The 1153433-nt window shown below is 35.7% G+C and overlaps 66 protein-coding genes, 1 long non-coding RNA gene and 4 other non-coding genes across 127 annotated transcripts in view; 30 read left to right on the forward strand and 41 right to left on the reverse strand.

The window, feature by feature from the left end:
• Nucleotides 1-47048: 47048 nt before the first annotated feature.
• On the reverse strand, nt 47049-89843 carry LOC118272809 (allatotropin-like). 8 transcript variants are annotated; one of them, XM_050707989.1, is made up of 8 exons: nt 89714-89843; nt 63757-63945; nt 62355-62474; nt 61562-61672; nt 61242-61343; nt 60273-60357; nt 50547-50634; nt 47049-48069 (listed from the first exon to the last, which is right to left on the reverse strand). In XM_050707989.1, exons 2-8 carry the CDS (start codon nt 63941-63943, stop codon nt 48025-48027), a joined length of 738 nt encoding a protein of 245 aa, XP_050563946.1. In that variant the 5' UTR covers nt 63944-63945; nt 89714-89843; the 3' UTR covers nt 47049-48024. The 8 variants fall into 8 exon arrangements, 7 of the variants coding, with proteins under 7 accessions (XP_050563946.1, XP_035445382.1, XP_035445385.1 ...); XM_035589489.2 differs by having other exon boundaries at nt 60273-60360; XM_035589492.2 differs by lacking the exon at nt 62355-62474 and having other exon boundaries at nt 60273-60360.
• Nucleotides 89844-107828: 17985 nt separating this feature from the next.
• LOC118272930 (ubiquitin carboxyl-terminal hydrolase 10) lies at nt 107829-121592 on the forward strand. 7 transcript variants are annotated; one of them, XM_035589666.2, is made up of 11 exons: nt 107829-107995; nt 108107-108126; nt 108286-108385; nt 111923-112052; nt 112140-114208; nt 114482-114677; nt 114765-114999; nt 115105-115368; nt 115573-115780; nt 115972-116110; nt 116309-121592. In XM_035589666.2, the coding sequence occupies exons 5-11, from the start codon at nt 112147-112149 to the stop codon at nt 116445-116447; spliced, it is 3243 nt and encodes a 1080-aa protein (XP_035445559.1). In that variant the 5' UTR covers nt 107829-107995; nt 108107-108126; nt 108286-108385; nt 111923-112052; nt 112140-112146; the 3' UTR covers nt 116448-121592. The 7 variants fall into 7 exon arrangements, with proteins under 7 accessions (XP_035445559.1, XP_050549429.1, XP_050549431.1 ...); XM_050693472.1 differs by having other exon boundaries at nt 112154-114208; XM_050693474.1 differs by having other exon boundaries at nt 112157-114208.
• Nucleotides 118843-127330, reverse strand: LOC118272932 (sodium-dependent neutral amino acid transporter B(0)AT3-like). 2 transcript variants are annotated; one of them, XM_035589671.2, is made up of 12 exons: nt 127204-127330; nt 126871-126930; nt 126245-126488; nt 125647-125851; nt 125093-125231; nt 124656-124784; nt 124114-124339; nt 123609-123721; nt 123091-123216; nt 122312-122509; nt 121830-121961; nt 118843-121679 (listed from the first exon to the last, which is right to left on the reverse strand). In XM_035589671.2, exons 1-12 carry the CDS (start codon nt 127216-127218, stop codon nt 121656-121658), a joined length of 1611 nt encoding a protein of 536 aa, XP_035445564.1. In that variant the 5' UTR covers nt 127219-127330; the 3' UTR covers nt 118843-121655. The 2 variants fall into 2 exon arrangements, with proteins under 2 accessions (XP_035445564.1, XP_035445562.1); XM_035589669.2 differs by having other exon boundaries at nt 124656-124796.
• Nucleotides 127331-127623: 293 nt separating this feature from the next.
• Nucleotides 127624-136667, reverse strand: LOC118272590 (regulation of nuclear pre-mRNA domain-containing protein 1B). Its single transcript, XM_035589189.2, has 6 exons — nt 136433-136667; nt 135001-135237; nt 134150-134370; nt 133693-133801; nt 132257-132432; nt 127624-131870 (listed from the first exon to the last, which is right to left on the reverse strand). Exons 1-6 carry the CDS (start codon nt 136581-136583, stop codon nt 131724-131726), a joined length of 1041 nt encoding a protein of 346 aa, XP_035445082.1. The 5' UTR covers nt 136584-136667; the 3' UTR covers nt 127624-131723.
• A 1331-nt stretch (nt 136668-137998) lies between these two features.
• LOC118272509 (low affinity immunoglobulin epsilon Fc receptor) lies at nt 137999-233892 on the forward strand. 2 transcript variants are annotated; one of them, XM_035589068.2, is made up of 6 exons: nt 137999-138326; nt 189907-190209; nt 202956-203018; nt 218465-218565; nt 232387-232495; nt 232885-233892. In XM_035589068.2, the coding sequence occupies exons 1-6, from the start codon at nt 138242-138244 to the stop codon at nt 233133-233135; spliced, it is 912 nt and encodes a 303-aa protein (XP_035444961.1). In that variant the 5' UTR covers nt 137999-138241; the 3' UTR covers nt 233136-233892. The 2 variants fall into 2 exon arrangements, with proteins under 2 accessions (XP_035444961.1, XP_035444962.1); XM_035589069.2 differs by lacking the exon at nt 202956-203018 and having other exon boundaries at nt 138001-138326.
• LOC118272508 (DNA ligase 1-like) lies at nt 174214-175781 on the reverse strand. Its single transcript, XM_035589067.2, has one exon. It carries the CDS (start codon nt 175753-175755, stop codon nt 174310-174312), a length of 1446 nt encoding a protein of 481 aa, XP_035444960.1. The 5' UTR covers nt 175756-175781; the 3' UTR covers nt 174214-174309.
• Nucleotides 233893-247797: 13905 nt separating the features above from the next.
• LOC118272620 (protein FAM135B) lies at nt 247798-278097 on the forward strand. Of its 3 annotated transcripts, XM_035589235.2 has the most exons (17): nt 247798-248248; nt 264871-265088; nt 265625-265871; nt 266090-266119; nt 266253-266393; nt 266820-266991; nt 267416-267585; nt 268018-268224; nt 268312-268382; nt 268462-271412; nt 271487-271619; nt 271693-271812; nt 272191-272379; nt 272768-272933; nt 273277-273485; nt 273744-273991; nt 274833-278097. In XM_035589235.2, the coding sequence occupies exons 1-17, from the start codon at nt 248172-248174 to the stop codon at nt 275028-275030; spliced, it is 5547 nt and encodes a 1848-aa protein (XP_035445128.1). In that variant the 5' UTR covers nt 247798-248171; the 3' UTR covers nt 275031-278097. The 3 variants fall into 3 exon arrangements, with proteins under 3 accessions (XP_035445128.1, XP_035445130.1, XP_035445129.1); XM_035589237.2 differs by lacking the exon at nt 271693-271812 and having other exon boundaries at nt 247801-248248; XM_035589236.2 differs by lacking the exon at nt 266090-266119 and having other exon boundaries at nt 247801-248248.
• Nucleotides 278098-279813: 1716 nt separating this feature from the next.
• Nucleotides 279814-282535, reverse strand: LOC118272621 (three-prime repair exonuclease 1-like). Its single transcript, XM_035589239.2, has one exon. The coding sequence runs from the start codon at nt 282162-282164 to the stop codon at nt 281421-281423; it is 744 nt and encodes a 247-aa protein (XP_035445132.1). The 5' UTR covers nt 282165-282535; the 3' UTR covers nt 279814-281420.
• A 1225-nt stretch (nt 282536-283760) lies between these two features.
• Nucleotides 283761-285517, forward strand: LOC118272622 (three prime repair exonuclease 2-like). Its single transcript, XM_035589240.2, has one exon. It carries the CDS (start codon nt 284379-284381, stop codon nt 285153-285155), a length of 777 nt encoding a protein of 258 aa, XP_035445133.1. The 5' UTR covers nt 283761-284378; the 3' UTR covers nt 285156-285517.
• A 1372-nt stretch (nt 285518-286889) lies between these two features.
• Nucleotides 286890-312287, forward strand: LOC118272623 (CYFIP-related Rac1 interactor A). Its single transcript, XM_035589241.2, has 4 exons — nt 286890-287475; nt 298344-298475; nt 303964-304241; nt 309002-312287. The coding sequence occupies exons 1-4, from the start codon at nt 287038-287040 to the stop codon at nt 309264-309266; spliced, it is 1113 nt and encodes a 370-aa protein (XP_035445134.1). The 5' UTR covers nt 286890-287037; the 3' UTR covers nt 309267-312287.
• A 31-nt stretch (nt 312288-312318) lies between these two features.
• LOC118272624 (nuclear envelope phosphatase-regulatory subunit 1) lies at nt 312319-314552 on the reverse strand. The gene is made up of 4 exons (XM_035589242.2): nt 314344-314552; nt 314081-314152; nt 313163-313297; nt 312319-312513 (listed from the first exon to the last, which is right to left on the reverse strand). Exons 1-4 carry the CDS (start codon nt 314399-314401, stop codon nt 312368-312370), a joined length of 411 nt encoding a protein of 136 aa, XP_035445135.1. The 5' UTR covers nt 314402-314552; the 3' UTR covers nt 312319-312367.
• Nucleotides 314553-321438: 6886 nt separating this feature from the next.
• LOC118272625 (enoyl-CoA delta isomerase 1, mitochondrial) lies at nt 321439-324512 on the forward strand. Of its 2 annotated transcripts, none has more exons than XM_035589243.2 (5): nt 321439-321654; nt 321797-322031; nt 322183-322329; nt 323412-323624; nt 324068-324512. In XM_035589243.2, exons 2-5 carry the CDS (start codon nt 321798-321800, stop codon nt 324323-324325), a joined length of 852 nt encoding a protein of 283 aa, XP_035445136.1. In that variant the 5' UTR covers nt 321439-321654; nt 321797; the 3' UTR covers nt 324326-324512. The 2 variants fall into 2 exon arrangements, with proteins under 2 accessions (XP_035445136.1, XP_035445137.1); XM_035589244.2 differs by having other exon boundaries at nt 321520-321666.
• Nucleotides 324513-325293: 781 nt separating this feature from the next.
• Nucleotides 325294-337200, forward strand: LOC118272867 (enoyl-CoA delta isomerase 1, mitochondrial-like). The gene is made up of 4 exons (XM_050693306.1): nt 325294-325712; nt 326053-326199; nt 336131-336343; nt 336700-337200. The coding sequence occupies exons 1-4, from the start codon at nt 325488-325490 to the stop codon at nt 336973-336975; spliced, it is 861 nt and encodes a 286-aa protein (XP_050549263.1). The 5' UTR covers nt 325294-325487; the 3' UTR covers nt 336976-337200.
• Nucleotides 337201-337383: 183 nt separating this feature from the next.
• On the reverse strand, nt 337384-341013 carry LOC118272776 (dynein regulatory complex subunit 3). The gene is made up of 9 exons (XM_035589453.2): nt 340776-341013; nt 340296-340663; nt 339770-339942; nt 339467-339676; nt 339186-339326; nt 338874-339075; nt 338463-338648; nt 338014-338153; nt 337384-337560 (listed from the first exon to the last, which is right to left on the reverse strand). The coding sequence occupies exons 1-9, from the start codon at nt 340897-340899 to the stop codon at nt 337416-337418; spliced, it is 1689 nt and encodes a 562-aa protein (XP_035445346.1). The 5' UTR covers nt 340900-341013; the 3' UTR covers nt 337384-337415.
• Nucleotides 341014-341362: 349 nt separating this feature from the next.
• Nucleotides 341363-360322, forward strand: LOC118272648 (target of Myb protein 1). 3 transcript variants are annotated; one of them, XM_050693284.1, is made up of 13 exons: nt 341363-341526; nt 341792-342039; nt 345281-345388; nt 347835-347930; nt 348624-348725; nt 350911-351195; nt 355197-355348; nt 355605-355687; nt 355864-355929; nt 356261-356363; nt 356772-356862; nt 357255-357314; nt 357842-360322. In XM_050693284.1, exons 1-13 carry the CDS (start codon nt 341472-341474, stop codon nt 358061-358063), a joined length of 1671 nt encoding a protein of 556 aa, XP_050549241.1. In that variant the 5' UTR covers nt 341363-341471; the 3' UTR covers nt 358064-360322. The 3 variants fall into 3 exon arrangements, with proteins under 3 accessions (XP_050549241.1, XP_050549242.1, XP_050549243.1); XM_050693286.1 differs by having other exon boundaries at nt 341364-341526; nt 350911-351057; XM_050693285.1 differs by lacking the exon at nt 357255-357314.
• An 876-nt stretch (nt 360323-361198) lies between these two features.
• LOC118272650 (protein disulfide-isomerase) lies at nt 361199-372637 on the reverse strand. Its single transcript, XM_035589275.2, has 10 exons — nt 372355-372637; nt 371984-372181; nt 371493-371764; nt 370227-370394; nt 369022-369131; nt 367977-368097; nt 365742-365908; nt 364079-364244; nt 362584-362673; nt 361199-362016 (listed from the first exon to the last, which is right to left on the reverse strand). The coding sequence occupies exons 1-10, from the start codon at nt 372497-372499 to the stop codon at nt 361969-361971; spliced, it is 1485 nt and encodes a 494-aa protein (XP_035445168.1). The 5' UTR covers nt 372500-372637; the 3' UTR covers nt 361199-361968.
• A 385-nt stretch (nt 372638-373022) lies between these two features.
• LOC118272654 (methyltransferase-like protein 22) lies at nt 373023-377087 on the forward strand. 4 transcript variants are annotated; one of them, XM_035589281.2, is made up of 6 exons: nt 373023-373205; nt 374649-374727; nt 375079-375189; nt 375443-375634; nt 376020-376187; nt 376745-377087. In XM_035589281.2, exons 2-6 carry the CDS (start codon nt 374649-374651, stop codon nt 377041-377043), a joined length of 849 nt encoding a protein of 282 aa, XP_035445174.2. In that variant the 5' UTR covers nt 373023-373205; the 3' UTR covers nt 377044-377087. The 4 variants fall into 4 exon arrangements, with proteins under 4 accessions (XP_035445174.2, XP_035445173.2, XP_035445176.2 ...); XM_035589280.2 differs by lacking the exon at nt 373023-373205 and adding an exon at nt 373633-373791; XM_035589283.2 differs by lacking the exon at nt 373023-373205 and adding an exon at nt 373739-373762.
• Nucleotides 377088-377110: 23 nt separating this feature from the next.
• On the reverse strand, nt 377111-379669 carry LOC118272651 (uncharacterized). Of its 2 annotated transcripts, none has more exons than XM_035589277.2 (5): nt 379424-379669; nt 379308-379352; nt 378396-378871; nt 378036-378207; nt 377111-377623 (listed from the first exon to the last, which is right to left on the reverse strand). In XM_035589277.2, the coding sequence occupies exons 1-5, from the start codon at nt 379503-379505 to the stop codon at nt 377388-377390; spliced, it is 1011 nt and encodes a 336-aa protein (XP_035445170.1). In that variant the 5' UTR covers nt 379506-379669; the 3' UTR covers nt 377111-377387. The 2 variants fall into 2 exon arrangements, with proteins under 2 accessions (XP_035445170.1, XP_035445169.2); XM_035589276.2 differs by having other exon boundaries at nt 378003-378207.
• Nucleotides 379670-379704: 35 nt separating this feature from the next.
• Nucleotides 379705-386058, reverse strand: LOC118272649 (polycomb protein suz12-B). 3 transcript variants are annotated; one of them, XM_035589274.2, is made up of 9 exons: nt 385860-386058; nt 385729-385775; nt 385368-385655; nt 384127-384343; nt 383337-383569; nt 382834-383008; nt 382212-382417; nt 381753-382048; nt 379705-381663 (listed from the first exon to the last, which is right to left on the reverse strand). In XM_035589274.2, the coding sequence occupies exons 1-9, from the start codon at nt 385957-385959 to the stop codon at nt 380985-380987; spliced, it is 2241 nt and encodes a 746-aa protein (XP_035445167.2). In that variant the 5' UTR covers nt 385960-386058; the 3' UTR covers nt 379705-380984. The 3 variants fall into 3 exon arrangements, with proteins under 3 accessions (XP_035445167.2, XP_035445166.2, XP_035445165.2); XM_035589273.2 differs by having other exon boundaries at nt 382819-383008; nt 385860-386057; XM_035589272.2 differs by having other exon boundaries at nt 382798-383008; nt 385860-386057.
• Nucleotides 386059-386630: 572 nt separating this feature from the next.
• Nucleotides 386631-388862, forward strand: LOC118272653 (uncharacterized). Its single transcript, XM_035589279.2, has 5 exons — nt 386631-387172; nt 387253-387503; nt 387839-387971; nt 388169-388298; nt 388530-388862. Exons 1-5 carry the CDS (start codon nt 386816-386818, stop codon nt 388613-388615), a joined length of 957 nt encoding a protein of 318 aa, XP_035445172.2. The 5' UTR covers nt 386631-386815; the 3' UTR covers nt 388616-388862.
• An 848-nt stretch (nt 388863-389710) lies between these two features.
• Nucleotides 389711-392811, reverse strand: LOC118272706 (ubiquitin domain-containing protein UBFD1). The gene is made up of 6 exons (XM_035589350.2): nt 392644-392811; nt 392080-392516; nt 391707-391832; nt 390906-391047; nt 390468-390514; nt 389711-390381 (listed from the first exon to the last, which is right to left on the reverse strand). Exons 1-6 carry the CDS (start codon nt 392654-392656, stop codon nt 390271-390273), a joined length of 876 nt encoding a protein of 291 aa, XP_035445243.1. The 5' UTR covers nt 392657-392811; the 3' UTR covers nt 389711-390270.
• A 292-nt stretch (nt 392812-393103) lies between these two features.
• LOC118272333 (myosin-11) lies at nt 393104-398603 on the forward strand. The gene is made up of 11 exons (XM_035588724.2): nt 393104-394271; nt 394510-394661; nt 394984-395165; nt 395489-395749; nt 396087-396280; nt 396498-396604; nt 396695-396820; nt 396905-397042; nt 397147-397256; nt 397502-398036; nt 398426-398603. Exons 1-11 carry the CDS (start codon nt 393200-393202, stop codon nt 398546-398548), a joined length of 3000 nt encoding a protein of 999 aa, XP_035444617.2. The 5' UTR covers nt 393104-393199; the 3' UTR covers nt 398549-398603.
• LOC118272334 (rab11 family-interacting protein 4A) lies at nt 398598-486007 on the reverse strand. 4 transcript variants are annotated; one of them, XM_035588727.2, is made up of 14 exons: nt 485676-486007; nt 456797-456842; nt 449394-449491; nt 448233-448354; nt 444309-444392; nt 443695-443739; nt 428842-428880; nt 428369-428486; nt 404721-404855; nt 404018-404170; nt 402658-402940; nt 401109-401254; nt 400254-400301; nt 398598-399996 (listed from the first exon to the last, which is right to left on the reverse strand). In XM_035588727.2, the coding sequence occupies exons 3-14, from the start codon at nt 449466-449468 to the stop codon at nt 399853-399855; spliced, it is 1392 nt and encodes a 463-aa protein (XP_035444620.1). In that variant the 5' UTR covers nt 449469-449491; nt 456797-456842; nt 485676-486007; the 3' UTR covers nt 398598-399852. The 4 variants fall into 4 exon arrangements, with proteins under 4 accessions (XP_035444620.1, XP_035444622.1, XP_035444618.1 ...); XM_035588729.2 differs by lacking the exons at nt 456797-456842; nt 485676-486007 and adding an exon at nt 450457-450674; XM_035588725.2 differs by lacking the exons at nt 443695-443739; nt 456797-456842; nt 485676-486007 and adding an exon at nt 450457-450675.
• A 4172-nt stretch (nt 486008-490179) lies between these two features.
• LOC118272336 (mpv17-like protein) lies at nt 490180-499885 on the forward strand. Of its 2 annotated transcripts, none has more exons than XM_035588733.2 (5): nt 490180-490802; nt 492565-492726; nt 493788-493873; nt 494491-494603; nt 495147-499885. In XM_035588733.2, the coding sequence occupies exons 2-5, from the start codon at nt 492595-492597 to the stop codon at nt 495383-495385; spliced, it is 570 nt and encodes a 189-aa protein (XP_035444626.2). In that variant the 5' UTR covers nt 490180-490802; nt 492565-492594; the 3' UTR covers nt 495386-499885. The 2 variants fall into 2 exon arrangements, with proteins under 2 accessions (XP_035444626.2, XP_035444625.2); XM_035588732.2 differs by having other exon boundaries at nt 490182-490646.
• Trnal-aag (transfer RNA leucine (anticodon AAG)) lies at nt 492930-493011 on the reverse strand. The gene has a single exon. It is a non-coding gene; the product is annotated as a tRNA-Leu (tRNA).
• Nucleotides 496105-502602, reverse strand: LOC118272335 (uncharacterized). Of its 2 annotated transcripts, none has more exons than XM_035588731.2 (6): nt 502433-502602; nt 502012-502216; nt 501674-501758; nt 501158-501359; nt 500551-500703; nt 496105-500040 (listed from the first exon to the last, which is right to left on the reverse strand). In XM_035588731.2, the coding sequence occupies exons 1-6, from the start codon at nt 502505-502507 to the stop codon at nt 499948-499950; spliced, it is 813 nt and encodes a 270-aa protein (XP_035444624.1). In that variant the 5' UTR covers nt 502508-502602; the 3' UTR covers nt 496105-499947. The 2 variants fall into 2 exon arrangements, with proteins under 2 accessions (XP_035444624.1, XP_035444623.1); XM_035588730.2 differs by having other exon boundaries at nt 500536-500703.
• Nucleotides 502603-502777: 175 nt separating this feature from the next.
• LOC118272645 (MAPK regulated corepressor interacting protein 2) lies at nt 502778-507788 on the reverse strand. The gene is made up of 5 exons (XM_035589265.2): nt 507624-507788; nt 507439-507523; nt 507119-507228; nt 506655-506711; nt 502778-505346 (listed from the first exon to the last, which is right to left on the reverse strand). The coding sequence occupies exons 1-5, from the start codon at nt 507673-507675 to the stop codon at nt 505201-505203; spliced, it is 450 nt and encodes a 149-aa protein (XP_035445158.1). The 5' UTR covers nt 507676-507788; the 3' UTR covers nt 502778-505200.
• Nucleotides 507789-515735: 7947 nt separating this feature from the next.
• On the forward strand, nt 515736-542750 carry LOC118272518 (chitooligosaccharidolytic beta-N-acetylglucosaminidase). Of its 2 annotated transcripts, none has more exons than XM_035589083.2 (10): nt 515736-516321; nt 522331-522446; nt 523216-523434; nt 535476-535690; nt 536051-536384; nt 536675-536816; nt 537139-537324; nt 537856-538088; nt 538467-538702; nt 540119-542750. In XM_035589083.2, the coding sequence occupies exons 2-10, from the start codon at nt 522337-522339 to the stop codon at nt 540298-540300; spliced, it is 1857 nt and encodes a 618-aa protein (XP_035444976.2). In that variant the 5' UTR covers nt 515736-516321; nt 522331-522336; the 3' UTR covers nt 540301-542750. The 2 variants fall into 2 exon arrangements, with proteins under 2 accessions (XP_035444976.2, XP_035444977.2); XM_035589084.2 differs by lacking the exon at nt 515736-516321 and adding an exon at nt 519171-519194.
• Nucleotides 542751-542955: 205 nt separating this feature from the next.
• LOC118272657 (retinal homeobox protein Rx-A) lies at nt 542956-548470 on the reverse strand. The gene is made up of 3 exons (XM_035589287.2): nt 547885-548470; nt 544652-544766; nt 542956-544315 (listed from the first exon to the last, which is right to left on the reverse strand). Exons 1-3 carry the CDS (start codon nt 548089-548091, stop codon nt 543741-543743), a joined length of 897 nt encoding a protein of 298 aa, XP_035445180.2. The 5' UTR covers nt 548092-548470; the 3' UTR covers nt 542956-543740.
• A 20440-nt stretch (nt 548471-568910) lies between these two features.
• On the reverse strand, nt 568911-569880 carry LOC118272922 (uncharacterized). Its single transcript, XM_035589650.2, has 2 exons — nt 569714-569880; nt 568911-569637 (listed from the first exon to the last, which is right to left on the reverse strand). The coding sequence occupies exons 1-2, from the start codon at nt 569739-569741 to the stop codon at nt 568985-568987; spliced, it is 681 nt and encodes a 226-aa protein (XP_035445543.2). The 5' UTR covers nt 569742-569880; the 3' UTR covers nt 568911-568984.
• Nucleotides 569881-572272: 2392 nt separating this feature from the next.
• Nucleotides 572273-573176, reverse strand: LOC118272924 (uncharacterized). The gene is made up of 2 exons (XM_035589652.2): nt 573018-573176; nt 572273-572949 (listed from the first exon to the last, which is right to left on the reverse strand). Exons 1-2 carry the CDS (start codon nt 573052-573054, stop codon nt 572366-572368), a joined length of 621 nt encoding a protein of 206 aa, XP_035445545.1. The 5' UTR covers nt 573055-573176; the 3' UTR covers nt 572273-572365.
• A 367-nt stretch (nt 573177-573543) lies between these two features.
• LOC118272923 (uncharacterized) lies at nt 573544-576968 on the forward strand. The gene is made up of 6 exons (XM_035589651.2): nt 573544-573750; nt 574019-574184; nt 574619-574731; nt 574863-574955; nt 575362-575492; nt 576729-576968. Exons 1-6 carry the CDS (start codon nt 573619-573621, stop codon nt 576931-576933), a joined length of 840 nt encoding a protein of 279 aa, XP_035445544.2. The 5' UTR covers nt 573544-573618; the 3' UTR covers nt 576934-576968.
• Nucleotides 576969-577452: 484 nt separating this feature from the next.
• Nucleotides 577453-584152, reverse strand: LOC118272674 (palmitoyl-protein thioesterase 1). Its single transcript, XM_035589303.2, has 5 exons — nt 583928-584152; nt 582762-582999; nt 581975-582139; nt 579112-579388; nt 577453-578645 (listed from the first exon to the last, which is right to left on the reverse strand). The coding sequence occupies exons 1-5, from the start codon at nt 584007-584009 to the stop codon at nt 578517-578519; spliced, it is 891 nt and encodes a 296-aa protein (XP_035445196.2). The 5' UTR covers nt 584010-584152; the 3' UTR covers nt 577453-578516.
• A 1504-nt stretch (nt 584153-585656) lies between these two features.
• Nucleotides 585657-607667, reverse strand: LOC118272478 (uncharacterized). Its single transcript, XM_035589016.2, has 2 exons — nt 607177-607667; nt 585657-587368 (listed from the first exon to the last, which is right to left on the reverse strand). Exons 1-2 carry the CDS (start codon nt 607341-607343, stop codon nt 587056-587058), a joined length of 480 nt encoding a protein of 159 aa, XP_035444909.1. The 5' UTR covers nt 607344-607667; the 3' UTR covers nt 585657-587055.
• Nucleotides 607668-643038: 35371 nt separating this feature from the next.
• LOC118272698 (peptide methionine sulfoxide reductase) lies at nt 643039-655400 on the reverse strand. The gene is made up of 5 exons (XM_035589341.2): nt 655153-655400; nt 653287-653447; nt 647626-647746; nt 646382-646518; nt 643039-644179 (listed from the first exon to the last, which is right to left on the reverse strand). The coding sequence occupies exons 1-5, from the start codon at nt 655198-655200 to the stop codon at nt 643945-643947; spliced, it is 702 nt and encodes a 233-aa protein (XP_035445234.2). The 5' UTR covers nt 655201-655400; the 3' UTR covers nt 643039-643944.
• An 803-nt stretch (nt 655401-656203) lies between these two features.
• Nucleotides 656204-684655, reverse strand: LOC118272404 (protein phosphatase 1 regulatory subunit 16A). Of its 5 annotated transcripts, none has more exons than XM_035588902.2 (10): nt 684397-684655; nt 683298-683389; nt 678316-678467; nt 675664-676112; nt 674782-674907; nt 673304-673379; nt 672767-672899; nt 671739-671862; nt 662224-662716; nt 656204-661530 (listed from the first exon to the last, which is right to left on the reverse strand). In XM_035588902.2, the coding sequence occupies exons 2-10, from the start codon at nt 683375-683377 to the stop codon at nt 661283-661285; spliced, it is 1881 nt and encodes a 626-aa protein (XP_035444795.2). In that variant the 5' UTR covers nt 683378-683389; nt 684397-684655; the 3' UTR covers nt 656204-661282. The 5 variants fall into 5 exon arrangements, with proteins under 5 accessions (XP_035444795.2, XP_035444794.2, XP_035444792.2 ...); XM_035588901.2 differs by having other exon boundaries at nt 662185-662716; nt 671739-671859; nt 684397-684654; XM_035588899.2 differs by having other exon boundaries at nt 662185-662716; nt 684397-684654.
• Nucleotides 684656-685648: 993 nt separating this feature from the next.
• Nucleotides 685649-735195, reverse strand: LOC118272422 (sodium/hydrogen exchanger 3). 8 transcript variants are annotated; one of them, XM_050707922.1, is made up of 20 exons: nt 735031-735195; nt 710202-710399; nt 702053-702326; nt 697698-697961; nt 697386-697611; nt 697074-697301; nt 696782-696999; nt 696358-696441; nt 695573-695781; nt 695335-695460; nt 695060-695217; nt 694838-694976; nt 694036-694176; nt 693693-693783; nt 693136-693237; nt 691711-691911; nt 690706-690759; nt 690419-690604; nt 689141-689441; nt 685649-688946 (listed from the first exon to the last, which is right to left on the reverse strand). In XM_050707922.1, exons 2-20 carry the CDS (start codon nt 710313-710315, stop codon nt 688754-688756), a joined length of 3309 nt encoding a protein of 1102 aa, XP_050563879.1. In that variant the 5' UTR covers nt 710316-710399; nt 735031-735195; the 3' UTR covers nt 685649-688753. The 8 variants fall into 8 exon arrangements, with proteins under 8 accessions (XP_050563879.1, XP_050563876.1, XP_035444824.2 ...); XM_050707919.1 differs by having other exon boundaries at nt 689141-689480; XM_035588931.2 differs by having other exon boundaries at nt 689141-689480; nt 693717-693783; nt 735031-735194.
• Nucleotides 698256-700916, forward strand: LOC118272423 (uncharacterized). The gene has a single exon (XM_035588932.2). The coding sequence runs from the start codon at nt 698435-698437 to the stop codon at nt 700826-700828; it is 2394 nt and encodes a 797-aa protein (XP_035444825.2). The 5' UTR covers nt 698256-698434; the 3' UTR covers nt 700829-700916.
• On the reverse strand, nt 706988-707060 carry Trnak-uuu (transfer RNA lysine (anticodon UUU)). The gene has a single exon. It is a non-coding gene; the product is annotated as a tRNA-Lys (tRNA).
• Nucleotides 708262-708334, reverse strand: Trnak-uuu (transfer RNA lysine (anticodon UUU)). The gene has a single exon. It is a non-coding gene; the product is annotated as a tRNA-Lys (tRNA).
• Nucleotides 708603-708675, forward strand: Trnak-uuu (transfer RNA lysine (anticodon UUU)). Its single transcript has one exon. It is a non-coding gene; the product is annotated as a tRNA-Lys (tRNA).
• Nucleotides 735196-735759: 564 nt separating the features above from the next.
• Nucleotides 735760-758700, forward strand: LOC118272494 (uncharacterized). Its single transcript, XM_035589038.2, has 10 exons — nt 735760-736316; nt 742555-742632; nt 744369-744547; nt 746626-746833; nt 747167-747357; nt 749392-749536; nt 755415-755579; nt 756678-756787; nt 757372-757530; nt 758322-758700. The coding sequence occupies exons 1-10, from the start codon at nt 735882-735884 to the stop codon at nt 758581-758583; spliced, it is 1932 nt and encodes a 643-aa protein (XP_035444931.2). The 5' UTR covers nt 735760-735881; the 3' UTR covers nt 758584-758700.
• A 648-nt stretch (nt 758701-759348) lies between these two features.
• Nucleotides 759349-768855, forward strand: LOC118272825 (uncharacterized). Its single transcript, XM_035589520.2, has 10 exons — nt 759349-759639; nt 760384-760556; nt 762576-762641; nt 763093-763233; nt 763630-763893; nt 765875-766019; nt 766279-766420; nt 766758-766956; nt 767815-767953; nt 768406-768855. Exons 1-10 carry the CDS (start codon nt 759388-759390, stop codon nt 768778-768780), a joined length of 1896 nt encoding a protein of 631 aa, XP_035445413.2. The 5' UTR covers nt 759349-759387; the 3' UTR covers nt 768781-768855.
• On the reverse strand, nt 765033-765412 carry LOC118272826 (uncharacterized). The gene is made up of 2 exons (XR_004783389.2): nt 765373-765412; nt 765033-765302 (listed from the first exon to the last, which is right to left on the reverse strand). It is a non-coding gene; the product is annotated as an uncharacterized LOC118272826 (long non-coding RNA).
• Nucleotides 768856-769060: 205 nt separating the features above from the next.
• On the reverse strand, nt 769061-772065 carry LOC118272756 (mpv17-like protein 2). Of its 4 annotated transcripts, none has more exons than XM_050693336.1 (3): nt 771853-772065; nt 770959-771194; nt 769061-769998 (listed from the first exon to the last, which is right to left on the reverse strand). In XM_050693336.1, exon 3 carries the CDS (start codon nt 769993-769995, stop codon nt 769354-769356), a length of 642 nt encoding a protein of 213 aa, XP_050549293.1. In that variant the 5' UTR covers nt 769996-769998; nt 770959-771194; nt 771853-772065; the 3' UTR covers nt 769061-769353. The 4 variants fall into 4 exon arrangements, with proteins under 4 accessions (XP_050549293.1, XP_050549295.1, XP_050549294.1 ...); XM_050693338.1 differs by lacking the exon at nt 771853-772065 and adding an exon at nt 771608-771760; XM_050693337.1 differs by lacking the exon at nt 771853-772065 and adding an exon at nt 771588-771605.
• Nucleotides 772066-772359: 294 nt separating this feature from the next.
• Nucleotides 772360-777455, forward strand: LOC118272425 (nuclear receptor coactivator 5). Its single transcript, XM_050693339.1, is given in 8 exon segments — nt 772360-772516; nt 772722-773007; nt 773386-773512; nt 774353-774554; nt 775460-775580; nt 775988-776187; nt 776479-776651; nt 776731-777455. Coding segments are annotated over 8 exon segments (1368 nt in total). The 5' UTR covers nt 772360-772509; the 3' UTR covers nt 776983-777455.
• On the reverse strand, nt 777449-780967 carry LOC118272424 (cell division cycle protein 27 homolog). Its single transcript, XM_035588933.2, has 4 exons — nt 780790-780967; nt 780630-780705; nt 780318-780465; nt 777449-780205 (listed from the first exon to the last, which is right to left on the reverse strand). Exons 1-4 carry the CDS (start codon nt 780811-780813, stop codon nt 778327-778329), a joined length of 2127 nt encoding a protein of 708 aa, XP_035444826.1. The 5' UTR covers nt 780814-780967; the 3' UTR covers nt 777449-778326.
• A 415-nt stretch (nt 780968-781382) lies between these two features.
• On the forward strand, nt 781383-814676 carry LOC118272311 (transmembrane protein 184B). Of its 2 annotated transcripts, none has more exons than XM_035588696.2 (8): nt 781383-781666; nt 787088-787244; nt 797024-797189; nt 801736-801962; nt 806750-806951; nt 807297-807532; nt 807882-807966; nt 811377-814676. In XM_035588696.2, the coding sequence occupies exons 2-8, from the start codon at nt 787089-787091 to the stop codon at nt 811523-811525; spliced, it is 1221 nt and encodes a 406-aa protein (XP_035444589.1). In that variant the 5' UTR covers nt 781383-781666; nt 787088; the 3' UTR covers nt 811526-814676. The 2 variants fall into 2 exon arrangements, with proteins under 2 accessions (XP_035444589.1, XP_035444590.1); XM_035588697.2 differs by lacking the exon at nt 811377-814676 and adding an exon at nt 808771-810328 and having other exon boundaries at nt 781384-781666.
• Nucleotides 814677-816798: 2122 nt separating this feature from the next.
• LOC118272639 (dual specificity protein phosphatase 22) lies at nt 816799-879860 on the reverse strand. Of its 2 annotated transcripts, XR_004783380.2 has the most exons (9): nt 879411-879860; nt 860959-861075; nt 836251-836375; nt 829896-830067; nt 827068-827221; nt 825562-825735; nt 825126-825315; nt 823932-824046; nt 816799-819974 (listed from the first exon to the last, which is right to left on the reverse strand). XR_004783380.2 is itself a non-coding variant. In XM_035589258.2 (8 exons), the coding sequence occupies exons 1-8, from the start codon at nt 879429-879431 to the stop codon at nt 819947-819949; spliced, it is 981 nt and encodes a 326-aa protein (XP_035445151.1). In that variant the 5' UTR covers nt 879432-879860; the 3' UTR covers nt 816799-819946. The 2 variants fall into 2 exon arrangements, 1 of the variants encoding a protein (XP_035445151.1); XM_035589258.2 differs by lacking the exon at nt 823932-824046.
• Nucleotides 879861-880756: 896 nt separating this feature from the next.
• Nucleotides 880757-886446, reverse strand: LOC118272687 (uncharacterized). Its single transcript, XM_035589327.2, has 3 exons — nt 886278-886446; nt 883267-883416; nt 880757-882507 (listed from the first exon to the last, which is right to left on the reverse strand). The coding sequence occupies exons 1-3, from the start codon at nt 886359-886361 to the stop codon at nt 882385-882387; spliced, it is 357 nt and encodes a 118-aa protein (XP_035445220.1). The 5' UTR covers nt 886362-886446; the 3' UTR covers nt 880757-882384.
• LOC126910606 (ADP-ribosylation factor-like protein 5A) lies at nt 884750-886254 on the reverse strand. Its single transcript, XM_035589326.2, has 2 exons — nt 886135-886254; nt 884750-885785 (listed from the first exon to the last, which is right to left on the reverse strand). The coding sequence occupies exon 2, from the start codon at nt 885758-885760 to the stop codon at nt 885221-885223; it is 540 nt and encodes a 179-aa protein (XP_035445219.1). The 5' UTR covers nt 885761-885785; nt 886135-886254; the 3' UTR covers nt 884750-885220.
• A 248-nt stretch (nt 886447-886694) lies between the features above and the next one.
• Nucleotides 886695-892297, forward strand: LOC118272782 (anamorsin homolog). Its single transcript, XM_035589459.2, has 5 exons — nt 886695-887133; nt 887429-887658; nt 888036-888201; nt 889328-889434; nt 892100-892297. The coding sequence occupies exons 1-5, from the start codon at nt 886989-886991 to the stop codon at nt 892202-892204; spliced, it is 753 nt and encodes a 250-aa protein (XP_035445352.2). The 5' UTR covers nt 886695-886988; the 3' UTR covers nt 892205-892297.
• A 1376-nt stretch (nt 892298-893673) lies between these two features.
• LOC118272342 (ataxin-1) lies at nt 893674-923874 on the reverse strand. 2 transcript variants are annotated; one of them, XM_035588743.2, is made up of 4 exons: nt 923285-923874; nt 898177-898583; nt 897744-897977; nt 893674-897579 (listed from the first exon to the last, which is right to left on the reverse strand). In XM_035588743.2, exons 2-4 carry the CDS (start codon nt 898573-898575, stop codon nt 897220-897222), a joined length of 993 nt encoding a protein of 330 aa, XP_035444636.1. In that variant the 5' UTR covers nt 898576-898583; nt 923285-923874; the 3' UTR covers nt 893674-897219. The 2 variants fall into 2 exon arrangements, with proteins under 2 accessions (XP_035444636.1, XP_035444635.1); XM_035588742.2 differs by having other exon boundaries at nt 897735-897977; nt 923285-923793.
• Nucleotides 923875-958224: 34350 nt separating this feature from the next.
• LOC118272640 (uncharacterized) lies at nt 958225-958937 on the forward strand. The gene has a single exon (XM_035589259.2). The coding sequence runs from the start codon at nt 958345-958347 to the stop codon at nt 958792-958794; it is 450 nt and encodes a 149-aa protein (XP_035445152.1). The 5' UTR covers nt 958225-958344; the 3' UTR covers nt 958795-958937.
• Nucleotides 958938-960436: 1499 nt separating this feature from the next.
• On the reverse strand, nt 960437-989324 carry LOC118272517 (BTB/POZ domain-containing protein 6-B). The gene is made up of 2 exons (XM_035589081.2): nt 988793-989324; nt 960437-963206 (listed from the first exon to the last, which is right to left on the reverse strand). The coding sequence occupies exon 2, from the start codon at nt 963179-963181 to the stop codon at nt 961988-961990; it is 1194 nt and encodes a 397-aa protein (XP_035444974.1). The 5' UTR covers nt 963182-963206; nt 988793-989324; the 3' UTR covers nt 960437-961987.
• A 6001-nt stretch (nt 989325-995325) lies between these two features.
• Nucleotides 995326-996307, forward strand: LOC118272522 (uncharacterized). Of its 2 annotated transcripts, none has more exons than XM_050693356.1 (2): nt 995326-995380; nt 995563-996307. In XM_050693356.1, the coding sequence occupies exons 1-2, from the start codon at nt 995355-995357 to the stop codon at nt 996218-996220; spliced, it is 684 nt and encodes a 227-aa protein (XP_050549313.1). In that variant the 5' UTR covers nt 995326-995354; the 3' UTR covers nt 996221-996307. The 2 variants fall into 2 exon arrangements, with proteins under 2 accessions (XP_050549313.1, XP_035444981.2); XM_035589088.2 differs by having other exon boundaries at nt 995327-995452.
• A 494-nt stretch (nt 996308-996801) lies between these two features.
• Nucleotides 996802-999571, reverse strand: LOC118272523 (N-alpha-acetyltransferase 10). Of its 4 annotated transcripts, none has more exons than XM_035589092.2 (5): nt 999452-999571; nt 997903-998046; nt 997593-997760; nt 997207-997355; nt 996802-997074 (listed from the first exon to the last, which is right to left on the reverse strand). In XM_035589092.2, exons 3-5 carry the CDS (start codon nt 997750-997752, stop codon nt 996841-996843), a joined length of 543 nt encoding a protein of 180 aa, XP_035444985.1. In that variant the 5' UTR covers nt 997753-997760; nt 997903-998046; nt 999452-999571; the 3' UTR covers nt 996802-996840. The 4 variants fall into 4 exon arrangements, with proteins under 4 accessions (XP_035444985.1, XP_035444987.1, XP_035444984.1 ...); XM_035589094.2 differs by lacking the exon at nt 999452-999571 and adding an exon at nt 998520-998645; XM_035589091.2 differs by lacking the exon at nt 999452-999571 and adding an exon at nt 998296-998457.
• On the forward strand, nt 998724-1002053 carry LOC118272521 (uncharacterized). Its single transcript, XM_035589087.2, has 9 exons — nt 998724-998902; nt 998990-999360; nt 999610-999693; nt 999989-1000004; nt 1000271-1000409; nt 1000708-1000866; nt 1001074-1001242; nt 1001493-1001572; nt 1001649-1002053. Exons 1-9 carry the CDS (start codon nt 998859-998861, stop codon nt 1001853-1001855), a joined length of 1269 nt encoding a protein of 422 aa, XP_035444980.2. The 5' UTR covers nt 998724-998858; the 3' UTR covers nt 1001856-1002053.
• Nucleotides 1002054-1002386: 333 nt separating this feature from the next.
• LOC118272347 (breast cancer anti-estrogen resistance protein 1) lies at nt 1002387-1054466 on the reverse strand. The gene is given in 10 exon segments (XM_035588755.2): nt 1002387-1003899; nt 1003902-1004136; nt 1004250-1004473; nt 1004667-1004841; nt 1004977-1005217; nt 1005342-1005528; nt 1005676-1005978; nt 1006096-1006236; nt 1007367-1007507; nt 1053910-1054466. Coding segments are annotated over 10 exon segments (1785 nt in total). The 5' UTR covers nt 1053952-1054466; the 3' UTR covers nt 1002387-1003803.
• A 3525-nt stretch (nt 1054467-1057991) lies between these two features.
• Nucleotides 1057992-1063374, reverse strand: LOC118272471 (craniofacial development protein 1). Of its 2 annotated transcripts, XM_035589004.2 has the most exons (5): nt 1063189-1063374; nt 1060255-1060291; nt 1059652-1060165; nt 1058686-1058869; nt 1057992-1058160 (listed from the first exon to the last, which is right to left on the reverse strand). In XM_035589004.2, the coding sequence occupies exons 3-5, from the start codon at nt 1060163-1060165 to the stop codon at nt 1058067-1058069; spliced, it is 792 nt and encodes a 263-aa protein (XP_035444897.2). In that variant the 5' UTR covers nt 1060255-1060291; nt 1063189-1063374; the 3' UTR covers nt 1057992-1058066. The 2 variants fall into 2 exon arrangements, with proteins under 2 accessions (XP_035444897.2, XP_035444899.2); XM_035589006.2 differs by lacking the exon at nt 1060255-1060291.
• LOC118272470 (uncharacterized) lies at nt 1060908-1063134 on the reverse strand. Its single transcript, XM_035589003.2, has one exon. It carries the CDS (start codon nt 1063003-1063005, stop codon nt 1060933-1060935), a length of 2073 nt encoding a protein of 690 aa, XP_035444896.2. The 5' UTR covers nt 1063006-1063134; the 3' UTR covers nt 1060908-1060932.
• A 297-nt stretch (nt 1063375-1063671) lies between the features above and the next one.
• On the forward strand, nt 1063672-1065951 carry LOC118272688 (transmembrane protein 170A). The gene has a single exon (XM_035589328.2). It carries the CDS (start codon nt 1063955-1063957, stop codon nt 1064351-1064353), a length of 399 nt encoding a protein of 132 aa, XP_035445221.1. The 5' UTR covers nt 1063672-1063954; the 3' UTR covers nt 1064354-1065951.
• Nucleotides 1065952-1066099: 148 nt separating this feature from the next.
• Nucleotides 1066100-1070304, reverse strand: LOC118272677 (centrosomal protein of 135 kDa). Its single transcript, XM_035589310.2, has 2 exons — nt 1066964-1070304; nt 1066100-1066518 (listed from the first exon to the last, which is right to left on the reverse strand). Exons 1-2 carry the CDS (start codon nt 1070096-1070098, stop codon nt 1066369-1066371), a joined length of 3285 nt encoding a protein of 1094 aa, XP_035445203.2. The 5' UTR covers nt 1070099-1070304; the 3' UTR covers nt 1066100-1066368.
• Nucleotides 1070305-1070779: 475 nt separating this feature from the next.
• LOC118272689 (RAB11-binding protein RELCH homolog) lies at nt 1070780-1083158 on the forward strand. Its single transcript, XM_050693543.1, has 16 exons — nt 1070780-1071008; nt 1071374-1071445; nt 1071729-1071889; nt 1073471-1073695; nt 1073962-1074281; nt 1075679-1075876; nt 1076262-1076424; nt 1076902-1077067; nt 1077578-1077949; nt 1078313-1078661; nt 1079145-1079429; nt 1079745-1079863; nt 1080258-1080414; nt 1080857-1081068; nt 1081472-1081598; nt 1081928-1083158. Exons 1-16 carry the CDS (start codon nt 1070780-1070782, stop codon nt 1082160-1082162), a joined length of 3390 nt encoding a protein of 1129 aa, XP_050549500.1. The 3' UTR covers nt 1082163-1083158.
• A 4637-nt stretch (nt 1083159-1087795) lies between these two features.
• LOC118272762 (pyrimidodiazepine synthase) lies at nt 1087796-1090547 on the reverse strand. Of its 2 annotated transcripts, XM_035589426.2 has the most exons (6): nt 1090437-1090547; nt 1090283-1090327; nt 1090030-1090197; nt 1088886-1089043; nt 1088360-1088605; nt 1087796-1088082 (listed from the first exon to the last, which is right to left on the reverse strand). In XM_035589426.2, the coding sequence occupies exons 2-6, from the start codon at nt 1090305-1090307 to the stop codon at nt 1087915-1087917; spliced, it is 765 nt and encodes a 254-aa protein (XP_035445319.1). In that variant the 5' UTR covers nt 1090308-1090327; nt 1090437-1090547; the 3' UTR covers nt 1087796-1087914. The 2 variants fall into 2 exon arrangements, with proteins under 2 accessions (XP_035445319.1, XP_035445318.1); XM_035589425.2 differs by having other exon boundaries at nt 1090283-1090464.
• A 1487-nt stretch (nt 1090548-1092034) lies between these two features.
• On the forward strand, nt 1092035-1098833 carry LOC118272758 (pyrimidodiazepine synthase). Its single transcript, XM_035589421.2, has 5 exons — nt 1092035-1092475; nt 1094241-1094408; nt 1094905-1095062; nt 1096271-1096507; nt 1098556-1098833. Exons 1-5 carry the CDS (start codon nt 1092325-1092327, stop codon nt 1098688-1098690), a joined length of 849 nt encoding a protein of 282 aa, XP_035445314.2. The 5' UTR covers nt 1092035-1092324; the 3' UTR covers nt 1098691-1098833.
• A 2271-nt stretch (nt 1098834-1101104) lies between these two features.
• Nucleotides 1101105-1115853, reverse strand: LOC118272618 (ATP-binding cassette subfamily C member 4). Its single transcript, XM_050693340.1, has 24 exons — nt 1115696-1115853; nt 1113256-1113501; nt 1112881-1113088; nt 1112321-1112546; nt 1111702-1111858; nt 1111331-1111580; nt 1110985-1111239; nt 1110259-1110426; nt 1109412-1109549; nt 1107671-1107838; nt 1106775-1106906; nt 1106503-1106593; nt 1105825-1105957; nt 1105137-1105448; nt 1104740-1104929; nt 1104347-1104483; nt 1104023-1104163; nt 1103699-1103802; nt 1103232-1103521; nt 1102858-1102980; nt 1102624-1102746; nt 1102221-1102381; nt 1101884-1101989; nt 1101105-1101482 (listed from the first exon to the last, which is right to left on the reverse strand). Exons 1-24 carry the CDS (start codon nt 1115767-1115769, stop codon nt 1101306-1101308), a joined length of 4110 nt encoding a protein of 1369 aa, XP_050549297.1. The 5' UTR covers nt 1115770-1115853; the 3' UTR covers nt 1101105-1101305.
• Nucleotides 1115854-1126582: 10729 nt separating this feature from the next.
• On the reverse strand, nt 1126583-1129659 carry LOC118272642 (DNA replication factor Cdt1). Its single transcript, XM_035589262.2, has 3 exons — nt 1128997-1129659; nt 1128575-1128710; nt 1126583-1128251 (listed from the first exon to the last, which is right to left on the reverse strand). The coding sequence occupies exons 1-3, from the start codon at nt 1129512-1129514 to the stop codon at nt 1127064-1127066; spliced, it is 1842 nt and encodes a 613-aa protein (XP_035445155.2). The 5' UTR covers nt 1129515-1129659; the 3' UTR covers nt 1126583-1127063.
• Nucleotides 1129660-1130257: 598 nt separating this feature from the next.
• Nucleotides 1130258-1133198, forward strand: LOC118272643 (monocarboxylate transporter 10-like). The gene has a single exon (XM_035589263.2). It carries the CDS (start codon nt 1130442-1130444, stop codon nt 1132551-1132553), a length of 2112 nt encoding a protein of 703 aa, XP_035445156.2. The 5' UTR covers nt 1130258-1130441; the 3' UTR covers nt 1132554-1133198.
• Nucleotides 1133199-1133868: 670 nt separating this feature from the next.
• LOC118272441 (SRSF protein kinase 3) lies at nt 1133869-1136663 on the forward strand. Its single transcript, XM_035588961.2, has one exon. The coding sequence runs from the start codon at nt 1134008-1134010 to the stop codon at nt 1135820-1135822; it is 1815 nt and encodes a 604-aa protein (XP_035444854.1). The 5' UTR covers nt 1133869-1134007; the 3' UTR covers nt 1135823-1136663.
• A 4104-nt stretch (nt 1136664-1140767) lies between these two features.
• The window catches only part of LOC118272928 (glycogen-binding subunit 76A), a 51264-nt gene continuing 38598 nt past the window's right edge, over nt 1140768-1153433 (forward strand). The window contains exon 1 of one of the 2 annotated variants that reach the window (XM_035589659.2): nt 1140768-1140976. The gene's annotated coding sequence lies outside the window, so the exon portion shown is untranslated. Of the gene's footprint in view, nt 1140977-1153386 lie in introns of those variants that run through there. The other variant, XM_035589656.2, reaches the window with a different exon arrangement.

A 1153433-nucleotide genomic window follows, 5' to 3' on the forward strand; every position in this document is an offset into this window, starting at 1 on the left:
TCAAACGTTAGACAATAGTAACTCTTGGCATGAATTACTGCGTAGTTACCCTAACATAACTAAACCTGTATGCTATAATGAACCGCCTAAACATAATGTGTTACACTACATAGAGACCACGGGTGCCCCAGTATACGCTAAGGCGAGACCGTTGCCACCCGATAGATACGCGAGAGTAAAAGAAGAGTTTAAGGTTATGATTGAACTTGGTATTTGTAGGCCATCGAAGAGTGCGTGGGCTAGCCCCTTACACGTAGTACCGAAAAAAAATGGCGATATTCGGCCTTGCGGGGACTACCGGCGCCTTAACGCAATTACCAAGCCCGATCGTTACCCCATACCACCCTTGAAAGATTTTACATATTTAATAGCAGGTAAGAAAGTATTCGCCAGGTTAGATCTTAATAGAGCATTTCATTTTATACCTGTGGCACCCGAGGATATTGAGAAAACAGCCATCATAACACCTTTTGGACTGTTTGAGTTTCCGCGTATGACCTTCGGGTTGAGAAACGCAGCTCAAACATTCCAAAGATTTATGGATTCGGTAGTGCTTAATGGTCTCGACTTTGTATATTGTTTTGTAGATGATTTAATTGTAATGGCAAATGACGCAGAATCCTTAAAAGAACACTTGAAGGTTATTTTCTCTAGATTTAATGATTACGGTATAACGATTAATGTTAGTAAATGTGTATTCGGCGTAGATAAATTAGATTTCCTAGGGTATGAAGTGTCGGAACAAGGAATTCGACCTCTCGGTGAGAAAGTCCAGGCAATACAAGATTTCCCGAAACCGGAGAATGTGGAACAGCTGCGACGATTCCTAGGTATGTTGAAATATTTGTAACTAGGTTAAAAAAATAACTGTATGGTGACTAAACATTTTTAATTATACGCAACGTAGCCTTAAGTTTATTTAAATTGATGTTTAATTTACCGTTGTGGCGAAAATAATTTCTTTTTATCATTCATCACCATCGTGAATATACGTATAATATATACCAATATTTATCCTTCAGTTGAGCAAAATGGGCAGTACCCAAAGTAATATTAAAGAAAGTCAACATGTTAGTAACGAAACAGTGATTAACAATGTGTTAAACGATAAGATCCATACCTTCACATGGATAATGTTGGCGTTCGTAATTTTATCAGCGACCCTCTGTCTATACGTGATATGGAAACGTTGTTCGAAAGGTGCAAGGAAATGGGTCCAGAAAGAAATTGTTACTGTAGCTGGAGTTGTACCAACGGTTAAAGTGCATGCGATGCCTCAACAGCAGCAAGCACCTAATACCGTGGGGTACGCCTAAATGTAAAGGTATTCTATTCAAGAATGATGTTATCATAAAATAAACAAATAACTTTCTTTCATTATTGTTTTTAAAAATTTATTGTAATAATGTATGTAGTTATAATTAATAGTAAGTACATTTTATTTTGCTAACAGTGTTGTTATTGTAACGTGACGTCCACGGCGACCGGCGAGACTGCTGACTGGCAAATTGTATCACTTACACTCGATAACAGTACTCTTTGTAGATTGCTTTAGTTTCCAAGGTTATAACTTTAATAAATGCAATAATTTCAAATAGTATTTGGAGGTTCTTGTTAAAATTTTTTTTTGGCAGGGGAGTACTGTAGGGACACAAATGCTGACTTTACTAATTGCGTTGAGTACGCTAAGTTATAGAGCCAGTCAGACAGTCGCTTGTAACGCCGAACCGTAGGCGCACGTAGGAAATATATCTACTGTGTTCCACGTGTTACCATCTTATTTATTTAATCCCAAATTACTGACCCTGAACTTAATATATAGCAGTGATAAGTGGTGTAGTGTATAGGTACACAAAGACATAATATACAGACCACCTACAAACTGATTTTATTGATGGTTTTAAAACTCGCATGTCACATAGTAGTCATATCACTATTTATTCCGTCATGAAAGGTAATGAAAAAATATTAGACACGTATTTTTTTTTATTTTCGAAAGCTTTTGTTTCCGTAACTAAAATAAAATACGTATAGTGTCTGCGATCGAACCTGATACTCCTGCCGAAACCTCCGGATTAGAAGTTGGGGGTATCTAATATTTTCAAATAATCTACAAGACATGTAATTAAATATATCATTCATTATCTTTACAAATTAAAGACTCCATAATAGAACTGCAACTTTCAAAAACCACAACAAAATCTTACCTATCTACTTCAAGCATCAGAAACCAACTCGATATACTTCAAGAAGTGCACAGTCTCAATACACCACCCACTCTACTGTCCCCGTCACAAACAGAGCGTGAAGATACCTCTCGTATTTGAAACACCCTCTATCATTGAGTCCGAACACAATGTAGTTCCGTTGCTATCCATTGTTAAACGATTCTTATGTTATCTGTGGTGTTTATAAGAAAATATTATGATGGTTATTCTTTAAGTTACGTTAGTATAAAGTCACGTTTGTTAGTAATCGAAGTACCTATATTACATGCATAGATTTTTTGTGGCGAGAAAATCATTCAATGACTTCTCCCGCCTTGAGCGAGTCATTCGTTTTAACCACCAAAGTCAAAGTCAAATCATTAATTCCAATTAAACCATATACGTACTTTTGAAATTTCAACAAAGAAAGAAATAAACAATAGTCTGTCAGTCTGTTCGTCTGTGGAGCTAGATGCTCGTTCCAAAGTGTAGCTTCGAATGGAGAAGAACGAGCAAGAAACTCCATTCTTACTCCTGCTTTTTAAGCCGGTACATTATTATGTTTAGATCTTTGACACTTTAAACGCCACGGGGGTCACCGGTGATCGACGTTAGCGGAGGATTTGCCTTCAACAGTTTTCTATTGGTAGTCAAAGCCTTAAAATTGTGCAATGCATTTTGATGCGGTTTTTTAATAGAAAGGTAATTCAAGAAGAAGATTTTACGTAACGCGTTTGAAGCTACGGACGAAAAGCTAGTAAGTTATAGACACCTACCTACAGCAGAGTTCCTACTATGAGGTACTACAGCATACTCTAAAACTTTGGTGAAACCAATCCATTAGCGAAGCGTGGGGATTATGACAATCCCCTCTCTTAACACGGGCACTTTAGACCAACAGTATTCGTAATGTGACAGATGATATAAAACTAGCAAACAGTTGGAATACTTTAATACTGGACTTTTGGTTCAAAAGATTTTAAAGCACGAAGTAAATTAAGGTAATTCTTTAATTCAGCTTATTACATGTTACTCTTTAATTATTTAAATGGGAAGTCGTTATTGGCATTTACAGTAATGTAGCATTTAAATATACAATTTGTTGTCGTTTGGCCTCAGAGTCGACAATTTGCATGTTTTTTTGCGAACCTACCAATAAAAAGTTAGTAAAAATGTATCTTAATTGTATATCATGAATACCTATTTGTTATTTAGGTATTGAGAACTAATGTGGTGTTATTTATGTTGATTTCAAGTATTTGTACCGCAGGTTTAAGTGGCCCGCTTCTCACGTATGTGAGTGCGGATTCGAAATGTACCTACGGCAAGTACCAAACAAGTTAACCCAGTCCTTAGCATTTGTTTTCGGAAGAAAATCGTAACTAAGGAACAGTTTAAGTAATCATTAAATATCTCTGAATATGGCAGTAAGTATATTAGTTAAAAAGTAGTTACCTAGTATACCTACTAGGTACTTAACATTGTGACTGGCATATACCTTGTAGGGGCATTTAGTCCCTAATTAAAATAAAGAGAATAAAAATACTTCAATGTATCCGCCCACTACTGGGATTCAAGTCTAAATGAGTGGGCCGCTTTACGTACGCTTTTTGATTCTACACGTCATTCTGTAAATGTTTTTTTTTTTTCTTTCACTTGTGGCCACTATTACTATCAACAAAATAATTGTTTTTTTTTCTTTAAGCCTACTTATATTAGATAATGTGCCAGGACTCCTAAATGTTTAATTTTAATTTTGTCAAACGGAGTAGGTGTGCTCATTAATTCATATACATTTGAGTTTCGAATATTAAAATGAGTGTTTCTGATTAATTAGATTACAGATGTCGTTGACAGTTTTATATGAGTACTTATAAATTATAGGGATGATTCAAATGAACATGACTAACACCACGCATTTTTGCCCTAGGGATTGGGTCATAGTGGCCAAATTAAACCTACTTAGACAATAGTGCCAAAAAATCAATCGATTATATAACTATTCGAGTCGAGTCGTGACAATATCAACGTCAAAGAACATCTGGCAGTTGTTTTTACAAATTTTACATTCTCTGCTATTATTACGAGTATATGCTATGCTAATACATGGGACTTATAACACAAATGGTGAAAAGGGGGTGTACATTGTATAGCGGCTTTACGTGCTGTAATATGCACATTTACTTACCTCTTCGGGGATAAAAGGTGTGACATTTTTCTGTTATTATCTACTAAAAAATTGTCGGAAATAAAAATACTACAAAATCATCTTGATTGGAATTCGAATTTAGTATCCCTGTCAGATTCGAAATCCAGTCAAATGTACCTTTACCAATGGTAAGCACCACTTACTTAGTGACTCGACGGCGACAGACGAGTCAGTCAAACTTAACGTTAAGTCGATTCTAAAACTCTGTATCAAACCGACCCAGTTACAAACGCCTCGAGAAATAAACATGTTGTTTACTCGGTCAAAACATAATGTGTTCATTTTATGTCGTCTTTTAAAAAGTAACTTTTCGAACAATTTGCATTGAAATCGCCCAAGTATCTTTGGGGTACAAACAACAATTTTAAACTTAATTCTGTGTCATCTCGTGGCCTCAAGTAATTTTGTAAACCTTTGTTGATGACGTCTCGTTGAATAAATGATTACATATTTTTTACTTTAAGTACCTATTTGTGTTATAATGCATTCATTAGTTTAAAAATGTTGGTTAATTTGCTTCTATTCAATTTTGTGTGCGTCACAGGAAGACTACTTATAAAAAAGTTTATGAAAAAAAATACAGTCTGTATTGATGTTTACTATTATTTAAGGAAAAATATCAAAATACATATTATGATAATACAATTGTAAGATATCACGTAGTGTTTCACAAACTAGATTATGCAACGGACAATTATTAAACACATAGATCATATCATCATATGACACACACAATACATACCTTTTTAATACGGTAAATTAATTCACCGATCTGATAAATGTATTAGAGTCAAGGAAGAATATAATTATTAAATAGGAAAAAATATTTTGCGTTTAATTTCTTAATTTTTCCCCTCCATTCCGCAAACTTTTTGACCCACTTACGTATAGCACGCCATTGAACTCTATCTTCGGCTTTTCGCATCCAGACATTTTGGGAAAACCGTCGCGCAATCTAACTCTCTAATCTAAGTGTTCACATAATCGTAGCGTCGTCTCCATTCCAGAACATGTCATGTTTAAAATATTCACAAAAATCATTTCATATTGAGTCTAAAAGATCAAGTCTATTTATTATACACTTCAAAATCTCTACTGACTATCCCGTGAAATGTAAAATAGTATTAATGAAATAATGTTTTGCCAGTAACTCTGGTTTCCATTCCCACATCGGGGGTATTGTCAAACCTTTTAGTTGGACACGAATTCCCTATTTAGTAAACTCGACGTTAATAATTTAATTTGCAAACGTTACTTTTGTTTCGGTGCAGTTTTTTGCACCAAATGCATTTAAAGTTTTGCTTTTAATTTAATTTTAAACTTTGGTGTGAGTATTTTGTTAACACGTGAGACATAATTGAATATCAATTTTAGCTGCTTATATCTATAATAGCCGTACTCACTACTCAGGGACATTTAATTTTAATAAATACTTAAACTATTCCTTAGTAGGTAAAGATTTTATTCCGAAAACAATTGCTAGGGACTGGGTTAAATAAACATTACATGGCTCTGAGTTTCCGCTCTCAGAGGACGATTAAACCAGTCAGTAAACCATTCTAAGCACGGGGTTAGACTGGTAAAAAGAGTCCCTCTGTGATTCGAAACCGGGACTCCAGCTCGAAGGGCAGAAGAAGGAATGGGGTAGTTTTTAATCAGTAACAATCTGACACTGCTTCTCGCCTCACCTAATGCGGGAGAAGTCATTGAGTCATTGAATGATTTTCCACCGTTAAAATAAAAACACGGAGAAGATTCGGAAGATATCATACTCCTACTCTGTTGTCTGAAAGTCCAAAATCAGTTGACTATTCTGAAACTCATCCGCTATCTATCCGCTCCACCAAAAATATGCATAGAGTTGCATTGTACCGAAAGTTTGTGGACGAAGACTTTCTTCAAGTTGAATATACAAGGTGTAACAAAAAGGGGTATACATATCAAGTGCACGGTTTCTAGACAACATAACAAACGATACGGGAAGGGTTTTTTAAACTCATGTTTCCATGGAACGAACTTATGAATTTTTCCAATACATAAAATTCCAGAAACCGAACATCAAAATTAGGTAGATACAGGTACCTAGGCGATCAGATTTACAGAAGAAATGTTTCGTAATTAGCGAGTGACCCCTGTAGTGTTGTGACACGTTTGTATTATTTATAAAATCAAGAACCATGCGACACCAAGTATTTGGTATCAATTTTTTTTAGACGTATTTTGAGCTGAATCTTCGTGAAGAGATTCTATTCAACATGTATTCTTCAGTGCTTCTGGATTTATATGGTTATTTTGTTACACGCTGTATATAAGAAGCTAAAAGTATTCTATTGAGCCTTCTTAAAACTAGACTATAGTTAGAAATAGCCTAATAAGAATGACTTCAATTTGTTATCACTAACAACATTAATTTGTCTTCATTAGTTTAACAAGTTGTATTGGCCTGAAGTAAGTGCTGCCTTCTCAAGCATAAAGGTGTGAGCTCCATGTCTGGCAAGTACCAATGTGAGGTTTTCCAAGTTATATGTACTTTCTAAGATTATTTAGGCATTACGGACAAAAGAAAATATTATTATTATCATATATTACTGACGAATGAAAACATTATTATTATCATATATTATTCAGGCAGGCAGTTAATACAACTGATATGTCACTGTATCGATTTGTCTATTACTATTTACTTCGATTTTATATGTCTGTCAAGTTTGTTTTTGAACTGGTTAACATTCTATGCTGTGATTATATCTTCTGATAGTTTGTTCGACGTCCTCACCACAAGATTGCTTAGGAACAATCATGACAAATATTGTAAGGAAACCTGTAAAATTACCAATCGTAAAGAAACAATATATCAATTGAAAAAAAAAATTGTGTACAGCTTCAGTTAAGTTAAATACCGCACTCAATAATGTTTCAAACTTTGTCTTTCATTTCTTTGCTCATTCTCCTGTTTTTTTCTTATTCCCGTTTTAGACTTGTATTGGAAATAAGCACAAGTAAACCTCATGAACACATTCCAAAGGATTCCTTGTGTTGCAACTTTACCTCCAACTTCCCCGAGCAATATTTGAAATGAAACATCAGATGAATGTGAATCCTAAATAGAACGGACTCTTGTTTTATTTAAATGAAATATTTCATTTCGAATTTTGCTTCATTTATTTATTTGGTAGCGTTGTTGTGTTGTATGAAGAATTTCCTTGTTTGTTTGTAAATGTAATATCAACGAGCATCTGTATATGAAAATTATTTTGTTCGTGAAAAGTCGAGGCAATACTTTTCTTGCGCAAATCTTTTATTTCATTTAGGTAATAAGTTATTGTATCAATTAACACGTTAACCGGTACACACGTAACACGTAAATCGGTTACTGCTGTCCGACACTTAGCGGAGGATTTGCTTTTTCTTTTGACCGTTAATACTTTAATAGATAGAGTATTTATTTGTAATTTCTCTGCTATTGGCGATGTCAAAATACGGTACTGATTGAGTCAGTTTTCGGTCATTTATCCAAAATAACTTTACACATCACCGAATCACTGTATCATCCTTTTTCCTATCACCGAAGAAAACCCATACAAACTTGACCTAGATAGCACAAAATCATTCACATAACACATCACCTATTTAATTTCTCAACGCACCATGCATCGTAGCTTCGAGAATAGCGCAGCTAGGAAAACGTAGTAAATGCATGAAGGTACAGTCAGGGAACAAAGAACGAGACTTATTGTCTTTTGAACAATAGCACAAGTCCATTACCTGACTATTTGTGTCGTATTTGTCGCGAATCAGTGTAGGCGACATACTCGTGCGACTTTTGTCGTGAGTAGGCGACACACTCATGACAAAAGTCGGACGGTTTTGTCGTACGTTTGTTGGTTCTGCAGTCTGCGATCCAAGTCGAGTGGACTGTTTAGTTGACTCGTGGTTTGTAGATTGTGTTCCTATTAGAGATTTGTTCTACAATTTTGTTTGATTTGCAGCTTTAGGTAACTTTTTATTTGTCTTTATCCGATTGTTTGATTTTATAGTTTAAGAGATGTTTATGTACGTTTCATTGAACGCCGTGGTGGTCACCGGTGACCGACGTTAGCGGAGGATTTGCCTTCAACAGTTTTCTATTGCTAGTCAAAGACTTAAAATATTCGTCACATTTTGTGTTTCGTTTTAGGAAAAAATCGTGAGAGTGGACAAGCGAAGAAAATTATTGATAGATTTTGACAAAGTTTTACTTTACGAGAAAATAGTGTCATAGTCTTATTCAATTCTATGTGCGGTGCGCGTTTCTAAAACTATTTGTTTTTTATATTGTCCTTTTTTTATTCAATGAAAAATGGTAATGAGTTGGTGACCTTACACGTATGATAGTGCATGACTCACATAAATACGATAAGGGATACCATCCATAAGCGAAAATAGAATATTTTGCATTTCTATTACACCTACAAACATGGGAAGAATCAATAAACGAAAAAGGTTGCAATAAATACTGGGAGGATTCCATTTTTTTCTTAAAAAGGTAAAACAAACGTCAGAGGGGAAGAAGATTTGTGTATTTTGGATTTAGAAGAAGTTAAAAGGTTTGGAGATTAGTGTTTTTAATGCTCTCTTTAGCTGGAGGTAAATATTACGTTTCTTTTTACAATTACTTCAGACTTAAGGCCTGGTTTGCAATCTTTAGCGTTTTTGTTAGCGTTATATTTCGTATGGAAATTAGGTTTAATAGCGGTATATTGCCTGTCAGTTGATTGACAACTTTTTTCTTTGCTTTATTTTTATTAGGGACTTTTATATGATTAACAACTTAAAATAAATCAGATAGGCGGAACAGGCTTTAAATGTTTTGAAAATATACATGATAATGTTTGGTATTCAAATACTTCTTAATGACATTTTTAACACACCGCTTCAGCCATTTAAATTTGAACCTTAAATCGTATATGGTATGATATATGTATTTCATAACGTCAATACAAAAAGGCAGTCAGCGCGCTGCCAGCACGCTTGCACCTTTTTGTTTGATTTTGTGTTGTTTCCACGAAACGCGGTGCCGAAGCCGAGCTGGAGTCGAGTCGGAATCGCGCTTGTTAAGTGTGTTATGTCACTTAAGTCAGTTTATTTTCGTTGACAGATTTTAATTATTAGCAGTAGAGAGTAAAAACGATGAGTAGGTAGGTATTAATAGGTAACATTCTGAGTATTCTAATTATATCAAAATTAATTTTAGCCAGATAGGTAATACATACTTTGAACTAGTTTTAGCCAGATTGTTTCGTGTTCAGTTTCGTCCTGTCATTTTGGAATGCTTTTCAGTATCCGTAATGGTCATTCCGGGAATTGGTATTTCAATATCGTACATGTAGTTCTTATTGTTAGGTACTAGTTGTTGACATCCACTCCCAGGTTATGGAGAATTTTAATAAACTTCTCGGCTATTTTTGTCGCCTTCTATTCATATAAAAGGCAATTGCTGTTCGTTAGTCTAACTGCTAACTTGAGAACGGCTGGACTGACTTGGCAAATTTTGGTCTTGAATTATTTGTAAGCCGGACTTACGAAGAAAGGTTTAAAAGGTGAGAAAATAATGTTTGTGGCGATACTACTACTCTGTTCTGCACATAGCTACACCACTCGCAACTATCTATGGCACACATTCATAGCACGCATCTCTCCATATAAATATAAATAATATATATTATCTTAAAAACCGTTTCTACCTACTAGTGCTAAGCTATAGCTACACCATTACAATGGTGAAGCTGTGTTTGTGTTATAATGGCCAATCCTGTTCATTGATATGTACCAATGAATAGGATTTGTGGATACCAAACGCATCTACAGCAACTTAGCATATGACATCTGTGGTGAAAAAGCACCCTTACACAAGACTCAAAACTTGAAACAATGTATTGTTATCTATATTTAACATAAAAGAAAAACTTAACTTGTGGAACTGTAGAAGTGAAAGGGTGTCATGACCCATATATGTGGTTACTGGTTAGGTATCCTGCCCGTTGACCCGCTCCTAGGACAATACAGGCTTTGTAGACGTTACCTACTAATATTAAATATGTGGTGTATGTTTGTGCGTCCATTCTAATATGATGAATATGGTGGTTCGTCCTTATAACTGGAATATAGAAATGGTTTTTTTTAAACAATGATGCTTGTTTTTTGCTTTATAATTAAGTAGGTATAGTCGATACTCGTTAATTGGAAATTCATGGGACTCAGCAAATATTTCGAAATATCGAATGTTCAGTATATCAAATGTTACAATTTTTTTACATCTGCAAATTTGTTTTTCTCTATACAACTTCGATAAATTCGAATTAACGAGTCTTTAACGTAAGTAGCAATAAATTTTCCGTTTGAATTACCAAGTACACAAAAATGAATTGATTTAGTTCGCGATATAGAGAGATTTTGATTAATTCGAATTATCGAGAAATTTGAATTAACGAGAGTCCAAAAAATTCGAATTATCGCAGATTTTAATTAAAATATGATTGAGAGTATTTAATTTTCAAAAACGTTGAAAATTCACACGCTATTGTTTTCTGATTTATTTAGGTTTAAAAATGCCTTCAGCCATTTCTAACAACTTTCGCCATCATTTTGTGGACACACGGCTTAAATAAGCCAAACCGAGTCTAACAACTAGTGAGTTAATATATGAAATCCTTTGAAACACTAAAATAGATACCTCGCTACATTGTCTGGTCATTAATTTAATCCAATGACTTTTCCCTATCTAGGATGCCTATATTTAAACTGCGTGGGCTAAGCTCTCTATTTGTATGGGGTGAAATAAAAGTGTTAAGTTGTTCAATAATGGGTTTATAATGTCAGATTTTTATAGAAATTCTATAGCGTTTTGTTTCCACAGTTTTATTTTTAGTATTTCTTTTTTGTCCGAATAGTTGCTTTGTTGCAAACAAGACTTGAGTTTGGAATTGTTATTGCCACGTATTTCGGAATATTACCTACATATATAGTATAAAATTACTACTATTTTTTATGGTAGAAGCTGATGTTAAGCAATCGTCGTCACCCATAGGTACCTGAAAGATTAGGAAAGAGATAATAGGGCATTTTCCTCGTAGATATGACGTATTTGCTCCTACTCCTAAACTTTAATTCGTTTTATTCAAGTATTGTGATCTTACAAAATAATATGTGTCTAATATTTTCTCATTACCTAACTAACGGACTGAATAGATTTTAAACTTTCATACCCCGTTATAATCCCTATTGTATAAATTACTTAGTTTCTCTTAAATATTAACCTTACTAGGTACCTACACCAGTACATAATATCATCTTTATATACCGTATAAATAAGTTTATACATGATCAAATATATATTATCCAGCACTAGTAACTATCACATACGTATATCAGTATCAGTATTACATAAAACGTACCTAACACTCAAAGCATTATAACAACTAGAAACAACCAAAAATCTACATACCGTTAACAGTACAAATCACTTTAGAATTCGATGTTCCAACAAAAGTCGCGTTCTCTGCGGTTACTTATAGGCTATAAAACATAAACAACGTTAACAGTCACATGGCAACCCTTTCTGGTCGGGAAACACATAAAACCAATGTTGCCAGCCTTTTCCTTGTTCAGCGACTATCAAGGCGAAGGCCATGCTATCAATTTGCTGTCAATTTCCCCCGATACTGGCCGATCTCTCGATAAACCAATCAAATAATTGATAAACGCATCATCTGTGACGTAATCGGTTTCGTCAATCTCGAAAAATTGACGCTAAATTGTGTAATCTGTTGTTGAAACTAGCTCGTATCGTTGATTTTAGTAGTTTATAAATAGTATGGTATCGTAAAGGTAGTTTAGTTCTCGTAGATTTTTTAGAGTTGCATTATGCTTTCATTTCACAAAGATCAGATTTTCGAAAATTACACCTAAAATTAACACGGGGTCTGAAATTGTGCCCAGTATATGGACACAAATTGTAAAAACTGGGTTTACATTACATAGCCTGAGAATTATGTGCCCCAATGTGCACCTCTGCCTACACCTTCGGAGAAAAAAAGCGTGCCATTGCGTTTCACACATTTTAATTGGTTGAGCAGTTTAATTGAAATGTGCTTATAAAAGCTAGCTGCATGATACCTGCGGCTTCGTTTGCAAGAGATATAAGAATGTTACCATAAAATCAACCTGTTGCATAGACAATGAATGCATTTTTTATCTATAAGAATCAGGTCAGATACATAAATAATAATAAATAATTTATTACCAGCTCAATGTATACATTTTCCACTTTACACAATGTCAACAGCACTAGGCTCAGCCTGTATCGCAGCTATCAAACATGAACCATGGCTCGGCTAATGAACACAAGACCTTTTCAAGCTAAACCAATAATTTATGAAACAAACCCTTTATTATATTACTACAGATTTACAACTGCGTAATTTAAATCAAGTTTTCCCCCATTAAAACCATAACTTGTTTTGTTGAAATGTAAATTCATTTAATAATGAATGTTTCTAAGCACGAGGTACGAAGTTTACGTAAAAGCTAGAACATGCCTGTACAAAGTTACTTAAGTAAGTTACTTAATTCAAAATGTTCTTACTTCCTGCTTAAACTCAAAGTTAAGGAAACAACTAATAGAAAAATATCTACCTACCGAGACTTACTTCATAAAAATAACGCCAGTATACAGTACACTCACGTGATTTTAATTTTAATTAGTAAGCGTGCATGAAAAATTAGCACTAAAAAGGATTAAAACTCTAGTCGTTTCTGAGTTTTGCACTTGTAACACATTTTAACATGATAGGTAAACAAAATAAATTAGGAATGAGAGGATTCTGAGATTTTCTTCCCACTTTTATTTAATTAATTAAATTTTCAATTTTTTGTTTAAAAAAAATTTGCCCCACGAACATACAAGTTCACATTACACCCAGACCCAAAACAACAAGTTGTCACACAATGAGTTGCTCCGTGCAGTTGCCTAGCCACCGCGCCAATCGTGCAGTCAACGCGGTATCAATGGTCGGTGACGATTGCTTACCATCAAGTGATCTGTCAGCTCGTTTACCTTCTCCCATAAAAATAATCCTCCCTATATCAACATAACACCACAGTTCAAGCCCTAGTACTTCGGTATTGGTTGATTTGACAGGAAACACGCTTGTGTAACCTGAATTAACGCTCCATCAATTAGGATATCTACAGATAGATCTGATCTGGAACCTAGGATTTAGGACATAGGACACAAATTAGTACAGCTAGCCACCAGATAGATCTAATCTAGAAGCTAGAATATAGGACACATAACAGATGGCACATATGTGAAGAGCTAAGAAGCTTATGTTGCATCCGATTTGGAAACCGAACGTGAAATAGTAACCTTTGTCTCTTGTGCAGCTTGGTTTGATGAGTGATCACTTGAATCGCAATCCTCGTGTAATGCAAACGTAAAGCAACAGTTTTTAATAAGGTGACCCTTAAACTGTTGGTCGCTTTAGTTGTACGAAAAAACCTTGTCCAACCAAATTAATGATAGGTTATAAACGCGCCAATCATTTGTAAAAAATCAACTACAGTACCTCCAGGATATTTTTCTCGTTATTTTCCATAAGAATCCAAACTTATTTCTGTCGTGTATCGGAAAATAAATAATACGGGAATTAGGTTTTCACAATACGCCATCAGAAGAAGACAAAAAAATAACCCAAATAGTAGTAGTAGGCTTGCAGGGGTTAGGAATTTAAGGCTTGTTAGGGAATCGAGGATTGGGAAGATTGGGAAGGAGCTCCGGTAACCTCACTCACACAACTAAACACAACGCAAGTGATGTTTCACGTCAGTTTTCTGTGAGGCTGTGGTATCACTCCGGTCGAGCCAACTCATTCGTGCCGAAGCATGGCTCGCCCACACTTACTCGTAAAATTCATTTTGTGAAATGCATCGAAGCTACAAATTAGGAATACCTTTGTTACGGAGCGTGTTACTAAATTGAACGTGTACAAAGGATTCCCGTTTCACTAATAGAAGGAAAAGCGACACAACCAAGCAACGGTATGGGGAACGAAAAACGTACAAAACTCCTTCTTTGTAAAATTGTTCGTGAATCTGTTTTATTATACACGTAGTTTTATTTTTAACTGTCTGCCTGCTTTAAGTGATTGCCTCGTGCGTCGAGTGGTCGCAAGTGTGACAAGGGGGTCTTGGGTTCGATACCCGGGTCGGGCAAAGTATTACTGGACTTTTTTCGGTTTTTCGATGATTTCTAAGCAGTAGCACGGAGTCTGAAATTGTGTCCAGTATATGGCAATAGGCTTACTTGGGACTTATAACACAAATGGTGAAATGTGGGTGTACATTGCATAGCGGCATTACGTCGTAAGTCGTTATGAGCACCTCTGTCTATCCCTTCGGAGATAAAAGGCGTGACGTTGCTTGTATTGTTAATTTAATTTTAATTGAAAAAAAATACGAATGTGTTATCTTTTTAAATTATTTTTACATTGCTTCCAGTTTGTGCTTACAAACTGAAAGTATAGTTTTGTTAATATTGCTTCTAGAGTTTGGAATTACAGTTTATTAAACCAATAAATTACGGAATATTACAAACTGATAAGGAGAAATAACATGTATATATGAACCATGTGCAATATTCCGAAGAAGCTAGTACTAATAAATTCCAAGAAAATATATAAGGCTCGTTGAAATACGAACATCAATATGCGTGATGAATGTTTTTTAATATACGGATATTATTCACGTACACTTGATACTTTATTTCTCTTAGATAGGATTGAAACTCGGAGACTGATTGTCTTGCATATTGTAGCAGGTTATGGCGTCGTTTTTGGCATGCTCTCAAATAATGTTGAGACATGTGGTAGGATTGTGGTAGAAATAGATGGTGGTGTAAAAAAAATATTAGCGGCCCTAGCAGGCTTTTGTTTCATTATTGGATGAATTATCTCATGTATTACATCTAATAATTTTATTATAAGTTTCGTGAGACGTACTAAATTAGGAGTAGCAGCACAAAAATCGCCGCGTCGTGTGTCGCGGACTGTTGCTCATGAATATAAACCTCTAGCATAGCTTGAAACTAGTCGAGTTCCTCGTCAAACAGTTACGTGAGTAAGCCGATCGATAACATAATAATCAATGTATTTCATCTACTCATATATTTAATTATCTCATAAAAATACACATCTTAATAATATTAAGTAGTTTAGCACTTTATTAAATGAGATATCATACGAAAAAGCTAAAATCTCTATACACAACAAAATGATTAAGACCAAGGAACCAAGGAATGTTTGAAATTTACACTCGAGAGCGATTACTCTTACGAACAATTTTCCGGGCGAAGTGTAACAAATAAATCCGTATTACAGAACACCGTGTACACACGAAAATTATATTCGCACCTTAACGTAATCCCGCCGAGAGGAGCTGTAAAATTAAAATGTACTTAAGATTTTGTGTGATAAAATCCAAAATTCAATGGCAAGTTTTTATACTAGCCACTCATCACTGGTTTTGCGTTAATATCCAGGATACTTGGAAAGGTGAAGCCTTTACGTACCACTCCAGTACGTGATCTATTTCTGAACAAAATGTCGTCAATATCTGTGCATCCGTATTTGCGTAATGCATTTACAAACATACAGACAGATAGTGTATTATTATTGAAATTTGTTAACATATTAATAATATTAACAAAAAATCTAGTATGGAAACTAGTAGAGCTTTTCTCCATTAATGTACGTGAGTAAACCGTGATTTTTAGTTAATTTAGTGCATACGATAATTATTGAGACATACTAAATTAACTGTTGTAATAATTGTTATATTAATTAATATTTTTTCGCTAATAACTGTAGATAATGTATACCAGTATGTCTATTATATTTTATTACGTGTATACAATAGATAGACGGCGGGACGGTAGAGGTGACGTGAAAAGTTTTTGTATTATGATCCCGGAGTTATGTCACTTTGTAAACCGATACCTCTGTTCTGGCTTTATTAAAGTTTTCAACATTAACCCTGCGGTCCTCAGTGTCACCCAGTCTCTTGTTACTCGCAAATAAATATAGAACGTTGTAGGTTAGATTTTTTCGAGATAAATCGCTCTTAAGTAGTCTGCTAGATTAGGCCGCGTCAAAACGGCCTCTCGGGTCCCATTTATACAATTATTTATGACTTAGCTTAGTAAGGGAGTTTGTTATCTATTAGTTACTGTTCCTGTGCGTATTATGAACATTCTCGATGTATCTCCCATCTCTCCTATGCTGTCTAGTTTGTAGGATACTATTCCAGCAAAAACATTAGTTTTATTTAGTGCTTAAGACTTAGCGACCTTTTAGGTTGAAGACAATATGTATAACTGGCGTTAAGTAAATATTCTTTAAAAATACTTATGAATGATGAGTGATGATTCCGTCTAAAGTATAGTATTACAAAATAGATTTATACAGTTGTAATCAGATTAAAATCAAAACAAATAAACGTAAAACGACGCGTCATCGCCATCGCAATTACCAAACACTATAGAAAGCAATTTGGGGCCACTAGATCCGCGATACGGCGCAAAACAAACTACGAGGGATTAAAGCTAAATAGTCCCGTATATCGTCCGGCTCGGTCCGGTTCGGTCCGGCCTACACTTGTTACAACCGATACCGGTTTATTGCTTCTGTTGTCCGGTCAACTGTAACAACTAAAATCACGATTCCCGTTACGTGTACCGTGTGATAACATATGCGCATAAAATGAAAAATAGCGATTCATTGTACAACAATATTGGTGCGCAAAAAATGTATGGAACTTTTTTTGTTAGGTTTTATTGTAGGAAAGCTATGAAAAACAGTTTTTGGCTAAAATAAGGCTACGGCATTTATTTTGATAGCCATTCATGCTTACAGAAAAATAGAACTAACAATAAGAAGCCGTTATTTTTATAACAACTATTGTAAGACATACTATATTAACTAAAAATCACTTTTTACTTACGTATATTGATGGGGAAATGGCGGCAGTAGACTGTGCGACGTCGCCGCGTCTGCGCACGCTGCTCATGATGAAGAGTCCCTCTGTGACTCGAAACTAGTAGAGTATTTCTCGATCAATGTACGTGAGTAAACCGTGATTTTTAGTTAATAAGAAGGTTTTCTCAGCTGAACCACAAATTCACCCAAAAATATGTCATACATAGAGTCGTCATAATAACATTTAACTTTTACTCATGTAGCTAGGTACAAATATAGGCTGGTAAACCCTTACCTTGTTGTGTGTGATTTTCAACTTTACCGTTCTGTAATAAAGTTCAAAATCTATTACAGATTAGAGTAACGTCTGTAGATACATAGTCTACAAAGTAATATTAATTAAGTAAAGCTTGAGTCAATTAAATCAATCCTAGTTGATTCTCATTTCCATGCAAATTCTACGGGGAACTCACTACTTCCTTCCTCGTTCATATTAGTTGTGAGTTTGTATATAAGTATACTTACCATTTATAGAGAACTTGCTGAAGTTCTGTTTGAAGGAGAGAATTATTCATAATCTGCATTATCTATAGACTGCTTCGTTGGTAGTTCAATTCCCGGTAAAGCATAACTAGGCTAAAATTTCTTAATAGTAGCACGGAGTATCGAATTGTGCCCAGTATATGGCAATAGGCTCACCCCATATTATACGAGACTTATACCACAAATGGTAAAAAGTGGGTCTATATTGTGCAGTGGCTTTGCGTATCGTAATACGCAGCTCTGCCTATCTGTACTTTTCCCTCTGCGGAGATAAAAAGGCGTGACGATACAATTATTTATAGAGTTTTTAGCATTTATCAAATTATAAAGTTACATTAATTTTGTGCTGTGTACTTACCTAATAAGAAGACAGGTCCCTACTCAAATTCTATAAATACATATAAATATCTTTGAAATAGGTATACTCATTCTTAATAATATGTAGGAATTAATATTGGTACTATTTTTAAACACATTTTCGTTCTTAGAAAGGGTAGGTTATATTTAGGTTTTAGTTATAATGAAATTACTAATATAAACTGTAGTTGTTAAAATTAAATAATAAGTTGGAAAGCACATAGTACCTAATTAATGTTTAATTTTGTTCTGTATACGAGAAGAGACACATACAATTTTTTTTATGGAACACGTCGGTAAACGATCGTACGTATTACCTGATGATAAGCAATCGAGGCGTTACAAGTGCGTTGCTGGTCTTTTGGGGGTTAGGAATTTAAGGGTTTGAAATTGACGATTGGAAAAATTGGATACGGGAGGGAGGAGTAATTGGGCCTTGAATCTCACACAACGCAAGCGTTGTTCCACGTCGGTTTTAGGTGAGACCGTTGTATCACTCCGGTCGAGTCAGCTCATTCGTGCCGAAGCATGACTCTCCCACACTTAAAATAGGTAGATCGTCAATCGTAACAAAATATTTAGATTTGTTCATCTTTTTCGGGAAATAAAGGTGAAATTATGTAAATCATGCCCAAAATGAAATTAATTAGTATATATGTACAAGTCCACATAATTATTATTGTAAATATTGAATGAGTTTTGTAAACAAGTAAACAATTTATAAACAGTTGTTTGTTTCGTGTCAGCCCTAATTATGAGGGCCAAAGAATCATAATTAAAGAGTTGATTTAGGCAAAATTTTTAATAGACTAAATAATGCAATGTTGATGGTATATAATTATAAATTAATATTTTTGATTATTAAGATATATTTTTTATACGAGGCAGTTCGTTAGTCAAGTGGTCGCAAGAGCGACTGTCGGACAAGAGGTCTCGGGTTCGCGTCTCGGGCCGGGCAAAGTATTACTGGGTAAAACCGAAAATATTCGGATTTTCGATAATTTCTCAGTAATAGCACGGAGTCTGGAATTGTGCCCAGTATATGGCAATAGGCTCACCCCATATTATATGAACTTAATAACTTATAACACAAATGGTGAAAAGTGGGTGTACAATGTATAGTGGCATTAGGTACCGCAATGTGCATCTCTGCCTACCCCTTCGGGGATAAAAGGCGTGACTTTGCAGCCAACGTTGTATTTTTTTATACTGATAGCATTGTAAACGTAAATGATAATGATAAATGATAAATGATATTTATTTTGCAAATAGGTTATAAAATAACACTTTTACACGTCAATCTCTTAAATTACTAGATGAGGCCGGCATTTCCTATCCGACTACTCTGAGAAGAAATGCCGAAACAAACTCAGAGGTCATAGTCTCTTTTAAAGTCCAGACAAAATCAATTAAAGATGTCGGAGAACCGTGCAAGTTGATTCTGTAGTGGTCTTTTGAGGAAAGAACCACAGCAGTTTGAGCGGACCTGTTCAGATGGCAGCACGCATGTGTCAGTTTACAATCAGCTCAGCTGACGGCTGTTGCTGAATGATCCGACGAACAACACCAACCAAAAGAACATTTGGGTAGGCCACACAAATGCTCAAACTGTCAGAATATAATTTACTAAAAATAAAATGACTAGCAAAAGTCTCACACGGTCCTCAAACTAACAATTTTAAAAGGAAATATAAAAATATAAAAGGAAAAAAAAATATAAAACAATGTCAAATTAAGTTAATGTCAAATTGTATAAAAAATGTAACTATATGTTACAAACATGTCAGCAAGACCTGTGTGGACATTATAGCAGTTCATTCCCAAGCCTGACTATCATCCAAGTAGTCTTTTATTTTATAAAAAGCTTTACTACAAAGTTTTTCTTTAATAACATTTTTAAATTTACCTAGGTTTAAACTTTGAATATGGCTGGGAACTTTATTGTAAAAGCGTATACATTGACATCTAAACGAACCGCTTATTTTCTTAAGTCTAGTAGTAGGAACAACATATTTATTTTTATTTCTAGTGTTGATATTGTGTATATCACTGTACTTTTTAAATAACTTTATGTTTTTATGAGCATACACTATATTTTCATAGATATATTGAGAGGCAACAGTCATTATATTAATTTCTTTAAATAGTTCCCTGAGAGAATGCCTCGGACTAAGATTATAAATTGATCGAATGGCTCGCTTCTGCAGCACAAAGACAGACTGAATGTCAGCAGCATTCCCCCACAGGAGAATACCATATGACATGATACTATGGAAATAACTAAAGTATACTAGACGCGCTGTATTTACATCAGTTAAATTTCTAATTTTTTTAACGGCATATGCTGCTGAGCTGAGCCTTTTCGACAACTTATCTATATGTGGGGCCCACTGTAGCTTAGCGTCTAGGGTTATACCTAAAAAGATAGCTGAATCTACAGGGTCCAACTCCCCGCCCTTGATTAGCACGCTGGTTTTGACATGCCTAACATTTGGTGTTGTGAATTTAATGCATTTAGTTTTTGTTTCATTAAGTAGCAAGTTATTGGCACTAAACCAGCGTACTATTTTTGAGAGAGCACTATTTACATGATCACTGACTAATTGTCCACGTTTGAGTTTAAATAATAAAGAGGTATCATCAGCAAACAGTACTATCCCATGGTTATCCTTTACAAGGTAAGGTAAGTCATTAATATAAATAAGAAATAAAAACGGACCGAGAATTGACCCCTGCGGAACACCCATCCTAACAACAGACCCGGCAGAAATTTTCCCGTTAATCTCAACTCTCTGAATTCTATTACTCAAGTAAGAGATAAGTAGGTCCAGAGAGCTGCCCCGCACTCCATAATGGGATAGCTTCCTGATCAGTGTTTCATGAAGGACACAATCGAACGCCTTGGATAAGTCACAAAAAACACCCAATGCGTCCCCTGAGTCCTCCCACGCGTCATATACTTGATTAAGAAGTTCAACACCGGCATCAGTTGTTGAACGACCCCTTGTAAATCCAAACTGGTTACCATGCAATAATTTATTTCTATTAAAAAATCTTTGCATCTGATTTAGAATAATTTTTTCAAAAATTTTACTGAATGTAGGTAGTACTGAAATAGGTCTAAAGTTAGTGGGGTCAGAAGTACTACCCGATTTAAATAACGGAGTTATTTTACTATTCTTCATGAGATCAGGAAACACACCACGATCAATACAGTTATTAAAAATTAAAGCTAATACAGGTGCCACAATAGTTATTACAGAGCTGGTAATGTACACAGAATTACCCCACAGGTCAGCAGTCTTTTTCTTATTCAAAGTATGGAACGTTTTAATTATATCTGTATAATCTATGTGTTCAAAATTGAAACTTGAATGGCAAGCTACAACATTTTCTTTTAGTAAAGATTCTGCGACAGTGGGTGATGAATTCAAGGACCTGGTAGTGGAAACAGGAATGTCCGAAAAGAAGTTTTCAAATGCGGCTGCAACTTCAGCATCTGATTTAATTACATTATTATCAATTACCAGATTATATTCACTACTTCTCCTTTTGGATCTTCCTGCTTCACCATTAATAATACTCCAGGTCGCTTTAATTACATTGGAACTGTTTTTTATTTTAGAGCTCAAATATAGTGATTTAGCAATAGAGCAAACTTTTTTAAACAATTTAGAATACTTCTTTACATATTCATTAAATTCAATTGTGTTTATAAATATCCTCTCGTTATAAAGCTCATATAGGCGTTTCCTACTTTTATAGATGCCAGTGGTTGCCCATTGATTGAAAGGCGCATTGCCATGAGCTGGTATGGTTTTAGGTGTGAAGGTAGATTTAAACTCGGTATGGTAAATATTTAAAAAATCATTACACAAGTTATTCGTATTTATATTCCTTAATAATAAAGGTAATTTGTCAGAGAGTTTAGATTTGAACGTTTCAATGCGTCTTTCAGTCTTTGGGTTAACAATAATATGTGGTTTCGACACTTTATTTACTTTATTTTCTATTGAAATTAATTGTCCACAATGATCTGAATCAAGCAATGATATAATTTGTTTATTAGTTGGTACAATATCAGTATAAATATTATCTAGACAAGTAGCACTAGTAGGAGTTATCCTAGTGGGCTCCAGAAACAGGTTCGTTAGGTTAAACGAAGCAAATAAACTTACAATTCTAGTACTTAAGCTAGAATTTTCCAACAAATTTATATTAAAATCGCCACAAGTAATGATGAATTTATTTGAACTACTGAGTTTATTTAATACTTCATCTAATACTGTTTCAAAACAGTCATACAAACCAGAAGGTGGTCTATACACACTCAAAACAATAAACCGCTCTAATTCCACACAGGCTATTTCAACAGTACGTTCAACAGAGTAACCAACTATATCCTTGCGTTCTTTGAATTTAAGATTGTTATTTATTAAAATTAGTGAACCACCATGTATAGCGTTTTCTCTGCTGAACGAGCTACCAATCTGATGATTACCAAAGTTGAACATTAGCTGATGGGATTTCAGCCAATGCTCAGTAATGCACAAAATGTCAACATTATTACAGTTTAAAAATAATTCTATTTCTAATTCTTTACTCATGAAACCTTGGATGTTTTGGTGCACCAGATTGATAATATTACTGTTAAGTATGCAAGAGGATGACTCTATTGTCTTGCTCTTTAATTTAAATTATTAGTAATATCAACATTCAATGTTACATTACTAATATTAAAGTCAATATTAGAAGGTTGCTCAATAGGAGTAACCTGTTTAGCCAAGTTCTTGGCTGTTATTCTAATAAAATATGATAGCGACACTGCTATTCGTCTTAAATAATAACGAGAAAGATAGTACCTATCTTTCGTCATATATACATTTTTACCAACGTAATTGTTGGTATCAATAATATTAATATTTGATTTATTGCATAACTGATACATTGCAATATTTAGTTTATATCTAAGGTTGTTTTCTTCCTGTGGCAACCTATTACTGTAAGGCAATGTAAACAAAATGATCTGCTTTAATTTTAGTTCTGTAATAGAACTATGAAATTTAGATAAACTATTTTTATTTAAACTACCTCTATTACCACAAATAATAATGAGGGTAGAATCTTTGTTAAAATTGTAATTAATAATTTTCTCAAAAATTTTAGTAAAAGTACAGCCGGGCATACAGTGATTTATTATTGTTTGTCCTGGGTAAACAGCTGGGTAGCAGCTGGACCCTGTAGAGGATCAAAAAAAATCCATGAAATCGGTCATTGGATGTTTTTTATTTTATTTATTTGAACTTTATGCATGACATTTTCTCTAGTTGACCTTTATAGTGATACAACAGGCAATGAAAATGTGCTGCCTACTGAACCACGTGTTGCATGTTTGATTCTGTCCGTATGCCAACCTAATAGTATTTTCAGAAGACTGATACATGACATATAACATAATATAATGTTTATAACAATTTAAAATTTTGGTGTAACATTATTTCTGAAGGTGCGGACAACGTAATAGGTTACCGAGGCTCCGGCTCTAAAAGCAAGAGTAGGAACGGGGTGGATTTTAGTCAGTTAGAGTTTGACACTCCCTCCTACCTCACCCAAGGCGGGAGAAGAAATTAAATGATTTTCCCCCCTCAAAAAAAAAAAGGTATAATATTATTTATTTTAATTTAAAATCTCTGTTTGATTGTTTTAACAAAATGTAAAATACCTAGATTATAATGGAAAATAGCAAACAGATACAACAAAGAAACGTTAATTACAAATACATTTTTCGGACAGGTTTTGTATTATTCGCAGATAAATATTTAGTTTGCTAGTGACTATGTTTTGTAGGTGGACAAAAGCCAAAGTGTAAGCCAAGGTGCATTGGTGCATAATATTAAATGAAACATTCACTGTTTACCAATTATTTTATCTTAATGTAATATGTGTCTTAATGTCGATATCTTAATAATCAAATATATTATGTATCTTAATCCAATAATTTACTCGACCTGGAAACCGAACTCCTCGCTAGGCAAAACTTACCCAGCATTTGAGATCACGCCATTAATGAAGTAGTTAGAATTTTAGGATGTTATTATATTCGATTACCTATACACCCATGCAATATAATAGTAAAATGGAATCTAGAACACTGCCATACATATTACTGGAAGCAAATAATAGCTCACACATAGAATCCATTTACTTTTAAATCAAATTTCCGTGGTGTTTAACGACTGGACTTCGCCGAGTTGTGCAATTTCTCTTTGTGCCTTTAGGCTTCAGTCAATCTGTCTCCATCGTTAAATTTCAACGAGGAAAGTGGAAACTATCGTTTTATTGTCTTCTCTTCTAATTATTATTTTTTCTCATTTATTTCGTTGCCGGATTCAAAGCAATTATTCATATCCTTGTGACGCACTGATCTTTAGTGTTGGCTGTATTGGTAAGGGAGAATGGGGTGCGTTTGTCACAAAAAAAATATACACCCATGCAAAAATACGTGTAACTAATTCACCCCTTATTTTATGGGACTCATATAAAACTGGATAAAACTCAAACAAAACAAGAATTAAACAGTGTGACGTGACCTATTCACTACAAAATCACAACAATCCCGACACTCCTCAATTGACAATTTGTGTGTCCATCCTTTCCCATAACCTCGTGGACACCAATTTATAACAATGGACGGGACACGGAACGGCACTCTTGTCTCAAACAGTCCCGATGTGACGGTCACCCTACACGACTTGTCTTTTGTCCGGACAACTGACTAAATTGATGTTTATTTGTTTCACTTATTCCATGTTACAGGAGAAGTTATGTCGTGGTGACTGCCTCGTTGGTCGAGTGCCAGACATGGGGTCTCGGGTTCGATTCCCGGGTCGGCCAAAGTATTGCTGAGCTTTTTTCAGTTTTTCGAAAAATTCTTCAACTGAAGCTCGGAGTCTGGAATTGTGCCCAGTTTATGGCAATAGGCTCACCCCCTATAACATGGGACTTATAACACAAATGGTGAATAGTGTGTGTACATTGTTTAGCGGCATTACATGTCGTAATGTGCCTCTCTGTCTACCCCTTCGGGGTTAAAAGGCGTAACGTTGCGTTACGTTTAAGACACTCGCGTCTCATGCATAAGAATGCGACTTCGAAACCTACCAACAGCAAGTAACAATGTGCCTTTTTCCAAGTTATATGTACTTTCTAAGCTTATTTAGACACCACTGACAAACAATGAAGAAAAACATTGTGAAGGAACCTAAGATTATAATTTTTAAATATAAGTTTGAAATCGCCAACCTGCATTGAACAAGAGTGGTGATTAATGCTCAAACCGTCTCCGTGCGCGAATAGGCTTTTGGTCAGCAAGGGCCCATTTATAGGCTGTCGTTGAAGATTTTGTTAGGAGCGGTTTTTAAACCGTTTTGAAGTCAGAAAGAAGATTTCATCTCAAGTTCTTAGTCATAATTATGTAGTTCTTTATGTGTTAATTTACGTCTGCTGAAATAAAAAAGGTTGAGCTAAAGTCTGCTTATTGTTAGCAGGACAAACAATAGTACAGAGTCTGTTCCCAGTCGGCCATGATTGTAAGCGGGATTCTCTACGTGGGTGTTTAGAGTGCGTGAAAATGAAAATATTTTTTTTTAAACAAATGTTACATTTCTTGGTATATCTGTTTCACGATGTATATACCCATATATGTTCGCAGCGAGATGGAAGGATGTAGGTATGTCGTGAATGTTTAAGATTTTGTGAGAAGATAGATGGCTGATATTTTAACTAATTTTTTTATTAATCAAAAATTATTACACTTTCATATCACTTTAACTGTTTAATTTATTGGCTTAAGCTGTAAAATTATGCACGTTTTTTGTAATAAATAGATAAAAATTACGTACAAATTTAGTTGGAATTTGAGAGTTTACATAACCAGTAACGTCAGTGAAACTCAATAGTTTACTCTAGACATGATATGGTCGCTCTATACGTTTTCTCCTTGAACTTCCCTCTTGAAAGTTTACAATTCCTTAAGAATCGTAAATGAAGGAAAACGGAAAGATAAGGAGAATTCAATTAATTAATTAAATCTGTTATCTTTGATATAAGAACTTTGTTATTCTACTTTTATATTTAGTTTTTTTTATTCTTTGTCCGTGAAAAAATTTAAGGTTTATCACGTTTTCCTTGTGCCTGACGTTCCTCTTTAATTTTAAGATAAGTAGGTGCTGCTAAATCATATTTTATGTGATAAAAATAACCCTTATTTCAGGGTTAGTATTTTAACATTCTCTCCCTGTTGAGACTAAATAAATTATTTCCAAATGGCCATTTGGTACCTACAAAACAACAATTGACAAAAGAAAATTCTCGAAATCTTGAATCTTGTAATGTAGGAAAAGGGGCAATATTTTAGAGAAGCCTTCATCACCGAAAGCTATAGGACAATCAAAATATAAGTTAAGCATTCGGAACTCTGACTTACCAGACGAAACAAAGCTAAATTACTTTCTCAAAGGTTAGGCTCAAAGGCGTAGGTTCAGAAAGGCTAGTACTTTCCCAGTTGAGTTAGCATATCTAAATTGCATATAACAACTAAATTGTAACTCATATACCTACTAACACTACTAACATATATTTAGAAATAAAATTTGTAATACCCAGATATGTTTACATAACTCAAATTATTATTACGATACGTTTTTTTTATGGCACAAACCCGCCACAACCTCCCTTACCGCTGCAACTCCTGTAAGCCAGGATCTTTAGTAGATACAAGCATAAAAACACCGGAATACTGAAGTCCGGCGCGTGAATGACTGTCTTGGAACCCGTAACGAAATAAATCAGACGATACTATTAAAAGAGAAGAAAAATAAATTTAAAGGAGGAATTATTAGAGGAGAAGAACGCTTCTATAGGGGTGGTGATCAGTGGAAACAATTATAACTCAGGTTTTTGGTATCGAACAAAGAAGAAAAAATATGATACGATGCATGTAAATATATCTAATACTAGCTACTTCCGCGCGGTTTCACCCGCTCTGCTTAGCTTCTATCGGTTACAGCGTGATGTTTTATAGCCTATAGCTTTCCTCGATAAATGCACTACTCAACACAAAAAGAATTATTCAAATCGGACCACTAGTTCCGGAGATTAGCGCGTATAATATTAGTATAGATGTATGTATGTATAATGAGACCGTTTACAATGTCCCGACTAATCCCGGGGGTCATTATCCGGGAGTTAATTAACGTTTTCCATTTTGTTCGGTAATTATTTCGAGAATATCAACTAAGATCTTTTACATATACATATCAAGTCTTAGTACTAATATATAAAATGTTAAATTAATTTAAATATTACTTTATCCTTTTTATAATAAAGTCTAGATTACAATAGGGCTGGGTTGGTCACTGATACGTCTGATTGGATTAGGAGACAAGCTGATTACAGACTCCTACGCCTTCTTGAAAAGCCGGCAACGCATTTGTGACTTGAATGGAGTTGTGGGTGTCAATGGATGGGATTGATTGCGTACCATCAGCTGCCTTCTGCTCGCTTGCCTCCATTTTTAAATTAACACCAAACAAGAAGTTGAAATGACCAATAACGTCTATTGTCCTGGTCAGGAATAAGTAATAATATAACTGCGCGATTGGTGTGATTGCTGTGCAACTGGCTGCCGTGCAACGTGTTGCGGGTTCGATTCTCGCACAAAGCAATATTTTACGTGATCATCAAATTGTTGTTTCAGGTTTAGGTGTCATGTGCATGTAAAATTGCATGTTTGTAAACGCACCCACGACACAAGAGAAAATCCTAGTGCGGGGCAATTTAAAAAATATATATGTAACACTTTTTTTTTCTTCTTTAGAAACTTATTATTGATTATTCGATTATTATTATTCATCTTACTAATATTATAAATGCAAATATTTGTGAGTTTTTGTGTCTGTGTGTATGTTTTTTACTCAATCACAAAATCAAAATGGCTGAAGGAATCGGGATGAAATTTGAAACAGGGGTAGATTCTGAAATAACACATAGGCTTTTTATCTCACTAGAACGTGGGCGAAGCTGTTGGCAGTACCTATTCTAACACACTGTACAAAGGAAATTGGTTGGGCACCAATTCATAATATTAAGTTTTTTGAAATCATTCATCGTTGAACGTAAAGCCACAGATTTGGGTTCGACGTATGACGTCAGGAGGTCCCATTAAACGAGCATTATTCTTGAATCGAGTAAATCTTTTACCTTTATATAAAGTACTTCGATAAATCGGAAATTGAATAAAGGTTTAGGGATGGGTGGGATATTGAAATAATGTATTATTATCTGATAATTTTGTATTTTATGAATTAAGTAGCTGATAATCTATATCAAGGGTCTATATTTACATAATAAAACAACCTTAGTCTATTAGTAGACGGAAAATTGAAACACCAGAGGCGTTACTTGAGTAGTGCATTGCCGGCATTTTGGGGGTTAGATTTAAGGGTTGTTGGGGAATCGGCATTGGGAATATTGGGAAGGGGGGAATCGGGCCTCCGGTAACCTCATTCACACAACGCAAACGTTGTTTCACTTCGGTCGTCATCATGTTGGTATCATTATTATTTTTAGGTTAGTGTTTTAATTTTATTCTACTAGCAACTTCCCCGCGGTTTCATCTGCTCTGCTCAGCTACAATTGATCGTGATGTTTGACTTGACTTTGACTTTGACTTGACTTTGAATTAAAACATTGAACGCCGTGGTGATCACCGGTGATCGACGTTAGCGGAGGATTTGCCTTCAACAGTTTTCTATTGGCAGTCAAAGACTTAAAAATGTTATACATAAATATACTGGAGCTTACCCACTATTACATGGGACTTATAACACAGATAGTGGAAAGTAGGAAGTGGGTGTACATTGTACAGTGTACATTTTATAAATATACAGTTGCTCTATTTCAGGAACTCTGAGCACCCTCAATAGCACTTAAGTATAGAGTGTCATAACATATTCACTGTTCAACTTTTGGAGTATTGGACCCAAAAATAGCAACAACTATTGTCCTGTTCTGATTTAACACACCTTAGGAATTTCTCATTCTCTCATAACGAGTGGGTTTTTTTACCTACAAAATTCAGATACATGACGTTTTTAGTATCTGAAATTAATATATTTTCTTTTGTTCTTTCTTTCAGAAGGATCAGCTCGGTACGAAACATTCTTTGTTGCAGAAAATCATAGAAGTGGAGCAACGTGTACACAAAGGATTTTTTTAGAAAACTTCAATATGTACTTGAAAGAAAGTAACGCAGTTTAGTTGCAACGTTCTATAATATTGCAGGCAAAACAAGAAAATAATTTAAAAAGTAAATTAATAAATCAACACGGCGTAAAAAGGCCAGTGCTCAGCTAAAATGCCGTAGCCCGAGTACGACGGCTCAAGTCACAACTGATTTTCGGCACAAGCAATCACTTATGGAAATAGTGTTACAAATTAAAACGTTTCATATTTCATAATATACATTTTAAAATCTACATTACTGTTAATATACTAAGGTTTATTTTATTAAAAACGAACATTAAAATGACGTTAACTGTTCCATAAATTACATGTAGTATAAATTAATTTTTAATCTATTTTGTACTTTGTATGCATAGAAAACAAAGTAAAAAAATAAACTTAAGTACGTACAACATTGGTTTGAAAATCGAAGCTAACATAAGATCAATGTAAGACATCAATGTCGCGACATTCTAAGTACTCAATTGCCTCAAAGAGCCATCAGATCAGCACAGATGGGGCACAGTAGGGCTGATGTCTGATCCGGAGCTACGGATTACCCTCCCGGGTTTACAGGGGCTTCGGCACGAAAAGCAGGAGTAGGAACGGGGTGGTTTTTAATCAGTAAGAGTCTGACACTCCCTCTTGCCGTCGCCCAAGGAATGAGAAGTCATTGGATAATTTTCCTAACTTATAAAAAATCTACTCAATAGCCCTAATTTGACAGGTGGTCAAAAATGTTCGTACCCACATTGTAAGTTAACTGTCTACTTATAAGGGTAAATTATCTTTTAACACCTGAGTCTAAACTCTTTGGGTAACACCCAAATAGTTTTACCCAGTAGATAATTTTTGTTACCCTAATGAGTAACTAAGGGTATTGCTTTGCTTACCCTATTTTTAAACACCTACGTAGGGATTAATGTTGTACCTTCGTGTGTCCGAAACCTTTTCTGATCTTTTTAGGGTTTGGGATAAGAGCGGGTATTGCTATGTAAAATATTTAGCTAAATGCTCTCGTGGTTTCAAATTCAACAGTTTAATATGATGCTTTGAGTTTCCGTGTCAGTTGAAGGACTTTAGAGGTTTGTTGCTCACTGTGTTGAGACACGTGTTCTGTCCCGTTAAAGTAAGTTCTATAGCGTAATTGTCAATAGTCAATGAAATTTTCATAACATGTATATTATGTTAACGGAGAATTTATATTATGATTGTGTGCCTAATTTTTCCAATCTCCGATTCCCCAACATCCTTTAAATTCCTAACGCCCAAAAGGCTGGCAACGTACTTGTAACCTCTCTGGTGTTTTGGCTGTCCATCGGCGGCAGCGATTGCTTACCATCAGGTGATCCGTCTGCTCGTTTACTGGCTTATACCTAAAAAAAACGATTGGGATGGTAGGGAAAAGTTTGTGTTATAGTGGTATATCAAAATATATTCAAACACAGCAAAGAAGACTTTCCTTAAGTTAGTTATTAACTACTCGTAACAGAGGCTGCGCAGTGTCGACAGAGACGACATATCAAGACATGAATTTAATAGGTCACTGTAAGTTCCAAACAGCAAAATAAGTTACACCTCAACAGTATAACTTGACCCCTCATTACCCAACAGCTTGTACAACACCCGATCATTTTATATTGGACGAGTGTATCATAATGTGCTGCCTGTTTATTTATAACATATGTAAATGAACAATCTGTTTGTCAAGGCGTATGTATGTCTGATCATACAATGAAGCGATTATTGTCCTTATAAGCATTATGTAATATTGACTTTGAGGGGATTATAGCAGCAACTGTCAAGTGTAAGCTACTGTAAATGGAGGAAATGTTTAAAATGTTGACTGGTATTGTAATAATGTTTTTTTTTTTATATTATGTCGTGAGTATAAGTGTGAGTTTGGGGGTTTAATTACGGATTTTGAATTCGTAAGTATGGCAAATTAATTCTTAGGTCAGTGTTCAACTTGATTTTCAGGCGTTAAAAAACTATTACGATTGAATAGCTACCTTATATCTAAATATGATTTTTTTTGAGGGGAGAAAATCTTCAAATTACTTCTCGCACCTTGGGCGAGGCGAGAGAGAGTGATAGGCTCTTCCTGCCTAAAACACCCCGTTCCTACTCCTACTTTTCGAACCGGAGCCCCGGTAAACCCGCTTGTTAGTTCGCAGCTCCGGATCAGGTGTCAGTTCTACTGGGCCCCATCTGTGGTGGTTTAATGGCTCTTTGAGGCGCGCGGAACACGTGTCGTACGTGGGTCTAATTCTGGTTAGGTAGTGGACCCGCAAATTGTAATAATGCTATTATTACAGTATTAACTGAACTTTATAGTAAATTACTACGCGTATAGAACCTGCCACATTGCTTACGAGTGTTATGATTTTAATTGTGAGCAAATTGAAAAATACGCATTCAGTTTAGAAAATATAAGATTTAGGAAACCCTAAAAAATATAGTTTTTTACCCATAATAACATACACACAACGTCACGCCTTTTATCCCCGAAGGGTTAAGCAAAGGTATACATTAGAACACGTAATACTACTATACAATGTATACCCACTTTTCACCATTTCTGAAATTTTCGAAAACCAAAAAAAGTTCAGTAATACTTTTCCTGACGCGGGAATCGAACCCGGGACCCCTTGTCCGGAAATCGCACTTGCAACCACTAGATAAACGAAGCAGTTATTTACCCATAATAATATCATCTTTATAAGAAAATCTCTGAACCCACTAATTGACAATCAAAACCCACGTTCAGGAGACCAATCGTAATATAAAATGCAACATAACATTCTTATTATCGTCGTTCCCCCTATATAAATAGAGTCGTAATCATCAGCAGCATAAAAACAATATTTTCCCATCAAATAGCTGAAGTAAGGGTCGTCATAATTCTCATAATGAGATCATAAAGGTAACATTCATTAAGGGATGCTATAAGCTTTTGTTTATTTCTTATTAAACTATCTACTTGTGTGAAAGTGACCTTTATGTACATTAAGTTAATAAGTTATCTTAACATTTCCTCGCCTTTCAAGAATTTTTATATGTGATAGATGAAAGGTGCTTCCAAGAAATGATTTTTTGAACACACGTACATATACACATTTGTACAAACATAATATGGAGGTGAGAGAAACTATTGATGGGACCGTCGGTAGAGGGCGCCCTAAACAGACATAATATATCAACCAGAATGACGATATATTAAAGCAGGGCCAATTATTATTTGAAGTAATACTAATTAGCGTTGACCATGGACACCCACAACAACAGAGTAGTCACAGTCACAGTTGGAGTGTATAACATAAAATCTATTTATTATAACAAATCTTAAGTTTTTCTTTGACCTGATAATTTGATACAAAACGTCTTCATGTTCACCAGTACAATGAAAAGTAATTCTAATTCGTCGTGCCGATCGTTAATAAACAAGACTTTTCAATTATAATAATATTCTTATTTTAATAAATCACAACCGAAAGTACCTAGAGCCATGTTTTAATTTTAATACTACGCGCAAAGTTTTTGTCTTTAAGAACAATAAAACAGTTTTATTATTAACTATACTATACCCAAGATACTACTTGTATGGATTTATGAAAGTCCCTTAAACGTAGGTTCATAAAACAACTATAAAATTAAAGTAAACAAAACGTAAATCTCACTAAATGCCCTGCAATTTCACATATTCACCATGGGATTTTGACACATAATACATTAAGTATGTTTTCCTGTAACTGTTTTCCTGTCCCGTTGTTTTTTTACTACTACCTCATTCCAGGAATTCTTTGTTACTGATACACACTTAACTTCTGTGCCCCAATCACTTAACTTAGGTATTACGTTTCAAATACATTTTAGCCTTATATAGTAATATAGGTACATTCGTTAAAAAAGGTTAATAATGTTTGTCGATAATCTATGTTTGGAAGATGATAGAAAACTTAAATCATACAAAAAACATTTTCGAATACTAGTAATTAGTTCTTAAACACAACATTACCTCCCATTAAAGCTGTGGCAGATAATTTTAGAAAACCCTATTTTCCCACAGTACCTATATTTTAACACAAAATCCTTTAACATATTGTACGTACCTAGAGCAAAAGACAATTACCCTAAAACCATTTCAACCCCTACCATTACAGAAACAACGTCACCATCTCACATGAAACCAAATTGCACACGAAAGCGATTCCAATCTGCACACATAGAGGGCCAATTGCACTCCAGTGCAATTTACAAGTCGTGCAACTAGAAACTAACAACAGACTTGGCAATACTAACGTTGGTCAGGAAACTAGCCACATCAAAGTCGGTTCTGACTGTCACAGGACACGATGAACGCGATGATTATGCGGTTTCTGACTCTGACTCAAATCAGAGGGCTTCAAGCTGACCAATGGAGCTCTAATCAGCGTTCCCAATCGCAAGTTAATAATACAGTGCAATCCAACTCTCGTTAATTGATCGTCTGCTTTAGATTCCATGTGGAAAATCTGGGTAAAAGCCTTTATGCTTAACTAAAATCACGACTTAATCACGTAAATTAATGGCCTACTGACTGCGCGACGTCACCGCGTCTGCTCATGATGAAGAGTCCCTCTGTGATTCGAAACTAGTAGAGCTTTTCTCCATTAAATTATGTGAGTAAACCGTGATTTTTAGTTAATTTTGTATGTCTCACAATGGAAAAATATATAGCTTTTCGCCCTAAAACTGAATCTACTTATACTTGTATTACTGTATGTTGGTTGAACGAGATGATCCCTGAAACTTCACTTTCGAATTAAAAAAATCTTGCTGTGTTGTAAAGTCCATTTTTATCGACGATGGTTATAAGCTTATTGTGTTTATAACTATCGTGAGATATGCTGTGTAAGTCATACCTATGTCTTAATCAATAACCTCCATACATATATAAAAATCAAGCAGGTATAAAAGGTTAGTTTTTTTTTTTTTGGGCGGTACGCATTTTGCTTTGTCAGCTAAAAATACTATAAAAATCACGTTACGTTCAATACTCTAGCAGTGGGTGAAACCGCCCAAGAGTAGCTCTACATAATTGTTAATATTATTTTATAACTGTTACCAAAATTAATTTATTACAAAACATTTTACTACAGTTAGTAACTACACGATCAAAACGAGATCAGATAGGTATTAAATAGGTCAAAGTTATAGCCTGAAGCAATACCTGCCTAAAATATCAAATTTCCCACTATAATAATATATACGATTAGGTATTTGTAATAATGTACAAAGGTTTTAGATGGTATTATTACTATTTACTTACGATATTATAATAAAAAATATTATACACCTTTATATTTCTGTTATAAATTATGTTAATGTTGGTCATTTATATAAACACGGCTGAATTTTTCTTTAAGAATATTTTCTGAAAGGTTATTTATATAGCTGGTGGCAACACTTGGGTTTAGTATTAAAATAAAGAGCAACTATTAAGTACAAGTATCTGTATGAATTAAGTTACGTACTTACCAATCCGCATTGAGCAAATGTGGTCTTTGGTCAGCAGTGGCCACTTATAGACTGTTGATGTTGATGATGAATACATTATCCAGAATTATTTTTTAAGTCTGACTGGTGCTGTGTCTGGGCCACTGGCTACCGTGCAACGTGTCGCGGGTTTAACTCTTGCACGGTAGAACTTTTTGTCTGTTCCACAATTGTTCCGAGGCTGGGTGTCATGTACATGTGAACTTGTATGTTTCTAAACGCACCCACGATACAGGAGAAAATTCTTGTAAGCAGCAATGCCTAAATAAAAAAAAACGTCGCCTAGAGATTTTTTATTTAATTTATTTAATAGGATAACGTTTAGCTACCATTACGCCTGGTGGTAAGGTTGCGCGATGATGTGGCCGAGGATAGAGCACGCCTACGCGTTAAGAGACAGCAAAGTGTCATATAGGCTACTTCTATTATTCTACTGCGTGGGCGAAACTGCTGCGAAAAGCTAGTTCAAAATAAATTGAAATACCTAAGTAAGTCCTAAGTATTCCCGAAGGGGTGGTCAGAGGTGCACATTACGGCACGTAATTCCACTATACAATGTACACTTTTTACCATTTGTTATAAGTCCCACGTAATATGGGGCGAGCCTATTGCCAAATACTGATCACAATCCAATCTCCATGCTACTACTGAGAACTTTACGGAAAACCGAAAAATGCCCAGCTTTACTTTGCTCGACTCGAGTTACGAGTATCGAACCCGAGACACTTTGCCTGGCAGTCACACTTGCAATCACTCGACCAAAGAGGCAGTCAAACTTCTAACACTTCAAGTAGAACTTAAAACAAGTTTGTTTCTAAGACAAAAACTAATAGCCACAAGTTTCGATCCCTTCAATATGAGCGTCACAAGATCACCACAAATCGTACCGATACGATCGAATTGATCCTAAGAATTGCCACTTTGACAGCTCACTGTGTCACGGTATTAAGAACTTTGCGGCTTAGTGTTTAGTACGAGATTTGAGGATCATGATTCCGATTTTGTGTTATATGAGATGAACATAGTTGCTTAAATGGTGTAAGGGAGCTTTTCTACCAGAGATGTGCTATGTAGCTCTGCGAGAAAGATGCGCAGCTGGATCTATGCTATGTATCGATAGTAGGGAATCAAATAAAATTTTTATTTCTCTGCTGTCTCTCTCAGAGAGAAAGTTATGATTTTTTTGTACATTTTTTTTTTTTTTGTAAAAAGCTTTTTACAGTGTTACCTTATTTGATTTGGATTTTGAGATACGTGGGTATTTCACTCAGTCTTACTGATTTTATTTGAACCAAAACGTTAGATATAATATAGAGGCATTTTTAGGGTTCCGTAGCCCAATGGCAAAAAACGGAACCCTTATAGATTCGTCATGTCTGTCTGTCCGTCCGTCCGTCCGTCCGTCCGTCCGTATGTCACAGCCATTTATTTCCGAAACTGTTGGGCCTACATAGTTGAAACTCTGTAAGTTGATGTATTTCAATAACCGCTATTCGAATTTTGAATAAAAATTATTAAATTTAAAAATTAAAGGGGGGCACTCCATGCATGGAACTGATTCAAAAAAACTTTTTTTTCAGCTAACATATCCGTGATGGGTATCTATGGATAGGTCTTTAAAAAATACATTAAGGTTCAGAAAACCATTTTTCGTCAAAATCAACCGTTTGAAAGTTAGACGCTTCCAAAGAGGAAAAATGAGTGTCCCCCCCCCCCTCTAACTTTTAAAATAAGAGAGTGAGAAAACTAAAAAAAATATATGTTGTAGATTTCAATAGAAACTAACAAAGAAAATTGGTTTGAACGAGATGTCATTATTAGTTTTTAAGAAATAAAACATTTTCAAAAACCGCAAATATAACTTTGTTGTTCATACAAACACTATGTAAAACCAAGTTATTTTGTAACTTTTATAATATGTCATCTACTTGCTGTTACGGAACCCTTCATGGGCGAGTCCGACTCGCACTTGGCCGGTTTTTTCTTATTTCATAATGAAAGTTACAGTAGGTACTATCTCCAACTTACGCACGCAGAATTTAACAAAGGATTTAAAAATAACTGAACCGCCTTTACAATGCTACATTAAGCTCATTTCCTGAAAAAGTATCATTTTAATTTTAAACCGTATTTAAGGAAAAGTCAATAGATAGATAATGAAAAGACGTTTTTACCAAGAAAATTAGATCAGAATTAATGGTTTAACCAAAATGGTTGAGTTAATTCGTTTCGTTCGTGTTTAAATAGGTGCCGGAAATTAATAGTGACATAGTAGGATCTATTTTTACTTCATTACGTACTATAGGCCTATTGTATAACCTCCAAGGCTAAGACTGTATGTCTGTTGTGTTCATAGTAAGGCTGCTAGGTCTTAAGCACTATAATAATTCTGTGACCATCATCTGTACACTTGGTTGCAATAAATGCTTTGACTTTGGCTAGGACAGTTAAGAATAGATTTAGAAAATGATTAGGCTATGGTGTTTTACTTACTAGAATGTAGTCTAAGATGCCTGTTTATAGGAAAATATTTCTTTGTTGAACTGAGATTATTTTGAATGGGTTCAGAGTTTGATATAAGTTATATATCACTTATATAACTTATATCAACAACTGAACCGCGCCTTAGGAAGCGAACAGAGGTGAGGTTTACCTTCTACTTGCAACGGATACGAGATTAGACAATGATGGTTGATGACCAATCTGAGGATATCGTCAATAACAATTGTTCAATTAAATTGAAAAAAAAAACAAAATTGTAATGCGCGCATCCAATAATGACGCGCGGCCAATAATGGCCGTTCCACGCACACTATAATGAAATGATATTTATAAAAAACGCTAATTTCATATCATGTTAACTCAATTACTGAGATTTAATAAACAATTACAGCGAATTAACATAATTTGAATCACTGTTCTCAATTTCAAACGGGAAATATTCATTATAACCACTCGTTCCAAATAATAATAGTTCAGTACTGATAAAGCCGATTCACAAATACCAATCAAATTATTAATATCCCAAGCTTCATTTTAAAATATACTTTACAAATCCTACACAGAGTTGCTAAACTTTCAGCGAACGCCTGAAGCTACTGAAACTGTATCAAAAATGTTAATAAATGCTAATAGACAGTAACTCTAGGTCCTGAAACTGTAAAGCAAAGATTGACTAATAATTCAATTAAAGATTTTACAGTATATTTCAGTTCTGCCAACTTGGAGCAAACCAATAAATTCGTTACGTGTTACACCGCTGAATTTCACTTGTTAACTTTTATTTATTTGAACGTTGATTTTCTTAAGAAACTTGTGTGCAAAATTAAATAGGTTTTATAAAGGAATTGGGAAAAGCAAGGGTTAATAATTATATCGCCAGACATCGATACTTTATAGTGCAATAAATATTTGGTAATTTAGATACTATTGTATACTAGCTCTCGACTGCCTCGTTGGAAGAGTGTAGTAAGTACTGCTTGGTTTCTCTATTTTGAAAATTTCTCAGTAGTCACACGGAGTTTAGAATTACTCCCAGTAAATGGCAATACGCTCACCTCACTCACTATTACATACACACTTACACACATAGAACTTATTTAACGCAAATGTATAATTGGGTGTACATTGTACAGTAGCAGTACGTGTCGTAATGTGCACCTCTACTTACCCCTTCGGGGATAAAAAGGCGTCACAATACGATGTATACTAGTTCTTTAGTTTAAAATTTACAGAAAAGCTGACCATAAATAAAATTAAAAATGTGTAAGTTGACCTTAACTTTCCATACATCTTCATTAGGACAAAGACGGGACAACGGAAACGGCAACTGTGTGGTCACTGTTTACGCATCTATGCGTCACTGGGGGCCTTATTATAATAACATTATCATACATAGTATGTTCATGATCCCAGCTAAAACAATGAAAAAAAAATCCAAATGATATTACAAAACATTTAAAGTTTTTGTATAGTCCTAAAATCTTTTTAGAACATCAAAATTTATCGACCTCGCTTTCGTAGGAATGTGTGCTACGCCGTAGCAGTCGTAGCACGAACCATAGTGAATCAGACGCTGTTCTTAAATAGTTTATTGTCAACTTTACTATAGATCAACTTAGAGTTTATTTCTCACCCACTCTACTCTTCCTCAGGGTATCCTAAAAGCCGATTGAAGGACTTCAGATACCACCGATACAGGACAGCAGTTGTGAAACTTACCAAGCGTGAAAATATTAGCCTTTTTTTAGCAGAGTAAGCCCATAGTCCAGTCATTACCTGCCACGATCTGTTCTTTAATGCCATATGGTGATAGCCTGATAATAAATATGTCTCATCGACATTCGAATAAACAGAAAGTCACTGAGACTTTAAAAACGCAAACCGGTCTTCGTAAAAATGGAGTGACCGTGTTTTTATTAAGACGTAAACCCGGGAACATTAATTCGTGGCCATGTGCTCCTTGATGGCCACTTCAGCGTAAAATGTTTTGTCATAATCAAGACCCTTGCTGATGGAAATCACCGCAAACTCGTTATTACAGAGAAACGAATGCCTTTTTGGCTTTTTTGCTACTATCATTGAGATTTGAACCTTAGTTTCTTTTTAATACGGTTGGTATTCCCTTATTCTAAGGCGATGTTATGATATTGCGTTCTTTTTGACATCAGCTGAGGTGCTAAGTCAATATGTATAAGGATGAATCTAATGCTAATAATGATAGAGATAAACGGAACGTTTCCAATCAACCTTGAGGTGAATAAATACATGACAATATGAATTCCCAGACTAACTATGTTTTGGTTAAGCGACCGGAAAAATTGCTGCAGATTTGTTTCTAAGACATTTTAGAAACAAGTAATATTTTGCTTAGCACATTGAACGCCGTGGTGGTCACCGGTGACCGACGTTAGCGGAGGATTTGCCTTCAATAGTTTTCTATTGGCTGTCAAAAACTTAAAATAGATATCATAAGATACCTAGATATCTTTTGGTTAAGAAAGATATCTTATTTTCCAATCCTCCTCTGATTGATTTTCCATCATACAAAATAATTTATGAACTAGCTGACAAAAAGTACGCCCACGAATCATAACGTAACTGATGAAAAATAGATTCAGTACTACATGAAAAAAATAGACCTCTGCTTACCCCTCGAATGTATAAATGTCACTATCACCACATCGAAGCAGTCATGATTACGTCACCAAATATCGACACTAAATCAATGGCAAGGTCTATACCTATCTTTCACCTAAAGGGGAATGTGTTTCTGAAACAATAGCGAGACATGAAGTGTCACTGATAGCTATATATAGTAAACTATATAGATATACACCTACTTTGACTTGCTTTGTTGGTCGAATCGGCGCAAGAGCTACTGTGAAGCAAGTATTATTGATGTTTTACGTATATAGCATGTATGACAATAAACTCACCCACTATGACATGTGGCTCGAAAACAAAAAGTGAAAGGTTTTCAGTTTTTCAGAAAGTCATCTTTGCGATCAAATCAAGCAATCGCAAGTAAAGTACGACGTTACGTTATATTTATTTTATTTAATGTATTCGTATACGGCACAAACTTATTGGTATGTTTCGATATGTGAAATATATGATAGCAATAATAAATATACAGTATGGAGATCACTCGTATGACTTAAATGAAACTACCGGTAGTACTCGACCACGATGCATAAATATTTAGTAATATTTCAACTGAAACAGAAAGTTTAAAATATAAAATTTTCAAACAAAATAAATAATGAAATTAATCAAGTATTCAATTCTGTGGGCTCTGCTTCATGTTTCTTGACCACAGAACAGCTGTAATGTTATAGTCGGAGCCGGAGCCACGGTGAACCCGCTAGGTAGTCCGCAACTCTTTAAAGTTACCATAAAAATGTTACCCGTGCAAAGTTAGATTCCTGCAATTTACCTGTACAGTGGTTTTTATGTTAATGTACATACTATAATGTTTTACGTAGTCGTCTCGCCACCTCAGTTTTAATGATTTACGAGATAATGATGACACGACACTAATGCATGCTGTACAAGTCTACAATGTACACATGCATGTCTCTCGTCTGTCATGTAGAATGATACACATGCCTACTTTGTAGTGTTAAGTTGTTTTATTGTATTGTGAAATGAAGAAGACATTTACTACATCATACATGGCTTTGGATAATATATAAGTAATGTATGAGATTTCTGTAATATATAATCTTTTTACTTTTTGAAGGCTAAATTTCAATTTCACCTTTTTTTTTCAATCGCTTTGGCGTGGGTATTTGTAACCACACTTGTTTGTATGATATGTTAAATGTAAGCTAGATCAGCAGATAATAACTTATAATATAAAAGGAATAGAATACAAAGTTGTGATAATCCGCGAGCCTCAAAGAGCCATCAGAGTAGTGGTGTTGATGGCGACCCCGAGCTGCGAACTACCTAGCGGGTTTCCAGGAGTAGGAAATGGGTAGCTTTTTGTCAGTAATAGTATGACACTCCCTCTCACGTCACTCTAGGCGAGAAAAGTCATTAAATGATTATTCCCTCTAAAAAAAAATTACAATCGAGAAGGTCGAATGACATTATTACAAAACTTCTCATTAAGATAATCACTTTAACACCCACACTACATTTCGAATCAACATAGAGACTGACTGACTACAGAAATAGAAAAATCCGAATTTCCTATACCTAGACGTTCCCGTTTATTTATATTTATTTTATAAGCTGTGACGCTTGCAATCCTAGCAACTTGATCTATCCGTACAGCGCTTGTCGCTCAGTCGGTAACGATGTTACATCGGTAGGTTCCATAAAATTGGCGAAACTTCTTTCTATTTCTTTCTATTTTGTTTCTTGCATAAAATATATTTACTTTTCTTTTATGTTGTTGGGTAATCTAAAACCATATATGTTTTTCTACTCGATCAAAGAGGGACTTGTTTCAAATTATTGAAAAAACGATGTATAATACGTATAATAATATGAAGGAAGTATAAAATCAAATTCTAAATATAATATATACACATAACACGTATAACATACAACTAAATGTATAAGTAATTAAACTTCCCTAATAACTCCTTCTCAGATTTCACATGAATAGTGCCAATGATTGACAATGTATATAGTAATATTTAATCATTAAAGTTGTGAGAGTATCGGACGCCATCGCGTCTGTAATATAATCTACATACAACACAATATATTCAATACAATACATATTCATACGTGGAAATATTCCTCTTGTATTGGGAATCCAATTAACAATGGCTACAGGTAGAATATACGGTGTTATAAATTAAAAGGCGAAGCTTTTTTTTAATAAAAATGTTTTCGATACAAGGTTTTTTTGATTGGCTTGTTTGTTGAGTGAATGCAAGCGTTCGTAATTGTTTGACGAGGTACTCTACTAGTTTCAAGCCATGCTAGAGGCTCATATTTATGAGCGCCATTCCGCGACACGTGATGGTCGCGCTGCTACTGAGTAAGCCAATAACATAGTAATTAATAAAGTATGTCTCACGATAGTATATTAAAATTAAAGCGTTGGTTTTTTTATTATTCTCAGTAATAGCATAGAGTTTAGAATTACACCCCAATTAGGTACTCGGTACTTCTAAAATATTTTACTCTCATCTCTGTCTATCCCTTTACAAGGAATAAATAACATGATTATATACAGAACATAGGTAGATAGACCGATCTATTAAATTTCCAAACTATACCTATAAGTTACAAACAATAACCAATCATATTACTATCCTAATTACGTCTCAAATTTACTTAAAGTTCCACACGTAACCTGATCAGCAAACAAATTCATTTACTTGCCCAAACTAGTCCAGGAGTCCGGAACTTAAATTAGACTGTTATGTGTGTTGCAAGAGAAACTAATTTCAATTAATAATGTGACTTGGTTTCATAATATCTAATAGTTTTGTATTTCATGATCATCGTCAGCAATAACCCGTAAGATGGCTTTACTGGATCATGGACTTCCTCTATCAGTGAGTCACTCACACTTTATCGGTTTGCCAATCTCCATGCTTGGCAAGCGGTTTGGAGATGTCTATAAGAAGAAAGTTTATTGTGGGAGAGCCATACTACGGCACAAATGGGCCGACTCAGCCGGAGTAATACTACGGCCTCACAGAAAACAGACGTGAAATAACGTTTGTGTTTCGTTGTGTGAGTGAAGTTACCGTAGACCCAATTACAATTAATATCGGGGATTGGAAAGATTGGGAATCCCGATTCGCCAACAACTCGTAAATTCTTAACCTTCAAAAGGCCGGCAACGCACTTGTAATGCCTCTGGGCGTCCATATGTCTGGGTATCCATATGGGCGACGGCGGTTGCTTACCGTCAGGTGATCGGTTTGCTTGTTTACCGGCTTTTACCATAAAAAATTTGAGAACGCTGCTGCTCAGCATCAGCGGAACCTGCGGTAAGAAAGAGATGGCAATAAAAAACAGAACACATAGCGTTGTGTTTGTACAGAAATTATTACATTTTATATTCTCTTGTCTCATCTCGACAAAGGAAAATTGTAGACTCCTCTCTTCCTATATTGAGGATCGTTGCAATAACTGTGACGTCAGAACTCATACGTCATCAAGTCAGAGCAGTTATTAAGGTAGACATGTTCATGTTCAATTTTTCCGTTCTTTTTCTCATTATTTATTATACTGTCTTGCTGTGTGAGTGATTGCAAGTGTAAGTGTCGAGTATATTATTATTTTGAGGTTCTTATACATAATATTCCGGTTGTTGTATTCCTTAGGGTATGGTTTTTTGAGGGGCGAAATTTATATTCATCCAATGTCTTCTCCCGCTTTAGACGAGCTGAGGGGGAGTGTTAGACTCTTTCTGACTAAAAAACCACCCCGTTCCTGCTCCTGCTTTTCGAGCCGATGCCACGATAATGCGTAGGTAATCTGCAGCTACCTTAGGGTATGATAGGCATATAAATATAAAACATTCGAACCTTCTCTTGTCTGTTATATGTTATTTAATGAGTAACTACCTAACAGGTGACAAATTTATTGCCACACTCCAGATGCATAATTTAAGAAAATAATAAAACTTTCTTGATTTATTTCCCAGTTATTTTTTTATGGGGGCAAAGTCATCCAATGACTTCTCCCTCTTAGGACGAGGTGAAAGGGAGTGTCAGACTCTTACTGTCTAAAAAACACCCCGTTCCTGCTCCTGCTTTTCGAGCCGATGTCACGATAACGCGTAGGTAGTCCGCAGCTACCTTAGGGTATGGTAGGCAGGTGAATATTAAACATTCAAACCCACTTTTGTTTGGTATATGTTATTTAATGAGTCCTACCTAAAAGACGACAAATTTATTGCCACATTAATATGATTTAAAAAGGTAATTAAACTTTCTTGTTTTTACCCCAGTTAAGATAATCTTGAATATTGTATATTATATAGATAGAAAACGAAAACAATGAGAAAAAATCTACATATAACTTAGTTAAATCCCTACTAATATTACAAATTCGAAAATTTTGTTGTTTATTTGTGTTGCTTTCAAGTTTTATTTTTTGCTTTTCCTCAAAGTCAAATAATTCTATACTTACGAGAACAAAATCATCTCCGAAAATCTTGAGACAGATTTGCAGAGGTCCAAAGGTATTTTATTATTAATAATAATTACATACCCTAGTCTGAAAAAAGCATTACGTGTAACTTGGAACTATTTTTTCCTTTATTTAATAGAGATTCCATTTGTTGAGTGTTTTTCTGTACTTTATTGTAAGTGTCTAATGTTTATGTTGTATATTAAATTGTCGTGTACAATCCTACACTGGCTCTTGGACTAGGAGCGTGTCTAAGTAGCCATTTAGAGAATAATAGGCGAAATATTTTAAGGTTCTTTATTACGTATTATTATTATTAATTCCTCCCTTTATTATCACTCCTACTCCTCTCGAGGGTATCGTAAGACCCTATTACTAAGTGACTTTACTTTTGACAAAGACCGGCAGCACGTGCCTTCTGATACCCGACTGCAAGCAACACTTCATGTGATCATAAATTGTTTCGACTCTGACTAGGTGTCATGTTTATGTGAAATTCTATGTAAACGCACACGTCATGTGTGCGTATATGTGTGTATGTGTGCGTCTGTGAATGTACACATACATACATGTATGTATGTGTTTCGCAGAGAAAATCTGAGGCAATGTTTAATACGATTGATAATTATTATTAAACTCTTCCAGTTCTATGTTATTATGTTCCATTTTATGACGTAAACTATTAGTACTATTGTAAGAGACCTTTACGAGTGCTCCAGCTAAATACATATTGCTCATATTGTTTCTTACGTTTTCTAAAACTCAATAATAGCCTCGTTACTAAATAGTATTTTTATTCACATTATTTCATGACGAATTTGTATAATTGCATAAGGTTACATACTTTTTTGTAACCCAACACGAATTAGATTTTTATATTCCATGAAAATGGGAACACAAAATTGTCACGTTCTCGTATGTAAAAATATTAATAAATAAAAATTATCTCACGTCGAAATGTTCGTCAAACCGTGAGTAAAATTGTATTTGAAAACCCACTACCTACATTAACCTACATATATAATAAAAATTGTAATATCCACGAATCCACTAACAAAAGGCTTTGCTTGTGTAGTGTACTTTGTTAATAATGTAATCCGTGAAATAAAACATATGTAATAAGTAAATTGTACAAACAGTTAGTGTATCTATACATAGTATAAAACAAAGTCGCCCATTTTGTCTGTAGTCCCTTCGTATGCATAAAACTTTAAAACTACGCAACGGATTTTGATGCGGTTTTCACTAATAGAAAGAGTATTTTCTCCGACAGGTTTTTATATATAATTGAAATACATTGAAACTATATTAGCTGAGTTATAGCGATTTATGTCCAAGAAGTCAGAAAAAAAATCTAATTGAAGATTGCATTTGTGCGTGCGCCGCTTATACCGTTGGATACAAGTAAGAACAATGTATAGCAAAAACATTGGTCTTTATTAGTTCTACAAAAAAGTCCGCGATGACATATATCCAGCTTTTTTATTTAAGTCACAAAAACTACTTTTCTGTATTAAAAAAACATTTAATTCGTTGGGTGATGTTTAACTGGTGATATAACCAATAATACATATATCCTTATCATAATAAGTAAGTTCATCATCACGAGCATTTAATTTAGATTATTTTTGCAGTTTACAGTGTGTTATTTAGACATATAGTTTAGGAGATATCACGATATTAGTATTGCGGCACGGTACGGGCCGGCCGCGGCGGCGGGGGCAGCGTCCCTATAAATAATATTAAAAAGTAGGTACTACGACTTTGATCTATACATATAAGACAAAATCTGTACATTACTTAAATATTTTTTCCAAAAACTGATAGGGGGGGCGATCAAAGAAGAGTCACAGAAACCAAAAAACATTTTAATATTTTAAACGCGGTTAAGGGAAAGAGAAGTTATTGTGAATTGAAAATTAGTATCCAATATGTGTTGGTGCGTTCACTGTATTTGTCGAAGTAGCGGGATACACGCAAACGAAGTTGCGCGGGTCAGCTAGTATACATATATATGTATGTATAACTTGCCCTTAACCTTTTGCAGCACCGGCCACATACACTTCTACACTACCTAAAGCTATACAATTGCATCAAGTTCCTCTTAATGCAATATAATATTTAGGCACAGAAAGTTCTAGGACCTACACCATGGCTAGAGGATTGGGTATACTATAGATATACGTAACAAATAACTATTGTATTTAATAAGAAATACTTAGGAGTGAAGATTTTGACAAGAAGTATTTTTTTTTTATTAATTGGGAAATGCGAAATAAAAGCCACAAGATCGATACCCGATATATTTATTTATCCATAACGTCGACAGTGGTAGTTAACAACGAACTAATTAAATAATGGGTATCCAAACATCCATTTTTCGAATATTTTACCGCCTAAAAATATCTTTTATTATATCCATTACAGTATAAATTACATGTATGTATGTAGAGTGAGTGTTAGACGACAGAATTCACTAACTCTTATAATTTCAACTATGAAATTGACATGAATAGGATACTGTATGACCCAGCCTAGATATAATCGTAGAACATACAATAGATCGTTATATTTGCCTTTCCCCTTACATCAATTGAAAATCACATTAAAACGAGACGATATTGAAACATGTTTACTGAAACTTTAAATAATGTCTAACATTAAAATACATTTTAGTCTTGTACCTCTTAATTTACTTTGATCTTAGAACATTGCTGTTAAAATTGCGACTGACTGCAAACTTCCAAATCTCACTTAGTGCAGGAGGTAATTCGTCGATTGTACCTGACACCGGCGAGTGAGGGCGATTGTACTAAATGGAAATTTGGAAGTGAGCTTGCAAGTACCTAAGCAAATAAGTATGGCGTTATTAATTTTGAAAGTGGCACACATAGAAAGGAAAATATATCAGTTACAACAACGAATATTAATCTACATTTTTAGATATAAAGAGTATCGCTATGGACAGATAATTCTTATGCCATCGACATTATACTTTAAAATTATTTACAACAATCGTAAATTCCGAACAACAATTACCGTTCTTAAAATTATCTTTTAAAAGAACTGAGGTTGATTTTTTTATAATTTTTCAGATGCGAAGATAATAATTTGATATCACAGTAACGTTACAAGTCCTGTAAACTGAACGATAAATAGACTATACAAGTATTTTTAATGATATATATTCATATATTTACTTTGCATGCAGTTACAGATCAAATGATAGGGCTCTCAAGTTATAGGTAATTAACTAAATATGTATTTAAACGACGTTCCTTAATAGCTCCTCCGATGATAGCATGCCGTCCTGTGAACAAAGATTATAATTAATTACAATTTAAATAGCATGCAATACTTACTAAGACGTGATAAAAAAATAATCTTGACCTAAAACCCGAGTACAGAAAACTCTATTCTATCTCGTACTTGCGTACGTCCGTACCTATGCTGTAGACTACTTAGCGGGTTACCGGGGCTCCGGCTCGAAAAGCAGGAGAAGGACCGGGTCGGTTTTAGTCAGTAAGACTCTGGCAAGAAGTTGCCTCACCCAAGGAGAAACAAGAAATTGGAATCCCAAATCTTTGTACTAAAATCATAACATCATTGTATCATTCTAAATAATTGCAGAAATCAATTTATTATAATAATAATAACTGTCACCTACTTACTTTAATCATTATTTTTCATTAGTTTGATAAAATAATTAGGCTAAAATTTTGCGCAAGTACGAATAAGTTACACCCTAAGTAAAACTCTAAAACTTGTGTCGAAATCGACAGATTTCTTAACGAAATTTGTTCGCAAAGGTTTCTAATCAAAATAATTAAAACATTTCATAAGAGTGCCTACATAAAATTCAATATGGCGAATCGAAAAGTTTGTAGTACCTGCTCTTTTATTGTTTGCGAGACCCGATAACTTTTATATTAACTTAATTACACAGTAAAATGTAATCATTAAATTCCGGAAACTGATCCCTAACTCCACGTACTACGAACCTTTAATCAAAAGTCGAAATTAATTAGAATTATGAGCTAGATCGAGGCAAACTTTACTTTAAAAATAACAGGTACTTAATCATAAAAAGGTAATTTCATCATATCAGCCACAAGACGTCCACTGCTGAACATAGGCTTCTCCCAATGACTTCCAAATACCGGTTGGTCAAAGTCAAAGTCAAAAAAATATTTATTTCAAATAGACCAGGAAGGCACTATTGAACGCTAGAAGCGGGTAATTTAATTTCTTGTATATCATTAAAAGGCACCCATCAACAAGATACCCAGATACCAAGCTACTCAGTTCCCCAGTAACTTCTAAACTTCATTTCACACCTATACGCCATTTCACGAACAAACTAATAGAGGTAGGTACCAGCACAGTTCTCAGTTCAATATCGGAGTTCGAGCGTAAAGTTCGAGCACAATCACCCAATGTGCTCGAACCACTAACTAGGTTCCACACATTTACATAGTCCTGTCGCCTGTCCTAGGAATTTAGGCGGATAGGGGAGCACTAAATACACAGGTTACTTGAAACAAGCCGGTAAGCCTCTTTGCACAGGCTTATATACTAGGTATTTACTTTATGAACATTGCTGTGCATAATAATTTCACCTTACCGACTAAGTTCTGTTTAATAACTTGTATTACTTAAGTTTTGTTGGTAGTTAATGTGATGTTACTTCGAGGATTAAAATAATTAGAAAAAGTTTTGTTATTTAACTTAAAAACTGGGTTAGAAAAATTAAAAAAGGATCAACCTATAGTATTGTATGTAAATGGTCATATCCTGCTTCTTTATATAAATTATGAAGATGATCAACTAACAAAAGCATATATAATTGACCACTGATGACTACTGGCATACTAAGTCAATTAAACAAAGCCATCAAATAATTTTATATCTACTTGTACAGAACAGACTTCATGAAAGAACACAAAATCATGAACCGTTTTCTCCTTTCGACCATTTTAACTTAACAGAACCTAAAGTACATTATATAAAGTACATTATGTGGCGATCCAAAGGTAGCTTCATAAAAAATAGGCCCAGAAATACCGCAGCCAACCCTTTTCCTTTTTAATTAGATCCAAAGCTCACACATAATAGAGATTCCCATTCAAATATTAACTTAATTCATATCTAAAATGGAGGCAATTTATTACATAATACAATGCTCACATCATGATATATTCTTCTTCATAAACGTAATTTCCTCGAGTATTTTATATGTGTTACACTTCCTACCAAAACCCACAGAATTATAAGTCTTGTGTGTACAAAAATAGATTTTGAAATAATAATGTTAAGTCTCAATTTTGTCTGTTCCAAGTTCATTGGTAACCTGAGCCTATAGCCAACCTATTTAGTATGCACGTAAGGAAATAAAAACTGATTCGGTACAAAAGACTGTAGCTATTTTTATACGAAATTGTATGCTTTTTTTTAACGAAGCTCAATCGTTAATTTAATAAAGGTTGGCTTAGAAATCAAGCAATGTTTGTGTATTGAATCAATTTTTATTTTCTTACATGCAAACAGAACAATTTTGGTGATTATACATTCGAGTATGATTTGGTATTTCTATCTTGCATCTTACCAATCAATTGAGACTCAAGTATCATATTGATTCCAAAGTTTCCACTGATGGTAATACCACAAAACGTTCCCAAGTTATAAATAAGTCTCTTATGATAAAGAGATGGAAATAGTTTAAATACCAACTCGGAACTATGTATTGTAAGTGGTGTTTGAATATTCCATAAGTATTTAACAAGTTACCTGATTGAGGTCAATGAACTTGCGGACCACAGATCGCGCGAAATCTGGATTGTTCAGCATCTCGTTCACGAACCAGTCCAAAGGAATGCTGTAGGAAGAGAAAACTATGTTTAATTAATTTTATAAGTGTTATTAGCTTTGTAATAGTGAGAAATGTTCGTACATTTCTGAAGATGTCCTCAACTAAGGTTAAAATAGAGAGAGGAGTTAAAATAGAACAATTTAGAGTCATATACGCCCGTTGTCTATCAAGTTTCGTAAGTAAATACACAATTTATACAAATACATTTTATACATACGCTTTAAAAATCAATCCCTAAAATGGAAATGCCAAACAAAAACATTGTTTTTGATATTAAGCTTGATGGTAGTTTCGTAGGAATTGATTCAGTTAAAATGCGTGTTTGCTTTAGGAGTTTTTATTTACGACAAACGGGTGACAACTAGTGACAAATACATTTTGTTTATTTATTCTTTTTTTACCATAAACAATATAGATATAACATGCCGCCCACCAAAAGGACATAGTTCTTTTCTAAACATAACAATAGGAAATCTTAAAATGGATATTTACTATTACTATACTTATTAAACTAATCATAATAGTCTTAAGAGTATTTTATGTGAAATTTAGCATAAACTTCATTCATTTTCAATTGGCAATGCGCACAACTTGGAACAGCATCTCTTCACTACGCTGTTGCCACTTTTGATACTATAGACTCTAGTAATGCCGTCTTTTCCGGGATGCTTATCTACCACACGACCCAGTGAAAACTTTCCTGGCGGTAATCCGTCGGTCTTTATCAAGACAACATCACCGATTTTGAACTCTTCTGATTTCTTTAACCAAATGGGACGTTGTTGTAATCTTGTCAAGTATTCTTGTTGCCAACGTCGCCAGAAATCGCCAAGCAACTTTTGAGTATACTGCCACCGCGATAGGCAATGCATATTTATGTTTTTGAAGTTAGGTGACGGTACCACGATAGGAGCTTCACCAATAAGGAAGTGTCCAGGTGTAAGGACTTCTATGCAGTCTGGATCTTTATCATCGATAGGACACAACGGCCTAGAATTGAGACAAGCCTCAATTTGGCACAACACCGTAGTCATTTCTTCATAGGTTAGATTGGTGGTCAGAATACGTTTCAAATGGTGTTTTACTGATTTTACGCCGGCCTCAGAGGTTAAATCGCTTACCAACTCAAGGTGCATTGCCTTGGTTGACATACATATGAATACGCAGATGTATGCCTTCTGAGTTCTGATGCCTCTTCCTTTAGACATGCTTATATTAAATGGGCCTGCAAAATCAACTCCGGTGTGTAGGAAAGCTCGAGCAGGAGTGACTCGCACTTTAGGTAGGTCACCCATTAATTGTGTTCTTGATTTCGCTTTTAGTCTAGCACATATAAGACACTTGTGTATGCAGGATTTTATAAGTGCCTTGGCTCGTACAATCCAATACCTTGAGCTTATGTAACTTAACATAAGTTGAACACCACCGTGCAGTGTGCGAGCATGTGCGTCGGCGATAACCAAAGGCACCAAAGTGTTCTTGTTTCCTAATATAACAGGATGTTTAACCTGCTCATCCAAATTCGCTTTACGAAGTCGACCGCCCACCCTGAGGATACCATCTTCGTCAAGGTAAGGATTTAATGTTTTAATTTTACTTTCTCCTTTTAATGCTTTATTTGATTTTATCCTTTCTATATCATCTTTAAATTCTTGTTGTTGTACTAATTCTATGCATTTCATAAGTGATTTTTCTAATTCCTTTGTAGTAAAGTTCTTCTCCAAGTTTTCTAAGCTTCTCTTAAAATTTAAAAATCTTCGACAATATGTTATTACTTGTATCAGTTCTTGTAAATTAGTAAACTCATTAAACTGTGACGTTAGGCCTTCTTCAATATTTACTTTTAAATTTGCTTGTATTGTATCCCTTTTTCTTTCTAAATCAGTAGATTCATATTCTTGTTTTAATGTTATTTCTGTTTCAGAGAGCCAAGCTGGACCCTTCCACCACAAATTGGACTTTTTTAGATCAACTATTAACATACCCCGTGACCCAATGTCTGCAGGATTGTCTTCAGATGAGACATGAAACCACCGGTTGTTATTTACATTTTCAGCTATCTCTACAACCCGGTTTGCTATAAATGTCTTCCATTTGTGGGGATCGCCTGATAACCACGCAAGGACGATGGTTGAATCTGTCCATGCATAGATGTTTACGGTAGGTATTCGCATGGCTTGTTGTATTTGCTTAAGCAATCTCGACAGTAACAGCGCTCCACATAACTCCAACCGTGGTAGTGACACAGTTCGTAGCGGTGCCACTCTAGTCTTAGCTGCTTGCAGTTTTGTTGACACTGAGCCATCCCGCATCTTTATTCGGACGTAAGCTACTGCTGCGTATGCTCGCGTGGAAGCGTCGCTGAAGCCATGAATTTCTATTTTGTCTACCTCAGTCGTTAATGTGCCAAGCCATCGATCAATATGTACTTCTTTTACTCCTTCAAAGTCCTTACGGATAGTCAACCACTCGTCAATCAGGTTTTGACTTATTTTGTCGTCCCAGCCAGTCTTTTCCAACCATAATTTTTGTATTAACATTTTAGCCAAGATCAAACTCGGAGCGATCCATCCCAGAGGATCGAACAATTTCTGCATGTCAGATAAGATTGTTCTTTTTGTAATTTTATCTGACACTGGAAGTAAGTTTATTTTATATTGAAATTGATCTGTTCCTAGATTCCCGATCAAACCTAGAGCTTGCACAGTTCCATCTAATTTTAAATCTAAGTGTACTCGTGTTGTTCTCTTATTGGCTTCTATAGATTGCATAAACTCCATAGAATTCGAAGACCATTTTGATAATATGAAGCCACCTTTTTGCAGTATAGATGACACTTCTTGAGCTGTCTGTATAGCTTTCTCTGCCGTATCCTCGCCTGAGATCAGATCATCCATATAAAAATCTGATTTGATAACTCGTACGGCTTCTGGATGGTTTTCACCTTCATCGTCAGCCACTTGATGAAGAGTTCTGACTGTTAGATAGGGTGCTGAAGCTGTACCAAAAGTAACACGAAGCATACGGTATTCTTTGATTGGATCTGATTCTTCTTCTCGCCACAGAAGGCGATGATATGTATCGGCGTCTTGTTTGTGTAGTAAAACCTGAAGATACATCTTCTGGATGTCACTGGCATAGCAGACACGATATACTCTCGATCGCATAACAATATCTCTAAGGTCGTCTTGCAGTTGAGGACCTACAAGTAGCTCATCATTGAGAGAAACGTTATTCGACCCTTTAGCCGAAGCATCAAATACGACGCGTGTCTTTGAAGTTTCTCTGTCAGCGCGGACAACTGCGTGATGAGGTAAGTACACAGATTTGTTTTTATTAATTTCATTTTCAGGTATTTCTTCCATGTAGTTTGATTTTATATATTCTTGCATGGCCTTTTGATAGTTTTCTTTTAGTGTAGGCTCTTTTCTGAATCTTCTTTCAAGCTGTAGTAGTCTCTTTCTTGCTATTTCTTTAGTGTTTCCATTGGGAGATAAGGGATTTTCAGTTTTAAATGGTAAGCTTACTACATATCTTCCTTCTTTTGTTCTTGTCTGATTTTTTTCATATATAGCTTCACATAGCTTTTCTTCTCTTGTTAATTTTCTTTTCTTGTCTGTGTCAATTTCCCAAAGGGATTTTAACATGTTTTCTACTTCTATTTGTTGATGAAGGACCAGAAAACTTTCTTCTCTTACACTGGTATTGATTTCTCCAAACAGAATCCATCCCAGGTTTGTTTCTTGTGCACATGGAGAACCCGGAGGACCTTTGATTAATTGTTGCTGCACGATTTGTGCATACTCTTTAACACCAAGGAGCAAGTCTATTGGACCCGGTTTGTGATACTCCGGATCAGCCAGGTTGAGTCCCTCTAGGTGTGGCCAATGTGTGACAGTAACAGCTTTGGAAGGGATTTTCGTGGTTAACTGTTTACTCATGACGTATGCTTCAATGTTGATCTCGAAGCTTGAATGCAATCGAGAACCAATCCTTAGTTGTACCACGTGATTGACGTTAGTTTTTGTAGATCCCACTCCAATGATACTTCCTCTTGCTGTACGCCTGGTTAATTTAAGTAGTTGTGTCGCCTTCTCGCTAATGAATGATGCCTGCGAACCTTGGTCTACCAGTGCACGTAGAACAACAGTGTGATTATGTTCGTTCCTTGCTAAAACTGTTGCCGTGGCCAGTAGTGCTAGACTTGTGCTTAGTTTGGTACTGTGATGCGACGCGATTGTAGTGTTGACTAGTTCCTCCTTCTCTTCTACGCCGTGTTGTACTACTTTCGGTTGTTCAGTGTCCTCAGATTGTACCGAAGAAGTAGCGTCCTTAGATCGGTGTAGCAGAGTGTGATGACGTCGACTGCATATACGACATGAGACTCGCAATTTACATAGGTATGCGGAATGTCCTGGTACCAAACAATTAAAGCAAAGTTTGTTTGACTTAACATATTCAGCTCTCTCAGCAGGTTGCAGTTTGCAGAACTCCTTACAGTGGCATAAGGTATGGCTTTCTTTACATAGCACGCATTTTCTATCTCCCGACGATGGTGAAGTTGAGGCTGTAGCAGTAACAAAGTGTGAACGCTCTTTGATAGACTTCTCACGGAGGCCCGATGTTGACATTACAAGTTCTAAGGTACGGTATTTTGATTGCATGAACTGTCTTAAGTCATCCCAGGTAGGTAATTTATCGTCTTCATTTGTACAAACGGTTTGTTCCCATTCTTTGTGAGTCTCTGTGTCCATTTTCTGAATCACTATAAAAATGATTATAGGATCCCAAGAGCTCGTAATTATATTTAAGTTTTGTAAGTTGTTTAAGCAATCCGTTGTAACGTCCAATAAACTCTTTATTTGATTTGCAGATTGAGTATTTATTTTTCTTTGCGAAAATAATTTCTTTAAAACTGAATTGATAATCAATCTTTTATTACCGTATCTGGTTTTGAGAACACTCCATGCTTGTTCATAATTACTTTGAGTTATTTGAATAGGTTTCAATAACACCTCGGCCTCTCCAGTGACACTACTCTTCAAATAGTGTAACTTTTGAACATCACTAATCGCCGTGTTTTCATGAACTAATGAAATAAATAAGTCTTGAAAGGTAGGCCAATCTTCATAATTCCCACTAAATCTTGGTAGTTGTATCCTCGGCAGCCTAACGAGTTGATCATTAGTCGTATTTGTAAATGAATTATTTTTCGATGATGTGGGTAGGGACGATGCGTTTATCGTCGACAAAAGGTCTTGCAAGTCGGCTAATAACACAAGATATAAATCTTCATAAGTATAGAAATCCTCGTTAACGAAGTAATTTAACGTTTGTTTTTGTTCTTTCGTTGTTATCTTGACTAATTGTTGATGAGATTCTCTGAATGTTGTCCAATATTCGTCTATACATTTTATTCTTGCTTCGACGTAACCTTTTGTCAGCCTGGTTTTAGGACATTTCTTAATGTTTACTTGCGTTTTTTGTAATAAAGCAGCTGTGTCTTCTAAAACGTTTATTAGCTCCTTAGTAGTCATTGCACCTTTTTTTGCTTCTATTCATTCATTAATGACGGACCTTCGGAATGCGATGTCGCTATTGTTCTCGTTGGCCGGCCGATATCTTCGATAACTTGTTTTTTGCAATTAGCTCGGTTCGTAAATCCGGCTCGAAGGACCACTATGTTTTTGATATTAAGCTTGATGGTAGTTTCGTAGGAATTGATTCAGTTAAAATGCGTGTTTGCTTTAGGAGTTTTTATTTACGACAAACGGGTGACAACTAGTGACAAATACATTTTGTTTATTTATTCTTTTTTTACCATAAACAATATAGATATAACAAACATTTAATAAAAAATATCAGAATTTTAGTGATTTCAATAAATATCATAAAAATGTTTATCGTAGATCACTTTCTCAAACCATATTTTATCACTAAAGTAAGTAAAAGTAAATAGTTTTCTATATTTATCCACACTATTGTCCCATGCAATAAAAATAAGTATATCCTAACATACAACAATAACACCAGTATTCAATCACATTTACTTTCCGAAAAAACATATTTTTTCATCAAAGAAATGACATAGCTCCCTCCACTTGAAGTAATTACTTGTAGCATTTAAAAAGGTTATAATAATATTCCATAATACACGAATAAAAAATACGCTTTTTTATCTGTGCAAGCGGAAAATGACTTGGCTATGTCGAGATAGCTTTTTTGATCATAACTTAGTAATGTACGAACACAATTTATAATCATTGAGGCGTATTTTAACTTAATATTCTTGTATGAAGATTTTAGGCATATTATGTTAGCATGAAATATGTGAGGATTAGAATAAATGGAACTAGTAACATAGGTTAGGTTGTTTGAATAAAAATCAGATGTTTATGGTGAAAAATATATAGGCAAGAGATTGTGTAGACTCCCAAGCAGCCTAGGCTAAGGGCAGACCTATTATTTTTTACCTATCGATCTGCCTAGCGTGTTTACTGGGTCTCGGGCTTGAAAAGCAGGAGCAAGAACGGGGTGGTTTTTAGTCAGTAAGAGTCTGACACTCCCTCTAGTCTCGTCCAACTCGGGAGAACCAATAGGATGATTTTCCCCCCTTGAAAATATTTTTACCTCGATAGTCGTTTTTGTAATTACATAGCATAAAAAGATACTATTACAAGTAAGATGAGTCTCATACTCTAAAAGCCCATAACGATTCCATTACTACGCTTTGTGTAGTCGCCTACGAAGCGTAGCACGTAGCTACTACGGCGTAGCGTTCGAGCACAGTCTTTTGATCGTGTAATTACAGCAAATACCTACTTATTTAGTTTAATACAAATTAAATATTAAACTGGTTTAATTATTTAATGTTCATAGTATATCATTAATATAATATAGTATATCAATACGTAAAAGGTACTAATTGAATTAGCCAGAAAAAGCACTTTATGAAAATTGTTTTCTTTACGCACTATTAAAATAGTGATATCACTCCATCTATCATGACCATATAATGTCATCATTATAATGTAATTGAATATTTTTGTGTTATTTCAATAATAACTAACAAAATCGTGAAGGATAACACATTAGTGTAATATTTTTCGTAATGTACTTTATTCCGATAGCAAATTGGTCGATGTTTATATTACGGTACAACTTTCGTGAAACATACTAAATTAATTATGGTTGCAGCTCAAAAACATGAGGCTCTACCATGCAAGGTAAAATGGCTTGAAACTAGACGAAATCCTGGTCGAATAGTTTGTCGATGTTCACTATTCTCGTAGGCTGTAGTTATAAAAACAAATAGAACCTTTGGCTGTCGAATCGGATTTGCTAAATGCCAAGCCTTATCTATGGGACGAAATTTGAAAGGAGAGGTAGTGGGTGGTATCTCCTCTGTAGTATTTACAAAGATACAAAGTTCACTGTTTAACAGTTATAGAAAAATAATTTTCAACTTTGACGTGGCCTAGCTACGCCATTATTTCTTTTTAAGAGTCATGTTGTAGTAATATAGAATAATGTATAATAGTGTCGGCACTGTACACGTGCACCTGGACACAGTATCACCCACTCTGCTCGGCTCCTTTTTGACCGTAGTGTGATGTTTTATAGCACATAGCCCTCCTTGATAAATGCACTATCCAACACAAAAATAATTATTCAAATTTCACCACTGGTAGTTTTAACATGTTCAAACAAACAAATAAACAAAGTCTTCAGCTATATATTAGTATAGATACAGATTCTATTTTGAAAGTTACTTTAATTTCTAACTTCATCTCATCGACCGTGTATATAATCACTAGACCTGAGCAGCCAACATCTGAGTTGATCCTACCTACCTATACGAAAATCCTAATTCCCAATCATGAATGAAAATGCCACAAATTAATTACCTTTAGTGAAACAAAGCAATTCATATCGATAGAAATTAATTTCGATACACTAATGCCAATTTCGTAGTTTCATAATTGGTTATCGATATAAATTAATCGGTATTGCAATCGGTAATAAATTCCGGACCGATATGGTTTCATTATATGTAAATTACGTGTTAGTGCCATATGAAATTAGACTTTCAAATGTTGTGTTAGGGTATAGATTTAGATGGGAATAAATGTTTAAATGAATGTTTAATTTAGATCTGTTGTTTTGGTATTGTCACGTGACTCTATTTCTGTTATTTACTTGTTAACGTGTTATTTAGTTATTATATTTATTTTATGTAATTAAATTAAATAAATAATTATTATTTAACATTTTGTTTTTCTTTAAACATTTTAAATATTTAATTAGAAAAGAAAACATTTAAAAAAATATAGGCAGTAGCCCACCAGTAATGGGAGAAATCCAAGCTACAGGCGGTCAGGGCTCAAGAGAGAGGAATTTCCGGACAATACGCACCGTATTCAGAACTGTAATTATTAATTGCAGATTAACCAGACAAGGAATTTACATTAATAATCTTTTTCACGTTTTTAGACCACATTTAAACTCTAGTAATATCCCATTTGATATATTTATTATAACAATAAATTCTATGTGTCGTATGTAACTATCCTACTGCTGAGTCAAGCACAGAGCTAAGCAATGAGCATAGCTCACCACGCTCAAGGCGAAAAGGCGACAGAAACATATTTTATTACACATCTAGACTTTGCTCTTCAATTCCTTTTCAAGATAAACAGAGAATTGAAAAAATCACATTACTACTTTCTAGGATTATTCGGTTTTTAGTAAAAAACCTTTTAGATATTCTCTTACAGGCGTGGATACCTAGTAGTCTAGTGGTGCTTGTACCCACCTGAGTCGATAGCAAAATCGTAATAGCAACTCGATCCTAGATTCCAATTTCTACCTCTTCACATATTGCCTACATATTTTCTCACACACGACACGGTGTTAATACGAAACCACTTTTGTTTTAATATAAATAGAACCCAATATTCTTCGTATTCTATTTTCATTCGTACGTTTTTCTTCTTTTTTTTTTTGCTGCTTTCCATTCGGTCTTTATTTGAATTTCGAGTGAGTGAATGAGTTTTTTTTTGTAGATGTAATGTGGTTAATTTTGTCTTTTTGTTAATTAATAATTCTAGCTTGATGCGTGTCATTCTAATCTAAATCTAATGTAAATATATTTAAGTAGTATTATTACTAATCATCATCCAAAAAAGAAAAAGGTTTGTTTTAATACACATTTACATTATTTTTTACCAGGCGTTGTCAGCACGTATCTATTACTGTTATCAAATATTTCATACAATTTAGTTCGGTATGTAATGAGCTCTTGTTAGTGTTACCAATCTGTTCGTTTACGTGGCAAAATAAATATTCTCCTAATAGACCCCCAGCAACCAATCTATTTGAGAAATAAAACGTTCAATTTAGGAGTAGAAAATTACATTGATAATATTGTTTCTTTAACCTGATACAAATAATTTGTATAGGCGGACTTAATGCCTTGAGCATTAAGTAGTTCGGTATATGACATGTTTAAATAATTTCTCAAACTATACCAAGATCTTATAATAACTTGAAAAAAAATGTGTGGGAATGACCTCTATCTTTTTGCGACACTACTTCTAACAACGCCTTATTAAAAATTCTGCTATTAATCATTAAAAGTTTACCTTTCCAAAGTCTTCTCATCATTCTCCTGTCCTTCCCTCTCAGGTGTAGCCTCCAGCATCTCCCAGAAGTTGTCCAAACCGTAAACTGCTGCAAACAATTACAATATTAACATTGCGAACTTAATATTCCGGTCACAATACTCAACACCCACACTTACAAGCAAAACAATCGAGTTTAGTAATCATTTCGTTCGATTGCCGATACATCAGCTTACTCCATTCACTCGCAATAACATAATATCTCTTATAAACGATAATTCAGCACAAAAGTCTCATTAACAATAGTATCATGTAATTATCTCACGTATTAGGTAGAGACCTGTTGCTCTCCACACACGCGACACAATAACACATTCACACGACGTAATAAGCCACATTAATACCCTCAGTTCCAGTACAATAAAAGCTGACAAATATTAAGCCGAGAGAGCAAATCTCCTCAAATGAGATCTCTCCAGAATACGGCAGGAGTCAAAAGCCCACTCGTGTCCCTATCAGCACTACACACGCACATAAATACAGCATTGGCAGACATCATGAATAAAGAGCACATCCCATCCCTCCACAAATTTATCCACGGGTGACATACGAAAAAAATAGAATAAAAAATCTGAACTTGTTATCCGTAACAATGCCGTATTTTTGCGCTCACAAAGTCACAAGGTACAGCGGAACCTAAACGATCCAAGTAAAGCGAACAGAAGCCTCCATGTATCGTATGTTGTTGGTATTGATAAATGTTATCACGTGTCAAAGTTTGCATGTTTTAATAAGCGAGTATGGCGTGTTTATGTTGGCCCAGTACGCCGTCTGGCCCGTCCCCTGAGGCTTTAATCCGGTCGATACGAATATTTGTCGTATAAATAACATTTTCGCGGCTTATAGCCGGTTTTCGATGGACGACACCCAAAAGTCACCAGTAGTGTGTGATTTCTTTAATATTGGATCAGAGATTATCTGAACTAATACCTCGATCGTTCTTTGGCAAAGGGGCCCTTTTCCCGTAACCCCTGGCGATAAGTACGTTTGAGTTGGGTCTAAAAGTTCCCCTGGTCACTCTAATTTCTTCCTCTGTTGAAATGCCAAGTCATGGCGGTAAATTATTTCAGATCACCGTTAAAAAGCGATATATTATGAAGCGTTATCTTTTAATATACTGCAAGCGTCTTATTTTGTTTAAAATGTCATATTTTTTGTGTATTAAATGTAATTTTTATATCCTTTTTTTAAGTTGAAAGCTCGTGAAGCTCTTGTAGCGTTGCAATGTGATAGTTTCGTCATGTTTTTACCTTCATCAGTAACGTCATCATTACCACTCCTTTTGCCAAAGTCGTAGGCGACCATGAGGTTGCTCTTGGGGTTAAACTTCCTGCGAGCGTGGGAGTCATAGCTGTCCTGGTCTGTAGACGTATTATTTGAAGTGAGACAATGTTCGAAATGTTAAAGTAGAGAGAGTATTTGTATGAACAGTTGAACAGTTTAAAGCAAATAAAACACAAGTGTCTAACACCAGTCGACGTGGCGCAGAACGAGTATTCCCTTTGTTCGGACGATACAAGCTCAACAGACAACATCCTCCGTCACAGAGAACCATTGAAAGTGTTCAACTTTGATGCTTTAACACGAATTTAAATTCTTTCAGTTAGAACATTCATCCAAAGTTGAAAACTTTTACCCATTTATCCAGAGAGATTGCGAAAAATTCGTTATTATGTGCAGATCGCACTTTGTTTTCATTGAAAATGCACTTTATTTGAGTGCGAATCCCACGCAAAACACTATTCGTGACTTCTCTCTGGAGAAAGGGGTTATGAAATCTTCACAAGAACCTATAGTACGTACACAGTATCGAGCGGTAAGTAACGAGGTTTCTATCCTCTCACAAACACCTGCAAAGCGTCAGCTTCGAAAGGGCCAGTCCAGAGGCTGCGCGGACCATTAACAAATGGATTTCAGCTTTTATTTCCTAACACGTTTGGACTGTGCTTAAGTCAGTTACACGGTCCGAGAGTTTATTGGCTTCGTAATTTTTGCCATTCACAGTGATACGAGGCCGGAAATTCAATCAGGCTTCTTTGGTACCTTCTGTGTCCAATTCCGGAGCTCTTTTACCGAAATCTCTTGCGATCCCAACTGTGGGACTCTTAAAGGTGGGTGTGCCGCGGTGCGAGCGGGTCGTCGGCGCTTGGTGCTCTACGTCCCCTTCAGACACAATGGTACTATTCTTAGCTTCATTACGGTTACTGTTACATCCTGAAAAAGGTCTACCGGCGCGAGTCCCGGTGCCCCAGCGCGCCCGCATCTACCTTCGATGTAAACTTTAGCCCTCCAACAACAAATTATAACAACGTGTATTGTGAATTTGAATGGCACATTTAGTGTCAAAAGATTATGGTAAACATAAACATTTCGATAGAATATTGACAGTGGAACTTTACATTGAACAAAAAAAGGTAAAAAGTTGTAAAAACTTGTATGATTGTTCGGTTATTTGAGGTTCAATGGGGGCTAATATGAAGGCGTGTGTCCCTAATTTGTTATTCCGTAAGAATCATGCGCTCCATTAGCGGCCAGCGGGAGCAAGTTATAGTTGGAAGGCTAGGAAGATGGATGTACTATTGTGCACAACTCACACACGTGAGTGATGTATGATACTTGTACAAATGTTCGTAATTACTTCCTAATATTCAACGTGATCTCATTAGTATACAGCATGTTCTGATGAATATGTTGTCCTAGTAAAAGTTTGAAAATGTCCAGAGTTATTTCTACCCACTAAAGTGTTCGTAGAAAATTACTCTGTGGACTATGTTAGAGCTAGTTTAGTGTATCATAAAGTTATCACAGTTGTTCTCCAAAAATAGCCCACAATAAGTTGGTAAGTTAGAATTAGGTGAACACGACATTAATGTCAATTGCTTTCTCGTTCAATAGCACTTATTGTAATAGAAAATAAATGATATCACGGCTTAGGAATCGTAAATAGGTATTTTAGTGTACCTATTCATTTTATTAGTAACGTGGCTTTGAATTAATTGTGTTCGTCGTTTTATGTACGTAACTTATGTATGAAAATCTGTAATTCAAATTGATTTACAATATTTACACACATTTTAAAGATATAAAAACAATGCAAAACTTAAAGAAGGTAATTTTAGAGTATAGAAAAGAGAGAAAGAAAAGAAATAAAAGAAGTAAAATTAAACACATTAATGAAAGAGCTCAAAGATTTTAGAATGCACAAGTTATACTGATTAATTAATAACAATTACATGTACCTTGTCTATATAAATTAATCTTTACTTGACTTGCAAGGTTTGTCGTATCGCATACAGTCACACTATATTTCTTGTGACCACAACAACTATCTTCAGTTTAACACATTTCAAACATTTCCTAAGTGTATGGGATATATTACAGGGAGACTTTAAGAAAAAAAGTAATGAATAATTATATGGAATGGTCAAAAAGCTAAATGACTCACGCTCAGCCCGAGTGTGTGGCCTGTCCCGCTTGCCGAAGCCCCTGGCGGTCATCATCTCGACGTTCTTGAAGCCGCGGGTGGGGCGCTGTTGTTTGGTGCGCGCGAGTCGATTCTCGGGCGCCGCTGCGCACACGCACAGACAAGCCGCCGCCGCCACTGCTACCGCCAAATGCATTGAAATGTTCATTGCTGAGGACAAATGAGAAGGTTGTTAATGTTATGGTATTCGGATGATAGGGAGAATGGTAATAATGTTATATTGTGCCAACCCCAAGTAGGTACAGTAACCCACCAGGAGCTACGGATTACCCACGCAGTTGCGGACTACCTAGCGGGTTACCACAGCTCCGGCTCGAAAAACAGGATTACTCCTGTGTGAGGTTAGAGGGTGAGAGGAGTGTCAAGGTGGGAAAAGTCATTGTACATTTTACCCAAGAGACTAGACGAGGTCTCCCAAATCAAAATTATAATATAAAAAAAAACTGATAGTAACAGTACCTACATTTGCTTTAAAATAAACGGAAATAATGTGAGTATATAGTCAGTAGAAGAGGCTCTTCATCCGTAACGTGACATTCACCCATCAAAGCCTTCACGGCGGCGCTGAACAACCGTAAAACATGAATGATGCTAATGGACGCCTCTAGTACATAGTATAAGCACTAGGTACTTACTATCTACGACTTTATATTACTTTACATTCAGATAGCATCACGGCTTTTATTTCGCCAAAAGGATAAGCAGTAAAATGTCGAGTAACTATGTTAAACGTGAATACTAACTTTTCCAACCGAGAAATTTTCCGAATCGAACCCGAGACCCCTTGTTCGGCATTTGCACTTGAGACCACTCGACGAACGAGGCAGTCAGATATATCTTCATATAGAATGTAGAGAAAACCCATGGTGGATATATTTAAACAATGTATCTCTCTCTTAATATACCAAACTTTATCGAAAGTAAAGTAAAATGAAACAAGGCGACGATTCCTAAAAGTTATTTAGTATCCTTTTCCACGAACATTAATGGCGACACAAAGACTACTTGTTTTCACACTTTGACAGCCACAAAGTGTAAAATAAACTGGAAAAGTACCTAAAATAACAATTGGAGATACATTTAGAACATAAAGATGTAAAAAAAACGTTGGACTTTAACGAGAAATCTCAATTCAAGAGAAAGGCTAAACCAAAATTACTACGTGTCTAATTATAGAGTATCTATGAAACTGTCAAAAGTCGGATAGGCATTTTAAGGGTACTTTTCTATCAGAGATATGCTATTTATCCATGCTACGAAGATGGAATAACTAAGCTGTGAAACTATGAGACCGTTTCCACTGATACTAAGCTATGTAGCTGTGCGAGTAAGATGTGCTATGAAGATGCGTCGCCGCAAAACTTTTAATCTCCGAAGATGTACATTTACAAATTAACCAATCGTGTTTCGAGTTCCATGAAGTATACCACATACCAGGCACAATTCCAAATTCTATGATATTATGAAGATTCTATTAAATACCTAACCGAAAAGTTTCTTCAATACTTTGCCTAGTGAAGAAATCAAAGCTCAAACCTCTTACTTAGCGCTTACCAGTCGGTAATTAAAGCAATTCTAAGACTTATCGTTAAAACATTAATGTTATGTATACGGCAAGCAAAAACTGTACGTAATATCTTCGATCCTAATTAATTGTTGTCCAAACAGTACACGACTAAAAATACAACAATCCTTCGTTAAAAATCGGATTCAAAATTGGAATTAAAATCCCAAAAGTCCAAACTGTCAATTAGGCAAATAGCTGAATGCAATGTGCTGACAATAGCTAACTAGCGTTTTGCAGCAAAATTCTAATCCTACTGTCCAAGCCCACCAGACGAAAATAATCGCTAATGAGTTGACTATACAACTCAAATTAGATTTTTACATAGAGTGAAGCGGATTGTGCATAAAAATCAAATTGAAATCGGACTTTCAGGAGTAATTTTGAGGTTAGATTAAAACTACAGTAGAAAACTGTGCACATCTTCAATGCAAACTATGATTACCTATTGATATTCTTAAAGAGTTTTGCTTAATGTTAAATCCTCCACTAGTGTCGTTAGAGTTGATTAAGGGCGACTAATGCGACCTTAAATCCAATGGAGATTGCGACATCGACCCATAGACTAGCAACATACCGTCACGGGCTGTTAATGGCAATAAAACTAAATTAGTGTGACGGAAAATGTGTATCTAGTCATATATATATATACAATGTGATAGGCGTGGGACTTCTAACCCGCTAAGGCTGAGTACTACATCTAATTTTATCGACAAAAAAAATAATATGGGGGGTTGAACCCCTGATTGAAAATATTGGAAAATAGTGATTTTTTCGGTAAAAATAATTCACAAATGATTTTTTTTCTCACCAAAACATTATCAAACATATGAAAAAAGTAATGAATTAGTTAGCCAAGGTTATTAGCTACCGTTTGTCTTTTTTTTTTGTTTCTACGACGCATACAACCTTTGATATCAAAAAAAGTTAAAAAAATATTAAAATAGCCATAATTTTTAGGGGGAGGGGATTCGACCCCTTCGACCCCCGACTTTTGTCTTTATAATTAGATGTAGTACTCAGCCTTAACGGGTTAGAAGTCTCACCCCTATCACATTGTATATATATATATCCAGAGCTGCGGACTGCCTAGCCGGTTGCGGGGGCTCCGACTTGAAAAGCAGGAATTTCCAACTCCTGCTTTTCGATGTGGTTTTGAGTTAGTAAGAGTCTGACACTCCCTCTCGCCTCGCCAAAATCGGAAGAAATCATTCGAAAAATTCCTCAAAAAGTCATGTAGATATATTTAGCTATCCAATCATAATAGTTTTTAAACGCCTGACATTTATTTATCAACTGGAACACGGACGTAGGTAAGAACCAATTTGGAACACGTACGAATTCAAAATCCGTAATTAAATTCTCAATCTCACACTAGAATCCGATCTGATTGCGACTTGTGTACCTAAGCTACAATATGTAATTGTGCCAAACAATACCTGTGTCACCTGTACGGGCGCCGGACCGACTCGGAGCCGGCGAGAAGCCCTAATCCGGAGCTAATCTAACTGTATATCCGGTAGCAAATAGCATTATGCGCCGGACCGTTTAACCTGTTGTGTGTTTTTGTATTTATAGTTCACCCTGAGTGAGGACAGGGTTGAAGTTCTTTTGTAAAACGGTGATTACTATGTGAATAAATGATATATCAAAGGTTCTAATTTAACATAACTTCATGTTAGTATTTTCTGGACAAGTGGTTATATTTTTCCTCAATTATTTTATTTTTCGCTCTCAACTGAATTTGGAAGTCATTGTGCGAAGACTATGTGCAGCTATGGACGTCTTGAGGCTATATGATGATAATGATTACAAAGAGAAATCTGGACTCCGTGCATAAACATTTAAACCTTTTAATTGGTTACAACTAAAAACTGCTTTTATCCAAAATGTAATTGTATACAAAACTAAATGATAAATGATATTTATTTCTGTAAATAGGTTATAAAATAACACTTTTACACGTCAATATTTCAAATAGCTAGATGAGGCCGGCATTTCCTATCCGACTACTCTGAGAAGAAATGCCTACTACTATGCTACTTTCTACTACCACGATCTCTTATCCTCATCCTCATCATCTTTAAACGTCAAATATTCTAGTATACACGTAATAAATAATTCTGGATTAAACTAAGAAAGATGTACGTTCTATGAGCTTATCTTTAGCACTCGTCAAGTGTAGAACAAAAGCGCGAGATAACAGGTGTTGCATTGTTATTGTGTTGCACTGCATCCCAATGGGAGTCAGACAATACTGCATTGTAAGGGTTTTCACCTCAGAGGAAAAAGAGGACAGTAGAGGGAAGTCCGGCTCATAGTGTCAAATGTGATCTTATAAATATTGATATCTTAACACACAATAGACATGCATTTATACATAAATATTCATTCTAAAACCCTATAAAACCCAACTTCGTACGCGAATTAATCGCGTACAATATGTAAAACACGTGTTAAAGTACGAATCTCTATTTTTCATGTCGGGTCTGAAAACATTATGCTGAAAACTACATTAAAATCGGTTCAGTCAAATGCGAGATAATCGCGCAAAAACATACATACGAGTATTTCATATACAGGTTCAACTGAAAACCTATTTTTTTTTAAGTCGGATAAAGAGTTGTTTCAGCTGCCATATTTAATTCTAGACTAGCTGATCTTTTTATTTGAGAGATTCGACTCGAGTCGATGATTTTTAATATTAAGGAAAAACTTTTTTTGAACAAACTTTTTTTTAAAGATTTTTCCGATCTACTGACAACTTTACATCACTGAAAGTTGAAATAAAACATTAAAAGAAAAAGGTTGGGGAAAAAAATAAGTAAAAAGAAAATATTGTAATGTTTATTTGTCTTTCTTTTAAAAAATTTACCTAGAAAAGGTATGAAAGTTGTAAACGAAATTTAAATTCCAGGAAACTTGTTGTGAACTTATTTTTAGGTTATTGCTAAAATCGTGGCGAGATAGTTTACATTCTTGGTATCTTCAGAGAGTGCTGTTTTTAATAATAATGATAATTTATGAAACAAATTTTCATATTTTTGTAGTTTGAGTCTCCTATTATAATAAATATCAATGACTAGCTGACCCGGCAAACTTCGTACCGCCTCAAACATTACTTTCTCACCTTTTAAACCTTCCCTGGAATCCAACAAATAATTCATGACCAAAATTAGCTAAATCGGACCAGTCGTTTTCGAGTTTTAGCAAGACTAACGAACAGCAATTGATTTTTATATATAAAGATTACAATAAGCCTTCTAAAAACTAACCTAGTTCAGTCAAAAATCTGTTGTAGATACTTCTACCAACGAGAACCGAACTCCATCAGACGAGACACACTAATCTTTTTAATCCAACTTAATAATGGATTCAGCTATTATTACCATTAAAGTCAAGTTAAGTCGTTACGTCTTACACGCAGCATGAATATTGATCATCTCAACTAGCCGGACCAATCAGCATCCAGACTTCAAAGAAAGAGAATATTCTGTAATTTCCTCCAGTACTTTGGAAACAAAATCTTTGTTTAACTAGTTTCGTGTCTTCCTTCCAACTATTTTAAGTCATTACCTTTGTTTTAAGTTAAGTTTAGTTACATTAGATAACTTAAATTCTCTAAGGTAAATTAAAAGGTAGTTTTGTAAAGAGGTTCTATATAAAAACACTGGCAGTTTTGTCTCATGGTTTATGTAAGATCAACGACCTGTTTGAGTATACACAGTAAAAGGGCTTTTACACCAGAGATGTGCTATGTAGCTATGCTACGAAGATGTACTGTGAAACTATGTGATCGTTTCCATTGCACAGCTTGAGTATGCGATGTATCGATAGTATCCGAAGCCATCCATAGCATAGCACAAATCATGCATTTTTACATACAAAGAAAATCATAGCTTATCTCAGTCCATTTCCACCACTACGAAGTTATATATACCAGTGAATATGATTGGTGGAAGTCAATCGCATCCACAGCAACGTAGCATAGCACATTTTTGGTGGAAAACCACCCTTACAGTAGCTGTATGAAATGAAAACTGTATGCATGATAAGAAACTTGATTGTAAAAGTAAAATAAAAGCGTTTATTCCCCTTTTTATTCCCCTTTTACTGTAACTCTCGCTTCCTTAGTTATGTTATACCAACATAATATTCCAGACTTTAAACAATCTTTTAACATACACTCCTATAATATTATAATAGAGATGATGACGGTATAAAATCAAAGTTCAGGAGTGGGAGCAAACAGGTCTTCGCGTCTTTTCTAGGTATAAAACGTACCTAGAAGTGACATCAACATACAATGTTCAAAAGTATTAGTATCCTTAAGAAAATAAAAAATATGTGTTTAATGTTTTAAAATAATCTACAAGACGGACATTGGAATTATGGAAAAATTTGTCATCTATCCTATTAGTAGGCAGTTTGATAATTAGAAGTAATTGTTACGTCTGATTTTTTAAATAGCATTTCAGTGAAACTGTTCAATATTAATAAATACTAAGTTAACAATGAGTAGCAAGTTAACAATTAACTTCGAATCTTACTACCTAGTAAAACGATCGATATTCCCACAATTCCTTTAATGTGCTGTCAGCTTTCAGATTCCAACGACAAATTAGTAAATTCCCAATAGATTCGCTACGTAATGGATAAACTTATCAGGGATATTGCATAGCTCATGACTTAATACTCAGAACTATGTAGGTATTGTGTATTACCTACTAAAATACCTATATTTGCAATATGTCTCTGTTCTAATTTCAATGAAATAGGTGTGAGAGAGCCATGCTTCGACACGAATGGGCCGGCTTGACCGGAGTAATACCACGGTCTCACAGAAAACCGACGTGAAACAACGCTTGCGTTGTGTGAGTGAGGTTACCGGAGTATATAGGTATTTATATATAATTCTTAATCTTCCCAATCCCCGATTTCCCAACAACCTTTAAATTCTTAACCCCCAAAAGGCCGGCAACGCACTTGTAACGCCTCTGGTGTTTCGGTTGTCCATAGGCGGCGGCGATTATTTACCATCAGGTGATCCGTCTGCTCGTTTACCGGCTTATACGAATACCATAAAAAGGAATATCTACATTATTTAAAACCATTCTTTAAATACCTTCCTTCAACCAAACCAAAATGTCTTAAGCATTACTTTTGCATTTATAAACGTCGTAATAAGGCAAAACATTAAGAAATATACATTTTAACATTTCAAATGACCAAACTTTACACTTTTCTTTAACCGACAAACTTTCTAGGAATGAGTTCTCAAACACAGTGAAGTCACACAAAGAATAGGGATGATGACTGGGTCAAAAATAAATTATTACAACTTTTCAATACAATAAAATATTCAAAAATAATCACACTCTCATTCATAAATTTGACGAACTACTTAATTTTCGATTTTTTCTAGCTACATTTCTAGAAATAAGTCTGCTATTTGAAGTATTTCATACAAAGTTCATAGAAAATATCGTTTTTGACATTTCGAAAAAAGTATTGAATTTGACTAGTAGGAAACGTGCCTATTCCCTGTTTAAAACACATAATATAACCCCAATTACATGGTTAATGAACATCATAGACTTTAGAACAAATAAAGGGAATTTCCGGTAGCAAATTGTTTCCCTCAGCTCATTGGGGAATTGACGGGATTTTATTTATTTTGCGTCGCAAATTACAAGGATCTAGTGAACGGATGAACGCTACAATTTGTTGGACGGCAAGGGACTGATTAGGTACAGGCTCTTTTTTTTTCAAGTCTTCGTAAATCTATTTGTTGTGTATGTTAATACTGTATTAATTTCTGATTGTAGTAAAAAAACAGGTTTAACTTGGTAAAAACAAAACATATTTTTTAGAGAGGGAAAATAAATGTGACTTATGTCATACAGGTTTTATTTACGGATTAAATGGTTGATTACAATATCAAGTAAACCGTAAAGAAAATATATTACAAATGTTTATTTTTAAATAAAAAAATGCTCCCCAATGAAATGAACACATCTCATCTCATCCAAGATTAAGATCCTTAACAAAAGGCATTGTGACAACCGAACGAATAATCTGCTCGCAAACAAGAATGATAGATTCCAAAAATAGATGCCTCCAACGCATCAGCGTGACTTAAGTCAATTTAAGCTACATTGGTCAACTTAGTACCACGTCTGTCTACAAATAGGACTATTGGCTCAAATCGCCAGTGGCCAAATCATGGTTAAATAAAAAGTTAAGAAACCTCTATGGTACGTATTAATTAAAGCGCGCAAAACATTTAAAAAAATGGAACATTCACTTTTTTAATTGTTTGTTGTCCTCATTATCTGTTGTTACTTTTTCGAATTTCGAATAAATGGAATAGTTAAAAATAAATAATACGATATTAAACTTGAATGATGAAGTGGTGTTACCTCACAAATCCCGAATACTGAATTTCTACGCTACTCAATTTAAAATTGTACTTAAATATCGTGCTATCTCTTTCATTTAATAAAGAATTTGTAGTGACTGGACTATTTCTGAGAGAGCATCTTACAATTTAGTGATGTTTGAGTATTTGCCAAACGTGATCATATTATAGAGCTAAAAAGATTCAAGCTTAACGGAGATCGCAACTGCCTTAAAATCTACAATCATTTTAGATATTACGGCACCCACATGAAGAAGTGGTGACTTAAAATTAAATGTCCCACACAACTATTAGGTACTACCACAGAATACTACAACATTTCTACAGTACATTTTAAATGTCATGAACACAACTTTTTCTGTTATATAATTTAGTTTCAAAAGAGTAGCCTGTAGAAGTATTTTGTTTCAAACATTTTATTGAGTCAATGTGAAATCAATGAAGTGCAAAGCTTTACAAGCCTACGAAGCTTTTGAAATTAAGTACAGCTATTAAAAGGTAAAAGATTGTAAAAAATATTTCTTTACTTTCCTTATCTTTTTTTTTAGTCTGGTCCTATATTAATAGGAAATTATTTCATGATTTGATTGCTTCAATTGATCATTGATACAAGTCTTAATAAAAGGTATTAAATTCTTAAAATTCATAATTTTTGAGTTTCTGATTCCTGCAAAACCTTAGGAAGTTTTCGCGGATTCCTATCAGTGAGTTATTGATTAAATTTTCATACGTATACACTACCGTACACTTATACATATTTGATTGATAATGTCCCAATAACTTAGAATCTTCCTCAACTACTTTATTCCTATGGAAAAAAGTTCTGCAACTGATATTTAAACTTACAGTTCGAATTAAGGTCCAAAATCTGTTGAAGAATTTTGATAACTAGGGATAGGTTAACGTGCTGTTAGTGACACTATTGCTCATGCGTTTAAGTCAAGAACTCAGTTTAATTTTCATCATCATCATATCAACCATAAGACGTCCACAGCTGAACATAAGCCTCCCCCAATTACTTCCAGATAGACCGGTTGGAAGCGACCTGCATCCAGCGGACTTCTTGCAACCTTAATCAGATCGTTCGGACGTCTAACGCTTCGTTTGCCAATACGCGATCTCCACTTTAAAACCTTTCTGCCACTTGAAAACATTCCTGAGTTTAATTTTAAAGCATCTAAATTGAATACCAAAGAAAAATTAAACGTTGACTTAATGGATTACTTTGTTTTATATAGGAAGAAGCCTTATAGTGTGCATGACGTAGCCCTGATGTTATGCAGTCGGGTGTTACGACATCAGATGTTAGTGTCTTCCGTGTTGTGACATTCACACCAGACTAAGATGGTTTAAGATTATACATAGTAACTAATAGGTATGTACGTTATGAATATAAACTTGAGCTTGTCGACCCGGAGCGCAGGTAAATCTATTAGGTAGTTCGCAGCTCCATGGAAAATGGAGAAGAAACATGGGCCTTTTAGATAAATGGTTTACAAAAACCATAATAAGTCACCTAACTAGATAAACTGTCTTTCACCAACCCAACCCCTATTATTGATGAGGCGAAACTTTTTAATTAAATAACAACTGGCCCTATGAAACATTGCCAATTACTCTAAAACCATCTAACCGAAATATTTTGCCAGCAAACGATAATTGATTACGTAAAATATACTTATAATTACCGTATCTGGGCCACATGGGACATTCCGTACTGTTTTTGACAAGTGTGAGCATGCCATGTCCCTAATATTGACAACTAACAGCCAACTACGATGTACATAACGTGTGAAGTATAACGATGTAAACTAGTCACTAATTAGAAAAGTTTTGCGGCAAAATTATTTTAGTTGGTATGTTTCTTTTTATATTAATTTTGTTTCAGAAAATTCATAAGCCCACCTATGGGTGGAGGTAGAAACTACTTATTTAGCTTTCATCGCGTTTACACATATCTGATGATACAATCACGCTGGTAAAAAAATACTCCTCACCTTACCTGTTTCGAGAATATCAACAATACGACGAATAGATCCCAATTCAACCCAAACAATTGGGTTTGCCACCATTGGGTAAACATTGGGTTACAATGGGATCTATGAATTATCATAGATTCCATTGAATGTTGTAATAATTCGAAATAAAGCAACGATAGAATCAATTTGAATGCTCTAATTCTTTGGACCATGGACGAAAACACAAAACCTTTTTAATAAAATTATCCAAAAAGTAATAGTACCTAAATTAATCAGCCATTTCTATTCTGATTCCATTTTTAAATACGATTAAAGATTTTTTTATTTTAGTATCGCCTTTAAGTTATTTTATTGTTCCCTAAAGGAGGTACCTATTGTCTGCAAAGGCAATGAATCCTGTCCCGTTGAAACTTTAGACATTTATCTCATTTTAAACAAGGTACTACTCACGAAACCTATTTTTGAAAAGTAACCATTAATCTTACACAAGTTCGGTTGAAAATTCATTAATTCTTCGGTCATTGTGTTTTTTTAAGGGGGGAAATCATCCAATGATTTCTCCCGCCTTGGGCGAGGCGAGAGGGGGTGTCAGACTCTTACTGACTAAAAACCACCCTGTTCCTACTTCTACGCTTCAAGCCGGAGCCCCGGTAAACCTGCTAGGTAGTCCGCAACTCCGGATCAGTCATTGTGTTATCTTTTGAATAGCATAATGTTTCTTAAAATTTCGTCTGAATAGTTTGTTTAACACATTGATTAGGTTACTATTTGTAGGTAGTGGTCACCAGCTACCGAGCTTGCAATAAAGGTAGGATCAGGGTGGTGTTTAGGCAGTGAGAGACTGATACGGTGTCAGTCTCAAAGAGAACTCATTGAATGATTTTCCTCCGTTAAAAATTCTATTTTACTTATTGCCACACTCAGAGACATGCTTAAACTATTCCTTAATAAAGATTTTGTTCCGAAAATAATAGCTCTAAGTATTGCGTTAAGTGAGTAGGGCAGTTAGTATTCTACTATTAAACACCATTATACACGCTTACATCTCTACAGCTCTTACTAGAGCAAATATCATTGCAATATCAATAATTCAACGCCCACATCTGTGTTAAAACCGCGGCAATCGGCTTAAATGAAACGGTCAGCGGTGATAAAAGTGTGAGGGTCACATTCAAATCTTATTGGATCGTCTGTCGTGTGCAAAATTTAAAACGATATTACGATCATATAACATTGAATTCAATCACAGAACGGATGATGGGGTATTTCGTCCCCTGATTATTGCGAGGGGATAAAGTGAGTCATAATTTCTTTATATTGGTTTTTTGACCTTATATAAGTACATAAAGGTATAAATTGAGAGAGAGGCAATTAAATTGGTGTTTTTTTAATATTTTTATGATATAGAGTAAGTGGGAAACGAGCTGATAAATCGATGTATTGTAGATAATTAACGCCGCCCATGGAAACTTAAGGAGTTACGAGTGCATCCAGGCGTTTGAGTGGGGAGCGGAGAATCTTATAACTATTAAAAATTTCCATCATTAGTCAAACAACGCTTTCGTTGTGTTTCGTTGTGTGATTGACGTCCTATTACCCCCCTTGCTAATCTTCCCAATCCCCGATTCCCCAAAAACCCAAATACCTAAACCCCAAAAAGCCGACAACGTATTTGTAACGCCTCTAGTGTTTCGGATGTCCATGGACGGCCGCGATTGCTTAGCATCAGGTGATCCGTCTACTCGTATGTCGGATATACCATATACCGGATTTTCCCCAAAAAAAAACAAAAAGAACAGAAAAAACAAACAGAAGTTAAATGCAAATACGATAACAGAGTATTTAATTTGCAACACAAACAATGGAAGTTTGATGTTATCATAACAATCATCTCCTAAAATATCTGTAATAATAATGAACAAAACTTTAACTAAAGTATAATGTACCGTGGGCAGTCTTGTTTTCACATTAACCAACTTTCAAAATAAAAGGTTATTCAGACCTTAACCTTTTCGGATTTACGTGTTTATTGAATTTTGTATTATTTCTGGCGGATTTATTAGATTCGGATGTCATAGAGGAGTTTCGGCAGCTGATCCCGAAATATTATTACACATAGCCTTCGATATATTTTAATAAAACATTTTCTTATTGTACAAAACACACGAAGATTTGAACGGTGGACTTTTAGCAAATAAAGTAAATAAATTAAAATAGACATGAAATGTTTTATTTCATATATCTCATACACTTATGGACTGACAATAGATGCTACCCAAATGTGATTTATATCAGTAACATTTTTTCTACCCTTACAATGTGAGGGGATAGAAAAAAATCACGATCAAATATCATACAAATTAAACGATACACTTAGCAAAATGACGATATTTTCTCTACTTTATGACATACTTTTTGACGATTTATCTCTATAATGGAATGAAGTAGGACTGTAACACCGATTTAACTATATTTCGATATCTTTTTGGACAAATGTATTATGTCTCTTTATGTACTTTTACCATCACCCCTACTATGCCTGTGGGTTGTCGTAAGAAATGACCGAGGAGCTACGACAGACCGGGCTGCTATCTACTAAACCTGAACGTTTTAAACTGCTATCTCCAACACGCTTGCTAAGCGTGGAGACCATGGCAGACCCTGTTATGTCTCAGATGAAGCCGATACGAGTACACGGTTAGGTGCTGCTATACTACATGTCGCAAGTGTGATAAGCGATAAGTGATAATGGCATTTTCTGAGCAAATTGACAATAAGAATGTTAGCCGGTAAACGGCGAAGTTCGGCAGTGTTTCACTCCCGTGCCACAGAAAGTACGTAAAGCTGTTGGTTCTGTGCCTGACCTCTCTCCGGTCATGTCGTCCCAACGGGTTATGAGTGAGGGACAGAGAGTGCACCTGTGTTTAGGCATACACTTATGCACTATATTATATCCTGCGTAGTGGGCTAGTCTAGTTAGACCACCTGGCCACCGTGATCGAAATCGAACGGGAGATATACATTTATAATAAGACTAGGAGATACAATTCTGGAGTATCAGGATTTTCCATTGTTATTACACAAAACAGTTACTAAGCAGTTGTAGATTCGCAGTAATACAATTAAGGTTATGAAAAGACGATTCATTTAAGTGATGTGTTGATAGTACGTAGATTAATCATGATTAGGAAAGTATTTAAGTCCGAAACTATACATATGCAGAGGCTAAATTATTTCATTTATGAATGACTAGATAATAGGTGAAACATTTTACCGTAACATTGAATAATGATTCGATGAGTGAGTTTTGTTTTCTCTACAAAATATTTATTTTACATTTTTTATTTGTAGCAACCCTAAAGAATCGACCACAGATAAATAACCAGTAATCATATGAAGTGGTTAGCAAATTTTCGCGCCATTACCCATCGTAAGGCTCGCGGTGTCCCCCGGGGATATATCTACAAAGTAATTAATTAATATAATTAGAGCAAAACGTTAATTTATGGGTACGCCTACAAAAATAGAGGGCGCGGTTACTATTGCCCCAAGGAATTGATTCTGTACAGTATATTTGAAATTATTTACCTACGTAATATTATAATGAAATATTATTCATTTGAAAATTGAAAAGTATTAAAGGAGTGGATAATGGATGTGCTTAAATATTTTCTTTCAATTCGTACCTAATTCTATTTTTAAAATTAAAACATAGTCTCACATTTGTCTTTTTCATTCTACAAGTAAAACTATTATTCAAACGTACGTGTGTACAAATCTAATCTCTTATATGAAACTGTATATAGTAATTAAGATATAGTTTAACGTTCAAACAGGTCTAACATTAGGTACTAACAATAAAATATTTCAAGTCCAAGTTTTCCTACCGATAAACTTTACAAGCATTACGCCTTAAACTAAGTTACAGCACACACATTGCATTATCATACACAAAATGTCCTTCCTATCTCTGAAACTTTCAGCCGAAATAGAACAAAATATTCCGACGAGGCCCCAGACACTAGTGAGATACAGATCTTTAGTGAACTCACACATTTATTACCACTTATTCGATAAGATAGTGTTTTTCGAAAACTTATGTATAACTTCTTAAAGTAATAAGGAATAGAGATCAGTGTGACTTTTTAAACTAGGGGCTTAGTACGATCTTGCTTTTCGTTTAACGAGAGCAAGTAAGCGGCACTCTCATTAGCTGACGCGAATGAACCAACCAATCAGAGTGCCGAATGCGCTCGCTTTTCATTTTCGTTCAACGTAACGCAAATTCGTACTAAGGGTACAGGAATATTAGCAAACGTAATACATTGCAATATAGGTACAGTATATCTATGTATTCAGACTATAACAATAATAATTCATTTTCTTAGTTTGACAGAATCTTAGACTATGTAGATACAGACGTATGAGTACCTCGTCTCACTATTGTTCATTATCTAGAAAGTCGATGCAACTTCTATTTGGGTAGTCAAATAGGTAATGCATTGTAAGAGCCGCGTCATTACTATAATTAAGAATTTAAATATGTATCTAGACAACGGTGAATTCTTCTCAATTTCTCGCTCACATTTTACAAGTATTTTTAAGTAAGAATTATTAAGTGGCTTTACGAATTTGACTTGACCTATTGATCACATTCCGGTGCCGAGTAAATTGAGTTACTTGATTTGAAGCTCATCGGTCACAATGCCAAGCTCACGACGGCATTGGAGTTTCATATTGTGACAATTCTGGGAATAATTTAAACGTAGCCCTACATAATGGACCATTTTCCTAGACTCGGTATTCCAAAAATGTTCTATTTGTCATCCCGAAACGATATTTAGTATCTTTGCAACTAACCACTAATATGTATCAAATGTCTGTTATACTGGGTAATATTTCCAGTAATCTGCCATTGGTGTCAACTAATAAGCCAGCTTTGTGTCGATTCGATCAGGAAATCAACTCTATTAGAAATTAACGAAGTAAGCTCTCGTATCAATAACATCTGCTTTTATGAAAACATTATTTTTAGTCTTAAGTTTTAGTAAGTTAACACAAGCGTCCTTTTACAATGTTATAAAAAACCTTAACTGGTTTAAGAGGTTATTTTTTTCCAAAAATACAAATATTTATAAACGTTCAAGTAAACAAATATTACTTTGAGACTGCTTCTGATACAGTTTTACATAAATACCGTCACAAAGTCACTATCTCTATTTCGTAGTGAAACTAAGCAACACTGAAGTTTACTTTTTGATTTAAACGCGGCGACGTTTATCTCGACACCGATTGAGTTGGTCGCGAAACTTCAAGCGAGTTTGTTTGCAAGATAAGTGAGTAGGCTTGCACCCATCGGCGGTAAGCAATAAACGGAGAATTATAACCAACTACATTCCTTTGATCAAACTTCTACAATCCACGGTCTCCCTTTGACTAATTAAGCCGTTCAATTAAACCATTGCGGCTCAGAATCTCTAAGTAATTCAATCATAAATTGTTTGAACAAATATTTTCCTGACCAATATTAACTTACCCCCCAGTACAACAGTTGACCGAAGATATTTGCCAAACTTTATATAAAGTGCAAACAGTTATCATGTAAATTCACGTGTAAATACGAGAAAATAAAAATGTTTAACCCTTTTCGCACCCTGCGGGTCGAATTATCCTTTTCTATGGTGAGGAAAATATGGCGCCCGTCGCTTTGGTACAAATATTGTAATAGATATCGGGGACCCAAACGGGAATATTTATGTTTTTCAATAGACATGACATGTGTGGGGGAGTTTTAAACTAATCGTAGGAGCAAACGACAAGGGATGCTAATAAATTATGATTAACACTTTAACTGACAAGACTTAAGTCTGGTGTCATCCTGAACAAGTTAATAGATTACACGCGATATTATGCTGCCCACAAATGAGGACCCAAGGGTGGGGATTATTTACATAGGAGCGTTGAGATTAGGGCCCACAGTAACACTAAATGGGACTTAGGTCGCATTTAAAAGGATTAAGCACGATATTTCAGTTTTCCGAGATCGTTATTTATGATTTAAACTTTAGTGAGCATCGTTATCACGCGTCCATGTGTTCAAGGGTAGACTAATTCTAACGTCTAACCATAAAACGTCGACCGTTTACTACGTAGAAATGTCTGATAAAGACATAAAATATACAAATGCGTTTAAGATAATACTCCATGTTCAATAGTTTCCTATTAATCCTAATAATAATTAATATTAAGGAGAATCACCAACAATCCGCTTATTTAGCATAATTAATACTAAACAGTATTAACCAATGATTATTCCATGATCAATCTTGACGACGAAGCACTAATGACGTCGATACAACCGCGGCTCGACCTTAAAGGTGTCAAATGTACAACAGTCTGTTCATTATGAAATAATGAGCGAAGATGCTTGCCATTAATTACTTGTGCACAGACGCCATGTCATTCTACAGTTAATTGAAATCTCTCGCCTCAAACAATATATTCAATCTGCTGAGCCCACCATTTTTGACGTACCTAAGCAGTTATTTGATTCATGTTCCAAATTCAAAATGTTTATTTGGCATTTATTTTACAAATTATTTTTCGTGGAACGCAGAAATAAATGCTGTCATAATAAATATTAAAAAATAATTTTTGTTTATGATTTTCACTTTTTTTATTTTCATCACATTTTACCTTTTTTTTTTGGTGAAGGTTTTACATAAACTATGCTAAATAATAATTCTTACGTTAAGCACGAGGTACAAGAGAAAGGCCTTAAAGTTCTAAAGATCGTCATGCGCTACCACTCCTACCACAATCGAAAATTATACCAAAAGCTCTTCAGACCTCTCACTTCGGGGTCCATTAAAAGTACAGTTACCTTTGAAAAGGGTTCTAAATCAATCATTATACCTCCTAATCACTATACTAAATATGTTTGAACCCGGAACTATTAATGACTACTAAAAATAAAGATACAACCCAAAAATTACAAAAGAAATCAGTCTGAAACATCGCAATGAAATTAATGAAATCACGCATATAAAAGTTAACGGATCCTCATTCACGTTTTTTATTCAAAAATTTTAATAACACATTGCGTACCGGCCAGTGAAGCAAAACAATTCTCGTTTGTTTTTTATTTCGGCCAGTAACAAGCAACAAGGTATACTTGACCACAAATTCTGTTCGTGGAAAGCAGGAAAATGAATAATATTTTTTACGTAATGTGTTCCTTTTATGAAATTAATCATAAACAATCTGTATTATTATTTTTAGATTATGTCACATACATGAAGAAGCCTGTCTACTTATTCAATCTACTTATTGAGAACTGTATCAACTACAACAAAATTCACAAGGCAAGGAGTGGGCCGAAATCAATCGAATAAAATGTAAGTCATCTCTGTTATTTCTTTTCATTGTATCTATTTCTATTTTCGATTCCAAGAAAAAAAAATAGGTACATATTCTTATTTTTCCTTTCTAAGCTGTTCAATGATTATTACAACAAAACCAATTACCAATATCTATTTTACATAATAACCTTTCTATCTCACATTTTATCGATAGAAGTTACAGTTTACATGAAAAATAACCTTTTATTTTTCCTCTAAACCGAACTCCAAAATTTATGTTAATTAAAACTTTAAAACTTGTAGGTAGTGTACTTTTGTATTATTGGACTCGCTTGCTTGCCCTAAGGCCATAGGAAAAGTCTTCAGAGTTCGTCCATTGCTAACGGTTAACGCGAGATCACTTTTGTTTGAAAAAATTTAAAAAAATAAAGATCACAAAATAAATTATCTCTGCTCACATTTTTCTCCAAAAAGTTTTTAATTCCTCGTGTATTTTTGTCTATGGTCATAGATATACTCTTCCATATTTGAAATCAAATCAAATTACAACCGTTCAATTCAACATGGCTGATTTAAATCCAATCTAAACAAGTAATAAGTTAATTCTGTTGCTAATTCGAGTAGGTTTGTTTATGATACACCGCAAGCCTATGACATCAGGATGCAAATGACATTTTGTGCTCGGAAATAGTTTATTTTGTATCCAAATGCGTATTTTACACGAGTCTAAATGAAAAGACATTTTATTATTTACGTATTGTTAATGTATTGAATATTCTGTCTATTTTAAAGAGTTCGCTGTGTGAGTGAGGTTACCGTTGGCCCAATTACCTCCCTTCTCAAATCTTCCCAATCCCCGATTCCCCTTTAAATTCCTAACCCCCAAAAGGCCGGCAACGCACTTGTAATGTCTCTGGTGTTTCAAGTGTCCATGGGCGGCGGCGATTGCTTACCATCATGGTGATCCGTCTGCTCGTTTACCGGCTTATTGCATAAAAATGAAAAGGATATCACCACGGAATAGAAAAAATTTTTTTTCTATATTTCGTGGATATCACATATATAATAATTTGGTTTTTTGACCCAAATTGCCTGAACAATACAAAATATGTGGGCACCAAAAAAGTAAGTGAGTATTCGCGGCCTACGTGCTCATTTGAACACGAAAAACGATAGAAAAGAAACTAAACAAATATGTTATTAGGTATGTGTACACAACTTTTTTCAGAATTACCGAGAATTGTGGCAAAGGTTATCTATTTAATATAGAACGTAACTAGGTTTCCTCTCGTGGTTTTACCCTTAGTAGGAGTTTACGCTTTATGTTGAACGAAAACGAAACGAGAGCGCTTCAGCACTCTGTTTGGCCAGCACGAATGAACCAACCAATCAGAGCCCTGAACGCACTCTCATTTCGATTACTTTGAAGCAAACTCAAACTAAGGGTACTATGTTTGTGGTCTAACGAAAAACGTAACCTAACTATAATAATACATATCACTAAGCTTTCTTACATAAAAAGGTAAAAAAAAAAAACAAACTAAAACAAATTGTATGTAAGGATTGAAATAATTGTATCACAGTTTTCCTTTTTCCTACACATGGAAACCTAATTTAGCGTTTTCTTGTTTTTATTTTTAATAAACACAACTTACACATTATTATGGCCGAGATTGCTCGGTAGTCGCATCTGCGACCATTCGACCAATGAGGTAATTCTGTACATAGGTACCTAACTATTTATAAGGGATAAGCTAATGAGCATATTATCATCTGCAAAAACGATAGTCCATGAAAGTCCACTGCTGACTTGGACATCCTCTACAAAAGAGAGGTTTAATATGTATTATATGTATTATATATGTATATGTATTGTATGTATTGTATATTGTATTCTTATATAATTCTTTTGTGTGTTTTGGCTTCGCATCAATCCGCTTCATTTCTCTGCACTACCCTATGGTTGACTGTTAGAGAATGCCTTAAGGCATTAAGTTCGCTATTCACTATTTTTTTTTTGTGATGAAGACTAAATAAATAAATAAAACATTTATCTCAATTAATTATTATGTTATCGGCTTACTCACGTCCGTCCGGAACTCCTCGAAGTCCTGGAAGGAGTTCCTCGTCAAAACAGTACGTGAGTAAGCCGATAACATAATAATTAATTTAGTATGTCTCACGAAAGTTACAATAAAATAACATTTATCTCATTGGTTTAAAAGATCAAATTTCATTAGAATCTATCAGAGAACGCTACTTTCCGGAATTCTGCTCTTAGTTAAGTACCCCTTAATCGTTTAACCCTTATGGAATACCTAGGTAGCAAATATTTGTGTTTTATTTTATAGTCACCATACGGGTCATCAGAGACATAGTTTAAAAAAAAAACGCGTGTTAAACGAAGCCTGTGTTCGTAGGTAGTGTAAACGAGAGGTTTTATTTAAACCCACACTGATATTCATTAATATTTATTCATGACTAACGAGTAACGAGGGAATATCGGGGAATATCGTCTCTGTTCACACCAATGGCGATTGAGGATGTACCTTTTTTACAAATTATGTTCAAAAATTTTTTGATTATGGCTATTGACCAATTTCATATAATTTGCTGACTATGAAAAAATATTTTGTCTGTGTCAGTCAACTATTCACATAGAGAAAATGGTGAGAAATCATTAGGTTTCATAATAATAAAATACTATAACTAAAAATCACGGTTTACTCGCGTAAATTAATGGAGAAAAGCTCTACTAGTTTCGAGTCACAGAGGGACTCTTTATCATGAGCAGCGTGCGCAGACGCGGCGACGTCACGCAGGCTACTCATTGCTAATTTACGTAAGCAAACCGTGATTTTTTAGTTATTTTAGTATGTCTCATGATAGTTATTATAAAAAATAAGTAAATAATACTATAAGTATTATTCTTTATAAATTAATATAATCCCAATATATTTATTGTGACAACGTGAGTTCAGGATAATTAAGAAAAAACAAATGCGTACGTTTATATTTACTATAAACCACACGTGGGATAACAAGAGCAACGTTTTATTTCTGCTCTCAAATGAAATATTCATAGACTTTACGTTTAAAAACACGGACTACAGCGTAACTTTCCAACTTTGTTTTTTTTTTATATCATACATATTTTATACACTTTGATGAAATATGTAACAATATCCCGATAGAGGATACTAAGAATAACATAATAAATGAATGTCATCCTCATTATAATTCATACTTTATTTTGCTTACAAACTTCCTTAGTGTCAATTATGTTCTGAAACATTGCTAAAGATGGGGTTGAGTAACCATTAAATGACTCTGATTACGACGGTAAGAGAACTATCAGTCCAGATGTAAAGACTTCTAAATACACCATAATTTATTATTGTGTGCACCTAAAAGGTAGATAGGAAGCACTTATGGGCCATGCCTTCGAGTTTCAGGAACCTTTCGGTAACATTTTATTGCGAATGACAGGCAAGGTACGCGACTATTTCGGGAACACGTCAGTCGTACGGAATGAGATTATACAGTTATTTAAAGAACAGTGAACACATAATGTTATGGTTTTTGCAGTCGCTTAATTTGAAACAAACAAGCTTTTAACAGCGAAAGGATTATTCCACGAATGGAAATATTTATATCTTTTAACCCGCCATTTTGATTTGAATGTTTTTTTGGGACCAGGTATACATATTCAGCCTATATAAATGTAATGTAAACAATTAACAATATACGGTGTAATTTTGAGTTATAAAGTAAAATACTAAATAAATCTCAACATTTTGGTCAAATTAATATTACATTTATTAAATTAAATTAGAAATATAATTTCGACTCTGCAGATATACTGGCCACAAAATTAGAAAAAATAATCCAATGCCATAAAAAATAATGAAGAATAAAAAAAGTATTGATTCTTTATTATAATCTGTGGGCAGAGTGACACATTTTCATTTCAATAAATTACCAGTATGAATTTACAAAATGTAAAATAAAAATACTTTATTAGATTTAATTTCTGTTACGATAATAAGAGGTGTATTTAACAATGTTTAAAATTGAGATAGTGGTAAAAATATGGCTATTGTAATAAAAACCACTGACGGGGTTATATAATGCATAGGAACCAAACAATAACATTCTTGAAAGCTTCTTAGCCATTCTATCAGGATATACCTGTATGAAATTAGATCAGGCACTCAGCGGTATCGGTAAGACACATACGATATAGCCTTCTAATATTAGACTACAGATTCAATGTAGGCATAGAAAGAAAGAAATCTCTGTTTGAAAGGTATCTAGGCACTAAAAATAAATATCTCTGGACTCTAGACAATCAATGTAGAAAAATTTCAATCATTTTCAAATGCAAATTAAGATTAGCCTTGATCCGTTAATTCTATTGAGATGATACTCTACCATGCATAGAATTAATATTGTTCATTATTAGGTTTGGCTTATGAAAAGGTTGACTCTATTCAAAAGGTTAAACTCTATTGAAAAGGTTAAAGTTCCAAAATCTTTTTATTTCAATTATATAAAACCTCATACTTTAACTTTATTAAAGTGCTGGTCATTTTCGTTGAAAAAAATACAGTACAGCCATTAAGTGAACAAAAAAAAAACAATTATAATTATTTCATTTTCCATAAATGGCTATCTTAATTTTTCAGCATAACGTGGCCATTACGCGCTTTATTCCGTAGAGGCCGTCACCAAAAAGTTTATGTTTTATATAAAAATCGTCGAAAATAACCCTAAAATTAATTTACTAATCATTTAAAAATAAAGCCGTCTCGGAGACAAAGCATTATTGTCTTTTTTTAAACTAAAGTTGGACTTTTGAATCGAGATTTAGATCCGGCAATATGGCCATCTCTATCTTGAAAGAGAAATTAATGATAAATAAATAAATTAAATAAAAAAAAACTATGTAAATAGACCGCATAACACTTTTTGCATCAATAAACCAATAACATGCTTTCTTGAATGCAAGATATTGAATAGCTACTCTTGTGCGGATACGCGGCAAAGTGGCATCTTGACATTGACACTTCGTTGTTCATTGACATTTAAAACAATATGGCGTACTTCTTTTTTTTAATAAGAGCCTAAGCAGTAAGTACGACATTCAAATTAACGGTCACACAAATAAATATCCATTCATAAAAAGAATACTGATTCGATTTATTAAAAATATTCATAAATTTTAGGTAAAAGACTAAATAAAAATGTCCGGTAAATTAAAATAAATTGTTTCATTGAAATTTTCGTTCGTATTTATTTAGTTCATTAGTCCTTTCAACGAGTATCGTCACAAAATTGCTCGCGATTTACGTAGAAAGACGGAATTAATATCTTCTGCTTCTTTCTTGTTGATACTAGCCCATTACAAAAAGACCTGACTACCGTACTCAGAGTCGTTTAATGGTTACTTATCCCATTTGTTACTAAGGAATAGTATGTACGTAATCATTAAATGTCTCCGAGTGCGGCAATAAGATTCCAATCTTTAATTCTTGCATGTAACTAGAAATATTGGAATCTTCTCGCACCAATACTCTGTTCCTGCTAAAGTTCCTAATTTGTTTGTCTTTAAAACTTACTCTTTTCTTCTTATGCAGTTCTTGTTCAGTTCACAAACTAAAACGAGAACATTGTGATACCTAATTTTATAGTTGAAACAAAAAAGGTTAAATCTAGAATTTCGAATTATATGCAACCTCATCATGTCAACGTTATTGAAGTGCTGGCCATTTTAGTACCAAAAATATAATAATATAGCCATTAGGTCAACAAAAAAAATATAATTTATTTTTTCTTTTTATGTAAATAAATGGCTGTGTTACATTTTTTGGAGAATGTATGGCCATTACGTGCGCGATTATTCCTTGGAGGCTGTGCCAAAAAGTTAATGTTTTAAATAATATAATATTACGAATCCCACCGAATATAATGGCACTAAAATTAATTTCCTAATCTTTTAGGCTTTTGTAACGAAAAAAAAAACTCATCTATTTAAAAACCTTGTTAGGCTAAGTTGTTTCTGCGTTATTTAACTAACTTTCCGTATATAAAGAGGAAGAGCTCAAATAAGTAGTTTTTTAAATAAAAAAATGTCTACAAAACGAAGCGGGATAAATCGAAAAGCGAAATCTTCGGATTATCCTGAAATGTTTACCTCGTTTCAGGCTTATTCTATTATGGTACAGTTGTCCCGTGTTTTTTTCCGTGAATTCTTTATGACAGAGGTGACCGACGCAGCGCCCGGGATTTTCGTCACTTATAATAATACTTTTTTTAATTGCTTGCATTAATTTTTAACATTAAGCTCGTGTTGGGTGACTATATACATTTTTGCGTGATTTTCTTTAGGTAAAAATGTTTTATTCCAGTCCATCGTTTGAAAATATAATGTGCTCAAAATGTTCATACAACTTAATGATGGTTAAGAAACAAATTTCAATAATTTTGTCGTCGAAAACATTAATCATCTCTCATAATTCCGAAAATCCGTTTCGAATCAAAGTTTTATCTAAAACATTTTAATATAATGTCCTACAACATATTTTAACAAGCGTAATATAAAATACCTCGGTAAACCGTAGGGACGAAATATCTTACACGTTAAAAATACTTGAACCTTTCCTAAAATTAAAAATACACAATCGCCGATCATGGCGCGTTCGTGGGCTGGGTTTTAATAAAAAAGACAGTTAATTAGCAACTCAAAGTGAATTTCAATTTAAAAAAATACACTGTTTTAACACTTTCTGTTAACACATGACGGTTAAATGAGCTAGCCTTTGATGTGTAGAGAATCCTGTAGGCTTTGGTCTAGGAACGGATGCCTTTGACTATGGAACGTGTTGAATAGACAAGTGCATATTAAATGCGAACATTGAAGTAACAATAGTGTTCGAGTTGGGGAGAAGTTGGTCTAGGGTTGTTGCGAAATGGTATCTGTGTACCATTTATGTCAATATCTTACTTCTTTTTCATAATTATATTAAAACATAAGTAAAAATAAGAGAAAAATACTCTTAAACATTATTGAAATGGTTTATACATTATTATTGTTATGTTTCTTAAATGGTTAAAGTTGAATTGATTAAAATGTGACCCTCATTTTGCTAGACATTACTCTGATTTTACTAATTCATTTGATCCACCTTATAAAATATTTGAGATCAATCAATGAAGACTAAGAGATGGAATTATTATAAAATTGTAGTGGTCCTGTAATTTCTTCAAATGAAACAATATAATATATTTTGTTCTGATGTCTGACTATCCAATCAGCACATCACTGTACTGAGCCACTGATTTTAAACTTCAGCTTTTCGGAGACGAGATTATCATTAGATACTATTACTAGAAATTGTTTTAAGTATTTAAGTATCCACATTATTTTTCGTTATCTTTCATTTTTAAATCATAAAACGTATTTATACAACCTTAGATAAAGAAATACCTAATAAATTTTATTTCTACATATAAAACTAGAAACAAATGATATCAGTTTAAAAATAGAAATATCTTCCAAGCAATATAGAGCTGTAAGTTTAATTTCAGTATGCAATTTTGTTTTAAATTAATTATAGTTTTATATTATTTTTTATAAATTAAAATAAATACCGGCAACGTGTAAAAAAAAGATTACTGTACGGATTATTTACCTCCTTCCAATAAACTATTATTATAGAATTTTAATAAAAACTCTCAATATAAAATTTTTCTATCATGCTATGCGAGTTAAACTAGATTTTTTTAATTTCCGGAGTTCTATAGAGTTGTTTTGTTAAACGTAAATTGATATTGTGAATCGTTTTAATTTTATTATCGCAAGAAGCGTTGTGAATAATCATTTCTATGCTGATCACATTTATAAAATATATTTTTTATTATAATCCTAACGGATATTCACGCGTAACATTTTTTTATACATTATTGATTAGACTTCAATAAATTAATCATTAGCAATTTTCAACATAATGTTGTATTTTTTATTTAAATATCATCACGCTATTTCCTAGAGAGGTTAGTAGACGTGCGAATTACTTGTTAACACCCACTTTTCAAAACACCCATTTAAATAGAAGTTATATTTTTTACATCGTTTTTATTTTATCCTGTATCTGCAATTAATCGTCGTATTTTTTTATTTTAACCAAATAGTTTCAATTGCATTTCTCTCGTGTGAGGTATCCAGCTATGTAGATCGCATCACATAGGTCAGTGAGCATCCGTGCACACATTATCCATAGACAATTACTTATAAATAACTGGCCACTTGATCGTCATCATTAATGTTGAAGCTATTTATTAACTTTATTCGTTCTAAAGTCGAATTTTTTATATAATTATAAAAAAAAACTTTATTTATATTACTATCATTAAATTCACACGAGAATTCAACATTTATAATGAAATTACTTTAACAAAAAAAACCCATACGAAATATTTTATAGCAATAAATTAAAAATATACCGAAAAACTTGACTTTGAACGAAATAAACTACTAATATCGAACTTGAAACTGTCGTAACGAACTTATGAGAGCCGCTAACGAACTTACCTGCGAGTTGAATTAGTCCGAAAGAGTTCGATTAGTGCACTGTAACACTGGTGCGAGAGGAGCGCGTGTTGCGCGCTGAGACGGCTGTACACAAGTGGCATAGAACCTCGCACTCCCCAGTTATATACCCCGACGCAACCAGGAGCAAAGACGAAAGCGTAGCGGTTGGTGCTACGCTGCTACGCCGCGCCCAGCGTAGGCGTGCGTAGGCATCGGCCTACGGCACACTACCATACCAATAATTAGCTAACATATTATAACATATCCAAAATATACGTAAATGCATTGTTTTCATTAAATTATCCCTTATTCATAGACTAATAAGGTCTTAAATTCCACTTCAAATCTTGTTTATTTTAACTGTCAGCTGAAGTTTCGTCATCAAAATGAATCCGATTAATTATCGTCGTGATTTTAAACTTTGTTAAAGAAACTTTATATTTATTTAATCAGCGACAAAAATAATACTGTTTACCTTATTTCGCGACGACGTTACTTGTTTTGCGTTAACGTAATTAAGTTTATATAAAATGTAAATGATATTTTTAAGGTATCTGTCTATGAAATTTTGTAGTATAAAGGATGATAGGAACAGGCCCGTGGTAAACTGAAACCATAGCTTTAACACGTGTAAATAAAATACATACATCAATAACCAATTAGTGAGCACTGATGACCAAAACCTCTTCTCACTTGGAGAAGGTTTTTAGCATTAATCATCTCTGCTCAATACGGGTTGGTGATTACAAACTTATAATTAGATATTGAAAGCCCAGGTTTCCTCACGATGTTTTCCTTCACCGTTAGTCAGTGGTGTCTAAATAAACTTAGAAAGTAGATATAGCTTGGAAAAAGTCATCTTGGTACATGCCGTTGGTAGGTTTCGAAACCGCACCTCATGCTTGAGAAGCGGGAGTTTAACACCTCCGGGCTACCAATAAACCCCGGGACACCACGACACACGTGTATTTTTTTTTTTATTTATTTAACACAATTTTCAATACAGTTTTCATATTACAGTTTAGCTCGCCAAACATTTCAGTTTGTTAGCGATAAATAGACTTTAAATTATAGAAAGAAATATTTTCCAAGAATTAATAGTGATAAAATATCAAATAAACTACAATATTACATTTTTTTAAATAGAATTGTACTCATAACTTCGTATAATTTAAGTTTCATTTAATGAATATTTTTTTAGTTCCAGGAAAACAATTTTAAATTTTATGTATTCATCAGGCATCATCATTTATTAAAAATATTTTATTTTACTCAAGTATATAATATCTACTAAAATATTTGACTGTCTCGTTAAACACTTGGTAACAAGTGCGATATGTTAAGCATGGGGTCACACGTTCCATTACGGGGTCCAACTAATATACTATTTATCCTACTCAATCGATAGAAAGAACTCACTCGATTGATAGAATCGATTATTTATACCGGCTTTAAAACCAGGCGAACGAAAGTTACATATTTGTCTTCTATTTTGAAACTACATTCACAAAAATTGCACTGTTTCAAGGAGTAACATCGAGTACCGAATTCTAATCACCAGCAACAAAAAAATAAAAGATATCATTTGGAATGAGGTAACCTCTCATTGGTGTTGGCAGGAGTTGGCAAAAGTGCATTTGTGTGAAACACAAGTGCAGTCCCTGTTTCCTCTCACTCTAAACCCAATGGAAGGGCAAACCAACAGGACCGGAGAGTGGTCAGGCGCAAAAGGCTTTACGTACTTTCCGAAGCACGGGAGTGAAACACCACCGAACTTCCTGACTCCGAGCTAATTACTCAAAAGATACATTATGACCGCCACGTTGCATAGCAGCCGATCACCCAACCTATGCGCCAACCGTGCAGTTAATTGTGCCTCTACTTACCAATTCACTGATTAACGTGGCGTTATGTAGTATATTATCTTGTCTTATATGCCTATTTCAATTCTGCCAATGACGTAAAACTGCACACACTAATAAAAGGGGCTGTTTTTTTATCATAGATATTTATTCTAAATCACTTTGTTATTTTAAACACCTACTATATACCTTTGTTCTAAAATAAATGAACTTCCCTTACGTGGGAGGTATAAAGAAATATACGTCAAGAGAGGCGGTGGCGTCAGGAAACTAACCACCAGAATATACATAGATACTGATGCAATTATGCAATGTAATTAATTATTAACTAATAATTCTTGTTATATTCATTAACCTTCCGTTCCTTTTAAAGGACACATTGTTTGGTTAAAAAACACTAGAATCGGTTCTATTTCAGGCCGTGTGTAGTATGCTATTTTTTACTGTTTATAGTCATTTTTTATGTACAAATGTGTACATATTGCATTTTTTATTAATTAAAGGGCATTGTCTATTAGAGACGACATCGCCCAAAGATAAAAAACAATGCATATCCTCTTAAGTTGTGAATATAATGTAGAATAGATAAACAACGTATGCGTGGTATATTTTTTTAAGGATAACTGTAAATCTTTTTATTATTAGAAAACTTTACATTATGCTTAATTAAAAATATTATGTATTCGCATTTGATTGTTGATCTAGAACTTTCTTTCCTACCTTTGATATTCAATTTACGTTAAACATTATATTATCCTGATGCACTTCATCATCTTAAAATTATAGTAACGAGATCCTATGAGGAATGACGCAGTTCTACACCAGTTTTACACCTGACTACGCCATTAAAGTTCTAAGTAGAGGTGTCATAAGTCACACTGAAGAACAAACAATAAGAAAATCCTTTAAAAAATATAAATACAAAACAATCTTTTGTTTTACGAGTCACTGGTTCATTGTTTCGTTCGCTTTGTCACTCACTTATAAAACTAAACTGATTATTTTTTGGTGTTCTCGAAAGATACTTTTATTTTTTTGTCGATTTCAAGTTGTATTTATTTTTAGGTAGGCCTTATTTTAGCTGAATAGTGAAATATCATTAATGTTTTGGTTCTTAGAAAAAATGTTCAGTGGTATAGCAATAAAAATGTAAATCATAACTTATGAAAACTTTGTTGTACACCTCTGTTTACTTCTCTGGAAATAAGAAGGCGTGAATTTATACGTTAATTTTGTCTTAAAGAACTATTAATATTAAAATTCTATAGAAAAACGTCCCGCGTTCATAATACCTTCGGTTCTTTTTCTTCTCCTCTAATAATATCTTCTGATTTATGTCGCGGGATCCAAGACAGTCATTCATGTAATTGGGACGCTAGACTTTAATGTTCTGGATGTACATCCTGGCTTACAGGAGTTGCAGCGGTTTCGGGAGGTTAAGGCGGGCTTGTTCCATTAAAAAAAAACCTTCACTTACCATGGTTACCTGTATCTGAATAAGTAAATGCTTTCAGTACCCACTTACTTAGAAGAAAATAAAAATACATAAAAAAAGTTCACTACACGGATTTAATTATATTTGCAGTCACTTTAAACTAATAGTGTCTAGACCTTTAAAAGCAATGAAATAAAAATAGAAAAATATCACAGATATATAAGTTTTTAAGAAGATGAAAGTTTGTGTGTTTATGAGCAAACAGTTAGAGAGATTGATTTGTAATTTATTTTGATACATTCAAATTATATTTCGAAGTCCCGATAATCTACAATTATAGGCAGCATTATCTTTGTTTCTGTTTCTTTAGTTTTTTATGGTATAAGCCGGTAAACGAGCAGACGGATCACCTGATAGTAAGTAATTGCTGCCGCTCATGGACACCCTAAACACCAAAGGTATTACTAGTGCGTTATCAGCCTTTTGATATTTAAAGGTTTTAGGGGAATCGGGCATTGGGAAGATTGGGATGGGGGGTAATTGGGCCTCCGGTAATCTCACACAACGCAAACGAACCGGCCTATTCGTGCCAAAGCATGGCTCTCCCACACTTGAACGTTGTACATGTTTTATACATTAAACAAGCTTCTACTTGTAACTTTACCAAAAGTACTAATTATAATTAACATTTAAATTCTAAGAATAAAAGCCCCTAAAATAAAAGTTTAAAAGATCATTTAAATTTCTTATTTTAGTCGTCACAACTAACAAAATTTTCTAGTCTCCGTACTCCGTGTCATTTAATGGTTATTTAAGGTAAGCGTCCACATGCCCGCATCGTACGCATCGCACACATCGTACGTCATCGCATGAAGGCATTGCGAATGATGCGGATCAGTGGATGCAGTTGTATAAGGGTCTATACAAGACAAACTAAAATCAGTTGCGTGCGGTACGTTTGATGCGTACGATGCGGGCCTGTGGAAGCGTACCTTTTAAACAACTCCTTAGCAATTGTTTTCGTAACAAAATCCTTACTAAGCAACAGTATTTATTAAATGACAGTACGTCGAATACAACTGCGGCGTAGTAGCATTTACTTGAGCTACGGATTTATGCACAGCGATATCACGATAACTCAAAACATTCACTTTTAAAAACAAGTATTTACACATTATTCAATCTGTTTTAAAAATCTTAAGGCTTAACTATTGTGACTTACAAAAACTTGCTTATACATATTTGAATTAGATCAAGGACCACCAAGGGGTTATGCGATTGGTTATGGAATAATACATAAGTCTTCAGTAACGACCGTAGAGTCAACATGACCAGGAACACAGGAACACAGGTGTCACAGGTGTCGCTCGTTCCACAATCCTACTAACCACCTTACTGCTAACTGTCAGGTTTAGTGTTAGGCCTTCTATACACTTACGACACAATAATAACTATGTATTTAGATTTTCATTTTTTTTAATGATGTTAGTCCTACTAATGTTATAAAGTTTGTGAGCATGTGGGTGTTAGTCGTTAGTGTTAAACGTGAATGGTAGAAAATGTTGTATTTACATATCTATTTAATTCAATAAATTTTTGAATGTCATATGTTCGCACACAAATCAAGCATCTGAAACAACCACTCGATGAAAAATTGTGGCTGATACCTAACCCGCGATACGTCACTTAGCAGCCAGTTACCCTGCCAATGCGCCAATAGTGTAGTTGTCATATTCTCTCAAGTTACGAAACAATATTTCGAAGTCAAACAACTACGCCGTAGTAACTACGGATGCTACGGCGTAGCAAACAGCTACGCCGGATCCGTAGCAGTCATTGATTCACGTCCAAACTTTGTCTGATTCCATAGAAGTGAATTATGCAATGACTAATGTAGTCCTATGGTTTTGTCCGTGTGCTTCTCCTATTTATTTATCAATAGAGTTTAGATGTTTGGTTTAACAAGATAATCTCCCGAATTACTGGTATGAATTGAGAAAAACATACCTTTGTGTTGGATAGTTTATTTTTTTAAAGAAAGATAGAGGCTAAGACATCTTATTTTTTTACTTATTTATTAATCTAACTTACTTGGTAACTACTAACTTAACCTATCTACTTCAGCAAACCTGTTTTAGTAAAAAGTAGGTTATTTTTGTATGGCGATGATACTCATAGCACTTTAATGAAAGCTACGACTAGTTGAAGTGTTTCTTAACGAGGCAGGTTCATTACATAAGTGGGATAAGTAATCAGTGATGCATAGTAACTGTCTACATTAACCACGGAATAGTGAATAAATGGAGTACTAGAATTTGACGATACTTATATAATAATTTTATGAATGTACCAAACATACTATATTACATAATATGTCATACCTCACCCTGTAGGCTACATACACGGTGTAGTAGAATATGATACGTCGATATAATAGTATATCGTGGATACGATAACGTATCGGTATTCCTAAGAGCGGAACGTCTCTTTTGGCTCTCGGAGGGCCCATATTGAAATACATTTACTTATATTTACTTTCACATATTTCTAGAGGAAGTTTTGCCATTCACTCCCTTAACTGTTCACATTTGCTTGTTTTAAGCATACTTGTATTCCAAAATAGTCATCCTCATAGCCATACGTACGGACAGACGTGCTACTTGGCTACACTTCCGAGAGCTTTTAAAAGCATTTGCCTTGACATACTTCTATATCGTATTCTTTGCACCATTCATAACATTAACGGCTACATTTTTTCACACGCCAAATTGAATCAGCGCAAGCCTTTTTAAAGCATATGAACATTCCATTTTCGCTTTACATCACACATTTGCAGGTAAGTAGGAGTACCTACACATTAGTACAGATGTGTATTCAAATATGTATTCAAGAAAAAAAAGGATGAAGATTATGGCTAAGTCGTCTTTAGTAGAGGAGTCCCATAGTCCAGCATTGGACTCTCACGGGCTGTTGATATGAGCACTCCATTAAGTCAATACTTCATGGTTTGCCTCATACATAAGATGGGACTCTTTATGGCTATTGCAATGTGCCTATTACATACGTATACTAAACAGGCATGACCTAATCGCAACCCAGTCTAGTACTAAGTGGTCAAATAAAATCTAGACTTAGACTTCAATAAAATTTACATACTAAAGTATCTATTAGCACTTTTGTTGTCCTAGATCTTCTTTGGGTCCACGTGTAATGGTTTTGTTGGTTGAAACTTTTAATTAGCTTTATGGTTATTTGTTTATTTTTGTGTGACATAGGTACTGACTGTTTTTGATTAATTTAATGTTAACGTCATGAGAAATATTATGTATTTGTACCATTTTATTTTAGGTCTAAAATAAGACATGAGTAACATTGGAATGAAAGACTTGAATTTTGATATTTAATCAGTAGGTAGGTTTTGTTTTTTAAGCGGGAAAATCATCCAATGACTTCGCCCGCCTTGGGCGAGGTGAGAGGGAGTGTCAGACTCTTACTGACTAAAAACCACATCGTTCCTACTCCTGTTTTTTGAGCCGGAACCTCGATAATCCACTATTAAGTCCGCAGCTCCGAGAGGTATAATTAGGCTGCACCTATGGGTAGCAAATCCTCAATGTAATAGAGTATGTGATAGCTTAAATTGAATAAAAAAACGTGATGTAAAAAATATATACCCGTAAATTACATAAGGTCAAAATATATTCACAAATACACAAAAAACTGCGTCCACACTGAAAATAAATGAATTCATAACATATTTATCTTCTAGGAAAGAATCGTGACGAAAATCGTTAATGTGTATACAGCCTAAAATATTCTACCCTACATTTCAATATAGGTACGGGTTATCTTTGATTTCTCCAGCGGTCTGGGGTCTTGTCCACATGGTGACACGTGAAGCTGTGCAGAACCAGTATAAACTGACCGTCAAATGTGCATAAAGGCTATACAAAGCGAGACCATGATAATCTGGTTCTGTATATCTCGACTTGTAGCCGTGTATACGTCACATCACTATATACCATTATCTCCAATCCCCAAAGGAATTCTCACATTGCTTACAAAGCAACTTCAATACTTAATTCGCTTTCAGGAAATATGAATGTCAAGAGAGTTAATTTGTTACTGTTTTTATTAAGTTTTCTCTTAATAAAAGTGTTTTAATAATCTCATTTTTTCTGCTAATAAATGTCAGTATGAATAAAGGAAATGGAATGCTGCGGTTAAGTCTTTGTTCCCTTGTATTGCAAATATGGCGTCCAATAGCAATATGGCACCCGATTGCAATAACGTATTAAATAAATCGAATATATTTCACATTCACGTTCATTAGTTTTAATGAGTGTTTACGAGATATCCCATGAAATAATTATTACAATTAATATTTATTTGATCATAAGGCGTTCATTTGTTTTACCTCGTGCATTTTCTCATTCTGATATAAACTCACTAATTAATTGTATTTGCAAAGTGTAATTAATTTTGCAGTTATGAATTTTAATAAGATACTTAGGTGCTATAGTTTTGATATTTAGTCTCTAGACGATTTTGAATAGTGACTTTTATTATCATTTTAATAATGTATTAGTTTAATGACCTGTAGCGTCATGGAGTTTTCCATTAAAGCTGTTAATACGAAATTAATATTAATTTACTACTTCTGCAACAAATGCCGAAATGATACCGCCTTCAAACGTTGAAAAAGAGCGTATTATTCTTCAAAGTACGGCAGCGCAGGTCCAGCTGCTCTGGTGACGCTCGTGCCTACCTGCTCATTTGGGCCTATGAATCATGGTTTACTCACGCAAATTAATGGAGAAAAGGCTGCTCATGATGAAGAGTCACTCTATGACTCGAAACTAGTAGAGCTTTTCTCCATTAATTTACTTGAGTGTGCCGTGAATTTTAGGTAATTTAGTATGTTTCACGATAGTTATTACAAACATTTTTACATTGTCCATCTCAATGACAGTTATTTTTTTACAGTATAATTTACTGTAATAATCAGCTTATCATAACATATTAATAGTATTTGAAGCCTCCTTTTAGGAAAATAATGCCTGTGTTAGGAGGCTCCGAATTAGTTACTAATGTTGCTAACATTTACATTTTTAAGACCGTGACAATCAATAGTAAGAATAATCCTAACTACAAACTAATCACGTGGCAAAAACAAAACCACATGTTCATTTATTTCATAACACGGTTTAGTTTTTCAAGGATTAAGGAAACCTTTTGTGGGGAATTAGAGGTTGCAACAGAGCCCGCGCGATTGGCAAATCACAAGTCACGAAGGGTGAAACGTTACGTAAGGAAAGCCTATGAAAAATGTGTACGAAAACTTTTTTAATCACATAATCGGCGTAATCAAGTTTTTGGTTGGAAAACGTGCAAAAATTGACAATTTGAATACATTTTCTTTTATCTCAATAATATATGTAGGTCGTTATGTAATTATGTTATTGTTACGGTTTGGTTATTGTGTTTCAAAATGGAAAACTTAAAATAACTCATAATAATATAATTGGTTGTCTTAATGTTGTTAGGAAACAATATTACATATAATTTTAATTCATTTCTAAATTGTACTAACACTAACTTTTGAACTTTTCCACACCCACCAAAAAACTTATACATGGAAAAGGTTTCCACTACAAATAATTAACTGTGGTTACACCATTTTCTTGATGTTTATCCCGGACTTCCAAAAATGTCTTAATACTAAAGTTAACCTAGAGCTTAAAACCATGAAACAGAATACAAAGTGTGCTACATCCCTAACAAAGTGATCATCCCGTCACCCAGTTGTTTCCAGTTGACATAAGATCTCGTATCTCCCAGTGATTGGTATGTGTCGGTTAATTGATTACTGCTCCACTCACACTCCGGCTCTAATTGTCCCGTGTTGCCCCATTGATAGATAACACGTTGCCACAACTGATTGCTTTGCCAAAATCTTTGCAACGAACATTTTCGTCTAATTACACAAGTGAACATACTTACGTATGAAATGAAACAATTACATTTGTTTATGTCTTTCTAATTACTTTGTTAATTTGTAAAGAGTTGTTTGAGCTTTGATATTGTTCTTCATACAGACACGTTTGATTAGAAACGTGTGTGTTCCGGTTTTGTGTAAATGTTAAGGGCATAATATGTGTTACACGAGTACTGATTGTGTCTGTGACATAATGTATTTTCTATAAAATATATATCATTTAAGGCAATAGTGACCATTTGAGATAATTTGTAACAGACCCTTTATTAGAAAATATTTGTTTTATGTATCTAGATTTCATTTTGAGGTTTCTAAAACCAATAATTTTGGTCGAGTGGTGGTGATCCGGAGGATCTCGTGCATGAATGGGTTTGAAACCTACCGAAGGCAAGTACCAATGTAAGTTTTTTTAACAATGTGGTCTATATTACTTTCTCAGATTATTTAGACACCATTGACAAACAAAGTGAAGGATAAAAACATCGTGAGGAAACCTGAACTTATAATTTCCAATAAAATTATCCGTTTGAAATTGCCAAATCGCATTGAGCAAGCGCGGTGATTAATGCTCAAACCGCAAACTTTCTCCGTGCGCGAAGAGACCTTTAGTCCGCACTGGCCACTTATAGGCTGTTGATGTGATGTGATCGCAAACCGATAATATATATTACAAATTACAAGGCACAAACCGAAAACAATACAACCTACTAGTAAAAAACAAACGTTTCATTTGTTTTTTACTCAATAATTGTTCAGTCTGGTGTATAAAAAGTCACTTGTATAACAGATGACATTAAGGTGTTTTATTTTAACAGATGAATTGTTAACTTTTACAATTCTAACATAAGCTATTGTGTAGGTCTGTATACTGTTATTATTCTATTGCACGTTTGCCGTCTTAAATGGTGACCTATACGAGTGTAAAGGAGTTATATACCATTGTGGAAGATTTTCCTCAAAATACACCCACTTCTCCATTGTACGACTTACAGACTCACATTGTGCTAAAGTTGAGCACAATATCATTATTTCGTTTACCATTTAAAGTATTGTAAATTTTCCACGTGACAGACAATTTATTGTTTTTTTTTTTGGTAGGTATACTCTGGCTGTCTAGTTGATAAATCATAATCTGAGCGACTGGCTGACTGTCAAGTCGAGAACAGTTTATTGTTTGTTGTATTTCGATAATGATAAGAATAGCGGTGAACCTGTAACTATACACAATGCATGGAAATAGGCTAACTTCAGTCATCACATAGGTACATAAGACGGTACATAACTGGATAATGTACGTGTAATAAATATAAGTATAATTTACTTGACTCCAGTATAGTTTGTGTGTTCAATAAAAGTCCGAAAATAATAGTAAAACTTTATTTTATTATAACTTTTGTGAGACATAATAAACTTATTATAATTATTATGTTATCGGCTTACTCACGTAACTGTTTGACAAGGAACTCAACTAGTAGGAGTAGCAGCGCGACAATCGCTGCGTCGTGGGTTGCGGTGTGCTGCGAGTCTCAGCCTATAGCATGGCTTAAAACTAGTCGAGTTCCTCGTAAAACTTTGTGTTTATAACGTCTTAGAAAATATACAATACACAACTATTTATAATATTAAAAATACTACTGGCTAACACCAAAACTGGCAGACGATATACCGCACTTTAAAGTGTGGGAGAGCCATGCTTCGGCACGAATAGGCCGGCTCGACCGGAGTGATACCACGGCCTCACAAAAAACCGACGTGGAACAACGCTTGCGTTGTGTTTCATTGTGTGATTAAGGTTACCAGAGGCCCAATTACCCCCCTTCGCAATCTCGGGGATTTAGAAATCCCCGATTCCCCAACAACTCTTAAATTGCCAACCCCCCAACCCCAAAAGGCCGACAACGCGCTTGTAACGCCTCTGGTATTTCGGGTGACCATGGGCGGCGGCGATTGCTTACCATCAGACGATCCGTCTACTCGTTTACCAGATTATCCCTTAAAAAAAGTATTTATTATTTTATTCATTCATAAAGGAAACCGCCCAACTAGCAAAATCAGTACTTAAAACGATCTCAAGACTACTTTTATTTTCACTTATAAGAAACTTGTAGCATTCTACAAAGCTGGATTTGGGCGCAGTTATAAGATCAGTTATTTCTATATCTATCTTATAATCAACTTATAAAATGTTACTAAGCCCTGTAATATACTTGACTAAGCGCAATAGCTTCTATAATGTTATGAGACTACACAATTACAAGTACAAACGCTCTTGTTAGTATCTGACATAAGTATCTTACTAAAGCAATCTTGTTTATAAGGCACTAGTAATGTACTTAGTTATTAGTTATAAGTATATTTTAAGAGGTTATTTTTGTTGTTGCTTCGGGTCGTGGTGCCGGTTGTTCTGTAGTCATTTATTTTTAATAAAAACGTAACTATTATTTTGTGTTATTGTAAAATATAACTAATAATACATTTAAAATATAGGGTGTGAACCCGTGGGAAAGTCATATTTACTGTAAATGTGTACCAAAATTTAGTTAATTTCACAATGCCCTCCGAAAAATAGCACATTAGTATATTATTGTAAATTAATTATTTCAACAATGTCATGAATATCCGCCATGTTTTAAAATTGCTCTTCGTTAAGTACTTTATAGAATCATTATAGGTAAATTAGTATTTGTAACAGTTTCTGTCCAGATAACTCTCCTCCATTTTAAAACAAATTAGGGTTCCCTTGAAGTCTGCCTGTTAATGATCGATTTTCCTTTTTTTAGGATTTAATTAACATGATGGTGATGTCGACTGTTTTTTGACAAAATCTTCTTTGATTTTACTTGCAAATATAAGATGGCCTTGGACAAATACACATTTTGTGTTATCCGAAAGCTGCAATGGGTGTGGATTTCCAGTTTATATAAACAATATGTATAGACCTACTCATTTCGTTTGTAGTCAAGAAAACATAATAGTTTTATTGCATCAAATCTTTTTTTGGTTCCCGATTTGCTCCCAGTACAGTATATATGACCATTACATCGAGGATGAATGCACAATTTGTTACTGATTTTGTATCCACATATTTTTTAAACACACCCATAAGTACTTAATTTTTTAATGTTAAAATAATTTTATCGGATAATATTTTTTTTGACATTTGTTATTTTTTTATAGTCAGTGGTCTCTGCGTTATTTAAATCGTATTCTTCTTCCCAATTTTCAACTTCTTTACTTTCTGAGTAGTGGGAAAAGGGTGAAAAAATATTATTGATCGCGGAACCCTCAATTACTTCACCTGTGTTTGCACTTGACGCGCTTGACTTATATCCCGATCCTGTTGTTTACTAGTAAAGTGATTGATCTACTATCTTATAAACCTTTTTGATCTTATAGCTCTCTTTTTAAGTACTATTAGATTTAAAAGAGTCTCGAGCAAGACTATGATGGCACAAACTTGTAATCGTTTCAGCTAAGTATGTTATAATATCATTTTCTCTCACAAAATGCTACTATAGGATCAAAATATTATTCAGGATTATTTAGTCTTACTTCAAACAATTATAGGAGACTTATTCCTTAAAGTGTCCTAAAAGATAATCTTATAGTTAACTAAAAGACTGAGTTATAAAGGCTATTACTCTTGAGTATATGTATGCTTGTGAAATGCTATTACTAGTAAAAATGTCCTATAAATGTTTTAGAGATCAGTCTTGTAGCGAACTACAAGACCGAGATATAAAAACAAATGCACTTGAGTATGATAAGGCTTGGCAAATGCTATTATAAGTTAAAAAGTCTATCGCAATGCCTTTACAAGAGCGTTATTAGTAGTGACAGACTTATAATATTTCCTTATAGGATTACTTTGCTTGTTGGGCGGCGGATCTTGTTTATTAAAAAATGTATCGACATGCAGTTTTCTACTAAACAAACAATAATCGAATATTATGAACATCGGAAAGCCATCCACGATACAGCTAGCATTAACCAGATGTGTTATTGAAATCCTAAAGCTTTACTAGTGATGGACAAAAATATACTTTTGTATTGTGGATTTTTCCTGTAATAGGGATGATGACGTGCTATAATAATTAAAAATCTATTTATTCCGTCAGTTAGGTAATGAAAAAATATTAGACACGTATTTTTTATTTTGTCATATAAGATAACAACACAAATAAAACGAATCGAAGTTTCGAAGTGGGAGCAAATGCGTAATTTCTACGTATAAAATGTACCTAGAAGTGACGCCATACGATATTTCAAATCTATCGATCTTCGAAAGTATATGTTTCCGTAAGAAAATAAAAAAATACGTGTCTAATATTTTGAAATAATCTACAAGACAGACAATTTTTTTACGCATCTAATTTTCTGATTGAAACAGTAAATAGAAATACACAATTTGGACAAAGATGACCTACAAACCGTCACTTATTACATTACCCTAATAACATACCATTATTTAAAGATATTCATTTAAAAGTTAAAAATTCACCGAAACCTAATATGACAAAACTATTCCAACAAAAAATACACAAGTCTTAATAAATCGATGGAACGGTGCAAAGTTAACAGACCAACTGACGTGTATTTGAAATACACGGTAGAAACAAATGAAAATCGAGTCCATTCGATATGCAAGCTTCCTTTGTGCAGGTACCTACTCGGTTACAGGCGCTCCCATACAATTTGATTAAAACTACAAAGGAATAGTAACAAAAGTTATACCTATATCTACATTTTATGAGACATAGAGCCAATTCGTACGCACCTTTTGTACCTCCAAAAGTTAATATTTTGTTATTAAATATTACCGCTCGATTAGCTTTAGTCCCCTTTGCAGTGTTTTCTTAAATGTTCAATATTTATTATCATTGAAATTGTCGAGACAAATTAATCAAATAAAACCTATAAACGAATATAAAAAAGCAAACAATTATTTTATCTGGTTTCAAAATTGACAATAATAAAACAGTTTTAAATATTATAATTACGTAAAAGTCAATGATTAATAGCGGCTGACAAATAATAATTATTACGATCTGCGAAACATTGAATTTAAAAAAAGAACTTTTGTCACAACACTAGACTCGAAAACATTTAAAAGTAAAAAGGTACAAGTCAAACATTGCATGCATTCCAATTACAATCTTAACGTTATGTCATAAGGTGTATTCTATCTTGTTTCTTGTTATGAAAACTAAATTACATGCACTTTTCCATTGAAACTTTGTTATGAATATATCGAGAATGTGAGTTTGCATTGTGAAGTAAACAAAAATTGTCTATGCGTTCGACTCAATATGGGAAACTGAAACAGTGAATGCCGGGGGCTAAGGGCTGTAACATACAGCCTACCTATTTTCTAGTTGAATCAACTTTTACATACTTAAAAGTAAAATTTACAGTTGAATGCAACATAAGTGATTTTTTGTTATACCTAATTTCACTTCAAAACTACTGGGGCGAAATTCAAAGAGTTTTAATACAAAGATCTTTACATTATGTACCTAAATGTATCTTTTTTTTAGAAAACTTTGAACCTACACAATACTTATCTTTTATAATCGGATCAGACTATACACAGATGACTGCACGGTTGGTGCCGTGACTGGGTAACCGGCTGCCGCGCATCTTGTAGCGAGTTCTATTCCAAACAACTCTTAGTGTAATCCACAAAATATGGTGGTTTCGGGTTTGTTTGGGTATTGACAAACCCGAAACTTGTTGACAAACCCGACAATTGTTTTATCTAAGTATTGTTATTTTATAGGTACAACAAATAAAAAAATAAATGTCTAATATTTTTGAATACCTAACTGACGAAGTAAATAGATTTTTTTTTAATTTCATACCCCTTCATTATCCCTATTGGATGCGTGCCGTGAAAATAATTATTATAATGAACCAGACTTAAGAACAGAACCCGATACCTCTTACTGGACAGTCGCGCTCTCACTTAATCAAGAAGGTAGTTGTAGTAACTATATACACAATATAGGCACTTACATTTACATTTTATAGGTATGTAGGAAGGATACTATTCTTCAAAGAGAATTTAATATTAGCCATCCAACCAACTAGAGGTCATTGAACCAGACAATAAGTCAACAATTTTATTAAAAAGAAGTTTATATCTTAGCAATTAAGTTTCCGACCAAAGAGTTTATTAAACTGACAGTTTCTTAATAAGGATACGTAAAGAGCTCTAGGCTACTCCTCCTGGCTATATACTTCTTAAAATGAAAAAGTCTTGGATTTAATTAAAAATTAAAGGAATACTGTTTCAATAACGTACAGATTAATACGACTAGGATGTTTAAAAAAAAAGTAATTAAACTTTCTCTAATTCGTTAAATACCCTGAGGTTAGGCTAGGATAGAAAGAATTAACCTTTAACTTCAGGTTGTCAACAGGTAAAGACATTTAAGTCATTTTTAGATTAGGAAGAACAGTGGTCACGTGCCGCCGTGCACAGCGGGACTCACGGGTCAAGAGAGACATAAGTCGCCCTTTTATTTATTACGTATATTGAGAGGGGAAAATCATCCAAAGACTGAGGAGGGAGTCCTTGGGTGAGGCGAGAGGGATTGTCAGACTTTTACTGACTAAAAATCACCCCGTTCGCTCTCCTGCTTTAAGCCGGAGCCCCGATAACCTGTTACACACGTCGCCCTAAGACTGTGCCATAGGCGTTGCTCCGTGGGGGTTTCGGGGTACAGTTTAGTGAAGGATTTGGCTTCAACAGTTTTCTGATGGCAGTTAAAGGCTTAAGAGAACCCGCTGCCCCTTACAGCTACTGATGGTGGCCACCGGGATGGTTTTAGTAAGGCAAAAATGCCACACTTCCTAGTCTTTCTCCCCAAAAAGCTAGGCGCCATATGAAGGCTTCCCACCATCATAAAAAAAATCTGTTTAGATTAGGAATCTAAGTAGGTAGGTCTACAAATAGTGATTCAGTATCTTCCCAATTTCTGGCCAAACCGATGACGTCATCGTTCCATAAAATTACGTTCCTACACAGTAACTAGAGGAAAATAATATGAGTAATGTGTCACGTAGCATTTGAATTAGCCAAGCCAAAGCAAATAGTACAATATTTGGAGAGATAAGTGTCGATAATCGAGACATTTTATTTCGTCGCAGTCAGGTGACTGGCTCGCCCGAATCACGTACTATAATTTTATCAACGAATTCGCCGTAAATTGTCTAGTGGTGAGCTGTGAGTCAAGTGTTAATATTTATCGGTAAAGTGTAAGAAAATAATGTCTTAAAATAGAAAATTCAAGTCTAATTAAAGAGCCTCCACCCACTTTATACCTAGATACAAGAACAATGTCTAAGAAGCCTGTAAATATTTTGATTAGAAAATTTTACGTTCCAGTTCAACTACCTACCTTACCTACTTCAAAGCAAGCGTCTCTGCCTACACCTTCGAGGAAATATTGTATTTACTCGAGTAACTAGATGTTTTCATTATAAACGTCATTTTTCCAATAATCACGAACCTAAGCACGTAATTCAATGAAGACGACGATGAAATATAAATATAGTGTATGAGAGCCTTGCTTTGGCAAGAATAGACCGGCTCAACCGAAGTGGTACCACAACTTCACAGAAAACTGACGTGAAACAACGCTTGCGTTGTGTTTCGTTGTGTAAGTGAGGCTACCGGAGACCCAATTACCCTCCTTCCCAATCTTCCAAATCCCCGATTCCCCAACAACCCTTAAATTCCTAACCCCAAAAGGCCGGCAACGCACTTGTAACACCTCAGGTATTTCGAGTGTCCATGAACACGACGCTTGCTTACCATCAGGATCAGGTGACCCTTCTGCTCGTATACCGGCTTATACCATAATAAAATATAAATAGGAAAATGCGTAGGTAATATATCGAGAAAACAAATCACTACTAAAGGAAATCCCTAGTATTATAAAAATGGTCACGACTCAACTAATAAAACATATGGATAAATAGATACTACCTGACCTTACCTACATTATTTTTATTTATATTTTATTACATTTTTCCTCGAATGTACTGAACAAATCTTAACTATTACCTAAGTATGTTTTACCTGATTATGGCTGCATGAGCCACCGGTTCTCGACCTAAGAGAGATGCATGGAGCCTTCGCGGCTAGAAAAGACGATGAAAAGACTAAAAATCACCTTGGTGTTGAGCCTCGCCCGTGAGTACAAAAATGCGAGAAACACGGAAATAGAAATTATAAACCCAGATTTCTTCATGATGTTTTCCTTCACCTTTTGTTAATAGTGTCTAAATGGTCTTAGAAAGTGCCTATATAATAAGTCGGAAAAAGTCAGATTAGTGTGTCCTCTTTTATTTAAGTGTTCATTACATTTAAGTGTTCCTCTTGTATTAAGCCTCTGGGCTACCACGACAAACCCTTCCATCGTACGTGAATTAATGTTTTCTACTGTCATTTACAATAAATGCATTTAAAGATTCATTTCAATGCAATGCCCTTTGAAAATATATTATTGTTTATTAAGATTATCCTACTTATTTTATTAGCACTTATAAGTAATCAGAACTTTTTTTAACACCATAAGCGCTGATAAACGTAAGTAAATCATTAGTTGAAATGGATTTTTAGTTTTAGACCTCAATAGGCTAAAATTCAAAGTTAAGCTAAAAACTTTATAATATTGTCGATGATTTTCGATGTCGCACATCCGAACAAGTGTAACAACTCTACGCAAAAATATTTTTTGTTTATGGTACAAATTTCAGATTCTCATTGGATGCACAGCGGCTAGTTAAAAATGGCGCGCTTCGTGTATAGTCTATGGTGAGCGTTTTGTCACATCCTGTTATGTGTAGGGAGAGTGCATGGCCTCGACGTTGATCCCGTTCTAAGATATTTTTTCCGTCGTTGCTGCTGTTTAGAAAATATAGACGGTGTTAAATTTCGTGATGGTGTTCTTTAAAAGGCCATGGATTTGATGAAAACGGTAAGCGAACTTTATTTGCAGTACATTTACATAAACATTTGTTTGGCTTTTGTTTCTTGTTTTGGTGATATTGAAACTGGCCATTACATTAGAAAAAATATCTCTTTACAGAAATTGTATGCACGTGGGAGGTAAGTGCCAATAGTTTTTGATCAATAAATAGTGCCCAGTTTCGGATTTACGCATTAAGAATCACCAATATGTTGATTTGTCAATACTCGGATGGCACCCGGCAACTGAGCGTTGTTACGCCATTTTATAGTCCTCCAAATGTTCCGCATATTTTGCAGCTTTGCGTTAGTACATGAGAAAATTAAACGCTGAAAATCATGCTTTATTCGAAACGAATTACAAAGGAAGTCTATGCGACATTTATTGGTTCCGTAATAGGTATGTCATTTTCACTTTTGCATTTCATTTCATGACTTTAAAACCACATGTGCTATGGATTTGTTATTGTTTAGTCGGTGCGGAAGCTATTGCATATTATATTCTTTGCATGGTAGACAAACTGTTTAGTGTTCACATAATATACTTGTAATTTGACGTGATGAGCTTCTGTACATTGAATGATCGTAAGTCCCAATCGTAATATTATAACCTATAAATTTGACAAGCTGCAGTGAAGTCCAACGTTCAAACGGGTTGTCATTTCTGTACACTTCGCGACGAAACTCAAGGTTACTTTTCCGTGTAAAATATCTGCTAGTAAATCACGATGATGAAATGAGTTTCTTCAGAATGCAATTGTTGACTTCGTTCTGTAATCCAGGTAAAAATAAATTGTCTAATGCTTTACTTGTTGTGAACTACCAGTGACAGTTGGGGCTACTTCTACTAATTATCCAAGTAAAACCAATTAGTCTCAGGAACCTGTAATTGCCTATGCAGTCATATAAGACTGTTTTGTGTTAAAATCACTACTAGACTATGTATTATTACAGACTTGTTGTTATATAACCTCTGAAGGACCAATCACATACTTTTTCATGCACTTATAAACTAATGAAGTTATACTTTCAGGCTGTTTGATTGTTAGTTGGTTATCACTGCCTAGATGTGTTTCGAAATAACAGTCTGTAGATTTCTACAATGAAATTAGTTGATTAAATTTCTATTTCATACTGAAATGAATGTTTTCACATTATTTGTTGCACTTCATTACTCAACTATAAATCTATTATGACATTTTTATGATGAAATGCCATTCTCTCATAATTAGATTATGGAACATATTATTTTCTTGTTTTGCATGTGAATTGCTATTTTATTTTTATTTTGTAATGCATAAAAAATCTTCATAGGGTGATTTCTCATTTTCAATCTAATATTTATGACAATGTTTGCATTTTGTTAGTATAACTACAAAAATGTATTCTAATTTAACCCATTCTTGGTCGCTGTGCCAATTTGGGAACACCTAATAATTTTGGGTAGAAACGTTGATTTCTATAGTATAATCAATATACAAATAAACACAATTAAAGTATTTTTTTCCATGTGACCATTACATTTCAACTGTTACAATGATATAAATTGTGTTCAATTGTTTAATTCTATTGTTACATGGTTCCTCATATCAAGATAAAGCCATATAGGTACTTAGAATTGCCGAGTCATATTCAAAAGATAGTGTGATATTTTGTCTTATTTCTTCTGTAAAATAATTAGAAGTTGTCATTACTTCACACAGGCAAATTATTATTTGTCATTAAGCATTAGGTATCTTGATAACATCTATGGTTAAGATGATATTTACATTTTATAGAAATGAATTAGTCCTAAACTAAATATATGCATGTAAGTGAAGCTAGAAGTACATATTTGAGTTTTAGAGTGGATTGTTTAGTGATATTATATGATGTTAATATTGAGCTAAATACTGAAAGGACACTAAATACAGTACACATGTTTTATAGCCAGTAAACTGGTAAAGTACCTTATTGGTTTAATAGGAATAAATAATATGACTTTGAAAGCCCAAAAGGAAAGCTAAGAAAAGAAATGCTACTTTAATTTTTTGCTACGTCATGCTGTTTGATGCAACTCGGAATGATAGATGTTAGAATATACAAAGATATTGTGCAATAAGTGACACCATTAGATATAATTTCTAAATTAATTAGTATTGCATGTTTTCTTGGGAGTAATTAATTTAATGAATTTGTGACTGGATTGTTAATTAGAGATAATTAATTATGATTTAGGTAATGGTAGTTGAAGCATGAAGATTGTTTCTGTAGTAGGTACAGCTATGCACTCTCCACATTCATTATTCATGCACATATTGGTATATTATTAAAATATTATGCAATTGCCTCCAAGGACTTATAATATCTTATGAAATCTTTATGGTGGTTAATAGTTAGGTAAACAGAACCATATAAGTGACAAGAACTTCTTATTTTGTGGTGACGGGACCAATACTATCTAGGTACTTACTTTTTTCAGGTATATCTTCAAGTAATCTTTCTGCTTGCCTATAGTTTCATCTTGTAATAATGAAAACTTTCTCACATTGTAATAAGTTACAATATTAAGACATCATTTCTTCACAGTATTGTTATGTAATTAAAAGGATTAATATAATCTAGTTATTACTTCTTTCTTCAATGAGTACATTGACCTTACTGGATTTATCATTAGCATGTTTATGTATTTGAAGTAGGAGAAATCTTTATAGAGGAAGCTTAATAAATTTTCAACTTGTTTTATGAATATTTTAATCAAATTGGGAAGTTAGGAAGTGCAATGCAATCACACATGTATTTAACAAAAATATATATAACTTTTCTGACTAAACTGTGATTTTAGTTGGTAATTTCCACTTTTCGTTCTCCTAATATACTACAGTAGTCTCTTGTTGGGGTTTATAAACCCAAATATTATGCAATTATTTTCAATTCTTGATCCTGGGTTTCATCCTTACAACAATAATTGATTAAACTGTATTTTTAGGACTAATATAATGTGTAATGTGTAAACATGTCATTAAACAATATTTCATTGGTTACTTTTTATTAGGTTTAATAATAAAAAAAGCTGAATGTATTGTATGGGCAATGGTTGTGAAGACAAGTGTAACTAACATATGTTAAAAGTCAATTGTATTTTATGAGTACAGCAAGCAAAAACTACAGTTTTCTCATAGGTTTATTAAACCAACATTTTACACAGAAACTGTTGATCAGATTAGTGCAATTGCTGAAATATTGCATTATTATCTTGGTTGGGCATTACTGGCCCGAGAGTCACCATTGTTGTTTAAGTGGATAATGGACACAGCTCAGATGTAATATCAAATTGAGCTGAACCAATCTGTATCATTTAAAGTGAACATTGTAACCATTATTGAAGATGGAATAAGTTAATGTCATAATGTAAATAAATATGGAATATAGAAACAATTATAAAAAATTAAAGACATTAGGAAAAAAGTGCTTGTCTGTTTTGGTAAATCAAATTTGTATATCAGACACAAACTAAAATGCTTCTTTTCAAGGCCATCAAAGTCACTTGTATTCTTTTTATAATACAATAAAATACAACATTGTTGTTTGGTGTCACATAACAAATAACATCATCAACATAAAACACATTGTATTAGGTTATCTTTCAAGTTCATCCTATTTAAGGCACTAATGAATAAAACAGTAATTTCAGACTTCTTGGGATCTGGAAAACAATTTGTTCATAGTCTGCAAGTAACAGTCATATATTGTTTATAAAAAATGGTGACATGGCGACAACATACCAAGTTCTTCAACAAGGTCTATTGTTTAACATGGAAAGTGAACTGTCTTTTAATTTGTAGTTTTTAGTTTTGTATCTAAATCTGTATGTGAAAAGTTTATGCCCATGAAATTGGACAAACTGTCACAAGAATGATACTTTAAGTTCTGTATTAAAATCTATGGCGTGTTTCAGGACTATGAGTTCCTAGACTTATCTGATGTGAAGGACGCGGATTTAAACACCCTGCAGTGCGCCCTGTACGACCGCATACCCGACATCTCGGCCACTGCTCTCGCCGGTGGTTGGAACGAATCTACTATAGGTAAGTGTCACACGAAAGTGTCATCATCACCAATCATCCGTCGCTAAGACCGGTCTACGCGGTTTATTTAGTTAGTAAAATAAAAAGGATTTTGATGGCAGCAGATCCGTCTTCCTGTTCGTCGAGCACGGCGGGCGCCCCGACCGTGTCGAGCAGCGTGGACAGTCTGTCGGGCGGCGAGTGCGACATGGCGCCCCACTCGCCGGCGCGCGCCCCGCCGCAGCACGCGCCGCCGCCGTACGCGCAGCCGCCGCCCGCCTACCCGCCGCCGCACCACCACCAGTGGCCCGTGGCGCCGCCCAACGTCTACGTCAGCCAGGTCACGGCCAACGTCAACGTGCACGGCTACATGGGCCAGTATTACCAGCCGCAGCCGCAGTACCCGCCGGCGCCCGAGCGCGCGGCCCGCGCCCCGCGCCGCGACCGCCGCGGCAAGCGCCCGCCGTCCCCGCCGCCGCAGCCGCCGCCTTACTACCTCCAGTACCCGCAGTACTACCCCGCCGCGCAGGCGCAGGGCGCGCCGCTCTACCACCTGCCCGTGTACCAGCCCCTCGTCTACGGACCCTATGCGTACCCGCCCTATTACCCTGAGTACCCCATGCCCGTCGAAGGTGAAGCCGACAAGGGTCCCGAGGAATACCCTCAAGAGGTTGTTATGGAGCAAGAGGCCGTAGACGCTTACTACGCGAGTGCCCACTACGCTGCACCGCCGTACGGTCCGCCCGTAGAGGGTGGCGTGGAGTATATGCCACCGATGTACCTTCCTCCTCCGCCCCACCCGCCGCCAGTACCCATGCAGCAGCAGCAACAACCACCTCCACAGACCACGCCCCATCAGTTTAACGTGCACGCTAAAAATTTCGTGCAGGGTCAAAATCAAAACAAAAATTATACACAACAAGATAAGAGTCAGGAACAGAAGCCCATGCCTGCACCACCTACAGCATCAGCCACGGCTGCATCAGTAGAATCCTTACCTCTAAAAGACCTTAAAATCGGCAAAGGTCCCGGCAGTCCTAAACAATCGGATCGTGTCAACGATTCGGGTCAAGCCAAGCTGTCACCAGTCGAAAAAGTTACAACAGCGCCAAAGACTGAAACCACGAAGTCATGGAATGCTGCGGAATCTAAATCTGAACAGCCGATTGCAGCCCAATCACCAGCAAACAAATCTTTCCCTCCATCAGCACCACCCACTAATCAAATGCCTACAAATAAGATTCCACCCGCAGTACCGAAGCCCAGCAAGGGGCCCGCTGCTCCGTTTTCGGGTGGCAAGCAGCCTGCTAAACCTGTGGTGCCGCAGACAGTGGTACCGGTGCAACAAGCCGCTTCCACTCCGAAAGCACCTTTCGGTAGCCGACAGAAGCGTGATGGACCTGCTAATCGCTCTCCGTCTAACGACAACAATGAAAGTTCTGATCGGAACGCGCCCACTAACGATCACGCCAAACGTGAACCTCCATTGCCTCCCAGTAAGGCACCGATGCCGATCTCTATCACGTTGCATTCTGCCGGGCCACCGCTCATCGTCAGCAACAAGGCTCCGTTCGGTCACTCGCGCAAAGGTGGCGCCGCACCTGACCCCCCTCCGGCCCCCGCGCCCCCGCCGCCCGCGCCCACCGCGTCCGACTTCCCACCGCCCCCCACCCCGCGCAACCAGCCCGCGCCGCCGCCCGCGCTGCCGCCGGCGCCGCAGCCCGCGCCCGGCAAGTCGTGGGCGAGCTTGTTCTCCAACAAGTCCAGCGGCGCTCCAGCCCCCGCGCCCGCCGCTCTGCCAGCGCCCGAGGACCCGCCCAGCCCTACGACGGCAACGCCTCCCATCGCTACGAATGTTCAAAAGCCGGTAGCGAAGGTGCCACCCTTCGACGCATCACCATTGCAGGCGACAGCTACTGACAAGAGCTCCCCGACCCCTCGTCCTGCCGGGCCGCCCGCAGTGTCGTACTCGGAGAAGACGTCGGTGAACGCCACGGCAGGCGCGGCGCGTGCGGCCGCGGCCCCGGAGCCCCGCGAGCAGCGCGAGCCCCGGGAGCCCCGTGACTCTCGTGAGCTACGGGAACCCCGCGAGGCCCCCGCGGCTAAGGAGCCGAGCCCCACTCAACCACAACAGCCATCGCCCTTCAGTGATGACCCTAACTCTTACAGGATGGGAGGTAAGTTGATTACACTGCTTTCTATGTTACATCAACATTTTATGACTGTCCACAGCTGGGCTATTGTGAGCTTCTCTTCTACCAGCACTTTACCTTAAAATAATCTTATCATGTAGTTTTGGATTTAGGCGAGGATTGTACAGACTTCGATTTTTACGAATTAACAGAAAAGTACCAAAAAGAACTTTGAAAGTAAAGTAATTTTCTGTCGGTTTTACTTAACCTTACCTAAAATAAAATAATAATCTCAACAAAATTTTGTTTTTTTTTTAGAATTCCTGTCTAAATACCAGCTAGACAACCGGCCAGTATCCCTGTTGCCCCGAGGTCTCACCAACCGTTCCAACTACTGCTACGTAAATGCGATCCTGCAAGCACTGATTGCCTGTCCGCCGTTCTACAATATGCTGAAGGCGCTGCCCTACCAGACTCGCCGCGGAAAGTCCAGCACACCTGTCATCGACTCCTTGTGAGTATCATCATTTTATTATTCCCGTTATCTGGTGAGCAATTTATTTTCATCTGAAAGTAAACCTCAATCTGTTTTTTGTTGTAGAGTGGAGTTGTGCTATGAGTTCAGTCCGCTGGCGCCGGGTAGTACGCGCGGCGGTCGGGGCGCAGGTTCGGGCTCCGCCCCTGCCGTGCCGGCCGGGCCCCCGCTGGAGGGCGGCGCCGGACAGCGGGTGCTGCGGGCGCTGCGCCCCTTCCCCGGCTCACAGGAGGGCAGGCAAGAAGATGCCGAAGAGTTCCTAGGTTGCTTGCTAAATTCACTCAATGATGAAATGCTTGAGGTATGTAACACTTAAGAAATACTATACTGGGACAATTGCTGCCTCATTGTTTTTTATCTTAACATTTCTGGGAAAAAAGACTTATTAAATTGTATGCACTTGCAGCTGATAAAGCTCGTAGAGCCAGAAGAGCCGCGGGCCGCCGGCGCCGGGCCCCCGGGCCCCGCGGCGGGCGGCGAGGCGGACGACGACGAGTGGAAGGTGATGGGCCCACGCAACCGTGGCGCCGTGGAGCGGCGCTGGGCGGCGCGCCGCACGCCCGTGGCCGACATCTTCCGCGGCCGGACCCGGCTCCGTCTGCACCGCGCCGCGCACCATGACGTCACCGACGCCGTGCAGCCTTTCTTCACCCTCCAACTCGACATCGAGGTCTGCCACTACCCCATTTCTTTGCTTTACATGAGAGAGCCCTTATTCGCTCTCTAACTATGATGGAATCTTATTTTTCGTCTCCGAGTATGATCAAAATTATATTTCTATGTGGACAACAAAGACTGAGTAAAAATAGAATATAATCAAAAATATAATATCCTCATTTGCTTCTACTATCTAATATTTTTTTGTTGTGTTTAGCGTGCAAACAGCGTGAAAGATGCCTTGGAACTATTAGCTGGCAAGGACACGCTGGAAGGTGTGAGTGATGCCTGGCAACAATTGTCTCTGGAACAACTCCCTGTGGTCCTTCTCCTGCACCTCAAGTGTTTCCAACTGGATGCAGATGGCCACACAGCCAAGATTGTCAAGAACATTGACTTCCCTATTGATTTGAAAATTGATCCAAGTATGTATAGTTCTGTATTACCTGCCATTTATTTAGTTAGTTTGTTATAATGATGTACTTATTTTTCGTCTCTGAATATGACATAAGTGTCATAGATATGTGGTAAGAATTAACTGAATATCCTGAAAGAATTCATTATGTGCAATATCTATTTTACTTACATGTAACTAATACCATTGTTATTGTTACAGAAATAATGTCTTCTAAGTTAAAGTATACATCGAAGCAACGAATCTACAAGTTGTTTGCTGTCGTGTACCACGAGGGCGTGGAGGCGGTGAAAGGACATTACCTCACCGACACATTCCACGGACAAGTGGGATGGATCAGGTAACTGTATATTTTATTTGAGCATAGCAATTATGTAATATAATTACTGCCATTTGAAATGTGCTATGATGTCATTATTTTTCGTCTCCAATCGTAACGAGATTACGGCAAGTGTGGATATTTAATACTGAGCATTCCGTAAGTACCCGCGACGCGGGTCGCGAGCGTGCCCGTGCAGTGACGAGTGTGTATGTGCAGGTACGACGACTCCACGGTGACGCAGGTGAGCGACGCGGCCGTGCTGAAGCCCAAGCCGCCGCGCATGCCCTACCTGCTCATGTACCGGCGCCACGACACGCTGCCCGCGCGGCCCGCCGCCGCCGCGCCCGCGCAGTGAGAGCGGGGCGCGCCCCGCCGCGCGCTCAGCCTGCACTTCCTGGTCAGCGCCGTGCCCTGCGCGCGCGCCGCGGCCGCCGGGGGCGCCTGCGTGGCCGCCGCGCCCCCGCTGCGCCGCGTACTAGTGCGGCGCGCGGGGGCGCGCCATCTGCAGGCGCTGATCGGCCTGCTGCCGGCGCCCGCGGGGGGCGCGTGGCCCGGCCTCGGGGGCGCCGGGGGCGCGGCGCTGCACGTGTACCTGTGTCCCGTGCACTTCTCCCGGTGGATGCTGGCCGCCTGCCGCGTTCCCGGCGTTTGACTAGATCTGACTAATCATTTTTGTCGTTAAAAGTACAAAATCGTGGTTTCGTCGACGACTCTGGCCCGGTAGCGGCGTCGTAATATTAGTCGAGCCTCCGAACCTGCAATTGAACGATTGTATAATAATTTAAAATAGATTATGAGCATGATTCGTGTAAATAGTATTTCGTGCGTCCGGTGAGAGGAGGCCGGTGACCCGGTGCCGGCACGTCTGCAGAAGTATTTCTGGATTCCGACCGACACTATTTGTGCGATACGAGAACGCCTCCTCTTTTCGTAGTGTCTATGTATTTGTAATTTTTCTCTTCGACAATATGGAATTGTGGTGTTTACAAATTATAAAAAATGTAAAAAAACATTGTAGGATAACTAAAATTCATGATACATATTATTTCTATTGAATATGGGGATAATAGATACTAAATTGATATAATCAGCTGTTAGATAGTACAAAGCCATTTATAGATGTGATATTAGTCACAAGTATATCAGTATGCCTAATATAAATATGTCGATATTTCTGTTGGTATACAGTGGTATATTGCGACTGGCGAAATGTACACGTAGAAACAATATGTACCGTGGATTGTGTAAGTTAGTGTAGCAGTAAGCAATAAAGTAAGGGTCGTGGAGTATTAACGCTGGCAATGTTAATGGTATCGGTGCTTTGACGGACTGACTACGGCAGTGAGTGATATGTGCCCTATGATTCTTGTGATAATGGAGTGCTTGAGGACGATTACAGCAGATTGTTAGTTGTAACTATTGTATAGATATTGTTATAACAATATAAGTGTTAATTATAAATAGAATATATTATTATCTCGCCGTTGGTATGTTGTGGGGAATGTCTGTTTTTAATATTATTCAATTTCATTGAGGTCTATGTTTAATCTTGAAATTTTTGAAATAAAATATGTTTGGTGGTCACTGCACACGCGTGGCTAATAGTATTACCCCCTGCGTCGACAGTGCCACACTAGTTTTGCCATCAAACTAGCTGATTATTGTATTATTATTTAATCAACACAAACATAGAGTGTGAGCAGACAGTGTGTGAGGTAGCACAAGTGCTACGATTACGTTTGTGTCCACTAGTGTTAAATATCTGAATTGATTATTGTATATGAATGGAACTGCTTAGAGTTGACTAGCTAGTTTGATATTACAATTTTATAAATAGCTATGCTATCCGTTTATTATTGTAAATTAATAATGAACCATTTTGATCTCACTCATATTGTTGTTGTTTGGGAATTATTACGAGTTGGAATGTAAATTTCCTTAAAGTGATGGAGGCAATACATCATGCCTTATTAGGTATTTGAAAGCTAATATTACGAAATTGACCAAAAAGTATGGATATTATTTGAAATTGCTGCTATTCTAGCTTTTCTACTTTAGTGTTATGAGAATCATAATAAAGAAGCCAACACTATTTAGGCGTTAAAACGATATCTTATAATGCACTTCTGTTTTGTCCAAATTATAATGAAGGAGTATTTAATCTTATAATTAGTCAATTTAACTATTACTATGAATAGAACGAAATAGGTTTAGTTTTGTATGATAGTTTCTAAAACAGAGTTATATACTAACTTGCTAAGCTTTTTATATGTATAACTTGGTTGTTGTTAATTCGTTTATTTTGGATTGTGGGTAGGTATTAGTGTAGTTAGCGGTTACTGAGAAGGATAATAATAGCTCACGTGATAGCGAGCGTCGGTGTATCGTCGCACAGACAGCATTGTGTGCGGGCCGGTCGTGGGAACCAAGCAACTCACTGAACAACTGCTATTATTTTAACAACTGCCACAAGTTTAATAAATACATTAGTTCCTATAAATTTATCCAAAACATAGGAACTTTGACTGACATTATAACAATTAATAAATTGAATTCAAATTACCCAGTAACAATTGAACATTACAAGTGGTACAAGTAATAATAAATTTGACATTATATAATTTTATGTAACAGAAATAACTAGAAGTAAACAATCACTTCTTTAAAAAATGTGTGACAAATTATTTTTGTTCCAATACAGTATCTGTAATAGATATCGAAGTTTGGCAGTTAACAGTGAACATTTATTAACATGTTCATTGAGCTGTTTGCACGACCGACCTCAGTCATTACTTATTAGAAAAACGTCACGAATTTTAAAATGATATTGATGCAGCTGCTTGCAATTGTACATAAACTATAACATGAAATGTTCCATAAGAATAATACGAATTTATTCATCTATTTTCTAATATAATTATGAAATGGCCACCTAGACGAGCCGCGTTAGGCCGCTGGCCTACGAACCCACAGCATTTTTTTACTTGCACAATTTAATTTACTGACTATTAGTTTTTATAAATCTGTTCCTCTCGTTTTAGCGATATTTATTTATCAAGTGTGAAGTATTGCTGATTTTACTGCTTGTTATTGTGTTTGTATGCTTCAGTTCCGTAGGTTTTGTTCAGTGAGGTGCGCAAACAATGTTGACACAGAACATGAACACTGGAAAGTTTACGTTGATCGCGTCTTTGTAAAGAGTTCCTTTATTGCATTAGTTAAGCTCCTAGCGGGTTGATACTTGTAACATACTGAGTGGTTTATCAAGTGATTAATGTAGACATATGATAGATAGGCCTTAACGTAAAACGGTACGTACTAGCGATGTCCTGTGGAGTATGTGGTGGAATCTTTATGCGTAAGACTGAGCGCAGGGTCCCCGAATGTCTGTTATTTATGTTTTTTTATTTTATTTTGATGTGAACACAAGCACACATAGCTAGTAAGATTTTATAGTAACAAAACGCTGCCTTTTTAGTTAAGTGTCTGTGTTGCGTATTTATTGAAATATATAACTAACTTAAATCTAAATGGAGTAAAAACTCATATGGTCGCATCTTGATTGAGCACATAACCTATCCAGGTTAATTGCATAAACAATGAACATGTTAGTACACTAAGAATAGCGAGGCACGATCATGACGTACGTAGTGTATGCGTAGCTAGCGGCGAGTCTAGTTACCGTTGTCTAGTTACTGGAGCACGTAGTTGGCTGTGACTAGTTGTTGGGTAGTGTGCCAAACACCAGTAGCCGACATGTTTGACTTGTTTATGTGAAACTTTATATCAGTCACCCAAATCGCAAACTATGTACATCATTACTACGGTATACTAATCAGTATAGATGATAGATGTAAAATTATTGCATTGTGTATATTAGTTCCAAGTTTAATCAATTTGTAGATGTTCCTGATAATAATACATAGTTCATAAATATCAGATCAAAATAGTTGTGAGGGATATCGAATTACTTTATGACTAGTTTAATTTAACAGCAGAGAGCAGCTTATGTAATATATTTTCGTTTTAAAACGAAAATAGAAAAAAATATAATAAAAAATTAAATAGCAACTATGAATATTAGTGAACTGGATTGATATGTACGATAAATGACGATTACTAGATTATTTCATCTAGATATTTGTGGTAATATAAAATTTAATATTTTCTTATAAATTGTAAGAATCTGTGTACAGTTTCCTCAGTAATAAATTGCTTCAATAAAAATAATTACAGAGCTTATTCTCGATGTGGAATAGTTTAGCGTCTTATTACACATGTTACAGTATGAATGTTATGTATAATGATCCGCTTGCTCTCTGTTCCTATAGCACAAATATTTGGGAATTGTCACCTTATTGTATCGATAGTATTTCGCGTTCTCATCCATATGTATGACCGTGCTATTGTACAGAACAAACTAATATAATTACGAATTATTTTTCAAGCAAAACCAAGTGATAATTGAATAAATGTCTATTGTAATCACAAAACTGTTTCATTGAGAGCGCGAATACTTTCCTATTTGCAAATAACAAGGCCTAGAATTTACTAAGATTATATCCTGTCACATGTATGCCGTCGTGAATCCACTTAATATCAAATTATTGTAAAATAGATTAGGGTTATAATAGATAGCATTGGTGTAACAAGACTGGCAGGCCGGTTCATAATATTTGCTTAGAATAAAGAGTATACTTCCATGCATGCATTTGACGTCACACACACCAGTTGTTCCTGTTTTCCAAACTTTAATTATCTCATAAATAAGCTTAGGTGTTCTGTTTGTGCTAGTTCGGCCTGCCTCGCATTAAAAAAAAGTGATGGTAATATCGAGTATTTGATGTCCATGTCTCTTGTGATTCTAAATTGTATGAAAGCCAAATATTACGCCATCGTATATATTGTGAACAAGTGTTATTTTGTTTCCAATCTAGTCCCCATCAGATGTATCTTTTGGTGCAATTCATATATTTATCGAATATTAATAACCTCGTTACCGATGCTGTAAATAATATATCTTTGAACACAAGGCAATAGTCTAATTAAACGAATATACTTTACAATGAACACTTTGGCGGTCTATCTACTTAGATGTAAACTTTAAAAAAAGATGTATGTAGTGATGCTTATCATTATTATTTTTATATGAGAAGTTCATTATTTAAGTTACGTTTAATTTTAGAAGTAAGATCCAAGGCTGTATTAATTAGAAGGAGTGTTTTTCCCAATCAAGCGAAGCTGATTTAACATTTCATTATCAAACTGAATTAATTATTGTGTAAAAATACTCCTGCTGGTCATAATAGATACTGTTCACTTTAAAAAAGACAAAAAAATGCCAACATTTAAACATCGTACAATATTTATTATGATCAGCTTTCTAAGTTGTTATGTGGATATGTGTGTATGACTAATTATAAAATAATCCTTTATTTTGGTAACAAATTGGTGTTATGAAAAATTTTGTGAATAAAATAAGATGTCATTCTGATCAAAATCTTTCATTTTATCATTCAAGCAATAACTGTTAAATACAAACGATGCACTTTATTTTAAACGATTACTTTTCGTCTCGAACGATATTCTGGAAGCAGAATAAAAAGTTATTTAAATTCCATGAAATTTTAACTAGCTTACCACTAGGTATTATTTTATTTTGTAACGTCTACTATTGTAGTTACCGCACTGTAACTACGAGTTCAACTTGTCTTATGGGGGCAAAAGCTGTACTCACTCTAACTCTGCACTGGAACATTGCGTATAAAAGCATGACGAGGACGATAGGTATCATGGCCACGCCCAGCAGTAGCCAGCCGGCCATCGCCTCGCTCGTCTCCCACGTGGCCACGCCGCCAGCAAAAACGCACTGGAAACAATTAGCGCAAATACATTCCACAACTTTTTATAAGCAATAGACCTTAGAAAACCAACGGGTCCACTGGACTCCTATAGCATAGTAAAGAAAACAAAACCGAATGAAAATGTTAAATTTTCTCGATATTCAAGCACTTATTAGAATCTTAGGTAGGTACTATAAAGTTAAATAAAAAGAAATGAGCTGCGATAAAAGCTTTTCATTTTATTTATATAAGCTTATATACCTTTACAAAGTCAATAATAAAACATGTAAAAAAATAAACAGTTACAAATAAAAGTCATACAAAACATGTTCTTTACTTATTAATTTGAATAAAATTATCGAGGAAACATGTTTACCATCATTAGGGCTGGGGAGAGTGCCCAACAGATCCTCATGAACACGCTGGGGTATTCTCCGACGGACAAGTAGACGTCTTCACAGAAAGTGGTCTGTCCATACACGTAGGTGACTACCGTAGCGATCAATGCCGCGATAGGCACACGAGGTTTTGATGCGGGCCAGTTTATTAAGAAGTTTACTACGTATAAACCACCCTGAAATGTGGAAAAATGAAAAATATCATTACTTATCCGTTCTTTACCCCCACGAAATCTTATAAATGTATATATTCTTATTAAAAGCTGAAGAGTTCGTTTAACGCGCTAATCTCCGAAACTACTGGTCCGAATTGAATAACTATTTTTGTTGGATAGTAAAATTATCGAGGAAAATTATAATATAATCTATATATAGCATATTACGCTATAATAAAAATAAGTCAGGTTTTCCTTCCTGACGCTATAACTCCAGAACGCATTAACCGATTTCCACGGTTTCGCATTCGTTGGAAAGGTCTCGGGCTCCGTGAGGTTTAAGTATAGCAAAGAAAATTATTGGTGGCGAAACAGAGTTCGCCGAGTTTGCTAGTATGCTAAAAAACAGCACGCTAAGATCTATAGGACCGGACAGAGCAGGTGAAACCACGCGGAAGTAGCTAGGTAAAGATGTTCATGTAACAGACATTTTGCCAGTTAGTACTTAGTTATGTAGGTATGTACCTACGTTACATTGTCACGCGTGCTACCTACATTATTGTTCTAGTCTCATGTAATATTGGAAACTATTCTACAGTTACCTGTGTACACAAAGTTATGGTTCCGATCAAGCAAAAGAGCACACAGATCACTATGAGGAAAGCCCACGTGATCTTCCTGATGGAGTGTCCCGTGAACGCTGACATTATCGTTTGTACCGACAGCGCCTGCATCAACACAATGTTAAAATCAACATTTTTGTACCTACTTAGTATAAGTTTAGTAGCAATTGTTCAAAGACAACTCACATATCGTAATAATAAGAAACATGATTGTGGCCATAAGATTCCATAAAACATATTCAATGGCCCTTGTCGTGACTTGAAACTAATCGAGCAGCTTCGAACGCTAAGTAAATCGATCAAAGTAGACAACCTGATAACACCTAAGGCACTTTGCCCAACCCAGGAATAGACCAACAACGAGGCTGTTAACACATTGAACGCCGTGGTGGTCATCGGTGACCGACGTTAGCGGAGGATTTGCCTTTAACAGTTTTCTATTGGCAGTTAAAAACTTAATGATATATTTTTTAATTTTATATTATATTACAACTTACCGTTGTGGTAAGTGCTAAGACGAACATCGTAAAGAATATGAGAGCGGACCAGAACTGGCTGCCGGGGATACGCGCTACGAAGTCCGACCACAGGATCATTGACGAGGACGCACCTGCGTGCAATAGGATGTAAACCTTAAAGCCGGATTCAGAACCTCCTTTTTGAAGTCTGTTATAGGTTTTATACAATCGTGCTATAGAATAGAATATTTTAAGTTAAAAAGTTAACTAGTAAGTAGGTACTTAAGTACCTAGCTAAGTAGAGGACTCAGTGCCCCTTTTCTGTGGCCACCGGGTGGTTTTAATGAAGTAAAAAATGCCACACTCCCTAGTCTTTCTCTCCAAAAAGCCTTTTGAAGGTTTCCCCCATCAAAAAAGGAGCTATGTTAGTCCCTCTTCCATTACCATCCGAACAGAAATGCAATTCACTTACAAAGGCAATTCTGAGTTTATTACACGATATCCAGATACACACCTACCCAAGGCCAAAAAATGAATGTCTTACCCGGCCAAATATTAGTGGAATTCTCGTAATCTTTATACAAAGCTCCGTGCGTGGCTCCCAGTACAAGCGCGGCCGTCATACAACTGGACTTGGACACGGCAAACGCAAGCATCGCCGTGGTACCAAGCTTGTGCTGCACCTTGGGGCAGTACGAGCCCAGCATTATCAGGGACCCTTGGCACACTGTCATCTCTATCAGCGAGTATTCCATTGCTTCGCGCCATATCTAAAATGTTTAAAGTAAAATGTATTACGTACCTACCCTATGTAAGAAAAAGTCCTACCACCTATATGTATGGTGTAGATATGGTGCTTCTCTCTTGGATATGATTCATTGGGTTGATTAAAGTAGTATTACGTTTTTCATTAGTTCTACTTTTGGTTTTTCGAAAATTGCTTCCGAGCATGAGCATGGGGACTAACTTTTAGAAGGTATGGTAAAAGGCAATAGGCTCACCACCTGTTACGTACACGAGTTGATACATGGGCACTAGTGAAAATTCTGCCTCATTAAGACTTGACCTGTATGTATATTTCCTTACCTGTAAGTTCTCAAACAGCACGCTCCAGTCGCAGTCGCTGAACATGCGGGTGGCCCCCTTGAGCTGCACCGCGCCCACACCCACGCACACCAACACGAAGTACGTCAACACGTCTTTGAACATCACCAGCTGCGAGACAAACTCGAAAAGAACACTTTATTTAAACCTACGCGAATTAAGGTACAATATGTTGTGATTTCGGTTGGAGTGTAGCCTTAGGGCACTATTGCGCAAGGATTTAGAAATATTAATAAAATTTTCAGAAAATCTATTTTTATAGGGGGTGTCATCCAGTGTCTTCTTCGCCTGGGGCGAGGCGATAGAGTGTGTCAGATTCTTACTGACTCAAAACCACCCCGTTCCGAGCCGGAGCCCTGTTAAACCCGCTAGGTAGTCCGTACCGACCGTGATTTCTTTTAATATTTACACTTAAGTACCTTTGAGAAGCTGTACATCCGTTTAAAGACTATGAAGTAGATGAGTATCCAGCATATCACGTAGTAGATCAGCAGCTCCCACACCACGTTGCCCAGACCTCCCACCAGACCATCGCGCTTCAGGTCCAACACGAAGTTACTATAATGACGTCATAGTGTCACTTGTTTGGTAAGTTATATTTTACTAGTTTCTACATAATGCAACACCAGTATCACTGATTTAAAACAACTATTGACTAGTCTATCGCTAGCAATGATTTCCAGCCTGGATGCTGGCTGAGATTTAGACAAACGATGTCCAATCCGGATGGTGTCGAGTCAGTAACAGTCAGGCAGTGTGATTTTATGAGTTCACACAGATTTATGAACAATCCACGTTCAAAGTGCATTTTGACTATGATAGTTTGAGTACTTATAATGTTAATTAGGTAGATAAGACTTATAAGAAGTTTTTTGAAAGGCGTTAAGTATTTTGTGGTTTTGGTTAAAACAAACAATTACAATGTTAATTGTGATAATCATCAACAAAACTACTCATCAAAGTCAAGACTAACTAAAAGAAGGACTGCGGGGGTGTTTCGCTCCCCGCTGGCAGCGGCCGGTGTCGCGCCGCGCAGGGCGGCTGGGCGTCTGCCGCGCAGTGCAGCCACGGCAGGAAGGTGTGGACCGAGTGCACCGTCAGCGCCAGGCACCACGCGCCCACCCCGCCCGTCGCCAGCGCGCTGAACACGCACGTCGATAGCATCGCGAAACCTATACCTAGGGAATTGTCAAATAAGAATTTGTTTAGTAATTAGATTTTTTTATTAAAGATGTCTTTAAGTATTGAAGGTTTGGAGGATCAACCAAAAATACTGTAATTCTGTATGATTTATTTATTGATTTCGGTAGTAGCAACCCCCTTTAATATTACGAGTACAACGCAGTCAAATATTTGCACTCCGTATGTTGATTTGGATTTCAGCCATGATCCTCTCACTGCAGGGCAAAGGCCTCCTTACCACTTACCACTCCTGTATGTGTAAAGCTTTTTGCGGCCAATCCTTGCTTGTTCATCCCTTTAGTGGGCACCGCATGTTACGATTAAAAACATCAATGAATGAATGCAAGCTTCTCTTAAATAACACCTATTTAAAATAGTCTTCCGCCTACCTCGTGACATCGGCGCTATATCCCAGCAGTTGAGCACGCTCTTCTTGGTGGCCACTCCCAGCGCGAGTTCCAGGTAGAACAGAGGATACCCGATGAAGACGCTGAATATATTGTAGAGGAAGATGAAGGGCAGCAACCTTCGGAAGTCGTGCAGGTAGGGGTGCCACCACACTTGGAAGATGCCGATACAGGCCGACACCACCAGCTGGCGGTAGCTGATGTTGTTCGTCCAGCGGTCGTATACCTGTGAGGAGTGTCGCGTGGTGATTTGGATGAGTGATTCGAAGGATTTTTAGAATCGGAGCTGCGGACTGCCTAGCGGGTTTACCAGGGTTCCGGCTAGAAGTGCAGGAGTAGGAACGGGGTGGTTTTTAGTCAGTAAGAGTCCTCGCCCAAGGCGAGAGACGTCATTGGACGATGGTCCATCCTTAAAAAAAGACCCTATAGCCAATAACTGGCGACATACTTATAAGTAATTTCTTAAGTTTTAGTGTTGGTGTTGTGAGTGTCCATAGGCGGCGCTGATTGCTTAGGTACCATCGGGAGATGCTTCTGCCCATTACTTCTTGATGGCCATTTTCCTATGGTAACAAAATAGGTAGTACTATTTTAAATGCATACGTTACCAGTGAACTTTCTGTGGACTCAGAATCAATAGACTCCGTCATAGTTTTGGAACGAGTGCTCTGTAATTTAAGAAACCATATTATTCAAACCGTGAATATGAATTTTTTTTTTATTACAACTTTCGTGAGACACGCTACATTAATTATTATGCTATCGGTTTACGTAACTGTTTGACGAGGAACTTTACTACTTTCAAGCCATGCTAGAAGAATAGCAGTGCGACAATCGCCGCGTTGTGGATCGCGGAATGCTGCTCATGAACATGAGCCTCTAGCATGGCTTGAAACTAGTGGATATTTTTTTATCAAATATTTAATTCAAGCAACACTCACCGCGGTTTCACTCATTTTGAAATGGAATTATATCTAAATAAATAAATTAATAATTGTAGAAAATAATATCTTATGTCTGGGTTATAAACATTTGTCAAAATATACTGGCCTTGACAGCAGACAGAAGTAGTTATCAAAACTTTTTTTGAGATTTTTCTTGCCCAACACCAAAAAGTATCAATTCAACATTAATTTCATTTTGTGAACAAGTTGTGAATTGACTTTTTTTCTTTTTTCCTGTGGCGTAAACGTAGCATGTTCAACGTCCTTTGGGGCGACACGCTTGCACATAAAAATGGGTTAAAATTAGTAATTTTTTTTGAACAGATTCTTTTCTTCAAGTAAAATTGTGCTTGTAGTGTACTTAATATGCGGGTATGTATGTATGTATGTATGGGGTAATAAAACAAAAGACCATAATTGTTAATATAACAAATTCTATAATTCATTTAAGTCTATAATGTCTAACTATACATAGTGGATTCGTGGAGCTAAATAAATTAACTAATCACACCAAATTACGCTATTATTTGGTTTACAAACGTGATCAAACCTAGGATACAAAGTAATCACATTCTTCAATGAATTTTATTAACCGAAGTCAATTAAAATGATGTCCGAAATACTATTGGGACGCAACACGAACTAACTAAACGTAACGTACGCTGATTTGTTACTTTATAAGCTGCCGTAATGTGATTGGCCCATTTTGTTTTACGCGTTAGGTCGCGACACGTTCCAGTTTGAAAATGAATTTCAAATAACGATTAATTTTCAATAACTAGTCAAAAGAATTTAAGTTACAATACTACAACGCAATAACATCTTTCTTTTAAGAACAACAATTTGTCAATGCTAAAACAAACTTTACTGCTAACAATATAAGGATCATAATCAATATTAGACTAATGTGCTGCTGAATATAATTTTATTAAATATAAAAAATGTATTTAGCCATTTCTAGACAATACAAGTACCATTTCTAGAAGTGAAAAATACATAGGTAAGTTATTAAATTCTATTATAGTGTATACAAAAATATCTTTACATTAGTTACTAATTATGTTCTTTTAGTTAATATACGGTAGTTAAATGTACGCATCCACAGGCCCGCATCGTACGCATCACACGCACTCATAGAAACTCATACAACTGCGTCCACTGATCCGCATCATCAGCAATGCTTACATGCGATGCGTACTGATGACGTCATACGGATGCGTACGATGCGGGCTTGTGGACGCTTACCATAAAACAGTAGTTTTTACACCATTTTACCTTTAAAACAATTTAAATAAAATATTGGTATATTCATTTCGTCAAAAATAGTGTAGAAAGACGGCTGAAACAATTTCTTAATCATATTTATAATAATGTCCCACTCATTATAGTATTTTTATATCATTTGACTAGTCATTGAACTTATAACAAAGCATGTTATTCCAGCTTACAATTTTCAACACGCATCGTGTCTCTGAGCAAGATAATTATTGCTATAAGTTTATTATCAATTTAATGATAACTATATAACTCGTACGAATCAACTGTGCACTCTGCAAACGCTCAATAGTCTAACCACAGCATCCCAATGATCCCGTGCGCGCGCCTCAAAGAGCCATCAGACCACCACAGATGGGGCCTAGTAGGGCAGATGCCTGATCCGGAGCTGCGGACTAGCTTTTACCGGGATTCCGGCTCGAAAAGCAGGAGTAGAAACGGGGTGGTTTTTAATTAGTAAGAGTCTGACACTCCCTCTCGCCTCGCCCAAGGCGGGAGAAGTCATTGGATGATTTCCCCCCTCAAAAAAAAAAAGCATCCCAATGAAGTCACAGCGCGAGTTACACAGTTATTTCGTACGGGTTGCAATCGTGTACATAGTTGTATGATTACATTAAAATAATAGTCAATCATTACTACTATTATTAACAGCCCGGAGACGGGTGGCATATTACAGTAAAATGGGATGAATAGGGACAGAAGAGGGGTGAATATATACTATGAAGAATTTCCCTATACCTATTCATCTCTCGATCCCTATTCACCCCGTTTTACGGTACATAAACTTTTCGCCTTTTACGTTGTCAGTCCTATAATAGGGGGTGAGCCTATTACCTTACTTCGGGAATTTTACACTTGATTACTATCTAAAAAGGATCATATTGCGATCCAGCGCTGGATACAAGAGTTATAAAGAAGATGGCAGAAGGTAATTAGCTATAAATACATAAAATTGGGATAAAATATATTTGTGATTATACAAAGGCTTGCTGTAGTAAGCAAAGTACTGCTTTGCAGTTTTCTCGCAAAGTCAAGGGCGTAAAACGTATTTATATAATGCGTTTTATGCCTTAATTTGTCGCTAGGGGGCGCTAATGTAGAGTAAGATATAAGTCACCAATAGTTTAAGTTACTTTTGAGAGCTATTATTGGACTTACAGGATCATACTCGACAGTGGCGCCACTTTGTAGGAAACTTGGCTGCAAAATTATATTATTTTGAACCAAGGTCATCTAAAAACGCGTTAGGTCAACGATAACATCAAAAAACAGATGGATGAGGGATGCAAAAAGCCAAGAAGTATGACAGAAATAGGGGGAGGCCTCTACCCAGTAATGGGTAAACCCGAACCGATATTATTAATAATATCGATTACAGCAATATTAGAGCTAAATCGATTTATCATCATATTTATAATAAATGTCGTAAGACATACTGAATTTACTACAAAATCACGGTTTTCTCACGTTAATTAAGAAAGGGGAGGAAAGCTCTACTCGTTTCGAGTCACAGAGGGACTCTTCATTATGAGCAGCGTGCGCAGTTGTAGACGCTAGGAACTAGTAGAGCTTTTCTCCATTTATTTACATGAGTAAACCGTGATTTTTGTTATTTTCGCTTTATTACCTTGCTGCAAAATTAGCCCAATGGACGCCTATATTTTAATACAAGTACCTACTTAATTTTAAACCAATATTCAACAGCATCATGAATAACAATAAAACATTCCCATCTATAGTCTTATGTCGTAGCAATAAGGTTGGTTTTCGTTCAGACATAGAAAACCATGTGCATATTCCACACAAAAGAATTACGCGTGCATTGTGACTCCAAATACATTTTGCGTGCAATTCAATTATTTCTGTAATAATACTTGGAATTATGTTTAACATATTAATGGACAAGCATGATAATGAAGAATCGATATTTAATTTTGCCTTTAAACAAATATTTTTTTAAATAGCAGCACGGATATAATATTAAGAATTTTATACAGCAAGTTACATGCATGTGTTGGTCAAAAGAAAAATGCGTTTGGTTTCAACAAATAGAATAATATTTCGCGCTACTGTTTATTTAATTATTTTATCTACCTGTACAGTTATTTGTTGACCACAAACACATTATTGTTGACCAACATTATTACCTCTTCAGAATCAATAATATCGACAAAATTTGTCACTTGAAAACGCTGTTAATAGATTTTCAACCTTATTTACAAGGGTATAAGATTGAAAATATATTAATAAAGAACTTGAAGAATTCTGTCGTAATGATTTTAGCGACCAACCCAGTAACAAATTTTCACACAACACACAGTTCACTTACAAAATTAGCATTTTCAAAAAAAAAAAAAACAATTAACTCGGTAGCCTTAGTACGAGTTTGCTTTACTGATTGGCTGGTTCAAATAAACCAACCAATCAGAGTGCCGAATGCGCTCTCATTTCGTTTACTTTAAACGTAAAGTAAACTCGTACTAAGGGTACAGGAGAAAGAAGTCGTTTATACTATTGTATAAGTAAAGACGGTGACAGATATTTTGGTAACTTGACAGAATGAAAATGAAATAACTTTCCAGGAACAAAATAACGTATACCTAGCCGCCGTACTCAGAGACATCTAATGAATACTTAACCCAGTCCTTAGCAATTGTTTTCCGAACAAAATCGTTACTAAGGAATCGGTTAGGTTATCTTTTAATGACTCTGAGTGCGACTGACAGACAAAAATGAAACTAATTTACCGACTATTTGTGTGCATTTTTAACCGCATTTTAAAGGAGCAATGTATATTACACAAGACTACACATCAAACTAAGCAAAACCATTATAAACTGACCATTAAATGTGCGGAAAGATCATACAAAGCGAGACCATGATAAATTGGTTTTATAGATCGATATGTGGTCATCTGTACATGATATTTTTAATTACATTACCGATGACGAAGCACGAAAGCTTAACTGTAAATAAATTCCATTTTTGTGAGAATGGCGACAATGTTTGACAATATTAGAATCAATTAAGTAAGTCAGATTGACATTTATTTGATGTTCAATAGCGAATTTTCAGCATACCTGATACACTGACCCTATAAAATACAGCCTCTACACAAGGTAAATGTAAAAGGCACTTTAGTTGGCTACTAAACAGAATTAAATTAATGTTAAAATTAATTAATTAATGGGGCAGATTGAGTGTAGTTTACGTCGTCTGTGTCGTGTGGTGGGGAGTAGTCCTCAGAGACTGAACAGGTCCCCGGCCGAGGGTAGCGGGGCCAGCCCGCCCGTCACATCGGGCAGGCGGGACACGTCCGGCAGGTTCTCTATGTGAGACTTTACTTCAGCTTTTACTGCGTATATCTTTTGTAGTTTGATGTTGTATTCCTGGAATGGGAATAAAGTTAGATTAATTAAAGATAACTGTGATTTTAATTAAACAAAAGTAAGGAGATGTTCTCATATTAACGGTAATAGTTTATTTTTGGAAAAAAAGAAAGATATCAACAGATCTAGAAGATCTCAACTAAAAGGATTTGTACTCTCAGAAATTAGTTTTACATAATAACAATACCACATTTATCTCATGGAGGTAAATGGAAAGCACAGAGCGCTACGTACTGCGATCTGGGCATATTGCTTTAGCTTTCATCAGTACCCTTAGTAAGATTACTTTAAATGTAAACTCATACTAAGAGTACAGATACACGCTTGTAGTCACTAGTCATACAATTATAAAGTAAAATTAATAAACAAAAATGCCATAACAATACCTCTAATCTAGCCTCAGCCTGCTTGGCGAGGTCCCGCTGTGCCTGCGCGAAGTCCCGCAGCATGGCGGCCATTTTGCGTCGCTTCTCCATCTCCTCGCTGAGCCTCAGGTTGTACTCTGCCAACAACTCCGCGGCTGAGTTCACCACGGCACTTAGGCTTTGAGCAGACTCCTTATCTATAAGAATACGGATCGTATTAGCTATTTTACATGTTATAATTAACATAGAAGGGTCGTTTAATGGAGCGCTGAAGCAGTAAACTCTCACAAAATAAACAATAAATATCAATAAACAATATAAATATTAACTGTTGTTTGAATCACTCATATTTTTTAAGTATCTCTGGAAATTCATTGCTCCTCAGAGCACAAATCTTACAATTGCCACCTCTATTTCGCTCATCTTAGCAGTTACTGTAAAATAACTGGCAAAATATACAATACATTATATTGTGTGATTCTGTCTTCAGATGCGAGTACACTTTTCTATAAGTGACAAACAAAAAATATTGACTATACCTCACTACATTTACAGTTTAACTACTGTCCATTTTTAGATTTGTTCACTAGAGATAGACCTTGCTTTGAGCTCCAAACAATATTCAATCTCTAGTACACAAACCTAAAGATAGACAGGCTTCTCAAACCGGCTACTATGTTACTACATGTTTTCATACATTGATTGTTTATCGAAAAACAAACAATTTTCATAATTATTTGATATTTAGTTGAACTACCTGCATTGACTGTGTAGTCTACTGTGCACACTAAATATCACTGACATAAAGCACAATTTCGCTTGGAGGAGATATCAGTACATTCTCCGCACATTACATAATAAAATATCAAAAGGGAGGTTATTGACATTGTGTTTACTTGTATATTATGATGTTACCAATTTGGGCATTTTAATAAATAAGTGAAATACACAGGGTATATCATCAGTCTCTTTATTCACATAAAATAATGTAATAATTCGTTACAATCACATTAGTTACACATAATCACAATGTTAGACCACTTATTTCAAAATAGAGTCAATTATAATACATAAATTAAACATAATATATTTTGCACTAAATAAATTCTTTTAAACTTGTGATCACAGTCAATGCTTACAATTAGATCAGTCTTAAAGAACAATTCTGGCGAAAATATTTATTTATATTTACAGAATAATATCTAATGTATCTGAAAAAGTATTGCAAACATAATGTTTATGTCTTCTGTGTCAACTAATGAAAAGAAAAAGGCGAAAACACTGTCATTTATGTTTGCAATCACATTGTTTCATATCATGTTGTTTGAAATCATATTGTTTCAAAATCTTTAGGAGTTCCTCATTTCTTTTGTATGTTTTCAACCATCTTTGCAGAATAATAAGGCGGTTTACAAGTGTAATTACAAAGTTGATGCGATGGTATGGAGTCATTTTACCTTCTAACTTAGACAATAATTGCACTTCCGACACTTCTGGGGGAAGTGACGCGATCCTCTCCCTGACTGCTTCGTCGCTAGACGCACTGGCCTCCAACTCCAACAGCGCCTGGAATATTTATAGTTTCATTTAGAAATATTGTTCAAAACTAGTATCCAGATAGTACATTTAACTCATAGTGTGCCAGAACATAGATACAAGGGAGACAATGTATGATTGTGTTTCATAAATGGCCTGTCAACTAGCTAAGTCAAGTTTCACCAGCTTTGGTTAAATTTCAATTAATCAAAGTAATGGATTCATAAGATGAGATTTTTTACATATTTTGAAACATGTATCAGATACGCTAATAGAAATTTGGCAATACTTTTAAATATAAATGCAAGAAATTAAAATACTGTTTGATGTGATTTGGTTATGACCACAAATTGTGTGTTAAATAATAAGTATGTTTACCTTGATGAGTTCCTCTGGCTCTGGAGGGTCTCCAGGTGGGGTCTTGGGGCTGAGAGTGGTGTGTGTCTCTAGATGTCCGTCCACCTCCTTGGTCTCACTGCGACGACGCTCATGCTTCGAGCGTCCCTCTATTTTCGCCTTCTTCTCCGGTGTCTTGACAGCCTCTACATCCACTGACTTGCGTTTGCTTACTTTCTTAGGTAATGCATCATTAGGATCAACTGAAATGTTTAAGGGATTATAAAATATACATTTTTAAAAGTAAAGTCTATGTTTGAATGGTTTTAAATTTCCCTACCATTCTGCAAATATTGAAAAGTGCAAATTGCCCATATAGAAAGGAAAATCTAATAAAGTGCAATTTGCTACACTGATACAACATAACCAATTGAATTTCTATTATGTTTTATAATTGGTAGTGTGAAATACAAAGCTACTATATATTGCAAAAAATTTTGTGTTATTGCAGGGGTGATATGAAATATGGTTCTTATTCATACACATTCAATAAAAGTAAGATTTTTAAGAATTAGAATGGAATTTCAAATAGATCTTAACAATCTACAATTTCAATTTATAAAAACTACATCACTTTGAAATAACAGCAGTTTAGAATTATCTCATAACTGAAGGAGAGTATCATACAAGCTAAGGAGGATTGAACCTAGAGATCATCCGAGGCTAACACCTTATAAGCAACTCTATTTTTTTTCGTAACATCATTGTGAGTTAGACCCGCATGTCTCACGGCGCCCTAGGTACGAGCTTAGTTTGCTTTAGGGACAAAACGGCTCTGCATATGCCTATATGCAAAAAAGAGTGTTAAATAAAAGACATGTAAACTAACTCACCAGCCTCTTTGAACTCTTGTATCTTCTGCGAGTCATAAACTCCTCTCTCCTCCCAAATGCTGAGTATTCTGTGCAATGAGTGTTTAGTCTTTGTGTTTATACCAGTCTTAGCCATGTGTTTGAAAGATTCCACCAGCACTTCCCCAAACTCCTTGCCATATTCCGGACCTTTCTTTTTGCTATTTTGAATCACATCATTAGCAAGATACATAAATGTAAGTTGCTTGCTGTCTTTAGCTGTAAAGAAAAAACTCTATGGTGAAGAATTTATGATTTTATTGACATGTTTTTTAAATTTTTTGTTAAATAAGCTTTAATGAACAGTATTGTTGTTTTAATGTTCACTAACAGGGTTCATAGATAAATATCTAGAAAATTAGAATAAAATGTAGTTATCAACAGTTAAATCGCTGGGCAGTAGTTTTTAGATTCTGATTACATTGTTGGGCAAGGTATAAATGGGATTTTCCCTCATTCTCAGTAATAATCTAGAATTGTGATTGGTATGTGCAAAGGGGCCCAATGTCTATTTTTTGGGACTTGGCTAATTGATCATAACTGGCTAGTTAGCTAGCCAGTTATGATCAATTAGCCAAGTCCAAGATGTAATGTTATACAACATAACACCCACTTAGCTAGTTAGCTAAGTAACATAACACCCACATAGCTAGTTAGCTAAGTGGGTGTTATGTTGTATAGTATTGCATCCATGGGGATAGAAACGGGTTATGTATTGTTTTTAAGATAACATTTTAATCTCATTTAGACAATAGTTAATAGATAACAAAATAAATGTATGTGGGTGGTCAGTTTAACATCTATCCTCATCTAAAACAACCCACTGACCTATTCATGAGTTTCAAAATCAAAATACAGAATTATCCTTCTGACAAATTGTCTGACTGATGGATTTCTATTGGTAGCAGGTTGCATGCTACAGGTGGTTTTTTCTTATGTTCCTACAATTATGTTCTACACAAAGTGTATAATGCAATTTCATGGTGTTTTTTTATTCTAAAATGTTTCGAGGCAGCGAGTAAACGTATTTAAAAGTAAATATGCAGTGGAAATAATGTCTTATCACAAGAATCCGCCATTAGCATCATTATTTACCAATAAAAATAGAATGAGAAATGCAAAGCATGCATTTATATTTAATGTGTCTACAAAAATGTATTGTTTCTCGATACGTGGCTAAAGTGAGAAAGCTAATACATTTTTCAGCTGTTATAACTTCCGATCAAACTACTAGATTATTCAATGGTCGTAAAATATTAAAACAAATAAATGCGAGACGATTGCCCCGGATAGGAGGCACGGAATTCAATGTAATTTCGTAATATAAATCTTTTATAAGCGAAAAATAATGCATCTAAGTTATTTGATCGTAAAAATCTCAAATGACTACTGAAAAATAAAAATTCTAGGTTACCTTTTAATATTTCTTTGAACCAGGTTTTCACAATAACAGCATGGTGTTTTCTGTGATGGATCAACCACAGGGACAGTGTTTGAATACTTTGCTGGCTAGAATTCAGTTCTTGGAGTTTCCGAATTAACGCGTTTTCCGTAAAACCAGACATAGTTCTGGAAAATTTATTTAAAAACGCCACTAACTATAACACCGCACTCGTCACTTGACGTTGACTGACGCCATATTGATTTCGTGAGAAGGTGCTTGTTTATTTCTTCGCTTATCTGTGGATACGTTTTGTTTCACCACCAGCATAGGGCCATTAGTAATCTGGTTCTTCTTATTAATTTATTATTTTTACTCTTAAAATTGTATCTTACTATCTTACATATATTAGTGTACCCGTCAGAATTATGATTATGAATCAATGAATAAATAAGTGTATTTTTTTAGGACTATTACAAAAGCGGTTATTGTGTCTTTTATTCCTTTGATTCTATACTGTTCATTAGATTTTTTAATTATAGATAACTCAACAAGATCTTAATGCTCGGTCTGGGAATAATAAAAGTACTATCAAACTAAATAGTTAGATAAACGAAGAACTGAAAGATACTACCTAAATAAATACCTAATGAGATCAAACTTAATAGGACAGAAGGAAAACGAACTTCAACGCACCATTAACGGATTAAAAAAATAGATATCTTCAGATTTGTAACTCTTTATTAATAAATAAATAAATAATTATTAAAAGTGATTTACGAGCTGCAAATATCATACGTATAGATATCTGATCCTTCAGATCCACGGTACCACTTCCTGGGTAAGACCATAGTTAGATTTTTACTACCACCTACCGTTACCCACCTCCCGTTTTCGTTTACCAACTTAAAACAATAACACCGGGTTTTTAAAGGGGTGAAAATTAATTATCCAATGACTTCTCCCGCCTTAACGAGGCGAGAGTGCAATGTCAGACTCTTACTGACTGAAAACCACCCCGTTCCTACGCCTGCTTTTCGAGCTGCAGCCCCGGTAACCCGCTAGGCAGTTCGCAGCTTCGGGTAAAAATAACAACGGGACGGCTTTGCGTTGCGTTGTCTCCAAAGCTAAAGCTGTAAAAAAATCTTAGAACGCGTAATTAAAAAAAATAATAATAATTAAAATCTTAATATATTGTACCCGCCCTAGGAATCGACACTGAAACGGTGAAACCTATTCGTTCTCGCTTACGACCAACGTTTAAGGTAAGGTCAAGGATCAACGGTAGGTAGGTACCTGTCACTAGGTAAATTAAAACTCCAATGTAATTTATGTTTTACATTTACCTACCTCATACCTGCCTATGTACATTACAGGACAGAGAGACTATACACATCCAAATATTTCTTTAATAATTAGCATAAAATTTCTATAAGCTCATTACATAACGCTTTCAATCTATCTAACACTATCTATAGTACCTACAACAAATACCTAGACGTCTGTAATCACTTGTTTTGCCAATGATAGCGGGCGGTCCCGGCGGTCCGTGCCATCGACCGGTCGGGCGGCGATGAGCATGCGTTCTTCTTTCTCTGTACTTACACCTGCGCCGGCCCAGCCTCCACTCAGTTTAGCTTCCAAAGGCTGAGCCGCACGCGCTTCCACCGCCGCGGCCGACGCAACACGAAATCGCGCGAAATAAATATCGATCTTAACCTATAATATTCAATAACGAATTATTTAATCTAAGTATTTATATAGTATTTATTCATTTCCAGTAGTGTTGTTATATTTTTTTGTATTGTTTATTTATTTGATATCTTTTATAAAAAAATAAAAATGAATTTCTTTTTTGGTAAAAACATTCCCAGTGTTCTATTGATGTCTCTGGTTATTTTGGCGAATGCACAAAGAAGAGATGTTGGTGAGTATTTGTTTATCTCTTAAAAATAGATTTAGATAAATACCAAAATTAGTTAATAATTTAAAAAATATTATAACTCAATTCGGAAGTTGTTAAAACATTTTTAGGTTATTTTAAACTTATTAATGCATTTTGTATGCAAGATTCTCAATAAAATACTGAATAAATTCGCATACTTTATAGACGTGTTCGTTTCAACGTTATGCTTATGTAATTTGATAAAAAAAAAAACTCCTGCGATGATATTTCCTTGGTCGTTCAAGAACGAGCGATGACCGCCAACCGTTTAGTCAAATGATCAATGATCATATATTAATTCTAATGTTATGTTGTTATTTCCTTCGAATTAGCACAAATATTATATCACGCGTAATAAAATGTGGATTAATTATTTCTTTTTATAATTAAATGGAGTTCTAAATTGATGTTTTCCTGCCACTATTATGGTAAGGATTGAGTACTTTACCAGCCTATATATCAATGTTATTTTTGGCATAGATATCCTTGTTCTGCCAAAATTGGCTGAAGTCTCCTTAAGTTCTAGATAATTTTATATTATATGCTAATATTATTCGCCGAAGATTTCACATGCATAATGCATGTTATGTATACTTAAACATTTATATAATAATAAAGATAGCGTGTAGGTAGGCCTAAAGGAGAGTCTACAAAAACTATGAATAATTTTTGCATATTTATTTTATTGAGTAGTAAAAATACAGATCAAGATTTTTCTTTAATAAATATGTATAAAATTATGTTCACTGTGTTAAATAATTCTAATAATATTATTATTTTTGTCTATCTTTGAGTTGTACAAAAATAAATAGGTGTAGATACCTATTCAAAAGGAATGTTACATATCTGTGACCATTTCATAAAGTGAATTGAAGCACCAACGAAAACCTTTACCTTCATTCATTTTCATGAAATCAATAAAATGTGATAACAACGACAATTTAATTAACATGCATTACGTTAAACGACCATAAATACATATTTTAAGTAAGAAAACGACCTTCAGATGTTCGTTTAAAAGATCAAAAATACGCGACAATGTGGCCTACTTAATCGGACAGCGAGTAAGATTAAATTTTATGTAAAAAGCCTAAAATAATTTGGCATAAACCTTGATAAAATACTAGTTCAGTTATTGTAACCAGTTATCCGTAGTGGTTATGTAAGGAACCATGATTATACATAAGAATGTATAAATAAAGCATTTCGGTTTGACAGTGGCCGGCATCGGCATGTCGGCACCACTTTTACTTTTCATGACACAACTTGGGTGTGATTTCTCTTTCGGAAGCAAGCTATTCAATGTTTGATCATCAGATATAAAGTAATAATACTATTAGTAGTATTACGAAGGAGTTTCAATATTTGCATTTTATATTGGCGTGACGTCTATGTTATGCCTAGATGCTGACGACGCGATGCACATGCATAGAAAATTATTAAAATGACGTCATCATTTTAACATTTCTTCGGTTGTTTTCCTTAAAACCGATTTATAGGTATTTTGTCATGAGTAAAACTTTATATTATCTAAATTCTTTATACTGGCTACTTAGAGATAATTGTGGCATTTTACTTTTTTAATTTTAAACGTGTCGTGTCGTGTGTCTGTCGGATCTCCTATGTCGTGGATACAAACATACAAGTTCATATACATATGACACCCATACCCGAAACAACAATTTGTGGATCACACAAAGAGTTCTGTTGTTCTATGCGGGAATTGAACACGCTACACGTTGTGCGGCAGCCGTAGCCGGTCACCCACATTTCGATAGAAATTAAAAAAGAGAAATAATGAAACCTATGTACCTACCGGCTTGCAGTAAGAAGACGACACAATATGATTGCACAATAATAATAATAACGTAACAACACAATATTTGGAAAAGAGAGAGTGTAATGTGTATAATTTTGACAATCTTTTTCGAACTACGCATACTGATAATGTTTTTATGGAAAAATAAGATTTTACATTTTAATATGGTATGAAATAACTCTATAACTTTGGACATAGGTAATCTCCACGCTTGGCTTGGCTGTAGTTGACACACTTGTTGGGGATAAGAGATTTTTTATCCAATGTGAAATTAGTAACCTCTATAACTAAACATAGGTAATCTAAACGCTTGGCTAGGCCGTCGTTGACGGGCTTATTGGAGATCCGTGATTGCTATCCAATTTGAAATTAGTATAAGTATTTTGCTAATAATACTTAAAATATTTTATATAAAAATTAATGGCTTTTTAGTAATAACAATAATATTTTAAATGGAGAGGAATTATGAATATGTATTTTTACTTATATATTGCGTCTGCGGTCTTGTGTAGGTACCTAACTTATTAAGTTAGGTATCTAATTTCACAATAGGTAAGTTAGATAGTAATTTAAATACGTGTTTTATATAATAATATTTTATGGGCGCAATATCTGGATTCCTATCTATTGAATTAATTAATACAACTTTTATATTATTTTACATAGATGGATTTTTTTTATTTAGGTATCATCTTATCTAAATCAAAAACATAAAAAAAATATATAAAGCACAGTAGGTAGATATTTCTTAAATTAAAATTATTACCTACAAAGACTAATGACCTTTTTTTTTTTTTTTTTTTTTTTTGAGGGGGGAAAATCATCCAATGACTTCTCCCGCCTTGGGTGAGGCGGGAGGGAGTGTCAGACTCTTACTGACTAAAAACCACCCCGTTCCTTCTCCTGCTTTGAGCCGGAGCCCCGGTAACCTTTTACGTTGTCCGCAGCTCCGGATCAGGCATCAGCCCAACTGGGCCCCATCTGTGGTGGTCTGGCTCTTTGAGGCGCGCGCGGAACGCGACGCGCCGTACGCACGGGTCTGGTTGTGGTCGGGCGGCGAGCTACCCTTACTCGCCGTCCGCAGACCCGCACTTACGGTGGCCGGAGATCGTCACGCGATCCCCGACGCCCGGAGTGTCTTCTGCGGCGGCTGGGGCGTGAGGAGGATCGTTCCCTCACGCGCTCCGCCTCCTCCTTAGCTAGCATGACTGCTTCGCAGAAGGAGGAGACGGCGTCCCATTCCCCCTCGCTCCGCACCATGGCCTGAACCAAAGCCGGACGCGAGAGGTCACCGTCGCTGATCACATCCCTGAGGACACGGCGGTGCTCAGCCCATGCAGGGCACACCGCTACTGTATGCTCCACCGTGTCCTCCGGGTGATCCACGCAATGCCGACACCCGGGCGTTTCCTCCCGCCGAATCCGAAACAGGTACCTACCGAAACTTCCGTGTCCGGTAAGCACCTGCGTCAGGCGGTAGGTGAGGACGCCGTGAAAAAGACTAATGACCTAGGTTTAGATTATTGGGGAGAAAACAATATTGATGTCAAAAATCAAAGCATTTAGGTATTTCAATTATTCCTAAACTAGGCACTTTTGAAACGCAATTTAAATTGTCCGTCAGTCCGTCTGTCAGTGAAGTTTGGTGCTCGTTCCAATGCTTGTGGGTAAATGTAATCTACTTATTTCGAAATTACTCAGTAGATACGTAGTGTAATCAATCAAGGAAAGAATGTCACGTAGTAGGAAACACATAAGAAAAGAGGTTTTAATAAAGGTCTATTTAAAAAAAAAAGAACTATGAATGTCAGTGAAATGTCAAACGAAACGATGCAAGTTATACCACACCTCTTTAATTCTTTAAAGGTAAGCGTCCACGCATCGCACGCAACGGATTTTAGTTTGTCTTGTATAGAAACTCATACAACTGCGTCCACTGATCCGCATCGTACGGACCGCATCATCGGCAATGCCTACATGCGATGCGTACTGATGTCATCATACGGAATGCGTACGATGCGGGTCTGTGGACGCTTACCCTTATGTTTACTTTATTTATGCCAATTTTTTCTTTCGAGTATTGCACCTGTATTTTTCTGTTAATTGGAATGCAATATTTACAATACACTCGCATAAATAACTATTACGAAAACTTTTAACCGCAGTATTTAATTAGATGCGTCGAAATATTATTTTTTTACTAATGCCGAACAAATATTGCTGGCTATTTAATTTATTTTATTATTTATTTTGGTAATTCTGTGTGTTAAATGACTGAACCAATAATTATTAAGGCGAATGTTTAATGTATGTCGTGTTTGTTAATCATCAATGCCGAAACGGTTGAATCAATTTTGATGAAATCAGGCAAAGATATCTATATGTTATATGTATACTAGCGGACCCGACAGACGTTGTCCTGTCTACACGTTAATTTGAAAATTTTATTCTTTTTTTAATAAGCTAAAACATTCTGGACCTTTTTGATGAAAATTATTATTCAAATGTTATGACAATATCTAACGTCATTAATATTTGACACTGCGATGGTAGCGCCGTCCGTCGGATCCGATGTAAAACATTCCAAAATCAACAACTACTAATAAATTAAAAATTAATTAAAAAAACATTGTCCAGCGGACAAAATTGTGAATCTAAACCATTCTCAGATCCTCTTGAACACACACAAAAAGTTTCATCAAAATCCGTCTAGTCGTTTAAGAGGAGTTCAGTGACATACACACGTACAGAAGAATTATATATATAAAGAAGATTTAATTGACGTGATAGTGTTTACTGTTTAAGACGGTAACTAGACTATTCATTCTATCACCTACTACCTACTTATAGTCTTGTTTATTAATAAGCGACCAAAGTCACGGGAAAATGATACTTATAGTTATACGTAAATACCATGTAGTATTATATTATGTATATACACAATACACATGTATTATACACATTTGCGTATATCATATCAAAATACAAACTAGTTTGACACTTGGGTAATAAAGTGTAAGTAATTATTATTACGCACTAATTTATGTTAATCTGCACGTGAGCGGGCCTCCAGTCATCCATTGCATTTTGCAGTCTTTGATTCATTTTATTTGAATTTGGAAGGAATTTTAACGGCCAGTTACAACTTTATGTTTTGAATATCGATTTAAACTTTTAAGTCATAACGTTTTGCATCATGGATTTAAAAAATAATTAATTATACTTAGGGCCTGTTTTACAAAGTCTGGATAGCCGCTATGTTCCAGATAAATTTGAATTAAGAACATAATTTGTATGAAATATCTGTCACGTAAGTTTAATGGGCTCTTATATGAAAGTGGTGAAACAGGCGCTTAATTTTCATATTTTTTTTATTACTCGTATTTTTATAATATTCTGATATTGCTTAGGTACTCATGCATATAAGTCCTAGTTAAAAAAAAATATTGGTCTGCAACTTTTCATTTTGACCTTCTCAATAATCAAATAGGTACTCAATAATATGTATTAAATATAAGATATTGATATTGTAACAGTACAACAAGCGAAGTATCCTCAATCGTAGACACTATAGGCCTAATTCTGCTTAACCCTTAGGGAAATACACAATGATGTAACCTCTAAAATACATTAGTAATCATCGCGGAGTTACCTAAGCAAACACTCCAAGAAACAAACTACATCATAATTATGTACACAGTACCTACTTAGGGATAAAAGACACTTAAACATATAAAAAATATTTCCAATAAATAGGACCTTACCTATGTATATTATGTATGCGGATGTGGTCACTAAGTAGTATACAGTAAGTTCAAATTACAAGAGTCATCTTCATAGTGCAAAAAACCCGTTTATTTTAATCACGTGAGATATATAACTTGTCAGTATGTATATAAATACATATATGTGAGTCTTTATATGAATTCGTCTCAATAATTATCATAGCAAAATACCAAACCGACATAAAGACTTCAACAACACAAAAAATAAACAAAATTAATAATAAGTTCATAACCTTAAATGACTTTGAGGTTATATTTTTTTATATTTTTTTAAAGTTCATCCAGTTTGCGTCATTTTATTGTATTTCTTCCATCAACTATCAATAAAAACGTTTAATTTGAATGTTTATAGAGATATTGAAATATAGAGACTTTTAAAAATACAATGTAGAACAAACAAAAATATAAAGTAGGTATCTACTTATTGCTATCCGGAGCTGCGGATTACCTAGCGGGTTTACCGAGGCTCCGGTTCGAAAAGCAAAAGTAGGAACGGGGTGGTTTTTAGTCACTAAGAATCTGACACTCTCTCTCGCCTCGCCCAAGGCGGGAGAAGTCATGGGATGATTTTCCTCGCTCAAATAAAAAAAAGTATCAATTGCTTTTTTTCGAAAATGAGGACAGAGAAGTCACGTAGCTACAGCTATTTACTTTCATACATGTAGTTTTTCTTGGTGAATGCTACCAAAGGATAGTTAGGTATATTATTTTGTTTTATTTAGTTTCAGGAAACATCTTATGACATTACAATAATTTATTGCATACGGATGGATACGCATAACCAAATTATACTTGAATAGACGTAATAATATCAGCGCATGATTATCACAGTATTAAACAGTGATAATACACATTAATTTCCTTATTTTAACATTAAATATTAATTATAATCGTCCATAATTGATTTTTATTTATAAGCAGGTCACGAATTTAATGCTCACATACTATAACGTATTATTTTGTATTCTAAATTCGATTTGTTGAAAGCCAATGGGAACGCGGCAAAATTAATTCAGAGCACATCATTTGATGGCGTTCGTTACACGCCTTAAATTCTTAAAACACCACAAAATTACATTAGAAAACGTTTGTCGTTTTAGAGGTACAATTCCGAATACTTATGACCATGGCTATTAGATGTTTTTAAAACTAGCCTAAAATAGTGTAACGTATTTATAGGATGTGTATCTTCTTTCATATATCTATGATGTGTACATACTTAGTAGTTTTAGATACTCTACAACCTAAAAATATAGAAGATTAAGTACTAGATTCTTATCACCCAAGTCAGCTCATACCCTATTTGTATACCAAATTTCATCAAAATCCGTTCCTACTGAACGGATTTTTAGCGTGATTGACAGACCAACATCCAAACAAACAAAATTTCATATTTAGTATATTAGTGTGATCCTTTGTAACGTTTTTATTTGAAATATCTTCTAATGTATCAATTAATATAATTAATTAAAAATTACTCTTTGTTAATTATTGGAGGAATGCTCTACTAATACCGAGTCACAAAGGAAAGAGTTCCTTTGTGACTCGGTATCATATCATGCTGGTGCGAATTAGTCATTATAATTAATTAAGTATGTCTCAAGAGAGTTGTAATAAAAATTAATATGGTTCAAATCATTAGTACCTACTTATGAATGCATAACCCATTAAAACAAAATTGCACAAACAAATCCTTAATCTAATTTAATCCTTTCATTAGTCAACTACAATGGTAGTAATAAATAAAATGGCTAATGATACCGGCGCCCGCGCAGCTAAGACCGTGAATGATTGATGCATGGCATCCTTATTACAAATTATGTTAACTACATTGTTATTCATGTGTTTATGATTGATAGTTAAATATCTGTGAATATGTTTGTTTGTGAGTCTGTTTGTCTGTCTGTCTGTGTTCTTAGTTAGTAGTTTGGTAATATTGTAAAGTACTTACAAATTTATTATCAATCAATCGACTGCCTCATTTGTCGGAGTGGTCGCAAGGTCGACTGCCGGACAAAGGGTCTCGGGTTCGATTGCCGGGTCGGGCAAAGAATTACTTAGCGTTTTTCGGATAACTACCGAAAGAAAACTGTTGAAGGCAAATTCTCAGCTAAGCGTCAGTCACCATTGGCCGACATGGTGGTATATTAAAATAAAATTATTTTTATCAGAATACTCATATACCTATAAAATTTTCTCTACTACCAGTTTCACTACTTTTTTTCTGACATAACTTTATACTTAGGTATCCGTATAAACACACATGACGACATAATTAATTAGGTATCTAAAGCAATAATTTTATTCAAATTAAATTCGTATCATCATCGTTACGAAAGCTGGAAATTCTATTCTATTTTTGTTTTGTTTCTTGAGTCAATGATCAAAATAAGGAACGAGTATTCCGCCATTTTTTTTATTTAGGCAGGCGTTAATAGCATGATGCCTGTGGCTTCTTTAAAAATACTTAGTAAGTAATAAATTTATCTATAAATACATAGTTGTTTCTATAACCGGTTTTCATCTTCACATATTCGCGTTGGGTTCGTTTTTAATAATAGCTGCAGTTGTAAAAATAGCTGTACAAGGTAGACTGCAGGCTACAGGGGTGGCTGACCAGGCGAATCGCCACAAAGTGGTCAAGATGCGCTGTGAAATTGGTTCAATGTCAAAATTCCTGGACAACCAGACGTAAACATGTTTATAAAAGAGTGAAGGAAACCAATGTGTGGTAGCAGTAAGATTGTTATAGTAAAATGAGTAGTACGTTAGCTAATAAAATAGTTACATTTTGGAACGAGCCCCTAGCTTCATAAATGGTCAGACTGACGACTATTATTTATTTCTTTTTTTGTTGACGTTTCAAAAGTACCTAAGTATATATGGTTTAACTGGAATAAATGAAATTACTTTGACTTTGATAACAATAAGTTCCATATTTATATGAAACACGGCTGATGAAAATTGAAACCGTATTCATATATTTTGCTACCATAATAAGTTAACAATACAAGTACAATAATTGAAGGCGATTTCTCATGGGATTCTCTGCTTAACCTTTGATCACGGTATTTGATATTACACATAGGAGATAGAGTATGTGATTAAGTTTATCTTTTCCGTTAAATACTGTACAGACAAACATGTACGTACCTAGATTACTTAATTGTAAAGAAGAGAAGAATGAGAAGCAAGAAGATTATCTTAAAAGTTGTAGCACTCATGCATGGCGTAGTAGCTTGTAGCATTTCGTAGTGCTGCGTAGTATATCGTAGCGCAGCGTAGTAGGTCTCAGCGTTTCGTAGGGCAGCGTGTAACAGCTCGGAACGTTTCATAGGGCAGCGTAGTAGGTCGTAGCGTTTCATAGGGCAGCGTAGTAGGGCGTAGTATTTCGAAGTGCAGCGTAGTATATCGTAGCGTTTCATAGCGCAGCGTGATAAGTCGTAGCGTTTCGTATAGCAGCTCGCGGCGTTTTGTAGCGTATCCTAGTAACTCGTAGCGTATCATAGTAACTGGTGGAGTTTCGTATTCATAGCGATACTTTCCGGCCAAAAGGGGGTAAGAAACATTTATTTTGCGGTTTAATTTTTCTCCTTCGAATGATGTTTATAACTCAATATCGCATCGATAGCATTTCCTAATGATACTTTTGCAGCATATTCGTAGTTTACTGTCGCATATAATAATCAACGGCGTAATTCAATAAAATATTTTGGTTTTGGCTGTCCCCATAACTTGTTGATACTTTACACAACCAATAAAATAAAACAATGTACCTTTAACATTTACAACTGTGACTAAGATATAGACTATTATTAAAAATAGTTCGTAGAAACATAATAAAATTTTGACAGGTAATAAGCAAGTTGTAATGAGGTAGATTGTCCAGTTCTGATGAGATGAGCCGATGTCCTTCGCTGCAAGCTGCAACTGACCTACCACATTCTTTTCCCGATGCATTATTCATTAGTTATCTGCATAATACAATTATTTATAAGATATTCGTATTCATGTGACTGCAGTTTTGTGGATACGTCTTAAAAACGCATATGAGAACAGCTAAGCAAATTTTTATGGTGTTAAACAAAAAAGCTGGGGATATTTTTATGGTGTTATATTTTGTTTTGGTACGGTATATGAATTGATGAAATATAAAGGTAAACGATGCGGGCCTGTTGACGTGTACCTTAACACGGAATCATCAATTTCATGGCATGTAGGTACCTCTTTGGAGAATAACTAACAGGATATTTATATATAGAGTAAAATAATCTATTACGCATAGATATTTTTTTATAACGAACAAAACCGAAATAGGCAATACTTAATTTGATAATCATGCTAATGTATCAGATGCCTCTAAAACATAACACCAAACGTCCGCAATACCTGTTCTAATCACAAAATGACAGTTGTGATAAAATAAGATGTGACCATTTGACATTTGACCCCTAAAAACTCGAAAAGCTATAATAATCTAGGCAGTAAATCAGTATCAAAATTCAGGGGTCTCGTTTAGGTAAAAATAATAATTAGCATTTTTGATGTCATTATTCATTATGTATGTGACGTTATTATTAAACCACGATATGAATATATTTCTAGTAATATAGGTAGTAGATGTTATCATTTTAGTTTAAGATTGAGGTCAATGGCAAGAGTCTATTGGAAAGGCCTATGTTCAGCATTGAATGAAAACATACTCATGACGACGGTGAGAGTGATTTCTCACCAGAGCTGAGATATTCTATGCTATAGTTGTGTTTGGCTTCCACCAATCATATTCATTGATTAACACTGGTGGAAACAAACTTAGCTAAGCTATGTTTTTGGATGGATGCGTCGCATATTCTAGCTGCACATCTTACTCGCACAGCTACATAACTTAGTATCAGTGGATACGGTCAAATAGTTTCACAACTTTAGCTATTGCATCTTCGTCATCTCTGGTGGCAAAGCACCCCAAACTAACATTGTGTTCGATATTACACCCCCCACACACACACACACATTGACATACATACATACATAAAAATATAATTGTAATACCAACACAAACGCTACAAACCAACCATGAAGTATTTAACAAAAAGTCGGATTTGTCACGTCATATCAACTATTCACACGTATCGTAATGTCGTACATTTCTCATGGACTATTACATGAGACGTACAAACATAATTGATGACCAACATGCTATGGAATATGATGCAATGTATTGTCATGGGGTTTGAGGTCGTGACCGATGGTGTAAACATCCATAAAATGATACTGATGGGAAATACTATAAAAGAAAAATCGTCAAAAAATTTGTAATATAAGTAGTAATTTATTTCGACTGATGATTGTTGACGAAGCGAAAGAGAATGAATGAAGATTGGCGTTCCATTGTCTCTTTATTAGACATTGTTTATGTATAAGGTAGTTTATTAATAGTATTAAAGTAAGAAGTATTAAATTTGGTTTTTAGGTATTAAGTTATATATCTCTCTAGCAGCTAGCTGTTCCTTGCGACTTTGTCCCCGTACAAAAATGACGTCTGGCAGAATTTCGGTTTTTAAAGTATTTTCCAAGGTATATTCTAAGGCTGTGTAACAAATCTTACCAGAATCGATTCAGTACCTAAGTTTTATTTATTGTTAAAGGAATTTATTTTCGTGATTTTAAAATATATTTAATTTTCCTCGATTCCTATTGATCGTAGTGTGATGTAGTATGAAAGCATATAACCTTCTTCAATAAATGGACTAACCAACACAAAAAATAAATTCAAATCGGCCCAATAGTTCTGGAGATTAGCGCATTCAAACAAACTAATCAAACGGTTAAAAAGTATAAGATAAATGTCTTGTAAGTACAATACATCGTATGTTAACAGTAGCACGCCCCCCCCAGCTATCGGCTGGTGTACAATGTATCACGTATTCGATTAAGAAAAAAACATTTTGAATCTGGTTCCGCGTGAGGAAATTATGTTCGTAAACATGATAACAGATCTGATCCGACTGATATAGCCTTTGCGAAATGAGTGCAATGTTCTTTAAATAACCAGAGCAGATTAAAGCCTTTGATATAATACTGTAAATAAAGATTACTACAACTTTTTACAACTAAGTGTGGGAGAGCCATGTTTCGGCACGAATTGGCCGGTTCGACCGGTGTGATACCACGGCCTCACAGAAAACCGACGTGAAACAACGCTTGCGTTGTGTTTCGTTGTTTGAGTCAGGTTATTGGAGGCCCAATTATCCCCCTTCCCAATCCCGGTTTCTCCAACAACCTTTAAATTCCTAACTCCCAAAAGGCCGGCAAGGCCCTTGTAACGGTTCTGGTGTTTCAAGTGTCCATGGGCGGTGGCGATTGCTCTGATCGTTTACCGGCTTATTCCATAAAAAAAACTTAACTAAAATCAGGGTTTTATATCGTAACTGTGTCTTGTCAACAACCTACAGCATTGAGACTTTTTTAATTTCATTGAGTAGTGCTATAATGTTTCAGAAAATACGCAAAACGATCACAAATCACGGATTATATTGTAATAAATCGGTAAGAATTATGTGTCGTATACATTTATTTATATACGAAGTTATTCAAGCTTTGGTCCAAGAGTTGAAGACAGATAATACCGATATATGTTTGCGATATTATAATAACTTTGATAAAAATCAACCCTAGTAAAAAAACTACGGAACTTCTCATTCATTTTATTACATGTAAGATTTAATTAAACCACAATATTTTTGGGACAAGCCTGCCACAACCCCCTGTAACTCACTACTCATGTCAGCCAGGATCAACAGTAGATATAACCATGAAACTGGTGAGTCCCAGGGAAAACCCACTAAATGACCTATATTTTTGTAAAAGTCGTATCAAAATCCGTTTAGTAGTTTCCGCGTTTATCACATTACTAACACACCTAGCTAGTTCCGATAGTTTGATCGTTTATGTTTTGATTTCTCCACTAACAAACCTTATTCGTAGTTTATCAACGAGGAAAGCTCGTGTTATCTCACATCGCCGTGGGGTTAACAGGGGATCCGCAATAAAGGTGTTCCTCTTTTTTCACCGTCCTGACCGAAGCCGTGTGAACAAAGGATAATAGAGAAATAAAATTTTCGAAGCGCGTTATAAAAATGTGCAGCCCCAATTTTCGTGGATAACTTTTTGTTGGAACTTTTTTTTTTACAAACATGTCATTTCGTTGATGATGTTGTAGGTAGAAATGGGTTTATTTTGTACAATTTTTTGTTAAAAAATGTTGGCCGAGTTGCAAGTGCGACTGCTAGGCAAGGGTAAGGATTGCTGGGCATTTTTCGATTCTTTGAAAAAAAATTCAGTAGTAGCACGTAGTGTGGAAATGTGCCCGGTATATGGCTATAGTATCACCACCTATTACATAGGACTTACAACATAAAGTGTAAAAAGTGGGAGTACATTGTAAAGTGGCATTACGTGTCATAATGCGCACCTCTGCCTACCCCTTCGGGGATAAAAGGCGTGACGATATATATTTTTTTGTTAAATTATCATTCAAAATGCAAAGATTTTAAGTGTAATGATAGAGAAATGTTAATTACGAAGTTGTTTACTTAATTATATCTACATTTAATAGTTAGAAAATAAAAAAGAGATTACGTCAACTGTAATTAAAGCATGCAAGTTTAGTAATTAATTACAATATAACTGAAATATTTTGTTACAGTATGCATGCATAATTATTTCGTTTTAAAGATTCCGATCTTATAAAATTGCAAAGAAATATTTGAATATAAAAAAACTATGTATATGTACTACATATCTCGTATTCAGAGCATATAAACGTAAAGGTGTTGATTACATTAGATTGTTTTTACTTGTGAAAGTTATTTAAATCGGTTTAAAGACAAAAGGAGGGCAGTAGAGTTCCGTTCGACACCAGCACGTTACTTTTAAATCGACTCATGATACTTTGCTTTTGAGGGGACTGTTAAGGTAAGCGTTCATATGTCCGCATCGTACGCATCGCACGCATCGTACGCATTCCGTATGACGTCATAAGCAATACCTACATGCTATGCGTACTGATGAAGCCATACAGAATGCGTGCGATGCGTACGATGCGGGCCTGTGGACGCGTACCTTTATAAAAAAATAGAATAGATATCAATGCACAATTTTAAGTATACAGAGGTCACAATAATACTTTATCATGATCATTATCATCATCTAAGCCAATTTGATGTAAGGCTCCTATTTTGGGCTGTTAATATCCACCCAAGTAGCACAGAAGCGCTGAATAGTAGCTGAATTACTGTTCACAATGAAATCTTCAGCTGAATAAACCTACTGAATAAGAGCGTTAGAGGCGCCTACTCAGCTGATATAACTCTGATTTGGGCACAAATTAATCAGCTGTTAGCTGAATAAAGTAGCTGGTTGCACTATATCAGCGTTATTTGGGCATTATTGAAGGTAACAGTCGCCCCAAGAGCTGAATAATGACCGATTATCAGGGTATGTGTTACTTTTTATACACCACAAGGGCTGAATAATAGACTACTTGTTCCTTGTTTATCACCACAAAATACACTCCAGGATATTAGCAACTCTTATATGGAGCTGACAATTCACAAGTGGCAATATTGTGAATAATTTTTACCCTACTTCTTATTATTTTGATATGTTTTGTATGAACCATTTTGTAAAGTGTTTATGGGGAACAGGCAAATATTTATCGGCAAATGTTTTTCCTCATGTGCATGAAATTCGAATGGGAAAGAAAGTTTATTGTCAAATACTATATAATTATAGACGAATATTTTAACGCGCTCTCAAAATATCACTGCTTTCCTGAAAATTATAGTATTAAAAACGTTGATGATATTATTATAAAAAATTAAGTCTTTTTGTTTTTCCTTTGTAATTTGACAATAAGCTGTAAAATGAAATCATTACACTTTCTATTCAAATTCTTTTGAAATTTTCGTTAACTAAACAAAAACCAATTGTTATTTATTATTTATACATAGGTTAGAATCTAAAAAATGGCAGACAAGCAATGTGTACCGTATTAATTAAACTTAAACAGTATGAGCTGTTGAAGTGTTCACTCGTGGTACATGAATCAGTGACGAGCTGTTACGAGTGGTTCTTGTGTTCCACAAGTCAGCTACAGATTCATGTAAAGCTTGATAGTGGGTAACCCATAGTGATCATGTAGGCTTTATAATAGCTATTATACGATGGCGTGTAACAAGCTGATTAACATTACACAAGTTCCACTGTGTGCAGCAAAAGGCATTATATCCTTGTTATTTGAAGACACAGAATAACTGATTACATCATAATAGCTCACGTGATCTTTCTTAAAATGCAAGTCGTCTAAGAGTTCAGTTGTGGTCTTCAATTCAGAATGTAGCTTAGTTAAAAACCACAAAAGTACTTCAAATTGCTTAAAGCTGTATAATACAGAACTTGTTACCTATATTAACACTGCAAGCGTTGCAGCGTGGTCTCCGTGACGCGTAATAACGTTCTTATTCAGATGGAAGCTCACTTTTCACCTATTGCAGGTCGAGTGTACTGTAATAACTCTTTATAAGTGCTAAAGTAACCGAAGTTACCTCGTGTGACATCTTATAATGCAGTTTTGTGCTACTTGGGCAAGTTTGAATACCTATAGCTCATAGTTATTGTAACTTAAATGGAATGATAACGATTCGTTTCCATTTCTCTTGAAAACTCTTCTTTAAGGAACAAATTAAAGATGTTTGAAGCATTGAAGTATAATGTACTCTTCCTACAGTTGGGATGGATGACGCTCCTGACAAACTAGCCCATAGTAAAACTTGTTAAACTTCTTTAATAACGTAGTTTTTTTTACTTAAAACCATAGATAACAAAAAAAATGGAGACAGTTTTCTAGCAACACTATCACAGACGTACATAAAAAGCTAAAGTGCCCGCGGGAAATTAGAATTCCAGCCAGTACCGCTGTAGGCTAGTTATTAATATTTATTTTGACATTTTCATAAAAGCAACTGCACTGGAGTTTTACCATTTTCCGTCCTCAAAAACGGGTTGCATTCTGTTTTATTTGTGTTTGTTGTGTTAACATCGTAAATAACTAAATGCGTTTTATGCAAACATAGAAGTTTTAGTTAGATGGATGTATTTACTTCATGAATATATTTTTAGTTGCTATTTTTGCGATAATTGTTGGTGCCTAGTGTGATCTATCGTCTATTGTATAGGCCATAGATTACACCATAGAGTAGGTATCGAGACTCTATACTATGGTCCAATCAAATTCATAAAATATAACCATAATTTACAAAAATTAGATTTAACAAAAACATAATGAATTATAATTTAAGTTAAACTCTGTACCTTTTCACGTTGTCTTAGATGACGTTGATGAAGACATAAAATGTTTCTAAAAATTATTGACTTGTAGTAAAAAACCATGGTTATTTTTATTCTGTATACTCAGTTTGACAGTAATGTATTGTGTATGCAGTATCAGTGGATACTACAACTAACTTGACAACCTACATAAAACTCTCGCTTTTTCTATCGCCCTGCCACAACACTAGCGAGCCGTGAGTTGCACTAGTTGCAGTGAGTTGCACTAGTTGCAGTGAGGTAGAAATCATGATTATTCCCAACGCGTTCCGTTGTTCTTTTCTGATTAATTCCTGTACATTGTTCTGCCACAGTTGAATTATCCTGGGACTCTGGACTTGCATAGTCTCGCTGCATTTCTGGTGCTTCGCCAATGAAGTTTTACTAAGATTCCTTGTACAACTACTCCCTTTGGACCTTTACAGTATAGTTTGTATTGTCCACTCTATTGTAGAAAAAAGTTGGTTAGACATTATTTAAGTTTTCGTTATAACTAATAACAGTATAGTGAAGTTAATTTTCAATAACGAACTGTTTGTTTATACTCCTCGACTAGTTGAACCCATCGTGTGCCGAAACATGGATCCACGCGAGACATACAAAATGTATTTTCTATTGTGTTTTATATATCGCGATACCTACAAGAGGTTAAATGTTATGATGTACTTGATGTTGTTGTAGTGTACGAAAGGTTCTAAAAGATATTTCGTTAAAGACCAAGATAATTTATTTACAAGGAGATGTGAGTTATTGACCATTGTTCATGTGGATAAACTTAACAATTACTTTAACTACTTATAATTTGTGGGAGTTCCAATCATGCAATTTCTGAAATAGCCGTAGGTAGACACTTAAGAGTAAATAAATGTTTATTATTATTTGTCATTAGGCTTCTACTGGGAGATTGCCCAATCTGTGACATTTCGACACTAGTGTCACCAGTGTCAGACACTGCAATTTGTATCTATCGTAATTTAAACGTAGTTTTGCGTGTGACTGGTAGCATTAGCTATTTTTATGAAGTTATGAAGCTAATTGATGAAATTGTATACCTAGGTCCTAGTGTCACCCCGGAGCTGCGTACAACGTAAAAGGTTACCGGGGCTCCGGCTCAAAGCAGGAGAAGGAACGGGGTGGAGTCAGTAAAAGTCTGACACTCCCTCTCGCCTCACCTAGGGCGGGAGAAGTCATTGGATGATTTTCCCCCCTCAAAAAAAAAGGTCCTAGTGTCACCGCGTCGTTGGTCCCGGAATAATGTTTTTGAATATGAGCCTCTAGCATGAATTGAAAGTAGTTGAGATTTTCGTCAAATAGTTACGTTAGTAAGCTGAAAAACAATAATTACACAATTAATTATTGTTTTACTTAGTATTTCAGAATGAGAGACATTTTTATATCATTGTAATTTTCCTTCGTAATGTCTAAATATAATATTGGATAATATAGAAAGACACACATAGACATAGTACGTACCTATGATTAAATAATTTTATATCGATAATCCTAATGAGAAATCATTCTTTTTGGTATAATTGTACTAATGGTAATCGGAGGTTTTATAAAATAGATACTTAATCCCTTTCTTTTACCTTGGACCATCTTAGAACTCAACTATAATATTTATTAATATAATAGTTTTATGTGCGTGATACATTTTGTAATATCCGCATGTCCGCCATTTGCAATTGCAGCCGTATTCATAATAACGGTCTTTGCAAAACGTGGGTAGTTGTAAAAACTGTCATTAAATCTGTCACAGATATGATATTTGTGTTAATTAGAGAAACAAATTATATTATTTCTGAGTGTCGACATTTTGTTGACAGCTTTAACACATTTTATGAGTCATACAATGAAATAAAGTGAAATTCGTATATGTCATGTAGGTACATAGGTATATATTAATAGTAAATAACTTTCACCTAGGTTTATTCACTAGATATCTAATACCTATCAATGATTTATTGTTTTTTTAAGAAATAGTTGTACTGATCTGCGTATGTGTGAATTTTTTTTTTTTTTTTTTTTTTTTTAAACGTTGCCCCACATTAGGATTTTCTCCTGTGTCGTGGGTGCGTTTAGAAACATACAAGTTCACATACACATGACACCCAGACCCGAAACAACAATTTGTGGATCACACAAAGAGTTGCTCCGTGCGGGAATCGAACCCGCTACCCGTTGCGCAGCAGCCAGTTGCCCAGCCACTGCGCCAACCGTGCAGTCAAATTGTGAAGCAATGTGTGAATGTGTACATTATGTATAATATTTATGCGAATGTATAGTTATATAAGTAAATAAATAGTCGTAAAGTCGTATATCTATAATGAAAATAAATATCACAAACGTATGTCAAAATAAATTGGGTGGTTCCCTCGGTCAAAAATAAATTATTATTTCGACTTTTCTATACCATAAAATATTCACAAATAGTCACAGTTTCGATTGATGATTATTATTATTCATAGTTTTGATGATTTACTTTGAATCTTTAAGTTTTTTTCTTTTGAAATAACAATATAAATAAGTCTTACTATTTAACGTAAAAATCTGATAACATCTTGTGGCACTATTTCATACAAAATTAATAGAAAATCTTGTATTTAAAATAGAATGGAATTTTACAAATAGGAATCTAGCCTATTGTGCTATTTTGTACTATACTAATGCATTGATTTATTCTGCTGGTAGCCTTGTTATTTTTAAGAGAAATGCAATGTTCAAAGTATATGCTTTAAAATGTAACTTAAAGAGCATATAAAAAGCACTTGCATTAGTAGTGAACGCAAACTTCTTAATATAATTGGACACTTATGTCTGCAATTACTACAACATTATAGATTAGTAAATATACACTAATTTCTAGACTACAAAAAGCAATTTCTAGACGTTACTATGTGGTTATTCTCAATAATAAAATTACGCAAAATAAAAGGAAATATTTCTGTGTGAGTTGCGTGTAAATACTTCATAAAAATGTTAGTGGAACACCTGTACCTTTCTAACGATGTATTAATTAACTAAACCACAAGACATCTTCGAGCTATTGTCCATGCTTCGAGTCAGTCGAGCACCACCACCGACCTTCAGACATCGTCCATTTATCACCAACCGCAGCTGTAATAATAACCTCCATAATGTAATATTGTAACATCTATACCTAGATTATCTTGAATGCTAAGGACGGGTTATTAATCAATTTAATTTGACTTTTCACGCAACTTTTATAGGTTAATCGTGGTGATAAACGTTTTGTTTTACTGTACCACGGCATCGCCTGTTTTGTGTTCAGGTATTTATTGTGTAGATAGGCTATCTATTTTGTATTGTGAAATTTATATCTAGTATACAACTTGGACTTGTATATTCTTTGGTATACTTGTATACTCGTAACGTTAACGTTAAACTATCGAAAAGAGGGGGCACTTTTCCACCAGATATGTGGTATGCTACGTTCCATGCACATCCATAGCCCACATCTTTCTATATAAAAACATAGCTAAGTCCGTTTCCACCAGTGCTAAACCATGTGTACCAATGAATATGATTTGGATACCAAACCCATCCACAGCAATCCCTGGTAAAAAAGCAGCTTCCAGGAGCTTATTTCAGATGAGCTGTATATACCTCTGCTAAATAAAAAGGGAACATACAGAAAATTTTCGAGATCAAAACCAGATGTTTTAAACTTTATAATAACGCCTTTCTAGTCTCCATTAAAACATACAGAGCAAACTCGCGGGTAAAACACTAGCTCCACATAAAAATTACTCTATACATTTTTAAATATCAGAAAGAAGGAAAAAAAGTACGCCATCATGACTCGTGTATTATGACCATTGTAAACGGTTTATATCGAAGGGGAAAATAAAACATTCAAACAATGTTTTCAATTGTTCTCCTCAATGGCGTTTCGCGAATGAATAGGGATGTGTACTTATACTTGCCTACAGGTATAAATATACAGGTATATAGGTAGGTACAAACAGTGAAGGTCCTTCGGTAAGGTTAAACATTGAACGTATGAAAATTAGGTTATTGTTTTACTGATAAATGGTAACAGGTTCCATTGCATGATTCTGCATCCTTATAGGTGCTGTTGGTGACCGCCAGGGTGCCCAGTTTCCTAGTTTAGATTTTGATTTAGATTTCAGCCATGATTGTCCAACTGCAAGGCAATAGCCTAATACTAATCTTCTCTTTAGTCTCATTAATCCTAGTTTGTCTCCACAAAATCCGACTGTCTTTTAAAGTCGACTCCCTGTCCTCATAAAAGTTCATGCTTTGTTTTATTTAATCATCGAATTATTGAGATGTAATATTAAATTATAAGTACTGTATGGTTATTTGTTTCTAACGACTAACTTCGTACCGCGTCAAACATTTTGTTCTCACCTTTGAAACCTTCCCTAGACAAATCTTCCTTCCACAAATAATTCAAGACCAAAATTAACCAAATCGGACCAGCCCTTTTCGAGTTTTAGCGGGACTAACGAACATTGTTAAGAGATATGATGATATTGTCAAAAATTCTAATAAGTTTTTGATTGCTCCATTCAAATAGGTACCTAGCAGTTATACTTACCGCAACCAGATCAACAAGACAGTCAAATAAATGATTAAATTACGTATTCGTGGAAATCGCACTTACACTACTATGTTATAGCTAACAAACTCATCGTTTGCTATCAAATCAAACTGTCCGAATGTTACACATCGCTATTTATTTTGACACCCACACAGTTTGCCTAAATATCAGCGTTAATCAATTAATCTTGACATATATTTGGAAAAATTAAATAATATTTCATAATAATTGGGACCGAAGATGCGTGTGCCTTGTGGAACGCATATCAAATTGCTTTATGCAACATTTATTTACTAAGCATTCGTTAAATAAACGAAAGGGCGGCAATTATTGTGATTATAAGCGTTTTGTACCTACTTTTATACTCACATTCATTTACCTCGATAATAGGTTTTGTAATTCTTTACACAATATGTATATTTGACCAATTAATTTGACATGTTACGGACATGTGGTATGTGACTCATTATTTTAGGCCATTTTAAAGTAATGATGTGGTTGTGTAATTAATAAATATTGCACAGAAAAATGCTTTGCTTGCTGGGTACTTACAATTTGGACGATCCATAAGTACTTATATTGATTAAGGTCATATGTGGTCCTACGCACTTACTGTGTGTATGTCTATCTATCACCATACTCCTCTAAAAAGACTGAACCAAAAAGGATAAAACTTTTTGTGCGTGTTAAAGTGTGTGATTCGTAATTGAACACGGTACGATAATTGGACACCGTATATACAGACCAATCTTATTTGATAAAAATTTTAGGACAAGGCAATGTGTGTCTTAGGTCCTTTATAGTAGGTATAGCTTTAAAAGCTATATCACTTTGACAGGTTTTTAATGTTATAAATCGATAAAAGAGCGGATCACCTGATGGTAAGCAATCGCCGCCGCCCATGGACACCCGGAACATCAGAGCCGTTACAATTGCGATGCTGCCTTTTGGGGGTTAGGAATTTAAGGGTTGTTGGGGAATCAGGGATTGGGAAGATTGGGTAGGTTCTTAACTCTTTACTAACCTTTTTAAACTCACATCGTTTCTAACACTAACATTAGAACTTAAGACGAGATATTTCCTATGTTTCTTTATATTTATGAGTTTTCGATATTTCGGCACTGTTCCAAACGCCATGATCACGGATGAACTGAAATAGCGGAAACCGATAGACATAAATGAACATGGTAAATATCCCGTCTTAAGTTCTGTTAGTCTTTACTAACCAGTCAAAATGAAAAAAAAATCTGTAGTTAGCATTACATATCAGTTTCTAAACAAAAGAAGCTATTACATCCATATAATTATCTATTACACCTTACTTTAGTAATAATAAAGTTAAGTCACAATCGCACGCGCTCATAACGCGTAAACAAAACAAAACAACAATGAAAAAAAAAAGAAAACTATTTATTAACAAACAAAGTCATATTTAAAAAGAAACAACACAATTTTTATTTTTATTCTTTATGTTATGAATCTATTAAGTAACATGCTTTGAAAATAATCTCGGAAACAGTGCGTTACGATTTAAAGATTGCGTAAAGCGTTTTACTTTTTTTTTTTAATGCCGGCTAGCGTGGACTAGATGTTCGGATAGCTGGAGATTGCGACAGCGCTCGCTTTACTTGAAACGTACTTTATAAACGCATTAATTTATTTTATAAGGGTGTAAAGGTGTGTCCATGCTGTGTTAGCTATGGTTTGAAATTGGAATTAAAGTGTGACTGTCGATGGAAAGTGATGTTGTAGGAAGTATGTTGATCTGTGATGTTTAGGTTGATTAACGGTGCGATGATTTTATTTAGAAGTAGATACTTAAAAATAAAATATGTATATGTCAACTGTAATCAAGTATTTATTGCATCCCTAATGTGCACAGGTGGTGTATATTAAGTCACAATTACGGACCCTGTCGAGCACAGTGAATTATAAAATTAGTAGGAGAGAGGAAGGGCTGCTAGAAATTATTTAAATAATTTGTAGAATTGGTTCAGTGTCTAGGCGTATGGGTTAGTACGTAAGTACCTCGTTATTACTTAATTATTGTAATTAATATACCAATTAATGCATCTATACATGTCTGTCGACTGACATTATCCAATGCATTCAGTAATGCTGAATGAATACCGCGCGATGTTATGGCATCACCATAAATATATTTTTTGCAATAAATAACATTTGACGATCTACTTATAAGGCAAGAATACCTAGTTTGTTGGTTTAAATTAAGATTCTGTCCCGCCATGATGAAAACATGACATGCAGTTATTAGTACATACATACACAGATACATATTTATATGTACAGATAGATATTAATTAAAACATTAAATAAAAATTACGAGTGTTTGACCAATTGGTCGTACAAGCAATTACCTAATGATTGGTATTGAAATAGTAGCGTTTATTTCTGTTAAATGAAGACATGTAGAAAGAAATTGATAAAAAATTAAAAACAGTAGATTTTTGGCATTAGTATGATAGTTTAACATTGTCGAATGGAGAGATCTAATAGGAAACCATTATTAGTTAAGGATACCTATACATGCAATAAAATAAGAATTACCACTTATTTATGAGCTATGATACTTATTGAGGATGATGATAATCAATTGATAGTTTAGGAAGAGGTACAGATCAGAGATAAACCTTTTACTCTACAACGTTTTTAACCGACTTATCGAAAAGGAGGAGGTTCTCAAATCGGCCGGTATGTTTATTTTTATTAAATTCAGAGAAACTTAATGATCACATTTCTATCTCCCACTATAAGTGCTTCGATTTGAAGCATACATATCATTCATACATTACGCAGACCAATTACAGTAGCAACGCGTTTAAAAAGGTGTGCCTACATGTCTACATAATATTAATATCTACGTAATCAAACATATGAGTTATCACCCATTTTGGGCTGGGCACAGCTCCAAATGTACCTATATTCTACATAGCCAGTCATATATCAACCGCATTCGATCCTACTAATCAAGTTTCTACAAATGTAATCAGAAGGAAAATATCGATTCAACAAAACGAGTTACATATTCATCGATAATCGATTTTCGGATGAGCATAATTATTTATTTGTTTAAAGGTTATTCAATGCTGATTGTTGAAGAAGAATTTTATAATTTAAAATGCACTGATAATTAAAATCATTTTTGCTATAAGTACTCTTGTTAATTACAGAATGAAACGTTGCAAAATAATGCAATTTGCATATCAGAAATGCGATTGTGATTACCCATAAGTAGTGATTTAAAAAAATATTAAAATCAATCGATAAATCGATATTTTAAAATGATTTTTGATGAGATCGGATTAATCGGATATGAAACCCATTATGTTTTAAAGTTCAATAGCATTGTAACATTTTATTGGCTCGTTAGATCAGAATATCGACATAAATCTAAGTACCGCACTATTGAAGATGCGCATGCGACTGTGATTTCGCAATGTGAAGGTTTTTTTAATGTTGCTATGATATTTTGTTTATGGTGTGGTTAGTAATATGCAGTTTTTATTACAATAGGTATGTAATAAAATTATAAAATAATAAATTAAGCAATCTAGCGATTTTGTATCGTCTTAAAATTTGTCGATTGATGTTTGGTGTATGACAATATACGGAAATTAAATTTCCTTCTCATAGCTATGACGTTATTTTTGACGACGACAATACATGTATTTATCAAATAGTGGTTAATTTAAATTTGTTCTATTTTTTGAAATAAATACGTAGATACCTATAGTAAACAAAAAAAAACTGTTTTTTTTTTTACTTTGTGATGGCATTGGCAACCGAGTCTCCAAAGTAAAGTTGTCGACTATTCTGCCAAAAAAAAAAATACAATTATAATTTTTATTTACACGAACGATCAATATATTAATTTGTTTTTTTTTTATTTCAGGTAAGTTCCAGATTTAAAATTTACCTTTCATTATACAGTCGTAGGTAAGTGTTTGAACACATACTTGAGTAAGGTAAGTGTACTTCAAAGACTAAAATTAAGTTGCAATTGAAGAAGTATATAAAGAGCGTAGGTAGACACTTCTTCACGTCTACTTGATACCTACTCATGTGTAAAGTGTATAGTGATAGACTTCTATGTCAAGGTCAAAGTTAGTGTGTCCGTCAGAGAAGTTACGCGCTATATTTTTTAAACTGACATGGTTACTAACACTAGTATTAGAACTCGAAACGGGATATTTACCAGAAAAAACATGGTAAAGATCCCGTTTCGAGTTCTAATAATAAAGTTACGTGCTGATTCCAATATGTAGATTTGTATCGAGAAAATCTATTAAGGAATTAACATTAATTTAATAAGCATCTACTTAATACAAAGTACAGATATTATATCTCACTTAAAACGCATTGATTTTTTTTTTCTTTAATTAAAGCAGCATTTTTGAAAAGTATTAAGGCATCGGTAATACTCGTAAAAACAGAGGATTTATCGAAAATCGTTTAATTTTATTTATCACTTGACATTAGAAGAGCTGAATATAAGTGGCCCTTGATACCGGGTCGAGATCAGTTCAAAATGTACGGGGTTTGATACCTATCGAGATAAATATACGAATGAAAAATAATAGCTTCGGGAATATCATATTTTATACATGCAATAACTATTTAATGAATGAAATCCGTAGCATTCTAGAACAGTATGTTGGTAGTTAATTATATATTTGTCTAGGTGTCCAGGTATTCTTAGAACAAATGTTCGTTAGAAATAGCAAAAAAACATGGATTTTTTTTTCTTTTTTGTTAGGGGAGAAATCATCCAATGTCTTCTCCCGTCTTGTGCGAGGCGAGAGGGAGTGTCAGACTTTTATTGACTAAAAACCACCCTGTTCCTACTCCTGCTTTTCGAGCCGGAGCCCCGGTAAACCCGCTAGTCCGTAGCTATGGAATCATTATTTTCTACGTAAACATGGAATAATGTGAGCTTTTATAAATATTAGGAAAACACAAGAGCACTCGATACAACAAAACGAATAGAATATAATCGTTGCGAAAAAATGGATAGAAATCAACTAAACACGAATTCGTATTTAAACACAATTTCTATGTGTAAATAAACCATTTATACTAATTGTCTTAATAGCATACCCATAGTACTACCATACCTCAATAATACCTAGACAAACCTAATGCATTATTCAATACCACGGTAAAGTGAAGCTAGCGCATGTAGATCGGATCTCAATAGTCTACTACTGCTAGTTGCCTAAAGATTAATTAGAGCCGTTTCCAATCGAAACCAGATGTGAAAGTAGTCTAAGTGCAATACAAGATAGGCGTAAATTGTTGTATATTTAATTGCTTGGTTTATTAATTATGTATTCGGAAGTAAGGGTAAAATTTATATGTAATTAATTAATAAGTCTATCTTTACCGAGCTTTGCTTTTATGTTCATTAGATGCCGAGTTACATTTTTGATCCAATGATAGTGTGTGTCACCACACAAACAGTGTAAATTAGGCAATAAGTTCACCCTTTATTGGCTACATGGGGAGTATTTTTTTATGTAATAAGTCGGAAAACGAGCAGGCGTATCACCTGATGGTAAGCAATCGCCGCCGCCCATTGACACCCGAAATACCAGAGGCGTTACAAGTGCGTTATCAGCCTTTTGGGGGTTAGAAAATAAAGGATTGTTGGGGCCTCCGGTGACCGGTGGCCCTCACATAACGAAACACAACGCAAACTTTGTTTTACATTGTTTTTCTGTGAGGCCATGATATCACTCCAGTCGAGCCGTCCGGCTTAAGTTATATTTTTCACTTAAAACCTTACATATAAACCTCAATTTATGAACATAGGAAGTATAGATTACATGTTAAACGAATCAAGAAATACAAATGTGCAACACTTTAGTACATAAGTTACTAAACATTCATATTTTCTTATTTCCTCTGGAAACAGGTTAGTAAATACAGTTAGGTTTATTTAATAACCTTAATCCCTAACGGAAGATTGCTATAACATTTATTAGGTTTATTTCGTAAGATATTAATTTTCGTAAGGCCTTAGATTGTAACGAGACTCGGTTTTCAACACGAAACCAGACTACAAGCGTTTTTTATAAGACTAAAAAATAAAAAAATAAAGAATCAGGGTTTACTCACGTGCATTATTTGAGAAAAGCTCTACTAGTTTCGAGTCACAGAGGGATTCTTCACCATGAGTAGGCTGGTCTCCATTAATGTACGTGAGTAAATCGTGATTTTTTAGTTAATTTAGTATGTCTCAAGATAGTTATTATAAAAAAAGACATACTTATCACATATTCGAATGTGGATTATCGATGTACTAAGAGGACACTGAAATAATAAAGTATAATAAGTTATTAGAATATGAACAAGTTTTTTGGATCTCTTAATAGTACAGAGAATTTTCTATTAAACCCATTTGAATAAAAAATCTCTTGTTCAATAATAATGCTTGTAGCCAACCAACCGCTAAGGCAGTCTTAGCCTTTGAACAATTTATAGTTTACCAGTAGTTACAGAGTATGAATGTATAGCAGCACATCATACTGCCGCAAATAGATATTCCATTATATACTTTATACCTTTGTAATAAAGTCGAATATCCAATGAAAAAAGGGGTAGGTTGACGTGCTGCCGTCTGCACGATACCACAGATAACAGTTGGTTACCTGTTCACGATGACCGAACTGTGACGTGGACTCTGCAAAATGGTTCCACCAAACATTCTACAGCCACACAGATAAATTGAAACCCTATAGTTTATAACACAAGGCTCAGTTTCGCTTTTCAAGATGAAAGTGTCGATAAAATTATTATGCAGTTGCGTGGAAACTGCGGCTAAACGGTTTACGTTACAATTTCGTGCATCAATTCCAATTTTGAAATTCGAATTTTGTTTTTTTTAATCGCGGGTTTTGAGCGGTGTTGCCTGTCGTCTGCACCTGGGTGTAATAGAATATAACGGTATTTTTTGAATAATGAATTTATAATTATATTTTTTTCAAGTTATAAAACTGGGCTCTGTGATACAACCACAAAATCCTTCTAGTATTGAAATTTTAGAAGTCTATAGATATGGTAAAATAGACTTTTGTGGTTCTACTAATCAGAGAATCAAATTATCGGAACTAGGAATCATTATGTTAAATCCAATTGAATGCCTAATATAATTGAAATCTATACCAATAGCTTCCTATTCACCAACGTGCGAAAAACATTTCAATAAAAGGATGGTTTTTATAACCGTAATCAATTTTCAATACATAACCTCCAAATAACAACATAAAAAAAATCATTTCCTAAAATTCCTGAGTAATTTCTGACATTTATGTATTGTGACGTAATTGTATAATGACAGTAATATATAATTAATGTCAAGTCACCCGTCAAATCATCGGTAGCGATCAATCGTCGTGTCTAATTCTATTTTGAGGCTGATCTAATGATTTCCTCGCATCATTAAAATTTGTTCAACAATTGATTTTAATTATATTGTGGGAAGATGAAGAATTGATTTATTATTTGTTGAATTATTGCATTAGAATGCGGTTTTGTTACATAAGTGTGTAATATATGTTTCTGTAACATATGTAGATGTCGAAAAGAGGGTGTCTTGTAATGTTGCCTCTATTTTTGTAATGAATGTAAATGCATTTATTGAGCAGGATTAATGTAAACTTTTGAAATCAAAGTTATACCTAGGTGGATACTGTTTCCGCAGCTGCAGACCGCCTCGCGGGTTACCGGGGCTCCGGCTCGAAAAGCAGGAGAAGGAACGGGGTGGTATTTAGTCAGTAAGAGTCTGACACTCCCTCTCGTTTCGCCCAAAGCGGAAGAAGTCATTGGATGATTTTCCCCTATCAAAAAAAAAAACAATAGTAGGTACTGTTTAAAAATCTCGAACACTCTTGATTCATTTGAGTTCCTTTAGGTTAGGGGTTCTAAAACAGTGCAATATTTATAAATTGTGAAAACTTAGTCCGTGTAACTTAACTGTCTTTCACAGTACATATAAACGAGTTGCATTTATTTTAAAGAACCATATTATATATTTTGTAGTAATAACCCTCGTTAATCAATTACAGACATTAACGTATAAGTAATAAGGTTTCGATTACCAAAAGACATGAGCCATACATTGCAAGTGTAGGCACATCGATAGTAATCAGAGTCGTTTCCTTTAATATACATAAAGTTAACAAAATTAAAAGGCCATCGTCAATCCCACAGTAAACCGATCCAATCATCACGAATGGTAAATAAACCAAATTAAATTACGATCTAAGATTGTATTCAATATTTGTTAGTATCTACTACTTAATGAGTACAAATAAATTACAGTTCTTAGCTATTTAGATAAAGAGATGTATGTAGAATTATAGTTATTGAAGTATGTTATTATAACAGAGCTAGTATTATGACGTGCAACTCTTTATTTTAAAATAATTTATTCCAATTAAACCATATACCTACTTAGGTACTTTTGAATCGTCAACAAAGAAAGAATTAAACAATAGTCTGTCCGACAGTGAAGCTAGTTGCTCGTTCTAAAGTGTAGCTTCGAATGGATAAAAACGAGCAAGAAACTCCGTAGAGCATATGTAGAAGTTAAAATCCCGAAACAATCACAGTATTAGTATCAAAACATCTCTGTTCTCCATTTATGGGAATAAATTGTAAAGGTAATTACAAGTACCAAATAGCTTCGAATGGAAAGGATATCGTAAGGGAATGTAAAGTAAGCCGCGTTCAATTTATTAGTAGGAAGAGGTACAACCGCGTTGTGTAAGACTAACTGGAGCAAACATTTTGGAGACCACAATCTTGACCATAAACTTGTAGGCATTCTCTAAATTGTTATTGTGCTATTTTGTAATGTGCTATGTTCTCACGAATCGTGCTGAACGCTCTAGACTGTACACTCGACAGCGACGTGACGAATAATGATAGCATAACGAATATTTCAATTATGATATTGGACGATTGACGTGTCAAGTTGGCTATAAATAAGTAAGTAGGTACAGATTTAGGTTTAGATTTTTTTTTACGAAACGTCACCTTTTTTATCGTCTAAGGGTTAGACAGAGGTGTATATTACGGCACGTAATGCCGCTATACAATGTATATCCACTTTTCACCATTTGTGTTTAAAGTCCCATGTGATAGGAAGTGAGAATTTACAAATAGATTTTTTTGTTATCCATATTATCCCTTCGCATTAATAACAGACAAAAAGATACTAATCCCGCCGATTCGATACGGACTAAAAATACCTACTTTAATGACACGATGCAGCAAAATTTTTTAGGAAATATAATTCTCAAATACAAAGTAGGTAATACTTCTGGAAGCATTTAAACATCTCACACGTTATATTGAACATCAATTTGTTTCGGTAATAAAGTATAATTAAGAAATATTCAATTTAATGGATTAATTTATTTTATGATCACTTAAAAATTTAAAATCTTTTGAATGGCAATCTTTGATCTTTGTTTCACTTAAATAGGGATGATGACGGGGTATGAAAATTAATAAATCTATTTAGTCCATCAGTTTGATAATAAAAAAATATTAGACACGTATTTTGTTATAAAACTTAGATAAAACGAATTAAAAGAGTGGTCCCACTCTTTTTATTTGCTCCCGAGCAAATACATAATTTCTACGTATAAAACGTACTAAGAAGTGACGTCTCGCGATATTTCAAATCAAAATATCTTCGAAAGTATTTTGTTTCCGTTAAAAAACAAAAAAATACTTGTCTAATGTCTAATGTTTATGTCTTATTTTAATGTCCACATTATATAACACTATAAAACATTATAAAAATTAGTCATCCACCCTAATAAATACAAGGATTACCTGCGGAAGATTGAATATACAAAATGTTCTCAAACCGCAACATGTACAGACTAGTTAAAATGTTCTATTTCCTAGATAGCATTGCACGTAATGCCGGTTAAGTGCTGTGTAATCTGTGGTAACTGCCGCTGCGTGCAATGTAAAGCGGTGTTACGTGAAAACATGAAGTTAGAAACACGGTCAAGTGCAGGTACATGTTATAATTTTATTATTTAGTAGCTTGTTTAAAAATTAAACCATCTGGTATTGATTATATTTCATATTTTTTTTTTTATATGGAGTCTCTATTATAGTAGCTAAATGTGGCAGTAGATGTGTAAATGAGATTGGTTGTTAACAATAGCTCATCTGTAAATGCTAATCTGTAAACTTGCTCTCATTAAGTGCTAGGTAATCTGTAAAATATCCTGATCAAATTACATTTTATATATGAATAAAATTGTAGAGAGTTTCTTGAAACGATATGATATTACATAATTAATTGAATATTTTATCTAAATACACGGCACACGAAATTGCCATACACACATTCTTTAAAAAATAAATTACTTAAGCACAAGTTTTTTCCCCCTTATATCTCTCTATTTATCGAGTTGTCACTGTATATACATAAACTATTTCTACAGGGAATTTAATTTGTTTCGCAAATCCAACTTTCTAGCGTCTAAACAAATTTGATCTAGTTAAGTCTAGGTAGGAAGATAGATAGGTATAGTTACTAGTTACTACGTAGGTACTATCGATCGTCGAAACCCCAAGCACAGACGTCCGTAATACCTTTTCCAGTGAATCGGAACATTTAGTGATTTGGTTCAGTCAAATTGGACTGCATTTTAACGAGAATAGATTACGAAGGCTTCGGTAGAGTGCCTTGCGTGTCCTATACCTGATGGTACCGAAATCACGGAGACGATTGTGACACTAACGATAGCTTTTCTACGAAGTTGACATTTCGAATCGATATTTTTAACGATCATAAACTTCAGTTCGTAGTTTATAGACTGGATTCAAGTTGATATTGTTTGTAATCGATTAAATGGTATTGATATAGGTATTTAGAATTATTCTTCTCATTAATTTACGTGTGTTGAATAAAATAATAATTAAAATTCTATGTAAAACGAATGGATTTAATGTTTTGTATAAAAAAATATATATATAAAAACATAATTGCGTATTTCTTGAAATTTTTATACGTTTTAAAATATTATTACAAAGAGATGTAAGGTACAGGTGCTCTTGTCTACCAAAATCTACGATTTAATGTAGATATTTCGTTGTATAAATTAAATAAAAATAAAATATTTTGTATTTTAATTAACTTGAGTTCAACGACCTTTACAGGTAATTTGAAATGCCACACAATTGTGTGACACGCGTATCTTTGCCATTGGCATTTATAAGAATGTTATCATTATTATTTTTAAATACTGGAAACACCTGAAATTGGAATCGGTTGTATCTAGAATTTTAGGCATTTGGGAGGTATTAAATTATTCATTAATATTGTGCTATTTTACCTACTTACATGTAGGTAATTATAATTCTTAGCGTTATTATTACTTGATATTGTTATTAAATAGCTTTTATATAACGTATAAAAATGTATATAAAATAGAGTTTCCTTATTAATATAATTTGAATTCAAAATTCGTACTGTGACACTTACTGCTCTGTTACTTAAATCATCATTGAGACAAATCAAAATTCTAAGTGAATTTCAAAAATATTATCAAAAAATTCCATTGAAACTGTAGGGCTAGTTAGCAGTTGTTTGTCAACAAATATTACACACCGAAATAATTTAATCAATGCACATTGCTCATGTAAGTAGGTACAGTCAGCCAACTTATTTGGTATGCAGGTAAGAAAATAAAGATTTGTTTAGTACAAAGCCAGTATATATTGTTGAAGTTAATTATACAATTTAGCCCTGTCTTTTGTAACAATTTTTTAGTTACTAGTTACCTACAAGTGGTAACATTTTTTTTAAACATTGCCCCAAACTAGGATATTCGACTTAGGTGACGTGAGTGCGTTTACAAACATACAAGTGCACACACACATCACATCCAGACCCGAAACAACAATTTGTGAATCCGTGCGGGAATCGAACCGCACTACATGTTGTGCGGCCGCCAGTTGTACAGCCACGGGGCCAACCATACTGCCTTTATAATTTGAATCAATCTGTCTTTAAAACCTGTACACCAAATAACGTCGCTGACTGTACATAGATAGTTTTAATTTATTTATCCAATGACACAACTGTGATTACGTACGATGTCATACTAACGCAATGTTATCGCAATTAGACTTAGGAGCAGGTTAACGCAAACCGCGAGTAATTACAGATCACATGTACTTGCTGCTATGAACTAAATCGATCTATTTCCCGCCTTGCACCAGTCTCGCCTCAATTTCCGCGGGAAACCTAGACAGATATATCTAGGACTAGGTATCAAAATCTAGTATGTTTACTTTAGTATAGAATCTAGACGTTTGGATTTCTAGCTGAACTCTGTCCGATCTTCGTTGTTTATCTTTACTGTTTTAACGTCTTCATTTTTATTTACTTTCTTTACAAGTGTTTTGTATTCAAACACTTATCAGTAAGTGAATAAAATGTCGCTGTTTTCTCTCGTCTATCACTGGACTAGAACTCATCAAAATCGATTTAGCGGTTTAGGTGTTTGAAGCAGAGTTACACTTTCACAATCACCCTTAATCTTAATTAATTTGTCATAAAAATTAAAATTTTCATCTAAGTAACATATAAAATAGAAATATTTGGTTTGTATATAAAATTAGGCAGCATAAATAACGGCTCGTATGTGGATAATTAAAAACTAAGCATTATGACGACGTTTGCATAACGTGATGGCCATTATTTACATTAAACCATTAATATATGAAGCATTAGCATAATTTCCCATTATTTACATGCTCCACTTTCCCTGTACAATGGAGAATCCAAAAACCGTAAACCGTATCGACAGAGCAGCTCGTTGCATAAGGGTTGTTACACACATCCGCGCCCAAACTGTCTGACCATGGTACACACGAAGACACTGTCATCTGATACGGAATTCATGTTCATTGTTTCTGTACTTTATACTCTGTTAACTGATATTTCGTAACATGTCCATATTGTGTGCATACAGCCTAAGTAGCGCGTGTTTCGTGATTCAAACTGCACAAACTATTTAACAGATTCATTTAGACGCTGTTGTGACTCAGTATAATTAATGCTGCAAATATTAATTGCTGCAATCGTAATAATCGTAAAATTTCAAGATAAACATTGAACGGTTAATGCAGTGATAATGACCTAGAACGGGTTTGTTCATATGTGTTGGATAATTGGGTTAATTTTAACCGATCTGAAATGTATCAAAGAGTCCCAAGGACGGTAAAAGTTGCCTGCGACTAGTGGATTTTGACCCAGATATTGGGAGTTTAATCTGAGGGTTGTAAAAGGATTGCAGAACGAATCGCTTTAAGTAATGCCAGTGATTGTGTCCGAGCTGGTGTCGGTGCAAGGTAAGCTCTACCGTTAATGGGATTTCTTTGGTTTTTAATCAAGATTATGGTTCTGTATTGTCGCTGAATGAATCGAATGAAATGTTGATATATTTTCCGCTTGTATATTTTTCTTTATAGAAATACTAAAGCTTTATTTACTTAGTCGATGTATATGATAACAGTTATTACATAAAACAATGCTCATTGCTAGTAGATGCCTATAGGCCAGTGGGTCTAGTGTTAATATTGTTACCTACATGTGACAATTTAGTAACGCGACTCTAATTAGCACATTTACGCTTACTTCCAATTTTACGTGTTAACAAGCCTATACAAAATATTATTTCAACAACTTACTTACTCAAGAATCTTACGATATTGAGTAGGCGCTTGCAACCTACACGTAAATGCATTCGTACGCAAAATCACGTTTACATTAATGTAGAAATATAAAGTACAATACGTCTCCAAATACGATCCTTCCACATGCACACTTCTTTAGCTTCCATCACATTCATACACATCATTAGGTGTTGTACACACAGGTATTGACACATAACAAAACAATACATCACACTGTTTTGTTATGGGCAGAAGTATACAAACACTATGTAACAGCCACTTTTCACTCACTTCTTTTCATTACGTTTTAATTCCAATTTACTAGGAGGTGAACCTTTTGTCATAAACCGACTGTACAACTACATTTCTACTGAGAATTTCCTTTGCTGGGCACTCGGACTTCAAAATGACTTGACTAACAAGAAGAAAGTACTTAAAAAAAATAACAAAAGAGTTGTATAACACACGTGGTACCACAATTTAAGTAATAAGAAGCCGACGCGGTTGTTTTGAGCCCCCTAAAGTGCGCAAGCGACTTTCTCTGCCAACTCTAACAAACCGGAATTTATTCACGCATCATTTAGAAGCGATGGTTCATATTTTCGCGTCCGGTATCTCAATTATGATATAATTTGTAATTAAAGCTTTAGATGGGACATTCATAGCTGAGTTATAGGTTTTTTTTTTTTTTGAGGGGGGAAAATCATCCAATGACTAAATCCGCTAGGTAGTCCGCAGCTCCGGAGCTGAGTTATAGGTAGACTCGAATGAATGGTCTAACATAATGTGCTACGATGGTCATTAACGAACGTTTCTTATTTATATTGATACTTGAAATTTTGAAGCTAAAATGATAGCAATTATCTTCACGGAATTCTAAACTATAGCAATATATCAAGGTTAGTTACAAAATTTACAAACCTAATTTTTTAAGGAATGCAATATTACATCTAGTAATTAGCACCAAATCAACGTCTAATAAACAACTAGATGCAATTTGTACATCAATTACGTACAGCAAATATAAACAAAATCTTGAGCAAGTGTATTTTTATTGATAATATTTGGTGAGATAACGCAGTACCTGTCTCGAGCTTGTCTGCTTGCTTTCTCTTGTCTCACGTCATTCAAGCCGTCAATCTCGCAAACATGATCTAATCTCAGTTCCAAAATGTGTGAACATGTCTATTCTGTGCGGCAATTAGTAAAAACACCTGACTTTATTTTGTGTCAGGAATTTGTTAAGTGAAATACTTGAACTACCTGTTGTTTATATTGAATCTGTCTACTCTTTAGTCGCTGTACATTACTGAATAATGCACGACTTGTATTTTGACCTGACCTCGTATTTTTTTTACTAAGTAGTATGAAAAGGATTGGCTACAGAAAGCTCTACAAAGAAATAAGTGGAAGGAGGGTTAGCCTTTACCCTGCAGTGGGCCGATCATGGCTGAAAATAATAAGTGGTATGGTAATATAAATACACAAAAGAGTGAAATACATAACATGGTTATAGAATTTAAAGTTCAAAGAATATCGTACAGTGAAACCAAATAATTGAATGCTAAAATTTATTTAAAATTGACATGTAACAATACTCCAGTTAAACATGAAATTGAAAAGAGAAGCTGTTTCCATAACATTTAAAGGACATTAAACTTCATTATTTTCCATGAAGGCTTTCACTTGTTCTTGGTACATTCTATGCTTTTCCTCCAGAGACTTCAAAGCGTTTGACTGACGAACACCTCCCACGTTGACCATGAAACTTATTTGTACCGGCGCAACCTCCGCCGTCTCAGTATTGATGCCCATGTTCCTGGAGCTAGATTTTGTCGTTTGTTTACCTTTACCCTCTTTACCCTCATTCTGCGGCTTTTTATCTGGTTTGGTTTCTACCTTTTGTTTAGCTTCAGGTTTCTGATTCACTACCTCTTTCTTTTTCACAGTTAGTTGCTTCTGCTCCTTCTCCTTTTCTTTCTCTTTCTCTTTCTCTTTCTCTTTCTCCTTCTCTTTCTCCTTCTCCTTTTCGGCATTCTTCTCTCTGATTCTCTGGACATCAGCTGATTTGGATTTAAAATACGGATTCTTGCTTAGTTTGTTACTTTTTTCGTTTACAGTTTTGTTAACCAAATAAGTGGGGGCAGCCTCATCCTGTTCTTTCTTAGGTTGTTCCTTCCGTGACTCCCTGTGTTTGGCAGATGTTTCTCTTTCAACTTTCTTCTCGGGTTGGGCTTGGTACGTCTTTTTATAAATCTTCAATCTATTTTCCATTCTTACTTTCTCTGAATATCTTTGTAAACTCCTTGCTCTTTCAAGCCTTGGCTTAATTTGTTCTAAATCAGGCCCCAAACCTCCCAGCTTTACATTAGGCATGGGATCTATTGTTGCTCTTCTAACATTACGACGTGGATTTGTGACCTCCGAAACACTCTTTAGATTATCAGGGCTTTGATCACGTATGTCATCTGGTTTGTTCGCCATATCTTCAGTAAAACGCAGTTCTTCCTCTTGTTCTTCAAAAGAATTATCTATGTAGTTCTGTAAATCACGACACAAAAGTTTTTCGTAATACATTTCGTTATAAGACTCCGTGTTGTAGAACTCTGGTATGGGATTATTAGCGTCTTCGCCAATGCTTTCCCTCTCCGTATCACCAAATTCTGGTGATAACGAACGTATTTCATTCTTATCTTTCTTTTTGTCAACATGATTGGGTGTGAATTGCTTACGGAACATTTCTAGGTAGGTGGGTCGCTTGAGCCTCGCTTCTCTTTCTTTATTTACCAAATAGCTTGTTTGCGTCAATTCTTTCTTTAATTTCTCATTCGCTCTGAGATACTTATTACTTGAATTATTTTGTTTTCTTTTTTGATCCTTTGGTACCTTTATGAGTACGTCTTTTTCGTAAAATGGCACGAGTATTGTATCAACATTTTCATCGGTCTTCGTACCTTTTAAGAAATTTTTAAGTTTGAATTGAGCTTCCAAGCTATCCACGGATATGTTGCTATCAGTACTTGAGTTTTTATCCATTGCTCTGAATGAAAATTTTAGCTTTTTTCTTTTACTCATAAATAGATACGACGACTTGTCCATAACGTCAAAATGGCAATGACTTAGATTTGTTTTTTTTATATTATTCAGCCAGGAAAATGTATTACAACCTTATTAAGATGCAAATACTGGACTGGACAAAATTAAGAAAACATTGCATTCACGGGAGTCGTGTTTGCGTTATCCGCAAAGCTGAGCTGGAAGAGAATGTTAGCAATAAATAGTAGGATAGTCAAAAGTTGGGACACGTAGTGGTGCTGGCAGCGGGCCAGATTGGAGTAATGCGCAAATTGCTTTACGCCCTCGTCGGCAAGTTGGGGGGCGGCGTGCCGTGTACGTTCACGCGCCCCGCTTGTCCGCCTAATCGTTCAACCTGTCAACACTATCTACTACACAGATTTACCTACTTTATGTTAGATCATCACAACCTATAGATCCTAAAATCAAATACTCGTATATAAACTAAAAATACTATGAACGTGAATTTAATTCGGTACACCACCGAAGTTGAAATTATAGACAAACATGACAGACATACTCTAGATGAAATATATCTAGGTACCAATGCTATATCTAGTATTACTGAAAGTCCTTTTGAAATTTTGCCAAAGATTCGCAGACGTAGAGATAGGATGTCGTGTTGTTACAATTTATTTATTGGTGTCTCGGGGACCTATTGATTAAAATATTCCTTGGTCTATTTAGTGATCTTTGTTTTCACTGTTTTTGTTCAATGTTTTACGTAGTTCAGTGGTGTAACGTATAATAATTACTGTGTACACAATGGCAGCAGATTCCTGGCTGGCTCGGTGCCAATGTCCGACTGAGATAACGGATTGGGGGCAAGCTACCCGCGACCCGCCCGGATTTCCTCTCTTATTACCCACATAATACCTAGTTTATGCATTTACGTCCTTTTACACTTGCATTTTGGGTGGATAGCTATTCAAATTTTCTATGGGGGACTTAACATTTATCATTGCTCTGTTTCAGAGCTTTTTAGGAATTCGGATGTGCCTGTTTTTCATCTTTACAATAGAACTAATGTCATAATAAATAACGAAATATGAGAGTGGACACTGCAGTACTATTTTTGTAGGCTCTTTTGTTAAAGTTAGTCGTGTAATCGTGTTGTGATTTTCACATTATATTATAGTTAGGTGCATTTAAATCTATATTTTACATAACCATCAACTTAAATATCATGTAGGTAGATAACACAATTAATTGGGATCTCCCTGCGGTAATCGTAACATCATAAGCGGATTAAGTTCATAAATTTCGATCGGTGCATAATTTTAGCTCAATATTGGACGTGCGCAGTTGCATTTACATAAACATAACATAACATCACGTCACACCTTATTCAGGAACCTATTTATATTATGGAGTGTTGCTTATGAAAAAAGAATTCCTAGATAATCAGATTGAAATAGATACCGTACCTAATTTAAATTGTGTACAATACCGAATTCCACAATAATTTATGCTATGCTTTGTCATTTTGTACACACAATTTGTTTCAACCCAAAAAATACTTACTTAATACTTTAAATGACCTATGAACGGTTTACCTATCATCAAAAATACTTCTTCAAATTGGACTTCCCATAATTTAGTCGGTCAAACAAAAAGATACAAAAGAGCCAAATTGGATCATTTTATACGTAGGTAGGTAAGTTAGACATGGTTCTAATTTCAAAAGCAAAAACCTCAATAAGTAGGTCTATAACATTTTCCTTACCTATAAGCATACAGGAATGTGTATTAACAGTTACTAGATTAACACTAGGGTCAGACCACATTCGATTATGATGACGACAATATCGATTTGTTATTGCATTAACATTTAAATCGATTTCGGATGAGATGTATTAATTATCTGTGATGTTCATGATATCCATGGTCATTGTACTTAATCATAGACCGTCGATTCGATGATTGGCATAGGGAAGTGTGAGTCAGGGTCATTTATAATACACTGACAAATTTTTAATGAAAATGACAGGAAGAAAAGTGGTTTAAATTAATTTGGATCTTTTAGCCCGTCGCGTCGTGTATCGGAACGCAGATCCACGGAACACATAATGTATTTTCTACTGTTGCCTTATAATATACTAAATAGTTATTTAAGTATTTCTGCATATTTAAGTATAGAAAAATAATACGTGATTTTTTTAAGTACTTAGTAGTAGACTATAAAAACTAAGGTCTTAACGAAGTGCGACAAATTCTCTTATACAATAGTTAGTTTCATAGTTAGTAGTAGCTGACTATACCTAAATACTAAAGGTTTAACGTAGTGAAACAAATTCTCTCATAGTTAGGCTCTTCATTATCGTTCTTAAAGATATAAGATACATTAACTTTCTTTATTAAGTTTGTAGGACACACAGCAATTAAGTATAGAAAAGAAATCCACTTGTATCCATTTGTCAGATAATGTCAAAACAAAACAAAAGGTTTGATGTTATCTAATAGTAAAAGAATAATAGATGCATAGGAACATATGATATGTGGTTATGACAATGTTAACTACTTCGTGCATTCAACCGATCAGGTGTTAAGGTCACCAGTAGCATATCACTGTCATTCTGACTATTCTGACTCACACCTTAATATTTCACTAAAATAACTTACACAATTTGAACCATATTCACTTGTAATAAGGCTTTAAAAACACGCTCGTTTGTCAAATTAGTAGTGACAGCATATACCTAACACTATGATAGAATCAAAAGCATTTCAAATTAGAACTGAAAAGCTAATTTTAGATACTCCACCAATAGATGGCGTAATTCTAAAGGTGAACGAGTATTTACGTTTAGTTTATTATTTCAAAAAAGGAACTAAGAAGAATCTCCATGTGTCACACAGTTTTATACAAAAATAAAACTCGATGACATTTTAAAGTTTTTCTTATTATAGATCATGTTTTAATGTCGTTTATTTATATTTTCATTAGAACATTAATAAATAATTAAATATTTTGAGTTCATTATATGATTAAGGGGGCCGTACATTCATTTATATACTAATAGCTAAGGGAAAAATTATCATGGAATTACTATTAACCATTTCATAAGCAGAAATATTAATTAATATCCGACTAGATGTCCTTGAATTAAAAGAACAACGTTGTTCGGAGTCTCCATATCTTTTTCGTAAATAGGTTTAATCTTGGTTTGGTTTTATTAACCTACTTACCGTACGAAACTGTAACGAAGGAAACAGTAGGCTTTACTGGTTTGTTTTACATTCAACGATATCGAAACAAGAGGGCGTTCGGCGTTCTTATTGGTTGGTTCATTCGTGCCGCCCAATCAGAGCGCCAAATGCGTTTCGTTTTCGTTCGATGTAAAGCTAACTCGTACTAAGGGTACAGATTAAGTTTCTGTACACGGAACCCTGAAAAATATCTAGTGTTTTGTCCACAACAAAGAAAAACACTTATCTATTTTATACCATAAAATATAATATATGTAGGTACTTTAAATTAATTGAGAAAATATTATAATTTAAGTAGTTAACCTTCAATATTTTCGGCAATTTAGTTTTGCTGTGATGCCTAAATTGTGAATTCCAATCGTACTAATGTCGAATGTTCTAGAAAACGTGGTCCTTGACATTTATGTGATGTTGCTGATGATATTATATGTGGCGATTGATGTAAAAAATGCGTTGAAATACCAAACTGATTCATCGAATCAACACTATACAAACAGCAATGATACCATTGTGATCTTTATATTAAATTAAATTAAATATTAAATTATAGTTGCACCAATCTAAACACATCACTTTTTTAATCAAATTTGAAATTAATTGACAACATTAATTTGCTGTTGATTGAACTATAAAATAAAACATAAATCATAATCAAGATCATATATTTGACAAGCGTACATTTTTAAATAGAGTTACTTTAACACTAATATAAACAAAATAGACAATAAATCAATTTTTAAAAATAAAACAAATTATTATTTTATTCATGGTAATAAAGTTACAATTATTCAACAATTGTTCAATTGCAATTCATTTAATAATATTCGGTAGGTAACGTTATTATGTGTTGCATAAGCACAAAAAATTAAATTTTTATCGAGTTAGGCTCTATTGCTAATATTCTCTAGGTCGATTATGATTAATAGCCAATATAACTATGTCCTTGTATTAATAAAATGCTTGTGAGCCAAATGTCAGATTCTTAGACGAGTATGGCATAGCCCATAAATGATATAATTAGTTCTATAGTCTATTTGATAGCTAAAGTTCATAGGTTTCAGATAGTTCAATTGTTCATTCATTCAGTTCGGATTAAACTACATACCTATTTAAGACTGAATTCATTTTATAAATTATGTACCTACTTACCTAATAAAACTAAACACAATTTAGTAAAGTACCTATAATTTATTAAAAAGGATAATAGGTAAGCACTTTACAGGACAGGCCACTAATATAAAAAAAAAATTAGATCCGAAAAAAACCGTGTCTAAAAAAAATATTACTTGACATTGACAGTTCGATAAATTCCCGCGCTTTTTCGTCACCGTCCGTTCGCGCACGTAGGCAGATGATTGCAAATTTACAACGAGTTTAAAGATTGATATTAAGATGTACTACGTTACTAAACGAGCTAAGTACTTAATTTAATTACTGATATCTAGAAAATAATGCCACGACCATTTAACAGAAGGCAACATGAGACGAGGCAACAACATTGAGTTTAGTAAGATAATCTGGCGTTAAGCTCCTTTTGCACAATCGTAAATCTGTTCAGCTATTATACTTGGCCTTGGCTGGTGTTAAAAGCAAACGTTTTGTATTGCATAGATACGTACTACGTAATCCTTTGCAAAACTGTTAGGCCCGTTAATTCAATTGATAATCTCTAACTGGCTTATCAACATTACTACATAAGGTACCAATAAATATGTGAAAAAGTATGTATTTTTGTAAAATGAAATTTGCAAGGTGACATAAATTAGGATGGGTGTACATTTTACACCTTTTACAATTTTATTTGGGCCAAGGTGCAATGAAATTGATGTCAATTTAGACGACAATGGCGACGCGTTCTCAGATGATGTTGTGTGCCTACGCGCATTTAAGTCTTTATATAATTTCAACAACAACAATGGTGTTTCGTGGCTGTAAGTGTTGCATTGTAGAAAATTCTGAATTATTTTTTTTTTTGTCACTGCATCGGTGATTGAATGCAATAGGTGACCACGGGTCTTATGCTAATATGCTAAACCCTCAGCTATTCAAGAATTGATAACAATTTGTTAATTTCAGGCTAAAGCGGTTTAGTAAAAAAACATTATTTTAAATTACTGACTAAAAATACCATTTCTAAAATTCCTAAATAGGACTGTCTGTGTTAAAAACAAACATGTATCCAATAGTGAAAATGGGACGATAGCCCAAACATCTTGAAATAGATCGCACAGAATAACAAAGTATTGTTTCAGCACGAAAGAATAGAGCGATGGAAATAAATTAAAAAAACAATTCGGTTAGTTACCTTAATTTGGCGCGCCCCGTTTTGTGTCACTGACCGTCCGAAAGTGATTAATTTGAAATATAATTCGCTATCACATAGAACAGGGTACGAAAATAAATTTCCACGAACTACCTTAGGTATGTTTGGACGATCATACCACGCCTTTTGCCCAAAAATAGATGTCTGACCTACGTGTATTGTACACGAAGTTTTCATCAGTTATGTTATATTGGTCCCATGAGACAAGAGATAGGTAAATGTAACAAATGATCTTTTATAACAACTATCGTGAGACATACTAAATTAACTAAAGGATCACGGTTTACTCACGTACATTAATGAAGAAAAGCTGCTCATGATGAAGAGTCTCTCTGTGACTCGAAACTAGTAGAGCTTTTCTCCTTTAATGTACGTGAGTAAACCGTGATTTTTTAGTTAAATGATCTTTTTAATTAGGTTCCATAGAAAACGTAACCTAAAGAACTAAAAAAGGTGACAAATAATTAGAAAACGAAAGGTTTTCTTCCAAACTAGAAGTTACTATGTAAATTGAACGCAAAAAAAATACAAACAATAAAAACACAAAAAATCGCGCAGTCAGCCAGTCACGTTTCCTTTATTTTACTTTAGTAAAAGTTTGCTTTGAAGCGTGCCAAGCGTTACGTAATAATTGATTGATTAGATATTTATTCACGCAAAATCATGTTTGACGATAAGTTCCGGCAATTGAATCCGATAAGAATTTAGTTCCGAGACAATAAACCGATTAGTTAGGCTGACTGCACTTGACCTACATCCGGTTGAGATCGGTACTATTGTTAAATATGGCAACACCAGCCGTAACTCAGTTGCACAGATAAAAAAGCGCGCGACAATAGTTTAAATTAGATTGTTCGATTGTCCGTTGTCGATTAGGCGATGGACTTTAAAAGGCGTTAGGTTTTAAATTGCTTTTTTTTCATTAGGCTGTAAAGTCAGGGTCATGTGCCTGACATTGGTATTTGCTAATCTAATCTACATTAACTGGAATGATTTCAAAATCCAAAATCAAATTAAAATGTTAATATTTCGTGGTTTATTTTTCTTCCTCTATGTTTCAGAGAGAAAAAACCCCATATATTTTTATTAATTCTACGTAATATATTATTGCAATAATATCTACTAATTTATACAACCATGTTTTCTTCCAAAATCAAGTTTTAAAAAGATCATAAATTAGCCATTTCTCTCCTAATACTACGGGTGTCAATGCCCGGATCACTGACCGTAGTTAGGTCACCAAACTTAGGTTATGTCAATAGCCTATTTATCACGAAACGGTATTCCCAATCTAGTTAAGAAATCCAGAACTATTATACAATATGTGGTCCAATTTATTATACGTGGTTTTGTTAAAAAAAGTTAATATAGTAATAGGTAGTGTTAGATGTCATTGCACGATTTATTAAAAAAAAGTCGTAAGTAAGGTTGACAACCCGTTTATTTGGAGTCAAAGAACTGATTAATAGTCCCATGGCTTCGTCTCATATTGATTTTTATTTTGTAGACCATAACGTTCATTTACATAATATTCGTTTATGATAAACTTTTTTGTCTTTTACTAATTGGGTTTTTTGTTTGCCATAGGTTTATTGAACCATGACCAAGTGTGAAAATACCTATGGATTTTTATTTTTGTTTAGTCATGTATTTATTTTGCCTTATTCTTTTTCTTTTAACCGTTACCTATTGTTTATTTTTGATACAACATGTGTTTTTCTGATTAGTAGGTCTTTGGTAGGTTATGTTATGTCATATTTCGATATAATGCAGTTATTTTACAGTTATTATTTTTATTTTACTTTAGTTTAACTTTGAGTTTGACGTTGTTACTTTTGGTAGTACTATATTCTTGTTTCCATTACACAGAAGGATAATTCAAAACTAATCATCTTGAAGTATGTAAAGCAGTCCACAGATATGAAATTACTAAGGAGTCTTGACAAGTACAAATTCTCATCTATGGTTGAGGCTGAAGATATCCTAGACTTACTGTCCATAGTAGAAAATACCTAGTCAAAAACATTATCACAATATGAAATCGATGATGTATTTGGTACTTAATAATTTTTATGGCGCGACCACTCACCACACTCCAGGTTAATTGTCTCTCTACAATAGACAATTAATAATGATTATTCCTATTTATAGAACAGCGACCTTCGCTATCAAAAACATTCGTCATAAATATGACATCAAACCTGCGTAACCCCACAACATTTTGTCACTTTCTTGTTTAAACGCAAGGAAAAAAGACCATTATAACAAAGTGATACGGTGTGTTATCCTGTGTTGATATTCTGTGTTACGTGCAACCTGTTCAATAGGTTGTATAACGTTAATAAATGGCTGCCAAGTGAAAAACGACCTTAATTACTAGGTAAGAGTGTCGATGAGTAGTAAGGTATTATGTGGGTGCGACTACAATTGTTTACGATCGGTTGACACGCACACTACGAACGACGAACAGACCGTCAGCTGGACTTTTATGCTTTATCTAAGAGATAATAATGATAAACACGTAAATAACAAAAGGTTTCGCGCATAAAAAGCATATTTCATTCATATTGGTCTCTATTTTTGTTTATATCTCTCCTATTTTTATTGGGTGACGTAGAGAAGTTCGCTCAGAGTCTTCACTGGAAGCTGCGAGCTTTATCTTCTCTGTCGATCCGCTTTTGGCAGATAGGCCGTGGTTCAACGTGACCGCGGTCGATATAGGGCAAGTGACCCGGTTGTGGCCATCGACCCCTTTGTGGCCACTTGGGCCTTCAAATATTTATAACTAAGGCATGGACAAATAAATTACTCTGTTATGTAGAGTATTTAAAATATTGAATATTGGAGACACTGATACCGTTGGCAGCTTTGATGTGTCAAACTTCACTTCGATGCAACAAGTCATTCTTTTTAGTTGAGGGTGAAATTGTTAAGATCTTAACAAAAAGGCTAAGGCGAGCGGGTGAGGATTTGGTTTTTATTTTTTTAATCTTTGCTTATTGTTTGGATGTTTATGTTAATACTACATGAAGAATATATTGTCTAAGTGGAACTAAAGTTATTTTGTCGCCATATGTTTCTGAAGTGGGATTATTAGAAGGTGGCCACTAATGGAGACAAAATTATGAATTTCTCCATCTTTGGCCACACGGCTGGCCAAAACTTTTGTACATAAACGCCCCTCTTCTAGTCATTTATCGTAATTTATTTATTATTTTTCCTTGGCTTTACATATCAACAAACACATATTTTTCATTTTCAGAGATGCAATAAATTGTCTTCACACAAAGGGAGGTCAGTTTTCTTTGCAGCTTTTACCAACGTCATATAAATGTTGATCTCATTATTTGTAAGTTAAATTCAAGTGAAGTAATAATATTTCATATTTTCCAGACTAAATGCGAAGTGATCGAGTGATTAATAAATTTTGATTACTTTTATATTGTATTTTTTGATGGAGAACTGGCACACGACCGTGGCCAGAAATGGCACGAATCTGGCCAAAAATGGCACAAACTACCTTTTTTTTTTCTTTTTTATAAAGTTATTTTTCTATTGGACGTTCTTTTAAAAAAGGGGTTTCTTAGGCAAGATTAATACATGTTAAATGACTTTTTACAAGAAATATGTTCGTGATAACAATAACTATAAGTTAAGAAAGCCTCAAAGTCGACAAAATTCTTAAAGTGGCCACAACCGGGTCACTCACGATATATTATATTTGCATTAAAGGTGGATACTGCTTTCTTCACTATCTCCCGCCATCCCTCCCTGTTTGTGAAGTCTCTGGCGCAGTTTGACACAGAGTTTCCTCCTCCTGAACCTCTACCTCTTATCTGGTTCCCTCTACTTTCCCCTGCATCTGCTCGTCAAAAAGCTCCTCCAGCTTAAAAAAACTAGGGCTGATGCCTGATCCGGAGCTGCGGACTACCTAGCGGGTTTACCGGGGCTTCGGGTCGAAAAGCAGGAGAAGGAACGGGGTGGTTTTTAGTCAGTAAGAGTCTGACACTCCCTTTCGCCTTGCCCAAGGCGGGAGAAGTCATTGGATGATTTTCCCCCCTCAAAAAAAAAAAAAAAAAAAGCTTAAAAAAACTATGTATAATCAAAATCGTATTTCAATTTGATCATAAAAACACATTATAATAAACTGCATGTTCATTTAATTTTGTAGACACAAACAATTAAAACTCAAGTCATTGACTTTGACTTTTTAAGTCTCCCAAAGAATTTAACATCTATACATCAAAAGATTGCGATTGTCATAAACCATGGAGTGTCTGACCTCCATATTTGATTATAATTTAAAAGATAATAGGGAACCTATTTACGTTGCACAAATCAATCAATAATAAAAAATAAAATAAATAACAATCATCAATCTCTGATATTTAAAAACTCATTTCCTTGATTGACGGTATTGACATTAAAAATTATTACAAAACATCAATTTTCCGCAGTTCAATAAAATTTTTAATAATTGTCTCTATGAATCGATAAAACTTATTTGGAATCGAATAATCTAAATGACTCAATTCTGCATCGACATTGACAGATGTCGTTTTTTTTAAAACTTAAACTTATTCGAATCGTATAATATAAAGTGGCCCAATTCTGTATCGATATTAATGGCGTTTTTGTTAATAAAAACATAATTTACTATACTGAAAACATCTGTAATATTTTGCAGTGAGGTCGTTAAGCCCGATTGGTCGATCGTCGCCTCATGAATAAAATTATCATTGCATCTCTTGTACGTACTTTTTCGACACCTTGTTGTCAGAATTCCATGTATAATTTACCATAGCCAAGGCACATACACATTCAGCCAATTATGTCACCTTCGTACATATTCAACGCAACAGGACTCTATACTCTATGGTTTTATTTTTATGACTGCTACTATCTGTAGCTTAATAAAATTATGTAAAATCATTTTGGATGTTTTAACATAATTTTGTTTTTTATAGCTAGAAAATCTCTAAACCTATTTGTTAGTTATGTAAATCAATTATAATTAAAATATTTAATGTCGTCGTTTGTAATCTGGATAAAGAAACGTGTTATGAGATTATATTTAATTATGGAATGCTTGAATTATATTTTTAAACTATAAAAATAGAGAACGTAACATAAGGATATCATAATATTTCTCTTGACTTTTTCTTATAAGAAAAAAATACTTCTTTACTAACAATTTTCATTATTAAATTCAGTTAATTGGCAACAAAAGGATAATTAGATAATTTGCAACAGAACAAGACAGTTGTTGTCTGAATGTGAAGGATTATCGAAATAATTGACATTGAACAGATCTGCTCATGCCACTGGGGGCTGGCGGGAAGGTACAACATCTCGATCGAGCAGTTAGACGGGTCCCCTGAGACAAGCTGGGATGATGAATCATGCCTCTCACTTGATTAGCCAACAGGAGTTACGTAATTGGTCCGAAGTTGGTAGCTGTATACTTATTAGGATACTTAGGGCTACAGATACAGTAAGAAAATATCTTACTTCGAAGGATTATAATAGTTGTATATTAAATTATTACTTTATACTACTGTAGAAGTTTTATAAAGGACATTACCTCCTGGAGTACAGTAATGTATTATGTAGTATGCAACGCGTTCCACACTCACCTCTAATAGCCATCAGACCACCAAAAATGGTACTCAGTACAGCTGATGCCCGATCCGGATCCGCGGAAGACTCAGCGGGTAGCCGGAGTTCCAACTCAAAAAGCAAGAGTAGGAACCAGCTGGGTTTTACTCAATAATAGTCTGACTCTCGCCTCACGGAGAGAAGTCATTGTATGATTTTCTCCTCTTAAAAAATGTACCTTTGGGGAAAAATTGGCGAGTAGGTATTAATGATTGTGGAATAATCACTTCTTATTTAATAATCTGTCGAACCTCATTAATTCTATTAAGATTTATATAAAAAAAAAACTTTTACTAGTCAGTTTACTTTTTTTACAAAAAAACCACTTAGTACCCTTAGTATAATTAATTTGAAAGAAACTAGTTTTTTTTTTTAGAAAAAACATAGTACCTCATTCCACTATATAAATTTTACCAACACCCGCCGTGTGGCTAATTTATTATGAGCCACCTTGATAATCTTACCAATTAATTTACTTTTTATACCCAAAAATCTATAAAATTGATGTGTTTTACTCAGTTATTAATTTAAAAATTCTTAGTTAATGGAATATTAGCTACCTTGGGATTAAAACATCAGTTAAATTGATTTCATATCGATTAATATTAATTGGAGGAAATATTTTTTTAATGGAACTTCGTTTTATGTGTTGCCATTTTTTAAATGTGATATTTTACTTGTCTAACCTTTGACATGGATGTTATTAATGAATGCAGTCACTTTATGGCAGTAATTCGTCATCATAAATTGCATCTGCTGAAAATGTTAAGCCGATTTATGAAGATGTGATATATTAATGTGACATTATCATAAATTTGATTGGTTGCATACTTAGTATGAGATGTCGGGTCTGATCTCCGATTGAACAAAGTATGATTGAATGTTCGATTTATTAAAAAAAATCTAATCGATTTATTCACTATTTGGAATTTGAAATAATCGATTTTTGGGTCGATTAATACAGAGCATCTAGGTTTCTTTTTGATTCAATTTATATTAGTTCTGCACGAACTCTCGGTCCGTGCCCTTGTCATACATTTTTTGAGAACAATTTAATTTAAAATCTATTTAGTAAGTACTAACTTTTTAGAAAATATGACGGACACGATAAACACATTTGTTTATAGTCAGTAGGTACTAATAAAACCATAAAATTTTATCAAAAACACTTTCGTTAAGCATTTTGATATTTAGCATACCTAACACCAATCTGCTAAAATGTTTATTTTCGTTTCCACAATCAAAAATGAAAGCGAAAGCCAAACCTAGGTATCAATTTAAGCACTAATTATATTGTCGTTTTGGAACGTCAATAAATTCTTTATTTTTTATTAATTTACAACTTTTTATGGCTAAGGTCAAAAGTGCATTGGTTGGCTATTAATAAATTGTGTGTTTTATGTCAATCAACTTCGAAAAGACTTAGAATGAACAACTTATTTAAATTATAAGGAAAAACACTACATAACTAGAATTTTACAGCAAAATTGGAAAATTTTGGAATTTACTTCTGTTAATATCTACAAAAATTATAAGCCGTACCCTTAGATACTTAGGTATCAGTACTTTACGGAACTTATAGTCATAAATCAATATAAAGTAATTTAACCATGACATAAAAATGTGTAGCAATCCATAGCATAGTTAAACGAGTTTTTAGTTACATTTTTACGATGTTGTACCTACAAGACAAGGAAGTTAATGTTTAGAGTCTTCTATGTGAAGATGTTGTTCCGACTCCGGATACGACTATTAAAAGTCCGATGTTGAATCATGAGCCAAGGACACTGTGGACCTTGGTTCAACACCGAAAGTATTTAGTCTATAAGACCACAATGGAGATTAATATTTCATCTCTTTGTTTACTTCCAAATTAAAACAGGTAATTAATAAGCAAAGATACCATACTCTACAAACTTCTTCCGGGAAACGAGATGTTACATTATCACATAAAACATCACAAATACGTACATACATAAAACAATTACACATATAGAACTTAAACTAGAACAATTGACAATCAATCCTTTCCACCTTGAACCTATAAAAAAACAATTGAAGGTGGTAACATCATTAATTCCTAAGGTTATTAATCAACATGTATTTTACTTCCCTACCCTATAATTCTTTAGATGACGTCCTTTGATACTGAATAGACAATCGCACATCAACCTACCCTATTACAGCAAGAATCGTTAAGGGATTTTTGACTGTATTACAAAGTGATAAAGTTACAAATGTATTGGTAGTGTAGAGTAGCTTGTCCTGCAGGTATCGGCACCTATTGTCTCAAAAGTTGATCCAACAATAAGAGGTAGCTAAAGTAGCTACTTCGATTTGTTCTTATTGTACCTGATACAGCATTGTCCGATGATATCAGATCCAATGCAATGTACAGAGAAAGTAAGAAATCACTTTAATGGTAATAAAGATTGGTATCGACAGAACAATGCGTTTTTATAAACATTGATTTAGTTGATATCTGTGTTAATTATTTGTTTCATTTCTATTAGAAAGGTGGAGTGGGTCGTTTTGGGTATTTCTTGTTTATTTAGCAATGGTTTGAGTATGAACTTTTTAGGATACATTTCATTCACCAGACCTGCTAGTTTACACCCAACCTACCTACCTAAGTTGTATTCTGTACTACTTATGAAGTTTTTTTAAGAAATATTTAACTCTATTTACACAATATTTTAACGTTCTAAATGGCATATCCATCTCAATAATTTGTAAAATCATTAAACCCCAATAAATAATGATATCTTACTATTAAGCTTTATACATTTAAGTATACAATTTGTAGCATGTATTGTTAGTCCATTTGTCGGTCCCCGAGACGGGAGAACCAGATAAAAATGACCTCGTTTTCTAAAATCCTGATCCCCAACCAATCCTGTTATCAGTCAAATAAGTTGACTTGAAGAGAAAAAGAGAGAAACTTTCGCGCAGTCATTTTTATCTGTCTTCTCCTTTCTCCGCAGACATGAATGAACTGGAGAGACAGAACAAGATCACCCAGCAGATACTGGAAGCGTTCATTCAGAAGAAGTTGGGGCTCCGGAGTACCGTGCCGAAGGCGCCGTCGATCCTCGACATACTGCCCGTGAAGATGCCCACACTGCCGGTGACGCAACAAACAGACACGGAGACGGAGAACATAGAAGAAGATAACAACGACCCCATTGACAATCAGGAGCTCACAGAAGACCAGAACATAAGAGAAGACGACAGCCTACAGAGTGTGGAGAGCGAACAAATCGATTCCATATACAACACGATTACAGGTATAACGATTCTCGATTAATGTTTGTTTTTTTACGAATGAATTGCATTCGCATTAAACGAGTTGCATAAACTTTGTTTAAGATATTACTGTATTTTAGCACCAGCGCGTTACTATTGTATTTACTAAACGATGATAGTATCAGCTTTCTACGAGTCATTGTAGCCTTGCGCTTGACTTGATTGAAAATAATCAATTAAGTAGATATTATAAGTCAAACCAACATGAATGGACTTATCTAGATCAATCAACGGCGTATCAAATCAATTGAAATAAGAATTGGATAACAAATTAAATTAAATTGTATGACTAGGCATTAAGATTAACATTTAGTCTAGCAATATAGATAGAAGTGTCACCTAGATACTTTCAATGCCATTGAAATCATTTGATAATAAATACAAGCCTAACCAACATACGCACTTCAGTGAGATTGGCCAAACATTGGTCAATACAGCAAATAATGCGCAAGCACACAAATATGTCAAAGACACCGCGACCCGATTTTCGGTACACGTGTACGCTAGGACTATGTCAAAAGTTTGATCAAATATTTGTTGAGATGCGAACGTGACAGTATTGCAAGCGAAACAAGTCAATATTAGACAATTACCCAGTTCGTTTCATAAGACAGATACAGTTTCCTTTATTTCATACAATTTTACTATTTGAATAGACGAATTTCTAGAATTGGTGTCATCGCAAAAGTTATGTTTTTGTATACTTGGCTACAAAACATATCACTACGAGCTTCTACAAATGTAATGAAGACCAATCGGCCAATATTCGCCCATGATTGCAAATAATCATTATAAGTGCTACCCAAAATCCAACTTAATTATAACTAACTACAGTCCAGAGTGTCTTTGAAGTTATATTTAAGTTATTTTTGTATCGTCGGTTCAAGGTGTAATCAATTTAATAAGCGGTGGCGTGTCGTGATCCGGTGCAGACGACCTCTGAACTAAATTCACTAAAACATCACGAGCCGATTTTGCAGTTCATTCAATTTACAGGTCTTTAAAAGTTCTCAGTTTCTGTGTAGATACACCGAAGGCCGAAATAAATAGCCTATAGATATAAGACCTAAAATTTTAAATAACAATCCATTTTTGACATCAATTGTATTCAAATTCTGTCAAAAACCTAAATCAATTCACAGGTTTTAGATAAAAATCCGTTTTTTATTTGGTAAAAAACGTGAGATTTTGATATATTCAAGATCAGGGTTCAAGACAAGCATAATGTACTTGTTTTGCCTTGAGAGAAGTTGACAGAAATGCTCATTATGTCATCAGTGATGCAATGAGCAGGGGGCGAGCCTTATGCCATAAGTTGGACCATACGAGTTCCATATTGTTTAAACTACGTCAGAGAACTTGGAAATTCCAATTATCTTATAAGGAAAAGACACATATTTTTGGACATTTGACTATTTATCTTACGAGTAAAAATGTTAAGTACCTAATAGATTAATCTGGATGTTTAGTTAGCAACTTTTTGGAGGGGGGGGGGAATCCTCCAATGACTTCTCCCGGCTTGGGCGAGGCGAGAGGAAGTGTCAGACTCTTACTGACTAAAAGTTCACCACCCCGTTCCTGCTTTTCGAGCCGGAGCCCCGGTAAACCCGCTCCGGTAGTAAGCAACTTATGTTCCTAAATATAATATGTTTATAGTACCGACCAAAACAAGGACTTGTTTAGTCAAAATAAAAAGTATTGACCTTACTTCGACCGTCTACAATTACCTACTACTAATATTAATATTATAATCAAAACTTTCAATTATAATAGAAAGACATCCGCGTTATATTTTCTAAAAATGATTCTCATATAAATTTTGCTATTTATGTCCAAAAACGTACAAAATGAAATACATACGTTTTTCCAATTGATTTAATTAGTTATGGAGTATTTTGAAAAAATAAAAGTTCATGGTCGTAGGTCGTGAACTGACTTTTAAAGCAGAAATATGTAGAAAAAAATCTCGCATTTGCATATATCTTGTACCTAAGTGTTATTTGTCATCATTTATTTTATTTTACTTGACTGATCTATTAAAACCTGTTAACGATCTTAATGTATGTTTCATATCCTTGTTGAACTTAATAAAAACAAATTAACTAAGCAAATATTTTTAGTAATCTATTATTAGGTGGGTTATTTATTAAATAAAGTTATGTACCTTCTATAAACAAATGGCAACAGAAACGAGATTAGAAATATATGGTAGTTAAATTGTACCTTTGTACATTTTGCAGTATCTTTAAACGACTTGAAAAAAAGGACGAAGTTCACAATTTAGCCGGTATGCTTTTGTCCAGCCAGAAATTTCAAGTAACTTCCCATCAGTTTTAAAGTTGGTAATAAGACAGTGGTTAACGCCAGTAAAAATTCTTCAATCAAAAAGTAGTTTTAGGATGTTTAAAGTAAAATCGTTCAGTCTTCAGAATGCCATAACCCTTGCTCAAATTAACCGTGAATCAAATCTTCCCTGCAGTAAATAAGTTCAAGATCAGTCCTGGTCATGTTATTTACCCCAGCAGTTCTCCTTGGAGAGTTCAAAACCAGAGTAAATGGACCGGTTCAGCACCCTACGATGTGATCACAAAACGAACATGCAAAACCATATAAATCGATAATTCGAAGCCATAAAACGAAAATAGCAGGAATCAGGAATACTCCTTTTTTATGTCTAGCCGTAAAAGAAAATATGATACTTAATAATTAGGTGATTACTATGAAAATGAGAGTGGCATTACATTCGATTATTTAGCCAATCACCTTGAGAGGTCGTTGATACTAGGATAATGACTATTTGACATATTAAATTAAATTATGCGAACCAAAAAAATGAGGATGATACATGAGAACATTAAAATATTTAACGAACAAAATAGTAATGAATTATTCTCGTCTCTTGATAAAAAACAAAACAATACTTTTGACATTTGATTAGTGAACAGTTGATATTTAATCGATTTTATCTAATGTCATATTTTCCAAAAAACGTGTGAGAGATTTAGAACAATATTTTTATTAATATACCTATCAAGGAGAAGTCGTAATTTATTTTTTAGTTAGCTGAGTAATTTTTATTTAATAATTTTTGGATATTCGATTTTTTCATAGAATACGATAATACTTTATTCGATGAACAAGTAACATCACCATTATTGAACAATACCTTACCCTATCATTTTTAATGAACGCCTCCCCATAAACACGTTGCTCCATTTAAATAATTCGATTGCATCGGTAAATAAATTGCAAAAAATGTTAATTTCCATCTCTCCTGGTTGAAACTTTATTTTCATCATGACTGCGCGGCGTCCGCAGAAAACGCAATCACGCGATAATCTCAACTCAATTTGCAGGCAGCTAACGGCTGTGCACTGATGGGCCACTTGATAAATACTCACTTTTAAATACAATGTATTTAAAATATGTCATATTTTAACATCATACATTTTCACGGTAGTTTTTTTGAGCTGTAGTTTAAAGGGACGATTAAAGATGGTTTGAAGACTACGCTAGTTAGAACAATGTTATGAAAGAGAAATGAGTTTGTGATAATTAAAAATATTCTGCTAATACTATGTAGCTTAGGAAAAGGGCAGAAATAAAAAGATGAGTTTGAGGTAGATGTCGTTAATATTTTGCTAGTTAGACTACAAGAAGAAAGTTAGGAGACTATTATCGAAATCTCAACATCGACTCCTATTTAAAGTTCTGTAATCGCACATTCATACAACTATGCACATCACTTCAACAGCCTATAAGTGGCCACTGCTGACCAAAGACCTCTTCTCACACGGAGAAGATTTGAACATCAACCACAACGCTTGCTCAATGCGGGTTGGATTGGACACCAAGCAATCGATGAGAATCCTAAATCAAAAACCAAAAAACTACTGCAATGCACAAAAATACTAACAAAATAAATAGGTAACCACTATTAAACCACTTTGTAATCTGAACAACATTTAACCTTATTTCGATAATGTTAAAACTGATATTTAGTTTGCATAAGTGATGAGGATGCTTTGTGGTTTCTTTTGCCGTGGCCCACCATAGCACCTTTCGCCAACGCATACAATGACCATTGCACAATGGAGTCATGCTCGGTATAAGGAAAAATCATAATTTTTTGCAACGATTTGAATGATGCGTTGCAAAATTTTAAAACCACAGCCTACTGTTTAATAGGATCTGAAATTTCGCCTGCATTACCTAAGATGTTCGGTATTATTATTAAAGTTACGTGTAATGATATATTATCTATATCTTCTTCTATACTTATAATAAATCTGTAGAGAGGTCAATTCTGTACATGAAATATATTTCCAAAATAACTATCAGCGGGTGATTAGTGATCGATACTGACGCCAAAAATGCAATCAGAAAAATTTTTGTCTGTCTGTCTGTCTGTCTGTCTGTCTGTATGTTCTTAATAGAAAAAAAAAACTACTCGACAGATTTTAACGAAACTTGGTACAATTGTTCTTTATACTCCTGGGCAGGTTATAGTATACTTTTCCTCACGCTACGATCAATAGGAGCAGAGCAGTGAAAGGAAATGTTGGGAAAATAGGAGAACTTACTCCATTTTTTAAGCTTCCGTCGCGTGTGCAGCCTTAATGGTTAAAGCTACACAGAAATAATGTATCACGGAAATGTTCTCCTTAAAATTGTTTAAAAAATATTCCACGACAGCAAATGTCTATCTTCTATGGTTGACTCACAATAACACGTATAACTCCCGATAGCTTAGCAGTTCGGAGCTTTCTGATTATATTTGTCTACTCTTACGTTTATAACACTCTCATTCATTCATTCATTTATCTATACTTATAATATTATAATAAATCTGTAGAAGCGACAATTCAAATTGAAAAAATAATATAATAGTAACACCCAGGGGGTGTGGATCGATACCAAACCCATATATGTAATAAATATTTTTTAGCCTGTCTGTCTGTCTGTATGTATGTTCAGGCATCACGTGAAAACTAACGGTTCGATTTCGATGAAACTTGGTATAATTATACCTTATTATCCTGGGCATAAAATAGGATACATTTTATTCTGAAAAAATACGTAAAAAAACAGTTTTATTCTACAGAACGCGAGCTCAACAGCAGTAGCTCAATAGAGGGATCTCCTTAATTATTATAGGCCTCAGCGTATTGGGGTCCAATAGATATTTATAAGATGTCATTGTCAGAGTTACTCAAAATGGAAAAATAAAACTTCCACGCGATGACCGACATCCGCGCGGACGGAGTCGCGGGCGGAAGCTAGTGTATAAATAAATTTACAAGACTGACACGCGATTGTTATTTAGAATTTGTCTCTGATTTTCCTTGTATAGAGTGTTACTGGAGTTTTTCATTATTTTATAAATATCTAGCTATTACAACGCAATTTACCCGAACAACTAAACTTTAATTTTTTATAGCAGAGACAATACAGACAACTTTTTATAGATAACAGGTGGTGACAGTATTCTCGTACAAATATAATTTTGTTACTAAATAAACTATCAATAACACTACCATACATTGCATTAATTGTCATATTATTCAGTTTTTATTACGCTTTTGCATTTGTGTATTGCTCATTACAATCGAATTTCTATCATAGTTATAATAATTTTGTAATTTGAGGAAATAACATGTCGATTGTGTTCAATATTCAGTAAATAAATGTCTTATTTTTTATGAAAATCTTTGAGTCCTATGGGTTATTTCAAAATCGTAAAACCTAATATAATTAGGTGAATCTATCAAAAAGACGGCAAACTTCGTAGCGTCTCAAACATGTTTTTTCTCACCTTTTAAACCTACCCTGGACTTAGTATATACCCTGGAATAATTCAAGACCAAAATTTGCCAAATCGGTCCAGGCGTTCTCGAGTTTTAGCGAGACCCACAAACAATAATTGATTTTTATATTATACAGAAGATTCACGAATATGTTCTGTAACACGACAAAGATTAGTTTCCTAATTTATGTATGACATTTCTGTAGGCTTATCGTCCTTGTGTGCGTATTAATTTTGTAATTGAATTATTTCGAAATCACTTGACACTGTGACCAATAATCAAATCCCCGTTAATTCGTATTTATTGCAGATTACACCTACTGATGGTATTTTCATTTATTTCCTTAAATAAATGTATGTATACTTAACCTTCACATTAAAATCTAACCGCTATGTGAAGTCTGTCTGTCAAATACTAATTTATTTTATGGCTTAAACACTTGATATTTGTTTGACAAATTCTTTTTTAATTTATGCAGATAACCTTAGTATAACCTTATGAACTATGAAATGTAAAACGACAATATTTCGTGAAAATATTTCAATGCATTTTAACGTTTTATTGCAGCTAGCACCATAAATGAATATGATGTAAAGCAATAATGGATCTAAAAGACAAGGTTTTGATGTCTAGGATTTAGCTAATTTAGTTTAATCTAATAAAAATGCCAGTTTTTTTATGATATAACCCGGGAAACGAGCATACGGAATACCTGATGGTAAGCAATCGCCGCCGCCCATGGATACACGAAACTCCAAAAGCTTTCCAAGTGCGGTGCCGGCCTTTTGGGGTTAGGCATTTAAGGGTTGTTGGGGAAACGGGGCTTGAGAAAATTGGGAATGGGGGTAATTGGGCCTCTGGTATTCTCACTTACACAACACAACGCAAGCGTTGCTTCACGTCGATTTTTTGTAAGGCCGTGGTATCACTCCGATCGAGCCGGCCCATTCATGCCGAAGCATGGTTCTCCCACAGTAAAAATATATAGCACAATGACTTGTTTATTTAGTCAGTGAGACAAGTATCAGACAAAATTTTCGTGCGGATAATTTATGGGTACAAAAATATGGTGAACGATTTTCATAATAACTCTTTCAACAAAAGTGCCATAAAATACAAGAAAACAATTCGGTGAAAAATCAATTATAATGTGTACTGAATAGTTTATTATGCTACGATCAAATCACGCTATATTTCGTGTTGGTAAACTTATGGAATTTAACGTATAAATGCTGTAATAGTAAAAATATATTTAGTTAATTGTTTATTAAATATTTAATCAAGTATTTCTCAATGGTCTGAGTACAACTTACCATAGAAAAATCTCTCAGTCAAGTTGTGAAAATCAATATCGTGGTTCCTTTAATATTTCTAGCTTTAAGTTGCTTTATGTAAGCAATAGTTCCTGATACAGCGTCAGCGACAACAAATAATAAGATGGAAACAATATTCTTTGTTGAATGAAACTTAGTTATTGTTTACTTATTCGATTGCAAACTATGAATATAAGGGTGCTTTTCAACCAGAGTTGTGGTATGTAGTTATGCTACGAAGATGTAATAGTAAAGCTGTGAAATTATGTGACCGTTTCCACTGATACTAAGCTAAGTATATAGCTGTGCGAGAAAGATGCGCAGCTCGAGTAACTGGTATATCGATAGCCATCCACAGCGCGCATCTTTCCATATACAAAAACATATCTTAGTTAAACCCGTTTCCACCAATGATAAGCTATGTGGATTGGTGAAAGCCAAACGCTTCCACAGCAAGGTAGCAAAGCACATATCTGGAAAAGCACCCTTAATCGGCAACATCATAACATAACGCAGAACATAACTTTTGTCAAAGTATATTTATTCACTGTCGATAAAAACAAAACTAGATGGTATATCATGTCCTAATATTCCTCAGAAGCCTATAAAGGGTATAAGTATCAGCTAGATATGCCTACAAGCTAGACATTTTGGCAATGAGTCCGTGGGATTTGGAGCGATATGACGCAGCGAGCTCTATCAGTCACGAATCGACCATCGTTCGCCGTACATGGAGCAAAGTATAACGTTTTTTTTTTTATTTTGTATATCGAATCGTGAACGCATCAATCACATTTTTTTTTCTGACGTAAATGGCTGGCGACGCGTTTTTTTCTTTTTTGTTTTAGTTTCTCGTCTGTTTAATTTAACTTACTGATTTGAGTGGTTCGTTTCTTAGATGGTAGCTATGTGAGCTTGGTTTATGGTACAATAGTTATAGGATCAACTTAGTGTGTCCTGTGCCAAAAGTGGTAAACCTATTTTGTATCGTAACTTATTATAGCATGAGATGAGACCGTAAAAGAAAAGGTCTGTTTACAGTGAATTTGCACCTCAACCGTGTGTATAATTAATTGTCAGTAAAAATACCAACATGAGAATGAGAATATCTAAAAATCACGGTCTAGGGACTCTTCATCATAAACAGCGTTCGCAGACGCGGTAACTGACTAGTCAATAGGCTGCGCGACGTTCCCCTGTGACTCGAAACTAATAGAGCTTTTCTCCATTAATTCCATTAGTATGTATCACGATAGTTATTATAAAAAAAATTAGAATACAACTGTACGCTACTCAAAACATCCAGTGAATGCTCTTGAATGCCCTAAACTTTTAACGTCATTTATCTCACAGAATATCATTGAAAAATTTCGAATAAGACTGTTCTATAATCTTTGGACAACTCAATCAATCAATCAACTGTTTGGACAGATGATAAGATCAAATGTATATGTAATCTAACTACAATTTAACTCAATGATACAAATTACCATGTGTAATTTAACATAGTACGTCAAATGGTTATATACCGCAACGACGCAGCAGTTATCTCAAATGCCCAGTAACCACAGATAAACTTGAACTAAAGACATTGACTTTTAATGCCCTTGCCACGCTTTTAATTGATGACTGGCCTTCAGGTGCATCTTCAAATAATTATAAAATTAGCTAATTGTTGTTATATTATTGAAGACACTGTATTTAAACATAAATAAACCTAAATGTAAGGTAAAACAGAACGCTAAAACGACAACTGTAAACCAATAATATCTGTTTAAAAAAAAAAAGGTAAACCTTATTCTTCTATCTTCACTTATTTTCACAACCCAATCGACTATACATCAATTTAAACATTGAACCACGAGCCAACCAAACACTTAACTTAACAAATCCGTCTTATAGAAAAAGAACCATACACAGAAGAATCTCAAAACTACCACAACCTACTTGAAGTCGGAACTACTAGGTAATTACCGTCCATCCATTTCGAATAGTCCTCGTATCCTACATTCCTAGTCTGTCTAGATACCGTATCTACGTGCCAAGTTTTCTCTACTCTGCAACATCGAAAGACGGTTGCAAAAAAGTGCAAAAAGGAGCGTTGGCGTCGTCGGAATTCACTGACCCATTTCTCTAGTGTCCCACAGTTCTTCGTGGCCTGTTTACTGAGCGGAGCGGTGCGAGAAATGACTGCTCATTTACCCGCTCAGCTAACGAAGTTATCGTCTGTTTAAAGGATTCCTTTAGTTTTAGGGATCCCGGTAGTGAGGAAGAAAGTTAAATTTGGAAGTGTAGGAAATAAAAATAGATAAAAAGAGAACGCGTTGTTGTGTTGATGTTAGATGTATTGGTGTGTGCATTTATGTTATGATGTTCACATTAAGCTCAAGAGATTTCTGGTCACTGCTGCTTATAGCAGAGAGTTTATGAGGCAAAACTATGAAGAAATATACCAAAAGAATACCAAAGGAAGTACAGGTCCAGGTACCTCGATCTGAAGTGTAACTTAAAATATTTTTTGCTCGATAGGTACGAATTTTTACTGATGTGTAGTAAAAAATCATGGTTTTTCAAGGAAAATCCCTTGTACGAGTATAAACAAATAAGCAAATAACCACCTTTTTACTGCGGAACCACAATGTCCGGCTCTCAGCCGCATGTTTTTTTCAAAAGGTGAAGTCAAAGGTTATGGTTTGCGGTTTTCAAAATTTTGCAGTAATGAGGCTGTACAGAGATTTACCAACTATTATTTTGGTAATATCTTACACCTGGTTACCATTGATGGAATTTCGTAACTAATTACATAGTGGCTTCTTGTCATAATATTTTATTTTTGCAATGTCATAGGCATAATTCCAGACTGAGAATTTTTTTGAGACGAAGTACCGTAAGAACTCCAGTTATACTTTGCCCTACTTGGGAATCGAACCCGAGACCCCTTGTACGGTAGTCGCACTAGCGACCACTCGACCGACGTGGCAGTCATAATATTTAATTGCGAAACTAATCATTGTAATAAATGTCATTTTTGAAGATGGCTTTATTAACCACATTTAGTGCATTGATAGACTTAACACCGTGTCTAATAAAATAATAAACTTGTACCTATGTAACTAGCATTTAGCTGATCATCGATCGTCCTCGATATTTTTTACACGTGGCCGTTGTTTTAATTACGTAAGTTCTTTAATCGAAGGATCATATCGTCGATTAATCAGTTGAAATGTCTGACCTAGACTGAGCTAGACTTAGTTCGAGGCGTAAAACACGATTAAAGTGCACGATACCCATATTACCTAGATGATATTATAGTTCGCAGAACTTAATATACTTAAATTCTTTGCCGTCCTGGCAGTATGCTGTTTGGTGGCAAAACGCAGACTTATCAACGTTAAAAAGATTATTTATAGATTAGAGATTTTTTAAACATGGAATATCTCTGTCCCTTGGTATTTTGTTACTAGTGGTATTATGGAACATAGGTACTACCGATTTCAATAACCGATATCAATCCAAAATCTTTAGATTTAGATCGATTTTTGACATTAGATAGAGTCTCTGTCAAAAATGAAAATCGATCCAAAGTTTCTGGATTAAGAAATTAGCAGATAGGTATGGATTGAAAGAAGCAACATATTGTCGAATTGAAAGTCTTGATAGGCTTAGGCGAATAGCCACAAGACACGTCAAGGGAATGTATTGTCTAGAAATAGGTGACTATCTAGTGATAGTCATTATAACCGGATTGAACTAGAGCAGTTATATCTGAACATTACGAACCTACACTTAGAAAGCCAGCGGCTAGGAACCTAGGAAAAGGAACTAGGCATTGTTACGTAAAAGGAACACTATTTTGTCCTAAGTTTCGCTTTCTCGAAACTAAATTAATGTTTCGGCTTTGTGATTTGTGTTTCATGAACTAGATCAGATTTTGTAATTTTGTAATTTTGCAATCAGAATACATTTTGTATGGATCAAATTAAAGATTAAAGAGAAGATTTTCCTTACGTCAGTTTGTGTATGTAAAATCAGGACTAAAGACAAATGTAAAAAAACTACCTGCTTAACCCATCGTGTGCCGGAACGTAGATCTACACGAGACAGAGTGGTTTTTCTATTGTTGTCTTATATATGAAAGGTTAAACCATGAACATCACGTTTTACCTATACATATGTACATACATTAAAAAGATATCTTACCTACATTAGCATGTAAGTAGTAGGTAGTCTAGCGTAGTCTAGGTAGTCTAGACCTACAAAAACAGGAACCCACACTTAACTATTTTTAAGAGCAAGATACTTAATTAAATTAACTTGTACCTAGTAATAAAACTTGTAGTCTTTATAATAAAATAGAGCACTAAGTGTGAAGGTCGGCATCAAACGTGAGACTCCCATTTTGAGAACAATCAGATTGAACCATCTGACCATGTGAAGTTCAAAGTTCAAGCCAAATGAAGAAGTGTTTTATTCTCTGTTTTAGTTTTCGCAACAATAACGATTATGGGTTTGATAAACACGATAATATAAGTAATAAGCCTTATTACTTTTGTAGTAGTTCAAGTTGCTTTTTAAGTGTGGGAGAGACATGCTTCGGCACTAATGGGTCGGCCCGACTGGAATGATACCATGGCCTTAGAGAAAACCGACGTGAAACAAAGCTTGTATTGCGTTTTGTTGTGTGAGTGAGGTTACCGGATACCCAATTACCCCTCTCCCCAATTTTCACAATCCCCGATTCACCAACAACCCTTAAATTCTTAACCCCCAAAAGACCGGCAACGCACTTGTAACGCGTCTGGTATTTCAAGTGTCCATAGGCGGCGGCGATTGCTTACTATCAGGTGATCCACCTGTAAGTTTAACGGCTTATACCATAAAAAAATAATTCGTATATTTGGTACCACTACACATTGCAAAATACTCACATTAAACATAATTCAATATGGCAGGTTGGGTCATAGTTGATTGTGTTTCGAAAAAGATTCTCCAAATTGGGTTTTGAAAATGGTAGTACGGCTTTGTGTTGTTTTGATTGTCTGCAAATAGGAATTTAATAGTAAAATGAGTCTATAATTATGTTAAGGTAGTAGTGTACCTTACTTGCAACAACTTGTATTTATAATACTATGTAACGACAACCTGTAACAAAAAAAGCAAAAGAGGCATGCGAAATTCGTAGCAACTAGCATGCCATAAGGCTCTGCTTAACCCCATGGGAGACAGGCGTGAGATTATGTATGTATGTTCTGAAACCAATCTAAGTCCATTTCATTTACACTTAAATTTCTGAATCTATACTGTACTAATACTATACTATACTTAATATTATAAAGCTGAAGAGTTTGTTTGTTTGTTTGAACGCGTTAATCTCCGGAACTACTGATCCGATTTGAATAATTATTATTATTATTATAATTTGTGTTGGATAGTTAATTGATCGAGGAAGGCTATAGGCTATAAAACATCACGCTATGACCAATAGGAGCCGAGCAGAGCGGGTGAAACCGCGCGGAAGCAGCTAGTTTACTAATTAGTACTATATCTATGTAGGTTCACTTGTACCTACTTTCAATACTAATTTCTATTTATTTTCTGTTGTTTCAGGTAGGAGCAAAAAGTACTCGCCACCACCTTTCGAGGCGGACTTGGAACCGAGTGGTTACAATCGTAAGCTATACAATTACTTTACATCATTCCCATTGGCTGTATTTCTATCTAAATTCATTAAGAAATGTGCTTGTATGGCTTCTGTGGTCCACTCGATGTTTAATAATAAGAGTTCATCATTATCTTACTTGTTGTTATCAAAAGCATTAACATTTTGTTTTAACTCTTTAGCTACATTGATAGCATTTTTACTTTTTTGGTAACCACTGATTAAACAGATATCCATCACCACATAGTATCATCATTAACACCATTGTCATAGTAAATCTTTCAAACTTAGAAAGAATTTTGACGTATGTGTACTTTTATAATTTTCTCCACAAAACTTCTAAAGTCTACTGCTAAACATAGGCCTTCGACAATGTCTTCCAAATCAGATTCCTATTAATACTTTACAAGACAAACATACTTAGCAATCATCTTCCAAGATGTTTCTACAAGCCAATGTACATTATAAACAATAGCAATACACAAACAAGACCTTTCCTTGAGTGACAGGAACCAAAACAGAACGCAGTAGGTTACATTTTGACAGTAATACAATAGGACAATCGCACCTTCTCTCCGTACCATTCACTACATCGCCTTTCGCCATACAATGCTAACTTTCGCATATTAAAAATTCATTTTCGATTTCGTTTATTGAATTGTATTTATAAATATAACATAATGATCACACCTTTTGATCTCCAAAGATGTCGATTAGGTGCATCTCATTATAGATACCATATTTTTTAACATAAACGACAATCAAAGCTTGAATGAATAGGTTGCTTATAGGCAGATGTACTCCTTCGTAGGCTTCTTCTTCTCAATCGTACACTCTTGGCAGAGTGGTCGTGGTTGCATTGATGATATTAGGAGGTTACGTCGTCGGTCTTCTCAGCATCAATTGCCTTCCTGGCAATGGTTTTCGTAGGCTGCATCATCGCTTACCACCAGGCGAGTTAGCGGGCAAACGCCGATCCATCAAATATAAAAAAAAATCATCGGGGCCCAAATCTAGTCTCAACATGCCTATCTGTAAGAAAAAGCCTAAAATATTTTATTTAGGAATCAGACCGGTAAACTTACGTACGCGTCTCTTGTAAAATGCAAGCACTTGTGAACAAGAAAAAAAAACGAAAATGAACGTTATTGATTCTGGTGCAACTCCACCTAATAGTTCGCGTTCTGCGCGCGCTTCAAAGAGCCATCAGATCACCACAGATGGGGCCCAGTAGGGCTAATATAATGCATGATCAGGAGCTGCGGACTACCTAGCAGGTTAACCGGGGCTCCGCCTCGAAAAGCAGAAGTAGGAACAGGGTGGTTTTTAGTCAGTAAGAGTCTGACACTCCCTGTCGTCTCGCTCAAGGCGGGAGAAGTCATTAGGTCGTTTTCACCCCTTAAAAAAAAAACCTATTTTTTCGATCACAGTGGCCAGTCACCAAACGTGCGCCAAACGTGCAGTTTCCACACACATAGGTACTGGCATGTATGTCTACTCGTATCTGCATATTACTGGCTGCCGATGCCGCTCTGTATCTTTTATTGTAATATCCATGTTTATTTATGGTAACACATGCAAAAGCTTTGTTCCCTTTCATGTTGCAAGGACAGTTACATAAAGAATGGCCTGAAGTTTTATTTCGTTTGTTTTAATCGGTAACAGCGGCTTAAGATCCGAATATAAATAAGAATGAAGATAATATTTTGCAATATTATTTATTTCCCACGGTTAAAGGCGTATAGGTGTGTTGTAGGGACGAATACGTGTGGCATTATAACAGTATAATTAATTAAATATTAATGTACGATAGTGAACTACTGTCGTACTCAGAGACATTTAACCGTTCAACCGCCCAGTTAAATATCAATTACCGTGTCACTAGCGCAGAGCTACAAATCGAAATTAATCTACACAAACTAAGGAGGAGCAATCGTGTGAATAGAACGAAAAAGTCAAAGTCATGCAAGTTCTCTGTCGCAGGAATACGACACTAAAATATGTGTCGTATATGTGACACAGGCGATTGAAGGGCTAATGATTACTTAAACTCTTCCTTAGTAACGATTTTGTGCCGAGAATAATTGCTAATCACTGAGTTAAGAATCATTAAATGATTATTACTTGTCATTATTAGATTCACTTCAGAAAAAGCTAACAGCAAAAGAGTAATGGCTTCACAACGAATAACATAAATAACTATGACACGATTCTAATCTAGTTTTACAACATAAGTATGACATGATCAATGTGGTAGGTTGTAGACTATCAAAGCTAACAAATGTATCGACTAAACATTCAGTTCGACCGTCCTGCATATTTTAAACAGCAATTTGTCAATGATGACTAACTCGTATCCAATGAATAGAAACTGCAAATGTTCTAGTCAATATGAAATGAAAATTATATGTATTTCATTACCCACGATATATGTTTACTGTAATTTATATCTAAACGTACGTAAAAAATATAAACTACAGAAATTGTATCTTTAAAATAAATTAATATCATGATATATGAGAGGATCGGTTAAAGTATATCTACATAAATATACATATCTACATTTGCTGTCCTAAAAGACTTGGCAGAAGTTTGTTACTATAAAGTACTATAAACTCACTCCTACTTCTCTCGAGTTGTGCTATAGAAGAACTCTACAGTATTGTCAAGCGTTCCTACTTTTTCGCACTCTCTAAGCGAAACCTAAAACTTCTTCCTCCAATCAAGAAAATGTCCTTCATTAGTCTTAGTCATTTGCCTTAAACCGTTGCAAAATAGTGTGTTAACTCGGCTACGTGTATAAATGCATAATTGCATATACAAATGAAGCATCCGGCCCGGCTAGTCTGCATAGTGACATTTGAACTAGACGGTATCCACCGAAGGCCGAGCCCAGCTTCATGCACACTGCACACAATATCAGGTAACCTGCTCAACTGTTCAACAACCTGCCACCAAATGCCAATACCTTTTCTGCTACGTATGACGCATGAAAAATTAAAGAGCCCGCTAAACCACCAGCATCTTTTCAAAAATTATTAATAATGAATATAAAACCTTCTGGCATTCTCCCAAATATCCTTAGCTAGCTTACGGGTTTATTAGAGACGTCTGCTTTTAGCTAAGTTAACGTTCCTTGTATCCAACTACTATTACTTACTAAAAATATCGATGTACAAACTACACATTTCTTAACTTAACAACAAACTTTCATGTACAAAAACTTACACAATAACAAAACAGCCTACCAAATTACAATTAAGATTCCGAAGAGGTCCAAATTTTCGTACGATACTTACACAACAGCAGATGCAGGGTAATTATTATCTGTGGAGGTTTGTAAAAGTCAAGGACGAGATGATCGCAGGCAGTTGAACATTGCCACTCGATCGCAACACACATACGTAGCAAACTGGCAGACAATCGACCGCTCACTACGTCACGATATTTCCTTTTGTTCTCATTTCCATGCAGGCTAAAAGTTTCATACGAATTCATGCGATGTTAGGGATTCATGTGTGGGAAGCGCCAGGTGGCATGCACCCCGTGAAACCATAGCAACGCCCTTGTCCGACATATTTGTTTTACATGATTAGCAGCTGTTTCATATCGACACCAGCAATTTATACTACGCTAACTCAAAAAGCGTACTTTACAGTAGAGGCGTTTAAAGGGAAAAACGTGATAACTTTTACATTAATTAAGATACTTTTTTGAAATTTGGTATGCTTAATATTTAATTTATTCATTGTAATATCTCATATTTATATTTCCTTAATTATTTCTATTTTTTGATTTAGCGCAAGTTAGCCGTATATAAACGTAATTCATCAAAAAAATGTTCCATCTTATACACGTCTAACTTATGTTAGCGTAGTGTAGTACGGGAGGTCGTAGTGCATGATCAATCATCTGATGCTTATTTCAATATTTTTATAAAGAACATGTACTTACTTACAAAAAGAATAGTCAACGTACCATTAATAAACTAATTAATACGTTAACACATAAGTATTTACTATGTAAGAGTCGCTAAGTCGTTCATTTTACAAACGAACAAGTATACACACGAACGCACTAAACTACGCTAACTATGAGTTAGTGCAGTGTTGCACGGACTTTGACCAAAGTGATCCCCGCGCACACTCCGCTAATAATAGTTGGCGTAATATAAATCGAGTGATTTCAAAAAGTACCTTTACTTAGCGTTTTATAAGATTTGTAACTTTCTTATTTTTGCATATTTCTTCTCAATTTTTTTATGACGTATGTAAACACACATTTTAAGCAACTTGGCATAAAAAAAGTTTTTTCCAAATTTCGAGTTAGCGTAGTATAAATTGGTGGTGTCGATATGATGTACCGGTACGTTAGCAATATGTTTGTAAAGTGCTACTGTTCTTGCTAGCAAGCTTTATGCTTTATACTCAAGCTTATACATGTAGACATATGGATGTATAAGTGGGTAAAAACCTTTACCAAACTTGCAGGTATCGTAAGGTTTTTCAGGTTAACTTTCGCGTTTTGTTATAAAGTATTGTGATTCATACTGCGGCGAATAAATTAATGAAAGGGAACAAGCGTATTAAAGAAATAAAAGTAAGCTGTAATAAGTGAAAAAATACATGTTTACTTAAAGACCAAAAACTAGAGATTTCTTTTGGAAAATATACTGTAAGATGGTATAAAGTACCCTGAATCGTTTCCTTTATAAGCTCAACACTAAATCTACGCCTACACTAACCTCAAAATCTTCGTAATAGCTCTTTTAAAACCAAAATCCTTTTGCAACATACATTTTCAACCCTCATCCTGCTTTAATTTTCTTAATATGCTTTAGTGATGGTTCACACGCGGCACGCTTGTCAGTAAAGGTGTCTAGTATGATTAGAATTTGTAATGCGTGGCGTGACGAAGCACGGCGAGGCGATACTTAGCGTGACACTGAAGCCGTGACGCCGACGACATCTCCACACACACACACACACACATACACACACACATACCTAAACATAGGTATACTTTTTTTTTGAGGGTGGAATATCATCCATTGACTTTTCCCACCTTGGGTGAGGCGGGAGGGAGTATCAGACTCTTACTGACTAAAAACCACCTCGTTCCTTCTCCTGCTTTGAGCCGGAGCCCCGGTAACCTTTAACGTTGTCCGCGGCAAACATAGGTATACTATGTCGTGATTTTTCATATTTTGTTTTAACTTTTCATATTCTTCTTTTCATTCACCGTCTAATTATATTTTCATAGATTGGTTTAAATCAGCCTCGCACGTCACATGTGAACATTACAAAACTGTAGCCCGAGAATCTAAGGAATTCCATATTTTGCAACGTGAATATTTTTTCTGAGACCAATCCAATCTAGTTTCATTGAAATGTTTTATAATTTTAAATCAGTTTTAGATCACTATTTAAAACCGTGGCTTAATTCAGATATTTGATCTAGTAGAAAATTAAGAATTTATTTAGTTCCTTAGATTAATATAGTAGACTGGAGCAAGTCTTTGTGCGATCCAAACATTGTTGTTACGGGTCTGGGTGTCATGTGTATGTGAACTTGTATGTTTGTAAACGCACCCACGACACAGGAGAAAATCCTAATGTGGGGATTGCCACACATAGACTTTTTTTTAATAAACCAATGTTTATTTCATCAATAACTTTATCTGTAGACTTCATCAATTACCATAGCTTGGCTAATATTTTTATTTACTAAAATATAAGTTACTCTGCGTCTATAGTGCTTTAAAAATTATATTAACTTACTTCCAAGCAGACAATATTCCATTTTACAAAAGACCATCAGTTCATTCAACCCATAGGTATTCGATTCGCCTCGAACAATGAGTAATTGGCTCCATACATTATACTTATTCTTAATGAAAGTAACAAAAATTCTTTTAGTACAAAGCTCGCAGGTAGACGCACTAAGACTAGGTCTTCGGTCTAGACCTTGTCCTTTGTCGGTTAATGATCTCAGTACTCAGTATAATGCAGGTTTCCTTGGCTGTCTTTTTAACGACGGCGACGTCCCGGAATTTTTAACCTTTTTTTGTAATCGTTGATGGAAGTTGCGCCAATTTTTATTCCTTTGTGAGTTGTGCGACTTCAATTCTTACTGGTGGGATACGGATTTATATTATATGGACAGTACGCTACACTAACCTATTTTTTAAATTAATGACAGGGTTCTTTAACACGTTAACCGCCACGCTAGACACTGGCGACCGACGCTTAAGTCTTTGACTGCCAAAAGAAAACTGTTGAAGACAAATCCTCCGCTCTTAACGTCGGTCACTGGTGACCCCCGTGACGTTTAAAATTTTTAACGGAGGATTTACCTTCAATAGTTTTGTTTTGGCAGTTAATGCTTTAAATGACTTTAATCTGAAATATTCTGAAAATACCAAGCAATCTATGATAAATAATGAATACCTGTAAATATAGTAAGTAAGACATGTAATGTTAGGTTATCTAGACTAGAGAAACCTCTGTTACCCTGATAGAAAATATATTATAAACTAAAAACTTTAAACTTGAGTCTGTCAATTATGTAGCTTTATTGACAGAGCGTATTGTATCAGAAAACAAATGTGAATAATTAAATCAAACGTTTTTATTGTACTTATTCTTATCTAAAGCCATAAACATACGTGCCATTTTGTATCTGCGAAATAAAAAATTGTTGTCATTTCGGTACTCGACGCTGCGATAGACACAACGTCACTAATTTGCGCGAAAATAAAAACTCGACGATTCAGTCACAAAGTCTGTTCGTCAATTCAATCAAGTATCGTGTCTGGTGTAGCACTAATTTCTGTCTATAATAGATCTAGACCAAAGAAGTGAGGAAGTGATAGTCACGACTCACGACACTAAAAATAAACGCTACCAGTCTGCCATTGTGAAAATAATATCATTCAATTCATCATAAATACTCCAAAAGATTCAATTACAACACAATCTCATGTTTCAGAAGCCTTTTCATTTATACGTGTATATGATTATATTTTTAGATTATTGTATGTAATGTAGGTAGGTATTAGGTTGTTCTTTGTCTTATACCTAATTCCTAAAATAGAGAATGGAATTTGAATGTGACAATTTCGGCCTGCCTACATCTAATTAGCATAAACAAATAGAAACTATGGTCTAACAAGCCTCACATACTTCTAAATGAATCCAACCTTAACCGCTCCACTACAGGCTTACATAAGCAATCAAAAACATAGTCAAACCTTCTAAAGGTCATTTGGAACGTAGCTTCACTTCACGGGTCGATCGTTTGCGCCATCTTCGTTAGATCGCGCTTGACCACAAAAATGTGGCTTTCAATCCGAAGGTTGCATAAAGGCTTTACGTTTATCATTGTCGACTGCCTTAGTAGAACCGGCACGACCGCGCAGAGCGCATGCGTCGAGTCGCACGCGCAACTTCGAACTCGGATCGTTTAGCTTTCGTACGTAACTTTAGTCTCCGCTTGCCAATGAGGTGTCTGTGTGTGCGAAACGTGATTATTATCTCAGTGTAAGCATTTGATAAAGTCTATGGGACATAAATACGTTTGCATGTTTTTATTTTTTTATTTTCTCTTAATGTATTTATTGGCTTCACAAAAAGTTGATTATCGAGTATTTGGCGTTAATTATTATATAGTTCAACCTTGACATTAACTTGTGACATATGTTTATGGTTTTTTATTGATTTTACAAGCAAATAATCCTAATCGGCGTAATAAACATGGGCATGCCAATTTAGAGAGTTGTAAATAAATGCTTATTGAAAAATGAATTTTGTTGCGCTATAAATAAGGTGTAATACATGAGTGTCCGTGTAGTTTCTCTTCGTCTGCGGACGAGCTCGAGGGAAATGTTGATATCCTATGAAACGTAGCCGGACATCGACGGCCCTCGCGTGATGAATTACCGATACATTTCGCAACCACTCCAAACACCTTGGAACGGAAATTTAATCAGTACTGCACCGGTATCGATGAGCATTTAATTGAACGAGCATTAATGAGACCTGAGGTTGTCTGGTACAGGAACCAGATGCCGCAAAGCTTTCGTTTTTAGAGGTCCTAGAATTAGTTAGCGATCTTGTTTGAACAAAACATTTTCAATGCAACGTACTGAATATTTCAATGTCAGTGAAACGGATACATTCATTAGCCGAATAGCTGAACAGGTTGCTTATTAAAGCGAGTGTATGTATGTACATCATCATATTTTCATACATATTTCTTCACGTTATGTATTTAGTAATGTCCAAGTACTAGCAGAATTCATACTCATACCTCGATCGTTTGGCATTTACGCGAAAATCCATTAAAATAAAACGTTTCGTAGGCCGAAACATCGGTGTTAATAAATTCACGTATCTTTACAACACTTTCGGTTTCAATAATTCGGTTTTATAACCGGTTTATAAACGTACTAATAATTATAATTCTTGTCTTTAAATACATGTATGCAGTATGACATATGATATTGTAATTTAATTCTATTAATACCAAAGACTTGACATAATGAGCTAACCAAGGAGAGGACACGGCATAAAATGGACAACTTTTTTTTTCTTAATTCCAAATTTAAAATGTCGGATTTAAATAAAAAATCGAATATCAAAAAAAAGAAGACCCAATGCGTCATAGACAAGGAACTCGGTCGTTTATAGTTCAATCAACCTTTTTGAAAATGTGACATTTCTGCATTTCGTGTTCTTTTTTTTGCAATTGCTTGTGCAAGTGATATTGTTATTCCAATGCACTTTTGGTTGGTTAAGGTCATACCTTTTACATTCTATAGGGTGATTGTACCACGTGCGTACTGTCACCGGTCGTTAGGTATTATGTACAGGAAATATACTTTGTTCCTACTTTAATGAATAGCAATTATTAAATTAATTAATACGTATTAAGTTTAATACAGTCTTAATGTGAGTCTTATGTGCTACTTTATCCTACAAAGTCAGCATCCGAAGAGCCTCATCTACATAGCAACACTAGTTATGTAAATATAAATAGATAAATTGACTTACACAATAAATGGCGAATGACATTTAAAACGAACGAACATGGGTAGATGTTTTAAATAAAATTAATATTAAGGATTAAAATTCAATAACCAAAATTCGCATAGAATAAAATACATCATAATTATAAATGAAGGAAAAGTCAGTAGTTTTTTTTTTAAGAAACTTGATATAGGTATAATTAACTGACAAGAAAAACAGAAATTGCAATTTCAAAAACATAATACCAACATGTACCTAATTGTTTATTACATCACAAAAAATCTTGCAGACGCAATGTTTTTGTCTTGCACAATGCAATGGAAATATCGTGAAGTAGCACACGCGCGAATGTGTTAGATTACCCTGATTTAATGTTGCATCCAACATCCAGCGGATTCTAGTCATTTATCATCCGCAGTCAGCCATCTTGGACGTTGGAATGTTGCACACAATTTACCAAAATAAATTAGGGCCTAAAATTAATTTTCCTTCGTGTGGAAACATTTGAACAGGTGCCTAGATTGCCTGGTGGCTATATGCTATCTTCTTATCTTGGCTTAATTTGTGTTTCAGTATCGTAACGTAATTAATTACTAGAGACGTAACAGTTAAGAAACGTCGAGGATCTTTTGCATACTTATTTCAATAAAGAAATCGCCGCCGCACATGGACACCCGAAACACCAGAGGCGTTACAAGTGCGTTGCCGGCCTCTTGTCGGTTAGGAATTTAAGTTATGTTGTGGAATCGGGGATTGGGAGGTTGGAAAAGGGAGTAATTGTGCTTCGGGTAACTTCAGCCTCACAACGAAACACAACGCAAGCGTTGTTTCAAGTCGGTTTTCTGTGAGTATCACTTCGATCGAGCCGACCCATTCGTGCCGAAGCATAGCATAATACCATAATATTTTCGGACACAATGGAAAATACTATGTTCGTCATTATCATACCAAGCAGAAGATATCCACTACTAAATATAGGCCACCACCAGTGACTTCTAGATTAACTGGTTGCAAGCGACTGTCTAATTTCCATGTTCGCTTTTTAAGTATTCAGTCTTACATTCGAATGCAATATACATACTTAATGGCGATACATTAACACATTAAACATGATACATTATGTATCTCTACCAAAATAAATCACATTAGTAGGAGCAAGTGTCATCGTAATAAAAATACACCCCACTCCATTAATATGGATCATCTTGGAATGGAAAAATACGAATATGGTAATGACGTTCCGCGTCGGAAATGATCTAATCTAATGCAGCATCATGCGTGTATCCTTCAAACTGTATAAAATAATATATATATTATGCCATCCGCGAAGTATGAAGGAAGAAAATCCAAATACCATCCACGATCCACGGCCTACCGGAAACTGTTTCGTACATACATAATTAATACTCGATCATTAGTTAGATAGCGGAATTACCGACAAAATTCCAAGATCATACTATAATGTTTACAGTAACTTAGGAATTTTAACCGCTGACCGAGTTACGGACGGAAATCCTTCTAGTATTGTTAATGTTTTATTTGATGGTTGTTAGGGGAACCTTACCGGTATCACCTCATTAGGGCAAGCGAGACTGACGAACGTAGTCTGTTTATACAGATATAGGTGTGTAATTTTGTGAGTAAGTAAATCTTTAAAGAAACAGTGCCAAAGTGACCCACAATGATGTGCAAAAAGCAGTTCTTCAGCGGCCTCGTCCTGGTGTTGGCCCTGATAGAGAACACCGCCACCGTCAGCTACCAAAGCCCTATTGGCAACAGCTTGAATGGCTTGAACAAAGCAGGTACTGTGTTTACAGTTTACAGGAACTAATCATACTTGTAATCATCAACAGTCGACTATTGGATTATGTGCCTCCTTTACATAAGAAAGGTTTGCATTAAGTGAATAAATAAAAAAAAGATATACTAATATTATATATAGAGCCGAGTAAAACCACGCGGAAGTAACTAGTAAATAAATAATTCTCAGCCAGTTTAAAGGGTGCAGCTCTAAAATGATAAATCGTTGTATATATTTGTAATCTTCTATTTGTATCTTCCTTTCCAAATGAAGAATCTTGTTATATCTTACTGCCTATTCAAATAGCAACACTAAATGTTGCTTTTTTCAAGACAGAAGAATTAACACATATTGCGTGAAACTGCGACAAGGACATACCAATTTAGTGTCCTAGTCTGACAACAAAATCAAGTAAAATATAATAAAATTAAGAGCCCACAACATAGACATCCTTGTTTCTTAGACCACAAGGTCATTGTAAGACCTTGATCATAATGATTGGCTCAAGAGAAAGAGGGTCGTGAGTTCATGACTAAGAATTTCAAAGAAGAGACGAATCATTTTCAGTAAACGTCATCTTAGGTAATGCAAAAATTCCCAATAACTTTCGAGAACCGTCTGGCGGGTTATTATTCCTTTTTGGTAACTGAAATGCCATCACGTCCGCATGAGAACAATATAAAATCTTTATCTCTGAATACAATGCATTGGACATTTTATTTTCGAATCAATAAAGAATTTAAGGTGTGGTCCATACGACCCATCAATCAATCATCAATAAAAAATGCACTTTGTTGACACGAAAAATGAAATAAAAGAATTTAAAGGTGTGTGCAATGTGGAGGGTGATTTAAAGACTTTTAATGAGGACCTATTATAAAGAAAAAGGAAAGCCTGACCACATAAAAGTAATTACAAACTCAATTCAATCTCTCTTTAATATAAAATTATTGGCACGTCAATTAAAAACGACAAACATGTGCTAATAATTAACCGCAATTGAATGGCAGGTTGCATCAAAATGAAGTGAGAAAACGCACTATTTCTAACTTTAACTTAAACACTTAACGCACACGAATAGATGACCTCTAACTTCATGTTATATACTAATACAACTTAATGATCCTTATGTTTGTTTATCTACAACATTTTGAAACAAGAATAGACGTATTAGTTGACCTTTGTGCATAGTTTCTTCACATGAAATATGTACTAAATGTCAAGAAGACATGATTTTAAGCAGGTGCGATGGGTAACACACATTAGCCAATGTACTGGTCACAAAAGAAATTTGAAGAACCCAAGAGATATTCATAAATATGCAAGAATTTAATTAGAGTTTCATTTTAATCGATGTATGTGGGCACTCAAATATTTGATCTCGCCCCAGGGCTACTGTTTGATTGAAATTAAAAAGTTATTAATATCTTTGAATACGTAACAGCTATTATGTCTAACTACTGTCTGTATAACTAATACATGATATGTATCTTTTGCTATGTACTAAAATTGTGGACACAATAGGGATGATGACGGGGTGAGAAAATTAAAAATCTAAATTAGTCCGTCAGTAAGGTAATAAAAAAGTATTAGACACGTATTTTAAAGATAACAATACTTTTTGTAAATAAAACTAATCAAACTTTAGGAGTGGGAGCAAATACGTCATTTCATCGTATAAAATGTACCTAGAAGCCACGCAATATTTCAAATCGATATATCTGCGAAAGTATTTGTTTCCGTAGGAAAATAAAAAATACGTGTCTGAAATTTTAAAATAATCTACAAGATGGACATTAAAATAAAAATTAGTCACATACCCTATTTATCTATTTGCTGTTCAGTTTCGTGCAAAATACCTGGATTGTATTGAATACTTAAGTCAATAATAGAAATGACTTTCAGTACAACTGACTTCATCTTCTTTTGACTTCATTTCGTAGGTCATGCCTACTTTTAATTTGAACGAAAATCTTACATATTAAAGCACATTGTAGAGCTAAAATTATAAAAACTAGTTTGAAAAGGTTACTTGCGAAGAGTAACGCATGTTAGGCCGCATTCCTACAGATAGAGGTACAAAGATTTTGTTAATTTTGTCGATGACTAAGCATCCATTTTTATTTATTTTATAATGACATGAAACTACGCAATACGCATGTTGGTATTAAAATGTTAAGAGGTTAACTATATTTATTATATTTCCTTTGTTTAATATCTAATTTATTAAGTAATCACAAGTAATAAATAAATATGTACAACTTACTATAACTATAAACCAATAAAAAAATCTCTGTCACTCAGAAACATTCCCAGAAGACTGGCCGCATTACCACGTTGAATGGCAACGCTTATCTTCTGACCGAAGAAATAGCCAGCCTAATGGTCGTGGAGTTTTCAAATTAGTTTTAATGTAGATACATCAATATAATAATTAAAATGTATTTCTCAATCTTCCAAATTGAATCATGGTCATTTCAATGTTGTTTCGTTTAATTAATTCATGATACAAAAGCAAAATATTAAAATAGTCTTGATATTAATAGTTGCATTGATAATTATGTATATTTTATACCTATTGCATGTATTTTTAACTTGATGCGATTTTTTGTTAGTTGAAACTGGTTTAATCTGGTTCAACTAAGTATGTGGTGTCGTTTTTTCAAAGTTATTTTGAATACCTAATAGACTAGATTTTACCGATTAAAAATGCAATTTTATATAGTGAGGTAATTCCGTCATATTATACAGAAAGTGACATCAAAATAAACGATATTTTTCTTGTCTCCTGCAAAGACTTTAAACAACTTGTTTAAGTGTATTTTTACAATGATTAGCATCACTTTTTTCTCAGTACTAAAGACCAGATGACCCACTTAAATGCAAAAAACAAAACACCCATAATGTTGCATAACTCATCCTATTAACGTTACAGTGAACTAGGTCTGATAACAGTTTTTGCTGAAGTTTCACTAAATCTTCGAGTTTTTCAGTGAAAAAGTTAGCTAAAGTGCTAACACAGCAACTGAAAAAACGTTGCAAAAAAAACGATCATAGCGAGTTTTTCGTTCATCATCGTGTGGATCAATTTACTACAAGTTTATTGGCACAATCCAGTGAAAATAGATGGTGAAAATACTTCACTAGCGAAACATAGACTTAAAAATGTATGACAGCCTCAAAAATTCAAATATTTCGTCATTTTCCGTAGTAGCACAGAATTTTGACGTAAGTAGATACATCCGGGGTAGAACAATAAGCTTGTTGACCTTTATAACATATCTTTGACACTTCGCGACGTTGTATATGTTATATGTTGCCCCATAGAAGGGTAAGACAGGAGTGTTAATATTATGTTAAATAAGTAGTACCTAAATGCATCTCACTATTGTCCAAATACTCAAACGCTACTCAATTTTAAGACGCATTCAAGACTAGTTCTGTCGCTAGCAATTCTTTATAAAATGTCAGAGATAGCACGATATTTAAGTACAACTTAAAATTGAGTAGTATTTCTATATTCGGGCGTAACTGCATCACTCATATCTTACTTGAACAATAAAATATTTCATGAATATATCTGTGTACGAGTACCTATAGCATAGAATTATGCTCTATAACGCTTCACGAAGTAATCCCTGCGATTCAAAGCATGTGGTTGCGTGTTACACATCACCTAACTACGTGATTACATACATCGTAACCGTACTTCCATAGAAACTCAATCACTGTTACACAACACACGAAACAGAGCCAACAACAAACAAAACCATAACATGATAATAACACAAATAATTCTCTTACATACAAACTTTCTACGTTATTAGCCGTATGTATCATGTACTCAAGTACTCATGTAACAGAAACACTTGACGGCACTTTGTCATTATAACAGGTTTCCATAAACGTCCCATTTATGCCCCATTACGGGACTCACGCAATCTCGAGCGACCTAACACAACACTTTATTACACACCGATTCAAGAAGGTCGAGTTACGAAATCGATAACGCATCGTTTTGCCAAATCGATTCTTCGATCCTTTAATATCGAATCATTAGTCAAATAAATGTCTGATCTCCTTAGTCATTAAAGTTAATTGGCAAGCTGTTACATGAGATTTATTAGGGAAACGAGAGGAAACGATCACCAGAAAATATTTAAACTTGACCTTTTTATTTTTCATATTTTCGAACTAAATCAATCAATCAATCAAAATGCTAAAAATATGTTCCTTTATGAGTCCCATTATGAGTTATAATTAATACATTTTTGACATTTTTAATCCAAAATTAGATTACCTATTAATGGAGCTTTGACCTCATAAAATCAAATTACCTATTTTCGGAAACATTCAGATTCTTGTGTATCAATTTGTATCGGTATAATTGCCTGCATTGATAAAACATCTGTCGCATTGGAGATTAAATTGATTAGATTTCCAAAATAAATCTTTTAATCCATTTATTTGATTGGTTTTGGATCGTTTTGGCACACAAGGATGCGACTCGCATTTTTTCAACGTTATTAATTAAGCTGTCCTTTTCAATCGATTGATTTGTCATTTGGTAATTTGCATATTATGTCATCTTTGACCCACTAATTGAATGATGTCTTCTTGTTCGCAGAATGTTCAAGCTGTAACGATGACGACCTCGGCGTGACGCGGTGGACAATGCCTCTACTCAAATCTGGAGAGAAGAAATATTACCTCGGTATCTTCTTTAAGGTAAGAACCCTAATTGTATAATAGAGTCGAAGATTTTCCTAGAAACTTTCAAATACATAATGGACACCCTTTTATATCAAGCTGTAACTTTGTTAAATATTCAGTACCTTTAGTATGAGTTTGCTTTACGTTTAAAGTAATCGAGAGCGCTCTGATCGGCCGGGTCGAATAAACCAACCAATCAGAAAGCTGAATGCTCTCTTATTTAGATTAGTTTCAAAGCAAACTCGTACTAAGGGTACATGACTTCTTGCAAACAATGCACCAAGAAACAAGAGTACAATCAACACCTGCGGAGCTGTGCAATAAATAACAACACACCTACATAGTACTACGCAGTCCACGCACTCATTAATTACAATCTAACAATATCTTGGCCATTGTTGGTTGTAGCTTAACCCGTAGTATGCTGGAGTGCAAATCTACGTAAGACACAATGAGTTTTCTATTTCTCATGTACCAACAAAACATAGATTATTATATCCTTTACCTTACCGTGATTGCACCTTTATTTGTACCTAGATGCCTTCCTATTCTTCCACTTTAATATGTTACTAAAAAAAATCCAAATTAGTACTTGAAGCTAACTCTTCATGTTAACTAGTTATTAGCAAATAATGTAAGTAAAGTATGGCCTTAGCACAAAGCCTTCAAGCTCGGTATCAAGTATGCATTATCAGTATTCAAGCCGACATAACCGCATTGTTTAGATAATATCGTTGTACAATAATATTAGGTACCTGCATATTGCATTCCTACTAACAGCAGTCATGTAGTTGGTGAAAAACTTCTTCTAATGTCCACGTAGCGACATTAAACCTGCCTATTGTTTTTGACGAATGCATGTTATCGTCAAATGACGCAACGTGAACAGTTAGGTTAGGTTTCTCTTCTATACATCTACTCGTAAAAGAATTAGGTTCAGAGTAGACAGTTATATTAAAATATTAAAAGCCCTTTTACATGGTAATTACTACTTACAACATAAAGTATTCGTGATAGTTGAAATTACTTGTCCATTTAAAAAAGCATTCTTTAAAATGGCATCTTCAGAGAATACGATTACATTAACACAAAAAAATTAAATTAGAATAGAGAAGGAAATACAAATCATAAATCTTGAAGTCCAACCTGCATCGTATTGACTGCAAAATCAACTTTTAAATTTCGCAATCGTTCATTAATTAGTAAGACTTGAGAATCTGCCCAGGCGTTTCACAAGCCGCGGAAGTTTTACGATTAGATGAGATTCGAACATTGCGTTAGTTATATCACCAAATTTGTTTAAGGAAAAAGGAAGCCGGATATTAAAAACATATCTAGACGATGGTACATGTATAATTTTGTTGCTGGTATACTATAATCTTGTGTTGTCCTACTTAATACTTTATACTCGTACATTTGTAGAAACTTTATGCAATAGATGTGTTTATGATGAATGAATTGTAACCGTAAATAATATGAATCGGGAAAACATCAAACTGTATGAAGGCTTTAGATTAACAAAGATTCAATCAAGTTCCAGTACAATACTTTACAAAACAAAACCAAAAAGGTTGCATTCTATTATACTTGATCCATTAACTTTCAACATTTAACAACCCACTTCACGTAAAATCTTGAAGCATAATTACCTAGATTCCCCAGAATATAATTAGTCATACATTCAAAAGCAAATTAACGGAATCGATTTGTCATTTGGTGCGGACGCCCGAAGGCTGCGCGTACGCATCTGTGCGATGACGACGGTGACGTAACACCGCGTGGAGTGTTGATAGATCGCAGCTTTCTCTTTCGCTAAATAATATACTCGTACGTTGTATGGGTGTTACATGTAAGTGAAAATATGTTTTAAAATTGGTTCAATTAACTGTTAATTTCTTTTTGATTAGGGCCGGTAATTGGCGTATTGGTCGAAGACGTATCTAGTTGCCGACCACAAAGTTCTGGGTGTTTAAAGATATTCAATTTGTTTGCGTGATAAGAAACTTTAAAGCAGGATGTTACAAGTAATTAGTAATTACATCTTAGCTCTATCTACGCTTAAAAGGCGTAGTATTATATTTCGTTTTTGCAACGATCTCACAAGACCTTTAGATTTTCCGATTGAGCAATGGGTAGGCACGTAACAGGGAAATTCTTAGCACAAATAACTAAGCCCAAGCCCTCAGATTTATACATACAACTTGTATTACAATAGGTTCAAGACAAAATTTTGAATGGACAAAAATGACCCACTCATTACATGGGACATATAACACAAATGGTGAAAAGTGGATGCACAATGTATAGCGGCATTTCGTTTCGTGACGTAACGTGTGGGGATAAAAAGCGTGACGTTGCAAAAATTACGTTCACTATACTATAACCCCGAATGCATAATTTTATAGTTCTCGTTGATCTACGACCTCCGAGGAGAAAACTTGGCCAATGAATACAAATACAATACTATGCAAACGTGGAAATTTCTAGTTTTGTGTGTTAGTAGAAAATGAGATGTACAATGTACATAACTGCCAGTGGGTCAGGCAATCTGTGTGACATAACTGACCGGTTCTATCTGAATAACTCGTTAAACATCGCGTCACTTCTGCACAACTGTGTTGCACAAATATCTTAAAGTATTTATTGAATAGATTTTTATGACAGCAAAAAATTCACCCTGTTTCTTGAAAGACCAGAAAAAACTAGACTAAAACTAAAGAATTCGAGACTATAGAGGAAGGCGTCTTGTCAGACTTACTGAATTAACTTTACTAGTGGTCGCCTAGTGGTCGAAATTCAACCATATACGATTTAATTTACAATACCACTTAACATACGTTCAAGGATAATTTTTATTTAACTCAAACTCAAACAAAACTCTTTTATAAAACTCTTTTCATATAAGACGTGAGAATATCATCGCAATGTCTATCGATTTTGACGTTTTGTCAAATACGATCAGATACTTTGCATGTGTGTGTAATGTTTTATTTATTGATTTAATGTACTTTATAAGCATTATTTTTGAAAAATATTAGCGTTCCGCACTTCTCCTGCACATAAACTATAAGTGTACCAAATTTTATGCTCCTACGTCCGCGCAATTTTCGTAAAAAGTGGTCCAAAGTTTTTGCATCACGTATTAATATATAGATATGAAATCATTATAATAAAAGCTGAATTAACTTTACACTTGAAACCTATTGACACTGTGTATATTAATTTTATATTAAAAATATTGTGGTTTCTTAAAGCGTCGTCACGCCTTTAATTTATCCCGAAGGCGTAGGCAGAGGTGCACATTATGGCACGTGGTACCACTGTACATACAACGTACACCTATTGTTCACAATTGATGTTGTAAGTCCCATGTAATAAGTGGTGGGCATATTGCCATATACCGTCTCATTCATTTATTTCCATTTCTTAAAGCATATTCAGAAATTCACTGTTTCTCCTGAGGAACCATTCTGATAGCTGTGCTTAAATCCCAACAGAAGTATCAAGCATAACAATATTAGTTACAATGTCATATACAACTATTAACAGCATAAACATAGGAATAGAACGGAACAGATGCTAATTTCTAGGCATTTCTAAGTAGCACCAAGTCTCTGGGGAAAGTTACGTGAAGTCTTGTCACTACTTAGAACATTTAACATGCAATAGTTTGTAGAATGTGACATAAACTTTGTTTAATACCTGAGGTAACTGACTTTGAAGCTACTCATACAAACAGCCCGAAAAGTGAAACCAATATTTACATGATTCTAATAGGTTAGTAGGCTTCTCGATTGCACTTTTGGCGCAGTGGCTGAACAATTGGCTACTGTGCAACGTGTCGTGGGTTCGATTCCTGGACGGAACAACTCTTTGTGTGATCCATAGATTGTTGTCTGGATGTGATGTGTATGTGAAATTGTATAAACATACAGTTAAACGCATCCACGACACAGAAAATCCTAGTGTTGTACAAAGGTTAAAAAAGAAGCACCTACCAATTTTAACTAACTTTTCATTGAAAATCTAAACAATCTAACGAATATACTTATATAAAAAAAATCAATCATCCAAACATAAAACCTTACCTTACCTACCAAAGACGGTAATAAACATAAAGTCCCGACATTTTTCTGAAATACGGCGTAAGAAATCTTGAATTCAACAATCACGCTTGCTGCAACCAACGAAACAGCCTTGCACATGACCTTTTCATGCAAATATACATAAAAGATGATGAATCGATAGACCGTTGTCATTGATTGACATATTTGACATGACTTACAAGAGGGCTAGGCCGTATTTACAGACATGCTAAAACCGCAACACAACAAACAAAACACGAGTCTATGTAAATGCTAATCATTCAGCCAATGAGAGCCTTTAAATAGACGAAGAATATTAAAAGAACCGTTCCATATTAAAAATTTAAAATACAAATGGCAACAGAAAATCATGACGTCCAATACCTCTTGTTTCCCTCTTTCTACTTGCACATAATAGGAAATACCTGACACAGTTTTTTTTTCTACATCTCTCGATCAATACTGGTAGGAATAAAAATAGGGTCCCAACAGAATACTGGCAGCGTTTCATTCTCGAGAACTTTTTCAAAAGTGGAAAATAAATGTTGAAGATGCTGTTGTTATCGGAAAGAGACTGTATATAATAATGGACTGCTTAGTGTGTTTTTTTTATGGTAAGCCGGTAAACGAGCAGACGTATCACCTAATGGTAGGCAATCGCCACCGCCCATGGACACCCGAAACACTAAGGGCGTTACAAGTGCGTTGCCGAACTTTTGGGGGTTAGGAATTTGGGGGTTGTTGGGGAATCTGGGATTGGGTAATTGGGCCTCCGGTTACCGCACTAAAACAACGCAAGCATTATTTCACGTCGGTTTTCTGTGAGGCCGTGGTATCACTCCGGTCGAGCCGGCCCATTCGTGCTGAAACATGACTCTCCTAAACTTATATTTAATGTACATTGTTATTAGTGTTTGTTTAATTTTTGATTGAGTTTAATTTTGCTACAAGCCTCAACTGACAAGGATACGCCTTTACTTATATTTTCTAAACACATTAAAATTATTATGTCATTTAGCTTCCTATATAGGAATAGGAAATATCCAAACATACAAACAAAAGCTTATCAAACCTCAATGGGCCTACAAATACACCGCTACCCATCCGATATATCGTGGCACATAGACAAACAGACACGATGACGTTCAAGGGCCATTAACTCTACACCAGTCGTAAACAGACTGCCCGGCCCTAGTAGTTACATTCATGTTTTGTTGTGCCGTAAATAGCCAGCTTTTATTGTTACGAACTTTTACTTTATCTATATAGTTCATACATAAACTCTGTATAAATGCAAGACGCAAAGATAAACTGGTTTATGTAGAACTGTGACATGATTGGTTATAAGAAAGTATGTTAATCTATGATTACTTTTTCTTTAATCAATTCATTTCCGAAACATGTCTTTATGAAGTAATTCGACTGCACAGTTGACACGGTGTTTGGACCACTGGCTACCGTGCAACGATTCTATTTCGATTCGATTCTCGCACGGAGCAACTATTTGTGTGTTCCACAATTTGTTGCTTCTGGTCTGGATGTCATGTGTATGGGAAATTGTAGGTTTGTAAACGCACCCACGATACAGGACCAAATCTTAGTGTAATAAAATTACTGTATAGTTAAATCAAATGGGTTAGTATTTCTGATGACAGCAATATTAGTAATATTACAGAACCGAACTAGCTTAATGTTATAATCAAGTAGCCTGCTATCCATAACTCACACCACAAATGAGTTGGAAAATATCCACACAAAAAATAGACAGTGATAAACCAAAAAGCGTCGAGCACTCATGAATTTTAAGGCAACTAGTCAGTTTCTAGGGTATTAGCCGAGCTCCATTGGAGCGCAAGTAACGCGGGCTACTGCAAAATGTAGTGGAAACGCTGACTGACCACAGCCCTGCACTTTAAGCCACAGATTACAAGAGATTTAGTAACGTTGAGCCACACTAGGCTGAACTAGCGTGTTACGTTTGCTTTACTTTACACTTTTTAATCGAAACGTAAAGAGGATTACCTTTGGCTGAATGTAGCGCTGTCATTGCGTGTTCTATTTTTAAACAATAAATCTTGTGACACTTTGATTCAAACTAGTATCTGTGGTATATTGATTTGTTTATTAAGAACTGTAAAGAGTATGTATATTATTCACGTATACACTATGTAGGACCTACTCGTGTGTCAGAGGTCTTAGAAAGCTGAGTAAGCTAGTATGGGAAATGGCTTTTCTTACAAGTGCTTGATTTATTATAGATGCCCATAATTATTAGTCATTGATAATCTCATTAAATGTATCGGCCAAGGTTGATCTAAAATGTTAACAATGTCACCGTATGGTAGGTATTTCGTCTATCGACAACCTATGACCAAGCCTATGACGTGTAAATAATAGAACAGCTGAGAATTTCTTCAAACGGAAATTACAAGCATTACGACAAAATGCAAACATTCTTCTCTTATGAAACAAAGACTATTATGTTTCATTGCATCAGTACAACCACAAAGTAAATTGGAATCAATTTGGCAAACCTAACCTCTTCACTTTTCTTGACTACGACAAAAAATTACGCACTCACTATTTCAAAATTGTTAGTCACACCTCGAAATTCTTTATGATGTGAATAAATGAATAAAATTAAGTAGGCGCCGACGTAATAATAATGCATTAAACACTTTATGCAACGACAATTAGTTATGAGGTACGAACGAAGTAATTACAAAGATTGCGATATTCCAAAATTGAACTGAACTTTTTTAGGCTGTGACATGCTTACTTTTTTGGCGCGGTAAATTCAAATATCGAATGGGGGAAAATATGGCCGCCGCAACGACTGTTTTTTAATGAAATGTGATTGCAAAACGTATCTATATTGGGAAAAGTAAAGAATTTGACGTCGCGACGTTATATTACTTCACATCTCACGTCACACCACATTTCTTATTAGCCGGTTGCAGACGTCGCCGACGCCCATTACCTCCAGTGTAATTTGCACCGAGATTTGCAGGGCTGGCGGCTTCGATCAACAATACCAACTAGATATCGGGTCGGCGCAAAAAATACGTCTCGATAAATAACAGCTCACTTGAGACGTGAGCTCTTATTTTGTTTAGTTCACTTGTAACACGGCCAATGTAAACACATTTCACAATGCCGCAATGTGTATTCAAGAGTTGCAAAAATAATGCCCGAAAAAGCAATTGATCGGCCGGAGTGTCTTACTTTCGGTTAATACATATAAATTAAGTTATATTATAATTTTTAAACTAACAAATAATATTAATTTTTGAACAAAATTACCGATTTTAAATCACCGCTACAAACGTTTGGCCAAGATCGGCCAATACGTAGCCAAACTTTTGTGTAACAGAATAGTAGACGCATGGAGTAGATTTATGTTGTAGGTAATAATTTAAAATAATTTGTTACTAGAACTTTTATATAGGTTAATGCTACTTTTATGTCTTTTTTTTTGAACTCTCATTAGATAGTTACTTATTTCTTTTTTTTTAGTTTTCCTAGCAATCCGTTTACGTGTGCAGACTGGGTCTCGATTGTCGCCAGAGAAAGAGAAGATAACTTTTATATATATATATATAAGCCAGCTCAGAATTCGGTCATATGTTCAGATCACTTTGATAAATCGGATATATCCGGAAATACTAACCGACGTCGATTGGTTAAAACAGCAGTGCCTAACATAACAACATACATAATTTTAACTAAACTTTTACGTTCATATTATAAATTATTTTAGTGTTGAACGCGACTCCATACCTCCTGTAGTAATATTCGACAAAGCAAACTGACACGAAACAAAACGCTGTAGTTCACAAGGCCGTGACAGGAAATAGTACTTTATTTATTGCTATTTAAAGTTGATTTTACACTTAATGTTATTTGACTTATGTATTTTCATTTCTAAGTGACAGAATAGGTTTATTGCTTTTGTTACGAAAGATAGTAAGTGTAAGATAATATTTTGAAGTTTTGTGACTTTATTACTAGGTGCGATGGTTGAAATTAGATTAAACTTAAAACTGTTTTATAACTTTTCTCTTAGTACGTTAAAAACAAATGCAGCTATGTAGGTATAAATTCACGCGGACAGCATTTGGCTTTGATTTTGTACGTAACCCGTTATCTAGTTGGTATTGTTGATCGAAGGCTGGCGGAGATTTTCCGATCATTGACTACACGTGACAATTTATTAAACTCTTTTTAAATCTTCCTTGTTTCTGATGATTCCAAAAACCTTCAAATAAGTGTTCTAAATAAATGTTACATTTAAAGTAGTTTGGTGTATAAATATTTAACAATGTCTTCTTGATAGGTAAAAAAAAATCCAAATAACAAATAGTAAGATGAACAAAAATTAAATTTCGTAAACGAACGTCGTTACAAAAATAGCTACCAACTGATTTTTAATATTACCTTGACGCATTTGTAACGACTAGATAACAATGTATATAAATATCTATTCGCTAAAAAAAAAATATTGAGCAACGAAGCAACCAAATTCAACAATGTAAACAAAAATCCGTTTCGAATTACAAAAGAATTTTCTCTCATGCTCATCATGTCAAAATAATCGAACAAAATCGTTCGTTTAAAGAGTTTATAGGTTACCTACGGGTTATAAAATTCCTCTGCGGATTATAAACAATTGAATGCAGTCAGGTTGGAAAACAAAAGCCATAAAACTGACCGATGGGTTGAACATGTCATTAAATTCTTCAAAACCTGTAAAAACCCGCGATACATGTTACATGACAGACGAAATCTTTACTGATTTAAATAAATTATTGCGAGTTACTGACCTTTTGTTTTGCACGTGCATGCCTCGAATGGTGAATTATAAACAGATTTATGAAACAAGTTATTGGTAAAACAGAGATTTTGGTCGGATTATTGAGAACTAGTTGATGGAAGACATACTAAATTAATTATTATGCTTAATTAAATGCTTATTCACGTAACTGTTTGACGAGGAACTCGACTAGTTTCAAGCCATTCTAGAGGCTCATATTCATGAGCAGCATTCCGCGACACTCGACGCGGGGATTGATTAACAATATGTTTCAAATTTAGCTTGAAGAAATAATTAACAATAACAATTCAGTTTCAGTAATTAATATCAATGTCAAGTTAGTATCAACTCATGGTACCAACACAGAACTGAAGGTTAACACATGGAAACGCTCTTTAATATTTCAAATTGACCTTTATTTAAGGGACTTAACATGACACTAGATAAAACATGTTGTCTACTTTCATTATTCCTTAAATATTTTATGATTAACATGACTACCATTAACGTAACGTACTATTTATTATTAACGAAACTATCAATCAGCTTAGGAATCATATAAAATTGAACGAACGTCGCCATGTACTCTTTCTTCTGCTCATTACATTATTATTCTCAAATAAATATCAAACTAATAGTTAATAATCTTACTATAAATATTTAGATATAAATGGAAAAGTTTGTTGCGAGAGTTTGTGTTGTTGTGTGTACCTATGTTTGTTACTCAATCACGTCAATACGACTGAAGGGATCTGGATTAAAATAGGGACAGGGGTAGATTATGGTCTGAAATAAAACGTAGAATACAAAAGTATCCTACAAACGCGACAAAACTGTCGCACGTGAACGCAGATGAAGCCGCGTCACTGTAATCATAGTGAAAATAACATAACTATAACAAAACTTCAACTGTGGTATACAAATAGGAAACCTACGTGCCTGTGCCCGCAGCTCAACAATTTCCACTTCATGGCTTGGTGGATCCACAACCTAATTACGTGAGGATGTCGATGTACGGAGTACAGCCACGCTACAAACTAACCAGATGACTGTCCACTCTACTAGCATTGTAATTGGTCTCATATTTGTATCATGATGTAAGTAAAATGGAATTGAACTGGATAAAGAAGTGACAGAGACAGGAGTTACTTTTGTATTTATAAACCACTGATGGCGTGATGTTTAGTCTAGCTCTTCGATAAATGCACTATCAAATACAAAAAGAATTATTCATATCGGACCAGTATTTTCGGAGAGTAGCGCGTTCAAACAAATCAACTCTTCAACTTTATATATTAGTATACATAATAATATAGATAATATCAAAACTAACAAAGTGGTTGTATCTATTACAATAGGAGATGAAATGTTACGATATTGTAGATAGCATCTGTGATATAAGACAACATCATTTTGTTAACACTATCTTTCTACTTAAAACTCTTTCAATCTCACGAACAAGAAATTTTTCTTTAATAATTGTACGAGTATTACAATTATTAAGTTAATTTTGGAAATTCTCACGTTTTGTCAAACGCCCAGCGAGCACCCAGATTATGTATCCAAATGTAGGTTAATTCCGGTTTCCTAACAATCGGCTGTTAACATTATCTTCCGTCATTATTACATTTTTTTTCTCATCACCACTGCAGCCCAATTATGATAATTGTTATGATAATAATGAAGTAACGATTACTGATTTACATTGCAACATGTTATAAAAATTATGTTCGTAAACCGAAGAGGTTTGTCTGTGACATTGTTCATCAAGTCAAGCCGCCATTCATCATTAAAATTAGGACCAGTATCCTTAGTACAAGTTTTTATTTACGTGTATAGTAATCGAAACGAGAGCGCATTCGGTGCTCTGATTGGCCGGCTCGAATAAACCAACCAATCAGAGCACCGAATGTTGTCTCGTTTCGATTGCTTTAAACATAATGCAAACTCGTACTAATGTTACTGGCATCTCAGGTATACCACCACAATTCATCAAAACTGATTCAACAGTTTAAGATGAAACATTAACAAACAAAAACACTAACATCTATAATACGCACCTATGGATAAAATTACATCAAAAGCTCTTGAAAATTGCTCATATTCTACGTGTTAGATTATCCATTGCAAAAACCTTCTAGTAAGGTATTCATTCATAAAACCACTTGATGCTGAACAATGCTACATGAGTACAAATGATGTTAAGAGCACCACCAACACTTCATCTCTCAACAGTTGATCCCCAATATCAGAGAAAGTGGGTCTCGTTTCATAAGATCAGTGTATACAAACACACGCACATACTGTTTATTAGTAGAAGCTACATATGTATATGTATATCTACACACTTACACGACCGTACGCATTGTTCTAACGTTTAATTAATCTTGCTTATGTATGCATTTCGGTTGTGTAGTTCGCGTCATTCATCTGGTTACAGTCTTAGATGAATGGTAGATACAACACTATTACTGTGCTATTAAGAGCGTGGACCAATATACAAGTGATATATACGTTCACCGCGTCATGTGTCGCTGAATGCTGCTCTTGAACATGAGCCCCCGTTTTTTAAGGGGGGAAATAATCCAATGACTTCTCTCACAAGGGCGAGGCGAGAGGGAATGTCAGACCCTTATTGACTAAAAACCACTCTGTTCCTTCTCCTTTTTGTCGAGACGGAACCCCGGTAAACCCGCTAGGTAGTCCGCAGCTCCGGATGAATATTAGCCTCTAGTGTGGCTTGAAACTAGTCGAGTTCCTCCTCAAACTATTACATGACGAAGGAAGAGATAACATTTTAGTGATATACAACTTGATACAAGAGAAAGATCCTACCTCCGTTTTAACCATTTAACACATCCATAAAACATGTAAGATAATTTGTTGTAAATTGCCGGTAGTAAAATGAGATGTTAATCAACGTAATAATTGTTGACACCCTATCCGGGTGGGGCATAATTGCAATCGTCAATACGAATGTACTGGTACAATAATTACAGCAAAAATGATGCATAGCACACCAAACTACTTTTGCTTTCATCTGCAACTTTCGCCAATCACATTTTTTTTCTGAACATAAATTATCGAGACGACCAAACCATATGAGTAATGCCTCATAACTTGTAGCTACGTAATATGAATGATTGTAAAAACCTCCGCCCTAGGCTACATGCTACTTTTTCCTTTTTGCAACGATAATTAAAATAAATATTCTATTTCTATGGCGCCAAATAAACGTGCGAGGATCTAAGCTACATTTAGAATACAAAATAAAGCACCGAAGAGTCAGCAATGCAAGTAAATGGCACCTGTCCGGTCCAAAACGTGGTTCCTATTTCTATACGTGACTCCGAGTACAGGCAATTTATATCTCCACTGCGAAACAGGTTGAAAACGTCAAGTCAATAAAAGCAAAAAGCATTGGGTTCGTTCTCAGTTTAACGAAGTTTTTTGTAAATAGTTTCTATTCTGCACAGAATTTAGCGGCGAACACAACCGTGTTTTACTTATTTATACAATCACCTAGATCGTCCGTTACTCAATGTTTATTTACGTAATTTTTAATCCTTGGCTTGTTGAATTTTGTTATTGAATAATTATTAAATCTATCACACGTTCATTGTATAATTTACCGCTTACAACATATGACTCCACCTTTTTTAAATGGGAATCCCGAGAAATCTGCCCAGATCGTTAAATAAGGCGAGCGTGAAATACGAGCAGACTTGGGAGCGAACTTAACATGGTAATCTCCTTTGTAAGTACGTACTTTATGTCGTTTTGTCTGAAACAAATTGAGATATATGTTTAGACTTCAACGTGTTGTCCTAAACCGCACAAAACCTGCGTGTCTCCAGTCGGTTAACCGCGGTTTTACCTTTTGTGCTGCTAACCTAGTTAGTATGCGGCTTCCGTACTGCGCATGCGATTACTTTCAATGATTTCAGTCTAACATTGGCTTGAATCACACAAGTTCAACGTTTTCATTAAAATTCTTGAATAAATAGTTTTTATAAGGTTATAGTACTTTTGTTAGGAACCTAAGTTGGATTAAGGATACAACAATAAAACGCCCAAGCTACGGGTATTTTTCACGAATACTAATTTTTATACGCGAATAAAAAGTAAGTTTTTTGTTATAAAAGTTTTACGACACAAATAACTTGAATGACAATGACTCGTCGATAAATATATTTTTAACAATGCGCTTTTTCTCCGATTCTGACACGGCTGGCACGTAACAACTAAAGAAATAACGTGTCAACATTGACGACACTGAGTCACAACTTCACAAGAATAATACCATCATACCAGTTTTCTCCAAATGTGTTGGCAAACGAACACCTACTTCCAAAACCCACCCACCTTCCACACTTGATATTTTCATTACCAAGAAAAGAGCCATCTGACCACCACAGATGGGGCCGAGTAGGACTAATGCCCACCCGGATCTGCGATCTGCCTAACGGGTTACCGGAGCTCCAGCACGAAAAGCAGGAGTAGAAACGGGGTGGTTTATAGTCAGTATGAGACTGACACTCTCTCTCGCCTCGCCCAATTAACATATAAACACTTATGTATTGAGATTGTAATGATTACGTTTACATTTCGCGACTTCTGTGACCTCTGACCGCGTTTCACAAAGTAGACAGACAGGAACTATCGAGCTCATCTAGTTATTAAACTGTTGACGTGTAAAAAAAGATAATTTATAGACAACTTATTAAATAAAACATTATACTTTATTATCTTTAGTCCGGACTCACCCTTTCTTCTATACTTATTTATACTTACTAACCGTTTTTAACCCGCATTGACCAAGCGTGGTGATTACTGCTCAAACCTTCGCCGTGTGAGAAGAAGCCTTTGGTCAACAGTGGCCACTTATAGGTTGTTGATGATGTATGGTTTTTAAAGATGATCTTCTGATTGTTACAGGCAAACTGGTTCAAAGCCCAGCAGTACTGCAGGTTCCACGGCATGCACCTGGCGTCCATATCTTCGCAGCAGGAGAATGACAAACTGGAACAATACGTTAAGGACTCAGGTAAATAAATTTTATTACAATGGTGTAATGGAAGGCTTAGGACTTTCGGAGACCAGACTTAGCTGGAGTAGTGAACAAAGTCAAAGTCATAGCCCTGGGTGATGATGGCTTAATCTTTATTTGGAGTCTAGGTCGCATGACAATGTTATACTCCTAATACGGGTTTTATCCTCTGTCGTAAATGTGAGTTTTTAATAGTGTGTGTTTGTTATGTAGCAATAACCTTTTGTAATAAAAGTATATTTATTTCAAGTAACAAGGTGGATATAACAAAATAAAGGAAATACCAATGCTTTAATTACAGTTCCAACTTAAATACCAAGCCATAAATTACTTGTACGTGTGTAATTTCGCGGTCCATACTTATGTTCCGATGTATATCGTTGCAGGTTTTGGCCGTGAACACTTCTGGACTTCAGGCACTGACTTGGCTGAAGAAGGCAGCTTCTTCTGGATGGCCAACGGCAGACCGCTGACCTTCGTCAACTGGAACGCCGGAGAACCCAACAACTTCCGCTACGAGAATGGAGAAGAAGAGAACTGCTTGGAGCTGTGGAACAGAGACGACAAGGGTCTCAAGTGGAACGACTCCCCTTGCTCCTTCGAAACTTTCTTCATCTGCGAAGTGAGGTCTGATTGATGCCCCCCTCCGCTAGATGTCATTAGTTGTTGTGTGATTGTACAGTAGTGTGCTAGATGTCGCCATTTGTTACATTACTACCTGCAGCTGTGCCTGCGAAGACACTTTTCGAAACTATTGCGATAGTTTCTTGAAAACTGCACCCCGACCAAGTATATACTGCGGGAATTAATACTTATCCCATTTTAATGAGAATCAACTGATCTCTTCTTTATATTGTAATTTACATTTTCATAATGCAGAAGGAAAAAATAATACATACCCAAAATGTTGTTTGTAAACCAAATGTAACGTAATGTATGTTCGTATGTTGAATGAAATAACTAATCAACTTGTTAATTTTCTATTTTTCTTAAACTTACATTGTGTTCAAGACGATTTATTTGGTAACATTACGAAAGAAAATTATCTTAAAATAAAATTCGAATAAAGCGAAAGCCGTTCGGTCAGTATATATGTATAGGTAACGTAAGAATATTTAAATATTTCATTATTTATTTGTTTTTTATTCTCGACTTCGATTGGGTCGTATTCGGTAAGGGTTTTAAAGAATTGCAATAGATCTGGATATTATGTAACTTTTTCTTATAAGCGATGTGAACGATCACTGCCTAATGATCTTTAATGAACCTCCGAGCATGTGCTCAACGGGACACTTGTGTCCATAGTCAAACATAGTGGGTAAATAAAATATAGTTACCGTAGGTGTAAATGTATAAAATAGTCTTAAGTACAGACAATAAAAATTTTAAGTGTATTTGTTTTGTTTTATTCAAAACCCTTATTCATACTCAGAGCTTAAATGCTGGTATTTTATAGAGGTTGATTCTAAAAGTGTTTTCAATGTTAGATACTATTGGTAAGTAGACAGTAAAAATATTGGTACGTATGACCTAATAGAACTACCTACTCCCATTTGAGAGAAGTGAAGTGAAGTCGGAAGTAAGTAGTGCCACTAAAATATCACTACTTCATTCCTCATCTGAAGTACCTGCGTCTAGTAGTAGTAAACGCAGTCCTTACTTTTTCGATCCATGTATGTACTTTAGGTGAGGTGAGTTATATAAGGGCACAATTCCAGAAAAAATCTAAATCTATATAAAATATTGCTTTACACTTACAATACAAGCCACAGCTGTCGCATACATTTGAAATACAGCTAGACTTTACAAGACTTCTTTTAAAATTAAATAAGTACATTGATAAACTTCACTAATACAATAAATAGAAATGAAACAATACCATACCTATACCAAAACTTCAACGAAAATAAACCACGAAACGATTCTTACGACCATTTTTTTAATTTTCCACTCGATTGCAAAATTCAGCGAGAAACTTACGTCCTACGGCCTACCATCGGTTATTTCCTGAAAATTTCATGCGTCCGCCGCCTATCGGGTGGCGTATGTAAATGAAAGGAGGCAGTAGGGGGGTGTAACAGCTGAGGGGTGGGGGGTGAAGCACGTGCTACCGAACTTATTAATAACAAAGTCACGTGTTTACTGAAGCCTTCACGTCTTCTACCTTTCAGTACTGTTCAGTGCTGTTTCAGAAATCAAAGGCTTTTTGTTGTTAGGGTTTTATTTGGTGTGGTTGAGAGAGATGCAGTTCTACGTTTATTCTTTCTTTATTTAAAAAAACTTACTAGGATTTTCTCCTGTATCGTGGGTGTATTTACAAACATACAAGTTCACATACACATGACAACCAGACCCAAAATAACAATTTGTAGATCACAAAAAGAGTTGCTCGCTAGCTCTAATAGCACGGAGCTTAGAATTGCAGCTGATGGTATGGTGATAAGCTAACCTCCATGAAGTTCATAACTCATAATGTAAGTGGCAATAAACAATGAGGGTGCTTTTCCACCAGAGACGTGCTGCTACGAAAATGTCATAGGTAAGCTGTGAAACTATGTGACCGTTTCCACTGATACTAAGATATGTAGCTGTGCGAGTAAGTAGTGCTATGAGGAAGATGCGCAGTCCTAGTATACGACGTATCGATAACAGGGAAGCCATCCATAGTACGCATTTTTCCTAATAAAAAACATAGTTTTGCTGAGTCGGTTTCCACTAGTGCTCAGGTATACTAATGAATATGATTGGTGGAAGCCAAATACATCCACAGCAACGTAGCATAGCACATCTCTGGTGGAAAAGCGCCCTAATGGATCAGTTAAATTACATTTAGCATACAACCTTGACCTCCCTTCGGGGAATGAAAACAATGTTGGCTGCGATTAGAAACATAGTACTGAAAAATGACTAACAAATCAATACAATGCACATTAATATTCGAGCTCTATTAACCGACTCCAAAAAAAGGAGGATATCAGTTTGACCTGTGTGTAAGTATGTTTGTGCACGATTATCTCGCATTTGGCTGAATCGATTTTGGTGCGGTTTTCAGCATAGTATTTTTCGAACTTAGGAGAAGGTTTTAGGTATATTACCTGACTTAAATATATGGAGGTTAGCAATTTAACATTGTAAAGCAGTTAACCCTTCGTGTGCCGGAACGCGAATCCACACGTGACATAATGTGTTTTCTATTGTTGCCTACGAGAGGTTGAAAAAATTGATAAAAAGTTCCTTAATTTTAAATCACAATTACAGTTAAACTCACTCCAAAATACAGTTATTTATAAGATAAGTGAGTGTTTAGTTGAATACAACCTCCGTGGGTCGTCGGTACGGAAGCACCCCCTCACCCCCTTGCACCCCGCACCCCGCACCCCGCCCGCCCGACACCCGCCCAGCCAACACTTGCAGTGGCCGGCTAAACAACGATGTTATGCAATCAGCCTCGTTAAATAGTTAGGGACTTACTTTATTAATAGAACTTTAGAATTTTAGTTAGTTAATGTTATTATTTTGAAATAGAAAACTAGATAACGATATGGTTTTGTGTTTGTTAGACGAATTCTGTGGCTATGCACGTGTTTCAATTAAAAACAGTTTTACAAGAGGAACAGATTCTACTTCTTTCAACACTTTTAAGATCATTCTATTTAAGACAATTCTTGCTTGATGATTCCAAGTATAAAAACATTTTTATAAAAGAGAACTGCCCCTTCTACTTTCTTTACTGACTTATTTTTGTAAGTCGGGATCAATTAGACATAGGTATTACCTCACTTAAACCTTCCCCTAAATCTGACAAATACTATGCTGAAAACCGCATCAAAATCGTTTCAGCGAAACACGAGATAATCGCGCACAAACATACATAAATACAGATCAAACTGAGAACAGAACCTCCTTTTTTGAAGTCAGTCAAAAATTGGTTCTTGTTATGTGTTTATCGTGCGTCTTATGAAGGTTTTCACCAGTGCATCGCATTCATCAGAACATAAATACAGTAATCATTATTTCCCGTAAGTAAATACAGTTTATCTAAACATAAGATCAACACAAGTACAAGTAGTATCATCCTGTTAGTCCTACAAAAATGTCTTATTCCTTTATCTTGACACCATAAAGGCATTTTACACATAACGACAAACAGAATCCAGAATCCAGAATCCAGACAGGGTGTAATCCTCTAAATTCCCGTCACCTTCCCTGGACTATCATTGCAACCGATCGAGGCTCCTACTCATTTCCGCACCCCGCCGGCAATCGGGCCCTAAACCCAGAACAATAGAACACACAAATTCAAACCCTCACACATTGACCTAAAGTATATTTTCCCACTACAGCAGCAGACTCTCAAGTTCCTTTACCATCCAACAACGGAATTGAAACCTTAAATGTAGATGCAAAGGGTGTTTTTTCCTAATGTAAATGGGAGTTGATTGCAACACGATGGTATACCTTCAGGGTATATAGTTAGATGCGAGATATTAGTGTGTTTAGCCATTTGTTATCATTCAAATATCCTTTTGTATGTTTTTCGATTTATTCTTAGTTAGGGGGCTCAAGTATTGCGTAGTGAAGTGCCTATGCAGCAAAAAATTGAATAAAAACTCCTTGGCTGTATGTATGAGTGCCTGCGTCACGTCTCCCTCTGAATAAATAATAATATGTCATACTCATCATGCCTTTTTTCCTTTTTCTTTTGAACCCTGCGTTACTCTTGTAAACTTTAATATTGCGAAAGAGAGTGAATATTAAAGTGAATCTTAAGGGAACCCTTTTCAATTGATGAATGTAGATGGCATGAATTCTCTTGTTTTTAAAATGTGTGCTAGTAATTGATTAAACTCTTACTTAAACCATGGCATGGCTTATCACTTAATACTTTTACTGTCTCGTTGGTCGAGTGGTTGCAAGTGTGACTGCCTGGGTTCGATTCCCGGGTCGGGCAAAAGGAATACTTAGCTTTTTTCAGTTTTTCTAAATTTCGCAATAGTAGTACGGAGTCTGGAATTGTGCCCAGTATATAGTAATAGGCTCACCTCCTATCACATGGGAATGGGACTTATGACACAAATGGTAAAAAGTGGGTATACAGTGTGCAATACGTGCCATAATGTGCACCTATGCCTACCCCTTCCGCGACATAAGGCGTCACGATACGATACGATTAATACTTTATATACTTATTCTTCTTTATTTGATTTTCGTCCCGAAGTAAAATTACGTTTCTCTATCCACAAATTGTATTATTAATATAACTTCGTTATTTTCTATGCAAACATAATTATCTCCCATTATCAACTCCAAATCTAAACCAACCCCCATAACTTATAAGGACAGGTGAACCTTCAATGCACACAATCCAATGTAATGTACCGTTCACATGGGAAATCAGAAAAACCACGGAGTGATTGGCATGTTTATGTGGGCCCTTGTACATAACATGGAACTTTGGACCCCATAACGGTAGCATACGAAATTAGGAGGTTGAAGCCCTCTTTGTAGCGTTTTTTTTTATGACGGGTAAGTTAAAGTTAAAGGCAGTATGGTACAATTGAGACCTAGATACTGACTACTTACTAAATTTTCCTTAGATAAATGACCGTCCACAAATTTTTTGATCCCCATATTTTTTTTCAGTACAAAAAATATGCTCCGGTGTATATAATATGAAAAATATGCTTTATCGGTCACAAAAAGGACGCATAGGGCTACAATTTTTTTTTTCATTTATGTTGGTCAGTAATCTAAAAAAAAAAATTGAAAATCGTTTGTGAAAACGTTTTTCCCAAAGACTTTATAAGCAAGAGGAGCAAAAGGCAAGAAGTTTATATAAAACGAGTAAAAGGTTTAAGAACTGGAATGTTAAAAACATAAATCTATGGTTTGAGTCACTACTTGTGAGCTACAGCTAAGTAAGTAAATACTATGTGTTACCCATAGAAAAAAGTATTAAACTAATACTAAGTAGATTAACAAATACAAATTACGCTTAAAGAAAAACACGCAATAGGATCATTAAGAAATTGTATTACTAACCGCCTCATCAAGCTATGCCTTTCTGATTTATTTCTATATGCGATTTTCAACCTTATCCTTCTGACAATAAAATTGACAATCTATTAAATCATTTTAAAAGTTTCGGATACTTTAATGTGCTGTCTATAAATACGTCTATACTAATGTTACTGAAATAAAAGTTTTGATTGTTTGTTTGTCCGCATAAAGTCATCACCAAAATAACTAATTTTCTTTCTAACTAAAAATTCACGGTTTACTCACGTACAAGTAAAGGAGAAAAGGACTACTAGTTTCGAGTCACTGAGGGACTCTTCTTCATGAGCAGCGTGCGCAGACGCGGTGACGTCGCACAGCCTACTCTACTATGTAAAAGTAATGGCTTAATCTTCTAGAAGTAACATAGACTACTATTTATTTCGTTATCCTTTAAAAATGTGTTTTATTCAACAAAAATGTCTATGGGCGGCGGCGACTGCTTTCCATCCGGTGATACGTCAGCTCGTTAACCCGCGTTTCCATAAAAAAAATCCCAAAAAGCTCCATACGAGTAAAACCGCTGACAAAGAGCTAGTTTCATTATAATAATAAGGGTTAATAACCAACTACAAACTGGCAATTAATCTGTCATCAAACACAGGATTGATGACAGTGATTCTGTATTGTGCATCATGTCACGTCAGCCACGTCATATGTCACACGTCAATGTTACTGATGTCATTGTTGAGATAAATAATAATGTTACTGGTTACATCTTAGATAATGTAACACGCATATTATGAAGCTATACAAAACCAGTTTATCGTGGTCTCGCTTTCAATGACCTTTCCGTAGTATCAAAGGTCAGCTTATACTGGTTCTGTGTAGTTTCATGTGTAGCCGTGTGTACAACGTGGTGGAAAACGATGACGTCATAGTTTGAGGGGTGAACGTACTGCGGCAATGTGTACGTAACGTACTTAGTTATGTACGAAATAAATTTTGTCATGGTAAAGAAAATTCGGTAGCTTCGGGAGATCAAGTTTTCAATTTTATAGTTTTAGATGTGTTATAATTAATATGAGAGTTGGTCACACGACTCCTTATCTAAAATTAAATCTAAATACTGTTACTCGCCTGATATGTGAAGGCTATCAGTCACTCTGGGACTAAACACACTAACACTAAGTAACATTTGAATACTAGATAGGCAACTTTAGCTTTTGTCGTTCAACTCTCAATGGCCAAAGCCTAACATAAGGTTGTGTCCTGTCAAAAGGCTTCTGTGAATATAAATCCCAGCTAGCTTTCAAACAATACAGCTATCACCCATATGTGCTATGTCTATGGTAATTCGTTTACTATTCCAAATCTGTGCCCTTACTACGAGTTTGTTTTACGTTTAAACTAATGGAAACCAGACCGCGTTTGGCGCTCTGATAGGTTCGTTTAATCGTTCTGACCAATCGAAACGCCGAACGCGCATTCGTTTCGATAACTTTCAATCTTGTACTAAGGGTAGGTACTGGCACGATGATAGACACAGGAATTACTTCAGCCTGTCCACGGAATACATCAAAGGATGTACAACTTTGTTTTATCTCGATACTAAATATAAATAAACTTAATTGTGGGAGAGCTATACTTCGGCACAACCGGAGTGATACCATGGCCTCACACAAAATCCACATGAAACAACGCTTGCGTTGTGTTTCGTAGTATAAGTGAGGTTACCGGAGGCACAAATACTCCCATTCCAAATCCCCGATTCCTCAATAACCCCTAAATTCCTAACCCCCAAAAGGCCGGCAACACACTTTGAAAGCTTCTGGTGTGTCGAATGTTCATAGGCGATGGCGATTGCTTACTATCAGGTGATCCGTCAGCTCGTCTACCAGCTTATACCATATAAAAAGAAACTTATTAACCTAACTAGGGGAACAAAAAGCTTGTAAAAATAATCTCATTAGTTTTCACATAATTTTAATCAATAAAATGAAATCCTTCTTATTAATCAACAAGTCTTACCCTGTTTCATTATCATTACATGCGTAATCATCATCATCACTACAAACATATTTACCGAAACCATCCCCTATCCACGTAGTTAAAAAACGTTAACAAACACCCAAACACAATTACGGCTGTAGGAAACAGAAAATAAAATTGGCAATATAAATAGATGTTACAAATTAATTGGACGTTTTCCGCCAGTGTGGCCGTTCGCCGCTCGTTAAAAATCTCATCAGCCACGAAACGAGTCATTTCACTCTCACACCGATTGCTCGGCCCCTATAATCCCAACATAAACACTCGTTCCGCCAAAACCAAATATCAACGTACATGTCACATTTGAAAATCGAATAGTTTTGATTTCTTTTTTTTTTGTTAATAATTTACAGAAATTAAAAAATAAAGAATTATTTTTAAACTAGGAATTCATGTAAATTGCAGTATTGATATTTAAAAGTTCATTTATATATATTTTTAATAATTATTTTAGATTATTTGGTACTAATGTTAAGGAAGCTTTTCAGTTTTCTGAGTCCGCGGTCGCAGATAAATTGTATTAGTACTCAGTTTAATTAAAGTTTGAATAGTTATTTTGCGTAATTTCCTTCATTAACAACCAAGATGAATGGAATAATTACGATCTTCATTCAAAGATCCCGGTGTTCAGAGCTCGTGAATTAACCCGCGCGTTCCACGTATGAAATCATTTATAATCTATGCATTCACAAAAGAGCCACCGTCAAGTACAAAAGTGGCTAACGAGGGAGAAATGAGTCTGCTTTTTGAAAGGCTATAATTAGGAACTCCGCATTTACCGCCATTTTTTTCGATTTTCTTCTTTTCTATCTGAAATATGAACAATGTCTGGTGGGTGCAATTTACCAGAGCTGCAAACTTCAAAAGAAAGAGAACAACTTTGACATTTTACAGTCTATTATAAAACCATGATTCAGCAAGGATTTATTAAATCTCCTCGACCGAAAACCGACCTCAGAATTAAGAAATGCCGTTACTTTGACGGGAACTTTTTTATTATTTACACTGTGCAATTTACTTCAGGGTACGAGCATTAAATTCTCTTTTGAATGCACGCCGTTTTAAAAATGCTGGCCATTTCTTATCTGTGTAAAAGTAATTGGATTTTTAAAAGTAAATTGGATTCAATATTTAATTCATTTGTTTGGAAACACTAAAAATTAAGTAAGAATATCATTAATAGGAACACTACAGGAAAAATATACTTACTTTCCGCACAAAAATTGCTGTTTATAGTGAGTAGGTAAGTAATTTTGATGTTGAAAAATGCATGCTTATTTTCGTTTCACTTTGCAACATCATAATTTTATTTAACCTTTGAAATCGACCTCTAGGTAGGTATATCTAGGTAGGAAAAAATAAGATACATCCTGGAAAATTTCCTTCTAAGTGCTGCTATAAATAGCTTTAAAAGAAAAATGCATTTATAGTGATGTCGGTAAATTCATGAAACCTTTCGCCCATAAACCTTTTTCGTTTGGCAGGGAACTAAAGGGAGAGTGGTTGCTAGGTATCGTTTGGCGCAACACAAAACGATACCTGTGTCCCTATTCTGAAACTAGACTATTTCAGTCTCTGGGATATTTTTAGAATACAACACGTGTCCCTTTTAGTGTTTACGTGTTTTTAGTCTGATTTTGTAAGGCTTTCGTAGTTTACATTGTTTGTTAGTGTCGTAATTGTTCCTGCATGTGTAGATTAAGTAATAGCTCCTTTTTCCTATCATTGTATTAGCTTCCCTATAGCTTGAGTAGCTAGCTATACTATGATTTGTGGTTCGATATATTATAGCTAGGTTTGTGGCGGCCTTGATCCCGATCATAACTTCGGTAAATCATAAATTCGGTTTTCATTTTTATGAAACACGTAAACGAGTATACATATCTCCTGATGGTTAGCAATCGCCGCCGCCCATGGACATTTGAAACACCAAAGGCGTTACAAAAGCTTTGCCGGCTTTTTGGGGGTTAGGAATTTAAGGTTTGTTGTTCGTGAATCGGGGATTGGGAAGGGGGAATTGAGCCTTTACTTAAGTATCGATGTCTATAAGAATAATCTATTAGATATATTGGACACGTATAACCAATCATATTATTATAAGTATGTATAAAAACGTTCTGCAACGAACACCTTATCAAGGTACCAAATAATTACGAAATACGGCAGCCATTGCTCCCGTTCCATTTGTGAGGTGTGTGCTACATTTGCACTCCCATGCTTTCTGCCCCTCCAGGCGTTGGCTGCGGAGCCGATGGACGAGCCGAGTGACGAAGTGATGAGAGACGTGAAACACTTGGGCGTAAAGTGCAACGGTATGTAGGTAAGTAATACTACGTTGAAACTGTTGATAGATAAATTGGTTTCGTCGTCAGTAGCTGGTGATCTTTATTATTACGACATTATAATTTTATTTTTAATGGTATACTTTGTATGTTGTATGGGGGTTAATTAGCTTGTTTAGAATGATGACAGTGAGAAATGACAATGACAAGTTAGAGGGCGTTAGCAGTGTGTGGTCGTAGTTGTATAGTGGGTATAGTTGCCATTCATTGCATTGCAACATTGCATGGTGGTTCCCGCATTGATTAAGTTTATGGTTATTGTAAATTGATTTAAAAACAGTTACCCAGCTAACTATTTTTAATTCATGTGTGATCGATTGTCAAAAATTATCACTTAACTGCTATAATTATCACACCTATCTTTCCTAAACAAAATGACCCTGAAAATGCTCTTAGCAAATCCGAACTGCCATAAAACAAACCAACTTCCCTAATGCAGGTTTAATAACCGGAAAAAGTAACAAAAAAATCCTCGATTACAACAATTTATCTTGCAATTCATTTCTTTCCTTCACACATTTTTGATTTATTGCCTTCAGAAGGGATGCTGTGAGAGATGTCACGCCCATTCCTTGGAGCGCCCTCTATAGGGCTCGGGAGGCTGGAAATAAATGTGGTTCTTTCACAGACACAAGTATCTTCTCAAATATTTAAGTGTTCATTTCGTACTATGTACTAGGTATATAGTATAACTGGTATTCTCGTAAGTAGTACTCTTGTAGATTGCTTGCAGTGGCTCGAGATATTCGGAGTATCAGAGCATGTCTTGAAGGTCTTTGCAATTTGTTGTTGTGGTGAGACGCGTTTACATCGTGTGTAATATTTTGTTTGTTAAACAAAATTATTTCTGTATTAAATGTTAGAGCTCGACAACAACAGTCGACTCTTGCAGCTGTAGCGTCGTTGCAGTTGAAATGTCGACGACTGCAGTTACCCCTGCCGTTGGCATGCCACTCGTGTGTACAACCTCTTAAGTATATATTTTATTCCACAATCTAATTTATTTATTTAATCTTTCATGTACACAATACAATAAAAACTTAACTTAATGCCATATGGCATTCATTATCTACCATCTACAAAATCTAATCTTTAGTTTTTCTCGGACAGGGGATTAAGATGTAAATACATTTATGATTTAGAACAGTTAGAACATTCAATAACACTTCGCAGGAGTTTGATCAAAGCAATATTAACTAGGTAGTAGTAGAACTCAATTCTACACTACACACCAAAATTCAATCTCTGTACTGAATTTAGCCGTTAACCCTCAAAATGGCAACTACTGCATTCGACAATATTCTCGGAACTTGCAATCTAAATGCAAATTACGTGGTAAGCGAACGACTTAGCTTTCACTAAACTTAACGATACGTTTTACGATAGTTCTTCCGAGTTTTCCTACTATTTCCGTACTGCAGTCCAATCGAGAACGGTCGGCCTTAATTCTGGGCCCTTAGTTATTTATTTATGTTCACTACACCACCGCCAGTATTTTTGCGGTTTTATTATTTACATAAACATCATAGTTTGAATTCTCTGAAGGGTTAAGCAGTGGTATGTTTATAGTTAACCTATTTTCCACTATTTATGTTATTAGACCCATGTGACTTGCGTGAGTGTTGATCCTATTCGTTCGTTAGTTAGTTATTTAATACACTCAAACCCTAAATTAAAATAACTTTTCTACATTTTCCAAACGTAGGTAAAATTAAATAAATATCCATTTCAGTCAATGATTTCAGAATTTTCTATAACTAGACTTCGTCTACCTTCATAGGTGTCAGTACGATACCCAAAATACAACGCTTAACTTAATTTTGGACTTCCAAAAGAGGAATATTATTCAATGAAGAAAGTAAATCTCCCATTTTGGAAGCATTGCGTGAGGTGCTCAAGTATCTGGGACACGGATTTACCGGAGTCCCATTGTAACACGACACTCATTGACGAAATCCCTTTATAATCGTATTTTGATAATCCACAGGATCCGGCCCTGGTTTTGTCTTCACGTTTTATTATAAAAACATTAATTGATGCAGACAAAATCGTTTATTTTTATAAGAGAAATGAGCCAGAGTGCCTTTAAAAATACTCTCGTTTTAAGTATGCTATTAGATGCAAAGGGTAACTTCGTTTCGCCTCAATATTATTATTATTATATCGTATGATGAAAAGTACAGTTGATAGAATATAAGTAAATGCACTCACGACATAGAAGAAAAATTTAAATGAAAAAAGATATTGAAATAGATAACAATTTAAGTGAATTTTCCGAAGGCTTCTTATATTTTCTGCTCTCCATCTACGAGTCATGAAAATGTGTAATTCATTCAGCTATATTCAGCAGCTTACTTTATTTTACTAAGCTTTTTAGTACAGACCAAATTACAAAACCTTACCTTTACAAAAACAGAAACATTGATATGAATGAAAATAAAACATTAAACAGTCAGATCGGTCGATAGCCTAGCACCAAGCGTCTAGCTTTTTGCTTTTTCACGTTCATAAATATTCATAGTACAGAAAGAGTAAAGAGTAAAGAGGGTTTGTGGTGGGAATGTATGTTTGTTCTTTTGCGAGAGAGCGCAATATGCTGAGTGGTACAGTCATACAGTACGGGGTATTGTACGGCGGGCGTCGGGGCGGCATTGTCACCGGCTCGCGTTCCCACTTTGTTCCCCGACAGTACCAACGATATTAGGTCACAATGTGAACCTACTTGATACTGCCATGCTGGGCTTTATTACGATTGTGAATTATTCCTTAAGTTTTGGTGGAGTTTGATTCTTTAGGATTCGTCGAAATTGTTGGTTTGTAACAAAGTATCTCCCTCGCTTATGTAATAACACTTTTGAGTTGCATCTGCACGTTTCGTTGCTTCTAATTCTAATATACTTGCGGGTTTAAAATTGATAAGTAACATCCTCTATTTTAAATAAACGAACTTTTTTACTATATAGAATAATAATGCGATAGACTACAATAAAAAAGGATAATCGCCGTGAAAAACTAAACTAAAACTATTTAGAAAATCGCCCAAAACAAAAGAAAATCGTTCGATATAAATACAGTCAAAGATTTAAAATCCTCTCCTCTTTAATATTGAATTTAAAGTACCTCAGTGTAGCTACGTGTCTCTAAGGTATTCCCTAATTTAGAAGGGTTTCAATCAAAAATGGAAATAGCTACAAAATTGTGTTAAACAGACGTTAGCAGTAGTTTTCTTGGAATTCGTAGATGCCACCACCCACCACTTCAGGTAATTAAAGAAGAGAGTTAGAAAGATTTTATTTTAGGACCTAAGCAGGTACTGGGTAACTGAGGTAGATATTTCCTAAAAGCGTCCCAATGTTCTTAATACAAGTAAAATCCCACATTGTTTCATCAACAAGAAACATTTATAGATTCCTATAATCTTATTGACATTCAAACATGGCCGGGCATCGTATGTCATTGACATTTAATACCTGATGGACACCTGGTGGACGGTTCAGATATCCAACTGATATAAATACGTAGCTTACATATAAGCAACATACAAGAACATGTACCAGAGGTACGCACAATAATAAAGTAAGCAATTCCTCAATTCAATATCACTTCACGGGAATCCTGAAAAAGGTCCCGCTTTCCCGAATAAAGATACGCAATCAAAGTTATTGAAAGAACCCTCGCCAGCCTGATCCGGCTGGAGGCGGCACTATTCTGCAATCCTTTCGCGAATCCCGCCAACCAATCATTATCGACCTACCCAAACTTGAACTGTGACCTTTTGCAACAAACCTCCAATTAAATTTCCATTTCTTCGCCCAATGTTACTTACTGCTGCTTTGGTATTTCAAACACCCTGGAAACTCATGTTCGCACTCATTGATCTGTCGCACAATTATTTTTAGACATTTGTTTACGCTAATTATTGTACTGGACGTCTGGGTAATATTTATGTACGCAGCACGCAACGAATGTCAACGTGACTCATATCAAGATCAATAGTCTAGGAGTGTTAAATAAAATACGTTTCATTTTAAAATCATTTTTTTATTTTCCTGTAAGTTACCCAACACTTTCTAAATAAGAGTTGGGTTAATAATAAACTTGTCCAATGTTCGACAAAAATACAACGACACGTGGAGCAAAGCTTAAAATAATTGCGACCCGTCGCCGGCGGAGACTCGCAGCGATACCCCGCTATCACAACTGTCTATAACATAGACTTAGCCGGGATCGTAAAATTCCAAATCTCACTCAAATAAAGGTCGCCCCAAATCGCACCCCTGCAGGTATTATAAAATGGCGTCATCGGTATAGAATTATAGTCTTGTGATCGGCAGGTACAAGAAAGGTTAGGTCGGCGACGGCGCGGGGGTCGGTATACGGCCTCCCCCTGACCTTTAAAGAGTCGCCTTGTCCCGCGGGAGCATGCTCGCGCCGCATTACCACGCGGCGACACATCTGAAGCAGCTCATGGCATGGACGGGCCGGGAGTGCGGCGGAGCCGGGCGCACCTGTGTAGGTGGGCGCCGGCCGCGGCCGCCACTGCAGGCCGGGAGCCGACGCGGCGCGGCGCGACGGCGCGTCTCGCGCTCAACATGGCAGACACGCACCGCTAGGCATGTGCCCGCCACATCTCTCTAAATATCCCAACTGAATCACTACACACTCGGAATATCTCATTCAGTTTAAGATTCTCATCTCTCCCCAACTTCTGCTAAAATATATGAAATCATGTAATTTTATACTATTAATTACAATTATTACCTAAATGATAAGGAATTTAAATAATCGACCTCTGAAACTATAGAAATTAGGTTTAAAATCAATTCTTGTTTCCTAAAAAACAAAATGTTAGAAATATCAGCATACAGTATTTTTCCCAGCATGATAAAAGAAAGCTCGACTGCAGATAAATATCCCAACGTTGGCTCGTAACCGCAGCGGCGCCATCGTCCCGGCCCTAGTCGTTACGTTCGGAGCGGGCGCCGCGCATGCGCGCTGGCCGCTATTAAAAAATGAATTCCTGGTTCCCGCACTGTGAGCCGTACGTCGGTGGCAGCGGCTGCGTTGGTGGCGCGCGCCAGACGGACCCGCCCGACAGAGCGCCAGCGCCAGCCGCAGCGCAGTGCCGGGGCCGGGCCGGAGCCGGGTGTGGTCGTGCAGTGCAGTGCAGTGCGTGCAGTGAGCTGCTGATGCGGTGAGCCGCCATGCGTCGCGCGGGCTGGTAGCGGCCGCGGCATGGCGCGCCGCGCCACTCGCGCCCGCGCCAGCTCCTCACACACACCATGAGCGACCTGCAGGCCACCTTCGAGTTCTCTGTCGAACTCTACAAGTTCTACAATGTCGACCTCTTTCAGAGAGGGTGAGTCCACTCGATATTTATTGCCTGGCCGTAAGTACTAGAACCTTCACGATAACATTGATAACAACTGATAACATGTGAATACTCCGTAAAATGAAAACGGAAAAGGATCACAGAATTAATAACAGTACCTAGAAACAGCCTGGAATTAATACGAGGGCTCAACGCTCAATGATAACGTCATTGGTGAAATTCATGATGTTTCATACATTCGCGGCTTGATCAATCATCGTGCTCAGCAGACATTCGCCTCGGAACATCAATCCGATGAGCGATCACTTTCTCCTTGACATTCGTAAGGGAGAGATGCCCTCTGATTGAGACGTACGCAGACAGAGATTATTGGTACATTTTCTTTCACCGCATTACCCCAACTTTAGAGCGGGATAGTGCTATAAAGATATATCGACGAAGCTCTGAGTTATGAAAACCTTCTACGGCGTAGAGCCTTCTAATCTGGGTGTTTCGATAGTTGTACTATTTATTTAAGAAACCTATAAATTAGATGAAACATTAATTCAAAAGCTTCTTATCTGTATAATCCTTATACTACGTCCTACTTGAAACTAATGAAAAGCAAGGAACTATATTGAAATGACGATACAAACGTATGCGAATTGCGAACTCCGTTCTCTCGTAAGCAGAAATGCTATTAACAAGTAACAATAGAAGTGCTCTCTGGTGTCAGATCTCGTTATGTTCCGACACGTTACGTTATTATAACATCAAACTGTCACAACTTGTTACTGAAACCTACGAACCATATGGGAATGTAACGAAACTATATGATCGTGGTCCCGTTTACAACTATTCTAGGCGTAAGTAACAAGACTCTGCTAAAAACTTACTAATGAACTAATTTTAATATGAAAACCTACATTTACATCTGAACGATTTAAAAATAGGATTCATTCAGTCATCACTAAGCACCTAATTCATGAAATTTTAATCTTCTCCGCCGAAATGAAATGTCAATGATTTTCATTTACATTTTTCAACTACACATCATAAAAAAATGTATGGAATGTAATGTTATTTATCTTTTATTAGATTCTAATCGATTATTCTAGCAATTACAATAAGTGTACCGATTATTGTCAATTAAACAAATCATAAGAACATTTACATTGACCGCCGATGAAATATGAAGTAGATTTATCATGGAGGCATTACATTAAAGTTAAACGTACGCCATAAAGTCTGAATATTAATCTTACTTTTATTAAAACCATTGTCGGTCGCGATCAATCTGAAATATTAAAGGGGGTTTTAAAAAATACGTCCCCATCGTGAGTCAGGGTTGTCGCGTATAATTATTATGATTGAATGCAAAATGCACGGCCGTCGCTGAAACCCCTTCAATTAATTCCACCAGATTGAAGGGGGAACAAACCAGTCTGCTAATTGGTAATCACTGCTTTTAGTGTACTTTGTTTAATTAATAGATTTGTGTAGTTGACATCGTGGTATACTTAAACACAGATGATTTCGGATCATGTTTTGTTAAGAGACAAAACAGCAAGAGCTGTATGAGCTGAGATGTGGGATTGTAGTGATGTCTACATAAGGTACTCATAGGTACATTTTGACGATTTTTACATGGGTCTTATAACACAACTAGTGAAAGGTGCCCTTTGCCATTATTGCCTAAGCAATAGTCCCTTCAAGGAATAAAAGTGTGGGAGACCCATGCTCCGGCACAATTGGGCCGGCTCGACCGGAGAGATACCACGTCCTCACAGAAAACCGACGTGAAACTTACGTTGTGTTTCGTCGTGTAAGTGAGGATCAATTACCCGTCTCTCCAATCTCCTCAATCCTCGAATCCCCAACCATCCTCAAATTTCTAACCCCCAAAAGGCTAGTAACGCCTCTGGTGTTTAGGGTGTCTGGGCTTACCAGGTATACTTATAGTTACCCAATATATATAATACCATAAAAGAAGGTATTATACTTCTACGTAATCTGAACACTTGCATATCCTTGGTAGGTAAATAAAGAGTTTAACTTTTGTCTGTTATATTTTAAGTGAACAATTTTTTCCACGACCTTAGCTTTTAAAATGCGATATCGCTGCACGAAGCTCGCGTGTTTGCAAGCGCAGTTTGAAAATTGTATCGTTGCGTGTCCATGTTGCAATGTTCGGAATACTTTTAAACTTTTTCATCGTTATGGACAATGTATCTATTTGGTTATTCATTTTTATTGGTTACTTTTTCATTCAAGGCTCTTGAAACATCATTTTGTCATAGAAATTAATATACTAACATCATCAGCCTATAAGTGGCCACTGCTGACCAAAACCTGCTTCTCACACGGAGAAGGTTTGAGCATTTGAGTTTAATCACCATGCTTGCTCAATGCGGGTTGGCGATTTCAAACTTGTAATTAGAAAATAATATAAGCTTAGTTTTCCTCACGATGTTTTTCTTCAACGTTTATCAGTGGTGTCTTAATATAATGGTACTTTTAATTTACTAACATAAGAGTTAAATAAGGTTGATTATATCAGACCGATATTTAATTTTCTCAAAATCGAAGGCGATTAGAATCTTTATAACGTTTCAAATACATTGTGGAAAACCCAGGAAATATTCAGTGAGGTATTGAGTTTGTTAAACCCAGGTCAACTAGAATACTTTTGGCAACGAATATGGACTGAAAATGTTATTTACAACCTAAATAAATTTCAAAGCAAAACAAACGTTACAAAAATCAACGCCTCTAACTATAAAAAGAGAATGCATTTTATTGAATCGAGCGATTCATAGTTGATTGAAACTGGGGATTTTATTTCACTATAAAACGATCGGCAGTTACATAAACGGATTAGAGAGACAACGTAGCAATGGACAGGTTACTGCATAACCTGTGAGCGTATATAAACATAGCTCATATTGTAAAAACTTTGAACAGGATTATCAAAATGTATTCTATGTAACTCTAATAGTAATTTGGACAAGATTTTTAGGGTTTCTTGACGTTATTTTAAGACAATCCTTTGGTCGAGTAAAGCCTCGTTTCCCTGGAACATTTGTCGAGCGACATGTGTCCCCAGAGACGTCGGGCAATGTCGGACGATGTCGGGCGACGTTGGACAACATCGCCGCGACATTGTTGACTGTGCGACAAGGAACAGTTTCAGGCTTATATAAAAGTACGTTAAACTATATTAAAAGCTATAAAAACTGACTAAAAGAAAAACAATGATGATTCTTACAAGATATTTAAACTCATGCGTCACTAGTAGTCGGCAAGGTCATTGGCTAAAATTAAATGTTTTTAACCAGCTTTTATCGTGCCATGTTTACTCACGATCGAATGTTTTGCTGTACAACACGTTGCACACAAAGTACATAAACAGTTGTAAAACAAAGTCCGATAAACTTTGGAAATAAATGTTGAAAATAAACCCGAAACACTCGCAACCATGAGAAGGCTACGTCTCTATAATCCGATTAGGGAATGTTGAACCAATCAGCTGTTTTAAATCGATAATCATTTCTGTCTGGTAGATATTTGAATGAAATGTTAACTATGGTGGCCATAGATTTAAAAAGATAATGTTCGAAATTCTTAAAGCATTTTAATTGTAACAAAACATCAAATCTTTCATTAATTCTTTGATGTTCTGCTCTGATGAATTTGTCATCGGTCATTGCCGACATATTTCAAATACCAAATATTTGTCCCTTGTAAATTAAAATGTATGATAGATCGATTAACCTTATTAGCTCTTTTCATTCAAAAGATAGAAGATGTGGGATAATCATGGCTACACGAAAATAAACACATTCCCTTAATTGAGAAATATGAACTCGCAACGGAAACAAGGTGCAAAACAACTGCATTAAAGTAATAACAATGAATTATTTAGGTATTTAATAACACGCAAAACATTTTACGATGAACACATAAAACAACACTATTTTATCTTTTAAATTGCAAATGACAAGACTCCTACGCATCGCGAGCAGTTTGTGACCCAGTTCTATATTTGTGGCGCGTGTCATTCCAAGTATGTCTGCCACAGAATAAATAATATTATTCCGCCTATTAACAGGTTCACACATTTCTTAAGAATTTTGTTAATAACTCGGATCAAATTTTATTATTTTTATCTTAAACATATGCGCGGATTTTTTTCTCGTAGTACGGAGGCCATTCTGTTTGCTAGCTATCAATTTTCCGCGTAGCATTGGTTTTCCATACAAAGTTGCATAATAAGATCAATATTTTTATCAGGTAACAATAGTTACTCACAAGCAACTATGTATATTCATTTGCTAAAAAGATAAATAAATATCACCATCACGGCACACAAATACGTCAGATTTTCCCGTATTCAACCTAGAGTGTTTTTCCACCAGCGATGTGCTATTTAGCTATGCTACGAAAATATATTAGCTAAGCTACGAAACTATGTGACCATTTCCATCAATATTAAGCTACATATGTAGCTGTGCGAGTAAGATGTGCTGTGAAGATGCGCCGCTGCAAAGTAGCCGTGCGAGAAAGATGCGCAGCTCGAGCATACGATGTATAGGGGAAGCCATCCATAGCACGCATCTTTCTATGTAAAAAACATAGCTTAGTTGAAGCCGTTTCCACTAATTCTAAGCTATGTGTACCAATGAACGCTTCCGCAGCAACGTAGCATAGCACATCTCTGGTGAAAATCACCCTCATCATTCGTCTATCCAACTTTTAAAAACAAGCATCCAAAATTCCCACTCCAACTCCAAGTGCTCATAAAACTTCGGCGCCTCCAACTACGTTTATTAAAGAGCCAAAAGCCACTTTTCTGAATACTCATACAACTTGCATTAATCAAATTAAGGCTGACTCACTCTCGCTTTACCTTTAACTAGAAACGAGCGAGGAAATAGTTCCACACAAACTAGTTAAACTTTTGAATCGCAAAATTAGATTTTAAATGCTTTATGCCTACATTTTGCAATGAGAGAGATGTCTGCACTAGTAATAACTGTCAGAACTGGCCGTCCGAAGCACGCCCCTCTCATATTTTATGCTACAAGTGCATAAGCTAATAAACTCAGTTTTCTCCTCTCCGTTGAGTGCTCTATTTAAATTATCTTTTCTATTTTCATTTATAGCACGTACGGTACAACATTATACTGATAATTTTAACGTCAAATGCTTTTGCATTTTTAAAGCGAGTGGCTATTGATGAGCCTCTATGAAAGATATATACCTAGTTATGTCTGCCTCTTTGGTCGATTGGTCGCGAGTACGACTGGCGGACAAGGGGTCTCAGGATCAATTCGCGGGTCGAGCAAAGTATTGCTGGGCTTTTATCAGTTTTTCGAAAATTTCTCAGTATTAGTACGGAGTCTGGAATTGTGCCCTGTATATGGCAATAGGCTCACTCCCTATTACACGGGACTTATAACACAAATGGTGAAAAGTGGGTGTACATAGTACAGCGGCATTACGTGCCGTAATGAGCACCTCTACCTACCGTTTCGGGGATAAAAGGCGTAACGTTGCGTGTCTATTGATCAATATCATTGGAGGTTTCCATATCGAACGACCCGGACCCGGGTACGTCCTAAAACTGCGACCAGCCACCGAGGAATGGGCAGCAGCATTCTCAAAATTTATCGGTGACCTAACTGCGATCCCCAAGCCGCCTGCCAAGCGTGGGGATTATGGCAACCCCCCCCCATCCTTTTCACTATGAGCGACAACATAATTATACGGCCCCCAGTCCCCGGCAGCTCCGCTATTCCTGATCTAGGTAGCGGATCAGGTAACGGCGGAGCAGGGGGTGCTAAGAATCCCCGGCAGAGAAAGCGCTACCACCCCCGACGAACTTTGGCCCTGGCAACGCACAACATCCGCACACTGCGGACTGATGAGAAGATTGTCGAGCTGGAGGAAGAATTGAGCAAAATGCGGTGGGACATCTTGGGACTATCTGAAATCCGAAGAGAGGGTCAGGATACGATAATCCTAGATTCCGGCAACTTGCTCTTCTTCCGGGAAGGAGACCGTAAATCCCAGGGTGGTGTCGGATTTCTCGTCCGCAAGTCTCTCGTCAACAACGTGTGTGAGGTCGACAGTGTGTCGAACAGGGTAGCGTACCTTATACTCAGAATATCTAACCGGTATTCGCTGAAGGTCATACAGGTATATGCGCCGACCTCGACACATTGTGACGACGAAGTAGAGGCTCTGTATGAGGAAATTTCAAAAGCCATACACTCCTCCGAAACACACTTCACCGTTGTGATGGGGGATTTCAATGCAAAGGTGGGCACACGGAATAGCGATGAGTTGAGAATAGGGCCATTTGGATATGGGCAGCGAAACCATCGGGGCCAGCGGCTGGTCGACTTTATGGAGAGGGAGAGACTCTATTTGATGAACTCCTTCTTCCAGAAGCGACCGGCCAAGAAGTGGACATGGATAAGCCCTGATGGTTCTACCAAAAATGAGATCGACTTCATCATGGCGACCGAAAGACGTATATTCAGTGATGTCTCTGTGATAGCGAAGGTGAAAACCGGTAGCGATCACCGTATTGTCAGGGGCACACTGAACATCAATGTAAAACTAGAGCGGTCACGCCTGGTGAAGTCCACGCTCCGCCCTGGACGTGCCCAGATCCAAAACCCCGAGCAGTTCCAACTCCAACTGCAAAATCGCTTCCAGTGTCTAGCTGATTGTGGAAACGTGGACGAGATAAATAATGGGTTGGTGGAAACTGTCCGAGCAGTGGGGTCAGACTTCTTCAAGACCCCCGCCGAAACAGGCCCCAAAAGCTCTCCGACGGAACCTTAAAACTTCTTAAGGATCGTAGCGAGATGAGGCTGCAGTCTTCAGACGATATGTCTGAATACGGCAAGCTCAATAGACGAATCTCGAAATACATGCGACGTGACCTGCGGGCCTATAACGCCGCAAGAGTCAGAGACTTAATTGAGCGAAACAAGGGCTCAAAAGTCTTCGCAAAGAATTCGTCTGTTGGGCAAAGCCAAATGACGAGGCTGAAGACCGAGGATGGCAGCGTCATCTCGTCGAAGTCCGAGATCCTCGGAGAGCTCGAGAGGTTTTACGGACAGTTATACACCTCAACACGGCAACCCATCGTCGGTACAGCTCGGGACCCAAGAGCTAAACTGACGCGGCACTACACTGAGGATATCCCAGACATCAGCCTGTACGAGATTAGGATGGCTCTCAAACAGCTTAAAAACAACAAGGCGCCGGGCGATGACGGAATCACGTCGGAACTTCTGCGAGCGGGTGGAAAACCGATACTTTTAGTCCTCCAGAAGCTATTCAATTCCGTCATACTCGAGGGAACCACGCCGGCAGCATGGCAACGGAGTGTGGTGGTTCTGTTCTTTAAAAAAGGCGACAACTGTCTGCTAAAGAACTACAGACCTATCTCACTTCTGAGCCATGTGTATAAGCTGTTTTCGAGGGTCATCACGAACCGTCTCGAACGCAGGCTTGATGACTTCCAGCCTCCCGAACAAGCCGGATTCCGAAAAGGTTTCAGTACCATAGACCACATTCATACGCTGCGGCAGGTTATACAGAAGACCGAGGAGTATAACTTGCCACTATGCTTGGCGTTTGTGGACTATGAGAAAGCCTTCGATTCAATCGAAACCTGGGCGGTGCTGCAGTCTCTCCAGCGGTGCCACATCGACTATAGATACATCGAGGTTTTGAAGTGTTTGTATAACAACGCCACCATGCGCATCCGACTCCAGGAAGAGACTACGAGGCCAATCCAGTTGCGGAAGGGCGTGAGACAGGGAGACGTTATATCTCCGAAACTATTCACGAACGCACTGGAGGACGTTTTTAAGCTCTTGGACTGGAGCGGACGCGGCATCAACATTAATGGCGAATACATCACTCATCTCCGTTTCGCCGATGACATAGTCGTAATGGCAGAGTCGCTGGAAGAGCTGAACACCATGCTCAGCGACCTCAATACCGTTTCCCAACAGGTGGGCCTTAAAATGAACATGGACAAGACGAAAATCATGTCAAATGTCCATGTTGCACCTATACCGGTTGTCGTTGGGAACGATATACTCGAAGTTGTAGACCACTACACATACCTGGGTCAGATCATCCAGCTAGGTAGGTCCAACTTCGAGAAAGAGGTCGCCCGAAGAATCCAACTCGGATGGGCAGCATTTGGGAAGTTGCATGAAGTCTTCTCGTCAAAAATCCCGCAGTGTCTGAAGACCAGGATGTACAACCAGTGTGTGTTGCCAGTGATGACGTACGGTACCGAGACATGGTCCCTAACTGCTGGCCTTTTAGAAAGGCTCAGAGTCGCCCAGCGCGCGATGGAGAGAGCTATGCTCGGAGTATCTTTGCGCGACAAAATCCGAAATATGGAAATTCGCCAAAGAACAAGAGTTACAGACATAGCTCTCAAAATATGCAGGCTGAAGTGGCAATGGGCAGGCCACGTCGCTCGGAGGACTGATGGCCGCTGGGCCAGGAAGGTGACTGAGTGGCGACCGCGGACCGGAAGACGCAGCGTGGGCAGACCTCCCACTAGGTGGACCGACGACATCGTCAGAGTGGCGGGGAGCCAGTGGATGCAGGTGGCGGCTTGTCGTTCTACGTGGAGGACCAAGGGGGAGGCCTTTGTTCAGCAGTGGACGTCTCTCGGCTGATGATGATGATATCGAACGACAGAAACATTAGTCTTCCTGAAAATCGGACGAACATGTGTTTAGTAAATCTTCTCTCTTACTCATCCTTTTCTTCAGAGTCTGTATAAGATCTAACGATAGACATATTTTTTCATAGTCTTATTTAACGTTAACGTACAAACATTGAATTATGATTTAGCTGAAATAAGTTATTTAGGTATGAATTACACATACACACTACTTACTTGTCTGTTGTACTATGTAACTTCAATCTTCACCTGATATTATATTATTAGCAAATATAATTACTTTACTGTAAAAATTTAAGACTGCCTCGTTGGCCGAGGTTGCAAGTGCGACTGCCGGACAAGGGGTCTCGGATTCGATTGCCGGGCCGGGCTTATTTCGGTTTTTCGAAAATTTCTCAATAGTAGCAAGGTGTCTGGAAATGTGCCCGGTATATGACAATAGGCTCACCACTTATTACATGGGACTCACAACATAAATTCAGAAAAGTCGGTGAAAATTGTGCAGTGGCATTACGTGCCATAATATGCACCTCTGCGTACCCCTTAGGAAACAAAACACCGTAAATAAACCGTAAATAATTATAATTCCGTAAATAGAATATACAAACATATTGTCAATACCTTATAATTTAACGCTAAATTACTGGTCGATTTGGGGTAATAACCGCTATTTAGTACTTAAAATAAACCTAGGTACTCTAGCAACTGTCTAAGCCTTGTTAATAGACAATAAAACGATTTGAAATGTCCTTGACAGCGGTCAAGTTCAGGCTTTAGTTCTTAGTAACCAGTTACCAGTTACCTAGGCATTAGGCATCAATCATTCATACAGTACCGAGCCTTAATAGCCCGCAGTTCAATGAATTTTCATTCGATTTCTTTAGACAAACCTATTATATGATTTACAAGTGATTTACAAGTAGTTTGTTTTTTTATCTAGGTACATTTTCCTTAGATATCGGAAGGAGTAGACAGAGGTCCACCTACTTTTAATCATAATTAAGTGATATAAGTGTCATACATAACTACAATAAGGGAAAAAGCCCTACTTGACAAACACTGGGCACTGTAACTTTTTTTTTACTGGGGGAAACCTTTAAATGGCGTCTAGCTTCGGTTTCCAGTAGTTGGACCACTAGATACTATTACTGGAAACTGAAAAACATACCAATATTTTAATAATACTTTGCTCGTCCCGGGAATCAAAATAAAGTTTACGATGATTACCGTACTCAATCGACCGCGTAGTTAGATGGTAAAGGAACATTACAAACGGCACCTAAATCATCAGGGTTTATGGTGATTAATATTTGTCGATTAATTATTATGGAATGAGTTCGTTGCCCTCCAATGGGACGTTTACCAACTGTAATAATCTTTTAATGGGTTGTTAATACATTTTAATATTTCAAATTATGTTTTGTCGTCGCCTTTCCATATTTACCAGCATAATTGACTGCCATATTGTTTTGCTGGTCGAAAAAGGTCTTATTATCGTATATTTTTAAGGTGGGAATGGGGAAAGTCATCCAGTGCATTCTCCCGCCTAGGGTGAGGTGAGAGGGAGTGTCAGACCCTTACTGGCTAAAACCACCCTGTTCCTACTTCTGCTTTTCAGGTGTTAACCCCGGTAACCCGTTAGGTGACTACCTAGTGGGTTAGCACAACACCGGGTCATAACCGGGTCTTTTAGTCTTTCTGTAATGTATGTCTCGATTCAAAAAGTCTCACTAAATCAGAAATCAAACTTCATATATCGAACTCCCTAACAAACGTGACTCATTGCACAACTGGCGAAACGTGAGTGTGACATCACACGTGCACCCTGCCTGCTTACCCTTGTAGTAATAGAAGCCATGTTTTACGTGTGGCAATAAACGCTACTCATATTTACTAACAATTCTAACTGTCGAAAGAATAAACAACTTTGTCATTAGTCCAAAATTATTAATATATTTATTAGCTTCCTGCCTTGAATTAGCTGATACGAAATATGTATTAACCAAATGCGTTGTAAGCACAAATCTCGAGACGAACTGAACCGATTTCGCTTATTTTTTTGTTATTGTGTTTATTTCAGTGTTAGGTTTTTCTCCTTTTATGTAAGAAAGAATTAACAAAGATGTGCAGAAATAAATCCAAACGAAACAAAATTCGCGGGGTCCGCTAGTAAATAATAGACTTCATTAGCCATTTTATGTACACCAGATACTATACTAAACTTTACAATGTAGACACATTTATATCACGTTAAAAAGAACGGCAGGGGAGGCTCTACCTCTATCTATATAGCAATATATATAGCTATATAGCAACTAGAGGCCAAATTGATTCGGGTCGAGACCAACGCGACAGGTGTAAATGAATTGGGGTGTAAAAAGTATCTGACTTCGAAACACAGCGTGTTGGAAAAAGTCGGTATCAACTAGACGAATTGCCCTGCCAGTGTTGGACAGTCCAACTGAAACAATACAGGATAAAGTTCTGATTAAACTGTTGCTCGGAACGGTGCCCTGTATTTCACGAGTTTCAATTATGAAGTTTTGGTATAGATTTCTATTACGAGTTTAACACCAACCGTTTTACTGGAAAATCGATAATTCATTGTTTTTTCTTTTGAATTCTATTACTAACGCTTAGTTTTAGAATGAAATAGATGACTTACTCTCAATTATATAATTGTGACCAAAACCACATTTATATAATTGTTTTTAATATTTCTGTGCACTCATATAACACTTGTGTGGGAATCATATAAGAACGCAGCATATACGCATATCTTTATATATATAATTCTTCTGTACGTGTGTATGTCACTGAACTTCTCTTAAACGACTGGATCGATTTTGATGATTTTTTTGTGTGTGTTCAAGGGGATCTGAGAATGGTTTACATTCACAATTTTGTCCGCTTGACAATGTTTTTTTAATTAAATTTTAATTTATTTGTAGTTGTTGATTTTGGAATGTTTTACATTGGATCCGACAGACGGCGCTACCATCGCAGTGTCAAATATTAATGACGTTAGATATTGTCATAACATTTGAATAACAATTTTCATCAAAAAGGTCCAGAATGTTTTAGCTTATTAAAAAAAGTTTAAAATTTTCAAATTAAAGACGTGTAGACAGGACAACGTCTGTCGGGTCCGCTAGTAATTTTATAATTTGCTGTGCCCGTCAGGGTCCATAATTGTGACTTAAAATTTTATTTCCACCTGTGTGTGTGGATTCCCACCATTATGGATGCGATAAATACTTGAATAAGCTGGAGAAAAGTGTATGCCACATTAAAAAAATGTTAACTTCTACATTCTTCTTCAGGGAAATAAGACGTGACGTGATTGACTTCAAAAATAGAGAGTAAAAAGCAAGTTTACACAATAAATTACCAACATCCCAACTAACGGGAGACTTTTAATGGCATTTTACGTAAATCACTGCTAGACAATAAGATTTTACTACGCCTTGCTACACATACAAGTGAGTGACGTGTACGCTTTGAAGTAACTTTTACGTGTAGGTAGAATAGTTAGTACGGCGTAACTACAGAAGTTTACTATGTAGTCAGAAGTACTTAGGCAGATTGCAAGCCTCGGGAAGCTACTAGCTAGTAACCACTCTTCGCTTTTGTCTTCCTATTCACATTTCCTGACATGATACCCATTGTGTATGGGCAAAATTCTGCGCTCTACTCTGCAATGAATGATGTGTCCTGCAGATTTTATTATAGCAATATTTGTTTATGTGTTAACTTGGGATGATGTTATTCTATCTTATGCGATTTGGACGTTTGGGACCGACGATGTTTTTGGTTTTTAGATAGTTTTATTTAACTTGATCTGTTTGTTTGTTTGGTTCAAATTCAGTTGGAATTTCTCCTCCTTTCTGAAGATATATCAATCTGATTCTTGGTACACTCTCTTATTGTTAATGACCATACGCATTAGAACTGTTTAACATAAAATATATTTGTATGTATTACCTACTTATTAATAATTGTTCTAAATTAAGTTTATGGATAAAATGACTGAAGCAAGTTAGAATTTCTGACTCAGAATTGGGATTCTATTCTTACTACCTACATGAGCCAGCTATGCGTACCTATTAAACCTATCTAATAAAGAAAACAATTTCATGTTAAATAAATACTTACTCTATTTAATAAACTTCTAAGCAAAAAGTCCACTTCAAAATGAGGTTAACCTCATACATATTAAAGGTTAAGGCATAAGTCAAGCTATTAAAAACCGCCGTAAAGGTAACTGCTACCTTTTTGTGAAATTACCGTAATGAAGCGTGCTAACCTCACTGAACTTTACATAATATTCTCGTCTACGTCTAATAATATCTACCTGAAAAGCCTCACAGTGGAAAAATTAACGAATAAAATACGTTTTATGAATACTGATGCACTCCACTTGATGAAAAGTGGTCTAGTACGAGTAGGTGGTAGCTACCGTTATATTAGGGAGATCGTAGTAAATATATACATTTCATAATTTGGAGGTTATTTTTCTAACATATAATATGGTTAAAAAAGATATGGTGAGATAAGTCCTTATGTCCGTTACTATACTCATTTCTAGACATAAAGTCTATGTTTTAGACTTATAGCAATAGATAGGTTACCTGCTTAAAACTATAGGTGATGAATATAATATATAGTGTGGGAGAGCCCGCTCCCGTACGAACGGTCTGGATCGACGGCCTGATAGAAAACCGACGTGAAACAACGCTTGCATCATCGTTTCATTGTGTGAGTGAGGTTACTGGAGGCACAATTACCCTAATTTTCCCAATCCCCAATCACCCAACAACCCTCAAATTCTTAACCCCCAAAGCGCCGGAAATGTACTTGTAACGCCTCTGAAGTTTCGGGTGACTATGAGCGGCGACGATTGCGTACCATCAGGTGACCCGTCTGCTCATTTACCGGCTGAAAAAAGCATAATTGAAGATAGCATGACCAATTAAAGAGTTGCTTAACCTTAACTACTAAGAACTATTAAGGCGATAGACTTCATAATTAAATGGAGCAGTTCTGTCGCTCGTTCAGTATATACTATACATATTTTCATTTGAGCACGATGGGAAATTGAAGGTCTCATTAATACAAAGAGGTTGATCAATGCTTCATGTCAATTGTATTGTGATTGCTTTTTTTTAATTGTATTTGTAATGGGATTGGTATCGTTTATATACAGGGTGACTTTGAATTCGACGTATTCCTCTCGGGAGGTGATAGTACAACTAATTTCCTACAAAAATAGCCCTGAGGTCCTTGGGCGGAAAGTGGCTAGTTTCTGAGATATTCAACATTTTTGGTTTTGGTAAAAATATCCCGAATGGATTACAAAAACATCAATAAATAAAAAAATACTGGTTGGATTTTAGTTATTTTAGTTTTAATCAGTTGCCAATACATCAGTTATCATTTATAAATACTAATAATGGCAGAAATATCATTCGTTTTAAAATAGCAAGTAATTTCCTATGAATTTTTGTTTTGTTTCACTAATTTGGTCAATAGATAACTGGATTTATTTCGAAAAAAATATATGACACTAAGCGTACAAACTATTAGAAAAACTTCCTTGGTTTATTAGCTACCCAGAAACGTAAAATTATTTACAATATTCCCAAAAACAAATGAATTAATTGATGATAAGTAGAGCGTAAAGAGAAAAGCGCAATATCAAAAACATCTTAATTTGCAAAATTTTGTTCAAAATCATCTTCCCTACGACGAATACATGCCCGAACACACTTTCTTATCCCTATGACGTTCACTCTTGGGCTGAATATCTGTTTATTTCGTCACTATGTTTTGGAGAAGAATTTCGATGCTCGGCCAATTCCCTCTGCATAAACAAGGGACTTCATGTAAAAATCAACCAGCGTTAGATTTTGGACACCGCGCTTGCCATGTAGTTGGACCCCCATGCCAATATAACGCCTGGGAACCAAGGTATCCAACCATTGCCCCACAGTAGTTCGATAGTGCGCTGGATAAACTATCACAATATCCATTATTAGCCACAAAAAAGTCAACCATTGTTAGCGCATCGCGGTTTTAATTCAAATGTTTGCTGGGGTATCATAAATAATTATTTGATTGGACCCTACTTTTCATCCAACAATTAAAATGGTGAGAATTATGAAAAAAATTAAGAAATGTGCTAGGGTCATTGTTTTAAATTTGAATTTAGAAACAAGATGAATGAACTTATTCTACTTATTGAATTAATTTATTAATTTGATTGACGAATTTATTGTGCATTATCGAACTACTGTGCGGCAATGGTCGAAAACATTGATTCTCAGGCATTGGATTAGTAGAGTGGTCCAACTAAATGGCATGCACAATGACCAGAACCTAACGCCGGTTGATTTTTACATGAAATCTCTTGTTTATACAGAAGGAATTGGCCGTGTATCGTAATTCTTCTCCGAAACATATTTGAAGATAATTACGAAATAAAACGCATATTCAGCCCAAGAGTGAACGTCATAGGGATAAGAAAGTGTGTTCGGGCATGTATTCGTCGTAGGGAAGATGATTTTGAACAAAATTTTGCAAATTAAGATGTTTTTGATATTGCGCTTTTCTCTTTACGCTCTACTTATCATCAATTAATTCATTTGTTTTTGGGAATATTGTAAATAATTTTACGTTTCTGGGTAGCTAATAAACCAAGGAAGTTTTTCTAATAGTTTGTACGCTTAGTGTCATATATTTTTTTCGAAATAAATCCAGTTATCTATTGACCAAATTAGTGAAACAAAACAAAAATTCATAGGAAATTACTTGCTATTTTAAAACGAATGATATTTCTGCCATTATTAGTATTTATAAATGATAACTGATGTATTGGCAACTGATTAAAACTAAAATAACTAAAATCCAACCAGTATTTTTTTATTTATTGATGTTTTTGTACTCCATTCGGGATATTTTTACCAAAACCAAAAATGTTGAATATCTCAGAAACTAGCCACTTTCCGCCCAAGGACCTCAGGGCTATTTTTGTAGGAAATTAGTTGTACTATCACCTCCCGAGAGAAATACGTCGAATTCAAAGTCACCCTGTATAGGCAAATCGTTTATATTTTATGAAACAGTCTTAGTTAGTTTACTCACTGCCTATATAACTATAAGAATAAGGCTTTTACTTTTTTAAGGGGGAAAAATCATCCAATTTGTTCTCCCAAGTTGAGCAAGGCGAAAGCTAGTGTCAAACTCTTACTGACTAAAAACCACCCTGTTCCTATTCCTGCTTTTCGAGCCGGAGCTCCGGTAACCCGCTAGGTAGTTCGCACCTCCGGATGAATAATGCCTAGGTACCAACTACTTACTTATTACAGGCAGGATTTTTGATGGTATTTCCATTGCCACGTTACTTCAGCACAAACATCGAGTACAAAAGGTTTAATTTGTTAGTGAAAGGGCCGCATTTTTCATCATTACAACTTGATTGATTACACCTTACACTAATGCAGACTTCGTGCTTTCACCGGGAAAATAGTATTGTTACATAAGTAATATTTTGAGTTTTTGAAATTCTTAGTAGAAGAGTTTCATTATTGATAGATGCTCTTCCTCATAGAAGAAATAGCTTCTGCCAGCAGTTTCGCTCACATTCCCGTGGGATAAAAAGTGGTGTTCATATTATTCCAGACCACAATCTTACCCCTGTTTCAAATTTCATCTCGATCCCTTCAGCCGTTTTGACGTGAAGGAGTAACAAATAAACATACAAACTTTCTCATTAATAATATTAGTAGAATTAGTTGGATAGTAGAGTGATGTTATGTCATCTAAATAACCAATTATTATCTTAACGCCTTTATTTTAGTTTTAAGTTAGTTTTTATTTGGTTGATTTTTAAGTTGTAAATAATGTGTAAGTAATCATAATTATTATCTTATATTTGCAGACTTTATCAAGTGCGCGTGGGGCTCCGTGTATCGCCGAAGGTACCGGTGCACATCGAGGCATCAGTGTCGAGTGGCAATGGGGCCGCGCGCACCGGCCGCCCGGCCGCCAACGCGTCCCTGGTCGGAGGGCTGGCTGCCTCCCGGGCCTTCCAGATCATGTACCGCAACGAGGAGGTCACGCTGCGAGACATCGTGCATTTTAGAGCTCATCTTTTAGGTACGTTTCTTTATGAAATACTAGCTGACCCAGCAAACTTCGTACCGCCTCAAACATTTTTTTTTCTCACCTTGTAGACTTGCCCTGGACTTGCACAAATAATTCAAGACCAAAATTAGCCAAATCGGTCCACCCGTTCTCGAGTTTTAGTGAGACTAACGAACAGCAATTGATTTTTATACATAGAAGAAGAAGATATGCTTTTTATTGTGATTGAAAGAGATCTAGGATGATTGTAAAAAATATAGTTACATAGAAGGTAGACCAATAACAGTTTTAATATACATAAATACTTTAGTTTCATTGTTATCTATACACTTATCCATAACTGTGACTGTTATAAAACCTAGAAATAACCGAAACAAATTAAATTTAACATCAAAGTTCTTCCTACAAAACAAAACAGTTACCGTACTACATTACACAATGACAAGCATTTGGAACTCGTTGCTTTTGTTCTTATAATAGAAGGTCGCTTCTACTCTCCATCGATTGTTTGCCAAGAAGTGCAAAGAACAGTTTTGTTGTTTGTTCAGTGGACAGTAGGAATCTGAAGGAGTCTCTGGAGAGGGCGGAGTGGAGTCTTGGGGTGGAGTTGTGGTGCAGCGAGGGTGCGCAGTCCAGTACCCTGGCGCCCATGTCCTGTCGGGTGCTGAAGCTGCACTTCCAACCCTCCCAAGGCCTCCACTACCACCTGCCAGTGCTATTCGACTACTTCCACCTGTCCTCCGTCTCCATCACCATCCATGCGAGCCTAGTTGCTTTACATCAGCCTTATATCAAGTAAGTATGCCTCAGAGTTTAAACTGTTATTTAATTGATGTTACATACACCAATTTGTTGGTTAAAAGGAAAAATTAATCTAATGATACATAGTTAAAAATAAAATGTTTTCACCCAAATTACCTACTGTAGGGATTGAATTAATAGAACAAATTAATTCGGAACCAAATAATACTAACTCTCAATTATTATTATTTCATGTCTGTCCGTCAATCAAGGAAAAGTATAATGCATTATGTGCAAAGCTGGTAAGTAATATAATGAATGAAGTTCAATAAGGTCTATTTGTAGAGGTTTAGACATTTTTGCCACAGAACCTCGCACTCAACAAAGACTATTCTTGCAATTAGATCATTTTAAGTGACATTTCCACTGTTTCAGCACACCACGCTCAAGTAAACAATGGGGTAAATTGATGAAGAGCGCTGGATCATTCAATACCTCAGGCAGCTTCGAGAATGTTCTATTCGGATCCACCGGCAAATGCGCCGGAGGGAACTCTAGCAAGATTGCGCATGCAAGGTTGGTATCTAAATGATCAGAAATTGTTGAAAGAAAATAATCAAGCTCCGATTTCCTAAGTAAATATATGATTTTTCGAGGTTTTCTTATCACTAGAATACATTATAAGATATATCAATGAGCCCTTGATCAATCGACTTTTGTACTAGTTAAACCTAGTATAAAGAAATATTTAATAGAAATAATCAATATACGATGGAGAAGAAGACCAGTACCTCTACCATGAGTTTTAGTTCCACAAGTGACCGGTAAAGGTGTTGTAAAATTAGCCATACAAATAATTTACGTTTTCGCTAGCGACTATTGACAAATACTATTGCTTCAAACTCATGGTAGTAATACTGATCGACTAAAGAAAATAGTAAAGAACTAAATAATATACTCGCTTTTAGTACCTAGTCAAAATCTTTCTTTTCCGTTTTCCAGGCAAGTCCACGCCGAAGTATGCGGAATCCTGCTAGGGTCACTGGAGGGCCTGCAGAGTGCACTGGCTATGTGTGGCTCCCCTGGTATCCTGCTTACTCCTGAGGAGTCCTCCTCCAATTCCGTCGTCGGAGAAGTCGCGCAGAGACTAAAGGATCTTAGTGACTTCGGCAAGGTATGGTATTATTTTAGAAAAATGATCAAGGAATATAAATAAACCTTGTAACTCCCGCCTTGCGACTTTGTACGAAAAAGGTGATTCCCGCACTTACCGTTCTTGCAGAAATTTGGGGAAACTCTCTAATGATGAGGACCACACTAATGGAATATGCCATGGATTTTGAAAACAAATGAACGATTATGAACTTTAAATGTTCGTACAAACATTAATTATCGCCATAATCAAATGACATATTCCATTAGTGTGGCCCCAGCATAAGGGGTTCCCTACGCTAGCTAGCTTTCTCGATCTAGTAGTTTTGACTATGCGTTATCCGTTAATCATGCAATCAATCCATTATTTGTAACTTGGTCAGAAGGCACTCTCTCTTTATTTAATAGACAGTACTCTTAGTACAGAGTAGTAATTACGTTCTCAGAAGTTGGAGAAGTCAGAATGCGGCGAGGAGGAGGAGTGGGCGATGAGCGCGGCGCACGACATCGCGCGGCTGTGCGCGGAGGTGACGCTGCGCTGGCGCGCCTTCCTGCACCACGCCTCCGACCGCCCGCACGTGCACCACGCGCTCGCTGCCAGGCATCATGCGCTGCGGTACGCCACTGCTTCAATATTTCTTACTTCTCTTTTGTTAATTTCAATAAACAGTGGTAACTGCGGTAGACATCATTTGGTCTTTTTTGGGGGATACGGCGGCAAACGAGTAAACGGATCACCTGATGGTACGTGGTGAGCAATCCTTACAGTTCAACACCAGAAGAGTTTTATCGAATAGAAGTCCAATTTTTACATCGCCGGCGTTTCAAGAACAGAGGATGGGAAAGTATTGAGTCTTCAAAATCAATATTTCTATCTTCATTATAATTATTTCATAACTTATGTTCTTGAAAATCAGGGGCCTTAGTCTGCTATTACAATTGTGTCAGAATGGTCGATCACTGAGCAGTGCAAGAGGGATGGAGCTATACAACCTACATAGCTCCGTCCCTCAGGTATCTCGAGTTTTAACTAATGTATGATTTACAGTATAAAGCGGTTCTCGGAGTGCTTCTTCGTGCTGGACAACCCTCGGCACTCGCTGGCGGGATGCTACGACAGCAACTACCAGTCGTACCAGAGTGTGGGCGAGGCGGCGCGCCGCTCGCGGTACCTGGCGCTGCTGCCGCCGCTGCCCGTGCACTGCATCGCGCTCGACGGGGACCCACACATCATGCCCATCATATTCGAGGACAGGTCTCTATCTTTCTCCACAACCACGACTAATTCAAATTATCTAATAAAAGGCCCCTTGAAACTTACACGTTCTTTAAAATATTTCAGATATCAAGACACAGCAGAATTCGCGCGACGTCGTTCATTTCTGAATTCAAGTGCAAGCAAATCCGGAAGCGGTAAGTTACATAATATTTCCTCACACCTAATTACATCTTGCACTAAAATATATTCTAATCTCAATGTGTCTTGATGCAGATCCCTTCCTATGTTCGGAGCCCCTTGGAGATGACTGTGCATGTAGTGTCAGTTCACTCATGGACTCCAGAAGACCATCTTCCGAAGCCTCCAGAGTCACCCTCACATTGCCTAAAACAGTCATGAAGCTTTGTGAACCAAAGTTTAACACACCCAAGTCCGGTTCTGGTGTCGTTTCAGCATCTTTAACATTAGCTCCCCAAAAATCAGCTCACGGATCCCCCAAACGAGCCTTAGTCAAACAAAATATTGTCGAACTACCCAAGGCACATAATAAACAACTTGAGCTCACCGGACGAAATAGATACATTGTGCAAAACAACCTCATCAGCGAGATCCAACTGCCACCAAACAACGCGTTCGCTTCTTGCACGATACAACAAGGACAGACGATGTCGCGATATTCTGCATCTACCTTGCTTGACATTAATACTAAAAGTGCTTCTAACGTGTCGCACCTAGGCAAGGAGCAATCTGAACCAGGACTTGAAGTATTTCGGCAAAAACACGAAATCACTAGCGGGGTGAGCACTCTACCAGCTAGACACAGCAAGTCACTGGATCAACTGCGAGTGTCTCAACTAGCACCGCTTAATACTACGCAAACTTTGACTAAGAATGTGAGAAACGGTTCTAATTCGTCCGTTAACTATCCAAAACCGTACCTACCACCGCAACAAGTAAAGCCTACCACATTGCCAAGGAGTGTTACAACTAGTGCTTACCCAACAAGTACAACGACTAGATGCAGTTCCAAAGGAGATGACTATAGAAGAAATATAAGTGAATTTAGAGAAAAATACAAAAATCCTTGTATCAAGAAAGTTGGACATGGAATGAACAATGAAGTGTTTCATAATGTAGGCTATAAGTACGACGGAGTGATGAAACAGAATCCTAACCAAGTGTACGGCTATACTTTCGGAAATCAGGGTAATCTGCAAGTAAACAATGTTATTCGTAATCCGTTAGAGTTTCAAAGAGGCTACAGTGTAAATTTACCCCGTCCTATGTTGCCTCCACGTAATTCTTACCCACCGGTTAGTGGTAAAAATCAAGTGACTGATCAAAATAACTTAGTTTCTAATAAACACGTACATAGATCAAATTCTACGCATGTGTTTCATCAAAAAGCGGAAAATCAACAAATTGACATTGAAGCTGCTCGTAATCAACTTCGGCATGAGCTCAACTACTACTTACAGAAAGGTGATTGGAGTTATGATTTCAATACAGGAAGTTTAATTCAAAATTACCAAAAGAAATCTAGTAAAAGTAGTGATGACAGTGGATTTGTGATGACTTTAGATAGAAGCAGCGATGGAACATCTAAATCAACATATTCAAAAACTCCGCCGTCTACTCCACACTCAACGATGCCATCAGTAAGGCATAAAAAGAGCCGATCGAAAGAGTCAAAACTAAATAATAGTGGAAAAGAAAATACTAAAATCAACTCAAGCAGAGATTCACTGAGCAGTCACCATTCAATAAAATCTCGAGATAGTAAATCCGATCGTCACACATCAAAATCTGAACGAAGCACTCCAAAATCTGATCGTGCTACACCACGGTCTGGCAAGTCTACGCCCAAATCCGGTGGGTATACCCCAAAGTCAGGTTTAGCGACACCTAAATCTGGTAGAGCTACTCCAAAATCTGGTGCTACGACACCAAAAAGTGGTAGGTCGAGTGGAAAACCAGAAAAACGTACGAAACACAAACCCTCAGAAAAGATGACACAGTTGATGTCGGAAGCTGCATCGTCGTCCAGTAACGAAAGTATACCCTTCGAGTTGAGAAGATTAGAATCTTCTACCAGTGTCCCTTATAGCCTCGATCACGGGCCCGAATTATTACGACATTGTAGAAGTGCGGCATCTGTTTTAGATGAACCAAACTTAAATAATACATTCGGATCCGAATCTTTACCTAATTTAGCCCCACCACCAGCATTCGAATCACCTCCACTTGATATAGCCGATAAAGATTTTAAAATATTACCTCCCAAAAACTTCCTGAATAATGAAGAAAAACGTCGGAGAAGCACATCCACTTCAAGTTTAAGTGAACAAAGTGGCTGGGTCTCTAGTGGCCGCAGTTCAGGTCCTTCGTCTCCAGATAATGCAAGTTGTCAATTAAATCAGAATTTCGTAGCTACGAAACCAACATCATCAAAATCATCTAGTAAAAACTATGAAGAAACTGGTGAAATTGGAAAGCACGATGGTGAAACTATCAGTGATTTCAAACGAACAGTCCTTAACGGAGATCAGCTTCGAGAACGACTTTTAAAGTTAGCCGTGAAAGTGGCTCAAAACACTTCGAACGAGAAAATAGAATGCTGTGATAAGGAAGTGTGTGAAGAATGCACTATCTGTAGCGACTCTATATGCACAGATAGCCAGTGCGAATATAATAAATTGGTACACAGTAATGGCATCGACGCGGGTTGCAACTCAGACACTTGTACTGCAAGTTGTTTTCAGCAAATAGCAGAAGCTAACGCAATCAAAGGAAATCAAAGACATAATTCATTTAGTGCTGTGCAAGGGAAGACCTACAGCTCCTCCTCTAAAAGTCTAAATGAAGGAACGGTGAAAAAATCGCAAACAATGAGTGATAATTTACATCCTTACATTAGGAAAGAAATTCCACAGAAAGCACCGCCGGCACCGGCGAAATCTCAGTCGCTGGATAAAACTAAATTAAAAGACAGAATACAGTATACGGAGAAATTAATAGCGGCTGAGATACGAAGCTTGACGGTAGACCGGTCTTGCGTCAAAACCGGGAGCCATAAGAAAGGCAGTTCTAGTTCAGGGCAGAAATACTCGAATAAAGCTAAATCTGAGATTGACTTAGCCCACTTCATGGGCGACAATGATTACGAACATTTACCTCCCCCACAACAGTTCAGAGATGCTCCGCCTCCTCCAGATGAATTTAAGGTATGTTATATACTTATAACTTGTAACAAAAAAGATTTACTTATGAAATTATTTAAATATAACTTGTATTTTAGGATCCACCATCAAAATCTCCGAAGCTGAGCAGACAAAGCAGCAAGTCGTCGACTCCTTCGAAGACGCCCAGGAAGCAACAAGCACAGGCTTCCTCGCTTCAGTTGGACAATCCTTTATATCACGTATGTGAGGGTGAGTACAGCTGAGAGTGTCTGAACCATTTAATGATGCTTCTGCCATTAACACCATCGCTTGGCCATAACAGGTATAATGGAGAGGCGGAAGCTTAGGCCCCATCAGTCCGTAAACTCCGGCAGCGCGCCCTCTGCCGGCACGCTTAATAAAAGTCAGAGCACTGGGGAGTTGGCGAGCAGAAACGATACCGGTAAGGATGTTGTTATTACTAACCACTATTAACCAACTTATACATAATATTAACCACTATTTCTATATATACTTTAAAGATATAGTGTATATATTTCTATATATACACTATATCTTTAAAAAAATCGTTGCCCCACATTAAGATTTTCTCCTGTGTCGTGGGTGCGATTACAAACATAGGTACAATTTCATATGCACATGACACCCAGACCCAAAACAACAATTTGTGGATCACACAAAGAGTTGCTCCGTGCGGGAATCGAACCCGCTACACGTTGCACGGCAGTCAATTAATAAACTGAATTGAAGTAGTCAGTCAGTCTATAGTTGTTTTTCTTATTCATTTTATTTGGCTACAAGAGTGTGTTTATATTTACAGAGCAAAGAGAAAGTAACCTCGTCAGTATATTCGGTCTGGCCGAATCTGAGAGGTTATTCGTGAAATGCAGAGAGGAGTTCAGGCAAAGCGTGAAGTACCCGGGAGCTATCTACTCGGACTTCCCTCCGGTCGAGAACTCTCTACCTTACTTCCATATTAGCGACGAGTATAGAATGTTTAACCCTGAGGGTAAGAATCCACAAAGCCTAACAATTTAAGACATTTTATAATTTTATTATCAACCCACTTCAAGCTTGCAGTTATGTCTTTGATCGACAACTACGTTCTTACAATTGATCATTTTCACTAGCTTTTTGCGAATAAAGCACAAAAAATGTGTCCTCGTGGTTGAAAAAGATTTTTTCTTAGTGCTACCTATCAATTTAAGGCATTTTATAATTTTATTATCAACCCACTTTATTTTTGTCTTTGATCGACAACTACGTTCTTACAATTGGTCATTCTCATTTGCTTTTTGCAAATAAAGCACAAAAAATGTTTCCTCGTGGTTGAAAAATACATTTTCTTAGTGCAACTGTAAGTATAGTAACTAAAAAGTATTTTCAAACAATTCCAGGGTTGCACCTAATAATCTGCGTTCACGGCTTAGACGGCAACGCGGCGGATCTCCGCCTCGTGAAGACTTACCTGGAACTAGGTCTGCCTGGGGCAAGACTAGACTTCCTCATGTCGGAGAGAAACCAAGGCGACACTTTCTCCGACTTTGACACGATGACAGATAGGTGAGCGGTAAAATATTATTCCTTAATTATGATCGATTGTAAATACTCGATTGATTGATATTTTTCTACCATATTTATAGTATCGATCAAAGTGTAAAACCAGTTTGTATCGAAAATTAAATTACACACAAATTAAATTCACTTCTATAACGACTTTGTTAATTAAATGAATATTATTAAATGTCAAATAAATCATTAAAGCGATATTTGTTTTAATAAAATCCACCTCTCAATCACTCAGACGACGAGAGAAGTCAACATTGAAACACGTTACAAAAATTAATGTCATCCACAATATTAAATTGTTAGTTTTAGATCTAAATATTCCTTATTCTATTTACAGATTAGTGCAAGAGATTTTGACTCACATCCAAAATTCGAGTGACCCAGCTCGAATAAGTTTCGTGGGTCACTCTCTGGGCACGATCATCATTCGCTCGGCATTGGCCAGGCCGCAGATGAAGCCGTATCTCTCCAAACTGCACACCTTCCTGTCACTCAGTGGACCTCATCTAGGGACTCTGTATAACTCTAGTGGACTGGTCAACGCTGGTAAGTAGCAAACAAGGGAAATTCATATGCATTTAAAAAGCTCAAAACAAGTAAGGATGGAGTTTCTTGCTCGTTCTTCTCCATAAGAATCTACACTTTGGAACGAGCAAATAGCTTCACTAGAGGACTGACCGACAGACTGACGTTATTAATATTATTATATTTGCTTTGACGTTCAAAAGTGCCTTCCTGGTCAAATTGAAATAAATAATTTTGACTTTGACTTTAAGAATCTCAAACATACACCAATTCTTCCAGGCATGTGGTTCATGCAGAAGTGGAAGAAGTCGGGCTCTCTGCTACAGCTGTCCCTCCGCGACGCGTCCGACCCTCGGAGGTCGTTCCTGTACCGGCTGAGTGAGAGGAGTCAGCTGCACCAGTTCAAACATATCCTGCTGTGTGGCTCCGGACAAGACCGATACGTTCCACTGCACTCCGCAAGATTGGAGCTCTGCAAGGCCGCGGCTAAAGACACGTCGCTACTGGGACAAGCCTACAGGGAGATGGTTTGTATCTTATATCTTCTTTATTTTGCTAATTTTTAGTATTCTTAGGCCAACGAACATATGGATCAGGGGTGATGGTAAGCAATTAGAACCGTTCATAAACATCCGCAGCACCAGAGGAATGCCGACTTTTTGACTTTTAAGTAAGGGTTATTTTTTCTGTCTCTCAGTTTTACTTGTTTAATTAATTTTACTTTAACAATAGATAGGCTCTATTTTAGTTTTTTTCTGCCCACACACGATGTTATCCCAAAATGTAGGTAACACAATAGTAATAATAAATACGATTCAATTACATCTAATTCTCGGTATTCTAAATTTTCTTATCACAAAAACTTTATCGTCGAGGCCAATGTCATTGAACTTGGTTCACGAATTGCCACGGTTCTTTGTATAGACTTTGTCTAGCTATTTCAATAATAATGCATTAGATATTTTAACATATAATTCATTCCCCGACACCCGCAGATTTAATAATTTATTATTTCTATGTGGATCAATAAAAGAAAGATACACCACTATTCTGCGATATGGTTAAGGGGCTTTAGTTTAGGATACAAGTAGAGGTCACAATTTAACTTCGAAACACATAATAATGATAGTCGATTAATAGAACTAATCTTTTGTCGCGAAACACAAAAGTTATTACTCATTAGCCGACGCTGTTACGTTGTTTAATACAAGCAGAAACAGATGACAGTCAAAAGAAGTAGGCACGGTTGGTAGTGCTCTATAGTTTCTATTCCCTTGTGTTTTATGTATGTAGATAATTATGTTTAGTGTAAGTTAAGGGTAGTTTTAGTTCTCTATGTACTGTTAGTAAGTGTAGCGCTGTGTGTAGGTGCACAACATGGTGTCCCCGCTGGCGCGCGCGGCGGGCGCGGGCGGCGGCGCGGCGGTGGTGCGGTACGAGGTGCAGCACGCGCTGCCGCACACGGCCAGCGCGCTCGTCGGCCGCGCCGCGCACATCGCCGCGCTCGACTCCGACCTCTTCATCGAGAAGTTCCTGCTCGTCTCCGCGCTCAAATACTTCCGATAATCCAACTAATCTAACTACCGTCTCTACTACCCCCAGCCCACACCCCTAATTGGTACCTTACGTTTAACGAGATCGAGACGTTATCGCGTTTAGCCCTCTGATTGGTTACTTCATTGAAGCAGGCCAATCACAGCGCCGAACGCATTAACGTTTCAGTCTCGTTAAACGTAAAACAAACAAAACAAGTACCTATGACATCGATACTTCCGATAGTACTATTTCTGCTGCTACCACATTACTCAGCTCTCTATAAACGTTTCTTCCATATTCAATTTGCCCCAATTTAATACCAACTGCTGCTTAACACAATTTGCATAAATTGATGTTTTTTATGAAATTAGTTACTTAACCAGATTATTAAATATATTTTCAGGTAACTTAGAATTCAGTATAAAATCTAATTCTAGTAAAAACTAACACAATCAGTTAAATGTCGTACCTATCGTTCCCCTGGTGAGTTATTCATAATAGTTAAAACAGACGTCAATAAAATATCAGTAAATTCCGTCGATCGAGACTCCGTCATGCATGTGGCAAATGTAGTACAACTAGCCATGAGCCATAAGGCAACCACATGTGGTAAATAGCTGAAGGAGTGTCATATGAATACCTACTAAAGACAAGCATTTAAGCTACCTAAATTACAATTCTGTGAAGCTACTGACACTTAGCCACACATAGGTAGGTACCTAATAAATGATATATAGAGGTACGTTTTGAAATACTTGTACCCATATCATTAGAACTTGAAATGGGATATTTACCATGTTTATTAATTTCTATGAGTTTCGGATATTTCGGCACTATTGCAAGCGCCATGATACTGATCGAAACTCATAGAAATTAATTAACATAGTAAATAATATACCGTTTCAAGTTTTAATGATATTATGAGTGACGTGTCAGTCAGTCAAATGTGCTATATAATCAGAGAAACCTTTACAATACTTAAACTTGTTTTATATAATTTATGTTGTTTTTTAACTGTAAGTACCAACTTCCATTATCAGATCTTTGTTTCATTCGACAAGTAATATGCATTTCAATGAAATTCGCATTTGGTTGGCATTTAAATTTTCTGGACTTTGAACATTATTAATCAATGATTTCGGATTTGGCTGCCTTTTTTATCTACCTTAGAAAGGGAATGAAATGTTTTTGATAATAACATGTGTAATCTATAATTACAAATACCTAGGTCAAAGAAATAACACCGATATGGCGACTTAAAAGTCTCACTTACAAAAATATATTTCAATCCAAAAATGCTATAGTAAACTATTTCATTTCAGTTCGGTATGGTGTTATAAAAATGGGTATTTTGGGTTTGTATTACCTAGAGCTTGAATTTCTTCCAGGCATTATGTCTGTATCTAGTCTCCTTCTATGCTGATCACCTTGAAACGACGCCCTTATACCACGGACTTCTCCCGAGACCTACAGGATTTTCGAAACTATAAATAGACTTGGTGACGGCGTGATAATTCGTAGTATCTGAAACGTAGTGATTTTATGAACTATGTTGAGGGTTAACTTACTTAATCAAAAATTTTAAATATTTAAGTAGGTTTTAAGATGGATCTTTACACCAATTAATTAAGACTAAGTATAATTTTAGCGAATGTAGATACTATAGGTAGATGTTTTTTGTGTTACGGTTCGACATTATTATGAACGGTACCTACCACTTTATTAAATCTGATTGTTTGCTATGGATGTACCTGATACTATTCAAATTACCATCTAATTGTATCCGACACGTTAAAAAGATATAAATAATGTATTTGTGAAGTTGAACACACCTAATGTTATTTTACATCCATAGTAAACAAATGATGATCTCTCTATCCTTGTTTCTCCTCCACTTCTTAGGCCCATTATAAAAAATCTAAGCACTTTGTAATATTAATTATTTTCTACTTTACTTCAATTGTAAATATGGGTCTGATTGTGTGTATGACTATGTAAACCCTGTCTACCTACCTAATGAAATCAATTATCTAATGTTGCACAAAGGGTTTTAAGAATAATTATTAATAAGATATCTAATTCCAGAGTTTTATTGGTCACCACAATTATTTTTACTATTGTCGAGCAGGAGAACGAATCAACAAGCCCGTAGCCTTAACGTAAACAAAAAAATATATAAACTACTTAACGTTAGATGAAAGTTGTAAATCTTTAACGAATGTTAGACTGATATTTAAAAATATACTGACACAGACATTTATATTATATATGTATAATAAGTTTCATAGACTATCTTTTCTTATAAATTGGTACTTACTAGTGAATATTTTTGTTAAGAAAAGTTAATAATCTTGCTCTGTCCACTTATGTTATTCTGTAGATAAAATACTTTATACAGGGCTTGGATTATTGATTTATTATAATTATTCGACGCATTAGTGTACCACTGAGATAGTAACTGTAGGTAGGTGATACCTCTTTATTGCTCACAGGCATGCTTGGAGGAAAGGACAACGTTTCAGTTTCTTTGGAACTGTCAATCTTTAAAAGGTTAATTAAAATTATATAATTACAAAGCACTGTTGAGACATGTTATCAAATTTCTATAAACGTTATTGAAAATACAGAAATAAGCAGGTGAGAAGTACAGATGCTCCCACAAACCGGTTTAAAAATATTTACAAACATAAAGACATATTTTCATAAAACATTAAATCACAATAATACAATTGATTCACATGTTTAATAATGTTTGTAAATTTTCTGAGCAGTAGTATGGGAGCCCTCTGAACGATCAATAACTCTCAAGTATTCGTCTCTCGACGTTTGTATAGCCCTCCCTACCACAAATGTAAAGCTTCGTATGTATAGTTATAATACCTACTTATGTATACTTCATTTAAAGTTCTATTGAAACTGGCGCCTTTGTCGTAACCCTTTATTTAATGCAGATTATTAAATACTTATCTAGGTGTGTATCAAAAACATCTCGAATGAATTTTGTAAATATTATAAAAAAAAATATTTGTAAATCGTATGTTTAATGGCAATGTGTCGATGTTATACACTTATGATAATAAATAAATAACGCCTGAAATGTTGTTTGTATTTACTAGCAATTACAAGTACAATTACAAAATTCCCCATTTCTCACCCAAACACAAGAAATATTTTCATGTAAAATGTTGCCGAAACAATCTTAGTGAAAAACGGTCAAAAAGTAATCAAATCCTTGGCTCGGCCATAAATAGAGCCAAATTTGTAACCCTACTTGTTAGTCCGAAACCCTACAACCATAGCTCGTGGCGCGTAACACGTAGCTCATGAATCGTAACGCGAAGTACGTAGCTCGTAGCTCATGAATCATGACGCGTCAGTTCGTAGCACGTAGCTCGTAATTTGTAAAGCGTAACGCGTAGCTTGTAGCGCCTAGATCGTAGTGTGTAGTTCGTAACGCGTAGCTTGTAGCGCCTAGATCGTAGTGTGTAGTTCGTAACGCGTAGCTTGTAGCGCCTAGATCGTAGTGTGTAGTTCGTAACGCGTAGCTTGTAGCGCCTAGATCGTAGTGTGTAGTTCGTAACTCGTAGCTTGTAGCGCCTAGATCGTAGTGTGTAGTTCGTAACTCGTAGCTTGTAGCGCCTAGATCGTAGTGTGTAGTTCGTAACTCGTAGCTTGTAGCGCCTAGATCGTAGTGTGTAGTTCGTAACGCGTAGCTTGTAGCGCCTAGATCGTAGTGTGTAGTTCGTAACGCGTAGCTTGTAGCGCCTAGATCGTAGTGTGTAGTTCGTAACTCGTAGCTTGTAGCGCCTAGATCGTAGTGTGTAGTTCGTAACGCGTAGCTTGTAGCGCCTAGATCGTAGTGTGAAGTTCGTAACGCGTAGCTTGTAGCGCCTAGATCGTAGTGTGAAGTTCGTAACGCGTAGCTTGTAGCGCCTAGATCGTAGCGCGTAGTTCGTAACGCGTAGCTTGTAGCGCCTAGATCGTAGTGTGTAGTTCGTAACGCGTAGCTTGTAGCGCCTAGATCGTAGCGCGTAGTTCGTAAGCGTATTTACAGTAACGCAAATAACTTTTGACAAGAAATTTATTAGCCGTCTATTTGTTTTTTGTGTAAATCAATCCTTCAGAAACTAGCTGTTAATGTAAGGTTTGAAGTCAAAGATAATGGCAGTTGGGTTTTGAAAAATTAAATAAAAAGTATGTCTGCATTATTTTCAAATTCTGTTTAAATTAAACGATAATGTAGCAGATTGGGAGGACTAACTACTATAATTTAGTTGTGAGAAAAAAACAATATTAATAAATCAAAATTGTTTAATGATATAAAAATCAACACAACTGATATAAGGTACATTGATTTTATATATCTTTGTTAAGCTAATAATAACAATAGCAAAACAAAACTATTCTTTAACAATAAACTAACAATTTTATAAATCAGATGATTGATTACCTTACGCTATGCATTAGGTATAAAAATATGAAAATACAACAAGTACCTACATACCTAGGTACAATTAGAAAAAGTAATTAGGCACTATCATAATAGTATACTTACAATAAACAGTATCAAAAACAACAACACACCTTGTGTTTAACAAAAGGTATCGGCAGAGATACACATTATTAAATATTGAGACTCGCTTTTTCACTGAGGAAATTCTCAATTTGTCTGTTTTTTTGCTACAAACATTATAGTCCAGTCAAATTAGACATTCGGTGCTACATAAATTCGCAACAAGCTGAATTTTGGTACAATTGTTCAAAACACGATTATAAACAATAGCTGAAAGTTCCCCATCATTCCCGTGTGTGGAAAAAAAGTTATTCAAGTTTAAATGTCAAAAAAATGAGTTTTTCGCGATTTTCAGCAAAACGGTAAGTTTTATCAGAAAAATACCCGAGGCTAAATTGTAGATCATTAAATTATCTATAAAAAAATATCAATACTTTTTTTCACACGAGATACCGTTTCGGAGATATCGCGGTGTAACAAGTTGTAACAGTTGCAATTGTCATAAAATGCACACGTTTCCACGCCACCTATGAGGTAGTGTACTTAGCGCGTTTTTTAGGGTTCCGTAGCCAAATGGCAAAAAACGGAACCCTTATGATTCATCATGTCTGTCTGTCTGTCCGTCCGTATGTCACAGCCATTTATTTTCGAAACTATTGGGTCTACATAGTTGAAACTCTATAGGTTGATGTATTTCGATAACCGCTATTCGAATTTTGAATAAAAATTCATAAATTAAAAAATTAAAGGGGGCACTCCATACATGGAAATGATTCAAAAAAAAATTTTTTTCAGCTAACATATCCGTTATGGGTGTCTATGGATAGGTCTGTAAAAAAGACATCAAGGTTCCTAAAACTATTTTTCGTCGAAATCAACCGTTTGAAAGTTAGACGCTTCCAAAGTGGAAAAATGAGTGTCGGAGGGATACTCATTTTTCCACTTTGGAACAATGAAGAAAAAAGTATTAATATATTTTTTATAGATAATTTAATGTTCTACAATTTTAGCCTGAGGTATTTTTCTGATAAAACTTACCGTTTTGCTGAAAATCGCGAATAACTCATTTTTTTGACATTTAAACTTGAATAACTTTTTTTCCACACACGGGAATGATGGGGAACTTTCAGCTATTGTTTATAATCGTGTTTTGAACAATTGTACCAAAATTCAGCTTGTTGCGAATTTATGTAATTTCACCCTAATTTTTTGGTCTAATTTGACCGGACTATTAATGGAAATTCGACTTTAAAAATTATTTTCACCTAATTTGGCAGTCAGTATTAGTCACACAAGTCTTATATAGTATATCAATGTGAATTAAGTACATGACTAGCTGAATATGGCTATATGTATAAACAATTATTTCACATTACAATAGTAATATAACAAGGTATTTAAATTAGGTGGGTAAATATAATAAACATTTCTGTTTATGAAAATAAACTGGCTATGCCTATAATTGGTTGTTTTGATAACTAGGTATAAATATTTTTTAATGTTTATATTTAATTTTCACAAATACCAGTAACTACAGGGAAAACACTTTTAAATGGTGTGACCATTATGTTCAAGGTAGATTATATATAGAAAAGATACATAGGTAATATTATATCTTAATTAAGTAAACTCAACTCCATTCTTAAACTGGATTATAATACAAAGCAATCACATTGACTACATTATAATCACAAAACAGCAATGTATTGCTAGATAACAAAACAAAAATACTTATTGCTTATAGCTTCAAAAATCAGATAATTAAATAACAATCAAGCTTTTTGGAATGCTCCTTAGGTACTACAGAGGTAGTCATCTTAAACCTAACTTAATAACAACAAAATCAATAATAAAATCTAACTAACAACTTATAGTTCACTAAATAGTTTAATATATATTGCTATTAACTAATACATTATCATAAGGCTCACATCGGAGAATACGCAATGATTATTGGCAATCCATTTTTCAAACTCCTTTTTCATAGTTAATGCAATACTCATAATCTTGATGCAGTTATTCTCAGCCCAATTCCATTCAAGGAAAGGCTCACCCACAATCTCATCATAAAGGGCACCCAATTGGTATGATCGTTTCATTCCAATTGCTCTATAAAATCGTTCCCGGTACAGTTTATAGAATGACATTGGTTTGGTCAAAGGTTTTTTTAAATGATCCTTTGTGTATGCTCGTATGTCGTCAGCTTGCAATATATCAAAAAATGCATAAATGCTATCAGAGCATAGGATCTCATCTTCACCAGTTAATTTAAAGTTTAATTCGTCAAGATGGTACTTAAGCAACTGTAAATGAAACTTTAAAGCATTATGTCCGATTAAGCACACAGGCTTCTCCAAACAATTTATGAAAGTGTTGATGAGTTCACATGCTTGCTTATTAAATACAGGTTCGTCTTCCAGAAGATTAGGCTTTAACCCGGTTAATGAAATACTTTTCTTATCCATGTCCCCATCAGTAGAGAAGCACTTGTGTAGTTTATACTGAACTCGCGGTACTTCATCTGGGTTTGTGTTCAGAAAATGTACCCGTTTTATAGCGACCATGGCGATTTCCGTAATTTCTACGATTCTCTTGCCTGGCAGGCCGTTAGATTGTAAATCTATAAACACATACGTTGCTATAGGCTGCATTTTAGCAAGAGGAAATAATGAGCTTGATAAAATGTAGGTAACAATAGCTTCAAACTTAGGTATATAGCTTTTCTATCAAGACTGATCACTTTAACAAACAGTCACATTTGTTAACACCAGGTTTAGTGAGTAGATTAATTCTTAATTCATATTTTGGTATTATTTATACCATAAGTAAACTTAGATAACATTCAGTTCAAACTTGGTTACTTGGTTCAAAACAAACACAAACCACCGGTTCACAACCATAACACACGCGTATTTTGCGAAAATTGCGAACAGTATTTTAATATGCAGATTCGCCGTTTTGCGTTTAGTTTTGTTTTAAATTTTCTGTGGTTATAATTACAACTTATTACAGTTTTCGGTATCCCAAACGGCGCCTCTCCAGAGACAGAGTAGGTATTTACATGTTGTTGTTGCCGCCTTGACAGTTTAATAAGCTTAACAGTGGGTTATTAATCGAGTTTCGTGGACATAAGAATTATTGACGGCGCATTCCAATAAACTTTAAACTTCTTTAAACTGCCTCGTTGTTCGAGTGGTCGCAAGTGCGACTGCCAATAAGGGGTCTCGAGTTCGATTCCCGGGTCGGGCAAAGTATTACTGGGCATTTTACGAATTTTCGAAAATTTCTCGATAGTAGCACGGAGTCTGGAATTGTGTCCAGGATATGGCAATAGGCTCACCCCCTATTACATGGGACTTATAACTTAAATTATGAAAAGTGGGTGACCATTGTATAGCGGCATTACGTGCCGTAATGTGCATGTGCACATCTGCCTACCCCTTCGGGGATAAAAGGCGTGACGTTGTGTTCTTTAAACTGTTGCTCTTGAAATTAAATCAATTTCTAGATTATAAAATCTCAATAAAATATAAATATTACTTAAGTACCTATTTTATCTTCTTTATCCATACCATGCTGACTAAAAATATATAATAAAAGTAAACTTTTCCTAAGAAAAGCTAAAGTCCATTTAGGAAAATACCTTATCCGCTTATATGCGAATTTACTATGCTACGTGCAGTAACACAGGTTTACTGCTAAGTGCTAACTACTAGGAATTTTGTAAATAAATAGGAAGTCGCAATCACTTTAGGCTCTTCCTGCCCTTATTCAAAGTTTCTTGGTATTAGTGCAACGGGCGCAATGTTATATTTTTCATTAGTTTATAATTTTAATTCGCTTTAAAAGGCTTTTCATCCAACATAAATCATCCATCCGTTTTTTCTTAAGTCGCTCGTTTCTTATTTGTTTAATTATAATTAAATTCGACGCTCTCTTTACCTTTCAATATCTCTGTAACCAGGGCCACCCATTTCGTATGTAGGTACCTTATATGACCATTCTATAATTTAACTTTCAGCGGTTTCATCTCTGCTTTAATTTGCATTTTTCTTTGATACATTTTTAACAGCTTCGGTTTCAAACCTTTCCCGCCAACCAAATTAGACATATAGGTATTTTAAACTGGTTTATAATAGGGAAATAACAAAATCAATTATTATTAATATTGGCGAAGAACTCAATGTTTACATAAAGTTATAGCTCTTTATAAACAACAACGTAACTATTTTTTCCAGGCAAAGTCAATTTCAGCACACTGTGAGGGCGGAGCTAAAGCGCCTGGTGACGTCAAATCCGTCAAATAGTAATTTATTGTTTTACTTTTATCCGTTAATTTACTAAATTAAAACTTTCAGGTGGTCAATAATTAAACTACTGGAACTATAATAAGATTTGTCTATTTATAGTTTGTAACAAAACAACAATGGTATTATAGGTAATAAAAACAAAGAAACTAGTGGCGAATTCGGTAACATATTTGAATAGCGGCCTACCGGTGCCACTTGGGCGGAATTTTGGCTCCAAGGTCAACATTGAGTCGAGTACATCTTTATTATCAAATATCAACTCCGGCAAAAACGCTAGCGCGGCAGGCAATCGGTCATTGCTATTCACTAAGTTAAGAGCCAGAATAATAGTTGCCTTCTCATAACTTTATATGTTACCTAAGTACTAAATAAATTGGACGAAGAAAAACCAACATTTTCTAACTCTTTATCATAATAAAGACAAAAGAAGAATAATTGGAAGATTAAAGTGCTACTTCATTAATTCAGGAAAACTTTGTTGTGATTTTATTTTCCTCATAAGAAACAATAAGATTATTTGGTAAAGGTTCTCATCAAGACTTCTGTTTGAATAACATGGCGATAGCAACTTATGTATTCCTTGATTTACAATCAAACTGTGTTCCACAATCAAACAGAAAAGTTGAAATCACAGAATTGTGTATGTTAGCTATAAAACATTCACACATAGCGAAAAAGAAAAAAGACCAAGAAGATCCCCGTATCCAACATAAGCTACAGATGTGCTTCAATCCCAAATCTTCATTGAATCAAAATGCACCAGAGACAGGATTGACAGGAGATCTACTAAAGAATGAAGCAACATTCAATTTGGAAGTGTGCCAACTTATCAAAGCATTTATAGATGGTCTGGAAGCCCCTGTGTGTCTCATAGCACATGATGGCTTTAAGTTCCACTACCCGCTACTTGTGCAGCATCTAAATGAATTTGGTGTACAGCTATGTAAAGACATAGTGTGCACAGACAGCCTGTACGCTTTTCTTGAAATACTGGAATCAGAAAAAAGTGGCAGCACAAAGTATGTGAAAGTGAAAGTTGGTAAAAAACCTAAGAAAAACACCATTTCAAAAGCTAAACAACAGTATATTCATATTATGAAAGGAAGTGATTCTGACCTGGTGGGTATGAGAGCGCACATAAATGATTATAAAAACATAAGTGATGTTGGTAATAAGGTTTTAAAGGAATCAGATCGGGAGGAATTGGAGTCTAACACGGCTGAGAACCATTGCATCATGCTAATGAGAATGGTGCTTTCAAAAAAGGAGCAATTTTTGTCATGGCTTGAAAACAACCAAAGCCTTTTTTCTGCAATGCCTAATAAATTGTAATATCAAACACAATGTCTATAAAATATTTAGACAGAATTAAAATTTTTTGTTCACTTAAAGCTCTCATATTTTGTATGTAAAACTTGATGTTTCCAAATTGTGTTACTTAGTTGAGTAAGTACAACAAATTTCTTGTTTAGATTTTATGTAATTGTTAATTAGTTATATCAATAATTATAAGAATGTAACTTTAAGTATATTAATGATGATTGCATTAAATGCCAGTTGCCTTAGCACTTGCTTGGCTGAATTTACCTGTTTTGTACCACCTACAATGATTGTTTATATTTAGTAAGTACTAAGTACATAGTGCCTGAAATTTAATTTCTAATGTGATGATTATAAATCTAATGTGATTATTATCTGAATGTTTCATTTACCTCTCAGTTTAACTAACTAGATACATTGCACTCTTGTTAAACACTACAAAGTAAATAGCAAACGCTGAAGTAAAGACTACCTAAAGGAAATATACAGTATAGATTCTATAATACTAGAACTCTATGGCCCAACTAAATACAGAAAATAAAACTTAGGTCTCAAAATGGTCAGATCAGAAGACCTACCCAGATTTATGGAATTTTGTCAAGTTTTCTTAATATTTAAAGAAATTCAATGTGTTTTGAAATGTAACCAGTTATGAAGATTGTCCATCCCACAAAGATTGCAAGATCTCAAGATTTGTTTATCATCATATCACATTGAATTTATAAAGAAAGACAACTTGTTACAGTGGCGCCATCTAAAATAATTACATTGCAACTTGTTTTGTAGAGATTAGAATTTGTGTACTCAGTATTCTAGACTGTAAATATTACTAAAAAATAAAAAAAAAACAGGTATTCTACTTTACTCAACCCAGGATTGAATCAGAGAAAAGCAAGCAAAAATGATGGCACCACTGATTATCATGTGGACACCCTATATACTACGAGTTGACAATTTTGATACATACATACATACATACATACATAACCTCACGCTTGTCTCCCATGGGGGTAGGCAGAGACAATGGAACGCCAAAACTTATCACAAAAAATAGCATTTTAAGAAAAGCATTTATTTGCATTAAGTTTATTTATTACAATGCCAGAATGTAGACTGTTAATTTGAGTATCGTCCTCCGATGGTAACTGGTTAGAGTCTTACAACTTGAAATTCATCTTTTGCTATTCTGGTGATTCATAATAACTTTTTACACTCTATTTATATTTACTATCTCTGACTATTCGATTGATACATTATTAAATAAAATTATTGTAATAAAATGTAATGAACGACAGACGAATGAATAACCTGAGAATTTACTAATAAAATTTTAGTGAAATCAAGGTAAAAATTATTTGTTTTTTTTTTCAATAAAAGACAGAATTATTTGTATCAAATTCATAAATAAAAATTTTCCGCTTTAAACTATGTAGTTTAATTTTAAACCAAGTATCAATCTCAATCGCAGACTACAATAAATAAGTCGATGGAAACGAGCGTCAATTGACATTTATAGTAGTGTTGCCACAAACCAAAGTATTTGCTCATAGTTAGGCTGATAAGACTCACTCGTTTTTTGCTAGGATATGTCATTTCTTATCTTTTCTAAAAATAGTGCAGTCCAAAAATCTGCCATTTAAAACTTGCTGTTTCAAATACTGATATCATCAGTGGCACTAAAAAGTTATGAACTAGCATGGCACTCTGTGATTTTACTAAGTCATAATTCACTTGGTAACACTCAGTTCGCCAATGACAGATTGATAGTCCGCCTGCTGTCTGCCGCAGTGGTGGGTTGTGTTATCGTGCGAGGCGATTATTTCACACAATTTATTATAATTTGGGCGTATTGTATTAACTGTTAAGTGAATATAACAACAATAAAAAGTATTTTATGACTACAAAGTCTGTGACTGAAAAACGAAGTGACATATTCATAACTGTTGATGAAAATAGGCAATGCAGTGTTTGCTATCGAGTAGATTTTTTTAAAAAGTTGTCATTTATTTACTCTGCAATGGGGAAATTATTGAGTCTTTTGTCTCGGGATGACTCGAATTGTTGTTCATCGCCGCGGTACGATATATTTTTGGATTTTGAGAACGCCGCGCCCACGGACACTGAGCGCGATGTTTATGAGGAGGTGCAAAGGGTGCTGCTTGACTCAGAGAAAATACTGGAGGAGATACAGTGTTACAAGGGAGCGGGGAAAGAGATACGAGAAGCTATAGCGGACCCGTCGAGGATATCACAGGAGCGAGCCTGGCGCGCCGTGCGTCCACTCGTTGACAAACTCCTGCGCTGTTACAATCACTCTCTGCAACTGCAGCGGGTAAGTTTCTGAATCATCTCCTCGTACCGCGACTGTTACTAACTCGCCAACTTGTTAGTAACTCATTTGTAACTTGTAAACAAGGTTTCTTATTGGAAAGTTATACAGTAAATTAATATTTTTGAGGGTACAACAAAATATTTTTGCTTGATACTTATAGAATTTTAAATTAAATGACATCTAAATAATGAAAAGTTTCAGGTACTTTTCAAACAAACATACTTAATTTGCAAGATAAAATTATATACCTATTTATTTCTATATTTTTTCATATTATCACCATCCACATCAGTTAAACTCAACTTATTTCTGACCCAATATTTAGGTATTATCTAGTTATGCATTTGTTTTTTGTTTCGCTTAAATCTGAGCCACCATTCTAGGCCTCCATTTTTGTTATTATTTGACCTCTTATGATCGATTAATAAACACATAATCGAGAATTAAAATTAGGAATAAAGAGATCAGAAAAGTATAAATAAACTTAACATAGTTTATTAGCTTAAAGAATATTGTTGTAGATTTAACCCATCAAGTTTCTTATGTACAGCAAAATATGTGCATAGTTAGCAGAAGCATATCTACAATCACTCAACAAGTTAATTATACAAATAGCAAAACTATATTCAATACTCGAAAAAACCAACAAAAATATTAAGAAACCGATTTCTTTTATACATAAAATGATAATGATAGTCTTTACGCAAACATTGCTTTAGTGTTTTACACTGTCCAATCAAGTAATTTCTCATTATCTATATTATTAAGTAAACATTAAATATTTTAACATAAAACCCTAGGTACATTTTCATTTTGCATCCTGTATGCCACTCAGATAAGTGTGATAAGATTATGTGATGTCACATTGATAAGTTCTCACACTGATAACTCTACAAGCAAATACAACAGTGTTTATCAAGTGTTTATTATGGAAATATTCAATGTATTTTCTTTTATATCTTTTGTAATACATAATAGTTGGCTCATGTCTGTTTTCTATGGTCATTGGTGTATTATGGTAGATGAAATGGAGTAGTTTTATCTCAGGCTCCTTTGGTAATTTCCTAATGTATACCTAAATGAGAAATTGAACAATTGCTTAAATTATAAATACCTATTTTGGTATTTTGTCAATTATTTTTTTACCTGCAAACTTATATCAATAGGTAAATTTTGAAATTGTCATTAAAACCCCATTTTTCGATCGAATATCCATTGTATTTTTGCAATTTTTTCTTTGTAACGAAATCAAAATCTTTATTCTGATATGTTGATTTGAAATATAACGTAACGTAGCAAAAATCCACTTGAATTCGTGTTATTAAAGCAAAAGAATACCTACATAAGCAGTAATAGGTATTCATCTAATTTTTTTTTATCCAACTGACGAAGTAAATACGAATACAAAAAAAGAATAGGTCCATTAAGTATCCCTATTCGAAAAAAACCTCGTTAATGTTTCAAACTCATGCTAGACACAAACACTCTGTTAATGAATTAAAATGTCTCCCTGATGAGTTTCTACTGTTTCTAGCGAGCGACACATGATATTTATGAAAATATAAATGGCTATAAATAATAAGACTAGGGTGTCCATTCCGCCGTAAACGTTTCACGCTGAACACGCGTGCTGAAAGGTTACGGCCTAACGACTCGTTTGCATACATTGTGCATTAATTAAATGTGGCTTGTGGCTAAATTAAAACTGTGCACTCCCGCTCTTTCTGCAACTGGCTAACTATTCTTAATTTTCTCGAAAGCAGAAACTATTAATCTTGATTGTCTTAAGATTTATTTCCAAAGTTCAGCACCACGAAAGTGTAAAAAACCGATTATTGTAAGGTCTAACACAACATCCGCTGTTTGGGATAGCGATCAGTAGGTATAAATGACAAGATAGATGCCCCCGTCTCCATGTCACACCGTCTAAATGATGAAGAATGAAGAAATGAAGTGATTAAAAAAGCGTTCACAACTTCAATTAGTAAAAAATCTGCTCGTCTTGTATCCATTATTTCCCAAACACTACCGAAGATAAAGAGCTTGCGATCTTGATGAACAGTAATAAAAAAAAATTGCGAGGAAATATTCCGATGGTTATATTGCCTGCCGGAAACACATAAAACGTCCGTTTAGTTGGGAGTATACAATCGGTGGCGTACGGCCATACGGCTCCCAGCAGGCCCAATCAACTGGTTAGTATCTTTTCGGCTGCGACTGTACGTGTTTCCTGTACGTACTGAGTAGTAGCGAAACGTAACTACCATAACATTTCCATATTTGGTATCTTATTCATACATACGCAGAGCAGAAAACCAGCCAATGACGTATCTTGACGACAAACACGCTAACTGCCCGCTTATGGCATCGGATGGTCGTTATTTCCTTGTTTCCCAGACGATTTTTACATAAATAACCTTTTTTATAAGAGAGAACAAACATAATTAACGAAATCGGTCCAGCCAATCCAACGCGTAATGTAGTGATCAAGAGAAATTAGAATTTGGGCCTGTAGTCTGTACCCGACATATTTTAAGGATGGCAAACCTTATATTATTTGCATTTTCAATCTAACTTTGTCAAGACGAGACCTAAGCTGAAGTAACATGGAAATAATTTAAATTTAGGTAACTAGTTATATTATACTTTATATAATATCACCGAATAACTGAAATTTCCTTTACCCACTAAATAAAATTAGTTGTAGCCTTGTAGGTATAACTAATACTCATATAAATAAAACTAAGTATTGCGGTTTTAGACTGGTAGAAACTGAAATATCGTCACAATGTTGCAGCATCATAACATCGGTGTTATTATTAGAGACAACGTAAACAAACGTATGCAATAGTATCAAAGAAGTACAAGCATAACAAGTTGCAATTAAAAGTTCGTTTAATCAAACACTCTTTGAAACAAGTACCTAAAGAGTGACCTCCTCTTACATTAATTAGCATTACACGGTCTACATAGTATTCAAACCTAATTACTTTTATATTGTGCAATAAGACTAAGATCCAGGTCAAGTTTAAAAATATTACGATATTTTTTGATCACAGATAATGAATACTCGTATTTCTTAGCTTCCCGTGTTATTTTAATTGGAACAAGTGCTGTTCATTATCCAATTTACGTAATGACTGTAGCTGATTCACTAAACTTTCTAGTGCAGTCTTTGTCTAGAATCTAGATGCAGCTGAAATGCGCTGTTTTAGTGCATTCCTTGAATCTTGCCATCCATTACTCATGTTTTTTTAACGTAGTCTGTACAAGAGACGTAAAGTTTTCCTATTGAAGAAAGAAAAGCGAGACAATATTAAAACAACTGCCATTAACATCCATAGAATAAAAAAGTAACTAAATAAATTAAAAAATATGAATCCCAAGTTACCTCTCACGCACCCTACCACGTCCATTACGTGTGTCAATCATCCAATCAGAACAGTCACAACTCACACGAGCTGTGTGAGAATGCGTAGCATATGATAACGCATGCTGCATCCTCTGAGGGCAATGTAACCATCAATTTATTCGCCTTATTAGATCTCCTGATTTATAATACATAAATTAATATGAACATTGTCATGCTTGAACTTTGAGAAAATGCCTTACGCCTATTCGTTTTATGTCCTTTTGTGAGTAGAGGAAATCAGTTACTTACGAGATTGTTATGGGTCTTATATGTTTTGAGTTTTCAAATTCATTAACGTTGATTGTTGAGCTAGTACCTAATCCCTATTTGGTCAACCCATCTTCTAATCTAAAGGATCTTCAAAAAGGATCATATATTGTCTGTGGCCTGTGGGGACCTCATATTGTCAAATTGTACCCTAATCTTACAGTTTAAAAAGCATTATGTTAACCTCCAACTATTCTTTATAGTTAGTTACTATAAAATGGACTAACTAATGGTCTATTAGCCTTCTTTTTATGCTAGAAAATAGTGCTGGTAGGTCATGATTTTTTATTGCCAAGGAAAAGCTATTTATTATCTTTAGCACGATTAATATATTTATAAAATAATGTTCTGTATAACACAAACATGCGGTTAAAATGTAGTGTAACATAATTTATTTATAAACATTGTTTTCCTTCCTCATGACAAAAGTTTCATATTGTGCTAACATACGTTCATTGGATTGAATCAGTCTACCTAGCTAGTTAGTTTGTAAATTAATTAACTGAAGTCAACTGAAGATAACCTGACCTCTTTTAGAGATTGATATGAATGTAACTCAATTCATAATTATTGCTATTATCGTTTTAAAGCAAAGTTGATAACTTATTCAGTCTTATTGCCAGTAACACAACCGCGGTATTATGCAGCGCTCCTCCAAGGAAAGCGGATAAAGTAAGATTACTTGGTTCAACGTCTAGAACATACAAAGCAACTGAACTCTCCTCCCAGTAGTCGGTCTTTGCACAAAGCTTATTCTAATACGAACGTACAATACTAATAGTTCTTGCAAAATGTAATTCTCCAGATTGCCATTTTAAACCGCAATGCACGGTCCATTTTAGTCGGAACAATGACAAGAAACGTCAAGGGTATATGAGTAATAAGAGGTACCACGTTTTGGATGCTCAGCCATACTCTGTCTCCCCGATCATCGTACTGTTGGAAGGAGACAAAACAACGTTTGTACCTTACATGACGTGGTATATTGTTGAATAGGGATCCTTATTAGGCGCTGTGTGGCAACGAATGCGCTGCCGCATTTCGCAACGTGATCTTTCGAAGGGAACGCAAAACGTTCTGCATTTCATTTAGGTACATGATATAAAACGGGCCTAATTTATAGAAGCAAACAGTTCCATAATAGCATTGTCTTTGGGAAAGAGTTATTTAATGATAATACAAACAAGTCCCAAATAGTCCCAATTTTCTTGTAGGTCCTTAAAAGAAAAAACTGTTGTGAATAATGTACTAGTCTTCAGAAAGGACTATACATAAAAAACGTATGTTTTACTACCCAGGTTAAATTGACCGATCTTAATCCATGGCTCATGTTGGAGGTATCTCCGATTATGGACGTTAGATCTTTTAGGAGTATTTTTAGTCGTCGGGACCTTTTAGAACCTGCGTAGTACTTTTGAACTTTCCTTTAAACACCCTTCGTTCCCAAGGCCATGACATGAACTATTAATAGCTAAGGTAAGGTCACGAGCCGAAAAGATGACGGTTATTAATTATTTTCGTTTCATTAATTAACCAAGTGTCCCCTTTTGATGGAATAGCCCAGTCTGAGTATGACGTAGGTTCGTAATTACTTAGTAAGTGCAATTGACATAAAAATACGCTCGTTATCCTTAAGTCAAGTTCAAGTAAGTGAGCGAAGTAATAGGTCCAACTAAAGCCATCTTCCTAAGTAGCATACGTTTAAGTTTGTTAAGTAAGGAGTTTTGACGAACTTCGTCGGGTATCCACCGTACAATGACACTTTGATGTCACTTCGCAGAAATTGTTCAAAATAATACCACAACACGATCATTATACAAGTTACTCGGGCTGTAAGTGAGTACATTTTTTGTAAATAATGACCGGTGCGTTTTCTTTAAAAATACCTATTTAACTCGTACATGTTTCGTCGATTGCCAGCTGCTCTCAACCCTGTATACTTCATATGTTTACTTACGTATAAAATCGGCAGGTGCGCCGCATCTACTAATAGTTAAGTGTATTTAATTGTACATTCTGCAGCTACTAACCTTTATAAAGTCATATGTAAAAAGTTTCTGTACCATCTGACATTTTTGCAGTTGTTGCAATTATCCTTAGTCATCCGTAAGTGAATAAGACGGGTGGCATGCGATTGAAGTCTACAATACCTGTTGCAGAGAGCACCTGCGCTCTGTCAAACCCTTTCAGAAATGTATTTATTAAAATAACATCCGTTTTATATATCTTTTACTTATAGTTACTTAGAGAGGCGTCTGTTCGGGACAGCATAATATTTTTAGACGCCAAAATACTTTAAAAGAGCCTTTATATTCTTTTGAACTTGTCTTGTCTTAATGTTAAGCTACCACAATGGAATGCCAACAAGATTTTATAGAGATAAACTTTTTTGAAAAGCCCAAGTACGCGAGCCATTCCGCAGCAGCGACAGAACAAACAAGGGGTGGTCATGATAGCGCATAAATTACGATACGTGAGGTTTTAAAGACGATGAACCAACTCTGAACTTTATTCCATATAAAAATTGTTCACATTTCAGCGCTGTGTTATGAAAACAACTTCAGTCTTAGTTTCAGCCATAATTTATGCAGCGCCCTGAAAGCACGTCCAAGTTTGCGCACAACTAGTGTTTCGCACGCAAAGCAGTTCACTGAATAAAGTTGGAACAAGTATTGGCACGTAAGTGTACCCATGTCGTTAATGTCGTATTGTTTGAGCATAACGCCGGCTGGTGGGTGCAATGCCTTTATTTATCGCTACATATGTGGGTGTTACAGAATGGTATTTCATTAATTTCACACTGTTATGTATTTAATATACTGTGGGTGGTTACTCACCTTAATAACTATTACGAAAATACTTAATATGGATTTTGTAATTGTACTTACGCATACACGACTCAATTAAAAAGTGGCAAAAAAGGAAATGGCGGACTTGGAAGAACGGTTGCCGTGTTGCATCGAGTAGCATTATGAATTCTATCAGAGGAAAAACTTGCTGGTGTGTTTTATGAATACCAAGGTGTCCTAATAAACGTTATAAATGCTAATTGGCCAGTAGCATGACGCAGTAGGCATACATTCATCAGGTCTAACAGGAGCTGTCTACGACCACGAGACAGATGATCGTGATGTGGAACCAAAGTTAATGGTGCATGGAGTACGTTGCACTCGGATATAAGAATGCATGCTTTCTGTTCGCTAGGTGTAATATAACTTAGTATTTATTAACTAATAAACACTTGAAAAAACTGAGAAAATTGCATTGATATGCAGAAAGCATGAAATAGAGAAATGTTAGCACCTTAGCATCATCGGCAACTGCTACATTAATTTGAACAGAAGTAATCATAAAAATAAACCACGATTGAATTATTGGCGTTTCCTATTTGATTAATTAAGAGGAGGGACAGAAATAGACTCAAAGGTCTCTTTTGAATTGCAGATATTCCATGATAGTATGTGAATACCATGGAAGTTCATATGAACAAGCTTAAGACCTTATTGACCTCTTCTCAACTTAGTATCAAATGCATGACGAACAATAAAGGCAATGAAATTGAACGTGCTCATAAGACATAAGACACAACATCAACCATTTTGAAATAAAGAAACTTTCCTATCGAAATAGTAAAACAAGCATACACTCGTACAGCGTACACCCATAAATAGGTGAAATGACACCCGCACTCGTCGCTCTCGCTTCAATTCGAACCATCTGGCAGAATTTATTGCTCAAATCTCGCAATTGGTCGGTAAATGGTGTTAATTTAATTACTACCGTACTGATCTCGCGTGAGCACTTAATTGTACCTACATGGTGCGTTTGCGCTGTACTGTGAACAGTTAATGTAATCATTGGACGATCTTATTTAACACTGTTACCGCTTACGACGTAGGCGCTGCATTTTAAACGTCACTTTAACTGTGATCTGGTCATTTGTTATTCTATTTCCAGTATTTCTTAGCCTAGCTGCTGGTCTAGAAATTCTTTATTGCGTGCTTTAATTGCCGTATAACGTTATAAGAATGCAAAAATCATGCAGATACGATCTGTGTATACAGTTGAAGGAAACCAATAAAGTTTTAAACAGTGAAATTATTAGAAAAGAGACCGTATTTGTTCCTATATTAATACTATACTACTTTCTTCTTAAAGTATGCGGTAAAGTAATTGAAAATTGGAGCTTAGGTACGTTGTTAATTGCTTTCCTAAATTGGAATCAACTCCCAAGTCTAAACGGAATTTAGATGAATTCATGAATGCCAAAATTTTGTTATAGGCGACGCAATTATGCATATTACCGGCCTGAATTTAGGTAAAACTGTTTATTAAGAAAATAAACTTTGAAAACAAATGTTAAAATATTGCAAGTTCGTCCGATCAATATATAAAATCACTCATTTTAGAAAGAGATAGATAATCCCTACTAAATTGTGTTAAGTCAGGTTCTAGATGACATTCGTTATGTCCTAGATATATGTCCTATACAACATCAAAGTAATCTTATCTTGTATTATTTGCCACCGTATCTATGCCAATGACCAATTTTCTTGTCAGTTACAATAATTTCGCAGCGGTTCTAACCTTGACGGATATAAAGGATCATTTGTACTTCCCGTGACCGTTTCGATCTCCTTACGACGCGTGCGCGCAGCCTTAAAATATCCATTTACAGCATTACATCATCTTCGACGAATCCCAGAATTATCCCGTCTGGTGGGATAATAAAAAAAAACTTACCATCCTCTCCACACGTGATTCACCACGTTTTAATTTGTATGAATCACCAATTAATATATGCGTATGCGCACCTACTTGTGAACTTGGTTCGGAAGTCATTTTTTTATTTACTCGTTATTTTCGTGGCGACGACACGCCCTTTTGCGATAACATGTTTTTAACTGAACGTAGTATTTAAACAGAATTGCAGTATATGCGTCATTGTCAGATCAACAGAATTGAATTTTATACGTCAGACCATTTAACGTCACATCCTAGGTCGACTGTGTTAACTATTACAATTCTAAATCAAATTGTATTGTGTTTTAAACATGACTAATATCATGACGAGTATAATAATCCATTTTACTATAGCCCCTTTAGCCTTTATGTATCTTTACTATTAGGCCTAAGCTTTTATTGATCTTTTTTACTATCCCTGTCTTGAGTCACTTATCGTCGGCACATGTGTCATCTTTTTTACTCCATGGTTTATCCAATCAAGAACTCCTTTTCCTTTCATAATATTCTTTATTTGTATATTTATTATTGGAAATTCAACAGCTTATTATTAATGTGACATTTTAGTGATTTTTTACCCCACTATCAATAACCATCGCAATGCAGTTGCAACAAAGTAACTGTTCTAAAATCTTACGTTTACACTGAACATTGAAAGCGAGATGATGACAATAATCTCTTAAGATAATAACAGAGTTACACGGTATTTATAAAGCTGTCATACTGTCTATTCATTTTTGTTCTGTTTTGTACTCTACAAACAAACATATTTAAATGTTTAGTGACTAGTGACTCAATGTAGAAATAAATAAATACCTTTTATTTATTTCAATGTAGAATGTAAGCACTATATAAAAAGGTTGAGGTCACTACTTTCAAGTTTAACTGAAAACATACGACTTTATCTCTGAAATAAATCCTCGAGTTATGTTTTATTCGCGTGACAGAAATCTAATGGTGAACTTCGCGGTCCTACCTTTTATACTGATTTTCATAATACACGTTTTCTCTACTTTATTAACAACAGTGATTTATATATAATATGTATTAGGCGTCATACAACTGGGTAGGACACTGGCCTTCTAATTAATCAAATGCTCTTTACTCATTCATAGCGTGATGTCCAAGAATAAACTTTAATTACACTTCAAAGTAACTATCAGCCGATGTGTTGATTATGACACATTGTCCACGGGGCATTACTTATTTAATTAGATACAGACAGGAAGGAATAAATTGCTACTCTTCATATTTTTAGGTACATATTTATTTAACTTTTTCTTGATTTAATTATCTGCAATGATTCGAAATACTTAATAGTAATAGATGGTGTGGAGACATGGTGCTAAGTGAAGCGTGTATTATGTTCAATACGTAGTACACTATCTAACTAAAAGTTATCTCGAAATTGTGAGATGCTGATAATTTGGCTGATAATGTGGCTTAAACAACAGGAACAGGGCAAATGATAACACAATGAGATGCAATGGTTCCCGTACCAATAAACGACGACGCACTCTAATCGACTGAATTACGATCGCTTCCTGACATTGTTTAAAAACGAATGACAATGGCTCCGGTTTCGCTTACCATGTCACTCGAGGCCAAATGTCTTGTTCAAATTAATACAAATATTTTGATAGGACTTAACGGTCTGTTATTGAATGGAACGAACTGCAATTCTAAGCACCAGCTCGTCAAGTGAGGTGGTTATGATGCAATTACAAATTAAACAAATGTAGTGACTTAACTGTCCAAACAATGTGCTTTATGAACTAGCTGCTAATGTTTAGTAGGTAGATACAATGTTAGAATTTTGAAACCGATTCCTCACTTAGTACAAACGTAAGTTGAACTAAAGATTCCTCTGAATATTACATCAATCTTAAGAAGTTACAGGAGGATGTTTAGTTGCTTGCAAGAATAAAGAAACAGTTGAGGTCCCGGGAGACACATCTTGGCAAAATGATCGTGTAGCTGAATATAACATGTACTTCCAGACCTGACCTTTCGTGTTTACACTATGTAGTACATGTAGCAGGAACATTTTCCTTGCTCTGCTTATTTTTCAGTGAGTATCTCAACAATAGCGCCGCCAATAGAAACTGCCTCAGCGAAGTGAGCGTTGTTCACTTTTCTGCCATTCTTATTTTCAAGTGAAAAGTAAGCTGGCGCACATCCCCCGCCTGCGGACTGTGTTTATGGAAATATGAAAACTACATATTTTCTTTTGATTGAGAGTGGTAGACCACTGAAATTGGTATCAAAGGGCAATATTTCTAAATGTTGACTAACTTATAAGTTTATCAAACTAATAAATCGAAGTTGATATTCAAGTTAACTTCAGTTTAGGGTATTCTGAGTGATTTCTTCTAAACTTCCTCCCTTGCTTGTGTGATGAATGTTATAAGCAAAATAATGAGTTTTTTTTTAATTTTGTCTACAGGTAGTCCCACGGTTGCTGGGCTCGCTAGTGGGCGGGGCGATGAGTCCCACGCAACACCTTGAACAACAGCAAGCTCTCGTCAAACAGTTCGCAGAAATTTTAGAATTTGTGCTCAAATTCGATGAATATAAAGTAAGTACACAGAACTCCGAACAAGCCCCTCTTGTATCCCCGTTCATTTGAACAATGAACGACCTCATGAGAGTTTATAACAATTAGGTACATTTCGTGGGCTAGCCTGATGATCTCAGCACAATATTATCAGCAATCTCGACGTATGATGAAGTGGGTGGCGGCAACTTATCGTTAATACACTCTATCGTTATCATTATATATTGCCTTAAATAACACCCACGTCGAGACGCGTCGCCTATTCTTTGTATCAAACCACAGAGCTTATCTTCGCAAGAACCTTCAGTGTGTCGCATCAATTATGCATGTTAGCGGTTACCCACGCGTCCCGCTGCTATAACTATTATATTATGACAAACCCTACTTTCTGGGTTAAGTCATAATTTTGTATGTTAATCTCTTACATGAACACTACGTAATATATTTAGCTGTTGCTTTGTGCCAGTTGTTAGGCAACATGTTCCGCGCGTAGCCCGTTAGGCTGGATGGTAAATGCATTACTGAATTATCTAATGCAAAGTGGTTCATAAATACACGAGATAGTCCATGCACGAATGGTTGGCTAATGTTATGCACAACTGAGAATTAGGTCGATATTCTTGAACGTAAGACTAGTGAAAGGATGAAACTGGCTTGACATCCATGAACTTAGTTCCAACTTGTTGAAATCATTTAGGTTTGAATTGCGTCCATTTGTTGCTTCTCTTGTTTATTTGGTATCATGTGTAAAACTTTACGAATCTAAAGCATTGGTTTAGGGTACAAACGAACTTTTTGTTAAAGTGTTGTATAATGTTTTATACATCACCTTTAGGAACTTAAAAGTGCAACATTATGTACAAAGAAGTGTTTATTATGTAGATATCAAGTGACTTATTGTTACACTGTATTATGTTTCCAAACAGGAAGGTACCAACAATAATATAATTAATGAATTCTTTCATTATGTCGACGATTAGGTATTATTGTTTTGGGTTTTGTTGTTGCGGTCTACGTAGGTATCAAATGGTGGTGTTCAATTGCGAATGTTAATCAGTAATAATAATTAAATGGTAAATATTATTTTATATTGCATTGGTGTGTCATTACAATGATTTGCTCAAATAGTCCATATGCCTAAATTCACGGGTTGAATAATGAATAATGATATCCACACATCACATGACATCATCAGCCTATAAGTGCCAATTGATGAGCACAGGCCTCTACTAGCGCGGAGAAAGCTTGAGCTTTAATCAGCACGGTTGCTCATTGGATCGGATAGAGTATGATATACAGAAGACTACAAAAAAATTAATTTAATTACGATCTTAGTAAAAAAATACTTCAAAGCCTGTAGTCGACGAGCATATAATCACGTAAATGTCATTAATCATCACACATGAGAAAAAGTTGCGTTTAATCGGACAATCACAATCACAAGTGAGGTAATGTTTGCTCTTTATATTGTGACCAATAACAAACAATAAGTCACAATCATACGAGCAATCGTTCCCAGTGTTACTGATGCAGCAAGTAATTCAATTGCTGGGCCCTTTTGAACCCAACCTTGCTGTGTCGTTGCTCCTAGTTCACTGACTCCTAGCAACTTGCGAAACCATTGGCCGGTTAAACAATCAGAACTCGTATTAGTTTAGCTAATCAGGATAGTGAGGTGTGTATATGGAATTAATTACCGTTTTCAATTAACGAGGTAAAATTATTTGTTATTGTTAATTTTGTTATTTGAATGCTTTTATTAGACCTGATGACCTATATTTTATACTATTGAATTTTTTAGTCCTTATTTTGCAATGAGGAGATTTTGCGGAACCGATCGATCGATGCACCTATAATTGTAGTAAATCTTTGATAACAACTTACATATCGGATGATATCTACATGATACATTATCATGGAGAAACACGAAATCTGAACTAAGATTATCGATTACCACTATAAAGTTGGCCCCAGACATTGTAGAAAAATTATAAGCGACACGGGACTTACCTGCGCCGTCCTTGGCCCAATTTACTAAAACGTTTATTAAGGCTCTGCCGAGCTTTTTGCAGAAGTATTAATATCTGGTGGTAAAAGCATCCGCTACTAAACTGCCAACGAACATCCGCGAGGAATTATTTATTATTTTTTATTATGCCATCACGACGACGTTAAGCAAATCCATTAGTGAATGCGTCCCCACGTTATGTTGTCACAAAATTGGCTGCTATTGTTCATTCTTCTGAAGCCCCTAACGCACAGAATGTATAATTATGAAATTCGCATAACCGTCAATTAAAATATATTTCTATGTTTATTATGATTAGGAACAAAATCTCTAATGATGGTTCAAAGTATTTTTTGCAAATCCCAATTCTCATAAAATGTGCACAATATGTACAAACGCACATACACTAGTATCCAGATAAACGATGGCAATCTGCATTTTCCTCTTTCGACAGAACATTTCAGTGCGCATAAATTTACGGAGCGGGCTACAAAAATATCCTTGTATGGCCATGGTATGTTTTAGTTAATAATAACTAGTATTGGCCGTAATGGTTGTCTGCTATCGACATGATTAATCTAGAACGAAGCTATCTAAATGTTAGTCATCAAGTGTATAAGGGAACATTTTGCGAAGGCATTGTATAGAAAGCGAGGTGAGGCTTGGCAAGCCGCGACCTCGCCGGTGACTCACGAGCCTGCATCCGATTTATTTGCGTGTATTTCTTTGTCATTCCAAACAAGACCAGAATTTGGTAATAACGTTTCGAGAAACTCTAAATGGTGCCTAAATTTATGTTGGTTTAGGCCTCGTTTTCGCTTCGAGAATTCGTTTAATGGAAAAGAAGACCTCCCAAAGTACAAATTTTGTATTTACGGTGTCGTTTGAGTTAGGTATTTCAATGTTTGTTAAAATTATCATATTTATTTTTAACGTCTTTACTTAAAATTGTCGTCAACAAAGCTCTGTCTGGGTTGGGCTAAATCATTAATATTGATTAATACAAATCTGAATCATAACATTCCAACGTCGAGCCTTCGAAACCTTCGAGCGTTATTTTTACAACATTTTACTCTTGACTTAAGTAATCAAAGTATGGCAAATAAAGTAATAATTGTTGTATTATATGATAATGTAGTTATAACCTTTTATCTTTCCAAAAACATTGAAAGGCCTTGTCTACTAACAGATAAGGGTTAAGGTGTTTAGGCCCTCATTAAAAAATCAGCCATCAACTTTCAAATAATATTTCTATTTTACGAACAAATACGTTTTGTGATAAATCGGTGTCTTCTAGTAATCGGATCTCGGCTAAGAAATTCGATTAGTAAAATCGTTTCGATCTTAAGATTAATCGTTCAATCTATTTTACGAAATTCTATTTGGTTTAAATTTATTACATTGTGGAGTAGAAGGTTTAATTTGAATTGTTTATAGGTAGGAATAATAGTGTCTCGTGTTACTCACAATCAAAGTGTTTGAACCCTTTCTGAGGGCATTGGCCGTAGGCCTTTACGTAAGACCTGTGCATAATTTAACGTCTTTGGGTAAACCTATCGCTTGGAACATTGATCGATGACTAGCACTACATCCAATATGGCCATACCACTCGTAACAAGTCTTCGTTGTTTAACTACGTAATTAGAAATCGATAATAACAATTGGAATCCGAATGTAAAAACATGGTCATTGAATAGTATTAACGTTAGGATATGTTATCAAAACACTGTCCTTTTGACTTCTATTGTTTCTTCCCGGAAAGTTTAAAAATCATCGCTGTTTATTCAAATCAAATTCTTTATCCCATCCGATTACTAATACTAATCGATTTATCGGGTAAAGGTACGATTTGTGGTGTAATTCGTATCTGCTCTTCTCTATTAAATCTAAGCTTCTTAACTCTTAGGCTCTGTTTCCAGACTTCTAGTTAAACTTTAATAATTGGTGGATAATTTGACGTAAGAAATGTGTCAGTTAAGCTAAAGCAAAATTTATTCGGCAGTGGAGAGACATAATTTATCGGTAACTTAGAACTTCTGTGGAAATCTAGGCTTTCTAGTTAACGGGTTTAAATATGTTCTTTGTTAATTTAGCTTGATTTAGTTTTTTAATGAGATAAAGTTAATAAGTGGGCTGGGTTGGTCGGTTTATTAAGCTACCAGTTATTACCAGGCTGATAGGATTACAACACGGCCTTATGTAAACGAAATTAAGAACACTGATTAGCCATGCTTGATTAGAACTGTATTTATTTACATGGAATTTACGATATGTTATAACTAAGAATTAAAATATTTAGAAGACTAGTACTTATACAATTGTATGTATGATAAGATTAAAGTTTAAATCTCCTGATTATTCATTCAAAGTTGATATTGTGTTTATTAAGTAGTTGTATTTTGAGCACATATAGGCTGCATCGGCCTACACTCAGATGCTACATGTGTCTTGTATCAGCCAGGCTGTAGTGTTTTACATGCTGTTAATAATTAACCTGTTAATTGACATATCATCTTTAGAAGGAAACTAAAAAGAAAAACTACCATTTAAACACTCGCAGATTGCCGTATCCTTACCATTTAAGGTTTGCCTTGCATTGCATTTAAGGTTTCTATAATGCAATTTGCATAGGTACTACAACACGAACACACAATGTATCGTTAAAACATTATCTCGCTACGAATTAATCGCAAGCGCACGCGTTCGTCTTTGCGTGTGGTCTACTAAGAATAAAAATAATCCACAATATGTACGCGTAAAATTACTAGCTTGTAGCTTGGAATTGTGGCTGATTGAGTGCCGCGATGCTGAATGGGCGGCATCCTAATTCATCTTCGCATTGTCCGCCCTTCATATCTAGAAAGTATAATCTTGCGTGCCCATTGTATTTACCTACCCAGTCTACCCACCCCTCTCATTGTATACCGCAAAAAGTACCTTTTATTGCCCACATGTCGAGTTTAATCATCATTATGTCAGCACTTTGACATTTTTATTGTTCAAAATGGGTCCCAAAAAGGTTAAAACATAAAATTCTGTATAAAATGGCGAAGCTTTTGGATGTCACATCAATTTATGAGAGAGTGATATAACGATCGGAGTGGATCGTCTCATTATGAATAAGGGTTCCGTTCCGTTCCCAATCATGACAAGACCCTTACTAAAGTACGTGGTACCGGTTGAAATAAATTAGTAAAATGAATTTTTATACCTGATATGAACATACGAGTATTTTGGGACATAATATGTTTTAATCCCAAAAACGACCTAAAAGGGTAGACAGAGAGTTAATTTATATCACCAATTTTTCACCAGTAATATGAGTCTCATGAGATTCTTATATGCATGTGGATAAACGGCACGGGGCTAAATTGCCGTACATCGAGTGCAATTCTAGAAGTCGTGCAATTGCTGTGAATGCGAACATCGCGTCCAATAATTCTTTACTCGAGTTAAAAAGGAATAATTACAATGAATAAATGTATTATCCTCTCACCACAGATGAAGACACCAGCGATACAAAACGACTTTAGTTACTACAGACGAAGCGTGTCGAGAGGCGGGCTGATCAACGCGGAGCTACCTCCTGGAGAAGAGCCTCACATAACGGCAGAGGTTGCCAACAGAATGTCCCTCTTCTACGCACAAGCCACGCCGATGCTGAAGGTGCTATCAGAAGCCACCAGCCAGTTCGTGAATGATAACCAGCAAGACTTGGAGAATACGACGGAAACACTCAGCACGATGGCTAAAGTCTGCCTCAGGATGTTGGAGAACCCGTAAGTATATTTTTGTTTATTTAAAACATTGAACGCCGTGGTGGTCACCGATGACCGACGTTAGCGGAGGATTTGCCAACAGTTTTCTATTGGCAGTCAAAGACTTAATAGCTGTCATAACAACGACTTGTGTCAAGCCACTGCTAAATTAAGGGACTCCTCTATAAAGGAGAGATTGCCATAACTTATACGCTTGGCAGGTGGATTGCGGTTTAAAAGTTTATTAGAGAATGCTGCTACCCGGTCTGTGTCTCTTTCGATATCCGCGAGGAAGAATAAAGGTGGTGACAATATTATATTCTCCTCTCCCGTCACTACACGACTGATACCACGTAACTATTAACCCTCCATTAAGTAGACAGCTATTCTTATCACAGTACGATACCCCGCGTACTTACAATCGAATTCCAATAGACCCCGGTCCGTTTTCTTTTTATCTATTCAACGTGAACGTGATCTTTCCCAATTTCCCATGAGGAACTATTCCGTACGTTTTCAAATTTATAATGAACATTGGTCTTGTCCAGTAGTTGTATGAGTACTTACCCGTAGTACTTACTAGCCTAGATTTTTTAAACATAACTTCGTGTTTACGCTATATTCGCCGAATTTCAAAGTAATGAAACAAAAAATGGTGTCAACAAGGCATGGCAATGTTTACACTGTACCAGTATCCAGAAAAATGCTCGCAATGAGGATCAAAAGAGTCCGTAATATTCTCATTCCAGCCGTTTCCGAACTAGACCGACACCATAAACCTACCTATGAGAAACTACTCTCATGTTACACCAACCTGATTTACGAACTTAACTCTTATACCAACGCAATACAGTACACCTGTAATAGCTTTCAGCTTCGAAAATCTATTTGTGTGAAACTGCGATAGGTTCAGACTTTATCGAAGTTAGTTCAGTAGATCAATGTTGAACAAAACATTTGTTGAACTTATTTTCTGACATCTGTCTCCGAGTTCCTTTGGCTGGGGCAACAGCTGTATAGAACGATTAATGGACTTTGAGAACTTGTACTGCAGTTATTTTGAACGCTTTATTTGGTGTTTTGGATAGAAGACGTTAGTTAGTTTAGATTCTAAAATACATATTATCGCGATTGTTCAATAACCCTATTATTTCCTAATAGAATTCCTTATGCGTGAACAGTAGCTATTTACAGGTGGTAAAGTAAACACTAGAACGGTAGTGCGTAATAGCGTCACCGCAGCGTGTGTCCGAGTTATCCTTGCAACAATAGGGGCGTATTCATTACACGAGATCGTGTGTCGCGGCACGACATCGATACGCTCGACCCACCGCCGGAGCACAACAGCGTCGGAACATATAAATAAAAGATAAATCAGCTGTCACTTGTACCAACACGTGCCTACAGTCATGTTTGGAGTGCGCACCACTCTCGTTAGCTATCACGACCACTCTAATCACCCATCCTCCGAGTACTCAACACCACTCCATTTTGACATTATCATGTTACTAATTAACGCAAACTTGCTTGTCCTCACCCTGACCAATTTGTGAGGCTGCGGACGTCCAAATGTTAAAAGTTTCAGTTATAATTACGGCACAGTTTGAAACAAGTTACTCTTCTGTTTAGCTTTTGACGAAATTAGTTTCGTTCAGATTACTGAAGTTAGAGAACTTGATAAGTAGATGTATTGTTTATATTAAATGGCTATCAAATATCGTATCTCCCCCGAGAATTGACGATTGGACATATACTATTCAGAAACTAATTTACCACCCTTCCCCTCGTCTATTCAGGGGTGGTAATCGGAAATACTCTTGTAAGTTCCGAGTAAGAAGCAATTCCTTAGATTGCTTTTGACTCCGACTATTTTCGTGCTATCGGCGAAGTTTTCCAAAATTAGCCGGGACAATAAATCAATTGCGGAGGTCGACGCTCAGACCCACGCCACATGTTACTTGATAACTAAAACATGTGTCTTGTTTATCACATATCGTATCAGGATTAATTGCACATGCCACAGCCATAATAATGTTGTTACATCAGCATCACCGTAACCGTACAGGCGCCATTGAATGTCAAGTTTTATTTCCCAATTACTTAGAGACTTTCTCGAGGCCTCAGTCGAGTGCCTTTCGTGTAAAGTGACCTCCTACGCTTTTTGTTCTCCTTTATTGGTGTTTCCTGGCTGTACACCAAGTTTTTGTCTGTTTAGGTTACGGATTGACTTGTTTACATAGTTCCAACACTTCAGACTAAACATTCGTACAGGTTACTCGGGTCTGTTGTATTTTACGTTCGGTTTGTTATGAACTGTTCGCTTTCTACTTTCGACGCAGTTCGACGGGAATATGTACGTTTTTAATTAAGCCATAGATAACAGTTTCCTCTGTTGCACTTCCTTATCAATACCATACGCGTTCCTCCGGTTGTACGCGTAATTTCGTCCACTACCTCGCATCGATTGGCCCCAAGTGACCGCTTCCGCGATGTAGCATGTAGTCGTGATGTAGCTTCGATATTATGTACTACATAATTGATACCTATTTATTCGTTCTGCCTTTCATTTTCTGACGTAATCGCACCCCTTTGCTTAACGTTATTAATGAACAAATCCGGATGTTTTTGAACTTGTATATCCTTCACATTAATCAGTTCAGCGATAAAATTCATTGACTGTGTTGTAATTGTAACCAGGATTATGTCCCCTATCTAAAATACTTAAGTAAGTACGTAAACTGTACAATGACAACGTTACTGAATCATCAGACGAAATGTGCTAAAACATGTCTTATTTATTTCAGAATAAAGTCGATATCTTTGTAAACGGACTGGATGATATCCTATGACACACTGTAATGTAACATGATTCTCGTTGAATTTTCTTTGAATTAGTAGAAATACGTTGGCTGATATAAAGGTTAATGTATGAAATATAAGTACGTTAGACGTACTCGAATGATTCGCCATCGCCATAAATACAAAATTAGCAGTTCCTTCATTGAAAGTGACAATACAGACGTGATGAGAATTCATTATTATTGTCGCCATTTTTTGTCCACCGATTTGTCAGCCAATCACTTTGTACTGGACCGAAGCTTGTAATAGTCAACTGTTAAAATTGAGTCTCCAATTAAAACTTGTCGTGCTCATGTTGTCTTGGCATCTAATTACCTATTTCCGCAATTTATTTCCTCAAAAATAATGTAGCTTTACGTCACTACTTTCCCCATTTTGAATTCAGCGGAATATTACGATATTTTATCAAATAAAACAATGTTCTTCCAAGATATTTTCCTTTGCTATATTCAAATGATAATGTATGTGCATATTTGATGAGTGTTCTAAGGTATACATTTTGAAAGACAGTGGTATCAGTGTCGCTCGATGCCTAGATAGTTGACTACAAGACGATAAAACCATCATAGTTGTGTACTCAGCCAGTAGGTACATAAGGCTACGTAACTTTAAACTAACCGTCAAAACATTTTCTCCCGGCAACTGAATATTCAGCAAGATAAAGGACATCGGGCGTTTTTTACCCGATTTTTTAAAAGTCGCGAACATAAACCAAAATATTTTTAAATGATAGTGTTTGCAATCATATTTAATATTGTGTAGTTATTTTGATTCACAATAATGGGAAAATGGAAATAATTAGTAAAATGAAAATGATATTTTAAGTTGACTATTTTTCCTAATTACTAAACGACCGCTCAGTAAGTTAAAATATCACTCCGTGGTATTTTTATAAACCCAATCAGACTAAATCCGTCAAGTTGATGTGTATATTTCGTTCTCACTCTCGCCCATAGTCTTAAAACTGGTATTATGTTGCGCTCGCGCAGGTAGCTAGCTTATCTTACTACATCGCAGTCCTTCGTCATCATCATCGCAGTCCTTCGCCAAAAGTTAAGAGAAAAATATGTTGTTTTAATTATTTTTGATTCCCTTTTTCCTCTTCAATTATTGCCCAAAAACATTTATAAATATTTTTTAAATGTCCAATTTCTCCTTATTGCCACGACCCACAGATATGGGAACTATACCATTGTGAACTAGATTTAATTGCCTATCCACCGTACCTAATTTTATTTTTGTTCGCCGTAGGTAAGTGTCCCATACAAAAGTGCCCGATGTTCTTTAGTTGATTTATATGATGTGATAATATTACACTTTAGTAGTAGGTACTGCTTGAATCGCGCCCGAGTTAAATTCCAGCACAGGAACTAGATACAAAATTATAGATATAAATTGTTCCTGTTGGCTAAAATGTAGAACATTAGATTATGTACTCATTAACAAAACCTCCGAAATGAATCGCTGTTATTCAGATTAGCAGACGTGGCTTCCGTCGTGCACAAACAAAGATACAACGTACTGGTACAAGTAACATTCAGCATTGTACAGTTTAGTGGACGTACCTGTCGGTGCGGTGCATACGGGATCCGACGGGCCGTGGGCGGCGACCCAAATCCATAGCACGTTAGCACGCCAGTCGTATGTAGCTTTATTGTGTCGTAAATTCAGTTTCTTTACGTAAACATAACGCGAGGCCCAAAACAAACAAGAACGGAACTTATTTATTTACTTGTAGCCATATCAAAGCGCATGTACCGTATTTAAACCAAAAATTAGGACATCCGACAGTAACACAAATCTGTGTTTCTAGTTTAAAGCCATTCGCTCGAGACCGGGTCTCGGAATTTAATTACACTTATTTCCCTAAATAAATTAACATAAATAGATTGAAGCTGACACATATTTTATTAATGTTTCAGGAAATTAGTCGCTCAGTTTAGTCGCGAAGAGACGTCGCTGCTAGTGCTGCGCGTGATGGTGGGGCTCATCATCCTGTACGACTGGGTCCACCCGTCCGGTGCCTTCTGCCGCTCCTCGTCCGTGGACGTGAAGGGCTGCGTCAAGTTCCTGCAGCAGCAGCCGCCCACGAAGGCGGAGCCCCTGCTGAACGCGCTGAGGTATACGACGAAACACTTGAACCACCAGTCGACGCCGAAGAACATCAGGACGCTGCTGGCTGCGTGAGGACAGCACTCGAGCCTTGCATGTTGCTGTGGGGAATGATGCGACAATAATTACCTGTGGGGATACCTCGTTGGCACGCCTTTATTTTGCTCCTTAGCGATACATACCTAGTATACGTCTAACACCATCTCTCATCGCTACACTTCGAACGTCGAATGACGAAGGACCACGACATAGCAACGTTTCATGTACCTATACGTAAGACTTCCATTGTAACGTAGATAGAGGTAACTGTATCTATATCTGACGAGGCAGTCGCTAATAATTCCTGAGAAATAAGAAAATCATATCATTGTGGGATATGGCATACACTGTGGCACTTGGATGAGAGAATGTTACGTGTCGTCTAATATTGTTCAATCTTATAATTCCTACAGGTGAACAATACATTTAAGACCTGTATTTTATTATTATCTACTGATTCAATTAACTCTTACTAAATTCGGAAAAATAATAGATATTATTAAAATTAAATATATCTATCTAAATTATATATTTTGTTTACGTTGTGTAGTTAGCTTGCTTTAAAAGCAAAAATGTGTAATGTAATAATATTGAGAAGCTATCCCTACACTCCCACGTTCGTGCAAGGTTTCATTGGACCCTCTTCGTCTCTGCAGAAGTCTAGCTGTCAGTCGCAACTCGTAAGTTAGCTTGTAAACTATCATAGGAAGGCTTAGACACCTCTAACGTATATTGTAATGAAAATGAGTATTATTTACATTTATTCTACGATATAAAACTGCCTTGGATCATATTGATTGGTTACCACACAATTTATTAGTGCAATTCATTCGAGAATTTATTGTTATTGTTTAAATGAGTACCTTGGCGTATCCTTTCTAATAATGCACCTAAGTATCGCAGAATGCTAACATTTGATTTATATTATGAAGTTGATATAACGTTATTAGGTAGGTAATTAGTCATTATTGTGTATTTTCCTTGATACTTAGGTGGGAGGATATGATTGCTAGATGTACTCAACAAACTTTGGTCCCAGTGTTGGGTGGTATTAATAGATATTGTAAATTTTATATACTTAGCACAAATTTTATTGTGACGCACGTCTCCGTACCGGGAGCGCAACATGCGTGTGTATTCGGTTCCAAAGATTTATTCAGAACATTCATTACTACTTATTTAGTTCACTACATAATTCGTACGATGTATTATTTTTTAAAAGACTGAGATAGACACTCGCGAATATTTGATTGCATTTGTCGTCAATACAGTTCCATTTCTTTTGATTAAGAAACCAGAAATGTATGATTCATGATATGCCTTAATGAATGAAAGAAATAGGCGTACCTTATGACAGATATGAGTAACTTCAATGCCTTCTCTAAAATTATTATAAAATGTTAAGTATGTCGTGTTAACAATGTTGAATTTATGCATGTACCACTGCCTTGATGTTAACTAACATAATAATTTAAAATTGAAATTTATAGGAATAATGTACCTAATATGATTCACTATTTGATGTATAAACTCATATGTAAGTGTAACAATTAAGCGTGTATTGTTTATTTACAAGTTTATAAGTATTTACATCATTATCCCAGTTTAGTTTGACTGGCTAGGCAGAGTGCTGGAACGAGATATACTATATTTTTTAATTATATTTAAAGCCGCTGATTACGCTCAAAAATATTTTGCATGTTGAATTAATTCTACGTAAATAAGATCTCGATCTATTGATCAGATTGAAATTTTTGTTTCAATCAACTCCGAGAATTACGTACCCGAATAAATTATTATACGAACGATTTGACGAAGCTTGAAACAGTTTGACTTATGTTACGTCATTTCTGGTTTTACTGCCACTCACCTGAAAATCGTTTATAAGATTGAAGATCGCTAATGACTGGTGTGAATATACATTGAGCCAAAATTTTTGACTGTTCTTTAGCTTACCATTGCGCATATTCGCTTTAATTTATAACGGTCATGTCTTCAGGGGGTTTAGTACAAGTTTGTTTTACGTTTAACGGGATCGAAATGAAAGCGCGTTCGGCCCTGTGATTGGTTGGTTCATTCGTTATCGTTCAAAGTAAAGCAAACTACAACAAAGCAGAAAATTTGGCACGTCGTATAGGCCCTAATGTTTAGTTTACAAATGATCAAACCCTAATTTGTTAACCCATTCAATTCATGTTTATTGGTACCTAACATAGCCGTCGGTATATCACTAAGCACAAACACTTGTCTTACGTGTATAGTATGTTAGATTAAGTAAAGTTATTAACTTAGGACAGTTAGTTATATCATGCACAGTCAGCACAATACTTTATTATAGTTATTATTATATTTAATATAGTACCCTTGTTGAATATTATCTTGTAATTGCGACTGTTGCTTGCAATGAATAGGTACGACGTACGACTCATGTGTGCACTCCGAATTGCATTTGCTGTGAGGAATTGAAGGTTTGAATAATAATATCGTTCCCTAAATTAACACTGCCCAAATAAGTAAATTTTATACAATATTTTTTTAATAATACATAAGTTTTCTAAAATTATTCCAAGATGTATTAATTCCAATCACTCCATGTTGAGTCTAAGCATACTTTGAGCAAAGTTAGTAGTGTCTAGATGGGCGGAACTAAAAGTATTGAATGCTTATGATTGTAGAACATTAAATTATAGAAGGGACTCTCTAAGGTCGCCATGAATGTTTGTGAGTAGAACGAAGCCGTTATAGGACTATTTACGTTAAAACTAAAAACATTTACTTGCATTATTTACTCAGAATTTATTATAGCACAGGCATTTGTTAACAGTTTAGGAAAATCTTTAGTAAATTCTTCTAGAAAGTTGATAAAATGCAAAACATAATATTTACTATGTAGTTATGAGAAATTGTTGTATGTATTATTTGAACTGCAACATTTTGTTATTGTTTAAGGTGGTTTTGTATGATAGACCTATTTTTCTTAGTTATCATTTATTTATTGTATATAATAAACACACCAAAGTTATAAGTAATAAATAAACTTGGATAGATTCTTGTAAACTGTTGTTTTATTTGAAGTAAAAGTCGTATAAACAATGAAACAATTTATTCTTAGCTTAAAAAATATGTACATTGATGTGCTAGGTGTTGGCGGGGCGTGGCTTGAGGATGAGCTTGCCCGTGTCGTCGCAGGACATGTTGAAGTCGTTGAGCACGGACCGCGTGCGAGCCGTGATGATGCTCGGAGCCACCACCTTTCTGTGCACTCCCATCATGAATAGCAGCACTGGAAAACATAAATAACTCCTTAACAATACTTTATACTTTTTTTTTTTAAAAAAACGTTGCCCCACATTAGGATTTTCTCCTGTGTCGTGGGTGCGTTTACAAACATACAAGTTCACATACACATGACACCCAGACCCGAAACAACAATTTGTGGATCACACAAAGAATTGCTCCGTGCGGGAATCGAACCCGCTACCCGTTGCGCGGCAGCCAGTTGCCCAGCCACCGCACCAACCGTGCAGTCAGCAAATACTGGTTTGTTTCTACTGAGGGATTTTAGTTAACAAGTCACAATTCTTATTAACAATTTTCGAGGGGAAAAATAACTGTATGTTTGAAATGGGAGATGTTGCAATAATTACTTGCAACACAAGAGAAAATTCTAAAGTGGGGTCACATTTTATCAAAATAAGTTAGTACTAACTTAAACTTAACTGAAATGTTAGACACAATTTCAGGACCAAGTATTGCATTTTTTGAGGCAATTGTATTTGAGAGAATTTGTTTTCATGAGAATTCAGATTGGCCATGGGGACACCCCCCCCCCCCACAAACTTGAAGTTAAAATTATATTAACACAATACATGTTAAAAAAATGTATCCTTTAAGAAATGTTACTAATTATAACAAAGATATTAGCCACTTACCTAGAAAAGTGGAGGTAAAGGCGAAAAACGGGTGATTCCAGAGAGACTGTGTGAGGGAGACTACAGGTGTGAGGGGGTCCATCAACCAATGATAAGCCGCTATTGCTGTGCAGACTGACACCACTGTCAGTAAAACTGAAACCAAAAGAAAATTCCATAAATACAAAAGTTTTAGTGATATTTTCTCTAGCTAAATTTAATTTAACCATTTGTGTGCAGGAATGCAGATCCACACAAGTCACAATGTGTATTTAATTGCTCTTAAATATGGCATATGAGAAGTTAATTGCTTGCATATTTCAATACATACATACATTTACATAACCTTCCACCTGTCTCCTGTGGGAGTAGGCAGAGACTATAGAACACCATACAATTAATTTAATTACATGGCTTATTCACATGAAGTAACTATTCCAAAAAATCTAAATCAACTTCATTAATACATGTGATATGGTATTATACAAAAACTAATTACTCTTGTGCATTTTTGGTTTTATATTATATAAATTCCTATAAACATTGTTTATTTATATTTTAGGTGGACTCCTATTCTTCTAAAATTAAGAAGAATTGCTGAGTAATCTAACAGGAATCTAAATATATTACTCCAAGTCTAATAAACAACAACAGCTAAGCTAAAAGCAAAACAATATTCAGCATGATATGCATAAATATTTATACTAATTAATATAATTGTGCATTCAAAGTTAGATGTTAGATACCATTGTCTATTTTGTTAAAGATTTCTGATAATATGAACAATATTCTTTAGAATATAGGTACTTAGGAAATACACAAACATGAAATAACTTAGTTATGATTATTAACAACTCAACTTTAGTCATTATTGTTTATGTATTTGAGCATAAGGACCAAATATATATAGTTAGATTTAGGTAGATATTCAAAACATACTTCTCCATCTCATAGTAGCTGGTTGCAGACATCCTATAACTTCAGTCAGGCGTCGCTCGAAAGCCTTTAGATCTGAAATCACCCAAAAAATTCGGATAGCTAAAATAACTTGCAAGTTGAAGGTTACTTTATAAATCTTATGACAATAATATATTACTGTAAGGTTATACTTACACAATTACCTATACTATTGATTAAATTACTTAATAATATCAATTCCGGCGTTAATAAAAGTAAATCGAGTGCAACAACCGAACACTTACCATCGCAAGCTGTTTGTTCCAACGACATTTTGTTTTTCTTCGTACAAACAATTAACATCAATCTTAACTATACTATCCTACATATTGAGCAATTATCTATCGATTATTTAAATATTTTTAGTATAAATCTAATCTAAAACCTAGAAGTCACTTTAATCAGTAATTTACCCTTATTTTGACAGAATAAATGACAGCTGAAGCCGACTGACTAGTGACAGAAAAATGCTATGTTGACACTGTCAGATCTACAAAACTGTCAATGCCACATTTTTATCCAAAAAATCGCGTTCATTGGCGTATAAAATTAATATTATCTTTCCTTTATATATTCGCAGAATTTGCACATGCATCAAAACTTTTTTTATATATTTGATGGTTCTAAAAGAATAAAATACTTTTCATCGGGTTGGTCTTCCTCTCCTCACCACACCCTCTATTTATCCACTTCAAAAAAATTAAAGTCAAAACATTACGCCTGCTTGCCCCGAAAAAGTAAGTAGAGGTGTACATTTTAATGTTTTTTACCAATCATCAGAATACGAAAAAATATTAATAATAAATGCATAAAAGCACTAACGTTAATAAATACATACTTTTACATAAAAGTGCGTATTACCATTATTCTGTAGTATTACTAGATAAGTAAAGTAAAAAAACTTTCCCTATACTCAATTTCTTTTTATCTCTTTATTGAGTTTACTCTTAAAGCATCTTATTTCAGTATTGGCAATGATAATAAATAGAAAAAGTTATATATTATGCTAATAAATCTGATATTATCAAATTTTGCCGCTCTTTTTTATTCACAAATGTCAAAATGACACACATACGCAATACAAACCATAGACTATACAATATATACTGAGATAGATGCGCATCTCTGCTCGCAGTATAATTTACGACTAAAACGTCCTGAAGATGGCGCTGTTCACAAATGTTTAGTACCCCCTGTATGCACTAGATGGCGTACCCTGTAGTACCGTTTTCATACTTAATTATTAATCATTTTCATTAAAAACAAAACAAATTGACCTTGCTCAAAATTTGTTTGCATTAGGAGCACAGTTAGATCAATTTGTTTTGTTTACTATTGTTATAGGGTTACTACTTCAAAATAAAACAACTTATATTAAATATCATTTTTTATTCTTTTTATGTTTTTCAAAATAATTGAAAGCTTTTAATTTTATATGGTCATCTTTATCAAAATTTGTAATTTTACCATTTAAAATTCTATTTACATTAGTGCACCAACTATGGATAATTAATTTAATCGAAAGATCATTAATGAACTCAATCAACTGCGATTTGTGTAAATCACAAGTAATCATATTATAGTCACATGCACAATTTAACAAGAATTTCATTTTGTCTTTTAAACGAAGTGATTCGGGTGATATACGTAAGCATGCAACGATCAAATAATATATTTCATTCATTAGTTCATTGAATTTTTTATTCGGATAAAATAAAGATTTCTTTGTATAATCAATTTCATAATTAAATGATTGTTTATTAATCGTAGAGCTACAAAAATCACGCATGCATATTTCACAATTTCTAAAAACTTTGATTTTACATTTTTTTATGATATATCCAGTTACATATTTTTTTGATTCATCATGCACTACATTGTTAACATTACTTTTTATGTTACCCATCACCGTTATCAAAGAGTCAACTTCACATGCAAAATCATCATTCGAAGAAGTACATGCAGGTGTATTTATTAAACGATTTAGTGATTGAAATAAATAATTATTATCTTTTTCACAATTAGCATTAAGAGAATGTGGTGAATTAAAATTGTTAATAATCAACGTCTTATAGGCATTTATGAATTGATTACATGATGGATTGGTATTTCTAATTCCATTACTTCTAATACTACTGAAAAAATTTTCTAATGGATCCTGATTAAAATTTCTTGTTAATAAACTATTTACATTGTGATTAGTATTCAAATCAACCCACATTTCTTTAAAAGTTTTAATATTATTAATCCAATTCTTGATTGAGGGAATCGATTCAAATTTAACTACATTACCTTGATTATTATGAGTAATTGATTGAAATTTGATTGATTCTAATACAGGCAGTAAATTATTCCATAGTTGGATGTGCGGTGAATTAGTTTTAAAACACGATTTATATTTTTTTGTCGAAATTTGATAAGAATGACCATTAAATGAATCAAATAATTGATCAAAAATCAATAAAAAATCAGCTGTTTGTTGGCATTCCGAAGGAAGTATCTCATGTTCTGAAACAAAAGAATTTACAATGAATAAATTGCACAATTTGCAATCCAGCAACAGCTGAATTAATTGTTATAATTGAGGAACTAGTTGATGTGTACTTACTAGCTAAAAATCGGAGTGCTGCAGACACTCTCTGGCTAAAAACTTGTGCAGCATGTTTTACTTTCATCTTCGGAATTTTACTTTCAATTACATGGCTTTCTGTAATTTTGTTTACCAATCGTATCTCATCATCCCCTGTATCTACATTTAAAAGCATACGCAAATGTTCCCATTTTGCCCACTTGACCTCACCATTTTGAAAGAATTTGGCATCTTTTTTTAATAAATTATTCCTTATGCCTTTTAATAGGTGAGGCGTGTCAAATAAAGGATAAACCTTTATGTTCTCTACTTCAAAAGCGCCAGAATTGTACTCCTCCCCGGCTCTTAAATATTTTTCGCGGGTCTCTGCTTGCAGCATCTTTATTACTCTTGTGTTGGTAGTAGCTTGGTCACATATTGTTGCTACTACCGTTAAGCCAATTTCTGTGAGCTGCAATATACATTGTTTTATTAATTTTTTTAAGTCTGGCGCTTTTGTTGAGCCTGTACAAAATGTGTAGCAAATGGGTTGTTTGTATTTGCTTTTTATGCTTTTAATCATGAGTACAAGGGCATGGTCAGCCAGAGATTGCCTGCATGTGGGCCCCAGGTCTTCGAAACCAATAATTTTACCTAATTTAATGTTGTATTCCAGACCTGGAGCCAAAGAAACCTCATCAAAGAGCAAATTAACTAATTTGCTCTCATTATTTAAATTTTTGACAGCATTTTTTAAATTAGAAATTATAATATTATTTATGCCTGGCACAATTGTCACTGCACTAAGCATTTTTTGTATTGCTCTTTTTGAGGGCAAAACAAACATGTTTTGTAAAAGCCTATAAGCTTTTGGGCTTTGCTTGTATATAGTTAAGCCCATTATTTTTTCTTTTTCAGAGAATCTTCTGCCTTTTGGTTTTTTTAAACCTTTTATTTGCAGCAATGTAAATAAACGCGAGGTTTCAGGCAACTTTTCAGCAAATTTCAAAAACGACTCCTTCATTGCGATTTGTTTTGCACATTGCATAAGTGTTTTTTGTTGTTTATATTTTTTTCTCAGTTTTTCTATACTATTTTTAAGTCGTATTATTGTCCTTTTTGTTGTTATGTCCATTATTTTATTTTTGGTATCTGAAAATAAAAAATATGTATAATAAATAACAGTAATAAAAAAAACACAAACATAATTGTTAGTAAGGATTGGGGAGCTATAAATTGTAAGTATCCGACAAAATCTCCAAAAAGACATAACACAGACATAAAAGTTAAGTTAATAAGAATAAATAACTACCTAATATATATGTGTAATTTAAACTTATTTATACATTTATAGGAAGGATTTGTGGTTTATATAAATTACAAGTTTTGTAGTTAAACTGGATGAAAATGAGTAACTTAAAAATATAATTAAGGTAATTTAGTATAAAAAGAACTTAGAGTTTGTTTATACATAGACTGCCTCGTTGGTCGAGTGGTCGAAAGTGGGACTGCCGGACAAAGGGTCTCGGGTATGAATCTGGGGTCGGACAAAGTATTACTGGGTTTTAGTCGGTTTTTCGAAAATTTCTTAGTAATAGCACGATGTCTGGAATTGTGCCTAGTATATAGCAATAGGTTCACCCCCTATTACTTATAACAAAAATGGTGAAAAGTGGGTGAACAATGGCATTACATGCCATAATGTGCACTTCTGCCTAACCCTTCGAGGATAAAAGGCGTGACGTTATAAAAAAAGATTATTTATCATATCTTAATGCTTATGATGCATGTAACTCTACGATTTTCTCGCACTACACTTGAATTTATGTGTATTTATTTACAAATACAAGTATTAAGGAGGATGCCAGAGCTTCTTTGATATCTGGTCCCACTTCCAATAGCTATGTGTGTTATATCATTGGATAGGTAATTTTGAGCTGAATAAAAGTTCAGAGTTATTCTTTATTAAACATTGTAATTTTATCAGTAGCCAAGTAATGCTATTTTTGCGTCATAATTGCATTTGTTATTTATACTATTTATACACGTAGTGTCTCTGAAAAGACTAAGATTTGGAACTTGGTGCCATAGTAACTTTTATTCAGCTTAAAATTACCTATCCAATGATGTAACACACATTAGAAGGTGGGACTAGGATTTGCATCTTCCTTTACAACATACAAACTCAGGTACACACCATCACAGAGATCAAGAACAATAATTTTGGGATCACACAAAGAGTTGTTCAGAGCGGGAATTGAACCCACGAAACAATACTCAGCAATCGGTTGTTCAACAACTGCGTCAACTGTTAAGTCAATTTTAACGAACTCATAACTAAAAAAGCTTTAGTACTTACTCATATATGACATTGATCTCCTTTTTTCTGGTGTACAGTAGATTGGTGCTGGTTCTGCAATGAATAAAACAAAATATTAATAAACAAAATATTAAATCAACGTAAAAAATATACAAAGGACTACCACACACTCAGCTATCTTTTGTTAATTTAATGACACACTATACAATGTGAATAGTAGTTTTGTCGCATTTTGATTTTGAGAGACAGTGTCACAAATGCTGTAATCTATTTTACGCTTATTTTTTTTTTCAAGAAAATATAAATTTAATTTCTCGTAATGTAAAAAAAATATAAAGAATATTTCAATTAAAATTTCAAAATATAAGTTCGCGCTACATTTTACCGTACAAAGAACTATCATTAAAATTGTAAAATATTGACAGAGGTTGATGCATAATTTGGAGTTGAACCTTGATTAGAGGCTGACATAAAAAAATCATAAAAATGGGTTTATAATTGACGACATATTTTCAATCAGTCGCAAAATTCTAGATATATTAAACTACGACTTTATAGGTAAATATATTAGACATTCATTGTTAAAAAAAAATAAATAAATAAAGCAATTATGTTTAAACATGTTTTATTTTATTTTAATTATAATGTATATAATAGAATATCAATGTATGTATATAATAGAATATCTATACTAATTTACTTCTTGTATGTAGATTTTATCGGTTACATAATTCAAACGATATTTTTGCACGATTGAAATCATCACTATATCTCTAGTGAAACTACAATTCAAACGCCAGACGTCTTCACGACGCACCGAAACGACTATAGTAATAAAACAAATATAATAAACACTAATTTAATAATACTTACCAACATAATCAGATACAACATCTGTCAAATTCGATGGGCCAGGTGTGGGGTCCGAATATATGTCAACTTCTGCGTTCATGGAATGGCCTGAAATTAGAAAAAAAATATCCTGAAATCTTATGACTATTATTGACATATGAGAATGACTGATGCGACATGAGCTCAAGTATCAAAACGAGCAATGTATAATTAGGTATTTTGATTTTTTAAATTCTCAATAGTAGCATGGGATCTGCTGACGAGATGAAAGTCACAGCAAAGTAGGCGAAAGCTGCTTGTTCAAAGATAGGTTATGTGTGCATCACAGTATGACGAATAGAAACTTAAAAAGCGAGAAGCAGAGTTTTAAATGTTTAGAAATTAAAACGTTTTACCATTACCTAAAAATAATGTTGGCACTGCATTTTGAGTCAAATAATGAGAAGGCAATCGGTAGCTTTTGTTAAAATGTCTACCACAAATTCTGATTTTTTTACAAATGTAATCATCCCCTTTTTCTTGATCAGCTGGTTTAAGCACCGATTTCCATTGTTTGAATCGATCAATCTGTTCCAATTTCAATGAATTTGGATTTGGGAATTTGTGTAAAGGATCTGAAATATAATAACATTAAAAATTATCAAATGTGGTTATCACTCAAAAAAAGTGTAAATTTTCCTTAATTTTACATTGCATATCAATAGGTACATTGCAAAAGAGTTTCGTAAGGTATTAATAATATTATAATAAAATTAAATAATCATAACTGTATATATGTGTATTTTAGTATCATTGTAAATTAGTTTTTAAATGTGTAGATATAATAAATAATATAGCTTTCATATCGAGACCAATCAAAACTTTCATATCAAATTATTAAGGAAATACAAGTATAGCCTACATAGTCTGAGTCCTACAATCTACAGATATATACTCATGTTAACAAAATGAAATAAAGTTATGTAAACAAATATAAAATTTGGAATCGGAAAACATGTCTTACCGTTATCATTACAGGAACAACCAAAATAGCACTTGTTAAAAGTTTTTTGCGACATTTTGTTTTGAAACCCAAATCGAGAAAGAAAAATCAGAAGTCCGTTGTCGTAGCCAGGTCAAACGTAAATGCAGCAAACAAAGTCCAAATACACAGAATCAAGTCACAAAATTATTACGGATCTCAGAAAGTCCAGATTTACAAAGCCAAGTCGTAGAAAATTAATACGGGAACACGGTAGTAACAGGAACTCAAACAGCGCAAAACAATAATGGCGGCAGAAACTCAGAAAAGTTTCAAAAGGTAATTCCTAGTATTGCCATGTAAATCGAGTAAGGTTTTTATATTTCAAGTTTATAAATATGATTATTTACATTTACATAAAATACTTATATTTTTTGTTTCTATTAAATATTTTAAAACCCGTAAAAAAATAATATTTTTCTGATTTAATACATAGACATAAATTTACACTGCCATCTTGTGACATCTTAACATAACTTGCCTAAAAGTTTTTCATTGCCGTCCAGAAGATGGCGCAGCTTTCTTCGTAATTTTTTGAAATGATTTTTGTAGGGGAGATGCATGGCCCTGATACAAACACACACACAACTTCCGCTTATCGCCCAGAAGAACTGATAATTTATTATACAAAAATAAATTATTTATATTGTTTTGGCTAGACTAGAACAGATGCCGGTTGCGTACGTATCATTTACATAGAGAAGAGAGGACAAAGTCCAATAGTTTGACACTTGATAAACCACTATTCTGGACTTTGGAACACAAACATAAAGTTACATAGTCAACTATTCGAGGTTCGTAAACAGGTTAAACCTATTATCTTTTTGTTTTCGCAATTATTGTCTACGAGCGTATAAATAAACTTAACACAGATTTTTTCGGCATTTTATTAAACTTCAGTTCTAAAGTTTTATCGTACCTAGTTTTTTTTTTCAGAATGTTTCCGTTAAGGCACTTAGTTAGCAATGCCACCAGGAGGGTTGTGCCTAGTTTTAGAGCTATGTCTAGCTCAGGTCCCCTGGTGGACACAGCTGTTGACAATGAAGGAATAGCAACTGTGACGATGCAGAGGCTGCCAGTAAACAGCTTGAACCTAGACCTTCTACAAGCCATGGACAAGGCACTTGACGAAGTTACCAAAAATAAATGCAAAGGAATGATCTTGACATCTGTAAGTTTACTTTTTTTATGTTCTATTTTCAAATTATCACTAAAGTGTCTATGAAAGTTAACTTGTTATTAAACTTTGAGAAAGTGCCAATTTAGTTCTGATTGGAATTAAGAAAGTACATACTAAACACATAATGTAAATTAATTTCTAGGCATCACCTACCGTGTTCTCCGCTGGGCTAGATATTATGGAGATGTACAAACCGGACATGAAGAGAGTTGAAACTTTCTGGAATACATTACAAGAAGTATGGATCAAACTGTTCGGATCCAGCTTTATCACAGCTGCAGCCATCAATGTAAGGATTTTTAAAAAAAAATATCATTCACTATTTTTTTTTTCATAGTATAGGACTAATGATTAGATGGATAACCTGATCACTTCTAATTTTACATTAAATTTTTCTCTCGAAGATAGATAATATTTAGAATAATTACAAAGTATTACATATTTTTAATCTAATTCAAAAACAACTGCTTTTATAAACATTTTGAGAAAAATAAACAACTACTAAAAATCTTGTAAGAATTAACAATACATAAACTTAAAAAAGATACAAACAATGTAGCAGTAACAAAGAATTTTCCCACATAATCAAAAAAAGTCTTAGTACTTTTATGTAAATAGAAAATAAAAGTCTTAGTTAAATTAAAAAAAAACAGAACATAAAATACCTACTGTCGTAGCATAGAATTTGGACTTGAGCTCAATATTTAACGAGAATTTAGGTAAAGCACATCCTTAAAAAATAAACTTGCAACTGTTTTGACAACCCTACCACAGGCATTGCAATAATGATAACAGTGCAATTTAAAACATGTATAACAAGGTGCAATATAAATAAAGAAGTAATTAACTGATCTAATCATGTGAACATTCTATTTTATTGTTTACATGCTGATATGGGATCCGATTGTGAAAAGTAAGTTTTAAGGATAATTGCTTATAGTCAGATTATTTTAAGGAAGAATTTAGTTCATCATGGCTATTTAGTACTTAGTATTATGTTTACCTAACTGAATATATTATCATTAATGTAGTAAATCTATATTACAAACATACTAATATTAAAACTATACTACCATAGTGATCAGTTATTTTAACCCATTTTTAAAGATGTTGAAACACAGTTGTTTATTTTAATTTTTATGTTTGTCATAAATATATTCATTCATTATTTTATGCATTAGACAAATACGTTAATTATATGCATTAGCTCTTAAGCTATGAATTTTTAATAGAGAGAGTAACATTGAATAATATAGGTGCATATTGTTTGATAATATAATTATGTAAATCTTATTATTTATTTACATTTCTACATACAGTATACACATTTGGTTTTAAAAACTTTAATACATCAATTCCCTAAATCTCCAGGGTCACGCACCAGCAGGCGGCTGTCTCCTGGCAATGTCCTGTGAATACCGCGTGATGATGAGTGGGAAATACAGCATTGGTCTGAACGAGACGGCGCTTGGCATCGTGGCTCCAAACTGGTTCATGCATACCATGGTCAATACCATACCCCAGAGGCAGGCTGAGCTGGCTCTCACTACTGCTAGGATGTTCTCCGTTGATGAGGCTTTGAAGGTGATCTGAATATTATTTGTTTTTTACACATATTTTAAGTTCAATTTTGTCATTTTCTTCCTAGATATTGTATGGCCGTAGTAATCCTTAGGGTCTTCACAGTATTGGTTCGTAAGTCGACAGTGTTACGGGTTCGATTCTCGAACTTTTCACAGTACAGTCAAAAGTTCAAAAACAAATTGCTTTTCCAAAGTCAAAAAGTCGAGTTTGTTTTCCGAAAGATTTTTTTTACTATTTGTGTTTTCGTATATTGTGTAGATGTCACAAAGATAATAATGGCACAATTGTTACTTTTTTAAAATACAAATATTTTCCATTTTGGTGCCTCTACTATACTTAACAAACATAGTTCAAACAAATAAACTCTTCAGCTTTATTTATCTATATCTAATTTGAATTCCCTTCATAATAGGTAACTCAATAACAATATTAATAAATTCCAGGTTGGCCTAATCGATGAAACCGCAACAGACAAGGCAGATGCAGTAGCCAAATGCAAGCAATTTATTAAGAAGTTTGACAAGATCCCACCTTTAGCCCGTTTCCTAACCAAGCAAAAGATTAGGGAAGCTCCTTTAAAATGGATGATGGACAATCGTACCCAAGACACGCAAGAGTTCCTAATGTTTGTAGGACACCCTAAAGTACAGAAATCATTAGAAATGTACATACAGGCTTTGAAACAGAAGGGTGGCAAGTGAATATAGTATTAAAATATTATGTTTTTTAATAAGTCATGTTTTTTTTTCTTATTCTTATACATATACTCATACAGTATGTTCTATATTGTAAGAATGATTGACTATACAGTCTAAGCTATAGTTTGTTATACTCGTTTATTTTTTATTGTTGTAATCAAGTTGAGAATAGAATAAATGAATTTATTTATTTAACGTGTTTTTTCTAGTATTCTCAGAAAACAATGGATATTTTTATTGCTTTTTTATTGAGATGCGCAATGTCATGTATGCTATCGTATACTTATACAAAGAGGGCGTTTAAGAGTCAAGTGAAACATAAAAAATGACCTGAAGAAATATTCATCTGGCTACCTCATTGGCCGAGTAGTCAGAAGTGCGACTGCCGGGCAAGTGGTATATCGCAAAGTATTACAGGGCTTGTTTCGGTTTTTCGAACTCAGTTCTAGCACGGAATCTGTAATGTGCCTGGTATATGGCAATCGGCTCACACCTTAATACATGGCACTTATGACATAAATTGTGAAAAGTGGGTGTGCATTGTACAGTGGCTTCATGTGCCATAATGTGCACCCCTACCTAAAAAAACTGAAATGATTAACAAACCTACCTACTACCTACTCGATATTCACATATATGATATACATACAGGATACAGAGTTTAAAAGGAATGCTCCCGAACGCCGCAAACAAGCGATGATAAAAAACGAGTCTTATTTTCAAAAAATTAAGGAATTCAATGTTTACATAACATTTTATGTAGGTACCTTATAGTTGTATCTACTGCTTAAGGTTAATTTTGCATGAATTACTCGAAAAAATTATAAAAACAAAATATTTTTGTAGTGTTTTTCGGAAGCGTTCCATTTACACCCTATACAGTACCTACATATGTAGATAACGGTCGACGCTATGTAAATAATGTTTAACACACATTTTCGTAACTTTATTAATTCAAGGTGAACACGTACCACTGACAGCAGTAAAAAAAACGCCAAATACCGTAGTACCTATCTGATATAATGTGTTATCTCGAGTTCAGACCATAATGAAAATACGTAATACTTAATTCTTATCAAAAAATAAAAAAACTAAACGTATATATTTTGTTGTAATAATTTGGAAGTAGCATATAAACAAGTGAGTTTGTAGTGTTCAATACAAAATGTTTCATTTACGGCGTATACCGAGGAGTATAGTGGCATGTACACGATGGAATTCGTCGCAAGTGAATCCCTTAGTATCGACAGATGTGGATAATGAAGGAATAGCAACTCTGCAGATGCAGCGACTACCAGTGAACAGTTTGAATCTGGAACTATTTCAGGCTATAAAAGATTCAGTAATTGAAGTGGAGAAAAATAAATGTAAAGGCTTGGTTTTCACATCGGTAAGTACTTGAATAAAATCTTTTTTTATTTGTAGGTACAGAATTTGAAAAATTCTTGAATGGGAAGAAGAACCTAATGCCTAACCATGCATGAGTAGGTAACGAACGATAGTCAAGTTGATAAACAATGGGTAATGACCTCTATGTCTATGAACTCTAACATTACGATTACGACATAAATAGGTATTCTCTGTGCTGAACTGCCGAACATTGTGAGAAAAACACCTTGTACCTAATAAATTAGATGCGATATCGTGATCTATTATATATTAATAACTCAACCGCTGTAATTGAGTTAACTACTAACTTATTAACTTAATGTTATAATTTCCAATTTCAGGCAAGTCCAACGATATTTTCGGCGGGAATAGACTTAAATGAATTGCACAAACCAGATGTAAAACGTTTGACTAAGATGAAGGAAACTCTTTTTGATTCGTTCCTAAAGATGTTTGGGTCAGACATTATCACTACAGTAGCGATCAATGTGAGTATTTTTACCGACTTCACAAAAAGGAGGAGGTACTATGTTCGGCTGTTTGTATGTTTTTTTTTTTTTTGTATGTTTGTTCATCGAATACTCCGTCAATTGTCGACGGATTTTCAAAATTCTTTTTTTGTTCGATAGTAGATAGTTCTGAGGTGGTCCCATTGCCACCAAGTTAGGATCTGATGATGGAATCTTAGAGAAATCGAGGGAACTCCTCAAATATTATAGGGAACTACATAGTGATTTTGGTATATTCATCTAGAATTGAAGCATTTACGGTCAAAAAGTAACCTTTGAAGAGGTGGAACTGATGAAGAAGACCAGAAATGGCCAATGGAACTTCATACTCACATAGAAATCACAATAAAGTTAATTAATACTCCGTCAATTGTCGACGGATTTTCAAAATTCTTTTTTTGTTCGAAAGTAGATAGTTCTGAGGTGGTCCCATTGTCACCAAGTTAGGATCTGATGATGGGATCTTAAAGAAATCGAGGGAACTCTTCAAATATTATAGGGAACTACATAGTGATTTTGGTATATTCATCTAGAATTGAAGCATTTATAGTCAAAAAGTAACCTTTGAAGAGGTGGAACTGATGAAGAAGACCAGAAATGGCCAATGGAACTTCATACTCACATAGAAATCACAATAAAGTTAAAGTAACAAAGGCTGCCGGTAGTGGCTGGATGAGAGAAGCGGGGCAAAACTTGGGGAGGTATACGTCCAGCACTGAACTGCAATAGGCTGATGACGATTTATAGAAGCCTCAATCGTTGCATTTCACGCAATGCTTTTTCATCATGTGGTCTATTTAGCAATTTGGTAGGTTCCAAGTCGCATAATACAATGCCGTCCAGCGTTTTTACACGACTAAGCGCAACATAAACTTGGCCCTTAGCAAAATTTTTTTTGCCTAAATCTATTACGGCTTTGTTTAAGGTGGTGCCCTGAAGTTTATGCACCGTTACAGCCCAACTAAGTATAAGTGGCAGCATTCGTCTTTCCACATCCCCATAGCCTTTAGTTGCCTGATAAGTTGCTGACACAGGCGCTATGGCGACTAACCCCTCACTGTCTTTTACATTTGTGCCGATAGTTGTGTCGTCAAATTTTATGAAAACGGAATCTGGTAACTCGCCAAATTCAATTTGATCGCGGCGAAGGGCAGGCCACTTAAATTTCGATACGATCCCCATTGCCCCATTCACCAGACCCTCAGCCACAGAAATGTTGCGTCTTAACATAACTCTAGAACCTATTCCAAGTTTTAATTCGTGCATCAGTCCGCCACAGTTGTTAACGTCAGTTGGAATTGCATTTGATGGTGGTCGTTTGCCGTAGGTTGCTACCTCTCGTGACTCATCGATAGCTCGTAAGGTGTAAATGCGACTTGACTGATGCAGTTGGTCCGTCATTTTAGAGTTATAGCTTTCTACCAATTTGAGAGTTGGAAATATCCTCACTGCTGCACCATCCGCAAATTCACCACTCTGTTCGACTTGCCGTCTTTCACACAAAAGTTGTAATTGTGAGAGTGTGAGCTCACCAAACCGTAAATTATTCAGCAAATCAACAAACTCCACATCAGTACTTTGACGCATATTGATGGTGAGTTCGCAAAAGGAGAACTGTTGCCACAAATGTATTTCTGCATTTGACCACGGGGGTTGTTCGAAACACCAATGCCCTTTAACTGGTGGTAATTGCATAATATCGCCAAATAACAATATATTTATACCACCAAATAGCGAATTATTATTTTTGAATTCCTGTAGACGTAAGTGAATTATACGTAAGTTTTCGTAGGAAACCATAGATATTTCATCCACTACTAGCCATTTGATATAACGCCACTTACGCCTTTCGCGTTCTAGTGGCTGCCCACTCATTTTACGATAGGTCATTGTGGAACCTTTCTCTATAGGAAGGGAAAAAACTGAATGAAGGGTCCTACCAGAAATTTGCCGTGCCGCTACACCCGTCAAAGAAGCCACTTCCACAAAAGTTGGTTTTAACAAAATATCTACCGTTGGAGCGTAGCAACGCCTGATATGCTCTACAATTAGTTTTAATAAGAAGGATTTTCCGCTGCCAGCTCCACCCGTAATAAATAATAACAAAGGCTGTAGATCATCATTGTACCTGATGTCGCGCTCAATGGCATCCGAAACTTGTTTCATCAAATCCTTTTGTTGAACATTTAGGCTTCTGATTCCGCTTACGAAAACTTCATCAGGCATAGCTGTAGGGTCATTATTTTCATCAATGAAATCATCATGATTGTACACATTGATTTGGTCTTCGGCGTAGATGTTTACATTATGTTCTGTAGGATTATCATTCTGGTTCACTATGTCGAGTGCTACCGCCTGAACCAAAGCTTGCTGAATGACTTGTTCAGCGTGGGCAAATTGTTCTACAGATAGATCAGGTAGAAGAGGCCTTAATTCTGACTGTCGCCGTAGGAAACAAGCTTCAGCTGTTTCGTCTTCTAGAATAAGCTCACTTTCACAGCGAAAAGGAATGTGACATACAATTAAACTATAGTAAAATCCTTCTCGGTCACTATTTAAAGTGTAGTACCGAGTACGTAAAACTGCAGCCTGATTTCTGATTCGCATTCTTGAATTATCACGTAATCGGATGTATCTAGTGCTCTCACTTTCGTGGTCTCTTAGCTCAATGTCACCGTCATCGTCATTCCAAAACGCACTTGAAACGGTTTCGTACCGAACTGCGAATTCGGCCAGACTTATGCCTTCTAAATCATCTGGTCTTAATTGGTAACGATCTAATATATTGTTGAAAACTGATGTTTCGTCTTCAGTAAACCGCAAAAGTCTGTATCGTTGCTCCGGACGACAACTATTTACAAAAACAGTTTTTCTAGAACACATCTTTAAAGGTAAATGACAGAGACGGTACGCCGCTTCTGGGGCACTAACTAATCGTTGACTGAGTATCGCCATGGAAACAGCAAACAACTGCTTCCACACATCATTACTATGGCGTTTTGCTTTTCGGACCGCTTCCCTAACAACTTCTCCACAATCATTAGGCTCACATTTGCTGGCATACTTGGCAATATAATACGCTACAGCTGTGACAGTCCCACAAGGCTGTACGTCCATATTTGCTTCCCAAATTTTTAGAAGAGTGGCATTGTAGTTGTTAATCATAACTTCTTCTGCATTTCTTTGTATTTCACAAAATCGTCCATTATTACGGAGAGCGTCATCTGGTTCTAAACATTTTGTCGTCGCACTTATAGCCCTTGGAAATCCAAAACGACAGCAACCAGCGTTTCGGTCTTTGTAGCATGTTGTAGTGTGTTTGTGGGTTTGTAACCTTTTAACCTGCTCCGAATTATTGCCTCCGAGTGAGCATGACACGACCTGATCGATTATTCTAAGTCCTTCAGTAGTCTGAAAATCGGGCATCGAGTTGCACCACAAAAGCATATGTAAATGTGGGCTACCTCGGTTCTGGAACTCTATTCTGTACCAATAGTCATTAATTGCTCCTCCTAAACAGTCAGGATTCAATTTTAAAAATCTCATTAGTGCATTCACCCTAACTGTGAACTGCCTAGCCACAATCACAGGATATTTTTGTACTAGCTCAAGTCTTTCATCGAATGGTAGGTCTTCAACAACATCCGGCATTGCATCAGGACGTCCGTCTGCAATCAGTAACGCCTTAATCATATCTGGCCAATTGAGGTCATTGCAAGAAAATGTTAAGAACCAAGTTGGAGGGCCAAGACTCCGTACCATGGCAATTAGCTCAGCACAACATCTTTTCCAATATGCAGCGGATCCTCTGATGTTTCTCATCGTCAAGTGCATATTGTCGACAAGACCTTGAGGAGTATGTTCACCTTGCTTCATTCGGCACGAGACGGAAACACTTGCTTTAGCTTTAAAATACTCTACAACCGATAATGCAAAAAATAAATAATCATTTCTTTTAAATCGGTTATCTTTGCCCATGATTCGAGCCTGGAAATAATCAAGAGCAGTTATAGCAATATCTCTAATTTCTCCAAATCCGTTTTTCCCATCAGGGAAAAGAAAATACCAGCATAGCTCTTCCATTCTTCTTTCCCTCTCTATGTTAATTGGTGGTGCAGTCTTTCTTTGGATATCGACAACTCTGACATGATCGTCGAATTGATTTTCGTTATTCGTATTGACAATATTTTCTAAATTTGGTACATCTTCATCAATAGAATACAGTAAACTTGTTGATAAAATAACTCTTCTTTCTAAATTATTTGTACCTTGTATGAAATTTACTGGTGTTGTGGAATCATGCGGCATACTGGAATTAAAATTGGGTGGTGACCTAGGGAGAGAGGTGTCTGTATGACAATTCGATGACGATGATGATACTATACTCGCATCAGCTTTACCTTTATAGGAACAAGTATAAACAAGTGACTCCTGAGTGACTACCCTTTCTACGTTGAGATTTCCAGTATTCAGTAATTCAGGGTTCGCTGTTTGAGAATCAACATGTTGTAAATGGTTTGCTTCTTCGATCGTAATAGAAACGGGTGTAATGGAATATGTGTTCAAAAAGTTTTCATTACCTGTATTTACCCTTAAATTACGCCGTAGAATTGAGAATAATTCACGGGTATTTACAAAGTGCATGCAACATGCTTTACCTCTAGTCGACGCCTTGTTACCCTTTGGCCCCCTGGCATGGGAATCAAATAACCAATAATGTATATTACCAGATATTTGATGAGATGCTATTGCGATGGAAACTGAATTGCTTGTAAGGATTCCAAAACGATGATTTCTAAAAAACCTAATTAAGCCATTTTCTAAATTCGGGAATCCTTCTTCACTCTGATCTCTGTCGATATGGCCGTCTATTGAACTATTGTTTTGGACGTCTAAATTTATCCATTGCCCATTATATTGTAGACGTGGCAGGATTTCTCTTGCTGCTAAATATTCAAGATTTAGTTCTCCAGCGTCAGGATTTTCTCTTGCTTCAATGCATTGGCGGTAAAAAGAATCTCCAATAATTACGATATAATCAATATCACTCACTGTCCATCTATTTGCATCTGTTATAGCAAACGCAGTACACGCAACTGCTGCGACAGCTGTACATTGTTTTCCGCGGGAATCTACGTCAAATCGGTCATTTCCTTGATGAAAGGTGCCATGCAAAATTGCTACATCACTATTTAAATCTCTAAAGGTACTGGATTGATTAACTCGTTGTTCGAGTATTTGTTCAGAATTATCAACCTGCGCTTGGTTAGTGGCACATTCTTGAATGTCAGCAACATGAATTATTTGTGAGATGTCGTATTCCAAGACATTTTCAAAATTTGGTATGACGTCGTGATACAATCTGTTGTGTCTTAATAGCCATTCTAGAGCAGTTTTTATTCTTTCAGTATTAACATTGAACTGTCTTTGCTGTTCTAAGTTCTCTCTAGATTCTACTACAATAACCAACCCAGCACTAGAAATAGGAAGTGGTAATTGTTCAGCAACTTCAACTACGTCTTGTGCGAATAAAACCACTTGACCTTTGCACCAGCTTTGACTGAACCTATTTTGCACTTTGATAATTTTTAAAAAAGGAATCATTCGACTTAGAAGTCGTTGCTCTACCTCTGACAAACTAGCTAACTCTGGTGGTACCGGTGCTACATCCATTTTGTTCCAGTATGCCTGGGCAGGAACTTTACGTTTTCTCAGATGGGTTAAGCATCTGGAACATGTAATAATTGTATGTATTTCTATTAATTCATTAGGTAGTAAATCTTGACTACAAGCAGTTTGTAGATTGCACCTTTGCATAGGGTACAATAATTTTTTACAGACGCTACATGCCACATCTGCAAATACATTGATGGCCGATTGAAATGAATCCTCTCCAATTAAACGATTTCTACGACATACATCCCTCTGTCTCTCCAAGCGATTACGTCTGTGTTCCTCATCTTCAATTCGCATTGATTCACAGTTACGCTCTCTCATTGCCGTCAGTCTTCGGATTCGTTGATCGGCAGGTTCATTTGTTCGTCTTTGATGGATAACGTCGAATCGATGCTCACGTTGTCCGGGAGTCTCATTACTCAAACGATCTCGTATAACACCGAGTCGGTGATCACGATGATCGGGAGTCTCATTGCTCAACCGATTTCGTATAACACCGAGTCGATGTTCACGTTGATCGGGAGTCTCATTGCTCAACCGATCTCGTATAACACCGAGTCGATGTTCACGTTGATCGGGAGATTCATTGCTCAACCGATCTCGTATAACACCGAGTCGATGTTTACGCTGTTCAGACGACTCGTCACTTAATCGTTCTTGAATACGATTGAGTCGACAGATCCTATCATTTGGCGACTCTTGCGATAGTTGAGAACGCCTGTAATTTCTCATCTGAGATAACCTAGCGTGATGAGCTAACTCAGATTCTTGGGAACGGGACATCGCGCTCCGTTTGCGACACTTAGTCAAGCGTTCCTTATTTGCAGTATTAGATTCTTTAATTCTGTTTGCCTTCATTCGGGCGGCCCCTTTAGATGGTCTGCCCATAATGATTATTAATAAAAGCTAATTACACTAAAAATCGAAAAATAAAAAAAACTTTTTAAGAAAAAAATTAACCGACTTCAAAAAAAAACAGAGTACTACTGTACTAAAAACCAAACCAAAAAGCACTTCTGCAATAAAAATTCTAATTAAACAAAAAACCGAAAAATAATAAAAACTTTTTAAGAAAAAAAATTAACCGACTTTAAAAAAAACAGAGTACTAAAAACCAAACCAAAAAGCACTTCTGCAATAAGAAGTAAAAATTCAAAAGTAAAAATAATGCACTAAAAAGCAAAAAATAAACTTAACTAGATATTTAATCCAAAAGAATGCTCAGAAAACTATTAATAATGGATGTTTAATTTTTTACACTATATTCGATTTTCAAATCAATGCTAGCTATCAAATCTATACATATAATAAAATCGTAGAAAAGTGCTGTCTGTACATTGAAAATAAAAATAAAAAAATAGCAGGGGTTATTGTTATGTCGATGTCGAACCCAAAAATGTAATTAACTTTTTTTTGTCTGTTTGTCTGTTTGTCTGTTTGTCTGTTTGTCTGTTTGTCTGTTTGTCTGTTCGTCTGTGCGCGCTAATCTCAGAAACGGCTGATCCGAGTTGGATGCGATTTTCACGAATATATTGTGGGATGCTTAAATTTACATTTAGTGTTTGTTTCATGTCAATCGGTTCATAAATAAAAAAGTTATGTCAAATTAAAGAATCACGTCGAACATTCTATGCTTATACCATTAATCTCCGCAACTATTTGACGGATTTGGTTGAAATTTGGTACAGATATAGTTTAGAACCTTAGAAAGGACATAGATATATGAATATTTCAAAAATCAAAAAATAAAAATAAGAAATAAATTATTTATAAATAATTCTATGTCGATCGTGTAACGATCGACATAGAATCGACTTCGGTTCATGTTATTGTTTTAATTCATCGAAAAAAAGTAAATAAATAGTAAAAAGGTATGAAAAAAATAATATCAATATAATAAAACATTTAGTACAAAGAAAATGCTCTAACGGAATATTGTATAGATAATTCTATGTCGATCGTTACACGACTTCGGTTCATGTTATTGTTTTAATTCATCGAAAAAAAGTAAATAAATAGTAAAAAGGTATGAAAAAAATAATATCAATATAATTAAACTTTTAGTACAAAGAAAATGCCCGAACGGAGTATAAATAAATAATCCAAGTTGTCTTTATCCTCGATAGATCGAAATAGATCGCGCTATGGTTTCGTTACATTCATTTGGTTGGGTATCGGCCGAGCGCTTTGGTACTATCGTAGAAAAAGTGTATTATCAGTCGTATGATTATTTGTCTGTAGTGGTCCTGCTGTTTCGTATATTCTAAATTGGTTTCGTTGTATTTGTCAATTAATAAGTTTATTTGTTGGGTTTTCCTGGTTTTTTGGTTAAACTATTTAACGTAGGTTTAGTTTGATATCGATTATTAGTAGTTACTGTAGTTAGTTTTTTTAATAAAATTGTAAGTCTAATTTATAAATTAATTAGATTAGATTTAAGTCGTTTCTTTTAAATTATTTAGTTTAAGCTTGGTTATTATAGCATAGAGGATAGGTTGTAATATAGTTTCTTTTTTAATTGTTATAAATTCGTAATTCGTAGCTTTCTTTAGTTTTAAGTTAGTTTAAGTCCGTTTTTAAACTATTTTTTCAATGCCCTAAGTGAGTATACATCTATTAAATTCAAACGCAGAGCTCATTATGTTGATTTTTGAAGAGTTCCCTGGAATATCTTCCACATCTCATTTTTGAAGAGATCCCGCGAGATCGGGAACTATGTGGTTAAAACCAAAAATTTGCCGGAAGTCACTATTCCACGCGAACGAAGTCGCGGGCAAAAGCTAGTTAAATAAATAAAATACTATTATAATTATGGGCTAAGTACCTGCTCATCTGTTTGAAGTCTTGAATTTGCAATATAAACACTACAGCTAAGTAACTATTTAATTAATAGCAGTCTATTATTTTATGTCCTACCTATCGCTAAATTTGAAGTCGGTGCCAAGCCCTAAACAAAAAAATAAAACTGCTTAAACTAGAAAACTAAAAATAAAATGGAAACCAAATGATGAAATGAAAAATAAATAGAAATGAAATTTCTAACAGAACTAACCTAACTACTCTAATTTAAGATAACCAAATGCAATTAATAGTGGCCCTGTAAACGACTTTTGAAATTATAGAATGTAGTAAATATGCACGCAACGTGTTATCGCATACTCACAAATACAACGAAAAAAAAACATAAAATTGAAGTTGATCTCATTAAGTCACGGAGAGTCTTAACACCGCGATTCAGAAATATGACGTCACGCTACAACGACATCTTGTGGTGAACAGCATAACCCTTGGTACTTCATTGAAATAATAGATGGCGCTGCCTATTTTTTTACACTCTAACGAAAGATTTACTGTTTATATTTTTGTTAGGGCTTGGCACCGACTTCAAATTTAGCGATAGGTAGGACATAAAATAATAGACTGCTATTAATTAAATAGTTACTTAGCTGTAGTGTTTATATTGCAAATTCAAGACTTCAAACAGATGAGCAGGTACTTAGCCCATAATTATAATAGTATTTTATTTATTTAATTTGATAGCTAGCATTGATTTGAAAATCGAATATAGTGTAAAAAATTAAACATCCATTATTAATAGTTTTCTGAGCATTCTTTTGGATTAAATATCTAGTTAAGTTTATTTTTTGCTTTTTAGTGCATTATTTTTACTTTTGAATTTTTACTTCTTATTGCAGAAGTGCTTTTTGGTTTGGTTTTTAGTACTCTGTTTTTTTTAAAGTCGGTTAATTTTTTTTCTTAAAAAGTTTTTATTATTTTTCGGTTTTTTTGTCGATACATAATACATATTACATAGTAGGTAGGTATTTAACCTACACTAGTGTGAAAATTTTTGTAAGTATGTGTAAAGTGTATGTATCTATGTAAAGGTTAAAATAGGTTGAAAAATTATGCTTTATAGCGATAAAGCATAATTTTTACTTTACTGAAGTGTAATCTTGCTTTTAGTGAATAGATAGAGCACTGCCTCTATCTATTCACTAAAAGTAAGATTACACTTACCTACATAAAAAATATGCCAACTGATAAGGAGGCATCATTATCAGTAAAAAATGTTTTTTTACGCGCATCATATACTTTCTATGATTCTTCTATCTATAGCCAGGTCTTTCCGCTGGGTGGACCGATGGCCAAAACATTTTCTGAGTTGAGAGATGTTGGGCAACCGTTGCAAAGCAAACATCCAGCAGTAACCATCTTCGACCTCTATTTCTAGGGTTACACAGCAGCCGGGGCTTTTATTCTGGCGTTGGCATTTGAATACCGCGTGATGACGACTGGTAAGGCTGTGATGGGGTTGAACGACACAGCTGTTGGTATCCCACCAGGTCCATGGCTGGGTGAGCTCTTGACCAGAATTGTGGGACCTAGACACGCGGAGTTTGCACTCACCAGCTCCTATATGTACTCCGCTGAGAAAGCTTTGCAGGTATGGTATAACTTGTTATGTTTAGAAATGTTTGGTAATATATATTGTTAGATTTAATAGTCAGTAGATATTCTCAGAATTGTGTACAAAGAAGTGAAGTGAATACTTGTTTCTTTCAAATGTAATTATTTTCTTTTTTTAAGTTACTTCAAAAGGAATTCAATTTTCATCTAAACTTCTTTGACTCCTTTATACATATATTACATAAAAACTGGTAAAGTAACGAAGGTCTAACTACCCACTGGGTAGTTAGGCTTTTAAGTACCTTTGGTTCATCGTTATTTTGACTTTATGCTTAACTTATTGCTTGTTGTTTTACGTAGATATCTAAAATACGATTTCAATTTTCATTCCAGGTGGGTCTGGTTGATGAAGTAGCAGCAGATAAAGCAGATGCCATAGAGAAATGCAAGGCTTACATACGATTGTACGATCAGATACCTGTGGCGGCCCGAGTTAACACCAAACGCAACTTCAGACAAGACTATGTAACCGAATTAGAGCAAAATAAAAAACAATACACAACTAATTTCGTAAATACTATATCAAGTGCTGAAGTCCAAAAAGTAATGGATATATATATGGACAATCTAAAAAAGAAAAAGTTGGCTAAAGCTAATAAGGCTGCTTAAGTTAAGCTGGGGTTTATTAAAGCATACAAGCAAGTCAGTTTTACTTAATGGGGGCGCTGAAGTCGCAAAAAGACGCGGGGCCAAGGAATACAGGCATCTCGGTGCTCACTACGCGGGACTTAACGACGAAGAAAGACAAACTTTAAGAGGATTGGGCGACAAACGTGGGTGTCTATTATAATGATTTTTATTTTTTGTTGATTAATAAAAAATGCAATAAGAAAACAGGACTTTTTATTGTAATTAGTATTGTAAGTAAAATAGTGTATTGGAAAATACTGAAATTCAACATTGGGAAAAGGACATAAAATCAATATGTGTTACTAGTACAAAATTTTGGACTTTAGAATGTGGTGAATCTATGATATCTAGGTACCTACAGCTACCTACTTAACTAAAACCGGGACGTATGACAAATACTTTTTATTATAATAACAATATTAAAAATCATCTCCCAGCAAGGCCACAGCATCAGGATCCACGGTATCAGTGAGTGCCATGTGCATGTCTGCCCACTCCTCGCGCTGGTTGTCTATGAAGTAATTGATCTCCAGGATTCTATCCCTGTTGCGTTTTATTTCATTGCTGTAGAGAAAAATTAAATAGCATATTGTTAAAGGCTCTCCCAATCACTTACAAATTAGTCGGTTGGATTTTGAAAGCTACCTGCATCTAACTGCTCCTTGATACCTTTATCAACTTGCTTGTCTAGTCGTCTTCTTATGGTTCTATAATTGGAACTCACCACTACACAACACCTACCACGATCCTTACTCACTACTTTAGCTTCTATGATTTCATCACAATCATCATCATCAGCCGAGAGACGTCCGCTGCTAAACAAAGGCCTCCCCCTTAAGCCTCCATGTAGAACGACAATTCATAGTTCATACATTCAGATAATCAAGCACGCTGGTTAAAAATATCAATTTTCCCTATCTGGCCCTTTTCTAGAGTCTACACAAATCACGGTTGTAATAAGCTAACCCTTACCAACGTTACCACTATGCAATAAAGAAATGAACACTTTAAACTTACTCATTAGTTCCCTGGACGAGTTCTTCGCGCCAGGCATTAGCGCGGGACGTGAGTAGATCTTCCCTTCCGTCTATGAAGCGCATGTGATTGTCTGATGATGCAGCCACGAGGTTCATCAAGAGATCGCGATCCATCATTACCTAGTGAACAAAATGTATGATTTGTTACTTTTTTGCATTATCTTAACCGACTTCAGCACTCATGGTGAAGTATCGTCACGAAACGATGGTCATTGGATGAAGTACGTGATACGTCAATTTACAATTTACAGTGTGAAAGACACTGAAGATTTTTTTGTGTAGTTGAGTCCACTTCATCAAAGTACTTAATACCCATTTAAAAATGGGAAAATGGCCTCAACACTAAGAAAGCCAAGGCCCATTTAAAATAGAATACTTAGAACAATATTTACTGTCATAAAAACCTTCAAATACTAAAGAGCCACTCACATCGAAGAGTTCAGGCGACGTGTCTCCGAGCATGATCTTGTTCCCGAGGTACTTGGAGAGCACCTCAAATTGCCGAGTGGACCAAACACCTTCGTGCTCACGCCACGATCCAAACGCATTGCGAGACACCTCCAGCAACTTTGTCACCATTTCTGTCATGTTCACTGAGAATTGGACGCGTGCATCCTGGGCATCGAAGACAAAACTGTTAGATTCGGTTCAAAATATTATTCTTAAGTTCTTTTGATAAGAAAAATATACTTTTGAAGGCTCATTTAGCGCCGGTAGTCCACCTTGTCTTAACTCGTAAAATGGCAATTTTAGTAATTTTTCACCAGGCGCCTATCGTGTGGTCACTGGAAAATACATAGACAATTACTTAAATTAGATTCCAATTATTCGGTCCCTTACCTCGCATTGTTCAAACAGCTGCATTTCAGTAGTCATAAGGCTCTTCCACAGCTCATACAGTATGTCATGGTACGTCTCTCCGAGCTCCAACAGCATCGGTTCCATCTGCTCCAAGCTGATCTGTTTCGACGTGAACTTGGCGCTTATTTCTGCGACTTGGTCCATTACCGGCTTCTTCTTAGTTTGGAATTCTTCTAGCACTCTGATAAAATTGGTGTGTTTTAGTGAATTTTGGAGATGTCCCGGTTTAATTTATGTGATGGAAACCAATCGGTTTTCTAATTATGATGATTGATATAGGTATCTACTTACTTTTTACTTTTCTCGACACTTTCTGCGAGAGCATTGTCGACGAGGTCCTTGAACAGTTTGATTTCGTTCTGTCTGTCGTTGTAAGCTTCTTGGGCAAATTCTACCAGGTTAGCCATCGTTTCTACGTAGTTCTCTTTGTACCTGCAAATGATTAAGTAAGAGAGCTGAGGGATTAGCTAAATATCTTGTGAAATAACGAGATCTAAAATCACCAATCCGACAAAAGCTAGTGAAATTCATAAGTTGTGACTAAATACTTTTTTATTTAGGGTAAATCTTACTGATCATGATACGCTGTAAGTTCTCCACCGAAGCTGAGTAGTAGCTGTCCGTCAGGGTCCTTTTCAAACATGGTTTCCAAGAGCTCAGGTCCACTGAGGTACTCAACGAAGGACATGGCGTAGAACGCGACCTTTGCATCATACTCCTCTTTAGCTATCCTCTCCTGTTCCGTCTTTTCATCCGCTTCATCCATTTTCCGTAAAAGACCTCTGCAATTAAGTATCGACAAGTGTGACGTGTAGGTGAATCACCACCAGAGACATATTTGGTGGACCTACACCAAATAAATTACAACGACATACCTAAACATAGCTCTCCCGCTCTCCCTCTCTTCTTCAGTAACGATCTTATAGTCCAGGTAGGTAACTCTAGAGAGAGCTGATTTCAGGAATTGGTAGGACATGGGATCATCGCAGCACGGGTTGCCTTTGAAACTTACTGATCGTAATTTACGAAACCTACGTAGGTACGACATCTGGAAAAGAAAAAAAATTGTTAAGCAACGGATTTTGTTGAATAGAAATATGTATTATTTTCAAACTAAACTATAGGTACTTGGGTTCAATGCCTGAGTCGAATAAAATATCGGAAACTCATCAAAATGAAGAAACATGGTAACTATCCCGTAATAAGATCCTAATAATAGAGTAAAATATTATCTAAAAGATTCGATTTTTTAAATTCTGAAGTTGTAAAACAGAGTTCGGAATTACCCGGTGCCTCTTCACTCGTCATTAACATGGGTCACGGGACTATATTTCCTACTATCTTGCGATAAACTGAATGTTTCGTAGATGTCCACTCATCCTAGACCAAAACCCAACCAACCTCCTTATAATCTTCTATCTTATTATCGCCAATGCTGAATACCAGGAGATTCTCTAGGGCGTCCAAGTTCTCCAGTTTCCGTATTTTATTATGGAACAACGTCAACACCTCCAAATTGACTAACGCGTCCAAATTCTCGATTTTTTCAATCTTATTAAAGGACAGGTCTAGCTCATTGAGTCCTACTAGTAAGTCCAAATGTTCAATTTTCTCAATTAAATTATGAGCTAAAGTGAGCTTTCTTAAAGATGTTAACATCCAAAGATGATCGATTCGTAGAATTCTTTGGAATTCCAATCTCACTTCTTGTGCTTCATCGAGATGAACACCTTCTTCAGCAAAAAGTCTACCAGCCTCTTCGGTTGGGCCTAATTAAAAATAGGTAGGGGTTTTTATTGTCCAATAAGATATGAAATTAATTAATTTTATATCTGCATGGTTCCAATAAAGGCAAAACAGAAAATAATATGACTCCCTTACCATTCTCTAAGATACATCGAATGAGCATAGCATTGTCGATTACACCCGGTTCTACATCCGGGTGGATAATAAGACTGTTCAGCGCTCGCTTCTGTGGCATCGAATCTTGATCCAACGTGTTCATTTTTTATTATAATACTTCTATAAATAAAGCGTAAATTAAAGATTGCGTGCTTATTGATGTAAATAATATAGTTTTGTTTATTTGGTTGCTATAGTAACTGACAATTTGATCCACAAACGTTTTCTAAATATAAGGTACTTGTTTGTCAATAAACCAAAACATTTTAATTACGCTTTTTGTAATAATTAAAGTTAAGGCAGCAAGAGAAGTTTTATACAATTTAAAATTTTGCCGCTCTTTTTCACACAATTCTTTCGTCTTAAAATAAGTTGGCTAATGTATTTTTCTGCATACCGATTGGATACTTCAAATAGAAATAAAAGAGAATTCTGGGATACTTGTATATGAGACCGTTTTTAATTTATTCAAATAAATGTTGGTTTCGTTTGTGTAATTTTATTTGTATTTTCCTTTAATTATAGATTATTTGTAATTTATAAGTGATAGTATTTCTAAACGAAATTTTATTAACTTGACAGATACTGCGCGTATATTTTATCTGTGTATTGCGTTTTTGGTGACAAGTGAAATCGGTGAAATCATTTTGATAAATACGTGATTAATTTCCAAAGATGTCTTTCTTTGGTGTAGGAAATCCCTTTTCTACGCCGGTGGGGCAAAAAATAGGTAAGGATTAATTTTATATAAACTCCATTTATCATCACTTTCTAAAATATCAAAATACCGTACCCTATGTTCCATTTCTTTTTGTTGCGCACTAGAAGATTTCAATTTCTCTTTGTTGTGGTGTCACGGTAACTAAATGTTAGGCAATTTTATTGAAAGTACTTTATGAACACAGTTGTTGTTATTTTCTTTTGTACGCCGTAGCTTATGAAGTGAGTGTTAATTGCTTTGACCCCTCGTATTACGGTTTGAAATGTTGTTTCAGAACAAGCTACAGATGGATCCTTACCGTCAGAGAATTGGGCCCTTAATATGGAAATATGTGATATCGTGAACAGTAGCGCGGATGGGCCTAAGGATGCCATAAAGGCTATAAGAAAGAGGTTGACACAGAGTGCTGGAAAGAATTACACAATAGTGATGCACACTCTGACTGTGCTGGAGACCTGTGTAAAGAACTGTGGCAAGTCTTTTCATGTGCAGGCTTGCAACAAGGAGTTCATATCTGAATTGGTAAGTGTTGCATATTAGTAATCAAATACCATCTCTTTATCATCTGGTAGAGGCTGTCAAAACAAGACAAATACACAGTGATTACACATTATCATAAAATCTGTTTATGCCTCTGTTTGCGTCTGATAAGTGCTTGGTATATAGAAATCTATAGAACAATAACAATACTCACACAAACTGATTCATCCTCACTGAAGACATAAAATAAATGTAAGGACAGGAAAACTCTTATAAAATATTAGCAAATACCCTCTTCTATTAGTCAACTAAAGAATTGGTGTTTTGTTTTATTTCTTCTAAACAATTTTACTATTCAGATAAACATATTTAATTCTAAATACTACCATATTAATGGCATCAAAATATTAATTAATAAATAAACAATATAACATTACCTATGTGTGATTAACATTTCTTATTAGAATGTCCTAGAAATTAATCCAACCTTCTTATATATAAAAATGACTTGCTCATTAGTCATGCTACAATTTGTAAATGGCTTGTCCAATATGCCTAAAATTGGTCTTGAATTATTTGTGGAAGTCCAGAGAAAGTTTAAAAGGAAAGAAAAAAAATATTGAGGCAGCACAACGCTTGCTGAGCCAGCTATTTTTATATAAAATACAACCTATTTTTAATCTATACCAATATTATAAAGCTGAAGAGTTTGTTTGTTTGTTTCTTGAACGCGCTAATCTCCAGAACTACTGGTCCGATTTGAATAATTCTTTTTGTGTTGAATAGAGTATTTATCGAGGAAGGCTATAGGCTATAAACCATCACGCTATGACCTATAGGAGCTAAGCAGAGCGGGTGAAACCGTGCGGAAGTAGCTAGTACTTAAATAAAGCAACTCCAATGTCATGTAGATAGGTAGGTAACAACATATAAGCAGGTATGTAAATACCTTAGATTAGCAGGTGAACACTGATAACTCACAAACTAACGACATGACTCATTACACATAAATATTTCAACTTTATAGTTCAACTGATAGCAATGTTTATCTTGAAGGTTAATCTTAAATGATGCTGCCTTTGGCATTTGAGACAAGATAGTAATGAGATGAATGAACTATCTGTACTCTTACTAATATATAAAGTTGTAGAGTTTGTTTGACTACTGGTCCAATTTGAATAATCCTTTCTGTGTTAGATAGTAAATTTAATTAGAAAGTTTATTATAGGCTATAAAACATCACAATATGACCGTTAGAAGCCAAGCAGCAGATGAAAAATTTTATAAATCACATATCTGTCTCTTTTTATGCCTAAACCATTGTACAGATTTGAATAGTTATTTTTGTGTTGGATAGTCCAATAATCGAGGAAGGTAATAGGCTATAAAACATCATGCTATGATCAATGAGAGCCGAGCAGAGCAGGTGAAACGGCGCGGAAGTAACTTGTTTATAATAAAAAAAAGTTAAAATTAATGAGTGATTCAAGATGGAATTCAGAAAATTTGTGAAAAGAAAGTAAATTTCAAATACATATTGTGATAGTAATTAATGTAGTTTTTTACTGTACAACACTCATTAGTATTATTTAGACATTCAGTTCACTAGTCATAAAATCAATAAAATCTATAAAATATTCAGTCGCCACAACCTTCATTAGCAGATGTGTAAACAGTAAATACATGCAAATCATACTTTATGCATTCTGTGATAACTACAAAGTAATGCAATTGTCTTAACTTTGTAAGTAAATAACTAAATAAAAGAAACAAAATCAGTTTAAGCTTTAGATATTGCTAGCCTTCCATAGGCCATTGATGCTACCTTTTTTTCTTCTTCTTTATACGATAAATAAATACAAATCTTCTGAAATAGTTATTCAGATTTCACTAGTGAAAGCTTCGCAATTTGTTGAGAGGCTTTAGTACGAGTCGAGACGAGAGCGCGTCGCACTGTAGATTGGTTGGTTCTTTCCCGTCGGCCAATCACGGCGCCGAACGACTGTCATTTCGTTTTCGTTTAACGTACAACGTACTTTTTGTGTTAAAAGCCTTCTTTTAGAATATATATGTTTTGTTTTACACGAAAACGAATGAACATAGCTGCATGAAATTTGGCACAGAGAAAGATTATAGTCTGCAATAGCGCATATGCTCTTATTATCTCGGAAATGCATAGAAACCTACTGACAGAAATTAGTTTATCCATTAAATGTATCAGTTGACATGATGCCAATTGCTATGACACTACTGTATTATATTCCTCTCAGTTTCCTGTGCACATAGGTTCCTATGAGTCAATTGCTAATTATGATTCATAACCTAACCATATACATGTATGTGTATGTGTTGTGACTGCAATTTTATGCACTATGAAACTGCATTTATTATTAGTTCGTTAGTTTACATACAAGGGCATATGTTATGTAATCTGTGTGTCTTTATTAGATGACTAGTTACTTCCGAAGGTTTCCCCCGCTTTGCTCGGCTCCTTTTAATCGTAGCGTGATATTTTATGAGTTATGTGATTCAAAACAGTTAATCTCTTTTGACATAAAGTTACTAACAACATTTCCTACTTAGATTTATTTACATAAGTTAAAGCTGAATGCTAACAAATAAAATACTGCAGCAATTCAATATTTATTGGTGCTCTACACCTGTTCAAGTGGCTATATATACACCATATTTTTTTGTTATATTGTATGACTATATCAGTAAGATATCTCACAAAAAATAACTTGCTATTGGCCTCCAAACTAAACATATCACATTATCAATGTGCATATATTATCAAAACTAGTTTAATTCATGTTTAACGGTTTATCTATCTCCTTAATGTATTAGAATGGAAAATACAATATTGAAAAATAAACTAAAATATAATTTTAGTTTATTTTTCAATATTGTATAATCATTAGAACTTAAAACGGGATATTTACCATGTTTAATATTATAGTATATTTGTGCTACAGTGCCATACACTGTATAGTAACAGTGTTCAACAACAAATATTGGAAATTCGCAAAAACATATATACATGGTATATACATGGTAAATATCCCCTTTTATGTTCTGATGATAGTACTAGTGACCATGTCAGTTTAAAAACTAAAATAGAATGTAATAAGGATAATATTTTATTAATTATAAAAGGTTTATTTTTAAATCTGCATTTGTAAAAACATATATCCTTCTATTTAACATCAGTGTATAACTTAATAGCTATGTTTTAGAGTCTATTTTTGCTAAGCAAGATATTTATTTTACTTTTTTTTCCTAGGTGAAACTCATTGGTCCCAAGAATGATCCTCCGACAGTGGTGCAAGAGAAGGTGCTCAGTCTTATCCAATGTTGGGCAGATGCCTTCCAGAATCAGCCAGATTTACAGGTAAATTATTATCTTTCTCTATAACCATAACTTAATTGTGTAGTAAGATTACTTTTTGGAGGAAAGGGAACACTGATAGGTCATTTTAAGTTGTTGAAATAACGCAGCCTGGTAGAAATGCGAAATGCAATCTTTTGCTTTGTTTCCATTCGTAAATATTTAAATGCAGTCTTCGATTGTCGGTATTGTTGTTTCAGCTGCTATTTATGGTAATCGGTTCATTGATCGAGCTTCGAAGTATCGCAGAGCTACCACCTTTCTTTCAGACCTGATTCTTTGACTCCCATCAATGTTTGTTAAAATTGTCTACTATATAAGTTTATTAGGACCTATAAAACAACCAATCCATGAGACAGCCAACCCTGGTCTCCCCAAAATCTCTTACTAGCTTTTCAATAATTTACGAAATGTAACTTTATCACATCCCCTATTACATGGAACTTATAAAACAAATGGTGAAAAGTGGGTGTACATTGTACAATGGCATTATGTGCCGTAATGTGCATCTCTGACTACCCCTTCGAGAATGAAAGACGTGACGTTGCAATTGCAACTTTATACAGGTCATATTTTGAGTTCATATTCCTTTATGCTACAAAAAAGTCGCAAATATTTTACACGTGCCTGTCCTAATCAAGAGTATTCCCAATACGCGTGTGTACTGAGAGAAGGTCAAAACTTTCAATTGCGACCGACTCAAAGCGGTTTCAATTGTATAGGTCATCACATGGCTAGACATCAGTCATCAGTTGTGTATGAATGAATATTACAATCTAATTGAGCCAAATAGCAAATTCATGTGACTATGTTATTATTAGATGTTAGCTACGCGATTTCTGAAATTTGTGGATCACACAAAGAGTATTCTCAATTTTAGTTCTCAAGTTATTACTCAATATTGGTTGTATAATTATTTTGCTTCTCTTTTACTTTAGATTCTATGTGTTATTGTTCGTGTTTAAGAACATTGTTATTCAGAAGATTATGATTTATCTACATTCGGACGACTTTGCTTTCGAATGAATTAATTATGATTATCATGAATTAACGATCGATAAACGAATGATGAAGAGTCCCTCTGTGACTCGAAACTAGTAGAGCTTTTTTTCTCCATCAATTCACGCCAGTAAACTGTGACTGAGGAGTAAATTGTGTAATTTAGTATACTTCACGATTTGTTATTATAAAAATAGAATAAATTATGGTATAAAAAAGAGTTTATCATTCTAGAAAGAGACTTTAACTCTTAAATTGTTTAGTTAACAGCAGTACAGTACTTTAAATATTAACACCCAATAATATTGTACACGAAAAGGTCCGAACTATGAAACAGGACCATACACTCAATGTTTTCTTGGTTCAATGCACCACCAACAAACAATCTCATTATATCCATCTACTAAAACAGCTTAGGACTTAATCCAATTAAGGGGAAATACTCGGTTCACGCCTGGCGTGTTTGTAATAGTAACATACTAGGTTTATTCGTGGTTTCTCCCACTTTAATTCTTACTTAAACCTAAGATTGTCAGTCAATTTTTTATTCCTTATTGAAAATACTCTTTGAAGTTTGAGAAAATTGTTTCTGGAAGAAGAATTCTTTATGATAAAATGTATCTTCTATACGTATCCCGGATGAAACTTTCATTAATTTATTCATCAAAAACAGTTCAGCAATTTTGGTAAAAGTGAATCAAATATAGACTAACATAGGCACTTACAAACACATTTTCAACGTGTGTTTAAAACACTGGTTTTAACTAACTAGGTAGAATTAGTAAGCGAAACAAAATTTTAGTTTAAATACGAGATAGTCATCATATCGCGTGCTCAGTAACTCAGTTAATAGCTATTATTATTTACAAATAACGGCATGAAACAGCAATGTTATAATTTGCAGTGTCATATAGATACTAATTTATGACTAAGCTTATTGAAGGCATTTGGCCCTCCGAAAAGGGCACTTTGGACGATTATCGATGCATAGATATAGCCTTGGATACGTAGTCTGTCACAATTATGTTCCGTTGATTGTCTATAGGTTTATAGACAGGTAATTATGTAAGTTAAAGTAAGGTTTTAGCTAGCAAAATGACAGTCGTTAACTGTCGTCAGAGTCGAGAGCTTTGTCCACTTAACATTTGATAGCTGATACAGAATTTGTCAGTAATTTGGTCGAAACTAAAATGATCTGTTCCTGGGATTATCCCATTCTGGTGCTCTAGTAGACCAGGTGAATATCGTATACCTAATATCTACTAACTTATTCAGATATGTGGTAGCGAATTCGTACCAATTTTGAAGTGGTCGATACATACATAATACATTGATTATACTTGCAATGCACCTACACAGAACTAGTTGGAAATCAATAAACCGCAGTACGTTTTATTACTGCGATGAATTCAAGTTCTACGTCATTTTATAGTTATAATAAATGTTTCAGGGCGTCGTGCAAGTTTACACTGAATTGAGGACTAAAGGCGTCGAGTTTCCAATGACAGACTTAGACGCAATGGCTCCTATTTTCACACCGCAACGGGTATGTATATTACACTAGAAAATTCTCTAATATATTGCCATCAAAAGTGTAATATTATCTAACAATTGTCCCTTATCGGTTCACACACGCACTATCATGATCTATACGATAAATTATAACAATATGAGTCATGATTTGAAATATATTACGTAAAACTTTTAGTGTTAGTCCTACTATGTAGATTTTAGGATTATTTTCGACGATTATACATATGTCAACAGATAAACGCTTAATGTAATTGTGAGCATAGGTTGTTGATTCTATTTAAGGTCATCAACCCCAAAATGTGATAATGTTTTTTTTTTAACTTTAATGGTTATTAGGAATATACATTAACTTCAATTTAGCACTAGCCAAAGGTATTTTAGAGTGAAAAATTAATAGCATAATGTAATAACCACGAAATCTTGATAGTGTTAGTTGACTATCAACATCGTCTGCCATCGATATTATCGCTCGCTAAAATCAAGCTGCATTCTACGAAACGTAACAATAATAAAATAAATAATTGATAACGATCTATATTCGTTGCTAACAAGCAACCAGTTCGCGATATACTCCCGTTCGTTATGAATGTATAATTGGACAAACTAGCTTTCAAATATTGTAAAAACTCGGAGAAAGTGCTGTTTTGAGCTCTATTTTTATAATAATAAAGTTATTATTTGTTAAGTGACAATGAGTTCTATACAGAGTGTCCCGGACAGTGGTGAGCCTATGATCGGTTCGCCCCAACGCTCAGCTATGCCGCAAACCTCGCCCAGCCGACCCACTCAGGAACAAATATTGGGGACCGTAAGTTATTTACATTTTCATAAAGCTATTATCATAATCTTTAGCAGATAATTAGATAATTTATCAAAACTTAGGTATACAATGTCGTTGTTTTGGTAAAAACAATGAAAATTGCCTTTTTAATTTATAATTTTGATGAGTCATACAAGTCGTCATTAGGATTTTCATAATTTTATATATGGCAGGGGTTTGTAGATCATTGTTTAAAAGGTTTCCAAACTCCCAAATGCGTAGCAGTAGTACTAAGGATTGGTATTCCTTGCCAGAGTCTGCGTTTCCAGAAGGGTAGAATCTGGGTGTCATCAAGTCTCGAGTGAATAGGTGGCTTTATAGGTAGGAGTGCTACGTTGTTGGCTATGGTCGCTTACCACTAGGCGAACTAGTGGCCAAACGCTGACCTGTAAAGTATACAAAAAAGTCCCTCAATCGGCTCTTACGACACTCGCGCGGAGAGAAGGGATGGTAACAAACGTAGAGTATATTAATTTATATATTCCAATAGTTTTAATAATTTCTGCTGTATCTATACGGGCTACCAAGCACTTCATTTCAAAAGAGTAATTCAGTTTCAAGTGCATAAACAATACTAATTAATGATGGCTATCAGCTAAACAGACCGAGATATCTTTGTTTAACAAAATAATTATCATCATAATGATATCTGTGTTTTAAAGTAGCTGATTACAAACCCTTTAATACAAAGTGTAGGCTGTTGACATTGCCTTCTATTAAATTGGTGTAGAATTGAATCTTCAATGTTAGCCCAATTGTATTTAATGTATCGTCTTGACAGTTACTTGTATGATCGTATATAATAATATAATAATTATTCATGTTATGTAATCTTTTTCGATAGAAACTTTCTCTATTTATATTTCTGTCATTGCTATGGTACATTTCTTTGTCTATATAATATAATATATCTGTAATTTTTGTAGTGTATAATAAAAAACACACAAAAAGTCTTCAGAAATAAAAGTATGCACTAAACTGCCTATCTGAGATCTCTTACAATTCTTAGAAATGTGGAGGTATTTGACCGCTACAGGAAACCAAAGCGACACAAGACAGGCGACAGCTTTACATCCGTTTTGTATGGAAAAATATTAATAAGAATGTGCCATGTTTTTCATACTAATGAGGTCTGTCTTCTGTATCATGATGAAATTGTATCTCTAAAGCTTTTAGCATTGACGTTAATAGCACTAGGTCCTTCTCTAACGAATTTAAATAATAAAATATTGTAATGGAATATTAAGAAGACATTCGTATCATATAGGAATTCCAAATTATTACTTTTATGACTAACGTCTAAAGAATGTAGTGGTATAAAAATACTGCAACTGATTTGTAAAAAAATATTATTCTTATTTAGCTTATTCTCTCTGAGTTTTAGTTAAATGTATAATTTTAGTGTTTTTGTATTATGATAGCAGTGGACGTCTCTCGGCTGATGATGATGATATTATGATACCTCATTACTCTCTGACTTACGGTTATTAAACAGAGGAGAATGTCATTTTCGGTTTAGAGAATTCACAGAAAATTGTGCATTTATTCTTTTTTTTTTTTGGTTAACGCCGCATTTCTGATGGATTTAATGACCGCTTACCATCATCATCATCAGCCGAGAGACGTCCACTGCTGAACAAAGGCCTCCCCCTTAGTGCTTCCACGTAGAACGATTTATATCATCATACGGTCTGCAAACTTTGCAGCAACCGATATTAGTAAAAAAGAAACAGTGCCGGCGTAAGGGCCACTGATACCCTGGGCGAAAATATTGTGGCGCCCACTTAAGGGAAGCAATATCCAGTGTTAATTTTTTGCTGAAAATATATGCATATACACAGAGCGTAGAGCACAGTTCTGAGGGTTTGCACCAGGAGAGGCAAGAGACTCCAACTTCAGACCTTGGCGCCCCCCAGAATTTGTCGCCCTGGGCCATCGCCCCATCACGCCCGCCCTCTAACGCCGGCACTGAAGAAACAAACTTATTGTTATAATTACTATTGTATGCATTGAAATTAATAGCGTAGATACTAGCGCCACTCAGTATTTCCTTGTACTACATGTAATATGTGGAGATGAATAAAGTTAGTCTGTGTCAAGCACTTCCCGCGTATATTATTAGGTTATGGGCCCAGACATTTGTTTTCATGTATTTATCTCGTCTTTATTAAAGGTGACCCTATCAGAGAGTCAGACGAACAAGCTGCGCGCCGACCTGGCGGTGGTGGAGGGCAACATGAACGTGATGAACGACATGCTCAACGAGCTCACCACGCAGCCACACGCCGCGCACCACGACTCCGACATCGAACTGCTCAATGTAAGGATTGTTACTGCTTATATTCAGTCTAGTACAATATATTATGTTATGTTAATGAACGTGATGAACGACATGCTCAACGAGCTCACCACGCAGCCACACGCCGCGCACCACGACTCCGACATCGAACTGCTCAATGTAAGGATTGTTACTGCTTATATTCAGTCTAGCACAATATATTATGTTATGTTAATGAACGTGATGAACGACATGCTCAACGAGCTCACCACGCAGCCACACGCCGCGCACCACGACTCCGACATCGAACTGCTCAATGTAAGGATTGTTACTGCTTATATTCAGTCTAGTACAATATATTATGTTATGTTAATGAACGTGATGAACGACATGCTCAACGAGCTCACCACGCAGCCACACGCCGCGCACCACGACTCCGACATCGAACTGCTCAATGTAAGGATTGTTACTGCTTATATTTCAGTCTAGCACAATATATTATGTTATGTTAATGAACGTGATGAACGACATGCTCAACGAGCTCACCACGCAGCCACACGCCGCGCACCACGACTCCGACATCGAACTGCTCAATGTAAGGATTGTTACTGCTTATATTCAGTCTAGCACAATATATTATGTTATGTTAATGAACGTGATGAACGACATGCTCAACGAGCTCACCACGCAGCCACACGCCGCGCACCACGACTCCGACATCGAACTGCTCAATGTAAGGATTGTTACTGCTTATATTCAGTCTAGTACAATATATTATGTTATGTTAATGAACGTGATGAACGACATGCTCAACGAGCTCACCACGCAGCCACACGCCGCGCACCACGACTCCGACATCGAACTGCTCAATGTAAGGATTGTTACTGCTTATATTCAGTCTAGTACAATATATTATGTTATGTTAATGAACGTGATGAACGACATGCTCAACGAGCTCACCACGCAGCCACACGCCGCGCACCACGACTCCGACATCGAACTGCTCAATGTAAGGATTGTTACTGCTTATATTCAGTCTAGTACAATATATTATGTTATGTTAATGAACGTGATGAACGACATGCTCAACGAGCTCACCACGCAGCCACACGCCGCGCACCACGACTCCGACATCGAACTGCTCAATGTAAGGATTGTTACTGCTTATATTCAGTCTAGTACAATATATTATGTTATGTTAATGAACGTGATGAACGACATGCTCAACGAGCTCACCACGCAGCCACACGCCGCGCACCACGACTCCGACATCGAACTGCTCAATGTAAGGATTGTTACTGCTTATATTCAGTCTAGTACAATATATTATGTTATGTTAATGAACGTGATGAACGACATGCTCAACGAGCTCACCACGCAGCCACACGCCGCGCACCACGACTCCGACATCGAACTGCTCAATGTAAGGATTGTTACTGCTTATATTCAGTCTAGTACAATATATTATGTTATGTTAATGAACGTGATGAACGACATGCTCAACGAGCTCACCACGCAGCCACACGCCGCGCACCACGACTCCGACATCGAACTGCTCAATGTAAGGATTGTTACTGCTTATATTCAGTCTAGTACAATATATTATGTTATGTTAATGAACGTGATGAACGACATGCTCAACGAGCTCACCACGCAGCCACACGCCGCGCACCACGACTCCGACATCGAACTGCTCAATGTAAGGATTGTTACTGCTTATATTCAGTCTAGTACAATATATTATGTTATGTTAATGAACGTGATGAACGACATGCTCAACGAGCTCACCACGCAGCCACACGCCGCGCACCACGACTCCGACATCGAACTGCTCAATGTAAGGATTGTTACTGCTTATATTCAGTCTAGTACAATATATTATGTTATGTTAATGAACGTGATGAACGACATGCTCAACGAGCTCACCACGCAGCCACACGCCGCGCACCACGACTCCGACATCGAACTGCTCAATGTAAGGATTGTTACTGCTTATATTCAGTCTAGTACAATATATTATGTTATGTTAATGAACGTGATGAACGACATGCTCAACGAGCTCACCACGCAGCCACACGCCGCGCACCACGACTCCGACATCGAACTGCTCAATGTAAGGATTGTTACTGCTTATATTCAGTCTAGTACAATATATTATGTTATGTTAATGAACGTGATGAACGACATGCTCAACGAGCTCACCACGCAGCCACACGCCGCGCACCACGACTCCGACATCGAACTGCTCAATGTAAGGATTGTTACTGCTTATATTCAGTCTAGTACAATATATTATGTTATGTTAATGAACGTGATGAACGACATGCTCAACGAGCTCACCACGCAGCCACACGCCGCGCACCACGACTCCGACATCGAACTGCTCAATGTAAGGATTGTTACTGCTTATATTCAGTCTAGTACAATATATTATGTTATGTTAATGAACGTGATGAACGACATGCTCAACGAGCTCACCACGCAGCCACACGCCGCGCACCACGACTCCGACATCGAACTGCTCAATGTAAGGATTGTTACTGCTTATATTCAGTCTAGTACAATATATTATGTTATGTTAATGAACGTGATGAACGACATGCTCAACGAGCTCACCACGCAGCCACACGCCGCGCACCACGACTCCGACATCGAACTGCTTAATGTAAGGATTGTTACTGCTTATATTTCAGTCTAGTACAATATATTATGTTACTACTGAATCGTAAACTAGACAGGTGACGCAAAAGTAAACCAAAACATGACAATCAAAACTAAAAGAGACTATGACCTCTGAGTTTGTTTCAGGGTATTGGAATAGGAAATGCCGGCCTCATGTAGCTATTTGAAATATTGACGTGTAAAAGTGTTATTTTATAACCTATTTACAGAAATAAATATCATTTCATTAATGATGCCAGCTCCACACTTTGGCTCGAATGTTGGCACCAACACCACTCGTGTGTACCTTGAGAATGATCTAAGTCACTCCATATAGTGTCAGATGTTAGTCAAGTAGCGTTGGTGCTACAATTATCATAGGACAAGCTTAATACAGCAAAATATAAAAATATATATTTTAACGCATGCTGCATAAAAACATAATGTAGCAAAATTTAAAAAAATATATCTTAACGCATTTTGCATATTTCTTGTGTCTTAATCTTAATTTTCGCTCAAATAAACTTCTTATCATAGTAATCACTTCAGTAATAAAATACAATGCGCTTCTTACACCGGTACCAAGTTGATTACTCGTGGAGGTTTTTGCATGAAATAAAATGCACAATAAGGAAACCTTTGTTGTCTCCTCCGCGCATAAACACCGCGCCAATGACAGATAAAACTTATCATCCATGAACGATGTCAAGGTTTCACGAATTACCGTAAATTGTACGTGTAACACTGAGTTCAAAGACTCCTTTAATTGATTTCACTTTTAATGAAGACTTGCAATACAAGGACACCGTTTTATTATGTTAGTTTTTATAAAGGAAATAGTTACGGAAATGTTTACCTTGTTCTTTCGGTTACAAGTACGATTGTTGAGTAATACGCTTGCTGGTTCTATTTCATAATTCAGAACTAAGCTGTAATATGAATGATCTTAGACTACTTAGGCTGCACATTTGGCGCGGTGGCTGGGCAACTGGCTGTCGTCCAACGTGTCGCGGGTTCGATTTTCGCACGGAACAACTCTTTGTGTAATCCATAGATCGTTGTTACGGGTCTAGGTGTCATGTGTTTGTTAACACCTACAGAAAGAAATCCTAATGTGGGGCAACGTAATTTTTTTAAATAAGAGAATCTTATAAACATAACTGAAAGTCTACATAATTATAATTAACCAATACCAAACACTAAAAATGAAGCTAGGTACAAACAAATAACCTGATCAGAAGATTTCCCCCTTTCCTGTAGGTAATGTTGTCTAATATTTAAAGTACTTTTTCCTCCAATTACATATTTACGCATTTTTTTTTTTTTGAGGGGAGAAAATCATCCAATGACTTCTCCCGCCTTGGGCGAGGCGAGAGGGAGTGTCAGACTCTTACTGACTAAAAACCACCCCGTTCCTTCTCCTGCTTTTCGAGCCGGAGCCCCGGTAAACCTGCTAGGTAATCCGCAGCTCCGGATATATTTACGCTTAAGTTTTAAATCCCGTTTCATTACATTTGCAGGAGTTGACGGACACGCTGCGCGCGATGCAGACCCGCGTGGCCGAGCTGATCGGTCGCCTGGCGGGCGAGTCCCCGCTCACCGGGGAACTGCTGCACGCCAACGACAGGCTCAACAACCTACTGCTCAGGCACGGACGGTTCATCAACAACAGGTCAGTTACAGTACAAAGTGATATACACCTTATCCTCAGCCGTTATAGGTTTAGCCTTGATTACATTTGCCCTACTCCCTGGTCTGGGTATCTAACGACCATTTTCAAAAACCCATGTCTGTCGACAGTTTTGGCTAGCACAGATAGAATTCTGTAATAAACTCTAGATTTCTGTATCAGAAATAGAGAAAAAACCTTCCCAAATGCTTTTTACAGTGTGCAACATGTTCAATTATCCGATAATTTATTTTTCCAGGAATGCCGCTACCGGCGGTGCTACGCCATCTGCCATTCTAGGCGCTGCCATGGGAGTACCTGGGTCGAATGCCCCTACATCACGTGAGTATTTCATACAAATTATTTAATTAATAAGCAGTCAGTCAATATAAACTATTTTACAAATTTGCGCAAACTGTACTACAAACTGGCGCAAATCTTGTAGTAAATTTTCAGATCAAACTAGATGCAATATGAAGTGTTATACAAATTAATGATAAATAATATGTTTATTTCAGCAAAGAAACCTGATGACGACGCTCTAATTGATCTCAGCGATGATGTACCTGATATTGCCAAATTGAGTAAGTAATCGCCCACCGAGACTCTTAATCATCAAATATTCTAGCCTTTTTTTATTAAAGTTAGCGCAAATGCGCAAACAGTACCCTTATTCGAGCCGGCTCGAATGAACCAACCAATCAGACCGGCGAACGCTCTCGTTTCGATTACTTTAAACGTAAAGCAAGCTCATACTAAGGGTACTGATAACAACAAATTTAAAACCAAACCTCTATTTAAACATGCATATAATCTTCATTATAATAACTAATAACCAAAGTTCTAATTACCATTCAAATGAATTTTATGCTAAGTTGTATTAATAGTTTATACTAATAGTATGTGTATCCGCAGGTGTCCGTGACTCTCAGCCAGACAAGTCCCCGGGCAGCTCGAAGGACGAGTTCGATATGTTCGCGCAGTCACGGAACCTTACGTACGAGAACTCCAAGACTGGGTATGTTCTTTCTTAAGTAATAAAGCCTCAACCGGAGCTGCGGACTACCTAGCAGGTTTACCGGGGCTCTGGCTCGACAAGCAGGAGTAGGAACGGGTGGTTTTTAGTCAGTAAGAGTCTGACACTCCCTCTTGCCTCGCCCAAGACGGGAGAAGTCATAGGATGATTTTCCACCATTAAAAAAAAAAAAAACCACGATTTATTAATAGTCACTGCGGAGGTAGAAGAAGGAAGGTAGAAGATGGTTTGACTAACTAGAAATTTGGCAAGAATATTAACACATTGGGAGCTTAACAAAACAATGCATTTATAAAATTAGAGTCAAATTTTAAAGATGATGAAATACAGAAAATGTGTCAAGTAATAACGCCGTATATAAATAACTGACTAATTGTATACTGTCCACAGAGGCAGTAGTTACGCAGACAACTTGGAGGAGCAGTCCTCTGTTGGCTTGGCCTCCATAGCCAGCCAGCGAGCCACGCAGGGACAACCACTTGTATGTACTACTTTCATTCATTACACTCACTAAATAACCCTATCTATAATGAGTTTAGTTGTCCTATCCTATTTGAATCTGTCGTCCATGTAATAATAATATAGTTGTTTTGTTTTTGAATAAAAATCCTTTTTGTACATTTAATTTTGAGCCAACTGGTGACTAAAAAAACGATAACCCCCGTTTTAGTTTAGTCTGTTTTGTCCCACCAGCGTTTTAAATAGAAAGTTGCAGGATAAAAACGCAGATTTTTTTTATGTTTATTTAAATTTGTTTTTAATACAAACAGTATTTTTATCTAGAATTTTTGGTTCTTTTATGTTTTGTTTTGTTTTTTTTTTTTTGTATATAACAATTATTTTATGTTAACCTCTTTCTGGATCATTCGACAGCCGTCGGGCATGGACGAAAGGGAGATCGATGAAATAGCCGCTTGGTTAGCTCAAGAGAAGGTGTGTTTTATGGTTTATTTTATTTTTTCATTTATTTTTGGTTTATTCTCCTCATTAGTTCTCATACAGATGTATATATTTACTAAATGCACTAATACACAATGATTATCATCATTTTATTCTTACCAGGAAGGAATGTTTTATTTGTAGGTAAAAGGCTGTATTTTTAACGCTTATTAAAGCTTTGATTAAATACATAATTTCGACAATAGAATAAAATTACTAACATTAACGCTGCCTGTGCTATTTAACACGGCGAGAACACGCTATATTTTAGCACACGACACAAACATTTGTATAAATATGCCTAACGTGGGAATAAACGCTCGGCACATCAAGCTACTTCAATCAATTATCAGGCTATTTTGACCCAGGGGTTTGATTTGGACGTTCAAGTTACAACTATCTGAGTGTCAAAATAACCCAAACTTTTGTTACTCCAATGGATTTTCTATTTTTATTGCTACTTTAGAAAATCTACCGCCAATATAAGTCATAAAAATTCTAAAACCCATTCAAAACTCCAGGCCGCATCAGAAGCAGCGGGTGGACAAGAAAGTGTGACGAGCAGTGACTTCGACAAGTTCCTGGCGGAGCGCGCCGCGGCGGCCGACAGCCTGCCGGCCGCCAGCGCGGCGCCCGCGGGCGGGCCGCCCGCCGCCAACCCGCCGCCCGCCATGCCGGCCGCGCTCACCCCCCGCCACCGCCAGATCAACAAGGACGACCACGACTCCATGTTCGCGCTCTGATCCACTCCCAACGACACAGGTTTATCGTCATGTCTACAACCCTAGCTTACTTATACTTCTAAACCTGATCTATTTGATCTCGTATCGTATTATTATTATTCCTTCATTTTCTGACTGCCGATCTTGATGATGAAGCATGATTGGTTAGTTGGTTAGTCGAAAAAGTTATAACCAATCGCATAATTCATTTGGATCCACCTTATAACGTTGCGTGCGCTTTGCCGTATTCAATATGTATTTGATTCTATTTTTCTCTTGTTGTTTTTATCTCAATCTCTTTCTTTGCCTATTGTCTTAGTTCGTTATGAATTGTATTCATTTTATTTTCGTTTTCTCGCTCAGCTTTATATTTTAAAAAGAGCTCGCAACGTCGTAATATCTTGGTTCTGCTCTGTAACCAAACGCGATACATAAAACAAAAATGTAATAACGTATTATTTGAAGAGTGCAATAAATTATAGACTTTTATTAAAAATAAAAACGGTATTACATTTTACTAAACTGGAAAACGACTAGTATTCATGATTACATGCGTTCAACTAAATTGTACGCTTTGCACACGAATGCATTTAATGTAATGCAAATAAACGGTCATACGACTTCTATATAGCCCAATATTCTAAATTGTATTGTACACTCAATATATTTATAGTATTTTGTAAGCGATTAATATATTCTCGACGCATCACTAGTTTGAAGTATTGAACACTAGTAGTGCGCGATAGGTATTCACGTTACTATTGTATTTGTGGCGATAAATCTGTATACTTAGGTATTGGTATCTCTCGCTCGCCTGTCGACATCCGTTGACGTTTAAAGTTGTTATTTTTGCATCGAAACGTATTTATACACCGCAATAATTTCTCGTAATATTGTCAATAAGTCACGTGTATTCGATATGCCGTTTGGTGCCTGGCTTTTATAGTTATAATTGAAATATTTTAAGCTGACTAATCGACCTCATTCACTTACTAATGTTTAAAAAAAAATCTTAATATATTTGTTATTGTTCGGAGTTTTACTAACTTGTAGAGTATTGTAGGATCATCTTTTTCAACTTAAAATACTTCAATGCAAATGGTTTTGTAACAGCGTGGTATTAAAAAGTATATAAAACTATTAAGTACATAACTGCGGCCGCGTCATTGACTATGTATTACACTAGAGTAAGGTAACATTAGGTAGATTTCTTTAATATATAAACGTATGTAGACTTCACTAGACCACGGGAGCATTTAATACAAGACCACTGGCGTTCGACATTTTTGATGAATTTCTATTATGTAATTATTTATTACGATTTCAAAGTATCGGAGTGATCGTCGAAGGGTCGAGATTGTGATATATAATATTGTTTGATATAATACTATATCGTGGTACTTTTATTTACTAGAGTTAGAGATTACTAAGAGTAAATCAAGAGGATGTATTTGTATATTTAATTTAGTACCTGTCGTACAGCATTTTGATTTGTTTTTGTTGTTTAATGAAATTGTAAGGAGTAGAATATGGATGGATATACAGAAACCGAGTATTTATTGTTTTACTTTTTTATATTATTAAATTACTGAAATGAATTTCGCACATGTAAACTAAAAGTGTGTTTTATTATTTTCTACTATATTATTATAATAATGCGCCTGTTAACTTCAATTCTTGGTCCTATTGTCATGAGCAACTACAATATCATGTCTTCACATATATACTATACATATATACCTATGGCGAAATATTGGATAAACAATTTTGATGCCTAAAAGATGATTGAAACGTTGTTGGCCTAATGAATCGCAAGCGCGATTTGGAATAATGAGGACACGTATGAGCGCCAAGATTACTTTCTGCCAGGTGCATCTATTGTGCTAGTATCTTATGGAAAAAATGGTTGTATTATACACCTGTTATGTAACAATTGCATAACTATTCACGTTGACACTAGTCTCGAGATCATATTATATTCATATAAAACCATATTATTGTTTCTTTTACTATCTATATCTTTTTAAAACCATAGAATATTGTACTGAATGAACAAAAGTTACCCCAAAAATTAACTTTGTTATGTACCAAAGTGCTACCCGTTCACTAATGATTTAATACATATTTTAATACAATGCCATTCCACATTTGTCTCAATTAAATGTTCTTTTGGTGTTAATGTGATAATTTAAAAGAACAAGCTTAATGTTAATTATTTAAAAAGAGTTATTTTATGTTGTAATCGTTGTATTTAAGATAATAAAAATAATTACCATATGATGTATGTGTTTTATTTTGACTTATTTTTATTACTTACCTTGTTTACGAAAGCTAAACAGAGGTAGGTGTGAGGAGTGAAAGGATGGTAGGGAGGCCTTTGCCCTGCAGTGAGACGATCATGGCTCAATCTACGAATTAGTGGGTGACAACAAAATTAGTTTTACACAGAAATGGTTCTTATCGAACTTTTAAATAGTTTGTGATAGACTGAAAATGAGCTGCTATACCCCTTAGTTATAAGATCAAAATGTCAGATGTACTGCTTTGTCGGTAAACCTGAATCTACCGATTTGTTTATTATAAACAAAGTATCATCAAATCTTTCAGTTCAAAAATAAGAAAGGGCACAGGTACCGCCAAAATACTTTCAAAGAGGAGCATATTTATAATATACGTACTTAATCCCTCCAGGTTAGGTCTTGGAGGATTATTCTCAGATTATATTGAAGGTAGGTCTTACGTCTACCAAAGTTATCCCTCAAATAGCACAAGAAGTCTTTAGATAGTAAAGAAAAATAATTTCTTTCGTTATTTAAACGGGCCCACATTGCAGCCCAAGGTCATTCACATCCTATCCTACAAGGTGTGTATAGGGGGATTGCAGAAATTTCGTTATTTTTTGGCTAGGAGTAGTACCTCTGGTTTTCGAGATATTGCAAGATTTTTAAACGGAGTAGGACAAGAGATGAGATGTGATTTTCCACTGAGATGTGATATACTATGCTGCTGTGGATGCGTTTGGCTTCCACCATTCATATTCATTGGTACACATAGCTTAGCATTGGTAGAAACGGACTCAGCTAAGTTATGTTTTTTATATGGATAGATACGTGCTATGGATGTGTGCTAGAGACAGTTTAAATAAAAATCGCAAAGTAGTTTTAATTTTGTTTATTTATCAATTTCTGTATCCACAATAGATACACAATTGCAGATTTGGCAAATACATTTATGAATATTTACATGTATAGACAGAATTACCAAATATCCGTAGAAAATTACATTTTCAAGATCTTCAATAACAATTATAATTATGAAAATAGCACTAAATACATTTGACAATGCAAGTACTTATGATTGAACTATTCAACATAACAATTTTAATAAAAAACGCTACAAAAATACAACTTAACGGCTTAAGATCCTGCTTAAGTAATTATACTTGTTGTGATGAATTATTGTACAAGTAAAATATAAAAATATCGCCAATGCTTCTTCAACAAAACACTTGTTCGATGTAACTAAACTTGTACTAAGGAATGTGAAACATTATACCATTATGATACAGAAATTATAAATACGGTAATATTTATTTATCATACATAAACTATCGTTATGCTGCTGTTTATGCAAAATAAATTATGCTTTTAGAAAATAAATTAATTTCACTGGGCACTTGCACGAGATCCGGCCGCTCTGACGATACGCGTGTACAAATAGACAGAGTATTAGGTAATAAAATATCAAACAATACGTACTATTAACTTACTTCGTTCAAGTACAACCCTTAAAACAATTTAGAGAACAAGTCAACAGTCTAGCAAGTGAAATGCAAACATGTTAGTTTCAGTATAAAAGTAAATAATTATAATCTATACAGTACTATGCTATGGAAGTCTCATGAGAGTGTACGGGCCCCCAAGCGCTTATAACTCGTCTCTGGATGGCTGTTCGTCTTCTTCATCCTCCTCGCTCTGCAAAGATAGGAAATAAAACAATTACGTATTTTCTATATTTAACACAAATAATCATTTGTTAAACTATTAATGTTTTCAATTTCATGTCAATGATAATTTTTTTTCCTGGTTATATAAGTATATATAAGTACTGTACATTTTAAAGCTTCAAAGTTTTTACTTTGTACATAATGTAATACGATAAACGAGGTTATCGGAACTACACGTAATCTTAAACTACGTGGCCTAAACTTGAGACGACACGTCATACAAGTTGCGAGGGAGTATAAAAAACTTAGGTAAATAATAAAACTAATAATTACAATGCGAATCGAAAAGGAAGCAATTTAACTTAATTAAAAAATCCAAGGACTTTAATAAGTAGGCGATAAGCTGTAAATCATAATATTGATTACAATTTATGTTGCTATGCAACGTGTAAACGGTCGTTATCATTCTTTTGTACACACTCTAATCTTTTTCTTTTTTTTTTTTTGAGGGGGGAATATCATCCTATGACTTCTCTCGCCTTGGACGAGGCGAGAGGGAGTGTCAGACTCTTACTGAGCAATATTGATAACTTACCACACTGGGCGTAGGCTCGGCGCCTTCACCATCGGTCTCTACGAACTTGGTCATAGCTGCCAACGTTCTCTCGCCGTTGTAGTCTTTCACCTGTAGAATAATAATAAAGTTTAAGGTTAATATAATATTATAATAATTTAAATTAAAGTGTACCGAACGTCTTTATAGAGTGTATAAAAATATCGAAAACTATTTTTGCAGTATTCCCAAAACTATAAAAGTTTATTTTTACAAGTTAATTGATATTTTTTATTACGCTCTGCAGTCACCTAATCACCTAACTATATACGGGCCAGGTAATAAAATAGCTATAAATAAGTTTAATATCTGTATGTTATTTACATATGTACATTTCAACGAAGAGTACTTACTAAACGAATGACTTTCGTATTATTTTATAGTCAAGTAATAACGTGAACCGTGACGGAGCAATAATGGAATATCCTTACATAGTTTGATAAGAATCAAAGCATATAAATAAATAGCAATAGCATGGTAACAATATAAATATATACATAATTATGTAACTGAAGAACTGTACCAAGTATAACCGTAACATAATGACATAATATAATCAAATTACTCGACGAATAAAACACCGTGAGACATATATTTTTTAATACCTCATCTACTTATGTACTTTCTGAAACGATAGCTTTTTCTATACAAAGTCTATCACGTCTAGATTTTGTGTAAATCATTATGAAAACCCTCGTATTTGAGAAGTTAGGAATAAGCTTATTGCTACCGGGCACAACACTAGACTCCTTGCTATTGAGAAATTTTCGATCTCCAAATTATTGGGAGTAAAATTTTAACTTTACCCGATCCGGCTATCTAACCAACTTCTTTCACTTGACGCCCAACGAGGTAATAAAGTATCGAGTGCAATTACTGAGGCAGTACATATTTACATTCGATAAATACAATAAGAACATGCGTGTCCAATCGACATGTATTAATCATGAGCTGTCAAGGTAACTCTTGTTATTATTTGTATATTAAACATTAAACGTATATAAGATATAAAATACATATAGGTATATTATATAGAGAAAGTCTGCTTATTCGCTATAATCACGCGCGCTGGCGGTGAAACGGATAGTATACTGCAATATGTTTCGACTAAACTAATTACGATACAAAAAATGTACCTAATTAACGTTGATTTAAAGAGATTTCACGTTAGAATTGGGTTGAAAAATAGATATAGACTAGACTAATAATGATAAGATCACGTAATTTTTAATGATTTGGAATAAGAATGGATTTTAGATATTTTATTTAAAGGAGTTTGTCTGCCCAGCGTTTATCTATAAGCCGGGTGGGATTTTAAATTATATTCATCGGTGCCTAACCATTCATTTAATTAAGGAATTCAAAGTTGTTACGCTCATTGGGCTCCCCTATGTTCAGCAATTGACGTGTTGTGGCTGTAGGGTATGATGATTTATAAAAATGGTAATTTTGCAGTTTATTCTGATGTTGTACTGACCTGGTTGTCCTTAGTGTACAGTTTGATGGTGGGGAAGGAGGTGATCTTGGTGTGTTCCAGCTCGTTGGCGGTGGCGTCCATCTTGGCGATGATGACGTCATCGTCCTTCTCGAAGTGCTCTCCCAACTTGTCGTAGATAGGAGCCAACTGTTTGCAGTGACCGCACCTGTTGGGGGAATGGTTGGATTAATCTTCAATAAATTAATATTACTACAAAATGGCTAGTTAAACACGTAGCTATAAATGTTAATACCCAACTAGAAGTAATATCACTTTGGAATTATGAATGGTATACACCGTATACAACAAATAGATTCTATCTTATCGATGTTGCTAACAAAGAAAAATAGCTAACAAAGAAAAGGTGAAAAGTAGGTTACATCTCCTCCTTCGTGAATTAAAATACCTAACGTTTATTTATTTTTCCTACAAAATTATACTAGACAAAATGCCTAAACACGTTAGCAACATCAAAAAGACACGAGAAAACATTTCCATAATGGTGTAAATGATCAATTTCCGAGCCGTTGAGCAGTAACAAGGCAACAGTGACGTTTGACACAAGCGCATTAATTGCGAATCACTGAATACGAACTAACGAGGCGAGAGGGAATGTGACGCACTGTTAAGGCGACAAAATAGCAAATAACTAGGTAGGCATGTCTGTCTGTCTAGTCTTGGAATTGACCTAGTAACGGTAACAAGAAACCCTAATAAGGTTATAGTCCCCAGTATTAACTATAGCCAGATTTTATAGTGCCTAAGTTCCCGAATTTTTATTTATACATAATGGCTAACTTGCCTGGTAATAAACGACGATGCTGCCTACGATGAAGCAACCTATTCACTCGAGCCATGAAAAGAGATTATGTATTTTCTCATTATTTTATGGTTATTGCCATTAGAGTTTTAATTTAGCCTACAAGAAAGTAAGTTAACGAAAGATTAAGAAAAGGCATTTGTGTTGAAAGTTAAAGTGAGAATACACAAAGTGCGAATTTATCCTTACTACAAATACTCTGGCCATGTTTCGTGGCGGGTGATATTATGTCTGTTCTTGAACCCGACCTAGTAACACGAACAAGTAATTCTAATGCGCGTAATGGTTACACCGTGTGTACACAGCGGGTATCAATTGTCAATACATGTTCGACACCACATTGAATTTCCACGCCATTTGCCTACAAACTGATGATGCAACCAAACCCATTGTTTATATTAAAATATCCTTTTAATTTCGCACATCTGAATAAATACAACTATAACATTTGCTGTTCTTTGTTACTTGAGCTTGTAGGTGAATTAAGTTGTGGAAATGTCAAATATAAAAAACATTCTTTATAAAGTATTGTAATCAATAGATATTGTCACAATTACCTATATTTCGAACGTCTACGTGCAAATCTTATCGTGATAATAACACTTTCGTGTAACTTTATCATACGTTTCTTGATATTTATATCATTCTTTTCGGTATTCCCTGATTTTACGAAATAACCACTCCCAAGCCGTTTTAACTGTTGCTCTGCTCCTATTAGTTGTAGCGTTTATAGCCGACAACCTACCTCAAGAAATGGATTTTCTAACACAAAAAGATTATTTCAAATCGAAGCTATAGTTCTGGAGATTAGCGCTTTCAACTATATGCATTATATACACTTACCATGGGGCATAGAATTCAACGAGGACCTTCTTGCTGTTGTCGAAGACGACTTCATCGAAGTTGGTGGCGACCAGGGTCTTGACGGGCTTGGCGGCCCAGTCGGCGGGCAGGTCCTCGCTCAACAAGTGCTGTTTCAGGGTACCAGCGAAGAAGGACTGGATGAATTCCTGATAACAAAGAGAATTATGTTAACATCGTGCAGAATATGAGAATATTTACAATCGGACACATGAATAGGTAAGGAAAATTGGATTGCGAGGTAAATCTAATAGCAACTTAATTTTCAAAATCAAATAATTTTTGAAATGTCAACAAATAAAGAAATAAATAATAGCCTGTCAGTGTCAGTCTGTCCGTCAATGAAGCTAGGTGCTCCTTCCAAAGTGTAGCTTTAAATGGAGAGGGACGAGCAAGAAACTCCATTCGTAGTAATCGTTTGAACACATGCTCCAAAATGTATGTTTTACTATTACTTATGAACTTTACAATACGTGTACTTGTTTCAAAGTTATAATCATCAATTAATAAATAAATATTACATTATTTCATTGGATTGAATGCAATAATAGCGCATACTACCTCAAGACAAAGTATGAAGGTACTACCCACTATTCTAAATGGAAACAGAATCCGTTAGTCAGTACGTCAGTCATTGTGCAGTTGTAATATAATTGCATAGCAATGCTGCGTAGGATACCTACACATTATGTCACGTTCTAGGCATGCATTAATGTATTCTAGTGTTTGTGTGATTGTGTACAATTTACTTAGACAAACATGCCAGTCTGAGAGTAGCGTAGCGAAACTGACATGAAAACCGTGACTTTTGGATTAATGAAGTTTCAGTATTTCAGTTATTTATGCTATTTCTGTGAATATTGTAGCTGTTATTTGTATAAACGGCTTTTGCATTCTCCTGTATGACATAGTATAATAAAACCATATCTACTTTAGTTCATAATATAATATTTATTAGTTTGAACTTTACCATTATGACATTAAAAAAGAAAGTTCAGAATGCCTAATCGTGGATGTCTGCAAATGTTTTTTATAAGCACTTGAAATACCACATTTACTAAGTCACTTTCGAATATGACACAAATTATTTTGAATAGCATTTAGATGAGAAAGTTATAGTTCAATTCATCATATTAGTCTTGGAACACCCTCAAGGCATATTTGATTGTCAAGCAACAGTTTAGTCGTCATCGCATGTCAGATTTCTCTAACACGATAATGATTTGTAAAAATTATGTGTAAGGTTTACTCACGTAACTGTTTGGCGAGATAACACGACTAGTTTCAAACCACGGTAAGGGCTCATATTTGTGAGCAATAATATCTCGTTAAAGTTACGTGAGTTAAACATAATTCATTCACTTTAACGATGGATACGGAATATCAATTACTTAGCCATCAACACGGTTAGGTCGACAATAAACAGTTATTGCTTAAGGCATTATTATTGGTACATCGAGATAAGGAAGTACAATGTATAACCAGTATGATCAATTAGTATAGTTGATCGATATGGTGAATTACACTGTCGTAACTGAGTAACGTGTAATCAACCATTGTGTTTAACTAATTAGGAATGTAGACTAGTCGGTAATTGGGTTAAATTTTATGTTATTATCGTAATCATAAAGTTTAAATTGGTAAAAAGAATTTAAGACATGTAATGCACTTAGATGTCTATTCCGCCGTAAAACTGTCTTAACAGTTTGGTGAGTTTACGTGATGTATATTTTTGTAGAAAAGAAATAAAGGATTTTAGGATGCGCGCTTCAAAATATATCTTGTATAAGTCATAAGTGAAAGTCTAGAATATGAAATCTAACTCCTACGACCACCTACGCCGCTACGCCTTTACGTCTAGATACATTCCAATAATAAAATAATAAGCAATCACATATTTTTATAAGATAGTTAGACGGATCACTTGATGGTAAGCGATCAGCGCCACCCATAGACAGTCGTAATGAAATAAACTTTCATGACAAATACAAATGACACAGTACCTAAGATCTAAAGCTAAAGAGTAACCTATGGAGTTTTTAGCTCGTTCTTCTCCATAGGAATCTACACTTTGGAACAAGCAAATAGCTTTACTAGAGGACTTACATTTTTATTATTTTTTATTGCTTTGACATTCAAAAGTGCTTTCCTGGTCTATTTGAAATAAATAATGTTGACTTTAACTTAATAAAATAATATTTATGTAAGTACACTTACCTCAATGGAGTTGGCAGAGAGTTCGTCGCTAGTGGGCTTGTATTTGGCCATGTCCTGTTCCAGGGCAATCAGGCGGGCAGACGGGATCTCCTCCTTCTTCATGCCGAAGAACTCAAGGATTCTGTAGAAGAAATTATATTTTAGAACTGACGACTATGACAACACATAGAACAAGTTTTCTTGCGACTTCGCCCACGTATAACTTAGAATTCTCTCGGGAAATATTGGGATATAAATATGCAATGTTACTACATCTTAAAAATAACCTTTTTAATAGGATTATTCGTTCCGCAGCCTATTCAAATTCAAACAATCAAATCATGCCTCTTTCGAAATCATTTTATCAGGTTTGTGCGTACTATTGCTAATACAATAGGCATGCGAGTCACGGTAAATAAGTGAAATTACCATAGTAACTACCTTTTTAGAACCGAACGTTAAGAAATATTTCTACTGTGAACTACTTCCAGTCATTAAGTACCCTTTTTTGTTTGAGGGGAGAAAATCATCCAATTACTTCTCCCGCCTTGGGCGAGGCGGGAGGGAATGTCAGACTCTTACTGACTAAAAACCACCCCGTTCCTACTCCTGCTTTTCGGGCCGGAGCCCCGGTAAACCCGCTAGGTAGTCCGCAGCTCCGGATGTCATTAAGTAACCTTACAATACCGTCGCGACAGTTTTATACTGGCTCTAAATAAGTGTTCGAAGCCTTAATGAACTATTATGAAAAGTCCTTGGTCGTCCTTGACATTTACATTTTGTCGTGTAGTAAAGAAACACGTTTATCGGTTGAAAGCGTGGGTATTGGAAGGGAATTATAAAGTTAATTTTATTGTTCATGTCGTTAAAAGTAAAGTTGCAATTAATTTCAATTATATTATAAAAAAATGTTATTTCAACAATTAAGTAAGAAAATCATCTTAATCCGAATCATTAAGTAAAACCTGTTTCATCTAGTAATAGACACTAAACAATTCATTGAACTTTATAGAAACAGTTGTATATGTACAGTTACATACACGCATGAATAGATAATGGTACGTACCTCTGGTGTTCATCTTCGTCAGCGTCAATGGCGACGGACATAACCCTGTCACGATAGTTCTTGGCAACGGGCTTGAGTTCCTCAGTGTACTTGTCGAAATCGCCATTTTTCTACGAAAGAAAAAAAAAGTCCTATTAATTCTCAAAGGAACAAGCCTCCAATCTCAACCTCCGAGCAAAGTTCATCGACCTCGGGGTCGTTGAACCCATCGTGTTTGCTCAGATATGTCGCTAGTGTGTATTTAGCTATTAACACGCTCAACTACCGTTTCGGTTTATTGATATTTTTGTAAATTCAAATCAATGCATGTTAATACGATTTCGATAAGGATTTGTGTAAAATCGATTTTCATGCGTCAACTAACTAGATGGGTGGTCTATGTACGGTATTTTTACTACGAATACTATTTGTAGGCATTTATTATTCAATGATTAACGTTTAATATTTACTTCTTTTAGCTCGAAAAAACGAATAAAAACGCAAGTTAAGTCGAAAAACAACAATAAAAAGTCCCACGATAATTATCTCGAAACGAAGGTACCAGAATATTTAAATAAAGATGGTATTAAATAGAGTAAACGTTGATATTATCGGATGCGCATCGCGGATTGTCTAGCAGTGAAAGGCGAAAGTTCACGTTGGCGGGTCACCGGGTCTAATAGTAACTTCACTACTCGTCCACTCACTCGTGAAAGTCTCTCTACATCCCACGATCCTTACTCAAACCACTTTCAAGATCACCGCAAATTCTATAGCAAAAAATATCTTCAATGATTAATTTCTCAGTATCGTACGTCACGAGCACATTCTCTTTGGAGACAAGTCATCGATGTATGCCTTACGTGTCCGTTTTCAATGCCGGTGTCTCGTCAAAAACCGGTTTAACCGACTAATAATAGCAAACTACCTATACCGTCTGTTAAACGAATTTAAATGTCGCTATTCTCATCATTGTACAGAAAAATACTTCAATTAACAACCGTGAAATCTAAAGAGTTTGTAATCGTAATAGAATTGAAGTCATCAAATCAAATCAACATTTGAAATAGTTTAGTTACAAACAATTTAGTTTTAATTTAAAAGAACGTAATCTCTGTTATCTTGTGCACATCCTGTGTGACAGTATAACAACATTTAATTTGTAACATTTTATTAAAACCTTATTTTGTTAGCATCATTTTCCTTTACTTTTTCGTGATTCTTACCTTGGACAGGAACAACAGAAGGTGGTATTTGATCTGGCCACCGAAGATCTTGGATGCAGTCTCGTGGGAGAACTCCACAATGGTGGGCATGCTCTGAACGAACACCCAGGTCTTGAACAGGTCCTCGTCGAATTTCTCAGCATCATACTTCACACTGGGCTCTTCGAACTGATGACAAAATAAGAACATAAGACACATATATACAGATAAATTAAAAAAGTAATATGCGAAATGCAGACCTATAGTTCTATAGGATAAATATCATTTTTTCCTTGCATTATAACTTCTGTATAGACATGTTGCCTTTTAATAAATCAAATAGTTATTAAAATAGAGGCCCAATGCATCACTCTGTTGAGTAAACAGGTAACTAACTAAATAAGGAAAACTAGAGAGCATAGTGTCAACTCCCAATCAAGAACCAACTCATTTTGTTGAATCTATAAAACCTGTTGCTGAAATATTAATCTTTATAATTGCTTATTGAATAATACCTACAGAATTTAATTTATCAACCACCTTAATAGCGCCGGTATAAAAAAAATACCAGTGAAATATTAAATCAAGATAAAAAACCAAAACTGTATTTAATTTTTGATTTCAAAAAACACCAAATCACTATCTCTATGTTGACAAGAAATAAGACTTAAAGAAATATCGAAATTAAAGATTTGTATCATTTAAAAAGGTATAAATTAAAAATCAAAGGTGGTAAGATAAGTGATAAGGTTTTTGATAATGAGGTATATGTGTCAATGTTATCAGTCAAACGTGATTCTAGTAGTGTTTAACTGTTAGACAAAATGTGAATGCAATCACATCTTCTTTATCTTAGTTTTGAGAGGCCAACAAACTTATTATCTGTAACCCAAATGGAGGACACTTCCAATCATCTACAACACTAATAATATGAGGTCTTATCATGTATGTATTATGTCAGAAATGGAGTGTAATGGGATTGTAATTTGGCTTAAAAAAAAAAGTATGTAAATTCAAGACACTACACACAGGAGTGTAATGTTTTTAGTCATTTCATTGTGACAATTGACTTTTTAATTGCATCACTACTGAAATAATACCTGCACAAAATATGGAACTTTATTTGTCAACCTACCCACTTTATCTGAAAATTCATAAAACAAACTCATGCTTATTAGGATCTTTGCTAAATTCAAATAAAGAAATAAATAATAAGAAAAAGTTTTGTTACAAGGAGGATTTAAGTACCTGTATTTTAAGTGAATGTTAATTGAAACATGTACTTACGTTCTTGTAGAGGACAACATCCTCGTCTTCAGCTTCCAGTTCAGTAATAACTTTAGGGTCAGAGACCAAGGCAAAGACATGGTCATCAACAGCACTGGCTACACTAGTGAAGGTCTTGGCTTTAGCAGTGTTGGAGTCAGAGAAGAAACCGAAGATGATGACATTGTTGGCAGCAATGAGCTCCTTGGCTTGCTCAGCAGAGGACACTTCAACAGCCGGAGGACCAGTCTTCTTCTTCAGCCAAGTGATGATGTCATCAGCCTGGCGACCACCTGCCATAAAATATAACTTTATAAAATACGGAATTTCATCACTAACTTGCTACAAAAATCGTATTTCTTACTTTTCCAATCAAATAACTCCAATTGGAACCATACAAAGCATTGCAAATTCTAATCAGAATATTACAAGAACATTATAAATGAACCATGACAAGTTAGTGCAAACATTAGATAAAGCTGTAATTCCAGTTAATTATTTAATAAACATACCTGTGTAATCAATAGGGCTGCCGTTCCTGAAGAACTTCAGAGTCGGGTATCCCCTGACGCCGTAGCTCTCGGCGAGCTCTTGTTCTTGCGTGGCATCTACCTTAGCCAACTTGATGGAGGACTCTTCTTCCGCCAATTTGGTGGCAGCCTTGGCGTATTCCGGAGCGAGGGACTTGCAGTGACCGCACCATGGCGCATCTGCAATTATCATGAATGATTCACAAAGGCATTCGGTACGTGCCGGCATGAACGCAACCATGCCGACGCTCGTTTCAATCGCATTTTAAAGAAAAAATTACTAACTAAGGATCAATTTTTGAATCCCACATTCAAGAAAAGACAAAAGAAAAACAGTAATCATATAAACTTACAGAATTCAACTAAAATGAAGTTGTTTGATGAGATTGCACCGTCGAAGTTGGATTTGCTCAGCACGAGTACATTTTCTTCTGTGGGTATTTCATCAGCCAAAGCGGCGCCCAAAAGGGCTATCGCCGTAAATAAGATTACTCTCATGTTGAAAAATACGGCACTTTACAAGCCTTCTCCGAAGACGAAACTTTACAAAATGCCGAAATAGTGCCACTTCATTCACTCACTCCCGTCTCACTTGACGTGGCAGCGTCGATCGTGTGTAGAGCTGTGATTGGTTAATACGTGACATTTTTAGAATGACGATGGCAAAGGTAGATAATTGAACATCCTACTTTTTACACTAACCTGACATCTAAAGATAAATCAATTATTTCAGTAAAACTCCTACAAACAGATTCTAATAAGAAAAATAAACAGGACCAATAAAATAATATGTATTTCATAGCCACGCAATGTGTCAGGTCATTTTAAAATAAGCGCCTTTAAACGTTCTTGATTCCCTATCTACTGAACTCTGATTAAAAACCCAGATAAATTTATTTTCAGTCTATTTACATTATAATTTAATGCGCTTTAAGAAAAGATTTTTATTATGTATATTTTTATCATTTCAGAACTATACCAAACAGCTGCTTAAAATTGACACCTGTTAATGACAGTCTTATTCCGTTCTGTCAAGTGTCAATAGTGTCAACGCAAGAGTTACAAAAAGTAAACAAACAAAAATTGTGCTAAATATTATAAAAATTAAATGAATTTTAATCCCAAAATAGATCATAACATGGGTTATTGTGAAGCTAAGACGTGAACTGTTATTAAATAACTTCCTAGACTAATTTTGAGGAAGGTAATGTATTACTATTTTTGCAATTTAAATATTATTTTATTTTGTTATCGTATAACATTACTGCTCTAACACTAAAATATGGCATCTAGTAATTCAGTGTACTCCTTTTCCTTCAAATCGCAATGATGTATCTCATGTCCATCTCCTTTTAATTATTGATAGTAGTAGACTTTCAAAACAAATTTTTTAATCATCGTCCCTATTGTCAAGGATTGTTATAAAATAATTTTAATTATCTTGTTAAATATGTGGGTTCTCCATGGCGGCATGGTTTTGTACACAATCACCTTATAACAAAAAAGAAACAGCACCATAGCATCTACCATATTTAATTGGAACAAATTCCATTAAAGAACATCATCATCATCATAGTATTTCCCGCCCACGTGACCGGCATAAATAACAAACACGCCTAAAGCATAGTAAATTACAAAAGCTGGCATGCATACCACACTATTACAGATTTATTTTAGAAGTTTTAATATTGGACCGATTCCAATTTTTGTACCAATGTCCTTCCTCATTAACAGTGGCAAAAAGTCAGCTTATTGTCTCTGGTAATTAATATTGAGTTTCATAAAATAAGGTCTGTTTAAATTAATTTAAAAATAAATATTTAATATTATTCATTTGTAAAATTATTAAATTCCATTGAATAGTGAATGTAATTACGTAATACTAGTGAAAATATTTTAAAATGTGTAGTACTAGTACTATATTCTTGTGATGTGTGTGTGCAAAATTTGTGGAGTTGTGTAGATATTTAAATGTACAGTGAGCATTTATCTAATGATTTCCATGTGAATAATTAATTTGTATTATTCTAAAATGTATTAAAATATTATTTTATAATCAATGTGTTAAATTAGAATCAGTGCTGTGTAGTTCAATATCAATGTGACTTCCTGATTTTGTCTTGATTAAACCATGCATTATAAATATTTAAAAAAAATATCAAACATTGTATATTATTCATCTAAACTAACACAAACATTTTAATAGTAAAATACAATTACAGGAAGCAAAATATATTAGAAGGAGAAGTAATCAAAATTTTAACAGTTATACACAATTTTAGTCAAGTTATTTCCAAGAATAATTTTAATTCAACATAAATTAAAATAACCACAGATAACAACAAAACAGTTACTTTTTTTAAGAAAACCATTCAATATTTTCAAAACAAAACTTGTACAACCCTACTGCAAAGCTGAATGTAAACACCATTTATAAAAGCATAACATAAATCCTGGCTGAGTCACACTGCAACATGCACTACAGATTGCTTTCAAAATATTTACATTTTTCACTCATTTCACAAGCCATTCACACTTCATCTAGTAATAAAAATGTTTTTCTAACATGCAAACTGCCACATTTTATTCAAACAAACATAAATTTCGTGTGTTTTGTACATAAAACTGGATCCTGTTATGATTTTAGATGCCAGAACTGACGGTGACATCTGAGATATATGAGGAGTATGATTATAAAACTAAATTATCACCCAGCACCGAAGGAAGTGAGTATTAAATGGTGACGTTTTATTACTTTTTATGAATCACAGGTGATATAAAACATATAATATTATATTAATATTTTGTGTGGTTGCTATCTAGTTCCCTTATGGATAAAATTTTCGTAAATTAGGCATATAGGTACATGGCTAGTTGCATTTTGTACTGTCATACAAGACATACATCATAAATTCACACCTATGGCCCATAGGAGTAGGCAGAATAGGTAGAGCACCATCTAGTCTGATGCTTTAGCTTCTACCACTGTGTATTCTATTTTTAATTCATAGATTCTATTCACACCCTAATCAATCACTCAAAATACCTAATACTTTTTTTTTCTTTTTGTTTTCCAGATGTGATATCAGAGTTTCCATTCCTGTTGCCTAAAGCTGGAAGCAGTGCCACTTATGATGACGATGATGACCTGGACATCGAGAGGCCACAGAAAGAAGTTATTAAAATTGGTAAGGGTCATAGAGTTCTATTTTTCGTATACAAATCCGATAGCAAGTATAGGTACTGTTCTAAGATTTTTGAAAATTAAAAAAGTAACTTTACTGAAAAGCTATTCGAGCCTCTTTATCGGCAGTCGTCACACGATTACGAGGCAATCAACAACATAAAAGTTTGATCCCATGCTAAAAATAGCAATAGACCAATAGCAATGAAAATGTAGAATATACAAATCAGAGACATTTCCTTTAATAATATTTTCAGAACACAGTTCCAAAACCAAAATCGCGCTAGTAGGCCTACAAGTATGGCGGGGCGCGTTCCTCCTCGGTGATTGGTTGATACACCTCGGCTTGAAAGGGGAACTGACCAATCGGAGCGTTTTGGAGCTTGGCGCGGGAACCGGGCTCACCAGTTTTGTTGCCGCTTTGTATGCTAAGAAAGTTATTTGCACAGGTAAATAGTCTTTGGTACCTACCTAGTGGTGGTTGTGCATGAAACTTTTTAAATAAATAACTGTTATAATTTTAAATAATAAACTGGACTAAATTTACCTTGATTTTCAGGCTGCTACCATAAATTATTTAATATCTACAAGATTAAGATCCCCATGTAATAGGGGTGAGCCTATGACTATAATACTGGGCACATTTTCAGATTCTTACTTAGATTGTTTTCGAATAACCCCGTAATGCCTGACCCAGGAATCGAACCCGAGATATCTTGCTTCGTAGTCGCACTTGGTATCACTCGACTACTTACAGAAAATACATTTTATGCATGTCTAATAACCACTAAAATATTACAAATATTTCAACCAAATATCCCACTATTGTTTCAGATATCAACATGGGCGGTATACTAGACCTAATTAAACTAAACGCCAAGTACAACAAGAAGTTGGTAAAGTCACAATTTAAAGTAATGCCGCTGGACTTCACCGACACCGCGTGGAGCCCCGCCTTGTTGACTGAAGTCAAACACGCGAGCATCATTATTGCTGCTGATGGTAAGCATCTATTATTTATAACTAAATCTTAATAATATTTTGTCCGATCCAAATCAAATCCCAAATCTATGATCGCAGACAGAAGGCTTAGTACGAGTTTGTTTTACGTTTAACGTGATTGAAACGAGAACGCGTTCGGCGCTCTGATTGGTTGGTTCATTCGTGTCGACCAATCCAAAGCGGCGACCGCGCTCTCGCGTCAACGTAATGCAAACTCGTACTAATGGCGAGTACTACTCGTATAATACTCATACTAATTTTGACACATTTTGTATGGAGCTTATGTCAAAATTCTACGGCTCGTAAGCAAATTCAACGATCCGTAGTTTATTGGAATGCGCCGTAAAGGTACTAGATATTTGTATGTCCAATCACTGTAGCTGTCTAAAATGAAACGTCCAATGAATGACTGCAATGGCATTAGCCAATTTATTGGACGAGAGAATGAAAAGACTTTTCCCAGCACTAGCAATCATAGCGGTGAATTCACTCGCGGTAGCTTTTATTGGGACCATTTGTTCGATTGACAAAGTCAGAATATTTCAATTATTTTTCAGTAATATACGACGACGATTTAACAGCGGCCTTCGTGTCGACCATACAGAAGATACTGAACACGGAGCCACCCAAAACGTTATACATGGTGTTAGAAAAGCGGTACGTGTTCACGATAGAGCACCTCGACTCGGTGGCGCCCTGTTACGAGACATTCCTCACTCTGCTAGACAAAGTCAAGACAGAGAACGCACATTCCACGTGGGACATACAACAACTACCTCTAGACTTCCCCAAGTATTTCACCTACGACCGAGTCAAAGACCTCGTTCTATGGAAAATCTCATCTACACCTATCTAATTGAACCTAAAAGACAATAAATATTATTTTGTAACCAAACATAAGACATTTCATTAAAAAAACTTCGTAAACTAGTATAACCTTTATTTCAATTTCGTTTCCCGAATATTACACAATTCAGCGCTACAAAGTAAGCATACGAATCCATTAGATTTCAAATAAATAAACGTGGGACAAAACGCTACTAAATAAATTTGAACATGTTACAAATAAATAATATTGTGTATAAATATAAACGTTTCCAATAACTTATACCATGTTTTTGGCGAACTTTCCTAGTGACGCTGCGTTAAATAGGTAATCTCACTAAAGACAAACTTGGAAATTACAATCTAGGCTTAAAATTATTTCTGTGTGGGCCAAAACTCGTTGTATTTTGTGAGGAAAGTTTTCCTTAGTTCGGAATTTCTCGCTTGTTGGTCCTTCTCCTTGCTGAGAGTCTCGACGCTCTGCCCCACGCACAGGTCTCCCGTGAAGTGGATGATCACCACTTGCGTGTTAAATGTCACGTTTTTGTCCGGACTCTGCTTACTGTATGTGTGCGCTCCAAAATCCATTGCGAATGGTAGTGTAAGATGTTCTGTGAACAAATTAACATTATATTTTTGGTACTTACATTATACTTTTGGTAATACAACCCCTCGTGCTTCTTTAATTCTTAACCTTGTCAATAGAAGCCATTTGCAAACTTTCTCGTTTTTTACAATACTGGGACGAAGTATCGAAAATTGGGTAACAGCCTGTATAAAAAGACTGGACAATTCGTTATCAAAATAAACCAGAACCCTAACAACCTGTATAAAAATTGATGAAGGATGATGATTATTAACCCCTTGTGTGCTGGTATACGAGACCATAGAAAACTCATTGTGTCTCAGTCTCATAGATCTGCGCTCCCGGCATACTACGGGTTAATCATCAATTCGGAAGGCAAAAGAGACATGATTGTGATAAGGTACCTATATCAGTTACGTAGCCGTAGTTAGCTTTACCGGTATTGTATTCCTCGGTGCCCTGCACGGAGGAGTCCCCGGTGCACTCGGGCCCGCAGCGCCCGTCCTTCAGGATCCCCCGCATCGTCGTCAGCTTGCTTATCGCCTTCTCGCTGCTCTTGTTATTCTGCTCGTTCTTGTGCTTATCTATGTTGCGCAGAAACTTTTTCATCTAGAACAATGGGCCAATGATCTGACAATCGTGTAGTCTACGGAATTTTGGGTGAAGCTTTCAGCTCGAAGAGAGCTATTTCCCATACCTAATGCACAGGTTAAGGAACTCCTAATTTAAGGAACTGCTTCTTAAGAAGAGACGATCAAATGTGTAACTATCTACCTATGTAAGTAGTAGGACTTTACCGTCTTAGATATTTTCTTCGGCGGATCAGGATACGACATTTTCGGCTCCCCGGGATTACTTCCCACCACGTACAATGTACTTTTAGGTATGTCGAAGTCAGAATACACCGAAGCTTGGCCTTCGACGGGCTCTTTCTGCCGCGACCCGGTCGACGACTTACTGTTTGTTGGCATGTAAGACGACTTTTCTGCGTTTTCCGATTGACACTTTTGTATTGTTGCCTTATTTTTGTTAGAGTTTCTTTGCTTTCTTTGAACTGGTGAATCATCTTCGTTCGAGAGGCTTTCTTCTGACGTCGAAGGGAACACTTCGTTGAGGCTCAGGACTTCCAAGTTGCACTCTTCGAGGTTCGTCGGGTTGTCCACGTAGGCCACTTGACACAACTGGTCAGTTGAATGTATACTTATGAACGACTTTTGGCCAGAACACAAGGCACCTTCCTCGCTCGAGGGGGAGGGTTTCTTCGAAACAGTCACTGTAATGAATTCACAATCATCAAATAAAAAATAAATGAAGGATAGATGATTAATTTTTATTTTAAAGTCCGTCGTGTAGATTATTTAAAATTATTAGACACATAGGTATATTTTTTAAGCTTGACGTCACTTCTAAGAACATTTTTATACGTAGAAATGACGTACTTGCTTCCACTCCTAAACTTTGATTCGTTTTATTTTACATGACAAAATAATCCGTGTAATATTTTTCTCACTTAACTGACGGACTAAATAGATAGATTTTTAATTTTCATACCCCGTCATCACCCCTATTACATTATCCCCCAGTACCTAAATGACTTGTCAAAAATTAGACACTTGTTTAATCCTTCACCAAACGTAGGTACTTCAATAATTACGACGCCTGGACACCATTATAATTTGTAAATAGCAAAAACACGCAGACATACATACCAGCGTAAGTGCAGCTCTCGGTGGCGTTACAACTTATAACTTCTCCTACAACAAACAATACATTGGATCACTTGACAAGTCGCGCGCGGCGTCACGCCACCCGCCACCCGACTTACCTTCGTCCTCATTTCTATCGGTTGCCGGAATGTCTGTTCTACTTTTATCAGATAATTTGTGTGCATTCCTCGAATGTGACATATTTAACAACAAATTTCAGTTTGTGAACTTTGTCAAATGGCTTTCCATTTTTCTCTTTATTTGGTTACCGTTGACAGTTCTAATTTTAATATTTTTTTCGGCTACGAGTTATTTGTGAGTATCTGAACTCTTTTTATAACCTCGTTAGAATTTCTTCTAAAGTGTGGGTTCCGTGGTGGACGAGAAAATAAAACGTGTCTTTGAAAATAATTGTTATATTTCATTTCATCGTAAGTACAATTTACTGAACATATACTTAAAATGGAACAATATAAAAAATAACAAAATAGAGTGTCATTCAAATCAGCGTTGGAAAATGGAATTATGTTAACATAACTAAAGTGTAAAAATATTGAGTGTTTATCGTATTTTATTATAACTATATAATAAAGTCGCAACAGTCTAGCATGGGATATGATTACACCATGAGCTGATAATATGGACATGTAAATTGATTTCACTTAAATATAGTTGTGAACACTTTGATGATTTACCTAAGATCATTTGTGTGAGAACCACGTCAGCGGAGCGTGAGTAAGGCATTGCAACCCTGCAGTCTTTGTAACAATACATGTCAAAACAAACATTTCACACAATTCTTCCGAAATTGTAACATCCAATTTATTTATATTTCAACTTCCAATTTCATTACGTCCTACTTAAATAATTATAAGCTAGTCACTTTCAACAAATTATATTTTGATCTGTTATTTCTCGATCAGTCTGGTTTTGATAGCCCAGTCAAGTTTGTATAGAACAGCTGTCTATGTCTTGTATATTCCTAAGCTCTATTACTTTGAAGAGGAAGGCACTTCTCCAAATTACAATCTGCAAATTATTGCGCATTATCCTACATTACTTGGAAACCTGTAACTCGACATCAAATATGTTAGCCTGATTATATTTTTGGTTTACCAATTCGTTTGCCTTTATTAGGAATCACGGGATTTGAAGCTTTAACGTTTTCCCGAATTGTACGAGGCATTACATAATAACCTACGACAAAATGCGTTTGACTATAATTTATTTATTATAATGTTATATGAACTAGAATACTGTGGCAAGGTTCTCATAGCGTGCAGTCAGTCTAATGTGTGTGTGTCAGTGATACGTCACAGGTCGGCGGCATGCGGCGGCGACCTCATGAGATCTAACTTCATCAGAACAAGAGGGAAGTATAATACGTCATAATTTAGTAACTTAACTATTGTCATCCATTTCATGGACATCGACTTACAACTAAAACATTACCATACGGGGGCAGTAACGAAATCCTAAACACCTAATCACAAGAGACAATTTAGTTAAAATGGAGGCTTTCACTTGATATGGCGTTAACATTAAAATTATGCATAAAACGTGAAAGACCAAAATTTGTTCTACCGATTCACACCTAGCTAGCGGACAGGCCGCCGCGTCACCGGGGGCCAGTCTCGAGCGAACGAAGAAGTCCTTTACAGAGGAGGGGGCGAGCTATCGCTATACGGAGCTCTTTCTCTCGGAGATGGAGGAGCGCTTGCGGCTGTGGATGGCGCCGGAGGACATCTTGCGCTTGGAGTCGGCGGCCGGGCTGGCGGCGGCGGACGCCAGGCGCGCGGCCTGCAGGCTGGACGTCTTGCGGCGCACGGCGGGCGACGCCTCGCCCAGCTTGTTGCCGGCGGCGGGCGCCTTGTGGTCGGGCGCGGGCGGCGCGCCGGCCGCGGGCTGCTGCAGGCGGCCCACCAGCTGCCAGTGCTCGCGCGCCGCGCGGAGAGACTCGCGCATCTTTTCTTTGGCTTCGGCGTTGTCCGCCAGCATTTGGTTGAGCATTTGTACGGTCTGGTACAGTGCCACGGGGCTCAGCAGTCCGAAGTCGTGCAGCGAACACATGTGCAGCACGAAGTTCCTGTACAGGTTCTTCTCCAGCAGCTCCTTGCCGCGCATCTGCAGGAACATTTGGCACGCGATGGGAATCTGGCAGTCGCCCACGTAGTTGTACTTCATGACGTGGAGATTCCACATCTTCATGAGCTCCTTCTCTCCCTCGTTGACGTCTGTGAACTCGTCGATCATCATCATCGTCTTCTGCTGCAGCCACAGCGGGTCCGTCTCGCTCTCCGAGTCTATGTCCAGCTCGTTGGGGTACACTGGCAGGCAGGTGATCGTGTGGTGGTATAATCTGAAATGAAAATCATCAATTATTATAAGATTTTTTGTTTCAGTTAATTTCGTTTTCATTTTTTCAATAAATGCAAAATCAAAACTAACCTGTTATGTCCAGTGAGGTAAGGTCTCTGCGCGTCGATTACGTCAGCATCGTCTAGCTCCAGGAACTCGGCGAGGCTGTGCCTAGCGGGGCGGCGGCGGGCCCGGGCGCGCCAGACGAGGACGTGTGTGAGCGCGGTGCGGCGGGTGGGCCCGGCGCGGGGCCCGGCCGCGCCGCCGGGGCCCGCCGAAACGCCGGAGCGGCCCTGCGCCGCTATCAGGTCGTGCGGGGACCCGGTGTACGACCCGTCGTACAACTCGTTGATTGACACATCGATGCGAGCGCCGCCCGGAATCGGCTGGTAACATTTTTTTTGTTATTATTTGACATTTAAAGTGGTAGAGTACAAGTATAAAAGAAAACCATGTGAACCTTAAAACTATTTTATCAGAATACGCACAAACGCAAACCAACAACAATACTAAATATTTCACAGAATATGAATAAACAAATGTACTCACGAAGTATGTGAAGTTGAACCTAGAGTGACACAGCTTGAGATGTTTGAGCAGTGAGTAGAGCGTCCCGCAGTCGAGGGAGCACCACGGACAGTGGAGGTCGTCGCAGGCCTCCGTCTGCTGTCTCGAGTTGTTGTTGTACAGGAACTGGTAGATTATCTGCTGCCTCTTCGACTCACCATCCGCTGAGTCTGATTTTGTTTTATCTCCTGAAATATGGTAAAAACGAATTTATAATTACATTTATCATGCGAGATGTTGAGGTTAAAAGAAGGGCGCAAACAAATATAAAAAATAAATGTTATACAAAATGAAAATAAGGACAGATAACGAAAAAAAAAGGTTGCAACTAAAAATTCTTGCAAAAATGTTTAAATAAAAGGTGGTATTTAAGTGAAATAAAATTAAAAAGCTCAGACGAACATCAAATACTGAATCCACCTTCAGTATATTTCTTGTTTACCTTAAAACTCTGTACTCTATTGTAATATTATGTATATCGGAGTAATGGAGTAAATTTGCATTCCCCTCAAAATGTTTATAGGCCCAAAGTGGTAATGAAAACATACTAATCGTCACAATACTATACCATTTTTAATATCATTATTACTAGTTTTTGAAGTACTCTGTCTGTCCTTGTTGCTGGGATCCTTCTTGCCGTTCTCGCTGGTTTGCTGGTACAGCTTGGGTCGGTTCACCAGTCCATTGGTGGGCTCTTGGCTCCAACTCAGCTTCAATTTCAACAGCGGTCTAACTTTGAATATGTCGAACGGATTGCCTTCGGTTTGGAGATCATTTTCCTGCAAGATAGTATGTTGTTATTATTAATGGAAATAGTGTGTTTGGAATCGGATTACCGATAGTCCTCAGGGATTTGTCGATGCTATACAATAAAACTTGGTCTAGTAATTAGGACTTAGCCGAAAATCCACAGCTGAAACTACTGGGCGTATGAAAGCAAGTTCCTAGTTAGTTAATTAGTTAGTTTTTCGCCTTTTCCTATATTGAGAAAAACGGGATGCTTGTAAAGTTGCAGTTAAATGCTGGTAAAAATTATTATTAAATGGGTCGACGTTTATATCCATTGATATCCATTGATTAGTCATAAGAAAAGATGTAACAACTTACATTAGGTATAGTTTCCCACTGTGCCATGAGAGCTTTGTGAGGCGACCTGGCGATGGTACCGCTCCTTCCTCCCGGCGTGGCGTCATGCAACACTAGGTCATACTCCCCGTTGGTGAGGAGACACCGGTTATGTTTGTCATACACTATTAGTTCACTGCCGTAAAACTTTGTCCATTTCCCATCACTTGATGAATTGAGATCCGATGATGATTTCAAACGCTTTGTGACTGGTTCTAAGAGAAAATAAGAATATGTAACAATTGTGTTGTTAGTCTTAAATTATAATAGGAGGTGAACTTATTGCCATATCTTCGGCATTATACCAGATTCTGTGTCACTACTGAGAACTGTACATATATGACAGATAATAATACTTTGATCAACCCAGAGCCTCTAGCCAAATGCCACTTATTGCTTGTATACAAAGGGAGTAGAAAACTAAATTATATGGTATTATGGGATTGACGTCACACTTGAGTGTCATCCCCATACATTGAGCATTCTACACTATTGGTAGACAAGTGCTAAACTGGTTTTTTACAGACTCTGGTGTCGAAATATCGACTTCTTGACTTCAAGTAGTCACACTTGCAAATGATCTCAACCAACCAACCAATCAATGAGTGTCTCATTATTATCCTGAAATATTTTACTAAAAGACTACATAAAATCTACAAGACTAAAACATTGACATGCCATCTATGCAACATTCACAGATAAAATACAGGAATTGTAGGAACAGAAAAATAATTGGGGATTACTACAAAATAAAAAGAAAACAAGCAATTACCATCACAATCACCATTCGTAATTTCACTAGAACTTGCCGCACCATTCGCTGTACTGGATCCTGAGGCCCGGGTCACAGTTACCCGCAACATGAGCATGTAGGACTTTACGTTGGGACCTTGTGAAGGGCTGAAAGTGTCACTGGAGATGCTAACTGCTGAAGCCATAGCTGGTGGCTCTGATGTGGATGGGTTGAGTGGCACCGAGCAACTGCCGACCTGAGGAATCATTGTTTACTGATGTAATTCTAGATTTTTGCTTTATACTTATTTTTTTAAAAGGCAATCTTTGAATACACATGAAAATAGGGTTCAAAATAGCGGTTTTGCAGTGCAGTCCTTTGGATTTGAATTATATGATTTACATGGTAGAAGTACAAAGCAGCATTCTTTGTATAAATGACCATAAATTATTATTGATGCAGCTTCCTATAAAAAGTATTGAATAGCCAGACAATGCGGCAACTTGTGTAATCTATTCAAATACAGAGAATCCTTCAAGTTAACTTTTTCCCAAAGTGGGTCAGGGTTAGCATCTGTTAGACATGGTGACACAGTTTGCAGTCGATAATATTACTTTAATATTTACTAAAATAAGCAATACTTATTGATAATATTGGAAACTTCTCATTTATATGGGAAGACCATAACATGGTATTAACAAAGCTACACATATGCAATGTAACTCTCCCTTTTCGTCCATTTTATAATATTGGAATTGAATGATCAGATTCGTGAATATGATAGAAGCTAAATAAGTATGTAAGAATCGTTGTAAATGGCACTCTGTAGTTTCGTGTTACATACATAGGATAATGGTGTACATATAGCCAGAATTAGATTACTGTAGTGATTGAATGTCTACATATTATTGAAACATTTTCCCTAAACAAAGCTTGAACATTGTCTGGCAAAGACAATAATATAAATAAATAGTTAATTATTATGCAGTAAATGAACCAGTAGCAAAGGTTAATAAGATGTTATCAGCACAACTTGTAGTGAAAGTTAAACTGATAACAATACTGTCTTTGTCATTTCTCTTTACATATTTGTACTGGAACTAACAAATTATTGCTACTGATTAGATATTATGTAGGATTTATGATGCAAGAGCAATACAAATAGATGTTAGCACTGCTATAATACATGATTGAGCATATGCAGCAGAATATAAACAATTAGTATCTATATTTTGACAAAGATAGCCAGTGTTTGACATGATTCCAATTCTGATACTCACAGAAACTTCAACAATAGCTGAAGAGCTTTCTTTCCTCTTTTTATGGCATATCTTAAGCAGCAGCGTCTCCACCTTGACCTGGTAGTCCCTCGGGTCATCCAAACTCTTATCGTAAAACCCTAGGAAGGTCAGTGTCATGTAACCTCCCAAACTATTTGGCTGAAGCTCTGTACTCTTCTTTAACGTTATTTTTTCTAACAAACTGTCCACTTTGAAACCTATGCGGCTCTTGTTACTTCTCGACATCCGTCTCTTCATGTACGACAGTGTTCTATTTAGAAATATGGGCTAAAACAGAAACGAGATTATCAATACTTGTTTTCATTACACAACTCCACACATTAGATGTATTTCTACATACCGATAGCATGTTTCGAGTCCGTAAGAATCTGTATATTTGTGTAGGCTCTGCAAAACATTTATGAATAAAAATTAATACAAAATTATTCACAGGAAACGCTCGGTTACTAAGCATCGGACTTGGTAACTTACTTTCGAATGCTTGCAAAAACAACTCATGGTCCGCTTGTAAATGGTCAATTTTGGAGTTTTTACTAGCTTCATTGTCTTTATCTCGCTTCTTGGGAGGCATTTTTAGGTTTTTATCTAAACTATTAGTGAAACCGCCAAGTTCATCGGTTCGTTGACTTGACAGCGTCAGGTTATGGGGTTCCCATCCTAAAGAAAATTGCTCGAGTCCTATGGTAATCCCAAAAAATGGGAAATTGACTTTGAATAAACTAGTTACGGAAATACCTAAAAATTATACATTCTTCTATTTTAAATCAGTAAAATTAGCTGTTAAACTTTATTTTTAAAACCAATTTATGATCAAAACTCAATTTGTTTAATGTAATATCACTATTACCTGCTATAAATGTAAAAATTTGTTTGTTGAGTGAATTCATCAATCAAGCTGAAACCACTAAACAAATTTTGATGAAATTTTGTATACAGATAGGGTATGGGCTAACTTAGGTAATAAGATACTTCTTATCCCACGGGAATGCGAGCGAAGCCGTTGGCATAAGCTAGTATTTAAATAAACCTGATTAAGTAAGTGCCCAAGGAAGTGTTATTGCTAGCTCTTAGGATCAACCTATTTAGATTGTGTCCATGTTTTTGATAGAAACTATTCATCATAGAACATTCGTATTTTTCATAAAAATTAGGAAAAATAAATTTATAATATGGTAACATTAACAAAACCAGAGAGTAAGATTGACAAAAAACTAGCAAGTTTGTTTATGGCAGTAGTAATTGTTATTACCAACTGTGAGAATATCATTGTAATAATTAAAATTTATCCAAAAATTGTGATTTTTGAACGAAACTTGTTATATCATTTTGACGTAATTGACGTTGTGATTTTTAAAAGCTTTTAGCAATATTACGCTAGGAAATATCATTGTTATACTTAATATGTTTTGCAAACGAAGTATTAAACAATGCGTAAAGGGAACAATGTAAAAGGAGTGCTAAAGGAGCGACTGCGAACTTTACAAAGTAGCGCTATAGAGAGAGGCTTAGATGGGGTGTTATTAAAGCAATACGATTATATTTGTAATTTTAGTGATGAAGATGAAAACAAGAAATCTAATAAGAAGCTCATTGCCGTCATAGTGTCGGCTTTTATTGTATTAGTGCTGAGCGTTAGCTATGTCAACAGTATTTTAAGCGCTAGATGTCTGTTACCTAGTAATTACTTAGTGTGGGAGGCGACGCGGCCACTCGCCGATTGCGCCTATTGTGAGAATGTTACGAAACCAATTATATTGTGGAACGTCACGCGGCAGGAATTTGCTGTAAGATTATCTATTAATATACAACTTTTTATTAGTAATGTTTCAATTACAGTATGGTACATAAGGCTATTTTGTTTCAGAATTATTATGCTTACACACCAGGGCCTATAATCGTTAAGAATGCCATCAGACACTGGAGAGCGACCAAAGAGTTTAGTTTTAATATATTTAAGAGGCTGTATGAAGAAACAGCAGGCAGCTATGAGAGCCTTGAGGAAGGATGCCAGTTCCTTAATTTTAAGACAGATCTGTTTAGTCTAAGGGAAGTTTTCAGTATGCCTGAAGCTAGAGTTAGGAATGAAGAGGGCCAAAAGCCTTGGTATGTTGGATGGTAAGTAGAGCCACACTTAGAAGTAAATAATAAGACTGCTATACCAAACTTATCTTCATGCTGTTGCCGAAATTTTTCGGAAACCTATAAGTTAAACAATTCTTTAGCCAACCTGAGACTGAAAATCTAACTTTAGAGTTCAGAGCTTGGCATTCATGTTTGTAACCAAATTATTATTAAGGCAGACAGCTAAAACCTTTAATTAATAAATTGTAGCCGCAAGAGGCAATCATTATTGTCAACACCTATGAACTGATTACTACTGGACTATGTGCTGCTTCAATAAAGCATTTTGCCTTTGGCAATTCAAATGTTCTAATTTCTATAATTTCCAGGGGTAACTGCCATCCAGACATCCTGGCTCAAGTCAGACAGTATTATGATATTCCACATTTTTTACCTGATGATGCTGAATTTCCAGCTACTGAAAATATATTTTTTGGATTTGAAATTGGAGCTGTGATGCATGTATGTTATTGGTTAATTAATTAATTATTGAACCTGTTATTCTGTTTAAAAGAAAATAATGCAATGAGAGTTGCAAGTTTAAAGAAATTGAGAATTAGTCTAATTATTAAAATGCATTATCTACATTTATTAATCTGAGGTGTGTCTTATACTGGCAGTAAAGTGTAATATAATTAAAATTTCTATATGGTTTTCAGTTGGATTATATATCAAGACTGATGTGGCAGGGGCAGGTGCAAGGGAACAAGACATGGTTTGTGGCTCCTGTTCCCGAGTGTGATCATGTGTGTCATAAGTTTCAGTATTATGTGGAGCCCGGAGATGTGGGTGGGTAAACACATATTGATTTACTTAGTTTTAAACTTATACGACAGAAATAAAATAATAAGAACACATTTCTAAAAACTTGAGATATAAAATTGCAACAGAAAAAAACATACAAATAGGTAATTTAGAATTTAAAGAATCTTTAATTCACTCTTTTCTGAAAAGATGCTAATCATATTTTATGAAGTTTATACATATAAGAAATTAATTAGACTATTTACTTTATTTCAGTGTTATTAGATACGCGCATTTGGTACCACGCCACAACTATCCCTAAGGGCCAATTTTCTTTGACAGTACAGTCAGAATATGGATGAAATAATGCTGCTACGCCAAGACTTAGTACAAAAGAAAGTGTTCATTCACATATCGAGATGCCAAATTATACACATTTATTATTTATACAAGCTATTTAAACTTTTGATATAATGCATTTAAGTGCCATTTTTGTAGTGCAACTATATTTAGCAATAAGTTTACGCAATATTTTGTTTTTTTATACTCTTGTGATAAACTATTTATTTTCTACCTTGTGTTCTAAAAATATACTTTTTTTAAAGTTTATTTGCTGTTTTCTTTATGAAATCTTATCTATTTCGATATATTGTGCGACTGCTAATTAGTGAACGATATTTAAACACATGATTGTACTCATGATTACAAACAACTCTCTCAAAGAAACCCATTAGTTTTATTTTTATCACAATAACAAAAAACAAAAGTTCGCGCGCGCGTACTTTCGCATGATCAGCTGCTAGGTATTTTGGAACTTTACGCGTTGTTGATAATGAAATTTTGTTGTTTTGTTATTGTAATAAAAATAAAACGAATGAGTAGGTACTTATACCAAAAAAGTTTCTTAGGAAAAGTTGATTGTAATCATGAGTACAATTATGTGTTTCAATACTCTTCACTATAAAGAATAAATAAGCAGTCAGTCAGCTTTTTTTATAATTAGCAGTCCCCTATATAAAGGTCCAGCATAATTATGACAATAACCCTCTTCTTATTGCAAACAGACTGGCTGCTGTCTGACTGAGTCACAGATTTTGGCAAAACATTGATGTTCAACTTCCTACGTTAAATAAATTGAGCCAAATGTGGTGTTTATAAATGAAGCTAATTTGACATCGCTCCTTGGTGAGATTTGGCTTGATCTTCTCATTCTCAGTCTATTTATTGACCATTCTCACGTCGCTCAATGTCAGTATGATTCGAGTCCACCGGCTTCTTAATCGTTTTACGCAATTTATGGGCTCACTTAACATTTCAGTAAACAAAATAATAAATACTATACAGGCATATATCAGATGCCTCAACTGTATGCCGGATTAAACAATATAATAATAAGATTAGGATAACAAAGTTGCTGGTAAATGGACTTTTGTAGGTAAAAAAAAAGAACCACAAAATAATATTCAAATCATTTTATTCGTCTAATTCTATGATCAAAAGTTTTAAGCGAGGAATTGGCTTGAGTAACAACTTTGACATACAAATACATAATTTTAAAAACACACATCATGATTACACTTAACAGTGATTAGAGTAGTTGTGTGCTCAGTCCAATCCCTTCACTCTAGTTACATTGTAAAGTTCACATAAAGAGATCAGGTTTGAAACTCGGGGGACAATAAGCTCTCGAGGGACGCTCGGGGCATCTCTATGATTACTACTGCAGTAATCTATGTACACTTGTACAGCTCACTGAACCCAAATGCGCGAAATGCAAACTTACAATAACAATAAATAATTTCCTTAATTTTGTTGACCAGATAGATGCCAGTTCGAATATGGACAATTTTAATTGACTTGGCATAATATGTATTTTTATCACAAATAAAAATGTGGTACGATTACATTGTACCGATTGTAATGGACATATTAGATTAAAAATTTATATTGCAACTACCCAATCGGCTGATAGAAAGGTAGAGACAGCAATGGACAGAAGAGTCACGAATATTGATGATTAGAATAACTGCCAGACGCCAAGCACTGCATCCTTTATGGCTTCGATGTACTGTGCGGGCACCCAGTATACCCAATACCGGGATGCTTCTGTAGGCCCTAGTTGTAGTCCCTGCAATAAATAGGACACATTAATAAAATACAATTGTACATAGAAAATTAAATACAATTTCATAGAGACTATGGAATCATACATACCATGATATGATACTCCTCGTGTTCTTTGATTGGTTCCGATGTGATGCCTGTAAAATAACAAATACAGTTATTAATAATTCACTAGTTTACAAATGACAACCTCCAACATTTGCATTCATTAATTGGATGATAGTGATCAGTTAATTTCTTATTAGTTAAGTAAAGGTCGTAGTAGCCGGGTTCGAAACGGCAAGCACTAATGTGACTTTTTCCGAATAATATGTACTTTCTAAGTTTATTTAGACACTACTGACAAACGTGTATTCTCTGTGTGAGAAGAGGTCTTTGGTTAGTAATATGTTGATGTGATAAGTTAAATTAGAACAGCAGTAACATAAGCAATGAATATGCAAAATGGACAAGTTCTTTCATTGTAATTGTCTTATAATACAAAAACATGTACTAGTAATTACTTAGAAGTATTAATAATCCACTTACTTTTAATAGAAGCCATGGCAAGTTTCTCTGTGCGCTCCTTGGTGCCGATCCACAGTTGATCCTGTTCGTGTTTGAATGTGAGCCTCACTTTACCTCCGTGTTTATTTAACATACCACTAAGGGGGACTGGTGGCAGGGGCTCCTGGAAATAAACAGCATAATGTGAATTTGTTTATTTTTTTAGGGTCAACAAACATCAACATTAACCTCTTGTCTGCCGATAAGTGAGTTACAATAGAAAACATATTGTGTCTCACATAGGTCTATCTATGTTATGGCATATCAGGGGTTAAACATTTACATATCACACATGATTAGAGGTCTAAAGTAACAGAATTAACAAATACACTACTTCCGATTCATCATTCTATTTAGTTTTATTTATAAATGTTAATTAACTAATGTTACTAAACGAATGCTATTTGCTTGTAATAATGTAAGTAAACCACAGTGCTGACCACAAGGAAACAAATGTAGAATGTAAAATCTAAATGAATGTTGATAACAGTATATTAATTATCTATTTACAACAAAAACAATTACGAGATAAGATTTAAACTGCAGCATGGTAATTTTTGTTGTATTATATTGTTTAACTAGCGACCTACCCCAGCTTTACATCGGGGCAACAGTGATATATTATGCATGTATTGTACATATACAACCCCTTCTTGAATCACTCTATATATTAAAAAAAACCGCATCGAAATCCATTGTGTAATTTTAAATATTTAAGCATTCAAAGGGACAGAGAAAGCAACTTTGTTTTAGGTGTGAAGCTTGTTAAATGTGGGTGTTTACCTTGACTCCCTTAATTCCAGGCATCACATCAGGAGGGATGCCCTTATCCAGAACTTTCCTGTGGATCTTCTGCATGCAAAGCGGTTCCTTACTTGACTGACTATTGGCTCTCTCCTCCGATAACTCCTAATAAAATGTAAACAAATAAATAACATATGGATGTTAAGGTTATTTTCATCAATGCATTTAAATAATTGCCTATTAGTTGAGTAATTATTGCATAACTTAATAAATTAGTAAAAATTAAATAAATATTAATAAATTATTTGTATTATTATAAGTTAGGTACTAAATTTGTATTCATGGTGTTTATTTAAATACCACAATGTTTTGGTAGCCATTGTTGTGATGTACATAGTACAATAATAATTACCTTTTGGGCACTCTTCACAGCCAGAATGTCATCCATTTTGGATCCCACCAGCATGACCTTTCCTCCCTTCTGGACGCCGGATTGTCGCAGTGTCATGTTGTCCTTGGCCATGCCCTTAATTATTAATTTTTGTGCTGATTGCGGCACACCGCATATTCGCTCCAAATGAGCTTTTAAATCTACCACAGTGGCATCGTACGCGAACGTAATGTCATGTTTGGCTTTATTAAAAACTACTGTAAATTCGATCTGTTCCGGAATCTCACATAATTCAGGTTCTGAGTCTTCAGTGGTCTCCGACGTGCATGCCGCACTCTCCGCGGGAGCTTCTATGTGTGCGCTCTCCAAAATACTCTTGTTTTCTGTCGATGACTTAGATGTGCCATTGGCTATTGAATTTGGATCTCGATTCTCTGTTGAGTCTCCCTTTTCTGATGCTGAAAAATAACATCAAAACGTGAGTTAGCAAAATTTCTAGAACAAAAGGTCTCCGTGTGTAGATCCACAAAGCCTGTCAATCCGTATTTTTGGGCTAAAACTGAACGAATGTGTATTAATACTTACCAATATATTCCATAGTTTTATGTGAATTATCAGTCAGAAGTAATAAATTAACAAAAACGCTATTGTATCGTACTTGTTTTGAAAAAATAATTAAAATACAGCCGACTGGCTGACGTGAAGCAACAAATTTTTTGCACAGACTATACAATTTTTTTATGTTTTGTTGCGTTTGGAAACGTATCGATCGTCTCGGTACGCAGATATTCACGTTAGTCTAAATGATCTATATGCAAACAAATGTTGCAATATGCAAATAATTGTTCTACCGTATTTTCTTGTTTCACCATCTTTTAATGATTAATAAATACCAGCTCTAAGAATATTGTTACCTACGATTTAATGTAACAAGGTTTTAAAATTTTAAAGTAAAATCTTGACATTGGGGAACGCCATTTCATTTGCTGGAAATAAAGAAAAATAAAAACATTTTTGTTTATGGTATTATTGTGACAGATTTCCGTTTCCATAGCGGCCAATTTGTAAACAATGATAGTAGTGCGCTAGTGCGCTCAATTAAATTATTTTAATAGTTTGCGATACACAGTCTACAGACATAATGAGTTTTAACATCGATGATCTTTTGGCTGGAATTCTTAGTGATGGTAGCGACGATAGTTTTTTTGATGATGACGTATTAGGAAAGAAAAAGCCTGCAAGAAAAAAAAGCACACCAAACCTAGAAAAGAAGAGTACTTTGTTTGATTTAAAGGATACTGATAAGCCAAAACCTGTTGCCAGTACACTAGATAAGAAAGACTCATTATTCGACATTGAATCTAAAAAATCACCTACACCTTTTAAGAGAACTGTGTCAAAGGAATCTATAAAATTTTCCCAATCAGAACCCAAAGTAAAGGCAGGACTCGACAAACTAGATACAAACAAGTCTCCAGCAAAGGCTAAAGTGAGTGCGAGTGCTGACAAACTCGATATACTCAATGAACTGGGGGGAACAAGAAAAGAGTCAGGTAAATCTATAGAAAAGGGGAAGAGCTCACAATCCTTGCTAGATGATATACTGGGAGGCCCTTCAGTAAAATCTGGTGGTTCCACCCAGACATTACGGCCAGTCACGGCAGGGAAAAGTCAAGAATTTGATTTTGATTCAATTTTGGGAAAAAGTGAAGCTAAAACTTCAGTTTCTAGTAAAAGTTTGCCTCAGAAACCACCTGTTAAAGAGAACGTGAAAGAAGACAGAGAAGCTTCTGCAAAAAAATCAAAGTCTGCAGAAGACTGGCTGGGTATATTTCAAGATAAAGATGACGGTAACGACGATTTGGAAGATGAAGCGGGCATGCCTGCGTGGTTGGTGGGGGGTGACTCAAAGAAGAAAAAGTCTGAAGATAAAAAATCTACTAAATCTGAACCTGTTAAAGAAAAACCTAAGCCGACACCTCCGAAAGAAGAACGAATTGAACCAGATGAGCCACCTCCTGAGGTAAAAAAAGATAATGAAGTCGTGGAACCGTTGGTTAAATTCACTCCTCCTTCAGCTCCGAGTGTTCTTCAAGGGAGTACTGAGGACATTACGGCAGAAGGTGCTGCTCTGTACATGCAGCAACAAGAGTCCCAGATTATGGTGGCGCTGCAGTTAAAAGCCCAGGAAGAGAAACTAGCGGCTATGCAAAGTGAGATATTTGAAATATTTTTTATATTATACAGCCTGGACTTTGTAATACATAGGGCGAAAAATTACATACTTCTACTATCCAGTCAGATATCAGTTCAATTTGATTTACTTCTATTCATAGACCTCTTAACTTTCATGTATACTCCAACGATACACAACTTATCCATTTCGTTTGTTAACGTGTCTTTACACAAAATAACCATTTTTAATTTTTCTCTCCTTCATATTGTTGCCAGTGCGTCAGAAAGAGAGCCAGCGAGTACAACGCGAGGCAGCGCTAGCACAACATGTGCAGCTGGACGCCATGTTGCGACGACAGGCGGAGAACAGGCAACAGATGCAGTCCATCATAGCTGCTCATCAGGAGAGGATTACTCAGAGAATAAAGGTGGAATAATGACCATTTACTTACTGAAAAACTTTTATTTACTTGATATTTAAGACATTATACATGGAGATAGGTACTCGCGACATTTACAACGTAACAGATTACCTACCTGGACTCCGGCTCAAAGCAGGAGAAGGAACGGGGTAGTTTTTAGTCGGTAAGAGTCTGACACTCCCTTCCGCCTCACCCAAGGCGGCAGAAGTCATTTTCACAATTTCGACCCTTAAAAAATAAATAAACTAGCGACAGCTTACAGTTTGAGCAGTAATCTAATAATTTTTAAATGCATATCCAATATGCCACTGTTATTTTTTCTCTCTAGGCACTCTTAGGGTCAGAAAACACGGATAACGAGGATATCCCGAATTATTCAGAAGAATTCCATACGGCGGGAGATCACAAAGACCCACCACACTTGCGGGAGAAGAAACAGCTGCTACAATTAGTGCAGTCCCTACAGGAGAACCATGATAAGGAAATTGATCTTATGGAAACATCGTACAGGTATTTTTTTTTACCATCATATCAAAAACAAAGAAGCAGAAAATCCCTTAAGTCTTTGACTGCCAATAGAAAACTGTTGAAGGCAAATCCTCCGCTAACGTCGGTCACCGGTGACCACCAAGGCGTTCAATGTGTTAAGAAGTAATATTTTACTTAGGCATAGGCACACTTACTTTTTGCAGTAATATTCTTCATTGAACTTTGAGAGATGGTATCTACTTAGCCCGATATCATAAGCATAAACGATTCAGTCATTAATATCACTTTTGAACAGTCGATCTTGTAATTTTTGTACTTCACACACTACAAAACTTTGTACACAGGAGACAGCTAGCATTTTTAGAGGTATCATTGAACCAATGTGAAGAGAGAATGAAAGAGGAAAGTGATAAATTGGTGAAATATTATTCGGAGAAGATAAATTGGTTAGAGGAACATCACCATCTGTATAAGAAGTTGACTGACGAAAACTTGACTGATTTAACGGAACGGCATAAGACGGAGAATGAAATGCTTAGACAGCAGCATTTGGAGAATGTGAAGGTGTTGCAGGAACACCATGCTGCGCTCATGGAGAATGTTAAGTGAGTGAATATGAAACAGATAAAAATAAATTCCAAAATATTTTGTCCAAATTAGGTCGTCTTACACGACCTGTAAGAGTGAGTATAAGCTACAACATTTACTTGTAACAGAACTACGAGCCGCCCTATGATATGTTCTAGTGTATCATACTTTTAGGTTTACCTTACCAAAATGATTTGGAAACTGAGAGTTTGCCTGTATTATACCATTCGTAAGAACGTTATATTACACAAAAATACTCCAGAAAATGTTGTAGTCTATACTCACCTTAAGACAATTTCGTTTCAAATCAGTCTCTAAATGAATTGCTTTTCAACATATCAAATTCAATTTCAGAACGGCAGTAAAACAGGAACAAGTCTTGATTCAGGATTCGGTCACCTTTTCCTCCGATCTAAAAGAACTGGTGGCAGATGTAAGAGAAAATAAAGTATTTTGTAAAGAACTTTTAGACAAAGTGCAATCTTTGTCGGAAAATACTGAACGCAAATATGAGGACAGTTTGCAAGTAAGAGAAACACACATAAATGGTAAGTTGTCTATCGCCCGAATACTGAAATGCTACTTAATTTTAAGTTGTACTGAAATATCATGCTATCTCTGTCTTTTATAAAGGATTTATAGTGACAGAACTCTTGTTGAGAGCTTTTTAAAATTGAGTGGCTTTTCAGAATTTGACCATATGTGGTATAGAGTTTATTTTGCTTGTGAATGCTGTTACATGTTTGATTGTGGTATTATTTTCAGAGATGCTACAACAGTTAAAAAATGAACGCGAAACTATAGATGCAGAGAAAACTGAAAACAGGGAAGCTATTAAAATGCTCGAGGCGAGGCTGAAGCAAATGACTTCGGTAAAATTTGTATTAATTTATTATTGATATCTACCACTCACAATTTTAGTAGTGCCTCCGTTTAATTTACATGCTATCTTATTTTTAAAGATGTTAGAAGAAGAAACAGCTGCTTTGAAACAGAAGAAGATGGAGTTTGAATTTGAAAAAGCAACGTTCAATAAGCAGACTGAGTTCGCTAAGAATATTCTTAAGAAACAAGATGAAGAAATGAAGGTATATTAAATATAAAAACTTTCTATGAAAACGAAAAAGGTAACTATACACTTTGAGAATGATTTACAAAGACTTGTTGTACAGATGCTGAGAGAAGACATCCAAAAAGAATATCAAGAGAAAATAACGAAAATAGACGAAGAGAAAGCCAAAGCAGTGAAGGACAGCGCGGCATTAGCCAGAGAAAAGTCAACAATACAAAATTTAAAGCAAGAACTTGAAGTACGTTCTAATTTGAATCTTAAATTAAATAACTTAGCTTTGAGTTTCCAGCACCAAATATTAAAAGGAATGGTGACAAGATACAATGGAACGTTTTGTTTCAGAAATTGAAAGCTGAACTTCAGGCTCAGTTAGAAGATGTATCTGAAGAGAGGTCTAAACTGAATGTAGAGAAACAACAGTTACATATGGAGGAACAACGAGTTATGGCTAAGTAAGTAAATTTTAGTTTTAAAGGAGGATGCCAGAGTTATATCATTGGATAGGTTATTTTCAGCTGAATAAAAGTTACTATGGCGCCAATTTCCAAATCTTAGTCCGCTTAGAATTATTCTTTATTAAACATGGTAGTTTTCATCATTAGCCAAGTAATGCTATTTTTACGTCATAATTGCATTTGTGCTTTATACTGCATATTTTAAATCATCTCCAGTTGTAAAAAAATAATAACCATTTCAGAAGTCGAGATTTAGATCTACTAGCAAAGTCGGCAATGGAGAAACAGACGCACGCTGACAAAAAATATTCAGAAGCGGAGTTTGTTCAGCGCAAGTATGAGGAAAGGATCAGAAGGATCCAAGAACACGTGGTTTCTCTGAACTCCAGAGAAAAGCATGTCGCTAGAGAAAAGGTTGCCTTGTCAAGAGAGAGGTTACAACTTCATAATGAAAGAAAACAAATCGAGAGTAGGCAGCAATGCTCTTTATGCAAGTCTTCGCAAAACTTCCCTCCATACTACGAAGCAAGCTACGTCTTACCTGACTCTTTCATGGATATCCCAGTTACTAAGGATTTGAGGAGTTCCAATACAACTAATGCCATGAATGCTATAGAAGAAGAAATGTCTCATTTGATGGGGAGAAATTTGAACTTGAGACACAGTGTTGGCATAGGAGATCTACGTCATCATGTTGAGGAAATACACCAGGGTGGTGATAGACAGACGAAGACATTACAGTCTGATAATATGCAAGTAGATCAGGGACCGTTTAAAGTAAGTATTCTCATACTGTTTGAATATTATTAGCCAACAGCAAAAAAAGGTCCTAAGATACTACCTTGTGACTCTTTTAGATGTGTATTTGGGAGAGCCATGTTTCGGCACGAATTGGCCGTTGTGAAACAACGCTTGCTTTGTGTTTCGTTGTGTGAGTGAGGTTACCGGAGGCCCAATTCCCAATCTTCCCAATCCCCAATCTTCCCAATCCCCGATTCCCTAACAACCCTTAGATTCCTAACCCCCAAAAGGCCGGCGACGCACTTGTAACGCCTCTGGTGTTTTGAGTGTCCATGGGCGGCGACGATGGCTTACCATCAGGTGATACGTCGGCTCGTTTCCATAAAATAAATGTCGTTCATAATTGTAATTTACTCTCATTTAAGGATTACATGGATCCAAAGTTCATGATGCTTCGTCTAGATGTTCAAAAAGTATTGAGTAATTTAGACCAAAACAAAAAGGAAGATGGAAATTTCGCAGTCGAAGATGAAATTGAAGAAGAATGAAACAACACACGTACCAAATGTAAGAGATGATGCAAAATAAAAGACTGAATCTGTATTAATTGGTTTAATTTACTTTGATGACTGTTAAGGGACATCTTTTGTTATTATATTTATGAACAGTGTTATCAAAATGTACACAAATTCCTATATAGCTACATGCTAACTTATCTATAAATATTTCATTGTAAAAATATAGGTACATGATCTTTTCTTACTAAATAATTATTGTTTTAGGTACTAGGGTATGCAGTTACACGTAATATACAACTATGAATACAGTTTTCGTATTAAATGGCTCCAATTATTACAATACACTGCTTCGAAGTCACTTTCAATTAGATCAAGTTCTACGCTTTGTTGATGTTAAAATAAATATAACGTTATTTTTATAATAACTATCGTGACACATACTAAATTAACTTAAAAAATCACGGTTTACTCACGTATATTAATGGAGAAAAGCTCTATTAGTTTCGAGTCACAGAGGGACTCTTTATCATGAGCAGCGTGCGCAGACGCGGTGACGTCACGCAGCCTACCTAGAGCTTTTCTCCATTAATGTACACGAGTAAACCGTGATTATTTTAGTTAATTTAATATACTGTTAATTGAAAGTGAATTCTGAGCACCCGTAAATATATCGCTTCTTAGTTCATACATTACTTATCCATATAACACATAATAATCTTTAATTCTACGCACCCAAGTATATCAATCGCACAGTCTTTCACAGAAATTGCTTTAAGTAGTTATACATTAATATCTTTATGGACGGCCTGGCCTTGTCGTTAAAGTATAATTTCATTATTTTCCTCTACTTTGCACAGATCTAATGTAACATAAAATACACCCAAATAAATTATACATCACTTATTATTAACTGACAACTGCATTCGAAGCAAACGTCTGAGATAATAACAAGGAACAATATCTTCACTAAACCTTTAAAAATGCTTAACGTAGTTCTATACACAATATTTACAACTTATATGTATAATCATTATATTGACACCTTTCTATACGACCTAGATATAAAGGATCCGCTATATAAAAGGAATTCCGTTTATAAAAGTATTATTAAATCTAATTTCCAAGAAGACTATTCGGCTTTCCAAAGGAAGCCATTTACATATATAATAATTTTGATGATTATCTTTCTTATCACAGTATTCAATATCAATCTACATCAAACCAATATAATTTCAAACGTTGATAATGATACAAATAAATTGTTAAAACATGTCCAAATAAATTGATTACCGATTGGAAATAACAAAGAATAATAATGTCGTTATAGTTATATGTTATGATCTGGTGTCGCCCGGGGCTTTCTGGTATTTGACTTCGAGTAACTGTGGGTAGTTCTCCACGATGGATAGGAGTATCCCGTCGATGTAGTTCCTCAGTTGAACGTTCACGTCTTGCTGTTCCTTTAAAGCTTTCTGCAACTGTAAAAACAAATTTTGCTTAACATGGTATCCAGACTTAAATAATGGAATATTCACACACAAGCATGTGGTCTAAGGAACTGGTGCGCATGCAATGTTACCATTGATTAATGGAAGTGTGAGGGCAAGCATTCATATAATAAAGTATGAAAAAGGTACAATCAGTCCCAAACAGTATATAGTAATATTGTTACGAAGCATGCAAGTTAGCGTTATCTAAAGGTACAATACATGCACAGTTAGTAAAAGTTTCGTACCTTTTCCATCTCTATGCTGAGATCAGATTGTGTATCGTTACCATCGAGCTGCAAAAATGCATACATGACATATAGGCAATTGTTCCGCAAACGAGTCAGTCAGGCTTCGTATGTAAGCAAAGCATCGCACAATATCTGATTGTGAATGTTATGGAGCCATGTTAAATGGCGGTATCTTATGTGATTTGCGGCGTTTATAATGAACAAAGTGTAGGTAATTTAGGTAAGCCGAAAGCACAAAGATATGGGTTTATATTGGCCAATTAATCAACAGATTATCTGAGGAAATAATCAATTCAGTTTTAATTTGTTGGTGAATAAAATCACCTATTACTGACATTCAATTAAATGCAATTTTAGAAGAGTCAGAATTCTTCTGCAAAATGCAGTAGCAATGTAAAGAAGAATATATAAAACTTTCAAAGTAAAGCATGCCATGATAACATCGAAAAATGTAAACTTGCTATGTTGCTTGGCATAGGCAAATTAATATTTTAAAATATCTTAATTTCCTTCTACATTTCGGCAATAAACAAATTGAAATATGCGAATTTCGACCATTCGACATACGTAATTTTATATATGAAACCCAGAAAGCACGTTCCATGGGTACAAAGTGAATCAAGGCCCAAGAGTCTCGATATTGATAACGATCAAATTCGGTCGCTAAGCCATGAATTCCTTTAATAAATTAACACTTCATAAAGTAATGGCTAACTTAGCGACCCAATTTTAGCGTCACATTGTCGAGACTTCCTGCTCTCTTGTTTTTAATCTATCCTCAGCATTTATTTATTTATGCATGAAGCGATGAACACATGTAATAAAGTAGTTAGAATGAGTGTAATACGTTACCTCATCGTCACTCATCTGTGACAGTTCGTGTGCGAGGGAGTTGGTGCCCACGAGAGGGCCGCTCACTCCGTCCAGCAAACTGCGACCCTCCTCCACGCCGCGCGTCAAGATTTGCGCTTGTAACTCTTCTTGAGCTTCCGATAGAGCTGAAAGAAGAAAGGTGATATGAAGATAGACCATTGGCTAAGAACATAGATTAAAACACAGTTTTCTTTTAAGATTTTTGAGATACTAGATTCGTAAATGGAAATCTTACTTCTAAAAAGCAAGAAGTAGAAATAAAATTAGTCACAGATGTTAGGAGAGAAGATGTACTATATATAAAAGTAAGTGAGAACATCATAATCATTATGAGCCTGTTCTCGTCCAACAAAGTCCAAAGTGAGGACAGATGACAAAAATTACAAAACAAAAATATTTGAGAAAACGATGACCTAATTTTTTGTCTGGAATCCGTCTAGACTTAGTATTTATCCCCCGGAACGTACACTACACTTGTTATATAGTACACAGTTCAATGTATCCATTAGTTCTATTTAAAATTGTTTTAAAATTAGCAGCAAAAATATCAACAACACTAACGTATTATTTTAGAATTACTTGACTGTCTGGGACACGTGGGTTGGCACGCTGTTTCAATTATTGGCAAACAATTATCTATTACAATAGGTCCCTTGTTTATTATCTTACTCAAGTACCTTACTAGATTCTATCGAGTGTCAGTACTTCTTTAGGCTTTCTGTGACTAACTAATAATATACGTCTTTAGGGAGTTAAAGAATCTTTAGTAGTTAAAAATATATAAATAGTTAAAATACCTCTGTAGATTTACTATCATTTATTAAAAATATCTGATTGTTCGCTTTATATGTTATGTTTTAAGATTAGGTATCTATCTACCTGGTATCTATACTGTACCCAAATCAGATTTTATTCTTTATTTTAAAGGTCGATACAGAAAAATCATCGTCGTTTCCATTTTTATTCACTTTTCCATTTGCTCGTTATCGATTCGATTTCTAAGTGAGAAATCCATTCAGTGTTCTTGGCAGTCGTTCTTATGACGTTATTCTATTATTAATTCCCAGAAGGAAGGTGCTACGTAACATTTCCGACATATTTGTTGTACCAACTTGTGAAGCAATTCAGCTTCCGTCTTTTATTTGCTGAACCGTCGCTTGTTACAAATGTAGGCAATGAATGCCTTTTATTGTTTATTCTTATACACTAGAAACTAGGGTCACGATTAGAACCTAGATTGTTTCAGTGACAATAAGAACATGTTGGCTCTTATAAAGTAAACTTTGCCTTCGACATTTTCCTTACTTCATGTAAATCTATACTTAATATTATAAAGCTGAATAGTTTGTTTGTTTGAACGCGCTAATCTCCGGAACTACTGGTCCGAATTGAATAATTCTTTTTGTGTTGCATAGTGCATTTATCGAGGAAGGCTATAGGCTATAAAACATCACGCTATGACCAATAGGAGCCGAGCAGAGCGGGTGAAACCGCGCGGAAGTAGCTAGTAATTGATATAGGTACTTACATTTATTTTGTGTCCGAAGCAGCGTCAGTTCCTTCCTGAGCTCGTCGAGGCGAGGGTCGGGTGGCGGTGGGGGGGCGTCCCTCAGCCTCTGCAGCTCCTGCCTGGCGGTGGCCAGCAGACTGTTGGCCGTGGCAGCCGCATCTCGTTCCCTTCGCTCAGCCTCGCGAGCACTGCTCAGAGCTGCTGATAGCTCGGCCACTTGTTCCTGAGCCTCGCGGTGCGCCCGCGCCGCAGCTTCCGCGTTCGCTCTCAATGTTTCTGCTACTCCACGGAGTCGTCCCACCTAGAATATAAGTTAAACGTGATTAATCATCGTTTTAGATGATTGTTGGAGACCAGGAAGGGTAAAAGGCATTATTCATTGATTCAGTGAAAAATGAATTTCATATTTGTTTTGTTATTCTATAATATAAAATTATTAAGTCAAGTTTTCCTTCCTGACGCTATAACTACAGAACGCACGATCTACGATTTTACATTCTTTGGAAAGGTCTCGGGCTCCGCAAGGGTTATAGCAAAGAACATTCAGGAAAAAATCAAAAGAAAAAAAGGAAAACATGGAATATCAATGGTAGTGAAACGAGGTTCGCCGGGTTTGTTAGTGTACCTATTTATAAATGTTGCTTGAATGTGATATACAATAAAGAATATTTGTATTATACTAGTACCTATATAACAATATATGTTATCAAAGATGCATAAAAGTAAATCGTAATCTGTAAATCTGACCTTTGCTACACCTATTGCAACATTCATAAATGGTGCGTAGATATGGAATATCGGCTTATCTTTGGATCAATCATAAATATTGAAAACGAGATGAATGTTTACCTATTGTGCGACTTGGCCTAGATTTCATTCAAGAGTTGATTGGTATTTGATTTGATCTGAAACTTTACAGCTATTTTAAGAAATAGTTTACTTCTTATCAAAAGCTTAGTAGGCTACGTTATATTGAAGACGCCTACAAAAGAAAAATACCTACTTATAATAATTATTACTGATGATCATATTTACCCCAATTATATCAACCATTTTTTTTTCATTATTTTGGCCGCTATCTCGCCTGATGGTCAGTGATTATGCGGCTTACGAAAGAGCATGTCTACCCATAAGCAACCTATTCACTCGGGCCTTGAAGACACCCAGGTTATACCTATCAGGAAACATGCTACGTGCGGGTGGGTGGGATGTGGGTGGGATATCTACCATGAAGCGGTGGTGCTTCGCCGATTGTCTTGTGGTTTGATGATGGAAAGGACTAGGGGAATCAAGTTGTGCAATTCCACATGCATCTCCAATGGCTCGTTTGCTACTCATCCGATAGTTATCTATCTATAATAGTCTCTAAATCCCTTACCTCTTGTTTAAGTTCGGAAGCCTCGGCTTCAGCAGCGCTCAGCCTGTCAGTGATGGCAGCCAGCTGTGTGTCGCGGTCTCGCTCCACACGAGAAATAGCTTCACGGCTGCGACGTTTCTCTTCCGCTATACTCTCTTCACATCGGCATTCAATCTGTGCATTATCAACATTTTTATTAATGTAAGTTTTTAAACTGACATGGTCAATAACACTAACATTAGAACTTAAGACGGGATATTTACAGTTCATCCGTGATCATGGCGCTTGCAACAGGGCCGAAATATCGGAAACTCATAGACTTTAATAATAATAAATAATTTCCATAATAGTTAAAATGGCTAATTAGATAGTTAAAAGACTTGAAACTCGGTAACATGGAAGGCTGTAAAAGGAATCTATATCTATGAAGTGTTTTGAAGGATGTACTCGAAAATTCAAGGTGAAGAGCCCTTGTGGAAGAGTCTCAAGGGAAATTATTGATAGATATAATGTTATGTAAAACATTGTCTTACTTCAAGTAGATAACGATACATTATAGTGATTTATAAATTAAAACAGAGATGATAACAATACATGAAGATTAGAAGATTTTATCATTAGAACTTGGTAAATATTCCGAATTTAAGTTCTAATGATATAACTAGTGAACATGTCCGTTTAAATACTTATATTTAGAAGATTTTGTTGGGATTCCAACACTTACCTCTCGTATCTGTTCATCAAGCATGTGTACCCTGGCTTGCAGCACTGCGTTGTCAGCCTTTGCCCTCGCGTAGCGCTCGTCAGCCGTACTCTGAGTGTCAGCTAGAGATGTCACTTGCTGCTGAAGTAACTGCACCTGTCGAAGACGAAATACATTATTGTAATTTTGTTTATTATGAAGAAATATTTGGTTACCATCTAGTAAAAATGACCAATCTATTATAGAAAATAAGTCAGGTTTTCCTTCCGATTTCCATGGTTTTGCATTCGTTGGAAAGGTCTCGGGCTCTGTGAGGTTTATAGCAAGAAAATTCAAATAATTTTCAAGATAAGATCAGGAAAACAGGTAAAATTATTGGTGGCGAAACGGAGTTCGCCGAGTTTGCTAGTCAAATATAATAGACGTTGTGGCTTTTACAGAAGAAGTCAACTATTTGATTGAAGAAAATTTAAAACGGAGAGAAGTGAAAGAAGGATACGCCACGCCCTTCCGTGTGTTGACCACGACTGATAATAATGGTATTCAAATAATAATTACCACACTCTTGAAAACAGCAGACGATAAAAATCCTTTTTAGGGTGATACACAGCCATGAAAGAAAGGTGTGTTTGAGCTACAAATATTTATTTTCCGTCTATCGTCAGATAATAATAAGCAAACACAGAATGGCTCGATATTGAGCGATAACGACCAGCAGTAAGCGTTTACTATAGTACACTATACGCACTAGTGAACACCAAAGTTACCATTACAAGTTACAGACGCATTTGAAATTGCGACCGTCGAATACAAATCGATTAGGATCTCTGGAGATTCATTGTGGTTCACAATTGTTATGTAAGCCAGTTCTGGTATTCGCATAGCTAACTATTATTGCGTGCAAACTGACCACGATTAAAATAACTGGAATACCGCTCTAATCTCACTGTTAGATGTTAAATTAAAAACTTTCGCGTGACCCATAATGTGCTCTTTATAAACGATTAGTTTTTATTGTCGTAATTATGTGCATGTAGGGGACATGTATTCATCTGTTAAGTATTTATATTTTCTTCATTTTCCGCCGTGTTCTCAACATGTGGAATAAAGTAAGATAATATACCTTTGGTTTATTGATTCATTAGTCCCATCGCTGCCAAGTTTCACCAGGTGCTGGTAAACTATAAATATTATAATGCACGGCCTGGAAAACGACACTCGCGCCATCTGCGTTGGTAGGTCTAGGTCGAGGTGACTAACGAATAAAATTAAACAGATGAGCAAACACTCGCTGGCCTACTGAAATACTCCATGAGATCATGTGAAAACTTATAAAGAAGCAAGAAACGAAGATATAAAATGAAAGCTCACCGGAATCAAGTTATATAGGTGAATTAAAACTAGAGAAGAGCTATTACACAAGTAGTCCAAAGCAATTTTAAAGCTAATTCCGATAGGTGTTTATCGTCAACGCAAATCCCTGCGATTTTCCAAGTAGTCAACTGAAACCATGTCTAATTAAACTCAGTTAATGGGTAAGATCAGTCACAGCCGCTTATAATTATAAAATAACAAGTTAATTGATTTCTTGATCGAGTTCTTTACGACCATATTGCGTTAAACTTGCTACCTATATGTGCCTTCCTTATTATTTGCTGTACACGGATTCATGACACTTATAATAATGATATTAAAGTTTATATTAAAGCTTCCTCAGCAATAAATTAATTTTCTCGTTCGTTTAGTATCAAAATTGAATCTGTTTAATTTCTAAAACGATAAGCTGATATGAAGAAAATCGCAGTATGCAATTATACGCGTATCAAGGATTATAATTATACAATCTTAGATAAGTTGTTTTTGGACATAGCGTTCAGGAAATTATGTTTGCTTTATGATAAAGTGCTTCATTGATCTTGATGCTTTCAAGGACGTTATAAAGAGTATTTTTAGTCGACACTGTCGCGTGAGTTATTTATATCATTTCCTATTTGGTGCAAGTGTTTGTGAATCAGTGAATTAATCCATAAATGATCAATGAAGCGTTATTTAGGAGAGCAAAATTCAATCGGTTTGTTGAGCTCCACTGAGCTGCAGTTAGTCACGAAGGAACCTCTGCTTCTTGTATGCATGTATGCACATTCCTACCCACTTGCAGCATTTAATGCATCGGCGAGTTCATTGTATCCGTAGTTAATCCATGGATATCAAACGGGTTAGCCTTGTTGTTTGTTGAAACTGCCTTTGTATGTAATGGGCTTTGATCTGCAAGGCACTTTAAAAAACCACGAGGACAATTTGCAAAATACAAAGTGAAATTAAGATTTAAAAAACGTATTTAATTCTGTAGCACAACACAGCTTTCTATTTGGGAAAGTCGTTAAGACTTTTTGGGAAAGTCAAATTGTCGAACTCGCAGATTTGTGAGAACAGAGACATGGAAGCAACGGGAACATACGAGTAAAATGGCGTTTCTCAGTTATGGGACATATTAATGAGGAGTTACATAATATTGATAATAACTTTATGAAACTGCAGGCAGATGTGCACGAGGAAGAGATAGATGCAAACGTGTCAAGTGGTCGCATGAGCGATGATGGGGCCTGACGTAAGACATTACATGACCAATAACTAATAATAGGTAACAGAATGCTGTCGAAACAATTTATTACAGGTAGTAGATAATAAAAGGAACACACTTTATAACGAGCTGAAAATATTGCGCACAGGAATGAAATTGTGCATTCCTTTTGTGAAAATCGTGAATGATTGGTAGGTACTTGGTTGAGTGTTTTAATTGTGTCTTCAGTTTAAGTGGTAGTTTACAGTAACGCTGTGCAAGTCATTGTATCTATAAATCTAAACCAACAGTTTAACAGCAGTCACTTACGATCACGTCAGTTTTTAAGTAAATCGTTCGTTTTTTTAGTCCAAGTTGTAAGGGATGAATGTTGAAATTAAATTGAACAAGCAAGATGAAGTTTTGGTAAAATAGCTACCAACCTAGTCCTGCATTATTAGTATTATTGGTAAAACTAGACCAAATAAATTATATTGATTACTTATATTATAATGCCCTAAATACACCATTAATATGGCCTCTAAAGTCAATCATAATTGAACAGCGAAACAGGCATAGCAACGAAAAAGACACATTCTAATCGGATCATTTGGAAATTAGGGGAGGCCTATATTCAGCAATGGACGTCTTGTGATGTGATGATGATAATGATGAAGAAGCCGGGAGAATAAAATAGTTCACAGCCAGCTTTCTTGCGTAACGTGAGTCATGAAGTAGTGACTTATAAGTGGCGACTCATTGATACAATTTAATGGCCGACGTCCGTCGTGAACAAGACTTTTATTTGTAGTGTATCTTGTAGCTGCCTGCCGTACTGTTCCTGTGAATCATCTCTCAAAGACTTCTTTTATAAGTGGAAGACTTATTTCCGTATTTTCATTTGCTTTTTATATATTTTTTTAACAACTATAATTTTGAAAAAAGAAAAGACTCATTAGAAAAGAATCAGTACAAAATAGTACTGATTCTTTTTTCAAAATTATAGTCTTTACAAATTGATAACATTATGAGTAAAAATTGTTATTGTTTTTTTATTGAATGTTATTATTATTTTTTATCTAAATTCTGTTCCTAAGTGTTGTACCAGTCGATATTTAAGCTATTCGTTTCTATTTGTGTATTTTTTACATTGCGAATGAATAATTTATTTACAAGACTGTAAAAAGTGATGAAAAGCTTCACGGTAGTTAAACTGCTGTAAAATAAATGTGCTTGTAGATATTGAGTTATAAATAAAAGATTGGTTTGTAATATAAACATTGGTTTTTTTGTATTTTGTTTAGACTTTAAAAGAAAGTGTGTTTCTTTGAATCAGTTTATCTTACACTGATAAGTAGATACTTTAAAACAAACCATCGAAAACAAAAATACCTACGTAATTTGCCCAACCGAGAGATAATTCAGAATAGACACGTTATTAGCATATTAGCATTATCAAAATTAAATGAATAATTATAATACATATTAGGATGAAAGCAAAAGATAATAATTAATTTTAGCAAATTGGGTCAGCCAGCTGTCAGCCATGAAACGTTATCGCTCCATTGGTCACATTTGTAATAATATTTAACGAAGATATTTTTAACCGAGTAGCCTTAATACATGTCCTATGGACACTCATCGATAACTATTTTTGTTAATGTTATTAACGTTAGTAAATAATACATTAATACGCAACGCAACGTCACGCCTGTTATTGTAGGGAGAGGTGAACATTACCGCACGTAATGCCGTTATACAATGTATTAAAACACAAATGGTGAAAAGTAGACGTGTAATTCATCAATACTAAAATAAAACCAAGCAACAACCAAGAATTGTATTGTGAACCTGAAAATGAGTATGGAGTTTCTGGCTCATTCTTTACCATAGGATTCTACACCTTGGAACGTGCAAATAGCTTCACTAGAGGACCGACTGACCGACCAATAGACATTTTTTTTTAATATTCCTGGTCAATTTGAAATAATTAATTTTGAATTTGGCGTTGAACAATTTTTAATACCTAAAGTAAAGTGATTTGAAAAGTATACCTAAACAAATGGTGTAATAGAAAACTTTAGATTATATAAGTACTAAATGAAACGTATACCGACTTCGTCCCCCATTACAATGATACCAAAAAACATAAAGAAAGTAGGAGTCACTGTAATTATGTATGTTCATACTATAAATGCTTAGTATTTAAACGCTGAACTTTTCCCTTAATCACAGGATCCAAAGGAAATGTCAAGAGAACCTCACATTACCGACAGTCGTGCTCTTTTAATTAATGGTCCAAGTTTCTGGAATTAGCAAACATATGTTATGGGTGCTTATGAGAATTATGAAAGTGAGGGAAACAGGTATGATGTAGTTATACTTATACGGGCTGTAGAAACGTTTTACAAGAATAACTTAAAGAAAAGTTGAAGGACGTTGCCCTGTAACAGTGTTTGTAAATGTATAAGTGAAAGATATTGCGAAGATGACGATTCAATCACGCAATGTCGAATTAATACAGTAGCTACTAATGCTAGAATGTACCTATTTGTTTTATAGTTTGTATGGTCTTGATCTATTTCTATCTATCAGTTCAGTATTAAAAACAACTTTTCTCAAAGAACGGGGTAAAACTGATCTCAATCTAAAATCAATGTTTGACACTGAATGTCTATCAAAAACCAAGGGTGATCTAGAGATTTTGGATAACCAATTCTAAGTTATTAAGTTTAGCCGTTGTAGGTTGGAATTAGTGGAAATATAAAATTGTCATTGGCACTTTTGCCTACCCCTAAATCGCCACATTACTAGGGTGCCAGTTTATTAAAAAGATGACTCAGACCTAGTGACGTTTACGGTTGAGTTAGTAACTAAAAGCGTTACGATTTTAATTAAACGCAACTTGACATACGGGTTACTTAAATTAGGGGTGTTAACGCATGAGTCATTCGGCGTCCTCAGTAGTCCTTTATCGTCCTAATTGCATAGACATTTGGAAAAAAAATTGATGACCCTATGCATTTGCAAAGAAAAAAGAAAATCATTGAAAATGGTAACCGATTTTATTCAAGGTTAAGAAAACATCTCGCTTTTTAAGTAAATATAGAGGTAATTAACCAAATCCAATTAGTTTGAATAACGTTTTTAATGAAGAAGCATCAGTTGAGAAGTTTCCACACGAAACAAATTATGCAGACAATGTAAACATGTCATTAGAAGCAAGCAATTCTGTAGGTGATGCAATTCATCATGGGAATCTTTATGATGTGCGTAGTTCCGATATAAAATTGTCGTTTTTGTGCATCTTCATGTATTTTGCACAAAAACCTTTAAATCTTGTATTGCCAGATGGATTTAGGATTTAGCTTCGACTAGTGGCTAAAACCAAAGTAGATGTTGGTAAATTGAAATAACTTGTTTTATCATGTCATGGATGCAGCACATGATTCACGGTGGTCGCAAATATATGTCAATTGATAGCTTTTATCATCACAGTCCAGGGTCCAACTACAATTGAATTTATAGAAAACAATATTTTAAAAGCATGCTCCAGATTCTAATGAATCAAATCAATCACTTCAATGAATAAATTAAAAAGAAAATACAACATTGATTATTAATTTGTGACATAACTGTTTCGGTTACGCTCTCATGGGAAAAGTGAAATGAATCGTCTTTAAAACGTAAAGCTGTATCGGAATATATCGAACTTTCGATCAGTTCGAAGGTACTAGCACTCTCAGTTTTACTTTTGTTCAACTGCCCGAGCACAAGACTGGTTTCACTTCGCTGATGTGCCCGGTTTTAAATCTAGCATAGATCAATTGTCTAGTGATTTGTAGCTTCGCAATTTATTTTGCATTTATTCTCACTGAACAAAGAAATTACATATTTTCCTCCATCTTCATTTTTGTAATGTCTTCAAACGTATTGCCTTCTCAGTTATGTCTGTTATCAATCATGTTGTTATTTCATTTCGTTTCGTTATCTAAATCTGGTGTTTCTTGTGACTCATACCGAAGTCTTTTCGTGACATTATTGTCATTATGTTTATGGACAAAGTTCTCTTCATCACCTGTTCTCAGCATGCCTTTATTTAGTTTGGTTGAAAGAGGTGCATGTCGTGAACTCATTATGACAACAAATTCGTGACATGTGTTTAAAAAAATGAAAAGGGAACTACAAGAAAGCATAAAGAATGATACCTCAAAGAAAATAAGGTAAAGTAAGGGGATTTATTTCACAAAACTTGCAAAAGATTTAGAGGAATTTTAGACGAACAATAACGAAATCGTAAATCCATTTAGGTTAACGTTTACTTGTAAACATAAGTATAAATATTAACAAAGACAAGTGAGTGATGAAGGACATTGGTCAATTGGACATAAAACTGGGAGGTGTTAAGTAACTTTTCGAATGACATTTAAGCATGAAGGTAGACAGACTTGTTACGATTTTATGTCCATTATCCAAACCCTACATTGGAACAAGCGCAAGTCCGAAAAGTGCAGACTAGACTGTACCTAGATAGATAGATCTTTGAATTATTATAATCGAACAGTTTAAGTAACCTTTTACAGTGATCCTAAGTAAAATTAATTAAGTACAAAAGTGGATAACAATTACAAAATACCAAATAAACAATCAAAGGTCATTACCGATAGCCTTAGCAATTATATTCATGAGTGGCAAGACGTTATCTAAAAACTGTTTACTCTGTAACACTGAGATCATCGCTCATTTGCTCTGTCAAATATGTTTTTAGCAAAAAGCAAATATTTCATAAGACATTGCTTGTTCAGCTACTTTGGTTTTTGGAGATAAATAATACGGCGGTTTTATAATAGCCATTAGGTATTTGATTGTTTGACTGTGCCACATTCCTCCTGTGTTATCCACTTGATCGAAGGAGAACCTTTTTTATCTGACACCTGGCCTTGAAAGGACCTGTTTGTTTTAAATATGCCGAGAGAGTAAAATAAACCTTTTAATTTATAGCCAGCATGAGTTTGAAAATTCGGATAAAAAGTGTAGAAAAGATTGAAGGAAGTCTCTTTAAGAAAAATCCAGAAGAAAAACTGACACCACAAAACCAATTGGCGACTAACAGTGGTTAATAAAACCATGATTATTATCGTTAAGTGCAATCAATAGGCACTTTAGTTGAATAGCAGGCGAAGTGAGTGCTCGTGACTTCCTCGACTGAACATATTTTCTAGACTGTATGTTGTTGAGTTGTCCCACAACTTTCGACCGTTTGTTATGTTAGCAGCATTGGCTTCGGATAAATGTTTCTAAGTTGGTAGTTTGTTTCTTTCAATTACATTCTGTCGGCTGGTGTCTTCGTAGTTGAAGGAAGTCCTAAAGATTAGAGATTGGTATTTGGAGATGAATCGCTAGTGATGGTTATCTTTATTCAATTTTCTATGTTGATAATGTAAACGAAATATTCTGTCGATTAAATGATTAAACATACAAAATGCATTACATTTAAAAAAGGCTTGTATAAACTTAAATAATTGAGATTGGTTCCCGGTAATCATGAATCAAAAATGTAAGGAGTTTGTCTTTTAACCTCTCTCTTGGTAGTCCTTATCTACTTCAATAGTTTTACAAGATACGCCCAAACCATTAATTGTTATCTCAATGATGTTTGTATTGCCTATATCTAATGGGCGTACAATTAATTTATTGCAGATATAAAGGTCAACGGCCGTCGCGTCGGCCGGCGCCCCAGTTATTGACGACAAAGTATTGGGTCGAGGTAGGTAACGTATTGTCCAACCGTGCCGGTGTTACCGGCGAATCGATATGCACTCGGCATGACACAGTATCGGTAACGGTCAACCGTAACCGTTGCGTACACTGATTGTTCCAATTGTTTTATTAATTACCCAGTCTGGCTATCATAACATTATCTATCAATTATTGCTAAGCTTTGTTCAAAACTGTTCGGAATGTAATGTAATATTCAAGTTTATCAAAACATTCTTTATAGTCAATGAAGCTATTGTTATATAGCTATCTATAATTAACGTTAAAGAAAAAACAAATGCAGGCAAAAATGTTAAAGATGTTGTTTTAGAAATTGATGAGATTGTTGGCATAGGCATAGACATTAAAGCCAACGACACTCCTTTTGTGCTATATTCCCATAAAGAGCTATACATATATGTCTAAAATACTTTAAATGTAAACGAATTCTAAATTAGAGATGATTAGAAAATTTCAGGTCAAACACCATTCATTAATCGCAATGCAGATAAATGGTGTCAGTTAGTGCGAAAACCATTTGAAGCTGGTCCGCTCATTCCAGCCATTTACTGCATTCTGACCAAAGATTTACGATATGAAATGCTTGGCGAAAGGGAATGCTGTATTGACTGGTTTATTTTTGAGATTATTGCTTGAGTCTTGCCGAATAAGAATGCTGTTGAAGCACTATTTCTTTACATTTACTACTACTAATAGAGCTTTAAAAGATATTAGAAACAAACAAACTAACTCAATTATTACAGACTATACTTTTAAAATTATGATCCATTAAAGTTCGTAATAACTATTTACCTTATTGTTAATTACCAGTTTCTGGGCCCATTTTTGGTCAAGTTATTATTTGCTTTTTCATAACTGTACCAAATTCATGGAAATTAAAGCCATGTTATTCGAATGTAGCTACAGGAATATTGGTAGTTTGTACAGGGAAGGAAATTTAAGAACCAAAAGTATCGTTTGCGCATTCCTAATGTGTTCTGGACGTGCATCGGCCATGACACAAATACAAAATTGGCGTTACATTAAACAAGTACGTTCCAGATAGAACTAAAATAACTTCGCCCCTGTTTGTCCAAAGTCCTTGCGAAATTTAGAAGGGATCAACATTTGCATGGTGTCCAACCAATTTGCATATTGTAGACAAATACATTTCCGACTAGATCACAACTTGTTTCCTTAGCTGAACACAAAATATTGTGGAATACCAAACGCAGTAATGGATCCAAAGTATTAATTAAAACAATCATTGTTTCTGTAACATCATTGTGGTCGTTTCTAGAGTAATTACGTGTAATAGAACATATTATGTAAATTGGAGCTAAATATGGTGACTTCGTAACATGCCAGGATGCCTTTCTCAACTGCTATGAGCCATAAATTAAATTAGAGTATTGTCTTGATGGCAGCCTCTCATTTACTAAGAATTGGTGTGAATGTTGTTTCTAAGCATCTTTTATCTGATTTCAATGGTGAAGCATTCTATTTTTCCTGCTTTTGTTAGCAGTTATGAGATTCAACTTCCAGTATTTCAATAGCTACTTATCTCGAATCAATTTTAGGAGTACCTACATCATGATATTCAGAGATACGCGGTGATAAATGCAATCTAAACTGTTGGAATTATTGATAAAATGTCGTAATCTGGAGGCAATCGATGATGGTGTATACTGTATAGTAAGGTAGGTACCACTAACTGTTATGAAGAGTTTGGTCGATGGAAGTAATGTTCTAAGTTGAAACGATCGCGTGACACTTGTGAACAAATCAAAGACCGCGATGGCACGAGCAGGTCGACAAACGACTGTTATTTAAGAAGGAACAACTTTTATTTTCTATTGTACAATCGTAGTATTTGTAGATAACGCAGACAGAACTACAGATGAAGATAGCGGTTACTATAGATAGGTAGGTATACCTATACTTTTTTACATTCAGATACGGAGTGTTGGTAAAATCTATTGAACGCAAAGCTAAGAAAAAAGTAATCACGGTCCATCAATATTGACTACTGCTTTTGCTGAATAAGACGTGAAACTTTTATTTGATAATTACTTTGATAGTTTTTGGGTCAGTAGACTGAATTGTGATTGTCCATGTTTGGTATTGTACGTTTAATTGTATCGGTTTTTCCTTGGTGATGATGTTACTGTAATATTACAATTAAATCCATGATTGACTTTAACCATGTTTATTAAAGTTACTTATTTTAGAATTGTCATTAGCTAGCTGTCCATAATTTTAAGGGAATACTTGACCGTACTTAATTGACATATACGCAATTGGAATAGGACATGAGTAATTCCTTTGTGAATCAATTGCCAGGAAAAACATGTGGTAAACGATGTTGGTCTTGACGTCATTATTGACGAACAACAGTGAATAGAATTCCATGGGACAAATAACCAATTCTATGATTAACCGAAACCATATTATACGACATACTTCATCTATTCTATTCAACAGCAAATTTTCTTTAAAGAAAGAATTCAATAACTTTATGTGGATATTTATAAACAATGCTCACTTGATCTGACAAATTGTCGCACCACTGATGCGCTGCTGTCTTCTTTCCACCGTTCAGGCCATTGGCCAGGTGAGGGGTCAGAGGTCCTCCGGTAAACAAGTCCTCTGTAAGACTTGCGTCGGAGGTGATCCTGCCTCTGACCTCCGGCGGTGGACCTTGTGGGCCCACGAAGTCAAATTGACCGTCCCACATATCGTACTCCAACTCCAAACTATCTTCCACTTCAATTGGTTCACCCATTGTACCTCTGGACCGATTAAAGAGGCCCGATTTAAACATTTAAAATACTGTCTTATTATCTTTGGATATTTTCCAGTATTGCACTCAACTAACTTAACTTACACATTAATTACACTAATTCATTAATTTTCACTTTGACTTTTATTAGATTAGAATAATTTCTTTCAAAATAAAGCTAGAACTCTAATGGCACACTTGATTAGTGATAGTTCTTGCGACTCTCCTGTTCTAATACAATTATGAAACTTCACATTCACGTAACACCACTTACAGGCAGTTAATCACAGCCCGTCACATTTTCTCATAGATGGCTTCACTACAATAACAAATGTAACGGATGGTCACTCTCTGGCCAATGTCAACACAGAAATCCTTTAATTGTCGTCGTAAACAAGTATCAAAATATCAGGCAACAGGAGACTCCGGCGAAGTCGATTCAAAATTTTCGACGGTTGCACTGACATCCTTTTTGAAACGGCGAATTGTAAGTAAACACGGTTAATAACTTTAGGATTTCTCTTAGAATGTATTTACGCGTTATCGGTATCGAAGTATTACAATCGGAACTTTTCGAAGCCGGCTGGTACGTGGTGTTGGCACAGTATCGCGCGGAGCACTAGCCGGCGCGCGGCGGCGGCGGGCGGCCGGCGCCCCACCCATTGACACGACATGATTATCAGCCGGCCGCCGAGCCACCGCTCCATACAAATAAACTTTATTCGCTCCCTGCACATATGCACAGCCGTCTGATACATAGTTCCGAGGCAATAACCCCTTTCATAAGCTCCCCCAGTCTGGTTGCATCTCGTAATTTTACGGGCGAGGGGCCATCATGATTGCGTCCGACTTTGCTGGATGGAGAACGATTGAATTCAACGAACGAACTTTCAAGACTTTGTTTTATTGCAAAATTATTCATAGAATCATTGCGACTCTCATTGTAGATAAATGTAACAACGTAAAACGTTATTGCAAATAATGAATAGATTTATATCTACATGGTGATATTGTAATAAATATAGTAAAAAGATATGAAATAATGTTAGAAACAGAATCTGATAATGATAAATTAAAAGCAGTGAAATTGAAGAAAGTTAATACTGAAAGTGAGAAGCGATATGATAGAAAAAACGTGAAATCATTAAGTGGAGCCTGTAGATGTACCGGCTCTTGCAAGCCGCAATCATGGAATGGCGATGCATTTGTATTTTACTTGATGCCTATTTGATTACTTAAACGGTCTAACTCTAGACATTCCGACATTTGATATAGAAGATAATGAGTGTGCGAAAACCCACAAATTTACTTTTAATACTGACTCTAGTAGACCTATAAGTAAACTTGACGTAAAATAAAAGTTTAATAAAGCTCGAGAAGACAAATTGCAAAATGACGATCTACTTTTGTAAAAAGATGATGATAGAGATAGTGGTAAAAAATAACAAAATGAATGAGTTATTTAATAGAATACAGAATTGAGGCTATTGTGCACACCGTGTGAAATTCGTGGTCGGAAGTTTGAATTGGATACCATTGCCGAGTCTATTTAACGGATGAAAAAAACTGTGAAGTGATAATTTAATCTTCACAGAAATTATGAAGTATTGTTTTAAGATTCAAATAAAATGTAGTTAAAGTTCTTAAAAACCTTTAGGAGAGAAAGGGAAATGATTTAAAAAAGTACCAAAAGCAATAATTACACATGTAATAAAAGGCACGGACGAGTAACAAGATTGTGTGGATCAATTGGATCCGTTTGTTGTACAGGATGCACGTGTTATCTCAGTTGCCCGTTGTTTAAATTTCGCTCTGCATTCGATCGAAACTGGTTGAGCAGTTTTGAAAATAGAACAACAAGAATTGTTGCCTTTCGAGGCCTTCGTGTCGAGACGAGATTCTTGCCCTCATAATACTATTACTATTATGACCTAGTAAAATGTAACAACTACAAACAATACCAGAAAAATTACAATTCGTAATAATACGATTTACTTTATAGGTTGTAACAATACCTACCCCTTACGTAACAACTAGATTAAAAAACTTAATTAAACTTGACGAAACACGCACTATTAGGCACGCCGTCACGGGCTTTCAAATGCCAAACAAAGGGATAAAAATATTCTCACAATGAAATAAATAAAAAATCAACAATTGACGGAACAATGCGATCTCATACATTTTAATAGAGTTCATACGAGCATAGCAAATAGTGGGGCTGGTTGCAAACTAACGTCAATCAGCTATGGAGCGGTGCTGGCACAAAAACTTCAGCAGGACTAGCTAGTAGCTGTAATAACAGCTTTGGAGAATTTCTCACTTTCTCTAATGATACTTCACGAAGCTTTATTAATACTAACGGTAATACTGAAATGCATTAAAATAAGTGAAATTCTGAAGACTTTATCGATAATTACAAGTTTATTAAAAGAAATAAATGCATGGTACCGATGCGTGTACATTGTTCAGTTTAATAGTGGTTAATGATTTTACGATTGTCATGATTCAATTAGCTTTACTGCTAGACTTGCTATAAATTTTGTACCTTGTGTAAGAAGTGAGAGATATTACATGATATGACAAGGACAATGTAGATGTATTTACTGTCTGTGATGAATTGTATAGATTCCATTGCTCTGGTTTTTTCTTTCGCACACATGACTTACTTGTTTACAATCATGGCCCAAGAATGGCCCATATTGTCACACGAAGTTTCCCTAGCATCGAGGAAATGTCTTCAGGAAAAACACAACCTCAATAAAAGTAGTTTTAGATATTTTTCAAAATACAAAAATGTTTGTTAAACTAGGTTGATTCTAATGATTCACTTAAAGATAACGTAAGGAAAGGAGTGACAAAGTTTCGGTGAATAGAATGTGAATAAGAATTTTAAGATAAGAAATATAGGCTTGTTTTATTTCAAACAATAGTTAGTGACGGATTACTAGTTTACTACTTCTAACCAATGAACACGCAAATTTTCTTTGCCAACTTTTAATTAGTGTTTTTGTCGCATTGCCGCATTTGTGCATGGGAAATTTTTATGCATGTATGTATGTATGTGAATAGATTAATTACAATTATTATCAAGAATTTTCTCTTTCATATTTCCGTGTAATTTTCTTTGTTTATTACATGTCATTATCGTATTTTGTTTGTTTGTATTCGCAAACTATGATAATGTCCAACTTTATGTTTGAGTTTTTATAGTTTCGTTGTTTACTCATTTACTCGTATTCTCTTATGATAGTCGTAAACAATTGTTACTATAAGAATCCAAATATAATTATGTATCTACATTCCATTAAACAATTGTTACTATAAGAATGTAAATATAGGTATACTTATGTTCATAAAACTTGGTTCTTACATTAAGGCTGTCAATCATTTGTGTAAAAATTACTATATCAAGTACCTATTCATTAGTTTTCAACAAAAAACGGTGTCATTGTACATCAGTATTCATGGCTGATGGTATAAGTTCGTTTATCGGTGCTTCTCATGCAACATTTTGGATTCATTCGGAATTCCCCATTACTCATTTATTAAAAGATTAGTGAGGAGCTTAGGGGAACAGACGGAGGGTGGAAAATAATGGGATTGTTGCCGTTGCTGCACTAGTTTTTATCGTCTATTTCACGCGAATATTTGGAACAAAACTTTTATATTTAGGGTTTTGGATTACAAACAGTCGCATCTAAAGTCTGATTGAAATCTTTGAACTAGAAATGTTCTAAATAAAACCTAAATATAGAATTAGACGCTGGTTGTGTTATATTTAACACTGTAACTATTAATACTGCAGATAAAGATGTAGTAGATGTTAATGACATAATAATAGCAGCGAATAGTTCTTGCTTGTTTCCGCACTCGGTGCCGCTTGGACGCATGCACCTGACCTCGGAACAGTTCAAGGTCCTTTAAAATAAATAAAAGACAGCCGTGTTGATGAAGAGCATAGCTAATATAATAAATACAATAGAGAAAAAAGAAAAAGCAAGCGTTACAATATTTTCTTAAATAATGGAATTTAGTGAGAAGATGCAATTGAAGATGGCAAAGATACAGTTAAATAGGATGTTACGTAAGACGTGAAAGCCATTAATCTAATTTACAATAATGAAGCATTCTTCTCAATTACCGTTAACAATAAAATATTCAAGGAACTGCCTATAACTGTCGCAGCTAGTGGCAATCTATTTAAAGCTATCACATCATATATAAACACGGGACTATTCTAACACTATGACAAGTATCTAAATGTGGGCTTTGGTCATAAAATTGTAACAACAAGACTGTCTTCTAAATTACCTTTGTAATGTATTGTTTTATTGTCGGCCATGATGTCTAATATGTTAGCACAATCAACGTTTTTACCGTTAAATTAATTCTTTCGATATGGTTTTATTTGTAAAGTGAAATATTTCATCGTTAATTTAGACAGGCAAACTTCTACTTCTCGTCTATTACTCTCAATTGTTCCCTGTATTTAATTTGAGTCCATTCACAATTGATGATAGTTAATTGGTCTTCATAAAAACATAATTGGGAACACCCGATAAGTGCATGATCAATAAAAAACTCTGAAATTGCACTTGAATGCAGTTTCCGGACAAAAACTGGGACATTGTTTTGGCGGTAGCGAAGCAAACTGTTTTGCTACTTTGTGTGAATTGTTTGCCAGACTTGGCGTGTCTTGCTTAGTTACGGCAAGTTCCCGGATTCACTACACAAGTGTCATCTCACGGTATAATTATTGCAGTAATAACGATTGTTACTAGATATCTGGTCTAGATCTGTACCACATATAACACGTTCGCGCCGTAAGTTGATCTTTTCGCCCTAAAAACGGAATCAATTGCTTTCCTACCTCTGTCTTCGTGTGCCCCAGATCTGTGACGTGGCCCCCGTCCCGAGTTTTATTTAGTTTTCTGCGAATTCTTACCCGAACTTTTTACTTTTAAACTTTTCTGGAAATGTAGTTGTTGTTCCAAAGGTGCTGTCTGTTCACACGGCTAGATGAATGTTCCGCGATCGCAAACCTTTGATTATATTACAGCATCGTATTACAAATGAGGCGTTCTCCGACGTAGAACATAAATTTCAATTAAGTCAAATTAGGATCTCCTTAACTCGATATAGCGTAGGACGCGTTATTTATTCGTGTTAAGTATTTTTAAGTAGTTGGCTAGAGTTTTAACGTTTTCGTTGAAGAAATTTACACAGAAAAAGATATTAAACGAAGGAAATGAGTGGAGGACACGCGATAAGAAAATAAGTTACATCAAGTTGAACGGAAACCGATACTCGAGTACGTACAAAATGGTGTTGAATAATTACGTGGATGAGGATGACGAAAATGAGAACTCACTTACTCAATGAAACTTGCTGATAACCCGACAAATTAATTGGGCTGACACGTTGGCGTAGTACCTATGTAAACAACGTGATAACTGACTGTTGAGCACGAGGTGTAGAAGACGTATGTTGTATTGTGTTGATAGCAATATTGAAACTAGAATTGCACCTGTCGTTTGACAGTACAATTATTCTATTGCACGAGGCTAACAAAATAACAGGCAAAAACTATGTTCTGTCGTATTAGTTAAACAACAGGAAAAAAATATGACTATGATGTTATGACGACAAATTAATTAGGGATAAACGGTGTCATGTACTATTGTAGCAACATTACTAACGCGTAATTACTAATATATGTGTAAGAATCTCGTCATCTGCAGACAATATGTTTGTATTTCACACGCGTTCATTCGCACCACTTTCCGTTTCACACATATACTATGTTTCTGTAACGTATAATACAACTAGAGTTAGATAATACGCCTCTTTACTGTCATACTCCTCTTGTTCCAAACTGATGTTTCGTGATAACTTTGATAGATTGCCCAGATAACCATCGGTATGTTTTAAGTCTTAAAATATCGCTCGCAATTACGCAATGGTAACGTATACTCGTTAGAAATGAAGTAATTAATATCTAAGCAAGTTGTAAACTGTGTTAATGTGTGATGGGTGTTTGAGATGCGGAAATTATTTTTTAAAGTATTATGTGGTTATGATGAGACAAGTTTATCTGTCTCTGGGAAGTTAGTGAAAACAGTCGTAATAAACCAGAGAAGGTTTGTTTCTACTATCGTATTGGCTGGAAATAATAATTGTGCTTTCGATAGTATTGATCTCGAAACTCGTCAAACACTAGGAAAAGTAAATTGGAATCGAGCTGACCAGAAATCTACAGGAGTTTGAAAATTGATCGTATACCAGTTTCCTTTTGCATACGTGACTGCTGACTTGTTCGCGCTGAGTTCCAGCAAAATTCCTGTATCAGTTGAACAGTTTCTCCATTCAAAATCTCCAGTAGCTTAGTGTTGATTGTATGCAGTACGTGACAATGGACTCGCCCACTACTTATTACACGAGACTAATTACGTAAAACGGAAATTGAGGTAACCAGACACCTGTATCTGTCTGTCTTTTTGGAGAAGTACATGATGGTATAGATGTAGAAAACGTTAGTCAGTCAGATGAACATAATCTATTATTTTAGCAACATGCATGAGTAAAAGCAGATAGATTTTATTAATGTCCGGAAAACACTGGTTTATATGCTAGTTTATCAAAGAAAGATTACTTGGGAAAGCCCAAATAATCTTTTTTAAAAGATATTGAACTTAATTCCCAAAAGCAATAAGTTTAAAATCTAACTAAGAAATACAGATTAGGGTAGCTTCAAGTACTGTTATCTACCTCTTCTCAATAGTATAGAATTTACGCGAATCAGCAAAAATATAGACAAGCCCGTGTCAACACAATCACGCGAGATATTTCGCTAGGTTCCTGTTATCCTTGGCACGGTTCTGGACCACCCACGTAGCCTCCCACTGCACGCGAGAAATATACTCGCAGCCATTGTTTCGTACTTGAATACTAAGCAGATTTAGACCGTTTAGGTACGCTAGTAGAACTTACGAAGCAGGTTTTGTGAAATCTGAAGCGAGATTTTATGGTGACTTTCATGGTGTGTAGGTGTTTGATAGCCATTTAAAAGGCTTGATTACTTTAAAAAAATAACTAAATTATAATGGTATATTCATAGATAGTTTACTCAATGTTTATCTTTATGTTTGTATTATACAAATTTGATATTGGTCCAAGATTATTACCCTGTGGCACGCCAATTTTTTTTTTGTAGCGTAACTTTAAGTACCAGTTTTTCGGGTACTGTTTTAATAAATATCGTGATTGTTACTTGATATTAATGTAAATGAATGCGATCACGGTTCATAAAGCTTGACATAACAGTGCATTGTCCGAGTCTGTTGCTTCGAACTGGTCGGATAGTGGACACTTGACCTGCATGTTTATCACGCTCCGACCACGCTCACGTTCCGCGCTTAGCAATGTTTGTAGAGAAACTTTACTGAGTAAATGTCATCGATTCAAGAAAATAATAGTGATTTAGAAAACATCAACTACGAAGGGCTTTTGATAATGACCACATTGCATTAACTAGGAAATGAGGGAAATCAAGTGCAGAGATAACATGAAAAACAATCAGTAAGAGATACGAAGAAGATGGTACTTGATACAGAATGAGATGAAAATATAGAACATAAATAAAAACATACTTTGATATACACAGAAGGAGATAGGAAAGGAACTCTTCTTACTAAAGATATTGAATATATTCAGTATACTACAAGTCTTTATATTATTGATCTTGAGCATTTAAGTATGTATATTGAACCCAACAGATGTGACCTTTTCCAATGAGACTCAGATACACATGAGACCACGGAAATATAAAAACAAGTAACTTTATCTTCATTTTAAAAGAGTTCAGTGTTAAAATTCAGATTTATCTGTAGCTGGCCTTTAACAATAATAGCCACTGTTATCATGGTGCGCGTGAGTTTGACGTGCGTGATCATACTCGATCATTCTTCTTTATACAAACAAAAGATTAACTCAGTTCCGAGGTGAATCTGTTGACTAGGTTTATGAAGATATATTAAAATTTTTGTTATGAGTAACATTTAAAAAAAGTGTCGCAGTAAAGTATTGATGTCCAGATGTGACTTACCAGTAGAGCTTGCTGCTGTTATGGTGGTCTTGTTGTTAAAGAGTTTAAATTTTTAAAGTCATATATTGATATCTATCTAGATGCAGCAGTTGTGTTTGATTGAGGAAATACTCAGTTTATGGCTATAAAGTGAGCCCTTGATAGAGAAATTCATAAGGAATAGTGATTTTATGCAACAATTGGATGAAAATGAGGTAACTGTAGCAGCTGCAAAAATATACTCAAATAAATCTGAGAATGCTTAAGCAGATAAATAGAATCAAGATACGGGACAGCCAACATCCACACTCAAATAGAGTAGCGTAGGCTTAAATGGAATTGATAATAGTCCCCTCGTACAAGACCAGTAGATATTATGCAAAATTCAATGGCGTACAGTTTCTCCAAGACTTATTGTCTGGTGTATTACGAGACATACTATGAAAGCCACCTGTCCAAAAGGATTAAGACCTTAATATTTAGAAAATAGGGTTTGAAACGGCTTGTTGTTAACAGCAGTTTGTTGAGGCTTGAAATTGAATGGTACACTCGCCTACGTTCGAGCTCATTTTGCAGAATCCCTTGTGTCCATGTCCATGTTTTGTTCATCAACGTTAGGGAGACAGGAGACGTGTACATGATCTTTCTCATTTTCATCTTTATTATCAAAGTATTTAGGGTGCTTTTCTTTTGTTTTTTCGACTGCTGTTAGGACGTTATTGATGTGAAATGTTTTGAGCTAGTACAAAGGTTTGTATTTATTAAAAAAATATAGTAAGTAAAGCTAGTTTTGCGTTGCGAATCGATGAGTGACAAGTTTGGTATGCTACGGTTATCAGACATAGTTCACTAGATAACAGGTAGGTAAGTACATATACTAAAAGGTATTGTTTGTAGAAACTGTTTAGGTAACGCCTTGGTATGTTATGTAATACATATAATATATGTTATTTAATTCTAAAGCTTTATGAAGATTAAATAGTATTTTTAATGCTACGGGGTGTTATGTAGGCTTGATTAGTAAGAGTGATTCTGAATACAATTTTCAATTCGAAATATTCGTTTTAATATGGGATTGGAAATAGATTGAATCGCCAATCTTGAACCACATATGTAATAGAGTTAACGAGTTTTGATGATATTGAATAATATTATAAGACGCATTTAATGGAATTATCTAGAAGATTAGATAATATTTAAAAATGATACAGGAAAGCGAATTGAGTCATACAGTATCATACATATCCTGCTAGTCAAGTTTATGTTTACATCGACGCCATATTTGGCTGCAAAAGCTCATATCTGTTTAATATTTACACAAGGATTCTAATTTTAAATTAATCATATATCGCTTCGGCGGGGCACGCATCTGACCGGAAGTGGCGTATGCGCAGCTGAGGGACCGTTTCCGCCGTCCATTACTGTCGCACTAGGTAAGACTATTAAATGAAGCGGCACGAGCATTGTTCCGACCTCTTCCTTTGGTAATATACAATACAATACTTTAATGGGGTCGTTGAACAGAGATATAGTACTTATGGACTGTAATTATATTCAAAAGTTGGCCGGAGAAAATACATATAGGAATTTCGAATTTTGATTTAGTTGAAGTTCATGTCCTTTTGTGTTGAAGATTTTTTTTTGAGTGGGGAAAATCATCCAATGACTTCTCCCGTCTTGAGCGAGGCGAGGAGTGTCAGACTCTTACTGACTAAAAACCACCCTATTCCTACTCCTGCTTTTCGAGCCGGAGCCCCGATAAACCCCTTAGGTAGTCCGCACCTCCGGATATGAGATGAAGGTGGCTTAAAGATCATGTTTAAGAATGACATAAAATTATAATGACATTCATGTCTCTTAATATTTATAACCCTAAAGATTTGAAGGAATTATAGGGATTTTTAAAGATATAGATTAGTCAGGATGACTTAAGTGGACCTCCACAGTTTATATAATTACTAAAATAGGAAACCTACTTCTAAAATGTTTCAAACAAAGAAATAATTTCTTTTGCTCCATAAAAAATAAACAAACCCTGATGTCAGTCAGCCAGCTTTAAATATTGCAAGCGAATTATATTTTAAATTTGGAATTGGCTGCAAGCCAGCATGACCTTGCATCGATGGGAATAGATCATGACTAAAACCAAAATTGCGTGCAAAAAGCTGACGCCATTTTTAAAAAGTATATTCCCGGTAATTATTTATATGAAAGTGTTAAAATACATGATTTTATATTAGGTTTTTTGGAAAGTGTCGAAAATAAGAAATACATAATTGTTTTAGGTTTTATTTTGGCTGCACAAAAGACCAATCTAGTTGGGATGGATGATATTTATTTTTTAAGTGTTTGTCTTAAATTTTTCATGATTTCATTCTGTCTCAAAGGAAATAAGTAGATATCTGGTGCATAGATATATTATATCTACTTTCTTTAAGCGACAACGTTGTAACTATATGTACTTACGTAGGTATATTATTTTTTCTGCGATTAGCGACCATGTAGATATTTGTTTTTATACGAATACTCGTGTGAATTATTTTCCTCATAACTTGATTAGGAAATCATACAATCATAATCATAATATTTATTATGTAGGTACCTATAATAGTCCTATCAATACTTATATACTAGGTATCGGATTATTACATGATATTTTGTTATGATTTCCCTGAAGTTTTTTCGAATCATGTTGGATTATTAGTCAGCGTGTGCGATTGTTATGTTGTAACAATAAATCAATTATTAGGTAAACTTATTTGCGTAAACAAAATTATCAAATAAAATGCGTCACAACTATAATATAGAAATATTGTTTCCTGTAATGTTAATTTCATAGGATTTGGATGGTTAATATTAGGAATTTTGTTTCTAATTATTTACTTCCTATAAGATTCGGATCTATTTATGTGAATTGCAGAAGTTTAATAAAAGCCAGTAACGAATCATCCAAATCACACTAATATTATAAATGTGAAATTTTGTTTTTTTAATGTTTGTCTATCAATCACGCTGAAGGTATTTTGTATAAGTACAGACTATGAGCTCTTTATTTAATCCACGGGAACACGTGACAGAAGCTAGTACATAATAAAAGTTATTTAATAAGGAGAATGGTAATTAAACAAATAACACTTACAGACAATACGCATACTCGCTTAATGCTATTTGCATCCCACTACAACAGCAATCGTGCAGTGTAAAACGCAAATCGATTTTCTCTTCATTTTCATAAAAATATCTTCACGTTAATTCACAAAAAGTCACGTAATAATTAGTCATTGCAATGAATCTTTGAGTTTTTCAGAAAGGAAGTTGTAATAACTAATAAGACTCGTCAATAAGTCTATAAACTCAAATTATTCATAAAACTATGACATGTTTGATGACATAGTCGATTAATTTCTCACTACACGTTACAATTTTCCGAGAAAATTGACTCCGTAATAGTCCTGCATGAATGGGTGCGCGTGATTCATTTGTTTGTTTGTAGGTACTTCATTTTTATAGCATAGTAAAGTAATGTGTACATGGATAGTACATGGGTAGTGATAATTAGTACGTACATATGACGTGTTTTATGACACTAGCAGTTATGTTTATAAGATGTTTTTGTTATATTTTTACTGGAGTTATGTAGAAGGTCTCATGTCTACGACAGTGGGGACAGTTAGTTGTAATTCCTTAGGCGAGGTAGGAAGTCTAATGTCCGAATACTCAAACGCTAATCAATTTTAAGACGCCGTCAAGACTAGTTCTGTCTCTACCATTTTTTATAAAATGACAGAGATAGCAAGATATTTAAGTACAACTTAAAATTGAGTAGCATTTCAGTATTCGGGCGTAAGAAAGTTTATATCCCCTTTGTAGGTTGTGGAGGACCAGGGATCCTAACTTAGGTAGGAAAATACTAGAAAATCTAGATAAAATAGGTGTAAGTGTCACTGTAGGATGTACCTAATGTAAGTTTGTTTCTGTGTTGTATCTTTGTACAGATGTTAATAAATAGTGACAAAGATTGTGAATAATTTTCCAACTAAAATGTTTGGTGTTAAAGGGGTTTTTCATAACTTATCCTTCGTAATATTAGTCATATTTTTATATTATGGGTGGTCGACATTTGTTTACCTAAATCAATCTTCATAATAAAGGTTTTTAAAGTTATCTTTGTATAAAACTATCTGTCTTTTAGATACTAAAAGAATATTGGTTTATAGTAGGTAAATGGTTTATTTCCGAGAGATGGCAGATAGGAAGGTCCCTACTTGCCTAATATGTTTATCAAAGATTACACTGATAACGTCTTGTTTTTAGAATAAGATCGAAGTATCGCTACTAGATACAACACACGATATGATTCATAAAAAATGAACAGTGAACATAAAAGTGTTCCGTTCTGTTAACGATCATAAGGTACAATTAACAATAAATATCCTTAAGTACTTAAGAGTAAGGACCAATTTCAAATAAATAAGGAGACTAACCTTATAGTTGAGGCCTTGGACATCTTCCTCCAACGATACGTCGGAGTACATGTCGTCAGCTGGTTCCCCGCCTGAACCGCAGCCCGACGAGTTAAATGACGACGACCGGTATAATTGGCTGAAACAACGACACTCCTCATTATTAATTTATTAGACTAGCATCCGTTACTCAAATTGTACTCATTGAATTAAGTACTTAAATTGCAATAAGTTTGAAATCTTTTAATAGTACTGGTAACGACATCTAGTGCGGTATTGCAAAAACATACAGCGCCATCTATGTTTCTTACGTACAACTTTAAATGTAATGTGATTGACTGTAGTATTGTATAAGTATGGTAGATGGCGACATTGTCTATTGATGTTCTGTGTTCCACTAGATGGCGTTAGTAGGATGCGAAAACCGAGGTTTATTTCATTTGAATTATTTGAATAAAAAATGGTAAATGATAAAAATAATTATATTAACATACCTAGCTAAGACATTGGAGCCGATTTGTCGCTTCCCAGAGCTGAAACAAATGAACATTAAAATTAGTAAAAAATACTTTAACTAAGGCAGTTTTTCTTTGGGATTTTCTTAGAAGAGCAAAAAAATAAATTATTGCTGTCGTAAACCAGTTGCTAACGTATGAAAAAATGTGTTTTAATTGCTTTTGCTGCGAACATAGCTAATTACGGGCGTTAAATAGTTAATTAATTATATCTTTTTTCTCGACAACAGTTACTACTATGTACTACGTAGGAATTCTAAGTACCTACTTAATTGTGTTACTACTTTTATACCAAGACATTTATTATCAAAACATTTCCCAAGCCTCTTAAAACATTTATCTTTGTGTATTAAAGGATGTTATTATTAATAATCGACCCTATTTTGTAACACACCCATCTTTTAAAGCAAGCGGATGTGTCGCCATGATTGAAATAACGGTCACAACTGTCAGTTCAGTTCTATCGTTCCTAATTTAAAAATTCGTACCTGTGTATACTTATTTAATTTATTAAGTAGTGAGTTAGTAAGCCACAGTCTACATTGGTAAGTATAAGTAATCACGGTAAAAGTATGCAGGCAGGTCCATAGCGTGGCACGAGTCTTGCATGGTAAGCGGGCCTACATGATACATTACATAGCAATAGAATAACGAATAATTAGTTAATTATGTTGGTTAGACGCATGTCCGCTGTGTTAAAACGGTTTACGTTTTTCTGGGTTTAAGAAACTGTATTACAGTTAGATTGGATAATAGATACAAATTAAGGTGACCAAATGAAGTTTTTAAGTGTAGTATTTAAGTATATTTTCGATATTGCAAAAACCATGAAGGGCCATACATGACCAGTAAATATTCGTAAGATAGGCAGTTCCATTTGATTTGTAGCACTAAAAAATTTGGTTGTATATGTTCATCCAAGAGATTAATATCATGTCTACTCTTAAAAACCCTAAAGATCTAGAGTGAAAGGTTTCACATTGATATTCCAGAAGTTACCAATTTACTCAATAAAGAAGAAACAGCTAACTTCGTGGCTCAACATCAGCATCGTGACAATAGCTGATAAATGCTAATGCTTAAACGAATAGCACCGCAATTAAGTGGAGTGGACGCATGTCCGGAATTCTTACCGCGCGGTAGAAAGAAGGAAATAGTTTAAAATGTATGTGGGTAATGCTCACCAAGCAATTAGTTCATAATGATCACCCCGACGTGTGCCACTCTGCAAGTATTACGTGAGCACCATTGTGAGATTTTTTGTTGATTACGTTTTGATGCTAAATGACTAATGTCTTTAATTGTGCGGTAGGTGAGATAGTGTTATTGTATGTTTTACGTTGCCCTGTAAATGTGTGAGTTATTAGATATATAAGTTTTATTTAAACTTAATCGTAAGCAACTTTAGGGATTATTGGATAATTTTTCTTCAGTCTTTCCTTTTGCTTAAAAGTGGATGGTAAAGATATCTATTAACCGAACGTGACCTAATTTTAGAGATAGTGCTACTAGTACTACCCATTCTAGCCATCAGACCACCACAGATGGGGCCCAGTAGGGTTATTCCAAAGCTGCGGACTACCTAGCGGTTTACCGGAGCTCCTGTTCGAAAAGTAGGAGTAGGAACGTGGTGGTTTTTAGTCAGTAATAGTCTGACATTTCCTCTCGCCTCGCCCATGGCGAGAGAAGTAATTGGATGATTTTTCCCCCTTAAAAAAAACGAATCCTGGCTTTCTCTAAGAGGCTGGAAATAGTAGGCTGTCTTTCTTCGTTTGTCCTCTTTCTGTACCTAATTTGAAGGGCTTTCAGGCCGTCCAGTATCCTAAGCTGGTTAGCTATGCTTTTGCTTAAACAAAAAATCGTCCTGTTATTTACTTTAGATTTTCTCTACAAATCCACCTTCCACAGTCTTCTAGAACCAATTCAACATGTTACCTTAATAGGTAAGTACCTACTCTCTTGGATCGCTGTGTTTATAAAAACTGCTCCGAATACTTCATCTATTGTTAACTTGTATGTCATTACTACCAGTTTTTGCATTGAATATGTGCGAGGTCAAATTAAATTATGATTTGCCTTATTACGCTTTTTAGGTTACTTCGTTTTTAGACTACTTCTTAGATCTTGTGGGCGTAAGTGAGACTAGGAGGCCGTCTTCTGCGCCATTCTAGGTCCATCTAAGATGATTCTTTTTTTTTGGAATAAGCCGGTGAACGAGCAGACGGATCAACTGATGGTAAGCAATCGCCGCCGCCCATGGATACTTGAAATACCAGAGACGTTACAAGTGCATTGCTGCCTTTTGAGGGTTAGGAATTTTTGGCTTGTTTGGGAATCTGGAATTGTGAAGTAATTGGACTTTTATTTTGAAAGTAAATCAAATATTCTTAATGGTTTATCCATGAATTAAAATTGAATTGAATCTTACAGCAATGTAACCAAACTCGTGTTTTAAGAGGCCATGTTTTCTTAATCTACCAATCCGAAGCATTCATAATCGCAAGTTAACATGACAGACAATTTGCATTGAACGTCAAAATAAAACCTCTTTATTAACGGTTTTAACTTGAGCTGACGTATTTCCGTTTCCTTTAAAGACACGTGCAGTTGGCACATAACTTTAATAAAATTTAATTACTCAGTTAGTTAATAGTTTTAGTTTTACAGTTAAAATAATAATTTTGAATGGTATATTGACCTTCTGTAACGCAGTTTGCATCATGTAGGTCACGCGTCGGCTCTAGTGCAGGTCGGTAGCAATTTTGGACAGTATTGTTTTGAAACACTAAGCATGATAGTCAATAATTATGAAAATTAGATTGCAAATCATGTTTTAGCTAATGGAGCAATGAAAGAATAAATTTTCCGGCATTTAGGTAGCGTTGTCCACTAATTACATTCCAGTTCTTTAAAGGGGAAAATCGTCCAGAGTCTTCTGCGACTCTTCAAACTCTTACTGACTAAAAACCACCCTGTTTCTATTCCTGCTTTTCGAGTCGGGGTCCCGGTAAACCCGCTAGGTAGTCTGCAGCTTCGGAATTACATTCCTGTTTCTAGGATTTCGTATGTGTTTTCTAAAGATTTATATTGTAAACGGAAAACTAACCAAAATTTTGTATGAATAAGATGTTACGTACCGGAGAAAGCGTAGTTGTAATACAATACAGCATGTTTGGTTTCGAAAGGGTAAGCAAATGTGTTAATTTTAAGTAATAAACCCTTTTATTAATCTCACCATGAGATAAAGTGCTCTTTTGACACATTACTTTAAAACTATACTTATCGATTTGGTAGCATTGATTTAAAAACTATGGCGTTAGGACTCCTGGGTGATACAAAGCAAGAAGGTCTTGAAACTGATAAGACGACGTTTGATAAGGGAAAAAAATAAAAACCTACACTGTGCCGACCCAAAGTAACATAGAATAAAGACAGGAAGATAAAGATATGAACTTCTGAGCAAAACCCCAAGATTTCAACGACATCAAAGTGCTATAATACAATAATCTAACACCTAACTTTCTAGGCATTAGGGGAGCATAAAGTATCATGCACCAGCTCACGATTACCATGGTTTGTCAAGTGTATCATAATGCAAGCCAGGGGCCTTAGTCTGCTATTACAATTGTGTCAGAATGGTCGATCACTGATCAGTGCGAGAGGGACGGAGCTATACAACCTACATAGCTCCGTCCCTCTCGCACTGCTCACACAATTGTAATAGCAGACTAAGGCCCCAGGACGTCCGTGGGGAGTGCTGGAGAAATCAGTGGACAAATGAGACACGGGTGCGCGTACGCCGTGAAATTGTGTAAGAAAGTGACGACTGGCCTACCAACGTACGGTCCGTAATGGTCTACAATTGGATACTGATATAGAAATACGATCGTATTGCTAGATTGCGACGTACCTACTTATGTTCGAGAAAAATAATGGAAAGGATTGTTTTTGAGGGGGCAGGTCATCAAATGGCATTTCTCGCATGGGGTGAGGCGAGAGTGAGTGTCAGACCCTTACTGACTAAAAACCAACTCATTTCAAGTCCTACTTTAAGCTGGACTCTCGTCCCCAAAAAGGACTTGTGATGGGAAAGACTAAATTCTCTTTTATTCCAAAAATGAAGTTCAAGTAAAACTGGAGCATCGTCTGCTAAAAAGACTTGTGATGGGAAAGACTAAATTCTCTTTTATTCAAGAAATCAAGGTCTATTGTCACGCAGTGGTAAAAATTTTGGATTCCGAACATACAATTTCGAAATAGGTGTTAAGATGAGTCCAATTAAAACTAACGACAGGAGGCAATTAGCAATTTGTATCGCCTTTTTAGACATTTTTAGCCACCGTATTGCATGTTTGTGACGAATTGACAGCAACGTCATGCCACATTAAATTAAATGGCGCGTCTTATAAGTACAATCTTTTTTTTTTTTGGGGAAAATCATCCAATGACTTCTCTCGCCTTGGGCGAAGCAAGAGGGAGTGTCAGATTCTTACTGACTAAAAACCACCCCGTTCCTACTCCTGCTTTTCGAGCCGGAGCCCCGGTAAACTTGCTAGGTAGTCCGCAGCTCCAGGTACAATCCTAGGATGCCTATATGCAAAAGTAATCGTTGAATTTAAAGGTTGTGTAACCACTGAACATAATCAGTTAAACACGCACTATTCATGTTTTTCTCTAATTATCTTTTGTTATGTAACGGTTAATTTTCGTGGCTAAACGTAAATATACGCTGTATGTATGTTTGTTAGTGTAATAATTACATGTACTTATATAACAAGTATAACATTGGTTCCTGTTATCTAAACTTGATTAAGTGACTGGTACCGTTTTGTTAACTGTCAAAAAATTGCTTATTAATGAAGCTAGTTTTGTTTGACTGTTGCGTAGCCGTGTCTATCTCATTAACTACTGTACGGGTTTTCATACAATTTTCACCACTGTATAGAGTGATTCATGCTTGGTCATTTAATTTAAGTTTAGTGTTATTTGACAGCCTTGAGAAGCCATGTCAAATTGCTACATTTTGCATACCTATACAAATTTAAAAAGAAATTGATTTTATAAAAAATCCGTTTCATTTTGTTCAGGTTTTGTAATATGTTACCGTTTAGTCATACTTTTGGTTTCTTATCACCAACGCAGCAACTGTAAAACCTTATTGGGTATGTAGCCACTACAAAATGTCTATTGGGGCCTGCCTATATTAGCCCCAGAATTTCTCAATGTAAAATTTTTGGTGTGTGACGTATTCCCGTAGTTTAGATATAAACTAGTTATTATTTATTAAAGAACAATAATTGTACTATAATATAAGCAGTATGATTACTTCTGGGTCGTAACATTCCATTTAATCAGTAACTATAAGCAGGTGCTTATGTTTTAAATGAATAAAAGCACGTCTCAGTGCACCACGTGCACTTTAAATATTACTGGTGACCTTTTCAAATCGAAGAAGTTTAGTTAAGTATCTTCCTCTTCCTCACTAGGTAACCTATAGAAAATACATAATGTCAAAGTTCTCCTTGAAACAAACTTATAGCATTCGTCTTTGCTATAATTTGTAGGCATTCATGACTAATGTGAAGCGTGAGGTTACAATTTTGAAGGCTTCACAAATCGTCGAGGTGGTACTTACCTATGTAATGTAGTCACACGAAAAGGTACATGAACATTTCGTAATACATAATTTGTGGGAAGATTTCGTTGCACAATGCCTACCGTGAAAATTTTTCGGTTAAATTGGAGTTTTAAGGTCGTGTACCTACTGTTGACGTTATAAAGTTTAAAGACGCTTTAGCTAGTTTTGTTAGGTCTGTGGTTAATCTCTTTGCTATGTAGATTTTTATTTACGAGTTTTAATGCCGGACTCAGAGACATTTAATCTATTCTTTAGTAACGATTTTGTTTCGAAAACAATTGCTAGGGTTAAGTAAGGGCTTTAAGGAACATTGAGAGAACTACAGTTACGAAATACCTAACTTGTTTTACAAAGAAAAATAAAAATGCAAAGCCAATCGGATATTGCAAGAATGTATGGGTTATCAAAATGGTGACTAATGCGTTGAAAATGCATGGCGTCATGCTTGATTTTAGGCTGAGGTAGGTATAAATTATATAAGTTAAGTATTTATAAGCCTTTTTGCCTGTTAGATATATATTATTTATTATACCTACTTACTACTACATTCAGAAACATTTCATGATTACTTAAACTATTCCTCAGTAACGATTTTGTATCGAAAACACCTACTAATGACTGGGTTTAGTTACTATTAAATGACTGAGTAAAAGACTAGTTAGTCCCCAGCTAGCCCTCCAGTTGGGATGAGTGACGATATCCACAAAGTGGTTATATACAAAGGGCTGATCAATTTGGAGAGGTTATAATGTCTAGCTGTGGAAGATAACGGACTGATGAGCCATGCTTTGGTACAAATGGGCCGGCGCGACCGGAGTGATACTGCGGCCTCACAGAAAACCAATGTGAAACAATTGTGGCGGCGGCGATTGCATACCATCAGCTGATACGTATGCTCGTTTACTGGCTTATACTATAAAAAAAGATGATTCCTGGTATAGAATTCTAGATTCCAACTATTGAAACTACTAATAAGATAAGCAAATACTAGCGAAAAGGAATCTGAACAACACATAATTTTCTCACCACCGAAACAAGACAGCTAGGCGAAAATGTCACAATATCAAGATAAGCAGACTGTCCTCGAGAAACCAATTGCGACCAACACCTACGTTGTATTATAAACAAACGCCAAAAAAGTAAATTGTTGCCGTAATCGCCCGTCGCCAGCGCCAGTGGCAATGAACACTCCAATTCACTCGTAGAACGGACTGACAATTTGTAGATAGGTACTTATTTGTGTCAACTGTTTTGTTCCGGGAACATTTTGAAGATAAATTAAGATATGCTGGCTGTGGTACTGGTGTAGGAAATTGGACACCCTATTGTTAAGGACCAATGGTACAGGTAATAAGGTCGATAAGTAGATGTAGGCACCGTTAGATTTGGAAGAAGATGGTCTTACACACTTTTCTTTTAAGGGGGAAATCATCCAATGTCTTCTCCTGCCTTGGGCGAGGCGAGAGGGAGTGTCAGAGTCTTACTGATTAATAAACACCCCGTTCCTACTCCTGCTTTTAGAGCCGGAGCCACGGTCTTACACACTAGCAAACTAGTTCTCCGTGTTTGTATAAAAATTGAAACCTCTAAATAGATTTGAAATGGAAATCTCCATTCTCCAATTCTACATATTTCAATAGTTAGATAGTTTAAGGAGAATGTTAACAAGCAAGAAGTAAATGCTCGACTTCTTTAACGTTGTTCATGTACGAGTATAAAACCGAACCGATTTGATTCCCAATAAAAAAGCTAACAAATTATCTTGTAAACGATCCAAATCGTGTACGAAAACAATTTGCATCGAAAATGATATCGCTATTGAATTACAGGGATCGATATCAATAAATTATTATTCAAATTATGGGCGGACAGGATAGCACAGAATAAAAAACTTTATTTATGTGTGCGTGCGTTAACTAAACTTTATACGAATGGCCATCGACAAACAATACTGGCCAGCAATAAGCCATGCGTACTCATTGTTGTTCTGTTGTATCTACATTGTGACAATAAAACAACAGTCAACGTCTGATTACGTCATTACCGCGCCATAACGGATTGTTACACTAAAAAAGTGTTGCAATATAAATCAAATCTCGTTTTTGTTATAATCAACTCTCTAAACATTTTTAGAATTTAAGCACTTAACACGGTGACTGATTTGTCAACGTTAGTTCTTGGATCATTAAACATGATCAATTTTAAATTTGAAACGGCTTCAATATTCATCTTTTTGTCCGATGAATCAAATGTGGCTTTGAATTAAAGTGTAGAAGGTTATTAAATAGATGAACCTCGGTCTAAGTCCAGCTGTTTAACATAAAATTGCGGGCAGTAAAAATTAAAATAACCTAACCTGTAGGGTCGCTTTCTGTAATGCATGTAAACACCGTTCCGCTCCAGCTTTACAAACAAATAATTGCAACGATTAAAAATGTACAGCGAATCCGGTCACATGGAACACGACACTCGGTTTGTTTTTTCACATCACTTCATTAGAAACCACAGCACTGGCAAGAAAATAAACATCACTGGTGAAAAACAAAAAAAAAAGAAAAGAAAAAATGTGTTCGAAATTCGAAAAGGCACGCGGCGTGCGCGAAGGCGTCGCGTTCGGTATATTCGTGCGAGCAGCCACGATGTACTGACGCATCAACAAACGCAGCGGTGGACGGTGGACCGGTCAGCGACTACACCGCGAGCTATGAATTATCCACAATAGAACAGACAATGGCTGGCGAAACACTCGCCGTTATTAAATTATTAAGTAGCCCGCGCTGTGGACGGAGGGACTAATGTCTGCCTATGATTAAGTTGACTGCATATAGCTGTCTGAAGACTGAAGGGTTATTAATTTGAGATATTCAACTATAATTGCAGGAAGTATTTAGAATTAAAATGAAAAGCTACACAGGAAATTTACAATAACAATAAAAGCCAATAGGACAATAGGTACATGCAGCAGGAATTATTTTTGATACACAATGTCATATTTTTAAAGTAGATGATGATTATTTTCGTAGACTCCTATGAAGCATATTCCTATTAAGGATTTTTTGAAGACGAGACGGCACGGAAATGTGACAGAGATGAAGAAAGGCACACCTAATCATATTACAAAGACCAGATTATTATTATAATGCCTATTAAAACAACGACCCCAACAAGAACCATTTGAAAATCAGGAATAACTAAAATCCCTTATCTTCAAAAATACTATCGCTGGACTTAGTAACTCCCCTAATTTCTTGGTACAGAATATTTAACTTGCGTAAAGTGCCGTTTACTTTACGTTTTATGACAAACAAATCAACATTACGTAATGGACGTCACCATAATTTGTGCTATTGTCACAAATGACCACTGAAACAGGAACTATGATAGTAGTACTATTACTTTTCTCATCACCCGTATTAATAGGGCTGTGAATTACATAGGGGGTCTTTCTAAATTGGTCATGATTTGCTATTTGCTTGTATATCCCACGTTACGAGCGTCTGGTTTCAAGGTATTTAGATAAAAAACATTAAGTAGTGTGATGCGTGATGGTGCTGAGGAAGTGGAATTCAAATATAGTGAGTAAATCATCATTTTCTCAGCATTGTTTTAGTAGTACACTGTGACTCTTGAACCTATAGGTAACAGGTTATTTATGTGATATTGTATTATAATTTTCCTGGTGTAAAATGTATTATTATCCCTTTATAAGGCATAAAATTAAAGTAAAACATTTTGTGGTTTATTAAAATATGCGTTTTGTAATATTCACTGATCTTTTCCTTGAAGTAAATATGCTAGTAAAAGTATTCCCTTTGCCTTATAAAGGGTTTAAGGCAGGTTGATGCCAAATACATAAGTTATCCGGATAATCTATGCGCGTACATCGCAATTGCGTAGATAGTATTTATGAAACCAACTTTTACTGTAATAAGTGGGTGGGTGCAGTGCTAAGTCACTGATGCAGGTTTTGTTAACGCACGTCAGCGTTACTTTACTTATTATCTCGTATGTAATATAAATTCCAACGTTAATAGATGGTGTGTCTAGCATATAAATGAGTGCCTATAACAAATTACTAAGTTAATTAATGTTAATATAAAAAGAAAATTAATAACAGTTTTCACACTAGTAGCAGATTTATTTGTCTAGAAAAACAACTGGGCCTTTTTATTTTTGCTACAAAAAATGTATTGGCTATGAAGTCGATTACGTAAATTGGAATATTCTATAATAATCCTAATACATAATATAATATCCATAGTGTTGTATCATATTTCAATTTTATTGAATTTTCTTCCACGCATCCATGTACCTAATAGTTGTACAAATGCAATTACCGATGTGTGTTGTTGATTATGTGTGCGTTATGAGTAAAATAGTGTAGCAGTGATGCGCATGCGTTGGGCAACCGCGCAGGCGCTGCCAGCCGGAACGGTACAGTTCACTTTCTTGGTGAGAATCCTAACTGACTGAATCTGACTCTTTGATCTAACTTTAACTGTTTTCTTTTTTGTGGAATGCTGAAGACAAATATCCATAGAGGGCTATGCTAAAGAGTAAAAATCTCATAGAAAGAGTTGCTAATTCGCAATGCAAACATGACCTTCAGTAGCAAAAAAAGGGAGAAAGAAGAGAGATTTTTGGAGTAGGTAAGGCTTAATTATTGGTGTATTAGCCACTAGTGCGTCTGACGAACAAAAAATATCAAAGAAACATATGCTTTCTTTGAGTTGGGCTTGGACAATTCAAGGCCCTATGCTTTCTCATACTTTCTTTGAGTTTTGCCTGGTATATCACCATCAGTTTGCCCTTGTTCCGGACGATTTAAAGCCGCAAGTATAAGGGGCCCTGGGGTTTTGTTTGCAATACGATGATTCAGCTATGGAATGACCATGCAAATACTTGATTACAAGACGAAAAAATCTTAATGTCATTATTGTAACACATTAATTATGAAGGATGTTGGTTAATGGACCTTTGTAAATGTAAATAGCTTAATTCTAGATGTACCAATCATAATGCAGTCTAGCATTGCACGTTGCAATAGCATTGGGTTTCCAACTGCTGTTAGATATTGCAGAGACTGGCGTAAGCCGGGCAATACATATTTTTTTATGTTTTTGTCTGCTTCGCTCTAGTGGTTATAGCTCTGTGATTGTTAATGATTAGCTCCTTTTTTTTAAGGGGAGGGGGGGGGGGAATCATTCAATGACTTCTCTCGCCTTGGGCAAGGTGAGAGGGAGTGTCAGACTCTTACTGACTAAAACCACCCCGTTCCTACTCTTGCATTTCGAGCCGGAGCCCCGGTAATCCGTTAGGCACGCCACAGGGGTCCGGGTCGTTTGATTAGGAACTTGATTTAAACCAAAGTATGCCTAATTCTAAAATCTGGGTTTCTTTGTATAAACCGTTGTTATTATTATAATGTTTTACCCATAACTCTCTAAGAAAGTGTGAATGTGTATGTTACGGAAATGCAGGAAATGCTACTAATTGGATGATTTTCTTACCTTAAAAAGGAAATGTTATGCTTTGTGCAAATTATTGACTGGCTATGACATCATACTAGTTTTATTGAAAATGCTATTCTTCAGCAACAAACCCAATTAATTCGGATACAAAGACACACTAGTCTTTGTATATAGAGCGGATATAGACATAACAATCTAAATTATATACTAACAATAGGTAGGTACATAAATTATTATTCTTTTGTCCATACATATACGCTATGTTTACGTAACACGCTGTAGGAACGTTTTGTCATTTATTTTATGGACGTAGAACAAAGATTTCCGCGTTTTATTACTTTATATCACACGTTAAAGTGAAACAAAATCAATTAGCCGTAGTACTACTACAAAGTTTTTAATTAGGTAAGCTACTATCGTGAGACATACTAAATTAACTAAAAAAATCATGGGTTCTCACGTACTGTAGCCTACAGTAGGCTGCGCGACATCGCGGCATCTGCGCACACTGCTCATGATGAAGAGTCCCTCTGTGACTCGAAACTAGTTGAGCTTTTCACCATTAAGTTACCTGAGTAAACTGTATTTTTTTAGTTAAATTAGGTAACCTATGATTTAATTTCGGCACATCAATGACTAAACTAGCGATACAGTTTTAATTTAATGATTTCATTAATAACTGTGACAGTTAAATAGTTAATAGGTTTCAATTTCCGGTTCTATCCATAAAGTATGGTTAGGACACTGCTAATGGGAATTCGTCACGCCGTAGTCTTTGGGATCCGATCCGACAGATTTAATTTGTTTATGTTTTAATTGTAACTTCGAGAGAAATTTCTTTTGGACACGCTAATAGTCTCTGAAAATTAGGTCATAAGTTTTCCTTTGGGGCCCATACCTTGAGAAAGATAAATACGATTTGATTTTCGGGTTTTAGAAATTCGCAGTAGAATACAGGCTTAACTCCAGGTGTAGAAAAATCCAGCTGGATGGGCGGATCTAGCGGGGGTGACAAAAGGGTAAGCCAAGGAAAATTATCGTTTAGTATACAAAGTGTAACAAAAAGGGGGTATACATATCAATTGCATGGTTTCTAGATAACATTACAAGCGATATGGGAAGGGTTTTTAAACTCATGTTTTCATGGTTCCTACCAAGTTATGAATTTTTCAAATCGCGCCGGTGGGCGAATCAAAATTAGGTAGACAGGTACTAGGCGATCAGATTGACAGAAGAAATGTTTCGTAATATTAGCGAGTGTTCCCTGTAGTGTTGTGACACGTTTATATGATTTGAAATCAAGAACTATGCGATACCAAGTATTTGGTACTAATTTGTTTTTTAAACGTATTTTAAGGTGAAACTTTGTGTAGAGATTCTATTCAACCTGTTTTCATCAGGGCTTCTTGATGTATATGGGTGTTTTGTTACACGTTGTAGATGACCAACACGAAAAAAGAGGTTACAACTGATGAAAAGTGAATAATGTTATGAAGCTAATATTAGAATATATTCACGAAAAGTTCTTTCAACATTTAATAGCATGTCAAGACTTCCAATAACATGCTAAAACACTTTTATTTGCTCCCGATGATTCCCAAAGTATTTCTCAATCACTCAAGTTATTCGCTTTGGTAAGTATTTGCAAATATTACGAAAGTTAAATTATTATTCTTTGACGTTAACAAGATAACTTTCCGTGAAGATCTATTTAAGTATTCCTCTTAGGGAACGGTAAAGATAAATCATTTAACTTTTCTAGAAACCTATTAACTTGTTATAAGAAGAAATGTTTATGAGATTGGAATCAGCTGTGTGTTGCAATATGGTTGTAGAGAGAAAGACTACTCGTATTCATTATCTTATTTTTTTTTGGAAAAGGGGCCAAATGTGTAGACGATACTCCCTATCGTAAGCGATCATCGCCGCCGATTGACACCCGCACCACCAGAGGAGGTCTTATTCATTATCTGGTCCCATTTCATTGCAGACTTGGGACATTAAGTAAAATTCATACAATACATAATTTTTATTATCATATCATTTCATAAACTGTTTCCATACAAGTCTTTTGTTATTTTTTTCGTGTGAAAGAAATGTTTTTTCTTTCTTTCTTTACATTTGTTTACATAACATAATATCTATTATATTCGTCTGTATTTTCACAAAGAGATTTCAGTGATGTGCCTATTGGTACAAACTTGTTTAAAAAAGTCGTAATTTATCCTGTTAGCAACTTTTAAGTCTAAATTCAGTGTATTTTATTTGACTGAAATCCGAAATCTAGAAATAACCATTAATTAATGAACAATAATCTATATTACATGACCACATAGCAACGCAACGTGGCAAAGACTGCCACGCGAACATATCTTTACATTAGACTAATTTCTAACTAAAACACAACGGTTTACTTGCGTAAATATTCTGAGAAAAGCTCTACTAGTTTCGAGTCACAAAGGGACTCTTCATCTTGAGCAGCGTGCGCAGACGCGGCGACGCGACATATATCTCACAATAATTATTATAAAAATAGAAACATGAGTGAAAGAATTTGCTACAGTTTCCATGCATGTATAATCCACGACCAATTGATGTAGTAACATCAGTTTAAAAAGTTGGCTCATCAGCCAAAGTTCTCATATCGAGTACATATCTAGATCATCGATTACATTAGTTCTCAAGCCGAACCTGAGAAATGTACATAACATAGGTCGATCGTCGATTGTTTTATTACACCCACGTTTAGGTCTGATGTGATGAGATGACTCATTATACACTGAAAATAGTGACGCTATTGTGTCTAGCTGACAATAGTACTAAATACATATATAGCACTACACTTGACAAAATGTTGGAAGATCTTATTAAGGTGTGTTAAAGTTGATTATTAATTGGCAAGTAGTTTTAGGAGTGTCGGATTAGTTGGTGGTGGCAATAGTTACTGGGCTTGGATAAGATTTTCGATTGACGCCGTGTTTATTCGTGGCTTGTCTTTAAATAAAGATAGTTAAATGACTATGGACGTAGACTGGCTTGGATCGGCAGATACAGGTTGGATAAACATATTTAAGTAAGTAAATGGTTAAATTCGATTCCAAAAGCAAAACTTCGTAAAAAGTTTAGTAAGAATAGTATAAAATAGTCGTATAGTAACACCATTTTAAAGAACATAAAATAAATAAACCGAAGTCACATGAAAACAATAAGAAAAAACATAAAAACACACTCAAAAATAGTTTGGAGAAAAACGCACGATAGAAATGGTGGAAATAATTTTGTCCTATAGTCATGTACCTAAGTCAAGTCGTGTCCTTATAATCAGTTTGTTTTACAGTTTAAATAAAGTACATTTGTGTATGGCCTTTATACGAACAACTGTTTAGTTCAAACATTACGCGTAATATTAATGTTAATTAAATAATGTAAACCTTGATATGTCCACAGTAGTAAATACACTGTGCCTTTTTCTCCAAACGCAAAAAAAAACCGCAGGAAAAAAATCATGTAACAAAACTTTGCTGTTTACTTAAAATATACTTAATATTTTCAGTTTGTGAAGAGTGTCTTTTGAAATTTGGATTAATACCTACTTATTAAGTAAATGAGTCCAATAGAAAGAAGTTTAACATGTTAATAGTTAATAAGAACCAAAAAACGGTTGTATATAGTGTAGGCAAAGTTTTGTTACATCAAAAAAAATAAAACAAAAAGAAAGCTTACTGTCTCATGGAGCCCCAACGGCGATTCGGCAAGTTCTCCTGATGGCTACGGAAGAGATACAACACAAATGTATAAAAGTAAAAAGCAAACCATAAGAACAAATAAAAATAGCATAACATAATTAAGTAAACAAAAACAAACACACTGAAGGAAATAAGAACACACTCAAGATTGTTGTATAAAGAATAATGATTAAGAAAGTGCAGAATAAAGAACCACGAAAATAAAGGAAATGTTGGTAAATGTTGTCGCAGATATAATTGAGATTTTAGATAATAATTCAGATACACTTAATTTAGAAAAACTGATCCATCATTTATTTATGCTTTGGTTTGCAGATTTTCATGTCAAATTCGAAAATATTATAGAAATCTGATATGTTTAGAGAAACGTAAAAATATCTCCTTGCTATTATGATTAATTTGATTCAGATTTTTTGGATGTATGTAGTTTCTGTACCTCTTTAGTTGTATCTCCAATTGCAATAGGTTCACTCACTTCTTTATCTCCATTCAGTCCAAAATTATCTAAAATCTCAACAATATCATAACCAACTTGATCTACATCTGTTTTAGTAACAGTGCCTGTGTCTATCTGTTTATCCATAGACTTACCTTGGTGGTGTTCTCCTGAGGCTGGTTCGTGTCCAAGAGTGTCTGTTCAATGGGTTTCCAGGACTTCTCGTGCCATTCTCTAATCTGTGGAAGAAATATTACGTTCAATATCATCGACAATATTGATAATTTAGCATTTATTTACAAATAGATACAGTTTGTTTTCAACACTTAATCTAGTTGCTTATTGCCACAAACTTTTGTAAAGGAGTTAACGACACTGAAAATTTTATTGGGTAGATAATTGGTATACTTGAAGGATCAGGTTTTTTAGAATTCAAGTGATTTTGATGAATTTTTGAAACCCGTGATACAAGGTTAATACATACTATACATGGTACAGACTAAAAACCTGGTAGTTATCTGGTATCTGGGACTGGCATTTAAGTGACAATCTTTTAAAATAACATGTCTGTGCTGTACCTGTAACCTATATGTTGTACCTATATTAAGTTATCCACATTTTTCCTTTGCTACACCTACAGTTTTATAGGTCGTCTAGGATCCCCCTATTACATGTGACTTTATAACACAAATGGTGAAAACTGGGTGTACATTGTACATTGGCATTTGTCATGTCGTAATGTGCAAGTGCACCTCTGCCTACCCCTTCAGGGATAAAAGGCGTGACGTCGTCTAAGATCCACTTTGTAATAAAAAGCTATGTGGGAAAGGTAAGAGAACAGCTTTAAAATAGTAATGTATCACAGTTGCACATAAATTTTTATTTACGGAAGTTTTTTTTACGATACCGTTGACCGGTCGTGTTGCTTCATAAAACGTTTCTACTTCATTACTCATACTAATCTCAGTTTATGTTGTCTATAAAACGTTGTCTTTGATATGTTTTTATAAATTATTTCTTAATTAGATCAACGTTAATATGTTGAGTTCGTTGTGCTGATGAACTGGCTTCATTAGAGTTGGGTTGATGAAGATGTTGTGCTACTAATATGATTATAGGTATCTTATTATTTAATTTTCTTATTAATATAGTATTTAAATTAATTTGAACCTTGAGCTTGGGCTTGGGCTGATTGCTAACAGGAAATCTATATTCTATTGAAAGTGGACTATATTTTTCTTGGTAAGTTATATTATGGAGCTTTGTAAACTCTTCATAATTTAGGATGAAAATACATGTCACGGCGCGAATTCAGTTTTCATTATGAGTTAGTTTTCGTGCTGTCGGCCATCGCACCGTATCTAACATATCATCTCAGCAACCGTGTCAACATCAACACAACAGGCTCAACCATGCCCTCTTCAGCGACCTAACCGAACTATTGACTCAAGGATATTTTGACGTTGTCATCATTACTTACGACTACAGTTAATCCAAAAGGCAGTATATCGTACTCAGAAACAATGGCAATCTTCCATATACAGGTCATAAAATGACCAAAAATTAGGAAAGGACATTACATAATACTGACACCTTCACAGACATAAATTTCCTGATCTATACATATAATAAAATCGTAGAAAAGTGCTGTCTGTACATTGAAAATAAAAATAAAAAAATTAGCAGGGGTTATTGTTATGTCGATGTCGAACCCAAAAATGTAATTAACTTTTTTTTTGTCTGTTTGTCTGATTGTCTGTTTGTCTGTTTGTCTATGCGAGCTAATCTCAGAAACGGCTGATCCGAGTTGGATGCGGTTTTCACGAATATATTGTGGTATGCTTCAATTAACATTTAGTGTTTGTTTCATGTCAATCGGTTCATAAATAAAAAAGTTATGTCAAATTAAAGAATCACGTTGAACACTATTCTATGCTTATACCAATAATCTCCGCAACTATTTGACGGATTTGGTTGAAATTTGGTACAGATATAGTTTAGAACCTTAGAAAGGAAGTTTTTATTTCAAAAATCAAAATCAAAAAATAAAAATAAAATAAAAATAAGAAATAAATTTATTCCGGACATACAGCTCACGGTTTCTGTATTCGCGGCATATTTACGGAACGCATACCCCGCGAATAAAGAGCTTCTACTGTATAAATAAATAATCCAAGTTGTCTTTATCCTCGATAGATGGCGTTGGGATCGAAATAGATCGCGCTATGGTTTCGTTACATTCATTTGGTTGGGTATCGGCCGAGCGCTTCGGTACTATCGTAGAAAAAGTGTATATCAGTCGTATGATTATTTGTCTGTAGTGGTCCTGCTGTTTCGTATATTCTAAATTGGTTTCGTTGTATTTGTCAATTAATAAGTTTATTTGTTGGGTTTTCCTGGTTTTCTGGTTAAACTATTTAACGTAGGTTTAGTTTGATATCGATTATTAGTAGTTACTGTAGTTAGTTTTTTTAATAAAATTGTAAGTCTAATTTATAAATTAATTAGATTAGATTTAAGTCGTTTCTTTTAAATTATTTAGTTTAAGCTTGGTTATTATAGCATAGAGGATAGGTTGTAATATAATTTCTTTTTTAATTGTTATAAATTCGTAATTCGTAGCTTTCTTTAGTTTTAAGTTAGTTTTCATCTTATGTTCGGAAGAAGATTATAATATTTCTTTAGTTTAAGTTCGTTTTTAAACTATTTTTTCAATGCCCTAAGTGAGTATACATCTATTAAATTCAAACGCAGAGCTCACTATGTTGATTTTTGAAGAGTTCCCTGGAATATCTTCCACATCTCATTTTTGAAGAGATCCCGCGAGATCGGGAACTATGTGGTTAAAACCAAAAATTTGCCGGAAGTCACTATTCCACGCGAACGAAGTCGCGGGCAAAAGCTAGTTTAAAAAATATAAATGATAGGTTAATGAATATAGATGAGACATAAACAAATTGTACAAGGCGGAAACATTTGAGCGACCGAGTTGAAATGCTTTTAAATAATTTGCATACAGTTTCCGCTATTTCCTAATTCTGATTCCGTTGAAATTGCCCGGTGATTGTTACACTGACTTCTGTGATAAGTGGGGATAAATACTTGACTGGCAAACCGTAAGTGGTACTTACATATGTAGAACGCAAGCTTTATTTGAGAAGCAGCTTTAATGCTATTGTTATATGGTTGAATTTAGTAACCGATACTAATTTGGAATTGCATTTAAAATACAGAATTTTTAAAGGACTAACAGGTATCAAAAATCAATGTTAATCCTAAGATAAGTTATTAATTTTGAGTAATAGACCAACAACTAACAAAATAGTTAATAACAAAGAGCTATACTAGGTTACGTAGAAAGAATATCGGAATCGGAAACAAAGGGCAGAATAAAAATTGTCTTTCCCATTTTTCGTTCTTTTTCGAAAGGTCTTGTTACGTCTGAGCACGTTCATACTATGCTGTCATGCATATTGAAGCTAACTTTGAATATTAATTCGTATTTAATAAGATGTAGATATCTCCGTACTTGATGCGATGTCACTACAAATTACCCTTCAATTTCTATTTTAAATTCTGTTGACCATCTTTTTAGGGTCCTTAATTGGACGAAGGACCAGGAGAAAGAATTAGATGTTTCTTTAACATGGCACCACATTTAACTTCTTTTCCAATGTAATTACACAACTTTTTTATTGTGCATTTCCAAACGTCTTACTGCTTTACTCAGAGACAATTAAACATTTTCTTAGTAACGATTGCTAAGGTTTGGATTAAGTAACCATTAAATGACTTCAGAGTCAGTACGATGGTGAGCATATAAATAGAGGTAAAAGTTATTGCCATTCGCCTGATACCTACACCAAGTCCCTTCTAGACCACGTAGGACCACTACTACTGTGTCTACTGGCAGTTTATGTTAAGATTTTTTTTTTCTTTAATGTAGGCGAGTTCGGTGAGCTCATTAGACAGTGCTAACTTTTCGACGGATAATTAAATCTCATAGATAGTAAAAGTACAGTCAATTTTGAACTTTGGGTAATTGAGAAAAAAATGTTTTTTAAATAAAAAAAACTAACGTATTAGCAGGAACATCGTGGTCTCCTTCGCCGTAGCACTCGAAGTTCTCAGCATCAGATATGGAGTTGCCGGGACTGGAGTCAGCTGTCGGATCTGACTGGCCAGTCGCTTCCGTGCCGTTCTGAAACATTGAAGAAATATGGTTAAAATATTGGTCCTTATATTAGCAATTTTTTAGTGGTTGTGTGACCACCCTGGCACTTTTCAGATATAGATATTTAATGATATGTTATGTTATGTATGTATGTAACTGAGCGATCACATGAATACGCCCGTTTCAGATAATTGGTACAAGATTACGGTGAAGTGGTGACTAAATGGACATTAATAAAAATGAACTGATTGACCATGCTTTCTCATATTTATAATATATATATAATAACCCATTTGAAAATCATTTTAGTGCCTAGGTACCTACTAACTACTACTAGTAATCAATGATGTATCTTACACGTTTACCTTAACTAAGTAAGTTTCAATAGGTAAGTAGTTCGTTCGAACAAGGTATTGTATATTATGTTAATTACCTATTGATGCAGTTTATTACCTTATGTTTATAGAAAACTGATAGGTAGATAATATAATATGTAAGTATACCTATCGAATTGCTTTATGTAAATATTCTTCACGTCTATCTATGGAATAGTGATGATTATCTCATACTATATTACTTGTAGTAAACAACTACTTTGATATAATACACCTATCTGGATTTTACACACATTTATGGTATTTTATTGCAAAACTAACGACATATTTGTTCACAGTTTTTAAATGAAGGGAAAACTGAACAATTTGACATTTGAAAGTTACTTTTAAAATTCCACGTTCATGATGGTAGTACCCGCATACAAAACACAGCTAAATTCTGGTATTTTTTTAATCAGTTCCGCCATTAGGACAATGGCACTGTAAATCTTTGCTGAATACGGACTATGTAAGTATGTAGATATTATTTGAGCTCTGATAACTAACGCAACAGAATTTTATTTTATTTCATAGAACTTTTTTTTGGTCGTAACCACTATTTATTGGTAACAATCAGTTTTGGATTACTTTTACGCGATTATCGACACCTTTCTCAATACATTTTCATTCAATGAGAAACATAACAGTAGGTTCTTAGTACTTTTTAATGAATGTAAGGAAATGATATTTACCTGTAATTTTCTAGGCAAGTTTCCAGGTGAGGTGCGCGGCGACTTGGTCCTTTGGAACACGCTGGGCGCCATCATTGCCTCCTCAGGCACCTTCAGTTCTGGAACATATACATGGACCAATAAAACACCATACTCCATAGTATTTTATAAGAAAAACGGCCATTGACCTGGTGTTTGGAGTCACGCAACGAAACCATTGAGAACGAGGTGAAGACTTTAACCAAAGTGTCGCGTTAGCCTAGAATCTAGACATACAGCTGCAGATCAAAATACTCCTTTCAGTAAATTTATTCATTGGATTTTCGACTTAATTATGAAACAATAAAGGTGGAAATCAAATAAGGAAATTTGGCAGATTGGTATAGGTTCACCTGCTCGCTTGCTGTATTTTCAGATCGTGTTTCCACTGTGAGTTAAAAAAACAAACTAGGTACATGTACGTATGTAAATTTCTTTATAAAAACCCAAATTCAATGTTGGTTTTGTTAGGCCAATTAAGTCCATCTCAGATAACATACTTTTTTTACCTTTCTCTAAGCATCTTTTAATCAAATAAGAGATGTTTTTCTTTCGTAACCACTGTAAGAAGTAGCAAAGTATTTAAATGCCCGATAACGTTATCTTTTTTTTATCAGAAACGTTGATTAGTTCGATGTACGGAGAGTAAATGATACAGAGATAACACTTCAAGATAATAAGTACAGGTGTAATAAGCAATTATGAGAAACATATGTTAAAATTGATTAATCAGTAAAGAATGTTACTGAACATGCAATTTCATTCATGTTGATATTGATATGATTAGATTGGTACCCAAAAGGAATTTGATATTTCATTAACTATAAGTAGTCAGTCATCAGTGTAAAAATGTTTATATCAATTATAATTATCAACATTTGGTTTGCGTACAAAAGGACCAAATTCAGGATGAAAGCCATATCCTCTTGTCCTAATGTCAGCTAAATTAAAAAGTGTTTGACAACCTCTATTGTCTCAGTGTTTCCTAGATATTTTCCCGTTTTAAACATTGGAAACATAGAATATAAGACCTCGTTTTGCCTACCATAAGCAGCTTGCTGCAACAACCGGCAGTACCAGAGCAGCAGCCTGCCCAGCAACAGCAGCCCTTGCCACCAAGCCTCCAGCAGACGGAACACGTCGTAAGTGTCACTCTGCACCAGCACCACCACTTCTGACATCGACGTCAGCATTGATGTTACTCATCACATCACTAATGTCCCAATCTTCTTCACTTTTGTCCTATTTTAGTTCACATTTGTCCTTTACTTCTACCACAGAATACTAATGGTATTCTGTGGCTCTGCTTTAACGTCCTAATTTAATTTTACACTAATTTTGTCTTTTAAAATGAGTCTTATGTGTTCACGTTTTTAAAGTTTTTTTTTATTGTCTGTCTGCATTTTATTTCGTCATTTGTCACTGTTTATAACAAACAAATGTTTTACTTTGTTAATTGTGGTTAATAAATCTTAAGTTATTGGTTTGGTTTCAACAGTTATGTTTTGTCTAAGATGATTTATGATCATTGCATCGAGATTTATAGTACCGGTAATGTATTTCGTGAGAACATTTTCTTTAGTCACTTTAGAGTTTCTGTTGGGTGCTAGATACAGGTATTTTTTTAAACTGTAGGCCGTCTAGTATTCGGCTTTTCTTTTAGATAATCAATATTCCCTTTCACACGTTAACTGCCACGTCGGTCACTGGTGACCGACGCTTAGCGGAGGATTTGCCTTCAACAGTTTTCTTTCGGCAGTCAATGCTTTAAAGACTAAGTATATTTAGAATAACAGCTATGACCTAGCCCTGAGTAAAACGACTATACTACAAGCTGATCCTATTCATAATTGCCAGATTTTATTACATTTCTTATAGTTTCGATATCTTGGTAATATTCCACAGTTTTAATGTGCAAAGCATGTGCCATTGTTTGATATTAATGGTATTCTTGTATTTCATTTAGTAGTTATCGTTGGGAAAGTAAATGTTTCGTGCAAGAACGTGCGTAGCGTTGATGCAGCGGTCGGCGGTACGTTGTACGGTGCGGCGCTTGATAAGAGAACTGTGTTATCAGGTAAGTCATTAAGAGGAGCGGCTGTGTACTAGACCAATACAATTTTCCGATTACAAATGTTTGAATAGAAATATGCCTACAGTTTCTGGATTGGACATGGATATGGATTTTCGATTTCTAGGGGATCGAAATCCTCTTGCTCAGTAGTTTCATTTGTGATCTACTTATTTTTTATGGTTTAAGTCTGTAAACAAGCAGACAGATCACCTGATGGTAAGCAATCGCTGCCGCCTGTGGGCACCCGAAACACCAGAGGCGTTACAAGTGCGTTGCCGGCTTTTTGGGGGTTAGGAATTTAAGGGTGGTTGGGGAATCAGGGATTGGGAAGGACATCTTCTTCAATTGAATTACAATGTTACTTAGGTACTTTACAGTTTATTTTCATGTATAAAGGTACCTACTTTATCAAGTTTTCTTTATTTCACGTCAATATTTTTACACGTCAATAGTTTTTTCTGCTACACCTGTATTATTATTTTCATATAAAATATCAGAAACAATGAAAGAGAATAGTAGTAATAAAAATGTAATCTTATAAACAATTCGTGTAATCAAAATTGACACAATGAAATTATTTAATAATTTCGTTGTTATTATGTGTTATAAACTTCTTTTGTTTTATTCGACATTCGTGTCAGTGCAGTGTATAGTAAGTAAGGTGATCGCTTGTCTTTTGTTTTGACGATAAAATATATAAATAGTACCTATACCTATAGTACCTATGGAGTTTCTTGCTCGTTCTTCTCCATAGGAATCTACACTTTGGAACGAGCAAATAGCTTCACTAGAGGACTGACCGACAGACAGACGTTATTAATATTATTATATTTGCTTTGACGTTCAAAAGTGCCTTCCTGGTCTATTTGAAATAAATGATTTTGACTTTGACTTTGACTTTGACTATAGGAGTAAATTGTACATAGCAGTACCTAATTCCCATTTTAGACGAGTGATTTCAATCGCGACTGCGATGAAGATTTGTCTTTGATGCCCGAAACGAGAAAAGTATTATTCGATTTTTAGATCTTTGAATAGTAAAGGCATATACATACCATATCAATGACAGTGAATTAGCCTTTTATCCTCAAAGGGTAGGCAGAAGTGCACATTACGGCACGTAATGCCGATATGCAATGTACACCCACTTTTCACCATTTGGCCTATTACATGGGCAGTGGATTAGATCCTTATTTAATGTGATTCTTAGAATAGAGACATTTAATTGTTTGATATGACGACTTAACCAACTGGAAAAAGGTAGCCTTCAATTAAGAGTTACTTACCGTGGCATTCTGTGATAGGCATCTAATATCTATTACTTTGAACACTGTATTGAACAAATTCACGTGAAATTATCATTTCCTTGTGACCGATTTACGCAAAACCCGATCGTCCTTCGAGCCACATTACCCAACCATGATTTGATTTGTTTCTTTATAAAAAACAACTAACGTTTCCTTTGATTTCGATAACTTTATGGATGACTGAAGCTAGATTATAGGCTGCAAAACCTAGTATCCTTAATTTATTTACGTCTCTATTTGCTTTAGTGTAAGGTTTATATTCGATATGCATTGTTTTTGCTATCTAGATATGCTATTTTATTAATAGTTTCGATATTATTAAATTACAAAACTATAAATTAAAGAAATGGTCTTGGTCTAGCTTAATTGATTCACTAGACGACTCTGGTTAAACCTGAATAAAAGTATCTTACGTCCTTTTTATTCGGGTTTAGTTAAACCATCTGTCACAATTCATTCATTTTATAATTCAGGTGCCAATTTCCACATAGGTATAGGTGCTAGGTCTAAACTATAATAAATTAAAAGTAAAATTAGATAGTCTCTTAAACATTTTATATGTTAACTTGATAACACTGTTATAGAAGTTAAAATATTCGTCAACCAATTACGAGATCGTACGTCGCATCCAAGCAGTTTGCAGATGACAACCATTTGAAAACTTTCTCTTAAAAAACGTGAACACACAATAATCACTTTTATTTCTAAGTCAATAACACTTAAAACACAATATCACTAACACTCTAAAGTTTATAAAAAAAAAAATAGTCCATAAATAAAATGACAGCACTGTTCAAAAATTAGGTTATAATATTTTTTTAAATTTGTTTTTTAAAGGGTAGGTTGTGAGTTACCGGCGCGGCGAGGGCCGACTGCAGCCGACGACTGCGCTTGCCTCGATCCAACCAGTTCATTGATATAATTATGCAACAACAACTAATATTACGATGTTATCGGTAAATAGGGAACACAAAAACACTATTTGCTAGACAAGACGAGTATTGCAATGTAAAAGTCGATTGCAATAGCAATTACTTTAAAGATACTTTGTTGTCTTTTGTCGATGTGCTTGTGAAAGTTTGTGTAAGAAATTGTTAGTAATTTCCAATTAAAGTTTGTATGAAACTTCTGAGACTTGGCTGTCAAAATGAAATTGTTAGCCTTCTTTTTTTTGTTTGTTTGAAAATGTTGGTTTCTACAGCGAGATAACTAAGCACTAATATCCGTTTTTGGTAGTAGCATAACCGTCGTAATTAAGTAATTTTAGCGTGTCTTAAATAGCTGATTCAGATGTAATTATGTGTTTATTTATGTATGTTATGTGAATCTAAGTAGTTAGGAACCTACTTATCAATCCAACGTGTTCTAATTTCCAAAATTCTAAGAAATAATCTAAATAATAGTTTCTCTTTACACATTAGCATTAATAACCACACCATACTATAAACCCAATCCCTTCCGAGAAGCAGCCATATTTGATGCCAATCTTTGGCGCGAACGTGACACCTAACGTGCTGCCATCTATCGAAAGCGTTCCGGGAATTTAGTTTCACATGAGTTACTTAAAGTGTTGCGGAAAAATGATGTTATCGTTATGATGAGCATCAATAATAGTGAAACACGACTGACGATGCAATGATTCCATGTTGGCATGAAAATACAGTTTATTATTTTAATAATGGGTACATGTGTAATAATAATGTAGAAAGAGAGAAAGATCAGGAAAGAGATTAATGGAAATACTTGTAAGAACAGTTATTGTCAACTAACATTCTAAATGGTAAAAACATATGGTTACATAGGTATAATGACGATTGTCTTTACATAATACATATTATGATAGTAGAAGATATCGAACTTTTACTGAAAACTAATAAAAGTAACGTCACGCATTTAATCCCCGAAGGGGTAGGTAGAGGTGCACATTACGACACGTAATGCCGCTATGCAATGTATTGTCACTTTTACCATTTTTGTTACAAGTCCCATGTAATAGGGGGTGAGCTTATTGTTATATATTGAGCACAATTTCAGACTCTGTGCCACTACTTACTGAGAAATTTTCAAAAAGCCTGGTAATACTTTGCCCGACAAGGGAATCAAACTCGAGAGCCCTTGTCCCGGCCAACGAGGCAGAGTAAGAAAAGCAAGTAAGGAAAGTAAATCATCTAATTTTACATCTAAATGGAGACACCCTTTATAGCAATTAGGTGTCAACTTTACACCAATTAGGTATCGATGTATGAACGTTTTTAGCCAAACATATAGGTGCAACCAAGCATTTCCTAGCAAAAACTAGTCATATTAATGCAACTGAAAGTCCTGTCTTACTTTAAATAGTAACCGGTGCAACTAGCATGCATATAAAATGCTTGGAAGCCGGAATTAGGTACTTAATTAGGAAATTATGATTCGTCACAGCTACAAAGTAATTGGTAATGGCGAAAGTGCTTATAATGAAGATATTATAATTATTGCTTGTTTATTTATCTTTGTGTTTGTTTATTTTTCCATAATCAACTGCTCGTCTTATTATTTTTCGGACATAACTAATCGATTTTGTGTGAGAGGAAAATGGCTGTCACTTCACCTCTAAAGATCACTTTTAAAGAGTTGATCTCTCAGGATTTCCTGATTTCTGTAAGATGTGTCTTTCCTATTTTGTACTTCTAGGTAAAAAGTGGATACTTCCCTTTTTTGACAATGCTGCATTGCAAGTGGCTCGTAAGAGGGCAACATGTCTGCTTAGCTTAGCCGGATTATTCGATACATTTTTCAAATAAGCCATTAGGATGTGAACACCAAAATTCGTAACATCAGATAAAATACATTCCCAAAAACTGTTTATTAACGTCAGTTCCTATTAACCATTTTTCAGAATTTTGGTAATCGAGTTCACTTCAGTGAATTGATATTTCATCATTGTGTCCAATATCTATTTAATAGAAAGTATCATGTTATCGATTTATTACGTTCAAATTACACCAACGCAATCTGTGGGTATTATATTTTTTACAGATTTATCTAGAAAATGACGTGAAATCGATTTGATAAAGTATAATGCCATCTTTATTTACTTTTGCAAGAAGATTGTTTAGAGATATTTGGCGTTGTCGTGAAGAAACTCCGCGATTGTTTAGATACAAAAGACCTCTTTCGTACCGATTCTGTTGTTATGTGCATTGTACTGATCTCCGATTTGAAGCAACTCAGCCAAAAAACACAGTTACTGAATCAATTCACCGATAGTCAGTCGCGCAACGCTAAACTGACTCGCGTTTGCCAATAGACACTATTCGAGAAACAGAATAGAAATCAAATAGACCGAAAACACATGCATCATACTAATTTGCATAACGACTGGCCTTGAGATCCAATGGCAATAGACACGCCATTTCCTTTGGCGAGAATTTCAACTCACGTTCGGTATAAAAAATCTGGTTTTTAGAATCTCAGATCTCACTTTGAGAGGCAGTTATAGAAAACGCTGAAGATTCTACATCCACGCTTGTTTACGCATCACGAGTCGTAAGGCAGCTGTCGATGTTTCTACTTTCTAAACGATGAATATTAAAAAAAAGAACAGCTAGTGTTAATCAGTGGTTACCAGCCTAGTTAGTGTACCAGCATCAATAAAAGAATAAACAGTTTAGTAGATCGATAGCGGTGGGAGCCGGGAGCCATCGACCTCAAATTGCGCAACCATGGCCGTTCTACGTTGCACATTCGTCACACCAACTACAAAAACTGTGCAAAAAATCCACCAACTATTGTATAATACTCATCTCATTACGAATTCAAAGGTTTCATTAAATAAATCTATTTTAGTAAATTATTTTTCCGGATTTTTTGCATTCCCTATCGTCCGAGGATATGGCTTCTCTGTCGTCGTATAAAAACGAATGTTCGAGCGAGGATGTGCGGTGACGGATGTTGGAGACGTGACCGGAATTCCTTCGCATTACTGATTTTACTGCTAACCAACCATAAAATTAAGTGCTTACCAGTATTTAGTCCAGCTCTCGAAATAAATTCGACGGGATGCGGAATCTGGAAGAGAAGACAAACATTATCAACATGATTTTGGTTCTGGATTGTTCCATTAGTTTCTATTATTACACAGAATGGCAATTCTATGTCTTTTTATAGTAATTCCGATTGGTCGCAAGCGGAGTTTGCGTTTGCGTGCCGTTGAAAGGTCATAGAAGTGCAAAACTACTTCGTTTGTCTTACGGATGCTATTTCTGAGATTAGAACGTGTCTCGTAGTAGATGTAAGATTAGGAAACAGAATTTTACCGTAACTTTGCGGCAAACTAACATCTACATTTACTTTTGGAATATTAAGTACATAGTTTCCTTTTCTTTATTTTATCTTAAAGCTTTTCTATGCACCTTTAGTCCGAGTTTAACATCACATTATTATGACTCAGACCCATCATTGCCTTACTAACAAGAATTCCATTACTGCCATTTAAAATTGAATCCTATAATAACAGGGTAAGTTGCATAAATGTTTATCCAGTTAAATAGTAAACCAGAGCTAGTTTACGAGTATTGGAATTTGCGCAATACTGCAATATTGTGTTTGAGTGACGCGTTCCATTTTTGCTGCCAAACAAATTTCAATTTCTGTCACGTTTCATATTCTGAGATCAAATTGTGAGATCGATGTAAGTCGTGCGTGAAGATGGCTTTCTTTTGTGGTTAGTTCTTGTTAGCGTTGGTGTAATGTTATGATGTTTATGTATGTAGAGTGCAGGTACGGTAAGGTAAGGCCAGTGGCCGGTCGCGGTGTGCTTGCGATCCATGTCACTGGTATCAATTGCATTTCGGTATGTGTGTCGTAATTTGTTGTGAAATCCGTGGCTGGTACTGCGGTACGCCCTGCCGATTGTTGAATTGTGAATTACCGATTAAAAATCCATGAATGCCCAATTGTCCAGTAACTAGGTATAATAAATCTGATAAGCCCTTTTTTCTTTAATAGCGCGGTGAATTGGAGCATTGGCTTGTTACAGATTAATAAAAAAATAATGAATGATGGGATTTAGGATGATTTAACAAGGTGGAACATCGTTAGTCTTTAGTTTTAATGTTTCAATTAGCTACGGTGTTTCATCATGGCTTTTATTATCCGACTTAGGTTGGCCATCAATATTGCAGTTTAGTAAGTGGTCCTCTTCTCAATGAGACAGTGTTTAAAGTTTCTTGAGATAAGTTAGATTTTTGGTGTTGTTGACAAATAGTGAAATGAGTGGTTCTGAATGCAAGTGGAATTGTTTTCAAGCCCATTGTAAGTGCGTACTGCGTACTAATTGTCGGTGTATTGTTAGTAAACAGTTGCTCTGTTATACGACTTTTGGAATTCCAAACCCGTAATAACAAGATTTCTTTTGGCGGTTCTATGAATGAATTACAACTACTTACAATCTTACCATCGTGGTTTTAATCGATTTCTCCGTACTAGTTAAAAGAAATGGTAACGATGATAACTGGGGACCAAATAGAGCCCTTTGAAAGGGCCCACATAAAACAAAACTTGGTAGAAGATTATATTATCAGCAACACAATTTTGGCAGAGAGATCGGGGCTTTGGTTCAGGACATATATGTTTCATCATAAAAATAAACTTAAAGGTAAACTTGATTTAAACTCACTATATGAGCTACTTTTCAGTGTAGTACAAAGTCAAAATGGTGGTCAGTAACCGCATTCCATACATCATAAGCGAGCTTATCATTAATATGACTGTTTGGACATAGTGGTTTTACTGCACAGGTCATTAGGTTGATGATATTCAGATGGAAGTTGTGACTTAACGACGACCGTGTATAAAAGTGCATGTAATGGTCTTATTGAAAGGCCTGAATACTATGAATCAACAGTTCTGATTTCGTTCGCGTACTTCTCATTCTACAATTGCTACGGTTTGATTAATATTCTTCCTAGACATAACTCTTCATGGCCCAGAATTTTGAGTTCTTAACCAAGTGTTAGTAAATCATAGTGATCCACTTGTTCACGGTCCACGGATTATCTGTGGAACTTCACCATCGCGAGACCGCTCTGATTCACAGAGGCAATCATTTGTAGTTCCTCAACTGTCACTTCTTATATAAACGTCTCTTTTAATTGTTTTGTGCTGGTTGCAAGTGGGAAAAAGGTTGAAAAAAACTGGAGTTTGTATTACATGTATGGTCTGGACGTTAACCAGTTTAAAAGTGTGTTTGTAGAAATATTATGTTAAAATAGAAAGTCACAATCGGGATGGAAAAAACATTACTGATGTCAATTATACGAATCTTTGGGACAAAGGACGTGGGACGTAGGGACCAGTTTAAAATAATGCATGATATATTGGAAAGGTTGACTGCACGGTTGGCGCGATGGCTGGGCAACTGGCTGCCGCGCAACGGGTAGCGGGTTCGATTCCCGCACGGAGCAACTCTTTGTGTGATCCACAAATTGTTGTTTCGGGTCTGGGTGTCATGTGCATGTGAAATTGTATGTTTGTAAACGCACCCACGACACAGGAGAAAATCCTAATGTGGGGCAACGTTAAAAAAAAAAACATTTTACATTTTCTACCTGACTAAGGAAAAATGGTGACGAGGCAATAACTTGAAGATTAAACAGATTTTTGGGTAGGCTTTGCATACTCCATGCAAAGAAGCAGATGTTTGCGAACGAATAAATTATAATTATTAGGCAGGTAATCCTTTCATTACCATTAACTATTAACAATTTTAACCTAAAGATGATCAAAGCAACATAAAATCCTGAACAACGTTCTTCAAGTAAATGAATTAGATGAACATTGTCAAGAGTTTTATGGTTATTGTGAGTGTGTAGACAGTGCACTTCAATGTATCGGAAGTAATACACGTTGACCTTAAAGACGGTGATAACGGCTACAATCTAAGGAAGAGGGAACGTGATAAACTTGACATTGTGTCGCACCGTCTAACTAATTCAATTTTGTTTATTTAATGGAGTGTCTATATTTTTATGTTGACTTGTTTAAACAGTTTATGATTGCCAATGAGGAGAAGGAGGAGGCAAAGAAATTATACATCACAGCCTATAAGTGGCCACTGTTGAGCATAGGTCTCTTCTTACAAGGAGAAGGTTCGGGCATTAATCACCACGCTTACTCAATGCGGGTTGTGTATTTAAAACTTATATTTAGAGATTTTAAGCCGAGGTTTCCTCACGATGCTTTCCTTTAGTTAGTGAGTAGTGTCTAAATACGCTTACAAAGTACATATAACTCCGAAAAGTCACGTTGGTTATTTGTAGTTAAGGAGAAGACAGCAAGTTATATTAGTCTTTTGGACGTTATGGGACACTAAAACGATAAGTCGAAAAGTGAAAATCTTTAATCCAGGAACAACAATCTTGAAGAACAGTAACCACGTAATAATTACAACAACACTACAAGTATTTGTGGAAAGTGAGTAACGAGTAGTGTTACCTAGACATATATAAAATAGTAATTGATTCCATAATGATCGTTATTGTTAATTCCACAAAGCTCAAAGTTCTTGGAATCATGATTATTATGCTAGGCGCCTACAAACATACCATATCGGGTTTAAGCGGACTCAATGCCTTCGTGACGTGTCAATTAGTCATGATCATTATTGAAAAGGTTATTTAACTATTGTGGGCGGATTCGGTTTGAAATGGTGACGTCATTACCGAATATGGTGCCCTCGCATCATTAAACTAAAGTTTTAAAATTTGCAAGTAAGGTTTCCTTTGCGGTGACGTATATGACTTGGAGTCAACCTCTTTCCGTCTTTTTATCAATTCTAGTCACAAGTTGTTATTTCTTTTAACCCATCCTAACTTTAACCTTGAATTTTACCTCATTGTCTTTTCGGATTGCCATTTGTGCTGTATCATTATCATCTTCAGTGTGAAGTTAATAGTTTCTTAGATTTAATCAACGTGGAGAGACACTAAGTATTGGCTTTATTTTTATAATAACCATTGTGAAACTTACTACGTCGTCGCGTCTGCACACGTTGCTCATGATGAAGAGTCCCTCTGGGACTCGAACCTAGTAGAACTTTTCTTCATTAATCCGTGAATAAATCGTGATTTTTGGTTAATTAGATACTGGCTTATGTGAAGTTTGAGTTTTCTGATTCCTATCAGTAAAAGATAGATCTCGTCTAGAATTAGTATTGTTTCTAATAATAACTCTACTTTTTCTGATATTGTTTTAGACTAAATACTTTTGGTGAAGGACGTTTGTTTGGCTTTCACATTTCGCAAATAGTTGGCAAGCTTACAATTCTGTTTAACTCTAAATAATTCATCATTAGGAATGTTGTTTTACGACACATACACCAAATGGTAAACAACAGTGTTCCTACATTAGATTTATACTCTACATGCTAAAAATTAACAATAATGGACCGTCCATTAGTGAAAAGATTTTTAAGCCTTTGCCTATCAATGTATGTGCCGGCTGTGGAAGAATCATAGTTTAATATGGGTAATTAGTGATCTATCTGTAATCTGTTCTTAAATATTAAATTTATGTATAAGTAAAAGACTACTTCCTATCCTATTTACTAAACGAATACAGAACAAAAATAAAATACCAATCAATATAATTGGTTCGAATCCGATCTAAATATAGATACCACTATTTCCAGAAATACGTATCGAGTGCGTCAAAACAGTGTATTTTTGTTACCACGCGTGTATTTTTGTAACGAGTGTAATTTCCACGAATAGTTTTTTATTTATTTCCATTGTACAATGGATATTTTTAAGCATGTCATGAAATATTTTTACCTTGGATTTTAACACAGTAGAACTAATTTTAATGCCCTATCGACATTGAAAAAAATAGTATCTGGATTTGGAACGGCTCAACTAACTGTGAAGACATTTTGTTTCTTATGCGAAAACATATGGATAATGAATAAATCCGATAAATATTTAGTATTAGATTTTGCAATAGAGGAATCGCACTCATAAATATATTCTTTAATTCATGAACATGACACACGTTGGAAAAACACTTACAGATTATCGGAAAAACAGACTAGAGTCTTCAAAGCCGGAGCAAATTTTCCACAACAAAACAGCGACATGTTTAAAAATAGTTACAAATTTTCAAATATTGCGTGTTCAAGCAATTAATTTGAAAGACAAAATAATACAGAACATGCAATTAAATCTCATTAATCAGCTGTTAGATCAGAGAACAAAATGTAGATAAAAACCGTTGATCGCTGATCACAGGCGCGTGAGTGCATTTGATGCATGACTTTGCCAAGTTCGTATTTCAAATCGATGGTACGTCTTACGAAGGAGGTTTGATATACATATAAATCTTCGTTCATCTGATTAAAGAGGCTGAGGATGTTATGGATGAGATAATATACTTTTCGTAGGATAGTTTAAATATAGGTTTTATTACAATAAGTAAAACTGGAGGTGTCTTAAACGATGAAGCATCTAGTTGTTTTTTCTAGTTCTGTTGGTTAGATAGTGATTGAAGAAAATACATAGGTAGGTAATGGAAATATAATTAAAAATGGAGTTATGTGTGTAAATAACGACGTCGATAAAGCTAAACCATACTCGCCAGCAATACCCGTAAATGGATAACTTAAACTTGACTCTAGCTGTGAAGTAATTGCAAAAGCTTAAGGAGCACACACCTAATTATGAGTCACGGAGAGGATAAATATTTTCTACTTAAGTACTTAAACTAAGTGTAGGGTTCGTTGCAAGCTATGGGAAACGGATAGCTTCCAATTGAGGTGAACGGGTTTGTCAGGTATCAAGTAACAGCCAAGTTGCTAGTAGCCGAGTTGCGTATATATGTTTCATATGAGAGCATCGCGTGACGATTGTGAAAATTGACATTTCCCAATGGATTCTTGTTACGATAGCTAAACTTACTCATATAGCAGTCGTTACTCGAAACTGTGGTGTCTATTAGATATTTGGTGATTGTAAAATGATATTAGATGACTATCAAAGTGTTGGTAAAACCAAGGCTCGGATACCGGTTAAATTTTCAAACCGTTATTATGTACTTGTACGCAAAACCTTTACATTGGGTTTCGTTCGCGAAACCGGTTTTTTTAAACCGGTATTTGGAACAGTATTTTCATAAAGGTTTTTTCGGATTAACCGGTTTAGAGCAATAAAAACCGGTTAATACGACGCACATCAAAGAAACGCCGCGCGCTGTTCAGCTTATTTCAATAATAATATTTCAACGCGTGTACCGACATGCCCCTCGTCGAATAAACCGGTTAATTTAGGTTAAAATAAAGTTCTTTAATGTTCACGTTCTTAAGAAAAGTTCGGAGGAAAACCGATATAAACCGGTATTAACCGGTATTTTTTAAACCGGTTCCGAGCCTTGGGTAAAATGCATGATGCCATTTAAGTGGGAGAAAAAGGGATTAATTTCATTTCCTTTGCATTATTGTGATGTTAGTCTCCAATAAGTAACGACATTTAAAAATACAGCCAGAAATAGATTAAGACTAGTAGATGAGCTAGTAAACTCAGTTTAAAATAAAATTGATAGGCGTTTAGAGATGACAGAATGGTATGACGTAACACTTTCTAATTTCATAAATCTTCTAGTAAAGGCCTATATCGTTGGCAAACAGTTGGCGACGATCCAAAAGCCTGGACACATGAATTGCTCGTATTTCACTCAATGCGAAATAGTACTGAGAAATAAAGTCTACTATTAATGCTTGCTATTTTCGGAGGACGGCGTCCAAATGTCTACCATACTGAGATAGTACATCGCTTCAGAATAATGCTAATTCCGTCAGCATTTTGCTTTAGCTGTACATGAAATTCAATATGAAACATGTATGCTAATGAAATAACAAAGCAATTATGATAATGAATAAAGAAATAGACGAAATATAAACTTTTGCGCAAGCCATTATGAGTTCTGGATCATAAATTGTTACAAGTAAGGTTATAGATAGCAAAAAATGAAGTAAGATAGAGTTCTCAAACGAAAGAATCCTAGGCAACAAGTAATTAAGATTCTGAGCAACATTAATTCTAGACTAGTGTCGATAGATGCAGTGGACTTTAAGCCATAAAACACATTTACGTAAGAGCGTCCATTCATTAATTTCAAGTGTTTATTGCTCTCCTGATTTAATTACTATTGAGTCATTAAATTCAGTGTCATTAAGACTATTTTTGTTTGAAACAGCTGAGTTGAAATATGGTTGTGTTAAGGATCGTTTATGACGAACAAAATATAACTATTTTACGAGCACGGGTGTGGTTCTTCCGTGTAAAAATAAAACGTTTGTCGTAGTGGTTAGTTTTGGACGTAACATAATTGTTTTGGCTTTGTTTCTATTAATAATTGAATTTAGATGTAAGAAGTATGGTACCATAAGGTTCAATTTGGATATTTTGGAATTAAGTTCGTAGTACAAAATTGTGGTTATCTTCAATTAAACTTTATGCTAGCGCAATAAAGTTGTGTAAGTATTTAAAAAATATTTATAAATTCTCTCCTTAAGTTATTCCTAAATTAAATACTTTAAAGCCTAAATGTTCAACGAAAGCAGAATTACGTAAATGTGTTTTCCCCGAAGCAAAATGTTTGACGCGTTTATTTTTTGCAAGTTTAAAGTGTTAATAAAGTTGATTAACTGCTTCTGACGTCTTTGAGCCTTATACAGACGAATAAGCTACTGCGATGAAATGGAAACACAAAGAGGTGAATAGCATCTAGAAACGCTTACTTGGGTACGTTGGTTTTGATCTAAGTTAAATTAAATTACTTACTAGTGTAGTGATTAAGAAATAAGAGACAGGAATACAAAACAGAACTTAGTACGAATTTAGTACTTAGTTTAGAACGAGAACTTAGTTTATTTGTAACTAAAATAAGTATGCAGGAAGCATTTTCTTTTTTGAGGGGAAATGTCATCCAATGCATGCATCTCCTATCTTGAGTAAGGCAAAAGGGAATGTCAGACACTTAAACTCACTTTTGTAGAAACAGGGTGGATTTTAGAGAAGGACTAGTCCTGCCCTTCGAACCGGAGCCACGGCAACCCGTCACGTCAGGTCTACCGCGGATATAGAAAGCCTATAGATGCAGGCGATAATAATATATTTCGAACTAACTCCAATGGATCAAGAGGTACTAATATTTTAACTAGTAAAACAGAGCAAAATCAGAAGAAATTTACCAAACATAATACCGAGAACACGACACACGTTGGAAACAGTGACATATCCCCAAACGTTACTAATGAAATTGGCACCAAAAACAGTTCCTTCACGACAAAAAACATTGCAGTAACAAATTACGTACATATACATAACATGGACTGTTTTCAAGGCATGTTTCAGTAAATACCTCGTTCCATATAAGGTTGTAAGGCCATCGACCCATTGGTATTGATTGCATAGTTCTGTTTTGTAGGGCAAACGGAAACAACAGTGTTACTTTATGGAAACCCTTTGTAGGGCATTCAAGCTTTTCTATTCATGATTCTAGGTCATTTAGGAGGTTTGTGGCCGTTCGTGAATCGAGTCTTTCGTTATTTATTTAAGTACGAAATTGTTGTTGTTTATGAGCTAAACGTGGGTCGTTTGGTACAATATGTGTTGACATTTTGTTTTGTATCTTTCTGTTTTAGTGTTTAGCTTGAAAAATATTCATGATCATCTTATAAGTTGTCATTTTTAGGAGTGTTCAATAAATTCGTTAGATGCTTCTTGAAATGACTACTCTTTAAGTTATCTTGTAATGGTAGAATTTTTATTTAACCTTTTCAGTTGATCAATATTATTATACTTTTATAGAACACTAGTAGTGTTTAGTAATAGCTTGTAGTGTTTTGTGTATGGCAATTCGCGTCTCAAAACATGGTATTCCTTTCCTATAGTTTACAAGAAACATTGTCTTGTTACTGTCTACTACATAGGTTCAAAGTAATATATTCCAACATTGAATTAAAACACGAGTCCTTCTATTCTACAATGTTCATTAGATATGAGTACAAGATTTTCTACTTCATTTCTATTTCTTGTTTGTTATCGTTAGTTTCAATAGCATGCTATTTTGTAACTTTCAATTCGAAAGAGCGAAGGGAACTTGATCGCGGTCAGCCGTGTTATTGGTTGTGAGAATAATCTTGACCAATGACGGGTGAGGATGCGATTGAGCTCACTTCGAGTTAAGCCTTTAACTGCCATTAGAAAACTGTTGAAGGCAAATCCTCCACTAACGTAGGTCACCGGTAACCTACGTGGCAGTTAACGTGTTAAACATTACAGAATAGCCTAGCAGTTTCCATATTATTTATTAGCCTTTAAACATTTTCTTCGTCACCTACATGTGTCTTAGTAGGAATGGACATTTGGCACGTCCTAGCGTTTTCAAACACGTAATGGCTACGTATTAAAGATCAAGGTTTCTCACCTAGTTCATTGTATTGCTTGACATTAGTATCTATAGTCACATGTATTCTGTTTGTTTTATCAATGAGGTATTGTTTGAAATTTATTTCTTAGTCTAATTGTGACTGTTGTAGTTTTAAGTCTTCAGTGTCTAATCGTTCACGGTCATCCAGTGTTTGGTTCTTGGGTTTTCCTCCATCTCTTAAGTTAGAGATTAAAAATATATATGTAGTTGAACATGATGAGGATACGACGAAACAGATATGTTTGTATATATTCTTCGGTTACTACAAAGACTTGTTATCCGCGGTCCTTTTAAGTGTTTTCAAACTTAGTTGCTTTTCTCCTTTTACAGTTTATGTTCTTTCCCGAGAAGCGACCTTTAGTTAAAACAAACATATACATCTTGGTACAATATTATTAGGCTCAATTGCCCCCCTTCTCAATCTTCACTAGCCCCGATTCTCCAACAACAATTAAATTCCTAACCCACGAAAGACTGGCAGCGCACTTGTAGTCTAGTGCTTCGGATGTCCATGAGCGGCAGCAATTGCTTACCATCAGGTAATCCGTCTGCTCGTTTACCGGCTTATACCATAAAAAAATACTTTTTAGTTTTTATTATAACTTAGTCTTTAACTCTTACAGATACATACGGATCTTCCTATAAACGTTAAGTGTTTTTTTATTTTCATGTTTAGCAAGCTTTTTATTGAACTAGCAAATCGAACGAACCTTCACACATAAGTGTTTGGTATCACCTTGAATTTTACATACTCGTACCTGCTTAACCACGACAGCAAATTAATAACAGCTGATTTGGAAACCAAATAAATAAATTTAATAATATTTATTTCTACTCCGTTTCAAGACTGCTTCGTTGGTCGAGTGGTCGCCGGTCAGGAGGTCTCGGGTTCGATTCCCGGGTTGGGGCAAAGAATTACTGTGTTTTTTTGCGGTTTTTCGAAAATTGCTTAGTAGTAGCACGGAGCCTGGAATAGTGCCCAGTATATGGCAATAGGCTCACCCCCTATTACATGGGACTTATAACACAAATGATGAAAAGTGGGTGTACATTGTACAGCAGCATTACGAGCCGTAATGTGCACCTCTGCCTACCCCTTCGGGGATAAAAGGCGTTACGTTACGTTACTACTACGTTATTTTGTTTGGAGATTTCTTGGCAATCATTAGCATTATACCTACTTACCTAGTAATATTTATATTAATTTTTAATATTCCATGACGTCAGCCGATTCATTTGTTTGACTTGTTTGTTTGTAATGTGGTTAAAATAGTATTCTGTTTGTCACGCTATACTTTTATTAGTATTGTACTGTGATTTACAAATTACCCTACGTACCTTACTAATCATTAGCCATTAACTTGACTGCACGGTTGGTGCGGTGGCTGGGCAACTGGCTGCCGCGCAACGGGTAGCGGGTTCAATTCCCGCACGGAGCAACTCTTTGTGTGATCCACAAATTGTTGTTTCGGGTCTGGGTGTCATGTGTATGTGAACTTGTATGTTTGTAAACGCACCCACGACACAGGAGAAAATCCTAGTGTGGGGCAACGATTTTTTAAGAAAAAAAAAAAAAAAAAAAAAAAAAAAAAAAAAAAACTGATTGCATGGTTGCCGCGGTGGCTGGGCATCCTACTGCCACGCAATGTGTAGCGCTTTCGATTCCTGCACGGAGCAACTCTTTTTGTGATCCAGAAATTGTTGTTTCGGGTCTGGGTGTTATGTGTATGTGAACTTGTATGTTTGTAAAAGAACCCACGACACAGGAGAAAATCCTAGTGATAGGCTAACATTTTTTAAGAAAAAAATTAGGTATGTCCAAAAAACACTAACTACATAATTTTCTCATCTGGTATTGCATTTTAAACTAATAATTAGTTAAATATAAGTTTAGTGTATTCAGTATTCTAGTCAGCATGACATTCTATTTGAACAATCCGTATACTGGCCACAATGACACTATTCATGTTTAAAAAAAAAACCACAAACAGTAAACAAAGCTAAATGAAATAATCATCTAAAAATATATGTTAAAATGAGCATTGCATTGACAACACAAAAACGTTAAGAGAAGGTCGACAACGGTACGTTACGGTTAATTTGCAATTTGCAAGCAAAGCCGCGGGAACACACTAACTGTATGGCAAACAATGAGACGATCGATATAATGTACATACATACATACATAGTTGTGTCACTTCTTTGTGTCGTCATTTAGAATAGAACCCACGTATGTTTGATTTACTCCATAATGTTACCATGAAGTGTGGGTATAGGTGTTTATATGTAGAATACATGTACATAATACAAGAATTAAGGTGTAGAAGTCATGCTTCGACCGGAGTGATACCACGGCCTCACAGAAAACCGGCGTGAAATAACGCTTGCGTTGTGTGAGTGAGGTTAACGGAGGCGAGAGTTACAGGAGGTTACCCTCCTTCCCAATCCCCGATTCCCAATAACTCTCCAATTTCTAACCCCCAAAAGGCCAGCAACGTATGTACTTTTAATTTGGCCCTTCTTTAATATATCGCCAATCTGGTCTCTATATGTTCGTCTAAGGCGCCCTCTACCGCCTTGCATATTTCTACTTCTACTGGCACATGCAACCATAGTACTCACTCCAGATTCTAATCTATTTCTAAAAACTTTTTGAATCCTAGTAGATAGTAGATTTACCCAATGCAATGCAATTTCATTTAAAAGCATGTGTTTTATGCAAGGCCGCGTGATGAAAGAGTTGCGGTTTTCTTTATCTGAAGATCGTTTGAATGATTTCTTTATCATAACACGTTTTTTATTATCTTATTTTATTTGATAATATAGATAGCCTTTGATCTTCAGTTTCTAGGCTGATTCGATATGATAACAATTTGACATAATACATATTTTTAGTTAGGTAGATGTAAACTTGACACATATTTCTCTCTCTGTAGTATCTGAACAAAATTTCATTTGTTTTTTTTATGGAATAGGTGGCAAACGAGTTAGACGAGTCACCTGATGGCAAGCGATCAGCGCCGCCCATAGACACTCGCAACACCAAATGAGTTAAGGTGCGTTACTGGCCTTTTAAAAAATATTACCATTCATCAGAAATCATGAAATAAATTATTTTTTCATAGATAAGTCCTGTAATTTCCTTGCGCAGAGGGCGCTGGTATCGTTTAGCGCTTTCGAGTTCACTAACTGCACATTAAGTTTTAATAAACTAAGCCCACACAATTAGTCTCTCCCATTCAGTAAGAGCCTATCCAATACACACCAAACTTCTTATTTCAAAGACAATAAGTCTCGAAATCTACAAAAAAATATGTCGCATGTCTATCCCTCATAGTTGTTAAGTCATAATATTTGACAGAACACAATATTAATTAATGAATGACGATCATTAAACGCTGTCGTCGCCATTACCTCACGTGTGTCAAATTAATTTGTCCGAAAATAGACAGGTACCCTTAGTACGAGTTTCCTTTACGTTTAAAAGCGTTCAGCGTTCTGATTGGTTGGTTTATTCGAGCCGGCCAATCAGAGTGCCGAACGCGTTCTCGTTTCGATTACTTTAAAAGTTTAAACGTAAAGTAAACTCGTACTAAGGGTAAAGGTAATAAATGGGACACTAAGTATTATTAGAACTTGAGACGGGATATTTACCATGTTTATTTATGTCAACCCAAAAATGACAATAAATGATTTAAATATCCCGTCTCAAGTTCTAATAGTTGTGTTAGTGACCATGTCAGTTTAAAAACTTATAATAAATGGGACAGTCTATTATAAGCAGCTATGTGTATGGGAGTAGTTATTATAAGCGGTCCTGTCTATGGGACTTATTATAAGTGACTATTTTTATGGGAGTCGGCAATTAATCACTTTGTTTTCCCTCTCTTCTTAATAAATGGCGTGAGGATAAACGTATTAAGAGCAATGGGGGAGAGAAAAGGAATAAATCTTTCTTTGTGTGACGTTGTTAAGATCAGGGGAAATGGATCGGTATTATTTATTAAAGAGTTTTTGGATGGGATGGAAATTAACTCATTCAAGATGAAAACTAAAGATAATGTATAAGTAAACATTTGTTATTTTTTTTAAGCATTAACTGCCGCAAAGCCGGCGGTTGTTAACGTGTTAATGTTGCCTCACTCTCTAGGATTTTCTCCTGTGTCGTGGGTGCGTTAACAAACAATTTCACATACACATCACACCCAGACTCGAAGCAAAAATTTATGGATCACACAAAGAGTTGCTCCGTGTGGAAATCGAACCGGCTACTCGTTGTACGGCATTTACGCATACGCAGCCGCGTCAACCGTGCAGTCAAAATTTTATTGGTATTGATGCTTGATTGTTTTTAGGTCTAAGTACTGAAACAATCGTGTCAGCATTTTAAAATGTATGTACTTTGAGTTTGAAGTCATATTTTTTAAATATTGCTGATTCAAAGCTAAATTAAAATGACGTGCTTCAATCACTGATTTATGAATTTAAAGCATATTTATTTGGGTCAATATAGGTTTGAGACGTGTTTAATTTTGCAACAACAAAGCAATAATATGAGCCTTGAATCATAAAGACAGTTTACTTGATATTGTGAAAGATATAAGATAAGATACTGTAACAAAGATCTTGGGATAATATTCTCAGTGCGAGCAGTTACTTAGGGCCTAGTGCAAGTTTCATTTTACGTTAACGTGACCGAAACTTTACCGCGTTTAGCCCTCTGATTGGTTGGTTATCTTTGAGCAGCCAATCAGACGGCGATCGTGTACAATACTCGCACTAGGGCCTCGGATATTATAAGGCAAAGTTAAGATAAATATTGAAATGATAGAACTGCAGTTGGTACTAGTTGAGAGGTGGCTAGTCACGCCTGAAATGTCGGTATGACTCATATAACAGTTGTAGATTATATATTTTACGGCTCTGGTAATAAAGTTGGATATGTAATTTTGTTTGTTTGCTTTGGGAAAGTGGATTGAGGTCTAGATATAAGTGCTTATGTAGTTCTAATAATAAATATAGGAATGGTTGTCTGTTAGTGACTTTTCTGCATTATTGTTTTGACGGGTTAAAGGGGATTAGTTTTCACGACTCGCTGTATGATATAGAGTAAAAAAAATCTTAATCTAAGCTACGATATTAAATGCGATATATAAAGACTATGGGGTAGAGCTAGTTAAATCTGGTATTATTGACTTGGTTTATTAAGAAGACTGTCGTTTAAAATTAAGATCCTATAAAATGAAAACGTTATCTGATTTACTTCGTTGTTAACACCACTAGAACAAACTGTTCTTTAGTAACACGGGTTTCTTAAAAACCCCTCTAATTATAGTACTATTAATACACTGTTTAACCACCTCCTTGGTCAAAGACCTCGTAAAATTACATAATATGTCTGAGTTCGTTCACAGTTTCCGATGTAAGGCTCGGTCTACATTGTAATTGTAGAAGTAATCTGTCACTGCAATGACTCACTATTCACTATTATTGAAAATTGGATGAAAGTGGTTTTGTAACTGTCCCGATACAAATGCTTTTTTTGCCGTGCAAAATGAAATTTGTTGGGTGCCATATAATAGGCTATCCTAAAAATAGCCTATCGCAAACTAAATTAATATCGAATCCTTTAACTCTACTTTAGGTATTTATTATTACCGGCATTTGCCTTTAACAGTCCTGCTGCTCACAAAAAGTGACAATTTGGTAAGCTAAATAGGTCCGTATGAAAGTGTCCAAAAGATGCTGATTAATTCCCACATGATAATAAAAGAAATGGTTATTGAAAGTTCTGCAAGAAGACTAGTTTTCTGACTAAGTAAAAGATTTCTATTTTCATAAATTCCTGCCAAAGAACGACTCTACAACAATATTCTTCAATTATACAACTTCATTAAAATTATTAATTCAAATGAAAGAAAATTTATGTATTTCCTTTTACCAACAACAAATTATGTAATTACAACTTTAAGATATAACCATCTTCTGTTCATTTCAAACGGATATTACGACGTAAGAGTCGCAGGCGCATCTCTTTGGATCGAACGGTTATCTCACAAGTCGTAAAACTTTACGATAATATTATGCTTTTGTTTTTATGGAGAAAATATTATAGTGTAACCCTAATGACCATTTGATGTCCACTCTTGAATTCCATACGGTATCATAAATGGCACTATCAAGCCAAGAATACTTTAGGCTTGCGAGGTTATTGTGCAGAAAAACTTGTGCTTGTGATTGATCGATTTTGAACTTTTATTTCAAATAGTTATGGTTTAGAATTCTATGAGCATAGTTTACATCAGTACCTGTGTTGAGATTTCACTAATTAACAAGTCCTTTCACAAATGTTACTCGAAGGTGTAGTAGGTAAAGATGTTTGTGTAATTATGTCCAAGTTCAGCCAATAATAAAGATTACCCCTATCGTTATAAAAGGTGGCAGGTCCACATTTACCTATGCTAAATCGCGTCTTATGAATATCTGATTAGGAGCGACCATATTTCTTTGTTACCTTTGTGTTCAAAATTTGTCATTTATGGTTTCTCTGTCACTAAATCTTATTAGTTTTGTCTTGAGTACCTAATGAATTAAGACGTCTGTTAATGTAATTAGCAATTTATTTGCATAACTTTGACTATTTGTTATCGCAATAGAATTTATCAACCAGTTGGTAGATATTTTCATTTGTTCCCACCACAGATGAGGCCCAGTAGAGTTGATAACGACCCGGAGATGCGGACTGGAGGAGACAGGAGTAGGTATGGGGTGGTTTTTAGTCAATAAGAGTCTAACACTCTCTCTCTCCTCGCCCATAGCGGGAGACGTCATCAGATGATTTTCCCCTTTATACAAAAAGTAAGAAACATATTAAGTATACTTTTAGTCACTAAAACATAATTCTTAGAATCTTAGATTCAACAGTTGCACTTGGTAATCACAAGAACACACAAGAGAAACGGAGTACATCCTCATTAATACATTGAGATTAACACATTTATGTACATACATGCAAACATACATATGTGCATAGCATACATAGGTACACTTGTATGAAATAAACGCTCTAATTCACCTAGTACATACATACATACATACATACGATATTGTATTACTAATTCATGCATCATTAACTAAAAAAATGTTCTATAGAAGCGGAACAAGGGCGTTTACTATGAATTCATGAATCATAAGTTTTAGGTTTCATTGCCTGTTTTATGTAATTATAGCTATTATAGTTTTGTAAGTAGTTATTGTTAGTGTTAATTATGTTAAACATGGACAGATATTAAAGACAATGGAAGCGTAATACATGTTGATAGTGATTTGGCTTTCTGTATCTATTAATTACGTAGCGATTGATGGTAATGATATTAACCTTGATTTTGGGCTATTGGATATCTGGCATGAACTCGATTGATTATTATTGGATCATCATCATCAGCCTTCCCTCTTAGTCCTCCACGTAGAACGATAAGCCGTCGCCTGCATCCACTGATTCTTGGATAACTATAGGTTAATCTCTTTATTAATTTACAAATGAAACGAAAGATGACATCATTATCCAACGTCTCGGCGTTCTTTGTCACTTTACCTCAATGGACGATACGATTTGATGTAGCAGAGAAACAAGTTTGATGATGTGAATTTTCAAAACCTTTTGTTTTAGGGGAAAAACCATACAATGACTTCTCTCTCTCACCTCGGGTGAGGCGAGAGGGAGTGTCAGACTCTTACTGACCAAAAACCATCCCGTCCCCACTCCTGCTCTTCGAGCCGGATTCCTAGTGAACCGCTAGAAAATCCGCAGCTCCGGCTAGGTAGTCCGTAGCTTCGGATACATTATATCAAATAGAGCAAATTTAATGGTGATAGATTCAAACTCTGGTTCTCTATTCTTAGTAGTTAAACATAACCACTCCATTAACTAGGCGTTGTTATTAACTTTATACCATTATAATATTATAATAATGCGTCGACATCCAGAACAGATATCCATTGATGAGTGGCGACTGGAAATAGCAATGAATTATGTGTATAACACAATGGTCCTCAATGGGGTCTAGTTGGCTCATTGCCTGTAAGTACCATATTAACCTAGATCTCTTATTCAATTGATCCAGACAGCTTGGGGACAATTTCTCGTCAATAAATAAGACAGATTGAATGGATTCTCGAGGGAATGGATCACGTCAGTCTGTCAGAATGTGACAATTTCCCTTAGATGTACTTAGATGTTCTTTATTACAATAGCACTCACGTAGATTACTTACGATTTTTTAAAGAAAAGTACGCGAAATTCGTCACTAAGCTACTTACTGCATTAAAGTTTTCAACAATTTCATCAGTTATAGTAATTATACTATAATTTTGATTACACAATAACAATTAAAGATTATAGAGGCTTTCATAGGAGAAAGTGTCAGTTTTAAATGGAAAAATGTACATTTAAATTCATGTTTACATATGCAAGTTTATAACACAGTGAGCGTCTAATCATGCGACCAGGAAATAATGCGCAGTTGGCACATAGTTATGGCTGTATGCTAATTTGTGCCAACCCGACGAATGTAACGTGCAACGTGCAAATTGTATTACAAAACTATCATACGATGTGATGTGAACGATATGATACATTTGTGTCTGTTGTACAGACATGGGCCATAACTATAACAGTGTAGAATACGTCTACATTTTGCACTACCCCTGCCCTACTGATGAGTGTTATAAAAACCGAAGGGACTTTTTTAAAAGGGCGGAAAATCTTCCAACGCTTTCTTCTCCCGCCTTGGGCGAGGTGAGAGGGAACGGAAGGGACTTCACATCGGGCAATATAGCGCTCTATGATAAATATGAACCTTGTTCCTCGTCAAGTATCTTTAGAGATTAGTGTGATTTCCTAGTTTTTAGAGGAGACCAACAGTCCATCAGCTATTGATATTTTCCGGCGTGGTATGTCTCTATTAACTTTTTAGTATAGCAAATGCAAAGATTTTTTTTTAAATTACGAAACATGCGTTTTGTTTCGTGACCAGCTTCAAAAGCAAATATGGTTTTCTAATTTCTAATTGGAAATCCTCTGTTTAAATACAGATTTTCTGGATTTTTGTAATAGGTGCGTTCTTTGTTATAATTATTAATATTTCTGACTATTTATTTATTTATAGTTAAAGGGCCTTCCAAGGGGATGTCCTATTTATAATTATTTTTCCTTGACAAAGTAAAAGCTATTGGGTATTCATAAATAGTCTGTAATCTCAGTTAGGTATTAAGTCACTGGATAACTAAGCAAGTTGTAGTTAATAAGCAGCTGATCAGTGTCGACTGGTGAGAGAAACAATGGTGTTTTCACAGGTGTAGTTTACGTCAAAACCTTTTTTTTAATTAAGTATTATAACGATAACTGCTGTTATGAAACGAGTTAGTACATATCATCGTACGGGAGCGATGTGCGTCACAAACGTTAAGCAGTTAGGTTATTCTGTTAATTTGCATTCGAAAGATGGAAGGGAACTCGATCGCGGTCTGCTATGTATTAGTTGTGAGAATAATCTCGACCAATGAGGGGCGAGAATGCGATTGAGCTCACTTCGATCTTTCGAATTGAAAATTACAGAATAGCCAAGTAGTACTTAGTAAAACTGAATGTTCAATTATTAAAACTTTTACAGTACGGTAATAACTGGAAACTTAACATCAGTTTAAGTGTTTGGAAAGGCAAATGTAGGTTGTAGTAGTTGTAGGTGTAAGGCCAGCGTCATAATTTGAAGTCTGGATCTACGCCTGATACCTTACATTGACTTTGCTACTTAATTTTTTCTCAATTAAGTACTTTTGTTAATTTACATAATGCGAAAAAGAACTAGTGAAGAGCATTCCATAGGTTAAGGGCATACTGCCCTATTATTGCTATTCTAGCAAAATTCAGCCACATTTCAGTGGCACTAGCAATGAAAAATTCAGAGACATTGTGTTTACCTTGACTCCATCGAGTCGACGATCGATATACGATTGAAGACGTTTAAATCGAGTATCGATACAATTGTAAAATTATGAAGTCTTCATAAACATGAAAGGTTGCGTTTGAAAACAAATCATATTAAAAAACCCTTAACCGACTAGACGAAAAGACTGATGACTGTTGATAAAGCGAAAGAGGGTGTAAGATTTGTAGCAATTGGCGGTCCATTGTAAAATTATGATGTCACTATGTATAAATATGAAACGTTTTAAAAACAAATCAAATTAAAAGCATGCTTAACCGACGAGACGAAAAAACTTGCTTTGTTGAAATTGGCGGTTCATTGTCTTTGCCTACCCCCATGGGAGATAGGCGTGAAGTTATGTATGTAAAAACAAATCAAGACTGAGTATATCTGTACATCCAAGTATTTTTTCAACCTAAGCCCAGCTATTCTCAAATTTCGCGTATAGCAACAGCATCGTAATTTAGTAGTAATTTTATTTATATCTTGTGTAGTAACTAGTCGTGTCATTGACTCCGTCCGTTTTAATTTTAAAATAGTATGAAATTGAAAATTATGATATACCTATGTAGATAAATATTTGTAGAAAGTAATTAATATATGGCCAGACTGTAATTTGTCTTTCTGCCAAATAAAATAATCTTCATGTGCGTGACACCAACATTTTTGAAATGTTAATAACATTTATTAGTAGGTATAGATTTTAGGCAGAATACTCTATGTTAAATTATAACTAAAATATCGTACTGTAACTTAGTTTATAAGTAATATGAAAACATATTACAATATCTATTGTGAATGTATAAAACTGAAGAGTTTGATTGTTTGTTTGAACAAGTTAATCTCCGGAACTACTGGTCTGATTTAAATAATTCTTTTTGTGTTAGATAGTGCATATATCGAGGAAGGTTATAGGCTATAAAACATCACGCTACAATCAATAGAAGCGAAGCAGAGCCGATGAAGCTGCGTGGAAGTGACTAGTACTTGATAACTGTGTTTAGTTTAATTTAGTTGTTGTTGTTAGCTTGTATAGTTTAGTTACATTCAGTAAAATAAAAAATTCACAATTATCTATCGTAAGCAAACCAGTGAATCATCTTCGAAGTCCTTGGTCCTCCTTCATTACTGACTTCTTATCTAGGTAACAGCCAACAGATGAGTGGTGGGTGTAACAATACTTTAATGTTTGTGAATAATCTAAACAATTTCTAAGCTGAAAAAATCAAGGTTACGATACTAGTACTGTGTTTTGTGTTGTTTAGTCTAGGTATAGTAGGAATTCATTCACGTTTTTTATTCGGGTAAATTATACTTTATTTTATGCGTTTTCTTATGACCTGTAGAGGTCTATATCTTGAACTAGGTATAGCTAGTAATTTTTGATATCTTATTCACTAGATTTAATTTTTAAAGCTCTACTTTAATCGATGTTAGAAAAACAGAGCGAAGGAATATATCTGAATCTAAATATTTGAATATTAAAATGTGTTCATTAATAAGCGCGAAACACAAAAATAATAAGCGCGAAACTGGGGAATAGCTGAGCGGTTTTCGATGATTAATTTTTTGTTATATTTCTTTGTAGGAGAAGAGAAAGACCGAAACATAATTCGGAAAATGGGAAAAGAACAACTGCGTGAAGATGGAAAACATGCATCACATAGGTAACTATCTGACAATACTGATTCACCATGAAGTATAATTATTTGTAAACTTACTTACACACCTACGTTCATAATATTCATTCTATTATAAGTATTACGTAAAAGTTGAGTAAGGATCGCGTGACCACCATAAACCATAGAGTGTAGACACCATTGGACACCATACCGCACCATAACGTAACGTAACTGACGTGACGGTGGCGGTGTAACTGTATCCCAACTGTCATCGAACGGAAGTGGGCGGTTTGTACAGAACACGGCACACGATATGAACCTACTGCCACACGTATCAATGTAGCGCCGATACGAAACAGACCATCTAGGTATTGTGTTACGTGTTTTTAATTGGTGTTTTTAATTGTTTGTTTTTATTTATTAAATTTATTTAATATGATGTTGATGTTGATTTTGTTGTGAAATTATTTACAGATGTTGTGTCAAGTTGTGTTGGTGTAATCCAGTAACTAGTAATCCATAATAATATTTTTTGTTTAACTTTAACTTTTTTTCGTGTATGGCCATCAAGTTTAAGAGTGTGTACCAAATATTAGACCGAACTGTCATCAGGAACGGGGTGAAATTCTATTCAGTAAATTTTACCCAAACAAACGAAGTATGTTAAATAAAACCGTTTCAGAATATAGCAGAATGTTTTTTTTTGGGAGGAAAATCATACAATGTCTTCTTCTGCCTTGGGTGAAGTGAGAGGGAGTGTCCGATTCTTATTAACGAAAAACCGCCCCGTTCCTACGCTTACTTTTCAAGCCGGCGGAGCCCCGATAACCCGCTAGATAGTCCGTAAAGAAATATAGCTTTACCTAGTTACAAGTAGAACTAAAGTGACTTGACGTGATTAAAAAGACCTTCATTAGTTCTTGAACTCAGAATCATCATCATCATCATCATCATCAGCCAAGAGACGTCCACTGCTGAACAAAGGCCTCCCCTTGGTCTTGGTTGAACTCAGAACGCAGTTTCCTTATTCATTAACAATTTTCCTTTTTAGTTAGCTTGAACCATAGGTTTATATTAACTTAGTAACACAAATATGTTTAAGTTTAAAATTATGTTAGGTGGACAGACCACTTCTTTTGTGTTTCATTTAAAGTATATATGATCATTTTAAAGTAATGCTAACGATGATCTCAAATTCGTTAAAAATGTTTAAAATGTTTAAGTCTTTAAATATTATGACTCAATGTTCAGTTATTAACATTAAGCAACAACATTCAAGGATATAGCTTTTAAATAAAAACCGACATTAAGCAAATAGATAAGTAAATATACTTGTACCTAGGTCAAGACGAACAATTTACCTCAACCTCCTTGCTAAACGATTAATGTCAAATTAAGGAAACTGGTAACTCGTCACCGCTTTGTACTAAGAAGAAGATGTTTGTATACCTACTTTGTAATCTTATGTTCAATCATTTGAAAGGCACTTACGTATAGGACCTACATTGCATTAGTCAGAGTACCTATTTGTAGAACCACTAACTAACGTAACATTAAAAGAGGTCTTAATCTTAAGTACAAAATTTGAAAAATCGTTCTTCTTAAATTAAATATTTTACATTGCAATTTTGGCTGTAGTATACGTAATAAGTAAGGTACCTTTGCAAATATTGTTACAGGTGGCGCTCTTTAGATTGAGAGCCCCCCCCCTGGAACCAACGCTTGAGTTCATGTATTAAAATTAAATAACGATATACCTACCGACATACACACATATATTCTTACGTATGTGTGTGTGAATGTATAATGCCGTGTGTGCACAATGGTAACAATAGTTGTGATAAGAAGCGAGTCTCATAGAAAGTCGCTTTTACAGGCACTGTGTGCTGATTGGAGTGACATTACTAGACTACGATACCAACGAGAAAGCTTTATTGGAAAGCACATATTGTACGGAATACGGAATTGTTCTCTGATTTTTATAGCAGTTCCGTAGTATCACCTTGTTTATGTTTACTGTTGCAAGTAAGCGCCCTCTATCGTGTTGATTTTGACATAAGTAAACTCGACAGCGTATAAAAGTTGGAAGTTCGTGTGTTTGTGAATGAATGAATTATAAGTGTGTAAAGTATTGTGAAGCGTGAAAGAATGGAACATAGTTGAGTAAATTTTAAGTTTAATCTTTTTTAAGTTTTAAATGTTTTATTTAACCCTTTTTGAGGTTGAGGAAAGCCAACTATCATTCTTGTATTCTTATTTAAACCTACTTAGTGATTTTTTTTGTAAAGTCTTAAATTTATCCCTCCTCGCTTTTATACCCCTATAACTAATTACTAGAAAATCAACAAATCCTATGCTGGCAATATTTACTAAAGCTCAATCCACACTTCTAACTTCACTACCTTTACAGAAAAATAGCCATTAAAATTATAACACATAGTTTATAGAATTGCACGAATACAGATTTACTATTTATTTCTTAAAACCATAGATAAGCCAAGTTCCTTGGAGACAGACAACATAGCACTTTACAATGGAGAAAGCGGGTCATGGAAACTCTCAACAGGTATATGGACAAATTAAAAAGGAACTTTATTATAATACTGTATAAGATTGATATTAGTTTGATTGTTGTTCATTTGAATGTCTGATTGTATTGTTTAGAGATGGTTAAGTAGTCTAGTGCCTTATTGGTGGCTTCTTGCAGTTGAAAAAGAAGAGGTCCTAAGTTCGAATTTTGTGCGGCTAATAAAAGTATAAAGGACAATATGTTTGGATGTTTAGTGGTGACTCTAATGACACAAATTTAATGTCAACTATAATCTAATTAGTGTCTAACATTTTAGTTGCATCAGAGACATTAAATAACGAGTTCAGTAAGTTTCTACCGCACTTCATTAATCCGCAATTATAGCAAAGTGTAAGTAATTTACTAATCAATAAATTAATATTGTAGAGACATATTTGCAAGAGGCAGCAATGGCAATTTTATTGATTTAAGTCTATTTATACATCAGTTACGATATGATTCATTTTATTCAGATATAGTGTCTCATGTATGTGACTCCCTTATGTTGGCAAAATGCAGTCAAAATGAGAAACAAAGTACCTAATATTTAATATTACTATATACTATAGGTATTGTCTTTATATTATAAGTTATAACTTTAGTGAGATATACTAAATTAATTATTAAATTTTGTATGCTTTTCGGCTTACTCAGTTATGCGCAAAACAGTTCAGTATTGATACAATACAATATACATATATAATTAGTCGTAATTTCTTACAAGTTGAATTAATTATGTTTGTAGAAACATAGTTGAATGCGAAAAGAAAAATCTTATTCAAATACAAAACATCCATATCGTAAGAGCCGTTTCCGAGATATAAATTTAGTTATTATCTAACTAAGAATCGTTTAAATAATTGAATAAGATATGGTAGTTATTAGGTAACTTCATCGTAAATCGTAAACGTAAATATATTCTAACCAATTAAAAGAAACATAATAATATTATGTTGGAGAGAGATGAGATCGATTTTTTTATAAATTTAAATAGGTAAGTACCTTTTATTTTTATTGACACACCATTTTAAAAACTCACTCAATCACTGAATAAGAACAAAGACAACGATATCACAGTATCCATAGACGACATATTCACACAATGCACATTTTTTTTTTATAATAAATGCACCCTTATATTAATGTTCAACGTTCCGAAACACGAAGGAAGTGTTATGTCAATTTGTTCCTGAGGAGTTTTAGTTTTTATATGGCTTCCTTCCATGGCAGACGTCGTGGGAAACTGTCGGGGTAACCTTCCCTGACCTTTCTCCATTCGCATGCCGTTAACTCTATTTATTAGACAAAAGCGGTTCACCAAAAATGTGCTTTTAAGACATTGAAGAATTGTAGCTTAATATTAATATCTAGTTATTTAAGAGATTGGCGTGTAAAAGAATTACGTTGTAACCTATTTGCAAAAATAAATATCATTTATCATTTAATATGTTTTTTTCTATAAAATTTATTGTTTTGTGACGGTAAAGTATAACATGACATCACACTGTCATTAGAACTTGCAACGGGATATTTACCATGTTTATTAATTTCTTTGAGTTTCCGATATTTTGGCACTGTTGCAACTTTGCAAGCGCCATGATCACGGATGAACTTAAAGAAAATAATAAACATGGTAAATATCCCGTTGCAAGTTCTAATGATAATGACATCACATTTTGGCATCGTAACCGACTAGTTAAGTAAGGGACTTCACTTTTGACAGAGACCGAACATCAGTGCGATAAACCTGAACTTTTTAAACTGCTATCTCCAATTAGCCTGTCAATGGTGGAGATTGTAGTAAATTCTCATAAGTAAAGACTGTAATTGTGAGAGTTTGTGTAGTGAAATAACAGTGAATTGTAAAGGTCTGTTGGTTTATTGTTTTTTCTATAAGTAGTTGATTATAATTCTAGAAACAGGGTTCCAACGATGAGTTTATTAGTCTCATAATGAATGAAATGAGTGGTAAACCCGTTAGTTGGTCAGTCGGACATAATTTATGAAGGGTCAATAGAATTGTGCTACTAACTTTTTATTTATTTATGTTTCTGTAAACGTAGTGGCTTAATAGTAGACGTGATAATCCGTAAAACCGTGTTATCTATGTCGGAAAACTGGAATTTGAGGTATTATTGAAAGCAGTTTGTCTAGTAAGTACTGTTAACTTATAATAAAACTGCTTGTCAAATCAGATTATGAAAAAAGATATTGCTTTGGAATAAAGACGTTCGTTTTCTGCACATTTCTTATATTAGACACAAAGGCATTCTAGATCTATTTTGCGTACGAGGTAACGTATTAATAAACAACGTTTACCGTTCTAATTAACTCAACAAAAATCGAACACTGGTTAGCAAAATCAAGATAAATATTTCATTGAATGAATTAGCATTAATTTTGGAATTCACCCTGAACTCAGTTCTTGCTTAATACGGACTAGTTTAAGGTTGCAAATATTCGGCAGAGGAAGCAAACGTTTGGTGGTTAGAATTCTTGTTCAAATCTGCGTTAGAAATAACTGGGTCGCACTTTCTCTACGTTGTGTTATGGCAACGAATTATTTAATTCGTAGCGACAAGCGTTCACTAGTGGTGACCCATGGATGAACCCTGACTCAGTAAGAACCATTTTTATGATAAAATATTTTGCTTTATGCTCTATGTTTCTGAGGATAAGAAAGAATGCAGCGATGCTGCATTGTAAGGAAGAATTAGACAAAAATATTATAGTATTGCAAAATGGAAAATTTTAGGCAAAATTTTCATTTAAAATCGTATTAAGTGTGTTTTTAGTTTCGATTTAAAAAATAATATTAGCACCTAAGTACCTGTTGTTTGTTAAATTCTTAATCACATCACATTCGTATCAATAAACTCTGAACAAAACTCGCTAATTTCATTGACATAGATGACGCATATTGGTGCAAAATACATTTTTCTTGGAAAAAAATGACAATTAATTTTAATGTTAAAATTTTGTTTTGAATTAGGCACATGGCAGGTCACAATGTTCAAAATGCGTGTATGTACACAAGTTCAACGTTTATAAACTCCAATAACAGTTTGTAAACACACGACTATTCTAAACCGGCGATGTTATCGTGTTTTTCAACAATTATGAATCGCCATTGACTTGTTTATTGTATGCACTGCTTGATTTACTATTGGAAAAGTAATGGTGAAAAAATAATAGGTAAGAAATGGCATTATAATTGGATGTGAACAGACGAGTTAATAGGCGCTGACGTTATAGATATGTATTTATAAAACATAAATATAGTTCTGTATCTGTAATAAAAGTATTTGTTTCTGATTAATACAATCAATCAGGTTTCTGAATCTTTGTTGCTAGCCTTTAATTTAATTTACTTAGTTTAAGTTTTCTATTTTGGTAAGGTGCGTTATCATACCAAGTTCTCGCGTCTATGTAAAGAACAATGTCGTATTGTAAGTTAAGTCTCCGGGAATCGCTTGTCACCGTAACATCCGGAATTACAGACAATAGTTCGGTCTTCATAGCTCTACGATCATTGTTGTTTATCTACTAATCCATACTTACTACTGCGCTAAGTAAGCATTTCGCTATTTCAAAGAACATAAGCAACCACAAAAGTCGGTTCTTTTAAAAAGATTTTAAAACGTAAAGTTTCTTAGCCGCAAAAAAAAACTGGGTCTAAAAATAAAGAGAAATTGTTTTTATTTTTTTGTAAGTTACATAACGAAAGTTGAATGTATTACGTCGTGAAAACTGCTGTGAATCCATCTGACCGGCGTCCATTCTCCACAATGAGAACCGAATGCTGGTTGAACTTCAATCGACCTTTTTGTTCCTTTCATGCCTTTCAAAAACCCATAGACGATCTCCATTGCGGTTCGTTTTAGTCGATTGAATCATTATCAGACGGCTATAGATGAAGGATCGGATTGAATACTGTTCTAAAACAATAAAATTCATCAATTTTCTAGTTCTAATTCTCATGTATTGAAGGTCATGGCGAATAACTGTAACTAATATTATTTAAACTTTTTCAATTTCAATGAAAGGCTGGCGCGGCGACCTCGTCTGAGAATTGGTAGTAATTTTGAGTGGAAGTATCTGATATAAAATTTTATCGTTTTATTAAGCAATTAGTTAATTTTATCTGCTCGTTTCATTCAAACTATTAGGGTTTGTGTATTTTGAAATCTTATCAGAGCAATGTATGGCTAGCGTGGCACTTTGTCCATTTTTCGTAGTTTGGTAACTTCAGATTGTGCAATTATACAATAAAAATATATCAATGAAGTTTTAGTTTTATAATAAAAACAATATTATAGATACGTCGTAGTAGACTCCTAGATTTATCAAACGATTTTAAACCGGTTTCCCTGCGTAGATACATTGCCAAACAAAAATCGTGAGTAATATTTTTTCTCTAGGTATTGCGTAGAATCTTAAGGTGTTTGTTTATTTTTACAGTGAAACTGACAAAGGCAGTAAACCATTTGGTTTATTTAGTGCTTGACAACGTACCTGGAGTAAGTGACATCACGGTGACGTGCCTGTGAGGTGAGTCACGACCAGAGAGATGCAATGATGGAATGCCGGTCGTGCGGTCATGGACGCCGGAGTTTTACAAAAACTTTGTTTTAATGAATGGTAACTTTACAATTAAAGTTTAAAAATAAATTGAGTCATATAAAAAGTATTTTGGAGGCCTTGAATTATCTACATTAAATCGGAGTAAATATACACGGTGCCGATGGGAAAAAAGCTTTCTCTAGTAAACATAAGGTTCAAAACATCAGGTCTCTTTATAATAATTGCAATATAAATGATGGTGTTGACATGTCAGGTTAGCGTGGGATTGTAGAAGGGCAGGTAGTAGAGTAAACAGATAACGTTCCCCATTTTAACACATTAAACTTGAGTGCTCTCCACAAATAGAGCACCTGACAACCCCATGTAACAAGTGGATAGAATCATGGCATTTTTTGTTTAGACAAGTGCTGATAATGTTTCACTGATCATTGTTAGAGTGTGTTTAAGTAACCGAAAGGTTGTTTCTGCGAAGTTTATGACTTAGTGGTATTTAATTTGACTCAAAAAGTTGATGTTGTAGAGTCAGCAAAGTAGAAAAAGTTATTTGAAGTTAGAAAATTGTTTTCTGTCATTAAAGTCACACTTGTTTAATGACGTGGAACTAATCAGCAGATTTGTTTTATGGTGGAAGTGTTAAACAAATAAAACGATAACATACCTCGGCTGAGATGCCCGCCAAACGCTTAGCAGTGGAACAAGCGTAGACGGTGATAAAGCCTCCAACTCAAGGACCGAACTCACAAGTCTCACAACACAAGAAAAACTTGTTGTCACTCTTTCGAAATACACCACTTGGACACAAATCGGAGAAAACAATGTTAAATTATTAACATGTCAGCAGTTATTTTTAATGATTTCGCCGTTTCACTTATTTGCTCTCACAAAATCAACACTATTATTGTTATAACAGGTTTTATTTACGATCGTCGAACATCACGCACTCGATCAACACACCTGTGCAATACGCTAGAGTTCCGCGGTGACTGAATACGCCGCTAGACAGAGATAGCAAGATCTAGTCAGAAAGAGATATGCAGTGACGTGGGAGGGAGGACGACCGCTAGCTTCAAGAACGCACGGTGTTCCACTTTCGAGGCAAATGTTTCGAATTATTAATACGATTCGTTTCGTGACTTAGCACTAATGTTTAACCTGGATGTGGATAATGCGTGAGTTTTCAGTAAATGTGGTTACTTTTTTCTTACCACAGATCTCAGATTTATTTTTAAATCCGTTGATCTCTGATTTTTTCAACATCAACTGGAGATTTATTTTTCAATCAATCTCCAGTTTCAAAGCCTCGTTAATCAACTCAAACCAGTGACTTTGTTTGATAACGACACCTTCTGTCATTTCTTCTGAATTCGACTAGTAATTTTAAAAATTAAATCAACAAAATTATAACAAAAACTAAATTGTCAAAAATATTAACAAAAAATAAAATTGACAAAATAATAAATAAAATTAATTAGACATAAAACCCACTCGCAAAATTAATCCCAAAAAAAATCACATATTATTACAAAAAGAGGCGCCTTTGTTTAAGCCGACTAGTTTTTTTGTCTACAAATTGTGCGCATCGGCCCACTGTGCCGCCGTACCTCCTGTTACCTGGCACGGACAACCACGGCGCCCCCCACTCCGCACACGATTCAAATTTTTAACTTCACAAGCCGGTATTAACTCTACAGAGTTAAAACTAAACGAAACGGTCTCTAATCTCTATAATCTACTGTTCCACATTTATTTCACAATTACAATTTTCTTAATCACTGCACCGTACGATATAAATGAAATTGTCAAATGACTTGTAACGTGGATGACGCAAACTCGCTTTAGTTTATAGCCATGTTGATTTCGGATTGAATGCAACAGGTTGCATCGGTTGCGTGGTTACAGAAAGTTAGAATTAGGGATTAACTAACGAGATACTTATTTAGGTGTAAATTAAATTATTTTCGGTTATCTATTTATTATGAGGATTGGTAAAGTTGTGTGGCAAGCTACCAATTTTAAGAGAAAAATTTAGTAGGTACCAATGATACGCCTAACTTTGTAAATGGGTAATAATAATCTAACTATATGTAGTTAGGTATGCCTTAGATTACAGAAGATTTTATTTTCAACAGGTCTTGCATGGTATTTTTAAACAATGCTGAATAATAGATTCGCGTGCCGGCTCAAAAATGGTTCATAAATATGGTGTTGATTTATAATTATAATTCTGCAATACTAGTTTAATGTATATAGGTGCTATCTTATATAATAATAATAAATGACTAATGAATCCTATTTACTAATGAGAGCCAAAGTGACGAATGGAATGAGTTTGCCATTACAGACCAACAGGGGCAGTGTTTTAGGAACATTGCATTCCAATAACTACATCTATACTACATTTATTTAGTTATGTATATGTATAACAGAAATTAATTAATCAGTTACTTTGACCAGACTTTATACTTTTTTTTGATGACATGGAGAAACCTTCAATAGGCGCCTAGCTTTGTGGGGATAAAAGACTAGAGAGTGTGGGATTTTTACCTCACTAAAACCACCCCGGTGGTCATCATTCATCGGGTGGTCGTCACTCAGCATCTCACCGGGTCCTCAAACTAGACCTCATACGAAGCGCCGATCAGACTTTACACCTGGTACATTAAACTTTGACACAATTCACACAATATTGTAAAAGGTGCTATAAATCTGTTATATTATTTATTTATTATTGTTAAATTACCTAATTATTTCTCACATAAATAAATATGTCCCAAAAAGTCCCATTCTGTCCCACGGCCCATGATCAATGAGCCGTCCAAAATTAAATATTTTTACTGACAGAATCTATGTATAACTTACTGCCATACTCAGAGTCATTTAATGATTACCGTACTTAAACTTTTCCTTAGTAACGATTTTGTATCAAAAACAATTGCTAAGGACTAGGTTAGCACATTGAACGCCGTGGTGGTCACCGCTGACCGACGTTAGCGGAGGATTTGCCTTTAACAGTTTTCTATTGGCAGTCAAAGACTTACTTAAGTTTTTAGTCCATTAAATGACTTTGGGTACGGCGGTTAAGCAGCAATATAACAAGCAGTCCACCACAGTGGTGACATCTATACTAAATGTGTGAAAACAAAGACTTATATTTAGAGGAACCGTTCTTAAGTACTCTATTCACTATTGACAAAAGATCTACTCGGTCCAACTCTTTCAAATGCTTTCCTGTGCTTTGTTCTATGTACGGAAAGGGATAATGTTATTTTTAACGGTAAGAGATCATTAATGTGCAGTTGTCTTTTAAGTATTTAGGTACTTTTACTTACGGACTTACCTATTGCCCTTTTATTGAAAAGACGCTTAACGGATATTGTAATTTATTTAGTAACAGAAACAGCTACATAATAACTAACTGATTTAAATAAAAGATTGGGGTGTTGGTTTCTCCGATAACTGTACCTTATACAAGATTGAAAAGAACAAACACGGATATTGTAATTTCTTTAGTAAAAGAAACAGAAACTAGCTGGTAAAAGATTCGGGGGTTGGCCTCTCCGATAACTGTACCTATGCAAGATTTTGGAAATTACCAACCAATTTCACTGATTATCTCTCACGATCTTAAACGGAACCCAGAAGTTTGTGACCTGTGATCAACCCAAAAAGTTGATTAACAGAATTCAGACCAAATAGTTGACAAACTAACGACTACGCCCTATTTTACTGCTTTTTCAAGTAAAAATGATGTGAGCAAAGAATACGGACCATTAAGCAATAGTCCATATTCTTTTCATTTCATTTTCAACTATTTTTATTTGGAAAATATTAAACTTCTTCTCTCATTATTACCTACAGATGCAGAAGATTAAGGGAACATTTTGAAGATACAGGCTGCAACATCAGGGGTTTTTTTTTTTTTTCAGGGGGGATAATCATCCAATGACTTCTCTCGCCAGGGCAAAGCGAGAGGGAGTGTCAGACTCTTACTGACTAAAAACCACCCCGTTCCTACTCCTGCTTGTCGAGCCGGAGCACCGGTAAACCCGCTAGGTAGTCCGCAGCTCCGGATTAAGCATCAGCCCTACTGGGCCCCATCTGTGGTGGTCTGATGGCTCTTTGAGGCGCGCGCGGAACGCAACGCGCCGCACGCACGGGTCTGGTTCTGGTCGGGCGGCGAGCTACCCTTGCTCGCCGTCCGCAGACCCGCACTTACGGTGGCCGGAGATCGTCGCGCGATCCCCGACGCCCGGAGTGTCTTTCGCGTCGACTGGGGCGTGAGGAAGTTCGTTCCCTCACGCGTCCCGCCTCCTCCTTAGCTAGCATGACTGCTTCGCAGAAGGAGGAGACGGCATCCCAGTCCCCCTCGCTCCGCACCATGGCCTGAACCAAAGCCGGACGCGAGAGGTCGCCGTCGCCGATCACTTCCCTGAGGGCACGGCGGTGTTCAGCCCACGCAGGGCAGCCCGCAACCGTGTGTTCCACCGTGTCCTCCGGGCGGTCTTCGCAGTGATGACACCCGGGCGTTTCCTCCCGCCGCAATCAAAAACAGGAACCTACCGAAACTCCCATGTCCGGTAAGCACCTGCGTCAGGCGGTAGGTGAGGACGCCATGGCGCCTCTCTAGCCACTCCTCAAAGAGGGGACTTACCGCTGCAATGACAGCGAGCCCAAACATCAGGGGTAGCAAGCAACAGGTGGAAATTAACATTTATAACACCCCCTCTTTACTCCCATTCCCATGATAAAGACGAGGATGGATAGCTACATAAAACTTTAGCGAAACTCATACATATTTGGGACTGCAGTATTGCTACCCACATAGGCAAAAGGTATAGCTAGCAATAGATTGAGATGCGCGCGCAAAAGTTCTACCCATGTGAGACCTGAGACCCTCTTTTAGTTGTTACGACATTCTCCAGCATCTAGTACACGCGTTGTTCACATTCTAAAGTTATCGTAAAAAAGGTTTCACTTAGATGTCATTAGTTCTTATTCCACGATGACTATAATTTGTGGTCCAATATGAGCAGCGCTCTACAAACTCTATTTACAGACTTATACTGTCAAACAGGATTATCATAACAATAGTGGGTAGAATTTTAGGTTACCGGCAAAAGAAATATACTTGGTTTTAATAAAATGATTCAATAGAAAAGTGCACATTTTCAACATTTTGCAATAGTGCAAAACTTCGGTTTCGTATGAAAGAGTGAACCTGCATATAATATTCTAATCACGGTAACATGATGTATCGAATGCAGCTCAGCATTGCGAATGGATTTGCACGCGTCAAGAAAGGAATACTCAGTAAAGAAGTAACTGTACATAGCTAGGGTACAGCCAGAGGGAATATATAGTACACTGTACTATATACTATACTCGTACGATCAGATTTGTGCCACCAAACATTGAATAGTCAATAAAATACGACGCCTGCCACTTAATTATTCCATTGAAGTCAATTGTTGAACGGTAGGGGAGCACCGAACAGTTGAGTTTGAATAACAGCTGATAGAAGTCGCTTGCGCACGATATCAACATATCACTCTACACAGAGAAGTGTGGTTCGCTGATAGTGTATAAGTGAGCTGTTTCAAGTCGAAGCAAGGACAGTCGCTGTTTATCCGTAAGTGCCTGTGGTTCAATCTTGTCAAAGTCCTTATTATTTGCATGGCCAAATAAATGTACTAGCTACATGAAATAGTTTATCAATTTAGAACCTTGTTACAGTGCGAATAAGTTTCAGTTTCAGTGTGCTTTTGTGTCGTTTCTACTGTGTAAGGTAAATCATTTTTTGAAAGAACGGAACCGATTTGCTATGGTGTTTTAAAATTTTAATTTCTTGTAGTTTTTCGCTATTTCCTTTTCACATAAGTATTTCATATATTCAGTTATGTGTGTACTGCTAGTTTTATTAATATTGCTTTCCTATTGATAAGAGCGAATTTAATTTTAAGCGCAAATAATGTTTTTTCTTGGTTGAAAGAATTTTATGTGAAATTTTTGATAACACGAGCGGGATTGATATGCGCGAATGTGGGAAATGGCTCGGTAAAAGTAGGTTACTGTTATATAGGTTTGTTTATTTAATCTGTGTAAATAAAGAGTACGGCAAAAATACTCAATATGGGCATTATATTTTGGAGAGGAATTAGATTTTATATTTTTATAATATTAACTAAAATCACGTAAATTAATGGTGATTTTTACTTGAATTAGAATCTCGTAAATATTAATTAAATAGCATAATATGTCTTTTTTAATACTTACTTATTAATAGATAATAGGTATACATACCTACAATATCTAGTACCTAATATACAATACACCAAATGCCATCCACTCTTACAATTGCATAGGTTAGTACACTAACTGCACTTGAGGGTCGAGATCGGTTCAGTGGGTCATCTTATGAACGTCATAGGACATCCTCATCAGAATTTCACCTTCGTATCTAACCCTAGATTGTATAAAATATAAGCTTAGCTACACCTAAAAGCTTTGTCTACATCACAGGCATTCACAGGTCAGGTCATTAAGGTTTAGCTATCTTAATAGGTTACCGGGCTTTGGCTCAGTAGGAGTGGGAACGGAGTGGTTTTCAGTTAATAAGAGTCTGACACTCCCTGGCGTCTCGCACCTCGCCCAAAGCAGGAGAAGACATTAAATGATTTCCACCTTCAAATAGTGTCATATGCAGTAAGTACTTAAAGAACATCTCAGTAGTCTTTCTAATATTATAAATGCGAACGTTTTTGAGTTTGTACATTTGTGTGAGTGTCTGTTACAAAATCACGTCAAAACGGCCGAAGTGAACGGAATGAAATTTGGAACAGGGATAGATTATGGCCCGGAATAAGATATACTTATTCCACTTTTTATGCCACGGGAATGTGGGTGAAGACATGGGCAGAAGTTAATAATTTCCATAAAATTCAAAACACGTAGTTCTCACGGTCAAAATGGTCAGATCGAAGCTTAATAATCAAAACAAGTTTAGTATTATAGGGTCTCTGATCCCAGAATAAAAAACTCAGGTAGGTTACCTATCAAGTTCTTGGAACCTAGTTTTGTTTTACCTTTTTTTGGGTCTAGACTTGTTGCTGTGAGTTCTCAATCAATGTTTAGTTTTTAGTTTTAGTTCAATGTGCGTATTGTACTAGTGTACGTGCTAGTGCTATGCTCATAAATAAATGATGCATTCATAATAATTGTAAGGTCGAACAATTGGATGACACTGCAACTGCAATGGAAATCGTATGCATATGCATTTTTGTTCAGTTAAAAGTTGCGATAGGTACCTTGTTTTAAAATACGGTTAGTCATGGTTCTAGCTAACTGGAGATTTGAATTCTTTATCCCACAAAAAAAAACTTGCTTTAGAACATCAGTAAGTAATTTAGAAGATTTTTCTAATGTAACCTACTGAAAAAAATAGGTACTTAATAGGTACCTAATCACAGAATAATAAGTACAACCTAATACCTAGATATAAGACAAAAATAAAATAAATCTAATGAATTAATTTTCAAATTTTTCAACAGGGTCTCATATCATAACATCGGAGGGTAAACATGTTTAGCACGTTCCAACGTTTATTCGAGCAGTCTCTGAGAAAGCGCCCTCTGTTGACCAACTATGTAGTTTACGTTTCTTTCTACACGGCTGCGGAATTTACCCAGCAAACTGTCAACAAATATTACTTGGTGAGTACCTAAAGGTAAATAATATACTTACTTGATAAAGAAAATAATAAAAAAATACTAAGTAGCGAATAAAATTTCATCAGTGATCAGCATTTTATGAAGAAAAAAAATTTTTTAATTCCATTTGTTTGTAAATTATTATAAAAAACGCAGAAAAACGTTTGGGATATAGAAATAAAGAAGATTTTACTGCAAAAAGTATATGGCAGCGGTGGGATTCGAACCCACGCCTCCGAAGAGACTGGTGCCTTAAACCAGCGCCTTAGACCGCTCGGCCACGCTACCGTTGATATGGGAGTGCGTATTTGTCACTCACTATCTCAGCGTGATGACGTCATAGCATACAATGTTTACATTTCAATACAAGCGTAAATATCATAATGAACTTTACCCTGTATTATTATTAAGTACAATATTCTATGACGCGTATGTTCCAATGTATTTTTAGACCACTATAAAAGTGCTGCAAGTATTAATATGAACTAGTGGTCGCCTAGTGGTCGAAATTCGACCATATACGATTTAATTTACAATACCACTTAACATACGTTCAAGGATAATTTTTATTTAATGAATTGCTATTAGTTTTGTAAAATTTAAATTAATATATTCCGGCGCATCATGAACAGGAAAACTCTATTCATGACGTGAGAATATCATCGCAATGTCTGTCGATTTTGACGTTTTGTCAAATACGATCAGATACTATGCATGGTAGTGTGTGTAATGTTTTATGTTTTATTTATTGATTTACGGCGCATTCCAATAAACTAAGATCGGTAAATTTGCTTACGAGCCGTAGAATTTTGACACATTTTGTATGGAGCTTATGTCAAAATTCTACGGCTCGTAAGCAAATTTACCGATCGGTAGTTTATTGGAATGCGCCGTTAATGTACTTTATAAGCATTATTTTTGAAAAATATTAGCGTCCTGCACTTCTCCTACACATAAACTATAAAGTGTACCAAATTTTGTATGTTTGTAAACGCACCCAAAACACAGGAGAAAATAAAAAAGAAACCTTCTTTCAATATATTTTTTTTTATCTTATGTTGCAGCCAAGTAAACCAGACTATAATTTTGCCTCTGGAGCCCGTGTGGTGCTGACGGGCAGCACGCTGTACGCACCCACTTTATATGTTTGGTAAGTCCTTATTTCTTCAAATTAGAATAGATGGATAATTTCACACACACAACGTCACGCCTTTTATCCCCGAAGGGGTAGGCAGAGGTGCACATGCACATTACGGCACGTAATGCCGCTATACAATATACACCAACTTTTCATCATTTGTGTTATAAGTCTCATGTAATAGGTGGTGAGCCTATTGCCATATACTGGATACAATTTTAGACCTCGTGCACATTAAGGCACATAATGCCAATGTACACGCACATTGGCATAGGTTGAAAAGGTTGCTTATGGGCAGACGTGCTCCACCGTAGGCCGCATCATCACTTACCATCAGGTGAGATAGCGGCCAAACGTCGACCCATTAAATGTAAAAAAAAAATTTCACAATTCATGTTGTAAGTCCCATGTAATAGGTGGTAAGCCTATTGCCATATACTGGACACAATTCCAGACTCCGTGCTACCACTGACAAATTTTCGAAAAACCGAAAAAAGCCTAGTAATACTTCGCCCGACCCGGGAATCGAACCCGAGACCCCTTGCCCGGCAGTCGCACTTGCAACCACTCGGCCAAAGAGGCAGTCAGGTTTAAAATAAGTATTAGGATACTGTATTGTTTTGTTTCAGGTACAAGTTCCTGGATAGGAAGTTTGTCGGTACTGGTATGAAGACGGTGCTTACCAAAGTGCTCTCTGACCAGTTATTCATGACGCCCACCTTACTCGCCTGCTTTTTTATTAGTAAGTTCTTCAAGCCAATTTACTTTGCTCTCTGACCAGTTATTCATGACGCCCACCTTACTCGCCTGCTTTTTTATTAGTAAGTTCTTCAAGCCAATTTACATTTACTGGTTTTTTTTTGAGGGGCAAAAATCATCCAATGACTTCTCTCGCGTTGGACGACGCGAGAGGGAGACAGACTCTTACTGACTAAAAACCACCCCGTACCCCGGTAAACCCGCTAGATAGTCCGCAGCTCCGGTTACATTTACTGGTAGTGGTACCTAATTAAGTCTTGTAGATCTCAGGATCGAACCCTAGAACTCAAACTCGCAGTTGCATTAGGAACACCTCGAATATTGCTGCTGTATCTAACCTATATACCTACCTAGATGTCTCAAATATTTTAAGTGCACTGAAAAAGACGAATATGATTAGCGGAAGCCAATCGTATCCACAGCAATGTAACATAGCACATCTTTGGTGGAAAAACACTGTTAGTCTATTTATCATCAGGATGAATAGAACCTAAGTAATATTACTTACTTTCCTTCAACATTTCAGTACTAAGCATATTGGAGGGCAAGAAGGATATATTCGAAGAACTTAGACACAAGTACGTAAAGACGTTTTTGGCAAATCAAAGCTTTTGGATACCAGTACAGACGATTAACTTCGCGTACATACCATCACATCTTCGGGTGACGTACGTGGCATCCGCTTCATTTATCTGGATCAATGTGCTGTGCTACATCAAGCGACAGCAGATTAGTGGAACACAGAAGAATGAGCCATCAAAGTAGGATACGGCAAGATAAACTAGACTTAGAAGTGCATGCAGCAAAGTTAGTTTTTGCACGACTGCAATGAAGACAGGTGCCATTTTTCGACACTTCGGCCAATTGAGGAATCTGTACCCTTAGTATGAGTTTGCTTTACGTTTAAAGTAATCGTAACGAGAGTGCGTTCGGCACTCTGATTGGCCGGCTCGAATAATCCAACCAATCAGAGCGCCAGACGCACTTTCGTTTCTATTACTTTGCTATCGGGCAATGTTATCCCGCCACCTCATTGGAGTTCCTAATTTTGAGTTTCGTTAAGCATCAAGAACAGACTAAGAATTAACGCCGTACGCAGAGTCATTTAATGGTTACTTAAACCAGTTCTTAGCAATTGTTTTCGATACAAAATCGTTACTAAGGAACAGTTTAAGTACCTAATCATTAAATGACTCTAAGTACGGCAGTTAGAGGCATCTCTGGTTTTGGCATCAAGAATGAAAGCTTGTAAACTGTCCCTATAGATGTATTGCTGTCCTTTTTCAAAGATAGTTTGTAAAAATGAGCTGCAGTTAGCAAATTACGTAATGTGCCAATCTATACATATATCTTCTTCTATACTTATAATAAATCTGTAGAGAGGTCAATTCTGTACATGAAATATATTTCCAAAATAACTATCAGCGGGTGATTAGTGATCGATACTGACGCCAAAAATGCAATCAGAAAATTTTTTGTCTGTCTGCCTGTCTGTCTGTCTGTATGTTCTTTATAGAAACAAAAACCACTCGACAGATTTCAACGAAACTTGGTACAATTGTTCTTCATACTCCTGGGCAGGTTATTGTATACTTTTCATCACGCTACGATCAATAGGAGCAGAGCAGCGAAGGGAAATGTTGGGAAAACAGGAGAACTTACTCCATTTTTTAAGCTTCCGTCGCGTGTGCAGCCTTAATGGTTAAAGCTACACAGAAATAATGTATGACGGAAATGTTCTCCTTAAAATTGTTAAAAAAATATTCCACGACAGCAAATTTAATGTGTATCTCTTATGGTTGACTCACAATAACACGTATAACTCCCGATAGCTTAGCAGTTCGGAGCTTTCTGATTATATTTGTCTACTCTTACTTATAACAATCTAATTCATCCCTAATTAAAAAATATTAATATTATTACATATTTAATAAAAAAAACATAAAAATCGGTACAGAAACACCAAATATATACATGAATTACGCTAATAAGCCATCGTGCGTGAATACTGAATCATGCAATAAGGATTATTTTTGTGTAACAGTCACCGCGCTCGGCGCGGCTAGCCCCGGGAGGTATAAAAAGGCGGCGGATCCAAATACGAACTTCATACAATATTTGGCTGTTGATGCGAGTAGACGTCCCGAGCATTCGACCTTATTGACAAACAATATAGTGTATCAGCGTGACATAGTCTTTAAATAAATTTAGTTTATTTGGTTTTCTTTTGTTGTTATTTTATAAAGTAGGTATTAGTTATTTTAGTAAGTAGTGTATTATATTCGTTGCAAATTAATAATAGTTTAAATTTTATTTCTTTTTAGGTGATAGTAATTATTAGTAATAGGTTAGTAGTAGTTAGTTAGTTAGTTAGTAGTTTATATTAAGTAGGTAAAAGCGTAGGTACTTTTATATTTCGTTTATTTAGTTTTCTTTTGTTGTTATTTTATAAAATAGGTATTAGTTATTTTGGTAGTGTATTATATTCGTTAAAATTGCAAATTATTAATAGTTTAAATTTTATTTCTTTTTAGGTGAAGTAGTAATAGGTTAGTAGTAGTTAGTTAGTTAGTTAGTAGTTTATATTAAGTAGGTAAAAGCGTAGGTACTTTTATTAATTATAGGTATAGGTATTATTAATTATAGTAGTTAGTTTTTCAAGATGCTTTTTGTTACGTAAGAAAATATGGACGTCCCGACTTATTTATTACTGTGACTACCAATCCCAAGTGGGCTGAAATCACTCGGGAGCTTCTCGAAGGTCAAGCACCGCATGACCGCCATGATATTATCGCAAGAGTTTTTCATTTAAAATTAAAATCAATGATACATCTACTCACCAAAGATAACATTTTTGGAGAAGTATTGTGTTATATGTATAGTGTTGAGTGGCAAAAACGCGGCTTACCTCACGCACATATCCTGCTTTGGTTAAAAGATAAGGTTCGACCTAATGATGTAGATAGTTCAATCAGTGCTGAAATTCCAGATCCAATTGCAGATCCTCTGTTATACGACATTGTTAAAACTCATATGATACATGGTCCATGTGGTGCATTTAACAGGAATGCTCCTTGCATGCAAGATGGTCGTTGCACTAAAAGATATCCAAAAGCCTTAGTGGATGAAACTGTAACAGGAGATGATGGATACCCATTATATCGTCGCCGTTCAAGGGATAATGGTGGTTTTATTGTTGAAAAGCGAGTATCTGGACAACAGGTTACTCTAGATAATAGGTGGGTCGTTCCGTATTCGCCCGTGTTGTCTAGAACATTTCAAGCTCACATAAACGTTGAAATATGTAATAGTGTACAATCTATAAAATATATCTGTAAGTATATCAACAAGGGTAGCGACCAAGCTACAGTTGCGTTGCGAAATGAACACGATGAAGTCACTAGATTTCAGTCAGGCAGATATATTAGCTCTTCAGAAGCGGTGTGGCGGATCTTAAGTTTTAACATTCACGAAAGATATCCACCTGTGACTCATCTGGATGTTCATCTTGAAGGCGGTCAACGTATATATTTTAACGCAGAAAATGTTACAGAACGATTAGAGAACCCTAGACAAACAACTTTATTAGCATTCTTTCGACTTTGCCAAATTGATGATTTTGCTAAATCTCTTTTGTATGAGGAAGTTCCATCGTATTATACCTACGATAAGCAACGAGGTGTCTTTAATCGTAGACGCCGTGGCAGGCCTGTTGAAGGCGAGTCAGATATTTTCAAAGAACATGTTCTTGGTAGAGTGTATACCGTTCATCCCAATAACGCTGAATGTTTCTTTTTGCGATTATTGTTACATACAGTGCGAGGACCAACTTCATTTATTGATTTGAAAAAAGTAGATGACATTGTTTATCCAACTTATCATGCAGCTTGCCAAGCGCGTCATTTGCTTGAAAATGATCAGCATTGGGATGACGCTTTAGCAGAATCCTGTGTAAGTGATAATCCACGACGGTTACGTCATTTATTTGTAACATTACTCACATTTTGTAATTTGTCAGATGCTGTACAATTATGGGAAAAATATAAAGAAAAATTTGCAGAAGACTTTCTTCGGAATATGTCTCATAATGACGAAGGTGCAAATAATGATAATTTCCGTGATCTTGCCATAAATCAGTGCTTATTAGCTCTTCAGGAAGACTTAACAGCAGTAGGCGGTAAATCACTCTGTGAATATGGTTTGCCAACACCAACCTCAGTCGGACAGGTTATCAATAGTGAATATTCCGCAGAGATTGGTTACAACTCAATGGAACTGTTGGCAACATTAGAAAACGGTGTCCCAATGATGACTGCAGAACAACGTACAGTCTATGATCGCGTATGTGAGAGTGTTCAGAATGATTCGGGAACAATGTGGTTTTTAGATGCACCTGGAGGAACTGGAAAAACCTTTTTGACTAAATTAATATTAGCTTATGTTCGAAATCAGTGTAAAATTGCTCTTGCCGTGGCTTCATCGGGTATAGCTGCAACATTGTTACCAGGAGGTAAAACTGCTCACACTATGTTTAAAATACCAATTGATTTAGATCGCACGGAAACTCCAACCTGTAGTATATCAAGAAATAGCGACAAAGCTAGGGTATTACGTGACTGTAATTTAATCATATGGGATGAATGTACGATGGCCCATCGAAAAGGAGTAGAAGCGGTAGACAGAACTTTAAGGGATATCAGACAAAATGATCGACCAATGGGCGGTATCACGGTTTTATTTTGTGGTGATTTCCGACAAACCTTACCGGTAATACCACGGGGAACCCGAGCTGATGAGGTTAGAGCTTGCCTGAAAAGCTCTTATTTGTGGCTTGATATACAATCGGTGCATTTGACTATAAACATGCGAGTGAGAACTGGAGATAACCCGGATGATCGTCAACCTGGAAAAATACGTAGAAAAAAATATTTTTATTTTCCAGTTTTATTCTACAGAACGCGAGCTCAACAGCAGTAGCTCAATAGAGGGAAATTAATTATTATGGCCGTATTTGGGTCCAATAGATATTTATAAGATGTCATTTTCAGAGTTACTCAAAATGGAGAAATAAAACATCCACGCGAAAACCGACATCCGCGCGGACGGAGTCGCGGGTGGAAGCTAGTTGTAAATAATTTGAGTACAGTACCTAATCGTTTGTGTAATAATGTTTACATAATCACACTAGTATTTAACCAATTTTTACCCAATTTTTATAGCAAAAGTGTTATTTTACAAAGAAATAAAATCATTTTTCTATGAAAATCTTGTTTAATATCTATTTAAATAAAGCAATTAAACATACAAATGTCGAAATAGAAACATGTTCAAGTTTTCCAGTTCACCGCACCGGGTACCAGCTCTTCAATGATGGCTTTCAGACGCATATTCTCAAGAAATAGGAGGTTGCATCTGCGGATCTGAAAATGTTAAAAAATAAACACCATTAGGTGCTTTTCCACCAGAGATGTACCATGTAGTTATGCTTCGAAGATGTAATAGTTAAACTGTGCAACTATGTGATGGTTTCCACCGATACTAAACTATGTAGCTGGGCGAGGAAGATACGCATCTCGCATTTTCCATATAAAAACAGTGTATGTGAAAAGCTATTTACACCTAAGTCTGTTTCCACCAATGCTAACCACCATTGCATGTATTTCCATGTGTAATATCACTCATGTAAATCAAAAAAAATATCTTTATCCTTTAAGCTATGTGTCACAACGAATATGACTGGTGGAAGCCAAACGCATCCACAGCAACGTAGCATCATCTCTGGTGGAGAAGCATCGTTAGACCACACCTGGTTCCAATACGCATCTATCTGTGTAGATATTTCTTCAACAGAATCAAGCTACTAAGGTTACTAGAAATGAAGACAACACCAGCGCCCCCAGCGGTGCAATACTCACGGTTTGCCTACTTACTTCGTAAAGTAGAAGCGCTGCGTCAGCGTCATGTTCGTTGGCCATGCAGTATTCCAGTCTTGCGTCGAACTTCATTCTCGCCCGAGTTGTGGCCTCCATCATGTCATGAAGGGACTGCTTCATAGCTGCCAACTGCTCTTTGTACCAGGCTTTCTGTTGGCAAATGGGTCAGGCTTGCTTACTCACCCAAAAGTGAAAAGCTAAATTTGTTTATTTCAAATAGATCAGAGGCACTTTTGAACGTCAAATGATGACGTCTTTTGATGCTAATGAGGTCCTATTTGTTCAATAGAGATGTTCTAAGTATCAAACAATTGGACAGATATGACCTTACGCTCTTGTAGCGCCATCTGGCAAGTGCAAAAATTATGTTAAGTTTTTTGTTCTAGAGAGAACATGTTATTGGTCTTTTCCATTTTCACAAGTGAGAAAGGTAGTTCGGAGACGTGTGACCAATAGGCCATGCATGGGAGAAATGTTGCCTTGGCAAGCTTAAAAAATAAATAACAGAAACATTGGGACGTCAGTGCTTTCTGTTCAGCCTTTTAAATTTAAAGAGTGTGCTTTCCCTGGCCTAAAGTTTACGTTGAATAGGTTTTTTACATACTTTCAGGTTACATTTGTTTTTGAGAGCTAGGTATTTTTCCCCGACAGCGATGAGCGTTTTGTGCGCATGCGTGAGATGCGCCTGCGTCGAGTTTGCGCGTTCACGCCATTGGTCCAAACGTTTGTCGCACAAACCGACAGCGTTGCATTGATCTTCGTACGCTTGCACTAGGATTTGATAGCGCTTTGCTAACTCTTCATATCTAAAATAGGAACGAAGACAAGTATTAGGGATCTACGTTCTAAATTTAGGTATTTTTATTAGGTAAAAATATCTAAAGGTGCGTCCAGATCCGGCGAATGCGCCGCTCGCGAGCATATCACGAACAGCGCGCAAGTAACGTTTTAGTACCCATAAAAATGGGTAAGGATATCGAAATCACAATCTTTTTGTCCCCGAATAAACTGGCAACCCATTTGTAATCAGGTCACCGGTTTGTCCTCTTATCCCATATATTATAATTTATAAAACTAAGTTACCTACAGCTAGTCGGTATCATGGTGTTTGAATACGTACTGGTACTGCAGGCACACAATGCTCATGGTGGACCAGGTGTCTGTGTACTCCTCATTGGTTTCACTTGATTTGCTGTTGCTTGTGGCTGTAGAAAACAGGACAATTTAGCAATAAGATATTTTATTTAAATAGGTGCAGTCAGTCACGATATTTGGTATGCATGCAGTAAGATATTGATTCAATACAGAGAGACAAAGACATCTATGACAAGGATTGGCTGCAAAAAGCTTTTCACAGAGAGGCGTTGAAGAAGGGTAGGGATTCCTTTACCCTGCAATGGGAGGAGCATGGCTGAAATCCAATCTAATGTCACAATAGCAAAGATATTGACAACTTACTAGTAGTATTACACTTGAAGCTCTTCTCCTCCGAGTGATCACTGTCCCACCACTCATTGGCTCCGTGTGAATGGGAGTGCGACCCTCTACATTGTAACAACTTCTGCTCATACTCCTTGGACTTCCCTATACTTCTTTCTAAAGAGCCGAGAGTGTTACGAACGTTCTGGACGCTGTTTATGAAGCTCTTATGGTCACTGTTCGGCTGTGTAACATAAAAAAATATTACTTTTTTTAGAGGAAAGGGAGGCTAACGAGCTGACGGATTACCTGATGGTAAGCAATCAGCGTCACCCATGGATACCCACAAAAGGTACCAGAGGTGTAATAAATACGTTCACAATCTTGGGCCTCCGGTAACACCGCAAAATACTGATACCATTTTTCCGCTTGTCTAAAAACTGATTTATAAGAAACTTACCCCAAAATTGTTAACAGTAACACATTGCAAATTCCTCGGAGAAAATAATTCGTTGCGTATCTTAACGCCCTGCATAATAACAATTAAGTACCTATATAATGTAAAAAAAACCACGAAAAGTCGTAAAAAAATATGTCAGAATTAGTTCAACGTTGTCATTATAAAAACATTGTCAGTTGAAATAAAGAAAACATTAACTTTGGTAAACAAGAAGTTTTACAAGTTAGTATTTTGTCAATGCTACATCTCTTCTTTCTTTCTCTGACTTCCAATCAATATTTCGGACAAACTTTTCCCAGAAACTATCCACCAGATACTTTTAAAAGTTATAATAAAAACAGCGTATAATTCATCAGATGGTTTATTCAACTACAACAAAAAGCATAACGTTTTAATAACTAAATCAGTCTAAAAATATTCTCCTGCGTTAAAACTACAACGACTCAAATATTTCATCTAAAAGGTTAAAATATATATAACTACAGTTTGTGCATTTATTGCTTATTGCATACATTAATATTGCCTTTACGAATCAACTCGTTTTGTACTTGCATAATTGCAGTAATAAATAACTTCTCTTCACAACAGCAAACAGATTAAAATATAATTAAAAGTTTAAGATAACTTTCAATCAACATTACCACACTAAAATATACAAAACAAGTAAAACTGTAAAGATATATATTGCATTCGTAAAGATATATGACACATTCTTTTAAATTTTCTATGTACAAAGGAAATAAAACCAATATTCCAAAGATTCTACACGAGTAACATGATTATATTGCTATTTATAAGTAGCAGAATTGCTTAAACTGGCTATAGTTTGTTACATATTAAATTGTATGTACTTTTATGAAACGATACACACTCATACATACGTACGGGCGATATCAAACCTTGACTCAGTTATTAATATTACTTAAGATGTGTAAAAAAATGGTTTTAAAATGTAACAAACCTCAGCCAGACTAGATTACATTGTTATGGAAGACATCGTTCAGCCTCGAGCATCAGAAGCTTTGATAACACAAATAAACATTGAAAACAATCGATTTAACATTATACAACAACAACAGTAACACTTTCATTAAAAATCTATTTTTCACATAAATCTTTCGAGTTGTAACTTATCGAATATCTCGAACAGGAACTTTGGGTAACAATATAATAAAAAAATTAGGCAAAAGCTTGAGTCGATACTTAATTTTGTGATGATACAATTCGAGGTGACAAGAGATTAATTCATGCACACGTTGGATTCGCGATCTGCCTGTAGAATAAGGTATCAACTGTGCAAGTTGACTTTCAATAAAATAATCTATTGTATTTTACAGTATACACATAAAAATGAAACTATAAAGGTGCATAGCAACTGCTAATAACTTGTGTATGTACATAATTACAAAATGTTAAAAAAAACATAACATGACGTTACGCTTTCTAATCCCCTAGGGGATTGGCAGAGGACAGGGATGACAAGGTGAGAACTAGTCTTGAATAATACCCTATGATGGGTCATCGGGTATAATTCCAGACAGTGTTGAGAAATTTTCGAAAAACCGAAAATGACTCCAATATGGCAGACCTGGGACAGTTTTTTACTCGGTAGTTGCACTTGGGACCACTTAACAAACGAGAAAGTCGAAATAAATACAAAAAAATCCCAATGAGACCTCTCTGGATAGCTACCTTAGCTTTATAGCTACCTGGCTACGCGAAAAAAAGTGAAACATGTATGAAATTGATACTCAAGTACATGATTGGGTTATAAGTAATGCGAAACCTTTACATATTTACAATTTAACAATATTCCTTCTGTCACATAACAATGTATATAATACTGTTTACACTATTGCTGTATTTAGGCACTTTAAAGTATTGGTTGCAATATGCAATTATTGCAAAAAGGCATAGCTATGTAAAATAGCTGCAAAAAAATAATGTCACAGTTTGTAACATTACAGTTGTGATATAGACACGGTAGAACAATGCTACTTAATAAATTCACAGTAAATAATTTGGCTCTTAATGTACATTTGGCAAAAATATTATGTTTCTCTCTGGTACATCTAACAGGAAAGATACTCTTTGGTAAACGGTCGATCAGAATTCGATATATAATCCATTATCATCAATCAAAATCTATAACATTCACACAACATAACAATCTTAAAGAATATTGGTTCACAGTAACAATGCAAAAGAAATTGAGCTTTTGGAAAATTTTTACTTAATATGATATGACATAACTACTGAGATCCACAATCAACTGTAGATTACTTAACTTTTTTTTACAAATTCACATTATTATCTGTTCAATAAGATAAAATTTGTTTACTTTCAAAATAATTGTATAGTGATACTTTTAGATTGGACAGTTTCTAAAAATGTCACATAACTAACTTCAATATTCCATACAATTAAGAAGACCATGGGTTTATAATGCTTTGTTGAAACAAAAAACCCATAGATAGTCTAATTGAGAACTGTATTCAGATCTAATAGTTATTTCAATGTTTCTTGACAGGGTGACACCGCCTTAAGTTTGTCTACCTGTCAGTTAAAACTAGAAAAATCAGGATAAACACAGACTCTACTTGTCCATTATAACAAAACCAGTTACTAAATTAGGTGCACAGCAAAACGGCTGCTTCCTTTGTAAATAAGGTCCGGTTTAAATAAAAATTTAGTAAACTACAGATGATTGTGACTTATGCTACCGCCAACTTTTATGTTTCATCATCTTTGTATTAGACATTGCTACCTCAAAGAGAGTTGGTGATGTTCTGGAAGAGTCGCTTGCCCCACCAGGTCTCCAGGTCAAAGGGTTTGAAGTCTCTGAGCACGGGGCTGGGGGCATCGTCCTGGTAGTACAGGTTGGATGGAGGTGCGGGCGATGAGCTGCCAGATTCTGGAACAATTTATGGAAACAATGGTTAAATTGAGGCAAGTGTAACAAAAGATGGCACTGTCTGACTGTAGGTCATCAACCAATCTTAGACATAATTATAAGTTTACAATATGAAGCTTTAAAAAGATGGTTAGTAAGTACCAACAGTTACTTCATCTTATGCTTAAAAGGTTTACTTTATACAAAATAAGTAATATTCACAGAGCATTAGAAATTTTCATAAGTGGCACTTACAACAACCATAGTATTAAACAATGATGAAATCTCCATACATTTTAGAGGCCATTGTTATTAAAATAAATATTACCAACACTACAATAGGTAATAAATAATAACTCAAAGGTTACATGAAAAAATTACTTTCCATAGTGAGTCATAAATTTATTTGCAAATCATTTATTGTACCTATCATGTGATTAGATAAATTTATAAACAGCTACAGATAATATCCATATCTGCAATCTTATATTATAAATGTGATCAGATTTGTTTGTTTGTCACGTGAAAATATATGAGAAACATTAATGCCTACAATTTAAAAACCTTATTATGATTCAATGAAAGACAATATTTAATACATTCATAAGTTATTTTAAAAATTTTCTACTAACATAAACTTCAAATATTCTTCTCACTAGTAATAAAAAGCGTAATTATAATAAGTTCTAGAATATTCCTTTTCATAGTAACATTTATTGAAACTGTGATGTTTAGTTCTCCCATCAGAATCTCGGTCAATGAAAACTAATCAATTCTAATTGAGAAGGCATTCACAGATGAATTTGTACTGCAATTGAATGCCTATGCACTGTGACTCATTTAAATAAATATGTCAGTGGTCATGATAACTAATAATAGCTCTTATCACAATTACATAAGGTATTACATGCAACTCTAGCCTTGCATTTGCATAGAATACTCTTTCTTTGAATTAAACAAACAAATAACTGATAAGGTATAGTATCAAATTAGGTTGCAAGTTTAATTTCTCATTAATATTATACTCTTCATTGACTAGATATTTTGTCAAGCATTTTAAATATCCCTCATTAGCGTCAGTGTAGTACCTATTTTCCTAGAAAGCCATTCATCATCATCATCAACCAGAAAACATCCACTATTGACATAGGCTCCCCCTTAGTAAAGGCACAAAAAGTAGTAGTAAGTAAAGCCATTAGTCTTATCTTTTACTGTAACATCATTTATCAAAAATGTCACAGCAGTTTAGTAGAAAGTTAAGCTTATTACTGCATTTATAGTAAGTATTAAAATAATATAAATTGTGCGTTTATGTAAGTGTCTACTTACCATTTGTACTGGTTGGTGTTGTGGGCTCACTTTCTCCGTATGTTGACTGTGTCCAAGCTGGAAATATTTATATTAGATTACTTATTTTATATGACATAATTACAATAAAATTAAAAACTGGTCCTTGACTAAGTTTCAGTTAATTTACCTGACAGATCATTTGATAGATTTTCCATTTAAAATGTGTCAAGATGTTATTAAGCTATCAGTAATTAATTAAGTAACTAATCACATTAATTAAAAAAATGGAACCCCAAGAGTCAGTTTATGATTATGAAATTTTTAGAAAATGTTGTGAAATTGAGAAAATGTTGCAAGTACACAATATCATGGTTTTCTTTGAAGGTAAAAGAAAGGAATGCTGCCAAATACATAAAAAAGTGTAGTCTTTGAGACTAGCCAATTCCTAGATATAATGAAAAGCTTTCTTAAAAAATTATAGTTAGTTATGTATGAAAACTTACTTTCACTGATAAATCTGATAATTTCCTCATGTTGCGGCGTAATCACATGGTGCTGTATTCTTTGGTGAATTGTCTTTTTACCATTGGAATGAAAAATAGGCTTGGGCATGCTGGAACACAGACATAACTCCAATAAGAAAACTGTTGAAAGTTTACAGAATGTATTAATAGGTTGTAAATTACATCTCCTAACGTTTTAAAGCACGGTTTCACTGTATTTATGATGTCTACAGCAAGTTATAATCTTCGGCCTAAGAGGTTATGTAAAAACAGTGATGAAATATCAATAAGTTTTGGAAGCTCACAAAAACATCACTTACTTGATGATTTCTCCATTATCAGACTCTGATGACTTCCTATTGTGATCTTTACGGCTGTCCAATCTTTCTAAGTTCTGTGAGAGGCCTGCAAACGAAAATAAAGATACGATATTTTCATCTCACATGATCACTGACAAGCTTGAACTTCATTTTCAAACTAAATTATATTATAACATGATAGCTACCTCTTCGAGTTTTGGCTACAATTTTGCTGGGTCCCTTAGAAACAGTATACATTTTAAAATTCACTCAGAAAGTAAAAAAATAAACGTAAAAATCACACACGAAATTACGAGACCAACTTTAAACAGCAAGTTGCAATATAGATAAATAAAAAAAGATACCATTGTCATTTTGGTGTGCTTATCATTTTATTTTTCTGTCGAATGTCTGAATAGTTGGTAATGTGTAAAATATATATTCGACTGCACGAATAGCTATTTTATAGCACTAATAAATTTTATTTTACTTGAAAACCTAGTATTCTTATGTGGAAGCAGTAGTTTTTTAATCTTTTATATAGCAACATTCGCAGTAATGTCATTTTGAGGTCGTAATAGTAAGCTAGAATACCACGAGATGGCGTTACTAACATCAAGAAAATATTTTTTAGGAAATGAGTACGATAGGTGTACAGATAAGAAATCTCTGAATGGGAATCTAGGGCTTGGAGTTATGTGCTTTTCTAGAGTACAAATGAATGATAAAAGTTCCTAGTATAAACTTTACCTAGCAAAATGTTTGTAGATACCTGGACTGTACTTATTAGTTTCTGGAGTTCCCTTTCTGGATTATGATTTGTCTAAAGGGATTGGTAATGCTCCACAGAAGCTGTCTACTGTCTTTGACGGCAATTAATTTCAAAGAAAGTTCCAGTAGAAACAAAATAGAGCAAACAACGATTGCGGATATTGCGTTACAAACAATTAAACACCGACATGATTTATTCCACACAGTTCTTGGGTACCTAAAGTAAAATATTTCTGTAGGAAGCACCCTTACGTAAGGCTATATATCATGGAGGAAGCAAGCGTAGTATTCATGTCGATGTTTATTGAAACGGTTAGCACTCGATCAATCGTGGGTGAAGGAAGTTGGATAGACATGCAGTAGGCAAAAACGATTTCCGTTGACTATCTAGTTCTAACTGTTTTTGTTTGTTAGAAGTTATGATAGTTAGTAAAATTATTGCTTCTAAAATGTATCTTAGTATAAAATTGTTACTAACATTCTAATCTAATTGGTCTGAAAAAACCCCTATTATTTCTATCCTATCACCCAAATCTCAACCAGGGAATCAAAACCGAGACCCCGTAGCTCGACAGCCGCGCTTACGACCACTCGAAATTCGACTATCGAAATCGTCGTAGCTCTGTTTCCAGGCAGCTTTGTAGCAGGTTACCCTCTATGTCGAAAAGCAGGAGAAGGAACGGGGTGGTTATTAGTCAGTAAGAGTCTGACACTCCCTCTCACCTCGCCCAAGGCGGGATAAATTATTGGAAGATTTTCTCCCCTAAAAATACTGTTCCTATAGATGCCTTTAGGTTTTATCTACTGTAAGTAAATAATCTTTTTCTATGTAGATACTATCGGAACTCCCTGGAGAGAGAGGACTTGTAAAGTTGTAATTACCATTGTAAATGACTACAAACTGTTTTACTTACATGCACGTGATCTGAATAATACAATACGTGTTTGTATAGGTATAGGTACTTATACCTGCGTTTGTACAGCTACCTAGACTTTCACCGAAACTTTCTCTTTGTAAGTTAAGTGATTGCAATTGTGTCTGTGTGTCGTATCGTACTGAGAGCTTATCTTTATTAACTGACTTAAAAAAGTACGAGATTCTCAATTTAACTTACATTGAGCTACTGACTTACATTAACTAGCTTGCATTACCTAATTGGATAATTTATTACTCCAAATTACCTCTGTCTAGAATTGCATAGATGACTAATTTTTATTTTAATGTCCGTCTTGTAGCTTATTTTAAAATATTAGACATGTATTTTTTATTTTCTTGAAGATATATTGATTTGAAATACCGACGTCACTTCTAGGTACGATTTATAGGTACGTAGAAATGATATATTTGCATCCACTCCTAAACTTTGATTCATTTTATCTAAGTATTGCTATCTTATACGTACGACAGAATAAAAAAATACGTGTCTAATAATATTCAACATAACTAGGTACTAACTAGGTCCATTCATCAATTCGTCAGTTAAGTAATAAACATAGTGATATTGAACTGAAACAAACTTATTTAACTGACGGACTAAACAGATGTTTAATTTTAATACCACATTATCAACCCTATTGATAAACGTACCTAGGTAGCATAGTTATGTTGAACATTCAGTTTCAAATCATTCCACAAATGCACTACACTAGGTTTGACATTACTGATTGTTTGATATTCAAACTATGTATTGGCTTGTTCTTATCGCCATTACACGCGTAGCCGTTGTGCCCTAGTTCCTGCCTATATTATGTGCTGACAGCCTCATGTGCCGGATTTAACGATGTTTTAATATGCCCATAATGGCGAATGACTGTTAGCAGTTAGGGGGCCATGTACGATTGCTAGTAAATAGGTACATACTTACGTAGGTTATGGTGTGGTGTACCTACGGTTCTATTTAATGGTTATTTACCTTTTGTTAAGTGTGTAAACCATATTTTTAGGGGGCAAAATTCATTAAATGACTTCTCCCGCTTTGGGTGAGGCGAGAGTGAGTTTCAGACTCTGAAAAAAAGTAATACTCAAAGTGTTAACCCGTTTGTAGGAAGGGGTTTAGTGTGCATCAACGTCTAATAGCCTTTCCTCCTGCATCCATTCTGTGTCCGTGCATATTGCTCTTGAATAAGTGTCCCGTTGTGACTTGATACTAATAGAGCTTTTCTCTTTAGTTATTTTCATTTATTTCAACAAATTAAACATACATAAGTAGGACTTTTTTGAGGGGGAGGAGGAAAATCATCCAATGGTTTCTCCCGCCTTGGGCGAGGCGAGAGAGAGAGTGTCAGACTTACTGACTAAAAACCACGACATTCCTACTCCTGCTTTTCGAGCCAGAGCCCCGGTAATCCGCTAGGTAGTCCGTAGCTAGACTAGTAAAGAAGTTTATTTTATGGTAATTATAAATACATAACTAGCAAACCCGGTGAACTCCGTTTCGCCACCAATGATTTTCCCCGTTTTCCTGCTTTTCTCTAGAATTTTTCCTGAATTTTCTTTGCTATAAACCTCACGGAGCCCGAGACCTTACCAACGAATGCAAAACCGTGTAAATAGATTCGTGGGTTCTGGAGTTATAGCGTCAGGAAGGAAAACACGACTTATTTTTATATTAAAAATCAGTAACTCATTATAACACATTTTGTTATCAAAAGTGTTTTTACAATTATGTATAATCTGTGCATATTTTAAGTCATTGACATACATAATTTATTTGTAAACATGTTATGTCTGTTTTGTGAATATATTACATTTACTTATCTAATAATAGAGCTCTGCTATTCGTATAATCTATGTGACTGTGACCTCTGAGTTTGTTGTTTGTTTGGTGTGATGTGACTCCCAGAGGAGTACGCAAACGCTACTCAATGTTAAGAGCTCTCAAAACTAGTTCTGTCGCTACAATTCTTTATAAAATGACAGAGATAGCACGATATTTAAGTACAACTTATTGAGTAACATTTCAATATTCGGGCATCAGAGGAGTCAGATAGAAAATGCTATGGATAGGTACTCAACTACTCAATAAGGTATAAAAATAATGAGTAGTTAAGAAAATAAAGTCGCAACTTCACGCCTTTTATCCCCGAAGAAAAAAGAAGAAAGAAAAAAGTTTATTTACACCGATTACAATTAAAAAACCCGAGACTCCTTGACTGCAGTCGCTATAACATGAAAATGAAAAAACTCAACTAAGAATACAAGAAAAATTTAAGCAGTCGGGACCCATTCTAAATATTATGAGGGCACACAGGCTGGCTTTCTAGAATGGGTCCCGACTGCTTAAATTTTTCTTGTATTCTTATTTTACGGGTTTTTTCATTTTCATGTTACACAAGTAAAGCAGTCGGGTTTTTTAGTTTTTTAAATTACTTTTTTTATTTTATATTCTTTTAGTTTTATTATTTATTATATTTTGATAATCTAGTGTCACTTCACAGTAAATACGAATCAAACGACCCCTATCAATTTGAAATCCATCGAGTCGTTCAGGCTCTATGAGCAATATTCGAATTTGGCGCCAAAAATCCGCCATTTTGATTTTATTATTATTTTGATATATCCAGTGTCACTCTCACAGTAATTGCGAATCAAACGACACCTCTCAAGCCCAAATCCATCGAGTCGTTTAGGCTAGAGAGTGAGCAATATTCGAATTTGGCGCCAAAAATCCGCCATTTTAATTTTTTAAACATTTTGATATATCCAGTGTCACTCTCACAGTAAATACGAATCTAACGACACCTCTCAAGTCAAAATCCATCAAGCCGTTTAGGCTGCAGGGCGTGCCAAACAATTATAAACATAATACTTACATAATACATACATACATACATACATACTCTCGAAAAACATAACCCTCCTTCTGGCGCAGTCGGGTAAAAACAATGAACATAAATAATTGATAAAATAATAATAAAAGAATACACGGCCAAGAAGGCCAGTACTCAGCTAAAATGCTATGAAGAGGTAGACAGAGGTGCACATTACTGCATATAGGTAGCGTATCTATACAATGTGAACCCACTTTTCACAATTAATGTTATAAGGTCCATGTAATAGGGGGAAAGCCTATTGCCATGAAACTGGGCCAATTCCCGATTCCGTGCTACTACTAAGATATTTTCGAAAAACCGGAAAAAGCCCAGCCGACACGGGAATCGAACCTTAGACCCTTTGCCTGGAAAGTCGCAATAGCGGCCACCCGACCAACGACGATACAGTAACAAGTTTAACAGTAACTAACTAACATCATAACTGCAATTATAGGTACTCAGGTCTTATATTTAATAATTAGCAAATTGCAGCGAGTAGGGTCTTTCAATATATCTTTGAATGTCGTCACTAGGACGGCAAGGAAACCAGTTTAGCACTCACACAAGTATTTTGAGCATACCTGACTGTAAGAACTAAGAAAATAAATATTAAAAATACTAGTTCTTGTATGTCAGAGTTCTACGAACTTAAATCTAGTCGGCTAGGTTTATGGTCAAATACTCAAACGACACTCAATTTTAAGACGCTCTCAAGAATAGTTCTATCTCTATTAAGTCTTAGTAAATTGACAGAGATAACACGATATTTAAGTACAACTTAAAATTGAGTAGCATTTCAGTATTTGGGCGTTAGTCTTCAACATTATTATTGCAATTACGACGTTTAAAGGCTTAAATAGAATACCAGATAACCTATAAAGATAGGTACTAGTGTACCTAATTTGTTTTTAATTGTCCAGTCATTTCCCAATTGTTTAAGTAGGTATGTGATGATTAGGGTTACTGCTACTTCTTAATGTAATTTTGGCACTTAACCTCTAGCTCACGCAATCTTAATAATCAGTGTTATGAGTTCTTAGCACAATAATGTCGATAAGAAAACAGTTTTTTTTAAATATACCTTACAATAATATTGTACCCAAAAAATTAAACAGATTTTCAACCGACGTCCCAATTTCCAATGAGGTTCTCAATTCGGTCGGTGTGTTTTTATTCTATGTTTATATACGGCTTACGCCGAGATTTATACACCTATTTTATTTTTACATGCCATTGTTTGCGAGATCTGTTACCAGAATAAAAATATAAATATTTGATAGAACATCTATAAGTATAACAGGAAAGTTGGAGGTTGCAGAGTTTAAAAGATCCATGTTTATCAGAATTTTCTCTGCCAAAAGTCTCATCATCATCATCATATCAGCCATAAGACGTCCTCTGCTGAACATAGACCTCCCCCAATGACTTCCAGACAGGTCGATTGGAAGTGACCAGCATCCAGCGGCTCCCTGTGACCAGGATCAATGTAAGTTTATGTTATATATTTTTAATATATAGGTATAGCCGAAATAATTTAACATGTAAATTAAACAAATAGTCAGAAGCACACTGAATATATTTCATTAAAACAAAAGAAGATCATAAAATAGTTTCCACTTTTATAAGTGGCCAGCTTAAAAGCACAGATAATGAGATAATATAATTATTTTAACAGTTTACAACTCCCTTATTTACTTAGTTGTACCGAGAAGAGCAGCAGTAACAAAATATATTCTACACACACCGCTTATTCCACAAAAATGCACAACAAAAAAAGATAGAATCTTAACCTTTGTTGCAGCTACAGAAATGAACAATGGCTCTGTGTTTCGCACCATAGTTACACCGTCGAGCTAACGGGATTGAAGTCAAATGAGGTCAGTTGATATCACAACTCTGTACCAACGGGTCGGATGCATCTAAAGGCCAAACTTATTAATATTAATCGGCAGTTACATCAGAGAACATAACAAGAGAATATGAAACAAGAATGGGTGTTTTATATCTTTTGTTGCAATCAGAATGAAGAATGCATAAGGTAATGCATGTTTTTATTGCATTTTGTCATGGTTTTGTATAGCGACGTGACAATATAACAACATATTACTATTATACTGCTAACGTTTTTTAAAATTAAAGTTAATTCGGTCATTTATATTATGTGTTACGTATTAGATTCGTATGTAATTTGGGTGCATAAATGCCATTGTGGGGACAATGGCCAGGTCTATAGTGATTTGCAATAATAACACGTTATTAATAAAGAGTGTGGCTGACAAATATCTTGTTAAGAAACTCTATAGGACTAATTTTGATTTCTACCTCTTAACATCGTCAGAAGGAAAAATAATCGATGGTGTTTTAGGTATTTCGTAATACTAAAAATTACGGTGCCATAATCGAATAAGGGAATAATAGATATCCTCAAATATATCCTCAAAGACCAAGCAGTGAGGCCCCAAATGAGTTTAGCAGAAAGAGGAACTTCAGCAGAACTAAATCTTCAGAATTATTTATAGGAAGGAAGTCAAGTACCTATTTTATCAATCAAAAGTTATGCACTGGCTGAATGCTGATTGAATATCGACATTAGATTTGCAAGTTCTTGATTCAGAACAATCATGGCATGAGTGCGTCAAATGAATAAAAAATGTTCACAATATCAACAGTTATTTATGACAATAACTATTTACTTTTTTTTTTGTCAATTTTTCTTCAAAATAATGACCTAATAATTAAATCCGGTCCACATTCGAAACGTCCTGTACATTATACAAAGAAACAAAATAAAATAAATCTTTTAACAAAACTGACGTTCTACGCACAAAATTTCATGATTTATATTACAACGAACAAGAGAGTTGTTTTTTTTCGAAAACTAGTTCAACAATAGGAGAATAAAATTTAAATTTAAAAATACAACAATATTTTTAAACTATGTATTATGACACAGTTTTAGTGTTGTGTGTGACAGAGTGTATGTAGGAGCTAGTTTGGCTTCGTTCATTGGGAATGACGTCACGGGAAGAAGGGCTATTCGCGTATTCGAATAACCTATTAATAAGATTGAAGGTACCTGCACCTGTTTGATCCAGTTTACTGCGTGTTGAGTTCAAAGCGAGAGTGCGTAAAGGTCGTTCATTCACGTAAACATAGAAATGATGACGTTGGTATACAACGGCCAATTGTTCTCAATCTGAGAACATGGAATTAGTCCAATATGTCTCTGTTACGTTACCTCTTAAAAATATTTGTCTTGTTTGTTAGTTAGGATGATAAAGATATTTGTTGATAGGTATTCATGTTCAATTAAGGTGTCTATTGAATTGGAGATGGTGATGTTTGCGAAAGGCATCGGAATATTATAAATATGAAATATTATAAAATGCCATGAAGGAGTTTTTGGAAATTTAATTGATGTGTCCTAGATGTGATTGATGTGGAAACACTTCAATCGTTGAGCCAGTTAATTTCCTGCTGTATTTAGGTAGGTAGTTCATCAATAACAAAACGATAAGGGAAATTCAAGGATTTTTTTTCACTTTGGTAACTACTTATTCATTGCCAATATGGTTCCCAATTGCATCAGTGATAACTCTAAATGGGTATATGTGTCTATCAAACAATACACATCTAGTGCATGAAACAAAGTTCAAGGCAGTAGAGAGGTAAAGCTTATATCTTAAAAAGCAGTTTCTATTGAGCTGAAAGCAGTGGTCCCGCCAAAATGCTCAGTTCTCGCGCAGTGTCCGCTCCGTCGAGTCGACCAATCAGAGCGGTTCGCGCCTTGCGCCCGCACGCGCGCGTTTATCAAAATGCGAATGGCTCGGGAGCGGCGGCGGCGGCATTAATTAATCTATAACAAAATAACTTATAGCCGTCCGTAATCGGCCACAGAGTCAAAGCACAAGCGACCTTCGCGCCGCGAACACATCCTGCGTGCATACAATATAAAATAAAACAACAAATACAAAGTACACAGTAAATAAAACAAAAACTCCGCGGTCCGGTTTAGTTCCCCGCGTTTGCTTCGTGTATAAAAGCGAAAAGGAAAAACAGAAATGTCCGCTTTGAATTTCAGTTACGTTTAAAACGTTCCGTGGAACATCGTGAAGTGTTTAAAGATAAATAAATATATTTGGTGTTATTGAAAGCGAGCTGAATTATTATCTAAGTTAAAATAAGATAGCATTATCTGGGTGAATGTAAAAGTGTTTGTGTGGTGAACTGGTTGTTCTCAGTTTCTAGTTTGTGTACAAGTGACTATTGAATTATTCGCAACTTTCATTCGGAGCGAGCGTCCTCTCGATTAGCATACGAGTGAGTTACTTTGCATACATTTAATGCCACACGGTGCGCCTACGCAGTTTATGGGTCAATACACTTCGCCAATTACCTACAAAAATTGAGAATCGGAAAACATTCGATACTTTGTTTCTGTTTGTCGGTTATTATCCTGTTTTGTGTTAAATTTTGGTTAAACTAACTTACAAATAATTTGTGCCAATAACAAGTTTGTACAACTGGGTTATTGGTTCACGAGTACAGTTTGCTTAAATAATAAGGGGAAATATACGATATAATTATAATTGAGTAGCTCCGAGTACTGCCGCACTACATAGCAGATAAATACAAGGTAATTAGTGACCGATATATACTAAATAATATTTTCTTGACTTATCAACTTATCAATGACCTGCCGACGATAACTACGATAGGAAAAGATTATTATATAGTGTATATCATATATACGTATATGTTATATTACATACATATACATATATATATATATATATAAAGAGGAAATATTTGATTTTTTGTTTATATGTTTGTTTGAAATGAATAGGCTCCGAAACTACTGGACCGATTTAAAAGATTCTTTCACCATTGGCAAGCTACACTATTCCCGAGTGACATACACTATGTTTCATTTTCAAAATACTTAGGGCTTTTTACTAAAACTACTAAGGTGTAAAAAATGAACAAAAAATAATTAAAAAATATAAAATGATTCCGATATTCCATTCAAAAGATATCACGAGTTTCAATAATAGTTAGAAAAAACTCCGCTCGACTAGCTATGCATTGAAGAGGTACGGGAGGGGAAAGTAAACATAAACAATGTAAATACAAAAGAGTTTAAGGAAATGTATTCACGAAAAACAAAATGCCTAACTTTCTATGTTTTTTGTTTTCATTGAATGGCATGTTTTTAGAAACTCATAAGTAAAACATTGTGTATTTTCTTTTATTTAAACTAGCAAACCCAGCGAACTCCGTTTCGCCACCAATGACTTTACCTGATTTCCTGCTTTTCTGTTGAAATTTTCCTGAATTTTCTTGCTATAAACCTCACGGAGCCCGAGACCTAACCAACGAATGCAAAACCGTGGAAATCGTTTCGTGCGTTCTGGAGTCATAGCGTCAGGAAGGAAGACCCGATTTATTTTTATATTATAGATTATTTCCGTGCGAAGCCGGGATGGGCCGCTAGTATAAATACAATTCCATACTCATAATTACGATAGCGATAAGTATTGACAAGATTTTTAATTAAAACTATAATAGTCTGTTTTAATAAATAATTACCTCCATGTAGAAATGGCATTTGTGTAAGGTGATTTAAAAATACGATATAAAAGAACATGCAATTTCTTCAGAATCGATTTGAAATTGAAGTCAAAAGCATTTAGTTCTTGCTTTCAAAAGTGGAATAAATGGGTAAGGTTTAAAAAAAAAAAAACAATAATAACGACTCGAGTTCTTTTTTTAAACGGTTTTACTACCGCACTTAGAGACATTTAATGAACACGCGAAGTATTCCATAGACTGGATTTAGTAACCATTATCTAAATGACTCTGAGTACGGAGATTATGTCAATTTTCGTAATTAGAATTTCTCCCCTTTCCCGATCAGTCTGTATTTTGGCACATACTCTTATTGTTGATGACTATACACATTAAAGCCGTTTAACATATTTTTTATGAAATAGGGGGGCAAACGATCAGGCTTTTCACGTAAGAGTAAGCGATCAGCGCCTCCCATGTACACTTGTGTTAATCACTCGAAGTGAAAACGTTTCTTGTTTATTAATAAGTAACAAACAACATCGTGACCATTGTTATTATATTGATGTTGATAACGAGTAATGGAAATAACGAAACTAAATTTTTATATACAAACTAGCGACCCGCCTCAGCTTCGCATTGGTGCTATGGTGATATATTATAAGTACATGTATTATACATATAAATCTTCCTCTTGAATCACTATATCTATTAAAAAAACTGCATCAAAATCCGTTGCGTAGTTGTAAAGGTACAAAGGGGCATAGGGACAGAGCAAGCGACTTTGTTTTATACTATGTAGTGAAAGAGATTAGCAATCATATACGTATTTCAGGAAATAGGAAACAAAAGAAAGTATAGATGAAAATCAGTAAATAAACGAATCTACAACCAGTAAATTACTAATTCCGTATATATGTACTTAAAGGTAAAGAGTTTGTTTGTTTGTTTGAATGTGCCAATCTCCGGAACTGCTGGTTGGAATTGAATATTTTTTGCGTTAGATACACCATTAATTGAGGAAGGCTATAGCTTATAGTAACGATGGAATTTCTTTTTCGTTCGTCCCCATTCGAAGCTACACTTTGGAACGAGCATCTAGCTTTACTGACAGACAGACTGATGGACAATTCATTTTGACATTTCAGAAGCAATGTTCAGAAGTGCCCAATTCAGGAAACATTGAAAGAAATGTTTAGGCTTTGACTTTGCACTGGATGAAACTGCGGCGGAGTATGTTCACTACATAGTATAAAACAAAGTCACCTTTTCTGTCCCTATGTCCTTTTGTATACTTAAATCTTTAAAACTGCACAACGGATTTTGATGCGATTTTTTTCAAGAGGAAGTACATGCATAATTCCTATTTATCGCCATTGCACCCATACGAAACTGGGGCGGCTCGCTAGTTATCAGATAAATCCTGATCATATCAAAGAGTTTAAGGTTATGGTTACAAGACCATTTAATTGTCATATATTGTACTTCTTATCGGTTACTTAAAGTTACTTGTCCTACAATTAACTTATCTATTTGATGTAGAATAAAAACTGAAGCTGACTAATGATTCATTTAGTACTATAAGTGCTGTGTAGAACTGTGTTTCGGATCAGTTAAGTTTAGTGGTAAGTATTAACTTAAAAAAGTGTCACATTTATCATGTCACGTAGACGTAAGATCAGATGTTATGTAAGTATTTTTATGTTATACTAGCTTACCCCACAATCTTCGTATTGCCTCATATATTATACTTTTTTTCCTACCTTTTAAACCTTACCTGGACTTCATTATTTTGCCGTATAAAAACAATATAAAAATGTAGGAGTGGGAACTAGCAACGTAATTTCTACTAATATTTCAAATCAATATATCGTCGAAAGGGTAGAATATGTATTTTAAAATAATCTGTCAGGCAGAAATTAAATTAAAATGTTCGTTTACACAGACGATAATGAAAAACCATATAATATAATTATATTTATATGTTTAAACAGGTGACTTTACTGTTTTATTTAAGACACTTTAGTTTTAGTTAGAATTACTTAAACTAAACTGTCATGCTTAAATAAAACCAACGTGAAACAACGCTTGCCTTGTGTGAGTGAGGTTACCGGAGGCCCTGCCCTTCCCAATACCCAATAATCCTTAAATTCATAACCCTCCAAAAGCCGGCAACACACTTGTAACACTTCTGGTGTTCTCGCAAACGAAAATGCCATCGACATCGATGGAAAACGCATTCAAATGTTCGCGCGATCGAAACAAAACTCGTTGCGCAATATTTATTTTGTATACCGCTTATACATATATTTTTGTTTATAATATTATATGTGTTATGTTTGTATACAAAATTAATAATATAATAATATATGTATTTTTATATAGATCTACATTTATAGACCGCTTGTCATTGAAGTTTATTTACACCTGTTGATACGCATCTCTGAATCACCCAGTCGCCCAGCCCAGTTGACTGTTAGAAAATACCACCTGGTATTGAAGTCCACTCGTGTATATTTTATATTTATTTTATTTAATTCAAAAGTTACAACGCTAGATAACCAATTAAAGTAATTGATATTACGCATAATTAAACAGGAATTAACAGCATTCATAAGTTTCCCTCGCAGTACTTCAGACATTTCGACAAAATCTCCTTCCATTCATCCGCAAACAGATTATTTGTGTTATAAAGTGAAAAAAAAAAACATTATGAACACCATTGCCTAGTTCTTTACTTAGTACATCATGCAACCCGGAAATATTTCTACAATTAATTTTTAACTTTGTGACAAAAAATATAAAACTACTTTTCTTTTAAACAATACCTAGATAGATAGTTTGTCTTGCGTGTATAGATTTACACATAGTAAAATAAAAATAAATACGAGTAACAATATCGCGTGTTCGGAAGTCTCGGGCGATAGGTCCGATGTGCAGGCGCAGTGCCCATACTCGTCTGCGCAAGTTCCGTTAGCTTGCACGCGAGCGTCGCGCGGCGAGTGTGCACAATGAGACTGCATCCATATTTGGATGTTTGGATGTATAGATGAGCCACATTATAAAACATATTTTATAATACTTATACATATTCTGCTTCATTGACCGAGTGGTTGCAAGTGCGACTGCCGGGCAAGGGGTCTAGGGTTAGGTTTCCGGGTGGAGTATTACTGGGCTTTTTTCGGATATTCGAAAATTTCTCAGTAGTAGCACGAAGTCTGGAAATGTGCCCGGTATATGGCAATTGGCTCACCACCAACGTTCCGGTGTTTTCATGGTTGTATCTACTGTACCTAGATCCTGGCTTACAGGACTTGCCACGGTATGGGAGGTTGTGGCAGGCTTATTCCATAAGTTCCATGTAATAGATGGTGACCTATTGCATGATACTTACAAAATAAATTGTAAAAAATGGGTGTACATTGTACAGTGGTATTACGTGCTATAATGTGCACCTCTGCCTACCCCTTCCAGGATAAAAGGCGTGACGATATACTAAATTATAATGTTTATAAGTACTGAATATATTGTTAAATCCCAATTTATCCAGTGGTTTCAGAGCTCATTTACCGTAAACAATACATAAATATTTTCTTCAAAATTTGTCACCCACGGCAATGGTTTTATTCTGCGGTTAATTTAGTTACGTACTTACGTCAACTACAGTATGTAATAGGTAGATACTAAATTTCACAAATATTTGTAACAATATAGAACACTTTATTTCGTTTACGTGGCAAGTAGGTAAGATGGGCTTTAAAACTTCGTATAGTATATACGAAGTTTTATTAATCTTACATTTTTTGAATTTGACTCTGACATAGGTAGTATACATAGTTCTGATTTATCTATAATATAAAAATAAGTCGGGTTTTCTTTCCAGACGCTATAACTCCAGAACGAAAAATAAAAACATTTATTACTTTACTATTTCGTTTTTGTTTTTACCCGAAAGAAAATTAAAATCAAAGCATTTATTTCAATCAATCCTCAATTAGGCACTTTTGAAACATCAAATAGTAATAGTCCTATTCTTGAAACAGTTTTTCACAAATACCTTTGGAAAATACTTAGAAATCGTGCTGATATTTTATTTTATTTTATGGCGTTTTAAACCACTATTCAGTGTTGTATTCCGATTCATTTAATGACAACGGAAATAATAGATATAGTATCTAACTGTGTGTCCATAATTGTAGTGATATAAAGATAAACATAATTATGTATTGCACTGTAGGTATATATTGCTGATCATAATATTACAATGTTCTGTTTTAATTTTTCTTTTTTTATTATATTTCTGGGCTTTTTACTAAAAAGGCCTTCTAAAAGTGTTAGGATCGATCTCGATTTTTGATAGACCCTAATCGTTCTATATCTGATTAGTATTTAACAACTGTTTTTGACAACTCTTTGGTTTTTTTGTTTGCTTTTGTTACAAAGTACTATATTGTCTCATCTAAATACTTATTATGGGTAAATCCAGTGTACAAATTGGGGGCCTGATAATCTGAGTGACAGGGTTTTCTAGTGCAGATATTAGTCTCCCACGAAGGTTAAATCATAAACCAGTACCGTACCTTGTATTTTGCATTGAAAATAAATTTATTTTTTCTTATGTTGACTATTTTTTTATGATTTTATTTTGTACAACAGTTGTTTTAAATTTTATTGTTTGTTACTTTAATTGGTGTAGGTACGATACAGATATTAAAGATCCTAAATGTCGTTATTAAATTTTACTTTTTATCTGTTTAACAGGGAGCCATGGCGAAGTTGTGTTTTATGACCATTTTGGTCATCTTACTAGTGCAACTCTTCTCATTTAACCGCGCAAACATGCCGCCAGATGATGCTGCAATCGCCCACACATATACGTAAGTATATAAATATTTAAGTGTATAATTGAATATTGTATAGTTGCAAGTGCAAATGAAGGGCAACCCTAGATTAGTGATCAGGCAAAACATTAGGTATTTCTTTTTCTGTTTTTCGATCTCAGTGTAGACTGCACGGTTGGTGCAGTGCCTGGGCAACGTGTAGCGAGTTAATTTCCGCACGGAGCAACTCTTTGTGTGATCCACAAATTGTTGTTTCGAGTCTGGGTGTTATGTGTATGTGAAATTGTATGTTTGTAAATGCACTCACGCCACAGGAGAAAATCTTAATGTGGTGGGTACGTTTAAAAAAAAAATCGTTAAGGCAATACACCGATCATCGCGCTATCATGACTATGATATACATGACATGATAGCGCGATGATCTGTGTTGTGTCCAGTACTTAGCAATAGGCTCATTTTATTCCATGGAACTAGATTTATATTCTAACCTAACTGATGAAAAGTGCGTTTTACTTACAATTTACATGAGGAAACTTGAACTGTTTAAACTGCGATCTCCAATTCGCCTCCTCAATGTAGTGACTATGGCATAACCTCCTCCTATGTTGGGAAGACTTACCCACGCTTAGTACAGTTTTGGTGCCATAATAAAAAGTAATTGATACTAACGGATTATCATTAATTTTTTCATCTTGGCCGGACTTCACTTTCGAATTTGGACCAAAATGGGTGTTTTGAATATTTCTGTGAAAAGATCTATATCAAGAAGTTGGTATAATTGACATTCAATCTCTTTTTCCACCAGGCCAGCATGGAGATACAGATGCGTACCAGACCAGGGTTGCGAGAGGACGACGCACCCTCAGCATGGCTTGGAGACCAGCGCCAGGAACACCAGCGGCATGGTGTTTGCCAGCATGGACGTCTGTCGGACAGTCTGCGGCAGGTTTGGCGGGCTCTGGCCACGACCCGTCACGGCCGCCATTGGCATACAGACTGTCAAAATACATCCGAATTATTTGAGGTGAGTGTTTTAATTTTTTCTTTTATAAGTTAGGTAGGTATAGCTGTTCCAGTGAAACGGGTGACAATGCAAAGTCAAAGTCCAAGCGTTTATTTCAATTAATCCTAAATTAGGCACTTTTGAAACGTCAAATTGAATTGTCCGTCAGTCTGTACTTCAGTGAAGCTGGGCGCCTTGTGTAATGTCATAATGAGTGTGATTTTACATGTTTACCTGTTTTTTTATTATTATGCTATTCAGTTTTGACGAATTAATGAGTGCTAAGTACGGATAGGATCGTAAAATATGTCCAGCAATGGCTTTTGTACTCTTAGTACTGATTGGCCGGTGGAAACGAACCAACCAATCAGATCGCCGAACGCGCTCTCGTTAGGCCGGGACTCCACCAAAGCAGAGATGTGTGCGGTGTGCTGTGTGCTGTGCGAGAAGAGATGTTTTTCAGCTCGCGGGACTCCACCAAAGCGGAGATGTGTGCGGTGTGCTGTGTGCTGTGCGAGAAGAGATGTTTTTCAGCTCGCGGGACTCCACCAAAGCGGAGATGTGTGCGGTGTGCTGTGTGCTGTGCGAGAAGAGATGTTTTTCAGCTCGGGTGCGGGGCGTTGAGTGCTCAGTACGCATTCTGACACGAAAGGTAGACGATGTCGCTATTATTACAAAAAAAGTATCTTCTTTTACTTGAAGAAGAACTACAGTCTGAAGAAGCAGAATTGATAGCTTTATACTACCTAAACATCGCTCACTGCACGCCGCTCACATCTCTCGTCTCCACTGCGCGTCGTCCGCGCACAGCTCACATCTCCGCTTCCATCGCGACATACAAATATTACACATCTCCGCACAGCGATCTCCACTGAAGCTGAGCGGAGAGGAGACGTGTCAATAACTCAATTCTATTGGTTGTTTAAAAAACATCTCCTCTCCGCTCGTCTCGTCTCCGCTTTGGTGGAGTCCCGGCCTTAAACGTAAAATAAACTCGTACTAAGCCCTCTGTTATTAAAATTTAGTACCATATTTACGGAATGTAGGTACGAGTGTTATTTATTTATCCCTTAACGGGTTTTCTAGATTGTTAATGGAAATATGTAAAAGTAAAAACAGTAAATCATATATTAATTGCTGATATAATTTATCGAAATACTTACATAGAAATACATACATATTATCATTAGTACTGTAGTACATGTATGAAGGCAAACACAAACTGACTTATTAATTTTATTATAAAGCTGTAATGACCTTCAATGTTATTTTTTTAATACACAGACACCCGTAGGTCTTATGTTTTAAATCAATTTAAACCTTAATACAAAACAGTAAAGTCGATAATGTACTTACTTATACACCAAACGTCTGTAAAGAACAAAAAATGCAATAAATTAGGAAGTATTTATGTATAAGCACTGTATAGTAAATAAAAAATATACCTAGGTATTAGGTAATAAGAACGTATGCTGTACCTAAAACTGCTGTCTCATTGCCATACTCACAGATATTTAAGTCTTTGACTGCCAATAGAAACCTGGTGAAGGCAAAATCCTCCGCTAACGTCGGTCACCGGTAACCATCACGGCGTTCAATGTGTCAATGATTACTGAAACTATTCCTTAGTACCTAACAATTTTGGATCGAAAACGATTACTAAGGATTTGATTAAGTAACCATTAAATGACTGAGTACGACCGTCAGAGTGCCTAGATAAGAGGTTAAACAAGAGATCTAAAATAGTACGGTACTTTAAGTATCAATTTTGTTCGTCAAAAAACAATTTAGATGTCTAATACTATACCATGACATTAATTTATAGATATCAAGTCCCACACTACAATAAAATTATTCTTTTTAATAGATACCGTAATGCGAAGGCCATTTTATTTATTATCATTTGCACGCTCATAAAGTTTCCAATTAATTGACAGATTCATTTTGGACTCATTCGAAAAAAGAATTCCTACTTTATGTTGAGTATAGTGATGTACGCTAATTATGTCAGACACGTGTAGTTTATCGATCGTTTAATAGTCTCATAACTTATTAGAAGAAAGGAAAGAGACGATTATTTTATCGTAAACATAAGTGCTGCCAACTTTAACTAACCATAAAATAACTGTTGATAAAAGTCACGAAGAATATTAATATACGATGTAGTTTATTGAAAAAGGTACTTATGTCTAAAACGATGTCTTTCTATAGGTAACTATCGCATCGTACTTAAATAAAAAAAAATATCGATAAAAAATTGACAAAGATCAATAAGTGATGACATCACTGTTTTAATGTGTCAACATTAGGCTGTTACAATAGCAACTGGCCATTTATAGTGTCAAACTTCCTAGATTTTTATCTTCACTAAAAATCCGGAATATCTAGTTTGAACGAGAGAAACAGTGTTTAGGGGACAATGTTAATCCTTCAACGGATTTTTTAAATTAATGTAGGTGTGTCATATGGTATCTGATTAAACATATTGTTATTAACAGCTGTAATCATCGTACTTTTTTTTGTCAAGAAATCCTTTTGTTTTCTTTTTTAAAGAGGGGGGGGGGGGCATCAATGTTCATTCAAAATTCCTGACTAAAAACCACCCCGTTCCTACTTCTGCTTTTCGAGCCGGAGCTCCGGTAAACCCGCTAAGTAGCCCGCAGCTCCTTTGACAAGCATAATGGCTAAGGGAAATAAATAAAAGCCAATTAGTAATCAAAGTTCTCTATGAAATAAAGGAAAAAGTCATTAAAAAAGTTAACTGTTATCGAATATTTGTTTCGCTCACAGTTCGGTGTAATCGATTGTTATGATTTAGCAATCAATAAACACGTTATAACAATAGCTAGCGAAATGCAACTGTAATGAGTGAGCGGGTTGGACCGAACTCGATTTGTATTTTTTTTTAATTATGTCTTCTTAAATTGGTATTTATAATACATATTATGTACAGTTAAAAGTATAGTTTACCTTTGTTCAGCAATGGACGTCTCACGCCTGGTGATGATAAAATACAGTTCAAAGGCAACCTAAAATTATTAAATAAAAATCTTAATAACATTCAAATAAGAGGGCTTAGTACGAGATTGTTTTACGCTTAATAAAATCGAAACGAGGCAATTTTTGTTTTAAAATAACTTACAAAATGGACATTAGAATAAAAAATTAGTCATCTACCCTATTACTGTCAGCCAATATTTATTTAACATATTTATATGAAACTAAGTGTTTGCTGGTTAATACTTAAACTACGCGATTACTTATAACAAATAATTCTATCTATTTGCGTGCATAAACCATTCGTCAAAACGACTATAAACAGAAATAAAACAGTAATAAATTCCTTTTACTCGGTAAAAACATTGACTTTGAATATAAAAACGGACTGACACACAATCGAAAGTAAAATGTAGACATTAAGCTTAGTTCACACTGAAGGGATGTCTTGATATTACTAAACATTGGTTAGTGTTTTCTGTGGTGATATTGTGCTTATTAAACCAATACTGATACCTTCTGAAAAGGTAACTATTGTTTACGAAAGTAATACGCAGTTAAATTCGATGATAATCCGCTGTTTAGTACATAAATAAACCCAAAATAGAATATTGTCTTGGTAGCTGATGTAACATATCAGACATTGATTATACTATACTAATATCATATTTGCTCATTCGGACTGCTTATATGAAGAATAATACCTAATACTCGTTTTTTCTAAACTCTCTTAGGTATAAGGAAGCCTTAACCTATATGCCCCAACACCTTACGGTATAGGCAAGACATTAGTTTAGGTCACTTAACAAAACAATTAAGGCGTTAGTTTAGGTGCAACGACACGCTAAGTAACTTCTAGCTATCTGATACTTGTTGAAAATGACCATAAGGTCCCTTTGGATCATAAATATTAATTCTAGAAAGTGGACCTACTGTGTGAACTCGGCTTTACGTCTTAACGCGTGAAGCAATTTCGCGTTTCACGTCTCTGCATCGCGTGACGAACGGTTGCAAATAATTGTTGTATTAAGGTGAATTGTTACAATACTTATCCTGTCCTTTATATGTCTATATTAATATATGCTAGATTGGAAGTCTTTTTTAATGGAATGGGGGCAAACGAGCAGACGTGTAACCTGATGGTAAGCGATCAGCGCCGTCCATCGCACCCGCAACCATAGGAGGCGCCTTTTAAAAAGGAATACGCTCTTTTCTTGAAGGTTTGAAGGTCGTATCGGTTCGGAAATACCAACATTAGAAGTATTCCTTCTATTTTTCTCTTCATATAAGTTTACAAGTTTCAGTTTTCAGGCCCGTCAAATGGTTGATAATGAATCAATCAAAGAAGGATCGAACATCGAACTAGAACTAGAAAGATAGAAAAACAAAATAAAAATTACAAAAATCTTTATTTATTGGTTGATTTTAGGCAGGGACGGATTTTATGGATTTTGATCGCTACGGATTAGAAACACAATACCTAAATTAATTATTATCACTGCACATGCTATGTAAATTATTTTGAACGATGTTTCAACCTTGTCCTCTACCGATAAAGACCGGTAAACACACGCGAAAATAAGTGATAATGAATATTACTACATGAAAAAATGTACATATCTACAAAAAAACCCAGCTGATGTTGATATAAAAAACAATATTCGGAGTAATGTTATTTTATCGAGTTTATGGTTTAAAAGTATCTAATTAACAACAACGTCACGCCTTTTATCCCCGAAGGGATAGGTAGAGGTGCACATTACGGCACGTAATGCCACTATACAATGTACACCCACTTTTCACCATTTGTGTTATAAGTCCCATATAATAAGGGGTGAGCCTATTCCCATATACTGGGCACAATTCCAGACTGCGTGCTATTGCTGAGAAATGTATATAAAATCAAAGGAAATAGAACATACTACACATACTGTAGTGTGTTTATAAGTTACTTATGAAAATGTTATTTAACGTAATTTCAGTGCAAAAAGTAAAAAAAAAAACGTTCACGGTCCATTTATTTCCATTGTGATTATAGAACACAGTTTAAACATTCAACATACTTGATTTAATATAGAGGAAATTAATCTTTCTAACATTATAAGTGCCATATTTTGTGTGTTTGTGTGTGTTTGTTACTCAACCACATCAAAACGGCTGAAGGGATCGGGATGAAATTTGAAACAGAGGTAGATTAACAGACTATTTTTTATCCTTCGGGAACCCGGGAGAAGATTTTATAATAGTTTTGAAATACATAATTACGCTTTCTTATTTTCCTAATTTCCCCGTGTGTTCATGTTTTTTCAACACATTACCTATAAATGTGTGTCAATAAATAAACTAGAATAAAATAACTATCAATCCTACAATGTGTTATATATGAGTTTCGTGGTAATTATTGATGAAATAGGCGGTTTATTTGTCTTGTATTATATATATGTACAATATTTGTACATATATATAATGTGTACAATATATGTACAATTTGATTCTTATACCCCCTCTGCTACCCCAAAGGGAGACAGACGTGAGTTTATATTGTAAAGATCTTTTATACGGATGAACATAATGTTCAAACATTTTGTTCAGTTATCTAGGAAATAGGTGACTCTCGTTTACCTTGTGTATGTACACATATTTTAGTATGTTTTAAAGCAATATATTATGTGTTACGTATGTGCTACAACTACCAAGGTGTGTTTCAGATATTACGAGGTCATTACCCTCTTGTTTACGACCTTTTTTATTATAAACAGTAGAATCTACTACGGCCTATGAACTTTTTTTTTTTTTTTTTTTTTTGAGGGGGAAAATCATCCAATGACTTCTCCCGCCTTGGGTGAGGCGGGAGGGAGTGTCAGACTCTTACTGACTAAAAACCACCCCGTTCCTTCTCCTGCTTTGAGCCGGAGCCCCGGTAACCTTTTACGTTGTCCGCAGCTCCGGATCAGGCATCAGCCCAACTGGGCCCCATCTGTGGTGGTCTGGCTCTTTGAGGCGCGCGCGGAACGCGACGCGCCGTACGCACGGGTCTGGTTGTGGTCGGGCGGCGAGCTACCCTTACTCGCCGTCCGCAGACCCGCACTTACGGTGGCCGGAGATCGTCACGCGATCCCCGACGCCCGGAGTGTCTTCTGCGGCGGCTGGGGCGTGAGGAGGATCGTTCCCTCACGCGCTCCGCCTCCTCCTTAGCTAGCATGACTGCTTCGCAGAAGGAGGAGACGGCGTCCCATTCCCCCTCGCTCCGCACCATGGCCTGAACCAAAGCCGGACGCGAGAGGTCACCGTCGCTGATCACATCCCTGAGGACACGGCGGTGCTCAGCCCATGCAGGGCACACCGCTACTGTATGCTCCACCGTGTCCTCCGGGTGATCCACGCAATGCCGACACCCGGGCGTTTCCTCCCGCCGAATCCGAAACAGGTACCTACCGAAACTTCCGTGTCCGGTAAGCACCTGCGTCAGGCGGTAGGTGAGGACGCCGTGACGCCTCTCTAGCCACTCCTCAAAGAGGGGACTTACCGCTGCTATAACAGCGAGCCCAGCCCTCGGTTGCACGGCCTATGAACTGCCCCATATTTTGATGGGGTTATTATTAACTGTTAACGGATGTTAAACGCATATTTTAAGACCTCTTATATCTATTAAGTATTTGGTCACTAACCCGTCGTATGCTAAAGCACTGATCAGTGCGAAACACAATGTGTTTTCTATTGTCGTCTCATATACCTGCAGACGAAAGGTTAATGGAAAAGACGTGCCTTCAGCATCAAGCTTCTAATGTAATTCAAATACATTATAACAAGATTTGATAAAATATCAGGATTTAATATGATACATTTTTGAGTTTTATTATAATTATAACTTTCGTGAGACATACTAAATTAATAACTATATTATCGGCTTACTCACGTAACTGTTTGACGAGGCGAGCCGATATGTAAGACATAATAATTAATTTTTGAGTTTCCTTCTAGCTTAGACGTAACGCCTGCAATCAATATCAGTATAACATACACACACAAAAGGGGACAAAACAGCTGTCCATTAACCGTAACCGCATCGATGTAAAATTGAAATTTAAAACTGCAACAATAAGACGAAAAGAGCAGCATTTCGCGACACTCGACGCGGCGATTGTCGCGCTGCTACTCCTTTTAATGAAGGAATGCTGCTCATGAATATGAGCCTCTAGCATGGCTTGAAACTAGTCGAGTTCCTCGTCAAACAGTTACGTGAGTAAGCCGATAACATAATAATTAATTTAGTATGTCTCACGAAAGTTATAATAAAAAAGACGAAAAGAGATCGTAAAAGCATGACCACGTTGTTATTGTCGCTGTTCGGTCAGGTGTCTCGCGTGCGTCTATCACAGCGGATCTATTCTCGGCACAAATATAGAGAACCGAGTTACGTCACTGGCCCGCGTCACAACACTACTGTGACATATTACCTGTGACAGTTCAGCTTGTGAAGTCTATGGCTAAGAATAGACGCCGCCTCCCGTAGGTGTCGTAACATTTTGATAATAATTTATTGGATGAGCCAAGTGTTACATCATAATGCGCCTTTATTCCTTGACGAGGGAGATTTTCAGATTATCCAGATATTTATTGTTAAAGAAAATTTATTAGTTTCACTTCTACATAGTTATTTTATTAAATATTCATATCGGTACTGCTACATAATAATTACAACTAAACTAGAAAACTTAAAAAAGAACTAGTCTGATTAATTTACGGGAGTAAACCACGATTTTAAGTTAATTTAGTATGCGTCATGATATTTATTAAAAAAATATGACAAATATTTCGAAATTTAAGAAACGTTTTTCTATAAATGAATAGTGAATGGGATCACTCAACGGAGGCGTCATAGATTTTTTGCGTCAACAAGCATACGTCTCTCTTACAAAATTAGCTAGAAAAATAGGAAAACTAAATTTAAAATCAGAGTAGGTAATTGATGGGAATGTAGATAGCATTATTTTTGGCTATTCGAATAGATTTGTAAGTGGAGTTAATTTATGGTTGACTGAAATTCTTCGTTATTACATAGCTACAGACACAAGTAGTAATAATACCAAACTGTCAAAAAGTGACTGTTATGATTGTGTTATATTATGATAATATGTATTTAAAACAAATGCAATATGTATTTGAATAGATGGGAAACAACCCTAGCAAAACAAAAAAATACATATTAGAAATACATTATAGTCTGTATTTTGAGGGGCAAAGTCATCCAATGACTTCTCCCGCCTTACGCGAGGCGAGATGGAGTGTCTTACTGACTAAAACCAACCCCGTTCCTACTCATGTTTTTCGAGCCGGAGTTCCGGTAAAACTACTAAGTAGTCCGTAGCACTGGATCAGGCACCAGCTCTACCGGGCTGGTCTGTGGTGGTCAGATGGCTCTTTGAAGCATGCGCGGAACGCGACGAAATCATACAAGCCATTTTTTATCCGAACAACGCAGTCTGAGCCGTTCACAGAAGTCAGTTTGCACATAAAAAATCCATACCTAGAATGTCGATATAATGACAATACCACAGTTTCAAATAACCTTCATAAATATCTTGTGTATCTCCTATAATTATATTTGTTGTCATTATGTGTTTGTGTAGAATCGTGGCTATATTTCGTGGGAACCTCATCTCCTATTGTGATACAGCATTGATGTTTTTATATACATTTTTAGAGGTCTTGCCTTGCTGTACATATTAACGTTTTTTACATAATGTATAGATATACAATGCATTTGTATGTAAATACTAGATGAGAGAGCAGTTTTTGAGATACGTTTAACTGTACATGGTTTATTGTAGTTGAGCCTTGTCAGTTATTGTAGTATGCAGTTAATAAACGGTAAAAATTGTCGATTAGGTTGCTCTTCCACCAGGGATGTGCTATGTAGCTATGCTACGAATAGTTAATATAACTATTATAATATTAAATCTTGCTAGTTGTGAAACTGTGTCACCGTTTCCACTGATACTAAGCTATGAAGCTATGAGAGGAAAATGAGCAGCTCGAGTATGCAGTTTACCGATAGTAATCGTGTAGGATAGGATAGGATAGTCTACTATCCGAGACAATACCAGACTCCGAACCGCCCACCCTTGCCCGGTAGGGGCATTGAAATTATACATAATTATAGAACTTATCATAACATGTAGACCATGAGCTGAATTCCCATATCCTTTTACATTAGATAACTATAAAGCAGATATTATAGAGAGCGGAATATGTTAAATAGAACATCTGAACATCACACGTGGGTCGAACACTTACTGAAATGGTCTACTTATCGTCTATTGCTACATTACCACTTCGAGCATAAACTGGACAATACGGCTATTTAATAGACACCTGTGTAGGTCGTGAATTGGACGAATTCTGGATTGTAAATTGTAGGCTATCTAACCGGACTATGATGATCAAATTCTAGGTGTAAGTGACCGTGACATGAGGAAAAATTACTAAGAATTAGGTCAAACGGAAAACGATTGTTTTCACTTCTCGAGTTGCGTACTGCCTGGCGGGTTGCCGGGGCTCCGGCTCGAAAATTAGGAGTAGCAACGGAGTGTTTTTAGTCAGTAAAAGTCGAACACTTCCTCTCGTCTCACCCAAGGTGGAAAAGGGAGAAGATATTGGATGATTTTCCCCTAGTATCCAAGAATATCAAAGTACTTGGTGGTTTAATTAGGTGTCTTAAGAAGTAAGTTAGATGCTTAATAATTCTTATATTGGAAAAAATTACAAGAATAAAATTTAGCTTGATCCGAGTACCGAATCAAAACCACATACTCTTCACTCGGCAAATGACATAGGAACCCGGATACAACTTTATTACACACAGCAATAAAACATTAATTTAGCCATAGAAGCTACATTTCATTTAGATCCGTTGAGTAAATAGTGTCTAGAAGTGGTCCCTGCTATTTATAGAACGCACTCTGTCAAACACTTGGATGGCACCCAGCAGATGAAACGATTTATTTTCGTTAACCCTTCCTATTTACACTAGATCAATGTATTATGTTGTATATAGTATGTATGTCGCAACTGTATACATATTTATGTCTATTTTATATATAAAAAAAACTATATTACAGGGTGTATTTCTTTATCTAATAAGCTAAGCTTAATAAGCCCTTTAATTTAGTTGTAATAAACTGTGTGTACCGATAAATATGGTGGTGGAAGCCAAACGCATCCACAGCAACGTAACATTGCACATATCTGGTGGAAAAGCACATTAAAATGGATGACATATTATTATAATAACATATAAATATCGTTTAGTGTTATACCAAGTTCGTTCAGGGTCACCGACTAGAGGTCAATGAACTTATACTCGTTAAATAACTTTTGCTAATATTTATTTTGCATTAAAGTGAGTAAATAATACTCATATCGTTAGGGAAAATGTAACGGGTTTAAGTTGAACGTACTTAAAACTAAAATAAAAGCTATACTGGTACTGAGAATCTCTATTTATTTAAGTACCTGCTAAACCAGTAGGTACTTACTGCTTTAATGAATTTTTAAAGGAAAAGAGCGACAAAATCGTGAGTAGAACTTACTTACGCCTATACCTTTAAAAATACAAAGTTGGAGGAAATACGGAGTTGCTTTTAGTCAGTAAGAGTCTGACAATCCCTTACGCGTCATCCAAGGCGCGGAGAAGCCATAGGATTATCACGCCTCAGAAAAATAATTTGAGGATGATGCTTGTCATTACGTATTATCTACTAAGAGAGTTTTTGGACAGCCAAAAACCCTTGATAATCGGGCCTAAGAATCTTAAAACCTTCGACACTTCTTATTACTTTATTTCTCACATTAGAAGAAACTAAACTCCTCTAGTCTACACCAGACTTTGTTTAGCACCACAATGCTAACTACAGTTGAACGACAGGCTCCAGTAGGGTTGAACAACCTGTCTCTCACCATAACGGTGACTTGACCTACGGCCTTACACGTCGCGTCATATTTTGACAACCATGAACGAAATGTTTACTAACTAGACAGCAGCACATCAAACTACCCTGTTCTAAACTATTTGCTTTACATTATCAACTTTATCGTTTTGTAATATGGTCGGAAATGTATTGAAGATAGGTTTAGGATAGGTTCATCAGCTGGTATTGACTATGATGTATAAAATTTTATTAAACTTTAATCATATTGATGACATGCAACATGTTGTTATGGATGAAATGGCAGAATTTGTAGATTATGTAGCTACATTCATGAATTCAATCCGAAATTTACAGTAACTGATAAATGTGCCTGGTGTTTGATGCTTATGTATTATTTTACACTTAGTAAAAAACTACTTATATAGTGTGTACTTGCAAACAACAAGCGATAACGCAAATCATAGGAAATGATATAGCAATTTAATTTTTTTGGTTAATCAAATCAATTTTTCCCGCAAAACTTAACAATAGGTCTGTTTCCTGCTTGCAATTTTAACCATCATTCTCTTTTAATGATTCAACAGACTATACACAGCGTGTTATATAAAACCTGAAATGAAATACTAAAACCTAGAAAGATAAATAAATACTAAGGGTGTTTACATAATAAGTACGGATCGTGTAATAGTGTTATCTTGTAACCAATCTGCAAAAAGAAATATCATTTATAATTAATGATTTTCGTCTTACTCGTGTAAAATTGTTTGACGAGGAATTCGACTACTTTCAAGCCATGGTAAAGGTTCATATTCATGAGCAGTATTCCGCGTCACACGACGCAGCGACTGTTACTGTCTACTTCGTCAAACAATTACGCGAGTAAGCCGAACTCCATAAGAATTAATTTAGTATGTCTCACAAAAGTTATAATACAATTATGGAAGGATAAGGTGGAGCATTCTTCAAATATGAAAAGGAAGTATTCTAAGAACAGATGAGAAATAACACCTGGTGGGAGTAGGAGTGGTCCCAGCTAGCAGTATTTAGGAAAACTTAAACAAGCTAGCAAGAATTCTGCATAATCTAAAATTAGCTACAATCTGTGAAACTCATAATTTAATTAACATTTTCCAGATTCGATCTTCAAAATGTTCCCGCACCAGTTGTATCTCTAATGGCGGATATGACAAAGCTGGTCGGCCCCAACCTTCTGGCAGAATGCGATGGTACCGTCACTGAAGACGTGGATGCACCTGTCGTGGTCTACCTCACCGTTAGGAGTGCTGACAAGTCTTTGACCTTGAACACTAATGAGGAATACATGCTTGATGTCCAGCATAATACTAAAGGTTGGTTAATGTTCTATGTTATTCTTTCTTTCTCCTGCATTAAATTCACCAAGAGAAGTCGAAACTGTCGTTTCCTTTTTCTTCTCCTCTTATATCTTCCGATTTATTTCGTTGCGGGATCCAAGACAGTCATTCATGTCCCTGGGACGCGCCGGACTTCGATGTTCCGGTGTTTTCATGGTTGTATCTGCTGTAGATCCTGGCTTACAGGAGTTGCAGCGGTATGGGAGGAAGTGGCGGGCTTGTCCCAATAAATAATGCTATTCTTTATATTAACAATTGCCTCCAGAAGTAAGCGTGTAAACTATAGTGTCTATATTAGGAGGTTCAACTATTAAAACAAACAATGGTCTTCTTCAGATGCACAGATCTCGGTTCGTATAACAGCCGAAACAGTATACGGAGCTCGCCATGCGCTGGAGACGTTCACTCAACTAGTGGCATCCAGCAAACCGGAGTTCGCAGACGACAAGATTTGTAGCCTCCTGCTCGTGTCAGGCGCTAAAGTTCGTGATCGTCCTGCATACCGATACAGAGGGCTCCTGATTGATAGTAGTAGACATTTCATTCCTATGGAGAACTTGAAGAAGACCCTCGATGGTATGGCAGCCAATAAGATGAATGTTTTTCACTGGCATGTCACTGACTCGCATAGTTTTCCTCTCGAGTCTACTAGAGTGCCACAGTTTACCAGGTAAGACTTTTTAAGGTACTCTTTCTCGTTAAAGCAGATTTTAAGATATTCTTTCTGATAGTCTGTGTTTCCTGATGGGTATAACTTGGGTGTTCAAACCCTGAGTGAATAGGTTGCTTATGGGCAGACGTGCTCCATCGTAGGCTGCATCATCACTTACTATTAGGCGAGATAGCAAAAAAAAAAAAAATGCGGTCAATGAACTATCTCATATTGACTTTAATGTTTATTATATGTTGGTACATTCTATTTATCATAGTATTAACTTGCTTTTATAATGCTAATTCCAGATACGGAGCCTATTCCTCGGAGGAAATCTATTCTGCGGAGGAGGTTCGGGAGCTGATCCATTATGCTCAAGTGCGTGGTATTCGCGTCGTTATTGAGATCGACTCGCCTGCTCACGCTGGTAATGGCTGGCAGTGGGGACCTGTGAGTATAATGATTGAGTAGTAATTACGATTAGAATCATTAAATGGGTATTGTTAGTTCTGCTGCAGCCTGCATCTATCTGAAACATGATCCTGACTTTGGGTCTAAGTGTAAATTGTTAGCGAAAAATGCTTTCTCTTTATCCACTTAGCCATGTTATGCCAAGTTTCGAGTACACAGAGCACTTTGCTTTTACTGCACTCCATGGAATGATCATGGTATCATTTAAAGTGATTCACATTTGCCTGTACTTTAATCCATCAGCAACGGGAGAGTTTGCAATTGTTTTTTTAATTAAATAGATAATTGATGTCCTTTCCAGGAATACGGTTTGGGTCATCTCGCTGTCTGCGTGAACCAATGGCCATGGAGAGGGATATGCGTGGAGCCTCCTTGTGGACAGCTGAACCCTGCCAACCCTGAGGTGTACCGTGTGCTAGGTGACCTGTACCGGGACATCGCTGATGCTTTACCAGTGCCCGCATTACTCCATGTAGGAGGAGATGAGGTGAGTTCTATCATCTTGTTATTTTTTTATTTCGGTGGGAAACCTTCAAAATGCGTCTAGCTTTTTAAGGGACTAGGGAGCGTGGCATCTTTACCTCATTAAAACCACCCTTTTTTTTGAGTGGGGAGAATCATCCAATGACTTCTCCCGCCTTGGGCGAGGCGAGAGGGAGTGTCAGACTCTTACTGACTAAAAACCAACCCGTTCCTTCAACTGCTTTTCGAGCCGGAGCCCCGGTAAACCCGCTAGGTAGTCCGCAGCTCATTAAAACCACCCTGGTGACCACTTTCAGCACCAATAAGAGGCACTGACTCCTCTTATTACTTCTTTACTGGAGCTCTTATAGTGCAACGCCTGTTACGGTATCATTTAGAATCTACTGATGGATTAACACACACTGAGACAACTAAGACAGACTGCTCCAAACTTTCTCTCTTCTACCGAAGAAAATTTGGACTATAATTACCAATTAAAGGTTAAAGGTTGAAAATCTTAAAAAGGATATTTATTATTAACATTACATGTTTCTAGGTTTACATTGAATGCTGGAACCGGACGGAAGAGATCACAAATTACATGAAAACGAAGAACTATGATCCAGCGTCGGATGGTTTCTTGAAGTTGTGGGCAGAGTTCCATGAGAAGGCGTTGGCTGCGTGGGACGGGGTGATGGAAGCAGCGGGAACACCCAAGCAGCCCGTCATGATCTGGTCATCAGACCTCACCCAACCACAATGGATCAACACGCATCTGGACAAAGAAAGGTAGTGTTTCATATTTAAAGGGTAGAAGTTGGCAATCTCCTCTAATTTATCAAATCAATTTCAAAGGTTGAAAGTGTCTTAGAAGTTAGAATTAATGGATCGACGTCCTCCGAGCCAAGGGAATCATACCTCTAAAAGGAGCTGTGGTACCGCCTCTTTGAGGATCAAATAGTTAAAATGATTGAGCAGACCATCCTTTTTTTAAAAAAATGTTAAGATTCAGTATAGAAGAATATTAATAGAATCAAAATCACGTTAACCCTACACCCTACACTTGCCACCACTCGACCAAAGACGCAGTTGGTCTAACAAAAAAATTGGCATTATGTTCTGCCTATATTTTGTTTCATATATTTAGTATCTGGTAATTTATTGCAGGTACATTGTCGAAGTATGGGAGCCTGTGGGCAGCCCGTTACTGCACAAACTGCTCAGAATGGGATACCAAACTGTGTCCGTGCCCAAAGACATTTGGTACTTAGACCACGGTTTCTGGGGAGCCACCAAGTTCAGCAATTGGAGGAAGATGTACGCCCACATGTTGCCCCGGGATGACAATATGCTTGGAGGAGAGGTGGCCATGTGGACGGAATATTTAGATGAGCAGGCCTTAGGTATGTATATCTAGAACATGTATACTTTTTAATACTATAAAGCTGAAGAGCTTTTCTTAACTAAGTACTAAATTGAGGTTACAAATATAAGTTAGCGTTCAGTAATTCATTTATTGAGGCAGATCATTAAACATCACGCTACTATCAATAGCCAGGCGTTGAACAGCAGATGAAATCAACCGATAGTAATAGCATATTTACCGTTAGTAGTAGTTTTGAAATAAACTTTATTCCAAAACTACTATTCAAAACTAAGTATTTCTCTATGGAGCGTTAGATATTGCCCTATCTCAAATGCTTTTGTATCGCATGTGCGTAGGACGAATGACCTCGTCTGTGTAAGTCATTATACAAGAGCAGCTCTACTGTGGCACCTATCAGACGTCTACGAAATGTGACAATCGATCGATCATAGTTAGTAGAACAAAGTCTGTCATCGTGTCTGCTTGTTTAAACTAGATAAAAAACTTTAAAATTGCGTTTAAAAAAGGCCAACTTCTAAAAAGCAAAAAATAGCTACTATTTGTCATACGTACTTATAAGTTATCCACCCACTGATAGGTACGAAGTTGGTACCATGTACCCTTTCAAACAAAAAATAATTATACAAATCGATTCAAGCGGATTCATTGCCGAAAAAATCGATGAACATACAACGAATTCATAACCTTCTCCTTTTTTTTAAAGACTGTTAAAAATGTTGGTTAAAGTATGTAGTTTGTAGTTAAATAGAAAAATGTATGTCAAAAGGAAGTGTTATGTTTACCTATGACATTTTTTACTGATTGTCACTCATGTGCTTCACAATATATCGATAAGATAATGTTAAATCTATCAGTATTTTACGAGAAACCATAGTTCATATGTAACCAACCTAAATTAGGTACCTAACCAAAACATTTTGGTCCTGTCTTTGAAGCTTGTTTGTGTGACTTTTAATCTACCTAACAGATGATGAGTGATGCTTGAGAAGTATTCTTCTGAAGAGTATCATGTAGCATTAACTACGTTTGATTTTCAAAATGGTGTTACTAATACTAAATTACATTATCATCTCATTTTTAACTATCATCGGCGTCCAATAAACTGTAGCCAGAAACTGTTACACACCTATATATAGTACCGTATATGTTTGTATATTAGTCGTAAATTACTTACCGAATGTGTTAAGCTATTTCTATTTCAATCTGATGATGATATAAAGCTGTGGTTATTATGTTATCGGCTAACTCACGTAAATGTTTGACGAGGAACTCGACTAGTTTCAAGCCATACTTGAGGCTCATATTCATGAGCAGCATTCTGCGACCCACGACGTGAGTAAGCCGATAACATAATAATTAATTTAGCATGTCTCACGAAAGTTACAATAAAATTAAAGCTGTGGTTTTATAAAAGTAATATTTTTATGTCCAGACACGCGCGTTTGGCCTCGCGCGGCGGCAGTAGCGGAGCGACTGTGGTCGGACCCGACAGCAGACGTGCTATCGGCTGAAGCTCGCATGCAGAGACAGCGCACGCGCCTCATCAAGCGCGGGCTGCGCGCCGACGCCATCTCCCCCGCCTGGTGCTCACAACACGACTCCAGGTGCTTCTGATCTCCTGTTGTTGCTACACAGACTTATCAAGCATTTCCTTACCTCTGACACGAAAATGCCTAGTTCGAGTTTGTTTTAAGCCTTGTATTCATGGTAAACATTTTGTTTAGTAACATAATATATGGTTGCATAAACATGTTGCGGGCAACACTTGTGTTGCGGAGTTGATCACGCCATGCTGCAGAGTTGACGCCCGGCGATTTCATAAAAAACGTTGATCAACTGTGTTACTAAACAAAATGTTTACCATAAATACGAGGTTTTACGTTAATACAATTGACACGTTTATGACGTGCGGCGCTCTGGTTGGCTATAATTTAATCAACCAATCAAAAGGCTAAACGTGGTAATGTTTCGATCGCGTTAACGTTAAAATATTTCGCACTAGGCACTCTGAACTAATCATGTGTTACGTTTCTCTTATAAAGGGAAAAGTGATTATTTATCAATAGGTGCTTAAAAACATTTTTGTTGTATCTCAAAGTTTCTGTTACCGAGTAACTGAGAGATTATTCAATTATATTGTCACTGTGTGATGGAACAAATGCCTTAAGTTAACTTAGCCTAAGAACTCTTTTCTCTTCTTCTTTTTTATAGCAAAAGTGACAAATTAGTGTCTACGGTAAGGAGAGTAAATAGATCTCGATGTATGAATAGAACTCTTAAGGTGTTTTTTCACCAGAGATGTGCTATGTAGCTTTGCTACGAAGATATAATAGCTAAACTTTGAAACTATGTGACCGTTTCTATTTGTACTGATACTAAACTAAGCTGTACGAGTATGCGATGTATCGATAGTAGGGAACCCATTCATTGCATGTATTCATATAAAAAACATACCTTAGCTGAGTCCGTTTCCACGAGTACCAAGCTATGTGTACCAATGAATATGAATGGTGGAAGTTAAACGCATCCACAGCAACGTAGTATAGTACATCTCTGGTGGAAAAGCATCTTTAAAGTTGTATATTCCTATTCACTATAAAAGTGTAAACTATTACGTTTTTTAAGAACTATATAAAGAAAGAAAAACTTTATAAAGTAAGTCAATATAAAGTTTTTAAACTATAACTTATAAGTACATGGAGAAGCCTATAACTGCATCTAGGCTGAGTTTAGTCATGAATCCAAATACGATTACTGCAAGGGCTCTCACTAATTTATATACACGTAAGTTTTAAACTGTCAATTACATAATTTTATAATTATTTTTAAATGTAAGTGTACTTAAAATTATACGGTATATAAAATAAATCAAAAATCAATGCAGATAGTAAAAGTCCTCTGTAACTTACGGTGCATGAACAATTACTTATACAGTCCATGAATTTCTTAAACTACATATAAGGAGTAAAGCCTCGTCTCCACTAGAAACATTTGTCGAGCAACATTTGTCCACGGAGACATCGGGCGATATCGGGCAATGTCGGGCAATGTCGGGCGATGCCGCGACATTGTTGACTGCAGCGACAAGGAACAGTTTCAACAATGTCAAACAAATGTTCCTAGTGGGGACGAGGCATTAAATAACTAGAAATGTAAAAAAAAATTAAATGCAAATCTATAACGAATGCAATGCAATATGTGTTCTATTACTAATAAAGCGATACTTACTTTATTGGAGTTCTATACATCAGTAGATTTTGTATAAGAATTTTTAAACATACATACCGTTATAATACCGACCTGTGTCATAATTAGACCCTGTTTCCTCTACTGAACGTTTTTAGACGATTTGAATGAAAAACTTGTTAAATGAAGAGTGTAAAGGGCCGTGTAAAGACTTATTTAAGAAATTTGGTTATGTATGCCGTGTCACACAGATGTGCTAGAAAATTAATAATCACTAAGTTTTTTTAAGAGAAGAAAATTATCCAATGATTTCTCCCGCCTTGGACGAGGCGAGAGGGTGTATCCAACTTTTACTGACTAAAAACCACCCCTTTCCTACTCCTGCTTTTCGAGCCGGAGCCCGGTAACCCGCTAGGCAGTCCGCAGCTCCGGATCGATTTATCAATACGTACCGCCTTGCTTATAGTTAAAGTACATGTTATGTTATGTTACAAGTTGTTGTAATTGATAATTAATTAAGTCACATTTATAGTTCATTCAAATTCAACCCATTTTGAACTTTACAGCCTTGTAATAAGACATATGGAAAACGCAACCTTCAAGTTGGGTTTGCAAAAAAATATTTGCATCGAAATACCTCCTTATACTAATCAGGATAAGATTCATAATCGAAAGAATACACCGCAAATGGATTTGTTAAATACTATATTTTACTTCATAAAATAAATAAATGTAGACGTTCAAGAAATTCTGAAATATACCGAATTTATTGTGATAATATACATAATATTATTAGATTTACATAATGCTTAGTTATACTTGTTCTATGACAATTTAATTTATATTATATTATAATAAAAATACTACTGTATACAGAATCTGTGTATTATTTAAAGAAAACTTGATAAATATGACTTTTCTTCAGGTTTTTAGGTGACGAGTTGTATTACAATTTGATGAAGTCTGACGTAATAATTTGACGAAAAGCCTGTCTCAAGGTGCTTTCCCAGGTGCGATGTGCTATGTAGCAATTTGATACGAAGATGTAATGAACTAAGCCTGTTTTAACTATGTGACCTTTTCTACCAGAGATATGCTATGTAGCTATGCGAGGTATATGCGCAGCTCGAGTATGCGATGTATCGATAGTAGGGAAGCCATCCATAGCACACACGCATAGCACGCATCTTTTTCATAAAAAAGAGTCCGTTTCCACCAGTGCTAAGCTATGTGTACCAATGAATATGATTGGTGGAATCCAAACGCATCCACGGCAATGTAGCATAGCACATCTCTGGTGAAAAATCATCCTTAACCCGTCGAGTGCCGGAACGCCGATCCACGCGAGACACAATGTATTTTCTATTGTTGTATTTCATACGAAAGGTTAATGGTCCAATGATCTAAAAGCGTGACTGCTGTGCATATCTTGCCTCGAATAACCATAGTCAAATTACTGAATTGCAGAATTCAGGACGATAACAAATCTCACATGAGCACATACTTTTATTGTGTCGAGTTTTGGTTAAATAACTTAATGAACATTGCAATACTTAAAATGTTGAGTATTTAAACATCTTCTCTATATTAATTGTTAATTTACATTATCTACTTACACAAGTTCTAATTTAAATATTGTCTACAAATAAAATTACAGCTTAGTATAAACATTGACTAGAAATAAAATCACAATTCATATAAAACAGATCACTTTTTAAAAACTCAAACTAAAGTCCATATGAATCCAATATTTTTGGCAAACTAAACTTCAGATATTCGGATCTACCAACTCAAGTTTAAATACTTCTTAAAACGAAACTACATTCTGCTATTCGAAATTCAAAACGTAAATCAAAATGGCTGCCCAATTAGATTGAGACGTTACTCCTAACTCTATCATTATTCTTAGTAGCTAAACTGAGATCGTTAGGCATCATGTCATGTAGCACTGTGTCACTTCGGAAGATGCTGGTAGCAATTCTATTAGCCAACCTTTCAGATTCCCTTATATCATCATCTTTAGAGTGAGACGTAAGATCTATTTCTGTATCCGTGTCACTATCGCTTTCCTTGTCTTGACTTTGTTGACGATACGCGAGGTTCTGTGGTTCGTCAACTGAAGTGCCACATGGACAAGGATTTGGCTTCGACATCACCCTCAAGTCAGTTGGTACTATTTCTGGTTCTATCGGCTGAGGCATCATCATTGGTGGGAAGGTAAAAGGCTGCTGCATCATTCTTCCTTCTTCATTATACGGCATCGGTGGAAGCTCGTGAACGTTAGGGTTGACTGTCTGGAGTTGTTCCATATTAGTGTTATGAAGGTATGGGTCCTGACGGGGTGACTTCAGCTCGCGGTTCTCATTGACTCCTGGAGGCTCATGGGAGTCCTTGTCGTTGGGTGACTCTGAAGCTTCTGGTGAGGAGTCTGGTTTGCCGTGACCTGCAATAAGGACATGTTCAAATTTTGCCATATACTTACTTAACGCATCACACTAAGGGATGTCGTATCATTATGATTAATTCTTGATCCAAAATATTCCAATGCATGAGAAATGCAAATGAAAGGTCTAGTAAACCAATGTAGGTAGATAAGTTTCGACAGCCAATCGTTATATAATATCAACAGAATATACAGAATGTACATTACTAAATTCTAAAACGGCCAACGACAAAATAAACTTCAATATACGAGTAGATAACTAACACAATCAGTGAATCCAAAACCTAGCCTGATCAGTTCAAATATCAAAAAGAAAAATATCTTCGTTATTTTCACCTGATAGTGGCAAAGGTGGTGACCCCAGTCCGAGGCACCTCATCCGCCACGCATCCTGCAGCAGCTGCAAGCGTGCCTGCTTCCGCCACTTCGCACGGCGGTTTTGAAACCATACCTTAAATAGAATACATATTTATAGAGAAGAGAAGAAAATAAAGAAAGCTTATCACTTACAATAATACGATGCAATAAAAATAGAAATAGTAAAGCCATCCTTCGAACGTTATGGGCTGGCTCGACCAGAGTGATATAGCTTTACAAAAAAACCGACGTGAAACAAGCTTACGTTGGTTTTGTTGTGTGGCAAGGCTCGGAGGCCCAATTACCTGAAGCTTCCCTAATCGTCCCAAACCCCGATTTAACAACCTTTAAATTCTTAACGTATCCCCAAAAGGCCGGCAACGTATTTTAACGATTCTCGTGTTCCGGGTATCCATGGGCGGCGCAAATTTGGTCTCAGTAACACCTCTGTATTGAAGCATCGTTAAAATATTGAAAATAGTTTCTTATTATACTAATTCTAACGACAACCTTGTCTTTTATTCTGATTAGAACTTTAAATAATCGATAACTCAAAAGACAACATTGTTAAATAATTCATCTACATACCTACTCATGGTTTACAGAAGAGTTAAAATTCTAAACGAATAGCACTATGGAAGCTACAAACACGATGTGTTCCCGTCGTCTCTGAGTCAGTGTCTATCTGCTAACATATTTTAGTTACTTTAATTAATATTTTATTGCTTGACAGTCGTGTTACGATTACTCACCCCTTACTCTTCCTACCGGTGTAATAAGGGCTGACAACTATGTTTCAAGTATGAATGCAAAAATACAATTGTTAACTAAACCTTCTTTTGTTTCCAAGATATAGTTGTCGTTTTCTATCAATTTTACATGAAGTGTAGATATGCATGTGTAATGTATTTAGTTTTTTTTGCAAAATAGACACCAGTTCGCTATCCCAGTCTTACGCTATTTGCGAAATATTTTGCCGTTTTTTTCAATTTCACATCGTACATGGTTTATAGAAGAGTTAAAATTCTAAACGAATATCATCACTAAGCACTATTGAAGCTACAAACACAATGTCTTCACTTTTAATATTATAACTTTTTAATAATTCAAGTATTTTAAACGTAAATTCAAACCGAAATGCGTCCAAATCTTTTTTGAAAGTGAGAACAAAAAAGCGGCAACCCCAGCCGCTGTGTTCTTTAATTTGTCAATTTTGAATTTGGAATCCTTTGCGTTCCCCCTCGCGCCTCGCAAAGGTTAGTCGGTAAGTAATCAAATGAATTGATCGATACTTTCTCAACAAACCTAATCGATTAAATAAATTAATTGTAATAAAGTTACTATTATAATATTTAATTAATGTCCCTTGCAGCTGAAATGCTTTTACTAAATGTTATGCAACACTAAAGGCCTGTTCCAGCAATCTCATGTACCAAAGTAGGAAAATTTGCGAATTCCAAATTATCAGAATTGTTTTACATGTTTTAGTATAAGCCGGTAAACGACCAGACGGTTCACCTGATTATGGTAAGCAATCGCCGCCGCCCATGGACACCCGAAACAACAGAGGCATTACAAGCCGCGTTGCGGGTAGCAATTTAAGGGTTGTTGGGGAATTGGGGATTGGAAAGATTGGGAAGGGGACAATTGGGCCTCTGGTAACCTCACATACACAACGAAACACAAGGCCAGCGTTGTTTCACGCCGCTTTCCGCGAGGCAGTGGTATCACTTCGGTCGAACCGGCCCATTTGTGCCGAAGCAAGGCTCTCCCACACTTAAATTTCTGACTAGATTAATAACGTAGTTCTTTACACGATTGCAACTGGCAGATAGTTTATTAAAATAATGTTCTGTAAAGTTATTCCTATTTTGAAGATACTGACTATCCATATCCTATGACACCTGCCATAAAAATTCTATGAAATGAATTTTTCCAGAACAAAATTAAGTAAAATTTTCTCAAACACTTGTCGACATTGATTCTAAAGGCTTATAAAATGTTAAAGTAATCGAAAATTTTGCTGAAATGCCGGAATGCGAATTTTCAATGATCGGAACAGCTAAATAATGTCTTAACGTCATTTAATGGTTACATAACCCATTTCTTTGCAATTGTTTTCGATATAAAATCTTTAGTTAGATATTATTATAATTTTGCAGACGTAGCGACGGCAGAGTATAATTTATCAGCACTCCTCTTCTCTTGAGTCAGCTAAAGAAATACACATTTGACGAAGACTAATTAGCGGCACTCTCTTATAATCCAGACCCTATTAAACTAAGATCTCCTACAAAGGGTGAGAATTATGATAAACCCATAGGTAGGAAGGGATCCAGCTGTAGACTGTCATAGGTAGGTAGTACCTATAACAAACCTCTGAGAATAGATAGACCATAAAAACAAAAAGATTATCGTATGCCGTTATGTGAGATTACCTACTTTGTGGCTGGAATAAGTAGAACTATAAAATCCATATAATTACAACGTAGTTATGCGTACTAAGTACTAAATGTCAATTTATTGATTTATTTATCAATTTTAAGCATTACATGTAATGAAATGAAAAATGCCGTGTAAAAAAGAAGTGTACCTATGGTTACTTTGGAACTAATTCATTAGGTGGCATGAGATGGTTTCTAGTGAAATTAATAAAGCAACTATTTAAAATCTCCATTAAGTAAGGCAATCACATTGATTATAATCAACACGATAATATAGGTACATCACAGTCCTCTGTAAGACTATGGACCCCCTTTGCTTTATTTACCACAATTTCCTCGTATATTGGTTAACAATAAATTTACTGTTAGTCAAGTTTGCGTGTGACTTGACCTGATTGATCGAATCAATTCAATCTGATCTAATATTTTAGACACCGTCCTTTTAAATAGAAGTTTTATACTGTAAGTCTTAGTATAACCTGTGTGTAACTACACAAAGAAACTAATGGCCTTCTTCAATCGAAATTCAGGAAACAGACGGCGAAACTCTAGGTCAGGAAAATCACGGATTACAACTACAAATACTATTGTGAGACATACAAGCAAACCCGATCAGCTGATTGGTAGGAGATCAACCCCTTATGCACACCAAATGAGTTACTAGTAGATACATTGCCCACCTAATAAAAAGCTGAAGACTATTTTCTTATCAGTTCGGTACCGCAAACGACAATTAATTCCATAGCTACAATAGAAGCTATCACCTACTTGAACTCTAGCTTCAGACAGGCTGATCCTGAGTGCCACCTCCTCCCTCAAGAAGACGTCAGGGTAATGAGTCTTCTGGAACAGGGACTCCAGTTCGCTGAGCTGCTGCGGTGTGAACGTCGTGCGGTTCCGTCGCTGACGACGTCTCCCAAACATGTACTCCGTTAATAGATCTCCTGGTAAGGGAGATAAGTAAGGACCAGCCATTTTTAATTTGGAGTTTTCTGGAGTCTTGTACTCTATTAATTTATTCTTCTTAATATGTATAGTTGAATTAAAATGATTTAGTTTTTCACCAATGTCTTAATCAAGGTCGTTTGCTACGCTGTAAAAGTTCTTCCGCTTCATTTGATTTGTGTAAGCGCTGGTTTGAGTTTTAGTATCTTTACTCATTTTTTTAACTTTCAAATTAGTTTTATTTTATAGTTCACTGTGTTTTTACTGTTATTTACATCGTCTATTAGAACTAATACAGAAGTTTATTCTGATTTAAATAAAATATAAGCACAAACATAAAGTTTCAAACTTCTCGTCTCCGACCGTCCGCACTAAACTTGAGATGAGTTAAAGAAGTCTCATCCGAGATCTCCCGAGCACTACTGTTTGATTTCGCGAAAATCTCGTCATGAAAACCACCCTGACTCCACCCCCTCGCTACAGAATGATCGCACGCGATTGGCGGATTGACGCAGGGGTTGAAAATTCCAACCAATAGGAAAGCGTAATGGGGGTTGTATTTAATAGGTGTAGATTAAGTTATAGCATATCTGTAAATATAAATGGTGTATAAGTGCTATCACCTTTGCCGCGGAGCTGTTAATGAAATATTTAATACGGTGAACGAGGGCTTTTTAAACTGCTGATTAGTTGGCTGATTACGGCTAAAAATACTTGCCTTAAATAAAGATATACTTAATGCTTCTTATTCACATTTTTTTAAGCAACTGCTAATTTATATTTCGCGATGGTCTGTGTTTGTGTGATTGTAATTGTTACTGTTAAGTTTAGACGTTGGAGTTATTGCTCGATTCAAGTCAAATTTGTTTAAACCGGTCATGTTTACTTAGAAAAATAGACGACTTTAGGCCACAAGTGATATATATAAAAGAAAAATATTAAATGTAGTTTTTGACTGTAGATGAATAATGGAAACTATGACTCCTTCCATTCTGTTTCAAACACCGAACTGCAATCATTTCCACGTTTTCAACATGGATGATGGTTTAGCTAAATTCTAAAATTACACAACAGAACTCGAAACTACGATAAGAACAGTTTTTTAAGTTATAAAGACGAATGTGTAAAGATACTGCGCCCTATCAACATCACACGTCGGCTGCTGCACGTAAACGTTATAATGGTTGCAAGAATCCATGCTTCGCAGACGCTTTCAGTAACAGAGTCGATCACTGAAATGTACGACATTAATGTCAGTCCATTTCTTAGCGGCTGGTAATAGTTTTAAAACTTACTAATACATATACTATCACTAACTAACCAAATCATAGTAACCAAATCTAACCAATCATAATACTCTGTAGTAGTAATATCATGATGAAGAGTCCCTCTGTGACTCGAAACTAGTAGAGCTTTTCTCAATTAATTTGCGTGAGTAAACTGTGATTTTTAGTTACTACATTAACTAAAAATCTTGGTTTTCTCAGATTACGATAATTATTATAAAAATAGAGTACCTATTAATATCTTGACTATTTTGTAATCGAATTAAGACTTTTTTGGCAATAAGATGTCGTATTCGTAGCGAATTCTGTAACAAGAGTTTCATGGCACTTTTAGTCTTTATGTTACGCTGTTTACATATATTTGTTTTGTATCGAAATCTACGTCATTAAAATTTTTATTTGAATTTATGTTTATTTAATTTTTTCTTGAGGACATGTCTAGATGGCTATTTTTATTGAACAAAATGTATCGTAGCTTAGTACACTATCACTGTCATTTTTGAGGGTATTAAATCATCCAATGTCTTCTCCTGCTTTGGGCGACGCGAGAGGGAGTGTCAGACTCTTACTGACTAAAAGACACCCCGTTCCTACTTTCGTTCCGCTCCGGGTCGGCGACTATCAGTGTGCTAGAGAATATTTAATTACTTCTCAAATCAAATCATACAAATATAGCATCTACTTACAACTAAGACTTTTAAAAGAACATTTAAAAAAAATACAGACAAAAAATCAACATAAGTACATGCTCGTAGTAGGTACTTCTTAGTGTCTTCTACTTATGTCTCATTAAGTTCTGCGTTGTGCCTAGGTAATTAATAAGAATACTCTTTTTCCTATTTCACTAGCATAAAGGATGAGTTAAGACAAATTGTCACATACACATGTGCAATAACAAATCTCATTGATGCATTTCTTTTACTTGATTATATACCTCCATGCCTTTTTTATGCTATAAGCCGGTAAACGAGCAGACGGATCACCTGATGTTAAGCAATTGACGCCGTCTATGTCCACCGACAACCCGAAATACCAGAGGCGGTACGAGTGCGTTGTCGGCCTTTTATGGGTTAAGAATTGTATATCTATTGGGAAATCGGAAATTGAGAAGATTGGGAATTAAGGTAATTGGGCCTCCGGTTAACCTCACTCACACAACGCAAGCGTTGTGTCACGTCTGTTTTTTATGAGGCCGTGGCACGCTGGTCGAGCCGGCCCACATTTAAAAATACAACAAAATGCCTGCAAAATACAACCATTAAAGTACTCTGTGCCAAACCTTACATAGAAAACCTTCAATAGTGTAATGTAGATTAGTTAGATACATATAAAGATTAATGTAAAGCAAGCTGTTTGTAGGTAAATTAAGTCTACTAAGTGGGTTGTAGATAGCGGAAGCAACGATTACGAGAAGTAAATGAACGTTCCCGCCCGTCGCACCCGAGCAACACTAGGGCTGTCACTCATAATGTCATTAACTAATATACTATTTTAATAGTATAAGTTACAAATTCTAAATTTTAGAATGTCCCCACCAGGATCTGTCTGTCTTCTGTTCCGCGCGCGCCTCAAAGAGCCATCAGACCACCACAGATGGGGCCCAGTAGGGCTGATGCCTGATCCGGAGCTGCGGTCTATCTAGCGGGTTTACCGGGGCTCCGGCTCGAAAAGCAGGAGTAGGAACGGGGTGGTTTTTAGTCAGTAAGAGTCTGACACTTCCTCTCGCCGTTCTAGTCCAAAGCGGGAGAAGCCATTGGATGATTTTATCCTCTTAAAAAATTGAACTTGACTTCATGACGAAAGAGCTAGGCTGTCGATTAAAAAACTACAATAATTAAAGTTCCTATTTCTGCCCTTCGATCCGGATCCTCGGTAAATCCCGCTAGATAGTCTGCAGCTCCGGATCAGGCATCGTTCTACTACTAAAGCTGCGGCGCTACAGACAACCATGTAGACCAAGTCAAAAGGACATATATGTACTTACATACTTATATACTTTTGTTTCAATGTTCGACATAATAAAGAAGTTGAGATTTGTTTTACTGGAAAAATTTTCTTACAGGAATTCACATATGAAGATACTAAGTACCATTCTTTTTGAAGTCAGTTCCTAAATACAAGTTGAAGGACCTAATTACCGCGCTAACCAGCCCTAGCGCAAGGCGGGCGGGTGGCGCGTCCTCCCGCAGCGGCGCTAAACGAGTTTCCGCAAACATTTTAATGAATAACACCTCCCGCACCCCCTTACCCCCTCCCCTGTCCCCCGTCCCCCGTCCCCGTGGAGCCTGCAATGCGCTAATTAAACATTCGAGCCATATTGTCTCTTACCATGTTGCGGGTATTTCGTACTCAGTAATTTACAATGCCCTCAGAGATACGTGTTTATTATTTTTTTAATTATGTTCGTTTTTATTTATATACTCAGTGAGGTTTCTGTTGTATTTGTGTCAACTTAGAGCTTTTTATAGACTATTGTATGGAACGCTGACGTTATTTTAAATATGATTTAACACCTAAGAGATTTTTGTACCAAAGTTCGTTAAAACTTGGTAATAAAGTAAATAAATAATAATTATAAGTATCACATTAACATAGTTGTAATATACCGTTTCCTTCCACGAAATAAAACAAAAACAATCGTCAACTCCAACTTAACTTCGTACACCAAAACGAGATATAAAACGTTCATACATGGCATCGCATCATATCCAGCAATCATCGTAATTAGTCGCATGAAAAAAGGTTAAAAAAGAACACGGGGCGGTCCGACGGCTCAATTAGTTAATTAATCTTTTTTTCCGCGTTAAAATAGCATTTATAAGCGAGGCGCAAACCAGTGGGAACGCTCCCTTAGCTTCGACGTAGGGTTGGTGACACTACCACGGATAATTACTGCTACATTACCAGAATCATTTAAAGTTAGACCCTGTCCACTCTGTGGCCGATTTTGGTAGTACATCATTTGTTCTACTTGAATATCTTAGTTTGTTTTTGTTTCTTATTTTTTAATTCTTATTGGTGCTTAAACCCAACCGAAATCTACAATTTACTGAAGATTATTATTAGTATTAGGGTTTGCTTCTTTCCATTTGCATTATTTAATCATAACATCTATCATATAAACTAAATCTTTGTTATTTGATACCTAATACTTACTGCAAGTTTATGTTCTTATTTAAAAAAATGAACACGTCTTTGCTACAACAGAATCATCAGACAACAACAGCAATATCGATCTATAATCAAAACTTATGAATATACAAGATACTTATTATGTTTATCTTTCGTTCGACAAATTAAACATGATAATCAACAAATCCTTAAACTGTATTTATAACTTCTGTGAGACATTTGCAAGCATGCTTATGAGCAAAGATGCTGATTGCTGCTCATGAATATGACCTTCTATTACGGTTTGAAACTAATCGATTGTCTCGTCAAACAGTCACCTGAATCGAAAAAGATATTAATTAATTCCCTAATCTACTATTTACTCATGAAAAGTTACCTGGCAGCCCTACAGCAGTCGCTAACAGTGTTTACTTATTTGCAAGCAGAGCCGAGACAATGCGGCCGTCCGCGCAGCATGCACACTGGTCTAATTAATACGCTTTCAACCCTAGCCGGATAGTTGATTAACTACATCGGTAATTAGATGACGACCGTGGTTGCCGTAATGTCCCTGCCTATGTGTGTGTGTTTGTGTGTTGTGTATTATGTGTATGTGTGCGTGTGTGTGATGCATTGTGTGTCCTGTCGTCAATAGTTGTGTTTGAATCTAGTTTGATGTATTGGTAGGTTTGATATTGACCGGTACGGTAGTGATATGTAGGTAATTAGAACTAATTAGTATGAGTTGAAAGCTAATCTTTTCCTAGAGTAAACTTAAGTAATACACTTAGTAATTTGCTGCGTACAGTTTTTAATCATTCAGAGATTGACTCTCCCTCTCACCTCGCTCAAGGAGGAGAAGTCAGTGCATCGAACACATTGAAAGGCGTGCCAAGAAGCTCATCAACGATGATGCGCTTGTGGAGGCCCGGCTTCAAAGCCTTGAACACAGGCGCAAGGTCGCAAGCCTTTCCGTTTTTTACCGGATACATTTCGGAGAGTGTGCGGGGGAATTGCACAACTTGATTCCCCCTAGTCCTTTTCAACATCGAACCACAAGACAATCGGCGAGGCGTCACCGCTTCATGGTAGATATCCCACCAACTCGCACGAAGCGCTTCGCTTCAATCTTCCTTGTGCGAACTGCTAGGGAGTGGAACTCCTTGCCGGAGTCTGTGTTTCCTGATGGGTATAACCTGGGTGTCTTCAAGGCCCGAGTGAATAGGTTGCTTATGGGCAGACGTGCTCCACCGTAGTCCGCATCATCACTTACCATCAGGTGAGATAGCGGTCAAACGTCGACCCATTAAATGTAAAAAAAAAAAAAAAATGATTTTCCCGCTTAAAAAAAAACACCCAGTTATTTATATTTAAGAAACATGTAGCAAAACTACGATGAATAAGTTTAAGAAATTTTATAAAACGACGAGTATCTAGCTGACTTATCAGAAATGTTATAAACTCTTTTAATTACAAATTCAGAAAGAGATATTCAGGATTTGCGTTAGATGTAGCCGGCTTAGAATAACAAGGCAGTAGAGTACAGCAGTCTTGTGCCTCATTATTTTAGACAAAATACAATATCAAAACTTGCACTATTTGTCATCAAACAAGTATGACTTGTTATTAAGAGAAAATTTTATGTGGAGTTTATAAGACGAATTGAACAGATAATTTTAATAATTTTTGTCAAACAAAGGGTTCCATACCAGAATCATCATAATAAAGGCCCTAACTTTAACTTAAAGAAAAAAAATCTAAAACAAACAAAAGACAATAGAGTGGAAGGGTTGTACGTCATAGACGACATAAGTATGACGTCACAGAAACATTCATTAATCAAAATATGTTAGGTATCCCATTGCTTACAAATGGTGATATCAAAAGCTTTAATACTAGAAGAGAGTCGCTTCCTTCCTTTGTCCAAGCTCATCCGTTTTGTCTTAACACCCCTTTTAACTTTCATACACTCATGCATGCTTCCTTCGTTGTTATAGAGCTGAGTGCAGGACGGCGGGTAATTTTTTTTTTTCTTAAAATTAAAATGGATGACTAAAAAGGATTTTTCTTAAATTAAAAAGGATTTTTCTCATTAAATTAGTTTATTCGTGCACCAGTTATAAGTCTTTGTCTGTCAACAAAAATCTGCTGAAGGAAATCCTCCGCTAGCGCCGGTCACCGGTGACCAGTAGTGACCACCACGACGTTCAATGTGTTAATGAATGAAATAACCAAAAGTAAAACATGCAGAGGTCAGGCAGAACACTCTTTAAATCTTTAACTTGCCTGCTAAATGTTGGATGCCAAATCGTACTCGCACAGCTTAAGGTAGCTATGAGATAATTAATTTAAAACAGGTACTTAATTTTTATATAAGCTTTTCATGCTGAAAACTGAAATTACATTAGTTACAAATATAAATGAGTTAGGTATTAAGCACATTATTGTTTGTGTCCATTAATAATTTACAAGACCTGCTACAGAGACTGATTTCTATAATCGAAACTATGACTAAATAACAGTTAACCCAAATATACGAATTTATTATACAAATCTAACACCGAACGTGTGTACAAGGCCTAACAGTGTCTCCAGTTGATATATTTATGATTAAGCTTCGCGTCCAAAGCGGGACATTGTCTTTGCGAGCCCTTCTGTGGCACCCCATCCGTCTTGCTTTCACGCCACTACCCCTCTTTCTTTGCAGGCACGAGATTTTTTTAATTATGACGTTCAGCCTTTTTGTCTTTGGTAAAACATCTGTCACTACGGCTTGAGACTCACCTGGATGCGTGTTTGAGGTTCGATTCGGATTGAAAATTGGGATTTTTGGTCGTTAATAAGTATTTGTAAATTCTGTAAGTGTTTGTAAAAACGTGTTGTGTTGTACGAAAAGTAAGTTACATTACATTTTTTGGGTACAATAAAATGTACATAAGACATTGCGAATACAATGTGTCAAGATAACTAGACGACGGTTACAACGTATTCAATCAAAAATTGTATCACAGAAAAGAAATCATAATTTCCCGAACTTTGAAAATATTCTACTTTAACTATTGGAATACAAGAACAATTTAACATTTGGATATGAAGTACTTAATTATTAACTAACCTACTCTCAACAAATTAACAAAAACATACTTTAACAATCCACACAACGAAAATAACACAACAAAACTAAATAAAACACCAAACTTTAAGCACAAGTAGCGTACAGTCAGCGTCGATATTTTCAATAATATTTCGAAGTGAAGCTACGCGCCGCGGCGCGGTGTGGGGCGGCGCGAGCGACGGAACTCCTGATTATGTAGAGGAATTAATTTTCTGACGCGACGAAACAGTTCTCTAGTCTGTAGTGCAGCTAGTGCTAGGGGAGGGGGGACGGGGAGGAGGGGGCGAACAAACCTACCTCGACAGCCGCACCTGACTGTATACCTGGTTACACTTCAAGCTATGCAAATCCAGTTTAAACTGACCGTTGGATGTACGGAAAGGTCATGTAAAGCTAGACCAAGATAAACTGGTTCTGTTTAGCATGATGTGAAGCCCTGTGTACCTGCGCCTACCTACGTAAGTACGTAAGTAAGCGCGCTCGTAAATCAGTTTGCGTTTGCGAGTTACGCCTTTGAGTTGATGTTGCTCATTACTGTTGGCTGATTAATTTTGTTTTTGTTTTAATTAGTTGTTACAACACTACATGCCTGTAGTTTATTTCATTTAAATGAGATTCAAGTCACTTTTTATAGATTAAATAATTATATTGTTATAGTATAACAATGTAAAACATCCCCTCTGTGACATGATGAAGAGTTCCTCTGTAACTCGAAATTTGTAGACCTTTACTCCGTATTAATAATACGCGAGTATAATGATAGTTAATAAAACAATGTTTCATAATTCGTTGATTGCCATGTAAAGGCAATTTGAAATTACACGTATTTGCGACAGATCGTCTTAGAATCACGATAAGACGATTCAATAATACGCTTAATAATCCAATAAACGAATTTACCCAATAAAACCCTTTAAATTCATCACAAAAATGACACATAAATCATCATTCACTATGAAGACATTTGCACAAAGTTTAGCAAGTAATCAAATGGTTATAAACAACATGTTTGGCCTAGGGTTGGCCCATTGTTGGTACACCTCTCGACATGCTATTAATATGAAAACAATTCGTCCCTTGCCGGTCGCGTGCGTACACTTGGGGACAAAGATAATAGGGCACTGATAGTTATGTAATAGCCTTTTGACAAGGGTGAAAAGTTGAAATATTTAAGTGTAATAGCTTTTTGTGTTGAAATAATTGAAATAAGTTGATGTTTTTCGTTATTACATTTTATTATTGTAAATGAGAAGCCCTGTATGATTATATTATTAGAAGATTTCTGTTTCATTGTAACAATAACACTTTAACATTAAAAAAAAAACATAATATAATTCATATTAAGTTAATAAAACAAACTCAAATCAAACCAATCTAATCAAAATTTATTCACCTGCAAAAAGCACCATGTACCAATCTACGTATATCTGTAAAAATAACACGCGGGTGTGCACATAACTCGCTCCCGCAGTGTACGCTAAGCGATCCCCAAAGACTATGCATATGCGCGCCGGTTGCAATCAGCGATTGCCGGCATTGTGGCGCAGATTAAAATTTTAGGGTTCACCCGCTAATGTGATTGCACTCTTTCCCGCTGTACGGAACCCGCTCATGTAATCGGCCTATTATAGGGGCGGTGTGTTATTTTTAATCACATCTCTGAATTCATTTTAATTCCATCGCTTTTATGACTTGTTGAGTGCAGTTATCTGATTGATTGGGCCGTGAGTACAGATTGCGATGCTTTGTTGTTTGTTCGTGTTCGATATTATTAAGATGATTAATTTTTGATTGGTGATGTTGTATTGTTGTATTTTTTTTTTGTTTAAAGTGTGGTGGGAGTAATAACGTCATAAGGTGATAGGTATATCATCGTTATTTAACCCTTCAAGCCGCTGGAGAACTGTGGACATGTCTGTTAGCATAATTAAAGCAAGCCAGTGTCACTTATGTCGTGACAAGTTTACAGAACGTGTGAGAAGAAGTACGATTACGACATTATTCTCAGGCAATAAAACTTTAAAAACTCAAATATGTATTTTCAAAGTGTTACTACTAAATACAATCAAGAAAACTGACAAAGATACCATTAACAAGCCAACATACAAACAATCTATCTACACAAAAATAAAGTAAACGAACAAACGCTACCATATTTCGATACGAGCACGGCATCTCAATTAAGGTTTTCATATTTCAATCAAGTGTACAGAGAGATGATTGAATACGCAAATTGATTGCTCGGCGCATTGTCGGCGGCTGGGCGTGGCCGCTATTACTGCCACCGACTGTACACTACCTACCTATAGTACTCAGTGCGGCGTACACTCGCGAGCAAAGTTGATTACTGATCGTGCACAGATGCAATATAACAATGGAGTCACTGGATTGATGTACGTACCTACTAATATGTGATTATATTGTCAACTAGCTTCGCTTGTATTATTGAGATGTTATGTGTGTTAGTTGTGTCTATGCCCAATTTAGTTCAATTTTGATCAGGTAGTTTTAATGTAATCGAGTATTTTTTTTTATATATATTAAACACCGTGGTAGTCGTCCGTGACCGGCGTTAGCGGAGGATTTGCCTTTAACAGTTTTCTAATGGCAGTCAAAAACTTGAGGTTGGATGAAATGCTACGGCCCTAATTCGTAGCGCGTAGTTTGTAGCACGTAGCAGCGTTTACTACTAATAATTTCGTAGGCGTGCAAACCTACTGTCAAGTCAACTGGGGCAAGTCGGCAGCACGGAAAGCGTTTGCAAAGTCTATACCGTAATTAAAATGCGTGTCCGGTTTGCACGTCTACGAGATTGATGATGTGAATTCGTTGCTACGAACTACGCAATGCTTACTACGAGCGTACTACGGCTGTAGCGTTTCGTTTGGACACCTATCTAAGTAAGCGTTACTTGATCTAGACACTAATGGTAATAGTGTTAATCTACAATTAACTTAAAGTGCTTACCAATTCTTCTAACAAGAAGACTTATGTTTGTGCTAATATTTAGATTAATCATTTCCTTTAATGGAAAGAATTACAAGCATCATAAAAACTATAGTTAGACATCTACAATTTAGTACATAAATAATAAGGTAACTAACAAAAACATATATTTTATTTACCAAAACAGCTCGTTAATAAATCCAAAAACTTGATGAAAAAGCAAAAGAATGGATTTATTAATAGGCAAGTATGATATTAATGTAAAATTCGAATATCGCGTTTCAAATGAAACCTCTCGGGTATTTTTTTGCTGATTTCCATTCGGTTCTCGTTTCAACGTTTGTACTCATTCAATATTTTTATATAATGTATTCAATATTCGATATTAATGTATTCAACGGCGCCGGGCCGCAATTTTCATTTTGTAATTTTTACAGAGTGCGCATTCGTACGGCAGCGATGTTCAACGTTTGCCTGTATCTACGTGAATATTATGGACGTTTATTTTGTGTAAGTTCGGTTAATGTTATTGAATTATGGTAGAATTATAGGATGCTTTGAAACCTAGTACCTGATAGAAGGTAAAGTTTAAGAAGAATAAGCTCAGTTTTTCAGAGAAAAGAGCTAAGTTAAACCATCATAATGTGATTAATGAAGTAAGAATTTAGTTTATTTACCAACTTTAACTTATCTGAGAACCGAAATAAGTTTCAAATCTTACTAAAATCTCTACAACAACTAACTGCCACATTCAAAGAAATAATTAATGATTATTTAAACTATTCCGTAATATCGATTTAGTATCGAAAACAGTTGCTAAAGACTGCGTTAAGTAACCATTAAATGAATCTAAGTATGGCTGTAGATTATATTAAAGTAGAAACAAAAAAACTTTGAGAATGACGTCTGGCGCGTACAAATTGTTTGTTTCCATATAATTTTATAGAAGCCACGGTGGAGTGGGGACGGGAGATCCGATGAAAAGTCCGGTCCCGGGAAAACGGTTTAAATAAGTAGGTACCCACGCCCACCTACAGACAAACGCACAAAGGAATTAATTTACGTAATATTTCATTTGTTGAATTTGAATAGGCGCCATTCTTTCCAGCCTCGTCTGTATTTCGAAATGGGATTTGTAAATTATATGTTATTTTAGCTTACATATTTTAATAACATCTTTATTGTTTACCTTAATGTTACAGTTATTTTTTATGTAATTCTAATAATCATACAAAAGTTACGGGTTTGTACCATGAACCAAGCACAACGAGGAGATGCTATAATGTGATAATGGATTGTGACCATAACGAATCGGCCCTGCCCAATGATATTATAAGTAAAAAGGTGTATATGCGCTCAGTAAGTGGTACATTAAAATGTGGATGATACAAAGATGAATTTTCCATAAAGCTTTTTATTTCTATCATCACACGCAGCAAATGTAGCGAGTCATAATCCCCGTTGAATGAAATATCAGGTAATTCATATAATTGGTCTTCTTTCCAAACTGCTAAGCATCAGTTGTTGAAAACATTTTCTTGTCTTATAAACACAGTATTCTTAGTATGTGATGAATTATGTAGAAGGTAATACTACAGCTGTAACCATCTCCAAGACAGAACTACTTTCACTTAAAGTTTAGGATTTTCACAATCAAAGTCACCCTTATACCTTACCCACCGCTGTACCAGTTGTTAATGAACATGTCTCATATTATGAAAGTTTCTTGTTCAGCGTAATTTCTCAGTAGCATGTATACTGTATAGTATACCTATTATAACCCCTCCTCATTGTCACCGGTGTGACTCCGTTAATTAGTGAGGTGCGTGCTGTATACCTCGAAGTAATCAGTCTTGCACCTCTGTACATGGAGCTAGAGATAATGGAAATGGTAAAAAACTGGGATTGGTCGTTGATGAATATCGCGTAGTCATCGAAAGAAGTTTTCTGATATTTAAAAATTAATTCTTCAGTTTCTTTAGCAAAATTTGATAGAAACAGAGCGTGGGATTGTGTTCAGTGTTTGGTTCTATGTGCCTAATATCCGGAGCTGCGGACTGCCTAGCGGGTTACCGGGGTTCGGTTTGAGAAGTAGGAGTAGACACGGAATGGTTTTTAGTCAGTCTGAGTCTGACATTCGCCTCGCCCATGGCGGGAGAAATCATTGGATGATTTTGCCCTTAAAGAAAAAGGTGCCTAATATCCTACGTCCTTCAGTACCTACTTACTTACTGTAAGTACCTATATTATTTTTGAGAACATCATGAGCGTTTTAAAAGATTACTCATTTGAGTACGGTAATATAGTAAAGTTTATTCTGTAACAGACAGGTATTAGCAATTAAAGTCATCTCCAGTTTACCTAAGCGTCTATGTTCGTATCTTGTGGCGGCGAGCTTACCTGCGACAATGTCTACGTGTAGTGCATTAGTTGATGACGTCACGCATTGCCGCGCCGACGACACCCTGCACCTCTGCCTGCCACATTGTCACTCCTCACCACCGCCACTAATTCCTCTAAAAGATTGAAAGTACCATTTAGACGGGAAAAGGTGAAGAAGCGAAAAATATGCTTCGTTTTGTTGTCCTTTTAACCCTGCTACCTGCTACATCACACACATATAACTACGAATATATCTGTATAGATAGTTAAAAGATAAGTCTCAAAATCCGGTTGTATCGATGCGACCTGTTGTTTGGCTCACAAACCAGAGGTCAGACGCAATCACAAGATAACTTAAACGACCACAAATAATTGTATGAGTCATACCGAGCCCCACAAATGCACAATAATAAAAGATATTACCCAAATGAAAGATACGTAGACGTACAATTGTACAGACTTGAGAAGAATGGGAAAAAAATTATAATACCTAAAACGAATGAATGTGCAAGCCATTGTTGTTCCAACAAAATATCCCAATTACGTTGCGGTGGGAGGGAATATAATCAAAAGTGATCTCGCTCCTGTAAGGACGGAGCCAGAGGAGAGAGGACCCGGGGGAGGGCGCAGAATGAAAAATTTTAATTTCGAATGCAGTTTGTTAAAGAGCGCACAATAACGAGGAATATTCGCCGGGAAGATAACACACAAAAGGGTTCTGCTTTTTGTTTCGTTCATTAATTACTTGTTTCACTGGTTCGGTTATGCACTCCGCTTCACGTCGAAACTAGTCGGCTTTTTTTATAAGTTGCCGTTGTATTTTCATTGTAATTGCTTTGATAAATAAATATAAAAATAAATAATAGTAATTACATTTTACTTACACCAAAAAGTTGTCTGATTTGATTTTTCTTTTGACTTAGCTTTCCATCATTCATTTACTCGGTCGAAATAAAATCCGTGTAACGTCGGCTTCACATTCATTTGACGGGCCGGAGCAAAAGGTCCGAAAAAAGCTGACGTTTCTGTGGCACACCTCAGACTAACCGAATCCGGGTGAAGTCCATTTGATCTGGATAATTATACCCCCACGGCCGGCGCAGGGTTCGTATTCGTACGCATTCGATACACGTTCCGTATTTACCTATGCGGTATAAAACACGAGGATCATTTGGAGATATTTTATTTTCTATTGGGAGATGTTATTTGACAATTATTTTTTTTAAATAATGAGTTGTATATTTGACTGGTTCTTATGGGATATGAAATATAACGACCGGTTGCTTCCAATAACTAAAATATTTGAGAGGCACTGAATAATTGGACAACTTGTGACTTGACTTAAAACTTAATTTTGTCGTATAAAGAAATAATAATTCAGCATGTTTATAGAAACATTGATTAATAAATGAATAATTACCATGTACAGGTAACTATAGATACACAAATTAGTTTTCCACCAAAGAAACTTCACTAAAATGTTTTGCAGCCCTAAAATTCAGTTCCCCGTAAATCTTTAAATTTGCGACTTTTCGTAAAATTCGTCAGTGGCAACATTGGCCTGCTCTCCGGTCCGGGCCGTGTCCGCGCCGGACGCGTGGAAAAACGGGCAATCCTTTAATTAAAGCTCGTCGTAGCGGTCACCATCAAAGATAGGTACGAGGGGACTATGGTGGCCATGGATTCTGGATGTGTTTGGACTTTCTTTGTAAAAAATAATTTAGTAATACAAAACTAGTTTGGTTTGGTATAAAATGCCAACGGCATTAAGTCCACCTTTGTACACATTCATGTGCATAATTCATATTCATGTCAATAAATAAATAGTTACAATTTTATTATAACTTCCGTGAGATATACTATTTATTTTATTGTTATTGGCATACTCACTATGAACCTCTAGCATGGCTTGAAACTAGTCGAGTTCCTCGTTAAACAGTTACATGAGTAAGCCGATAACATAATAATTAAGAATAGTTACAAAATGTCGTGAATAAAATGCTATTTATAAAATATAGATCTACGCATCTTTGTTCCCTTCACATGTCAAATACTGTGATCATTTCAAAGTATAGCAGCGCGACAGTCACCGCGTCGTATGACGCGAAATGCTGCTCATGAATATGAGGCTCTTGTACAGCTTGAAACTAGTCGAGTTCCTCGTCAATTAATTACGTGAGTAAGCCGAAAAACATAATAATTAATTTAGTATGTCACACGAAAGATATAATATACAAATTTGAAAAGTGGTTCATTGCAAGGTAATAAAAAGTCTCGATTTTATGTAAGCATATGGATTACAGGAGATCTATACCTACATCTGTTTTCCTACTTTGTAGTAGTGGTTGAGTATTCTATACTCAGAGTAATCTTGCAACAGTTACAGACCACACGACCATTTTCTTTCTACTAACAACATGCATTATCGAAACAATTAATTATATTACCTATTCAATTAATTCAACGCATCTGCGACTCCTCTGGTGTTGCAGGTGTCCATGGGCGGCGCTGAACGCTTACCATATGGTGACACGTCTGTTCGTTTTCCCCCTACTCCATAAAAAAAACTTGAAATTCCCGATGTCCTCCATACCCTATGGTGTCGCTAGTCTGGCTAAGCTAATTTATGAACTCGTCTGAAGTAATTACTCGTATCGGCAGCCACTCTCTGCTAATTTGCAGACGTTTTACCAAACACTTTCATAGCGTTATCTTCATATTCATTAACTCTTGTCACTTATCTTCTTTCTTTTTTTGTTTCATTTTTTTCAATAGAATTTAGGATATTTTTTAGTATAATTGCGTTATTACCTATTATTAAACGGTTATATTTATTTAGCTTGATTTGTATCCTGACGTCCGATTGATCTTATATTTATATATGACTATACTTGTTACTAACTTGTTACTAGTTAGTTATACATACTTAAAAAGTGATGTTATAAAAACAAAAATACAACGGCAAACTTTAAAAAATGTGATAAGAACGAATAGATAATTGTTACAAAGTTATTAAATCTATAAACTAACAAGTAATTTAAAACCTAAAAAAGCCGACTGCGTTTCTTTATAATATGAAAATGAAAAATCCCTGAAACAAGAATACAAGAAAGATTTAAGCAGTCGGGACCCATTCTAAATATTATGAAGACTTAGTGAGGGCACATACGGCTGGCTTTCTAGAATGGGTCCCGACTGCTTATCCTCGAAAAACATAACCCTTCTTCTGGTGCAGTCGGTTAACTACAACAACTTCATGATATTTTTCAAGCACACGACACTGTTTTTCAAAAGATTCCAACAGCTAATAGGTAAAGCAGCTTCCCTTATTCACAGATTAAACATAAAACGTTGTCAGTTTTCAAATAAACGCTTAATCCCATTGAGTTACCTTTAGCAGGTGGTCCGGCAAAATCGGATAGCTTTTCAATCCTGTAATGAATTGATGTCCGGTCCGTTCCAACCGCAAATCCACTAAACCAGGTGATAGTACCTTTTAATTGTTTAATACACTCATTAATGTAATCAAAAGGTTATCTAATGAATTAAAATATTCAATTAGTAATACGTATCGTGATTAAATATGATTTCGATTTTCAATGTGGTTTCGTATTGTGGTTCGTGATTTTAATTTTGCGGTTGTTGATTGAGTTTTATTGAAATTCAATGTTATAATTTATATTATTTTGTTGTTTAATTGTTCTATAGTAAAATCTATTTGATGATTAGTCATGTACTACTTACTTACTATGTTAATTGGTAGATCTTCTTAGGGTGCTTTTCCACCAGAGATGTAGCTATGCTATCTTGCTGTGGATGCTAGCTATTAACTATTACATCTTCGTAGCATAACTAAATAGCACATTTCTGGCGGATAAGCACGTTATACTGAACAGATAGGTACCTACTACATTTTTAAGAGACGTGTGTAAATAATTAAAACTTCTAAAACAAATCTTAATTATTCTGTCTTTAGGTACAAAAAAGGAAACTTAACATTTACCACCTTATATCTGTACATACATACGTAGGTATGTAGAGATTTAGGGGTATGACGAAAGTGCTACCACTTAATTTTCGCCATACCCCAAAACTCTACAAAACCTAAACCTAAACACCTAACACGATTATTACTAACTTAGTAAGGGGGTGAGGGGTAGAACCTTGCGGTGAGTGGGAGGGGGTGGGGGTGGCGGCAATTATTGAGCAAATGTAATAGCAGCATTGTGATAGAGAGCACAGACGTACAGCCGCGTTGATTAGTGCACAGCGGCGCGGTGGAGACGACATTCATATAATTTTAATATTATTGAGCTGTCTCTGTATACTTGTTAGCTTTGATTAGATTAGAAATGGTAACGTAGTGTTGTAAATGACGATGATAAATTAATGTGGTAGGCGTGAATATGTCAGATGGGGCCCATTAGGACTGATGCCATTACCTGATCTGGAGGTTCGGACTACCCAGCGGGTTTACCGAGGCTCCGGCTCAAAGTAGGAGAAGAAACAGGGTGGTTTTTCCCTCTCACCTCATCCAAGGTCATTGGATATCCCTCTCAAAATAAATAAGCTGTGAAATAATAGTCTATTCATGCCAATATTGGAAAGATGTAACTTTTAGAAGATTTAAGAGAGATTTACGAATACAATGTAAACCGATTTAAAATTTTGATAAAATTCAAGTTTACAAAATCAGATATTTTGTCCAACAAACTTAATGGCAATACACGAAGAAACAATAGGTAAATTATATGTCATCGAATAACCGTTCCTTCATCATCGTATCAGCCATAAGACGTCCAGTGCTGAACATAGGCCTCCACCAAGGAATGAAAGGAACGGGTTCCTTGCAATCAGTAAAAGACAATCAAGTTACAAAAAATAACATTTGAATAATATTTAAATACTGGTAATTCTACAGTTGCCCCTGTCCTTGATTATATTTGCGCTGAGCCACGGCCACGCCCCCATCCATCCCCTATTATATTTGCACTCAATACTGATACGGCCTAACTTCATTAATTACACAACGCATTATCTACCCTATTCCCTACATCATAAAGACCAATTTAAAGTAGTACTTAGTACATTATGTAAGCACATAATCCCGTTCTGTTTCGATTTGTCTATAAAATAATACACTTTGAGCTTTGTCTGAGAATGATTCGAAAGCAAGTGATGTTTTAGCATTGAATGAATTTAATTAATTAAAATCTGCTCTTTGTTGATTGAAATATTTTAACTTTTTTAATAGATTCAATCTTTATTTTATCGATTTGTTCTTTTATTAAACTGTGGCCATAGAATCCTTCAGCCATTACTTAGATTTGGTATTACTGAGTATACATACAAATTGGAAGAATTCGAAAATTTTAATAAATATCGTTACTGAACAATCAATTGCTAATACTCATTACACTACATGAACATTTAGAAAACCTCCAATTTTATTAGGTTGTGTCAAGCATAACGTAAAATCTTTTTACCTAGGTATACAGGGTGTCCCTGAAATCGACGTCCAACGGGCACTAGATGATCAGCAAGGTTCCAACTGTTATCAGAAAAATATAAAAAAAAATCTAAGTCCTACAGTTTTTAAATTACAGTAACTTATGTGTTATCCACGAAAAAGTACACCCTGTGCCAGTCTTTTGACTCTTGTTGCTACAAATCTTTATTTTTTCGTCTACAGTCTTCCTTACATTATCCTGAATAGTGCTCCAGTAATATGGAATCATAAATTCTTAGCCAATTGCTTTAGATTGGAAAACATTATTAGTTTTAGAGGAACTAAATACTCTGAATAAATTTTTCACCTTACTTTAAGTGACTGTACTGAATAAATTATGTATGGCCCTAGTAGTGGCAAATTTCACCAAAGTTGGCGCATTTAATAAGGATTCTAAAATGGTATAGCATTTTGCACATTATTTCTTAAATTCGACACAAAAAAAGATTTTTCAACGAAACTCGGTTTCGATGAATTTATTTGAACTTACTAATATTTATTCTAGTGTACTCAAATCATACGTTACAACCTCGTATGAACTAGACAACACTTTGCACGCGATTTGTTATCATCATGTTGATAATCAGCGAGGATCTCTTGTCAAGCAATATTGTCTGTCTACTCATGATTTCGCTTGCAGCTTTCGTTGGCAATATTAATAGACTTACTAGAGGAACTGATGTTGTGTATCATGTTTCACTAAATAATATTGAATGATTGCAATATGATGTTCATAGTGCATCAAACACGTTATCAAATGTGTAGTAAAATCACAAGGAACGGACGTGGCAGATTCATGTACACAGCATATCGACGCGGTAGTGGTATGGTGCCTCATGAGCCCTTACGCACAATTAATCGTCATATCACCATTAAAAAAAATAGAAATGGGTGAATCCTCCGATTAAGTTATGTGTTCATGCCTTGTGATCAAATGCGGGATGAAGCATCAAATATTCTTTAGTTTGTCGAGAAAGAGTTATTTGCACCGTTGCAAGGAATTGCAGGTAAAGCAAAAAAAAATTTAAAAAAGAAATAATCAACACGGCGCATAAAAGCCAGTGCTCAGCTACGATGGCTCGAGATGCAACACCAGTTCTTCTAGCGATAATATTGCCGACGACGAATGCTGCAAGCGAAATCACGGGTAAACAGACAATGTTGTTTGAGAGATCCTCGCTGATTTTCAACATGATGATAACAAATAGTGTGCAAAGTACTGTCTAGTGCATACGAGGTTATAACGTATGATTTGAGTACACTAGAAGAATTTTTGGTAAGTTCAAATAAATTCATCGAAACGGAGTTTCGTTGAAAAATCTTTTTTTGTGTCGAATTTAAGAAATAATGTGCAAAGTGCTATACCATTTTAGAATCCTTATTAAATGCGCCAACTTTGGTGAAATTTGCCACTACTAGCGCCATACATAATTTATTCAGTACAGTCACTTAAAGTAAGGTGAAAATTTTATTCAGAGTATTTGGTTCCTCTAAAACTAACAATGTTTTCCAATCTAAAGCAGTTGGCTAAGAATTTATGATTCCATATTACTGGAGCACTATTCAGGATAATGTAAGGAAGACTGCAGACGAAAAAATAAGGATTTGTAGCAACAAGAGTCAAAAGACTGGCACAGGGTGTACTTTTTCGTGGATAACACATAAGTCACTGTAATTTAAAAACTGTAGGACTTAGATTTTTTTTTATATTTTTCTGATAACATTTGGAACCTTGCCGATCATCTGGTGCCTGTTGGACGTCGACTTCAGGGACACCCTGTATACTACAACTACCAAGCACCCTATATGACAAATCACTCCACGTAACTTACAAAAAGTTCCCCACCTACTTACATACACACAAAAAGCCCTATTTAGCCATCAACATAATTTCTAAACAAAAGTTTAGACAAACCGCTACTGGCTGGCCAAACAAAGCCTCGCATCCAAATGAAGCTGTTCAAAAAGTTTCGTCGTGTTTTTGAGAGAAAACAATATCGGGATTTTTTATTGTCTATGCATGCAAGCATAAACTTACGTCCGTCCAGCAAGCAGCCAGTATTTGTGAGGGAACAATGCGAGTAACTTGTGTTGGTAAGAGGTTCTATTGTTTAATGCCACAATTACCCACGAATTCTACCCAGATGAAAGAAACTGACCAAGTCGCCGACCGATGTGTACTTGGATTGAGGTGACTTGATCGTTTATTTTAGTTATATGGCAATTTATTTTAATATATTTATTAATAGAGACTATAGGTAAAATATATTTTAATTATTATGTTATCGGCTTGCTCACGTAACTGTTTGACGAGGAACTCGACTAGTTTCAAGCCATGCTAATATTCATGAGAAGCATTCCGCGACACACAAAGCAACGATTGTCGCACTGCTGCTGAGTGAGTAGTAAGCCGATAACATAATAACTAATTTAGTAGTACTGATTTTTTTTTGGTTTGAAAAGTAGTGAATAAAATAAACCTCTAAGATTTTTCTTTAGCATATATTTTGTGTATCGTTCAAAAAGTTTGTGGGAGTTTGACATTTGTATTAGACACATTACCTTAAAATATACCTAAACTTTTTTTATTCTTTTTCGATCCGGTAGAGCCGAAGTTGAATTACCTAAATGTATATCAACAAGCTGCCTTAACAGGTCCGTTGTATCAAGATTCGTGTGGATGATTAGTTCGAAGATCTTGAGCTGTTCTAGAGCTTTCCATTCGTCCCTGTGTTTGACAGCAACATTAAACAGTTCGTTGAGGACATCTCTTGACTTCTTTATCAAACTTAAAACGAACCCAGCCCTATAAGGCTTCTGATCTCTGAATTGCACTTTTATATGTTCAATTTCTTGCATTCTTATATGCTCGTCTTCCATCGTCTGATTCACCAGCAATGCTATTTTACTTTTTAAAGTATAATCTTTTTCATCTTCATATGAGGACCTTCCAAGTATTTTTTTCTTAGGAGCTTCATTCAATAGCCATCGCCTGCGTATATTCGATTTTTCTTTGCTTGGTGGTATTGGACTCGGTGTGGTGGTTGGCGACATAGCTGGTGATGAAGTTGGTGACACAGTCGATGACTCCTGTGGCGGTGGTGCATCCATGTCTGATGCTCTAAACGAGATTTTGTTTTGATTCGGTCTTTTAGTTTTATACACATCTTGTGGCAAATCGATTACATTGAGGCAGATAGAGTTCTGGATGATTATTTGCATTGTATCTAAAATCAATACAAAAATTAGATTTTTGAGTACAAATACAAATTATAATAATCATAGGATAAAAAATAGACTTACATAATATTGCAAATTGTGTTATAATCATGTTACCATCCCTATTAACACGAACATTATCGCAAACTAGAAAATGAGTAGTTAGCACTACTTATTAATTAGAGAATAAGCACTATCAACGAAAATATTTAATTAATTACTCGTTATGAACACTAATTAAAAAATAATGGGAACCAGAATTTCCATTACAAATACTGAATGGACGATTAATTGTAATAAAAAAAAATCGTTTTTATGACAAATTAAAAATGCGATAGAAAATACTTAGGTAATCTGTATAAAGTAAAAAAAAAACGTTCCTAAAATCACGTTTAAAAATAAACTAGCTTTTGCCTGTGGCTTCACACTCGTTGATTCTACTTTCTACCTACATTAAAAAAACCTTTGCGCAGTTATAAAGATCAAAGCATACATACAGACTAACAACGAAAGCGACTTTATTTTATACTATGTAGTGATTATTTAAAGATTTAATACGTCAATGATCAAGACAGGTTGGTCCTCCTACCGGTCATTTTGGGCGGGCGGAGCGGATGAGCGCGCTCGATGCAACGCCGCGCATTCGACAAGAAAATATGAATAGGCCGTACAAAGTTTTAGTTATTTTCATTGTTTTTCTTTGTATGAAGTCATTTTAGGCTATTGTAGCGTGACACACGCGAATTTACTCGTAGTGTATAAAGGCATTGTTGCGATTCAAATATTGTTGAAATTAAAGTACAAGGTGTAGAAATAAATAGATTGTATAATCAGTATTATACTCATTTATTTGTTAATTTGTTCTTGTTAGGTTTTTCGTTGACCTAACTGCAAGCCTAAAACTGCCAAAATACCTACGTAGGAGCTCAAAGACTTTTGTTTAGAAGTGGACATAATCTGCCTGATATTGAGCTGATTATGATTAATATGATAATAATTAAACTTATCTAGACACACGGCAGTGTGTCCGCCAAGTTCGAGCAAAAAAAGCGACACACCGGCCTCGATGCAACGCTGCGCATTCGACAAGAAAATATGAATAGGCCGTACAAAGTTTTAGTTATTTTCATTGTTTTTCTTTGTATGAAGTCATTTTAGGCTATTGTAGCGTGACACACGCGAATTTACTCGTAGTGTATAAAGGCATTGTTGCGATTCAAATATTGTTGAAATTAAAGTACAAGGTGTAGAAATAAATAGATTGTATAATCAGTATTATACTTATCTGTCCCACCCAAAACATTGTGAAAGGCAATGCCAATTCGTTCTTGTTAGATTTTCAGTTGACCTAATTATGAGCCCAAAACCGAAAATTAGATACTTGACTCATTGCGTTTAGGAGGTTTATAACGAAGTGTGACTTGCCAAGTTTGTTTTACTTTCTATGTACAAGTATATAATTTTCTATTAAATCTTGCCAAGTTATATATTTTTAACTGAGGTCTGATGTATGGTGGTACTTATTTAGATCTCACTTCTTTTATAGGCGAAGCATTCCAATATTATCGAACTTGGCAGCCTTTCACATTTATGTTTTGGGTGGGATACAGTTTTCAAGATACAACTAACTTTAGTATGAAGCGTAATAATGAAACATTACATCACCTCACCTCTCACAGTGAACTGATACCCTAAAACCTGCCAAAATACATCTATTTCACGTTTACCTACACTCCATTGTATATTAAGCCAAAAAAGTTTTTCGTATCCCCCATTGTGATGCTCTTTTGTTTTATACAATACCTATTTTGGGAGCTGTTGGTTAGTAAAGTGGGGAAAGGGTTCCGTATACGGCTTGAGGATCTAATCAATCATTGTGTTTAAGTAGTTTTTCGTTGATAGTGGTACTTGGGCGAATGATTACGATGTTGGTTTTTTTCAGTTAGTATAATGAAGGGTCTATAATTGCTGCCAATTTTGAAGATTTGATAATTCTGAAATTATATTTTGTTGGGTTTTGCGGCAATAAAGCTAGATTTACCTACTAATATTTATTAGAATTCGCGTCAAAAAATACTAGCTTAATTCTAATTCTTTTATAAACTCAGCCTAAAAAAAAACCCTTAAACAGAACTTACTCACACCAATCCTAAGAACAGAAAATTGCCAACCCTTCTTAACAATAAATATCTTAACCCAACATGAAAACATTTAAACGTGTGTCGTCACAACCGAACCGTGACGCCATCAACTAATGCACTAGCGCCGACCTCATCATGTCGCAGGTGTGGCGTGGCTCAGCGGCGCCACCTGAGAAATAATTACCGCACGGAAAAGATGGGATGCGCCTTCTCATTATTTAAGAAGATGCTACACAATGTGCGGTTCGGAATCCACGTGTGTGTATTGTCTAGTGAATATAGTGCAGCATTTTTTACTTCGAACACAACTGGAAATGGAACAAAACACTTTTGTTTGATGTAAATGGAAATCAACGTGTTTGTATCTGTGGGTTTACTGCATAGTTTTTTGGTTTGGTTGTAGCAGAATGTTTATTTTAAACCTTGTGTATTGTATTGTAAGGTGTAGTCTTAATTGGTTTGAGCTAGACTTTAAATCATTCTAAATAAAAAGCAAAGTCTCTGCAATAGTTGACCAAAGTTTATTGTTACCTATAGGGTGATAAATATCGTTTAATATTGAGCTAGCTCCACAGCATTTACCTACAAGCTTCATTTAAATTAATATGACATTCTTTTTATCCCTCGTAGCGTTCATGTACTTCACATGTACGTCCACCAGCTGCCTCAGGAGGTTCGTGGTGTCGACGTTAGTATGTACGATCAGTTCGAAGATCTTCAGCTGTTCCAGAGCCATCCACTCGTCCTTGTGTTTAACGGCCACATTGAACAACTCGTCCAGAACGTCCTTAGACTTTTTGACCATACTGAGAATAAAACCAGCTTTGTAAGGAGCTTCCTCTCGATGTTCGTCTTTCAGTTCTTCTACCAGTTTCATCTTCCTGTGTGCGTCTTGCATCGTTTGCTCCACAAGCATTGCTATCTTCTGTTTAATGTTTGAGTCTTTCTCGTCCTCGTACACCCGCTGCTGCACCGGCCCACTCTTCGTGTACTGGTTGTTGTCGTTCAGTAACCAGTACCGTCGAATTGGCTTCACTACCACATGTGCTGGTTTGTACTCTTCATACTTCACCGGTAGCTTACGATATTTCTTCGTGCCCCCTTTCGGTGTGGAAGTTTTTTCTGTAAATTCTACCAGTTCTAAACATCTAATCAGCTGTGCCAACGTTTCTAGTGTACCTAGAATTGAAAAAAGTAAAGTTACCACTTTATGAAGTCTTTAAAAAAAATTTGGGTATGGTACTTACATAATACTATAGCGAGTTTTGTTAAAAATAATTTCATTCTAGTCAAGTTGCAGCTACTACATTACAGAATATTTGGAACGTTTACACTATCGTGTTCCAAACGATTAAGTAAACACATGTTATGAACTCAGATTAATTATTTCCAGAATAATTAAAGTTTATCGTTAATCCGTTAATTTATTTCCTTAATTAATTGTCTTACATAACATGAGGAAGGAAGCACGTGTAGGTGCTCAATTTTAAGGACTACTCTTATTTGACTTGACTTAATATCTTATATCCCCTAGTTGGGGCAGACAGAAGTCCTCAATCGCGACCAGTCTTGAGATTCTCGCTTCCCCTCGCTCCACGTCATTCCGTTGCCCGCTGCTTCTGCCAAAACTGTGCGATGCCAAGCTTGACGGGATCGACCGATATTTTTCCCAGAAACAAGAAATAAATTGTAAAATTGATCCAACATTAGGTTTCATCACAATTATGTTTAAAACAACTGGCCATGCATAAAGGCTGGATATTCTATCGTAATGTCATTAAACTGTCAATCGGTGCAGCATAGTTTTTGGAGCCAACGTTTGGAGAGATTCTGTGATAAATTCCCGTTATGTTTCGTCTACCGCTTACTAAGTTAGCTCCTGCTATTTTGTCCCAATTTTTGACCATTGGTAAAAAAACTATCGGGTCGAAACAATGTCACAGTGTGTTCGGCATTATGGAATTAATTCGCCAGGAAAAGGTAGTGATATGAATCATTCATTTCATCATCAACGGCAGCAGTTGGACAAGGCCCTTCTTAAATTTTGATTCTGATTTCTGAGCTTGGCAGGCCGCTGGAGGCTGATCACAGTTTTAAGATACAGTGCGTCCGCACTAAGCGGACTGTAGTTATGTTTCAGGACTGTGTTTGTGTCAATCCATGTCTTTTTAGGAAGAAATTTTAATAAACTGAACTCTATTACACCAACTTTAAAGCTCAATTTCCCAATCTTCGTTAATAATTTCAGCCAGAACATTTTGCGTTATCCCAAGTTACGAGTGAACACCACGACATTGCCCTACAAGTGATTAAACAATATTTCTTAAGCGAACATGTCCTGGTACAAGCACGGAACATGGACATCTCTAACGACTGTGCACTTGACGAGTATCTCGTCAGTTTACTTAAACAAGGTTAGATAATTTGTTATATATATCTGCCCTTAGGTAAGCGTCCATGGGCCCGCATCGTACGCATCGCACGCATCGTACATCATAAGCATCACATGTATGCATTGCTAATGATGCGGTGCGAATGATGCAGTGCGTATGATGTGGATTATAGTGGACGCAGTTGAATGAGTTTCTATACAAGACTAACTAAAATCCGTTGGACGCCAACCTTTGATCTGCATAAAGCTGTTCTGTCTGCACCTTTATATCGTTTAGGTACGCTTTATATTCACCAGACAGGCAGTAGTACTAAATGTAACACCCTCTTTCTGTTATTAGTCCTATTTACCTTGTAAAGGGTGAGCTGCGCTTATACAATGGCCATGCAACAACAATGTAACGATTGCATCAAAATGTGATAAATAAGTGTAGGTAAGTATTGTTTTTTCTTCTAGGAAACTCAATATTCGCGAAGGCGGAAGACGGCACGATAGCGGGACTATGTGTCAACTTCGCCAGTAGCCCGATTGACCCTAGGAACTTACGAAACTATGCTTTTTATAGACAGGTAACATATTCTCAAGTTTTTTAGACATGCATCGAACATTTTCAGACTTGATTTTATTTGTGAAACAATCTCTTTATAGTACCTAAAATTTCTCTTAATAGGTAGGTTCTTATATTTTCTCTTACTTTCAGGATCCTAACACCAAAGACTTCTTATATTTTACGGCAAAACTGCAGGAGACACCTAACTTATGGGACGTATTTAAACAACAAAAAGTTTATGAGGTAAGAACCAATCAGTCTAGTCAATTTAGTTATATAAGACGGGTTATTCCTTCATATTAATATTATGAAACTTGATCAGCCTTATTTCCTGCCACCGTAAGCGCGGGTCTGCGGACGGCAAGCAAGGGTAGCTCGCCGCCCCACCATATAACCAGTGCGTTGGACGAGTTGCGTTCCACACGCGTTTCAAAGAGCTATTAGACCAAAATGGTTGAAGCCCTGCAGGGTTGATGCCTGATCCGGAGCTGCGGACTACCTAGCGGGTTTACCGGGGCTCTGGCTCGAAAAGCAAGAGTAGGATCGGAGTGGTTTTTAGTCAGTAAGTCTGATACTGCTTCGCCCAAGGCGGGAGAAGACATTGGATAATTTTTCCCCCTTAAAAAACCATTATTTCTTTATTTTCCAGATAAAAATGTTAACAGTTCTACCAGAATTCCGAAGACAAGGTTTAGGCGTATTTATGGCGGAAAAAAGTAAAGAGTTAGCTCACGACCAAGGGTACAACGTTATTCGCATGGACTGCATCAATCCTTATGAGTAAGTGAAGAAATAATGTGCTATGTAGCTATGCTACGAAGATGTAATAGCTAAGTTGTGAAACTATGTGACAGTTTCCACTGATGCTAAGCTATGTAACTGTGCGAGGAAGATGCGCAGCTCGAGTATGGTACGACGTATCGATAGTAGAGGGGATAGTAGGGAGCCATCCATTGCACACATCTTTCCATATAAAAAACATAGCTTAACTGAGTCCGCTTCCCCTAGTGCTAAGCTATGTGTACCAATGAATATGATTGGTGGAAGACAAACGCATTAACGTACAGCATCGTAGCATGGCACATCTCACGTGGAAAGGCACCTTAAAACCGATAAAAAGGTCAAGTGTGTAAACTGGTTTCACAAGGTCCTACATTATTTAGGTAACACGTAACGTCTTTTAAGTGTAGGGCTGTAGGACAAGGCTTTTATTCTTCTGGTGCACACATCTTAATATTGATCAAAAATTCCTATGTATTTTTACTAGTTATTTCCACACGGTTTCATCCGCTCAGCGCGGCTCTTTTTAGTAGTAGGTTTATAGTTTTTCCTTGATAAATGAACTATGCAGCAGATTTTTATTAAATCAAATCAGTAGTTCCAGAATTTAGCGCATTCAAACAAACTTTATATAATAAAAAAGTAAGCAGTAACTGTACAAGATTTGTTACGTAAGAAACCTATAGAGTTGTATTGTAGCAATTTATTATAAGTATTTATATTTCTAACTTAAACTCGGCGAACTCCGTTTCGCCACCAATGATTTTCCCTGTTTTCTTACTTTTCTTTTAATTTTTCCTGATTTTTTTGCTATAAACCTCACGGAGCCGTAGACCTTTCCAAAGAATGCAAAACCGTGGAAATCGGTTCGTGCGTTCTGGAGTTATAGCGTCAGGAAGGAAAACCCGACTTATTTTTATATTATAGATTATATAAATTACTGGCCCTTTAGACCCTATTAGATATGCATGAGACTACACAACCTTGTAAAGGAATAGCAGTAGTAAACACCTTCTAAGAGAAGGTTGTATATAATATATTAGTTATGTATCGAGTCTCGCTTGAGTTATAATAATTCATTTATTGACACTTTACTTAGACATTACAATTATTATTTCAAAACTTGTTTTAATAATGTATTGGTAAGATAAGCAAACCGACAGGACCATATACTATAGAGGCGCCCTCTACTATAAGTAAAATCAGCTGTCATTAAACTAAACTTCTATTTCGCAGCTACAAAATAGCAGAGCGTTGTATGCTACAATGTCTAGTCAAGTTTCCCCTGCATAAGGTGCGAGGTGCCAACGCACCCTTCATAAAACGAAGTTCGAAGTTCAACCGCTTAGTTCGAGTTTACGTGGATGCGCGTGCGCAGCCTGACACGGACCGCACAACTCTCAAGAATAGACAACAAGATCTTGAAAGTCTTATAGAGTAGCCAGATACTACATTATTAAAGAATTTAAATAAAGATTTTTAGGTAGTTATTTATTGACCTTTTTTTTTTCTTCCGTAAAGCAGTGCCGAATAATGCCGACACGGGGCCCGTAGCAAATTGAAATTGCAGGAACCCTTGAGTTACATTGTCTATTGAAATGTAGGATGTAGTCTTTATAAAAAGGCTTTTTGTGAAGTTCTTGAACGATGTCGTTTTCACGATATTTCGTGTCTTATACTTTGATTTGATTTGGACACAGGCACGGGACCATAGCTGTAGCATTTGCGTAAATCCTTTGGACTTAAAATAATATTTGCAAAATAGGGCATTCATATTATTAATCTCGCTGTACGTATACTAAAAGTTCCAGTGTGTGACAAACAACGTGATTATATTTTTGGCCACAAATTACAAATGTCTTGGCGAGTTCAATAAACCTTTGATAGATATAACATTCATAACACAACATACTTTGTTTTCGTTTTTACAATCAGTTCAAAATAAAACTACGTCCACTAGTTATTCTTTTTAACTTTGTTTATTAAAAATACCTAATCACAATGTTATTGCTTCAAGATTCTTAGACGAATTCTTTTCTTATGATAATACATAGGTATATAAAATAGTGTAATAAATAATGTAGTTAAGGAAGGTGTATTATATTATAGTTTGCTCTTCAACCTACTCGTAATCTGTAATTTCTTTCATTCGATTTTCGACTTTCTGTCAAGATAATAAAGTTAAATATCTAATAAATATAAAGGAGTAGGTTTATCTGCTGGTTGCTGTACCTATTTTACTCATAGATAAGCTTAGCACATTGATTCTTAAAAACAAATTATTAAAGTATTTGCTATGGAGGATTGCAATTATTTCTTGAATAATATTTGTGAAGCTAATGTTAGAATAGAAATACATACATTGCAGCTCCTCAGTTCTTTATAACTCAAATAACTCGAGATATTTTATGACACTTGAATTAAACAATGTACAAAAGGTGTTAAAATTTTAAACACTATCTGCCGTACTCTGAGTGAATGGTTACTTACCAAACTTTAGCAATTGTTTTCAATACAAAATCGTTACTAAGGAATAGTTGTAAGTAATCAATAATAAATGGCTCTGAATGCGGCAGTATTTGTTACATTTGTAGTTTCTTTTTTATTATAATAATATTTTATATTTATATTGATATTCGACTGATGGCCTGTCGTGTTGTATTCTTTTAACACATAAATTAAATATAGATACCTAACAATATAATATAAACCAACAAAAAAAAAACAATTTTCTTAACTAGTTCCACGGCAAATTATATTATAAATACCTTACTTATATTTTTAATTTTTCGCTTTGGTATAATATAATATAATTAAGACAATATTCGAGGTTTTATATAAAGAAGTAGAGTTTAATAAATGAAATAATACGAAAAAATAGACATAAATATCAGACTGTTCTATAGAACTATATCAGGCACTTAAAACTCTTAATTGATTCATAACGGTATAGACATAAAGTCGTGTTTATGAGATTCAATTTAATTGGCTATAACTGAGAGTAATAACCTTTGTCAATCAGCTCTAATTAAGGAGATAAGGCTTAATGATAGTCTCGATGAACCAAGTGTCGGAGAAACGTAGGTGATCGCCTTCCGTCGATAGCAGTACCAGCTTGCCATCTTTCTCCATTTTCTTGAGACCGAGGCGATCCTGGAATGTGAGGGAATAGACGGTTAATAATGTCATATTTTATGACGGTGATAATGCAAAATAGGTTGTCGTTAATACCTCATGACATCAGTTACGAGAATTATATAGTGAAAATTTCAAGGAATAGTATTTTTTTAAGGTTTTGTTTAATGTAAGATAGAAGAGTTACAGTAAAGAATTAAGTATTTAGACAACTAAAATAAAAACTTGTTGAGTCGTTTGTTTTTCTACCCAGACGAGACTGGCTCTGGGAGCGAGGACTGGCTCCTAACATGTAGGATTTCTTGTATATTACTCAAAATTCTAGCTTATTACTCAAAATTAATTTAAGTAATTTTTTACTTTGAGCGTTCTCATAATTCAAAGAATTTGATCGTACTGCTAGTACAATTAAAAAGAAATGACACGATATCATTAGTTTCTATCTGTAAAATAACTGAAAAATCAAATAAATAAATAAACAAACCTCCAAATAAAGTCTGGTCATGTTCAAAGGTACAACTTTCTTAGCTTGTCCGGGCTCATAGAAACCAAACCACTCAGTTTCCCTCGGTTGCACGATGGTATCATTGTCGAATTTCACCAGTACGAGGTGTTCCAAGTTATTCAAGTTCTCTACATACGTCTTGTTCACTCGAATCTCATTGTTGATGTCTGCTAAGAAGATGCTCTTGTTTATGTAGGCTTCCTCGTCTAAAGGATCGTGCCAGTATGTCGCTTGGACTAGAGCGTCTTGCACCCAGCTGGAATGTTTAAATTAGTGGTAAATTAACTCTCGCAGCTACGGACTACTTAGCGGGTTACCGGGACTCCGGCTTGAAGAGCAGGAATAGGAACAGGGTGGCTTTTAGTTCATAAGAGTCTGACACTCTCTCTTGTCTCACCCTAGGCAGGAGAAAGCTTTGGATGCTTATGCAAGTCTTCAAGAAGAAAACGACTGTTTATATAAGAGTTCATGCTAACTAGTAACAACTTTAGACCAGTAAAGTTGTACTTATGGCAAGGTATTATATCGCCATCAAAACAGCCTCTGACAGATTGACAGTCCAGTGCTGAATTTTATGGGCCTCCTCTATGTTAGAGTTAAGTCGTAAGGATTTGCCACAATCTTGTTTGGATCAGTACCCTTAGTACGAGTTTGCTTTACGTTGAACGAAATCGAAACGAGACCAAAAATCGGAGCTCTGATTGGCCAGCACGAATGAACCAACCAATCAAAGCGCCGTGTGCCACTCGTTACGATTTTGTAAAACGTAAAGCAAACTCATACTAAGGGTACTTGAATGGCGGGTTAGAGATCGTAGTTTTATTTAAATCCACAAGTCTTTCTTTAATAAAGGAAATTTTATCGAAGCCCGGTATATTCTAACAAAATTGGAGTCTGCGTTGTTGAGTTAAAAACAAAATCGGCTTCAAACTTAGTGGTGAATTTTCACATGGGGCATTTATTTTTTGAGCAATAATGAGGATATAAGTTGCAGTTGCAATTAGCCATCGCATGTGAGTGAAAGGAAACAAGAAATACTATGCTTATCGTCAGTGTTCTCTCGTGTTACGCGTAGAAAGCGGAACGCAGTCTATAGATATTATTTCTGTATTACCTACATACAATACAAATGGTGGCTGTAATCTAGATTTCCGTAACACTAATGATAGCATGGGTAACGGACACATGTTTGTGTGTAGATTTTCTTCATTGTGGAACTTGTTGACATTTCAGCACTACTGTATTTGATTGCTTCCCGAAATAGAAAATCACAGGATTTATGTAGTACAAAATTGGAAATCTTTTTTATGATATACCTAAGCCGGTAAACGAGCAAACGGACCACTTGATAGTAAGCAATCGCCCATGGACATCTGAAACACCAGAGGCGTTACAAGTGCGTTACCGGCCTTTAGGGGGTTATGGAATTTTAGGGTTGTTAGGAAATTGCGAATTAGGAAGGAGGGTAATTGGGCCTCCAGTAACCTCAATTACTTAACGAAACACAACGCAAGCGTTGTTTCATGCCAATTATCTGTGAAGCCGTGGTATCACTCCGGTCGAGCTGGTCCATTAGTGCCGAAGCATGTCTTTCGGACGCTTAAATCAACCAAAAGACTAACAAAGAATACCAAACGAAACGTTTGGTAGGATTTCTACATAGTTGTTAACTTTTAGTTTTGAAATGTTCCTACTTGACCCAAAAGTAGCTTAGACTCTAGTCGCCATTTTGCACAATACAATATTTATTGTACAATACCCAAGTATAATACAAGTGCGTTCATGAGGATACTCAAGCAGTATTGCATTAAAAGTGACCTTCACATATTCCGCTCCTTATAAGCGACGGATGAGTACTTTGTCGGTACAACGCGCAATGCATACAAAACTGTTAATACACTTGCAACTACGAACAAAGCAAGACCCTTTTAGGACCCAGAATAATATTAATATATTATCAAGACAGTTTCTTTGTGTTTTTTTGTTAAGGGGGAAAATCATCCAAAGGCTACTCCCGCCTTGAGCGACGCGAGAGGGAGTATCAAACTTTTACTGACTAAAACCCGCTAGGTAGTCCGCTGCTTCAAATCTGTTCTTTATGGTTTAGGGCGATAAACATGTAGACGGATCACCTGATGGTAAGCAATCGCTGCTTATGGACTCTTAAACACCAAGAGTTACAAGTGCGTTGACGGCATTTTGGGTGATTACGGGAAAACTCGACGCAAGCGTTACTTCACGCCAGTTTACTATGTAGCCGTGGTATCACAAGCGTCTATTTATGCCGAAACACAGTAATGTTGTCATTAAGATGATGATATCAATATCACCAAGTAGGTATTTGTTTAAAGCTGCATCAGGCATTGTTAATTTAATTTGAATAACGAATTGAATTCGAAAAGGCGAAACAATAATGGAAGATTCTAGGGACTGGATATAATGCATTTACTATTGTTTTGCATGCCATGACGTCTCAATTCATATACCTATAGATTTAAGCAATTATTTAGGTTTATCGTAAATTTAATGAAGCTATAGGAATAATACGAAGACCAACTGCCTCGATCTTAATTTTTTAAAGAGACTAGAAAACCCGGCGATCTCCCTTTCGCCACCAATGACTTTACCTGTTTTTCCTGCTTTTCTCTTGAATTTATCCTGAATTTTCTTTGCTATAAACTGACGGATTCGAGACCTTTCCAACGAATGCAAAACTGAGGAAATCGGTTCGTCGTTCTGGAGTTATAGCGTCAGGAAGGAAAATCCGACTTATTTTTATATAATAGAAAGATAAGACTTCATGCCTTAGTGCTGATTATAAGTATCATAATAAATAATTTACTTGTCGTAAGCAGCGTAGTTGAGCAGTTGTCTGATGTAATCGCAGGTGGGATGCATGAGAGCTCCGCAGTGAGGGAGACCGTAAACTCCTTGGTGTTGACCTCCCAGAGTGATCAGGTTCTTAATCGGGGGCAGAATGTGGCCGCAACGTTGGACTACTGCTCGCCTAAAAAAATATTTCCTACTTAATAAAAATGGTTCTAAATTCGAAAACTACTCCAGGAGCCTACTCTAATTCAACGTTTGAACTAACGAACGAAAAAACTTCGCAGATTGCATACTACAATTCTATTTATTGCGAACTTACGTGAACAAAAATGAACGAATGAAATGAAGATAAATAAATAGATTTTAATATGAAATTAAAAATGAACGTTATTTTAAGTAATTAGTAAATCAATGTAACCTACGGCCGAAGATTAAACGAACTACGGATCGAGAACCGGAGTAGACCACCTGGTAGTCTGTGGCACCCTATATCGCCGTAGCATGCAAAGGGCGTAACTATTTAAAAATTAACTTTTTCAAAATATTAATTAATTATCTGTATTAAAAATATGTTAGCACACATCATTAAGGCATTTGATAGGCTTCTTGTATTGTAATAGTATTTGTTAAATATAATTAGTTTGAATTTGATGACTGACTGAACTGATTTATGTCTCTAAAACTTTGATACTTATTTAAAATCAATACACAAAATTCAAAGTCTAAACTGATATGAGTAAAATATACAAATAAAAGGTTCATAATTAGTTATAGTAAAATATAAAACAGAAATATCTTACAGAAACTGGCTTCCTTGAGAGAAGCCGATGGCATTGAATCCGTCCTTCAAATTGTGGTCTGAAGCCAACTGCTGACACACATAATCAACTTGTTTGTTTGGATTCATAAAGTACCCATTCTCAAAGTCCTCTACATTGGAATTGCCAATCCTTAGAGAATTGACATAGACACCGGGAATTTGTTTTTCTAAAAATATTTTGATGCCACCTAGACTGAAGCTCACACAGCATGTGTCACCTGCAAAGAAAACATCTATTATGGTATTTTTTTAATAACTAGAAATTAAATTCTGTTGAAGATTATCACTTACAGAAAAATAGAATGGTAATTAGTTACTAGAATTTACAAAGGTTTATAAGATATTTTTTTTCCAATAAAACCTAAGTAGTTAATGCCTTTAAGTACACTTATATTAAAAATGTTTATTGGTTTGGATATTTTAATCTTTGTCCTTTAAAATTTGTAGCCTGTAGCAGTGTGTGCCTTCCTCCTTAGGGGATAAAAGAATTGACAATATATATAAGTTAATAAATAATAATTAATAAATATAATATGTACATAAGTATATTTAAATCTATTTTGAATTATATTATCATTAGCCTGGAAACTTATTTTCCTGTTTACAAGATACATGAAGGAAGTTAAATAAGTGTATATTATCCAATATTATTTGTTATTATTTATTGAAGGGAATGAAAGACCAATCTAAGGTGAATAGGGTCACAGAGATGTCACAGAAACTACTGATAATGCTATAACTTCTTATCAAATTACAGAGAAATCAGAAACTTAAGTCACAGTGAGAGTTAGTCACTACTTGGTCCCCATTTATTATCTTAAAAAGTTTTCATTTTACTGTTATGTATTGGTATATTTGTAATTAAATAAGTACTATTTAAAGGTTGATATTTCCCTTGAAATCTTAAAAACCTAAAGTAGAAAATCGCGAGTTCTAATGAACATGAATATTAATTGGGTAATTATAAATATCCCTTACTTAGCTACTTACCTACCTACCTATCCAGCTTTAAAAGTATTTAAATAGTAAGTAGTGATCGTTTTTATACAAAATTATTTTTTATTACATTAGTTAATATTTCTTTTATATTATTATTCGCTAAAAAAATATAATTAAATATAAGTAAATAATATCGTAATAACTCACCCATTCCATGCCACATAATAATGGATGTCGGCTTAGCAGAAATTAATTTGATTACGAAAAGTAATATAAAGAGCGTCTTCATTTTGATTAATGCGGCTTTCCAATACTCCGTGTGTGTATCACTGCCGCAATCAAAACGGTCGAAATAACAATGAAAAGTCGTTTTCGAGATAACTCGCGACTACTTGTAAACAAACAAATGTCAAATCTCCTGGGCTTGTTAAAAGGTTAAAACGTCAAAATACTGTCAAGCTAAACAGCACCTAGTCAATTATTTAATTAAATGTCATTGTCAATCAGTCATTAATAACGAATTGTTGAGTTTTATTATATTTATCAATCATTAAGCCGTAACATAGAAAATTAGCATCAAAAATACAGCCTTAGAAATAAATATTTTACGCGTTGCGTTTGTTGTATACAACACTAGATGGCACCACTCATTTAACAACTAGGTACGATAAGCTTGTAGCAGTCATAGCCGTAGCGCAATATACTGTACTTGAAACTTTAACTTTTCAATAGATGGCACTAGTAGTTATTACTTTTATTTTTTCCACATTTATTTTACTTTTATTGATAAAATAAAATCATTCAAGTTACATAGATAAACACACAGATCTACAGTGTTATTTAAACTTTTTCCTCTATTTAGGTACTTCTTATATTTAATTAAGTAGTTGTATAGGTAGGTCTTGATATTATTTTAAATCAATTGATGTATACTGCTGACCATAAGATATGACTATAAAACTAGTTAGAATAATGAAGCTAGATAATAGATAAGCTAAATACAGCATCAGGTCAAGGTCATCATTTTAATCTAAATGTTTTATCGAAATATTGTGTCATCGGGACTCACTATCATTATTATGACTATTTTATTTAAGATTGCACAACTAAACGTGTAGGATTTGTATTTACATTAGACTGTAGATTGTACAGATATTTGCCAAAGATAATAAACTTTTCCATAAATTACTCGCATTGTCTTTTTTATTGACGTCAGTCTGTTGTTTGTGGAATTAATTACGATGTGCTCACACCCCCTCGTTTCCCGCCAAATCAAATTAAGGTTATTGTACCTACCTATTATACTGTCATGTCACATTGTTACCATAAGTTGCAATACTTACCGTACATTTGTCGCTACATACTAAATTATATACATATATTATAATTTGTTACATCAGGTATTTAATCGTAAACCTCAATGTGTTACCTAATAAAACCTAATTCAATTTTCCATTATTAGTATTAGACAGTTGTGGTAAGCAAGCAGACACGATCCCTTCTTTCTGACTGACTCGGTAATCGAACCTGAGGCTGCAATTAACAATTCGACAATCTTAAACTGGCACAGGGTGTTTTTCGTCGATAACTGTAACTAACACGAGTAACTGTACTTTAAAAAGTGTAGGACTTAAAATGATATTTCTGATAACAGTTGGAACCTTGCCGATCATCTGGTGCCATTTAGACATCCACTTCAGGGACATCCTGTAGATTAAGCACCTACTTTACTTTACAATAGGTAACTACTTTGGTATACTTTAGTCGACTGGGGTTTATTCCACAACCAAGTATGGGAACAGGTTTATAGGTAGTTACTTTCAAATCCTTTACCGTTTACCTGTTATTAGAGTATTGCCTAATATTAGCCAGTTAGCTCATCATCACCATCACACCATGGCTAAAAATAACTTTAAAGAAAAAAAAACAACGTTGATTTAAATTGCTTTTGTTTATTGACATTCATCACTGTTCATTATGTAATAAATAACAATGTTATAGATATTTTAACTGCTACTTATCACATTCGTTAATTTGAAGGCATTGAGTAGAGACTACTCCGACATCACCTCTAAAAGTAAACTAAACGTTACTTTATTTACTTACAAAGTTCCATCCTATACGATACTCTTTTGGTCCAAAGATAATAATGAATTATTGACATTTTTAATCTAGGTATATTTCGTATTGTCAATTCCCACAGACTAAATATAAAAAAAGAATAAGAAAATGGTGTTGAACAAACAAAAAAGTATTTACTTATAATGTTTGCGATTCTATTTTCTCGTTTGCTCTTTGTCTTAGTAAATAATTATTTACTCATTTGTCATAATTTTCCACTGTCACAATTAGAATAAAGTTAATATTTCGTATGTTTAATAACTGAAATGTAAATAACACTGTTATCATTGTGAGGTGTTTAAAAAACCTTCTAGACTACAACAAACATCGTTTAGCCTAATGCTCTCATTGATTGTGCGTCGTAGGAAAAATACAACATAGATAGATCTAGAAATACTACAGACTACATTTACTTACAAACTATTCTGTAGATATTATGGCCACAATTAAAACTTTGGCTCTAAAAGGTACTTTTGAGTCTCTCCACAAGACGATAAAATGGGACAAAAGTCAGTAATTTTGTGATGTTCATCGTATACATTACATTTTTTTATATTTCATAATTGTCGAAACACAGTAAGTAACGATATGTTTGTTTCCCCTTAGACACGTACCTATATTTATCATTGCAAAACAATTTGCAACCTTCGTTAGGTAGGAAATCATTATGATAAGTAAAGAATTAAAATTTCAACACATTGAAAAAGTACATTTCGTCAGAATTTACACCTCGCTGCAAAATAGGTGCGTCAATGTCAATTCGTGTTTATTTCTTTCTCACGTAGACACTGGCACAAATCAATAATGAGAAGATCAACTTAAAATTAATAATTACAACTAAATAGTTATCAATACCGTTAACCTACTTCATCACAGTCTCATAAAGGAAATCACAAAAGTCTGTTGCTCAGCTGAATCACGTTGGGACAAACATCTTTGGGACCGTCTAATTATTCAATCAAATTAACGATCATGCAAAAACAACCTTCGAACATGGATGATCTACGTGTTTTTCTGACATATTTAATATAACACAGAAATATTAAATACTATTTGCATTAAGACTAAAAATCACAAAATTCTCCAGTGTCTTCTGAATAAGAGAACGTCCCATTGAAATCTGATTTTCCTTTGAAACCCGACGTGATTCCGATCTAGTCGACAACTAGATTGTACAGCCTCATTGAATAATTAAAATCAGATCTCTGACTGCATTACAGGATTCTCATGGAGTCTGTATGTTTGAGGATGTTCTGTCCTAGACTTCGGATTTTCTTTGGCGACTCGAAGTAGTCGCTCGAGTCTGAAGATTCCAGTTGTCTGTGCCTATGGTTCCTGATCCTCCTGGCTCTGGTATCAGAGTCGTACATCAATGTTTGTGTGCTTCCTTTCCTAGACCTGAAGGGAATTCTGTACGGTGTGCTGCTCTGGACGTCTGACATTGACCTGATGTGTCTTCTGTACTTGGACTCCTTTGTGAGAGGCGAGAATGTGATGACCATGTTCTCTGGTTTCGGCTCTGGTGATCTGGAAAGATAGAGAGGTATCTTTTAGTCAATATGTAATGAGACAGACGTGACGTATAAGTTCGTAAATTGCATCAGTCATGACATGACTATAATGAGATAACAATATTTACAAGGAATTTGCGTAGAGTTTGTTTGATAACACGTGACGAGAATATTTATTGAGCGATACAAGATTACTATTCATTTGTAATGTCTATTAATAGTGTTAATTATCGCTATAATTGCACAATTGCTCAAATATTGTATCAATTTACACTACGTCTGCTGTATATTTGTCGCTCTCTCGTGTTTTAATTAATGTTATGTCATTGTTTAAAGTTTGACGTCTACGCCTAGAAGTACTAGAATGAAAACAAATTAATTTATTGCTGGGAGTAATATACATTTATACAATCTAGAGCTATGTTCGTTGATTTGTCTACGAAGGCGCTCACTATTAAACTTTGGCCACCAGACTGCCCAGCGACCCATTTATTGGTCTAATCAGATGGATAAAATTAAACGGCTCTTAAAACCTTAAAAATTACTTATACAGAAATACCTCAATTAGAAGATATCCTCGTTAGGTATTCTTTTGAGACATCCCTACCGAAGAGGTCGTATTCTTGTTTTTAACAGAAGAAGACTGCCTAGACATTTAGGGAAAACCAGACGAAAGTAATAATACATTAAGGAAAACATAAAACTAATCTCATAACTCATTGACCATTAATGGCTTATAAACTCAATAATCTTGACAATATACCACACTGACATAAGTATTCCACGACCGTTTGCCAAATTGATCGTTCTTTTTTTACGATTCTGCTAGATTTTTTTCACCTATAGCATTTTATTTTGAGTTCAATGGCAGCGATTCCACGTAGTTTAGGCACCAGTTGGAATCGGATTCAATCTGATATATTACGTTAATGGCATAGGTCAGTTTAAGGTTTGAAAACATTCGACTGTTACTGGTAATCACAATAAAAATCTGATTATTATTTTGTACCTAAATGTCTATTGATATCGCATTTATTAATAATGCTAAAGGCCTATAAGTCTTTGACTGCCAATAGAAAACTGTTGATGCCTTCAACAATGAATCCTCCGCTAACGTCGGTCACCGGTGACCACCACAACGTTCAATTAACTAAAACTATTTTTTTAAACTATTTTTTAGTTCTGGGTGCAAATCCTGACTACCAAATATTGTACTATAGGATACAACCAATTCAATAGTGTAACCAACTTGTGAGAACTAGGCTATAGATAATTAATAGTTAATCACAAGACTATAGAGATGCCTACTGCCTACTATAAATAAACAAAGAATATAGAAATCGTTAAATGAACATTAATTTTCTTTGATAACACAGCTGTAACAAATCAAGCGGCATTCACTCGGCACACAAACTTATCATTGCAATATGAACCTTAGTAACAGAAGACGCAACAAGATTTGCAACCTTTACACAATAGAATTATTGCTTGTTTTAATTTGTCACACGTTTGTATTTACAGTTGCTATTACAATGACACAGCGAAGCAAACAATGCTGGTCACTAATCATTTAATCAATACAGTGTGTTGTAAGCTTAGGTTTGTCGATGTTATAAGTCTGTGCCTAGATATGTACCTATAGGTACCGATACTGCAGATATGAAATTAAATAAAGAGTTTCTTTAACTTAATTGTTGTTATGTTATAAGCTGTTAAACGAGCTGATGGATCACCTGATGGTAAGCAATCGCCGCCGCCCATGGACACCCGAAACACCAGAGGCGATACAAGTGCGTTGCCTTTTGGGGGTTAGGAATTTAAAGATTGTTGGGGAATCGGGGATTGGGAATATTGTGAAGGGGGGTAATTGGGTCTCCTGTAACCTCACTGACACAATGAAACACTACGCAAGCGTTCTTTCGCGTCGGTTTCCTGTGAAGCATTGGCATCACTCCGGTCTAACCAGCCCATTCGTGCCGAAGCATGGCTCACACTCGCACTTATGTGAATCATGAATTTACGATAGAAATTATTAATAAGTAACCGCCATAAATCCAAAAGACCGAGATTCTTGAGTGCCAGTCAAAAACCGAGATCGATCCAGAAATGTTACATTTAAAAACAAATAAGCAGTCAATATACTTAGCTACTTAATGAGGATACGTTTATGCAACTGACGTCATATTTCTATTGTATTTAAACCGACTTTAAATGGAAACTCATTGGCTTTGCCTTGTATTTTTAAAAGGAAATGTCTCATAAATTGTTGGCTAGGCGTCCTCTATTTATCTACTGATCAAATCAATGTTTTATCCCCGAAGCGGTAGGCAGAGGTGCACATTACGGCACATAATTCCACTGTACAATGTACACCCACTTTTTACCATTTGTTTTAGTCCTATGTAATAGGGAGTGAGTCTATTGCCATATACCGGGCACATTTCTAAACTTCATGCTACTACTGAGAAACCGAAAAGAGCCTAGCTATACTTTGCCCGACCCTTTGCCTAGTCGACTTGCGACTACTCGACCAACGAGGTAGATTTAATTAATTTGAGACAAAAGCGAATAAAATTTATATTATTATATAAATTGTAAACTTGCGTCAGAACCTCTATAGCACCTAAAATTAAATATTTGACGTCATTAATACGAGATTCTTAATTAAAAATTAATTAATTTTCCCCCAGAAACCATAAATTGTTCTATTGTTAGAATATGAACACATTTTAAAATCAAATACCTAAATTATTATATATATTACCTAAATTAATTATTTGTCAACTTAAATGGAGGTATTAATATACTGAATATCACTTAATGTAACCTATATAAGTTTTATTAATGTAGGGAAGGAATATTATTATAAATTTATATTTAAAGAAGATTATAGAATAACCTACTTAGAAGAAATGTGGTAATTTTAGCTTAGATAATTACTCAAAGGTAGCTTAGGTAGTTATTACTCAGACCATTGCGAATTACGATAATTATATTAGGTACTGTTAATAATCAGTGGGAATACTGATTATTAAGTATATTATTTGTATTGAATAATCCTATCGGTAAAATTGATAAACAAACTGATTAGGTATACTCATTATATTATTATTTCTATGAAATGTTTACCATTCATAGTTTCGTATTTATTCTAAGAAATATATTCCATTTTGTTTAGGTTTTCCTACTTTAAAAAAATATCATCATTATCTTCAACAGCAGTGGTGTTGACCAAAGGCATCTTCTCTTATACTTAGAAATTATAAACCCAGGTTTACCCACGATGTTTTCCTACACCGTTAGTCAGTTGGGACTAAATAAATCTTAGAAAGTACGTGTAACTCGGAAAAAGTCACATTGGTAGGTTTCGAACCCGCGCGTTCATTCATGAGAAGCAAGCGTGATAAATCTCCGGGCTACCACGAGAAAAGATTTAGGATTAGAGTTCCTACCTATGTACCTTTTTTTTTTTTTTTTTGAGGGGGGAAAATCGTCCAATGACTTTTCTCGCCTTGGGTGAGGCGAGAGGGAGTGTCAGACTCTTACTGACTAAAAACCACCCCGTTCCTTCTCCTGCTTTTCGAGCCGGAGCCCCGGTAAACCCGCTAGGTAGTCCGCAGCTCTACCTATGTACCTAGCTATGCTATTGAGCAACAGACATGTCATCGTGATGATAAGCTAAGTGGTGACGTCACACTTATCTAAAGTTTTTTTATTTATTAACTAGGTACCTATTTATGTATAATGTCAAGAGTTGATAAAGAGTCATTCATTTTGTTTCATAGATAAAAATAATTCATTGATATTGGACAAGAACATATTTTTATTTTTTAGTATAAATAATTAATTAGTATCTATATCTACTTAGTTATTATATGTATACCTACTTGCAGAGGTATGTTAATCAGTAAATCGATTAGATTTCGCATAGGTGTGTATAATAACATATAAAATCACGTTTTCTAAAGGAATTAAATACCTTTTTAGCGTTTGATAAGTTTGCGTTTGGCCACCAATCCGCTTTCTGCTAGTGTGTCGAAGCGAAGATGTGTATATCTATTGTTGTTTTTAGCTATGACCTAAGTTATATTACTTAATTAAAATTCTATAACCGATCTATTGATAGCTCACTTAGGTAAGTTTATAATAACCTAATTGACAAGGTTAGACACTAGACAAGGCGTGGTTGATCAACATTTACGTTCATTTAATAACTAATTACCAGTTGATATCCCTTAGGAATCTATTAAATGATCTAATAATGATACTGTAAGTAGGTATTGAAATTAATTTTAGAGTTACGTAACTTTTCATTGGCAAACAAATTTTTACCCGCAGCTGCGGTCATGTTAAAATATCTTTAGAAATAAAATTTTATCAATATCTGATCCAAATTTAGGCATAATCGATTCAGTAGTATAAACTGAATTGGGGGCACGATTCAAAACGTTTTGCCCGCCCTGGGAACCCAACCAACGACTAGGGTCAGCCGGCCAACCCACGAGGCAGTTTATAAATATTTATAAACATGATTAACTCATTAGAATATGGTACACAAAGAGTAATTAAGATAATCTAAAGACAATGATTGTTATGGCTAGACCATATGTAATTACTTGTTTACATTCGCATTACAAAACTGACAATGCAGAAACTTCAAAACAAAGTAAACACTGCGCTATTAAACTATTAAAAGATTAGCACACGTGTTTTGTTTATTTCGTGAGGTCAGAGAAGTCAAAGTCCTCTTACCCCGACGTGGAAAATCTTCGCGAAGACCTAGGGAAGACGTAGGAGACAGAAAATCTAGTCGAATTCTAACGGATGTCAATTTAAATTCTGTAGATGGATTAAAAGAAAATACTTTGGAACGAGCACCTAGCTTCACTGACAGACGGACTGATGGACAATTCAATTTGACGTTTCAAAAGTCCCTAATTAAGTCCCTAATTAATTTTGTCAAAAACAGAAATCGATTCATTTCATCGAACTATGATCGGTTTTAAAATTTTGCCGCAGTAGAACAACAGGCAAGATTTTACATATTATACCTACCTACCAACACAAATGTATGTATGTTTTGTTACCATCTCACCATTCCAAACACTTCTCCGCTCATTATAAACCAGATATTCTGGGGATGACGTGAATCTTATTCGCAGATAATCTACTGTATAAATAAATGCAAATTGTCGACTTCAACGTTCACAGTCCATGTGCCAAATTGAACGAAACGATTTGATTTACCGCCACAAGAAATGGAACACTGTTTTAAAACGACCAATGATATGTCTTCATAGAGAATAAATTATAGAATTGGAACGTTCATTTGTTTTTTAAAAGAATTTAAACGATGACATCGCTAGGTTGGTAAAATAATGTTAACAATTTTGTTTATTGCTACAGAATTTTTACACAGATTTCTTTAAAAAAATGTGTTTCTTATACTGCATTGTACAAAAAGTATTACTTACTTTATATACCTACGTAATAGCTCTCAAAATTGTGTATCTAAAAAGACTTGGTAGACATAGAGATTTGAAACAAATTCTATGTTGGTTTATTAAAAGTATTCATAAAGGATATAGGTATCAAGAGGAAATGATTAATGAAACACCACCTATACGTATACCTATTACTACATGTATTGCCTATTACTTTAATCGACCTATATGTATCTACATAATAGGTAGGCATGTAGTAGATCGTCTTGAATTAGCATTAATATTCTAGGCAGAGCTAGGCAAGGCTAGCATAATGGCCGCTGTGCTAAGGTTTAATAATGTTAAGTATGTGTACGTGGAATTCTTGCCAGTTACGAAATTGACTTGCAAAGCTTGATGTTTTTTTTCTTTACAACTTTTTCATGAAAATGTCTTAGCGTTTTATGTTTAATTTTACTTGGAAATTCCTACTAGTTGTTGTTGCTTAGTAACGATTGCAAATTCATTATCGGCTTATCACGTAACTGATTGACGAACTCGACTAGTTTCAAGCCATGCTAGATCCTTATATTCATGAGCAGTATACCACGTTATAATAAAAATAACATTACAACGCAAAGTGGCGACTGTACCGCGCTGCTACTGCTAGTTACTAAACTAATTGCAAATTCTTTGAAGGTCTAAATTATCTTCACTTTAAATTTTTAGTGCCTCTTACTGACTCAGAAAACCACCCCGTTCCTACTCCTGCTTTTCGAGCCGTAGCCCCGATAACCCGCTAGGCAGTCCACAGCCCCGGGTCACTGACACCCCTAGCGACAAATCCTTTTAAAAAGTTTAACCTTTATACATTTTTGTAACCACACAATGAATTACCTACAATTAAATAGAAATTTTACTTTAAATACATTGCATCATAATATAGTAAAACGGAATCAATGGGCGCTCTGTTCGGTACCTATCAAGATGTTTACCTTATCTAGTGGATTGCTAGCAGGCTACAGTCTGCGGGTCAATGAACCTTATTCGATACATCTATGAAATACGAAGGCCACTTACGAAACGGTATATCTATTTAGGTAGGTGTAGATTTGTTATTATCGATAATTCCTATTAAAGGTGGCTCAACCCAATGACTAATAAAGTGTTGTAATTTTATTTTTTTCATTAATCATATTATTAAGTCGTCTCTGAACATATTTTCCACTATTTTTTTTTTCGTTTTGTTTCGGTTTCCGAAAAACGCTACAATTTTTTGTATTAGGTAATAATTTTATAAATTTTTGTTTTTGTATTATTCATGTAACATCAGTCGATGATTTTAACTATTATCACATAAAATAAACATTGAATTCCTTAATTTTTTAATATAAATCTTGTTTTTTACCATTACCTGTTTGCGGTTTTTGAGAGCGTTCCGTTTACACCCTGTATTTCGTCCAAACAAAACATCATGAACATATTTTTTTATTAGAACGACACTGGTACTGGTACAAAGTTCGTTGATACGAACAGTTACTCCAGTAGATAACGTACTGTAATGAATTAATTCCTAATCGCCCATGTGGTCGATGCCGAACGATACTACTACATTAGTACATTAATATGTATATGTAATACATTAAAACAATTACTATACAACAGGTCAATGACCTATGTAGTATACGACTTGTGAAACTATGGAACTTTAGTCGACTCAGGACAAAGTTTACTTCAGAATTGTGAAAAAGCCATCGAGAAATTGACTAGTTTGAGTCAGAGTAAGTACTTTTCGCTCGTGTAGATTTCTTTCAAACTTTATGGAATGACCTAAGAGGACTTGAGGACTAAACGTAGGTACTTAGTAATGGAGTTAAGTCATATCAGTCAGGAAAAAGTTCGTCATGAGTGTAGAGATTGACGTGTAAAAGTGTTATCTTGTAACCAATTTGCCAACAATAAATATCATTTACGCTGTACTTTTTTACCATGTAAATGAATATGAAAGTGCAAATTCTGCTCTTTGCATGTTGATCAAGGTATGATTACCTACTTTCATTTTATGGATATATGACATCACATCTTTCTGGTACATGTTTTACATTACCATGACGTAACATCTTACATTTGTTGTTGTCTGAAGAGGAAGGCAATGCAAGAAATACACCGATCGAAATCATTTACAATTCCTATAGAAGCGATATCATGGTGGGAATCAGTATCTTGGTCTATTTAGTGGACCTGGTACCCTTTTTTTTCAGTTGCTCACAGTGGCCACCGTGGTGTTTTAGTGAGTTATAGAATGCCACACTTCAGTCTCTTTCCATAGAAGCTTGGGGTAACAAAAACAGGGCATGATCTGTGCCCTGAAAAAGTTTTTTGATTTTTCCCTCTGAAAATCAGTTTCAGAGGGTCAATTTCCTCCCGCCTTCGGTGAGGCCAGAGTGAGTGTTAGATTCTTACTGACTAAAAACCACTCCGTTCCTTTTCATGCTTTGAGCTGGAGCCCCGATAACCTGTTTCGTGATGATCTATGCCCTTAGCACCTCAAAATCTCAACTATCTAGACGTAAAATTGTCTGACTCATTAATATATTTTACTATTAAGATAATAGTTAATAAGTGATAAATAATTAAATCGCGAAAAACAAATTACGATAATGAAGTTACAAGAAACCTTGTAACCTTGCACCTTATGCACATTTATAAATAATATGTTTGTCACGATGACTCACTCGCCCGTCTCGAACTTTAGTCTTATCTCCTTATTAAGAAAAACAGTGATTCAACTCTATAATAAATAAATATATTGTTTATATTGAGTCTGTTTCCTATAATCAATGATCAATATTTATTTTTAATTCATGAGACTTTCCAGAAATAATTCTTTAGTAGATAGTAGGTTCATGTTTTCAAGCTGGTGACTTTATTTTCTAAAATAAAATTAGCCTAAGTTACCTCATAGTAAACAAGTACCTGCCAATAAAAGTCCCGTCAAAACCAGTCCCGCCATTTCAGAGATTAGCGGGAACAAATAGACAGACAAATAAACATTTAAAAATAAATTATTTTGGAATGTATCAAGTATGTATGCGTGCAGTACTATGTGCGAGTAGAAAGAGGCGGTTCGATATTACAAATAGTAAATTTTATTTATTAATCTAGATTTACTAATTTATTATTTTCAAATAAGTAGGTGTTAAGAAGATGTTATTCACATCATGTTTTGAACCGATTGTGACGTAATGCTTAACCATAATTTCTTGTGAGTCAAATTCAATTAATTCGTTTGCACATTCAAATCAAATAATCATTGGATACTTATTCACTACATTTTTCAGTACTTTGGCAATGCATTATTAAACTCTTGTATCGTTGAAGCACTTTTATATAAAAGAACTAGTTCTATTAACCTCGTTAGTTATTCTAGAAATTGAATTCAGGTTTGGACTAAAACGAGAAAAAGTATTGATGATGTCATATTATAGGTACCTATGTATGTTGAATGTTGCACCATTTAATATTGTTTACGATATAAGAGAGACATAACAAGTTCTAATTTCTAATTAGTATGTCTCAGAATGATTACACAATATTATTTATTAAGTAGGTAACGATAAGTAGGTTCGCGGTACGACTATCTGGGTTTTTCAATATGCCTTTTACAAAACCAATGTTATCCAACTTCCGCGACGATATTCGATAACAATTAATTAAGTAATCTCTTTCTTTTTGGACCGAAGTGATTCATATTTGTGTTTTTAATAAGAAGCGGACATAATTATTAAGGGGCGTCCGGAGCAGGTCTGCTAAGAGGACTCGGTGCCCCGTACAGGTGTTGAGGGTGACCACCGGGGTGGTTTTAGTGAGGTAAAAATCCCATACTCCCTAGTCTTTTATCCCTAGAATGCTTTTAGTGGGCGCCTTTTCAAGGTTTTATGATATTATGTGACGTTACCACATGTTTGGCAGTCTCGTCAATGAGTAGACGAGTAGACAGTCCTACGTAATGGAAGTCTCCTCGACTTTCATGCCAAAATATTCGATAACATTGCCAATTCGAAAGCCAACTTTCTTTTGATGACTAAATTCTTATTAAAATGTAATAAAATCACCATCTTCGCACCTAAAATCATGCATTGGACTTTGATTGCGCGTGTGCTCACTCAATTTTTGGCAGCGGATCGAATTGAACATACCTAACTATAATAATTTAAATATCTATCTACTCGTATTGCATCGGATTGACGTCATTTCAGGCAACCTCGGCAATGGCCTGGTAGACTCATGTTAAATACCTTTTTTATACATGAACGTTTTACAGATAGATGCATTTATAATTGGTCACGAACTAACGATAGATTTGTGTAGGAAAAACCCTTGTATCCTATTGTATCAAGGATGTATTGCATTGTACAAAAAACATGAGGAATATTTGTTTATGTTTTTTTTATTCGTCTTTTTGATAGCAACTGATTCTAAACTAAGCTAAGGATAGACTATATACTGGTTCTAACAATCACCTACGTAAATTTGAGTCCTGTAGTCAACTTGAGACATTATTTTTAATTCTTTTTTTTAACTTTACAATAACAGAAGTCTTCGTCTTTACCGATCGGTTAATCTTTAGATAATATGTCAGTGAGATTGTATACCTATGTAAATATATGTAAACCTACAATATAATTATAATATGGTGTTGTTAAGTACCTATAGATACAAGACATTTAGCAAAATATGTTTTTTGTCAAAATCCACGTCCTAACCTTCTTAAATTAGAATGATACTTGCACATCATATAACTGACAAGGATTAGCTTATCAAAACATTGAAAGCATTATCAGAATGATAGTGACAACTACGTAGAAACGCTATAATACCTAATTACTTTTTATTAATAGTTTTTACGTCTATTGACCTTCCTTTGTTACCTTTTTTTACATTAATTTTATTAGCAAAATCTTTACAGTTTAATTGCATTTTACTTTATCCGCTCATTTATCTACCTGTCTTTCAAAACATCATTAAATTCGTCATAGCAGTTTAAGCGTTCAAATATACATACAGTTCACTTTGTAGGTAATAGGTATATAGGTACTTATGAGTAATCCTAATGTCGATAAGCATTTGCTTCATTTTAAGTACAAATTCAGTACAACCCAACCTAGCTAATCTTTTATCTGTAATCTAATCTATCCATATAAGTGCCTACGAGATATAATTTCATTTGCTCGTAGCTTAGATATGGTTGGGTAGAAAAATATAATGTTATATGTGAAATGAAATCTACTATACCTAGGATTCAAGGTACAAATTATATCACCATCTAAAGGTACCTTTTTAATTCAATTGGTATTATTATAGGTAGGTACTTGATAAGCGTAATACTATTGGTTGGTAGAAAGAAAAGGTATAATAATTCATCTATTTAATTATAAAATATGTACCTATAGCCAGTTAATTATACCTAAATTAACCTACAATATAAACGTACATGCACCTGTTATACGTATATCAACAATGTACATTGATGTTCTGAAACAAAAACATCTATGTGTTACTAGGCAAGTTATGAGTAATGATTTTTACATTGTATATTATTTTTCAAGAAGTTTTATTAGTCTATCAAAATCTAATCTACAGAGATGTGCTATGCTACGTTGCTGTGGATGCATTTGACTTCTACCGATGATATACATTGGTACACATAATAGCTTAACACAGGTGGAAACGGACTCAACTAAATTGTTTTCACTTTGCGGCGGCGCATCTTCTTAGCACATCTTGCTCGCACTAGAGGAAACGGCCACATAGTTCCACAGCTTAGCTATTTACATCTTCGTAGGATATCATCATAGCACATATTTAGTGAAAAAGCACCCTAAGGACCTTAGGAATGAGCCGAGAGACGCATAACGTAACATAATAGGCCCTAAAGGTACCTTAAGAGGGCTTTTAAAGCTCTAGAGGACTCAAGTATAGAACGCGTGGGTAGGTAAAACTTTTATGAGTAATTCTACCTTAGGTCTTAGTAATATGGTCTATTAATAAGCCACAGTACGAAAGTGCTAAGGTATAATGAATCATGCGTACCACATACCGTAATGAATTTGTTTTGGAATAGTTTGTGAGCCAGCTGCAAACTACGGCATCGAGTAGCTCGAACTAGTTCAACTGTTTTATTATGAAAATTCTTTATTTGGTCAGGCTAGTGTTGTTAAGAATGTTGTGCAATTAAAGGATGCTGTAATTAAACAGGTATTCTCGTTTCATGAGATGATTATTGGGCCAAATTCAAGCAGTTCTGTGATATTTAGATATAATTTTTGTGCATGTGCGTCTACTTTCTTCCTCTACCTGTGGTAAAAACCCAATTGCATTATTGAGCATAGATAAATTAGGTAATTCTAGATTACACAAGGAAAACCGATTCAGAATTCAAATCAACATTACCAATACAAATACAAGCTTCCGGACTATTTGCAACCAATTAGCCCATACAAAAACAGCTGACAACTTTTCCAAAAACAGCTGACAAGCTTTCCAAAAAGAGCTGACAACTTTTCCAAAAACATCTGACAGGTCTTCCAGTCTACTTTGACTGTACTTAACTGTTGCAATACCAACTAGGTAGCTATTGTCACATGCAGTTAGTTTACGTTTGCATAATATTCTGTCCCTGCAACCCTAGAAAGTGATTCTCGTAACAACGTGAACACTGCAATTACGACCTACTGGTATTGTGTGCACGTTTCCTTGCGACACAATTCTAAGGTCAGTGTGACGTCATAGGTGAATAGTAAGAAGCCTAGCCTAGAAAAAAACGAAGTTATAGTACAGATAAAAGGGTTTTGATTAGGTACCTACTGGTCGTTTGAAAAAGTTACCTAGTCTAATTCTACTAGAAAGTTTCTGGGCAGTAAGCCAAACAGTAAGTATTTGGTAAGCGATATTGATCGTGAAAAAAAATTAAGCATTAAAGGTAGGTATAGTATTTGAGCCAATGTGAGTGCTAACCTTTTGTCTTTCGGATACATTTATACTCAGGCGGACTGTACAGTTAAACCGTATATTGTGGATTGATTACCTTAAATAGGTGCCATTTGGCTTAGCACTGATTCCTTACAACTTAGCAATCATTAAATATTTTTATCTACATTTTCTACTTAATATTAGTTCTTTATCATTTTCTTTTTCAAATATCTGTGCATAGATAAATAATTATGATAATAGGTATCTCAGATTACAGCGACAGCTAATTCATGAATTCATTAGTCAGTTCGTTCATTGTTGTTATCACAAGGAATGCTAAGGCCAGCGTCTTGCTTACATCTGCCATTACTTGTAGAGGCTAGTAACGACTGTTCATAAATAAATAATTAAAGCACTTAATTGAAGGTGGATACTTGCATTCTCATTGTCTTAATTAACTTTTATTTTCTGTGTCGAGGATGATTGAATGGCAAAGTAATTATGAGCAACGTAGAAAATGTGTTTTTGAAAAACAAGCTTCTCAAACTTCATAGTGAATAATGAATAGTGCAATTTCATCAATTGGTTTCCTGGTCAACACTGAAATCGATCAGTGCCGGATCTAGGGGGGGGCAAGCCGGGGCCCATGCCCCGGGCGGCAAATTCAGGGGGCGGCAAAATTCACACTTCACGGACCAGTGGACAGCTCATCATTTATTTAATTTTGACCACGGAATAAATATAGTACCTACAAGTACAGGAATTTCATGGCCATATCAACTTGACCGATACCCTGAGCGCGGAGTGAGACGTGCTGCCCGAACATTTTATTATTCGCTAGGCGCATAGGCATAGTACATAAGAGAAGAAGTTCGCCGCCTCTACGCGGGTGTCGTGCGATCGATGGTCCTTTACGGGGCGCCTGTTTGGTCAGCGCGACTGTCAGGCGTATCGCACGAGGATACCGAACGGTGTCCTTTGAGGCGGCAACTCTCCTGGCTCGCTTTCCGCCGTTGGATATCCTGGCGGATATGGACGCCAAGGTCTACGACCAAATCCGTTCCGTCCGTCAAAACGGCGGTGGTAGAGTGCCAGGAGCGGCGTTCGTTAGGCTGAGGCGGCAAGAAAGGCGACACGCGCTCGAGCGGTGGCGTGAGCGGCTACAACAGCCAGAGATCTCACGCAAGCGCGTAGTCGAAGCCATCTTGCCGCATTTCGAAGCCTGGCTGAAAAGAGAGGAGCGCATCTCCTTCATGCTCACTCAGGTACTGACCGGACATGGCTGCTTCGGTGAGTACCTGAACAAGATTGGGCGAGAGACCACGGCAAATTGGCACCACTGCGGAGGTAACCTGGATTCCGCACAGCACACGCTCGAAGAGTGCCGAGCGTGGGTCTCGGAGCGGCGGGTCCTGGTTACCAAGATCGGGCGAGACCTGTCTCTGCCAGCAGTAGTAGAGGCTATGCTAGCAGATACAGAAAACTGGAAGGAGGTGGCCTCCTTTTGTGAGACTGTAATCACTGTAATGTCCCAAAAGGAGGCTGCTAAGCGGGATCGTGAGAGGGCCGATCCTGTTATAGAAGGCGTCGAGGTGGCAACAGCCTTGACGCCTAATCCCGCCTGCGTCAACTGCAGGTGGACCTTTGGGGTCGCGGGTACCTAAAGTGGGGACTCTAGGTGCCCATCTAGCGACCTCAGGGAAGACGGTGGCACAGTGGTCACGTTCTGCCATGCAACTTGCACAACGAGGCTAATGGGAGGTACATGTCTCCCTAAGGATGTGCCGTAACGGGCGTTGCACCACAGGGGCTCCGGAGCAGGTCTAGTTAGAGGTCTCGGTGCCCCTTATATCGGTGCTGAAGGTGGCCACCGGGGGTGAGATGAAGCTATGTTCGAAAACTTCCTCGTCGATTTGTCTCCACGTCAGTGTTTTGTTTTAAAAATGTGAGTAGTTTGTATGTTTACTATTTAGCACTTGTCGATTGTTACTTTTGCTCTTGTGATGTAAAGGGTGTCCATTCGAAAAACAAACATACAATTCAGTATCCTAATTTACCGTCTGCTAAACGACCTGTACCTCATGGATCAGGAATTTCGATTCCTCCACCTTTTCTTCCCACTATCCAACAGCAATCATCAGATGAAAGTTCAAACGGAAGAACCGGTTGAAGATGAATTCAATCCTGATATAGGTTAACCTCAACAGTTTATCCAGGCTGAATTAAATGACTTAGTGAGAGATTTGGGTCTATCAAAGGATGCTGCACAAATCCTAGGATCACGACTGAAAGACAAAAATCTATTGACTCCAAGAACCACATTTTCGTGGTACAGGCATCGTGAAAAAGAGTTCGCGAAATATTTCTCTCAAGAGGGTTGACTGGTATTTTGTAATAATATTACTGAAGTAGTCATGAAACTGGGAGCTGATAATTACGATTCCACATCATGGAGGTTATTTATTGATTCTTCTAAGAGAAGTCTGAATGGTATCTTGTTGTACAATGGTAATACCTATGGTTCGGTGCCTGTTGCGCACTCCGCGCATCTCAAAGAAACGAACGAGAATCTTGAGCTGTTGCTAAATAAAATAAAGTATAGCGAATATTGTTGGCAACTCTGTGAAGACCTCAAAATAATATCTATGATTTTGGGTCAGCAGTCTGGATTTACAAAGTATCCATGATTTTTGTGCGAGTGGGACAGTCGAGCACGAAATTTACATTACATTAAGAAAGAATGGCCTTTCAGAGAAAGACTTGTACCGGGACAAAAAAATGTGCACCAACCCAAAATCAGTTCTTTCACCTCCCCTTCACATAAAGTTAGGATTGATGTAGCAGTTTGTCAAAGCTTAAAATAAACAAGGTGACTGCTAATACGTATGCGACAAATTTCCTGCACTTTCTCAAGCTCAACTTAAAGAAGAACTTTTGTAGGCCCTCGAATTCGAAATTTAAAATCGGATAGATTGTTCCAGAATATTGACTGCCTCGTTGGTCGAGTGGTCGCAAGTGCGACTGCCGAACAAGGGGTCTCGGGTTCGATTCCCGGGTCGGGCAAAGTATTACTGGGCTTTTTTCGGATTTTCGAAAAATTTCTCAGTAGTAGCACGGAGTCTGGAATTGTGTCCAGGATATGGCAATAGGCTCACCCCCTATTACATGGGACTTTAACACAAAATGGTGAAAAGTGGGTGTACATTGTATAGCGGCATTACGTGCCGTAATGTGCACCTCTGCCTACCCCTTCGGGGATAAAAGGCGTGACGTTGTGTGTGTGTGTGTTCCAGAATACAATGACCCAGGATGAATCTGAAGTATGGAGTTCATTCGTAGAAGTCATAGAAGATTTCCTTGGAAATAACAAGTCTCCAAATTAAGTACAAAGAAATTGTAGCTAAGATGCTCCAAAATTATAAAAAAACTGGGATGCAATATGAGCGTTAAACTTCATTTTCTGAATTCCCATGTTGACTATTTTCCCGAAAATCTTGGAGTTGTCAGCGAGGAACAGGGAGAGAGGTTCCATCAAAACATAAAGGAGATGGAGAGACGTAACCAAGGAAGTTGGGATATTAGAATGATGCCTGATTACTGCTGGGCCTTGAACAGGGTGCAGTTTTCAGGGAAAAAGAGAACGATTTCATTAAAAAAAACCAACGTCTGTCTAACGTAGGTTATTTTTTTTATGAGCAGCTCAATTTTGCAGTGTAATTTTCTTTTAAATATATCTTTAATAAATATTTTCTAAGATTTTTTTGGCAGTTTCTATGAAAAAATTTATTCACACTTTTCCTAAAAACCTGACTTGCTAGAAAAAAACTAAGCACAGATTCGTGATCAGCACACCCCATTTACTATAGGAGACCTATTAAACTTAAACCCTTTCCGTGAAAAAGAAAATGTAGGCCTGTGTGGATGTATTATTTCCGGAAGGTAGGTTAGTATGTAGGCTTTGTCCAAATTTCAAACAATTTGTGGACAACTGATTGTTGCAATTATATGGGTGATAAAGGTGAAAATAAACATAAGTAGGTGGGGTGGCATTTTGCAAATTTTGCCCCGGCAAAAAAAAATGTAGATCCGGGGCTGGTTAGTATGTAGGCTTTGTCCAAATTTCAAACAATTTGTGGACATCTGATTGTTGCAATTATATGGGTGAAAAAGGTGAAAATAAACACGATTTGACTGCACGGTTGGTGCGGTGACTGGGCAACTGGCTACCGTGCAACGGGTACCGGGTTCGATTCCCGCACGGAGCAACTCTTTGTGTGATCCACAAATTGTTGTTTCGGGTCTGTGTGCATGTGAACTTGTATGTTTGTAAACGCACCCACGACACAGGACAAAATCCTAATGAAAAAAAAAAAAAAAAAAAAAAAAAGGTAGGTGGGGGCGGCATTTCTCAAATTTTGCCCCGGGTGAAAAAAAATGTAGATCCGGGTGCACATTGAACACAGAACGCGGGTAAATACTAATTGTAAAAACTAGTATTGTTGACGGTAAAAAAATTGAGTCGTCCGTTTTTTTTTTTAGTTCCATCCAATAGGTATTATTTGTTAGGTACTGGTTGGCAACAATTTAGCATAGGAATCGAAAAAAGAACGAATGATGACATTGCTTTTAAAAATAAATCGTCTATTTTTTTCTGACAGAACCCTCTTCTAAATTCAAAAACAAATAGTGTGGAAGAAAATGTTCATGTCTTTTATTTGTACTGTATTGAATCAGCATGATGTCATGTAGCATTCTAGCGCTAATTCTAGTATTACTTACTGGCATTTAGTTTTAAAATAAGACAGATTGTACCTGTACATTTTGTAACGAAGTGAATGGAAACTCAAAGAGCACATCGAAAGATATAGCGTAGTAGCTATGCACTGAATAATAAAACAATACACCTGCTAAGTAAATGCTAACGTTGCCCATAAACAATTGAGGTAAACGTTTTTTTCAGTAAAGGCGATGATGTAGACTGCCAGCATGTGTGGAATATTGCCTTAAAAATTACAAATCGAATAATTTAAAATTGAATAGTTAGATAGGTAACTTTGTTTATTTATTTTGATTGTTATATGTTGGTCATATATTATATTACATATTTTTACGTCAAAACAAATCTTGTACTTAATGAAATAAACTATTTCCCGGAAATGTAAGTAAATAAATAAATCAATGAAATGGTTGTCAAAATACTTATACCAAACATGTATTGCTTTTTGTTTACGCACTTAAATTGTCTCCTGTTACATATTTGTTTACAATGCTCGCAAATAACGATGACTTTACGAAAATGTTTTGCTTTTTAACAAATGTATTACAAATAAGGAATGTCGGTCTCTTCTTTCTATTAATTTTCTACAAATAACAAATAAAAATCGCTTTAATATTCCTACAATACCTAGATAGGTAAAACGTTGAATAAATTGGGCAATTTAGTGGGTAAATCAAAGAAGAAAGAACAAAATTACAAGTCATAATACGTTATTAATAGAGTCTACCATAAACAAAGTCAATTTTGTTTCATACAGATAAAAAATATGTAAATTACAATGTAGGTAGATAATAAGTAATAGACAAGACGCTATATGACTAGACACAGACACCCGGAAGACAAAACATATTCATAACTAAAGACACGTAATTTTATTTAGATAATATTTAGTATTCATAATATTGCTCACTCATTAAAAAACATTCAATGTTTCGGTGTTGCTTTGAATAGAGAATACCTAGTTACTCATAAATATATAGGTAATAATATGACAGTTTGGGTTATTTTAATGTAAGTAAATAATAAATAAAGTCAAAGTCTAAATTATTTATTTAAAATAGACCAGGAAGGCACTTTTAAAACGTCAAAGTATAATAACAAAATTAAATTGTGGTTTTTTATGCCAGGTATAAGCCGGGAAACGAGCAGACGGATCACCTGATGGGGCTGATGGTAAGCCGCCCATTGACACCTGAAACACCAGGGGCGTTACAAGTGCGTTGTCGAATTTGGGGGTTAGGAATTTAATGGTTGTTGCGGAATCGGGGTTTGGGAAGATTGGAAAGGGGTTGTAATCGGGTCTAAGCTAAATATCATAAGATGAATAAGTTTTTATTCTTACTGGACTTTAAATAATAAGATCCTCAATAAAACATACTTAATCATAGTAACAAAGTGTTCCATTTTTAGAACAAAAATATATGGCCAGCAATCATCTGAATACAGTGGCCTATTCACGATATAAATATCTTTAACGGTACCTCAACAGATAACATTTATAAAACTACTTGCTTAATTGCTTATTTATTTCTCACACTCGTAATTAAGCTTGGCACTGAGACCACGGTTCTTAACCTTACAGTCGCTTAAGTACTTAGTAATAATATTTACTTAGTCATTAAGATAATAAGCAAATTAATGTGAATAAAAATCACCCCGACCTGGGAAAGTCAATGACAGACAATACTAGTTATTAAAATCAATATAAATAAATAATATTATGAATTTATTTATTTAAAAAGTACCACAGTTTACGATTGTTAAGAGTAAATCGATTAGTTTCACAGGACGAGTGCATTTTATAAACAATAACATTATTATTGGTAAATATTATAAAAGTTTTTCGGCGTTAAAATGTAACGATTCATAAATGCTTGTCTATGTTAAAAAGGTCTTCCTCTTTCCATTTTCAAATCTCCCGCGTTATTTATTCTACACGATTTATTTTTAAAAACGTATAAAGAAAAAGAGATTGGTTTTGAAAGTGTTCTCACTCACAGGTGATAGAAATAGAATTGCCAAGTAAAAAAAGTGTTTTATAATATATCTCACAGGAATCAGCTGCCATTCACATGTTCGGAGACACGGTTGCTCAATGATTTGTATTTTTTGCTCCCCTATGGAGCCAAATAAGGAGAATGAATGTGTGGTTGGAATGTGGAATGTTATTGTTAAAAGCAAATAAAGCGAAGATTTCATTCATTTCGTTTTGGAGGTAGTTAATGTTACTTAATTCGTCAGTATTCGAAGTAAATATAAGATACTATCGACGGAAGACGACAGATTATTTCTATCTGATTGCTACCTTCACGAATACATTGTTGTAAGAATCGTATCTCGGATTGGTTTATCAGATAAACTATCTTAGATATTACCTAGAACGTATGTAACTATGTACATACAGGTTTTGAGAGAATATTATAGCAACTAAGTAAGTACCTTCAACGACAGCTGAACTACATAATTGTATTATAGATGTATTATTGTTGCTATAATTAGACAACTTAAACATTTTTCAATGTTTACATAACACAAACCTAGGCACGTTCAACGACGAAAACTTTCTAGCTCACGAAGGTAAAATGTTAATCGTTTTGGAATGTTAATCACTGATAATGTTCTCAAATGTAGATAAGAAGAATGTGTACTCACTTTCCAGTCAAGTAGTCGGAGATCTGGCTCACTTTCCAGAATATCTGGAAGAGCAGCATCAGCACCGTGTGGTTGATCCATGTGTACAGCTTGTAGCAGCTGTCCATTGCGCTGGCGCCTGCCGACTCGCGCTCCCACAACACCTTCGGAAACGAAAACTCACTCATCCGTCACGTCTATTTGCAAGTTAATATGAAATTGTAATTCACAAGTCGCCGGCGCAAATACGAATAATATTCAAAATGCTCAACTTGAAAATGGAACTAGCGTTTCCGAGTCGCGGTGAGACTGAACTGTCGGGCCGTGCGACGCGATCGAAGCACAAGGGTAGTTTGGTGCTTATCAATCGCGCGGCTCTCGACCGAAAATAGCGACGATAATATAGAGCGAGCAGCGAGCGACGATATGTTTGACCGCGCTCGAACACCGGTGCACGCGAACTGGTGGCCGTGAGAATTCCACTACAGCTCGCTCGTCGAATGACGAAAGATGACTCAGTTGTATCACGTTGTAGATATCGGGTATTTGTTTCTTTGCTCGGTTTGTGTGGAATGCGCGACTACACCCGCTCGACCGACACATTACGTCAAAACAATAAGCCACATGGCTTTTATTTATTTCGATTCCTAAAAGGATGGAGGCTGTAAAAGGGTCTTGCTCCTGTTTTTTTTACATCATAGAAAACAGTGTCAACGGGCGCACAACGTCCCTAATACATATAATACAACAGTCCAGTACTTACTTTGTAATTAAGACAATACTAATTAAAAACAGTATTATTGAACGAAAAACAAAATCGTACGTGGCTTTTATAACTAATCAACTGTATGCATTTACTGCACGGTGATAACAACGTTTGTTTTTTTATTATTATCGTTACATAGACGCTGCCTTACCATTGGTTACGTGTTACGGCCATAAATCATTTTTATTCGAAGCATTACATAAAACAATTTTGCTGGTGAAATGTGTTTTTTGCATAATTTATTCTGACAATTTGCTATTAAATATGATTTTATTCCCATACTTCAAAGCGCTATCAAAAATTGTAACAATAAATCATTTTTATGACAAAAATAAGATCTTATTCTGCGATTTAGTCTAAATAGCACAAAGTAACGGAATAAATAAAATATCAAAACATAGTGACTTAACTGTATTTATATCTTATTTCATTAATTTAAATCTAAAAATAACGGTTTTATTTCAAAACTGGAATAAAAAATCCACACATGTTTGCACGCATCTTCATTCTTAAGATCGTTTTGAAGCTAACTGTTTATTTAAATATATGAATGGCTAACCCGTCCCGCCAAGTTGAGTACGAACGCTAAACAAGCAACATTATCCTTATAAAAAGTACCTAATAGCAACGTCAGACCTTCCTTGCATTTTCCCTGACGGTAATGCATTTACGTCAAAGGGATTACTTCTCTTGTGAAATTGAGGACGACACAAGACTGAGGTAATCAGGAAGACAAACAAACAAACAAAAAAACCGTCCAATAAACTGTATAAACTTCAATAAAGTAATAATGTAGTTCCTACGTATCGTTTATCTCGTGTAATATAATCCGCATAAGGCCACGCTAAACTTGGTAAGTCATGAATTTGCTGTATGTTCGTTCGTTGTTCATACAACTTAAGGCCATTCCTGAGGGCCGGTCAACGCACCTTCCGCTTCCGAACCACATACATTACCTACTCCTACAAACCTTATTACAGATACCACTCACTTATTTATAGACAAAGGTAACTATGACGATGAAAGTATTGACTGTTTCGAAGTTATTTTTATTTTCTTCATCAAGAAACAAGCCTATAATGTTAGTGTTAAATTTTTATCAGATTTGGTTGAATTGTATGGTTGTGTTCTACGTTTTTACCGGTTCTATACTGCGTATATAGGCTTTCGTGCCAAAAGTCGTCTTCCTTCTACTAAGTCGGCACAATATGTCTTTTCTAAGCTTCCATTTTGCCTTTAAAACGCCATACTATCACAAACTTCTTTTTCTTTCATATTATATCACATCGTGCCAAAACGTGTATGGAATTGAATTTATTTTTGCTATGTGATCTCACTAATCAATGTGCCTACTTTTGATTTTCTACCATAAGTAGTTCTTCGGGGACTTTACAGCTCACTAGCGCCAAGTGGACAAAAATAAATAAATAATGTAAATACCCATTATTGAATTTGGATGAACTAGATTACATATCATTATTACATTTGTATTTAAAGAGATTACTCGTAAGCTTATCGATTCTACACGTGACCAGAAGGCTGGCTATTTCTTCGGTCAGTAGCATTGCCATTCAACGTGGCAATGCGCCCAGTCTTCTGGGAACGTTACCCAGTGATAGTGATGCGGACGAGTACTTTGACGCATAATGGAGGGATTATTTTTTTGATTGCATATTAGTTACTGATAACTATGACGGATAATCACCAATAATCATCACCCACAAATTACATTGCTTTATTTTTGTCATATTGCTACTACCATTAAAAATCATGAACCCAAATAAAACAAGGGCAATTAAGTTCGCAAATATACTCAACGTTTTTATGTATGAAGCAATGTAGAAAAAAATTGAGACATATTGATATTTTGTCATGAAAAAAGTGATGTAAAATTTCCAATTTCCACATCTCCTAACATTGACAGAAAAAATTATTGAGGCCATTTCCCCAGTATCGTGCAGAAGTTAATTTGTTATAGTAGCGGTTGATCATATTAAAAGATGGGTCCAGTCACTGCCAGCCAGCCCAGTGGAGCTGGATAGTGAAAGAATCTAGAAAATTAAACCTATACATAAAAAGAACACAAAAACAGACCCTAACAATTACAGACCGATCGCGCTCCTGCCAACCGCTTCCAAAATCTTTGAAAAAGCAATGTGCAACCGAGTATATTCATTCTGTGAAAAATACAACATTTTTAATGATTGCCAAAACGGTTTCCGCCAAAATAGATCAACAAGCTTAGCAGTATATAAGTACATCCAAGAGGCTCTAAACGTCATTAACAATAAACACTATGCAGTAGGGATATTACTGGATATGACCAAAGCCTACGACAGGGTGCAGTTTGATATACTGTTGCAGAAGTTGCATGGAATAGGAGTGCGCGGAAAGGCTCATGACTGGTTCGTGTCTTACTTGAAAAGTAGAGAGCAATTAGTTGAGGTAGAATACTACAATAATACCACTAGAGAATTACAGCTCATTCGATCAAAAACTAAATCGATACAAGCTTCAATTCCCCAGGGAAGCGTTATAGGATGCCTGCTTTTCCTAATTTATATAAACGACCTCCCTAAAACTATAGAAGGACCATGTGTCCTATTTGCTGACGATGTCTCAATCCTCACCTCATGCCGATCGAACAACCACATCAATGAAAAGCTCAATACCATTTTCGATAACATTACAAACTGGATGACACAACACAATCTCGAAATAAACTTTACAAAGACTAAATTAATAACTTTTCACCCTCGTCAAAAAACCCAAATACATATAAATTTCCAATACAATCAGGTAGAACTAGAAACAGTTAACGAATTCGTACTTTTAGGATTAACAATAGACACGAATATAAATTGGAAATCACACATACTTAAACTAAAATCTAAAATTTCCAAGTTTTCGTACGCCCTATATGAAATTAAAAAGACTACTGATTTAAAAACTGCACTAACAATGTATTATGCGTATGCCCACGCTTGGTTCACGTACGGTATCATTCTGTGGGGAAACAGTACGGATGCTCAGTCTTTATTTATTTTACAGAAAAAATTAATTCGTATTATAACAAACATAGAACAAACTGATAGTTGCAAACCTCATTTCACAAAACATAAAATTCTCACTTTAGTAAACATATATATTTTAGAATTATGCAAGCTAGTCCGCAAGTATCCAGACTCTTACAAAAAAAGAGGAGACATGCAAACAAATCACTCGCTTCGACACAAAAATAAATTGAATTTGCCACGTTCCAACTTAAAGATGCATGCTTCTAGTCCATATGCTATGTCCATAAAAATTTATAATAATTTACCAGAAGAATTAAGAGAAATAGAAAAAACTAGTGTATTTATAAGAAAATTGAAACAACTCTTAATTAAAAAAAGCTATTACACCATAGATGAATTCCTACAGGATAAATAAATAAGACTACCTACTTGTAACACTAACTTGGCTGGGTAAGCCTAGTCTAACCTAAATAATAAATTACTTATAGTATAACAACTAGTCAATACTAAATAAGATTAAATATTACTAAAATACTATACAAAACGAGTTACCATAAAACTAATTATAAAACATTGTATGATAAATATATTAAAAATAAATACTAAAAATTAACAATAAATATAACATATATACAAATATATAATATATATATAATATATATAAAAATATAATATAGAACATACATAAATAAATACGAATGGAAGCGAACAAGTATAATTATAACTAATAAAAAAATATAATAAAGAAGACCTAATATATATTCTAATATACTACTAAACACATATACACTAGAATATTGAAATTGAAACTACCAAATACTTATTTAATTAATTTTAATATGATATTAAATCAACACTAAAAGCCCTTCCTCTCTCCTACGAATTTTATATTTTTTTTATATTTTGCTGTGCCCGACAGGGTCCATAATTGTGACTAAATACTGTATTTCTAACACCTATGTACATTATGGATGCAATAAATACTTGAATACTTGAATACTTGAAAAGAGATGTCTATCTCGATATTATTTTTTATTAGTTCTTATTGTGGGATAGAAAAAACAATTTTGCGCCAACTTTTCTTGAAATTCTGTAAAAGAAATGTGCTTTGTGTATGAAAATTCATCGAACTAATACATAATGTCTTATAAAAATGGTTTTGTTGGGTGTACATTGAATAGTGCTATAATGTAAACCTCTACCTACCCCTTCGGGGATAAAAGGCGTGACGACGATATACGAAAATGGTGTTAAGTAGTGGAGATACTACTGTCTAAGAGGTGGAGTTAAGAGTAGCAGTTGCCAAACATCACAAATGCACACCCTTTTGTCTGTTCCCGGGCAAAGAATTGAAGACCTAGTGTTAATAGTAGCCTATGGTAAAATAAACCTAACGTATTTCTTGGCAGGTACCTAATTTAGCGTATCAAATGTATAAACTCGAAGAAATGATTGCACTTACGATTAAATACACTTCGGTGCCAGAATTCTTAGCAATTTGTGGTGTTTTGCTTGAGTATTTAATAGCTCACGGCCAGCGCGGCAAATGTGCCGCATTAACAATATGGCTGCCACCTTTTTTATTTCAATGTCTACGAGTATAGCTGTAAGCAGTGATATTTTTGGCTTCATTTCCAATTTTAAAAACAACTTCTACGTAATACTTATTATTTCTGTTATTCGCCATTTGGTTATTAATTGTCGTACTTTCAGTAGTTTCAGTGCATTTATTTTTTTCATTCGATAAGTAATGTTATATTATTTATACCGTCGTAATATTCAGCATTCAGTGGTTACCTTACCGAGTGGATCCCGCTCAACGTCCACAGACGTCATGGCATGCCCAAAAGGAGATAACACAGAGACAAGGATTGGTCGCAAAAAGCTTTAGACAGATAGGAGTGGAAGGAGGGTAGGGAGACCTTTGCCCTGCAGTGCGACGATCGTGGCTGAAATCTATATAATCTAACAGTTAAGGTAACTATTAGATTATGATGGAGAATTTAATCGAAAACTGCTACTAACATCGAATCCGAGATTTCCAGGCTAATTCTCATATTGTTTCATTTCTCACAATCTCACCAATTAGGAAACCGTTGTTCTTTAATCTTCCATACATACTCATCATCATTATCTAATGGGAATATAATCACTAGCATCGTTAACAAGTCTTTAACTATATAACTAGCAAACATATTTAATTACATACACAAATACACTATAATATCCAATATGGTAGACATTGGAACCGGTTTGCAAACGAGCAATCGACCCGACCGTCCAAAGAGGAAGTGGTTTTTAATTAATCGATATTCTTCCGTAACTAGCGACTAACATAAAACTGTACATTACTTCTAATTATATTGTGTTGTTTTGATATTATAACGGTTCGAATCGCCTTCTAGGGTAGAGGATAAAGCATGGATGAAGTATTTGTTTTTGGAGTGATATTTTCATATCTATAATCGGTTGCATCAGTCTTCTCGTTGGAGTACTTTTTCCTGTAATGTAATTGCATATAATTTTGTGTGTGATTACATTAAGTGTGATTGCCATGCAAAGTATCTCCGATCCTGAGTCAGGCAATAGTGGATTAGGACTCAATATTATTATAGCAAGACCTCTTTTCTGTTATAGCCGATTCTGCAGGGTGTACCTATTTTTTAAAGGTGTAATCATTTAATTACTTCTCTCGCATTGGGCAACGCAAGAGGGAGTGTCAGACTTTTACTGACTAAAACCCCATCCCATTCCTGCTCCTGCTTTTCGAGCCTGAGCCGCGGTAACCCGGTAGGTAGTAGGCCCGGTGTACCTGTGGCAATAAACTTTACTTAACTATTTCGATGGGTGAAAAACTTCCATAATAATTATTTGTAATGAACAATGAACCTTTACTGCATAAAATGTTTTTTTGAAAAGATCAAGGATGGACTTTCTTGCTCGTTCTACTCCATTTGAACCTGTACTTTGAAACGAGAACCTAGCTTCACCGACAGACAGACTGACGGACAATTTAATTTGACGTTTCAAAAGTGTCTAATTTAGGATTAATTGAAATAAATGCTTTGACTTTGATTTTGATATTCCGTAGAAAAGTTACATAAAACTATCGATATGAGTTCTTCATATTCACATAGAAATGACCAACGTTGTGTTGTAAACGTTTGGCTTTACGACGAAGATGGCAGCAAGGTTGACTGACCAGGGTGCGCCAGACATAGGCACGTCTCTGTATGCCTTCTTAACTATACATATATTGTATGGGCACTACTTTACATCGATTTTGATTTATGATCCAATACAGTCGTCTGGGCTGTTCATAAGTCGAAGCATTGTGTTGGCAAGTCAGTATAATATATCAGTTTACTGAGCACTTTTTACATAGTCCACCTAGTTAAATTGTTAGTTTATTTCCTATTTAAAAAAGAACTAGAAAATGTTTGGGGATGTTTTGTTTTCTTTCTTATTTACCCAGTGTATGCCCTTGAACCCTTCACCTTTATATTACTTTCGAGCAACGTCACGCCATTTGTCCCCGAAAGGGTAGGTAGAGGTGCATATTTCGGCACGTAATGCCAATATACAATGTCCACCTACTTTTCACCTTTTGTGTTATAAGCCCCATGTTATAGGGGTAAGCCTATTGCCATATACCGGACACAATTCCAGACTCTGTGGTTCTACTGAGAAATTTTCAAAAACCCGAAAAAACCCAATTATACTTTACCGACACGGGAATCGAACCTGAGACCCCTTGCCCGGCGGCAGTCACAATTGCGACCGCTTAACAAACGAGCCAGGCCTAGATTACTTTCGACTATCTTTTTAATACTTACTGAGGTCGATACATATCCAATTCTTCATCATAAATCCAATAATACCATCCCCTATTAGTTCATGCCTTTGATTAATTGATGTCGATATAAATAACGGAGCCATGAAACTCATCAATGACCTTCCTAAGGTATCTACTAACCATAGACCTTCCATAGACACTAGATATCTCTATAAGTCTATAAATCAGTGTTTGTGGTTTGCGTGTCTATTGTGTTCTGAAGTCTAAATGAAGTGTTGCCATCCTGAATGAGTGTTGCCAAACTACTAAATGATGTAACCGTTACGTAACGAACAAAGCTATCGATTATGATTTAAAAATGAGACTTGCTGTTCTGTTAATTGGGTGCTTTTTCATTTAAAGGTCATAGGAAGTTGTATTTTTGGACGGATATTATCGATGTCGATATGTGTAAGTTATGTGATTATTTACTTGTGTATTCTTATGTGCTGGCTTATATGTTATCCAATGAGTAACCTATTTATTCGACTTTTACAGATATTCATCTTTAAGCGTATGAAGAATGAATATGTTTCACCCATCCACGACTCACCATGTGGAGAACTACCTAATCTAGAAAAAAGTCGACTGCATGGTTTGCGGTGGCTGGGCAATTGGCTGCCACGCAACGTAACCACGCAACTCTTTGTGTGATCCACAAATTGTTTCGGGTTTGGGTGTGATGTGTATGTGAACTTGTATGTTTGGAAACGCACCCACGAGTCAGGAGAAAATCCTAGTGGAGCAAGAATATAAAAAATATAACACGCATAAAAGTTAAATAGAACTAGTTAAATTACTACTTGACTAGTCTTTAACAGGAATCGTAAACAGAAATGATTTAACAGCCCGTGTTACGGACGCACCTCGTCAATACACATAATAACGTTACATAAGCTAATGTAATGATTACCTACCACTGAGTACATTCGCCAGCGCCCAGCTATTTGTGGAAGCCACTCAAAATACGAATATCTCCCACTGAGCACACGTATTCATAAATCATTCGTTTTCATTTAAATTATCAGCCACAAGACGGCCACAACTGAACATAGGATTTACCCAATTTCTTAAAACTAGGCTAGTTGGAAGTTAGAAGCGAACTGCATGATTGCATCCAGTGATTAAGTATCAGTATTCACACACCATGATTTTTGGACTGTCAGTCTGTCAAAGGCTTGATGGTGATACAATACCTTGTTAGAAGTACAATTTCACTGAACTTTAAAGTAGTTAGCATAATTCTTATATAAGTAGTCGTAATCTTCTTGAAGACTTGTAATTTTACCACTTTTTTGAGGGGGGGATAATCATCCAATTACTTCTCCCGCCTTGGGAGAGACGAGAGGGAGTGTCAGACTCTTATTAACTAAAACCACACCGTTCCTAGTCCTGTTCTTCGAGCTGGAGCCCCGGTGACTCGTTAGGCTGTCCGCAGCTATGTTACTAATATTACACGATTTGATTAGGATCACCAAGTAAGGTACGAAGTAATAGTATTAATATAATAGGATTTCAACTTTAATTGTAATTGTCATAATGTTGAAAATGCTCTAAAGACCAGATGGAAAACCCTGATCTACTAGTTGAACGCGACTGTAGTTGATCATGGTTTTACTGTTAGATTTAAATCAAACATGTGGTTCTAGATTTTATGTCTCAATAAATCTTGGAATATTTGCGAATTTGATCGTAACGGAATATTTTTGTGGCCGCTCTATAAATATACACGCGATTCCATGGCAGGAAATGATTTCCAGATTTTTATATACTATCGACCACTTATTACGATTTTAAGTACTTATCATCAAGATAGATTTAATACCTAAGATAAATATCAAACAAAGTAAGTGAAGGAGCCATGCTTCGGCACGAATGGGCCAGCTCAAACGGAGTGATACCACCGCCTCACAGAAAACCGACGTGAAACAACGTTTGCATTATATTTTGTTGTATGAGTGAGTTTACCGGAGGCCCAATTACCTTCATGCGTAATCTCCCTAATTCCTAAAATAATGAAAGGACGACGGCAACGCACTTTTATCGCCTCTAGTGTTTCGGGTGTCAACGGGCGGCGTCGACTGCTTACCATTAGGTGATCCTGATCATGAACACTCGCAACACTTGTCTCTTGTGTGCTGTACGTATATCAAACACACCTATAGGTATATAAGTACCTTATATACCCTTATGTTTACATTGTACTCAGCTTATTACGTAGTAAGTAAAACTATAATTTAAAATTCAAATCAATATGGATATAATGATTGTAGGGTATGTAATGTTGTATGTACATACATACATCTATGTACACATAGTTTGTAGTGCTTTATGAATATTTATGTATCGTCCTTGAATCAGCAATTGGATCCATTAGACAAATGAATACTGTTTGAATTTTATGGAAGTTTAAATTGTACCGAACATTTACCTTACAATACATTAGATGGTAGATATCTACTATCACAATACTAACTTAAGTACTTTTAATACCTTAAAGGCATATTAGGCATATGCCTATATATTATTATATTATGTACTATGTAAAGTAATAGACGTTCCATTGGATTGGTGATGACAACTTAAGCAACCTAGTGGAATCTTCAAGTAGGTAACATTGATAATAACTTATTCTTATATAGTAACTTATTCTACTATTCACATCACTTCGTCACATCAACAGCCTATACGTGGCATCTGTTGACCAAAGGCCTCTTCACACATGGAGAAGTTTGAGCATTAATCATCAGCTTCCGCCATTAGCATTAACCATCACGCCACGGGTTAGTGATTTCAGACTTATAATGTGAATTGGAAAACTCACATTGGTTAGTAGTTTGCGAACTCATACTCTCATGTATGAGAAGCGGACGTCTTAAGGCGCGGTGAATAGACAACTTTTATGTATTTGAGGGGGTGAAGCAGGTGAAGTGGGTCTCGTGTACTGAGGGGTGCACCGTGCAAATGTCATTGATACGCGTATTCCATTTTATTTAGGAGCGTAATTTCGCTACTACAGTTTCATGGACGATTGGCCCAGTGCGTTGCTGTCTAGATTCGCGTTCCGTGATCCTTAAGATCGAATCTCAATACTTGTATTAGTTTTTGTTTTTTTATTTTTTCAATATTATGTTGTATACATTTTTATTTTATTTTTATTTTTATTTTATTTTTTTTATTTTTTTATTAGTTTTTTTATGACTAAAACCGAAATCGAACAATAATTTACACAAACTTACTACTACTATAGTTTTTGCGCTAGTGACAGTTGCCTGTATGACGTTGACGTCTCTCAGTACCACATGATTAGGGATGGACATTAGAAAGGTCTTTTTTATCGCTATCGATACTCGCAGCATACATTGAATTCTCTTTAATTTTGTTATTAAAGTGTGTTGTTTAGTTGTGCAGTTTATCTGCGTGTATATAATGTCAATATACAGATACAGATTCAGATGATCCTGACTCAGATTTTTCAGATGATTCTGGACTTCTCCATACATTTCTGGGCCCAGGTGTTAACTGAATCAAACTAGCCTTATTTGTAAGAGGATACAATAACAAGGCCTCACTGAAAATTTGGTGAAAATTGGCTATCCAGGAATCAAGTTATATGTACCTATTGTAGTAAAAGTGAGGTTATGTTATAACATTGCAGTTTTTTGTGTTTTTTACGAAATACTTTTGAATAGTTTTGGTTGTGTTATGGTTTTAAGCAAGGAGCGTGTGTGACGTGTCGAAGATCTGACACGTTTGGCTCTCCAGTGCCCCGAACAGTCGCTACAGTCGAAGACAAGTTTTTACATTCAATATTCTGTACTTAGGACCTATGCACACCACGTTTTATAAACGGCCAGCGACGCGCGTTTTGGAAACGCGCGTCGCCGGACGTTTTTCTCCTACAGTGCAGTTTGTTGTCGTTTGTATCGATACAAACGCGCGGCACCAGCGCGTGTGTATCGATAACACGCGCGTTTGCATCGCTTCCGCATCGCTACACACACGTGTCTGAATCGCTACACACGCGCGTCAGGTGTGCAAAGGTCTACAGGCCGCGTCTAACTATCGCGTCTGTAGCGATACAGACGCGATACGCACGCAAGTATCGCGTCAGTATCGCTAAAAACGCGCGTCGACGGCGCGTTTAAAAAACGTGGTGCAAACATAGGCCCTTCGAAGCAGTAGGCACTAATCTTTTAAAAACTAAAAAACGGACAGGAGGATATATAAATAAAACACCAATTATGTATAAAATGTGTATTATTCATCTTCAATAATTAGGAGAATGTCATCTAAGAATTGTGTAGGGGGCGGGGTACGTATATTTTCTTGGTATCTTTCCTAACTGAGATACCATATTATACAGGCTGAGATGCACGCCACTGACGAATAACTGATAAAATCGCCTCATCTTCCAAGACTCTTCTGCCAATAGAGTTACTGCGACCAGTCGCAATCGTACAATCTACACAGCGATCCATGTCGTCAATATCCGATTGATAGGCTTAAAGAGTTGTCCAAAATAGAGAGTAAGGTAATTTAGAGATGCAAGATCCGTCAAAAGTCCTTTATAAAGCCGAGGTCGTGGGGTTTAACAATAAAACATGGAAAATACGTGCGCACTCAGAACGAAACACAACAAACAAGTGTCATCTGTCAATCGATGACTGACTGATATCAGACAGAAGTGTTGTAAGAAGTTTAAATCACAGAGTACTTATACGCATAAATTATTAAATAATCATTAATGTTTTATAACTTAATTTAAGTTTTCTCGCTTCCCAGATAGAAACAAGGTACCATATTTTGTGATTTCCTTTAGAAAAATATGACGGTTTTTTTAATATACATTTCAACTAGTTAACTGCTGGGCCCAAAAGTCCCCTTCTCCTTTCAAGAATGGTACGGAACGTTACTGAATGTGTCATCTGCACCATGCTACGCGGTAATAGTATATGAAAAAAATAATTGTATTTACACAACTTATAATTCAAATCGATTTCGTACAAAAAAATATACTGACAACCCAACTTAGAAAAAGCTAATTACAAAATAAAATATTACAAACAGCAAAAAGATATGTTAGTGAATGATTATTTTCTGAGCGGCGATTGACACAAACTGACATAGGTCCACCAAGCAGCGCGCCTCAGCGGTCACTGCCGGTCCGCGTAGGAATGAAAGAGAAACGAATAGATGTCATGATCGGACGACGTTTTGTTCGATTCGTTCTGAGTTATTTATCATGAATTATATTAATCCTTACAAATATCTCATTTCAATCGACAAATAAATAAGGCAGATCCCTTTATTATTTTAAATTACGTCACTGTTATTAATTTTATTAAGATATGTTCATAAATAATATAGTTACAATGGCTAGAATTTCAATTTAAATGGTTAGTTTACGATTTTTTTTTATCGAGAAAATTTATAGAAATCGCGTTTTTAAGAAGGTGGTCCATTCATAAAAATGATCAAGATTAACATATATTTTTTTTGGTGCTCTAACATGTAAACATTGGGCAAAAAAATCTGTTGAATCAATCCTATTTTTACTATGCACAGCGCCTTAAACCTTTGGGCCACCACAACATCAATATCCTTATTTAAAAACCACTAATGGACCTTAAATGGTTTCATAGTATCCATCAAGACTCATAAGTAATAGATGCTTAGAAGAACTGCCTAAGGCTGTTGTCCCAAATATCATGTATGTCAAAAGTGGCCCTAATCCATCGACATTAAGAAATGAGGATAAAGGATAATAAATAACAATGAACTACGTTTCTCTTCCGTTACAGAACCTTATTTAGTACGTAATTTGGTAGCAATACTTTCCTTCATATTTAGGTGTAAAAAGTATTGACATGCTTTCTTTAATATTGAATTTCAAGCCATCATTACACTTCATTTAGGGCTTAAGGATTCAAGCTAATGGAATTTTTGACAGAAGTGTTACAAGACACATACGAGTATATAACCTACTGACCGTAAATACCTTATGCTGCTTGAAAGGGTACTCGATAAGTGGAACTACCTCCTTAGTACCTTTGGGCAGAGGTCGTTAATATGTTTTGAAGTTGGGTGAAAAAAATGTATTGTAATATTGGGACTTACTGTATTTTGGCTCTAGTGTGAACCTCTCCTCTTCGTCCAATAGGGAATATGCTATTGTCACACTATTGGACGTTTAATACATAACAGCTACAGTGATTGGACAAACAAACACCATCCTACATTCGTGCAACATTAGTGAGGAAAATACGGCAGCTATGAGAGCTACTGCTATGGGAGCTGGTCACTAACAACTCCGCAAATACTCCAGTTCATCCGTGATCACGGCGCTTGCAAAAGTGCCGAAATAAAGGAAACTCATAAACATAAATAAACATGGTAAATATCCCGTCTCAAGTGCTAATGATACGTATTAGCTATTTCCTGGCAACAGGATGTATCTCAATGGTATTAAAATATGGATAAAATTCTTCGTAATTACTATTGAGAAATGATTCTGTACAACATGTAACGTCATAATAGCTAAGGTCTAAGTACAATATCGGAGTCATAATGTCAAAATACACTGTCAGCTGATGTTGAAATGATATCTCAAAGATCACAGGGCGCACTTTGTAACGCTTTACATAGTAAAAAGTTGATTTGAGTTTAATTATCTACATCTACATAAATATTAAGTATTTAGCCATTAAAGTTGTTGATTGATTACACTCTTAATTTTATAAACACTGCCAAGAAATTACTGTACAGTACAATGTACGGCGTTCAAACTGGAGTTATTCACTTCAGGGTGTTTTAAGCTTCTCTCATATTATTTGTGTGGTAACCTATTTTGAAAAAGAGTCTCAACTAGAAATGTAATACTTATTAATAGACAATTTATTCATATAAAAACAGACATAGACACGGACACCACTGAGACATATAAACCATTATAACTTAACCTATCTATACCCAGAGACTCTATGCCACTCCAGCTCATTTTACACTGGAACAATAGTCAAAATGAAGACCAGTATCTGCATAGTAAATTGACGCAGATATTTGTATTAATTGAGTGCCAGATTCGTCGGTAGGGGGCGCTGTATAAGGCGCCGTCTAATAAGGAAGCAATCGACTTCAGTGTACCCATGACCTCTATGAATGTCACTCAACCGGGGGGAACTAACAATACAATAGGTGATCGTTTATCTGATAATATTATATTTATAGGCATCTTATGCATTCGTTCGAGTTTGGTTACACCTACAAAATGATTTGTTATTAGTATTAGTTGGTTAACGGTCGTTGTTTTGGTAAGCAGAAATGCTACTTCCAAGCTCTAATAGGTACATTGACCCGGAGCTACTACCTACCGTAGCGCGCCTCCGGCTCGAAAAGCAAGAGTAGGAACGGGGTGGTTTTTAGTCGGTAAGAGTCTGACACCCCCTCTCGTCTCGTCCAAGGCGGTTGAAGTTATAGGATGATTTTCCGCCCTTAAAATAAGCTTTAATACATACTTACACATTGTCACATCAGTTGATATTGATGTGAGCAATGATCCGATTCTGGCATATTTTTACCTCTTTCGCTTCATCTACAATCATCAATCTCTTCTTGCCTGGTCGTTCAATCTCTAAAGACCCTAAATTTGCAAAAAAGTAGCTATAAATGGAATTTCAAATACCAAAACAACATGGTTTTCTACATGATGTCTAACTTTATTTCACACCTCCTAAGTGAATTCCATGGTGTACTCACGTAAATTCATGGAAAAATGCTCCACTAGTTTTGAGTCACAGAGGGACTCTTCATCATGAGCAGCGCGCACAGACGTGGCGACGTCTTTTTTACTGAGAAAACCGTATTTTTTAGTTAATTTATTATCTCTCACGATAGTTATTATAAAACATAGTAAATAAGTTACTTTGTAACAATAACAAACACTTAGAAGAATTGGTACCAAAAAGAGAAAAATACCGTGTTTTGTATTCATTTTATGTGTTTTAAGTTTTGGATAAGGCTCGCATTCGACAGAGGGTTGCGTCAACACTATATCGGAACTATGACGTCATCGTACAACGCGTTCTTTGTCTTGCTACTATGTTAATATTGTTTCGTTTATTTCCAAATACGGTTCCTTATTATTTTAAATCGTTGAAAAATTTAAATGAACGTATATATACAGGGTGTAACAAAATACCCATATACATCAAGAAGCACTGAAGAATACAGGTTTAATAGAATCTCTACACAAAGTTTCAGCCTAAAATTCGTTTAAAAAAAAATTGGTACCAAATTCTTGATGTCGTATGATTCTTGATTTTAAATCATACAAACGTGTCACAACACTACAGGGGTCGAGACATTTCTTCTGTAAATCTGATCGCCTAGTACCTATCTACCTAATTTTGATTCGCGCGGCGACGGTGCGTGCGTAGGTACATTAGACGCTTTGTTTGCCTAGTACCTGTATGCTAAAATTTGCCTAAACATTAAAATGAAAAATTTATTTAACTTACATTTTTAAAGATATGGTTCGGCGTGACTATCGTGATAGTGAATACACAACACACTTTTGCTAGCTTGTAAAACAAATCTCAATCACAATCACAACAATAACAAACACCTTCTGAATGCTACGTGCGTTAAATCTTCTCTCTTACAAACACTGTTATAATACCAACGAAAGATAATTCAACTCCACATTAAAGAAATTGATAATATCTTTTCGTAAAATTAAAATTCTAATATTTTTCCGAAATACTGAGATGACTGAGACGTTCATGATGACAATATTATGTCAACACTGACAACTAGGGCTGGCGATATGAGATCTTCTTCCCGCGAACCAAAAAGGTTGATACCTATTTTGAATCGGTTCACATTATTATTGAATCGGTAATGTAAATTAGATTAGGAATGATATTTCTATGTATTCCACTGTAAAGAAATGCATTGAATAGTAGCCAATTAAAATACAACATGTGTGTTTTATCTATTAATTTAATCAAATACGTATTTTAGAAATGAACGTCGAATTTGACTACAGGCTCTTATTAGCCCTGAAAAAGTTAACAACTTAGCCTTAGTTTACAATAACTAATGTAGTTACAAATAATATTTGATTTTTCAGTGTCCTTTTAACTATTATGAAATACATCGAACCAAGAACGATAAATCGTATTTTCTTTAAATCGGTTTCTTTCGGAGCGAGTCCCACATCCTCAATGACAATTCCTATGTACAGAGAGAGAGGGAGACATCCAAAGAGAGTAGCCAACAGACGATGACAACATTTCCATCTCTCTCACATAATACACTCAAGCAAAGCGTGCGACTGGGAAACAAGATTTTATCGTATTTAATATGAAATAAGGGATCTGTGAGTGCGCAACCGTTTTCCAATTTATGTAATGACAATTCTCGTTTCTTATGGATTCCTAGTACTTTTGCATGTTAACTAAACTAAGCTGCTGAGTTTTTCGTGAAAATTTTTCTATCTATCTGTAAATTCTGTCGATAATTTGATTAAAATGAGGAACGGAACCCCCTGTGAGTTTATTTGTACTAGGAGACACATAATTTGCTTAGAATTGATGTTTAGGGTTCAAATATTACGATATGAAATCCTTTTTCGTAGCGTCTTCAATTATTGTAATAACAATTCTCTTTTCTTATGGGTTCCTAGTATTTTTACATGTTTTTCTCATTAAGACTAAGCTAATTTGCTGAGTTTTTTTTTAAATTCTGTCAATCTCTCTAAACGCCTCCAAGTAAAAACGTTTATTAAAAAAATATTCAAGAACGGAACCCACTGGGAGTTTTTGTACTAGGACACACATAACTTGCATAGAATTGATATTTAGGGTTCAGTTGAACACAATATTATGATATGAAACCCTTTTTCGTAACGTCTTCAATGTATGTAATAACAATTCTAGTTTCTTATGGGTTCCTGGTACTTTTGCATGTTTTTCTCATTAAGACTAGGTAAAGTAGGTAAGAGTAGGTACCCACAATAGAGAGATAGGAGACAGAGATTGACAGAAGTTCACGAAAAGCTCAGCAAGTTAGTTTAGTCTTAATGAGAAAAACTTGCAAAGGTAGATTACTTCACTCATTTGTTTGAGACCATCTTATCCAAGTAAAACAAAAAAAAAATGGTATCTCTTTGTATCACGTAAAGCCCAGATATTCTTTGTTTTTTATGAAAACCTTTCTTCTTAAAACAATTTTTACGAAGAAAAAAAAATGTTACGAAAAATAAATATCCGGAACCCTTTTTTCATTTATTCTAAGAAATACCAGGAGTAAGGGTTTTGATTTTATTTAAGTACATTGAGTGCACTTGCACTGACACCGAACAGCTGATTTCTTGCAAGTGATGTACTGATTTCATTTCCAAATGTAGGATTTCATGTATCTTATGTATTGGAAAAATTCATAACTTCGTTCCATGCAAACATGAGTTTAAAAAACCCTTCCCGTATAGTTTGTTATGTTATCTAGAAACCGTGCACTTGATGTGTATACCCCCTTTTTGTTACACGTTGTATATTTTGAAGGAAATTCTTTACCTTTGCAGTGTTGAAAGCATCGTTGTATGAGAGACATGGTAAAGATAATGGCTTATTGTGTCGTCATTGTATACCAGTTTATGGTTAATACATACATATTTGTAGCCATGTTCTATTTACAAAGTAAATTTTATGATTTAGTTTTCGAAAAAGACAATTAAATTAAAAAGACGAAAGATGCCTAGCAAACGAAAACGAAACAAGAGCGTGTTCGGCGCTCTGATTGGTTGGTTCAAACGCGCCATCCAATCAGAGTGCTCTCGTTTCGTTTTCGTTTAACGTATCTAAAGCAAACTCAAACTAAGGGTACTGAAGTATGACAGAACATGGAAGGACCTATTCATCAAACTATTTAATCAAAAAACTAAACACTTCTTAATTATTGATTTCCAATGTATTTACATAATACTTAATATATTATTTTCTTACAAAACATCCAAAACAAAAACAAATACAGCCTCACTACGTCACAGAATTTGAATAAAAACAAAATAAAAACGTCTACAAATGGTTAGCTCTGAGCGAAGCCGGTCCAAGGATGATGATGTGATAACTGGCTGAGTGCGAACTGAGTGCGCGTGCACTCAGTGAATCATACTGTCATTGATCGTATAATCGTGCCTAATAAAATGATCGTTTTGAAGCCGTGAGCTACGGAATTACTGAATCAAAATTGCTCTTGATTTATGCTCAAAACGATTTAGTTGTCACTTTTGTCAGTCTGCCAGTTTAATCTTTGTGTTTCTTTACAAATCATTCTAGTTTTTGATTTGGTTTTTAAAGAACAAAGAGCCTCTGTTTCTTGGTAATATATGTAAACGCTGTGTTTGAGCTAATGAAATATTTATTCGACATAATAATGTTAAACGCGTTGGGGAGTAACCGGCTATGTATTTACCCAGATATTTTTAGACGACCAATAGCCCCAATATAGAATAGAATTCCTTTGTAAATTATATTAATATTTATCCAGTTGTTAGTCTGAGAATTCAATAATTGGAAATCGTCGATCGCGATACTGCGAAATGGCAAACAATAATCGAAAATAGGATCCAGGAAATTTAATCACCATCTAAATACGAGACTGTAGACTAATTTTATTCTAATAATATACTAGAATACTAAAATAATATATTAGTATTTGTAGATAATCTCACACAAGGTCATGTGGAAGACGCTTGCACTTAAAGTTACTAACAAAACAAAATATATAAACGCCACATTTCATCAGAAAACGTTAATATTATATCGTATACAAACATCAATGATAAGGGTTTTAGATAAACATTGATAAGGATAAATATATTGTACGATAAAGCACAAATAACTGTTTCAAATAAATAACGTTCATCAATCAATAGCTGATAAACAATCGCCATTTTGTTTTTGGATACCAAGATGGCGGTGTTTGTCAACTTAAACGTCAAATGTAAATTTTTTACAGTAACTATCGTGAGACATACTAAGTTAACTTACGTAAATCAATGGAGAAAAGCTCTACTAGTTTCGAGTCACAGAGGGACTCTTCATCATGAACAGCGTGCGCAGTAATTTACTTAATTAAACCGTGATTTTTAGTTTAAATCAAATGACATGTTTATTTTATTTTATGTAGTTCCCCTTTTTTCCTTGGTCTGTTTATTTTGATGTCATTAGAGGTGATAATGCAGTGTAATGGTTAGTCAAGGTAGGTATTAGTGACCAGTGTGTTGTGATTATATCAGTGGCTGTTACGAAACGTATTTAGCAATAAGTATTGACAATCCTTGTGACATTTCGATTACGTTAGTTTAGTTAGATACTCGTACCTACGTAATTATTTAGGTGTTAGAATAAAATAGGTACATGTTTTACCCTTCGTAAAAAGATCCTCATCTTTTTAGAAGACATTTTTTATGAGTGCGGTTTAATCATCTAATGACTTCCACGCATTGGGTGTGGCGAGAGGGAGTGTCAGACTCTTATTGACTAAATACGACTCCGTTCCTTCTCCTGCTTTGAGCTGAAGCCCCGGTAACCTGTTACCTTGTCCGCAGCTCCGGATAACGCTGTCCTCAGCTCGGACTAGTTGAGTCTGGTAACCGTTTGTAATTATAATTAACTATTTCATTTAACATCGCAAAACCCAAACACATTAGTCGATCTGTACCTAATCAACAAAAGGACATGATCCCCATCTGTGAAAATACTGCAAATATGTTTTCAATTTGCTTTGTTGACAGAACAATGCTAAAGTTAACCTTGATCCTATCATGCCTAGAGTTCAATGTCACTCTGAAGGCTCATTCGTCCACATTTGTGCACCATATACAACACGACCTCAGCAATTAATTGTCATAAAGCAATTAAATAAAGCTTTTTATTAATTAGATCGTCAGTTTCTATAGCTACACCATTAATTCCATCACATATGTCACGCAAGTGTGACAATTTAAATAGGAAAAATGTCTTTTTAATGTTTGACGTTAATTTGTCTATGGATGGATGGTTGACATTTTTATAATTGTGTTGTTGTCTGTGGTGCCTAATACTTGTTTGTAATACTATATTAATTAGGTCCTAAACTTCTTTAACCTAGGATATTATTTCAATATTAGGTCAGTGGTGTGTACCTAGTCAGGAAAAAACAGACACGATGATTAAAATCGACAAAGAGTACAATCATAAATTATAATAACGTACCTATCATAGTAGGAAAATACAAAATAATGGCGCACGTAGGTACCTAATGGTAATAAGGAAAATATTATAATTAAAAGAGAAATAAGGACCTACCTATACAAATACAGGTCCTAATTACAGCACTGTAGATTTAAAAGGCGTGAATGATTTAATAGAAGGAAAAATCTTGAATCAAGTCAATTCATATGCCACGGGCCTACGCAGCGAGGCGGGCGATCACGTTTCGCGCCATGAGTGCAAACTCGGTGCACACAAACTTAAACACAACAACAGTTGTGGAATACTTATCGAGTTATTGAGTAATTTGATCAAGTGCTTTGTTATTGGGTGCTAATGAGAGCTTGATATTTGATCTGTTGATCTGATCGGTGTTACTTGGTATCGTCTGTCATCATCGTTATTATATCATTGTCACCATCATAGCTACCCACTGTCCACTTTTGAACAAGAGCTCTTCTCTTAAGAGTTTTTAATATAGGTTCCTGAGCTTACATTTGCAGTTCCGGGTTCCTAGTGGCTGGTAACAGTTTTAGAACACAGCCAGCATATTCTATTGGATCATTCCACTTACAAATCAAAATCAGCTATCAGCTAGCGAGCAAAACTATTGGTTGTATAATAAATTTTAGGAAGTCCAGAGGAGACTTATTGAGATAATTCTACAAAACATCAACGGGAAATGTGCTGTAATGCAGGTAGAAAGCTGGTGAAGTTATTAAACAAAATCTGTTCATCAAAGATTGTATGGCAACTTGGCAACACCTGGAGGTCGGTCAGTACCCACTTTAAACCTATACATACTTCCTAAAAGGGGTGTAAAGTTCGCTAAATAGATGAACAAACGCGGATTATTCATCAAGCTTGAGTCAAGAGCTGGCGGTGACGCAACCGCACGGACTTCTAATTAAATTAGGTTTGTTTAAGACTGCGCGGTTGAGTGGCGAGCCGATAGCAATGGAATAACACTCAATAATAGTACCAATGTTATGCATATTGATTGAGTAAGAAATATAGGAAGCTGACGCGGTTTTTACATGTTTTTAGATTAAGAAACTGAGTATTGATCATGATTTTTGTAAACAAATACATAGGTAACAGTATTAAAGACTTGTATGAGGAATACATACATAGGCACAAATAGGTACATGGGTGCTTTATGATGACAAAACGGTCACAACAACATCCTTGAACCTTAAAGTAAAACGTGTTTTTTTGTAATTTGTTCAAAAAAGTTTAACAACAAATCTACCGGTTCGTAGAAAATACTACATACTCGTACCTACTACAAATGTCCCTTTAATTACTTTTTAGTAAAACAACAATCAAGTAGCGGTAAAAACAATGGATTTCTAAAAAGTAGATAGAGATTCGATGTAAAATAATGACTTTCTTTGCTTTTTATTTCAATGGCACAAGTATGTTAGACATCGCGGCTGGCTGATTAGAATCGTATAAAATAGTAATATGAAAAATTAGATAAGTATCTATAATAAAATACCATGGTGCATTCAATACGATACAACCATAGAGGTCATTATGTCACGAAACTTTCCTGCTATATTAACGGTACCATTATAAGGGATTTCCTCAATTCTTGGCAGTCACCATGGAACATTAGCTCGGTCAAGGTGAAGCTATGGTCACTCGCTTCCCATGGCCAAGGGCGACGTATGGGCACGGTAATATAAGTGTGTCCGACCGCCGTATCACGTAATAGTATCATAAATACATCTTTATCGATGTTATATAATAATAGCGTTGATAAATAACTTATGTAAAGGAATTATGCGGCCATGAAAAACGTGTATCGATAAATGAGTGAAATCCCACCCAAAACATAAATGTGAAAGGCTGCCAAGTTCGATAATATTGGAATGCTTCGCCTATAAAAGAAGTGAGATCTAAATAAGTACCAAGTTCCATACACAGACCTCAGTTAAAAATGATATAACAAGTTGGCAAGTTTTCACACACTTTGTTATAAACCTACTAAACGCAATGAGTCAAGTATATAATTTTCTATTAAAACTTGCCAAGTTATATCATTTTTAACTGAGGTCTGTGTATGGAACTTGGTACTTATTTAGATCTCACTTCTTTTATAGGCGAAGCATTCCAATATTATCGAACTTGGCAGCCTTTCACATTTATGTTTTGGGTGGGATTTCATTTATTTTTGTAAGGTTTATTTTCTTTTTTTCTTATTTTACTTTACTTTGACTAAATACAAACCTTCGTAACGAATTTTAGGTCGGTACGACCATTGGAAGATATAGATATTTTTTTTGTTTTAGTTCCTTAGGGGTATGAATTTACACCTTCATTATTTTTAAAACCGACTCACACTTGGCCATTTTCAGATTTTTTCCTTTACCTTGACCTAAAGACCTACCTCCATGCCAAATTTCAAGTCAATACGACTATTGGAAGTGGTCTAGGTTTTTGATGAGTGAGTGAGTGAGTCAGTCAGTGAGTGTATAGTAAAAATAGCGATTTTCTGACGTCAATATCTCAAGATCTACAATAGGTACATTAATGAAATTTTGTATTTTAGATAAGTAAGTAGATATCGATAGATACTAGAAATTTCATATGCGTAGATAAAATAGATTTTGAGTTATAGGTGGGTCGAACTTGGCCCGAAATGGTTCGTGTAATATAACCCACGGCCGGTGTGTCGGTTTTTTTGCTCGAACTTGGCGGACACACTGCCGTGTGTCTAGATTCTGTTTAGGGGACAGTGAGTAAAGTTTCCTAAAAAAAAAAAAGGTTCCTCCGACCAGGAGAGGTGATTGTGCCTGGCGGACTTTCTGCCCAACTGTTGTTCGTTGGGATTTTCTATCCATATTTATTCGCATGTAAACTTCATATTGTTTGATATGTAAGATTTATGACTTTATCCGTTGATTTGCTCGTTGATCGTCTATGCACCACATTTTTATACGTACTTTTACAAAGTCTAGAATCTTAGCACATTACTGTTATCTCTCTATTTATCCAGTGAATAACAAGTTACGTTATGTATGAGGCCTATGTAAATGACACACCCATTATTTTGTCTTGCCTTATATCTTGCGAGGAGAGTGACACCGACATAAGTATGTACACTTATTAACATATCCCCGTTAATTAAGGTACTAATCATGTCCATTTTATCACCATCTCATACAAGCATTAATTGGACTAGCAAATAAGCACCTTCAAGGTTTTATTTGGTTATACCTACATCGGCTCATAGAATTAGATACATATATAATTTTTGGCATGTTCCCACTCGCAGGACGCTGATGTCAGATCTGAATGGCCGACCATTCTTAATATTTAGAGTATCGTATTCCCATGCCAATGAGAGCACGTAACGTTGTCGTGTCGGTCCCGGTTCTTGTACAAACATCCTCTAGATTCGTTGACAACTGAAAAATACGAAATTATTAATAACATGTTGTCCATAGTCTAATTCGTGCTAAACGCCAACATCTAGTGGACTGTAGACAAGATAGTGATCGTAAAAGGAGAGCTGATCACATTTCAGCTTCTGAGTATTCGGTGCATCTTTCAGACTAACTACTCTAACTTGTTTTTCTACCAGATCCAACAACATTTGCATCTCAACTGATACGTGAACTGATAACTGTATAGCTACTGATTCTTTGATACGTTTGATGTGATTCTTCATTCATACTTACGTCTCTTGCATAGACCTGTTTTCAGATCCATAAAGAACAATGGGTCTACAAGTAACAACGGCTTTGTAGACCGATAGTAAATTTGTACTTGTAGTGTAGATGTAACTACATAGAGTTACTCACTTAGGTGATATTCACCATATATTTTTATTACCTACTGGTAATGCAAGTAATTCATAATACTTACTTATTACCTATTTTATGAAAACCACTTTGACAGGAAACCTACGAATTTTGAGTCATTCGTTTACGTAAATGATTCAGTGTCATCAGTATTTGAATGATTTGTCATTCAGGAATGCAGTTACGGTACCTTCCGGTCTAGGAGTGCATTAACTTAAGTTTATATTGCAACTTCGGAACTACATCTCATAATTTTATAACAGTTAAATATATTGATATGGATGGTGTTTTCAAGATTGTATCTACTGTAGATCCTGGCTTACAGAAGTTGCAGCGGTATGGGAGGGGTGGCGGGATTGTCCAAAAAAATTGATTTGGATTCGTCAGGAATGCCTTTTGCTTAATCTGAATCTTTTAAACTGCTATTACTACTCGGCCATTCCTGCATGTGCATATGTACCTATATCAAATTATCATAATGATTTTCCACCAGGGATGTGCTATGCTACGTTGGTGTGTACCAAAGCTTAGCCAAAGTAGAAAAGAGTTTAACTAAGATTTATGTTTTTATATGGATTGATGCGTGCTATAGATACATGCTATGGATATGTGCTATGGATGGTTAACTATCAATACATAGAGCCATCCTGCTCAGCTTAAACACAAGATGTTGGCGGTTCTTTTGATTAGCTCAGTTAAGCTACAATTAGAACAGACGCCATATAAATTAACGATCTAATAGAAGATAGTCAGTAATTTATAGTTACACGTCATTAACACAAATTAACTTGACTTCTTTCCACAAAATTCTCGAAGACTAACAAACGTTTGTGACTAGATTTTATTAAATGGGAACTTCAAAATCGCGTCAATATGTTGTTTTTTTTAAGAAAATACATTGCTTTGCTTTAGGATTTTCTCCTGTGACGTGGGTGAAACAAAGATTTCCTCCTTGTGGGAATCAAACCTACTACACGTTGCGCGGCAGCTGATCACCCAGCCATCGCGCCAACCATGCAGTCGTCAGTTGTTACTGATTAGAATGCACACTACAATACTTCCTTACTCCTATTATATGGAAAAAGTAATACATTTTATTAATCAACAATAACAAATCGTGACTGTATTTTATTAGTCATCCAATTGAATCAGCCTAAATATTTGGATTTGAAAATAAGCTACTAATATGAAAATTAATGGTTACTAAGTATCTTGTCTTACATATTTTTTGTCTCGTCACCATGACTTTATTTAGATTTTAGATATTGCCTTTCGAATACAGCGATTACATCTATATTATCATTACTGTTTGCTTTTTAAATCTATGACTCATTATTTACATTTTTCTTGAAGTGCAATGGCTGGACTCATCGTCGCCACAAGAAAAGAGATTGCTGAACATAGGCTTCCCCAAACACTGGAGTACCTACTCTTGGCAAAAAATTATGATTTCCGGGCCAACCAGCACTATTTAACGTTTTGCCTGTTTTTTTACATAGAGTTTTGGATTAATTCCCGGCGAATGACAGTAGGGCAGCAGGCTTGCATGAAATGATTGCCTAATAATAAGAACTCATTGTTGATAGTCAATATAAATTAACACACACACACTGTTTGCTTCCAACTACCCTTTGGGGGATTAAAAATGCGTATTTGTTATAAACAATAGAAGCGAATAATGAGCACGAGCTCAAAATGACGTAACACCACAATTATGCAGACAAACTCACTTTGTTAACTATAGTTAGTAGTAGTTTACATAGGAACACATAGACTTAACTACATATGTTCTAACGCCACACGTGTCCCGTGAATGGAGGCACAAAGACATTCTTAACAAATGCACGTTTTGACGCATTTCTAGACAAAATATATCGTAAACTTACATTTTGTTATTAAACATGAATTGATCTGCTTTACCCTTTGTCTGGTCGTGTGAGAATCTGCCAGATGAGTCAGATATGGAAGGGGAAAGTAGGGGGCAGACGATTCTTGATTGCCGTTGACGTTGATTGTCTTTTATTTTGAAAACTGTCGAATGTACCAACGTATAGTGATCATAAGTTAGACCTAGGTATACATCCGGAGCCGCGGACTACCTAGCGAGTAACCGGGGCTCCAGTACGAAAAGCAGGAGTAGGAACGGGGTGGTTTTTAGTCAGTAAAAGTATCTCTCGTTTCGCCCAAGGCGAGAGAAGTGATAAGATGACTTTCCCCCCTCAAAAAAAAAAAACGACCTATGTACATAGGTAGGTTGCAGATCAATCTTCAAGCTTCAGATTAATGGCATTCAATGCATTCGATATTGGGAAAAAGCCAAATAAATGTCTAGGAAATACTTTCATACTTAACCAACGTGTCGAACACGTGGCTTGCTACATGCTTAAGTACAATTTCTGCCAAAATTCATTAGAAAATACGTAATTCAAGATTATACATAATCAAATTAAGTACTTGTAGGTATCGACGTGTGTTCGAAACACGAGAATGACAAATATATTGAATGTTTTATTATCAAAATATTAGATAACAACACACGTGGCCTATACACGCTTATTGATGAAATTGACAACATTTGAATGGGGCCTACTGTATTTTTGCTCACCAGATGGCGTTAGTGTGAACCTCTTGTTCTTCATCCAATAGAGGATCAGCTAGTAGTCACATCATTGGACGTTCAATTTTTGACAGCTGCTGTGATTGGGTAAAAAGCCTCTTCCAGCTCAGGTACCCCTCATTGAATGGAATTGGTATAAAGTTATCAATCAACCTGCTTAGGTCTTTCATCGACGGCTTTATCTCTATAAGTACCTTCTTATAAATATCGGATTATATCTATACCGAGTGATATAAGTAGGTAAATGATTTGATAGTCGATAGGTACGCTATTTGTGTATGAAGTTTTAAATGTGAAGAAACGTTAGTAGACCAAACTTGTTTGTTTTAAAGTTTTCACAAAATAAAAAGTATCAACTCCGTTTTAATAGTGCATAGCCAGGGGGTACTACGTCCGAACGGCCCAAATCGAATGGCCCATGGGTCATTCGGACGTAAACAAAAATCAGCTACGTCCGAATGGCCCACTCAAGGAAAAAAAGAAGGAAAACAAATGATTAGTTAAAATAAATGAAAAATTATTAGAAAGTACATTCGCAAACATTATATTAACATAAAAAAAAAAATTATTTATTATATTATCGGGTTTTTTTTTTAAATTACCTTTTTTATTTTATTTTCTTTTAGTTTTATTATTTATTATATTTTGATATATCCAGTGTCACTCTCACAGTAAATACGAATCTAACGACACCTCTCAAGTCAAAATCCATCAAGCCGTTTAGGCTGCAGAGCGTGCCAAACAATTATACATACATACATACATACATACCCTCCTTCTGGCGCAGTCGGGTAAATACTACCAAAATACACCGACCGTACCCAAATATACATTGCACCCGAATGTACATTATGTAGTTACTCATTTGTTTTCCTTCTTTTTTTCCTTGAGTGGGCCATTCGGACGTAGCTGATTTTTGTTTACGTCCGAATGACCCATGGGCCATTCGATTTGGGCCGTTCGGACGTAGTACCCGCCAGGGCAAAAGCACTTATTTGTTTTATAAATTGACGCCATTTTTTGGTGATATTTGACGAAATATGTCCAAACGGGTCAACAGTACTACTCAGTCAGTCTACGTAGTCTGACCATCGGGTAATAGACCAGACAAACGTAAATTAAACGTGAAAAAGAAATAGGAACCTTTGACTTAAGTATATCGTTTAAAGTTAACCTATTTCAAGTAAACTGAAAGTTGATCTACCAGTAGAACGAATTTGAACTTGTGGCGGTCGCGCCCTTGTACTGGGTCGTGAAGGTGCGCCATCATGCTCGGGGGAATGAAGGGGGGGAAGGGAGGGGGGGGGAGGTGTCCACGGCTCGATTATGTCGTTACGCAAAACTAGCCCTTCCGGTGCAAGTGGGTACGGCTGACCGTAAATAAACGACCCACACTATTATAGGGCGATGCTGTAGTGGAAGATGTGCGATGCGATAATATGCTGTAAGGTGAGATTGGTATAAATGAAGAAGTAAAAAGTCTAAGACTAAAGACTTATTTAATCCACCTATGTAGGTAGATAGGTAACTGCCTCGTTGGTCGAGTGGTCGCAAGTGCGACTGCCGAGCAAGGGGTCTTGGGTTCGATTCCCGGGTCGAGCAAAGTATTACTGGGGTATTTTCGGTTTTTCGAAAATTTCTCAGTAGTAGCACGGAGTCTGGAATTGTGTCCAGTATATGGCAATAGGCTCACCCCCTATTACATGGGACACAAATGGTGAAAAGTGGATGTACATTGTATAGCGGCATTACGTGTCGTAATGAGCACCTCTGCCTACTCCTTCGGGGATAAAAGGCGTGACGTTGCTTTTATGTAGACAGGTACCTACTCTTATGTTAATAAGAATAAACATTCCTAATAAATAAGAAACAAGAATAGTACTGCCCACGCTTTCAGCTTTGATCTCTTTAACAGGTTATCAGTATAACACGGACTAAACTGGACGAATTAAGTAATTAGGTAGGTACTTAGGATTAATTACCCATAAATCTATCAGTACACACTGATCGTGTTAATTGAAATGAAGGGAAGTGCCTACTTTAGTGCCAAGTAAATTGATCAAAATGATAATGAATGTTCATATGTGAAGAATTATCTTACATATTTGTAGTACATATTATGTAGGTATTGCGTGTACTATGTATAATAACAATGCTAATTGAAATAACATAATCGTGTATTAAGGGTCGATTTATACCAGCGAAGAGTCCAAGCGCATCGAAGCGTCTTTCCAAAACTGAACATAACAAATTCAACCTTAACACTCCACAGCATAATGCACATATTACTTCTGAGAATTTATAAAGTCGCGCGCATTCGTCGGAATTCGCGCGTCTACGCGCGAACAAAATTCTCTGGAACTCGCTTTGGTTGTAAAGAATTTGACGCTTCGTTGCGCTTCGACTCTGCGCTGGTATAAATTAACCCTTAGTCATACTTTAGCTTTAAATTCATTCATCAGTATCGCATACGATACTGATGAATACAAGACATAGCTATTGTCAATGGAAACGGTCACAAAGTTATATAGCTTAGCTATTATATCTTCGTAGCATAGTTACCTAGCAATACCATATTTCTGATGGTAAAAGCACCCTTAAGCGACTTAGAAATCGTATCATAGCTTTTAATGTAGCAAAGCTTATTTAATATCTAAGATATGAACAAATAGGTACATGTGCACTAAGAGCAGATTAGATAACACCGATACTAATCTAATTTCTAAACTTGATTATAATCTAAATAGTTGACACTTTCCTGTATAAGTACAAAATGCTTAATATTGCACTAACTACTCATACAAGGGTTGCCTACTTTTTTTACAAGAATCAAAGGAGTTATTAGGTTAGAGAAAGAAAATAAACAGTATTTTATTTTTTTAAGAAAAAGTAAAATAAACACGCTTCGTACGCATCGGTACGTCATACAACTGCGTCTACGATGCGGATCAGTGGACGCAGTTGTATGACTTTCTATACAAGACTAACTAAAATCTGTTGCATGCTATGCGTACGATGCGGACCTGTGGGCCTTCAGTAGATACTCAAAATATCTAAATCAGAAAATTCAATAATGACCTGCCCGAGGTTGGCTGAAACGATCAGCCTACGACAACATCAATATGTAACTATTGACTACACAGATACATATATGTACATAAGTAAATGTATGTTTGTATATTCAACAAGAAAGATAATTGACTTGTTTTTGCATCAGACAGGAGCAAGATCTTGACCGTCTGGTTTTGCGATAAAATTCTCGCAAGTTCACAACGAGTGCGAGTGCGGTACCAAGGTGAAAACAGTATAAATAAAATTGTGATTATGTATGTAAACAACATAGTGATTTCTGGTATGCTACATAAGAGTATTTACATAATATTATTATGGGTAACAGTGGATAAGAAATAACATTAAAATATTAGATCATAGGTATTTCAATCACAAAATAAAACTGACTGCCTCCTTGATCTTGATTTGATCATGTTTTAGACAAGAATAGATACATGTAGGTATATGTAGACTGTGATGCGTCAATTACATATAAGGAAAAAGATTATTTATATTGAAGTATAGCTACCGATATTTCTGAGAATATTATCAAGACAGGTTGCTTTTTTATGTTTTACCTAATACTTTCCTGATAACATAATTATTATGTTTTCAAAAGATAATACATGAGTAATTTCCTAAAAATAGTTCAGACACAGAAGTCATGTAACGAGCTATTAAGTCATTACTTATCTTTCTTTAAAATTCATTGAATAATTTTGTAATACTTTTGATTAAATTACTTATGTTATACTTACCTACGTACTGTGTGTCGTAGTGGCCCGGAGGTTTAAGACGCCCGCTTCTCATGCATGAGGGTTTTAAAACCTACCAACGACAAAGTACTAATGTGACTATTTCCAAGTTATAGGTACGTAAGTAGTTTCTAAGATTCAGTCACTACTGAATAATGGTTAAGGAAAACATCGTGAGGAAACATGGGCTTATTAATTTCTGATTATAAATTTGAAACTGCCAACCGCCGCATTGAGTAAGCGTGGTGATTAATGGTCAAATCTTTTCCGTGTGAGAATAGAACTTTGGTCTGCAGGGGCTACTTATAGGCTGTTGATATGATGTAATACGTATTATATAGTCAGGTTTACAGTAAGCTTTTTGACAGGTGATAAGAAAAGATGAAGAGAAAATTTATAAATCTTAACTTAATTAATCGATTTACAGTTAGGTTACACAAACAGGTGATAAGAAAAGATGAAGAGAAAATTTATACTTACTTTTGATAGATATAATATAAAACTCGTATAAACGTGTATGTACTAAAACAATAGGAAGGTGGGTACACTCATATTTTATCTTGCCACATAGATATTTTATAATACAGTTATGTGTCCAGACAGTTGTTTGTGCCTCTCGGCTCCATCAGTAAATCAATTCAATGCAAATTGTGTCGCTGGAACATCATCGGTTTTATTGCACAAAAACAAGAATACCTATAAATCTAGAAATAAAATCTGGTTTCTACTTCTCTCTGTTTAAATGATGAAGAATTTTTGCCCAGTTTTGACCAGGAAATTTCTGACCAGTAACAAGTCCAATCCAAGGTCTTTTCCAAGGCCCGGAGTTGCGGACTATCTAGCGGGTTACCGGAGCTCCGGCTCGAAAAGCAGGAGTAAGAACGATGGTTATTCGTCAGTAAGAGTCTGACACTCCCTCGCGCCACACCCATGGCTCAAAAAACAGTAACTGACTATAACGTACCTACCACTGTTGGCAGCTAAGTATCTGTCACATTAATATTAAGTACTGTAAAGTTTGTTTGTTTGCATGTTTGTCCATCAGTTACGCTGAAACTACTGAACGGATTTTGATGAAATTTGGTATACTTACAGACAGGGTATGAGCTGACTTGGGTGGTAGCAAAGGTTAGATTTTTATTTAACGGCAAACCGGGCGAAGCAGCTGGCAGAAGCTAATTTATAGGCTTGTAGGTACTAAGTCAGGGCCTAGTAGGTACCCTATAAAATAAAAACAATAAAAGATTATACATATTTACTAACTATGTGCATTTGTACCTACAGTAATCAGTTATTAGTATGCCCACCACGATCTGCTTCGCTTCAAACGAAGAATAGTTGATTGTTTGTGATTTAAGTAGGTACTAGAAACTACGTTCTTTTTTCTTAACTGATTTATTGGTACCGTTCAGCTATTTACTACTTAGGTAATTGCGTTTTATTTTATACTGGCATTATATAATGTTTTATAGCATACTAAATACTTAATTAATTATTGGGTAAATGACCAAATGGATTACTTGGTGGCAGGTGGTAAAAGATCAGCTAGAGTATTTTGTATCTAATTTCCAATTCAAAATAATTCGAGTTCACATTCTCGCCCAGCATTTGTCGAGATTATTCTCACAACCAATGACATGGCGGATCGCGATCGAGCTCACTTCGAATGTTTCGAATTTACAATTACCTACAGAATAGCTAGTGGTAAGATAACCCCAAAGGATTTGCAAGTGTGTTGTCCGCTATAACTATGCTACGAAGATGTAATAGCTAAGCTGTGAAACTATGTGACCGTTTCCACTGATACTAAGCTATGTAGCTGGGCGAGGAAGATGCGCAGCTCGAGTATACGATGTATCGATAATGGGCAAGCCATTCATAGCAAGCATCCATAGCACGTACCTTTCCATATAAAAACTTAGCTTAGCTGAGTCCGTATCCACCAGTGCTATGCAATGTGTACCAATGAATATGATTGGTGCAACGTAGCATAGCACATCTACGATGGAAAAAAAACACTCTTAAGAAGGAAAGATTGGTCCTCAAGTTACCTCACTCAAGTTTAACGAAACAATGAAAATGTTGTTTTACAACGGGTCTCAACTCTCAACTACTAATAAAAATATCTTTAACATGAAACCCCATATAAATAACAGTCACATCTAACACCAAACATAGACGACCATACAACAATAGGAGTTCTGTGTATTGTATATAAACAAATCTTTTTTTTAATAAACAGATTCATTTTTCATTTAGTTCTACGAATTAGGTACCTATATCACTACTGAAGGTCACTGAAATGAGTCCCATTGTTCATTGTTCAATATTTCTTCACCATCTATGTTTACTTAGAATATTTGATTAATGATACTTACAAAGTCAGATTGTTTCTCTTTGTAAACTTTATTACACATTAATTACATATCAGTGTTAGTGTACGAAACACAAATACCTCTTTTTTTAAGTAGGTAAACATAAATAATAGGTGTATCGACCTCCTTGTTCGAAAGGTAAGGGGCAGGTTAACCGAACTCAATTCGTAGGTGATTTATGTGCTGTTCTGCCCCCAATAAGAAGTATTCGGTTAAACCTATAGGTACTCAATATTTTACCTTGTTTATTTTGAGAAACAAAACCAGAAAGCAATCGTTTACCTAGCCCTAATTCTAAAAAAGACTGTCGATCTGAATATCGGCCTAGTAAATATATTTAGAAACGAGGAATTTAGGACTGATGTAGTTAACCTAGTCGTCTTTCACGTGTTTGTACAAAAGTTTCAAATATATACACATTTAACCCTATTCTTAGCCCAACCTTCTTGAGATCAGCTCAATAGATATCTTCCTTCTCTTCTCCTAGTCCCTTCTCTTTTATTATTATTCTTTACAGCATCCAACTATATTTTGTTTAGTTATCCCCTGCCTATCCATTCTTTTACGTTTTACGGGGCTCCGGCGAAAAACAGGAGTAGGAACAAGGTGGTTTTTAGTCAGTAATAGTCTGACACTCGCTCTCACCTCGCCCAAGGCGGGAGAAGACATCCAATGACTTACCCACCTCAAAAAATAACCTTATAACAAAGACGAAACGATCATCTGACAACGTATTGTAAGAAAATACTTTACTTACATTATTACTAATTTAAATAAATTACAAACACGTGTTGTCTATCTCTATATATTAGCTCCAACCTCCATTCTACATCAAATCTCCTCACGTTTCGCCCAACGTGAACCGCCTAAGATTAGGTAATAAGTTTTTTTAAAACGCTGTTTTTCGACTACTCCTTGAGGCCAGTGACTGGCTGTTTGATTTACAAATGACATACATATCGCATGTGAAGTATTCTTCATCCATATCTAATATTTTAAAAAAGGAAAGATTTTATTGGTTGTCTGTTTGTGTTGATCAGGCTCCGAAACTACTGAACCGTTTTGAGATCATTTTCTGAGAGTAACATGGACTTCTTTGTATTCCTACAGCATCGGGATTTATTCGAGAAAACACTTCTGGATGTGATGCAGGCAGAGGCGGATAATATTTGTTTAAGGTGGTAAATTCATCCAATGTCGTCTTCCGCCTTGGACGAGGCGAGAGGGAGTGTGAGACTCTTACTGACTAAACACCACCCGTTCCGGAGGCGGATTATAAGAGAAGAGAGCAGGCTCCAGGCAAGCACATCATAGGCGCCACTATGGTCTCACGGTGCCTCTCTGTAATTTGGAGCCCTAACCACTTGTCTAATTTGCCTTAAGAATAATACGGTTCTGAATGCGGGCGAAGCCACACGCGGAAAGTTAATAGGCGCCTGTATAATAAATAACGCTTTAATATATTCTATTTGTTTAGCCTTGTGATGTTGTGCGAAGTTTTATACAAGAGGAAATTTTTAATACAATAGGATAACAAGTTTTTAGAAATTCACGAGGAAACTCGAAAGTAGTGGTCAAAAATAAAGATACAAACATAATTAATTTAATGTAGGTATCATTCATGAATTAAAACAGTTGGTTTAAAAAAATACAATCGTCAGTTTATACAAAAGTGGGATGAAAATGCATTTGAATAAACTAACACAAGCGAATAAAGTATTAAATAAGTATAAAATACAATGAATGAATAATTTAACACAAACATACTTCTAGTGGTGCCATCTGTTATCACAACTACGTACTAACACAAGTCTAGTTTCAGTGAACTATCAAACGCAGAAGTAGTACTGTTAGATAAAGAAACAGTGTCCGAATGTGCTAAAAAGAGGGCACCACTATAGCAAACTCAGAAGACAGCTTAAAAATTAGGCTCCCCACAGATCCTTAAGCGTAGGGTACTCATGGTACCTATGTCTTAACAAAATGCCATTATCTTATTGGTATTTTAACAAAATGCCATTATTTTTACTTCGAGAACCTTGTTACGGCCAAGTGGGCAAATTCGTCTGGAATATTACTGAAATGAAAACTGGCGGCAAGGAACAAGGATTAGGATTTTTGTCTTATTTCATAAACCGTGGGTGCGTTTACAACGTTTGCGTTGTTTCGTTGTGTGAGTGAGGCTACCGGAGGCCCAATTCTTCCGATTCCCCAAAACCCTTAAATTCCTAATCCCAAAAAATCCGACAAACCACTTATAACGCCTCTGGTGTTTCGTGTGTCCATGGGCGGCGGCAATTGCTTACCATCAAGTCATCCGTCTGCTCGTTTACCGGCTTATACCATAAAACAATTGCGTATTGAATTGGTACATCGAATTTCCAATAAAACTTCAAAAATGTGAGAAAATACATTTATCTTAATATCACTAAACATATCAATAGACACGATACATTCCCGCGTCAGTGAGATAACATTAAAATGATCTATTTGCACAAAAATATCAAACTTAATACTGTGTTTATGTAATTTGTATTAATTTCTTGGCTATTAAAGACTTTGATGGTCCAAACCATTATAACAATGACATAATCCATTAACAAAAATTGTAGATAATTAAAAACACATTTACTTAAAACTAGAAGTAAATTACAATTAATAAAACAAATGCTGTGCTGATCTCCGCACTGTAATGTAAATGACACAAGTTATTTGAACTTCATAATAAAAATATAGTCCATTTCTATGACATTAATATCACAATAAAATAAAAAATATTTAGTTATTTACTAAACTAGTAGTCTAGTATTTACTCAAAATAAACATCTAGTAAGGCGTTTTCAGATATTTTGTATTTAAATTAATATTTTACAATGCAAGTTAAAATTAAGTTGTCAGACATCCCTAACGTATGGGAAATGGTTTATAACAGAAGGAATAAAATTGTTAAAAACTAACTATTGTTGGATTGGAGCTTTCTATCCACTATCCCTTTTTTGAGAGACGAAAATCATCCAACTTCTTCCACCTTAGGCGAGGCGAGAGGGAGTGTCAGACTCTTAATGATTAAAAACCACCCCGTTCCGACTCCTGCTTTTGGAGCCGGAGCCCCGGTAAGCCCGCTAGGTATTCACAGCTCGGTAGGCATCAACCGTACTGGGTCCCTTCTGATCCACTATCCCTAATACACAAAAGGCTTGTATCATTTTCAATATTGTTGTAAAATAATACATATTAAAGTTAAAAATGTTTTACTGGATTTGAAAACGCCTTAAAAGATCGTTTACTATTAAACCCTGTATCCGCTAGCAAGACAGACCGCCACCCTCGTTACGCTCCAGTTCTCGCCTTACGTATGCAGCCTGCTCCTCAGTCAAGCCCAGACTTTGGACTTCCTTCTCAAATTGGGCCTTGCCTCCCATTCCCACTAGGTAGCCATTGAGTCTGGCCGCTACGTGTGATGTCTGCAATTTTTCGGCGTTCAGGCCCAAACTTTTGCATAGGTCCTTGTGTCCTTGCAATCTGTATTTCTGGTGGTAACTGGAAAATAAACATTTTAAAGGTTAGACATGTTGACAGCTATCAAGTCCCCAAGATACAGGATTATCCTAGTTTGGGGGCTACCGATACACTTGATGACAACACCAAAATTAAAAATTAAGACCATGATGATTGTGAAGTTCATTAATAAATTTGTTTATTTTTTTTTCATAAGACGTTGCCCCACACTAGGATCACACATACACATCACATCCAAACCCGAAGCAACAATTTGTGGATCATACAAAGAGTTGCTCTATGCGGGAATCGAACCCGCTACACGTTCCACGGTAGCCAGTTGCCCAGGCACTGCGTCAACCGTGCAGTCTTGCTGTTGTGGTTACAGAAGTTGGTTGCAGATTGCAATTTTAAAGGCTGAAAAACGAAGTGGTTTCGTTTGTATTACTTTCTAAGGAATGAGAGTCACAAATCTCTCAGAAACTCACTTCGATTCTAATTACGTCAATAATATAATTATCATTATAGTAATGGCGCTAACATTTCTCACTAGCTATCTAAGACAAATAAATACATAATGAACGGAACTACATTATATACCAACACTATTTTTATCAGTAAACAATAAAATATTAGTCAATAGATACCTAAGTTGCTTTAACAGCTAGCCAGGATATCATCACGTGTTCACCAGTCAATTGCGTTTCAAGAAAATCAATTGTGGTGATGTGCCCGACACAATGAACTTGTCCATTGCTTTCGATTGAAATGATCTCAAGTTCAAATTCTAAATCTTTTCAATTGACTAGGCTTGTGTTGATGTAAAGGTCTTAATAGACACCAATCGAGATTGGGGAAATATGATTATCTATCTAGTCTATCTAGTCTAGGTATATAAAAATCAATTGCTGTTTGATAGTCTCGCTAGAATTCGAGAAAGGCTGGACCGATTTGGCAATAATTTTGCCATTAAATTATTTGTGGAAGTCCGGGGAAGGTTTAAAAGGTGAGAAAATGTTTGAAGTGGTTCTAAGTTTTATTGTAGTTTAGAATATTTTATATAAATTAACAGAAAAATAAACAGTAAAGCTAATTTTAAGATTGCTTGCAACGTAACAGTGTTTCAAAAAGATAGTCCATGCTTTATTTATTATTTCTGTCAAGCTAGCATGGAACGATTCAGTCAAGATGATTTTTGTCAGTTAGGACTCAAAAGTCAGTTTAACTCTCTTAAGGCACGGTTGTAGCCTTTTGGTGCGATTTGGTGCCCAAAAATAAATTACCTAGTCAGCTCTTCAGCTTCTAGTTCCATTAATTTATTTTTAAAAAGGCTTATGAAGAGACCCATATTTCCGGATCTGTACACACCCTATGAGTTCTCAATAGCTCTGATTGAAAGGAAAATTGATACATGTGCAGAATTTATTGAAACTGTAACCGATTCCCACGTGGTGCCCGGACGTTTAACGAGAAGTGGACCCTGGCCTGATTGTTGCCATAATCGACTCCTATTTATGTATGCTATGCGTTAAATATTCCAAGGTTGTTGCTACACGCCTAACCAAGGTGAATTTTTATAGTAATGTTGCCATCCAAACGCGATTCCAATTTAATTGTCATTAACGGCAACATTGTAACTAATCACTCATTCAATGTATTTAGGTTAATATTTCTAGGTAAAAGTTAGTTAATAATAATTATAATTACGTGTCTAAAAACAATGCATTACGTACTACAATGTACGTTGATGTCTTACGTGCATGGGAATTTCGTTCCATTAGAAAAAACACGTGTAAAACGTTAAATGACGCATAGTTTACCTACTTTGTGATTTATTTTACTTTCCATGTACATTGGTAATAAGTGTTTCATATTAAGTACGGTGTAACATAATACATTTCTAAGTAAATGTAAGCAGTTCATAGGTACATAAGTTAAAGAAGTCGCTAGTTATCTTTTTATTTTTGTTAATTGGCGGAAACCTTCATAGGGCACCAAGCCTATTGGGGGAAAAGACTATGGAATGTGGGATTTTTGCTTCACTAAAATCGTGCCGGTGGCCAACATCCATACTAGTAGGGGGCACCGAGTCCTCTTAATAGACCAACCCCCGGAGCAATGCCTATTACAGCACCCCCTAAGGTCTTTGGGTCTTTGACCCGTGTGTCTATATGCCTACGGGCATGACAGAAAAAAGCAGGTTGACTACCTGACCACTGTACGTATATATAAGCTGGTACTTACTCCTCAGCAGGGTAGAAGGTGCCCGCTGGTGCGATCTCAGTGCGCAGTGGTTCGTTGACTCGCTCCTGTGTCGCTTTGTAAGAGGCGTCCGCTGCCAATCGCTGCTCCTCATCGTGGTATAGAATCATTGATTGGTACTGGAATTTAATTAAAAGGAAAGTTAGGAATATGTTTGAAGGAATTCACAAGTGTATGTAATATTGGCTGAAGTAAAAGTATTTACGTGTGAGATTGTATGGCGATATTAGATATTATGCTGTTTCTTGTTATGCTTTGGCCTAGATAATTTCACTACCCATCTCAAATATTTCAAAAATAGTTCTAGTCTTAATTATGTCTTATTTAATGTAATATTTTTCAGAAGCTGTACCTATTTAGCTTAATATAGCAATATCTAGCTAATTTAATCAGTAGGTAACTACATTTAGGTAAATTAATATTGTATAAATAAAATTAGCACCTATTCTATTTTATTAGTCGTTGTATATAAAAAATGACAAAGGCACTTATTACATTTTACACAAAGACAATATAATGTAATAATATTGTTTTACACGTGTGTGGTAATTACGTGGTCTACCTACACCATTGGCGCAAGAAACTGTTTACTTTCACAAAAACGACATGGCAAACATCTTTGTTCGTCGGAAAATATCGTTTATTTATGTACCGTATATATCTCACTATGAAATTAATATTCGGCCAATTTACTATGCTCAACTACCGACCATAGCATACAATCACATGGGTAACACTACATTCCCAATTTCATAGTTGTGGCTGTACTATGACTCTCTATACTTAAGAAGGTTTGCCTTATTCCTGCTTGACAAGCGAATTGGGGATCGCAGTTTAAAAGGCTCAGGTTTATCAGAAAGCGCCCGGTCTCTATCAGTCAGTTCGTACGACCGCCGTGGAAAGAGCAGGAGTGGTTACTAATACTGTATTCTACTCTGCTGTCCCTACCTGGTACAACGGCCCAACTCCATTAATATTTTAACATGACCAAGTTCAAGACAGTTATTCATGCCCCTAAGGGATGCGGGCGACTTCAGTGTGTTTTCATGGTGGTATCTACTGTAGATCTTGGTTTACACAAGAGATATGACAGGCTTGCCCAATTAAAACATTTTTATATGGGTAGCATGAACGATGTTTGTCGTTGCAAACTTCCATACTTTAGGCCAGAAACATTTATTTGTCATTTCAGTAACATAAAAGAGATAAAATAAAACAATAAGTACCTGTCTTTTTAGCTTGGTGGTCAGTCCATACTCGTGGTTGGCCCAGAACATGTCCAAAAGGTGCTCGTATGTCACCGTCTTAGGGTCATAGTCCAGTTCGATGACTTCTGTGTGGTCGCCACTGGAAACAAAATAGAGGGTTTTTATTACCTAAGTAAAAGTGTACCAGAATTTAGTTAATAAATATTTATTAACTTAAACACATATGACTACATAAATAAGGATAGTGTACAATGGGGGGTCTTATCGCACAATGCTATTTCTCACAGACAACCTTTGGGTGATAAATACATCACCAAATTATTTTAAAATTCAGTTTACAAAATGAAGTAGGTCTATCTCAAATTTTTAGACCAAACCTAATTGTTTAATAGTATATTAAACGTACGTGTAAGTACTAAACAAAAATTGTTTTTTTTCAAATCAGTAATAATTCCCGAATACTTCATGCACGTGTGCGTTATATTTTTAAACCGTCTCAATAACATAGAGAGGAGAGTAATGTAAATAGAAACTAGTTTAGACGCACGCGACGTCGCCACCGACGCCTTGGCCTTGCGCACGCGCCGGTGCCGCCAACCTTGGCGCGTTATCATCAAATTAGGCACAACTATTACCGAACATACATTTTTATATGTAGTTTCGTGTTCATATCAATTCATTTAACGATTATTGTCATTTATTCAAGTTCCCTTATCATTTGTTGTGATATATAATTGTATATAATTATATCGTAGAAGATAGTGGTATGAAATGGTTCGTTTCTAAGAAGTTTTGTAAAATCTGGTGATGATTTTAAAAACACTAAATGCTAAGTGCTACGAATGCTAAATAATTTAACAAATTGTCTGGAAGTGTTAGAAATAGGTACCTAATGTTTAAAGTAAAAATAAAAAGTTTGTGAATTTTTAGGATGTTGGTTGACAATGATATTTCGATTTTTATTTTTCATAAATCACCTAATGACTTCTCCCGCCTTGGGGCAAGGCGTGAGGAAGTGTTAGACTCTTACTGACTAAAAATCACCCAGTTCCTACTCTTGCTCTTCGAGCCGGAGCCTCGGTAACTCGTTAGCCAGTCCACAGTCCCGGATATTTCGCAGGCTAGACACTAAATAAAGTTTGCCAAATAGAGATATTTGAAATATGTTTACGTAACTTAACTTGTTAGTCTGTCAGCTCAGCGTTAATAACTTCCTAAATATTAAATAGTAATTAGGCAGGTAAACAAAATAAATTACGTTTTGATAAATTTGAGAAGTTTAAATTTTTAAACTTTTATATTTTTAAACTTCTCATTTATCAATACATGTATATATGTATGCATGTATACAGTCTGATGATGTATCTTATTTAACTCTTACAAGTTACGTCATGCATTCGTCGTGCATACATTTTGCAGGGCTTATGTGTACACGATTTAAGTTTACTTTAAGGAGTTGTATAAAAAATGTTCCTGTGTTAAGTTACTCAAGTTGATCGTATCGTCACGTCTTTTTATCACCAGACGTGCACATTGCGGCACGTTATGTCACTATACATATGGTGAAAGCACCATTTGTGTTATAAGTCCCATATAATTAGGGGGTAAGCCCATGACCAGACTTCTTACTGCACGAAAGATCGCGGCTATAACGCGGATAATGCCTTCTGTAAAGGGATTCCGATTCAGTAACTAGGTAGGTACCAACGTTTCCTTACGCAGTGACTGTATCACAGTTCCAGAACGTTCATTTATATTTCATGTAAAACATCATTTTACCTATTAACTTTACCTACTGCAGAATTGTATTGCACAATATTTCCTCAGCCTGGACAATAAAGTGAGGTGTCAGGCCACCTGATTCGCCGCTTATATGCCAGTCATTATTATATATATCATTGTTATACATATAGTCATTATTAACGAACATTGGTTTGTTTGTATCGATAGTACGACGGTCAAGGTTAACGCAAAATTTCGCAACTCATACACGTATTGATAAAGCGATTAGCTATCTGGACTATGAACTGTAATATAACAAAAATGTCCCTGTCTCTTTCTCTCTGCAACTTCAAATTATCGAGAGTTTGACGCCGATAAGTTCAAATTAACGAGTCATTTGGTTACATAGCAATGATTGGGCCTCCAGTAACGTCACTCACATAAAGAAACACAACGCAAGCATTGTTTCATGTTGGTTTTCTGTGAGGCCATGGTATCACTCCGACCGAGCCGCCACATTCGTACAGAAGCATGGCTCTCCCACAATCAAAAGTGCACAAAAATGTATTGATTTAGTTAAAAACATAAGACTATTTTCAAGGGACCTCGAGATAACTTCGAATTACCGAAAGGTTATAATTATCGAAGGTTTGAATTATTGAGTGTCCACTATATTTGCATCACTAGATGTAGAATTAGAAGAAGTACTCTATTTCCCTTGATCACTAAATTGGTTGCACTAATTGTATCAAATTTTTAATTGCATTCAATTACATTAAACAGTCTGCAGCATCAAAATACTAATTCTCATGTCTACATAAACATATTTACGACATTTCAAATAACTTAGCAAGAGTTTAGTTGTACAAATAACAAGCGGCCCTCAAGTGTAAGCACAAGACATTTGTTTCGACCTTGTCTAATAAAAGTATTGATCGCGCGTCCTTGAGACGCAAGGTCGGACAAAGGTAGCCGTACTATTTGTAGACTGTGAGCCTAGTCTTAGCAGTTACCGGCAATTTACAGGGTTCAGTCAATAGAATACAGTATTTACACATTTATTTCTCTCGTTTTATTTCGTTGTTTAGTAAGAGGTTGTTTAGTATCTGTATTATATAAAGCTGAAAGGTTTCTTTGTTTGTTTGTTTGAACTACTTCCGAACTTCAGAATTAAATAATATGTACATGTTGGATAGTCCATTTATTCAGGAAGGGTATAGGCTATAAAACATCACGTCACGATCAATAGGGCCGAGCAGAACGGGTGAATCCGCGCGGAAGTAGACAGTATGACAGTATCCAATAAATGAGGTATCTTCTAAGTGCTTCAAATTACATTGGTAATTCTTTTAACCCGTCTGTAGGAAAAGTTATTTATCTTTCTACTTAGCTGTTTTATTTCCACATCAAAAGCCTACAATTATCATTAATCCCCTAGAATCTAAAGGATTAGTATCCTATCATCATAGACAGAATAATTATAATCCTCTTAAACTCTTAACGGATCACGATGACACGTAATAATCGGATGAACAATGAACTACACAACTACGTGGGTAATAGTGCTAAGCTATAATTACAGACATATTTATCAAGATAATAGTGAAACTATCACTATCACACACGTGTTCTGGTAACGCAGACATTTTAATCGCACTACGACATATTACTATCTTAAGTGAGAGTAATTCCGTATTAATAAATGAATAGCGCATTTCCTCTGTGTCAAGGTATATGTAAGTACATATAAATATGGGTCTGGGAATTTTCAATGACTGACTTTTGACTTCAGTGATCCGTTAATGTGATTCTCATGTGTCTACCTAGTATGGAGGCTGAACAAACTCGTACTAAGCCCTCAGAAAAAAACGATCCTTCTTGTCAGTTAAGTTTCGGTTCCACAAAAATTGTCTACAAAAATAAAGATATCCAATTATTATCTCATGTAGTTTTTGTTTCTGAGATTTATATTAGATACATACCATTAACCTATATATATATTTTTTTAGAGGAATTTTCGACCTCAACCTTGAGTTTTTGATAAAATATTGGCGACAAAATAACAACTAGGCAATTTTATTATAACGCTTCCGTAGATACATCTTAAAATAAAACACAAGGTTTATGATTATTGGGATAGGCCTAAAGCCACGTGCTCAGAGAAAATTGATACTTAGGTACAATTATAAACCTGTAAAATCTACTTAATTGTTGAAAAGTGTTTCTATACCGACAGATCAACTCGAATGCTTAAGCAAGGAAAAAATAAAATAATAGGGCAATTAATCTAAATTTCCAATTTGAAGAAAGTCACCAAAAAGGTTGCTTTTCCACCAGGGATGTAGCCATGCTACAAAGATGTGAAACTATGTGACCGTTTCCACTGATACTAAGCTATGTAGTTGTGCTACGAAGATGCGCCACCGCAAAGTAGCTGTGCGAGGAAGATGTGCAGCTCGAGTATGCAATGTATCGATAGTAGGGAAGCCATCCATAGCATGCATCTCTCCATTATAAAAACATAGCTGAGTCTGTTTCCGCCATGTACACACATTTTTCATACGTAAATACCGCTTGAGACAAGTCGAGACTTTACTTTCTAATCTCTTAATTGACACTTAATAGATAGCAATACTTCTATTCTAAGTATTCATTCAACGACTTCAACTTCATAATCCTATGATTCTATTCGCCATAAAATCAATTGCGTTACAATGCATTTAAAACCCATTACGTAGTACTCAAGAATAGTTAATCCCCTGACACTAGACACATAGATGACACTTAAAAGTTGTGTCATGCAATGACTAAAATTATAGAATTCTAAAATTTAATTATAATTAAGGGAAAAAAGATGCCTCATTATGCTGTATGGTACTTAAAATTGATAGGCAGTTATTAAATAATTCGAAAGGAAATATTTGTATGACCGAGTACCTATTAAGTTAAATTTAAAACGAACACCCTAACCGTTGTGTATTAGTTGTGTAATCGTTGTCTCAGTTATTTATAAGAGTCCCGATAACACGTGGAACAAATAGAGCTTTCCGCAAAGACGTCAAGTTAGCCATTAATTTAAGACTTGAAACTAGTGTAGCTTACCGCAATTATTTTACGTCACGTGCCGTTAGCCGTTAATTTAAAGTAATATGGGGACATTTCATGATTTGATTAGAATTCACATCCAGATTAGTACAGGGAAGTGTATTGCAGATATAGCAGTCCCTTTTAGGTGAACTTTACATAGACAAAGGCCTCGAAATGTCAGGTGTCCATATATGTGTTCGCGATTAATTGGATCCTAAGGTCAGTGATTGGAAACAATGAAGTCGTTACACTTAGGCACGTTAGTTTCTTAAATACAGAGTGGACGAAGGACTCTTGGAACTTAGTCACTGATGTTAATAGATATACACAAACTACGCGAACTGTTGATTTCTTTTTACGATGAGCAGAAAATCAAATTAGTAGATACATAAAGTTGAGGAATCTTTTGAAAAGTAGTCAAATATCAATTAAACAGGCTTTCAATGTATAAAAGAAATCAATCGATTTATCTAATTCGAAACGATGGTATAGGTATTGATTTTTATCCGCACTGCAACAGAAGCTAGGTAATGATTGTTTTGAATTTAAAGTAGAAGAACCGCTTTGCTTTTTTTGTTTGTTTGTTCGTGGATCGTATATTGATACCATCTATGATATAGAAACCTATATAGATAGATCATAGAATAAACTTAAATACCCGTCTCACACACCTATAAATTACCGAATCGATAAGCAGAGATGCACATCGCGTAGTATGCAATATCCAATTTTCACCAAATCTGATGAGACGAGACCCATGTACCTATGTACCTAGGTACCTAATAGTTAATAGAAGGCTTATTGCTATACACCGGGCCAATCCCAGATTCCCTTACTTTAACAGAGAACAGAGATACCGTAGGTACTTACATGTTTCTATAAATTGGGTTCTTAGTAGTGCCTCCCGAGTAGCCGACTCGAGTCCGGATAACTCCGAGGGTGGCTCCGAACAGGGAGTCGTTGGCCCAGAAGCATCCCATACCGAAAGTGGCTTTCTTCGTCGGGATGTCCACATCGTGGAGGAGAGCAGCCTGGGAATGCAAGATACGATTAGAATAAGTAAATTCAGGTTTTGGTTTAGCTAATTTATAAGTATAAACTAAACCAAAGGATTACTAGGTACTAGGTTTTGCATTCGTTGGAAAAGTCTCGGGCTCCGTGAGGTTTATATAACAAAGAAAATTCAGAAAAAAATCAAAAGAAAAGCAGGAAAACAGGGAAAATCATTGGTGGCGAAACGGAGTTCGCCGGGTTTGCTAGTTTACCTATAAATCTGTATGTCATGATTATTTGTTCAGTAATTTTTTTGTGTAATGTAAGTAGAGTAAAGTCATCTAAATCTAAACTAATAAATAAACTTGCGGCGTGCTTTCTTCGTAAATATGTCGTGTCTGGGAATTTACACATCCCATTGGCCATTATCAACACTATCAACAGTCAAAAGGTCATCAATTAACAAGGATGACCATTCAGAAACAATAGTAACTGCGTATATATAGTGTTATCTGCGCTCCCCTACAACGAACAACGTAATTGACTATTGATTATGCGCCGTGGGTGACTAGAATGCACGAGATGATAATTTCTAATTAGAGCTCTATAATCAATTTCTTGAATGGAGATTTTGTTATCTACTATTTGTAGTGCATACGAAATACCGATGCGTAGTTTTCGATTGTGACTACTACTACTGGTTAAGGTAAATTACAGCAACAAAGATGTGACTGGCCCTACCTAGACCTATATTTAGAATAGAGGGTCTTGAATCCATCTATCATCTATTTTGGTGTTAGGAGATTGTCTACATCCTTATTAAGTTCAAAATAGGGTCATAAAATGGTGAGGTAACAAGAGATCAAGTTCAATGACCAAATTTTGTAAGTAAGTCCTTAATCACATAAGCAGGAGATGATGAAAAAAATCCAATGCAAGGACTGGTAATAAGTAGATATAACGAAAATATGCCAGAAATTTTTATTTACAATTTTGAAGCATGCTACTTAGCATAAGCAGTCCCAGATAGTTTCAGTGACGGACAAACCTTTTTAATGGGAGAGCATGATAGGTAGCGGTAGGTAGATGAGTACGGTACAAAAATAGCCTTCATCAGAAAAATGGGTTCCTACCTCTACAGGTGTTTACTAAAACTACCATCAATGTAAATTCCAACAGATAATTAGCACCATGGCCTGTCCATTTTTTACGTCTCATTTAAAACAAGTAACTGAACTCCTTAGTCACTTGATCGTTCCGTTATAACATGCAAACAAGTTATGAACAACGTGTGATCGTCAGGTGCCCCAAATTTCGCTTAATGGCAAACCATAGGCCTAAAGTTTAAGAAAGATTTGCAACTTCTTCAATGGCATAAGTAGGTACTGTTATAGTTTCTTGTGTTTGTCTTAAGTCCAAGAAATGGAAAGCAGCGGTAAAGAAAATACCTATTAAATTTTCAGAACACAATTCTGTAGATGTTATGCTAAAGTAGTAGGAAGGTCAACGATAGGGACCGAAACCGACCGAAACTATGACGAAAGTCGAAACATTAATAGCAGAAAATGAAGTTTAATTTAAAAGAACAACTTATTATAAAAACATGATACATGTTTCATAAAATATCTGAACTGTTCACTTTTTCAAGTCATTCCAAATGCGCAAACAATGACTAAGTAATAGATATCAACATACATGATAGATTACATAAAAAAATAAATAAACCCAAAATAAAATACTCACGTTAACTGGTGGCTTCATGTTGAAGAAACTTCTAATAAATCTCAGCATGCACGTAGAGAGGTACCCAGCGGGTTAGATGTGCAATTTTATAAGCGTAATAGTTTTTGGAAGATAATTTTAGTTTGCGTTAAATTTCCGCGTGATTTAGATCGTGGCGAGGCGAGGAGTGCGGCCGCGACGCGTCTGCGTGGTGTAGCGGTCCGACGAACACTGCGGTAATAAGCGGTCGGCGCGACGGCTTTACCTTGCCGTCACAATGTACTACGTTTTTCAACAACACAGTGTCGCGCAGTGTGCAACATTCGGCAGATACCTAACTTTACGTACAAACAAAGAATTTGTCGATTGATTGTATCGATATCGATAAGTAAATAAATAACATCTTTCAAGATATTTTTCTGCGTTTCATAGATATTCTTTCGTTGTATTGTATGGTGTGCGCTATTTTCGCGACGCACACGTTGTGTAACCTTGGCGGCGAGGCGACCGCGTGTCTGTCAAGCACTGCCGGATTACCCACCACGTAATGAATCAATAACACATGTATAACTAGATTCGAATTCCTTGAAGATTTCCCTTAAACTTTTCTTTTTCAGTCTGGTCTCGGTTAGTTGAGACATAGCAAAGGCTTTCGACCGGGTTAAGAATAAAGAACTGCTTTATTTCTTCCTATGGGGTTAACGAGAAACTGTGAATGGGGTACCTACTTACAGACAAAAGCATAAAGGCAATTGTCGACGGTGAATGATCTGACTCCATTGCTGTAAACACTGGGGTCCCTCAAGGCAGCGTGCTGTCACCTACCCTGTTTGTTCTCCATATATCAATGGCATGCTGCAATTCAGTGGCATTTATTGTCGTGCGGATAGCAGTGTAGGCCTCTTACAGCGGTCACGCTATGATTTCATGGGAAAACGTTATCGAGAGACGAAACAGATCCTTGTTTGAAATCAATATCCTTTCAAAGAGAATTTCAGAATGGGGTAGATTTTATTGTAATTAATTGACTATTGTTTTATTGTTATGGTAGAGATGGAGAAATAAAACATACTTATTAATTTAAACAAACACTTTATTAATCTTCCAGATAATTCAATTTACACTACTGTTTAGAGGGCATAGAATCGCGTCATTTAAGGAGTGATCAGAAACATAAAGTAACAACAATATTCCTTTAAACAAACATAAAATCTTGCATTGCATTTGCATTATTGTATTGTACGTTATTTAAAATTTTAAGGCGATTAGTCCCATCTTGAAAGTTTCGTAATTATCGATTTAATACTGCAAAAATACTTAATTACAAAATAAATAGGCAAAAACATTAACTTCGTAATCTTGAATAACAAAATGATTATAAAAATCTCCTTTATAAATTATTAACACATGCATAATCATTAGCAGAGGGAAACATTCAAGATTTCAGACAATCGCCATTTTGAAAAAGGTAATAACTTTGAACAGTAGTGTTTAACAGCTTTATAAGAACATTTAATACATAGATGTTTAAATAAAAGAAACTGTAGAGAACCATACCACATAATACCAACGGTTATCGACTCTGTATAATGTAATTACTTTATCACATCCATTAAGTAAATTACCCATAGCTCTGATTACAAATTCACATTGTCTTTTTATGACTAAGTCTAAAGCCAGCACACACCGACGGAGGTGCGGCGGAGATATTGAGAATAAACCGAAGATACGGATAAAAAATGTCACGACCACGATTGATTTTAGCGGAAGGCGCGTGACACGTCGTTAAACTTCTTTAACGTGTCATTTTCTTCGTTATTTCTTTAATTTAAGGTTTATTTATTCTCAGTACCTTAGCCGCGCCTCCGCCGATGTGCGCTGGCCTTAACCATTGTAACAAAATTAAGTATATTAAGTAAAAAGACCACATGAAACACACAACATTCATAAATTTTGTAAACATGTAAGTACATAAATGAAGTAATCCTAACACTAGGTATCAATTTAATAAAAAATGGGGTCTTGATATGAACTTATTAGATAGTTGAAAAGAACTACAAATATTAGGAATTGACCAATCAGGGTTAATGTTTAGTTTTTGGAATATTGAAGACCATAGAAGGATTGGAAATCTTAATAATACAACAACTACTTTAATTTCAGTAATTTTATAAGATTTAGTTGTCAATGACGTCTTTTAAGGCAAGATGGAAACGGCAAGATGACTAATTTGCTAATATACTTAGTAAAATCCTGCATTACTTCTAGGTCTTTCAAAAATATCAATTTCTTTCGCATTCATATTAAAATACTTAATTAACTGTATTCAAATACCTAGGCGGAAATATAAAATTTTGTTCTGTCTGTGGAACTTATCATGAATTACAAATTGTATAAAAAATCAACATTATGTAATGTGATGCTGGTTGACTACGCTCCCGAGTAACATGAAAGTAACATTGTTGACGTAACAGTTGTGACGTTACTCCTACATTATGTATAAATATCGTAACAGTGACTAATTACACCTAACTGTATGTACATAGGTATGCGGGATCAGCTGCCACTCCGTACAAACCATATACAATTTAGTTGCACGAATACAATGTAGTTTATTTACCTACAATAATAATTATGTACATAGGATCACGTGACAATAACAATAAGTATCAACAGAGGAGTCTGGCTTGAGTAAGGCAAGACACAACAGGCACTGTCCAATATACTACTACTGCAAGACGATTATCACATAGGATAGTGTATACATAGCTTTATAGACATTTTGTTACAATAGAATATAATGCAAGTGATTGAAAAATATCAACGACTTTTGTAGATAGTGTTTTTTAAAAAATATTTTATAACACCTCTACGTTTTTTTTTTCTTATATACAGTATAGAATAATGAAAAAATATCGTATCATAATATAGCTGCAAAACAATAAATTTTCGAAGAATAATAATAACTAATTCAATCCTTTTGGTATCCTATTCACTGTTCTCGGCAAGACGAGCTGCCATCACAACCCATACATAGGTACTTAAGAAAAATATAACCAAATACAACTAATTAAGAGCACAAATAATTTGATAAACATAATATAATATTACAAAAACGATATATCATGTATTTATTTGTTCTGTCAAAAATTTATCAAATACTAAATGGTATCACAAAATGCCGCCTGTAAAATGCATTAAAAAATAATACTGTTACAAAATAAATAGATATTGAAATGTATTGTATTGTGCTTACTTATAAGGCCATTTAGTATTGCTTTGTTTGTTTGTCTATGTTAATTTTTATATATAATATGATTATTTGATATATTCACGACATTTTACGCGTATTACATATAAAGTACACATATTATTTTAAGTACTTTTTAAGTACCGAAGATATAATCAAACTACCAAATAGCTAAACTAATGACTAAGATATGGACGAATGAATTGCTACTGGATGGGTGCTAAAGATGACGTCTACACATGATAAATACGACTCCAAAAAGCTTAATATACATTGTATAAATATAAAATTTAACAAGATGATATACAACGGAATGTCAATCTGCTACATTCACCTCTAATAAGTATACCACAGATAATGAACACTGGATTTTTATAGAACATAATTCCACAAAGATTTTCTACAGATTATTTAAAAATACGTCTAGTTCTAAGGTTTTCTTTTCCTATAAAGGGGTTACCACTTTACGTAAAGGAAGGGTCAAACTAATTAACATGTTATACAGTGTTGCCACAAATAATATTTATATTTATAGTGCAAGGATAGTTATTGAGCTGAAATTCAATTAGTAATAGTAAAGAGATGAAGGTTTTAAGGTATTAAGTTTATAAAATTATTTGTGGTAACAAAGTATTGGAACATTTTATCTAAAAGTAACTTGTGCTTGCAATTTAAAAAATATAAAAAATATTGGCACAAATTGAGTATTTAGCTCTAATAAAGAAGAAAAAGGCACTCGACTTTACATCCATAGATTACAAGTGAAACAGTCGTTATATCTTTAATACGCATATTTAAACGACGTGGAAAGTCTTTGACTTTTTTGTATTATAATTCCATCAATATAAATTATATTGTTGCCCTAAACGTAACATTTCTTTAGACTTAATATTTTTAGTCAATATAATATTGGTTATAACAATGTATCATTGACATTGCTTCAGGCAAGAGGTTATTCAGTGGCGACCTCTAGTAATCACTTTTATCAAGATATTATTTTTGTGATATTTATTATCGAATGTAAAGTGTAAATATACATTTAGATCGACAGTATAAAGTTTTAGTTTCGATGCAATATGGCTGGTCCCTGATAGTTAATTATTTCAGTACCCTTAGAACGATTTTGCTTTACGTTTATTTCATATTACGTTTTTGAACGCCTCGAATAAACCAACCAGTCAGAGTCGTCTCAACGTAAAGCAAACTCGAACTAAGCGTTCTGATGTTAGGCGACATGTCATAAGTTAACTTGTCCGTGTGCCACTGTAACCTATGGATGGTAAAACAAACTACCAGCACGAATGCCGTGGCCCCCTCACTCTGTCAACAAACAGCTGCATTTTGAATTTAAAACCAAACTTCAGCACGCATGCGCTACTACAAGATTATAACATTTATAAACCTTTGTTTCTCGGACACCAAATTAATTTTAATTTGATTGGAAGGCAGTATTAGCTGCATTATTTGTTGGAATAACAAAAATAAATATATTATCTTTCTCATCAGCCATTATTAGTCTCTTTTGTGGTCCGATTGGAGATGGCCAGCCATCTTCTCTGTGTAGTTATATCTCTCTTCTATTTTGCTATTCGATAAATAAATAAACTTAGTTTAATCCATCGCATAATTTTATTATAATCGATTGTGGTAGCACACGCTGCCAATAGTATTCTACTAATAAATATAAAATCTACATAATAAATCCAGTCTTTATTTGAAATTGTAACTCAAACAGCTCATTTAGTTGAAATACTAAACAATTAGAAATACCATTATTTATAGTTTTATATTTTTAGTAGACAAGTCGTTTAGAAATTTAGAAGTTTAATTTCATAATTTATCTAATGATTTATTTATACTATAATTTGAATATAATTTGGAATAGTATTACTTATGGCATAATTTTTCTAAGTAAAAATTTGATAGTACGATTCGAATTACAATGTACATCCCATATTATTAAGTACTATGTCTCTATCTGTTAAAGTCTAGTGATATTATTTTATTGCCATAGAGTGGTCCGATGGAACTAAGGCAGTTATCGCAGCTAGGTTCAGTTAAGGATATACTCAACTCTCTTCTGTTCTACAAGATTTAAATAAGGTTTCACTTTCGTATATATTATTTACTTAATATTATTAAAATAATTTATTAGTTGTTTTAAATAAATCGTATTTAGTGATTAAATTATACTATGTCATACATAGCAGCATTATAGACCAATACTAGAGGCACTTCCGAACAATCGATACGATCATTATTGCGATACATGGTTTGTTCTGTTCCAAATGCTTATTATGCATTCTATGTAACATTAAATAATAATTGGAAACATTCAAACAATACTGTAACATACAAATTTACAATGAATTTAAATTATTTACAATAAATTAAATATTTCAACAATATAATTGAATAATGGAATGTTCAGGAAATATAAAACGAGAACTATAATACAATACTTAATATATGACAATAACTGCAATATAGGATTCACTTCTAACACTACATAAAATATTAGCAACCGCATAGTTTTCTTAATGCTAAAATACAATAATTGTTGAGCTCTTATATATCTATCACACTGTTTTCCAGCCATTGGCAAGCCCTTGCTTTGTGAGCAATCATGGCAATACTCTATCGGCATCATTCAATATATTACGTTATATCTTCTCTACCGGACTCGCCACTCGCCGATTGGCTTCCGACCGACAACTTCAATATTTCAGTCGCGGCAAACATAAATGTACTTTTCTTCTCCTATTTCATAATCTCTGGAGCCATAATCACAATTGTTAGGATTGAAGTGAACGTGAAAGTCAACCGGGCGAGTGGTCCAAAAGCCTTTGAAAATTGGTTTTGGAATGACAATCAGACTTGTACGCTTACCGTGGTGGTCGTTTACATGATGACGCAGCAGCGCCGCGAGCGCGTGTCGCCGACGACGTCGCTGGTGTTGCCCGCGAAGCGCGGCACGCTGGCGGCGCTGGGCGCCAGGCTGAGCGGGTTCAGCTGCACCGGCATGTCCGCCTTCGACACCTCCGACAGCGAGTTCATGCTGTGGTTGTTCGTCGACGTCAGGCTGCTCTCCACCGGGCTGCCGTTTGTTCGAATCTGAGATCGCTGCTTCTTCAAATCTGCGAGAGTTCCTGGAACACCCAGCAGTCATTACTATCCCACCTTATTCAAATACTACGTCTTCTGCTACGAAACATTCACTTTGATGATAAGCATGGCTATTACATTTAAATTTTATCAAACCAAAAGTTTCTTAATCAACATTGCGGTGCGTTACTTTTAATTAAACTGTTAGTAAACATTAAATGCTTATCTTCATCATAGCAATTCTACAAATTACGTAAACAAAACGTGTTGTAAAATAAACCGTAACATTTAGAAAGATCTTGAAAATAAATAGTGCAATCAACAGAACAGATAGGTAACAGAACAATAAATAGGTGACAGTTTGAGAGAGTACGTGCACTGAACAAATCGACATAAACTAATCGGAACGAGTCCCAGTAACGAGTAGCACAATAAGGAACACAGGCACGAGCCACGCGCTAAGAACCAGCATGCAACTACAATGAGAGACTGCTTGCCTCATATGCATCCTCGAGAGTGAATCAATTCTGGAAACCGGCACACAGTCCCAACCTTCATTTACATTATAAACCGTCACTGTGCAAACTGTTAGGTTAACTTTACAGATAAACTTGTTATAAACTGTGCTATATATTGAGTATGTATAGTAGATGTGCTTGTTACGGTCAATTTGAGTTCGTAAGGATGCATATAATTACCTGCGTTAATCATGACGGTGACATGAACATTGATTTTACCATTATTGTCTGTGGTGTAGGTCGCGGTGCCGCCTTCAGTGATCGCGATCTGGTTGGGGTTCACTACCAGTTCTTTCCTACCGTCTATCGCGTCCTCGTTTTTGATAATCTCATTGTCCTGCCCCTCGGGCGCCTTTCGGACACCGTTGGGTAAGCTTGTTCTCTCGTAATGTTTGCTCTGTTCGTTGACGGCTTCGTGGTGCGCGGGCGCGGGCGGCGCGCCGGGCGCGTAGTGCGAGGCGGCGTTGACCCCGAACAGCGGGTTGGAGTTCTTGTGGTGGCGCGCGGGCGCGAGGTCGGACAGGTCGCTGCCGTCGCTGGCGCGCTGCGAGCCGCCGCGCTGGCTGTACGAGTGCTTGGGCACCGCGTACTCCCCGGCCGAGTCGTAGCTCTGGTTGGAGGTGGTGGAACTGTTCGATAGCCGCTTGTGGGACAACTCCAGCGGTTGTAAGTTCGCGGTGTTCTGGTCGTTTTCCACGCCGTTTGATAGGCCCTGTAACACAATAAACGAAATCTGAACGGACATCCTCTGGCTTTCGAAACGGGTGGAAATTCTAATAGATGCAATCAGAAAATTTACGAAGGATAATATTTGCAATTAAAAGATCGTTCACGTGGCTTGATTACCCGATTACCTACGTGCAGCGGCAGGTCGCTAACCAGCAGGGCTGTCTGTACCAATGTGTGCAATCCGACAGTACCTTTTACAACGATTATAATAAGTGTATTTTTTTTTTTTAAGGGAGGAAAATCATTCAATGACTTCTCCTGCCTTGGGCGAGGCGAGAGGGAGTGTCAGACTCTTACTGACTAAAAACCACCCCGTTCCTACTCCTGCTTGTCGAGCCGGAGCCCCGGCAAACCCGCTAGGTAGTCTGCAGCTCCGGATCATTACGATAAGTCTAGGCGCAGGTTCAGAAAGAATGGATATCGTCCCACAATATCAGAATCAAGCGAGAGAATTGGTCTTCTCAACTGCTTTGCTCTTGCTTGTCATAATGGTTGTAGTCGTCATTATGTTGGTGGAAAACGAAAGTTAGAAGCTTTAAATTTTATTTTTTTTATCGATATTAAGTCATCATCATCAGCCGGAAGACGTTCACTGTGGAACAAAGTCTTAGTCCTCCACGTAGAGCACGAAATTAAGTACTCTTCTTATTTTTTAATGTGGATGATACTTATGATAATGTACTTAACTATGAGTCTATGATTTTGCTGTTGATGTGATCCGTATGCTTGTATGTGCTTATAACATAAAAAATATCATACATATTTTAAATAACTTTTAATCATTTTGGAAAACTTGTGTGCAAAATAACATTTTCTTTAATGTCCTATTTTAAATTTTGTTGATTGACTGTCATATTTTTCAGTTTTTGTGGCTTAAAGCTCGGAGTTAAATAACACCTATTGAATTCAGACACGAATCCATTATTCCTATTATTTTTACACATGAGATAAATGTTAAAAAATAAAATTAAAGCCGTAGGCACGTACCCGATATCGGAGCCCTAGGACCTGCGGCTCCTTGCGCATGCGGCGCAAGTTGTCGTTAGTCAAAAACATGATATCCAAAGACATATTTGCAATCCGTAGTCAGCACATAACACTTGTAGTATCACATAGCCACATAACAATATCCTTTGAAAGAACAATGGTCAACACTTTATGAAACACCATAAAGGAAGAATTGAAGCTCGAAGGAAGATTTTTGTATATCAAAATGCATCGTCGAAGGAATAAACTTATGAACAATGAGCGGTGCGTGTTAGCTCGCTGACCAGACGGACTGAGGCGCGTGCGCGACCGCCGGCTGCCGCCAACCACCGCGCAGCGAGGGAAATCGCAGGAAAACTAGTGAATCGCCCCGTGTCGTCAATCAATGCGCCCGGCGGAACGGGATGCCGGTGCGCAGTGTCACACCACGTCTGATGATGAATGATGCACTAACTAGTGACTGAGATGGATTGCCAATTTGCTACGTACTATAAACATTGGATCAAACTAAATACCTACACGTATCATAACGAGTAATAAAAATTTCGAAGCATCATATTTTACTGTTATTACTATTGTAACATACGTTTCCTAGCTTTTTACTATTAAGAGTTATTTTAAAAGAATAAATCCTAGTCCAATCATTTGACGACAATCGAGTCGCATGCTGACGTTATAGAAAGTCATGTACCAATTTTTCAGCCATTAATAATAATTATATATAAACAGATTCCGTGAAGCTATTATAAAGAGTGCACAAGCGAGAAGCGAGTGCAAATCAATCGCTCTAGTAAGTAACAAAGTGGGCAGGAACCAGGGTTATTAATGTTTAGCACGACAAGCCTACGACACGGCGTTGATTTCGCGATGATTGCTATTTTGCATAGAGAAAAATAATGGAAATCATTCTAGAAATATCGAATGGCCAACATCTGTAACATGTTAAAACATTACAGAAATTGTCACTGAACACCCAGTTGGTTTACTACCAATTGTGGTACATTAAATTCTTTATGATGACACTAAATCATCATTAGTGCAAGATTGTGTCTGCATAAATAACTGGACCACACATCGTTGATGAGATCAGTGAGTTACTAGACTTCTACGTCACGGCCTCGGTCCAAGTGTGGGTGATAAATTATTCTATTGCAGTAATTACCGCCGGAGCCGAGATGAAAGCAGAGAAAGTACGACAAACGGCGAACGTAAAAACAACGGGCCAGTGTTTAAATCGTTCACTTAGCTCATACCGATAGGCGTGGTGAACATTATTACTATTTACTTAGCACTACATGTTATGTTACGGAACTATTTGTATTATTTTATCAGCGATAAAGTCCCTAACTAAACGCTAATTTCCCTTAAAGTAAATAAAAGTTATTGTCCACATTGTCTAATCTCCTAATACTTAGTTGTATCAGATTAACATTTCGGTATTTCAGCTGCGTGCTTTGATAATAATAAGTATCATACGTTTGTAGTTTTATTTCCAACATTGTTTAACTTAATACAAACAGCATAATGCTATTTACAGACGTATTGTACAAGTTATGTGCAACCCATGCCGTTTGTAAGCAGATAAAATAAAACAATCTCGTTTATTAACACATTTGAAACAGTGACTTGCATAAAGAATGTTAATTGGCTGTTAAGATATTTGCAGGCAAATGCAATGCCCTTGATATAACTGCAATGAGAAAGAAAGTAAAAGTGCAGTGGTAAATAAAGACTACGGCATATTTTTTGTGTTACCAAATTTTCATTCAGATTATGGCGCATGCTGTGTCACAAGTTATTACTCAAGAATAAACACTAAGATTAATAATATCAGATGAAAAAGGAATTTTAATGCCAATGAAAATAAACTTCCAAAAATATTTAAGTAAATGCGGTTATGCACCGAAGCAAATAAATGATCTTCAGTTTAATTTTCATAACAACTCTGACAATGAACAACATGATGAAGAGTCCCTCTGAGACTCGAATGTAGTAGAGCTTTCCTCCATTATCTGGGGGCACGGCAGTGCCCCCGCCAAGTCGAGCAAAAAAAAAGCGGCACGGCCGTACCATCCTTTTCTCGAAGCAATTCGGGCCTTTTTCGACCCCCTATAATTCGGTTGTGGATAAAGCAAGAAACCTGAATCTTCAGTAACTAATCCGGCATTGTATAAACACGGAATATTTAAAATTTCAGTCAATTTGAACCAGTAGTTTAAGAATGACAACTTGTTAAAGTTTCTAAATTTTGTCACTCACTGACTCACCGATCATCAAAAGTCCAAGGCACTTCTAGCAGACTTAGAAGCTTCATATTTGGAATACATATAGAGTTTAGTGTCTTAATCATGGGAAAACTTAAATATTTTGTAATTTCGGTCCAGTTTTCCAAATACACCAACTGCATCAATAACTTTGTAATCCCATATAAATATATGGGATTACAAAGTTATTTATGCAGTTGGTGGTTGGTGGTGGTTATAAATTTAATACAAAAAGAAAGGCTCTACAAAAAGAAGTGAGATCCCATCAAAAACATCCTGTAAAAACCCAAGTCTCGCAGCTCAGTCTTTCTACCGTCAAAAGTTGTGAGATCCATGTAATACCAAGTCGGTTAATCTATTTAGTGTCTACTTGAAGGACCTTCTGTCTTAAGTTATTACATAAGTTATTATCATGCCAATATTAAAAATATTTAACGTTTTAAACAAATAGATCGACTTGGACATCGCATGAAAACAAAATGAATATTACAATATTATATTAGATTCTTTAGTCTCTCGCGCCTCACGCGATTGAAACTCTCGTTCCTGTTGGTCGCTGGCCCGTCGTGCTGTGTAGTGTGATACATACTAATAATCAAATCAAGCGATGTCCAAGTCGATCTATTTGTTTAAAACGTTAAATATTTTTAATATTGGCATGATAATAACTTATGTAATAACTTAAGACAGAAGGTCCTTCAAGTAGACACTAAATAGATTAACCGACTTGGTATTACATGGATCTCACAACTTTTGACGGTAGAAAGACTGAGCTGCGAGACTTGGGTTTTTTACAGGATGTTTTTGATGGGATTTTCATATACTCCAGTGATTTTTGTAAAATTTTCAGTTTTATCATAATTACTTAATATCAGTACAGCATTCAGATCATGTAGAATAGGACATAGTTATTGACACTGCTGATGCATAGCCGCATAAACATGTGAGGCAGACAGGTAACAAAATAGCCTACTTTTCGCTTAATTTCATCGCTTTCTTGAATCACAAGAAATCCTATGAAACCGACCGATTGATGAGCCAAAACCCATAAAAAACTGACACACACGCTCTCGTATTTTCTGCCATAATTGCAAACGATTTCCGATTACTTGTAAAGATAGCGTGCGATGATTGCCATTTTTTATACATAGGTCTGTAATATTTCTCGTCCATTCGTGCGATAAATTAATTAATCTATCTCTGACACAGCCATGTAGACCGTCTAGTATTTTGGGATAACTGTTTCATACTGGTGTGCAACTACATACTACCATCTTAGTCTTTTACTCTGCTTTAAAAATATTTGTTTCATCATTTAGTATAAGTAGTTTATTCAGAGGATTTTTTTCTTCAAATAAGTATAGTGTCTCTGCAAAATAGACTGACGTTTAAAGAAGAAAATGATCTATAAATTACGGTTACTCACGTATTATTAAAGCTCTACTATTTTCGAGTCACAGAAGGACTCTTCATATCATGAGCAGCGTGTACAGACGCGGAGACGTCGCGCAGCCTACTGGTTACTACTGATTTTTAGTTAATTATGTCTCACGATAAGTAGTTATTATAAAAAAAAAGAAAATACAGAGCAAAAGTACATATATCTTTATTATTTATAGTTTGTTAACAACAGTTTAGTAGCTATAACTCAATGACTAAATCGATCCTTCATTCAGTAATATTAATGCGGTAATAAATCGTGAAATCCAACTGTTACCGTTTAGGCCTAGTTTAGTAAAGCAAAAAGTACGAATATTGTACGAAAATATGTGATATAACAGGATTGGCGTTAGTATGCAGTAGTAATTACGGATACAGTCAAGTATACTTAGGTTTTTATGTATAGAAACCAGCAGGTCAAGCTACTCTATTTTGTCACAAGTCTGTACTCAATTTGTAACTTTATTCTTTAGAAATAAAGACGAAATTTCAATGAAGGAAAATAACAATTCGGAGTAGGTCTGTACAATGAAGAAACGTCTCGTTTAGATCGAGTACGAAGCTGGTTGCGCCACATACCTTCTGCTAATACGAACGTAAAAGCGTGTGTTATTACTTCCCATATAATTGCCGACCAATTACGCACTTAGCTGAAGTGTACACGTTCGTTTAACGATAAAAATTTGCACTACATACACATGTACACAAGTAATAAATTAATTGTGAGTGAATTTAGACTTTTATGAGTTTTAAATCTAAATCTACTTAGATTTCTAAATCTTAAGTATATTTCTGATATAGATTTTAGATTGCTCTCATTCTTCACAAAGCATTCGTCGTTTAAGGCACCTAATCTATTACTTTTCCAAAAACGAGAATGGTAAAACCTATATTAAGCGGATTCGCTCATCTTTAATTTCGTAGGAATATTAAAAAAGAGGTAGTATTTTTGAAACTTAGGATAAAAGTCATGTAAGGAAACATGAGAATAATCTAGAGAGACTCATTGTGACCTGAAAAGTAGATGGGAAAAGGCCTTGTCGTAGCCCGATACGTTGGACCAATCAGACCCGCACCACACTGGGTTCCACTATCCACTCTGCCAGAAACAGAATTGAATGGAAAATGATTATCCGGGAGGTGATGCAGAAGGGTGGTCACGACCGGTCGTGGGGTCGCGACCCTCAGCACTGAGGAAATCGAAGCAAGGATAAGATAAAAGTCAAGTAAAATATTAAAGGAAACTAGGTCTATATGATACTGCTTATCAATATAATCTGTCTTGTCGACCGCAACCTAATTAGCAGAGGTTAAAAAGGTAGATCTGTAAAACTATTACGAAAGATTATGCTAATTCAACCAGGATAAAACATGTTTTACCTGTCGTAAAACATAACATACATTGTAAACTTTGATGTTTAAATCTCGCAAGCATAAAGTCATTAACTTCGTTACAGGCTGGAATTTTTATTTTCAAACATGAGCTAAGTTAATAAATTAATTTGAGTATCTCAGGTGTAACTTTACGCAACGCACAGATACAAAATGGCGATAACCTAAAAATCCATCCGCATATTATATACGCAACTGGTTTATTATCATATCAACTAGACTAGACGATTTATTTATTACTCGTTTTTCATAGCATAACATTGTAGCTGAATCCCTTTAAAGAGGTATTTAGATTTGATAGACATTTCTATTTTGATGTTTCAAAAGTTTTTGTGTACATTCTCATTATAGTTCACTTTCCGGGGCTCCGGCTCGTAAAGCAGGAGGAGGAACGAAATGGTTTTTAGTCAGTAAGAGTCTGATAATCTCGCCTCGCCCAAGGCGGAAGAAGTCATTTGATGATTTTCCGTCAACAACAAAAAATATAATTCACTTTGAAATAACTTTGAGATGCAATCAATTCTGATGATTAAAATGTGATATTGATCTTTATTTATATTATCAAAAGACAATGCTTATCTATCTACCTTCCTATCCCAAGTTCGATCAATGATATCAGTTGAATTTGTTTATTTTTATTTTTGATATTTTCTTTGCACTTAACAAAGTACATTATTTATGCAACAACCGGCTTTTCGCAACAAAAATCTGAGTAACTGCTGCAAAACGAGTTGCTTTGTGCGTTCATCTGAAATCTAATTAACTGATAACTTTAATGTAGTAGGTACTCGACCATATTTTGCAATACAGATAGGCTTAGTTTCAAAAAATCGAGTACATGTAATGTAATTAACATAATACAGTGCTTAATGACCACAGGGCGATGTATTGTGGTGGGTAATGCCGTAATAATTATACAAATGGTAACAATTACACAATAATACGCGAAACTCGGTACATTAACAATGCGTTGTAAATGGCGTGTCGTGTCGCCACTCAGTTTCCCTTTCACAGTAAACCACCGCTATATTTTGGGTTCCGTGCGGCTACGTATAATTTTATGCTAATCGTTTCGTGTTATTAATTTCACTTGTTATTGTTGTAAGTAGGAAATATACATGATTATTAAGAATAGTAGTTTGTACATCATTATATGTACGTTACTTGTATTTTGGCGTAGAAAACATCGTTTAAAAAATACGTAACAAATCATAATAGAGCGTAATGTAATGAGTTTAGAAACTGCAGACAAAACCTTTACCTAAAATGTTAATAAGTGTTACATAACACTAATGATTAAGTGGTTCATTAACATAATGTGTACGGAACACGGTGCGTGCTGCAGACGTCTGAATTTCATTACTTGTACGTTGTACACGTATTGTCGGTTTTTCATATTTTTCCTTCGCGAAAGTCGAAAGCGGAATATTAATTTGGACGGGCAATGACGTTGTTGTCGTTATTAGAATAGCTGTGAGCACGAGATGTGCGCTCATTATGATAATATTAATGGCATTTCTTCAATGTTGCGTGGCACGTATTGTTACAGCTACACCGATGCAGCTATGTATCTAAAGAGGGTTGAATTGTTTGTTTTTGTTAACGTGCGTTACATCTTAAGAGCATTTTATTTAGGTATTAATGGTGTGAGTTACAAAATATCATTTTACTGTAATTGGTGAAAACACCCGCTATTTTGAGGGAGAAGGTGGGACATAAATGACTTCTCCTATCTTGGATGAAGCGAGAGGAAGAGTCAAACTCTTACTGGCTAAAAATCACGCCGTTCCTACCCCTGCTTCGACCCGGAAACCCGACAACCCGCAAGGTCGTCGACAAACCGTGGGACACAAGTTAGCTTTAGTCTAGTTTATGTGGCAACAAATGTAATCTATCTATGTGTGGTAAAAGTATGGCACTTAGTGTCATCAAACTCAATAGTCTACTGCCAATGTCTTTGTTTCACGCTAATCGATATCTAATGTGCAATATCATACTCGCGCATCGAATAGCACAATCGCCTCTGCTATTTATGCCACTATACGTAGGTGTCACTCTAGTGAACAATAGGATACGTATGTATCCTATTGTTCAGTACTTCGAAATGTTAACAACGATAGTAGGTACTTTTCTATGAATTTTCTATGTGATCAAGTGTATAACATTTAAATTAACCAAAAAAAATTAAAAAACCTTTTCTAAAAATGGATCTGCCTGATGGAACACTAGGTGAGAGGTTAGGTAATATCCCTAAAGCCTTTTCCTAAGTCAGAAAATTACTATGCTGAAAACCGCATCAAAATTGGTTAAACGTTTGGTTTAACCAATTTTGAGATAATAGTGTACAACAATACATACGTAAATTTTTAAGTTGATTAATGAAGGACCTATATTATCCAAGCCAGTGATGAAAGTGCATTTTTTAAGATATTAGTTGCAATTCAATGCGTTGCGAAGAGTTGAAACAATGCTGATATCACTGGATAGGCTACATTTGTCAGGTTCTAATTAAATGCTGGGTCAGGATTACTTAAGCAAAGTGGTGACGATAGAGTATGTCAATAAAAAGAGAAGCATACATGCCACTGGAGTTTTTATTAGATTGAAATTGCATTTTTTTTTTGTTTTTTTTACGTTGCTCCACTTTAGGATTTTCTCCTGTATCGTGGGTGCGTTTACAAATAAACAACCCCGCTACCCGTCGCGCGGCAGCCAGTTGCCCAGCCACCGCATCAACCATGCAGTCAAATGCCGTGGAATTGAGATTGGTTTTAAAAGTAAGCCCCCTATTGACAGAATTCTCTGATAAACCTTATCTTTTTAAACTGCTATCTCCAGCTCTCCTAGTGCCTATCTTATGAGGAGTCGTATAGATGTTGAGGTTGCCTGTAATAATTATAAGTATTATCTATATGAACTTACCTGTAACTCATCGACATCGGCAGCGGAGTCGAAGTTCTCCCTGAGTATGGCCTCGCCCCGTACGTCCGCCTTGGCTGTCAGCTGCTTCTCTCGCAGCGACGTGCGCCGCACCGACCGGACCCTGCTGAGAGTACTGTGTTTTACCAAACTTGGTCACAACTGGTGATGGAGCTGGTAGCTGGTATAAGGAGCTTTAAAGTATCTGCCACGGCTTTATTGGGAGGTAGTGTTGTGTTTGAAGATTACAATAGTAAATATAAATGATTAATTATGAGTAATTTTTATTGTATTTTTTACAAAAAATTATACATGAGGGTTTTATGAAAAAGCTATCTTTTTCAGAGTCTCTGTTTTCATTGACGATGCACGTATCGTGCGTTTTTGTGAACTATTTATGAGTACAGTCAATGTTTATTTAATTTCTTTACGTTCTTAAATTGAATTAACTGCTAAACTTAAGGGTACTAATAAATTGGTTGTAGTAAAATGAGACTAAGCGACGTCTTAATTATAGTGTAGTGTAACCCAGATTTGAGTATAGTAAAAAAATAACATCGCCTTATGTCTTGATGAGATAGGGAAAGGCTCACAGAGGAGTTGTGGTTTCTGACAACGATATATGCATGTATGTATGTATTGCATGTATTGCAATACTGTAGGTAATCTAATACAGTTCACATTAAGTAGCAATAGTATCGCTTTCAATGAGAAATAGGAATTAGAGTAACACACTCAACATTTTTCTCATAATTAAAACCGGTACCTATTCGATCAGTACCCTTAGAATGAGTTTGCTTTACGTCGAAAGAAAACGAACGAACGAACGAAACGAACGATTGGCCGGCGTGAATGAATCAACCAATGAAAATGCCGAACACGCTCTCGTTTCGTTTACGTTCAACGTAAAGCAAACTCGTATTAAGGGTACAGGTATTGAGGAAAATATCCAGTGCTACATCATAAATGTCATACGATGTCCTATGTATCAGTAAAGGTTAGGTGGCAATAAGCAAAGATGATAGTAGTACCGGCTCGTGCTGGCGCTGGACGAGGACCGTCGCGCGGTCCGCAGTCGGTCGGCGGCCGCGTGGCGCCGCAGCTCCTCCTGGTCCGCCGCCAGACGTAGTATGCGCGCGCGGAGCTCGCCCTCCTCGCAGATATCTGGGGTTACAATATTTATATAACACACTCATTTCAATAAAGCAGTATGGGTCAATTTATGCTTCTTTATTGCGACTTTCAGGCTTTCAGAGAAAAACATAACCCTGCTTTTGGTTTTCAGGAAAAGAAACACTTTTGGCACGAAAATTTGGCTGCAAGTGCGTCAACTAAATCCCGTCAATGTATAAAATTTAAACAGAGGATTTAGAGGTTATCTCAAAACCTCTAGATCCCATTGTATGATATATGATCCTGTTTTATTTTCCTATCCTATTGGATTATTATTATATACAAAAGACTGAGAATTTTAGAGTAGAGAACGTTATCCTCTATTTAAATTGATTCAAAATCTTCAATTTTACGATAAATACCCAAATATACATAAACAAATTATTATAAGTTACCTGCTGGCGTTTCATCGTGCTTATTCCTCACATTGAGATCAGCTCCATATTGTACTAACAGTTCTAGCACCTCCAACTGCAACAAAACAAACAAACATTATTACTTTATCTTTATCATAACATTGTGACTCAACAAACGGACTTAGTTTAAGTTTGTTTTACAATAACGCAATCGAAACATTACCGCGTTTAGCCATCAGATTGGCTGGTTAAGTTGGAGTAGCCAATCAGAGCGCTGAACGTCACGAGCGTGTTGATTGCGTATACGTAAAACAAACTTGCAAACAAACGAACCTAGTTTAAGTTTGTTTTACAATAACGCAATCGAAACATTACCGCGTTTAGCCATCAGATTGGCTGGTTAAGTTGGAGTAGCCAATCAGAGCGCTGAACGTCACGAGCGTGTTGATTGCGTATACGTAAAACAAACTTGCACTAGACATTCTATAGATTATCTGTAATGTTCAGAACTTGCTCGAGATAATGTTTAAGGAAAATACATAGGTTCTATGTAAATACTAGCGATAGTTTGTTCTTGTAATTTATATTTGTAGCTATGTTGAAACTGCATTTACTTTTATTGCAGTCAGTTACTGTATTTGACTATTTTCCTCCTATAACTAGCTTTTCGCGCTTGGGTGTCAAAACAAACAGGCCGAAAATATTAATGTAAAACCTAATGTTATGACACTTGTAGTGACCGGTTATATCTTTTCTCCACTTCCAAAAAAGTATTTTTTTTATTACAATAACTGAGACAATATGACTGCCTCGTTGGTCGAGTGGATGTACATTGTATAGCGGCATTACGTGCCGTAATGTGACCTCTATCTACCCCTTCGGGGATAAAAGGCGTGACGTAGTATTATAACTGAGAAAATAATATTTGGCATGTGTACAAATACGTTTACGTATAGAGACACATAAATCTGGCTTAAATATATTTACTACGTGTAGGTAGTGTTTACAGGAGTTTACTAATCCAATAATCCATTTATTGGATTACATTGGATAAATATAACCTTCGCTTGTTACTTGTTAATCTACAAGTAATGATAAATAAATCTTTTTGCTTTTTGACTCAGGGAATACTCGGCTCGAAATTATTTTTAGGATACTAAAGGAAGTCTTTTATTTTCAGTATCAACTTCCACATTTCATTTTAATGTGAGAGTGCCATGCTTTGGTACCAATGAGCCGACACGAGTGAAGTGATACTATGGTACAGGCAACCGACGTAAAACAATTTTTGCATCGTGTTTTGCCATGGAGAGGTTACCGGTGGTCCACTGCGTCACCCAATCCGGTGACGCACTTGTAATTTCCCTAGTGCACATCCATCGGGTATCCATGGACAGCGCCGTTTGCTACCATTACGTAACACGTGTGCTCGTTTGTCTCTAAACCACATAATTCTCCAAGATTCCGACGGCCAAAAGTTAATTATTATATAATAAGCGATTGAAAGCATGGCATACATGTCCCCAGCAGGCGGCGGCGTGCACGGGCTGCCACATGTCGTGGTCCACCACGTCCGTGGACGCGCGGTGCTCCAGCAGGTACTCCACCACCTTCATGTACCCGTTCGCCGACGCTATGTGTAACTGGAACAAATAAAGGGGCGATTAATCTCTACAATTCCAAAGAAAATAAGACCTCAACTTATATAAAGACTAGCGCTTGGGTGCAATGGAATATGCATGTATTATTACATCAAAATCATCCTTTTGAATTAATATATCTATTTAAAGCCGCATCAAAATCCGTTGAGTACTTTTGAAGATTTAAGCATACAAAGGGACATAGGGACAAAGAAAGCGACTTTGTTTTATACAATAGTGACAGTCGTGTTTATACCTCTTTAAGGGGAAAGAGATGTACAATCATACAATATGCAGCATGTCTACTTTTAGTCAGTATGCCACAGGTTCCATTTACACATAATGGCTTTAATTCTATTCTTTACTCTCGTTCGAATTAGGATTCGCTAAGCACGCTAAATACTCAAAAAAACAATGGAAATATATTACAAATGTCAATACAGTTATAAAAAGTGTTTATGTCCAGATTTAGCAAAACCTTGAGACATAATTGTAGGGCGACACAAAAGGCCGTTGTAATTACTATTTAAACACACACGGCATGATATTTCACTTCTCACTTTAATACGTTAATGTTAAGAGCACGTCGGGTCGTTGGCTGTAGCCGTGTGTAATAAAATGTCACATTCAACTACAAAACCAAACATATAATACAATTATTTACTTTATTCCATGCGGTGATTGACCGTAATCCTACAATATTAAATATATTTACTTACTAAATATAAGTATAGTAAAAAATAGATAATAATTACTTACAAGAGTGGCACCCTGATTATCCCTCGGCTCATCCAAGTCCATCCCAGCCTTCACTAGTTCATCGACATCCCTCAACATTTTCATCTCGGTAGAAGCTCGTGTGTCGTCTATTAACCTTTGGGTAACGCCTCTAGCTGCCATTTCGCTTTCTATCGCATCTAGTGTCCGTTCTTCTTCGCAGATGTCGTAGGGCATGTTCCCGTCGCCGTTGACTGCGAGGAGGTTGGCTCCTCGTTGTATGAGGATCCGCACGAGGTTGAGGTTCCCGCAGGTGGCGGCGGCGTGCAGCGGCGTCCACTTCTCGCTGTCCTCGGCGTTGACGTTGGCGCCGTGGTCGAGCAGTAGCCGCATCATGGCCTCGTTGTTGTCGATGCAGCACTGGTGCAGCGCCGTCAGACCATCCTCGTTCGTCGCGTCCGGCGTCACGCCCCGAGACAGTAAACGCCGCACTGGAATTTAAACACGATATCTTTAGTAAACTTTGGTGATAAAATGTAAGAAGTATGTACCTAGGAATGATGTTATAAAACATAAATATCTATTATGTTTTCTAATACGAGAATCGTCAGCTATGCTTATGATTTCGTAGTACGCAGATCAACAAAATTTGAGCAAAGAGATCAATAAGTATAGTACTATATTTAAGTCCAAACAAGACTATTCAAAAAGGTTTGTATTCTTTGCATAAGTCGCACGCTAATAGCTTTATTGTGAACGTAATTGCATACAGAGCATCAATAATTATGATGACATACAAACGTGACGTCACATTTGCAATTCAAGAACTTGGAACTACGCAATCTGTGAGAACTTGTAATATGAGAGCGAATACATAGTAATATCGGACAACAAGTGAAATTACAATATGAAAGGTACTACAGACAATAAGTAAATACTGTACTAGTCATTAGGCTTCCCTAATAATCTCATTATGACATACTGTGTGAAATCGACCGAGTAATAACGACCATACTGTCGCTTTATTGACTTATTTATGAAACTACTCGACTGTCACCTGACCAATCAAGTACAGCTGTTTATTATTATACAGCAAGTCGAGATATTATATTTCTAGACACAAACTTGTGTAGTTTCTAATGTACCTAGTGCCATATGGCTGTATCTTGGATGCAATTAATTAAAGTATACACAAAAGGAGTTTTGTAAGTCAAACATAATAAAACCATTACCTACTGTTTTTCTCTTTTGTCTTTTCGTAATGTCATAAAAGCAAGGAAATTATACAAATGAACAGCACAAGGACACGGAATCCACAGAGACTCGAAACCATTACTATAATTTAATAACTTTAGCATAAGTCCTACCTTAGCTGACCTTTAAAAAGTTCTCATTCAATGAATTATCAGAACGATGTCGTAATCAGCACAGGTGCAGACCTTGTGCGATTCAAAACATTGCATTACTCAGCTTGAACCCGGCAAGTTCCTTGCAACAAATTACTGTGGATAACAACGTAATTGCCATGTCACTTGTAACCGTTCAAAATGTTTAAACGGTGTAAAATTATGTGTGGGAGCTCTGTGATAACAGAAGATTTATAGTACACATGTACCAAGTGGGAAATACCGCGGATGTTAGCTACTTTCTTGTCTATGTTGTCATTTTATGCGTACTTATTACATTTAAATAGGAAAGGTGATATTATAAACAACAGTGGTGTACTATTTTGGGAGCTAATTAAAGAGAAAGAGTATATTTAATCCATTCTTCGTTTCGATAAAATTCATAACAGTTTATAAGACCAGACACTCATCCGCCTGATCGATTTAATACTCAATTAGGTCATATTACTAAAGTATGAAATCCATACTTCAACCTAAGGGCGATAATCGTGTAATCTTTCACCCCAAAGCTAAGACAGAATATGCTAACTTTATGTAGAGTAGCTAAGACTTGGACTCGGGCCAAAATATACATGATTTCATCAAGATCAATAGTCTAACGAGCGTCTTTCGACTTGATTGATGAAGACATTCGTAAATGTCATAGGAATGCAGTATTTCAGTAAGACTGTGTAAAACTTAACCGACGAGTTGAGGTATCAATGACAATTTTTAAACATAAACTCAAATTACTTCAGAGCTGTTGTTGATAGACTTACTAACGGTACAAATTAATAAACTATCTTAATCCAAAATATTGATTTATGGATAAATTTTTGAGATTCATTGTCATAGTTTCTGTTATGTCGTGGCCCGAAGGTTTAAGACTACCAACGGCAAGGATCAACGTGGCTTTTCCGAGTTATATTATTTTTAGACACCTCTGACAAACGGCGAAAGAAAACATCGTGAGGAAACCTGAGCTCACATTTCTAATTTAAGTTTGAAATCACCAACCGGCATTGAGCAAGTGTGGTGATTAATTCTCCGTATGACTTATAGGCTGTTGATGAGTGATGTGTATTCTGTCAAAAATCGATCTAAATCCACGATTTCTAGATTTTTGATTAAGATTATTAATTTCCATCAATAGTTTAAATAACTATGACCTTCCTTAATGCAGGAAAGAAGCAAAGGGTCGATTTGCATGTAGATAGCTACACTTAACGAGTTGTAATTACATTATTAGTTTGTTAAACACCAGTCGTTGTAGTAAACATGGTTGTTGTCAACTAGTTGCTAGTATTACCTTCGTCTATATCGTTTCTGGCGGCAGCTTCCAGCAACATCACGCTATCACTAAAGTATATATTTCGCTTGTTGCTCTTCTCCCGTTTCGCTCGTGACCGGAGCCATTCTTTCTCTCGTTGCTGCCATAATTTTAGCTGCTGCATTCGTCGTCTGAAACAGGATAAAAATTAAGAATATTTTATAAGGGCAAGCATTAGAAATAGAACCTTAATTAAAGACAATACAGTTGAAATGCAGCAAAATATACATAGGTATTTTGTTTGTTTAGCAATTTATGTATTTATGGAATTCTTTTCAAATTAGGTAAGCATGCGGGTATTGTCGTAGTAGCTAACTAATTAACAGTTCTCTAATCCCTTATAATCCGCAGATAGTAAGGCCGCACATACTACCTAAATGTTCAGTATGTTTACCTTTCGAAGTCCGCAGTAGTAAATACAAAATATCTCTTAGAATATCCTTATAAAGTAAGATGTGTATCTAATTTTAGCATTTATTAGCGACACAAGTTATTATCACTCAATAAATATGAATTTGTAAAGTGGTTCATTGTCGTGTTTTGTTCATAAATACGTTGAACGTTGGCCTCCAATGCCTTCGTAGCGCCGTCGGACGGATCGCCCACTTGACGCAAAATTCAACAAACATATATGGATATGTTCTCGGTCAATTGTCATGTTTAGCAAAATAAATTGGTGTGAAATGAATACGTGTGTAGTCTCTTGGCTTCTACAACAGCAGTATATTAATTAACAAGCTGTCACATTGATAAATATATCGTAGGAGAACTATTAAAGGAATTCCTCGGTATTTTCCATGGTAAGGTTTCTTATTGAAGCTGTGTAAAAACTTGTTAGACGGTCTAACATAAAACAAAGATTGTATGGGCAGGAAATGTTAACTGTAAAGGATAAATACAAGGGTAAACGTATGTCCGACGTCTGTATGTAGGTACTGAATGGGTAATGAAGCTGTACAATGTCTTGTTTATTAGGCGTAGGAATTCTCTGCGTCGTATTTAGCTCAAACGGAGTGACACCAGTAATTCTTTTAGATATCTCACTTTCCGTTAGGTCACTCAATCTTGACACGGCCTGTATTTCAAAATGATAACGATGCGATGTACGAAACACCTCGCTACCCACACGAGCGCCAGATACCGGGGCTTATTTTCGTAATCCATTTCATATAGGTACGTCACGGCTTACAGCTATTCCCATATGGGTTGAAACTTAACAGTAAAATGTCATGCAATCATAAAAAGTGAAAACAAGGTTTCACTTTATATTTATAATGCGTTTCATAATATTGTTAAGAATTGGCAATGAAATACTTCCTCAGTTGTATTCCATTTACCATGGTAAGTGAGAACGTTAACGTTATCTTGGCCTGTTTCAGTTTATTGCCCGTTAAACTTGACTAACAATGCTCCTAGTACTTCGGGCATTAAGTGCAATCTCCACTGAATCATGGAGCTTTGCGATAAAAAGGTATAAATAAGAACAAAGAAGAAAAACCATACATCACTGACAGTTTATGATACTACATAAAAATAGTAATAAAAACCGTTTTGAAAGGCAGACTCCTTTTATTTTTAAACTACCGTGCGTGTATAATCGGAAGTTTTGCCCGGGCGCGTTTGTTTTTGATAGCTGTTATCACACGTGAGCTAACTCCGTTAATCTGTCTGACGTCGGAGTCAGGTAAAGGATTAGGTACCTGTACATATACATACACCTACAGCGAAGTAAACAGAGCAGTGTACTTGCGATATATATCTCATGTTGACATAAATCCATACACGGCGTCTATCAAGTGTAACCTGTTAAAGATTGTGTACACATATAACAATAGCATGTACATAGTTATGTATACATATGTATATTGTATTATTACTATAGATATTCTCACATAGAATTGCTTTCAATATTTGTTAAAAGGGACAGTCAATATTATAATAACATTTTTGTCATTTGTTAAAAAATACGTTGGAAGATTTTCTCTTTTGTCGTGGGTGCGTTTACACACATACAAGTTCACATATACATGACACCCAGACCCGAAACAACAATTTATGGATCACACAAAGAGTTGATCCGAACGGGAATCGAAACCGTTACAAGTTGCGCCGGAGCCGGCTACCCAGCCACCGCACAAACCATGCAATCAAATGTCCTAAATACAATGTGCCACAAATAAAGTAGGAAGGTGATATTAGTCATATTTTGTATATGCTATTTTTTAAATACAAAACCACCAAGACGATGACTAAGTAGTCTAAGTACTCGCAATGGAAAGTCAAGAAACTGGAGAGTTAATTTTAATGCGAACTTTCCAATATTTGTAGGCGTACTGTTCTTAAACTCAACTTAATTTCACTTCATGTCGAATCATTACGGTAATTACCTAAATGTTTCGCTTTAACTACCTGTATTTTATTAAATAACTAGCTTAATTGTTTTAAAACACGACTTAATGGAAATACGTTTCCTTCAAAATGAATTAGTTACATTTTTCGCTGTCTGAAACAAATAACATTTGCGCCACGCGCGAAAGAAACGATGAAACTACGGTACCTATTTTGCGAAAAATGCCATTCTTCTATAATAGTGTTTTATGGCTTTGAGATTGGGTTGGACAGGCTACTTACAGACTGTACATGTACCTTTATGGAAGCTAAAAGGCTCTCTATGAAATTGAACTTAACATTTATTTTAAGAGCATACTTTTATTTCCGTATGTGCAAAATTGACCCTTTTTTAATTGAAATACTACTTTTATTTTTAAGACACAACATCAAACAAGGGCCTGAACAAGCTTTCTAATCAGTCATCGACCCGACTGTCTCATTATGTCGTTCGATATTGTTCTTAAAACCATAATGTTTAAAAGTATGCGCTTATGCAAGCGAAAAGGGAAAGTCGGCATTCGGATGGATACAAAACAACACAGAATCATATCATTATCTGAAGTCTTACTCTCAAAATAATACAAGTCGGACAACGTGAATTCGCCTATCAGCTTTGTTCGAAACATACATCAACCTTTATCTGGCATCTTCCACGATAAAAAAATTAGATATTTCTATCAACACTACAGTCTTTATCCACAAGTAACATGGAATAATAATGTCAATGCTACTTATTTACCTAATCATGCTTATCAAGATTACAATTAGTCACGAATTCATTCAAATTACGACTAATCAAATGGCTTGCTTGGGTGTAAATTAAAGTTTAACAGGAAAAAAAGTAGTTGCAAATTACAACTCTCCTCCTTTCTTGTGCCAACAGACGACCTCGATGGTTTAGTGGAAGGTGAAACATAACTGTACGCCTTTTAGTCCCCGACCGTGTAGGCAGGAGTGCACACATTATTTATTAATGGCTTTACGCCAATTAAGTAAAAGTCGTTGCGATAAAGAGCGAAGTTATTGCCATATAGGTACTGGGTACAATTGCAAACTACGCTTAGGAACAGAGAATATACGAAAATCTAATAAATCTTACTCAACAGTCTCCCTTGCGACAACGTAGTAACAAGCACGATAAAATATATAACTCGATTTATGACTAACTAGTAAGGGTTTTGCTTGTAGTTCTATCTATACCTGCTATAACTGCATACCTCTTTCGAGAATGAAATAAAACGTACGGTAATGTACTTTGTCTAAGCAATCATAAAATTGTCTTTCAAAGCCCCACACTGAATGCTATGAACACAAGGAATGCTTTCCACTACATTAATCCTACTTTCATAGCAATTTTACAAGAAGCACTTGGCTATAATTCTCAAATAAACATTGGTTTGTGGACAGTAAGACAGACAATATCATCACACCACTCGTAATTCATAACTGGTTATGCTTTTGTAATCATTTTCATTTAATTAAATTAAACTTACATCATGTCGTGGTTGCCCGGTGGTTTAAAACGCCCGCTTCATATGCACGAGGGTGCGCGTTCGAAACCTAGCAGCGGCAAATAGTTACTAATGTAACTTTTCCGAGTTAAATGTACTTTAGACACCACTGACAAACAGTAAAGGAAAACATCGTGAGGATACCTGAGCTTATAATTTTATTTCTAATTATAAGTTTTACATCACCAACCCGCATTGGTGATTAATGCTCAAACCTTTTAAATACGAGAAGAGTATTTTGGTCAACAGTGGTCACCTATAGACTGTTGATGTGGAACTTAACATAATTGTGCCAGTCACTATAAACATGTTCAATTTCATATTGAAGCCTTTTAAACTGGTATTAACCCTTAGTCCATTGGCAAAGCTTGGTCTATCCAAGACATAATAGATATTTTTTGTTTTCTTATAGAGCAGTTGTTGTGAAATATGACACAAATCTTTGTTCATTACACCATTAATTGTAACTTGAATTGGTAGACTGTTTTGTTATTCTTAATTGTTTTTGTTATTAGGGACGGAAGCCTTAATTAAAGCAGTTTAGTTATCATTGTGATAGTATCACAATTTTGTTTACACACGCTATAAATAAATTTAAAATTACTATGTTCACTGGGACTACTAGTAATAATAAAGATATACATCTTTATTACACCAATATAATTACTATGTACAATACTTAAAGGAAATCTTAATATTATCACAAGGATTTTCCTTAAACAATATTGCATAGCGGTAAAAACCAAAAGAGCAAAAAAGTAAACATTACTCAACAAATCTTAATTGTGCAGATCCACTTGTTGATAATGTCAAAGATCGATTAAAATTGCTAAGAAATAGAAGCCTTTGTAGTGCTGAATTAATTAAATACTTTGCATACTTATAAGTAAATAAAGCTATAGATCATGTACAAGATCTACCTAAATGAAGGAAAGTATACAAAGTCTTGGAATTTCTTCTCATCAAGGAAGTTGAGACTGGTTTGACAGGATTCTTTTCCTTGACTAATAACAATGGCTTGACTCAATTTGGTTAAAAATAAGAATGATGGATGCTTACCTTCGTGCTAGGTGGAGCCTCTCCTGTGTGGTGAGGTGCTCCACCTGGGCCATCTCGGCCACCAAATCCGAGTGCTCCATTTTATACACAATCTGAAAATGTCCACTTCGCTTTACATACTGTTATATTTAAGTTACAATATAATATAAGTAAATAATGGAATGTGAAATAAATGTGGGTTTAAAACCAATTAGACTATACTTCTTTTATTTTCTTACAACTATATAATATGATAGTATAATATTGTTTGTAAATATTATAGTAATATTGATACTGATTTTTAATGTAAGCTAATTTAAATAGATAGATATTGTTAAATTTTAGATATTTTCAGAAAGTTATATTAAAGTAAATACATATTCAAGTAAAGTAAGTATAATACACGAAATTCATAAACATTTATCTAATTTATTAGTAGCTAATCAAACTAATAATATTTGAAACATACCTACCAAAGGAAATAGAATAATATTTTATCAAAGTCCATCATAGGTATCAAGCAATTCACACAGTACTTATTAATTATTAAATCTTATAATTATCTTCATGACACAAAGAATTTTATTCCATGTTTTATCATCTTTATCACCATGTTTAAATAAGCATTGAAACTTTTTGATTCTGAGAACTTGTTGTGATTGTTTTGTTTGTCAATAAAACATTTATAGACCTCAGCCACTGTCACATGTAAATCTACTGCAAAATGTTTCAAGTGTACCTCAGAATTCGTAAATGTTTTCCGAATAAGAATAGCTATGTACCTAGCGTCAAACTTATTGATATCTGACTTAAGTCTGATAAGATAACTGGCCTACAAGCATTTCAAACCAATATATTGAGAAATAGAGAATCTTCACCTAAATGCCACCACTCAACATTCAAATACTTTTTGTCATATTATCGACTCAATTTAATTTTATAATCTGTCTTTCAACTACATCAAATAATTCAGTTTTAAAAACAAACTGACAGTTTAGAAAGGCACTTGGTTTCTACAACCTAAATCAACTTTGCAGGTCAACATGATATCATTACAAGTATTGCGGGAGAAACTATACATTAAACATATTTATTCTAAAATATTTTTCACGCTACTTACCGCTGTTCTAGTTTACTACAAAACGTAAGTATGTTTCATTCTTTTATTGATGTATTTGCCACACATGATAAACAGATTGAAGTAAAGGGAGTTATTAACACATATACATAATGATACTTGGAACTAATTGAAATCCATTTTATGACAGAATTTTACTGTTACATTCTATTTTCCGTTAGTTTTCATGAAAATAAGAAACAAGGAGAAAAATCACAAGACGGACAGCGAACGAGCGGATACGTTGTTTTTTTTAGTGACTTGAAAACCTTGACTCGGATACTTGGCTTTTAGCAAACAGTAATTTGACAATGCCAAAAGACAAAATTTTTAGAACGCATTGAAATTAAAAAAATATATATTGCTTTTTATTTTTTATACTAAATCTTTTACTTTATTTTTAACATGTCTGGATAATATTTTTGAAAAGACTTATGAAGTAGGCTAAATAAGCCATGTTTCGAACCTAAAAAAGTTAAGTCATTGACGTAAGTTTAAAGCGGGAAAGTTGAATGCACGAAGTTGTACTGCGTTCATGTATGTGTTAATTTTCATTACTTTTTTTGTTTTCCGGTGTGTTTCATCGTAGTAGTATGACTTTATTCTTTTTTGAAGTTTGACTCCTAAAATTAAAGGAAAGTCACCAAATACGCTAATTTGCTTTAGAGATAGAAAAAAAAACAGTTTATTGATTTGTAAAACTGTTAAATTCTATATGTAATTAGTAATACTGTGTGTTATATTCCTAAGTAAAACTCCTTCCAACTTTCTTTCTATGGAAAATATCCTCTGTAATAACACACTCATTCAGCGTTATATCGGAATCAAGAAATATTTCTATCCATCAACTCATCAGGTTCACTGTTTATGTCAGACTCTCCAGCGTTGCCTTAATATTTTCCCCACAATGATGACAAACTTATTTTTATCACTACTACCAATCAGCTCGACAGTGGACCCATCACGTCATCATTATTTAGTAGGTAAGATTGTAAAATGTACTTTTATATCTAAGTTACGTCACGCGTGACATCATGCACTTATGTCATTGGAGGCTGTATGTTCAATATGTTTGGTGTTGTGTTGATCGCTTACCATTTGATCAGGTTATGCGTCTACTCATTGCCCCTCACCTAATACCGTAAAAGAGTTCTTGAGTCCTGTATATGTGTGTAGGTATCACAACTCGTTCAGTCTAAATAAATGGTCAAAAGATTAGCATTATATAGAGGACCACGTGAAATGAAACATAGGGTAACTCTCAAATGTGATTTTTATTTCAGTTTTTATATTATCTATTGTACTGCATTGTACTCGCTGTACTATTAAGTATAATACAGTTTTTAACAATAATTTTAGTACAAAACAAAACCACAATATTATCAATCAATGAGCGGTGTAGATATACTACGCTAGGCACTATTATTTTATCAATTGACACACCATAATCCCATTTATACAAAGCTTGCTTATAGTAGAGTACCTAGACATGTTTCATTTAACAATTTATTCAATAATTAAGTAAGTAGGTACAAATACAGACGTCAGAACATTGTATTTAAAATTAGTTAAATTATACAAACCAAAAAAAAAACAAACATTAGTAGGTACAAAGAAACAAAGTATTAGGTATAACAGATTGAATTAATAAAGTAGGTTGGTAAGTTTAAAGGGAACAATAAAAAATAGGTGTTACAAGTCGGGGTAACTGTATCTATACATATTTTATTATACAACAATACTGAGAACAAACATATTTTTTATATGGTCATTTTGACGCACTTAATAATTGTAACAAATTGGTATTGTTCGAGCATTTCATTTTAAACATAATATTGATGTAGGATAATAATTTACCTACTTAATACAATAGAGCATAATTATTTAATAACATTTTTCTAAATTAACAGCAATCGATGGACGCACTAGTTAGTGGTATGAAGTCGAACAAATAATAATATGATTTAAAAAGATATAATTCCAATTACTTATTAATAAGTTATCGTAACAAAATAAACTTCATGTCATATTATGTATGTTTATGGGTAGGTATCTATAATATACCCAGCAAGCTCCTGGAATTACGAATTACCTATTTGATTGATTATATTATTCATTAGAAGAAATAGCACTGAAATAATACGAAGTAGGCACGTAATGAGTTATTTGTACGAGTAGGTATACTTTTTACAACGACAGGTCATAATTTAAGTTAGGTTAGTTCTGGGATGAATGTGCATGTTAGGGGAAAGGTCCGAATGATCAATGAAAATGCACATACCTACAAATTTTCGGTAAAACGTTGACCACCCGAAAATCTATTAATTTTTTATATAGGATAGGTTATTGACCCTAGTCGAAGTTAATTTTCTTGGGGTCAGAGTAGTGGTAGGACATTAGGTTAGTGAGCTACAGCTACTTGTAATTTGTCATTCGCTTTTTCAAGGCTTAATTCTGTGATTTAATTCAACTTTAAAAAATACATTTCTATGATTTATGGAGTACGTAAGTACATTAGCCATGTTTAAATTTTGAATATCATCCCATTATCTTGTTATTTTTTCAATAAAATATTTAACAAACATTATTTTTTATTATTTACATTCGTTATTATGATACACTTTCTATATTACTACATCTATTATTGTTCTAAATTGGTCTATTCTTCATAAACAAAGTTATATAAGTAGGTAGGTACACACCTACCTACCTCTAATTATCTAATAACAATTTCAACATTGCGCAGATGGTTCTGTTGGTACAATATATTTTATACAGTTTCTTTAAGGATAAGACTAAAATGACGTCGTATTGCCAATGACATCATTCAGTACAGAAAATAGACATAGGTATACATAGATTCGTCGTAGTGAATCATCGAAATCATAAATCGATACACAATTTAAAGAAATGAAGTTAAGCTTTCTGTGTTCTACCCTGTTCGTTTTTCCAACATGACAGCCATAAACTCATATTATCGAAAGATACAACATCTGAAAATAATAACTACATTAATGATTTAAAAGTAGATTCATGGAACTTTATCTTAGAAACTTTCTACTTTTATTAAAATCTGATTGATGGACTTGATGGCAACGTCATGATTGCTATTTTTTTCTGAAAGCATATGAAACGAATCTATAATTTAACTATCTACATTGGTATATGACCGGAACAAGCTTACAGGAAATATTATTTCATTTAACTATCTAACTTTTCCAGGAGACCTACGGCATATTACGTAGGGATAGAAAAATAACTCGTGTATTTGTTATCTTTCACGGTTCATTCTCTACATCTAATTTAAAATGGCCTCCAAAACGCATAAGTTATAATATCTATTACTTAACAAACACAATTGTCTACATCTACAAATCACATTTCAATTAAATTTACTTTCATGACTCCCATAAACTACTGGTAGGTATTGTCATTGGCAACAAGTGCCATGAAATCATTACTATCGTTTCATAAATATAATTAGGTATTTTAAAACGATTAGCTTTACACACAGTGTTGAATGTTAATTACATGATATTTTACAAAGAGCATACAAAAATACACTTCAAACAACTATAAAAATTGGTTTCGATCATTCAAGTAGTTAAAGCAATATTATAATTCTTGATTAACAGCTACATTTCCATTACTCGTACATTAAAGGAGCTTTTCAATTGATTCTATATTAATATTTAATTAGACATAAACAAAAAAAGGCAAGACTGATTTTAGATAGGAAATTTTGTTTTGTCAAACACTTATGCCTACCAGTCGTTGCATGATGCAGTTCATCGCAACGTGTCGTATTTACACCTTACAACGTATTATGTATAATTACAGCTACCAAAATAACTCGAAAGCCTCAGACAAATCTGGCAAGCATCTTTACATTTTATAAAGATTTGTAACCTAAACTAACCGCACGATATTTATCTTGCTTTATGTGTGCGTATCATGATTATTGACAATGTTCACGCATCTTATTTTAAGTGGCTTATCATTACAAGTAGGTGGTAGATGGTAAAACGGTAACAATAGTCAAAACCTCAATACTATGTTTATCTATCACATTGAACCAATTTGATGAAAGCCTTTGAAGTCTTTGGCAAAGTCATCTAATAAGTGTATTTCGCGTAATATAATAATAGATTTCAGAATAAATTTCGTTACAGGTGATTAATTAACACTTTTTTTAATTCTATATTCATTTTACTTATTTATTACACCACAGATTCACAGCACTTTTTAAGAAGTTTGTGTGTTTTTAGACATTTATAATATCACTTTCCGCTTCAGAACGTTACTCTAGCGTCTTGTATTTCAACAGTGGCAACCTATCAGGGTCACCACGGCGGGGCACTCAGGTGTTCTCGTCTGAGGAGTCGTCAGACGAAGAGCTGGTGTTCAGTGTGGATGCCATTGTCAGCTGCCGGATAAATGGCTCTCTCGGTAGACTCTGTTGTCCCAGGGGTAGCCGCCTCACACCCATTCGCTCACTCTCTGGTAGTGATTTGCTGCATTTCTCTTCTGTGATAGCATCACGAGATAGTGACCTGAAGTGAACAGAATAATTACAAATTAGCTTTACTTTATATTTATATCCAGCAACATCTATTAATAAAAAATATATGTATCCGGTAACGGAATGTGTATCTAGTTTACATTCCGTAGCAGCATAAATCTCTTGAGACTAGTTGATGCTATTCGTTGAAATATAATCCAAAAATAGCAATCATATCAGACATACCCAGTTAACTCTAGCATTGATCCTCTTCTACATTGTCCTCTATGTGGTCCCTGCATGATGCTAGCTGGTCTGCTCGATGCACCGAGGGGATCTGAATGCGCTACGTCTTCCATCAGTAACACTGACGGACCTCCCAGGCTCGTGCTCCTCTTGGACAATAAACTTGGCCCTTGTCTGGCTCCAGTATCTTTTGATGTCCCCTCCCCCTTATTCCAACTATCTCTATTCGCTTCCGAGTCTGATAGAACCACATTCTCCGCTGCACCTTGTGTAGAACTAGAGCTCTCTCTTCGGAAGAGACCTATGATAGATTTTGGATGTTTTGGCTTCTCTATGCCTCCTGATACCGGGAAGGTTATGAGAATGGATGTGTTTACAGCGGAAAGGATCAGGGAAAAAAGAAAAATAAGTGTGTCAGAAAATGTTTATAAAATTGTCTAAATTCTAGGGTATATTATATAGTGCAAGGTTTGGTAATTTATTTACCTAATTAATAATGTTTTAAAAAGCTATATTTAGTGCTAATTTTTTATTAATTCGTTATATTAAACACTAATTTATTTATTCGGTATATGAATTGAGTAGGTATTGGAAAGTTAATTTCTAATTTAAAACGGAGGGGTTAAATTAGCTATGGATATTTAGTGCTTATAAAAATATATATTGGTATAAGCAAACATGCACGGTGTTATGCAATTCTTTAAAATCTGTGGTTAAATCCTAAAGTTCCTAAAAACTAAACTATGAATATAAACTCACGATATATGTAAGTTCTAAGGCGTGTCTGTGCATATTATGTGGGAACTAATTTCATGATAATGAAAGGTATAGTTAGGCATATTCATAAACTAAGAATTAAGAGCGTGAAATTGGCAGTTTTATACAACTTACTTTGATACTTTCGATCATACTATCGTATTGGTGATGAGAACCACAATTATTATGGTTCCATATCAAAACTAGAGATCTAAAGTTAAATATTGTTACACTATTAATGCAATTTACTATTATTATTAGTGACGTTCAGTGTATTTTAACCAAATATACATACTGTAACTTGCAGAGTGGTAAAGTCCACGCGCTAGATACGTAGACGATATAATTGCCGCTACGTGCTACGCCGCTACGAAACGGACTACGAAAATATTCCCTACGTTTTTGGAACTTTTGCAAAGCTTTCTACACTTTGGCCTGCATGAAGTTAACTTAACAATTATTTATTATACTGTTCGCAATTCAGTTTCAATTTTAAATACTTTTAATACATCATAAACTCACCTAAGAACGTGGCTGAAGGGGAGCTATATGCTAAGTACTCTTTGTTCGAGGCCCACGCAGGGAACTCTGATTGTTTTAGGGCGCCGCAGCCGGACCCCTCCATTTCCTCTCGTTTCCATGGCAGCATGGTCTCCGTTGCCGTTGGGGTGGCTACGCGAGCGTGCTCAGCTACTATCATGTAGGTGTCTGTCATTACAAAGTACAAATCATCATCCCCGGGTGTTTTCCCAGCTCAATTATTTGTTTCAATAGTAAGAGAGGGTTATAGATCCCAGTTTAAGTCTTACCGTTATCATCAGACAGTCTTCTTTCGTCCTCTTCTAAAATATCCTCGTTAGGAACTAAAAGTATAAAACAAATATGCTTTAAACATATTTCAGTTGGTTAAAATGTATGTGTCAATATGTTTTGGTGAATAAAATGAAGTAATTTGTATTAATTATTAAGTTACACTATATATTACAAAAATATTTAAGAAACTTACAAGCAACTCTTATAAATAGATACATATTAATTCGTACATAATATAATTATTTCTATGGTCAACATAATAATACCAACATATAATTATTTCAATGCAACATTGAGTTTTAAGCCTGAAATGCCATTACTTATATTAATAGGATACAGATAGACAAATACATATAATAATCATGCAATAGTCACTAAATACATAGATACACCCATTACATAACTAGTGCAAAGTTTGACTACGATAGCAACCAACATAATAATAAAACAATAGCAGGAGGTCGTGGCACCCAGTCCCATACAAAATGCATAAACGTTAAATATTATTTTATTGGTTACTATGTTATTATAGCGTTAGTACGAAATAAAAAAGGAATTAATAATAGTATGTGTTTATGGCATGCAACAGTAACATTGAATCGGATGACCAATATCTTTGCAAAGCGTCTGATGAAAAAAATATTTTTATTGTTAACTAACTAGTTATAATATAAGCAAATTATGTTTAACGTTAAACCAAACAAAAATCATAAATGGCTGAAAAAGGTCACTAAAAATCTGAATACGAAATTATTACTAGTAAATGTTAGTGCCCAGTGCTACCCAATGTCCTACGTAACTGACGCTAAATGTCTCTACAAAGTCATTAACAGCCTTCGCCTGCCTTGAGCGTGTATTTTACTTAATCATGGTTGCAGTAATCGTAGCACAGACACATTAAAGCATAATCTAAATCAAAATCTTGATCATCAGACGCAAGTATGCACGCAGTTATCTAGTGACAATTATTAAAACAGTTCAGTTTTGAAGTAAACACATACCAAAGTTATACGTGGATCTGTCCCTTCTCCACGGTAAGGATTTCTCAACAGCTGTCGGGAGGATCTCTTCGGGTGTTTTAGCGTACTGCTTAACAATCCTCGCTTTCAAGGGATTGAATCCGGGCAGGTTAGCCAGTTGATTTAAAAGTGAACTACTATTTTCTTTATGCGAGGACGTCGGACTGACTTCTTTGTATCCAGCTGATAATATTATCATCGCCAGTTGTCGAGAGTATCGGTTAGTTTGCGGTGCCACATGAAGATTGCCAGAAGGGAAGAAAACGGCGATCAAACACAAACGATATTAAACAAGCAGAGATGAACAGATAGGTTAGGTTCGCAGCGGTTAGAAGATTAGTAGGTTTTCCTATACGATTATGAAACGGTATTCGGGGCTCAGGACAGAAGTAGAAAAAATAAACTTTGCTTCAACCAACTACATTAGCAAACCGTAGCTAACCGTTACTTTATGCTGGCGTTAAACACGAACACATTTTATTTTGAAATCAGTTTAAAATGTTCTCAATATAAATATTGTGATTTTAACGTTCAACTTTTTTGATTTAATGTTAACACTAAAAGACTTTTTTCGTCGGCATCGCTGTCATTGCTTTATAATTAAAATGCTTTATAGAGGTTTGCGAACAAGTTGGTTGTTAAAAGTCAAATCTTCACTTGAAATAGGCAACAGAATCAAAACAACTCAATGAAAGTAAGTTTGAGAAGAGATAATTCGGAAAATACAAATAAGTACATACAGAGTAATTATTAAGAACATGCCACCACAAATACGTTTCAGCACATTCTCACAGTACGTAGCCATGTCAGAAAATTAAGGAATGCTTTTGGACTCAGCAAATAATATTCGTATACCAATTCAGTAAACACCAGTTCACTTAATATAAGTATTCCATTTTGGTTAATGAAGAAAAGGTAGTGCGGTAAATAAAAACAACGTTAGTCGACAACATCTATAGGAGTTGTTTGGATTTGAATACAAAGCTTTCCTGGAATACATTTACTGTTCATACTGGATTGGATTCACTACTTAGATATCTGATTTTGTAATATATACTTTGTTATATACCTAAACTGTTAATAAAGAGTCAATTCAAAAACTCAATTCATGACGTTTATATTTCCATCTTTAACTTTTGCATCGTAAATTAAACTGTTTTATAGTTTAGTGAGTGTTCTTGAATCCAGCTAATTCCTTGCTGTACTGAGTGCTTACATAATGCAATTACCTATACACATAACCTATATTTTACGTCTAGCTAATACTACACTTACTTCATGTTGTTGCTCTATCTACACAGTGCTTCTGATCCAGTAGAGAGTACGATTAAGGTTAGCATTAGCATTGTTACCATTCAAATCCAAACTGCGGTGTTTTACACAGGGTGTGTCATGCAGAATACCTACGCGGGGATTTGGCAGTGAATGTAATACCGCCGTCGTCACCTTCGCGACGTGGTCCCACCTCGCGCTCGTCTCCCTCCTCTTGAAGTACCTCGTCTATGTAGTCTGTAAATAGGGCCCACATCATTGGCATATTTCTAACAACAACACTTCAAAAACAAGCCAACAAAAATGTTTATGTGATCTTTTTAAACATTGCTATTATTGAATTCGATAGCCTCTATTTTTATGTATGTAAAGTTTAATTCTTCTTTCAATTAACAAATGTATGATAATAACAATTACATTTTTACAGACAACACAAAACAAAAAAATAAACGTGTGCTATGTCCTATAATGCACTAGACTTTATACAGAATTGCGTTTTCATGTTTCTTTAACATTAACTTCCATTAAACTAGTGTAAGACAAAGCGTTTGTGCTCGCAAAGTAAATGTAATAATGGTTGATACATATATGTATGTATGTATTTGGAAATAAACAACAAAATTAAAATAATACTTGAACCCACACGTGCATGCGATCGACACTCGTGATAATAATAAAGAATAAATAAGTACCTAATCTATAATACTTTATTTTACCGTGCGTGAACTGTTTAGCCGAACCATTTTGCTGGAATTCAGGGAAAGTCACATGATTTTTTCCATCCTGGAATAGATAATAGAATATTGAATTATTTGTTCTCGTTTTGCCAAATTTTTATTCTGTACCCTTAGTATGAGTTTGATTTACGTTTAAAGTACTCGAAACGAGAGCGCGTTCGGCACTCTGATTGGTTGGTTCATTCGCGTCGGCCAATCACGGCACCGAACGCGCTCTCGTTTCGTTTTCGTTCAACGTAAAGCAAACTCGTACTAAGGGCCCTGAATCAGTGTATAAGTATTCTTATGAATCCTTTACCTGCTTTCCGCGTTTACTACGTTTGTGATGGTGTTTCCTATCACCGACCCGTCGCCGTATATTCATATGGGTCTTGTAATTGACTTGCGTGCCGAGGTCGCGATCGTTTACCGCATGACGACTGTAGCTCAGGCGACGATGCTAAAGAAAAAACACATTATCTTTTGGTAAGACCTTTTTGGCTTTATTTCAACTTAGGTTATGTTACGAATTTCTTTCAAAACTTCCGTAGCCTGAAAATTTTACGTTCTAATTCACAAATAATTCGTTACTAGCATTTAAAATCTGCTAGTGTCATTGTACTTAAGTAAAACGGACACAGAACTATTCCTAATATGGCTTCGTTTGACTAAGTCTGTTGTAATCACAGGACAGAGAATAGTATTTCTCTGTTCTGTGATTACATGTAATCCTTTCCTATTTAACCAGATATCTATGGCCAGAAATGAAAAAATCTGCACAGTTTATTATCCATAATTATTGTATAATTTTTAATTTTACTTTCAGTTTAACACCTGGATTTTTATTAACTTTAGATTAAATCTAGTTTGTTAATATTTTTAACACACATCGACGCCACATCTTGTGATCTCTTCTAAGTACGTAACCTACTAACTCAAGTAAGTGACTACATAATTATATAAACAAGGCTGTGCCATTTACACTGTGACCCAGAAACATCTCGAGGACTTTCCTTCTGGATAAATACTATGACATTTTCTCCGTATGTCAGGTCCCGACCGACCACCCACGACCCAAATAATAAATTATGTAATAATAGCCTGTCATGTGATGAACATACGCGTCTAAATGGCTTGCAAAGTTCTTCGGCTAGAAGGTGATGTATTTTGGCGTCAGTCAGGTCTTTTTTCGACGGATTGTACTCCAATTCCTGCATGTCTATGTTCCACGTTGATGAATCCAGTTGACTGAAACTCGGGCTGAAAAGAGAGAAACCGTATTTAAATAGCTGTATTAAACTTACTTTACTTTAAGACATATTAAAACAACTGATAAAACTTACCTTCCATTAAAATTGGCATTTGTATAGTTTTTGAATATAGCTGACATTGACTCGGCTCCAGAGATGTTTCCAATGGTAGATGCATTTCTCTGCATGTATTCTATGGCATCCTTCATAGCCAATTTTGAGTAAGTTTCTAAAATCTTAGGTTCTGCACCCTGCAAATGCAACGTAAGTTGAAAGTTTTTTCAAAACTAAATCAATTAGGTATGTTTAATGGTGGAATTTTCTTTATCTCGGTTTCATAAAATAATAAGGAACGGTTGGGTATGTACCTGATAATTTCTAAGTAAGAACGGCCTTATGAAACGATTATCAAATCTCTTGAACTTGTCCCTCATATGATGGTTGCCATGCTTTCCAAGAATGTCTTCAATGCCGGCCATTAGGTGGTCCATAAACTGAAAATTTAATTTCCATTAGCATTATAAACACAGAGCAGCTAAAGTGTATTTTTGTTATGGATAGTGTGTCACATAAAAAATGCTGATAAAAGAAATAATATCGCCTTACCCGTTCATGAATTCGTTCGTTCATTGTAGGCTTCCTCTTCTCAGCTGTTTTAACATTAAGTATTTTAACTAGAGGCTTAATGGTGATGCCTTGTATGAACACGGTGAAATATATCACTGCTATTGTTGTAGTCACAAACATTGGTTGCAGTTCTACAACTTCAGGATCTATTAGTAGAACTAGAGCGAAAGCTACCGCACCTCGAAGACCTGCAAACAGAAAGGAATCCTTAGATTATTCTATATAGTATACCTTCTTTGTTAAACATTAATATTATAGTCATTTGTTCAAGCGTAAAAGGTATTTAAGATTCCTATCTTATTTCTCTCATTGTATTTAATATTCTTCCATAAATATTCTATCGCGCAAATTTTCATCAACGCACCAGAATGTTCAATCAGAAAAATCAATATTTGTAAATTATTCTCAGCGAGTTCACTATCAAAATATTCGACAAAGCAAGCGAACCTGAAGATTCTTGCCCTTTAAAAAGCGTGGGTGCCAAGAGTTCATTATTCCTAAGGGTGACTAGTGGCTAGACTGAATAGATACATCTATGTAAACCATCTCAGACCGTAGCTAACTTGGTTTGGCTCGCATATTAATCCTATTTATTTTTTTATTAGTTTAGGGTCGGTGTTTGGCCATGATGCCGCGACCTACGATGGACAGTCTTATATCTATTCTTACTTAACTCTACAATCACCTATCTATAGGTATTAACTATTAGTAATTTAGGTTTTTTTTTTTGTAATTAAAATCAGTAATATTTTGTTAAAACTCACCTCCGTAAGACATAACAAACTTTTCCACTCTATTCAATTTATGCAAACGGAACTTGTTAGCTATAGCACTAAATATGTACACACCTGAAAAATAAATATCATCTTTATAAAACAACAACTGTGTACGACAGGCACTCAAGAATCCCAAAAAATATAAACGAGGCAAATCTTTTAATCTCTTTTCGTAGCAAGTGAAGGTTTCGGGGTGACACGTGCAGATGAAGCCCTAAAGTTTGACTGGCATTTTCCGGTCACAAGTTCACACGTGACCCACATTGTTCAGCTTCTCATTGTTTCTGTTTACGCCTACTTTTTCTCTCTCTTTGTTTTTAAAGTTCATGGCCACAAATGAACGTGTATTTATTCGTAAAAGTAGTCAATATTTTGAAATGGCAAAAAAACATGTTTTTAAAACATAACTTACCTATTATCCGAAATATTGAGCAGAATACGATGGTTAATAAAACAAACCACGTGTTCCAATCGTGGTTATTATTTACAGTGGCTACACCTAGGAACATGAAAATGATTGTTTCGGAAGACGAAGACAGCATTTTCATTGTGTATTTTATAGTGGTATGCGATTTGTGAGATATGTTCGCTTCGACATAGTTCTTCATTGTTATACCACAAAACGTTATACTGAAAACATAACATGATTTACATAAGTTTGCTAACACATTTAAGAAATAGCATTTCATATTATTTTTACTTACGCAAGTATTCCGCTCATGTGGAACATTTCTGCGTTAAGATATGCCAAGTAAGCCATAACAAATATAAATATTGGCTCAATTACTCTGACTTCATGTGTGAAACGTGTGACGAGACCTGTGGCGAAGCCCCAAACGACTCCTATGCATGTACCTCCAACGGCCACTACAAGGAACGAAGCGAGGCCGGCTAGGAAGTCCGTGTATTCAAGACGCGATGGTCCCATTTCTCTGGTAAATGTAAACATTATTATAAAAAAACAAACTTAAACGTTGTGGGCATTACCAATGCTAAGTATATCAGTTGCTACTTACGTATACGCTTCAAACATATGATACAAAACAACTGTGACAGCATCATTTAATAACGATTCACCAAATACTACTATGTATAGTACTTCATCTACATGGATTTCTTCAAAAACGGCTAGCACCGCTACTGGGTCCACTGCAGATATTAGGGCAGCGAATAAGAGCATGTCTAAAAGAGGAGTGGTGCACCCAAACATTCCGGTCTGACCACAAGCCCAAAGGGACGCCCCTGTTGACAAGGCAATGGTAAGATTAGAGTTTATTCCTATAATATTTCATAGGTAACACCTTTTCACCCACAATATGATAACTTACCAATAGTCAGGGTGTTGAACACAGTCCCGACCACCGCAAATAAGAGAATTGTTCCAAGGTGATCAAAAAACAATCTATTTGGCATAAAGTAGCCGGCATCTAAGATGATAGGAGGCAGCATGTATAAAAAGAAAGTATCCGGCGTCAATGGCTGCACATGCACACTGTGCGTACTTAATAGCAGGGCCCCTATGAGGACCCCCACAAATATAAGAAGACAAGACTCAGGAAACATTTTGGACAACTTCGGCGCCATGTGAAACCCTGAAACAAATGTTTACCGTTTTAGTAAATTAATACGTCTTCTTCTCTCGGTATTTTTATGGGATCCTTTAATTTTTTGAAATGATAATTTACGTACATTAATCTGCAAGGAATAACTAATTCACCAGACTAGATACAACTTTCAATAATAAAGAGAACGACTGAGAAGAGAATAAGTTTAATTTATATTTATCTAATGTGTACCCATTGTATACCTGATTACATGATGATTTGTTTAAACGGGGTTCGTTAAAATACGATAAAAAAGTAACCAAAAAGAATAATTATATTCTTTTTGGTTGCCATTGAAGTGTCAACATCGAAATGACAGTATAAACGAAAAATGATAAAAACATGTAAAAAATTAATTATTTCAGTGATGGATATTAAAACGAAGAACTAAAAATATTTCATAAATTTCATCCACGCATTTGGTTTTGTAAAATATACAAGTAAGCTAATAAAATCGAAATATGTCACCTGATTCAAAGGCGAACAAGTTACTTCATACCAAATCCTATCCTAGTGTTTACGATATATTTGGCGATACGTCGTATAATCATTTGATACACAGTATGGGCATGACCAAACCGGGAGCTAATTCAGTGTTACAAGCTGCAGGCGGAGAGTCAGCCCAACACTCTATGGGATATGATTACGTAATATCCAAAAGTACAAATTACGTTACTAGTGAACGATATCACAAACTTATTGAAGAAACTACCTGCAAAAATGCGGCGCCTTCTACAAGTACTATTTTTTATGATTTGGATGACATCGCTAAAAGACACTCATTTCATTGCCTTACTGAATTAACTATATCAAATTCCAATTTAATAAAAAAGACACGTATGGCACCATCTCCCAATGGATTAGGAGAAAAATCAGAATCCATTAGCCCAGAATATATAACTCAAATGCACGCAATACCACGTGATAGTAAAGAGTTAAGTCCCAAGAAAGTAAAGAAAAAATCTTCACAAGTTTCCTCTGAAATGACATTGTTAAGAGAGGACGAAAATATGCATGATTTAAACAATCATTATCACAATAATAAATTGCCTGAAAGACCTCAAAAATTTTGGTCTTTTGCAAAATATCGCACAGAATATACGAAACCTATACCAGAAGAAAAGCGGTTGAGAAAGAAGGATAAAGGGAAACACACGGAGGACCCTTGTCCGTGTCAATTGTTTTCTTATGCATGTCCTTGTATTGATAATAAATCTCTTTCTGAACTAGTTAATGTCAGTAAGTCTTTAATAAATGTTACGGACCAGATTACAAGTACTAGTAAAATTGTAGAAGAAGGCAAGGTCAACAAGTCAAAAAAGGCTAAACGAGAACTTGTAAGAGAAGATAAGCCGACTAACACTAGTGTAGTACAAATGATTGAAGTCATTGTTCCTAATGAAAAGAAAGAATCAGCAATCAATGCTGCACGCAAAAATGAAATACCTATTTCAAATGATAAGAGTAACGATGAAAAACATGCGAAAAATAAAAACAAATCTCGAAAAATGTCTCGAAGGGTGTTATGCCCTAACTGCAAAGAAAAAGTTGATGTAGTGATCAGTATAAGTACTACAGAAGAAGACACAAGTCTAAAATACAAACATTCTTCCATATACCACAGTAAAGAAATTCCTTCAACCACAGCATATGCTTGCAGAGCTTCACCGAATGGTCCAACAATCAAGAAGATAAATCATAGTGATTTATGCCTACATGAGCCTCCTTGTGAACTAGTGCCAGTATGTCAAATACTACCAACCGATAATAATTTTTATAACGGAAATAATAAAAAATCTTCTGTTCCTAAATCGACACCTCGTGTTATAAGAATAACGAAAGCTTGCAGGCATCATCCACCTTGTACTGTGGCTCCATCCTGCCAGAGAGCCAATGTACTGAAAAATAATTGCGAATATATTCCTCCTTGTTTACATCGGCCTCGTTGCGTAAACTTGCCATTATGCGTACCTTTTTCAAAAAGTTTACACTACGAAGAAACCACAAACAAAGTGGGAGACGATATGGAGGTGTCTGACTGTCCACATGTCCCTAAATGCAAATTTATTCCAGTTTGTGAACATGACTCAATTGCGAATCCTATGAACCATCAAATTAACATTGTCTCTCGAGTAGCGAATGCGTGCGAATTTATGAATGATTACAATTCTCCTGCTTTTTTGTTAAATGCAAAATCACCCTGTGCAACCAATTCATTTTCCCCTTGTCAAGTAAATCCCAACCTGTGTTACGCAGCAGATCATTACACCTGCATATCTGATAAGTCATGCCAATTTGAAGCTTCGCACAAACCCAATGAAGTGAAAAATAATCAGAGTCATGAAACCATTATATTTATAAGGGACGTTGGTTGTCAGTTCAGAAACAAAGATTATTCTCCCAAAGATTCTGCAGACCATTCAAAAGGTTCAAGTAAATCGTTTGATTTCCTTGACGTTAAAATGGGAAATTATTACACAAACATGCATACAATGAGATATGAAGATAAGAATACAAGTCCTTTATCTGGAGAGGATTTCTCCTTCACAACAATCTCTAGTTCATTAGATCTTGAATCAGAATGCCCATCTCACGGCCGGCACCACGTGGTACCCAACCACCGGCGTAGAACAGGGTTTATGCCCAAATCGGCTTTTGTCACAGCATTCTCTTCCGTCCCAGAAAGCCAATCGTCTAAGTATGAGGTCGATAATAAGTTGGACGCATATCCAGTCAAATCTCGTAGAAATTTCTTAAAAGGCAAATATAGAAAGATGTTTTCTGTAAAACGGAGAAGGAAATCTAAAAGTGGTAATCGTAGTAATAATATACCTATTATGGTTAAAAATGGTTAGTGTTTCAATTTTTGTGATTCGTATGTTTTTTATTGCTCTGTACCTAATATTGAAAATAAAGATTTTCTTATAGATTATTCACTAATAACTTGATATAAGTTTCTTGTCTCTTGGTTGTTTTGCCTATGATTGCGTTTAAGTTTGTTTGTGCCGTGAGTAAAGGCAAGCACTGAATTCCGATGAGATTTAACGAATGTAGGTCAGCTTCACGTTCCGCCGGAGGAAACTGTACTGATTTTGCCTAACTCAAACGCCGCAAGTAATTTGCAAACGCCGCAAGTAAGGTAACTTGCATGTAGGTTTTGATGTAGAACCATTAGTCACTAATTTGATGGATGGGTGGATCCGTAAGGATTGAATAACCACATGAGATTTTTGAAATCTGACCTTATTTTGCAGCAATGCCTCTGATTTTGATTTTCGAGGACTATATTACCTATTAGTTATATTAATGTAAAATTCCAGACGTCTGTAGTAGGTACGAATAGTAGGCTTTTTAAATCGTCTCTAAACATTATTAAAAATCCTCACAAGTTTACATAAGCAAGGTATCAAGTAAATACTAATTATTAACAAAGAGTTGGCATCACAATCAAGTTTACAAGATTAATGTTAGAAAGTTAAAGTTCAGGTGTTGCACTGTTCTACACATGCATCGGTATTCGAAAACGTAGTCAGAACAAGTACAACGACAAGCGTACTGATACTTTAGTACTTTGTGTAATCATGACCACCCCTAAACATTGATATAAGTCGACTGTTCATCTCATTATCATTATTCTTATCATTATATCAACCAACAAACTCCTACACCATTCACACGAAGGCTTGTATTGGGATTAATGGGTACATACCGATTCATATCGGTACCTATATCTACTAATTCAGAATTCTGTTCAATCGATACATCAGCCCTAACCTAATTAACCGAGCTAATTTACTTATGCCGCCCATATTCGTGCGCTATTTAACGATACCTGCCCGCTGTTTCAGCAGATCATAGTATCATACACATGATATTATAATTTGAATAGAGATCGTTTTTCATTTTAAAAAGCTATATAGAAGCTTTTACATTTTGTCTCTAAATAAAAATTTCCCCATAAGTTAAATGCATCCTCATTTTTTGTAGTTACAAAGAAAAAACTTGGTTTCTAAAAATCTAGATGTAAGCTATAAATCTTTATAAATTGTTGAATTATACGGTAAATACTTATAACTCACCTATTTTTGCTATGCTAGCGAAGAAAATCCATAATCCTATTAAGAAAGGCGTTTCGACCCGATGAAATTCAAAGGCTGCAATGACTAATTTCTTCACCTTCTTCTCGGGTGTTTCTGTACTTGGTAAATTAGTGGTAGTGTCCTGGTGTTGGCGGAGTTGAGTGCCTGGTGGTTCTCCAGGCAGCGGCACCACGGGACCCATGGGCCCGAACCCCAGGCCGGGGTACGTGGAAATCCCATCGACTGTTATGGACGGACTTTGTTTCGTGGTGCTCTGAAAAATAAACAGCAAAAGTTACTGTTACATGTAAGGTCAGTGGAAATGCAATACATTATATCGAGTAGGTACGTATAGCAGTACTTTCATTCTATTTATAAGGTAAGTTCCCTTTGATCCGGAGCTGCGGACTACCTAGCGGGTTTATCGGGGCTTCGGCTCGAAAAACAGGAGTAGGAACGGGGTGGTTTTTAGTCAGTAAGAGTCTGACACTCCCTCTCGCTTTGCCCAAGGCAGGAGAAGCCATTGGATGATTTTCCCCCTCAAAAAAAAAGGTAAGTTCCTTTAGCTTTGAGAGTACCTAGGTAGTCTTTTTAAAGATATCTGATGCAGTCACATATATCACATCACAACTGTGTCATAAAATCCATATACACTTTCATTAAACACTGGTTTGATAGGTGCTAGATATCTATGAATAGACCTGTCAATTCCAATGTGTTCCCACCGCCTACAACCACCTATTTATAGAACGGCAAACTGGAACTATGTAGTTGTTTTGCAAACTTATATACCTACCTACATATCTACCTACCATTTACATATGTTTGTTGCACATTGAAAAATGTGAATATTTAAATCTTCTTAAAGTGAGTAAGATTATTTATTAATTACCATGTTATCGGCTTACTCACGTAACTGTTTGACGAGGAACTCGACTAGTTTCGCGATAACTGTCGCGTCTTGTGTCGCGGAATGCTGCTCATGCATATGAGCCTCAGCATGGCTTGAAACTAGTCGAATTCCTCCACAGTTACGTGATTAAGCCATAATAATTAATTAGTAGGTCTCACAAAAGTTATAGTAAAATTAAAGATCTGCTCTTACGGAGAAGGAAAAGAGGGTGCCGTGCTTTCAAGTAAAACTATATCTTCCTTATTTACCAAAATCTTGTATTCGTATTCCTTTCCTGAGGGCTTCCATTTTATTCTTCCTTATAGTTCACTTACACCCAAAGCAAAGATGGCGTCTTTTGTACGTTCACGGTCCGAAAAATCCGGTGCCTTTATACAATTTCCATTTTTTTCTTTGAGAGGGGAAAATCATCCCTACGTTCTCCAGGTAGATGTAGGTACGTAACCGTTCGTTAGACATTTCAGCCTAAATTGAATAAGATTTTATAAAACCTTCGCAGCTATTGTATACTGATACACTGAATTTTGTAAAGTTAATTTTAGTTTGTATAGACAATCATCCAATATTACTTCTCTTCCGGGAGAGAATTGTATGCTCTTACTGTCTAAAAACAGGGTGGCCCGTTCCTACTCCTGCTCTTTGAGCCGGAGCCCCGTTAAGTCTTCCACGGCTCCGTATCAGGACTATATTATGGTAAGAGAATGTGTTTATTTTTCAAATTATATCATCACTAACTCCCTAAAACTTAATTAATAAGAAACAAATGGGTCACTGGTATCGTCTGACCTTGAAATTCACAAACATTTCATCAAATATTATAGTGTTCGCTAAACTTTAGAGAGAAGTGGACGAGGGTTCTTTCCAGTCAGTCATCTTGACCTTGGCCACAGACCGGCTTTGTCTTGCAACCTCGGCCTTCGCCGAATTGGTGAGGAGTGTTCTACTTATGGAAATGCTAACCGCTTTTATGTGCCAACGTTTATCTTTAAAATAAAGGGAAAAAGTCAAGAGGCAATTAACTCTTAAACTTTGTCAGTGGAGTATATTTCTAGTTTTAGAGCCAGTTTCACAATGTCTGGATAGCCACTATAGTCCAGTCATTTGGTAGATAAAAAGGGGGTTACCTGGAATGTTTTCCGGGAGTTTTGAAAATTGGTGAATTTATAGATTTGAGTATGCTCTTTTCGAATTTCAACTTTGCCACCTCGTACACCCGCCGCTCGCGCCGCCATATTGAAAAAATGGCGCCTAAAAACGGTTTTTTATTAATATCTCCGTTCCGACGCATTTTACGAAAAAATATTTATCTACAAAATTAAACTAGAAAAAAAATCCTACAATTTATGTATTGATAACTTTTTCATAAAATCAATAGTTTTTGGCGTACGAGCGCCGCAAAGTATTATTAGTCCAGTCAAATTAGGATTTCACCTCGGAATTTGAGATACCCAGCTGTAATTTTGTATATACTTGTATATTGACTGCCTGAAACTTGTCTCAAAACCTACATATGGTAGGGTGTAAGCAACTATTAAATTTTAAGGTCCAAAGGTCCCAAAAAACGTTATTTTGCGCTTTTTTGGAAATATCTCATTCCCTATGGGTTTTTGGTATTTGCATTGAATACCAATATTGTAGAATACAAAATTCTCTACAACTTTTGTCTAAACTTTTTTTTTATACGGTGCACCGTTTCCGAGATAGAGGGGAGAGCGCGCGGTCACTGCACCTCTTCAAAAAATTTTTTTCGTCTAACCTATCCGTGATGGTTGTCTATGGATAGGCCATTAAAAATACGTCATGGTTCCTACAACCATTTTTCGTCAAAATCAATTGTTTGAAAGATAGACACTTCCAAAGTGGAAAAATGAGGTCTATCGAATGTGTCCTGCCCTCTAACTTTTAAAATAAGTGAGTAAGAAAACTAAAAAAAATATATGCTGTAGATTTTAAAGGAAACTTTCAAAGAAAATTGGTTTGAACGAGATATCATAATTAGTTTTTAAGAATTGATACATTTAAAAAAAACACATTGTTTGTACACGTGGTGGTGCAGATAAATAATACTTTGCGGCGCTCGTACGCCAAAAACTATTGATTTTATGAAAAAGTTATCAATACATAAATTGTAGGAAATTTTTTCTAGTTTAATTTTGTAGATAAATATTTTTTCGTAAAATGCGTCGGAACAGAGATATTAATAAAAAACCGTTTACAAACAATGTGTGTTGTACAAACAGGTTAGTTTCGGTAGGTTCCTGTTTCTGATGTTATATGTGTTATGTTATATGTTCCACCGTGTCCTCCGGGCGGTCTTCGCAGTGATGACACCCGGGCGTTTCCTCCCGCCCAATCAAAAACAGGATCCTACCGAAATTCCTGTGTCCGGTAAGCACCTGCGTGAGGCGGTAGGTGAGGACGCCATGGCGCCTCTCTAGCCACTCCTCAAACAGGGGACTTACCTCTGCAATGACAGCGAGCCCAGCCCTCGGTTGCGACAGTCGTTGCTACACAACACACAGTTTTTGTACACGTGGTGGTGCAGATAAATAATACTTTGCGGCGCTCGTCCGCCAAAAACTATTGATTTTATGAAAAAGTTATCAATACATAAATTGTAGGAATTTTTTTCTAGTTTCATTTTGTAGATAAATATTTTTTCGTAAAATGCGTCGGAACGGAGATATTAATACAAAACCGTTTTTAGGCGCCATTTTTTCAATATGGCGGCGCGAGCGGCAGTTGTACGAGGTGGCAAAGTTGAAATTCGAAAAGAGCATACCCAAATCTATAAATTCACCAATTTTCAAAACTCCCGGAAAACTTTCCAGGTAAAACTACCAAATGACTGGACTACTATGTCCCAGATAAATTTGAATTAAAAACGTAATTTGTATGAACTATCTGTCACATACGTTTATCGAGTACTTATATGAAGGTGGTGAAACAGGCGCTTAGAATATTATACTGAATTTTAGGAATTTTATGACATACAACTATTGTTCGTAAGTTAGGTACAATGCCCGAAATAATACAATAACTAACCATTGCTTTCAAAAGTCTAAAGCAAAACTTTACACAGAACCTATTGAAAAAAAATTGAATGACTAACTCAGCTACCTGACTCAAGAGGTGACCCACCTCTTCCTTTGTTTACCGACACAAATAAAAGAAAATTTAAAAAAAAACGAAAGATAAACATAATCACCTCACTCACTGTCCTTACTTAAGTACATTATTTACTTGAAGAATTACCTTAATCCATTATTTATTAACCTTAGGTACTCTTAGTACAACCCATCTATTAAACGACCGCTCGGCTTATTTCATTATTCACAACCACGTTTTAGGTGAGACCTAGGTACTTAGAATAATTAAGCTTCCTTATTCCAAGCTCTGGTTTAGGTTATGACGTTTGATAGAGTTTTGCCATTTTCGTTTCGTGAATTAAAGTTGGTATTTCATACTATACGTAACGTACGGAATTCATATTTATTTTTACTTCAGGTAAGTATATAGGATAGCTACTGCATTTTGGTCTAAGCTAAGCAAAAAAAAGTACTTTGGAGGAAGGAAACAAAGATTTAGATTTATAATAACTACTTAATAAATATAATTTAAACTTAATTACGAAAAGAGGAGAATGGACCTAAATGGACTATAATATTTGCTGTTTATTATGAAAATATATGAACAGAACTGTGAAAGAATAAATTCTGTATATTTTAGTATTAAAAATAATTAAGAGTTAAAAAAATCAATTCGTTTAAGGAAATAGCCTACAAGATCCGTAGAGAAGTCCAAGTCCTCCTTAGCAACAAAGACGCAAAACCAATGACGTCATCAATTGAAAAAAAAATAGTCTGTGATGTAAAAAAAAGAACTATTTACAGTCAGATAAGATACTTGGAATAATAACCTTGAAGACGCTTGATTGCTCAAAACTGGTTTAAATATGAATAATTTATCGAAATTTATACAAAGTTGACACAATAAATTGATTGGAAAATCAAAATGTTGGTCGCCCGAACAGGGACTTGAACCCTGGACCCTTGGATTAAAAGTCCAATGCTCTACCGACTGAGCTATCCGGGCCGTATAAACGTTGGCGAAATAACGGGCCATATAAAAAGATAGCGTGGACGGTGACTCGTCGTAGCGAACAAATAAAATGTGAATCACGTTTGTTACCGACTTTGGTAAATATTATTTTTGATTGTGAAATACTATTATACCACTATCAATAATTAAACTGATTCTGTTTGGAGTGCCTAAATTATCAAATATGAACAAAAAGTAGATTTTTTTTAGAGAGTTCGATATTACTATATTTTTAGCTTCGGTTAGTCCAATGTACTTCACTATTCAATCGATTTATTACTTCACTTTTATATTGATTCGATTTATTATTTTTTTCTTTTATAATAACCTGGTCCTGACAATGACGGACACGACAAAAAAAAAATGTTTCAGAATCGATCTATTCATCCATGTTTAGCGTTTAGCAACTCGAGGGTGATTCATTTAAATTATTTTTAATTTTTCTATAGATTTAAAAGCAACCGGACCTTGAAATAATCAAGAAACGTAAGTAATAATTTGTATGAATATTAGTCCTCCGAGATATTTGTTCTTCATTCATTACTAACCATATAAAATGGCTTAAAATAACCGAAGTACTCACTCATGAAATAATTACTTTGTTAAGATTAAAATATTATATAACATAGCGCTAATACCATTATTATTTACGTTCTAACTAGAACTTAGTTAGATTGTAAATATGTATGCGCCCATTCTAAAATTCTTTATTATTTAATGAAGTTTTGCTAATCCATCAAGGAATTATGTTTTAAACTTATTATTTTTCTCAAAAGTTAAACTTTATTTGATAACTTTAGTATCTACATAATTTATTTATATTGTTTCATCGTATCAATGTTTAATTAATTACAATATCTACGTTTTCTACAATCTGTGCTAGTACAATTGATTACCATTTCAATGAATTTTTAACAGTTAATCAAATAAAACATGAACGTGAACTTGCCGCTCATGTTTTCCCAAATAGTCAGCTCAATTAATTTAACCAAAGTGGATTAATATTCTAATGATTCTATTGACTCCTGTAAAAGATGGTAGAGACGATATTAGTGTAAAAAAGATATTTTAAAATAGATAATTATTTACAAGTTAAAAAAGGAGCACTATATTATCTCAATAGTCAATGTTACCTTTTATCCCTACTCTCCTCATATAGAATTTTAACATTTTTCGTAATTTAAACAAAATATATCGCCCGAACAGGGACTTGAACCCTGGACCCTTGGATTAAAAGTCCAATGCTCTACCGACTGAGCTATCCGGGCCGTACGAAGTCTCACAAAACGAGCCAACGGTATCCAAGCAATTGAACAAAGAAACCAAAAGAGGTAGCTTCAATTGTTATTTTTTTTCAATGTTGCTTTATTTGTATTCTTCTTGTCTAAGTTAACATGAATGGGTTACATAAATCAATAATGAAAGGCGTTTGTAATATTGGTTCTACCATTGGCCCTTTTTTCATTTTGGCACGGTTCCCTGTCCCGACCTAAGCTGTATTGTATTACGAATGGTTATTTCGACTCAGCTTATATAGCCCGGATAGCTCAGTCGGTAGAGCATTGGACTTTTAATCCAAGGGTCCAGGGTTCAAGTCCCTGTTCGGGCGATCACCTTTTTGCTTTTGGTTATAAATACAAGAAACATTTTTATATAAAATTTTATTTTGTTTGAAAGAAAGAAAGAAGGAGAATTGTTCTTGTTTTGCGTTTAAGCTTACTTTTATAAAACGTTTTTAATAAAGGCATGTCTGTTGCAGACGCTTTTAACTGGAATGTAGAGGAAAGTATAATATTTTCAGTATTTTCAGTGTTAGCGCACTGGGACGATTAATTATGAAGTTGTTGACAGTTGAACCACAGAGGATTTGCATTTAAAACTTCGTTGAACTTAATTTGGCTGGAATACTCGAAACAATAATACATTAATTTTATTGTTTTATTTATCCAACTGTTTTAAACAATAAAAAGGGTGAAAAATACGTCTATAATTGTATGAGCAGCAGCGTTAGCCAAGTTGACTATCTAAAATCAAAATCAGAAACAAAACAAAAGCATAGGTATTAAGGTATTGTTGATAAGTCACTTTAGATTATTTTAAAACAGATGATGGAGTTTCTTGCTTGTTCTTTTCCATTCAAAGCTACACTTTGGTATGAAAGCTCTATCTTCACTGACGGAAACAATTCGCATTTGACGTTTCAAAAATGCCTAATTAAGGATTAATTGAAATAAATGCTTTGACTTTGACTTTAATTACCATTCGATTTATTTCATTTTACAGCGTAAAAGAATTTAAATACTCAACTTGGCTAGAAATGCCGATTTACAAACCTGGTTGTATTATAGATATGTCTAAAATGAATTATTTTAAAGTAAATTGATTAGGTGTCTGTCTAAGTGACATTTTCATAGATTGACTTAGACATCGCACCCTGTGCCATTACTCCAATTAACTCCTAATATGATTAGATACGTGAGATAAAATGATATTAGCTATAAAGCTATTAGATGATTAACAATTACATGTCTCAACACTTCTCGTAGAGCTGTTCATTTAGTAATTAATAGGTACCTACTGTGAGAACTTACGGTTGGTAACATATCATTTTACTCTTAAATACCTTTTCAATTAATCTTGAACCTTACTACTACACATTACAGTCGAAAATATATCAACATATTATCGTTTTTACCTACATAAAAACATAGACCCATTTTAGGCAGATTTTATCCATTTCAGCCGATCTCAATTTTCACACGTTTAAAAATGTTTTATCGTAGTAAACGCGAAAGTGTGAAGGATTTTGACATTGAAATGGGTTGGCATTTCGCAGTCTTGGTTTCGAAATTACTTTATTCTGTTTTTGAAACCACATTTTAATTTTAGTACTGTAATTTGAAAATTGGCCGGTCTAAAATGGCCTAGCTTCCCCCAATAGCAATATGTTAATCGAAAATAAAAATAAACAATTCTGAATTTTAGTCACTGCTCAAATTGAGCTCATTTAAAATCGTATGAATTTATTTCAAATAATCTCTGATTGCAATAAATATCAGATTAAGTAGATACATAAAATGAGATTCTAAATCATTCTGCAATAATAGAAATTAATATAAAAAGAGAACCACTTACTTCGACAGGATTGCATTGTATGTTGGACAGGAGGGCAGCGGCTAGCGCGCCCCACACGAGCGTTCGCCTGCAGGCGCGCCGGCTCAAATTGACACCGTGCTTCAATGACGTCATGGCGGCAACACTATCACCTCACCAACATTGACGGCAGTATCCCACAACCACTGTCAACACTCACTACTCACATCACAAACTGCACTGTAGAAAATCTCATTACTTTATAATCTCACAATTCGTAACGCCGGACCGATATAGCCATAAATAATAGTATATTTTTACGCACTATTCTCGTACCAATATTTTATTTTAGTCGACTTCCACAGTTAGTTCTCTATATTCAGAAATATCATCACAATTAAATGCGTTGGTGGACGTCGGTGCTGGGTGTTCGTTTATCAGACTTTCAATTCCAATTTTAACACTGGTCATTTTAATTTGCTAGTTTATTGGCAATTTAAAAACGGTGTAGTAATTAACGACCTATCACAGTATGGAATTTTTCGAGGATGTATTAAAATCAGTTACATTAATTATGTAATAATAAATGAAACTTTTGTATAGTTACTATGTAGAGTTTGGTACATTCGCACGTAAGTACTGTACTTATGTGAATGTTGACGTCTACCTATCGTTATCGCCCGGCATTATGTAAGGTATTAGGTACGCCTATACTTATGAATTAAAATTTGAAGCAATAATCAACCAAATGGTTATTTTGTTCAAATTCTTTCCAAAAAATAGTGTGTAGAAAACTATTACGTGCCTACATTATTTAACTATATTTATTTGTTTCCCTACCTACCTACCGATAATTACATTTAAACACTTTGTAATTATGAATGATTCGTTTCGCAAATAATGCACGTTCATTTTATTATTAGCACAAAACGTATTTATACAAAGTTACTGTTTTACTAATTAAAATAGACGGTTCACTAATCAATACAAATTAGCGAACTAATAATACCTGATACTGAAAATTCAGACTACGACAGAAAATCTTTCCAGTCACATCGCGTTGAGCCGCTGAAATTACATGAACAAAATTAATGCCGTTGCCAGTATAAAGAGAAAGTTAATTTTCATTTATATGAAAAATGAGTATTCTTGATGGGTCACAGAGAATCATAATGTAATATGGCAATGGGCTGTGGGCGGGTGATGCCGACGCCAGGCCGGCGCCGCTCCGCCCTTGTGCCAACTCCAAGGATGTTGACTCCACAGGACTAGCACAAATGTCGTATTCATTAGCTTTACACGAATGTTCACTGTATTGGCATTGATCCCATGTCTAAAAGCTCGAGGACATTGGGTTACATTGTGCTAAATACATTATTTGTTTTGGCGAAATACATTGGCAATTCTTTCCATTTTCTATGGTAATCTTGGAATGCAAATAGCATGACGCCATCATCGGCCCCGCCGTCATGGCACTGCCAAATGGCCTGCTAGAATTTAGCAATAAAATTATGTTGACATCACTATGATTTGAATGTTATGACGTCCAAAATCCTTCAAATGTAAGTATTTACCCAGCTACCTGTATTTAATTTGTGTTAAGACAATTAATAGTTAATCTTATACAACTAATGACCACTCAATTTTGTTGGTTCAAATACTCTGAAAAACCGAACGCTTCTTCAATATCTACAGCAAAAACTTTATAGCACTTGGGTTCCAGAAAATAGAACGATAAAACTGAAAGTTATCAAATAAATAAAAATCAGCCTTTAAACGGATCAATTTGAGATGCAAACCCGCAGAACTAACCTTGTGGTTTTCTGTGAAAATTGGATAAAGTGGTTTAAAGTTATCAAGGTTGGCTGTAAGAAGGTCGGGTCTACTAAGTGAGGATAAATATTTAAACAGTCTCCAAGGACGAATGCAACTAAACCTCATATTTATTTTCTTCGAACGAGGAAAACCAGACAAGTTTTCAGTATGTATGTTTTAGTGTATAGGTAAACAAGTACATAAGTAAGCTTTTCTATCTAATTGTATTTAAACCTATAAATGTTTTTACCAATCAGCACAACAGAGAACTAGATTGGATAAACAAAGCAACTGACAAATAAATGAATCGCCACTTCACAATACCCAGTTTATTATCATAAACAATGTTTCGAAAACAGCAATGCGAAGCTATTATCCCTGAAAATGGATCTCGAAGCATTGTAAATGGGACACGTTCTGTCGGCACGTGGATACTCACATTTAGTAAATAAATCGAAACGATGCACTGCATAAAAGGGCCATAAACGAGTTACGTAGCGCGCGTCGAGCTCCCCAACTCTATTTGCATACCACACGCTTAATTCGTCGCAGTTAACAATTGTACGTTGTTTACTATTTAATATTTGAACCAAAATAACGGGGCATATGCTACAATTGTATAGTTTAATATTATTTTAAGGTTGTACTGAATGAACCGGTCTCCATTAATATATTTTTTTAGTCAGCATTTCGTTGGTAAGTTTCTTTTACAACTGTTCAATCTTATTAAAGTATTTTACCATCAGTTTCTGCCAAAATAAATAGATAAGAAGGTATGTTAATTAAGCCTATAGATTATCTAACGTCTGTTCATATTTTGCGCCATAGTAATTCCTGAAATGTTTCCGCTTGAAATATTCTGTGTACCCTTGACCGCATTGCCACACCCGGCTGGGTTAGACGCACAATCTAGTTAAATTTATAACCCGTAGGAAACTGACGGCTGTTCCATTCTTCGTAGGACTTGCCCTACTTGTGTCAATATTTTACAACTGTGCCCATAATTTATGTACCTACTATGAGTTAATTTAACAAGAATCTTGAAGAACGTATCCTTGTTATTTACAAGAGGTTTCTAGATAAAAAGTCTATGAATACAAAAGGTCCCTTTTAAAAATCAATCCATTTACTTTATCTATAAAGATTATACTTTTACCTTACACCGTCTTAAAGTTACCAAAGTTTTTCAAGTAAGTAATGAAATAAACGATTTGGTGTTTAAAATTCAGCAGATGAGTGCTATTTCAGCTGGTGTCGCATGTCTATACTGCATTGCCCTTGAACTCTTCTACATTGGTGGGCTAGAAGCCTACGTGTATGTATGTATGTATATATACTCGAACGATCACGTTGCCAACCAACGGCTGAAGATTTTCGTACCATCCGTTGCGATTCAGCGAGATTGTGCAACTTTCATTACTGTATTTTGAAATTAAAGGCCTAGGCACGTTTGTCTTTTAGTTCAGCCAATTTTGTCTTAAATAGGCCACGTATGAACGATGATGTAAGAGTAATTATTTCATTAATGTTTTGTTGGACCGAATTATTCTTTGTCTCGTGAATACTACAATAAAAACTCTTTGCTTTAAGTAGGAAACACAAAAGAAGTTTATATCTGTTTTGTTTTTTTTTTATTTGGTTTAATGGCATACATTAGTTTTTTGATAGAAAGTGGCCAGTATCGCGCTCAATTTTTATTACGAACCTATTTGCACAAACACATAACTAAAGAGGCCAGATTTGTGTTCCTGATAAAAATAAAAGTCTAGCTGGTTAAGACGAAAAAATCGTCGCAACAGCCATTACATTGCGAAAAAAAGAAAATTTTTTTTTTTCATACGGCTTTGAACTTATGCGGCCAGTATCATAAATCACAAATCTACATAAAGGAGGTTACATACGCTATGTGAATATTTACTACAGATTTTCACCAAAAGAATTATGCAAAAGATAAGTAAGGCTTCAGTATAAACTTATTCCTTCAAGTAAAAAAAAAAAAGTTAATATCTGTTTTGTTTATTTTAGCTTTTGTTTAATGGCATAAATAATTTTTTTGACAAAAAATGGCCAGTGTCAAACCCATTTTTATTACGAACCTATTTGCACAAACACATAACTAAAGAGGCCAGATTTGTGTTCCTGATAAAAATAAAAGTCTAGCTGGTTAAGACGAAAAAATCGTCGCAACAGCCATTACATTGCGAAAAAAAGAAAATTTTTTTTTTTCATACGGCTTTGAACTTATGCGGCCAGTATCATAAATCACAAATCTACATAAAGGAGGTTACATACGCTATGTGAATATTTACTACAGATTTTCACCAAAAGAATTATGCAAAAGATAAGTAAGGCTTCAGTATAAACTTATTCCTTCAAGTAAAATAAGGTACCTACTGCAGTTATAGTCTGAAGGCTAGAACGAAATGTTAGCGCCACGTGTACCTAAGTATGCTACTGCTGACATTACTACGAGAATCGTAAATTTCTTTGTTTAAATTGTTTGTAGTTAGCACAAAGGCGTTGTTGTTGGAGTAGGTATTTAAAAATGTAAACAGGTGTCGTGAGGCATGACAATATGAATGCAGTTCAAGGGCACTGCAGCGGCCGCGGCCGTGTGTGAAATGAAAAGCTTGCAATCGTTTATTTGCGCCTCGTCGGACTCGGACGACAGCTACGACTCAATTTAGTACGGAGTAGGAGCGGACTCCACTAGTCTGCCCTACCCTTTAGATGGAGAGTGTTTATTTTTATACTTCGAATTTTAAATGATATTTAAAGAGTTCATAGTAATATCGTGTGGGGATTGTATATTGCCTAATAGATGGGTTTATAAAGATTATATTACAGACCTATCATAACATTAACTGCATGGTTGGCGCGATGGCTGGGCGACCGACTACCGCGCAACGTGTTCGATTCCTTCATGGAGCAATTGTTGTTGTTGTTTCGGGTCTGGGTACATACAATTTCACATAATTGCATGATATTATGTTGTGAACTTGTGATTGTAAACGCACCCACGACACAGGAGAAAATTCTAGTGCGGCGCAACGTTAAACAGACATTTGGTGTAACGAAAAGTGGATATAGGAATTTAATTGAGATTTACACAATATTTTTAGTCCTTTGACCAAATAAACTAAGCCATCCTGTACATGAAACACATCTGTATAATTATGAGATCCACAGTAATTCTCTAATTCTTCGTAGACCACTAAAAAAACAAGACCAAAAACTACGTAAATTAACCTACTAAATAACTAAATCATTCACATAACTAAATAGTTCAAAACTAAAACGTGGGGCGTCAAAATTAAGCTTATGTACATATGTACAGTACCCAAGTATCTAGAGACTACAGCCGGTGTAGCGTCGCGTCGGGAAACACGAAGCGACGTCAACGCGACTCGACTGTATAACTGTATAACGTAAATACTAAATATTATTCTACCGTCGTTAATTAAACGAGCTCCTACAAACTTCCCCTTCCATATAATTACTTCCAGACTCGACTCATCTAGTAAATAAATGCTGGATTACACAACATTAGTTTTAAAGTCATAAGTAATTGGTATTTTGCTTGGACTGTACGGTTAGCGCGGTGGCTGGGCAATGGGCTGCCGTGCAACATGTAGCGGGTTCGATTCCCGCACGGAGCAACTCTTTGTGTGATCCACAATTTGTTGTTTCAGGTTTGGATATGATGTGTTGTGAACTTTTATGTTTATAAATGCGCCCACGACACAGGAATAAATCCTAAAATGGGGCAACGTTTTAAAAAATAAATGTAAACCACGACCGTGGCAAGAACGCACACGGCCCACCTGATTGATGGTAAGTGGTTACGGTGGCCTATGATTTGCCGACCCTTATGAAACCTATTTACTTCTTTCTTACCGTAAGTACCTTAAGTACCTTATATTGTGACTCTCTAATAGGTTTGTAAGAAAATATGTTTAATGTAAGTAATGTGATTTGCATGTAGGCAGGTATTAGACTTTTTTTGTGGGGGGAAAGTCATCCAATGACTTCTCTCGTCTTGGGCGATGTGAGAGGGAGTGTCAGACTCTTACTGACTAAAAACCACCCCGTTCCTACTCCTGCTTTTCGAGCCGGAGCCCCGGTAAACCACTAGGCAGTCCGCAGCTCAGAAAAGATAGACTTGGAAGTAGGTTTGGATGGATGTATATAGGTCAGGTGTTAGTATGTAATTATATAAACCCTTTAATACGTTAGTATTAAACACAGTGGGGTACTTTAGTACACCAGGAATTAGTTGGGTACACATTTACATACCAATTTTCAAAATTAACGTTATTTCAGTAGGTAGTCACGTAAGTAATCAGTTTCAGACCCGAGCCGCGCAAAAATATCAAAACTTAGGTCATCCAATAGCTTGAATCAAACAGAAATGATATTTTTTTTTTGTAAATAGTCTATGTAATAACGAAATTACAACAGAGTACCATTCTCTATCTGAATAGGTACGTTGAATAAAAACACTAAAATAAACTCATAGGTCACAAACCCTTTTAAAGTTTAAATATATTAGATAAACTTAAATAAAAATATATTGACAGAACAAAGGAGCCACTAGGGCTTATCCCTAAGATTTCCAAGAATAAATAGCGTGCTCAAGAAAATAAATAGCCAATGTTCGTCTACATTAGTTGTGCTCAACTTACCGAAGGAACGAGCTAAAATTAAACAAGATAAATGGACTGATGAAATACATACTAAGGTATTATTATATTTTAGAAGTTCATATAAAGACTCAACTATTGGATGGAGCTGATTAAGAAATCAAGAAAATAGACAAGTCACAATCTGAAGATTTGTTGCATATTATTTTGAACAGGCGTTTATAAAGAGTTAATAATTTATATAGGTACGAATAGGAAATAATATCGCCACTAACTTTATGACAAAAAAAGACTACAAGGCATTTCATACCAAAACGTTGCCCCACACTAGGATTTTCTCCAGTATCGTGGGTGCGTTTACAAACATACAAGTTCACATACACATGACACCCAAAACCGAAACAATAATTTGTGGATCACACAAATTAAATCGAATGAACATTTTCTATCTTTAATTTCGCATTCATCATGCCAAATCATTTGAACAACATCCTAAACTAATGCTTTGATTTACCATTTACTCAAGTTAACAACTTAGGTACTTATAAGTACTTAAAACATCTTATGAATGTTAAAACAAAGTATTTGCTTACATTTTTTATTTATTACGTCATTGGAGCCATGAATTCCTAGTAGCAAACGCGGTCTAGAACAACCTTGATACATGCAGTAATGACAAGTTGATAAAAATCATATACCTAGGTACTAGTCTGATATTATATTTGTTTTTCAGCAAAAACTATGTATATAAAGTACGCAGCACTTCATAATAATTCGGGCCTTTTTTTTTCGGTTGTGGATCAAAAGTTTTGTCCTGTCTCGTAGTGCGTTTACAAACATACAAGTTCACATACACATGACACCCAAAACCGAAACAATAATTTGTGGATCACACAAATTAAATCGAATGAACATTTTCTATCTTTAATTTTCAAATCGTTTTAACAACATCTTAAAACTAATACCTTTGGTTATAAATTTAATAAAGGCTCTACCAAGTGAGATCCCATCAAAAACATCCTGTAAAAAACCCAAGTCTCGCAGCTCAGTCTTTCTACCGTCAAAAGTTGTGAGATCCATGTAATACCAAGTCGGTTAATCTATTTAGTGTCTACTTGAAGGACCTTCTGTCTTAAGTTATTACATAAGTTATTATTATGCCAATATTAAAAATATTTAACGTTTTAAACAAATAGCCCGACTTGGACATCGCATGAAAACAAAATGAATATTACAATATTATATTAGATTCTTTAGTCTCTCGCGCCTCACGCGATTGAAACTCTCGTTCCTGTTGGTCGCTGGCCCGTCGTGCTGTGTAGTGTGATACATACTAATAATCAAATCAAGCGATGTCCAAGTCGATCTATTTGTTTAAAACGTTAAATATTTTTAATATTGGCATGATAATAACTTATGTAATAACTTAAGACAGAAGGTCCTTCAAGTAGACACTAAATAGATTAACCGACTTGGTATTACATGGATCTCACAACTTTTGACGGTAGAAAGACTGAGCTGCGAGACTTGGGTTTTTTACAGGATGTTTTTGATGGGATTAGTTTTTTAATGAATATGCATGGTAGATATACAAAGGTACAAATGATATTACCTGTCTATTCATTGCTTAAATGTGTTTTAAATTCAAGTGTGGGAGAGCCATGCTTCGGCACGAATGGGCCGGCTCGACCAGAGTGATACCACGGCCTCACAGAAAACCGACGTGAAACAACGCTTGTTTTGTGTTTCGTTGTGAATGAGGTTACCAGAGGCCCGTTTACCTCCCTTCTTAATCTTCCCAATTCCTGATTTCCCATCTGCCCTTAAATTCCTAAAGGCCGGCAAAACACTTGTAACGTATCTGGTGTTTCAAGTGTACATGGGCGACGGTGATTGCTTACCATTAGGTGACCCGCCTGGTACTTTACTGGCTTATTCCATAAAAAAGTTAATAGAAGAAGTCTGCCTATTAAAAATATACATACAAACACACACACAAACCCAAAACGCGTTATACTTAGGTACACTAGGTCACCTAACAATGTAAAATGAATAATATCTAGGTCACTAAAACACACGAACAAAGCTTAAACCCGGAATTATACATGCTTCAAATTCTACCTATAAGTGTATCTTACATCCGAATTTCCCGAAATCTGAATTCCGGCTCGTACCTAATGAACGGAAACCGGAATCTTACCGCCGCTGGTGTAGTCCATACCCGGTATTTATTTCTTTACAAATTATATGTAGGTACTTTTATGTCTTAAAAATGAACATCAGATGTATTTTTGTAAAATATGAGTGTTACTTATGTAGGCATTCATCGAACTTTAATTAATCTAAAAATTTGTGAACCGATAAATGTAAACGTAAGTATAAAATATACCAGAGGGGTAATCAATTCTTCTGACATTTACGTACTCGTCTAATCTTAGAGAATTTTTACGTTCATTTTATAGCATACGAGCAGATTTCAGACTATTATTTATGGATACATATATTTTTCTTAACGTAAACTTCATTTTCAGATTCTCTGGCCACGAGCTACGAGTCACGATGTATTGATTTTCGTCATTTGAGACCGCATACTACTCGTTAGAGAATAAACATTGGTTGGGGACGCTACAGGGGTGGCCCCTACTTCAAAATGCATGAATAAATCACAGGTCATTCAACCCGAGCACGACAATCGGATTCCAAGTCGAGCTTTCCTTCAACTTGTGAATCAACATGCAAATTCTTATCACATTCAAATACAAATAGTGCCTGGTACAGGTTAAAACGGGACGAGTTTAATCTTGCTAACTCCGGTAACGTAAACAAATATGTAAACGGGGAGGCAAGATGGAAGTGCGCTTCATACAAAATGTATGTCAACCGAGCTGTGATATTAAATATGTAGTAAACTCAGATGGAGCACATTGGCTGTGAAGATAAAGATTTCTAGCCTGTCTTTAGTGTTTGCCAAGTAAAGGGGATGTGTGATGTGCCACCTGCGTGTTTTCTCACAAAAAAACTTCTAGAGAGACGAGGGTAACCGGCAGCAACGTATTTCTATGTATGTACCTAATGGTTCGCGTCGTGAGTCATTGTCAGACGTTTCGAAAGAAGTTCTGTTATCTACGTACAACAGTACGTATCTTATAAAAAAAAGCAATAAAATAAATGCATTATATTAAATAGCAATGTTTCCTATAATAACTGGGAACTATTGTCTTTATTCAATCTACCTATGTTATTATGTAATTGTGTAACCTGATTATAATAATTTGTCACAATAAATTATTGTTATTACTCTCTGTCCATCTAGATATTGCTTCCTTATTACTTTTGGTTTTCTACATCACATTCTGCTTAATCAAATTGTATAGCTGTTGGTTTTCCATGTAGTAGATTGCTTTTCTACCAGGGATGTGCTATGCTACGTTGCTGTGGATGCAGTTAGTTTCCACTAATCATATTCGTTAGACACATAGCTTAACACTGGTGATTCAAACAGATTCAGCTAAGCTATGGTTTTATATAGAAAGATACTTGATATGGATGCGTGCTATGCATGTGTGCTATGGAGGGCTACCTACTATCGATACATCGCATACTCGAGCTGCGCATTCTTCGTACAGCTACATAGCTGAGTATCAGTGGATACAGTCACATAGTTTCACAACTCTTCTGATGGAAAAGCATCCTTAAATAAGTAAAAAATAAATGAACGACACAAAGGTTGGTACCACACAATACCAGCCTACGTAGCTACTTAGTGTAAAAACTATTTTCGAATCCGTAACAAAAGTTAAGGCTACTTAAAAGATAATCTGTAGCGACCGAGAGGCGGATGAGCACCGCAGAGGGTCTACGTAAGTACAAAGTTATAAATAGGTACAATTCTCTTGTACCGCTTTCTATAAGGATTGTTTTTACAAAATATAATGTAGTAGGTACTCACAAAGAGAAGAATATACATACTTAACGTTTTTATGACAAAACTATCGTAATAAATAAATAAACAGAATATATTTTATTTCATTTTATAATGGATTGGAATGAACAAAGCATTCATGAAAATTGTTTGGCCAATACATACCTGAGCACTAGGTATTTAAAGAAGAATTTAACGTATGTATTAAATTAAATTCTTCTTTAAATAATATACTGAATACTTCTCGTTTCATAACAATATTTCTCCATTCTATGTTTCATACTATCGGAAAGAAATATTAAAATACCTCTTTTACAATAAAAAAGTGTACCAATATATCAATATATTGTACAGTATGTACAAAAGAGAATATTGTATTGTACCAAACGATATTTGGTAGCAATAAAAACTCGATGGATAACTTTCGGTATCCTCATAAAATATGATCATACGAGTATTAAACAGAAATAGAAATATCGCTCGAAAACTGATTTTGTCTATAATAAAAGAATGTCATAATATATAACTTTGAACGACAATAAATAGACATGCTCAATGGTGGATTTGTTTTGTGACAAGTCTTCGTCATACCAAAATAATGCAATTTTATTATAAGAAGAATGTTTGTTTGCATGCTTACACTACTAAACAGCTAAACTGATTTACATGAAATTAGGTACAGAGATAGAAGGAACCTTTATTGACACGAGTGAATCTTCAATCTACATAAATTTATCAGGACACAATTTATAGCTTTAAATGCCAAGTAAATGGAAGCACGCAGTTTTAAACGACATTAATGCGTCATAGCAGGCTTTTCTCATCTAGTTAAATGAGAAACGAGTGCTGTGACGTCACGGGGGTGAAAGCAACACACTCGAGTTCCATAGAAGAGGCATGCAATGACGTCGGTCGTCATAGCATGCCACTCTGTATTGAATTGGACATTTACGAACGCGGTAGTTAAATTTTATTAATAGAAATTATGGGAATGATGTACGTAAGGTCAAAACTTTCCAGAGCTATAGTCGCATCTTCCTCGCACAGCTACTTTATAGTAAACTAGCTGTGCCCTAGGAGGAAGATACGCAGCTCGAGTCTGCAATGTATCGATAGTAGGGAGTCCATCCATAGCTCATATTCATAGCACACCTCCATAGCACGCATCTTTCCATACCAGAAACATTGCTTAACTGAGTCCGTTTACACCAGTGCTAAGCAGTGATACCAATAAATATGATTGATAGAAACGAAACGCACCCACAGCAACGCAGCATAGCACATCTCTGGTATAAAAGCACCCTAAAGCGTAACGTAAGTAGGACGCTTCGCCCCAATTATCCAGTTACCGCTACATCCTGAGATGGGTCTTGCATGACCTATTGCTGTAACAAAGTTTACTCGGTGGAAATTCGATCAACTGTTCTAATACTGACTAGATATTATGTAATATAGACTATGTCATTACATGATACACGTGTTTAGTTTAAGAGACCGTGAGATTTTAGCGGTGGTTGTTGTTAAAAGGATAGGGCGATAAACAAGCATACAGATGGCATATAAATGATAAATTACATTTATTTTTGCAAGTTCAGTTTGCAAGTTTACACGTCAATAATTATATGAGGCATGAGCCATCAGTGCCGCCAATGGATACCCGAACCATAAAAGCCGGATTGAAGTCCAGGTAATCTCACTTGCATAGCAAAATACAACACAAGCGGGGTTACACGCCGATATTCTGTGAAGCCATCCTATCATTCGAACCAAACTAGAACACTCGTGTTAAAGCATGGTTCTGCCACGTGATACTTCGTCTGGTAGTCACCATACTATTTCTAGATTTAATAGCCACTAGTATACAGTATTTACATAACAAATCCCAATCTAATGAACTATTAAACCCATTAACCCTTGTGTGTTTTCACAATGTGTTTTCTATTGTTGTGTTATAAAAGACGTTAAATTTTTATATACGAGAGGTTAAAATTGTTCTCAAATTGCAAAATTTCAACGAATCTCCGTATTTTTCATTTCAATAGTCAATAGAGCCGCCTACGACGTAGCAGAGTCGTAGCACTTTGCTACGAAATTCATTTTGAATGCAAGGGTCCATAATGAGGATGACGACATGGTATATAGATTAAAACACTATTTTATTGCGTCAGTCAGATCATAAAAGATATAAGACGCAACATATTTTATGATAACTAAGCTAGAGTGAGGAAACTCGCTACGTCATGTCATAAATATAAAGTGTCAGGTAAAATACGATATTTCAAATCAACACATTGCCGTAAAGACTTTTTATTTTAAAAAAAAAACCTACAATTTGGTCCTAAATTAAAATAAACTACCAGACCATTTACACAGACACAGATGTATAATAGGGACGAAGTCTTCATCCCTATTATACATTTCCAACGAATATGTAAGCAATTTCGTTTCAATTCTACAATATTGTTGAGAGAGTATAATTTAAAACAGTTTTTCAGAGGAACTCAATCAAAAATGTTACATCAGTGAGCTTATACAAACGTGATTGACGATAAACTGTACCCTTAGTACGAGTTTGCGTTACGTTTAAAGTAATCGAAACAAGAGTGCGTTCGGTGCTCTGATTGGGCGGCTCGAATAAACCAACCAATCAGAGCGCCGAACGCACTCTCGTACTGTATTCTGTCGTAAAAATGAAAGACATTACTATCTGGACACGATATTCATGGCACGTAGTTCCTTAGTGTAATGGTAATAGCGCCGTTAGTATAATATTCATCCTAATTTCTTTGTCATATGTCATAGTTCTAGTCATAGTCGTAGCTACTATTGATATTATACATATTAATGTTTGTCAGCATCGTGTATCTATGTTTGTATGTATGTTACTCTTTCACACAAAAACTACTTAGCTAATATGATTGAAATTTAACACAATGATAGATTAAGTCTGTAATACCAATTCCTGATTCCCCAATAACCCTGAAATTCCAAAGCCCCAAAAGGCCGGCTACACACTTGTAACGCTTCTACATAATTTTCAGGTGTCCATAGGCAGGCGGCGACTACATTTCATCAAGTAATCCGATCTGCTCGTTTACTGGATTATGCCATAAAAAATAGAATATACAAATACTTCTTTTAATCCTGAGTAACAAAGAAGCCTAACATAAGCTAATGCGTCATGGTTTATAAAAGCTTGACGTATTAGAAAAGTAAGCGATCGAAACTATGTTATTAAAATATAGTTCAAAATAAACATTGTACGACGATTCCTACACGTCATGTTTACTATTGTAATTACGTCAGAATTATGTAAGACAGACGTAATCAATCTCAGTCATTACAGACTTGTAACTTTACATTATAAATTACAGTCTTCAGGAGTTTTAAAGTAGTGGTAAGGAAGGTGTTAAAGTATCAAAAACATTGTTACATTTTACAATCGATCAAAGTGAATTCTTTCTTATTTTGAGTTTAAACGGCTTATCATGTCAAAGTCAAAGTCAAATCAAATGGTTTGATTGCCTAGCACCTTGGAATAAATATTCCAATTAAACAATAAACCATAATAACCATAATACTTTTGACAACAAATAAAGAAAGAAATAATAGTCTGTCGGTCTGTCCGTCAGTGAAGCTAGGTGCTCGTTCCAAAGTGTAGCTTTGAAGAAGAACGAGCAAAAAACTCAAAGTAAAATCGTACTAAGGGTACAGAATACATGTAGATAGTTCCCATGTACAAATATCTACGTATATGAGTCTCTCTATACGTCTGTGGCCCACTTGTTTAACAGGTGAAACGCTTGACCCGCTCCCTATAATGAACATCCAATTTACAGTCGAATGAAACACAACACTGATACTATCACACTTCATTTCCCTGAAAGGATAGGATTATGTAATTATCAGTTTTCATGTTAGGTACGTTTATTACTTGCGTCAGAAACATTGGCGTGGCAGTGTAAGGGTTATTAAATGATACTAATGCTAGACAAACTGTTTCTATTCAATAGGATTTAGAATTCAGGTGCTGTTTAAGTTTATAAACTGCTAGCTCAATCAAATAGTTACCTAATCACTTTACTTAACCCAATTACCTAAGGCTAATAATAATCCTTAACGTATGTATACTTGGGTACAACTAGGTACACCAGAGATGGTGAACCCTTACGAAACAAAGTGTAATTTTTTAAATGAAATATTATAGTTTGTTTAACAAAATTCATTTATTTATTTATTTTTTATTTTCAGCCATGGTCGTCCCACTGCAGGGCAAAGGCCTCCCTACCCTCCTTCCACTCGTCCCTATCCAGAAAAACGGTTCTAGTCAAAATTCATGCTGAACTGAATTCATTTGTGTAACTCTGAATCTTTAATGTTATTCATATTTGAAAATATCGACAGGCATAGGACAGATTTTGTAATCAATTACGTGCCCAAAATATGTGTCATCAATGACTGCATACCAATGGTTTGCCATCTGAACTACACCAACCAACATCAATCATTCTGTTTTGTTACAATAGGGTAGATGACTAATTTTTGGTTGATGCCGTCTTGTAGATTATTTTAAAATATTAAAACGTATTTTTTATTTTTCTTACGGAAACAAATAATTTCGAAGATATTATTATATCCATTTAAAATATCGCGTGACATCACTTTTGTTTCTAATATCTTTTCATTACCTAACTGGCGGACTAATTAGATTTTTTATTTCCATACCCCGTCGGCGGTTAATGTATAAATTCTTTGCTAAATAAACTTTCCTATTGTGAACTGTACAATTGCCGAATGCTAAAAATCGTGTGAAACTAATGTTCGTATTAATCTAGATAATAGTAATAGTAACGACCTCGACTTTCGACATTTTATAGTCTGAACTAATTTATGCAGCATTATACATTACACTGCTACTTCTAACCTTTTAGCTGTTTTAATATATAAGAGTGAAATGTCCATGTTGACTTTCAGTTATGTGCCACGCAAGGCCGACATCGGATCATATTTGGTATTCCAAAGGGCGTGTTGTTGTAGCTAAATTTCAAATTGTTTGCACAAAGTTGACTGTATGATAGGTACGCACACAGCTTACTGAAATATTGTTTGTGACAGTTAACATTTTTGAAATGGCGTCGATATTAATGCTGCTTTTCTGCCAGAGATTTGGTATGCTACGTTAGTTGGTTTCCACCAATCATATTCACTTAGCTTAGCACTGGTGGAAACGGGTTCAACTAAGATATGTTTTTTTTATATGGTAAGATGCGTGCTATAGACGCCTGCTATGCATGATTTAGCCTATTATCAATACATCGCATACTTGAGCTGCACTTCTTCTTCGTGCAGCTACTTTGCATATTTTAGTTGCACCGCTACATAACTTAATATCGGTGGAAACGGTCAAATAGTTTCACAGCTAAACTAGTACATCTTAACAGCATAGCTACATAGCACATCTCTGGTGGAAAAGCACCTAGAGATTTGATGACAAAAGAATGCTTAATGGCAACTTAAAATGAACATCACTTAAAGACTGAAAGAGTAATAAATATGAATGTTTTTAATGACTTCATAAAGAAAAAGTAAGTAACCTCGATTAAGCTCAGTGGTCTAAGCTACGTCTGTTGGAATCGCTAAGTACAATTTTATGTTTAAATGTCTTCAAGGCCCGAGTGAATAGGTTGCTTATGGGCAGACGTGAAGACCGTAGGCCCCATCACTTACCATCAGGTGAGATAGCGGCCAAACGTAGACCCATTAAATGTAGAAAAGTGCATCGTATAGTGTATGCACTGAAGAGAGCCCATAGAAGACATAGAATATAGTCATGTTAAAGTCAGTTGCATATATATATTCTTAATCCCTAATTCAATAGACGTCATTAGACTAATGTTCATTGAGAAATCAACAATAAACAATATATGCGTAAATTGAAACTAAACACGTCCCACCAGTAACACAAATATCAGTATCAATCCACTAGAATCTATTATTGTTTATCTTGATAGACAGCAAATTGTTTCCTATCAGCGACGATCTCCCGAGACCAATGTGAAACCATTCAAAAGAAAAGCCTTTCTTGTCCTCCGTGTGTAATATTTTCACACAACTCTTTAGCAATAAAACAAAGTTTCGACTTGTCTAATGGACTGATATTTATATTTTTCTTTCCAAGTAGCAAAGAAATAAAACTACAGCTCTATGAAAAACATGGAAACAAAAAAGTAGGTTACTTTTTGACACGAACTTTACCCTTAGTACGAGTTTGTTTTACGTTGAACGAAAACGAAATGAGAGCGTGTTCAGGGCTCTAATTGGTCGGCTGGAATAATCTAACCAATCAGAGCACCGAACGCGCTCTCATTTCGATTACTAAACGTAAAGCAAACTCATGCTGTAATTTTATGTAGGTTAATATGGTCGGCTATCTAAGAACTGACTTAATATTTATTCATGTGATCATAGAAAATCATACAAAAAGCGGTAGAAAGGAGAAACCTTTTTTACAAAATGTAGAATATCTTACGAAAAGTATTGACTTTGGCAAGTATAGGTTACATAGCAAGCCCTATATGAACGAGTATCAGCAATTTTACAGTATAAAAAATTCTAACTATTGCTAATTTTCTCTCTATCTAGATCCTAACTACATATTAGTATAGCCTACATTACAAGGTTAATTTCGACTAGTACGTCCTTCAATATTTATAATTTGAGCTACAAACTATATCACGCGACCCTGTCTAGACCCGTAATTGTGTTTGGAACGGTTAAAGAAAACGTGGAAACTATACATTGTAGTAATTATTGTTAGAACTAGACAAAAAGACATTTGGACACTTGGTCATTAATCTTATGATAGTAGGTATGTCACTGTACAATTATTGAGTACCATTTTAGTATAAATCACGTAACATAGTTGAGAGAAGAGCCTTTTCATTCTTGAAGAGATAGGCAGAGTGATACAGTGCACATGTAATACATAATCTCCACTTTACATCAGTTACGTATATCAATTATTGTTATCGGCTTAGTCACGTAATTGTTTGACGAGGAACTCGACTAGTTTTAAGCCATCCTAGAGGCTCATATTCATGAGCAGCATTCCGCGACTCACGACGCGGCGATTGTCGCACTGCTACTCCGAGTAAGCCGATAACATAATAATTCATTTAGTATGTCTCACGAAAGAAGAAGATTGTATGTCCTATGTATGTAGTAGATATGTATACCAGTACAGAGCACTAATCCGGACTACGTGTTATTTTAGGAACATTATCGTAAAACTGAAATAACTTCGATGGCCCATTATTCGACTTGGGTATGGAATCTGTCATCGCTTGCTTTGCAGTCATAATTGCGGGCATTCCATGAGTCAGATGAATGAGGCAATACGTAGGTACATAACATATAAATCAATGGACACAATCATACTCCCAAAAGATGTTATTTTGGCCATGTTTGTGAATGTATTGCTCAGATCAAGCAAATATTTGTTTTCCCCGAGTAAACATTGCTTTGTTTATTTAGTTTCTCTTTCAAGGAATCAGATCTGCCTAAATATGGTTACGTAAGATGTACCTATATTACATATACGTATGATATAATATCGTATTTGATACTTCGGCCCTATATGTATAGGAATGAAGCGTAGAGCTGAAGATCGAGTTCATTGGCGTGCCATTGGAGAGGCCTATGTCCAGCAGTGGACGAGAACAGGTTGATGATAATGATGGTATGTTTACGAATATTAATAACTGACCAGTATTTTGTATCCAATGAAATATATTATATACCGAATTTCTTCCACTTTTTTTCTCTATATATTTTTTGTCATATCATCGAGCCATCGACGTCCACTTGAAAAATGGACCTCATATTGAATAGGTTTTTGCCATGAGTGTCCAATGTATCTTTTTGATGCGGCCACGGGAAACTGTCCGGTAGAATATCATGTAGACCAAATAAAAGTGGGAAAAGGACCTTTTTTCAGTGAATGTAAAAATATTTCTCTAAGTAAATATTGCTTAGTAATGGTTAAGGTTTTTGTAGTCATAATAAAAATAAAAGAAATAAACAGTTGTTAGACTTAGTTACAACAACCATAGAATGATAGAAATATAAGATAGATAACTGCAAAAACCATTCGATTCCCGCACGGAACAATTTTTTGTGTGATCCCCAATTTGTTGTTCCGGGTCTGTGTGTGATGTGCATGGGAAATTAATTTGTTTGTTAACGCACCCACGACACGACACGAGAGAAATTCCTATTTATTATATAGTTACTTTTTTTAAGAGAAAAAATATTGCGGTCTACATTAATTACGTGGCAACACAAGAAAACAGATCATGAATTTAAACCTGACATTTTTATGACTAGTTGTGTTGTTAATTCTGTAATACCCACCTTAATAGGTAAGTTCTACTGTTTTTATGTCGCAGTGAATGTCAATTTCAATCACATCGATAATATATTATAGCTAAGTTAGTAGTAGTCACTAAAATTACTGGCCAATGTCAACGCGATCATTTCGCTCGAATCGATTTATGGAAAATTTACAACGACAGCTCAACGACGGCTTATATCGATCTGTGAACAGTTGTGAATAATATAAACAAGTGATTTATTTTTCTAGACTGGATATTTTAGTTATAATAAACTTATATACACGAAGAATGTACTGGATTTTAGTCATAAACGATAGGTGATTGTCAAGAAAACTTAGTTTTTCTCATTGAAACTAACTTAATATACAACAGAATGTACTGGATTTCAAACATCAACGATAGGAAATGGCTAAGAAAATGTAGTTTTTTTCACTCATAATTAAAATCAATCCCAATTGGGATTTCTCCATACCAAGAAACTTGAGATCAACGACAAATTATGTCATCCCTCATAAGATTGAGATTCTACCTCTTCTCTCAATACTATTATAAATTCAAGTTGCAACTCGAAACATTCACTGGGATTGCACCCGTAAAATTGCAACTCGCGTTTTTCTAACCACGTCACGATAACTTGTGACAGTTCGATGCCCTTTCCAGACGTCTGCAGTAGTCTGGTAGTCTAGGAGAGTCTGGCTCCACAATTCTGGTCATTCGCATCGCCAGCTAAAGTTTATGGTCGCAGTAATCTTAGCCATAAGCTACTAGAAGTTACGGCCAATAAATAAACAAGGAACGTTTGTTTTACAGTTACTTGTCAGTCGACAGGTATAGAGCATTTATAGAACTTCTATATTGACATTTTGAAACTGTTTTCTAACTATCGAGTGTTAGAGAATACTTAAGACACTTAGTGCGTCTGATTAACTAAATAGTGGGACTTTATAGCCCATGAATAGTGCAATTAAAAACGTTTAGAGTGTAAAACATTATCGTTTTAGCTTTAAATTAAATCTCTGTGATCCAAGTCTACCTTGTTCCAATTGTAACATCGATCTTAGCACTAAAAATCATCTTTACGGAACTCAATTTCATATTTCCATCACCTTTCATGCTATCCTTGTCACTTCGAGGGCCATCGATAAAGACAGAAAGACTTTTCAAGATGGCGATTGAGTGTTCGAGGATTAGACACTCCAATTCGAAGAACGTGTTTATTAAATATGAAAAATGAAAAATGTTGGCGAAGCTCGACACAATGGACAAAGTGTAATTAAGTTTGAATATTTTACGAAACTGCCACCATTTTGGCAGAGAACCAAGAACCGAAGTGATTTACAGCTGTTAGTTAGATTACGGATAGTTACATATGCTGTTATATTGTAACAGTTACTATGTAAATCTTTCTCTTTAAAAAGACATTGTCCCACACTGCTTTACTACTTTTTCCTGTGTCGTGGGTGCGTTTACAATCATACAAGTTCACAAAGACATCATGCCCAGACCCGAAACAACAAATTGTGGACAACACAAAGAGTTCTTCCGTGCGGAAATCGAAAACGCTACACGTTGCACGGCAGGTAATTTCCCAACCACCGCGCCTACTGTACGGTCAAATGACTAGAATATTTGGAATAACTTTAATGGGTATTAGAATACAAATTAAATAGGAATATAATGCAGAAAATAACGACATAAAACGTTTGGAGAAAATAAGTAATGAAAGGTATTGAATATCGTATGATCCTCAATCCCCAGAGATTCGTAAAGACTACCTTTTACCACGTACATATAGAAACCGTATGTTCATGAACAAAATAAATTCTATTTACACCAGCCATTTTATAATTTGTTCCATTTAAAATACAAATGATACGTATATTAGAATAGCAATTAACCATCGATCAATCAACGAAACAATAAAAAAAAAAACAAATTAGTATTCAAAAATAAAAATAGTACCATTATTGGAAAATGGGAGCAAGATTAATGCCACCCAGGGCACTTTATTTTCAGTACTAGACGTTTCAGATAGTCTCTTTGTCATATTGTATTTAATGTAGATTTATTCTCTACATTAGAGCTCATAAAATATTCACCAATGAATAATTATTGTGAACACATTTGCTTATGTGAATACTAAGTATTAGATATAGTTAACGTTCACGCTTTTTAACCCTTGAAGGGGTAGGCAGAGGATATAACACTACGTCAACTTTTCACTAAATGGATGATGATATGTTGACGTAGATAGATAGTAAGCCTATTACTATACACCTCCATGTCAGAATTATGATGCATGTCGGGACTAAGACATTTTTATAAAATACACAATACCTAAGTCTTTACCCAACCTGGGCATACAACTGGGCACTACTAAAACAGTTAAACACCACTAGCATAAAGTAAAGGGCAGTCGAATGGGTTATACAATAGGATTTACATATTATTATGGAACGTCAAAATTATTTATTTCAATTACACCGAGACGGCACTTTTCCACGTCCAAGCAAATATAATAATATTAAAAATGTCTGTCTGTCAGTCAGTCCTCTAGTTGTGTGTGAAGCTGTTTGGGTCATAATGTTCATCCCATACATACGTAGGTTTATTCAATTTGTCCAGTGGAGCTAATCAGTAAAAGTATTTTCTGTTCGTCCATCCATTATCAAGTACTTAGATTCAAAGGCACGTTTTAAATCGTTTACTGCTATAGAAATGTAAGTCCCTAAGTAGGTATAGCTAGCCAATTTTATTGAGTCGAATCAATTCAATAAAATTTCTTTCAACACGAAACAAAATGTCGTACGACCTCCTCACGGGTCAAACCTCTTATTGTGCCAAATTCTATATAATAAATAGGTGGGCAAGTATTTTGATAAAATCAGCAGCCAATCGATTTAGTTGTTAAGGGTGTCGCGAGACGTTTAACCTGCTTTGTACCTTTAGGTAATTACTTTATTTAGGTACGCTTTGAGTTAAACAAATGTTTACTACTACAAAAATACCAAAGTAAAAGATTAATCAAGATGATGTTAATTTAATGTTTACGTCATCATTATCATCAACAGCCTGCAAGTAGCCACTGACCAAAGGCTTTTTTCTCACCACCATCAGACCACCACAGATGGGGACCAGTAGGTCTGATGCCTGATCCGGAGCTGCGGACTACCTAAACTCCGGCATGAATGTAGGAATGATGATTTTTAGTCAGTAAGAGTCTAACTCTCCCTCTCACCTCGCCCAAGACAGAAGAAGATATTTAATGATTTTCCCCCTTAAATAAGTAAAAAAATGCTTCCCTAAACACGTCAAACGAGCGCAAAAAACTCAATGTGTGGAATTGACACTGATAATAATCGACAAATTCTGTCAACCCCATACACTGACCTCTCAATTCATTCCTGCTGTTTCAAGCAATCTGTTCACTATCACTATCCAGAACATAGTCCAATCACATTGTTATTTTGGAACGGACCATCAACACGACTATACAAGTTATTACTGAGTTACAGTTTGGCAGCTGTGTAAACACATTATTTTGCCCGTTATAAAATCAGGGCATCTAGCCAGGCAATCCAGGCGTCAATTCAGATTCGAGGCTACTAGTGACCATGGTTAAACATAGTAGTAAATGTTTTGTTTATCGATACTGCCGTTGGGTTGAAAATATTAAGTAAAATCGACTTTAATACTAGAAAATACTGACTTATGTTCATGTGTAGCTTACTAGGTAAGTTTTTTTTAAGGGGGGAAAATCATCCAATGGCTTTTTTGCCTTTGGCCAGGCGAGAGATAGTGTCAGGCACTTACTGACTAAAACCCACTCCGTTCCTTCTCCTACTCTTCGAGCCTAAAAACCACCCCGTTTGTGTTCCTACTCCTGCTTTTCGAGCCGGAGCCCCGGTAAATCCGCTAGGTATTCCACAGCTCCGGATCATTACTAGGTACACTTACATAATGCACTAGAAAGTATAGAACAAAATATTTTTTCAATTTATCTTTTTTTGTAATCTCTGCTTACCCTATATCTGTACCTTTTTTTTTTTTTTTTTTTTTTGAAAATCATATGACTTCTCCCGCCTTGGGTGAGGCGGGAGGGAGTGTCAAACTCTTACTGACTAAAAACCACCCCGTTCCTTCTCCTGCTTTGAGCCGGAGCCCCGGTAACTAACCTAGAACATTAATCAACATCTTTATTATGATTATATTATAAGGGAAATGAAACCTTTTCTACAGCCGAGGGTTGAAACGCGCTTAATCTCCTGAAATGTTAATTTAATTTAACAAGATAATGGACGAGGCGACTTCTCTTTCTCTATAGGTAAGTAAATAGGTCTGTTTAAATTAAACTACTTATTTAAGGTTGATGGTAAATTTTGCTAATAATGTTATGAGTCCATTGTATACCTACTGTAATAAAGCTCATTATTGCCAAACATACTGGTATAGGTACGCCGAACACAAAAATGGTTTAGTTCTCTAAATTTAGGTACCACATAATGTACTTGTTAGTCTATACTTACTAAGAAAAAACTTCGAAATCAACTGACGAAATTACACGACTCATTAACATTTTCTTGTCAAAGGCTTTTCGTGTGACCTATATTTCTAGCATCATCTACAAAAACGGTTACAATCCATAATCTATGGCTCGAACCTTTTTTAGAACAAACTTGGGCTAATACAATTTTAAAAATCGAACCTCATCTGTGGTCTTGACATTGAAAGTGTCATTTATTAATTTTAAAAAGTTAAATAAATGTATGCTTTGTTATTATGAGTATCTTTAACATAATATAAATTACATAATAAAAAATCACTGGATATATCGTTATGTAAGGAAATCAATGCAGTTTTTATTTTATTAAGTGTTTTATCGTAAAGCCAAGGTTATAAAGATTGATATTTATGATGTGGCAGCCATTAATTAGGTACTAATCAACGATGAAGTAACGCAACTGCCGTAGTATGATTGTCTTGTGTTTCTAAACATTTATAGTTTATTGTTTGTTTAGACCAGTTCAAACTGTCGATTATAGATTACACTTTTAAAACCCGTTATTCAAAACAATCGCGTCATTGGGATTTAAATATTTTGTTATATTTATTTATCAACTAATAAAATCTATGCAAGTCTAATCCAAAATGAAATAAATAGACTTCAATGGTTTTCCTAGTCAAATATTAGTCGTAGTTAGTCAAAATCCCGACTCAGCACGGTGTCAACATATCGACGTGGCTTGCGGCGGTTCATGCAGACGCCTCGCTTAGTATTATCGAGTTTTCAAGGAGACTATTAAGTAAAACATTGACATTGACTCCACACTGCGACCCTTACGGCGTACCCCCAGGCCTCGGCACAAAGTTACGTCGACGCGAACACTAAACATAAAAAAAGTTAATGCAAAATGTGTGTTATGTAAGGCGAGAGCCTAATTCTGGATAATTTTGTACAACGTTTATTTACTTTAAATGTTCAGTCTAAACTCGCATTTATTATACTGTACGTTATATTATTACTGTCTACGTAGCAGGTATAAATAAATCCATACTGTCTAGAGCTCACCTGTGCACAACACTTACGTCACAACAAGGATAGCGTTATATAATGAGAGTTTTATCCTGACGACGGATTACCCAGCGCCGCACGTTTTTGGCAATTATACAACATCCACGGCCCCCAAGCACTAACGCCGCAGAGAAACACGGGAAAGCCAATTAGTCAACCTCGCAGACAGCCATGACGGACACCAAAACATTATCTCTACAGGGAAGTTAACATCCAGCGATAATAATGCCGTTTGAAACGAAGACGGCAGCCAGTTGCTACAATAAGAGGCGCCAATCAAATCGTTTCATAAAGATTTAATAACTTATCGATTTTGAAACGGCGGCAGCGCATTTACGTAACATACTACGATAAAATCACAAATACATTGGTTACAGGAGCTACATGTGAACCGACGTTCTGTGGCCCAACGAGAATAGCTCGCGTCCCAATAACCGTATTGGCGATCATGTGTTTTCGAAGGTGGCCATGTTTTATGGTGTTGACAACGGCTATCGGCGGCGGCGCTACGAAGTGCGGTACCCACGTGAGACGCGCGGCAGCGGCTGGGCGAGCTGGCGGCACCTTCGGTCAGTCCATGTGAAGGGTTCAGAACAGAGGAGTGTAGGTTATCACGGTTATTGATCGAGTGGCGCGGGAGGGCGCGAGGTGCGCGCGGGCGGCAGGCTGTGCCGCGACTGGGCGGGCGCCCGGCCGGCCGCCAGCCGCCCTGCCGCCCTGCGCGCCCCCGCCTCAGCTGCGCGGCTACGGTTTTATTTTGACCCGCAACCGTTGCCGAGGGGATGCTCGTGATAAGATGAAACGGCCACGTGAACATTGTCAATAAACTTCAACGCGCTATATGGATTTATTTGACTGCGTTTAGTCGTACGTAGTGAAGAATTGATTCAGTACTAAACCATTAATGACTACTACGTGCTTGCTACTGCAGTACTTCAATGTCATAAACAAGAAAAATCCATAACACATTAGCACCTACCACCGTATTACGTATAGAATACTATTCATGTTATTTTCAAACAAGTAGTAGCTCGGGTACTTATGTTACATTTATAAAGATGGTCCTAGTTAAACACCGAGTATTATAATGGGTTCTTATCTTTGTAGGTACATTATAATTATTTACTAAACCAAAACAAAGCAATCTACAAAGAAAAAAAACAAATTTAAGTCAGAATGCCTCGCAAGAACGGAAGCCAATTGTTTTGTAATTTTCCGCACATAAAGGCGACATTTCGACAGCAAATAAAACAATGGCCACTAGGGCGGAATTAGTTAGTGATGTGATAGCGGCAGCTTAGATCAGAAGTAGACGCGAGCGCGGGCGCAACACACTGCACCTCTGCTGCCACGGACGTTATTTATGAATAGTCAATCATGGCTGGAGTGCTATTTATCGTGAACGTGCCCAATAAGGAATATGAAAATTATTTAAAAAAGAATATCATTCCAAATTTAATATTCGAAAAAGAAAAGTACGAGAGAGCCTCAAAAGTTATTCATGAATTAAAAGAAAAGCATTTAGGAACAAAATCTATAGAGTCGTTTGCACAGGATGATGACAGTGCTGTCGTAATATCCAAGTGTCGATCAACCGATTGTTTGCATCAGAATATTAGAGCTGAATCGTTCGGATGTCCCAGTGAGAGTGGTTTAGCTGAAGGAGAGTTGGTGGATCGGAAAGGTTGCGTGAAGGCTTGGGAAGAGTTGAAGCAGGCGATAAAGCCGCGCAAGAACAAACTTACAATAACAAGGCCTACCCGGGGAGTGGACGTGCTCGCTGCATTTCACTGGGACACGCCACTGGAAACTGTAAGTACTTTGTTACCGACTCAATTACACATGTTAGCCCCCGCTCTCATTAAACAAGAGACTGCACCTGCTCCTAAATGAGGCATCTTAAAATTCTGTTACGAGTGTTCCAAGAAAGTATTAAGATTGAATAAATTCTCAAAACTTCGGCATGGCTACATTCGTTGGATCAATAAAAAAGGCCAAACAAGATAAGAACATTCATAAAAATAAAACAACATGGACTTATCATTCATGAATAAAACGAATCAATTTTCTTTCATAAAATAATTGAAATGTGATTCAGAGATTGTTGTCTTTTGGCACACTTTTTCATTTAATGTGGAAATTCAGGAAATTGTCTGATACAGGATAGCTTGTGCCAATTTTCAACGCCCGAGGATTCTAAGATCATTGGTTATTAGAAATTATTTTTATATCAAAATCGTGAATCATTTAGTTTTGTTCTAAATCACTTAATTGATAGAAAAAAATGGGTTTTTATTGATTTATGCATAACTATAAATAGACCTTTACATTTTGGTGAAATATTAGGAACATATACGTACGTTAAATAAAACATTATCTCTTACTAATTAACACTTACTCCATATGACAATACCCATATACCGCAGATAATCACATATTTGACATCTAATCACATAATCACATATTTAATTATAATTAATATTAACCTGGAGTGAAAATGTTTTATATTTATATCGTTAGCTACATGTAACTGTAACCAGGAATCGGGTTAACGACAGTAAATAACCTTTGACACGACATGGAAACCCAAAAGCTCACGCTTAAATGTTATATGGGGCTCATGTTAAATTACGATGTCGGTGTAAACAAACACCTGCCCCCATTATAACCTGTACGAAAACTATTTAAAAAGTGGTAGACGTCTTTAAATGCTTGGGTGCTTCCCAAAGTTTTCCAAACATTCTGATGATGTTTATCCCCAAAACATTTGTTCCAACATATGGAACGCTGCAATTTAATCTGTTATATAAAAATAAATCCGGTTTTTCTTCCTGACGCTATAACTCCAGAATGCACAAACCGATTTCCAGGGTTTTGCATTCGTTCGCACGCAAAAAAAAATAGGAACAATTCAACAGAAAAGCAGGAAAACAGGGAAATCATTGGTAGCGAAACGGAGTTCACTGGGTTTACTAGTATTTTTTATATAAAAATTAATTGATGTTCGTTAGTTTCACTAAAATACGACAACGGTTAGATTAATTTGGCTAATTGTGGTCTTGAATTATTTGTGGAGGTCCAATATTTAAAAGGTAAAAAAAATATGTTTGAGGCGGTACGAAGTTTGCCGGGTCAGCTAGTTTTTAATAAAATTTACAATAGGTACTATTCTTTTGACTCACTCAATACTTAGCACTAATTTCTATGATAAATCTATTTCTTCTTTCTATTTCATTTCACTTCAAGTGATGGAAATAACTAATATGTTTTCTTTAGTTGTCATGTCGTCGTGGGCGTCATTATCTGGAGTTGTGGACGGCTCAAACGTATTATTTTTTGTATTTTCCCATGTCAAACCCCATGTCAGCTTATCACTCGCCATCTTCCCTTTCCTAACTATCATTATTCATAACATCTACGTGTAGGTACTTATTGTTATCTTTGAGTTGATTTCTGTCTATTATTTATTCCATTTGTAGAGTTAATTCGAATGTAAATCTGACTTAAGATGTGTCTAACTCCCGGAGCTGCGCACTACCTAGCGGGTTTACTGGGGCTCCGGCTAGAAAAGCAGGACTAGGAACGGGGTGGTTTTTAGTCAGTAAGAGTCTGACATTCTCTCTCGCCTCGCCCAAGGCGGGAGAAGTCATTGCATGATTTTCCACCTTAAAAAAAGTTCAAATGATTTGTCTAACTTTTACATTTACTCATAATTAAACAATTTCTCGATCTATCTATATGAACGAATATACATAGAAATTTCCATATAGACAAAAAATGCTGTGTTAAAAATAGATAGATATTTATTTGCCTACCTAACGAGTGCAATGACCTTGATAGGTAAATACGTCAATAAAGTTAATTGTTATATAAAAAAACACTATCATCCATTATGGGTACAGCCCCTAAACCTCTTCATTTTTTGTGCTAAAACTGTTTCTATAAATAATTTCGTTACAAAAATAACATTTGCATTAACAGCTATTGAATAAAACCACAAAAAAAGATGAAATAAAAAGATGCCCGGTCAATTATTCGCATAAAAACGACGTTATGACGAACGTTTGCGGTTTCAGATAAAAAACGCGCATTCTTACATATTTACCTATTAGAAATGCTATAAGAATGTTACCTGCGCGATGGGATTAACTATTTGATTTTCCCTATAGCTAATGATCGATCATATTCGTTTATTGATTGTAACATAGCATAACGCCACATACTTTAATTCTTGCATTCAGTATGCGGAGGAACACGTATAGAAGTCACATTTTACCAATAAGTCTCATTTGATATGGTGGTGATGAGCGGTGCCATATACCAGTCACAATTCCAAATGCTATGCCAATAAAAAGTTTCTTTAAAACGAAGAAGAAAAAGAATAATAAAGCCTAAAATTAGCCTAGCAAAAGGACTAGTCGTACTCCACCAACGAGGCAGTGTTCTTTGTTTTATCTAACATTAATTTCCTCTTTCAATTATGTCTCGCTAAGGTGAAGGTTGTGATAGCTGACATTGCAACGTTTCTTCCTAACTTCCTATTGCTATTAAGATAAGTTTGACACATGTTGTCATTTACTTTAAGCCATGTGGTGAAGACATTTTATTTTATGAGGTTATCTTGTAAACGAGCAGACGAATCACCTGATGGTAAGCAATCGGCGCGACGCATAGACACCTGAAACACCAGTGGCGTTACAAATACGTTACCGGTCTTTTGGGGGAGATGAATAAGATTGGGGAGGAGGGTAATTAGGCCTCCGCTAACCTCACTCATACGACAAAACACAACGCTAGCGTAGTGTCACGTCAGTTTTTTGTATGGCCGTGGCCGACTCAACCGTTTCAACCATACCTCATTAGGATTAGCCATCAACTACACTTTGACAGGAACAGCATAACTCCCTGATAAACTTGCACTTCTTAAACTGCAATTTTCAACATGTTTACCAAGCGTGGAGATATAACAAACCCCTTTCATGTAGAAGAGCAGTTTGTATAGATACAAAATGTCATAGGATATTGTAACACTATGTTATTTTGTCGTTGTTCGTACTTAGTTGCCGGAAGAAATCAATTTGTTAATTTACCTTGTGGCAAATACAATAGGTTTCCCATAAAAAAACATGTTGAAATGTCTCCGTTCTGTCATCATAAATGGTTTCAACCAGTCAATGATTACAGCTACATTATATTGTACATTGATCACATTTCCGAGCATTTAAATCATTACTATTGTTATAAATAGATAAACAATGGAACGTTTAGACAATAAAACGTTTTCATAATATTTTGAATATCTTACTAGAAAAGTGCTACATGTTTCATTGATGTCAATTTGTAATTTAGTGATAGAAATAAAATACTACAATTAAATAGACACAATTACCCCCCTTCCCAATATTTCCAATCCCGTTTCCCCAACAACCCTTAAATTCCTAACTGGCAACGGACTTGTAACGCCTCTGGTGTTATGGGCGTCCGGTGGTATAGGCGGCGGTGATTGCTTACCATCAGGTGATCCGTCTGCTCGTTTACCGGATTATACCTTAAAAAACCAACATTACACGGCTTTGCCCGTGTGAAAGGTAGCCTATATATACATATTATCCCTATAAAGTGGGTTCAGAAGATCCTCAAATCTAAAAGATGTACCAAAAAAAAACTCACATTATGGATAAATTAGTAGAGAATACCAAATTCGTGACTAAAACTTACAAGGCAGCCGGTAACTAGATAAAGTAGGTAATTTTAAAATAAAAACAACCAAACTATACTCCATTTAATGTGATAACGTTTTAAGGACATTTCAGCTAGAATTTTCTATTCGTCCTTTCTACAAAGATACATACATACATACTGCATAAAACCTTATACATAAATACGTAATTTTTTCCTGTAAAAATACGTTCGAAGTAATGAAATATCTCCGGAGCTGCGGACTACCTAGCGAGTTACCGGGGCTCCGGCTCGAAAAGCAGGAGTAGGAACGGGGTGGTTTTTAGTCAGTAAGAGACTGACACTCCCTCTCGCTTCGCCCAAGGCTAGAGAAGTCATTGGATGATTTTACCCCTTAAATAAAAGTAATGAAATAGCTATGTTTGTAGTTGTTGTTTATCGCTCGTCCAATGTTTTTCTCATTTCGATATTATTCGACGTTTCGTTAATTTTATTGCTTAGCCGCTTGAGATTAAAAGAAAACAAAATGTTGTTGAATTCAATCGTTGCTTGAACATGATTTTGTTTGTTATAATATTTGGTTGTTGTTATTGTTTTAATATTTTTATTTATTTATTATTATTAGACGAAGCTGTTTTATTAAGTTTGACCCGTTTCTTTGTTTTGGTCAAATTTTGAAATTGGAACTTCACCCCTTTTCTGTCGACAGATCGATCTGATTTTTGGTACATACTCTTAATCTTGATGATCATACGATATTATAATGGATTTTTTCGTGAACTACCTCCATTATGGATGTCGATTGGTAGATAAATTCATTCAAATCAAATCATATTTATTGAGTAGAGACTCAATAAATTATTCAAATCAAATCATATTTATTGAGTAGAGACTCAATAAATATGATTTGATTTGAATAATTTATCTACCAATCGATATCCATAATTGAGGTAATTCATGAAAAAATCCATTATAATATCGTATGATCATCAAGATTAAGAGTGTGTGAGTCTCTACTCAATAAATATGATTTGATTTGAATGAATTTATTTTGGTATGCATCATAAATACAGGTCTTAAATAATTAAAATAAATTCAGCTGCCCCGCCGTTGAGGCTTACAATAATAAAATACAAATCAGAATTTAAAACACAATTAGTCATTCTAGATACATTATTAAAACATTCCAAATATTATAGATACATACAAATTCAATTAAAATCGTTTAACATATTTTTATGTTTTAGGTACTTACTTGTCTTTGTTATTGTTTTATGAATATTATATAGCGGATGAAAGACCAGAATGAATTCTGTGTATTGTAGTGTCATCATATTTTTTTTATAAAGTACTTAGTGAGAGAGGAAAATCTTGTAATGTTTTTCAATTCACAAAATCTGTTACCGCAAAATACAAACAAACACTCAGTAGCAATTTACTGTTTGTATTAATATAGAATAGAGATGATAAGAGGTTTGAAAATTAAAAATCAATTTAGTCCGCCAGTTAGGTAATGAAATAATATTAAACACGATTTTTTTTTTATTTATAAGAACAATACTTTGATAAAACAATCAATGTTTAGTAGAGCAAATAGGTACGTCATTTCTACGTGTAAAATGTACCTACAAGTGAAATCGATATATCTTCGTAAGTATTCGTTTCCGTACGAAAATAAAAAAATACGTGTCTAATATTTAAAAATAGTGTACAAGACGAACATTAAAATAAAAAATAATCATTTAACCTATTATACATAGTAACTATTGAGTAAAAGTTACATAACGAGAAGTACTAAGTAACCACAGATTATAACAACATTATAACGTAGATGTTATATCGCTATAACATATTAATGAAACAGGTAGTTATGCAGCTGAATTAAACAAATGCGTCATGAAAATATAGCCTGCAGTAATAACATCTTTGAAACGTAAGGAACTGTTTGTAATAACAATTTTCTAGTTAGAAAAAGCCTGCAAATTGTAACCTTAAATCATAAACTTTTTGGTTGAAATTCTTTATATTTTCTAGTAATAAAGAGCCTGCAAATTAAAACCTTAAAGGTACTTCCTTTAGGTTGAAAATTAAATAGGGAAATCCTCTTGTAAGACTGAGTCTATCAGTTTTAAGTGTTACGCCTAGGTTCTCTTTGAATTTATTGTTTTTACTGACCATTATCTCAGTAAACTCTATCACTAAGTATTGTATAGACGCATATCAAACTATCCCTATCTACATTTATTAAATTTTCAACCTTAGTACTTTACAATAAAGTTGAAAATTCATTAATAGTGCTGGGTTAGTTTATTGGCAATATATTTTAACCCTTGTCTTAATAACCATAAGTTATGAAATCCTTTGTTTCTAGATCCTAGCGGAAATAGTGGAACGTCTAGACATCAAAAATGCAGCTTGGAGTACTACGAAGGATGATAAATTTTGGCAGGTTAGTATTCTAAGGTTAAGGTAACTATTAAGTATTTTAATTTTAAAATACAACTTCAACTTTATTACAAAACAATACGGATCAAAATCTATTTAACAAATATAGGTTGGTTTGATAAATTTTGGCAGGTTAGTTTACTGTATCTACCCCAGGTATATTTGCTCACTAGAAATACTTACTTACTTACCCTTTAAATTTGACTTTCTTAAACTGACTTTACGATTTATCCATTTCATTATGGCTTCGTCGTAATGTCATTTCAATAAGTAGAGTATCTAGAATACTAAGGGTTTGGAGTTTCTTACAAACCAATAAATATCAATTTTTAAACAAAGATTGATTGACTTACAGGAGCAGTAACACTTACATTCATAGACTTGATGATCTACTTAATTTTCGATTTTTGGACCAAAATTTATACTAGTTGACGTAAAAATTTGATGACGTCTTACCGCACAAATTCATACAAAATTTATACGTTTCGAAAAAAGTATTAAAGTAGACTAGTAGGAAACTAGCTAATAACTATTGTATGGCGTAGTTAACGAATACATAGTGACACACACCCATGTACGAGTACATATCTATGATCTATGTATATCAAACCGTTTAATAAAAGTCATTATTACATCGCGTAGGTCCTATTAGCTAGATAAGGATCTTAGTCATCGTTCATAACTGCACGTTACGAATGCGGCAGACGTCCAAACTGCTTCGAACCCGCTTTGTGTAGACCCATAGTCGTACAGTGTACTGGACACACAATGGAACATACCACACTTTAATATATCGATTTAAACATAAACGGAACAAAGTGTCTATATAATTTTTAATTAATTGAGGAAAGTAATGTTTGGTGGCGGATTTTTAGGTTAAGTACTTTTTACCCGACTGCGCCAGAAGGAGGGTTATGTTTTTTTTTAGTGCTTTTCTTACCATTAGAGATGTATTATGCTACGTTGCTGTGCGTGAGTTTGGCTACCTCTAATACAACTTCATTGATACACATAGCTTAGCACTGGTGGTAACGAATTCAACTAAGCTATGTTGTTATATGGAAAGATGCGTGGTATGGATGTGTGCTATAGAAGGCTTCCCTTCTATCGATATACATCGAATACTCGAATTGCGCATCTTCCTCGTGCAGGTACTTTGCGGCGGTGCATCTTCATATTTTTATTATTTTACACTTTATGCACATGTGTACAAAGGTGGGCTTAATGCCGTAGGCATTTTCTACCAGCCAAACCTTTAGGTGATGCAGTGAAAAACCAGTGGTAGGTGCATGGAGCAAGTAAATACAAAAAAGCTCAGGTGGAAAAATAGAATATAACTACTTACACAAATATATACCAATATATATTTAAATAACATGGAAAAATAATAAACCTACATAATAACATTACATATACTATTTACATATAATATATACATATAATACATACTAATTATAGTGATGATCATAATGAAGACTCTTCATAGCACATCTTAGAATAATATTACAATTCTACTTATAACCAGTGTTATATATAACATACATATTAAACACTTTTACCAATGGACACCTAAATTGAATCCAGTGTTTTATATGACTTAATAGCAATTACATTAGGTAAATATAAATTGGCAAGAGTCCAATATATCTTCACAAATTAAGTGTTCTCGTTAAAAACTAATTAGGGCTGTAAAACATTTGTCTTAGCTACCTTTTCTTAAGATAACCCTTTTATTCGCAGGTAACTTTTTCTATAGAGTCAGGGAATCTGAGTGAGGAATTGCTACAAGTTCTAAGGACCTTTGGGATCGGGTCCAGGTATCAGTCATCAGTCAGTTTGGTACCTTGCGCCCTGTATTATAAATCCAATGATGAAGTCAGTCCACCGGCGTCTGAAATTGGTGTCATTCGACATGAAGAGTAAGTATTAGAGCTGTACTTATTTTTTCTTTTTTAAAATGTATATTTACTTAAAATATTTTATTGAATAGGTTCACCCCCTATTACATGGGACTTATAACTCAAATGGTAAAAAGTGGGTGTACATTGTATAGCGGCATTACGTGCCTTAATGTGCACCTCTGCCTACCCCTTCGGAGATAAAAGGCGTGACGTTGCATTTATATTTTATAGAAAAACAAGGAACAACAAACGATTAAATGACGAAATCTTAGTTAACAAAGAAAAAGTAATAAAAGAGCGAAATAAATAAATAAATAAATATAAAAAAAATTATAATTAAAGACACGCAAAGGATAATAAACAAGAAAAAATAAAACGACAATAGAATGAATGATCAAAACAACTAGCAGCTACAAATACAAGCGAACATTTTATCGCTTCCAAAGGAACCGACTAGAGATGTAATTAAACAATTGATCTCGATCTCCCGGAACAACGTCTTAACGAACAACTATTACTTTAGCGAACTATAAATAAACCTAAATGTTTAAAATTAAGCTAAATGACGCAAGGACTATACCTACTATCATTAGTACTTACTCCCAAATATTTTCGAACCGATACTACCTTCAAACCTTCAAGAAAAAAGCACACTCTTTTATAATGCCGGCAACGCACCTGTGACTCCTCTGGTGTTGCGGGTGTCCATGGGCGGCGCTGATCACTTACTATCAAGTGACTCGTTTGCTCGTTTGCCACCTATGTCATAAAAAATAGGTACAGGCCCCATCATATCCTGCTATACCTTCTTGTCCGTTCTGTTTCGTCCATATTTTTAAGGAACAGATAGATTAAATGATTTTTTTGAGGTGGGGAAATCATCCAATTACTTCTCCCGCATTGGGGGAGACGAGAGGGAATATCAGACTCTACCTAACTTAAAACCATCCCACTCCTACTTCTGCTTCGAGTCGGAGCCCCGGTGAACCCGCTAGGTAGTCTGCAGCTCCAGATCAGGCATCAGCCCAACTGGACCCCATCTGTGATGGTCTGATAGTTCTTTGAGACGCGTTAGAAACGCGACGCGCCGTACGCACGGATTAGATGGACTAGGAAAATCATCCAATGACTTCTATAGCCTAGTGTTAGGCTCTTACTGACTAAAAACCACCCTGTTCCTACTACTCGAGCTGGCTGACCTAAATCCCCTGTTCCCTGTGGAAGATATTGAAGGTTTCTTTAACCAAAAAAAAGAAAAAAATATTGGACACCATTCGATCAAAAATACTTTTTAGTCTTTCTTTGAAATAATTTCAATAGGTATATTTATCCTCAATCAGGAAAAACCCCAAATAAAAATGATCTCATCTTACCTATGCAGAGAATGAATTAAATTCTTTGTGATTTATATCAACAGGTAATCTTCTTTCCCCTTCCTATTACACAACACAAGTCACAATAATACATATTTTTCAATTGCCACATCGTAACCTATACTTACTGGTTTCCATAGAAATAAACATGTTTTACAGTTATTTAAATTGTGGGCAAACAATCATTTCGTCATTAGAAAAACTTCCCATTACTTAATAATTCACATTTTATACGTGTTTACAGCAATAAAAATATGGTAAACACGTCATTGCTGTGTAAAAAATGTCTGAATCTATTATAGTGTAATAGAAAAGTATAGATACCGTACATACCTAATATGATTTATCTACATAGACATATTAATCATGAAATGACCATAAGTATTTCCTTTACGTAGTATTTCTAAATCAATATCAAAATCACCTTTATCAGTATTATGGTGGCCATACACGTAGTGGTATACCTGTACGGTATACCGGGACTGAAGACTTATTATGCAAGTATACCGGTGTGTGACAAAACTTGCACAAGTTTCCTGACTTGCACGCTCCGGTATACTTGCACAAGTCTTCAGTCCCGGTATACCGTACAGGTATACCGCTACGTGTGTGGCCACCATTAGCCGGGCTACACAAAATTTTACCATTCAATTGTAACAAACTTATGAATAAATTAAGAAAAAAACATTTTCATTATTGATGTATTCATCTGTTTAATTTCAGCGTCTCAAATACAGCGTGGTCCCGATTTTCATCATCGGTGCGTGCGCGCACGAACCTCGCACAGGTGTTGCACGATGTGCGCGCAGACGCAGCCCTCACCTTTGATTGGGTGTTTCTTCTACTGGTCGCCGCGTTCGTTGCTGCTATTGGTCTGGTTGAAAATTCCACTGTCATTCTTGTGGCCAGTATGCTTATATCTCCACTTATGGTAAGAGAATTGTTGTATTTACTTACCTACCTATTTTGATAGGTATTGTTATGTTATCTGTCGCGTACACACATTAACATACCTCATACTATACACACAACACAATAAGATCTGAAATTGCATTCTGTGGAATGCATCTTATGATGTTAAAAATATCCAATAATACGTAAGACATGTACAGTTTACTGAGTTGCTTGCTGAGATGATCCGATACCCTTATCGACTATACCAAGAAGAAGGAAACCTTTTATACTACGACTTTATAATGTACCTTTAACTTCTTATTATTCTGACGACAAAATATTTTGACTACATTTCAACCTCTTCTTCCAGGGTCCTATAACAGCGAGTACTCTAGGCACAGCCGTCAAAGATCGTTCCCTGCAGGTGATGGGAGTCAAGAATGAGTTCCTCGGCTTGTTCCTATCTCTCGTCATGGGATTCCTGTTCGGGCTGACCATCTGTGCGATCGATGAGCGATATGGAGTCGTGGAAGACTGGCCTACTTATGAAATGATCTCAAGGTATCTCTACTCCAGCACTTCTGAACATAAGCCTCCCTTACAGAGTTCCACATCAGCTTGCTATTAGCTCTGCCTAACGCCTGTAGTCAGTGCATATTTGAATTTGATTCTTTTTAACCCGTGGTTTGCTGGAATGCCGATACGTACACGCGAGACACAATGTGTTTTCTATTGTGTTTTATAATTCTTACAAACCGGCAGATAAGAGGTTTTTAAGTAAGACAATCAACAACAACCTAAATTTGTATGATGCTAAGATTAATTCCTATGTTTTTCGGCTTACTCACGTAATTATTTGACGAAGATCTTGACTAGTTTCAAGCTATGTTAGAGACTCATATTCATGATCAGCATACCTTATCGTACGCACGTAGCACAACGATAGTCGCCGCGTCGTGGAAATATAATAATTAATTTAGTATATATCACGAAAGTTATAATATAAACATTCTCAGATTAGTGTACCTACATTACTGAGATATGTAAATGTGTAGGTATGTAGAAGGTAATTGTAAACACTAGACATACATTAGTAGGATAGTAAATAATAATAAATAACGTTATTACACAACGTTTTATAGTTATTACAAAAATGTTATGTAATGTAATAATACTACAAAGCTTGTAATTTACGGTACGTAAGTTATTTACGTACCTAACATTAGTTCTTAATACGTTCCTACATTTTTGGTAAGGTATTTGTCCCAAATGAATTGCTAAAAAAATACCTATCCCATATAAAAAAATAAATTGAGCTCTGTAAAGTATACCAGTAACTGTCCGATCTTCACCTAGCCAAGATCAAAAAATTATTAATTTCAGTAGTAGTTCAGGAGTTGTGCGCTTTTATGTCGGTGATTCATTTTCGTTAGTAACATTTTTTCATGCATGAATCACACAAAGATTCGCTCCATGTGTATCGAACCCGCTACACATTACACAGCAGCCAGTTGCCTATTCACCGCACCAAACGTACAGTAGCATTGAACTAACATTTCATTAAAAATCTAAAACCGACTAACTACGTCACTGATTACATGACACTGTTCTAGAAAACAGGACACAGGTCGGCTATTCACCTTTGGAACATCACACTTCCTATCCCTACATGACGATATTGTCACTACATGATAAACGATACAACCCACCATCAATCACCCTGTCTAGTCAGTCAGTACAATGCAAACATAATAACATATCGATTTCCTTATGGCCCTGCAATCTTAATAAGATATCTGTTACGAAACAGCCAATTTGCTTTGTCTTTTAATTAAAAATTACTAGGATCTTACAAGTTAATTGTTAATTAGTTTAGTAATGAACTATGTTGCACTTGATTGTTTAATGTTGAGATGGTTTTAATAAGTTCAAATTAAAATAATCTATCTAGACTAATAAGTAAAATTCGATGGTCTGTTTGTAATATTGAAATAACCGTTAAATGCATATGACACATACGCGACATATACCAATTTTTTTTTACAATGTTTGTCTGTCTGTTTGTTTTGGTTTAATCTCTGAAATGGCTGGAATTGGCCAGTTTTAACGGTACTTTTATTAGCAAGCAGCTGATGTACTAAAGAGTAACTTAGGCTACTTTTGTTATTTTAGACAAATTCATTTATTTTAGAAAAAATCTCTTGACTGGAAATTATTACACTGTGTTATCCACCTTTTTACTCACTTCTTACATTGCGGTACAGGACTTTATCTCTGACCTATGACCTATTTGTGTCCTAGATTCAGATAAGGTCAGTGGAATGCCAAATACTAAAACATTTTAAAAAGTACTTCGAAGACGTTTTCAGACATAGTGTTTGTGCTGTGCATCGTATACATTTGAAGTAATTTCCATAAATCGGTACTTCAGCCAAATATAATTAGTTGACACATCTTAATAAACCACAATTGTCCAACCCGCATTGAGCAAGCGTGGTGATTAATGCTCAAACCTTCTTCATGCGAGACCTTTGTTCAGAAGTGGCCAGTAATAGGCTGTTGATGTGAATAAACCACAATTATTCTGATTTCCAGATGTGAATACCGATCCCTATGGGTAGGAGTACTGGTGGCGATACCAAGTGGTGCTGGAGTGGCTCTGGCCGTGCTGGGAGAGTACACCTCCTCCCTCGTTGGGGTCGCCATCTCTGCCTCCTTGTTGCCGCCTGCTGTGAATGCTGTGAGTATGAATTTCTTATGATCATTCCATCATGTAGAAATAAAATGTATCCATCCATTCATTAAATCAACATTAGCCTATTTATATATGTCTGCTGCTGTCTATATATGGCCATGAAGAGCCTAAAGCACGTCACTGAACGCGATCCATCTATCTATGACGTAGATTTAAGCAGCATCTACTACACATGCGGCAATGGCTGTCTAGTTGACAGCCCCGGATCTACATTTTTTTTCACCCGGGGCAAAATTTAAGAAATGCCGCCCCCACCTACTTTTTTTTTTTTTCATTAGGATTTTGTCCTGTGTCGTGGGTGCGTTTACAAACATACAAGTTCACATGCACACAGACCCGAAACAACAATTTGTGGATCACACAAAGAGTTGCTCCGTGCGGGAATCGAACCCGGTACCCGTTGCACGGTAGCCAGTTGCCCAGTCACCGCACCAACCGTGCAGTCAAATCGTGTTTATTTTCACCTTTTTCACCCATATAATTGCAACAATCAGATGTCCACAAATTGTTTGAAATTTGGACAAAGCCTACATACTAACCTACCTTCCGGAAATAATGCATCCATTATTGTTCATTCTGTGTTGTGTATTATTTACAGATAAATAGACCTAAACCTAGGATATATATGTATTTAACAGGGTAGGGTTTAAAATAAAAATATGCATTATAAAATTAAAAATATATTATATACTAAATTTGTTAACAGAAATTACAATGTTACTCTTCTAGGTTTTTGTTCAGCAAATAAGTCTATAGCCTTGTCGTAATTTATCTCGTGTGCAATACGATTTTCTATGGCTAAGATTGCAAGACCCGATAAGCGTTCCTGGCTTGAAATTTGGACAAAGCCTACATACTAACCTACCTTCCGGAAATAATACATCCACACAGGCCTACATTTTCTTTTTCACGAAAAAGTGTTTCAAGTTTAATAGGTCTCCTATAGTAAATGGGGTGTGCTGATCACGAATCTGTGCTTAGTTTTTTTCTAGCAAGTCAGGTTTTTAGGAAAAGTGTGAATAAAATTTTTCATAGAAACTGCCAAAAAAATCTTAGAAAATATTTATTAAAGATATATTTAAAAGAAAATTACACTGCAAAATTGAGCTGCTCATAAAAAAAATAACCTACGTTAGACAGACGTTGGTTTTTTTTAATGAAATCGTTCTCTTTTTCCCTGAAAACTGCGCCCTGTTCAAGGCCCAGCAGTAATCAGGCATCATTCTAATATCCCAACTTCCTTGGTAACGTCTCTCCATCTCCTATATGTTTTGATGGAACCCCTCTCCCTGTTCCTCGCTGACAACTCCAAGATTTTCGGGAAAATAGTCAACATGGGAATTCAGAAAATGAAGTTTAACGCTCATATTGCATCCCAGTTTTTTATAATTTTGGAGCATCTTAGCTACAATTTCTTTGTACTTAATTTGGAGACTTATTATTTCCAAGGAAATCTTCTATGACTTCTACGAATGAACTCCATACTTCAGATTCGTCCTGGGTCATTGTATTCTAGAACAATCTATCCGATTTTAAATTTCGAATTTGAGGGCCTATAAAAGTTCTTCTTTAAGTTGAGCTTAAGAAAGTGCAGGAAATTTGTCGCATATGTATTAGCAGTCACCTTGTTTATTTTAAGCTTTGACAAAACTGCTACATCAATCCTAACTTTATGTGAAGGGGAGGTGAAAGAACTGATTTTGGGTTGGTGCACATTTTTTTGTCCCAGTACAAGTCTTTCTCTGAAAGGCCATTCTTTCTTAATGTAATGTAAATTTTGTGCTCGACTGTCCCACTCGCACAAAAATCATGGATACTTTGTAAATCCAGACTGCTGACCCAAAAGCATAGATATTATTTTGAGGTCTCCACAGAGTTGCCAACAATATTCGCTATACTTTATTTTATTTAGCAACAGCTCAAGACTCTCGTTCGTTTCTTTGAGATGCACGGAGTGAGCAACAGGCACCGAACCATAGGTATTACCATTGTACAACAAGACACCCTTCAGACTTCTCTTAGAAGAATCAATAAATAACCTCCATAATGTGGAATCGTAATTATCAGCTCCCAGTTTCATTACTACTTCCTGTTCCATGAGGTACAGGTCGTTTAGCAGACGGTAAATTAGGATACTGAATTGTATGTTTGTTTTTCGAATGGACACCCTTTACATCACAAGAGCAAAAGTAACAATCGACGAGTGCTAAATAGTAAATATACAAACTACTCACATTTTTAAAACAAAACACTGTCGTGGGGACAAGTCGACGAGGAAGTTTTCGAACATAGCTTCATCTCACGGTAATCAAACGCGTGCTGCCCCGATCTGCGATTCCTGCAGGCGAGCAAGAGCCGGGCGCGTATTTCTAATCGACTTTATATACTTTTTTTTTCTGATGTCGGGTGGAAACCTTTAAAAGGCGCCTAGCTTTTTGGGGAGAAAGACTAGGGAGTGTGGGATTTTTACCTCACTAAAACCACCCCGGTGGCCACCTTCAGCACCGATAATGGGCACCCAGACCTCTAACTAGACCTGCTCCGGAGCCCCTATGGTGCAACGCCTGTTACGGCACATCCCTAGGGAGACATGTACCTCCCATTAGCCTCATTGTGCAAGTTGCACGGCAGCACGTGACCACTGTGCCACCGTCTTCCCTGAGGTCGCTAGATGGGCACCTAGAGTCCCCACTCTAGGTACCCGCGACCCCAAAGGTCTACCTGCAGTTGACGCAGGCGGGATTAGGCGTCAAGACTGTTGCCACCTCGACGCCTTCTATAAGCAGGATCAGCCCTCTCACGATCCCGCTCAGCAGCCTCCTTTTGAGACATTACAGTCTCACAAAAGGAGGCCACCTCCCTCCAGTTTTCTGTATCTGCCAGCATAGCCTCTACTACTGCTGGCAGAGACAGGTCTCGCCCGATCTTGGTAACCAGGACCCGCCGCTCCGAGACCCACGCCGGACACTCTTCGAGCATGTGCTGTGCGGAATCCAGGTTACCTCCGCAGTGGTGGCAATTTGCCGTGGTCTCTCGCCCAATCTTGTTCAGGTACTCACCGAAGCAGCCATGTCCGGTCAGTACCTGAGTGAGCCTGAAGGAGATGCGCTCCTCTCTTTTCAGCCAGGCTTCGAAATGCGGCAAAATGGCTTCGACAACGCGCTTGCGTAAGATCTCTGGCTGTTGTAGCCGCTCACGCCACCGCTCGAGCGCGTGTCGCCTTTCTTGCCGCCTCAGCCTAACGAACGCCGCTCCTGGCACTCTACCACCGTTTTGACGGACGGAACGGATTTGGTCGTAGACCTTCGCGTCCATATCCGCCAGGATATCCAACGGCGGAAAGCGAGCCAGGAGCGTTGCCGCCTCAAAGGACACCGTTCGGTATCCTCGTGTGATACGGATGGCCATTTTCCGCTGCAGACGATAGATTTTCGTTCTGCAACGTCGGACGCCTGACAGTCGAGCTGACCAAACAGGCGCCCCGTAAAGGACCATCGATCGCACGACACCCGCGTAGAGGCGGCGAACTTCTTCTCTTATGTACTATGCCTACGCGCCTAGCGAATAATAAAATGTTCGGGCAGCACGTCTCACTCCGCGCTCAGGGTATCGGTAAAGTTGATATGGCCATGAAATTCCTGTACTTGTAGGTACTATATTTATTCCGTGGTCAAAATTAAATAAATGATGAGCTGTCCACTGGTCCGTGAAGTGTGAATTTTGCCGCCCCCTGAATTTGCCGCCCGGGGCATGGGCCCCGGCTTGCCCCCCTAGATCCGGGGCTGCTCGTTGATCGCAAGTGCAACTGCGGGACTAAGGGTCTCGCGTTCGATTCCCGGGTCGAAAATTTGTCATATGGCAATAGGTTTACCCCTTATTACATGGGACTTATAATACATGGAGAAAAGTGGGTGTAGGTACATACGTACAGCAGTACAGTGGCATTAAGTGCCGTATTGTGCACCTCTGTCTACCCGATACGACTACTACACATAGTTGGTAAAACCAACTCTCACTCTGAAAGGCCAAAGTATGAACATAACAAATAAATGCCACCAGAATAGATTGCATTATTTAGGGAAAATCTAAAAATAACCACTACATTGACGTTCGTCATAATAAATAGAACAAAGGTGATGCTAAAACGGAGAGCTTCTTCATTTGGAATCACGTATTTTTAGGTCTTGACGTCGGTACCGAAATAATCAGCAAAAGTTTGTGTTATACCTCCTTTACTTGTACCAAAGTTCTGATAAGAACAAGTTACGTTAAAATACTGTTTTGTTGTATAACTACGTCATTATTACGTCTTTCAGAAAACAAAGGACGCACGTCATGCCTTCATATATTTATTTGTCGTTCATTCCCCTAGGCGTAAGCAGAAATGCACGTATTAAATGTGACACCCACTTTCGTGTGTGACGTCATTGATAGGTCATCTGTGTAGCTGAAACTATGGTCGACGTATTGTGGTCTCTTCTTATTACAGGAGACTCATAACACAACTGATTAATAAAAAACTGGGTTATATTATTATTGATAATTACTTTCTATTTGCCCACCTCTACGGGAATCAAAGATGTTATATCATATGGGGAAACCTCTTATTACTTAACTTAAACCACATATTTGTTATCATCTTGGCTTAGCAGTACTTAAGCCAAAAAGTGCATTATTCTATTTGAGCTAATTTGAACACTCTTTACAAATACGGCATTATAACGCCGCTTATCCGCAACATTGCTAGACAGCCTACAACATTACAGTTCTTCTGTGGTCAAGAAACATATGAAGCTTATCCCACAAAATTTAATACTTCAATAATTTCATTATTTATTTTGTTTAAAAATGTTTTTATTAATTGCCGGTTTTCGTTGAAATATTTGTTTGTATTAATGGACGAGTACTAATTGTAATTTAAAATATAGTTAGTATAGTTGAAATATGCAGAATATTGATAGCAAACAAAAGACGAAATCCAACCTTTATTATAGTACAATAGAATAGTGTATGGTGTATGGCCCACTATTAAACTGAACATTAGCAGTGGACATATAATATAGCATTACATTAATACTGCGATTATGGCGACGATTATGGTAGTGGCTGATGGTATGTATGAATGGTCGTGAGTCATCGTAATCGCCTCCAATTGTTCCGGCCAACAAAATGTACGGATCATAATGTATCGTGGTGGTAGATTAAATAGGCGAATCGAATGTATAATGTTGCATAAGAAAGAATGCGGAAATATTTTTTGCAAAACGAAAATCACATCTCATGTAGAGCCATGGTTTTAACCCTACATCATCAGTCATAATATCTATAAACCTTAATTTTATACTTAAATTGCTACGTAAATACTACAGCCGTACCTCGTAGCGCGTATTTCGTAGCTCGTAGCAGCGTTTTCTCACTATTATCTCGTAGACGTGCAAATCGTGAACTCAACTGGCTAATCCGCCGCAGAGAACATTTTTGAAAAGTTAGTAGATCACCTTAGTCAAAATGCATGACCATTATGGATTAATACTTAATAGCGGAAAAACGCTGCTACGTGGTTACGAAAGACGCATTACGGGCTACGCGCTACGAACTACGCGCTACGAGCTACGGCAGGATTTTACCTCAACTACAACTGTAGTATAAAAATAGGACTTATAGATTTAGAACTGGGCATGACGTAGTTTTTTATCGCTTGCTGTCTTATATTTAAAGCGTGAATTTACTGACTGATTAGGTATTACTCAAAGATTTTTAGTACCTATTCACATTTATGTAGGCAACTAGATACAATATTAAACTAAAACGAGGTACCACATAACAGAAAACCTGTTTTTAAATGAACCACCGTAAATTTCAGGGTCTCCTCTGGGCGATGGCTTTGACTCGTTTGTTGGTGACGACAGAAGAACTTCGCTGGCTGGTGGTACAACCGTCGGAGCTAGCAATATTGGGCACCGCATCACTATGCCTGACCTTGGTGAACATCATCTGCATATTCCTAGCTGGAGTTGCTGTTTATAAGGTATGCTTTTATCATCTTTTCTGTTGGATTACGTGGTTTATATTACGATAGTCTATTAAAAAAAAGGTAATGGATGACCTTTACTGGGTATATCATTCCCCTACTTTAGGAAAGATTTACCAGTTACCTTTTATTTTTTCTTCTGCGTTGGTCTACTAATAGGACCCAGTGCCTCCTTTCGCTGCAAAAGGTGGCCTAGAAGTTCTAGTGAGGTAAAAATCACACACTTCCTAGATTTTCCTTCCCAAAAAGCTAAACATAGAGGAAACCAACAAAGACATTCCTTTTTATAAAACACTTTTCTATTGTGGGTGTTGTGGAACTGGCGTTTATTACTACTTTATTACTATTTATCACAAAGTTATTCATCTGAAAAAAAAACCAACATTCAACTAATTATAAAAAGAAACATGTACCAGTTTAAGTTCTACGTAAGAACATTACTTTCATTCTAAGTTATAAAGTTACTTTGCAAACTAGACACGGTATAAAAACTGAGCAAACTTCTTCCAGCCTCCAGTTAGTTAGGTACCTAATAAGATCAAGATCTTACGACGCACGAACAACTTTGAAACTTAAAAGAGTAAAGTCCATTGTGGCTGGTGTACGGCAAATTGCACAGAACTAAGTTTACTTGTTTTTTTATGCTTATGAAATGAGGAAAATAAACAGATCGTTTCCTATTTGAATTTTTATTATAACGCGTTCCGAGTGTCTTTTGTAAGCAAATGGGTAATTTAAGCCTTTAACTGCCATCAGAAAACTATTGAAGGCAAATCCTCTACTAATGTAGGTTACCGGTGACCTACGTGGAAGTTAATGTATGTTATAGGACTCGTGTGTGGAACGTGAAGAATTTAAAGATATAAACGATGACTGCCCAGTGCTGCCGTGGTAAGTGTAGCGGGTTCGAATCTCGCACGGAACAACTCTTGTGTAATCCACAAATTGTTGTTTCGGGTCTGAGTGTCTTGTGCATGTGAAATTGTATGTTTGTAAACCCACCCAATATACAGGAGAAAATCCTAATATGGGATAACGTTGTATAAAAAAAATACATCATTTTAAGCTATTCTTTAATCATAAAATTATTTCCAGGTGAAGGAAGTAAGTCCTCTGGACAGGAAGGACATCTCCTGGTGGAAGGCCAACAGAAGTCGCATGCAGTCTAATAAAAACAAAGATAATTTGAACTGGGATGCTTACAAGTTAGTATTCAAAAAGTCCACTAAACAATAATCTACCATTTTGCATAAAATTGCTTCACCGCCGTACCGGCAAGCGCAGTGGAGGATGTCCACCCGCAAGGTGGACAGAAACCTGATTAAGGACACAGGGTGTCGCTGGATGCAGGTCCCTTCCAACCTGTCTATCTGGAAGTTATTGAGGGGGGCCTATGTTCAGCAGAGGACGTCCTATGGCTGATATGATTATGATGATGATGGTTTACTACTAATGAATGGGCAGTATTGTGCTAAAAATATTGTTAATTTATAAAAATGGCATACAATTGAATTCATGCTGGCGGAATTTATACATATAGACTGTTTGTCGTAAACAATAACTTACTTTAATTACTTTACTCAACTCAACCCTAGAATCTAATCCGAAACTCTTTTAGTGCAGCTTACTAATAAACATCCCACCACCGTACACGCTGAAGTGAAATCCTATTTTACTTACATTACGATACGCAGCGATTTTATATACAAATTATTATAAAGTTTGTGTATGGAGATTGCTTGCGGGCTGGACAGTGTAAATCAATATAATATTTTATAATTATTTACAGCAAATGGTACGACGGGAAAGAAGCTACAAAAGTGGCTAACAATGATACGACAGGCGTGACGCCGGGTCAAGTGGACAACAGCACGGTCACCTTCCGCAGGAGACCCTCCGTCATCAAGCGGCTGAGGACACAGGTGGATGGGTTCAGTCAAAGTACACAGTGAGTATTATTGCATTTGTAAATTTCTGAAATATTTATAAACGTAAAGGTAACGCATCAAATTGTGTAATTTAATTGGTAAATCCTTTGAAATAATGATCCATAAAACTTTGTATTACTTGGGAATTTCGAGTTTAAGTCAAAAAGCCATTATGCGATCTCATCGCCACGAATCAATCAAAAATGTACCCTTGTTCTGTCTTGTGGACTTATGGAGATATTGAACCTTATAAAATGAGCAAAAACTCTTTTGTTAACATCAAAAGACAAGATACAGTTCTTACTATAACAAGCACAGGCACTATACCTTCTAAAGTAGATACGTAGTATATAGTAGTGAGACTTCTAACCCGTTAAGGCTGAGTTCTACATCTAATTTTATGGACAAAAGTCGGGGGTCAAATGGGTCGAATCCCCTCCCTTAAAAATTATGGCTATTTTAATATTGTTTTTACTTTTTTTGATATCAAAGGTTGTATGCGTCGTAGAAACAAAAAAAAACGACAAACGGTAGATAATAACCTTGGCTAACTAATTCATTACTTTTTTCATATGTTTGATAATGTTTTGGTGAGAAAAAAATTAATTTGTGAATTATTTTTATCGAACAAATCACTATTTTTCAATATTTTCAATTAGGGGTTCAACCTCCCATATTATTTTTTTTGGCGATAAAATTAGATGTAGTACATACTGAGCCTTAACGGGTTAGAAGTCCCACCCCTATCACATTGTATATATATACTACAAGTATTTACTTAAAGACTAATATCATCTCATCTTGTTTACAGTTTATCAGACATCTACATCCCAATGGAGGTGGAAACCAAGGCGAATCTAGAAACTCAAACAGCGAGCAACAACACAAAGGACAAAATACAAAACTTAGACGAAATACAACACAACTATTATAATTTAGGATTCCAAAATGATGAAGTTTGTGAAGACAGTGCCTCGAAGGTCTCTGACTACCCCACTTTGAAGCCGTCGTTAAGTTACACAGTGGAAGCGAAGAATCAAGTCCTCTTAGACAATAAATGCTACGATGTATAATGCAATAATAATAATTGTAGTTAAAACAATTTTGTATCCATTTTTTTATTTAATAAGTTTAGTATGAATGATGAAAACTGAAAATTATATTAATAAACGTTTGGTCGGTTTATTATATTTGTTTAGTTTTATTTTACATGTATTTACTTTAAAAATCTTACATTGCAAGAATGTGGTAATAATCACCCTTAATATATTGTGGAGATTGTCGCCTTTTTTTGAGGGGGAAAAATTATCCAATGCTACCACCGTGAGCGAAGCGAGAGAGAGTGTCAGATTCTTACTGACTAAATCACCCCGTTTCTACTTTTGCTACCTATCTATTTCATAACACATTTAGCAGAATCAGATTAAAAATAGTGTTGACTTTTCACCAGTTACATTATGAATCCCATATACAAATCTAGACTACTATTACTAAGATAATAAAACTTTTAGTTGTAAACAAAGGGTTCAAATTTCTTTACTACCTCCATGATTTTTTTTTAAATCAGTTAACATTGAATTTAACACCTTCACCTAAAAAATACTATGCTGAAAACCGCATAAAAATCAGTTCAGCCAAACGCGAGATAATCATGCACAAACATTCAAACATACATACTATACAATTGAAACTGAGAACCTCCTTTTTATGAAGTCGGTTAAAAATAGAACATCAATACAAACGACAGCAAAACATCACTTCAACATTCTAATTATTTAACGAAAGCTAATTAACCAGCATTCACATGCTAAATGACTGATGCTTCCGTAGACATTACCTTACCTTCATTCCACTACCAAGTCCTAAACCAAATCATCATGCCTTCAGGAGTAATCTTTGTAATTTACATACCATCAAGTAATTACGAACATATACTAAGATTTGGGAAGCCAAAAGACTTAGTTCCTGTAGAAGAATCTGCTGTTAAGCCGGCAAGATTAGCGGTAGAATTGCGGAATAAGAAATCTAGGAGTATTCCTGTACATTTGACCCAGCAGTATTATAATGAAGGCTACAGCCAACCATTGGAAAATATTGATGAGAGCGATGAAGTTTTCACTATGGAGAATGTAAGTGTTGATGCCAATTAGAAAGTCTTGTTGTGGTGGTCGTTGCCAATTTATTCACTTACGCTTTTAGATCTAGGTATTTGTTACATAGGTAGGTACCTACCTATTGAAAGTGAAATGATATTTATAAATTGATTAGAATACCGTGCATTATATTTAAATGTTGTTATTTATTACTTTTTATGTTTTCTTTTAGTCAATAAATAGTAGGTAAAACTCACATATAATTCAACTCAACTAAAATACAAAATTTACGAACAAAGTAAAAGTCAAAATATTTATCACAATTAATCCTAAATTGGGCACTTTTGAAACGTTCGTCTGTCCGTCAGTGAAGCTAGTTGCTCGTTCCAAAGTGTAGCATCGAAAGAAGAAGAATGAGCAAGAAACTCCGTAAAAGTAACACAATTATTTGTAACATTTTAAAAGACTAAAAACAATGAAAGATGAAGAGATAGAATACTTACTTATAAAAATGTAACATAAATACCTTAAGCCAATATCTATATTTGACTGCACGGTTGGCGCGGTGACTGGGCAACTGGTTGCCGTGCAACGTGTAGCGGGTTAGATTCCTGCACGGAGCAACTCTTTGTGTGATCCACAAATTGTTGTTTCGGGTCTGGGTGTCATGTGCATGTGAAATTTTATGTTTGTAAACGACACAGGAGAAAACCATAATGCGGGGCAACGTTTAAAAAAAATCATTATCAAAAGAGATGAAAACTATTTGAATGTACGCAGATACTACAAGAGCTGCTAAGCAAGTTGCACGTGGAGCACGTGGTTTGGATAAGTGACAAACCGGGGAATTATTTCGAGATCGTGTTCCCTCTGCCAACTGGCGACCAGTGTGAGACCATGCTGCACTGTCTCACGCAGCTTGGAATCGGTGTACGATGCAAATCTATTGTCAGGTAAACATGGACTATTGAACACCTTTTGATCCTCGAAATCAAGCAGAAACACATACATATATCATCACTTACATACATATAGCTGCACTGTCTCACGCAGCTTGGGATCGATGTACGATGCAAATCTATTGTGAGGTAAACATGGACTATTAAGCTCCTTTTGATCCTCGAAATGAAGCAGAAACACATACATTATCATCACTATCATCACTTACATACATATAGCTGCACTGTCTCACGCAGCTTGGGATCGGTGTACGATGCAAATCTATTGTGAGGTAAACATGGACTGTTAAGCTCCTTTTGATCCCCGAAATGAAGCAAAAACACATACATATATCATCACTTACATACATATAGCTGCACTGTCTCACGCAGCTCGGGATCGGCGTACGATGCAAATCTATTGTCAGGTAAACATGGACTATTGAGCCCATTTTGATACCCAAAATTAAGCAGAAACACATACATATATCATCACTTACATACATATAGCTGCACTGTCTCACGCAGCTCGGGATCGGCGTACGATGCAAATCTATTGTGAGGTAAACATGGACTATTAAGGACCTTTTGATCCTCGAAACGAAGCAGAGACACATACATATATCATCACTTACATACATATAGCTGCACTGTCTCACGCAGCTTGGGATCGGTGTACGATGCAAATCTATTGTGAGGTAAACATGGACTGTTAAGCTCCTTTTGATCCCCGAAATGAAGCACAAATACATATTTCACTATATAGTATGAAAACAAAGTCGTTTTCTCTGTCCCTATGTCCCGTATTGTATGCTTAAATCTTTAAAACGCATCACTCCATCAAAATACGCAACGGATTTTGATGGGATTTTTGTTAATAGATAGAGTGATTCAAGAGGAAGGTTTATATGTATAAAACATGCATAATATATCACCATTTCACCCATGCAAAAGGGCGTGACGCTAGTGTACAAATATAACACCCACTGTTTACCAGTTATTATGAGTCCCATGTAACAAGAAGTGAGTCTACTGCCCTATCTATATGTACTGGGCACAATTCCAGTCTCCATGCTATACTGAGATTTTTCTGAAACGAAAAACTCCCCATCACCAACAATCAAACCCTAAACCGCTTGATCGGTAATAGACAGATTAGGCAATTATACACTGAAAGACAAGGACTACAAACATCGGATTATCCTTTCATAATATTATACTAAAAAAACTATATACATCCTGATTTTTGATTCAAACATTCAAAGTCAATTTGATCCTTTTAATGTTTTTTTTAACCGTCTTTCTTCAGTGAAGTCGGTTATTTATTTGTGAAAAGTTTTTTTTTATTTAAAAATGGAATGTTTGAATGATACCTAACTCTCAGAAAAAAATTGGCTGGTTATAAAAAAATTGGCTGTAGGTATAGCTTACCAAAACAATACCTAGTACATGTAGTTACATGGACCATTAGAAGACGGGTACATCCCTTCACAATACGCTAATATCTCTGCAGTTTAGTAAACAATGATCGATCGGTATCGGCTTACACTCCATCTTAGGATGCTGCCTATTGTATATGTTATAGTTCGATTAGTGTAAGCGGTGTATCTGTGTTGTGTGCATAATATTGCACGCATTTAACTAAGAGATTGAGTGATGTAGTTGATTGGTCATTGTTAATCACTATGATTACTTATGTATTGACAACTGATAAAAACTAAAACAACTTAAATGAAACCAGTACCTAACCAGTTCGGAAATTGGCCAAAACAAAAAATGTTGAACTTCTCAGTAACTAGCCACTTTTGAACAACGGACTACAGGGCTAATTTTGTAGGAAATTAGTTGTATTATCACCTTCCAAGAGGAATACGTCGAATTACAAGTCACATTGTACCTATATTAGTATAGTAAAGTAGTGTGCAGAATAACCTGGAGTACACATTGCTGGATTTTGGTAGAAGTAGAAAACATATTGGTTGAAATAAGAACGTAGCGTAATATTGTGATATCTAAAGGAGTTCAATATTGCAGTGTATTACCCTGCAATGTGGTGCACTCGGCTACGCCAAATGAACAAATTACTGATGATACGGATATGTAAGTTACATACAATTACCTATAATAATAAGAATCTAGTACCTAGATTAGGGGTAGCTATCCCGACAAACCTTGTAACGCTTCAAAAAATTTTTTTTCACCTCTTATAGGTACCCTTGGACTGCCACAAATTATTCAACACCAAAATTGATCAAATCAGTCCAGCCGTTTTTGAGTTTTAGCGAGACCAACGAATAGCAATTCATTTTTCTATATGTATTAGATATTTTGTAATACATAGACTCGAGTCCGTGCCCTTGTCAAAATTTAAATTAAATAGTCCAAACTTCCTAACTACTAGTAGTATTTAATAGGTACTTAGCCTGAACCAGAAATCTAATATTTAATTCCTGTATTTGTATGTATCACATGTAGTTTCTATAACTGTAAAGGTAAAATGTAGTTAACTTTAAAGTCACAGCAGCATTATTTGCTCAAAATTTTCTTTCAGGCGAAAATCCGAAGACGCAACTCGATGGAGGAATTTTGTGGAGTCGATAAGGTCTAAACTGACGGTAAAACAAGTTGTGGACGGGGTGCGGGGAGGGGGGGAGCTCTCGTTTGATTATCTAACGCTAATTATAACAGCTGAGTGAGTGATAAACAGTACTAATCGTTTGTTTTGCCATTAATCACAAACCTTGAATGAATGAGAACTATTATTTACCTAACTATTATAAACTTTGATTTCAAAAGATCACACTAATAGTTGTTCCGTTGATCAGACACAGTGCCATTTTGTACAAAATATTGGTTACAAACTTGTATCAACGTAGCACCGAATATAATTACCAGTAGATAGATAATATGGATATTTTGATACTGGGTGAAGTAAAGGTCGTCGTCCAGGTTTTTCAAGAAATCCGGAGTTGCGGACAACGTAACGGATCACCGGGGCTCCGGCTTAAAGCAGAATGATTCTCCCTCCTCAAAAAAAAATACGACTAAAAATACGGTTTGAAATTAAGATACGACATTAATATTTCAGCTCCCTAGCAGCCCTTGGTCTTGTAGAAAATAACGCGTCCAACATCGTAGCAGCGATGTTGGTGTCTCCCCTCATGGGTCCTGTAATGTCCATCACCTTCGGCACCATAATATCAGACAGGAGTCTCATTAGGAGTGGCTTCGAGAGCTTGGTGTTAGGCATGTTCCTATCTCTACTATTTGGGTTCATATTCGGCCTGATATTGGGAAGCACTGAAATGCCTTGGGGATTTGGAGATTGGCCTACTGAGGAGATGAAGGGACGGTTGGTGGTTTTTTTTTTTATTGTATCATATATATTTGCATTTTTTTGCCCTCCACTGAAAGGGTAAATAGAACACATATTACATATGTAACAGAAGTTCGAAAGGGTTTTTGAACTGGAGTCTCACTGTTTCATTGCTAGTAGTAGAGCATAGGTCTCATTTTGTAGCACGAGTTCAATGCCTGATGTGAGCAAACTATAAATTAGAATCGTTATTCATCAGTATCCCAAGAAAAACAGACGAACCAAATAAACGCTTTCACTTTCATTCCACTTCACTTCACTGACCTAGAAACCATTAAAACACTTTCATAATTATTCATCAATAGCTGTACCCTTCCAATACGAATAAAACATTTCATTGAATGTTCAGAATAGGGAAGATGCAATATTTTTATTTATGTTTTCATTGTAAAGCATTCCATGTAGAATAGACCACAAGTATATTAAAAATTAAAAAAAACCCTAATTTATTGCAAAAAATGCGTTTTGAAACTGACAGTAAATTTTCGCGCGGAAACGGACCTATAGTTCCGATGACGTCATACCTGTTTGTCGATGTCTGTCACTGTTCACTGTTTGTTACCGTCGCTGGCTTTTTTCAAAATTTCCTCTATTTTCAAGATATATTTTGATAAAACTAAAAATGGACATCCCATCAACATCTGGTTATTACAACAACAGCACCAAAAAAAGCCGTATTGACTCATGTTTCGTGCCATTGTGTCCATCAACTTCAACCAAATTTCCTAATAAATTGTTTTTAACTAGGCCTTCTGATCCCAAACTGAGAAAAAGTGGTTCCAAGCTAAAAATGTATAGACATTTTACCACCTGGAGCTTGTATCATGGCAGACAGAGGCTTCAAGCACATTTGCACAAGCAATTTCAGTTAATAAGACCACCTAGTGTTAGCAACACTAAGAAAAGTTCAAGAGATGATGTACTAAGGTCAAAGAAAATTGCAAGCCTGCGAATTCATATTGAAAGAGTGATCAGAAGACTGTGTGAGTTTGCTTTTTGAAGCCACATTCCTGTGTTTATCATTTCCTAATTCCCCATTTAGACTATAGTATAATCATTTGTTGTGCGCTTGTCAATTTGCAATCACCTTTAATTAAAATTGAATAAAAAAAGTATTTAAAAAACAAAGTTTTATTTAAAATATCTACAAAATGGTTACAGAAAAAACATGTAATTAATATCTTTTAATTTTGGAAACACAGCATCTATCCAGAATTTCTTTGCAGCATTCATAACTTCATTTATAAAAGCATTGTATCGCTTTTATAAATGATTTTCTAGAAGTACATATAGATAATTTTGTCTTTTTCCAATAACATGTTATGGACGCTCCTCAGATCTTCTGTGTAACCATAGCAATAGTGCAGCAGCATGCTTACACCCACCTGGAAATAGATTTTAGTCTAAATTATCCATGCTACAGATTAACTATTTAAAATAACCTGAAATGTTTACCTTCAGAAGCCGCACAATCTTCGCATTGGCAGGACTGAACAGCTTTGTGTTTCATTTACATGGCTGTAACACGATAACCTTCTTTACGTAATGCTCCGGCGTAACTCGACTTTGTACTAGTACATAATTCTGCATCTCATTGAACATAGCCGAGTAGTTATCGCATTATTTGTACACTCGAAAACTCCGCACTTTCCATAACACGAAGTTCAATGCCATGTCTACGCAAACTGGTAAATCCTAGAATCTGCTTTATAAACCCAGCTTCCATTTTTAGCCGATAAATGAAAAACAGACGAACCAAATAAACGCTTTCACTTTCATTCCACTTCACTTCACTGATTGGTGTTTAGAAATACGTTTCTTTACATGTAACTTTTTATTCATAATTATTCATCAATAGCTGTACCCTTCCAATACGAATAAAACATTTCATTGAATGTTCAGAATTCGAACAGTTTTCTGCGAACCAATTAACAGTTTGCTAACATTTTGTTTATAGAGGCAACGTTCGATCTCTCTGGATGGGCGTGCTATGGGCCTTGACGTCAGGCACAGGAGTAGCACTCGCCTTACTTCAGGGCAGTGCTGGCCCGCTCATTGGTATCGCTATTTCAGCATCTTTGTTACCACCTGTGGTTAATTGTGTAAGGATTACTCTTTAAATTAGAACTCTCTCTTACCAAACGAAACGTAGCGGTTGACTACATTATTTCAAGAACTATACTTCACGCTGATATTCTGTGACAGGGTGGTACTTTTCCGGTTGGGCCGGCTCATACAAAAATAGGCTCTATCACCTTTTACATAGTGTTTAAGATTATGGTTATAGATACATATCCTTATATTTAAAAATACAGACCTGGCTGAGTGTAACCATATCAAAAGTTGCCTCTTAATTTCCAGGGCTTATACTGGGCTCTAGCGTGCATATGGCTGCTCTACCCAGGTGTCAAAATCCCACACATAAAGGGAGAAGCTTACACAGGGAACTCATCGTATACTCCGCTGTATCACGACTACCTTCCGATTGAGTTTGCTGTTAATGGTATGGCCATGTTTATAGTGTAGGTACTTAAAAGATAACTAAATTTTTTAGACCTTATGATCCTAAAAACATGCAAAACAAGCCTTATAAAAAGTTAGAATGTAATCACACAAATCGATTTGAAACTGACCAACAGCTTGATAGCTGCACTTAGGTAATCGATATCTAGGTACCTACCTTTATTGCAAATTCCTTTTCCTTAAAATGCCACTTTACTAGTCAATCCTTATCTAACTAGTACCCAGTTAGTTACATTATTAGATATTAATACATTGCTTGGTCTTTACCTTTGCCCCTAATTACCTACTGTCCTTTAAGTCATCGCACTTTTATCCAGGAATCGTAAGCTGCTGTCTAACAATAGTGAACGTTATCTGCATATTCATAACGGCTATAATATTCCTGAAGATAAAGGAAGTAGCTGCACCGTACACTTCAAGTCCAGACCTTCGTAGATTTTGGGAGCAGGATATCAAGGTCGCAAGGGATGCTAACAGGGCTAACTTGCATAAGGCTGAAGATGACGAACGAGCTGAGTAAGTAGGCTTATAATTTATCTATACTAATCTATACTAATATTATAATCTATACTAATATTATAATCTATACTAATATTATAAAGCTGAAGAGTTTGTTTGTTTGTTTGAACGCGCTAATCTCCGGAACTACTGGTCCGATTTGAATAATTCTTTTTGTGTTGGATAGTCCATCTATCGAGGAAGGCTATAGGCTATAAAACATCACGCTATGACCAATAGGAGCCGAGCAGAGCGGGTGAAACCGCGCGGAAGTAGCTAGTAACATATAACCACCATAGTTAATGAAATAATTCAAATAATAACGGACGCCGAAAGGCCGATAACGCATTTGATACGCCTTTCCATGGTCGTCGCAAATTTTTTTTTATTAACAAATTGATGTCTTGATTTTATTTAGGTAATACTAAAATGATCGATGATAGTTTGGTTGGTAGTGCACATAGATAATAATATCTTATCATATCATGGCTATAAGTAGTGTTTTGTTAAGATTTTGTAATCTTATGATGTAAACAACGTACCTAAATATAAATAGGCCGGGGAATATTATTTATCAATGTCGAACATAATACTTGAACCCGCATTGATTAAATGGCAATTCGCATAGAAATTAATGACACTATTTTACTATTTACTCATGAATGGGTAGTTACGGTAGGAATACCCATGTATTATATATGAATAGCGCCTGAAAGAAGCCGCTAGCTATTTACCCAGTAATGGGATGTTTTATTCGCTTATGTAGAAAGCAAACAAGAGTGGATTGGTAGGTACCTAAGTACGTATCTCACTTGGAGATTGCATGCTATCACAATCTTGCGTAAAAGGTCTTTAACTAAATGACATTTCCCACAGGTTGGTCTTGGAAGATCTCAATCAAGAAACTGATGAAGCCATCAGGGAAAAGCTAGAGGCCGCTGTCGAAGAGGCTCTGGACGATGAAACATATAGGAAAGTGAAGCGAATGAGTTATCAGAGCCATAATGCTGACGAGGTATCTAAACCAATCGCTTTTTCAAACATTTTGCGTGAAATGTAACTATTTGCACAGCTGATGTTATCGAAATGGCGCGTGATATGTAACCTTCGGAGATTGTTTCCGAGATAAATTTTAACAACATGACGTTATCGGGGTTGTACACTTGTACTCATTATGTAAAAATGTAAATAAAAATAGTAGCTACGTAACTGACAAAAAAGACCAGTTTTAACAACATCTATGAACCCGTGTAATAAAGATTTCAAGGACTCTCAATCAAATTAGTTCATATCTCCGACTTGTGACCTTTTGTGATTGAGATTTGTATGACGCAAGTCACGAATTTGTGGACAATCGTGATCACACATCACAATATCGCAAATAACACCTAGTCACCTACATACGTAGGTTCAAATTAATCTAACGGGAAAACCACCGACTATTCTAATTTTGTGTTCACATTTCAGGTTTTCCGCACTATTGGACTGTCGAGAACTCCTATATCTTTGTTGTCGAGCCAACTGAACTCTGGAGTCAGTACTCCTACTGCTCCCAAACCTTCGAATGTGGATGACATAGCGGCACTGGACAAGTTACTGACGTCATTGCTTGGCTTGAAGGAGAGTAAACGTGGAAGATCCTTTATGTCCCATCGTGGGACTCCGCGATCCAGTCGGATTCCAAGAACTGTGCAAGAGGGCGTTGGATTCAGCCACAGCAGGCAGACAGAGTCATGGCCCGAGAGGATTTATGAGGACTCTGTTGTGCGCAGCGTCATTAGCAGTCTAAGAGCCAGCAAAAGAAGCTCGCAAATGGAAGAAGCGTTTATGACGCCAAAATAGACTAGTTGTTGCAATTTTCTGGTGTCCATTGGAGACTTAGAATTTGTTTTCATTAAAATGTTTGAAATTATGAGAATTGTCTTTTTGAAAATAGGTTTGGTAGTTACCAAGTATGCTTTTCTGTACTGCACTCGGAATTAATAAAAAGTAGGTCAAATCAAGCCAAAAAGTAGAGGCCTCCATTGGAGGAAATCAAGTGGATACTTGGTAGGTGTGCAAGTGTCACCTACTGGCTACTTGGAAGAGTAACTATTTATAGTTATAATTCAAAACACCAAAGAACATTTTTATGTCAAATATTTATTTCGTATTCAATAAATTACTGTATAACAAAAATATATTTAACATACGTTACATAATTGATTTACTAATTACATTATAAGTACCTATTTGTATGTAGGTAACGTTTTATCACAGCAAAGCTTATGTCTCGAGGTGTTTATAAAAACTGAGAATACTACGCAATGTAGTAATTATGGTAAATTGACAATAAGTGCCATTTTAAAACTAATATTTAAAAATTCTTACTACCTACTTATTATGATTGATATTTCAACTAGTGGACAGCCTTTGTCAAGATGAGTGGTGCTTTATCTTGTCTTCTAGTAAAGCTTTCGCAGGCTTCGTGTGTTTGACTTGTGATGTGTATACGTCGTATCCTAATGATATCGTGTTGTCGTACAGCACTCTGTACTTGGTCGGTAGGAAGTAGAAGTTGATGATCTGCGCCGGCGGCCACACCATCCACTCCGCGCGGTACAACTTCACAAACTTATCTTTCACTTCCTCCTTGAAATTCTCGTAAGGATTCTCTTCGAACAGGGCTAGACTTCCAAACAGCGTGATTATCATAACAGGTGAGAATATGAACTGATCTAGCACCAATTTCTTTATTACCATATCCACAGTCTTTCCCACTATAAACTTATCTAATACTTTGTACCAGTGGTGGCATAGGATCCCCACTGCTACTCCTGAGAATGCCATGTGCGCGCATCTCTTGAAATCATAATGAGTTTGTTCCTTAATGTATATCTCATAACTCTGTTCCATCAGATCGCCCACCGACGATAGGCTCAGTGATATGGTCACATTTGTATAAAATAAATATTTATCACTAAATGCTACTTTCATGAAACTTTTAACTTTTGGAATTGCTGTTGTTCTTCGTACATTGGCTGCTATGGTTCTCCATGTGGAGAGTAGTATTTTCATTATCTGCAAATAATAACATTGTGTTACGACTTTTTAATTGAGAGAACCTTTGTTTTAGTTTATTTGGCATGACATAACCGTTCACATTACAGAATGCGTCAAATGGGCGTCACCACACAGATCTTGATATTTTAATATCAAATACAAAACGACAAAAAAGGTTTTATTGGTTAATAGCTAGTGACCTATTTTATAACTTTAGCGAAGTAACATTCCTATATTCTCCATTTTCTCTATCATAACAATAGCTGGGTACATAGTGGGCTTTGTCAGGTATACTGCATGGAGAACAATCAAGAATTTTGAGTCTAATGCTTCAGTGCAGTAAGCAATGCTTTATGCGCACTGGCTGGCAATGGTTTTATATGAAGAACTGAGATGAGGCCTAATTTCAGACACTTGATTTACTGGACAAATAAATAACTATATGCATTTTTTTACGTTTAATGAAACAGATAAGAGTATCAACAAAGAATATTTATTATTAAATCAATAATAGAAAAACAATAACGTAAAAAAATACACATTTCATTCTTAATTCAATTCTTAATTCCCATTCGTATTTTCCGTTTCTACATTAACTATTATCTTTTTGTACACTTTCTTTCTCTTTGGCTTTATACCTTGAATGCTTAACATGAGAAGTATAGATATCATAGCCTAAAGATATTGAGTTATCATACGCTACTCTGAATCTTGTTGGTAAAAAATAAAAGTTTATAATTTGTGCTGGTGGCCATACAACCCACTCAGCTTTGTAAAGAATCCAGAATTTTTCAGAGACTTCAGCTGTAAAGTTCTCGTATGGATCATCTTCAAAAATTGCTACAGTTGCAAAGAATGACAATATAACTACAGGGGAACAAATGCACTGATCCATTATCAATTTCTTTATCACCATGTAGATGGTTCTACCGACTATAAATCTATCTAAGACAAGGTACCAATGATGACAAATAACACCTGCAGTAAAACCTGAGAATGCCATTTGAGCCGTTCGTTGGAAATCAAAGTGTACAAGTTTTTTTTTAATAATTTCGTAAGACTGCTGTATCAAATCTCCACAACTTGATGATCCCATGGATATCATGATGTTTGTGTATAACAGATTCTTGGCATTAAATGCATTGTCTACTGCGACTTTATATGATGTGTAAGCTTTGGAAAATACTCTTCTCATTACCATTGTTAGGGAATATCTAGAACAAATTAAGTAAGTAGTTACTCTACTAAATGTCTAAAATTTGAATAGGTACCTAAATAAATAAATAAATATCTACCTATAAAAATAATCTAGACTACAAAAGAAAAAAAACATTGTTATTAGAGAACTAAAATAACTTTGAATCTGTGTGATGACAAGTGCCTCTGTATAGTTTTATAAAACATGCATGTGACTCAAATAGTTAAAACTTTGCCTGGTGTAAAAATCTTAACCACAACTAAATGGGAGTTAGTCTGAGAAGTAGTAGGTATGTATTACTATGTAGATGAAATACTCCGCCTTTAAGGATACCAACTGACCAAATAGGCTTCTAAAAAAAAACTACAAACTATTTATCAAAACCATGTTAATTAGGTATAAGTCATACCTCAATATTTATTAACTCACTTTCTATCGTATTGTATTTAGTAACATTAGAAATTACGTATCGGTGCAGTTTATTTTTGGCATAGGAATTTTATTATAGCCAATTTTTAGTGCGTGTTGAAATTAACTAATTATTTGTTATTTCTAAACCAATTATGGTTATTATATAAATACAACAATTTATTAATAGCCTTTTTCTCCACTTAGTATCTCATCATTAATGATAATATTACAAAATATAAGTAATAACATAAAAAAATACTTACAATAAATTAATGACGTATAAAAAGAAAATATGAAATTTATATCTTGTCCATAGCAGTATTTAAAAATTAAACACTATAATTTTTGACATTTTTTATATTATATAACGTTGTTCAAATAAAATCACTCGATTTTCCAGGAAAATTCTAACCTCAATAAATTCAAACATTGCCCAAAAAACCATGCTGTCAAGAGACTACTGTCATTAGTGTCACACAAAATCGAACGTGTTGCCATGCTATGCTACTGTTGATAGAGATGCACCTTACATGCTCCCATACATTGTACATAACCACAACATAACATAACATTCAGGCAACCAGCTTTGTTTAGGCAGACCTTTGGAGGCTATTTGGTGAAAATGTTTTATTTTGTTCTGTTAGGATTCTTAGGATAAGCGGTGATAATAGGTATCTTTTTTTGCACCAAGAACCTTGAACTTGCACCCCATTTTTGAACCCATAGTGAACTATAGAGTTTTTGTGCGCGTAAAGGCTGGTATCAGAAGAAACAACAAAGAATAAACAATAGAAGAATAGAAAAAAGTATTGTTTGTCTATGGACGATTGAGGTTTCGTGAAAGCGCGTCTTGCTGAACTAAACGAATACAAAATAATTTTATTGTAACTGTACTGTCTATAAATTTTCAGACTGTAAAGATGGCAGGTAAAGAATGAAACAAATGTTTTAATGATAAAATATCTAATTAACCTATGTCACTATTATGATTTTAATGACATTATACATGTTCCTAGTTAGCTTGTTTATCCTTAAGAAACTCGTAAAAATGTGTTTAACACCGAATTTTTATGAAAGTACAAGCACTGCACTTGTCTAATTATGATTTAATTTAAACTTATATTGTTTTCAGACAAATTAACCCTAGATAGACATGCTATGAAAGACCGGGCAACGTCCCACCTTCGTATTTACGTCGGCGGTTTACAAGACAGTGCCTCAGTGGACGAGTTATACAACCATTTCATACAATATGGGGAAATACATGGTATTGTTATTAATAGGAACTTTGGATTCGTCCAGTTTGCTGAAGAATCGAGTGCCCAGGAAGCTATTGTCAAAGCGAATGGAACTATGTTCCAAGGAAAGAGTCTCAGTGTGAAAACTGCACAGACAAACATTGGTGTCATTGATAAGAGGTAATATTTCACTTAAGTATAAACTCCACCAAGTTTGTATATTCTTTCTAAAGTCTTTTGCAACTACATAAACAACAGCAGTATTTAATTAGTCAAGTGCAGCATATTGGTTACAGATTATGGGTGGTGCTAAAATTGTTTCTATCTGCTTAGAAGCAGAAGTAAGTACATATAAGTACCACCCAAAGCAATGGATTATAAGTTCTATGTAACTCCGCCAAGCCTATTTTTTCATTTATAATAATATAATACATCTTGCCTTTTGTGTTATACGTAAAACATTTTGACTCATTGGATTTTTTAACTTGGACACATAACATTTACGTCTTGCTGGACATACTACTAAACAATTTACAATAATAGTAATATTTTTCACAGGCATATGGATCCAGCAGCATCTGACATGCCACCAGCAGCGGCTCATAATGATAAGGCCCCCTTGATGGGTGCTGATGATGGCAATGAAGAGCTTTATGATAATTTTGGAAATTATATTGGAGATCAAGTACAGTACAAAAAATAAACCGACTTCACTAAAAAAGTTAAAAATAACTTTAATTTCGGAAGTCGGTGTTTCTCGGTATTATTTGTTTGCTACACCGACTTCCGAAATTAAAGTTATTTTTAACTTTTTTAGTGAAGTCGGTTTATTTTTTTGTAAAAAGTATTTTATTTCACACTTTTTAAAAAATGGTGGTTAAAACTGTTAACTGTGGTTAACACTGGTTAAAATTCTCTATCTCAATAACTACTTTATTTATTTGTATTGTCACAGTCACTTAATTAACTTTATTGTGATTTCTATGTTAGTATGAAGTTCCATTGGCCATTTCTGGTCTTCTTCATCAGTTCCACCTCTTCAAAGGTTACTTTTTGACTGTAAATGCTTCAATTCTAGATGAATATACCAAAATCACTATATAGTTCCCTATAATATTTGAGGAGTTCCCTCGATTTCTTTAAGATTCCATCATCAGATCCTAACTTGGTGACAGTGGGACCACCTCAGAACTATCTACTTTCGAACAAAAAAGAATTTTGAAAATCCGTCGACAATTGACGGAGTATTTGATGAACAAACATACAAAAAAAAAAAAAAACATACAAACAGCCGAACATAGTACCTCCGCCTTTTTGTGAAGTCGGTAATTAATACCCATGTTTCATACCTAGTCTCAGTCTACCCATGAAACCTAGAGAATTATGACATGAACCACCTACTTTGAATATTTTTAAGGACCTACTTTGATAAAGTTAAGGAGGTGCTCAATCACTAAATCACTTAAGACCTAAGTTAATTACTAACCCTAGTTCTTGAGCGAGTCTGCTTCAGGTTAACAGTGAGAATCAAGTACCAAATTATTCACTAATTCTTTAAAATTTTCCAGGTTACAGAGATGAAGAATATGATGAAGGTTATCCAGGTAAACCTGGATGGGAGGGGAGGGGAGGAATGCGCGGCCGAGGCATTCCAAGGGGACGTGGACGTGGCCGCGGCCGTGGAGCTCCTCCTGGCTTCAGGGACCGCTCGCCGGTATCAGGTAGAGGTCTGTTGATTATTATCATTCATAATTCATTACTTTAACAACATAGATACGTCTAATGACCGATATTAATTAATGATTATTGACATTAATATTACTCATATTCAAAGATATGGATTTAAATCGTTTATTAATTTCGGTTGTAAATCATACTCATACTAGTCGTACAGCATGATAATAACTAGCTTAAATATTTAAACATAATTTTGTTTTATTCCTCTATCCACTACCATCTTATAGATTTGACCCACTGACGAGTTTCGACACTTATGTATCCTATGCATAAGAGGCTGTAATAAAAATATCGTAGCTATTTTGAGCACCTACCTCTTTTTTATTATTTTAAGTGGGTTCTCATTTTTCGTGAGTTTTTTTTTATGTAAGGGGCAGGTACTTTAATACTCAAGTGTGTTATGTAGCTAAATCTGTCAGAGGGCAGTAGTAAGGCAAGAGAAGGGATGAACTTAAAATTGTATAAAACTCAACACAGTTAAGGTATTCACTTTGAAACTGACATCTAGATGCACGCTCGTGTTCTCGACGTTTGAAGGTAATCTTCAATCTTTATAAAAAAGAAACGGACAAAATCGGACTTTGAGCATATTTTTGATAACGTAATGTTAGGAACAACCCTGAAATAGTCATTACTTATTTGATATCCCTGGAATGTAAACATCTTTTTGCTTACATGTGTTATATACATACTATGTAAGTATACCAATCACACGAGGTTAAGTCGCATACTATAATTATTCTGGATATATCAAATTGCGCAACTCATACAAAAATGTTCATCGCAATTGATTTTTATTTTTAGTTTCTTATTCATTCAAGTGTTGTTGTCACGTATTTTTTGTGTTAGACGTGTCTAGTGTTTAGTGAGTTTATTTATTTTTGTTTCTGTTCAGCTGGTGAATGGAAAGAGCGCAGTAGTTACGACCGCTATCAACAAATGTCAGAATATCCCAGAGCGCTACCTGTCACAGAGAGAAATGATTGTGAAATTATTGTCGTCTCAAAATCCCTTACGTAAGTACCTACCTGTTAATTACAACTGTTTAAGTGTTTCATGGGTTAATGTAAAGGCAATGAAATGTTATCGATGGTAATTAGCCGGATAGTAGCTAAAATTGACTTATTTTCTATAACTAACTTGTGTATAAACTTTGAAATGTGTGTATAAACATTTAAACAAATGTAAACAAAATTATCGTTACGAGTCGAATATGTAGGCGGAGAAATAGATAACATGCTAGTGCTTATAATAAACTATAAGTATTAAGAATTTGGAAATCGATGAAACCAATAAAAAATTAACTGACCACAGATTGAAGTTTCGTGGTCAGTATTCGTTTTATTAACTTTTCTACGTCAGAGTAAAGTCTGTAAAGCGCGTAATGTTTGTTTTTAATTATTTATAATTCTTTTGTTTACAGGGAATATGCAGAATACATCGAAGGTCGACTCAAAAGGCTAGGCATTGTGGTTGATCTTTTGTTTCCCATGGAAGATGTACCGATTGGCAAAGTACTCGGTAACATTGCGTCTCGCGGCTGTCTATACGCCATATTAGTAATGCCACAAAATCAGGAGCACAGGTCCTTAACACTAACAATACTTCACGGACTGCCTCAAGGTGAGTCATTGCGGTACTATAGTCGATGTTTTTAATGGGGTGGGGCGTCAAACGAGTAGCTGCAACACCGTATGATAGTAAGCAATCGGCGCCTTCCATGGATACAGGTCATACCAGATGACTCAAATTGCGTTGCGATCCTCTTGAAGGTCATCTCACTTCATCAAGAAGTTAGGCTTACAGTAATCTCACTAGACGAAACAATGCATCCACTGTTTTAGACTAGTTAACTGTAGTAAAATGGTATAGTATGAGTTTTATGCTAAAATGTCGCCCTTTTTATTCAAACAGAACATCGGAATATGCCACTGGAAGATGCTCTTCAGCTGTTATCCCGCAACTTCCAAGAGGTCCAGAGAGGTGGTCCCTCTGGCAGGGAGGCAGTGTACGCGTTACTCGGCCAGCTCGCTGATGGACGCACCCTCACGGTCTTGCAGTACGATAAAGTTATAGAGTACTTACAGGTTTGTTAGTTTTATTAAGTTTTAATATTATTCAATTTTTAGTGCAAGTAAATTCACTTATAATTTTTTTGTTTTACAGGAACGGAGAGAGCAACAAGTAAAAATCGAGCTTGGGGAGCCATTAAATCCGCCCCCTACCAACAAAACACAAGTAGATCTTCAACAAAGAATTCTAAGTATATTAAATGATAAGAAAGTGATAGCCCCGGTGGAACAGCCGCCCCCCGCGGCGCCGACGCCGCCGGCCCCCGCTCCGCCCACACAGAACAAACTGCTGAGTGACCCCACTGTTAGAAAAGCACTAGATTCAATATTACAAAAGTTTACATAGACATTGTGACTCTAATTATTGTGTTTCAAGAATTTATACTGTGCAGTTTCTGACTAGCTCGTGAGTCTGTGCCTAGTTCAGAGAAAAATGTGTAATTAAGAAGATTTATAAACCGAAAACGATACTTCCAGTGTACTATTTCAATTAAGCAAATAAGATTATTTACTCTGTTACATAGAGTTAAATGTAAAGTGAAACAATACAGGGTAAGACCAATACAGTACAGTAAACAAGCATTTGTTTTTTTTTTCATTATGGTATCTATGTAATATTATAAAAATTGTCTTGTGGAGTTTAGTATTGCTGGTCAACACGGGGTTATTTATTCACTCTTTATTGTATTTCTGTAACTGTAAGGTCTTATCAATCTTACTGTAATGGAAGTGGCGCGAAACGCTGCTTTCCTCAGTAGATGCGATTGACACAATGTTATTTTTTAGCATTTACTGAAAATAAAACTCAACCATAAGTTACATCAGTTTTATTTATTAAATTCATACATTAGGTGGTCTAAACAAGTTTGTCCACATAGCTAGCAGTTCATTGGTGATGTCAAATGACAATGGTGCTATAAAGTTAATGTGTTATTATTTACATACACATGAAACACTTTTCATTGATGCTAAGAAACAAGATCCAGGATTACTGAAGCAGGAATTGAATACAAATAATTTGGTTCACATGTTTCAATTTCTATGACCCCCAGCCAAACTAACATCCAAAGCTACTGTCATACAAAATAAAACCTTCATGCAAGGATTTATAATATTGTTTACATGATTTTTAAATGTTTTGGTATATCCGCCAGCTGTTCTCTAGGAACTATACACACTGAACGGGATGATTCTATATACAAATATGAGGACAACAATTAGTAGATTTAGATTTCAGGAATTCATAATTATGGCATTTTAAGAATTTGCAACTTCAATTATTTAATGGCTCTATATTATATGATTATTATTTATAACATCCCATTGAGATCAAGGCTCTGAGTCTTTATTAACTTTCAAAAGCATCATCTTTTTAAAAATTATATTCTTTCATCTCTCTAAAAGTTATTAGCTATACAAGATATATATAATAAACTAGGATAACATTACGAATATCCACATCTTACTCTATATAAACATATCCACATACGCCCTTATTACTATAGCGACTAAATGCCACCACACACCCATCAAACCCCATAAAGCTTTGTTGGAAGAATTTGGTGTCAGTGAGAGCTCGACGGGTGAGAGCGATATTTACATGGGATCAGTCAGGTATTGACTGCATTGCCAACCACAACAGTGCAGGCTATTCTGCAATCCTTTTAATCTTTTTAAGTCGTCATACCAATTAGGTTGACCTCTCTGGCGGGTCTTCTTGCTTGGATGGGTCAAAGCCTTCTTTTATGTGCCCTCCCGTGCCTTTGGGATCTAAGTCTGTAGCCCAGCTAAAGTGCATCAATGCTAAATGGGAATTGCCTAACTTATTGTGAACTTTTCCAAGTAAATAATATACTAATGATTCTCTTGGTGCAATATCTTTCAAATGGTGCAGATCTGCTAAAGCTTCTTCTGGTTTACCAGCCCGTAATAAAACAGAAGCTCTGTGGAACCGACACAAAGGATTCTCTGTGTCTAAAGCAACAGCCCTTTCTAAAGTAGCAAGAGCTCTGTCCATCTTGCCTAGAGCTGCTTGTGCTAATCCTAATTGGCACCTCAAAACTCCTGAATGAGGATGTATGGTTAAAGCTCGTCGAATGTGCACTTCAGAAGGCTTCCAACGTTCTTGTCGCGCATAAACTGTAGCAATCCCAAACCATGCAACATAATTACGCGGGTCAATTGCTACTGCCGCTCTGAAGCTAGAAAGAGCCTTGTCTGTCTCCTCGGCAACTGCATACTCATGTCCTAATAAAGCATGAGCATATGCTGCTTCTGGGTTTAATTGAACAGCTCGTTTGAAGAATTTTAAAGCAGTTTCTCTTTCCTTGTGAAGAGAAAAGCAGTTACCAGCAGCAAGCCAAGCTATGGGGTCTTTCCTATCCAATTCAACTAGTTCTTGAGATAATGCTGATAATTGTGCTTCCCGTTGCAAATGCCATAAACAGGTACTATAAATATCCATTCCTTCAGTACGATTTGGATATTGTTTTCTAATTTCAGCAAAAATTTTAGCAGCTGCTTCATATTGAGCTAGTTCATAATGTGCCTTTGCTATCATAGTCTGAACCCAGGGAGACGCTAGTTGCTTTGGTGATGTTTCCTGGAATAATTTAATTGCAGTCTTGCAATCTAGGAATGCCAGTGACTTGTATGCTTCTCCCAAATCCCGCATTAAATTTAACAAAGCAACACCATTGGAGTTCTTTGGTGGTATTGTTGGTGTAACTGTCTCTACACTTTTGTTATTCCTTTCATTAGCTTCTACTGTGTTACTTTTGATATTTTTGGCTGTACGCTGCTTATTTTTTCTTGAAGGACTTTTAGGAGCTACAAATTTTCTACTTGGTGATTTATTATTTTCTTTTACTGAGTAACTGCTGTTATTATTACTAAATAATCTAGATGACCGACGTGGAGCTGGTCCAAGAGTACACCTAGGAGCTGGGCTGAATGCATCTTTTAACTGGCCCATTTGTGCTCGTAACGAGTTTACTATCTTAGGTATGGCTTTCTGCTCATTTGAGTCTGTTAGAGTCGGTGTATATAGTACAGGAGATTCTTCCATCGGTAGCATACCAAAAGAGGGTGAAAAAGGAATAGGTGCCATGCCACTGAACACACTATGCATTCTCTTCACAGGAGCTTGAGTCTCTGGTGTGATGCTAGTGGACATTGTCATAGGGGTTCTCGTAGCCACATTGTTGGGTGTGACATTAGTATTCATAGCAGTATTATTAGGAATGTTGTTACTATTAACAAATGAAATGTTTTCTGAATTGCTGACTAGATTCACTAATGTAGTTACACCAAATGTAAAGTCAGTATTGTTCATTTGGAATACTTGGTGAGGGTCCACTTTTTCACCCATGTTACACAGTTGTGCAAAAGATTTCCACATAAATGGGTTCAATGAAAGTGCTTTTCTGTGAGCTTCTACGGCTTTGCTTCTCCTTTCAGTGAGATTATATATTTTGCCCAAAAGTTGTAATGCATAGGGTGCTTGTTCACCAAATTCAGAAGCAACAATATCTAAATTATTTCCAAGTGTAAGTTCAGCATCCTTAAATCTGAAATAAGGAATTACTGAATGTAGTAAAAACAACACAACATAACAAAGATTTGAACTACTTATTTGCACATTATCATGGTAACTAAACAAAGGCTTAAAGTATTACTTACGATTTTAATTCCAAGAAACATTTAGCTAGCAGGAATCTGGCTTGTGGTAAAGTCAATGACATGTTTTGCAACAAGTATTGAGCCTCATTTATTTTTCCAGCTCTATAATAACAAGTTCCCAGTAAAAAAGCAGTTTCCTCTGATGCCACTGAAACAGAAATTAAAACGCTGATGATAAAACACGATATGGTAGTGCATAATTAATTTCGAAATCATGAATTACGTAAAAATCAATAACAGCACCTTATATGCAGGTGTTAAACAATGATTAAATTGAGCAAATTTTAGTCTAAAGAGATGTTCAATCATTACCTTCGGCGTGTAGTCTCTCAGCCAGAAATATAGCATTGTCGTATTCATAATTATTGAGACAATCCCAAACGATAACCTGTGGGAATTTAAAACGAATTGAAACGTATCTCCACGAAAATATTTCATTTGACAGTTATCGGAAAATCATGTTATTTCTTACCTGTATAGGTTCTTGAACAATCATCTTGGTGGATTATATGCACTTACAAGAATATAAATACTACAAAATATTCACATCGCAAGCAACGAATATTAAATAGTCACAAAATAAATTAGAGCGTATCTTTCACGACGGACATTTTCATTTTTGTTAATTGTCTATGAATGATAAAAATATTGCCAGCGGTAAAACATCCTAAAACTACCATACCATAGACACTTATATCGACGGAGGTTTTAATAATACATTATACTAAAATGTTTATTAAATAAAAAAAAATAGGGAAATAATTTTGTAATTTAAATCACAATTATGCACAGAGTGCAGAGTTTCTTACCTGCTTGAAAGAGATAAAAGATTTTTGTTTAAATAATTAACAAAGTATATTTAATTTATACAATATTAGTAAAAAAAAAGTAATAAATAATCTTATACCTAAACGTTAATAACATACTTCAATATATTAAATCTCTATTTGTTTTCAAAGCTAAATAAATATCTCAAATCTGAAAGTGAAGATATTGTTGTCAGGGTAAAAATAATCTACAGTTTTAGTAAATTGGTAAGTTTGGTAGTAGGAAAAAAATCAACTAAACTAAACGTCAATTCGTCACGAAGACAATCACGAAATCACGAATTTGTGCAAGTGGTGAGCAAAGTAAATGATGGGAAAGCAAGCAAAGTGAAATTGTTGTTTTTGCAGTGTTTTGTTAAATATACGTTTGTGTTCGTTTTATATCAAGATACTTTGCGTGAACATTGTTGTGTAGGAAATCTACGTGATTATGTGTACAATATGCGCAGAGTGTTGATTACGAATGACATCTGTTAACAAAAGGAAAACAGTAATTTAGAGACGTTGTAAATCTTAAATCAGGTAAATATAGCATGCACTTTATGATCTTAAACAATAGAATCGATAATCGTTAGTATACGGAATTGCAACATTGTTATTTAGTGCGTCAGTAAACGTATCGCCCTTCACTTAGTATTAAAACACCAAACAAGAAAATGTCAAGACGTGTGACCTCCAATTTTCGAGTTCCGTAATATTCTACGATTTGTAGCACAAATATGTGGAGGTTTCCATTGCATACTATTGGGTTTTGTTTTTCACAGCAATATTGTTCCACTTAGTATGTAGGCGAATTGTAATGGTGATTGAACAACATAACAACTACCTGGAACCAGTAGAAAATAGTTTCTTATTGTCTTAATTAATGCACCATTAATTATATATCATAGACAAAGATTTCTACATAAAAAGAAAGATGTATTGTAAACAAAAAACTTGAAACATTATTCATATTGTGAGGTAGTTTAAAGAGAAAGATGGCACAGATACCTACATTTAGAAAATTGCTGTAATCATTCACGAGGAAGGAGTGAATTTCAATTGTTTATTGCATTTCACAGAGGTACATAGATAATGTTTGTTTTATTTTACCTTTAGATGGTTGGAATGGAAACATTTGTTTTGCATGGCCAACTAGTATCTATATAACAATGGTTAATTAAATCTATCATTATTTACTAGTGAATATTTTCTATTTACTACTTATGAAAACTACAAGACTCATGTATGTCATGCAGTTCTTTATTTAATATCAATTTACTTTATTTTGGCATAAGAGTCAAAATGTGCTACATGTTTTCTTCAACCAATAAAAATCCCCATTTACATTATTCACTTAGAACTAAGTAGTAATTCAAATGAGTAATAAACTGAATAGCAATGCTAATAACCTGCTCTATTTCCTTTTCCTTGATATGTTTTTTTATAAATGAATAAAGTACTAGTAGTAAACTAAAACATTAGGTTTATTATTTCATTGCAACTAGTTGGTCATGTTAGGTACATACTTTATGAAAATCTGGCTTTGAATTACAAAAACATTGAATATTGTGAAATCATACTTTGCTTATCATATACTTTAATTTATTTCCTGCTAATAAGTAGGTGTTCTCACATAACACATTCATAGAAGTTATTTCATAAGATGCAATAACTAGTTTTACAAAACAATACATAATCATAAAGTCTTTCAGTCACCCTCAGAGTCATTCAATAATTACTTGAACTATTCTGTAGTACCAATTGGTTCAAAAACAATTGCTAGGGACTGGGTTAAGTTACCATTAACCTCTTGTATGCCGTATATAAGACAACAATAGAAAATACATTGTGTCTCGCGTGGATCCATGCTCCAAACATACGAAGGGTTAAAAGTCTGAGTAAGGCAGTGAGATTAATAACTATTAAAACTTTGTTTATCTATTTGTTTATTTAAAGTAAGTAATAAGAAGACACTGATGACTAATAACGCTTGTAAACAGGATTCTGTTTAATAACATGACCTCATTCTATATTCTTAATATTCTTATCTTTGTAGGTACCTCTAATAATTTGAAAACTGCCCCAGTGATCAGTAGATAGTTAGTTGTGTGTTACTTAGGTACCAGGAGTTTGACCAGAGGTATACACCCACATCAATCAATCATAGGCTATATAGATGTAACTAGTTGTGGTGCATGCAATGACTCTTGTTCCAATAATTACTCAAATTCACCATTACACAACTGGATCCTTTTTTCCACTGCAGGTATATTTTAGATATGTTTGCCCTATCTTGACTCTTTAAAATCTTCCACAAGTTTTGGCCCCAACATAACTTGATATTTCAAGGAATCCAGTGTTGCAACATATTGTATGCATGCATATTCCTGGTCTAAGTAAAACTTCGTCCAAGGAATCAAAGTATGCTGCAGTGCCCTAAATTTCAGAAAAATCAAGTTATTTTGTGTTATTGATATATTAATCCATATTGTCTTGTAAATAATGTTAAGAATGTTAATTCTGATATTTATCTGGGCCGTAGACTATTCTAAAACTCATACTCATGTATTATTTTGATAACTGACTTCAATTAGTCAGCGTTTTATCTTATCAATTGTATATTGAATATTATTCATTACTAGATAAGTCTAGAACTTTACTTTAACTTTAGAAATACTAATGTTTCTGTTTCTGTACAGTCAATTAATGGTAATGAAACAGGGTTTAAGTTGTTTACTTTGTGATATAAAGAGGGAGGGAGAAAGATTTATACTGTTATTATATTTCTTATGTTGTTGTATGTCTGTTAAATATTATCATGAGTAGCCATGATAAGATTCAGATAATTACAAGAATTACAAGCAAGTTAAATATTTCTAGACTTGTTTAGTTACAATTATGTTTTTTGTAGAATTTAAATGTTTACACCTTAATGAAATAAAAGTAGGTACTTAAAAGTCTATTACAGCCCATTCATTACTAAATATAAAAATAGAATAGTAAATGAAACAGCAATTAGTTATAAATGTCTTTATTGACCTATTCACAAAATACTAGTTACTAAAATTTTCCGAACTGACCACAAAACTAATTGTTTACTATAAATTAAGTAGAATTGAAGTCTCATTAAGACTTGATAGTAAAACAATTAAATAGTACTCAATACTGTTGCTAAGAGATAATGCAGGCAATAAGTACTTTTATACGAAAATAAATTTCAATCAGATCAGTTCCTTAATAGTTATAAGTTTGATAAAAAATAACTTACATAAATGAGTGAACCAGTCTCACTAAATTGTAGATCCAAGGCCAGTGAGTCAGTTCAATCTGATACAACAATATTATACTAAGGCTGAGACTAAAATAAATGTTAAGGACAAAGAATTAATATTTAAACACTGATCAATTCATTTTACAAATTTTTTGTGAAGCTAAGAAAATAGAGAAGAGAAAAGTTACTCAAAATATGACTATCCTCTCTAAGATACCTATTTATAGGTAGTTATTCAAATTTAAAATATGGGTATATAAGATATGAATATGGACAATAACAAAATCAAAGTCAAAATTATTTATTTCAAATAACTAGACCAGGAAGGCACTTTTGAATGTCGTAGTGAATAGTTAATAATAAGTATTAACAAATTAACAATGTCTGTCTGTTGGTCAATCACTTGTTTATAATCAGTGGAAGGGTTTATGTATGGGGCAATGACATTAAACAATATCACTAAGGCATTACTAGGTACAATAGAATAAAAAGTTATGATGTACCTAGGTAGTTATGTATGATAAATAGATACCTATTTCAGACGATTCACACCTTACTTCCTTTAGTGTTTTTTTAATGGGACAAGCCTACTACAACCTCCCAAAACCGCTGCAACTCCTATAAGCCAGGCTCTATAGGAGATACAACCAAATTCCAAATTCATGCCAAATTCTGTTTAACTACAGTTAAATTCATTAGGGAAATTGATGAACATTTTTTGCTCCAGATGGTGATTTAACTAACAACTTCCTGATCTTTGCATTGTCCTAGAACATACAGACCACAAGACAAAGGAGTTAGTTATTATCAAGTTACAATATTCTATTGTCTCAGTTTAATTAAATGAACTGTCATTTAAAGTTTGGTTATTTTAAAGAGTCTTCTATTCAAAATATCCTGGACGAGACGTGGCTCATTAGAGCAACGTGCGATAATATCCCCCCCTCCTTTAAGTAGACTAAGTTCCTACCTGTATTGAAATTTAATCTAGGCAGGCACGTGTTTAGAGTTTATACATTAATATAGTAAACACCAGCTCATCAGCTTGTTCTGTGTTCATTAGATTTGCAACTTTAATAGAAAGCAATAAAGTTGATAATCTATGAAAGCGATTGGTCAGATCGGTTTTCTTTATAGCTACTGTACGAGTCAATGTACCTAAACCTCCATTGTGCCTATTTTGGGTCCTAAAACGTGCTCATATCTCTGGAAAAACCTCATATTCACGGGTCACGGTTAGGTCAGATCGTTAGGCTAACCTTGGAAAGTCGGAATCTAGTTTTAACTGGTTTATTATCGGAGTATCGGAGGAGCTCATACCTTGACCGAAAAATCTTTTCCTTTAAGAAGGTTCACTCCATATTACGATTCCAGTGGATTTTCAACCCTATCTCCTACTTTCCTCATACGTTTTGCGTGCATTTTCTGCTAAAATTAAATGATCTTCTGAATACAAAGCAAAAATGGATTAGAAACGAAAGGACATGATTTACCTAATGCTTCTTAATAAGGCTCCGAATTTAATATCTGATTCGATAAAAACCAATACTTTGCCAGGTCACTTACCTTCAGGTGATCCGATTTTACTATAAAAACGATCAAATAGGTAATAGTTTCATTATAATGTTCAATTCGTATCGGTCCAATTAAAGAAAACTGGTAAAAAATATTAAAATCTACCTAGATAACTATCAGGGATTTTCGAGAAAATTAGAACCATTTTTGGCATTCGCATAAATGGAGACGATAGTTTGACCTTATATTATGTTGTATCTACTGCTGACCTTATTTTAATTTATGTACAGTACATTATGTACCGCATATAGTGGTCAAAGCCACGATCGTATTAGCCGAGCGCCTCTGGGATTCAATTTTATTGTTTTGATATTGCATTGTTATAGAACAGGCTTCACTGCCAGGCCTACAAGAGAATAATAGCGAGAGCAATACAATGTTCTATACTGAAACAATAGATAGCATCATATTTTGACTAGATGACTATCAAGCTGTTTGTATTTAATGGAAAAAGAATGTAAATAACAGTGATTGTATCATTGTTTTGAATTTGCTTAAAGAAGTATTAAAATTTTGTTTTCCGTATTTTCTGATACGATACGGGCTGAAACAAACGTAGGAATCGTGAAGGTAGTATGTGTATTTGTGTTGCAACGCAATTTATTTTATTTTGCATGTGTTAATAACCCAGAATAGCCAGCGGTACAGTAATGTCGGAAAAATAACTTAAAATGACTCACTTCTGACGCTAAATGTGCATTTCAAAGAACCACTCCTTTTGAAACTTAATAAAATGATACTTTGTACGTCTCACTAACGATTTTCTTACATTTGAAGTCTTTAATCTAAGTGTCGTATCTTATTCAATCGAGTTCTTCTTTGTATTTATCTCAATGAAGCTGTGGAGTTACCGTTATCGAGGGCGATAATTGTAATAAAGTTGTTGTTTGTGCGTAAATTGCCTCATAACTGTAGCAGTGAGTCGACTACTTACCTAGTTAGTGTGAGAAATCATGAACTCCATGGTTTCAAATAAAACAGAAAGCGAGAAGAATATATGTTCTTACTAGTGAACAACTATAAACAAATACCAAATTGTCATAGAACGTAGAGACTCAATAACATATACAGTTAAAAGGTGATGGTGGATTAAAATATTCTTTGTTTTGTTACAGAATGAGCTCGACGGACACCATCAACGTAACGGCTCAACCAATATCGGATGTAATCACGGAGGTCCCCCACGATAAGGGCATGTTCCTCCAGACCCCTGGCGCACAGGGTATCGCCGGCATCTTCGTGTTTGCCGCGCTATTCATTACTTGCCAACAGGTAAAACGCCATCCAATTGCTTAGTAATATCTCATAACAGGATCTTGCGTAGATTAACTACTTTCCTTTCCTCGTAAACCATCCACAAACTGCGTATTCTACAAAACGTTGATAACATTTCATCGTAAACTTGTAACTTTCGTATCTTTGTCTCAACGACAATACAAAAGACAAGGTGTCTTTGTTAAGGCTGTCTGTGTCGCCACAGGTGGGCTTACGTCACTTTTTTTTAAAGTACTTTGGCAAAAAGTCTCAATTCGAAATGAATAGAACTGAACGCAAGCCGTACTTGTGAAGACGGATTGTTTACTATTGTCATTGGGAATTCACAATCAATTACTCGTCTCATTAATCGTTTTTATTGAAATTAATTGTTCTGCGACACTGACAACTGGTAATTTTTATGTAAAAATGCTTGGGGAATGTTGGTATTCCGTGATATGTATCAAACGAATTTCCTCGAAAGCAGGAAGCAATTAGTTCAGATAATTACCTTCGTTTGTGATGTTTACGATGTGATGTGATGCTCCATTAGCTAATTAGATTTCTAAGTATGTATATGTGCTATGTTGAGAGAATACAACGGCAGCGGACCCTCGGATGTGTGGGTGACGTCAGAATTGGATATCGCTTGATGTCTGTAGATTGTTTACGTTGCGAAAATTGCGTCAAGCAAGATGACGCACCTGCGTCCTAGACTCGCGGTTACAGCACCGCTGTACAAACCAATTTTCCTGATAAATCATGCATACATTTGAGCTCCAATTCGTTTGCAATCCTTTCAAATAATAAAAGGTGACGTTGGATGGACTTTAATCAATTTTTATTATAAACCTGACATGATTGAATATTTTATCAAATGCTCGGTTTAGTACACAATATTTCCATAAATGTATTTTGCCGTTGAAGAAAACAAGACTCTCAGTAAAGCCTTCAAGCGTGGGCAGGGCGATGCCGACAGCTAGTTGCGTATAAAATCAATAATGTTATATTAAATTGTATCGCTCCCTTGCCATCACAAGGTGTGTTACTGCCATTTTTTCATAATAAGGAGTTCCCTTAGTAAAAAATACTATAACTGCACCGCATCGCATGATTCGGAAAAATTAGAGGGACTTATAAAATGGTATGCGCTAAAATTATTGAGGAAATAGGATTAGTTAAGGGGACCTTCTCTATCTTTTCTAATGTAACAGTTACCTTTAATTTATGTTTTTACCGTAAAGGTGACCGTGCATTTCAAAATAATGCAAATTTCTGATGCTTATGGTGGTATCTGACCTGATAATTCACATAGGCTCCCATTAGAGTGTAGAAAGTGTGAAACTGGTAAGAATTATGTATTTCTATCATGTTTAACGACGAAATTATACGGGTTAACGTGTTATTATGTGATCACATTAGTTTTAATTTGTCGAGGCCATTGGCAAAATATAGTTTTGGGTAAAAATGAGAAAAAAATATATGGACTGGTTAAATATTGAAGATGGCTGGATATGATGTGTAAAGGGGAATATGTTTGCGTATCCTTAGATGTAATATAATCGTATCAACAAACGCTATTAAGTAGATCAGGGATATTCCAAGGTCGGAGTTATTATGAACACGTTGTGGCTCCTATGTAGGAGATCCGTATAGATAAACGGACGCCATTGTTTCATGTTTTGTTGTAAACGAAGAGGTACTTTATGCGAAATATAGGCACGGATTGTACACAAGCTTAGAAAAATAGCATCAGTCGAAAATCATGGAAACACAAATTATATTCTCACCAATGTCATTCATATTATCACATCAACAGTCTACACATTAGTGGTCACTTATTACTCTTGTCACCACGCTTGCTCAATGCGTGTTGGCGATTTCAAACTTATAATTAGAAATTATAAGCCCATGTTTCCTCATGATGTTTTCCTTCACCGTTTGTCAGCGGTGTCCTAATAATTTTAAAAGTACATATAACTCGAATAAAGTCATATCAATGTAAATATTAAAAATAAAATACGAAACACCAAGAGTTTCTGTCCTCTTATTTTCCAATCTTAAGAATATTCATTAAAGCTACTTTTTTGTAAGACCTATTATGAGACCGTATTCAAGATCGAAGTCTTTGAAATTAGGTACAAAAGAAAACTACCTGAAAGGAAAATAATGGTGATTTTAATTAACTTCAGCATCAAAGGCCGGCTTTAAAACAATGTTAGGCTTTTAATTTATTAATTTAGAATTTTAGCAGCTATAAACACAAGTTTCAGTTATTGAATTTCTTTAAAAAAGCTCTACTGTAATTAGGTCGAAAATCTATTGAAAAAAATGTTTGCTTTGATGTGCTAGGCTATAATATTCCATACTACACATACACGTACTAATGTCACTGCTCAATTAAATAAAGCTAAGTTCTTTGTTACTAACATCTATATCATCGTACTAGTAAAAAAAATGCAGAAGAAAATCTGCCTACTACCAAACAAACACTACGACATTGCGGCATAAATTAAGAAAGAATATGACCACCAACTTCTTAACTGTGTAAAAGAGCTAGCTATCTATCACTAAAGCTTTTCTTTAAACACCACCAGTTCATAACTTTTCTGACTAATAGCCGGATAAGTCCAGAAAACCTCATATCGCAATGTGACCAATCGAACGATCGACACTGGTCATAAATGCAGTTTATGCGATATACTTAACGATGCGCCTTGTCAAGTTTTGACATGCCTGTAAAAAATTATCATCACTATCGTCAGCTGTGTCGTTACTATAAGTGGTCTTGTCGCGTGAATTCCAATTACGATAAGCGTTTATTATGACCGCGTATAATATGCGCATGTCTATTTTTTCGGCTTATAAGTAGATACTTTTTGCGTGGAATACTATGATTCAGATACGATAAAACAATATCAGATTGCTTTTGATTAGAAACTTCGTAGCACGAATGATTTAGGTTTATTAACTTCTTCAACAGTATGAATGAGAAAATGAACTAAGTCATCAACTCATGTTAATTTTTCAGAAAACATAAGGTTAAACGTAAGCTTAGTCTACGTCGGAGTATTTGTTGTCTATAAGTTCCACTTGTTGAGAAAACACGATGACACAATGCCTTCATAACCATAATTCACAAGGCGGTGCTTCAAGGAATTTGGATATCAGCAACAACAAAATGTGCCATAATAAGGTACAATTTCAAGCACTACTGAAGCACCTAGTGCTTATGTGTGCCCGCATGGTGTTTATCATAAAATCGATAGTGAACATTATGTAGGTATGTTTGGGTGATGGGGATTTGAAAGTAAGGCATTAACTTCAATTAAAATGACCACATTTTGAGTTACCTACCTGTTGAGTAAAACCTGTCAATTACGTTAGTCCAAATCATTTGAATATGATCATAATCTGATACTTCGTATCTTTGATTCAAAACGTGTTTGTTATATCAACAGTCTTATCCGTCGTGTCTATCGAAAATTCTAGAATATCGGATGTTTAGTCTAAATGTTAATAGCGTCCAGTTATAATAATCTATTATTCAGTCAGTAGATGGATTTATTTTCGCTGACGGATGACGTTTGGTGTCCGTATTTAGTCACTGTTTCAATGATGACTGATATTTATAAGAATTTATCTATGTAGTCACCTTGTTCCGCTTGTGCTATATTGTAATTGAAAAATGTGGTCAAGTTTTAAGAAGTCTTCTCAGGTCTATGAACAGATTTTAATAAGCGACTAGCTAAAAAAATTATATAGGAGTCTGTGTAATGCTCTAATTCCTGTTTTTATTTTTGTAATATACGGACTTTTAGTTGAATTAAAGACTCATATGTTCTCAAAATAGCAAAAATCCAGGAAAAAGAAGTTTGAACTTCTCAGTGGAAAGGTTTTCGTAGCTAGCTCAATAATAAAATGTTTTCATACGCGTGGGCGTCTTGTCACCTGTATAATATTGACCGCACACACCTCTATCTCAAACATATAATATATATCTGTAGGGTACAAACTGTAGTGGATATGCGGTAAGAGGGTTATCCCCGTTTAGAGAAGAACGCAAACTTTACACACTAATGAAAAAGGGGAGCTACCTGAGATTATTTGACGTTAATATCACCTGTATTTCATAGCACTAAGGCTGATTTTCCCTACTCATATAATATTTCCTACCGAGATTTAATACCGTCGTCGACCATAGAAGAACACTAGTAAAACAGTTTTCGCTTTTAATCTAAATGAAGGCCAAGGTTATTTTTTGTGCTAAGATATGTTTTAAGAAATTCTAAACATGTGTGGCTTCGTTTGGTTATTGTAACTTAGTTTGTTTAATAAGCCAAGTCCAGCAATTGGACACATTTGGTACACAGTACATTTAATATCGTGGAAATCATACAAATTATTTTCCCACGTGGAGTGACACATTTTCTCACAGATTCATTCGACACAGAAGTGTGTTGTAGAAAGGCTTGTATTGATATTGTATTGTGTTGCTGTTTTACTTTATCAGACAGGTGCAATATTCATAGTTACAAGAATATAGTTTCCACATTCAACACCTGATAAGGGTTCTAGAGCGTCGCGTCGCGCTTGTCGAAGTAAAATTACGGCATTAGCCAATTCTTTTGTAGCACTATCAGAGTATTTGTTATCGCACCTAGTTATGGGCTATATTCCGTTTTGTATTTGTTCACTGATAACAAGTTATTATAGCCTGGGTATGAATAATGACTTCAGCCACTAGAGAGTGCTGCGAAGTTCGCGCCATGATGTATTCGGTGTTTTTGACCTTGTGTTTTCCCAGCGGGACAGGAAATGTGCGTACTTTACTGTTACAAAAATGTAGTTGAACAGCCTTTAAACGAATTACAAGAGTACATGTTACATTTTTATGTGGGAATTAAGCGTGAACGTGCGATGATGGAGCGGTAACACGGGATCAGACTGGGCACGTAGGACGAAGACCTTTGTAGGTACTTTATCGTTATTACGTGCCCAAATAAATCAGATCTGCGGTACAATATTTTCGCTTGACGGAAACCACGATTTACCAAGATGAGCCGAGCTAAGACAAAGATGTAATAAATGAAGGCGCTTTTGCTAACATTGCAGAGAATGTAAAATTCTCAACCGTAATTTGTTGTTCTAAGTACCTACGATTGAGCAGAGGCAGTTTCTGTAATTAACTTCATTGTACAATCCGTAATTCCGCAGATTAGCCAATGAGTGTTACTTGCTTTCTACCGGTTATCTTGCTAGGTTATCAAAATACTATCACTTTTTAAAACGGCCTCTAAAGTATGATTTAGTAACAGAATAATTAAGTATAATATAGCAGTATTCTTTTCATAGCTACGAGGTGACCACCAAGTGTGTTCTCACACTCTGACGTCATTCCTGAACTCAATATAACTGTACCTAGCATTGAAGATGCCTTGCCTTGTTTATTGAACCTAGCTATACCTAATATAGTATACAACCTAGAATAATGATACACATTTCCCGTCATGCCGTACGTCTCTATAAATTCATAATAATGGGCAGGTCGCTGTCTGTTTCGAAGATAAAAGTATAGAGCACGGCGCTAATAGATACAAGAAACGTTATTTTATACCATTAAGCTATAACAGTTACTGTTGGTCAATTAGTAAACGTTATACGAATGATTTCAACGATAACGCAGATAGCGTGGCAGTGTTCTTTGTGAATGCGTGTATTTTACAATCTTACCTCATACTGAAATGACGTCATTTCATCAAATGGTACCTATTTTATTATGTTTAGGAAGCTTTTCTTCAAGAGATGTTATGTTACTTTGCTGTGGATGCCTTTGGCTTTCATTAATCGTATTAGTTGGTACACATAGCTTAGCATTGGTGGAAACGGACTCAGCTAAGTTATGTTATTTCTATAGAAAGATGCATGCTATGGATGTGTGCTATGGATGGCTTCCCTACTCGATCGATTAATACTCGACATAAGTACTCAAGCTGCGCATCTTCCTCGCACAGCTACATAGCTTAGTATCGGTGGAAACGGTCACATAGTTTCACAGCTTAGCTATTGCATCTTCGTAGCATAGCTCCATAGTACATTTCTGGTGGAAAGCACCCTTAATCGTTTATTTTTTATTGAAATTGTAATGAGCTGAACAAATTCTTTAAGTGTTCATATTCACGCAGTATGCCCAAAATTTGTACATTGTAAGGGTCGTAAAGGGAAAATGAATTCTGTGTGTAATCAATTAAGGTTTGTTATCGTGTCTGCATATCAAAAGGTTTTTGAATACTCGATAGTAATTTTGTATTCGTCACGAATCGGCCAACTTTCGATTGTACGAACTACGGATATACAGACAGACAGTAACTTGACTAACCAATAAATTTATGTACCGTGACGGAAAACAGAACTCTGATCCAATTTAGGTTCTTATGTTTTGAAATACCTAATAAAATTATGTATTGTTATTGCTTAATATAAAATATGTCTGCAATATCAGACTAAATAAATACTAGTTTTCAATTAGCAGTGCATATTTGTTGGTATTTTTTCGAATTAATACTCAAATAATCGTGTAGAGTTACCTACCTATTCATTTTAATTAAATTGAAATCGGTTAATAATAATAAGTTATTGCGTCTAACACAAGGAAAACAGGATAAATTGGAAACAAACATACAAAGTAGGTGGAAATATGCGCAAATTCCAACGTTGGAACATTTTGCTTTTAGCGGATTATCTGGGGCTCCGGCTCGAAAAGCAGTACTCCTGCAGGGCTCCGGCCATAGATTAATATCTATGTAGGTATATTGGGGCTCCGGCTAGAAAAGTCTGACACTCCCTCTCGTCTCGCCCAAGGCGGGAGAAGTCATTGGATGATGTTCCCAACTTAAAAAAAAGGGTAGATAACTAATTTTTATTATAATGTCCGGTTTGTAAATTATTTTAAAACATTACACGTATTTTTATTCTTAAGGAAACAAACTTTCAAAGATATATTGGTTTAATTTTTTTCTAAATACACTCACAGGCACATTTAACCGCCCACCTTGATTTTCTTGATTTTCTCATACACTACTTAAATCTGGGAAAGTTTGATATTTTTTTTAAAAACTAGACACATTTTGTTAATTAAATACTCTGTAGTCATGTTAAAAACTGAATTTATTTATCACTTAAATAAAAAAAAGCATTTTTAGAGGTTTCTGTAGAAAACTCTTGTTTTACAATATTTGTTATTTTTCAGTTTCTGGGCTCATTTATTGAATTTTAATAATGGGTGTTACCCCCCCGGGCTCTAATGACTTCTTGCAGTCGGTTTGGAAGGCCATAAATGACATCTTGGATGTCAGGTTGAGGAAAGTTGTGTCACTCCTGAATTGCAGCAATCTTGAGCTCCCCAATCGTCGTTGGTGCGGGAACCCTTGCTCGAACTCATCTTTTAAGGTTGTTCCAGATGTGTTCAATCGGATTGAGGCCAGGGCTGCGTGCTGGCCACGGTGATATTCGTATACCGACCTCGTCCAGGTACTGGGTCACTATTCTAGCGACATGACATCGCGCATTCTCATGCATTGATTGAAAATTTTCACCAATAAATGGTACAAATGTCACGATATGGTCTTGAAGACCCTCTTCCAGATCCCTGTATGCAATAACACTACACCTATCAAACCCTACGAGATCGGTACGAGCGTCGTAACTAATGCCGCCTCAAATCATTATTGAACCTCCCTGATAACCCACAGTTTCCATATCGTACACGGGGCAAACCTCCCATTTGGTCGTCTATACACTCGCTTACGCCCATCTGGACCTCATAGGGCTATTCTGCTTTCGTCTGAAAACAGAACGTCCTTCCATTGGTCTGTAGACCAGTTTGCGTATTCTGGGGCAAATTGAATTCGCGCTCTACGGTGCTGTGTGGGCAATTCTGGGGCACGTGCTGGACGAAACGCAGTTAGGTTCCTCTCTGCCAACCTTCTTCTCGCTGTTCGTTCACTTACGCTGAGATTTCTCATTTCAAATAGGCGAGTTCTAACCTCGGGAGCTGTGGTAAAGCGATTTCTCAATACATTGTTCACAATGAAACGATCGTCCTGAGCCGATGTGCACCGATGACGGCCTTGTCTTGGTCTCCGCGTATAGGAACCCGTCTCCCGAAAGGGTCTGATAGCATCCCGTACAGTGATTCGAGGTACACCAAGCATCCGAGCAATGCGACGTTGGCTGTACCCAGCTTCGGCAAAAACTACGGTTCTTGCAGCTCCAGTTGCATCCAGTGGCACTTTTATTCGATTAGAATAATCAAGGGGGTGCAGGAAGTTAAGCAAAATGGTAATCACACCAAAAAGAGCAGGATAATCGGGTTAAAACTCACACTAACCCGATTGCTGAGAATGTAAATTTTCGACTAAGTTACAAAAATGCATCTGAATGCAGGAACTTCTAAAAAAAACAAGGGTCAGAGTGTTTAATTTATTGCCAAAGTAGCCACTTGAAACATAACAGCCATCGGGATAAACATTCCTTATCGCAAACTAACGCGGTGACGTATTTCTAAGGTGGGCGGTTAAATGTGCCTGTGAGTGTATATTGATTTAATTTTTGAGCCAGAGCCTCGGTAAATCTGCTAGGTAGTCCGCAGCTCCGAAAGTCTACCCTATTATGACACCAAAAAGAACGTCATACTCGTTAGGTAGAATTGTTTTAATACAATATCTTTACTTACATATTTTTGAACCAGTTGGGTAAATAACAAAGTTGTTTGAACATAGATTTATTGTAACGTTATGGCAACTGCAATGTATCAAAGGTAAATAAATAATAGATGTTATAAAGCATGAAAGCACTCCCCCGAGGTAGTACCTACAAACTTCCCGACATTTTTCATGTGTTAAACAAGGCTCAATAAATATCACTTTACTAAGAAATATGTTTTACCTTAGCCTTAAGTATCCGGAGACTCGGAAAACTGAACGGGTTGCCGGGGCTCCGTTTCGAAGCAGGAGTAGGAACAGTAGTTTTGGTCAACAAGTCTCTGACTACTGATACTCCCTCTCACTTCGACCAAGGCAGGAGGAGTCATTGGATGATGCCCCCTTTCCCTTTAAAAACCTTACTATAGTAATAGTAAAACTGCTTAACATGAGTTCCTCTCCTGGATCGACTGAATATGTAGACACCGTTCGATTACATAAGTGTAAGGCTCATAAGATAATTATAATTAGCAATGAGTGGGTGTGTTAATATAATACACTTCTGCTTATTGCTTCATACTGCCTAAATGGATGATGTAATTTTGTGCTCCCGTGTAATATGTATTTAGTAAAACATCTGCTTCTTTAATACTGGAATATACTCTACATTTAGTCCTTTATTATTTTATCTGGATAACTGTTAGAAGTCTAAACGATTTTCTTATAACAGCTTCCATTCCACACATTTGGAGTGAGAATTATATACATGCGTTTTTTATTATTCGAAAAGGTTGACAGAAGAGCATAATACCTTTTTTAAATTACGAGGGGAACCATCAAAAGGTACCTAACTTTCAGGGGAAAAAGACTAGGGAGTCTGGGCTTAACGAAGAAACGAAGAAGAAGAAAAGAGAATACACTTACTAAACGTAACGCCAACTTTTACCTTCTAATGTTCTCGTAACAAAATGGACGTATCCAGCGTCCTATATAACATAGGGCTTATTTTTTTACTGCTAATAAACATCCGAACAGTTATATTAAAGTGAATAATTTAAATATCTACTTAAAATTCCTTTTTCTGTAATGTTCCAGATTTACCAGCACCTCCGCTGGTACACGAATCCCTCGGAGCAGCGCTGGATAGTGCGCATCCTGTTCATCGTACCAATATACGGGTGCTACAGCTGGATCTCGCTGCTCTTCTTCAATGGAAACTCCTACTATGTATACTTCTTCACCGTACGGGATTGTTATGAAGGTCAGTTTGCTTAATTTTGTTTTTACAGCTCCACATCTATTTAACAATTTAATAGTAGGGTGAAAACAGTTGAAAGTGAATCGTAAATCCCATACTAATTACAAGAATATGACCTATGCGACGATTAAAGTGTTCGACCGATCGATCTTTCGCGTTGTAGACCAGGGGTGGCCAACTTGGTTAGACATAAGATCTACTGTTTACTAACGAAACCCTGTGCGATCTACCACTTAGTGTAGTAGTTAGTAATAACGTTGCGTAATATGGACTATTTATTTATATTTTTTGCCTTGCCACGATCGACTGGACTAATGGTCGCGATCGACCGGTTGGCCACCCCTGTTGGAGACCATGTTCTTCATACAATTATGTGTGTAGTAAAGAAAGTGATTTAATCGCCAGAGAAATAATTTCAATCATTCCGTTATGATAGATAGATTATCATCTATTCAACCCAATATTTGACGGCAAAAAATATGTCCTTGCTACAAACTTAAAATAAGGTAGGTGACTTTAGATTGCTGACCAAGTGTAGGTAACTGTTTCATGACTTGTCCTTTGATATAATTACATGTTATACTATTTATTTCCTTGAGTTGATAATGCTGGTAGATTGACCACGTCTAGGGCTATGAGGAAACTTAACAACAATTGACGAGGTCGGAATTTTAACTCTAGACTGCAATGTGTATTTGTAGTCGATAGTTTTCTCATCGCAAACCTTGCTACTATAAATACTTTTATTGAATCTAAAAGAAAATAAAGTATTAAGCATTATTTTCACTAAGATATTCTTGAGCATGAGCACCGACTTGACGATTCCAACAAGGCTGTACTCATCTTGGTTATAACCACAAGCAGAATGAGTCTATTAAAGTTTTAAGCATTGCTAGTTTCATTTACCGTTTTGTTATTTAAATAATAAACATTTTAACGCTAATATATGTTAATAAAATATGTATAAATGCTATATTTCACTAAAGTTAAAAAATACTGTGCTGTTTTTAAAAAGAATTTCCATATTTTCTTTCCGTGCACAATGACTCGGCATTGCGCTGTATTAACGACTGTAATACTGAAATAAAATATGTGTACAAATATCAGATAACAAGCCGACTTGCCAATATAGATACACAAGTTTTTCATATTGGCTTTATTAATTTCTTTACCACTAAACAAAATGTAGTATCGGCACTTCGATATGTCAATTAGTTCTTAGACGATTTTAATATTCTATTATAGTTTTGATTAAACATCAGCAATAGGTACGTAATTTGATATCAAACACGATGATGTATCAAAAACGATCTTATCCTGTTTATCATTAGGCACAGTTTTAACTGCGTTAGCATCCGTATGTGGGATATCCTTCACAAAGCAGATACAAGCAGACTATGCAGATAAATTAGATAACTGCAGCTACTAAATAACGGTCAACGTATCATGTGGCTGAATAAATAAATTGACCACTTGCCCCAGAAACCAACGACTAAGGAGATTTTTATGTTTATTTCAACTGTAACCTGCAAAGTAGATCTTATAGTATAAAACATAGAGATCCTTATTCAAATTCTTTTACATCTAGACACACGGCAGTGTGTCCGCCAAGTTCGAGCAAAAAAACCGACACACCGGCCGTGGGTTATATTACACGAACCATTTCGGGCCAAGTTCGACCCACCTATAACTCAAAATCTATTTTATCTACGCATATGAAATTTCTAGTATCTGTCGAGATCTACTTACTTATCTAAAATACAAAATTTCATTAATGTACCTATTGTAGGTCTTGAGATATTGACGTCAGAAAATCGCTATTTTTACTATACACTCACTGACTGACTCACTCATCAAAAACCTAGACCACTTCCAATGGTCGTATTGACTTGAAATTTGGCATGGAGGTAGGTCTTTAGGTCAAGGTAAAGGAAAAAATCTGAAAATGGCCAAGTGTGAGTCGGTTTTAAAAATAATGAAGGTGTAAATTCATACCCCTAAGGAACTAAAACAAAAAAATTATATTATATCTTCCAATGGTCGTACCGACCTAAAATTCGTTACGAAGGTTTGTATTTAGTCAAAGTAAAGTAAAATAAGAAAAAAAGAAAATAAACCTTACAAAAATAAATGAAATCCCACCCAAAACATAAATGTGAAAGGATGCCAAGTTCGATAATATTGGAATGCTTCGCCTATAAAAGAAGTGAGATCTAAATAAGTACCAAGTTCCATACACAGACCTCAGTTAAAAATGATATAACTTGGCAAGTTTTAATAGAAAATTATATACTTGACTCATTGCGTTTAGTAGGTTTATAACAAAGTGTGTGAAAACTTGCCAACTTGTTATATCATTTTAACTGAGGTCTGTGTATGGAACTTGGTACTTATTTAGATCTCACTTCTTTTATAGGCGAAGCATTCCAATATTATCGAACTTGGCATCCTTTCACATTTATGTTTTGGGTGGGATTATCAATACAAAAATATGCCATGTCAATCAAAGATAAGCCTTATCCGTATGTAAAAATTACATGCAAATTCGCACAGCCTTTTTTGTTTCGATGACTAATAAACACCCAAACGTAGGAACTTTCACATATTAGTAGACGCCTACTTTTGGATGCAGCCATTACACAAGACTATAAATACTTACAAAACTTTTTAAAGATGGTTCCAAGGTTTATAATTAACTGTGTTTAAATTCCGTCTCCCATCTGGAGTACGTCAACCAATTAAGATATAATCGATTCGAACTACATCGGAATATCGATTGCGGTATCGATCTGGATCATTCGATTATTTGTTGGAATTGAGGTGGTTGACAAGTTCCCAATTGAGTTGTATATGGTTATTGGTATTGTAATCAATGTACGAAGGCAAAATCTTTAAACGAGTTATTCTGGGTTTTGTGTTTTTTCGAAAGTGAAGTATGTATAAAGTACCAATGTATGAGAATGTAAATAAATAATCGAAGGCAAATCGATAGTGATAGTTAATTTTATTATTAAACTCAAAGTCGAAAGTCAAAAATTATTTATTTTAAAGGTACTTTTGAACGTCAAAGCAAATATAATAATATTAAAAATGTCTGTCTGTTGGTCAGTCCTCTAGTGAAGCTATTTGCTAAAGTGTAGATTCCTATGGAGAAGAACGAGCAAGAGACTCCATAGGTTACTGTTTCAATCAGATTCTCAATACAATTCTTGGTAAACACATCCGTTATTAACCGGACACATCCAGATTCCATTATTTCTGTGATTTCCCTAAATGTGTGAAATGAAACCTAAGCTCATATCAAGGTTAATCGATGTTTATAACATGAATCATTATTTTGATATAATGTCTTAAGATATGATATAAATCTTATTTACTTGTATCACTTCAGTATCAGTCTATTTCTCCAGCCAGTAATGAACCTATGTATACATAGGTTCATATGTTCACCTACGTATACATAGGTTCATTAATCTTCAAAAATAACATTTTAAGTAGTTGTTGAATAGTTAGATATATAATTATACAATCATACATACATGATGCGTTGTATTCGTGATTGTAAAATTAGGGTCATGGCTAACTGTGTAAAAACTGACTTGTATTATTTAGCTTTATTGAAGACGTTCATATGTATTTGTAAACTTGTCAGTTGCAAAAATAAGTTTTTAGCTTTCAGATGTTGCAACAGTTTTAAAACGAAATAAATGAGCTTAGTATTTATTATGTGAAGGAGTTCAGTAAATAATAGATTGTAAAAGTATTCAAGTCCCAATTAAGAGGCAGAGATGGCTAAAATAATGAAAACATTTACCAGTTTTTCACATTATTGGTATAAGAAGTGGCTTATTATTTATACATGAGGTTATTTCAAACTAACTATAACCTATTTTGAGCTTGATTAGAATTTTGCGCCAAAATTCACAAAGATATGTCCAGTATTTTTTGTTTGAAAGAGGGATAAACATCTATCCATTTTTTTTAAAAACGTTGCCCCATACTAGGATTTTCTCCTGTGTCGTGTTTTTTAGTTTTATGATTATTTATTTACTCATAAACAAGACCATGGTTCACTTCCAATGACTAATTAGAACTAGGTATACAAAGCAATAACAATTAAAATTTCGCATTTATAATATCAACAAGACTATTTTTAAAACGTCGAAACCGCACGATGCGACTTGTTGAAAGGTACTTACTAGTTAAACTGAATCAAAGACTTCAGTCACTTTATGAAAATGGGTCATTTATTAGTGCCGGTACCAGACACAACTAATTTAGAAATGGTTTATGTTTGTCTATTTTCAAATTGGGACAGTTATGTAGGCAGATAATAATAAAGAAGACGATAATATAACGTCATGTTGTTTTTCGGATATGAATGTAATGTTTTGTGTTAGATATTGGTTCTATCAGAAACTTTGCTCTTTGTTTAACATCGGACATCTAGATTTAAGCTTGATGCATTGTGTTAATATTTTTTGAAAATTCGAACTATTTTCTCTGTACCTATATTTTGAGGACTGAATTTTTATTTTTCTTGTTACAGCATTCGTGATCTACAGTTTTCTGTCGCTATGCTACGAGTACCTAGGCGGAGAGGGCAACATTATGTCGGAGCTGCGCGGGCGGCCCGTGCGCGCGTCCTGCGTCAACGGGACCTGCTGCCTCAGTGGCGCCACCTACACCATCGGCTTCCTCCGTTTCTGCAAGCAGGCCACGCTTCAGTTCTGTCTCATTAAGCCCGTCTGCGCTTTCATTATTATATTCCTACAGGTATGATCATTAAAATGCATTCGTGTTTATGCTATAAATAAAAACACTACGCTATTTATTCAGATGTGCAGATAGGTATCATGAAATAGTAAACTGTGCTACTAAAAAGACATGATAATTAGATATCTGGTAAACTGCAGATGCATCCTCTAAGATTGTAGGCATCATAACTGAAAGCTGATTTTTGTATGACTGCAAAAATCTGTTACATAATTCTATACACGTGAAATCTAAATGTACCAAGTTTAAAATTACAAATAACGAAGGTAATGAAACGTTGCAGAATTTTATAGCTACTGTTAAATTAACTCGTGCACTCTGTGTTTACGAGTTACCAGTAACTATACCATATTACAGTACCTATAGTAATATGGAGTAGCACGCGTTGTACACCACGTGGATACATAGCTTATGTATGTAATAAAAAATGCCAGAGATTTTGGTTTACTGTTTAAATTACATAGACTTGTTCAAAAGCCCCTGACAGTCCACTTTTGAACTATACCCATAGTCCATCCCCTCTAGGTACATGGGTGGAGTTTGCTATAAAGGGCGGAAAATCATCCCTCCCGCCTAGGTTGAGACGAGAGGGAGTGTCAGACTCTTACAAACTAAAAACCACCCCGTTTCATATCGTAATTCGTAATCATGCAAGCACTATGCATATAGTAGGTATCGGATATTTTAATGTTACAAACAGACTCCCAATTTTATTTATTAGTCTAGATAACTGCAGGAAAATTATGAATCATAGCATCTTATCAATATACACACGAGTTTTCCCATTGATACGCAAGTCACGGGTTAATTGTAAGGAAATCCTAATGCGTAATCTAATTAGAACGGGTCACACGATAATGTGTTTTGAGAATATCGATTATATTGACATTAAGGTTAATTTTAGATTAAACTAGTAAATGGCCTTAATGAACTTTGGGCTTCAATGGATTTTCCCATGCTTAAGAATAAAACATTGTTCTTGGAAATCTTAGCATGATCTGCTGAAAAAGGTTGGAAGAAGAAATTATTTTAAAGTACTTAGTGCAGTAGCAAAATGCAGTTTCTTCTGATTTTTCTTACATTACTTCAAACATGTGCTATACCTGAAAGTTTTATGAGTATCTAATAGTCGAAAGTAATTTAAAAAATGCTGGACATTTATATTAAAACAGTAAGTTATTAGTTTAAGTTAAAACATACATATAAATATGTCGTAACTTATGCGTATTGTAAATGTAAATGTCTGTCTATCAATCGAAGAGATAAGGCGAAGTTCACACGTGCCTAATTAAATTAATGTTTGAATCATTAGTTTGCCTTATCAGCTATTTCATAAGATTACTCAGTCATATTTATATATCTATCGTTTTGTGTAATTTGTAATGATTTATTTGTAGTATTTTCCTCATACATATCTTACAACGTTCATCTTTCAAATCAACGGTGCTTTTCCACCAGAGATGTGCTATGCTACGTTGGTATGAATGCGTTTGGCTTCCACCAATCATATTCATTGGTTCACATCCCTGGTGGAAAGGCACCCTGAGAGTTATAATTTGTTTGCCAATATAGACCACTGTTGCGATTAATGAAATAAATTTCAAGTGTCTTGAAATAAGAATGTATACAACAATCTTTCACGTAGCAATGAAACTATGTGGAACTAAGTATCATTTTATGAGTGACACTTAGGTACACCCTTGATAGTTTTGTTAAGAGATTTGTATGTATGAATAATAAGTATCCTCGTCCTTCGACCAGTATAATTGTACTTGTAATTAAATAACTACCAGTGTAATTAAATAACTCTATTAATTGGTGACTTATCTTCATATTGACCATATGAATTTAATTTAGTAGTAGTAGTAAATAGTATAAAACAAAGTCGCTTTCTCTGTCCCTATGTCCCTTTTTGTATGTCTAAATCTTTAAAACTATGCAACGGATTATGATGCGGTTTTTTTTTTGATAGATAGAGTGATTCAAGAGGAAGGTTTATCTGTACAATACATGCTTAATATATCACCATTGCACCCATGTAAAGCTGAGCGGGTCGCTAGTAAATAATAAATCACAGTTATCTTCATTCTAAATTAATTATTTAGCATGTGTTGTGTCTTACACGAAAGCTAAAATTCTTCTGACAATAAAATGTAATGACAAATAATGTAAAATTTTCTCATCGTTGACAACCTAGTCAAATTCAAAACGTTCAATTCTTCTCCCGTGTCACAACGCAGCCTGCCAGTGTGTGTCAACATCTAGCCTGCCAGGTGCATGTGATGAAACCTCATTGCTACAGTCTCCCCTCTAACCTGAGCGAACGTCCCCGCGATCAGGTTAGTTCTTGCGTGGTCTACCCCTCCTACGTTTCTTTCAGCCGACGTGAGGAGGCGACTGGCGTACTCTATAGGTCGCTCGTCGGTCCCCTCCCCTGGAGTAATGCCGCTCCTAAAGCTTAACTGCTACTGTCAGTTCTGAGTACGAAAGGTTTCGGCTACGCTATGGCCGTAAGACTTACAAAACTTGCAACGAACGTGCTTATCGCGTTTCGAATTTTCATTCGAGTTACTAGTGACTTTCGAGTCCGTAGTAACGTCGGAACTAGTGGTAGTGGTAGACTCGATCTTATTGTTATGGTGATCGCGTAAAACTTGCGAGCAGGAAACGTTAGATTTTGCCGTATTGCCGCAAAAATTTTCGGTATTTAATGATAGTTCGGAGATCGCGTCTTCGATGACCCTTACCTTCTCTACAAAATTATGTATGTCACCAATATCACTACGCTGTAACCGCTTACGTACTCGACGGTGTAACAAACCATAAATTATATCTATTTGCATAGGCAAAGGTACTTCGTATGGTAATTTTACAATTAGAGACCTAAATCTACACACAAACACTTCTGCACGTTTGTCTTTTTGTTCCTAGCTGAACATTTCACGTGATATCTTGTATGCCGGCTTCGGCGTCTGACAGTGATGAGAAGTCGAATTCTTGGCTGTCACTAAACGGGTCTGTGTACGGGTAGTGCACGAGGACACAGCTGAAGTCCATCGAGGCTCCGCACCCGCCCAACAACTTCCGAATCTTAGTCTCGGAGTCAACATGGAGCGAAGTCGGAGCACGGCGTCCTTCCAGGTGGCGACGTTGTTGCGGGCGCCGCGCCACCACACGGTGGCATCGCCCTCTAACAGCATCGGGAGTCCCCGCAGCGCGTGATCGTCACTCACGTCCGCACAGCACACTCCTTGTATACCTGGACCGCGTCGATGAAGGCTTCTAGTACCTCCGGTTTTTGAGAAGTACCGGTGAACCTCGTGGTACACTTTGCGAAGTTCCAGGACGAACTCATCTTGAGAAGTCCGGTGAACCCCGCGGTACACTTGGCGAAGTTCCAGGACGAACTCTTCTTGAGAAGTCCGGTGAACCCCGCGGTACACTTGGCGAAGTTCCAGGACGAACTCTTCTTGAGAAGTCCGGTGAACCCCGCGGTACACTTGGCGAAGTTCCAGGACGAACTCTTCTTGAGAAGTCCGGTGAACCCCGCGGTACACTTGGCGAAGTTCCAGGACGAACTCTTCTTGAGAAGTCCGGTGAACCCCGCGGTACACTTGGCGAAGTTCCAGGACGAACTCTTCTTGAGAAGTCCGGTGAACCCCGCGGTACACTTGGCGAAGTTCCAGGACGAACTCTTCTTGAGAAGTCCGGTGAACCTCGCCGGACGAACTCGTAGTGATGTTCAGCGACGGTGACGATGGTGACTGCCATGAGGCGCCGGCGTTTCGACCGCGTTTCGTCGGCGCAACGACCGCAGCGTCTCTATTGGGCACCTAGTCGTATCCGCCTGCATTATGCCGGCACGGTCAGACGAGGCGCTGTGACAAGTTCGGGGGCCCGTACAGGACTCTGCTCCGTAGCTTCGTCGTCTGCCGTCGTCTGCCTCCGTAGCCTAGTTCGGGGCATGGTCGGCCCTACTAGCTGGGCGCCAATTTAGCATGTGTTGTGTCTTACACGAAAGCTAAAATTCTTCTGACAATAAAATGTAATGACAAATAATGTAAAATTTTCTCATCGTTGACAACCTAGTCAAATTCAAAACGTTCAATTCTTCTCCCGTGTCACAACGCAGCCTGCCAGTGTGTGTCAACATCTAGCCTGCCAGGTGCATGTGATGAAACCTCATTGCTACAATTATTATATGTTATCGGCTTACTCACGTAACTGTTTGAAGAGGAACTCGACTAGTTTCAAGCCTTGCTAGAGGCTCATATTCCCGCGACACACGACGCTACATAAGCCGCTTCGAGTTTACGTCAACATACAATGTGATAGGGGCGAGACTTCTAACCCGTTAAGGCTGAGTTCTACACCTAATTTTATCGACAAAAGTCGGGGGTCGAAGTGGTCGAATCCCCTCCCCTAAAAATTATGGCTATTTTAATATTTTTTTTTACTTTGTGTGCTATCAAAGGTTGTATGTCGCAGAAACAAAAAAACTACAAACGGTAGTTAATAACCTTGGCTAACTAATTCATCACTCTTTTCATATGTTTGATAATGTTTTGGTGAGAAAAAAATCATTTGTGAATTATTTTTACCGAAAAAATCACTATTTTTCAATATTTTCAATTAGGGGTTCAACCCCCCATATTATTTTTTTGTCGATAAAATTAGATGTAGTACTCAGCCTTAACGGGTTAGAAGTCTCGCCCCTATCACATTGTATAATAATTAATTTAGTATGTCTCACGAAAGTTACAATATCTTTATTCTTTTGCCCCCAGGCCCGAGGTCTGTACCACGACGGCGACTGGAGCCCCGACGGCGGCTACATCTACATCACCATCGTGTACAACTTCTCCGTCAGCTTGGCGCTATACGGCCTGTTCCTCTTCCTCGGAGCCACCAGGGAGATGCTCAAACCCTTCGATCCGGTACTCAAGTTCTTCACCGTCAAATCCGTTATTTTCCTCTCGTTTTGGCAAGGTAAGTTTGTAATAATACTGCTTTATGTACTGCTAAAAAAGAAAATCAATGTTTTACTATGAGGAAGGAGAGTTAAGTAGACTTTAAGAGACGATGTTCCTATTGGCTGGCGTTTGTGGGATAAATGAAAAGTTGAATATCGGTTTCAGTGCTGTGTTATTAAATAGCGTATGGTGGCGTCTGCATATAGTGATTAAGAGTAAGACGCTCAGTAACGTTAACTTAAAACTATGCGGTTATAATATTAACAATGCGCTTATCAACCTATGGTCGATTTGTTCTCACTTAATCCCACCAAATCCGATTCGAATCACAATACTAAATATCCCATCTCTTAATCTCCAGGTGTAGCCCTAGCCATCCTCGAGAAGGCTGAAGTGATATCTCCGATCCACGACGCGAACGGCGTGCCGACCACGGCGGGTACAGTGTCTGCCGGGTACCAGAACTTCCTGATCTGCCTGGAGATGCTGGCGGCCGCCATTGCCCTGCGCTACGCCTTCCCCGCCGCCGTGTATGCGCACGCGCACCGTGACCCACACCGCTCCGTCACTATGCAGTCCATCTCTAGTAGCCTCAAGGTAATGCCACATAATGAGTGGCGTGTTTGCCCTAATGTAAACTATAGCAGTGGGGGGAGGGAGGTTTTGGGAATATGTTTATATGTAATTAATTTTGGTCAATATTTGTATTGATGCTAGCACATCAAGCCATGTGAACTTTATTGTAATTGAGTCTAAAATCATATGAAGAAATTAGTGTAATTAATATGTGCGGGAGCTTTAATAAGTCTGACCGTACTTTCCTTTGACCGAAATACAATGAAACTTCGAAAGCTAGTTAGTTCAACTGCGACGATCGATAGTTAATCCAACACTTACAAACAAAACTCCTAAACTAGAACTTAACACTTAATCTTAAAATTTCCAGGAGACGATGAATCCCAAGGACATAATGACGGACGCGTTCCACAACTTCCACCCTCAGTACCAGCAGTACACGCAGTACAGCTCGGGTGAGTCCCGCCGCCATCTTGTTTACTTAGCGCATGCTCATACGCTGCCTGGTCGCCATTTTCTGTTGCATTTTATTATTTACTTACTTTACTAGTCGTTTTTTTGATAGGATTGCATATTGGATGTTGTTAGTGTTGTGTATCAGCGATTTCGTTTTTGTATTTTTTTTTTCATTAATATACCTGTCAGCAGATTTGACAAGTTACTGGAGAAAGGTGACGATAATAGGTGGATATATTTAGTATGACGAATGTCTCTCTAGAAGACACCTACCGGTAGATAGGGTATTGGTAAATGGTTGTATACTTATAATAAATTTTGGTCTTTAAAGTAATAGGTATAAGACCTATTTTAGCAAAGCAGATTTGCTGATAGATGAATGAAAGTAATTCCTTGTCGCTGATCGCGATGCTAACAGCATTTTGTATGCTATGCCCCTTTTAATACGTATCAGTGTTCTTTAGCAATAGCTGTTGAATGTTTTCATAGTTTATTCAGTAATAATACATTTGAAAACTGCCCTCAATCCATTTGGGACATCGCGTCGTTAATGGCTAGATTGCGTTTTATCTGCACCTTTGTTTTACTGTTAGATAAGATTACAAATATAACAACGCTCTTAATTCAACGCAGTAAGGATTAGATTAGGCAAAAACTCACGAATTGGAACCAAATCCATCACACATACAGAAATTATTTAAAGATAGTTTATAAAAAATTGTCTCTTGTTTATTTTGTTAGTGCCCATTTTACGCCGTAGGCTAGCTAGGTCTTTCTTATTTTTTGGTTTTATTTTCTTTCAGATGTCACTTCTCAACTGCCTTATGAGAAACTATAAACTGCCATAGCTGTGCTCTGCATGAAGTGCATTGCTGTCTGTCCGTTTATACATACATACATGTAATAATAAATACATTATGCCCGAGCATGGACACACCACTAACATTATTGTTTAATAAACCGGTCCAACGCGTGCTCATGGTCAATCCGAATATCGAGATCACTCGAATTGTCGTGTCCTCCATACAATCCCTTTTTTCGCAACTTTTCATTATGCATGAACAAACAAATATAAAATATGACGCTCGAAATTCCAGTGGTTTCGATATAAATGTGTCAACAATGGCATGCGAAAAAAAGGTTTATTCATTTTTGGGTGATCACACCCAGTAATACATTTTATAACTACATACCTAGACTTTGTTTTGTACACATGAACACTTCAAGTTATATAATAATATCTTGTACTGTGCCTTATAAGTTAAGGTGACACAAGAATTCGTGTCCGGGGCTCGGTAGCAAACCCAAGTTAGTTAAGATGTTTATTTTTATAATATCAAGGTATTTGGCTAGTCCGAAACGCATAACGAATTTTTACGAAAAAAACCTTAGGTAAGTATCATATCAGAAGGCTATAGAACAAAAAGCATGCAAACATACAAACAAACAAACAGACGTATTCGAAATTATACAGGGGTGAACTGATATAGTAATAGTAGAAGTTATCTGGGATCAGTAGGTGAAGTGGCTTTAAGTATTTTTATAGGTAAAGTGTACGCTCGTTACAAATGAAAATATGTCATATTGTAATGATGCTTAGAATTGAAATTGATTTGGAGATTATCATACCAGTTAGACTCACCTACTGCATTTTGTTTATGAATTATACTTTGTTTGCTACAATATTCGGACTATTCATTGCCATAAAATAATTAGCTACTTTGTACTTTATGCCTTTAGTATGTGTTGTGTAAGGATTAGTGTAAATGTTATTTTCTGTGATTATATTACTTTTCTTTTTATATTATTTTGTTACTCTATAGTTACAGGATATGATCCTTAGATGTTGCTAGAAAAAACCGGAGATATACTTGTGAGAGTAAATACTTTTTGTATAAAAAAATATCTGGCATTTATCGGGTTGTTCTGATTTTGTACATTCTATATTTAAATTAATTTTGCTTTTATCTGTGGAAGTGAACCTGCACATTTTATTGCCAAACCAAAGAACGGCATTTCTTGTTTCCACCTTCAGTTAAATGTCGAGACGAGTTGTCTATGCTTTGTAATAAAACGCGCTTCATAAGTGTAACAATAACTTAATTTAAAATAAAAAAAACTAACAACCTGTGAAGCCATACTTTACGTTTTCATTTCCTAAATATATTGTTATCATAATATTATTATTAAATAGGAGATTTTTTTTTACTTTAGTTCTAGTTTATATTGAAATTAAAAATTTATAGCGTAGTTCCGATAGGTTTAAGTTATAATAATTATTTTTTACAGTTCACCACAGTTTGATTTTTAAAAACACTTGTATTTCGCCTCTCACTAATAATAAAAGATATTACCTAATTATATTTGGACTTTAATTACGTACATTTACTATGAAATATACCCACACACACACACATACATAACACAGTGAAGACGAAAGGTAAGACATTGATACTTGCTTCTTTATTATAATTTGCTGGCATGCTTATCATACATTTGAATGTGTTGACATTTCGTTGTGTGAGACATCATTATGCACGTTTTGATAATTAGCTTGTTTTGTTTGTGTCGCCAGAATGGTATAGATTAGTATTACAAGGCAATACACCCTATAGAATTGAGACAGTAAGGGTCGGTTCATATGCGTCGCGTATTATCGGTCGCGTAACGCCAGAACGGATAAATGTATTTTTTAACGTTTCCGCACACTAGGATTTGCTCCTGTGTCGTGGGTGCGTTTACAAACGTACAAGTTCACATACACATGACACCCAGACCCGAAACAACAATTTGTGGATCACACAAAGAGAAACACTTGACCGTTCACACTCAACCGATGGTAAGTTAGTGCAACCGATGATAGGCTCGACGTATTTCACGCCAGATATGAACCGACCCTAAGACCTAGTCTCTAAATTAGTTGTAACACAAATATTTTTGAGTGATATTGATCACACATTAGTTTGCACACACATGTCAATTTCCCTACAATGCAATATACAATGTTGCTAACACAAATGAATAAAACACACACAAAGATATAAATTGTAATAGATTATTTATAAAACAATCCTGCCTACATTAAAGCAGGCACAGATAACACGAATAATGCACTAATAGTGCTCACTTATTTAATGAAGTAGAGGCACTAATTGGAAAACCACTAACTGCAATCGTTATGGACAATTAATTGTTTAAGCGTTTTGGGTTTGAAAGTAATGTAAGTACTTTTTAAATTGAGTTTGGATTGTTAGCTAAGTATTTTTAAAAACAATATTTCTATTGGTGGTGGGTCTTTTAAAAATTTTAACTTAATTACACCAGTATTTGTGCTAACCCTGAACGCTTTGACATTTCCGTGGAGCATACATCACTTACAACACAATGTAACTAATACATTTGTACGTAGTAATGCGGGCGGGCGCAGGCGCAGGCAAGCGCGAGGAGGGCGGGGCCCTGGCGCCGCGCCCCCCGCCGCAGCGCGTGGCCACCATCAGCCACGCCACCAACTACCACGAGAAGACCACGCTACTCAGTTCTGATGATGAGTTCCAGTGAGCACCAATAAGCATCAAGACGTCTCCTCGACCAGCCCCACAAACTCAACGATACGAGGTACTATCAACTCTAACACAACACTATAAAGTCTACTTTCTATTGTGAATTAACACCTTTTTACATTAGCGACCTGTCTCAATAACCTATCGATGGATTTTGATACTTGACATCTACAGAATAAGTTTCAATATTCTCTACCTGTAGGTAAGTTATTGAAACTGGTCGTTCAAAATTGAACTAAGACTGCGAAGGTATAAGGTTGACTTTTAAGTGATGAATGAGGTTTTATCTCGTGTCGTTGGCGTTGCTATTGACAGTTCATTGTTGTTATTCGACCAGTGTCCAACCTCTTAATGGTTTAAGAGACTTGGACCAAATATTTGTAAGAAAAATGCATTTACGTTATAATAAATTATATTGATCTTGGTATATTTGCATTTATAAGCAGAATACTAAATTACAAATCAATGCTTTTACTAACCAAGTAATTAGACTCAGGATTGTATTAACTTTTTAAAGGCAAAAGGAATAGTAAATTGAACGTAATCTCGTCGAATAACAACTCAATTAACTGCGTAAAGAAATTAGGAACGAAAGCTAATTGAAATAAAGTTCATTTTAAAAGATAAAGAATATATTTTTATGTATCACTTGGAGTCCTTTACCACTTTTAACGCGTAATGTTGTAAATGCCTGGCCCATAGCAATACCTTTGTTAACAATATTCAGAATGATATAATAAAGAAATAAATAAAATTATAATAGAAATGGAAAGCTTTACTCAACTCGGTGTTATATGGAATAGTCATTAAGTTTCGGTTGTATTCTCAATTATTAGTTCAATCCGGCATTTAATTTAAGTTATGAATTAAGTTTTATGTTGTTTGTTGTTATTTAATAAAGAAATTCGAAATTTTTGTGTTGGAATATTAAGGGAAGCGTCCAAAGGCCCGCATCGCACTCATTCCGTATGACGTCATCAGTACGCATCGCATGTAGGCATTGCTGATAATGCGGTCCGTACGATGCGGATCAGTGGATGCAGTTGTGTAATTGTTTGTTACAAGACAAATTAAAATCCGTTGCGTGCGGTGCGTGCGATACGTACGATGCGGGTCTGTGGACTCGTACCTTTAAGCAAATAATTTAGTATATACAACACACAGATTCCTTTTTCGGAAGTCCTTATTGAATTTGTTGTAAACACACTACCTATTTTGATAATAAGATTACCAGAGGCTTTACTTGTAGTAAAATTATATAGTATAAGTTATATGCCTTGACTTATAGAGGTACGGTACGGCAACACGGCGACAACGGCTCGACATAGGAACATAAGATGTATAGTTTGTAACATAAGTAAAGCAACAATTGATACATTACAAATTGTACAGGTAAAAAGGAATTATTATTCTATAAATAGCTATTATAATATCGCTGTAAGGGCTGAAGGAAAATGAACGTTATTCTCTTGATAATAGAGCACGGAATCATGGAGCTATCTTACTAAATTTTCAAACTATATAGACCATTCACGATGTCCTTTGGATGTGCCTTTTGCCAAATTAAATCCGCATCTAAATGAAAATAGTCGTTATTGTTATGCTTTTAAAAGCTATTTTTCTTCTTAAGACTTAATGTGCAAGCGAATCTTTTGCTGTTCAATGTTATGCACAAAACTAAAACATTCCTTCTTGCCAAATACCAAAGAATCACTGCCAAAGAAATTACCTATTTTTGTGAAATAAATCCTAAAATTGCAGTGTTAAAGTTCATATTGTATTGGATTAAGCATTAGTCGATGCTTACCTCTGCTTCGCCGTCCAAATTGCTTAGGCTCCGAAGTTTAATAAAATTGTTGCCCTTACATAGTCGATCTATACATAATTCTTATTTTCGTTAGCAGAATTTGATGTAAGGATGTGGTTACACTGAGCCAAGTTACGTTCCAACTTCTGGACAAAGTCAGTCTGTCAAGATTATAAAAAATATCGACAATTCTTGCTGAGTGTAACCATACCCTAATAATTTGGTAGTTGGTTAACCCTTATTTAAGAATGACTTAATTATTATTTTATGTGTTAAATGTATTTTAACGTAATTGTTGTTATGTTGTCATTTTGTGTAATAATGTATTAAATTAATATTTTAAATTAGATTAGTGACTACTGTATGAGTATGTATTTATTTTATTTATTAAACTGTAAGTATATTATTCCTACCTTCACTTTAATGTAAATAACACTTTACCAAAATACCTATTTAATGATATTTGTTTGCGTAAGAATGAGTTTCTTGTAGAGTCCTCTTAATTTCAAAATCTTTAGTCAATTACCTTCCCTTTTCTAGGTATAATCCTGTATTAGATCATATAAAGAGTCACTATTTACTAGAATAAATTAAATATATTCATTAAACTATAGAATTGAAAGAAGTATTGTTCAACTCTATAATTAAATGGGTATGTATAAAAGAAAATAGAAATAAGGCTTGCGTTCTTCATAGAAGTGTAATAACCATGAAGCAAATACAAAGAGGAGATATCATAACTTTGTTTCTACTTTAACATAATGCGTGCCACTACGGGGAGCGCGAGACGTTACAAACCACGCTTCTATTTTCCATCTAGCGGTCTGGTACTAAAAATGTTGCCAATTGACCACTTTCTGGGGGCATATAACCTATCTACACCTTTAAATATCATTGGGCAGGGCCGTTGTGTTACAGTGCACAATCATATTATGACATCTTCTCTTTGTAATTGCTTTATGATAACAACGGAGCCTTTACTAATATTTGTTTATAACATAGCTAGCTAAATGAATAGTACAAATGAAATTCTAAATCCTTTCTCCATCCTTTGCTTTGAATGCATTATGTTATTAAGTTGTAGTCTTTGTATGATCTAACAGTGGAGTTTTAACATATTATATGTGACATAGGCCAATTTGTAACATAAGAGGCTTTCTTTTCTCTAACGAAAGAATTATTTTTGTAACAGAAAGTAGGACCGTTAGAACACGTATCGCCTGAATGATTGTTGAAAAGAAATATTAACATGAAGTAACGTTAGATATTTTATTAATTAAAAACTGTTTTAGCTCCAAGTTTTTAAGTATATGTATAAATAAATAATGATATTGATATAACAGTTTTGTTTTTTATTTAGTTGCCCTGTATACCGTACCCTTCTTTGAGATGTAATATAAAACAGCCATATAACCCATAAGGGTCAATTTATACCAGCGCAGAGTCCAGCGAGAAGCGTCAAATTCTTTACAACCAAAGCGAATTCCAGCGAATACGCGCGCATTCGCTAGAATACGCGCGATAGTCCATCGTGATCAACACCGACGCAGGCCAATTTCCAACTGATGACGCGTAGGTTCGCTAGTGGGCGCATGGATACGCGAGAATGCGTGCGCACCAATCGGCGTTGTTCATGCGCAGACGCGCAAATACCGAAGAGCGCACCCGCCTTTTTAAATTTCAGAAGTAATGGTGCGTTACGCTCTGGAGTTAAGGTTGGATTTGTTATGTTCAGTTTTGGAAAGACGCTTCGATGTGCTGCGACTCTGCGCTAGTATAAATGGACCCTTAAGGCATATAAAATACACACACCTAGGGCGTGTGCTTGTGTATAGGACGCTAGGACCTCTAGTTTTCCAAATATATCAGGATGTCTGAGTGGTCATGGATATTGTCACTGTCACTCCCACTTAATTCCTTAATCAGACAATATTTTACTGAGGATGTGAGACTAGAGGGTTCCAAAATTGGGAAATATGCTCATGCTTGGGCTGACTATAATAGATATTAGGTGAAATAAAACAAAATAGTTATTATTAAAGTTTTATATTAAAAATATACAGTTACATAACCATATCCTCGGCTGTGGCGATCTCAATACCTACTGTTATTGCTTCCATACAATCGTTGACGAACGGACTACGATGTGTGCATAACGTAAATATGATATAAAACGTTAACAATGCAATAACTACTTACATCTATAGTTTTTTATATAAAATAAAACAGATAATTATCTAAGGTACTCGGTCGTTATTGGAATTTTGAACGGCTTAAAACATGCTAATGTCGTGGTAAGATAATGAACCAGAAACGTATTTAAAAACGGTTCCTAATTTGACAAATGAACAAGAGCAGAGGCGAATTAAACCTTGAAAGCAACCTATTTTTTATCGCAGCCGTTTTTGGGTTGCCTAGAATAAATGAATGAATAAAAAATAATTAGGGTCTTACTAAGACCCTAATTATTTTTGTCGCGTTGGTTACTATTGGTACATGATCTCATGGCGTTGCAGTGCCGTACGTCTGTATCAATGCGCAGTTTTAGGCACAACACCTTAGTACGGCTCTGGACGTGGAGATAAAATAGCTCAACAGCTTCTTTTTCTATACATGTGCGAAAGATTAAATTAACTCTAATATCTTATTACACGTGCTAAGCAACTAATAAAGATTGAGTACCAATTAAAATATAACACTTTATAAACTGTTTTTATATTCCATTTTTAACATGTAAGATACATCATAAAACGTGGCTACTTCACTACTAGTTCGGCGACAATAACTTTAAGTATTTCATCAATTTTTATTAAGAACACAATACTTGTGTCTGTCTTTCCGTCTGTCTCAAGTTTTCAATAACATTTTTATGCTACCATTAAATCTATTTGAGTCGATACGGTTTGTTTTACAAACACCTCCGACATTAACTCATAGACGGGTCCAGAGCAAATAGAACAAGATAAGGCTTAATTATTCTCACAAGTAAACAAAGTAGAAAGTAGCCACATTCCTCTGTGCGCAACAACTTCATTTAACATTGTTTTTCACTCAAAATAACTTTCAATATTCACGAAAAATAGTGCTCATTAAATATTTCTTAAAATATTGTCATTTGCGATGGATCGATTGATGTGTATGACTTTACAAGATTTTTAAGAGAAAGGTACTTTGAGTAGTTATATAGTATTTTAGTATAGTAACATTTTGTTAAGTTAGAAACCATATAGAGGAATAAGATCTAGGAATAAATACATATTTCTTTTACTTATCTTAGTATTTTTTCAGTTGCAAAAACACAAGAATAATGTAGGCAGCTACTTACAATCATTTGTCTTACTCAGTGGCAAACAAATTAAAATTAAAGTCGGTACATAACAACAAAAAGAATTACAGTTAAGACTAATAAAAAAATCGAGATAAAACTAAATTAGGAGTATTTAAAATATCAACAGTCCTGTAACTAAACAGTTTGTTAACTAAATAAATAAGCCCATAGTTTTAAGGCATTTATTTTTTAATTAAACTAAAAATAAGGATAAGGAATAGAATCAAACAGATAATCACTTACGCAGGTAGATGAGTAGGTACAGCACTAAGTGATCTAGTAAAATTTAGGCAAAGATTCGTAGTTGAAGCAAAATTCCATGCGACAGCAAGATTTTCATGATTTACCGCAGTCTCTAAGACTTGCGAATGACGCAGCGCTTTTAAATTTCGAAATGAGCTGCGTCATAATAATTCAATTAAAAACAAATATTATTGCAAAAGAGAAGTTCTACATCTAGCATTTCCAACAGATTTATTGAGATCTGCTATATATAGAAACTTACTTGACATTTGGAGACAGATTCAAACGTAGGGTGAATTCGCCGAAATGGCTATTCTGAACCAGAAGACCTACACAAAATAAAGAGTACGTACGGTAATAAGTCAATTAGCGAGACAGATTTAATAGAATGGAAAGAAACATGTGTTTAACGACGGGATTACACATTCAATTAACGTAAAAGCTTTTAAATTGCTTTCAACGAATTAATTGTTCTGTTGGAGCGGATTAATCACGTTGCGAACAATTAACTTGGTCTAGTTACAGCTGTTAAGTGATTGTAACTTGAATGGAGGAGCATTGCTTCATTACACTAGGAATGTGAAAGAACAATATAAATATCTCTTTGTAGATAGCAGATAGATGAAGCGCATATAACATAACACTAATAAAATATTTCATTTGTACTGATAACACGGTCTGTCAAGTTCATATTCCTTCATTTTCCAAAACAAATGCCCTCACTGATACAATAGGACATCGATCTGAAACGAGCTCGCAATCTCGTCTCTCACAAATCATTCTTACTACGTCTTCGTTACATTTCTGATCAAAAAAGCAATTTCCTCGATCTTATCCACAAAATAATTTCCAATGAAACATTGCCTTACATTACACAAATATTTACAGACTTATAAACGAGTTATAACAAAGCTACAGTGGCAGCATTTCATAAGATAATCATAAAACAAATGTATTATTATATTAATTGTCTACGTATGCCACCGTGCTAAAGGCATCTAAGTAAATCACAATCCTCTAAGTCAGGCTAAGCCTCATAAAAAAGAGAAAGAGAGATATGCAAAAATTCACAACATAGTTTGTCCCTAAAGTGTCCTACTGTGTAGAGAATGTCTTACTGAGCGTCTGATCAACTCGTGCTGAGCTCTAACGTAAATTGTGCTGTGCTAGGAACGGATTCGGTTACCCATTTGAGCAATTACATATCTTTATTTGTAGACATGTTTTACTCCACATCACTTTAAGTTGAAGCGAAGGATTCGTAATCAAATTAGTAGTTTACACAGATAGAACGAAGACGCGTTAATAGTCTAAAATATTTTGGGAAGATGTGTTAAACGCGTGACTAGGGATATATTAAGAGGTAGGTAATTAAAATTTGTTTTCGATAGGTACTTAATTGAACTTTATAATTGTCGTCAATTAAAACGAAGTGGAATATCTTACAGTGACGACTTAGGACTAAATTATACGTTAAAATATAATTAGGTACTTTAACATGATTAGAAATCTATTTGGGATATCTCTCAATATAATTAAGTATTCAAAATGTAACTACGGTAAAATAGAATTCAGGTTTTCATTTTATAATAAAGATCTTTTTCCATAATCTTAAATAAAATATGTATTAGGTACTTTACGTAAGGTCTCTCAAGTTTTCGCTAGTAAATAGATTTTAAATGCATCTTTAAAATAAGTTTTAGCTACAGTTCTAACTACAATAGATAAAAAATACGAGCTAAGTATTTATCGAAGGTAGAAATCTTAGAAATAGAAATCTGAACCAGCCAGAACTTATCTTATTCCAACTAAGAGCATGTCCACCACGCGTACGCTACAGTATCCATTATATATGTTCGTAACATTAGCACGTTGTACTCACTTCTTCATTATCGTATAAATAATTGAACTAATAAGACATTTCGCGGTAACATTTAGAATGAAACACTTAAATTATACCGTTGCCTTTGGACATAATCCTTCGACTTATTAAAGCCGAGCACAGCAATGCGAAGCGACAGAATCCTCAAATATATAGGTACGTAAGCAGCTTGGTTCAGCTCAGCTCCGTTTGAAATATTTATTTCATTTAGCGTGTATTCGCACAGAACACAGAGCGAGCATTTAACAAATAGTCGCATTTCCACGCTCCTAGAAACTTGTGCTACAAACGTTTACTTTCGAATTCGCAATGTTTCAACGTCCAACTTTATCATGAACTTGGTTCACACGTTGGATGTGAGGACCGCTACAATAGCGGCTCGCCACCCGAATCTTATAACATACCTAAGTCCTTAGTTTCGTTGAAGTAATTTATATCACGACGCTACCGCGAAGGCAAACGACAATTTAGAATTGATCCAACTTGTCCAACCCTACAACTTTGTATGCTATCAAACCTCTATCCTTAAAAATTACCTTGCTTCGTCAAACCTCCAACTATCATATAATTTATCCATCCAACGCCTATCCTTTACTATATTGCTTATTACATTTACAAGCTTCATTTGGCATTCTCAAGCCACAGAAGCAAAAGGGCCAGTTTCAGTACTCGCTATTTAAAATTCGGAGCGTTGTCCGTCGGTTCCTAGTTTGTTGTTGAAGCCCTCCATGCATTATTCATCCCCTGCTGCCCTGTTGCATGATACATCGTACTAAACGTTAGTACACTACACGACAGGCCATTAGGGAGTATTGTGGGACGAAAGCTCGTTTTTCTATCCGAAGTAATTTCTGTTTTACGATGTTTTCTTCCTTTTTGGGGTCAGCGACGTCCATTATTACTTAGCACAGTTAAAGCAATTGGACATGTCGCGTTCTACGTGATGGATAGTGAGTAGAGGGCTTGTATACGGGAGTTGATTGGCCAGCCAATCTTGGACGAAATCCCAGTTTAATCTGTGAGATCAGTCCTGGAGATTAAATGAGCGAGTAATGAGACTGGCCCGCGAGAGTGCACGTTACGAGCTAGAGGACGCGGGAGTGACACTTGGTTTGTGCGCTCGAGCCTGGCCTGATGCTGCACGTCGCACGGATCTTTGCTACGAACACCGCTGCAGGGCGCGCGATCTGAAATAGGAACATAAATTAATATATTGCAGTTCATTATGTGGATCCTTACGATTTAACTGTAGATACCTATACTATAAGTACGTAAAATTCGGTAGATATCCCCTTACAGTTACTAGAGACTTACTGATTAGAGAAAAACACACAAGAACAATTTGTTAAGAAGAAAACTTTCAAAAGATATGTAGCGCAAGCCCAAAATCGTAAGTAAAATCATTAGGCGCTGTGCCAACAAAATTAGGTATCCATCAAGTAATGAAAAACCTTCGTAAGTCGATGACTTGCTATAAACGACAACATTTACACAAATTACAATTTTCAGCCATCGATAGGTAAATTCATTAGTTAAATTGTTCCTTTTCAGTATGAGTTTTTGTCATCATGACCTAAATTCTCTTTCAAATATTAAGTAAAGTTTGTTTAATCTACAGATGGGCCTTGAATAATGAAGCAAATATACCTATGAGTGATGACGCAGCAAAAAATAGTAACAGAGTTTTATGATACATTATTAAACAACTACAGATATCGTTTCAATATTTTCAAAAAGGTTATTATACCACTCCACAAAGGTCGGAATACCTTTCAATTAAAATTGCACGAACTCATAGACAACTCATAGACAAAATAGACCTCCAACGTTAGTTGGAGGTCTATTTTTGGCTTGCAGACTATGTTAACACAAATTAGTTCATCTGTATACGCGAGCCTGCCCGGACGTCAGCGCAAACAGTAAAATTTTATGATGTCCGCTCGACCCTTCCTCGTTAAATATGAATCTAATACCAAGGGCTCCCTAGCTACCTCTTTGGTCTTTCATATGCATAACGTACCAAGTTTGTCCAATTTTATTTTATGATTGAAATTTTTACACATGTAGCTTTATGTTACATACATTTTCGCTAGAATTTTTAGGAGCCTTTTGATACTACGGCCTCTCGGAAAAGCGACGTGAAACAACGCTTATGTTGTGTTTCGTTGTGTGAGTGAGGTTAACGGAGGCCCAATTACCCCCCTTCCTAATCCCCGATTCCCCAACAACCCTTAAATTCCTAACTCCCAAAAGGACTTGCAACCCTCTGATGTTTCAAACGTCCATTGGCCGCAGTTATTGCTTATCTTCACCATCAGGTGATCCGTCTGCTCGTTTACCAGGTTATTCCATAAAAAAGAGCGAAAAAAATAACGTGCTATAATTTAGTATTTTTAAGTATTTTCAGCTTAAGTTCTTAAAGAAAATATTATGGAAGTTATGATAAATATTGCGAAGCCCTATATGGCGATTAGGTGGCATTCATGCGTATAACACGGCCATACTGCCTGCTTTAGGGAAGACGGCTATGTAGTTCTTTACACTAGACTAAACTTGGCTGCCTGACTGCCTCTCACTGATCTAGTAGCCAAAAGCGTGACTTCTCGGTTCTAAGTTTATTTTTTAAAGAGAAACAGTATCGCATTGCAATACTAGAATTCCTAAACATTATTATCCATACATATACTTACAGATAAAATGTCAACAATGATATTGTTATATATTTTATAAATTCACTTTCCTAAACCAATCTAACCTAACAAACTTCCAAATACAATCACCAACGTACTTGGTAATTAAAAAACTTCTTTACAATGCAAACCCTAAAGTGCAAAGTCAAGCGCTAATGTCTGAACTGGGTCATAACATCAGCTTGTGCAAACAGACCACAGCTGTGTCGAACCGTCTATACCAGCAGTAGTAGTGAACGCCCACTGAACGCCACTAATCCGGTTACAGCATTATCCCACACCGATGGCTTTACCACAATATTTGTCTACTCTATACTTCGAGTGCTCATAACTGAACTTCAAATCCAGTGAGGAATAGATAGTACCTATTTATTATAAGAAAACATGTGTCTTACAACGCTAACGTGCTTCAAATCCCGTTTTGACGAATTATTTAAATTTTATAATCAGTCAAAGTCAAATGATTTATTCCAATTAAATCATAAAAGGTGCTTTTGAAATGTCAACAAATAAAGAAATAAATAATATTAGTCTGTCAATCTATTATTATGCGTCAGTAAAGCTAAGTGCTCGGTCTAAAGTGTAGCTTCGAATGTAAATGTATTTATAAAAAATATACGTTTACAATTTATTCTGATAAGTTTTTTCAATCAATAATTATTCGTTCACCGCAAAGGGCGAACCTCAAAAACCTGAAATTGGATGAGACTCGCCTCTTCTAGATCCCAGTACCCAGTCCAAAACGAGACCCGTACCGAATCTGAAACTATTCTCAGCTAGACCATGAACTCTCTAATTGTACAATGGTAACTGCCAACACCAAACAATACAATGGAAAGCGTTTGTCACTGTACTTCAAGACAAGGATTATTCTCAAGTGAATGTAAGACAATAGCAAAAGAAATCCTATTCACTCTCCTATTGTGTGTAGCACCAGTTATTTTTGCAAGCGGTTCATTAATTCCCAACGTTTCCTCACTCCTCGTGATGATGAGCAAGTTCCTCTATATTATGTTCTGTGCTCGCTTTTGTGTTCTTTAAAACAATCTGTGGTACGCGGGAAAATAAAATTCGCGTGTTTTTTTTTTTGTTCTTGGTAGGGTTGCCATGTGGTGGTTCTAAAAAATGATAAAATGTTAATGATTTTGAAAATGATTAGACTAGTTTGGGTCTAATGTTAAAAATACCTTACGTACACTAATTTACGTTAAAGACTGCATGGTTGGTGCGGAGGCTAGGCAACCGGTTGTAAAGTGTGGCGGGTTCAGTTTCCGCTAGGAGCAATTCTTTGCGTGATCCACAATTTATACTTTCGGGTCTGGGTGTCATGTGTATGTGAACTTGTACGTTTGTAAACGCACCTACGACACAGGAGAAAATCCTAGTGTGGAACAACGTGTTTTTAAAAAGAATGAGTATTACAAAATTAATGATAAATGCCAATCAATTATTAAGGTACTTAAGTTATATTAAGATAAAAAGAAAAACCAAATACAACATTTTCTAGTCTTAATCACTTAAACCTTTCTCAACGACCACTTCTCAGGATTATTACAACGATTCGTAGAATTACTAAACATTCAAATAAGGTATTCCATTAAGGAGCTTTTCAAAATTCCCAATACCGAAACGTAATAATGGAACCGGCTTTTAACCGCGGCCGAATTATTCGTCGAATAATATATAAGGTACCTACTACCACGCGAGTGCAACTCTCTGATATCGAAAATGTATGGTTTCATTTGTTGAATGTTAAATATGCAAATGGAATTTTCAAAATTAATACGGAATGTGTGATTGTCATTATTATTATGAATGGGTGATGGCGTAGAGCATCAAATAATGTGTCAATCAAGCTGTCAAACTACTGTAGGTATATATGCAACGTCAAGCCTTTTATCCCCGAGGGGGTAGGTAGAGGTGCACATTACGGCTACGGCACGTATACTGCTATGTAATGTACAATTGTACACCCACTTTTCACCATTTGTGTTATAAGTCCCATGTAATATGGGGTGAGCCTATTGCCATATACTGGGCACAATTCCAGACTCCGTGCTTCTACTGAGAAATTTTCGAAAACCCAAAAAATGCCCAGCAATACTTTGCCCGACCTGGGAATCGAACCCGAGACCGGCAGTCGCACTTGCAACCACTCGATCAACGAGGCAGTCTGTACCTGTATAAAAATCCTTAACTGTCCATATTGTATATGACCAGTAATATACAAGTTTGTACAACAATCCCATTATTGTCGAAATTCAGTTTAAAGTATTCTTAAACACTTTTGACTTAAGTAGAAGATACAATAACACTCAAAAATACAGTCCACAATTTTGCAAATTCATAGTCAGCACTTACCTTAAGGCTAAAAAAGTTCAACAAGGTACTTGGAGAGACCGACGTGCTACAATGATTGTTAAATAAGCGTGAGGAACAAAAGAAATGCTTAACCTTCTGGAGGGTGAGGGTGCGGTGAGAGTGATTAAGACCTCTTGAGACGGCGTGGTGACGTCACATGGTATCAGGGTCCCACTGCACCGAGGGTATCACCCACGCACACCCGCGCCTAGTTAGATGAAATGGACAAATTAAAATAAACATGCTTTAAATGAAAACAAAAACTAAATTCAAAACTGGGAAGTGATTAGAATGTCCATACCATACATTGATTGACTATTATAACCCAAGTATAGTATGTACATCTGCTTAACAATAGGGATGATGACGGGGTATAAAAAATAAAAATCTAATTAATCCGTCAATTATGTAATGAAAAAATATTAAACACGTATTTTTTTATTTCGTCATATAATATATTTTGTCATTACTCAGATAAAATGAATTAAAGTTTAGGAGTGGAAGCAAATACGTCATTTCTACGTATAAAATGTACCTAGAAGTGACGTCATGCGATATTTCAAATCTATATATCTTCGAAAGTATTTGTTTCAGAGAGAAAATGAAAAATACGAGCTTAATATTTTAAAATAATCTACAAGACGAACATTAAAATAAACATTAGTCATCTACCATATTAATTTGGTTACTTCTCGCTACATTTAAATTTTATTTTAATGGCTTTCCCCAGCGATCGGAAAGCATTGAAATTGTAAAGGTTTATATTGTTAGATCGTGTATGTATGCTAGTAAAGGCTGCACGAATGGTGAATGGACTATAACCGGATCGTGTCGAGCGGAATTCGTGTTAAACTTTATTATTCAAATCTGATTCGTCTACATGAATTTATGAATTCTCGTATTCCAGGCTTTATGTTACGCTATTGCAGTTCGGTGAAGCATACATTTTATTTTCAACGCAGACCTGGATTCATTTTATATGTATATATTAATAAAAAGTTCATGTAAAACCAGCAGTCTTAGAGTTAATTTTTCATTGACAGAAATTACCTATAAGAACATTTTTGACGTCCGCAAGATTAATACCTCAATTGAAATAAGGATAATTTAGTTAAATTAAAAACAGGATTGATGATGATGAAGAAAATAATATTAATGCTCTACTAAACTGGAGAAAGTGCAAGGTATTGCGATGAACATGATAAAGACATGCTATTCATATCTGCCCTAAAATTCTTTGTCAACTTTTCCTATAAAAGTGTAAAGAACTTTACAGTGTGTATTTACCTGTGCGGCGCTCGATGTGGCGATCCGGGCGGCGAGGAGGCTGGTGAGAGTGCAGGAGTAGCAGGAGCGGAGGCAGCCCTCCGGCGGGAGTACTCCGTCCCTCCGACCGCCATGGCCGTCCCGCCGCCCACCGGGTCCGTCACGCGCGTCACGCTCAACCCTGACGTGGAACGTGTCGGACGAGACGGAGCTGTATCAAAAGATTAAGCTATAACTCAAGACTGCTTGATTCATGTTTTCATCCCTTATCACGACATTTAAAAAATAATGAAAAGTTGCGTAGCAAGTCTACGCCGTAGCACGTAGGCGTAGCTACGTCGTAGCGTAATGTTACGCATCGTACATAGATAATGAAAAGCTACCGCAAAATTAATTTGAAAGACAAATAATTTGCAGGTATTTGTTTTCAGGTTAAATACATCCAACAATTACGAACCTCCGGTGTAACTATAAAGTCCAGCTGGCGACGACCGAGGTCGGTACCCAGAGACAGTGGACGTGGTGGACAGAGTAGACGGGGACCGCTTCAGCCCTGGGCCTTCCGCGGACCCTGCGGCAACTGACGGCTTCCTCGGTCGCGGCTGTCGCTTCGACCCTGTTCTGCATACTCCTGACATGAGAGAAGGGAACACGTACTGCTATAGTGTAGTGAATGTGCGCACAATAACATCGAACGATAGAACAGTGCTCAGGTGTCACAGGATCGTGGGTAGCAGACGACCAGCCAGATGATACCTCTCATCAATAAAAGCATTGCTTTGCGAGCGAAATGTGCTTTACAAGATTATTACACTGTTTACTTAACATAATTACAATACTTGAGTCGGTCTGTACATGCTGATAAATAGCTACAACTTTCAGTAAAGTCAATACCAAATGATATTCGAAAGTTACAGTTAAATCTACTGTTACGCAAAACAAGCAAAGTTTTAGATGAGCGTTACTTTGTAATATTTGGAGAAACTCGTCGTTATGAAGCAAATAAACATTTCTGAGAGTTTTCAGCGCTTCTCAAGAACAAGCATCGAACAAATATTCTATAGGCTACGTTATTTGGGAACATCAAAGATTGCCTTATCCCAATATCTTGCGAGTTACGGGCCATACAATCTACATACAAACGATATTAATATGAGATTGCTAAAGCAAAATCGAATTGTCGGGGTGTGAGGCCCGGCCGGTATAACAGAGGCTCCTACGGATTGAATTAAAACTACGTCGGCCCTTACAGCGCCAAATTGAACTATGTACAACTACGTGAGGAGAAATACGATAGTTTTCTTTTAGAGCACTCTTTAAAAAGGTCACTGAAGTAATTCGAAGCGCTTTTTCGCTGAAGATTAACAGTTGCAGTGACATTGATATATCAACTTTGAGCTCGTTAAGAATTTTATATAGACCGTTAGCATGTGTATCGAGTAAGTATCCGCGTCTCTTTCTTACAATAGATTTGTCTATGGGAAAGACAGAGACAACGAAGTTAATGTAAATAACGTGCTTAATTGTCTTCATTTATTATGGTCTAAAAGGTCTAAAAGAATTTAATTTGGAGTTGACTATAGCTGCTGTTTAATCTTCAGAAAAGTGAGACTAAACATATATTGTAAGCGATGGAAAATTGTGAGCCATTTTTATTTAGACTGGCCGTAACCAGGTAACCTACTTGGTTGATCAGAATCAAGTATGTTCTTAGCGAAGTCACTTCAGAAGATCCCCTTTATCAGTATAATTATTTCTAAATAGAGATACTGTAGGCAACATAATACCAAATAATAATGCCACTTAAGTTGGGTTTATATACAACCTTTTTTGATAGTAATCGGCGACATTTTTGTCCGATTTCTTGTACAATATCACTAACCAGTTAGTATTTTAAAATACTTCTCCTGATAAAGAGGAATCTTATAACTCATAGAAGAAGAATGAATAATGAAATAGTTACCAGTGGGACATTGTCTGCCCATGGAGCACTTTCCCTCGCAGATGGTGCGCTGGTTCAGCATGGTCTGGTAGGAGTCCAGCATGACGCGGCACTCTGACAGATCTCTGTCGGCTAATGCCAAGGACGGGTAACGTTCCTTTAGTCTTCTTCTTTCCTGGAGACAATATTGGTGATCATTTTCATTTTTTGTATTTTCTCATTATTCCTACTCCTGCTTTTTGTGCCGAAGCCTCGGTAACCCGCTAGGCTGTCCGTAGCTCCGGATTATTCATACCTACTTGCGTAATTATGTTAATTAAAGATAAATAATTATGCACAACAGGCGTCACGCATTTAAATTATTTTACCTTATAACCAAAATACTATGTAATCCCAAACCTCCTTGTACCACGACATTAAATAACCTAACGACAAAAATGCCCCAGAAGCGTCGTGTTTGCTAACATTAAAAAAAAGTAAACTAAAATATCCAATCATGTTGCAATTTGGACAACAATGGAATTGTCCGAAAATGACCAATGACTCATGTTCCCGTCATGTGTCCATATGACCTAATTCCATCGAACATGGGTGCGTCCAATATGGTTTATGGTGTTGACTTCCCCATAATAACGAAGTTGCTGTTGCCAGCGGTTTTGTCCGTAGATTATGACACAATTCGGCTCCTCCCAACTTCTGTTTGACGCTAACTTGCGATGGTAACTTTTTAATGCTGATTCAAAACTTGTAAAGAAGATAAACTATTGTCTGTTTTATGTTGTTGGTTAATGTATTGTGAAGTATAAATGGCGTTGAATATAAAGGATAAGGTTTATCAATCCTAAATTCTAAGGTGTTTTAGTTCAAACTTTATCAAACCTAGAAAGAAGTTTTTAATGTTTTTATTTCACTTATTTGTACCTAATTTCATATTAAATATAATTCAGTACTAAACAAAGATTGTATCATACAATGATACAATCTTTGTTTAGTACTGAATATAAAGGCCTAATTTAGTAATTTCCTAACAGTTGTATAGGTCGTATAATTAACATCTTTATATTTCAATTTAATAAGAACTTATTTTGACAATAACTAGTATCGATTTAACTTGGTCACGCGAACGATTCATTACGGTTACTGAACTGAATGGCTTAGTTTTCGAAGAAATGCCTTGATGGCCGGAATTTCATGATTACAGTACTTTTAATAACAGTCAGTAGTTGAGGTTTCATACCAATTTAATGGGGATACGGACTACGGTCATCGATAGAATTGGGCTTATAAAGGTTCGACGAAAAAACGCTTTGAAAAACGTTAACTTGGAATTGGTATGAATAAAGAAAAGCCCAAGGGATTAAGTATCGGGAATCGTGAATAGTTTCAAGTTTGTATAATGTAATTTGTATGATAATGTTGTTAATTTGAAATACATATTTGAGACAAACGAAAGTGGAAAGGTAGATTTGAAATGTCAGAATTGGAAAGAAAGAAGTGTTGGAATAGTCCAGTTACGGACACAGTTTTTTTACCATTACTTAGAAACTTTTGATAATAATATCATACATTTCGTATGAGAATGCCTACTTTACTTTTTCTTAGGATATGTCAAAGGAACCAAAAAGTCAATAATGAAATTGACACCATTTACCTTTTCTATTCGCAGTGACATTATACCACAACATATTCACTCTCGTTACTTTGATTAAAGAACATTTAAACGCCATTTGTCTAATATCCGAATACTCAAACGCTACTCAATTTTAAGACGCGCTCAAACTAGTTCTGTCCCTATTCATTCTTTGTAAAATGACAGAGATAGCACGATATTTAAGTACAACTTAAAATTCAGTAGCATTTCAATATCCGGGCGTAAGTCCTGTTATTTTCTTCTAAATAATAAAATATTACAAAACAGATGACTGGCATAACAGGAATATGTCCAAAATTTTCACCCAGTTATTTAGGGGGTGTTCCGAGAAGGCAGCGAGTCACGCGAGGCGAAGTGGCCGCAACCCACCGCGCGCCACACGCCACAGTGTGACGTAGCTCACATGTAAATTACTGAGATTTAGTTTACAACCGCAATGGTAGGCATGGATATGTCTGTGATATTTATTAGTTAAAAGCTCTTGTTATGAAAATAAATGTGTGTTCTTATTATCACGGTAGTTTAATTTATATAAAAGCTTATTCATATTGTGCAATTTTGTATTAAAAAATATTTAAAAAACAAATCTTTTAACTTAATCATACACAGAGAATAACGATTTTACTTGAAAGTCGTGTACTTGTTATAATTTATAGCTGTCACAAAACCTGCTTAGATCTAAATTGTTTTATACCCAATACACGGTTTATCCATATTAGTCCGTTGTCGGTATAAAGATACCCCATGCAGTTAAGCCGGGTCATGGCATATTGTATACCTCTCAGATACATTTGGATCCTTCCAGTGGTTTTTGCATGTCAGAGTAACATTCTAACGTTTGCGATCTAAATTAAAGTAGATACAGAGCTTGAAATTATCAATTTAAGATGATTTTAACTTTTGAGAGGCATTCAATAAGACCTAACAGAATTCTCTTAGCTACAATCCTTTCTTTGGTCCTATTTATCCAAAGTTCAGTACCTACTTAACCCAGACGCGGAGCTGCAGACTACCTAGGCCTGCTAGGGGTTTATCTAGGCTCCGACTCCAAAAGTAGGAGTAGGAATGGGGTGGTTTTTAGTCAGTAAGAGTCTGATACTCTATCTCGCCTCACCCAAGACGGAAGAAGTCATTGGATGATTTTAATCATAACCCTTTAAAAAAAGTACCTATTTAAAAAAAACTTAATTTCCCTTACCTCAACTAGTTTGTACGTCTCAAACTCCTGCAACTGCCGCTGGAAGCCGAGGTTAGGGTTGGCAACAGCTCGGCCGGCTCGCACCACCTTCAGGGCTTCGCGCCACGTTAGCGGCGTCACCGACATTATGTACGCCACCGCTACTGTGACGCTGCGCGACATCCCTGCCAGACTGGGGAAAAAATAAAATACGATTAAAATATGACGATATGTACGAAACAATGATAAACTAAGGGATGAGCTTTAGATTTCTAGGCTTAGCTAGACTTTGGCTTCTCTCTCATCGAAGAATCAGCCAGGTCCATAATTACTTAGGATGGGTATTTGGAGCATTAAAATCAAAGTTTGAGTTTCCAAATAAATAATGTAAGCAAGTTCGCCAATACAGGTGGGGTTCCCTACCACTTGAGAACAATAAGCAGACCGTGTTATTTATTAAACTAATACACAATATTCCGAGAAAAATATCTTAAAACCTCCTTTTCACACGCAAAAACGATCCCTATTTCAAATAGACAACATTTGAAGAGTCCCAATTGGATTCAAACATATCTATAGTTTAGGTTTCAATAAGCCGTGTGTGCGCTAGAGATAAGCCGTTCTCGTCCGCTTCGAACGTGAGATAGCTGGTGTCGCGCACAGTCAACAGGCCCCCGGGCCGTGTTCGGACTGCAAGCGATGCGCTTTTACTGCACGATAAGATTAGTTCTAGATCTTCTAGATGCTCTCTGTAGGAAACTAGAAAGGAACTAATAGCTTTACATGAGGGAAAAGAGAGTAAAGTATCTAAGGAAATATCTAATGTTGATAAAAACTTATAGCAAATATATAATATCCGCAATAAGCATGCAACCGGCTGCCGCGCAACGTGTAGTGGGTTCGATTCCAATTGTGTGTTCCATAAGTTATTGTTGGTGTGGGTGTCATGTGTGCATGAATTTGTATGTTTGTGCACCCATGACACAGGAGAAAATAGTAAAGTGTGGTAACGTTTTGCCATTATAATTACCATTATGTAATGCCGGTTATAAATACCCATTTCCTTTATTAGAATTATGTATACCTATTTTACAATCTAGGTAAGCGAAAATGTTGCTGCTATTTATACGCTCAAGTCCCAAACGCCCCTAATCAACTTGACAAATTTTGTTCTTCCCGAGACGTCTGACGTCGTTATTAACAGTTTACGTATTTAGAACACTCCAATATTCTGCCAAAATTCTCTTCTAGAATATAATATAAGATGGTATATTCTGGATCATTGAAACTAAAAGCACCTAAGAGATTTGAAGTAGCAATTGCCAGTCGCAAGTTTGGAAGCACGCACAACTCCGTATCATTAAGTAAATCTGTGTACTTTAAACGTGGATTCGGTTGGCCATTATCTATCTCAGTCTTCATCTTAGGTACTTTCGTTTCTAATACTTGTAAGCAAAGCCGCGGCAAATGATGCATCATTAAAATCTTTCCTTGCTCCACTTTCATAACTCCTTAGCGTTCTCGAGGCATTCACAGTGGTTTCATGTTTACCAGACAAAGGCTAGGTGGTAATTAAAATATAAAAATGTGTCGGTGTTTAATTGGACAAGCTTTGTATAAAAATGAGAGCTAAAACATGTAGGGCATTTAGCCCGAGGATGTGGGCTCTGGCTTGTGGTTAAAATTACTGGACGTATTTACTCGTGTTTTACTTTTGGGTATATACTAAGTTTTTTATTAAAAAAGCTTACCGTACCCAATGAAATACTATTATATAGCTAAATTGGGTTAAGACTCAGTGCCAATCCTAACCTAGTTAGGCCTAGAAAAAGCCAGATGAAAGGACGAAAATAGCAAATAAGTGTGACTAAAAATAAATACAAGAACAAACACAAACAATGTGTGAATCAGATACGAAAATAACATCAGCTACATATGAATTTAATAAGTGACGTTAGACAGGATAACGCTTGTACATTAGGTACTTGTACATAATAATAACTGCGTACAAACGAGTATTTCTATAATACTTAGATACGTATTATTCGTAACTTTATTGGCACGATCGCAATAAACAGAACCCTTAGTACGAGTTTGCTTTACGTTTAAAGTAATCGAAACGAGAACGCGTTCGGCTCTCTGATTGGTTAGTTTATTAGAGCCGGCCAATCAGAGCGCTGAACGGGCTTTCGCTCTCATTCAACGTAAAGCAAACTTAAACTAAGGGTACAGATACGTACGTGTTTCTGATTTATTATATTTCGACGCGCGCCGACATTATGTGATTCTCACAAGTACTACACAGCACCCTTGAGGCTAAATCGTAGTTTAGTCATTCAGAACTTTGTAATGTTATTTATTCTGATACCCGATGTACCAACAGCTTATTTACTTTGGTTAAAAGTTTCCATGAATACACTCTTTATGTTTGTTGGCTAATGTTTGTGGCTAGCTTTCCCTGGGGCTACATTTATGAGTTTTGTCATTAAAAGACTTGCTTGATGATGTAAATATTAGTTATACGACTTTAAACACGCAAAATGATTCTTAAAAATGTAAGTTATGCATTGAGCGATTGAAACGTTTTATTTGGTTGAAAGGAGCTTTTAAAGAAATTAGACTGTATGCTGTCTGCTGTTGACATGTTTATTTTTCGTATATTTTTTACGACACATTATAAGTGGTATCATTTTTTAGTATGCAAACATTTATGGATAGATTTTTTATTTACCTAGGTAGGTACTATGCACATATGTAGGTACATGTATTAACTATTCTGTACATTGTTTAGTAACATCGTTGTGTTGACTACGTCTGTCGTCAGTCGGCCTTTTAGTAAATTATACAATAAATGAAAAAAAGGACTTAAATCAACATTCAATTTATCATTTATTCACTTTGTTAAAATTACGGCGGCGAAACAGTGGCGTTGTGCGTGTTCGACGGGACCACACTAAGCTTTGATTTATAAATGGGACCCATTACTTTCGACCTTAAAATCATTCACCCTTATAGTCTATTAATTCTATCTACTGTACATCGGGAGGTTTTCAATTTATCAAGCTTTGGGAAAGCTATCAGTATTACGAAATAAATAGTATGATCGTATTTTCTTCCTGAATTTCAAATTTGTTTAGTGCTTATAATGTGTTTAACTGGACTCAGAATATATGTGGTGTAATGTTACTAACATCTACTTAGCCATTTGTAGGTAAATAGGCACTTATACTCATACTCGAATATACACAATAAAGGTTGGTGTCTGTGTGCGTGACAAATGGAGACGGATTGTAAAACTTGTCACCACTTCTAATATTCTGATTGACCGCTACCAGTAGTCCTAAGACGTATGCTTGCAGTCTTTGAAAAAAAAATCAATTTACAAATTCATAAGCCCTGAAAACAATCACCCTGGAAAATAGAAATAAGGCAGATCGTTCAGAATAACTGCCTTGTAATCAGCCGAACTCCAAGCAATTTTAATGGTATTTGGTTTCGGAAATGATACGCCAAGAATGGCCTAATTGGCGACCGAGAAATATAATAGCCGAGTTCCTAAATAGCTTAATGACGAAGCGTTTTGGCGAAGCTATTATCGATTCTTTATATATTTTAAGAAGGGATCAGATTAAGAGTACTTATCCGTATCCAGTGAACGGGAATGAAAAGATTGACGACGAATATGAAACGTAGGAGTTAAGTATAGCAAGATCGTGATTGGGGTTTTGACATTCCATTATTTCTACCTATTCCTACGGGTGATTTACTGATGACTTTGTGCGAATGCTATCATGTTATAATGCACCCAATTATCTACAAGGTAAGTCACCATCTTCAGTTATTGTTACGTCAGTACCTATTATAATTATTTGATTCTAAACTCAAACTACTTCGTAAGTATAGACTGCACGGTTGGTGCGGTGAATGGGCAGCCGGTTGCCGCGCAGCGTTTAGTGGGTTTGATCCTCGCACAGAGCAAATTTTTGTCTGAACCATAACGTAGATTCGGGTCTAGATGTCATTGTAAACGGACCCACGACACTGGAGAAATCCAAGTGTGGAGGAAGGTTTAAAAAAAAGAAAAGAAAAAAGCATCTTGTTCTTGCACTCCCCTACTATAGGTAGAGATCTATAGGTACTCGTATACTTTCAGGTAAATATTACATTGTATAGCGGCATTACTGCCGTAATACACCTCTACCTACCCCTTAGGGGATAAAGGGCGTGATGTTGCTTGAATTACGGAGATGCGCGAATTGTGCTCGAAAAGTGACACTATGAGATCTGATTATCACTTAGCGAAATAATAACGCGTAACTTAATGGAATCCGCCGTAATGCGGTGCTAACTGTAATTCTCTGCGGTTCCGCTCGCGTCATCCCCGACACGAGTTCGATCGATCTTGTCGCTTTGGAAACTGGCCTTCCGATGGAAATCAATCACAGTTACAAATGTGGTTAGTTGCGAACCTAAAAAGCTAACATTCGTGCAATGACCATCCCCTACTTCGATAAACGAGACAGGTGTCGAAACTCTGACCTCGACGTAATACAGGAGATTTTGATGATCTTTTGTTTCAAAGATTGCGTAAGGAAAATGTATGATGTTGAATCAAATTCTACTTCGATTACTCGTCGATCCGAGTCCATAGAGATCGAGTTCCAATAACTCCTAAGTGTTAAGAATCAAATTTTACACCAGAAGAAATAAACTACACACGAACATGAATTCCGTCATTTGAGTAGTAGATATTTTCACATAGCTTTAGAAGATTATTAGTAAAAAAATAGGAGCAAATTTAATCTATCTATGACTTTCATGTCTATTGTGATAAAAAAGGAATTTTGGACAAAATTTTTTGTTAGGAGGTATTAGTACATAATCAACGATAAGCTGTTAAATATCTACGATACTTTCTATATCCACTTTCAAGTGATTCCTAACAACTGCCAAACACATGGGCCTAACTATATAAGGCCCTACAAAATATAACCTTCAAGTTCGATCCATCGTCGTCACATATCGCTTTTAGCCATCCTATTAAGAATTGATCGTTCCCTTCATAATGAGTAACGCTATCTACAAAGTTAACTAATAAAACGATGTGATACATTGGGGTAGCCTCGGATAACACAAATTGAAAATTAATGACCAATACAAAAACTTTTAACCTTAATCTTTAGTCCGCACTTTCCCAAAGATTTTCGGAGCCCACTTTAATATATTTTATTCATGTTCTATAAGATTTTACTTTACTTATATCTAAGTTCTTCGGTCGTCTAAAAGAAATGCCAACGATAAATCAAGAAGATAAAAGCACTTTGTTCTCTTTAAGAAAAATAGCGTTTTAGTAACATGGGAGCTTATGGCGCGGATACAATATACGAAAAGGGACCTAAAATATTTGAAACAGAAATAGGTTCAGATATATCTTTTTTATATATAACAGTGCAAGTACATATTTTCTTGTTTCAAAGGACAATTATTGTAACTACACAAGTCGTCCAACATTACAGCATAAAAAAGCTTGCTTTCAAACTTTGATACGTCAATGATTATTAGATACCAATCACTGGATGCATCTAAGTAACAACTGCACTAAAATGCTGTTTCTATCCATGTAACGCGACTCCATCTTACTTTATTGAATTTATCAAAATTGTATTCACGGAACGCCGTCAAAACCGGTAGCACCAAATATGTACTAAAAGACCGTTCCCTTAAATAAATAAAGACACCTTCAACCGTATCCCGTAGTGCATTACCCCTGAAAAGGGAAGGGCGATGGTGACCCTGAGACGTCAGAAGGGTGGAAATTTATAACGTAGCCGGGCTGCGAATTCATATTCTTGTTTTTTTATGAAAAAGCCCCATTCCCAGCCATAACTGGATATGTGTTATCCTATATTTTCGTTTCAAAACACGGTTGGTAAGCCTACCTATATAAACATATAAATATCTTCTTTGCTTGTATGTATGTAGTACAATAAAGTAATTCATAGCCTGATTAAGTTTTATAACTTTTCTTATTTTTATTTTTATATATTAAGCGCCTGTTTCACCACCTTTATGTAAGTTCCCGATAAACTCATCGGAGTAGTAGTCCATACAAATTATTGTTCCCGTAATGGCAATAGGCTTACATGGGAATTTAACACAAATGGTGAAAGGACATTGTATAGCGGCATGCCGTAATGTGCACCTCTGCCTACCCCTACAGTGATAAAAGGTGTGACGTTGCAATGTAAGTTATTAGTACGTTTTCTCTGAAAAACTTTTATACGTGTAAAATCAGATATGAATCTGCTGACAAAAATCTTCTACTAAAAACGCAAGACACCACATGTAATGTGGTAGATGGTAGGTAGGTACTAACCAATGTATGAGAACGTTTCCGTCCCTCAGCCGCGCGGCGTGTATGAAATCGTTGCACAGACTGAAGTACTGCGTCAGATTCTGCTCCGGCGAGTCCGACGCCATGATGCAGAGGTAGTGCTTGTCCTGTAGACAAAGAGAATTCATGTAAATATGACATAAATTATAATGATTGGTAACATAGCTTAGCACTGGTGAAAACGGACTCAGCTATGTTTTTATATGGAACTAGCGACCCGCCCCAGCTTCGCATGGGTGCAATAGTGATATATTATGCCTGTATTACACATATAAACCTTCCTGTTGAATCACTCTACCTATTACAAAACCCGCATCAAAATCAGTTGCGTAATTTTAAAGATTTAAGCATACAGACAAACAGACAAAAATAGCGACTTTGTTTTATACTATGTAGTGAAGACGCGTGGTATGGATGGCTTCACTACTATCGATACATCGCATACTTGGTGCTGCGCATCTTCCTCGCACAGCTACATTGCGGCGGTGCATCTTCATACCACATATTATTCTCTACAATTTACATAGCTTAGTATCGGTGGAAGCGATCACATAGTTTCACAGCTTAGCTATTACATCTTCGTCAGTATAGCTACATAACACATCTTTGGGAGAAAAGGACCCTTCAAGACCTCCTAATAAACACTAGTATACATATTCAAACAAGAAAACAACGACAATATTCCTAAGACTTCGTAACAAAGCAACGGATCCGATTTATATTTCATACAACACTTCGTATTTATACAATTTCAAATCCTAAATCTGCTCAAACAATCCGTAAACAAACCCAAAGTTGAGGAAACATTAATATAATCTGCTTTACAAACGTACCCGTTGTAAGCCAATCAAAATAGTCGATTTTAACTTCTAACCAAGTTACAACAAATACTAAGGCACTTACGTAAATTATTAATATTGTCAAACTTTTGTTTTGGCTGAGAAGTGGCTGTAGTTTGTGATGGAATAAGTAATTTGTGTGGTAGACCTAATTGTATAAATAATGAAGCAACCTTTTATTGCTCGAAGGGATAGGCTTAGGCTTAAGTTTCAAGTACTAAACACAATTCTAGACTTTGTGTTACCACTGACAAATGCGATATGGAGACATTTCTATAACTATCATGACTTGTTATTAAACTTGGGGATCGAATTCAGTACGCTACACGCCGTCGTTAATGTGCCTGTACCCTTAGTACAAGTTTGCTTTAAGCAAATAACTGTAGTAAACCAAATTCTTTACATTCCTCTAATAAAATTAATCAGACAACCAAGAAATATTATGTAGTTATTTAGACTAGTTATCATCATACAAAATGTTCATGAGATATTATTTCGATACTTTGTTTTGAAGGGAGAAAGTCATCCAATAACTTCTACTGCCTAGGGTGAGGCGAGAGGAAGTGTCAGACTTTTACTGACTAAAAACCACCCTGTTCCTACTCCTGCTCTCCGAGCCGGCGTGTCGGTACCCCCGCTAGGTAGTCCGCAGCTCATTATTGCGATACTTAAGTTTAAGTCCTAAGTTAGCACAGAATGCAAACGCAAAACTTAATAAATAAAAGTTAAATCGTGTAGAATTGGACAGAGAAATGAAAACTTAACTCCTACTTACTTCACCGGGCTTAAGTTAAGCTATTGTCGCCTTGTGGCTTCGGAGCTAAAACTTGAACACTACAATATTGTATCGTCGCTTCGAAACTTTCTCAAAAGAATTGAGAAATAAAGTAAAAATGTTAATCTCTTCTTGCACGTTCTTAGTTTGTAACATTTATTTCATGACAAAAGAAAATACTTAAAAAATAATAGTAAATAACTGATTTGTCCACTTTAAAAATTACCAAATGATGTGTTACAGTTTAAATGAATAGGATAGTTCCCTACTAATCACATACAAGTCAAATTTAATTTTGCAACGTCACGCCTTTTATCTCCGACGGCGGAGGTGCACATTACGGCACGTAATGCCGCTATACAATTTACACTCACTTTTCACCATTTGTGTTGTAAGTCCCATGTAATAGAAGGTAAGCCTATTACCACATGGTATATACGGATACCTATTACCAGTATATACTGGGCACAAGTCCAGACTCTGTGCTATTACTGAGAAATTTTCTAAAAACGGAAAATAAGCCCAGACTTTATGACGTTAACTTTATGACGTCATATTTTTTGCGTCAAATAGCAACACATGTATTTTGCCCAAATACTAAAATTAAATCAGACAATCTCACTGTCTGGTAAAATGGAACACGTCTATCTGCTATAAATCTCAGGGTTACTATGCCAAACAAGAAAGACAGAAGAATAAGACTAATCTAATAGACATAACGCGCACAATCCAATTTTCTTATTAAACTAACTTATGCCCGCTGCTTCGCTCGCGTGGACTTTGTGACTTTATTTTCTAAAATAAAAATAGCTTAAGTTATCCTTAGTACATCAGCTATCTGCCAATAAAACCATAAAAGTCCCGTCAATTTCCGACCTAGCGAGTTACTGGGGTTTCGGCTCGAAAAGCAGGAGTAGGAACGGGGTGGTTTTTAGTCAGTAAGAGTCTGACACTCCCTCTCGCCTCGCTCAAGGCGAAGGAAGTCATTGGATGATTTTCCGCCCTTAAAAAGTCATTTTAGAGATTAGCCGCAACAAATAGACAGACAGACAGAAAAAACAAATTGTTATAAACATTGTACGTATATTCATATGTATACAATGTGATAGGGGCGAGACTTCTAACCCGTTAAGGCTGAGTACTACATCTAATTTTATCGACAAAAAAAATAATATGGGGGTTGAACCCCTAATTGAAAATATTGAAAAATAGTGATTTTTTCGGTAAAAATAATTCACAAATGATTTTTTTCTCACCAAAACATTATCAAACATATGAAAAAGGTAATGAATTAGTTAGCCAAGGTTATTAGCTACCGCTTGTCGTTTTTTTTTGTTTCTACGACGCATACAACCTTTGATATCAAAAAAGTTAAAAAAATATTAAAATAGCCATAACTTTTAGGGGGAGGGGATTCGACCCCTTCGACCCCCGACTTTTGTCGATAAAATTAGATGTAGAACTCAGCCTTAACGGGTTAGAAGTCTCATCCCTATCACATTGTATATTAAAATAGACACTCCAATTTTATTTATTAGGTCTAAGTAATCTATATTTTACAGAGGTAAAACACTTACTAAATTTATAATTGGCAGATATTACCTACCTAGATCTATATTTATCTGTGCTGCTCAATCTAAGCCAGACTCCCTCCCAGAGGGGAAACTGCGAACTCAACTTCGTACATAACTATAGGAGGTAAGGAGGTATAATTCCTCCGAGGGAAATAAGCGGCTAGCGATGATGTGATTATAGATATCATAGATATGTACTGCCTACTATGTTACTATATGTACTTATGACTTGAGGTCTTTGACTTCGCGTGAACTGGTTCATTTCCTTCATTGTTTAATGGCATATTTCAAGGTATTACAGATGATTTTCCTGTATTTGTACATACGAAAATTCTATATTGTGGATTATATTAACGAAACTGTAATTATAATATTATTATTTAATATTTTTTTAAACAAACGTTGCCCCGCCCTAGAATTTTCTCCTGAGGCGTGGGTAAAACGTACAACAAACATACTCAAACATATCACACCCAGATGGTCCGTTCATGTCCGGTCCAATAGTTGGTCCGGTCCAATAGTTGTTCCGTGCGGGAATCGAACCCACTACACGTTGCGCGGCAGTCGGTTGCCCAGCCACCGCGCCAATCATGCAGTCAATTTATTTTTTTGTATTAAAAAGTCAAAATAAATTGTTTGTGTAGTGGAAATAAATTTAGGTGTTGTGTTTTTTTTCTGCACTCTATAAAGGCCAGAATTATTTTTAAGGGTTCTGAATTAAGCCATCATTACCGGTTATTCCCGAAAAGAAAACCAGAAACCTTACTACATTCTTCGGGTCGGTTCATATCTGACGGACGATGCGTCGCGTATTATCGGTCACGTAACGCCAGAACAGATAAATGCATAGAAAAGAACTTGACCGTTCACACTCGACCGATGATACGTTAGTACGACCGATGATACGTTCGACGTATTTTACGTCAGATTTGAACCGACCCTTATTTTTCGACATAAATTATTTGCCCGTAGCCAAAATTCAAGCACGTACGAAATAGTCTTAAAGCAAGCAAAAATAAAAAATAACATACTAAGCCTACAAGTGACGTAAATAACTTACATACATAGGGTATAAACAATGATATTTCAACGTTACCCACCGCCTAAGTATGATAGAATGAGAATTCGCGTGAAAATGAGGGTAGTTAGTGTGGGGTACCCACATTAGCAGGCCAACTTAAATAAATGATGACTGTGTCGTTGATCGAGTAGTTGGAAGAATTACTCGTGTGTTTCAGAACCCTTCAAATGGGTTATGAAACTGAGGTAAAATGGTATTTTCTTATTAAGTCTTTGACTGCCAATAGAAAACTGTTGAAGGCAAATCCTCCGCTAACGTCTGTCACCGGTGACCACCACGGCATCAATGTGTGTACCAATGAAAGTACCAATTTACCTCATGTAACAAATGTTTAATGAGGTAAATTGATACTTTCTAAAAAAATACTGATTACACTTGTATTTGATTATCTACATATTGCAAATTGACTATTTCACCGTTGCATTACTCTTTGTGACTTTGGTAAGTGGCTAGTTCGAATGTTCTAATATACAAGTAAACTTCATCGATGTTACTTTACCTCCCATTGAGTATTTATATCGTAATGGATTGCCTTCCTAGGTAAATGAATGAGTAAAGTGATTGACCGTTATGTACGAGCAAGGTACGAGCAGCAACAAGCATGGTTTGAAACCCATATAACATACTTTTTTTATCATATTAATTTTTTATGCTTATTGGTTTTTTTTATCGGTGCAAATAAACTGTTTTTCTTTCTTTATTTCTTTCATATCGAAAATATTATTATTAGAATTTTCTGTTTTATAGTTTCGGTGCATAAGTACATGACATAAACAACAAAACTGACAGCCTCGTTGATCGAGTGTTCGCAAATGCGACTGCCGTACAAGGGGTCTCGGGTTCGATTCCCGGGTCGGGCAAAGTATTACTGGGCTTTTTTCGGTTTTTCGCAAATTTCTCAGTAGTAGCACGGAGTCTGGAATTGTGTCCGGTATATAGCAATAGGCTCACCCCCTATTACATGGGACTTATAACACAAATGGTAAAAAGTGAGTTTAATTGTACAGTGGCATTACGTGCCGTAATGTGCAGATGCACCTCTGTCTACCCCATCAGGGATAAAAGGCGTGACTTTGTTGTTGTTGATTTTCGGTGTTTGATTTTATAATAATACAGGCATAAGTACATGAAATGAAATAACAAAATTCAGTGCTATATTTAGACTAGTATATTTTTATATCTGCGGAACAATTCTGTTTCTCGCTCCCTCGTACCCACGTGGGAGACAGGACACCGGGGTGGGTTTCAGTCAGTAAGAGTCTGACAGTCCTTTTCGTCGTCTCCAGGCGAGAGGGCTCCATGAGAATTCCCCAAACTGGGGTAAAATGGTATATTTTTAATTATAAAAAAAAGTTAGGGTCAAATTTTCTAATCAGTGGGGTGGAGGATATCTACGCCTCCGTGTAACATTGTCCCGAAAGTTCAGAGACCGCACACGATATGATAATTATTAAAACTATTACACATTATGAACACTCGAATTGTCTGTCTTTATCTTAATAAACAAATACAACTGCAACTAGGCTAATTAATAATTAATTCATACACATACATATAGACACTAACTTAAAACCGTGGGGTAGCTTAGAACAGCCTTACCCCCCTACTGTCTTCCTGATTAGAAACGGACCCCATATTACAATCTCAAAATGTCGACCACATGCTATGTAAGTTGAAAACTTTGCTAGCGCGATTTAGACTCTTGTTCGAAATTCGAATTCAAAAATGGGGTTGATTCTTTTTTTAAGTGTAAGGGTTAAAGATTTTTGGGGTTGCATATATTTTTTGTGGGTTTAGTTCGGTTATTATTCACTTATTAGAATTTAGAATAGATATTATTTAGTAATGTCATTTTTCATTTCAGTTATTTGTGTAATTTAATTTCTTTGCAAGTATAATTAAATAACTTAGGTGTATGCTCGGTATTAAAATTATACCCTACCACATTTTAAGAACACTTAAAAAAACAACAAATACAAACCAGAAACAAAAAGCATTAATTATTTCAACCTACCCACTTCACAGACATATATTTTGCACACAACGACCCACTTGGTAGAAAAATACGTAAACAAAACAATTACTTCGATACTGTCAACTCGAATAACATGAGACACGGTGATTCGATTTTTAGGGTTCCTTAGTGACGCGGACCCTCATAAACTTGATAGAAATGACCCTATCTCAATCACGTCCACAGTCGCAGGTACAATGTGGATTGTCACTGGATCGCTGTAATTCCTACTTACCTTACATTTTATTGTTACATTGAAGATATATTGGGACAATCTGTACATAAATTATTAATTTACCTAAAGTTAGTAAACAAATTTATTCGATATTCAACTGTAATTATAAAGGTAATAAAGTTGAAAATTACGGTAAAGAGTTTCAAGATTATACAATGTACCTATTCTAAGTATGTAAATTGTATTTAGCAATAAAAAATATGAAAACGTTACTGATGCAGTGTATCAATTAGATTTAGATTTTTATTAAACGTTGCCTATACTATGATTTTATCCTGTGTCGTGGGTGCGTTTACAAACATATAATTTCACATGCACATGACATCCAGACTCGAAACAACAATTTGTGGATCACTCAAAGAGTTGCTCCGAACCCGCTACACGTTACGCGACAGGCGATTGCCCAACCACCGCGCCATTCAAAAATATATAGGTATTATAGGTGGATAATTATTTGTACTTATACTTTACAATCCACGATTAATATAATAATACGCATGATGATATGAAACATTCCACTTTTACAAAGAAATATTAATGCAAAAACGTCATAACTTCATAATAAATGTGTTTCGTTAAGTTTTAATTACAATAAACACCATTAACAATAGGAGTTGGCTTCATAACTCACTAACTTTCTAAACATTTCAATTTCAAGTTAAATTACCCTGTTTTCGGTTACAGGTATTGTTAAATAACATAGTAATAATTATAATAACAGAACTTTATCAAACTATTGTTTATACCTATTACAAATACGTAACGCATTTTAACTATGAATTTTCTATATAGAATGTAGATAGATTGGTATGTTTTATTTGCTCATAACTTTTAAACAATAGGGTAGATGACTAATTTTTATATTAATGTCCGTCTTGTAGATTGTTTTAAAACATTAAACACGTACTTTTAATTTTCTTACGGAAACAAATACTTTCGAAGATATATCGTGAGACGTCACTTCTAGGTACATTGTAAGCGTAGAAATAAAAGTGTGTGTGAAGAATAAAATTATTGCTGATAGTTATAATTTACTGTTACAAAAACTTCAAAAAGTATTTTGTTTATGTAAATCTAGCTCACCCCGGCTACAACCTGTGACCTTAAGAAACTAGGTCCACATACAAAAATATCTAGATACCTCTGACTTTACACTGGTACATGAACAAAGGCTCTAAATCAAAATATAAATCTGTCATAAACGTCACAAAAGTCTAGGAATAATAGCATAGACAATTTATAGGTTTTCAGATTGAAATCAAGCATGCAACGCTGTGACGTCAGCCAGAATGGAAACAGATGGTTATCGACTTAGAAATAAATATATTTTGTAATAAAAATGACTAGTTCGTTACTTCGTCAGTCTAGCTTAAAGACTAGGTCCTGAGTTCAAACAATATTAGGGAAAGGTGGAATTTAATTACAAAATTCTCAGTTATTTACCATATTTCAAATAGATAGTATTTTAAATTGTGCCGAGTATTAGGCAATGCCCTTTTTTGAGAGAGGAATATCATCCACTTGACTTGTAGTTGAGGCGCCCGCGCGCTTACTGCTCACCGACAGCGAGTTGGCACCTTGCAGGCGATGAAACGTAAGCATGCTGGCAGCTAGCGGTAACCACAATTCGAAACAACGCCGTATCGGAGTAAAATCGGAGCCGTGCTCGTTAAGTGTGTTTTAACTACTAGGTTAACAGCAACTACACTCCTGCTTTCCCCTAAAGAGACCAAGGGCGTGGTATTACGTAACAGTTGACTGTGAAGCTGTAGCCATTGTATTTTGATTCCGATTTCCAACAGCTTAGTCTCACCGGATTGTAGCTCCAATTTCGTATAGCGGTTTACGAGAAATCTTATTGTTTGTAAGCATCTTGCCGTTAAATCCTTTGCTGCAAGCTTTTTGTCCTAAATTTGGGGATGAACATTTAATTTTCAGCGAGTTTAATATTAATGAAGGAATAAACTACGATTAGCATTATTATACATTATAATATCGCCCGCTTCTCACGCATGACGGCGCGTGTTCCTACTTACGGCAAGTACCAATATGACTTTTTCCGTTATTTAAACACCACTAACTCTAATAAAAGCAAGTAAGAAATTAAGTTATAACATACAAATTGCTGAAACCTAAGTACAAGGTTGAACAATGTTCGTACAAATCGTTAAACGTAAAAAATATTTATCCAATAATTAGTTTAAGTAAGTATAGTATTTACTTAAGTTGGTACTGAGCCTTAAGAATTTCATAATTAGAGGTAGGCATATAGATTGAAGAAATAAATTCTTCAATCTATTATGAAATAGAAGTGTTCTTCTTAAATATTGCTGCAATAAAAACGTACCTTATTCATACAGACCGATGATTAGTTATTCAATATCGGAAATTCGTTAAAAAGAGAGCATCGGTCGGAATAACTTATGAGAAATCTGTAGGAGAGTGGAATACGTAATGAGTTTTGCACCACATCTCTAGGGGTGCCCGCAGTAACGATACAATAGGAATGATGACGGAGTATGAAAATTAAAAATCCATTTAGTCCGTCAGTTAGGTAATGAAAATATATTAGACACGTATTTTTTTTTATTTTGCCATATAAGATAACAATACTTAGGTAAAACGAATCAAAGTTTAGAAGTGGGATAAAATGTACCTAGAAGTGACGTCACGCGATATTTCAAATCAATATATCTTCGAAAGTATTTGTTTGTTTTAAATTAATCTACAAGACCGACTTTCAAATAATAATTAGTCATCTTCCCTATTCATTTTACATAAGACATTACAGTGCTCTCTGTAAAGTCGGATATCAGAAAAACTTGTTTATGAACTGTGTATGAAGTAAGTACTTATTTACTTGATATAAGATACGTACTGAGGTAATTACTAAATTAATCTCACAAAAATGATGCGACCTGTGTTACTTTGTATCGGATCACACCAATTGATTTCAGCTGGCACCTTGGTTAAGACTACGGTGCGGTGCATAAGCGCTCTTAGATCAGATTACGTTCAATTCAATCTTTAAGTCAGGTTAGCACACTCTCATGTCAAACATGTATATTTCATACAATGATTTGATAAGTACCTCTTCAAAACTTGCTGTTAACTCGCTGACTGTCGCTTCGGTCAGCATCAGAGCCAAAAGCATTAATTTGCATACTGAAGCTTCGTCCGAAACATTGAATATTCAAAAAGTTTGACTTCGCTCATTCCCAAAACACCCGTGTGGGGAACCCACTGGTTATTTTATGTAGCCACTTGAGGCAACTTTAAACGAAGGCTTTAATATTCCACTGTGGAACCCTAAAGGTCATGGTTCCGTTCGTTAATGCACAATGAGTCATGAAAACGGTTTACATTGTTGCGGTAGAAAAATTATTGAAATTATTTCGGATTCGTGGAAGCGGGTAGGGTAATGCGGTTACAATGAACGTTGATTTAATTTTAATAAAATCACTACAATACTTTAGTTCGTGGTTGCCAATTAAAATTGTGTGTTTGGTATTTTTATTTTGTGTTATTTTCTAGTTAATTTCTTTTCGTAGTAAAGCTCTTTTAGGCCATGACTCGGCAAAACTTTGTACCGCCTCAAACATTATTTTCTCACCTTTTAAACCTTCCCTGGACTTCCACAAATTATTCAAGACCAAAATTAGCCAAATCGGTCAAGCCGTTCTCGAGTTTTAGCGAGACTAACGAACAGCAATCGAATTTTATATATAGAGATTATGGAAGATTGTTTCTTACTAATAAATAAAGTTTACCTATAAACAGTCTTAAAAACAACAATTGGTTCAATCTGGATATTAAGTTAAATGAAGCTCGGTCTGTTTGTCCAAAAGATTGATGAGTTACACTAATGGCCGCACGCACCTTTAACCAGAGAATTATGCGGAAACGTTAGCATCAGTTGTATGGCGTGTTATTCAATAAAAATGAGTTAACGACCCCTTAACGCAGGGGTGAGGCAACCCTTTTTCTTTGAACAATAAACACGATGTCACTTGATGATAACATTTTTATGCTTAGGTAGGTACAAGGGGTTCAAATTCTTTGTTGAAAGACCATTTTCTTATGGAATTTGTTGCTACATTTTTATATTGTCACTTTATGGTGTTTTTATCACGATGCATGTTTGTGCTTGTTTTATCAAAGAGGTTGCGTTTAGTCTCTAGTTCACATAAAAATCTTAACTATTTTTATTGTGCTTAAAAATAACTGACATTTATATAGGATATCTGGAAGTTCATTACACTTATTTTTTAGTTAGATACTTTAGAGACAGAATATGTATAATATAATAACAGAATTGAAATTATGACAACGACTGAAATTGTAAAATACTTAAAAGCATTTTAAACTGGAGTTTATATCGTGCGCTGTGTCCGTGTAAATGAGGGAAAGAAAAAGTAATACAAACAAACTCGAACAGATAAGCAAAAAAAGTCAAACATGTTTAAATTTAATTGAACAGGATAATTTAGAAAACACCGTAAACAGTTTATAATTTCCATTTATTTTGTGTAAATTAATTTTTACGAAGAAATAAATAAAGTTTCTTTTCAATTCTTCAAATAAACATGCTTAAACACTTTAAGTAATTTACCACAGTTCCCTGGACTGTAATTTCACCAGATCAAAAAATATGAAAGGATACCTACTTACGTGTTTCTTTATAAATATTATCTGACAGATAAATAAGGAACTAATTTTGATAACATGTGAAATTAGTTCCTAAAACTTGAATTTAAATTTTTATTACGAGAATTCTATTATGCTATAAAAACCAATTGAAATAAAACTGAATACTTATATTGAACCTTTCAAACCTTAAGTTAAGGTTTGAATTCCAATGACAGGTTTCGTAAAAAGTAATGCAAATTACCTCACCCTCTTCGTACTCGTTAGAGTTCTTTATCAAAAATCTTATTTAAATAGAACTACGTAGTCTTGAAACAATGCCTTTTAAGATGGTCTACGTTTTATTTATTACTTCATTCTTCATAGATAAATGTATGTACATTTTCTCGTTTAAGACTTTGAGGTATGGTATATGTAAGACATAAATAGGTTCTATGATGTGGCTATTTCGTTGGTCAAGTAACCTTACTAACTATTAACTAGCCACTTACTAACTACTACTACTATATAACTAACTAATTACATGCGACTACTCATCAAGGAGTCGTGAGTTCAATACCCGAGTCTAGTAAAGTACCTATTGTTGGTTTTTAGAAGATTTCGTCAATACATTACAAATTCTCATCATACACCTTGGAGGATTAAACAGTGTGACGTTATCATAGGCCTTTTTTTGAGGGGGGAAAAACACCCAATGTATTCTTTCGCCTTGGTTGAGGTGGAAGGAAGTGTCAGACTCTTACTGACTAAAAACCACCCCGTTCCTTCTCCTGCTTTGAGCTGGAGCTCTGGTAACCTGTTACGTTATCCGCAGCTCCGGGCGTTATCATAGCCCTTGATCCACATAATATACAGCACTATTTATTCTTAGCAGGACGGGGCACACGCCGGTACGGTGCAGTGCCCTTGTAATGGCGCATGGAATCTCTTTACACAACAAACAAGGAGCATGAAGGTCGATTTAGATGTAAACCTCTTTAAAGAAAAACAAAAGAATAACAACCACAGTCCACAACATTATCCACGCCGTACGTCTTTATAATGGAGACGCAGGGTATCACACTAATATTATATGATAAATGTGAAAGTTCGTTTGTTTGGATGTTTGTCAGTCCATCACATTGAAACTACTGAACAGATTTTGATAACATTTGGTATAAAGACAGGGTATGAGCTGACTTTTGTAATAGGATACTCTGTATTCCATGTGAACGCGGGCGAAGTCGCTGGTAGAAGGTAATGAAATATAATTATAACACCAATTTAAGTGTCCTTTAATAGAAGACACGCCCATTGTCCTACTATGGATATAATAAATATTTCTATGTGTCCTACATTAGATTGAATTTCAGACTACAAAGTACATTCTGTGCCACTAACACCGAAAAACACTTTAACAACGAACTAATTAGATAATGGACAAAATCTGGGTGTGCTACATAAATCCGTATTCATTACAAAAAAAAAAACACAAACTTATGTCTCTGCAATTAAAAGGCGCGCTTTTATGACGTTTGTGGAGTTGAACAATTTGGCGGCCATATTTGTTTTCCTTGCCGCCATTTAATCAAGTTTTATTGCCGCTTTATTATGTCTAAGTAAGAAGAAATGTCGTAAATCTGGTGGAAGAGGGCCATTAATGACGGTTTACTGATACTTGCATTCATCGCCACGTTTAATTAAGTTAGCATGCTTCATTGATATTGTTGTTTATACGTTTCACTCGAGTAGAAAGTGTTGGAATCATTTCTTGAACTTGAATCGTTTAATAAGTGGTTATGCTGATCTTAGGAATGATGAGTAATGATTTTATTGCTATACGTATAATAAAACAATAGATTATATTATGATTCGTTAGACCAAGAATACAACAATAGACTGCTGCGGACTTTTTTTTTATTACCGTAGCTTCGGCTCGAAGAAGCAGGATCCTACCTCCTACGGGGTGGTTCCGGAGCTGCGGACTACCTTCCGGAGCTGCGGACTACCCAGCGGGTTTACCGGGGCTCCGGCTCGAAAAGCAGGAGTAGGAACGGGGTATTTTTAGTCAGTAAGAGTCCGACACTCTCTGTCTCCTCGCCAATGGCGGGAGAAGTCATCGGATAATTTTCCACCCTTAAAAATAAATAAATAAAAGACTAGAAAACGAATAAACCACGAAATAAACAAAGATTCGCCTTATAATACGACCACAGATTGAGATTTCGTTTACCCCCATTTCCCACTGCGACACCGCTTATTTGCGTAGGCCCTTAATTGAAGGCGAAAGTCGTTAAGGAAAGGGAAATACTTTGAGGAAGTGTTTTATGCAAAACCAGTTGCTTACTATGCATGAAATATTAATCGATAATGGCGACTCGATGACACAGTCGAGGTTGAATAAAATTATCGGTTCCTCAAGTTCTTACTGTAGGAAACTTCTTCCTATTATGTATCGGACAGACTATTCTTTTTTGTGAATTCTGTTTAGTGTTTCAGAACTCATAACTTAAAGATTAATAAGTGTTTAGTTGTGCGTTTTCCAAAGATCCAACTCTGATCCTATACATATTTTGACATTTTGACATAGAATATATTTTTTTAGCAAGTTTCGATAGAGTATTTTGAAATTTTGTTCATAATGACGTACTTAACGTCCATGGCAATTTTTAGCTCTCTTTATATTAAAATCAAATTATCTATCTTGACCCTAACCCAACTACCCAAGGGATGAAAGTCTGAATATTCATAACGACAAGGACAAATATGATACATTACAAAAAAACTGCTAAAAGTCCATTGTGAAGTTTTCAGGTAAATATATTATGAATATAAAGTTTATATTGGTAGCAATTACTTACAATATAACGGTGAGGAAAGAACACAATAATTTTATCGATCTTACTTACGTCACCGCCGCGCTATTAAAGGAGCGATAATGCGACATTAAACATCTGTCGGGTTCATAAACTGGGACTGTACTTTGATCTGTAAACCGTATTGTGTACATAAGTGTTATATTTGTACATTACATAAATTGTTACAGTTCGTCGCTGTGATTCATTGCCAACTTTAATAGGTAATAGTAGCCAATTACTCTTATAATTGCTACTGTATTAGGTTGCTATGTAGCTGTGCGAAGAAGATGCGCAGGTCGAGTATACGAAGTATCAATAGTACATAGCACACATCTATAGCACGCATCTATAGCACGCATCCATAGGAAGCATCTTTTCATATAAAAACATAGCTTAGCTGTGTCCGTTTCCACCAGTGCTATGCTATGTATACCAATGAATATGATTTGTGGAAGCCAAACGCATCCACAGCAACATAGCATAGCACATATCTAGTGTAAAAGCTCCTTTAACATGATAATCACCTAAAAGCACGACTAGCGGAAGATTTGTTTTCTATAACCCCGTAGGTAAGTCCTAGTCTAGCTTAATCGATTACTGAATTAATCAGTCAAGAAACTTTATAATATCCCTTAATCTACACCAGCACCCCCAACAGCAAAAAACGCGATATCCCTCTATAATTAATAATAACAATCAACAGAAAGCCCTCTTAAGAACTCGTTTCAACATGATACAACAAGTAATTGTTTATTTAAGCCCCACGGAGTAAACTTAAGATTGCCACCGACAGCGCAGAGGATTAGGCCTGTGGTTATATTACAGGTAAACTGAATTACTGAGTAGAACCTCTTAGAATAATTAACTGTGACTAACGTGCCTAGTGCGAGTTACTTACATTAACGCGATTGACACTTTTACGACGTTCGGCGCTCTGATTGGCCTGCTCAAAGTTCATCAACCAATCAGAGGGCTAAACGCGGTAACGTGTCGGCCGTGTTAATGTAAGACAAACTCGCATTAGGCACTCTGTAAGTGCTATAACCAACGTCAACACGACTTTGCTCTTAGCGTTATAGTTTCTAGAATTGTATTTAGAAGGTTTTGGTGGATGAATCTGGTCAGGTCATTGACCTGAGGTTATGTTCAGCTATATTAATTGCCTCTTAAGTATTCGCAAGGGATAGTTAGGGACCCAAGTTGTGTTGTCATTTAAGTAAGGGTGTGCTTTAACGGTAATTTGCATAAATGTTAGTTAAAATCGATGTCGTATACATATATAGGTGCTTTCTGAGATTATGTAGACACCACTAACAAACGGTGAAGGAAAATATTGCGAGGAAACCTGGGCTTAATTATAAGTTTGTAATCGACAACCTACACTGAGCAAGGGTGGTGATTAATGCTCAAACTTTCTCCTTCGTGTAAGAAGAGGCTTTTAGTCAGCAGAGGTCACTTATAGGCTGTTGATGACGATGGTGATTGAAATTGATGTTTATCAGTCATGTTTATAGTGTCTCTTGTACCTTGATAATAAGCTTTGTATACAACACACAGATGGTGAATATAAAATCTCCCAGTTTTTTAGTAGGAAACCAATGTAATCATAGCACCGTATTTATCACAACTTCAATTCAGAAAAATACCGCCCTCATTCTGATATTGTTCAAAAATACTGGATAGATTTCAGTTGGGACTTCGCAGACATATTTCAAGAACAACAAAAGAATAAGTCAACCAACGAAGTAGTTGGAAAATATTATACTCCAACCGTTTTCGGATACCGACTTCATACAATGTATTCATTTTAATATTTCTTTACTCATTTTAGTTTTGTCATGTATGGAAACTAAATAAATAAAAAAAATCATGTAATCTTATTCCCATTTTTACCCGATAATATCAATTTTCACATTTCGTAGCACCTACTACGGTATTTCGTAGCCCGTCGTAGCCGTAGCTATTTGCTACGAAAATAATCTATAAGTAGAAATCATACCACAGTCTATTTGTAAAAAAAGTTCTTTCTTTGTGTAACGAAATATAGACTTTATCCCTATTGTTATAAAAGACAAATTGGCAATAAAAGTAGAACGTTTACAGAAAAGTACAACAAGCTGTTTTTTACTTGGAACTAGGAGACTATGACCTGTAAAAGGGTCAGGACCTAATAACGTGCTCTGTATACTTAAACCGAGAATAGAAGTAATATTCTCGTAACGCAGTGTTTAAGGCTTTTTATTATTATTTGTTATTCAATTTATGGTTCGTTGAGAGTTTTATTGCACACACAACTTGATTTAAGATGAATAATATGATTTTTTTTTAAATATAAGCCGGTAAAATAGCAGACGGATCACAAGTGCGTTGCCGACCTTTTGGGGGTTAGGAATTAAAGGGTTGTTGGGTAATCAGGGGTTTGGAAGATTGGGAAGAGGGGAAATACAACGCAAGCGCATGTCGGTCGGACCATTCGTGCCAAAGCCTAGCTTTCCTATACTTATTCACTTGTGATCTGTCACAATTAAAAGTATTTCGCGTTGACGGCGTGACGAGATGCGCTGTCAACTATTGAAATACGCAATACTTTGTTAACTCAACTTAAAGTTACTATTTCCTTCCTACATGTCTTTCAGAAAATCTTAAAATTACCTTTAACGACCGCCATAGATATTAGTATGACAATTAACATCTGGGTCTAAAAATATCGTTTAAAAATAAATCCTATATTTAAACGGCCTTTACCCAAGGTTTTCCTATCCCGTAACAGCAGATCCTATATAAGGAGTAAATATATTCCTGGTTGTCCCCATACTGAGTTTATCGGAAGATTATACAAATACTCGAGTCTCAGCCCCTTTTCTATCAATTTTGTTCGTTAAGCTCCAACGGTTTTTTCTTTTCTTCGCGGCAAATGTGTTTGAATTATGAGATTCTTTTATATGTTTTATGTAAAATACACACGACGTTTTCTTTTCATTCATTCTCGTGTGATTCGTTTGTATTTTTATTCGAAAATGTTATAATAGATTCCTTTGTGTGTTAACTTCTTCGTCTTTAGCCTAAAGTTTGTTAAAATAACATCACACTATGACAGTCTTAATAATATTATACATGTGTTAGTTTGTTTATTTGGATGTTTGTCCGTTAATCACGCTGAAACTATTAATAATGATGATTTCAATGAAATTATTTATACAGACATGACATCCCAACAAGCAAAGTAATCCTATAAGGAAATATTATAAGTCTGTCACTACTAATAACGCTCTTGTAAAGGCATTGCGGTAGACTTTTTAACTTATAATAGCATTTGCCAAGCCTTAACATACTCAAGTGCATTTGTTTTTATATCTCGGTCTTGTAGTTCGCTACAAGACTGATCTCTAAAACATTTATAGGACATTTTTACTAGTAATAGCATTTCACAAGCATACATATACTCAAGAGTAATAGCCTTTATAACTCAGTCTTTTAGTTAACTATAAGATTATCTTTTAGGACACTTTAAGGAATAAGTCTCCTATAATTGTTTGAAGTAAGACTAAATAATCCTGAATAATATTTTGATCCTATAGTAGCATTTTGTGAGAGAAAATGATATTATAACATACTTAGCTGAAACGATTACAAGTTTGTGCCATCATAGTCTTGCTCGAGACTCTTTTAAATCTAATAGTACTTAAAAAGAGAGCTATAAGATCAAAAAGGTTTATAAGATAGTAGATCAATCACTTTACTAGTAAACAACAGGATCGGGATATAAATCAAGCGCGTCAAGTGCAAACACAGGTGAAGTAATTGAGGGTTCCGCGATCAATAATATTTTTTCACCCTTTTCCCACTACTCAGAAAGTAAAGAAGTTGAAAATTGGGAAGAAGAATACGATTTAAATAACGCAGAGACCACTGACTATAAAAAAATAACAAATGTCAAAAAAAAAATATTATCCGATAAAATTATTTTAACATTAAAAAATTAAGTACTTATGGGTGTGTTTAAAAAATATGTGGATACAAAATCAGTAACAAATTGTGCATTCACCCTCGATGTAATGGTCATATATACTGTACTGGGAGCAAATCGGGAACCAAAAAAAGATTTGATGCAATAAAACTATTATGTTTTCTTGACTACAAACGAAATGAGTAGGTCTATACATATTGTTTATATAAACTGGAAATCCACACCCATTGCAGCTTTCGGATAACACAAAATGTGTATTTGTCCAAGGCCATCTTATATTTGTAAGTAAAATCAAAGAAGATTTTGTCAAAAAACAGTCGACATCAGAGATGGTCGTATCAGAAATACGACCATCTTGTTAATTAAATCCTAAAAAAAGGAAAATCGATAATTAACAGGCAGACTTCAAGGGAACTCTAATTTGTTTTAAAATGGAGGAGAGTTATCTGGACAGAAACTGTTACAAATACTAATTTACCTATAATGATTCTATAAAGTACTTAACGAAGAGCAATTTTAAAACATGGCGGATATTCATGACATTGTTGAAATAATTAATTTACAATAATATACTAATGTGCTATTTTTCGGAGGGCATTGTGAAATTAACTAAATTTTGGTACACATTTACAGTAAATATGACTTTCCCACGGGTTCACACCCTATATTTTAAATGTATTATTAGTTATATTTTACAATAACACAAAATAATAGTTACGTTTTTATTAAAAATAAATGACTACAGAACAACCGGCACCACGACCCGAAGCAACAACAAAAATAACCTCTTAAAATATACTTATAACTAATAGCTTCTGCCCGCGACTCCGTCCGCGCGGATGTCGGTCTTCGCGTGGAAGTTTTATTTCTCCATTTTGAGTAACTGTGAAAATGACATCTTATAAATATCTATTGGACCCAAATACGGCAAGGCCCATAATAATTAAGGAGATCCCTCTATTGAGCTACTGCTGTTGAGCAGAATAAAACTGAAAAATAAAGAATTTTTTCTACGTATTTTTCCAGGATAAAAAGTAACCTATTTTATGTCCAGGATAATAAGTTAATTATACCAAGTTTCATCGAAATCAAACCGTTAGTTTTCACGTGATGCCTGAACATATATAGACAGACAGACAAAAAAATATTAATCACATATTTGGGTTTGGTATCGACCCAGTAACACCCTGCTATTTATTTTTTCTATATTTTCAATGAACAGAATTGACCCTTCTACAGATTTATTATAGCCTGCGACTTCGTTCGTGTGGAATAGTGACTTCCGGCAAATTTTTGGTTTTAACCACAATGTTCCCGATTTCGCGGGATCTCTTCAAAAATGAGATGTGGAAAATATTCTAGGGAACTCCTCAAAAATCAACATAATGAGCTCTGCGTTTGAATTTAATAGATGTATACTCACTTAGGGCATTGAAAAAATAGTTTAAAAACGGACTTAAACTAAAGAAATATTATAATCTTTCCGAACTTAAGATGAAAACTAACTTAAAACTAAAGAATTAAAGAAAGCTACGAATTACGAATTTATAACAATTAAAAAAGAAATTATATTACAACCTATCCTCAATGCTATAATACCAAGCCAAACCAAGCTTAAACTAAATAATTTAAAAGAAACGACTTAAATCCAATTAATTTATAAATTATAGACTTACAATTTTATTAAACAAACTAACTACAGTAACTACTAATAATCGATATCAAACTAAACCTACGTTAAATAATTTAACCAGGAAAACCCAACAAATAAACTTTTTAATAGACAAATACAACGAAACCAATTTAGAATATACGAAACAGCAGGACCACTGCAGACAAATAATCATACGACTTATAGTACACTATTTCCACAACAGTACCGAAGCGCTCGGCCGATACCCAACAAATACTAATAATAAAAACGATAGAAAACAAATAAAAACTATCCTATGTCCTTTCTAAGGTTCAAAACTATATCTGTACCAAATTTCAACCAAATCCGTCAAATAGTTGCGGAGATTAATGGTATAACCATAGAATGTTCGACGTGATTCTTTAATTTGACATAACTTTTTTATTTATGAACCGATTGACATGAAACAAACACTAAATGTAAACTTAAGCATTCCACAATATATTCGTGAAAACCGCATCCAACTCGGATCAGCCGTTTCTGAGATTAGCGCGCACAGACGAACAGACAAACAGACAAACAGACAAACAGACAAACAGACAAACAGACAAACAGACAAAAAAAAAGTTAATTACATTTTTGGGTTCGACATCGACATAACAATAACCCCTGCTATTTTTTTTATTTTTATTTTCAATGTACAGACAGCACTTTTCTACGATTTTATTATATGTATAGATAACTAAGTACATTACTAGTGCCATATAAACAAGATTGCTTTAGTAAGATACTTATGTCAGATACTAACAAGAGCGTTTGTACTTGTAATTGTGTAGTCTCATAACATTATAGAAGCTATTGCGCTTAGTCAAGTATATTATAGGGCTTAGTAACATTTTATAAGTTGATTATAAGATAGATATAGAAATAACTGATCTTATAACTGCGCCCAAATCCAGCTTTGTAGAATGCTACAAGTTTCTTATAAGTGAAAATAAAAGAAGTCTTGAGATCGTTTTAAGTACTGATTTTGCTAGTTGGGATGTATGAGTTGATTTGGGTGATCCCAAGCTAGTGAAAAATACAATACATTTAAAAGATTAAACTAGAGACAAGATTTAAGTTATTAGAAGGTATTTTTTTTAAATCTCTTATTACACTGATGATTTTTTATGATTTTTCGTCGTGTTGCGAAGTAAATATGTTGTAAATATACTTGAAATCGCTATGAAATGACAAATGTAAACCCAAACTGATAGTTGTAAGTGCTCTCAGAGGTAGAGCTGTGTACTTTATTAAGAGGCAAAATTAAAAGTAAACATTGCCAGTTAAGGAATACGCAACCAACTATACGTTCATAGTAAAAGGAACACATTTGGGCTGCTCTTTCTCTAATTTAAGATTTTTTTGGTATACCGGTTCGTTTACTGACACACCAGATTTGTCTTATTAGTGTATTTGCGAAAGTTTGTATGTTTGTTTGTTACTTCGCGTCTAAACAGCTGAAGGGATCGAGATGAAATTTGGAACAGTGGTAGATTATGGTCTGGAATTACACATAGGATACTTTTTATTCCACATGAACGCGGGCGAAGCCGCTGGCAGAAGCTAGTACTACTATAACAGTCATCCTCTTATTGCTGTGATCACATAAGATGCTAGAAACCTCCAAATATAATAAGCGTGTTGGTAATTTAATTAATAATTATTACCGAAACGTTAATGAGAAGTTGGTGTAACAAAATATCAAAGCCTCATTATTTAATTAATCAACTTCGCTATAAAATAATTAAAGGACTTACATTCGGTTTTCAAGCCGTTTGTTACGATATTCATGCTGCTCATGTAACACGAATAGCTATTTGAAAATGAATTTTAATTGCTTTTACTTTGAATAGAAATTTTATTGCGTTGTACAGTCGAATTGAAACCCTGACCTACCATAAGGTTCGATGTTGAATATACCTAGCAGAGGGCGCTTCGAACTATAATTACAGATTCATTATGATTTAAGGTTTATAAATGTCAACTAGTTTTTACCCTTGGCTTGACTCGTGTTAAGAAGTATTATTAGAAATTTCTTTCTTAGGGGATGTCATAGTAGCTATATGCAAAGCCTCAGCTCGATCGGTTTAAAATTGACAAACCTTCATAGAAACTTTCATCTCCTATTTTATCCTCTTGGGAGAAGAATTGATCAAAGTCCTTTCTTAGCGGATGCCTTTTTCATAACATTTACCTGCATGCCAAATTTCAGTCCGATCTGTGCAGGAATTTGGGCGGTGCGTTTACAGATCACTATGTTACTCAGTCAGTGACGTTTGAGTTATATGTATTTAGAAAATAAATGTTAGGTTACCTACCTATTTGGAGATTCAAAGAAAACCAACCAATAAATAATTTAAATAGAGTTGTAATAGGAAGGTATTGATGTCGAATGCTTATTACTTATTTAGGAGCCGTTTTAGTACAATTTTATGTGGAAATCGTAAACTTAACACGTACATAATAAATACTTACTTAAATAGTTGTATAACTGATTCTACATCATAATAACTAAGATATAGCTATATTCTTCATAATATTCATCACTATATAGTATAAAACAAAGTCGCTTTCTCTGTCCCTTTGTATGCTTAAATCTTTAAAACTACGCAACGGATTTTGATGCGGTTTTTTTTAATTAGATTTAGTAATTAAAGAGGACGGTTTTTATGTATAATAAACACATAATATATCACAACTGTACCCATGCGAAACTGGGGTAGGTCGCTAGTAATATTATAAGCTACGAAATTAAATCGGTTTTTCGAAAACTTGTTAACTTAGTAAGTTCTACTATTTGTGTTGGGCGTTGGAATGTTCTGCATTGTTCTCACAATTATGTGTACAAATATACATAACCATAGAAATCATAATATAACGTATAAAAGTGGGTAAGTATAAAAATTAATTGTAATGTGCTGTTCCTCAGAGGACGAAAAGACGACATTATTATACACCATAAAATTTAAACAAAGTTTGCAGGTTTCCACATGAGTTAATTCCCCATCGCATCGCTAGTTCACCGTGAACTATGCCCTTAACGGCTGAGTAACTCGGTAGGTGCTATAATTGAGTGTATTCAAAATTAATTACTGACGTGACGAGCAGATTGTGTCATGAATATGACTAGACTCATCAAGACCTTCGAGAGTTCTACTCATTTTACTTTCAAGGTCGTAGCTTAATTAACGTATTTATTTATTCTAAGGTATAATATACCTGCTTTAAATTCATGTAAGTACTTGAGACATAATAGCAGTGTAGATTATTTGACACTGGCACTACTCTTCCCGCGGGTACCGTAAGACAAAGACTAGATAGCTACACACTTAGGTAATTGATACTTAAGCTGACTTCAAACGCGAAATAATCGCGGACAATTCATAAAATACGTGTTAAAGTACGAACCTTAATTTTTTAATTAGGTTAATATACCTTAATCTTTCTCATGAGTCTGAAAATACCTAGTGTGCTGAACACCGCATCAAAATCAGTTCAGCGAAACATGAGAAAATCGCACACAAACCTACATTCAGGTCAAACAGAGAACTTTTTGAAGTCTTTTAAAGAGTAGTGACGTGACACTCGCGCAGTGAGAGTAAATTACGAGGACGACAAGTGACTATTCTATTGCTACAATACGTTACCTATGTGCGAAAAAATAACCTTATCTTTATCTCTTTATATTTTTTCTAGCACCATTTGAGGCACCAGAGAAAGAAGCGCTTATGACTGGCAATAAAAGTTAAACCCCGCAAATGCCGCCATTCGAGCCCAATGAAACACATTTATTGGTACGGTACTGGTACAGTGGTACATTAAAAGTAATTCTGGGAATGAATCAGTGTAACTATACATTAGTACTTAGTCATAAAATACATAGTAATGGGTCTTTGTAACTGCTTCAGTTAATTTAATAAATTGTTTCTTTGTTGTATTTTATTTGTCATACTCGTAGTTACTCATTTTGTAGTGTGTCATGGGGCTTACTGGTATTTTACTTTCACTTTTCATATGAATAAGTTTAAGTTTTCTATTGCCTGTTGATTTTTTATATATTTTCTTTAAATAGTAATTGTAACGTTTTTGTAATTTGATTATTCAAGATTTAATTCGCAGGATGTGACTCCCTTTATTTGAACGGTCATAAGACTTTCACCATGTATAGTATTTAGCATTTTATTTTAGCATGTAAATATATTTTTTGTTAGGAGTCAGAATAAACAAAAAAAGAATTTTGAGAATTGCAGGACGTGACAAAATAATTTATTTAATTATTATTTACTCAAAATGAAAGTAGTACCCCGAATTCCCATACCATCAACCACCAATATTATGTGACTAATCATCTCCTGCTAAAAAAAATCATACAAAATACACATAAAAATGCCAACAATTTATATGGATCAGAGGTTAAACAACGTTATTGCGGTCAAGTATTGGATGGGTCACACTGGATACTGTCTAGAACGGGTCATCTCTTTTGTTTCCACACAAGAGGCCTGTCTGTTGACTTAGGTATCATAATATTAAGTTACTACCTACTATTACTAATAAACTGTCTCCAGTTTGTCCTATCTTGTGTATTCAGTATTCCGTACAATACCTATTTATTTGTAACTATAGCTTCTACCAGCGGCTTCGTCCACGTTCCCGTGAGATAAAAAGTATTCTCTCACCCAAGTCAGCATATCTCCGACATCTTTAATTGATTTTATCTGGACTTTAAAAGAGACTATGAACTCTGAGTTTGTTTCGGCATTTCTTCTCAGAGTAGTCCGATAGGAAATGCTGGCCTCATCTAGTTATTTGAGAGATTGACATGTAAAAAAGAGTTACATTGTAATCTATTTCCAAAAATAAATATCATTTATCATCAAAATACATCCAAACATCATTAATGTGACACCAACTAAACAAACATCCTATACATATAACACAAACGTTGCCACAATTCCTCAAACCAATTTAAAAACAAACACATAGGTTTTGTGAAAACCATTTCCTTTTTCAAAGAGAAGATATAAAAATGAATGAACTCACCGAATGCAATCTTCTCGCGGCGTCGTGTATGGACAGTATGTGTGTGATCTTGTACTTATCTAGCTGCACCGTGTCCTTAGAATCCCGGTAATTGCCCACGTACAACCCGGGGAGCACCTGCCAACAAAATAAATTGTTATCTTTCACTTTTATATAGGAAGGAAATACTGCGAGCAGTACTGTACACGGTATCGTGAAAAGAGTTTTCTGGGAATAGATGATAAGATTTTCTTTTCCTTTTTCACTCTTTTCCAAGTAGCAAGGGTTTTGTATATTTTTTTTTCTTTTTATATCGTCACGCCTTTTTTCACCGAGGAGGTAGGCGGAGGTGCACATTAAGGCACGTAATGCCAATGTACACCCACATTTCACAATTTAGGTTGTAAGTCCCATGTAACAGGCGGTGAGCCTATTGCCATATGTCGAGCACATTTCCAGACTCCGTGCTACTACTCAAGCACAGCTACACTTCGCCCGACCCGAAAATAAAACCCGCGACCCCTTGCCTTGCATTCGCACTTGCAACCACTGGGCCAACGAGGCGGTTTTGTATAATACATATATGTGAAGATCTTCATATATATGAAGGTGTTCACTGCTGAGTAATCACTACACGAATAACTTTGAGATCCACTAAATTGAAGTGATCTGAGGATTAGCAAGCTCTAGTGGTAATCTACATACCTAGTACCTACCATTCACATAACACGAAGAACTAAATGGGGCGGAAAAGTTTTAAAATTACTAAAGGTTTAGGTAAAAAAGATTGATTAAATTGTGTCCTAATCCCATTTCAATGCGTCATTCCGTTTCATGTAAAACGATTTAATTTATCAACGAATATTTACCAACTCACTGGCCCAATTACAATCGTATGAAATCAAACAAAATGCTAAAACGTAGCTCAAACAGTGCCAACATTGGTTTTATTTACCAAATATTTTGTTCTGTAATCATAATCAATCATCGTGTGAAACAGAGAAATGAATAATTAATCTATTCTTGGAAATGATCTTCATAGTACATTTATTAGGTACTGACTAATTTCTGGCACTCGCTTTGCCTACGTAAATAATAGTGAATCAAACATTTCTTTCATATATCTATACAATAAACTCTTCCTCTTTCTTTCCCAATATTAATGAAAAAGATTAATAACTAGAATCAGCCAGATAGACAGTGAGTGATGTATCGTATCAATCCGACAACAATACGTCTCGAAGTTTTGCCAAAAAAGTAGAACTAAGTTATTCCTAATACGTCGATTCTCTCGATCGATACAGAACCGATTATATCTACTTAACGGCATTTGTAATTATGTAGGAACTTACGTAGAGTATCAATTAGAAACAGTTTAATTGCATCTAATTACCATAATACATAGTTTGAACAGTTCTGTGTTTTCCATTGCGCTTTCTTTCTTTACACCTACACCTACCAGCGGCTTTGCCCACATTACTGGGGTTAAAAGTAGCCAGAGTGGTCTATGTGTCATTAACAAATTAGCACTTTCATTTTCTTCTTGGGTATAAGCTGCTAAACTAGTAGACGGATCACCTGATGGTAAGCAATCGTCGCCGCCCATGGACACCCGAAGCACCAGAGGCGTTACAAGTGCGTTACCGGCCTTTTGGTGGTTAGGAATTTAAGGGTTGTTAGGGAATCGGGGATTGGGAAGATTGTGATGGGTGGTAATCGGGCTTATGGGAACCTCACACACACAACGAAACACAGCTCAACATTAGTTTTCAGTGAAGCCATGATATCACTCCAGTTGAGCCGGCCTATTCGTACCAACATGACTCTCCTACTCTTAGCGATAATAAACGAACTTTCAGCTTTGAACTAATTAGATCACTACTAATATCACCTCTTATAAAACTTAACACTCACACAACACAAACTTAACAATAATCTTCTGTTTTCAAATGTTCTATCCACGTGTTTGAAATAAACATAGGTATCTAAATAATACGTAATTATATAAACATTATACCTAGTCTAGGCAGGTCATAATTAGACGTGGCCTTAATGACTACCTTTGTAAATAGCTTTGAATATTTCAAATGTAATGTCCATTTGTTAGTAGAACCGAGTTTTCACGACATTTTGACGTGGACGTCAGGCTATGAAAATAATGTTATGAATTTAATTTCATATAAAATCTACTCTGTTCTCTTACTGTCCAGTTTAATAATAGCAGTTCTTGAGTAATGAAAGAAAAATAGTATAATACTACAGGGGAAACCAAATAAAGTAATACTCAGCGAGAATAATATTACATTTTCATCTTCCTTTTCTTATCCTATGGTACCTATTTGACGTTAATCATCCCTATCAGACTCACTCTTCACATAATACCTCACGCAATCCATACACCCAATAATTATTTCTAACAAAAGGAAATTGGTTGTCTATAAAACAATATATTTTAATAAGCCAAGCCCACGCTTGCTAGACGGCTTTGGTATCTTGCATTCACTGGTTTAGCTCTTCTTTCTCTATTATTTTGTGTCGACAAGAATTTAATCCTATCTCGCGCCGACGCATTATGCATACATTGTTGAATAGAAACTCGGAAATGATATAAAATCGTTTGTGCTTGGATGAGTATAATCCTTTTGTCTCTTTAGAAAGTATTACGACGTTATCATACCCATTTATAGTTGCTTAGGTACATAATATTATTGTGTTACTTCTTAATAATTTAATAGAAAAGTTAGAGAAATTATCATTACCATCATCATCATATCAGTCACCCTTACCCCATTTTGAAGAAATTTGGCAGTTGCACAAAAAGACGTGGTATGTTAGTCTTATCAGTACCTTTTTGATGACGGGAGAAGCCTTTAAAAGTCGCCTAGCTTTTTGGGGATAAAAGACTAGGAATTGTAGGCATTTTTACCTCACTAAAACGAACCGGTGGCCACCCGGTCTACACCTGTAGTCCATTCAATACCAAATAATCTTACTCAGTACATCCCTAGTTTATTCAAAAACATACACTAATTATTATCAATACATCCCAAAGAAGCCATTACCTATCAACGCTATCTACTTCACAAAGCTTCGTTCACTCTTCAGTGGTTATTATTAAATCAATTAGTTTGTTAATGCGTGCGTGTTCAGCTGTTCTGTGTTTAGCCATACCAGCGTGAAACCATAATCACGATATGACGTGTCAATACCGCTACAGTAATGGCGCACGATGCAATGCAATTATCCCATAATTGCTATCGCTACTAATCGAACACGAGCTGTGTGTCGTTGACTGTGATATAATAAATCGATCTTCATTTTGTTATTGTGATCTTGATGCTCGGGTGATTTGTAGGCTTGAAGACTTTCTAAGATTACGATAGGTGATAGTTAAAATGGAAGTTATTTTAAATGATTTTAAACTCTGACATAGGGTTTGAGCGAATGTAAGAGTAGTGTATTAATTGAGAAATTGTTTGCAAAAGAAACAAAGAATAGAACATAGTTAGTCCTTAGGTACTAATATTATAAGTGTTACTAATATATGTTGTGATTTTTGTGTTCTGAGGTTTAGTAGGAGGAGGCTAGAACACTGTCCAGTGATGTAGGTATAGGTAATAAAGGCTACATTTTTTTCATTCAACCGCAGAAGCGAGACCACAGGTAGAAGCTAGGTCTAATGTTCAAATACTCAAACGCCACTCAAGTTCAAGAATAGTTCTGTCACTACAAAATTCTTTATAAAAAACAGAGGTTACGCGACATTTATCTAAATATAACTTAAAATTGAGTAGTGTTTCAGTATTCGGGGTGAGTTTTCTCTACAATCTAACTTTAAAATTACCAACAAATTAAAAGCACCATCGAAGTCTTACTACATTGTTAACGTTTGAAATATTTCGAAACAATCTGACTCGGTCACCGCGGCATAAATACAATTGTAATACGACAGCAATTCAAGTTATTCTAGTACTTTGTCAACAGAATGCTAATAAGTTTATATCGAGAAATGGCACACTGTTCTCGTTACAAGTTTATTATTATGAATATTCATAGCTTTGTAATAAGGACTATAATTAAAAATCTCAACCTCCAAGTTTGATTACTTATTATAGGTAAAAAAATAACTAGCCTAACCTTTTAGAACAATTTTATAGTTTAATAGATTTATGCACGAATGATGATGACGCCTAGCTTCACTGACGGACAGACTGACAGACTATTGTTTATTTTTTTCTTTGTTGACGTTTTAAAAGTACCTAAGTATATAGTTTAATTGGAATAAATGATTTGACTTTGATGAAGATGACTGCACAGTTCCAAGCCTAAACTGCAAACTGCCTAGCGGGTTACAGGGCTCGGGCTCGAAAAGCAGGAGTAGGAGCGCAGTGGTTTTTAGTCAGTAAGAGTCTGACTCTCCCTCTTCCTCGCTTAAGGCGTGAGAAGCAATGGATGATACTTCCCCTCAAAAAAAGCTTAGGTTAGCCAACCAGCTAACTATCTACGCATCGTACCGTGGCTTTCATTTTCTCACTAAATGATGAGTGATCTACAAACTACAAATTGTTGTCCTCGTAAACGCAGAGAATTTTTCCTGGGTCGTAGTTGCGTTTCTTCAAAACAAGAATATGTCAATATGTCATCGTATCGCCACGCCACATTATAGCAAAATCAAGAAAATATATTTTCAATAATACAGACCATGCCTCTTGATAAATCTAACAGGAATAATTTAATAAGTTTATTAACTCAAAAAGTCTCAATATAGTATGTTTAACGTGTATTTAATATTGAGGCTTCCTTTACACTTTTAGTACACTTAGCGCAATTTATTTCCCAAAACTCTCAGCCATGCCGTTCACGTTTTAAAACGCCTGTATGTCGGAAATGGTTTCCTGAATCCATAAAATGGGCAGCTTTAAATTTTCAATGGTTTTCTCACGTAGTTTAGTGAATGGACTGAAAACTTTTGGAACCACTTTATGTAGGTACTTACGATCGATATCAATAACTTATCTGGAGATTTGGCTATTATAAATATAGTACTTTGATATAAGCTCTATACAAAATCTGCCAGAATAATATTTCTAGTTGGCAAATCTAATGATAGATAAAGGCTGGACGACAGGTGTTGAGATTTTTGATGAGCAGCCTATAGTCCTTTCCGTTAAGCCGATTATAAATTATGCATGTTTGTTCAAACTCACCTATAAGGTTTTTTAACCGAAACATTAAAAAAGCGATTGGATTCAACGTATAATCCGCTTTAAGAATGACAAGTAGGTCACGATTATGTCGTTATTTTTCGAAAATAATCCGCAGCGGGAACGTAATGAAATCACTCTGTCGCGTCGGTTGAAAATTCTGGTTCTGCGATTCATTTTGTTCCTAAGTATTGGAGCGGGAAATTAATTGGATCGTAAACTAGGATTTGTGCCAAAATGGCGACACGGAGCACTTGCAGTTGAATAACGGTACATTTACGAGACGATAATGTGTCCGTCTGTGATTATTTTGGATCGAAAACTTCTATAAAATGTTATTGAATCACCCACTTGAGACGGCTACGGTGTAGGCGACGGTAGGCGCGGATAAGTTGAAAAATAATACCAACTTATATTTTTACGAGCTACGTCTAGACGGCTATTATAATCTATAATTAGATTGAGATATAATTTTTTAATGCTTAATCCTAAGGTTCTTTTTTCTATGTTAAATATTTTAAATGGTGACGTTAATGTTTAATAATTTCATTAACATTAATGGCTACAACTTCCGTGATAACATTCGTCCCAAATAAAACGTTTTCCTCAAATAATAAACCCAGAATCTAGTTAAAATTCAAACCTTGCAACAAAATATAAAAAGCAGGTCCCAATACCTAACCTTTAGCATCCATTATAAGTGAGTGCTAACTAATCTGATCCCGTGGGACTCGGTCTATTGTTCCTGCGTTACCGGCTAAACGCCACGAGTTCACAACAATTGACTTGTGGCCACTCTTGACAGTTCTGACCCTTGGAAGGTCAGACGAGAACACGAGTACTTAAACAAACTGTCTTGTACTTACCGTTATTACTCTATCTTTGTAAGATAGTATTACTTGGAGCCTTTTGCTCTTGTATATAAAGTTCTTGCCCTACTTTTCGCTATCTCTTTTGCTTTATAAAGTATTTTTTTCCTTTAATCTTGTTAACAGTACGTAAGTATATCGTTTATTCTGGCAACTGTGTACAAGACTTTTTACAACTTTACCATGTGATGCGTAGCACTCGGGCCGCATAAAATTAAACCTTCCAAATTCAGTAGGGTTAACATGACATTATTTATTGGGAGCCGGCCTAACTCATTGTAACTAATTTTCGCTGAGGTTGCAACAAACATCCGCACGCATTATTTGCAACCGTGCATTTTGACGGTATCCCTGTAGGGATGGGAAATAATTTTGTATTTAATATAAGATAAAGTGAATTGTGGAACGTAGATAGCAGTTCTTATGACTCCTCTTTGGAAAAGCCAGCTATTAATTATTAAAGTGTTATAGTTATTTAATACGTAATAGTGATCGTTTGTTCATTCCACACCTAATATACAGCAAAGATTCGAGAAACCAACGATAGATCAAAAGCAATTCAAAGCATCTAAATTACAAAAGTATCATACATTAAGAACATCTACATACATACATATTCACAAAACACACACATTCATGATTTTTATATCGTGCCTTATTCTTCCTTTATTTGCATAATCTCCAGTACGAATGCAAACAAGCGAAAACCCTATCTCGTATACAAAAACCGAGGAAACTGTTATTCAGAGTATGTTACGGGGGTATGCACAGATGCGTCGGTTTTATAGAGAGGGGTTGTGAAGTCAACAAGGCGGATAGGTGGGCAATATGTCGGTGGCTACCCGGCTGTCGGCCGAGTGACAGCTGGGCTCACTTTATTACCGGTATATGCAGCTCTATATGATATGTAGGCAAAAGATTCGAGTGGCTTTCTGTTATGTCAGTCTGTAATCTGTGGCCATAGGACAAACAACCAATCGTAATTTTGATCTGACATCGTAATATTACCTATTGGTTTATTGAAAAAAACCTATAGTTGCAGATGGAAATCTTGTTTCTAGAGCTGTAGAAATGTTAGTGATAATGGTTTTGGTAAGCCCTAAGCTTGAAACGATACTTCTTTTAAAAGGGAATAAGTACATTTTGTAGTCTACGCTACTTATTTTAAAAAGGATTAAGTATACTTTGTTATCTATTAAACATCAAATTAAACACAATATTAGAATCTTACGTGGAAGAACAAACGCAACAAAAACTTGCTTTTCTTAAAAAGAAATGACAAACTTATTTGAATTGAATCACATTGATTCAATACATTTATATTTGTATGAAACAACATAAACTTGATATGATATTACGAGGTAAAAATAAATGAATGACACAATGTTTCAAAGTTGTCAAGTCTAATCAGTCTGTGTCATAATATGTCTATGTGAATTATATTCACATATACATATACACATTATTGTTCATGATAATGCGACACATACTAATTATAAACAGGACAGTTAATTATGTTTCATTTATAATGTGACCGCTATGTATTATTAAAGTTATATAGGTAGGTACTTTATTTAATGAAAATAAAATTAAAAGTGTTCCTTAGGGAAATATTATGTTAATTTTAAATTAAAATTATGTAATACATATATTATTATTAGAGCTTCAGCCGCGGTTTTGCCTGTTTCTATACTAGTAGATATTTTCAATATTTTGCGAAATATTTTTTTAAAATTGAATGAATATATTCAAAGATTTGATCTCTAATAAAAACATGATAATACCACTAGATATAGAGATGGATTTATGCTGATTTAGTGGCTTAAAATATCGAGGGAGCTTAGGAGTAGCAGACTCAGGCAAAAAATACTTTTCGAGGAAAATACATTAAGAATGTAGGTACTACTGCCACGGTGATATTCGAAATCCTTTTCTAAGTATTTCGTTTAACACCAGTATTTTGCACAAAGCCGTGGGTACCGAAACTCATGAATTTATTTATTCAGAAATAGGGTTCTTATGGGACCTAGGGACCAAGTTGGGAAGTCATTGTAGGTACTCTGACCTCTGCGAGTGTTTCGCAAAATTCTGTTATTTTAGGATCCCTCTGGAACACTCGGGCCTCTAACAAAGGTATCGGTTTAAAATATTTGGTTTAATATCTTTCCTAACTTATCTATTGTAGGTTAGTAGGTACCTATAAAAACTTGATACTTTCGTCTCGTGAATGCAAATGAGATTGTTGACCTGCACACTGGGTTGGATAAATCAATAATCGAGAATTAGTCTGATAGCTTTATTTTTACCTTTAACACTAAAATACGTTTATTCTTTCATGATAACTATACCTATACATCACATCACACACATCAAAGGCCTCTTCTCACGGGGAAGTTTTCAGCATTAATCACCATGATTTCAAACTTATACTTAGAAATTATAAGCCCAGGTTTCCTCACGGTGTTTTCCTTCACCGTTTAACAGTGGTGTTTAAATAATCTTAGAAAATACATATAAGTTATAACGCAAAAAATGTCACATTGTTGCTGTTTGGTAGGTTTCGAACCCGCATGCATAAGAAGCAGTCTTGTCTCGTGTCTAGTCTAGTGTCTTAAACCACCGGGCACCGAGCCACCACGCCATATCTATACATACTACTAGTATTAAGGTAAGTTTGTATAAGTATCTATTAAGATATCTGAACGTACACCTCGGATTCCTATACAGCATTGTATTCATGTTACAGTGCTAAGAAATATCGTGTTTGTAGATAAAAAGTTCTCGAATTCGCGTGACCAAACATGGCGTGTGGCACACAGCGAGGTGACGCTGCTCGTTCAAACCAGACAGTCGCACTTTTACTCGCTAAAACATATAAACACGCTTGTAAAAAATAAAACTCCACAAACATAAAATAACAAAAATATTACTTAAGTATTTGTTTCCCTTGGAACTTGTTATATAAAATGTAAGGGAGAATCAATCATTTATTGGACGAACGCCAACCTCTGTATATTTACCGTTGAAGGCAAAAGTAATCGTGCTATCATGCGAGTGTTTGTAAGGGGTATTTTTAAGTATTTATTTTCCCTTTCTTGAGATGAAATCCAAATTTGTGTTAGGAAAACAGAAATAGTTGGGAGAGTAGGAGTATTTTGTTATCATTACATATATCAGGCACAAAACGTCCTCTATTGAATATCCCTCAATGACAACCAGATCTGCTGTTAGAAAGTGTTTCATGCGGACCACCCTGCGACCTTTAAAATTGTATTTGACTCTGGAGCCCTAATGACACAGAGCTCAAAGAAGTGGCAAGTTAGAAGCAAACCCATTTCTCACTTCAATATTGACTACCTACTTATGAAAATAAAAATAAAGTACAGTTCATATAAAAACAAACAATCCAAATATCTCCTCCTATCCTATATGTGTAACGTTTCGGGATAAAGTACTTTCCTCAGTGCGTCACGCTGTAGGTCACGGAAGATTCACTTTCAATCGTGTTCTACTTGGCACGCACAGTCTCACATAGTCTCGCAGTCTCGCACTGTCTCATTGTCACTGGCTCACGGTCGACGAAAGCAAAAGTTATGCGTGGCGAACTTGCGTCATGGATTTTATTCATAAAAGTATGGAGACTGCGAAGTGCGAACTTTGTTATGGGACATTTATTCAGTCAGTCGCAATGTCAATTGGTGAAAAGTGAAAACGTTTAGTTGTATGTGGATGTTTTTTTAAGGGGGGGAATCATTCAATGTCTTCTCTCGCTTTGGGCGAGGCAAGAGTGAGTGTCTGACTCTTACTGACTAAAACCACCCCGTTCCTATTCCTGCTTTTCGAGCCCCGGGAAACCTGTTAGGTAGTCCGCAGCTCCGTGTATGTTGATCGATCGACCGATTGCTTAAACTAACTAGTAGTTAATCTCATATCATTATTTTATTAATTTCTAGAAGCGTATTTTAAAGTTTTGTCTATCAACAACTCAAAACCGAAACAGAGGATAGATGCCATCAATTTTCTAAATGCGACAAAATGTCTGCCTTCAATTTAGGTCTACCATTTTTCCAGTGATAGATAGGTAAACAGAAAAGTTTATTTTTTGTTTGTTTTTGTGTTGAAATACGTCAACGCTTTGCGGGCGTCGGAAAATGCTTTGAAATCCGTCAAAATAGAGCCACCATTGAATGCGACCAACATTTTTTGAATGAGCCCGTATTTACAAAAATAAAAAACTGTGTTGACAGACTCGAAACGCTCGCGGCAAACTTGAATATTTTTGTTGAATAATGTATCGTGGTTGGGACTCTTTTTAAGTACTTTCCGTCAGCCAATTCGATATATTTATTGGCTAATAAAATATTTACGTAACACAAGATATGAGACATTTTTTACGATGACCTCTCTCTGATATTGCCGATAGTAAGTAATGCCTGATGTCGTCTAATTTTTTTTCAATGTACCAAATGTCGTTTTTTACTGCAAAAGTCCTAAAAATATTCTAATAAATGTATGTAGGCACATAAAAGTTTCAAATACAACGTTTAGTGAATGGTTATATTAAATTGGTTTCGAGAAATCATCTGACATTACAATTCAGAAGCAAAAATAAAATGTGTTACAGTGCTTAACGTAATAGCTAATTGACATTTCTACATACTTAAGCCTTAGCTACACTTGACGCGACCTACTTGGAATAAAACTGAGAAATATAAAAAATTGGGAGCCGCCTTCATTTTTCTTAACTGCTTTCATTTTTTGTCAGGTAATATTCTTAAAACCTTCTCTAAGTCTGAAAAATACTATGCTGAAAGTCGCATCAAAATCGGTTCAGCCAAATGCGAGATAATCGCGCACAAATATACATACATCATACAGATCAAACTGAGAACCTCCGTTTTTTGAAGTCGGTTAAAAAAGTCTATTGTACCCTTACCAAGAAAAAATTAAATCTTTTACTTTTTTCATTTCCTTCGTAATTCGTTCCCACATTTTTCTTCAATCTCATGTAAATAAACAACCTTCCTCTTACTGAAATACACACAAAATCATTGTGTCGTCTCCTTTGTAAGTAAAATTATTCCGCTTACATAGTAACCATAGGTATGGGAAGAGAGGAGACATGTCCGGAATTAAATTTGGCATCGCTTGTGTAAACACAGGTGGAAAAATTGGGGTGTCCCACAACGCCAGAGGGAAAACAACCGTTCCACCGTCCTTTATTTGTCCGAGGAGAATCGGAATTACGGTTTTGATGTCACCCTACTCTAACGATCGTGTTTACAATTCAGCCAATTGTCTAGTCCCATTTTATTTCGATGTTCCTTCTCTAATTTTGTATAGATTGGATTTGTCATCTACAGACTCGTGATTCTATAATTCAGATGAACTTTGCTCATTTTGTCTGCTGTTATTTAGTTAGCTATATTGTTTCTTACCTTTCTGAAAATAGAATACGTTTTTACTTATTTCTGAAAACGTAGGTACTTTAATCCATCATCTTTACGTCACTAATAAATCCACAAAACCAAACGTCTAAACTTACCAGTTTTGTGATATCTGACGAGAATATATTGTATAATAAGTCTTGTGTATATCATCCTCTAAATATAATATTTCGTACATTGTACTCTTAAATAAATAGCTACACGTGTTATTTATATCCGAGTAAATGTCACGAACTTATTATTATCTTATGTAATTATCTTTAACACGCTGTAATAATCTACGTATAAATAGGTAACCGCTAGACGCTGACATGAAAGTAAGGAACATTAAGCAAATTATGGATGGTAACCTCGAGACTAAAAATTCCTCCAATTTTTACTTTAAAAAGTTTATACATAATTGTTATTTTAGGAAAGACTTTAAAATACCTGTATATTGTTCTTAACTAAAATAATCTAACAACTAGCTACCTATTCGTTAGAATTATAGAATCCTAGAATTGTAGGAGGCAATAATTTGGCCACGAATTTGTCTGGCCCTGAAATCAATGAATTTTGTGAAGTAAACACTGGCATTAAGAATTTATTAATTAACAGCGATCAGAATCAAGGCTTGACCTGCTTGTAGCTACGTTCGCCGAATCTATAAATATTTTAGAACTAAGTTGAATTTTCGATTTACTAAATGTAAGAACAGTCTTGGAAATTGCAATAGAATATTATAAGTTCTTCCCTCCCTATTCTAACACGAAATCAACCACGTTTTACCTAATTAACTGTCAGGTAGTAGTCGTGATCGTATCTCGTATATCTTTATATATATAATTCTTCTGTAAGTGTGTATGTCACTGAACTTTTCTTACGGCGCATTCCAATAAACTACCGATCGGTAAATTTGCTTACGAGCCGTAGAATTTTGACATAAGCTCCATACAAAATGTGTCAAAATTCTACGGCTCGTAAGCAAATTTAACAACGACTAGACCGATTTTGATGAAACTTTTTGTGTGTGTTCAAGAGGATCTGAGAATGGTTTAGATTCACAATTTTGTCCGCTAGACAATGTTTTTTTAATTAATTTTTAATTTATTAGTAGTTGTTGATTTTGGAATGTTTTACATCGGATCCGACGGACGGCGCTACCATCGCAGTGTCAAATATTAATGACGTTAGATATTGTCATAACATTTGAATAATAATTTTCATCAAAAAGGTCCAGGATGTTTTAGCTTATTAAAAAAGTTTTAAATTTTCAAATTAACGTGTAGACAGGACAACGTCTGTCGGGTCCGCTAGTGATATATAAGTATTAGACACTGTACTAGCACCTATGCTACTACAGTGCTGGTGAGAACTCCCTCTCGTCAGTACGTCTTCTACTGACTAAAAATCACCCCGTTCCTACCCCTGCTTTCGGAGCTGCGGACAACATAAAAAGTTACCGGGGCCGGGGCTCCGGCTCAAAGCAGGAGAAGGAACGGGGTGGTTTTTAGTCAGTAAGAGCCTGACACTCCCTCCCGCCTCACCCAAGGCGGGAGAAGTCATTGGATGATTTCCCCCCATCAAAAAAATAATAATTAAAAAAAACCCCTGCTTTGAACAGTAAGTCCGATAACTCATTAGGATATCTGCAGCTTCGGGTCAGGCAGTTTCGTACCCTGTCAGGTGAATTGGTGTTCAATGGTCTATTTTATTAACAAAAGCAGAGATTTAGTGGTAATGTACACGTGTTTTGCTTGAATAGTTAATCTTGCTCGGAACGTATCATAGATAGCAACTAACTGACGTGGCAACCTGCCAAATCTGTCCACAATAGGCTTACAGCAACGTAGGGATGTGGGTATTTTTGCTGCATTTATTTATAGGAACTTACTTATTTGCAAGAATCCAAGAATTTTTAATTATAGGTACTTTTAGCTAATTAAAGACTACTTTATAGATTTCTGTAATTTTTCAAATTTGACTTTTATTTTCAGATTTTAGAGTGTTAGTATCGACACAGAATTTATGAAATAACCCCATTTAGGCAAATGGGGTTATTTCATAAATTCTGTCTGTCTGTGTATCATTTTGTATATTACTAAAATATATCTATTAATTCTTAACTATAGCATGTTTAGAGTCCTTATAAAGATTACATCTACAGTTTAAGGTCACATTCTAAAGTTAGAGATTATAAAACAAAAGTTGCTTCGAAACTTAATTCTCAACGGGCAACACCGTGCGCATTATTAAAACTTGCGTTATCTTTAGTCTGTGGTAAATGTTGCCTTTGTACAAAATTCAGTGTCCTAACTAAAGAGGTTTGGTGCCTAAAGGTAATTTAGGCTGCGTATCTTGCGTGATATGATCACGAGTTATTTATACTTGCTACATAACATAAATTCATCCATGAATGCTTTGAAAAGACGGCAGGTTAAATGTCTTTTAACTTATCACAAAGGTGTATACATAAACTAATAGTAGATTTATATACCTACTAACACTTGTCTTTGAATTGACTTATGCCAATCAAATTAACACCTTCTCACCTAAATCTCTAAACTCAAATTACCTTGTTCTATCTCTGTTCTTGTTTCACCAACTCCAGTGAAGTTTAGATTAAACAAAAATGTTTGCTTTTAGCATTTTATCACACTTCGTACTTCCTTAATTGCTTAAACTTTGCTAAGATAACTTAGTCTTGAAGTTTGAAGGCGTGCCATCAAATACCACTGAAACTCGTTCGCTTGGCGATCACGAGTCATTTGGTACAAGAACCCCAGTGAATGACAGTATCGTAGTAAAATACTGTTGAGAAGAAAAAAAAAAGTTCTTTGTGATCCAAAGAACCTAGTTACTCAGTTTGTTCTTTAGATTTATTCTGTATTTCTTTTTTATGGAATAGGGGACAAACAAGTAGACCTGATGGTAAGCGATCAGCGCCGCCCATGGACGGCGTATATGGCAACACCAGAGGCGTTACAGGTTACGTTCTTTAAAACGTTATTAATTATTCTTACTCTGACGTTATATTATAAAAGCGAAATACCTAATGTTTGCTTGTTTATCTTTCTTTTGCGTCTCAACGTAGCGTTTTCGTGTTATGATTTTTGTATCTGAAGATAGTTTAAAAGTCTTCCTATAACTAATTGTCATTTTTCTTTTTCTTTCCCATTTAAATACTTATTTGTTGCAACGCCACGTCTTTTATCCCCGTAAGGGTAGGCAAAGGTGCACATTACAGCACGTAATGTTACAACACAATGTACATCTACTTTTCACCATTTGTGTTATAAGTTCCATGTAATGGGGACCTAGGTAAGCCTATTACCATAATTATACTGGGTACAATTCCAGACTCCGTGCTACTACTGAGACATTTTCGAAAAACCATTTACCTACTTAATACTTTCATAATAATAATATGACTTAGCATTCATTTACTAGATGTAATGAGACACAGTATAAGGTTAGACTGGACGAACCCACTAAATCCCCAAATCCCAGGTCAGACAAAAGCGTGATATTGTTTTTCTGATAGAAAATTTCGCTCGGTTACAATTGGAATTATGGCCGACAAAATGGCGTCTGGCTTTTCCCTCATGACACTTGGACAGTATGTGTTTTTTGGGTTAAATCTGCCGAGATTGGAACAGGACTGAAATCCGTTGTAATGAAACATTGCTTCCCATGTTCCTTCTGGATATTAATGAAAGCATACATACAATCATACTACTACGTCTGAAATAGGCTTAGATAGATGTTTGGTAAGAAGATAAAAGATAAAGTGACCAATATGCTGTCTGATTTAAACTGATGATATTAATACATATCATATACCTAACATATAAACATAACCTCACGGCTGTTTTCAATGGGGGTAGATAGAGACTGTGGAACGCCAATTGCTACGACTCTTAAATACCTCTTTCGCTTCATCAACAGTCGTCAGTCTTTTGATGCATTCCCGTCATAACTGTCGTAACCTAACCTAGCATAAATAAAGTATTCTTTCTAACATGTGAATTACGTTTATTTATAGCCATAAAAGAAAATACATAGTCTTACCACCAAGTACTGATTGGTAAAGATCAGAAAACGTAATATAATAAGCAAGGTTCTACGAAGAAGGTTTCCCTCTGACGTTGAGGTCGGAGGCGGAGTGCACTTTAGCGCGCTCAGTCTTGACCTCGTGTCGAGAGCTGTAATGAATCGATTACTCTGCGATAGATACTACCTGGATACTTTAATTATTATACCCTTGGGAGTTTTTGCAATTGCAGTTAGTATGAGTAAAAATAACTTTGAATTAAGATTTGATAACAAAATGTCTTAATATTTTCTATGACTTTCAAGCATCTCATTCTGTGAAGAAGTGGTTGGATGTGAAAGAGTCTATAATATATCTCTATAGACGCTACAAATAGGATATTAAACTCGAAAAATTTCGAAACTGCGTACTACCTAGCGGGTTAATGGGGCTCCTGCTCGGAAAAGCAGGAGTAGGAACGGGGTTGTTTTTAATCAGTCGCCTCACTCAAGGCGGGAAAAGTAATAAGATGATTTCCGCCCTTAAATAAAAAAAAAAAAAACAATTTGCCTTTGAAACCTATATACCGTAGTTGCAAGTAAGGATCACAGTCCTAAAAATCAGAGATAATAGTAATTGAAAGTACTATTCTTATTTCTACAACAGTTTTATATTGTGTATTAGAGATTGGCTAACGTAAACCAAGAATGTATGTGAGTAAACCACAAACAAAGACCTTTGGGATAGTTAAGTAGATCGGGCAGCCCCGTGGGGTAAACGCTTTTACTCCGGAATTCTACACAAAGAGAGAATCCCGCACAGAAATCGTAAGAGTTTGTTTTATGTGTCTGAATTGCCCAAATGTTTTGGGATAGGTTAACCGCAGTTATTTTAATCTAAAGTAATAAATAGAATTGGAGTGTCTGTTTGTAACATTGAAATAATCGCTTCTTACTACATACATTTGAATATACGTACTAGATTCTGTATTTCGTGGTACATACCATGGTATATACACATAAGTTGCATACACCAAAATTTTATCTGTCTGTCTGTTTGTTCCGGCATGAAAATGACAGTTACTCCTGGGAAAATACTGACTTAGCCAAACCGAGTTAACACCCAGTTCTAACAAAATGCTGACATACAACCTTTGTTTAAGATTTTCGACCCCAATCTAGACAAGAAAAGGCACAAGAGAACAAGGACTACAGAACAAAATAATATGCGCATATAAATTGTTCCTACCCAATACCAATACGGACAAAGAAAGGTCATTGAACCTAACAAAAAGTATTTAAATATGGCCGTAGTATAACGTCGGTATTATTGTCTCTTTACCATCGATTTACGATCACGATTATAGATTTAGTTGTAGCCTATTGCCGACTTTACGATTTGAACTGAACTCACGATAGACAATAGAAAGACTATATTGGGTAATGTAGTTCAATTGCCATCTATTAATTTGGTAGTTTAACGATTCTTGTTGTTGTCGTAACGATAAAATGAAACATCTGTTTCTCGTTGGCTTTTGGAAAACGTGGAAAGCGTGATGTTTTCGTTTAGGCAATTTTAAGATCTTTACTTAATATAAATGCGTGTGTATAAAAGTGTGTTTCCGTATCTATTTTTCTATCGTTATTTACTTGTAGATAATACCTCTTGGCCGCAGCCTCTATATACAACAACCAAATTGATATCGGAAATAAAGAAAATTTCTTTTACAATTTTTACCCTTAGACTGTCGGAAATTAAACATTAAAAAGTTCCAAAGGAAAGCGATAAAATTATTAGGCCACCTTCCTATAATGTGGTTTCCTCTCTAGGAGAATGAGTAATAAAATGTCTTTCGAAGATACTTAAGGACTTATAAATTAGAATTATAAATGTAAGGAATAATCAACTTTAATGTTATATATCTATGATTTACTTTTCATTAGCTAATATCTATTCAGTTATACATACAGTATTGTTTAACTATGTTACCTGTAACTTTGATGTGTTGGGTACATTTAATTGGTTGGTTATTAAGTGTTGGAGAGCCATGCATCATCACTAACGGGCCGGCTTCACCGGAGTAATACCACGGCCTCAAAGAAAACCGACGTGAAACAAAGCTTGTGTGTGTTTCGTTGTGTGAATGAGGTTACCAGAAGTCAACTTTCTTACTTAAATTTCTAACTCCCAAAAGGCCAACAACACGCTTATAACGCCTCTGGTGTTCCGGGTGTGCAGGTGCCGCGGCGATTGTTTACCATTAGGTGATCCGTCAGCTCGTTTACCGGGTTATACCATAAAAAATTCTTTACCTATTGAAATAAAAAATGTGATAACTACAATATTTAATCATAATTATTGTAATGGTAATTTCGGTTGGTTCAAATATTTTATAACTTTCGTAAAACTAATCAAGTCCTTCTATTTAAGTAAATTAATTTGGATACTAGGCAGATCTAAATTTCTATTGATAAGTTTCAAAAGTTAAACGAAAGAAAATTAATTTAAAAAATAATTGTTAACTTTTTAAAGTTTATTTTTATGTGATTAAATTGATTATCATGAATAGGTAATATTTGATAGATTGACGCAAGTTTAGTATTGATAAAAATATATTTTAATGTTGTTTTTATTATGAAAAAAATATAAATAAGTATCTGTAACATCTAATGCTAAGATATTTTTATTATACTATGTAGTAATAAAAACTTTGATAGGAACAAGAAATATCAAACAAGTCATAAAAATCTCAGAATTAAATTGTCTACGAACCGTAGCCGCCTGCATCCCGCTACGGCCCCTACGCGGCCGCTACGAGCTACGAGTCGCTACGATATCGTTACGTAACTATCACCGCTTGCACATTCCTCGCACATTCAGCTTCCAACACATAACAAAATTACTATAAACCTTATTTCTAAATTATTAAATTATAAGTTACCTTGTTCATTCCATTTCCCATTTTCGTATAGTACTTTATCAACTATTCAAACCACCAAAATTATTGTCGTCATCTTATCAATACATAACAACCAACACATAACGTTTTAAAAACATGTTTATTCAAAAATCAACGGTATTTTAGTGTCATGTTCTGTCAAACTGTCAACACGATCGCGTCACTATGGCTACATTGTTGACGCCGGTGCGCCACGCGCTATCGATGTTGCCATCTAAAATGAGTTACATAAAAATGTTTAGCATGATAATCGGGATGAGCGGTTTAGAGGTGGTTTCGTTGAGTTTTTAGTTGGAGGATTTGTTTTTTATCGCGGGTTTGTGTTATCGATCGTGTTAGTTTGCGGAGTGTGTGAGCCCGCGGTGCGGCTGGCAGACGCGTGCGGCGTGCTCGGGACGCGACGCGCCACTGCCGTCTGTGCCGGACTGCCCGCCCGACGACACTGCGTCTATAAAACCCTGGAGGGACGGCCGCTTGTCGATTCCTTTATATGTCGATGTCTACATAGTACACAAGTTTCTGAAAGAGATTTGCCACAAATCTCTTTCAAGTAAACAGATTTATAAACAACTTTGACTTTTTGTTGTTAACTTCAAATGTGTTTCATCTTAACTTCATAAATAAAACCTAATTAAATATCAAACTATCATATATATATATATATGTATATACCTCAAAAGTACCTACCTACACTATTACATGCATAAAAGACAGTCGACAGACGTGATAATTTAAGTTGCATTTAAGATGTCATAATATAATTAACAAAACTTACCTGGCACAATAAATCATAAATTCTCGCCATAGTATCGATATAATTTACACAAGCACTTCGGTAACTCAGTGCGGTACAAATGAATGAAAAGATACTCGAGGACAGCGGAGCGCCTTGTGAATCCGTTAACTGCTTTAATCGGGCTAAGAGAATAATATACAATCTTGAATAGGACCTTTCAATAGACATTAAATAACAAGAAATCTTGAATTCCTTTCATCATTAAAATTTGCGTTTTATCTGATAAAATAGGGAAACATTTTGCTTTTGTTGAAGTGAATCTCTTATTTTAAACTGCATAACTGCACAAGTTTCTTTTTAATCTTAATTTATTATTAGCGCTTTTTTTCTCTATCACACCACACACAGCTCACTTGCGATCTGCACAAGTTAAAGTACCTAATTGATAACAGAAATGAACAACAGGCACATAACCGAAGTACCTACCTAAATTATCTTTGAAACTGGGAATGGAATTTGTGCCCAGCTTCGGAAAATTAAATAAGGTCTATAAAGCTAAGATTATGAAAAAGTAAAAATAAAAACGCTATCATAGTATTTGTAAATAAATGTATTTAATACTGTGAAACTGTAAATACATATTTTCTGCATCTAACAGCTAATTAGGTACAAAGATAGGTTAAATATCTAATGGTGCCAACCTTTATTAGGAATGTTTAATTATTGCTAGCTTTACATAGATACTGCTTGATGAAAAAGATGGAAAGTGATCATGATATTATATTATATACCATGGAGGGTTAAGCGCGGCCAAAAACCCATGAACTTCTTGTAGAAAACAGGTACCTACTGCATAAAAATTGGCAACACAATAATATGTAGTTAATACTTTAATTTGTACAAATTGGAAGATTAAAGTAAATACTAAATCATGTCCTATAGCAGCTTTACATAACAATCATGTTAAAAAATAATCTAAGCATGCAAAAATATACTATAGTTGGGTGATTCCAAACGTGCGAACTGTCACGTCAAAAGAATGTGACTATCTCGCACAACTTGCTTAAGTGTGAGCGAGAGATCTGATAAAAACCTATGACAGTTCGCACATTTATAAAGGCCCAACTATAGGTACATACTATCTAATATAGAAATATACAATACGGTAGTTTCCTACTAGTCAAATGCAATACTTTACTTTTCTATGAATTTTATAGGAGATCGCAACTTATGATGTCATAATTTTTTTGACCCAAACTTTTAGACCAATGAAAATCTAATATAGGTACTTTTTGTTCTGGATTCCTATTGGTTGTAGAATGTGGATCAAAGTTACTGTAAGTATATCGTCAAATTAATTAATAAAAGTATGATTATTTTGGGATATATTAATATTGAAATGTCAAAAAAATATATTTTTGCCCTAGGAAACTAACCAATTGCCTAAAAAGAACAAACTAACTGCTTGGCCAATCCGCGTCCTCGAGGGAGCGCTAAACGATCACACGGTTGGTCAAAAGCTCAGCCTAAAGCCAGAAGAAATAGCAAGATTACTCTAGTCTTATAAAATCTTGAAAGTACAGTCAATTTGTTCGATTCTTCAATACACGTTGCTCTTAAAATACCTTGTATGACGTGTTAGTGGATGTTGAAGGAAATATATACCTAGTCTAGTCTAGTTTAATGTAGCTACCTACTATAAATTAGCTGTTGTACTCTTTTCGTCTTATTATTACTTACGTGAAAATTAGGAAAAGAAATACTATAAATACTTAGCTAGCTAGGTAAAGTATAACCTATTCGCATCAATTAAGTGCATAGTAACTTTGAAACTGACCAATCACTTAGTCGTAAATATAGGGGACTGGTAATTAGTGAACGATATTTAAACACGTGATTGTACTCATGATTACAAACTACTTTTCCAAATATTTGTTTTGTATAATCCTTAGTTTTATTTTTATCGCAATAACAAAACGACAAAATTTCTTTAGGAAAGTTGTTGGTGCCTACCTAAATCATGATTACAATCGCGTGTTTCAATATCCTTAACTAATTACCAGTCACCCAATATTTCGTATAATACCCATTTATTAGAATATTAATGAGATACATTATTTTTACGACACGAATAGGCTAAATAAACTAGGTTATTTAAAAATACACTATAATCATAAATTAATATGTATCACTGAATGTACCCGTACTATACTTTATTTCTCATTGTTCTTTTTTCTTGGTCCTCGGCTGAGCGACCAAGGCCAGGCCGAACACGATCAACATGGCGCCAGCCCACCACGTCATGGACGAAGCTTCTTCAAACAGCGTTATACCTATAACACCCTGAAAACAAGTCTAATTGTAAAACTATCTGGTAATGTGCCCAATGTACATCTGTAGACTAGGCTCACACCTAATGGGACTTTTTTTGATGGGGGAAATTCAAAGTCATAATGAACTTCAGAATGAAAATAAAAAAAGAAATATATTTGAGATTTGACTTGTGCAAAAAAATAAAATATAACCTTCTTGGTCATAAAACTACACCGATGAAATAAAACACTGTCCATCTTTGGTCAAAAAATATACCTACCAGCCATTTGTTGAAAAAAATAATAATTAAAAAGTAAACTTTATGGCATTCTTGTGTTTTTTTACATCACATGGCCAGTTAGTAAAAGCTGTACCTTGTAAATAGGTATAAACGAAGAAGGTACGTTAGGTATCTACAATTTTTTTGGCAAAGCGGGTAAAAAGTATAAATTCCTCCTTTTTACCGGATTAAAAGTTACCGATTTGGGTACCGACAATGTTATTATTTGCGATTAAATATGCGAAAGGGGATAAAAAAATCGGTCCCAAATTTTTTGGAGCCATTTATGTATTCAAATAGTATTAACGCTTCAATGAACATTGAATAACACAATATTTGCTTTAAAAATAGAATAACGGGCCTTCATTTGCCTATATCTTATGTATATGGGTTTTTTCTAGGTCTATTTGGGTAGGTCTAACTATTTAAAATCATATCCTATCCTATTAATACATACAATTTTTTTATAAAAATATGAGTTACCATAATAATATCAGCGGTAAACTTACCGATAGCACATAACTGGAGCCTGCTGATATGACGGTGGGTGCTGCGGAGTTGGTGGCGGCGTCAAGTGACCGGAGGTAGTGTCGGCAGCCCCACGTGTTGGCCAGCACCATAGTCACCAGTAGCGCCCCCCATATGATGTAACTATCACCCTGTTGGTACGGAGAAAAGGGAGTTAAGTAGGTAACTGCGTCTTTCCTTGATAATGAAAATGTTAATTTTGTGAGTTAAGGTGGGCCATTTTCTCTTTTGTTGGGAGGTTTAAGTTTTATAAAACTGTTTGATTGTGCGGACATATTTTTCTTTAAATACTTTATGTAACTTAAAATAAATTCTATGTTTGATGAGTCGACGTTAGGCCGCTATTTATCTAGGTAGGTTTCTATAATTCTCACGACCATTCGATTTTTGATAGTATTTATAATATGTAGTGACTTATTTGAATAATGTTACATTACAAATGACTATTTCATGGAAGTATGGAAGTAGGTATCAAATATTACTTATCATGGAAGTATGGAAGTATCAAATATAAACTCACAAACATATTCATGAGTGTCACTACCGCTGCTAAATGTGAATTACTAGTTACAGAACAACGTTCGTGGAATATTAAGTGTATATTGATCGAGCCATAATGTTGCTGTGCTTATTTATAACTGACTTAAAAAATTAGGTTCTCAGTTTGATCTGTATGTATGTTTGTGCGCGATTATCTCGCGTTTGGCTGAACCGATTTAGATGCGGTTTTTAGGGTAGTATTTTTCAGACCTAGGATTTTAGATATCCCAATTATAAACAAAATAGAGGTTCACACTCTAACCTGTGAAGGCAGTTCCATATTTAAAAAAAAGTTTTATATCACAGTAGATTAACACACGCACATCGCATAGTCTCTCACATACTCATCTAAAGTTTAATAATTTTCTGATTTCAGACAATAGGGCTCCAATATAAAATACTGACATTAGGCTGAATCAAAACTGGCAATTGATTGACCATTAGCGTTGAGGGTAAACCCTTAGCGAGTCGTGGAAGATATGGCAGCAGCTTTAGGTAAAATTAAAAATATCACTATTATTAGAACTTATTACGGGATATTTACCATGTTTATTAATTTTGATGAGTTTCCGATATTTCGGCACTGTTGCAAGCGCCATGATCACGGATTAAAGAGTTAATCCGATAATAGTGTTAGTGACCATGTCAGTTTAAAAACTTATATTAAAAATATCCACATTCAATCGAATAAGGCTTTTGAAGGCTGTCAGCCTAGTTGGGAATAGGTCAACAGAATCTTTTACTTTTTTATTTACTTTTAACTAAGCGTTATTATAGGCCATGCATAATAAATAGGACTTCTCTTCTCTCTGTGACACTGATATAATAAAACCTGGGTGTTGTAAACTGCTGTATCGGTTTGCACTGTAGTTGGAAAGATTGTGATTCATGGAGGTATGTATCGGAGTAAAATAAAACATCCCATAGTATACATACTCTTAAAAACGTTTATTACAATAGGCAATAAATGCAAAACAACGGACGTAGAATCTGATACTTTCATATAATATAGTTTATTCAGCAATATTACTGCAAACGTAATCAATTATAACATCAAATTATAAGGGATTTTAAAGGCTATTTCACGCAGATGAGAATACCTTTTCAAATTCCAATAAATTCGGCACCGAAATTTTCGATTACGATTTTTATTGTCATCGTAGTTAGGCACAAATTCCTTTAAAAAAAAGAATACTAACAGAACAATGTTACATGAGCTGTTGGTCGAGTCCCTTAGAAAATCTTAAGCTTGTTCCTCATTAGATAGTATTTTTATTAAATCAACGGAAGCACTAGTCATTTTATGGTACAATCTCAAATGCGCGAAAAATCCTCAACAACAGTATCCACCTATAAAATTAATAAATTACATTTGTAGCGTTATGCGGTACCGTGTCATTTTTTCTTAATTCTACTAGCAATCCATTCTAAACCTAAATGTAGTCCTTCCCCAGTAAGTCCGCAACACGCCTGTATGTGCCACGGGTGTTGTTTAATCGAAGTCAATTCTAATTGCTCAGATATCTCTGCAGCCGTCATCGATCCCTTCACGTCCTGTTTATTGGCATACACTAGTAGACAGGCCTTTGTAAGCTCCTCGTGTTTCAGCATCTGATGGAGCTCATCACGACACAAACTCAATCGCTGCCGATCCGTCGAGTCCACTACCATTATCACGAACTCACTGTTCGTAAAGTAAGTGTTCCACGCTGATCTCAGACTTTGCTGACCACCCAGGTCCCACATGACAAATCGCAGATTCTTCCACACAAACTCTTCTACATTCGAGCCAATGGTCGGTCTGGTATGAACAGTCTCACCTAATAACAATTGGTATAGGATCGTCGTTTTGCCGGCGTTATCCAACCCCACTAGGAGTAGTTTGTGTTCCTCATTACCGAACAAGCTCCAGATCTTCGATAGCAGTAAACCCATTCTTGGCAATTTTTGCACCACTCCACTAAAAAGAGCAAGGACATAAACCCGTAAGTTCAAAATGTAAATAAGTAGGTAATTGTATGATGTAATATTTACTGGTAATCTAACAGAATTAATGGGCTGATATATCACGAAAGTCAGGTATTTTTTAGTCAATAAGTTGTTAAAAATTGAGCACTGTACAATTTTGCAACTTATTTTATCGTAGCGCCATCTAGCGTTCGAAATTGGTACGAAAACTATTTGTTGACTCTCCAAGACAATGTTTCCGTGCCACTGAATCACATAAATGTTGTATACGTAGGTATAATATACCTGTAGAGTAACTCTACATGTATGCAATAATCAAAATGCTACAATTAACACAGTACCTGCCAATATTTCGTCACGAAATTTATAAAAAATACGTGAACAAGAGTACACGACGTAAGGTATGTCTACCTCCTTATCGTGAAATGTAATGTTATCACAAATGACACTAGAAATAATATTTGAAATAAATAAACAAACTTACTACAATACTGGCGGTTCCTGATAATTTTCCGAAAGTACTACCAACTGAAGCCCATATGCCGGCTAAAAATGCTTCATAAAACATGATTTCAGTGTAAAAACATTTAGCAAAACAATTGACGACATTTAGGTTATGAATAAGGAATCGATTTTATTCATAAAAAATATTACGCTCAGTTCTACGAAGAAAGTTAGACAGTTGGTCTTACATCTGTTGGAAGATTTTGGTAAAATAATTATTGAAATAAGTTTAGAAAATGCATTTAACTCAAAAATGTAGCATTATAAAGTTTAGTCTTTCATATTATTTTTATTTGACTTATGATAACTACGTGCTATTTTCTACAAACGCTTTGCTATTATGCATAAAACGGATTGTAGTAGCATATTTTATCTGCGCTATCTACCTAGTTGTCATTGTCAATGATGTCATATCACGCAGGTTGACGGAGTTTCGTAGATGATATTTTACCTTTCCACATTGGCTATAAAGAGCGCGTTTATTTGCTACGAGGATTATTCATCGAGTTCACCCGAAACACAATTCAGTATTTGCAAGACTGTGAAGTGTGAATATCGTATTTTGGAACGTTGTTACAAAAGTTAATATTTTTTCAGACATACTTTTTTTACAAGTTCATTAGTTTTTTATATCGGTCGGATTGTATTTTTTTATTCGTAACCAAACTTTGCACAGTAAATTATTAGAACAATGGAAAACGTGAAATCGGGTGATAACGTACTAATTATTTGGAATAATGATAATCAAAGCAGCATCAGTAATTTGGTGGAAGAAATAAAATCGTTAATCGGAAATGGATCAGTTGTCCTCGAAAACTCTGAAATGATAACAGAATGTAAGTAGCTTATATTACACACATAGTTTTATTTAAGTTTCTTTCCTTACTTGCCATAAGTACTAAGTTAGTGATTTATTTTAGTATACTTTCAAATCTCAATTTGTATGTTGCATTTGCATTATGCATAGGTAAAACGATGACAATTTTGATTTTGACTAATTAAGATAACAACAAGAGTGATTTTGAACTTTACATTATATCATAAGAGGCACTATAGATGATACTAAATTGATAAAATAATTTTTCTTACTTTCATGCACTTAACTTATTGACCTCTTTAATTTTTTCACAGCTTCCAGACCCCCATCTTCATATGAGGCTGTGATATCAAACTGGCTGTCCCCACACACAGTAAAACACACTGACAATATCTTAGCCATAATTGTGAAACTCCTCAAGCCCAGTGGTAAATTAATTCTCAAAGATACAACAGATTTGACCAGTGCCCTTAAATTAAATGGTTTCGTTAATGTCACAAAGTCTTCGGACAATTTATATTTAGCTGAAAAACCTAAATTTGAGGTAAGTTCTTTTTGTTTTTATTATATTTTGTGTATTTCACCCTCTCGCACATGTCACAAAGCGGTATGTTTGTGTTTAATAATGTATGATAGAGAAATCAGTGCGATAGAGATGTCAACTCATCATGATAAAGATAATAGTTGATATACACATACACAACCGGAAGTTCACTTGTCAATCGAGAACAATTTAAAATGACAGTAGCTTAACAATGCTCATTGCGCACAGACGTAATATTAGTAGAAGATATAAATTAAAATTTCAATAAAATGTTATGATAAAGTAACTTTATGCTGTACAATTAGCCATTGCAATATTGTAGTAACATCAAATTTAAAGTATTCTGAATTAATTCTTTTCCATGCCACACTTTTCAGGTTGGATCCAAAGCCTCTTTAAAACTAAATGGCAAACCCACTGTATGGAAAATTGACGATACGGTTGAAGAAGCCTGGACCGGTGGTAATGATGATGACCTTATTGACGACAGTGAACTGTTAGATGAAGATGATCTGAAGAAACCAGACCAGCAGTCATTAAGAGGTAAGTTTACATGTAAATTTTTAATTTGATGCCCCTACTAAGTACTATCTGTATTTATATACAAAGTATATATACAGAGAGATATATACAGAGTATATAAATACAGATAGTAGAATTTCAAAAAGTATATAGGTAACAGTGGGTTTTGGGCTCACATTGCACATTTTTGTATATTTAATATTCTATATTTCCTCTGCTATTAATGTTCTATGAATGCAAGTGAAAGTGCTCAGTTTTTTTTTTCTGTTTTAACTCACAATTGTTAGGTTTAGATGTATTGATTAATAAAACTTTTCAAGAATTACCAATCCAATCCATCAGAATGTTTTAAAGTTAAGTTAGCTAGAATATTCTTAGGTACATCAAAATATTCCATGTAATTAGAGATATAATAGATATAGACAATTCATATTTCATAGTTCCAATGAATGACTAGACAAAATACAGTTTTCATGCAAATACGTTCCACATGAACATAATAAAATAATAAGTTACGTGATAAGGAAACACTTATCTCTTGTTGCCCACATTGCTCGTTATCTACGATAAAAACAACAATTGAGGTTTTGTGTTCCGAGCCCGTATTCGCCTGAGTTAGAATGATGCGGTTGAGGTTTTGCGTTGCGACTATTCCCAATGACGCGGCCCATTCACGCAAGGTCAATGGCATTAGTTGTAGTACAAGTTTTATTTTTATATGTGTAGAGTTCTTTATTACGTGTCATACGATAGGATGGACGTAAATGTCACAATAATACACTAATTAATTAAACAAGGGCATCTAGATGTCAATGACTACATTGTGTTATTTATCTTTTAGTATGTTACTTGTATATTGTTTTGATTGAATACTTCGTATTGATGTACATACTAATTGTAAGAGAAAGAGTAGAGATGTAATGAAAAGATACAAAGATAAAGATAGATGTCTTATGAGATTCTTAAGATTATGTTATATAATAGACTTACAAACATCATCAATAGCCATTAATATAGGTATCTAATCTAATCTTTTATAATAAGATTAAAAGGAAATGCATCCTATGACCCAATTTACCTCAATAAATAACGAGTACAGAACAATAGACTCTATGTGACTAATCATAAAACATACAATCGTTTACAGTTTGCGCAACGACCGGCAAACGGAAAGCGTGTGCTGACTGTTCGTGTGGTCTGGCTGAGGAGCTGAAAGGAGAAGTCAAGGATACACCGAAATCTTCTTGTGGAAGCGTGAGTATATTTACATTAAACTTAAGTAATGTTGCTACTGTCTGGGAGATTCATACTTCGGCTTATGTAGATCCTGAGCCGGCTCGACCGGGTGATACCACGGCCTCCGGCAGAAAACAAACGTAAAACAATTTTGCCCGTCTCGCCTGGCTCAAGGCGGGAGAAATAATTGAATGTTTTTCCCCCTTGAAAAAAAGTGTTATTTAGATATAAGCTATCTCCAGCCCATATCGGATACCTAATCAAGACTTTTCTGAAACCATTTTAATGCTCTTATAGATTTTTTCCTTATCGCTCATCTTCCGAATTGCACTAAGTGTAAGTTTATACCCAACTAAGAGTCGTTATTGTCTGTGGTGAGGGCAGTAGCTTATGTTATAACGATCACACTTGCAAGAGCCTGATATATAAATAAAACCCTCATGAAATAAATGTATTAGAAAAAAACCGTCATTATTTACCTGTGGCTAATTAGCATCAATATCGAAAGTCAACTCAATCGCATGACTGTCGGATTAGTTTCCTACTTACCTATTTACTTGAGTCGGTAAAAACCTTCAGGTAAAATTCAATGAACCGTTAAACACGAATCCGTTGACCGCACTAACCTATAGTAATTGTTTAAAACTAATTAGCAATAATTAGGTGCTATTTATAACCTAAACTAGCGACCCGCCCCAGCTTCGCATAGGTGTAATAGTGATATATTATTATGCATGTATTATACATATAAAACTTCCTCTTAAATCACTCCATCTATTAAAAAAACCGCATCAAAATCCGTTGCGTAGTTTTAAAGATTTTAGCATACAAAGGGAAATAGGGAGAGAAAAAGCAACTCTGTTTTTATACTATGGAGTCATATAAATTAGGTACGGCATTGTACAGTACTCTCAACGGATCTTGGCAGGTCTGAACTACGTGCAGAAGGCTGCGCAATAAGTGTAAAGGGTCAATTGTATTTAGAAAAGGTCAATCTCTAGCCTAGATCGCCGCCCCCCGCACCACGCCTCATGCCACCATTTGGTTCTAAAAAAAGACTTATTGCGCAGCCTTCTGCACGTAGTTCAGACCTGCAAAGATCCGTTGAGAGTACTGTATTATCATTCGTAAGTACTAAGTAACTAAGTACTTGGTTGATGTATGCTTTCTTGATCTAGTTTTTCAAATTCGGAAAGTTGACCCTTATAACGTGACTAACATAGGTTTACTGTGGTATTCATCCTCTTTCTTATAGACATAATAGATTTGATGTCACGATGACCCCTGCGATTGGTTATTCAAATAATATTATTTCGGTGATCTAGCTATTTTACTCTATTCGCTATTGTTTCTATTTAAATAGACATACCTATGCCCGTATCAACCTTCTCCAACGTGTTAAGCAATACTCGACTTTATTACAGAGCAATAAGATTCGAAATCTAGTAAACATAGCTGGCATTTACAGGAAATTTTCAAACTTGAATGACTACGTGCTTAGAAGCAGGCATGTCTAGTCTGTTTCTGAGTCATACAGGGAAGTTGGGAAAATACTATTTGCTTTTCTGAATCAATAACTTGGTTTAGATAGATGGTCATCGTCTCAGTTCTCGTTATTACGTCAAATCGATTTTATAATAAACTAGCGACTCCTGCGCAGTTACACCCGCTGTTTGACATCTATTGATCGTAGCGTGATGTCATTTGTCAACAAGTGAACCATCATTCGATTACTAAAACAAAAATAATTATTCAATTCGAACCGGTAGTTCCGGAGATTGGCGTTCAAACAAACAAACAGCTTTATAATAATAGTATAGATAACTATAACATTTCTATTGTCATCTTGGATGACTTTTTCTTTCTCTTCTCCTCTAATAATTATCTTCTGATTTATTTCGTTGCGGGATCCAAGACAGTCATTCATGTCCCTGTGACGCGCCGGACTTCAGCGTTCCGGTGTTTTCATGGTTGTATCTACTGTAGAACCTGGCTTACAGGAGTTGCAGCGGTTGAAGAGGTTGTGGCGGACTTGTCCCAAAAAAAATAAAAATCTTGGATGACTTTTAGATGTGAAGACATAAAGAGACGAATAAAAATCTGCCCGTCTAGATGACGTACACCTTTTAGTAAAATGTGTATGTCATCAATATGTCGTCATTATGTACAATGATTTTACATAATGACGACATATTAAATGAATTACAAATAAAAATAAAAGTCATCGTTTACCTGTAATCTACTTACGATATGCAATGATATTTGTATGTTTCTAATTAGTTACCATACATGCGACCCACTCAGGCGTGACCAGTCTTTGTCAGTTGCATAATATTAACTAATTTACCGAAATGTACGAGTTTTAGGTCAAAACATAAATGGATAGGAAGTCTTTATTTTCGGTTTAGAAATAAAAAAATAAAATAGTATCAGTAATATTACTGACTATTTTTTTATTTTTTCCCTCTCGCCTCGCTCAAGGCGGGGGTAGTCATTTGATGGTTTTTTCCCCCACAAATAAAAGGGTTTAATAACCACTAGGTATTAAACTGACTACTAAGTCAATTATTAATTTCGTCTATCACCTATTAGGTGTTAACTATCGCTCATTTCAGTAATGCAATAATTATGATGACACCTACTACAAGAAATATTATTTAAAAATAAATGTACTTTGTTTCAGTGTTACCTCGGCGACGCGTTCCGTTGTGCGACCTGCCCGTACCTGGGTATGCCAGCCTTCAAGCCCGGTGAGAAAGTCAAGCTGGATCTCAACTCCGACATATGAACAATCTCGACGGTAGCTCCTCTCATATAAACTATAGTATGTATTACAATTTGTGATTATTCATAATTGCTTTCAATAAAATTTATAAATATATTTTTGTAATTTGATTTTTAGTCTTAAGTTGGAAGGGTGTAGAACTGTAGATGTAGATTTGTAGTTGTATTATTTAGTATTCACTGGTATATTTTGTCTTGGTTCACAATAAATCGTTTAAGACAGTGTTTCACATTTTTCTTTGATAAATTCACTTGTAGTTAGTCGCTCAGATATTTAGTTACAATAACTGGCATACTTAACTTTTACTTATATTTCAAATGCCTATTACACCTTTAAGGAATAATAGGAGTTACGTTTAGAATTCACATTTATAAACTCCTAGTGCAGTGTTTAGATCAATAGCTGCAGATTTGTGTGACTATCCTATTTTATTATTATTAGCCATTTAATAGCCCAGTATATGGGACTTGGGCATAGGCTAGCTCTAATGGCCTACCAATTCTTATTAATCTATCTCTCAATTTTAATCTTCAACTCGTCGCATTTAACCGCCTCCAGTCATTTTGCATAAGTATATCATCATTGAATGAATTCTCAACGTGGTGAATACTCAACTTTATTCTTTTGACATAAAGTCGAAAAGGTAATGAAAAAAATTATATGTTAAGTAGGTTGACCTGCAGGCCACTGTACTTTTGTTTTTATTTTTCAAATGAAATATCTTCACTTGGTAAGATGAGATGAGGTAAGAAGGAGAATATTAGATCTGTACCCATAGTACGAATTTGTTTTACGTTTAAAAGCTTTCGGCGCTTTGATTGGCCGGTTTGAATAAATCAACCAATCAGAACGCTGAATGCACTTTCAAAGTAATCGAAACTACTTTAAACGTAAAGAAAACTTACACTAAGGGTACTGAAACAATACCCCACAATGCGTATTTCAAATTAGTAGTTCTACACAACTGCTCGTAAAATGAGTGTTTTTATAATATTTTCTGTTTTATTTTATTTATTCCTTAATATAAAAGCATGTCATAACTATTGAAGTTTATGAACACATGACTATCTGTGTACTGAATGTAGTTAGTTATGTAGTTGGTAGTTAGTGTAAAAATAATATTTGTATCAAGTTGATTTTAAAACGAATCATTTTATTATATGACTATGTTAATTATAATGATTAGAAAAACGTGTGAATGCACTGCGTTTAAATATGATATAAAAAATGTGTGCTGTTTGAGCTCAATTTAAAGCCTGTTTGGCTTCTTTGTTAGTTGCCACAGGACTTGTTTCACAATGTCTGGATACTCGCTATGTATCAGATACCTTTGAATTAAGAATCTCTGTCTGCCACATAAGTTTATCGGGCATTTGTATGAAGGTGGTGAAACAGGTGCACGTATTTCCCGATTTAGTAATCTTCTTAATTGAAAGTATTCGTAATGAGGTGAATGAAATAAAACAAACGTATAGCAAATATTCAATTATACATATTTTCTCTTCTTTTTACAAACAGTTAACTTATTTAACATATTTCGATCTATAACATTTTCAATTTACAATAAATCTGAATAGTAGTCATTCCGCTATACAATAAAATATACATATATATTTTTGCGATATCTGTCATATAATAACAATTTTATAGTTATTTATCTATTAATTTAAATGACACAACATTTCCTGTTTTCTACAGTACGCTATTTACTTGGAAAGTACAATACTCGGTACAAGTTTGGTTCTGGAAGTTGCATACGCAAGGTTCCCGGTGTAACTTTCCACGATACTAATGTTTTACAATATATGGGTATCATTGAAATGTTTGGACAACAACTCCAACTAAGCAATAATAGTGGAATACTAAAATATTTGAAAATCTGTTAAGGATGGCACAATCATTTGTGTCAAGTAATGCTTCGTTAGTGAGGCACAGTCGACTAACGCGCGGACTATGTGAACCATTACTGGCCTTGCCGGCTGGCAGCATCAACGTAACAATATGAATCTCTCTTCATACATTATTATCTATTGTCACTATACTTGTAACATCTAAATATCAATCACAATAGAGTCGCGACTCGCACATAACATTTGTAGTAAAGTCTTGGAAGAAACAGAGGTGATATCTAGATATTTATAAAAGTATGTAAACGGAAGAAATTGGCATAGCAAAAGCAACTATCGCTTACAACGGAGTGAACAGTAATATACTTGATGTCAGTCTTTGGGCATATTCTATGACTTAATCGATGTTGATGTTATAGCGATGGGAATCGATAACATTCTCGATTACTCGCGAGTCATTAAATCACTTCGATTTGTAAAAATAAACTCTCATTGGAAGGCATTGTATTGGAATAGATAAAGCTGTCCGTTAACTAGTTGTAAACAATATTTCCTTTTAGAAATGTCAGCCTCTGGTTTACGTATAACGAATATCTCTGACGGAATCCAACGCATTGCAAATAACATTTGCATATTGTCTAATTAATACATTATACAACAAACATCGATGCACATAATAGATGGTAAATATTATACACTTAATAATGTAGCATATAATCAAGTAACAAGTGCTGACTCAATATGTACCTACACGATAACGATATTTTAACGTATAATTGACTCACTAAATCTACTAGGAGGCGCGGAAGAACATCGATTGTGCCAATGTTATACAATGGATTGGCAATATTACAACAAAGTGTCCCTTAACAAAATTTTCTCTATAATATCAATCATGATTGTGCCTGAATTACGTCCACAAAAATAATATAGCACCTTTTTGAAATTAAATTAATACTTTCTGAATTTGGATTTTGGGAAATAATACTTTTTGTAACAAATTTTGTACTAAATGATTGTCCAGCGTTGATAGCGGAGCTTCATAGTTTAACGACGGAACGAGCTCGCGCCCACAAATAAATGCTCCTATCTCATAATTTAAGTAATATCTTCAAAGAAACTACTATCCCACAACATTCAGTAAAGCGTCCCAGTCTTTTCAAAAGTTTATTTTCATCAAATTGAGATCTTGTTTAGACTTGATAGCGACCACTCGCTCGCGCGTGACGTCACCGGCGCACGCGCACGCCACGCGGACGTCGCCGCCGCGAGACACTAGTCTTATAGTTTGTGAGGTAGGCTTAGTCATGATCTAATGAAAGCGCCTTGTTAGAAAATACCGATTAATAAAATGAGATCTTTCATTACAATTACAAATATTAATATAAAGACGATAAAACTAGAATTACATACATTATACAACAAATTATTAACTTTTGTACAACACCATCCGTCGTCATGAGGTGTCCGTATTCTATGGTCGCGGTTATCGTTTAACACAATATGATTAAAAGCACGTAGCATTTGCGGTACAATGAAAGCAACCCTTTGCAAATCTAACTGTCCGTATCCCTGTGTCACCTGTCAGTCTGCGCCTGCGCACTCTACCCGCCAACTGCGGTAGAACATCCATGACTCGTTACATCTGACAACGTAATTGTTCAAGACAAACTTATTATGCAAACAACATATTTATGGATTTCAATTTATATTTAAGCAAATACGAAACTTGTGTAGTTCCACTTAAGATTTATATTAAATTAATTTGATTTTGATATGGCCATGCGTTTGTCGTTATGTTCCATAACGTTATATTATATGTATCATCGTTTCATCACAGACGCTATGTTAAGTTTGTTTTGTTTTAGTTTTTCAGCGTTTTATTTTTGAGTATACAAACATCTATACATTTTCTTACCAATAACGCACTTATTTGTCTAAAACATATATTTCTTTTATTCAAGCAATACTTCATACCTACTCTGACCAATAACTACAAAATATCACAGACTGTGTGTTTATTATGTATACATCTTCTCATAGAAAAGTTATGTGTATCACACATGGACGTCAAAAAGCAATAGAGATGACATCTATATATACCATGATCATTATACATATTTCATTTTATTTTACAATATATACCTATCAATTATCAACATTTATATTAGATCAAATTATTTGTCAGAAGGGTTTGCCGGTACAGCTCGGCGACCGGGTCGTACGGCGCGACTCCGGCGCGAAACGACAATTACATCGTCATGGATATGTCTGCAGTCACAACCATCGGAGGAGAATGGAACTCTGGATGACTGCGTCCGTTACAAACATAATCATTCAGAATACTCGTAGAAAGAAATCAGTCGAGATTTAAGCACACGTCAGCCCATTACTCTACTACCTACTATCTAACATTCATTGTACCTTTTGTTTTGTTTCTATATGCATTGCCACGTGTCCACGCAGACTGGCGATAAAATCTCATTGGTTATCACAATATCTAACCTACTTTAAGATCTGGTACAAACTTACACTTTGTTATTTTTGTGCTCATTATTTAAAAATGTTTTATCTCCATGGTTGTGGAATATAAAATTAAAATATAATATTGTTTAAAGGTTCTCGTGTAAGTATGTCTAAAGCGTTTTACTTTGTATGCCGTATATTGTAATATATCTTCGTGTACCATAGAGGAACGAGGAGTGGGTGACGCTCGGCGTCCCAGCCCTCTTCCTTTTGTGACACGTTAGGTTAGTCATGGAGCGTAACGTTTAACTTCGACCTAAGTTACATACATATTTACAACATCGTACACGAACGCGTACAGAAGCACCCGACAGTAAAAAGCACCTAGAGTTCCCCAATAGAATTTCATAAGCGTACTATTATGGACTGCCGATCGCTGCAGAAACCGCGCAAATTAATATTTAACAATAGTGCATGCCGCAACATGCAACCGAACTCACTGGGGCCGTTCATTATCTTTCTATAACGTATCTTCCACGGGGAAGATATCCGCCGTAGCACTTGTCCATTCGTTCCACTACCATGTTCAGCAGGTTCGGTACACAGAACAACGAAACTGAGTCAGAAACGAGTAGCGAATTGCAACGATCACAACACGATCAAGACAGTTCTCCTCCAAATACGAATACGAAGGTCAGCCACGTTTCAGCGTTTCTTGAGAGGAGGGGGATTATCCTCGCAGACGTCTGAAGCAGACCAACGCCGCTTGCGCGCATCCTCCTTCACGCTGAGGTTCTCGGGATGCGTCTGCGGTGGCGCCGGCGGCGGGGCGGGCGTGTGGGGCGTGTGAGGCGTGTGTGGCGTATGGGGCGTGTGGGGCGTGTGCGGCGTGAGGGGCGCGGGGGCGGGCGCGTGGCGCCGCGGCACCAGCGACACGCACACGTCGCCCACCTGCAGCCTCTGCACGCGCAGCCCGTACTGCGCCAGAGTGCGCTCCGGCTTGCACGACGCCCAGCCGCGCCCGTACACGAAGAATGGATGCTCCACCGTGGATTCCAGCTCCACCTGCAATTTATAACGGTTTGATTAGTTTTATTATTGCTATTGCTTCATGATATTGGTGATAAGAAATTCTCAATCATAGATTTAATTTTTCAAAATAGTATCTTTACAACAGCAGCACTAATGGTATAGAAAGGCAGATTTAGTTAGTAACAAACCTTGCTGACCTGAGAGCGATTCCTATCGTAAGTGAGAGTGAGAGCGAGCCTGTCGCCGCGCTCGTCGAGCCGCAGTAACGTGCACTGCGTGAGCGCGAGGTCTCCGCTGCGGTCTGCACTCATCACGAAGTCTTCAGTCCGCATCTCCTCCACTCGCCGCAGCGACCCGTCCTCCAGTCGTATCAACGCACCTCGACAGAAGTAGGGCGCGGGCGCACCTCGCTCGGGAGACGTAGGAGGTTCCTGGAATCATGGAAGGATAGAATTAGTTTCCGTATATACAATAACAAGCTTAATAATTTGAATTGAAGTTAAAAAGGTAAGTAATTTGAGATTTATCTTGCTGTTTATTGTGGTGGCATGCTTTGCAGGCAGCTTCTAAGCTTTGCTTTTTTTATTACTTGTTGAATGATTGTGATTATGTTTAAAGAAAGTATATTACCTCTCTGGGTGGTGGTACTGGCGCTGGTGCCGATACAGGTGGAGAGTGGGGCGCAGGTGCAGGTGGCACGAACCCAGAGGTGGGGCGCGGCCTGATTGGATAGTTGGACGGCGGCGGCTGCGGCGGCGCGCGCGTCCGGTACAGGTACGACGCGTACGACGCCGGGTGTGGCAGGAACGGCGCGTATGCTCCGGGCACGGAAGGGAATGGTGATGCAGAAGGTGCAGGGGGCGCGGGCATCGTGTCCCGCGGCCTCCGCGGCGCGTACCGCGCGTACGGGCGCGGCGGGGGCGCCAGGAACTCAGGCGTCATGCCGGCCTGCGGCGGCGGGTACAGGTTCAGCTGCCCGAGCTGCCCCAGCTGGGCCAGCGCCTCGCTGGGGAGACTCGCTGAGATCATCGGACGGGCTGGAAACAAATAAACATACAATTTAATTATGTTTGAAACGTTAACAAAGAAATCGGTGGCGGACTAATGGATAGCGGTCATATTATAAACTCATAAACATTACATCGGTAATAAAGCGTGATAATATAATTGCTACAAATCAGAGGAATCGTAGTTGTTATTGTAAAACAGTGATTAATAGCAAACTAGATCACGGCGAGAGGCGGTCGTCTCCGCGAGCCGCGAGTAGTTGTCCAGCATCTGTGTTAGATCGAGTGTTTAGTACCGCGACAAGATAAGAATGTGGAGCGGCCGACGTCAACATTATAAATAGATTTTATTCACGTACATAAAAGTTAGTAATTCAGTGTGCACGCCACATGACGTGGAGTAGTCTGTCGTATAAACACGGCTTTTGTTCTATTTTTAGGGTACGGTCAACCATACACATAAAACGATCTTTGTTGCTTTATCGTCGCCACTATACGTTACCCGGGCGAGCTGTTCCAACTGGACTGGCGTGGAATAAACTCGTCGTTAATTATTGTTGCTACATACTAACTTCACATACACGTTGTATGTTGTTGTAGCTGTCTCAGATATTATTACGATCATGTACTTAAATAACTTCAAAGACATGAAAAACTATGCGGAACATTAATTAATTTTACCGCATTTACATTTAGACTTTGATTTAGATTATAGTCTGTAGCTATGAGCTGAGGTGATGATGTGTGAACAGCAGTGCGCTGCAAAGAGAATAACTTGCAGAATTTGTTCAGAATAAAATCTTAAGAGTAGTCTAAACATATCCGTCAGCAGAGAACCTCGAAGCCTAACATTACTAGAGTTTATATCGCATTGAAAGTAAAACAATTTTGTAGTTACACTTTAAATAGTTAGTTTAACTAGGTTTGTTTAAAGTGAATTAATTAAAACGAAGCTCTAATACCTGGGTGTAGATAAATTATTTCTAATTTGAGCAGCCATACGTTGGCGCAAGGTTATCTCAGACCGATACAACGGTTTCTCGGCTGTTTGGGTACTTATCACTATAACATGAAACACGTGTACGCGAGTAAATATTTTTCTACTTTGTTTGAATTTTTACACTACTGCTATTTGTTTCGTAACGTTTAATATACGTTTTGTTAATGTAATCCGCCAAGTTGTACTAAATTAAAATACAGGTTCGAAATAATTCCTCTTCGTATAGATTGAGATCAGCCAATTAGGTGTAACTAATGATGAGATGTTTAAAAAGCGGAAACTCCTAGGTTTGAAAGAAACTGCTAATATAATATCCATCCACAATAATAGTGGAAAGAATATGTGGTCTGAGAGGGTCGTCAGCATTCCTGTACGTGTTAGTGCTGCAGGCGATAATTTGAAGAACAAAGAATGCGCCGACGCACCTGCGCAAACAATAAGCTCTTTTCCAGTTAGCACACCTCTCACTGTAGGGGGATGACGTGCATATGCTTGAACTTGACAAAAACTTGTTAGCGGAGCACACCACAGTACGTGCCTTCACGTATACTTAAAAAAGTTTAAATGGGAGCGAACTTGTTAATCAAGACCTCGGACAGCATTAGATATTTTGACCGAAAAATGTTTTTTAAACAGGCTGAAGAGAGAAGACTATTATTTCGTAGTTTTCAATTATAATTTCAAAAAACTTACATAATTCCTTCAAAAGACGTGAAACTCGATAGGTATCGAAATATTACACAAGAATCTAGACTAGGCTTTCTAGATTCAGTCACGAACCTTTCGTGACCTTGTTGTTCGTGTAAAACTGTTTCAGGCAGCTTGAAGAGAAGTTTGTCATTCGCCTAAGCTTGGCGAAAACTATTATTCACTCAACGAAACATAAATATAAGGAAACATAGTAGAGATAGATCATATCGGCTACTATATTTTTCCTTATCTGGTTTCATGGAAAAAATAATGAATAGATTAAGTCTTGGCTTCATATCGCATTCCCGGCTGATTCAGTCAACAACACGACGTATATAATGTGTGCAAAATTATAAACATTGTTAATTTTGTTGCGTAATTGTTAAAAGCGTGAAGTTGCTCAGAAATGTTCGTGCAAAGTTAAATTTCGCGATAGAGGAAGATCGCATACATTGTTTGCGAGTGTGACTCACAAAAACAATGTGAGATGGAGTGTCGTGACTAAGGCTTTAAAAATTCAAGTCAATTAGCTAGCTCTGTCGGCACGACGCGCAACGCCACAACCTAACTTGCTACCCGACAATACTCAACTATTTTTATTTTTTACTGAAACTGAATTGTACAAATCAAAACTAGATTGGTTACAAACCCAGTAACAGGCACCTAATTACAACAGTTTATCACGATGTTGTCCGATGCTATACACAATATTTAAGGTCACGTTGTTGAAATGATACAAGTCATTAAAACAGATTTAAAATCACAAGATTTGTTTTTCACACGTTGTTTAAACGGGCGAGTGAACCGTCATTAATCAAAGTATATCTTGTACGTCCGCGACCTTTAAATTGGTCTAAAGTCCGAAATACATTGATCGTTGGGATATAATGAAATGCTAGTATAAATAAGAACGTTCTAATTTTGTAAGTTTGTGGCGCGCTGTCTGTCGGTTGTGATCGTATCGGCGTAGGCGCAGGCAGCAAGGCCGCGAGTTCGCCGGCCGCACGGTAAAAACCGCGTATGAATGGCGAGCCAAATTCGCAAACGATTCTCGGCGGAAGCGCTTACATCACGCGCTCAACATGGCCGCCGTAACGCTCAACTAATTATTATTTGTTAAAATATTTGACAACCGCTTGTTTGCTTTTTTATTTAAACAGTCGCAATTAGAGCGCGGACACGACTTCTGTTTGTCTATTCGGCTCACTCTGACATTGATCTATGATTTCATTTCATTCTTTTATTGCATGTTTCAAATTAATAACTACTTGTAATGGAGTATTTCCGTCTAAATCGTTACATAGGTTAGTCAAGTTGTTTGCTAATAGAGTAGTTTCCAACGTTAAATGAGAAACACATTCTCAAACAACTCTCGAGATTTTTACGACGATTTATAAATACGCGGAAAGTTACGAGTATCGTTTATAAAGTAGCATAATAACAGTATGGTGTTATTAGGCGGCGTGGCGGGTGGCTGGTGGCAGGGCGGGCGGCGGGCGGCGGGCGGTCGATAGGGCGCCGCCCGTAACCCACTTCCGACGCCCCTGACCTTGCCGCCGCCATTCACGCCGCGTCTTACAGCGGCCGCTGTGCCCCCTCCGCCCCCCTCCGAGCGACCTCCTCACCCCAGCACCCCTCCCCGGCGCCCACCGTCACGCACGCCGCCCCGCTCCAACTTACAAATGCTCGGATTATTTTGACTTTACGCTTGATTCGGCGCACTGGGATGTTTATCAAACATCTGTTTACACTAAGATTTATCAAAACTTCAGGAAACATTAAAACGGAAAATAAACAAAAGTTAGTTTTTCCTGTAATAAAACTGAAAGGGTTGCTGCTTTACCTCTTGTAACAATAATAATAACTGATCGACAAACAGCTGAATCAAGTTTATACTGTGAATTATTATTAATTGCTTAAAGAAGGTAATAACAATAAGTACGTAAACAGTTTATTACCTGTTCATAGTGGTACATAGTGTTATAATTTAACAGTAATAGGTACCACACTAGAATACCAGATACAAATTAGGGTCTGCCGATAGTACCCACACTATTTCAGTGTAACACAAACACCAAAGTATCTACTAATGTACTAATTCTGTCTGGTTCACAATTATAATGATATTGTGTCACGCCAGACGTGTTAGTATTAGTTATTAGTATAATTGTACAGAAGTAGTGTCCAATCGGTGGGAATGCCATAATATGATATGATGCGCACCTGTTTCACCAGCTGTCGCGGACATTATATCTAACCTAGGGCTGCCAGCCGTGTGTTTTGCTTACGTAATGTCTGCTGCCCTAAATTCTGGGATTAAATCGTTAAACTTTCGTCTGAACTAACAAATACGGTACGAACTAACTGAAGATTTTTTTCCTGTAATCAGTATAGTAAAAAATACTCTAAAATAAAGCTTTTGCAGGTATGGTTTTCATGAACCGAATGCCACTGATTTATAATATGAGACTAATTTGTATGCAGTACTTGAATAGAAAAGTATTCAACCCTAACCAATTCTTCGACTTGACATGCAAACGTTACATGTAATCGGTAATTACATACATATGTAGTACGATAAGCATTACTTGGTGTGGTGTGAACTCAAGAGTAAACAGTTCATTATGTTGCCAACACACATCACCAAGTGAATTTATCGGAATAGACTAGGTGTATAGATTTTCTGCATAATGTCACATCCCTTCTGCAGCGAAATCTGATTGAATCTTATCCGAAAATTTCCATTTTTGGAATTCCTTTCACAGTCCAAAGCATTTAAATTGCATAAAGAGCCAATAGAATCAGTGTGTGTTAGGTGCATAACTGATGTTTGCTAAGGTATTTAGTGCCAGTTGGCCTTACAAGACCTGAAATCCTAACCTAGGACTATTCTTCACTGAGCCTCGATCACGGCTTTCAGCCAATAACCTCGTGTTGTTACACTTGTAGTCCTTTCAAACCTATATCTCTAAGAATATTTGTTCTTTTTTTTGTTTTCTAATGAGTATTTTGCTAATCGGAAGCAACTTTTGTTTAATTGCTTTGCATTAGTTTTTTTTTGGCCTTGTTTTATTCAAGTGCATTTTAATTGTATGTTCATATACATATATATGTGTTCCAAAGTCTTGCAAAATTAAGATTACTGGTTCTTATCTAGTTATTAAAATTGTGCAAGATATATAATTTGACGATTCATTACATAGGTATTAAAATGAATGGAATATTACAATTGGGTACATCTATACTTATACGATTTTAGATATGCACGATTTCAACTTTAATAATAAAATTACCTTATCTCAATCAAAATTTTATCTGTAATGTACTTATTATCTAAATAGGTACTTAAATGGGCTCAGGTAATGAACCTGTCGAGTAAGTAGTCAACTCGGACTACATACCTACGGCCCATGTGGGACGAGTTGGGGAAATTAAAAATAAATTAAGTTTTTAGTGGTCAACTCGTCCCACTCTTTTTTTTGTATGGATCTTTAAACTTTATCAATGTTTGGTACAGTTAGCAACACAAGATTAAAAATATTTTTTTCTTTACTTTCGTTTTGTTCATAGATTATTTCGTATTAAAAAATCCTGACGAAGTAAGAACCTCCTTTTTTAGTGTCGGTTAAATAATTTATTACCTAAATTATTTTTTGCAATCGCACAAATTCATGTGTTAACCAAAATTATTAAGAATAGTAAACATGTGTGGCTTAAACAATGGTCATGGCGGTCACTTATGAAGTAAATGATAACAAAGATAGAATTAAGTTCCTAGAAAATCTTCTGTTTTCAACAAAGTAATAGAACTTTATTATTTCCACACTAACCCTTTTGCTACTGACTGTACTTACTAGTGACGTGGGACGAGTTGACCACTAAAAATATTATTTTATTTTATTTTCTGCAACTCGTCCCAAATGGGCCGTAGGCATGTGGTCCGAGTTGACTACTTACTCAACCTGTCACATGAAGTAAACCCGAAACTCAAGTGATAGCTCACATCTTTATCAAGTACTGCTTTACTTACGCAACGTATTGAGAATTATGTACAATATTAGCATCTATTAGTTTAGCCAAACATACATCTGACGTCAATGTGCCCATTGTAAATTAAATATACCAAAATTAAGTCAGATCGGTTGCTAGTCCAAGTTTAAGAGCAATTTCAAAAGATCTTTCAATGATTTCACGGCTTAAACCGTAACTAGGTATCTTCTTATCCATAAAATAAAGTGGCCATTACAGCCACAAAAATCGGTGTTTTTATTTAGCAAAATGTTATTTTTAAGCTGGCGTAGCATTACGATCCCGAGTCGCGAAATATTGTGCATCAGTACTTCTTGTACAATGTAGTAGCGGGCCGAACTTAAATATTTACATTTCGGCGTTTATGTTTAACGCAAGGAAAACACTTTAACTCAGATCACTCCGCACTACATTTGCATGTGCAAAGTGATATAAAAAGTGAGTACTAAGTCTGAAAGAATATTTCTTTACTGACATACAAAGTAGGTGAATATTTTTGCACTCGCCCGCGCCTCTTCCATTCTGTGTTTATTAGATGAACAACGTAAAACCCCAGTATGAGTAACTGATCTTAAACAACTCTTAAAATAGTACAAATATTTATATTGAAAATGTTTAAAATAGTATATAGAACTCCGTCGTGGCGGTGGAGTGACAACTGGGTTTCCCTCGGCGGCGTCTCGGTAATTTCGGAACGACATGAAATGAATGAAACATTCGAATTCAACGAAATTGCCTTTGACAGACTAAGTTTTTTTCTTTTTTACGAAATTAAGAAGGATAGTGATATGTTTGCGATTGGTGGTGTGACATTGTCAGTTCAAAGCTACAATGTATAAAATACATAGATAGGTGATGTTCGTTCTGTTGCGAGACTGGCGAGGCTGAATGAACCGCTCTAGTCACGCGACGCCTGTTACGTAAAGCCGAGTTTCCACAATATTACTTAGCTTACTTGTTTGCGGTAAAAAGGCAACTGACGTGTTAATTGCATTGCAGTATTGCTAATTATAATATTAACTTGCATTTTGATTCGTATCGAGAAACCGGCTCCGGTGTGTTAAGGACAGTTATTTCGAGTTTCATTTGCTGTATCGCACGTGTACTTTTGGCGTCGCGGTTACAATAAAGGTGAGGTAAAAACTTCAGGTCAATGTATTATTAATTTACAAAAGATATGACTCGGCTCGAGCTGCAAGCTTAAGAAAAAATACACTTTACGTAATCGCATTCACGATTGTTCACAAAGAACAAGAAATCATTTCGCGATGTAAAAGGCAATCACGAGTGAATAACAGCGAGTGGTGTACGCGTTCACTAGTTTTAATAATGACAAGGTGCTGAACTAAATTATCCCGCGTAATTGCCGGTTCTGATGGCCACAGTTTGCGTCGAACCTACAAGGAGGCGGTGTATTCGTTTAAACGACCAATTTGGAGCCCAACAACAGTTTTATTGAGTGTATCACGCAATAGGAGAGCCGAGGCAAACAACCCCGCCTACACTCGCGACTCGCGACGTTACACCGTCAGACTTCTATTTACATACACGTCAGGGTTGCCAGATAAATCGTGTATAATAACGTAAATACCGTTTATTATGCGGTGGAAGTAACGTTCAAAAATACGAATTTATATTTGAATCTATTCTCGTTGATGTCGGGATTATTTAATCAGGGCGGTTGAATGTGGAATCAGGGCGGTTTGGGGTTTTATTTTACGGAAGAGGTAATATTACGGATGGGGATATTTTGATCAAAATTATGGAGACGGATGTTGAGGAATTTGAATGTTTGACAACCCTGTATGTCCATTATTGTTAAGTTGCGGCCACCGTCACCCACGCGGCTACACACCGACAATGTGGTGTTAATGTGTGCGCCACCTGTGTGCACAGGCGCCATCAATATGCCAAGCGAATTGTATGAAAAACTAGCGCTGATTAATTTGTATTTGTAAAGGCAGCTTCAATTATTTTGCATGTCATGTATACGAGATATTATGTCGGGCTAGAGCTAAATAGTGTTGGCCACGGAACAAATATGTACATGATGCGGTTTCTATAACTTTTTTATGTTTATACTAAGAAATATTCTTTAATGTCATTTCTCTAGCTTGAGGCTAATGAATGTTGTCTGATGCGATAAAAAGTTGTTGATTTCTGGTAAAACCAAATTCCTGTAGCATTAGCATTCATTAGTAAGACCCAAGTCCTATGTGGGTCTATTACAATTTTCTTATTAAACTGTTTTAGCCTCAACTGCCTCGAGCCTCGTCAGTCCTTTTACCCTTGAGACCAACGTAGAATGCCAACATTTTCCATGTGGAAATCGCCTTTAGATAGTGACGTGTCACGTCCCTCTTCTACATTCATAGTCAATTTCTCGTTTCTCAACGATTTACTCTAAAATTCTTGTTTCTAATTTATGACAAAACCTATAATTTGATACTAAACATTCATAGAAGCTTTTACTGCAGTGAATTTGTTGCTAAATTAGACATCGAACCATAAAATTTATGAGTTGTCGTTGTCGAATCACCGAGCGGTTAGGTCACCCACGCTAGTTCATCTACTGACTGTAAAAATCTTTATTTACTATGTTAACGAGCCTATCCTGGCGGTTGTAAATTACATTCAAATTCTTATTACGTAACGTATAATAATCGTGGCTTTATTTCAATCTTGTAATGTCAAGGATGAAGCCTACACTTCGTAAATGTCTCCATTCAAACATTTTTCAACAAAATGATGACCTTTGCTTGTATTTTTTATACTGGTGGCATGTAATAAAATAAATGTCTTAGCACAAGTACTCTAGAATGTTCGTCATAATTTGTTTGTATTTGTCTCGGCGAATTAAATCATCAGGTTAATCCACTCGCGGATATAAATCAGACTGACATCGTCACGGTTTGGGAACAATTCAATATTTACCTGTGAAAATGCATTAGTGAAATCCGTATTCGTGGAATTTCTGGTAAAACAAAACATTGTTGAAAATGTTCGGACGTTAGACGGGTGTCAGCTTCACCTACGCCCGCTCGCTGCTAAATGGACTTTATTTTAGGCTGCATTAGATAGCTACACGGAACAGCCTTTCGAAATCCGGGTCACTTCTAATTTTAATCCCTTTTCCCTATGCTGTTTATTTCTGTTCATTTTTAACAATGTCAGTTTTACCGCCATTTCGCTTCGGATATTTTAAAATGGAAACTTTTGTAACTGGTGCATTTTACCTAATTGATTGACCTAAATTATTTACAACGTCTTCGGTAAAAACGACTATTATTAGGCTAGAAATGCATATTATCTCTTAATATTGGTGATGTAATGTAATAAGTTTGATACAGAAATAATCAATTTTATTTATAGTAACCAACTTAGTTGATGTCACTATATTTGGTGGAATCCCAACAATTCGAGCGTTCCACCTTGATCACTTTAGCTACCACGTTAGGTGCCACCTAATACTGTAGCTTGATAGCTAATTTCCATTGATCCTTCATAACGGTGGTGAAAATGAAGCGGCTGAACCGTGAAAATCTTGCACGGTTCACAGCCTACACGACATGGCCACTCAGAATAGCTTTTACATGTTACGACAAAAGTAAAAATACTTGTTAAACCACTTTAGCCGGCCATTGACGTGAGAAACTAAGAAATGAACGAAATCATAATAATCGCTTGTTTAGGCAAAGCTTCTTGGATTCGCACACTGTCTTACAAAGGAAATGTTCGAACAATTGTCTACTGATTAATGTCTTGATAAATATAATGAACATTGAGCACTGTCAGAAAATGTACCTAGGTACCTATTTTCTGATTCAGAGTAGGTGACGTGTCGGGTCGCTCGCTGTCTACTCAAATGTTTGAGTAATGAGCAATTTACAAAAGCGTTATACATATCGATTAATTATGGAAATATTTTTCTGAGCAATTCACAGAATGATAACTAATTAATTAATGCGACTTGTTTGTGTATGATAAAATTATTTTGTTTCATAAATAGTGAACCGTTGTATCTAATTATATTCTTATATCACTTTTAGTCACGCGTTTTATGTTCGAATGTAATCTTATCTGGTGTTCAATGATTTTGGAGCTATCGAAATGTAAAGGTCGGCTACATTGTCGTGTATTATTCGGCACTACGAGCCGCAGCTGAAGAATAGTTTTAGAGGGCAATGTGAAGGCCACGGTACACTATTCGAATAAAATAAAGTTGATTCATTTCAATAGATATTCGACGTTAAACTCCCGTGTAATCAATCATCGGGATCGAATGATATACTGGACGCTTTCCCGTCCCCGGATAGTTTTCTGTCATAATGGTAAGAGACGAGGTGGCGTCAGTGAAAAGGTGCTTTCGGTGTTCAAATCAGAAACAATACTTAAAAATATTACTGATTATTATTTCACCCAGTTCAGTTTGCAGAAATCGTCACGTAATTGAACTCTTATTGAATATTTCATAATTTTTTCTACAGGTAAGTACCTCAGTAAATAGTTACATACTTTCTCTTATATCTTATTTGAGACCTATTTCATTAGGGTACATGACATTGGTCATATAATAATAATCATTAATAGGTCAGATTTTCCTTCCGTTTGTATTTATGGTTGAAAAATAAATGTAGGTGAACAGGTCGATAGATATTATTAATTTTAAAATTATTCTAATTCGTATTTCAGCAATACCGTTATATAATATCTATATGGGGTAATTAGGATCGTGTTTAGAGGAAATTACACGATTAAACTGTTATATTTCAGGATAAAACGTTTAGTTTAATACCTAATAATAAAGCGTTTTCCGTTTAATACTGATAAACTAATATGCCGTAGCTTAAATACGAGTCTGGCGGCCGTAAATAAAAAATATTATGATATACCTATAGTTTTAATTAATAAGTTTGTAGTATGTACATAATGTGCCGGCAAATTCTACATTAATTGGTAGGTACTGAAATTCCCTCCCACAATATCTCAAATGCCGTGTCTAGCTGCCAAACATTCGGATAATAAGCACGCATATCCGAGAATAGCGGGCATCAATCAAAGAGTCGCGTCAATGCTCAATAGACGATGTTTGTGCCAAAGTGCCAAGTGCTTTCCCTTGGCTGGCTGGCTGCCGGGGGACACGCCGCTGCTCCGTTCATTCCACACACATAAATAAACAATGCTATGCATGCCTGTCTCCAAGACTCCGATACGTAACTATATTAGTCGCAACGTGTCTTCATAATAACAATTATTGTTAATTCCCTGCGGGTCAAACAGTTATCTATCGCGCAGATTGTTGGTTAATTAAAAACTTTGTTTTATGTTTGCTACACGAATAATCAAAGATATTTAACACCTAATACATACCTACTCATAATATGTATGACCTGCTATCGTGCCCCGTTGGAACTAAGTAGAAAGTAAGTTGATAAATGACCGACCATATTAAACTTTGCGTGTCCTATTTTGCAATATATTTGCAAACATGTTGAGGCTGACCTCGTGTGAACAGTTATTGCTTCTCTATTTAGATTCCATTCGTGATTGTTACACGCGTAGGCTAACACCGTCGTCCCTTGAATATAAAGAGCAGATCTTAGTGGCCGCGTGACTAACCTGCCAGGAGGAATTACCATCGATTGTATGCTAAGCAGCGGTGACTGCGGCCGCGCCACTACCATTGATCGGCCGACAGCGGCACTCCGACTCCGCACCGATAGAAATCGACGTGATTATCAAATGCCAAATTCAATTATAATGGCCTTGTCGCCATAAAAGTCTTGGTGTACGCACCAAACATAGTTGCCTTTTGTGATTAGCAAACGGAACTTATGAGTAAGTCTATTCATCGGATACTGCATTACGTAATAGTTTATTATTGTGCTATTATGCATTTTGTGGTTTTATTGGTCTTGCAAAACGCACTGGTTGAATGAGGTTGACTTGGTAACAAGGATTGTTGATATAATCAGAATAAGCAACCTGTAAAACACGTGTCTCAAATGGACTTTCAACTGCAACGTCAGGGAAATTTCTAGATCTTTGTACTTGTTTTAATATTATCTTTGAAAGCCTATTGCTTACAGTTGTTACTGCAAAAAATGTTAGCTCGTGTCCACGTTTATTGTAGCGTGTAGTTTTATTCACATATTTAAGAAATACAAGTAGCTTTAGTAGGTATAGGAGATTCTTTAACCGAATTTGCATGTGTGTGAGGTCGTGTGATATATGTACCTGTTAGTTTTAATAATTCAGTCCACAGATGATCCAAGGTTATATGAAAGTTACGTTGATTGATTCCGTGTTTAAATAAAGAATATTTACATACATAATATTATGTAGCCATTTATTTTTAAACAAAATGGTTCATTATTTATTATTGTATTTTGTGGTGATGTAACGTATCAGTCTGTTTTTCAACCGTTTCCAATAATTATCTGCAGTGAAAACAAATACTCTTATCAATGTTTATAAGTTCGGGTTTATTAAAATAGATCTTTGGGGCACGTGTAAAGACTCATGTTGCCAACATGACACGAAAATATGTTGAATACTTAATATTTAATTACAAAAACGTCAACATTCACTTTATTTTTCCGAATGCACTAAGCTTAGAATACTCCCGTTTTGAAATGGCAATGCCAACTGCCTCTAGATTTACAATATCAAAGTACCTACTTAGAGTTGATTGAAAAACAAACAATGTAACCACCAAATATTGGCTTGTTATCAGCAGTATGTGTGCACTTCCCGGGTTAATTCGAGTGAATTCGGCCAACGTTTAATATCACTTGGATGTTTGTTTAACCGGCATTGGGTCAGATAAGATAATTCCTATAACAGCTGTTGTTGCCAACTAGCGGGCGCTATCAACTGAACCGTGTTAAGATCTTTTGACCCACCAGGGTTCTTTGACGACAGCGAGTAGGTACCTAATCTATTATTACTTGAACAAAATTGAGCTCCTAGTCTCGCGAACTTTATACCCTATTTGAAGGCTGCGCTAGTTTCATGTAATCTCTATAAACAAGTACCTATTTCAAGTTCTGTGAATCTCCTAATGAATAGCAGCATTGTTCCATTTAATCTATTCTCTAGGTCTTGTAGCAATTTGTCTGCCTGCATCACAGTCTGCGTTACCTTGAAGAAGAAAGATATTTTCCTTTTTTTGTGCTACTTACGTTAATAATAGAGTTTGCGTCATTTGTGTGGAAGCGGAATAATTTTATGAATTGAAATACCGTGTGGCTATAGATTTCCCCTTGACTAAGTGCGGTTTATAGGGATTTTGAAATTAAATATCTTTTCGATAAACTTGTGTCGCTACAGACCGCAGGTCACGTACACACTAGCCAATTTATTCATACTAAGTCTTTGAGGATAACAAAACCGCCAGACTACACTCCGCCGGAACGAGTTCGTTTTGAGCGAGATATCGGTTCGTGTTCTGTTCTGACTAATTGACTATAATCGCACCTAGCTGACAAAAAATAAAACAAGCGCTTTAGTTGCGATGGTACTTGTTAAACGATTAACTAGCGATAACATTGACAAGTAACACGGATGAAGAATTATCCTCTGAACAAGAAATATTACCTATTTTTATCACTTTTTATTGGCGCTACGAATAGAAACAATTAGTTGACAAAAAGTTTTAATTCAAACTATCAACAGCAATGTCTAGCGCCGAGGTCGACATAGAAACAAGGTGCGTTGTCAATTGGAAGTGTAAATAATAAATATTTGGAAGTGAGAGCGACGCACGCGGATGTGTGCTGACGTCACAATGGAGGCACACGCCACCAAACGACACCGGCCACTGCTATGTGATTGTTGATACATGCGCACGCGTTCTTCGAGGAAGAACCCTCTGTCAATGGACCGAGGAAGATGCGACAGGCTGTTTTCAAAACGTTAGCCAGAATCAGCAATACTGGGAGCTGCGGGCGTAAATATGTTGTGTAAACATGGCGAAAGAAAGCTCAGAAAAGTAACGATTCGCAGAGTACTAAATAATGCACGCTGCGAGTTTAGGTTTCACCTTTCTAAACTGCTTGTCGGAGGCAGGGTTTTTTATCAATACAATGTTGTTAGACGTCCTTGCCGAGCGCTCTATTATATTTGACGATTATTGCTAGTGCTAGTTGGTGGTAAGGCACGGTAAAATTAATAGGCAACATTGAACTTGAACGTGTGTTGCGGTGCGTGCGGATGACGTCACGCTCACACGTACACGTGCGCGAGGCTGGCAGCACTCGCCGCGGCCGCCGCAAGGCCGCCGCTGCCTATCGCACCGGCCACATCGCACACCGCACCGCCACCGTGCGAGCCTAACTAACCGTGAACGCAGCCTCACCGCCACACACACTACCTAGCCGCTATGTTCAATACATACACTATGAGAATGTGCTAGCTACGTTCTATGTAGATACAAGAAAAGCCGATTTTAAAACGCACACATTCTCAGAAGGTTGATTAGGTTTTATTTCATAATCTGTTCCATTATTACATTGATTTATTTGTATAATCTCAGCAAAAGTTATGAAGGACTAATTAGCAGATAACACATTTATTGAATTCGCGACTCTAAACTGGAATTTATAGTAAAACTATTAGGTTAGACAAGGATCTATTTTATAAATATGAAATAACATTTTGCAATCAACAATAAATCACAAATTAAAGTCATTGTATTTTTTCTACTCACGGATAATAGTGTGTTGCTTCATATCGCACGCACGTTATACGAGAATACTATTTATATCTGCAAAAAATCGATAAATGTTGGTATCACATATCGCGGAAATTTACACTAGCCTTTATCAGAGCCATCATTGATATCAGTGATAAATAATGCAGGCATAGGTATTTATTTATGTAAATTGATGTCATAATCTTGATAGCGATAATAGAGGTTCGATTCACATATTTCTCAGACGATAAATGTATTTAAAGTTTATAGTCAATGAAGAAATTGAAGCGAGAAAACGAGAATGGAAAAGTTTTTCACAAACACGTTATGTAACTTGGAAACTGTTTATGTTCGGAGACGTGCCCCTGAAGTAAGCTAGAGGGGCAAACTCTAATACAATTAACAGAAACTTTGTGTTGATTACACTCATTATGAGTTTCTTTTTCTTGAATTCTATAAAAGGAACGTATACATTAATGGAAATCCACGTTATAAGTAGTTTGCAGCAGTAAGGTTACACAAAAATCTATTACTTCAAGAGCAACTATGATTGCACGACGGCAATCATAGGGTCTTAGAAAAAAGTAGTAAAGAAGACTTATTAATGAGCGCATAGACAATACAAGACTCTTAAGACTGGTAAATACAGTTGTCGGTACCGATCAATGGAAACACATCAAAAACATGAACACGATTTAATCATGTCGTGTCAGCTTTTTACTTAAAGTTGAATTATTATGCAAAATGCCTTTCTAAGGTCGGAGTTGAATCCATTACGGCGGTGTCGTAACGTATCGTTAGAAACTCATTTGCCTTGCATAATATGGATACACATGCGTCGTGTCTAATACACTGTTCATTAAACTTAGCTTTCCATAAATGAGAAGCGATGGGGTCTCCTTTCTTGTTTAATTCCACCTCACACCGTTAGTTTAAAGCGAAGTAACCAAGCGTCAGTAATCTTCACATGTTTAAACTTTAACGTCGGTTATCATCAACGTTAATATAAAATAATGTAACTACATAAAATGTATTTTAAACACATTTACCGATCGTCTATCTATTTTCGTAAAGTTGCCATTTAAGTGCAAAACAAGATCTTAGATGTCGTATCTTTATTTCAAAACAACTTTTTACGAACACGATAGATATTTTGTTTCAAGCATGTGATAATGTAACATGTAAACATGGTATCTTCATATTACTTAATCAGCTATACTAAACCAATACAATACTTGCATACATACATATTTACTAAATGTATTTGTAAAACATCTGAAGTTTATATCTATGTCGAAATAACTAATATTTTCCTCTTAACTATCTCAATTAAACTGGCGCCTAAAAGTTGACCTCAAATTGCCTTAGAAATTATATGGAAATATCAATCAGAATGTTTTTAAATTCGTTTTGAAATGTTCACAAATATACATAATGTAGGTACGTACAATATCACGGTTTATAGATAAAAGGCAGGTAGGTAATAGAAATTTATTCCTCTTGCGAAACCTAAGTAGTACAATTACGAGAGCCTCAGGAACAGCGAAGGTCGAATTTAAATATATTGAATCAATTTGGCTGTCAATTTACACTAAACGAACCTATATTTCTTCCTTTACTCCAAAACAATACGGTTTATATTGGGGAAATCTTTTAAGATTCTGCTGTGTTCTTCTATTGAATATCAGTAGGTACTGATGTATCTAATTGTAATTGAAGACATGATTGTCATTCATAGCATCGGATCAGGCTTATCCATACAGTATTTAGATAGCATTTATCACTTTGTTTACGTGCTTGAGATATCTCTCGTAGGTACCAAATTGATAAGACCGTGAATCAAATTCATGCGCTTAGCCATTCTTTATCCGGTTTGTAGCCTTTGTAGCCAGTGTAGCCACATGAGTGGGCACAGCTGCGATGCAGTAATATATTAGCGCGGTGCATGCAACATTCGCTCAGTTGGCGTATTTGCGTATCGTACTTCTTGCATAAGTGCCGTATTTCGCAACATCTTACTACAGTGTAGCCGCGAAAGCTGTGACGTAACCGCGGCGCAGGCGCTGCCGACCCATTGATTAGACGGAGCTGTGAATGTAACCAGTTATTTAATCCTAATCACTCTTATTCTGAGTTTTTACACTGAGAAATACCTAATATTGAACAGACAGGACGGGGCGATGTAATAGACACCGAAGCAAGTATTGAATAACTTCACCCACTCTAACCAACAAAATATTTTTGGATACGAAATAATTTGCTAGGTACATGTAAGATTACTTGGATACCCACGCGTTTCAAGAACCTGAAAAGTTACCTTTCGTAACTTGTACCTGAAAACATAGCTGTAGGCAATACGGTTAAACATGAAGGAACGTCGAGAGGTTGATGTTAAAATATTCAAGCAAAAAGAGGTTAGTCGTATTTTTAGACAGGACTAGTGTCCCAAGGAGATGGCGGGTCAACAACATCGATCAAGTGCGTCGCGAATACACCGAGTGGGGAGGAAGCGAGCAGCGCAAACTGCAGACACACAGAATCAGTAATGCGAGCATTTGTAACGCGATACATTTAACACGGACATGCCAACTGTATGTATACGTTACAGGTTTCTCACTTTTCTGAGGTCAAAGGCAGAACTGATGAATACAATCACAATTAACACAGATCTGCCATTGTTCACAATGTTAGTGATCTACAGTTAAATGTCTTACGGATAATGCTATGAGAACTCCTCATTATTACTTCCATGTTTACCTTTGAAAATATTCTCATAAAATATTGTGTGTTATTCTAATACCTACCTATGCTTATTTTGTCTGAAATAGAGACGAAACAATAGACAAGAAGTGCATCTAAAATATGTATCTAAAATCTACTTAATTCATAAATTCAATAAAAAGTACTTAACAACAAACAATTTTCTTCAAGTAGGTAAGTCGAGTATGCATGTCCACAAATTGTCGTTTAAAATTAATGACGAGTACTGAAACGTTATCGTGTAGGTAATAATTCATATCACATAATAACTTAATGTAAAAACTTGTGTAGATTAATGACGCCGATTAAAAAACATGTCAACCAACGGTAAATAGATAATGATGTGCTTGTGGGCGCTCTGTCGATTCACATAGCATCCACCTTTTATGTCCACCGTGTATTAATGAAAGGAAAATAATAGTGAGGGCATTGTTTGCAGCAGATGTATACAGATACATGTATACATTGATCGAGACGAAGGTAACAGTACAAACATTCAACTGTGCAAGGGCCGTGTTGACAAACAAACACCCTTTAATATAATCATTGTTTACCTTGCAACAATGTATGTTTGTAATGAATATTATTTAAATGCAAATTGTTTCACGATTTTCATTGTTTCGGTTGAACCAGAAATAGCTCGTGATTAAAAGTCGTCGTTCAGCTTTTTGTTAAACAAATATCTGTGTCTGTATCCATTGAGAAGTGGCTCGTGACAATAGAATGAAATATGCAGATTTTCCTGTATGTACAACAGTACAGGTACATATATACTGAATATCATTAAAAGTTACGTTCATTTACAAGATAATGACCATTCGTGTGGTAATATGTGAATGGTCTTTCCTTATCTACCTGAACATCCGATATATTCTCACATCATTATTTAATTTTCATTAATTGGTGTTAACGGCTGTACACAGAGTCATTTAATGGTTACTTAACTCAGTCCTTAGTAATTGTTTTCGGAACAAAATCTTTACTTAGGAATAGTTTAAGTAATCATTAAATATCTCTGAGTAAGATTATCAGTCAATTACTTTTATATCATTGATCATGGAGGATTTATAAAATTGCAACAATTTAAATTCTTATTACATGATCCATGTGTGGGGTCGTGTAGCCTGAATAATATAAGATAACAAAGAAGTGGCCACCTCGCTGCACCACTGTAACAAGAAACACTGAAACTAACCTCTTTTTATTGTTTACATATTGCAATAAGATCTCCTTTACGTTCGTGTGAACGTTTCTTTAATACGGCCGGTATTGTGATTTCAGTCTTTGCATGTTATACGCTAATTATGTGATGTATTGTATTATCTTACGTGTGTATATAACAAGGAAGTAAGTACTCATGAGCCGAGAAACTTCATTGGAGATACGTATTCCATTTTATGCTTTTCACCTTACAACGTGCTGTGAAAATGCTGTATTTCTGTGTTCCATGAATATGATTTTCTTTGAAAACAGCAAAGTAATAAGTATTTACATATTTATAGGTATTTGTTGTGTCTTAATAGGCTATCTTTTTTCTTAGGTATCATTTTAATGACAAAAAATAATCATGTGATCAAACCACTTATTTATCATTATAATAAGTTTTTGCAATGAAATATTTTCTTCATATTAATTAAAAACTGAATAATGTCTTTCAATTATTTAATTAAATAAATACCAAGTATACTAATGTGTAATAATGTTGGTATATTTCAAGGCTGAGTAATAATATACATAACAAATCCATTATGTAAATAGATTTAGTCCAAAATAGGCTTTAAGTAAATAAAGCTAGGTATTTAATTAGCGGGCAACTGTTGATATGTATTAAGAATAATACCTACACCATTAATTTATTATAAAACGCTCGGATTTCCAGCTCAATAAATAAAAATAAAGCCATGGTATTTTTCTGCATGAATAATTCAACATCCTTCCTCGTACGGGCTAAATTCAATTAATAATGTTTTCAATGTACGTATTTATGTAATATTCAGATAACTGAAATCCCTACATCCCTATTTATGGTTTGTTTGTGTGTTCTGCTAATTCATATTTAAGTTATCTATTGCTTTTGTATTCTGAAGAAGGGGAAATACACGAGTTATTATTAAATAGACTTTGTATCCGGTTTATTCTAGTTTATGGTTTAACTAGAGGCTCGTCTCGGTTTTAACGTTAACCACTGCTATTTGTCCTTTAAACATAAAGTAATATTGTCAAAATAGAAGGGAAAATTTCCCACAAGACATCTAAATATAGTTATACAGGATGTATATTGGAATGATTTGACAAACTCACATGGAAAAACACTACGATAGTGCGAAAATTTTCCGTTCTGTTGTGAAAATTTCGGAAATGAACATTGCAATTAGATGAAACCTTAAATACTGATTAGCCATCCAACTAATCCGTTTCTCCTATTTATAGGTAACTAATGGCACTTATAATCAAATGACGTCAATTTGTAATAGGTTTCTAGTATCTGAAACAGGTTAAACCACTGCCTATTTTGTTATTCAGTTATATTCTTACTAATCGAAAGAAACTATCAACTGCTTATTTATTGATGCATAAGAATCATGTTTAAGAAGATAGGTCGGGGCTCTATCTAGAATTTAATTGGTCCTAGGTACACTAATCTCGGTTCTGCTTATCTATCAGTTCACGCCTAGGTTAATATTAGTAATTAATAACCCAGATACCTATAAAGTGATTGATAGATAACAAAGGATGGGAGACGTTTACTTTCCCAGCGCACCGAACACTCCCGTGGAACGTGTCAGCCTGTCTATAACCTAGACAGCAATGAAGACTCATTTCCTTTGACTGTGCCTCATCAACCGACTCTTTTTAATATTAATCTTCATTCTATCTCCTTTAATATAAAGAAGAACTTTGAACCGTCTGTTTCAGCAGCTCAATATTTGCCTACTAGTTTTATATATGTAGGTACTTAGTTTGAAACGTAGCATTCATTCATATCTGTTAAGTATAATATACCTACATGTGCTATGTACCGAAATAATATGTGTGTGCACACGAATACCTGTAAGTATGCGAGGTATTATCGTTGCTAATACAGCTGATACCGGCAGATATCGCTACGTAGGCGGGCGCGGTAGCTCGGGCCTGATAACGTGCCGCACACACGCGCACGCCGCGCCTACATGCACGCCTCGCCCATCAATGTGTGTGTATGTAACACTATTTGTGACACAAGCTATGTTATCTCTTTGTTTTCTTTGCAACCGCCGCTTGTTATCTGACAAATGGTCCTCGTTTATTTAATAGGTATCATGCACCCTTAGCGGAGTCGAATTACTGTTAGTTAGTAATAAGCGGCCGGTAATAACGCGTTGTATATCAGCAGTAAGTACGACGGTCGACAGGCTAATTTTATGTACGGAATGACCGATACAGGACGAAATCGATTAACTCTAAGTGTGCATCGTGAATACTCGTGGTAATCTTATCGCTATTCAGGCGTCGGGTTTGAGGATACGATTCTGAATATGCTTTCGCAATACTTAATAAAGTTTAAATCTTTCAACAATGTAGGATGAAGTAATTGTCTGTACCTATATCATAAACTGCTTGACGGATTTAGATAGATTTTTAAGAATTTGTGTGTTTATTAAATAAATATCGATATCTGGACAAACCCAACGTGGTTCGTAGTATTTATGTACTTTATCATCAGGGTTTTGGCATAGTTATGATTGATATAGGTACACCTACGTTCCTTAGATCCGGATACTTCGGTTACAAACAGATAAACTTTATTGATAAACATACGAAAATGTCTTAGTTTACTATCACCACCTGGATATAAAGATAGTTGGCACTTATCGCCTGAATTAGGTAGAAACGATTAATTAACTGCCTACGTATTATTTACTATAAATTTTAGGTAAATCCAAGATTTTTATTGATAAAGTATTTCAAGGTAAATACTTTTAGCGTAAGTAACAATGTATTAGATATGTGGGGAATTACTACCTACGTGTGTGAACCGAATTATCTTTGCTCGTTTTTCCATATGTCGTCCATACGGCAACTTGCGATTAGGCTTTTGTCTTTTTTTTAACAACACATGTACTGCCAAGCTTTGTCAAACAATACATTGTTGTTTTTGCACGGACGTCAATAGGCCTGTCCATAAACAAAGATGGCGGTGACACGTTGTAAAACCAATACCGGTCAAAATAATTATTGTTCATCATTCTTTCTCTTGGCCTATTCCCAACTAGGCTAAGGTCGCCATTTTGTCTAACCTCTTCGATTTAATAACAGCATTTTACATGATATCCCTTGTTAGAATTACCAGAATTTAAAATTGACCTCGCCATAATAACTGCTATGGACATTTGTAAGACAGATAAATAATTAAAATAACAAAAGCAACAGTGAATTTAAACAAGCACCCTCTACGGACTGCCCGTCCCGTCCCGTACCTGATTTGTAACATTTATGACTCAAGTGTATTTACCTGAAAAGGGTTCAAAACCACCCTTCAGAGTAAACTGTAAGTTGTTGACCAAAATATCCATATTTATAAAAAGGGATTACTTTTATCACAATGGGAGTTAGGAACAGCCGCCGGCGCCGCCCACGAGAAATTACTTATTGTAAAACTTTAAGAAAAGTCTCGTTGTTATTACTTAATTCAAAGTTAACTCATACATTAACTTTGCTAACATTTCTTTGAGGAATTTGTTGAAAGGAGACTGTGTAATGGGTAAATTGCTTGCTCTTTTGCAAAACAACTTTTCAATTTAGATTACGGCTGGAGCATTAGTATCAACTTAGTTTGAATATGCCTTAGTTTGTATGTAGATTTATCTCAAGTCCTAGATGTACTAAGTCTTATGAAAGCAAGTTCTATAAATAAGTTAACTCGCCTAGTATAGGCAAGGAGGTAGCTTACTCTCTGTTTGCTGTAGGTCGTTGTCACCATTTGACTATAATGTGTCGGGATCGGTGAAAAGTAAATTAAAATTAACTCCAGTTATGATATTGGTCTGCAACGTGCCATCAAAACTACAATGCTCATAAATTCCGCCTCAATGCTACTGCTAAAACCTATTGGGTGTATCAATTTACATTACATTACCTATTAAAAGAAGTAACGTCAAGATGACTCTACAACATTTTAGCAAAATTAACACAAAAGTACAATTCTACACACTCCTCCTTTTTATCATATCCGATTTAGGTACAAATAGATAAAGCTAAACCTAATATTCATTATGATAATCGCAAAATGATAAATGGAAAAGATAGGGCACCTATTTTTATTGATGAAATAAGTTACATTTTATGCGTAAATTGTCATGTACTCGTAGCACGTTCTGTTTAGTGCATTTTAACTGTTATCATTTTTTTATTTAATGGCGTTTTTCTATTGTTTAAAGGAGTAAACGTTCAATGAATCACGGCAGCAGTATAATAGGCATATATTATTTCATTCGGGACGGCTTGTCTAGATATACATTGACGTATTTTCATTATCATAAGGCAGAATGTCACGTGTGCGTAGTCCACTGTACTTTATCAAAGGATTTTCCGATAATAGCCGTCTTACTAGAATGTTTTGCGTCATCGTAGAAATGTATTTGTATGTATTTATTGCAAAACGTTTATTATTATTTGGTATTATGTTTATCTTATATGGCATTGCTGCATTTTGACGTATTTAGACTGCACCGTTTGAATTAAAACAATACCCTTCCTTCAGTTGGTTAAAAATTGTATTCGTTCCTCCTAATTTTTCCTATTTATGTTTGTTCAATTTCCTTTATTAGATACTAGACCGTCGGCTTATCCGCTATCTAAGAACTGCTAAAGATATCATCACAGAATCATCGTTTCGTAGACTTTATGGTCGCAGTTACCGTACGTCCATAAATATTTTTAAAGACATTTTATGTCTTACATACCAGTATCGCGAGATAACGTGGAGTCCAATAACGATTACTATTACTTGGCCACGTTTATCGTCCAACAAAGATATAAGTATTAATAAGCGATAGTACATAGTATTGCGTGTACAGTCTCATACCGTCGGGTCGGAGTTTATCGCACGACCTAACTGCCCACTTGTACTTTTCCTACTTGTTCTAATTTTAACTCATCAATTATTGAAAATGGTGCATTGTAGTAAGCTGATAACAACATATTATCGTACTGTGACAGTAATTATTTAACAGTTATTCCTTGAAGTAACACACAATCAGAACTGTTCCTTTATTTGTACGGCTATTAATTTACTTGCGTTAATTACTGATTTGTACTATTATTCCCGCAATTACAATATACGTTTGCGGTTACACTGTACCTACGCGATAATTAGTACAACACTGTTGTATAAATATACAAGATGATTACTTTTTCTTGGAAAAATATCGCCTAACCGCTCAACAAGTGAGCGAATATCACGAAATACGTCACAATGTATGTGTTTATTATTGACGTAAATATTTTTTGTGAGAACTTTATGTATGTGGAGCTCCAATCCAAGCAACGTGAATAACGTGATGTCTAAACAGTACCTATTTTAAAAGTCTAAAATGAGGCTAATAACATGTAATGTAGCCACGTAAAGTGCGTATATTGAACAGTCTCCACATTGATTTACATTTTTATAGCGTCCTTTGGAAATGCTAAACAAAATCACGCATGTAGCACTGTGACACTCGTCTAAAAGGTCACACCGAGATAGTAGAGCAGGCACCAGTAAACACACACCTATTATAAGTTAATTAGCTGATACTTAATGAATACCAATCACGTGGATCGTGGATATCAATTAACTGTTGTTTCGTAACAATTCACTTGCAGCTATATAAAAATGCATCGTCAGAGTGCAAAGTGTCAAAATTGCACATAAGTGGCCTCTGTACCCGCAAAGATCATTGACATGCAATGAATAGTGGAGAATGATAATGTTGCCAACATAGTGACATAATAATAAGACCGGTTTACTTATTTTCATACCATGAGTTGCCAGATACGAAAACTCGTTGTTGCTCCAAAACGCTACCGGTGTTTTATCATAAAATGAAGATCAGTTTGAAAGTAAATTCGTGTCTGTTGGAAGCACTTTAAATGATTCTTAACGTTTTAAGATTACTCAGTGGTTTTCCTCCTGCACACACACACACACCTTTTACAAGTTTTAAGAATGGTTTGTGGAAGGTGAGAACGTTAAGTAATGGGAAATGTGGGGATGTCTGCTGGTACATTGTAGCAGACTCCGACAACAAGCAGGACAGTGGGCATTGTGGGCAGGCGCCAGGCGGAGGTGGCGAGGTGGCGAGGTGGCGAGGTGGCGACACGCTCGGAAACAACCTAAATAAAGCGGGCAGCAGGGAGCAGCGGCTGACGGACGCGGAACACGCACACACGCGCGGCGCACACACCCGCGCTGCCGCACACTCGCGCGCGCACGCACACACCGCTCCCCAGACGAAAATAAAATCCACTCGTATGCGCCATGCAAATAGGAAGGCGGCCCGTGCACGCGAGTCGCCAAATCAACTAACAGATCCTTACGTTTCGTGGCACTGTCGCAAGACGGTCACGGGCGCAGCATCGCAGGCCGCAGGTCACAGCAACATTCGCCGGTCGGAGATCTCATCCGAGGGAAGGCGCCGCTGTCCGCCACTCCGAACTGGTTTCGTACGCTCGGATTCCGATGGAAAAGTACACGGGCGTAACGTCCACGAACATTCGGCACTCGCGGTATAGCGCGCCGGCTTCACTGCGGTCACTCGGCAGGAAAATCAACGGGCGGAGATTAGCATGAATGATATCATGGGTCGATCTGACGACGAAGCAACGGAACGGAGTGCGACGTCGGCGCGGGTCGCGCTGCGACTGGCGGCGGCACTACGCGGAGCCCCGTGCGTAGTGAGTGGCCGTGAGGCGCGGGGACGAGGAAACCCGGCGCGAGTACGGAGCGCCCAGCGGCGCGGGGGGCGCGGATTAATCACGTAGTAAGTATGCCCCCCTCCCGGGCCGCGCGCCCGGCGCCGCCACCGATAGAACCTGCGCTCCACCGATACATAAATAAATACTAAATGCAATATGAGCGCTCGTCGTGCCAGACTGAAACCGAACACTTCTCGGGCGAAATGAATTCTTGTGTGAGCGCTGGCCGTTGCCACCGAATGCTGTCGGTAGCCCGCGGCCGTCGCGCTCCGCCACGTAAACCCATGATGCAACGCAACTGTTAAACGGCTCGTAAGTTATCAATCAACTCGAGAGATGCTGTTATGTACAGTCGTCGGACGAGCGCTCGTTTCAACATAATATGAAAGTTTACTTCCGTGACGCTGCAGTGCGAGCAGCTCGCTCATTGAGTGGCTGCCCTGCCAGGCTCGGGGCGCTCGTGTGCACTGCCAGTGCGCTGCGCAATGTATAATTGCATGTACTCTCTACAACAGGTATTTCCCACACATCTCCAGTGGAAAGGTTCTGGAACCGGTTCTATAATTCTATGTCGCTGACGTCACGGCATGCCTCGGGCTTGTGATACCTACCTTCGGGACCTTTCTACTTTTTATTTTGTATGCTTAAGTATTTCATAGTATCTTGTTTAGTAACTCTACGTTAAATCGCTTCATCATCATAACCATAAATTAGGCTGTAACATATGTGGATGCTGAAAATTAGGCTTAATTTTTTATATGATCAGCTCACATAGTTAAATACCAAGGCAGGCACAGATAAGTACCTCTGTTCCTACGAAATGATCTATAACATACCAATAATAGTAAGCAATACCAATAAATATAAACTTAGTAAAAACAAGACGGATACTTTACGAAGAAAGGTAGAAAGAGTAGAGAAACGTTTAACTTGTAAATACAATTGTCGGTAGCTGAGCACTTAGAAGTAATCCTGGTTCCCATTGTGTAAAGAAACGGTTACAAAGATAAGCCTTAACAAGACTTATCTCACAATAATGGCCGACCCCTTACGACAAATGGTCAGACGGACAATTGTTACAAAAATATGTTGGATTTTATTAACCATTTCAACATAGTACTACAGTCTACACAAAGCTGAAGCTGTTTATGTGATTTGGAAACAAAGGCAAAGGTTTTTGTAAGAAACTGTAGGTCCAAAATGGAAATGAATAGCTTTTTAATGATCGTAGAGTATGTTTGTATTGTTTACAAGAACTTTCAATTTCGTACATATTGACCGACAGTACTCGAAAAGGATTCATGAATATTTTAAATCTATGATAAAATGCATTTCAAAGTAGACGAGATGGCTTGTCCGGTTGTTCGTAGGTTGTGAACCAACCATCGCGTTGAACTCTTCGCAAAGGGCCATCGATCGATTGGCCACGCTCAGGCGCACAACACAATCAAACGCGTTTTTTCATCCCAACACTGCCTTGACGAGAACCTTTTAAATGCATGTTAAACTTATTTGAAATAAATTAGGGAATTATACAGAGATTCCTTAAACAAATATTTTAAGTATGGGTACGAATAATGGTGGTGGTGTAAGCACCTTTTTTTTTAAACCTTCAAAAGGCGCCTAGCTTTTTGGAGAGAAATACTAGGGAGTGTGGTATTTTTACCTCACTACGACCACCCCAATGGTCATCTTCAGCGCCAATAAGGGGCACTGAGACCTCCCATTAGACCTGCTCTGAAGCCCCTATGATGCAACACCCGTTATGGGACATCCCTCAGGAGACGTGTGTCTCCCATAAGCCTTGCAAGTTGCACGGCAGCACGTGACCACTGTGCTACCGTCTTCCCTTATGTCGCTGGATGGGCACCTAGAGTCCCCGCTCTATGCAGCCTCAGGCCCAAAGGTCCGCTTGCGGCTGACGCAGATGAGAGTGATGGTAAGTACCTAAGTTGAACGTAGATATATAGAACAAATCAGCAATTTTATTTCCAAATATTCAGCGAGGAAGGTTCTTGTGAAAGGTTAATAAATCTAAGTACAGAACAAATTCTATTAGAGCTACTACTATTAGTATAGGGATATATATTAGGGATTAAACTAACTAACTAACTAGTTACTTATTTTATAATAAATGGTTCATTCAGGCGTTGTTGTAACCTTAGGCAAAAAAGGCCTAAAAAAATAGTTTGTTAAAAAAAAGTAAGACAGGCAAGATAGAAAATCTAAATACCGAACATAATTGAAACATTTTTAGATTTCTGAGAGAGTATCTAATGAAAGCACAGAATACCTATACCTACAGATGACAAACATACAAACAAAAAATAACATGTAATAGGTACGGTACTTAATGTCGCTAAAAACAGTGAATAGCTCTCTATCTGTCTCTCTTCATCTTGTATCAAAACAAGTTTTTCTCCGAATTTCCCTAGAACTTTACATCTCCCTGTTTTAATAGGCCCTCGAACTGGGAACGCCCTAAATGCCCTAATATTAGATTACTATTACATTTTCTCAGAAACTAAATGGCCGGGAATATTTTAATAACACGTACACAACAATTTATTAATATAAGTGAACCGTTTTTTTGTTAATAATATTAAGATATTAATAAGGGAATATTAATAGTAGGTTTATCGATACCAGAATAGTACGTGAAGTTTGATTTATTAACTATACCTTCTACCACGGCTTTGCCCGCATTCTCTTAAGTTAAAAAGTATCCTATCACCCAAGTCAATTCATACTCTGTTTGTATACCAAATGTCATCAAAATCCGTTCAGTAGTTTCAGCGTGATTGACCGACAAACATCCAAATAAACAAACTTTCACATTTATAATATTAGTGTGATGTAACAAACTAAGCAGAAAGAAGCAAAAGAAATAACATTTCATTGGTACTGCTGCCTACCTCTACCAAATAATAGGTTTTAAAATTATTTCCTTAAAAAGTCTTGAAGGAGCTTAAGAAAAGCTTTTATGAAACTTTGAGTGATTTCTGAAATTAGACATTTTTTCCTAGCAAATAAGCAAAAAAAATTACGTAACGTAAACTCATTTTTTATAAAAGAATATCTAACGAATAAGATTATGAGAGGTTCTCCCAGAAACTAGTTATACCAAAGAAAAACTAAGATTTTTAAAATTTTCATCACTATTATTATAAAAACAAGGTAAACGGTGTTCTAAATGAAAGGTCAGAAAGTCTTTTATTTAATAACGCACTTTTGCTGAACAATCGTTTTACTATTCCTATATTAATTAAACTTAAATATAGAAAATTATGTAACCACAAACTGAATTTGAGTTGGTAACACGACCAATTATGTAAATGTAACAACCAATTATGTATAATCGGTGACATAGACGAGGAAAAAATATGTATTTCACAATAAATCCAAGAATTATTTTCTTCGGTAAACTGTACATTTTAGGCAGCAAATTGACAAATTCTCCATTTTCGAATTAACGGTAAAATGACTGTTAACAGCAAATAAATTAATAATTATGAGTCAAAACTATAAAATGAACTTTAATCCTACAATGTAGTTAACCTTTGATCGTTCCACTAAATATTATATAGCTCGGTAATGCGTGTTCTTTGTGAGGACAATGTCGGTAGTCTGCGTACGCGCGTCGTGCGTGACACAAGCAGGTGCGCCGGCGCATAGCGACATGTGTGATCTACTATATTACTTTACTTATCACACACATCGATCAAAGCGCAATTCACAACGTATTTTTATCTTTGAAACGATTAACAAAGAATTGTACATCGAGTTTTATTGACAGTAATGCGCTATAAAAAGGTTTTAGTAACTTTTTTATTGAGTAGAGCAGCTATACACACACTATTACTATTACTACTAGTTCCTAAAAACATAAAACTTTTCCATTAAAACTTGAAAATGTCAAATTAATAATTAATATTTTAATTTTAAGGGTCTACTTTCGTTTAAAGCAACACGTCTCATTCCTGGAATAGGCGTTTACATAAGCCAACGTCTAATGACTATATGGCCCACCCAAGAGGACAGTACATAGTAGCCTGGAGTCACATATGTAGGTATACATGAATACATCAACCAGACTCTTCTAAGAAACAAAAATCTGACCAGACAGAACAAATATTCAAACATTGATCACAGCCGTATCTATTACAACTTGTATACTCAACATTGCCTAATACCTACGCATTATTATCTGAAGCCTAAATATAATTTGAGAAAATCGATACCTAACGCTATCAGGTATCGATCTTGTATTATGTTATGTAACGTAACATAAAGCCTGTATTTTCCTGAAGAAATTGTACTACACCTACTTTGTTGAAACACAATTTCCAGACTAAGTGCATATAAGACTAAGAATCAAACCACCCTTTGCCTGGCAGTCGTACTTGCCACCATTCGGCCAACGAAGCAGTGATAAAAGCCAGGCAAAAAATACAATTAAAGAAAATAAAAGTCTGGAAGCGGAGACTCACAATATCACTTAGTTCTATTATTAGACGCAGAACAGGAAAGAAGAAAGGAAAATTTCCAAATTGACACGTAATCAATGACTTCCTAGTCTGTTTTTGCCGTACCATGTACATGGAACCTTATTTTAGGAATAAGATGAGAAAATGTAGGATTCTAACCTCACTTAAACCAATTTGGTGAACATCGGCACCTGTAAGATAGCTTCGCGTCCTGTAAATAATGGATTATGTCAGCACGGTTGGCGCGGTGGCTAGGCAACCGGCTGTCGCGCAACGTGTAGCGGATTCGATTCCCGCAACGGAGCAACTCTTTGTATGATCCACCAATTGTTGTTTCTGTACTGGGTATGATCTGTATGTGAACTCATATGTTTGTAAACGCACCCCCGACACAGGAGAAAATCCTAGTGTGGCACAAAGCTTTTTAAAGAGAAAAAACAAGATAGTGACTAGGGTTAATCTAACATAGTAGACTAGTGCCATTAACTTTACAAATCACATACATAGAAGAATTATGTACATTGTTACGGGTATGTATTATTTGAGAGTAGTTTGTTGACTCGTTAAGCTCAGGCAGCGCACAGACGTCTACCAGCCCACGCTCGCTCCTATATAATATCTGCAGGTATACCGCTCTTCAATTCTAATACGAGATTTAAGTAGTTTGCTCATATCGCTATGGGATTTTGAGTATCTTGAACTTTAGCAAAATAAGCTTCTCTTAACCTTTTCCTAAGCAGTTTGTGGATAGAAGACAATATTACAACGTCAGCAGTATGTTTAATTTGTCTAACCACATTTTAAGTGTGCAAGAGCCATGAATTGTCCGGCTCGACCGGAGTTATATCACGGCCTCACAGAAAACCGACGTGAAACAACACTTGCGTTGTGTGAGTGAAAAGCCCTCTATTTACAAACTTATTACAAAAATCTTCAGAATACAATATACTCGCCCAACCGCCTACTACACTTTTCTTTTCAGTCGCTATACAACATTGACCTATTTATACAAAACGCATCCCAGTAGAAGAGTATAAATAAAAATGAAAAAATTCCCATTCAACAAAATAAACTTCGCATTAACGTATACAATTCTGAAGTCATATTTTATAATTACAAATACTTATTGATATCAGACAGTCCACTTAATGTCCAGAAATAGTAGTAGTGTTTTTTTAATCTTAATTTCAAATACACTTATAATTTGGCACCTATAAGAGTAAACCTTTTAAATCACCCTACAGATAGACCTTTTTGAAGACGTAGATGCTTCTAAATATTGAGTATGTACTATTTTTATATAAATATAGGTACATAGTGTAATATAGTCCAGGTAGTAGACCACCAGGTATCTTCCTCAACAAAACAACAGCCCAACGTTGAAAGTTTGTGCTTAAAAGCATTGTGCAATTTTTTTGTTTTGTTGTGAAAATGCAATGCTTTTAGGCTAGACGCTACTCGGAGATGCAAAAGAGCTTACATTTTTCCTGAAATAGCGATCAAAGTATGCCTGTGTGGAGAGCTGAGTGGAGTGTACTCCTCGCTCATAGCCTTTTCAATTTCAGCTTATGCAGAGTATTACCATTTACCGCCTTCCATGACCATGAAGCAACTCGACCTTAGTAAGTATCAATGAGATATGGTTCCTCCTATGAATACCTGATCCAATTCATACAGGTAGACTACAAAAGGTTCATTTTTTTTAAACATTTATAAGAAAAGGATCAAAATATATCTTGGAAGTTATTGCAAAGGTTTCTGTTCGCCAAATAACGGGAAACGTCTATGAATATTAGAGGAGCCAGGTACGTGCTTTCGCAGCAAATCTTGGGCGCGTGAGAGCATAATAACTCTTTGATTTCTTTAGTATCTATTAAACATTAATTTACTACGTGGAGTAAAATGTATCGGGGTTTATTATAGTCTGCCATTTAGACTATTTCTGTTCGTTGCCCGCCAGACGTTATGCCGAATTATATGCGCCGCGGTGTCGACAGCATGCAAATATGAACACCGAATGCATAATATGCACATTATACCTGATGTGCCCTCCCAAATAGCAGCCGACTACTCACTTGTACTTAACATTTTTAAATGAATTGGCGAGTAAAGTGTTTAATTACGGAAAGTCCTAAGAGATTAAAATTTCGCTAATATTTTGAACCTTTGACATTCCAAACCTTTTATCATTAACCCTTTATTAGAATTCTATATTTGCAAAATGTAAGCAGCTGTATAGCTAACCATTTTAGCAACGATCACTTTAAGTTTCCATGTCAACACATAGGCAAGGCGAGGAATAAAATGTCTGAAATAATCAGAAGTCACGCCTCTTTTATTTTATGGAAAGGAATTCAAGGTGTGTGCATGCGCATGTCTCGAAGCCATTTGCAGAAACAACTTGTATGCAAAGAGAGTGTTGATAATTAAGTTGTAAAATTCTGCAGAGAATAATGATGGTCGTTGTCTGCTATAGATGGTTATAGCTACCTGCCGCCATCGCCATTGTGACTTGATGTACTGCTTAAAATTCTGCACATTTCTTCAAGCACATATGCATGACGACACTCATGTAAATCTTGCTACAGCCTCGCTAAATACCTACAGGCTAATGACATGAACGTCACTTTCAAACATTTGAAGTATCGAATGATAAGTACCTACATCACTCGTACTTATCCATCTCAATTAATGGATTAGGATCAAATTCTCAGGCCGGTATGTAGACAAACCCTAAGGGCTCCACATACCGACGAAACCCAAATGATCCGGCAAAAAATACAAGAAATATTTAGGTAGGTTCTTTATTTCTAATTAGTTACTTAATTAGCCAAGCTTGTTTAAATTAAACTGAGATAACTGGCCCCATTAGACATGGCCTTTACAAATTTCGAATGATCGTAGGTTCTACGTTCTACAACTTACGTATATTTAGATACCTATATTAACTAATTATTTAATTAAAAGAATTTACCTTTGAAAATATCAATTCGGCAAGTAAATATATAGATAACTAGCAAACCTGGCGAACTCCGTTTCGCCACCATGATTTTTTTTTCTTGAATTTTCTTAGCTATAAACCTCACAGAACCCGAGACCTTTCCAACGAATGCAAAACCGTGGAAATCGGTTCGTGCATTCTGAAGTTATAGCATCAGGAAGGAAAACCTGACTTATTTTTATATAATAGATAATCTAAGTTCAGTATCGTACAGTAAGCTGAAATGGCCTCAATTTTTCCTACATGAACGGACTTTCTTAAGCTGTGTGGAATAGTGTAGGTACACGAAGTAAATATGCTCGTGGTATGGAGTAATGTAGGTTGTGCAGATATTCGTGTGGCCATTACATGTTATGACATAATTAATCATGCGCCGCCGACCACGCCGGGCGCGCCGTACTCCTCTTATTTCGCTGGCGAGGGCGTTCAGTCAGTCTGGGCGGCCGCTAGTCTATTTCCGACGAAACCTACGCATCGCCGTCTAGTTTCTATTTGTTTGCCATATAAATTGCTATCATTACATTAGCACTACAGTCTGGTGCGTGCCACGATATATTTTTAACGACGCGCTGAGCAAAGCGGTTAGATAAACATTTCAGTTTCACTATTTGTTGGACTGCACAATATTACCGTTTGATTTTTATCAAGGTCTTACAATCGGAGCAAACGTAAACTTTTATTGGCCGCTTCATCTGCGTTTACATAGCCATGTGCCAAAAATTCTTGCCTACGCGAATTCAATACATAAGTAAGTAGTACCTACTTAGGTGGGTACTATCCAAGTTTGGCGTTTATTGAGCTAGTCAATACCGCTAACATTTAGTGCGTGTTGCTATAACTGTAAAACGAGAACGTAAAGACGATCTATAATGTCAACTGAAATATGTAACAATAGCAATACTGCAAAACCTATACGTGTTGTAACGAAAGAAACACGAGCCGCAAGTTTTCATAGTAAACACAGCGACGCGCCAACCGTGTGAAGATTTATTTTTCCCAGAACGACAAAGCAACATTGTTCTTTGACTGAAATAGGTACGAGTTCAAAGCGAGGTGCTAGCTCATTAGGAACGAGCGACTTGTTTACGTGCACCTTACGTGCACTTCCTAGTACAAACCCAATTTAATATCTAGCAGTGTGAGACCACCCATGGCATTCCGATCCTGCATCGTGTTAGCCGCGGCTGACTCGTGACGCCTAGCGTGGCTGAGAATGTACGAGTGCTGGCTATACATCTGTGTCGTGTCCACGACTAAGAATGCGCCACTCATTACCAGTTATTTTAATTACAGCCAGTGTACCTACGTTCAAACGAAAGAGCACTAGCCGCGGAGAGCACGGCGCCGCACACCGCTGTGAATACGCGCTAACTCTACACTCATTGTACTCGGCTCTTGACTTTATTAAGCTTACTTGAGATGCGAATCTTTTTAATACCTAGGAAAGGATATTTTGAAAGAGTAACAGTACCTACTCATTGTTTGTATAACTGTACAAGAGCTGTTAGGTATGAGGACTATATTAACACAATAGGCGGCAGGCCCGCGAGCCTTCCCAGGCACCGAAATGTTTCCGCGAATTTCTAAAACTCGTCCATCAAACGATGCTCACTTGTTTAAGTAAATAATAAACATTAAAGATCAAGGATTTCGTTTTCCAGGATTAAGATGATAAGTTACGAGACAGGTACAATAAATACATAGAATTGTGTAGCCTTCGTTTTTGTACATGTATTCTTAGTACTTGGCTTTTAAATAGGATAAATAGGTAACTAAGTAACATGATAATTTACTGAAATGAAATATTCTGAAGCGAAGTATGAGTCAGTGTAGTCACAGTAGAACATGTTATTTATATGATTGTGTAGGTAAATACGTCGACATGATCTCCATTGTTCTACGTGCGAATGATCCGCGCAAATGTCACGGTAGTGGCTGCAGCGCGTGCGCATGTTGCGACACCACACTGCAAACAGGAACAGAAGATCTTTTATATGCCATTCTGAATTTAAGAAAAAGGAAACTTCTAAATACTTTTAGGTGTGGGAGAGCCATGCTTCGGCACGAATGGGCCGGCTCGACAGGAGAGATACCACGGCCTCACCGAAAACCGACGTGAAACAACGCTTGCGTTGTGTTTTGTTGTGTGACTGAGGTTACCGGAAGCCCAATTAGCCCCCTTCCATTCTTCTAAATCCTCGATTCCCCAACAACCCTTAAATTCCTAACCCCTAAAAGACCGGCAACACACTTATAACGCCTCTGGTGTTTCAAGTGTCCATGGGCGGCGGCGATTGCTTACCATCAGGTGATACGTCTGCTCGATGACCGGCGTGTTCCATATATAAAAAAAAAAACTTTAAGATACTAACGTACTCGTAATTTTAAACAACTACAAAATGTCTACACTCTTTTTAAAGAATAGTGAAATCTTTATTTGTTCAAATAAAATGTAACATCCTCATTTCTCCTGGCCTTTCTCCAAGTAGGTTTGCGTTGGTTTAATCTTAACCAGATGCGGTTGAATGTCAGTGATTGCCACGTGGCTTGAAAGAACCATGGAACTTTAATATATAGCAGAGGGTCTCAGGTCCCTTTCAACCAGCCGCTATGGTAGTCATTGGAGGGCAGAACATGACATGTTCAGCAGATAATGTATCTTGTCTGATATGGTCATCAGAATAGTGAGGTCAGATCCGAATGTCCATGGTCTAATGCGCACATGCAAATAGGGATATCATGGTGGCAGAGATTTACAAGGATTAGCTATGGTAAAAATCTATACAAATAAATAAAATTGGACTTACTGCATGCATATAAATACGAAACATGACACCAAAATAATATTTTATTACATTTTTTGTCTGTCTGTCTGTTTGTTCCGGGTGATCTCTGAAATGGCTGGACCGATTTTAATGAGACTTTTACTGGCAGGTAGTTGATGTACTAAGAACTAACTAAGGCTACTTTTAATTAAGAAAAAAAAATCTTATTCACAAAGCAAAATTCTTATGCTAGTAAAAAATAATCTCAGATTTTGATTACATAGGCACATATTTACGAAACATTGCCTGAATCTAAAACCGTTAGTGTTTGAAAACAAGGTAACCACAGCTTCAGATTCAACCAAACATGAAAAGATCTCACGGCTTCTAATACCCATGCTAGCTACTACTACAAAACGTTAAACGAAACACCAAAACATTCAACATTCGAGAAAAAGTGGTCCTACTGCTTAACTGGGAAACGAACCCGGATCTAAACTGAATTTAATTAGGGATGAGTCAGCGTCAATGTTACCAACTTACTGAATCATCGGTGTGCACTCACATAGATACATTGTGATCTTATAATTACTATTTCTATTTACTTTTAGATTACTTAATAAATGCGTGTACTGTGACTCCTCTGGTGTTGCGCTGATTGCTTACCATCAGGTGACCAAGTTTGCCACCTATTCCATAAAAAATGCATGTTTGAAGCATGCAAGAATTTAACTTGATATACATACAGAACCAGACAAGTTTCCCTATTTTTTATGAAGTATAGTTGGTTTTCGAACAGTTCAGAACTACATATTACGTTTCCACCTTTTCAGTGTAATACCAGGGTTTCGAATCTAAAAAGTGTTTGGGTCACATGGACCCCTCAAAAGGGGTCCGTAACTGTGTACCAGTTGTCCGTAGTAGGTCAGTTAAAAAACAGCCACAAAACATGATTAAATGGAGTCAAAGACTAATCATTAGAAATAAGAGTAGTGCCATCTATTTACTAGCCAACTAATAAAAGTGATTTTTTTCAATATAAGTTAAATTGTTTTTTTCACCTTAATATTAAGCATAGAATTATTTGATAGAAGTTGGAATTATTCTAGCTATATGTATTGTGAAAGTGGTCCGTGACTGCAAAACGTTTAAGAAACCCTGGTGTAAACGATGCTATCATTGAACCTTTTTGTAGACGATGCTATCATTGACTTTTGTCAATAGTGACTGGTTCTTCTGTCTTCAGTTGCCACGTGGAGCGGCTCCGGCGACGATTAATCGTGCTATTATCGCGTCTTAGTGACACGCACTAATGTCGCTGGCTGCACCGCCAGTCAGCCACCGGCGATGCCAAACGTTTGATTGCACCAAGCGATCCATGCAGCCCCAGCTATAAATATATAACCCCACAGTTTAAATGAAAGCTCTTACTGCTCCTTATTTATTATACAGATTACTTGTGCAGATAGTCGTGCTCGAATGAGAGATAATTTGTCTTATCTCAAATTAATGAAACATTATCCCCGAATTCGCTAACTGGAAAATGTTTAAAAAATATATTTTGGTTTCAATACCATACAACAAACAAAAATCTTCTACCACAGAGGGTTCTTTTTCTTAAAAATTATCATGTTTTTTGTAAAAATTCTTGTTAAATCAGACAGCTTCTTCGAATATCTTCAATAGCATATCTGCGATGATCCCCTAATCACTTACCTAAACATAGATATTGTGGCAAACCCTTACTTGAGAAAGCTTTGTTAGTGGTGGACGGTTTCACGCTATTGTTCATGAAATACCCTTTTAAAACCAGACAAAGTTTTTATTACAACCTAAAAATACATTTAAATAAAACATTTCCTAGTATTAAACAACTATTTTTAAAAAGTTTCTTGAGACATATTAATTTCATTATTATGTTATCGGCTTACTCAGTAGCAGCATGACAATCACTGCATCGTGTGTCGCCGAAGGCTGTTGCATGAATATGAGCCTCTAGCATGGCTTGAAACTAGTCGAGTACCTCGTCAAACAGTTAAACGAGTAAGCCGATAGCATAATAATTAAAAAACAATTTATTAACATTATAAACCGCACCTCTAGACAGTCGGCGTTGACAAATGTGTAGCGGGTGCACAGTTGAGAAGGAATTGAATTGTTGAACTTTACCGACGACTTGCAGTATCCACAATTTATAGCCAAGATTCAATTGTAAATTAACAGTGGTGATCTTTGGTCGTACATCTATTGTCTGCCGCCCTGTCATCTGTTATTTAAATAGATTGAGAGCACTGAACATTCCGTAACATGATTGATGTAATATTAATTTGTGATTGGTTTTATTAATTATGAGATATTGATATTTTATTAGAATATTTTAACCGACGAGCATGCGTGAATAGACTGATGACTGTTGATGAAGCGAAAGAGGTGTGTATGATTCGTAGCAATTGGCGTTCCATTGTCTTGGCTTTCTGCCTACCCCCATGAAAGACAGGCATGAGGTTATGTATGTGTATAAGATTATTTTTGCAGATCACTTTTATCCGACCAGCCTGAAAATCAGTCCTAGCTTGCAGACGTCTTGTAGCTGATATTATGACAATGATACTGAAGACTGTTTGTCCCAAAAAACCAGGTAGTGCACATTTTTGACAATTAATATAAACCTTATGTAAAATGGAAATCTAAACTCATTAGAGTCATTGACCGATTTCCCCTAATGATCGTCGTAAGACTCGTTTAGTTAAGAGGCTCATAAAACCACTTAAGGTACTCCACTAAACTATTAATAGGATCATTTAGTTAGTATGATCGTTTCTAGAATGCTCCAAACATTTGAATTCAAGTAAATTGAGTGTGATCTGATCACAGATCACTTGAATTGAAGCACCGGTTATAATACCAACAATATTATTGTATGTACATGATTCCCTTAATGGGTGTAGTTGGTAAATTAATATGTAATACCAAACCAAGTACTAGTTAGGGACCAAATTTTCCATCACGCCATAAAGGAAAAGCACACGAGCCGCTTCATTAGGTAATCCTTAGTTTTCGTACTACCCTTATTGTGTTCGAAATTATTTATTTATAGACGTTCTGTGTTACAAGGAAAATCATTATTTTCCCTCTTAGAACTACCTAACTATTTGTTACTGAAGTGTGAAAAACAAAACATTTTCTTTTTACATGACTAGAACATTCTGAAATGGAATACCTATCTAAGTATCTACCTAGCAAGATTTGTTACAGTTCTGATTCATTTGCTGAGCATATTTTTCCCCAACTCTGGACAATGAAGTAGAAGTACGGCAGCTACCTACAGCATGATGTAATAAAGTCATACATCAAAAGTAACACTGGGTGTAACGTTTCTATGAAGATATATTAAGCGGGCAAGTGTCGGGCAATCAATCGGTGATTCGCGGTAATGTCAGCAGGGTGAGCGAGATACAGCGACAGTCCACCATGAGCTCGTCCATCACAGCTAATGGATCGTTAGCCCGCCAGTCCCGCCAGTCCCGCCAGTCCCGCCAGTCCCGCCACTCTCGCCAATCCACACGACACCGCGCTAATAATACTTCTCTTCAAACAAATCATTACCACGTATAACCGTGTAGCTATCGATTTCCTCGGCAGGCTCCGAACTGCGAAATGGCAAACTGGCGAAACCACATTGTTATCACAATTACGACTTGAGCAGCAGACTAAAATACTTTCCGAATACTAAGTGATTTCTCGGAAATTAATATAATGTTATTCGTAATAATACCCGTTCCAAAGTTGAGGGTAAATTGTCTAAATTTATATAATGAGCTGTGAACATGGTCTGGTGGCTATATGGCTACATGGCTGTATAGCGCTGTAGCATGCGGTTTCAGGGACACATTCCGCTGAGGCGTCGACGTCGTCTCCCAGGCATGCGCCCCTCCCCGCGGACGGGGGGTGGCTCCCTCCCCTAGTGCCCGCCGGGGTATCATTCATACCCTCGAATTGGGTCATTAGGACGATTGGGAAAAACAATATTCTTTTGTTTATCGCCTTGAATGAGGGTTAGCAGAATTTTGCAATGTTTTACGTATGGCATTACCGGCAGTCCGTAGTAATTATGTAATGAATCGGGATGCTCGTGATTTTCAATTTATTTTGCGAAAAATTTGAAAACTTTATTCATAAATCAGTCTACCTCGGATGAAACTGCCTTAATGTTGTCCTTATGTTGGGTTCTCACAGCCGATACTAAATTTGTAAAAGGTTACACGTGCCATAAAACATATCATCAAAAGTTTAGTGGAGCAATATTTGACTTTCCATGTACTTTTATAGTATTAATCAATTCTAGTTAAGTAAATACTTGGATTATAACTTGATTGTGTTCTACAAGTAAATATCTCCCACACAGTAGCTTTTGAACTTCAGCATAAACAAAGTAATGTAAATGTAGAGAAGCATGTACCTACGTAGAATATTTTCATTCAAACCAAGACGAACTTCACTATCACGATTACAAAATATCGAAAAATTTAATATATGGGTTTTAAAATATCGATAGAGGTAAAAGTGACGATGGTAAATATTTGGTTGGAATGAGTAAACAGGGTGTATTTGCATAGCTTGCCGAATATAGGTCAGGTCGCGATATCTCACCGGCCGCGCAGGGGCTGGATGCAATGGCGCCCCGGTAACCCAGATGCAGGCGCACAAGGGCACGCCCGCACACACCCTCGCGCCGACAGAACCACTCGACAAGAGCCCCCAGATCTCCTACATCACCTCCCTGTCGGAGGTACTCAGAAAAGGGAAGCTTTCAAGTTCTAGGGTAGACCAAGTTATGATGGTGGCGCGACCCAACTGATAAGAGACTGCATTTCCTAATGGCAGCCTCAAGTTAAGAGCCCGGAGGCTTTTAATCTCGTTTTTGATTGAGGTTGTGTTTTTATGAAGATTGGATTTTCGTTTAATGTCCAAGTGATAAGCTGCGTCTTCTGGTACTTCACACATTTAGTTTACGTTGTATTCAACATAAGTTGTGAATGACATTTACACTGATATACAAACAAACGCAACTGCACATATTTTCTGTTTACATTAAGCTTGAATGACTATGTTAATTCTTTGTTTACAACCGGAAACTCAAGCAAAATGTTAAAAAAGTTGAATGACTAACGCGAGTTAGTATAGGAAGTTCTTATCGTCTGGATTTATGCCTAGGCGTGGAAATATGAGATCATTGTATTGTGAACAAGTCAGAACGTGTTGCCAGTGCGGCGGCTCGCTCGTTTCCAACACGTTAATTAATAAGCTTTATCTTTTTCATAGAAAAACAATTGCCTTCAGCGAAATTATATTGTTTTTTGTTGATCCTAAGCACTCGTTGTTTTATGTTTCAACTTCAGGAATGGAAACTTTTATATTAATATTTAACTTCTACAGTTATTTTACTGATAATGTATGTTAGTGTTGCTAGAATTCATTATTAAAAAACTTTTCGGCAAAATGACGTAAGTAACTTCATTTACGTAGATCAATTCTTCGAAAGGAATGTTATCAGACTACTACCGACTAATGCTTTTTACGTTGTCCAGTGAGTATGACAAGGAAGAACGATCAACGAAATTCAAGCCAGATAAACCGCACTGGCATTAGTGTGATTCTAAGAATTTGTCCAAACAAGTTACGAAGCTCGGAGAACAAACACACACGTAAACAATCCATATTTACTCACACTGAGGCACGTGTGTGATCGGAGCCACTACACAATGAGTGTGTGACAGTACGAGGCGGTGCTACGAAGCCTGGCAACAGAGCCGGTAAAGGCTATGCACGCAGACAGGCGCGGGCGTGTGTGAGTGTGGAGGCATCGGCGCGCGGCGCGGCTGTGTGAGCGCCGAGCGTGGGCGGTATGTACACAGAGAGCTTTCACGGCGCAGCCTTGGCCGCGAGACACGTGCGTCAGTAGGGCGGTGCCGGCCCTACTACATCTTACTATCGATGTCTGCTAGTCAACAGTCAACACATCCACCTCGCATTCTACATTGCGAGTTACGTTCTACAATAATTTGATATATTGCACGATACTTGACAACGATCAATATTTATTGTGTGTTATGTGTCTGTTTAATTGTGTGAGATGTGGCTTACGCAATAATCACATTGAATTGGCAAGTTTTTATGTAAATCAGTCGCCGTTATCAGTTTGCTAATGTGAGTCATATTTCTTATATGTTCTATCTAGGCTTGATTTGTAAAATAAATTATTAGAATGTTTATTTATTTGTTGTTCTCATAAAAATGTTTTTGGAAAGTTTTTGATAGGCACGTGACAACTATATTACTGATAGCAATATTATTTGATTATAAATATGATATTTGGAATAGGCTTTCGACTACTTTACATATCTAATATGATAGGTATAAAAGTCTACTTCCTGTGCACGACACTAATTTATGCTATCTAAATTGGTTTACTTAACTGGTTTTAAGAGAATCCATCGAGAACGCCGAAATCATTTATCAATTTGGCTTATAACCGTCGATCACCTTTCCATTCAAATTAACACAGGCCTTAAAAAAATAAATGGTTGCTCAACGAATACATTTCAAAAGTTCGTCATAGATCATAATAGTTCATTCTATTTTTTGTCACTTCACAATCCCCGAGACCCCAAACACCATTTATTTTATTAGCGTTCTTTTTTCGTAACACAAAAAAATCGAACATCGAACTATCGATAGCGTTCGTTCCCGTCCCTTCGATAGGCGCGGTGGAGGGAGGGGGAGGGTGTCTTCCCCTCGTTCCTCTCGCTCTATCAGCTGAGCGACACGTGCATCGCATATACTATTTCGTCTAGTGTACAACTGTACACCAACACTACAGCCGAACAGGTCAGCCGTTGTTTGCTAACACAACACACATTTACATGTTATGTAAATTGTTAAGCACCATTTGGGAATCGTTCGTAATACATAAACACCTAGTACCTACCTTCGTAAGAGCTCGTATATATTGGGAATACGTAAACTGGCTATGATCTGAACTGCTTTGTTGAAAGAAACATCGAATCTGCGAATGTTAAACTGTTTTAAGTGATAAATAAGAGAAATGTGTTGTTATTCCTGTTGCTTGTGCAAAATAATGGTTTTGCACTAGTTCCAAATATTTTTGCAATACCTGCAGGTTAACGGAACAGGTTAAGTAAAGACACTTATTTAAAAGTCTAGGCTAGTTAGCTAGAATATTTCTAAAAGAACAATAATAAACCGAACTTCAAGTGGAAAGTTCATACAGTACGGAAACGGTTCGCGGGTCCAGTTGTGATACTACTGTTATTCTCATAAATCTTCATGACAGTTGTTACGAGCTGACTTAAAAGTCAAATGTTTAGTTTTGGCCCTACCACGCCATATACGGACTGCTTGGAGCAGTCAGGATCGCCTGCTGCAAGCTGGGACTACATAGAGAACTACAGATGTCTACGTAGTCATGAACAGCTAAAACATTGTCCATGGGCGGCGCTGATCGCTTACCATCAGGTGATACGTTTGCTCGTTTGCCTGCTATTCCAAGAAAAACAGTTGCAAGATCCATATATACGCAAGGAGGTATGCAGGCCTTACAATTGGACAGTAAACATGAAAATTGTGTTTAAATCAAGATTGTTGTTACGGAAATTGATACTTTGACTATGAGCTCAAGATTTTCCATTCATCTTATGCAATACTTTCAAGGAAAGTAATACCGTAATTATAATAAAACCACATCTATTATTTTTCTAGACATTTAAATTATGTTTTTATCTGTAATTAATTAATTTAAAAACAATAGATTTCCTCCATGTTTATTGATACAGTCGGTTGATACCTAATATCCTGATTGAAAAAATATCGTTGCCGGGTTGCCAACTCAGTGACCATTTTTCTTTTCGTTTTTTTTTTATATTCCATTCTGCTACTCTTGCTGACAGTTGCCACAAACGAATAGCCTCTTCGTGGACCCAGCGAGGTCGAGAGCCCTCAATGTGGTCATAAACCAAGATGATTTATATCCAGTGTGTGTTCATCAGCTGGATAAACCTACAGTTTCAACTTTTTCGTCTGTTCTGGAACTACCACGTGGTTTTCTCCTTCTTACTAAATCATTTTATTTACTATTATATTTTTGTGACAACGGTTTACCTGCTTCAAAGCTTTTATCATTATTCGATTATTTCATGAAATCATAAACCCATTAACGTTTGCAACACTAGAGAAATTTTGCGCTATCGATCCTGTAAATCAAGATCTACAATAAGAAGCATAGTCTCTATCAGAGCCGTAAATAGATCAGGCACCTCGATAATCAATGTTTGATACTAAAAATACCAGGTGTTTTAGAGGAATTATACGTATTCAGGTATATTTAGGGCATCGTTAGTTATCACTATCAGACATGTCATCTAAAAAACAAAATATTATTAATATTGTAGCGACTTATTAATTACTACTTATTAATTAATAGCTACTAATACCTACTTTAATTTAATTTAAACTGAAGTCACACCTATGTAGGTCTGTAGGTGACTAACAATTAATAACTTTAATAGGTCATTATATTGTTGATATACTACTCGTATGAAAAGGTAATACGGCTAATATAGTCGTATAAACTCACGAGAAACCGAGATAGGTCAAACCTGGCTTCCGACGGAGACCGCATTATGGTATTGATCACGTTTTCCATTTATAGCTGTTCCACTTAGCTAACTTACCACCAAAAGAGGACTGACATAGTCTCAGAGTACCTATCCCAATTTTATAACGGACTAATTTTGTAAATGGAAAATTTTGTTTATTTTAAGGTTTTACACATTGACATAAATAGAGATGATGGCGAGGCATGAAAATTAAAAATCTACTTAGTCCGTCAGTTAGGTAATGAAAATATATTAGACACGTTTTTTTTTGTTATTTTAGATAACAATACTTGGATAAAACGAATCAAAGTTTAGGACTGGGAGTAAATACGCCATGTCTAAATATAAAACGTACCCGTCCTTTTTTTTATACGTAATCTTCAAAAGTATTTGTTTCCTTAGGAAAATAAAAAATACGTGTCTAATATATTAAAATACTCTACAAGATTTAAATTAGTCATCTACATTAAAATAAAACTTAGTCATCTACCCTATTGCTGAACTGATTCTGATGTTTGGTGCAGATACAGATATTTTTGATGATGACTTCAAATTAGTAAACTGTTATGGATAGGTATTGTCATGTTGTTTACAAATAACATCGCTTTTCCTCCTTACATTAGGTGGGTGTAAGGAATTTTAAAAGCCCACAGAAATATTCGATTTCAAATTCCAAGTCTCTTTGAAAGGTTCAATGCTAACACGAACTAGATAAAACCAGTTACAATAATTATTTTCTACATAAAATTAAATGTATAAGCGATTAACGTATTTATTATGTTTATATAATGAGTTATTTATTTAGTGCTTGTATATATTTCATGTACGTAGGTACATACGATAGGTAAATGGTAAATAAAACACAGTCATATGACCAAGTCAAAGTTCATTGATGTTACAGTTTAATAAAATGTAGATAAATAACTAGGCACTAGGCAGACTGCGTCGCTCTTGTTGGGACTCGCTGATAGCATGAACATTATATCTAAATGTTTTTATTTGATAAATTTAATTATTGGGCTTAAAATTGTAACTCTCATAAAAACACTACTTCCAAATACTACGAACTAAAGATACACTGAACAATTAATTTAAACATCTTGCCTGAATAGCCTTTTTCCACTCCATGGCCTTCTATAGAAGAGGAGTGTTTTTCAAAGAATTTTCCTGTCATTTAAAAATGTCCGCCAACAATGCCACAAGGAGCCACGTAAGTATAATCTCGTATAACAAATTCGCCCGTCACTTTGTTTTGTAACCCGTCGATCTGATATGCGCGCGCGCATGAATGCATTCGCTGTGTGACGGCTTCCCCATATGGCCAAGGCTAGGCCTTTTATGGCTCATATAAGTGGCCAGTCACCCACCGCCTGAACGAGCCAGCCATATCAATGAACTGGCCATCAATAAAACATGTGGCAGTAAGCCAGAAAAGGAAACGGCGAAATGAGAAAAAGAAATATTTGAAAAAGGAATTCGATGCGTACACTCGATTGTTTGTGCGATTTGAAAGCATTCAATGTAAAGCTGAGCGCACACACCATGAATTATTCGCGGCCATTACTTTTTGCTTTTCGCAGTACTATCCACCATACTCGCCGTAATTGATTCAATATCATTACATAAGTATCCGTTGTGTGGCCTTACATAATAGGCAGCTGGAGGGGTAAAGACGTGCGTTTTATACTAGCACTCATAATGAATGGCTGATTCAAATCGTTTCCATCAAACCAGTGTCAATGCGTGCTCTTTATTTTAATGAAGTTTTTCCGATGAAGCAAAAAGCATTTATTTTTAGTATCACGCGGCTGTAGCTCAAGTATTTGTTTCAAATGAAATGAATGGCTTTACAATCTAAGCTTCTAGCTACTATCAACTGGATTGTAAAAGTCAAGTCTCGACTTGTTTCTGGACGTCTCCGACCTCTGAACCTGACCTAATCTTGGATTGGCTGTAACGTGAGATGGGTGATACCGTGCAGGGAAAAATAAAAACAATTCGTTGGACGTTGAGGTCTGAAGTCGTGGGGCCCGGTCAGACCGCACGTTCTTGTTATTACACACTCACTGCTGAAGTAAGGCAAGTGTATGACGCATAGGCACAAGTATTTGAGAGACGGAAATGATGACAAAAAGTGTGCTGTTGTAGTAATAGTCATTTAACTTGCGCAACGCATTTAGTTGCGCTAAGGACGCAAGTTTTCGGAAAGAAGGCCTTTTAAAATTAACTCACATTATTATGCACAAGATGACGGCCTTAGGCTATAACTTATCTTGAAATGACTAACTATGACTTAGTACCAATGTATTCGGTCCTAAAGGCATTCCATGTTTCATTCGAAATACTAGATCCATCTTTTTCATGATCAACGTCAGTCCAGCACTTCAGCACAAATTGAACAGGACATCAATCTGACGTACCCAGAATTCCGACTTCTCTACAAAAATCATTAAAATTCACTGGAGCTACTACTAATTCAGTTACTATTTTTAAAAGCTCTATACGAAATTCTCGACTACTGTCAATTTCTATCGCCCAGTATGAATCTGACTTTCAGAGCATTCGTATTGGTTTTTGGAAACCCATTATAGCTTGAATAAGGGTGAGGTTTTATTTTGGAAAGCAAAATGGAACGTTATATACTGGTTATTAAATATGTATTTGGATTATCGACAATATTATTTTCATGGAGTATTGAATGTGGATCTAAAAGAGAAGTTCAGCTGTACCTAATTAAACGTTTCCTTTAGATTACAATTTTATCTACTAACAGGAGTGTGGGAGAAAAATGATTAGATGTAGTCGTAGCAACAGTAGCAACTTCTTGTACTTAAAATAATGGTGACGGACGGTTTATTTCTATGCCCGCGGTCCCCTAATGAAGTAGTTTGCACAGCTGCATTCCAGGCGCTCATTTTCTGGGAACACACATCTTTAATGGTAAGGTGGAATGTAAGTTTTTTAATAGCAGTGCGTGTGCGTATGATTTTTCATTGAAATTTAAAAAGAAAACGCCTCGCTCGTGAAGTAATAAAAGCAGCGCAGAGCACGCCGCCGGCGTTTGTACCATTCTTTTTTTTTGTCGTCTGCAATCCTTAGCTTGTTTTATTATGTGATGACAAAACAACTTCTATTTATGGTTTTAGCCGAGCAATGTAGCGAATACCGAGCAGCTTAGTACTATTATCTGTACATTTATGTCTATTATAAATTCTATTTCGGTGCGTAGCTACGAGACCATAAACTAGCTAAGTACTTAAGATCTATCTTGTGATTTACTTCAGCCAACAGTTTGCGATACCGAACCATTTAAGACAATCACACGTAAATAATGGCCTATACATGTGGCTCACAGTACGATCAGTTTATTAGGCAGTAAAATTGAAACTGTATCGGCATGATAATGGCTGAACGTTGCAAATTCCCATGAGATTGTCGGGAAGCCTCACATGCGCGATCACGCGATGTTCGCGCAATCCGTGTGAGAATCGCCATAAAAGGACATCACTAAAATTCTTCCAAGTTTCCGTGAGTACGATAAACGCTGTTTAGTAAAAATAAGACGCCTTTATCACAATATTTAAAATCACTCATACCCTTCTAAGTAATATCGAATTTTGTTTTAATTAAGTCTCAGAAAAATACGATCCCATCAAAAACATCCTGTAAAAAACCCAAGTCTCGCAGCTCAGTCTTTCTACCGTCAAAAGTTGTGAGATCCATGTAATACCAAGTCGCTTAATCTATTTAGTGTCTACTTGAAGGACCTTCTGTCTTAAGTTATTACATAAGTTATTATCATGCCAATATTAAAAATATTTAACGTTTTAAACAAATAGATCGACTTGGACATCGCTTGATTTGATTATTAGTATGTATCACACTACACAGCACGACGGGTCAGCGACCAACAGGAACGAGAGTTTCAATCGCGTGAGGCGCGAGAGACTAAAGAATCTAATATAATATTGTAATATTCATTTTGTTTTCATGCGATGTCCAAGTCGATCTATTTGTTTAAAACGTTAAATATTTTTAATATTGGCATGATAATAACTTATGTAATAACTTAAGACAGAAGGTCCTTCAAGTAGACACTAAATAGATTAAGCGACTTGGTATTACATGGATCTCACAACTTTTGACGGTAGAAAGACTGAGCTGCGAGACTTGGGTTTTTTACAGGATGTTTTTGATGGGATCTCACTTCTTTTGTAGAGCCTTTCTTTTTGATACCATCTACTTCTAACGAATTTTGTTAAAGGTCTTATGATATTTTCTTATTTTTATATGTAGTCTTCCTCTTTTTCTTTTCCGGTACTACTTCTTGAGCTTCAGCCACAGTTTTTCTCAAAGCCCACTCCCTGTCTCTATGGGCTTTTCTCGGAGGCTTTGATGTCTCAATTTTTGACAAGTCTGGACGGTAAATACTTCTTAATCTGTTGTATTCACAAATTGATGATTCCTGCGCTTTAATACTTCCAAAGTCGACATTAATGAGATGAAATACACCAACTGTATAAATAACTTTGTAATCCCATATATTTATATGGGATTACAAAGTTATTGATGCAGTTGGTGTATTTGGAAAACTGGACCGAAATTACAAAATATTTAAGTTTTCCCATGATTAAGACACTAAACTCTATATGTATTCCAAATATGAAGCTTCTAAGTCTGCTAGAAGTGCCTTGGACTTTTGATGATCGGTGAGTCAGTGAGTGACAAAATTTAGAAACTTTAACAAGTTGTCATTCTTAAACTACTGGTTCAAAATGACTGAAATTTTAAATATTTCGTGTTTATACAATGCCGGATTAGTTACTGAAGATTCAGGTTTCTTGCTTTATCCACAACCGAATTATAGGGGGTCGAAAAAGGCCCGAATTGCTTCGAGAAAAGGATGGTACGGCCGTGCCGCTTTTTTTTTGCTCGACTTGGCGCGGGGCACTGCCGTGCCCCCAGATAAAAAATCCGCCGAGAATACCAGAATTAATCAAAGATTATAAAAAAGTGCATTTGGCAGATTCTTAGAAAAACTTTGGTCGGGTCCCTTTATGGACAGATAAAAGGGGTTATGGAGGGCAGGCGGGTGCTTGCGTGTGTTGTGTCGATAGCTGGCGGCCGGCGACGAATGCTGCGAATATCGACACGAACAGGTTGGGTGTGTTTGTTCGTTTAATGGGTCACATCACAGTACACAAGTGTAGTCCTTGTTCTGCACACTGCCCACACGAATTGAGAGAATCACGTGCACTGAACACGCAACACTGTGGCCAATTTCGTGCACCGCGTTCGTACCAAATTGAGAGTAAGCGGTTGAATTTAAAATAGAGAGATAGATTAATGATACCACCAGTTTTTGGACACCGAACAGTTAAGATGAAGATGATATTCGACAAGGGAGCTGGAGGTGTATTTTATGTTAATGAAACAATTCATTTACTAAATCAAATGGGCTCAGAAATTAACGTGGTAAATACATTACATATTAATTAATACATAAACACTTAATATATATATTTAATATACTTTTGCTATTCCCGGAAAATGGAGATACTAATATGTAATTTAGTGCTAAGTTTTGTTGAAATATTTTATTAGGTAGGTCTTCTAAATAAATATTATTGTTATTTGAGTAGTAGCTAAGAGGAAATATAAAACCCCAACACTAATACGGATAATTAGGTATTTTATGTTAGTCTAATTTATCTTCTACAGTTGTTTAAAATTTACGAACTCACTTTCCGATAAAACTTTATTTTGTAAACTAAACTTAAGTAGTAAATACGCATGTTTACGAAATCAAATAAAAATATTAACTTAAGAGTACGACTGAGACGTAAAACCTACGCTAGACGCGAATTTCTTTTCCATTGCCTATAAAGACCAGTACTTCCGGGTCGGCGAACGGTCATTCGGCATAAAACAAATTCTTAGCGCACCTAATGGCCTAGGTAAACAAATCTAGGTGTTTCTACACGGGCCGAGTGACCATCCGAGCTGATAGCCGTTACGTCATCACTTTACCAATATTTACGTAATACGACAGTTTCTATTTTTTACCAAAACAATCTATTTCTATCACCTTTCCTGATAGAAACACTTATTAATAGAGTTGTTACTTAATATTATGATTGTCGGTAATTACAGAGTGTAACGGCACTTATATTATTTTTTATGATTCAACATTTGCTTCGTTGTTACGTGCTCATTCGTTTGTTGCTCTCTTTTCGGAAGGTTCATTAAATACAAGTAAAAAAATACCTGCCTGCATTACAAAATAACAAGGCTGCTTTAAAATTTAAATTCTAAACACTAACAGACGTTTACTATCTCTAAAAACAGAGAAAGAGGTCAGTGTTTATCAAACATCCTAATTTTAGTTAACTCACATTTATATCAATAGTAGCGTAGCAATGTGGGACACGCTAACAGACGAGCTTTCTTAAAATAGCAACGTTAATGAGTGTAGTGCGAAATGATGAAGCTTAAGCGCCAATAAACAAATGATTGCTGACAATTACTGCGAGCGGCGCGGGCGCAGGGGCCGCGTAGCGCGGTAGTCACTCGCGCCGCGCCAATGCCGACCACTATCATCGATTTATATTTCCATTAAAAATTACTAATGCTAATATCGAGCGATTTAATTGACAAGCAGCGTAAGGCTACGAGTATTTTTGTAAGTCAAGGCACGTAAACAAGTTTGTGGTCCGCGTTGGTAGTAGGTACGTACAATTTCGAACGATAAGGCTTTTCCGAGAAATGGACTCAGATCGATATTTGGGATTTTGTTTTCACATCGAAAGATTAAATAATGGCCCTGTTAATGGATTCTAAGAAGTTGGTTTTAAAATAAATTCAAGCGATCCTTAAATAAAGAACATTTAAAGACTCGACTCCTGAAAATAGGTGCTTCTCGAGTAAAGGGTTATTGTTTCAGCAAATATTAACTAACTGAAGCTTAGCTTAATAACGTTAACTGAAAATAAAAAAGAAATCAAGCCAAGTATTGAAAAAGTTAGTAAGTTTGTTTCCAATTGCGTAATTGAAAACGGACAGTTCCATTTTAGAATTTTTATAGGTAAGCACTTTGTAATAGTTTACCTATTGTTGTTTGAATATTCCATTATTTGTCGATAAGAGCTTTTCAGCAATTTTCAACAAACTGTATGTAACGAGTGATGCTGTTAGCTAAAGTAAAGTATCGACATCGTCAATCGACATGCATGCGGCACATCACTGGCGCGCGAGGTTAGCGGGCGCGCTGCGTTTGCGCACACCGCGCGACAAGGACATCGACCCCCGCAACCTTGGCTATGCCAATTAATTTCAACAATGTTCTCTTACTATTATGTTGTTCAAATTATCTACTGCATATTCAGACAATTTTCGCTTGATTGTCGGTACCCATTTTCTAAGATGAAATATCGAGATTAAAGTGCTCCAAGCTTCCTGTATTCGGTTATTTATTACAAGTTGCCTGATCTGCTGAGATTGGGCCGGTCTCTTTGTGTGATTATCTCGAAACGGTGAAAGATGCTCTTTGATCGACTCTATAAACATAATTGCTTATCTGTGATTCTACATTATCAACATCTAATATTAATTTATTTTAGTGCACTTTGGATTTATAAAGCGTGTTCCTATATGATTCATTTCAATCAACTGTACAATAAGAGAACACACCTAAAGTTAAACAGTAATAAAAAAGGAGCATACATGTAAATAAATGCAATCATGTGTGTTTGTAACAACAAAGTGAAGCACAATAACAAGGCCGCCGCGTAATCAATTCCCAGTAAGTTAAGCTCGAATGATTTACTCGAATAAGTTGTAAACACAGCATTGTGCAGGGCGAGCGTAAATACTACAATTTGAGTGTAGCCGCAGCCGCAGCCGCGCGGTATGGTAGGCGCTGGCGCAGGATAATGACCCGCGAGCGTGCGCCCGCCGCGCCTGCGCCGTGCTCCCGCCACAATACCGCGCAGGTATTTCTACTATAAACAGCGACGAACAATACCCACTTACACATTTATGACACACCTACTAGATGTTGTGTAAGTACAACTACGTACCGACTGCCGACCAATTTACGGAGATAATATATCAATGACGTGTGCTACATGAGACGTGCAATCATAACGATTATTATTCGAGCCCGTTCCGTTTGTCCTCAAACTTATCAATAGGAATACGCCGCGGAATACATTTGTTCTGGTGTTTGTGGTCAATTCATTTTGCAGCCAACTTTAAATATAGAGATGATGGGAAAACCTTGCGATATGAATGAGGACATGGGTTCGCCATGATGTCACACAATAACAATTGTTGTTTAAATTTAAATAGACCGTACGAACGAACCTATTATTGTAAAACGTACAACTGAGCTTATCTACAGTCTATTGACTTACGAGGTGCTACCAAACTTCACTAAACTTTCTAACTGGGACAAAAATCCACAATGAGTAACACAAATACATAACCTTGAACAGGAAACTCCACACATCAAGTGCAGTCCTATATGTCCTAAGTATTGCACAACCATTACACATTATTACAGCATTCCCAGTAAAAGCACAAAGTTAGTAAATAACATACAATTTAACAGACTACAAACTACTACAACTGCCGACCAATTTACTCTCCTTGTAGTACTACGTCTTCGTCCAATTACTGTACCATATTATAACTCAGTGTATACAGGACATTGTGAGACCAGACAATGTACAAGAAGATTATCATAATGAAGAGAAATGTTTGAAAACAATAAATTAACAAAACATTATATCTGTTTGTCCGCGAGCGGGCGCAGGCAACACTTACAACCGTATACACAAACGTAACTCTTACTACTATAGACAGTGCCTTAGCATTTAAGGGTCCTTTGATACCTATTTCATAGACTATTCTTCTAAGTTCTTTTAAAGAACACTTCGAGCTTCGAGAAATATCTTCGTATAGCGTTGCTGCTGGATACGTAGTCATAAGTGTCATGTTGTTACAAGGAGGATCAACAATCACGCACGCGCTGAACTGATACTCAACAGTGTTTAATTCTCCGCGCGTTGAGCAAACAAACTAAAATATTCTATTGTAATAACTCTTAATTAAGAATACCTAACATTAAACCACCGATAACTTCGGTCTATAGAACAATACCCATTCTCGGTTTATGGGTTTCCAGGAAAAATAAGAGCGGATGAGCCAGCCGGCTTTAAATGAAACTAATTAAATAATAGCTCGATGTTGGTACCTACGCCTATAGTTATCCTACAGCGTGCCTACTCCTCTCATACTACCAACTGTCCACGTGACGCCCCAGTGTGCCTACATTAGCTCAATAACTAGATATCTACTTATTTGTATAATGATGTGAAAGAATGCTTCGTTTCCGGTGTTCGTGATCGCTGTTTATTTTTACACGTCAAGATCAAACTCGATTAAATGGTCCGTTGAATAATATCTCCTGCTGGTCTTATTTCTCAGACATGAACGATGTCCTCTTATTTTTATACAAAACCGAGTTATGTTCTGTATGACAGTAGGCGTCTACTGTCAATAATTATTCAGATGTCTGAAAGCACTGTTCCGAAATATATTTGTTATTCTAAAAGCACCGGCAATATGAATGGCGAATTCCTCTGCCCACTTACTGGCCTGAATGATTTCGACATTCTTGGCGCAGCTCCGATAATCTGAGAAAAAATAAACGAGCGTCAACGTAAATAAGCCCACTCCGAGTTGAAAGTGCGCACTCGGCGCGGCGGCCGGCGGTGCCACGAGAAATAAATCACGTCGATATGGTACGCTCGGGATAACGTATTTTTACTAGGGATTGCAATCCGGTCCGGCGGATCCGGTAATCCGGCGGATCCGGCTTGTTTTTGGACCTACCGGATCCGGAGAGTCGGCGCCGGATCCGGTGGCGGATCCGGTAAAGCAAAAAACAGTTACTTGATGGCGATTAGGCCAACTAGTGTTGAGGCAGAGAGGCTATATTTGTAGTGCCATCAGAAGCAGACTAGGAGACAGTACAATAAACACTATTTGTTTTCTTAGATCGTTTTTTCAGGCACAAAAATAATTTTCATTTGAATTTTGCATTGCAAAAAATAAATGCTTCTTGTTTTGTTTCTTAGGATTATGAACTGAAGTTGTTGATTTTATTAGTACAAATTTAAAAGACTGTTTTGTTATATAGGTAACTGTGTAGATTATTAATAAGAGTTTAATAGTATTATTATTACTTAAGTACTTTCAGATACTTAAATAGGTACAGCAATAAGTGAGAGTCAGACTGATTAGTTTATTATTAAAAATAGTTTCATAATTTTCTCCAAATAGTACCAATTTAGTACAAATAGTACCAAAAATTACAATTAATACCAAAAAATATAATTAAAAGTGATTTTATTTTCCATAAATACGTATTTTATTTTCTTTTTATACATTATTATCAAAACTAAAACCCACTAAATACTAAGCCCCAAGTAACTTTAAAATCCGGCCGGATCCGGACGGATCCGGCCGGATTAGCGTCAATCCGGTGAAATCCGGCCGGATTGAAAATGATACCGGATTGCAATCCCTAATTTTTACGCAACAGGCTCTTTGTTTATAGCTAGTAACGTCGTCCAACAGACGGCTGGTTATTCAACCGGGCGCATTCCGCGACGGCTCCACTTTTTGCTCGGCCTCGGAGCTCGGCCGCCGGCCGTCCTCCTCGCCGGTGAAAAACGACCAATTAGAGCTTTTACGGCAGGAATTAACATCGCGCATTGTCCACGACAGCGCGCCGCCGCCGACTGCCGACTGCCGGCTTACGCTGTACCTAACTACTTACACTTTTATCTCACAATGAATACTTGGACGATCTTGTCTTGGCAGCACTCACACAAAAACAAATACATAGATACATACGTTCTGAATTATGCACATTTTGTGTTCGTTTATCTGAAGGAAGATGTTCCCATTGATGTGAGGTAATAGCAGTGGCGCCGCTGCGGCGATCCGACTCTATTGTTTACTCGCCATCAGCCATACACCCGCTTACACGACACCTAATAGAATGAAAAACCTTTTAGCACTTACCGGAGACATTTTGAAGTAAACAAAAACAAATAAAGCAAGATACACCTACATTGTATCTGCTTAGGGACATGTCTCCACCACTTACAATATAATTATATTTAGGTACACTGTAAGAAACCTCAAACGAGGAAAACTGTACGACCAAAGTTCGTCTAGGTACTTACCCACGTACAGTAAATATTTCAGAAATCATTGAATATTTCAGTATGAAACAATTACAGAAACATATAACAATTTACTGGATATTTTAGCTGGATACTCCACTAGGAAAATCACCCACACATTCTATATCCGTAACATACCTAATTACATGAAGTTAATAACGAACGAGAAAATAATTGACAACATAAAAAACACGTGCATTCTAATTCTGGAGTGTTTTGATTAGTCACATCGATTCGTTTTAATCTGGAGGCCTAGTGTCGGACAATGTATCAATAAAAAGTAAAAAAGAAACAGTTTATGGTCGAACATGGCCCCCGAGCACTGACGCCAATAAAACCGATCAACGCAGACGTGGTGTGGCGATAGCAACGACTTACTAACAAATTATACTATTTTAAAACACAATTAAGATTCTAAATTCTGTAAAAAAATACTAAATATTGTTAGTTTGAACTCATGAAATATAAAACGTGTTTGAACTAGATAGGTAGATCCTTTTAAATGTGAATTTCTGTTTCAGAAACCTGTATCAGAAAGCGAACGAATTTATTCATAACAATTTTATTAATAAGCTTACTTTTTGTATAATCTATTTTCGTAGCATTTGTAACAATCCAAACACAAAGGACTGACGGGAAACGTGGGCCCTTTAGCTAGGTACGTACAACCCACTTAACATTATGAATTTATAGAAGTTTCGCCTGAAGTCTAACAGGCAACAGGTCTAATGAAACAATACTCATAATACCAGCTTGGCATTTGAAGAATAAACATGTATTTGATATATTAAGTACTATAAATATGACCTTTACAAAGGATTGAAGAAAAACAATCTTCGGGGAAAACACACGCTTTTCCTACCCTTACAACTTTTAGGCTTCTTTTTTTACGTTCTCTATAGGTTACTTATTTATAAAAGTATGTTTAATACATATGTTTGGGATGTTTAGTTGCCTGTTTCTGGTAACCCTACGGCCGCACATCACAAAAAGTTAACTCCCGGGGCGCACCATCAACATTATTTACATTTTTTTTTATTTTACGGCAAAGTGGTGTCGAATTACTATCTCGGAATGTTTAGTAGAGCCAGACACTAGACGCGACGGGACACAGGAATGTGCCGCTTAAATTCCCTTTAGGAATTATGTGACATCTTTTTACTACAATTTGCTCTTTACGGTCAGTGCGAAACTCCATATGTTGTTGATGATTAATTTTCTTTGAAACACCTAGCTGTTAGCTACAAGTCGGTAAATTAAGAATTTAAACGAAACAACTTCGCGGTGACATAATATCTCAAAGCACTTATCTAAAAATTTCACGCACGTGAATTCATTGGCGTTACACGTGTTAGAGTAACTCCATACTATGCTTAATTCACATTTAATGCCCAGAACAACCAATAAGGTAACTTAAATTGTCCTATAAAACGACCTCGGATCGCGAAAATTGCACAATTATTCCTAAATCGTGACAAAATAGGACGAAATCAGCATTAGACCTTGTATTTATTACAAATTCAAATCATCTGATTGATATAGTCTTATTCAATGAATGTTAATATTAGGCACATGTTAATGCTTGCCCTGGTTAAATCTCAACATGGTAAATGAGACATTCATTAGAATAAAATATATTTAGAATAAACATGTATCACGTGTGTCTAGAAAGAAAATGATTTGTTCCGATTTCATTGAAAATGACTAATGATAAAATATTCTTTAATTTGCATTGAGTTTCTGTTATGATTTACTAAGCATACGTTGGTGTTTATATTCCTTTTTAAATTGACCTTAAGGACTTTGGCCTTACTAAGTTACGGGGGACTTAAAATTCATTCACGGTGCAGATAAAGATGTATATTTAAGTATCAATAGTGGATAAAGAAAGAAAACGGACTTTATTTTATATACAGTAAACGTTATTTTCTTTATTTAAACAATAGTAATTGAACGTACCACATCTGCTTACCTACTTGTTACTCTCCGTAAGTAAATACCATTCAATTCCATTCAATAAGCAAGTAAGAAGGTACTACCTACGAGTACTAAGCGACGACATTGATACCTTTCAAGTTATACCAAGCCAACATTAATTAACTTTAAGTTAAATTACACTCGACATGTGTCGATTAATCGGCACATTAGCGCAATTATTTAGCTGACTAAGATAACATTTAATAGGCCATTTGAACGGTAAGAATTAAATTTCATTGATATCGCAACAATAAAGCGTATCATTTACGAATATCAATCATCGACAGTTTACCTGAGCGATATCTACCCATATCTAAATTGGGAAAGACCCGTCACGAAAAAAATCGGTACCTGTGTCGCCTGGCGTCACCAAAACCTGTCAGATTTACTACGAAACGTACGTTTGGTAGAAAAAATACAATTTAGTATGAAGTGGCGCTTAGTTGTAAGTTGTATTGTGTGTTACAATGCGTGGAGTGGCTTGAGAGCGGCGCTATTCGGCTATTATGATCCGTCGGAGTATTCCCAGGTACCTGACGTGCCCAGTACCCGTCAGCCCGTTAAATTCGCTGTCTCCGACAATACACGCAGTGTGGGTGTGCCCTACAAATAGACAAGGATAATTGCTATCCAACTGTTCACATTGGTACTTATTGTAAGTGAGCAAGACGCTCATTTACAACAACAACGGTCTGGCCCTAATAATATCTCCGAGTAAATAACTGAACGTTGAAATAACAAAAGTTTAATATTATATGATCATTTTCCTTTGTGAAAATTACCATAGAAACCCGACTTACCTACTGTTTTTGGTTATTCTATTTAAATTGGCTTTTAAATGTCAAATAAGGCTTTATCTTTCTATGTTTAAAGAATTTTGTAGGTGCTGATTCTGTACGTAGAAAAAATGACGCAAGTTTCATAAAATGTATTTCACACATAATTTTTATCTAGCATAAACATTGACTCGAATAAAAAATGGTTTTCAGTGAAATCATCGTTCATGTGAACGCCATAAATGTTTTCATATAAAAACTGGTGTAAGCACGGAGTTCTCACGCGGACATTCATTAGTCGCAGCTCACAAAGCACAATGGACATATTGGGCCCATGTGTGCAGAACCCTTCACGGACGATTGTGTCCACATTGTGCCCAAATCACAAATTTTACCGAAATACTGTCAAAGGAGCAACACCGACTTTTGCACTTCATCAAAAATAAATTTATCTGGAAATAATACAGTGTACCGTCCCAACCTGTTGGGCCCTTATTGTTCGTAACTACACAATGCCTTGGAAAAAAATCGCCTTCGCCGTTTTTGCACCCCATTGTGAGCGAACCTTACACCAAACTGAATTATTGTTTTTAACCAAGTTTTTATGAGACGTTTTCGAGTGGCCCGTGAATAGATCCTTTCAAAATGACCATTTCATTGTTTGTTCAATTCAAAATGCCACATTACCTTGTTCAACGGATTTTTTTACAAGTGGAATTGTATTGAGAGGCGAATATGAATGTTTAACAAAGATTAAATTTGGAGCATTGTTACTGAAATAACAAGGTTCGCTAATACTCTTATGCATAGGCAGGCGACATTATGTCATTTGTAGTTTGTAGTAGTACCCAAAATTTTCCACACATAGAAAAGAAAAATAAGAAAGACTGTTGATGAAACGAAAGCGGTAGTTAATTATGTAAGATTCGTAGCAATTGGCGTTCCATTATCTCTGCCTATCTCCCCCATGGGAGACAGACGTGAGGTTATGTATGTATGTAGTTAGGTATACCTAGTCTATCGAGAAAACCAATCAACAAACCATATTTTAGGTCTGTTAAATTAGCTGTAGACTGTTTATTTTAAAATGAACTGACTAAGCTACCTGTAAAGAATTAGGGGTTTATTAGGTGTGTAAATTTTTAATACATAATAGCACCGAGTCGTTAATTTTTATAAGGCTCCAATTAAGCTATTGTAAATAGCTCATAGTAAACCTAGCATAAAGTGGGTGTAATTTAATGCGTGTCCTTTAAATGCTTTGACCATGTCATATAAAACAATGTATTAAGAAATAATATTGAAGAATCCTTGAAGAAAAATGCCTAAGCCCAAATGTACTTAAATGTCAAGGAATTCAAGAATTTCCTTATTTCATACTACCCACCTGTTGGATGTGAAATGAGAATGTTCATTAAATCTGCCTCCGTATGCCATCTGTTGGAGAAACGGCGAACCACTATTATTACTACTCTACGTACCAAGGATACAGCGCTAACGAGTCGACGAAGTACTTAACATATACGTGAGATGGCGCTTGCATCGATATAAACAGACACAACCTCGGTGTTAACCTTTTTAATGAAAACTTCGTGATTTAATAACCATCAATGTCTTTTGCTACGTCAACCTTCAAATATACGTCAAACAAAAAGACAAACGGTCACGTAATGCAGTGAGCGCCAAAAATAATTATTTTTAAAGTAAGAAAAAAAAATAACTGTATTAAAATATTTCCGCACAATGTCAGAAATATTCCACAAGCGATACTCTGGGTACAAGTATCGGACCCTGTCCACGAACACTGGAGAGCGAGCGAAACGACTCGAAAGAGAGGAAACTCCCGTCGAGAGGAAATTCAGAGAATTGAGGAGGGCAATCACTACGAGAGTGAACAAAGAAGTGGATGACACGCACAAAGCTAGAGAAGCTATACTGAATAAGTTCGAAAAACTCGATAACAAAATAACTTCGATGATAGAGTTGCAGAATACAGTGGCATTACTGAGGAAAGACTTACGTTCAGTGGGGTACGCTGTGCAACAAGTCGGTAAAAAGGTGGGCAATATTGAAGCCCTGAATTATCGCGCAGAAATGTACAGTTTACATTCTCAAAGATTGTCTCTGAGATCCCAAGCTCCTGCAATAAAGGAGGAGACTGAAGACCGCGACTCCATAGTAACTCATATTTAGTTCTCTAGTGGTGTAACGCAGTGACGCATACAATGATGCATTTGTTTAAGTACGCACAATTATATCTAAACTATTGTCCTGTTATCAATGCTGTCGAAAGGTTAAGTAATTATTGCATTACACGGAAATGTTTTCATATGTAACTCTTCATGATATTTTATTTTCATTTGTTACAGAAGAACTGTGTAAATATGTTGCAATCTACCTTTATCAATTCTATGTTGTTTTGTTGTATATAGGTAACCTATTATACCTATTCAACTTTTATATCACGGGGAGTGCTCTGAGGAACATTTTTCATCGACCTACACGACAGCACTTCCATCCCCATCATATAGATGCTTGGCAGGCCACAACTGTGCGCTTCTCATGAAGCTTTCTGCTTCGCACAGCAAAACTGTGGAATAAGCTGTCGTTGACGATATTTCCGAACCGATGCCATTTTCAGACCTTCAAGAAAAGAGCGTATTCCCTTTTAAAGGCAACCGGCAACGCATATAGCTCTTCTGATGTTGCAGTGTCCATGTGTGGCGTTGATCGCTTTCCATCAGGTGATATGTCTGCTCGTTTGCCCCCTATTCATAAAAAAATCTATCCAGGTATATTATAGTGAAGACGTTCCAAACATTAAACCTTTGGTTTGCGGGTATATGAGACAACAATAGAATACACATTGTGTCTCGCACTGATCAGTGCTTAATTTATGTGCATCTATCGACATTTCACTTAGGTTACATATTCACATTACACCCTTTACTTATTGAAAGACGTGATGATCACTGCATCTTATTTCTTAATTGTCTTTTGTAATCTTTACTCATGGCTTTTCCCTTTTAGTAGGTATATGTTGCATATAAATATTAGCTGTATTTACAAATCAAAGGCCAATTGCATACTTATTTAGGATTTGCGTTCGAAATTCTTAGTTGATAATATCTACATCTTGCTCAAGGGTCGAAACTCAGACTTAAAGGGTCTATCTATGCGGACACAATGTGTTTTCTATTTCTAATAATATTTATGTCCCATACATGGCAGACAAGAGGTTAATATTCAACGCCCAGTCTAGACGACTAAGTTCCCCTGAGAAAAATATAATACATTTAGGTAGATAGTTATCGTTACCCAACCCCTACTGGACAAAGTTACTACCCTCACGCTATTCATTTTAGGGCACGGCTGTGGCTTTTAAACATATCGATTCAAACATTCACTCGTTCTGTTATACTTTCTCTGTGCTGTTGCTACTGTATTTCCGAATGAAGATGGGGCTCATGCCATACTTAGATGGCGAAAAGATATCATATTAAATGCAAGCAACAAACGCCCTTCATTTTATTAATTTTTAATAGCATTTCAATAATTGAGGTTTTAAGCCTGTTGGGCATGGTTTTCTTGGTCAGGGAATTGAACCCAAGACCTCAACGCGCAACCGTTGCACCAGCAATCGCTTAGCTTGCGAGATAGTCAAATTACATACATACTACATACATAACCTCACGCCTGTCTCCCATGGGGATAGGCACATAATATTACTTACCTCTTTCGCTTCATCATCAGTCATCTCTTCAGGTATGCTCGTCAGCTGTCGATAGTCAAATTGACACAGGAGTAAGGTAAGGAAAAGTAATAAGAAAAGAAGTTTTCGTCTTAATATTTTAACATCATATATTTTGTCTCAAGATCGGTTCCCTTGATAGACAGCTCTGAGCCGAACATACAGTTCATGATTACAATAAATTATTATTCAATACATTTTCGAAAAAATCTCCAATACAATTTCATTTCACATTAATAATCGTTTAAAACGGACATAATACATTGAATAAGTAATTTAATTACGTACATAAAAAGCATTTTTTTTTTTCAATTTGCTAAAGATGCGAAGAAAGGAGAGTGACTCTCGAATCTTAATAATTTGAAGTTTTACGACACCGAAAACATATTATTATGTATTTTAAAACCACATCCTATATGGCACAATTTAAAATTGATCAACTTATACAATTGAAGCTATATTTTAAACGCATTCCGTTCTGGGAACGTTTGTTTCCAACAAATACTTATACACTTAAAATCCTTGACATATTAAATGTACTTGGTATACGACTAGTGAATATTTAGGTAACTATTTCACTAAATTATGGAAGAATTATACTAAACAATTTACCTAAATTTAACTAAGCAAAGCTACTAAGTAATTAACGATGAGGTTATCTAATATAATGTCGCTTTGTTTCAGTGAGAAACTATATTTTTTCGCTTATTTGTTTCAACGATAATTTGCTATCGTAAGCGGTAAACATGTTGGAATTATTTAGGTATCATAGTATTAGATATCCTCTCAATATACCTAGAACACAATAATTGTCAATACTCGTAAATGCAACAAAATTTGATTACATATTAACAACAAAATGAAACAGGTAACTAAACAACGACAATTTGTGCACCAATTAATTTCACCAAAAATATTCATAAATGCAAATTGTTTTAAACAATTTGATATGTCATCATAAACAAATTAAGGCGTCATAATCATAAAAATAAGTATTACATACAAATATCACAACATACAAATATTCTACTACATGAGACGCGAAATTGCGTTTATTTCCATTACTTTTAACATTTCTCTATCAAACAGATTGTCCAGCCGCAAGCAAACTATTCATAAACTATAAATGAACACAGACTTAAAATGGACATCATAATATTTACTCAAATCCTCTAATCTCAGCTGCATAAATAAAGTATAATTACATCATTAACTAAATATACATTAAATCATAGCTAAGTACCACAAAGCTAAAATACTCAAACCTCATATAAATACATTTATTACGAATAGTTATAATTTCGATTCGTAAAAAAATACAAAAGATGGCAATCTTTACTTTCTCAACCTCTCCACGTCTATCCAAATATAAATCAAACGGTTATTTTATACTGGGATTGATAATCGTAACGTACACTTATAATACACCTAGTTTCCACATAAATCCAACATGTAATTTTACACCAATAGAAAGTTAGATAGACAGGAAAGATTTAAGAAGTTTTTCATAAGTATAGTTAGAGTTTTGTCACTTCAGTACTTAACACTCAGTCGAAATCTTATTTTAACGTTAAAGTCAGTTTTGTCCACACATTTCTCGATACTTCAACCTTACACGTAGGTTGGCTCCCTGTCTCAGTCAAACAGACAAATGAACGCACGTAACAGTCCCTCGCCGAAGCACGCGCAGCATCCCTTCTTCTTGCGCTTCTCTTCGGGGGCGAAGCTGGGCTGCTTAGGGCGCTTGGGGCGGCGAGCACATAGCTTGCTGGGTTGCGGCTCCTCCACAGGCGGCTCAGAGCGCGGGCTTAGGTGCACGGGCAGCGCTGCAGGCTCGGTGGGTCGCGGCCGTGCCCAGCGACGCAGCAGGGACTCCTGCTCTGCGCCTACTGGCACTGGCGCCGACAATTTGCGAGCGCGAGCCGTCACTAGAGCTCGCTCCATTGGCTCCAATAACTCCAAAGAAAGAGCTCGATCTAGCTCTTCACCCGACAGTAACAGGTAGCGCGGGCAGTAGGCGAGCTCACCAAGAGCTGCTCTCTTGTTGGCTGACGTTAACTCTCGCTTTGTACGCTTGCAAGCTGCTGTTGCCCACCGCGAAAGGGCCTCTGCCAATACGAGCTCACTGGATACTCGTAATGTGTCTCGTTTTACAATAAGCGCCAAATCTTCATAGGTGAGGTCTTCCAAGCGTTCATCATTCAGCGCGGTATCTGCGTCGTCATCGAGCACCAGCAGAGCATTATGGGCCAATGAGTCGCACCAGCGGGAACATTGCGCGAGTGACCGAGCTGCTGCGTCATCTGACAAAGCTGGCAGAGGAGGTGCGGACGCAGCTCCGGGTAGCCTTGCACAAAGGAATCGTAAGTCTCGTAATATCTCGAGCGCTACACCAGCATCTAACATTTCGTCTAGACGTCGAGCGCATCGCTCTGCTAGCGGAGAACAGAGGAACTTGTAGGCCGCATCGAGTGCGCATCTAGCTGTGGCCACGGAGTTGAGTTGTGTCGGCTCGCAGTAGTGGTAGCGGAGCAGCTGCTCGAAGCCGCGCCGGTCGATGTAGTCGACGACGATGACGTCGGTCTTGCAGGCCAGCAGCGCGGCGAACACGGGGCTGGTGGCGGCCAGCACGCGGCGGTGGCCGGGGTAGCGCCACGTGTCGCCGTTGATGCCGGCCACGAACACGATGTCGGACTGCTTCTCGTCATCGTAGAGGCGTGCGTGCTCCTCCACGTCCAGGTTGCCCGCGTACTCGCCCGCCGCACTCTCGCGACCAGACTCGATCTCATCGTCCGAGTTGGTCCTCGCTGGATTAGTCACCACCGTCATTGTGATTATCTTCTGATTGCACTACCTGAAACAGAAGACATACTTTCATTAGACTCTTTATTCTGAAACTTTATCGTAACGGGAAACGTGTAAACAATATTTTGGTCATGTTAATATCCATAGCGGCTACGTGTTTCTGTTACGTCTGCATTGTACGTTAAGCAATCAATAGAGCACAATAAACTACACGTATTGTTACTTTTATAATGTTCTTTGAAGTCCTTCCTTGTGGTAGACGCTAAGTGACGTTAGTTAACGTACTGTTAATGCCTCTTATTATATCCTGTATGAACATATCAGTATCGTGTTAAGCATCGTTATTACTCAGTTTGTATTACGAATCATCTCTATGTGTTAACTACGGTACCAAGGGCAGTGGTATCTGGTGTTTAAGCTTAAAGATAAACAATCCAATTTTAGTGGCACGCGACCTTACGTTGTAGGGTATCGTACCATCGAAAAAATACATTTTTAGCTAGTGCGTCCATTGTACTGACGTTACTCGTATTAAAAAATGCAGCGACCTACATAACGGGTAGCACTTGCATGTCATCGGTCAGTGAGCTAGTTTGTGAATCCATTGCACTATGGTATCCTTATACTACTACCATTTCCTTGGGAACTAACAGCGCTAAAATTAATACAAAACTATTAACTACTAAATAATGATTTCATGTAGCCTATGAAAACGAGAAAAGTCATTGGATGATTTTCACCCCTCAAAAAAAGGCCTATGAAAAATATAATCTGAAGAATCTGTGTCAGTACCTAATTGTGTTCCCGTAGGACATTGTTGATAAGTAAACGAAGAGGGAACTTAATAGGTATTAGTTATTCGGAAGCTGGCGGCGATCCTCCAATTAGCAGCGCCGGCACGCTCCGATTAAATTGCCTTGATTGAGTTTGTTCATTTTAGCTACAGATTAAGTTACTGGCTTATTGGAACGGTACTCAATATTAAAGGCTTGATCGTGACTAAGTTAGACCTTTGTGTATATTTATCTTAGGCTTTACTTTTGCTATCTTTTATGATACTTAACCATTCCTAAAAACTCTGGTTTTTCTCTTTCTTTTATGATAAGTGCTCCTAAAATCTGTATACTCTTTTCCGCTGCTTTGTGTCATGCGGGTTGAGCACGACTGTGCAGGTATACTACGCAGTTTTGGGCTTTTAAAGCTTTAAATCTTTTAAATCTTATTCAGTAGCTTACATTACTAGCTAGCTGCCTAGTTACTTCACATTACTTGTACCTAATTGATATATTGTAACCCAAAAAGGGTTGTAAAAGGGCAAACGACATAGCTATTTAGTGAAATTTCCTTAAGACCTAGAGTTAAACCGGGCTCGAACTAGCCTATTTAAAACAGTTAATAAGTAGCTAACTCAGGTACCTATCACGAATGTTATTAGCCGGGAACAATCGCCTCTGTTAAGTAAATTCCAGTTGATCGCACTCAACGTCCGTTTTGCGAAATGCTCATACGCATGCGTCACTCCACGCATTCCGTGACGCGTAAACAAAAATATACCTACGTAGTGTGTACTGAACCAATTCTGGCGATCGTGAAACTCACAAGTTGTTTAGAATAAACAAAGAACTGCCAAGATGAACCCTTGATCTTCAAAAATAAATTAGTTGAACTATCTGGTCCGAAAAAGCTTTTATTTTTGATGATTTTGATCTCAAATCACTTTACTCACGTACATTAGTAGAGAAAAGCTCTACTAGTTTCGAGTCACAGAGGGACTCTTCATCATGAGGTTATGATCTCAATCAAGATTGTGAAAATATTACTAAATATTTCAGTAATCAAATCAGACACCCATATTTTGAATATAAGCTATAGAAAAACCCATATCTTCATTAGAATTGAAGATAACAATCAATGTTCCAAATTCAGCAAGATTTGGCTTACACGTGTAGGTATGCATTACGGGTACATATAAATTATCAGAGAATGTAGGTAGGTATACAAATACAACTATAACCATGTCGTTTGGTCCTTGGATCTACATTAATGGGACAATAAACAGCCTTATCAAAACTGATGTTCAACTAATTGTGTGACAAGCTCAGCGTGATCTATCTTTGGCTACTAATCTACTCACGCACCTCTATATGTATGCACATATCATTTCTTTTCGTAATTCTATCAGAATTATTCTTATAATACAATAAAACGAGTTGAATTTATAGGTGATAATTTACGTGTTACTCTTTCACGCCTGAATAACTGAACAGTTTTTGAATGAAACTTGGCATACAGATAGATCATAATCATAAAGGTCCGCGTGTGAAACGACGGGAAATATGTGGTTATTTACAACAATATTAAAATCCCGGATTATTTTGTCGAAAATGTGTTCGAAGTATGTTAATAGTGCCATTAATCTCAAAACGAACACCGGACTTCCAAGAATTTTAGTGACCCAATTATATTTTGCTCAACTAGTTGATAAAAATGATGATTCTATTTTTAGAGGAAATGATAATACATGGTGAAATAATGACTAATTAATTGATGGTGATGATTCATCACTGATGAAAAATGTGATGGAAATAAAAAACATTTCTAAGAATTGCTTTTTTACGAATAACAAGCAAAGGGATGCTTTAGATTTATTCAGTCAGGGACAAATAAAAAATTTATTATGCCATCTTTTGAACATTTGTAAGAGTCTGATAGCTACATACATCGAAAAAACGTATCCACATGAAAAAAACGGTAATCAGAAAGTCTATTAAAATATTTAGCCTAAATTCATTAGTGTGTTGTGCAACGCTTCCCGTGGCATCTTCCTAGTTCACCAGAAACATATAATGCAGCTATATAATGTCGAAACATAGCGACATTTTACGATAGAGCGCGGTTATTTGTGATGCTCCCGGTAACCCATATACATTCGCATAGCCGCGCCGGCTGGATTTGCCCTATATTCAGAGAGTAATACCATCGGAGTTACGAAACAACAATAGTTATGGTCTTCTATAAATTAATGGCAGGTTAATATACTTTCGATATCGATTTATGTACAGATACTACATGTAATTGTGTAATGGAAAAGCTCGTTAAGATATTATTTGTAATTCGTTAAGAAAATCTTATTCTTTTGTCACAAATATGTCAATCTCAACAACACGAGGAGGTGTTCATTTCCACCTACACGTTCTCGGAAAAATATCTTTATACGTGAAAGAAAAGCCGAATTAACCCGCTTATCTACCATCAATCTCTATTATGCCAGTCATGTTCTATAATATTCATTAGCAAGTACATTTCAGTCTTACAAGCAACAACCCACGCATTGTGATATCATTAGGAGATCCATTTGTCGTGAAACAAACAAGGAAAGCTGTTGTAATAAAACAGTTATTTGCACATAAACTTTGTTTTATTTCTCACTTTGAAAATATAACGACTTTACAGCAGAGAAAATCGGAGCAGAGAGAATGACGCCAAAATGGAGGGAAAATATTTAAACGTCAAAAGTGACATTGAGAACGCGGGAATTTCAAATTAGGTACTTCAACACTCTCTCCAAATTGCAACGTTCTCTCTTAACAAATAAACAAAAAACAATTTCCTTTTTACTTTTAAAATTAGGTAATATGTCCTCAACTTACATTAATAACATAAATGTTTTATATCTGAACATAACTTTCAATATAACATAGAAAACAATTATGAACATTTCTAAATAACTTACAATTATTAGTTATGTTTTTACACTTGTTTACAATGACTCTCAACAATACTTGAACATAAGAATTTACAATGCAATAGTATTGTTACAGTTTACATATACCTAACTTTGATCTTAAATATTGAAATTTAGTTTTACACAGAGGTTTAGTTAATATATCAGCACACTGCTCATTAGTATTTATATACTTTAAATCAATAAGCTTTTCTTCATATTTTTCTTTTACAAACTTATACTTTATATCAATGTGTTTACAACGTTTATGATAATTTTCATTTTTAATGACAGAAATTGCACTCTGATTATCTATGTTTAAACATAAAGATAATTGATTATATTCATCTATATCTAACAAAAGTTGTTTTAACCAAATGGCTTCTTTAGTAGCACTACAGGCAGCCATAAATTCAGCCTCTGTAGTTGATAATGCTATACTTTGTTGACGCTGACTGGCCCAAGTTATAGCTGCGCCATTTTTAATAAAAACATATCCTGTCATTGAACGTCTTGTTTCTGTATCATTTGCATAATCTGCATCACTAAAGCTTTCCACTACATTTGGTTGTTTATAAGTAAAATATAAACCATATTCCTTTGTTTCTTTTAGATATTTAATAATCCTTTTAACAGCTTTCCAGTGACTATCATCATAACTATCTAAATATCTGCTCACTAAGCTGACACCATACATAATATCAGGTCTACTTACAATAGCCAAATGCATTAAGGAACCAACTGCCTCTCTATAAGGTATTTTCTTGTTCAACTCAGTTTTATTTTTCTCAAGCTTTGTATTTACATCTACTGGTATACTGTTTCCATTTGCATTACTCATATTAAATTTACATAATATTTTCTCTATATATTTAGCTTGGTGTAAGAATATGTAATCTTTTCCTCTTTTTATTTCTAATCCAACAAAATTTCTAGGTTCACAAGTTTTTATTTCAAAATTCTCTTTCAAATCATTTATTACTTTATCCAATATATATTGTTCTTGTGATATTATTAACCCATCATCTACATACAGGATTAGATACACTTTGATTTCATCTAATTCACCAGTGTATACACACTTATCTGAATGACTATTAGTGAAACCAAATTTCTTCAATACAGAATCAAATTTCTGGTTCCAGCACCTAGGTGCTTGCTTCAAACCATATAGGGACTTTTTAAGTTTACAAACTAAGTTTTCTTTAACACATAAACCTTCAGGTGGAGTCATATAAATATCCTCTTTTATATTGCCATAGAGGAATGCCGTTTTAATATCGAACTGAATCATTTTTAAATTATTTTGACAGACTTTAGAAAGCATTACTCTTAAAGAATCATACCTGACTGTGGGTGAGAATGTCTCTGTGTAATCCACTTGATACTTCTGTGAACATCCCATGGCACACAGTCGTGACTTATACAATGGGCCATTAATCTCATCTTTAATTCTGAAAACCCACTTACATCCAATGATTTTTACTTGATCAGGTTTCTTCACCAACTCCCAGGTCTCATTCCTCTCATGTGCTTTCAGTTCTTCCTGTATAGACTTTTCCCATTTTTCCTTTTCTACAGAAGACATCGCTTCTTGGTAAGTCTTTGGCAATTCCTCTAGATGCTGATCTCCACCTTGACAAAGGTATGTATTAGTTTCATGTTTACTTTTCCTACTTGAAGATCGAGTGTTCATTTTACTAATTTTATCTAACTTTACTTCTCTTTCAGGTACATATAATGAATCATCATCAGAATGAAAGGACTCTACATCTGAAGACTCATCATATGATGATTCATAAGACTCACAAGGTTCCTTGGGGTTTTGAAGCCCTGAACTCTCAGAACATGTATTTGGATCAGTTGATTTATTAGTTAAATCTTTATCAGTAAGTGATACAGTAGTAAATTTTCTCATTATACTGTTTTCTAGAAATACAACATCTCTACTAATAATTATTTTCTTTGTTTTTGTATCTAATAATCGATAACCTTTAGTAGTTTCTGAATAACCAACAAAATACATTTTACTTGCCTTAGAATCTAGTTTCTGACGTTTCATGTTAGGTACATGGACCATAACTTCACATCCAAAGATCCGTATATGCTTCAAGTTAGGCTTCTTTCCGGACCATAACTCTTCAGGTGTCACATATGAAATTGACCTTGTTGGACATCTATTTGTTATATAAGCTGCCGTAGCTACAGCTTCTGCCCAATAGACTTTCTGAAAATTGGCATTAATTAACATACAGCGAGCTCTCTCCATAAGGGTACGGTTCATACGTTCTGCTAATCCATTCTGCTGAGGAGTGTATGAATTAGAAGTTTCATGTATTATTCCTGAATTCTGCATATATTCTTTGAACTGATTACTGAGATACTCAGTACCATTGTCAGTTCTTAACCTTTTAATTTTTAAATCAAGTTGGTTTTCTACTAGAACTTTAAACATTTTAAATTTACTAAATACTTCAGACTTACCATTAAGAAAATAGACAAATACTTTCCTTGTAAAATCATCCACAAATGTCAGGAAATATTGTGCCCCACCAATTGACTTGACTTCTAATGGTCCACAAACATCAGAGTGTACAAGTTCCAGAGGCTTCTTTGCACGGGAGCCTTCTTTTGGAAACGGCAGTCTTGACTGTTTTCCTTCTTGACAATACTCGCACACCATGTTTGATTTGTTTTTATTTATCTTGACACCTTCTACACAGTTAGGTAATTTGCTAAGATCAGAAAGGTTCAGATGGCTCATCCTTTGATGCCACAGGTAGCTGTCACTTTCATCTGAGCTACTGACATATGCTGTTGCAGTACTTGCATTCAAGCAATACATATTATTTATCAACTTGCATGACAAAATTTCTTCCTTTGAGTTATTGAGTATTTTACAGCCATTTTCATGAAACTGTACGGAATGCCCCTTCTTTATAAGTTGACTCACAGAGAGAAGATTACTTGCCAACTCCGGTACATATAACACATTTGTTATTTGTATGTTTTGAGTATTTCCATTTTTATCAGTTATTGACATATTTACTTTTCCACAGCCCTTCACTTGAAGCATTTTATCATTGGCGATACGGATGCTTGTAACTGGTGCCGGTGATTGATCATACAGCCAGTCCTTCCTCATAGTTAGGTGCATGGATGCTCCGGAGTCAATAAACCAATTATTTTTATTATTTGAAGTTGATGCTGAGAATACTGCGACATAACCATTTTCTTTTTCATCCTTCTTAGTTTGATCCTTCCTTTTTGTTTTACAGTACTTGCTAATGTGACCATGTTTATTACACTTGTAACAACGGGGACCTTTAGTTATCTTCTGTGTATTTGCTTGTGCTCTCTGCTTATTTTTATTACCGGCATATAATGCCACAGACTCGGAGCTCTTTATCTCCTGTAAGAGCTTAGTCTTCACTGCATCTGCTGTAATGGGCACACCAGAACTCTCTATTGCCATTATCATCGGCTTATATACTTCAGGTAAGCCGGCAAGTAGAAGAGTACCCAGCCACTCGTCATTAACTTCGAATGAGATGTTTCGCAACTTGTGTGCTGTCGTCATTATTTTGTTGACATAGTCCTCTATATCTTGAGAGTTATCCAAAGTGGTTGTAATAAGATCTTTGAGTAGACCCACGCGACGCGTTAACCCCTTGTCATCGAAAGCCTTCTGTAAGTTTGTCCATACTTCCTTTGCTGTTTGTGCTTCTTGTATATGGATGTAGTTCACTGAATCAACTAATAATATGATTTTGGATTTAGCTTTCAGATCAAGTTTCGGGTCAACAGCTTTACCTTCGTTTTCTATGCAGCACCAAAGATCCTCGTGTTGCAAATATGTTTGTACGGCAAATCTCCAGGTGTTGTAATTAGCTCGTCCAACCAGCTTTTCAATTAATACCATTGTATTTGACGACATCTCGAAGTAATTGCAATTTATATTTCCAGGCACGTGTTAGTTAAGTTAGGACGTACCACTTTAATATGGCCGGCGCCCAGATTTTTATTGTTTTTACTTGTATTTTGACTAACTAACACTTTTACGACTGAAATACGGTCTGGGCCCATAACCTGTTGTAATAAAACAGTTATTTGCACATAAACTTTGTTTTATTTCTCACTTTGAAAATATAACGACCTTACAGCAGAAAAAATCGGAGCAGAGAGAATGACGCCAAAATGGAGGGAAAATATTTAAACGTCAAAAGTGACATTGAGAACGCGGGAATTTCAAATTAGGTACTTCAACAAAAGCCTCTTTGGATGAGATTCCAGTTAGAAAATCTATTATAAGTACGTTACTGTACCATCATAAAAGAGAATTAAGAGATATTTGGTGTCAGTTGTATGGTGGTTAAAGATATTACCATTAGAAATTATTTTATGAAACTTAATGTCAATTTAAATGCTATAGGTTCCCTCTACATGAGAGGGTTTGCCATAATCTCCATGCGTGGCAAGAGTTGTAATTGTAATTCGCAGCTTAAATGGTTCAGGTTTATCAGAGAGCGCAGCCATTGCTTTGCACTGAAATTCAATGTAACTAAACATAAAACAAACGTCTTATAAGATAAAATACGTACTTACTAGTAAAAATAGAAATAAGTAATGATGAGTACATTAGTGAAAAAATCCCGAATAAAAAAACCTAAAGTTGAAATAAAGAAATCCCCAGTCAACCGTGCCAAAACTGATTCACAAAGTAAACAGCTGTGCTATTTCAATAAAAAAAAAACAAAATTAGAAACGTTAAAGGAAAGTCAACAGACTGAAAAAAATGTCTGTAAACAGTATTCTGTAGGTATTTACATTACTTATTTACTGTTAGAAAATTCATTCCTCTTCCACGAGGCGCTTTTATCGAGTTATTGAAGTATCGGCTGCTTGTTAAGACTTGTTACTTGTAGCTAGTCGCTCGGAAACTCGAAGCTGTATCTAACAAAGTTATGAACTGGAATCCTCTTAAAACCTGTTGTGTTTCGTTCGCATGTAACAAAATATAAACACGCTTTGAAACAGAGAAGTTTTACAGAAAAGTTTTTGTTTTGAAATCGATAGTATAAGATTCTTACATGCCTTCTTTATCAAGGGGTATCGGGCTCAATTCCCGTGTCGGGCAACAGAAGTACGGAGTCTGGAATTATGCCCAGTATATTTATGGCAATAGGCTCACCCTCTATTACATGGGACTTGTATGTGAATACTATGGGACACATATGGTGAAAATTGGGTGTACCAAGCGGCATTTCATACCGTAATGTGCACCACTGCCTACCCCTTCGTGGATAAAAGGCGTGACGTTGCCTATCTCCATACAAAATGCTGGGGATGTGTATTACATTTCTGCTGTTATAAAATAATGTGTAACATGATTGTCACGGTTGGATGACGCCCTCAGCACCCGCCATGCGTGGATCCTAACAATTGCTTAACTTGACTCAGCGATAGGTGAGTGGCGGCCTTGCATCGAACCCAAGGCTTTCCAATTAAACCATCTCGGGATTATCTTTATAATTGATCGGCAGGATACTTTTTAAATACTTCTAATTGGATTACATTGCGCTGTGGGATTTTGTAATTTAATGCACATTTTAGTTGCTAACTTTAGAGCTGTGCAATCGGATATCACTCTTGTTTTTTTAACAGCGAGAATACAAGAAATGAATGACTACACACTAACTGTGTCTCAATACTAAAAACAAAATGTGTTCAACACGTTTTTGGTAAAGTAAAATGATCTACCCACGTGTTCTATAATAGGAAATTAAAGCAGCTTTATAATATGAACTGCACTAAATATGTCAGTGCTCAGCAAGTCGCATATAAGAAGAAACATGGCAGATTGGAGCAGGAGTGTCTCTGAATATAGAACACGGCTGCGACATGCGGAAATGGATGTGCAGTGAATCGACTCCGGCGCACCGTGAGCGCGCATGTGCAAACATGGCCGACACACCGTCGCTTGCGCAGATTCGAGTATTATCCCGAAATATGAACGAATAAATATGATTAAGTCGAGATCCTAATCAAATATTGCCATGATATGCTTTGTTATCACAAATGTCTGTTTGCGAAGCGACCGAAATTGTGCTCTTGTTTGAGCAAATATTTGAAGTTGTATAGTTTACTCGCGATTTAGGGATTACAAGATTTCAAAATTGATATCTAGTACTAGTAGAACTTTAAATAAATTACCTACACTATAAAGAAAATGCAAAAAACAATTAAGTAGGTACCTAAATATTTGCTTCTGTTTCTGATAGTTTTTAATGAATGTCTATTAACAGGAAAGCTGCGTAATTAATATACAGGCTGTCCGAAAATAGACAGGCAGCCAAAGAGGTAAATTAACTCCTTTAATGTAATGTACCCTTTGTGTGCGAAGCCCTAAAAGCAGAATTAGGTAAAGGGTTTCCACGAAAAGCCTTTAAGTAATTTAAATATTTTTATAAGTAAGGTTCAAACAATTTAATGTTAATACTTTAGGCTCTAAGAGGGCTTATATTCTTTGAGAGAATATATTAAAAAAATAATAATAGGTAACATTAAGAAAATCTACTACATTATGAAAAAAGCTGGCTAGCTTTTCACCCAATTTCAAAAATATATCGCGGAAAGTACTTAGCCTATAAGTAACACCAACCATAAGACTGAATCTATCTATCTAAGTGCCAAAATTCATCAAAATGGATTCAGCTATTTAGATGTAAAAGTAACAAACATAATATACGCTACATTTTCTAATTAATATCTTTGACATAAACGTCAATACGTTATGACAATGCATCATTTTAACTACATTTTAATATTGAGTGTCATTTGCATATCCATGGGATTTACAGCATGCAAGAGTAATAAGATTTCGTCCGGAGAGTAATCTCTTTATGTAACAGCTGGCACGTGTACTGAATACCGGCTTTATGAGGGATAGAATATTCAATTGCAGTGCCATGTAGCCGAGCTGAAACCTAGCCTGGAGTTACAAACTCAATTGAATATGCTGTCGCCTCGGAAAGTCGGTCTACATTTTGCAGTACAGCTTTATGATTTTTTATTAAATACTCTGAAACTAGATAAAAATTATTTTATAAGTGAAACAAGGCATTATTAGCTTTTTTCTAATAGTAGCCTTTACGTATCTAAAGGTTACTTTTTGGGAAAACAAATGGATGTGCGCGACTCCGCCCGCAGGCAAGGCTAGTATGATAACATATTATTATGTAATTAACCTGTATTTATTCCAATTATCTAATTTTCGTAATTACACGCATTTCTATATTTTATTTTATTAAAATTCCCCATTTAGATGTGACCACTTCAATACCCTAACTTTTCTTCATAGACGTTTCATTTTTTATGGAATATGGGGCAAACAAGCAGACGGGTCATCTCATGGTAAGCGATCAGCGCCGCCCATGGAAATCCGCAACACCAGTGGAGTCACAGTATGATGTACAATGAATGGTATAAAATTCATTCAGTGGAAACAATCAAATATTAGATTTATATATTAGACCGTCCTACCCACTGTATCAGTGTAAATACACTCACAAAGGTCATATACTGGCTTCAGTTCATAAAATATTTACACATTAACTGCACAAAGCAGAATAAATAACATTTATTTTCAGAGCCATCCAAACTATTTGTACACACGTCTTCGAGTTTCGTAATAACATATATTTCGTTAGTTTGACATTGAAATTATATATGAGACCTGCCAACGTGCTAAGTGGTCTTTTGTAAAGCCTCACTGAAGTCGGAATAGGAAAAATACATAAAGCACAATGAACGTCTGTCTAATGTGAATCTATTCATATTGGTAATTGTCTTTCGACTACTCGCTGTTCGACCAAGGCGTTTCGGTTTTCCTGTTTTCAAAACAGAATGGAATTTGAAAACAGACATACTACAGACAGACTGTAAAATTTTGTCTTTATTTGTTTAAATGCTAGATGCCATTTACTTATTACTGAAAAGAATGCGAGCAAAATGTATTAAAATACACCAAACATAATTATAGGTCCTTTATATACGTCCATTATGCTTTATTTCAAGTTATGAGAGCCGATACAATTAGCTTCCTATGTCCACAAACATAATAGAAAACCACTTCCGCGGCCAACCACTGCGGCGGCCATTTAAATGTTATCAACCGATTCATTTTCTTCGCCACAAAGAGCCTACAACTAACGGAAAGCCATATTACAAGGTAAATACATAATGGTTAGCTAACTACTGTTAGTTAACAAGGTTTCAACACCTTTACTTATTCGGAGCAATAAATAAACACTAAATAATTCACACACCATAAGCAATTTTATTTTAGCGGAAGTTTGTCCGTGGTTCCGATTTTTTTTTTATTCTTAACAAATTGAAACCTTAAAGGTCGCGCGTTTAATTTGTTGACTGTCAACAAACAATTGTACCTCAACGAAGTTTAAATTAAGAAACTGTACCCTTAGTATGAGTTGGTTTAACGTTACAAACGAGATTGCGTTCGGCGTTCTGATTGGTTGGTTTATTCGTGCTGGCCAATCAGAGCGCCGAACGCGCTCTCGTTTCGATTACTTTAAACGTAAAGCAAACTTGTACTAGGGGCACTGAAGTCGTGCAAAGTTATTTGGAGAAGTTACGTTGGTTACAAAAGAAAGTAAATGAAAGTCGGCGCCTTCAATCAAGGGGTGTTTACTCGCGAAATTGAATTTCCTCTATACAAAAATAACTACATCCTTTTTTCGACACAGACGAAATTTTTCTCCAATAATCATTTTCTCTGTTATTTATTTTCCGTACTTATCTAATCTAGCAGCGTTTATTGATATTGATGCGTTTGAAGTATGGCGGCTGGTTATTATTTATGGCAGCCCACGGGAGCTATACGGCCGGGCGACCCGACCTGGCACCGCCCTACTTTCCCACAACTGGGTCAAGTGTACAATGTACACGGTCTCCACTGAAAATCCAGCGACATGATGGAATGGGAAATTTGGCAACAATGTATTATGTACTTTATTATGTATTATATTTCGGTCGGTATTTATTTAACAAGGTTTTCTTGGCATTATTTTCCGAAGTTTTACCTAACATGGCAATGTGGTTATACCTATCTTTATAATGCTCAAATTTGTTCGGTGTATGCTTTCTGTGGTTATTCACATATTAAAGTTAAAATAGTACATTATACCATAGTTTTACCTGTTATATGATGGTACGGGAAAATATTTGAAGGGAATTTCTCCATATTTGTTCAATGTATCTATATTTGTGTAACCACATTGTAAAATTTTGGTTAAAACCAGTTTAACCAAATTAAATAGGTACCTACAAATGAAATAATTATTAAGAATAAGAAGGAAAATAAAATAACGCAATGGTTAATGTAATTTGTATCACTGCACAAACTACGCCTATTTATAACTATTCGTCATTAATTTAGATTGTTTTTCGTAAATTATATACATACATCGAGTTTAAATTTAAGTAAGTAAGTTAAAATTCTGGCAACGAAAACTTCGTGTCATTCACAAATGTTCGAAACCAGGCATTATAATGCCTCGACGTACTTTAAATAATATTTCAAATTGACCATAAATTCCAACATTTACATTAGTACTGGCCATATAGAGATAATTCCCGATACAGCCACAGAAACATACGACCGACCATAAACTACACGAAATAAAGCCTCAAATTTCGAACGCGATGTGTCATAATTTAGTTAGTCATTTTCTTTGTTTAGGTATAAAGTAACGTATTAATTTATATTCGTAACATGGCAATCGTAACACCAATTTATTGCTACTTTTTGATTTTACTAGATCGACATGAACGTAAAAATAGTAATAAAAATGGAAGGTCAATATTCTTGTATGATACAAAAATGTGAATGGAATTAATTCACAGTTCGTTTAAACGAAGTGAATCATAGACAACAGTTGTTACATAGTGCTAACATCAATAATTTTGTTTCAATATCAAATGCCTAATAATGTTAGGCGCTAAGTGATACGTACTTCCGAATAAATACGTCGGTACTCAACGTTTTGAAGTAAATTGATGAGCCGTCGAGCTAATTTATAAGATTTGCAATTCATAAAGTAATTTCAACTTTCCTTTGAAGAAGTAATATGTAAATGTTACACAGATAAGGATGTTTTTCGGTATGCTTCAGTAATGATACAAGTTAATGAGAAAAACTGGTTTTTCTTTTTGCAGAAGTACTGAAAATATCGCGAATTCAAATTAATTGGCGAAAGAAATACTAGATTCTAAGGTGCTCAGGTATTTCAATATAAGTCGATTTTAAGGACATAAGTTGATATTAAGGACCATGACTTTTTCTACTCATGCTCCAATTCAGACTTTTCAGGATTTTCAGGTATATATGACATAAAAGTGGTCAAAATTACCCGTTTCAGTTAGTCATTTACCGTAAAAAAAACGTTGTTCTGGCAATAGTATTAGAAAAATAATAAACCTTTGAATATTTTAATCAGAAACCTTTTATAGCGGTACAAAATACAAACTATGTCTATATCAGTATAACTATATCAGTATATAAGATGGGTATCCAAAACTTTCAGTTTAACTTATTGCAAGACTTGTATCATTACTCTTAAACACAAGTTGATACCAAAGGTTAATTTCTTTAGAACTTTATATCTACACATTACGAACTCTACTTATCACTCTGAACTTCAAAAACGTTTCAAAAACTTGTTGTAAGTTATGGAACATAACTCATATGAGACTTTACTCCAACAACTTAAATTAGACCCTAGGACCTTCACTTAGAGTACTTAATTAACCCTCTAACTTGAAAGTAAAAGTAAAATAAAGACACTTACACAATATATTCCCAGTGCAGAGCCTTTAGACCGTCACAGTACCACATACAACAATACAATGAGAAAAGCTTTCAGGACGTCGCGTATATAAACCCTATATATTAATCATTACATAGTTCGAAAGGAAACTTTTCTGGATAGAATTCACATAAAACTTGGTTCAAGTTTTCCATGGCAAAATACCATAAATTCGTCCAAACCGCGTCATCTTTAAGCTAATGAACTTTAAACCTCACCTACGTACATTCAAACGAGGCAGGTCCACTTTATCCCATCTTATAACATTCCCACAATTAATTTCCTACCTTATTCCTTTAGTTTATAGTTGAAAATCTATTGTCGGTACCTTATCCCGTCTATTACATTCCCACAATTAATTTCCTACCTTATAACCTTTAGTTTATAGTTGAAAATCTATTGTAAGCACGTTTTATTTGACGTAAGTACGTACCTACAGTACGTAGCTCAGTACAGTCATCGCTATGTACTATGAATTAAGTAAGTTGCATAAACTGTGATAATAAACATAAACCCGCTTTATTTACATCACGGAAAATAATATAATTAATTCTATTTAAATTGTGTATTGAGAAATATTCATTCCATTCATTGTTAGATTTGTTCGTTCATTCCTATGAGTAACTGAACGAATGGGACGTAATTCCCTAATTACCGCGTTCGCAAAAAACGACCTGACCTCTTGCGATATTAAATTTCCATACCATTGATCACGTGAATAAATCGTACACGTCAAAGTCAAAGCATTTATTTAAATTAATCCTAAATTTGGCACTTTTAAATCGTCAAATTGAATTGTCCGTCAGTTTGTCTGTCAGTGAAGCTAGGTGCTCGTTCCAAACTGTAGCTTCGAATGGAGAAGAACGAGCAAGAAACTCCATCGTTACTCTTTTCAAAAAAAAAGTATAAGTACAACTAAGTTACATTGTAGTGTTTATGTTTTAAATCGTAAATGCGCTTGCGCAATGGCGCAGCCAATGGGCTATGGGGTTAGAATTAGGCTTCTGTAGGCTTAATTGTATAGAATTTGTAATTAGGTACGCCTGAAGGTGTATAGGATCAGCCATAAAAAAATGCCTTTTGCTTTTATAGTTTTGGGACCCATATAATATTGTCTCATTAAGTTGGTATAAGCTTACTGACATATATTTTAATACAAACTAAAGGAAATTTGATGAGATATGGAATACCATCTAGATTTACATAATCTCCGCTTACCTAACTATTCAAGGTACAATATTATGTTTTGTTTCAAAACTGTGTTTCCAATAAAAGTAATCCGTGATAAAACTTCATAAACAAGTAAAAACGTTCAATTTTAATTAGATTTCCTCGTTGCATTTCAATACAAACTGAAAACTTAATAGCTATGTCCCTGTAAACTTTAATAAAATGTAATTACAACCGTATTTCATTAAGAATAATGTTCAATTTTCATTATTTTTGTCAAATAACTACCTATTCAGCTTTATTTATCCTAATTTTTAATTAAATCGAGTTATTTTATTGTTCTCTACTTATGCGGATAACAATTAGACCGGATTGTTTCCTCATACTAAAAATTGTTAATCAATTGTTTTAGTTTTCCTTCAAAATGTTAGAAACTTTAATGTCTTGCTTTTAAGTCGGGTATATTTTCGTAGCCACTGCTATTGATGAGTACAATACATGCATACATCAACAGCCTTTTAGTGGCCACTGCTGACCAAAGCCTCTTCTCGCATGGAGAAGGTTTGATTTATTAATCACCACGCTTGGTCAATTGACGATTTTAAAAACTTTGGGTATATAATACTTATTTTTATTAGTAGCATTAGTACCCAGGTGAGATAGCGGCCAAACTTCGACCCATTAAATGTAAAAAATAAAAAAAAGCAAGTCGTGCAACTATTATGATTACTTTTATGATACACCTAACTTATTATAATTATTTATTTATTTATTAAACATTGTTAAAATACACGGCCACGGTCATTCGTATAAAATGCAACGTATGACGTTAAACTAAATCTCATGGATGCATAATAACAATGACTCAATAATTCTATTATTGTATTCCTTACAAAAAAACTTCAAACTTCAGTTTATATGCAGTTATAGATACATAACAGCGACCCACGTATAGAGCAATGTCATAATTCTTCCAATATCATTAGGCTTAGTCATAATACTCGTATTATGTCGTGTTGTACCTATAATCAGAAATTTAGTATATGAGTCGAAGCACTAATTACATTAATAGTGCGAAACATGACCAGGTTGCACGGACTAGATACTAGTGGATGACCGCGTATGCGCCTACAATATTTTAACCCTTCTTTAAAATATATCATTAAAAATATCTTCCGTTTAAATTGTCCATCTTGTAAATTATTATCGTATAAACTATTAGGTAAGTATAGCTGGCTATAAGATTCTATCTGTGTAGGAAAATTCACCGATATTATCCTTTTATTTATTTAAAGGGAGAAAATCATCCTCAGACTTTCGGGGAGCGTCAGACTCCTGCTTTTCGAGCCGAAACCTAGAAACTAATCTAGTACTTTAATTTTCAGTAGCGAATAATTAGCGCTACGAAAAAACAAGACATTTCTTATTAAGCTTGAAACGATATTTTGTTGTACATACAAGGATATATTAAGTTTAGCAGACCATAAGCTATATTATGTTATAAGTACTAAGTTCTATATACCTAGGTCTGCTTGTTCATGACTCGGTAGACCTAAATAGCCCTATTTAATTGCGGTTGTGGTCAATTGTATTGTTTTTACTTTCCTATACAAATAACACAAACAACTAATACAGGGTATTTCAACAAGAACTTTGTTTTTTAAAACAAAATAAAATAAAGAATTTGGTGGAAAATGAATAAAATTTTTATTGTATTAAAAGGAGAAAAGTTTGGCAATTATTTATTTATTTATTTATTTATTTAAAAAGCTTTATGCACATGTACATGGGTGGACATAATGCCGTTGGCATTTTCTACCTGTCTGACCCTTGGGTGGTGAAGAGAACATACCAGGCGGGTGCAAGGAACATGATAGATATCTAAAATGGGAAAAATAAGATGTATTTCGGACATATACACAATACATATATTTATAATAGTGATATAATATAATACGATACACACATAGATACATACATATATATATATATATAGATATACATTACAGATACATATATAGATACATACATAAACATACTCATACATAACACATACTACATACAGAGAATGGTCAGTGTGATGAATCAGCCAACCTCTTTAGTAAAAGCTCGCGAATCTTCCTCTTAAAAGTTAAACGACTTGACACCATCCTGATATCCCGGGGGAGCGCATTCCACAGAAAAATGCCTTGCACAAAAAAGGAAGAGTGGAGAAAGTCAGTGCGATGAGTGGGACATTGAAGAAGACGGTTATGGGATGAACGGAGTTGTTTGTTGTGGTTTGCGCAGATGTATTGGAAATAGGGGGACAGATAACTAGGTGAAGAAGGAGTATCAAGAAAGGAGAATAGAGTGGTTAGCGCCCTTTGCTCCCTGCGCTGGCGAATGGGCAACCACTTTAATTGCAACCTATGTGCAGAAATATGATCATATTTACGCAGGTTGAATACGAATCGAATGCAGTTATTCAGAAGTCGGTCAAGTTTATTGAGGAGATCTGCATTCAGGTCGTAGTAACAAACATCAGCATAATCGATAATAGGAAAAACCAAGGCCTGCACCAGCATAGCTTTCGTAGCGGAAGGAAGCAAGTTCTTCAGCCTGTATAGCACCCGTAGTGATCCGGTGACCCTTTTGCATACGTTAGTGACCTGTGCATGCCACTTCAAATTTGTATCAATGCACAGCCCCAGATCCCTAACTTCGCTACTCAGAGGGATAGCCACATCATTAAATGATACAGCCGGTAGATTGGTCCTGTCAATCCCGCTCAGCGTACGGACGCTTCCCAGGATAATGGCCTGGCATTTCAGTGGATTCACCGCTATGCCAAACCTCTCAGACCAATTTTTAATGGCTGCCAAGTCCCCGTTGACCTTCCAGATGGCGTCAGACAAACCGTCAACGCCAGCCTGACAATAAAGTTGCAAGTCATCAGCGTATAGATGGTACGCACACTGAAGTTCGGAAGTTATGAGATTGATGAAGACGGAAAATAAAAGAGGAGATAGAATGCCGCCTTGAGGAACGCCAGTTTTTAGTTCGCACCAGCTAGATGAAGCCTCATCCAGCTTGATCGACTGCTGACGCTCTTGAAGATAGGAAGAGAACCATTCAAGTGATTTGCCAGAGATCGCAAGATGGGATAGGATGGCTAGAAGGATATCGTGACTGACCATATTGAAGGCGTTAGAGAAATCTACTAAAACCAGAACCGTGGCCTTAGTGTCCTCCAGGCCAGTTCTAATATCGCCAGTCACTTTGAGGAGGGCAGAAACAGTGCTGTGTCCTGGCCTGAATCCAGATTGGAGAGGGCTGATGAGTCCATTGCAGTAAATGTACTTAGACAGTTGTTTGTGGACACAGGCTTCAAGGACTTTGGATAGGAAAGGGAGTATTGAAATAGGCCGGAAATGAGAGGGTATAGTGGGAGCAGGGACTTTCGGGAGAGGACGAACAAAGGCATTACGCCATAGGGATGGGAAAGTTCCGGAATAGAGGGAAAAATTTATAATGTGGGTTATCGCTGGCAGGACGTGATCCAAGATTGTGATGATCATGTGGCGAGAAATATTGTCACACCCTACCGCTTTGGATTTATATTTATATTTGATTTGATGATTTTAGAATAGGTACTTAATAGTTAGTTTTGGAATTGCATGCATTTTGTAATTTAAACTGCGTTCTGTTTTACACAACACTTGACTCAAGTGACCCTTGAGGCGTTTGCAATGTTAAAGAGATTTGATATTATCGTAAGTATGTCGATAAACTGATAAGTAAGGAATACTATAATCAGTACTTATACAGGGTGTCCCTGAAGTCGACGTCCAACAGGCACCAGATAATCGGCAAGGTTCCAAATGTTATCAGAAAAATATAAAAAAAATTCTAAGTCGTACAGTTTTTAAATTACAGTGACTTATGTGTTATCCACAAAAAAGTACACCCTGTGCCAGTCTTTTGACTCTTGTTGCTACAAATCTTTATTTTTTCATCTGCAGTCTTCCTTACATTATCCTGAATAGTGCTCCAGTAATATGGAATCATAAATTCTTAGCCAACTGCTTTAGATTGGAAAACATTGTTAGTTTTAGAGGAACTAAATACTCTGAATAAAATTTTCACCTTACTTTAAGTGACTGTACTGAATAAATTATGTATGGCGCTAGTAGTGGCAAATTTCACCAAAGTTGGCGCATTTAATAAGGATTATAAAATGGTATAGCACTTTGCACATTATTTATTAAATTCGACACAAAAAAAGACTTTTCAACGAAACTCCGTTTCGATGAATTTATTTGAACTTACTAAAAATTCTTCTAGTGTACTCAAATCATACGTTATAACCTCGTATGCACTAGACAACACTTTGCACGCTATTTGTTATCATCATGTTGAAAATGAGCGAGGATCTCTTGTCAAACAACATTGTCTGTTTACCCGTGATTTCGCACAACTATGTATGAAAAATGATATCTGACAAATATCCACCAGGACCACACTGACAGATGTTGATTCTTTCATCAAAATTTTTAATCACTTTCCTAACAATCACACCTCCAGACCACATAGCACACCACACAGTGACACGTTGAGCATGCAAAGGCTTCTCAATAATTGCTTTAGGATTTTCAGATGCCCAAATGCGGCAATTTTGCTTATTGACATACTATGACAAATGAAAATGTGCTTCGTCTGAAAAAATGTTTTTGAGAAAAACCAGCAGGTTGTTCTGAGCAAATCTGCGGCGATTTGAATGGTCGGTCAGCTTCAATTCCTGCACCAGTTGAATTTTGTAAGGCTTCAAAGCCAAATCCTTTCGCAAAATTCGCCATGTTGTGCTTTTGGATAACCCCAATTGTTGAGAACGTCGTGAAATTGATAACTTTCGATCTTCTTCAGCACTGTGGCTCACGGCAGCGATGTTTTCTGTTGAACGACCCAGTCGAACACGTATTGGTGTTGGCACATTTTGTACCGAGCCTGTCGACTCAAATTTCGCGACCAAATTCTTGATAGCGATCTCAGAAGGACGATTATGTTGCCCGAAAATATCACGAATTTTACGAAATGTAACTTTAACAGAACGACCATTTTCATAGTGAATTTTAATTATTTTAATGCAATTTTTGAGCGAAATTGAATTCATTGTAGAAGTTGCCAAAGCACCTACTACGAATACCGCCAAAAATTAAATGTCAAAAACTGCCACGTTCTTGGTGTTGCTCTAAGTAAAAACAAAGTTCTTGTTGAAAAACCCTTTATAAGTCCCTACAATATCAATGGTGCAGTTAACTGTCATATAATATAAACAGTCAATAATTCTGAAATTTATATATAAAATATATTAAACACACATTTTAACTTTATTATTATATGCATAATATGTCATTTCTATTATTAAATTTGTAAAAGTGCATCATGCATTATGCATCTGGTATTCGTCATTTCATCCTTTCGATCTCCGGCCACCGTAAGTGTGGGTTTGCGGACTGCAGACGGCAAGCACCCTCAAAAAACATTTACCAACATAATGATAATATTATCTAGTCTATTGTTGAAAAGAGAATCCGTAACGTTAAATCTTAACTCTGTCTAATAACTGATAATTACGAAACAAAAGCTCCAAAATGACCAACTCTATCCAAAAAAAGGGCTAAAAAATAATAATTTAACATCAATAAGAACAAAATTATTCAAGTTATTGTTTTTATTTAACAATGTTACTATTCCACTAAAGATTTTCTTAATGACAAGAACATTGTTATAGTATAGTGCATAATAATTAAAAATAGAAAATAAGTCTAATATTTGTACACCGATTCGGTAGAATATAGATGAGACAGTAATTAACATAAAACACCCATTGTGGCGACATTCTGACAAATAAATTATTCTTACTTCTTTCGATCCAGCGAAATAAAAAATAGCGCAAACAAAACCTATACTATGAGACTATAGACTTCTATGTATATATCTACCACGGGGCTGGCATATTCTTAGAATAAAAGTCGTTAAAATAAAAGATAAAAAAATAAATATACATATACCTATGTATATCGACCACCTAGCTCAAAATACAGTCTCAAACACAGCATTTCCAACTTAAAAAAAGAGAAATCCCACAAAAACATTTCATGTTAAATGTTGCCAAGACGAGACCATATAGCTCGCACTGTCAAAAAGTAATCAGATCCCGTGTAGAGCCAAGTTTCTAACCCTACATGCCCAGACCTAAATCGATAAGCCCTAATTTCACACTCAAGTTACGGGGAAATTCTACAGCCATAGCTCGTACTGCGTAGTTCGTAGCGCGTAGCAGAGTTTTTACGCTATAATCTCGTAGGCCCGCAAACCTTGGACGTAACTGGCGAGTTGGCCGCACGGAAAGAGTTTAGAAGATTGAATAGATTTTTAAGCTCAAGCCCATATGACGAATAGCAAAAAGTCCGTGCGGCCGACTCGCCAGTTACGTCCAAGGTTTGCACGCCTACGAGATTATAGCGTAAAAACTCTGCTACGCGCTACGAACTACGCAGTACGAGCTATGGCTGTAGAATTTCCCCGTAACTTGAGTGTGAAATTAGGGCTTATCGATTTAGGTCTGGGCATGTAGGGTTAGAAACTTGGCTCTACACGGGATCTGATTACTTTTTGACAGTGCGAGCTATATGGTCTCGTCTTGGCAACATTTAACATGAAATGTTTTTGTGGGATTTCATTTCTTTTTGTAGGTTGCTTATGATAGAAAGATAAAATGAGCGACAAATACAAGTATTTTTTGTCGCTCATTTTTTCTTTCTTTTTTTGGGGTATATTTCTTCAATTATTTTTAACACTAGATTAACAACTATCAATATCGTAATTTTCTACCTACTATACAATATTCAAACCGTACGTAATCCTAAACTACTTAAGTTAAACCTATTAACAATGAAAATTAAACAATGACCTACGTATCAAATTATTCTCACTAAGTCGTACCTACATAAACAACTATAAACATATTATACCTACTAACCTATACTACTTAATTGCAAATACCTACTTATTCAATCTTTGAATTTCTTAATTAAATTTGTGAGAAAATTGCAAACGTAATGCTAATACTTTTTATCAATGAAAATTAAAACACTAGTACCTAACTAAACCTTCACCTACTAAACTACTAAATTTATAAGAAAATTGCAAACGTAATCCTAATACTTTTTATCAATGAAAATTAAAACACTAGTATCTAAACCTTTACCTACTAAACTACTAACAATTAAACCCCTCCGCGGCCGCATTCAGACCTCTAGCGTCAAAAGTTGCGGAAGTCTCGAACAAACTTTCACCCCTAGTTTAAGGGGTTGGGGGGTAAAAGTTCCAAGTTTTAGGATTTTTTTGTTGTTTGGGTACTAATACTAGCTTACATACCAAATTTCAGTTTTCTAGGACTTCAGGAAGTACCTTAAGAATTTTGTTGATCATCAGTGAGTGAGTGAGTGAGTGAGTGAGTGACGAAATCGGGGTATTTTAGATATCAATAAAATCTAAAGTATAAGAGCTATGCAATTGAAACTTTAGAGGTTTATTAAGTCTACCACTGACATTATATCCTGAAAATTTTGTTTATCTGGTATAACCCAAACTCAAGTTATGAAGGTTCAAAAATACGACGAAGCGCTTCGAGAAAAGGTAGGTAGTGCCCTTGCGCTTGCGCTTCGCTTGGCTCGTCTTGGCGGGGGCACTACCGTGCCCCCAGATAAAACCAAAATAATTACAAGACGTCTACGTAGTACGTACTTAATTGCATATCTACCTTCTTAATTGCAGTATACCCTAGGACCGTCTGCGGTTCGCTACTTCAATTAGCTAGACGAGTAAACATAGTACGGCTGGTAGGGTCGTCGCCACTGACTCGAACCCCTTTACAATTGATTGAATACCGTCACTTGTTTCATTTCACTTCAAAAGAGAATAGAAAGAACTTACCTAAGGTCTCTGGCTGCTTCACTGGTCGTGTGACCTCTAGTGCTGAACGTATAACTAGGAATGAGATACTATGAGAGACCCATGGAGGTAAAATTTATCTTAGGGTCCTTTAATGGCAACCTCATTAGGATTGGTCATTAGCTAATTTACTATACTCTATGACATTGGCAAATTAGGTGGTGTTTTTGAAAACTAATTAAGATTTTTTTATTTTGAAAACAAACAAATATGTATTGTTATTGTTGTTGTTGTATTGTAACTAATTAGTTAATTAGTTGGCAGTTTTTAAGCTTTCATGGGATTTAAAAAATAACACATAATGTCATTATTCTGCACCACCCAATGGTTGAACTGTCAGAGAATGCCCATACCATTAAGTCCACTTTCACAGTGTATGTGGAATAAAATTTTAAATCAATAAATATAGAGTGTAAACGGAATGATCCCGAAAAACGTTACATTTTCTTTTTATGTTTTTATATTTTTTATTGTTTTAGTTTTCGCATGTATTCGTCCAATATTAGCCTTAAGCAAGTTGATTATAATTATTATTACATAAATAAAACATTATATTCCTTTTTATTTAATAAATCTCGTTTTTTTTATTATCACCTATTTGCGGTGTGTTGGCGCGTGTATATTTTTGAATACACAGAAAAAGTTTCAAACACACCAATGAAAATGGAAAATGTTTGTCGTCTATGTTGTTCTATGAAATCCGTTTTCCTACTGAAGAGCTATTTGAAAATTCCATCTTCATAATCATTGTGGAAATATCGATCACTCACAACTGAAGTGAGTGCATTCTGAGTTCTCATTACACGTACTAAACATTCTTGGAAGTTATCAATGAATGTTGATTATATACTCGCAGTAGTGATTCAAACGTTACGTTTTGGCGACCTGCCAGCTGTTCTCGTATAAAAATTATGAATAGTGCCTAATTTTCTCAAGAATTTGTCTATTTTTAGACTTTTAAGTCATTTTGCAGTGTGTAAAATTATATTTTTAAATACTTTCCATCAAAGAATGAATGATTAATCTCTGAAGTACATGATTTTTATTAATTAAATGTTATGGGTGCCATAATGCAACCTGAAACAAGACTACTCCGAAATGTACAGTTGCGAAAGCAAAGTGTGTAAAGTGGTTTATTCTAACTTTCCATAAAAAACAATTAAATGATAGCAATGGTAGACTAAGTTCCAAAAGGCTTGGTGTTTTTAGGAATTTAATGAAGTTTAAAGTAAACAAAATACTCTAAACTCAATCGATAATCATCCTCATATGTACTGTTTATTTCGTGAATACTCGTACATTAAAAAGTATTTATCTCGTAAAGAAACTGATAACGAGAAAAGGGCCAGCACTTGAAATGAAACGTGCCTAATACGTTTAAATCAATCGTTGATATACTTTGCTGGTGAATTAGGAAAAATACCATTTTCGATACGTGGCATGATAATACAGAGCATAGGATGGATGTCCCTATATTACTTAGGATGTTATAGAAACATTCTAAGTAATGTACGTAATTAAGACTAAATAATGCGAAGACTTTGATATATAATACACCAACAACGTATGGTTTTAACAAGTATAGCTAGGACTAGGACCTAAGTGTAGCTATCGGTAATAAGAGGCATAACAAAACATAAACAATTTCACCAACGCTGCACCTGTGTAGTTATAGTGTTCACGAACACACCTTTACAGTCATCGTACTACGAACTTGAGCATGCAATACACATGGCCTATCTTTGCAATATCATGCTCACTTTTCACAAGTTAGTTCCCTCCTGTAACATTTTTAGGCTACACTACAAAACAAAGCCCACACTATTACATTAAAACACAACAAAACATTTTTATTACCTGTTGTGATGTGCGCTGATCTGTCAAACAGAGGCCAACTGATCACATTTCACTGGTGAATCATCTGTCCCGATGGAAACCTGGATCCTCAAGACACGTACGTACGAGAGTTCACTTCACAGAATACTAAATAATACTGAATTTAATGAAATGTTTAATGATTTGTCATTTAATGATGTGTACACTTGGGAACACGTCCTTTTGTGCGTGTGGTGGGTCGTGTATTGTGAGGCAGGGTGCCCGGGGCGCACCGGCGCGCGCCGCCCGCCCTGCGCGACCTCGCCCGTACACCGCGAGCGAGCAGCGTTCAGCGGAGCGATTCAAGCGGACTGAGCGGCTCCGTAGCAGCGGACTCACGCTCTCGCATGCTAATATTAGCGGCGGATTTTCGCGCGGAACAAGAGGCGCGCTCACGCCGAACCTCCGATGATAAGTGTGGCCGCTGGCTGGCGAGTACTGGCCACTACAGGCGCTGGGCAGCCGCCCGCCTCGGCAGCGCGCATGCGCCGCGCACACTTCACAACAAACAGTAGCCACTCAACTTACATAGTAACCGACCATTATTGACTAACGGCGCATTCCAATAAACTACCGATCGGTAATTTGCTTACGAGCCGTAGAATTTTGACATAAGATCCATACAAAATGTGTCAAAATTCTACGGCTCGTAAGCAAATTTACCGATCGGTAGTTTAGATGCGCCGTAAATGACGTTAAGCTCTAAGTACGTGAGCTTAAGTATCGAGACTTCATGACGGTACCTGCGAACTTTTTACCTGACGGAGCATGACAGTGCACCGTGTAATTGCACAGGCAACAATTAATGTTACTGGAATATTAAAATACATAAATCTTACATATAGTATAGGTAACGATTACATACACACAAGTACCTACCTACCTACAGAATACGAAATGTAATGTCAGGTATCGATATTCAAACTTTTCCCAGAACTTGGTCGGGCATTCGAGATCGATCTCCCGCTCGAGTCCTTGAGCCACGCGTGTAGCTGTGTGTGCAATGTATGCACCTCTAGTACTGTACTTTCGTGATGTAGGTGCGTGTCCTCTGTCTACTTTTTTGGGAATATTAAATCCTGTGTTTACGGTAACTGAATTTTAAGGTTTTCAGGCTCCTATCTAACTAAATTATAGATTTAGATTTCAAACTGAATAGTGTGATTTAGTGAATAGTGTAATAATTTATATTTCAAATTAACTCTATAATTAGCAGACCTAATAAGTATAAGGAGTATTCACACACAACAAGTTGTCTACGGTCAGCAGCTAAACTTCTACTACTATATTAGAAGTACATTTAAAAATAAATGTAACAACGTCACTCCTTTATCCACAAAGGGGTAGGCAGAGGTGCTCCTGCACATTACAGCACGTAATGCCAAACAGCGTGCTACAACTGAGAAAGTTTCAAAAAACTGAAAAAAGTCCCGTAATTCTTTTCCCGACCCGGAAATCAAACCCGAGACCTCTTGCCCGACACTCGCACTTGCGACCGCTCGACCAACAAGGCAGTTAGTAAATAGTTACACTTGTTTACCTTTGTTTTGCTCGTTTAATGCAATCAAACGATTGCAGTATTTTAAACTGTACAAAATAATATGAATTAATTATACGTGTAGTATCTTAGGAAACATTTTAATATCTCTTTGAAAGATATAATAGCTTTGGTTAATTGTGTTGTAAAATGCAGTAGTAGGTAGCTGTTCTTTTTTTTTCTTTATATGAGCTATAAAAATATGATTTATTTGTCTAGAGCAGGGGTTCCCAACTTTTTTCTGTCAACAAAGTAAATGCTACTAGGTACTTAGCTTATTCAGTATATTCTATAACACTACCTCATTGGTCGAGTGGTCCTAAGTGCGACAATGGAGCATTTCACACCCTTCTTGGATTTTTTTATTTTCCTGTTTTCATTTCAGCCAATGATACCACGGAGTCTGAAGTGTAGTATGGCTATGTTCGTCTCTTATTTACACTACATTTATTTAATAACAAACTTATTACATTATAGACACCTTACATAATTCGTAATTACAAAATTACCCTTCAATAAAATATTACATACACCTACAAAACACTACATTTGTAAGAAACTATGTTTATGATAGTACTAATTAACAACCTCATCGTAGTTACAAAATTACCCTTCAATAAAATATTACATACACCTACAAAACACTACATTTGTAAGTAACGATGTACATTAATAAAAAAAAAACTAAAATTTTGGACAATGTTAACCTACTTTATTCGCTAACTGTACCACATAGTCGAACACCGTAACCATACAAAGTAAACACGACCTTGTTTTACATAACAATAATAACTATATTTCTAAGAACTAATCGTTTTGTGAATGGCTTCCTTGTTTGTAAAAGGACCCTTTAGATAAAATATGAGAAAAATGTATTATTTCACGGTGAATATAGGTCTGCGTAGATGAGGGACTATGTGGTATATTTTAATATTTTTATCAATTTACATAGATAATGTAACCTACCTATGTATATGGTTTCTTTATAAACTATATTTTTTATCGAATAAAGCCGGTAAACGACGGATCACCTGATGGTAAGCAATCGCCTCCGCCCATGGACACCCGATACAACAAGAGTATTACAAGTGCTTTGCCGGCCTTATGGGGGTTAAGAATTTAAGGGTTGTTGAGGAATCGATTGGTTAAGATTGGGAAGGGAGGTAATTTGGGGTAACTAAATCAATGTAAGTACCTCTTATAAAATAGAAGAACTCATAAGAAAACTAAGGGTACCCAATGATTCAATGGAATCAAGATTCTCAGTGACATCTTTTTCATAATCCTGAATCCATTACATATTTTAATATTACCTTTTCTGTGGAGAAACGTCCGTCATCTACTTCCTAAGTAGACGACATAATTTCGTCGTAAGTAGGTTTTTCAATAAATTAATCATTAGTGATAAAATCAATCATAGACTGGTTGAAAATCCTATCCTATCGGAGCTTAATTTAAGAAAAAAAAAACACCCAAATCCAAAACCCCGTACTTAGCAGTCGAGCTAACGATCACTCAGCATTAAGGCAGTCAAGCATAGCATAGGTAGACAATTAGATAGAATAGACCATTAGTTTACTAATTTATTTCTATTTATTTTACAAAGTTTTACAATTTAATCTTATTAAGTAACTATTTCGCCAAACTGTACTTTTGAGTTTGTCGGTGTGGTGAATAGATATAAATGTTTTTGTAGTTTTAAATTATAATCACCTTTTTTACTAATTGAAATTACTAAGAATTTAATCTTTTGTTGTTATAACTTCATACATTTGAGTGCAAAATAGTTACAATATTAAGTTTATTAAGTAATTATAAAAACCCACCCAATTACCTACTTTTATTTGTAGAGTTTATAGTATAAAGAGGATTTTGTTATAAAATAAATTAATACGCAATTGTCATTGTTATACTCTGGGCACGATTCCAAATTAAATAAGTACATTCAGAGATAATACTTAAATCAAAACCAACAATTCTTTGGCCAGCCTGTGAATCGAACCCGATAGGTAATCGGGTTTACACCATAATAATATGTAATACCTAAGGTTTCATTTTACATATCGCAGTTTATTATCACGTGTGTAATAACATTTTATACTTAAAATTAATTAATTTTCACAGAAACTCATTTACATAGGTACATTGTGTAAGCAATTTACCTAGATAAGGATAATAATCTTAAAAACATTAAATTTAAATGTTCTCACTCTTATTGTTCTGGAGTGACGGCAAATTATGATCGTTAAGTTTATATGTAATATCATTTCCTTCAGGAATTAAATTATCAAGATATATTTTACCTACTCACGTGAAATACGGTTAGTGTAGAGCTTTTATCTATTCTGTAATTTGTCAATTCGAAACATACGAAGATGGTTCTGATGGTAGTTTCGGCATCTTAGAATAGGCGGGATACTACGACTACGACCACACAGCAATCGGCGTAAAACAACGCCTGCGCAGTGTTTCGCCGTGTGAAGGAGGTACCGGAATTTGCCATAATCTCCACGCTTGCAGGAAAATTTTAAAAAATGTTGGTTAGTTTTAAAAGCTCAGTCACCTTTAAAGTATAAAAAGGCGTTTTAAATTATTTATTCACACAAAAAAATATTAGGAACGACAGTAGACACTACATCCAACAAACCAATTATAAATTCGCTCATTTATTTCATACTCGCACGTTACGTTTGTACACAAAGTGCGCGTGCGTCTAAACCGCCGACACTGACTCACGCGCAATTTAAAATTATAACAATAACATTGTAGGGCGTTCACATTACTTCGAGGTTCTAATCTCGACGTCTATTACAATTTTAATATGTTAACAATTTGACCGCTAACTAATTCCGGTTACCATTTATTTACTAAAGGTTGTTCCGGTGTAGAAAATGAGAAACACATACCAACTTTTGTGTGAAGAATATTAGACAATAATAGACATTGTAGGCTATTCTTTGACTTATTTACTTAAAGCAGTTATTGTATTTTTCCATCAAAGAAGTTGACATTAGTCACGATTGGTATTAATTTTTATAAGTAAGTACCTTTATTGCACCTGCACATAAGAGGAATGTACCTAACTAAAATACACATTACATCTACTGAACTAAATGAAAATTTTATTCTGTATCTTTTCAAAAGCTATTGGGCTAAGTTTCTTTTAACAAAACTGTTAATTATTAGAAGTATGTTTGAAATAATCCCCCATACGATCCGAACGTAGGTATTAAGTAAATTAAACAGTGGCGCATATAAAACATTTACACATGACTTTATCTAATCTTGTAATTACTGAACAAACTTTGTTATTTTAGCTTAATCCACGTTAACGGGCAGCGGTTATGAGTACCTATCTACTACGTACTAATTAAATGAAAACTGGCCAAGGATTCTTAGATAGTCTTTGAAATGAAGCCATAGGATTATTATTTAATACTTTGACTGCCAACATAAATCTTCCGCTAGCGCCGGTAATTTTTGCCCCCCATGGCGTTTAATGTGTTAATAATTCAAATCACTAGGTAGGTACATAATTATGTCTACTATACATAACGGAATCGCTAGACATTTTTTTAATTCCTCTAATCTAATTCCATCCCTCTTTCCATTTTTTTCATTCCATTCAATCAATTGAACTTATTACCGTTGGACGTGGCAGTCTATTTGCAAATTCTTTCAAGTCATGCTTTTGACACAGTTTCGATGCAATAATTTGACGACCACGCTTTCTGCGCCCAAATGCATCAACAGGTATTTTTCTTACTCATAGTACCTACAAAAAAATAACAATGCAATATTTACTGCTGCTGCTCTGTATAATACTTATTTTTAGATCATTACTCCATTTTTACAGATCATCCAGAGGATCATAGTTATGATTCATTTATCGTATTTGTCCAAAACGTGCGCTGGTGAGTAACGTTTCTCCATAATACAAAAATGTAATTCTCTAATTTATGTTGTTTCATTTGCCAGTTCGACAACACAGATGTATTTAAGTAGTTAGGTAGGTGTTGTAGATACCTATATCTGCCATCTGTCACCTCTCAATACGTGCTTCCAAACTTGATCGTGCATTAATATCTAAATCAATTCTAACTGCAATATGACTGCATGGTTGGCGTGGTGGCTGGGCAACTGGCTGCCGTGCAACGTCTAGCGCGTTCGATTTCCGCACGGAGCAACTATTTGTGTGATCCACAAATTTTTGTTTCGAGTTTGGGTGTCACGTGAACTTGTATGTTTATAAACGCACCCACGATACAGAAGAAAATCATATTTTTAAAAACGTTTAAAAAATCCAACAGTGCAGTCTAATAGAATTTACTTACATGAACAACGTATAAAAGTTCCTAATGCTGGACCAATCTCAATCGGAAAAGGAATGAGCATTAATCACGTTTGCTAGGCCGCCAGCAGCACCCAGCGGCATCATTTTAATTTTTCGATTACCTATCTGTGATGCTCAACCTACTAAAATACCATACCATGCATTCGGTCGGATTACCTTTTGCTATAACTCCCCTTTCTTTGGAGAAGGTCTCCTGAAATTAGGAGTAGGTACTCTCTAACCATGTTTATAATATTGATGAATACAGATGAACATCAAATAGGAACACAATACTGAACTTAATGAGCAGTTTATACAAGTTTACGTTATCTATACGATTATAGTGCTTTTTTAATTATACTAAACGATAATTATTAAATAACGTAAGTCGTAACATAACGGGGATAGGTAGAGGAAGACATTTTTAAGCAGTTTTACTTAGAACCACCTATTAACCTATTAATACAATAAAAAAAATCTAATATTTTGGTGAATAGACCATTCATTTAAATCAATAGAATAGACTAATACACATTCAGCTATTATTTTTTTAATTTCCTTTCCTTTCTCAAAAGACTTGGTTTCATATTTTTATTTTGTTCTACAATGTGACATCCTTCAAATTTTTAAAATTGTCATTTGATTGTCAAAATTGTCAACAAGGCTAGGAATGGATGGATTATTTACGTATTTGCTATTTGTAATGAACTAATTTATTATCTTAGACATATAAACTGAAAGCATTTAATAATTATCGACCGCAGTGACAATTGTACGTTCAGTATTATATTTTGTATTGTCTGTCGACAATATTTATTTACAAATTAATTTCATTTAACAATTTTTTGTGCAATTTAGGAATAAATCTTTACTTGTTTACAGTGTGAAAATAAATAAGAAGATGACGTCTTTCCACGACAGGCAGAAAAGCCTGTTCAACACTTTGAAAGAAGCTGAAGACCAATACAGTTTTTCTAAAACAAACAAAGCTACACACCAAGATTATGGTACTATTGACAAATACACTTACAAGAAGTTGAAACATGAAATGAAACCGTTTAGAGGCAGGGAAAGTATATACAAAAAGCCTCAAGCAAATATTCGTGAATGTCTTAGAGCTAAAACTATTCCTGACCACATTAAAAACCCACAGAAGTATAAATATTACTCCTTGGCCGATGTCACTCCAGAACAAATGTCAGACTCCACAAACACTGCAACAGCGCTAGCGCTAATACGGGAGTTGGAAGAAAAAGAGGCGGCAACACAAAAACCAATGGAAACTGACACAGATGATGGTGTTTTCAAAAAACCAACATTCTGCATTTCATCTTCTATGAAAAAATCACCTAAACCTGAACAACAAGAAAAACCAGTATTCAAGAGCAATAAGGTTGTAATGCCCGAGTATGTGGTAGGAGTCACAAAGAAAAAAGAAAAGAAAGTAAATCTACTGAAAAAGGAAAAGTCTAATAATGCTGCGAGTTCAGGCACTAAAGTGGAATTAAAATTGGATCATCTTTTTGAAGATGATGAATGATTTATCGGCTTAATATTTTAGTAATAACTATGGACTAAATTAAGTACTTATATTATTATAGTAATAAAGATTTTTTCATGACTATGACTTCCTTTTGTCGAAATTATTGCAGATGAAATTCAATTCCATTGAATACATCACCACCTTGGTCTACCTATCTTAGGCTGATTCGAAATCAGTGAATATTTCTCCACCAAATAATATTATAAAACAAGCCTTTCAACTATTTATGAAACTTTTTAGTTTTGATTTGCTTTTACATAAAATACAACATGCAATATGACCAAAGATATTGTTTTTTCGAATAATAATATTAGCGTGAATTATTTTTAAATATTTGTCTGGTCACAGGCACAAAATGTGTGTATTGGTTTTATGACATATCCTTAAACAACTGCTATGCAATGTATCTAACGGCATAAAGAATATTATGCTGTGTGATTTATTGATATTTGTAGACATTGTTGTTATGGATGTTTGGAAATGCACACACATTACAACAGAGATTACAAGTGTGTAATTATTTGGATAGACACACAACATTCAGAATAACACAGGCAAGATAAATAAAATTGTCCATGTAAAATTAGAGTTAAATGCTTTATTTACATATATGATAATCAGCACTGTGATATAATTGCAGATTCCGATTTAATTTCCAAATTTTCTGTCGGTTGAGGCTCTGTCTTGCTTTCTGCAGCAAAAGCGCTAAGGTCACGCATCATGGAGTAGGCATCTTCACCATCAGCATAATATTTAGGCTCAATCTCAAGTATCTTGAAACCAAGACTGTTAGTGTACAAATTGAGCGCTGCTCTGTTGCTTTTCCTTACGTGTAGGGATACGTATTTAGCCTGAAATAACACAAAATTAACAGAACAATTGTTAATGAATTTTCATGACTATTTTGCATTTTGCAAGTGAAACTTAAGACATTAGGTTTCATAATATTTAATTAAGTTATTTATTTATGTATTGTAATATACCTTGAAACATTCCACCATAGCAAGTGAAGCCTGGTTCATAAGCTTCTGTGCGAGTCCAAGACGTCGGTGCGACCTCTTCACAGCGAGGGAAGTAATGTGACCATGGCGGTTGTCCTCACCATCTTCTTCCATTTTGGCTAATACATAGCCTGAAAATCAAAAATAGGATATGTATAAACAAAACATTTAAGTTTATTCCAGTAAAAGTGTGTGACTATTATTTACATAATATCAATTTTTTGTTAAATGTAAAATATGATGATAAGACAGATTAATATTTAAAACATACAGCACCCATGATAGCCCCACATTTGTTTCACAGCTACAATATTTAAATCAGTATACATAAAAACACCACTTTACAATTTAAATTGTCTAGCACCTACCAACAATATGTCCCTTCTCGTCCTCAGCAACATAACTGAGTTGTGGCCATGACAAGCCGTGGTAGAAGTAGTACTTCATCTGATAGTTTTCAGGCAGGCACAGCAGGTTGCAGTGCTGCATGTTCATCAGGTCACTAGGCCTCGCACACCGAATATTCATTTTGTTATCTGTGAAAACAAGTAATAATTCACTTAAAATGTTATTTGTTTAGGACAATCACTTACGTCAGAATCAGGTTATATGTATACTACGCATATCAATATTTTTAATGAACATGGAATAAACAACAACACAATAAATGATATTTACATTTTTTTTATTATTCCTTTCGAGTTTTCTTTGATTTAGTTGGCTGCCTGACCTCAGATGCTGGTGGGCTATCTGACATGCCACCTAGCAGCTCACGCACAAATCGGAACTTCGATAAACAACACTTCCACACAATGTACCAGCCTGGAACAAAGAACAATAACAATGTCATTAATGACAACACTCATTAAATCCACCATTATCGTATTCTTACGATAATTAGTTAGTAACATATTGAAATCACAAGCATATTGGGCTACTTACAAAATAACACAAAGACAAAAACTAAAAATACGCTACATACGAAGGTTATAAGAGCTAATATCACTTCCTTCATATCTCACTAAACATAGGTTAATAGTAATGAACACGAGGTTAATACATCCACTTTACCAGAACAATCACTATCTCTTTATTTAAATTATCAGTCGTAAGAAGCGTGTCAGATTTTTAACGTGAGCTGTTTACTGCTCGTGATTTTCATAGCGCCATTTTGGTTCCATAAAGCGCAGTTATAAAATTGTTCTTTGTATAATATTCTACCAGAAAAACAAATAACGGTATAAAAGGCCCATAGATTAAGTGCAATAATGGTAACAAAAAAATATTTTACGTACTTTTAATTGTTAATTTTCGTCAAAACAATGTTTTTCTTGCGACATAACCTCAAAAATATGACATTAATATATTCGTCTGGAAAGAAGTTTTTGCTTCCACCGCTACCATAGTGTATATCTATCTATTGATCATTGAGAGATTATCATGAGATAAAAAGCCGATAGTTCAAATACTTATTGTTTATTCTACTCTACATTTAACTGTGGTCAATTGTCAAAAACATAAACATAATAAATATAATAATGTTTGACATTGTTTTTAATATAATGTAAATAATACATGAAATATAATGAGAAATTGAAAAAAGTGAATATTATTAATTAAGAAGTCTGTTAAAAATGGATGAGGAAAGACAAAATGAAGCTGCGGTTCGGGGGCTCCAGTGAGTAAATCATAAAAGGAGGTAAAATTCTTTTTATTTATATATTCTACCCACTCAATAAGTAACCACGATTATTAAATGTTACAGCCGGCACAGGAGTCCTACATTTAGCAAGGAAGAAGTGAAGGCGTTGTTTAATATAGCCGACAAATATAAGACTATAATTTTTAACAAATCAACAACTGCTGTTGCTTGCCGTGCGAGAGAGGTGGCTTGGATGAAAATAGCTAAGGAATTTAATAGGCAATCGATCTGTCACAAAAGGACGGCCGACTGTTTGAGGATAAAATGGGATAATATGAAGAAGAGGGCAAGGATGGCAATGTCGAAGAATTTAATGGATTTGGGACAAAATGAGTTTGATGAGATGACCAGTCAGATGGTAGCTATGATGTGCGAGGTGGAGAACAACGCAGGCAATGTGGAAGACCCTGTGGAGTCTAGCGAAGACTTGAATGGTAAGTCATTCTTAGAAACTGTGTAAATTATAATTTATTTGAATTTTTCTTAACATAATATCTAGTTATTTGTACTAAACAAACTGGGTACCTTATTTTATTTGATTAAGCTGCAAATTAGCTGTTTCTAACGTTATTAAACATAGCACTCACTTGCATAGACCCACCAACTATTAAAGTGCAGATACTTACTACCTTACTTTATTTTTTTATCTAACTACCTTCAATTTACAATTATTTTTATTCTAGTTTCAGAAAATGAAAATCCGAAAGAATCAAATGATGGGCTCTGGGATGACAATGAAGACAAGGATTCTAATGATTCTTCTATTGGTTTGTAATTTATTTATATTTTTCTTAGTAGACTAGATATTATTGCATATGAAGTCCTGGGTTTAATTTTTATTGGACATAATAAATTAAATAGGTGTAAAAAGTTTTTTACTGACTTATATGTGTTTTTTAAGATTATTTACCACCAACCCATATTGAACAAGTTTAGTGTGGTGCTTCTTTATGAGAAGAGGTTTTGGTTAGCAGTGGCCACTTACAGGCTGTTCATGTGATGTGATTAAAATGAAAAGCTAGTTTTACGCCAAGTTAACTTAAGAATGTTTTCTGTTTACAGATGGTGGCAATGAAAGGTAAATATGGCTATTGACTTCATTTAAAACATTAATTTTATATACTACTTTCTTTAGTATAGAAAAAAATTAAGAAGTGTCAATATTTTATTAAATATTATTATATCAAGGTGAAGATATTTTTTTATCTACCTAATAATGCATTTTTTTTCTTAAGTCAATTTTAAGCTTGACAACTTACATAACTGTTTGACAAGGGAACTCTATTTTTTACAAAATTACTTATGAAAATAAAATGTTTAAAAACTCTATTTTTTACATTACAGGTTTGTAAGCAGGTCTATAAACTTCTCGCCGGATGAATGCAACTTGTTACTGCAATGTGTGAGGCAGGAGAAGAACATTGTACTGTCAAAGTCAAACACAGCAGGCTTTAATAAAATGAGGAATCGGGCTTGGGAACGGGTATGTGCACAATTTTGTTTCTACGCTTCATTGAACTATTCCAAGAAGTTTTTTGTTTGCAACTACTCGAAGAATCTATTGCGAGTTTGAATAATTGTGTTTATTATGGATAGTCCATTTATCGAAGAGGGCTATAGGCTATAAAACATCTTACTAGATTCAATGGGGGCTGAATAACGGGTGAAACGTCACGAGAGTAGCTAATGTTAAATATGTATTTCTAAATAAAGTTTAAGGGTACTGTCACTCTAATCTCTCTCTCTCTATTTAAATGTAATTGTAGCTTTTTCTGTTTCAGATATCAAGTTCATACAATAAACTGAGTCCGCAAAAACGTACCACGAAGGTGCTCCGAACCAAGTTTTTGAACATGCGGAAAATGGTAAAAAGTAATAATATCAAAAACTATTTCAAGGAATTTGCGAAGAAAAGACAGAATTTTGAAGAATCTAGTAGTGTAAGTATTTATTTAACTTTGTTCTTTTACAACATCGCTAAATTCTAAATCTTAATTTAAATAAAATATAATAGGTGCACTTACTGCCAATCCAATCCACGAACGATTCTTTTGAATGCACGCATGCGCAAATTAGTCGAGTTATCTAGACAAGTAAATACGTGAGCACAACGTACAACATAATAAATAATTAATATAAAATTACAGAAAATAAAGTCGGAGCCAATATTTGAGTGTCAGAGCAGCCCGGAGGCTGTGAACGACAGTGACCTGGATGACCAGATAGAAGCGGACAATAAGTCCACCACCAGTGATGCTGATATCAACACCACTATGGATCCACTCAGCACTGTATTAAATACCGACTTAGGTTTAAGTAAGTAGTCTTTATTTAGTATGTTATGTTATAGTAAATGACAATATTTTACTTCACAGTTGACGTGTAGCGGATTCGATTCCCGCACGGAGCAAATCTTTGTCTTATCCAGAAGTTATTGTTTCAGTTCTGGGTTTCATGACTATATGAAATACGAACGCTGATATCCTACCATCAGATGACCATTTTGAATTTCTTGATCTTTGCTTAAAAATCGTCAGCTAATAATTTTTGTTTCTTTATTTTACAGGTTCCATTAGTCAATTTGAAAATAAGGAAGTAGTGAAATTAAAATTAGAATTATTGAATTACAAACTAGAAACTGCCAAGGTAAGCTGATTAACTAACAAAATTCACCTTTATTTTAAATAGTATAAAGCATATAATTCTACTATATTTTTTACAGTTAAAGAGAAAAAGATTAGAGGATTTAATCCAAGCGGATGCGGCTGAACGCGAGTCGAAAGCTAAAGAGAGTGCTTTGAGGTTGAGGGCAGCAAGGCTAGAAGCTGTTGCAGCAGAAATGAAATTCCCTCCTTCTCATCCCGCTCTCTCGTATACAGCCGAAGAAACAAGGGCACAACACTACCTACACCAGTACCACACTAGTTGAAAGTGTTGCCAGTGATAAATATTGTTAAAAACGCAAATATGATCCATCTAACCTGGACTAACAGTGATATTTAAGTGAATATTATGTTGAACTGAAATAATAATTAATAGAAAAATATATTTATAAATATTATTCTCAAAAGCCATGAGGTTAGTTTAATAAGACAATATTGAATTGAATAAACGATTTTATAATATTTTTCGACTGTTTCATTAACCTAAGTGTTCCATAATGTGACATAAATATGATATAGATAAGTTTATCGGTTTCAGTAATTTCTATTCAATTTTCAGTCTTACAAATCTTATTTCTGAGAATAACTATTATACATATTTTATTCCATGTAGAGTCGCCCATTTCGTCATATCATAAATGGTCAAAAAAGTAAAATATATTTACTCTTCCAATTTACACTTTTTTCGTTTCGTAAATCTCATTTAATTTTCTTCTTTATTTAATCTTTTCATTAAATGAAGTATAGTTTGAAATTAGTTACTTAAAATTAAAGGGTAATAAAATAACACAAAGTCGTAGATACGAAAATTTTGTATATTTTACTTGATTGCGTTTTACAAGATGATTAAATTATAATTCAATATTAAAATTATTAATATGCATTTGTACAATTTCATCTATACCTAACTAAACTACAACGTCTAAAATATATTACACATCGCTAATATACAACATGCTTTTTACATTGATATATCCCTACGTCTATCTACTAGTGTCATATGTATACAGTACAAAACGTAGGTACGTACATACAGTAACGCTATTGCGGTAAGTAGGTAAGTAATGACAAGCCACAAGTATATAAAGGTGAGCTTTAACATAATTTATTATAATTGAGCTGTCGAGTCAGTCTGGCGGCTAGCGAACATATTCCCTTTAGACCTGACCTCCGCACGAAGTTACACACAATCATACTATGTTAACTTTGAGCCATTTACAAGGAACATTCAAACAATTGTTTAGTTGTAAATAGTAAAAGAATATTGTCACTGTTAAATTCATTGGTGCGACGTATCCGACCCTCACTGTTACGGCTATCGTCGCACGAGATAGGCAAAAGGCATCCACAGTTCTACATTTCTGGCCCAATTTAATTATCTCAATAGGTGTTGTCAACATGATCACAAATTGTAGCACATCCATTTGTTACTTTACGCGCTCAACTGTGCTCGCATTAATTACATCGTGAATCAGCAAGAAAGCGATGAGACATCGCAACAGCGTTTCATTTAGCACAAGCGTATGAACACATACGATTATTATTCACTTGCATTTGGGTGCATCATCATTCTTGAGTTTTTAAGTAATACACTTGTAACTCGTTTAAATTAAAACGTCTCGATTAATTTCGGCAGTCAATGCCTCACTTTACAATTTCACTAACTCGTTCTACGAATATGGTTCTGTTGCAAAATTGTATAAAACTGGACGGACAACTCAACTCACTACGGCAATATGAGCATCCAGCAACTTTAACTCGCCGTGCTAGTCCTCGGCGAAACGCTTCACAAACAAAAAGTCCTAGTAGCAGCCTTCGATTTATCATAAACGTATAAATACTAACATTTAAATAGGATTTACTGCATTTTTCTCGTCAACATTCCGGCAGTCTAGGGCGACAGGCTTCAGGCCCGTCTCTGCTTCTTTGGTAATGCTACTCATAGGGGGTGCCACGACGACGTCCACTCCACCCGAACTGCTTCACGGCTAAGCGGACGCCAGGCCTAGCGTATCTAATAGAAACGCCCCGCAGGCGAGGTAAGAACAGAACCACGACCAGCGCAAGGTCTTCAGTCTCATCACCTCCCCGGGGGCGCGAGGATCGGGACTGACGGATAGCTTCCAGCCCGAAATGGTCCTCCTGCTTACCCATGATTACAGGTAAGATTATTCGGCGTCGAGCCACACATGCTGAGGTCACACCTCCGAGGGTTTATATCTGCAGCGTGGGCGGCGAGGCTAGCGGCGTCAGGGGCGTCAGCGGCGTGTGGGGCGCGGAGGGGGGCACGGGCGTGGCGGGCGAGTGCGGGGGCGCGGGCGAGTGCGGCGGGGGCGCGGGGGGTCGGCGGCGCGCACCAGCACACGGCGCAGCTCGGCCGCGCGCGCCGCCAGCGCCCGCGCCGCGTCCGCCATGTCGCCCACTGCGCCCGCGCACGGGAACTGCTGCGCGGCCGCCTTGGTCTTGGCTACCGTCGCTGCCAGCGCATCCGACAGTGCGTCCGAACATCTCAGTGCTTGGGTCTTTAGTCCAGCGTGGCGGGCACTCCTATAAACGAACAAAATATTAGTTATAGCGATATGAAACAGGATTTATATCAAATCGAACGTGGAAAATCTCCTTTGGAAGTTTAAATATCCAAAGCGAAATTAATTCTGTACCTGTGTACTGTGTCGCCGACGTGCACGATCCGATGCGCACTGAGCACGACGAACTTGCCGTGTGCCAGGAAGACGTCGGGCGGCTGGCCCATCTCTATGGTGCGGAGGAAGGCCTCCACGGCGGTGGCGAGGTGCGCGCCGTACGTGGCGGCCTGCGCCGCGTAGAAGGCGGCCAACTGGCGGTCGTCCGCGGGCAGTCTGGTCGCGGCTGCCACTGCGCTTACCTAGAAGAAATAATTTATTGTTAAAAACTTTATCAAAAGCATAATCCTGTTCATTTTGCTTTGTGCTGTATCTTACAGGGTCTTCAAGTGTACAAGGGATCGGTAGTACTATGACCAAAAATAGGAAAAAAGTAGCAGTAATAATTGAGTAAGAACAGATTTCTGCAATATTCAAAGTATATAGGATGCTCACCTCGCCCGCATGGTCAGCGTCCCGAACGAGCGCGTCGAAGGAAGCCCTAAGTTTGTCCGGCAGCGCAGCCCTGATCTCTGCGTTACGCCGGCCGACCGCCGAGCGGGACTCCAGTCTTACGTAGTCATACTCCTCCGTCCACTCGTGTTCTGGTACTGGCACAGCTGGCGACCGCCTGCAAGTAATTACACATGTTAGTAAGGGTTGTTAAACTTGAACCAGATTTCTAACTGCCACTACTCCATTCGTGGACAGAAGAACCATTAATTTTGGAAAGAGTGTTTAAAATTTACGTTTCTTAATGACTTACCTAAACAACAGCGATGCATTGCCATTGATAAAGGAAGCTGCTCTTCTCACATCCTCGGTAAGAGACCGCGCACATGACACCAGCTGATCCAGTGCGTCTTCAGTCCCATCCGTGGGCTCTCTGTCTCTCTCCAGTCTCTCCGGCGCCCAGTCTCCTGCGTCCAGCGCGCTCGTCGCCTCGTGCGTTATGCGCTCTGCGTCCTTCAACGCTTTTACTAAAGGACGTAGCTTTACTGCGATACCTGGATTGATGTGATTGTGGTTAGTTACAAAAACTTGTCGTAAAAGAACTTTGAAATTAATTGTTCCAAAGTATTTAGGTCTGAAATGCTGATAGATAACAATGGAGTATAAGGCAATAGTTACCTTTATCTTGTGCATCGTGTGCATTGGCGAGCGTGGCGTCTGCGAAGACGGCGAGGTCGTGCAGCGCGGCCCGCAGGCGCGCGCCGGCCACGCGCACGTCCAGCACGCGCGCACGCAGCGCGCCGCGCCGCCGCCAGCCCGGCGACACGTACGACAACAGACGGGACACTGCCGCTGACGCCTCCTCCTACATCACACCACAAGAAAATCGTGTTAAACTTTATTAGAACCCAATCACCTGTTTTGAAAGAGACAGAAGATTTTTCTAAAGAACAGACCGCCTCGCGGCGTGTTTTTTACGTCCCAATCTTTTCAAAATGATTCTTAGACCAACCTGTAGTCTATCGAGAGCTTCAAGTGCAGCGTCACAGGGCAAGGGCAGTGCTCGTGACCGAGGAACATCGTAAGTGCTGGAGGCTGAAGCGGCGGAATGTACAGAGCTCCCCGAGTTTGCTGAGGCACTGGAGGTGGCCGAGGCCAGGGAGCCGGTGCCGCTACACGCGGAGTCTGCACTGGCTGGCCGGGGGGCGCGCGGCGCGTCGTACCAGTCCACCAGGGGTCTGGGCGAGTCGTACATGCCGATGCGCTGAACTGGCATTGGTGCACGAGGAACGTCATAGTGAGAGCACTCTTCGATCTGTTGGTTGAAAGAAGTCTGGTTAAAAAAATTGCATATCTTGATATTATTCTACTATTGCCAGTTTAGAACTTATATAGCTAAAAGAAACTTTAAGGTGATGTCCTTAGAACTCACTTTTGTAAATGCAGGTGACTGCTGTGTAGGCATGGGCTGGTGAGCTACGGGTGCCGGCGCCCGCGCCCGCCGCCGCTGCATCGCGCCACTCGCGTCGAATACTCCTGCTACTATCCTTAGTCTGTTGCCGGGACATATTCCCTGGAAATAACAGAAGAATCAATTAATATTTATGCAAGAGTACTATTACAGCTTGTTCACTTTAATAGGGTATTTACTGCAACTTGTGATGAATGAAGTGCAATAAAAACCTAGTAAACAAGATGACATAAACTGAGTGGCGTACGTGATGTTTACAATCGTCGGGAGATGAAGACCTACACGCATGGGACTAGGAAGTTCAATGTTCCAGGAATATGACGTCACTTTACCGCAAGTTGTCTTCGAAAACAATATTATTGTAGCCAACTTTGACCGTGACGCCGAGGTAGGCAACTGGCGACTTGAGATGCGTCACCAAAAGATAAAGTTCATTGAGGATAATGTGCAATTTGTAGTATTTATGATGTCTTTATTTTATGAATGGAACTTATGATTATGACAAATGAGTCAATAGTATTTCATATCTACACACACATGCACAATAGTGAAATCTACCTGGTCCTATAATTTTGTGAAGGAAAATTCCATTCAAGAGATGGATAGTCATCTAAAAGATTGAAGTAATAAGTAAGATATCTCGAGTTGGGTATTTCAAGGGTCATTTCAATTCTAATAAAACTTTAGAACCTAGGACGAGTGATCACTTTGACGATAAACGGGAAAGTTTTGGACAACAATTCAACTTTAGGGTCGAGGGCACATCTTGAAATATTCTCAGAAGACAAATAGAAACAGTTGATAGATGACAAGTCACGAGAAGTGGAGGGACACTGGAATTTAATGTGCCTTTAATGTTTCGGCATTTTTTCCACAGGCTGCTTAGCAGGATAATCAATTTTGATATAACTATGGTTTCAAAGCACCACGTTTTTCGTGTGGACCGAATATCTCTGTTGTATAAGAATGGGTGTCCCAAATTTTAAAATGGGACTTAGACGGTAATTACAAAAGTAGTGGTGAACATTGATATTTTTTTTTTTATTCTTATGAATTTTTAGGGACTTTTATAACGCACAGCGTATGTCAGTCCCATCGTACACTAATACAGTGTATTTATACATCAAACCAACGGAATCAATTGATCAAGGCCATGAAGCTGAACAACTTTCTTGCATCATCACTACCTGGCTATTGATAATTATTCTTGACTAGAGCAGTTTAGCAGTTACCTGTCTCCCTCTAAGCGAGCACAGCCACCAGCCCTCGCTGCCTCCAGTATTCTGCTCCAGCACGGTGAGCAGGTCGCCGCGGCGGAAGGCCAGCTCGTCCGGCGACTCCGCTATGTTGTCGTACAACGCTCGCGCCATACACTGCAACAAACACTTTCATAAGAAAACTGACACAAACCAGAATTCATTTTTTTACAACTTAATTCATCAACTGTTCCACTGCTGGACTAAGGTCTCTAATGAGGAGGCATTGATCTATATGCTTAATTGCTTCTGCAACAATGCAGTTTAGCAATTTCTGGGATTACGATACAAATGTACTCTTTGGGTAGAACGATAGATAGAAGATTATAATATAAATATATCCCTATGTCATTTGAGTATTAAATACGAAGTTTAACAGTCTTTCTCTTTAAACAAAATGCGTGATCAAACATGCAAAAATAGAGCGAAGCAAATCGCAGCATCTTGACTTGTAACCACCACACGCCATTTGCGGTAAGCTAAGAAATATTACAAGTTTAAGGGCAAAAAATAAGCTTAATATCCTCAAGTTTTCCCATTTCCCGAGTAATCCTTACAAATTATAACTTCCAAGTTTATGTTTATGAAGTCTCTCTGAATAAACATTTTCCCTCATCCTGTTGTGCAGTTAAGATTAAAAGGATTTATTTGTACTTCACCAACTTTTGTTTACCTCTTGAATATACGTTCGCGAGTAAGAATACGCGCAGTAACATAAACAATATACGGTAAATTAGTCATTAATAAAAAAGTATTATTAATTATTTCTGGAATTATGGAAAATGTTCGGTTGCGTCCTACAAAAAGGGTTATTTTTATGCCATTTACGCAGCTTTTTCTTCGGAATAATTGCTTTAGTAATGAAGACCCTTTTAGTTGTAAGTTGTGACTAACGTTTAACATTTACTACTTCAACAATTGAACATTGAATCATCCCTTTCAAAGGTTACAAACGACATTTAAAATTCTTTAAAAATAAAAAGAGATATTTTGGCGGACCTATAGAAAACCCCTAAGGCTACCCACTGACCAACTGGCTTTAACTATTTAAAACATGAATTACTTTTCGCTATTGTTCGATATTCAAACAAGTCAATCAATTACATATCGGCGAAACAGCAGCAGCGAGTCCCCATAATTTTCGCATTAGTATTGTGCTCCGCCCACGTTGTGTTTGGGCGCATATGTTGCGCCGGCGCAGCCGCAGCTGCAGCGGAACGGGCGCGTCCTAAATCAGCCGATAATGACGGATCGCATTGTGCAACGAGAGATTGTGGGCGACGTGCAACGCGCGACGCGTGTTGAGGCAGGCCATGTCCGCTTCCGATCTATGCAATCGTTTATGCAACCGATAAGGGTGACTGACAAAAGGTTGGCGAACTCGTGTGTTTTATTAATTAGGGACTGTTTTTATTCACCGTTTCAAGGTACATGTTTTACAAAAGAGTGTGAATGTATTATACATGGTAGCTTGATCCGTTACTTAATTATATTTTTAAAGTATATTCGCGACTATTTTGTATTTTCGGTAACGGCTGTTAAATTTCTAATTTAAAATCGATTATTCCTAAAACAAGGTAACTAGTTTAACAAAAAGTATTTTAAAAAAATATTATTTACCGGATTCATCCATATGGCAGTAATTTTCCTAACTTCAATGTATCTCCTGCACCGACACATGATTGCACAAAACACAACACTATCACAAACAAACTAACAAACAAAACTTCTACTCTCAGTAGTAAAGCACTTGTAATAAAACAACGTTGTAATTAAACCAGAGACACAAGTATTCACTGCGATGAGTCCCGACGTAATGATTGAAATAATAACCATTGGAAGCAAGTTAAATATAAATTATATTTAATATTGAATTTATTAGAAGTGGTTCGTGCGCGTGAGTCACTCGGCTACGTCATTGATGCGCGTGCGCATTGATGAATTTGTGAACCACAAAGCCGTAATTTTATTTAGGCAAGGAAATACTGTATCATTGTATTTAATCATAAATTTTTAAATAATCGATTGGATTGTACACTACCTAATTAGGAAAAATAGGTACAGTCATTTAATGGTTGGCGGTCACACGATAAGTATGACAGTGTGATATAACCATTTAATAATAATTTATTAGTCCAATCCATTTTAAGGCTATGGGTACATATCTACCTTAACTAATTAAGGTAATGCTAAAATGACTAAGTCATTTTAAGTCACAAATTGGGAAATTTTATAACAATACAAGGATAACTTAAGTTCGGCTTTTGTGGTAAATAAATACCACAATTCAATGACACAACACCGTTTATTACATATCTACTAAGGTGTTAAGTACCTAAGTATATTATAATTTAATTTATGAATCAGAACCTTAAAATATCTAGGTATCAAAAATCAGCCCTCCAACTACGGAGTAACACCGGAGCTGCGGACTAACTAGGGGTTTACTAGAAAAGTAGGAGTAGGAACGGAGTGGTTTTCAGTCAGTAAGACTCTGACACTCCCTCTCGCCTTGTCCAAGGCGAGAGAAGTCATTGAATGATCCCCCCCCCTTAAAAAAGCTACGGCGTTACAAGACTTACAAGCAAATAATGAAGTCTCCCTACATTACGCACACCCGCTATTTATGTCACATTGTTAACATCAGTCATTAAACGAGCGATAAAACTACTGGCTAGACATGTTACGATGCTAATAATACATTTAATTAACAATAACATAGTTTCAATGGCTCTGGTTGCGCTATAAAATATGTATAGCACATTCATTACGATTGCCTATCGTCGGCGACAGTTGTTCATGCTCAATTCTAAACGTCGTCGTCTTCTAAAAGAGAATATCCTATTTCATCATTATCAGCCTGTTCTCTTTCACTGCTGGACATAGGCCTCTCCAATGGCACGCCACTGAGCCCGATTTTCAGTTCTACGCATCCAACCACTGCCAGCCACCTTGCGGATATTGTCACTCCACCTAGCTGGAGGATGCCCTACACTACGCTTGCCTAGACGCGGTCTCCACTCTAGAACACGTTTACCCCAAGTCCCCAACGTTCATCGGTTCTTCGACAAATGTGATCCTATTTAGGTACCCCTTATTACATGGGACGTATATTTTTTTTTTTTTTTTTGAGGTTTCAAGATCTTCCAATGACTACTCCCGCTTTGGGTGAGGCGGGAGGGAGAGTCAGACTCTTACTGACTAAAAACCCTCGGTAACCTTTCACGTTGTCCGCAGCTTCGGATCGGGTGGGACTTTAACATAAATGTTGAAAAGTGAGTGTAGATTGTATAGCGACATTATGTGCCGTTAATGTGCCTCTGTCTCGGGGATTAAAAGGCTTGACGTTGCCTATTTAGGTATTCCACTGTCTGTAGCACGATGTTCGAAATCAATGACATTGACTAATTTACTGACACCATCAAACGCAATCCTAAATTTATTTTCAGTCTGACTTTTCCCTACAGATATATTTCATAGAATCGCAATCAATGGTTAGCTAATACAAATAAAATTTTAGAAAATAATTATAATGTATATTTGACGCGGAAAATCCACAATTTCTCGGGATTACCATTAGGTAACATTTAATGAAGTTATTATTTAATATAATTACAATAATAATTTTATTTATAATCCTACATGGTGGACTTAGCTCGTGTGCTGTTCCCTGACCTCCGCTATGTGTATATGCCTTCTGTATCCCTGACTCTCCTGGTAAATTTGTATTTTTATTTTATTTTAAACAAACCTTGTCCCGACAACAGAGTTAATTATGTTCCAATCTGATGAACTTTTTAAGAATTATGCGTAGCTTCACTTCAAAGTTCAAAGAGTTTATTCACAGAATAGTTTACTAAATTAGAAGATAATAATAATTGACATCTCAGTAAACAGATCAAATCTATCAAGCTCAAATAACTGCAAATTAAGTACTTCTCGTTATATATTGTGTCAACACCATCAAAGTCAGAATAGTGTCGAAACGTACATTGATAGAAATCAGCACTTTCTCCACACCTTTCTTTAATTACTGATTCCATTGATCCTTTAGATGACGGAGGCTGTGACCGGATGTACTTACGTGAATCATGACGCTGATTCGCGGAATTGTGGACGGTATTGTGCGCAGGCGCCTATCGTAGGCACAGTTTGAGCACGTAACGCGTATGCCGTGTCGTACCGAGGTCGATGAGGTCATTGGCTTGACCTTTTATTACTTATATGAATTCTATAATAATGGAGTATTCTCGAAATTGTTTATTTTCCTCAGTTCTGTCTAGTGTCTAGACAATAATTATGACTTTATTTTATTCTGCTTTTATAGAAATTTCATTGTTCCATCCATCGTTCTGATTAATAAATTTTATTTTATTTATGGAGTAAGTAATAAGTACCTGCGAGTTAATTATAAATTATGTAAATATAACAATATTAATTCTCGTTAGTAAGTATATACTGATTAATACCTAATTTCTCGTAATACGCATCATCAACAGGTAAGTAAGGCTCCAATTCAGATTACTAAAATGCACACAGGTCAGGGAAATCTGTTTATCCAAGAGGAAGGAAAATGTATCGATTATGTGTTATATGTTAATAATTTACTATCATACCATATATATTATGCATTACATAATATAAACAAAATAAGTTTACCTCGAAAACAGACGTAAATAACATCCCTAATAGGTACTGAACTACACCATTGATAACTATAAATATATTATTACGAGTATACAAACAGAAAATCGCACTGTAACCGCAACACTAGCCAAATACCAAGTAGGTACTGTTGTCGTGATGTTATTGTTTACAACATACAAGCCAATCAATGTATTTCGGAATAAACCGAAGAAACCTAAGTCATCCTTAACAAAACGCAATTAATCCAAAGCTAATTTACACCAATGAATCACGCAAGTATTCTATGAACATTTTCTACGAAAAGGTCACTTCGTCAGAAGTATAAAATAACTTCATTAGTAAAATAGGTATATGTTCTAAAATAATAATATTTAATAAGTACGTACGTAGTTTGAGGTTATCCAACATTCGTTGTGGGACGGGGGCGCAATGGCTTTGCAACTGGCAGTCACGGGGTTAACAAGTTGCTCACTACACAGCGATATGCACAGGACACGTGTCACAAATATTGCTAAATCAAGCGTATGGATGGTCCTCCCGCTCTAGTAGACCCCGTCATATGATAGTGGGTCGAAAATCAATGAAGACCGGCAGAGCACTGAATGGCGGGGCGCCGACCTAGGAAGGTCGCACTCCCGTAGTACGCGAAGGGTTAACACGCATGCGCGAATGTTTGCTAAAAAAACTGCTGTTTTTATGTGGTCGTTTAATACCTAGTTAAATAAAATATGTACGTTTTATTGTGTAACTTCTTTATTTGTATTTCTACGTGATTTTCATTGCGTTTAGTCACATGTAGGTGCCATAGAAAGTAACTAAACACACCACATACTACACATAACTGTATTATGCTAAGGCCGGTTTAGGTATTAGGCAGTATATTGTTCAGGTAATCCTCTACTCATTACAGGAAAAACCCAATTTACCTTAATAAACAACAATACGGGTATTTTGAACGACAAATCAAAAACGTATCCTTGAAATGTTGCATTTTTGCAGTAAATATAGTTGAAACTAGTAGTTAAACGACTTAAAGCACGTAGTCTGGTAACACCAGCGTGGCCGTGGTTGGCGTCTAGTGTGCGAGGTATTATAGCGGTGTACGGCGCCGCGGGTATCGTCTAGACGCGTATTATTTTATTTTAATTAAGGACATCATTGGCTCCGAGCTGCGACCGCGTCGCCCAGTAATCGTTACTCGGTAACGTTAGTTATTCAGCAGTTTAAGCAAATAAAATAACAGTTACTTTGTAACACGTTATTTTATGCACAAGTTATGAATTTGTCAGTTTTTGAAATAAATATTTACTTAAGTTATTTTTTGGTACATTTTCGATTTCTGTTACTGCAAATTAAATATTATTTGTATTTCCTTAATTTTTGCCCTGTTAGTACCTATTAAATACATTATTTAGGTAATAACTATACAATACGCATCATAACTGCACTGCAAAAATTACGATTTCATAGCAGGTAACTATTACAATATTATAGTAAAATGACTGTATCCTATTTCAACATAATTTCATATTTTGGAATTAAGGAAGGAAAGGGCCTATTACACAGGACTTATAAAAAGTCCCATCAGTACGTTTTTATGTAAAACTTGAACATTGTGTTTAGTTATTAATGGATAATTCCGGAATTGCGGTGCGTAACTTTCAGCTGCCTGAAATTTTCATAAGTGCTTCGTTTAAACACACAAGGGGCTACCTAAGGGCTTTCCTTTCCTTTATACTTACCTACTAAGTGATAAACATTGCTTAAATATTACTTTTTTGTGGTTAATTTATTATCTAAATAGAAAGTTTAGTTAAGTAGCACTTTAATATCTAATAAAAAATACTGTAATTATTACTGAGGTAACCGTGGCATTGTTCAAATGATCACAACTATCTTGACTGACTTCTCAAGCAAGAAAATCTTCATAACATGTTACCCAGATCGAACAAAACTTTATTAAGATTTTCATATATCATTCTGTAGGATAGTTTTACTTTTCTTAAAAATTCTTTTATCAGGTACCTAAAACAGAAACTTTTAAATCTAACGAACAATAAAATTGAACGTCGAACGCAAAAATTGTTCGCAATTTCTCGCAAACACGGCCCACGTTGAAGTTAGTATTTGTACAAAAAGTTCCCCATTTTAGCTGCCAGCATTTTTAAGACCATACAAAATTTGAAACAGATTTTTCGACGCAAAAAGCCGTTGCTGTTCGCTCGTACTTTGCGACTGCAATTTTTTGTCTTGAAGAAAAAGTGTTTAAACACTTGAGTAGGTATATCTACGTAGCCGAAGTTGGCAAAAAGCAAAGTAGATTGCAATCACATGGCACTGATTTAAAAAGCATTGATAACTTTTAAGAGATAGTAGTTTTCGTACCATCTTTGAAAGTCGAATTCGAATAGATAAAAGCCATAGATTACAGAACGCTTTTTTGTATTGAACTAGAAAACCTATTAATTGGAGGTTCTCCCAATTTTGTACCTACTTCAAATTCAACGAACACATAAGTTAGAAGTTTCAAAATCCTATGGACAACGGGATAATATTCATCATATCTTGGTGTTTAGAAATGTTTATAAATAAAATTACTTAAAACCATTGGTTCATAAAATCGCCAATCGACTATAGAAATACCCCTTCCAATGCATTGATGTTTATCATAATTCTACATGCATCTCCCTCCTAGTCACCACTCACCAGAGACGCTCAGTCAATGACCTATCCCAAGAGATAAACCGTCCCACGCATCATATCCGAAACTATGATCATATAACTATCATGGCTCTTTAAAATCACATTTATAACCGTGCACAGCAATCATTATGCGCCTAACAGTCCAGTTTACTGACTCAGTAAATTGAATTCTATGAAATACTAATTTGAGTAGCAATTAAGAATCGTGAATGGCATGCGTGAGAACGTTGTATGTAGGTGTGTTGGGTGCTGTGAGGACAAACGGGCCAGTGTTGATATTCCTAGCGGTGCGTCATTTGACATGATATGTGACACGCCAGACACGGGTAAACATTGTTGGGTTACATCGACCGAGTGTACCGGTGTTTCCATAGATAACACGCCAGCGCCACCCGATACACAAATAACAAGATCCTCTTGTACAGAAACTGGTTGACAGTTTTCGGGTATTCACAGGGTTTGTGACTACTCTGGCCTACATACTGTAGATTTTAGAGGCACCCAATTTGAAGAACAGACTCGTGAAGAGTGCTACATTGTATGAAAGACAATTGAGCTAATATTATCCAGACAGGCACCCAATCGATTCGTACGATAATAACGTGACGCCTCCTCAGCGCCGACACCCACAGCCTCCTTTATACACTGATACGTTTATTGATTAGTTTATTGAAATAAAAGCAGATATGTCGTAAATTATTCTGTATAAACGAAATTATTTTGTCATGAAACGATTGAAAATAATGGTCCATTCAATTCTTAATACGTTGCCTCATATCCATTACGATTATTATGACTTATGACACCTACAAATCACTTAAATTACATTTTATTCGATTTTTATAAGCCCTTACGACAAATAAAACTGTTGGTGACGTATAAAATAGTATAAAATATGTAAATGAGAGAATGTAATTTATCTGGAGATTGAATAACATAACCGCATCAACAAGGCGAGCAACGCAACCGAGTCCAAGGGGGCGAATTGAAAAGACTCCCTCCGAAGTCTCGACAAGAGGGCGAGGGGCGACGGAGGCACGAGTGATGCAATTTTGCAGTGCATTTTATAGATATGCAGACACCGACGAATAGAAACGATTTTTTTCCTCTCTTTAAGCACGATAACAATTCTTAGGGGTTCGTCGACTTTTTATACAAGAACGCGGCACGTTCACAATGGCGATTTCGAAGCTTAAATTCTTTGTGAAGAAAAGCTCGGAGCTTTTGAAACACGGTCGCTGTTTTATTCACTGGAAAATGATTTTAAACTTTTAATCGCGTCCTCATTTCTGTCCCAATTATGTATCTGTCGGGAAGAAACGTCTGGTTCCAGACTATGTCTGACACTTGTAGCTTGTGTCACAACGAACATTTTGGCAGGCACCCAAACGACACGTTAGTAGCAAGTCGCGCGGACAATGCTCGGGAGCTGTGGCCCGGAGCCCGACTATATGGCCCGACGTGCCCCGAATATTAACGCGGTTTTTGGTAAAATATTGCAAACATATCGATACTCTGCTCGAAAATGGCGCAGGAAAATCGAACATGTAGGTAGCTTTGAGGGAGGTGTGGTTTTATGTAAACGGAATATTCCAAATCCAATTGTAAACCACAATTTACGTGGCATACAAAGAGGAAATTGGCACATGAAGATTAAAGATTTCATAAAAAGAAAGTAAAGGTTACATGCTCCATCTTAATCCAATATCAAATTTCCATCTCAACACAACATGAAATAATAATCCATTTCCGAAACGCATAACGTTTTACCTTTTATTTGGTGTCTTACCTTTACAGCGAGTAATTAGGAGTCCAGTAATTGGAAAACCGATACTCTTGGTGATACGTTCATAAAATGAGATCTCAATCTTGAAAGTGATAGTGATGGGAACCGAATTAGCAAAGAGTAAGGCGTTCACACGTAACTAAGTGGCTAAGGAGAAACCTCACTTTGTCCAATTGTAGTGAAGCCCTATTACGTGATAAGTAGGGACCCATAGTATTTGAATGTACCATTGGAAATACGGTATAGATGATACGATAGGTGCTTAGTATGAGTATTATTCACTTTCAGATTAAATACTACGATCTGCGACTTGGCAAATCTTTCATCATCGTTAAATTATGGTTAGCACTTCTAAACAAAAGAATACCTTAACTGCTTATGCAGTTTGTTACCATCCTCAGTCGTGACAATCGTCAGTCGTACTATTTTTTCGTTAATTAATTGTCAAGTAACGTTCTCTGATTTAGTTCCAGCACGTTTGTGAATCGTGATCGCCGCGCAGGACTGTTTTAATAAATTAATGTAACGACTCAACGTCGCAACTCGGATCGAACTACAGACACTTGCACATCAACCTACACTAAACTGTCAAGATCCTTTACTAGATTTTATACTTTAACACAAATATGATAAAGTTTAAAATCTTTTAAAGCAATTTGCGGCGTCTGTACCGAAGTACTCGAGTACTGGAGGACTTGAAACAATTTCGCCTGATGCACAGTTGTGCCCTCATCTCGAGAGCACTGGCTCTGATTAAACTCAGCCGTTCCGTACGTACGGGTGCGGGTTTTGCTTTATTTGCTAACTGTTTCATTAAAATCCTCGAACTACTTCAAACAAACTGAAAATGTTTTCGCGACAATCATTTGGTAGGAGGTAGGTACATAGGTACGTGTCCCGATTGAGGATACACTTTTTCTCTTTTTTTAATAAATGTTGGGCTTTGATATTTCGTTTGATTTGAAGTTTATTTTGGTTTGGATCATTTTGCTACTGAATTTAATAGCAAGCAAGGCATGCCAAGTTTACAAAGCACAAAATCTCATTTGCTACCCTTTACACACGGAACAGACGGAACGCAGTTATAATTATTTTAAACTATGAATGTTCCTTCGTAACGCGCAATTTAGATTAATGTGACATATGGCATAAATTAGACTTTACTGCCAGCCACCCTTTTAGATTATGCAATAGACGGTTGGCACCAAATAATGACAGCGTTTCTCAAATAGATAATGCTAACGTTCATCGAAACTTATTATAGTTACGTATTTGAAGCTGAAAAGGTTTTTATCCTTAATATTCTGTTCTTTTTAATCGATTCATATTAGGAGAGTGTAGAAGTCTGCAAAGCAAGTAAGACACTTGGGAACGGATGACGTTGTTGGAAAGTCGTCGCCCGCTAGTTTTAACTATTTAATAACTTTTATAGCCACTTTACTTCACCGTGATAGTCAAATAAGTAACAGTAGGTAAGTGATTAAACATTAACCTCTCTAGCGATTAAACTTTCTAAACCCAGGTTGGAGAAATATTATTATTATTCGTTACTAGAAATACATTTCGCGATCAAGTTTAGAAAGTTGGCAATAATTTACGACTTCATACCTATAGAATAGGTTGTTAACAAGGTTAATAATATATCTGGCCGATGTCGCGTCGTAAAACAGTTTATTATTTATTTTACACCTGACATTACAAAAGACTAAAGTAAAATAAATTCATGTCCGCATGTTTACAACATGTCGCCCCACTGAACGGTAAAAGCGATGAGACAAACCCCAGTGATGGATAGGTATTCCATTTACGAGTGACTCAGGTTTACACTGGAAAAGCGCAACCCAACAAATAAATACGAGTGCGGCCAAGCGAGCACCGCAAGATAAATTACTGGAAACCAATGAACAGGTTTCTAAGCTGCTACTAATCAGAGAAGTGATTGCAACTAATCTGTACCTACTGGAGACAAAGCGGTACTTTGTGTCGGTCCTTGTAGCATTGCATTGTAAACTTTGGCGACCACTGTCCGCAGACGGGCGCACGTCGCTCGGCTCTCCGGAGAGGAAACTAGACGGCTCTACATTATACATTATTGTACCCGCACTGGAATAGTGATATTAACTTGCCCGTATCTTCATCAATATTTAATGTTATCTCCGTAATGCATTCGGACAAGGTCGGTTTGTTTTTGCAATGTTTAGGAATTGCTACATCAACATTTTGATGTTTTACTTCTGAGATTTTGTGTTGTTTTGGTAGTTAATTATGTAGATCGGAAGGACGGTGGGTTATTTAATTTACATGTTCAATGAATTATTAGGCAATAGGACCTTTAAAAATCGCATTTGACAAAATAACATAAAAAAAAATTCGTTTACTAAAAAGGCAATTTTGTCTTCGCCCCACGGTAGCCTAAATATTTTACTCCAATATTAGAATGTTAAAAACTTGCAACACTTGGACAGCTGTGCAGAAGTTAGTGCCGTGTCGCACAACTCCCCCGTCGCGACGATTCGTCTCCCGACGGGATGAAAGTCTTTGGCACCCTCCGCATTTTTTCTACCCGAACGACCGATGTGAAGTACTCTCATTACTGTACCATTTCGCTCCCCTACAGCTACAAACAAAAATGATGTATCTACAGAACCACTAAAGGCTCTTTCGGCTTAAGATTGTGTTGTCACAATAATGCTGTTGTGTTGTACTCTTCTTTCCTTGAGTCAAGTTGAAAGGCACAGGAAGTGAAAATGGAAATAAAAAGCGAATCATAATTCTTATCTCGTCATAAATCATGACGGCTGGCGGTGGCTACCTTAATTTAATCCTTCACACCGGCCGCACCGTTAACATAGTTAAATTACTTTCTTTTGTTTTAACACAACTAATTCAAGCTACCTTCCTACGTATCTCCGGTTGTTCCCGATCCCTATCTAACACAAAGGTGAAGTCCAATTACATTTTGTTGCCCGCTCACTGGGCCTAATGAAGCGTCCTCCAAACTTACTAGAAAAAGTTTTAAGTAGGTTGGCTTGTTTACCAAGTTCCTTATACTTTCTCGTGTACTTTGTCGGTATTTGAAATGAGAAGATTAATAAGTTAAAACAGCATTTACGATCTATTAGCATTTAAGATGAAATGGTTGAAATATACCTACAAGCTAATCTTCCATATGATCTCAAGAATATCGCAACAGTTACAAAGTTTGTATGTACAAACAAATGTCTATACTGTGGACGTCCAGTCGTGTGGATACAGCCGCTTAATTAAAGCCCATGCGCCCATAACGTAATGGTAAACACCGTCGATCGTAACTTCATTTGATAAGGCAGATAATCTTACGTGTGGGAACATGGCTACTTAGTGAGATCAATCGAGATAACCCATCGGCACCTATCGGAGAGGTTCGGGGATCAGGCAAGCGCGACGAGTCATTGACGTTTTGATGTATGGCCTGTCGGGCTGTCGCTTCTGTACGTCCATCAACAACACTAGTGATGTACCGTGTACCTGTATTACATTGCTCACCAGTGTTGTATTGTTTGGTCTCACCGACTGCTGCCAGTGTTGCCACACAGTCACAGACCACTGCACGTGGTAGATTGACCATTTGACTAATGACACAATAGGGAAACAAAATCAAACGATCGACATGATTCATCTACTTGATTATTATTAATTGAGGCAATCTGTTTGTCATACAAGCTAATGAATATTGCGTGTTCAGCTAAAATATTTCAGAATCAACACAAATGTTTGTAGTAAAGAGAAATTATTTGTTTTAGGCAGAGGAATGTTTAACAAAATGTTCCAAGTTTTCAATAAGATTGCCAACGTGGAGGATATTGCGAGTGATATTGCACTCATCAATATGTCCTCGGCTTCCTATTGAGGTCGGAATTGGATAGACTTCCTCCGATGTCGCGATTTAATATAACTTGGGCTCTTGTTAGACCAATTTATCTGACGTTATTGCACCGAAACAGAATTGCGAACAATTTGTTCGAATCTAAATTGTTTGCAGGCTCTTCAGATATTATTTCGTGATTGAAATTAATTAGGGCAATGACTTGCTTCTCATGTGTTCCGTGGCGTTATGAGGTCTTCTTGCAATCTGAATCAACTAGTTAGTAAATGTTTAGTGCTGAATGTGTGACACTAATACCCACAGCATTAGAGATTGTAGATAAATCTAAGTACTTGTCGCAATTAGCGAAGACATCTTTTTGTAACAAATTAACAAGTGGAAGTATTTATTACAAAGTTAAACACGGTTAATAGGGAAGTCTCTCAAGATATAATAAGGGGGTCGGATAGTTTCTCAACTGGCTTAACTTGTACAGTATTTTAAAAGCACATTATCTCCTATTATTACTGACAACAAATCAGCACAAATTGCACATAACGTAAAGTACCGTCATCTTCTCGCACAGATAATATTCAATCATCCCTAAACTGTCGTTAAACCCGTATCCATAGACGTAAATATAAAATGGCGCATGTTCAGGGCTGTCGCTGCAGTAGATTTCAATTACCTTTAAGAGATGAACATTTTTTCAAATTTAGAAAACAGATCTGTGTACTTATTATGTTATTATTAAGTAAGGAAGTAGTAACATGTGCAATGTAACATCGTTCATAACTTCATGCAAGAGACGAAATACATATTTTATGTATTTACTGTGAACTTAATGATAGTATGATGTCACCTCCCAGTTTGTTCAGAATTGTTATTCTCTGCATATACCTAATATTGCACCTATAACACAAATCGTGGTTTTCATTTCTGAGAACGTTATATTGGTTAACCGAGGATAGTGCTAAAATCGGGAAGCGGCTACCGATAAACCTAAAATACATATAAAGGATACTTACTGCCGTACTCAGAGTAATTTAATCTTTACTTAAACTATTCGTAAGTAACGATTTTGTATGGAAAACAATTCCTACATTAAGTAACTATTAAATGACTCTGATTGCGGCGGTTACTACAAAAACAGCGAAATAAGCAAATATGAGATAAAGAGGTCCATACCTATCGCTAGCAGGTGGAAATGGTGATAAAAAATGAATTTGCATTTCCAAAAATTTGCATTACAATGAGGTGAACACCACATAATGATGTTCATACGCGAGAATAAGTTTATGAACTGCATAATATAATATTTAAGCTAGTCTGTAAGGTATATATCTATGGGCGAAGGTACGTATTAGGGAACACACGACATAATATCACAGTGTTTGTAACAGATGAGATGAAAACGTGAATAATGCGCACATGTGTGAACCCTGTATCAGACGGTCTGATAGGAGCAGAAGGGCCGTGTGCCGGGGGCTGACATCGGCATCGCACTCATCGTGACGTGACAGCACCAGCCACTCCAATCTGCGATACGCACTCGAGTGCGACGCGACTCACGCACTCACACAACGTGTAACGTGTAACGTTCACATCACTAAATACGTGCAAAATATTCAATATAGTAGCTAGCTAGGTATTTGTCTACTCAGCGTTTTTTTTTGCCATTAAGTGAAAATTGATTTTGTTTTTTTCGCAATGTTGCATGGCTAGGCTGTGTAGGCATGTATAAATGCGAAATGTTTAAAAATTATACATAGTTTTATCTTCTGCCAACGGCCTGGCCCGCGATCCCGTGAATTAAAAAGTATCTTATGTGATTTCTAGTCTAGACTATAATCTACCCCTGTTCCAAATTTCATCCCGATCCCTTCATCTATTTTGACATCCATGTTAACAAACATACACACAAACATTCGCATTTATTATAATAATAAGATAAAACTGATAATATAACAAAGGACTCATTGTCATATTGAACCTGAAAATATTAAATTAGATTTACCTATAAAATAAATAAATAACTACAGAACAAAGCAAAACAACCTAACCTACCAGTTGTTTTTGCACATTTGTAGTTTATTAATAAAAGGTGACGAGAGAGTACAATAAGCTGACATCGTTACCCGTACACAAAGTAAGCAAATAAAAATAAATATGTTCGACATAAGCACATTAGAACTGTAGTGACTAATAACTAAAGTCATAACTTAATAAAGAAATCTTTAAAGTGAACACTTCATGTCAGTTATGCTGGGGCCACACTAATGGAATATGCCATTGATTTTGAAAACAAATGAATGATTATTTATAAATGTTCGTACAAACATTGATTATCGCCATAATCAAATGGCATATTCCATTAGTGTGGACCCAGCATTAGACATTAGACACCCATTATGCAGAACTTCTGTTCCAGTGGCTAAATCTATTCAATATAAGATACACAGATTTCTAGATTTGTAAAACCAATGACAAAAAAGATATTGTATGAAATAATGGAATGGTAAAATTGTGTCAAGATTGTGCTTGATTTCATAACCAAATACAAGTGGACACTTCTAATCAATTCAATATAGAGATAAAAGGCACAGATATAATATGTAGATAAAGTTGAATAGTTTTGATACAGAACTATGTAAATTCAACAATATTTAAGTGTACAATATATATGTATAAAATAAAGTTTTAAGTGAACATTTTTCGAGTTCTAAAACGATCCCAAAATAATATAAGAAGCAGATAATACAATAATTCACATGAACGAATGTCAATATTCTGAAGACCATAAAACCATCGACAGTCTCCTCGATCCGATTGAAGTATACTCGTAACTCACGTAAAAACCGAAAAAATCGACTAATCGACTCTTTCGGATGTAAATAAAGATTAAAAATCACTTCGCTTGCTTCTCGACGAACCCCTTGTAACATTTGAAGATGAGAAGGGGAGATCAGGGGATGAAAGCTTGTACAGCCATTTTGGACGGTCGATATTGTTCTGCAAGAGTTTATGATGAATGATGATGTTTATTTCAATTGGTAATAAATAATAAATAGGTATATACCAACATGGTTATTTATTATATAACATTATACAATAACCACAATTTCCATAATTAAATGTGAATGTTCTCGAATTAACACGGAATAGGTGTGACGAAAACAACGCGGTGATTTCGCCAGAAATTGCGTTCCAAAATGTCGGCTCTTGAAACAGTAATTAAAGCTCTTAATTAGGTTCTATTATCCTGCGTCAAGTCCGTATCTCTTGTTATCAAACTACAGCTGCAGTCGGCACAAAATGATGTGCGAATGACCAGTTGATTGACGCCTAAACTATAAATAAATAGGTATGGACGGGACGAACTATCATAAACTGCGCTTTAGGTGCTTTGTGGAAGAATTACGATCGTTTTGGACTAACACCGGCAGTGAAGACCTCACAGGTAGTTTATGGCGCGCTCCTTCATATCTGAATGTAAATCGTTGATAAGGCTCAGTACTGCACCACGTAGGAAGTGTGTGGCATTGTCATGCGAAAGTTATGCAACCACTCGACCATCGACCACGTGCACTATTCATATTAATATTAGTTCGCCATTGTTTCCATGTGACGTCGATACAACAATCACTTACACGCTTTACATTTGACCGTTGTTGACCGCAACAGCAAACATGAGCTGACAACTATATTTTTCTCCTAGTTTTTACTAACTTAGTGTCTAGTTTTATGTCCTGTATCCTTCTTGCAGTGTTGTGTGATTTTGGCTTCGCTTTTGTTTTGTAATACAAGTATCCCCAAAAGCGATGAACTTACCATCATAACCATGATCAAAATTATGTCGATAACTTGCAAACCATCAAAATCGCAAATGAACTACAAAGCAAAGCAATCTCTAATATGGACACTATAGATTACTTAATGCAGTATCAGGCTTTATCCATAAAAACACTGCCCTAATGGGAGGAAATAACGTAATAAACGCGAATGTAATCACAATTTCCCTCGTCACGGGCAGAGGGTCGCATATGTTCGCTCCGTTCATTCATCGTCAACGTAATCTGGGCCGGCTTACTCGAGGCACGCGTCCCTCCGATTGATGGCGGGTTTACCCGATTCTCTGTATAAAAATATCAGTGTCATGTATGAGCCTGGGGTGGGCTTTGAAAGCTATTCGTAATATTATTATCCCTAAACAGATTTTTAATGTTGTCCTGTTTGGATATGATAGACTTAAATGGTGTTAAAAGTTGAAAAGGAACCATCAGGGAATAAAATTGCGATGTGGATATTGGTTTTCTCAGACAAATGGTGATTATTGTTCAATGTCCAATTAACACACCTATGCAAAAATGCAGAATCGATAAAGTATTTTTTTTTTTAGTGAATAATGAGTGGCGATAAGTTTTACACTTGAAACACAAGTAAGACAAGTAAAGCCATGAAAGGAACACTAGCTAAATAAACATGACAACTTAATACAAGAGAGTACTGTAAAGGTACACGAGTACCTCACGTTTACAACCCAATTACCAAAGTACAGAAAAACGAGGCTAATGACGAAATGACTATTACTTACCACAAACTAATTAACTTTACACTTCCGAAAAGGGACCAGAAGGAAAATGAAGTAAGGAACAATAAATAAACGCATGAAGAAGAAGAAACAGCAAATTATGCATAAATCATAAAAAAAGAACTTGTTTGTTTTGCAAGTTCAGAGGAAAACCGCAGCCAATATGTAGGTAAATCGTCAGTACTTACAATAAGTACCTCTATTAGAACTATGAATGATACTAGTCTATTACCCTACGTTCGCCTTGAAATGTTTGTAAGTAGCTATGTTTAGGTAAAGGAAAATATTCCATGCGGTGAAGATGTTTTCTCCATTTTAGAATACTTAAATGAAACTGATGCATACTTGTGGTTAATTATGTTATTATTAATTCGTATTTTTAGAAAGTATTTTTATGCTAAAACGTAGAACATTTTTGAAAGAAAATGAACAATCAATTAAAGATTAACTTTTATAAGATAAACATACATTCAACTTCACGCCTTTTATCCGCGAAGGGGTAGGCAGAGGTGCACATTACGGCACGTTATGCCGCTATACAATGTACACCCACTTTTCACCATTTGTGTTATAAGTCCAATGTAATAGGGCACAATTCCAGACTCCGTGCTACTACTAAGAAATTTTCGAAAATCCAAAATATTCCCAGCAATAATTGTATAAACATACAATAGAATAGAAATAGTATATTTCGTACAAACATCTAATACAAATTCCCTACTTCCAAACAACGAACACAAATGCAATTACAAGTCTCGAGATAAACTGAAAGATACGGAGACTAAACTAATTACAGAAACAGGAATACAAGACAAATATTGATAAAACGGATAGATATTGACAATGGCAAATTGTGCGAGGATAAAGTAGGGAGCGCAATTATGTGGCATAAAGTACTTATCTGTATGTAACACGAAACGGCATGGAATGCGAATGTCTAACGCCCCAGTAATAAGATACTACAAACGCTTGGCCATTGGCGTTTTATCTATCATCGATAGACCACTCAATGCCAGACACTCAAACAATGCGACAGGCTGCCTCATCTATTACGTCAGTACTTATGCTAATCTGTAAGTACAGTACAGAAGTCTAATTTCTGCAAACAAGATGAACGCTTCACGAAAATAGATCTGAAATAATTCTTTTATCCAAGTGGAGTCGTCCTGTCTTACCGCAAAACCACAAACATTAAAGCTTACTAAACTATACATAAAGGTGACGAATGAGCCACCGACGACGTGTTTTAAACTCTGTTTTATTTTTGTTCAGTCATGTTTATGTAAAATTGGAAAAAACCGAAAATGCATTGAATGAATAAACGAACCGAGTGTCCGACCATGAAACAATTGTCGATATGACCCCAAGCTATCCTTATCCGTATGACAAATACGGTAGAGTAGGTGCGGCCCTTGTGAGTCAACGTCCTCACCTCACGCTGCAACACAGAAACGTTTTTGAGTTAATTTAAACACAGAACGTAAATCACCATGTGTGCCTTGAAAATCCACCAACCCAAAATAGAATATGCAGAAAGTCCCCCAGGAATAGCTTGAGACCAGCTAGTTCAATAGCATGATCAAAATAGACCCAACGCCAGTCTGACGCAGGAGCAAACACCGTCATTGATGCATACGAATCCTGTTACTAAAATAGCTCGAATGGCGAAAGCGCGTCGACGACAGCCAAGTAAGTGTTGCTAATGTGCGATAATGGAAATGGGGAAGACGCAGGCCGCATGTGTATAGACAAAGGACTGTTATTTGAGTACCAGGACATGGCAGGCGCCGTCAGAGATAGACGAGCACCCGGCGACCTTGCGCGTGCGTCGGCGGCGCGTCGTCGCTGTGCGTAAGAGAAATAGTCCAACGACATGCGATACAAGGAATACTAAGATACGCGGCGCCTGCGCTGGCGCCGAGCCTACCACCAACCACCATACTCCCATGTTAAGCGTGCCATTGTTTGCCAAAAGAATACAAACTGCGAAGTTTAAAAAGTAAGCAAATATCCAATTAAAGTTTGTTTGCATTATGCATGCGCGAAGACAAGAACATTCACACACGGAAGGAACAGACAAGCTAACGCAAACCTTTAGAATGTTACAAAGCATATCTTTCTTTAGAGATTCTCATTTTTCTTGATAAGATACATGCTAGCGCTCTAGCCATAACCTAAGATTACCATTCTGATACAAAAATTCACTCCGTAAACAATAAAGCCTAATCGATTTTGTATTAAACGTCGACAAGGGTAAAGATACTCATTGCTTTTCGTAATAAGGTCCACACTGGGGTGGCTGAATGGAGGTTACAATCTCAGATGGAGATGAGACACCTGCAGGCGCTTTAATCCTTAGACGTAGGATTATTTTTAACCCCGAGCTTCTTCAGAAGGGTCCTCAGTAAATATTGCTGACGAGATACACCAACTAGATTGCAAACACAATCTAGGGTGTGGATCTAATGTCGCGTCGCTAGGCGTCGGCAGACAGTACTTTTTTTAGGTAATCGTGAATTTATTGATTCTGTAGGCACCAGAGTATTTTTAGCAACACATAGCCTAAGAGCCATAAAAATGCTTACAATAAACAATCACGCGGCTCATCATAAAAGAAATAACAAGTGTGAAGGTGTGAACAATTACCAATTTAGTTTGCACAACCCGATAAGTTACGTTTTTGGATTTTGGTGTGAATAATGTAATTTGAAACGAGTGCGTTAGCACATATTTTTAAGCACGTTTAGTATAAATGGATACGATGAAGTAAACAACAATGATGTGTTTGATATACTTGACGATTTTAAGTGAACTAAGCTATGGTTTACACCCAAAGTAACAAATGACATGAAATATGAATTTAACCATTCTGCGATAGAGTCAAGAGAAACAACAAAGCACAAAGAGTTCCTCTTAATTGTGATGAATACAAACATCAAACAAGATGTAGAATAAGTGCTATAATTAGAACTGGAAAATAATGACGAACACTCCAAACATTTTAAAGGTTTTGTGTAAACACTCGGTTATGAAACAAAACGTTGTAAAGGGTATCACAACAAAGGAAATATAAACCTCATTGTGCGAACTTTCTCGGCTGCATGGCATTACAAAAATAATTACAGTAGAACTCCAATTATCCGAATCGCCGATTATCCGAATCACAAAAATTATCCAAAAAAAGTCTAAGTGCGCTATTATTCTCCCCCCCGCGAAGCCAGTGTTTGCAGTACATTTTATTTATATTTAAAACATGTGAAAATTTCATGTTTCTTTCATTTAATTCAATAAAAAAATAGTGCAATATCAAAACGTAGCTTTTATTCTCTCCAATGGCAATTTTATTTTTTTAAATCCGATTATCCGAATATTTGATTATCCGAATGGGTCCCGGTCCCCATTAATTCGGATAATTGGAGTTCTACTGTATTATCAAACAAAATTTTACTGGTCTGTCGACGTACGAGAGAAACTGGAGCGGTAATTAAAAGCAGAAAATATTTGTGTTCAGTGCCTCAGTGGAAGTGTTCCTGCAAAATGCAGTCGAGCATTTACAGATTCAACACGATCTTACGGCTTGTGGAGAAATGCTTCAAGATTTATACACGGCGCGTGAGAATGCGACTTGCAGACTCTCGCTTGTCTGCCGCGTGAAAACTTAATGTCGAGTAGTACTAAAACTTGTTCGTGTCTCGCGAAGCTGAGCACTTTAAGGAGTGTTACGAACTAACATACTCCTGAACACTTTTCCAATAGCGATTTCATTTTTGCTGGAGTAAATGCAAAAGGATCTATATTAAGTCCCTGTTCGTGTAACCTAAATGCCTAAAATAGGGATCTGGGCTAATAAAAACAAGGGCGTTAATAGAAGCGAGGGTGGTTAAAAAATAGGGAGTCTGCTCAAGCATGAGCACCACAAAATTAGCTCGTAGGAAAACAATGAAATTGGGTACTCAGCCGGAGGCTCGCGCTCTATACAAATTACTATCCGGAAATTAAAAATGGGGTTTTGTTTGTTGAACATTGTCTGTGAAGAGAGTCGAGACAGATTACGTAACCGCGACGGTATCTACACTAATGAGCTCGGAAGTCTCCGTCATCCAATCACTGGTCGATTAGTGGGACACGCCGACCACGCACCTCGGAGTTCAACTCGAACACTAATCAAGACACTACAATAAATCATAATACAGATTTAAGCGGAAAGAGGGTGTGGTGACATTAAGTGCTTCTAACTCCTAGTCATCGCTCATTGCTTTCTCCTCTGAGAGTTTGCATTAAAATATTAACCCTTTCTAAAGCTGAACAAGGGATCAACAGTGTCGATAATTAAGTTAAATTTATAACGCGGTGAGAAAGGGGCCGTAGGGCGCCGCGCTAGGGCGGTAACGAGATGAGCGGTCACGCGCGACTGCCCGCCGTAGATAGCGGCGTCCGCCCTTCATAACACAATCCGACACTTCATAATGTCAACTAAAATGTGACTCGGATACAAAAATGCTCTTTACGCACTTCTCACGAGTGGTTTTATGTTCCTCATCTTTTTAGAGGGTATGTGAATAAAAGTGCAATATCTGAAAATACAATAGAGAGTAGAATAGAGTGTAGAGAGTGAAACTACAGAAACTAACCAGTAAAATTTAGATGTCTTACAATCGGCAGTTAATAAAATAATCAAAACCGATCAGGATAAAACTTAAAAATGAGACAACAGAAAAGATAAAACAAAAGCTTTCTTAAAGCTCAATTATCTACCCTTTCAATAGAATATAAAACAAAGAACATTTTATTATAAAATACAAGACCAAATAATCTTGTTTTACTTCAATAAACAGATACCCTAAGCACCTTATTAACGGTACACGACGAATATTATAAGCTTTCAAAAGAGCCGCGAAATGAAACCAATGAACGCTGTTTGATCTGTTTTAAGTACAGAATCTTGTAACAAATAGAAGAAGCGTCTACAGAGGAGATATTCCACATGTGAACTGGGCAAATAAATGAAAGAACCTTTTCTTGCAATCAGTGATTGACATGGGGCGAAAATGAACTCAGAACACTTTTATTTCCTCTTTTTACGATCCCTACGACTATTATAACCTCAAATTGTCCACGGAATGCTCGTAGAAAGCGCGGCCATTTGCAATGTGTTTCTTGCATACGATAAATGAATTCAACGTAATGAAGGACTATTCAATCCACTTGACAATGATTTAAGCGATGCATAGAACAACTCGATACGAAAATACACTCGATTGCATATTGATTAGATTGTGATTTCTAATAAATATTGAATCATTCTCTCGAAAACTTCAAAGAAATATTTGTTTCAAGAAATGTTTTTTCGGCGTTACGTGTTGATAGGAAGAAATGGAGTATCTATACTTAGATCAAAGTAGGTAGTAATGACACATATTGAGAAATATTTCTATAGAAAATCATAGAGGGGTCTTCCCCGAAGTATTGAGCAAATGATATACCGGGTACTTTTCATCTTTTACTTATTATTTTCCTCATATGTCCTTATATGTCGGTATATGTTTCAGTAATAGAGGACGCGTTTAAGATACTGCAATAACAAGTCTGACTTAAATCAAATGTACGATAGAATTATTAATATCTATTAGAATCTTGTAATGTATCCAGAGTTCAATGACACTACCAACTTTTTTCACAAACCTTATCAGTCTTCTACGGCAGTTACGCTATAAAAAAACGCAACTGGTATCAGAAACGATAGGAAACACGATACGGGTGCTCCTCCTTACATTACTGAAGCAAACAAAGATCTTTGTATATCGCTCAGCGGTCAGGCGCAGGCGCAATCGTTTGAGAAAGTCCAGTTCTACACACAAATCTTACTGCACGTACGATTGTTTGTTTATACCAAACCCTGATACTCTGATAGCCAGGAATGGAACTTGACCAAAAGGTAACCAAACTTAGATAGGAGTGACGTTGAACAGAACTTCGCTAACTTAAATAAATAGTACTAAATCGACCAGTTTTGTAGTTAAAACCCAATAAAATAAAACTAAACTGTACACAAACTAAGAATAAAATACCCAGTAATCTCCCCAGGAGAAAGTATCCCCACAATTCAGTTTCAAAGAACGCTATCAAGTATTTCTGAAATCTGAAACTGAATGCACTTTGCAAACAAAGTAAATGAACATCGACAATTCAAGTTATGAAACTAAAATTGCAAATATTTATAGAAGTTTTACTGTTAAACTTGAGTTCGATATTTATATATCCGCTCCGTTGAATGAACTTTATTTTGTATGCAAAACAAAATTGTTATTGATTCCAAGTGTTAAGAATAATATTCGAACGTAAATATTTCCCATGTGGGGCGTGGTATCCGCAATAAACACATGCACGGTGCACGGAGACGTCACGGAGCCAGCTTTGTACTTTTATTGGTTTCGGTTTAGATGCTAACATATGGAGTTGTCATAGCATAAACATAGGCAGGCCGCGCCGCGGGAAATATCCTTCCGCTCTCGCAAATACAATGTTTGTTGTTGAATAATAAATAAAACATGTTCCACATTCTACATGCATGCCCTATGTGTATGTACATAAACGTAATAGGTGTTCTCGCTACATAAATAAAGAATGCGTACAATTTTAAACGTCGACATTTTAAGCACATTCTCTCATTACTGTGCGAACGATATATTCCGTTATTTCGGGTTTCGGTTGTCAAAAACTTTTCAACCGTGTGAATTGGCCATCAAATATTTATCTTACGAAATTAAATTAATTATTTGCATGCAGCATTCCGAACATAAGATTTTGTGGTTTTTGTGGATGCTGTTAAAACTCCCACGCTTCTCATCAATGATTCACTGAGCTTAACTAAAGATGGGTAAGGACACAGATCATTATGTTTTTAGATCCGTCTGAATCATGTGTATCTAACCTTTCGAAGTTGGCATTTATTTAAGAGAATTGAATTTGGCACAAGACTTTAGGTAAACTTTGGAGTACCTATGTTAATGTAAAGAAAATTTCTCCAGTTTTCCAAGAAACAACCTACGGAGTCTACGAAGTGTTTGACCTATTAATTCCATAGTAAAATTATTCTCGAAGTTTGTTATCAATCTCAACGTGATTACCGACGATTATGCGTTTGAGTCAGAGGCCACTCGTGGCTGGAACGAATTTGCACATGGCGCGTGACGAGCTGAACACAGATTTATACATAACAGAGACATAGTAGGTAACATGTCCTTCGTACTTGAAGAGACTATAGACGACTTATATTTCTACGATTATCAACATGTAATTCTTGAAACTTATCCAGTCTATTGTTCTGTTATTGACTTTGTATACACCTGGAGTGGTTACTAGTAAATCGATTTCTCGTTTATCGTTATCTTTAGGACTATCCACCTCTTCAATTGCATTAAGTACCTTCAACAATAAATATATAACAAACAAGGCATCTATGATATTATTTTCCTTTCTGAATTGAAACATTTTTGTCTTATCCTTCCACATTTTTCATCAACGAAATCTAAACCAATTTGCAACTTGAAACCCGGCAGACAGAACTCTACTAATTGCTGACATCGTTACTATAATTATGCTATCAAAATGAAAATGAGAGTTTTCATTTAAAGACTGGGTGACCTTTTGTAAACGAGGCTCAATGTGGCGACACTTTGGCCAGGCCTTGCCGCAGGGCACGTAACAACAGGGCTGGCAATTTCTCAAATTTTGCAACTTTAATACAAGTTACTAAGCTTTGTAAATCTACATGAATCAGCTTGCTTGTTCTAGTTGATATGAAGAAATGTGCTGTTTGTAGGTACTAAGCAGCTTATCACCTAGCAGTCACACAAAGAGCCGGCTCGGGGAAATGGGTTACTTCGGTGCAGCGATAAGCCGTTCAAGAATGTGCATGTATTTAATTTCATAGCACTGACTGACGTAGTAGATCGAAATTGTGTAGTGAGAAAATCATTGTATCAAGTATTATGTCCGGGCAATCCCATTTGAAGGGTGGTCAGCCCTATGCGGACAGGGTGGGTAGGTTACATTCAACCAGCTGACTCACGCCCGGTCACCTCGTAATCTGACGTAATATTAATGTATCGATCTCTCCACCTCACTACAAAAATACTCATAAATACAAGAGGATTATATCCAGTGGAAGAGCATTGTTTATTCAGCCGCTTTAATGTGACCAGAATATAGTACAAAGAGAAAAAGAACTAGGTGAACGCGGATATAAATATCTCCTGCCATATGAAACACGTTGAGCACCAATAACCCAGTTGCATAATGACCATTATTTAATAATGTTTATCGCACTTTATATCCTACTTACATAGCATAGGTACCTACTTAATTAAGACCAAAACTATTATGAAAGAGAAACTTGCAACGTTGTGTGCAATATTATTGATACCGAAATACCAAACGATTAATATTCCTTGGAGAAATATCGTGGGACCGTGAAAAGGATCACAGAGATCATTTCATTCTGACCACCAACTAAGGAATCCCAAATCCCGAACGCATCAAATTTCAAGAGAAACCGCATGCCGCTAGTTTTGTTTCATCTTCGGGTTCGGAGGTCAGCACAAAAAGTGATAGAAAAACTTTGAATGAGACAAGTGCTAACGCGTCACATTTTAATGAAAACCATAAAAAACAACGCACACGTGTGTCCATTGCTTTTTTTTCTCGCAAATTCTCCGTAAAACTTTGCGCAAAAAAGCCATAAGCCGTCGCGTCGTCCAAATGAATCCATTAAAATGCTCGTACCCACAAAGTCACCTCAAGTGGCTCTTCACTTCTGGGAATGCAACTACCTGACTTTTATAGCGGAGATAAGGGATCCACAAATATGTGCAACCCGACCTTATTTGATTATCGATCTGTGCACCGTTACAACCTATAGATCGGACGACCTTTCCAAATCGATAGGGTTATACTGTATGGAAGTGACCCAGAATCCCAATGGAATGACGAACAGATATAAATGCATATTTGTAGCCACATGGTGCTATGCAAGCGGCCCGTGAATGTTATTTATATAGGGCATATTATAACTATCGAGTGCACGATTGCATACACACACATATCTTATAGTATCTACCGATACTTTGTTGTAATGGTATAGTACCCTTGTATCTGTTACAAACAAGACAATGCCGCGTACTCCAGTTTAAGCATGTCTAAATTTCAAAAGAGTTAAGTATTCAAGTATGCATGCAGTTATGTTATGACGAAAACCGTTAAGCTGTCAGTGCATGAGGTTGTAGAGCAACAAAAGATAGAGTTACAAATATGCGACACGAGCGAGGTAACAGAGATGTGCCGGGTACAAAGGACAAAGGTACAGTCACTGGAGAAATTGTCGCGGCTGATTTGATTGTTCGCGCCGACGCGCACTTTGTCGGCGGCCGCCGCGAAGCCTCGTAATGTACACGATACAAGTCAACGCGAGCTTCACAAAACAACAAGCGGACAACTTCTTTATAACCTTCACCGCCGTAACTGATACGACTGAGAACAATCCTGTTTAGATACTATTATGTAACTGGTTCGTCCTACAAATGCCATAGTAACTATTTGAACATTTATATCTTCAGATATATTATAGTAGATATGTAAAATGTTAATATCAAAACATAATTTAGGAATTAATACCTCAATGTCACCAGTATCTGTACTGTAACCTTGAGTACTTACTGATTATCCGAATTTCGATCCACTTTATCTAGAGACGTACCTGCAACAAAGAACACAACAACTTTCAATATCACACGAGCATTCAATAAAATAACAACATTTATATTGTGCGCCACACAAAGGGTGCGCTGACTGCCGGCACAATAAAAGGGCTCAATAAACAACCTTTGCTTGTATGACAGTAAGCCTTAAGTTATAACGCATAAGCGTCACGGGGTGTTCACTGTACACTAGATCAGATGACAGATGAGAGGTATTCCAATGCTTTATTGCGTCGGAGTTTTTGTACAAAAACGTGACTTCCGAGGGGCGTTGACCCCGCTACTGACTCCTGTAGGATGGAGAGATAACCACCTCTGTGATATAGCTCACTACGCATCTCTCACTAATCTAACCGCCTTTTAGGGACTTCTGTTAATCATTTTCCATTTATGGACTCTAAAGTCAGTTTCATTTGGAAACTTCCCAAAAATGGGCATTAATTTCTTTAGAGATAAGAGATTTATATTCCAGACAGGGCCCTATTTTATCAAATACGGTTGAACGTATTAAATAATAAATCGCTTGTAACAAACTTAAACATATGCTTCAGTAACATGCCACGGTTACGCCTGTAAATAATCATCGTGTCATAAAATTTGCATATTGCAATAAGTCTGGGAGGATACGAGTGAATCCGAGTCGCCTCGTAAAACGAGACCACTGCCGCTTTCCGCAAAACTCATAAGGCATAATGACAGTGCGCTGCACATAAGTAAAATTAAAACATTTCCAGTTATGTTCTGGGAGACATGTGGTGACCAAAATGGTGGTCACGCTGTGAAGTTGTGACGCGATACCTTTTTATTAATGTAAACAAAGATGTTGAACTTTCTGGCACGTCTGGGTGGCAAAAGAAGTCGTTCTAAGAACAAACTAAGTATTCGTATAAAAACTTTATCCTTAGACGGTGCTTCGCCTTCCACTGACCTTATACAAACTGTATCGACCAACGACTTGTGTAAGTAAATCTTTTTCTTTTAGTTACGTCCCTACTTTATAATTCGATTTAGATGTATCGGTCTGTTGAGGTTTAGTTGAAACGCTTCAACGTTTACATTGGTAGTGAATGTAATTGAAGTCTACATAAACAAGTACTAAAACTGGGCAACTTGCTGACGGACCTCATTAACGAACTGATGATGGACTTATTATCTGCTCCAATAATAAACCCGCTTTAAGCTATGTTAACCGCGCCGCTCCAAAGCAAATGCCCTTCCATTACATCGGTGATAACAGATAACAGAAGAGAGGAAGTCATTAAAATTACTTTTACTTTTTCCGTGATCTTTTAAATTAGTTAATTTTAATTACTTAGCCGCAGCGCTCTGAAACTGCCGGTGGCAAGGGAACCCACCCACATAGAACACAAGCTATTCAGTGAACTTTGTTTCCAGTAACTTTGCTGTAAAATGATAATTAGACAGACACGCTGTTTCGAGAACGCGAAACATAGGACGTGTAGTGAACAACAGAGCAACTTCGCCCCGAGCAAGTCCCATTGATGGTATTTTCACACGACGCAGATACAACGTAGCGCCAGTAGCCAACATGGGCGGGCTGGCGATGGCTATTTTAAATATAATTGCAGCCTCCATGCAGTGTCCGCAACGTTTGTAGTCCGACCACTGTGAATACACTTCTGCAATAAACTTTGTTTTTTATTGAAACCGCACCGAGATAAACGAACAGGAGTTTACTTCGTCATTGCTATAAAATTGTTGCTACCACGCCTGCGTGCACAGTGCTCTCGGTATGAAAGCGTCATTGAGTTTAACGTTATTTCTTACTTTTCCCATTCTTTCCATTGCATTTTAGATGACAGTTGTATCATCTTACTGGGCGGAATGGGGCACATCAGACCTTTATCGTTTTTGTAATAGCTTAATACATGAAGCAACTGTATCAAATGGAAACAGTCCTTTGTTCTTGCTTTAAATTTTGTGGAAAGTGACAAATAAATAATATACAAATTTTAATATCCTCATCATATATAGGAACGTGTGAAACGAAATATACAAAACAGATGAAGTTATTAGCACACCCACGAGTTAAGTGATTACGGCACTCCACTCGCATTCGATATCGACTGTAAATCCAATTTATTTTCACCGGGAACCAATAGCAAAGTGCAAATAAACTGATTTGCGTGCAAATATCGAAGGCTGAGCGAACAGCTCGCGGTCAACTTTACTCAAGTTTTTATGGAATATCGATCGACTACGTGTACTTTTTTATCGTAGTGAGTGGTTAGAAAACATTGTAACTTCGTAATTCTTTGCATCATTATATAGACACATTTATTAAATCATTGATGTTTCCAAAACACATTATCTTAGTTAATTTGTTAAGTTCGCGTCTGTGCATGTGAATGGAGCAGCTATCGATACGCGCTGGTATTCGTGTAATCACCCACAATATGTACGACATTACTGATACAGAAGACATGTGTCCCACTATTAAGACGATAACTTAACCCGACGGCGCCACATGCAGTAATTTATTCCCCGCTATTATTGTATAACTAAACTATCCATCTACTGGCTAACAAAAATAAAATCGATATGCCTGCAATTTAAAAGAAAAATATCGCTGGAAAGAACTTTGTTTTATTACAGGGATATATTTTACACTGTAGACAAGAAAATGTAGGCAAACCGTTTGCCCCTTTTCAAGAAGAAAGATACGCTGTCGATGTAGCTCGTACCGTGTTACGTAACGTTACACACAAATATACACATAAAAGTAATGTGCCAATCACTTTGCCAAGTAAAAAGGAAAGATTTTGCGAAGAAAAGCTTTGTTCGAGTAAACTGCTTTCCCCTACATTAAGTTTCATTCCTGATTAAGCAAAACAAAAACAGGACGAGCTAGAAAGTCCCCAGTGTCAAGAACTCGGGCGTCAGCAATTTGCTACATTTCCATTACTCACAGGTAATGTTCCGCGTTTACGAGCTAGTTTTATTATGCACTGTTGCTAATTAAGCTGGACAGCCCTCGACTCAAGTGCACTAAATACATTAATTTTGCCTCTGGTTATTGTTTTCATTTTTCGCCGACTCGCATTTGTTATATCGGTTGAGGAGGCTCTGCATGACATTAAAAATTTGTCGGCAGTCGACGTCTCCGGCTAGCGTTGAATTATTCATTAGTTGTAGCGTCGATTGAATTAAAGGTTGTATCTGAGCCCCGACATGGACTCAGTGCTCTATTTGCATATCAGACATGTTCCGATTGCACCAGATGCTGCTAGGTACATCGCCTTTGATAAGCTATCGTCTGGCTAACGTGTTAGCGAGCTCCGAATAGCCGACTGGTAATAGTTTATCAAGTTATACATGAAACACAGAGATCCAGGACATTTGTTGATATTAGATAGTTATTGCCGCTTTGTAGACATGTTATTTTATTACCATTGAAAGATAAATTATTTTCAGAAGCAACTACAAATGTTTTGTTAAGCCAATCGATAGAGCTAATCCTACAAACTATATTCTAGTAATATATTTGTTAACGAGAGCATTAACCCCGCTTTAATTATGATATAAATACATACATTCTCATTAAAGCTAATCACGGAGGTACTTTAGAACGACAGTTGCATATTCAGAAGCTGTATGCGTTCCATGACAGTCACGACAATCGCATTCACTCAAAATCAGATAACACACACGAAATATTCATTAAACACAATGTCAACGTTTGTTTGTATCCTAAGTTATGTTACAGTGAGGTAAATACAACGTAACATCGTAACTTCAGCAACTAACACGAAACTAAACAATACGGAATGAGCGTCCATTAGTTATGTTAATGTGGACCTTTATTGCGTACCTCTTCAGCCAATCTGTGCTAATCCATTTTGTAGTAAGTGGACGATTTAATCAGACGCGTACAAATCACGACTGTATAATCTAATCTCATCTTCCTGTTCAATAAAAAAGCTTTAAAACACGAAGATTTAAGGAAAGGAAAAGACGACAAGATGGATTGCGATGTTGGCGCCCAACGCGGAATTCTAAAGGAGGGTCCCATTCGGCTAAGTTCGCACCTCTTATTACAAATTCAATGTGCATCGACTCTTTATCATTTTAGGGCGCACACGAATGTTAATCGAGTCTATAAAATGTATTTTTATACACGTTATTTCTTAAAATCGTGCGTTGATATCAATTTGTTGGGACGTGACACGAATTTGATGAAGTGAGCGTGTGCGCGCGTGCCGATGTAATCCTAAAAAATAATGCCACACATAAAGGGAGACTGGCTGACATTAGCAATAGCTACGAAAGATTTACGATGGAAGGATGACGGAAGCATTTTTCATAATTTTTATTGTACGCCCTCAATCATTTTTGTTACTGATAGAAGGGTCGTTAGGAAATTACTCCTGTTACGGCATTTTAACGGTTGCTAGTATTAATGACGAGTATGAAATTAACTACAGTAAAACAAAACATGGAGCATAAATCGTAAATTGCAAAAATAAATAAGACAGTCTAAAAAAACCTCTACCTATTCAACGCACTGAATTTAAAAATCGAATCATAAAAAGAGATCACAAAAAGTGTACTGTATCCACAATCCACAAAGAAGTATCCATGTCAGCCGATAAAACCTTTTTGCTCTATTAAACGGCGATGAAAATAAAAAACCTCCTTTTATCAGAGAGGAAATTCAATTATCTGTAACATAGTTACTGGTTGAAATGGCGGAGTAACGTCCGGCCGAAACGGGGAACTTTAGAGGAGCCCGCCTAGGGCTGGGTAAGGGTAGTTAGCAGTTGTTTGCATACAACCCAAAAGCCCCTTTTTGTCATGTCCTGAATAATGGTATTGTTAATAGCTGCGTACATGTTATACGCTATACGTATATAGTATGGACCCACAAGTATTTATGTACACAAGTGATTTACCGCAGCGCCCATTGACATAGAAAGTTTCGATGCTGCGGTTTGTATTCGCAATCGCGAGGCTGTTGATTTTAAATTATGTTTAATAGTTACCTACTTATAGTATTTCATTTATGAATAGCTTGGCGATAACTAAATAGAACCTACTTTTCTTATGTTTAATTTGCAAAAGGAATAAACCCAGTTGATACAAGTGTCTGTGCAGTCTGTGTCCTTTTATCTATATATTAATACGTGATGCAAAAACATTGGACCGCTATTTACGAAAATTGCGCGGACGTAGGAGCATAAAATTTGGTACACTTATAGTTTATGTGTAGGAGAAGTGCAAAACGCTAATATTTTTCAAAAATAATGCTTATAAAGTACATTAAATCAATAAATAAAACATTACACACACATGCATAGTATCTGATCGTATTTGACAAAACGTCAAAATCGATAGACATTGCGATGATATTGACGTCTCATATGAATAGAGTTTTATAAAAGAGTTTGTTTGAGTTTGGGATAAATAAAAATTATCCTTGAACGTATGTTAAGTGGTATTGTAAATTAAATCGTATATGGTTGAATTTCAACCACTAGGCGACCACTAGTATTAATTAATTAGCCTTTATTTGGCTTGCAGGCTTGGTTTTTTTATGGTATAAGCTGGTAAACGAGCAGACGGATCACCTGACGGTAAGCAATCGCCGCCTCCCATGGACACCCGAAACACCATAGGCGTTACAAGTGCATTGCCGGCCTTTTGGCTCTTACAAATTTAAGTGCTGTTGGGGAATCGGGGTTTGGGAAATTTGGGAAGTAGAATAATTAGGTCTCCGGTAGCCTCATTTCATAACGAAACACAAGGCGAGCGTTGTTTCACGGCGGTCGAGCGTGCCCATTCGTGCCAAAGCATGGCTCTCCCACAATTAAAAGCTATCAGGTCAATCATTAAGAATTTTGAAACAAAAATTCTGAACTTGACCACTATCCTCAGATGTGGCTCATCCGAATAACTAAGCTAGCATCCCAGTGGAACTATAGTGACATTATCTGAATCATCCTTTTCAAGTAGGTACACTATAAAGTTATCAGTTCTCACAACGATTGCCAGGCAGCTAGCTATCAGCTCAGAACATCTAGCCAGCCCGTTTTACAATTCATGTCAGTTAAACGTACCGAACGTGATACGTTTTCACAGTTCGACAAATTCATTCTATGAATGTAGTATTAGATAATTTATTGGCACTTCGTTCGTGCGTTCTATTCTTAGACCAGTTTTTTAAGGTCTAGAATTTCTTAGCGTGAAGATATCTCTATCTAATTTTATTTGTAGCTGTCAAAGAGACTATATAGCTATTACAGAAAAAAAGGACTCGCCCATTTTTCATTACAAAGGTTTCTCTCTAGAGGTTTACTGGTAGCTTTGTAGAATCCCTATTTGTAACACCTATCTCAATTTGTCGGATAGACGTCTGTTAGACACATACGACATGATAAAGTAGGGTTGATCTTCAATATTCTATTTTATCTTTATTCTTAACAATGGACATGGACAAAGTGAGCTTGAAACTGTCTGTCACTCAGGTGAGTTGCCATGCTTGGATGTCACAGTGCGCTACTAAAAGTAATTGTAACAGGATACAGTGCGGTGCGCATGCGCCGGGCCGTGTCTATCCAGCTCTCCTCTAACCACCGATACATAAACACTTGGCCACCAGACCAACCACTTTCGCGAATGGTGGACCGGCTTTTAGCAAAAATTTGATCAGTGAAAGTCAAGAGTGATACGTAGACTGCGCCCGCGCAACTCTCAGGGGTACGTTTGATTAATTTAATCGATAGTCTCGCTAGAATAACTCCAAAATATATTTTGCATAAGCTCTCAAGATTTTTACGTCAGCCCGAGCACTTTACTAGTGATGGAGGCCCGTAGTGTTAGATTGTGTCGTGGCATCGGTACTATCCCCGACTTGACGACCGGCCTTTCCTTTTTATGTCCAATACCGCCAGTAGAGTACATTTAATTAAAAGAACTAAAATTTATGTGGTCCCTGGTCGCTTCAAAAGTCCGGCCAATATTTCACCGGCACGATAACAGCGGTTGAAACAACAGTCATTTATATTAACTTATCTGAATTATTCTGAACGGACAGGATCTTCGCCGGGCCTTACATTATCAGATGGCAACGATATTAAAAAGATCCCATTATGTCGTAACACACTTTCTCCTTTGTCGATTTTTATAGCTGACAACACTAGATAACTATACTTATAGTAGCAATATATCAATTTACATTTCCATTAGCATTAAAATCAAGTTGTTATCGTTCCATTAAACCCCCTAATCGACTGCCACGCTACAGATATTTACAAAATCGTAAACACGATATTTATTCGGTTCGTAATCATTTAAGTAATCTACGCTGTTTTTATGATTATGCTAAACGGTAACAAATATCAAAGCGGTTTCGGTTTCGGCTTTAAAAATGTTTCGACGAATGATTCACATCGATGGTTTATCGGGAATATTAGATTGAGTAGCCACGGGTCTGTATCTAGTGATCCAAAGCCAATATACTTAGCAGGCAGTAGCTCGGCAGTCGGGACGCTATCGTCAGATATGGCGTCAATTTGCAGTAATGCGGCGGGCAGGTTCAAGTTACTTTTTATAACACACTCGAGGTCGTTGACTGCAGACTAAACAACACATAGTACTTGGTGCAAGGTGTCAATGCACCGGGAAAACATCCGACCTTCGTTACAATTAGGTATTGTTACACAGTTGTGAGAGCAACACGCCACATCTTCCAAGGATCGACTGGTTTCTTCTAAAAAATTAAAATGGGACAGTACTGATAAGTATAACATTAACAACACAAAACTTCTGTTTTACTTTATTAGTATTTTTACGCAATTAGGTCCAGGCAAATTCGAAAATTTTAAAACCGAAAATACTTATATTTTGGTGACTCCCAAAAATCCAAATCATCAAGGAGCTTTTGCAATACTCCTAAGCTATGTACTAAATAATCAACTTACTACCCAGTACCCAGTACATGTAGTAGATTCCCTACGTGCCACATGTTTTTAATACAACATCGAATGTTGGATATCAGTGTCAATATTAAAGCTGTCGATGCAATGCTGCACGTGCGTCATATGATATCTGTTATCGACAGTATTGCCTGCACACACAAACAATTGAAAAACGGATAGGTAGCTACGTCACAAATATTCCGAATTTTGTTTGCCAGTAAATTAAGTCAAACCTCTATTACGTGTCCAACTCATCCGGAACCGTGACATCGTTTCTTCATTCGAGTCCGTGAATAATACTCGTTACGAAACAAACACATTAAGAAAAAGATTGTTATACAAAAATAGCACATAACCAACAAACCTTAATTGCTGCCAAAATATGCAATCGTGATAAAAGAAATACCGCAATATATTACTTGTCTCGCCATCTTAATGTATTCTTAGAAAGGCTTCCAAAGCTACATGTGGCTTTAGAAAGATCAAATGATAAACGACATCGCAAAATGGACCGGTTCAAAAAGTCATCAGAATACAGCAAGTGTCATCCCGCTGTCGCCGCACAGCCGTTGCGATTTATCATCTCTTGTATAGGCACTCTAATTGCGACAACTTGTCGCCATGTCCAATCGTAAAGACGATATCTCCCCTTATACCGAGCCGCGACCACGTCTCGCGCGCCACACTCCTACCAGCCCTTATTTCATTAAACTTTTCAACTCCAACGTTTACAAATGCAGTGCAATTTTGTAAACGTTGCTTATAGCCCATTTAGAGGTCAATGAACCACAATTAGCAGTCAAGAAATAATTCTACGACCACCTTAAGAAGGGTCGCCGGGTGAATTTTAATTAGAAACTTTCAGAATTTAAATCTCTGTACCTACAACATTAAAATGATAAAATATTTATTTTGGAGGGTGTTAGGTTCCATCCGAGGAACAATGGTAGCATTGTTTAGAGCTAATAGCTGGCATAGTACCTGTAATGTAAAAGGTGACCGATTTGCCTACATTCATAACACGGCCCAGCCCGGGCGACTGAATGGCGCTACATTACATTAAAACAGTTCCCTGCCCTGTCTCTGCGTTTAGCACGTACTTAGTCCACTAACTAATGTAATTTGTCACGGTTACCTACTAAACAGTAACCGTCGCCTTAGATAGATTGATGATTAGGATTATTGATTTATTGGTCCACATCTAGGTCGATAGGACCGAGCGTAGCGCTGCAAAACCGAGAGCTAAGCTGATCTATTGACCCGTCATATAAACCCGCTCGAACGTTTATTAGCAAAGTCAAGATCGTCTTTTATGAGTACGTTAGCTGTATACTGTATCTGGGTTACTGAGATAACATCTGAAGGTGATCGCCGATCTGCAGATTCTACTCGACTATTTTTCTACATATCCGTATAGACACAATACCCAATTTGGCAAAGTCATACAGCAAGCGTAGTGTGACTTCGCACTTTTTGCCAAATCAACCAGATGGTTGGATAATAAAACAATATTTCTGCTCATTTGTGAACATAATAGTACCGTGTCATCAACAAATTGTAACGAATCAAATTAATCTTGTTCAGTTGTTGTAATGGTTTGTTTTGTCGAAATAATGATTGTGCGGGCATTGTGGTCAGCCCACGCAGGTCAATATTTTACCAATCTTTCACGGTCACTGGAAGCCCTTTGTTTTGTTTTCATTTAAAACGGGAATTGAACCGGGGTCCATTAAACTAACCGCAATACAATTTTCGGGCTATACTTGTGCATACTACGTTTTAATTAAACTGGGGCCCAGCTTTTAGTGTGGCATACCTACTTCGTTAATAGCTTTACGTACAAAACGACCACACGCTACCAATTACGTCCTGCCATCAAGTACCTACATGGTTGGCCAATGTCGATATGATCCCCTATTTAATTATTTACAGGTACGAAACACAAACAAGATCACATATTCACAGCCACAACAGACGGTGATGAAGTTCAAATTACCATTCCAATTTGATTTAATTACCATGTAGAATCAAATTTTCGACAACGTCGGCTATAGTAACATCAACGCGTGTGAAAAAGGGCCCACAGAAGCACTTGACATAGGAACGAATGACATTAGTTACTTAGAAAAAATATTTGCTGCTGGAATGTAGATCATAACCACTTATAGTTTTATGGCAATGTGAGTCTACTGCATCATAACATACCACATGTGCTGTTACAGAATGGATCACGGTCTAAGTGCAATCGCCACTTGTCCGTATTAGCTTCCAATGATATAGGAGCTAAGTGCAAGAAGCTATTAAGTCGACATTAGATTGCCAGGGCTGGCGGTGGTGGCACGGCCCGCTTGCCCGGAGCCAAGCGTTTGATTAGCTTGTTATACCAAGTATTTGCTCTGGTTTCCGTGGCGTGTCTTATCTATGCAAGACCGTCGTGTCGTCCCATGTCATCTCATACGTGTGTGATATGAATCTCTCCTGCTGCTGTTGTTAGCAGTTAACTTTTGTTTACTTGACCGCTTTTTTAATGTTCTTTAATATAATTACTGCTTCGATTCGTTCTGCAAAAGTTATTAAAAACTCATAACATTTCTCTCTTGCCCTACAATTAACATTGAGATTTATATCTCGCAAATAAATGTCTTGCAAATTATAGACCTGCGAAAAGCAAAGTTAAAAGGTTAACAGGGTTATTGTGACGGTTTGTATCGATTGTGGTGCCTCGTGACGGAGATGTCCTCAAGTCCTCGCGCTAGGCAAGGCGCGAGGCTGCGCGGGAGAGGGCTGCGCTCGCGCCGGCCTCGATGTGCCGCCGCCTTATATGGCGCTGGCGGCCAACGGGCTCCGCGGCAACTTGCGACAGACCAGGTATTTTAGGCGCAGGCCCTAAATTGTTTACATGTAACGCGCATGCGCTTAATTTCATTTAAAATGTCATGGCGCTACTTAACAAGTGTTACACTTGTTTTTAATTCATACAACTCTAACTACTGCGACCTGACGCAGTAATCCTACTTAATTATTTCTGATTATAGTTAAACGTTAGCAAACGACATTTCAATTGCGACTGACAGTTTTGCTACCCATTCGCAGCAGAAGATAAATTCGTATAGCTGATATAATAATTTAAGGTAAATATATACTTATAGCTTAAGGTAAAACTCGAAGGACAAATTCCTAAAATCAGTCGTCAACTGACTACCATACAAAAAGTGTTTAATCATTAATGACATTGCCGAAAATGTCACCGATTTCCAAACTAGGTCGAACAATCGAAGATTGGAAGTAGCGAGAGATACAGGAGCGACGGATTATTATGTAGCCTAATAAGGGTGTCGGGAGCATTCCCAGCGCGGTGCAAAGGACACCGCCGAGGACGGCGTGCAAGAACCCGCCGAATACTGGTCGCGGTTATTTTAAGGAACAGACGATTCTGCGAAGCCACGCACGCGATGCACGCAGTCATCGTAATTTGGACGCTTTTGATTTTTTGCCGTTTCGACGAAACCGGTCGAGTCCGTGAATCCTCGTGAAAATATTGCTCGCAAATTGTCACGTGTTTACATCAAAATATTTAAAAACTCAATCGCCGCGACTGAACAAAAGACAGCGATATTACTTTACACATCGACATCGAAACTGTTGTAACTGTCACACATCGTTAAAAAGTTTCTGTGTTATGAAACTGGTGAACCAAAACAATGTCTCAACTGTGTTAACAGTGACAAGTTCTGTTTACGTTACCTACATTCAGAGGTAGATTACTTTCTTCGAAACAACAAATATATTTTCAGTGGGTAAGAAACGCCACATAAAGTATTAAATGTTCGATAAACCAAAACAGAACCGCGTACTTATCGCTTTATCGAGACATTATCAGCATCGATAAAGGAACCGTACAAAGTGTGGATATCTACGAATCGGTCGAGATAAGCTTGCAACGTATACCATGAACAAGTAAAATGTATTGAAAGTGAACACTCGATAATACATTGCCGTACTGCAGTCTGCAAGTATTCAGCAAGGATAAGGATGCGTCCAAAACAATCTTACTCGTTTATATAAATAGCGATGATCTAAACGATAATGCAGACCAAGTTGAATAATTGGGAACAGAGCATGCAAACGATAATTAAATCGATGTAATTTTAAACACATTTGATGCCAGTTATGTAATCGATTGAAAAGATGAGACAACAAAGAAACAAAAAATAGAAGACACAAGATCCACCTCTCACCCTGATAGATGAATAAACATTATTACAAGACAGACAGATGATGACTGAACATTAATTCAAATGACCATTTCTGCAGACAGTATTACGGCATCTAGACTAGAATGTTCGTTATCGGGCAAGCAGACAGACTTGCTTCCAATGAATATTCAGCCACTAATGTCCTGGCCACTCTAGTGTATCGATATTCGATAGCCACTCGAGACGTATTACTGCACAATTATTATCGATATTTCCATACAAGACTTTATATGGTGGTTATATTGCGCAAAGGAGTGATTGCTTAAACTCGTATAGCTTTCTGTTATTTCAAACATGAAGAACTTAACGCTAGGATTCACTCTTTTGACTTGGATGTGTTTATGAACATATTAGGAACAAACGTTAAAACCTTTTTCATGACGCGAACTATCTATGCGGAAAATTATCTGTCTCTCTCTCTCTCTCTCTGTCATTTTAATTGAGATTCCTGGATATTTTTTGCGTTACTTTTTAATTACAATGCCTACAATTAGTTACTGCTGTAATTGGATCTCTAGTTTAGGGATTATCGCGATCACGCTAAATGCGTTATTGAGAGGACCTACCATGACTAATACGAATAAGTACAAAATTCATGAGCCAATAATATCACGTTTAATGCGCAAAGCTTGATGGCGATGCTCGTTCGGCAGCGATCCATTATCGTAATAGGGCCAGCTAAGATGCAGACAATGTATTTACGATAAGCATACTGCCTCAGGATAACCCAGTTAGCAGAAAGGCTTCTCATGTTCGTATGCACCACGTGCAGTACCCCTAACATTGTCTAGACGTAATAAAAATAAATTTAAGATATAAACTCTCTACTTTTATGTGCACCTGAATAACAAAATACACAAAATAAAAGTTTAAATTCTTGCAGCATATTGTCAACTTAGTACAATATGCTTCAAGAATTGTATAAAACTTTTCGTTCATTTTATAAAATGTTTCGTACAATTTCCTTTTCATTTAAAAGTAAGTGCAAGGTATTCTATAACTTGGGTTTATGACTTCATTTACGGTTTAAGTAGCGCCGTGAACTTTAAAGTTGAAATGTTTTACTTCCTTACTGGTAAAGAGTAGGCGTTTATTTTGTGAAACAATGAGCTAAGGAAGTTGCATGCATGTATTAAACTATGCCTATACTATAAACTGGATTATCTATAATATTATGTGTAATATGATAACATTCGTACACAATTTTATTATTCCGAGAAGTTCCTTGTTCCTAGTATGTAGGTATATTGTAAAGTAATATTTGATTACCTACTCGAAAGTGTAGGCAGACGTGTGGGAGCTTGTCATGTTTTCATAATAAATTAATACTTCGTTGATCACTTAAATATTTTAGCTTAACCTTTAGTACCCACTCACTACATAACACAATATGATTTTGCGAATTATAATATCCTAAAATTATTAAATTATGATGATATCTATACAATGGAGCGTGATAAAAAATATTAAGTTATTTAGGCAGAATGTAACAAAAGCCTTGGACTTTGTCATCGTTGCGAAATAAAACACAATTAAAACTGCCATAGATGACCACAGAGTAAAAAGCAACCTGGGATTTTATAAAATTTCGAATGCCACGATACGATATACGTAAAAAGATTTCGATTCTAAACATTCATTTCGGATTCATGTAAAAAATACCTTTCCCTTATAAGCGTGTGGAAGGACATTCTTCCACAGTGCAAAGTCAAGCCTTTCGGAGTTTACTTTTTGTTACGATCTTTTACGCGACCCTTGTTGCCTTATATAGCTTACAGAAAAACAAACAAACTACCACTATGGCACACAATAAACAGTAAATTATTCTACATAAATATTTTATTACTATCGTAAAACCTTTCTTGAGAATTTACTTTCAATAATTCAATTTTGTTGGTTAACTACCTATCGTTATAAAAAAGCGAGATTATTCTGTAACTAGATAGATTCCACCCACGGCATTGTCACTTGGAAAATTTATTAATTTAGATCACACATAAACTTTTTAAAACTATCATACTTTTAAGTTGCATCACAATAAGAACAGCATTTTAGATGATGAAGCGTAACAAACAAGTAATAGCGAAAACACATTTTACAATAACAGTTAATTAGACTAGTTATTTTAGCTAATGGTAGCGTTAAACTATGACATTGTCTATCTTCATCAGTAGTGACTACATAAAGGTAACTTGTCTACAAAGCTAAGCTTCTCGGAACCCATGAATCACGTTAGAATCATGCGGGATTCTGTTAGATGTACTCTACACGGACATCAACCGACTATGTAGCCAGACTAGATCAAGGTGACCTTATTTACTTAGCGAACGTCTTTTGTCCAAATCCTTACTGAGAAATACTCGGAATTTATGTGTTGGCTTCTTCTAGCTTCATTTAAGTAAATGAGATAGAAGATTTGTTTGTAAGAGCAGTATTGTACCTACCAAGGAATAGTTAAGAATTCAGATTCCTTTTAAAATGTCCTTCTTGACTTTAGCAGCACGGTTTGTCATCATGATGTTTCCAAAAAGCGACCAAGGCCTTATAAATCGATACTGAAGTGAATCTGGGGGCACGGCAGTGCCCAATCGGGGGCGAGTTCGAGCTAATAATTTAAGCGGCACGGCCGTACCATCCTTTTCTCGAAGCAATTCGGGCCTTTTTCGACCCCCTATAATTCGGTTGTGGATAAAGCAAGAAACCTGAATCTTCAGTAACTAATCCGGCATTGTATAAACACGGAATATTTAAAATTTCAGTCAATTTGAACCAGTAGTTTAAGAATGACAACTTGTTAAAGTTTCTAAATTTTGTCACTCACTGACTCACCGATCATCAAAAGTCCAAGGCACTTCTAGCAGACTTAGAAGCTTCATATTTGGAATACATATAGAGTTTAGTATCTTAATCATGGGAAAACTTAAATATTTTGTAATTTCGGTCCAGACCAACTGCATCAATAATTTGTAATCCCATATAACAATTGATTACAAAGTTATTTATGCAGTTGGTGGTTGGTGGTGGTTATTATTAATAATAAAAATAAGAAAATATCATAAGACCTTTAACAAAATTCGTTAGAAGTAGATGGTATCAAAAAGAAAGGCTCTACAAAAAGAAGTGAGATCCCATCAAAAACTAAAACCCAAGTCTCGCAGCTCAGTCTTTCTACCGTCAAAAGTTGTGAGATCCATGTAATACCAAGTCGGTTAATCTATTTAGTGTCTACTTGAAGGACCTTCTGTCTAAAGTTATTATATAAGTTATTATCATGCCAATATTAAAAATATTTAACGTTTTAAACAAATAGATCGACTTGGACATCGCATGAAAACAAAATGAATATTACAATATTATATTAGATTCTTTAGTCTCTCGCGCCTCACGCGATTGAAACTCTCGTTCCTGTTGGTCGCTGGCCCGTCGTGCTGTGTAGTGTGATACATACTAATAATCAAATCAAGCGATGTCCAAGTCGATCTATTTGTTTAAAACGTTAAATATTTTTAATATTGGCATGATAATAACGTATATTATAACTTAAGACAGAAGGTCCTTCAAGTAGACACTAAATAGATTAACCGACTTGGTATTACATGGATCTCACAACTTTTGACGGTAGAAAGACTGAGCTGCGAGACTTGGGCTTTTTACAGGATGTTTTTGATGGGATAAATATTATCGTAATCGCCTTCTAGTTACTTCCAAAGATAACTATGTAGAATAGTTTTTCGTACTTTTCCTCCCGTAACCATAGCAACCGAGTCTAATTAAATCGGATAGTTGACACAAGTTTAAGGAAAGTAGAACTACCGCCGCGTGCATACATTTCCCGTTTTTCTAATTACACTTACATCGCATTTAGTACGAGAAAACTAGCTTAATGGCGGAGCTTAGACCCGTTTCACTTGGAGTCTCGAGCTATAATTCTACATAAGTTAATGTTATGGCGTTTCCTAGCGCCGTAGACTAAAGAAATGTGAAAATGTTCCCCCAAAATAGCCGGCAGCAACCTTGCACTGCCTGATGGATCAATAGAGCCTTGAACTACGCTTAGTAGCGCGCCGAACTCAACGCAGTCAAATGGTGCTTGGAATTATACATATTTACTTACGATAAGTAGACCTAAGCTGCTGGCATACTATGGTAAAGTGTAAAAGCCAGTTTTTTGCGATCTAAGTTTACCTACTCATACGTATATGTCATACTTTATCTGTCAATGCTAAATGCTTTTTAAATCACTAGTCGCTTCTTGCAACTTCTTTTTCCAAGAGTTGATGATTAATCGATTTAAAATTTCGAAGGTGACTTTTAAAAGGGGTAAAAATTTTATTTTTATGCGGATGTGAGTACCTACATTAGCGAGTCTAGATAGGTACTTAGCTAAAGCTAAACCCGTTTTTTAATTTAATGGCATTGGTTTTTAAGTATGTTGGCCACATGGTGAGACTGTTATTATTACTATTATATTAATTAAGATCGTTGCAATCTAAATAGAATCGGCAATATCATAATATTAATCGTAAGTCTTCCTAGAAATATGTGTGCTAGCAATTTATCTTAGATCTTGGGGATTAGGTAGTTGATCTCCGTCGTTTCGGCTTGGTACAATGTGCTCACAAATTAATTGGTATGGTCACGCTCACAGCTTGTCAATATCAATATAAATTGTTCGCCCACATCCTGTACAAAACCAGTATTACTATTTGTTTGTATGTAAAGACCTAATGAAGTGAAATTAAACAGTTTTTATGATGCTATCGAAAACATCTGTATTAGATTTGAGTTTGGACTAATGATCGAACGTGTGTTGTGTGTGGTCTATGACTGTGCAGTTCTTGACATTTTTGCACGTCTACCTAAAAGTAAATGTTACGTAACTATTTTTTTATGAATTTTTCGATAGAAGTCTTCTCGTTCAATACTTACTTATATCTTATGTAATTTAAATATCAAATATTAATAATGATGTATGCCAATATAAAAGATTCCTATCATAATTTTTAGTGCTACGTCTCAAAAAACATGAAATAAAACTTTCACACTATCACCTACACGCGATTCGTAAAAAAATAATAAATAACATTATGTGTTTCTCGCCAATTTACGAATAACTGCGGTCAATAACCAATTTAGTTGTGGTAATCAACCTTTTTGTATCAGTCTACATCGATCCACCTTGAGCCTGATTCTACTAACTGTAGCGGCAAGTTTACGACCAAATAGCAAAGCTTGGTTGGTGTAATTTTATATGTGACATAAGCAACTGAGTACCGTTATGTACACATACGCATACATGTTCACTTCAATCATGTTTTAGTTGTACATAGTACATAGGTGCTGTCTGATACATATTTTTAGACTCTTAAGAGCTCTACAAGTCTACAACCTGTCTGGGGACTAGAAGTTAGATATGGGTGTGTTGTGCGTGTGTTTGTTGCCAGCCTTTCAATATTATTATAAGTTACTTTTCTAGTAAGTAACTCATTTACATATTAGTTCGTGAAATCGAGTGCAATATATATTTGAAAGCTACCAGGCAAATGACTCGGAGCCTTTATAAAACTCACTTTCGTTTACTATTATGATTTTTAAATGAAAAATAAATAAACCTTTTTGTATACTAAGGATAATGTGTGCAGTCCAAGTCAGATCAATTTCGAATTTAGTTATCAATTCTTTAGTTAATGCTCGAGACACGCGAATTGCGTAATCGATTAATTTATTGTTATCGATATTGTTTTCTAGATATAACAGACCGTCTATCGTTAGGAAGGAAACACAGGCGCGACATTTACGTAATAAATCTGTCACTACTATCCTTGCATAATAGTTTATTTTTAGACTTCTCCGAGACGGGACTAAATCAATGTTTGTGCGTAAGCATCTGTGATTTGTGAGAAACTGTCCTGATAAAGACTGAACAGTTTGCGACTTTGCCTACACAGAGTTCTATCTATGGTCATCGGTAAGTTTTTGACAGCGCTTTTATTTCGTTGCAATAAGAGCTGTTTTTGCTGAATTATTTTTTTACTGATAGCTATAGAGCCTACTATCGCCTGTGATAAACAGCCACGCTGTTTACCTACACTGATGATACGCAGTCCAAGAACTTCGTCTAGGTAACTAAGTACCTACCTACTTATCTTTCGATATCAGATGACGATTCAGTGTCGACGTGTGAAAAAACACGCAATTACTCATAAAAAAATACCTACTTAAAAATAATTAGATATCGTATATCGAATAATGTTACTCACTTAGGTTAACCTAGTTTAATATTTATATTTTTTAATAACCATCTAGTTAGGTACAATGAAGTTTAAAATTCATATTTTTATCGATAGAAATCAATAAGTACCTCGACGCTATTTGTTCATTCGATGCACTTATGTAAATGTGTTATCAGAACTAAATAGGTATCGCCCCGATAGATACTTTATTTACTAGATAAATTCCATTTTTATCAAATAGTAGGTACGTAGTATGTCAAGTGGATAACTGTTTAATTTAGTTTAGGTACCACCTGTTCAAGTTGCCATAACAAAACAGCAATGTATTTAAATTTACAGCAATAGGATACCTATGTCTTACGACAGTCATGTCTAGTCATACCTACCTACAGTTAGATCACATTATAATTCTTTTAGAATAAGCTCTTGCTTAATTTATGAAATCAATATGTAGGCATCCTATTTTATCTTGCAATCTAATAATCAACAGTCCCATCGGACTCTACCCCAACATAAATAATAGTTACTTAAATAAATTAATAAAACTTGTTTATAAAGGTAGGTTGAATAGTTCTTCACGGTCCACTTACTCAAAGTAAGTACCTATGCAGTAGAAAAAAAAATTAAGTAGATTCTCCAATACTTAGTAACCCAATTGATAATAATATTGATAACACATTAAACTCTTCCACAGCAGCATGCAGCACTCCAGGCCGCCCGCACCCGGTGCAGGGCAGTGTTGTCGCAAGCAGTGGAGCTGGACTCACCTGCGTGGGGAGCACCGTCTCCCGGCCCAGGGGTATCGACATTTTGCTAGCGGCGCCGCCGGCCGCGCCCCGGCGCCCGCCCGCGCCGCACCATCCACCGATCCGCCACTACGGGCCGCGCGCCCGCTCGTCGGCTCCCACCGACGCTCACCACAAACAAGAAAAACACTTTCCCGATAACGCGATTTTCCACGAATTTACAGGACTCCAGCACCTCAGCTCTGAGGTATTCTGAAGACAATTCCACACATCACGAGCAAATCCTCATTCATACAAAGTATCACTTATAAATACTTCGAACAAATTCGATGCATATGTATAATCAGAATACGGCAGCGTTTAAAAAGCGCGATAAAATTCACGCACCGGACTAGCAACCACCCCGTGAGGCGCGAGTGTGCGACTGGCGCGCCGCCACTGAGCCGCGGCCGTCGCGCGCATCGCTCACCCCGCGTGAGCGAGACCCTCGCACGTCGCTCGGTGCGATCGCGAACGCAATCGTATGGGGTCGCGGCACAGCCTCCTTCATCTCAGGCGGTACGCTCAGAATCCTTACGGCTGATCACATGGACACGTGCCGCGGACACGGGCGTAGTGCGGTTATCGAGCGCGCGTACACATGCGCAGTGGGCAGCACTATCACCGTCGTGGCTCATTCATTTGTACAGGTCTTGCCTCGAGTAGCGCACACCTGAGCAAATATTATGGAACTGGACGACAATAGATCCGTTGTTTCGAAATGCACTATTACCGGAGCAGGGCAGGCCATGCTGCAGCTTAATTTGTTTGCTTCATTGAATGTTAAATTAGCGTAAAATTGGTGCAATCAAAACAGGGCTTTGTAAAATAGGGGGTTTCGTAAGAACCTCCACTTAGGCATTCATAAATCTTTTTTACAATTCACTAAGTAGAATTGGAACTTCCAAAGCTTTGAGGAAAAAAAATTGTACGCTTAGTTTTTCGTGCGATCTTTCCGTCATTTTGCACATTTTGGAAGGGTGCAGAGCGCAAGGAGTGTGGCTGCGTGGGCGCAGCTCGAGGCTGTGTACCTACTCAATCGGTTCGCCCACTTTTCCTTTCTACTACGTTCACTGTTCCAGATTACGTCATTATCTATACTATACTATTGGTAAGTATCGGTGGTTCGTTGGCTCCTCGTTACCTCCACCGTGGGAGGTTAATGCAGATACCTCAGCAGTACTGTTTAACTTGAAACACTGACTGTTTATTGTTGTTGCTTAACCTACAGTTAACTTATTGTTGACACAAATTACTTAGCACATTAATTTTTAGTGTTTAAACTAACATGTTTTTAGTGTTCTGCAGGTGGGCGTTTATTTAAGAAGCATCCCACCCGAATCCGAACAATAATCTTTTAATAAATAAATAGATAATACTGTGGTTTAGGTGTCCAGTCCACTGAAAAACATTTACCGTCTAATTCAACTGGGCAAGTGGTATGATGGTATCTCAAGAATTTTTAGAACTGAATGATGATACGCAGCACTGTGTAAGTTACCGAATCGTTGAAATTTTATCTTTGTTTGCTATCATTTATCTTTTTCCCGAATTCATATTTAGGTATTTATTTATTATTCTGTACACATAAAAACTACATAACACAGATAGTGGATTAGGTATTTTCTACTATGTAGTGAAGGTTCTACTTATTTATTCTAACTTTAGGTTTTGTTTATAAGCGCGAAACTGCCAAGAACCGCGAGAAATGGCGAAATCACGTATCGTAGAGGTCAAGATCCTGTTGAGCTGTTGAGCCAATGGAATCAAGCAGAGTCAACCTAAGCTTATCAATCAAAGATATAGACATCTTTGATATCGGTATCATACGTAAGTCGCTTCCTACCGGCCGTTTTGCTAAACATACAGAAGTTCTTTATTCGGCAATGTGCAGTGAACGTCTTTTTACAAATATGATGATGTAATATTTATGCATCACTATAATATAGTCACAATACACAGTCAGTGACACCTATGACCTCCAAATAAGTTTCTGCGGATGGTCGTTATTTTTAAATTCAAACAGATTTTTCAGTCTGGGAAATCTGACTAGACGCACGTAATTCAATTATCGTTGACCTTAAAAGTACCTATGAGAGCTATTGTCACGTACCTTCCTATTTACTTTTTGAATACTCGCTTCGTGTGGTGCTAATTAGTGCAAAAAATAAGAAGAGAAAAAATAAATAGAAAGAAATAAGAAGAGAAGAAAGGGAAACCAATTTAGGTACTTACACCCAGTAACTACCCACCTTAGTATTTCATAGGTATTTCTCTTTTGTGTATTGTGGGTAGTTTGAGGATTTCGAATACATACCTAAGCTGATTGTAACATTGTGATGATTCATCTTTTAATGAGAAGAAAATAATCGTTCTAGTTGTATTCTTCGTTTGTTACTGAATGATTGTGAGATTTTCCCAATAGCAGGATTCCAAAAACATACATTTATTTATTTATAAGTGTGGAAACCCGTAGTTATTTCGAAATTATGTTCCTACATTTCGAAATTATGTTCCTACATCTTAATACAAGCTTATATTTTGGCTTGTTAATAAAACACTCATGACCACTTAAACAATAATTGTCGGGGTAGACAAAATGCTTATATAAACAAATGAAGGTATTTAGGTCATATCACAATGTGGCGTCATAATCGTAGCATATTATTATAATATATGCTTCACATTCAATTTCGGAATGAAAAAAAAAATAGGAATTTACAACCTTTTTGTAACCAGTAGGTAATTTCCTTGACGATAAAACTATTAAATCTTACCTGAACACCATGCATTGCACCATCGTACATCGTCCATCTGCCGTAAGTAGTCATTTTGGGGCACTGCACATCGACTCCTAATTAAAAGCACAAAACCTCAACCGCACTGCACTTTAAAAACCAAAAACCGTTGTTGATGAACGCGCCACGGACGCAAACTCTGCACTGAATAGTTCTATGTGACACTGCGGCCTCGACAAATAAACTGTTTAGTGCTTGATTAGCACAACGTGTGCAAATCGTTCAAGTCGCGGCCGAGCTCCCACAAATTGAAATTGATTGTCCGTTCTCCAGTCGTACTCATTGACGTGATTGAGTAGAATGGATGAAATGGTCCTTGTGAGGCAGTTTGTTACTATTAGGGAGCTTCGGTTAGCTGATGCAGCTCTCCAGTCGGCACCATATATTGTACAATTACTTTGAGAGTGTATGTCGTGGCAAACACACATATTTTCACGTAGCTCGCTACCTGTGTTTTGCTTTGTGTGCAGGTGTTGTGTAGGTAGCTAATTAAAATAGCATTCGGTATGCAATTTATGCATAGATATCTAATTTAATAATCTCTTCTTTTTGAAAATATAAGGAGATGGATGGATACCTATTGCTTATATTTTAACATTTGTTTAAAAATATCACACTACTATCAATAAATTGACCCAATTGAAGTTGGTTCAGTCTTCAACATAAATTATTGATTGCTAGAGACCCCATTCAAGGCTAGTGATATACCATAAAATGTATACTTGTATAGCTGAAGGCTACGTGTTATATTAAGAAGATAGCATTTCTGTAATTTATAGCTTAAGTAAATAGGTACATATACAATCAACGGTAAATCAATGACCGTTAAATATCAATAAATAACTTTATGGACATAAAATAGTTAATAATAATTGTTTATGGACATCTTAACGATTGCAACTTCAGAGACAGTTTAATTAGTGTTTAAGGTAACATATATCCTGTATGTAATAAACCTGATAAACTTATTCTACGAACGGTTAACGCAGTGGCTATTTAAACGGCTGGTGTGTAACGGGTTGAGGTTTCGATTCCTGTACGGAGATTTTCTTTGTGTGATCCATTAAAGTAAATGTACCAATGACCGCATAACAGGAAGAACTCAAAGTAAAAAAAATGGTCAACTAGTTGTGTGCACAAAACGTGGATCCACGCGAGACAATGTATTTTCTATTGTGTCTTATATACCGGCACACAAGAGGTTAATCATCCATCCATTAGACTCACGAAAATAAGTTGAAGAATAAATAATATAAAAGACTGACATTTTGTTTCAGCGTTTAATAGCGTAGTCGTAGTATTTGTGAGTAGCTGTTAATTATAATAAATTGTTCTAAGGTATTATCGGTTGCTGCGGCGACTCATCCGCAAGTTCCTCTCAATCTCGTATTGCCGTACATCCGCGCGCTCCAGGAAATCGCGTTTGTCCAAGTAACTGTAACAAAAAATATAATAATTATGGATAAGAAAAAAATAACGATAAACAGTTTGCAATATCGAAACGCAGACGTCTTTATTATCTGTTTTTTGTGTATTAATATATTACTAATTAATTGTGTATTGTTGTCGAGTCATTGTGTCCGCAAAGGGTGGCCTGGTGATCTGTAGAATCACATGTATTACCTATCACAAACATGAAACACCAGGTGTTAATGTTTATGTGACTATCACAATTGATGATGGGAAAATAAATAAATAATTATTTTATTATTTTTATTTGCATTGTATGCATTGCAGCTCTTACATTCCTTATTCAAAGCACATGAGAGAATTTCGTTATTGAAGAATTAAGTAGTGTTAAGTCTTTTGAAATTGCGTACAATTTGCCATAATAATGCCTTACACAACTCCTAACTCTGTGCTACTATTGAAAAGCGTAATAATACCCAGAAGATTTTTAATTTTTACGTATGTTCTACTTACAATGCAGTTTTTATAAAAAAATATAACTTTTACATACCCATTCTTTCCTTTATTGTGGCTTTCGATCTCGTCTTCCAGGCCTTCCTCCTGTTTGTAGGTAGACCAGTCAAGTTTTGACTTCTCCAGGGTGGATAGCTGGTTCTTTTTGTTGAGCTGACCGAGGACACTGGACAGGCCTCCGCCTCCGAATCTGCTGCGCGCCGGTGTTTGTACTTTACTTCCTGAAATAGAAATTGAATGGTAACATAAGTATCGGTTAAGATTGATTAAACTGACATAGAGAGACCAGATTAGCGATATATTATGAAGGGCCAAATCAAAAGTACCCTTAACCGACCAGCACGCATAAAAAGACTGATGACTGTTGATGAATCAAAAGGGGCATGGTATGTATGACTTGACTGAATAGGTCCTACTATCAAAATACCGTCAACGATAGAAAAATAGCGTTCTAGATTTTTCCAAAAGAATTAAAGTCACTATAGTTTCAACGACCTTAGCAATTCTTACAAAGTATCAAGTAATTTCGATCTCGTTATAAAGTTACCGTGTCGAACTTTATCAACCCTTTCGGAACCTCATTATTTGACCCTTCATCGGAACAGGACAAAATCGGAGGATCGCTTCTAGTAAAAAAAGGTTTCGTACAATCCAATCTTCTCTCCAATCAGTTTCAAATACATTTTCTATAGCTTAAGGAAACTTGTTTAACTAAAATCTGCTTTGAAATACAAAAGTCGATGCAGAGCTTAGTGCTTTTAAAGTTTTAATGGAAATCGGTTGGCTGCGACTTGGCATTGTGCATAAGTTTTCTTGGCAGTGCTTACTTTGCGTCGCTATCACGGAGATTGGTAAACACAAATAGAGGAGGACGACGGTCAGCCAAGACCGTGTCATTAACTTTGTGACTGTCCAGTAATAAATTACCTTTAAGCTGTACTTTGATTATTAGACAAAATAAACAAGAAATCAATAAAATTAAGATGTGTAGGTAAGTGCGTACCTGTAGCTGGGCTATCAGCAGTTTTAATCTTTTCTTTGATTTTATTATTTTCGACAACAATGGTTTCTCCGGCAAATTCGAATATTCTCTTTTCTCTCTCTTTATCATCACTAGTGCTGGATACGGCTTTCTTGGACGTTTCTTCTTTAGCTACAGTTTTAGGTGGTTCAATGGTCGAGCTGGTCACTGTCGCGGAGGGTTTAGGTTTCGTATCGGTTCCTTCTAGGAACTTCGCCCATAGATCGTCTTCTTTTTTCTTCTCCTCCTCAGGATTTAATACTTCTTCGCTTTTCTCTATTTCTCTTACAGGAGATTCTTCTTTTTCTACTCCACCATTGCGTGTCCTTCGTTTCTTCGTGCCTGTGTCTTCTTTAGCTCCTTTCCGTTTCTTTGCCTTTTGTTCTAACTCCTTCTCAAACTGCATGTCTGTTTCTTCATTTGCCGATTCTTCTTCCGACAATTTTTCTGGTTCCCCTGGCACGTACTCTTCATCGCTCTCGCTTCCTGACGACATCTGAAACAAGATAGGACCGAATCTTTAGTTATAATAGATATTGCCTAGTTGTATTTTATAAAAAGACTTGGTAAATATTTAATATGTACCTTTTATTTAGTTGCAACTTAACAGCTAGTGTCCAACCTGTAATTAAATAAATAGGCATTAACCAGATTATCAGTGAAAAATAATGAAGTTTATAAATAAATATGTTTACCATTTGACAAGAAAAGCAAAACTGGTTCTGTGTATATTTGTAGGTGACTGTATTGTTAATTAAGTGCAATAAAAAGTTATCTCCCTTTGTAAAAGTAAGTTTATTTTTCCATATAAGACAAGAGTTAGTCACCATTCTCTACTACTACAGAGATTTCTAAATTCCATGTTATGATGTGTATGTGTGTGTACCCATTAAATACTAGTAATCTAATTTAATATTTATAATGTTATTACAACATAACACCATAGTTACCTACTTCCCAGAGGATTACACAACACTCTTCCATTCATGTTATGAATGCTATATATAATTTATATATATATATAAGCTTTTTTACCTCAGGGTGTTATGAGACAAAATTGTCATGAGTCCCGAGATACGAGATAATATGGTGTCAATATATTAATTTGTTAGTCAACTATCAACTAATACTAAAGTCAACCATATGAAATCCAAAGTTGGTTTTTACTTTACAGAAAAAAATAGTGTTATATGTTGCAGGGATTACACAATTGGGAGATAAAAAAAATAGACAGTAAATATTGTTGTAATACATTTATTTAGTTCAGACACGGGGTTTCTTTGCTCTATTTCTGTTCTTAACATTAGAGACTTCATAGAAGTTGCTTCCAGTTTTAGTTCTCTTCTGTGCTCTTTCCAAAGCTCTTCTGGCCTTCGCAGTCATTTTCTTTACTCTACCATCTTTAACTCCAGTCTTATTCTTCTTTCCACTGGGTATTTCTTCTACTGTGAACTGACCACTAGCAGCTTCAAGTTTTTTACGTTTCATCTCTTTCACAGTCTCTGGATCATTTGTTAAGTGATCTTCTAAATCACTACAGTTATTCTCATCTTCACTGTAAAAGTCACTAATGTCTGATGAGTCAGGGTCCTCATTGTCATTCTTCTCATTTTCTCCATTAACACTCTTGGATTCATCATTCTCTGCATCCTCATCATCAATGCCTTGCAGCTCTTCAGGTATATCAAACTTCTCTAGTGGTTTAACATCATCATCATTATCAAATTGAAGGCCAACTCTAATCTTTGCAAAATCTTGTGCAACAATTAATTTGTTGATATAAACAGGTTTATCCGCATTGTCATCTTCATTTTCTTTCTCTGCATCTTCTTTTGCTTCTGCAACAGCATCATCTTTCTTCTCCTCAGCACTAGCCTTAACTTCTTCTGGTTTTTCATTGTTTTCTTGTTTAGATAGTGGAACTTCAAAACCTTCGGGAGCTACATAGAATGGTAGCTTTCCTCTCTGCCAATCATTTAGAACCATCCTAGCTACCTGACTTACATCAGGTTCACCTTTCTTCAATAATTTCCCAGTACGAGCAGCAAGTTTCTCCAGGAATTCAGTAGCAGTATCCCATGCATCAACTTTGTATGTTTTCACTAAATACTCTTTCCTGACCCTCTTGATAACTTCCTCTATGTAGTCTTCAGGGTTTTGTACTAATTCAACTCTTACTACACCTTTCAGTACTTTCTCAGTGTCTGTCTCAGCTGAAGGATACACCACACCAGGACAATCAATCAAGAATATTCTTCTCATCAAAGTGATGTACTGCCAAACTTTAGTCTCACCAGCTATAGGTGCCACCTTGCATACTTTCTTGGCTCTTAATGTGTTGATAACTGATGACTTCCCCACATTAGGGTATCCAATCAAACCAACACTGATTTGCTTCTTGTCAATGTGTAATTTAGCAAACTGTCTCAACAAGTTAATAAGAGAGCCTTTACCGAATGGATGAGTCATTGAAGCATGGAAAGCTATAGTGGGGTATTCAGCACTCAGGATAGCCACCCAACGCTGTGTCACCCAATTTGGTACTAAATCTACTTTGTTCAAAATAAATATTAAGTGTTTGTGTTTCTTTTCGTCTCTAAGGAACTTCTCAACATAAGGGCATCGAGTGCCCATTGGGTCTCTAGCGTCCAACACTTGTAGGAGGACATCGGAAGAATCAATAACTTTATACAATTCATTCCAAATTCTTTTGCTCATTCCGGCTCCAAACACCCAGTCTCTCTGTCCTTCTTTGACGCCTGTGTCTTCACGGACTCTGTCTATATCTTTTGTTTCATCATAATTCTCTGTGCTTTCTTCTACAGCCTTTGACAAACTATTTAGATCACTGAACTTCAAATTAACTCTCTTTCTTTGTTTCTTCGGTCCAAATGTTTTGTCGAATCCTTCAGTATCCAATAAATGTACTCTTGCATTTTTTGCTTTTTCATTGAGCAATGTTATTGGTAGGTTTGTGGGCTTCATAATTACTTGGTATGGGTTCTTGACAGCTGCGCCAAATTCATCTTGGAACTTTTGTAAAGCGCTCTGTGATATCACTCGTGAGTTGCCAAACCACTTCTGGCTGGGTTCCACACGAGCTTGGGTTCCTGATGGTAACCAACCTTGGAATGGTGCTGGGGTCAAAATTTTACCAGTTTTATCTCTCTTGGCCTTAAAGTTTCTGTACATCTGCAGTCGTTTGATGGTTGCTTTAGTCCTGGGCTTCGCAACTCCTTTCAATCCTTCTGTCGGTCTATCTGGGTTCATTGAATGTGCACCTTTATTGAACCCCTGTTTCCGGGGTGCACCCGGCGCTGAACGTACCTTCCCCATTTCGATATGTTACTTAACACTTCCAATATATTACAACACAATAAAATAACCACAACTCACGCGGTCTACGCAGGAAAATAAAGGTTATCATCAACGTTCGCGGATTGCTTTGCTAATGTCAAAACGATAAGCGCGAACTTCATGTCAGTGGAAAGTAAAGGAAAGAACTGCAAGTTTACTTACGATTTTAAAGTCTTTATCACTTCCTTGTAGGATAGCTATACACGGAATGTTTATCAGTTTATTTTTTAACCCAGTCAATAACACACTAAATAAGCACACCTTACAATATTATTTTATTGGAAAAAACTTCAAATTCTCCGGTGGGATAAGCTTTGTCTAATCGTTGCTAACTTCATTATACATAGACAATCAACATCAATTTTTATTGATCATGATTAAATTAAATGGCAACACTTAAGTAATTGGGCACTAGCAAATTAAGTACCTAGCATAAGTAAAAAATCCACGAAAGAAAATAAGATTTATTTCATTACGACGACATAAATAATGAAATGAACGAATGTGTGATATCCCATTAATATGATTTTCCATCAAATAATAATGTCTCTTTTTATCGAATTAACATTTTTGTTTTGGACCGCTCTGAAAATTATGTACACTAGTCCTTATAGCATTGACTCATTCGTTGAAGATTGACATTAATTGGTTGTCAAGAGAAGACTGTCAAACAAAACAAAATGTCAGCTCCGAACCAGTCGATCAGCCGTATTTTTTATCAAATAAACATTAGTAATTTATCCTAGAATTGATAAGATCCATAATTGAATATGATTTGTAACAAGTAGGGTCTTAATTGATAGAACATGTAAGTGGGTGTGAGTATTTAGATTAACGAACCGTTCCAAAGAAGTACTTTGTGTCGTAAGATTTTTTCGATAATTAAAACTGCCCCGATGCCTGTAAGCTTTAAAAACGGAAAGACAACATGTATGACATGTTGTCAGAGTTTCGAGTGTCGGAATTTGATTCATTCGTGGATATATTGAGATTGACTCCTGGTGATCCTCTGAATACATTTGGTGAAATGTGGTACCCTGTGTTCCTGTGGTCTTTGTTCTCGTCAGTGTTTGTGCATACGTGTGCGGCACTAGTTGCGTTCGGAACGCTGAGGAAGCACAAGTATGGGAAGTTCTTCCCGGTGTTGTTAATAGTGATGGGTGTCGTGACTCCAGTGACTTCAGGTGTGGCGACCAGTGCCGCGATCGCGTTCATATACCGAGCCGCTACGTTAACTATGCCTCCTATACATGCCATGATCTGGGGAATTGGACAAACTGTGCTTGGAGCTGGGATGGGTTTCACAAGGATTTTGGCTACTTTGTAATAATGATAACTAGTTTTATTTAGCTAATTACATCACTATATATTTATGAACTATATAATTTATTATAAATCCAATAAATTCTGAGTCAATTAACATAGAATATAGAATGGGAATGTAGTGAAAGGAAAGGTGCTGAATGTTAATGCATTAATTTCCTTGAATAGTGGAACAGGTTGACTGGCTGTCAAGGTTCCCCCTATAGTGAATACTCATTAGCTATCTGATGTAAATATATAATCATTGATATATGTAGCGGCATATAATACACAATGTGCTTAATTTTTGTATGAACTATCAAGTCTTGCATATTTGTATAATATAGTAAAGAGACCTAGGAAGTTCATTATAAATATGACTATGCAATAAAATAATGAATTGTTTTAGAATGTAAATATGTGCCTACCTATAAAATATAATGACTGATGTTTCACAAAGAATACATATTTCTAGTATTAGTTTTTCTACTTAAAATCATATAGAAACAATGGTATTGTTCAATGAATCCTAAATTTCATTATATTTTAATTATCTTGAATGTATTGTGATAAGTTGTATACCTGATCCTACATTTTCATTTTAATCATAAAATATGCATTCCATGTTAAAATTGTATGAAAAAATAATTATTAGCATTGACATTGTCATTGATTGTATTAAAAATTTATTATTATTTGACTATTTTTGCTCATTGCTTGACACTTGAGACTTATTGGGCCCACCGACATACCACAATGAACATAATGCCAGCATTAGTTTGAGTGTAGCTTAATCGTGTCATTAGGGATGAAATCTCCTAATTCTAATTGAAATCAATTGTCATTACACTCATATCTGGTTTTGTACTTATGTTTGTGTACATAATAGTTCCCTAATTTGTCAGTGTATAATTTTTCTATAAGTACAATCTGAAATGTGTTTTATTATCTCATAACTAGGGCCACAAAAGACCTTTATTTACCTATTTGACAATGTACAATGTTTACTATTCACAATAATAAAAGAAATTATATTTTAATTTATTTATAGTAGTAATTAATTAATTTGTAATCAATTGGATGAAGATTTAAATTATATTTTCTTTATTGACATTATTTATTTACCTATTACAATTTGATATTCATAATCTTTATTAATAATGTTAAATGGAGCATGGTGATACTTTTAATTTTAATGTTTCTGTGGTTTTGGGGTTTTATCAAGTGGTGTGAGGAATATTGTATAACTATTATCAATGTTGGATAAATGTGACCCGATTAATACAGTTTCTATGCAGCAAGTGCATGTATATAACAGTTACAACATTATAAACAATTTCAGACTCAAATACCTTGTAATTAGAAAGCCATAATGTTCAATTTTGACTGTCAAAACCACAGTATCACCATGTAAAATGGATGTTAAAATATTATTTTTTCACAATTTTGTACTTATCATGTACAATATAAAAATATCACGTTTGTAGAAGCAAAACTATAAAAAATGCAAAGCTAGTGTGATCATGTTGTAAATAGATATAAATGTAGAGAAACATTTGAAAAAAGGGAAATCATTTTCCATATTTCAACATTATCCAAAGGAAATAAATGGTTTGGATATTACTATGTGATTTTATTACTAAAAACCTTTATTTAGTTGAATTTTAACTATTATTATGTGATACTAGAATATTTTTAGTCTAATTTAATTGAAGGACATAAGTAATTTATGTTTTTCTAACAGGAATAAAAATAAAACTAATTTTTAACACATAAAATTAATATATTAGACCTTTATAATATATGTATTTACAGAACAACCTTTAAAAACAGCACAGAACCGAGTTACGTCAAAGACATATAACATTCATTTTTCAATGAAAATATTCTAGAAACAGGATATAGACTATCATGATATTAATTTACTAATTATTATCATGTATTTCATACTACAGTATAGACAAATAATATATTAAGTTAGTATACATCTTACCCTGTATTTGAAAATCAGAATTTTAATTAATTTATAAACTATAATACTTATAAAGTGCTGCTACTATGTGAATATTTTGTAAAAGATTTACGGCTTCTATGATATCGCGCGCTTTCTTCATCATCCTCATGACTTTCTTCATGAATCTCATCCAACATGAGAGGCAACTCATATTCATGGTCCTTTGCCGTGGGAGACTGAAAAAAAAAAGAATAAAAAAAAAATACTAAAAAATCTTTCTTAATTGGCAACCCTGTAACAATTTATAGAAATTAATACATACATACATACATATCGTCACGCCTTTAATCCCCGAAGGGGTAGGCAGAGGTGCACATTATGGCACGTAATGACACTATGTACACCCACTTTTCACAGTTAATATTGTAAGTCCGATGTAATGGGTGGTGAGCCTATTGCCATATTCCGGCACATTTCCAGACTCCGTGCTACCACTGAGAAATTTACGAAAAACCGAAAAAAGTCCAGTAATACTTCGCCCGAACCGGGAATCGAACCCGAGACCCCTTGCCCGCAGTCGCACTTGCAACCACTTGGCCAACGTGGCAGTCTGAGAATAGAACCTAGGACTAAATTCATAAACAAAATTCAATGAAACATAGAAAATGAAAATATATTCACCTCATGAGGTTCATCATCTCTCCTGGTTAACCTGTTGACACTTTCCTGCAATAATTTAGTTTCCGAAGTTGCATCTTGTAATGCTAACTTTAGTTCTACAATCTCTTTTCTAGCATTTGACAACAACTTTTCAGTAGTTGCCAAGTTCTGTTTCATTCCCTCATTCTCTACTTCTAGTTTCGTCTTTTTATTTGAAAGGCTTCTAATTCTTGTCTCATACAATTTCATTTCAGAGTCAGTTTCATTAATTCCTCGGATTGTATTACAATTTTCCGATTGTAAATTACTGCACATTTGCTTCAGATAAGCCACATTTTGTTCCAAAATAGTCTTCTCTTCTGTAATAAGCTTTACTTCATTTTCCAAAGAATTTATTTTGCATTGCATAGCAGCTATTCGTGAGGCTTGAGCTTCTACCATAGTTTCTTTGTCCATCAATTTTGCTTCTAAGCTTTGAATTCTGCTTGTAGAGGTCTGCAGCTGAACTGTTTTGGAAGCTGATTCACTCTCCAGAGAGTGATTTGTATTTTCCAAAATATTGGCTTCTACAGAGAGGCTGGCGAAATGTTCCAGCATGTCTGCTCTCTCTGCCTCTTTATGTGACAATAGCTCTTCAATTCGTCTGATTTCAGCAACATAATGTTGTAGCTGTTGTCTCAAGGTATCTACCTCTTTACGAGATTTCTCATATTCTATTTTATTAAGCTTCAATGTACCATTGGCATCAGCCAAACTATTTTGCAGCTGTTTATTTTCCATAATAGCATTATCGAGTTGTTTAGTAAGCCGTTGTATTTCACCATTTAAGAAGTTTATTTGTGTTTCATGATCTGCTAACTTATGTTCAGATACTTTATTTACATTTAACTTTCTCTTCAAGTCTGAGATTTCACTTTCTAATTTTTCTATTTCATATTTCTGTGATTTTATCTTTTGTTCAAGCATGCATGTGTTTTCTGTCTTATGATCCAGCTCTATTACAAGTTTGTCACGTTCTTTGTCAACTTTCTTAATGTTTTCTATGAGATTAGACTTGTCATTTCTTAAAGAAGAGATTTCAGATTGTAATTCCTTGCACTTTCTTTCTAATGAGTCTATAGTGTCATTAGATAAAGTAAGTTTCTTCTGTACATTCAATAATTCATTTTGTAACTCATTGCCACTCCTTTCAGTTTCTAACTGTATATTTTTAATTTGACTTGAAAGGGTTTTTTCTTTGATAACATCAGATTGCATTTTCTTTAGCTGCTCTCTCAAAAAGTTACATTCCTCTTTCAGATGTTCAGTGGAAGCCATTCCATTTCTACTTGTCATTTTGTATGAACAGTTTTCTGCTTCTAAGTGCTCAATTTCTTTCTGTTTAAATACCAAATCCATTTTTAGTTTCTCAGACAACTCTAGTGCTTCTTTGTATCTCAAATTATATTCTTGTTTATCTTTCTTCAATATTTGTATTTGATTGAGTAATTCATTTACTTGATCCTTGAGCTTTTGGGCATCATTTCTGTAGAAATCACCTCTATCACTATGTCTGACTGTGTTCAAACTTTTGTATTGACTCAACTGTTTGCTTAATTCAATGTTTTCTTTTGATAGCTCAGCATTTTCGACATTTAATTGACTGATCACATCTTTAAAGTTCTGTTTACTGTTCTCTTCTACATAACTAGTTTTCCTTTTTAGTTCATCATTCTGCTTCATCAACATCAAAATCTTTTGTTCACCTTCACATAGTTTTGTGTGTAAATCTCTTATAAATGCATTTTCTTTGGAATGACTTACTTTAGGACTATCCTTGTCTTTGCATTTGGACATGTGTTGGCTAAAGGTTTTCATAATTTCATTCATCTTTTCTTGAACAGTTGTCATGTGAAGCTCATATTTATTTCTCTCCTCTCTTAGGAGCTTTTGTAAGTCAGTTTTGGTGAGACAGTCCATTCTATCTTTATTATATCCATATTCATCACCATGGTCTTGTGGTTTACTCAATTGGGGCAATTTGAAAATCTTATCTTGTAAATTTTTGTTAAGCTCCATCACATCCTTGACTTCATTGTGCAAGGCTTCATTTTCTTTTAAAGCTGCAGTCAGTTCTTCTTGTAATTTAATTATCCTAGGTGTATTGTCTTTCAACTGCTGTTCCTGAAGTTTTCTTTCTAATCCTGAATTCTTCAATTCTAATCCTTCCACTCTCTTTTGTAGAAATTCTACTTCTTTTACCATTGAAGCCAATCTGCTGTTGCAATCCTCTTCAACCTTTAATGCCAATGTGTCAACCTTATGTAATTCATCTTGTAAACTTTTGTTTTTGTCTGCAAGACTGAGTGCTCTGAGCATGGCTTCATGCTGTTTTTCTAAACCACTTTCAACCTCTTTTTTCAGGAGTTCATTTGCTGATTCAAGTTCCCTTACATCTTTTAGTAAACTCTGGATTCTTTCACTAGAGCTTAGATTGCAGCAATCTTTACTGATAGCTGTTAGAGGTCTACCACCTTCTAACAGCATGTTGAGGCGAATTATTTCTTCATCCCTGTGTTCTACTTGGTTTTTGAGGACCAATATTTCATCACAATATGCATCATTCTTCTCTTCAAGTGCATGGATCTTATTGGCTAGTTCTGTTACATCTTTATCACAGTGAGCACTCTTTCTTTCATTACATATACACACTTTGCTTAAGTTGGTGCTCTCTCCATCCTTTCTTTTACTTTTATTTCGACTACTGAATGTATCTGTACACAAACCTCTCAGACTCAGGTCTCGTATGTCATGCTGCAGTTTGCTAATAGTTATATCTTTCTTCATAAGCTCTTCAGTCAAACTTTTGATCTTTCTTTTTGATTCCTTAGAAAGTTTTAGATGTTCCTCAGTAAGTTTCATCACTTTTTTATGTAGTTGATTGTTTTCTTGTATTAATTTAGCGTTGTCGCATTTGTAGGGCTCTGCCTCCATCATCAGAGAATCTCGCTGCATAAGAGCTTCTTTAGACAAATCCATGTAATGTTGTAAGCTGCGTGTCGTTTGTAAGAGGTCTGCTAGTATAGTTTCTACTAAGGGAACTGCATCTATTGGTAACGAGATGTTATAGCCGAGATCCTCCAGCTTACGCTTCAAAGTAAAATATGCTTCACCCATTTTTGTAAGTTTTTATAGAACACACACTCTAATAACTACTTCTCGATGTTATTCGAAATCTCGTGTAAAAGTAACATCAATAGAATGTAAAAGCAACATTGAGTGCACGTTCTGTTTTAAATTATTTACAAAATTAAATTCCAAAGTAACGAGATTTCAAGATTTTAAAGTTTTGTTTGTATTCCGATTTGATTGACAGGTCAATGTTACCAATTATTCACAAAAAATAAAACATTTTAGAGTGGGACACAAACTTATTGAAACTAAAAGTCCCACAGAAAAATAATTAAAGCTTTCAGTAATCGCTTATTTTGTATTCCTTTTCATACCGCATTAGGTAATTACCACTTTTATACATTAAAAATGCAACGGAACTTTAAATTCTCATTCTATAGAGGAATTAAATGGTATAAAAACCGTAAAAATCATATAAGTATTATACACAAAATGAATGCTCCGCTCTATCTAAGTTAAATTAAAAAGTAAATAATGACGTTTACGTTTAACTTGAATGACATCTTCGTATTGTTATTTGTCAAGTTCAGTTTTTGTGGAATACATTTTCCTATTTCTTAGTAAGAAAAAAACGTTGAATGAATAGTGAAACAAGTTGTCGTGTAATTAAGACAATAATTAAAGTTTTAAATTACATGTGACATGTAAACGATTGTGTGTAACAATATGAATCCGTATAAGGATATAGAAGAAAGTTCTTTCGCAGCATCGCCTCACTTAGCTTATGAGGACATTGCTACGAAACTGCTTAAAGACCACTACTTCCTGACAGCCTTGGAGCTTCATACAGAGCTGGTGGAGAGCGGCAAGGAATTACCGCAACTCAGGGAATTCTTCTCAAACCCAGGCAACTTTGAACAACATGTTTCTAGGGCATCCGACTTTTCTTCAATGCGTAAGTTACTTATTTTTAATCGCCGCTAATAAAATATTAAGTGAAAAAATGTAAATATATGTAATCATTAAAATTAATTAAATTATCACTGTGTTATGAGCAATCTAAGTTTAATTATTTATGTTTCAGTAGGTAGATATTAATTATTATTTAACAAGCAGTGTTGTACCAAACATGTATATCTTAATTGAAAACTAAATTATATTTTTAAACTGACATGGTCACTAACACTATAATTGGAACTTATGACGGGATATTTACCATGTTTATTGAATTTGGTGACACCAATATCTTAATATTATTTAACAAGCAGTGTTGTACTAAACATGTATATCTTAATTGAAAACTAAATTATATTTTTAAAGTGCTGGAGTTTGAGCTGAGAAAAGCTAGAGAGACCATCAATGCTCTTAGAGCTAATCTAACTCAATTTGCTGGTAAATATCAGGTTTATTCTATTCTCTTTGTGACATACATAGTTTTTATTGTTTACTAATTAGTTACAACCTTGTCTTCATGGTAAAATTTAAGTTTTATCTTTGGAATTTTTTATTGTTGTAGAAAATTCATTCATAATAAAGCATAATTTAATTTCAGAAAACAATAACATGGTAGGTATGAAAATACAATATTAAATAAAAATTGAACTAGTTATAATTACATAAAATTACAGATCTGTTATACAATTACAGAATGATTATACATTTCATTTCATTTCAGATGGTGAATCTACACTAGATAAAAGTTCCAAAGATATATCTGACCAGCGATCCTTGAAGCCACATGAAAAGAGAGCTTTAAACTTCCTAATAAATGAATATCTTCTATTACAAGATTACAAACTCACTTCCATTACATTTTCTGATGAGAATCCTGAACAGGTGAGTCAGAAAATTTACTGTAACCATAGTACGAGTTTGCTTTGCACTTAACAAGATCAAAGTCAAAGTCAAAGTCAAAGTCAAAGCATTTATTTCAATTAATCCTAAATTAGGCACTTTTGAAACGTCAAATTGAATTGTCCGTCAGTCTGTCTGTCAGTGAAGCTAGGCGCTAGTTCCAAAGTGTAGCTTCGAATGGAGAAGAACGAGCAAGAAACTCCATCGTTACTCTTTTCAGAAAAACGTTTACAATCTCACTGATACATTATTTGATCATTTACCTATTGTATATATAACAAAACGAGAGTGTGTTCGGCACTATGATTGGTTGGTTCATTAGAATTGGCCAATCACAGTGTTGAATGTGGGCTTGTTTAACATTGTTTACTTTCTTAGTTACATAGAGTCTTGTTTACTTTCTTAGTTACATACAGTAACTCACACCTTTGTCCCAGGAGCAGTTAGAACACACACAATTTATTATTGGAGTATTATCCATATGATACATTCTATTTAGCCTGTGGGTTAAAAAATATATATTTCACGTAAAAAAATTACGAAATCATCAATCATAATGACTTTGAAATTTTTTGTTTACTCAGATGTAGCTCACTTTATTCTTTTATGCAATGGTTAATTAAATAATCTTTATGCTTATAATGAACAAAACAAAGAACCATAAATTACTTGTATGTATTCTTCATTATAATTATCATATTAATTGTTGCTGTGAGATAAAAAGTATCCTATCATCCAACTCATCCAAGTCAGCTGTATATCAAATTTTATCAAAATCCATTCAATAGTTTCAATAGGTATAATATCGCATGACTACCTAAAATTAAGTAGAAGTAAATCACACAACAGTGGTTTATCTAGCAGTAGTTTGCAAGCAGGATGTGCTCAAGGAAATAATGCATGCAATATTACTATACATACTTAAGATTTATGCACATATAATATAGTTGTGCAGGCTGTGCATTTCAAAGATATGTGTCTTCTTTTTATAGTTAATTTTATGCATTAGACTAGGTATCTTGATAGTGTTCTTTACAAGGCGCGACGTGACGCAACCGTCAAGGAAAACCGCAAAGTGTTTTGCTTTTCTTTTACAAATCTTTGATAATGTCACGTTTGTTGAATGTGTGTATCATGATGTAAATATCGCGTCTGTTATTTTGTAGAGGATGGACAGGTACCTGTCTACTTTTAGCGAGTTAGGTATAATCAACGCGCTTTGTAATTAGCGATTAATTGATTTGAAATATGGCATTACGTCACTTTGAGATGTGACGTAATTTTCATTCCCCGTCATCATCCCTATTCCACTATTCATTTTAACTAGCCACTGATTATTTAAGGTCATTTAAGATCGATAGCCTTTCGCTACTCGAGGGTGTTGAAGAATCCTCCAGGTTGACATTCACACTTGCTCAAAACACCAATGAAATGGTTGAAACACAATTATTTCTTGATTTATATATTTTATACAGAAACCAATATATATTCGCATATGACATTACGGCATCCTCATCGCTAGAAATAGTTTCTACTTGACTAAAAACTTGATTAAAATTACAGGAATTTGAAGACTGGGATGATGTGGGTCTCAACATGCCTCGTCCCGCGGGTCTGGTGTCATTATTTCGAGGGAACACCACCAGTATCAGCGCGCCCAAAGTAGATGCGTCTACGGAAACTAGCTGGGTGTGTGTGGAGATGGCTTGTCAAACTGAACTGGATGAATCTAGTGTTTGTGTGAGCTGCCAGACTCCACTGGACCATGAGACTGATTGGAGTCATGAGGTAATACTTATTTTGTTATTATTTAATTTAAAACAAGTTGTCCCACGTTTTGTCCTGTCCTGCACTATACTGTATTGTGGATTACATTGTTGATGTAGAATTAGTTGGTACATAAAAAATAAATATAACATTATGCTTCTATCGTCAAAGGCAGACGGAAAGGGGTAGAGGACAAATATAATGAATACATGTAATGTTTATCAAGTAATGTATCAATAAATAAATACTTTACATCATCACACTAACATTAAACTTATCATCCACAGCTCCTAATCCAAGCTGAAGAGATAGAATTACTGAAACAAAAAATAATAGCTTTAGAGACTGAAAAATTGAACTTCCAAAAACTATATGATGCTGCCATTGTTAGTTTGAATTCACTCACGAGCCCGACTTCTGAGGGCAAAGGCATCGATCTTAATATACCAGAGGACAAATTATTATCTGTGCAAAGGGTGGACCAGGGTTTAGATGCCAAACCCCTAACTTGCACAGCTTCGGAGAATCACTACGGAAGCAGTAACTCCACTCACAGCGCGACGCCAGAACAATTTGAGATGATTGATAGTGAAAAAAATAGTGCAATGTAAGTATTACCAATAGATCCACATTTTACTATTATTTGATTTGTGTGTAGCATGGTGTGATACTGTCAAAGGGATTGTTGCTATGTTGTGGTGAATATAATTAAAATGTATGTATTATTTCAATATAATATTGCGGTAAAAAATTTTGCGCATCAGTTTGCGCAACGCTTTGTTTACTTTTTTCAGTCATAATAGAGATTTTTTCTTTGGTAGGTGCCTCAATTAAATTCAATTGGACACAACGTAAAAGGCGTATAGAACTGCCGTATACTTAATAACCATTATGTTGAACTTATAACTGTTACCATATCAAATCACACCATTATAATAAATCTGAAAATTTGTTTGGACGTTTGTCCATCAATCACGCTGAAACTACTGAACGGATTTTGATGAAATTTGGTATGCAGGCAGGGTATGAGCTGACTTGGGTGATAGGATATTCTCGAAGGCGCTGGCAGAATCTAGTTGAAATATATTTATAGGACCTTGAAAAATTCAATAATAATTTACCCAACTGCAATATTACGGACGAGGCCTGTTAAAATTGTGTGCTTTTATCTCATCACTCACATCATTTTAATTATAAATGGCACCAGATGTATATCAAATTACATCATGCATTGTATGCTAATTAATGTACTAGGAATTGTTTTTTTTTTCGTGTATGTTTTACAGCTCGTACGTCTATGCCTAACATAAAATTGGAAGTAATTCTCGCTTTTAGAATAATTTGACATGCTCTAGTTGCCGCAGTAGCGTCGTAGCTACTTTTGTTTTCTTGTACGTGTTCTCGATTTTTATCTAAATAGAGTAACTTTTACTTGTTAAGGCGTTTGTAGTAGAAACTGGTTTTGTTTAATGCGGTAATTACTTAATAAAATAAATAATACGTTATCAATTTTATTGGTCTTGCTTGATGTTGAAATGGGTAGATTAGGATTTGCTTATTTTGTTTCACTATTTTTTGTATTTTCTTTCTGTTACCATATAACTAACTAACATTGTCTTAAATAAATTAAAATCCTAATTAACATATTCTTAAGAGAGTACAAACTTACTACTTTGTCGTACTATTTAAAATTTTGTCTGCAAATTAGTGAAAAGATTACATATTTTCAGTTGCCCCAAAAAATTATCTTCTTTTATTTTTTTATCATTAACTAGCTGACCCGGCAAACTTCGCACCGCCTCAAGCATTTCTTTTCACCTTTTAAACGATTCCTGAACTTCCACAAATAATTCAAGACCAAAATTTGCAAAATCGGTCCAGCCGTTCTCGAGTTTTAGCGAGACTAACGAACAGCAATTGATTTTTATACATATCATCATAACATACTTTACGTCAACCAACAAACTACCACAAATGTCTTACAACTTACTCTTATTTCCACAGTACAAGAAAAGGATCAAACATAAGTTCATTCGACACTGGTGCGGTCGGCGACAATAGTACCAGGGACTCGCCACTCCGCCGCGGCAGTGTGACAACCCTGGATGAAACGCTGAGCATCAATGACGCAGGAGAATGGACCAGAGTGCATTATGAGTACAATAGCATAGAGACTAATAGCAAGGAGTTGTGGATTGATAGGTAATGTATAGAAACATATTTTTGAACATAGACCTTGTTTTGTTAGGTTCAAGGGTGCTTTTAGAATGTAGTAGGAATGGAGAAGTTATAATTAATTATGATTTGGTTAAAATTGATATGTAACTAATAAGTAATAAGGTTTATTTGTATAAGTATACTTCTTAAATTATAAACATGTAAATTGAATCAGACATACTGCTTCAGTTTGAAATCAAGTTGATGAATCAGGCATAGTTCTTCAGTTTGAAATCAATGTTATTTGCTTGATATAAAGTTTACGTTGCTGCTATATCTACTTTCATAAGAATTTTATTACTGTACTTACATAAATAACATACATAACTATGTATTAGTACTAAGTACCTATGTAACATTATCGTTTCAGTGGTATACCAAATGGTCTGAAAGTATCGATACTAAACTGGTGCTGTGAAACGTTGAATCTGAACGAGCCTCTAGCGAACGACTTGCTAGCTGAACTAGTGACCAGTGAGAAACCTATCACTCTGCCGGGTCTACTTACATTGGTCGCTGATACACTGCCTCGGGTTTGTATATTGTAATTTAAATTAACATTACGTGCCGTAATGTGCATCTCTGCCTACTCCTTCGGGAATAAAAGGCGTGACGTTCCCCGCGCATAAATACACACAAAACACGGACATATTAGCGATCAGATTGGAAATATATTAAATAGGGCCAAAATGAAAAAACCCTTAACCTACGAGCATGACAAAATGAACATGAAAAGACAAATTAATTTAATGTAAGCAAGTGAACTTTTCGAGCGTGCTCGATTAGTTTCGTGCGATAGCGGGGCTCGTATTGTGTGGCGTATCGTGGGCTAACTTTAATTTAACCGTACGGAACAAAACTGATGTGATCTATAAATTTTAGTTTTACGGGTCTGGGTGTGATGTGTAGGCAAATTTATATGCTCATTTTATTAACGCACCTACGACAAGGAGTGTAATTCAAAATGTGTCTTATTACTCCTAAAGTACTAATCCCGTTGGTACGTGTAGGTGATCCCCCACACGCTGGTGGGTCGTCGCGGCGAGGCGGCGGCGCTGCTGGCGGCCGTGGCGGCGCTGCTGCCGCCCGGGGACGCGCGCAGGTCGCGGGCCCTGCATGCACTGCTCACGCTCGTCAAGAAACCCGACCGCGCTGATACACATACTATTTGTGAAGGTAATTCACTCATTATTTAGTTTAATAAGTAGTATTTTTGTCTTTGTTATAGTCTGCCAATTTTTTTTTAAACTGAAATTGAATTCATCATTCCTTTTACCAAAAACGGAAAGTATTAGCAAAATCCAAAATAACAAATACGGAAGATATCAATGTTCAGCAGTCGACGTCTCGAGACTGACATAATTCTCATGATGACCGTTTCTTTATTGACCTTCATCAAATTGGAAAAATAGTCTGAATGAAAACACATCACTTTTGTAAAATATTTTTTATCAAACTTTGTTACCGTTGAATAATGATATGAAAACCGTACCTAAACCTTTTACAATGTCATTGAAACATTAAACAAACAACAAAAATACATTATACAACCAATATCTTTAACAAACTACAAACAATACCTTTAACGATCCGATAACTCGATTAAACGCAAGTAGGACCTCCCAAATGTGATATCGTCTTATAAATACCCTTACTTATAAAATAATCACCAATTCTTTATTCCAGCAACCTGTCTAATAGTAAAATGGGGAGGCAGCGGCGAGGTACTATCATCAATAGCAGAACTACTAGCCTCGAGGTCGATAGAGAGACGTATACTAGCCAGTCAGGTCTGCATGGCTATAGCTCCGTACGTTCCAATTGAACTCTGCACATCTTTACTTCTAAGCCTCGTAGTACTTATGTGTGAGTCCAATGAGCTTGAGATAAGGACCCTAGGCCTCAAGTCAGCCTGCCTCATCTGTCCCGTAGCGGAACATAAGTACAATCAACTTGAGAGTTTGATGTTCAATTTCCTGAAGGATCCGGTCGAGAAGTGTGTGAAGGATACTGTTAATATATTCGTGCCTGTTCTCGCTAGGAGTGCTTTGATGGCTGGTGAGTTGCCTTTATATTTTCTTTGTTGAATTTGAAGTTATTTTTTTAAACAATTGAAAACGTACTTAAGTTTTAGTATGCTGAAGAATTTTCATTTACATTTTATCTAAATAACGTGTTTGTTTGTGTTAAATAACAAAGGTGCTTGTATTTGGATAGGTAATTTTTTTAAACCCAAATACGAAATTTTTGAATAATATTCTGTCGGGATTCGGGCTGCCAAGACGACTTCCTTCTAAACCTTTTCCCATGTTGTTTATGATCAGCACTGATTTGACGAAAGATAAAATTAAACTTTGAGTCGCTATACACGGACTGTTCGAGTAGTAACCCAGTGATTCACATACAAAATTATTTTTCCAGGTAAATTCTCAACGGACTTATGCAGCCGTATCATATCGAATTTAACGAAAGCGAGCAGTGATAACGAGTGGAAATCGGTTCTACTATACCTAGACGTGTTGAGAGTGATAGTTTTAGCGAAACTGGCCTATGTAGTCAATGTACAAATAGTGAGGGATGTTACCCTAAGCAACTGTGATATACAAAGTGTGAACTTACAAGAGGTGTCTCTAGAACAAGAGTATTTTATGGACCTGCAGTGCTATTTCTCGGAAACTGAGGACGCTAAGTTACTCTTGGTGGCAGCTAATAATTTAATCAAAGAGAAACCTGATGTTAGATGGCCGGAGTTAAATTGGTTTGTTAGCATGTGAGTATTATGTTGTTTTCTTTTTATTTTGTATCTTTATGAGATGTCTATCTTTGAGGTTGACAACTGATGACTGTTGATGAAGCGAAAAAAGTATTTAAGATTCATAACAATTGGCGTTCTATTATCTCTGACTACCCCTATGGGAGACGGGCAAGAGGTTATGTGTGAGCATGTGAGATGCTCAAAAATGTATATGACCTTTTAACTAAAATGATGCAATCTGATCAATTAATCTCTCTTCTTATACATATTCACAATATAACATTACAAGCAAAGTAATGTCAACCTTCACAATTTTATTTAAAATTACAGTCTCATTATTTCTATTCTACATTTTTTATTTTAAATTACAGTCTCATTATTTCTATTCTACATTTTTTATTTAAAATTACAGTCTCATTATTTCTATTCTACATTTTTTATTTAAAATTACAGTCTCATTATTTCTATTCTATATTTAAACTCTTTTTTTAATTACAGATTAAAACAAATACTAGACGTGGTATCAAACACAAAAGTTTTGAACCACACATCGATATACGAACTACTTATATCGTTAATCAGTAGTTACGTGGACAATTTCGGCGTACCATTCACTCAGTATATATTAAGGCCTATATTCAACGATGTTATATCAGAATTGGAACATAAGATGGAGAAGCTACACCCTGTGAATGTGGACAGTACTGTCGCGGTCGGTGTGTACTTGGTCGCTATATTACCCGTGCTCGATGATAGTGTACAGCATGCCGAGTTTTTGCAGAAGTAAGTGTATTTAATTATCGTAGCATAGCATAGCCCTTCTAGCGATAAATATTTGTCTTAGTTATGTTACGATATGTTTCAGACCGTTTTCGGAAATTCTTAGTTATAAGTACTGAGAATTTCGTCTCAATAAATATTTTGCTCAGAGTGGATAGAACTTGAGAGTTGGTCAGCAGTTCAAAATAAAATAAGACTTATTTTTCCTTACATTTCCATCTCGATCCAAATTTCTAATGAAACTAGTTCTACATTATAATTAAAAGTAAAAACAAGTTAACATTAACAGTAAAATTCTAATAAGTCACTTACTTCCAGATGGGTTATGTACAGCAGTATACGCGGTCTGCCAGTGAAAATATTCTCCGTACCTTTAAAATGGGTGGCGGAGCATAAAGAGGAATCACTGGACTTTTATCTGCAGCATCTTAGAGAATGTAAGTACAAATTAATTCTTGTAAATTGGTTGGTTTCCAATTCCTTTTCCTGCTGAACCTGCATGATTTAAAATGCAATCTCCAATCTGACTGCTAAGTGAGGAGAGAAACCCGGAGCTGCTGACAGCCTAGCGGATTACCGGGGCTCCGGCTCAAAAAGCAGAAATAGGAACAGGGCGGTTTTTTAGTCAGTAAGACTGACACTCCCTCTCGCCTCGCTCAAGGCGGAAGAAAGAATTGCGTGATTTTACAACTCTCAAAAAAAGCGAGGAGATAAGCCTTTTTATGTCGAGCAGGCTCATAGTCCACTAGTGGATTGTTACGACTTCCCTATCTGTTGTTGATTTAAAAATAAAGAATATTTTAAATATTAATGCACTTTTGGTTCATACAGTCGCGGCCAGCAGTTGCGAGAGTTCTAGCGGTAGTACGATCCGCACGTACATCGCGAGCCTCATCACGGAACTACTCAACGCCACGGAGCTAGCTGAGAGGTGTCTCGAGAGACAACTACTGCCTGCCGTCATGGCACTGTTGCATGATGAAGATGTGTAAGTTATAATTAGATTATGACTTTTTAGTTAATATCCTAAATGTCTAACGTAAATAAAAATAATATCTTAAAAGTGAACCTTTTTCTTAGAGTTTTGTTATATTTCTTTGATATGTTGGCTTATCTGGGGATAAATAGATTTCATATTGATTTTGACTGGATCTTTTCTCTTGAGACATACTAAATTACGTCTATAACATAATAATTAATTCGAGCATTTGATAAACGTACCGTTCCATTGAAAGAAATCATTTTTTGAATGTACTCTCGCGAAATATATTGATCTAGTAAAATTGTTATGTTTTACGTCCTATGTACCATTTGACAGGGTAACTTGACTACATTCAAGCTACGCTAGAGTTCCATAATCATGAGCACCATTGCACTATACTTATTGTTTGATATTTACAGTAAATGATAATTTATATTTGATTGTGTAGGTCCGTCCGCGAAGAAGCGATCTCAGCGTGGGGCAGCGTGACGCGGACGTGTTTGATCCGCGGGCTGTCGTGCGAGGCGGCGTGCTGGGCGCCCGTCGAGGACATGTTGGCCGCGCAACAACCACTCACCGCCAAGGAGGCCGCGCGGACCGCCGAGGCACTGGCACTGCTTGTACTGCCTACTGTCGATAACCATGCTGTTTCTGAAAAAGGTACACAATATATTTATACACAGTATACACAGTATAAGGACTAGGATTAAGTTTTAACTAGTTTCGGCTGAATATTTTACGTAGAACGACGGATCGTATTGAGAACTAAGGCTCATACATAGAAGGACGGCTCATATTCAGTCACAATTTTTAGAATCTTGGTAGGTACGTTCTGAAACTGGTCAGCGCTTGAGAAACAGGCATTATCGCAGTTATGCCTTCTAATTTTCCGTAATAACTGCAATCAACTAGTCACCTATCATTGGAGGAGACCTTTGTTCAAGAGTGAAAGTCTATCAGCTAGGTGGTGATGGTAATGAAAATGTTCTGGTTTATGGATAAGTTTTGTATATTCATTATAATATGTGCATGCATTGTTAATCACCGTTTATGTATTGTGTAGCGGTGTCCCTGCTATGCGCGCTATGCGTGTCCCGGTGTGCGCGGGAGGTGGTGGCGGCGCTGACGCCCGGCCTGCAGCTGGCAGTACACCACTGCGGACATCATCCCGCGCTACTGCCCGCACTCAGGTACTGCCTTAATCATACGATACTGACATAGACTGACTTATGATCACTATAGCTTTAACATATGTAAAAACTGAATAAAGACTATAGACTGAGGATGCATTCCCAGTAAAAAATGGAAACCACTTATCAGAGTAACACAATATATTAATGTTCTGAATGATTTACTTCAGAGTATTAATAGTAGTATGCTACATTTTCAAGATATATTTTTTTGTTAGTACTTTTTTCTTACTTTACTAATTACTAGTCACTCTATATACCTACTACGTAATCCCTATAATAAAGCAAGATACGTTGTAGCACTCTAAAAACATAATTTCCTTCAACAGAAAACTAGAAGAAAATGTACAAACACCAGCGTTATCTCAGTACAAAGCTGCAATAGAAGCCTTAATACACAACTTGACTGGCACTGGAACCACCGGGGACATGATGAGGGAGCCCCCGCCGCGGCCCAACACCAACCTGCAGGCAGCCCAGGAGGTCGGCAGGAGAGTCACGCAGATATTCCAACAATCCAAATCAAATATGAACCTACAGAACATATTTAAGAAGAAAACTTAACGGTAATTGCTTTAATGGTATAAATTATAGGATTGCAATGTCAGGAAATATTGTTGGTATGATGTTTTGTTTCATTTTTGTTGTAATGTAAGAAAGAGATGACGCTATAACAAGGTTATAGTTACTCTTTCTATTACGTATTCGAACAAAAATGATAATATAACGTCATAAGTCAGTTTTCTTCGTTAAGATAATGTTCAAAACAAATTAGGAAAGGGTTAATCTTTTCAGATATTTTCGAAAAATACTTCTAAATGTTATTTCAAAAGTCAGCTAAGTGCCTAGAGTAGTTATTTGAACGGATCATCGCGCTCAGTATAATAAGAATTTTATCAAATATCCGCATCTGTGCAGTGATTTCGATGACGTCTAAAAATATTGATCAATACGCGTTTGAACTCATATAACTAATAATCTGATAAAAAATATGCTGATGCATGCAAGTTTGGTCAAATAATGTGTCAAAAAATACAAATATTTACTTATATGTATAATAACTTCGTTAAATCTATTTCGTTTGGTGATCCAGTAAATTAAAAAAAGAAAAGTAAAAAGAATTCGATAAATTAATCTGAATATAGTAATTATTTTGAAGGAGATCGACTTAATTTCTTAGGGCAATAAACCGCAGTTTATTTCTTGCGTAACAATTTGTAATTTAATATTTAAAAACATTTTTTTTATCTAAAGTTTTCTTACACAATTATTTTTCAAGCAAGTCATGCTTACTTGTCAAGAATTCTTTATTTTAAATTCGTTATCAAAAATTGACTGGGGGTAAAGTTACAAAGATGTGTTTGAATAAACGAAAAATAGTTTATGTAAAACCCTCCATGATATTTAATATTAAATCATTTTAAAATTGATAAGGAGACATAAAATTAATGGGAATAAGAAACCCTCTTGCACAATAACGTGTAAACACTCCATAATAATATTTTTATCAAAATTTTAATAAAGATTCTTCTTGCAAGTTATACTTTAAATATGTATTGGTCGTCATCCCTGGGTATTAAAGACTATCCAGTATCTCGTTTTCATTTAAATATAATAAACAATTGTGTCATGATAAAACTGAACTGATTTTGACTTTATTTGTTTCATAAACTGGGTCACCAAACGAAACAATCTTGCGTTAATTAAATTAAAACGCGTAATATAAATAGGAAAACAAATTAATTAAAAGCTATATTTTATTACACCTATATTTCCTCTAAACAAATGATAATGCCATAAAACGAAACTATTTTAGTATAAATGAATGCTTTAACCCAATGCATGACAAGGACTCCTAACTCCATATTTTAGAAGCTTTTTCATGTTACTAGATAACTAAGTCAGATAAATGTCGAAGTTATACATTCCTCATGATATTACTCCTTTACTCTTATTTTTATTTATTGTAGAGTATTATTTTTATGTCCAGTATAAGGCAAAGTGGGCTACAAAACTTTGTGCATACGTTTGCAACTAAGAACCTTATGTCATTAGGATGCCTTTGATGCCCGACTAGTCGGGCAACCGTGGACTCAACAGAGTCAAAAGAACAAACACAAGGGTTGTTCGGTAGCCAACAACCAGTTTGTTGCGCAACCATGTTGTTACTAGTTAAAATACACGTTCCACGGAGTTCATTTTGCTGATTATGCGACCTGTACCCTTAGTACGGTTCGTTGAACGAAAAAGAAACGAGAGCGCTTTCGAACCAACCAATAAGAGCGCCGAACGTGCTCTCGTTTCGATTTCGTTGAACGTGAAACAAACTCGTACTAAGGGTACTTGCCGCTTATTCTTGAATCTAATCTTAATGTAATTTCTACTCAATAAAATCTCAATACTTATTCAATGTCAAAACTATACCACCCTAATCGTAGCTGTAAAAATATGATTCAAAGTATGGAATATGAAGCCAAACTCAATACCATCTAGTTTATTCAATATGTATGCATTGCAATGGGTGCTAGTGTTGCAACTATCAATGTCGGTTGATCTGAATTGGATTCAAGAGTAAGCCCCCAGGTCGTATGATCATAGTGACTAAATGTAATAGGGCTCTAGTATAATATTTTATTTACATAAATGTTTGTTGTTAGTTATTGAGAAGCACTAATAGTAGATCAGAGTGATTCATCATCAAAACATGACTCTTTTCTTAGGGAAAAATGGTTAAATCATGAGAACTTCACCTTGATATTGATGTTTTTGTCCGGTAGTTAAAACACTCAAAGGTGAGTGAGTGCACTTTTTGTATTAGCTAATTAGCTAAAATGGGTGTTCTAGAATAAAAAACGATGCAAAGAAAACTTCTTGTTGTTTTAAGTACTGCTTTATTGTCTCAAAATTCTAAGTGTCTTTCAAATATTCTACGAAAAATACCCTAATTTATGCACGTTGAATTACTACTCTCACAAAAAGTACTTAATTAGTATTATTAATTTCGTTTAGCTTAGGATAGTACAAATTAGTGCAATATACAACTCGTTATACATTTTATTTAAAACTCCGTTATACAATTTTACGAAGTACTTAATTATTATCTGTGGTAGGATGTTTTTTTATCTGTGCCTCTTCAGTCATTGAGACTCATGATGATATCTCTGATTGGTGTTGAAATCACGAAATATTTGTCTGTCACTATCTACTGATTTCGGATAGTGATAATTTTATTTATTCTGTCTAATAATCTTGTGGCCTTCTTTCTTGACTTGCATTAAACATTCAGATATAACTAGATTATTTTTAAGTTCCTAATGTGATTAGTAATAATATTGTCTGCTCTTTAAACATGATGTACAATAATGTAATAGTTTTACTACTATTTTTGTCAGATAAACACACTGATTATGATAATTTCTTTCTAAATCACATATTAATAAAATTCATATCGACGGTTAAAATGCAAATTGATCTAAAAGCGACATTGTTTTTGCGATATCGAGTTATATTCGGTATTATAAGCGATATTCATAGCGAATATTTTTCCATCAAATGATGTGTGAAAAAAAAATCACTTAGATGAATTAGGCTTTCTATCGTCGATATGATTTTGCAAAACGATTGAGTCAGGAAAGTTATATTGCATGTATTTACTGCTATACATTAAATCAGAGATATCTTTTACCTAAACTAGTATGGTGCTTCCTAACAAGAACTGTATGCTCTTCAAAACGATCTTAACTAACCATGAACATGTGATAATTGTTTTACAATATATTGTGTACGCCTTCTCTATAACAAAATACTCGAATTATATTTTAACGCTATTATGGTCGTGTATATAAAATCAAATACTTAAAAAACCTATATTTATTATATTCACTGTATATGTAAATGTACTGTTACATAGGTACTCGTTAAATAGTTGAATCTCCAGCAAAAATGTTATTTACTAGGCTACAGTAGGTACGCTAATACCCCTAGATGAATGAGACGGGAAAGTGCTTTGTATAAACACATCAGTGATTGGCACATAAACATATTTGGAGGTTGTGTTAACATTGTGAAATATATAAATTTTATTTTATAAAATGATTTTTTATTTTATTGTATTCTATCCTTCTAAAAATCTAAACTTAGCATCAAATGCCATACTCACAGACATTTAATGATTACTTAAATTATTCCTTAGTGACGATTTTTTATCGAAGACAATTACTAAGGAGTGGTTAAAGTTTGACGGTAACAATTAATTATTTTATACTAACAATTCAATAATTAAGTAACAATTAAATGTCTCGGAGTGCAGCAGTAAGTCAACAAAAACATAAAAATGGTGAGTAAACTTACAACTAACATGTACATTTGTTTTCGTATATCTCTATATATAAAAATCAATTTATGAAACTTTTAAGAATGTTATAATTTGTATCAATTACCTGATGGTAAGTGGTCGGTAAACAGTCATCGTAAATAACTCATAGTTCCGTATTAGCAAACGCGAGTCATAGCTCAGTCATGAGTGTATGACTGAGCCATGACTCGCGTATATCGTCGCTATAAATCGTCAGCAGAATTTTTGTTACTTGCAAATGTTTGATGCATGATACAGTTTGGTCATAAACTAGGCAAGTATTATGAAGTTCATGGCTTACTGGCCCATGTGTTACTGGTAATTTTACGCGGGGCAAATGTTTATTGATTCTTTTTTTAAATAGTTACCAATCCTTCAGCATATTATATTTTTGTATAGTCATCATGGGACTGGTTTACAAAATTGACACTTAAATATAATATCAACAATTCAACAATGATTGATAGATTATAGCAAAATCTGATATTTACAGTTTTGGTATTATGTACACCGTTATCAGTGATAAGTTTATGTTTCTTACGATGGGTTTACCCTGATACAGGGCATTAATAGTGTGGTGTGAACACAGAAATAAATATTTGATAATAATACATGATCCCTGATTATCGATTAAGATTAATTTATATTTATAAAGTGTGGGGTGCAAACCCTACAGGCCGTGTGAAAAATGTTTCACATTATCTGACCACAGGATGACAATACATAATTTATCAAACTCCTACCTCTAAAGTCACTAAAAACAAATATCAATAGGTAGATAGGGAAAAGCGTTCACATATTCGGTAGCAACCACAACTACACCACAAGTGACCTCTTTAGGGCATAACAAAGATAAGATATGACTAGGTATATAGGTACATAAATCATTCCCTTGAACAAAGACACGAACATTACATAAGATACCATTACGCTTTACCTCAAGAGATAGGCAGAGCTGCACTAAATGATTAATTATAAACTTTTAGCCAGTTATGTTAAAGGTGAGGCTATTAGGTACATAAATATTGACAGTGCCTAAAAGACCTAAATGCTGTGAAACAAGTTGTAGGTGCGGGAATCGACACCTTGGATGAAATAACTTTATGTAATATTCAATTTGCTCTGGATTTAGCATGTAGCAAGTATAAAGAGGAGAGACCTTCATGTGATTGTGTACTGTGACACAAAAAATCGGTCCTGCCCATTGATATTATAATATTAATAAGGTGTAGATCGATTATAGGTGCTCAGAAAATGGCAAACAAATGTAGTCCACATTAGCAACGTTTTAGTAGTATAGTATGGGACCGCTAGACGGAAAATAGGATGCAGGTGGTTTTGTAACGTCCCGTGCTCCACATATTGTCACGCATTATGTAAAAAGTAGATTTCTCTTTAAAAGTTATGACATCTCTTAGCATTTGGTTCATGTGGTTTAGCTTCGAACCTCATAGGAGCAAATCTTAATTTGGGGCTATATATCACTACGCGCCATTATTTTTTTTATATGTTGCCTCACACTAGGGCTATTTCGTGGGTGTGTTACAAACATACAATTTCACATAACACAATATTTACATTATACATGACACCCAGACCCGAAACAAAAATTTGTAGATCACACAAGGAGTTGCTCCGTGTAGGAATCGAACCCGCTACACGATACGTGGCGGTCGGTAGCCCATCTACAGTACCAACCATGCAGTCAAAGAGTAAAACAAGTAGGTAGAGTATTGAGTCTGTTCAAAGACCTCTACCTCAGCCGTTGTGCAATGTTTGCGACCAACACACGATGTCGATAGAGGTAATCGAGTATCACACGAAAATAAAATAAAAAAAAATCTTAAAAAAAATGTACTTTATTAAGTTAATGTGTACTATGTGAATTTGAGACAAATAAAAATATTAATGTTCGCGAATGTTACGTAATAGTTCATGGTTTATCAGTCGAGGGGTTGTTCCTTATTCCTTCTTCTTCCTGGGGCGCATGCAGCATACTCCGCTGGTGTCCAGCATGTTGTAGTTAGCATCGCCCTTGTTGCGGGACTCGATGAACTTGGCGTGAGTCTCCGGAGACAGGTAGTACAGCTTCACAGCTGGCACGATCTTCATAGCTTCAATGTAGTTTACCTGTGAAAATACGTAAAAGATTAAATGATGTCTCGTATTTTATTTCTCGTAGGGATTGAGAAGTGGACAATAACGTGTTCGCTTTTCGCCAATAATGTAAGGAATCCCCTGTAACAGAGCGCGAGTCTAATGCCTGCATAAGTTATAACATAATTCTAGACTGATTTATGACAATAGTAAAAACACAATGGGAACTTCTATTGCGCAATAATATGTAACACAATAACCAATTAAAACCATCAAGTTATACAATATTTTTCTTGCAAGTCATGCTTACCAGTAGTTCATATTTCGACTTGACCAGCTCGAATTCAGATTTGCCGACCAGAGGCAAAGCTTCAAAGCGCTCCAAGAATGGGAATAGAGTGAAGTCTACTAGTCCAGGAGTTGCTCCATGTAAGAACTTGGTGCCACGCGCCCTTAGTGTGTCTTGCAGAGCTACCAGACCCTTGTGGTAGGTCTCTACCATGTTGGCCTGCAGAGCATGTGAATTGTATGCAGCAGTGTAGAATGCTGACTGAACCTGTAATCATAATCAAATACATAATTTTAGTATTTATTTTAAAATGCATCATGGAATTAAAATATTTATAAGAGGTTCAATTAGAAAGTGCTACAATGTGACAATGTTATTAATTTTAATGGATGGCCATAATCTGGACAGTGAATATAAAAAATACTGCAAGAAAGTTAACTTCAACATTTCTTAGTCAGCTGTTCTATCCTTAGTACCTACATTAACTACAATCAAATAAGACTCTATTTGGAATAGAATAAAGCACAAAATTAAATGAAATACATACTCCAGAAAACAATTCCACAATAATTTTGTCTTCAGCCCTGCGCAGTGGGTCAGTTGACTGCAGTGGTACATCTGGGTACTTCTCATCCAAGTACACATTGATGATGTTGCTGTCGAAGATTCCTTTACCCTCCTCATACTCTAGGGCTGGTACGGTTCCTAAATGATACAATGGATTTCATTAAATTCACATTTGATACAAGAGTTACATTTAGTTAAGTAAACCTGCTGAGCCAAAGTTCTTGGGTTATTTAAGAAACTGTTGTTCAGTAGGGCTCCAGGGTCCAATTGGATTACTTTGTCTAATTGGGTTTCCTACTCTCAGTAAAAATTGTATATTAAAATTATAATATGCTAATAGGCTTGTCTCTGAGTTCTGACATAGAACTTATAATATTACAGGTGAAAAGTTGATATTACATATTGTGTGTACACCCCTGCCTACCCTGTTAGCTAAATAAAAGTTGTAAATATTATGTTGTTACATTTCAAGATTTAGTAGGGAGATATTTTTTACAAATTTAACCTCTATCAATTTCATGCAAGAGTAAACATTATCATGCTTCATTAAACCAGATAGAATGTCATTGATTTAGTTTATTCAAGCAAAGCATTACATTTAAATGAGTTTTTATTGCTTTGTATGGCTTTATCATTTTACACATTTTATCAGCACTGATATCCAGTACAAAATAAATAACACTGTATTGTCAAGTGGCACTTATCAGTAGAAATGTGGCAAGTAGAATTTGTTATAAGCAACACTACAATATTTATTGTAAGCCTATAGTAAAATAAGACTAGGTAATCTTAGTTACTTTAGTTAAGTCTTGAAATAAAATATGATTTTGCATTATTTTAAGATATAACATAGTCAACAATGAAATGGTAACTTTTTAGTCATGCAGACTTAACTAGCAAACTGAATGTCTCATTAAATATTTGGGTTTATTTTAGAGTACAAAAGAATGGCAAGAAAATGAGCAGTAGAATGTAGTTATGTAAAAATGTTTGAGGTGTGTAGGTGGTGTACAATTATCTATCCAATAATCTATCTAATAAGGTTCTAATTAGAAAACTATTATAAATATTATTTATAACTTGTTTATAATTAAAATTATTTATGTATTGTCGTACTAAATTACCTTTAGGGCTGTAGTTGAGAAGCCATTCCGGTTTGTGATCCAAATTCACGAAAACTGTATCATACTGTAAATTCTTAGCGTTCATCACTAGTACAGTCCTCTCAGCATAAGGACAGAACCTCATAGCGAACAGGCGGAGTTTTCCACCATACGGAGGCAGGGCATCACCTGATAGAAAAAAAAACAAAAGAGGTTAAATCAGATACGTAAAATTATTCACTAAAATCGGGTTGATTTTAGAACAGTAACATACCGGTTTGTAAATGCTTCTCAGACATTTTGCAGCAGTTGTATTTTTCTGTAAAATTTAAATAGTATTAGTTACGCTGGTCAACAGCAACTTTCAACACGTAGTCGGTTTATTTTGCCGTAGATCCGGCCGGCCTTCAAAATTTATAGTATTCTACCTCTCGTTCTCGACCTCCTCTCACTGTCAAAGTGTCAAGTCACAACACATCGACGTAAAATTCTCAGCTGTCAACTGATCGGGCCAGTGTTGCCATTACCGTCATTGAAAGTTCCAATTTGGAATATCTTTAGAAACATGGAATGACCTGTTTATTTACATAAAAACGAAGAAATATAGATTTCTGTTTGTGGAGAGTTCAGCAAATTAATTTTATTTGCTTGTGATTAATTGGACATGTTAAATAATAAAGATATCGTTATGTACTGTTAGGAAAAAAAAACTGATATCAATCATTTACTTGCTTTCAGGGTAAAACTCTACTACCTAGCAACTTAAATTTATAATTATTGACTTTCATTGACACCTAGGCCTTTGGCATGAAAAATAAAAATGTTTCTGTTTTTGTTTAGCAAACATTTTGCAGTTTGAAAAGGAGATTCTCTACGACTCTTTGGATAATATGGCCCTCTCAATCACACAGCATGATTCTTTTCAGATCTGTTTCTACGTAACATGATGTATAAGATAGTAGTATAAAGTCTAATTAAGTATTACTACTTGTATTGTACGGTATAATAAAGTGACTTTTTAAAAGTAACATGAATCAATCTACCTACCTACCTACATTAAGTTTTAATATGTCATACCTACTTAACGTTCGACTAAATGGGACTGATAGATAGTGATATTGGAATTGTACGTCTCATCTTCAATGAGTTGTGATAACAAGTCATGCAAACTGTTTTGATTTTATTGTCAAATAATATAGATAGTTAGAATTATTTTGTTACATGTAGCTTTACATATGTATAAGAAGAGAATCCATTCTTATTGATCCTTTTTTATTGTTTTAAAAAAACTGTCTAAGATACCATAATAGGTACCTACCTTAATTATTATGTTATCGGCTTACTCACGTAACGTTTTGACGAGGAACTCGACTAGTTTGAGTAAGCCGATAACATAATAATTAATTTAGTATGTCTCACGAAAGTTACAATAAAATCACAGTGTACCTACCTATTATATTTACTTTCAATGGGTGATATCTTTCTACCTACATTAACCATATACCTTTGTATCCCCCGATAATGTGGTAGGGTAAGGGTTCTTGTAAGTTCGTTGACATAATTATGAAATACATAAAAGTATTAAAATTTACATGTAGGTACTTAAAATTTTCAGCCTGGGAACTTGAAAATACAGCAGGGGTTCTCAACTGCGAGTATTATCATCACACTGTAGTGTACCGGGTTACCGGGGTACGGGCTCAAAGCAGGAGTAGGAAGGAAGTGGTTTTTTTAAATCAGTATAAGAGTCTGATACTCTTTCTCGCTTCACCCAAGGCGGGAGAAGTGTGTAAAAAAGTCATACCTACAACAAAATAAGTTAGTTCAGTCCCTTTTGAGAAAATTACGTTTTCATTGAATGTGAAAGATTGTATAACCTTGCCCAAGATAGTCTATATTTGCTTTAAATATTCTAGTCATCAAATGTATCAATGTTCTTAATCTTAATTCTTAAATTCAATCTGTTCTACGTCTTCAAGTAACATTGTTAATACAAATTACAAACAAACATACAGCCTGCTGCTGTACGTCAATATCCAAAAATGGTTGATGACTTTCATATATTGCGGTCCAACTTTATCAACTCGTATCTAAGAATATTGTTTTATTGTCTGGGTAATGTTTATTCATGTCGATTACGAAACTAGTGTACGCGTAGCACGCGCGAGATTAAACGGCAAAAATATTGTCAAGGTAACGCTTAACTCATAACTGTGATGTAAGCAATAACAAACAGTCGAAAAATATTGGCCAGTCATATTATTTTGATATTTGTGTCGAGTCATTTTATCTGTGATTTTACGGGAGTGTTTAGCTATGTTATCTTCTACTATAAGTGCCGTAGTGCATTTGTATTCCTCACTTCAAGGAGTACAGACGATTGGACGAGCTCTCGGCAGTTTATTACCTTACAGCACCATGGTTGGATCAAACAAGATTAACTTTAACACACCACATCTAAAAACAGGTTAGTTGCAACATTTACATTTTAATATATTTGTCTCTGGTAAATACGTCGTATTATTTAGTGTAACATTTTGATAAAACTAAGTCCTTAATCTCTTACATTGTTAGTGGCTCAGATAGGCAGGTGTAGCATAACATGATAAAATATTATTGTAATAAATTGAAAGCAATGTTTTTACAAATTTATTTTATAAGAAACTTTTGTTGTTTAAAACAAAACAAACCATAAGGGAAGAAGCTAATATTGTGATAGGCGCAAAGTCAGTGAAGTAGGCGTAACTTTTTGAGGGCGCGAAATTTAAAACCGTGTTTGTTGTTATGAAGAAAAGATATTACACGTAACTACTCTGTAATTTTAGAGTACACGGTTATAATTGTTTGACGAAGTAGTTGGCTTTCAGTCTCTCAGTAATGGATTACATAAATATACCTACACAAAACTTAAAAAGCGAAGCTCAATTTACTAAGTGTTCGCTTTAAATTGTAACACACGTTTAGGTAATGAATTCAACAAACTGGTTTCTAAGTTGTGTTATTTTACTTAGTATGTATAACAGTGCCTATAAAAAGACATAGGCAACAGGATTTTAAGAATTGGATTCTTGACGTTTGGAGTTTATAAATGTTGTTAATTTATTAAAAAATATATATTAGATAGGTTTAATTTTATTCAATAGGCACTTCTCGTATTACAGAAATCATCCACGCACGGCCAAGAACTTGTACATACAATTTACTTACGTTTTACTATATTATTTTATATAAAGTCTCAACTAAATTGCTGTTATCAGACACTGAATCTACACATTTGTTTAATATTTCTAAGTGTACCTGGTGGGAGTGGGATGGTACCCATAAACATTATGACCTCACGCCCTAGTAGAGTGCTGCCCTTGATGACTGTCCTTAATTAAGTCAGTCGCTGAGGGGAGGACAATTAGGGAATAGGTACTATTACATTAAATATAGAGTACAGTTTAGGTCATCACAATAAAATATAATTTATACTGCGATGTGAAGAGGGCTTTTTCAAAATCATGTTTTCCAAAGTTGCTGATGCTGTGGTTCAGAAATATCTTTCTACATACTCTTATATGACAAAATAGAAAATAAACTATCTGTCTAGAATCTCTACTTGCAATAATATAAACACTATAAAAAGGTTCTGCTACTAGACATGTCCATATTGGCTTGAAAATTGGTTGCGTGAAAAATTTATTAACGCTTTGAGTGGAGCTATAAAATATCGATAGCATTTAATAAAGAATTTTAATAATAGGGATTTTAATTTTTAACACACACAAAACACGAGGCTGGCTTACTGTTAGGAGACACCGTTCACGGTGTAATCATTAGAAATTGTCTCCCAATGATACTATATAGATTTGGATTCCATGTAGAAAATCGGTTAACTAATACATACATACATAACCTCACGCCTGTCTCCCATAGAGGTAGGTAGAGACAATATAACGCCATTGCTACGAATCTTACACACCTCTTTCGCTTCATCAAGAGTCATTAGTCTTTTTTTTATGCATGCTCTTCGGTTAAGGGTACTTTTAGTTTGGTCCTTCTTTAATACGAGTAACTATATCGCCAATCTAATCACTTACATGTCCGTCTAGGGCGTTGTTTGGATTAAAAACCTTCTGATAGAGTCATTACAGACATGGATCACCTTATGTTAGTTGCAGTTTATGCAATATGTTTCCATCTTTTCGAAACTTATGTACCTAAGTACTTATATAATTTGTTTCCACCAGGTGACCCCCTCCCCCCCTACACGGGCAAGCTCCGCCTGTACAACATGCGGTACTGCCCGTACGCACAGCGCACCGTCCTCGCCCTGAACGCGAAGAACGTCGACTATGAAATCGTAAACATCGATCTCATGGACAAACCTGAATGGCTCACCTCCAAGAGTGCCTTTGGTAAGTCTTATTTTACATTTCTTTTTGTTTATTTTAGCATAATGAACAGTAATTTACTCTATTCCGCCAAGAAGTAGATAAAATTCGCATTATTTATGCGTTTTTCTTGCGAATAACATTTTTAAGTGTGTTCCGTGGTTCATCCCGAGTCCCAAGTAAAAAACGAGCTCTGTAAGAACACACTGGGTACAATTTCAGACTTTGTAGTGTTACAGACAATTTCAAACATTAAAAAAAATAAAACATACTTTGGTTTTTCCCTAGAAATAAACATGAAAGCACGCAAGCATCACAAATTAGTACTAGTCATTAAAATGCCTGATCTGGAGCTGCGGACTATCTAACGGGTTTACCGAGGCTCCGGGTTTTTAGTCAGTAAGAGTCTGACACTCCCTCTCGCCTCGCCCAAGTCGTGAGAAGTCATTGGATGATTGAAAAAGGTACTAAAATATAAATGAGTTTTAGTCTATTTTAATTATTTCGTTTGTTACCACAGGAAAAGTACCAGCCCTAGAAATAGCAGAAAATCTAACAATTTACGAGAGTCTGGTGACCGTGGAGTATTTGGACGATGTGTACCCGCAGCGACCTCTCCTTCCTAAGGACCCAGTGAAGAAAGCCATTGACAAGATCATCGTTGAAGCTATATCACCGGTAAATATATATTTTGTATCTATAGTAATATCTAGTGTGGGAGAGCAATGCTTTGACACGAATCGGCAGTTATAACACGGCCTCACAGAAAACCAACGTGAAACAATGCAAGCGTTGTGTGAGTCAGGTTACCAGAGGCCCCCCAATTTTCCCAATCCCCAACAACTCTTAAATTCATAACCCCCGAAAGGCCGGCGGCACGCACTTGTGACGCCTCTGGTGTTTCAGGTGTCAATGGACGATGGCAATTGCTTACCATCCGGTGATCCATCTGCGTTTACCGGCTTATTCTGTAAAAAATCTAGTCTTCTTTTCTTTATTCAATTAGGTTTCTATTTATTAATTTATGTTTCGTAGACCAGCGATTTCTCGAGAAAAGAATCTCCCAGTAGTAGGTACTAGTACTATAGTACCTACTCATAGTACAGCACTCCTAATAGGTTCACTTTTTCAGATCCAAAGTCTATAGGTACTACAAGTAAACTAAATATAATCTGCTTTACGTAATTATTTATTTAACATTTTATGTACAATCATACAATAGCGGGCTTAATTACTTATCGTATTAAAGATGTAGGTACCTTAATATCTAAGGGTATTAATTAGTAACTAAGAGATATTTGTCTATCTATCTGCTATTACTATGAATTCCTTCATAATATCTAATTTATATTTGAATCTACAACACTGAATCGAAACAGTCTAAAAGGACAATTAATTTTCCTCAAACCATAATAGAATAATCTTGCTTGAATAACTACTTCAGCATTGAAGAATACCATTGACTTGCCATCAAAGGTTTAATTTATAATTATCATAAGAACAATAGGATATCTCAATTAAACCGTTATCAAAATTGAAATAAAAACAACTGATTAAATTCATGTAAAGTTTGCATTGATGTTCCTATAGATACAATGCGCCATATCCAATCAATTTTAGTCGACGTATAAAGCTGATCAAGGATAGCCAAATATTTTCTGTGGCTTCTGAAAGTTCAAGTATTCCAAGTGGAAAATCTGTTATAAGAAATTAATTCATTCTACTCTTTGAAAATATGTTTCCGTACCTATTTGTAACGGCATCCATTGTATAATTATTCTGGCGATACCATTGATACGCGCACGCTCTTTCCAAAACCTATGCTGTAATAAAGTAAACCCTCCAAAAAAATACAGATAATAAACCCAACTTTTCATCTACTTCAGATCCACGCCGTATACTTCAAACTGGTGAGAGGACCAGACACAATCACGGAGGACAACATCACCGCTTACTACAAGAACTTGACCTTCATCCAGCAAGAGTTGCAGAAGAGAGGCACCAAGTTCCTCGATGGAGACCAGCCTGGGTACGCAGACTACATGATCTGGCCCTGGTTCGAAAGGCTCCACGTCATGGACCATGATCTTGCGAAACTGGACAAACAAAAATACAAGTTATTGGTAAGTGAGAATGATATTGAATAATGGTATGACAACTTATCGGTATCGGTTAAAAAAATATGTGGCATAAGTTTGATAACAGTGTTTATCAAATGTTTGCTTTGGTTTGTTGGGGTCCGCTCATCGCTTAGTGTTTGTTCCTGTATCTATGTAGAATATAAAAATAGGATTAAAATTATTGAAGACTATTTACATTTTGGGGTACAATAAAAGTCTGGGCTAGTATCTCATTCAAGTAGGGAGACAGACCAATACCTAATTAGATGTATCCTTATTGTTTTTTTACGATTGTCAAACTATGTATATGGATTCTTATTAGTAGGTGTTAGAGTCTATAAACAAACCACCGAATGGTTCTTGTTTCTAGAATATTTTGGTCTATAAAGTCGGCTTTAATATAGGTATTGCGCAATATTATGAAATTGCTCCATTATCGCGTGTAGAGTGACTTGCGTTTTTTACACTATCATACTCGTAACATATTAAACAGTTATGATATCGATCGTGGAATTTTTAATAGTATCAAACTCGTTGGTGTAATGGCTTGGCGGTCAAAGAGGACGAATTGAAAGTAAGGGGCTTTAATATAGGTTCAGCATGGCAACGATTTTGTAATAAAATTACTGATTAGTAGCGTAGTAACCCATGCATTGTCAGAAAATGCGGTATTTTTCTTTCCTGAGCCACGGAGACTATCTACAGAATTCTCATTTGTATTGACGGGAATAGGGAATCCCACCCAAAACATAAATGTGAAAGGATGCCAAGTTCGATAATATTGGAATGCTTCGCCTATAAAAAAAGTGAGATCTAAATAAGTACCAAGTTCCATACACAGACCTCAGTTAAAAATGATATAACAAGTTGACAAGTTTTCACACACTTTGTTATAAACCTACTAAACGCAATGAGTCAAGTATATAATTTTCTATTAAAACTTGCCAAGTTATATCATTTTTAACTGAGGTCTGTGTATGGAACTTGGTACTTATTTAGATCTCACTTCTTTTATAGGCGAAGCATTCCAATATTATCGAACTTGGCATCCTTTCACATTTATGTTTTGGGTGGGATTTCATTTATTTTTGTAAGGTTTATTTTCTTTTTTTCTTATTTTACTTTACTTTGACTAAATACAAACCTTCGTAACGAATTTTAGGTTGATAATACGACCATTGGAAGATATAGATAATTTTTTTGTTTTAGTTCCTTAGGGGTATGAATTTACACCTTCATTATTTTTAAAACCGTCTCACACTTGGCCATTTTCATTTTTTCCTTTACCTTGACCTAAAGACCTACCTCCAGTCCAAATTTCAAGTCAATACGACTATTGGAAGTGGTCTAGGTTTTTGATGAGTGAGTGAGTGAGTCAGTCAGTGAGTGTATAGTAAAAATAGCGATTTTCTGACGTCAATATCTCAAGATCTACAATGGGTACATTAATGAAATTTTGTATTTTAGATAAGTAAGTAGATCTCGATAGATACTAGAAATTTCATATGCGTAGATAAAATAGATTTTGAGTTATAGGTGGGTCGAACTTGGCCCGAAATGGTTCGTGTAATATAACCCACGGCCGGTGTGTCGGTTTTTTTGCTCGAACTTGGCGGACACACTGCCGTGTGTCTAGATAAAGTGAATTAATTTAGTGACTGCCTCGTTGGTCGAGTGGTTGCAAGTGCGACTGCCGGGCAAGGGGTCTCGGGTCGATTCCCGGGTCGGGCAAAGTATTACTGGGCTTTTTTCGGTTTTTCGAAAATTTCTCCTAGCACAGGGTCTGGAAATGTGACCGGTATATGGCAATAGGCTCACCACCTATTACATGGGACTTATTACAACATAAATTGTGAAATGTGGGTGTACATTGGCATTATGTGCCATAATGTGCACCTCTGCTTACCCTTTCGGGGATTAAAGGCGTGACGTTATAAAAAAAAACCTTCTGCGTGATTGTGTAGATAGTTAGAAAACTCCATAGTCAATCTCGTGATGTTAGGTAGAGTATTTGTATAAACCAACTTATAATGTTTTTCTTTATTTTCCAGGTGGAGTACATCGACAATATGTTCAAAGACCCTGTTGTGGCTGAATACTTATTGCCAAAGGAAGCTTTACTACATTTCCAAAACCAATACAAGGTGGGAAAGAAACCTGATTACGACTATCTGATCCAAAAGTAATTTTGCTGACATTTTATTAATTTTTAAGCATAACTAAGTATTACTACTAATACTATGAAGGTCCACAAAACATGTACAAAGCAATCAAGTACTATTGTTTTTAAATTGATTATATTTTGATAATAAATATTTTTTGTTGCATATTTTGTATTTTTAATTATGTCAACGTCACCCCTTTTTATCCCCGAAAGGGGCAGGCAGAGGTGCACATTACGGCACGTAATGCCGCTATACAAAGTACACCCACTTTTCTCCATTGGTGTTACAAGTTTCATGTAATAGGGGGTGAGCCTATTGCCATATACTGGGCATAATTCCAGACTCCGTGTTACTACCGAGAAATTTTCGAATAACCAAAAAAAACCCAGTAATCCTTTGCCCGACCCAACCCGAAACTCCTTGTCTGGCAGTCGCACTCACCAACGAGGCAGTTTTTTTTAAAGTTGTACAAAAGTACCTAATTGGTCATGTAGACAGGGAGTACAATACATTTATTACCAATCATATTATCTTCCTCCTGCACTGTTGTTACTGATTTGACAGAGACGGGGCAGCAACATCTTACGCTTGCTCATTGCGAGGTGGCGATTTCAGACTTATAATTAGAATTATAAGTTCAAGTTTCCTCACAATGTTTTCTTTCACCATTTGTCATTAGCGCTTAAATGATCTTAGAAAATACGTATACCTCGGAAAAACTCACATTGGTAGGTTTCGAATCTGCATCCTCATGCATGAGAAGCCGGTTGGGCCACTACGACATTTATAATTCTTAGTTTTTACCAACTAAATCAGTAGGCATTTTCGAAAACATGATCTAGGTCACATAGTTAATTTCAATTATCGATTTTCAACACAACAGAACATTTTTACACAACTACCTAAAAATGTATGCCTCCTGGTTTACTCAATGGTCTTTTGCTTGATGACGGCTAGGTTAGCAACATGGTCGGAAACGCTTTCGTGATAAGTATGTTATTTCGGGGCAAGCCTACGGGATTATTAGCCATAATCCGCTACTACGAACTACGCTCCACAGACCATATGCTACGCGCTACGAATTCCGACTGACCGAAAGGACGAGTTACGAGTTACGAGCTTCGTGCTACGAGCTACGCACTACACTTTACAAACTACGCGCTACGAACTGCGCACTAGGAACTACGCACTGTGCTCTATGAACTACGCGTTATGCACCACGAGCTGAGCACTGTGTTCGTGCACTGTGTCGTGAATTGTTTTTTTAAATCGTTGCCCGTTGCCCCATACTCTGAATTTGGATACTTTTGTACTGAGCACTGAGCACTGAGTTTAGGCCAGAATTATAAGCTGTTTATAGTTGCTGTATGTAGCTGAAACTACCTCAGCTCGGTTCATCGTTCAACAGTAATGATAGTCAACATATAATAAAAACATTGCTATTCTTCCAAAAAAACATCTGGAATTGAATTGTATCTATTCAGATTTATTTGACATTTATTACAAATGAAGGAAATCTAGGTTTCCAAACTGGGCCCAAAGATTTCCAAGTTCAGCGTTGGGTCGTTGCAGACAACCTTAATCTTAAAATTATACAGGCAATATTTTATTTTGTTTCATAGGCATTATTTTAGGTATTATACAATGAAAATTGAATAAAAAAACAAGTTTTATGGTTGATATATGGTTAATTTATTTATATAGATTTTGATGTTATATACAACAATGGCTACTAATGAATCTATATATTTATAAATTCTAATTTACATTTATTATGTAAAATACTAGTAAAAATATCAGTTGATTAACATTATTTGTAAGTAATTATACTACCTAAGTAATTAAATTAATTTATACGTATTATTTTAACGAGAAATAATTTACTACATTTACATATATCTATTATTTACAGCTTACAATATTAAACCTTAAAATTACAGTGAAAATATCTACAGATTCATGGCACTACTTAATGAACTAAATAACAATACAATAATACTCTTATACACACACAAATTTAAATAAATATATTAGATACAACTTATTATTTTAAGCACACAATTATCTACCAATCGTAAATATTCATTTCTACTTAATGAATAATTCGGAAATATAAACCGTAAGTACATCAAGTCAAACGGATACACACACACAAGTTCACACAACTAATAAGTAGTAACTTATTACAACTTAAACGAAATGGGGGATTTTTTTATTTTACCAACGAATTTATTTTCAATGGACATCATCACGCTGATGTGACTCTTTGGTATAACTGATACAGCATAGACTACACTGAAATGGCGAACGAGCGAACAAGCGACAGGGGCGCGCATTCCTCATCATCATCAACATCTTCAGCCCGAAGACGTCCACTGTCGAACAAAGGCCTCGCTCTTAGTCCTCCACGTAGAACGACAAGGGGCGCGCATTACTTATTGCACTTTATATTGCTAATGTAACTACGTTTAAGAAGGTGTTCTCTGAGTCAATGAAAAGTAATAAGATAATTAGTATATGCTCGTCTCGCTCTTTCACTGTTGATACTGTATACTTTGCTAAATATTTTGGAATGAAGCTACTAACTTTCCAGAAGCTAAAAAAATTATCAATTTCTATTTTGTTGTTAAATAAACTTAAGCTTTCATAGCATTCTTAATGTTGTGCTCGGAGTATGCTTTGCTAGCTAGTTCTCGCAAACTCTGTTCGGAAGCAGAGCCGAGTTGTTTCACCATCTTTGTGAAGGGACCCTCCTCGTCTTGGAGCAGTTCGTGTGGATGACCGCACTCTATGATTTGACCTGCTTCCATTACCTGAAATAATGAAACATTATTAATAATAATTAATAATAAATAGGCGGTTTTCTTCAGAATCGATAACTTTTCAATTCCAAATCGTAAGTTCGCCTTAATTACGAAAACTGTTGTGGGCTTGCGTATTTCATAATGAATGCTTTGCGCTACAACTTTTTGTTTGGAATTCCCTTCAATAATAACATTATTCACATCATCACATCAACAGACTATATGGGTCAATTCTGACCGAGGCCACTTGCACTGACAAGGTTTTAACATATCAGTTTATCACCACGTTTGCTCAATAGGGATTGGCGATTTTAAAACTTATAATCAAAAATTATAAATAAGCCCAAGTAATTACATTAAAAGGTATGTAAAATAAGAATTTACTCTAATTTATAGTGATGTGAACTTACCACTACTCTATCGGAGTCAGCAACAGTGTGCAATCTGTGTGCGACGGTAATCACAGTGCAATCCGCGAAGTGTCTGCGAATGGACTTCTGGATCATGGCGTCAGTTCTGTAAGAGATTAAACAGAATTATAAATCTGTAGAAGATGTCATAACTAAGCGTTATTAATGTCCATTGAAGATTTAAGTTTAAGTTTAAATCTGCTATTAGACAAATGTTGTTGATATCAGAGATATACTTTGAAGTACAAGGATTTTTCTATGGGTAAAAAAAAGGTGGGGCAAATTAATCTGTGGGATATTTTCCTATGAACATTTTCTGTCTAGCAACACTACTTACGTAGGGTCAACGTTGGCAGTAGCCTCGTCTAGAACGAGGAGCTTGTTGCGTGCGAGAGCAGCTCGAGCCAAACACAACAGTTGTCTCTGTCCCGCGCTGAAGTTGGAGCCTCCTGATGCTACTGGAGACGACAGAGATGTGATACTGCTCTTCAATTCCACCTGGAATAAACAAGGAAAAAATATTAAATATTTTTAGGCACTCATATTTTAAGTGGTACTTCAAAAATTCTGCCGATGGATTTAAGCAAGAATAATATCATCACACTTGTAGAAGGCAGATGGGTAGATCCGTTAAAATCTCAAAATATAAAGGAAAAAGTTAGACAGGAAAAATAAAGCAGTAGGGTTGATGATGAAGGAATTTCATCAGAATTCGAGTATGACTGAATTACGATATTTACCTGTTCCAAAGCTTCCCAAATTTGTATGTCAGAGTATTTGTCGAAGGGATCCATGTTGTACCGCAGACTTGCAGAGAACAGCACTGGCTCTTGAGGAATGATAGCAATCTTTGAACGCAATTCCTAGAAGAAAATAATTAATGTTAGAGTTATATAAATTATAATGATTTCACAGTACATTTTCCATCTATCGTTATGAGGTTGCATTGTGTATCTCAAAATGATGACACTTACTTTAAGAGCGATTTTGCCAGTCTCGACATCGTCAATGTAGACGTTGCCTTCAATCGGTGCCAGACGGAAGAGAGCAGAGATTAGAGAAGATTTACCAGCTCCAGTACGACCAACGACTCCAACCTGAAGACAAAAGTAATAGGTATATTTTTATAAACAAAGAAGAAAGACTAGGACTCAATTTCGAACACTAAGCTGAAGTTTTTCGTAAATTCATATAAGTTTTTAAACTGACGTGGTCACTAACATTAATGTTAGAATTTGAGACGGTATACGGTACGGAGATAAACATGGTAAATATCTCGTCTCAAGTTCTAATATTAGTGTTAATGACCATGTCAGTTTAAAAACTAATAGTTTAATGAGGAACTCACCTTCCATCCACTTTCGATAGTAACGTTAAGTCTCTTCAGTACTGGATCAGCGTCCTTGTCATACCGAAGAGTGAGGTCTTTGAACACAACGCGGGCTTTCTGTGGCCAGTTCGCTGGTGGCTTGGGTCCTTCAGTTTTCTCCTGAGGTAGTGATGTGAACTGCATCACTCTTTCCACTGACGTCATCTGTGAGATCACTTCTGTAGCTTGCTTGACTCCGTATTGGACCATGTTCACGAGAATCAGACCCTGACTGATGGCAAGGCCTACGTTACCGGACTTGGTGTTACCTGAACGAAGAATTGATAACGTTATTAGGCGTGTTTTTTATGTCAGTGGCAAGTAACAGTTGAGCTAATTCCTGAACTAATTCCTTGTTGGAATTGAGTTAATAGTGGTTATTAATCGATTACATGTAAATAGTAGTATGTGTACTAGTAGGTGCGAGATTATTCTTTAAAACTTACCGTCATCTAAGAACAGGAAGGTGTACGCGACCACAATAACGTAAGCGCTGCAGCAAAGACTCAGCCAGATGGCGAAGGCTGTGTTAGTGACCAGTGTCAAGTACCTGAAGAAGATAAACATCATTAAGACAGTGAAACTTCAGATGATTTGTATTCTATTCAAAAGTAAAGTTTAGGCTATTTAGATTAAGCTTTATTTTGGGTTGTCTGTTTGGATTTGATGGTAGGTTGTAATCTGTAAAACTATGTTTTAGCTAGTAGGGAAGACAGATGACCAACCTACTGGTACACTACTATGTATATGTATGAGGTTTTAAAACTCACCATGCAGCTGTATGCACATCCTGTTTGTCATCAAACTGTACCTTCAGCATTTCTTGTGCTTCACACGCTCGCACCGTGCCTAGACCAGACATGGTAGCCGTCACGTGAGAGAACACTGGACTACGGGACACACCTTCCACTCTAGAATAAAAATAACATATTTATTAAATAAGGTACTCTAAAATATGGGCAGTAAGATATGTTTTTGTTTGTATCTTCTTTTGAAAACCATGGTGTTATAGAGAAGAAGCTCACTACATTTAAAATTGATTATGTGATAGTACTATTTTCAACCCTAACACCATTGTAAAAAGGTATAATTACCGTTTAATAGCCTGTGCTGTGCTGAGGTAGACGACGGTCAAGCCGTACATGACGATAGCGCAGACTGCAGTCGTCATCAACATGTAGGGGTTCACGATGGCAACCATCACGAGAATACCCATCATCACCATGAATACCTGTGTAGAAAAATATACAGCGTTAGTTTGAAAGACTTAGTTACTTGAAGTTACTTATTTAATGGCTCTAAAATCCGGGGGAAAAGAGGCCTTTGGTCAACAGTGGCCACTTATAGGCTATGGACGGATGGAATGCCTATAGAAAACTGTTGTACTGTTTGGCAATCAAGAATTAAAGTAGCACTATATAAATAGCTTATTAGTAGACACTGAAAAGGTACAATTTTTTAGAGTCAGACTATCAAAAATGGTTTACCTGAATAGTGTCCAAGTACATTCTAGGCAGAATTTCATCAACGACTCCCATGTCTTTAGAGAACCTGTTGAGGATACGACCAGAGGGGTTGGTGTCGAAGAATCGCATGGTGGCGCTCAGAATGTTTCTGAACATCTCATTGTGAAGCTTGATGGAACTGCGCATGCACACCCACAGGAACATCATGGCTCTGAAATAAATTAGATTGATGATATTAATGATACTGAAGATTTTAAATTCAGAGTAATTTAAACTCAGTTTGGAGATACTACATCGGTTGATATACCTATAGACGAAACTTAGCCTTTCTCAGAAAACCGATAGGAACGATACGCGTATGATGATGTTGGATTAGGTCAATTTTAAAAGATTTTGTAGCAAAATAGAAGTAACTAACCTTCCAGAAGTGGCAATGATACACCCGACAATAGCAGCGGCCCAAATATAGATGTAGTAGCGGTCGTTGATTTTAGCAGGAGCCACAATAGTAGTATCAAACACAGTAGCGTTTAGGATAGCTTCAGTTGTTTCCATCGTGTCATTAGATAGGAAGGCTGTAGTGATAGCTCCAATAGTACTAGTTATTGCTCCTTCAGTCACTGCAGATTCCGTTGCGTTCACTAGTGTATCATTAAATGGGATTATGGTGTCGTTGGCAACTCGGAACAGAGGCACATTCGCTACGTATTGAGCTTCAACGTTGTTCATCCTGTAAGTAGAGAAAGTAAATATTATGTAAGATCAGCTAGGCTATTCTGTCAATTTGAAATTTCGAAGTGAGTTCGATCGCATTTTCACCCGTCATTGGTCGATATTATTCTCACAAATTCACTTCAATATATCGAATTGAAAGTTACAGAATAACCTAGCAGATATCATATCATACTTAAGTATCTAAGTACAACCTAACCTAGAAGCCCAACTTCTACTAGGTAATATAGAAATCATAAAAAATATTCCAGAAAAGTGACTGCTTTCTTCTCTTGATAGGTTAAAAGAGATATCCTCTAATCTCAAAGGTGGTAATTTTGGACAGCATTAAATCACCTATTTAACTAAAGAGTAATCAAATAATGTAAAATTACCAGTGAGTAAGCCACAAGTCGCTGACCGACGTGATAACTTGAGCGAACAGGATAGCAATCACTGTGGAAGACAAGAGGCAACAACCGGCTCCAATGCTGAAGTATTTGGAATACACTTTTCCTGGGACACGACCTGAAATCATATGAAAGGAATATTTGTAAGCTTAGAAAGTTAAGGGCGTGTTGATTCAATATAACGACTTATGGGTGAACATTTATGGTGAAAATTCCAATGAACTGAGAACATTCTCTTGTGAAAATGCGTATCATTTATGACTTTATTACATTCCTCAACTGTCTACAGAACAGACATTAGTCAGCATCAAAATAATCAAAAATCTTTGTAAAAGATTATTTTAAACCATATTATGCTGGATTGTGTGATTAGCACGTCTAAGTACATAATCTTTGTGGTGCATTTAAAAAAGTTTGTGCAGATTAACGTTTTACACACCAATAATTGTGAATATTGTTAGAAATTTGTGGGTTTATATCTGCTCATAAATATAATTGTAAGCAATTTTAGATCTTATGAGTAAAACTGCTTATGACTAGATAGTATAGATATCACGCACTAAGTGGGTGACGCCGTAAAAACTGGAGATTTGTTCAATGAAAATCATGCCTTAAGTTGTTTCGTGAAAGTCTAAATTATCACGAATTAAATTAACAACGTACCTGTGCCTGTAATTTCTTCTATTTCTACTTGTTGTTCGATCAGATCTTCACCAATGATGCCTTCTGCTGGTGAGATGCTGCTAGCTTGTGACTGTAAAAGAAGGAATGGTTATTACTACTGTCATAATACAATGGTTTACAGATCCAATATTATCTATCAAATTATTCCGTGATAATTTCCTTCTATGGACTCTAAGCCTCATCTGCTTGAGAGAGTATGGGATGTAAAATGTATTCTATTCTGGCGTAGCACGGCTTAATTTCGCACTTACCCTGACAGAAATGCTTCTCTGCATCTTGACGTGTTCGCCTGCAGCCTCTTCTTCTTCCTCGTCTTGTAATAGTTCAGCAAATAGTGGAGTACGAGATACTTCATCGAAGGAACCTTGGATTTCTACTTCACCCTGTATTACAATATAGATTACATTAGCGACTGAATTTTTAAATATCAAAACAGATACCATGGGCAATGGGCATGTATGAAACAAGAAAAAAAAATGTGTTCTAAGTTTGAAATTGGCGCAGTTGTAGATGATTAACTAAAAAATTATGCAATTTTAAAAGATTTCAAATTGGAGAGTGCTTTGTTACACAAAGCACTCTCCAATCTATAGATATTTGTACTTAATTTTATTATTAATAAATACCGTAAGGTTAAAAGAATCGATAAAACTTAAATGCTATGCAATCCTCGCGTGCCAAGAAAACATATTTTTACTATAGAATAAAAAGTTTTGAATAGTGTAGTAATAATTATTGAGTGTTTCTTACATAGGTAAATAGGTAATTTTAAAATTGTGCAAAGTATATATCATAGTCCGAGAAGAAATGTTTAATATAATTTTTAGTAAGGCTCTTAGCAAACGGCAAATTATCATCAACATTCATTTTTGTTACTTCGTCTATAAACACTAAAGGTCAATAAAGACTTATTTTTAATTATACTATTTTCGTAGCAATTCATAAACAATTCTGTGTACGTAATTTAAGACCGCCTATATTAAAAATCTACTTTAATACGCATCCAATAAATCTGTCACACGCAGACTCACGGAATACCTGCCTACAGAGTTATCTTATTCAAATAACATGTCACCTTGTGTTGCAATATTTATAATGTCATCGTAAATAGAGTAATTATTTAATTTCTTTATATGTAAATACTTACATGTCTCAGGATAACGACTTTGTCTGCGCCCTTGAGGTGATGAAGCTGATGCGTCACCAGGATTCGAGTGGATTTCTCTAGCAGACCCATCACACATTCGGTGACCATGTGCTTGCCTACATGGGTGTCCACGGCTGACAGTGGATCGTCAAGGAGGTAGATGTCCGCCTGAGAAAATAAAGTGTTCAATTAGCCTGATTATCTATTACCTAGGCATTAGGTAGATTATTTAAAGCTTAAGGAAAAAATTAAGTTAGAAATGTGCAAGAAATGTGATGTGAAATATAACGTAAATTTATGTTTTTTTATTCTCGAAGCGATAGCTTGTTATCTACATAACATAGGTATCTATTCCTTGTTATGTTTAGGGACGTATAGGGGTGTAATTAAAAGATTTCAATATATTTCTATGTTTGTAATCTTCTAAACACGTGTTTTATTAATTAAAGTACCTATATTACCTTCTTATTTTACCATTCAAATTATGATAGATAAATGTAGATATTAATTGGTAATTCAAATCGTACAAGTAAACCGCCTTAACAGCTCTCGTTAATCTCTTAAAGATAAGTACCACTTACTGTAAAACTATATTTGATATGCAACTTAGCTAAAGTTTAATGACTGAGTGATAAGACTGAGATTACCGTTATCAATTTGCTTAACAAATTCTGCACATGTTTACATTTAATAACCAATGAGATATAAGTATCAATAAATCGTAAAACACACATGATTTTAAACGTTTGACGTTCATTTATGAAATGCGTCAAGGTGATAGCAACAGATTGTGAGATGTACTTATAATAAATCTTCAAAGTTCAACATAAGAGACGTCTATGGACTTATGTGCATTGGGGATTGTAGTAAAGAACCTCTGAATCTATTACTATGCTTCCTATACATATAATCATATAAATTATTATAGGATCTCTAGTTTTTACTATTAGAGTAATTATTGGCATAAAAGTGTGCCTTGGGATTGCCTAGAAACGGGATGTTTAGTCAGTAAGAGTCTGACACTCTCTTTCGTCTCACTCAAGGCGGAGAAATCATTAGATGATTTTCCTCAAAAAAAAAGCTCCAGGCCATTGTATCACTAAAGTCCTTTCTCTTTCATATCATTCATTACTAAGAATTGCAACCTATACGTATGCAAATAACAACAAATGTTACCTAGTTCCAATTTCACTATACAAACATCCCTAATGGCTTTTCCCAGGGTCTCTCTTTACTCTTTACAATTAAAGTAATTTAAATATTTATGTTCATCAATATTGACAGAGAGTGATAAAATATTGATTTGTTCCATTGTCATTGAAGTACCGGCCACACGTGATAATTTACAATCGTATTATTTTATCTGACAACTAATGAACTACTTTATAGGAACATCACTTTTCTCTCACCGCAATCGAGCACTCGACTGGCGCGTGCGTTAATGGACATAGTAAATAGGCTTATTTTTGTAGAAATCGTAATTAGATTCTAATATTTTTGTATTCTAATCGCATAGATAACTTAAAAAGGTGTGCTATATATAGAGATAGGTATATATTCTTCTTAATTACATCGCGCTATAAAAATAGAAAATAAAATATCTAGTTTAGGTGTAGGAAGTTGTTATCTATGGACAGAGACGATCTATATGCGACAGCTATATCTTACTAACATTATTGGTCTATTGTTTATTCATACAATACTCGATAATAGATTCAATTGTAACAATAATAAGACTTACTTTTCTATAACAAGCTCTTGCCAGTCCAATTCTCGCTCGTTGCCCACCACTAAGACTGATGCCCCTTTCTCCAACCAGGGTAGAGTCTCCATGAGGTAGCAGTTCGAAGTCCCTCAACAGAGCACAAGCTCTAACCACCTACAAAGAAAGGTCATGTATTGAATCATTGACATTATCGATACATGGAAATACATATCTACATATATTATGTATATCTAAGTATGTCACGCAGTTCTGTAATCTGTTAAACGTTTCCTTGAATGCATATATATATATGTCTGCACATACAACACACAATTCACGCAAATGTGAGAATGATATGAATGAGTATGTCAAAATGGAAGAAAACTTGTTTTGTTTTGGCCGCATAACTCAAGAAGGACTAATTTATTTAATTGGTTAAAAGAAAGGCTGACTTGCAACATATAACCTTTGTGACAGCCTGTATGAGAGAATACAATCCTGATCCTCTTCACGACCACTTAGCACTTAGCTAAGGGTCGGTTCATATCTGTCGGAACATGCGTTGCGTATCATCGGTTGCGGAACGCCAGAACAGACAAATGTATAGAAAAACAGTTGACCGTTCACACTCAACCGATGATACGTCAGCGTCAGTACGACCGATGATACGCTCGACGTACTTTACGTCCGATATGAACCGACCCTAAAACTGAAAATACGTTGCCCAACCTGGGTTTTAATCTAGAACCTAGTACAACTATCACATTAACCATCTCTAAACATCCACAAGCATTAATATAGTTAATTCGATTTGCGTATAACTACGTGCAAACAAATTATTTACACGAGATAAGTGCGATTTAATTACCTACACGATACATACCTTCTTGTACCTAATCCGGTCGTATGGCAGACCAAAGAGAATGTTCTCCCTGACAGTAGCCACGAAGAGCCAGGGCTCCTGGCTGGCATACGATACTTTAGCTCCACCCAAATTGACAGTACCACTTTTAGGCATCAACTCTCCAAGAATCAGTTGCAAAAGCGAAGACTGTAAATAAAACATGACAATATGATCACATTATGTAATTAAACGAGATAAAGGAGACGATATTTATTTCCCGTAAGTTCATTTGTTTTCCTTAAGTATATTTGTCATAGAGATAGCGGTTGTTACAATATTTTTCTGCATTTTGCAGACGACACACGCACTAAGTATTTATATAACGCCGTATGATATAAATATTGATTTACCATTTTATGTAATTTTCGGTTTGTTTAGAGATATTTTTAAATATTATCTCGAACGAATTGAGTGACGTGAAGTATTACGAGATTTATAGATACTATAGTATTATTATTACGTCTCAGGAGTCAAGGTCATGCAAAAGAAATACTGCTTCTGTTTGGGACAAGGCCGCCACAACCTCCCATAACACTGCAACTCCTGTAAGCCAGGATCTACAGTAGATACAACCATGAAAACACCGGAACACTGAAGTCCGGCGCGTCTCAGGGACATAAATGAATGTCTTGGATCCCGCAACGAAATAAATCAGAAGATATTATTAGAGGAGAAGAAAAAGAACTGCTTCTGTTTATATCTCACCTTGCCAGAGCCAACTCCTCCTGCAACACCGACAAATTCTCCAGGTGCGGCATTTATTGTAATGTTCCTCAGTGTATCCACTACGGAATCGTTGGTCCAGCTCGCAGTCACATTGGAAATGGTCAGACCAGTCACTCTTTGTTTCTCCTGAACCTTCTTCTCCTTCTCTGTTCCATCAGCTAATAAGGATTTGGAATCAAGAACCATGTTGGCTGTTATTTTTTCTGGTTCATTTTCTTCGAGTAGCAGGAATTCCTGAGAACGAAGGAAGTAATGTTAGTTTAATTCCACAATTCCTCAATAGTTTTCAATATGTCTAATTAATGAACATAGTAAGAGATCTTACCTCCAATCGTTTGATGGATACTTTAGTCTCAGCCAAGTACGCAAGTCCCATAGGCAAAAAGATGTTGCAAATCATCTGCATAAGGTTGAAGTACTGGACTAAAGAGAAGGTAATTTGAGCTCTGATGTTTCCTCCAATGAGGACGAATGTGGCGACAGCAGAGAAGAGAATGAATCGCTCGGTGAACACGGCTAGGGCGGTGGTGAAACCTTTGACGAAGGATGTCTTCAGAACGTAGCCGACTTCCATTCTGGAAATAGAGGAGCGTTTAGTATTTTTTGAGAAAATATTGGTTTTACAAAGTGCTACATTTGAAATATAAGAAGGAGGAAGAAGGTAGTAATGATTATTCAAGGATATTAGTCACTTACTTTCGCAGTTTGTGGACTAGTTTCTCGAAAGGCTCCTCCCAAGCATACATCTTGATGACCTGAACTCCATCGACCAGCTCACTCATCACCTTCACTCGTTGATCCGTACGTTTTGCTATTTTACCGCGAAGTTTTCCTTGGAGATGGCTCAAATATACTGAAAATAAATAAACCATTCTAAACGATCACAATCTCGCAATCTTTTTAAATACTTAAACGCTGATGACAATAATTATTCGACCTTACCTACGACATAATAATTCAACGATTTTCATTTAATAGCATAGGAAATTATTTAATTATAAAAAGACACAATGCGTAAATACATGACAGAATTACTTGAACAATTTTACGCTGTGTAATGGAAGTCATCTCTATTAAATGATCAGACAGAAAAATGAATGAGTAAATAATTGTAAGCCGGTAAATGATAAAAGATGTTTACATCCTTGAAACAGTATACAATCTCATAACACATACATGAACATAAATATATACCAACGAAATTAAACATACTTAGGTGATAAAAAGGGCTTTAGGACATATAGAAGAGCAGTAGTAATTACAATCGTTGTTTCATAAGGGATTAGAACAGGAATAAATGTAATTGGTGAATTACCTTGCACAAGAACAGTTTGGACGCCCACGACCGCCAGTGCAGCGAGGGTTGCAATACCAACATGCTGCCACACGAGGTAACAGACCACCGGCACCACGATAGGAGTGATCCAGATGAAGTTCAGGAATAACGTCACCAAGTCGAACCGATTGACGTCATTCGACATCAAGTTGATTACTTGCCCAGCCTCAGTATTGTTCAATCCAGCGCGGTTCAGTTTCAAAATCTAGAAAATAGAAGAAATTGTTCACTGTAGCCTGCTTATTCTAGTGGGCATTTAGCAACGTCACGCCTTTTATCACACCCACTTTTCACCATTCATGTTATAAGTCCCATGTAATAGGGGGTGAACTTATTGCCATATACTGGGCACAATTCCAGTCTCCGTGCTACTACTGAGAAATTTTCGAAAAACCGAAAAAAACTCAGTAAAACTTTGCGTGACCCGGGAATCGAACCCGAGACCTGTTGACCGGCAGTCGCACTTGTGACCACTCGACCAACGAGGTAGTCAGTGAGCATTTAAAGTCTTAAAATTTCCAGAAGCTTCGAAAAATTACCTTTCTGTATATCAAGGAACAACAAGCTATTCGTATCCTCATCCCGATTCGACCTTGAGCCAAATTGGTGTGGTTCAGCATGAGAGCTGACAGCGTACTGAATAAGTTCATCAAGAAGTTGTATATATGAGCTTGCCGGTAGGATTCTGGTGTCTTCTCTTTTGAGAAGTATTCTATGAATAATGCTAGAGTGAAAGGAATTAGTGGCCTGAAACAAAAAACATGAGAGTTAAAAAATTAGGAACCACAAAATATTTCCGATTACATTCTCTGGTGCAGTCAATACTACAGTGTGAACTAGGTTTAAATAAATCAAATGACATGGAAAATTATGATTTTAATACATATCATTAATTTAATACAATAGGTACTTACCAGACTACCATGAAAAGTACACCGACTACAAGACCAATCATCATGTACTCGAACCAGAAGGTCCTAACAATAGCTTTCGAGAAAGAAGGCTTAGCGCCTTTCTTCTTCGCCTCCTCTTGTTCTATCTTCCACGCCTCCTCGAGACGGTCACCGAGGCGTCCCGATGCATCTCCGCTCCTTGCTTGCCACAAATCGCTGATCGACAGACCTTGCTTGTAGCCTTTTTTAAAGAGACTGAAACTCCACCTGGGAATTAAATATATTTATGTGATTCATTTGTCTTCTTTGAATTGATTTCGTCTTTTTTTAAAGTGTGTAGTTGACGTACAGAAGTCGGATATGATGGTACCTAAACAAATACAGTATCAACGCTTTGCACTTTTTTTTAAGTTAAGATTTTATAGTAATTAAAAAACCGAAATTTATTTTTGCACAATCATTCATATCATTCCTGAGTAAATTCTTTGCGGGACTTGTTTTTCGTTATTTATTCTGTCAGTCATGTATCTAAAGAGGAATTATTATTTCAGTAGTTTTATTATCACTGCTCAATGTTGTCTTTCGTTATCTTTAGGTCTGATGACGACAACGGAGAACTTGCAAATCATTCACTCGTTTATGCTTAGTCATAATATTAATAGGCAATAAACGCTAGTCAATCTGGGAATCACCTCTCGCTTTTGTGCCATATGTTTTGCTAATTTTTAGGTAGAAGAATTATCAAATTAATTATACACTTTTTTATCTAATCTTTTTTTATTTAAATATGTATGGATGAGACCTAAGAATCGAATATGATTACGGTACGATGTCGAATATTTTTCAATCATTTTTTTTAATTGCTTAAGTCTTTGGGCAATCTTAATAAAATCATCTATTATATAAAAATAAGTCGGGTTTTCCTTCCTGACGCTATAACTCCAGAACACACGAACCGATTTTCATGGTTTTGCATTCGTTGGAAAGGTCTTGGGCTCCGTGAGGTTTATAGCAAAGAAAAAAATTCAGGAAGAAAAAAAGAAAAGCAGGAAATCAGGGAAAATCATTGGTGGCGAAACGAAGTTCGCCAGGTTTGCTAGTTACTTATGTGTATTTAACTCATTCACAAATGATTATGATACTTTCCTCTCAGATTGTGTGTGTTTTACACACGATTGGGGTAAAATATAAAAATATTAGGTAAAAAATATTTGGTATTACTGGTGACACATAATAATTATGATATGATAACATATTACAGATATCACAATATCTAGTGAAATAATTAATAATATTATAAATGCTTTTGATTAAATTAAAAAGATTATTAATTAATCATGCAAGCAATTGTATACTTTGTAGTTTTTTAAAACAAGTATATTATTCTTTATTTTTAGAGAAAATAATTAAATAAGTTATTTACTAAAAAATAATAAGGAACTTAGTAGCTTGAACTATCGCAATTAAATGATACTTATAGCATAATAAATGTGCGAGGCTATTGGAAAATATAATTATTATTATACAAAAGAATAATCAAGGTTATAGTGTAGGAAAAAATAAGGTAAATAATACGATAATACTTAAATTGTGGGTAACTATCTGTACAGATGTAGATAGTTTATCAATATAGATCAATGTCAGACGAAATATTGAGATGTCTATGATTACTAGAAGATTTAAACTGTGACTAAAGTCCGACTACGTTCTCTATAAGTTCTTAGTTCCCTCTAAGTTTTTCATCTAAATCTGTACCCTTAGTACGAGTTTGAATTGCGTTTAAAGCAATCGAAACGAGAGCGCGTTCGGTGCTCTGATTGGCCGATTCAAATAAATCAACCAAACAGAGCGCTCTCGTTTCGATTAAAACTCGTACTAAGAGTACTGACTGATATAATTTTAAAGTTAGCTTATTAACTGCTATCTAATAATTTAATTTGTTAATTTTAATTAATCTAGCGGATAATATTTTAATGATGTAAGTTACTCTAAAAAATCCTAATGATTTTTGTAATTAGTTGTGGTTAATAATAGCCATTATATAGAGGTGATATAACTTCGATACTGTTTAGAACTAGTTATAGGTAAGTACTTGAGTTATACATATAATTACCCAAAGAAATGGCCTTTACAGATAACCTATTCGGAAAAAATATTCCTTGCTAGTCATCATGATTTTAAATGTTCGGTCAACTATATAAATATACCTATACTTATGTATCGTCACGCCTTTTATCTCCGAAGCGGTAAGTAGGGGTAAACATTACGGCACGTAATGCCACTCTGTACAATGTACAACCAGTTTTCACTATATGTGTTATAAGTCCCATGTAATAGAGGGTGAGCTTCTTGCCATATACTGGGCACAATTCAAGACTTCAGTAAAAACTGAGAATCCGAGACCGGTCGCACTTCGACCATTCCACCCACGAGGCAGTCTGTATATAAACAAGGTACTTACGTTAAAAATAATTTGGAGATCACGTTGGCTTTCTCATGAGGATTCTTCTCCGTTAATACTACTTTGGACTCCATTTTTTAACTTATTTTTTTTATTTGTAAATTAATGTGGACAGCTTCTCATTGAATGTTCAATGGTTACCTAAAAACAAAAAAGAGAAAAATGAAAATAAATAAAAATCGGGATTCTGTAAACACCTTACACCTTAGTATGAGTTTGCTTTACGTTTAAAGTAATCGAAAGGAGAGCGCGTTCGGCACTCTGATTGGCCGGCTCGAATAAACCAACCAATCAGAACGCCGAATGTGCTCTCGTTTCGATTTCGTTAAACGTAAAGCAAACTCGTACTAAGCAATCTGTACCTATAGGTTACGATCTGATCTTAAAGGTCATCATGGAAGGTCTATTTTCAGTCATGGACGTTTTGTGACTTTTATTTCGAATCTAAAATGTCTTTTTGCTTTTTACTTTAGACCTGTTTTCAGGGTCGCGGCGTATTAAATTTTTAAAGTTTGAAAATTTAATTAAAGTCTTATTTATTGTAATTTAGGCATAACCTATATTTTTGTGCATTTTATCATAAATATGTATAATAATTTTTACTGATTACCTATACTACTTTCAACCGCTATTTTTATCTACCGAGATATCAGTTCAATGTAAATCCATTCGATATCGCATCAGATAATCTAAATTCGGTAACAATATTAAACCTATCTATAAAATATTCTTTATAAAACGTAGCCTATGACAAAAGGCTTATTTTATAATTAGGTCATTAGCTCAAATCGGAAATATTAGCAAAAGAATGTCTGTGGCGCCTATCTATATTTTAATTAAAGATAAAATCTATAGTTGTAATGCAAATTGTCAAAAGTGTGGTATATTCTGGTTTATAATATCGACAAGTGACATTGGTCCAATATTTTGTATAGAAACCGGGAAAATGGGCAGACGATCACCTGATGGTAAGTTATCACTGCAATGCCACCATCATATTCATCCACAATACTAAAGGGGTAACACATGTCTTGCCTATTTCTTTTTTACCGAATACGTGAATGAAAGCTCGTGTTACAATCAACCAGTCACTTTATCCAAACAATTTTTTTTACGTAGTTTTGCTTGTAGTTACTTTGTAGCTTTGCTTTTTGCTTCTTAGGTACCTAACACTAAGCTCTAATATGTTTCCTACTAAAAAACTTACGTACGTACGTTTCTTTTATAGACTTCTATTGTAAACAAAAAACAAATGAACCGGTATCAAAGTCGAAATTAAACAAATGTTAGGAAGACCTTGGAGTTTAATTATTTTTTAATCAATATAGAACGCGAAAGGATTTAATTTTGTCCATTCTGATTGTATAAAATATTTTTTTTAGGTACAAATAGATAACAAAGTGCAAGCAAAAAGCCATGATGTTGCTCTACGAATTTCTGATTTATCGTAAATAATTGGAAGAAAATAAAAATAATAATTACTTAGGCCGTTAGATATAGCATTTAAATGACAAATTAATTGAACATTAGGTAAATGCATTCTTGCTTCACAGTTTGGTATTTAGTAATACCAATTTCAATTTAATAAACCTACTAAAGTATGAAACCTATAATCTGCATTAATTAATGTTTTTGTAACAAAGTAAAGTTGATATTCAAGAATTAAAAAAAAACTGTATACTTAAGTTAATTCTTATGTAGCTTCGACCCTTTTGTAATACCCTTATTATTTTATACCCTTTCATTCATAAAAACAAAATTTCATTCAATGATACTTAGAAAAACTTGGTCATGAAAGGTAAAATTAAAAACATGATCTGGATATATAAATATTGGTAAATAATTAAGAAGCTTTTTAGTTAAAAAGTATCTAATGTAATGTCAGTGTAGAAAATACGGAACAGTTTCACAAAATATGTTATACGGTATGTCTAGTTAGTATAAAATATGTAAGTTATAGCTATAGAATTTTTTCCCTCGATATTAAAGAAATGATGGTTTACGCTTTTAAAAAATGGTGTACTACTATGAATAAACTATAGTAATTTATTATCAAGAAAATAAATCTTACTTCTGATTTATAAGGAAAACACAGATGCACTTTTGCCAGCACTTGTATGAATGTGATCAAGAAATAGTTCAATAAAATTCTAAATGAACACTCACTTTGAAACTCTACTAAAAGAATAAGTAGAGAAATTAACTATTTTTATTAAAAAAAAAACAGCACTCTTGTCAATTGTTAACGTGAAAATAAAAAAAGTATTTTTCGCGCCGTTTTTTCTGTCAACGTATGGCGCGCAGGAGCGGCAACACCGCACTGACAAGCGCTGATGAGTGCGAACCAATATACGCTACGGTAACGAGTTACTAAGTAGATATTATATACACCGGCTGCTGTCTTATCAAAGTTGTAGATTCCTTCATTCGCTGTGATTTCGTAGTATCATCGTTGTAGGTAGTTGCACGATGAACTGACAGTTTTTTAGGGTTACGCAACACTAGTGGAATATCACTGTCGTGTCTCTATCAAAGCCAGGCAGTCGGCTTTTGGTTGAGATTATAAGATTTAATCTTTTTTATTTTACGTAGTGGAGTTGTTTTTTAACATTATTTTTTTTTATGGCCATAAGCGTTACAAGTGCGTTGCCGGCCTTTTGGGGGTTAGGAATTTAAGGGTTGTTGGGGAATCGGGGATGGGGAAGATTGGGAATATTTATTCCTATTTTTTATGTTTCTTACATATAATTGTAATTTTTAAGTTGAAAATATTTTAGTCGTAGTTTTTATTATTTTTTAGTCTATAGATAATAAAGGGTTTTTGGTAAAATAAATAATTTTTGATTTTATTCGTGAGACATAGCAAATTACTTAAAATCACCGGTTTATTCACATGAAATAATGAGAAAAGCTCTACTATTTTCGGAGTCACAGAGGCTGCGCCACGTCACGTTGCCGCGTCTGCGCACGCTGCTCATGAAGAGGAATCGCTAGTTATTTCACGTGAGTAAACCGGTTATTAAGTAATTATGTGTATTATCCTGGAAAATACATCTGGGTGGTGTTAATTTTTTGACTATGTGAAAATAGGACAAGATTTCTAGAAAATCTAATATTAGATATCTAATTAAGTATCTAGGTCTCGACAATTTTTTTAAAAGCTGGGATTAGTTAATTAATTAAATATACTTTTTACTTAGTATATTTCCTCATCAGTGACATCTTGACTAAGCTGCTTTGTCTTCGTCTATCCTGAGTACCTACTTTGTTGAACGACACCACAGTCCGCGCTTCAGGCGAGTCGGTGCTGCTGCTGCTGCCAAGAATCTCAAACGGCGAAAGAATAATAGCCCGATTGGCAATTACTCGTATAGTTTCGAACCTTTTAGAGTTGAAAATTGAAGGACGTGGGGTCCAAGTTCGCATCTCCTTTACAAAGATATTATGAGGAGTATAGTTGACTACCTTGGTCAAAAGTATATCATTATATTTATCCGTTAGAATACAATCTCGAAATTAGCGAGATCTTGCAAGATCTCATTTAATTTCTCTAATTTTATACGGAACCGTGTGACAGTCAGTTAAAATACTGCTCGACGATTCTATTTGTCACTCAGTAGAATAATTGTATTTACTTAATTTAATGAAAAGTAAGAAAACTAGCAAGGTGTACTGAAATACTTAGACAAACATAGAATAATTGTACTCATGATTACATACACTGATTATATTGAAATTAGACGGAAGAAAAAACAACATACAAGTATCTTGATAAAAGAAAAATCCGTGATTATTGTGATTTTATCACACTTTATTAATATGTATTTAAGTGATCAATTAAGATACTAGATAGGTATTATTGAAAACCTCTTCGCCCAAGAAAAGGCCGCATCATCGCTTACCACCAAGCTACGAGATAGTGGTCAAACGTCGACTCATCAAATATCAAATATATAAAATAAAAAAATCTTTTTAATCAGCAATGGAAGGTTTTGTCGGCAACGCTCAAGCAGAGCACCTATAAAGAATGGCTAGAAACTAGAATCCCTTATCAACGCGTATGATTATAATGACGTTATATTGTGGTAGGTTCGGGTTGCTTAGTCAGATTCATAATAACGATTCAGAAATCAAACGACCAAGGGTTCAAGTAGAACCCTTGGTCGATGTAATTTGCAATAAAAGTGTTTTGTTTGGCTTTTGTTACAGTGCTTCAATAAATTCCATTCAATTTTGTCTTATTTTTGTATCATCATGCCTTTTATCCCCTAATGGGTAGAGATGCACATTCTGGCACGTAATGCCATTCTACAATGTGCACCCAATTTTCATTATTTTTATAAGTCCTATGTAAACGGAGTGGAGCCTATTGCCATATACTGGGATACCGACCCAGGAATCGAACCTGAGACTCCTTCGATCTTCGTCTTCGATCGAGACAGTCTGAATGTTGTCTTGCGTACTTTTAGGTATATTAATTTCCTTTAACATTTTTAAAATTAGTAGGTAACTCTTAATTAAATATCCCACACTCCCTAGTCTTTTATCCCTAAAAACCTAGGCGCCTTTTGAAGGTTTCCTTCCGTCATCAAAAAAAGGTACCTAAATAATATAAAAAACACCTTTATGTCGTTAATTTAAGACTCATATTGCTCATATATATGGTTCTAATTTTATTGCACAATGCCTTATAATATAAATTGCGATTTCATCATCATCATCTTCATCAGTCTGTTCTCGTCCACTGCTGGACATAGGCCTCTCCTATATTGTGATTTACAAAGATCTAAATAGGTAAGTAGGTATAAGACATAGTTCAATGGATTTTCGTCATTATATCGCAAGTAAGTGTTAATTGACGTAACAAAAAATATTTTTTCTGAGTAATTACCTACACACAGAACACTGATGCTAATTATAAACGGATATAACAAGTTGTATCATTGCATGTTTGATCAGTTGCAGCACCGAATTTGTGTCATGTCTGACGAAAATTAGGTCTCTGATTTCTGCTTACTCTTTCGGGAAATAAAGGACAATGATGTTATGTTATGAAATGAAACAAGACGTTGCAGTTATAAATCGAATAGTTCTTTACTCTGAACATCTTAATAGTTTTTTGCTTCAAAGCAATTGCAGGATAAGCTCCTATTTACTACAAAATAATAAGAGAAACGGTGAATTCATAATCCTACCCCCAGGCATTGAACTGCACGGTTGGCGCGGTGGCTGGGCAACTGGCTGCCGCGCAACGGGTAGCGGGTTCGATTCTCGCACGGAGCAACTCTTTGTGTGATCCACAAATTGTTGTTTCGGGTCTGGGTGTCATGTGTATGTGAACTTGTATGTTTGTAAACGCACCCACGACACAGGAGAAAATCCTAGTGTGGGGCAACGTTTTAAAAATAAAAACAAGGTCCATAACATAGTAGGTAACTCCACAGTGATGACTTCGTTAACCAGTTAGGATTAGGGCTGCCGACGATGATGTTAGAACTATGAAATAAATAAAAAATATTTTAATACGGAATTACAAACCTTCTTAAATTTATCTTTAAATCGGCCACAATCAAGTCTGTTTGCCTATCTAAAAAAGACCTTGTAATAGATACGTTTTTGCTAGTTGTATTGATTAAAGCTATAATTAGTTCTTAGATTTATCTACTACTTTAGTATCAAGAGATCGATAGGTACGCAACGTTGCGTCTAAGTCACCGAGCGATTGTTAAATTATCTATATCGTGACTTGGCTAATAATATATAGAATATAGTCAGGTGTTACTTTACGGAAATCTGCTACAATAACAGTACAATAGATTTTTAGTTTTTATTCCGCTTGAAGATGTATTTTCATCATGCGGTGTGCAGCACAACTCGTCCGCCACCTCGTAAAGTACCTAAGTTGTATATTTTCATAATTTTTTTTTTTGGTTAGGTAAGTATATCGTGTTAATCCACCGATCATCTACTCATCCAGATTATAAATTGCCAGCCTATATAAGGCACTCCCCGGAGCTGTGGTCTACCTAGTGGGTTTATCGGGGCTCCGGCTCGAAAAGCAGGAAAAAAAAAACTAGTGTCTTATTTCTTTTTTTAATCGGGGAAAATCATCCGATGTCTTCTCCCGTCAGACGAAAGGGAGTGTCAGACACGTAGTGACTAAAAACCACCCCGTTCCTACTTTTCGAGCCGAAGTCCCGGTAAACCCGTTAGGAAGTCCGCAACTCCGGAACAGTCTAGATCTCCGGTCTCTCTTTTTATCTACTTTGAACCTTATTTATCTAACGACATCGGTAAAGTACTAAATATGCTTACCTGCGTACTAAATATGCTAGTCATCATACAAAAACTAGTAAATGACTTTCAACAAAAAATGCGATGATAATAATGTATAAATTATCTACAATGAGCACATAGTGCCTTCTACGTACGATGACAGATAGTATTAATTATTTACCTAGAGGTAAGTACATATATACTAGAGTATATTTTACCTAAGGATTTATATTTGTGACGTGTGACGCAATTATAATGAGACGTCTAATAGGTAATCATGATATACCACAATCAGTATCAACGATTCAATAAAGGTAATCTATTATACAATCTTTAATTTTATTTGATAACTTCTTTGATTTACTGATCTAAAGTTTCCATTAGAAGGCTTCAACTGAAACTCGAATATCCATGTTTATTTTATGGGATTGGAGGCAAACGAGTAAACAGATCACCTGATGGTAAGTAATCGTCGCCGCCCATGGAGACTTGAAACACCAGAGGCGTTACAATTTCGTTGCCGGCCTTTTGGGGTTTAGGAATTAAAGGGTTGTTGGGGAATCGGGGATTGGGAAGATTAGGAGGATGGTTTTAATTGAGCCTCCGGTAACCTCACTCACACAACGAAACACAACGCAACTTGTTTCACGTCGGTTTTCTGTGAGGCCGTGGTATCACTCCGGTCGAGCCAGCCCATTCGTGACGAAGCATTGCTTTCCCACACTTTTAATTGATGAGTTTAAGAAGCTTTAGACTAAGTAATTTGGACAAGGGACACAATAAAACTGTGTGATACTGAAGTGACCGCTATTTTGTCTAGCACTACAAATCATTTACGCCGTGTCTGGAGGTTCAAGCAATTGTGTTAGCAGCAGCTGGCTAGAGACAATAGGCATGTTTCCTACTAGTTAGTCAAATTTTTTCGAAACGTCAAAAACGATATTATCTGTAAACTTTGTATGAAACACTCTATTATGACGTCAAATAGCAGACTTATTTCTAGAAATTTAGCAAGAAAAAATCGAAAATTACGTAGTTCATCAAATTTATGAATGAGAGTGTGATTATTTTTGAATATTTTATTGTATTAAAAAGTTGTAATCATTTATTTTTGACCCAATCATCCCTATTGCCTCAGACATTTAATATGGTATTTAACGAATTCCTAATACTTTTTAAATATCATTTCTACTTTTGTATAAGTAATCACACGTTACACTCAATTTGCACACGGTGTCGTGGCGGCACGGAGTTTTATGACGCCGATTCTCAAGCATTCCTAAACCTACCAACGGCAATTACTATTATGGGTTCTTCCGACTTATATGTATATTTACATTTAGGTGAAGGAAAAAAATCATCGGGAGGAAACTGTTGCTTATAATTTCTAATTATACCTAAGTATCAAATTGCCAACCCGCTTGAGCAAGCGTGGTGATTAATGTTAAAACCTTCTCCGAGTAAGAAGAGGCCTTAGGTCAGCAGTAGCCACGTATAGGATGTTGATGTGCCACTCAACTTTTCTCATTTTTTATTTTTTCCAAAATGTTAACCAACACTCAGTATTTTCTCCTGAGTCTCTAAGAATCTAACTAACGAAATCCGCAATCTACGAATTGATTCTCAGAGGTCTGTACTTAGACGTGTAATTACACGGACAGCCTTATACTGACATTCACTTTTAAAAATATACCTTTCTATTTATTTTTTAATTAACTAAAAATCATGGTTTCCTCGCGTATATTAATGGAGAAAAGCTCTACTAGTTACGAGTCACAGAGGGTCTCTTCATCATCAGCAGCATGATTCAACGCAACCGTGATTTTTAGTTAATTTAGGTATGTCTCACGATAGTTATTATAAAAATATTATTTTAATCTCTAGTGTTTTACATTAATGAATAAAACATTACCTATCTGTAGGTACTGAATTGGCTAACATTTTGGTATCAAAATTACTTAATCTACTTAAATTACTTATTGCGCAATGTTGTGAATATAATATTATTTTGATTATTTATTGTCGTATTGCCTTGAGTATTACTGAACAAACTCGATAAGAAACAAGGATGTCTGATTTTCTAGTACGATCCAGTTATATTTAAAAAATATACGTGGTAAGTACCCATTGGGTAAGCGCTTATGCCAAGGGAGGTACGTGCTTTCAAACTTGTTTTGGTCATTATTTTCTGGACATTAAATTACAGTATTGCTTATGTATTTAAAAAACGTTTATTTTTTACAATATTTTCAAGTTCGTAGTCAGTTACAATGTCAAATGTTTCTAACTCGTTGAAAGTATAAATTTTCCGAAATTCGGTCATTTATTTTTCTATGCTTGAAGCATACATCATTTGATAATATAAAAAATAAATTTTATAACAATACATCATCAAATTCACATAGATATGCAATACCATAAAAATTGCACTGACTACGCGCGCTACGGCTACGGCTACGGTGGTCACAGCTACGCCGTAGACGCGTAGCTTCTCGTAGGTAGCCCTTCACGGGGAGATAAAAAAAGGAACGACATTCAGTTTTCTAAGCCATAGCCTTTTTTTATCGCGAAGAAGACAGTTTCATAAGATAGTAAACAGTAAAGTATTAAGGCTGACTCGGGTGTTCAGGTAAATTATTATCTATGTTCATAATATTACATGTTTTAAAGTTTCTCTAGTCAGATGACAAGCAGAAAATAAACGGTAGAAGATGACATTAGAGATGCCTATTATGACTAAATCTCTTAAATTGATATTATGAACTGTTACTTAGCGCCGACAGTAAAATGGCATATTTGACAAAACTAGGCATAAGACATAGATAGGCCTTCTTAATTTTTTATTAATAACTATATATGGCGTATATTTTCTCTGCGGCTTAGTACAGGTACCTATTTATCTATATTTGTAAAAAATCTCACTAGTTTTTTAACTTATTTATACCATGGCTACATAATAGGTATACCTAATTATTATCTTCAAGAAAATCAAATCTTTATAAATAAATAAATGTAATCTGTGTAACGCCATTAATAAATTAAACATGAAGTTTTTAGATAATAGTTACACATCATTAGTTTATTTAACGAAGCGTTAATTTTACGACTATCGTCTAATATTTAAGTTTCTTGAAAAATATATCGTTTTGCGATGTCAGCGTGCCTATGTATATTGCACAGTTTACATTATTATTGCGCAATATTTATTGAAATCAGTAGGTATGGTATCTTGTCTATCTTAAGACATACCTTATTAGATACCTACCTACCTTACTTTTATCGATTATTTTTATTTATAAGTATCCCCAATCCTTACGTCGTAAAAAGATAACCTCGTGGACATCTACTTACCGCTTCGGTTCGGATAGTAGGTAAAACGAACCCTTTACTCTATTCCTATACTTAGGTACTGACGAGCCATCATCAGTATCAATAAAATCAATTATTATTATATATTCAAATTATATTTATTTTATTTAAAAAAAATAAACGTTCTAGGTACACTAGGATATTCTCCTGTGTCATGGGTACGTTTACAAACACACATACACATGAAGACCCGAAACAATTTGTGGATCATACAAAGATTTGCTCCGGAATGCTCCGTGCGGGAATCGAACCCGCTACACATTGCGCGGCAGCCGGTTACCCAGCCACCGCGCCAAACGTGCAGTCAAATTGCTTGCTGTCACTATTTTGTAGGCTATAGCCTTTCTCAATGAATTAAATAGACTATCCAACATAAAAGTAATTATCAATTCAAACCAGTAGTTCTGGAGATTAGCGTGTTCACACAAACAAATTCTTCAGTTTATAATATTAGCCACTAATAGATAATTGTCTGCCTCATTCATAGAACAATATTATTACTCTCAGCCTCTTTGGTCAAGTACTGAACATGAACAAGGGGTGGTCTTTGATTCGACTCTAGGATTGAGTAACATTAGGTATGGTATTTTAATTTCGGTAATAATAAATAGCACGGAGTCTGGAACTATGCTCGCGTATGGTAATATTCTGCTCATTCTCCATTACATGGAAAGTAGCTGGTACATTGAAGTCAGTCTAATTTATACTTGTTGTATCTTCGTAAATATAAGGCTTTTCGAACTCGGTGCTAATAAATAGCACGGAGTTTGAAACTATGCTCGCGTATGGTAATATTCTGTTCATTCTCCATTACATGGAAAGTGGCTAGTACATTGAAGTCAGTCTAATTTATTCTTTTTGTATCTTCGCATTTTACATGATTATTTTTAATAATGTGCTAGCAATACACATCAATTTTCGAAAAATTTTAGTAAAATTTTTCCCATCAGGTGACCCGTCTGCTCGTTTACCGGCTTACACCATAAAAAAATGGTACCTACAATACTATACACAAACACTTGACTATCGCAACATCACACCTTCACCTATCCCTCAAGGGGCATACATAGACATACATGATGACATGTATACCATACAACTACATAGGTAAGTATCTCTAAATAGTAAAAGCCAGTGTTCTGGGAATATGTACGCAAACTCTCCATTGTTCTCTCCAGAGTCCTAACTCTAGAACCTTCAGCGGAGTGTTGGGATTTTTATTAGTGGAATAAACACGATAAATGCTTTCAATTAAAACCTTTATTTTTATAATTAAAGAAAGAATACCACACAGTAAAGAAAAAGAAAGTAAAAATTACACACACTAACTAAATCAATAAAAACTCAAAGGTTTCACAGTTGTCCAGTTCATGTTATACATTAAATATATATAGTAATGGTGGTTTGAATCATTATTAAATAAATAAAAAAATATATAAGATGTCAGCTTAAATCTACAAGATTTAACTATGTCAATATATATTTTTGGTTTGAAATGAGGTCAAATACTTGTTTATCCAATTACTTTTTAATTTAAGAATACTTAAGAATTTACCTATTAATACATACTTAAGCAGTTCATACTGTGTAACTTGTTGAACTGTGTATTACGATTTATAAAACAACAACTTAAATGATAATAAAATGATCGAGTAATCTTCATAATTTAACAAATATGTTTTATACTTACTCAGTCTTAGTTTGTCAAGTTATTTAATGTTAACTACTCATTTCTGTATTTTGCAGCTAAAGCCTCTAACTTAGACAGGTTTTTCTGCAAGTCAGCATTTTTATCTAATTTTAAATAAGTGCTGTTTCTTATTTCATGTAACTTAACGAAATCTGGCAGCTCCTCAGTAAGCACTTTGATATCTTTCTGCAGATCACTTGCAGGTATGTTAGCTTTGAAGCTGCTATCCAGTTTAGAGAGAATTATGTTTAGAGCTAAAACATTTTTCCTCTCAGTCACAAAGATATTTCGCAAAGTACGAGCTAGATCTGGCAGACGGCTGTAAACCAAGTACTTTTTGTCATTCTCAGATGACCTTGTCATGGCTTCTAAAGCTTTGGCAGCTTGTTTAGCTTTTACCTTTTCCAACAGAGAGGTGGGCAGGTTGCGTAGTGCTGGGTTCACTATAGTCACCGCACTAGTGGAAGGCTGGCTTGTCTGTGTACTGGTACTTGCCATGCCATTTATACTAATACTTGGTTTGCTGTCTGTTATGCCAGTTGCAGCCATTTCTTGCTGAGTGAGGCCACGAGCCTTTGCCTGAGCGAGTTTTTCTAAAGCTCTTTCCATCTTTGTGTTACATTTGAATAATTCTCGCGCCTTGGCCAGAACATCTTGAGCATTTGAGAATTTTTCAACATTCGGCATTTCAGGTAACTTTGCACTCTCAACTTCAGGTATCTTCTCAATATCAAATTCAGGATGCCAACGAGTCAATTTATCGTCAGGGATCACCATTGGAGGGTCAAGTGTCTGCAAGTACTGTGCATGGTGCTTCTTTACTAACTGCAGCAAGATGTCATAAAAGTATCTGCGCCTCTCTAGCAGTACAGTTGGATTCATGATTTTAATATCATTAGGGAAGTTAGGTGAGATCAACAATTCATATTGTTCTTTCTGAGCTGAAGCACTGAAATTCTTCACTTTTTGAATTTCATAATTATAGAAATCAGGTACAAGATGTTTGATTTGAGCCAAATGTTTTTGAGTGAATGAACGCTTGAGCATCTCTTGTACTGAAGGTCTGAGTTTGGCAAAAGTTATCTTTTCATTTCTGTTGTAAAGTAAAGCAACAACAGTTTCCATGCCACGGAACAGTTCAGCCAGGAATCTGTAGTGGTGAGGCAAAGGTAAGCTGCTGGATGTTGAGGCAAGGGCCGCATGTCTGATGTATGCAGGGACCTGGAAATATCAAGAAAATATTTTACATTATGTACAAAGCAAAATTTAAGCTAAAACAAAACAATGTGAATAAATTGAAATGGTAGATTCTATAAACCGTCATGGATAATGTTCACATTAGTAACTTCTTTTCACCTCTTGATTGCTGCAATATACAATAAGACAATGGAAAATACATTGTTACATTTACATCTAAATTCTGGCATACCAGGGCTTAATGTACATAATAACATTTTACTTTCAATTTATCAAACTCAGGGATATATCTAATACAACTTTGTATTATAAGGATTTACTTAAAATTTAAATTTTTGAATACAAACCTTGCTAGGACTCTTGATAGGGCTGACCACCACTTTTCTCGGTGATATAAGTGGCCTCTGCGGAACTGCTGGTGCGGGCATGCATTTCTTTGGAGACAATAACTCATTCTGCTGAAGCTGGGCCTTCTTACTGGGACTGGAATATGAGCAATAAATGATATAACTATAATGAAAAAATAACACACTGTTTTGTTATACACAACAAATGTTAATTTTGAGTGTATAGGAGTATAGGCATACCCAATATTGTCTCCCAATAAACCATATTATAATAAATCATCAAAAGATACATTCAATTTACAAAGGAGATTCATTTACATTAATGTGTTACAAGAATATGCCACAGTCCTTTACAATCAATCTTTGACTTTTAAGACCATAGTAGTTAGTAGGTTATTAGAATAATGAGAAAAATAACACACCTCACTGGTACTTCCACATCAATAGATTTAAATTCTCGAAGGTTACGTTTTTCACTGGCTTGCTGCAGTTCCTTTATGCCTTTGCTCAGTCTATCAGCAGTAGCTCTCAACTCAGCTAACCTCGAACTTCCAGCTAATTTCTTCCTTATGTCACCAAGACTCAATTCTTGACGAGAAGACACAGTTGTCTCTATTTTAGACGCCTGTGTGGTTTTAGGTGTGTTGGAGGCATTCACTTTCTTACTAAATGCCTTTGGCGCTGTCGATTCTTGTTTCGTTTGTTCTTTTGACGAAGCATGCTGAATAGCACTTTGTTTTGGTTCCTCGTTTTTAATCGCACTTGATTTAGTAAGTTGATGGGAATCTTTAGCTATAATTTCACATTTTGTTTCTGAAAGAGCTTTACCACTTGGTAGAGTTCGATCAACGTGTGGTATTTTGCTCTTAGAAGTAACAAGATCTTCAGATGCTGGCCTTTTTCTGCTCTGAAAAAACGAAGTAATGGCTGTTTGCGACATCGTAGTGAACGATTTATTTAAAAAATAAATAAATGCCTAATAGAATTAGGCTAATCTGTTTCTTAACACCAATTTTTCCCTCCAAATCGACCGTTGGCACTTCACTTGATTTAGGCTTGGTGCTGAAGTGGCGTAACGCGAGAAGTCGCGCGCAATTATTTGTCATTCTTACAAATGTCAGCTATCACTGTCACTACTGTCAGTGTCAAAATACTTTTTTGATAGTAAGTAGCTTTTCTATTGTCTATTGCCAGAAATTATTTGCATGTCGCAGCGTGTCGTGGCCCAGTATTTATTAATTTTATGTATTTGTCCGAAAAGTTGCTCATATGTTTGAGCCACATTGGAGCCACACATATATCGTAGAATGTCATGGCATCCCTAGAATGCCACATTGGCGCAAACTGTTGACGGCCAATAGCATTAGAGTGGTGTCAGGTGGTGGATTTACGGTGCATCGTGTCGCATCATGTAAATATGGCTTTTTCGTAGCTCATGGCTATGTTGAGTTTTCGATTAAATACTCAAAATGGATAAATACTTGAGTATTATAGAATTAATTTTACGGCAAGAAGAATTGTTCATGAATCATTCAAGAAAGACACATCCTAAATACATTTTTATGATCTTAATAGACTGAAGATTTATGTTTTAAAAAGTACGGATTAATAGTTTTGGAATAAATACCTTCCATCAGGTAAAAAACTTTCCGTATCCCATCATAGGTACTTTCATAATTATTCTATGGTAAGATACAGAAAATATTAAACATCCATTGATGTTTGTTGATGATTTTTGACATTTTTATTGTTAAAAATCATACTTATCCTGTAAGTGTTTATTTTTTGAATTCTTAAGAATTTAAGATAAAACACCTCCAAAACTAAAACTGATCATGTACTTGAATGTATATTAAAGAAGAATAAAATGCCATCGAAGCACCGTGGAAGCACAACGAGTGAGTACAAGGGTACAATAATTGTACCGAGTAAAGTGGTTAGCAAGAACAGCAGTGCCACCAAACTAACTAATCTAGAGGGAGTCGAAGAAACAGAAATTACTGCACAAATATCAGTACCAAATGAAGGAGGATGGGGATGGGTCGTTGTTCTATGCAGTTTTTTGACTATCTTCGTCTTTGATGGAATTTACTTCACGTTTGGCAGCATGTTAAAGGAAATGACGTACGACCTTGGAGTAGACGAATCATTGGTAGCACTTGTAAATTCAATAGCAGTGGCACTTTATTTTGTTGGGGGCCCTTTAGTATCGGCCCTTATTAATAGATTTGGATTTCGAGCTATTGCAATGACTGGTTCCATCACTAGTTCTATAGCGTTATTAGGGACTTATTTTGCTGCTGATTATATGTCAATCCTTTTTTTATACGGAATTGTTGGAGGAGCTGGAGCTTGTTTATGTAGCATGCCATCGGGATTAGTAGTAGGCTTTTATTTTGAACGGCTTAGATCTATAGCAATGGCAATATCGAGTACTGGTTCAAGTTTAGGAATCATGGTCCTGTTTAGCGTAAACACATATATTGTTAACCTGGCTGGATGGCGCGTATTAATGCTGTTTCATTCTGGTTTAGTAGCTTCAACATACTTCTTTACTATGTCTTTTAAACCTTTGCTCTCGTTGACTGTAACGGCATCACCTATAACAGATACTGGTGCTACTACTACAGAACGCACACGTACAATAACTTATTTACCAAGTGTGGGTACTATGAAAACACCATCTAAAACAGCATCTAAAACAAAAAGTGAAGTGAAGGCTAGTGCAGCGGAACGACTCTTTAGTGCAGTGTCTAATCCTCACTTTCCTACTGCGGCAGCAGTGATTGGGGAAAGTGTAGCGGTTACACCGACTCAACAAACGGACCAAGCCGGACAAATAGGACAACCGGGGACATCATATGCAGCTGTTCCATCGAGGCTTGTCGTAACAGCACAAGGACCACAAAGTGGAATGACTAAGAAACAGTTAAAGCAAGTCCAATCATTAATATCAAAGTCAAAAACAAGTGTACGTGAAAAAAGAGCAGAGTCTGCAGATAAAGCAGAATTAGTCATTGTGGAAAAAGAAAAACTGCAGAAATGGTGGCAAAGATTATTTCATTGGGAAAAGCATATAGCTGAAGCGAGGCCTATGTATCGTGATGACGCTTTTTATGAGGGCCCCTTAGACAGGTTACCTGCTTATCAGAAAAGTAGGATAGACACAGCTCCTGAAGAAAGAACTGGTCTTGAATATCAAATGGCCGTCACACGTGCAGTGACCGCTGCAGATTTAGAAGAAAAAAGAGGAGTTTACACTGCTGCAGTAAGAAGAGTTTTAGCTACCATGATGGATCCAAAGCTATTAAAAAGAGGTTCTTTTCTATTACTGTGTTCGAGTGGTTTCTTCACATATTTAGGCTTTTTAGTACCTTACGTATATTTGCCCGACAGAAATCGGCAACAAGGAATAGATCCCACACATTGTAGTTTATTTATAAGTGTCATGGGTTTAGCAAATGCGTGTGGCCGTCTGGTTATAGGTACAATAGCCATGAAAGTCAACCCTGTAAATCTTTATGCGATTGTATGTATAATATCTGGATTTGCGGTAATGGCATTTAATTTTTCGTTCAATTTGTATTATCAGTACGCAATATGCGTACTTTTTGGATTTCATATAGCCAGTCTAAGTTCCATGCGAAGTATAGTAATAGTTCAATTGTTCGGTCTGGATTTGTTAACTAATGCAACTGGTGTTATGATAATGTTTCAAGGCGTAGGGAGTCTAATAAGCACCCCGCTGTCTGGCGTTCTCAAAAGTCAATTTGGTTATGATGTATCTTTTTACGTAGCCGGAGTGTTAATTTGTATGAGTGGCTTTGTTTTAATCCCGGCTAGCAGACTTAATAGACGAGAGCGGGATAGATTAAAGGAAAAAGAGGATGCAGAAGCTAAAAAGAAAGCTGTCACGTCGACTCAGTCTCCTGTGGCAACAACTGTAAAAAAGGGCGCAAACACCGGTCCAGTATCATGAAATTGTATTTATTTTATTGCTTCTGTAAAATTTTAAATGAATAAGGAATTATCATTGTACCATATTGATCGAGACCCAGACTGAATAGAAACTAGCCCTATCTTATGAATCAAACGAATTTAATCATGTGATTTAGAAAAAAAAGATGTATAAGTATCATTTTAAATACAACAACTTACATAACTTACACTTAAGATTTCAAACGGTAGAATTTGTAATAACTTCAAATTGAATCTTAACCTTTTTTAATTTACGTAAATACATTTATTCTCCAATATGTAATTGTATTAGTTTTTCACTTGATGAAAAGTATATTATGTCATTGTATATTGTCAGTCCAGTCAGCACAGTTGTGTGCAGGTGCAGGTACAGAGACAGAGTAAATATTGATATACTAAATTATATTGTTGTTAACGAAACTATATTATCTTTTATAACCACTGGTCGTCTCAGTATCAGTAGCCTATAGGTATGTACTGTATGTATCTTATTTTCGTACCTGCATATAAAATAACTGTGCAGATTGTACTTCAAGTGGAAATAACTAATATATTTATTATTTTATAGTTAAACTTGTCATGTAGGCGTATTCTGATATTTTGTTTAATGATTACTCGCAATAATATATTATAATTATTTGACTAAGTGTTGTTATATTTTTAAAGTACCCATCACAACCTTTTATTATTTATTAAATTGCACTACTTATCTAGAAAATAGTAAGTAGTAGGTATGTTTTTGTATTAGGTCGACCGCACGATCGTGGATGTTGAAGCGCACTCCTCACTTCTATACCTAATAAGTTTCTAATTAGAAATCCAATAATAATAATAAGTTTCTCATTAGAAAGTCAATAAATTTCTAATGAAAAATTATAAATCGCCAATCCGCCTTGAGCAAGAATAGTGATTAATATTCACACCTTCTCCATGTGAGAAAGGGCCTTTGTGCAGCAGTGGGCAGTTATAGGCGGTTAATGTTGAATATCTTTAGGTTCTCATACCGATGATTTTAGAATGATGGAATCGTAAATAAAATATCTGGGATTCAGACCAATGGTAACAAAATACAACAAGGAGCCAAGACACTTTGGAATTGAATGGAAAGTGTCATTATAAAAGAGTCTTGTGAAGAGCAGTGGCGCCCCCCTTCTTCCACAATGCTTGCGCGTTTGCTTTCAATGTAAGTATTGTGGTAAAATATTGCTATCTAATGGAAATTAATTAAAAAAATCTGTTTGTGAACACTGGTGTATAAAGTTAATATTAACATAAGTGATGTCCGAGTGGTCTATGGATGTATGTTTTAAATTTTATTTTTACTAGCAACATTTCGCGTTCATGTTCGAGCGCATTTTGTTCTGCGACCGGCCGCCATACTCAAACAAAAAGATTTGAGATGAAAAGATAAATTTATATATATATTGGCGTTGTTGAAAGTGTTTAATTTACTAAATGAGTTCTAAATCAGATGTAAATAGAAGAGTGCTCGCCATTCAGGCGAAAAAGAAACGGCATAAACTCGGTAAAAAGAAAAATCGCGAGGAGGACCACGGGGCTGGTGTACAAGGAAACGGTCTGCGCAACCAGAATCAGAATCGTTTAGAACCTACACATAGTTCTTCCAATGAGACGATCGAGGAAGATGAGGACGAGCAATACGCGAGCGACGACGAGGAACAGGAGGACAGCGCCGACTATTGTAAGGGTGGTTACCATCCTGTCAAAATTGGAGACTTGTTCCTGAATCGGTACCACGTCACTAGAAAACTGGGATGGGGTCATTTTTCTACCGTGTGGTTGTGTTGGGATCTCGTCGACAAGCGTTTCGTCGCATTGAAAGTCGTTAAATCGGCACCTCATTTCACGGAAACTGCTTTAGACGAAATTAAAATACTCAAAGCAGTTCGAGACAGCGATCCATCGGATCCCAAGAGGAATAAAACCGTTCAGTTGCTTAATGACTTTAAAATAACTGGTGTGAATGGAACCCATGTGTGCATGGTGTTTGAAGTTTTGGGTCACCATCTATTGAAGTTGATACTCAAGTCTAATTATAGAGGTATACCACGAGAAAACGTCAAAACAATCATTCGTCAAGTCCTTGAAGGCTTGGATTACCTCCACACCAAATGTAAGATAATTCATACAGATATTAAACCTGAAAATGTATTGGTTTGTGTTGATGAATCTTACATCCGCAAACTGGCAGCTGAAGCTACTGAATTACATTCCTTAGGCTTGAGATTGCCTCACTCCTTGATTAGTACTGCACCAAAGGAATTTCAAGAACAGGTAGTCACTGCTAAAATGAGTAGAAATAAAAAGAAAAAATTAAAGAAGAAAGCAAAGCGTCAGTCAATGTTACTTAAAAAACAAATGGAACAGATTGAGGAAATGGAAGAACAGAAGAAAGTGGTCAATAACAGTGAGTCTGCGCCGATGTCACAGGACAATGACGATTCACCTCCAACACCTGAAGAGGCAAGTGTGATTGAAACAACCCGCTCTGACAATGAAACTAACATTAATGGTTGTAGTGATGAGAGAGCTGATGAGGAAGCTTTTGACACTGATGCAGATGCAGTACAGGTAAGAACTAAGCAATATGGCTGTGGAGATGATGCAGGAACCCCTATGTCTGAGGGAGAAATGACTGACACTCCACCGTCTTTTAATTCTCAGTCTACTAAAGGTAAATCCCTGGATAAGAAATTTGATCCAGCTTTTGATATCTGTGACCTAGAAGTAAAGATTGCAGATCTAGGTAATGCTTGTTGGGTCCACCGACATTTTACTGAAGATATTCAAACCAGGCAGTACAGATCTCTGGAAGTTTTGCTAAGTGCTGGCTATGGGACTTCAGCTGACATCTGGAGCACTGCTTGTATGGCTTTTGAGCTGGCTACTGGAGACTATTTGTTTGAGCCTCATTCTGGAGATGGGTATAGCCGTGACGAAGACCACCTTGCTCACATTATTGAATTACTAGGTGACATTCCTAAAAGAATTGCCGCCTCAGGAAAATATTCAAAGGTATTCTTCAATAAAAAGGGTGAGCTGAGGAACATAACAGGCTTAAAACCATGGGGCTTGGTATCAGTTTTAACTGAGAAATATGAATGGAGTCAGAAAGATGCAGAAGATTTTGCTGATTTCTTAAAACCCATGCTTGACTTTGACCCAAACCGGCGAGCCACTGCTTATGAGTGCCTTCAGCACCCATGGTTGAAACAGGCTGAACCTGAACAAAACGAGTCTGACAAATAACATTATATTGCTCTCTGAAATGAATGATCATACATTCATGAAATCAGTAGTGTCAACATACAAAGTATTTCAGTCTTATACAATTTTAATAAAAAGGTTTATTTATGGATTTCTTTGTGAATAATTTACTTTGTATCTTAGATTGTTTTGTTAGCAATCCTTAATTGTTTAAAATAGAAATTGTGTATGACTACTTAATGAAGATAAGTTGTTAAATTCCAATACACTTGTCTTGCAATGCTTGGCAGCAGAGTATATAATACATCAGCTGCTCCACATATTTTATCTGGACATAATATATAATGATTGGCAATATTATAAAACATCTTAAATTACTCAAACTGAAGTGTACAGATAACTTTAGGAAAAATTGTGATGTATGACATGTAGACAATATAGGTTTTGTCACATTAATCTATTAGGTATTTAGTTGACATAATGACATAGCTCTGCACTTAAATACAAGATCCTAGAAGGTGAGGAAACTAATATAATGAAGTCATGCATGCATAGGTAGCCTTTCAGGAAGTAGAATGTTCACATAGTTTAAGTTTGTGTTTTATCACTATCACAATAAAAATCTCATTATGTAAACTTAGGAATAAGACAGTATTTGTAATGCCACACCTCCGAGACTGCCTTTTTATATTTCGATGAGTCATCAAAATTTAACAATGGCTGGATTGAAGCTATTCGGAGATGGCATTAGACAGTGTCCTCTAAACCAGCTGATAGTATAATTATTTATCATAGATCCCAATTTACATGACCATAATTTGTATTAATTATATCTGCAAATTTACATGAATAAAATGTCCAAACGAGCTTGTTACTATGTTTATTTTTGTTTTTATTTTGTAATAAATTTTCTTGTCTTACTAATCCTCAAATGGTAAATTACAAAGTACAATGGGAGTCTTTTTGATTTCTTTTGTTTTCTATACATAAAACAAGAAGAATAGGCATGGTAATGCAATGTAACCAAGGCGCGGCCGGAAATATTGCTGTAAGGATTTGATGCTCCCGCAACGCTCATTGTGTCTAGGGTTTAGTATTGTGACGCGAGAGTGAGATACTCGTTACGGTTACGCGCACGCATCACATGTAGATACCCAGCTATAGCAAAGTATGTATGTACGCACATTGTGTTGAATAAACAATGTAATCCATTCCTTTACTTGGTACAAGCTAAAACTAGATATCTTGATCTGTGTGCAGTGATTATTTCACACCACTCATGCTGAGTGCTGTGTTGATTAACTATGTGTGATACATTAATATTGCTGAAATGTAAAATGGGGTGAATAAATGTTAGGATATTTTCTCAACATTTGTTTACATTTTACATTAAACGGTACCTAATACTAATTGATATTATTATGGAATAAATGATGCTGAGATATAAGGTACCTATAATGGGAATTAATTTTAAAAAATACTACCCGGGCGATTTTACCCACTCTGCTTGGCTCCTTTTGGTCGTAGCGTGATGTAGCCTTCCTCAATTAATTGATTATTACCAAAAAGTTTCAAATCGACACAGTAGTTCCAGAGATGCGTTTAAACAAATTCTTCAGTTTTAATTTATAGTATAAGATTACATAACATTTTATACATAAACTACCTACCTATAGAAAATAGTTAAGTATGCACTCCGAGTGTCGATCTACTGAGTCAGGTACCTAAGTAGGTCAGTATGTACTGTTATTTGCAGTTATTGAATTTGACATTTTTATTGTAGTTTTGTCCTACAAATCCTTAAATATTCTACCAATTAATAAGGCATCTATCTTCTAGTCTAGTCCTGAGAGGAAGTGTTGTTTGATTGTTTGTCGTGGGATTTGTTTGAAGTATCAGACTAATGTTCGAAAGTCAAATGACATGCAGTAACCGCACCTACGCTGCGGTGAATTTCCAAGAGAATTTAAGGTGGATTTAATTTTAGAGTAGGTACTCAGGGGTGACTATTCAGTAATCAGCATACGAGCCTATGAGTCATAGTAGGTAGGTACAAATGGCCAAATCTACCGACCGCGACTGATGCCGATAGGTTGAGTCGTTTAGTGAGTCTACTAAAGTTCACAGAGTAAACCAATAATACTAGATTTATTGTTACTTCTATGCATTTAATATAGAAATATGTATAGAGATAGATAGCTTGATGTGTAAAACAGATACCAAGAAAGTTAAATAAAACAATTATTTTGGAGTAACTAAACGTCGATTAGGTATAGTACAGACCCAACGTATAGACTTCAATGAATAATAAGCATAAAATATTACTCTTAACAAAATATATAAATTGAGATAAAATTTAAATTATTTTGGTACTCGATTATTTGTTACTAACGTATTGTATGTTACTAAAAGGACGATATTACTATAATAAATATTAAGCTTAGATTCTCGTAATACTGAATTAGTTTTTTTGCCTTCTGGCAATTTCTGTTTATTTTTATACAGGGCTCAGGGTTTTATATGGCAATATTTTCGTAATGTCATGTAAAAATCAAATGTTTTGCATGCACTTGGAAACTTTTGTGATATAATAAAACTAAATAGTATAGGTAATAATATATGTAAGGTGCGTTGGGGTAAGATCGGCGGAGGGGTAAGAACGTACAAATCAAATATCTCACTTATTTGGCTATATTTTTTAATGCTGATCACATTGCGTGGCACGTCATTAAGTCCCGCCTCACCCCGCGGTGACCACCACTCGCTCCGGTCAACACAGACGTGTACCCGCGCCGTTTTATAAAAAAAGGCAAATTTTACAAAATATTTGTTTATCCGGTCTTTCACCTACATTTTTATTTGCATATTTTAGCAAAAGTATAGCTTATTTTGACATGTTTTTGCCTAAATACTAAGTTTTGAGCAATGATAATATGATAAAACTAATCCAGATTTGTCTACTACCTCTGTAGGCTGAAATCCGGTGTTACCCATGTCGGGTAAAGATCAGACAAAAATATCCCTATTCGAAAATGGGCAGTGATTGTCAAACTTTTGTTACAAATGATTTTAATTTAATTTTAAATAATTACTTAGGGCTGATTTTCCAATCTTCAGTTGCCACGTAAATACTCCCGAACCTCTTCGCGGGCCACTTCTTATACAAAAGAAGCGCTGGAATTAGCCATGCAGCAAATAAATAATAAAGAACTCACATGTGCAGCCACTTCAAAAATGCTTGTGGATAAGTCTAAACTTTGAGAAACTCAATTTCTTTGAAATTTGGTATGCGGGGTAAGATCGGACAAATTAAACGAAAAAAAAAAGAATCATTTGGAACATCTATATTTGTTGTATTAGGTAATTTTTTGTAATGTCATGTTAAAGAACAGGAAAGATCGGATACGTTCCTTTCATACACCTTGTGCTCCTAGCACTAGAAATTATTTTAAATTGTTGTCCGAACTTACCCCATGATGGCCAAATCGTCATCACATCAAAAAAAAAAATGTCCTGATTTTATAGGCTTGCAAAGCAAAAAGTATTGAGTATTTATAAATAAATTAAATTTTAAATAACACTGTGTTTAATCATTATTCGTTTCCACTATTTTTCATTAATCTACTGTGTACCAAAATTGAGATAATAAAGTTTTTGCAACATCCTTGCAACTATTCGAAAATCCGTCCGATGTTACCCCAACGCACCCTAGCAGACGCTTTGCACGGAGACTACAAGAGAATCGAATTTGTTCTGAAACCATACCATAGTAATAATAATTGTCATTGCTAACGTTTCGTAGACGTCTATAGTTAATTAATTGATGCTACTATTCATAATCTAATGATGACATATTTTTATTATTTTCTATTTTGATTCACCATTTGTTACCTGGTAGGTAATAAAATAACTTTGCATTGTAATTTTAACACTAGTTTTTATATCGCAAAATTGGAACAATTTGGGGTCTCATTAATTATTCTGTATGTATTATTAAATAAAAGAAAAGTGTATATATATAATTATTTTCGAATATAGATGCCTATTATTATGCATGTCGCTTTCAACCGGCCTATCTGGAGGTCATAGGTAGGTTTTATTGTATTAAAAATCATTTAAAAATAACCCAATACTACCTAGTTTATTTGTGTTATTTACTTATGTAGTACAGTAGTCATGAGAATTTCGAAATAAAACATTAAAATAGTTTTTAAATTTTAAAATAGAAATATATTTAATTGTAAATATTGGTTTTTAAGCATTAATGTACCTTATGTACCTAGGTTCAGGGTTTATATTTTATATTCTTGCATTTTTACTTTTTAAATCTAAGTAGGTAGGTGGTTATGGCCTTTCGGATGTCACATCCACGTCTATTTTTCCCGCGATATAGTTGGCGGGTGTACTATATAAGTTTTCCCGTTCCTTCGTGGGTTCTAGGCCTGGCAAGGAATTACTTGGCTTTTCCAGCTTTTCTAGAAATTCATAGTAGGTAGGTACTTAATCTAGATAATAAGTTCGTATGGAGTTAGGCTGAGTAGTAGTAGAGTGCCTCTCGCTCTCCAATGCCCTGTCTACCATTTCATGGATTAAAAGGCGTGATGTTATAAATATGCCAGTCATTATGCTGGATTATGGATGTATTGAACACCTTATAGGCAGGTAAACTTTGTTACTAAAATAAATAATAATAATATTATGGCTTTCGCAATTTAGGAATTGAAACTGATACTCGGCGGTTACATGTGCTACCACTCAACCAAACGACAGAGATTTATTTATCAGGTTTATTAGTAGTGTTTCGACCATACACCATCACTCACTGCTAATCTATCTAGGAGCCATAACATTGCTACGGTACCGATCCGCGATGTTATCAATGAGAGTTTTTAAAGGTCAGGTCAGAAAGTTGGCATCATTTGGCGGTTTTATGGGTATAACGACGCATGCGCGAAAATGGCGGGCGACCTTCCCGCGTCCTTACCGCCAGTCGACGGCTCACGCCGCGCGGCCACACATGTAAACACCGTGCAGCAATAATACGACCGATTCACTCTTACTTTCGTCTCGTGTCACCGTGATCCGCTTCCCCATTACTACCTACAGCCTAGGTCCTAAAACTGAACTTGAAGTGTATGGTGATGTGATCCTACCAAAGTGAATCCACAGCTGACCGGTGCCGGCTTATAAAATAAGGTTTGTATAAGGAAAAATCACTGCAAACAATTAGGTAATAAGGTTGAATGTTTATTGCGCTTTGAAATCTCATTAGTAACGCTTTTTCTTTCATTAATATTTACAATATTTAATCTAGATTATAGTCTGAAACGGAAATTAAACATTTCAGGTAATGACCTTGAACTTTTGGTATAGGTCAAGTGACATAAACAATACGTATATTTTCTAGTATAGTTTAAAGATATTTAATTTTCGTATTGGTAGAATAAGGCTACTTATTTAACTATCGAGTAGAACTAACTATATACCCTTTTTATATGAAAACTAGGTATAATGAAATTACTACGGTGATTTTATTGACCTACCCTCATCATTATTTTGTTTACAAGTAGCACATTGCTGATGGTTCGAGTAAATCTAGCTAGAGGGCTTGTAGGTTACAGCCTAAACTAACCCTTTAAATATTATAGTTTTTGTTAGGCAAATATGTTTTGTTTTATTTCCCAAAGGGGTTGATATGTGGCAGGTGTGTAGAAGTTTTAGAGGGCTAGCCTAACTTTAAATTTGATAAACTATGTAGTGTGCAATTAGATTAGTTTTGTTATGTAAAAGGGCTTATTAATATTTATGTTTATGTGTAGATTACAAAAAAAATGTCCTAGTACGTAATTTGTACATAAAACCCAGAAGTCTGCTGCACGATTAGGTATAGGTATTTAATCGTTTGATTGAATCTTTGTTATCTTAGCTATCGTTACGCGCTTACACGCACGCTATGATTTGATAAGTAGTAAATAGTTTAGCTAAAATTGACTTAAGTAGGTACTTGAGCCATTTGAGAGCTACTGTAATCATAACTGTTTTGCGATAAATGGGATCCATTTTCATGTTATGGACCTGCTAAGATTTTTCAAACAACTGGAAATAATACTTCGCAGCTAAGCACATCTCGGGCATGGAACCCGAAATACTTCTCTAGGTCCCTTACCTTACTACCAGGTAGTTGCACTTGCGATTTCTTGACTGATGCAATCCAGGCACGTAAAAAAGAAAAAAAACATCATAATGTTGGTAACACCTACCTATTCGATTATAGAAATGTGTATCAAGTCTACATTTTGAATGAATTCAAACAGAGGCAAAAACCGAATGACAGTATTATAACCTACCTACTTTATAAAATTTATTGCTGGGAAAAAGCCGAGATGTGAGCATGAGCTCATTAAATGATCATCAGACAACAGACGATCATTGCCAATGATGGTACACCAAAACAAAGGCAAATGTGTCCCATAATAAGAGTAAATGGAAGACGATTCTCTTCGATGCGCTGAAGATGGAACGACAGGTCAAGTAAGGTCTTCTCATAAATAACTGTTAAAAGGGACAGAATTGCGGTTTAACCGACACTGTGCAATGGTCAATGGACCCATGTTGGCCAGCTGCCAATTTAATGGGAATAAATTGATGTTGTACGGTGGCGTATCATTGAATCGGAGTAATATAGATGCTCAGATATATCACATTGATTTTTCCTAAGGTTTCCTTGTTCGTACGAGTTGTTTACGCTAGTTGTGTTTTTAATATAGTAGAAAAGGGAAGGGATGACTTGCTACAAAATGGCTTTAGCGAAAGTAGTGTGCTATCGTTGGTAATAATACTTCAAAATGAACACTATCACTAGTTACTGCTATTTTATGGAATCATCGTTACCAAGTGATGTTCCATATATACCTACTCAAAGTTCTCTGCTCATGTCACTATTAAAACTATGGGTGAAATGATGTCTAAGAATTAAATATTCAATAAAAGTGTTGCTAAGCGAGAATACTAAAAAAACATTTTGTAATTTTAAATTAATTATTGATTGACGGGCATTGTAATGAAAAGTTAGAAAATATATGATTTACAATTGTTGCAAATAATAAATGTTTTGAAAGAAAGGGTTCCATTGCGTGTGGTGTTCATTTCATGGGCTTGTAGATACAATATCACCGTAAGGAATGTTTTGATAAAATTAAAATCTTTATTCTTCATTACATTAGTAGTTTACGATGTGTCATAAAACGATATGAGGTTTTAACTGGCTAACAAAGAAAGAAAATTTAATTTGTAAAGATATCAAACCCGGTATATGAGACTGTTGACCTGTCTGCTTGTCTAGTCTAGTCTTTAGTGAAACTATCTTATTATCTGTCATTTTATTATGTCTGGTGACTCTTAAATTCACAGTCCTCATACTAAATCGGATCGGATCGACAATAAAATTTTGAACTTAATTTAGTTAAGTTCTTTTTGGACGGGACGATCTACGCAATCAAGTTTTATTTGGGGGATCAATTGGATGCGGGTAAGTTAAACAGATTCAAAATGCAATAAGATACACGCATTTATAGCAGTTGTGTCTATATTTAAACTTATATGTGTTAAATTTGTGCTAGTCTGAACTTTAATGTGATTTGAACACAATTTAATGTTGTAATTTGCTAGATTCCATTGGGTACATTTAAAACGTCTTTTCACTGGATATAACAAGGTCGATACTTCCAATTTTGAATAAAGGTCTATTATTAAGAAGTATATTACCGTAAACTGTTTGGTAGGCGATTGCATTTTTTCTTTCTCTTTTAGGATCTTCAAAGTCAAAGTCACAATATTTATTCCAATTAAACCATAAGTACCTAGGTACTTTTGAAATGTCAACAAATAAAGAAATGAATAATTTTCCTGTCAATCTGTCCGTCAGTGAAGCTAGGTGCTCGTTCCAAAAGTATTTAAGATCGAATGGAGAGGAACGAGCAAGAAACTCCATATACGGATAAGGTTCCAAGGCGTAGCATTAATAGCCTCTTCAATAGTTAATATAAAACTTTAATAGTTACTCATTTCATTGCCCGATTTATGTTACCTATTCCATAGCGTGCATTACATGACGGAATACAGTGTAGGTAGGGGAAAGTGGGGTAAACGCGAACGCGGGGTAAACCCGAACCCAATAGTTTTAATATGTTAGAAAGATATAGCCGTATATCACTCGCCGGTAACTCAGAGATCACGCCACCACCAGCGCCAGTCAACGACACGGGAGACGTGGACGCACGTACTTTTCAAGGTATGTCAATTTTAATATTTTCAATGTTTTCGATGTAATTTTTTGATAAATTGAACTTGGTGTAGCTTTATTTCTATTGAGAATAGTTATTTAACCTTTACATAGTGGGAAACTTACATACTTAACTATTCAAATCACAGTGACGCATTTGGTAAAAGTTTTATAATCTAAAATGTTTTTTTCATTTTATTATTTTCGACCCGGTGGGGTAAAGGCGAACACTGCATGTCGGGTAATCTCGAACGTTCGGCATTACTCCTTCTCCTTTTTTTGTTAGTTCCCTGTTCATATATTTTTTTCCAACTAGCCACTGGCAAATAGGGTATAATGTTTTCCAGTCTATGTTGATTTCTTTGTGGCACTAAATTATGTTGTCGAGTGATTTTGATAATGCTAAACATCAAATAAATTGTTTCAGATGCCCCGTATTTATAAAAGTAAAACTGAAACTAAATACAGTTTAGAGGATCTCAAAAAGGCTATAGTCGATGTTCAAACCAAGAAACTCAGCATTGGCAGAGCAGCAAATACTTGTGTTCCAAAAACTACAATTTACCTTAGTAATGTTAGTACGTGATTACCCCACTTGGTGTTCGGCTTTACCCGACATCAGTTGGGTAAAACCGAACACTAAGGGTTTTGTTTTTTGGTCATTTTGTTTTATTTTATTAAAAAATATTATGATGTTGATTAGTAATCCGTTAACCAGATAAGTAAAGTTTATAATTCAATAATTAAATAAACTCTGTGATTTGATTCCACTGTTTTATTTATATTTTCCCTTAGGTGTTCGTGTTTCCCCCACTTTCCCCTAATTGTTATTTACAGCGGTTATCGACAGATTCAATTATAGTGGAGTTCGTTCAAGTGCATGGCCATTTGGTTTAAATGCTATTCAGAATGCCTCCGGCTTTCCAATACAAATCATAATCTGTATCTTGTCTTCGATTCGGCATGGGCTGACTCATAACTCTGGTAGAATTTATTTATAACGAACTTCTATTCTTATTTTTGTTCTGTTATTATTTAATTCTTTTTATTGGTTATCATAATCATAGGGATTCTTAAGGGGTAAATGAAATTGATAAACAAATTCTTTCAGAATTTAGCTGTCGTAAACTTCTATTTTATCCAGACTATCTTTTGAATGTTTAAATGTTCTGTTAATTGTAGGTACGCCTTGATTCTCTTCTTTATCTTCTTTATAAAAACGTAAACACTAGGATTTTCTCCTGTGTCGTGGGTGCGTTTACAAACATACAAGTTCACATGCACATGGCGCCCAGACCCGAAACAACAATTCGTGGATTACACAAATAGTAGCTCTGTGAATGATTGTATTGGGTCTTATAACAAGTGCCTATAACTAACGAAAAATCGGAGCTGCATCATAAATATCTATCGCCGATATCCTATAATATAAAGTAAAAACATTTACTTTAAGCAATTTGAAGTCATAACAAATTGTCGTTTCATTCACGAACCTCTCGAGTTGAGTTTTGTACTAGTGCTTCGTGTAGCGACTAGATGGCGTTACTTGTAGTAATTTCTGAGTGAGGTGAAGTTGGCTGGCGGTCAAACTAACTTTGTAATGAGTGTAGGCAGATTTACTATAATAGTTTGTTAGAGGTTAGAGGACATAAGGAATATAAATTATGAACTTTAGTCTCTTGAGTTCTCTAACTAATATCCTTAGATATGACTAGGCTATCTATGTACTCGAAAGGTATCCAAATTCGTTTACAATTTCTATCTCCTTAAAAATATCGAAAATCTTAATAATACTTTATATGGTAGGTATTTTTCCGACACGACACGTATTAGTGCTACTTTATGACAATTCATGGCTTACTAATTTATTATTATTTATTAATGTTTTGAAGTAAATGCCATTTGGTACTTAACATCCATTATTTATTTTTCAGCAGATTTTTAAAACGGATTTTTAGTGCAAACATTATGTACTTTAATGTTTAGTTTTGTAAATAATTGCTATGAAAATAGCCGTCCTTTAACGAGTTTGACGGCAGTAGGATTTCAAAAGAATAAACCAAATTGAAATAAATTGTTGCCATTTTAAAAATAAAACCAGAGACCAGACAAAATAAATTATCTACGTGTTTCATTATTGGAGTGTTTCCAAAAAAGATAACATTTTTGCATTTGCGTGTGTTATTTACTTTTGTTTTTAAAGGTTTAAATTTGGCGGCCAAACGTGAGGTGTATGTTGATGACACTGCTTTTGCTTCATTGTGCCCATTGCAGATTTCACGTCAGGGATTGCAAAAATTGCATTACCTGACTAAAATCCTTTGTTGGGCAATTATCTTCCAGAGCTGCGGACTACCCAGCGGGTTTACTGGGGCTCCGGGTGGAAAAGTAGGAGTAGCAACAGCGTGGTTTGTAGTCAGTAAGAGTCTGACATTTACCCCCTAGAAAAAAGGTATAATCTCCATGCTTGCTAGTAGATTGACGATCAGAGTTAACAAGATTATTAAAAAAATGGTGTATTAGGTAGGTACACTAATACACTTACCTTTCACCTAATGCTGCATATCCAAAATATTAGATAAGAAATAAGCTTAAAAGATAAGTTTAAACTAAAGTTGAGATTACAATTTTATTGGCTTCGCCTGCGTGATCAAAGGAAAAAAGTAGCCAAGCCAATATCCTATTTTCAGATGCCAGACATACAATTCCTACCCATAATATAAAAATCTTTAAAGAGCTATAACAATCAGACATTTAATTTATAGGAATCTAATAATTTGAGTTTGAGTTTTCTAGATCCAGTTCCAGGATCATCCAAATATTAAGTGGAAAATTTTTGGCGTTCCTCCTTGTCTTGCGTGTGTATCAATCAGATTTGTGGCACGTGTATAAATCTGTCATTAAAAAGTTAAAATTAAACTTGTCTCATGACTTGCTTGCTTAAAATATCTTCTATTATTACCTTACTCCTTTCGTTCATATTAATGGGTTATGTTATGGCTAGGAGACACATTATTATGTTTTCAAAGGACAGAATTGGTTTTCCAGTTCCAGTAACCTCATTCACACGGCGAAATACTACAAACGTTTTGTTTCTAGCTAGTTTTTCATTAATTGCCCACATCAATATAGGTAGACAACTAAAAATTTCAACACAAAATGTATTAATTTTCCTAACATGTCCTAATAATTAAAATTAAAATGAAACTGGAACACGACATGGGCTCGACCAGTGTTTATCTACGGCTAGGAAATTAGGAAGTGAGCACCTTGGCAGTATGAGTTTGCACCTTTGCCAACTATGTCGGTCAGCTGAGCTCTCGACAAAACTACTAGAGCTAGTCTATGAAGGATCATAGACAAATGTTATGTAAAGGGCTGATTGACTTACATTGTGTCTACAATAATATTATTATATTTGTGTCTCTGTTTATGTAATATCTTTCTTGATTGTTGTGGGTAACATTTTCTGAGGAAGTTTATATTATGGTTTATTGAATACCTATTTTGCTTTGAGAAGTGCTGTAGTAAGTAGTAGCAATGTTAGTAAATTGTAAACCGCGTAATTATTATTTGGTTGGATATTTCTTGTTTCATTTCAGATAAAGGTAGTACTCACAGAAAATAATAGGTGAATAGGTGTAAATGTAAGCACGAATCAAGCGCTGAAGATCTTTTTGTTTATTCTTCTAACTAGGTACCTAAACCAAATAGGTTAGAGAAAAATCATCCAATTACTTCTCCCGCCTTGGGCGAGGCGAAAGGGAGTATCAGACTCTTACTGACTAAAAACCGCTCCGTTTCCAGGAACGTAGGCAGAAATAACTTCTGCCCTTCGAGCCGGATCCCCGGTAAGCCCGCTAGGTAGTCCGCAGCTCCGGTACCTATACGCATAATAGGAGTACCTACAAGCATTACTTATAAAGTCTAGAAATCCTAGGACATTCATATCTACACTTATATGAAACGAATTGCGACGAATGTTGACAAATTTTTATCAAAGAAGAAAATGTCCGAATATCCGAATAGATAATTAAAGATTACTCCATTAATTATCTATTCGCTATTATTTAATTATTGTAATAATAACACATTAGGTACACTTGATTATGACTATGTGACATAACTGGTGTCTACTAGACAATTATCTTAAACCCTAAAGATAACAATTGAGGATTATTTACAGATTACTACGTAATTATCACGTGACGCTAAAATGGCGAATTAAGCAATAATTCAGTATACACAGCTACTCATCAAGCTATGCAAACCAGTATAAACTGACCTCTAAATGTGCAGAAAGATCATACAAAGCGAGTCCATGATAAACTGGAAATGTATAGCTCGATCTATAGCTGTGTGTAAAATTCTAGGATAGATACTAATGAGAACAATTTTCATAGAAGTACGAGTACTTTGACATAGGGTCACTATCGCACGATAATATTACGAAACGATTATGTAAACACATAAATATAACATGTTATTTACTTAGAATAGTTCAACAATAATATCAGTCTGTCTTGAGTGGAATATTCCTAGATATTTACTAATTTAGGACCCGGTCAGAAAAGCACTTAATACTTAACTTATTTTGGAAAAAAATAACAGGTTAAGGTTTAGTAAGTAAGTAGTGTGTATTATAGTCAAATATTAAGATTTATAGTATCGTAAATAGTTTTTTTTAACTAGTATTTCTACCGCGACTTTTTTCCCGCGTGGTCTAAGAAAAATGCAGCAGTTTCCAGCTTCCTAACTAACTATCTTCAGACACAAACACGCTCTGATGTCCGATATATCAAATACTAGCTTCTGCCAACGGCTTCTCCCGTGTGCCCGTGGGATAAAAAGTATCCTATCACCCAAGACAGCTCATACCCTGTCTGTATACCGAAATCCGTTCAGTAGTTTCAGCGTGATTGACGGACAAACATCCGAACATCCAAACAAACAAACTTTCACATTTATAATTATAGTGTGATGTGCTACAAATACCTATTTAGGTATTTAATTCTATTTATGTATGGTTTAAACATAAAGCATGATGTGCAATCAATGCTGTAGAGATATGGGCTAAACAAATATTGTCAGTACTTGAGATTTATTATCTACTCAATGTAACAATAGAACTTCGTATATATTGTACAGATAAATACTTAATAATAGCTTTTAAATTACTTTGCTCCTATCTAGACGGTTTCATCCGTCGTGTGGTTGCAAGTGCAAGGGGTGTATATTCCCAAATGCAAAGATATTTCTCTGTTTATTGAATACTAGCCTTCTGCCAGCGGATTCGTCCACATACTCGTGAGATAAAAAGTAACTTATGTGTTGTTCTGCCGTTTCCAATTTTCATCCAGATTCCTTCAGCCGTTTTGATGTAACAAACATTACACACAGTCTCACTTGCAGTTATAATATTTGTAAGATTTCTCAATCCAGTGTGGGCTAATAGGTTTTCCCCTATTGGAACTACTCATAATATAACTAGTGCAAATTGGGTGTTAGGTTGTTTAACCCATTGTGTGTCAGAACGCAGATCTATTGTGTCTACTGGCAGACAAGAGGTTATTGGGACTTTTGCCTACCTCTTTGAGGATTAAAAGGTGTGTAACAAATTATAGTGACGAATGAGACGTCTATGTCTAGGGCGTAGGGGATAAGAAGATATATTGACAACATCATTGACAGTTACTAAATCCGTAGCCAACAACAACAACTGACTAATGTAATCCAATGACTCACATTTGTATTCTTGATCGACATATTAATATAATACGTCTGTCTTCTGTCTATATTAAAGTATAGCGTGAAACAGTTTTAAGTTTAGTCAAAAATCCAGTCGAAGGCTCAATCCAATTCATGCATCCCTTAAAAAGCCAGCAACGCACTTAGGTATTAATATTCTGGTGGTCGGCGCCGATTGCTTACCATTAGGTTATCCGCTTGCCTATGTCCAATAAATAAATTCATGCTTTGTAACCATGAAGCAGATACAAAGAGGATATACTCGTATCATAACTGAATTTTACTTTAACATAATGCATGACACTTTACCGGGAGCGCGGGACGTTACAAACCACGCCCTTTTCTATTTTTCATACATCATACTACAGATACGTTGCCAATTGTCCACATTTTAATGTGCCACTGTTCTGACCGCTTATTACCAAGCTACACCTTTTTACTAAATCAGAAATTAGGCAGGGCCTATTTAGTATTGTTACAGTGCACATTTACATTATGGCATCTCCTCTTTGTATTAGCTTCATGATTATAACTAAAACATAACATTAGATCGAATTTAGTAGAGACAGGCTCATAAGCTACTGCATTGCTGAACAGCAGTAGATTAAAATAGGCTAGTAATGATGCATGATGCATTTAATACTTCCGTTTTGTTAATCATAAAGCTATTGAACATTACAATCTTTAACGACTTGATAGCTATGTAGTTTAGCATTTCTGGAATACAAGGTCTCTAGTCTAGAATATAGGTCAAGGCACGTGATCTAGATTCATCTGCATTGAACCTTTTTATTACATCATCCGTTGCGGGATATGTAGGTTTCAAACTATGTTAGTGTTTGATTTTATATCTCAGTAAAAGCATACTCGAACATAGAATAACACGAAGTATAAGACGTTCTTACTACTGATCGTAGGCTTTTACAATGACTTTTTTAGATGGGCAACTTTAGAATGGTAGAAAAGCGTAGTTCCTTTTTACTTTAATCAAACCAAAGAATTTAATTATGTTTAAAACTAGAAATCATTTAGTATTGCAGCAGATAGTAGACAATACGGTGTCAAGTGTCGTGGGGGCTCGTGAGCAGGAGGCGTGCGGTCAACCACAGTTCTCAGGTTCGAATCTCGGCCGATGCAACTTCATTACAATCACTCATATTTATTGTGGCTTCTTATTATTGTTCTGTTGTGCTATTGTTGTTTTAAATGAAACTATTTATAACATTGAATGTATTGTTCGGGTTAGAATAAAGTTGAACGGAATACCGATTTAAGAGATGAATGAACTATGTGAAGAGTAGTTTAAAGACGAATGAAGAGTATGATGTGATGTGATGTGAACTGATAAAGAAGAATGGAAGAAAACATATATCTAGAGGATCTCCAGTTATTTTTTTGAAATGAACTAGGTGATAACTACTAAATCATGTATGTCCACCTTCACATAATTCACAGCGCACATTCGGATCAGACGGAACTATTCTTAAAATTGAGTGACGTTTGAGCATTTCACCATTAATTTTCTATTTATTTAAGGCGTGTAAAACAAAATCCGCGACCATTATAAATCTTCAAGTTACTGTGTCTTGTCACTTCACACCTCCCAGGCATTGTACCCGGAGCTCCGCGTAGCTAGCTAATATTTGCGCAGGCGCACGTATTTGCACTCACTTGTCACTATCTGCATAGGCATAGTGACAAGCTTGTAGATTGTTCTTGGGATTAGCATTCAGCTGTTTGTCTGAAACGAAACTTAGGTATTTATACTTGTAGGTAGGTAGGTACCTACGGTTTTATGGCTTTACGTAATCGGATCTGATGCAATGGTAAATAGTCTAATAAATAGACGTGTCATGTACGTATGTTCTCATTAAAAAAGTCACTTTTGAGTGCATAGTAAAAATAATTGCTTTTAGTTTCCTTATTTTCCGCTAGAGGCGCTGATCACGTTTTATGGCTTTTCTCAGAAATGTCATAGTAACGTCTTCTATAGTAGGTACTCAAATTGCACTTGGAACTTGGAATGTATGCTTAGGATTATTTACCTTACTAATATCTCTGAATAAAGCATATTTGATATTGATTATTATCAGTAGTGACGTAATGTGAGGTGATCGTAGAGGTTGTAGGTATAAACGGTTGTTTACTATTACGTATTATACTTAAGATATCGATTAGGTAAATATAAGCACCTACCTATCATGTGATCGATACTTAATGCTTTTGCAAGACTTATGTTTTTAAGGTTTTTCTCTGAAAAAGTATAGAAATTATATGAATGCATGCAATACAACTTTCGCCGGAGTCGTTTTTTTTGACAGGCCTATTCTTTCAAGATGGTTCATCTTTGATTTTCAAGAATTTTTAGGAGATAGTACAAAAGCTTAAAGAAAATTCCACCGTACCGTACCGTAGTAATGACTACGTTAGAGCATACGGTTGTCTTAGAATTCGAATGGCAGAGTATTGTAGCTGCCCCATTGTCTGACACGAGTATTACAAATGTATCGTCACTTAATGGCAGTCGATCAACTCAATACAACGTATGAGCAGATATTGTCATTCAGCCAAATCTTAATTTTTAATATCGACCATCAATCTCGTGATGAGAATCCAGAAGGTTCTACCTTCTTCAAGAATTCTCTTACTCATCCATCCTAGATTAAACTGGTCCTAAAATTCACCAAGTAGTATTTAGTCTACCGCGTTTTGCTCGTTTACATTGCAATTGAAAATAAAATGAATAGTCACGTACGATCGGCAGTTTGCTTTAGACGTAACATTGTTGCTTCGCCAGACTAGTTTGTAACTCATGTATAGAGGGGGTAATTACATGAATAATGACTGCAACCATTGTGTGAATGCACTTTATAAACGATCACGGGTTTGCATCCACATTCTGATACCCCGTGTCTCTCAAACGTGATCTGATTCATTCAATGCAGTATTTTTAACGTATTCAAGTATTTTGACGTCACTATGTTCCGGGCTGCATCTCGTACATTTCATTAACCATCAATAAATTTGTGTCAGTCAATTTTAGATGCATGTAAAAAGCGTGTGCCAAATAATCGCGCATGCGTCGAGCCCCGCCCGCCTGTACGTGCCCACTCCGACGCAGCCGCCCTGCATCGTGCGACCCACTATAAATAGATAAATGTGACATTGTTTTATTTGTCACAGGCAGCTGCAATCATACTGGTACTTTTCCATGCGAAAATCGTTAACCCCGCCGCGATAACGGGAGAGAGTGCATGATGGTCATGCGTCGCAGCCACTAGTCACAGCTCGCCTTATTTATAAAGCATACAGGCAGAATGACTGATATCCTGGTTTGTATGGCAGTGTTTACATAACTGTCAGGTATTTGTAGCAACGTTGATTTATATGTTGGTCAACTGGAGCGCACAGTTTATGTGCACATGGTCGTCGAACCAAGGTCCAATTGCTCAATTTATCATAAATAAGAAGTCCCAATGTAAATGCTGATAATCGATATAAATGGTATATTTATTGTATGCGCGGGGTGCGGGAGGTTTGGTTGATAGAGGGCGCTTCCTTCCCTAGATCCTCGGGTCCTGCGCGCGCGCACATCAGACTGCATCCTACCGCGCGCCGCACTCC

Source organism: Spodoptera frugiperda, chromosome 4 (genome assembly GCF_023101765.2).
Source record: "Spodoptera frugiperda isolate SF20-4 chromosome 4, AGI-APGP_CSIRO_Sfru_2.0, whole genome shotgun sequence".
NCBI classification, from domain to species: Eukaryota; Metazoa; Arthropoda; class Insecta; order Lepidoptera; family Noctuidae; genus Spodoptera; species Spodoptera frugiperda.

Bases quoted from the DNA above. Each gene is read 5' to 3' on its own strand.
- LOC118272809 (XM_035589489.2), bottom strand. From the start codon at position 63,943: ATGAACATTTCAATGCATTTGGCGGTAGCAGTGGCGGCGGCGGCTTGT. The intron at 62,475-63,756 runs GTGAGTCATTTA...TTGTGTCTGAAG, and splicing joins GCCACACACTCGGGCTGAGC to GGGACGTAGAGCACCAAGCG. The intron at 61,344-61,561 runs GTAAAAACATGA...GCATTTCAACAG, and splicing joins TGATGACGTTACTGATGAAG to AGGAAGAAATTAGAGTGACC.
- LOC118272930 (XM_035589663.2), top strand. The intron at 112,053-112,153 runs GTAAGTGTCACA...TTTTGATGGCAG, and splicing joins TTGGAACGAATCTACTATAG to CAGATCCGTCTTCCTGTTCG. The intron at 115,781-115,971 runs GTATGTATAGTT...TTATTGTTACAG, and splicing joins TGATTTGAAAATTGATCCAA to AAATAATGTCTTCTAAGTTA.
- LOC118272932 (XM_035589669.2), bottom strand. The intron at 125,232-125,646 runs GTTAGTCTTGAC...ACGTCATTATAG, and splicing joins CCCCCGCAGTCCTTCTTTTA to TAACTTCGTGTTGGACCTGA. The intron at 123,722-124,113 runs GTAAGACATTCA...TATTGCACGCAG, and splicing joins TTCCACTAATATTTGGCCGG to GTGCGTCCTCGTCAATGATC.
- LOC118272590 (XM_035589189.2), bottom strand. From the start codon at position 136,583: ATGTCTGGTTTTACGGAAAACGCGTTAATTCGGAAACTCCAAGAACTG. The intron at 135,238-136,432 runs GTAACCTAGAAT...TTTTCTTTACAG, and splicing joins GTTCAAAGAAATATTAAAAG to CTAAAGACAGCAAGCAACTT. The intron at 132,433-133,692 runs GTAAAATGACTC...GTATTCTTATAG, and splicing joins ATTATTGTCTAAGTTAGAAG to ATAAGGAGTCTGCTCAAAGC.
- LOC118272509 (XM_035589068.2), top strand. From the start codon at position 138,242: ATGAATTTCTTTTTTGGTAAAAACATTCCCAGTGTTCTATTGATGTCT. The intron at 138,327-189,906 runs GTGAGTATTTGT...CTTTCTCCGCAG, and splicing joins TGCACAAAGAAGAGATGTTG to ACATGAATGAACTGGAGAGA. The intron at 232,496-232,884 runs GTAAATAAATTT...ATATCGTTGCAG, and splicing joins ACAATACGTTAAGGACTCAG to GTTTTGGCCGTGAACACTTC.
- LOC118272508 (XM_035589067.2), bottom strand. From the start codon at position 175,755: ATGGACAAGTCGTCGTATCTATTTATGAGTAAAAGAAAAAAGCTAAAA.
- LOC118272620 (XM_035589235.2), top strand. From the start codon at position 248,172: ATGAGCGACCTGCAGGCCACCTTCGAGTTCTCTGTCGAACTCTACAAG. The intron at 265,872-266,089 runs GTAAGTATGCCT...CCGTCAATCAAG, and splicing joins TTACATCAGCCTTATATCAA to GAAAAGTATAATGCATTATG. The intron at 272,934-273,276 runs GTGAGCGGTAAA...TTCTATTTACAG, and splicing joins TTTGACACGATGACAGATAG to ATTAGTGCAAGAGATTTTGA.
- LOC118272621 (XM_035589239.2), bottom strand. From the start codon at position 282,164: ATGCAGCCTATAGCAACGTATGTGTTTATAGATTTACAATCTAACGGC.
- LOC118272622 (XM_035589240.2), top strand. From the start codon at position 284,379: ATGGCGATAGCAACTTATGTATTCCTTGATTTACAATCAAACTGTGTT.
- LOC118272623 (XM_035589241.2), top strand. From the start codon at position 287,038: ATGACTACAAAGTCTGTGACTGAAAAACGAAGTGACATATTCATAACT. The intron at 298,476-303,963 runs GTAAGTACACAG...CTCTCACCACAG, and splicing joins TCAAATTCGATGAATATAAA to ATGAAGACACCAGCGATACA. The intron at 304,242-309,001 runs GTAAGTATATTT...TTAATGTTTCAG, and splicing joins CTCAGGATGTTGGAGAACCC to GAAATTAGTCGCTCAGTTTA.
- LOC118272624 (XM_035589242.2), bottom strand. From the start codon at position 314,401: ATGTTAATTGTTTGTACGAAGAAAAACAAAATGTCGTTGGAACAAACA. The intron at 314,153-314,343 runs GTAAGTGTTCGG...GGGTGATTTCAG, and splicing joins GGAACAAACAGCTTGCGATG to ATCTAAAGGCTTTCGAGCGA. The intron at 313,298-314,080 runs GTATGTTTTGAA...TTTTGGTTTCAG, and splicing joins AGCTACTATGAGATGGAGAA to TTTTACTGACAGTGGTGTCA.
- LOC118272625 (XM_035589243.2), top strand. From the start codon at position 321,798: ATGTTTCCGTTAAGGCACTTAGTTAGCAATGCCACCAGGAGGGTTGTG. The intron at 322,032-322,182 runs GTAAGTTTACTT...ATTAATTTCTAG, and splicing joins AAGGAATGATCTTGACATCT to GCATCACCTACCGTGTTCTC. The intron at 323,625-324,067 runs GTGATCTGAATA...AATAAATTCCAG, and splicing joins CCGTTGATGAGGCTTTGAAG to GTTGGCCTAATCGATGAAAC.
- LOC118272867 (XM_050693306.1), top strand. From the start codon at position 325,488: ATGTTTCATTTACGGCGTATACCGAGGAGTATAGTGGCATGTACACGA. The intron at 325,713-326,052 runs GTAAGTACTTGA...TTCCAATTTCAG, and splicing joins AAGGCTTGGTTTTCACATCG to GCAAGTCCAACGATATTTTC. The intron at 326,200-336,130 runs GTGAGTATTTTT...CTCTATTTCTAG, and splicing joins TCACTACAGTAGCGATCAAT to GGTTACACAGCAGCCGGGGC.
- LOC118272776 (XM_035589453.2), bottom strand. From the start codon at position 340,899: ATGAACACGTTGGATCAAGATTCGATGCCACAGAAGCGAGCGCTGAAC. The intron at 339,943-340,295 runs GTTGGTTGGGTT...TTTCTTTTCCAG, and splicing joins AGATAGAAGATTATAAGGAG to ATGTCGTACCTACGTAGGTT. The intron at 339,677-339,769 runs GTATGTCGTTGT...ACTTAATTGCAG, and splicing joins AGCGGGAGAGCTATGTTTAG to AGGTCTTTTACGGAAAATGG.
- LOC118272648 (XM_050693284.1), top strand. From the start codon at position 341,472: ATGTCTTTCTTTGGTGTAGGAAATCCCTTTTCTACGCCGGTGGGGCAA. The intron at 348,726-350,910 runs GTAAGTTATTTA...TCTTTATTAAAG, and splicing joins AGGAACAAATATTGGGGACC to GTGACCCTATCAGAGAGTCA. The intron at 355,688-355,863 runs GTGAGTATTTCA...TGTTTATTTCAG, and splicing joins GTCGAATGCCCCTACATCAC to CAAAGAAACCTGATGACGAC.
- LOC118272650 (XM_035589275.2), bottom strand. From the start codon at position 372,499: ATGAGAGTAATCTTATTTACGGCGATAGCCCTTTTGGGCGCCGCTTTG. The intron at 368,098-369,021 runs GTACGTACCATT...TTTCTTCTACAG, and splicing joins GACGAAGATGAACACCAGAG to AATCCTTGAGTTCTTCGGCA. The intron at 362,674-364,078 runs GTCAGTACAACA...ATTATTCTACAG, and splicing joins TGTACACTAAGGACAACCAG to GTGAAAGACTACAACGGCGA.
- LOC118272654 (XM_035589281.2), top strand. From the start codon at position 374,649: ATGCCAGAACTGACGGTGACATCTGAGATATATGAGGAGTATGATTAT. The intron at 374,728-375,078 runs GTGAGTATTAAA...TTTGTTTTCCAG, and splicing joins ATCACCCAGCACCGAAGGAA to ATGTGATATCAGAGTTTCCA. The intron at 375,635-376,019 runs GTAAATAGTCTT...CTATTGTTTCAG, and splicing joins TAAGAAAGTTATTTGCACAG to ATATCAACATGGGCGGTATA.
- LOC118272651 (XM_035589276.2), bottom strand. From the start codon at position 379,505: ATGTCACATTCGAGGAATGCACACAAATTATCTGATAAAAGTAGAACA. The intron at 378,208-378,395 runs GTAAAGTCCTAC...CCATTGTTCTAG, and splicing joins CGAAGAAAATATCTAAGACG to ATGAAAAAGTTTCTGCGCAA. The intron at 377,624-378,002 runs GTACCTTATCAC...ATTTGTTCACAG, and splicing joins CGGCTACGTAACTGATATAG to AACATCTTACACTACCATTC.
- LOC118272649 (XM_035589272.2), bottom strand. From the start codon at position 385,959: ATGCCTCCCAAGAAGCGAGATAAAGACAATGAAGCTAGTAAAAACTCC. The intron at 383,570-384,126 runs GTAATTGCTTGT...ATTTTCTCTTAG, and splicing joins TACGAATGGTGATTGTGATG to AACCAGTCACAAAGCGTTTG. The intron at 383,009-383,336 runs GTAAGTTGTTAC...ACTATCTTGCAG, and splicing joins AGTGGGAAACTATACCTAAT to GAAAATGATCTCCAAACCGA.
- LOC118272653 (XM_035589279.2), top strand. From the start codon at position 386,816: ATGCGTAAAGGGAACAATGTAAAAGGAGTGCTAAAGGAGCGACTGCGA. The intron at 387,972-388,168 runs GTATGTTATTGG...TATGGTTTTCAG, and splicing joins AAATTGGAGCTGTGATGCAT to TTGGATTATATATCAAGACT. The intron at 388,299-388,529 runs GTGGGTAAACAC...ACTTTATTTCAG, and splicing joins TGTGGAGCCCGGAGATGTGG to TGTTATTAGATACGCGCATT.
- LOC118272706 (XM_035589350.2), bottom strand. The intron at 391,048-391,706 runs GTAAACACCCAC...GTTTATTTCCAG, and splicing joins CTGGAATTAAGGGAGTCAAG to GAGCCCCTGCCACCAGTCCC. The intron at 390,382-390,467 runs GTATGTATGATT...TATTTATTGCAG, and splicing joins ACGAGGAGTATCATATCATG to GGACTACAACTAGGGCCTAC.
- LOC118272333 (XM_035588724.2), top strand. From the start codon at position 393,200: ATGAGTTTTAACATCGATGATCTTTTGGCTGGAATTCTTAGTGATGGT. The intron at 396,281-396,497 runs GTAAGTTGTCTA...TATTATTTTCAG, and splicing joins AAGAGAAACACACATAAATG to AGATGCTACAACAGTTAAAA. The intron at 397,043-397,146 runs GTACGTTCTAAT...GTTTTGTTTCAG, and splicing joins ATTTAAAGCAAGAACTTGAA to AAATTGAAAGCTGAACTTCA.
- LOC118272334 (XM_035588729.2), bottom strand. From the start codon at position 450,604: ATGCTGACGTCGATGTCAGAAGTGGTGGTGCTGGTGCAGAGTGACACT. The intron at 404,856-428,368 runs GTTAGTCTCCTT...CGTCTTCGACAG, and splicing joins TCCAAGGCCTCAACTATAAG to GTGCAGTTACTTCAGCAGCA. The intron at 399,997-400,253 runs GTACGAAACTTT...TTGTTTTTACAG, and splicing joins TCAGCATAGAGATGGAAAAG to TTGCAGAAAGCTTTAAAGGA.
- LOC118272336 (XM_035588733.2), top strand. From the start codon at position 492,595: ATGTTTAGCACGTTCCAACGTTTATTCGAGCAGTCTCTGAGAAAGCGC. The intron at 492,727-493,787 runs GTGAGTACCTAA...CTTATGTTGCAG, and splicing joins CTGTCAACAAATATTACTTG to CCAAGTAAACCAGACTATAA. The intron at 494,604-495,146 runs GTAAGTTCTTCA...TCAACATTTCAG, and splicing joins ACTCGCCTGCTTTTTTATTA to TACTAAGCATATTGGAGGGC.
- LOC118272335 (XM_035588730.2), bottom strand. From the start codon at position 502,507: ATGCAGGGCGTTAAGATACGCAACGAATTATTTTCTCCGAGGAATTTG. The intron at 501,759-502,011 runs GTAAGTTGTCAA...TGTTTTCTACAG, and splicing joins CTTCAAGTGTAATACTACTA to CCACAAGCAACAGCAAATCA. The intron at 501,360-501,673 runs GTACGTATTCAA...TTCCTATTTTAG, and splicing joins ATTGTGTGCCTGCAGTACCA to ATATGAAGAGTTAGCAAAGC.
- LOC118272645 (XM_035589265.2), bottom strand. From the start codon at position 507,675: ATGTATACTGTTTCTAAGGGACCCAGCAAAATTGTAGCCAAAACTCGA. The intron at 507,229-507,438 runs GTAAGTGATGTT...TCTGTGTTCCAG, and splicing joins GATAATGGAGAAATCATCAA to CATGCCCAAGCCTATTTTTC. The intron at 505,347-506,654 runs GTAAGTAGACAC...AAATTGTTCCAG, and splicing joins AACACCAACCAGTACAAATG to AATCTGGCAGCTCATCGCCC.
- LOC118272518 (XM_035589083.2), top strand. From the start codon at position 522,337: ATGGCGAAGTTGTGTTTTATGACCATTTTGGTCATCTTACTAGTGCAA. The intron at 522,447-523,215 runs GTAAGTATATAA...TTTTTCCACCAG, and splicing joins GCAATCGCCCACACATATAC to GCCAGCATGGAGATACAGAT. The intron at 536,817-537,138 runs GTGAGTATAATG...TGTCCTTTCCAG, and splicing joins ATGGCTGGCAGTGGGGACCT to GAATACGGTTTGGGTCATCT.
- LOC118272657 (XM_035589287.2), bottom strand. From the start codon at position 548,091: ATGGCTGGTCCTTACTTATCTCCCTTACCAGGAGATCTATTAACGGAG. The intron at 544,767-547,884 runs GTAGGTGATAGC...ATTCTATTTAAG, and splicing joins TGTCTGAAGCTAGAGTTCAA to GTATGGTTTCAAAACCGCCG. The intron at 544,316-544,651 runs GTGAAAATAACG...TCCTTATTGCAG, and splicing joins ACCACCTTTGCCACTATCAG to GTCACGGCAAACCAGACTCC.
- LOC118272922 (XM_035589650.2), bottom strand. From the start codon at position 569,741: ATGATTATAACACAATTTGCAATATTAT. The intron at 569,638-569,713 runs GTAAGTCTATTT...TATTGATTTTAG, and splicing joins AACACAATTTGCAATATTAT to ATACAATGCAAATAATCATC.
- LOC118272924 (XM_035589652.2), bottom strand. From the start codon at position 573,054: ATGAAATTATTTTTAACAAAACTCGCTATAGTATTAT. The intron at 572,950-573,017 runs GTAAGTACCATA...TTTCAATTCTAG, and splicing joins AAAACTCGCTATAGTATTAT to GTACACTAGAAACGTTGGCA.
- LOC118272923 (XM_035589651.2), top strand. From the start codon at position 573,619: ATGTTTCGTCTACCGCTTACTAAGTTAGCTCCTGCTATTTTGTCCCAA. The intron at 574,185-574,618 runs GTTAGATAATTT...TTTTTCTTCTAG, and splicing joins CGTCAGTTTACTTAAACAAG to GAAACTCAATATTCGCGAAG. The intron at 575,493-576,728 runs GTAAGTGAAGAA...TCTATTTCGCAG, and splicing joins GACTGCATCAATCCTTATGA to CTACAAAATAGCAGAGCGTT.
- LOC118272674 (XM_035589303.2), bottom strand. From the start codon at position 584,009: ATGAAGACGCTCTTTATATTACTTTTCGTAATCAAATTAATTTCTGCT. The intron at 583,000-583,927 runs GTGAGTTATTAC...TTTTCTTTGCAG, and splicing joins TATTATGTGGCATGGAATGG to GTGACACATGCTGTGTGAGC. The intron at 579,389-581,974 runs GTAAATTATTTA...TAAACATTCCAG, and splicing joins AACTACGCTGCTTACGACAA to CTGGGTGCAAGACGCTCTAG.
- LOC118272478 (XM_035589016.2), bottom strand. From the start codon at position 607,343: ATGAGTGAGTTTTCGTTTCCGAAGGTGTTGTGGGAGCGCGAGTCGGCA. The intron at 587,369-607,176 runs GTGAGTACACAT...CTATCTTTCCAG, and splicing joins TCCGACTACTTGACTGGAAA to ATCACCAGAGCCGAAACCAG.
- LOC118272698 (XM_035589341.2), bottom strand. From the start codon at position 655,200: ATGCTGAGATTTATTAGAAGTTTCTTCAACATGAAGCCACCAGTTAAC. The intron at 646,519-647,625 runs GTACTTATTGTT...ATTAAATTCCAG, and splicing joins CCACCAAGCTAAAAAGACAG to TACCAATCAATGATTCTATA. The intron at 644,180-646,381 runs GTAAGTACCAGC...TTTATTTTCCAG, and splicing joins ACCTTCTACCCTGCTGAGGA to TTACCACCAGAAATACAGAT.
- LOC118272404 (XM_035588899.2), bottom strand. From the start codon at position 683,377: ATGGAGCACTCGGATTTGGTGGCCGAGATGGCCCAGGTGGAGCACCTC. The intron at 674,908-675,663 runs GTAAGTAATTAT...TATTTGTTCCAG, and splicing joins ATAATCAGGGTGCCACTCTT to TTACACATAGCGTCGGCGAA. The intron at 662,717-671,738 runs GTAAGTTCATAT...ATTGTGTTACAG, and splicing joins CCGATGTCGATGAGTTACAG to GGCCTATCAAACGGCGTGGA.
- LOC118272423 (XM_035588932.2), top strand. From the start codon at position 698,435: ATGTCACCTGATTCAAAGGCGAACAAGTTACTTCATACCAAATCCTAT.
- LOC118272422 (XM_050707919.1), bottom strand. From the start codon at position 710,315: ATGACGTCATTGAAGCACGGTGTCAATTTGAGCCGGCGCGCCTGCAGG. The intron at 695,782-696,357 runs GTGAGTTTTAAC...TTCTGTTTGCAG, and splicing joins GTTTGTTATGTCTTACGGAG to GTCTTCGAGGTGCGGTAGCT. The intron at 690,605-690,705 runs GTAAGACTTAAA...TTGTAATGACAG, and splicing joins AAGACTGTCTGATGATAACG to ACACCTACATGATAGTAGCT.
- LOC118272494 (XM_035589038.2), top strand. From the start codon at position 735,882: ATGGCTGGAGTGCTATTTATCGTGAACGTGCCCAATAAGGAATATGAA. The intron at 749,537-755,414 runs GTGAGTATGAAT...CGTAAATTTCAG, and splicing joins TGCCGCCTGCTGTGAATGCT to GGTCTCCTCTGGGCGATGGC. The intron at 756,788-757,371 runs GTTAGTATTCAA...AATTATTTACAG, and splicing joins TTGAACTGGGATGCTTACAA to CAAATGGTACGACGGGAAAG.
- LOC118272825 (XM_035589520.2), top strand. From the start codon at position 759,388: ATGCCTTCAGGAGTAATCTTTGTAATTTACATACCATCAAGTAATTAC. The intron at 759,640-760,383 runs GTAAGTGTTGAT...GAATGTACGCAG, and splicing joins AAGTTTTCACTATGGAGAAT to ATACTACAAGAGCTGCTAAG. The intron at 763,234-763,629 runs GTGAGTGATAAA...TTAATATTTCAG, and splicing joins ACGCTAATTATAACAGCTGA to CTCCCTAGCAGCCCTTGGTC.
- LOC118272756 (XM_035589417.2), bottom strand. From the start codon at position 769,995: ATGAAAATACTACTCTCCACATGGAGAACCATAGCAGCCAATGTACGA.
- LOC118272424 (XM_035588933.2), bottom strand. From the start codon at position 780,813: ATGATTGTTCAAGAACCTATACAG. The intron at 780,706-780,789 runs GTAAGAAATAAC...AAATTCCCACAG, and splicing joins TTGTTCAAGAACCTATACAG to GTTATCGTTTGGGATTGTCT. The intron at 780,206-780,317 runs GTAAGTAATACT...TCCTTATTTCAG, and splicing joins TGTTTCTTGGAATTAAAATC to ATTTAAGGATGCTGAACTTA.
- LOC118272311 (XM_035588696.2), top strand. From the start codon at position 787,089: ATGAGCTCGACGGACACCATCAACGTAACGGCTCAACCAATATCGGAT. The intron at 797,190-801,735 runs GTCAGTTTGCTT...TTCTTGTTACAG, and splicing joins CGTACGGGATTGTTATGAAG to CATTCGTGATCTACAGTTTT. The intron at 807,533-807,881 runs GTAATGCCACAT...TAAAATTTCCAG, and splicing joins CCATCTCTAGTAGCCTCAAG to GAGACGATGAATCCCAAGGA.
- LOC118272639 (XM_035589258.2), bottom strand. From the start codon at position 879,431: ATGGGAAATGGAATGAACAAG. The intron at 825,736-827,067 runs GTAACTATTTCA...CTCTCATGTCAG, and splicing joins GGGCAGACAATGTCCCACTG to GAGTATGCAGAACAGGGTCG. The intron at 819,975-825,125 runs GTAAATACACAC...TTCCTATTTCAG, and splicing joins CCACATCGAGCGCCGCACAG to ATCGCGCGCCCTGCAGCGGT.
- LOC126910606 (XM_035589326.2), bottom strand. From the start codon at position 885,760: ATGGGTTTACTGCTATCGAAGATCTGGAGCTTGTTCGGTAATGAGGAA.
- LOC118272687 (XM_035589327.2), bottom strand. From the start codon at position 886,361: ATGTTTTATGAAGCATTTTTAGCCGGCATATGGGCTTCAGTTGGTAGT. The intron at 883,417-886,277 runs GTAAGTTTGTTT...CCGTACCAACAG, and splicing joins CAGGAACCGCCAGTATTGTA to GGTGATAGTTACATCATATG. The intron at 882,508-883,266 runs GTAAGTTTACCG...ACTTGTTTTCAG, and splicing joins GCTCCAGTTATGTGCTATCG to GGTGTTATAGGTATAACGCT.
- LOC118272782 (XM_035589459.2), top strand. From the start codon at position 886,989: ATGGAAAACGTGAAATCGGGTGATAACGTACTAATTATTTGGAATAAT. The intron at 887,134-887,428 runs GTAAGTAGCTTA...ATTTTTTCACAG, and splicing joins CTCTGAAATGATAACAGAAT to CTTCCAGACCCCCATCTTCA. The intron at 888,202-889,327 runs GTAAGTTTACAT...AATCGTTTACAG, and splicing joins AGACCAGCAGTCATTAAGAG to TTTGCGCAACGACCGGCAAA.
- LOC118272342 (XM_035588742.2), bottom strand. From the start codon at position 898,575: ATGATCTCAGCGAGTCTCCCCAGCGAGGCGCTGGCCCAGCTGGGGCAG. The intron at 897,978-898,176 runs GTAATATACTTT...CCATGATTCCAG, and splicing joins CAGTACCACCACCCAGAGAG to GAACCTCCTACGTCTCCCGA. The intron at 897,580-897,734 runs GTTTGTTACTAA...TATAAATTGCAG, and splicing joins ATCGCTCTCAGGTCAGCAAG to GTGGAGCTGGAATCCACGGT.
- LOC118272640 (XM_035589259.2), top strand. From the start codon at position 958,345: ATGTCAGAAATATTCCACAAGCGATACTCTGGGTACAAGTATCGGACC.
- LOC118272517 (XM_035589081.2), bottom strand. From the start codon at position 963,181: ATGACGGTGGTGACTAATCCAGCGAGGACCAACTCGGACGATGAGATC.
- LOC118272522 (XM_050693356.1), top strand. From the start codon at position 995,355: ATGGATTATTTACGTATTTGCTATTT. The intron at 995,381-995,562 runs GTAATGAACTAA...ACTTGTTTACAG, and splicing joins TATTTACGTATTTGCTATTT to TGTGAAAATAAATAAGAAGA.
- LOC118272523 (XM_035589092.2), bottom strand. From the start codon at position 997,752: ATGAATATTCGGTGTGCGAGGCCTAGTGACCTGATGAACATGCAGCAC. The intron at 997,356-997,592 runs GTAGGTGCTAGA...TTTGATTTTCAG, and splicing joins CGAGAAGGGACATATTGTTG to GCTATGTATTAGCCAAAATG. The intron at 997,075-997,206 runs GTATATTACAAT...GTGTTATTTCAG, and splicing joins CTATGGTGGAATGTTTCAAG to GCTAAATACGTATCCCTACA.
- LOC118272521 (XM_035589087.2), top strand. From the start codon at position 998,859: ATGGATGAGGAAAGACAAAATGAAGCTGCGGTTCGGGGGCTCCA. The intron at 1,001,243-1,001,492 runs GTAAGTAGTCTT...TTTATTTTACAG, and splicing joins AAATACCGACTTAGGTTTAA to GTTCCATTAGTCAATTTGAA. The intron at 1,001,573-1,001,648 runs GTAAGCTGATTA...TATTTTTTACAG, and splicing joins ACAAACTAGAAACTGCCAAG to TTAAAGAGAAAAAGATTAGA.
- LOC118272471 (XM_035589006.2), bottom strand. From the start codon at position 1,060,165: ATGTCGTCAGGAAGCGAGAGCGATGAAGAGTACGTGCCAGGGGAACCA. The intron at 1,058,870-1,059,651 runs GTACGCACTTAC...TTTCTATTTCAG, and splicing joins TGCTGATAGCCCAGCTACAG to GAAGTAAAGTACAAACACCG. The intron at 1,058,161-1,058,685 runs GTATGTAAAAGT...TTTTTGTTACAG, and splicing joins CACAATAAAGGAAAGAATGG to TTACTTGGACAAACGCGATT.
- LOC118272470 (XM_035589003.2), bottom strand. From the start codon at position 1,063,005: ATGGGGAAGGTACGTTCAGCGCCGGGTGCACCCCGGAAACAGGGGTTC.
- LOC118272688 (XM_035589328.2), top strand. From the start codon at position 1,063,955: ATGTATGACATGTTGTCAGAGTTTCGAGTGTCGGAATTTGATTCATTC.
- LOC118272677 (XM_035589310.2), bottom strand. From the start codon at position 1,070,098: ATGGGTGAAGCATATTTTACTTTGAAGCGTAAGCTGGAGGATCTCGGC. The intron at 1,066,519-1,066,963 runs GTGAATATATTT...TTTTTTTTTCAG, and splicing joins GAGATGATGAACCTCATGAG to TCTCCCACGGCAAAGGACCA.
- LOC118272689 (XM_050693543.1), top strand. From the start codon at position 1,070,780: ATGAATCCGTATAAGGATATAGAAGAAAGTTCTTTCGCAGCATCGCCT. The intron at 1,079,430-1,079,744 runs GTAAGTGTATTT...ACTTACTTCCAG, and splicing joins CATGCCGAGTTTTTGCAGAA to ATGGGTTATGTACAGCAGTA. The intron at 1,081,069-1,081,471 runs GTACACAATATA...TGTATTGTGTAG, and splicing joins CCATGCTGTTTCTGAAAAAG to CGGTGTCCCTGCTATGCGCG.
- LOC118272762 (XM_035589426.2), bottom strand. From the start codon at position 1,090,307: ATGTCTGAGAAGCATTTACAAACCG. The intron at 1,089,044-1,090,029 runs GTAATTTAGTAC...TGTATCATTTAG, and splicing joins TCTCAACTACAGCCCTAAAG to GAACCGTACCAGCCCTAGAG. The intron at 1,088,083-1,088,359 runs GTAAGCATGACT...GTATTTTCACAG, and splicing joins AGTCGAAATATGAACTACTG to GTAAACTACATTGAAGCTAT.
- LOC118272758 (XM_035589421.2), top strand. From the start codon at position 1,092,325: ATGTTATCTTCTACTATAAGTGCCGTAGTGCATTTGTATTCCTCACTT. The intron at 1,094,409-1,094,904 runs GTAAGTCTTATT...TTGTTACCACAG, and splicing joins CACCTCCAAGAGTGCCTTTG to GAAAAGTACCAGCCCTAGAA. The intron at 1,096,508-1,098,555 runs GTAAGTGAGAAT...TTTATTTTCCAG, and splicing joins AACAAAAATACAAGTTATTG to GTGGAGTACATCGACAATAT.
- LOC118272618 (XM_050693340.1), bottom strand. From the start codon at position 1,115,769: ATGGAGTCCAAAGTAGTATTAACGGAGAAGAATCCTCATGAGAAAGCC. The intron at 1,107,839-1,109,411 runs GTAAGTCTTATT...TTATTTTCTCAG, and splicing joins CAAGAGCTTGTTATAGAAAA to GCGGACATCTACCTCCTTGA. The intron at 1,106,594-1,106,774 runs GTAAGTGCGAAA...CTTCTTTTACAG, and splicing joins AGAGAAGCATTTCTGTCAGG to TCACAAGCTAGCAGCATCTC.
- LOC118272642 (XM_035589262.2), bottom strand. From the start codon at position 1,129,514: ATGTCGCAAACAGCCATTACTTCGTTTTTTCAGAGCAGAAAAAGGCCA. The intron at 1,128,711-1,128,996 runs GTGTGTTATTTT...CTCATATTCCAG, and splicing joins GATGTGGAAGTACCAGTGAG to TCCCAGTAAGAAGGCCCAGC. The intron at 1,128,252-1,128,574 runs GTTTGTATTCAA...TGATATTTCCAG, and splicing joins CTATCAAGAGTCCTAGCAAG to GTCCCTGCATACATCAGACA.
- LOC118272643 (XM_035589263.2), top strand. From the start codon at position 1,130,442: ATGCCATCGAAGCACCGTGGAAGCACAACGAGTGAGTACAAGGGTACA.
- LOC118272441 (XM_035588961.2), top strand. From the start codon at position 1,134,008: ATGAGTTCTAAATCAGATGTAAATAGAAGAGTGCTCGCCATTCAGGCG.